General features: G+C 33.4%; 60 protein-coding genes, 15 long non-coding RNA genes and 3 pseudogenes across 121 annotated transcripts; 33 read left to right on the forward strand and 45 right to left on the reverse strand.

Annotated features, from left to right (window-relative positions):
* The first annotated feature begins 5620 nt into the window (after window positions 1–5620).
* On the forward strand, window positions 5621–97257 carry LOC143203579 (uncharacterized). 3 transcript variants are annotated; one of them, XM_076415788.1, is made up of 8 exons: window positions 5621–5760; window positions 89439–89484; window positions 90162–90503; window positions 91146–91240; window positions 91477–91601; window positions 94910–95067; window positions 95118–95410; window positions 96905–97257. In XM_076415788.1, exons 2-8 carry the CDS (start codon window positions 89445–89447, stop codon window positions 97106–97108), a joined length of 1257 nt encoding a protein of 418 aa, XP_076271903.1. In that variant the 5' UTR covers window positions 5621–5760; window positions 89439–89444; the 3' UTR covers window positions 97109–97257. The 3 variants fall into 3 exon arrangements, with proteins under 3 accessions (XP_076271903.1, XP_076271904.1, XP_076271902.1); XM_076415789.1 differs by lacking the exon at window positions 5621–5760 and adding an exon at window positions 6534–6641; XM_076415787.1 differs by lacking the exon at window positions 5621–5760 and adding an exon at window positions 87141–87281.
* A 4383-nt stretch (window positions 97258–101640) lies between these two features.
* LOC143203838 (uncharacterized) lies at window positions 101641–110479 on the reverse strand. 2 transcript variants are annotated; one of them, XR_013007447.1, is made up of 6 exons: window positions 110307–110479; window positions 110219–110241; window positions 109847–110053; window positions 102313–102392; window positions 101996–102159; window positions 101641–101842 (listed from the first exon to the last, which is right to left on the reverse strand). It is a non-coding gene; the product is annotated as an uncharacterized LOC143203838 (long non-coding RNA). The 2 variants fall into 2 exon arrangements; XR_013007448.1 differs by lacking the exon at window positions 102313–102392.
* On the forward strand, window positions 104269–106482 carry LOC143204192 (U3 small nucleolar RNA-associated protein 6 homolog). Its single transcript, XM_076416677.1, has 8 exons — window positions 104269–104416; window positions 104476–104788; window positions 104844–105213; window positions 105270–105463; window positions 105518–105644; window positions 105695–105929; window positions 105982–106236; window positions 106295–106482. The coding sequence occupies exons 1-8, from the start codon at window positions 104349–104351 to the stop codon at window positions 106428–106430; spliced, it is 1698 nt and encodes a 565-aa protein (XP_076272792.1). The 5' UTR covers window positions 104269–104348; the 3' UTR covers window positions 106431–106482.
* Window positions 110480–110741: 262 nt separating the features above from the next.
* On the forward strand, window positions 110742–116540 carry LOC143203581 (uncharacterized). Its single transcript, XM_076415790.1, has 5 exons — window positions 110742–110868; window positions 110920–111118; window positions 111175–111279; window positions 113431–113618; window positions 116130–116540. Exons 2-5 carry the CDS (start codon window positions 110974–110976, stop codon window positions 116439–116441), a joined length of 750 nt encoding a protein of 249 aa, XP_076271905.1. The 5' UTR covers window positions 110742–110868; window positions 110920–110973; the 3' UTR covers window positions 116442–116540.
* Window positions 116541–123076: 6536 nt separating this feature from the next.
* On the reverse strand, window positions 123077–384993 carry Nmdar2 (glutamate ionotropic receptor NMDA type subunit 2). The gene is made up of 17 exons (XM_076415791.1): window positions 384763–384993; window positions 376372–376689; window positions 256372–256633; window positions 250736–250829; window positions 250439–250679; window positions 238688–239010; window positions 222658–222887; window positions 183038–183281; window positions 166487–166699; window positions 153160–153379; window positions 151999–152255; window positions 143854–144015; window positions 143581–143785; window positions 131667–131835; window positions 127474–127530; window positions 123319–123402; window positions 123077–123255 (listed from the first exon to the last, which is right to left on the reverse strand). The coding sequence occupies exons 1-17, from the start codon at window positions 384872–384874 to the stop codon at window positions 123213–123215; spliced, it is 3234 nt and encodes a 1077-aa protein (XP_076271906.1). The 5' UTR covers window positions 384875–384993; the 3' UTR covers window positions 123077–123212.
* Window positions 384994–412165: 27172 nt separating this feature from the next.
* Window positions 412166–425485, forward strand: tadr (torn and diminished rhabdomeres). 2 transcript variants are annotated; one of them, XM_076416934.1, is made up of 12 exons: window positions 412166–412378; window positions 412436–412592; window positions 414569–414852; window positions 418186–418323; window positions 418386–418540; window positions 418594–418835; window positions 418895–419044; window positions 419905–420099; window positions 420161–420342; window positions 420604–420757; window positions 420822–421007; window positions 424838–425485. In XM_076416934.1, the coding sequence occupies exons 2-12, from the start codon at window positions 412448–412450 to the stop codon at window positions 424981–424983; spliced, it is 1977 nt and encodes a 658-aa protein (XP_076273049.1). In that variant the 5' UTR covers window positions 412166–412378; window positions 412436–412447; the 3' UTR covers window positions 424984–425485. The 2 variants fall into 2 exon arrangements, with proteins under 2 accessions (XP_076273049.1, XP_076273048.1); XM_076416933.1 differs by having other exon boundaries at window positions 412168–412378; window positions 420158–420342.
* On the reverse strand, window positions 422688–423366 carry LOC143204351 (uncharacterized). Its single transcript, XR_013007582.1, has 3 exons — window positions 423018–423366; window positions 422817–422955; window positions 422688–422749 (listed from the first exon to the last, which is right to left on the reverse strand). It is a non-coding gene; the product is annotated as an uncharacterized LOC143204351 (long non-coding RNA).
* A 4184-nt stretch (window positions 425486–429669) lies between the features above and the next one.
* On the forward strand, window positions 429670–506837 carry LOC143203583 (dual oxidase maturation factor 1). Of its 4 annotated transcripts, none has more exons than XM_076415796.1 (9): window positions 429670–429916; window positions 497732–497915; window positions 501855–501912; window positions 501971–502105; window positions 502183–502399; window positions 503608–503819; window positions 503874–504087; window positions 504147–504368; window positions 506499–506837. In XM_076415796.1, the coding sequence occupies exons 2-9, from the start codon at window positions 497751–497753 to the stop codon at window positions 506524–506526; spliced, it is 1251 nt and encodes a 416-aa protein (XP_076271911.1). In that variant the 5' UTR covers window positions 429670–429916; window positions 497732–497750; the 3' UTR covers window positions 506527–506837. The 4 variants fall into 4 exon arrangements, with proteins under 4 accessions (XP_076271911.1, XP_076271910.1, XP_076271908.1 ...); XM_076415795.1 differs by lacking the exon at window positions 429670–429916 and adding an exon at window positions 466869–467094; XM_076415793.1 differs by lacking the exon at window positions 429670–429916 and adding an exon at window positions 488568–488664.
* On the forward strand, window positions 485289–485402 carry LOC143204372 (uncharacterized; annotated as a pseudogene).
* Window positions 506838–508317: 1480 nt separating the features above from the next.
* fry (microtubule binding protein furry) lies at window positions 508318–522958 on the reverse strand. Of its 3 annotated transcripts, none has more exons than XM_076416053.1 (39): window positions 522767–522958; window positions 522431–522610; window positions 521764–521966; window positions 521522–521709; window positions 521192–521401; window positions 520794–521139; window positions 520502–520736; window positions 519817–520441; window positions 518774–519403; window positions 518485–518706; window positions 518250–518426; window positions 518028–518195; window positions 517824–517973; window positions 517585–517754; window positions 517260–517525; window positions 516732–517041; window positions 516556–516681; window positions 516269–516498; window positions 516076–516210; window positions 515798–516017; window positions 515580–515740; window positions 515026–515458; window positions 514860–514973; window positions 514512–514805; window positions 514121–514456; window positions 513646–514055; window positions 513395–513592; window positions 513031–513340; window positions 511956–512117; window positions 511718–511896; window positions 511411–511665; window positions 511226–511354; window positions 510374–510549; window positions 510123–510312; window positions 509929–510062; window positions 509470–509608; window positions 509227–509415; window positions 508882–509173; window positions 508318–508824 (listed from the first exon to the last, which is right to left on the reverse strand). In XM_076416053.1, exons 1-39 carry the CDS (start codon window positions 522804–522806, stop codon window positions 508676–508678), a joined length of 9081 nt encoding a protein of 3026 aa, XP_076272168.1. In that variant the 5' UTR covers window positions 522807–522958; the 3' UTR covers window positions 508318–508675. The 3 variants fall into 3 exon arrangements, with proteins under 3 accessions (XP_076272168.1, XP_076272167.1, XP_076272166.1); XM_076416052.1 differs by having other exon boundaries at window positions 511199–511354; XM_076416051.1 differs by having other exon boundaries at window positions 511199–511354; window positions 514512–514973.
* Window positions 522307–544943, forward strand: LOC143203784 (inositol polyphosphate-4-phosphatase type I A). Of its 6 annotated transcripts, XM_076416056.1 has the most exons (21): window positions 523088–523186; window positions 523252–523342; window positions 523441–523589; window positions 524073–524147; window positions 525136–525309; window positions 529760–529960; window positions 530012–530166; window positions 530225–530542; window positions 534704–534906; window positions 534964–535308; window positions 536755–536845; window positions 536910–537147; window positions 537206–537480; window positions 537546–537767; window positions 539000–539125; window positions 539181–539405; window positions 539467–539705; window positions 539763–539881; window positions 540919–541188; window positions 541239–541374; window positions 544354–544943. In XM_076416056.1, exons 3-21 carry the CDS (start codon window positions 523472–523474, stop codon window positions 544484–544486), a joined length of 3663 nt encoding a protein of 1220 aa, XP_076272171.1. In that variant the 5' UTR covers window positions 523088–523186; window positions 523252–523342; window positions 523441–523471; the 3' UTR covers window positions 544487–544943. The 6 variants fall into 6 exon arrangements, with proteins under 6 accessions (XP_076272170.1, XP_076272169.1, XP_076272174.1 ...); XM_076416055.1 differs by lacking the exons at window positions 523088–523186; window positions 523252–523342 and adding an exon at window positions 522307–522436; XM_076416054.1 differs by lacking the exon at window positions 523252–523342 and having other exon boundaries at window positions 523041–523186.
* LOC143203785 (uncharacterized) lies at window positions 531626–533004 on the reverse strand. The gene is made up of 2 exons (XM_076416061.1): window positions 532853–533004; window positions 531626–532096 (listed from the first exon to the last, which is right to left on the reverse strand). The coding sequence occupies exons 1-2, from the start codon at window positions 532901–532903 to the stop codon at window positions 531740–531742; spliced, it is 408 nt and encodes a 135-aa protein (XP_076272176.1). The 5' UTR covers window positions 532904–533004; the 3' UTR covers window positions 531626–531739.
* A 21008-nt stretch (window positions 544944–565951) lies between the features above and the next one.
* On the reverse strand, window positions 565952–567465 carry LOC143203852 (palmitoyltransferase ZDHHC13-like). Its single transcript, XM_076416165.1, has 5 exons — window positions 567246–567465; window positions 567041–567193; window positions 566770–566988; window positions 566202–566438; window positions 565952–566151 (listed from the first exon to the last, which is right to left on the reverse strand). The coding sequence occupies exons 1-5, from the start codon at window positions 567448–567450 to the stop codon at window positions 565994–565996; spliced, it is 972 nt and encodes a 323-aa protein (XP_076272280.1). The 5' UTR covers window positions 567451–567465; the 3' UTR covers window positions 565952–565993.
* Window positions 567466–574349: 6884 nt separating this feature from the next.
* Window positions 574350–575057, reverse strand: LOC143203505 (uncharacterized). The gene has a single exon (XM_076415684.1). The coding sequence runs from the start codon at window positions 575034–575036 to the stop codon at window positions 574404–574406; it is 633 nt and encodes a 210-aa protein (XP_076271799.1). The 5' UTR covers window positions 575037–575057; the 3' UTR covers window positions 574350–574403.
* Window positions 575058–576943: 1886 nt separating this feature from the next.
* LOC143203765 (uncharacterized) lies at window positions 576944–578431 on the forward strand. Its single transcript, XR_013007430.1, has 2 exons — window positions 576944–577109; window positions 578223–578431. It is a non-coding gene; the product is annotated as an uncharacterized LOC143203765 (long non-coding RNA).
* A 6605-nt stretch (window positions 578432–585036) lies between these two features.
* Window positions 585037–588201, forward strand: LOC143203766 (uncharacterized). Its single transcript, XR_013007431.1, has 2 exons — window positions 585037–585072; window positions 587845–588201. It is a non-coding gene; the product is annotated as an uncharacterized LOC143203766 (long non-coding RNA).
* LOC143203767 (uncharacterized) lies at window positions 588180–589145 on the reverse strand. Its single transcript, XM_076416031.1, has 2 exons — window positions 588995–589145; window positions 588180–588513 (listed from the first exon to the last, which is right to left on the reverse strand). Exons 1-2 carry the CDS (start codon window positions 589004–589006, stop codon window positions 588334–588336), a joined length of 192 nt encoding a protein of 63 aa, XP_076272146.1. The 5' UTR covers window positions 589007–589145; the 3' UTR covers window positions 588180–588333.
* Window positions 589146–591558: 2413 nt separating this feature from the next.
* On the reverse strand, window positions 591559–634619 carry LOC143203769 (uncharacterized). 2 transcript variants are annotated; one of them, XR_013007433.1, is made up of 3 exons: window positions 634615–634619; window positions 591967–592008; window positions 591559–591887 (listed from the first exon to the last, which is right to left on the reverse strand). It is a non-coding gene; the product is annotated as an uncharacterized LOC143203769 (long non-coding RNA). The 2 variants fall into 2 exon arrangements; XR_013007432.1 differs by lacking the exon at window positions 634615–634619 and having other exon boundaries at window positions 591967–592119.
* On the reverse strand, window positions 611609–612065 carry LOC143203586 (uncharacterized). Its single transcript, XR_013007379.1, has 2 exons — window positions 612002–612065; window positions 611609–611928 (listed from the first exon to the last, which is right to left on the reverse strand). It is a non-coding gene; the product is annotated as an uncharacterized LOC143203586 (long non-coding RNA).
* On the reverse strand, window positions 613507–613965 carry LOC143203585 (uncharacterized). Its single transcript, XR_013007378.1, has 2 exons — window positions 613922–613965; window positions 613507–613857 (listed from the first exon to the last, which is right to left on the reverse strand). It is a non-coding gene; the product is annotated as an uncharacterized LOC143203585 (long non-coding RNA).
* On the reverse strand, window positions 615128–615681 carry LOC143203587 (uncharacterized). Its single transcript, XR_013007380.1, has 2 exons — window positions 615544–615681; window positions 615128–615478 (listed from the first exon to the last, which is right to left on the reverse strand). It is a non-coding gene; the product is annotated as an uncharacterized LOC143203587 (long non-coding RNA).
* LOC143203588 (uncharacterized) lies at window positions 617448–618019 on the reverse strand. Its single transcript, XM_076415799.1, has 2 exons — window positions 617874–618019; window positions 617448–617808 (listed from the first exon to the last, which is right to left on the reverse strand). Exons 1-2 carry the CDS (start codon window positions 617883–617885, stop codon window positions 617581–617583), a joined length of 240 nt encoding a protein of 79 aa, XP_076271914.1. The 5' UTR covers window positions 617886–618019; the 3' UTR covers window positions 617448–617580.
* On the reverse strand, window positions 619674–620205 carry LOC143203512 (uncharacterized). Its single transcript, XM_076415691.1, has 2 exons — window positions 620092–620205; window positions 619674–620030 (listed from the first exon to the last, which is right to left on the reverse strand). The coding sequence occupies exons 1-2, from the start codon at window positions 620101–620103 to the stop codon at window positions 619809–619811; spliced, it is 234 nt and encodes a 77-aa protein (XP_076271806.1). The 5' UTR covers window positions 620104–620205; the 3' UTR covers window positions 619674–619808.
* Window positions 623164–623690, forward strand: LOC143203513 (uncharacterized). Its single transcript, XR_013007348.1, has 2 exons — window positions 623164–623283; window positions 623342–623690. It is a non-coding gene; the product is annotated as an uncharacterized LOC143203513 (long non-coding RNA).
* Window positions 628687–629214, forward strand: LOC143203768 (uncharacterized). Its single transcript, XM_076416032.1, has 2 exons — window positions 628687–628788; window positions 628857–629214. The coding sequence occupies exons 1-2, from the start codon at window positions 628777–628779 to the stop codon at window positions 629100–629102; spliced, it is 258 nt and encodes an 85-aa protein (XP_076272147.1). The 5' UTR covers window positions 628687–628776; the 3' UTR covers window positions 629103–629214.
* Window positions 630925–631488, reverse strand: LOC143203541 (uncharacterized). The gene is made up of 2 exons (XR_013007366.1): window positions 631366–631488; window positions 630925–631256 (listed from the first exon to the last, which is right to left on the reverse strand). It is a non-coding gene; the product is annotated as an uncharacterized LOC143203541 (long non-coding RNA).
* A 4650-nt stretch (window positions 634620–639269) lies between the features above and the next one.
* LOC143203770 (uncharacterized) lies at window positions 639270–639825 on the forward strand. The gene is made up of 2 exons (XR_013007434.1): window positions 639270–639392; window positions 639451–639825. It is a non-coding gene; the product is annotated as an uncharacterized LOC143203770 (long non-coding RNA).
* Window positions 639826–644628: 4803 nt separating this feature from the next.
* On the reverse strand, window positions 644629–645150 carry LOC143203507 (uncharacterized). Its single transcript, XM_076415685.1, has 2 exons — window positions 644993–645150; window positions 644629–644934 (listed from the first exon to the last, which is right to left on the reverse strand). Exons 1-2 carry the CDS (start codon window positions 645080–645082, stop codon window positions 644695–644697), a joined length of 330 nt encoding a protein of 109 aa, XP_076271800.1. The 5' UTR covers window positions 645083–645150; the 3' UTR covers window positions 644629–644694.
* A 2154-nt stretch (window positions 645151–647304) lies between these two features.
* Window positions 647305–648697, forward strand: LOC143203771 (uncharacterized). The gene is made up of 2 exons (XM_076416034.1): window positions 647305–647361; window positions 648154–648697. Exons 1-2 carry the CDS (start codon window positions 647350–647352, stop codon window positions 648643–648645), a joined length of 504 nt encoding a protein of 167 aa, XP_076272149.1. The 5' UTR covers window positions 647305–647349; the 3' UTR covers window positions 648646–648697.
* A 3003-nt stretch (window positions 648698–651700) lies between these two features.
* Window positions 651701–653343, forward strand: LOC143203772 (uncharacterized). The gene is made up of 2 exons (XM_076416035.1): window positions 651701–651851; window positions 651926–653343. The coding sequence occupies exons 1-2, from the start codon at window positions 651840–651842 to the stop codon at window positions 653273–653275; spliced, it is 1362 nt and encodes a 453-aa protein (XP_076272150.1). The 5' UTR covers window positions 651701–651839; the 3' UTR covers window positions 653276–653343.
* Window positions 653344–657186: 3843 nt separating this feature from the next.
* Window positions 657187–657835, forward strand: LOC143203437 (uncharacterized). The gene is made up of 2 exons (XM_076415568.1): window positions 657187–657372; window positions 657457–657835. The coding sequence occupies exons 1-2, from the start codon at window positions 657361–657363 to the stop codon at window positions 657757–657759; spliced, it is 315 nt and encodes a 104-aa protein (XP_076271683.1). The 5' UTR covers window positions 657187–657360; the 3' UTR covers window positions 657760–657835.
* A 3536-nt stretch (window positions 657836–661371) lies between these two features.
* On the forward strand, window positions 661372–663729 carry LOC143203671 (uncharacterized). Its single transcript, XM_076415925.1, has 7 exons — window positions 661372–661559; window positions 661615–661770; window positions 661824–661954; window positions 662015–662270; window positions 662331–662499; window positions 663289–663506; window positions 663563–663729. Exons 1-7 carry the CDS (start codon window positions 661433–661435, stop codon window positions 663706–663708), a joined length of 1203 nt encoding a protein of 400 aa, XP_076272040.1. The 5' UTR covers window positions 661372–661432; the 3' UTR covers window positions 663709–663729.
* A 752-nt stretch (window positions 663730–664481) lies between these two features.
* LOC143203672 (uncharacterized) lies at window positions 664482–668500 on the reverse strand. Its single transcript, XM_076415926.1, has 7 exons — window positions 668299–668500; window positions 668087–668248; window positions 667903–668030; window positions 667594–667846; window positions 667399–667536; window positions 664693–664920; window positions 664482–664638 (listed from the first exon to the last, which is right to left on the reverse strand). Exons 1-7 carry the CDS (start codon window positions 668438–668440, stop codon window positions 664511–664513), a joined length of 1179 nt encoding a protein of 392 aa, XP_076272041.1. The 5' UTR covers window positions 668441–668500; the 3' UTR covers window positions 664482–664510.
* A 1097-nt stretch (window positions 668501–669597) lies between these two features.
* Window positions 669598–670054, forward strand: LOC143203673 (uncharacterized). Its single transcript, XR_013007398.1, has 2 exons — window positions 669598–669740; window positions 669800–670054. It is a non-coding gene; the product is annotated as an uncharacterized LOC143203673 (long non-coding RNA).
* Window positions 670055–683900: 13846 nt separating this feature from the next.
* LOC143203764 (cilia- and flagella-associated protein 299) lies at window positions 683901–687797 on the reverse strand. The gene is made up of 5 exons (XM_076416030.1): window positions 687572–687797; window positions 685639–685798; window positions 685447–685583; window positions 685217–685393; window positions 683901–684107 (listed from the first exon to the last, which is right to left on the reverse strand). Exons 1-5 carry the CDS (start codon window positions 687726–687728, stop codon window positions 684022–684024), a joined length of 717 nt encoding a protein of 238 aa, XP_076272145.1. The 5' UTR covers window positions 687729–687797; the 3' UTR covers window positions 683901–684021.
* Window positions 687798–693115: 5318 nt separating this feature from the next.
* On the forward strand, window positions 693116–693649 carry LOC143203439 (uncharacterized). Its single transcript, XR_013007335.1, has 2 exons — window positions 693116–693448; window positions 693498–693649. It is a non-coding gene; the product is annotated as an uncharacterized LOC143203439 (long non-coding RNA).
* A 7346-nt stretch (window positions 693650–700995) lies between these two features.
* LOC143203511 (uncharacterized) lies at window positions 700996–701702 on the forward strand. The gene is made up of 3 exons (XM_076415690.1): window positions 700996–701127; window positions 701185–701325; window positions 701380–701702. Exons 1-3 carry the CDS (start codon window positions 701116–701118, stop codon window positions 701506–701508), a joined length of 282 nt encoding a protein of 93 aa, XP_076271805.1. The 5' UTR covers window positions 700996–701115; the 3' UTR covers window positions 701509–701702.
* Window positions 701703–704407: 2705 nt separating this feature from the next.
* LOC143204349 (uncharacterized) lies at window positions 704408–706140 on the reverse strand. Its single transcript, XM_076416932.1, has 3 exons — window positions 706037–706140; window positions 705637–705983; window positions 704408–704691 (listed from the first exon to the last, which is right to left on the reverse strand). Exons 1-3 carry the CDS (start codon window positions 706092–706094, stop codon window positions 704623–704625), a joined length of 474 nt encoding a protein of 157 aa, XP_076273047.1. The 5' UTR covers window positions 706095–706140; the 3' UTR covers window positions 704408–704622.
* A 2345-nt stretch (window positions 706141–708485) lies between these two features.
* On the reverse strand, window positions 708486–709076 carry LOC143203361 (uncharacterized). The gene is made up of 2 exons (XR_013007321.1): window positions 708912–709076; window positions 708486–708853 (listed from the first exon to the last, which is right to left on the reverse strand). It is a non-coding gene; the product is annotated as an uncharacterized LOC143203361 (long non-coding RNA).
* Window positions 709077–709905: 829 nt separating this feature from the next.
* On the reverse strand, window positions 709906–710934 carry LOC143203778 (uncharacterized). The gene is made up of 2 exons (XM_076416044.1): window positions 710557–710934; window positions 709906–710493 (listed from the first exon to the last, which is right to left on the reverse strand). The coding sequence occupies exons 1-2, from the start codon at window positions 710569–710571 to the stop codon at window positions 710044–710046; spliced, it is 465 nt and encodes a 154-aa protein (XP_076272159.1). The 5' UTR covers window positions 710572–710934; the 3' UTR covers window positions 709906–710043.
* A 92-nt stretch (window positions 710935–711026) lies between these two features.
* Window positions 711027–712237, forward strand: rnh1 (ribonuclease H1). Its single transcript, XM_076416040.1, has 6 exons — window positions 711027–711186; window positions 711236–711388; window positions 711437–711634; window positions 711691–711782; window positions 711843–712018; window positions 712080–712237. The coding sequence occupies exons 1-6, from the start codon at window positions 711089–711091 to the stop codon at window positions 712167–712169; spliced, it is 807 nt and encodes a 268-aa protein (XP_076272155.1). The 5' UTR covers window positions 711027–711088; the 3' UTR covers window positions 712170–712237.
* On the reverse strand, window positions 712167–713400 carry LOC143203776 (ribonuclease H1). 2 transcript variants are annotated; one of them, XM_076416041.1, is made up of 5 exons: window positions 713261–713400; window positions 712749–712955; window positions 712605–712696; window positions 712380–712555; window positions 712167–712319 (listed from the first exon to the last, which is right to left on the reverse strand). In XM_076416041.1, the coding sequence occupies exons 2-5, from the start codon at window positions 712883–712885 to the stop codon at window positions 712227–712229; spliced, it is 498 nt and encodes a 165-aa protein (XP_076272156.1). In that variant the 5' UTR covers window positions 712886–712955; window positions 713261–713400; the 3' UTR covers window positions 712167–712226. The 2 variants fall into 2 exon arrangements, with proteins under 2 accessions (XP_076272156.1, XP_076272157.1); XM_076416042.1 differs by having other exon boundaries at window positions 712749–713151; window positions 713261–713386.
* Window positions 713316–719637, forward strand: LOC143203774 (casein kinase II subunit alpha). 2 transcript variants are annotated; one of them, XM_076416039.1, is made up of 6 exons: window positions 713316–713485; window positions 715825–715988; window positions 716046–716156; window positions 718311–718506; window positions 718558–718841; window positions 718911–719637. In XM_076416039.1, exons 1-6 carry the CDS (start codon window positions 713442–713444, stop codon window positions 719204–719206), a joined length of 1095 nt encoding a protein of 364 aa, XP_076272154.1. In that variant the 5' UTR covers window positions 713316–713441; the 3' UTR covers window positions 719207–719637. The 2 variants fall into 2 exon arrangements, with proteins under 2 accessions (XP_076272154.1, XP_076272152.1); XM_076416037.1 differs by lacking the exon at window positions 713316–713485 and adding an exon at window positions 713580–713734.
* A 2980-nt stretch (window positions 719638–722617) lies between these two features.
* Window positions 722618–726828, forward strand: Tbh (Tyramine beta hydroxylase). The gene is made up of 10 exons (XM_076416036.1): window positions 722618–722752; window positions 723314–723525; window positions 723583–723729; window positions 723791–724060; window positions 724113–724395; window positions 724448–724614; window positions 726004–726189; window positions 726241–726428; window positions 726483–726637; window positions 726697–726828. The coding sequence occupies exons 1-10, from the start codon at window positions 722683–722685 to the stop codon at window positions 726783–726785; spliced, it is 1767 nt and encodes a 588-aa protein (XP_076272151.1). The 5' UTR covers window positions 722618–722682; the 3' UTR covers window positions 726786–726828.
* A 596-nt stretch (window positions 726829–727424) lies between these two features.
* LOC143204348 (uncharacterized) lies at window positions 727425–767720 on the reverse strand. Of its 2 annotated transcripts, XM_076416931.1 has the most exons (13): window positions 767546–767720; window positions 758887–759081; window positions 737526–737738; window positions 735350–735587; window positions 735130–735290; window positions 734985–735071; window positions 734777–734929; window positions 734546–734722; window positions 732403–732582; window positions 731865–732320; window positions 731620–731800; window positions 730193–730385; window positions 728327–728463 (listed from the first exon to the last, which is right to left on the reverse strand). In XM_076416931.1, the coding sequence occupies exons 1-12, from the start codon at window positions 767613–767615 to the stop codon at window positions 730217–730219; spliced, it is 2280 nt and encodes a 759-aa protein (XP_076273046.1). In that variant the 5' UTR covers window positions 767616–767720; the 3' UTR covers window positions 728327–728463; window positions 730193–730216. The 2 variants fall into 2 exon arrangements, with proteins under 2 accessions (XP_076273045.1, XP_076273046.1); XM_076416930.1 differs by lacking the exon at window positions 730193–730385 and having other exon boundaries at window positions 727425–728463.
* Window positions 767721–779820: 12100 nt separating this feature from the next.
* Cox11 (Cytochrome c oxidase copper chaperone COX11) lies at window positions 779821–780880 on the forward strand. Its single transcript, XM_076416050.1, has 3 exons — window positions 779821–780327; window positions 780379–780546; window positions 780604–780880. The coding sequence occupies exons 1-3, from the start codon at window positions 779926–779928 to the stop codon at window positions 780745–780747; spliced, it is 714 nt and encodes a 237-aa protein (XP_076272165.1). The 5' UTR covers window positions 779821–779925; the 3' UTR covers window positions 780748–780880.
* On the reverse strand, window positions 780789–782969 carry LOC143203779 (tektin-3). Its single transcript, XM_076416045.1, has 9 exons — window positions 782862–782969; window positions 782650–782804; window positions 782339–782590; window positions 782053–782285; window positions 781733–781991; window positions 781551–781677; window positions 781400–781495; window positions 781192–781346; window positions 780789–781140 (listed from the first exon to the last, which is right to left on the reverse strand). Exons 1-9 carry the CDS (start codon window positions 782889–782891, stop codon window positions 780930–780932), a joined length of 1518 nt encoding a protein of 505 aa, XP_076272160.1. The 5' UTR covers window positions 782892–782969; the 3' UTR covers window positions 780789–780929.
* A 198-nt stretch (window positions 782970–783167) lies between these two features.
* Nubp1 (NUBP iron-sulfur cluster assembly factor 1) lies at window positions 783168–785178 on the forward strand. Of its 2 annotated transcripts, XM_076416047.1 has the most exons (9): window positions 783168–783251; window positions 783394–783464; window positions 783531–783654; window positions 783705–783819; window positions 784134–784235; window positions 784293–784455; window positions 784512–784705; window positions 784757–784943; window positions 784994–785178. In XM_076416047.1, the coding sequence occupies exons 2-9, from the start codon at window positions 783425–783427 to the stop codon at window positions 785017–785019; spliced, it is 951 nt and encodes a 316-aa protein (XP_076272162.1). In that variant the 5' UTR covers window positions 783168–783251; window positions 783394–783424; the 3' UTR covers window positions 785020–785178. The 2 variants fall into 2 exon arrangements, with proteins under 2 accessions (XP_076272162.1, XP_076272161.1); XM_076416046.1 differs by lacking the exon at window positions 783168–783251 and having other exon boundaries at window positions 783293–783464.
* LOC143203781 (nitric oxide synthase-interacting protein homolog) lies at window positions 784958–786331 on the reverse strand. The gene is made up of 6 exons (XM_076416049.1): window positions 786024–786331; window positions 785751–785968; window positions 785579–785691; window positions 785338–785522; window positions 785175–785283; window positions 784958–785121 (listed from the first exon to the last, which is right to left on the reverse strand). The coding sequence occupies exons 1-6, from the start codon at window positions 786197–786199 to the stop codon at window positions 785050–785052; spliced, it is 873 nt and encodes a 290-aa protein (XP_076272164.1). The 5' UTR covers window positions 786200–786331; the 3' UTR covers window positions 784958–785049.
* Window positions 786332–787806: 1475 nt separating this feature from the next.
* Window positions 787807–789051, reverse strand: LOC143203735 (U6 snRNA phosphodiesterase 1). The gene is made up of 5 exons (XM_076415990.1): window positions 788886–789051; window positions 788710–788837; window positions 788478–788658; window positions 788260–788419; window positions 787807–788205 (listed from the first exon to the last, which is right to left on the reverse strand). Exons 1-5 carry the CDS (start codon window positions 789014–789016, stop codon window positions 788014–788016), a joined length of 792 nt encoding a protein of 263 aa, XP_076272105.1. The 5' UTR covers window positions 789017–789051; the 3' UTR covers window positions 787807–788013.
* A 159-nt stretch (window positions 789052–789210) lies between these two features.
* LOC143203734 (palmitoyltransferase ZDHHC3) lies at window positions 789211–790929 on the forward strand. Its single transcript, XM_076415988.1, has 5 exons — window positions 789211–789721; window positions 789779–789915; window positions 789966–790050; window positions 790106–790283; window positions 790337–790929. The coding sequence occupies exons 1-5, from the start codon at window positions 789452–789454 to the stop codon at window positions 790525–790527; spliced, it is 861 nt and encodes a 286-aa protein (XP_076272103.1). The 5' UTR covers window positions 789211–789451; the 3' UTR covers window positions 790528–790929.
* A 286-nt stretch (window positions 790930–791215) lies between these two features.
* elgi (E3 ubiquitin-protein ligase NRDP1 elgi) lies at window positions 791216–793784 on the forward strand. The gene is made up of 6 exons (XM_076415999.1): window positions 791216–791438; window positions 791572–791714; window positions 791997–792117; window positions 792175–792342; window positions 792671–792838; window positions 792895–793784. The coding sequence occupies exons 1-6, from the start codon at window positions 791349–791351 to the stop codon at window positions 793162–793164; spliced, it is 960 nt and encodes a 319-aa protein (XP_076272114.1). The 5' UTR covers window positions 791216–791348; the 3' UTR covers window positions 793165–793784.
* Window positions 793785–794123: 339 nt separating this feature from the next.
* LOC143203742 (mitochondrial cardiolipin hydrolase) lies at window positions 794124–795149 on the reverse strand. Its single transcript, XM_076416002.1, has 2 exons — window positions 794632–795149; window positions 794124–794579 (listed from the first exon to the last, which is right to left on the reverse strand). Exons 1-2 carry the CDS (start codon window positions 795047–795049, stop codon window positions 794350–794352), a joined length of 648 nt encoding a protein of 215 aa, XP_076272117.1. The 5' UTR covers window positions 795050–795149; the 3' UTR covers window positions 794124–794349.
* Window positions 795150–795426: 277 nt separating this feature from the next.
* On the forward strand, window positions 795427–797162 carry LOC143203738 (uncharacterized). The gene is made up of 3 exons (XM_076415996.1): window positions 795427–795584; window positions 795662–796102; window positions 796161–797162. Exons 1-3 carry the CDS (start codon window positions 795547–795549, stop codon window positions 796945–796947), a joined length of 1266 nt encoding a protein of 421 aa, XP_076272111.1. The 5' UTR covers window positions 795427–795546; the 3' UTR covers window positions 796948–797162.
* A 3410-nt stretch (window positions 797163–800572) lies between these two features.
* LOC143203741 (ubiquitin-conjugating enzyme E2 J1) lies at window positions 800573–802631 on the reverse strand. Of its 2 annotated transcripts, none has more exons than XM_076416001.1 (6): window positions 802585–802631; window positions 801785–802020; window positions 801597–801726; window positions 801362–801546; window positions 801216–801305; window positions 800573–801164 (listed from the first exon to the last, which is right to left on the reverse strand). In XM_076416001.1, the coding sequence occupies exons 2-6, from the start codon at window positions 801974–801976 to the stop codon at window positions 800922–800924; spliced, it is 840 nt and encodes a 279-aa protein (XP_076272116.1). In that variant the 5' UTR covers window positions 801977–802020; window positions 802585–802631; the 3' UTR covers window positions 800573–800921. The 2 variants fall into 2 exon arrangements, with proteins under 2 accessions (XP_076272116.1, XP_076272115.1); XM_076416000.1 differs by lacking the exon at window positions 802585–802631 and adding an exon at window positions 802059–802385 and having other exon boundaries at window positions 801785–801990.
* Window positions 802632–802827: 196 nt separating this feature from the next.
* Window positions 802828–804951, forward strand: LOC143203739 (queuosine-tRNA galactosyltransferase). Its single transcript, XM_076415998.1, has 8 exons — window positions 802828–802973; window positions 803029–803245; window positions 803302–803366; window positions 803421–803489; window positions 803537–803700; window positions 803757–803909; window positions 804355–804634; window positions 804781–804951. The coding sequence occupies exons 1-8, from the start codon at window positions 802950–802952 to the stop codon at window positions 804859–804861; spliced, it is 1053 nt and encodes a 350-aa protein (XP_076272113.1). The 5' UTR covers window positions 802828–802949; the 3' UTR covers window positions 804862–804951.
* Window positions 804667–807104, reverse strand: LOC143203737 (uncharacterized). Of its 2 annotated transcripts, none has more exons than XR_013007420.1 (4): window positions 806756–807104; window positions 805297–806691; window positions 805130–805235; window positions 804667–805073 (listed from the first exon to the last, which is right to left on the reverse strand). XR_013007420.1 is itself a non-coding variant. In XM_076415995.1 (4 exons), the coding sequence occupies exons 1-4, from the start codon at window positions 806980–806982 to the stop codon at window positions 804901–804903; spliced, it is 1887 nt and encodes a 628-aa protein (XP_076272110.1). In that variant the 5' UTR covers window positions 806983–807093; the 3' UTR covers window positions 804667–804900. The 2 variants fall into 2 exon arrangements, 1 of the variants encoding a protein (XP_076272110.1); XM_076415995.1 differs by having other exon boundaries at window positions 805311–806691; window positions 806756–807093.
* A 437-nt stretch (window positions 807105–807541) lies between these two features.
* Ube4A (Ubiquitination factor E4A) lies at window positions 807542–813408 on the forward strand. 4 transcript variants are annotated; one of them, XM_076415994.1, is made up of 14 exons: window positions 807542–807825; window positions 807876–808287; window positions 808353–808636; window positions 808731–808910; window positions 808970–809125; window positions 809236–809442; window positions 809495–809601; window positions 809656–810136; window positions 810192–810337; window positions 811931–812080; window positions 812142–812385; window positions 812441–812612; window positions 812669–812864; window positions 812924–813408. In XM_076415994.1, exons 1-14 carry the CDS (start codon window positions 807661–807663, stop codon window positions 813081–813083), a joined length of 3060 nt encoding a protein of 1019 aa, XP_076272109.1. In that variant the 5' UTR covers window positions 807542–807660; the 3' UTR covers window positions 813084–813408. The 4 variants fall into 4 exon arrangements, with proteins under 4 accessions (XP_076272109.1, XP_076272106.1, XP_076272108.1 ...); XM_076415991.1 differs by having other exon boundaries at window positions 807545–807825; window positions 807876–808293; window positions 808353–808645; XM_076415993.1 differs by having other exon boundaries at window positions 807545–807825; window positions 807876–808293.
* A 5836-nt stretch (window positions 813409–819244) lies between these two features.
* Window positions 819245–939298, forward strand: LOC143203743 (uncharacterized). Its single transcript, XM_076416003.1, has 6 exons — window positions 819245–819454; window positions 842854–843220; window positions 896227–896355; window positions 908846–909004; window positions 936117–936318; window positions 937440–939298. Exons 2-6 carry the CDS (start codon window positions 842913–842915, stop codon window positions 937626–937628), a joined length of 987 nt encoding a protein of 328 aa, XP_076272118.1. The 5' UTR covers window positions 819245–819454; window positions 842854–842912; the 3' UTR covers window positions 937629–939298.
* LOC143203744 (uncharacterized) lies at window positions 931906–932405 on the forward strand. Its single transcript, XR_013007421.1, has 2 exons — window positions 931906–932103; window positions 932214–932405. It is a non-coding gene; the product is annotated as an uncharacterized LOC143203744 (long non-coding RNA).
* Window positions 939299–939710: 412 nt separating the features above from the next.
* LOC143203857 (uncharacterized) lies at window positions 939711–942745 on the reverse strand. Its single transcript, XM_076416169.1, has 4 exons — window positions 942730–942745; window positions 942512–942651; window positions 940453–940591; window positions 939711–940308 (listed from the first exon to the last, which is right to left on the reverse strand). The coding sequence occupies exons 1-4, from the start codon at window positions 942743–942745 to the stop codon at window positions 939734–939736; spliced, it is 870 nt and encodes a 289-aa protein (XP_076272284.1). The 3' UTR covers window positions 939711–939733.
* Window positions 942746–949520: 6775 nt separating this feature from the next.
* Window positions 949521–952813, forward strand: LOC143203692 (uncharacterized). The gene is made up of 2 exons (XM_076415936.1): window positions 949521–949685; window positions 949750–952813. The coding sequence occupies exons 1-2, from the start codon at window positions 949677–949679 to the stop codon at window positions 952747–952749; spliced, it is 3009 nt and encodes a 1002-aa protein (XP_076272051.1). The 5' UTR covers window positions 949521–949676; the 3' UTR covers window positions 952750–952813.
* A 5115-nt stretch (window positions 952814–957928) lies between these two features.
* Window positions 957929–963303, reverse strand: LOC143204212 (cuticle protein 3). Of its 3 annotated transcripts, none has more exons than XM_076416701.1 (4): window positions 963171–963303; window positions 958653–958746; window positions 958376–958584; window positions 957929–958317 (listed from the first exon to the last, which is right to left on the reverse strand). In XM_076416701.1, exons 1-4 carry the CDS (start codon window positions 963177–963179, stop codon window positions 957982–957984), a joined length of 648 nt encoding a protein of 215 aa, XP_076272816.1. In that variant the 5' UTR covers window positions 963180–963303; the 3' UTR covers window positions 957929–957981. The 3 variants fall into 3 exon arrangements, with proteins under 3 accessions (XP_076272816.1, XP_076272817.1, XP_076272815.1); XM_076416702.1 differs by lacking the exon at window positions 963171–963303 and adding an exon at window positions 961059–961144; XM_076416700.1 differs by lacking the exon at window positions 963171–963303 and adding an exon at window positions 959284–959328.
* Window positions 963304–973044: 9741 nt separating this feature from the next.
* LOC143203833 (cuticle protein 3) lies at window positions 973045–973761 on the reverse strand. Its single transcript, XM_076416142.1, has 3 exons — window positions 973752–973761; window positions 973485–973690; window positions 973045–973431 (listed from the first exon to the last, which is right to left on the reverse strand). The coding sequence occupies exons 1-3, from the start codon at window positions 973758–973760 to the stop codon at window positions 973056–973058; spliced, it is 591 nt and encodes a 196-aa protein (XP_076272257.1). The 5' UTR covers window position 973761; the 3' UTR covers window positions 973045–973055.
* A 1758-nt stretch (window positions 973762–975519) lies between these two features.
* LOC143203872 (uncharacterized) lies at window positions 975520–976241 on the reverse strand. The gene is made up of 2 exons (XM_076416184.1): window positions 976233–976241; window positions 975520–976173 (listed from the first exon to the last, which is right to left on the reverse strand). Exons 1-2 carry the CDS (start codon window positions 976239–976241, stop codon window positions 975520–975522), a joined length of 663 nt encoding a protein of 220 aa, XP_076272299.1.
* Window positions 976242–977530: 1289 nt separating this feature from the next.
* On the reverse strand, window positions 977531–978253 carry LOC143203873 (uncharacterized). The gene is made up of 2 exons (XM_076416185.1): window positions 978245–978253; window positions 977531–978184 (listed from the first exon to the last, which is right to left on the reverse strand). Exons 1-2 carry the CDS (start codon window positions 978251–978253, stop codon window positions 977531–977533), a joined length of 663 nt encoding a protein of 220 aa, XP_076272300.1.
* Window positions 978254–979760: 1507 nt separating this feature from the next.
* Window positions 979761–980453, reverse strand: LOC143203874 (cuticle protein 3). The gene is made up of 2 exons (XM_076416186.1): window positions 980432–980453; window positions 979761–980375 (listed from the first exon to the last, which is right to left on the reverse strand). The coding sequence occupies exons 1-2, from the start codon at window positions 980438–980440 to the stop codon at window positions 979761–979763; spliced, it is 624 nt and encodes a 207-aa protein (XP_076272301.1). The 5' UTR covers window positions 980441–980453.
* Window positions 980454–982359: 1906 nt separating this feature from the next.
* LOC143203875 (cuticle protein 3 pseudogene) lies at window positions 982360–983119 on the reverse strand (annotated as a pseudogene). The gene is made up of 3 exons (XR_013007457.1): window positions 983111–983119; window positions 982819–983045; window positions 982360–982765 (listed from the first exon to the last, which is right to left on the reverse strand). The product of XR_013007457.1 is annotated as a cuticle protein 3 pseudogene (transcript).
* Window positions 983120–984772: 1653 nt separating this feature from the next.
* LOC143203690 (pupal cuticle protein 27) lies at window positions 984773–985873 on the reverse strand. The gene is made up of 2 exons (XM_076415934.1): window positions 985770–985873; window positions 984773–985711 (listed from the first exon to the last, which is right to left on the reverse strand). Exons 1-2 carry the CDS (start codon window positions 985776–985778, stop codon window positions 984812–984814), a joined length of 909 nt encoding a protein of 302 aa, XP_076272049.1. The 5' UTR covers window positions 985779–985873; the 3' UTR covers window positions 984773–984811.
* A 2427-nt stretch (window positions 985874–988300) lies between these two features.
* LOC143203750 (pupal cuticle protein 27) lies at window positions 988301–989393 on the reverse strand. Its single transcript, XM_076416007.1, has 3 exons — window positions 989346–989393; window positions 989005–989291; window positions 988301–988947 (listed from the first exon to the last, which is right to left on the reverse strand). Exons 1-3 carry the CDS (start codon window positions 989352–989354, stop codon window positions 988392–988394), a joined length of 852 nt encoding a protein of 283 aa, XP_076272122.1. The 5' UTR covers window positions 989355–989393; the 3' UTR covers window positions 988301–988391.
* A 3242-nt stretch (window positions 989394–992635) lies between these two features.
* Window positions 992636–993478, reverse strand: LOC143203876 (cuticle protein 3 pseudogene; annotated as a pseudogene). Its single transcript, XR_013007458.1, has 3 exons — window positions 993470–993478; window positions 993186–993400; window positions 992636–993130 (listed from the first exon to the last, which is right to left on the reverse strand). The product of XR_013007458.1 is annotated as a cuticle protein 3 pseudogene (transcript).
* A 2155-nt stretch (window positions 993479–995633) lies between these two features.
* On the reverse strand, window positions 995634–997303 carry LOC143203877 (cuticle protein 2). The gene is made up of 5 exons (XM_076416188.1): window positions 997277–997303; window positions 996421–996532; window positions 996258–996352; window positions 996030–996199; window positions 995634–995964 (listed from the first exon to the last, which is right to left on the reverse strand). The coding sequence occupies exons 1-5, from the start codon at window positions 997301–997303 to the stop codon at window positions 995634–995636; spliced, it is 735 nt and encodes a 244-aa protein (XP_076272303.1).
* Window positions 997304–999059: 1756 nt separating this feature from the next.
* On the reverse strand, window positions 999060–999885 carry LOC143204215 (pupal cuticle protein 20). Its single transcript, XM_076416722.1, has 3 exons — window positions 999800–999885; window positions 999545–999741; window positions 999060–999489 (listed from the first exon to the last, which is right to left on the reverse strand). The coding sequence occupies exons 1-3, from the start codon at window positions 999806–999808 to the stop codon at window positions 999135–999137; spliced, it is 561 nt and encodes a 186-aa protein (XP_076272837.1). The 5' UTR covers window positions 999809–999885; the 3' UTR covers window positions 999060–999134.
* Window positions 999886–1002454: 2569 nt separating this feature from the next.
* Window positions 1002455–1003351, reverse strand: LOC143204214 (pupal cuticle protein 36). Its single transcript, XM_076416721.1, has 3 exons — window positions 1003258–1003351; window positions 1002997–1003196; window positions 1002455–1002944 (listed from the first exon to the last, which is right to left on the reverse strand). The coding sequence occupies exons 1-3, from the start codon at window positions 1003267–1003269 to the stop codon at window positions 1002533–1002535; spliced, it is 624 nt and encodes a 207-aa protein (XP_076272836.1). The 5' UTR covers window positions 1003270–1003351; the 3' UTR covers window positions 1002455–1002532.
* Window positions 1003352–1006688: 3337 nt separating this feature from the next.
* On the reverse strand, window positions 1006689–1012506 carry LOC143204213 (uncharacterized). Of its 16 annotated transcripts, XM_076416703.1 has the most exons (16): window positions 1012128–1012506; window positions 1011609–1012011; window positions 1011395–1011550; window positions 1010294–1010455; window positions 1010123–1010236; window positions 1010027–1010068; window positions 1009870–1009926; window positions 1009731–1009784; window positions 1009455–1009505; window positions 1009273–1009329; window positions 1008593–1008646; window positions 1008422–1008469; window positions 1008126–1008188; window positions 1007286–1007336; window positions 1007110–1007160; window positions 1006689–1007045 (listed from the first exon to the last, which is right to left on the reverse strand). In XM_076416703.1, exons 1-16 carry the CDS (start codon window positions 1012134–1012136, stop codon window positions 1006957–1006959), a joined length of 1461 nt encoding a protein of 486 aa, XP_076272818.1. In that variant the 5' UTR covers window positions 1012137–1012506; the 3' UTR covers window positions 1006689–1006956. The 16 variants fall into 16 exon arrangements, with proteins under 16 accessions (XP_076272818.1, XP_076272819.1, XP_076272821.1 ...); XM_076416704.1 differs by lacking the exon at window positions 1009455–1009505; XM_076416706.1 differs by lacking the exon at window positions 1008593–1008646.
* Window positions 1012507–1024145: 11639 nt separating this feature from the next.
* Window positions 1024146–1026218, reverse strand: LOC143203540 (cuticle protein 3). Its single transcript, XM_076415727.1, has 3 exons — window positions 1026141–1026218; window positions 1024581–1024779; window positions 1024146–1024514 (listed from the first exon to the last, which is right to left on the reverse strand). The coding sequence occupies exons 1-3, from the start codon at window positions 1026153–1026155 to the stop codon at window positions 1024252–1024254; spliced, it is 477 nt and encodes a 158-aa protein (XP_076271842.1). The 5' UTR covers window positions 1026156–1026218; the 3' UTR covers window positions 1024146–1024251.
* A 37726-nt stretch (window positions 1026219–1063944) lies between these two features.
* On the forward strand, window positions 1063945–1068013 carry LOC143204211 (endocuticle structural glycoprotein SgAbd-8). Its single transcript, XM_076416699.1, has 3 exons — window positions 1063945–1064059; window positions 1065996–1066414; window positions 1067759–1068013. Exons 1-3 carry the CDS (start codon window positions 1064051–1064053, stop codon window positions 1067871–1067873), a joined length of 543 nt encoding a protein of 180 aa, XP_076272814.1. The 5' UTR covers window positions 1063945–1064050; the 3' UTR covers window positions 1067874–1068013.
* Window positions 1068014–1069952: 1939 nt separating this feature from the next.
* Window positions 1069953–1098799, reverse strand: LOC143204352 (uncharacterized). Of its 4 annotated transcripts, XM_076416937.1 has the most exons (28): window positions 1098561–1098799; window positions 1098287–1098503; window positions 1093239–1093455; window positions 1093030–1093180; window positions 1092816–1092980; window positions 1092588–1092754; window positions 1088448–1088618; window positions 1088112–1088396; window positions 1087817–1088058; window positions 1087515–1087765; window positions 1087331–1087465; window positions 1087172–1087276; window positions 1086994–1087116; window positions 1086808–1086939; window positions 1086590–1086753; window positions 1085591–1086536; window positions 1085351–1085539; window positions 1085086–1085294; window positions 1084877–1085033; window positions 1082589–1082839; window positions 1082325–1082502; window positions 1076537–1082272; window positions 1076316–1076486; window positions 1074947–1075276; window positions 1074785–1074892; window positions 1073537–1074723; window positions 1072207–1073476; window positions 1069953–1071175 (listed from the first exon to the last, which is right to left on the reverse strand). In XM_076416937.1, the coding sequence occupies exons 1-28, from the start codon at window positions 1098709–1098711 to the stop codon at window positions 1070028–1070030; spliced, it is 14556 nt and encodes a 4851-aa protein (XP_076273052.1). In that variant the 5' UTR covers window positions 1098712–1098799; the 3' UTR covers window positions 1069953–1070027. The 4 variants fall into 4 exon arrangements, with proteins under 4 accessions (XP_076273052.1, XP_076273051.1, XP_076273050.1 ...); XM_076416936.1 differs by having other exon boundaries at window positions 1072207–1074723; window positions 1082622–1082839; XM_076416935.1 differs by having other exon boundaries at window positions 1072207–1074723.
* Window positions 1098800–1153433: the final 54634 nt, after the last annotated feature.

The raw sequence follows: 1153433 nt of genomic DNA on the forward strand, positions 1-1153433 counted from the left end.
TGGCGTATTAAAGCCAATGAAACAAAATCCACGCATATAACGTTTACCCTGCGGAACTAACGGAACTACTAAACGGAAACAACTGGGACTAAAATTATATCAAATATATTGGCTCATTGGGCTCAAATCCAAGTTATCATTAGATAACGAGGTGTTGCTGTATGAGTCTATACTCAAGCCCATTTGGACATATGGAATTCAACTATGGGGTACCGCTAGCAAATCTAAAATATCCATCATTCAACGGTTCCAAAATAAGGTGTTGCGTGCCATTGTTGATGCTCCGTACTATATTTCAAATAAAGTAATACAACGCGATATTCCTCTAGAACCTATAACGAGTGTAATTCAACGTGTTTGTGTGAAGTACTTCGAAAGAGTGTCAGTGTATCCCAATGTACTCGCTAATCAGCTAAATATGCGACGTGATAGTGAAGTGCGTAGACTAAAACGTTTAACACCATCTGATCTGATTACTGGACATATGTAGACTTTAGAATAAGCTTTAGAATAAGACTAATTAATTAATATAATATTTTATACAGAAGATTGCTTAATGAAGTGATTTTCTACATGCCATATATATATAATATCGAAAAATGAAGTAGCGTGAGTTATCTAACATCGTAAAGACATCAAAAGAACGTGTTGGTTTTATATTGCTTGAGTATTTGATTATGAGAAAGCTCTGTTCAAAGTGTGTGGCACGTTTGATCGCCGTTGACCAAAAACAAGAACGTGTTGATGATTCTGTGCAGTCTTTAGCCATGTTTAAACGTAACAAATCGGAATATTTATGTTTATATGTGGCAATGGATGAAACATGGATCCATCACTTAGAGGACAGCAACTGGTGACAGGCCTATTTTGAGGCAAAAGATAAATCGTTCCACAAAAATGCTATTGAAATGTTAACCGCGAAACATTTACCCAAAATTTCCTATAAAGTTAAATCTCTATTTCTCTATGACTGTATATTTATATACCTTCCGATAAATTACAAAGATGTATCTGATATAGGAACAACTACGGCAAAATAAAGGCACCCCGATAGGATATCGACCATTGAAAGACACGATGTGACTGTTTAGTTTATTGTCGGTCTTAAAGTCGTGTATTTGTCAAGACCGATTCCCAGGGCGATTGTAAAAAGTGGGATCGGCGTCGAGCTATCGGATACCGCGAGAAATAAATGATGAAATTCGCTGTAGTAAGTTCGAGGGAATTTATTAAAATGGCCGCGTTGCCATTAAAATTTTATGGCCTGTTATATGTTCCCCTCCGTTCTCGTTTGGCTTTATTGTAATCTATGATAACGAACGATGTGGAGATAAGCGCCCGTCAGCGGCGGAGGGGGCAGGCGGAGGGCCCGTCACGAGACGCCAAACGGATCCTTCCTTTTACAAAGTACTAAACTGTATTTAAAGCGTTTTAGGTCTTCATTCAAAGGCCTTACAATAACGTGAAAACGTATCCTGTATTATGATACGCCTACAAGGAAGATGTAAGCATATTAGCGAAAAAGCAGGACCCTACAGGGCGTTTTAAGTTAATGTTCTGTTTTCGTTTTTACTCTCCCTCCCTCTAGTCTTGACGCCTTGAAGAAAGGACCTCAGTAGTAATTTATTTTGAGGCTTTAATATTCAGAGGATGGACAGAATAATATAACCGCCCGACATATACAGAATATTTGTTTATTAACAGACATAATTTTTCGAGCAATAATATCCTGAACCACGGAATGCTTTTTCAATGATACTTTAATGATGATGGATATCTACTCCACACTGAAACACAGCACACTGAAATGCGACCTTGAAAACTTGGCGTTTAGACGGAGAGGTGTTGTGAATTCAGATTATCATGAGGAACAAAAATACCCTTTATTTACATTACTTCTAATTCTACAATCGCTTTTAGGGTTTTAAATATTTTTATTTTAAATTCGACAATAATTTGATTTTATTTGGTTCTTCTTGAACAAAACACACTTTGAGTTATTAAGGTGTAACGAGTACTTAAACACATGTTAATATCAAAACTATTTGGCTTGTTTTGGCTCAGGGATTCTCGATTCTAGTACTGACCGGCCAGTTGTTAAAAAAATCGATGAAATATCCAAATATATTGAGTTAAACCGACATATTTCATCTAGCGATTTTGATATAGAACTACACTTCGACTACAAAATAGTTTTAAGATATTTAAACAAGTCTAGATACCTCGAGATGCTCGAAACTTGGGTTCTATATGAATTAGCAATGAAAAATGTAATGGTCGCAGTCCGTCCATAAACTGTAACTAAAACAAAACGAAAAAGATCCATTGTTGAGAAGAATTATTATGGACGTTGAACTGTAGATCACATAAAACAAATATATGCGAAAAACATACTTGTCGGACTCCAGAAAAGTTTCAGAACCGTTGGCAAGACCAGTATTGGTGCCAAAGTAACCTTTTGGTGGGATTCGAATCTAAAAACCTACAGTTCACATTTCAAATTAACTCTATCAAAATTGCGAAAACAATGCTCCCTCAATATATTACTCTACTACTATTGGTAGCTGTAATAAAGCTATACGAGTTACAGCTCAAGTTTCACAGTTGACAGATCCTTGTTTCTATAAAGTTAGCACCTGTTCAACATCTGGGACAATATTTTCGAATATTTTTTACGTCGTTATTGGAAAATATAAATTCGACATGATACTAATACGATTACAAAGAAATAAATCTTAGATAATATTGAGTTCAAGTGTGCTCATAAAGCTTAACAATCATCTAAACTTACTTGTGCTCTATTGAACAAATAACAGCATTCAAACTTGACAATTCCCCTAGAATAAGGAAAAATATTTTCAATTTTCCAGGCAGTTGTTGCTCTATATTTCAGAAATATACCTGGTTCATTTATATCTGGTAATAAAGATTTTTAAAGTAAATTAGTATGTAACTCGAATGGTATTTTTGATATATCTAATATTTATTACTACTTTCTAGACATATTTGAGAACGTACGACGAATATTGCCGGTATAATCTACCAACAGAGCTGTAGCGTTCAGGTATATCTCGAAAAATAAGTTACAAATGTCGTTTATTGAATTTTGATGCCTAAAATAACTTCTGAATGTTATTATTCAAATATTTATGTATAAGATACGTAAAACTTCCCATACAACATATTCAAATTTTTAACGCTTTCACACAATAGGATTCTGATTGTTTGTTTTGCTATGGTAAAAAGTAAATAAAAGAAACGTTACCTTTAAAATGTCAAAATTATCGTGTTTTGAATGAAATATTATTCTGAAAAAGTAAAACATGTCAGTGGTAGTGCGAAGATTATATAATCATGTTTAACTAACGAAAATCTTCCTTACAAACCCGTGTAAGAACTTGAAACAACGAAAAAGCATCCAGACAAGCATATAAGCTGTCTGCCATTGAAGACCGAGAATACTTTCTGACCAACCCGATGCCCTAATTCAATCCTCAGTCAATTTTCCTCGGATTCCGAAGGGAGTTAATTGCTTCTGACAAGTATTAGTTGCAAAAGCAAACCTTTGTCGGATTGTATTCCTCGTCAAGCCGGCATTGTAGTCCATTGTGTGCGGTGTGGTTCTAATTAACTGTGACGTCTCTTCCTTCCCAGTGGTTTATAATAGGCACTGGTATAACATAAAAATATGAATCTATATAATTTTTTCCTTGGCTTTTCGATAGATGGCATTGGAGATTTTGTGTTTGCGTCATAATTCTTGAAAATATTAGTTCATGAGTCATATTATGAATATAAATAAATCAGTAACAGATCTTGTAATTATTTATTGCAAGATTTGTCCGAAGATGTGAAACTGCAAACTCAATCCAAGTAGAACCATTGTGGGAGATTGAATTATAAATACTAAAATAGTTTTTATTATAACAAAAGTACTACAAATTTTATAAACTTTTATCAATCTATATATTATTTTTGATTTACAACTAAGAATTAAGCATTTCTAATTTTCCTTGATATATTTTAAACAAAATCTTTATGTGAGGCTTTCTTCTATTGCAAACGGTCAATAATTATTAAATATGAACAGCAAAAAGAGACCTAAATACATTTTGTAGTCAAAAAGTGAGACCCGATTTTGTAGGAATCTAAAAGACTTTCTGTGTATTAGTTTGTTGAAATATATATAATCTAATGTGATTTCTTTCATAAATATGATGTCATATCATTAATGTATGAACCACAAAATATATAAACTTAAAATATGACCTTGGATAAGTATTAGTACAATAACAGATCAATTGAAAAGTCCCCGGCCTGAAACATAGACGGCGCTACTAGAATTAAATACATATGTTTTTTAGTCAGAACTAACCCTCAGAAGATGCCTGTTTAAATTTAACAACTGTCGGATCATTAGTTTTCACTTCTAAGGCCAATCGACAGTCATCCGAGCGGATTGCCCACTATGAACCCGCTCCAAAGCGTGGGAAAAGGCAACAGTCGGCTGGCGAGGTTATGACATTTGTATTTTGAGATGCGCATGGAATAATATTCATTGACTACTTTGAAAAAGAAAGGACCATCAACAGCGACTATTACATAGCGTTATTGGACCGTTTGAAGGACGAAGTCGCTGAAAAACGAACGTGCTGCTTCACCAAGACAATGCACCGCATCGCAAGTCAGTGAAAACGATGGCAAAATCCATGAATTGCGCGTCAAATTGCTTCCTCATCCACCATATTCTCCATATCTCGCCTTCAGCGACTATTTTCTGTTCTCAGATCTCAAAATAATGCTCACTGGGAAGAAATGTTCGTCGATTGAAGAGGTCAAAACGCCAAGAGCCAAGCTTGGCTAGAGTTAAATTCAATTTTAATTCAGTTGTATTGTTTGTAACTCCACACATTTATAGAATACAATAAACTTACAATGAATTAATGAAAATAAGCTGTAATTATGAATTTAAAAAATAAGTATATATATATATATATATATATATATATATATATATATATATATATATATATATAAATATATATATATATATATATATATATATATATAAATATATATATATATATATATATATATATATAATAGAAAAATGGAACAAAAACTAAACTTTTCTGACAGCTGCAGTTAAAAATTCAATAAAAATACAAACTTACAATAAAAATAAGTAAGATACACTAATAACTTCTAAAAAATGTTAATAAAAGTACGAAAGAATTATCAGAATTATTGGAAATCAATCGTAATTAGACACAGCGTTAAAGTTACAAAATAATTATTCACATCCTTTATATATCTGCATTATTTACCAATTCAAATATAATCACGGAAAGAGAAAATATTGATACAATTAATAAAGAAATAGTTCCCGAAATTAGACTTCAAGAATCGTCATGTTTTCTCGACAGTCCCAGGACGTTAATACCTCGTCCAAAAACCGTAGAAAAACCTCCATCGACTGAAAGTTGCGGGAAAATGTTCCGAAACCGAAACTGACGGATACTTTAGCTCGGCCGACGCTCCTCCTGCGAGCGTCCCGGCGCTCCAACGAGCGTCTGTCCGCGTTCAGTACGGGCCAAACTTCCGTTCATTCGACACCAGCGACAACTGACTGCCATCCATACGCCGCAAATGTCGCGAAGTCGCTTCGTACGATGTCCCGACTACCTGTGAATGTCTGAACGATGACGCGATCAGTCGGTCAGTGATTCGAATATCCGATTTAAAAAAAAACAACAAAAAGTAAGTTTTGAATTGTTCCAAACTGGTTCTTGATGTTGTCTAAACTTGCTGTCTGTAAATTATTTTTGGTACATTCGAAAAACATTTTTAGCATAACTATCGCTTAAATATTCGCTAAAACCAAGAGCAAAATGGCAAGGACCAATCAAAAGGTATCGATTGCATCAATCATCATCAATCACAATGAGCGTTTTGTTGATTACAATTAAAGTTAAAGAGTATAACAAATTCTAATTATTGGCATCGAACAATCTGATTTAAATGGCTGCCCCAGCTAGCTTCAGAATAGAATAGAATAGAATCAGCCCAGCAGGACTCTCTACGCACTCTCTCCAAAGCTCTTAGAATTTTTACCATTTTGGTTTCAAGACAATTAAACAAGATACATCTATAATATTTGATGAGCCCAATTACATTGTCCAAGAAACTACTAACTTTCTTACTGGTTTTATTACATCCGGTTTACAGAAACTACATAATCTGATGACGATTAGGAGTGATTGTTCTTTTTTAAACAGTTACTAGGTTGTAGGAAAAAATACCTATGAGATATTCGCCCACGCTGAGTCGATTGGTATCTGATGAGACTGCTGAATTTTAGTTTTTCTCTTATAAGAGATCCTGACATCATTCTGTATAATATTCTCCTACAGTAACCTTAACCTAGAACTCGTTCCAGTTTTTTCTATAAAAAACCATAATTTCGAATCTTGGTCCCCTACCACTACATTAAAATAAAATCAGCAGGCAGTCTTTAGCAGAGGTTGCAACGACTTGTTGACAGAATATTTCCTCTCCACGTAGTTTTAAAAACACGACATAGTTTTCATACACAATTTAACTATATTAGTTCAAAATGTTTTTATATCTTCGACCTCCGGGTAAGTTTACTATTGTCTATTAGTTGTTCTGCTAGTTTTTTTAATATTCTCACTATTTCAGCGATAATATTAACTTTCATTCTTTTCCAACAGCTGGTTTATTTACATTTGGCAAATTATTGTTGTACAAATACTGATAATCGAATTCCCACAAACTTAAAATGGAAAATAAACTTTTCTAAATCGGCTATGTTTTACGATATTTTTTTTAATATTCCATCGTACCGATAAAAATAAAATCTGTACTATAATCAGTATATCTTATAGTGGTGGAATAGCATCAATATATACATCAATCTTAAATGCAGTACTGTACTTACTATCAAACTATTACATTACAACTATTTATAAGCCTTCAAGGAATACCGATCGTGTTTAATTTTTATGTTTATGTATATATAACTGCAGTCGTTTTGTCATTATCCAGGAGTTAAAAATTATGACACTCTTTTTATATTCGTGGCCGTTTTCAAGTTTTTTTTTGCAGATACTTCCATTCAAATAATGTCAAATTAATGAAATTTACAGCTATTGTAGAAACTTTTACGCTGAATCAAATGATGGTATAACAATTTTCGTATAACTTTTAGTTTTTTAAGTACGTAATAATAATAAAAAAAAATAGTTAATTTCGGTTTTCGTAACCTGCCTTAAAAGTTACCCATTTTAAAGGAATTTAACATGGTTTTTTGTTTACTTCACATCAATATACTGAGAGAGTTGCTTTTCCGAAGAAAAAAATATTTAACAATTATTCCATTAATGATTTTATGTTTTTTTAGAATTTTTAAAATTTCGCTATCATTTCCATTTAAATAATCAAAAATTTATGAAAATCACACAGATTATAAAGAATTTTATGCTGAACCAAATGGTAGTATAATAATTGTATGATTTTTAGTAAAATTAATTACACAGTGAAAAATGTATTTTAACTTAAAAACTATATATTCTAAACTAATTTTACGTGGATAGCGTAGATAGATATAGAGTTTTTAAGTTTTTATACTGCAATTTACAACTAAATAGTCACAGATTAATGAAAATCACATGAATTATAAGAAAAATTATGCTAGATCGATTGGTAGTTTAAAACTTGTTAAACAAATTTTAGTTTATAAGTTATTTAACGATACTATAAATTATAAAGTATTTAAGTATAACATGTATTTTCAACAAATTAGTAAATTTCTGTTTATATCATGAATGAAACATATATTTAAAAAAAATTGTTGTCTTTGAAGTTGTTTATGTCACATATCGTAAACATTTTAAATTCTGAAACAACTTAACATGAATTTTCATTTATTTCACCCAAAAATACATGTATTTTGAGGGTTTACGAGCGAACCTACAGCGCTTAACATGCATTAGTTCTTATATCCGTATGCTATTGTTAATTTTCGACCGCCCATATCTCACTCCCTTTGTACTGAAACATCGTAATCAAATATGCAACAATTTATGGTGTTTACAGCGTCGAAAACAAGTTAGTACACGTGACAATTCAAACTGGAACCATTTAACAATGACGCCTTTTATGATTTTCGTATCAGAACGCGAAAACAATTTAGACGCGATGACGTCACGACGGTTATTTTCCCTTCGAACTAAGAACAAAACATTTCAATTAAACCGAAAAGGAAAAAAGTAACGACAACAAAGTTGGGGAAAGTTCGCGGCAAGAATTCCATTATGTTAAATTCGAAGGGAATTAAGTGTTCGGGACCTACCAAACCGGATGGTTTTTCTTCGCCAAATCCAACTAATAAGATAATGAAAAAATATAATTTCCCAGCCTCACCTCAAGGCAGGAACGCTCGCGACTGGAAAGAAACCTTTCCTCCGGACCATAAAAGTTTTAAAGGTTGAAGGGAAAGTTTCTTTTCGAAGGTATCTAAATATATTTCATTATTTGAATTAGTTCTTCCTTTTTTTTGGCCAAAGTTAAGCTCGAAATTAGAACGAATAGTGCTTGAACTCATTCTAAAGCGTCTAATAATGATTTGAACATAAAGAAACTATAAAAAAGTTATCAAAATATATGTATATTAATATACGTATTTAAAAAAAAAACTAAACTTGCCATCTTGGATCAAAAAAACGACTAAGAATAGTATGATCATATAAAGTTACATAGTCTATTCAAAGTTTATTTGTATATGCGTTACCGAAATGTAAGACGTCAAAACGTCGCAATGTTGCCACATCAACTCTTGAGTTTTAGTTCAGTTTGGCTTTGACATAGCACCAAATTCTAATCTAAAAACTACAGTTAATTATACAGCCACAATAGTTTATAGGTTAGAGTTATAACCTCTTATTCCTTTCAAGAATTTTGCATAAGTTTGACAATTGGACGACTTTAACAGGTTCATTCATTTACGTATTCGAACTAATCATACAGTATTGTATCTCTTTTTGACTAGAATAAAATGAGAAGGACAATATTGTCTGATTCTAAAACAAATTTACAAATTGCAGCAGGCATTACATTAAACATCTTGATGACGCATATACAAATAAACTTTGAATAGACTATATTTAATATTTCTTGTAGAGAAAACAAATTAATGTGAACAGTCGCTGTGAAAGAACAACCCGACGACATATGTGAACATTTATATTAACAGGGATTAACGAAATTCGAGAGTAATAATATTTGCGTAAGCAGCTTTTAGTTTAGTTTCATGTATATTGATAATAATTGATAGGTTTCATTAGTAAATGCATGTCCTAACAAAGCACTAACTGGTAATAATACGCCGGTAATTACAGTTCTGAAAATAATCTTATGGTCCTTAGATTTTAAATATATAGTGGCTGTTTATAATAAAGCAGACTTTGTAAATTTTAGTTTTTCTGTTATTTCTGTTAAAAAATCGAGGAAGCCGGCCAGTGATCATAAACGAATGAGATGGACGAGCAGTTTTACGAGTTGCTTCAACAGCGAACAAAACCAATATAGGAAATGTTCAATGTTTCCTACATGCCGATAGGCTTTTAAAAAGAAATAAAGTTTTAAAGAAACTACCTTTCAGTGTTAACAACATAAGAAAGAGCAACAAATTGCCGAAGAACATATCTTCGCACGAAAAAAAAATCAATTTGATTGACCCTGATGGATATAAGTTAGATTTTACATTATTGCCAAATGCTTCTACATATCCGCATCAGCAAGACCTTACAGTTATACCGCAGGGCTTCGAATATTCTTCACAAGCTCTGTTTCAGCCTCGGGTTCTGTACCGTCACAAAATTACGGAAGAATATCTTCGTTTAATAAACAAAATCCAGCAGAACCTCTTATGTAATGAATGCTAATTTTCGGCGCGTTCTAACAACCGAAATTCTTCTCGTTAACGTTCACGGTATTAGCACCCAAAATAATTTTGCGAATTAACCAAAGTCGCGCAGCGAAATTAAAGGGTATGGGCGTGATTTTGCAACAATTTTAATAGAAAAGCGGTCGGCGCAGTATTCGCTTGCTGTGCGGGCGATAGTGTGCGAGTTTCGGGGTAAATATGCCGCGTTATTGTTTAATTACTCTAATAGGGCGGATCCAGAAGGGTTTAATATTCGGAACAAGTTTCGTCTATTTCTGTATTGGATCCAAAACCCATAAAAACCACAATAATCAGATAGATATCAGCATAGAGTTTGGTACTATTTGTTGGTCTTAATTATAATATTATGGGGTTCACCAATGATCCACAGCCACATTAAAGACTTGCAGAAAACCTACTATAAGAATAAACTCATGTTGACAGCTTAAAAATGGCTTCTTTGATGTTGAGCAACGAAAAGAGTTATACCAGTTAACTGAAGGCATTGTTATAATACTTATATATCGTACTTAAGCGCCTAAGAACTTCCAAATGAGGAAGGAGTTGCGAAATCAATAGTTGTGAAACATTAATTTAAATGTGTAAATGTAAAACTTTTATGTATGAAAACTTGTCTGAAAAACAAGCACAACTGGTTTACTATAAGATGTTAAAATAAAATGACATCAACCTTCTCTCTATACCTATTAAAACATAACAATTGAGAAACTCGCGTAAAATCATCAATATTATACGACAAATCCCATTGGTTGTAGATGTAAAGTAACTTTAATCGAATATTCTTAAATTAACGCGGGACTCACCTAATTCAAGCTGTAATAAGAATGACGTAAATGTTTCATGTACCATAATCATTAATCATTGAAGTACCATCAATTTTTTTTAATCATATTTACGTCTCCTTTTTACCCACCTAGGGTTTACCTGGACTGGACCTACTGCTTACCGTGGGTTTCGAATCACGGTCCTCGGCATTAAGCCTACTGACTGGCGAGTGACCAACTTAGATATCGTCCCAGAAGGCATCCGGTCTTACCCAGGCTGGTACTGGCTTTAGTAAAACCATTTTCCTTGTCGGATTTTGCACTCTTATCTTATGAACAATCACAACAAAAATTACAAAAAAATTTACGACTATGCCCCAGCAGGATTCGAACTCACGACTTATCATAATAGAAGAAGGACTGCTCAGTTGCCTTAACCACTACCACAACCAAGTCGGCTCTCGACAATTTACAGAAAAAAATACAAATTATCCAGTAAATATTCCGGAAGCTTCAAATCCGATCATTTCAAAGTGTCCGACCAAATGTCCAAAAATAGAACAAGAACTACCGACAAGAGAACGAGATTAGTAGGTGGACTAATATATTAAATAACGTTTCTGCTGTTAGAAACAATTAGTATGTATGCAAGATATGTGGTTGATTGCAAGGTCGACCCACTAATAATAGACGACAGTATCGGTAGGAACGCTATAAAGATATGTCGACTATTCAAACAAACGATTTAATAATATATCAAACTGTGTGTATACAACATGTATGCAGTTTAAAACGAACAGTTAACATTAAACATTCGACTATATCAGCATCCTGACTCTGACAGTGGTTCTGTCAATATTTACCGGATTCTTGCATCAAGCCTGTCGTGCAATCAAACAATCAGAATCAGCTCTGCGTTAATCTGTTCAGTACTTGAATATTTTAAACACTGATGGGTTTATAAATATATAATTTTTACGGATTTTGCATATAGATTAGTTCAGCATTGGATAGAAAAACCTTTCTTTTCAATATTCTAAATATATTATAGGAAAAGAATAGGTTTAAAATGTAAATTTTTTTAATTAAGCTAAAAATAGACGAAAACATATATATGTATAAATTCCTTCCATTTCTTCCATCTCTGCTGGGTCTCCTTACTTCGGTCAGGGTTTTTCCTCTCTTCGACAGTATTTCCCTGACACATTCATCACAGGTTTGCTTAAGTCGGCCTCTGGTCTTTGTCCTCTCCGTCCCTGCCACTCGTATTACTATTTTTTCTTGCTGGAGTTGTCTTCTTTATTACTTCTTATTATTCTCCTTACTTCTTATCATGTCCATCTTCGTTACTCCCTTGATTCTTTAATTATTTCATATCTACTGTTTTATCTTACTTCTTCGTTTATTTGACAATATCCACATTTCACAACCAAAAGTTAAGGTTGGTCGTATACTTCCACTTTAGATTTTTTCGATAGTTCCTTTTTATTAATGAATTTGCAATTTACAGCGATATGCAAACTCATGAGTTTTCCAATTCTGACCATCATTTTCATTTCTTTAGAATCATATATGACTGACCGATACTTTAGAGTAAAACAAGATCATGCCTATGCTGACTTGAGAAATATATAAGCAGGAGTGCCACAGGAGGTGTATTACAGCCAAATATCTTAGCATAACCCTTAATATAAAACTTAGGTTGAAGCCACACGTTAATAAAACATGCCAAGAGCTGAAGCTGAAGTACAAAAAGATGTACTGGTTATTGGGTACTTGCTTTGACTTTACCAACAAGTCTTGAAAACAGTTTGAACTTATAGTATCATACAACGATTCCAAAACAAGGTACTGCGAGATATTGTTGATGCTCTATGGTACATTCGTAACGACAAAGTGACGACGAAGGAAACTATCAATAACGTTATCAAGGACTATACACAAAAACATGAACTCCTAGAAGTTCTTAGATAATGATGTCTTAGTCAGAAGATTAAAAAGACTAAAACCATTTGATCTAGTGCAGTGAAATTATAAGTAAAATTCAGTGCACAATAAAATCAGTGACGTAGATGTTAATTCCAAAGTACCTATTGTAGAATAAATATTTTCCAATTTTAAAACCGTAGCAAATTTGGATAAAAACACATAACTTTAACATTATCATTATATTTTGATTATTATGGGTTAGTGCTATTATTACATTATGTGTAAAATCTCTTCCACAGTTTTTTATTATTTTATCCATTAATTTTATAGACGGTTTTGGAACCGAGCTTTCGCCTTGCCTTAGTCCTGCTTGGGTTTTGAAAGTTTGTGATTTCATGTTGTCTGTCATGACGTCATTAGTAGTAAACTGTATATATTTTAAATTATTCTTATAATTTAATTAGTTCAATTTCATCTTTCTAATATAACCCATATCACTATTCTTAATCTGTCAAATGATTTATCCAAATCAATAAAAACTAAATATATTCGTATCTTTTGAAATTGAACTTTTTTTCACAATTTGTCTTTTACTAAATATACAGTATACTTGTCCCTTTCCAAATTATATCTGCAATTTTGTTAGCAACTGATCTACTACAGATTTTGGACGTTTTTTGTATAATTCTTAACTAAAACAGTATCTTTTCTGTCCTTTTTTATTTATCCAAACAATAAGTGTTATTTGGAAATCTTATGAGATTTGTTCCTGTTTCCATACTTTATGATCTTCCACTAACAATTCAGTGGTTTTCTGTATATTCTTTAATTCCTCAAGATCTATCACTTCTGTGCTCTTTTTAAAATGTTTTAAGATGTCTTGGCTGTTTCTTCCCATCATATCTCCATATTGTATCCACATTTCCTTTTTCGTCTGTTTGTGTAAAAGTCTCTGAACGGTGTAAAGCGGGTTTGAAAAGAGTTTGGCAAAAGGTACTTCAGTTTATTGTCTGGAAATTACTGAAACTACTTTTCCCTTAATTATTATTTTTAGTTTTGAATCTGCAACACTTTTCGAATACTTATGATTGCTTGATATTGAATTTAGTACAGTTTCTTGCTGATGGAAAATGAAGGCGGAAAATCCTTCATCAACTCATTAATTTATCGATCGCCGAATACTTTCGTCATTCAAATTGAAAGGTTTCCTTTTACATTTGTTTTTAATTCGAACAAAGACCCGTTTGAAATATCTCAGGTAAAATGCCGCATACCGAAAAGTTTCTGTCCGGTTCTCCAGTTTCCCCTCCTACACATTTTCTTTTCCAGTCGGTCAGACCGGCTTTTATCGTAATTGGAGCGAATTGTCGTCAAAATTAATCAGTGAAACACAACGACGCAGTTAACTATCGCGCCATTTAGCCAGTCTCCAGTCCGCAGCGACGCTATTTAAACGCTCTATTAACTTCCATTCGCAAGAAACTATCGAGACTACGCCATAAAAACGGTGGGATGGGCATAATTTATATTTAGTTTTTATGCTTTCCATATCGCCCCAGTCGATATTGCTTTGCCGCGATTAAAATTGAAACCTTTCAGTCTCCATCGGATTTAATCGAAAATATTCCAAGGATTCGCGGTCGGCTTTACCTAGGATTCGATGTTCGCCAATAAACACCATAATTTATGTCAGGCGGGATGAGTATAGGTAGTTGGAATTCGTCTATGTGTTCGATTTTTTAATTCGCTGAAATATCCGGTCAAATTTGTGTTATAAAGAATAATATTCTTCGGTATAGAAATCAATAATAAAGCTCGAAGCGCCTAATAATAATAGGGTCCGAAGATATAAAGATAAGGCTGATGTTTTCTCAAATCACTTTAAAAATATATTTAAGTCTTTACCATTACGCTATCTAAAAATCAAGAAAATAAAATTACAAGCCTCCCAAATTCGCCATTTTAGATGGACCTGCCACGAAATAAAATTGCAGCCAAAGAAGCCAAATATTTTAACATATATAAACTGTAAAAAAGCTATTTAAGAACCGAAAAATTTTTACAATAACTATCAAAGAACGCTGTAAAATTATTAATATTTTGTATTTAATGGAATACTACGACTGAACTAATTTCTTTTTGAGAAATTATACATAAAGGGGATTAAAAACATTGTGTGACACAACTGTTCTATGTTAATATAAATAAGATTACGTGTATGGGAATTCCTCATTCCATTGTCAAAGACATTGTCTTGATATGGTTGTTTAACACGTTACCTTCCTTAGTAATAGTGTGAATACTATTTATGTGAATACCTATTGCATATTCAGTGATTTTAAAAGAAACATATGAAAACTTGAAACTAATTTAGGCTTAATCAAATAAAAAATACGACTGGAAAGTTTGTACTAATTTAAAAGTTGTTATATTGCTCGGACTACAGGCAGGTTTCAAGAAATATTGTTGATTTCTCTATTTGTTGGACTCTAAAGACACCACTATAGAAAAGAACTGACTTTGTTTATCATGTGATTCTTCCACCCTTACATATTAAACGGTTTAGTGAAAAATTCTGTCGAGACCAAGGTTAGAAATGGTAAAGGATCTTTGTATTCTAAAACTGTTTTCTATAAATAAGTGACGCTAAATAAAAATAAGGCATTGTTGTTGGCCCACAACAATATCTTACCGCGAAAGAATTAGCAGCTTGGTTATCTCCAAAGAAAGTAATTCATGGAATTTTAGGCAGTGTTAAAGCTGTAAATGCCAAGTTTTTAGTGAATAAAAAGTACATTTCATGTATTCCCATTTCGATTTTCCCCCTTAATCTTGAAATGGTGAGTTACGAACAAGGTGAACGCTTTCACCAGGATATAAAACATATAGAAGAGTGTTATCAAGGAAGATGAAATGCTAATATGTTAGCAGATTACTGCTAGTTTGTAATGAAAGAGGATTTTACTCTTCACAAGAGGTAACGTGAATATTTCGTCATTTTATTTCAAAATAAATGACCAATTTTTGCTATTGGCCAATTAAATCTGAGCTATTTTGATTCATCGTCTATCTGTAAATATACATAACCATCTTTTTATAAAATTAATAATATAAATAAATATGATTTAAAATTAATTTAAAATTTAAAATTTTCGTACTGCTTATATTTATTTATAGCGCTTTAATTTATTATAACTTTAAAATGGCACGTATTAGAAAAAATCCATTTAAGTTTTTATGTTCAACAGGTACAATTTAACAACAAAAAACGTTTCATTTAATGTTACAGAACAACAAAAAACATATTTGTCGCACAGTGTTATAGGACATATATAGATTTTAGAATAAGTCTAATTAATTAAGACAACATTTTACACAGGAGATAAATTAGTTAAGTGATGCTTTATATGTGATGAAGTTGACTGAACGGGAAACTATTCTTTTGAGTAGAGGAATATCAGAACTGTCGAATTTAGAACTAGAGTTTTATTATTTAACAGACCAATAAATAACTCTAATCAAAATACATGCAATTACCTAATAACTTATTTATAACCAGAGAAAAGTACTTTTATAAAATATACTAAGTTAATATATTCCATCGACCTTGACAAAACTCGAAATGTAGCGGACAAATGGAGTCGAAATTTTTACAAAACAATGAGCTGTAATGGAAAACAGTTTACATATGCTTTCTGATTTCACCGTCTAGCGCAAATACAATATTCTAAGCATGTTTTATTGATATAAAGACGATTTATAAACTATAATCAGTTCGTAGAGTGATTATTTAATGTAACCCCTACAATATAATACAACTAAAAGAAAACCGTCAATGAAAACTCGTGGCTTGAATGAATGAACCTAAAAAACATCGTTATTTTACTAACTTTTAGTAAAACAACCGAAAATATCTCCGGATCCATTCATAATATCTTAAATCGCAGGCAAAGTCCGAGGAAAAAAATTGGGGGGTATAAACGGGAACCGCACTGAAATGATATCAAAAATATGTTGAGCCAATTGCACTTGAATAACGCTTACTGTCGGGGGTTTTAAAGGGTTTATCTTTGATGGTAATGAGCTCGCTTCGTTTCTTAAACATCCGCCTTGGGCCGATTTTATGTTATTGCAGCAAACGCTGTGGGAATTTTGATGATATTCGGAGATCAGGAACGAATACGCGAGAAAAATGTTTTTTACTGCTAATTTTCACTGAATAAGTATTAAATAGTAGTTTCGATAGCCCGGCGGACTTCATATCATCTATATCTTTCCTCAAAATTTATCCTCATCGGCAGGTGTTTTGACTGTTTGATGATATTATGACTGTCTGACAGTAGTTCGCTTCATAAAGATATAGAGATTTAACTTTATAGGAAATTTTGAGGAAACGTTTCGCGAGGTCCAACATTTAGATGTCGTTACTTTTGACTCATTACTTACTTTAACTGCTACGCTATAAGCCGCGAAGTGATCGATTGGCTCACTTCGTTTCCATGGTACGTTTGTTGTTTATTTATTTTGAGGGGCCATCAGTATGGCTGATATAAGAAATAGTGGGTGTAGAGATTAAATTATTGGTTCATTAGTATAAATAAGTCAGTAGTACAAAAAGTAAACTGAATTATCAATCTAGGAAGTGTTGTGTATCCGGATGCACAGATAGTAAATAAATGTAGAATCGTTTTCATTCGAAGAAGTATTTGGCTGTCTTTAAAAAATAGTTGATAATTTTAAAAATCCCAAACCCATTGGATTAAGTATCAAAGAAATTTATGATCGTTACAGCATGTTCTTGTTATTGTAAGTTTATTCATATATATATATATATATATATATATATATATATATATATATATATATATATATATATATATATATATATATATATATATATATATATCAATATGGATCAATATTTGTAGCTCTAATAAAATAAAAGCTGCTGAATGCAAATCTATTAAGAGAAGATTAACCGATATTCAATAGACGAGGACATTTGGTGTAAAATTTATTGCCCAAGTAAGAAAAGAATGTGTTAAAATGTCACCAATTTAATAACTACCTTGAGGGGTTCATTTCGTTAAAGAAAAAAATGTGTAATTATACAAATAAATATATTGGCTTAAGGCTACTTAACCAAGATAGTTTTTTCTTGAACTAACTCATGGATTCAGGAATATACATCGTCGGCTAGTATGTCTTAAAAATCATTTGAAGCGCTCAACATAAGTTGATTTTTTCTTATCTCATTGGCTTTAGGCAATTGTGAAGAGGATAGGCATGAGGGCATTTTAAATAATTTACATTCTATACTAAATGGCAATGACTATAACTGAAATTCCAGATGTTCCTATATGAATAAGCAAGTCAAGGCAATATCCTGTGCCTTTTTTTATTATACAGTCAGTAGGTCTCTTTATTTTAAACTATTTTATTTTATTCCGCGATATTGCCGCAACACTTTTTTTGTCAAATATATTTAAAAAGTTTAAATTTAAAACCTTTTAAATTGTACACTACACAACGATTTTCCAGATAGAATATTACAAATAATAACGTGTACTATATACTTTGGGTAACCCCATAATAGATATTTAATAGATTAAATTGATGGTACTAGACAACTATAGAAAAGGGTATAGACTGAATAAGTAATTTTAATTTATCTCGAAGTTCTTTGTTTTTTTTATGTTTATTTTGTAGATATAATTATATTTTTATTTAGATTATTACTAAATTTATTTTATAAATTAAATTGTTTTAATTAAAATTTATTGGTCAATTAAACGTAATGTCAGTGCTGTCACGAGCGATTTAACCCCATCTAGATGTTGGGAAAAACAAAACTTTTCGCCGGAGATCCCTATTGAGTTGACTCTCTATTACTCTATGGTTTGCTTCACTATTGTACTGTGGGTACAACGCCTATCAATTTCCATAATTTTTCTTCGATTGGCTATAAAATCAGTTTGTAAGAAATAATAGTTTGCATCAAGTAGTAGTAACAGCCCTTCTAGTAAGTGATAAATTGTCCTTGTATCTAAAACTTTAGGTTTTTGTTAACTTATTTCTAATAGATACTTGAGTGTTATCAAAAAATTTTATGGTATATCTTGAAAGTGGACGTGAAATTGTCCTGTAAGTTCGTTTTTTCTTTGACGTTATTAATAATAAAAATAAATAATAACAAATGTGATGTGAAATGCGCCCACAAAGTATGCTCTACCATAAACAATCACTATATATTTCAACTTTATTTTAGGTAGAAATCCATAGATATTTCACTAGTGGCAGTGGCAGTTTCCATTTGTCTAAATTGTCGTTTTTACTACTTTCCTCGCAATTATTCTATATTTTCTCACTATATAAATCTCCCCTGGGCTTTCTGAAGCGTTGAAAATCAAAATTAGCAGTTCTAGAGTTATAGCGAGACTAACAAACAGCGATTCATTTTATATATGTAGAATATATGCGAGTTTAAACCATTTATTATAAAAACTGGATTTACCCAACCTTATATTAATAATTTAAAGGTTGAAAAAGCACGAAATCCTTAGAGCAACAAGTCCTGTATCCTTTTAGTACTTTTATTATTCAACTTCTCCATATACGAACACCTTTTTTTCAACATAACCCTACTTCTTTTTACTGCAGGCAATTGAATATGAACTGCGATAAAACTCTCTCCAGATTTATGAGTTCTCGCGAACCGTCGACGTTAAACATGGACAAAAAAGGGGAACGTCAATATTTTCGTCCCACTGAAGCGAATTAAAAAATATTATAAAACATGGAGGAACTGTAATATTTCGACTGGAGCTCGCTTCTCCAAACTGGGACTGGTTAAAGTTGATGGTGATATCGCTAAACTGGGCTCCGGCAATTTCTTCTCGCTTTTCCTTCGAACACTTTCAAAACTAAAACCGTTTCGTTGGAGCGTCGGGCATTTTCGGTGAGATGAGATTTTTGCTATAAAGCGGAAGTTTAAAAGAAAATTAGAGGTACAGATCCGGAGAATCTATCTGAGCTTAAAAGAAAAACATCAGTAAGTATCTTCACGACAAAGTTTCATCAAGATAGATACAATTAGGCGCTGGCATGTGTTTTGATCGACAATATCCGATTATGATGATCCACAATATCCAATATCGATTTTATTACTTACATTGCTTTGATCCAATATGAGCCATAGTATTTCTTTTCTTCCTCCATCAAATACATTTTCCATATCAATGATTTGAACTTTTTTCTTTTTCTTTTTGGTTTTCTATTAATTTCATGGCTGTCGACAAGAAACTCAATGAGCTCTGTAAAATTATTTTGATTTGTATCTTTTGTAACCCTCTCGCTTTTGATATATTAGAACAATAAATGTTATTTTTCAATCCTGTTTCCGTACCCTATTACAAATTTCCACTAAAAATTCAATAGCTTTCTGACCAGGTGCTTTTCATCTCTTCAGTTTTCTCGACACTCAATACATTATCTATATCTTCAGTTTGTGTCTTCTCGTGTTCTCACTTTTTTACTTGTTAGTAGGTATACTTCTTCGCATATCGCTTCCTTAAGTAATTCCTGAAAGTATTCTTCCCGTTTTTCCATTGTTTTCTCAACTTCAGTTGTTATCTCTCCTTTTTATCCTTTATGTATATATGATTACATGTTTTTTCTCTCTGCAAGTTTTAAAAACTTTGTAAAAAATTTAGGCTTTCTCACATACAGCCATAATCTTTCTCAAAAATGTAATTTTCTTTATTGCTTATTCTATTATTTTTTGTATATACATATTACGGAAAACTCAAATTATATTCTGTAATTTATTACTTCTATAATTTAAGTTCTCTTCTTTGAAATCTGTTGCTAAATCCTATCAACAACTTTTAGAAACATATGGTGCTAGAGAGGCTCGGCCCAATCTCTCCAATACTTTTGGCAGATTTTATCAGTTCTATTTTACTGTTTTACTATTTTTTACTGTTTTTTATGCAATTGGAAAGACTCAAAAGAAGAGAAATAGTCCAATACACGATTTGATGACTGAAAACTCAATTTCACAAAATCGTTTCAACATAGCGTGCTAGACAAAGAAAAGAAGGGCTTTTTTGGCGTATTGTGACTTGCGATGACTACTACGTGAATTTAAATGTAGAAGGTCATGGATAAGTTCAGTCGCATCGACACTAAAACACCATAAAGTGTTTTTGGTTATATGGTGGAACCAGCAAGGTATAGTGGCTGCTAAGACCGGATGAAGCCGAATAAATTGAACAAATTGAACGATCCATTATTGCTAAAATGGCCAGAAATAGTGAGTAGTCGACGTAAAGTCACTCTATTTCATGACAATGATCGACCACTCGTTGCAAGATTTGTAAAGGATACACTGTTGCAGCTAACCGTAATCATACACAGGGCTTTTTCATTACCATTTGTTCAGATTGATAAAACATTCTGCAATGAAAAAGTGTTATTTTTTGTTAACATCTTTATTAGATATGCTTAGTACAATCTTAAGTAAATAAATGTATTTATTACTACATTCCATTTGAACTTCAAAATTAATTTATTAATTCAAAAGCAAGACGCGTACGAGATAAATACATGTACTCCTCAATTATAAAATTATAATAACTTAAGCTATAGTTTACACTAAGTGTATACACAGTGTATATATATAAGTTCGTATGGTTTGGTTCCCTTCAATCTTCTGACATCCTGCGCGTTGTTCAGTAGTTGTATTGCTTCCACGTTAGTATGATTTATTAATCTTCTTTCATATTTTAAGGCGAAATCTTGGATAACTTCGCAAATCCATTTGATTTCCAGGTCATCGTACAGTTCTTCGCTGGTTTAAATATTGGTTTCTCGAATACTTTTGATATTTCAGGTAGCAGCAAAATAGGCCTGTAAGATTTGACTTGTCCTGCAGGTTTGTCAGGTTTTTTGAGTATAATTATTTGTGCCACCTTAAAGTACTCCGGGACATGATTCAGCCTTAAACAGGCATTAAATATATATGTCAACATGATGATTGCTTTTCGTGGCAGTTCTTTCAATAATACAGGTGAAATGTCATTTATACAGGTGCCTTTTTAGGATTGAGGTTATCAATTTCAGTGGCAACTTCCAATGGAGAAATTAGATTTAGATCTAGATCGGGTTGATAAACAGGAGATGTATCCATTGTAGATTCTGTATCATTAGGTTGAAATATGTTAGCTAAGTATTGTGCGAACAATTCAGCTTTTTCATCATTACGTCGAACCCATAGTGTGAAAATGGATCGATTATTTTCAAGTTAGCATCGTATTTAACGGTATATTGCTATGAAATTATCAGTATAAATAGTCTGCATTATTTGCACCTCATGAATTGTCAACTAATGATCTCTAACAGGTGTTAGTTAATGGTAACGAGTAGTCAAGATCCGTGGTTCGTAACCCATGCTAAATAAAACATTCACTCCCTAAAATACCCGAGAGACTGGCATGGCTAAAGTCCGCGTGTATACGAATACTCCCCCAGTGGTTGTTTTGAATTGAAACCGATTCCTAAAAGATGGACCCAACAAGCAGCCGTTCCCTAAACGCGTCAACGTTGCCAGTAAATTTATTTTCCTACGTCGTTTTTCAATTTAACTAGAAATACCATTCCCGCGTCGACACAGGTTGAAATAACATCCAAATATGCGTAAAATAAGAGCTTTTTCTTCTTCAAACTGAATCGGTGGAAATGAAAAAAGCGACAATGACACGTGAACTGTTATCGCTGTCCAATTTATCATCGGGGAAACAAGATACACGCGAACTTGCCTTTAATCCGCATCAACAGAAATGTAAATGATTTCCTGATTGTTTTGACGTCTCGATATAAAGCTGCCTTCGAATACGGACGTGTTGTTGTATACTTAATATGTAAATATATGAAATAAAGTCGGGATAGTTACACACCATTTATAGCTCAAGAACGGATGAACGGATTTTAATGATCTCCAATTTTTTGGATTAGTCTTAAACCGAAATAACAGAATAGCTTATTTGTAATAATTGCATCCACTGCAAATCAGTGACATACCACATATTAGGGAATAATAAAATAGTATATTATGGAAATAATCTTCTTTCGTGTTTCAAGACGAAATCTTGGATAACTTCGCAAATCCATTTGATTTCCAGGTCATCGTGCATTTCTTCGTTGGTTACGTAGCGATAGGCATTGGAAGAACTAGTAATCAATAGAAGAACCTTGTTTTGACAGCGTTGTATGACTAGTTGATTTGAATTTTTAGTGCAACCCCATATTTACATTCCATAGGTCCAAATTGGCTTTATAATTGTATTATAGATCAACCTCTTTGATTTTAGATCAAGTTGAGAGTATCTTCCGACTAACCAGGATAGTTGTTTTATTTTGGTTGTAATGTATTTTGCTTTTTGTCTAACGTGATCTGGAACAAAATGATGAGACATTGGATTATATTATTATGTAAAATTGTTGACAGTAAATTAAAAAATTAAAGAAATGTTTACTGTTTATCATTTTAATATACACAACGTATTTACAATGCCGTGAAATTGTCAGCATATTTTCTTGAAAATTTTCAGTCTTCATTTTAGTTTATACAAATCGATAAAGATCCAAGATCTAGGATTATTTTTAAAAAAGTCCTGTACCAACAAAATCTTATAATGAAGATTAAATTTCGTAATTACTTTTCATCGGCATTCTTTAGAAATCCGAGCCTCCCTTACATTTTTCTCTAGTCTCATTACATCATTTCCATTTTACTTTAATCAAGTTTTTTTTACTAGTTCTCCATTACGGTATCGTTCGTATAAAAATCATCGGTCAGAATGATGTTTACCGAACCGTTTTGTGTTCTTTGATGTCTTAAATTTAATGGGAACAACCTGAACTTTTTACCGAAATAAAAGGAAGCCACAAATGTCCGAACGATCATTTATAGTTTCTGTTTTTTTTTCATCTTGTAAATATTTTAGATAACATACGCATACATAAGGCCATTTACCGTAATTAAATGTAATTAGTTTTTTTTTCTGCAATTTTTTGAATCCGGTTAATATTTCTTAAATTTTAAAGCTTTATTACACAACAATTCTTACGTATTTATTGAAGGAAATACTGTCCGGTACTATTCACAAGGTAGATCAAGTACCTTTCGGGCAATATTCGAATTAAAAAATATTTCCGTTCAATAATAAATAGAGCATTTTTATCATTTCATTCAGATAATTTTTAATTATGTCGAGGATTTTTTTTTCTTTGATTAGGTATATGTTTAATTTTTATATAGTATTTATGGTTATTGATCATCTTTAGCTTATAGTTCTTGTTTAAGTTCTATTGTATTGTCTATGTTTATTATAGTATATTATTTAAAAATAGCAATTGACACATCAAAACACAATAAAATATTTGTGGGGTGTTATTCCATTCCATAGAAAAATACCATTCCTTTTTATGGATCTACAGATCCAACATTCAAATATAAAAGTAATTCTACTTCGTTTAAGATTAAATAATAAATTGCATGTTATGTATTATTATAATAGTATTCAGTAATTATTCTTTTCCTTCTTTTTTTTTAAAGTTAGTTCGTGAAGGAATTTATACATCTCCGTCTTTCTTATACTACCGTTGGAAAATATAAGCACATATAAAATTAACTGCCCCAAGCAATTATCTCCGTCCTTGTCTCTCTCACTATTTATACAGGAAAGGATTAGTACATCTTCGTTTGACAGCACTAATTAAAAAACAGTCGAACCGTGCATTTGACTATCGACTGTTTCGACTGTTTTCAGTCGCTAGTTCCCAACGCTAGATATTTCGTATGTTATTGACCGATTCCCAGTACTTTTTGAGTACGCAATAAAATTTAAAACTTGTCTTATTACTTGTAACTGCGAGCGGATTTCAAAAGATCCAAGAAAACCGAAGAACGGCAAATACAAGATCGATAGAACAGTCCAAATAGAGAAAAACCGCGAACTCTTCCAAAGTATCCGAAAGTTTGGATTCAACGCTGCCGCTGAGAACGAAAAGTGGGCGGTTTTATACAAAGCGACAAGGGCTTCCGGCTTAATGCATTCCATTATGGAAGTATGAAGCAGAATTTCGAACTGCAAATGAGAATTTTTCAACCTTTACACACCGACGCTTAAGTGACGTTTAATAGTTCGATCTGTGAACCTATAATTCGATCATTCAGCTCGGATGATGCTTTATAGTCACGGTATTAGCATAGTTTCCATTAAAGTGTATTCGACATCTTTCGAAATAGCTTTTATAGTCTGTAATACTTCTTTACGAAAGCTATAGCTCCGAAATACTATTAAAAAGAAATATTTCATCGAATTCAACTATAGATCAGACAGAAAACAAATAGACTTGTGAATGGTGGAATTTGAAGACATTACAAGTCGAATTATTTACTTTGAGCGCTTTATTTTTGTCTTTTCTAACGTAATACATTTATTCCAGACTTTCTCCTATTATTTTATTCCGTCCAAATAATATGTTTTCTCAATGTGTCCCTACAAATAGGGGATTATTTCAGTGATTACCTCTTCGTTCGACCCGAATCTCTCACAGCCCCCCTTCTCCCCCCCCTCATTCCTTCAAGTTTGGAAACAGGAATTAGTCGCAGGGGGCTAGATCAGGAGAATATACTGGATGGAGTAGTAGTTCGTTGCTCAATTTATGGATTTTTGTCATGTTGACACACACTTGTTCACTCGTACATTGTTTTGGTGAAATCTGTTCTTTGAATAATATTGACCCGTGATGGATTTTTCTTAAGATAATGTATGGATACATCAAGTTTGATGATGTGCAACTGCACATTAGTAATTGGATTCAGACCCGACACAAACTCAAAATTATTGACAGGAACGTTTAATGTCAAACGAATCGCAATTTGTAAAGGATTACAAGCGATGGGAAAGATCCTATAGATAGGAAGATCATTGCTACATGAAAGGATGTCATCTCTGCATGGAACAGTAATAGATTATTAAAAATGGTTTTCTTTCGTCACTTTATTTAAATCATTTTAGTTGCCATACGATGCTCTGTGTCCGGTTGGTGTAGTATATTACTGAACTTTTGAAACTGAAGATATATTTCATATTTTAATTCTGACTACTACCGGAATTTTTCAACAATACGACAGGCCATCTTATCAAGGAACTGTTGAAATATCTTGTATAGAAAGTTTTATGGTACCTGCGGTACTCTCCAGACCTAGATCCATCCGACTGCCACCTTTTCGAATCGATCGGCCACCCGCGAAGGTTGGCTTCGATCTAAGTTAACTATTTTTTCATAAATTGTCTGACGAATGGCCAAAATTCATAGAACCAAATAGACTGTGTGGTACGAAAAAAATAAATTGAAAAAACAAGAAAATTGTTTCTCATAAAGGTAAAAATCATCAAACAGACAGCATCTAATTGGCGAAAGAAGTTTTTCTTAAACAAAATCGAGAACTCCTATTAATTAACCACTCCATTAAAGGACGTTCAGGCGTCCCGAAGGTAGAGTTCTTACTTGGACTTTCAAATAGCCGGTATCTTTTATTCAGAGAGCCATTCAAAGAGACTTTTCAATTATTTGAAGCTAAACGCTCTCGTAAAAACGCATGGAATATTCATCCGGTGCGCTAATTTAGTAAAAGAAATTTCGAAGAGGAGGGTCCAACTTTTTCGTGTATTTTAATGCCATTCCACAGGTAATTAGGTGAGAAAATATTCCGATTTTTTCTATCTCTGGAAGCGAAGCAGTCGGTCGAGATGCGAAGAAGACCTGATGCTGCGGTATAAATTTGTTTACGTTTAAAATCAGACCGGGAGCGATATACGGTTCGTTGTCCTCCGTTTTACTTGGATTCAGCCATGAATATTATGTCAGAAAAGTTTTTATTTGAATATATTTTTTCCTGTGCTATTTATAACTTATTTTATGTCTGCGAAGTCTGATGTTGCTTCATCTTAATTCTAATTAACTGAAAACATTATGTTATTAAAGCATCTAAAGGGCGTATTCTATAATATGTCCAAAATAACATGACGCCACAAAGTCGCAATGTTACCGAATCAACTCTAACATTTATAAACAAAAAATACGTTAATAAATATAGAACATCTAATGTATATATTACCTAATGACTTAAACTACATTTGTAGCCATAATAGCTTGTAGGTTAGAGTTTTATATATTTACATTGAACTTTTTTACACACCACATCTATAACATAGAGTTGACAGGTATCTTTTTTGTGTAGTGATATCCACCTAAATAACAATTTTATATCTAAGTAAGTTTTTTACTTTCATTGGAGAGCATATTTATCTTTTGATTTGATTTCTGTAACTATCTGTGTATATTTATTGCAAAATTTAAACAATTTCCTTTATATTTCTTCTTTTCATCACTGCATTCCCCCTAATTTATTTGCCATATCATCTGTAAAACATTGAGTATCCATTTTCTCCACATGTTAACCATATCAGCATAGGGTATAATCTGAATAATTACACACAATCTATGCAAACGAATATTACAGTCACTGTCACTTTCACTGTCCGAATCACTGTTTAAATCAATCACTAAATTGTTAATTTTTAATTTATTTTATATATAATTTTTATCTACTCTTATTAGCCTACGTTAAACTGTAGGTCCAATCCAGTTAAACCCATAGTTAGCAAAAGGAGACTCTAAAATTATATTTTGAAAAAATATATAAAATTTATTTTACTACCATTCTAACTAGCTTAAAATTCTTTATAATATCTATAATTGTTATTAACCTGTGATTATTCGTACCAAAATTATACTACTACGACTATATATATGGAAAAAGTGTAAAAATCTCATGTATATGTATTTTGATGTCAATTGTTGTATTTAATATGAAAGTAATGACAATATATTAACAATCAATAGCAACAACATGAATAAACAGCTAGCGGACTAATTATAACTAATTTCAACTTGGGTATTAATTGGTCATGATATCGGTTCAAATTTCAACGATTTCGATGTGAATTATTCATTCGATGGGTATAATTTACCCGATCCTGATTATCCCTGTTTGTAGAGTCGTTAAAATTTAACCATTCCATATATGTCGATGCTGATTATCGGTCCTGAAATAGCAGGAAAATAAAAATAGTGTTAAATAGGGCTTTGAAACATATTGGATTTATTAGACGGACAAAAAATGAAACAAAAACTTACTAGACGATATTAATGTATTACATGGTGGTTGGCGTTAAGTATTCGGACGCCATACGTTACCCATTATTTGCTGAACATCAGGAAAATATGCATAAGAGATTTTCGGGCTTTAACATGTGCTGTCGGCGTTTTGATTAATGTCTTTACCGAAGACAGGGCTTGGAAAAAGTGTACATTAGAGTTTGGTAGTAGGAAAAAAGTTTGGAAGCGTCCTATTTTTGGTTGACATAAAAAAATACTGTGTTACATCTTTAACATAAACAAGTTGGTCCTGCATTTTATTATTTTTATGACCGTGCTTATAATAGTAATGAACAAAATTACTAATTTCTTATCAATAGTCCCTTAACATTATGTTATAAATATTTTAACAACAGAAGCAGCACTTCGGCGTTAACATGGTAGTAAACTCTTTCCTCATCTATTGTTACAAATCTCTTAATCTCCTCTATGACAGCGTTCTATATCGGTAAATAAATAAAGCAATTCAGCGAAGTTGCTACGATTTTTTAATATTTGTAAACCTTTGGAACATCATGTTATAAATACTTTAACAACAAAAGGCTTTTTAAAAGTTTTAATATATCCAACGATAAAAAATCTGGATAAAATAATAACTCATAACGACAATCATTCACGCAATCCCCATTGTTGGTATAAAAATGGCTTTCTTACTCTATAAAATCAACATATCATAATAACCCATTCCAGACCTATAGAAATGTCCATTAAGTTTTTCATTACCCTCTTTCCGTCGCTTGATAAATACGAATGCAATCATAATTAAAGAGCTGTAATTTTATTAATGTTTGGTAATGAATAAGCGCTTTATTACACAACCCTTTGTGTACAGTTTAATTGATATTGTTTTAAAATTATCTTTAATTATCCTGTACTAATAGCAGCTACCACCAACTAATATTATCAGTAAACAGCAACATAAAAATAGAATACATTCAAATTTGATGTTATAAACATCGGAGAAAATATGGATCCGATCATTTGATTGACTTACCAGTATATTTTTTTAATCCAGATGTTATTTCTTACGCTTATTGCGAAACTGTCGATGGCTTAATAAATATAACGTACAAGATTTCTGACAAAAATATAGAATTCTAACCTTTTTACGGGGTTAAACTGAAAATTAATTATTAATTAAATGTTTTGAAAATGGCCAAAATCTCTTAAATAAAAATTTAAACAATTAATTGTTTAATCTCGGATAAAGACAAAAGCTACAGAATACATGTATTTTGGGGTGAAAGAAACGAAAATCCATGTTAAATTCTTCTAGAATTTATAGATTTTAAGATATGTGTCATAAACTGAAATTAATTTTTTTTGTAAATAGACTATTCGTAGTATACATTTATAACTATAGTTATAACAAAAATAATTATACCACCATTCAATTGTGCGTAAAATTCTTTATAAACCCTGTAATTTTCATTAATCTGAGATTATTTGAATAGAAATGACAGCGAAAGACTTGAAAATGGCAAAAAATTGCAAATTTTGACGACTATATACATGGAAAAATCATTAATTTTTTTTATCTCTCGTATAAAGATAAAAGCTACAGAATGTATGTATTTTGGGGTGAAATAAATGAAAATCCATGTTAAATTCTTCTAGAATTTATAGATTATATGATAGGTGTCATAAACCGAAATTAATTTTTTTTTGAAAATAGGCTATTCGTAGTAAATAGTTATAACTATAGTTATAACAAAAATAATTATACCACTATTCGATTGTGCGTAAAATTCTTTATAAACCCTGTAATTTTTATTAGTCTGAGATTATTTGAATAGAAATGACAGCGAAAGACCTGAAAATGGCAAAAGATTGCATATTTTGACCACTATATACATGGAAAAATCATTAATGTTTTTTATCTCTCGTATAAAGATAGAAGCTACAGAGTATATGTATTTTGGGGTAAAATAAACGAAAATCCCTGTTAAATTCTTCTAGAATTTATAGATTTTAAGATATGTGTCATAAACCGAAATTATTTTTTTCTTGAAAATAGGCTATTCGTAGTATATAGTTATAACTATAGTTGTAACAAAAATAATTATACCACCATTCGATTGTGCGTAAAATTCTTTATAAACCCTGTAATTTTTATTAGTCTGAGATTATTTGAATAGAAATGACAGCGAAAGACCTGAAAATGGCAAAAGATTGCATATTTTGACGACTATATACATGGAAAAATCATTAATGTTTTTTATCTCTCGTATAAAGATAGAAGCTACAGAGTATATGTATTTTGGTGTAAAATAAACGAAAATCCATGTTAAATTCTTCTAGAATTTATAGATTTTAAGATATGTGTCATAAACCGAAATTATTTTTTTTTTTGAAAATAGGCTATTCGTAGTATATAGTTATAACTATAGTTGTAACAAAAATAATGATACCACCATTCGATTGTGCGTAAAATTCTTTATAAACCCTGTAATTTTCATTAATCTGAGATTATTTGAATAGAAATGACAGCGAAAGACTTGAATATGGCAAAAAAATCGCAAATTTTGACGACTTGACTTATTTTTTTTTATCAGAGAAATTTGAAATGAAAATTTGCTGAGCAAATGTATAGAAACATATTAAAAATATTGTGTTTTATTTCTATTGTATGGGAAAAGAAGATAATACCTTCAGAGTTATAAAATATTTAAATGATTTTCAGATGTTTCCAGAAAATGCATAAGCAATTTTATAATTTCTCAACTATTTATTTTTTTATAAAATAATATAACCATCGTCCCATCACACGAGACACATTATTTCACATAAATATACGTATTTTCAATAATGTGAACTTACATAATCTCAGAGCTACAAGGAAGTGTTTGAATGAATATTGCCAAAAATCAACATTTTTTTCTGAGTCAGTCTGAATCAATTGTGATATAACAGTTTTCCAGAGTTAATTTTGAAGGAGAACAGTACACTAACGGCATAATTTTTCGAAGCTAACCTTATTTTAAAATTCTATTTATATTTATAGTTAAAATTTACTTAAAACAGCCAATTATTCTGACGGTCTCTAAATTATTCTCATAAATACATCCATTTTGATACATTCTTGCTTCAATAAAAGGAATCTCTCAATATTTCTTTGTTCTGATACACAGCATCCACTAATTGTTTTATATTGCCCTTAAGTTCAGTATGTATAATATAAAATAATATAAGTAGTATAATAGTATAACGTAAAAGACTATATAATATATAGTCGTCATAAATAACTCTACGCCCCAGATGGAAACCGTAGTTCTCCAAAATACACTCGAAAATGAAATATTATTGTTATTATTTCCACCAAATTACTTATACCGAAAATAAATATATCGGATAAAAATTCAATAAAGAGTTCATAAGGTTTAATGTAATGTGGCGCGCTGTAATTGGCGAGCTTCGAGATAAATGAAAAAGATATATATATGTTTGAGAACGCGCCAGCGTTTCTCCTTCTTCCCTTTCACTCTGGGAAGATACTGGCGGAAATCCATTTAGTTTATTTTAGCGGTATCGTGTCCCTTTATCTCCTCTGCGGAGAAAAAATGTTCATTCCATCAAATATCATTGACATATAGGGATTATCTAGTAATCGTTTCAAGTTGGTGGTTTTTACAATACTGATCGAAATGTTTTTTGTGAAACCTCCTTCGCCATTTTTTTCTGAGCTAGTATTTTTTCTTAGTGGCAGTGCTATTTTAAAAATATATGCTATGCGATACAACATAGAATAAAATTAACTAAAATTTGACAAATATACCAGAGTAAAACAAATTTATTTAAAATATATTAGTTTAATTTCCTTCGCCATTTTTTCAAAAACACTATTTTTAACCGATATTTTTGTAATAAAATATGTTTCCTTTAGTAACAATGTCCCATTGTCCATTGAAGGTTTTTTGTTATTGTAGAACCTTTTCTAACCGTTTTGCCATGTCATGTTAATTCCAGCAAACCTCCCACGTATGAAATGGATTTGGTGGTTTAGGAGACATAATGAATAATATTCGGTTCAAATACTGTCAGGAAAAAAACCGTAACGTGTGCGTTTGACGTGACATTACAGACATCAACTGATATAGAGTGGCTTATACATAAATAAGCTATTAAATTGTTCTAAATATATATATACATATATAAATACAAATTGGAATTACCTGAAAATCTATTTAAATTTCATCTACATAATAAGGAGATATATTTTGGCGTAGTAAGGTGTCCTTTTTGGAGCGATGGAGATTTAAAAAATATTAATTTAATTGATTTAGGCTTTAGTAAGGCTCCTTCGCCATTTTTTCTGAGTTCATTTTCTAATAGTACATTTATTTTTGTTTTAAAATACCAATCTACAATATGTAAATATTTGCTAGTTCGATTTTTTATTTTATTCTTTAAATAAAAGTAATATTAGCTATGATAATTAATTAATAGCTATCGTACTGTAATAATAAAAGCAGCAGAATTTAATTAAATATGCTGACAATTCATTGTTATAGTTATTATTATTGTTTTGAAATAAAAATATGTGTTCAAGTAATGATAAGTTAGTGTGAGATATACATTTTAAAGTGTTTTAGTATATGGTTTAGTAAATAATAAATTAAAATTGACAATTTTTTTTCTGAGCACTTGTTTGGAAAGAATACTTAGTTTTGTATTTTTGGATTCGATAAACAAAGACACATTAATGGGATTATAAAGTATTTATTTAATGTTATGAAATTTATGAGAGTTTTAATTTAACACATGGTTTAATGCATTGGTTAAAATTATTGTTAATGAGAAGCTCCTTCGCCATTTCTTTTTTGATACATTTTTTTATAATAAGGCTAATTTTACAGTTATTGCGGCAGCATCCAAACTGTTGTTAATTAGGAACATATATAAACAAAATAATCAAAAATACACTTTAGAAAATGTAATTTAACGTCTAATAGATTGGTTTTAAAAAGTCCCATAAAATCAGTTTGTTTTGTAGTTTGAATGCTGTTTTTTAAATATAGAAATTGATTATTTCACGGCCTTTGTTCAATGCGCTATATTGATAAAATATCAGTTGGGTTTTGTGCCTCATATTTGCGATCTACGTTTTTTATCTTGAACTTGATGCGTGTGAGAAAGGACAATACCTCTCTTTCGCAGATCGTATATTGGAACCTATCGGATCCATCTCTTAAAACTCGTTTCCGTTCTTTGTGTCATTTCATTTCATGTTTTGCGATTCCACGTCGTTGGATCCGTTCGAATTTTCAATATTCCTCGAGACAAAGGACGTAGTAATATTATGGTTAAAGTATCACCAGCAATTTTTCAATATCCAATAGGGAAAATGTATTATTTTATTCGATTTGGCGACTCCCGCTCTCTAACGAAAGTTATTATTGAACTAGCTGTACCCTGTCATGTGTTTCTGGGGGTGTAGAACAAAAAAAAATAAAACAGGCTTTTTACAATGGTTGCTGTTTATATGAGACTAATAATGAGGGACAGTAATTTATTAACGAAAATTGTTTTATTGTTTATTTTACGAAGCCGAGTTGTATAAAAATCTGAAAAATCAACCATCAAGGATTTGTATGCTAAGTTTAGACGTGGTGAAATGAGCATCGAAGACGGTGAACACCATGGACGCCCAAAAGAGATTGTTATCCACGAAAACATTTTTAAAAAACCTCAAAATGATTTTGAATGACCGTAAATTGAAATTGAAGTTGGCTGGCAAGATTATGGCGTCTGTATTTTGGGATGAACAAAGAAATGAGAGAAATTATGAGAGAAATAATTTTCATTGGCTACCTTGGAAAAGTAGGGACCATCAAAAGCGACTATTACATAGCGTTATTGGACCGTTCAAAGGACGAAATCGCCGAAAAAACGGCCGCACTCGAAGGAAAAGAAAGTGTTGCTTCACCAAGACAATGTGCCGTGTCACAAGTCGGTGAAAACGATGGCAAAAATCCATGAACTGGGCTTCGAGTTGCTTCCTCATCCACCGTATTTTCCAGATCTTACCCCCAGCGACTATTTCCTCTTCCAAGATCTCAAAAGAATGCTAGCTGGGAAGACATTTTCGTCAAACGAAGAGGTGATCGACGAAACTGAGACCTATTTTAAAGCAAAGGACAAATCGTACTATAAAAATGGTATCGAATAGTTGGAGGGTCGCTATAATCAGTGTATCAGCCTTGAAGGGAATTATGTTGAATAAAAAAAACTAATTTTGTCAAAAACACTTTTTTTGTATTTTGCTATGACAGGCCGTGGACTTTTCAATTGACCTGTTATAATAAATTATAAATTACATAAATACGACTACTGTCCTTAATAATTTTGCAGCCTACTGTAAATAAGAATATCTCCTGAATATCTTCATGATTTATTCCACCTATTATTTTGATCTCCCTGTGAAAAGAATCCGGTTTTCAGTGGGAGAAATAATTTTTTAACGGACGACACAATATCCCCGACGTTAAAGTGGCGTCGCATTTATTTCCCCTGGTTCAAAACGAGATCCCCTGCCATTTTTTCGCCACAAGAAAAACGACCAGGACCATTTATACGAAACAAAATTGACGAAAAGTGCGACAAGAAAAACCATCGTCGCGTATCAAATAAGGGTCAGGAGCGGATACAGGTATTCTGCCCGGTCGGAATTTGACAGCTGCAGCCTCAGCAGACCCCGTTTCCATCGCAGAGGAACCCTGGGAAATAAGTCCCGAAAAAATTGACTCGAAATAAAATATAAAAAGAGATATAAAAAAACTTGAGGGGCGGCAAGTTCAACAATGATTCTCGTCCGAAATATATTACTTTCCTCCCTCTTCTCTCCCTCTCTTTTTTTAATTACAGATTTTATTGTCCATCGCGGGTTGCCAGGGAAATTCCGAGATGCCCTCGGCCAGCGAAAACAGAAATATTGTTTTGGTTTGTTTTCTTTTTTCGGGTGTGTGCCCGCCTGGTCGAAAATACCGGATAATATATATTTTTAATCAGCGTCGATTGTATCCGGGATGTCGGGAAATGCCGGCTTAACGATCGTCGATCACCTGTCATTAATTTTTTTATACGGATATGTCCAATTAGTTTGCTAATCTATTTTATTAGTCGGCATTCAATCTCATTAATTGAAAATATCTCATATATATGCATCAGAAATTATTATTATTATCATCCGAGAGCAATTCGATATTGGTATCCTTATCGTATATGTTAATAACACGATTAAAATGAATCATATTCATTATTATAAGGGTGGGAAAAGTTATTTCGCCTTATAACAGTTTTGAAATTTTTTAAATAAGATTGCGCGATACTTGGGTTTGATGTGAACTAAAAATTATTTTTTACTTATCTGTCATGTATTTGACAGTTACTAGTGATCGAAATCAGCAACAACTTATTAAATTATGTTTCCCAGTTTTGTTTTCGCATTATTTTCCTTATTAGATCATAAATAGATTTGATCTGTTAACATACTGTGTAGGAAAACAATCACGACTATATCACGAATAAAAGTAGACAATCAACAAAGTATTAATAAGTTTAATTTACTATACAACTGGATACTTGTCGTTATAATATTATAAGCAAGACTATTTTGATGGCTGTAACTTCAGCGCATCAAACATAATTATACATGATATTTCTTTATTTTTATATTATAACTATAATATGGAATAATAAATGAGGTGCACATGTACATGTGTGGGGGGAAGGGAATATATAAATAAAACCATTTAGAAATTGATATTTGACCCTAACATATCTTAAAAAAAATACCAACACTATTAGGCAATTTACTTTTTACAATTTATAACTGTATATTATAAAAGTATTTACAATCCTTAAGTTAACTATACGTTTGCTTCAATCTTCTGATTTCCTGCATGTTGTCCAGTAGTTGTATTGCTTCCACGTTGCTCTGATTTAGCGACCTTATTTCGTGTTTTAAGGTGTAATCTTAAATCACTTCGTAAATCCATTTGATTCCGAGGTCATTGTGCAGCTCTTCGTTGGTTACACAGCGATAGGCATTGGTAATTAATCGTAGAACATTGTCTTGGCAGCGTTGGATTACTAGTTGGTTTGATGTCTCAATGCAACCCCATATTTGCAGCCCATAAATCCAAATAGGCTTTGTGACTGACTGATAAACCATTTTCTTTGATTTAAGTCAAGTTAGAGGTATCTTCCGACTAACTAGTGTAGTTGTTTTATTTTGGTTCTAATGTGTTTTGCTTTTTGTCTAACATGATGTTTCCAATTTAACACGCCATCGAAATGGGTGCCGAGCTTCAGGAATCGAGCATCCGTCAAGTGTTATAATCATGTTTATTGTCATTTCACCACAAGGCAAATTAACATATACAGATTTCTTGCTATTAAGCTGTATTTTCCAGTCTGTAGTCCACTTGAAGATTATGCTAGCTGCCACTTGCACTTTCTCTACAGCCTTAGGCAGAGATATATATTTTGTCATGATAACTGTGTCGTTGGAAATTGCTCCAAGTACTTTTATGTCCTTATATCACATCAACACTGTAGAGCAGATACCAAAGTGGTCTAGTATTCTGGGAAAATACACGACCCATAGGTTATCCTATTAGCGGAAGATCATACGACGAAATAAATAAAAGCAGGCCATAGTTTTGATAACAAATAATTTTTGTAAATTAATCTCCTAGAACGTCAACAATCTGCCCGTTGGCAATAAGTATTATCATATGATTTCCGTTATATAATTTTATATTTTCGTTACAGATTTCCGTTATATAATCATCCTGATATGTAGAACTTACTGTCTGTCTCTCTTACTTGTCATCTGTACGACTTATAATCTAAATATTATTAAATAAATAAAAGCAGGCCATAGTTTTGATAACAACTAATTTTTGTAAATTAATCTCCTAGAACGTCAACAATCTGCCCGTTGGCAATAAGTAATATTATATGATTTCCGTAATATAATTTTATATTTTCGTTACAGATTTCCATTATATAATCATCCTGATATGTAGAACTTACTGTCTGTCTCTCTTACTTGTCATCTGTACGACTTATAATCTAAATATTATTAAATAAATAAAAGCAGGCCATAGTTTTGATAACAACTAATTTTTGTAAATTAATCTCCTAGAACGTCAACAATCTGCCCGTTGGCAATAAGTAATATTATATGATTTCCGTAATATAATTTTATATTTTCGTTACAGATTTCCATTATATAATCATCCTGATATGTAGAACTTACTGTCTGTCTCTCTTACTTGTCATCTGTACGACTTATAATCTAAATATTATTCTAGATGATATTCTAACTTATTTTAAGGTCTGTCCTAATTTATTCTAAAAACTATTCTAACTTATTCTAGAGATTATTAAATCTCACTCTTTGTATCTATTAATCAGTTCGTATGGTAGTTTGCAGTTGAGCCTATGCACTACACTGTCATTGCGCACATTCAACTGTTTAGCGAATGTATTGGGATGCACTAATAGTCTTAGAGGATATCTGTGTTAGATTTGCCACCGGTACCTCATAATTCAACACCATAGGTCCAAATGGACCTAAATATTGATTTATAACCACAGCAAAACTTTGTTATCTAATAATAATTTAGATTTACGCCCTATCAGCCAATACATCTGGTTTACTTTAACCCCAAGCTGTTTGCGTCTTGTCATTATATGTTTTTTCCATGTCAAACGTTCCATGTCCATGTCAAATGCATTCCCAGATATTTAACGTTGTCTGCTTGCGGAAGTTCATGGTTATTCAATTTTACTGAGGGACAAGTTTTTCTACAAATGGTGAATGTTATATGGATAGATTTTGTGTTTTGTCTTATTTACTTTGATACGCCATGTTTTCAACTACAATTCGACTTTGTTAAGATGAAGTTTGGTGTCTTGTGGCTGATATTGGATCCTCGTGTGGTGATAAAACCGCTGTATCGTCAGCATATATTGCAGCAGTAGCGTTTCTTGAGGTCGGTAGGTCAGCTGTATAACAATAGATATAACAAAGGGCCAAGAACACTGCCCTGCGGAACAGCCGAATATATTGGATGTATGTCACTGTATTCCTCACCCTGTTTGACAATAAAATGTCTGTCTGTGAGGTACGATTTCAGCAGTTGAAAGTGCGTATGGATTAAAAGCTTTTTCAATTTAACAAGCAGTCCAGTTTGCGACATCTTGTCGAAGGCCTGAGAAATATTGAGAAATACAGCGGAGAAATATTTTTTATCGTTTAAGTTTTTGTTAATTTTGTTGACTAATCTGTGTATTTGTTCTGTTGTTCCTTGTTTATTACGAAAGCCAAATTGATGGTCTGGAATAATATTTCTCTCCTCGGCGATTATTTTGAGTAAATACTTAAAGTACAGTTTTTCGAATAGATTAGAGATCACAGTTAACAGGCTTATAGGACGATAAGGAATAGCAAATAAATAATAAACATTTATTAATTATAAAAAATCATTGATAAACAAATTCACGGACGTTTACTCACCCCCATCCGATCTGTCAGGAAAAAAACAACCTCCACCGCAGAAAAACACGTCACAAAGCAAAACGGTTTAAACTTGCTTTGTAGACGATCTTTCCGCGATTTCGAAAAACTTTCCAAACGCCTTCGATTACTTCCTCCTTCGCATTTCTCGGCGTCGACATCGACGTCTCCCGATCCCCCGTTTAACATCGATAATCCCCCCGACCGAGGGGCTCCGAAATTATTTACCGGTACGTCTGTTTACGAGGTACATTTCCAGCCGAAATCGACTAATTGATTAACTTCGTACAACTCTTGCTTCGATCGAACTTTTTTTCTCTCTCTGATCGTTGACGTTTTTCAGGCCGGGCAAATCGCTTTTTTGTTTGTTTCCTCTCGACTGCTTGATCCCGTCGCCCATAAAATCTCGATTATTCAAAATATCAATTATTTAGCCGGTGTATTTGTGATGAGGGGACTTCAATTTCATGATTTTTGCATCTTAATAGTCAGTTATTGAAAAAAATTAGTATAAATACAGTTTTATTGACAAATACTTATATATACAGGAGATTATTAAGGATTTAAGCCAAAATTTACTTTTAAAAATTCTAGTAACGTAATTCTTCATGGAATAGATTCCTATAATGTCTCATATAGCACTTCCTATAAAACAGGCATTGCTGAGGTGGTCATCCTCATGATGTTAGCATCTAAACAGGCAGTTATTGAAAATAAATAATTTATATGATTGTTTTATTGATAAATAATGTTATATACAAGGGATTAGTAAGGGGTCAAACCACCACTTGCTTTAAAAAATTCTTGCAATACAATTCCTCACAGAATAGATTCGTACAACAGATAATGCAAGTTATCAAAATTTATAATGCAACGTTGCCGGATCAAATTTAACTTTTGGTTTACTTCGACTCTAACATAATAAAATACTAATGTAAATAACACAATGGAACAAAAATGACGTCATCAAATATAATTTATTTTAACATTATAGTTTATCTAATTTATTTAAACTACAGTTTAAGCAGACACATTATTTTGTAGATTAGAGTTGTTTTATTATATTTTTGTTCCACACTACTTGTGAGGTATAATTCAAGGTGCATTTTTTATGTAGTGGTATCCCCTGGGGGCCTAAACCACCTAATTAACTATTGTATATCCAACTAATGTATTTTACTTTTATTAAAAAGCATAATTACCGTTTTACATTCAGTCCTTGTTTCCTTCATTCCTGTGTTTGCTTGTTAAGTCGTTTTGATATATCTGAATTTTTCCTGAGTTTCTTCTGATATGGCCTATTATATGTTCCTTTTTAAGATCAGATTTATTCACTTCATTCTTCCTAATGCATTTGCAATATCTGTAAAACACTTCTACAGTGTATCATCTTTCAGGCTTCTTTCTAAAAAATGCAAATTACATAAAACAAATATTTAATATGTATTTAACTTGATCAAGTTTTGTCAAGATTGGCATAATACTCCATTTTGACAACGCCAGTCTCGTCTAGATAGGTAAATTGAAATAACAGATCTTTCTTAGGTTTATTATATGCTTTTAAAAATGGTATTATTTAAAACAATGTCTTAAAGTTCTATCAGATATCTTCGTGGGTTATATTTAAACCACTGAAATCCTATATTTCCTAACAGCTTATGAAGTGATGAATTATATGCCTTAAAATAAATATAACATTAAGGTAACCTGAATTCGTCACCTGATTTATTTTAATAATATAGTTTATCTAATTCGTGTATATAATCAAATTTAACTGACATATTTGAATCTGTTGATAAAGAAACATATATAAGAAGTACCACAGCAGTACAACGGTAGGAGTTTACACAATCATCACGTAAATTTAAAATGGATAACTTTTAACAACTGGCGGAAAAATAAAAGTTAAGAACGTCAAGCCGAATGAATTGTCTCGTCCTCCCATCTCTTTAATTGTAGCTACGGTTTTTAATTATCCCTTTACTTCAAATTGGACAATTTTTTATTCGAACATCCCCTCTATATTTTTACATTTTCGTTGGGATTACTGCGTCGACAAGAAAGCAATTTCAGTTTTAGTGTGATAATTAAATCTGAATTTTATATTCGAAAAGTAAAATTTAATGGATTATAGATTTTCCAGTTTGTGTCATAACTTTTTGTTGCCTTCTGACATCTTCGACGGCAGTAAACAGTATGATATCTCTTTCCATTTCTTTCTTTCGAATTTGTATACCCTCTCGATATATCTCAGACCTTCGACAAGTTATTCAAACTGGACTGCATGTTAAATTACGCCCCATACGTACTTTCAACTGCTAAAATAATACCTCACAGACAGACATTTTATAGTCAGACAGGGTGACGAATACACTGTCCTACACCCACTGTATTCGGGTGTTCCGAAGGGCAGTGTTCTTTGTCCATTGTTGTATCTATTATATACAGCTGACTTACCGACCTCAAGAAATACTACTGTTGCAACATATGCTGAGGATACAGCAGTATTATCATTAAACGAGGATCCAATTGTGGTTGAAAACGTGGCATATCAAAGCAAATAAGACAAAATCTTATTCCCTCAGTAAAACTGAATAATCATGAAATTCGGCAAGCAGACAACGTTAAATATCTGGGAATACATTTTGATCGACGTTTGATATGGAAAAAACATATAGTGCCAAAACGCAAACCGCTTGGGGTTTAACTAAACCTAATGTACTGGCTGATGAGGGCGTAAATCTATATAATCATTAGATAACAAAATTTTGCTGTAGTTATAAGTCAATACTTAGGCTCATTTGGACTTATAGTATTAAACTGTGGGGTACTACTAGGAAATCTAACATAGATATCCTCCAGAGGTTTCAGAATAAAGTGCTGCGAGTCATCGTCGATGCCCCCCATATTACGTATCCAACAAAATGATTCAGCCCCATAGAACCCATAGCGAGTGTGATTCGGCGTGTTAATGCCGTTAATGTTAAGTACTCCGAAAGACTATTAGTGCATGCCAATGCACTCGCGTTCAAGTAAATGTGCACGATGACAGTGAAGTGCGTAGGCTGAAATGCAACATACGAACTGGAACTAGAATAAGTTAGAATAGTATAAGATTTAGATTATAAGGTGTTGATGCTCTATCTACTATTTGTATTATGCTGAATATATGGTCTTGTTTGTATTATCCCTTTCAGAATACGTTCTGGAATTCTGTAAATCCTCTGTGCTTATATATCTTCATGACTGCGCCTGACTGCTTAACATAATAGTCCCCCTATAATTGTCGTAATTTTTAATCCCCCTATTTATCCATTAGAATGATATTAGTCAATCATGTATAATTCGAGAAGACACTTCAAATTTCACAAATTCAATCACTGTTCTATTATTTTTTCTCCATTAGTATATTTCCGTTTTTCATTGCGTGATTTTTCGCTTGCGCAAATTTACTAAATTCGCAGATAAGTGTTTTCTTTAGTGTTTATCTCTATTCTTTCTCTTAACTGGATCCATATTTAATTTTTTGCCTGTTGTATCGTTCGTTTTACCCTTGCTCTGCTTTTTCTAATTTACTATGACTAATAGAGTTCTTCAGAGTTCTTCAGGCTTACCTCCTCTTTCTGAAGATTTAATATCGGCCTATAAGTTTACAACAGATGAGAAGAATTTTTTCACTGATTTGATGATCTGAAATCTGAAAAAAAAGACCTCTTTCGACCTCTTAAGAGTGGTGAGTTTGACACCAAAGACAAAGAGCGTTCTGGACTGGTAAAAAAAAATTGAGGGCGAGCAATTGACGCGCTTGAGCCCAGCACAGCACGACAAAGGACTGAAATACGAGCAAAGACGCAACAATGTTAGTCTTCCGCATAGCTGTCGACTGCATATTACGAAAATGGTGAAAACAAACTTGAAAACATTAAAATGGTTTGTTTAGTTAAGTGCTATCCCACCCGCCGTATTTTCCAAATCTTGCTCTATCTAATTACTACTTGTTTTGACATATCCAATATTATTCTTTATAATTATCGGAAGTCGATATAGTGGAATTTGTTATTGAGGATTAAAGGTTTCTATTGTTTTGCATCGAATCTATTAGAATCCGTTCGATTTGTTTGTTTCGCGCTTGCCAATTTAAATCCCGCCAAATCCCCCTTGCTTTGAAGTTGAATACGAACGTAAAATAAATACAGTTTCTCGTCGAAATACAGGCGGGGTGTAATGTTTTAATCGCTGACGGGCATCCGAAAATAATTCGGAAAATTGAGATGAATGCTAAACAATTTTAATACACCTGTCCCACTGAACGGTGGCCCGTTGTAAGCATTCATCCGATCGTTTCAAACTGTTACAAAGATAATAAAATACCGTCCGAAATCCCGGGAACAACCGCGCGCGTCCCCTCTTCCCCTTTTTACCCCCGATCCAAACCAAATCAGATTTATTCATTTCGAATACGCGTCTGAAGCGTCTCGCTTCAATTTTCCCGGGCTTCGGTAAGACAACGGAAGTCGAACGCTTTTTATAAATACGAGGGTTAATATTTACTAGTGATCGCCCTGTGGTCGAAATTCGACTACAATTTATTGAATTAATCTTGTTTTTCTCATAACAGACTAAAAAGATTAACTTAAAAATGATATGTTTCTAAAACTTGTTTTCACAGTATTTTCAATATAAGTTTGTGATTTTGTTTAGACTTATACGCATAGATCAAGTTTCGTCACCAGCGTAGGTTTTATATGCATCTTTTGATACATAGCGTTTGTTTTTCTGGGCCATTTCTTTGTACGAATTGACACGAGCATCTTTTTAAAATGTTGTTAAATTATGGAGGATCCAACGTGAACAAATCTTTTTCACAGTTAGATATTAATGAGATATCTTATTGATGCTCCATACTAATGCCCAAGTATGACTCTATCTCACGGTAAATTACATCACGATCTTGCAATAACCTTTCACGCACATCATCAGTCTTTCCTGACACAACCACTGATTTTAGACGACTTGTAATAACGTTTGACAGTGGCCAAGTCGTAAACAACACAAGTTGCCGAAGTCACAAAACGTTCTGAAGAAGGTTATAGTTGTAAACTTCAATAACATCCCTCGTAGACCATTTTGGAAGCGAAAAATTCAATTAAACAGTTTTGAAGTAAATCGAGAGTGGTTGAAGGACAATCCAATTTAGGGAGAATCTCGTTTCTTTTCCTTACGCTGGCTTGTCGATTCTGTGTCATTATAACGTAGCGATAAGGATATCTGTAATTTTAACGTTGTTATGGTTGTTATTTTGGGGAAAGTTTGTTTATATTGATTAAATAATATTTTTCTTCAAGAATTATCTCATAATTATTTCAAATTAAATTAATTCATATACATTTTAAAAACTAATCCATGATATTTGTGCCATTTTGACACTAACGGATTCCTGGGCCTATTTATGAAAACCATCTTCACCAAAAATTGACGGTTCTGAGCAAATTTTAAATACCATTTATTTAAATATAAATAGAAATAGGACAAGACAAAATATAGAATATTATGACTACGGTATTTTGTGCCTGTGCGGTTTGATTATACTTGAACTGCACATGTACAGATTTGCTTTCGTTAATTTTGATTTTCCAGGTTTGAACCCAAAATGTAGCCATAAAATAAAAATGTGATATATATATTACAATAATAATTAGTTAAGAAATTATGAGATTGTTGTTGATTTTGCGGGAAACTATATTTGTTACATTATCTACAAATCATTATATTCAAATAATTAATATTTTTATATTATAAGCCTAAGGATTTATTCATCATAACACCTAAACATATTTTCAAAACTTGTCTTGCAATTATAATTCGCGTAAAAAAGACTATCTAGCGAAAGTGGATATATTTTTATGTATCACAAAATAATGTCCTTGCAAGTCGTTAAATACGAAACAGCAACAATAGCCATATTTGATTATACTGATTATACTGTCTTATTTGTAATAATAATAATATTGAAACACCTGTAAATAGATTAGAAAACAGCTGTCAGTAACATTACTGATTGGACTAGCAACCTGTTGTTTGTCCTTATGTAAGTAAATGTTGAAGCCAGTGTAGACCTATGGTGTGCGACTATAGCATTGTACAAAAAAATCCAATATCAATATGATCCAAATTTACCAAAAACCAAGATCTTCTCAGAATTGTTAACGCCCCATGGCATATTAGAAATGAGGACATTGTAGGTCAAGTATTACAAATTAAAATTTAGGTCAACAATATTAATGAAAAATTGTTCTTTTTATTAGTATTTTAGGAGTATTTTAAATATCCTAAGTCAAACTACAACAAACCTCAAAGAATTATTTCCATTAAAAAATTAACAAAATTCGAACAATATACACATCAAGTATTCAGATTTAATTAAAACGTCCATCAAATTTTATTAATCAAAACAATGACAGTGATATTTTACGGTTGGATTCGTCTCCTCGCAATTTTTTATCAGAAAAAAAAAAAGAAAGAAAAATCAGCGTGCTATAAAAAAAACGTTAATTCCAAACTCGAAACTCGAAAGATGGTTTAATTGCCTGTGGCGGTTGCTTAGTTGGTTATTAATTTTGGAGAATTTTATACGCCCTTATTATTTTTGAGTGCCGGTAGTGTCCGATTTTCCCGTCAGAATCGTTTGGAAATCGCTGGTTGATGAAATAAACGAAAGAAAAACGATTGGAACGTGTTTTTCCAGGAAAATACACTTATTTAAGGTTATAAAATGAAATACCAAACTAACATTTCCGACATCTGTTATTTTCGGTCTTGTAATAAGGCTGAAATACATCTGTGTTGGTTTGTCTCTTCGAGAATAACCCCCATCGGTCTTGATAAAGATCTCAAGAAATACGATATTTTTTTAGAATCTATATCTTAGCACAAAACTTTTTGAAAAATTGGTTTTGTGCCACCATAAGTACGAAATGTTAAAACAGGGACTTATTGATACTTATTGGACTATTGGATATTGGACTTATTCACGGGAAGTATTGTCTACATCTAATAACTGACACATAATGTGTTAAAATACATATTTTATCTTTACTAAAAGATTATACATAAGCTCTTAATATAAAATGAAAGATAATACTGAACAAATAAATACGTATAATTATATAAAAACGTTATTAAGAAAATTTTAAATTAAATTATTTATATATTCCTTGAAAAAGGAATATATAAAAACTAAAACAAAAACTAAACAGTTCATAATAATAAAGCTTATTGGTATTAAGACAACATTTAAATCTGAGGAGATTGTACAATACGTTTTCACTAATATAACTCGACAAAATGCCGCATTTTTAACGCGTTACTCAACAACAAAAAAGGGTAAAAATGCCTTTAATATTTTATAACAGTGTATCTCGACATCACCAGCATTTAAGATGGTAATTTCGGCCATACTATAATGAATGTTTACCATATCTACATCGCTTTTTTAAACGTCGGTCATAAAACAGAGCCGGAAAGGTATTCTCGAATGCCTATCAGTCATTTATCATCATTTAAAAATAACAGAATAATGTGTTTATGATAAAAGATTTGCCCTGGTCTGTTATACCACTGATTCATTCGTTTTCTTGTCCCTATTAAGTCGCGATCTGGCAAATTTGGGCGATAGATATATGGAATTTAACATATGGAATATTTTCCAAGAATTTTTATCTCTCAAATATAAATTAGATATATTTTTGGGTGAAAGAATCAAAAATCCATTTTATATTGATTAACATCATGTTAAACAAAAAGCAAAACCATTAGAACAAAAATAAAACTATACTGGTTAGTTGGAAGATATAAGACAATCATAAAGCCGATTTGGACCTATGGGGTGCAAATATGGGGTTGCACTGAAAAATCAAATCAAGTAATCATCCAAGTAGCCAACGAAGAACTATACGAAGACCTGCAAATCAAATGGATTTGCGAAGTTATCCAAGATTTCGCCTTGAAACACCAAAGAAGATTACTAAATCATACTAACGTGGAAGCAATACAACTACTGGACAGCGCGCAGGATGTCAGAAGATTGAAACGAACCAAACCATACGAACTTATATAAAGTGTGTACATTTAGTGTAAACTATAGTTATAAATTATTATAATTTTATAATTGAGGAATACACATTGATGTATTTTCTCGCACTCGTTTTGCTTGTCAATTAATCCAAGTACAAATGAAAAGTAGTAATAAATTAATTTATAATTAAGATTGTACTAAGCGTATCTAATAAATATGTTATATAAAAATTATATTGAAAGAGAATTTATTATTTTTAAAATATGGAGCAAAAAAAAGGATTTTTTTGCAATACACTTTTCATTGTAGGACATAAAAACCAAAGGTTTCATAAAAGATATTATACTGTCATTATCAAAAAAAAAATGTAGATAAAGTTAGAACTCGCAGGTTTTACGCATACTATACTAAAGTGCTATAGGAAATAAATATTTTGAGGTATGTATCATTAACTAAAATCTATTTGTTTTTAAAAAATACAGTTTTCGTTTTGTAACTTAAGAATGAAAAACCGTATAAATAAGAATTCTCCAATTTTCACAACTTCTGAGATAAAGATCTGAACAAACTGTATACATATATATACATCTGCAACTTTCATTGACCTGCATTTATTTTAGGAAAAATGGAAGCAAGAAATATGAAATAGACTAAATATATGCACAAATTGCTAAACATATTTTCCTCCCAAATATAAATAAAACTATAAGATGTATTCTGGGGTAAAGTTAAAGAAAATTCATGTTAAATTTCTGTAAAATTTATAAATTTTAAGATATGTGATATAAAACAAAATCTAATTAATTTTCATTACATAACTAGTCAGTTAAAAAGTCCCCGGCCTGATAAATAGATGGGACTACTAAAATTAAAACCATTTTATTTTAGTTAGCCCTAACCCTCAAAAGAAGCGTGTATAAATTTAACAACTGCCGTGTCATTAGTTTCTACATTACAGCATTTTGACTGAAGCAACTTTTGTTATTGTGAAAAAAATTGATAAAAAGTAATTTCGGGTGTTGATAAACTATTGCTTTTTGAAGGGAAAAAATACAGTTAAAGCAAAAACTTGGCATGATGCCGAGTTCCTGGACACTGTCCCAGGAAAATCAACCATCAAGGATAAATATGCTAAGTTTAGACGTGGTGAAATCAGCATCGGAAACGGTGAACGCAGTGGACGCCCAAAAGACGTTGTTACCAATGAAAATATTTAAAAAATCCACAAAATGATTTTGAATAACCGTAAATTGAAATTGAATGAAATAGCAGGCACTCATCAAATATCAACTGAACGTGTACATCATGTCATTCACGAATATTTAATTATGAGAAAGCCCTGTGCAAAGTGGGTGCCGCGCGAGCTCACTTTTGACCAAAAACAATGACGAGTTGATGATTCGGAGCAGTGTTTGAAGATGATCAAGCGTAATAAACCCGATTTTTTGTGTCGATATGTGATAATGGATGAAACATGGCTCCATCATTTCACTCCGAAGTCCAATCGACAGTCATCCGAGTGGACTACATACGATGAAACCGCTTCATAGCATGGGAAAACTTTAAAACAAACTTTCTTTAAAATTCCTGCAACTTGCACTAACCTACGATTATTTAACTGACAACTCTGGTAAAGAAAAACTCTCAGAATATATGTCTTTTAGGGCAAAAAAAAGGAAATTCATTTTAAATTGTTTTGGAACTTATAATTTTTTAGAAAACACGCTTTCCTTTGTCCGGTTTCTCAAGCCTGTAAACATTGACTTATGTGAACATTGTTTGATACTTTATAATGAGAAAACTTCCTGAAATAATATGATTATTATGTTACTAAAAAGCTTATTCATATTTTGCTAATTACAAAAACAATATCGAAGCGCATTGTGATGATATCGTCGTAAATTTTTCCCTGGTGAAGAAAGCATTAACTTTATTAATTTTTTGTCACCCACTGTTTACGATTATTAGCGTTACTCCTACACAAACACAAACAGACTGGGCGCTGATGTGTAACGATCTAATAATTAATATGGAAATTGCGATAAAAATTATCAGTAGGATATACGGTCGCAATAAAATACAAAATAAAACGGGCCATTTTTCAACGAAATGGCCTCGAAATTAAACATAATTAGCTACCCTTACGGATATTATGTATACCCAACATAAATCTGCCTCAACCTGCGACAATTATTTTAGTTGATGTACATTTTATATTTTCTTATAATAAATGGTATTTTATAGCTATTATATTATTGAAATAATATTATTACTGTGCAAAATGTAAAAGGAAGTTGTCTCGGTTCAATTAACATGTCAATCGAAAAGTCAAAATTAGTTTTTTTATTCAACATAATTCCCTTCAAGGGTGATACACTGATTATAACAACCCTCCAACTTTTCGATGCCATTTTTGTAGTATGATTTGTCTTTTGCTACAAAATAGCCCTCAGTTTGGGCGCCCACCTCTTCATTCGTCAAACTTTCTTCCCAGCGAGCATTCTTTTGAGATCTGAGAACAGGAAATAGTCGCTGGGGGAAGATCTGGAGAATACGGTGGGTGAGGAAGCAATTGGAAGCCCAACTAATGGATTTTTGCCATCGATTTCACTGACTTGTAATACGGTACATTGTCTTGGTGAAGCAGCACTTTCTTTTTCTTCAAATGCGGCCGTTTTCCTTTTTATCCATTTTTTCACAATAACAAAAGTTGCTTCACTCAAAATACTATAATTCACAGAGTAATGATCCGACAGCTGTCCAATTTAAACACGCATCTTTTGAGAGTTAGGGCTAACTAAAAAACATATAGATCTAATTCTAGTAGCGCCATCTATGTGCCAGTCCGGGAACTTTTCAATTGCCCTGTTATTATTTTGTTTTTGGAACTTATCAATTTTTGATGATGGCACCAGTGGTGAAAACCTTAAATAACTACATTGCAGCTGCTTTTCTCTCTAAACTTATAATCAATCCATTTAGTTTTCAACGTTAGCCTCAGTTCCCTCTTAATTGCCCTATTCTAAGGGACCAGTCTCTCATTTTCCTCACTGATTTGTTACTCATTTATTTCTCCCAAGCTTTGTTGCATCTCCACCTTCGAAATCTTAAAAATATTTCATTTTCCTTGGTTAGGGGTATATAATTTTTCTTCGCTGTTTGTTCATATACCTCTCAATTTTTGTTTTTAACTGCAAGAAAATCTGATGGAGCTTGTCGAGTGATAACAGAGTCATATGGTGACGAAAGTATTAGTACAAGATGGAGTTACGAAGAAGTGATCATAGTTCGCAAGATCTTGCCCACTCATTATATATTGCGTAACAAGCTATTTCTCATCGACCGAAAGTCTTGGAAATGATTCAGAATTAAAGGCATTCGCTGCTTTATTGTATGTTTATATGGCTCGATGAATTGAGGTAAAACGAAATGGAATAGTATAAATGAGAGGTATCGGCTCTGGGTTTACCTGTAGACGAGGCTTGGGCAGTCGATGGTAGCACGTCTGAACTGAACTATGGTTACTAACAGAATAAATGGAAGTACCCTTCAATAATATCCCAGATAAACATCTCGGTGTGGTCCAAATATTCGATATCGTTTATTAGATGGCCCTGCAGGCACCCCGCCCGTGTTCAACATCTGGGATCATATTTCTGAGTATTTTGTAGACAGTTATTCCACGATGTAAACTTCGACATGCCTCAAGATCGCTACACTACTATATAAATTTAAATATCATTTAACATCTATAACATTTGAACAGTTTAAATAGAGAACTACTACGAGATTACTATGAGGCTAGTACTAGTAAACGGTAAGTTATAAGCCTACCCAATTTATTTCTTCTTTTGTACCTTTTAGTTGCAATTCGAATTTAAATGTTTATCCCATCCGACATATTCTCCATTCTTACCACTTGATTTGAGGGTTACTAGTAAGCGATAGTTACGACGAAAATGTCAATAATATGTTGTTCTAATAGTCAATTATTTCATTTCGGTAAGAATTTGGGAAAAAAACGACTCGTGTTTTATTCGAAAATAAAACGGGCGATATTTGCAATAAAACCGAAAATATATTGACGCAATATCGTGAGTTTTACGTGACGTGCGTTTTTCTTAAGTCCTTTTAGTTTTGTTTTTATATATATGCTCATAAATGATTTTACTGCTCAATATGCATAAATATTACATAATTCCGTAGCGTTATTTTATTAACTATAAAAATAAGGAATTACTGGTCAAACGCTTTGATAATTTCATTTTACTACGTCCAAAATACCGACAATTATTATATTAAGAAAAAAAAGAAGATTGAGGTTAATATCGAAAATACACCAGATTGGATTTAGAAACAAAAGAAAACTTTAAACGAATACATTATTTTATTATTTTTATTAAATTACACTATATTTATATTATTTTTTATACATTATTCTCTCAAATTCGGAATTGAATTATTTGCATTTTCTTCTGTTTGTAAAGATAAGCCGAGAAAATGAACAAAAGACTGGTACAGAAACAATTGGGCATACATTATTTATGTCAGTGAATACTAATTCTATTATTAATTTTCATACTATTTTTACATCTAAAATAAAATATTTTAATAAAAGAATTGAACCGACTTCAAAAAATAAATAAGGAACTCATTAAAAAGTAAAAAATAATGAAACTTAGATTTTTAACACACAAAAAACATTTTAAAATAAAATATGTACCTAATAATCATTGTAATAACTAAATAAAAATAAATAAAAAACTTATTTAAGCTATCTACTACACGTATTTTATATTATTTATACTACATATTATACACAACTATCTGATTATTTAAGATAAAGCATATGTGAAAACAATGTACGTACCTTTGAAATTTGAGATTCTCTCGGTTTCCCCCCTTCCCCCATCATATCTTGACTTGGTTGGAATTGGTTGAACCACCTCGGAAGTGCACTTTTTAGAATAAAAGAAAATATATACAGCCGAACATAGAACCTCCTTTTTTTGATGTCGGTTAATAACATGATCTAGAATAAAATGATTTAGATCAAATTTTCGTAAAAGTACTCAGTATATACTCTATATTAAGTATTAAAAGCATATTTTGATTACTAAAAAGAATAAAAAGATGATTAAGTCTTCAGAAAAACTTTTATGTAACAATTAAAGATAAAATAACATATGAAATTACTTAAAGGGTACAGAACTGTTAAGGCCCACACAGAAAAAATAGAAACTAGCCAAAATAACCGGACAAAGGACACAGTTCCGTTTTAAAACATCAAAATAATCGACAAATGGGTAATTTTTTCTCTGTTTTGTTTTGTTTTATTTCGTATGAAATCATTACCTGGAAAACAACAACAAAACAAACAAAAACGTTGGAGTGGGGATGAAAGTGCAATGAGTGAAACGCTATTATCATAATAACAGTTTTACTAGAGTGGATATCAGAAGAGTTGGCGTGGAAATATAAATCCACGATAATGAATTGGTTTTATGGGGTATTGATTTATTTATTTTTTAATATGTTTGATGTATCTATATATGTTTGAATTTTGGAAGAGTCCTAAGGACGATAAAACTTTATAAGAGTTCTTTTCTGAAGACACGATGCTCATACCTTCTTCGCATTCAGTTTATTATATTGAGTTTTGTGCCGTTCAAGCTGAGTTTCATCAAATGGTGAGTTTGTTCACAGGGTATTCCAGTTTTCTCTTTTTAATTCCTATGTATTATTAATTAAATCTCGATTTATTATTTTTCTATTTATTAGTCTTCTTTTATTATATTCTATTTTTTATCCATTTATCGTTATCTATTATATTCTACTCTATTTCATAATTTGTTTGAATCGTCATATATTCCCCAAAATTCTCAAATTATAATAAATCAAAGAAAATGGTTTTCTGGTTGCAACTGTAAATATAAATTATAACTATTTTATAAGCCAAAAAGCCAATCCCAAAGCGGCCAGAGTTACTGATGTGTAGTTATGATCTACGGATAATTTGAAGTATATATAAACGTCATCGCGCATCGAAAGTGGTTTCCGCTGGCTCTTGGTGGCAGCGTATCTAGCGTGTGGCCTTTGACTTTTTCCCTTGTACGCATTGCCCGTTGAGCATAGCTGAAGATGAAGAACTGAGTGCACCTTTATTTATTTATTTACTAGTATATATTTACTTATTCATATATTAGAGATTTTAGCTTTATCCTGGTATTGTTAACCCTAATCCGAGGATCCCGTGAGTTTGCTTCTCTTGATCTCATTGCACGTCCATTATTGTTAGGGTATAAGCCGGTACGTTATTATAATTGCTCTCAGTTACCGTTATTGTCTGTTTCATAATGATTGTCCGTCAATGTTATTGACTACCATTGACTAAGATTATTATTAACCATCCTGATCATTGTTAATGCCTACCATTGTCATCATCTTTTATAGAGGTTATCAATACCATCCATACATTTAGCAGCCGTTATTTTAACTGTCAATGCCCTCATATTCCAATATTACCTAGCATTAGAAGTATCTATCGTAATAATCAGCGATCCCTGTTATGGTTCAGGTGTATTTTTAAATTCACGCTTGTCATTGAAAATTGGTTGCTCAGGTACGTTTTCATTGTTTCCAGAATTGTCAGGAATAAGCTGAATAACAAATAAAATCCGGAACAACCACTTCAATATAATATTTTAGGGTAAATGATGTGGCTCGGTGAATGGAGGTAAAACGAAATGAAACAGTGGTGTTTACATTATGTGACCGTTATTTATTGGCTATATAAAAAAATGTGAAAAATACAATTAGATAAAACGGATGGCAGCGGTGTTACCTGGAGACGAGGCTTGGACAGTCGATGGTGGCACGTCCAAACCAAACGAGGGTTGAGCCCTGAATGAATGGAAATACCCTTCAATAACATCCCAGATAAACGTCTCGGGGTTGCCGCCAGGTATTTGTTATCGGGTTCAAGTTGGCGCTGGTGGCACCTCGCCCGTGTTCAACATCTGGGATTATATTTCTGGGTATTTTGTAGACCGTTATTCCACGATGTAAAATTCGGCTACAATATTAAGAGTGAAAATGAGAAGAAAAAAATAATCATAAACCATAATCGATCAAAATCTTATTAAATTCCACTGGTGCGTGTAAACATGCGGTCACGTATGAAAGATTATGGCATTAAAAACACGGATTTCTTTCAACGAACGTTTCGAGATTTACATCTGCATCCACGGGCAATGTTTTGCTTCTTATGTAAATAATTATCTTTCGGGCTCAGTTAGAAGCGTCGGCGTACGTCCAACACCGCGAGGGAGCGGCGATAAATATAATATTTCTTCGGTATAAATGATTTCTTGTCAGTCGGCGACTCCCCGGTCCCTTTCCCCCCCGCCGGCGAAAGGTAGGTAGGCGTAAACACGGTCTTATTCCGGATTGATCAAAATTCGTTCGCGGTTTTTGACGCTTGTCGACTTGCACGTACAAAAATTTCCGTTAAATATTTACATTCGCACCCGCGGATTGTCGTATTTTGTTCAACGAGGCAATTAGTCCAATCAAACGGTATTTTAAATAAATTCTAGCCTAGCTGGTGATCAATATTTATAACAGATCGCGATAACTTCCATTCCATCGGGATGAGTAATTAATTCCTGTCACGTTTTCGCTTCAATAAACGTCCCAATATGTTATTACTAGCTGTTTTCGACTTTTACATTTGGTTTTTATAACAGAAAGTCTCTAACAGAAATAATGTTTCTACATTTTCCCTGACCAAAACAAAAAAAGGCAGTACGGCAACATGCTCCCAGGACCTCATAATTAAATACATTATTACTAGTTGTTTTCAACTTACCTATGGTTCTTCTAGGCGAAAATGTCTAAGAATAATAATGTTCACGTATCAACTAAATTATTAAATGTTCCCCTTATTTACTAATTTATTTATTAAATCTAATAACACAACTAACAAGTCACTTTAATCTGACTTAATCTACCAACAAACAACCACAACTAATATATTTTCCACTGAATCACTTAGAGCTCAAATATTTGCTGGGAGTTTCGGCCAAGCAACCAATACATTTTCCTGAGCTTGATGTTGAGTTCACCGCTTTCATCTAACCTTAGCATACAAAAATATGCCAAGGTATTTTACTATGTGTGGTGTCCTTTGTGGTCTCCATTATTAATTGTAAACTCCATGTGTCTTTTTTAGTTCAGATAGCAACTTTATCAAGAGATGATTGGAGCTTGCGGGTTGAGCTCTCTGCAGTATTTGCTGGAGTAAAGAAGATAAAGCACTGTCCCCAACACACTTCCTTAAGGCACGCCAGTCCTTATCGGTCTGAGATCAGAGTATATACCTTCATGTTTAACACGGAAGTGTCGATTAATTAAATAAAATTAGCAGCATGAAGAACTACTTAGAGTTAAGTGTCTTTATTTTATAAAGAAGGCATTTATAACAGGTCAATTGGAAAAGTCCCCGGCATGACACATAGTTAGCTCTAACCCTCAAAAGATGCGTGTATAAATTTGGCAGCTGTCGGATCATTAGTTTGTAAATTATAGCATCTTGAGTGAAGCAACTTTTGTTATTGTGAAAAAATTGATAAAAAGGAATTTCGCGTTATTGATAAAATATTGCTTTTTCAAGGAAAAAAATATAGTTGAAGCAAAAACTTGGCTTGATGCCGAGTTTCCGGACAATGTCCTAGGAAAATCAACCATCAATGATTGGTATGCTAAGTTTAGACATGGTGAAATGAGCACCGAAGACGGTGAACGCAGTGAACACCCAAAAGAGGTTCCTACCGACGAAAACCGCTCCAAAGCGTGGGAAAACGCAACAGTCGGCTGGCAAGGTTATGGTTATGTATTTTGGGATGCGCATGGAATAATTTTTATTGACTACCTAGAAAAAGAAAGGACCATCAACAGCGACTATTACATAGCGTTATTGGGCCGTTTGAATAACGAAATCGCCGGAAAACGGCCGTATTTGAAGAAAAAGAAAGTGTGCTGCTGGATGTGCGCTGGAAAGTGGGATGCGCATGGAATAATTTTCATTGACTACCTTGAAAAAGGAAGGACCATCAACAGTGACTATTACATAGCGTTATTGGGCCATTTGAATATCGAAATCGCCGGAAAACGGCCGCATTTGAAGAAAAAGAAAGTGTGCTGCTTTACCAGGACAATACACTGTGTCAAAAATCCATGAATTGGGCTCCGAATTGCTTCCTCATCCACCGTGTTCTCCAGATCTAGCCCCCAGCGACTATATGCTGTTCTCAGATCTTAAAAGAATGCTCGCTGGGAAGAAATTTTCGAATGAAGAGGTGATCGCCGAAACTAAGGCCTATTTTGAAGCATAGGACAGATCGTACGACAAAAATGGTATCTAAAAGTTGGAGGGTCACTATAATCGGTATATGAACCTTAAAGGGAATTATGTTGAATAAGAAAATTTTGAAAAAAATATGTTTTACTATGGTAGGCCGACGACTTTTCAATTGACCTGTTACCATACTTTCGAAAACCTGTGCAAATTTTCTTTTCTTTAAGTAAAGTAATTTAGAGTTTTTGTATGGTTCGGTTAATGGAGGTAAAACGAAATGAAACAGTTATGTTTACGGTATGTGACCGTTATTTATTGATGTTATGTTAAAAATATATAAGAAATAAAAGAGAGCGGCGGTGGCTTTACCTGTGAACTAGGCTTGGGCAGTCGATGGTAGCATGTCTGAACTGAACTATTGTCAGTGAATGTATCATTCAAAATATCCTTCAAAATTACCAGAACTTCGTAATCGTTTACTAGTCGGCGCTGTTGGACATCATCTGGGTGTGTTCAACATGTGTTTAACAACTCAAAACAAGCCTCAAGTTCGCTACACTAATATTTATTTAAAAAATGTTTGTCATGCCGTGTGTAAGTTATAGTGAAAAAAACCAAAACGAAATTAGGAAAAAAGACCATTATACCCATATATTTTTAGCATGAAGGCCTTGTTAATACACTATAGTTGTAGCGTTTTTACGTCCATTAATTTTGAGTTCTCGTTAATATATCAGGCCGAAAATGTTCGCCATGTAGAACCCACGAACCTGTGCAATTTTACCTTTTGCTTCGTGTCATTACCAGCTAAAACATATAAATCAGTTAAATACATTCGAGTATTAATGATTGCCTACCTTTATAATCATAAATTACTCCAACAACAAGAATCGTTAACTTATTTTTCCGGATACTCCGGCTAAAAAAAACTCCATTTACGGAAACAGAGGAGTTCGTAAATATTCGCCCCCTTTTTCGTGTTTAGGGTGTATCGAAAGGGATCCGGAAAATTGGTATTTATGTATCGGAGAATGACTACAACAAGAGAATTGTTCCACTCCTGGACATCTCTCTTATCTTGGGGTCCGTTTTATCTCGGGACGGGTATTGAAAAAGTCTTTCCAGTCTCGCCACGTACCGTACGACACCCCAGGTTACCATAAAATACATTGTAATTACTTTATAGCGGAGTTTCCGGTCAATGTTTCACCCATTGGTCATCGAAGAGCAATTTTAACAAAATTCCGGTGGAATTGATTTGTATCAGCGCCATCTAATGGACGCAATTTATGTACTGAAACTTTACGCTATGAAATGTTGGTTTGCTAATTACTAGCGTTATTTTTTTCATTTAATCAGAAGAAATATGCTACCAATCCTACAAGAAAACCTTACCTTAAAATTACTAAAGTTTGCAGAGCTTGTTTTTTTTTTCTGATAGAGAACTGAAAACAAAATAAATCAACTGATAATTTGAATGCAAATTGTTTCACTATTCCGCTTGCTTTGCTCACCATTCATAAGTGGAGATATGTCTCTCTACTGTTGTTCAATATAGTGGAGGATTCAATTATGCGACAAACTTCTAAAGACTAGCATGGTGTTCAATATGAAGCTATAGTCTTCTAGCATTCTTCATGATATATTGTTCGTATTGGAGAGCCATAAGGCTGTGAAAATTAATTTTAAAATGTCGAATGTACTAGAACTAATGGATCACCTGCTATTGTACCGAAATTATAATGATCCCAAAACCTGGGAAGTCACCAAACGAAATAAAAGCCTATAAACCTATGTAAGCCATGTATGCTGCCAGTAATATCCAAGGTTTTTGAAAAGCCGTTCATAGAGAGAAAAAACCTAATACCAATACACCAGTTTGGGTTTATTAACAAGCGTTCAACAATTGACCAGGTTCACAGAATAACAGATGTTATTGAAGCAAGTCTACGAAAGCAAAAAAAGTATGCTCAGCTATATTTTTAGCATGAAGGCCTTGTTAATACACTATAGAAAATATCACCGAACAATAAAAATCGTACATTACAACCAGAATGTTTAGAGTAAAACAAGAAGAAGCTTACTCTACAATAAAAGAAGCTAAAGCAGGTGTACCACAAGAAAGTGTACAGGGGCCAATGCTTTATCTACTCTACAGTTGTGATATACCACAAATGGAGAATATTACGATGGCTACATTTGCTGATGATACAGCGATTATAGCTACCGGAGACAATAGTAAAGAAACCTGACGAAAATTACAACAGGCAACGAAAGTAAATCTGTGCATGTGCAGTTCACCTAGAATCAGACCGTACAAGCACCAATAACATTAAATAATACTATCATTCCATATAGCAATAACGCTAAATATCTCGGAATGAATATCGATGCAAAACTTTGCTGGAAGAAACATATAGAAAAAAAGAAAAGAAATGGAATTGAAATATAGGAAAAAGGTACTGGCAAATTGGAAGAAAATAAGAATTATCAGTACATAATAAATTGCTATTATATAAGTAAATACTGAAACCTATATGGACATACGGAGTTCAATTATGGGGATGTTCTGCAAAAAGTAACATGAATAAATTACAAATTTTTCAGAAGAAATTCCTGAGAGGTATTGTGGGCGGACCCAAATACCCCACAGTTACCCATAGTCCGTCAAGGAATCAAGAGAACTGCAAGGGGGTATAAGGAAAGACTCCATTCTCATGAGAATATTGAAGTATTGCAACTTTTGGATACCACCAGAACAGGACACAGATTCAAAAGAATCAAACCATCTGATCTTGTGTAGTATTGTATAGTGAGGTGCATATATTAAAAAAATTCAGCAGTGACATGTATAAGCATTATTTTACCAGAGACTGAGGTATGGCCGATGGGTCCTCCTAGTTATATATCTAGATTTAAGTTATCATAAAGACAAATTCTAGGTTAGTCGGAAACGACTAGTAATAATGTAATAATTAAATAAAAAATGAAAAAAGACCTGCTGCTCTAAATGTCAAAGGATCCAGTTAGAGCAAGTGCAGGAACTGCAATACTTGGAGTCAGTAACACACGGGAAAAAATTGGCATGAAAGAGATGAATAAGTATTACAATCAATACTAGAATCTGCCTATTTCGAATGCCTATCTTGCCAAACCTTCTGTATGGCTTCAAGTCTCCAGAACCTTGCATCTTCTAGAATCATAATTTTCAAGGCTAACTTTTCTCATAACGTTTGAACAAACAAACGAATGGTGCTATCTGTATGGTCCTTCCAAAATAAAAGTGAACTCAAACCATCAATAATTATGGCGTCACAACGTCCCAGTGTTGTCGCATCAAGTTTGAGTTTATTTCATTTTGGCATTTCAATGACTTAAACTACAATTAATTATACAGCCACAACAGTTTGAAATGTAGGGTTATTTTTGTATTTACGTTGTACTCAATTATTTTCTACAACACCTATGAAGTAGAGTTCTAGGCGTGTTTTTATATAGTGATATTCCCTGAAGGGGATATCCCTAATTTATCAAAGCCGGAGGTATAATTTTACTCGCCCATACTCTTCTGAAATCTAATGCATTTTTCTCAAGCTTGTTTTTTTTAATGAGTTACATAAAACGCTATCTTATAATTTATGTTTACCGAGAGGCAATCTTAAATAAGTTCTTCCTCAAAAATATAAAAAATATTTGATTCCGAAAAGAATCAACACCAAGTGGTTTGTTTCTATTTTCAGTATAGCTGCAAAAATATTTCCAACAAAAACTTCATCAGCTAAATCTTGAATAATAATAAGAAAGACGGGATCCCATTATAACATTCTTCTTCGAAGAAACTCATTACAGAGTCTGTAACCTGTCACTAAAGTTTTGAAGAAATTTGCAGATATTTAACAATCAGACAAATCTTATACGCTGAACATAACAATAAAAAATTCGGTCTGATTGTAAAGCGAATTTACAAACTACAACTGGTAATAAATTCGACGTCGTGATGACGTGGCTTCACTGTTATTTTATACGAACTATATTCTATGGACTATTACCTTTAAAGCTTATTATAGTGAATAATTAACTCTAGAGATATGCTACTTTAAAGCAATCAATTAGAAACATCTAAATCATTTTTTGAACGGACCTTGTATTAATTTTACGTCTCTTCCAGTGAACCCATTAATTTCTGTCTTTGACTTCGTATGGAACGTGCGTTAATCTTGACCATCGCCGAGGAATATCAATCAAAATTACCCCCCATGATTCCGATCTACCTCCCCTCCTCCTCCTCCACCTCCTCCTCGCCGTTACGACGTTCACCTTCGCAGCCATCAAACGAAATTATCGCGCTCCTCCGGGATGATATTCATTAAGGAGTTGGATTTGTCTTAACCTGAGGGCGTCGTAAAAGTAAGAGCCGCGTTTTAATCCATTTTATATCAGGCCGCAATTTTTATGTTCCGACCCCCGCCCACATCCCGGTGCCGTCTTTTATTTCTTTAAGATGGCCCGGCCAAGTGACGGCACCCCCCGGAACGTGGCTCCTTAAAAATTGCCGCCGATTTAATTGGAACTTTACGAGTTTCGGACGGCGTGGAGAGAGATTGAGTGGATTATTGGGTGCGGACAAAGAATCGCGTGATTTTCGAGCAACGTTGCAGACCTGTTGGATTTTATTGCTGATCCGGAAAATGGCCAGTGTTCTTTTCTTCGAACGATTTTTTCCATCCAAAATAGAAGTGAACCTACCCCTTCTTAATTTATTGTCACTATTTCTGCTGGTTCTTGTGGAGTATATTTATTCACAATAAAATTCGGACGTCTACACAACATAGTGGTTAAAACGAAACTGAGCTAAACATCACACAACCAAGATGGCGCGCAATCAAAATGACAGCGGGATTTTTGCCCCACCTTATATTTACATTGCGCTCTTTTCCACACCACTCATGAGGTAGGTTGTATCCCCCGCAGGACTAATTCACCTAATTAACAATTGTATATATCAGTAACGTATTTTACTTTCATTGGAGAGCCTATTTACCTTTTTACGTTGAGTTCTTGTGTCCTTCGATGGTGTGTTTCCTTGTGAAGTCATTTTAATATCACTATATATTTTGTTTCTTCTGTTACAACACTTGGCATTTACCATGCCTACAAAATAGTTATTATTCATCCTCTCCTCGTACATTCTAACTTAATGCTCATGTATAATTCTGAACAATTACACACATATCTATGAACAAATATCGTTCACACCATATTTGCTGATGAGCACTGGTTGATTCTCTTTTGACTTTTATTCTCCGTGCAGATATGGATTCACTTATATTATTACTTATGTTGTAGTTTTCTGGTTGCCTCTTCACTATTGACTTCAATAGCAGATATTGAAGTATCCTTAGCAAATGTAGCCATAGTAATATTTTCTATTTACAGGAAAGTACACAAAAAACAATACCCAAAACACTGCCTTGCAATATACCAGCTTTTGTTTCTTTTGTTGCTGAGAAACCTTCTGCTTGTTGAACTCTAAACATGAACATGCATTTCGATCGCTTGTTTAACTATAAAAGAACATTTATTAAGAAAATAGATACAATACAGGTTCATCAAAATATTTCCCACGATTTTCTACTTTTTAAAACGTTCTCCGATTTTTCTGAAAACATGGAGTACAAGTTGTAATCAGAACACATTGTGTCTGATGATACTGGAGGTGCTACCCAAATTGGAACCTTCACAATGTCTGAATTGACGTCGGTAGACATCTGCAGGAACAGTTTTATTTGCTTTTAGCACCTCATAATACACTAGGCTTTATTAATCTCACCATAAGCACAGTAAGATTTTATGGCCTTGAATATTCCTCATCGGTGTTGTTGGAAATGGCTTTCTTGGATTGACAGTAGATCCATTTTTCAGTTGTCAATCGCAACATCACAGAACACATTCTTTTTTGCCTTGCAAGAAATAACCGCTCTTCCTTTTTATAAATCTGTCACATCACATTTAAACGTCCGGAAACACTTCATTCAACAACTAAGTTGTCTTAAAGCTTTTTGAGATTATGAACTGGGTTTTCGTCCAACAAATTTTGAAATGCATTGTCTTACTCCCTGTTATGTATAGAGAAATGTCAATACCATCAAATTGAACAGTTCAGTTAGTTTAACCAACAGTTGTGTTATCATTAAAATATCAAATTTTAATCAATAATCCTTTCTGATAAATATATATACATTCAAGCACCTACTATATACACAAAGGGCCTCTATATTTACCCTAAACAGTTTAAGTATACATTTCAGGAAATAAATATAGCGTGGGGTTCTATTCAGATGCATTTTCTATAGAAAATCGATACATCCAATACGGGCTGGTTTTCATTCAATATCACAATGCATCGAAAAGTGCACCAATATCGTTTTAATTACCATTTGTATGTGAGTTCAGGTTTTTTTTTTCATAAAGCAATGGAATAATTAAAAAATGTTTATAACAGCAACGTTGAAGTTTGCTCAGGTAAAGTTTTTCTTTTTTTTTTTAATACAAACCTTTCATTTTAACTTGCCCAGGGCATTATATTGATATAATCGTATATTACTGCAATAAACCCAACACTAAAACACTTGATATTAATAGATGTGTTAGTGTAAAACCTTAAGAAATCGATCATTTTACTAATGATAACAACTGAGATGAAGCTCTTTTTGGTCTTGGAGATTACGTATGTCTTATGACGCAGATTTCTAAAATTATGGTAAAGACGCCATGGTACTCGAAAAGAGTGTGTTTGAAATTGAATCTTCAACCTTTTTGTGGTTCATTTTAAAATATTTGGAGCGGATTCATCTTGTGCAGTCCGCTCGGACTGTGGATTGGATCTCGGAATGAAATGATGGAGCCTTGTTTCATCCATTATCACATATCGACGCAAAAACTCGGGTTTATTACTTTTGATCGTCTTCAAACACTACTCCGCGTCATCAACTCGTCGTTGTTTTTGCTCAAAAGTGAGCTCGTGCGGCACCCACTTTGCACATAGCTTTCTCATACCCAAATATTCATGAATGATATGAAGTATACATTCAGTTGATATCTTTAGAGTGCCTGTTATTTCATTCAATTTCAATTTACGGTCATTTAAAGTAATTTTGTGGATTTTTTTACTGTCTTCGTCGGTAACAACCTATTTTGCGCGCCCACTGCGTTCACCCTCTTCAGTGCTTATTTCACCACGTCTAAACTTAGCATACCAATCCTTGATGGTTGATTTTCCTGGGGCAGTGCCCCGAAACTCGGCATCAAGCCAAGTTTTTGCTTCAACTGTATTTTTTCCCTTCAAAAAACAATATTTTATCAACACGCGAAAATCCTTTTTATCCGTTTTTTTTTAACTAAAGTTGCTTCACTCAAAATGCTATAATTCACAAACTAATGATTTGACAGCTGTCAAATTTATACATCTATCTTTTCAGGGTTAGTGCTAACTAAAAAACATATGGATTTAATTCTAGTAGCGCCATCTATGTGCCAGGCCAGGGACTTTTCAATTGACCTGTTATTATAATAGAAATATGATTAATGGAATAAATGATGGAATTTCATCACTGTTATGAATAAATGCGCTTTAATAAACATGAACCAACCGAAACTCAACTAACTACAAGTTATTTTGTTGTACAAGCTCATTGTTGTCGAATAGCATTATGGTTTTGACGTGTTCTTCAGTCTCTAACCTTCTCTAAAGTTTACCTGTGCGCCTTTTGATCTTATTCACATCCACAGACACTTTTAGTTCGTTATTGTTATCCCCATTTCGAGTATACAACAACGAATTAACAATGTCCCGTCGTTATTTGTTTTAGAAACGTTTATTTTCAAGTAATAACGCGGTAATTGCAATTACCTACATGAAAACTATGCATAATATGAATTAATATCGAGCTGCGAGACAGAAAATTCGCACAAAGTCAGTTTTAATTGAAATTTTCTCAGGCGGAAAACTATTTTCTCTCGTTGCGTTTTTTTTTTTCGAACACCTGACGAGTCTCTATGTCCGATTAATTTAAAATAATTGTATCCGAGTTATGCACGAATTTTGTTTTAATTATACAACGATTTGTTTAAATCGTCGACAAAATGTTCAGTTTATTATCAGCTGACGGTTAATATTAGCGGAAATTTATTTGTTTCCGACATAATGCACGTTTTGTTTGTTATTTAGAGCCAGTGGACCATCAATTATATAACGAGTTGATTCGATATGAAACTGCGAGGTTCTGCCAGCGATATATCCTCGTATTTTATTGATAGGTTCCTAATCTTTTATTTTAAATGGTAACAAAATGTAAATGCAACAAAAAAATTAATTAGAGGTCAGTTCCGACTAATTTTACCCAATCTGCGACGTTAATCAACGTTTCTCGTTCTTTTTCTTCCACACTCTCTTTATTTTTTAATTCCTACTTCATAGTTAAACACTATATCATTAAACAAGTACTTTACTACTCTAATCACAACAGAAATACTATAAATTTCATCATTATAGCAATATTACCACCGTTTATAATTCCATAAACAGCAACATTATGTGTATTTTTTATGATATATGATAACTATAAAACATCACTTGTATTTCTAAAACTAGAGCAAATGGAAACTTTTTATGGTAATTTTTTGCATTCAACAGGTGAAAATACATATCAGTAGACTATTTCTATTATATATATATTAATATTCTCATTGTTTGGCAATGTAATTTCTCTTCTTTTTTTATTCAAAAAATGGCTAGGCCTTCCATGACAGGCTTTGATTTATTTGGTATTTTAAAGCACTTGACCTGATGAAGAGCACTTAAAAACCTTACGGCTGCAAATATATTTAACTTATTCTTGAATTATTTTCTGTTTTCTCACATCTTTATCCATATTTTCCCATGTTTTTCTGCACTTTTTAAATATACTTTCTCTGTATTCTAGAGTTTATTTTCTGCTAATTAAGATTCATCTAAATTGGACCCACAACTCAACGCAAACTTCGATCCACGTTTCAAATCTGGCCTACTTGAAGATCATACCTATGATGTTGTATGTTAGTTGTCGAATTTGACACCCTTACTAGACACCATAAAAGTCAAGTAAAGTACTTTTGGTTATTAGTACGTTAAGAAAACCGTCCCATGACTATAGTGCAGCTCTTTCGCTAAGAAAATTATCTGAATTTTCTGACTCTTTATGGCCTAGGTTTTTATACGAACAAATAAAAATGGGTCTTCATACACTCATCAAGCTATTATCCAATCTCGTTTCGTTTTTCGTCGCCTGGGTTATTTAGAAATGCAATAGTTACAAAATATTCAGTTATATATCCTAGTTTATATCTTACTAGCGACCCGCCCCGGCTTCGCACGGGTGCAATGCTGATACTAAATTAAATACACTACAGAAAAAATATGAACGTTGTATATAAAAACATAGCGGCCCGCTCCGACTTTGCACGGGCATAAAATATATATGCCTATGTCACTCAATGAAAACATGATTAAAATCGATCCAGTATTTTTGGTTCATTCATTACTGCCCTTGGCCTGCACACATTAAATTTGGAGTAAAACAATTCCTTTTCCCCTATACTTACTATGAAGATTTCCTGCTAGCTTTGGAATATCTAAATTCATACAATTTTTATTACATTACACATTTTTAAACGCAAATTTTAAATTTGTAATATCTCCGAAAATATTTGTTTAATTTACATGCTGTAAGGAACCATATTGATCTATATTAATTGCACACTGTATTTAAGGTACTTAATTCGATAAGGATTAATGCCGTATTGCTTAAAATAGCTTCGTAAATAAGGCATTTTCTCACGTAAAAAGTAAACAATAAAAATGGTTAATGGGGTTATCCCTAAAAGATAAACATATACCATCGCGGACTTTTTTGTAGACCTTTTTATGGTGTACAATACTGTAGTACATTAATTTGATCTAAGTCGTAGGGTTAGGCAGCGTTTTTGCTAATTGCTAAATAAGCCTAAAAAAATAGGTTAATTTACGACATCACGTTAGAAACCTCTAAAATTAGCAATGTTGCCTTAGTATATTATGCATGTATTATACATATAAACCTTCCTCTTGAATCACTCTATCTATTGAAAAAAACCGCATCAAAATCCGTTGCGTAGTTTTAAAGATTTAAGCGCACATAGGGATATAGGGACAGAAAAGGCGACTTTGTTTTATAATATGTAGTGAAGACCGTTGGAAAACAAATTGATGCTCGCCGAAAATAAGACATTTTCTTGTGGCAAACATTCAAACAAAAAAATTATTTGGAATAAGCTAGCACGTGTTGTATATTGAAATAGTAAGCGAATTAAAATTTTAAAAAACAAATATGAAACGCTGACGATGAGACTATATATCTTGTAAAAAATAGAGGAGAATGTAGCCGTTACTGTAATAATAATTTGAAATATCGATAAGTTCTTTATTTATCTAACTCTGCTATAGTTTTGTCGCGTAGTTTTGAACAGCACGATTTTATGCGGAACCTATATAACAGGTGGCAAAAATTCCGCTACCATTTTGACATTTAGCTCAGTTTCGCTTTAACCATTGTGTTGTGTATATGTCCAAATTTTATTATGGATAAGTATACGCCACAAGAACGAGCACAAATAGTGACAATATTTATTGAAAATAATCATTCTATTATTGTCACTCAGCAAAAATATAACAATTGTTCAGTGCCTCACAAAACCACAATTTGCCGTTTACATGTGAATTTTCGATAGTACGGTACGACAACAGACAGCCCTCGTTCTGGAAGGCAACGGACGTCTCGTAACGCCCAAAATATGGTTCTGGTGTGCGATACTGTTGCAGAGTCCCCAGAAACATCAATTCGGAGACGTGATTCCCACTTACACATTTCTGCACGCAGTTTAAGGCGAATTTTGAAAACTGATTTGAAAATGTTGCTGTACAAAATTCACTTAGTCCAAAAATTGCTGAGATATCCTGATCAACGTGTTGGGTACAGTAATAGAATCCTAAGGCTGCCTGGTAACATTGAAGATTATTCGTCTAAATTAATAATAGCGATGAAGCCCATTTTCTTCTCAGTGGTCCCGTCAATAAACAGAACAGTCGGTTTTGGGGAAATTCATGAAATAATAATTGCATCCACTAAAAACAACTGTATGGTGTGGTATTCATGCTGGAAACATCATTAGTCCCTATATTTTTGAAAATGACCAAGGTGTTGCAGCTACTGTTATTACTGAACGGTGCCAAGAGTTGATTCGAACTTTTCTTGTATCTGAAATGGAAGGGCAAGGACTAGAAGACATGTGGTTTCAGCAAAATAGGGTCACAGCACACACAATTATTGAATGACGTTTTTCCAGGACTAATTTCGCGAAGTGGCGATTTAGCATGGTCAGCCAGATCTCAAGATTTAACAGCATCAAACGTTTTCTTATAGGTTTTTTTAAAATCAAAAGTTTATGTGAATAAGTCCCAAACGATTCAACATCTTAAAGACAATACACGTCATGAAATTGAAGAAATTCAGCCTCAGATGTTGCAGGATGTCATGAAAAATGCCTTATAAAGAGCTGATAATTACATAGCGATCTCCATTTAGTCGATATAATTTTTCAATCATAAAGAAAAAAAATGTAGAGACCAAGTAAACTTTTTATGAAAATCAAACTTATCTTTTCTTTGAGTAAAGTTATAGGAAATCAAAATGGTAGCGAGACTGTTGCCACCTTGTATAAGTAAAAGCTGCCTCTTTATAATGTTTATATGAATACCATAACTAACCATTTTTAGTCGTAAAATCTAAAAGCTAAATATATATTTCTAACAGGAGCTTTAATGAAAAATGTGTGGCGTGCTAAAGTTTTGTCGCGAATAATTATGCGTCAGAATTCACATTTTTTACTGCATTGATGTTAGTTTTACGGAAACTCTAATCACTGACTCAAATCATCTTTAAACGATTCGGGACCTTGGAAAAGTTTATTAAACTATTAGATTAGAATATTGTCATCGTCGTTTTTTTTTTTGACATATTCAAACACACGTAGCCCTTTAATCGTTATTGTTCTCTAGCGAAGCGATCGCGCCATAAATTTGCGGCTTAATTATTATTAATATTCCGCCAATGAGTCTCAATATAGTCGGCTCACACTATTAATATGTTCTAATCTCGTGTAGTTGAAACCCGCTGTTCTGTTATTATTTCGCGTCAGCTTTAAGCTGATTTACAACGGGCCGTGGTAGAATCGACGAAGCAAACGGATCGATACACTTGTCGGATAAAATGCCGGTTTTTTTATGCCGAAAATAGTTGTAGGAGAACATACTCCATATAAAAAGAACAGTTAAAACTTAAAGCATCATGACACTGGTGGAGTTTAATAGAAAAACTTGAAAGAAATAATTCTCCTCTCCGTTCTTACTTCCTGTTTTCTATTAATAGGTAATTGAATCTTCTTCGTGTCTGCTCTTCGTATTCTGTCTGAGATTCATTTTTAACTGACTTGGAAAATGGAGGAGGTTCTATGTTCGGCTGTATATGTACAAAATAGTCAGTTCGTAGTAGTTACCAACTAGTGGTTTATCTGGACTGGACCTACAGTTTAACGTGGGTTCCGAACCACGATCCTCGTCATTAAGTCTACCGACTGGCGAGTGACTGTTCATGTGAGTGACTGAAATCATCCCAGAAGACATCCGGTCTTACCCAGCCTGGTTACTGGCGTGACTGGGATCATTTTCCTTGTCGGATTTTACACTCTTGCCTAGGACAATCACAAATTTTAAACAATCACAAACATAAATTTACGACCACACCCCAGCAGGATTCAAAACCGCGGATATTGCAACAGTAGGAGGTCCGTCCTGTCGCCTTTACCAGTGTGCCACCAAGCTGGCAAATTATTTTTATTTAGTTATTACAACGATTATTATGTTTTGTTGGGTTAAAAATCTAAGTCTGATTATTTTTTAATTTTTAGCGAGTTATTTATTTATTTTTTGAAATCAGTTCATAGATTTTTTTTAAATATTTTATTTAATATACTTATGTCCTGAATTTGTATCCTTTTTATTTTATTTGTGCCGTCATTATATCATCATTATATCTTATATTCTTTTTGATCTATCAGATATTATTATTACATAATTTCCAGAAGCTTCTACATTTTATACCCTATATATAATACTATTTTCTATATTTTAGTTTTCGTTATAATCTTATCCATCAAAATTACAAACAGGGTTGATCTTAAACTCAGCCTTGTCTTAATCCTTCTTGGCTTCTGAAGTTGTTTTTCTCCTGCACATTTCTTACAATTTCATTACTTACACATCTTTGTTCAAATATAATCTATAGCATTTTTTTCTTACTCTATCAGACGCCTTTTCACAATATCTCTTATACTAAATATTTTCTGAAGTTCTGTTGCAACTTATTTACTTATTTACTACAAATTTTAGACGAGTTTCTATAATTTGCTCGTCTATCTTCATAGCTGTGCACCACAGAGTAACTCTTAATTCGTAATCGTTACTGTCTATTTTCTCTCATTTTTTATGTAGCTAAACAAGTATTATTAGCCAAGTTTGTCGGATTTTTTCCATTCTCAGTATAGCATTTCCGGTACTATCTTATTTAGATCCGTGCTTTTTCGTTCCTCAGTACTCCAGTTTTATTTTTACAATTCCAATTACAGTTTTAGTTTATCACTTTCGATTTATCAGTACACTTTCTCAATTCTTCAATTTTTGCTCTCGCTTTTTCCTGTCGGTCCAAATATCTTTTGTATGCTACGTCCTGCGAATAAAGCAATTCCTGAGGATATTTTCTCATCCCTCCATAATTATTTAATTTATAGAGAAATAAACTAATCATAATTATTTAATTTATAGAGATAAGAAACATAATAACTAATTTAATTTAAATTAATTAAAATATTTATATATTCCTTGAATAATACATTCATTTTACAAATAATAATGAGTATCAAGAATAAAAGTGCCATCAAAATATTTTTCTAAAACCAAATCGTATCTGCCATGGTATTAGTGACGATGCTATGATTGGATGATCCAGTCATTTATAGCGATAAACTAATATACTGATGGATAATATTAAATGAGCTAAAGTCTGTTCTCATTAATTTTGCCAACAATGAAATAAACAACCCATCAGTCTTGAAACTGAAAGGTGTCATAGTACGAATGCTATAATTGCTACATATATATTACTGTAATATTACGGTATAAATTGTAATAATAATTGTTAGCAATAATTAATGGTTGGTCTAGGAAACCAGTTTTAATATATATATTAGCTTAAAATAGATTAGAACCCATTAAATACAACAATTTCTATAACAGTCGCTAAATATTATTCAAGTAGTAGTAATCATATCATATAATTAATCATATTCTAAAATATACCAGTACAATATAAACACTTAGTATATGGACTGTGACTCTTCAATCAAAATCGTCTTATACTCGTTAACCTTTATCTTTTTTAACGAAAAAGGAGGAGGTTCCATGTTCGGCTGTATATATATTTTTTAAATATATGTTCGAAGATTTGGTCAATTGTGGGCCGATTTTCATTGGAACCAAATCAGGATCTGTCGGGGAGAAGAGGGTAAATCAAGGGAAACGCTCAAATTACAAAGGCACGTTTAAAGTTTTCACTCAAACAATACAAAAATAATAAGATAATTTTTGTTACAGTTTTGCTCTCGCTTTTTCCTGTCGGTCCAAATATCTTTTGTATGCTATGTCCTGCGAATATAGCAATTCCTGAGGATATTATTTCATCCCTCCCTGATTATTTCATTTATAACTTTCATGTCTTTTATGCGCCTGTGAATACATGTTTTTTCTTTTCTACAGGTTTGAATACCTTGTAATTTCTGCTTGTCTCCATATTGTATCCATGCCTTTTTCTTCTTCCACCCTTCGTATTATTGTTCCTTTGCTTTTTTCATAGTTTTTATATAAATTTTCATTTAAATTACATCTCCAAGTTTTATTCTTTTATTTCATTAACATTCTTATTTCCTTTTTGGTGAGACCTTATTCTATTAACACCACAGGTCACTAATGAGTTCTAGAAATAATTCCAAAGTTCTTCATCTCTTTCTAAAAATTCTGAGCTAGTATTTCTATATATTTTCTGATTATAATTTCATTTTCATATCGCATACACACTGATTTTATATGTAAATGAACGTATATGAATTAATTTTGTGGCGACCGCCACGACCCTTTAGACCACCACCAATTCACCATCAACAACTACAAAGGTTGGCAACGCCGGTGGATTGGTACCATGCAGTTCTGGAGTATAAAAGGCCATCACGACGACGTCTCGCTCTCTTTTCTTATCACCGTCCCCCTGTAACAGTACCATTTCCACAGCGCTACCGTACTTCCTTCACCTTAACCTAATATCCTGTCAATCCTCCCATCGACCACATGTATCAATCGCAAGTTAAAATAAACAACTTTGATTCAACCAGTGTTTTTAGTTCCCGTGCAAATTCCTTCCAAAAATAGTAGTGAGTGTTCTGATAGATAACCGCAGCGGCAGCCACATGTTTCGACCGACCGACCGACCCGACGAACATTACTACAATTGGTGACCCCGACGTGATCAAAGTGCCTAACAGGTAAATCAACTCAACATAAGCCACTCGACAGGTGCTTGACACGTACATGGAAGGATAGCACGAAGAACGGAACCCATCAACAACACGTGGTCGACGACATCCCACGAGACTAGCCTGATGGACGAAAACCACAGAAGCCCATCATGTATACCAGCAACACATGAGCATCCTCGCAACACGAAACGGGACACGTAACACATTTACAGGTACCCTCAAACAAAGCTAAACGCCTCAAGACGAACGACGTCCTGCTAAAACTCCGATGGCAGCTGATCCCGTAAAACTCCTCGCTCAGGTTGGGATCCCCATCTCATCAGCAGTCCCCGGGCGTTTGTTTGCGTGATTGCGGGTGCATTCCGGAACTTGCACCACATATAGGTACGTTCCACGGCTGTTCCACTAGGAGGGGAGTTATGTGGCGACCGCCACGACCCTTTAGGCCACCACCAATTCACCATCAACAACTACAAAGGTTGGCAACGCCGGTGGATTGGTACCATGCAGTTCTGGAGTATAAAAGGCCATCACGACGACGTCTCGCTCTCTTTTCTTATCACCGTCCCCCTGTAACAGTACCATTTCCACAGCGCTACCGTACTTCCTTCACCTTAACCTAATATCCTGTCAATCCTCCCATCGACCACATGTATCAATCGCAAGTTAAAATAAACAACTTTGATTCAACCAGTGTTTTTAGTTCCCGTGCAAATTCCTTCCAAAAATAGTAGTGAGTGTTCTGATAGATAACCGCAGCGGCAGCCACACGTTTCGACCGACCGACCGACCCGACGAACATTACTACAATTTAAAAAGATATTGATTTTTCTTCGTACATGGAATATATGAAGAAAAATCGGTAATGCTTTTCACTGATAGGAATAAATAGCCACTACACTACACTCGGGGCTGATCGATACTGGCAAAACAGTCCGCTAAATCCTCGTGTTACTGCTTAACCGTATCCACGATGATAACGGAAACTGTAAAGCCACTTCGGCTGAAGTTTCGCGATGTAGTTCGTGTAATTTGTCGTGCAAACTGGATGTTGATCCTTCGAGCCGGACATAAAGTAAGCTTTTATGTAATTGGGGCTCCACGAACGAGGTCTTTAATTAATGCACTGCATATTTAATACGTCTCACGGCGGACCAGCGATATCGCTATGGAACCATAAGCTGGACAAGGACGTGAAGGAAGATTTATGGTTACGGGCTCAGCTGTCCTTTCTCTCTAGTCTCCTATTAAAATCTTCGTTTTTTTTAAATATGGAACTTGTGGAAATTGAAACTTGGAAAATATATGTTACGTAAAACGGCTCAAACCATCCGGCGATATGTTTCTTTAACTACCCTAATGGTGAACGAGTGAATTCTCCTTTTTCCATTAAATAAAATAATATTTTCAAGTAATTTAATGGTTTTTGTTTTCTAAACCCTTACACACATTAAAACTGGCGCAGGTAATAGGATTCCGGGGAGATAATAAGGCTATTCTCTTTCAAATTCATTCAATTAACTAGAACCTAATCAATTATCAAGGAAAGAAGAGGTTACTCGAAGTGTTTTTTGGTATAGTTAAGTGTAACGTACTTTGGGCAAAAGTATTGCTACTGAAGACGTAAGGTCACAAAAGATGGATTAAAGATGCTCAATTATCCCTAGCAATAAACTAACAGGTCAACTGAAAAATGCCCGGCCTAGCACATAGATGACTCTACTAGAATTAAATCCATATGTTTTTTAGTTAGCCTTAACCCTCAAAAGATGCGTGTATAAATTACGGTTGTCGGATTATTAATTTGTGAATTATAGCATTTTGAGTGAAGCAACTTTTATTATCGTGAAAAAAATGGATAAAGAAATTTCGCGTGTTGATAAAATATTGCTTTTTGAATGAAAAAAATACAGTTGAAGCAAAAACTTGGCTTGATGCCGAATTTCCGGACACTGTCCCAGGAAAATCAACCATCAAGAATTGGTATGCTAAGTTTAGACGTGGTGGAATCAGCATGGCAGACGGTGAACACAGCGGACGCCCAAAAGAGGTTGTTACCGACAAAAACATCTAAAAAATCCACAAAATGGTTTTGAATGACCGTAAATTGAAATTGAGTGAAACAGCAGACACTCTAGAGATATCAACTGAATATGTACATCATATCATTCATAAATATTTGGGTATGAGAAAGCTCTGTGCAAAGTGGGTGCCGCACGAGCTCACTTTTGACCAAAAACAAAGACGAGTTGATGATTCGGAGCAGTGTTTGAAGATGATCAAGCGTAATAAACACGAGTTTTTGCATCGATATGTGACAATGGATGGTGTGGCTCCATCATTTCACTCGGAAGTACAATCGACAGGAATCCTAGTGGACTGCACACGATGAAACCGCTCCAAAGCGCGGGAAAACGCAATAGTCGGCTGGCAAGATTATGGCGTGATGGTTATGGCGTAAAATCCATGAATTGGGCTTCGAATTGCTTCCTCATCCACCGTATTCTCCAGATCTATGCCCCAGCGACTATTTCCTGTTCTCAGATCTCAAAAGAATGCTCACTAGGAAGAAATTTTCGTCGAATGAAGAGGCGATCGCCGTAGCTGAGGCCTATGTTGAAGCAAAGGACAAATCGTACTACAAAAATCTTATCGAAAAGTTAGAGGGTCGCTATAATCAGTTTATCACCCTTAAAGGGGATTATGTTTGAACTAATTTTGCCAAAAAAATGTGTTTTACTATGGTATACTATTCTCCAGCAACACGGTCTGTAGTGCAGCAGCTTCTATTCGCCATTCATTAAATATCCTCAATATTTGCCTAACTTTTTTCCAACATTTGATGCCCCACGTAGATATCCTTTTCAACTAACTACAACCTACGAAGAAAATCAATGAAATCAAAGAAAAATCGAACCTACTAGAATAAGAGACGCTATCGACAATTTTGAACGCAGCATTATAGAATTCGAAATAATATTGCTAACATCATTAGGCAAGCATCAGACATAATAAGTCATGAGTCAAAGAATATGTTGGAGAGTATTGCAGCAAATATCCCGAAGATAAACTAACTTACTTCCTTTTATCCCACACTTGATAAAGAACGAATACGAACTGAACTCTATTCTTGAACTTTATTCAAGAAATGATTTCAGAATATTAAATGGTACACTACCTCTTCTAAAATTTTTAATAGCAAACAACCTATGGGACACGTTGAAGGAGACTGGACGATTATTCTAAGTCGTGGTAACAACTCTTATGACAACATCAGAGTACATCAAAACATTTCTTAAAAATTCAATGACCATAGATCGTTTAACAGCTCCTTCCATGCTATCTATTGAGAAACGTTTATCTCCTAAATAGGTAATTTTAATGATAATAAAAGATAAGATAAAGAGACTAAATAACCTATAACGGACTTAATTTATAAAAAATAAGTAAGTTTTTTGTTGCAAAAATTGCAAGACTATTAACACATAACTACAGATTATTTCTAACATTAACTAATCACAGGTCTTATAACTGAAACAATGAGATTTAATATGGTGGAGAAATAGTTTTCGACCGAGTAACCGTTAACAATGGACAATGAAGTCACTAAACTTCCCTGGACCGCTTCTAGTTTAAAGTTTAACTCAGGAACAACCTTATTACATTGTTCGCGACTGATATTTTATTTAAAGGCGTCGATTCGGCTTCTTGGAAGTTGCTTCGCGCCAGCCAGCTGGCGAACGCCTGAGGTCTCGCTCCCAGGGCCACCTTGTTCAAACTGTGCAAAATTAGATATACTTTCACAACTAATTTAATTTCTCATTAACTCGATACGCTTGAGACGCGACGAAATTCACGCAATCGCCCATGTAGAAGACCCGGATTACACGTGCAGAGAATGAGAATTTGTCTTGAACATCTCGCCAGACTATTGATCTAAACCTATCCTAAGTATCCTTTCTTAATCTTTTTATATCCACTGGAAGAATCAGTGAACTGGCGAAACCAATGTTCGCTTTCATTTATTTTCCAAAAAGATGCTGAATGTATATAAGAACACTTAATTACACACGTAATTGTATTTCCCACCAATCCCTCTGTAAAACAGTCTCAAGCAGGAAGTTTTCTGCAAAATACTTGTTGAAACTTCGTCTTCTGAAACTATCACAACAAACTCTTAACGCATCCTTGTCAAAATCTATGAAACTTTTTTTTGTTAATCTCCTATAACGTCAACAATGTGCCCGTGGGCCAATAAGTATTATTATATGATTTCAGTTATATAATATAACTACCCTGGCATGTAGACGATCACTTCAGTAAGTGATCTACTGTACAACTTATAATCTAAATCTTATTCTAAATAGTATTCTAACTTATTTTGAAGCCTATTCTAACTTATTCTATAGATTATTAAATCTCATTCTATGTGTCAATCAATCAGTTCATATGGTAGTTTGCGTTTGAATCTACGCACTTCACTGTCATCGCGCACATTTAACTATTTGGCGAGTGCAATGGAATGCACTAATAGTCTTTCAGAGTACTTCGCACTAACACTCCGAATCACACTCGTTATGGGTTCTATGGGGATATCGCGCTGAATCACTTTGTTCGACACGTAATATGGGGCATCGACATTGACTCGCAGCACATTATTCTAGAACCTCTGGAGGATATCTATGTTAGATTTGCTAATGGTACCTCATAGGTCCATCCAATACATTTGATTTAGTTTAACACCAAGCTGGTTGCGTTTTGACACTATATGTTTTTTCTATGTCAAACATCGATCGAACTGCATTCCCACATATTTAACGTTTTCTGCTTGCGTAAGTTCATGATTATTCAATTTTACTGACGGACATGTTCTTCTACAAAGGGTGAATGTCATATGAGTAGATTTTGTCTCATGTGCTGTGATACGCCATGTTTTCGACCACATTTTGACTTTGTTAAGATGAAGTTGGAGGTTTCTTGTGACTGATATTGGATCCTGATATCATCCAAGATGACATCTTCGGTTCTCCTGGTGACCTAACACTCTAAACTACTTTCCAAAGAATGGATATTTCCTAATTTATATAGCCCATGGCTAGAATTATTCATCAATTCAACTTTTAGCGTCTGATATGTCTAAAAACTAGAAATTAGTAGCAAATAATTACTTGATATACCTGATTTAGTTTCTATGGTTGTTTAAAGTATAAGTAATATTTTATGAAATTTTAAACGAATTATTCATATCAAAGACCCTTAAAGTTCATACCTCATATAATACATCACATAACCAGTACCAACCTTAATAACAAAACAGCAACATTTCATGACCAAATTCAACTATATCCATCACGATAATCTTCTTCAGGAATGATACGTTTAATTCAGCTTTTTTTGTTCAAAATAAATATTCAGAATAAGCAGCGCAAGAAAAAAAATTCTGAAAACCATTAGGGAGTTGCTAAGTCTCATGTCGGTCTAGAAAAGTCATAACAGATTATAAACACAAATTTCACTTAATTTATTTTTTTAACATAATTGATGAGACAGGTATATTTTTGACTCCATAATTTATAATATGTCCAAGAATCCAAACTCTCATTTAAACAATTTTTGGTTTTATACTCTAGCCAATATTTTTACAATACGAATAAATGAATTGACTATGATATAAAAGCCCAATGTATATTAATTATATATATATATATATATATAGTTTTCTTTGCACCCTGTTACACTTCTCAGAACAACAACAACATAGCAATTCAAACAAGTCACCTCTAGATCTTGGATGTCGCTAAACATTTCCCCAAAATTGCTTATAAAGTTAAATCTCTATTTACTCTGTGACATGATAATTAAAAAAACGAAATTAATGGCCCAAATCTTCTTCAACAATACTTTTTTTTGAGTAAGTTATAATACGCAGCTGTTATTTAAGAAAAAAAAACTCCTCGTTATCGTATAATGGCAATTAACTTACGTAGATCCGTTTAATATTAAATATAGCCGAGCATTAAATGTAAAAGATTCATTCGCGACTAATCCCCACGGATATGTGTCGGTTCTCCCGCACAGCTGAGGGTCTAACGACGAAGAGAACGACATGAATGCCAAAATAAAATAAAAGCAGACGCTCTCCGAAACGTATGTTGTTCTTTTTTCTTTTCGCGAAGAAAAAAACATAGTAGGCGTTAAATTGCCTGATTTCTGGATCGTTGGCGTGGGTTGCCATAACATCTACTTTATATCCTGTATGCCGAAAGGGTTTCGAACGAGATTTTCGATGAAATGTCGGTCTTCGTTGTCAATATTGCGGCTTTAGCTTAATCTGCGCCTATTCGTATTCGAAAAGGTTCGAAAAGCACCAGGAAATCAAATTACTATAAAGGTCAGTGCCTTCCAGAAAGTTTCATAACGTTTCTTTTACTCTGAACGTGAATCAAAACAAATTCGTAAAGATCGATGTACAGTTTCCATGAAAAATATCTCACTATTTAAAACACATCTTTAAAAGCTAAAAAAAGAAGGCAATTAAGCTAAGAACAATATTAAATTAGTGAAGATATTAAGCTTATATGTATAAATATATAAAATTATGATTAAGAAACATAATAACTAATTTAATTTAAATTAATTAAAATATTTATATATTCCTTGAATAATACATTTATTTTTCAAAAAATAATGAGTATCAAGAATAAAAGTGCCTTTAAAATATTTTTCTAACACCAAATCGTATCTGCAATTGTATTAGTGACGATGCTATGATTGGATAATCCAGTCATTTATAGCGATAAACTAATAGACTGATGGATAATATTAAATGGGCTAAAATCTGTTCTCATTAATTTTGCGAACAATGAAATAAACAACCCATCAGTCTTGAAACTGAATGGTGTCATAGTACGAATGCTATAGTTGCTACATATATATTACTATAATATTACGGTGTAAATTGTAATAATTATTAGCCATAATTAATGGTTGGTCTAGGAAACCAGTTTTAATCTATATATTAGCTTAAAATAGATTAGAACCCATTAAATACAGCAATTTCTATAACAGTCGCTAATTATTATTCAAGTAGTAGTAATCATATCATATAATTAATCATATTCCAAAATACACCAGTATAATATAAGGACTTAGTATATGGACTGTGACTCTTCAATCAAAATCGTCTTATACTCGTTTACTTTTATCTTTTTTAATCAACTTCGAAAAAGGAAGAGGTTCCATGTTCGGCTGTATATATATATTTTTAATATATGTTCGAAGATTTCGTCAATTGTGAGCCGATTTTCATTGGAACCAAATCAGGATCTGTCGGGGAGAAGAGGGTAAATCGAGGGAAACTCTCAAATTTCGAAGGCAAGTTTAAAGTTTTCACCCAAGCAATACAAAAATAATAACATAATTTTGTGACATGTACGAAAAATTAAATTACCAGCAAAACAAATCTAAATTAAAGTAATTAAAATAAAATTGTAAATAGATAAATCGGTTTAGGTTGATATTAAATTGATAAATTATGTGTTATAGTAGAATATAAAATACGTGTAGTAGATAGGTGAAATAAGTTTTTGGTTTATTTTTATTTAGTTATTACAACGATTACTATGTACATATTTTATTTTAAAATGCTGTTTTTCGTGTTAAAGATTTAAGTTTGATAATTTTTTAACTGTTTAGTGAGTTTCTTATTTAATCGGTTCAATTTTTTTGTTAGAAATATTTTATTTTCATACCATTTGTCTGTCTGAAATAATTTCAACATATTTAACAAAAATTACACCTTCAGAAATCTATATAATCTTTGTTTCTATTCTCAGTGGATGTAACCCCAAATAGAAGTAATATAATGTATGGTTTTGGTACATCCATCTCCTTTTTCCGTTATACTGAATATGCATTTTGACGACTTTGGATTATATTTTAATCATTATAAGACTGTAAATCTTTGAAATTTCTTCAGGAATCAATAGATATAATACTGAAATCGTGTAAGGATAAGAGTTTTACCAGATATCCTTACCATAATTTTCTAACCAATTGTATTTTAATCTCATCGGTATCGCTATATTGAGAGAAAAATGGGAACAAGGGGCAGAAAATGATATAAAATATTTTAATTGACATATAATAGATTTCTAATGACCTTTGCAAAGAGCTGATAAAATCTATCCAGCTATACTATCCAGTTTTTTCTTTAGAATCTACTGTTCTTGTTTTTTTTTGTTTTCGTTCAATTATAAATCACCAAATAACTGAAAGCGACGCCTCAGTTATGATTATTAAACTATAAACAGTTTATGAGCCCAATAAAAACTAAAGTAGTGACCAGCAAGCGAATATACCGGCGTTCGCTACGGAATACCGTCAATATCCGTTGGTTTTATTGCAGTTTTTATCTTTCATTCCGAAAAAGACTTTCATTTTTACTATTTAACGCACACTTTAATTTGAACGTAAAGACTACTCCACTAAATAAGATTGTAATCATAAAATATCGCCTGTTAGTAACACGTGTAAAAATTTATAGGTTTACGTTTAGTTCATAGAACCTAACCTCCCTGTTCTTTCAATATTCCCGGCAACTATACTAAATTCAAGTTCGATTCTAAGTCGTATAAACTAAAAACTGTCCGTATTTTTCTTTTAATATTTCTAGCTAAATAGTGTTTCACCCGTTTATCTGAAAAACTATCCAAAAAAAAAACTTCAAGTCATTTTAAAAACTTTTACTCACCACAGCAAACTTTAGATGGATGGGTATGTGAGGATAAAATAAAAACGATCAATTATTTTGCCATAAGGAGCGAGACAAGATGGACAGTTGCCTGATAAAGATGTAGGAGACCAGAAGAGGGCGTTTCTTTTTTTCTTTGCCACTTTGCCACAGTTAGAGGGGTTGAAGTTTTGTGGGGCTTTAAAAATAATTTCTGTATATTGTTAATAAATGTATGGTTCATATCTTGATAACAATTTAGGAGTTTATGTAGATTAACTTCAATGTAATTTCCTTTTTATACAAACTGTTTTAATTATTAAAAATTGAATAAATATGGACCTACAGGCTAACAAATATTATTTACTATAGAAAAGTTTATTTTGCTGGTTTAATTGTACAGATAAAGTGACATAGTTTATTTTCCTTTGAATGCTTGGATCACAGCTTTTAGCAATACTAAGTGTTGTTAGACACCATATAATATTTACATCGAAAAATCATTAGATTAATCATTCTTTGGAACATTTGGTAATTTTATTTCACGAAATAATCTAAAATAGAGCATAAATTGAAAATGCAGAGGAGAAAAATCAAGTAAACCGAGTGACAACCAAAACATCTAAGTCAGTCTCCACTATGCAGCATTCCCGTTGAAAAATCATTATTCTTCGGAAGATTTGGTAATTTGAAATTTGTCTCAAACAAAGCGTAAGTCTACAATGCATACGAGAAAATTCGAGCAACCTATGTAACAGACAAAACTCATAAATCAGTCCCCCCATTAACTTTATACAGCAACAACCCTAAAGGGAAAAAGACATAAAACCGCAAATAAAAGCGTCACTTAAAACGTAGCGGAGTTTCTGGTCATGGCCGCCTTTGAATAAACGCACAAAAAGTCGTTCTTTTCTTACGGTTTATTTATTTTAATCGGAGATAAACACAACGCCTGTTTGTCTCCGCCACTCTTGCTTAATAAAGTAGTAGCACGTGGCCAAAGTCCTGAAGACAATTTAGTCGGTTCCAGCGAGAGAAATTGGAAGTTGATAAAAAATTGTATTGTGTTATTAAGAAAATATTTCCGATGTTCACGCTTAGGCGGCCTTGTGATTATTTCAAGTAACAGAGTCGGGATAATGTAGTTAAATTCTGTTGACGAAACTTTACCGATAACAATCTTTGAAGGATACATTTATTTAAAAAAAGAACAGAAATACATTTAAAAATTCCATGTATTAAAAATAAATGACTAATGATGTTAGTGTGAACTAGTAATATTTTCAGAAATGTAATGTCTTATCTACACTTTTGAGCTGTAGGGAGTTCTACATACCCTGCCTGGGTTCCCTCGAACTCTTGAATCTCAAATTGCTTCCTGATTATATTCTTTGCATTTCTTATCTGCGGAAGTTTTCAAGAAATCTTTTGAGCTACATTTACCCATCTCTGTTCGATCTGAGTCTCATTATTACCTCTTTTTAGTTCTTTAAATATATGTAAGGAAAAAGCTACAAGATTTGTAGACCACCACGTGATGGATGACATTAAATCATTAATCACCTTGCGTCATTAGACAAGAGAGGATGAAAATTCCATTTGGGATTCTCTAAATGAAATTAAAGAAGAAATAAGAAATAATATTAACGAAAAAAAGGTTTCTTTATTAACACAAAAAAAGTAATTTTCAAGAAAAGCACTAATGAAGATCTATTTTACTTGAAAAACTTTTATTGAAAAATACAATCTTCAAGGAAATTCATCTTATTTATCGGGTTCACAGAACCACAGATGTTATAGAAAAATCATTAGAAGAAAATAAAATTTGTTCTGCAAAATCTTTAATGTGGCTCATGCTTTGGATAAAGTTTGGCATGAGAGCTTAAAGTATAAGATTAAAATGCTTCTCCCTGACTAATATTCAAAAATTTCATCATATATATTTCAGAGCCAAATAAGAATATACCGATTATATCTTACAGGCAAGTACAATCAAGTGTATTGGCACCAGTCCTTTTTCTGTACACTGGGGGTTTGTCTACAGTCAATAAAACTGTTGTTGCTTCATTTGTATATGAAACTTCACTCCTAGATATTAGAGGTAACAACAGTGAATAAACAGAAAAATGGAAGGATGGTGGAGGTAGCATGTTAAGAAAAATGTGAAAAACTCAAGTTATACGTTATGAGTTAGGGTAAACGTAAATTTCAAACGTTTCGAAGAAAGGCATATCAGAAGAAAGATTTTGTATTTTAATATGCTTATAAAATTGTAAGCCTATTATTAAAATGATACAATAATTTGAGAATACCGGATTTACCTTTTCATTCCACAAAACTGCTAAAAGTTAAGAAAACGAAAAATCCATTATTATATCTGTATAATTTAAACCTTGTTTGTGTTGTGGTTATTATCAACCATGTAAAATGGATATTCTAGTAGCACTGTCAAATATATTTGCATCTGTATCTTCAAATTATTATCATAAAATGTTTCACTAGGTTTACCATCGATAAAATTTGGTAGGTAGCACAAAACCGAGCTTTTAACTGCAAAATAATACAAATAATCGAAATATAATCGAAGAGCGCTAAAAATTTTAAACGTTGGAATGGGGAAATGATGGTTAGGAAACGGTAAGTGACGTCAGTGTTTCGTAGCGCTTCTGAATAGTGTTTAACTATTATCATTATAACTTTTATCATTATAAATCAATATTTTTGCGACTATTCTAATCATGTGCCCATCACAGTATTACAGTAAAAACACAATTTAGAATACGAAAAATCTTACGAGAGCCGATTTAGAAGCCGTCAGTAAAACAGCTATATTTCCGTTTAAGTTAACTGGATTTTGAAAAATGCTCTTAATATCCATATTTTGAAGGGTTTAAGCTCTGAAAATCCTTTCTGGAGTTGTTAAAAGTATACATTTCCTGTTCTCTCGGCATTTTCTCTTCCGAATTCAGTAGCAGCGAGACAATTACTACGTTTCCTGCTAATTACCGGCTTGTTGTATGCTGGAAACTCTCGCTGGAACGCTAAACAAACGGGGTTTATATTTGTCGAATTTAATACATTTAAATGTCACTCAATATACGGACGAAGCGACGGGATTTTTTTCAACGAAATCGGTCCTGAGCTCTCCTACTCCACCGATTCAGGAAAATGTTCCGGAAGACGGAAAAGTTGCGTCAGTGGCATAGTCGACGGTGGCGACGCCTCGGGTTGGAAACGGCGGGAAGGGTTAGAAAAGAATTTTGTAATTTCGAAACGACGGGGAGAGTGTGGAGGAAAGCGATGAGGTTTCCGATTGGGTTCAATAGCAATTTGTGCTGTAGCGATTTATGGTGTTGCTGGTGTTATTTCAGACTCATTTTCTCGCTGGTTTTTGTTGGAACGGAATTGAAGCTTTGGTCGTTTCCTTTCAAAGGAAAAGAGCTTTTGTAAAATATAATTTCTTATATTTACAAAAAATTATACTGTTACTAGCGACCTGCCCCGGCTTCGCACGGGTGCAATGCTGATACTAAATTAAATACACTACTGAAAAAATATGAACGTTGTATATAAAAACATAGCGGCCCGCTCCGACTTTGCACGGGCATAAAATATATATGCCTATGTCACTCAATGAAAACATGATTAAAATCGATCCAGTATTTTTGGTTCATTCATTACTGCCCTTGGCCTGCACGCATTAAATTTGGAGTAAAACAATTCTTCTTCCCCTATACTTACTATGAAGATTTCCTGCTATCTTTGGAATATCTAAATTCATACAATTTTTATTACATTACACATTTTTAAACGCAAATTTTAAATTTGTAATATCTCCGAAAATATTTGTTTAATTTACATGCTGTAAGGAACCATATTGATCTATATTAATTGCACACTGTATTTAAGGTACTTAATTCGATAAGGATTAATGCCGTATTGCTTAAAATAGCTTCGTAAATAAGCCATTTTCTCACGTAAAAAGTAAACAATAAAAATGGTTAATGTGGGTTATCCCTAAAAGATAAACATATACCATCGCGGACTTTTTTGTAGACCTTTTTATGGTGTACAATACTGTAGTACATTAATTTGATACTTTGAACTCGTAGGGTTAGGCAGCGTTTTTGCTAATTGCTAAATAAGCCTAAAAAATAGGTTAATTTACGACATCACGTTAGAAACCTCTAAAATTAGCAATGTTGCCTTAGTATATTATGCATGTATTATACATATAAACCTTCCTCTTGAATCACTCTATCTATTGAAAAAAATCGCATCAAAATCCGTTGCGTAGTTTTAAAGATTTAAGCGCACATAGGGATATAGGGACAGAAAAGGCGACTTTGTTTTATACTATGTAGTGATACTTATTATACTTATAATTTTAAAGGATTTTCAGCAGATGGTGTTACTGTGCATTAAATCTTATCGAGTTATGTTGAAGCCTCACTGACAGACTTCACCTCTCAGTATGTGTCATTTCGTTGAAATGTTAACAAAACATTTTTTCAGTGCAATGAAATGAATTTGTACCGAGTGAAAAGTACGTGCGGGAAGTTTTACTGTTGCTTCATTTCGAAGGAAAAGGCGGTTAAACATCATCGAATGCTGTGCGAAGCTTCTGGCAACTATGCTTCATCGATTTCAATATGGGAATGCTGGTTTCGACGTTTTAAAAGTGACGGTTTTGGCACCTAATGCAAAAAGCGTTCTGACCAGCCAAACAATACTATGATCTCCCAAAACCTAATGAAACTATCAATAGAGATCGCTATTCACTACAGTTGATGCGTCTGACCTAGCACTGTGCTGAAAATGACTGGAATACTAGCAAAGACATAACAATGTTATTCTTCGGTCTGGAAACGTTCCACCACCTTACAAAATCGGTGAAAAAATACCTGGAAACATTAAAATGGGAAGTGCTACCCAATCCACCGTATTCTTCAGACCTTGCTCCGATATATAAGTCGTGACCTGTCCGATCAGCGCTTCATTTCTGATGAATATATAAAAAAATGGGTCCATTTATGAATAGCCTCAAAAGGTACATCATTCTTTCTAGGTGATCTCAAGTCATGGTGATGGGAGAACCAAAAGTAATAATTATCCAAATTGAGGACGTAAATACAGAAAAAGGGAAAGCATTAATAACAAAAGCTAAAACGGAAGTTACAAAACAATTTATATCCCAATCCTAACATTCGAGTATCAAAGAGAGATAAGCAGCCAAAATGAAATACCTTAAAAGAGTCACACCTAGAGCTCATATCAAGTGGGAAGAGAATATGGAAAGCCACTTTTGACCCTTCATTCCCAGAAATTCCGTTATATGGCCCTTACACCAACTATACCCACCTGCAGGAGAGTTTTGATACTGTGGCTTATCATCTGTACAAACTTTGCAATAGAAAGTGGCACAAATTTCTTTGTTCACATTAGAGATTGAATTCTGATAAATTCTATTCAGATAATTCATAAAATTTAGTTAGAAAAATTAACAACAAACAGAACAGACACAAAGTGATGATTTCGATGTTCAAGAACATTTTAGTAGATTAAAATAGTTTAAAGACGCGAAACTACAAAAAATAGTGAATGAAGGCCCAAATCAGACCCTAAAACAAAGGGCAGAAGCCTTAAATGTCACATCAAATGAACGACAGGCAAATGGAAAAACGAAAAATCGTCAGTGAAAAAGCGCTTCAGAAGGTTTAGAAAAGGTGTTTCGAAAGTTAAAGGCCTTCACTGCCTTGTGGTTTTCTTCCAATTAGCCAATACATTTTCCTATATTTCAATTCCAGTTCTTTTCTTTTCTTCTTTACATGTTCCTTCCAGCGAAGTTTTGCATCAGGATTCATTCCGAGATATTTCGTGTTGTTGCTATATGGAGTGATAGTATTATTTCATGTTATTGGTGCTTGTACGGTCTGATTGTAGGTGAACTGCACACTTTCGTTATTTTTTATTTTACACGCTCGTGTCCAATTATTTATATTGTCACTTATTTGTTGTAATATTCGTGTGACTTCGTCACTATTCTCCGACAGCTATAATCGCAGTATCATCAGCAAATGTAGCCATCGTAATATTCTTCATTTGTGGTATATCACAAGTGTAGAGTAGATAAAGCATTGGCCTCAGTAAACTTCCTTGTGATAGACCTGCTTTAGCTTCTTTTATTGTAGAGTAAGTTTCTTGTTATTTAACTCTAAACATTCTGGCTGCAATATATGATTTTAATAGTTCAGTGTGTCGTTTTGGTAATATTTTCTGTAGTTTATGAACAAAGCCTTCATGCCAAACCTTATCGAAGGCTTGTGCTACATCTAAGAATAAGGCTGAGCATATTTTTTACTTTCGTAGGCAATCACTATAATAACCTTAATACGTAAAACCACGTGGTGGCATCTTTAAAATATCATTTTATTCTATTGAATGAAACCTCCCGAAGATAATGCGGAACATTCATCAACAACAACGGCCGATTCCGCCCTGATTCTCACCGAACCAATCTCTCGAGAATAAATAGCCACCGTGGCCCGATAACGTGGCCCACCCGGACAAAAAAAAGCGATTTTCTAATTTCAATTTGGGAAGTCGCGCCCCGCAAGATGAAAATCCCCGATAAGGTATTGGATCGCGTTCAATTTTCAATACGTTTTACATACAGTCGGGATCTAGATCTGCGCAATTTATTATCGGTAATTTATTGTATTTTCGAACACGCGCCGATCTTATTCGTGTGCGTTTATCAGATCGGTAAAGAGGAATTTTCCCGGAGTTCTAGCGCGAAACGTGTTGTTTTGATGCCGTGATTTTTTCTTCTTCGTTTATTCTAACATGGAAAGCGAAACGTCTTGTGATTGACAAGGGACGAAGTTTATAAAGCAAGCTGATGGTAATATCATCCTCTCTATTAATTAAAAACATCATTCATTAAAACATTATACGTTACTATAAACTATACCAAACTAGTGATCACCCTGTGATAGTAGTTCGACCATATTTTACTAAATTAATCATGTTTCTTTTATAACAGAGTAAAGGGAATAATTTAAAAATTATATGTTATTAAATTTAATACATAACATTAATCAAAATAATAAATGTCTGTATAAGAAAACATTAAAATAACTACCTCAAGAATTAACACTCACTAAACTTTTTTAAATGCCATTTAATTACATCTAATTTCCAAGTTTCAATAATCAGCCAAGTATTCATAAGTTTAAATTACTACACCACTGAACGTTATAACAAAAGTACATATGAGAAGTTAGAAAGAGAGTTATTTGCAGAACTGTAACAAGAGACTGTTCAGACCATCAAATATAAATATACATGATCTTTCTTTATTTTAGGTTATTTATTTTTTACAATTTAGGAATAGTTATTAAAGGAATGTATTTAAAATCATTAAATTAATAAAGGATTTTTCTAAACTAGGATAATCAAAATAATTTATGCAAAGTTCAAACATTAAAATATCAGACGGTTCGGTGGAGCAGTGGTAAAGGCGATGGGACGGTCCTCCTACTGTTGCGATAGCCGCGGGTTCGAATCCTCTAACCCTCAAAAGATGCGTGTAGAAATTTGACAGCTGTCGGATCATTACTTTGTGAATTATAGTATTTTGAGTGAAGCAACTTTTGTTATTGTGAAAAAAAATGGATAAAAAGGAATTTCGCAGTGATGATAAAATATTGCTTTTTGAAGGAAAAAATACAGTTGAAGCAAAAACTTTGCTTCATGTCGAGCTTCCGGACACTGCCCCCAGAAAATCAACTCTCAAGGATTGGTATGCTAAGTTTAGACGTGGTAAAATGAGCATCGAAGACGGTGAACGCAGTGAACGCCCAAAAGAGGTTGTTACGTGTACATCATATCACTTACGAATATTTGAGTATGAGAAAGCTCTGTGTAAAGAGGGTACCGCCCTAACAGTGTTTGAAGATAATCAAGCGTAATAAACCCGGGTTTTTGCGTCGATATGTGACAATGGATGAAACATGGCTCCACCATTTCAATCTGAAGTCCAATCGACAGTCATCCTAGTGGACTGCACACGATAAACGATGGTCCAAAGCGTAGGAACCGTTTGAAGAATGAAATCGCCGAAAAACGACCGCATTTGAAGAAAAAGAAAATGCTGCTTCACCAAGATAATGCACCGTGTCACAAGTCAGTGAAAAAAATAGGAAAAATCAATGAATTAGGCTTCGAATTGCTTCCTCATCCACCGTATTCTCCAGATCTGGCCCCCAGCGACTATTTCCTGTTCTCAGATCTCAAAAGAATGCTCGCTGAGAAGAAATTTTCTTGGAACGAATAGGTGATTGCCGAAACTGAGGCCTATTTTGAACTAACTACGAATCGTACTACAAAAATGGTATCGAAAAGTTGACGGGTCGCTATAATCAGTGTATCACCCTTGAAAAGACTAATTTTGTCAAAAAATTTGTTTTACCATAGGGGTCTTTTCAATTGACCTGTTATATTACAAAATCAATAAATACACCAGGCCGATTGAAATAATAATTGCTTTACCTAAATTTGTAAATAAAATTGCATCTTTCTTTGCTTATTTATACCATTTTTTGAAATCACCCTCGCAGATAGCTCGTCTTTAATTTACCTTTTATGGCTATAGTTTATCTACTGCTTTGGAAATTAACAACTTACCAATAAACTAGAAATTAAAATTCTATGAAGCTATTTTATAATTGTTAATATTCTCTGAGCATTAATTTTAACTTTTGTGGTATTTATTACCTTCAGTATTCGGTTTAAATGAACCAGAAGTTAATACCATTAAAATTTACAAAAATCTTAATGACATTTAGAATTACCGTATCAATTACGATCGGTCTTTAAGCAAGAGCAATTTTTCTTAGAAGTTCTCTGTTCGTCAGACGTCACATTAAATAAAAAGCTAATTTTGATATTCTGAATAAATCCCTTTAAGAAAAAGTAATACAAAATTATAAAAAGTTCGATATTCCACATCTCTGCATCTTGTTAAAAAGGTATACTATAACTTGACGTTTTGTTACAGGAAACCATGTTAACTGGTACTTTCACCACAGAAGTCGTCCCATCAGGTAAAAATTCTCAGTTATATCCCAAATAATATACAGGGTAGCGTAACAGAAAGAACCTAGTCATCATTCTTTTACCTATAAGATCGTGACCTTAACCTTACTCTTTAGACTAGTAAGATAAAAGACTTAAGACTATGGTTTTCATTTTAATCACCTAAAGACATGCATACTATAATTTTGTTTCATCATGTTGCCAATTCTTGTAAATAATATGTATATTTTAAGAATATAATGGCAATTAACATAAAAATTCCCTGTAGTAAATAAATTGCAACAAATACATAAACCAACAATATCTACATGATCAAGAAACTATGCTATCATAATTTCAATGTCAAGACAATCAAAGAAAACAACGAAAAGCACTGGATAGTGTTAAAATAACAGTTTTCAATTTCTTTAAAAGAAAGCTAGACATGTTCAAATAAAACCAGCAAAAAAATGGTTTTTACGGTAATTATTTCTGTATTTATTATGGATATTTGTCCAGAAATGACTTTTCTCTATCTTGAGCAACTTCTCTCCTCTTTCTTCCCTGTAAGCAGCACTATCTTTGACGTATCACCATCCCTCTCTACAAACAGTTCTACATACATAATACTATATAATTTTTTTCACGGTTCTATTTCGTTTTTCCGAACTTTGGTAGAACCAAGTGTTGAAAACTATATTTTTAGATGTTCCAGTTCTGTCTAATGAAACAACCAATGAAACATTGTTTATTTACTGTGGCGGAAATACGACGGAGACTCCCGAGGAATACTACGTATCTTACGTAGTCATTCCCATCCTGCTCATCAGCTGTTTGGTATCGATGCTGGTGAACGTGATAGTGATCGCCAGCGCTTGCTGGATCCGCTGCTCCATGACCCCAAACCTGAAGATCAGCCTCAGTCTGGCGGCTGCGGACGCTTGCAGCTCTTCGCTATACGGGCTCTTGATCTTCATAGACGTCTATGTTCCAATACAGATGGGAGTGTTCCTCAATGTGGTTGAGATATTGAGACTTAGTGGAATAGGTAGGTTTTTTGTTTGTATATAGAGCAAAAATTGTTGTCGATTGAATGGACAAGAACTAGTTTATTATATATATATATATATATATATATATATATATATATATATATATATATATATATATATATATATATATATATATATATATATATATATATATATATATATATATATATATATATATATAATGTATATATATAATGTAACTAACTGTAATTAACTGGAGATAGAATACAATTTCCAACGGAATGTTCCAATGGATGAACTTGTCAATTCAATCAGTCAAAGTACTAGACTGATCTCTCGGTATACTGAAAATGATCCTGATCTGACAAAATAACATGAATAACACTATTATTATATATATATATATATATATATATATATATATATATATATATGTAACTAACTGTAATTAACTGGAGATAGAATACAATTTCCAACGGAATGTTCCAATGGATGAACTTGGCAATGGAAGCGTTGGCTAACGTTATAAAGGCTTTTGCTCGGAAACAATGTTAACAACATACAACAAGATGTACTATATTGCACAGTATTCATATTATTTTGCCTATTCCTTATATATTTCATGTTTTTGACTGTGGACACAACTAGCTTCTTGTCAGCAAATCTTAATATTTCAGTCATTACGGTGGTGCACTTGATGGCACTGGCAGTGAATCACTACATCGGTATCTTGAAGCCTCTACACTACAACTCCATCGTTACCAGCAAGAAGGTAAACATCATACTGTGTTATTAGTGTAAAATCTAGAACCAGGAAATAATTTTTATCTATTTTTTTTTGGGCAATTAAATACATTATTGAAATTAATTGAACCACTAACAGAGCACAATATGTACTATCTAAAATAAGTTAAAAACTATCAAACAAAAACCGACAGAAGGCACTGATAAGAATTAGTTCCTGATTCCGAGAATACTAAACCAAATTCAACACCATTTCCCCTGTAGGTGGCAGCGGTGATTTGGCTTCTGTGGATATGCCCAACAGTGACCATCATTTGCATGTGTCTCGGCTTCGACAACGACAATTCCTTATTAAACAGCTTCATCTACAACCTGGACGATGTCCCCAGGTCAGTACGGTCTTCGTTATAACACATTGATTAATTAATAATAAGCAATATCCGTTATCTAGTTCAAATAAACACAAACCGTGTTTTGATGTATTCCTGATGATATTGTGCAAACAACATAGCAAACTATCGAGATAATTCTCAGTTAAATAAGATAATAAATTGTACAAATGTATAACAGAAAACTAACAGTTCCCGAGAGATATCGGAGAACAATTTATAAAAAGCTGAAATATATTAGTTGTGTAAAAAAGTAAACCAAGGCCAGTTGTGTGGAAAATTGTCTAGACAATATATGGTAAAACGTGTATTGCTTAATAGTCAATGAGTGTATATTAACTAAACTATATTTAGAATTTATTAAGTTCAACAATTTATTAGGTATTCAGTTGTATAGTCGGTGGTCGTCTTGGTTTGTTACAGAATCAATAGATTTGAATGAATGCAAGATATCAACAATTTGATTGGTGATATGGATGACTGGTTAGTCGAACGACCTGAAATGACTGATGAGACTAACCGATTTGACAGGTGTCCTCATTTGTTTTCTATATTTTTGTTATGTAGTCTTTTATATCAGATACCTGCATCGATATGATCGATATTAACTAATTATTACTTTATCCCCTTGACTATTTCTTCAAAAATAGCTCTATTTCATTTAGCTTCAACAGTTTTGAAACTATCTATTAGAAAAATACCCGAAAAGTATTTACAGCAGATGGTGGAAGTATGCATTAAGTAGTATCGGATAGATTTGTAAACAACTTCATGTGGCTTTTGTTTTCAGTGTCATTTCATCGAGAAGTGAACAAATCGTTTTTTTTTCAATGCGCTGAAAACGTCTAAATATGTATCGAGTAAATCACATTTGCGGAAAGTTTTGTGATAATATAAATTCTAATTAAAATGAATTAATTGACTTAAACCTATTTCGGATATAGTTTCCCAGTCTTGGGACAACTCCTGTATCTGCTGTACGCTGCTGATAACCCAACAACAAAAGAAACAATGCTTGGAACATCTGTCGACGACACAATTATGACAATAGATATGTCTGTACCTAAGGATATAGAAAAAGTACAAGTAGCAGTCAACAAGATCTACAAATGAACTAAAGACTGGAAAACACAATTTAAAAACTACAAATCTTCCCATGTTAATTTTGCATTGCGGCGAAATGACAAAAACCTGGTTATATCGCTTGATGGATGCCCGATTCCACAAGCAGAATTACTTAAATACCTCGACATACATCTCGATGGTAAGTTAAATTGGAATCATCATATTAGACAAAAAGCAAAGCAGATTAGACTCAAAGTCAAGCAACTGTACTGGTTAGTCGGAAGATACTCTCAACTTGACCAAAAAACAAAGAGACTGGTTTATCAATTAAAAATAAAGCCAATTTGGATCTATGGCATGCAAATATGAGGTTGCACTAAAACATCAACAAACCAACTACTAATCAAATGCATCCCAAACAACGTTCTACAATTAATTACCAATACTTATCACTGTGTAATCAACAAAGAGCTGCACGGTCACCTGAAAATCAAATAGATTTACGAACTGATCCAATATTTCGCGTTAAGATATTGAATAAGATTGATAAATCACAGCAATGTGGAAACAAAACTGGACACCATGCAGAAAATCAGAAGATTGAAGGGAACCGAACCGCAGCAACTTGTATAGTGTATAAGATTCTTAACATTAGCTTAAGTAGTTTAGTGTTATTTTAATTTGGGAAACACAATGATCTATTATTCTCGTACTTCCTTTGCTTGTATTTTGATGCAAGTACACCAGAACAGTAATGATTAATTAACTTGTATATAAATATTGTACTAAACATATATAATGTAAGTTGTAATTAATAAAAAAAAATAAGAATTCGAGATATAATGTTATTTCGAATTCTACTCTAATATTTGTTTTTAAGATAAACAAGTGGTCTTCTCTTACTTGTGTAAGCTGAAATAAGCTCTAATTATATATAAGGCGCTTAGAAAGATCTAAAATTAGAGGTTATTAGAGGTAAATTCACATCATACCAAAAACCGACCATAAAGTATCACTAAAATAATTTCGTTATCAAGCCGATTTTGATTGATGAGGATGGTAAGTACAAAATTTTAATTAATTTCCTGTATCGTAATCGTATGGCAGGTGACTATATTGGGATAAATAATCATCTTGTCATCAGGAACGCGAACTTTGATGAAATTTAGGCTCTGGTAAAGTGTTAAATAACTAAGAATTAACAGCATTATGAAGATATACAACTTGAGAAAAGATTGGAAAATAAATTGTGCAATTACAAGCAAAATCAATACTACCTCCCTCAATCCTCCACTATAGACCATAAATCAGTTTATACACGTGTAAATTAGCCTTACTATTACAGTGGGTTCTGCCGCAACAACAAGCAGAAATTAATTAAATTAATTTAGTAATGTTGTTATATGTTACAGCATACGCAATGCCGAAACTGTTTGTTAATATAAAATACAAAATACCGTTTATGGTAATTACCCTTAATAGAGCAACATCTGGGCAAAGACTGATTCATTCCAATCACGTTAGCACGTCAGATACCTCGTCTTCTCTTTGACACTTCCCCCCTCAATTCTAATAAACATTTATCAACACAAAATTAACCTAAAAATTACTTCCTAACCACAGCTCTCGAAAACAACAACGTGTGGATATGAAATAAGTCAAGTTAGTTTAGAATAAATGCGCATGAGAAGGTTCTAGCCAATCGGTACGCACGCCAGGGTCCTTTTACTCTCGTCCTTACTCAAGCGCTGTTAGAATATGATCCGAAATAACCATTAGTATATAGTTATATCGCATTTGACATATATATCATTATTTTTCACTTCATTTTCACTTTATTTATTCGATATAACAAAAAATACTTATATTTGTATGAACTATAAACCATGGTAAAGTATTAACGGTCAATGCCGAGATATTATCATCAATATTTAGTACATTATTTATTCTAATCGCGGCTTGATAATAGTGAGCAGTAGTTTTATTAAGTATTCAACATTTTTAGTTGATAACCAACAAAAATGTCGATTCTTTATGACAGCGATAGTGCCACTTAGTTTGAGAAAAGGATTTGTTATTTTTCCTTGTTTTGTCGCAAATATACTATATTTCGTTCGCATGTAACCCTTCCCTGGACTTTTACAAATATTAAAAAACCAAAATTAGTCTAATCGGCCAAGTAGTTTTCGAGTTTTAGCGAGACTAACGATAAATGTTTAAAAATTATTATTCTTTTTTTTCAGTTTTATGCAAACGTTCGACTTCAGAATCACTTTCTCGTCGCTGTTTTTCGTTCCCATCTTGATCATGGTGGTTTGCTATACTCACATCCTCGTAGTGGTCAAACAGCAACAGAGCAGATGGAACAACTTGTCTCGAATAGGAAGCACCCGCATAAAAGGTAACGCGTAAACAGAAAAGAATCATCCCGCGTTATCACGGCTTTTGCAGGAAAGCCCAGTCAGAAAATATCGAGGGAGAGGAAGCAGCTAGAGGGTAACGTCAGGGCCATCTACACCACGCTGCTGATTCTGGGTTCTTGCTTCATTGGTTGGGCGCCGGCGCTGCTATTTTACACGCTGGCTTGTACCGCCGGTTGTTACATCGAGGGCGAGGAGCTGGTGGCCGTTAACTGCAACCACAAGACACTAATCATGATCGTAAGACTGCTGGACAACATATTGGTGATCCTGAAGATGCTGGCGAACCCCGTTATATACAGTATCCGTATGAAGGAAATCAGAGTGAGTAGAACGTTTGAAATTTTCTCTTGTAATTTTTTAAATTATAACAGGTCAATTGGAAAGTCCCCGGCCTACCATAGTAAAACACATTTTTTTGGCAAAATTAGTTTTTTTTATTCAACATAATTCCCTTCAAGGGTGATACACTGATTATAGCGACCCTCCAACTTTTCGATACCATTTTTGTAGTACGATTTGTGCTTTGCTTCAAAATAGGCCTCAGTTTCGACGATCACCTCTTTATTCGACGAAAATTTCTTCCCAGCGAGCATTTTTTTGAGATCTGAGAACAGGAAATAGTCGGGCCAGATCTGGAGAAAACGGTGGATGAGGAAGCAATTCGAAGATCAATTCGTAGATTTTTGCCATCGTTTTCACTGACTTGTGACACACTGGTGCATTGTCTTGGTGAAGCAGCACTTTCTTTTTCTTCAAATGCGGCCGTCTTTCGGAGATAGCGTCCTTCAAACGGTCCAATAACGCCATGTAATAGTCGCTGTTGGTGTCTTCCCTTTTTCAAGGTAGTCACTAAAACTATTCCATGCGCATCCCAAAAGACAGACGCCATAACCTTTCCAGCCGACTGTTGCGTTTTCCCACGCTTTGGAGCGGATTCATCGAGTGTAGTCCACTCGGATGACTGTCGACTGGACTTCGGAGTGAAATGATGATCATGAATGAACCATTCAATTTCAATTTAGGGTCACTCAAAATCATTTTGTGGATTTTTTAATGTTTTCGTCGATAACAACTTCTTTTGGGCGTCCACTGCGTTCGCCCTCTTCGGTGCTCATTTCGCCATGTCTAAACTTAGCATACCAATACTTGATGGTTGATTTTCGTAGGGCAGTGTCCGGAATCTCGGTATCAAGGCAAGTTTTTGCTTCAACTATATTTTTTCCCTTCAAAAAGCAATATTTTATCAACACGCCAAATTCCTTTTTATCCATTTTTTTACAATAACAAAGGTTGCTTCACTCAAAATGCTATAATTCACAAACTAATGATCCGACAGCTATCAAATTTATACACACATCTTTTGAAGGCTAACTAAAAACATATGGATTTAATTATAGTAGCGCCATCTATGTGTCAAGCTTGGTACTTTTCAATTGACCCGTTAAGATTATCAAATATACATGCTTACACATTTTTAACAGCTCATCAAACTCTGGATAATTTCGTATCCAATAATGATTTTTAAACGTTGATGGACTTTTATTCATGCAATATACATGCTTACGCTTTCTTTTATACACAATATAAATAGTAATATTAAAATTGATATGTACAATCCCGATATAACCTACAAAATAGTGTTCAATCTTATTCAAATTATTTTATGGGTTTTAAAAAAATCATCCCATATTGTCAATGTCTGGAATATTTCAAATTTTAATTAAAGCTTGTTGTTTCAAATGACTCTACACCCAGTTTTTTAATTATTCTTAACAATGAACGACCACTTAACCAAATATACGAATTAATTTACAGGACGGTACCCAAAGAATGTTCCAGGCCATCTGCGGACTGTTCTGTCGCTCGAGACACAATGGCCTGGATGCTTCCGGATACTACTACCGCACCAGACTGCACAACAGCAGCGCCAGTCAAAGTACAATCCAAGTTCGTATGGCCTCAGCAAAGAACGGCAACGCCACTGGAATCGCCAAAGAAATAGAGAACACCTTCCTGTAACCAGCTCACTCGAACATCAAACTCCAGTATACAGCAATATTGTTTGCATTCGAACAAAAAAAAAACACAATATCCCTATATTTTTGTACAAACTGACTTAGAAACAAAGCTCGCGACATTCACGATCATTTCGATTTGTACATATATCCAATAAAAGACTAACGACAAGGGGAAATAACGTTCTATACACTCTAGTGTTAAAGGAAACAGGGTGATGTAGTCAAGATGACGTTTATGCACGTATAAAATGTACATCGAAATTTGTAATCAATGTTTTTTTTGTTTTAAATATCCAGATGTATATCATTGTAAATGTACTTGTATATAATACATATAAATATTAATACATATATACGAGTTTTTATTAATCCTAAATCATTCATCCCAGCTATTTGATCTCAAAACATATACAAAACATTACATAACAGTATGTAATACGGCCCTGACTATTCGGCCATCTATTTCAAAACTGACTGAATGGTAAACTGAACCTATATCAAGCTGGATTTTCAGTCAGCTAGTATTATATAAAGATTGCACGTAAAGGAAAAAGTTTTCAGAAGAACTTGAGCTGATTTGATAGCAGGTTTGCTAACTCTGAACCTTTCTGGATAGCTTGCTGAAATCTGAAACAGAAATAATAGAAAATAATAAAATCTATGTTCCTAAAATACTAATTCTATTGTTATTATTAAGCCTAAACCATACATCTAGTCACCTAAACAAACACAAACGCTCATTATATTAAATCCACTAGGTAACCAATTATATACCTAAGCATATGTTGAGTTGCCTATATATAATAGTAATAAATATCCGCAAATAATAGAATATCAAATAAAATTATGACATTTTGGTGAAGGTAAGTTGTTACTTTCAAATCTCAATCATTTTTTGATTTAAAAACGGGATTTTCATTAGAAACATAGCAGTATCGGGGAGGCATTTAAGTCCTACTCCCGCTACTTGAAAAGTTGAGATGTTGGTGTATGTATGTAAAATTTTAGTCCGCCTGAATCGGATGGTCCTGATACCAGATTTCAACTTTCGAGTTTCTCGATTTAAGAGGTCGATTTAGCCCATCTCACAAATTACCCTAAACATTCATGGACAACAAACTATATGCTGTTTTGCTTCAAATTTGATGCAAATTTAGATATAGTGCGTTTCCCATGAATTTTTTGGTTAAAAAAATGTATCCAATATTTGAGACCGACTATGTGCCTTATATTAATTTTTGTGAGTTTGGCGAAGGTAACTGTAAAAATATCGCCCTTTTACTTCCCCTATAGTCCGTCTCATATGTTAGACTAATATTTTTTTTAATCAAAAAATTCACGGACAACACACTATATGTGCTTTGGCTTCAAATTTGATGCAAATTTAGATATAGTGCGTTTCCCTTGAATTTTTCGTATAAAAAAATGTATCCAATATTTGAGACCGACTATGTGCCTTATATTAATTTTTGTGAGTTTGGCGAAGGTAACTGTAAAAATATCGCCCTTTTACTTCCCCTATAGTCCGTCTCATATGTTAGACTAATAATTTTTTTAATCAAAAAATTCACGGACAACACACTATATGTGCTTTGGCTTCAAATTTGATGCAAATTTAGATATAGTGCGTTTCCCTTGAATTTTTCGTATAAAAAAATGTATCCAATATTTGAGACCGACTATGTGCCTTATATTAATTTTTGTGAGTTTGGCGAAGGTAACTGAAAAAATATCGCCCTTTTACTTCCCCTATAGTCCGTCTCATATGTTAGACTAATAATTTTTTTAATCAAAAAATTCACGGACAACACACTATATGTGCTTTGGCTTCAAATTTGATGCAAATTTAGATATAGTGCGTTTCCCTTGAATTTTTCGTATAAAAAAATGTATCCAATATTTGAGACCGACTATGTGCCTTATATTAATTTTTGTGAGTTTGGCGAAGGTAACTGTAAAAATATCGCCCTTTTACTTCCCCTATAGTCCGTCTCATATGTTAGACTAATAATTTTTTTAATCAAAAAATTCACGGACAACACACTATATGTGCTTTGGCTTCAAATTTGATGCAAATTTAGATATAGTGCGTTTCCCTTGAATTTTTCGTATAAAAAAATGTATCCAATATTTGAGACCGACTATGTGCCTTATATTAATTTTTGTGAGTTTGGCGAAGGTAACTGTAAAAATATTGCCCTTTTACTTCCCCTATAGTCCGTCTCATATGTTAGACTAATAATTTTTTTAATCAAAAAATTCACGGACAACACACTATATGTGCTTTGGCTTCAAATTTGATGCAAATTTAGATATAGTTCGTTTCCCTTGAATTTTTCGTATAAAAAAATGTATCCAATATTTGAGACCGACTATGTGCCTTATATTAATTTTTGTGAGTTTGGCGAAGGTAACTGTAAAAATATCGCCCTTTTACTTCCCCTATAGTCCGTCTCATATGTTAGACTAATAATTTTTTTAATCAAAAAATTCACGGACAACACACTATATGTGCTTTGGCTTCAAATTTGATGCAAATTTAGATATAGTGCGTTTCCCTTGAATTTTTCGTATAAAAAAATGTATCCAATATTTGAGACCGACTATGTGCCTTATATTAATTTTTGTGAGTTTGGCGAAGGTAACTGTAAAAATATCGCCCTTTTACTTCCCCTATAGTCCGTCTCATATATTAGACTAATAATTTTTTTAATCAAAAAATTCACGGACAACACACTATATGTGCTTTGGCTTCAAATTTGATGCAAATTTAGATATAGTGCGTTTCCCTTGAATTTTTCGTATAAAAAAATGTATCCAATATTTGAGACCGACTATGTGCCTTATATTAATTTTTGTGAGTTTGGCGAAGGTAACTGTAAAAATATCGCCCTTTTACTTCCCCTATAGTCCGTCTCATATGTTAGACTAATAATTTTTTTAATCAAAAAATTCACGGACAACACACTATATGTTCTTTTGCTTCAAATTTGATGGAAATTTAGATATAGTGCGTTTCCCTTGAATTTTTTGTATAAAAAAATGTATCCAATATTTGAGACCGACTATGTGACTTATATTAATTTTTGTGAGTTTGGCGAAGGTAACTGTAAAAATATCGCCCTTTTACTTCCCCTATAGTCCGTCTCATATGTTAGACTAATAATTTTTTTAATCAAAAAATTCACGGACAACACACTATATGTTCTTTTGCTTCAAATTTGATGCAAATTTAGATATAGTGCGTTTCCCTTGAATTTTTCGTATAAAAAAATGTATCCAATATTTGAGACCGACTATGTGCCTTATATTAATTTTTGTGAGTTTGGCGAAGGTAACTGTAAAAATATCGCCCTTTTACTTCCCCTATAGTCCGTCTCATATGTTAGACTAATAATTTTTTTAATCAAAAAATTCACGGACAACACACTATATGTTCTTTTGCTTCAAATTTGATGGAAATTTAGATATAGTGCGTTTCCCTTGAATTTTTCGTATAAAAAAATGTATCCAATATTTGAGACCGACTATGTGCCTTATATTAACTTTTGTGAGTTTGGCGAAGGTAACTGTAAAAATATCGCCCTTTTACTTCCCCTATAGTCCGTCTCATATGTTAGACTAATAATTTTTTTAATCAAAAAATTCACGGACAACACACTATATGTGCTTTGGCTTCAAATTTGATGCAAATTTAGATATAGTGCGTTTCCCTTGAATTTTTCGTATAAAAAAATGTATCCAATATTTGAGACCGACTATGTGCCTTATATTAATTTTTGTGAGTTTGGCGAAGGTAACTGTAAAAATATCGCCCTTTTACTTCCCCTATAGTCCGTCTCATATGTTAGACTAATAATTTTTTTAATCAAAAAATTCACGGACAACACACTATATGTTCTTTTGCTTCAAATTTGATGCAAATTTAGATATAGTGCGTTTTCCTTGAATTTTTCTTTTTATTTATATATTCAGTATATAAATCTGACTATGTGCATTAAACATTATTTAATGTTTGTTCAGATCTTGGCATATTGGCGAGGGTTTTTTTTAAACAATATTCTCCTATAATACCTCTCACCTCTGTGAAAAAGTAAATTACCTTTGCAGAAAATTACAAACAGATAAAAGTTTAATATATGTTGAACTTATAGGCAGCTTAATATATAGTAACGTGTATATTTGGTTGACGGTTCATATACTAAAATATGTATTTTGTTGACGGGTGAAGAAAATATAGGCATCACATTATGCATTGATTTGTATATTTGGTGGTCTACAATTTAAGGTTTTATTTTTTGATATAATTTTGTTCGTCTTAAGTGATTAGGATAAACGAAAACAACACCTTTTGTTAAAATATATTTATTTGTATATTATGTTTCTAATTATTAAATAATACGTCTTAAATAATCATAATTATTCTAACAATTATATTTTTATAGTAACTGTTATCTTATATGAAACTTTATTTACTTATTACACAAAATCGACATAAATGCGTAAAAATATATATATGGTGATATGAGATCACGCTCTAACTGTTTTGTTAATTTTATAATACTATTTAATTAATTTAATATTTTAATTTTTAATAAATTTTAAATATTATAATAGATAAATCTTCAAATTCTTTTATTCTTCTCCCTTTTATAGATGTAGTCAAACCAAACCAAACCATCACTCAATATCTTCTTTTACTCCTATATCACAGGTGACTTGACTTGAGGTGTTCCTGAAATAGAGAAATATGTAAGAATAGCAATAGTAAAATGACAAGATTCTGTGACATTTAGTCATAGACACTGTTGTTCTCCCATTCTCGATACTTGAGAATAGTAGGCCCCACAGTAAACATTTATAAATAGTTTTTAAAATTTTAACTTACCAGCTAATCACAGCTATTTGCTGAAGAAATTCAGTTTGCAGGTCTGCAGCGGTCGCAGTAGATCTGGTTGTAATGGCTATTAATTAAATGTTCAATTTCTGTTATGGGTAATTGGAAGTGTATACTTCTTGAAGGTGCTACGTTCTTCGCTTCATATTCATTAACTGAAAAGCACAATAATACCAGATGTAGAGACTATGATACTAATTCAGATAATTTTATATTAGTGTTACAATATTTAACTATTATTGTACTATCAGACATATTTTAATAATGAAACTAATTAACATAGATATAATTTTCAAAAAATAAATTACCTGCTAGGTACAGCTAAGAACATCCACATTTATTATGATATAATGGAGGCGATAAGGGAGTAGAACTTCATATTCATTGACTAAAAAGTACAATAATGTCATAAATACTGGTTAACATGCATTTATAAAATATAATGTATTTGACTAAATCATCATTCATATTATTTTGTATGTATCTTGCGATTTTCAACCAGTATTTTAAATTAAAAAAAAGTTTTACAATAATTTTTAATATTAATAACTCCCCTTCGTCATTTCGTCCTCAATTATTGAATTATATCTTTCGTATATTTGGTATATTACATCTAATATTTTAACTTTGGATCTTGCAGGAATGATCTTACAGCAATGATTACAAAGTAATTTTTTTATAATTTAAATAAAATAATTTCTTGAAATTGAAATGACAATATGTATTTACAGAACTACTGAATATTGAATATTTTGTTTCACTACCTCATCATGAGAAAGCCTTTTCAAATCTTTATTTAAAAGTCTGAAATTGAGCCCTGGAGTGACGAGTTGAACCGGGTTATGTGGGACTGCCTCTGGATTTACCAATACATTAAACCAACATAGCCTAAAGGAACATGACTAATCAAGCATGCTTAGCTGTCGTGGTTATTTCAGTTTTATGGAGAAACCATTGATGATGCAGAGTTCCGCATTTGTGATTCATAATGAGCACCATCAGCCCTATCTACATTCTAATTTTCATCGAAATCTAACGACGCGTTCCCCAGTAATGGTTTTACCACTTTTATGGATAAAGTATTGATGATGCAAACTTCCGCGTTTCCGATTCGTAATGAGCACCATCAGCCCTACCTACGTTCCAATTTTCATCGAAATCTAACGACGCGTTCAGCAGTAATGTTTTAATCACTTTTATGGATAAAGTATTGATGCAAACTTCCGCGTTTCCGATTCGTAATGAGCACCATTAGCCCTATCTGCGTTCCAATTTTCATCGAAACCTAAAGACGCGTTCACCAGTAATGGCTTTATCACTTTTATGGAGAAACTATTGATTATGCAGAGTTCCGCGTTTCCGATTCGTAATGAGCACCATAGTTTCGCGTTTCCGATTCGTAATGAGTACCATCAGCCCTATCTACCTTCCAATTTTCATTGAAATATAACGACTCGTTCACCTCTAATGGTTTTACCACTTTTATAGAGAAAATATTTGTCAAGATCGACAAATGAAATTATTTATATATATTGTAAGAGTTCTTAATATAATTATTCATTAATGTTTTATATTAATACAGGTATTACTTGATATTATTTATACAGCAGTTTTATATGGCACTAAATAATTAATAAATATAATATTAAACTAATTTACTTAATATCCTGATATGTTCTATTTGTTATATACTTGATTATGTTTGCGTGAAGTTTATAAATTAATAAAATAGTTTTCATTTGGTAATATCTATAAAGATTTAGAATAAAATTTTCCCAATTTTGCCAAGATTGACAAATAAAATATTTCCCATATATTCTAAAAATTGTTAATGTAATTAATCATTAATATTTTGTATCAATACTAGTACTGGTTTATATTAACTATACAATAATTTTATATTGCTCTAAATAAAGTATTAAAATATTAAAATAATTTATATAAAATTCAGTTCTTTTCTATTTGTTATCTGTTTTATTATGTTCCAGTAGATATTTTTTGTATTAGATTTCATCAAATCATTTTGAATTTGTTTATAAAAAAAGAAATTTATAAATTATATAAAATTATTTTTAATTTATAATATCCATAAATATGTAGAATATAAAAGTAACTCCACCATTTTGTGTCAGTACACTAATAAAATAATTTCTATATAGTCTGAGAATTGTTATTTAGAATAACACAAGTACATATTATCGATATATTACCTATCTATAATATATTCTCATCGATATTCTTGCTCAATCTTAACTGTCAAATTCAACATGGCAGTTAGACAAAAGCTAGGTTAGAAGGTAGTTTAATATTTTCTTGGGCTTATATCGTTTTCTAATTAAATAAAATGGAGTTAATGACCGACGATATTATTGAAATTAAAAAGAGTTCACTTTTCTCCGATGAAGAAGTGCGGTAAGAATTATAAACAATACCTAATAGTATTATCAACGAAAACAATAATTTTCTTTTAGAATTTTAACGAAACGGTTAACACAGTTCCAATATCGTTTAAATAAGGGCACAAAACAATTATCTGATTTTAAAGAAGTGATAAAGTTTGAGGAGCAACTGTTGCGTGAGGCCAAACTAAGGAAATCCAAAAAAAAGTTGGCGAAAATTGGAAGACTAGAAATAATGACTCTTAAGAGAATTCAGTTCTGTTATGACAGGGCATTGACTTATTTTTCCGACGATTTTAATTTTAATATGGAGTATCTAGAATTCCTCAATAAAAATTCTAGTTTGAAGAACGCTGCGGCTGTTCATGTCAAAAAAATGATTGAGGTAGCGCTACCATTTGTTACATTACTGACTCTGAGTAACGCTTTTTTAATTCTAGAAGTTTCAAAGTGAGCCTGCAGTGTTTCAAAAAGCAGCTTTGTGGTACAAGAATAATGTTGGCCAAGTTGAAGCTGTCAGGGTTTTGTTGAGGGGTTTGGCAGCACATCCGGCAGATCAACATTTATATCTTGATTTGATCGAAGCTGAAATGACTTATCCGGATAAAATAAAGGAGGAGAGATTTAAACAGTATATTGACAATATTTTAATTCATGTTCCGGATTTCGAGATACTAATATACATATTATCTCTCTTGGAACCTCATGCACAACTTACTTCATTGATGGAATATATAATGGATTGTTTGACACAGAAATATCCATATGAGGAAAAAGTATGGCACGTAATTGCTATAATGGAACTGAAAGGTTTTTAACTCGTGGTAGTGGTCATTTAAAGAGGTTATTCACACAGTATATTTTAGGTTATTATTATCAAGCGACTCCAGAAGATTTGATTAACAAGTCCATCAGGCATTCAATACAGAGGTGTATAATGAGATATGAGCAAGGCATAGCAAAGTTGCCTTTTAAAAAGAAACCTGCCCTGTGGAAGTATTATTTAGATACCCTCATAGATCTTCAGAAAGAAAATCCTAATGTTACTAATGCTATAAAGGTTGGTCTTAATTTAAGGTAAGCACCGAAGCCCTAATTATGTGTGTATTTTTAGGCTGATTCCCTGAAGGCTCTGCAGGAAGCCAGAGCAGCAAATATAAAACTGGATGAGCTTCATTGGAAGGCTTGGATTGACTTATGTGGGGAAGAAGAAGAGTTGCTGATGCAAGTTTTAGCTGATGGTATATATAATTACGAAGTTTTAGATGTAGTCATTGAATTATTTTTGTAGCCACAATGAATTTGCCCAGTTCCACTCAGCTCTGGCTGTTATATCTGAAATTGTGCTTGTTGAAGAAGGATTTCGAGAAATCCGATGAAGTATTTGAGAGAGCCATCAAGGCTGTGGGTCATAAAGCTTCGGCCATTTGGGATATGTATATTACAGCTCAACAGTTGCACTGCGAACAAAAGGTGGAGGGATTGCTCAAGAGAGCAGCACTGGAACCATATGAAGAAGTTTCCAAGTATGTAGTAATGAAGAGAATTCTAATTTTCCTAATGCTGATTAAATTTAAGGATATTTAAAATCCGATACCTGAACTGGTGTTCCCTGATGAAAGAAATGAGAGACACCAGAATGCTCTATTTCGATCTGGCGCTGCGGCCCCCATACTCGAAGGAACTGCACCAGGAAATGCTCAAGTTGGAGCGAATGGAAATCAAGGACGACTTTCAAATGCAAGTCAAGATATTTGAGTTGTACGCCAAACAGTTTGGGCATCAGGATGTGGAGGTTTGGATTGATTGGATATCAACACTGTCAGAACAGAAGTATGCATATTTTGTGGTGTAAAGGAAGAAGTATTTGATTTCCATTTCCGTTTTCTAGATCTTTTGATGAGAATGAACAGATTGCCATAGTCTACAAGAATGCCATAAAATGTTTGCCTGAAGTTATGGCTAATGAATTCAGAGAAAAATACAATGATCTCCACAGTGATTTAGTAGACACCAAATTTACATAATGTCCTGATATATTATACTTGTTATGTGTTAGATTATATGTTTTAATATAAATTTTAAGTTTGATTTCGTGAAATCATTCAATATTGGTTAGGTTTATAAATGATGTAATATAGTTTTCAAATAATATTTACCAAATACTTTTTAAAAGTAAACTACTGTATTTAACCATATTAACAACATGATATCATTTCATTTTAGAAAAGTTCTTAAATGACTTAAAACAATTTTCAATTTAGTATATTTATAACTTTAGAATTTTAGGCACCTTCACCATTTTGTCATACAACGATTATACAAATATATATATAAAAAATATATATAAAAAATATTTAGAGTATATATATATAAATATATATATACTCTAAATATTTTTTATAGCAATTAATCGACAAAATCGAATATCACCACCAATACTAATTTTATTAACCATGCAATAATTTCATTTTTTAAATTTTTTATTTAACATGTATTAAGATCAGACAATATCGTACCTATTTTGGTACGGTCTAGGTGGACACAGAGATTATATCTATGAGTTTTAATAGATGTTATTGTTATCTATCATCAATATTTAAAAGTAGTACTAGTACCAGTGTATATTAATTATTTATTAATATTATATTAATCCAGGTAAATTATTTAAACTTCATTATTATCTTCAAAATGTTCTAATAAACTATTTTTGTTATAAGATCGATTATATCCATTAATATATATATATATATATATATATATAAAGACATTAACCGCGTGATTTCATTCCATTTTAGAAATGTTCTTAAATGACCTAAATCAATTTTCAATTTAATATATTCATAAATTTAGAATTACTGGTACCTTCACCATTTTGTCATACAACGATTATACTAATATATATATACCCTAAATATTTTTTATAGCAATTAATCGACAAAATCGAATATCACCACCAATACTAATTTTATTAACCATGCAATAATTTTATTTTTTAAATTTTTTATTTAACATGTATTAAGATCAGACAATATCGTACCTATTTTGGTACGGTCTAGGTGGACACAGAGATTATATCTATGAGTTTTAATAGATGTTATTGTTATCTATCATCAATATTTAAAAGTAGTACTAGTACCAGTGTATATTAATTATTTATTAATATTATATTAATCCAGGTAAATTATTTAAACTTCATTATTATCTTCAAAATGTTCTAATAAACTATTTTTGTTATAAGATCGATTATATCCATTAATATATATATATATATATATATATATATATATATATATATATATATATATATATATATATATAAAGACATTAACCGCGTGATTTCATTCCATTTTAGAAATGTTCTTAAATGACCTAAATCAATTTCCAATTTAATATATTCATAAATTTAGAATTATAGGCACCTTCACCATTTTGTCATACAACGTTTATACAAATATATATATAAAAAATATATATAAAAAATATTTAGAGTATATATATATAAATATATATATACTCTAAATATTTTTTATAGCAATTAATCGACAAAATCGAATATCACCACCAATACTAATTTTATTAACCATGCAATAATTTTATTTTTTAAATTTTTTATTTAACATGTATTAAGATCAGACAATATCGTACCTATTTTGGTACGGTCTAGGTGGACACAGAGATTATATCTATGAGTTTTAATAGATGTTATTGTTATCTATCATCAATATTTAAAAGTAGTACTAGTACCAGTGTATATTAATTATTTATTAATATTATATTAATCCAGGTAAATTATTTAAACTTCATTATTATCTTCAAAATGTTCTAATAAACTGTTTTTGTTATAAGATCGATTATATCCATTAATATATATATATATATATATATATATATATATATATATATATATATATATATATATATATATATATATATATATATATATATATATATATATATATATATATATATATATATATAAAGACATTAACCGCGTGATTTCATTCCATTTTAGAAATGTTCTTAAATGACGTAAATCAATTTCCAATTTAATATATTCATAAATTTAGAATTATAGGCACCTTCACCATTTTGTCAAACAACGATTATACAAATATCTATATACTCTAAATATTTTTTATAGCAATTAATCGACAAAATCGAATATCACCACCAATACTAATTTTATTAACCATGCAATAATTTCATTTTTTAAATTTTTTATTTAACATGTATTAAGATCAGACAATATCGTACCTATTTTGGTACGGTCTAGGTGGACACGGAGATTATATCTATGAGTTTTAATAGATGTTATTGTTATCTATCATCAATATTTAAAAATAGTACTAGTACCAGTGTATATTAATTATTTATTAATATTATATTAATCCAGGTAAATTATTTAAACTTCATTATTATCTTCAAAATGTTCTAATAAACTATTTTTGTTATAAGATCGATTATATCCATTAATATATATATATAAATATATATATATATATATAAAGACATTAACCGCGTGATTTCATTCCATTTTAGAAATGTTCTTAAATGACCTAAATCAATTTCCAATTTAATATATTCATAAATTTAGAATTATATGCACCTTCACCATTTTGTCATACAACGATTATACAAATATATATATACTCTAAATATTTTTTATAGCAATTAATCGACAAAATCGAATATCACCACCAATACTAATTTTATTAACCATGCAATAATTTTATTTTTTAAATTTTTTATTTAACATGTATTAAGATCAGACAATATCGTACCTATTTTGGTACGGTCTAGGTGGACACAGAGATTATATCTATGAGTTTTAATAGATGTTATTGTTATCTATCATCAATATTTAAAAGTAGTACTAGTACCAGTGTATATTAATTATTTATTAATATTATATTAATCCAGGTAAATTATTTACACTTAATTATTATCTTCAGAATGTTGTAATATACTATTTTTGTTATAAGCTTCATTATATCCAATAATATATATTTAAAAACATTAATCATGATATTACTCTATTATAGGTAGTTATGTTCTTAAACGATCCGAAATAATTTTCAATTTACTAGATTCATAATAACTTTAGAATATTATGAACCTTGAGCATTTTCGCGTTAAACCTATAAAATTATTTCCATATATTCCGACAGTTGTTCATGTAATTATTTGTCAATATTTTATAATACTAGTAGTACTAGTTTAAATTTATTATTTTATAATATTATATGATCGAAGGTAAATATTAAATTTTTTTATAATCTACATAATGCCCCAACATACTATATTTGTTGAAAGCTTGATTATATCTTTCAATATTTATATAAAGACCATTGGTATCCATTGTATCCAAGATCCCATTGTATCTGATAAATTACATCTTGCCGATAATATTTTACTTATAACGGAAAAATGAGAAAAATACCTAGAGCCATCTGGAAGTTAGCTGTAATTCAGTTATGATCCCCAACAACGTTCCAATCCAGTACCTTTGAGGACTTCTTTAAACACGTTTTCAAGAAACAAGTATCCCATGTAAGCCATCCGAAAATAACAGCAATGAGAGAATTAACACTGGACAATTAACAGATGATCGTCGCTGTTTATTCATCGACTTTATTCGTACCTCCATCTATAACAAATCAAAGTTTGGCATTAAAATTGGATACAAAAATATACACGAACGAACGAATGACATGAACAATATGAAGAACTGAAGTAAATAAAACGAATCCCTTCGCATTATTTACTTCAGTTCTATCCCAATAAATACGTATTATATGAGGGTTGTACTCACTCACTCTGCGTACGCAAAATGTCCTGGAATAAAAATAACATTGAATATTGATATATAAGATGATATATAATATGAGAGAAAATCTTACCTTCCCTTTCTGAAGACGATGCTGCGATATGCTGGCTTCGATTAAGAAGCTTCACTGCTGGCCCAGACCAAAACAATGAACCGTCCGAAGTTAATTTGGCGATGGAAATTAATTTACATCGAAAAATATTTATATACGGCAAAAATAAAATTCACTCTCTTGATATTAATAAAGTTTTCATGATGTAATGGTGAAGGTCTTTGAAATATATATTTTAATTTTAATTGCAATATTTTTTTGTTTTCAATGCAATGAATTACAACAATTAAATAATAAATTGATAGATAATTGAATATTTAATATTGTATTACAATAGAAGCAAATAACGTCGTATCGAAAAAAACTGTTTTGAATGAAATATATATATGAAATAAATATCTTTGATATTCGAATACTACTGTTGAAATATTTGAAGCATTTGTAAAAAGGGTTAGTTTTTTTCGTAGCTCTTGGTAAAATATTTCTAACGACACAATCACAATAGCTCGATATTGTGCCAAATCAAGACGACCTTTCGTTTGGAAAGTGATTTCTGTTACGTTCTTGTTACGTTTATTTTAAAGTAAGGATTACCGAGTGTCGGAATTCTAAGGTTAATTTCAACAATTTTCAGTTTTTGTGTGTGAATTATTTCAAAAGAGAGAGAGAGAGAAAGAGAGAAAAAAAAATGAATTCCATAACACTGTCCAATTCCAGTATCATCAACGACATTATGCGTAATCTGGTTTGCTGCAAGTGTAAAGATGTCCTAGTGTACCCGATACTACATTGCGATTTAGGCCATTCGTTTTGTAAAAAATGCTATGATACTAGTAAGTTGGTTTATCGCGTCTATTAGGAGTACCTTTGTCGGTTTATGTTATTTCAGAAATTCCTTGTTTTATTTGCGGGTACGCATGTACAGGAAGCAGGAACCATCACTTAGAAAGGATATGCGAGAGCTTGATATACTTTAATAAATTTGGACAGAGCTGTAAGTAAATTATAAACAATTATTTCGTTACCATGTCAGTCTTGACCATGTCCAGATCATTTTGAAATCACGTTCGTTATAAACTACTCTGGAATTGAATTAATTACTATAAAGCGCCGCATCTACATTACTGCAGAATTGATGTATGGTTTATATACTGTTGTAGAGTTGAACTAATCTGTATATTATCAAAAATACATTTATTTTAAACCTTTAAGTCAAACACCAATTAGAAGCGCCACGAAACACTGACGTCACTCACTGTTCTCCAACCATCGTTTCTGCATTCTAACATTTGAGGTTTATAGCGCACTTCGATATTATTTGGATTATTTAACTTATATGTCGGAGTTAAAATATTACTTTTGTACAACCAGATAAATAGAAATATTGATGTGGGATTTATCAGACTAAATAATCTTAGTTTGCCTGCTATCGACTCGTTAATAATGACTGTATTATATGTAGACAAACTAAAACTTTTACACAAGTGAAATGAATGAGTATTCCAGACATATTAACCATGAAATATTGGAGAGTGTTAAGAAAAAATACTAGTAGTATAACACTTAATAAATGCAGGTAATAACTGTAAAGAGTACCCAATAATAGCACAATCGCCATTTGGGACATGTGAGAATAGTACTATTGAAAACAAATGGACCCTATATTTACTAAGACAAATCAAATTTATATCGATGGAAAACCTACTGGAAAAAAATTATGATGATAATATAATAACAAAATGATAATTATAATAATAAAATAAAAGGTTTAAATTATATATTACTAATGATGGAAACTTTATATTCTTAAATTTTTAGCAATTTATCTTTATTACATACGCTTAGTACAATCTTAATTATAAATTAATTTATTACTACATTTCATTTGTAGTTGGATTAATTCTCAATCAAGACGAGTGTGAGAAAATATATTAATATGTATACCTCAATTATACAATAATAATAACTTATAGCTATTGTTTACACTAAAGGTATACACTTTATATAAGTTGGTATGGTTTGGTTCCCTTCAATCTTCTGACATCCTGTGCGTTGTTCAGCAGTGGTATTGCTTCCACGTTAGTATGATTTAGTAACCTTCTTTCTTCTGAAATCTTGAATAACTTCGCAAATCCATTTGATATCCAGGTCATCGTGCAGTTCTTCGTTGGTTAAGTAGCGATATGCATTGGTAATCAGTCGAAGAACCTTGTTTTGACAGCGTTGGATGACTAGTTGATTTGACTTTTTAGCGCAACCCCATAGATCCAAATTGGCTTTATGATTGTCTTAGATCAAGTTGAGAGTATCTTCCGACTAACCAGTATAGTTGTTTTATTTTGGTTCTAATGTCTTTTACTTCTTGTCTAACATGATGTTCGGGTAAATAAAATGAACCTTACAATCTTATAAGCATGCATAACTACAATACTTCATCAAGTACGTTATAAAATCAGTGTTGACATGTTTTAACTTATCAAGTTCTCCTACGAATTCTTAAACTAGATCTCTGCTTAGTTTCTTTAACGTCACTTGCTTCATACATTGTCTGTACGTAAGTATTGTTCGAATTGTTTGAAATATCTGTTTGCCATAACATACATACCAGGCTAGAAAAACTTGATAAAATCATATTGTTCAATTAAATATATGTCACTTACCCTTAACTTGGTGCAGTATACCTCATCGAAGTACTTGATCTACAAGAAACCAAATATGTTGTTGAAGTGTTTTTGAATTTTGAGAATATGTAGTCAGTAATGAACAGCATTTTCTTCTGTCTAGTTGGCACTCGAATCTTGTAGAAACATATACTGACTACATGCACACTTGTATGAGTAAACCAGTCACATTATATTGAATATAATATTTTATATTATTTGGTTATAGAAAACAAAATTACTGGAGACTCATGTACACAATCAACAACACAAATGAGGTCTAACCTCAAATATTATTAGCAGTGTTATTTACCCCGATATTACGCTAATTACTTATACGTTAAATACTATTAACAATGCTTCTTGAATTGTGGAGTTGATTACTTGTTTTTTAGTATCTCTATTGTTTTTATTTCTTGTGGTCGGTTTGTGTATGGAATTTGATGCAGATGAAAAGCTTTATGTTAATATTTTTATCGTTCTAGGCTCTGACGTGAAGACCATTATGCCAGCTATACTGCAAAACGACACCAGACCGAGGGAAGACACGATAGTACCATTATTATGCCCGATTAGTGAGTCGTGTGAATTCACAGGTACCATCGAGCAGTTAAAATTTCATTGCGTCTTGTGCCACGGTGTTAAGAGGAATTTCGGGAAGAGCATCACCAATGTAAGAATCGTCGTTTAGTTTAACTTAGAATATTACCAGGTGTACCGGAAAGTCATTACCGTTTTTTTTTGAAAAAATTATTAAAAAATTTATTTATTCAAAATATTGGCCATTTGATTCTATAGATCTTGCCCATTCCGCGGGCAATTTATGGATGCCATTCACAAAAAACTGTTTGTCCTTTAAGCAAAACCGTTTTCTAGTTTTCTAGTTGATAGTCGGGCGGAGCAATGTCTGAAGAGTACGACGGGTGCGGTAATATGTCCCATTCAAGTGCTTACAGCGCTTTCTTGGCCAGTTTTCCTTTATAAGACGGCGAGATAAGTGATGTAAAATCATTTTACCCTGTCTTCGGGTCCATTCTGGACGTTTTTCGATCAATGCATGGTTCAAATTGATCATTTGTTGTCGGTAGCGGTCACTATTAACTGTTTCACCAGGTTTCAATAGTTAGTAGTGCCCCATATTACTCTGGTCTCACCGAACATAGAGCATTGTCCGGGGACCATAACAATTTGGCCTTGGAGTCGATCGGCCGGCTTCGCCAGGTGGTAACCATGGTTTTTTAGATTTCTTCGAATCATATCTTTGAAGCAGCAGTCCGTCATCTAGAGTAATATAGAGAGTGTTCACTTAATACAAATTATTTCGTTGTTTGTTTTGCGTGGTCTCAGCAGGAAGGCGGAACAGCATTTCGCTGAATTTCATTGGTTAGTTTAAATTACCACTATAGGCACCCGTAATGAAAATATTTTATTAGGCATTAGAGCATTTCATTGATCCATAATTTCACGCATCACGTGATTAACCTCTGACGTCACATTCCACTGACCATTTAAATCTCAAATAAAATCAAAATGTAATTTTTCAAAACCATTTATTAATATAAAATTCCATATAAATAAAAATATTACACAATATCAAGAAGCTAAAATATAAGTATATAATGAATATATATATATATATAATGTATACAAATAAAAAATAATAGCTGCAATCTAATTGAAAACATAACATATTTCATGGCAAATATAATTACAATTGTCTATAGCTCTTTTTTCGTATTTCATATTTCTCTAGTCCTATCAATTCAAATAAGATGTTTTAAAGTTTCTATCTTTTTGTTCTCTCATCTCTCACAGTGTGTCTGTTAATATTTCACAGTTACTCGTTTAACACAAAATGTATTGAGACATATAATTACTACAATGTTACTGTGAAAACTAAGGAACTGATAATTAAAATAGTCCAATTAACATACGTCAGAATGGGGAAAACATACTAAAAAGCAATACTTAGCAACAAAAAATTAAAATGTATGACATGTATCAAAATTATTGCCGTGTTCTTATTATGGTAAATTCTAGGACTTCAAAAGGCACCTTAAGCATCTATTATTAGCAATATAATAAAACAGCCATGATAATCTCTTATCGGTAAAATCAAGCTCATCTTGTTGGTCTGCAAATTGTATTATATTATTTTGTATTAATGTGTTTTATTAACATCCTGGTCGAAAATGTTATCTCGGTTAAGAAGCCTTAAACCAAAATAATATTAACTATAACTATCTTAACCAATTTACATTTGTGTCAAGTAAATGAACGCCTTCAAAATAGTTACGTTTTTAATTGATGGCACTTTACAAACAACTTTTTAAAGCATAACAAAATCGTTTCATGTAGTATAATCACATTTACCTTCAATGTTATTTTGCCACCGCCCCATTTGGACACATTTTGTGTTTAAACTGTGGGTAATATTTTTATGATTTCTTCTATTGCATTCCTGTAAATAATAATATATATGAACACAAATGCTTTATATAGATAATTGTATACGTACCAAGTAAAAATAATGCTAAGACACACTCGCATCCTTAATCTAGCTAACTTGGTTTTTTCTTCCAAGGAAAACTACGTCTGGTTTTTTATTTCCGCACATACACTGGATATACAACACTTATGAGGATGAAGATACATTGTAATCAAATAATAATGACTATATTAAAGACACAAGAATGCCGATCGTACTTTATGTCAGACACATAAAAATGGCGACGTAAGCAAACTGAAACAAACCATGGCGTTATAGAAATGAGCCAATCAAATGCCTTTGTAGGCCAATTGAAATGAAGCAACCAAAAAAATGGTTTCAGAGCCAGCGTTGAGTGGACCACGCAAAACATCTCCTCGTTTTCGTCTGTTTAAGTAAAACCTCTATATATACTCTATGCCTGGTATTCAATTGATGTGACACCTATCTTCCCATCATTTCGATTATCCTCATTGCCCGTAATCATTTGAGTCACATTTAGAGCTCCTGCCAATTTTTTTTTGTTTCGGTTGGGATATTTTCAAACAAGTATAAATATATGACAGTGTTACTTTCGCAAAATATATCACGTATAGCTTTGAAGCTTGATGTCAGTAGAACATAATGACGTATGTGTCAAATCATAACATTGCATACTTCCGGTGCACCTGGTAAAAGAACGTTCGATCCGAACAGGTGGAGTTATCCTCTCGGCCCGGCGACGTGACGCGATCTCTCTGCGAGGCCCACGGCACCGTCTTCCTGGTGTACGCCGAATCCGAGGCGACGATGGTAAAGTTCGCGGTGAACAACCTGGTTTCCAGCAACACAAAAGAGCGCTTCAGGTTCATCGTCAGACCGACCAACACGCTCGACAGGAAGGCCCTGTTATCGATGGGGGAATGTCTCAACGGCCTTACGACGAAAAAGTTCTTCGGTTTCGGTGTGCCGCGCCTCAGATCCAACAACAGGCGGCACTTCTCCGTTGAGATGGTCAAGTGCCGCTGACTGTGTAGTTTTATGTAGGTTTAGTCTAATCTTTTACACTGTTTGTAATCTTTATACCAAAAAGTATTGTATTTTAAAATTAAAATGCTAACAAGTTTGCGTCCTTTATGGTTTTACTTATCTTTTTTTTTAACTCTATGTAACATGTTAATCGACATTTTGCGTCAATTTTTGTGGACAACGGGAGTACCTGAAGGCGTGAAATTTGGCATGGTTAAAGCTTTACATGGATTAAGAACTTTGGGACCTAATAATTTTGTGTAATAAGCGTTACAAATAAATATATTCCAATAAGGCGAAAAACACCCAATTGACTGTCGGAGCAGTGACACAAAATATAGAAACAAATGTTCTAGACTCTGACCGAAGCGATGCCAGCTCCAACTCTCATACGCTAGATTACCATTAACGCAATTTTCGCTGAATAACAATAATAGAACTGTGGCGACCGCCACGACCCTTTAGGCCACCACCAATTCACCATCAACAACTACAAAGGTTGGCAACGCCGGTGGATTGGTACCATGCAGTTCCAGGGTATAAAAGACCATCACGGCGACGTCTCGCTCTCTTTTCTTTTCTCCGTCCCCTTGTAACAGTACCACTTCCACAGCGCTACTGTACTTCCTTCACCTTAACCTAATATCCTGCCAATTCTCCCATCGACCACATGTATCAATCGTAAGTTAGAATAAACAACTTTGATTTAACCAGTGTTTTTGGTTCCCGAGCAAATTCCTTCCAAAAATAGTAGTGAGTGTTCTGACAAATAATCGTAGCGGCAGCTACACATTTCGATCGACCGACCGACCCGACGAACATTCCTACAGAACGATGAATCAACTACGGACGCGTAATTATATTAATTAAAATCAAAATCTGGCAACGTTGTACCGCAAAATTTCGGAAAACAATTTGGAATCGGAAAAAAATAGATTTAAGTTATACATTTGAAACGATATTAAAATGGAAAGTGAACGTGTTAAAACGCTATTGCACAAAACGATTAAGAATAGTATGGCTTCATTTTACATTCTTTTTAAAGAAAACGAATTAATGTGTCTTCTTTATCGGAAGGTTTTAATTCATTTTATCCCAACATAGATTAACAAAATTCGGGAATACCAAAAAGCGTCTGTCCCCTTCGCTTGCAATATATACAGAATTTCGAAAACAGCTTTGGGTTTAACATGATGTCTGGAATATATAGAGATATAGATACATAGATATAGAGATTGATAGAGACACCTAAGAAAAATTATTCTTGCTTAAGCACTGATACTAATTGATCTGGTTCTTTTTTTTATTCTTTTTTAAAATATATTTTAAACTCTCCTTTCACCAACTATGGGTTTAACTGGACTAAAGTTTAACGTGGGCTCCGAACCACGGTCCTCAGCATTAAGCCTACCGACTGGCGAGTGACCAACTTTAGAAATCATCCCAGAAGATATCCGGTCTTACCCAGCCTGATTACTGGCGTGACTGGGATCATTTTCCTTGTCGGATTTTACACTCTGGCCTAGAACATTGACAAATTTAAACGATCACAAACGTAAATTTACGACCATGCCCCAGCAGGATTCGAACCAAAGGTAAAATATCTAAATAGCATCAAAATTCTTTATAGTGGGAATATCAATTGCCAAATTTGTAACAAAACACTTTCAAGGATATCAAATAGAGGTCAACATATATCAACATTTCACCCCGATATAGCTGTAGATTTCAAAACCATAACAAGAAGCAAATACAAAAAATTATTCTTTTTGTTCACATAAAAACATTGCAGAGAGTACGAGAGAAATAATATACAATTGTAGTAAAAATAATATTAACGGTAATTACAAATTTTACACACATTTGGTTGTAATAAACCATCCATTAGTTTTAGGTTAGTAAGTGTACAATATGTCAACCAAAAGCTGGATAGTTAGTTGAGTATTCATTTCTTAATTGGGGTTTGTTCATCAAAAATAGTAGAAAACATTGCGATAGCTAATAAAAATTAGAGATTTACTACTTTAATCATGATATATTTTAGTAACGATTTAATTTTTGTTGAGGGAAATCTGAAGAAAGTTGAATTGCAATAATAGATAAAAATAGATGCAAGAATAGTAGACGACGATACTTTGAAAAGGTTAAATTTACTAATAAGAGTTGAGTTGAATCGAATAAACAAATCGTATAACATTAATCATCAATAACACCCCAATAATCTAATTCTACTATTCTGAAGGTGAAGGAGTGAAATAAAAAAGGAAATAATAATATATTTTATAAAAGGGCATAGATAAATAAGTTACAGTTTTGTAGAAATAAAAATGTACTGACTGGAGTTTTCTTTCAAGTAAAAAGTAGGATGGTCTGCAAAATGTAGATTTTGCTTTGATATAGATGAATTAAAAATACAAGTATGGTTTCTGGACTTCTTATAAATAATATTAGATAATATCAAGTCTTTATGTAAATATGGTTTATGCTGCATAAAATAAATATTATTTAATATGTCTATAAAGATATGATGTTTCTCACTCCGTTTTTTCAGATTTACAATAAAATTTTCTAATAGAATATGATTTATTTATTATTCCAAATGTTTCCCAATGTTTATTTACTTGGTACACTCAGTTATAACACATTGAATCAGACAATACTTTCCTTTTTATTTTATTCTAGTTAAAAAGTGATACGATGTTGTCTGAGTAATTCGAACACATAACGGAATGTGCCTGTCAAAGTCGTCAGGTTGTCAGATGTATGCAAAATTCTTGAAAGCAATAGTGATAACAGGTTATAACTCTAACCTATAAACTACTGTGGCTGTATAATTAACTGTAGTTTTTGCCGCAGCAGATGCACTATAATGCTAAAATAAATTATATTAGATTAGAATTTTGTTGTATATCAAAGACCAACTGAACTAAAACTCAGAGTGATACGGCAACATTGCGACGTTTTGACGTCTCATATTTAGATGAAGTATATATAAAATAATTTTGAATAGACTATATTATAGTCAGTTTACTGTCTGCTGGATTGTTTTACTGCCACCGTCTCCAACATTGGTTAAAATAAAACCACCTTATAATATTTCAGATTTATTTTATTTATCTTTTTACCTATAGAGTTTCTTATAAGAATCGTCACCTTTTCTATCCTGTACGCGACATAACGCCGATTGTTTCTCATTACATCCGCGACATAGAAAAATATAAATAGCGCAACGAAATGGTGGAACCGTTCTGGGTTTTGGGGGTGAGAGTCCGATAAGAAACCCCATAGCGGAGGGTATAGCGTTTATTGAAATGATTACCTATAACAATAAACGCTAAGTTTTTTACATCAAGTTTATTCAAATATAATGGATTACATTGTCAACATTTAGTTTTCTGGTTTCGCTATCATTATTGACTGATTCTTTCTTTAAATATATTTATATGTATATATTTATATATTTATTGCGTTTATTTACATTCATTATTAGTATCATTAGTATTATTATTGTTGATAATAAAAAATTCGGCTTCGATCCGGATCGCTTCTGGACGTCGTCGAAGTCTCTCTTTTAATTAGATCCGTGAATAATTACCCCCTTTCTTTTACACTGCTACGGAATTGAACTGATCACCGTACACTACTGCGGGATTGAAGTGATCGTCATACACTGCAGCGGAATTGAAGTGATCGTTATAAACTACTTTAGAATTGAAGGGATTCTCTTTTTTTCTCTGTGATCATGTCTCGTTAAGACTCGTTCGTTGCTATAAGTTAACGTCGCCTTAATTAATTTTTAATTGACCGTGGTGACTAGACTCCGGACGACGAAGAAGAAGCGCTCCGACGTCGTCGTACCGCCTTAAAAAATTACAGCGACGTTATGTACAGGGTGTCTATAAAATGTTTACTCAAAATATTTCGAAAATTCTCTTTTTTCTTGTTAGTTCTATTCCTCTGTCTCGTCTCTAGTTTCTCTAATAAGATTCTTTTTTTTGTTGGCAGTTACTAACTGATGTCAAACGATTAGGACGACGGCGGGGGGTAAGGGAGGTCGGGGGGGATTTCGGTTCATATTTTGTGCCTTGTTTTTTTTGTACGTTTGATGCGGGTAAATAGGCCATAGGTCGATTTTTTAAAACTTGTTTAACGGCTAAAAGTGTCTTGTTTTGGCACGTCGTTCAACACCCTGTGTCTTAGCGAATTTTGTGTCTGTTACAAAAATCAGTCTGGCTAAAAATATGCAATTTTTTCTATGTCTGCAGCAAAAATATAGTGCATATTTCTTACCAAAATCAAAGTTCCTCGGGACCCCGTCGTTCCCATACGCGCAGTTCGGAGAACAATTTCGAAACACACAGCTGGAAGATTGTGAAAGATTGAAACCTGAGAGAGATTGATTACAAAGATTTCGAGTTACATATTTGAGCATTACAGGTGAGAACGATGGGGTCCTTCTCTTTTTTTAAACGAACTAAAACCCTACATATATTATGTGAAAAACATTAACAACATATTAACAGTAACAACAATGTAGCAACAATTTCATTTTTTTTTGGCTTAAGGGTATTAGGAAGAACACACAGAAAAATGATTTATGATTAAAGCTATAAAAGGAGGACAGCGGCGATGTGTGTTTAGTGTGTTTAATCTTTGTCGAATTTATATATATATATATATATATATATATATATATATATATATATATATATATATATATATATATACTGTAAATCCACCGAAAATCAAGCTAAGAATAATCTATCGACAAAGATTAATCCTGCAAAGACCATATTCTAAAATCGCTCGTACCAAGATGGCTCTGAATGTTAATAAACAACTAAAAAACCACCACAATGCACACAGACACGCACTGTCCACTGAGTAATTTCTGTATGGTTTCCCTAAAATTTACTTCTTACGTAACGTTTATTATCGTCTATCTACAAGATGCGTATAATTTTTAATAATTTGTTCTTCTTTACCTTTGGTAATAATAAGATAAAAAACCGTAAAATTCTTTGATAAATTCATGTGTGTAAATGAGCTCGGCCTAGATGCAAGGTCGATAATCGATTATGTATCTACGCTATCCGGTAACCTAATCTTATTTTGCTGTCATGTGTCAATTTCTTCTTCTTGAGTAAAATATCAGGCGTTGTTCTATATCAGTTTTTTTTGACATTTCAGATGTCAAAACTTGAATACTTTCAACGCCAACTGTCTATATTTAGGGATGTATTTTGGTGTGGTTTTATAGACTGATTATAATCCGTTATTATATATTTATAACAGGCTATTAAACTTATAATAACCTTTTTAGAACGACAATACAGTATATTTTGCTTATTTTGTTTTGCATTGACATATGTATCAATAAAAGTAAACATTTTGTGTTGAAACATATCTTGATGTAAATTATTAACATTGAGGCAATATCCTACAACTGTGTTGTTTTCAGTTGTCTTGCTAATAATCGCTGATTGTTTTTAATGTAAGTTGTTTATAAATTAAATAAATTTGTAAATTGTTATTTATACATTATTAAAGTGTTATTTAAATTTTTTTGTGTTAAGACATACCTTGCTGTATTACACCATAACCTTATTTCAATGAGACTGTCAGGTTCTTCTTCTTAAAAATTACATTTTAACGTTTCTGCGATTATTGGAGTTCTTCTACATAGAGGCAACATCCTGCGACTGTGTTATTCTCAGTTGTGTTCATCGTTGATTGTATTTAATGCAAACTGTTAAGGGATCTATTATATATAATTATGTATTCAATTAAATTTGAAATAAAATATTAGTTATTTATATATTTTTAAAGAATTACTTATATTATTTTTATTGATATACGTAAATAAAAATTTGCGTATCAATAAAGGTAAACTTTTTGTTTTGAGACATACCTTTTTTTATTGCACCATAACCCTATTTTAATGACACCGTCAGTTTCTTCTTCTTCTTCAAAAACACATGTCGACTATTTGTGGTTAAAAAACAAGATTCTAAATTCACCCATTAAGGCTAGTTCGGACGATATTTTGCTATTTATCTTAAGTGTTGATTATTTATATATTTAAAGAGATTTTCATCATAATTTGTCCATTAGTGCAACTTACCGTGTCTGATTTCATATGTTATTTCTTCATAACCTGTTATTATATATTTCTAACAGAATATATTTTTTCTTGAGTTAGTACACCAATATTACGAGACACAGAACAACATACTCCAACAAATGTAAACTTTTTGTGTTAGGACAAGATGCGATTCTACGTATTGGTGCATTGCCTCGCACCATAACCTTATTTTAATGACACGTGTCAGCTTCTTCTTGTAAAAAACGCACGTTAACCTTTATGTCACTATCTGACAGATTATTATAGTATTTTAAGCATTCGTCACGCAAGATATATCCGATTATCCACCTTGAACGATTAATTTTGAACGGCAGCTCGTTATTTTTAATTATAGTAAATGCACCTGTATCATAAGAGTCCATTTTTGTATATATATTTAAAACGTTTTAAGGGGCGCTATATTAACGAATCGATGAAACTGGTAAAGTCCTTCGATGGGTCAAGAGAGTGGGGGGGGGGGATGATGGTGGATAGTGGTGACGTTGGCTGGGGAGGAGGGTCCATGCTTCCACGGAGGGCGATGCCGATTAGATAGTTAAGTATTTGGTGTTTAGGTTCTGATGCCTCTCGTTGGTGTTCAGGATGTAGATGATCTCCTCCGTCTCGTAGGTGTCTTCCTCGTGACATCACAGCACTGTCTCCATCTCTGCTATTTCGGTAGTCGCCGGCCTGGAATCAAGTATAATAAGAACGGGTTTCTGATGTTTTGGCGGAGGCGCGTATAGGGCGTACCCGGTGATGTCCGAACAACTTCCGTTGTCCATGGGATTGAGGCTTCGTAATCTTGCTCGCGCTTGTTCGCCGGAAACAACAATACTAGAAACACAATAAATTTAGGGTTTTTTTCATCGGAAGGAACGCCGTTTGTTTTTATAAACACCTTCAGGACTTTATATTAATATATACAGTTTATACATCATTTATATCGGCGAAATTGATGGCGCAAAATTAGGAAACTTTTACGACTACATCATTTCAATCGTTTTACGAGTCTCACATAAAACCCATATTAAATTCGAGCTACCGAAGTAGCTCCGGAATTAATTTTAAAGAGGTCGGTTATATCTTAGATTCATTTTTCAATATATAGAACTAATTCGAAATGTTTATATCAAGAAACGTGATTTAAATGATTTTGAATAAATGTTTTATTAAAAAAACATTTATAGGCCTATAAATTAGTTTTAAAGTTTTTTTTTAATTTGAAGCTTTAAGATGAAAAATCGCTCCAATGTATTTTATTCCCTGTCACGACTCATATGTCGGAACAAGTCGTAATTAGAAGTATTTTAATGTTTCCAAGTATGGTTTCAGCGGTTTTGTGACATGTGATAGAGGGTTGTTATGCTGAAGAATAATATTGTTGGATCTTTGCTTGTATTCCGGTCGTTTTTCAAATGCATTAATTGTAGTTGATAGCGAACCCGATTGATGGATTCGTCGAGTGATGCCTTCGAATCCTCCTCTTTTCTTTAGGCTGCCTAGGACGCTCTTTGTCTTTGGTATTAAAATAACCACATTAAAAAACTCCAAACCAGTATTCACATGTTGAAATCGATAATTCCTTTTTCGTTGGAAGAACTGTAATCTGTAATCTTAGTCTGTCTTTATTGACCTTTATCATTGTCCTCCAATACAATACTGCTTTCCTTTCAGAGCAATAAGGAGTTTGGTTAAAAACGTGTATAGTTAGCCCGTCAGCCACTAAATTTCCAACTTCAGTGGGAACATCCTCATCATCGTCACCGTCTATATAATCCATCTTATAATCATTCATCTGCATATCTTACTATTTTCAATAAGTTAACGACTGCTAAGAGGCATTCTAACGCTAATGTTCTTGAATTATACTTAAGGCAACATCGTCATCTTCAATCATTGGTATACAAAAAAGATTGGTTCCAACACTTTTGAGTAGTTACTTGATTAAGAACATTGCAGGGCATAGAAAAAATTTAAACTCAATATCAGAATTATTTGATGGGATTTATGAAAGTAGAAACTTGCAGTAGTATAGTTTGGCAAGTCTTATTATGTTCTGGCCCATTAGACAGACGTGGAAAGTGACAAAAATGTATCCATTCTAGCTCGTAACTTGCTGTTTTGGAGGAACACTAGATGCATTATCTAACAGCAATAATGCTTATATTAGAAGGTTATGTTTTATTAAATAATCTTTAACCTACAAATTAAATACATATTTTTGAATTATGAATAGAACATCTGCCATTCATACCTGAGGGACAAAGCCATTGCGAAAGGGATATATTGCTTGTCATCCAAGTCTTTCAATAATCACAATCAACAGTTGTGTCCTGTTATCAAGTTCGAAATGTTATTCGTCGTTATTTATTGGCTTTCTGTCAGGAGTAAATTATCTAAGTGATGCAGCATTTGCCTTTGACAAACATATGATTATTTTTTGAAGAACATAGAAATTTGTTATTAATCTCCTCCCAAGTTTTTGAAATTAATTGCTAACTGTATTGCGAGATCTACATTAAAAGTCCTTGGTCTAGACCAGAAACTGCTGGTTATTATTATCAAAACTTATTGGGGTATGCGTTTACCTTAATAAAGCTCATAATGTGAGAGAAACACTCAATTTTTTGTTGTTGTTGGACAGTGTAATGGTCGCTCGATTGTCATTGATAAATCAATATATTGAAGTAAAGATAAACCAAATCAAGCCGAAACTAGGAGAAAATTATCCGGATTACGATTGGTTCGATGGAATGGAGAGGATGATTGATAGGCGGACGTCATGTCATCGTAATTCGTTTAGAATCCACTGGAAGAATTAGCGGAGGGAACTGACGCAATATATGAAATTGTTATTTATTGATTCGGTAATAAAGAAGTTTGAGGAAAATGGACAACAAATCAATTTAACCAGAAACATATTGGTTTCATTAACTTAGTAATGGGATAATGGATAATATTGAAAAGAAAACTATAATATTCTAATGGATTTACTCTTACTTAGTTTCGGTTCATTTTTTATTTTGAACATTTTTATTCTCTTCTAAGTTCGCTAAAATTATTAATATATCCATAAAACTGATGAAAGTATATTTATGCCACGTATGTCGATAATTACTTTCCATTTTTCTTCCAAAAAAAACACGTTAAAGAAATTGGTCTTTTGATTCTAAACATTTTGCCCATATCTCTAGCAATTTATGGATTCCATTTCAAAAGAAGAAAGAAAGAAAGAAGATTTCTCCTTTGTAGTAAATTTTTTATCGAGTCCATCCAAGTGGTTTCAACGCTTTGACTGGTTTTTCGGTATGAAGAGCGTTGTCAGGTCTTTGAGCGTATGGTGGGTGTTTCCTTGATCGATGAACAACTCAAATTCAACGATTCAAATTTTTCGGTTTCTTATGGTTAAAGCAGGAATACAGGAAGACAACGTATTTGAACAAAGCCTTATATCAAGAGTTCTTGTTAAATATGCCATTGATAATACTGTATGATATATCAGTTATAAAATCGTATTTTAGAGAATAAATTCAATAAATTTCATTTAAATTTAAATTTATATACAACGAATTTATTAACTTATAACAGACAACATGCATTATATAAGTGGTGCTATTCTTTAAACTACGGTGAACATATACATACCATATATCTGATAATTTTAAACGCAATTTCGTTAACAATAAGCTTCGTTAGTATATTTTAGGTAATCGCTGTAATTAAATGTTTGTATATTCTTCAATAAAATGGGATTAAACCATTTATCTATCTGTGCTTTTACAGATTTCTCTTCATGTCAGGTCTAGTAAAAACATACATTATTTTTTCAATAGATGACTTTAATAAATTGTATCTAACGCTATATGAGTTTATCCTAGAAGACAATAGAAAGCTCATATTTCATACTAAAGAGCTTATTTGATAGTTTTTGACGGGTCGACTCGTTTTTGTTTGAATATACGCCAAAGATGGACACCAGCAAAGAGAAAATATGTTATATTTTAGTGTTTTTTTTTTCGATGGAGTTGAAAATGTAAATCTAGCGGCTGCAAAATGGAAAGGGATTTATATCTATTTTTACAAACTCTTGTAGAAGATTAAATACAAAAATAAATTGGACTTATGGGTGCCACACAAGTTAAACGAAAAAACACGCATAGATCCAATTTCCATCTATGATTTGTGACTGAATCCTAACAAAATCAACTGATTTCTGAAGTGGATGGCGAATGGAGATGAAATTGGACCACGTCAAGTCAAAGAGGTCAGTCAGTCAGGCCGAAATAAGATTGATGACTATGAAAGTTTCGCTGTGTCTTTGACTGGATTGGCAGGGAATCATGCGAGCTGCCCTGGCACCAAACTCTTAAGCAGAACCTTTGCTGGGATCAGTTGGACTGTCTGAAGGAAACAATCGCCTAAAACTTTCGTAGCCAATTTTCGCCATCAGGAGAAATTATTATGTTTCATCCAGAAAACAACAGGATACATACATCGATAGTGACTTATCAAAAGCTCCAGGAGCTACATCCATATTATAGTCCGGACTTAGCACCACGTAGTTACCACCTATTCCTGTCTATGAAGAACTATTTTGGTATTATATTGTGAAAAATTCGAATCAAGGAAGTTTTCTGGCAGGAGTGAAAAGGGCTACATAAAATTTGACGTGTAAACGATGGATTTCCTTTTGGTAGCTCGATTACATTAATTAGACAATTTTAATAATCAATAACAATTATTTCATCAAAAATTTTCGTGAGTAGAATTATATATAAAAACGATTTCTATTAAAAAGATGTGAATGTATAATGAGCGGGTGTAACAACGGTTATAAAGCACTAGGTAGCAACTACACGAAGCGTCGATGTAAGCTCTAACCCTACAGGTAAGTTTGACACTTACTCTGGTGATTTGGACGAACCCACACAGGAGGTGATGCAGCTGGTGTTACGCCGACGTCTACCCATTCAAGTTATAATAAAAAAAGGGAAGAGAATATATCAGTGATCATTCAAATCCACATGATGTGCTACGTACGATCGCATGCTCATGCAGGACAATCTTCAGGCAGGACATGATGCTTCCAATTTCAACTAAATATGTGTTTAACGTCGTCATACACAATAGGTATATGATGTTGAATAAGTTTTCGATAGATATACTACATTTACTAGAATGGTACGATGTATTTTCGTATTTTGTTATTTAATTATAACTCTTAGAGGTTCAACAATCTGCCCAGTGGGTAATAAGCAGTTCTAATGATTATAATATATACATGCCATGTAAAAATACTTCATTAAGTGACTTCCTGTGTAAGATATTATCTTAATTAGTTAATCCTATTCTGAATGTTATTATGAAGTCTATATATGTCCCATAACCAGATCGAATGGTGTTAAACGTTCTAGTCTACGCGCTTCACTATCACGGCCAACATCTGATTAGCCAGCACATTGGGGTGCACTAATACTCTTTTAAAGTACCTAACACAACCAGATTTTGAATTATCTCGTTATATGTTCTATAGGGATATCGCGTTGTATTACTTCATTAGATCATAGAGGGAAAAAACCTAATACCAACACACCAGTTTGGGTTTATTAACAAGCATTCAACAATTGATTAGGTCCACAGAATAACAGATGTTGTTGAAAAAGCCTACGAATGTAAAAAATTATGTTCAGATATATTCTTAGATGCAGCACAAGCCTTTAACCTGATAAGGTTTGACATGAAGCCCTTGTTCATAAACTATAGAAAATGTTATCAAAACAACACACCAAACTATTAAAATCGTACATTACAACCAGAATGTTTAGAGTCAGATAAGAAGGAGCTTACTCTACAATAAAAGAAGCTAAAGCAGTTGTACCATAAGGAAGTGTACTGAGGCCAATGCTTTATCTACTCCCACTTGTGATATACTACAAATGGAGAATATTACGATGGCTTCATGTGCTGATGATACTACGATTACAACTGTCGTAGACAATAGTGAAGATGCCTCACGAAAATTACAATAGGTAAGTGACAATATAAATAATTGGACACAAGCTTAGAAAATAAAAATTAAGTAAATCTGTGCATGTGCGAACAAGCCCCAATAACATGAAATAATACTATCATTCCATATAGCAACAACGCTAAATATCTCGGAAAGAATCTTGATGCAAAACTTCGCTGGAAGGAACATATAAAGAAGAAAAAAAAAGAACTGGAATTGAAATATAGGAAAATGTATTTGGCTAACTGGAAGAAAATCACAATTATCAGTACATAATAAATTGCTATTATATAAGCAAATACTGAAACCTATATGGACATACGGAGTTCAATTATGGGGATGTTCTGCAAAGAGTAACATAAACAAAATACAAATTTTTCAGAACAAAGTCCTGAAAGGTATTGTGGGTGCACCCAAATACTATAGGACTGATTACGTACATGGAGACCTTTAGATACCCACAATCAGTTAAGAAATCAAGACAATTGCAATAGGGCATGGGGAAAGACTCCATTCTCATGAGAATATTGAAGTATTGCAACTTTTGGATACCACCAGAACAGGAAACAGACTCTAAAGAATCAAACCATCTGATCTTGTGTAGTGTTGTGTAGTGAGGTGCATATAATAAAAAATACAGCAGTGACATGTATATTACCATAAAGACAAATTGTAGTCGCAATTGTTAGTTGGAAACGACTAGTAACAATGTAATAATTAAATAATAATAAAAAGAACTTTATTAGAGATATAGTACGGAGCATCGACAATGGCACGCAACACTTTGTTTTGGAACCGTTGTATGATAGCTGTATTAGATTAGCTAGTAATACCCCATAGTTGGATTTCATATGACCAAATAATCTTAAGTATTGATTCGTATGCTGTTTGGTGAGTAAGTGCTTCTTCCAGGTTAGGCATCGATCTAGATGTATACCAAGATATTTAGCATCCTTCGGGAAGTTAACAATTGTTGATACAATTGTTGATATTTACTGGTGGGCATGTTCTTCTACGCAGAGTGAATGTTACATGGATAGATTTTGTTTCACTTGCTTTAATACGCCGTGTCTTCAGCAACAGTTTGATTTTATCAAGGTGTATTTGGAGGTTCTTTGATGACGTTATCGGATCTTCCTGAGATGCTAAGATGGCTATGTCGCCTGCATATATTGCTATAGTAGAGATTTTTGTAGCCGGTAGATTAGCCGTATGCAAGAAATACAGTATCGGACCCAGCATACTGCGTTTCGAATAGATTGGATGTAACAGTTCATCGTCTTGTTTTACAGTGAATTGTCTATTCATAAAACAATATTTTAATGAATGAAAGGAGGAGTATCTTTAATATAGTCTGTTTTTATCCAAACCTCTGTACGATACTTTCTCAAAAGCTTGAGATATGTCCAAACGAAACCTTACAATCGTTGAAAAATTGGCAGATATTGGTTTCAATGTTTAGAAGACAATGATTTTAACATCGAAGACAAGTATCACTTATTACAACGCTGTTAAAAATTCGGTAAACTATTTAAACTATGGCATGGATTGTATTTGAGGTGATTAAATCTAAAGTTCAAAGAGAGAACCTTAGTAAAGTGAAAAAATGGAAGGAATTCCAATTTGACAGTATCTAGAGAAGTATTAGACAAAAAAAAGTAATCTTGATCCATCACCTTTTTTTCTGGAAAAGCCACAATTTCGTTACTGTGAAATTTTTGAGATCTCTAGGCTTAAAAATCAGTTTTCTGTGTTTTTCTTAATCGACACTTTTAATCACATCAGTTGTCATAGAAAGAAAAAAACCTAATACCTACACATACACAGTTTGAGTTTACTAACAAGAATTCAACAGTAAGACCAAATCTTATGAAGGTAAAAATGTTTGTTCAGATATATTCTTAGATGATTAATGATGATTAGATGATTTTTAGATGTTGCACAAGCCTTTGATAAGCCATACGCCATACGTCTTGTTTATAAGCTACAGAAAATGTTACCGAAACAACACACTGAACTATTAAAATCTTACATTGCAGCCAGAATATTCGGAGTCCAACAAGTAGGTCTACCACAAAGAAATGTATTCTTTATCTGCTTTACATGTGTGATGGAAATTATCACGAAAATATACATTTAATATACGTATAATCAAATTCCATATAGCAACAATGCTAAGTATCTCTGAATGAATCTTGGTCCACAATTTCACTGGAAGGAACACGCAAAAAGAAAAGGAAAGAACCGGAGTTTAAATATAGCCATTCCCATGTCAATGAGTCCATTCTCATGTCAATATTGAAGTGATACAACTCTTGGATAACACCAGAACAGCACACAGACTAAAAAAAATCAAACTGTTTGATCTTGCGTAGTGTTCAAATAATGTTTTTACTTGGTTAAAGCATCTTATGATCCAAATCAAGAAATAACTACGAAATACTTTCATGAGGCTAATGTGGGCTTTGCTCGTGTGACATTTATGACATTAGTGATACCACCATTATATTTAGAATGTTCTGTGGTCTGTATCTCTCTAATAGTTAGATAGGAACGATAATTTCGATGCACTTTGCGATTTTTTCAATCTCAATTTTGATTTAAAAAAAACAACGAAAACTTATTCAAGATCCTAATATATATATATATATATATATATATATATAAAAGTGGGATAACTGTTTGAGTGTCAGGGTCGTTAGCAAGCCGTACACTCCACATAACAACAAACCGAAATATTCCCTTTCATTGTACCTGGTTTTTTGTTAAATAAAATCATTTTAATTCGGTTTATGTTTATGTAGAGCGTCTCTACGTGAAACTACGCTCCAGTTTCTCTCCTTTCGTTAGCTGTGTTTTACTGCAGGGGATCAAGGCACTTTAACAATTACATTAAAACCTTCAAAGCTAGCGAATCGACACGTTCTCCTTCATGCAATTTTTGCACAGACAAAGGCGTGAAATTATATTTGGTTTAGTTGTGGAAAGCTCTGACGTACGGAGCTTTCCACAGTCAAACATCGACGAGGGTTTTCGCGATAGTTGGGTGGTGGGTTGTGTTCGCCGGGGGTGCATTTCCTACCCTTACCGTTTACAAGGGGGTGGTTTGATGCCGTGCACCTCCATCTCCTTCTCCAATTGTTTGATTCTCATCTGGGCCACGTCCAGTTCCCGCTTGACCTTCCACAGGTGGGTGTCGCAAATAGGATCGCGACACCTATGGTTCCTCAGGATGTCTTGCGCTTCGTACACTGCCCCTAAAACAGAGTTACGTGGAAAAATCGCATGTTTTACTGTATTGTATGGTGAATGAATGAGTAATTAAATTACTTTGACAACTTCAATATATCTTCATCCTGGACAGTAAACAAACATCACATCATACTGAATCAGGCGAATAATGTAAATTAACTAATATGGTGTTTTTCTTTTTCTGGATACAAATATTGAGATTGCCAATGTGTCGGCTAGAAGGAGAACGTTTTAAGAAGAAACAATGCTTTCAGTACCAATGTTGAATAAGAAATATTGGTTCGAATACAGAGGTTCTACCAGAAGGTCCTTTTAACTGAAGTTTCCATACAGTTTCTCACGGAATCCTGATGGTTCGTGCCTCGAAGAAGTGGTCGATAAACCCTGGTCGGAGAATAAATCAATATAGATGTCTTGGTACGTACTTTGTTTCTATAGCTGGTTCTGAATTTGTTGAATGAAGGTGAGTAAAAAGTGTCTAATGATTGACATTTCTGGCTCTTGTTTTTTCTGGCAATTGTCGGTTTTGCGGTTAACAATTTGATGACCAAGAATATTGGCCTGGAAATAGAGTTGCAAGGCTTATTGCACAGAAACTTAGCCCAAAGTTTCAAAGAACTTTCAGTGTCAGCTTTAGCTTTGATTCTGTTAATGGCTTCTTTTAAAGAAGGCCAGTGAAAAGAAAAAATGAAGTGTCTAAATTTGTGTGTGTAATTGTTGACATTCTTATTTCTTGCTTTGGTCAGCTACCTTAAGCTAACTTATAAATTGCCTTGACAATTTCTTCTTGTTTGTCATTCCAATTTAGTTTCTTCTGTAATGTTTAGTTGATGTTTGCCTTTGATTGCCTTTGCATAGGTTATTAGCCTACTGTTCTACTTTCTGGTACTGGAACAATCTTTGTGGGATTGCGATTGTTGAAGTTATTTCCCTTCCACACAATTCCATTAGTTTGCTGCATAAGTTTCCCCAAAATTACACAGTTTTTTGTGAAGTGCCCTACAATTTCGGGTTAAATGACACTCTACACTCTTAACACACTTAGCTTCCTTGTTACAAAAATAATGAGTGTTTTTACATTGGGGCAAAAGTGTTTAGTTCAATTTTTACTCTTAGATCACCTATTAGTTGGATTGAAAATATTAGGTGCCTGCATGTATCTTGATCAGCGATATCTATTTGTGACAAAACTAAGTATCAATGAAAACAACTATTCAAAGCACCGAAAAGGCGAAAAATAGCAAAATAAAGAGTCATGTAACACAGTATTATAACACGAGCTACTAAATACTCTCTCTTATTGTATATGTCTATCGACGTTAATTGAATAAACTCAACCTCGTATTGTTGTTAAAAGGACCGACAATAGCGAGTAATAGATACAAAGGCATGTTATTGTATGACAACTATTGACTATATGTAGTAAGCGTTGTTACAATATGCTCTTGTAAATCGAATGGGAAGTGCTGTCACACCAAGCGTACTTACTAGACGTAGTGTTGTCTGATTACTACTTGTTTTAATCAGTGCGATATGTTTAAGCTGGAAAATGTATCTATGATTGGATAGCTGCCAAACCATCATCGTTCTTTCAATACGGTACCACCAAATGATGGAAGATAGTTAGATCAACATATATTGTAACTATTTTTCTCAATAAAAGTTTTTTAAAGTAAAAAAATGAACACAGCATATGTTAACGCCTAATATTTTCGGTTTTTTGAAAAATTAATACATGTACTGAAGATCCTTAGTAGATATTTGGCAATTTTGTATATTATTATATATAGATAAAATTACTTTACCTATTTAGGAACGATTATTCGGCAATAAAACCGTTATTATATAAAAAAACCTTAATTTCACTCAACCAATATCGTATTTTATTAGACCGGTCGTCTCCGACACAAAATCAATCACGATATTCCATCGACGGTCCATAAACTGTTCAAGACAATCGGGGATAATCGATGGCATACTCCGATATAAACTCGCCGCTTCCCGATACAAATTCAATTACTCAAAATGAACAATCCTTAAGTCACTTATATATCCGAAAGCTCCGAAGAGGTACGGCTAACTTATTTATCAGACAATCCTCCGGGGTAATTATATTTTTCTTTAAAGTCGATCGAATGATAGGATAACTTCCTCCCTCCCAATTGGTATCGGTCGGTATGTAGTTTTCGTTTGGTTGCAATTTGTTCTTGTTCTCGGTCTTTGATGTGTTTCTTTTTGGTTCAATATGCTGCTGTAAAATTCTTAACCGATCTGATGTTCGCTGATATACGTGTTGAAGCTTATAATATTCTCCGTGATATAGTTCGCTTTGTTGAGATATATGGTTTGAGAATTAATGAAGAAAACGCGAAAGTACTGTTAACTGATGAACCACCTGCTACTGTAGATGTCAAGAGAAATTAGTTAGATTACTTACTAAGAAGATTAGTTAAAGTACAGGAGATCAATTACTGGAGATCAGTAATACAACGTGTGGCAAAAGTCCCGCTATCATTTTGATATATTTTTAACAAAATATATCAATTTCATATTTTTTTCGCTATGATCGCGTGAATCATTTGGGGCTTATTCACGTAAACTTTTGATATTGAAAAACCCCATAAAAAAAGTCTGGTGCTGTTAGATCCGAAGATCTGGCTGGCCACTTCGCGAAATTAGTCTTCGTGGAAAGACTATTTCTGCTCGTTCTTGTGGCGTATATTTATCCACAATAAAATTTGGGCATTTACACAACACGATGGTTAAAGCGAAACTGAGCTAAATGTCACAAAACCAAGATGGCGCGCAATGAAAATGGTAGCGGGACTTTTGTCCCACCTGATACAAAAGATGTACGAGGGTAGAATGAATAATAATTGTTTTGCAGATATGGCAAATGCATTAGGAATACAGTAATTAAATCTAACTTTATCAACCAAAATATAGACAGGCAGTAACAGAAGAAACTAAGGAGAAATATAGTGATATCAGAATGATGCAGGAACGAAAACAAGAACTAAACATATAAAGGTTATGTGTTCTATAATGAAAATAAAATACATTACTTGGATGTATAATATATTAATTAAGTGGATTAACCCTCCAAAAGATACCATAGTTGGTTTAGAAAAGAATTCAATGTAAATATAATAAATGAACTCTAACTTACAAACTATTTTGGCTGTTTATTTAACTTTAGTTTAAGTCTTTCGATAATATACACGTTAGATATACTATAATATTAAAATAAATTATATTTTATAACATTTTTGTTTCATTATTTTATTTATTTAAGAATGTTGTTAAGTGCGGCAACATTGCACCATTTTGACGTCATAAATTGAAATAACGTAAGTTCACTGCTACTTTGTACAAACTATAAACAAGGAATTACTGACCGTTATGATAGCAAGACCATCAATTAGTCGAATCCTGGCCTGAATTATTATCACCGCGGCTCAAACACCAGATGCTCTCGTAATTCTAACAGATATTCGAGTGGAATTCGCCCACGTGTACATATACGTGTGTGCATACATGTTCGGGTAATGCGAATCAATTTTCCGTACTAATTTCTGTTAATTTAATCTTTTTGCGGGACCAGGGAGCTCTCGCCGACCACCGACGGACGTAGTTCCGAGAGCCGTTCGAGCTTATTTGCCGTGGAAGCGGTCGGTTGCCGAGGAAATGCGAAATATTCCGGTCAGAAAAGGGCCCCGGCTTATTTACCTTATGTAATTTTGTCGTCCAGCTTTCGGTTTGTATTTAGTTTAGGTGTTTATGAGTGGTAAACTGGAGGGTATATAAAGGGCTCACCTTTATTTTCTAATACCGGACGGTTTATACGAAACTGTTCGAGATAATTTATTTGAAATATGATATGATATTTTATGAGCTCTTTTAGCTTTTCCTGAAGTATAAAGACTTTATCAATAATCGGCATTCTGTTGTAAATTATTATGTATTTGCATGTATTTTGATCCTTGTTCAGGCTTAACTTTACTGACAGCTTTAAATAACAGTTTTTCATTTAGTATCATTGATTTGTTCAGAGTATACAGATGCTCTCCATGGAATTCTCATTGCTTGTTCGACATTCGTTATTTTGGTTGTCTAGTGTGAAAAAAATTGCTAGCAAAGTTCATCAAATACTTTTATAAACTTGTTATTGTCAATGAACAACCTGAAAGATCATAAAAAGTCGAAAACAATAAATTGCAAGACATATTGGACGAAAACCTAGTTGAAACTGCCAAAGAACTTTCAGAGATCTTCTAGTTGATTAATGAACTATTGTAGGTATTCTAGATGGTTTAGAAAATATTCAGAAGAAGATAAAACGGCTACTGCTAAATGCCATTTCCAACATTTGACTGGCAATGAAAAGCGCATCTACCACGATAATTCTCAGAGCATGAAACTATGGGTTAGTTCAGAAGAATCATCCATGTCGACACAGAAATGGAATATTCATAGATATAAAATCTTAAAAGTTACGTACATATGGTAGGATCAGCGAAACATAGTGTGATACGAGTTCTTAAAACATGTAAAGAAACCTGCCAAAAACTGTAAAAACCCCGTAAAGAAATATAGTCAAATATCTTGGCATGATCCTTGATGTTAAACTCAGATAGAAGCTATATGATAAGAAAAAATGCGAATGCGAGTGTAAAGCGACAGAAATATGATAGAAGAATTCCAAAACAAGGTACTGCGAGGTATTGTTGATGCTCCAAGGTACATTCGTAACGACAATCTGCATAAGGACCTAAAGGTAGAAACTGTCGATAATGTTATCACAGACTATGCTGAAATATATGAACATAGGCTTCTTCAGCACCCCAATATTGAGGTTTTTCACCTTCTAGATAATGACAACATATTGATATAATGATGTTAAGCTTAACCGAAGTAAATTAGGATACGAATAAATACTAGTGCTAATTTACTATATTGTTGTAATCAATAATTAAAAAATATATTGTGAGAAAGATGCGACAAATTGTAAAACGTAATAAGAAATATATGGATTGCTATATATCATACGATTTTTTTTTAATATATATATTTTTATAACGACAAAACGATGAAAATATATGTAAGCCCCTACTATATCATTGACTCACATCATTCAATCAAGTATCACCACTCATTGATTGTTTGAAATTCGCTTTAAAAATCAAAATTATTTTCCCCCCAACCCAAGGTTACATTTACAATCAGATTTCCTAATACAGTACAGTCTACAGTCTTAAGACGGACCATATATTTTTATAGTTTCAATATATACAGATGTAATTAATGAAAACTTCGTATCAAATTTCAACAAATAACACTATCCCGACTTATTTACTACAAGAGTTGTCTTTTTTCGTGTTACTAAAAAGCAGGAATTTCCTATTAGACCTGTCAGACATGCGAGCGCCAGGACAAGGACGGTTTTGTCGCAGAAAACATCTCAGGTATGCTGCTAATAAGTCGTCGTCTGTCGTAGAGACAAAGCAAAGGGTCTCGATTTCATTTCGAAACTGAACTAAGCGACCTTGACAAAAGTTTTTTATTGTCTGACAGTTTTTTGTTGATAATATAATATATTATAGAGAGAAAAATCCAATAATATTCAACAATTGACCAGGTGCATAGAATAACAAATGTAACTGCTAAAACCTGTAAAGTTAAAAAGGTATGTTCAGTTATATTCTCAGATGTAGCACAAGCCTTCGGTACTGTATGACATGAGGACCTTGTTCATAAGCTACAGAAAATATTACCAAAACAACACCTTGAAATATAACTAATATAAAGACAGGACTGATTATTTACATCGGCACCTTCAGGTACCGACTATTACTCAGGAAATAAACTTGGATAACACCAGAATAGGATACAAATACAAAAAATCGAACCATTTGATTTTGTGTAGTGTAGCGCATTTCGTAGAAAAACAACAATGTTAATACCTACATATACTTACACATTATCACACCAGAGGTTAGTGCCTATAGGTTCTCTTAGATATATACCTAGATTTAAGTTATTGTAAAGACAAATTGTAGGTTAGAAGCAACGACTAATAGCAATGTAATAAGTAAATTAATAATTTATATCTACGACGTCATTATAGTGATTTAAGTCAAAGTACTTACCCCTGAACGTTAAGCTCTTCCCCATGGACAAGCTGATAAGGGCGCAGCAGCCTCCCCTGTCTGTTTTCGCCAGATGCTTCCTAATGTACTTGAAGTAGAGATGTTCGAGGAACAATAGTAAGGCAGCTAGAAGAATCCCGGCCATAAGCAGCAGGAAAGCGGATAAGAACTGCTCGAGGGCCAGGGGATCGGAACTTTTGTGCTCCTGAAACACGAACGGAGAGGGGGGAGGTTGTAGGTGAAGTCAGAACGAGTCCAGTGACGTTTCAATACTTGTTTCCCGGGTTTGCAGACGCCGGTCATCCAGTATCTTCGCAGTCGCTCCAGATCGCCGTTCTCGCGAAAGTCCAGCAGTCTCTTGTTGAACATCTTCAGATACTTGGAGTTGCGGGGGAACGCCAGACCGTATCCCGTCATCGCGTACCAGGATCCAACCTGAAACGATCATATATTATCTGACAAAGTAGTAGAAAAACAGTATTTTCAAAAATATGTATCGATACTGTTAAATTATAAATCGCTACGTATTTTTAACAAAACAATTACATTTACTAGAATATCACAAAAAATGAAAAATATAATCTTGGATTCTCCGGAAAGAAACCGTCCTCTTACGAAGTGGGTGACAAATCAAGATCAAGCTTGATTTTATTGATCAAATATATGAAATTAGTAAGTATAAAAAGAGCAAGTTGTTTTTTCAATATAAACATAATTTAATATTATTTCAGAGGAAACTGTTAGTCTGGTGAGTGCTCACATAAAAATTAAGGAATATGCAGATATTTGTAGAACATCCCTTCATACTCTATTGGGTAATAAAGGATTTAATTGGTGTAAAGATAACTCAGGAAGAAATACAAGGAAACTTTCAAACATTGCTTATATGCTTTTATATAATAAAATCTAGGAAGACTTATTATATCAATTTGTGTATTTAGATGAGGCATCGATATTTCAGAATGGGACATAAAACATTAATAAAAGTAATTAAGACAACAAAAGTTGAAACAAAATGCTGGAAATAGAAAAGAAACAGGAACTACACTAGGCATTTTTGTCCAGAAGGAAGAGTACATACAAGGAAGAGCTGTCTGGTTATTTGTCTACAATAACACTTTCGGTTTGGATAAACTCGATCAAACACACTTAAAAAGAAATTGACAAATGTTCGATAGTGATTGAATGAAGTGGTTTCTGAATGTGGAATTATGATTCAATGTTGACAATTACCAAGTGATGGGAGTGGAAACAGCTAAAGGCTAATGTATAATTAATAGACGACAAGTACATAACTTAGAAGGGATGAATAAGCTTTCTAGTGATGCAGGAAAGTAGAAACCTCTTATAGCATTTTTTGTTAGTAGAAAGAATCTTATAAGTCATAATTTGCCTGAGACAAGTTTTGTTATATCACGTTGTTTGTTTAATAACAAAATAATGTAGACAATTAAATTGAGAATGAAAAATCACACAGTTCTATTTAAAAATATCTTGTTAAAAATGCATAGCTCTTAATTTTGTTCCTATTCTAATCGGAAAAACGGCTAAAATGTAGTTCCCTAGATCACAACATCCATAAAAATAGTTAAAAGTGTTTGTTCGTTATTATTATGACTGAGACAATAAGAAATGTCTAGGAAACAATAAAAGAAGACTTCTGAAACCAATTAAACCTTATGTCTTCACAAAACGAACACGAAAAATACGAAAAGGGGATAAATTGCCCACCGTTGTCCCACTGACAAAGAAATAAATAAACCTAAAGGGCCGAAATACAAACGGGTCGGGATATTCATCAATCACGGGTCAATATTTATTTCTCCTGAGATAAAACATGATGGAGCGGCCTGGTCTTTTCCGCATCCGGCTTTTCGCTGCCTTCAGGAGTCGATTATTAATTACTGAGATGCCTTTTATGGACTATCGCGACACAAAGGCGAAACGCGATAAATAAGATCTCGAAGAATGATGATTCTTTCGGGGAAATCTCGCTCCAGTCAAAATAATTTAAGAAATAACATTTACCAGCGTTTGGATTCATCGCATATCACTACATAGTATAAAACAAAGTCGCCTTTTCTGTCCCTATATCCCTATGTGCGCTTAAATCTTTAAAACTACGCAACGGATTTTGATGCGGTTTTTTTCAATAGATAGAGTGATTCAAGAGGAAGGTTTATATGTATAATATATGCATAATATACTAAGGCAACATTGCTAATTTTAGAGGTTTCTAACGTGATGTCGTAAATTAACCTATTTTTTTAGGCTTATTTAGCAATTAGCAAAACGCTGCCTAACCCTACGAGTTAGATCAAATTAATGTACTACAGTATTGTACACCATAAAAAGGTCTACAAAAAAGTCCGCGATGGTATATGTTTATCTTTTAGGGATAACCCACATTAACCATTTTTATTGTTTACTTTTTACGTGAGAAAATGGCTTATTTACGAAGCTATTTTAAGCAATACGGCATTAATCCTTATCGAATTAAGTATCTTAAATACAGTGTGCAATAAATATAGATCAATATGGTTCCTTACAGCATGTAAATTAAACAAATATTTTCGGAGATATTACAAATTTAAAATTTGCGTTTAAAAATGTGTAATGTAATAAAAATTGTATGAATTTAGATATTCCAAAGATAGCAGGAAATCTTCATAGTAAGTACAGGGGAAGAGGAATTGTTTTACTCCAAATTTAATGCGTGCAGGCCAAGGGCAGAAATGAATGAACCAAAAATACTGGATCGTGCGGCAACATTGCACCATTTTGACGTCATAAATTGAAATAACGTAAGTTCACTGCTACTTTGTACAAACTATAAACAAGGAATTACTGACCGTTATGATAGCAAGACCATCAATTAGTCGAATCCTGGCCTGAATTATTATCACCGCGGCTCAAACACCAGATGCTCTCGTAATTCTAACAGATATTCGAGTGGAATTCGCCCACGTGTACATATACGTGTGTGCATACATGTTCGGGTAATGCGAATCAATTTTCCGTACTAATTTCTGTTAATTTAATCTTTTTGCGGGACCAGGGAGCTCTCGCCGACCACCGACGGACGTAGTTCCGAGAGCCGTTCGAGCTTATTTGCCGTGGAAGCGGTCGGTTGCCGAGGAAATGCGAAATATTCCGGTCAGAAAAGGGCCCCGGCTTATTTACCTTATGTAATTTTGTCGTCCAGCTTTCGGTTTGTATTTAGTTTAGGTGTTTATGAGTGGTAAACTGGAGGGTATATAAAGGGCTCACCTTTATTTTCTAATACCGGACGGTTTATACGAAACTGTTCGAGATAATTTATTTGAAATATGATATGATATTTTATGAGCTCTTTTAGCTTTTCCTGAAGTATAAAGACTTTTTTATCAATAATCGGCATTCTGTTGTAAATTATTATGTATTTGCATGTATTTTGATCCTTGTTCAGGCTTAACTTTACTGACAGCTTTAAATAACAGTTTTTCATTTAGTATCATTGATTTGTTCAGAGTATACAGATGCTCTCCATGGAATTCTCATTGCTTGTTCGACATTCGTTATTTTGGTTGTCTAGTGTGAAAAAAATTGCTAGCAAAGTTCATCAAATACTTTTATAAACTTGTTATTGTCAATGAACAACCTGAAAGATCATAAAAAGTCGAAAACAATAAATTGCAAGACATATTGGACGAAAACCTAGTTGAAACTGCCAAAGAACTTTCAGAGATCTTCTAGTTGATTAATGAACTATTGTAGGTATTCTAGATGGTTTAGAAAATATTCAGAAGAAGATAAAACGGCTACTGCTAAATGCCATTTCCAACATTTGACTGGCAATGAAAAGCGCATCTACCACGATAATTCTCAGAGCATGAAACTATGGGTTAGTTCAGAAGAATCATCCATGTCGACACAGAAATGGAATATTCATAGATATAAAATCTTAAAAGTTACGTACATATGGTAGGATCAGCGAAACATAGTGTGATACGAGTTCTTAAAACATGTAAAGAAACCTGCCAAAAACTGTAAAAACCCCGTAAAGAAATATAGTCAAATATCTTGGCATGATCCTTGATGTTAAACTCAGATAGAAGCTATATGATAAGAAAAAATGCGAATGCGAGTGTAAAGCGACAGAAATATGATAGAAGAATTCCAAAACAAGGTACTGCGAGGTATTGTTGATGCTCCAAGGTACATTCGTAACGACAATCTGCATAAGGACCTAAAGGTAGAAACTGTCGATAATGTTATCACAGACTATGCTGAAATATATGAACATAGGCTTCTTCAGCACCCCAATATTGAGGTTTTTCACCTTCTAGATAATGACAACATATTGATATAATGATGTTAAGCTTAACCGAAGTAAATTAGGATACGAATAAATACTAGTGCTAATTTACTATATTGTTGTAATCAATAATTAAAAAATATATTGTGAGAAAGATGCGACAAATTGTAAAACGTAATAAGAAATATATGGATTGCTATATATCATACGATTTTTTTTTAATATATATATTTTTATAACGACAAAACGATGAAAATATATGTAAGCCCCTACTATATCATTGACTCACATCATTCAATCAAGTATCACCACTCATTGATTGTTTGAAATTCGCTTTAAAAATCAAAATTATTTTCCCCCCAACCCAAGGTTACATTTACAATCAGATTTCCTAATACAGTACAGTCTACAGTCTTAAGACGGACCATATATTTTTATAGTTTCAATATATACAGATGTAATTAATGAAAACTTCGTATCAAATTTCAACAAATAACACTATCCCGACTTATTTACTACAAGAGTTGTCTTTTTTCGTGTTACTAAAAAGCAGGAATTTCCTATTAGACCTGTCAGACATGCGAGCGCCAGGACAAGGACGGTTTTGTCGCAGAAAACATCTCAGGTATGCTGCTAATAAGTCGTCGTCTGTCGTAGAGACAAAGCAAAGGGTCTCGATTTCATTTCGAAACTGAACTAAGCGACCTTGACAAAAGTTTTTTATTGTCTGACAGTTTTTTGTTGATAATATATTATAGAGAGAAAAATCCAATAATATTCAACAATTGACCAGGTGCATAGAATAACAAATGTAACTGCTAAAACCTGTAAAGTTAAAAAGGTATGTTCAGTTATATTCTCAGATGTAGCACAAGCCTTCGGTACTGTATGACATGAGGACCTTGTTCATAAGCTACAGAAAATATTACCAAAACAACACCTTGAAATATAACTAATATAAAGACAGGACTGATTATTTACATCGGCACCTTCAGGTACCGACTATTACTCAGGAAATAAACTTGGATAACACCAGAATAGGATACAAATACAAAAAATCGAACCATTTGATTTTGTGTAGTGTAGCGCATTTCGTAGAAAAACAACAATGTTAATACCTACATATACATACACATTATCACACCAGAGGTTAGTGCCTATAGGTTCTCTTAGATATATACCTAGATTTAAGTTATTGTAAAGACAAATTGTAGGTTAGAGGCAACGACTAATAGCAATGTAATAAGTAAATTAATAATTTATATCTACGACGTCATTATAGTGATTTAAGTCAAAGTACTTACCCCTGAACGTTAAGCTCTTCCCCATGGACAAGCTGATAAGGGCGCAGCAGCCTCCCCTGTCTGTTTTCGCCAGATGCTTCCTAATGTACTTGAAATAGAGATGTTCGAGGAACAATAGTAAGGCAGCTAGAAGAATCCCGGCCATAAGCAGCAGGAAAGCGGATAAGAACTGCTCGAGGGCCAGGGGATCGGAACTTTTGTGCTCCTGAAACACGAACGGAGAGGGGGGAGGTTGTAGGTGAAGTCAGAACGAGTCCAGTGACGTTTCAATACTTGTTTCCCGGGTTTGCAGACGCCGGTCATCCAGTATCTTCGCAGTCGCTCCAGATCGCCGTTCTCGCGAAAGTCCAGCAGTCTCTTGTTGAACATCTTCAGATACTTGGAGTTGCGGGGGAACGCCAGACCGTATCCCGTCATCGCGTACCAGGATCCAACCTGAAACGATCATATATTATCTGACAAAGTAGTAGAAAAACAGTATTTTCAAAAATATGTATCGATACTGTTAAATTATAAATCGCTACGTATTTTTAACAAAACAATTACATTTACTAGAATATCACAAAAAATGAAAAATATAATCTTGGATTCTCCGGAAAGAAACCGTCCTCTTACGAAGTGGGTGACAAATCAAGATCAAGCTTGATTTTATTGATCAAATATATGAAATTAGTAAGTATAAAAAGAGCAAGTTGTTTTTTCAATATAAACATAATTTAATATTATTTCAGAGGAAACTGTTAGTCTGGTGAGTGCTCACATAAAAATTAAGGAATATGCAGATATTTGTAGAACATCCCTTCATACTCTATTGGGTAATAAAGGATTTAATTGGTGTAAAGATAACTCAGGAAGAAATACAAGGAAACTTTCAAACATTGCTTATATGCTTTTATATAATAAAATCTAGGAAGACTTATTATATCAATTTGTGTATTTAGATGAGGCATCGATATTTCAGAATGGGACATGAAACATTAATAAAAGTAATAAAGACAACAAAAGTTGAAATAAAATGCTGGAAATAGAAAAGAAACAGGAACTACACTAGGCATTTTTGTCCAGAAGGAAGAGTATATACAAGGAAGAGCTGTCTGGTTATTTGTCTACAATAACACTTTCGGTTTGGATAAACTCGATCAAACACACTTAAAAAGAAATTGACAAATGTTCGATAGTGATTGAATGAAGTGGTTTCTGAATGTGGAATTATGATTCAATGTTGACAATTACCAAGTGATGGGAGTGGAAACAGCTAAAGGCTAATGTATAATTAATAGACGACAAGTACATAACTTAGAAGGAATGAATAAGCTTTCTAGTGATGCAGGAAAGTAGAAACCTCTTATAGCATTTTTTGTTAGTAGAAAGAATCTTATAAGTCATAATTTGCCTGAGACAAGTTTTGTTATATCACGTTGTTTGTTTAATAACAAAATAATGTAGACAATTAAATTGAGAATGAAAAATCACACAGTTCTATTTAAAAATATCTTGTTAAAAATGCATAGCTCTTAATTTTGTTCCTATTCTAATCGGAAAAACGGCTAAAATGTAGTTCCCTAGATCACAACATCCATAAAAATAGTTAAAAGTGTTTGTTCGTTATTATTATGACTGAGACAATAAGAAATGTCTAGGAAACAATAAAAGAAGACTTCTGAAACCAATTAAACCTTATGTCTTCACAAAACGAACACGAAAAATACGAAAAGGGGATAAATTGCCCACCGTTGTCCCACTGACAAAGAAATAAATAAACCTAAAGGGCCGAAATACAAACGGGTCGGGATATTCATCAATCACGGGTCAATATTTATTTCTCCTGAGATAAAACATGATGGAGCGGCCTGGTCTTTTCCGCATCCGGCTTTTCGCTGCCTTCAGTAGTCGATTATTAATTACTGAGATGCCTTTTATGGACTATCGCGACACAAAGGCGAAACGCGATAAATAAGATCTCGAAGAATGATGATTCTTTCGGGGAAATCTCGCTCCAGTCAAAATAATTTAAGAAATAACATTTACCAGCGTTTGGATTCATCGCATATATTTCATAATTGCCTATAACTTTGCTCAAAAAAAAAGATAAGTAAGTTTGGTTTTCATAAGAAGTTTATTTGGTCTTAACTTTTGATTTTAAAAAATCCCATAAGAAAAAGTCTGGCGCTGTTAGATCCAGAGATCTGGCTGGCCATGCTAAATCGCCACTTCGCGAAATTAGTCTTAGTGGAAAGACGTCGTTCAATAATTCAAATTTAATTGTTGAACAATTGCTGTACCTCATCTTGCGGAAACTACACGTCCACCACTAGTTCTTGCTCTTCCATTTCAGACACAAGAAAGATTTCGAATCATGTCTTGGTACTATTCAGCAGTAACTGCAACACTTTCGTCATTTAAAAAAAAGGGACCAATGATGTTTCCAGGATGGATACCACACCATATAGTTGGCTTTAGTAGATGCAATGATGTCTCATGAATTAATTGAGGATTTAAAAAATTACTGTTCTGTGTATTGACGTGGCCACTGAAAAGAAAAGACTTCATCGCTCATTATCAAATCAAATTTAGACGAAAAATCTTCAAATTTCGTTCCTTAGAATTGCATTACTGTAGTTAACTCGTTGATCAGGACCTTTCGGTAGCAATTTTTGGACTAATTGAATTTTGCACGGGATCATTTTCAAGTCAGTTTTCAAAATTCGCTTTAAACTGTGTGCACAAATGTGTAACTGAGAATCACGTCTAACAATTGATGTTTCTGGAGACTCTGTAGCACTATCGCGTACCAGAGCCTCATTTTTAGAGTTACGAGACGTCCGTTGTCTTCTAGAATGAGACCTGTCTGCTGCCGAAAATTCGCATGTAAACGATAAATTGTGGTTTTGTGAAGTACTGGACGATTAGGATATTTTTGTCGCCATTTCCGCTGAGTGGTAATAATGGAACGATGATTTTTTTCAATAAAGATTTTTTTTTTGCATTTTTTTCTAATGCATTTTCCATATTATGAAAAATTAGACACTTATCACTACTATTAGTAAAACTAATAATAGACGAATCTTTAGTTGTTTCCGCTCTTATCATTCTGTCTTGGTAACTGTTAGCATTAGACTGATAAGTCCACATCTGGACAGGTTCATTCAGCCACTATAAGAATCACTGGTCAAGTTAATGACTAAATTGTTAGTTTCTAATCTATTGAGCAACTTGTTCACGATTCCACCATTTGAAAATTTCTTCTTCTGTCTGCAATAACACCTTCGGTTTAGATACCCATCAGACAATGCTTTCTTTCTTTCCACAAGTCTAAAAAGTACTTCATCGTATATTTCTCTATTAAACAGCGATTATTAAAACAAAGGGCCACAACAACGTTTAGTGGTTTATAACCTGTAATCACCATTAGTAATATTTAGAAGAATTTTGCAGACATTTGACAACCTGGCGAATTTACAAACTGCGATTGGTAATAAATTCGACGTCGTAATGACTTGAGCTCACCACTATTTTGGACCTTTGATCTCGCTATACTAAAGCAAAATTATTATATATATTTTTATAAAAGTATTTCACAGATTTATCTTTAAATTTGAACTACCTTCGTTCAAACAACATTGGCGTTATCAAAAAACGTCGATTTTATTTCCTGTTTTTACCCGAATCGGACGCAATTACTTCCGGATCGCTAAATAAAGTGAAATGAAACTTTTTTTCCGTATAACACGCCGAATATTCAAATAAGCTTTGATATATAGCGATATATGGTGAGCGTTATTGCTTTTGGTTCCGGTACATACACCTGTATTATAACGAATTATGAATATATTGAATGGTATGAGATAACAAGAATGAGTATGTTGAGGCTTATATTATGGGTCAATGTTAGTTAGTTAATATCCAATATTTTGAATGTTGAGGAGGTGTTCTGGTTTAGAGATCTGCAAATTTTAAATGTTTTAGCACGCAGATTAAATAAATATTTAACTCCCCATAATCCTAGCGACTGCGTCATTTATAAAACAGGAAAGCGTTTAGAACATAAAACCTATTAATTTACTTTAAAAACTTAAAACAGATCGATCTTGCACGTGGTCGCGATAGGTAGAACGTAACTAGCCATAACGCTACGGTATATATCATATATTCATGTGTTTTTCCAATTCTGGCACCCATCATCTGGCTAGCATCTCCTGATTTCTCTTTATTTCACTTTATTGATACTTATTTGATTCACTTTATTTCTGAGAGAGAATGCTGATGTTGACGATGGAGAAATGCTAACCCAAAGAGTATTGAAGTTAAAGAAAATGTAGAAAAAAAACAAGACATGTACTTACAACATTGTATTCCTTATAACAGATCAATTTAAAAGACCCCTGCCTGATTCATAGATGGCGCTACTGGAATTAAATCCATATGTTTTGAAATTTTGATCATTAGTTTGTGAATTATAGCGTTTTGAGTGAATCAACTTTTGTTATTGTGAAAAAAAGATAAAAAGGAATTTCGCGTGTTTCGAAGTTCGCGATAAAATATTGTTTTTTGAAGGAAAAAATACAGTTGAAGCAAAAACTTGGCTTGATGCAGAGTTTTCGGACAATTCCCCAGGAAAATCAACCATCAAGGATTGGTATGCTAAGTTTAGACGTAGTGAAATGAGAACCGAAGATGATGAACGCAGTGGACGCCCAAATGAGATTGTTTCCGACGAAAATATTAAACAAATCCACAAAATGATTTTGAATGACCGTAAATTGAAATTGAAAGAAATAACAGACATTCTAAAGATATCAACAGAATGTGTACATTATATCATTCACAAATATTTGGGTATGAGAAAGCTCTGTGCAAAGTGGGTGCCGCGCGAGCTCACTTTTGACCAAAAACAACGACGAGTTGATGATTCGGAGCAGTGTTTGAAGACGATCAAGCGTAATAAACCTGAATTTTTACGTCGATAGGTGACAATGGATGAAACATGGCTCCATCATTTCAATCCGAAGTCCAATCGACAGTCATCCGAGTGAACTGTACTCGATGAACCCGCTCCAAAGCGTGGGAAAACGCAACAATCGGCTGGCAAGGTTACGGCGTCTGTATTTTGGGATGCGTATGGAAAAATTTTCATTGACTACCTTGAAAAAGGAAGGACCATCAACAGCGACTATTACATAGCGTTATTGGACCGTTTGAAGGCCGAAATCGTCTAAAAACGGCTGCATTTGAAGAAAAAGAAAGTGCTGCTTCACCAAGACAATGCACCGTGTCACAGGTCAGTGAAAACGATGGCAAAAATCCATGAATTGGGCCTCCTTATCCACCGTATTCTTCAGATCTGGCCCCCAGCGACTATTTCCTGTTCTTGGATCTAAAAAGAATGCTCGTTGGGAAGATATTTTCGGTGCTTTTAAGGTGATCGCCGAAAATTCGTACTACAAAAATGGTATCGAAAAGTTGAAGGGTCGCTATAATCGGTGTATCACGCTTAAAGGGAATTATGTTGAATAAAAAAAACTAATTTTGCCAAAAAAATTAGTTTTACTATGGTAGACCGGGGTCTTTTCAATTGACCTGTTATCTAAGACGCTGTACCGAAGTTTTATCACGGCAGAATGATGAACGATGGTTCTCCAGCCATTTCCAATGCAACTTTGATGAACTTTACGTAGCTATTTATAGCCGACATCGGTTACAAAGACAATTCGACAGCGAGGACCCAATTATCAGCGGGGACCCGAGCTGACATATAATTAATATTTCGCCAGAACCAAACAAACGGAGTCTGCCGTTTAGTTCTGCCCGAATTACTTTCCCCCCTCTTTTTCTCGAGATAATATTTCTTGTTTCGCGCCCGCCAGCACCCAGATACGGCGACGACCTTTTGTAATAAGCACACAATCGTGGCAATCTCGACTTTCAGCCAGCTTTATCTTTCGTCGGAGATGAGCGCCGGGCTCCGTTGGCAAAAGTTCCGCTGAGCCGATGTCGCTTTGTCTCTGGCGGTGGTGGTGGTGACGAGGAGAAAAAATGGACAGCGTTCGGATGTAGGGCAGTCAGTGATAAAATCAATGTGGTTTTTATCCTATAGCATTGGTGACGTTTAAAATTGTTTGTAAACGATAAAACACTTGTAAAGGCGAGTTTTTTGGTTTATTTTTTCTCGATATTTTTTTCTTGAAATACGGACAAAGACACGTACCATTCAAGGAAATAATAAATCGTTCGGAATATCTGTGGTACTTATGATGTGAAACGATATGTGTAACGAAACTTATGACGATAATGTGAAACGAACTAGGCGAGATTGTCGCTTTTTTTAATGCTTCATCCACCTAAATATCGATACTGTTAAATACTAAGCTACTGTGGTTTATATTTGAAATATTTTTGGCGTGGTACACCAGCACTGAATATTAGTACGTGTAAAATATCCCAAAAAATCAAAAAGATTACAATATTGTATTCAGCGAAATAAAACGTCCGTCCTTATACGAAGGGGGTGAAGACCACCAAAAAATTTATAAAAATAACGAGTATTTTTTTCAATATAAATATAATATAACACAATTATTTTAGAGGAAACTGTTTTTAAATGAAGTATCCATGGAAAACTAAGATATATACAGCTATTTGAGGGATGTATACATTTTTGGGAAACATAATTCATGAAGAGGTCTAATGGAGCCAGGCATCGTTTTTAATAGATTACACATTTTAAATACATATAATAAAACTAACGATGATGTGTTGTTTCAATTTGTGTCTTAAGATTAGACATGAATATTTCAAAATAGAATATTGGGTCACTCAAGGCAAGATTATAGTAAAAATAGCATAAAGACAAGAAAAATTGGCGAAAAAAAGTAAAAGTTAAATAGTAATATATTATCCTTGATGTTGGAAACAGAAGTTATTTGTACCTGATGCAGAGTTAGTGTGTAAGTCCAAGGGCCACTACTATTGGAAAAAATAACCATAATATATTTTGCTCTGGCTTAAGACTCAGCTAGGAGGAACAGTTTTTGTTATGGACAATGCACCATTCCATAGTAAACTGATTGAAAATATCCCATCCCAAGTGGGTCGACAAAGGTTCTAATTAAGGAATGGTTTGCAGTATATAAATGAAGTATTGGAAAAAACATGATATAGAGTGAACTATTCAAATTGTTACTTGTCAAATATAATTTACTCTTTCAGAAATAGGCCTCAAAAATGATACATGGTAGATCCGATTGTTGAACAATATGGTCACAGAGTATTATGTCTTCCTTCCTCCTGTCACTGCATATTTAATCAAATTAACTTTATTGATATAAATATGCAGGTAGAGAATAATATATAAGCAAAAAATATGAATATGTCTGGATATGTGGAAAAAAGAATTGTTTACAATAGCACCTTTGGTATGGCTGAAATCCGTTAGTTACACAAAGAAGAGGAAATTGACAAATGATGGAATTGTGGACTAGTGTTAGATTGGAAATTAACTATTAAATAACTATATAATTAATAATTGTTCATTGAAAATACATGAATATTTGGTTAAAATATATGGGCAGAGCAGGAATACTTGTTGAAGGAACTGTTTTGCAGATATGGCAAATGTATTAGGAAGAATGCAGTGGTTAAATCTAGTTTTATCATGAAAAATGTACACAGAAAGCAACAGAAGAAACTAACGAGAAATACAGTGAAAACGACAAACGACTTGACAAGGAAACACTACAACGACGAAGGAAACAAGAACTAAACATATGCTGCAAGGTAAATATGCTCTCTAATGAAAGTAAAATACATTATTTGGATATACAATTGTTAAAAAGGTGGATTGGGCCTCCAGTGGATACCAATTCATTAAAAAATGGTCCTAGAACCTTACCTACCTTATAGTTGGTGTAGAAAAGAGTTTAATATAAATATAATCAAGCATAATTACAACCTAAAAAATATTGTAGTTGTATAATTAACTGCAGTTAAAATTATTCGATAATATATGGATCAGATGTACTATAACGTTAAAATAAATTATATTTGATAACATTATTTTTGTTTCATAATTTTACTTAGATTAGAATTTTGTTATAAGCCAAAATTTATATATTCATAAACTCAATATGTGATCTCAGCTTAGTTATAATTTTTTTATTTCCTCTATTACCAATAAAAAAATTAGTGTTTTATTATTATTTACTGAATTTCATTAAAATTTAACGACCAAACATTACAAATTAAAAAGAAATTAAAAACAAAATCATAATAGTGCGGTTTAGAATAATATATTACATATTGTTCATTTTAATATAGTCTCAAAAATATACTAAGACGACATCTTCTAAGCAGCATCTCGTCATTTCCTAGTTATAGCAGCTAAATTAACGCATTCAGGGATCGGAATAATCGACAACTTACTGTTAATAATCTGCAGTCCTCGTCTTGAGACGTGAGATAGTCCAGGACGGTGCCGTCGTAAATGAAGGCATCCATTTCGCCGGAGAGCACGGCGGTCACGCCTTCCAGCACCGTGGTCTTGTTGAATTGGCGCATATAGGCGTGCATCTCCCTGAAGTATTTGGCCAGCGTGGAGTCTGTGTGGGACCACTGGATCGTGCTGAATTTGATCAGCGGCTTGTGAGAATACGGCCTGCATAATCGGTGATCATCTATCCCTGAAAGAGTGATCGAATAGTATGTTATTATCCAGGTATTAATCGACGACACGTTAGGAAGGTTAAAAGTCATATAAATTGTGCGACAAAACTTTAGCACACGAGAGATTTTTCTTTCCAACACTTAATAAACCTAATTTTTTAGCTGTTAGATTCTACGACTTATAGAAATATTATAAAGAAATAGTTATGGTTTATTTATAGTTCTTTATGCGAAACTAATAAATATAGAACAGATTTGTTCCTAGAAAAGCACGACAAAACTTTAGCACAGCTAGGTAAAAAACATGAAAAGAACTAATTAATATTAGTAATAGTCATTTCAGTAATGGGTACATCCTCTTCTATTTTTCAAAAACTCCGATATTCGTTTTATATAGGTTTTTAACATAATCTTGGTCTAACTTTTTCCACTCAGTTTGAATGGCATATTTCCAATATATATAGAGCACGTCAGCATGCACGTCATTATCCTAACAATTTAACATAACTGTCTTTAACGGGTCTCACAGTATCAACAGCAGCATTGCCTTGTTGACTAATATAATTTTAACTCATTTATCAATTTAATATAACTTATGATATTAATTTTCGTAGATATGAATTGTATTTCTGCGTTTGTTTCGAAACCTATAGCAGTCCAACATATAAAAATTCCTTCACCCAAGAGTCTGCGACTTAAAATCATCAGATCTTTTCTTATGTCATTATAGAAACACTTAAAAATATACATTTTGCCTAGCTGTGAAGTGTTATGAGTTATGTATTTAAAATTAATTATTTTGGTTACATTAAAATGGGATTGGAATACCTGCAGAGTCATGAAGACAAGTCGCCTCTTGTTTCCGTTAAAATTAACTAGTTTTAAGTAAATTAACAGTGTAACATTACATATTTTTTTTACCTGAAAATTCGAAAAATTCTTCTCTGGTTATCATAAAGGCCGCCAGGTTGGCAGTGTAGATGGCGAGGAATACCACCGCGAACATGGCCCACACATTGGTCATGAATCTGGACGTGAATCCCCTGGGAGAGTCCACGTGGACGGCCGCCTGGAAGAGAACGGCCCAGACGAGCCAGTATGTACGGAACAGCGAGAAACGATGGGCTGTGGATGGGACACCCTGTAAAAAAAACCAATATGTATTAAAATCGTTCAAATAACTTCGTCATATCTATTATCAACCCAACCTAACTGTTAAATTTGATGGATGTATTACTACTGTTACTATTATTTACTTATAAAGTTTATAAGACGCTAACCAAAGAACGCTCAAAATTCTTTGTTTGGTTTAAAGAACAAAGGTAAAGTTATAAAACATGTATTCCACATTACCAAAGAACAAAAGGTCAACCACACATATTTGATTACTTTTTTTTTACATAGACATATTTGATGGAAAAAGGCGGAAATATCCTATAGAAACTCCACTTTTCTAGCTTCACTTTAAAATTAGATTCTATAGAAATGAGGGCTAGATTTTCTAACCGCTCCTGACCCATTTTAGATCCTTAATTAATTTTAATCATAATTTCTCAGCTGTATATATAAATTGGTATAGTTAATAATACACGTAATGTAGTAATAATGTTTCGGAATTATGTAACTGAATGTGTCTATTATAGAGGACGTTACAATTTTATTACGAATTTACAGAAATTGTAATTCATTTAAAAGTTCGATCGCGTCTATATCTTTTTCGTTTTGATCTTTGTTGGTCAAAGCTTCAGTTTTCTCGAAATATTAAAATGATTGTAGTCAGAATACTTGCCAGACAAATTTGAAAACATCATAATGAGAGAGTAATAGCTCAAATAATCTATTAAAAAATGAAATTATATTGTCTGAGATTGAAGACAATAAAATTACACCACTGGTATTGATAAATAGTCGTTAGTTTTATATACATTTGTTCTCAAATCATTACAAAAATGTGTTTAAGGCTTTTTCGTCACAGCTAGCTAAAGAGAAAGAAAATAAAATTACTAGTTTCATAATTTCCTCATTTCAAATGGACCTGACACATGAAAAACTTACAGCTAGTGGAGTTAAACAATAATAATAGATATAAATAGTAAAAACGCTCTTGGACATAGTTTAATAATGGGAGAAATGTTACAAGAATTACCAGAGAAGAGTATACAATTACGTTCATAAAATTTTTCTTAAACCAGGAAAAACAGCAGAAGATGTTACCTAGCTTTAAGTTTACTATTGATAATCTCGAACGCTTTTGAGAAATTATACTTAAAGAGGCCTAATAATATAATAGAAACAACAAAGATTATCCTAGAATATCAATTTGGGTTCAGTAATAAACACGAATTATACTATTATAGAACAAGCACATACAGGTATAGGCAAACAAAATAAATATAGATTTATATGTCAAAAAACATTGTTCGGTAGCATTCTTGGACATATCTCAGGATTTTTAGATAAAGTATGGTACACAAGGTTGCAGGTTAAATTTAAAAACCTCATCCCTTATCCACATTTTAGGTTCATAACATTTTAACTCACAGGTAGACATTTCACTATAAAATAAGATTATGGACTTACTGAGGATATATTCAGGAGTTCCGAAAGGCGGTGTACTGGGCTTGATATCGTATTTTCTATATACAGTCGATCTACCGACAATAAAAATCACTACTGTCACACAAATCACCACTAATCACAACAAAGATCCAATAACCCACAAACACACAGTGGCTGAAGACATGGCATATGGCAAATGGAATAAAATCTATTCACGTAACGTTCACTTTGCATAGAAAAACATGTCCACTAGTGATTAATAATAGACAACTTTTCCAAGCTGGGGATGCTAAATATCTTGGTATGCATCTAGACCGAAGTCTAACCTGGAAGCACATATACTTGGACTTAAACTATATCAAATGTACAATGGATTATCGAGCGCAAATTTAAATTATCATTGAATAACAAGATATAGTTGTACGAATCAATACTTAAAAGCCTATTTGGTCACATAGAATCCATTTATGGAGTACTGCTAGTAAGTTTAATATAGTCCATCATACAACGGTTTCATAACAAAGTATTGCGTGCCATTGTCGATGCTCCGTACTATATCTCTAATGAAGTGATACAACGTGATATCCTTATAAAAGCCATAACAAGTGTAATTCAACGTGTTTGTGCGAAGTACTTCGAAAGAGGGCCAGTGCATCTCAATGTACTCCCTAATCAGTTAAATATGCGACGCGATAGTGAAATGAGTAGACTAAAATGTTTAACACCATCTGATGTAGTTGTGGAACGTATATAGACCTTAAGATAACATTTATAATAAGACTAATTAAGATATTATTTTATAGGAGATCATTTAATGAAGTGATTTCCTACCTGTCATGTATATAATATAATCATAAGAAATGTTTATTGCCTACCGGGCAGACACAGTATGTTTTGGCCGGCATACTGTCTCGGAATGCTAAAAAAATTAAGTTCAATGGAAAATAAAGTGTCAAAACGGATTCATGATGGATCACTGCCGAACTAACATCGTTCTTTGCCAGACAAACGGCAAGAAGTTTTAAAAAACTTTAATTGATACATATTATACCAATTTTTCTCGATAAATCCCATTTCAGGGCGAAAGAAATGATCAGGATACATGCTAAAACCCGATAATTTATGAAAATTTGTGCCGGGGAAGGGTGGAACAAATGGTGGAAATTACCGTGACCCGTGAAGTTTATAAACATCGTTTAGTAGCAGCGTTATAAAATAATTTATATGTGGCGGCGTTCGGCCGATGTCAACCGTAAACTTCCAGCAGCAATGGCGTTTCAATTACGCGAAATTGCTGGCGACGGAGTTTTGACGTTATTCCTGCTGATATATGGCGCGGCGATGGCGTCGCGAAAAAAGTTATTCGACAAATTGCGTCGCAGTTTGCGGCTGGCTCTCCTATATCGTCCTGAAGGATTCCCCTTTGTTTCCGTAACGTCGGACATATGTTCTCGTAGTTTTCCTTCACTATTGCAATTTTTAAAATTACCAGACCGAGCATATAAATAAAAATAAAAACTTTAGTACGTGTCGTCGAGTCAAAAACTCAACAAGTTTTTTACATACTTTCATACATGCTTTCAAACCTTCATATAATTTACGTATTAATTGAATATGTGCCATATACCTAACGGATAAAAATGTTATTTAATATTTCATTAACGAAATTTTGTAATACATAACCCGTCACTTTTAGAATACAATCAATGACCAGGTAGTATTTGAACTACGTCACTAAGTCAATACCACACCAAATGTACAGATAAATTTTAACAACATTTAGATTTGCCTCTAGCACAATGATATAATATGTCTCCGGAACCATATCAATTATCATCAGTCCTTAAGCAAGAACAATTGTTCTTTTTCTTCACCAAACATCAAATGAAATCAAATGCAGATTTCGAAAATATAAATATTTTGTAAGCCAAGAAAGCAAATTATTCTTGTTTCTCATCAATTTTTTTTAATCTATGATGGGGTGAAAAGTCACATATATCGTGTTTATCTTTCACCTACCGATAAAGCTGACACATTTATTGGTTATACATTGTTTTGTATACTTGCTTTTAATTGTGCTTCATATTTCCTTTTTTAAATACATAAAATTTTCTATTATTGCGAAAATTAATTAATAAATTAATTCATAATTAACTTTGTAAACGACATATCTCTGCCTAGGGCAATAGAAAAAGTACAAGTGGCAGTCAACAAAATCTACAAATGGATGAAAGATTGGAAAATTCAACTTAATAGCTCCAAATCTGTCCATGTTAATTTTGCATTGAGGCGAAATAATAAAAGCTTAATTATATCACTCAATGGATGCCCGATTCGTCAAGCAGCATCAGCTAAATACCTTGGAATCCATCTTGACGGTAGATTAAATTGGAAGCATCACGTTAGACAAAAAGCAAAACACATTAGAACCAAAATGAAACAACTATACTGGTTAGTCGGAAGATTCTCTCAACTTGATCCAAAAATCAAAGAGGTTGATCTATAATCACTACATAGTATAAAACAAAGTCGCCTTTTCTGTCCCTATATCCCTATGTGCGCTTAAATCTTTAAAACTACGCAACGGATTTTGATGCGGTTTTTTTCAATAGATAGAGTGATTCAAGAGGAAGGTTTATATGTATAATACATGCATAATATACTAAGGCAACATTGCTAATTTTAGAGGTTTCTAACGTGATGTCGTAAATTAACCTATTTTTTTAGGCTTATTTAGCAATTAGCAAAAACGCCTAACCCTACGAGTTAGATCAAATTAATGTACTACAGTATTGTACACCATAAAAAGGTCTACAAAAAAGTCCGCGATGGTATATGTTTATCTTTTAGGGATAACCCACATTAACCATTTTTATTGTTTACTTTTTACGTGAGAAAATGGCTTATTTACGAAGCTATTTTAAGCAATACGGCATTAATCCTTATCGAATTAAGTACCTTAAATACAGTGTGCAATTAATATAGATCAATATGGTTCCTTACAGCATGTAAATTAAACAAATATATTCGGAGATATTACAAATTTAAAATTTGCGTTTAAAAATGTGTAATGTAATAAAAATTGTATGAATTTAGATATTCCAAAGATAGCAGGAAATCTTCATAGTAAGTATAGGGGAAGAGGAATTGTTTTACTCCAAATTTAATGCGTGCAGGCCAAGGGCAGTAATGAATGAACCAAAAATACTGGATCGATTTTAATCATGATTTCATTGAGTGACATAGGCATATATATTTTATGCCCGTGCAAAGTCGGAGCGGGCCGCTATGTTTTTATATACAACGTTCATATTTTTTCTGTAGTGTATTTAATTTAGTATCAGCATTGCACCCGTGCGAAGCCGGGGCGGGTCGCTAATACAATTATAAAGCCAATTTATACCTATGGGGTGCAAATATGGGGTTGCACTAAAAATTCAAATCAACTAGACATACAACGCTGTTAAAACAAGGTTCTTCTATTGATTACCAATGCCTAACGCTACGTAACCAACGAAGAACTGGACGATGACCTGGAAATCAAATGGATTTGCGAAATTGTTCAAGATTTCGTCTTGAGACACGAAAGAAGATTACTAAATCATACTAACGTGGAAGCAATACAACTGTTGGACAGCACGTAGGATGTCGGGAGATTGAAGTGAACCAAACCATACGAACTAATATAAAGTGTATAGCTTTAGTGTAAACTATAGCTTAAGTTATTATAATTATATAATTGAGGAATACATATTGATGTATTTTCTCGCACTCGTCTTGCTTGTGAATTAATCCAAGTATGTATAATTATGATTGTACTAAGCGTATCTAATAAAACTGTTATAAAAATTACCTTTGTAATTAGAAATTTATATATCTATTATAAAAGTATTAAATCATAGTTTTTCCAATTCTGGGTTTCATTTACTCTCCTGTGTTCTATTACTATCGATTTCTATACCGAGATACATAAATTCTGTTCTATGTACATTTTATTTTATAACTCTAGACTATTTAAAGATATAATAAAGGATTTAATGATGAACCACTAAAATTGGTAAATAGGTTATTGATACGATTTCCTGTTGTTATTTTTCAAATCAGCACATCAAATTTAAGCAGGATCTAGTTAAAACTATCGAAACAATCTATCAGCACCACTATTTAAACTAAAACTCCCGAGTTTTCATATTCAATTCACTGGATCTTCCTCAACAAACTCTCTACATCTCCGGATCTTGCCTCTCCGTTTGATTGGATGAATCTGTATTCCTAGACATCGTCCTGGTACAATATTTACATTTCAAGTGGTTCCCATTCAGAGAGCAAGACGGAGAGGGCCGGACGTAAAGCGTCAATTCTAAACCGCTTCAGTCCCATATATCCCGTGGATATTCCTTTCTCCCACAGAGAATACGTAAAAGGCCAATAAAATTCAATATTCAGTGAGTTCTGGAGAACGATATGGTATCGGTTTTTACATTCGAATAGGGAATATTACCTTGTAGGAACCGGCGGTTGAGGGAAGCACAACAGAACAGAGGAAAAAGACGGATATATTTTGTTATGTTTCGTACTATGGATATTGCCTGGGAGGTTGATGTTCCGAACATTTTTCGGGTAAGGGGCGGAATTTGCCGGGATATTGGCGAAGGCACGACATCAATTGATTATTTGTTCAATCAATTATTCATATACAAAACCGGTTTTATAAAAATGTCTGAATTCAGTCTAAATTAGGTTGGTTAATAAAAAAAAAAACATTTTTGAATACACTTTTTTAGTCATTTTATCGAAATTGTAGGTATTTGGTACATTTTTAGGTTCGTGCATGTATTTTGACCAGTCATATTTTGGTAAAAATGCGAAATATCAGTATAAGCAGTTCTTAAACAAGCTAACCTAAACTATTTGTTAAAAGCTATAGATCTAATATTTGTTTGTACAAAATAACGGTTTTCTATTTAATATTATTGAGTTATGCGGTCGAAGCCTATCAAAAACTTTTAAGACCTTATAATGATGAGTGCTCCGTCATGTTTTGCTTGACATTTCATAATGACATTGACAAATAAGGGCCTGTAGGACCAAAAATACTCGACAAAGACAATAAATTAAGTTATTGGACGAAGATCAAACTAAGAAACTCTCTGAAAATGCGTTTCGAACCATTTCGTTTTAACATTACTCTGTTTCACTGCTTGTAAGTCAGAAAAGAAAAGTGTTCTGTGCCATATTCTGATTGGCGATGAAACGTTGATCTGTCATGAATTCATATTGTCAGTGAAGTAGAATATTTATGGCCAAAAATCTTGCTCTGCGTATGGTGAAACCAGGAAGGTTTAAAATTCCTTGCTTCAGTTTAGCGTCTCCTAAATGAATAAGTATCTACAATAGCATTTAAAATATTCACAGTTCATCTTATTTTCCTTAATATGAAATAAACTGAAGAATTTTGTTAAGATTATTACAAAAGTTGTTCATCATTGGTCAGTGTAAATCTATAAGAAACTTTATATTTACACATGATATATAGTTTTATTAGTTTTTACGATATTTTAGATTAAATTTCCCAAATTATGAGATCAGTATGCTGTTATTTATTAATGTTAAATTAGTACAATAAACATCGTCTAATATTGGATCATATTATGTTGAGATTATGTGTTCAGGATTCGTGTGGTGGCCATTTTCTTTTGGAAACAGTTAATTCCTCAACTGCTAATATATATGAGAGTTATTTGGCAGTTTAAAAGTTTTTGGGGTCTTCTAAAGATTCGTGAAAAGAAAAATGAATACAGTGAAAATTATTTTCTGAACCAAAGGAGCATGAAGGCAACTTTCAAACCACCACACATTTTTTAACCATGATCAATGTAGTTATTTTTCTGTAAAATTATATTAAGATTTTCATATAAACTGAATGATCAACAAATAATGATAAATAAGAATTAGCTTTATATAATAATACACGTTTTAACTTTCATGTGGGATCTTCTTCTTTTCTCCTCTTGTATCGTTCTAATAGAATATTAATTAACAACAAATAGCTTATTGTGAATGAAATAAAAACAAGAAATTGAAAAACATCGCTGATGTTAATATATTTTTAACTTCTGGTAACCCAACTTCAATGACTTTCATTTTAGTTATGGAGCAATTAATATTATCGATTGCTGATTGATAAAAATACTTCATAATGCATAAAATAACAAGAATAATGTCCAGGAGAATCTGAAGCAATCTATTTCTTATTACATTTAAGTCTCTCTGAGCATTTTAGAGACCTCAACAGGACGACTATGACTGAAAAATGTAGACCTTCATCCTTATAAAGTTCCACTGGCCCAGAACTTTCATTTAACGATAAACCGACACAAAAGAATGCGCCAATACACTCCAAAATGCTCTCCAAAATACTTCAACTAAAACAATCTCTCACATCGGTGCCCACCTGAGTGTTTATGGCGCAACTTTCAATTTATAAATAAACCCGTCTAACTATCCTCAGATATCATCAAAGTTGACGAGAATCAGGGATCCTAACCGGGAATAGTTTCCTGCTCCCGTTCTGACGTAATTCGCTCTTACCTACCTGGAGCCACGGTCGAGTCTCCCCCTCCCCTCCGCCCTTTCTCCTAATCTTTCGATGCGAAATTTTGTTTCGAACTAATCCGGACGAAAACATTCCGTTTTAATTAAAACTATCCGACCAATTAAAAGTTTCAGGACGTTATTGTGTAATATCGGCGATGATGTGTAAATTCGAGTGTTTTTTTTTGCGGATTTTTGGTCGTAATTCGTTCGAAATGTTTACTGGATTTTATGATTTCCATTGTAACTGGAAAATAAACAGTTTTAAATAGTTTTTGCTACGAGCTGAGTTTAATTTATCCATTTTTTGATTCGTATAGCTTACAAAAACAACATAAATAAGCAGACATAGCTTCAGTATCGGTAATTTGGTTCTGTGAAGTTTAGTTTTACTACCTTTAGTAAGCTCCAACTTGTCTCAGGAACCAAATGTCGAGGTAAACAAGATTGTTGATAAACTGTGAGATTAGGCCTCATCTGTTTTTTTATTGTGTATATAATTCCAGTGTCATATTCCCAAAACATGTGAACTTTTATGAGACAGAAGAAAGAGCTTCTAATACTAATGAGCGATCATAAAACAGAGAAAAATATTAATTAAATAGAAGACTTCAATATTGCCACTCATGTTGTACCATCATAGTTAGAGATATATAGATTACAAAAAGATAACTTTATCTAGATTTATTGATCATCAAATGGTTAGATCAGCTATATATTCACCTCAAAATTCACTAGCGTTCTTCTCCTTCTTCAGGATTTACCAGAAGGGTAACTGATACATGTTTGGTTCAACAATGTTTGAAAATAACAATAAGTTCAAGTTTCTACAGCCTGCTATCTGTTCAAAAATTTCGAACATTACGTTTTCAGTGGCGCTAGGTATAGTAAAAGAAAGTATGCAGAGACCTAGTTTAAAAATTCTTGTTGTGAAGGAAATTGGACGCTTAAGACAATTAGATATAATAAAGCATCTCTAACTACACTTTTGTAAAAGTGTATTATGAAGCAATGTTATTAAATATACTCTTATAAATTAGCAAGCTTATTATTAATTTATCCAAATATTGCGCCATTGGGTACTCTTTGGACAGTATAAGGCTGTATTTATTAATTTTCTTGCCAAGTGTTATACTTTAAATTATGTTAGTTACCTAGTTCTGTTGCTAGCAAAAAAACCGATTTCATAACCATGCAATAGAAGATAGAACACTACACACTGGAAACATTAAAAAAGTGTGGAAGATTGTAACGTGGAATATACGAGGACTGAAGAGGAGGAACTCTAGGAAGAATTTGAATAATTTAAATTAGCTATACCAGCAATCACCGAAAGGAAAAGAAGGAATCTGCCATTTATAAAATGAGTACTTGAGTTGATAAAAACAGGATGACATCAGCTATATATATATATATATATATATATATATATATATATATATATATATATATATATATATATATGAAATATATGAAATATATGAATTCGTATATGAATATACGAAACAAAAGAATTAAATAATAATTTTCGGAATATTTCCCATATTTAATTTTATGGTATTAATTGCATTTACATAAATTCGGGTTAATTCGGTTTTAGGTTGACTTACAATATAGCGCCGATAATATAGCTCAATGGAATATAGTTATGCGTTCATAAAATATATATTTAAACATGCAATTATCTCGATATTGAATTTATTTGTCGGGTGAAATTGAATTGATAATATAGTGTTTGTATTATGTTGTTTAATTTGTTTTTTTATTATCATATTTATGAATGATTGTATTATTTATGAGTGATATATTTTTTGAATAATTCTTATACTTTTATGATTTCCATGAGTGGAAATCTATCAAAAATTCATAGTTTTTCTCTTATTGGTCTGTTAAATGCCTTTTTAATGAATGCTAAGTATATGTTTTATTTACTGGGTATAGCCTAATATTTACTAAGCTTTATTACTGTTATATATCAAGGAGATTTAAAACTATTACTATTTATATCCCATTATCTACCCATTAAATGAATTACCTACAACAAACAACTCGCAGAACGATATTTAAGATTAATTAAAGACCCAGATTTCGGATCCGCTGTTAATTCCCAATTTCTATGCAAATGAAACTATGCGAAATTTTGATGCTAAAACTGATAGGACAATCCAATAGGGGATCGATAATCTTAGAGGGTAATCTGGGATATTCGCCGTTTAAATCTATATTTATCCTTTAATTTATTTAGGTCATCGGCTGAACTGTGGAACTCGTTAAATTGTCAGGGAAGCCAGATAGAGTTTTCTAGTTTTGATTTGATTGTTGATAGTCAGATTTGGGTTGGAGCAGAAGAAAGTTGGGTGTAATTTGGTGCGTGGCTGTTATACTTGGGTATGATTTTGACGTCCATATTAAATATTTTAAGTGTTATACACATAAAAACTGAAACCGATCATGGAAGATACATTACAAGTAGGATAATTGCAATATACTAGCAATATAGTATCCTTCAATAAAATGTAAATAACACTCTCGAGAAAAAAACGATGTTTTTCGTACGATTTTTAAATATAACCTATAAAGAATTATTCATAGATCTTTGTTAATCTCTTCAGACCATATTTTTTTTTTAGATTAGTGAATACACAGAGGTCTAACAGAACTTTATTTTATGGAAATTCCACGAAGATATCTGAGAAGGTGTGGTGAAACAAGACTTATTGGCCCATAATTTACTTATATGTAATTTTAAAGACATGCTAATCTATATACAAATTTTAGGAAAAGCTCTAAAGCTAGAAAAAGAAAAATTATAAATAGAAGAAGCCAGAAAATGTCACAATAATGAGTAAAAATAGAACACATTTATTATGAAGGAGACAAATATTGTAGAGGTACTAAATAAATTACAAAAACGGTACTAACACACGCAAATATCGGGCTTATAGATTAATTTTAAAGGATTTCGAATAGATGCTGTTACTGTATTTTAAATCCCATTCATGTTGAAGCCTCACTGATAGGCCTCACATTTTAGTATGTGTCATTTCGTCGAAGTGTGAACAAAAAAAGTTTTCAGTGTGGAAACATACTCGCAAACTATTACTATTATCGCTACTATTTTTTCTGACATATTTATCCGACACTTTTTATGAAGATACTAAAAAAATGGGTTGATTCGTAGATAGCCTCAAAAGATACGTCGTTTTTTTGAGATGGAATCCGTAAATTGCCTGAGAGATGGGAAAAAGTAGTGGCTATCGATGAGCAATGCTCTGAATAACATACATTTTGCCGATATTGTACAAAAAACCTTTGAAAACAATTTATAGGCCTAATATTAAATAACTATTTTACTGCTCATTGTTTTTACATGGCTTCGATTAATAAAAAATAAGCCAATGATTAAGATATAAATTGTAGAAACTGAATGTGTCTGAAAATATTTCAGATATCATACGAGGGTATATATACAGGTGATCAAATCTTGGATCTATACGTAAGAGTTCCAGAAAAAACAATAATCTACTGTCTTTATTACGGTCTTGCAAGATTAGCTAAATCCAACAAAGCTTCGGAATAACTGGACTTATAATAAACTTTGGATTAACTGTACATAATTGATATTCAACAGGCAACCGTGCCGTTAGAGCAGCATATGTTAGAACTGTCAATTCTGAAAGGTTCCCAACCATTTGTGTACTAGAAGTGTTTCGTGAAAGAAGCGACAATGAAGAATCATTCTTCATCATAGCAAACTAAGCTTTCATATATCAGTTGAAGCAGCCTACCTATTGGACTCGCCAAAAGGTCATTTCGAATTGATGGGTTATCCTCCGTACAGAACTGATTTGGAACCAAATAACTTTCATCGTCAAGAATATCAAAGTTGATGTATTCTGTTCAAATTGATCCATTCATTGCAAAATGGGAAAAACCATTTCTTCTTTCCTTTCATTTTCATCTAAATCAGAGTGGAAACAGTGTTACAAAGTTTGCTTCAAGCAAGCGCGTGCAAAAGTGTATTAATGGTTATGGAAAAAAACAATAAAGCCATTTTCGTTACGAAATATATATTCGACATTGGAACATAATTAACTTTGTAAGTCTCTTCGTGATAAAGTTGAAGTAAGCAATATTTGAGTGGAAAAGAAAAGTAGCTTGAGATGGGTCCAAGATAATTGTTAGAAATCAGTTATTTATACAATTCTAACATTAGTTTGGAAATTACCATAAAACCGCGATTATTTTCTTGCCTACCCCATAGATTTCCATTTCAAACCCGGCCGGTCGAAGTATCAAAAACAGAAACGGTCTGGGAACGCTCGAAGTTATCAGAGCGACCTTGTTTTCAATAGGATCCTTCGAGCAATCTGACAGCTGCAAGAGATTTACTACTATTAAACACAACCGAAATTCAAGACCGCCAAACTCGAGGGTATAACTTTTCCCGTTACAGGAACGTTTCCTCTATGCCCCCGCCATCCAAACTTCTCCAGCGTCTAGACAATCGCGAATTACCCAGTAAGTTTCGCTACGTTATCAGTCATAATAATACAAGTTGTAGTGGTGGTACTGTGTGACGTTGTGTCATCGACATTAACCGGGCCATGTGGCATATACTCCATTCAGTTTCAGTTTCAGGAATCGTCAAGGTTTAAAGTAAATGTTTTCTTATTTAATGGTACAATTTATTTTGGTTGATGAACCTCTGGAGTTCTTCTAGATTTCTTAAAAATCAACAATATTATTTAACAAAATAACTATAGTGTATATGCACTACATTGGGTAATTCTTTTTTTGTTGTGTTTATTATTGCAAGGACAAGGTTGAGGACTATTTAGTTAAAAGTAAAGAAAAATAAATAGATTTATAAATGCAGTTAGGAATAAACAAGATTAGTTAATTTAAAATATTATCAAAATCACACTGAAGTAGCTAGAGAAGATATACCTTACAGAATCTTCATGAAATACATAGAAAAGTTATTGACTATTAAAATAAAAAAAAACTATAGTATAGAAAATGGTTAGTGTTAGTGTAAATTCTCACGTCAGTTAATAAGACGTCATATATGTATAAAACTGTTGATACGTACGTTATTAAAAGAAACTTTCATGTTAAATCCGCTGGGTGACAGCCACTCGAATAAAAAAATTGTGAAGGTGGAGGCGTGAATGGCCACGACGCCCACGAGCATCCAGGAGGCGGCATCGAAAGGTTCCAGGAAGGCTGTGGGTGATATGATGCCGGTTCTTTTCGCTACCACTATAGCTATGCCCGTCTCCATAAAGGGAACACTGAAATCCACCTGAAAACAAAAAAAAAATGGTAAAAAAACTTGAAAACTAAAAACAGATGATTGCTTTTAATATAACGCAGCTCCAAAGGCGTTTAGTTAACTGACAGCGCGGCTTTTAACACCATTACGGAGCTTGGCGGGAGAAAATAACATAAAATGCGCTGAATAGTTTGGGTGTGGCGGCTATACTATGGCGAGAAACTTTTCGTGGAGGTAATATATTAGTATTTTTTAAAACTTTCCCAATATTTTTACCTTATTGTTACAAATTGTCTGAGAAAATTATAAATTACTGCCACCAGGCTATAAATATAAAAGAAAACATTATATAAATACTATATAATTGATTTATGAAATATATTTTATAATATCTTTCATCATATCATAATTTCATATTTATAAATCAAATTCGCATGGAAATTTAAATTTATTTATAACATATAAAAAGACAAAGAATGTGAGCTTCTTTGGAACTAACATATGTGTACTTATGTCTTTAAATATAAGTCCACCTTTTGAGACAATCCTTTTAAACACTTTCTTTTTTCTCTTGTTTCTTTGGTTAGTATTAAGAAACACTTTCTGACCTTCTTTAAATACTTGTATGGACAAAATTTATAACATGAAGAACAGAATGAGAAAATAGGAAATAAACATAACATATCTACATCAAAATGTGGTACAAAAAGTGTTTTTTTTATTGGGAATCCAAACATTGGCTTAAAAGAAAATTGGGCCCATTTAGAAAATTGGAAAAGATACAAAAAGTACTGACAATAAAGACATTTCTCTCCAGAAAGTTTAAGTGAGTAAAGGGCAAGGAGAGTAGTTTAATGAGGAACTGAAAGAGATAGAACAACGATTCTACGGTTCATAGAACATTAACATGATGTTGATGCTGTTGTCAGACTATAATTTTTTGAGCTACAAGTATTTTAGTGGGTTTAATGAGAAAAAAGTAAGAAAACACCAAAAAATAGTAAATTGTCACTGTATACTATGTGTCACTATTATATAGTTTTCTTTTATATCTTCTCAATAAAAACCATTTGCAAATAAGTCTGTATTAATGTAAGTGTATGTTATATTTTAACCTTCTTTGATTTTCACATTCTTTGATTGTTTACTTATGGACATTTACGAAACACTTAATCAACTGCAATTTTAAATTTGTTATAACTAATTTCAAGAGATAGAATCTTCTAGAAAAGTTAGGTTTTCTCAGAGATATTAACAGCGTAAGCATCCGTATAATAGCGAGGTTTTTGGATCAATCTACAGGGAACTGGAAACATAATATTAACACTATGACATATATATTTTGTGTATCATCATAATTCTAGGGTTAATAGAATATCAACATGATGCTGATGCTGTTGAGAAACTATAATTTTTTTAATTTTTATGTATGAAGTATTCCATATTCTTTAGATAAATAAAATATGTCATATTAAGAGAAAATTATATAATAATAAAATAAATAATAAAAACAAGAAAAGAGAGCAAGAGAGAATAGGCAATAAACTAATTAGGTGTCCTATCCTAAACTGGTATTTGGCACAGAAGGCGTTTGTTTTTATTATATCAGTCATATAATCATCACATTAAAATAATAATAAAATAGTTCTAACCGAAGTTTGCAATTTTAACATAAAAGAATGATGTTGTAGACGATCATTTTAAAACTATTTTCCCTTCTTCCGGTTCCCGATTTTGAGATCTTTGAGAAATGATAAACGTTTCGGTAGTCACCGAATCACCATCACTCACCAGACATTAAGTCAATTTATTTCACGATCGACTTTCTTCGACTCCATCAGACGCGTGCGTCTTTAACGAGAAGCGAACCAGACACCTCCGTAATTTTTCTTTTTAAATAAACCCGAAGCCGAACCAAAGCCACCAAATAACATTTGTCTGAACGCGGAAGACGGATGACGTCATCGATGGAGGGATAATTTTTAACGTTTCTGACAGCCTCTCCCCGAGTAGAACGGCGATAGATGAAAAATGACATTCCCACGCTGCAGTCATCATCGCTGGAGCGGTTGATGTTAACGCCGCCGTCCCGCTCCTATCGGACGGGATGCATTTTTCAATTCCGTGTTGGGGGTGTCGAGGATAATAACTATTTCGTATTATCGAACCCGTTGGGACGTCGCGGGAGCTGGTGGTTAATTCCGGATTTTCTCCGTGAGCGGGCCGGTGTAAACTGGGTTAAAGGCTTTTATGGTTCATAAGGGGCATTCTTTTTTGTTCTCCAGTTTAATAGAGTTTCGCGAAGTTTCGGAAAATTGCGGTTTATTAGAAAATAATATCGTTTTATTTATTGAGCAGTTACTTATAATTTACGAGGAAGTCTGACATGTGTTAAAGAATTACTTGCCTGATTTAGTCTCTTTAGTTGTTGATAAGTGAGAGTCAAACTAATTGTTTGGTCGAGTTCAAGCAGCTCATGATGAACGACTACTTTCTAGTCCTACCAAAACATCTTCCTCGATGTTTGTGAAGAATATCTGAATTTGGACCATAAGCATAATTTTGTTGTATGTGATACCCCTTTCATTGTATGTAACTATTGGTTTCAAATATGTTTCGAAAAACACGACACAATTTCTTGACATACTCATTACTAAGACACATTTATTTCGCAACAACAATTATGAGATTTTCATTACATAAATTAGTCGGTCTTGAACGCTCTTCTCTTATTATCTTTTGAAGCATAACGATTCCTTTGAAGGCTCTACGAACTTTAAGCTCTACGATCTGTAAATTTTCTTAAAATAAACTTCTCATCACAACACTCAAATACTGAAAGCTGTATAATATAAAAATAATTACACTGCCGTTCAGTTGAGCGTACAATTCTTTAAAATCTCTGGAATTTTCATAGAATTGCAATTTTTTTAGGGAATATATATATATATATATATATATATATATATATATATATATATATATATATATATATACATATATATATATATATATATACATATATATATATATATATATATATATATATATATATATATATATATTTATATTCATAAAAATAAATTTCAAAGAATATTGTAAATTTTATTTTAAGTTTCTTTGATTTTCATATTCTTTGATTTTTTTTTACGGACATTTACAAAAAATTAATCAACCGCAATTTTAAATTTGCTACAACTAATTTCAAATGAAATAGATATAATCTTTTGGAAAAGTTAGGTTTTCTCAAATATATTAATTTATATTTTATTATTATTATATATTTTTGGTGTCCCATCATAATCAACAGCTGTTCTTCTACGCAAAATAGATTCATAGAAGGTCTGAATTAACGGAATGTTGTTCCATTCTTGTACCGAAACATCCATCAATTGTTGGAAGTGGAATCCTACTCCTCACTTTCCGCTCTAAAACTTCCAATAAAGGCTCAATTATTAGAGGAATTCTAAGAAATTGTTTTCTTTCATATAGTTGAAGGATATTTTCTAAGGATATTTTTGAGTACAACCAAATAATGAACTGCTTTATTATTCATTGTTGTTTTGGTAACAAATAATAATAAATTCAAAGTAAAATTTCTAAAAACTCGTAACAATCTTAAATTGCATCTCGACTCTCGTATAATGACAATATTAATTTTATATAACGTCATGTACTATATGGTCGTTACCACGAATAGAAGACACGCAAATAAGTCGATCTTATCCAATGAATATTATATTTTTCCATCGTCGTCGACAGGCACGCGGAAACTGTGCCTTTTCCCGTATTCATTGGACGTCCAATCTTCTCTCATGTTCACCTCAATTTAATTTAAATCCAGCTGATAGAGCAAGATTGATCGCTCTCGTCTGATACTAGAAACGGGTGCAAAATTATTCTTTCGCAGCGGATACGTTTATAATCCTTTTATAATTGCCGTTCATCATCGGATATTATACGGATATTGAACCGGACGATCTGGGGTATATTTTCTCGTTATTTTCCGAGATTATATCACGATTTTTCTTTAAATTGAAAATTGATTTTAATCCCTCTATATATATATATATATATATATATATATATATATATATATATATATATATTCTGTTCGTTAGTCTCACTAAACCTCCGAAACGACTACCACATCCATTTATCTAATTTTAGTTTTAAAATATTTGTGGAAGTGCAAAAAGGCTTATATGGTGAGAAAATGTGGAATAATTCCTCACAATACTGATCGCTTAACATTTTACCACGATTCAAATTTCATACAAACGCAGGTCAAAATGTTATTTTTTATTTATCGTCGAAATCAAGTGACAAATACGATAAAACTTCGTGAAAACCATAATTTCGAATCGTGGTTTAATTGGCGTTTAGTAATAATTTACCAAGAATAGTGTTGAAATATGATATAACTGTTTAAGCGTATTTTGTAAATGAATTTAATGAAATTGAGATTATATCTGTTCTTACATATTTGTTTTTTGGTAATCTGGATGTGGTAATGGAATAGTAAATTGCACAAGATCTACAAACGCCCTTTCATGATAACAATGGTGCAGTCAAAATGTTTAAAATACCATTAGATGCCAAATATAAAATCGTCATCAGACCTGACCAAATACCTGCAGGTGAGCACGAGAGAAGGTTTAATTCACTGACAGTCGACGAGGTGGTTATTGTTACCGTCGGGGAAAATTCGAAACATACAGAGATAAGTAGGTAGATGTGAAGTTCATTGGGTCATCTAGTATATCATAAAATTATGAGTTGGAGAAAAAGTAGGTTCCTTTTTTATTCATGCTTTTTTGGCAGAATTTTTTCCAGGCTATCGATAAAATATTTTACCATCTATAATATAATATAATTTCGTGACACTTTAGCAGTAAAAGAACAAAATATGAAGACAATAACATTTTGGAACTTCCATTTATATAAAATAAATCTACAAAAAGGGTAAAACCACCAAATGAAATAAGTGCGTGTAGACCTATTCCACAGACTATTTCAAAAATTCTATCTGAAAGGAGTAAAACCGATTATAGAGAAAAAACATAATACATACATGTCAGTTTGGGTTTATTAACGTACATTTAATAACTTAGGTGTTCACCTATAATCAGACTGCACAAGAAGTAATAACAATAAACATAATTCCATATAGCAACAATGCTAGGTTTCTCGGAATAAATTTTGAGGCACATCTTCGCTAGAATCAACATATAAAAATGAAAAGGAAATAACTAGAGCTCAAATTATTAAAAAAAAAGGTAATTACAGGAGAATCAGAACAAGTGCATAATAAATTGTTATTAAATAAACAAGTATTAAGCAATCAGTGCTTAATATTAATAAAACAAGTTTATAATAATTAATAAAACAAGTTTTCCGGAACAAAATCCTGAGAAGTATTGTAGAGAAATTACACAGATATATATATATATATATATAATATAAAAATAAATAAATTTTAGAAGTCGAAGCAATCAAAATACAAATTTTCTCGTATATATAGAAAAAAGCACAGAAGGGGGACAATCTAATAACGTTAAATCTACATGGTCCCCGCCTGGCAATATCCTCATACTATTAGGACCGACCCCTCCCGTTTCGGAGACGCTGTATAAGACAAGCGGGCAATATAAAAACTAGAATAACTAAGCCAGGCTGAAGTTTAAAGCGGTAATCCTTGTTTTATGAGTCCATGAGCGCGAATTGCGAAAGAGCTACAATAAAGTTCGGATCTTTAGAATTCTCGGCGAGGCGTCGAGATACCCGGCCACTATTGTCGCAGGCTTTTCCGCGAGAAACTATGAAAAGTTAAATATATCCGACATTAGTATTTCGTTCTTCGTGCCCGAGAGTGTACGCAACAAATGCGCCGGTTTTGTTTGCAGCTTGCAAGACACGTACTTAACGCTCAAAGTTTATTCGTATTTACATAGTTCGAATTAAAATCTCGGTTAGATATTTCTAAAAATAGCATTTTTAAACTATTTGCATAAGATTGGGTACCAAAAGAAGGTCAACACTTGGAATGCACATGATATAACAGTGAAAAATATAGTGACTTTGAAGTTATCTAAGTAAGCTGATGATGAAAGCAGGGACTGAACCGCTATACCCTTCATTGTTTTTTGAGAAGTTTTAGTGAATATTAGCTTACGGAAGTCATTTAGTGCAAAAGTTGTTGTTTGCTTTTTAAGTACTAGCCATTTTATGTAAATAGCTGTTGAAACAAAAATATTTTGCTGAAAGTATCATGAGAAGCTTCAAAAATAATTGCAAAACCTGTAGTGGCCCCTAGGAAGATTAGCATCACCTTCCTTTTGTTTGATTACATTCGGAAGGAATTAATTCGGTTGACGAGTGTCACTAAAGAAAACGGCCAGCGTGAATCAATAATAAAACTGTTATCTTGCATCAAGATAGCACTAGACAACATACATCTTGTCATTGATATCAAAATGATAAATTTGTTGAAACCAAAATGAATAATTGAGATATGGGAGAGTAACAACGCTGTTTGTTTCTAAAAGTGTTTGACGGCATTCGGCTGGAGTTTTCTCCAAATAGAAAACAAAATTGACACTCAATAACTAAACAATATTAAAAAGAAAAATTTTATTTTAGCCATATAACTGAAGAATCATCGAATTTAACAATTTGTTTTAGGCCTAAACGCTTTTCTCTAACTAAAATGAATAATTAACCACCGGAATATACTCAGCATACGTACATTTACAAACTCCATCCAACATTTTCAGCCTACCGAATGATGGAGGCTTTTTTCATCACAGTAAATATCCCCAGAGAGGCGAAAAAACTTGTCGGCAAACTTCCTTCCAACCTCATTATGCAGATCGTAACCGGCAACTCATATGGTTCATATTTTAATAGGAAAAGTGATGGGGAAAGGGTTAGGGGCTGATTATCACGAAGAGGGTCTGCCGGCGTCCTCTCAGACAATTATGTAGATGTTCCAACGAGCAAACAGACCGCGAATTGGCTTTCGAGTTTTTGTTTGTTCTCGGGGTTAGGCTATTAAATCGTTTCTGATGTTTATAGATCACGAATATTTACGTCAAATTTATACCCACGGCCACTGCATCTTCCATATATATAAAAAATTAATTGCTGTTCGTTAGTCTCGTTAAAAGTCGAGAACGGCTCTATCAATTTGGGTAATTTTGGTTTTGGAATATTTGTGGAAGTTTAGGGACGGTTTACGTCATCAGACAGTTATCATCAGTGGTAAAGGCAACAAGACGGTCCACCTATTGTTGCAATAGTCGCGCGATAGAATCCTGCTGGGGTATGGTCGTAAATTTATGTTTGTGATTGTTTAATATTTGTGACTGTCAGGCAAGAGTGCAAAATCCGACAAGGAAAGTGATCCCAGTCACGCCAGTAACCAGGCTGGGTAACACCGGATGTCTTCTGAGTTGGTGACTCGCCAGTCGGTAGGCTTAATGCCGAGGGCCGTGGTTTGGAGCCCGAGTTAAACTGTAGCCCATAGTTGGTTAAAGGAGACTTTAAATTATATTAAAAAAAAGGAACAACTGCCGGGATATTTAATTCAGCGATAATCGTCGAAGTGGCTATTGTAATTGGAGAAAATTTGCAAGAGTGATATGAAGTTTGCCAGGTCGTCTAATAATTAATATAAACTTAGAAGAACGGGAAAAGAGTAATCAAGATTTTTTCGACGTTTTTGTATAAACTGGTCGTAAAATAAAGAAATTAAAAGTCTCCGATGGGTCGGTCTGGAGTCTAGAGCGTTCCTTTCAAGCCGTTTCGTGTTATCTGAAAAAGTTCGCCTCTTTCGGATACTGATAATTACCATTCAAGCCGTCAGTATGCAAAAGAGAAAGTTCTGAACTTGTTAATCCCCGGCTATTGAGGAAATCACCCGCTGTAAGAAGCTGGAGTTCTTTAGATATTTCCAGACCGCACTGTTGAAATTTCTTTTTAAAGCCAAATAACAATGAACATATTTAATTAATTATACGTATAGTTAATAAACAAAAAATAATCGTCAAACGCAATGTAATATCCGTTTAAATAAAATGACGTATTTGAAAGCCAGTTTATTCTTATACCTTTACAACTCTAATCACAGATACATTCTGAGCGAAAAAATTAATTAACTTATATCCATAACCATGTTTGGAAACCTAGTAAAGCGCTTAAGCACTTAAATAAGATTATTAATATTTCAACTAATTTGGATATATAGGAGGTTTTCATTGTGTGCAATCTCCTGGTTCGTTAAGAAGTAAATTTGAATCAAACTGAATGAAAAAACTGAAAATGTAGATGTGTCGATGATATGTCTTAACGTTAATGTGAGCTTTACAACAGTTTATGAAGCTTAGCCAGCCTTTGGCCACGATATTTTTACACAGTATTCTCGTATATGATGCGCATTTCATTGCTCGTAATCATATGTTTCAAAAATGAGCCCATTTCAGACAATTTCAGTAGTAATTCAAAAATGGAAATTTTATACATTAAGTTTTTAACCATTACTTTATGCGGAACTCAAGTATTGAGTATTTTTGGCGTCTAGATTTAAAATACTTTTTATAACCGGTATTTAGTTCCCTTACGTCGTTGTAAGATGAAACATGTCGGTTTTCATCAACATACTGAAGGAATTCATCGACTTTATCAACGATTCGTTAGATAGGATCAACTTAGTTATTAACATCGCCATTTCTGTAATGAAAACGGACAAAGATGTTGAAATAGAATAAAAATACTTTCTGGAGTCTCCATTTTTAAGGCGTACTAGCTTCAAAAATAACTACCTTTATATATAGAATGTTTTATGGACTTTCATCTTCCAAATAGATTTTATTATGGCTTCATTGATTGAGTATTATCTATAGAAAAACCCAAATTTGTATTTCACCGAACTTATATTTAGATACATACATCTATTTTTCTCTTATTTAGTTATATATGCTGATTAATAACCAAGCCAATATAAAAATTAATATTCAACAGCTGGGTTTCACAAAAAACCGAAATAATCAAGTTAGCACAAAAACGCGCAAGTCAAATAACCCTATCCATCTCTTTCGGGGCCATTTACATTGCAAATTCGTTTGAAATTCATCCAAATTACATTCTGGAAGGTCTCTGCATAAGCGCCCCCCACTCTCCGTCTCGCCCAACTATCATCGCCTCCGGAACGACCACTCCGTCATCGAAAGTTAATCGCGCTGCATCCCATCCAGGACATTTCCAGCGGGGGAAATCGATGGCGGTTTAAAACCGGAAAAAATCGTTTCCAGTTTTTTTATTACCATCGTTCCAGAACATCTGCCTGTTTTATTGCAGCCTCGGCGACGTCGAAACGGACTCGCAGAACTCCCTACCCCTCCTCCTTCCACGATATGGACCTGCAGGAATATAAAAGTCCTGCTTGAACAAATTCATTCGTTCGGAACGCTTCTAATTTACTTGGTCCTGAACGTTAATGTGCTGTAATGAAATGCGTACGGAGTCTGGCGGTTCATTTCTTCAAGACTTCTATCGATCTCCGCTTATAATCGTAACATTTAATTGGAAAAATATAATATTTCAGAGTTTCCGAACTGTACCTAACAGTATATAATTATATTATTTTATACTGGATCTTGGAAAATGCGATTTTTTTTTGTAAAATAAGTACAGTTTTTCTTAAATAATAATATATCAATTATTGATATTACAGTTTGAATAAATAATACTGAGAAAGCGAAGAAAAATTTGGTTGTAAAATTTTTCTCAACGTAAAACTTATTTAACTGTTATTATTTATTATTCTTAATTTCTCATGATATGATTCCTATTTTGTATTTAAAATTATGAATTTCGATTTAAAAACTAAAGTTCAATTGAAAATAAATTACTAAAATACTCTTTTTCTAAGAAGTTTCTTTTTTGTCAAATAAGTACAGCTTTTCTTAAATAAATAATATATAAATGATTGAATTTACAGTTTGAACAAATATAATTGACAAAGTAAACAAAAAAATGGTTTTTAATATCTTAACGTAAATCTTACCCAACTCATATTTTTAACACTCATAATTTCTCATGACATGATAACCATTTTATATTTATTATAATATTTTTATATAAAATTCTGGGAAAATTATATATTGATTTAAAAACTAAATTTTAATTTATTGATATTAAATTGATAAGATTCTTTTTCTCGAAGAAGTTTTTTACGTAGATTTTTGATGATATTATATCGCTCCTGATATCGTTTCACCTGTTTTGTTTCCTAATAAAAGTATTTTCACTGAGCTTCACTTACATCTATATTTTCCAAGTGTGTGCAGGAAGTGAATTTTCAGAAAAAAAGTTAAACCTCATGAGACAATTAAGAATTTTGAACTTGTCTTCCGTATTAATTATGATAAATATATAGTATTTTACGAAGCTTTAACAAATTGCTTCATTTTACTTAACTTTATGTTTGGTAATGGTAATCTTTTTCAGTTCTACTATGAGTATACTAACTCCGAAAACTTGTTCTGTATAGAAGTTGTCTTGAATTTTCAATCAGCTGCACCTCCAAATACTCATTTCACATTTTTTTAGAGGATTTGAATGTTATATGTCATGAGAGTCGAAATTACCATGTGTGAAGTATCTGAAATAAACTCTGTAAGTAGTTTTAAATATAGTAGGTTCCCCATTCTTCTAGCTGGTCTAAAAATACACATTTAGTGAGATTGGTTTAAAAAGTTTTATATACGTTATTTTTGGGTGTCTGTGTAATCTTATATTTATACCATCTGACCACTTTAACAAAAAAAATCAAGAATTTTCGAATACCTCCAATATATACAGTAACAAAACGTAAAGCTCATCAGTTACAAACTAAAGAAGAACAATTTCGAACTAACCGAACAAAATAACCATATATTTACCCTTTCAGAGTTGCCCTTAAATGTTAACGTCACCCTCAACACCCCTCTAACAAGTCCTGAACTCTCGGGGAATATTTAGAGAAACGCCCACTACGACGTGTGCCCCCCAATTAATGTATCAAAGGCCTTTACGAAGAATAAACTGTATTATCTTTTGATGGATGAACATGTTGACGTAGCCCAGGAAGCAGAAAAATCGGCTGGAATTTGGGACGGTACAAAACGAAATGGATTACCGCGGATATTTTCCTCTCTCCTGCGGAACTTATGTCGATGGAGTAGCGGGAGATATTCTAGATTATCAGGTCGACCATATATATTTCGACGGTGTGTGGCCCTGTTACTTTTTTCAAAGACATACTTCAATATGTTACACCTGCGATGTGTTAAGAAATGATACAACCGTAATAACTTTGTTATATGGCGTCAATGTAATCTAATTAACTCTAAAAATCATCATATGGTATATCGTCAAGTATAGCGATCTAAAATGGAATTCAAAAAAAGCCTTGATGTTTGGTTTCCTGATAATGTGATAAAGTCATCAAGAAAATTATTGAAAATTATAAATAATCTAATATCAATAAGTTAAAACAATATTTTAAGTTAGGGATATTTTTTACCAAGTTTCTTTTTGTCACTTTACTGCACTCAATTGTGTTTAAAATTGTTGAGAATATCAACCTACGTTGATGGTCATCATTAATTAATTTAGGTTTCTGTATAAGCATTCTGTGAAGATTTAGTGATATTATGAAAGATATGGAAAAGCACTTGTGAAAGGTATGAAGTATTCGAAGATAGTCGTGAAATGGTAGTGAATTTACTACATTGCAAGCAAGATTTATTCTTAGTTTGGTCGACAATCCAAGAAAATGATGCACGTACATGATTATCAAGAGAGCTGTTTCAAGAAATGAATCTTTTATATGTGAATGAGTTCAAAAGAGTTAGTAGTAAAATTCTTATATTTTATTTTTAAAATTTAAAATACATAAACACTCTAGGTATGTATTTTGGGATAAAAGAAACAAAAATCCATTTTAAATTACTTTAGAGTTTCTAATATTTAAGATATGTAACATAAACTCAAATATATTAATTTTTTGAAAATATATTTTTCACTATATACTCCAAAAACTATATGTTGCATAAAATTTATTATGTTAACATTCGATTCAACGTAAAATTCTGCATAGTTTATATAATTTTCAATAATAGATATTAGTTCAACGGAAATGCCAGGTAAAAAATCTTAAATTTTCACTACATACATGGAAAAATGCTAAAAAATTTTAACTATCGGATAAGAATAAAACTCTCAAACTATATGTATTTTGGTCACAAAGAAACGAAAATCCCTGCTAAATTGCTTTATCATTTATAATTTTTAAGATATCTGACATGAACTGAACCCCACCGATTTATTGAACATACACTTTTCATTGTATAACCCAAAAAGTAAAAGTTGTAGGAAAATTGTTATACTACAGTTCGATTCAACGTAAAATTCTTCATAAGTCGTATCATTTCCATTAATGTCTGATTATTAGTAGCGAAATGATAGTGAATTTAGAGATTTCAATCCCTAACAGTCTCAAAACTTATGTGTCATGTTATAAAAGTTGAAAATCGAAGTACGAATTGTTTTAATATCCCGAATATTCATCAGTTTTAGCTTTCGCTGACTTCTGGGTTTGGACATCTCTTGTTTTAATGTATATGTTCACTAAGAATTTATCAGTGATTACAGAAATATTTTTACAACCTACTAAATTAGCTAAATACGAAAATTGAATGGTAAAATGAATTATTCTATTAGCAACAATTACTATGCTCTCTTCACCAGACTTACTCATTTCTTGAATGTTTTTTTAGGTTTAAAAATGCAAAAAAACACTCAATTGATGAAATAAAACTCCACGTACTTCCTTCTAACGCCAAAAAAAAAACATACATCGGGCAACTTAAAACCCGGTAATAAATGTCAAACATCGCCCCGGATTTATGGATGGGCCGAACAAAATAAAACGGCTCGAAACGTAAAAAAAACGGAGAGATCCACGGACAAGGCGATACAAGCCGAGATAAAATCGAACCGGAGACGACGTCAAAAGGTGAAAGGTTGAGGCCGTTGACTTTGGCGAGGATAACTCGATTTTTTCCTCGCGTGCCCAGCGTCGACGTGTTTGTTTTAGAAGTTTAACTTCGTAGAGAACGGTAAAATCATCGGGAACAATTTTGAATTCGTATTACGTATTAGAGGATGCACAGAGTAAGATAGCTCCTCCTTCATCTCTAAAACATCAGATATCCGGGGTCTGTGCCGGATATGTATACGGGTCATCTATAATAGGGTTTCTGGGGGTTGTTTAAAGCGCGATTGGTGGTTTCTCTACCCCTTTATCTCCCTCTAATGAATGGTGTTTGTCATGCAAAACTAGATAGTGTCTATATATTGAGATGTATATCAGGACAATTTAGATTCGATATACTTAGCGGTATTTTAGTTTAAAAATTGTAATATGTATTTTATTTATGTCTATTCTGCACTATGACGATCTATTTCAAAACAATAGACCACTCTGTTGTTCAGTTTCTAAGCTGTGACTGTAATATTGAGCATGTGAATGAATTAATATTATTGTTGCTTGCTGTGTCCTATACTTGATTTACTTTTATCCTCCACAGCTCAAACCATTTCTCTCTTTTATTTAGATGACATTTTTAGGCTTCTTAACTGTATAATATATCTTCTAACTTCTTAACTTCTAACGTATTTGCCAAGCTATAATTTATCGATCCGAATAAGTAGTAAGGAAAAAGTAGAACAATCAGAAGAGTTTATGTTTGGTGAGTAGGTTGGGTGTACTAAAACTTCCCATTTGATCAGCAACAGTATACCTAGCATTGCGTTGACATGCCATAAGACGAATTTGCGTCGTTTTATAGCTACTATTGGTATTTTTTACAACTATATGTCTTGGACGTCGGTGGAGATCTGCAGTAACAGTTTCAATCAGTTTCAGCAGATCCAAATACATTCTCCTTGTTGATACCACCATATACATAGCGAGACATTAATAAGCAAGGATATTCCTCAGCCTCAGTGTTAGTGAGGGCAGCTTCAGAAGCCTTGACCTGGAATCCATAACTTTTTCCCTTGGGATTGTCGTTGTTGATCCACTTTCGATTACTAGTCGCAATACGTCACAGAAAACAGTTTTCTTTTCAATTAATTCGTGCAGTAGCCATTTTTGTTCCTTTTTGGATGTTCACCGTGTATATAAATATCTGGAAATAGCTTAGTTAAGAACTGCCAAGTTGTCTATAAGTTCTTTGAGAATTTGAGCTAGATTTTCGTTCAAAAAGACTTGCAATTCATTGTTCTTGAAGTTTTTCGACCCTCCCGCTCGTTCCTTATCAATGAATATGAAATCGCCATATTTAAATCATTGAAACCAAAACTTACAAATAGGATATGATGGCACAGAATCACGATAAAATTTTAAAAGTATTTGATGGACTTCGGCAATAGATTTCTTCAAATAAAATAACGAATGCCCAAAATGCAATAGCAAATGCATGCCTAAAAAGCAAATGTAATTGAGCATTATATTAAATCAAGAACTGTTATTTCATGCTGGATAAATGTTAAAATCGATATATATATATATATATATATATATATATATATATATATATATATATATATATATATATATATATATTGGTACTTTTGATTATCATAAATTGATATCTCTGATTAAAATATATGTAATCATCTAATATATAAAAATGTAGCTTTAGTATCCATTTAACTAAGAAAATAATCAATCTTAAACAATATTGTATCTTAACACATTATTATTAACTAGTGAATGCCCTGTAGTCAAAATGGGCGCATAATTAATTCAAGTTAATAAAAGTTTGTAAAATTGTCCTACTGATGTACTGAATGAACCTCCTTTTCCCTTAAAAGTCACATAATAATATAATAAGTCACATTTTAAACTAAATTTTTGGTTAAAGTTCTGCAATATTTAAAAAGTAACTGTTCATTGCAGAAATTCATTGTTAAAGCGCGAATTTAACAAAATTCATCTATTCCACTATTTACTATGATAAACAAAATAAAATATACAAAAGCAAAATGAACTAAAAAAAGAATTATAGCAACGATACTCGGTGAAATCCTCAGGCACCAGCACAGTCATGGCCTCTAAAAGCGTCGAATTACCCCAGAAGGAATTGTTTTGCTTGCTTTATTAGTTCTCTCGCGGGGATTGTCCGAAAGAAGTTGGTCTGGCACGTAAATGGAATGACTTATTTAATGGACACGGCCTTGGGTCCTGGATTTCTCTTGACTTTCGTAGTACACACTTTAGTCTCATTAGTTGAGAGATTCCTTTTAATTCTTCCGCTGTGATCTCTAGTCACGAATCGACTAAACAAGATGTAGAATCGAGTATTGTACGTTTGTTTTTATGTCTATAATGTTATAAGAGTATTTGTTTGAGATTAGGAGAATGGAATATTTAGTGCGTAATGTGTGGGAATCGTAGTTTCTTTTAAATGCGCTTATATATTTGTTCATCTAGCTCTGTTATAACTACATTTCGAAATATGAGTGTTCAAAATATGAAAAAAAAAACGAAAAGTTAATATATGTTTATACAATAATTCTAAAGCAGATAGTATTACTGATTATATTTTTGACAAAATAGTGGTTATATGTTTACCATATAAGATATTAATTCTTCCTAAATTAACGAATAATTTGAATAATAGCTAAATTGAACTTGATTTTGACAATTGAACATAAAACGCAATATACGTTTATTAATAAGCTTTTGATTACTTGTTTAAACCGTCGCAGAAGATGTACTATATTGCATGGTGTTTATGTGAATTTGTCGATCCCCTGTTTGTATATGGAAAAAAGGTTAATATCAAAATATATTTATATTTTATTGAAAACATTTCTAAGCGCCCCAATTTTGATGGTTTAGTGATTGTTTTAGAGACATCAAAATTAAGAATATCAAAAATGGTGGTATGACAAGAAAAAAATTAATAACTGCATAAAATTTGGTTATACTTCTCGCTGTCGATTTTTTTTCATGCAAGTTTTGTAAGACAAGACTTAAAAATAGACAATACCCTTAATTTTCTTGAATATATGACACATGCAAAAGTATGAGAAAAACCTTGGATCCCAAAATAAAGTGAACTCTGGTATTTTGTCAATATTGGATTGAAAAGGACGGTACATTTTCACTTCTTATATCCAGCTATTGGCTTTTAATATACTTATAAAAACAAATTTCTGATATTATTTCATAGCAATTATTTTTATTTTAAATATCGGCATCCAATATTACTTATAAATATAGACGCTTTGATTAATATAACAGTAACTTACCACTGCCTCTCTTTCTGCATTAATGGTAAGAGACGTCAGCACCATATCCGTCTTCCTGTTGACCAAATCAGCGATGAGCCCATTCCATTTTCCATTCTGGTTGGTGCCCCATTTACCATCTTCCACGCGAACTAACTCGTAAGTGAATCCAAGTTCTTCGGAGAATTTTTGGAGAAGATCTATGCAGAAACCTGAACAGCACTGGTAATAGCTGCCATTTCGATGAGCTTGAGCCATATCCACTCTGAAATAATGAAATTAATTCATTAAAAACAACCGAAAAATTATATAACAACATAATTTTCTTAAATCCTGTTTATATTCTGTTCAGTAAATAATTTTAATTTAATTTAACTAATAGTTAAACAAGAAGAAGCTTACTCAACAATGAAGTAAACAAATAAATAAACAAATCAACAATGAAATAAGCAGATAGTGTTCATTAAATACCCTACATATGTGACGCACCAAAAATAGAAAATATTAAAGTATCTATATTGCTCCGAATAGATCGCATTCTAACACAATACATAGTTTCAGAAGGTCACAAGTTTCGTATTTATTTTTTCCCCTCACCAGAAACTTCTTTGAAGTTCGCGGACCCTAACGATCAGCGTACCCTCCTAAACATCCGGTTCCTCTTTAGCATCGCCGACGTAGCCGAAAACTTTACACTGTTCGGGCCTCGTAAACCAACGAGGCGGTGGAGGAGGCGGGATGAAGGAGGGAAATATTTACTCGGCAGTCGCGTGTCCTATCTCCGGGAGACCTCGCAACCATTCCTCCCTATAACGGCCCATCCCCTATCGGCGTGATGTAAACACGGTGGCACCCGAAGCATTTATTTCAAACTATTCCCCTTCGCCCCTCGCCTCCCCTCTTCACAATAAGAGACATGGCGAGCCGCGCGTGCTTCTGTCCAGCCAGAGGGGTTCAAGGAAGCGGACAAAGCTGTAGAACATTGAAGTTTTCCCTGGCCTTGTCCATGTCCTTTGGTACAGGAAGTAATGGTAGGTTGGGAGGAAGATGGGAGACCGCTAGAGTTATAGATATAATGTGTTTATATAAAACTCTAATTTATTGTGTCGTAATGAAGAAGACTATACAGTTTTTATATCTAGAGATTATTTATAATTATTATTTTTCACTGTTTTCAGCCTAGCCAGATAGTTTTTAAAGTCATTTATTTAGTTAATTATGTATTATATACAAATTTAAACACGTTGTTTTATAAAACAAGGCATTAAATTGATTGAATATCAAGAAAAAATATTTTTTCATAATTGGACATACTCTGATTTCTTTCTTTCATTTTGTGTTTTGTGTGTTTTTCACATATAAAATATTCTAACATTATTTTTGGTTAGATTGCAGAGTTGTGTTTAATACTAGCTATATACTTATGGTGAAGACCATCAGAATAACAGAAAGAACATGTTTATATATAACTCTAATTTATTGTATCGTTTATAAGGAGACTGTACTGTTTCCATTTCTAGAAATGCTCTTTAATTATATTTATTGCTTTGTGTTCAGCCTATGCAAGTAGCTCTTAGAGACATTAGCTTAGTTAATTATATATTATATACTGTTGTGTTATAAAGAAAATGCACAAAATGGAGAATTTCAATGTCAAGAAAAAACAATTTTTCATAGTTTAACACAGAGTGATATACCAGTCGTTTTGTGTTTTGTTCGCTTATTCGTATATCATATTTTATAAAATTATTTTTATTACAGTAATTTTTAGGTCCTATTTTAACGGGAAATAGATAATTTTTATAGTAAAATAAGTCGAACAAAACCAGTAAGTTCATATAAGCATCAACCAGACCAAATCTAAACATGTTTATAGGTAATTTATAATCAGAATAAGCAAGCACAAACCTAGAAAGAAATTGGCCTTGCTATACTGAATGAAATATGAGACGATATCCTGTTGTTTCGCGATAGCTGTACGTGATTTATGTGAAACAAGACCGTAAGCGTTGCCATTGTTGCATCCCAGATTTTATTGATTATAAAAAAAGCTTCCTGACCTCCTGTCTTTTTGTGAACTATATAATTCAATAAAATTCCAGTGGGTATTCGTTTCGTCTTGGATAATGGAATAATTCACGAAAAAAGTACTATTTGTCATATTTGGAAATAGAAGTATTATTAGTTCTCATTCAACTGTAGAAACTTTATTAAGCGATTAATTAATTAAAAACGAACGACCAAAGAATATAGCGCGAGCTATTTCGCGGTAGTATAGGCCGTTTTCCGAACCAATTGGGCAACAGCTGCTCTTAACAGTAACCGTCTCCCGTACCCTAATGTATTATGGAAATCAGGCTTTTAAAATTTTCGCCGCCATAAAGTTAAGCCCGAGAATTTTCGGCAACTTCCTGATAATCAAGCGGTAAGCCGAGTTACGCAACGTCAATTTTCGGTTCGCATGCAACTGTCTCGCGGAAACTATACGTTTGTGTATGAAGGCGATGCAGCGTGTAATTTAATTAAAAACTGGAATGGGAGAATGCCAGACTTGCGGGATAAGTTCAACAAGTAAAGTCAACAGGAAAAAATCACGTGGTTTAGATATAATTAAGTTGTTTTAACTGGCAGGAAGTATGATATATAGCAAAATGATGTCAGTATTTCTTACAGAAGGGGAAAAACTAAAAGGCATCTGCTTCATAAGTTATCTAGCTAGAATCTAAGGTGTGTTTTCAATTCAACCACCTTATAAAATGTAAATGTCATTAAAAATAACTTACAATTTATCATATAATGAATATATGCGATTTTCTTGAAAAACTAAAGCTAATAAATATTTCTCCTTGTCATAATGGGGTTTTTAACTAAAAATGAGTATGGATTAGTTCATAAAGCTAAAAGTGGATTATATTAATGAAAATGGCTACGAAATAAGTAAAATTAATTAATTCACTATTCAAACAAAGAACAGCGTTCTACTCATTCTACTTAAAAACTCAATTATCAACAATTTCCATCCACTCACCCATTTCTCTAAACGATAGCTATCTGATCTGATCTCCGTAGTCGGGCGATAAGAAACGGGGAGGCAAAACCCGGAAGAAAAGTATCTGGAAGCGAAATCCGGACAATAAACGCGCTGGAATTTGAATCAGTCCGAATCGAATCAATCGAGTAGAGGCGGATTAAAACGCGACACCAGTTATCTTCGTCGGTGCGAAAGCTGCCAGTTTAAGGGCTTAATTAACATCAAAAGACTTAATAGTGCCGCTGAATCGTACGGCGGTTGAATATCTGGAAATTGTGTTCGTAATTTTCGTTAATTTTGTTCTGAAGTTAGGGGTTGTTTTGATTTTATTTAATGACATTTGTATCTTTGTTCTTTAAATTAGATGTTTTATATATTAGAAACAAATACAGACAGGTTATTATTACTAAATGATATATTATGATCAAAAAGTAACCTAAATAAGGTTATTATAAAACCATATTAGTTATATGAAGGTTAAAGAGCCAAAAATCACTTAACAAATCTAATAACAATTAATATATAACACAACAGAAATGAAAGACGTTAGCATATTGAGTAATAATCGCTATACAAACAATTACAAAGAAATGACCATCAAAATATGATAAATTATGAGCAAAATATTATTAATATAAAATTAACTAGTCATATAAGTCATATAAAACTTGAAGAGTCAAGAATCAATAAACGAAAGGAACCAAAATTAATATATAACACAACAACAATGAAAAATAGTTGGTATAATAAATAACAATTGGTATAGGATGTAACAAAACGAGAACAAAGACGTGACCATCATTATAGGATATATTACGAGCAGAGTTTAAAGATTATTGAGTTATATCAAACTTAAGAGTCAAGAATCATGAGAAAAGCAAAAGCAATTCATATATAACACAACAGAAGCAAACATAGCAATAAGATGAATTACAATTTCCAGAGAAATAAATGCAAAGAAGCTAACTGTCATTATTTAATTATGAACAAAAAATAATCAATGTAAGATTATGTAAAATCATATGAGAAAAATATATGAATAAAGGGAACAAAAATTAGTATGTTACTTTTTTGTGGTGCCAACATTGGCTTTATAGTAGCTACTATGGTAAAACAACTTGTATAAATATCAGAACAACATATACAAAATGTATTTGTTTGGCAGGCGACTTAAACATGAGGAATATAAACTATTTATCCAGCATTTTATTTAGATAAAACTCGTCAAAATAGTTAACAAAACAGTTAGTTTAAAAATAATATATTTTATATTTTCTAACAAAGTCTTAAATATGAAAAAACATTAAAATCGGATATATTTAAAATCTTAGAAGACAAAGGAATGAAAGTACTGTTAAATTTATATTTAAGGATCTGGCTAACAAAACTAGTTCAGTAAGCTATTGGAAAACAAATCTCCAATATACAACAAGGAGGATAGAGAAGACCGTTCTAATTATATAAGTTTTACTGGTAGAAAACTGTTATACTTTATTTTATAACTTAAAAACAGTATATTGAAATAATTATTCATATAGGATAATTTTAATATATTTGAGGGTACGGATTTATTATTTTAGGAGCTCAATTTTAATATAAACAAAGTGTTGATGAGTAATAAGTAATATAATTAAATTATCGTAAATAAAGAAAAAAAAGGAAAGAAAATAAGGAAAATCAAGGGAAATATTATAAGAGAAGTAGTTGAAAAGAAGAAAAGAAGATAGTTGTTATACTATGATTTAAATTAATTAATATTCATTAATAATAATTAAAAAATTGTAAAGAATGGGATAAGAGTAGAATATTACGTGATAAAAAAAGGTTATATAAAAATTGATAATATACTAGACTACATTAATATTATTGCTCTTTTACAGAACACATCAGAAAATCCGTATTATTCAAATTTACTCATACGCCTTATACCCTCATAAAAATCTTCGAAAAGACATATGACACGACATGTCTCCTTGGCCTACTCCGTTGTGGATGTTTACTCTGTTCCTCAAACAGATCCTTGTTACTATTCCGGTCTTCATCAATTAAACTATGTTTGAAGATGTCATGTTAAACCTTGCTTTTATGGTGAACTATTATTATGACCATTATGTCCTGTACAAGGCATAATTTTCCATTTATATCTATAAACATTTTATGTAATTCTAGTTAAATGTTACATCCAATCAATTTCTTCTGTATACATATTTTATGCTATGTAAACTGTTGCGGAAAGTGATCGAAAACGGCATATTAATTAAACAACTTTTAACTGAATCATTTATTTTGATTTGGTGGAGGTATAATGACCTCGTAATAGATTGAATATTATATTATAGTAAAATAATGTTCCTTTAACTACATGCGTTATTTTTTTTGCGACGTTATAAATAATTAACGAAGATCCTCCGCTACATTAACAGGAAAAGAGCCTTCGCCATATTATTACAAAATCGCCTTCGCCATATCCTTGTAATCTAAGTTCGTAAGATTACGCTATATCAACATCAACTAGTTGTTTTCGTGCCGGTTTCATCTAATATTCAATCGATCTAGCCACGTGATCGGCGGGCCTAACTATATCATTCCCTTTGGAAATTTTCAGGCATTCCATCTCAGGAACCTTTTCCCACGACGTTAGCTTTGCCGACTTAGTTTGCCACATTTGCTCGGAACTTTAACGGACATTAAATGAAGATAATTTAAGTTTTGCAATGAGAGAATTTATTTTCGGATGCTCCGTGATCTTGACGGGGCTATGTTCGAAATTACTCAGTAATTTTCGTGGAAATTCCGTGAAACTATGTCCTTGTTCTTGGTAGAATTGCAGGTATGTGCACGTGACCATTAAGTAATAATATTTTATAATTACATTATCAATTTAAACTCAACAATGGTAACAATATATTCTATAAAAATTATTGGGAGCTAATTTACTAAGTATAGTAATTATATGACGGTGTGGGACTATAAACTAGTAAATCGATAAAATCAAAATATTATCGTAATCATTTGGATTGGCGTACTTTAAGCAATTGTGAGAAAAAAATAGTTTGCAGAAGAAAAACATATTTTTAAATTAATATTTGAGTAAACTAATAATGAAACTAATATTTGACCCCTAAAGTTTTTTTACATAAAACTTTAGGGGTCAAAATATCAGCCACTAATAGAAATAACAATTAACATACAACAGAAGTGAAAAATAGCGAGTATATTAAATTACAATTGTTAGGGAATGTATCAAAAATAAATATAAGAAATGCCTATCATTATAGGGTATATTATGAACTATGATATGAGCGATATTATGAAAAATAATCAATATAATATTTAATAAAGCCGCATCATTATTTATGTATATTTAAGAGCCAAAAATTATTAAATAAAAGGAATAAAAATTAATATATATGCCAGCAGTTCAGTATATTGAATAACAATTGCTATAAATGCAAATGCAAAGAAGCTACCGCCATTATACGATAAATTATGGGCAAAAATAATACTTATAAAAAATTAATAACGTCATAATTCGGTCACTGATGAACTTCAGACAGCTCTGGATGAAATACTATTTTTCTTAAAAATTGTATACACTTTTATATGGGGTTTATCTTGACTGGATCTACGGTTTAACGTGGGCTCTGAAGTACGGTCCTCGGCATTGAGCCTACCGACTGGCGAGTGACCAACTTTAGAGATGATCCCAGAACACATCCGGTCTTACCCAGCCTGGTTACTAGCGTGACTGGTATCATTTTATTTGTTGGATTTTACACTCTTGTCTAGAACATTCACAAAAATTAAACAATTACAAATATTAAATAATCACAAAAATAAGTTTACAACCATGGCCCAGCAGGATTTTAACCCGCGGTTATCGCAACAGTAAAAGGAGTGTTCTGTCGTCTTTACCACTGCGCCACCAAGCCGGCTTAATACACGGAATTACTTTAATATGTAGTATTCTTACTCATTAATTAAAGGCAAAATATGAATATAAATTAAGGAGTTTATTTATAAGTGAAAATTAAGAGTCCAAAAAGATCGACAACCAAAATAGAATGAGTAAATAACATAATATAGTATTTTGTGTTGAAAACACAATTTTTCATTTCGTCTCAAAATTCTGACGCTCCAACTAAAAGGCACACTTCAATAAAAGCAACATAAAGCAAAATAAATAATAATGAGCAAAAAACATCTTCCTTTGGCGCCATAAATTAGTTAATTAAATCTGTAATCTTCAGATATAGAAATTTAATCCTGCTAGTTAATTCAGTTCTTAATTAGATTCGTGATCTGCGAGATCCTGCGATCCACTAAATAATTTATTTGTACTAAAAGGACGAATAAATTGAATTGGAAACGTTTTTTCTTTGTTGTTACGTATATTTTTATGAAACAGGCAGTTATTCTATATATAGAACCAGATAGCATTTAATGATGAAAGTATTATATTATTTTATATTATATTTATATAGGAAATTAAAGTATTATATAGGAATATACAAGCTATAATTAGTTTAAGGTGCTTCTTAAAAATTGATGAAAAATAGAGGATAAAATAAAAATTAGAAAGTTTTAACCTAACTGTGCTATAGTTTTGTTTTGTAAGAATAACCGTATTTAAAGACAAAATCTAACAATTTACTTTTATTAAAAGTTGTAATGAAAAAAGTATGCTAAAGTTTTGTTGCGTCGGTTAATATATTTTGGACGATAATTTCTCGAGGTTTTCTAAACTGACATTAAAATAAATTGTTTTTTCCTCTCGCACATATTACCGAACTTTCATTCACCTCATTATAACGAATTAAAAATGAAAAAAGTAAAAAGATTATTAAAAGGTTCAACTGGCGAACTGCCTGTTAAAAATTCTTTAGTAAAATTGCAGTTTTCCTTCACAGGTTCGCTCGAAGAGATTTCGGGGCATCTACGGGCGCGAATTGGCGGCAGTTAACGACATTCCGCAATTTCCGGAATCTTCCGCCTGCATGTGTCGCTACAGCAATCCGGGGCCCCATGCAGATTGAAAATTCCGATACGGAGATTTTCCGATAAGGAATTTGTAAATTTTCTTTCAACCTCGCGAAACTGACGTTTTATTATCGACTATTATGTTCCGAAGGATGTTTGGTTTTCGAAAATCTCGCTGCATTTTGAACACACTCCGTTTATGTTATTTCCGCTTTATTTCTCTTAATAATTTTCAGTCTATAACACTAGTATTTTATACAGTAGATAATATATTCAATTAGCACAAATACTGTTCCAAATTTAAGGAAGTACGACTGAAATGCAGCTAATCATAATGCAAACTAATTATATAAATCCTTTATTTTTATTGTTTAATATAGGAATTAGCTGCAATTATTATTAATTTAAATTATAATGACTAAACATATAAACAGAAATCCATCCATTTTTTGAAAATGCAGTTTTCATTGCATAACTTAAAAACAATGGGTTCCATAAAAATCATTATACCGCCATTAGATTCAGCATAAAATTCTTTGTAATCCATGTAATTCTCATTAACCTATCTTTATATAAACGAAAATGAAAGCTAAAATATTGAAAATGGCAGAAAATCGCGAATTTTCATGACTATATGTATGGAAAAAGGGCCAAAATTTTTTGCCACTCAGATCGTGATAAAAGTTTCAAGATATATTTATTTTTAGGCGAAAGAAACGAATATAGAGGTTAAACTTAGTTATAATTTATAATTTTTGAGATATCTGACATAAACAGAAATCCACCCATTTTTTGAAAATGCAGTTTTCATTGTATAACTGAAAAACAATCGGTTCCATAAAAATCATTATACCGCCATTAGATTCAGCATAAAATTCTTTATAATCCATGTAATTCTCATTAATCTATCTTTATATAAACGAAAATGAAAGCTAAAATATTGAAAATGGCAGAAAATCGCGAATTTTCATGACTATATGTATGGAAAAAGGGCCAAAATTTTTTGCCACTCAGATCGTGATAATAGTCTCAAGATATATTTATTTTTAGGCGAAAGAAACGAATATCGAGGTTAAACTTAGTTATAATTTATAATTTTTGAGATATCTGACATAAACAGAAATCCATCCATTTTTTGAAAATGCAGTTTTCATTGTATAACTGAAAAACAATCGGTTCCATAAAAATCATTATACCGCCATTAGATTCAGCATAAAATTCTTTATAATCCATGTAATTCTCATTAACCTATCTTTATATACACGGAAATGAAAGCTAAAATATTGAAAATGGCAGAAAATCGAGAATTTTCACGACTATATGTATGGAAAAAGGGCCAAAATTTTTTGCCACTCACATCGTGATAATAGTCTCAAGGTATATTTATTTTTAGGCGAAAGAAACGAATATCAAGGTTAAACTTAGTTATAATTTATAATTTTTGAGATATCTGACATAAACAGAAATCCATCCATTTTTCGAAAATGCAGTTTTCATTGTATAACTGAAAAACAATCGGTTCCATAAAAATCATTATACCGCCATTAGATTCAGCATAAAATTCTTTATAATCCATGTAATTCTCATTAATCTATCTTTATATAAACGAAAATGAAAGCTAAAATATTGAAAATGGCAGAAAATCGCGAATTTTCATGACTATATGTATGGAAAAAGGGCCAAAATTTTTTACCACTCAGATCGTGATAAAAGTTTCAAGATATATTTATTTTGGGGCGAAAGAAACGAATATCGAGGTTAAACTTAGTTATAATTTATAATTTTTGAGATATTTGACATAAACAGAAATCCATCCATTTTTTGAAAATGCAGTTTTCATTGTATAACTGAAAAACAATCGGTTCCATAAAAATCATTATACCGCCATTAGATTCAGCATAAAATTCTTTATAATCCATGTAATTCTCATTAATCTATCTTTATATAAACGAAAATGAAAGCTAAAATATTGAAAATGGCAGAAAATCGCGAATTTTCATGACTATATGTATGGAAAAAGGGCCAAAATTTTTTGCCACTCAGATCGTGATAAAAGTTTCAAGATATATTTATTTTTAGGCGAAAGAAACGAATATAGAGGTTAAACTTAGTTATAATTTATAATTTTTGAGATATCTGACATAAACAGAAATCCATCCATTTTTTGAAAATGCAGTTTTCATTGTATAACTGAAAAACAATCGGTTCCATAAAAATCATTATACCGCCATTAGATTCAGCATAAAATTCTTTATAATCCATGTAATTCTCATTAACCTATCTTTATATACACGGAAATGAAAGCTAAGATATTGAAAATGGCAGAAAATCGCGAATTTTCACGACTATATGTATGGAAAAAGGGCCAAAATTTTTTGCCACTCAGATCGTGATAAAAGTTTCAAGATATATTTATTTTTAGGCGAAAGAAACGAATATCGAGGTTAAACTTAGTTATAATTTATAATTTTTGAGATATCTGACATAAACAGAAATCCATCCATTTTTTGAAAATGCAGTTTTCATTGTATAACTGAAAAACAATCGGTTCCATAAAAATCATTATACCGCCATTAGATTCAGCATAAAATTCTTTATAATCCATGTAATTCTCATTAATCTATCTTTATATAAACGAAAATGAAAGCTAAAATATTGAAAATGGCAGAAAATCGCGAATTTTCATGACTATATGTATGGAAAAAGGGCCAAAATTTTTTGCCACTCAGATCGTGATAAAAGTTTCAAGATATATTTATTTTTAGGCGAAAGAAACGAATATAGAGGTTAAACTTAGTTATAATTTATAATTTTTGAGATATCTGATATAAACAGAAATCCATCCATTTTTTGAAAATGCAGTTTTCATTGTATAACTGAAAAACAATCGGTTCCATAAAAATCATTATACCGCCATTAGATTCAGCATAAAATTCTTTATAATCCATGTAATTCTCATTAATCTATCTTTATATAAACGAAAATGAAAGCTAAAATATTGAAAATGGCAGAAAATCGCGAATTTTCATGACTATATGTATGGAAAAAGGGCCAAAATTTTTTACCACTCAGATCGTGATAAAAGTTTCAAGATATATTTATTTTGGGGCGAAAGAAACGAATATCGAGGTTAAACTTAGTTATAATTTATAATTTTTGAGATATTTGACATAAACAGAAATCCATCCATTTTTTGAAAATGCAGTTTTCATTGTATAACTGAAAAACAATCGGTTCCATAAAAATCATTATACCGCCATTAGATTCAGCATAAAATTCTTTATAATCCATGAAATTCTCATTAACCTATCTTTATATACACGGAAATGAAAGCTAAAATATTGAAAATGGCAGAAAATCGCGAATTTTCACGACTATATGTATGGAAAAAGGGCCAAAATTTTTTGCCACTCAGATCGTGATAACAGTCTCAAGATATATTTATTTTTAGGCGAAAGAAACGAATATCAAGGTTAAACTTAGTTATAATTTATAATTTTTGAGATATCTGACATAAACAGAAATCCATCCATTTTTTGAAAATGCAGTTTTCATTGTATAACTGAAAAACAATCGGTTCCATAAAAATCATTATACCGCCATTAGATTCAGCATAAAATTCTTTATAATCCATGTAATTCTCATTAATCTATCTTTATATAAACGAAAATGAAAGCTAAAATATTGAAAATGGCAGAAAATCGCGAATTTTCATGACTATATGTATGGAAAAAGGGCCAAAATTTTTTGCCACTCAGATCGTGATAAAAGTTTCAAGATATATTTATTTTTAGGCGAAAGAAACGAATATAGAGGTTAAACTTAGTTATAATTTATAATTTTTGAGATATCTGACATAAACAGAAATCCATCCATTTTTTGAAAATGCAGTTTTCATTGTATAACTGAAAAACAATCGGTTCCATAAAAATCATTATACCGCCATTAGATTCAGCATAAAATTCTTTATAATCCATGTAATTCTCATTAATCTATCTTTATATAAACGAAAATGAAAGCTAAAATATTGAAAATGGCAGAAAATCGCGAATTTTCATGACTATATGTATGGAAAAAGGGCCAAAATTTTTTACCACTCAGATCGTGATAAAAGTTTCAAGATATATTTATTTTTGGGCGAAAGAAACGAATATCGAGGTTAAACTTAGTTATAATTTATAATTTTTGAGATATCTGACATAAACAGAAATCCATCCATTTTTTGAAAATGCAGTTTTCATTGTATAACTGAAAAACAATCGGTTCCATAAAAATCATTATACCGCCATTAGATTCAGCATAAAATTCTTTATAATCCATGTAATTCTCATTAATCTATCTTTATATAAACGAAAATGAAAGCTAAAATATTGAAAATGGCAGAAAATCGCGAATTTTCATGACTATATGTATGGAAAAAGGGCCAAAATTTTTTACCACTCAGATCGTGATAAAAGTTTCAAGATATATTTATTTTGGGGCGAAAGAAACGAATATCGAGGTTAAACTTAGTTATAATTTATAATTTTTGAGATATTTGACATAAACAGAAATCCATCCATTTTTTGAAAATGCAGTTTTCATTGTATAACTGAAAAACAATCGGTTCCATAAAAATCATTATACCGCCATTAGATTCAGCATAAAATTCTTTATAATCCATGAAATTCTCATTAACCTATCTTTATATACACGGAAATGAAAGCTAAAATATTGAAAATGGCAGAAAATCGCGAATTTTCACGACTATATGTATGGAAAAAGGGCCAAAATTTTTTGCCACTCAGATCGTGATAACAGTCTCAAGATATATTTATTTTTAGGCGAAAGAAACGAATATCAAGGTTAAACTTAGTTATAATTTATAATTTTTGAGGTATCTGACATAAACAGAAATCCATCCATTTTTTGAAAATGCAGTTTTCATTGTATAACTGAAAAACAATCGGTTCCATAAAAATCATTATACCGCCATTAGATTCAGCATAAAATTCTTTATAATCCATGTAATTCTCATTAATCTATCTTTATATAAACGAAAATGAAAGCTAAAATATTGAAAATGGCAGAAAATCGCGAATTTTCATGACTATATGTATGGAAAAAGGGCCAAAATTTTTTGCCACTCAGATCGTGATAAAAGTTTCAAGATATATTTATTTTTAGGCGAAAGAAACGAATATAGAGGTTAAACTTAGTTATAATTTATAATTTTTGAGATATCTGACATAAACAGAAATCCATCCATTTTTTGAAAATGCAGTTTTCATTGTATAACTGAAAAACAATCGGTTCCATAAAAATCATTATACCGCCATTAGATTCAGCATAAAATTCTTTATAATCCATGTAATTCTCATTAATCTATCTTTATATAAACGAAAATGAAAGCTAAAATATTGAAAATGGCAGAAAATCGCGAATTTTCATGACTATATGTATGGAAAAAGGGCCAAAATTTTTTGCCACTCAGATCGTGATAAAAGTTTCAAGATATATTTATTTTGGGGCGAAAGAAACGAATATCGAGGTTAAACTTAGTTATAATTTATAATTTTTGAGATATCTGACATAAACAGAAATCCATCCATTTTTTGAAAATGCAGTTTTCATTGTATAACTGAAAAACAATCGGTTCCATAAAAATCATTATACCGCCATTAGATTCAGCATAAAATTCTTTATAATCCATGAAATTCTCATTAACCTATCTTTATATACACGGAAATGAAAGCTAAAATATTGAAAATGGCAGAAAATCGCGAATTTTCACGACTATATGTATGGAAAAAGGGCCAAAATTTTTTGCCACTCAGATCGTGATAATAGTCTCAAGATATATTTATTTTTAGGCGAAAGAAACGAATATCAAGGTTAAACTTAGTTATAATTTATAATTTTTGAGATATCTGACATAAACAGAAATCCATCCATTTTTTGAAAATGCAGTTTTCATTGTATAACTGAAAAACAATCGGTTCCATAAAAATCATTATACCGCCATTAGATTCAGCATAAAATTCTTTATAATCCATGTAATTCTCATTAACCTATCTTTATATACACGGAAATGAAAGCTAAAATATTGAAAATGGCAGAAAATCGCGAATTTTCACGACTATATGTATGGAAAAAGGGCCAAAATTTTTTGCCACTCAGATCGTGATAAAAGTTTCAAGATATATTTATTTTTAGGCGAAAGAAACGAATATCGAGGTTAAACTTAGTTATAATTTATAATTTTTGAGATATCTGACATAAACAGAAATCCATCCATTTTTTGAAAATGCAGTTTTCATTGTATAACTGAAAAACAATCGGTTCCATAAAAATCATTATACCGCCATTAGATTCAGCATAAAATTCTTTATAATCCATGAAATTCTCATTAACCTATCTTTATATACACGGAAATGAAAGCTAAAATATTGAAAATGGCAGAAAATCGCGAATTTTCACGACTATATGTATGGAAAAAGGGCCAAAATTTTTTGCCACTCAGATCGTGATAATAGTCTCAAAATATATTTATTTTTAGGCGAAAGAAACGAATATCAAGGTTAAACTTAGTTATAATTTATAATTTTTGAGATATCTGACATAAACAGAAATCCATCCATTTTTTGAAAATGCAGTTTTCATTGTATAACTGAAAAACAATCGGTTCCATAAAAATCATTATACCGCCATTAGATTCAGCATAAAATTCTTTATAATCCATGTAATTCTCATTAACCTATCTTTATATACACGGAAATGAAAGCTAAAATATTGAAAATGGCAGAAAATCGCGAATTTTCACGACTATATGTATGGAAAAAGGGCCAAAATTTTTTGCCACTCAGATCGTGATAAAAGTTTCAAGATATATTTATTTTTAGGCGAAAGAAACGAATATCGAGGTTAAACTTAGTTATAATTTATAATTTTTGAGATATCTGACATAAACAGAAATCCATCCATTTTTTGAAAATGCAGTTTTCATTGTATAACTGAAAAATAATCGGTTCCATAAAAATCATTATACCGCCATTAGATTCAGCATAAAATTCTTTATAATCCATGTAATTCTCATTAACCTATCTTTATATACACGGAAATGAAAGCTAAAATATTGAAAATGGCAGAAAATCGCGAATTTTCACGACTATATGTATGGAAAAAGGGCCAAAATTTTTTGCCACTCAGATCGTGATAATAGTCTCAAGGTATATTTATTTTTAGGCGAAAGAAACGAATATCAAGGTTAAACTTAGTTATAATTTATAATTTTTGAGATATCTGACATAAACAGAAATCCATCCATTTTTTGAAAATGCAGTTTTCATTGTATAACTGAAAAACAATCGGTTCCATAAAAATCATTATACCGCCATTAGATTCAGCATAAAATTCTTTATAATCCATGTAATTCTCAATAACCTATCTTTATATACACGGAAATGAAAGCTAAAATATTGAAAATGGCAGAAAATCGCGAATTTTCACGACTATATGTATGGAAAAAGGGCCAAAATTTTTTGCCACTCAGATCGTGATAAAAGTTTCAAGATATATTTATTTTTAGGCGAAAGAAACGAATATAGAGGTTAAACTTAGTTATAATTTATAATTTTTGAGATATCTGACATAAACAGAAATCCATCCATTTTTTGAAAATGCAGTTTTCATTGTATAACTGAAAAACAATCGGTTCCATAAAAATCATTATACCGCCATTAGACTCAGCATAAAATTCCTTATAATCCATGTAATTCTCATTAATCTATCTTTATATAAACGAAAATGAAAGCTAAAATATTGAAAATGGCAGAAAATCGCGAATTTTCATGACTATATGTATGGAAAAAGGGCCAAAATTTTTTACCACTCAGATCGTGATAAAAGTTTCAAGATATATTTATTTTTAGGCGAAAGAAACGAATATCGAGGTTAAACTTAGTTATAATTTATAATTTTTGAGATATCTGACATAAACCGAAATCCATCGATTTTTTGAAAATGCAGTTTTCATTGTATAACTGAAAAACAATCGGTTCCATAAAAATCATTATACCGCCATTAGATTCAGCATAAAATTCTTTATAATCCATGTAATTCTCATTAACCTATCTTTATATACACGGAAATGAAAGCTAAAATATTGAAAATGGCAGAAAATCGCGAATTTTCACGACTATATGTATGGAAAAAGGGCCAAAATTTTTTACCACTCAGATCGTGATAAAAGTTTCAAGATATATTTATTTTGGGGCGAAAGAAACGAATATCGAGGTTAAACTTAGTTATAATTTATAATTTTTGAGATATCTGACATAAACAGAAATCCATCGATTTTTTGAAAATGCAGTTTTCATTGTATAACTGAAAAACAATCGGTTCCATAAAAATCATTATACCGCCATTAGATTCAGCATAAAATTCTTTATAATCCATGTAATTCTCATTAACCTATCTTTATATAAACGAAAATGAAAGCTAAAATATTGAAAATGGCAGAAAATCGCGAATTTTCACGACTATATGTATGGAAAAAGGGCCAAAATTTTTTGCCACTCAGATCGTGATAAAAGTTTCAAGATATATTTATTTTGGGGCGAAAGAAACGAATATCGAGGTTAAACCTAGTTATAATTTATAATTTTTGAAATATCTGACATAAACCGAAATCCATCGATTTTTTGAAAATGCAGTTTTCATTGTATAACTTAAAACCAATGGGTTCCATAAAAATCATTATACCGCCATTAGATTCAGCATAAAATTCTTTATAATCCATGTAATTCTCATTAACCTATCTTTATATACACGGAAATGAAAGCTAAAATATTGAAAATGGCAGAAAATCGCGAATTTTCACGACTATATGTATGGAAAAAGGGCCAAAATTTTTTGCCACTCAGATCGTGATAATAGTCTCAAGATATATTTATTTTTAGGCGAAAGAAACGAATATCGAGGTTAAACTTAGTTATAATTTATAATTTTTGAGATATCTGACATAAACAGAAATCCATCCATTTTCTGAAAATGCAGTTTTCATTGTATAACTGAAAAACAATCGGTTCCATAAAAATCATTATACCGCCATTAGATTCAGCATAAAATTCTTTATAATCCATGTAATTCTCATTAATCTATCTTTATATAAACGAAAATGAAAGCTAAAATATTGAAAATGGCAGAAAATCGCGAATTTTCATGACTATATGTATGGAAAAAGGGCCAAAATTTTTTACCACTCAGATCGTGATAAAAGTTTCAAGATATATTTATTTTGGGGCGAAAGAAACGAATATCGAGGTTAAACTTAGTTATAATTTATAATTTTTGAGATATTTGACATAAACAGAAATCCATCCATTTTTTGAAAATGCAGTTTTCATTGTATAACTGAAAAACAATCGGTTCCATAAAAATCATTATACCGCCATTAGATTCAGCATAAAATTCTTTATAATCCATGTAATTCTCATTAATCTATCTTTATATAAACGAAAATGAAAGCTAAAATATTGAAAATGGCAGAAAATCGCGAATTTTCATGACTATATGTATGGAAAAAGGGCCAAAATTTTTTGCCACTCAGATCGTGATAAAAGTTTCAAGATATATTTATTTTTAGGCGAAAGAAACGAATATAGAGGTTAAACTTAGTTATAATTTATAATTTTTGAGATATCTGACATAAACAGAAATCCATCCATTTTTTGAAAATGCAGTTTTCATTGTATAACTGAAAAACAATCGGTTCCATAAAAATCATTATACCGCCATTAGATTCAGCATAAAATTCTTTATAATCCATGTAATTCTCATTAATCTATCTTTATATAAACGAAAATGAAAGCTAAAATATTGAAAATGGCAGAAAATCGCGAATTTTCATGACTATATGTATGGAAAAAGGGCCAAAATTTTTTGCCACTCAGATCGTGATAAAAGTTTCAAGATATATTTATTTTTAGGCGAAAGAAACGAATATAGAGGTTAAACTTAGTTATAATTTATAATTTTTGAGATATCTGACATAAACAGAAATCCATCCATTTTTTGAAAATGCAGTTTTCATTGTATAACTGAAAAACAATCGGTTCCATAAAAATCATTATACCGCCATTAGATTCAGCATAAAATTCTTTATAATCCGTGTAATTCTCATTAATCTATCTTTATATAAACGAAAATGAAAGCTAAAATATTGAAAATGGCAGAAAATCGCGAATTTTCATGACTATATGTATGGAAAAAGGGCCAAAATTTTTTACCACTCAGATCGTGATAAAAGTTTCAAGATATATTTATTTTGGGGCGAAAGAAACGAATATCGAGGTTAAACTTAGTTATAATTTATAATTTTTGAGATATTTGACATAAACAGAAATCCATCCATTTTTTGAAAATGCAGTTTTCATTGTATAACTGAAAAACAATCGGTTCCATAAAAATCATTATACCGCCATTAGATTCAGCATAAAATTCTTTATAATCCATGTAATTCTCATTAACGTATCTTTATATACACGGAAATGAAAGCTAAAATATTGAAAATGGCAGAAAATCGCGAATTTTCACGACTATATGTATGGAAAAAGGGCCAAAATTTTTTGCCACTCAGATCGTGATAATAGTCTCAAGGTATATTTATTTTTAGGCGAAAGAAACGAATATCAAGGTTAAACTTAGTTATAATTTATAATTTTTGAGATATCTGACATAAACAGAAATCCATCCATTTTTCGAAAATGCAGTTTTCATTGTATAACTGAAAAACAATCGGTTCCATAAAAATCATTATACCGCCATTAGATTCAGCATAAAATTCTTTATAATCCATGTAACTCTCATTAACCTATCTTTATATACACGGAAATGAAAGCTAAAATATTGAAAATGGCAGAAAATCGCGAATTTTCACGACTATATGTATGGAAAAAGGGCCAAAATTTTTTGCCACTCAGATCGTGATAATAGTCTCAAGGTATATTTATTTTTAGGCGAAAGAAACGAATATCAAGGTTAAACTTAGTTATAATTTATAATTTTTGAGATATCTGACATAAACAGAAATCCATCCATTTTTTGAAAATGCAGTTTTCATTGTATAACTGAAAAACAATCGGTTCCATAAAAATCATTATACCGCCATTAGATTCAGCATAAAATTCTTTATAATCCATGTAATTCTCATTAATCTATCTTTATATAAACGAAAATGAAAGCTAAAATATTGAAAATGGCAGAAAATCGCGAATTTTCATGACTATATGTATGGAAAAAGGGCCAAAATTTTTTACCACTCAGATCGTGATAAAAGTTTCAAGATATATTTATTTTGGGGCGAAAGAAACGAATATCGAGGTTAAACTTAGTTATAATTTATAATTTTTGAGATATCTGACATAAACAGAAATCCATCCATTTTTTGAAAATGCAGTTTTCATTGTATAACTGAAAAACAATCGGTTCCATAAAAATCATTATACCGCCATTAGATTCAGCATAAAATTCTTTATAATCCATGTAATTCTCATTAACCTATCTTTATATACACGGAAATGAAAGCTAAAATATTGAAAATGGCAGAAAATCGCGAATTTTCACGACTATATGTATGGAAAAAGGGCCAAAATTTTTTGCCACTCAGATCGTGATAATAGTCTCAAGATATATTTATTTTTAGGCGAAAGAAACGAATATCGAGGTTAAACTTAGTTATAATTTATAATTTTTGAGATATCTGACATAAACAGAAATCCATCCATTTTTTGAAAATGCAGTTTTCATTGTATAACTTAAAAACAATGGGTTCCATAAAAATCATTATACCGCCATTGGATTCAGCATAAGATTCTTTATAATCCATGTAATTCTCATTAACCTATCTCTATATACACGGAAATGAAAGATAAAATATTGAAAATGGCAGAAAATCGCGAATTTTCACGACTCTATGTATGAAAAAAGTGCCAAGATTTTGTTAGCTCTCGGATCATGATAAATGTCTCAAGATATATATATGTAGGGGTGAAAGAAACGAACATTGATGTGATGTCAAACTTAGTGAAAATTTATAGTTTTTGAGATATGCGATATAAACAGAAATCTACTCATTTTTTGAAAATGCACTTGCCATTGTATAACATAAAAACAAAAGTTCTATTAAAATTTGTATACAACCATTAGATTCAATGGAAAATTCTCATAATATGTGTTATCGTCTTATTAACTTGTCATAATTTGAACGGAAATTAAAACAGGTATGTTGAAAGTAGCAGAAAATCCTGTCAGAAAATTGTCACGACTTTTATTTGTGTACTACCATTTGATTCACCGTAAAATGGCCCAAGTCTCTATACTCTCTGATATTATACATAATCTGCGACTATTTATACGGTAATGACAATTGGAAAACGTAAATATTCATGACTATATACATGGAAAAAATGTAATATTTTTTTACATCTTTCTTTTTACATTATTTTTTTCATCTACAAAAAGTTTAAACTAATAAAAGACATCTGCAATATAATAATTATAAATGGAAAACAGCAATTATTATGCTAGATATTTTCTTCAAGTCCTTTTTTCAACGAAACAATATCTGATACCAAAAGGTATTCAATTATTGTTACCTAAACATGTAAAATTCATCAGTAAAATCTTATAAAGCTCTAAATTTGATTTAACTAAAAAAAATTGAAATAAAATTTTATTTAATAGCGCAGAGTACTAAAAGGACTTATTCTTTGACTAAAGAACCTACTTAATTAAATTCAGATTGCGCTCAGATCTTCCCGTAATCTTCAGATATGGGATTTAATCCCGCTAGATAATTAAGTTCCACTTAAAATTCCGAAGCTGCGTGAGAATGGATAAATTGAATTCGGGCGAGTCCACAAACAAAAAATACCTAAAAAACGAAAATATACCACCGTCTTATCGAATGACGAGCTATGGCTGCTCTAAAATCCATTAAGAAAATTGTCAAACCTATCAGCTGATGCAATAAAGATGAATAGATGCATATAAACTCGAAATTGCCCATAAAGTTGACGTAGTTTTGGATGACGTTTACCAGTTTATTGTCATTTTAAAACACGACTTTTAAAGCTATCCATCGTAAATTTTAATACAAAATGACATTTAAATGCATATAAATCATCCTCGTTAAACATTATGTTCTAATATGTATGCAGAATTTTAAACTATGGTCCAATAAGTTCATCATGTTAGAGGTGTCAAAATAGCTATAAAATTTTAAAGTACATTAAATACAAATTAAATTTATCCTAGTTATTTTCTGCTTGAATTTTTTTTATACCGTTGTACTTCCGTTCCACCAACTTGTTTCCTAGATTATTTTATACTAAAATGAAGATAGTGTTCCCTGTAATGTCCAGCACTCATACGGTGAAGAAATGAGTGTTCTGTACTTAATTATTAATTATCGAGTTTAACATAAAAGAAACATATGGAACTGGGTATATTATCAATTTTACAATAGTCGCCATAGTACTACCAAAAGATTACTAATACATAATTAAAACGACATGACACAAATTTACTCAGTATATAAAATAACAATTGCTATAGGACATATTGTTAAAAATAAGTACAAAGAAGTGACTATCATTATAGGACATATTATGAGCAAAAACTATTCGTTGTAATATTAAATAGACATATGAGGTACATCAAACTTAAGAGTCAAGAATCAGGAAAAAAGTAATAAAAATTCATATATACAGAGGCAAAAACAGTAAGCATATTGAATAACAATTCCCATAGAAATAATTAGAAAGAAGTTACGATCATTATAAGATAAATTGTGTGCAAAAATAATCAATATAAAATTACGTAGTCATATGAGAAACATTTGTGAACAAAAGGAATAACAATTAGTGTATAACTTTATTTTGGTTTTTGATTTTTATAATATATTAGTCAACAGACCTGAAATTTTTTATTTTTAAATATTATTAATTTTCAGGCGATATGTATCAACATTTTATGTATATCCCACTATTAATGTTCAAGTTATAATGATTTGAATATAAGGACTTTAATTTCAATGCGACACATAGAAAAATGTCGGAACACAATTTTAAACTATAGGCCAATAGGTACAGGATGGTAAAGGTGTCAAAATAGCTAAAAATGTTTAAAGTAATACAAAATAAATTTATCCTACGTTATTTTCTGTTTGAATTTTTGTCATTACTCTTTTTATAATCGTTTATATTTTAATTATAGAAGTGATTCCAAGAGTATCAACCACAGTTTCTAAATAAACCTTTTTAAGTTCCCTCAAGCTGGTGTCAAGCTATTAAGAAGGAGGTAATGTTCTAGTAATGTCCAGCAATAATATGTTGAACAAATAACAGACTATTCTATACTTAATTATTATTTATTGGGTTTAAGAATAAATAAACATGTGGAACTTGGTATATTGTCAAATTTGTGATAGTACTTTCCTAAGTATACCTAATGGAATATCAATACAACTGGAATGATGGATATATTACATAATATATAATAAAAGGACAAATTTAGTACAAAATATATAGTAAAATATGGTACATTAAAAAAATGATGTGTGTTGAATGATACTATAGTCGTTGAACTATAGACATTCTAATGCATCCATACACTCTTAATTTTGTAAACAATTTTCCATTCCTTATACAACCTTGTTTAATATTTCTAACTCATTTTAAATTAAATACTTGGTACTAAAAAAATGCTTTAGTGTCACCTACTAATATAATAAATCTAAATACTGAACAAGAAGTCTAGGTTTGAACACAGTGGGTAAAGAATAACCTGATTAAGCAGACTCAAATAATTCAAAATCTTAAACTAAATAAAATCATCATAAGAGATCGTAGGCGAGAAGAACGTTGATCAATCATATAACAGGCAGTAGATTATTCAATGCAGCCCGTAGCTTACAAAGAAATTTCAATTGCACTGAAACTGGTTTTCACTTAAGGCCTCATCATCAATCTCAAAGCGCAATAACTCTTGAGTGACTAAACGACTGAGGCCATCTTTATATCCGGAATGTTTTATGAAGTGTTACCTTTCAAACGTGCTACAGTATCAAATCACTAAATTGTTTGTTTGTTGTATTTTCTTTATGAGAGAACTTCATTTTGTGGACGCACCTCTCATCCCTTTACGTGAATTTAAGCAATTTGAGGAATATTGAGATTTTTCCACAAAGTTTTGCTCTGGAGTCTTTCAAATATTTTCATATTGCTATTGCTTACTGTGCTCCATAGTTGAATGTCGTTTGTCCATATTGGCTTAATGATGGCTTTGTATAACATAACTTTGCTCTTATTGGTAAGTGGAAATGACCACCTGTTAATCAATTCACATTTCGGAGTTTGTTAGAGAGTTGTTTATGCTTGGTCCAGATGTTCATCTGTCAAGTTAATTTACGATCTAAATAAAGGGTCAATTATTTTGCACGCATAATGTTTTGGTGACGTGATATTAGCGACGGACAGGTTTATATTCTCAGTAAAATAAATAGCATGAGTGGACTTGGTTTGGTTTGCTATAATGAATCAGTTTTTTTGGATAGAACTCAATGAGACAACGGCAGTAACATCACTGTAGTTTGAAGTCATTGTGTCCCCACTAGTTGGAAGGTCCGTAGTGTAAATTAGATACAACACCGGTCTCAATACGCTGCTTTGTGGGACATTCGAGTAAACTTTACGTAATTCATTACACTGAAAATGATCAAGTGATGGCCTCTACTGTGCGAAATATTTGTTCGATTGTTCCATGATCATCTCAGAATCTAAATTGGTAACTGCGGACTACATTGTTTAGGTACTTCTTCGTTCAATTTAGAACATTTTTTTCATTAGATTACTAATAATAGATAGTAGATTTTAAAATAATCCGAAGAAACGATTGAAAATCCGAAATTATTTTTACCAACCTGTTATAAATAACTTATATTAGCTATATCGATCAATTCCATCGTAAATATATTCTATATCTGTGATAAGTTTGCGAAATAAACGAACCAATTCACAAAAAAGCTGACGTTGAAAAATCCTCCGTACTCAAAGAGAAGTGATGGCGGATCGACCGGGAGGAAATCGCCATAACGAAGGTCTTAAATCGGAGACCGTAGCTCGTTTTCTCGACACCTGATGCCTCGACCTTAGCCCGAAACAACCCGACGCAGATTGGAAGACCAGCCGCAGTATGGACAGTCGGAAAGACAACAGGATGGACCCTGCCCGTCCACAACCCGCGAATTTACTCGAAAATTAGACAAGAACCTTTCGTAAAATATCCATTTTATGAACCGGGAATGTTGTCCGACAATATTTTCCCCCCTAATTGAATTTATTCGCACTTTTAACGAAAATAAATTACTTGGACTGGTACACAGCTCGAGAAATCTAATTAGAGCTTAGTTAACTAGCGGGATTAAGCTCCTATATCTGAAGCTTACAGGATGCTGCGAGCGTCATATCAATTTAATTAAGTAGTTCCTTGCTTCAAAGAAAAATACCTGTTGGAGATTCAATTAAAATTTATTGTTCAAACATTACGGAAACACGTTATCAAATTTTATCATCTTAAAAGTTTTAAATAAATTATTATTTTTATTATAATTACTCTTGATGAAATAAAACGTAAATTATCTTGTAAAATTGACTTTATTTCCCAGTACCCTCAACTTCTACAGTAGTTATTTCTTTTTTGCTTGATGAAAAATGTTTTTCACTATAGATATCTTGGAGGTGGTAGAATTTACCATAATAGTAGTCCAACCAACAAGAAAGAATTAGATGCCCGTTAAAATGAAACCGTTCATTCGCACAATTTGTAATTATTTTTGTATTAATACAAACATTTTTAAATGTTTGGTACTCTAGATCCTAGTTATCCAAGAGTTGCAGAACTTCGTGGAGGTGGAGTCTTTCCTCATGTCCTGTTGCGAATCTCTTAATTTTCTCCATGATAATTAAAATCCGAATGTCTCGGTGGAAGTAATAGTTTCTGTAGTATCTGGGTGCATCCACAATATTTCTCGGAATAGTATTTCGAAATAGTTTTAATTTGATATATTTTAAAGTGTCCTTTATACCAACGAGAGTTTGTCTGGACTGGACCTACTGTTTAACGTGGACTTCGAACTAGGGATCCAGAAAAAATGTCGATATTTTTTTAGCCGCTATATCGATATATTGATATTTTAGTCGATATTTTTCATTATTTTTGTAGAATAAATTAAACATAATTTTTAATAAACCTTTAAAATTGGTATTTAATTTTAAATGTCTATAAAAAACATCATTAGTTTCTAAGAGATTTAGAAAAAATATATATGTTTAGGCTAATATTTCACTATTTTTATTTTTTCTTAAAAATATCGATATTTTTTTCTCCGATATTAGGATATATCGGTAATTTAAAAGAATATCGATATATCGTTTTCGACATTTTTTTTTTGGGTGGCGAATACCTCTACTCCGAACCACGGTCCTAGGCATTAAGACTACCGATTGGCCAGTGGAGACCAACTTAGACACCATCCCAGAAAACATCCGGTCTTACCCACCACGGTTACTGGAGTCACTGGGATGGTTATTCCTTGCCGAAATTTCCATTTCTGTGTTTGTAATTTAAGTTTAGAATCACAAACACAAAGTACATCTATATCCCAGCATGACTCGAATTCGCCATTATTGCAACAATAGGAGGGCCGCACTGTCACCTTAAGCACTGCGTCCCCAATCGGGCTAAAAAATACTTGTATTATGTTGATATTACTTCCCATAGAATATCAGGATAAGTTAATTTAATAGGTCCATATAGGCTTTAATATTTGCTCGTAGAGTAGCAACTTATTATTTATAGATAATTTTATATATTTTATTCCAAATAACCAATACATTTTTTTGTAATTTAATTCCAGATTATTTCTTTCTTTTTGATATGCTCCTACTAAAGAAATGTTATATTTAGATTCATCCCAAGGTACTTGTAGTGAATGTATCGGGTAATCGTGATGGAGTTTTATTGTTGCTTGTTCGCTATTGTCACCAATAACAAGTCTCTTAGTGTTATTTGATCTTGTGTAGTGTTGTGTAGTGAAGTGTATTTAATTAAAAATCAGCAGTGTTAATACATACACATTATTACACCATAGACTAAGACAGAGTAGATGAGTCCTAGTATGAATAAATACCTAGATTTAAGTCATTGTAAAGACGAGTTGTAGGTGAGTCGGCAACGATTAGTAACAATGTGTTAATTAAATTAAAAAAAAAACGAAAGTAAAAGAGCAAAATATGATGAATATAACGTACATTTTAATTTTTAAAACCTAATAGGTCTTGATTGAGTAGACTGGAATGTTCTATGTGCTATTGTTTTTCAAACGACAGATAGTATGACTTTATTGAATACTAATTACTGTAGACTTCAAAGCCATGAACTAGGAAAAGTCCCCACCCCTATATTATAAGTTTTTTTCGTGTTCTTTGAGATAACTGAATGAAACCTCCAACTAATCCCTCTGGTACAAAAACTTCACAGGATTTATATCCAGACCCTCCATTAATCAGAATAATCATTAATAGCCCTCTCAAATCTAAAATTAATTATTGAAATCCTTGATCTACCTCATAGCTCAAGCGGTCCCATTAGAAAACTTTCACAGTAATTAATATTCGGATTTATGCTTCATTAAGACCGTTCGCATTGCGGGTACAGTTAATCAACGAACTAATAAAACTGTTTTGAAGTCGAATCTCATAAAATTAACGCAGAAAACGATCCTAACGTTTAATATTAACTAACGGCGATTCTTTGTCGTATTTCAAACAAGGATCTTAATAAGTCGAAACAAATGAAAGGATTTCTCCACGGTAATTAAATGATTCGGTCCTTTTGGCTCGGTCCGCAGTCAAATAGGAAAAATCGAAATATTCTTTAATTAAGGAGCCGGCGAAGTACAATACGTTTAATAACTGAAATAATGAGGCTGCTCCCGGGGGTACCGTCGAATATTGCCCGGGATGTCTCCGGTTCCCGTTCCCCGTTCTCTTCCCACCCAATTTAGCAAACAATGTTCGATTTGAGAACGTTTAACTTTTTCTTGTTCGGCTCTCGTTCGTTCAGAGGCTAATTTTATTCGGGAGATATCTGTAAGAAGCGTAGCGAATTTTGGTTAAATGTTTTTTGTGTGTTAACGTGTAAATATACTGAAATCAATTTGGCGAAAATAAGAATAGGAACATTTTTGAGCGATTACTTCGTACAAATTTTGACTTTGGGTGATTTGGTAATTGTAATAGTGATTGCAGTGATGTACTGATATAGTATCCAGATACAGAGAAAATTACGAGAAAATATATATTTTAAAAATCTGTTCTTGAAAATTGATTGAAACTTATTAATGGTTTTGTTGATCCTCAATTATATGATTTTAAGAACTAAATTATTAAAGTAAGAAACGATTTTTATCTTGAATTAAAATTTATGATTATATTGGTGTAAGAAAATGTGATACACTTCTTTTTAATTAAAATATGAATGTTAATCTATCATCAGATAGAAATATCTTTGAATTTCAGCTTCACTAACATATATTGAATGATGTGTAGTGCTGATGTAGTATAAATAGAGAAGAAGTCATATCAAAAATCACACTGCGTTGGATAAGCATACTCAAATCTTCTTTTTTTCTCAAATACAGTGGCAGTGGACAATGGAGAGTGAAAGAAGAGACTAAATAAATAAAGACAATATTAATGAAACATGAAAAGAAACGGCAGTTATTGTACTATATTCGATTAGGTAATACAAAATGTGTTTTTATCCTAAAAGAAGAAGAAGATGATATGTTGGACAGAGTAAGAACAAAAAGATGAAAAATTGATACCGTGAACATACTTAAATCAATGAAGACTTTAACAAATATTTGAGAATTTGAAAAAAGGTAAATAAAGGTGAACATAAAAAAGCCAGTTGTGATGAGTCTTACTAGAACATGTATACAAATTAGACGTAATGAAGTGTTTTTATCCATTATCATAATATGAATATAGGTCATGTAACAATATTTAGAAATAAATTATTTGTAATGAATTTTTATCTTGATATCAACAGTAACAGTAAATGTAAAATTTTACAAAATTTGAATTAATTTTCACTGTTAATTTTTCAAAAAAATACTTTAAATAACAGTAAAAAAACAACATAAATTTTGTTCTTTTTACCTTATATATATATTTTTGGGATCAAAATTTAATCTGTTAAAGTCATGTAAAGCAAAAGGGGTTGGTCTGGCCTGTTGGGGGTTAAATTGGATTTTATCAAGCGCCTTTTCGCGTCAAAAAATAGCGTGAATGTGCCTTTCATACCAGGATAAGAACGATTTTTCATTGTTTTTTTACAGAAAAAAAGAGGATATAAAATACGCTCAGTTTTCCTCCAGGAAAAAAATGATATAATATCGTGGCGTCATTGATTCCACCATATGCTTTGAGTTTCAATGAGCTTCACGTTGCTCTGCTCCAGATCTCAATACATTTTTTTCCATTTCAGGTTCAAAATGTTTTGATGTAAAAAAATATGGCAAATACACGAAAATTAGAGATGTTTGAATAATATTCAGGTTCTATCATATTATATATAGAAGTTTGAGCTTTACATCGATATAATATGACAAGTAAGATTTTTTTTTCGCTAAAACAGTCATCAACTAACATCGTGTTACAATATTGTTATGACATGCTGAAGTTTGAATTAGTTTTCTATCCTTCATACTTGTACATACTAACACTTGATATATATATATATATATATATATATATATATATATATATATATCACCCTTCAAATATCATTATTTTATCAACACGCGAAATTCCTTTTTATCTTTTTTTTCACAATAACAAAAGTTGCTTCACTCAAAATGCTATAATTCACCAACTAATGATCCAACAGCTCTCATGCATGTATAAATATGAGAGCTGTTGGATCATTAGCATTAGCATTTTGAGTCAAGCAACTTTTGTTATTGTGAAAAAAAAAAGATAAAAAGAAATTTCGCGTGTTGATAAAATAATGATATTTGAAGGGAAAAAATACAGTTGAAACAAAAACTTGGCTTGATGCCGAGTTTCTGGTTACTGCTCCAGGAAAATCAACCATCAAGGATTGGTATGCTAAGTATAGACGTGGTGAAATGAGCACCGAAGACGCTGAATGCAGTGGACGCCCAAAAGAGGTTGTTACCGACGAAAACATTTAAAAAATCCACAAAATGATTTTAAATGACCATAAATTGAAATTGAATGAAATAGCAGACACTCTAAAGATATCAACTGAATGTGTACATTATCCAATTCACGAATATTTGAGTATGAAAAAGCTCTGTGCAAAGTGGGTGCCGCGCGAGCTGAATTTTGACCAAAAACAACGACGAGTTGATGATTCGGAGCAGTGTTTGAAGATGACCAAGCGTAATAAATCCGAGTTTTTGCATCGATATATGACAATGGATAAACCATGGCTCTATCATTTTACTCCGAAGTCCAATCGACAGTCATCCGAGTGGACTGCACACGATGAACCCGCACCAAATCGTGGGAAATTGCAAGAGACGGCTGGCAAGGTTATGGCGTTTGTATTTTGGGATGCGCATTAAATAATTTTCATTGAATACCTTGAAAACGGAAGGACCAATCAACAGTGCTATTGAACCGTTTGAAGGACGAAATCGCCGAAAACGACCGGATTTGAAGAAAAAGAAAGTGCTGCTTCACCAAGACTATGCACCGCGTCACAAGCCAGTGAAAACGATGGCAACAATCCATGAATTGGGCTTTGAATTGTTTCCTAATCCACCGTATTCTCCAGATAAGACCCCCAGTGACAATTTCCTATTTCCAGATCTCAAAAGAATGCTCGCTGGGAAGAAATTTTCGTCGAATGAAGAGGTGATCGCCGTAACTGAGGCCTAATTTGAAGTAAAGGACAAATCGTACTACAAAAATGGTATTTAAAAGTTGGAGGGTCGCTATAATCAGTGTATAACGCTTGAAGGGAATTATGTTGGATAAACAAAACTAATTTTACCAAAAAAAAGTGTTTTACTATGGTAGTCCGGGGACTGTTTAATTGACTTTTAATTGATTTTAGGTTTTTCTGATGAAGCAAGAGCAACAAAAAGCATTACAATGAAGACTAGATCTTTTAAATATAATTTTTGAACATTATTTATTCCAGTTTAAATTGAGATGACAACGTCTGTCATGTCAGCTAGTTTTTAATAAGACAAATTCAAAATATTTCAATATTTGATATCGAATATTAACTATCGACAAAAAATACCCTATTTTTGTAACAGTTTTATACATTTCAGCCAATCATCTGTAAATATTAGGGCGTAAAAAGGCCGAGTTTTCGAAATTGGAAAAGTTATATAGTTAAATAGTTATAATAAGAGAAAATTCGCAATCGTAGGTCTGATTTCCTTAGCCTGACGGGTAAATAGTAAAAGTTAGTAAACTTTTAATGGAACACACTGCACGGGTCTCTCTTATACACTGTCAATGTAAATTATGTTCGTAACTAAAGTTCTTGTTAAGTAATTACCGTAATATTACTTCAGAGTTAATGTACGAGTATAGCTGACGTTATTAGATTATTTATATAGTTGAGACCCTTAAAACTCTATTGATCTTCGCTTGAGTCCTGATATTCTCCTTTTTGTTTAATATTTTATTCACTCTTTTCAATCTAAATCTTGTTTGGACTTCTTTTATTTCCTGTAGATGTTCTTTTTAGAGTTGACTCAGTTTCTCATTGTGTCTCTTTCTAATCTCTCTGATATTTCTATCATTTTAGAATATTTTCTACTGTGCCTTTTTATGTATTTTTACACAATTATGTGAAACAGCATTTCAAAGCAATATTAGTCTGATAATACAAGGATTATTAAAAAGGAGACAGAGTGACAATTAAAAATTATTGGTCGAAATAGAATTTCAAAGAAAACGGGTCTTTTTTAGCCTCATTTAATTCAATACCATTTTACCGACCAGTCTCCTGTTTTTCTACTTTAATTCAACGAATCTCTACACTCTTCTACATGTACATAAAACATACTAGGTTTTATTTAATTGGATTCCCAATGGGACAAATATAAATTGAAGAAATACTGTCTCATTGCTGGCCAATTGAGTATTTTATAAACTTAACATTTTAACAATTTTTAAACATTATTTAAAGGATTTACAACAGATGGTGTTACTGTGTATTAAATCGTGTCGGGTACATTTGTAATCTACTTCATGTTGAAAACTCAGTGCCAGGCATCACTTTTGAGTATGTATAACTACGTCGAAGTGTGGAAAACATTTTTGAGTAAGTTAAAAATGTTCGAATTTGAATAAAAAGAGAGCTGAAAGTCATCGAATGCTGTGTCACGTTGATAGCAGCCATGATCCATTGATTTCAACATGTGAACACTAGTTTCGACGTTTTAAGAGCAGTAATTTTGATACTGAAGACAAAGAACCTACTGGGTAGCCAAAATAATTTGAATACGAGAATTTGAAGACATTATTCGATGATGATCCGTGTAAAACGCAAGAAGAATATGCAGAATTATTAGGAGTAATATAAGAAACTATTTCCAATCGTTTGAAGAACAGGAGAATGAAACGAAGATACATTGAAAACACTGCAAAATAGGGAAGGAATGTTTTATCGTATTGTTACTGGTGACGAAAAATGATGGTGGTCATGAATCAAAAATGAACACTAAATGTTTACGTGGAAATATCTTAATTGTACTTCTTTGGTACTATGTTAAGACAGAGAAAAATTAATGGTTAGTTGTAGATTACTTTTAATAAATAAATTTGAAAAAAATAAATAAAGTTCCGTTCAAAATAAACAAAGCAGTCCTTCGTCTAGACACACTATGAATGAGAGCACATTATTCATGTAGAAATATCTCGACTATGACCATTACTGAAGTACTAATTTAATTATCAACAGAATAACAATTTAATTTTAATTAACAGCATTAAAACAGTTCATCAGAACGAAGTCTATACAACTAAAGCACTCGGTTATCTAAAACAATCGAAAACCCTATCGTTGTAAATAGTCCCATTTAATTCGAAATCGAAATTATGTCTAATAATAATGAACGTTGCCTGTTCTTTGAATATCCCGAACAACTATTACTCCCAGTCGGTTTATTGCGAATCACGGGGCATTGTCGATTTTCCCAGAGACTGGATTTAATTAGATCGCCAACCGGTTACAGGAGAACTCGGCCGGCAATCGAACCAAATCCTATTTGGCTAGTGGAAAAAAGAGAAAAAAGCATCGTCAGTCATTTATAGGATAGCGATAGGTTTTGTGAGAATTGGACGGTTTGGTACAGAACGAGTGTTAAATATTTTATCTCGCGTAGTTAACAATGAGGTATGGTCCAGCTACAATTATTGGGAGAATTTTCATTTTAAATATTCATTTGTTTTAGCATTATTTTATGCAAGAACGGTTAATTTTTAAAGAGAAATATCTACTGGTTATGGGAATACGGAAGTATGTTAAGGAGGTTATCAAAATTATTGACATAAATCGAACAAAGATGGAAGTATTCCTCTACATGAATGAATAAATATATATATGTGAAAAAATATCAATAACAAGTGCTGTTCAAAATAACTTAATACATAAATTACAAGTACTTATCTTGCCAAAGCATAATTTTGTCATTTATTTCTTCCAAATAATAGGTTTTATCAAGGCACTCAAAATAAGCATCCATTACGGTGATTATGCTTTCATTTAACTGAAATCTTTTACCACTCCGCTCTATTTTTAGGTTTGTAAACAGGAAATAGTTGCAGGGGGCTAAATCCAGAGAAAATGGTCAATGGGACAACAGCTCGTAGCACAATTTATGGATTTTCGGCATGGTGACTATACCCTTGTCTTTACTTAATGGAACATCACTTTATTCGTCACAGAATCTGGATGTTTTTGCTTCAAGTTAATATGAAATCCAAATAGGCAAAACTTGGACTTGGACAGAAACCCACTATTTTAATTGTTCCTTAGTCTCTCTGATGTACATAGTGATTTGTATCGACCCTCACATAATACTCAACAAGTTCCTGGCCTAGCACTTATAAAACCCCACCTCCTATATGTTCTAAAACTTAACTAAGTAGTTTCAGTATTTCAAAAAAATGTGTCAAAATTTCATGATATTCCAGGAATGGTTTAAAAGTTACAGTGTTTCTAGTAAAATAATTTTTGACAATTTTAGGAACAATCAGCGAGAAATATCTTTTACGAAATTGCCTTTTCAGCCTTCTTATAATCAAGATTTGAGATGCAGTGACTACTGACTATTTACGGATCTAAAAATAATGCCCTAAAGAGAAAGATCTCCTGGCTCAAACGAAGAAATGATAGAAGACATTGAGAGTCATATACATAGCTACAAAGGTTCAGTCGTGGTTTGAGGAGTATCAGAATATCATCAAACATCTTTCGTGGTCAGCAAAATTGCTAGCTCTCATCATAATCCAACAGTTATGGGGAGTTTCAGGGCATTATATTATTGAACTAATTGTCGAATGTTTCTTCCGCTAGAACATTCCGTTGGAAACTACGAATCTATTTCGCAATGAGCTGCATTCTTTTCAAAAGCAAATGGGGACTCAATTCTTTTTTAACAAACAACTGGGGGGCGTTGGGTTGACAATGGTTCCGCAGTTACTCGAAACATTCTTTGGTGTAGTTAAGTAGATTTCGAGCAAAATTATCGCAACTGTAGCTGCAAGGTCAAGGAAACAAGACTCAAACTTTTAAATACACCCCTAGTCCGTGGATTTCCAGCACGAACATCGTAGTTCGAGGTATAAAGTCGCCAGAGGCAGACTGAAGTTGCTGTAAACCAACATAGTCTATTAGAAACTGGACAGTAACTCAGCTAGAGATAGTAACCTTAACATAAGTGAACTGCTATGGGAAGTTTTAGAGCAGATAGTGAGAGCCAAATTTCCATCTCCAACATAATTGAACCAGTTGACGGATATTTTATCCGTTGGAACATTGCGTTGGAAACTGAGTCTACCCTATGAATAATTGCAGTTGTTTTAAAAACAAATAGTACCTCAACAATTTTCTAATAGATACATTTTATGTTATGGAGATAAAGTTGCTGACATGTTATATTGAAAATTTCCAAGTATGTTAAGGGCCAGGATATCAGTTCGTTTATCTTGTGCCGTTGTTAAACTTCTTGCGCATATGTTATAGCTATATGCACGACGACGTGTACAAACGGTTGCCCATGTTCGTGACATTATATATCTTAGCCGACAAGGCCCGACTAATTACGCGAACTTCCCCATTTGTCTGTGTCCGAGGCGCTCAAGTTTCAAGACGACGTTCCGCAGGTTTTCACTCCGATGGGCTCGCGGGCCGAGAGAAATTGCCATAACGGCGATGATGTGGTGCAAATCAAGTTAATAAGCCGTATATTAACGATCTAATTGCTTTTGAAAGTTTCGACGGTGGATCGGCCCCGGACTACCCCGAAAGATGAATGGCTTCGAGAAAGTTATTTACTCGATAACTATCGATGGCTGTTCATTATTTATCAAGTATTTCAATTACTATTAGTTCATCACTTCAAATTACCGTTACTTTAAATGAACCACGAAGAAAATCAACGTCAACTAACATATAAATGTAAAGAGTGTATTGTGTCTACTGTCTACTAGCCTGAGAGGATTTTTAAGGTGGTGCAAAAGTCACGCTACCATTTTCATTGCGAGACATCTTGGTTATGTGACGTTTAGCTCAGTTTCGCTTTAACCATTGTGTTGTGTAGATGTCGAAATTTTATTATGAATAAATATACGCCAAAACAATGAGCAGAAATGGTGACAATATTTACTGAAAATAATTCAAACATATCCCAATCGTCCAGTGCCTCACAAAACCACAATTTATCGTTTACATGCGAATTCTCGACAGTATGGTACGACAGCACACAGATCTCGTTCTGGACGTCAACACACGTCTAGTAACACTGAAAATGTGGCTCTGGTGCGCGATAGCGTTGCAGAGTCTCCAAAAACATCAATTAAGAGACGTGGTTCCCAGTTACACATTTTTGCACGCAGTTTAAGGCAAATTTTGAAAACTGATTTGAAAATGTTCTCGTACAAAATCCTATTAGTCAAAAAATTGCTATCGAGAGATCCTGATCAACGAGTTGAGTAGCGTAATGTAGTCCTAAGGCTGTTTGGTGAAATTGAAGATTTTTCGTCTAAATTGATAATAAGCGATGAAGCCGATTTTCTTCTTAGTTACCACGTCAATAAACAGAACAGTCAATTTTAGAGAACACAGAATCTTTAATTAATTTAAGAAACATCATTGGATTCACTAAAAACAAGTGTATAGTATGGTATTCATGCTGAAAAGATCATTGGTTGTTTGAAAATGACCAAGGTATTGCAGTTACTGTTACTGCTGAACGGTACCGAGACATGATTTGAAATTTTCTTATGCCTGAGACGGACGGGCAATAACCAGAGGACAGGTGGTTTCTGCAAGATAGCACCACAGCACACACATCTCGTTCAACAACTATTGAATGACGTTTTTCCACGAAGATCACTGTCCTTGTTGTGATCATTGTGATCATTGTTGGAATTTTGCCTTCTGGTCAATGGCAAACATCAATTTACGACCACAGCAGGAACATACAACTATCGCAAACAGTAGGAGCGTCATCCTCTCGCCTAGAGTTCGGGCAAAAGTACCAAGTTGAAACGGTAAGGTGGATTCAAGGTGCTCAAAGACCTCTAGATACAGACCTGAAGTTGTTGTGAACCAACATAGTCACCTAGAATTTGGGAAGGTGCTTGAGATTTAAGGTCAACAAAGGAAAATTGCGTTGATTCGCTGGGGAAACTAAAACTTGAGGAACTATTCCATACCGTCTATACCATAGAAATTTGAATAAAAACTAATTTATTTAGGTTACTCATTAAGCAAAACAGTTACAAAGCTGTTGTAAGTCGTTATTATGTTCATGGAGTTACTAATACTGACAAACTCTATCTGTTAGATGTTTTAGAAAACAATAACATCAATTTATATTCAATGTCAGACAAAATAGAAGCACATCAAGCCGGGAAAACTGACTCTAGAGCGTTTTCCGATAAAAAAAGTTCCGAGCTGATGCATAAGTAACGAGAGCGGCTCCAGCCAGAAACACCAACATAAAGAGAAAAATCATCTCTTTTTTCGCGTTAAAATAAATAGGAGAGCTGTCAGAAAGGGAAAAGGAATTTTCTCACCCGTACATAGGCGCCAAATTTACATGCGTTATGCGATGGGAGGGAAAAATCGCGACGACGAAATCCAAAAAAAAGAAAAGAAAAATAAAAGCCACACCGCAAAATCCGAATTTGGCATACGCCTGACAAAAAGTTTTTTAATATCGGAGTGTAAATTAATTTTAAAGGGTTTAGAACAGATGGCTTCACTGCGTATTAAATCGCATCGGGTATATTTGTTATCAACTTCATGTTGAAGCTTCACTGACAAGTTTCAGTTTTCGGTATGAGTTATTTTGTCGAAGTGTTAACATACATTTTTTCAGGGCGCTGAAAATGTTTAAATTAGTATCGAGCAAATCGCATTTCGACTGCGGTGTGAAATTTATGGAAACGATGCTCTATTGATATAAATATATGATAGCTGGTTTCGACGTTTTAATAGTGGCGATTTTGACACTGAAGACAAAGAGGGTTCTAAAAAGTCAAAAAAAATGACGATTAGGATTTTTGTAAATGGAGATCACTATCGTTTATAATAGGGTAGATGACTGTAATAAAAAATCACCAAAATATATAAATTGTGAAAAAAAAATGTATAAAAAGAATTTCGCGTGTAGATAAAATGTTGCTTTTTGATGGGAAAAAATACAGTTGAAGCAAAAATTTGGCTTGATGCCGAGTTTCCGGATACTGCTCCAGGAAAATCAACCATCATGGATTGGTATGCTAAGTTTCGACATGGTGAAATGAGCACCAAAGACGGTGAACGTAGTGGACGCCCAAAAGATGTTGTTACCGACGAAAATATTTTAAAAATCCACAAAATGATTTTGAATGACCGTAAATTGAAATTGAATGAAATGGCAGACATGATATACGATATCAACTGAACGTTTACATTATATTTAAAGCGGGTGCCGCGTGAGTTCACTTTTGACGAAAAACAACGACGAGTTGATGATTCGGAGCAGTGTTTGAAGATGATCAAGCGTAATAAACCCAAGTTTTTGCATCGATATGTGATTATGGATAAAACATGGCTCCATCATTTCACTCCCAAGTGCAATAGATAGTCATCCGAGTGGACTGCACATGATGAACCCGCTCCAAAGCGTGGGAAAATTCAACAGTCGGCTGGCAAGGTTATGGCGTCTGTATTTTGGGATGCGTATGGAATAATTTTCATTGACTACCTTGAAAAAGGAAGGACCATCAACAGCGACTATTACATAGCATTACCGGACAGTTTGAAGGACGAAATCGCCAAAAAAACGGACACATTTGAAGAAAAAGGAAGTGCTGCTCACCAAGACAATGCACTGTGTCACAAGTCAGTGAAAACGATGGAAAAAATCCATGTATTGGGTTTCAAATTGCTTTCTCATCAATTGTATTCCTCCAGATCTAGCCACCAGAAACTATTTCCTGTTTTCAGATCTCAAAAGAATGCTCGCTGGGAAGAAATTTTTATCGAATGAAGAGGTGATCGCAGAAACTGAGGCCTATTTTGAAGCAAAAGAAAGATCGTGCTAAAAAATGATATCGAAAAGTTGGATGGTTGAGAGCTATAATCAGTGTATCACCGTTGAAGGGAATTATGTTGAATAAAAAAACTAATTTTGCCAAAAAAAATGTGTTTTACTATGGTAGGCCGGGGACTTTTCAATTGACCTGTTAAAAACTAAGAGGAATGAAAAAATAAGAGAAAAAAAGCTGACGAAATAGGTAATTAGATTTGGTTGCGGGAGAGGTGGTTTCGCGAGTTTTTGGGAAATAATTTTGCGGAGGCGCCAGTCGAGACGTAATTAAATCTACTGACGGCAGCAGCTACAAAAACGGGCGCGGGGACAATTCCGGGTAAATGCTCGCGTGGCACACCGTTATTTCCGGTTCCTTTAATCATTCGATTATTTTTAAAGGCTTTCCGCTCCTCCCTTTTTCCAGCGTACGTAGATCAGTCGACGCGGTGCCTCAGGCATCGCTGATGCCGCTGCAGCAGCCTCTTTTCTGGCGCCGTAATGAAGTAATTACGTATAAAAGGAAACTTCCCCCTTTGCGTAAACGGAATTTTCATTGGGTTGGGTTTCAAAATCGTCAGGCTTCTTTTTTAACTGAAATGACATATAGGCTCCCCTTATATATGTTGCTGTGTTTTTTTTTGTTAGTTTAAAATGTAGATGGCACACATATTACAACTAGTTATTAATTGTAACCACCTACAGTTTGTTTCAAGTAGCAATAAACTTACGTCACCAAAATATATAATGTATTACCTAGTTCAGTTTGTAAATTCGTTTTAATATCGGACCGTATTTTTCTTCTCATTTTATTCCGATAAAAAAGAGATATAATGCTGTCTGATAGGTTCAAACATATAACCGAATCAGCCTAAAAAAGTCGTTCAGTTGTCATATTTCTCAACATTCTTCGGTTATAAACCAGCAAATGTTGTTACGGCGCTTTGCTTGTTTTTGATAAATTTTAAATCGCAGCTTAATATCTGCGATTACTCTGGTTAATAACTGATCACCTATCTAATCAACAACATCGAACAGGAACCAGGTAATGGGGGCCCGTTCTTACCAGTAAAATACTTTAGGAAAGTACGTATTGATACTATTAAATATTAAGCTGCTAGAGTTTTTATTGGTAATATTTTAATTGTGTTACCGAGGCACTGAGTATTAGTATGGAAACTATGACCAAATTCACTCAAAAAAAAAAGAAAAGGAAAACAAATGTGGATTCACCGAAAAGAAAGTATCTACATACCTCGGCCTTAGTTGTATTCAATTTATGAATTGTATAAATACGTTGAGTAGTTTTTTATAACATAAACATAATTTAATACAATTGCGGAGAAATCTGTTAATATGGAAAGTATCCACAGAAAACTTAAGGATGTGTAGCTCTTTGGGAGATATAAGTCATCACTTCAAATACTGTTAAGAAACATAGGATTTGAGTAATATAAAGATAACCCACGAAGAGGTACAATGCAAATTACAGACATTAATTTTAAACGAATACAATTTTTAAAAGCATATAAAACATTTAAAGCAGACTTGTTCTATTGTTATTATTAGTTATTCGAAGATGAATAAATAATTTGCGTTACTAGATTGCATTTGGCCTTTAGTAGAGTTACGAGTTTCAGAAAATATAAAATACAAAACATATTTGACAAAATTGCTCTGATAGGCTCAATTTTATAGTTCTTTAAAATATAATATGGTTCTGGTACTTACTCAGTGATGGCTTCGTCACTGGCCACTCGACACAAAACGCCTCTATCCATGGAACACTTGCCGGTTATGGGATCTGGAGGCGCCAACTTGATATAAGGAGGTTCCTCTAGGAAGGTGATTTTCAAATGGAACTTTTCTGGTACTCCCTGTGGCGGGGTATGACTGTTTCCAGGCCAGACGATGTCCTTGATATCCAGTCCTTCTTTCTGCCAGGACTTCCACACACCAATCTGGAAGAGAGTATAATTTTCACTATTTTTGTTGGCATATCGGTTACAAAGATAACAGTGTAGTTAATTACCAAAGGTATGGTAAAGAACTTAAAGTAGATTCGTCATCATAATTATGAAGGATTTTATTGAATACAATATATATATAAAATAATTGCATCAAATAAAAGTCAGTAGTAATTTTCAGTGTTTTCGTTATTTAGTGTACATTACTACCCAATCACACAAAACGATACGGTTTAGTCCTCTTGAATCTACACCCCAGTACAGTGTTGTCCAAAAGCTGCATCATGCGAGATGTCTTAATATCGTTAGAAAGAAAGCCAGTAAAAACTAATACAAAATATGGTTATCAAAATATGTTCGATATTTGTGTTCATTCAAAACCTGGAAAATCACCAAATGAAATAAAAGCCTATAGATCTATCTCATTATTACCAGTAATATCTGATGTATTTGAAAAGGATAAAACATATTATAGAGATAAAAACCTAATACCTACACCGCAGTTTGGATTTGTTAACTAAATTAAATATTTGACGATTGATTGATTGATGATGATTGAAGATTGAGGAAGATTGACGATTAAAGAAGAGAATTCAAGTGTATAGAATAACAGATGTACTTGAAATAGTCTATAAAGGTAAAAAGGCATGTTCAGGTATATTCTTAGATGTGGCACAAGCCTCCGATCAGGTATGGCGTGACGGTTACAGAAAATTTTACCGAAAAAACACATTGAGATATTGAAATCTTATATTACAATCAGAATGTTTACAGTCAAACGCGAGGAAGTCTATTCTGGAATAAAATAAACTAGGGCAGGTGTAATATAAGGAAATGTATTGGGGTCAAGTCTTCACCTACTTTACGTATGTGATATATCACAAATAGAAAATATCGCGATGGTTATATATGCTGATGATACTTGCTATCGCAGATAACAGCGGAGAAGCCACCCAAAAATTACAACAGGTAAGTGACAATATAAATAATTAGACCCAACTTGAAAAATTGACATTAACGAAAGTAAATTTGTGTATGTGTAGTTTACGTATAATCAGACTGCACAAGAACCAACAACAATAAATGATAATATCATTCCATATAGCAACAACGCTATCTGGGAATAAACTTTGATGCATTCTCTCTCCATTCTCATGTTAAAATTGAAGTAATATAACTCTTGGATATCACCAGAACAAAACAGAGACAAATTGTATATCAGTCAGCAACGACTGGTACTAATGTAATAATTAAATTACTAAAAAAATTTGGGTCAATATAAAATAACTTAAACAATTTAATGAAAACAGTTTCCTTTTACAAATATAGACACAGTAGTACTTCCCAAGCCTTCAGTTCGCTAAAATAATGCTTCAAATTAGTTTTTAAACCTCAAGTAAAATATTTCATCAAGGGTATTAACATTTTGGCAATATCACAAATATATTTTTATTTTATATCCATCCCCAAGCTATCCTACAGTTCTGACTTAAGGTCGTCTGATTACCATTAATTTTAAAGCTTGTTAAGTCCTCCAAAAGTTACAGAATTCAGTAATTATCATACGGTTGACGGAATGATGGTAAAAGGTCATCGCACATAATGAAAAACGTACAACAGATTAAACTTTATTCTTCGTACAAATAAATTGAGTTTCGCAACTGGAGTTTCCTCCACGCCAACCCGACAGAACGCCCGTTCTGTTGTCTCGTAATTACCGCAGATGGAAAATATGATTTTCCGTTCTCATTATCCGGATAATCAGCGTTACCTAGTTTTTTTCTTGGTCCCTAATTGGACGTCATTACAATTAATTAGTTATCACGAGCTTCTGGAAAATAATCAACCAAGTAACGACTCTTAATAACGTCTCGGAGAGGCGAAAATCTCCACTCTTCCACGGTCATTAAAGAAGTTTCGGAGAGTATGACAAGTAATCTTGCCTTTGTCAGCGGCCTCTCCGTTCCGTAAATATCATAAAGCTCGAGTCACTCGCCTTCTTTCGAAATTAATTCATTATATACAACAATGCTGGACGCGAACAATACGAATTAATTAGAAATTAGTCAACTAAATTCGAGCTTATTAAATCGCGAGCGAGTTTCGCTGATGAAAAATGGTAATTTATCGAATATTAATTGATTCATTTCTAGTTTGATGATGTTATAATTAAATATCGATGCGAAATTATAATATTAATAATAAACTGTTATCTTCTCGTTAGGCCTCATCAGTATCCTATTCTGGTTATGAACCAAGATAAAATAAAAAACTTGTGTGAACCCTGTACGTTGCTTTTGAAGTGAGTTGGGATCCAGATATCGATCAAGAAGCATTGAGTGTTTACATTTGAAGTAAAAAATCCTGAGAAAATACCTGATTGTACTAAAATTTAGTTACACGTTAACCTGATGAAGTTTATTAATTACTATCGTGATAATTCATTTGAAAATAGATGAAATGATAATAATTAGAGAAATTACTGTAGCTACTAGAAAATTTCATACTTTTAATATTGCAAAAAAATAGTAAAACTTGTAATTTTTGGTTACCTTCAAATATTTTACTGCCATTCAAATACACATAAAGATATAAAACTATAACACTGATGTCTGTTGTAAAATTAACTGAGATGTGTTGATTTGTAGTTTTTTGTGTAATTTTTAATTTTTAATTTACCCGACATGAAAACAAATTATTTCTTCAAGGTTGTCACTGAGAGACAATCAATCTGAGACCATTTTAATGTTTTAATGTTCCATTTTTATATTTTCCATATATATACTCACGAAAAATCGCGATTTTTTACAATTTTTGAAACTTTTTAAAAATATTTTAGTTTAAATAAAAAATAAAACCGAACTTCAGGTATGTTATTTAAAATTAACTGCCGAATTCATATATGGTACATTTAAAGGGATATCTGTAAGAGTTTTGGAGATATGCTAGTTTGTAAGTTTTATATAAAAAATTCTTCATCCAAATATTATTTGATTTTTCAGTGAATATTTACTTGACACGAAAACAAATTATTTCTTCATAGTTGTCACTACAAAGTTATTATTTTATCAAGTTTGCGATTTATTCTGAGACTTTTTCAATTTTTGTACTTTTTCCATATATATACTCAGGAAAAATTGCGATTTTGGGCCATTTTCAAACTTTTTAATACTATTCGAGTTAAAATAAAGATATAAAACTAAAACTACAGTATCTTATGTAAAATTAACTGCCGAATTCATATATGATACATTTAAAGGGATATCTGTAAGAGTTTTGGAGATATGCTAGTTTGTAAGTTTTATATAAAAAAATTCTTCATCCAAATATTATTTGATTTTTCAGTGAATATTTACTTGACACGAAAGCAAATTATTTCTTCATAGTTGTCACTACAAACTTATCATTTTGTGAAGTTTGCGATTTATTCTGAGACCTTTTCAATTTTTGTACTTTTTCGATATATATACTCAGGAAAAATTGCGATTTTTGGCCATTTTCAACTTTTATACTGCTATTCGAGCATAAATAGAGATATAAAACTAAAATTGAAGTATCTTATATAAAATTAACTGCTGAATTCATATATGATACGTTTAAAGGGATATCTATAAGAGTTTTGGAGATATGCTACTTTGTTTGTAAGTTTTATATAAAAAATTTTTCATCCAAATATTATTTGATTTTTCAGTGAATATTTACTTGACATAAAAACAAATTGTTTCTTCATAGTTGTCACTACAAAGTTGTTATTTTATCACGTTTGTGATTTAGTCTGAGACCTTTTCAATGTTTGTATTTTTTCTATATATATATATATATACTCAGGAGAAATTGCAATTTTTGGCCATTTTCAAACTTTTTACTGCTATTCGAGCTTAAATAAATATATAGAACTAAAATTTCAGTATCTTATTTAAAATTAACTGCTGAATTCATATATGATACATTTAAGGTGATATCTATAATAGTTTTGAAGATATTGTAGCTTGTATGTTTTTTTATAAAAAGATGCTTCAAGTTGTAGTTTTGTCGTGTTTTTGTTATAATCTAAGACCTTTTAAATTTTTGTTTTTTTTTTCTCATATATACAGCGATATTTTGTCCTTTTCAAACATTTTATTGCTATTCGAATTTTGTTTCCTAAAAAACTAGGTAATTTACTCTATTGTAACTGTAAGCTGATACACTTTTAAATTTTATTGCTGCTACTTATTTTATTTGTATATAATTTTTTATTTATGAAAAATTATGTATGAAATACAAACAGCTTTATATATTTAGTTATTTAAAATATAGTGATACAAAATCGTATGTATATCACAATGAATCCAAATACAATTAAATATTTTCATTATTATTTTCGACATAATCATAATATTTGGCAGTAATTTTATTTTTATTGGAAATGTTTTTAACAAACATTGTTCCTTTTGATATGACTCTTTTATTAAACCTTATTCATCCCAACAAGACCCGCGGGCGGGATTTAATATACTGCTTCGTTTTACTCCAGCTTTGACGTCAGCCAGAATATCACAAGGATTATTACCGTCTTTCCATCTAACAAATAAACAACAAACAAGCTACCAAAACTGAATTTTAATTGTAATTATATCCGAATCGATAAGTATTTCCGAACAAAACCAACCGAAACACAACATATCTAATTTATTAAGCGAGTTTCTGCCGGCAAAGGGGGTTTTAACAGTACCTGAAGTTATATTTTATCTCATTTTATCCCTCCTAATCATTTAATAATAATATCTTCGAGCGCAGACTCGCTAATGAGTACAAAAAGCCGTGAAATACTTAATAAGAACAAAATAAAAAGGAACAGCCTCAGTTCTGAAGCATTATCGGTGTAAATACCGATAATAAATCGCAATAACTTTTAATAACGGAGCCATAGTGTTATCTGAGTGCTGCGCTAACACCTCCAAAGGCCATAAATTAATAAAGCCTTGTTACAATGGCCTGGCAATCTCTTTAATTTATTCAGTCCCCGGGGTTGATTCCAAAGCTACCTGGGGAAGAAAATAACAACACTAACAGGACCGATGTTCGTCCCCTTCCACCCTGTCGTGTCCCACAGTACGCAACAGCCTCCGGGGCGACTAGCTTAGCTTCAGTAGGTTTAATATTTAGCTAAGAGCTAACGTAATCTCGTTTGTATTGTAATTCTTATTAAGCCCCCCAACAATTTCTAGATTCGACTTTGATTAGGTCTTGAGAGTAAATTTCTTAACGTTAATATTAATAATTTATAAATATCTAATTGTTTATATATATATATATATATATATATATATATATATATATATATATATATATATATATATGTATGTATAAGGAACAAAGTTCTGTTTATATTTATCTAACAATATGTTTTTGTGAAAATATCTTTGTGTAATACAAAAGTGTTTCAATTTTTTATAGAAGTTCGGCCATCTAGACAATAAGTACTCTGAACTGAATAAACTAGATATTTGTAAAATTTTTAGATTCTTATATAACAGATGCTTCCATCTATTCTAACCAAATTTAAGGAAGGTATTTATTGGAAAAAGTTTGGTTTTCGGTCGGTTTTTGGCTCATTGTCACTTTGTATCGCCATTCAAATAGTCCCCTCTTATTTTCGTTAAATAAAATAGTTTTTAAGGAAACTGAATGGATTTATAGCCATGTATCCTAAAACTAACGACCCCTTGAACCCATTAATTTAAACTTAGGTTAAACTCTACCGACTATCTTCTACAGTCACTCCACTCGACAAACAACCGCCACCCATCAAAAATAAGCGTTTAAAGACGAATTGGACCAGATCCAGAAGGTCGGCGACGCAAATACGCGAAAGTGGATTAAGCCGAACTCCGCCTATGAAACATAATAAGTTCTTGACGCTGTCGCCGAGAAAGTCGTAACTTCGTTTCAACAGTGGACAGTGCAGGAACGAAGATGTTCCTACGAGACCGTTTTTTCCTTGGATCGGCGAATTTATAATTCAGTAAGAGAAGTTACAATGAATAAATTCGATGCAATTTATGGGTAACGTTAACTAATGAATGAATGGATAGATGATTGAGTCAGATATTATTTTTCATGGTTGTTCCGTTAAGTTGGCTGAACTATTAATTTCTTTGAACATGTGCAGCGATAGACTTTTTCTTACTTAGGTGATTATTCCTTTTTAGTACACAATTCTCAGTCTATTCCCTAACTATTAAAACTGACTACTATTCAAATAGCACAACATATGATTTTAGTAATAGGAAAAAAAATGGCACTTTAAAAATATGATCTAAAAGTCTTCAATCAAAAGGACATATATGGTCCGTCGAAAATAGCACCGAACTAATGACCTCAAGTTTATTACCAAATGCAGTTTATAAATTCGTTACAAAATCAATATTCGCTTTTTTCAATATTCCCGAAAATATTGGTGAATATAGTAATAAGAGGTTATAAACTGAAACACGTTGTTTTGGCGTTTTACTTATGGTGACTCTTTTACAAACGTTGATGTGGAGAGGTGAATTAAAACGAATTGAAGTGATTAAATCATAAGATAAATAAGAAAAATATACACAGGTAAAAACAGAACAAAATAAGGAGAAAATGCTCATACCAGAAATATTAAAGTAATCTGACAAGGAAATGTGAGATGGAAGCACAACAATGAAATGAGTATGGGAAGTATGGTGAGTAAAAGAGTTACACACAAAACCATACACTACAAAGTACAGTAGCAGTATTTCAACTTCAGATTAAGTCCTTCAATAATATAGGCATTGGATGTACTACAATATAAAAATAAATTATATCTGATAATATTATTTTTACTTCATTGTTTTATTAACAATAACATTTTCGACAGCCTAAATTGATGCCCTGAGCTCACTGTTATATTTATGAGAATATATATATATATATATATATATATATATATATATATATATATATATATATATATATATATATATATATATATATTTATATATATAAATATATAAATAAATAAACATATATATATATATATATATATATATATATATATATATATATATATATTTATATATATAAATATATAAATAAATAAACATATATATATATATATATATATATATATATATATATATATATATATATTTATATATATAAATATATAAATAAATAAACATATATATATATATATATATATATATATATATATATATATATATATTTATATATATAAATATATAAATAAATAAACATATATATATATATATATATATATATATATATATATATATATATATATATATATCATTAAAGATTCGAATTTATCTTTCTGTTAAATTTAAAATATTCTTCAGATTATAAACAATTACTATTAAATCAATAAAAAAATTACGAGCGTTGGATATAATGAATTTCTTTATAAAACATTTCATGCAAATCTTATATACAATGCGTGTTCTTTACGTCAGACTGCCAGATTCCACAACAAGCTTTATTATAAAAAATAAGCTATGTGAGAAAAATAAAATATAAATCATCTTTCCATTACGGACCTTGACTCGTAACAAGCCTCCACTGACAGAAACCGTGGTGGAAGTTCTTCCGCTCAACAATAATGAAAAAAGTTATAAACAAATAAAGTAAATACGTATCTCGCCTCGACAAATACCGAAGTTGTTTTCGCGCATTTCAATTTTTTGCCGGTTAGGGCGCCCTGGCTCATAAATATTCATTGTCTGATTTTGACATAAGTCTCGGTCCTCATCAGTCCCGATATAAAACGGTCTAATACGAAGTGAGATGTCTGTTTTTCAGACGTCTGTACGCTCGAGGCCCCTATATATCATCATCTGTGTCACCTTATGGTGTCTGTTTAGGCGACAGCGGTTCTAGGTTCTTTGGACTAGAACCCACTAAGTCGATAACAGGTCAAAATATTTTAGAAAATCTTGGAGGAATTGGAAAATATTTTATTTATATAAAAATAATATAAATCTTGTTGAAATTATATCTGTTAGGTGAATTGTATACTACAGTTTTAATTTAATATTGCTGAAGAACTATAATGTCCTATATCAGAAATAAATGATGTAACAATTTACAATTTGTAATTGTTAATATTTCGTATTGTTTACATAGTAATACTTTGAGGACAATTACAGTACCTTACTTTTTCACAATTCAACTGATTTCTTACTTATTTATTGACACTCTTATTAAATAATAAAAAAAAACTAAGAATTTAATATTGCGCATAATAATAAAAATGAATCAAATACCTCTTAATTATGAATACAGAAAAATACCCAATTCAAGCTTTAACTAATAAAGTAACTTCCTCATAACATAATATAACATTATATATTATATATTATATATATATATATATATATATATATATATTCATTATTTGTATGTATATGATTCGCATTTCTTCTTATTTGCTTCCTGCTAGATTAGTTATAAAACACATACTGCAGAGATCTGTTTCCTCGTACTTTCTTTCTCGGAGAAGTTGACATTTTATCGATATAAAGCCACGAACGGAAATGGTGGAGTTTTAGAAACATGTCGCATGTGGACGTAAATGATGATATAAAGCACACCGGAGAGAACATGCAAAGAAAAAGTGTGAAAGCGTACAAAATTAGATGTAAGTTTACTGGAAAAGGGTCATCCATTTCGATATATTTATTTTTTGACATTTTAAAATGTTTTTATTATTATTATCTTTTATTGATGGGATTAAAATACAGATCAAGTAGGTGAGTGATGTATTAAGTATTTGGCGATTCTTGATATTTCTCTCTCCCCTTGTTGAGTGATGCGTTATTTAACGAAATCCTGATCCAATATTTTAACGATTTTTTGTAGCGCTCAATATTTTGGGGTATACGATTCACCTTTAATTAACCACATCTATTATTTGGCCTGTCTACGTAATTTTTCACGTTATGATATTACGGTAGTTTTGAAATTTTGACTAGAATAAAATTAAGCAAAGATATATGTTACAAAATTGAATTCTGATAAATTATCGTTACTTTACATAATCCCTTGGTAGTATTTCTGTTCCTATTTTTTTAAACTTTATTGGTAGGTCTAAAATATATAGAATACCGTCGTAATTGTTACATTTGGCTTTAAATTTAGTTTGGCTGCAAATGATAAAATTATATCTCGTAAACTAGCAATTATTTCAGACGAGTGTAATTTTATGTTGTAGATACAAATCGACTGATATGTGCTGAATTTATTATATGACGTCTTTGATCTATTTTTATCGATCACGACTCACTGCCAAAGCAATCCGTATTTTAGAAAGTAAATTTTAAAATCTAAAAATAATATATGAACTTGTGATAACTTCAATCGATATTTTAAAGATACTAAACCAACACGGGATATATGCACCCCATATTTTTATATAATATGCGGCAAGTAGTAGTTTAAAATTAAAAATATATTGACCACAGATACAAAACAAAAAGAATAAAGGCGATTTTTTCAGTCGACAAAAAAAAATTCGAATGAAATGGAAAACTTCAATTATACAAAATCGAGATTGTGGTAAATTTATGTTCTGGAAGGAGGGGAAATCGAAAGGTTTTAAATTAAGCCTGCGGAAATCTGATAAATAGAGAGTGAAAACTTCCGAAAATGTGCTCGGTTTTAAGTGGATTTCTTCTTGAATTTTAAAAGTTCTGTTGTTTGGTTTGTGTATTAGCCAGATCTCCGTTTCTCGGTCGTTATAGTTATCTTATATCCGTTAATTAGCCAGTAATTAAGATAAAAATGGTCGCTTATACTTGTATTCTTTAATTTTTGCATATTTTAATTCCTTGTTTATGCTTTTCAGCAAAAAAACTATAAGACATATGTTAAATCTTACATTTATGATGTTGATTATATTAATAAATTAGCTCCGAAAAGGCCTAAATTAGATTTTTTTACACAATTAAAAACTGTGGTCAAGAACAGAAGTAATTCATTATTGAGATACCACTGAGCTTTACAACTGTTCAAAAGCATTTTTACATCATCGAGAATCCAGTAATCCAGCAATTACGTAATAAATTTATAAAGTTCGGAATGTACCCCGATATTAATTAAATTAAATACAATTATAATTTATTAACGACACGTTAATCATCCCCTGGGTCTAGAGGATAAAGGAGGTAGTCACTTATTAAAATAAATGCACAGGATAATGGGGGAAAGGCCGAAACGAGAGCTTGTGCGGGTCAAAGTTTGGAAGGGACGCCGTGCAATCTCTTCAAGAGTAATTGAAACTGGATCTTTGCGGACTTCTTGACCTGGTGGAGAGCCCCTCGTCTGTGATCAAGACGATCGGACTACGATGTCTAAGCTCGACAGTTGATTGGATACGTAAAGTATTAAATATTGGAATAAATTCATAGCGTTCTTTAGCAGGGCACAAATTCAAAACGATTGGAGTTCGTTTGTTGACTAGCCAACATTTAGCATAGATACAGATTGCTTTTTGGTGCCGGGGACATTGAAGTGAATCTAGTCAATCAGATATAGAAAAAAATAATGGAATTCTGTATTACTACACAATTAATTCGTAAGATGATAGGACAGCAATGTACAAAATATTGTGAACATTTGAAAATTACATAATATTTGTTTAATGGTATGGTGTTGAGTCATCATTTTCTTCTGAAAAAGCTGCAATTATTCACGGAACAAATTCGTAGAGTATCTAAAAGTTTTTAAGGGAATGCTGTATCATTCTTATACAAGAACACCTTCCGATTTCTTCAATGATATTGAAAACGGAAATATATTACTCAATCTCTGTTCTGAAACTCCTCATAATATTTCAATTATATTAAGGCTTGGCGATTGTGCTAGCCAAGGAATATATTTGATGACATTTTCATGCTTCTCAAAACAAACTGAACCTTGAACAATGGGGATGTTGAGATATTCTTTTAAAGTAATCTATCCAATGATGTGAATGGGGGAGCCAATGGGAAAACAACACGAATAATAGACTAAAACACAACCTACAAGACATGATAAGCATGAGAGATACATATAAGTTGTTTACACGAAAGCGGTGTTGCCAATATGCAACAATATGTACTATATTGCATGATTTCTATATTATTTTGTCTGTCCTCTCTAGTTCCTTCACTTAATATACTACGAATATTTCTTATAACGAGATTGGATGTTGATTATTTTAAAACAACGCCAAAAAAGGCGTAATTGCAGCAACGGTTGTGTACAAATTTGAAAATTAACTATCAATCCCCCGCAATCCCGCCGGGGTGGTCGGTATTTTCTATTCATTTTCCATCCTTTGTAACGGTTCAAAGCCGGCACGTGTTCGGGATGTTAATGTTTGGTCTCCATTTTAGCTCATCGGCTTTTGTCGACGATACACATACACAACACGCCGAATTGCGATCGTGGGCTGTAATAATTGCGAATGGACCGTTAGCTTATCCCGAAATCGCAGCAATATAATGTTCTTACAACTGGTTATTGATATGAAATGGTGCTGTGTTTTATGGAATAATGTTTAATATTCTCGGTAGTAATTAAACACTAATTCAGCGAAACTCTATAACGAATTAAGATACATATTGGCAATTCCAATTAACCTCAACTAATGAGCAGTATATTCTTATTTGGAAATAATTATTTTTTAATAGTTTGGGATGCAGAATGCCTGAATAAAGAACCTACTACTAAACCTTATAGGCCTTAGTTCTTGCAACAATTCTTTAATGCCAAACAAATGTGTTCCAATTAACAAACATACTAGTCACTCGGGGCAGATCTGGAGTATACGGTAGATAAGAAAGTAATTCGAAGCATAATGCTCAAAATTTGTTTCATTATAACGACTATTTGTATACTATATAGTTGGAAGTTTAATATTAGAGGAAACTGCTGGTACTTATGGACGTTTGCGTTATTTAGTTAGATATTTTTCGTAAATCAGGTTTATATTAAAAAGTATTTTTATGATAATCATAATTTAGGAATATATGGTATGCCTTTCTTTTCTTTATTTCTATTCTATTAGCTTTATTATTCCATTAGGTAAAACGATTTTGTGGCTTCGTTTTATGATGCAAAGGCTAATCGTACACACTTCAAAATGACCTCTTTTCCATGAAGTAAAAAGCAAATATCGTAAGAAACACAACTAATGTTTAAATAAATTTTATAACAGTCATAATTTCAGGGTATACGAATATCTTTCCTTCTTATTTCCTTTATTTTTCAATTAGTTAATACGATTTTGTAATTTTATATTTTCATGTAAACGCTAATCATAGACACTTCAATATTACCAACTTTTTGTGAAGTTAATAAAGAATATCATAAATAAATACGACAAAAAATAGAAATTTTATGGCAGTCATAATTTAGGTGTATACGATTGACATTTCTTCTTATGTACTTCATTTTTCAATAAGTTATTACAATGTTGGGATTTTATTTTGTCATGTTAATGTTAATAATACACATTGGCACTTTTCTTCCTTTTACTAAAGTGAAAAAAAAGTATCGTAAAAAACACAACTACTGATTAAGTAATATTTACGGTAGTCATAATTTGTGGATATACGATTGGCCTTTCTTCTTTTTTGCTCTATTTTTAAAAGAGTTATAACGATGTTGGTATTTTATTTTGCCTTGTAAATATTATTACTTCCTTTTAGTGAATTTTATAACATTTTTATTAGATACGCTTAGTACAATCTTAATTATAAATTAATTTATTACTACTTTTCATTTGTACTTGGATTAATTCACAAGCAACACGAGTGCGAGATAAAATGCATCAATTATAAAATTATATCTTATAACTTAAATTAATTATAACTATAGTTTATATTAAAGGTTTACACTTTATATAAGTTCATATGGTTTGGTTCGCTTCAATTTTCTGATATCCTGCGCGTTGTCCAGTAGTTGTATTGCTTTCACGTTAGTATGATTTAGTAATATTCTTTCGTGCTTTAAGGCGAAATCTTCGATAACGCCGAAAATCCATTTGATTTCCAGGTCATTGTGCAGTTCTTAGTTGGTTACGTAGTGATGGGCATTGGTAATTAATCGAAAAATTTTGTTTTGACAGCGTTGGATGACCAGTTGATTTGAATTTTTACTGCAACCCCATATTTGCAACCCATATGTCGAAATTGGCTTTATGATTGTCTGATAAATCAATATCTTTGATTTTAGATAAAGTTGAGAGTATCTTCAGACCAACCAGTATAGTTGTTTTATTTTGTTTCTCATGTGTTTTGCTTTTTGTTTAACTCGATGTTCTTTTAGTGAAGTGAAACCAAAATATCGTAAGAAACATAACTAATATTTAAATAATTTTTCACACTCCTTGTTTCCTTTATTTTTCAATTAGTTGTTACAGTTTTGTGATTTTATTTATTATTTTATTTTGTTATGTTAATGTTAATCATACAAACTTCAACATTACCACTGTTTCGAGAAGTAAAAAAGAAACACCAGTATAGTAAAAAATACCTCAGCTACATTAGCAACGTGATAAATTATACCAATACAATAAAACTGAATACTCGAAACCTCCCGCCGATTAAAGTTTCATAGCGTAAAAAGACAACGCTTAAAAAAGTGCCCATTTTTAAAGAGATATAACAATCCCCTCAGAAAGAGATTAATATTCGTAATATTTCACGGCGGGGGAACATGGCTGGAGGGGGTAGAACGGCGGCGGTTGCGTCGGTCGAAAGAAAAGAACAACTTTAGCAATTTTTTAGGAGGCGCCTCGGATCCTTTTGGGGACATTTATCAGCAAGGCCGAACCTGAGTCGCATATCGAAGACGGTAGCATCGAGTATTATTTTTTCCTGTTGGTTGCAATGCATGCGAAATTATCCGCGCAATTTATCAATATTATGGGATGTTTCGTGAGAATATTCGCGATTAGAACTGGGAAGAAAAATGGTGGCGTTGGTTTACTGAGTTATACACCGGTTTGGGTTTGATATAGGAGACCCTAAACTCCATTTTTGCAGTGTTTTGTTCGCCGGCTTAGCTTAATAATATATTATTTATGAGTTAGGGCGAGATATCTTTATTGTTTTTCAGATTATTGTACCGTAGTGCGTATAAATTTTAAATCATTCAATCTGTTTAGTTAAATAGTGTAGATTTCTATTTTTCTCATTTTTCTATTTATTAGGTGAGCACAGGGTTCTATCCAAGATTAAATGTATAAAACATATAAAAATGGGAGTGGTTTTTTTTAACATAAGCGAAATTAATTCAATTATTTCATAGATAAGTTAGGGACAAACAATTCTTTTTGGGATATAAGTCACTATTTTATTTGAAATGGAATGTTTGAAAACAAGTGTATTATAGAGTGTGAAAGACGTATGTGCATATTTGTGTAATTGTTCAGAATATACATGAGCATTTGGTAAAAATGTACGAGAAGATAATTTATATTAAGTCTTTTTTTAGATATGGCAAATGCATTAGGAAGATTGCAGTGAACAATATTCACTAATTTTATCGAGAAAAATGTATACAGGTACTAATAGAGATACAGTGATACTAGAATTATTTAACAACAAAACACAGCAATGAAGGAAACAAGAACTAAACATGAAAAGGCAAATATGTTCTCTAATTAAAATAAAATACAAATGCTTATATGTACAATTATAAATTAGGTGGACTAAGCTTAGATAAGTAGTTTATAAAAATGTTCAATATAAATATAATAAAATAATTCGAATATACTAACTGTTGTGGCTGTTTAATTAACTGCAGTTTAAGTCCTTCGATAATATATACATTTGATGACCTATAACGTTAAAATAAATTATATTTTATAACATTTTTGTTTCATTATATTATTCATATTAGAATTTTGTTATATATCAAATCTGAAATAAACTGAAATGCTTAAAACCTCAAAGTTAAATTAGGCAACATTGCCACGTTTTGACGTCCTGTATCGAGAAAATGTGAGTTCATTAATACTTTGGATAGACTATATCAAGTTTTCCTTGGTTTTCTGTTTTATGTAAATGTTTTAAAATCCTTTTGTGAACCACGTTTAATGCTGTAGGGATAAACTTAGGAATTGCATCAAGAATTCAATTGGGTATTTTTTATTATCGAAATGTCCAGAATGAAACTGATCAAATCCATTCTGATATTGATGCAATTACCTTATAATATATTTTCAATGAATAAATGTTGCTAGATGTATGAGGAAAAACCGAAATTACTTCTTCTCAGACCTTATAAAAATCCAACCGGCTCATTTATTATTACACTAATACTCAGCGATGCGTCACTGATATAAATCACAAGAATATCTTGCCTTGAGCTTCGCTCAAACGACTCAAGCGAAAAAAATCGCCTTCAGTCCAGCATCCAAGACTTCCCTCAGGCTACCCTAATGTCAGTTTCAGTTTTCCGCCAGCGTCGACGTGCCCAGAGGGGGGACGAAAGTTTGCCGTTAAAAATTTCCCCATTTTCCTCCGATAGCGTCACGGTTTCCAGCTCAGAAATATATGTTGAGAATAAATCTTTGTCGAAAGTTTTTCGCTTGCAGAATTTCTCTCTATGTATCGTGTTCTTTTTGTTACTTCGATTGTGGTCATTTGAAATCACTTCTAATTAAGTATCTTTAATATAAAGCCATTTTGAGATATAAAAACCTAAATTATACTAACTTTCCAACATTTTTCATGATTATTTGTTATCAAAATAATGCCGGTCGAATAAATTATACCAAAACTTACCTCTTCCCATACTAACTGCTTGCTAACGCCCGGTCTCAGGTTCATTATCTTCAATTCGGCAGCTTTCAGGACACCGTCCGGCGTAAATTCGAGGTTAGGACGTCCCGCTTCCGCTTCCACGCTAACGTTACGTAGATATCGGAAGAAACGATCGCCGGTGTCCCATCGAGCTACCCCGGCACCCTCGCAGGACAGGTGAGTCGTCAGAGATCTGTACCTGTTCACTTTATCAGCTAGGAAGTCCTCTACCCCATAAGCGTAGACCTTGATGGCTGCGGTGATTTCATTCACTAGACTTTGACTTGAAGTATCAAAATGAACACCTGCAAAAACAAATTAAAATTAATGGTGTCGTCCTTCAATTACATCAGTTTGGTGTTTGTTCTAGATCCAATTTTGTTTTTGCTCTAAAATAACGATAAATAATTGGCACTGAACGAATTATGCATCGCTGAATCCTACAATGGACATTATTAGTCATATTATTCATACGAATCGCTGCATATATAATATTGATAATACCGTAGAAACATTAGTTGTTAATAATATGTTACGTAGATATAAGCTAATTTAACCCAACATTTCTAATATTTATAGATATACTATTAATATAATGTACTCTATCAAATATCATGGACATTTTCGTTATTATAAAGTGCAATGAAGGTTAAATTCTAAAGAAAAAAGTACAATAGAATAAATAGAGATATTTTTTACAGCATGGAAGATGTAGCCACAAAGGAAAATAAGAAAATGTTATTTAACAGTATATGATCGGTAAATATGTAGATAAACATCTTCTTTTACCAAAAAGGCTGAAATATTGATTGTTTTTGAATGTAAATTTTAGGCAAACATTCGCTTTATTCCTTCAACTGTTTCTAAGATGTTATTTCAATTATCTATTTAGTAAAAATAATCGTTATAAATTTAATAGTTCTTTTAATGGTTTTAAATACTTGGAAAACTTTTCATCAAGTTCTATCACAGCAGGCTATCTATCAAGTAATTATGACTTCGGACACTGAAACCTTCTCTTCTTTTACTGGTCGTTGTATCTTAAATAAAGAATCTTCAAGCATTATAATCTGTTTCACTGATTTTGTCCCTCAGCTGTCAAGTCATTGCCGTGCTTTAATCTGACTAGGAACACGTAGAATTTATGTTAAGCATCATATCTACAGTATTTTTAGCTTACAGATAGATATATCAGAATCTTGAAGCAATAAAGAAGATTTGGCAATATAAAGATTGGAAAGAGCCTTAATGTCGTATTTACAAATACAATTTTAGAGAATCGAATGCTTCAATAGCTCCAACTAGAAAGCATTGATCATTGTTAAAGAAAATAGCAGATGTCCTGTGTTTTCTTGTTTCATAATACCTTGCTTCATTGTAAACCTACCACATCGAAATTCAAGAAAAAGCTATAGCACATTACATCATCGTCTAAAGTAACTTATTCCGGAACATATATACAAATAATTTAAGAACATCACAAGACAACAAAAGCCGTTTGTGAAAAAATCGAACATACTCGGCATTGTTTGCGAAACAACATTCACATAATAATAAAACTAACTTTATTTTCTTCCCTAGTTCAGAGATAATATAATTTTATATACCACTTTTGCGTGCTTTTTATTTTTATGTACCTACTTTATGAAATTTTAGATATAAGAATATATATTTCAAGCATATTACGAAATAATATACTACCAAATGCCTTGTGTTACCAGAATCAAATTGTTATAATTATTTTCAACTTACTTTCAAATATAATACAAAACTACACCGAAAACCGAAAACAAATTGAAAATTCCTGATGATTTATATTACGTAAAATACGTTTTTGCTAATTATATATCGCGTACAATATTTGAAATATACCTTTTGATTTATATTAAATTATGTTATATATATATATATATATATATATATATATTTATTTATTTAAAACGCTTTAAATAAAATCGAATTATTTCTGATATTCGTCAACATTTAATTATGGATTCGCGTTGGAATATCAAGCCAAATTTAAATAGAATTGTTTAAATAAAATCAGAGGCTCTTGTCAGTACTTAGTTTTAGTCGTATTGAATATTGCTGAGGGGACATTTTAAACATAACAGGGTTCGTTTTTTTTATTGTATCTACGTTTCATCTATTAAAGTTATGCAATACTACATATAATAGTAAAAACTACATATATAAGTTAAAAGTACATAAGTAATACATATAGTAGTAGTATTGTTGATTATATTGAGAAAGGTATTTATATTTGCACGAACTTTAACAGACGATATTCGAGCGAGGCAAGGTCCTGTCACTAATCTAGAGTATTCACAATTTAAGCACGTAAGATTCACCTTTCTTCTTCTTAATTTATTTTCAATTAGTTTTAGCGATTCTGTGACTTGAATTTAATGAGATATTGTTAAAATAGTAGTACCAAATCTTCACAGCATACCTTTGCTTAATTTTGTCAATTCTAGAGATGGACAGTAATTTATAAAAATAAAATAATGTTTTTGTGGCATTCTTAATTTAAGGACGTAAGATTCACCTTTCTTCTTCTTACTTTATTTTCAATTAGTTTTAATGATTTTGGGATTTTAATTTAATGAGATATTATTAAAATGGTAGTACCAAATCTTCACAGCCAATTTTTGCTTAATTTTGTCAATTCTAGAGATGGACAGTAATTTATAAAAATAAAATAATGTTTTTGTGGTATTCTTAATTTAAGGACGTAAGATTGACCTTTCTCTTTCTTACCTTATTTTTAATTAGTTTTAATGATTTTGGGATTTTAATTTAATGAGATATTATTAAAATGGTAGTACCAAATCTTCATAGCCAATCTTTGCTTAATTTTGTCAAGTTTAGAGATGGATAGTAATTTTTAAAAATATAATAATTTTTTGGCATTTGTAATTTAAGGACGTAAGATTTTCTTATTTTTTTTGCTTTATATTCGATATTACATTACACGATTTTGTGACTTTAATATTATGTGATATTATTATATTGATGTTTCTGGACTAAAAGTAGAAATACTGTAGAATTATAAATTATTGAGAGAGTTTTGCAAAAATAGTTTTCACAATATATTTATAAATTAAACGAGATTAGAGAAGCGACTATAGTTATAAAAAAAACGCATACAATTACTCGTAATAAAGATATCCGACTAAAATTACAACAAATTTTATCAAATACAAATACAAGTTTACAACAGAATAAAGCAACTAAAGCATCGAGTTAAATATTTGTTGCTGTTCATCAATAACAAATCGTTGCTCCTAGAATATCAATGAGATTTGCCGACGATTCAATTCGAAATTCCATAATTTCGTTGTATAGAGCCACGGAGCCTTGTTACAAATAAATAATTCGACATCGACGTGACCAAAGCTCGATTTAATAAATTAATTAGTCACAACCAGAAAGAACGAGAAATGTTTGAAATAAATGCGATTAAAAAAAGGCGAAATAAATCCCGTGTTTTTTCATCTTTCTTCTTCTGTTTGGGAACGATCTATAAATTATTAAGAGGAACCAACAAACATTACAAGAGGAGAATTGAGGAAAACTCCCTCGAAGCCTCGGATCCCTCCTAATTTCTTAAGTAAAAAATTATGAATAAGTAAATAAGTGAATTGCTAATTAGTTGCGAGTTTTTTGTTAATTATTTATTTAATTCAAAATTCCGGGGGAAAGCTCCGGCCACAGTAGGGTGTAAAAGGAAGGTAGGTAATTGGCAATGATAGTATTATCGTTTTCTGCTAGTTGCGGTAACAACGTTATTATATTTTGAGATAAGAAATTTACTTATAATATAATAGGATGAAGTACACAGAGGCAATCTTGGGAATTATATTAAATTTCAGTTAATTACAACCCCATTTTCGTTTGGATATATATAAATACTCTATTGGATATATTTTTTGGACATATTCGACGAAAACAATTTAATAAATCGTTATAGAAAATAGCAAGAAAAACGGCAACTGATATTTGTTATAAGAAAAAACTGAATCTTATAAAATAACTTATACTAATTAAGGAATTTTGTTATTATTTGGTTTGAAAATCACATTATCTTCATAATAGTATTTTCACTATGGTATTCATAATTTAAAGATATATGATTCGCCTTTCTTTATTATTTGCTTTATTTTTCAAATGATTATTATGATTTCGTGGTTTTATCTTGATATTTGATCATATTGCTTTTTTTGAATCAAAGGGAGAAAAATTCCAGAACTTTACACTGTTAATAGAGTTTTACACGGACTGAAACAAAAAATGACGTGACTTGATATATAGTTTTGTATTTAGTATTTAGTATCTAATAGTATGACTTGTAGTCACTTGGATTTGGATCTATAATTACAAACTCCAAAAAATATACTATACAAATCTAGAAATATACTATTTATAGTCTATATACACGTTAAATTGAACATGAATAGATTCGGTAAAACTTGAGACATCATGTTATAATTGTGCCTAGTAGTTTCAAGAAAAATATTTCAGATTCCATGTCATCAAAATAATTGAAATTTAGAAAAAATATGGTAAATTCTTGTAGTCCAGCTTTGAAGACAATGAAAAGAAATAATTTTTCAAATGTCTAGATTCAACTACCACTCAAACTCTCACAATAAATAATCAGTCTCAGGAAAGGTGGAAAAAAGAAAAGAACTATGTTTTTAAAAACATATTATATTGAAAAAAATGTTACTTGTTAAAAAATAATGGAAAAATACGTCTCTTGTATCTAATATAAATGGTTCTGGCATCACCTTCGTATACATTACGCCATCTCTAATAAAATAAAATGACCGCTTGGCGTTTACTAATGCACAATCCGTGTCCCATTTATTATCGTAACGAATTATTATGCATCCTTACATCCAACAGTCGCAAACAATGAGATACATACGATTTTTCAGTCACATAACATCTATTTATCTAAAGAGCCCGGCCTCCGCCTATTCCATTTCGTCCTTTTCATTCTTTTTGCCGTTATAATCTCTGGAATTTTTACATGCAAATTGCCAGGTTCGGCCCCCTCGGTTCCGACGCGAAACGACGACGTCATACATAACAAAGAGATCGGCCGTTACGGGAGGCGCCCGACCTGGAAATAGAGAAAGATAATCGAGCGATTCGCATTTTTTACCGGTCGTTTCTTCCCCCGCCGCCAACTACGACCTAAAGGAAAACGAAATAACGGAGATGTAAAATCTAACGGCTTATATAGGTGAGTAAATGTTTAATTTTATTTACTTGCTCTTTGTTTTTCTTCTCCCGGAGTGTTTATTTTTCCTAATGGGTGTGATATAAAAATATACTTAATTCGGCTACGAAGACGATGTTGATGCCATTCGAAACGGGCTTTTGTTTCGGTGGGGAGGGGAAGTTATAGTCTTTCCAATAGAACAGTGAAAGCACGTCATACATGGTATCGGATATATTGCACGAATACTGCACAAGTGAAACTGTGAAACTCGATTTTTAAATTATTTATAGCCGCCCCAATACTCTTGTGTTATTTAGCGATATTCGACACACTCACTTAATCTTTACGAATATAATTATTTATTTAATAAACTTTTTTAAACAAGCTTTAGCCCCAGCAATATCCTATCGTAGTACGTTACTGTCGGCGAGCTAAACTCTTAGTCCACGCAGTTAACCGTTGAGTTGAAATTCATTTTAAACTCTTAGTTATTCTAGTTAAAATGAGACAGAATACTACAAGATACGCTAGACTGTGTCACCAATCATTATTCAAAAACTGTTAGGAAACATAGGCTTTAAATAGTATAATTTGAACCCCCGAAGATGTCCAATGCAACTTGTAGACATTGAGTTTAAAATAATACAATTTTTGAAAACATATAATAAAATTAGAGTGGACTTGTTGTTCCAATTTACGTACAATTTGTGAACTTTCATTTGTGTATTGTAAAATAGAACATTAGGCCATCCTTAACAAGACACTAATAAAAATAGTGTAAAGAAACAAAACTATAGCAAACATAAATTAGGTTTTGAAGACACCATGTTAAAGAGTGAAACAGTAATGAATAATATGGCCACAGAGGGCCTTCCTCTCTATCATTGCAGAATCAATATAATCGAATTGTTATGGGATATGTCAAAGAATAACTACAATAGACATGCAAGTCGGGCAAAATATATAAGGAGAGACAAAAGACCTGCTACCATTTTGATTTGACACTAAGGGGGGCAAAAGTCCCGCCATCATTTTGACTGCATTTTGATCTTGGTTATGTGACGTTTAGCTCAGTTTCGCTTTAACCATTGTGTTATGTAGACGTTCAAATTTTTATTGTGGATAATTACATGCCACGAATGAGCAGAAATAGTGACAATTTTTACTGAAAATAATCGTTCAATTATTGCGGAAATTGCGTCAATGGTAGCGGGACTTTTGCTCCATATTGTACATGCTACAAGCTGGAAGTTAACAGCTTAGTTATTGACTGAAGTAGTGGCTCAGAATGTGGCAATGAGTTAATAAAACTCTCAGGATGTATGATTATGATTCACAATACCGAGACAAGGTGACAAGAGTGGAAATGACTAAAGATGGACATATAATTAAAATAGGATAACTCTGGAAAAACATATTATAGAGTGTAAAATATTTATGTGCATAGATATGTGTATTATTTTCAGAATATATATAAGTGTTTGATTAAAATAAACGATGAGAGAATGAATACTAACTGTTTCGCAGATATGGCAAATGTATTAGGGTGCAGTGAAAATGTACATAATGTAAATAATATCAGAATGACTTGACAAAAAAACACAGCAAGGAAGGAAACAATAGCTAAACATAAAAAGGTAAATAAATTCTCTAATGGAGAAAGTTCATTACAAAGATGTACAATTATTAACTAGGTTGTTTAGAAGAGGAAATATAATTTAAAATAACTCTAACCTGCAAACTATTGTGGCTGTTTCATTAACTGTAGTTTAAGTGCGTTTAGTGCATTCGATCTAGTATAAGGTAAAAATAAATTATATTTTATAATATTTTTGTTTCAATTTATTAAATTATATTAGAATGTTGTTATATATCAAAGCTAAAATAAACTCAAATCCGTAAATTGTCAAAGGTAAATACGGCAAAATTGAGACGTTTTGACGTCAAAAATTGAGATGAGGTGAGTTACTGCTAGTTTGAATATACCATACGTGTAATTGTTCAGAATATACATGAGTATTTGGTTAGAATGGATGATGAGGAAATAATTAGTAGTAAGCCTTTTGCAGATATGATAAATTCATTAGGGATAATACAGTGATTAAATCTAATTTTATCAAAAATTGTACTCTGGTAACATTGCCTCCATGTGAATATATATGCTTTTTGTGTATATAGTCGTTTCCATGGATTCTGTCTCAGCAAAAGCAAATTCAAGCAGTATTGGCAACATGGAACATGATATACTGCCATATCGTATGCAGATTAGAAGACGCTCAAGCTCAAGAAGTAAACCTTAAATCTCATATATTCTTTTTCATGTTCACACCTAAAGCTCTATTTATCACTTCTGGTTTATACGAACAATAGAAGAACTGAAAAATATGAAATCTAATGCAAGAAATACAAATTGTCTACTCATAAAATACAGTACATGTTGCTACATTTTGGCAACACTGCTTCCATACAAATCGCAACATCTCAATATAAGTGCAGTATTATGAACAGTTTTAGAGCAGATAGTGAGAATTAGATTTCTATCCCAATTATCAGTGAGACATTGGTGGACAAGAATGGGAAAACATTTGGTAAGAAACTTTTAAAAGCTGTTGTTCTTATTAATAAATAAATACTGTATGTACGTCAGATATTCATATTATTCGGTCTATTCCCTATGATATATGTTTCGAACGTCGTCGGACGAGTCGAGAATTTTTCAGTCGACATAAATTTAGAAAGAAAAAAAAATTGATTTCGGTGTTAAATTTTAACGAAAAGTGAAACTGCTTCAGCGGCAGATTATTAATTCACACCCACTTCATTTCGCTGCTTTAAAACAAGGCCAAACCAATTAGTATTAAAATAGCAGCTTTAGAAAACCGACACAAAACACTTTTTTTTCGCCAACCTCCAGATAAGAAATTTGAATTTATTAATTTCGGCTGGTGCCATGCAGAAGGGGAAACCCTCGGACCCGGACTGTCGGGCCTAATGTCAGATGAAAAATGTGTTTTTCCTTCGGCCGTTTTTTAATTCTGAGGGACAGGGGGAGGGCGCGGTCGGTCTAATTAATATTAATTTTGTTTCTTAATTTGTTTATTCATACGCTATGGTGCACTTATATATATTTATGATGATGAATACGGAGTCTACATCGGATTGTATATGATAAGCTGTTATTTGATGGAGTGAGGAAAAAGAAAATTCGTTTTTAAAGAAAATTTATTCTTATATCTTTTAACCGATGATCGAACACCTTTTTCCATCTTCCTAGTAAAACTAATATTCCGCAACTATTGTACTTTTTCGCGGATTTCTGGGCGAAAAAATTAAAAATAAAAATAGGAAATGGCTTGGTAAGACTGGATGTCTTCTGGAATGATTTCTTAGTTGGTCACTCGCCAGTCGGTAGACTTAATGCTGATGACCGTGGTTCGGAGCCCACGTTAAACAGTAGGTCCAGTCCAGATAAACTCTAGTTAGAAAAATGAGACTTTAAATATATAAAGTACAATAAAATTATTGCGACTGCGCGCTTAATTTAACATCCGCCAATTCCTTCAATGATCTCGGATATGGAAATATACCTCTCACACTATGCTTCAAAATTTTCCATATTGAATTTTCCTGGTCATTGTGCTAACCAGGGAAGATGTCGAACTTTTTTGGCTATGTTTATGAACGCACTATCATTTCAGAACATGGTAGTTTTTGGCAGCAAAGTGCTAGTCATAGTAAGAACTTCATCATTGAGGGAGTCAACATATAACAGATCAATTGAAAAGTCTCCGGCCTACCATAGTAAAACACATTTTTTTAGCAAATTTTCTTTATTCAGCATAATTTCCTTCAAGGGTGATACAGTGATTATAGCGATTCTCTAACTTTTCGATACCATTTTTGTAGTACCATTTGTCCTTTGCTTCAAAATAGGCCTCAGCTTCGGCGATGACCTCTTCATTCGACGAAAACTTCTCCCAGGCGAGCATTCTTTTGAGATCTAAGAAAATAGTCGCTGGGTGCCAGATCTGTAGAATGTGGTAAATGAGGAAGCAATTTGAAGCCCAATTCATGGATTTTTGCCAGCGTTTTCACTGACTTGTGACACGGTGCATTATCTTGGTGAAGCGGCACTATCTTTCTCTTTAGATGCGTCCGGTTTTTTTTGGCAATTTCATCCTTCAAATGGTCCAATAACGCCATGTAATAGTTGTTGTTGATGATCCTTCCTTTTTCAAGGTTGTCAGTGAAAATTATTCAAAATACAGACGTCATAACCTTGACAACCGACTGTTGCGTTTTCCCACGCTTTGGAGCGGATTCATCGTGTGCAGTCCACTCGGATGACTGTCGATTGGACTTCGAAGTGAAATGGTGGAACCATGTTTCATTCAGTGTCACATATCGACGCAAAACTCGCCTTTATTATGCTCGATCATCTTCAAACACTGATTTGAATCATCAACTCGTCGTTTTTTTTGGTCAAAAGTGAGCTCGCGCGGATCCCACTTTGCACAGAGCTTCCTCATACCCAAATATTCATCATGATGGAGTCCCCACCATACTTGACTGTGGGAAATAGGTAGTCCAGATCACAGGATCTTCTTCTAATCACTAAGTGTCAAGGTTTTATGATCGTTGCACCAAGTACTTCGCAGCTTAACGTAACTTAAACTATTCTAGCTGTATTTAAAAATATTACCTGTTTCTTTCGTAGCTTTAAATTAAAAACCAATGCATTCCAAGAATTGAATTATTAAATATACGAAAAACAATAATTCCATCTGCTGGATATCGTATTAAATCGTCTGTTTCTTTCATCCCGAGCTTATGTTTAATTTATCCGGTTCCCTCCATCCAGCCCCTCCCCGTCTCGCTCGACGAGCCATTTTTCACCCCCTCACGCTAAAATATTCCGATCTCGGTCCCGTCAGACTGTTGTTTATGGGGTTTTCCAGATGGGCGATGGCACGGCCTAATAAAATTTCGAACCGGGAGAAAATATAAATACAAATTCGGGAGGATGCATCGCTCAAATATCGTTCCGTTGGAGGAGAGAGTTATGTCGAATAATTCACGAAATTATCCTCGAAGCAGGCCGATAAAAACATTCCGAGGGGAGCTGGCGAAGGTGCGTGTGATGGAGAGGTGGGTGAAACTGAAGCAAAAATACAGTAAAAGAGCTGATAGTGAATCTACTCCCTAGTGGAGCCTCCCTTGTTCGATTTCTGTTAAACTAAAAACTACCTTCAATACAGAATGAACAGAAATATAGTCGAATAGAGAGTAAATGAATAAAATGTAATCTATTCCACTGTCTATAAAGGAATACGAAAAACACTTTCCCTGTCAGCTTATGTGGAAGAAAGATCAGGCAGTTAACAATAAAAATGGACGCTATTAAAAAGGGGAAATAAAAGAATCATTTTGCATTTTAATAGGCTGCGAAGCACTGCCTTTTAGAAGACGTTTTCTATTTTCCATTTAGGGCAGCAGGAACGAGTTCGTTTGACTCGATTTTCAATTATTCGTTATAGTGGTCGACGTCCATTCACTACAAAACCGGGAAAGGTTCTTGTGTTAGATTTTTAATGGCTTTAGTCATATTTAGGTCGAATAGAACGTAAGAGAAAAAGAGAAATCGTGTATTCATTTGTAGAAAATAGCTATCGATCAAAGTGGCAGCATTTTCAAACCCTTTGTCTTTTTTAAATGAACATACCACTGTGTTTTGTGGACTATGAATTAATTTTGATGGATTTAGCTGCTCTGTATACTTTAAACAACGTTGATTCTAACATAATCATTATATTTTTTTTACAATATATATATATATATATATATATATATATATATATTGGCAAATAAACTTGAAATTTTTCAACAAAAACAATAACAACTTGAACGAATTTTTAGATTATTAAGGTATGATTCACAACTAATAACATATAGCAAAAAAATATAACAATTTCCAGTAATTTTCATATTTTTCTCTATATCTGCAGTATAAATAAATAGATTTACTGTAAATATAAACGCTTATGTGAAATTGTTTACCTAATTTTATACTGAAAGGACAAATATTCATAAAATAAATTGTTTAGGAAATGCTAGGCATTATATTCCGTGCATATAACCATAAATATTGGCTATTTTTGAATATTTTCCCTCCAATATCCACTTTAGTAACGATATATTATTGAAAATTGTAGAGCAATTTTCGTAAAATAAAAAGTATAAATGGAAAATTGTTATTGTAACCATATATAGGTAAATTATAGATAATTTTTTTATTTAAAATATTTTTTTAAGTTTTAGTTTATTTTTAAATAAAGGTACATTAATAGAAATTTTATTAATTTCTTGTGCAACATAAAAGTTACTGAACATAATTTATTTATAAAAAAATCTATTAACATATATTTATCAGCTTTAAAATAAAGTACTTAGATATAGATCAAATAAAAGTTGAAACAAAAGATAAATATGCAAAGACTTACCCAACATCCCTACTGGAAACTGATATGGTGCTTGGAAGGCACTTTCGATAACACTTTGAGTCACGACCCACACATAGTTCTCTCCAGTCAGATGCAAATCACTGGCTGCAGTCAGTATATCTATGGCTTCCTCTCTGGTACAGTACAACAACATCACGCGAGCTTCTGAATCCACCAATGCGGCTAGATCTCCTTTGTTCGCCACCAGGACAGCGTTCAGTATGGTAAACTTGAAACGGTCCTAAAACATTGTTATATATTATTTGTCTTAATATGATTATGTGATATATATGATACCTGCATGAAAGATACTCGTTCTCGAACGGCTTGAATGAAGTCGTCGTGGCCTGCTATTAAACTGGTGACTACAGAGAACTGGTGCCATTTATATCTGAAATAAAGATATCAGAAATAATGTCTATAGCATTTTATTTTATATTTAGCAATTAGATTTCTTGCCAAGGAATAATTATGAAGATCGATCTTCATATTAATGAAGAAAAATTGAGGAAAAGCCTCAATTAATAGGTTGGGGATAAAGTAATTCTCTTTGAGCTTCGCTAATATTTTTGAGCAAGGATTATTGAATAATTGACGATTGCTTGTTGATGGCACATTTACTGTTAAATGATTGTTTGCCCATTGCAATTATAACTTAGTTTGAACGTGTTAGGTATACAATGATGATGTATATAAACAAATATCCCTGGGCACCAAGAACATCACCTCATCATCTTAATGAAAATGTCATTATTTGTAGATTGGTTGACTATATTGTCTCTGTAGGCTAGGTCCATGAATATGATTATTCTTTCGAAAAAATTTGAACTGGAATGACTCGACTTAGCTCAGTGCTTTTTTATTATATAATTTTGGTTTATATTTCATAATTTTCAAGAGGATAGGATATATACGATATATATTTCATCAAAAAATATTTTTTGCTGTTAAAAATAGGGACGTATTACATTATAAAAATGAATAGGAAAAGAAGAAAGTTTGTTTTGGTTACTAATAAAGCTGTTAAACGTGGAAACTTGGCCAGGAGGGTGAGATTTTTCAGCCTCGAATATTTTTCTGGCGAGAGCCGTCAACAAATTCACCTACAGAGGATCGAAAGTAAACGATTTCCTGGATACCGGTCAGGGGGGAGTCCCTGGCCTCGTTCGTCTTCAATACTAAATGCGCCTCGTCCGGATTTCGAGCTGATTCTGGGGCGGGCAGGCTGTAAATAAAAGTAGGCCGAAACAGGGACGAGGGGAGGCAGAAAAAAAAGAAGTAAAACGCTACGCGTAAAGTTTATGTATTTGTGTAGTTTGTTGGAAACTTGCGAGCGTTTGTGTTGGACGTAGGGCTTTAGCTGGCATCGGGAAAACGGTCAGGCGTCATTTCTCCGGGGAGCAGGAAGAAAAATTGTTAGCGGTGTAGTCAAAAAATAAATGAATATTTATCTGAGGTATAAATAAACATTATTATGATATATTGTTTATATTTCCCATTAGTTCTCAGCGATGTTATACATCATAAAAAACAAGGTTTGCTGCAAATGTTCAGCACTTTTATTATAGATATATATGTATATATGGGTCTTAAAATAGGGATAAAAAAACAAAATAGGCGTTCCAGAAATTATCCAACGCATTTCTTGAAGCCAAAATAATCATATTTTAACATTTATCAACAAATACTAATAGCTTGGGATGAAATCAGATGAATACAGTGAATACAAAATCCCTTCAATATTCTACTCATTTAAATTCATCATCAAAACTAGCAATTTATAATAACGGTAACTTCTGTTTTTTTATCTTGGTCTTAATGAAAAATAATTGCCAGATAACCTTGGAACCATCATTGTATATGCTTCAGAAACACCAGAGGGGTATTAAATCAGTACAATTGATAGAAGGGTTTTGTAGCTTGTAATTAACAGCTTGTTTTATCAAGCAATTTTTGGAGCATTTAAGATAACAATGATATGTTTAAGAGAAAACTGAAACAAAGATGTTCTGTTACAGGGTGTGAAGGTTGCAATATGATGCAGTTTTCTATGGATTTATGCCTTTAGACAGAAATCGTTTTTAAGAGTCAACAATGAGAAACGGATGAAAATTTCTTGTAAGATCTTATTTGAACAGGAAAGGGTTTATTCACTGCATTTGAGGCTGGATGATATATATAGACCCAGATGTCGAAGAATATAGCTTAATAAAGTTGCAATTCCTAGCTGTAATTTAAATAGTAAGCCTTTCAATATGGTCCATGTACATTGAATTGGAATGCACAGTCTATTCTTGTTCATAGATCCTTTACTATTTAGAAAAGAAACCATGGCCCCAATACTAATACGATATTTTAAGACGATGAAAGTTGTGAGATTCTAAAATTGAAATGGAATAAGTTGAAACATTTGTTTCTATATAGATTATATGGCAACAGATGAGTCTGCATCTTCAGAGGTTAATTGAATTGTTTTCTTAAGGAACAAAATTGTGTGAATTTAATTGAAATGAAATATTTATTAATATTTATTGCTATACATAATATTTAATGCCTTCAATTATTCCAGTATAATACAAAATGCCTAGTATATTTCAGCCAATCGTCTAATCAGATACAGTTTTTTATTTTATTTAAAATTGAAATGTTAAAAAGCCTTTATATTGTTATTATTATGAAGTCATAGTCATAATTTAGTCATAAGCTTTTATATGGGAGATCGTCTTCTATGCTTGAATATACTCTAATAACTTTTAATAGCGCATATTGACTATTCATGAATAACTGTTGACAGTGCCATTTGAAACAATTAAACTATCAATTTATAATTACTAGAAGCAATTTTAGATTATTTTGAAGTCAAATTTATACAATTAAGACAGTTTTAGAGAGATAAGTCTATAACAAACCGATGGGACATGGTACCGTTCTGTATCATTGATATAACAAAAAGTATAACATTAACTATATATCTAGAATGTCCATTGCGCTGTTACTATTCAAATAAGCGATCGTAGCATCATTGCACCTTCAAGTTTAAAGTCATCTATTAGGAAGTGCCAAAAAACACTTCTACACAAACCAGGTTCTAATGAAAATACCAAGTGTTTCGAGATCCATGTGAATCCAACATTTAATGATCATAATTTTATTTGACTTCCACTGAATGCTGCTGGTTTTGATTTATGATATATTTTTTTAATTAGTAGACGAGTTATTATAATTTTATTATTCATATTGTACGATTAATAAACTAAAATATTAATAGAAAACAAGCATCGACGCTTTTGTGAAATATCTAAAATGGCAGACGCTATTGTCTTTCTAGATAATACCCCTTCGTGGCATTTAAATACTATTATCCAGATTAACGGTATACGCATTTCAATGTTATTAAATGTCTAGCGTTAAAATCGTGAAGGTCAGACCAATGTTAAACAACAATATTACGACAGACAGTTTACGTGTAACTCGGTTATTTACCACAAATTCGTACCCTATTTGACTGTTTATGGTTAATAATAATTAGCATCAGTAATAAAATAATGGTAGAGAATTATATTTATAATTTATTATGGTTTGGTTCTGTCATTTTAATTATGTCAATTAAAAACAAGAAATTGGATCAATTGTGAAACCATATCTCCTTGCACGGTCTTCAATTATTTGACTAAACATGTGTTGATCAGACATATATCTTAATGACACATATCTTAAAAAGTATAGATTCTACAATTTAGCCTGGATTTTCGTTTGCTTCATCCCAAAATACATATATTTCGAGAGTTTTATCTTTGTCTGAGAGGTGAATTTTTTTAGCACTTTTTCCATATAGTCGTGAAAATGTGAACGCTGAATCGAATGGTAGTATGATAATTGTAATGCAACCATTAGTTTTTAAGTTATACAACGAAAAGTGTATTTTCAAAAAATGAGTGGATTTCGATTTATGACACATATCTTAAAAAGTATAGGTTCTACAGCAATTTTGCCTGGATTTTCATTTCTTTCAACCCAAAATACATATATTTCGAGAGTTTTATCTTTATCTAAGAGGTGAAATTTTTTAGCACTTTTTCCATATACATATATTCGTGAAAATGTGTAATTTTTTGCTATTTTCAAGATTTTTTCTACCATTTCTATTGCAATACGCACATGTTAATGAAAATTACAAAGATGATAAAGAATTTTATGCTGAATCGAATGGTAGTATGATAATTGTAATGCAATCATTAGTTTTTAAGTTATACAACGAAAAGTGTATTTTCAAAAAATGAGTGGATTTCGATTTATGACACATATCTTAAAAAGTATAGATTCTACAGCAATTTTACTTGGATTTTCGTTTCTTTCAACCCAAAATACATATATTTCGAGAATTTTATCTTTATCTGAGATGTGAAATTTTTTAGCACTTTTTCCATATATATAGTCGTGAAAATGTGTAATTTTTTGCCCTTTTCAAGTTTTTTTCTACTATTTCTATTGAAATAAGCACAAGTTAATGAAAATTACATGGATTATAAAGAATTTTATGCTGAATCGAATGGTGGTATGATAATTGTAATGCAACCATTAGTTTTTAAGTTATACAACGAAAAGTGTATTTTCAAAAAATGAGTGGATTTCGACTTATGACACATATCTTAAAAAGTATAGGTTCTACAGCAATTTTACCTGGATTTTCGTTTCTTTCAACCCAAAATACATATATTTCGAGAATTTTATCTTTATCTGAGATGTGAAATTTTTTAGCACTTTTTCCATATATATAATCGTGAAAATGTGTAATTTTTTGCCCTTTTCAAGATTTTTTTTACCATTTCTATTGAAATAAGCACAGGTTAATAAAAATTACAAGGATTATAAAGAATTTTATGCTGAATCGAGTGGTAGTATGATAATTGTAATGCAATCATTAGTTCTTAAGTTATACAACGAAAAATGTATTTTCAAAAAATGAGTGGATTTTGATTTATGACACATATCTTAAAAAGTATAGATTCTACAGCAATTTAACTTGGATTTTCGTTTCTTTCATACCAAAATACATATATTTCGAGAGATTTATCTCTATCTAATATAATATAATATTGAAATAAGCACAAGTTAATGAAAATTACAAGGATTATAAAAAATTATATGGCGAATCGAATGGTAGTATGGTAATTGTTATGCAATCATTAGTTTGTGTTTCAGATCATCATCAGATTTTTATTAAAAATTTGTGTTTTTTATCATTTGTAATTCTTGTTGTTGCCATTTGGGTTAAAATAACGACAGGCTAATAAAAATAACAGACATTATAAATAATTTAACGCTGATTCGAATGATATTACAATAATTTTTGCAGAGGCTTTATTTTCTAGAGTATATAATGAAAAAAAATGTTTTCAAATAATTAGACGATTTCCCTCTATATCACATTTCTAAAAAGCTATATATTCTATAGCAATTTAACATTAATTCTCATTCATTTTACCTTTAAATACATAAATTTTGAGATATATCTTTGATACATATATTAATCCAAGTGACAAGAATGTTTTTCCATTACACTATCGTGAAAATTTTGCGACTTCTTGCCATTTTCAAAGTTTTTACTGCCATTTCTTTTCAAATAACGACAGATGGATGAGAATTGTAGTAAATGTGAATATTTTGTCATAACATTGAATGGTATAACAATAATTTTTATGCAACCTGATGTTTTGTGGATGTGTAATAAAAAGTGTATTTAAAAAAAAAGTCATATCACAAAAATAGTAATTCCTAAAGTTCTTTAACATGAACTTTATTACTTTCGCTACAGAATAAATATATTTTAACGGTTATTTTAAAAACAATTAGTTCAAAAAATACGAAATTATGTTATAAATTCTGTCGGTTCAGTTGCAAATCTGAACTAAGCAAATTAGCTATACGCTTACCTTTCCAAAATACTTAGCATAGCTGCCGTCTGGTGTTCGAGGGATGGCGCCAGCTGCAGCTGCAAAGATGACTGAGAGGCCCGACGTTCCAGTCCGGAATTGTCCGCATTCCAGGCGATGACAGGGATGCCTAGGTAGCCCGCCAACTGCAGGAAATACTGCGCGGACGCCGTACTCCTGCCGTATTGTTCGTAGTTCATGAGGTAGAGGATCGAGGACACGTTAAAGTTGAGGAATTCCTTGCAGAGCGATTTTAAAATTGCTGTAAATGAAAGAAACACGTGTTTTACTTATGGTATAAACTTCGTTAGTAATGCGGGAACAGAGCTGACATATACGCGAACAAAATTGCGTATAAAATGGTGATTTTCACGCACATTTTCCTTGTCACTTTGATAAATTGTTCAATACCAACCGCGGAGCGTTGTAAAGTGACGCCATACACTATTAACTTTTTTTTTCGTATAGGATTAAATTTACTTCCATGTAATTGTACGACAAATTTTATCATGTATTACAACGATCTATTTATTTACCAAAAAAAAAATTAAACGAGTTTTCTTTAAGATGTATCGATTTCTATGAGTGGGCTGTCTGGCTAAGTAGAAATAGAATTTCTTGCTTTATTTAATATAAAAACTCTACTTTATATAAATACGAGAAAGAACTATTTGGTATACAATATTTATGAGCAAAGGGATGGAGTATATTAAAGGGAAAGCAGCAGAATTTTCTATGAGGTCTAAAAAATGCGGTGGTTGTTAGGACAACTATCTAAATTATTAATACACAATAAATTTTTATTATATAAACACATTTTGATGGCAGTATGGAATCTATTATGATCCAGACTTGGTATATATTATATTAGAAATGAGGATAATCAGAAAAACCTAAGTGTGCCAATAATCATCGAAGATATTAAACGGTTTGGTACAACAGTGGACTTACACGAAAGTTTAAGAGGCAAAAACCCCTCGAGTTAGTGTCGCTAAGTCGAATTATGTGCAAAAATCAAGAATCATTAAATGTCTTACTTGATTAAAAATATTAAAAAAGTATAATTTTATGACACTAACTTTATAGATTAATATAAAAAAGGTTAAATAACATGTTATAGGAACTTGTTTGAAGATCATAGCAAAGATAAGAACAGAAAATAGTCATATTTATATACTTGTCCCTATAAGATTCTGATTTTTCAGGTTTTTCAGAAGATTAACAAATAGTAGATGTTTAAATGAAATGTCATGCATTTTTAAGATAGTATAATTTTGAGATGATGATAAGAGAAACTGTGAAATAAGTTGATAATATAAGATCTGAAGCTTTATGATTTATTATTTCATTCAGTTTATATAACTCACCAGAGCTGATAAGTAATTTAGAATAATTAAAATTATGAAATTAAATTAAATACAATGAAATATACAAAAATATATGTAAGTAAGATACAGAGACAAACAATGTAAATAAAATGTTAAAACAAAAATTACAATAAGTATGTTATATCCTGGCATAGTATACTCTAACACAATTTTTAATCTTATTTTTTAATCTTTGTATGCTGTAAATCTGTATAGATTATGCACTTATCTTTTGTAAGCTCTGCTTTCTTATGGGCTCTGATAATTATATTATCTTGATAGTTATTAGTATTCGGTTGTTCAATATCCAAAATCATATTCCATACCTTCAAATAAACCATCTAAAGAATCTAATTGTTTTCCAACTATTACTACAACATTGCTCTTTAGGGTATTTGTTTTTATAAGATTGTTCAAGGACTTTTGTCAACATCAAAATTTGTATTGATTCCAGCTTAATATAAGTGTTAAAGTTGTAAAAAATGTTAACGAACATATAATATTATCATCGCAGCCTCAAATAAATCGGTGTACCAGTACTCCTCTAGCTCTAGCTATGTTGGTGAGTTATAATAACTTTATAAACCAGTAAAAAGTATGTATATAACCGGATATTTTCTTTAATTATTCTTTCTTAATCACGCGTAAGCTAATTTGAAGCCGTAATAATTAACGTAACTTTTCTCAAGCTTTAAGCCTTTTTTGTCAGTCAGTTATCATATTAGGACTTACTCGGGGTGTTCTAAATCAGAGGTGTCATAGAAAAAGCACATCGAGTACTTTGGTCGATAATTTTGTTCATTAAAAAAATTATTAATTAATGGATTGACACAGCATTCAATATGTGGTTGGTAATTAGAGGCAGCGCTGCGATTTTAAATGTGCGGCTTAGCTCATATTTTTTTATAAAATATTTTATCTCGAAAATAAACTGATTAAAGAATATTAAACATTATTTTCGGGGTATTTCCAGATTTTCTACTATAGCTCTCGTCTAAATTAAAATATATTATCGAAAATAATATCGGATTGTTTCTTGTATTAATTTAGTAACTACATGTTCAAAGAAATTGATGCTCTTTAATTATTTTCAGATTCAGAAAAGAAATTCCAAGATTCTCTTGTTTAAATAAGGTTGAGATTATTAATGAATGTTTATATAAAAAACGTATAAAAGTTTTTTCATAAAAAGTGTGTTTATTTTAAGTATATACATTCTGTATCATCTCTTTCTTCGTAAATTAATAATAATCATGTACCGTAGTTGTTGCTCTTTTCCAAAGCCCTATTTCAGGTATATAATTTCTTTACAAGTAGACTTCCTTTCTATTATATAAATAATATATATAAATAAATTGGTAAATATTTTATTTTTATTTTTTGTAGTTATTTAAGAAGCATCTGTTTTACAATGTGCATTAATCTATGGTATTGTTTTATTTGTAAACTATGGACTAGAAGTTCATTTCTTTCTCTCCCCGGGTATTATAAAATGTCGAGGAAAATGTAATTTTGGTCTTTCCTAATAGATGATCAAACCAACTAGTAATCCAACGATGATAAAAGAAAGTTCCTCGATTAACTACCAAAGCGTATAGCTACGTAACCAACGAAAACCTAAATTAATCGTTTAATCTTAACAGAACAATAGAAATAAAATAATGTTATAAATAAAGATTTTACAAAGCATATCTAATATTAGATATAAATTACAAAAATGTCTTACTAAGTGAAATGCTGTTGACTTGGCATTTAATATTTATATAGATAAATTCCTTTTGTAATATATGAATAAATAATTTTTTTTCACAAGTATTATTTCCACACCGTATAAGAACTGGAAAGTATTTATTGGAATTCTGTCCTATTTATTTATAATTTAATAACTTTCTGTAGATCAATTTATTCATTACAAAGTTCAAGCTGTTGTTCTCACACCATCATGAATACCACATAAGCTTACGAAACACAAAATTAGGTATAGGATTGATACGAAAATTGATTGGATCTCGCTGGCTTATTAAATAAATCGGATTTGATCGTCGAATGTCGTTTGTGTAGTCGACCTGGCCCTCAGGAAGCCCCGGCGATACTTGGCGGTGGGTTCTTGCAGGACAACGCACGAAGAGAATTGATATTAATTAATCCCCTCGCTAATATGGGATTCCCTTTCTCCCCGTTCCATATTTAAGCTAATTAAAATTTATTCGGCGTGTGACAGCCCGACCTGGCTCGTGCAACCACCTCTAACACACCTTTAGTATAAGAGAAATTATAGTAATTGCTCTCCTGTCGAGGATGCTGATGAAGGTATTAAGTGAAGACGTCGCACAGAAACGCATTTTACTAATTGTATGTTATTTTGGTATATATAATGCAACGGAATATCTATACTCTACAGTTTTGGTCTAAAATTTTAAAAACAGTTTATTTATAACTTGCTGATATTGCTCCAAAATATTTATATTACAGTATACTGTTGAAATTTAAAATTTTAGGAGAGTTAGTTTTGAAAAACTATCTATATCTAACCAAAAATAACTGATAGTTAATATAATGCTCAGACATGTTTAATTTCTCTAATAAAGCATTTGAAGGACAGGATTTTTGTTTTTAACAGTACTTTAATTTATAAATATACAAATATCTGATCAATGTTTAAAATTATTTCGGAATCACAGATATTATAGAAAAGCTTACGCTTACAAAAGCCTTTGATAGAATTTACCATAAGAGACTCCATAAAATGTTACCTAAGCAATAAGCTGAACTTTTAAACTCCGTTTTTAAACTAAATTTTAGTTGCTGAAGATGCTTAGCTTACCAGGAGACTCCCCATTACCAGGAAAACAACGCAGTCACTATGGGCACTTGCTTTTTTCTTAAGAAGTATGATAGAACTGCTTTGAAAGAATAGCTGCAAAAGGGCTCCATGTATCGACAGATTTATTTGAGATAAACGAAAATAATTTAATAAGGATTCCGCAAAATTCATTCTTAGAATATATTTAAAAACATAATATATAATATAAAATATGATACATTTATTAATAAAATATTATGCTATCGTTAGTCGATTATGGCTTATAACTTGACATATAATTCCAACTATTAGAAGAGTTTTTGCATTGTGGAAATTATATAAACACCGAAATATATAACTTAAAAAAAGTCTGAAAGAAAAATGTTAATACATTTTCTAGTGAAAGAAGAAAACTGCGAAAAACCTGGTAACAAATCAGAACAGAAGAAAACAAGAGAAAATTCAACAAGGCTACAAAAGAGCTGAAAGAGCTAATAAATAAGAAACAAAATCAAGGAATTCAAAACTATTTAGGAAACTTAACGCCAACTGATGCAATGGACTATTCTCTGTGGAAATTAACAAAAACGATTAAAAACTACAACAACATATTCCACCCATTAAAATTAACAATACCTGGGCTAGGAACGATAAAGATAAAGCGGAAGTTTTCCCTAAACACTTAAAAATCGTATTTAATCCGTACCCATCTGAAATACCAGCACCAGAAGCAAATAACATACTTGACTTTCTTAACACTCCGTTTCAAATGGATCTGCCACATAAGAAATTTACTATTAAGGAAGTAAAAGAAACAATATTTAGAGAAATCAATGATAAAAAAGCTCCCGGTTTTGACCTAATTACTGGAAGAATCTTGAAAGAGCTCTCAGGAAAGTGCATCAAATTAACAACATTCATATTTAATGCCAATTCTAAGACTTCATTATTTTCCTAGCACTTGGAAAGTGGATCAAATCATTATGATTCTTAAACCTCGGAAAAAATCAGAAGACGTCTCCTCTTATCGTCCTATAAACCTGTTACCTATCATCTCAAAACTTTTCGAAAAACTATACATTAAGAGATTTAAATTAATCACAGAATTATTATTCCAGACCATAAATTTGGCTTCTGTAATAAACACGGAACAACAGAACAAATGCATACAATAGTCAACCAAATTAATAAAAATTTAAACGATAAACTATATTGCTCCGCTGCATTTCTCGATATTTCCCAGGCCTTCGACAAGGTGTGGCACACTAGACTGCACGTTAAATTGAAAGAGCTTTTGCCCCATACGCACTTTCAATTGCTGAAATGGTATCTCTCAGACAGACATCTAATTGTCAAACAAGGTGACGAATACACTGACCCACAACCCATATATTCGGGTGTTCCGCAGGGCAGTGTTTTATCATTCACCCTTTGCAGAAAAACATGTCCCTCAGTAAAATTGAATAATCATGAACTTCCGCAAGCAGACAGCGTTAAATACCTGGGAATGCATTTTGATCGCGTCTGACTTAAACCAAATGTATTGGCTAATAGAGCGTAAATCTAAATTATCATTAGATAACAAGGTTTTTCTGTATATGTCAATACTTAGGCTCATCTGGACCTATGGTATTGAACTGTGGGGTACTACTAGCAAATCTAACATAGATATCCTCCAGAGGTTCCAGAATAAAGTGTTGCGAGTCATCGTCGATGCCCCATATATATTAGGGCATCCTAATGCGCTCGCCAAACAGTTAAATGTGCGCGATGACAGTGAAGTGCGTAGGCTCAAACGCAAACTGCCATACGAACTGATTAATAAACACATAGAGTGAGATTTAATAATCTCTAGAATAAGCTAGAATAGTCATTAGAATAAGTTAGGATAGACTTTAAAATAAGTTAGAATAGTATCTAGAATAAGATTTAGATTATAAATTGTACAGCAGATCACTTACTGAAGTGATGTTCTACATGTTAGGAAGGTTTTATTATATAACAGAAATCAAACAATAATTCTTATTGCCCACTGGCAGATTGTTGACGTTCCAAGAGATTAATAAAAAAAAAATTGTATTAGTGTTAACTGATACTGTTAAAATACTGCGAAACTTGGCTTGTAGTTAAAAGTTAACTTAAATGGACTTAGGAAAATATTCAAAGTTGATTACATTTACAATAATATCAATTATTCTCTCATTATATCACAAGTAAAGATATTTCCAATTACTTTAATCCATTTCAAACCAAACTACTTCCTTCAATCGAATTATTCACTTTGGCAGTACTTTCTATAAATCCACTTAACCAAACTAAAACCCGAACCAGATATCTGCTGGAAAAACCGCAAACTCAATTTAAATTTTTTCAAGGCGAGTCGACCTTCAACCAGAAATATTTCCGTAATTATCCTTGAAGGGTTTAATCTGTCCGAGAATACCGACATTTTGCATTTGAAATTTTATCAGATTAATCGGAGTTAGCAGGAAAGTCTGGAGAAAGAAGGGAATGAGCATTTATGGACCGACTTTTCCTGTTTATTTTAATTAGTTTTTTATCTGTCTTAATCAGCAAGTTCGTTTGTATGATATAAGTCGTTAAATACTGTGTATGTATGTTGAAAATGATTTTCTTAGGTTTCTAGATACTCTCGATTTTATGAAATTATCTCTGGTAAATATTCCGATAGCTCTATGGCGTTTACTAATAGTTTCAAGTCATGTGTCATATTTAAAGAATCAGTTGTCTTATGTTAAACTAGTTATTATTAAGCACAATCTATTTTATTCAGTATATCAGTAAATGATATAACAGGTCTGCTAGAAAAATCAAACGAGCTATTTAAGTTTTGTCACATTTTGTAGATGTGTTGAATTCGAAAATGTCAACAGGTTTTCTGACAATTTTGGTAACTATGTTAAATGAATTATTACGCTAAAATGAAAGAGAATATGCTTTAAAAATATTTTTTATATATAAAATATTAAAAATGTATATTGTTCTATTTACTAGAGGTCACTAGCACACACTGAAATCTCTCCTTATTCCCTGTGAGAGTTATCTCTTTACATTTTAGCTTGTGGAAGTCTCTCTCCAACAGCGTCCAACAATAGTCTGACATCATTGAGAAGTTCCATTTTCCTTGGTATATTTTCTTCACCTCTTTGATATCCTGGTGAAATCGTTCACCTTGCTCTTCACTCACATCTCTTGCATTCTGCATTCTTGAGATGACTTGCTTACGGTAACGGTATTTGTCAGTTTTTTTTTAAATTTTTGTAACTGTACATATAACTATAATGTATATATATATATATATATATATATATATATATATATATATATATATATATATATACCAAATTGTTTTCTCATTTTAATTAAAATATTACAAAAATTACACATGATTATTTCTTGTATTTTCTTGTTTAGTTTATTTTAATAATATAAATCAAGGATAATTGATCTATAGCATTGAAGATCAAATTTGCCGCTGCAGGATACGGATTTTCCGACTGAAATCATGCGAAATCGTCAGAAATTAACGCGAAAATCGGGCCATTACCAACCGCGTAGTCGCATTTGAATATTTCCAGCAGCCAGGCAAACGATGGTGTATGACAGCGGCGGCAAAAAAAAACAAAGAAAACAAACAACCAAAAAAAGAACAGTTTACGTTACTGAATATTTAACGGAGCGAAAACAAGCGTCCCTCCCCGCCATCGTCGCACCCGCAAAACGAAAATATTTGAAAGGATGTTATTGTTTTGACGTTTACGTATCAAGTAAGCTGGGCGAGGGAAACGATTAAAATAATGTTTGTTTAATATGCTTTGAAATTTTTATAATATCGCGAGAATGCTAATTTATTTAATGGGGTTTTTGTGCCTGACAAAACAAAAGGTCTATCGTATACCTAAAAATTATGCAAAAAATCTTCAGTTTCTTAATATATATTAGGATTTTAAATTATTCGTTCACACTTCTATCATTATATTCATCTTAAAACCTCAGGAAGAAGCATTCTATATGTGAGATAAAAGATATATCATTTATTGGAATACAATATTGTTGTTTAAATGCTTGCATAGGGAATATATTAAAATGTTTGTTTAATTATTTTGAAATAGTTATAATATTGCAAGAATGCAAATTTATTTAATGGTTTTTTTTTTATTGGTATTTGACAAACTATAAAAATGTATGAAAAGAAACTTATATTTTTCTCAGTTTTTTATATGTATTAGAATTCTAAATTATTATTCTAAATTATTTTTAAATATAAATTCATCTTAGAACGTTCAAACGAAGCGTGGCATTTGAGATATATCAGCTATTGGAAAAATATGTTATTGTTCTTACCTTAAAACATGAGGTAAGTTTGGTGAGAAAAACGATTAAATTGTTTATTTAATGTGTTCTGATTTTTTTCTAATATGATGAGGGTGCAAATTTATACAATGGGTGTCTTCTACAGCGAGTATCTAGACAATATATAAAAGGTGTTTCGTATATGTCGACATTATGAAAAATTTTAAAAATGCATTTTTTTCTCTATTCTTTTTGTATATTATTATTCTAAGATATTTTTATATCGCAATCTTAAGCTGCGGTTTTCCATATGTGTGATGTAATATATATGAACCATTGAATAAATATAACGCAAGAGGAATTCTTACAATAACTTTAAGAGCATAAAATGGAAAGTAGAAGGTTTTTAAGAGTCTATATATAGCACAAAAACACCCATAATGTTCACTAATCCAGAAAATTCTACAACCATCCTGATAATTTTACCATAAATTGCTGGAATGTCCGCTGTAGAAAAAGCGCATTTAAAAACCGATTTGCATATCAAATGGCCCGGCATAAAATCCGAATTCAAGCAACGAATTAACGCTAATGCCGTAAGCTTCGACCGAACTATGAGTTTTTATTGTCCATCTAGACGAGAATCGACCCCGTCCTCTAGCTCTAACGGTCGTTTGTAGCGACAATTTGTTTCGGCGACAGTGGTACTTTTTGATTAATGATCGGCTACGTCGAAATAAGAACTGGAACTGGTCCTAAAATGTTTCCATTTTGAGTTATGATAGTCAGGCCGAGTCGAATTTCTCCATAAAAGCTAGTTAATTTGATAGAACGTTCAGATATGTGGGTTTCTGTCATTAATATAGAATATGTCTGCGTTTATTTATTAAATTCTTCGCCACTCACTAAATTCCCTAAATTATATTGAATTTCCCATAGCAAGTCACGGATTTTCCGACTGAAATCATGCGAAGTAGACGGAAATTAATGTGAAAATCGAGTCTCTATCAATGAGTGGCCGAATTTAATAGTATAGCTTCAATTTGACAGTAATATAACTATACAAATTGTAGAAAAATTTGTTCAGAATTTTAAAATATGAATAACAAACTGAAAAAAAGGAAAAAAGAATAAATAAAAATTTCTCATAATTTTATGATATATGATGTACTTTTTATTTTATGTCATTTTTGGTTAAAATTGAAATGCAATTTCTAAACTATCGATACTTTCGTCTTACTCTACAATTTTGATATGAGTCTTTGTCTCTAATATAAAATATTTCTGCATTTTTTAATATAAAAAATTCCATAAAAATGGTGTTTTTATTTAAAGTGAATTTATATAGGTTTTCATTAGCCTCAAAGAATTTTTTTCGCAGTAATTATACACGTCAAAAATTTGTTGTCAATTTAATATATGGATAAATTAACACCATGTCACACAAAAACAATATAAAAACAAAACATTCAACTACAAAGCTCAGTCAACTCATTCAATCACCCGAGTATTAAATTCGCTCCAATTTTACGCCAATTTACTAAACTCTGCACGCACCAAAGTGGATTGTTTTCGAATAAATTCAGACCCACCTCGATTTGTCACAGATTAAATAAATCCCCAACAATAAATTATGGAGAACAACTATACCGTCGACGTAAAAAATGAAATTTTGCGTCGACTTTCTGACGCGAGCAATAAAAAAAAGTTCAAATTAATTATTTTACTTCGTCAGTGCGAAATTCGATGAAAAGTGGCGCTGGAATCGGAATCGAACATCAAATAACTTAATTAATAAAATCACTAGTTCGTTTTTTCGATCGGGCTTTTGATGTTGATGGGCTTTACTCGATTAATGATGATGTGGTTCGAGGCAGATGGGAAATTACGATTTTCTACTGAACGCATTTTATTTCCCGTTGTCCAAATTTGCATTTATTCTTTGTGATGGGACAGGGAGGTTTGAGCTAGTTACGATAGGTTTTCTGTTATTAAGAGTTACTTTTTATAAGGTATCATTTTACGTTATCAAATTATGACCAGCAATATGTAATTTGTACAAAATCTTGCTTTTAGAACAAGGAGAAAACTTATTCTATCGATATGTGAACATAGAAATGTCTGAATATTGGTTTCAGTGAAGTACTGATATATATATAGAGATAAAGAGATAAATAGAATAGAGATACAGCTAATAAACACTGTGTTCACTCGATAATTGCTAGTTGTTGCCTCTTAGTCGTCATTTGTCTCTCGAGTGACATAAGACTAGGTATTTATCTAAGAAGACATATTGGCCTTTACTCAGTCTTTAATAAAATAATAGTTAGTAATATTTTCAGTGTTCTTACCATTTAGTATAATTTACTTTACAAATACACAAGATCACACCATTTGATTCTTTTGAATCCCCATCTTAGTTCAGTGTTGTCCAAGAACTGCAGCAGTTACTTGTTAGTTACAAGTTACCAAGGTACTTGTATTGTGACTGTTACTGTATGGAATAATATTATAGTATGATTCATATTTATTGGCATATAACTAAGCAGAACAGTCTGGTTGAAGAATTAATTCAATTTTCACTGATTTACTCTGGTTGACTTTTATTCCCTATGTCTGGGTCCACTTAATTATGTTATTACTTGCACGTTGCAGTTTTATGGTGGCTTCTCCCCTATTGCCTCCAATTAAATCTACCCTTAAATAACATGAACATATTTGTTGACTTTTCGGTGTAGAAATTAAATTTTACTGAAAGCAAATTGTCAAAAAGCAATGGTGAGTGACAGAGGATACCTAAAGAATAAAATATACTCAGGAGAGGTTGGTAAGAAGTATTTATATGTTCAAATCAAACTCTTGCGAATAATTGTTGATGTTATTTTCAAAACTGGTATAGTATAATGATGCCAAGCAAAAAAACAAATCTTCTCTTATAGCTTCTTATAGCTTATCTAATTACTAAACATGTAAGTATTTTGAAACTATCTTCCGCGATTCAAAGTGCGTGTTGTTGGTGATTGTGAACCACAATTATTTAATTACAAACCAAATTAGAAAAATTTGAAAATTCAATCACAATCATAATTTTAAATTGCGTTAAAGCATAATGAATATACTATTTATTGGTTCATTTCTCAACAATATTATGGTAATTTTTATTAGTTCTGTTTGGTTTAATAAAGCGAAAAGAAGCTACAACACCACTATATAATCAATACATAAATATAACTGAATTATATAGAACACCGACGTCTCCTGGTTCGAATTTATAGAAATCGCTCGCTCTAAATCACAAAAGATTGCACGTCAGACCATTAGCTCCTGCTGAAAATAAGTTATCGACGCAACTACCGACTCCGCTCTCCAATAAAAGATAAGGGTCAGGTCCAATCGGGAAAGTCGATCAGGCGAAATAACACCAAAGGCAGCGTCTTCACAATTTCCACAGGATGGGGAGCAAAACGGTTTTACCGCAGGCTGTAAATCTGTTCAGGTCTAATTTGGCTTTCACTCGTTGTTCTAGAGTATACATTTTTTCGCTCAACAACAATGAAACTTGATTGTTGATTTTTTTAAATATACTGATTGAGTTTTTTTTATTAAAAATATGTATATATTAGCTTTCCATATTTCTTTTGTTCTTATACTGGTTGTATATTTATAGTTAAATGCGTTATTCTTTGATGACCGTTAAATGTTTCCTTCGATGATAAAATAAGAATTAATATATAATATTAATATATTATATTATTAAAGTCTTAGTGACAGTACATAAAATGTGTTGTCTTCTTTTTAATACTTGTAAATGTCTGTAATATATAGTATACATACAATATATTGGTTTGAGTATATTAAGTATATAAGCCTGGCTGCATATGATAAAGGCTAGCTGCTATAGAGAAAGGTATTTACTATTAGTTTTCAATCTTGCAGAAGCAACGTTCCAATCAATGTCTAATTAATATCAGATACATTGACAATATTACAGTGGTTGCTGTAGTTGGTAATTAATATATAGTTGATAGGTATTTTCAATTACGTTATGTAGATATATGTAGAGATAAAGGGGTCTCTTTGGGCTCACTGTATTGTTAAAGGCGTCTTTTGATTATTCTCATATTAATACAAAATCTAAAACATAATAGTAACATAATTTAAAAAATCTTATTGACACATTTCTAAGTAATTTAAAACATATTACTAATATTTCTTAATATTTTCTTAAACAAGTATATTTTGAGTAACTTCAAACATCGCCAAAACTTTCTTTCTCTATTCTTCACTTTTGCCTTTAATATTTTTAGTTAACTGTAAATTCAATATTTTATTGCACGTGTATCCAACATAACTACTTTCATACTAGATATTAGAACTATATCTGGACTGGAGCTGTTAGTTAACGGGGGCTCCTAACTCAGCCCTCGGTGTTAAGACTACTGGACAAGTTAGATATAGTCTCAGAGACATCTGATCTTACCCAGATAGATTACTGGTGTGACTGAGATGGATTTTACACTCTTGCTTTATAGACACTCACAATTATATACTTACAACCATGCCCAGCCAAGGTCGAGAGGTATTCTGTTCAGGATTATTACACAAAAATTGATTTTTTGAATATTTTCCATGATTAAATATTTAAGGAAATGTTTCCAAGAATGATATTATAGGCATCACTATCGATACTGAAGATTATATATTTGAACGTTTTTTCTCGATTTAGTTGACATGATATTTTAAGTTCTACTTATTTGAAATTTAATAGAAATATTGTTCATATATCATTTTGTATGATCTTAGAGTTTATCGTTATTTAAAATATAAGTACTTATTTTAATTCTTCTATCCATTCATACAAGAATAAAGTTCTGTCTTTATTACAGAATACTTGTATTAGAAACAATATATTGTCAATCAAAAATATATTTTTTTAAAAACTATGTATGTGATGGTCATCACCATTGATACTGAAGGTCATATATTTGATGTCAGATATGATGAAGCCCAAATTGATTGCGCTGAAGTATGAAATTCTGATACTTTTAAAGAAGATGGGGGTTGTCTTAGACTTTGAACATTCTTTCCCCGAAACAACTTTTCAGGACTTAATTGATATGATATCGCAGGTCCAACTTATATAAAATTTAGTAAAAATATTCTTCGTATCACTATTTATAAAAAGGTGTACTTATTTTAATTCTTCTATCCATTCATGCAAAAATACAGTACATTATTACAATATACTTGTATTAGAAACAATAGATTGTCAATCTAGTATCCCCTAGTCAGTAACTACATTTAATTAATCGAATTTATCCCAAAACAAAATTAATTATTTAGGTGTTAGCGAGAAGAGAAAACGGACGAGAGTAAAATAACTCGATTAAACTCTGCCGATGTTTATAAATTTCAGAGACTAGTCCGGCGACACCTAATTCGCACCAGCTGACTGTCGAATTAAACTTTTTCATCCCAAGAAGGAATTATTCCACCGACTAAGGTAAGAACAAAAATGGTGAAGGAGCCGATGCCGAACCCTCGGTCGAAGTAAAGGGGTCAGAGGTCTTATTATTCGACGTGACGCTTCGGAGACAAATCCAATATATCTTAAATTGGATCTTAAATGTATAACGACAAGGGATCGACGGTGAAGTGTCCGATTGCCTCGTGTCGGACCAGTCACCTCGCGACTCGAATATCGATATTTCGTCGTGCTTAATTATCGGGGATGATTCGGTAACTTTTTCCCGTCGTCCAATTTCGACGGTATCACCTCCGGCCCGGTGGGAGAGGTCTCGAAAGTCGGGGAGGTGTCGGGCCATTCCCCGTCGACGATAATGTAAAATGAAATGTCTGGAAATGCCGTCGATAATGGAATTACAAGTGTTTTGTTGTGTAAATTTCATAGTCCGCTTCAGTATCGAATGTTCGACAGCGTTCCGGTTCGCGAAGACGATCGAGAAATAAAAATAGAAAATAGATTTATATTTTTTGTGCCGTCGTGTCGCTCCGTTTCGTTTTATATCGATTAAATAGTACCCGTTCTACTTTTAATTACGATATATTCTTAATTCGTGATCTAATTTTGTTTCTGATCAAGAAAATCAATCCAAATACTAGAGAAGAAATAGTGTTGGTGTTTTTAACAGGTGGTTTAATCTTTAGAGTTTTAATACTATGTTCCATATTTCTACTAATACTTATTCAATGAAGATATACTGCAGCCAGATGTGAGAAATATAAATGTTTTGTCCTAATTAAAATAAATTAAAATTAAAAAAAGCCAGTTGTTAGATTATATGAATAGAATATAACACATTGGTTGGGAAGTCTCGGGCGTAACAAAGAAAACGCATTGTTTTTTGTTCAAAATTAGTTTTATTCATCAACGTAACCTTTATCAAAGGCCAAACAATCATTTCAGCGCTGTTTTAACAAAAACATTTTTGCCATATGCATCGTTTTTTTGCAATTTCTGCCTTCAAACACTCCATTAACGGCATATAATATTCGCTGTTGGATGTAATTGATGAGTAGTAGACCACACACATCCCAAAATACCGTGGCCATAAACTTTCCAGCCATTGTTGTGTTTTTGGGCGCTTTGGACGAAGGTCGTCAGTTTCTGTCCACCCAGATGACGATGTTTCTTCCAGTGTAACATATTGAAGCAAAAATTCAGGTTTCTTACGTTTAAAAATGGTCAAACAATGCTCAGAATAATCAACACGTTTCTGTTTTTGGTCAACAGTGAACAAACCCGGTACCCACTCTGAACAGAGCTTTCTCATAGTTACATATTCACGCAATATAAAACCAACACGTTCTTTTGATATTGCAACTTCACTTTCCCATTATTCAAAACGATTTTGTGGATTTTTTAAATGTTTTCTGGTGTTACAACCTCAATGTGATGTCCACTGCGTTCAACGTTTGAAGTCATCAAACCAACGTTGTATTGATGTTTCTGATGAAGCCGAGTTCTTATAACCCATTCCAAGCCATTGCTTCGCTTGAATGATATTTTTTCTCATCAAGAAGCAGTGTAAAATTTAAACACGAAATTGTTTTGGATTCATTGTTTTGAATATAACAAAATATATAAATGTGGCTTTCTTTTCTATATGGAAACTTAAATGGATTACTGTTATAACCTAAAGAAAATACTTTAGAACAGGAATTTAAAATATCATTGCTAGTAACAAAAATAATGTAATAATATAATAATGTAACAATAGTGTACATGATTTTTTACTTTGAATCAATTAATTGATTAAAATTAATAAAAATCTTGGATACATTCAACTAAAATTGATATAAAACAATAATAAGAAAATATTCTCTTATTTGTATATATACCTATGAAATTACAATTATAATATGAAGATAATATCATGGATGATTTAAGGATATGTAATGGTTAGCCATGAAATAAATAATAATGCAAATAATTTTATCACTTTCAATCACTTAATTGGAAAAAATGAGTTAAAATTAAATCACATTCTCTATATAACATTATAAATATATGAAGACCCTGGATGACAGTTATTTTAATATCGTGTTTAATGCCAAATAAGAACTATTAATCCCTATTATTCCCCATTATATTGTAGGAACACTATGGCAAATCAATCTCATATATATCCAACAAAACTAAACTTAGAATAGGCTTTCATATCCATGTACATAACAATAAATAACAATAGGAAATTTCTATCAATATGAAAAGGCCGACATACAGCCGTAGGATTTGTAGTAGAAATTTCAATATATGTCAAAAACCTTATGAAATTAATATTACAAGAAAAAGAAAATAATTGAGAATATAAAAAAATAAATGGCTAGTCACGAAAAAATTAATAGTACACCCAATTTTTTACTTTGAATCAATGCTGCAATTCAAAAAAAATCCGCTAAAATTAATTCATGATCCCTAAAGTTGTTTTGAAGGTCAAGGGAAAACTATTAATCTTCATTATTCCGTGTTATATTCTAGAAACAATGTCGAAAAATCATAGATCTAAAAATAACAATGATAATAGAGGATTCGTCCCTGTTTGCAAACCCATTTATAACAATTAAAAACCAGACAGCAGAATCCCATCAGCGCGAAAAGACCAACACAATTAAAGTTCTTTGTTCGGATTCGGTTCCAGAAATTGCAAAATATATTTCCATTTTAAACTAGTTGCTGGCCAAACAATTTCGCAAATGGCCGTGATATCCAGTTGGCTGTTTTTGCCAGCCAGCTTTCGTTTGATTTGTGTCCACACTGGGAGGGCACCAGATCGATTCCGCAACCGTTTGAATAATGAAATTGCCCCGACCAGATCACTGCAAAGAATATTAATACAAGAATATTGATTCGGAATCTTCTCCCCCGTCTATATTTATAGAAACGACGAAAAATATTTGACGAACACTCCGACTGAGGAGAATTTAATTTAAATTTAATGCGTGATTTAATTGAATCAAGTCCAGTAACTCATTAGGTACAGAATTTAGTTTCAATAAACTTAAAATAAATAGACTCATCCTAATGACCCTGCACTGCAGCAATCAATGACAGATTTTACCGAGGGCTTGGTAATGTGATAAGAGTCGGAAGACAAACGGATCTAAATCTGGTCAATAAGTTGGGTGTTGAACCAATTCGTATTTTAATTCGTCAATTCGTCTTGCTTTTTCGAACAGTATCAGTAGGTAAGTTTTAAGAAAAAATGTTACAACAAGGAGCTTTGCAATGACTGTATCATCATTCTTGTTACGTGTTGCTTGATAGATATATTACCCATTTGTATCACCCGATTCCTTAATATTTCTGGAAAGGGAAATACACAAAAATGTGGCTTTCTTTCATAGATGAGAATTACTATTATAACATAAAGAAAATATTTTAGAACAGGGACTGAGAAAATGTCCTTACTAGTAACAAAAATAATATAGTAATAATGTAGGAATAGTGTAGATGATTATTCACTCTGAATCAATTAATTGATTACAATTAATAAAAATTTTGGATACGTTCAACTGAAATTGATATAAAATATTCTCTCTTATTTGCATATACATTTATCCAACACCTAGTAAAGTCTTTTGTTCAGTTTTCACAGAATCTATCAAATTACTATTATAATATGAAGAAAATATCTTTTTGGGTTTGAGAATATGTGGGGGGAAGGGATCTAAATCGGGCAAATAAATTGGCTGTTGAAACAATTCGTATCTTAATTCATTTTAGCCTTGCTTTTTTTAACTGTGTCAGTAGGTAAGTTATAAGAAAAAATGTTACAACAAGGAGCTTTGCAATGACTGTATCATCATTCTTGTAGCGTGTTGATAGAGAGAGCCTGTAGATATACACTGAAGACTTGTTGAGTGATGCGTCAGGTAAATATCTCTTATACATCAACTTCATAAATTCGTTAATATATTAAAATATAAGTTTTTGTCATAATTTAAATTCATGGAGAGTCATTCACATTTAACATAATGAAAGAGTGTGCTCTGTAATCTTTTTGGTGTTATCTTGTGATAGAAAATATCTGGAGCAACTTGATTATATTAAAAACGATATTCTTATGAGAGTTAATAATTCTACATAAGGTCCTATATTCAAGCTCCATAGAGGAGAATAATAGATTAGAAGTGTTCTAAAAATAGGCACTATAAACCAGGCCAGAGACTTTTTCATTACATCAAAGTCAAAACAATCTAGCTTCTCAATACAATGACTGACCTATACTCTATTCAAAGTTAATTTGTACATACATCATCTGAATTTGTGACGTCAAAACGTCGCATTGTTGCCGCATCAACTCTGAGTTTTAGCTCAGTTTGGCTTTGACATACCACAAAATACTAATCTAATTAAAATAATTGAAGAAAAATGTTTTCAAACATAATTTATTATAAAATTATAGTACAACTACAGTTAGTAGTTTATAGGTTGGAGTTATAACATTTTATAACTGTTGCTTTCAAGAATTTTACAACCTGGCAACCGGACGATTTTGACAGGCTCATTCGTTTACGCGTAAAATGAGAAGGAAAATATTGTCTGATTCAGAAACGAATTTACAAATTGCGTCAGGCAACACATTAATCTTAAACATTTTAAACTTTAAACTCAACTTATATTACATATAAAATACCAATTTTTTATCAGAATTTTAACTCGCGACTATTGTATCAATAGGAGAACCGTCCCGTCACCTTACCCTTTCACCATCACACCAGTAATCTTAATTAAAACAAAATGTACTTAAGACGAATGGCATAGACTCGCAAACATTCAGTATTCTCAGTATTTAATTCAACCTAATTTTAATTTTAATTAATATCAGATGTTAATTGAATAAAATCGAGATCCAAATGTCGACTTTATTACAATAAAATATATCTAAAATTTAATATCGTTTAATTTCGCAATTAGCCAAGGTTATGATGTGAATATTTGATAGCTCTGGGCCCATTAAAATTAATTTATTATTTATGAACAGGAACAGTAGAGCAGTTTATATAAATGCAGACGTTTTCGAGATTATTAAATATAACGTTTCATAAAAACAGTTATTATGTAGTGTTTCAAGAAAAATATGTTACATTAATTTGAGTATATTCATTTAATGACAACATATATCATATTTATGGTATATTGTCATCAATTTTAACATAAAGACGACCAAAGAGGAAGCCAACGTTGTACAGATTCAAATTAAAGTACCTTTTTGATTAAACACAGCACTTACATAAAGATGAAGAAAAGGATTGGCTGTACTAATGTAAGGATAATAATAATATGGCATTAATATATTACAATTGTAAACAAATTAAAAGTTACTTTTCATCTATAAACAATTACCATTGGTATCGGTAATTATTTTCCGGCTTTGTCTTTGTCTGTATTCAGACCATTTAATTCTACAGATTTTGCTCATCTCGCAGGCAATTTATGGATGCCACTCGAAAAGAATAGTTTCTAGTTAAATTGAATGAAAAAAATTAATGAATGACTAATTAATTTTTTCATTCAATTTCGCCATGTTCGTTCAACTCCAAATGGTTTCAACACTTCTTTGACTAGTATGATACAGAGCATTAACATATTGCAAAATCCACATATACGACTAAACCAAACTGGTCACACTAGATACAGAGTGTAGTTTTACACCTTGAAAGTAATTAACAACACACCTGCTACATTTTAAATACCCTCAAGTTCAGTTTGACGTTTTCATCAAACTCAAAAAAAAACATAATATACAGTAACACACAGGAAAATTGAGTTTATAATTTACTCACATTTGACTTGAAAAAAAAATTGTTAAAAGGCAACAACCTTTTTGTCTAACAAGTCATTTTCATGATAATTATCAGACGCATGTGCTATTTGTTAAATAAATCTGTTACTAAGTTAACAATATTTAATTCTGTAAAAATATTTCCTTCTCTATATTGCAAGGTAATACTGATTGCAATATTAGCAATTCAATATTATATAAATATTACAAATCAATAAAAACATTTATCTTTGACATGCTATTATTATTATAATTTAAACTATATAAATTGTCTCTGGGTCTGGTGTATATACCGATAAGCTGCAGTCATCTGAAAGCTAACAAGCATCGATTTATTATTCAACATCATCCATATTTATGCTAGTAACGATAAATTAACCTTATTAATGGATGTTCTGGATACACATAGTTCGTAATATTGCACATTAGTTGTGCTCGGTAATATTTTGAGAAGAAAATGGAGATTTCAGAGCCGGAGCTGTGTAGCTGATGACATAATTGGGTATAATTTATCGTTCTTTATATGGAGATGTGTTGAAAATGAGAAATAATTGTATATTGTTATAAATAGAGTATATTATGGCATGTAAGAATATATGTTGTCAGAAGTTTTCGTATATAGGAAGAAATAATTTAAAAACCAGTGGTTATTTTACTATTGTTTGATTTAACGTCAAATTCTCTATGATATATGTAATTTGTTTTAACTTAAAATTATTTAAAATTGAAAAATTTGGATTGGACCATTTTAAATTATTTTAAAGTCAAACATTAAAAGAAATGGATTTAAGAGGAAATTTTAAATGGAAATATATTTAAGAGGTATGGTAGATATGATTGAACGATTAAGAAAAGTATGCTCATATAAAATTATGCATATGAAAGTAAAAAATTATGCTCAGCCATATTCTTAGATGTAGAAAGCCTTCGATAAAGTTTGCCATGAAGGCTTTGTTCATAAACTACAAAAAATTTTACTAAAACGATACACCAAACTAAAAAAATCATACATTACAGCCAGAAAGATTAGAGTTAAATAAAAAGAAGCTTATTCTACAATAAAAGAAGCCAAAGTGGGTGTACCACAAGGAAGTGTATTGGGGCCAATGCTTTATCTACTCTACACTTGTGATATACAACAAATGGAGAATATTACGATAGCTACATTTGCTGATGATACTGCGATTATAGCTGTCGGAGACAATATTGAAGAAGCCACATGAAAATTACAACAGGCACGTGACAATATAAATAATTGGACACAAGCTTGGAAAATAAAGATTAACGAAAATATATATGTGCATGTGCAGTTCACCTACAATCAGACAGGACAAACACTAATAACATTAAATAATACTATGATTCCATATAGCAACAATGCAAAATATCTCGGAATGAATCTTGATGCAAAACTTCGCTGGAAGGAACATATAAAGAAGAAAGGAAAATAACTAAAATTGAAATATAGAAAAATGTATTGGAAATATAATTGGAAGAAAATCACAGTATCACTACATAACAAATTGCTATTAAATAAGCCAATACTAGAACCTATATGGGCATACGGAGTTCAATTATGGGGATGTTCTGCAAAGAGTAACATAAATAAAATACAAATTTTTCAGGACAAAGTCCTGAGAAATATTGTAGACGTACCCAAATACTACAGGAATGTCTTCCTACATCGAGATCTTCAGATACCCACAGTCAGCTAAGAAATCAAGAGCTCCAGAGAGAAATCCAGCTGTGAAAAAAAAACACGACAACACGGCGACAATTTCATCCCAATATAGATAAACAACTTTCCAGAATAATAAGAATCGCCTGTACTCTATTTACAAGGTATTTACATTTTCGCAAGTAGCCTTTTCAGATTCATAATATAAATATCAATATATTTTTAGTATTAAAAAGTTTAATTAATTTGATAAGTGATGAACTCAGAACAGCTAAGAACTGGTGGTAGTTCACAAGGTTCTAGAGACATAACATAGTATTATATTAGAGGTAAATTAACAAATTGTAACACTTAATAATATTTTTCTTCTTCTGAAAACTAGCAAATGTTTCCCCATCTGTAAATAAATTATTATTATTTGCACGACTTATAGTTGTAACGGGTCTAAATTGGTTTATGATTTTAACAAAAAAGTAAGTAAAAGCATATATATTTATTATATCTGAATCTCTAAAGTGGTTGAGGTTTTTAAAATAATCGTACTCATGATACCTTTGATAGTAATTTAAACTTACTATTACTTTGTTTATTATTTAAACTTAATGAAAATTAATTTATTGAAATATAGTTTTTTTGACAATTGTTACTGTAATTGATGTTATATATGATATAGATTTATGATCCTATAAACAAAATATTGTCAAACTAAGTTTCAGTAAAATTAACATATAATTTTTAAGTTATTCCCTTTAGTGTTGTAATTAATTTGAGATTATTTGAATGAAAATATGTAACAAATAAATCAATACATTTGCAATATATTGGTGTTGAGACTTGTTTAAAAATGGCCAAGAAAACGAGGTAATTACAGCCAATCATCAAACAATGCCAAAAAATCGATTAGTAAGCGAAGGAATAAAACCGGTAAATGTTTCCCCATTTGTAAATAAATTAAACCATTGTTCGCTCAACTCATAATTATAATGGGCCTAAATTGGTTTTCTTTTCACGGCGAATCTACCTGCACAATGGAAATCTTGTTAGGTTGAAAAGGGGCCCTCGAAAATTCCCCGTAAAGTTTCGCGGCAAAAGGGGCTTTTATCACCTTTATTTCGTAAATCCTTTGCCGATATTCGACAAAGACGAGCGCGGATACAAGAAAACATCGACGGTTTCGACGCGATTGTTATATATAGCCGCGTAAAACGCAAAACATTATTCAAAAATGGTTTTTGCTTTCGGGAAAAGTTCCCAAAATCCAGCAAATAACGTCGAGTTTTTCACGGGACGCTGGATTATCGCGGGACCACAAATAAAAAGTGCGGAAACGTAAAATTAGACGGTTTTATTGTTCTTGGTCGATTTCCCGGTTATTGGAAAACTTTAAAGAAGCCGGACGATTTGTTGTAGCAGGTTTTCACTCGCCGACAACTTCGAATTGGCCCACGAGAATAACGGAAACGCACAAATACGTTTGAAATATAGTTCTCCCAAAATATCAGTGAGCAGACGTCATCAGGACGTCGAATTACTACCATAGAGTATTACAACCAATACAAGCAATACCTAAGAGTACATTTTTTATTAGTTCTTTTGAATTGCCCTACAAAGGCATTTGATTTGTTCATTTCTATAACGCGATTGTTTGATTCTATGGTTTATTCTATATTTTTATATATATATATATATATATATATATATATATATATATATATATATATATATATATATATATATATATATATATATATATATATTGTTACCGACGAAAGCATTTAAAAAATCCACAAAATGATTTTGAATGACTGTAAATTGAAATTTAATGAAATAGCAGACACTCTAAAGATATCAACTGAACGTGTACATCAGATCATTCTTGAATATTTGGGTGTGATAAAGCTCTGTGTAAAGTGGGTGCCACGTGAGTTCTTTTTTGACCAAAAACAACGACGAGTTGATGATTCGGAGCAGTGTTTGAAACATGGCTCCATCATTTCACTCCGAAGTCCAATCGACAGGCATCCGAGTGCACTGCACATAATGAATCCGCTCCAAAGCGTGGGAAAACGCGGAAAACAAGTCGACTGGCAAGGTTATGGCGTCTGTATTTTGGGATCTGAAAAAGGAAGGACCATAGCAGCGACTATTACATAGCGTTATTAGACCGTCTGAAATGGTTATATTGGGAAAATAAAAAGATAAAATACTGTCTGCTGGCGCATTTCTGTAGATAATAGGTGTCTAATAGTTGTGCCCAGACGTTTAGATGACAAGGCATTATCTGAAGTGATATTTCAATAGAATAATGGTAATAGCAACCACAAAGAAACTTATAAAACATAGTCTAACGAATTGCTTCTTTTCGAAAGCGTTCCTTAGCTGGTAAATGTGCTCTTTCGAAATCAGAATTTATTATTTATATAGTTACAGTTAGTCTGACTTACTATTCATATGGGAATATTATTATTAAGAGTAAAAAGAACTATATCTGGTCAAGACAGCACTATCAAGACAATACAATGCTGTAAAACAAGGACTGACAGCTTGTTTCTGAATACAATAGTTATATAATTAATAAATTTAAATGTTTAAATGACAGTACATTTATTTAAATGATTTGTCTGATTGATTATTGCTAACAAAAATCAACTAAGAGCTGTATATGGACCTACACATATTTTATTGTTTATTTTCGATTGCTAAAGGAAAGACAAATAGCTAGAAGAGTATGGCACATAACCAGAAATGCTGTAGACAAAACAATATTTAATAAAACATCGTTAATCAGAAATCAGACAAATCAGAAGATTAATGAATATAAACAGAACTGCTTCGAAAAATAATCTGATTTAGAAAGATGCTCTGAAGTTGTTACAGTTCTGAAAATAATCTTGCTTATGATACTTTGTTATAAAGTTCAGTAGCGTAGTAATATACACTTATCAATAATTATTGGATTATTGAAAGCTAATGAAAATTAGGTTTTATTAAATATAATTAATTAAAATTTATTGTTTCATGTACATAAATACGTTTCTCCTACGAATTTTTAAAAAGAATCAATATTTTCGACGTCTGCCCATGCCCATACCCCACGAGACTCTCAGAAAGAAACCGCTTCTTTTCTCCTCCTTATTACACTACCGTATTACGATCTAATTCCGCCTCCTATCGTCGAAAGAACGAACTAATTTAACACTTTGTGCCGTTCGTCTTCGAGAAAGAGAGGAGGAAAAAAACGAGCCTTGCAAGTCAGCACTCCTTTCGGCATTATCATTCAGAACGTTTCGAAGGGTCGCCGCCTTTCATTAGAGACAAGCGACAGGTCCTTTTGAGCGAGATGGATGGCCGGGCCGGGCCCATCCATACGGTCGTATTGGGCAGAGCTCGTGTCAAATAAGAGATATTTTTCCGAGAGGCAGCTACGTTTAATTAGTTTTTGTTTATTCTCGTTTGTTTTTTTCTTTCTCTTATTGCCTCTATACAGTAGGTGGCCAAATTGTTAGGGACAGAACTCGAGTTTGTATAATTTATAGCTTATTATATTTATTTGATCAATTCGTGATGGTTTTAAAGGGCTATTTTATCTTACGATAGGCACTGTTATCATTATTATTGATTTTGTGAAGTGGCAAAACAGTATCCACGCGTCATTTATCAATTTTGTAACGTTTCCTCTCATTTAGTTATTGTCCGTTCAAACGTGCGCTTTGCAGTATTGTATTGTCTAAATATTATAATTTCATTACTTTTAACTGACTTTTACGTCTAAAACAATCAAAAGGTAAGTAATGTAATGAGATATGTAGCAGCTATTTCTGGAGTTAAAGAGAATCTAATAGGATAACAGCCTCCCAAAAAAATACTCTTAACTGACAGCAAGAAAAAGAAGGGACTCCTATGGACTAGACAACATCGAAATATAATTGTTGCAGACTGGAGTCGAGTAAGTACATTTGGTGGAAAAAAGATTACTGTGTTGTCTTGGCCAGGAAATTGGCCTGACAAGAATCCCGTTGAAAACATGTGGGTATTCACTACAAAGGCGATTGCAAAAGGAGGATGCAAAAACATGTATTTAGACCATGTCCAGTCGCATAGAAACTGTTATTGCAGCAAAAGGTCGCATCACTAAATACTATAATTTTTAAATAATATTAAAAATATTAAAACAAGCTATCGGGGGTGTATTTTCCTTACAATCGCTAGTGATGCAGATCGTTGAACTGTACTGTCTGGTTACATATCGACAAAACAACATCATATTCGATGGATCCCCAGCCACAAGGGCATAAAGGCGAACGAATTAGCTGGTAACCTCGCCAAAAACGCTATTGTGATTGGGCAGCTAATTGTGAATACTTTATGTTATAAGTATCTTTACCCATTTACAGATCGTAGGATATATAACCTGGTGCAAATTGAGTGGGATCTGCTGGAAACGGAAAACCAGCTTTGGTCCATTAAAAAGGACTTTTTCGCTCTAAAATATTGCCACAGATTACTCATTGCTAATTTACTCATCTCTAATGAATCGAACTGAGTCAGTCTCCCATGTTTTGATGAAATGCATAAACTTATTAGAAACCTGCCAAAATTGTTTGATTTCCTCAAAGAAATCGGTCAGTAATTCAAAATGTAATTTTAACCTGTACATAGCCTTATTTTAGGATGACTTTTATCTACACACGATTTTATTATTCATTTGTTCGTTCAAATATTTGTTTTGTCTCGATGTTTATTGTCTAGGTTTGATTGCTGATCTATTTAAACGCGTTTTAAATTCTAAGTATTGTAACTGTTGATTGTTTTATTTTTGGAATACCTCAGTTACAGTTCTACTTAATAATTGTTTGGCTGCATAGTCTCGAAGAAATGCTAAAGCATTGGAGAGTCTCTAAACCAAAGGTATTAATCAATCAATCATATTTTAATAGCGAATGGTGGCTTAATACCTTATTAATAAATAAATACTGTGTATATATCAAATATTCATATTACATTGTCCATCCCCTTTTATATAACATATATTTAATAACCACATTTAACATATTTAATTAATATAATAATAGGTAAAATATTATTTACAATAATACAACTAGTCACGAATCAAAATAGTCGAACGAAACAGTCGATTATTATAATAAAAACAATCTAACATCCTATATACTAAAACTTCAATAATACACAAGGGGAGACAAGGAAATACAATTGAGACAATATAGACGAGATATCAAAACAATTTAACCTAAAGCACTTCACCGAAGAATTCCTTCCTCTCCATCACGTTGTAACCTCTTCAGGTCTACTTTTCCCTCACTTAACATCCACGATAACTCGATTAAGCCGACGGCACTTCTCCTTCGGAGAAATGAATTATCAACGCAATGGTAAGTACATTAAGAGTAATTGCTTTTTCCGTGTTCAAACACTCGAAGAACCTCTTCCGATCTGGTCTCGGGCCGAATCGGTAAAGTAGGAACCCGGCAAATACATTTCCAGGTAAACATCGGTCAAACTAGACGACATCAACACGACTTGGACTAAAACGGAAATGCTGTATCGCAGCGGAAGATGGGGAAAAAAGTTGTGCGTCGTTTTTTCCCTGTCTCTCGGGGTATTCCCGAAGGCGTTTGCTGGAACTGTCGTTATGAGATTCGCAAACACGTCACGGATCCAAATAGTGTCCTTAATGTAGTCAGATGGCTTTATTTTGGCGAGATATAGGGAAAATATTGGACGTATTTACATGGAGAAATTCGATTTTCGTTAATAAGTTTCCCCTAGCGTATAGTATCTTTTATGCTTTTGGTGTAATTATTGAGAAATTTTATTAAAAAATTCGTCTGTAGAAATTAGGCGCCTCCGTGGTATTTAGATCAGTGATATATACTGAGAGAATATAGAAATTTAGTTTTACGGGCAATTTTGGAGAGATATTTCGCGATGTCCACTATCTAGATGTCTTTGATGCACTTTGAACTTATTACTTGTTTAAATCGCTATGCTAAGAGTTGCTAAGGCATTTGATTGCTTTATTTCATCTCTTGACGCAATGACCAAAATTAGTTCTAAGAAATATAACCGCGTGTACAGAAAGCAAAATAATGAAACAACACTTTCCTTTCAAGAAACTCCCGCTCTTATTTAATATATATATATATATATATATATATATATATATATATATATATATATATATATATATATATATATATATATATATATATGAAAAATAGATATATCGGTCAGAGTATAAACCAAAAAGGTATTCACATGGGGCAAGATTAAAAATATTAAGTAAAATGTGACTACACTGCAAGAAGATTTATATCGTAAAATAAATCAACATTTGAATAGCGTCATTTCAGAAATATGCTTTATAAATCTCCTTTTTTATAAAGGTTTTCAAGGGGCTAATTTATATAGAGAAATATACGGTGTTTCGAAAAGTTATTACCGGTTTTTCTAACCGATATCGAAAGGCTTAAGTATGCAATGTTATGATTTGACACATATATCATTTTATTCTACTGACATCAAGCTTCAAAGCTATACATGTTATATTTTGTGAAAATAACACCATCTTAGATTTATATCTCTCAAGTTTCGTGCCAGAAAACGTGCACTACTTTTGGCAGACACTTACGGTGAGAATGTTTTAGCTTTAAGAACATGTAAGGTATGGTTTCGATAATTCAAAATTGGTGATTTTGAAGCGAAAAGACAAAGAAAAGCTCCGAAACGGCAAGAGTTATTGGATGAAGACCCAACCCAACTAAAAAAAAACAATTGGCAGAAGGGAGAGATTACGAGAAATGGGGGAAATCCAAAAGATGGGAACGTGAGTGTCACATCAATTGAATGACAACAAAACTAGACAAGGTATAGTTGAAAACACTTGGATGGGACATATTATCTCATCCGCCGTACTCTCCAGACCTTGCCCAGTCCGACCATCAACTTTTCGCATCAATAGGTGATACGCTTGACAGTTTTCTGTGATGGAATCCATAAATTGACTGAAAGATACGCAAGATATAAGAATCAAATCGCGAATACTTTGATACAATACTATTTTTACATTTTCTTTAAAATTATATAGTTTTTTTGAAAAACGGTAATGACTTTCCTGTATACCTAGTATTTTGGTCAAGTATTAAAATCGTCATGTCGTTGCATAAGACTACTTAACCAAGACAACTTGGGATTTTTGTGGATCTCTCAGAAATCATACAGCCAAAAATATAAATGCCTTAATAATTATGTTTAAAAAAAAGCAGATGAAATGTTTGTTTATCATCTGTTGTGGTATTAACTCCGTAGATCAGGCTGAGATAAAGTTTATAGAGAGAAGGCAATATATCATGCCACATATAGCAACTCCGTCAAGATTGCTTTATAATGTATTATGTAGATCTTTACGTTATATGCTTTAATTTATTTTATTCCTAGATGCTGCCGTGTCAATAACTTAATAAAAGTAATTTTACACATATTTTAAAAACATATAAATGAAATGATGTTATATTATGTTAGACGTTTTAATAATTAAATAATATTATATAACCTATAAATTGTTGCAATTACGATGTTAAGAATATGAAGGCTAAGTGAATGACGCGTTTTTGCATTAAAGAAGTTAATAAAATTAAAATATCGTTTTAAAAATAATCTGCTTTTTTAACTACCTGAATAATGTACGAGTGAGATGGGTTGGTGTGTTTTCTAATAGACCCTCAGTGTCGCTCTGTATTGCCGTTCAACAAGTCACCTCTACATTCCGTAAAATAAAACAGATTCTTTAAGTAAAATAATAGTTTTTTGTATAATACCGGTAGGATATTAACCGGAAACAAATTAATCATCAACAAATGCAGTAAAATATGTCCCAGAACAAGTGTAATACACTGAAATATAACCAACCTGACTTAGCATGTAAACTGAGATGATGCCAATATGCAACAAGATGTACTAGACTACTTGATTTTCATATTATTTTCAGAGAAATTCACCAACTTTGACTAGATTTCGTGCCTTAAAGATTCTTGTTAATGGGAATTTGACTTCTGGAACTTCAAGGTTAAATACAGTGCTATATAATGACCAGAGTTATCAAAAATAGATCGTCAAGTGAATCTCCTTATTTACTTGACGAGATATAACTTCTCGGCGATGGCTCGAAATAAAAGCACTAACGAAGGGAATATATATCTAACTAAATAAAAACACGACACAAATATAATAAATTCTATCTCTGTTCTATTTTTAAACGACGAGACTGAGATTGGAAGCGCCACTTAATTTTTTCTCCTACGTTAAACAAAAATAAAGGCAACACAAAATAAAAATGACGCAATTTAGTAAGTTTCTAAGTCCCATCGGAGACACTGCTAATGTAATCTTGAGAAATTCCGTTTCAAATTAATCAACTCGCGATGTTTGCGAACTTTTTTTCTACAAAAGGACTCTTTTGGCGATACATCCTTAAGCACCTCAACCAAATAGATCATCTATGATCAGTTTTTTGTCGCCTAAACGTTTCCTAGGAGACATCCTATCGCTTCTAGACCTAATTTAATTGAATTAGTTCGCGTTATTAAAAACTGTGTGATATACGGGACACGTTATTGCCTTAGAAGTTGATTCAAAAACGATTTCGAAGGGAGTTTATTTGAAATTGTAATTTCAAAGGGCAGGAAACGCCGAATCGAACCGAACGAAACAAAGAGCTTTAATCATGGAAATACGAGCGAGGGAGTTTGTGCTTGTATGTTTGTTTTTCTCCGTTTCTTTGTGTTTAAAATTGTTACGACTTATGGGGTAATTAGGGACAAAAGGCAGAAGACAGAAAGTGGTTTTTACAGTAAACTAGGTACGTATATATAAATGTAGATTCATCAAAAGATATAAAGTAGGATGTTTTCCGTTTATATTGTCTTATATAATATTTGATTTATCCCTATAAATAGATGCTTAATCCCTCTACTCCTCTTAATTTCATTAACTTGTTTCATATAATTAAATATATTAGTCAAACCAAACCAAGCTTAAATAAAATTGATTTTATTCAGCTATATATTAAATTATAAGTTTTCTCCCTTATCTGTCTCAATAATACTGAAGAATTAATTGATAATGGTTTGATTGAGGGCCCAACAATTTTTCGTTAAAATTGTTGAAAATCAGATTACAAATATTATGGAGTGTTATTATACATACACTAGCGACCCGCCCCGGCTTCGCACGGGTGCAATGCTGATACTAAATTAAATACACTACAGAAAAAATATGAACGTTGTATATAAAAACATAGCGGCCCGCTCCGACTTTGCATGGGCATAAAATATATATGCCTATGTCACTCAATGAAAACATGATTAAAATCGATCCAGTATTTTTGGTTCATTCATTACTGCCCTTGGCCTGCACGCATTAAATTTGGAGTAAAACAATTCCTCTTCCCCTATACTTACTACGAAGATTTCCTGCTATCTTTGGAATATCTAAATTCATACAATTTTTATTACATTACACATTTTTAAACGCAAATTTTAAATTTGTAATATCTCCGAAAATATTTGTTTAATTTACATGCTGTAAGGAACCATATTGATCTATATTAATTGCACACTGTATTTAAGGTACTTAATTCGATAAGGATATGCTTAAATGCCGTATTCGATAATGCCGTATTGCTTAAAATAGCTTCGCAAATAAGCCATTTTCTCACGTAAAAAGTAAACAATAAAAATGGTTAATGTGGGTTATCCCTAAAAGATAAACATATACCATCGCGGACTTTTTTGTAGACCTTTTTATGGTGTGCAATACTGTAGTACATTAATTTGATCTAACTCGTAGGGTTAGGCAGCGTTTTTGCTAATTGCTAAATAAGCCTAAAAAAATAGGTTAATTTACGACATCACGTTAGAAACCTCTAAAATTAGCAATGTTGCCTTAGTATATTATGCATGTATTATACATATAAACCTTCCTCTTGAATCACTCTATCTATTGGGGATATGGGACAGAAAAGGCGACTTTGTTTTATACTATGTAGTGATACATACATACATACATACATACATACATATATATATATATATATATATATATATATATATATATATATATATGTATGTATGTATGCATATATATATATATATATATATATATATATATATATATATATATATATATATATATGTATATATATATATATATGATTTTGGGAAAGTGTAGATAACAGAAATTTGGAGGATAATATGTACATAGATAAAAAACCATCATGTGTACATACATGGTCTAATCAGACTTAGCACAGTAGATGTTTAGCAGCCACAACATTCAGCTCAATAAAATCGAGGTTTCAGCCACTTCACAAAACTATATTGAGGAAAAACATGGATAGGGTATTGAGATGTGTTAACACCAAAATAACTTCAATAAAAACATGGACTATAAAACTATCCTATCTAGTTTATGATTATTCAACCGACCATAATCTATCATGACAGGTGATTAAGAGAATCTAATTAAGAGGGAATACTGAATTTCATCCTGAAGAAGCATCCGGAAGCTAATAGCCAAGAAATCGGACATTCGTATCTTAACGCTTTCAGTAATTGTTAAGATAATGCCATATGAGGTTTCAAAATGAACATATGAATGTTGAATGATAAATTTATCCTTAATATATCACTTTTGATTTCGGAAATTGAGTTGAGAGGTGCGAATATAGTAAATAACATTATTTATCAGTTCTCATTTTATTTTTTAATGGTTATTGAAGTTTGAGGTATAATCGCGAGCTCGTGGTGATATGTATAGATACAATTAAAAATTATCGACAGATTATTAACCGATCAATTGAAAAGTCTCCAGCCGGACACATAGATGGAGTTACTAGAATTAAATTCATATGTTTTTTAGTTAGCCCTAACACTCAAAAGATGCGAGTTTGAATTGGACAGCTCTCGGATCATCAGTTTGTGAATTATAGCATTTTGATTGAAGCAACTTTTGTTATTATGAAAAAAAATGGATAAAATGGAATTTCACGTGTTGGCAAAATGTTGTTTTTGAAGGGAAAAAATACACTTGAAGCAAAACCTTGTTTTGATGCCGAGTTTCCGGACACTGTCCTAAGAAAATCAACCATCAAGGCATTACCAATAACAACTTAGCATACCTAGCTAAGTTTAGATGTGGTGAAATGATCACCGAAGTCGGTGAACGCAGTGGACGCCCAAAAGAGATTGTTATCGACGAAAACATCGACAAAATGATTTTGAATGACTGTCAATTGAAACTGAATGAAATACCAGACACTCTAAAGATATCAACTGAACGTGTACATTATATCATTCACGAATATTTGGGTATAAGAAAGCTTTGTGCAAAGTGGGTGCCACGCGAGCTCACATTTGACCAAAAACAATGACGAGATGAGGATTCGGAGCAGTGTTTGAAGATGATCAAGCATAATAAACCCGAGTTTTTGCGTCGATGTGTGACAATGGATAAAACATGGCTCCATCATTTCACTCCAAAGTCCAATCAACAATCATCCGAGTGGACTGCACACGATGAACCCGCTCCAAAGCGTGGGAATATGTAACAGTCGGCTGGCAAGGTCAATTTTCATTGACTACTTTGAAAAATTAAGGACCATCAACAGCGATTATTACATAGCGATATTGGACAGTTTAAAGGAAGGTGAAATCACCGATAAACGACCGCATTTAAAGGAAACTGCTGCTTCACCAAGACAAAGCGCGATAAATGAATTTTCGTCGAATGAAGAGATGATCGCCGAAACTGAGGCCTATTTCGAAGTAAAGGACAAATCGTACTACAAAAAGGGTACTGAAAAGTTGGAGGTTTGCTATAATCAGTGTATCACCTTTGAAGGGAAATATGTTGAATACAAAGAGCTAATTTTGCCAAAGAAATACGTTTTAATAAGGTAGGCCGGGGACTTTTTAAATTGATCTGTTATTATGTGTTATTTGGAGTAAAAGAGATGTGAAAATAAACTAAAATATATTCTTTAAAGCTGATTATTTTATGAAAAGATATCAAACAATGAATTGCAAATATGGTGGCAACAACTCCAACTTTTTCTCCATATCCCTTTTCCATTATAAGTCAATAAACCAAAAGTAAAAAGCCTAAAACTACCACAATAAAAACAAAACAGCCCGAATCATCCTTAATGCCAGAAAACAAGAAATAAAACAAATATCTCCGGATCCAGTAAGCACCAGGAAAAAGCACCAACCGCATTAATTAAAAATACCGCTCCCCAAGATTAGACTCGGCCCATGGGGATGAGGGGGGACTTTTAAACTTCCTCTTTATATCCCAAGCAGTTTCCACTCTCCCGGAATTCTAAAAATAGTTTCATCAGATACAGAAACGACGGCCTCTGATTCGGGAGATTTAAACCTATCTCGACTTTTGACAGGATTTAATCCGCCTGATGCATATAAATATCGTTTATTGTTTCTAAATTTAATATCCAGTGAAAAAAAAACATTAAGTGCGGAAACATCGGGGTTCTGGACGTTAATTTCGGGATCGTTTGGCCGTCATTTATCTTTAACAGGAGCGGGTCGCGTGAAGGAGAAGTGAGAAACAAAGAAAACAATCCGAGAGGATTGTGACAACGTCTAGACGACAGGTGAGGTTATGGGAGGCGATGAAAATGGATAAATAAAATATAAGGTGACGGAAAACTAAAACGGCAGATGGGGAAAAGGGCAATTTCCCGCCGAGGGCTATTAAGTCTTCTGAAGACAAGCGTCTATCACGCGAAGATGTACATACCGGGTGTGTCAATAACATATTTTCGTTTTTTTTTGTCTTGGCTATTTGATTCTATTCCAGAAGAACAATTTCCTTCTTAGGGCTAAACACTTGATAATGGGGTATCAAAAATATCGTAGTTGAAGCCCGGAGAAGCTCGAAGAAAGTTATAAATTCGTTTTACAATTAGACAATGTTTTCCTTGTCATATTATTGTAGTTCTCCGTTTGTCAAATGTCTGCAAAATTCTTCAAAATATTATAATTACGTGTTATAAACCGCCAAACGTTCCTTAACGCTTTGTATTAATTAAAATATTATTACAAAAATATCTAAAAAAATAAGAAAAACAATATAAACTTAAATTCGCCAAAGAGAAACCGTCTTTATGCGAAACAGGTGACTAATCAAGATCAGCTTGACGTTAGCTGTTTCAGAGATCAAATATACGAAATGTATAAAAACATTAAATAGTTTTTTCAATCGAAACATAATTTAATACAATTATTTCGGAAAAAATTGTTAGTCTGGAAAGTATCCATAAAATTCCAAAAGATATGCAGGTATTTGAGGGATGTAGAACATCCCTTTATACACTGTTACATAAAATAGGATTTAAGTGGTGTAAAGATAACCCACGGAGGGGAAATTCAAGACATTGCTTTTAAAAGAATACAATCAATTTGTATCTTTAGATGAGAGATTGTTATTTTAGAATGGTACACTCATGTCAAGATGATAATATATTTAGTGTAACGACAACAAAACATTGAGATGACTATCGATTGGGTTTTGTTAGTCATAACATTTATTAATAATTCATTGCAAGTTCACGGTGGAAACAGGAATGGTTTTAAAATCAGTTTTTAAAGAACTTGGAGGAACCATCAGTTATTGTTATGGACAATACAACATATGTACACTGGTGGAGACGATACCAACAAGTGCAATTAAGAAATAGCTTAGAGTACATAAAATTAGTTTTGATTAATCCATTTTAAAAATAAAGTATTTCAAATTATTACTTGGTAAATATGGAGAAATTTAATTGCATTTTATGTAATTTACTATTTTAGAGATAAGCCTGAGAAAAGATAGATGATAGAACAGATTGCTGAACGTTATAGCCATAGAGTATTACGTCTTCCTACCTATTGCTGCATGTTTAATCCAATTGAGTTGATATGGGGTATTGCAAAGAATTATTACAATAAACAATCATCGAGGAGGATATTCAAACCAGAACTGTCTGGATTTATGGAAAGAGGCATTGTCGAAAATAACGCTTTCGGTTGGTGTGAGCTCGATCAAACACATCGAAGAATAAATTGACAAATGGTAGAATTTTAAGCAAGTTTTTGATAAATTGGAAATAATTAGCAGCTTGGTTATTAACTTGATTAGTGTTTCTGAAAATGACAGTGGTTGAATAAAACTTTATGAATGTTGGTTTATGATTCAATTATACCGACAGGGTAATGAAAGAGGAAATAGCTAAAGGTGAGTATATAATTAATATACTTTAACTGTAGAAAATTGTATTATATAGTGTGAAAGAATATATATGAACATTTAGTTAAAATGTATAAGGAGATAACTAATACTAACTGTTTTGCATGTATGGCAAATGCATTAAGGAGAACGAAGTGATTAAATGTGGTTTTATCAAGAAAGATGTACACAGGTAGTAACTGAATAAATTACGGAGACATATAGTAATATCAAAATGACTTTAGAAGGAAACATTGCATCGAAGGAAACAAGAACTAGGCGTAAAAAGGTAAATATGATATCTGATGAAACTAAAATACATTACTCATATATACAATTGTTAATAAGGTGGATTAGACATTAGGGGAATACCACTACTTAAAAAAACACGCCTAGAACTCTACCTATACTAGGGTGGAAAAAAAATTAAATGTAAATATAATAAAGCAACTCTAACCTATAAATTATTGCATATAAACAAATATTTTAGGCTCTACCGACCCGTTGTCTGCTCCAATTCTAATACGATACGTAAATCCACTATGGACATGTAATTATACGTTGTGACGCAAATCTGACAATGCTGTACCGTAAAATGCCGACCGAGCAATTTTAAATCCGAAGACAAGTCCTTACCTTCTGTATTTGAACAAGGAAAGTGATTAAGTTAAGACATTATTAAACGATTTTATTTCATTTTAAGCGGTGTTATTTAATATTTTGTGTTACTTGACGTTATTCCCGTTTTGTTGAAACAAATAAAAAGTTAAGATAGATATGATTTACCGATTTAACGGAAAGTTTGATAAAATATAAAGTTACCTTTTACAATATTTGTTTTATCAGAAGGTATGTTCAGCTGATAAAGAAAAAACCCGATATATGCAAAAATTTGCCAGGAATGGCATCAAAATACTATTAAAAACACACCGTATATTGTAAACATAGCACAAAGCTAATTAAAATTGTATACAAGACACATATATATCTACAACACGCTGTGCATAGCAAAAAACAAAGTTTTACGACAGTATTTATATAATAATATTATAAGTGGGAATGAGAAGCGGCTAACATATGATAATATAGTAAATTAAATATTATTGCAGCAGGCTTGGTGGCGCAGTAGTAAAGGCGATGGGACTGTCCACCTATTGCCGCGGGTTCGAATCCTGCTGGGGCATGGTCTCGTAAATATATGTTTGTGGTTGTTCTAGCAAAGAGTGTAAAATCCGACAAGGAAAATGGCATCCAATCAGGCCAGTAACCAGGCTGGGTAAGACCACCGGATGTCTTCTGGTATGTATGATTTCTATAAAGTTGGTTCGGAGCCCACGTTAAACTTTAAAGCCCAGTCCAGATACAGAAATAATTGGTAAACGGAGACTTTAAAATATATTTAAAAAATATTATTGCAGAATTATTTTGGACAACAATGTATAAATAATCCAACAAAACAATAGACATAAAAGAATAACAATATCAAATGAAATAAAATGGCAACTAGGGACTCTGATAATTATAAAAAAAATATTCAAAAAAGAAAAGTATTAAACATTTCAATAATTTCCTAATAAAATATTGCTATTTTAAATCGCTCTGTATAAATTATCACACCGAACAAAGAAACCTTATATAAATACTGTTTATATACAAATATGGAAATTCTAATGTTTAGAGTACCCTGTATAATACACCTTATATTAATTCCATTTATTTTCCATATTCTCGCACAAAAAAAAATCATAAAAAATAAGTAACTGTACCAAACAATAAATTAAATTAAATATAAACCAGTATTTTTATCACTTTATCACCTGTTTTAAAAAAAATCAATATATGCGAGAATATTTATGTCTATTCCAAAAATAATCACGCTGTGCAATATTCCAATACGTAAAATGAATCAGCGTATTCCTTAAAATAATAATAATTTTTGATCCAAACTGTACATAGATATAAAATTAAAACCCTATCATAGAATGCTGTGCTCGCCCTGCGTGTGCAAAAACTCGAAGTATACGTCAGGATACATCGAAAAACCTGTTAGAACTTGCAAATGATTGAGTAAAAATAAATCGTCCAAGACATAAAACAAATTCCATATTTTCAAATAATTAATTAACACGAAATAAGAACATTTCATAAACAAAATATTTAAATCAGCAAATAATATAATAGTTATGTGAGTTTTGATAATTTACCAAAAGTTTTCGAGGAATTCAAGACCACTAAACGAAAATACACTGATTATTTTACATGACGCACACTGGCTAGACGACACTTCATAATTAATTAACAGAAAAATCAACAAAATCCCATAATTTTAACAATAAAAATCGAAAAATGTATAATAAAAATATCGATCACTTACCCTTCCGTCAAAGCACAAGCACAACTGACGTGAGGATACGCCCTCCTGGTATACAGATATTTCATAGAGCCTTCTTGATTAACAAGAAATAGGTATTAAAAAAGTAAAGACTGCGCTCAGACAACGTAAACACCGAATATCAACAGGTCATCTTGCGTTGATAAAATCGTGCTCAGGTGCATATAAACAAATGTAAAGTAATTTTAATAAATAAATATTTTTTGGTATTAATTATAAATTTAAGGGGGAACTAATCTGTTTTATCTAGTGTTTTAGTAAAGCGTAACTATTGATATAGCATTAAATACGTTATAATGTTGCATTAAATGTGACTTTTATTAGTTTAAAGGTTTTGAAACTAGAAAATACGTATTCACTTACTCACTGAATAAGATCATATAGTTTCTGATTAAGTAATCATTATTTAGAAGCTGAAGAACCTCAATATTGATGTGGTAATGGAGACTCTGTTCATATCTTTGGGTATAGTCTTTGGTAATATTATCGATAGTTTCGATCTCCAAGTCTTTATGCAGATTGTCGTTACGAATGTAACATAGAGCATCAGTAATACTTTGGTACAACCCCAGAGTTGAACACCATGCTGTACACTGGTTTCAAGACAAGTTAGTGAAGTAAAAGCTAATTATATACTTTTACATTTTTCCTTAAGATGTTGTTTCCACCTGAGTTTAACTCAAGGTTCATGCCTAGATATTTGGCTGTATTTCTATATTGGAGAGCTTGTTGACTTATATATACTGGCTTGTGCTTGATTCCTTTGTTGGTGAAATCAGTATGCACTGATTTCTATTGATTCAAGTTTAATTTTGATCATCTAATTCATATATGATTAGGTCTGAAAATGAAATGGAACTTCAGTTAGGGTGACAAATATAATTTTTTATCCTATCCTGTCCAATGAGGCAGTGTAATGATTTAATATCATTCCCTTTAAGGGGTTAAAACATTCTCTCAAAGTGTTATTGAACCTTCAGTTGATCATTTATGGCGCAGCTCCAACCCTCTTTTTTAATAGGTGACGTATTCATGTTTGTATGGTTGCATACAATATTATAAAGACAACATTACTTGCCTCAATATATTATGTCAATAACTCACTAATAAAACTGTATCTTTAGGAAAAATATGCACTGGCAATCATACTATCCCGATCTTTTTTCTTTCAGGACTTGTAACAGTACGATATCAAACATACCCTGGCCGATCTCCAAGGACACGGTGTTTTCGTATAATAATCAGACACAAGGCAAAGGGACCGAACAAAAGAGGCGGCGTTTTTGATGAATTTTATTCAGAAAAAGGGAAATCTAAGGATCCAAATCTATATTGGAAACGGTGGGGTCCGTAGCTTTGCATCTTCAGGCCTCGTTGGTCATGGAAACAAGACGAATTAAAGTTTTATACGAGGGCCAGATTCATTCGACGTCGTCTCACATAACAGGTCAATTGAAAAGTCCCCGTCCTACCATTGTAAAACACATTTTTTTTATTCCACCAAAAAACTCCAACTTTTCGATACCACTTTTGTAGTACGATTTGTCCTTTACTTCAAAATAGGCCTAAGTTTCGGCGATCACTTTTTCATTCTACGAAAATTTTTTTTCAGCGAGCGCTCTTTTGAGATCTGAGAACAGGAAATAGTCGCTGAGGGCCTGAAGATCTGGAGAATACGGTGGATGAGGAAGCAATTCCAAGCCCAATTCATGGATTTTTGCTATCGTTTTCACTGATTTATGACACGGTGCATTGTCTTGGTGAAGCAGCACTTTCTTTTTCTTCAAATGCAGCCGTTTTTCGGCGATTTCTCCCTTTAAATGGTCCAATAACGCTATGTAATAGTCGCTGTTGATGGTCCTTCCTTTTTCAAGGTAGTCAATGAAAATTATTCCATGCGCATCTCAAAATACAGACGCCATAACCTTGCCAGCCGACTGTTGCATTTTCCCATGCTTTGGAGCGGGTTCATCGTATGCAGTCCACTCGGATGACTGTCGATTGGACTTCGGAGTGAAATGATGGAGCCATGTTTCATCTATTGTCACATATCGACGCAAAATCTCGGGTTTATTACGCTTGATTATCTTCAAACACTGCTCCGAATCATCAACTCGTCGTTGTTTTTGGTGGTCAAAACTGAGCTCGCGCGGCACCAACTTTGCACAGGGCTTTCTCATACCCAAACATTCGTGAATGATATGATGTACAGGTTCAGTTGATATCTTTAGAGTGTCTGCTATTTCATTCAGTTTCAATTAACGGTCAGTAAAAATCATTTTGTGAATTTTATTAATGTTTTCGTCGGTAAAAACCTCTTTTGAACGTCCACTGCGTTCACCGCCTTCGATGCTTATTTCACCACGTCTAAACTTAGCATACAAATCCTTGATGGTTGATTTTCCTGGGGCAGTGTCCGGAAACTCGGCATCAAGCCAAGTTTTTGCTTTAACTGTATTTTTTCCCTTCAAAAAGCAATATTTTATCAACACGCGAAATTCCTTTTTATCTATTTTTTTTTTAATTACAAAAATTCAAATACTAATGATCCGAGAGCTGTCAAATTTATACACGCGTCTTTTGAGGGTTATGATTAACTAAAAAATATATGGATTAATTCTAGTAGCGGAATCATGCATCAGGCCGGGGACTTTTCAATTGACCTATTATTTTCGACGTTTCTGCAGGAACAGTCCTTGAACGATTTCGAAATATGTGTTGTGGAGTTACGGGAATTATCAACGAATGATTTACGGGGATTTTCGTGAAATATTTATGGTGCTTAGTCGCGTTCGATGGTCCATTTATCGAACGAACTCACAGAGAATGAACAACTGACTCTCCATCGCTGAAACTGTAATTGGTTTTTTGACGAAAACTGTCCGGTTCCATCGTACAGTCGACTGGCTGCATACAGCTGAACGATTTTCCGTTATATAATTGCATATAGATTGAACTTTTTTGTGTTTTCCAGATATCGATTTAGCAACCAAATAAACGCACAATAAATCAACAACATCGAATGATATTTTTCGCAAAAAAAAAATCATAGTCTAACAGCTATATTATAGCAACTTTATTATTTTGTGTAAAATAATGATATACTAAAAAAATTATTATAGAGCATTAGTATATAATTTTACACAATTTAAAATAGGCTAGATGACCTTAATAAAGAAACACAATAATATTGTAATTAGCGTTGGGAACTATCGACTAAAAACAGTCGAAATAGTCGATAGTCAAAAAACTAGCGACCGAAAATACTAATTACTATTTTTAGTCAAATACACAGTTCGATTGTTTTGTTCAATTCGTGATGTCAGACGAAGATGTACGAACCCTTTCTTGTATAAGTTGTAAGAGTAGAAAGGACGGAGACAAAAGCTTGGAGCAGTTAATTTTAAATGTGCTTATATTTTCCAACGGTAGTATAAGTGAGACGTAGATGAACATATTCCTTCACGTACCAACTTTAAAAAAGAAAAGGAAAAAAATTACTGAATACTATTAGCATGTAATTAATAATATCATTTTAAAGAAAGTAGAATTAGTTTCATATTTGAATATTCTGTGGATCTGTAAAAAGGGGTTGACGTTGATGAGGAAACGTAAACTTTGGAATAACTATCGGTTCGGTTTTGTTAGTTATAACATTTATTAATAGTTAATTGCAGATATATAGTTTTTCGTGCTGGAAACAGAAATGATTTAATTCCTGCTGTACAATTAGTGTTTTCCTTTAAGTTAAAGGGTAACTATCTTGGAGAAAAATTAATAAACTTGAACGGGAATGGTTTTTTCTAAATAAACGCGTATTTAGGCCAACAATAATGATGAGCTTCGATACTTACCGGTAGGACTGGGCGTTAGAGTCATCAGAACGTTGTGGATGTTCTTCGGGTTAAAGTTCCTGTCCTTAACCCAATTCAGGTTCCTCCCCCTTCCCCGATGCAGACCCGCCACCGCGTTATTAATGGCCCTGGTGTACTCGCGGACGCCAAAGTTCGTGTGGGGCAAGATCAGGCCGATGTTCAGCTGTTCCTTGCTCGACACGTTCCGATCGTTGTCCTTGAAGCGATGGTGGTGGCCCTTGAAGTTGAACGTGGCGCGAGAAGACGACGCGAAGACGAAGAGCAGCATGACGAGAATCGGAGGTTTCATGTTCGAGACGATAGAGAGAAGCTCGAGACGACGGCGTCGATGGAGAACCGGATTTTCATAGTCTCTAATGGCGAGTGATCATTGTAGCTGATATGTTATTTGTTTGATGGATGGGTTTCAATGTTGATCATTACTGGTTCCCTGTTAACAAAGACCCTGACTAAAGTTCCAGCTTTTTATTTAAAAAAATATAATGATTCTATTATTCTGTTGGTCCAGGACCAAATGGAGAATCGTTCCCGTGTCCCATAAAAATATTATAAATCACTGCTTCTAAATCTCAAGAACAAAAAACAGCTTTTGGAACATCCGCTGATGATTTGATTTTATAATTAATAGGACTATAATAGATACTTTTTCGACTATTTTCTGATGAAATCTGTATCCAAAGAATAGTACAAAGCCAGTAGTTCAAAATCAACAGAAGTGCTTTGGACTGAATGTGAACAAGCAAAAAGTGGAAAGACAATTTAGGTTGGGTTACATGAGAGAACGGTTAACAATAAGCTTGTCTGGATAAGAAAAGTTAATAAACTAATTGAGTAGTGATTCTGATAATGTGGATGTTAATAATAAGGCGATAATAAATAAAGGAGGTGATAAAAATACTTGAAATTTAGTGTAATAATATTATTTACATACTTTCGAACATAGCTAATCTGATACTATTAACAAAAAACAGTCTGGTTACTAATATTCCGAGCACACTTATCATACTTAGATTTACGGTGGTTAACATACACTGTTGATGGAAGAACTGAAATTACTCAAAATCAGATCAGAGAGACTAGAATTTCTAGGAAAAACGAACAACAAGAAGGAATAATAATCCAAAAAAAAGATTTATCAAGGAAAATCAACAAGTGGTTATTTTGATACTATTAACAAAAGAGACTATGGATACTTATTCTGAGCAGTCTTGTAACACTGAGATGTACAATGATAATGAAACAGTAGCTGAAAAAATACGAAAGAACTCAAAATCAGAGCAAAAAGCCTGCTACTACCAGTAGAATAAATAAAAGGTTTTCATCTTATGAATGTAGAGGAAAAATGAAAGGCAAAGAAATGAACAATTTATGAATAAACTTCAACAAGTCAAAAGAACGATACAGTGCTCCATTAATTTTATGACATTTTTTGACATTTTAAAGAAATACAAGCTAATAAAACTGTTACTGAAAGTCATAGACTGTTCTTATTGTATTATGGTCAATAAGGGTTACCAATTCTGCAAGTAGCTACTGCGATACTAGCAATAAAGAGCACTTTGGTTACTTGTTCTAAGCACTCTAGTAATACTAAGATTTTCAGTGATAATGAAGGAGAAGATGAAATAATATGAAAACATTAAAAACAATGTTGATGGAAGAACTCAAATTACTCAAAACCAGAGCACAAGGCCAAGATCCACAGAAGAAACAAATGTTTTCGATCCATTGAACCGCAGAGAAAGAAGAAAAAGCAAAGAAACAAGTTAAAAGAAAAGTTAAAGATGCCATATTATTATATTATATTTAGGACATACTAAGCATGGAAGGTATTGGTTTTAACAAAGAAAACTCTGATTATCATTTTGAACCTTGGCAAGCCGTCACAGTTTATTATTACCAGCTGTTAAAGTTGTATGTTTAAAAATCATCGAACAAAACCTTCAATACAAACAGAAATTTATGATTATATGTTAGAAAATATATAATAGCAGTTTAATAAACCCTTATCTCGCCAAAAAAATCTAGAATCTCCATAATAAAAAGAACATTGGTTACTGCAAATCGGGCTTAAAAAAAATGTTTAATAAATTTATAGTGGTTTTTACAGCCCTCAATATCAACACAGACAAATATTTAACCAATAATGATGCATCGACCGCAAGATGGTCTCTCTGAGCTTAAAAGCCCCCTCTGGTGGATTTGGAATATTGCCAATATTTTGAGGTTTAACTTTAACCTTTTCGGCGGATATTTACGTCGGAGCTATAATAAATTTCGAAGGGTTCTGACGTTATGGCGTCGGGCTTCCCAACCTATCTGCATACACCAGATTTGGAAGAACAAATCTTTCGCAGTTCGAAATGCAGCATTGCCGGTTCATTTTAAAAGCGCAGAATAATGTATTACCGAACACAAATATGAATATCACTTATCAGATATTGAACCTAACCTATAACTATCTATGGAATATATTACGTGTTTGACATGAAAAACAATGATAAGAAGAACTGAAATAAGCAAACGTGGGTTCAACGCGACCTCTCATTATTAAAAACTTACCGTTGGAAGATCTGAAGGCAGTGGAATCAATAGAAACAGCAAACCGAAACAAGTGTTACCGCTCAGAAAGTGGTCCACATGATATTAACCTATGAAGGAGATGACTACACAAATCAGTTCACCGTATAAACAGAAAGAGCAACATACAAACATATGAGTATACCATTATTGCCTTTATATAGTAAATAACAACAGTATAATCTTAAAATAATATATCACTAACTATATTAAAGCACTACAGTTTAAAAACAAGCTACGATGAATGGTATGTAAATAGAGAGGGACCAAAATAATAAAAAAGCGAAAACTTAACATAGGAAGATACTTTTCTTTCAATAGTTGTACAGTGAGAAGTTCGTGAAAAAGATGCTATGGTTTACAATAGCCTCCCATAACATTAAACCAAAACGTGTCATGGCTGAGATATGTGGACCATATGATATTGATTCATGGGGTAGATGTTTTCAAAACAACACTACATAAATATAATTGATATAAATTCAAACATCAATTGACAGAAGAGACAACAGTCTCCTATCTAGCAATATCCATATCAATTAACCATTATTGTCTTTTTATAGTAAATAATAACAAAATAACCTTTAAATATTATAATTAATGGTTGTATTAGAGCAATAAAATTTAAAAACAAGCTAAAAAATTAATGGTATGTAAACATAGATGATCCAAAATAACAAAAAAGCCAAAACCCGACGTAGAAAGATACTTTTCTTTCTGTAGTTGTACAGTGAGAGGTCATGAAAAATATGCCCATGGTTTAAAATAGCCTCCCATAACATTAAACCAAAACAAGTGTTATGGCTGAGATATGTGAACCATATGATATTGACTCATGGGGTAGATGATTTCAAAACAACACTACATAAATATAATTGAGATAAATTCAAACATCAATTCACAAAAGAGACAACAGACTCCTATCTAGCAATATCCATATCAATTAACCATTATTGTCTTTTTATAGTAAATAATAACAACATAACCTTAAAATATTATAACTAATGGTTGTATTAGAGCAATAAAATTTAAAAACAAGCTAAAAAATTAATGGTATGTAAATATAGATGATCCAAAATAACAAAAAAGCCAAAACCCGACGTAGAAAGATACTTTTCTTTCTGTAGTTGTACAGCGAGAGGTCATGAAAAAGATGCCCATGGTTTAAAATAGCCTCTCGTAACAATAAACCAAAACAAGTGTTATGGCTGAGATACGTGGACCATATGATATTGACTCATGGGTTAGATGATTTCAAAACAACACTACATAAATATAATTGAGATAAATTCAAACATCAATTCACAAAAGAGACAACAGACTCCTTCCTATCTAGCAATATCCATATCAATTAACCATTATTGTCTTTTTATAGTAAATAATAACAACATAACCTTAAAATATTATAATTAATGGTTGTATTAGAGCAATAAAATTTAAAAACAAGCTAAAAATGAATGGTACATAAATATAGAGGAACTAAAATACCAAAAAAGCAAAACCTGATGTAGAAAGATACTTTTCTTTCTGTAGTTGTACAGTGAGAGGTCGTGAAAAAGATGCCCATGGTTTAAAATAGCCTCTCGTAACAATAAACCAAAACAAGTGTTATAGCTGAGATACGTGTACCATACGATATTGACTCATGGGTTAGATGATTTCAAAACAACACTACATAAATATAATTGAGATAAATACAAACATCAATTCACAAAAGAGACAACAGACTCCTTCCTATCTAGCAATATCCATATCAATTAACCATTATTGTCTTTTTATAGTAAATAATAACAACATAACCTTAAAATATTATAACTAATGGTTGTATTAGAGCAATAAAATTTAAAAACAAGCTAAAAATGAATGGTACATAAATATAGAGGAACTAAAATACCAAAAAAGCAAAACCTGATGTAGAAAGATACTTTTCTTTCTGTAGTTGTACAGTGAGAGGTCGTGAAAAAGATGCCCATGGTTTAAAATAGCCTCTCGTAACAATAAACCAAAACAAGTGTTATAGCTGAGATACGTGTACCATATGATATTGACTCATGCGTTAGATGATTTCAAAACAACACTACATAAATATAATTGAGATAAATACAAACATCAATTCACAAAAGAGACAACAGACTCCTTCCTATCTAGCAATATCCATATCAATTAACCATTATTGTCTTTTTAAAGTAAATAATAACAACATAACCTTAAAATATTATAATTAATGGTTGTATTAGAGCAATAAAATTTAAAAACAAGCTAAAAATGAATGGTACATAAATATAGAGGAACTAAGATACCAAAAAAGCAAAACCTGATGTAGAAAGATACTTTTCTTTCTGTAGTTGTACAGTGAGAGGTCGTGAAAAAGATGCTCATGGTTTAAAATAGTCTCTCGTAACAATCAACCAAAACAAGTGTTATGGGTGAGATACGTGGACCATATGATATTGACTCATGGGGTAAATGATTTTAAAACAATTCTACATAAATATAATTGAGATAAATTGAAACATCAATTCACAGAAGAGACAACAGGCTCTTATCTAGCAATATCCATATCAATTAACCATTATTGTCTTTTTACAGTAAATAATAACGAAATAACCTTAAAATATTATAATTAATGGTTGTATTAGAGCAATAAAATTTAAAAACAAGCTAAAAAATTAATGGTATGTAAACATAGATGATTCAAAATAACAAAAAAGCCAAAAACCGACGTAGAAAGATACTTTTATTTCTGTAGTTGTACAGTGAGAGGTCATGAAAACGATGCCCATGGTTTAAAATAGCCTCTCGTAATAATAAACCAAAACAAGTGTTATGGCTGAGATACGTGGACCATATGATATTGACTCATGGGGTAAATGATTTTCAAACATTTCTATATAAATATAATTGAGATAAATTGAAACATCAATTCACAGAAGAGACAACAGACTCTTATCTAGCAATATCCATATCAAGACAACATTATTGTCTTTTTATAGTAAATAATAACAACATAACCCTAAAATATTATAACTAGTAGTTGTACTAGAGCAATAAAATTTAAAAACAGGCTAAAAATGAACGGTATATAAATATAGAGGAACTAAAATACAAAAAAAGCAAAACCAGATGTAGGAAGATAATTTTCGTTCTGTAATTGTACCCTGGGAGGTTTGTCAAAAAGCGTTATGGCTCAGACACATGGATCATATGATATTGACTCATAAGGGAGATAATCTTACATAAATTAAACGTAAACATAAATGAGAAAAATTCAAAAATCAATTCATAGTAAAAACAGGAAAAGACAAAATACTCCTATCTCGAAATATGCACATCCAGACACGATTACTGTATATTTTATAGTAAATAACAACAACATAACCTTAAAATATTATAATTAATAGTCATAATAGAGCAAAAATATTAAAAATTAGTAGTATCTAAATATAAAGGAATCAAAACGCTAACAAAAGCCAAAACCTCTGTTTGTAGCTGGACAGTATATACTGAAAATAATTAACAATTGATTCTTGATGGAATTACATACACATAAAACACAAAACAAACCGAAAATTTTGTTGACCGATGACCCTTGACCTATTTTTTAAAGGATATGATCAATTAATTCCAATGAATTAACATCGGTAATTAAATTTAACGGTTAGGAACAATAACATCGGCTCTGACAAAGAACAACGATCGAGCCTTGACCCGTTTTTTCATGCAGAAAAAACGTTAATTTAACCGATTCCACCAACACTCTGTCGTGCCGAAAATCAATATTTGAATTTGGCGGGTAAAAGAGTCCACTCAATCGGGTTGGGTGTCATTTTTAATGACCTTCGGTCCAAATAAACCATCTCAAGCACGTTGCTGACAATCAATGAGGAAAAGTAAGAGTGTTACGTTGTTTTCTGGCTTTGTGGCCGACGGCGTGTACACTTGTTGAAACGACGGGTTCACTTTTTTAGGTTATATGTTGTTTACGGTGTTCGGAAAGGGACACGGGGACGTTTCTAGACGGGTCCTGGCCAACGCACTACGGTTTTTCTCGGGATATACACCGCGGGATAGACGCCGCATCGAGAACTCGCCGAAAACATAAACTCACGACGCGTCAGGAACCAACCGAGGAGTTGGAAACGAAGCGGGTTGAAAATCGAGCAGGAGACGGTTACTGTTGTCACTTACGGCGACATCACGAAGAACTTTATACAGGGGTTATCTTGTGCTAAGGCCACCGCCCCAGCTGATGACCGAAATAGGGAGCGGAAACTGGAGAAAGTGACGGGCGCGAGAGAGAGGGACAGAGGGCCGGTTGTCTTGGTAACCGGCTCGCACAGTATGCAGGAAAGAGGACGTGGTGTGCCGGCGTGCCGGCGGGACCTGTCTGTTGCCAGATTGGGCGCGGTGTCCTGGAGAAGTGCCGCGCACGAGAATCAACAGTTTGACGTGGCGGTTTCAATTTCGGGAATGGGGATTAACGCGTTTTTAATGCCGTCGTAGTAAACAATGCACGTTAATTCGATTCGACTGCAGGATTGCACATCCGGCAAGCCGAAATATGGCCTCGCGGGAGTTCGAGAAAGTTTTCCTTTATATCTATCACGAGCAGGGTTCTCTTTATTAAGTCAAACAACCTTTTTAAGTATCCTCAGGAATTAATTTGATTTCAATTAATAACTATCGACCCGTGCGGAATTTTGTTTTGCTCCAGACGGTCGTAAAAACTCAATATATTTTGATTAAATATACTTAAAGTAACATATTCGTATTGTAATAGAATATAACTGAACTCGTTTTTTAGTTAAGAACGTCTGGTACATATAGTCCTTCCAATAAAACAGCTAATTCACGACTGCCAACTTAAGTTTGTTTTCTCATTTTAGTAATTAGCATTACTGCAGGTAAAAATAAAAAGAATAAAGTTTCATGCGTCGAAACATGTAGCCGAATCAGTCTATAAAATTCTCTTTGTGACGGTAGTGGTCGACATGTTGTCATATGGCTGCAAAATTGTTCAAAACATTACTAGTAATAATAAACCAGCAAACGTTGCTTATTTTGATACATGATTGCTCTGATTCATAACATCCTTAAATAGTTAGAGTCAGTAACCAATTGAGTCTCTAATCAGTTACATCGAACACGAACGATATAATGACGCTCCCTCTTGCCAATAATATGCGTTAGAGAAGTCACTATTGATACTATTAGATGTAAAGTTGTTGCGGTTTTACTGGTAACATTTTTAGTGTATTGGAGCAGCACTTAATATTAATATAAACACTGAGAGCGGGTGAATATACAAAGCAGCACAATAGAAAGTGGGTGATGAGTCAAGATCCCTTTGATGTTAACGATATTTGAGATCAAATTTATGCAATTATAGAAACAGTGAGTAGCTTTTTTGACGTAAACATAATTTAACCATAGAGTACTTACTTACTTTGCAAGTCATCCCTTCATACACTTTTAGGAAGCATAAGATTTAAAAGGTAACCCCTGAAGAGGTCTAATGGAGTTTCCAGATATTGCCTTCACTAGATTATAATTATTAAACGTATATAATAAAATTAAGGAAGATTTATTAATTCAGTTTATTTATTCTCACGGCAAGATTATAATAAAAATAGCATAAAGACAAGAAAAGTTGACGGAAAAAGGTAAATGTTAGAAAAACATTTCATTAGGTTTTATTAGTTATAACAATTTTTATTAACTCATTGAAAATATATTGTTGTTCATGCTGGAAAAAATATAAGTATAAGGGTAACTAACATGGAGAAGTGAACCATAACGTGTTTTTGCTCTGGTTTGAAAACTGACTGTTAAAGAGAGCTTAGAGAAACCATCATTCAATGTTGTGGCCAAAATATTACGACCCTGTGACGTCATAAAATTTAGTGACGTGCATTGACTGTTTTATTGGAAGGACTATATATTACGACCACTTCTCAATATACTGTGTTTTTGTCTTAATAATGTTGCAGATCGAATGCAGATTTAGTGCCTCAACCTATACTTAAAAGATTTTGATCTGATTCACACCACATATGTCTAAAACTCAACATTTCTCCATATATAATTTAACTAAACTAGAGTAGCTTGAAGGGTTTTGTTTTTTCTTTATTACGGTAATACTTAATCTACACTTTATTGAATTCTGACATTGAATTCCTTTATGACATTATAGTTTGAGCACCCTAGATCGATACTAGCTTCTGAACTTGTTTATACAATAATTATTTGCTCTAACCGGATACATAGATGGGATTATCGTTCAAATAACCATCCAATTATTCTAATAAATTATTTCTCCATCAAACATAATAAACTAGAACTTCAGAATATAAAAATGTGTAAATGCCTCTTCAGAATTGTTTATTTATCTTCTTAAATCTTATCTAAATATTCATCAAATTGGTTATTTATGTATTTCTTATATATTTTTCGGCATATATTTAAGAGAAATGTACATTACGTTAGATTAATAATTTTTTAACATTTATTTTAAAACAGTTATTATTTAAATCACTAGGTCGCATTCGTTAATGTAAACATTTCGATAATATGAACTACAGTTGATTACAATTTTGTACATCGAGGGATTTTTCGTTAATTTTGTTGATTCCCTGAACTATACTTTCGTTACATTGTTGAACTAATATTAATTGTTATCTTCATAATACTGTACACGTTAATTTTTACAGGCACGCCTTCACATTATCTTTATTTACCACAAAACTAAACATAAAGATTAGCGACTGCTGAATTATATCACGATGCCCGGGTTTTTTAAACTTTCATGAACCAAAGCTCTTGTGGAACGGTACACAGGTGGCCTTTTACATTGTCGTGGTGCAGTTATCTCACATTTTAGTGCACTTCACCGGAAGCGAAGGGTTTTTTTAGTTAAACGGACCATTCAGTGCGCCACATCATGACCCAAGCGCACGGGATATCGATTTTTTGCATTTGTAGCTTGTTAAGTAACGCTAACCTCGTTACGAACTGATAGCTATGGTATTATTCTTAAAATCCAATTAATATAAGTTTAATAATTCCATGATAATGTAAGTGTTGAAGAAATCGATATCGAAAATAGAACTGCACTTATCATTTTTGTTAAATTTTATAATTATAGTTTATATAATTTTACGTAACAGTGAATTGAAAATAAAATAAATATTAAAAGTGGTTAAAACTTTTTTATGTGATTAATATTAAAACTGTAAATTTATTGTTACACTTTCTTATCCAAACTTAACGTGTGTATAAAATGGGCATTTTCTGAGTTTTCAATTGACGAGATTAAATTTTACCATATTTTATATTTTATAGTGCAAATATTGCTATACTACCGCTCGATTTAGTAAAAAATTGTTCAAAATATCTGTAATTTTTATGAATCTGAAATTCTGGTGCAAAAAACATATAAATCATTAGTTTTGGCGTAGGATAAACCATTTTTAAGATATAAGCAAATATTGATTTTAAGCAATCCGTATCTAAAAAGATACTACATCAAGATATTTGAAAACCTTCTGATCTGCAGTAAAAATATATATACCATCTTATTAAGCATCAAATTTAACCTAAGTATAGTAATTTTGGGTAACATATCTCGGTTGTGATCAGAGATATAATAAAAAGTTTGAAAATGATCAAAAATCGCAATTTTTCCTGAGTATATATATGGAAAAAATGGTAAAAATATTTAGGTCACCAAATGAGGTGAAACTTTCAAATTCTATGGAAATTGGGGTGAAAAAAACATATATATCACTAGTTTTGGCGTAGGATAAACCATTTTAAAGATATAAGCAAATATTGATTTTAAGCTAAAAAGATACTACATCAAGATATTTGAAAACCTTCTGATCTAGAGTAAAAATATATTTACCATCTTATTAAGCATCAAATTTAACCCAAGTATAGTAATTTTGGGTAACATATCTCGGTTGTGATCAGAGATATAATAAAAAGTTTGAAAATGATCAAAAATCGCAATTTTTCCTGAGTATATATATGGAAAAAATGGTAAAAATATTTAGGTCACCAAATGAGGTGAAACTTTCAAATTCTATGGAAATCGGGGTGAAAAAAACATATATATCTCTAGTTTTGGCGTAGGATAAACCATTTTAAAGATATAAGCAAATATTGATTTTAAGCTAAAAAGATACTACATCAAGATATTTAAAAACATTCTGATCTACAGTAAAAATATATTTACCATCTTATTAAGCATCAAATTTAACCTAAGTATAGTAATTTTGGGTAACATATCTCGGTTGTGATCAGAGATATAATAAGAAGTTTGAAAATGATCAAAAATCGCAATTTTTCCTGAGTATATATATGGAAAAAATGGTAAAAATATTTAGGTCACCAAATGAGGTGAAACTTTCAAATTCTATGGAAATTGGGGTGAAAAAAACATATATATCACTAGTTTTGGCGTAGGATAAACCATTTTAAAGATATAATTATAAAGATATAAAGAATATTGATTTTAAGCTAAAAAGATACTACATCAAGATATTTGAAAACCTTCTGATCTAGAGTAAAAATATATTTACCATCTTATTAAGCATCAAATTTAACCCAAGTATAGTAATTTTGGGTAACATATCTCGGTTGTGATCAGAGATATAATAAAAAGTTTGAAAATGATCAAAAATCGCAATTTTTCCTGAGTATATATATGGAAAAAATGGTAAAAATATTTAGGTCACCAAATGAGGTGAAACTTTCAAATTCTATGGAAATCGGGGTGAAAAAAACATATATATCTCTAGTTTTGGCGTAGGATAAACCATTTTAAAGATATAAGCAATTATTGATTTTAAGCTAAAAAGATACTACATCAAGATATTTAAAAACATTCTGATCTACAGTAAAAATATATTTACCATCTTATTAAGCATCAAATTTAACCTAAGTATAGTAATTTTGGGTAACATATCTCGGTTGTGATCAGAGATATAATAAAAAGTTTGAAAATGATCAAAAATCGCAATTTTTCCTGAGTATATATATGGAAAAAATGGTAAAAATATTTAGGTCACCAAATGAGGTGAAACTTTCAAATTCTATGGAAATTGGGGTGAAAAAAACATATAAATCACCAATTTTGGCGTAGGATAAACCATTCTTAAGATATAAGCAAATATTGATTTTAAGCAATCCGTAGCTAAAAAGATACAACATCAAGATATTTTAAAACCTTCTGATCTGCAGTAAAAATATATATGCCATCTTATTAAGCATCAAATTTAACCTAAGTATAGTAATTTTGAGTAACATATCTCGGTTGTGATCAGAGATATAAAAAAAAGTTTGAAATTGATCAAAAATCGCAATTTTTCCTTAATATATATCTGGAAAAAATGGTAAAAATATTTAGGTCACCAAATGAGGTGAAACTTTCAAATTCTATGGAAATTGGGGTGAAAAAAACATATATATCACTAGTTTTGGCGTAGGATAAACCATTTTAAAGATATAAGCAAATATTGATTTTAAGCTAAAAAGATACTACATCAAGATATTTGAAAACCTTCTGATCTACAGTAAAAATATATTTACCATCTTATTAAGCATCAAATTTAACCCAAGTATAGTAATTTTGGGTAACATATTTCGGTTGTGATCAGAGATATAATAAAAAGTTTGAAAATTATCAAAAATAGCAATTTTTCCTGAGTATATATATGGAAAAAATGGTAAAAATATTTAGGTCACCAAATGAGGTGAAACTTTCAAATTCTATGGAAATTGGGGTGAAAAAAACATATATATCACTAGTTTTGGCGTAGGATAAACCATTTTAAAGATATAAGCAAATATTGATTTTAAGCAATCCGTAGCTAAAAAGATACTACATCAAGATATTTGAAAACCTTCTGATCTGCAGTAAAAATATATATACCATCTTATTAAGCATCAAATTTAACCTAAGTGTAGTAATTTTGAGTAACATATCTTGGTTTTGGTCAGAGATATAATAAAAACTTTGAAAATGATCAAAAATCGCAATTTTTCCTGAGTATATATATGGAAAAAATGGTAAAAATATTTAGGTCACCAAATGAGGTGAAACTTTCAAATTCTATGGAAATTGGGGTGAAAACCTATAAATCACTAGTTTTGGCGTAGGATAAACCATTTTTAAGATATAAGCAAATATTGATTTTAAGCCATCCGTAGCTAAAAAGATACTACATCAAGATATTTGAAAACCTTCTGATCTGCAGTAAAAATATATATACCATCTTATTAAGCATCAAATTTAACCTAAGTGTAGTAATTTTGAGTAACATATCTCGGTTTTGGTCAGAGATATAATAAAAACTTTGAAAATGATCAAAAATCGCAATTTTTCCTGAGTATATATATGGAAAAAATGGTAAAAATATTTAGGTCACCAAATGAGGTGAAACTTTCAAATTCTATGGAAATTGGGGTGAAAACCTATAAATCACTAGTTTTGGCGTAGGATAAACCATTTTTAAGATATAAGCAAATATTGATTTTAAGCCATCCGTAGCTAAAAAGATACTACATCAAGATATTTGAAAACCTTCTGATCTGCAGTAAAAATATATATACCATCTTATTAAGCATCAAATTTAACCTAAGTGTAGTAATTTTGAGTAACATATCTCGGTTTTGGTCAGAGATATAATAAAAACTTTGAAAATGATCAAAAATCGCAATTTTTCCTGAGTATATATATGGAAAAAATGGTAAAAATATTTAGGTCACCAAATGAGGTGAAACTTTCAAATTCTATGGAAATTGGGGTGAAAACCTATAAATCACTAGTTTTGGCGTAGGATAAACCATTTTTAAGATATAAGCAAATATTGATTTTAAGCCATCCGTAGCTAAAAAGATACTACATCAAGATATTTGAAAACCTTCTGATCTGCAGTAAAAATATATATACCATCTTATTAAGCATCAAATTTAACCTAAGTGTAGTAATTTTGAGTAACATATCTCGGTTTTGGTCAGAGATATAATAAAAACTTTGAAAATGATCAAAAATCGCAATTTTTCCTGAGTATATATATGGAAAAAATGGTAAAAATATTTAGGTCACCAAATGAGGTGAAACTTTCAAATTCTATGGAAATTGGGGTGAAAACCTATAAATCACTAGTTTTGGCGTAGGATAAACCATTTTTAAGATATAAGCAAATATTGATTTTAAGCCATCCGTAGCTAAAAAGATACTACATCAAGATATTTGAAAACCTTCTGATCTGCAGTAAAAATATATATACCATCTTATTAAGCATCAAATTTAACCTAAGTGTAGTAATTTTGAGTAACATATCTCGGTTTTGGTCAGAGATATAATAAAAACTTTGAAAATGATCAAAAATCGCAATTTTTCCTGAGTATATATATGGAAAAAATGGTAAAAATATTTAGGTCACCAAATGAGGTGAAACTTTCAAATTCTATGGAAATTGGGGTGAAAACCTATAAATCACTAGTTTTGGCGTAGGATAAACCATTTTTAAGATATAAGCAAATATTGATTTTAAGCCATCCGTAGCTAAAAAGATACTACATCAAGATATTTGAAAACCTTCTGATCTGCAGTAAAAATATATATGCCATCTTATTAAGCATCAAATTTAACCTAAGTATAGTAATTTTGAGTAACATATCTCGGTTTTGGTCAGAGATATAATAAAAACTTTGAAAATGATCAAAAATTGCAATTTTTCCTGAGTATATATATGGAAAAAATGGTAAAAATATTTAGGTCGCCAAATGATATGAAACTTTCAAATTCTATGGAAATTGGGGTGAAAAAAACATATAAATCACTAGTTTTGGCGTAGGATAAATCATTTTTAAGATATAAGCAAATATTGATTTTAAGCAATCCGTAGCTAAAAAGATACAACATCAAGATATTTTAAAACCTTCTGATCTGCAGTAAAAATATATATACCATCTTATTAAGCATCAAATTTAACCTAAATATAGTAATTTTGAGTAACATATCTCGGTTTTGGTCAGAGATATAACAAAAACTTTGAAAATGATCAAAAATCGCAATTTTTCCTGAGTATATATATGGAAAAAATGGTAAAAATATTTAGGTCGCCAAATGATATGAAACTTTCAAATTCTATGGAAATTGGGGTGAAAAAAACATATAAATCACTAGTTTTGGCGTAGGATAAACCATTTTTAAGATATAAGCAAATATTGATTTTAAGCAATCCGTAGCTAAAAAGATACTACATCAAGATATTTGAAAACCTTCTGATCTGCAGTAAAAATATATATACCATCTTATTAAGCATCAAATTTAACCTAAGTGTAGTAATTTTGAGTAACATATCTCGGTTTTGGTCAGAGATATAATAAAAACTTTGAAAATGATCAAAAATCGCAATTTTTCCTGAGTATATATATGGAAAAAATGGTAAAAATATTTAGGTCACCAAATGAGGTGAAACTTTCAAATTCTATGGAAATTGGGGTGAAAACCTATAAATCACTAGTTTTGGCGTAGGATAAACCATTTTTAAGATATAAGCAAATATTGATTTTAAGCCATCCGTAGCTAAAAAGATACTACATCAAGATATTTGAAAACCTTCTGATCTGCAGTAAAAATATATATACCATCTTATTAAGCATCAAATTTAACCTAAGTGTAGTAATTTTGAGTAACATATCTCGGTTTTGGTCAGAGATATAATAAAAACTTTGAAAATGATCAAAAATCGCAATTTTTCCTGAGTATATATATGGAAAAAATGGTAAAAATATTTAGGTCACCAAATGAGGTGAAACTTTCAAATTCTATGGAAACTGGGGTGAAAACCTATAAATCACTAGTTTTGGCGTAGGATAAACCATTTTTAAGATATAAGCAAATATTGATTTTAAGCCATCCGTAGCTAAAAAGATACTACATCAAGATATTTGAAAACCTTCTGATCTGCAGTAAAAATATATATACCATCTTATTAAGCATCAAATTTAACCTAAGTGTAGTAATTTTGAGTAACATATCTCGGTTTTGGTCAGAGATATAATAAAAACTTTGAAAATGATCAAAAATCGCAATTTTTCCTGAGTATATATATGGAAAAAATGGTAAAAATATTTAGGTCACCAAATGAGGTGAAACTTTCAAATTCTATGGAAATTGGGGTGAAAACCTATAAATCACTAGTTTTGGCGTAGGATAAACCATTTTTAAGATATAAGCAAATATTGATTTTAAGCCATCCGTAGCTAAAAAGATACTACATCAAGATATTTGAAAACCTTCTGATCTGCAGTAAAAATATATATACCATCTTATTAAGCATCAAATTTAACCTAAGTGTAGTAATTTTGAGTAACATATCTCGGTTTTGGTCAGAGATATAATAAAAACTTTGAAAATGATCAAAAATCGCAATTTTTCCTGAGTATATATATGGAAAAAATGGTAAAAATATTTAGGTCACCAAATGAGGTGAAACTTTCAAATTCTATGGAAATTGGGGTGAAAACCTATAAATCACTAGTTTTGGCGTAGGATAAACCATTTTTAAGATATAAGCAAATATTGATTTTAAGCCATCCGTAGCTAAAAAGATACTACATCAAGATATTTGAAAACCTTCTGATCTGCAGTAAAAATATATATACCATCTTATTAAGCATCAAATTTAACCTAAGTGTAGTAATTTTGAGTAACATATCTCGGTTTTGGTCAGAGATATAATAAAAACTTTGAAAATGATCAAAAATCGCAATTTTTCCTGAGTATATATATGGAAAAAATGGTAAAAATATTTAGGTCACCAAATGAGGTGAAACTTTCAAATTCTATGGAAATTGGGGTGAAAACCTATAAATCACTAGTTTTGGCGTAGGATAAACCATTTTTAAGATATAAGCAAATATTGATTTTAAGCCATCCGTAGCTAAAAAGATACTACATCAAGATATTTGAAAACCTTCTGATCTGCAGTAAAAATATATATACCATCTTATTAAGCATCAAATTTAACCTAAGTGTAGTAATTTTGAGTAACATATCTCGGTTTTGGTCAGAGATATAATAAAAACTTTGAAAATGATCAAAAATCGCAATTTTTCCTGAGTATATATATGGAAAAAATGGTAAAAATATTTAGGTCACCAAATGAGGTGAAACTTTCAAATTCTATGGAAACTGGGGTGAAAACCTATAAATCACTAGTTTTGGCGTAGGATAAACCATTTTTAAGATATAAGCAAATATTGATTTTAAGCCATCCGTAGCTAAAAAGATACTACATCAAGATATTTGAAAACCTTCTGATCTGCAGTAAAAATATATATACCATCTTATTAAGCATCAAATTTAACCTAAGTGTAGTAATTTTGAGTAACATATCTCGGTTTTGGTCAGAGATATAATAAAAACTTTGAAAATGATCAAAAATCGCAATTTTTCCTGAGTATATATATGGAAAAAATGGTAAAAATATTTAGGTCACCAAATGAGGTGAAACTTTCAAATTCTATGGAAATTGGGGTGAAAACCTATAAATCACTAGTTTTGGCGTAGGATAAACCATTTTTAAGATATAAGCAAATATTGATTTTAAGCCATCCGTAGCTAAAAAGATACTACATCAAGATATTTGAAAACCTTCTGATCTGCAGTAAAAATATATATACCATCTTATTAAGCATCAAATTTAACCTAAGTGTAGTAATTTTGAGTAACATATCTCGGTTTTGGTCAGAGATATAATAAAAACTTTGAAAATGATCAAAAATCGCAATTTTTCCTGAGTATATATATGGAAAAAATGGTAAAAATATTTAGGTCACCAAATGAGGTGAAACTTTCAAATTCTATGGAAACTGGGGTGAAAACCTATAAATCACTAGTTTTGGCGTAGGATAAACCATTTTTAAGATATAAGCAAATATTGATTTTAAGCCATCCGTAGCTAAAAAGATACTACATCAAGATATTTGAAAACCTTCTGATCTGCAGTAAAAATATATATACCATCTTATTAAGCATCAAATTTAACCTAAGTGTAGTAATTTTGAGTAACATATCTCGGTTTTGGTCAGAGATATAATAAAAACTTTGAAAATGATCAAAAATCGCAATTTTTCCTGAGTATATATATGGAAAAAATGGTAAAAATATTTAGGTCACCAAATGAGGTGAAACTTTCAAATTCTATGGAAATTGGGGTGAAAACCTATAAATCACTAGTTTTGGCGTAGGATAAACCATTTTTAAGATATAAGCAAATATTGATTTTAAGCAATCCGTAGCTAAAAAGATACTACATCAAGATATTTGAAAACCTTCTGATCTGCAGTAAAAATATATATACCATCTTATTAAGCATCAAATTTAACCTAAGTGTAGTAATTTTGAGTAACATATCTCGGTTTTGGTCAGAGATATAATAAAAACTTTGAAAATGATCAAAAATCGCAATTTTTCCTGAGTATATATATGGAAAAAATGGTAAAAATATTTAGGTCACCAAATGAGGTGAAACTTTCAAATTCTATGGAAATTGGGGTGAAAACCTATAAATCACTAGTTTTGGCGTAGGATAAACCATTTTTAAGATATAAGCAAATATTGATTTTAAGCAATCCGTAGCTAAAAAGATACTACATCAAGATATTTGAAAACCTTCTGATCTGCAGTAAAAATATATATGCCATCTTATTAAGCATCAAATTTAACCTAAGTATAGTAATTTTGAGTAACATATCTCGGTTGTGATCAGAGATATAAAAAAAAGTTTGAAAATGATCAAAAATTGCAATTTTTCCTGAGTATATATATGGAAAAAATGGTAAAAATATTTAGGTCACCAAATGAGGTGAAACTTTCAAATTCTATGGAAATTGGGGTGAAAACCTATAAATCACTAGTTTTGGCGTAGGATAAACCATTTTTAAGATAAAAGCAAATATTGATTTTAAGCCATCCGTAGCTAAAAAGATACTACATCAAGATATTTTAAAACCTTCTGATCTGCAGTAAAAATATATATACCACCTTATTAAGCATCAAATTTAACCCAAGTATAGTAATTTTGAGTAACATATCTCGGTTTTGGTCAGAAATATAATAAAAACTTTGAAAATGATCGAAAATCGCAATTTTTCCTGAGTATATATATGGAAAAAATGGTAAAAATATTTAGGTCACCAAATGAGGTGAAACTTTCAAATTCTATGGAAATTGGGGTGAAAACCTATAAATCACTAGTTTTGGCGTAGGATAAACCATTTTTAAGATATAAGCAAATATTGATTTTAAGCAATCTGTAGCTAAAAAGATACAACATCAAGATATTTTAAAACCTTCTGATCTGCAGTAAAAATATATATACCATCTTATTAAGCATCAAATTTAACCCAAGTATAGTAAATTTGGGTAACATATCTCGGTTTTGGTCAGAAATATAATAAAAACTTTGAAAATGATCGAAAATCTCAATTTTTCCTGAGTATATATATGGAAAAAATGGTAAAAATATTTAGGTCACCAAATGAGGTGAAACTTTCAAATTCTATGGAAATTGGGGTGAAAACCTATAAATCACTAGTTTTGGCGTAGGATAAACCATTTTTAAGATAAAAGCAAATATTGATTTTAAGCCATCCGTAGCTAAAAAGATACTACATCAAGATATTTGAAAACCTTCTGATCTGCAGTAAAAATATATATACCACCTTATTAAGCATCAAATTTAACCCAAGTATAGTAATTTTGAGTAACATATCTCGGTTTTGGTCAGAAATATAATAAAAACTTTGAAAATGATCGAAAATCGCAATTTTTCCTGAGTATATATATGGAAAAAATGGTAAAAATATTTAGGTCACCAAATGAGGTGAAACTTTCAAATTCTATGGAAATTGGGGTGAAAACCTATAAATCACTAGTTTTGGCGTAGGATAAACCATTTTTAAGATAAAAGCAAATATTGATTTTAAGCCATCCGTAGCTAAAAAGATACTACATCAAGATATTTTAAAACCTTCTGATCTGCAGTAAAAATATATATACCACCTTATTAAGCATCAAATTTAACCCAAGTATAGTAATTTTGAGTAACATATCTCGGTTTTGGTCAGAAATATAATAAAAACTTTGAAAATGATCGAAAATCGCAATTTTTCCTGAGTATATATATGGAAAAAATGGTAAAAATATTTAGGTCACCAAATGAGGTGAAACTTTCAAATTCTATGGAAATTGGGGTGAAAACCTATAAATCACTAGTTTTGGCGTAGGATAAACCATTTTTAAGATATAAGCAAATATTGATTTTAAGCAATCTGTAGCTAAAAAGATACAACATCAAGATATTTTAAAACCTTCTGATCTGCAGTAAAAATATATATACCACCTTATTAAGCATCAAATTTAACCCAAGTATAGTAATTTTGAGTAACATATCTCGGTTTTGGTCAGAAATATAATAAAAACTTTGAAAATGATCGAAAATCGCAATTTTTCCTGAGTATATATATGGAAAAAATGGTAAAAATATTTAGGTCACCAAATGAGGTGAAACTTTCAAATTCTATGGAAATTGGGGTGAAAACCTATAAATCACTAGTTTTGGCGTAGGATAAACCATTTTTAAGATAAAAGCAAATATTGATTTTAAGCCATCCGTAGCTAAAAAGATACTACATCAAGATATTTGAAAACCTTCTGATCTGCAGTAAAAATATATATACCACCTTATTAAGCATCAAATTTAACCCAAGTATAGTAATTTTGAGTAACATATCTCGGTTTTGGTCAGAAATATAATAAAAACTTTGAAAATGATCGAAAATCGCAATTTTTCCTGAGTATATATATGGAAAAAATGGTAAAAATATTTAGGTCACCAAATGAGGTGAAACTTTCAAATTCTATGGAAATTGGGGTGAAAACCTATAAATCACTAGTTTTGGCGTAGGATAAACCATTTTTAAGATATAAGCAAATATTGATTTTAAGCAATCTGTAGCTAAAAAGATACAACATCAAGATATTTTAAAACCTTCTGATCTGCAGTAAAAATATATATACCACCTTATTAAGCATCAAATTTAACCCAAGTATAGTAATTTTGAGTAACATATCTCGGTTTTGGTCAGAAATATAATAAAAACTTTGAAAATGATCGAAAATCGCAATTTTTCCTGAGTATATATATGGAAAAAATGGTAAAAATATTTAGGTCACCAAATGAGGTGAAACTTTCAAATTCTATGGAAATTGGGGTGAAAACCTATAAATCACTAGTTTTGGCGTAGGATAAACCATTTTTAAGATATAAGCAAATATTGATTTTAAGCCATCCGTAGCTAAAAAGATACTACATCAAGATATTTGAAAACCTTCTGATCTGCAGTAAAAATATATATACCACCTTATTAAGCATCAAATTTAACCCAAGTATAGTAATTTTGAGTAACATATCTCGGTTTTGGTCAGAAATATAATAAAAACTTTGAAAATGATCGAAAATCGCAATTTTTCCTGAGTATATATATGGAAAAAATGGTAAAAATATTTAGGTCACCAAATGAGGTGAAACTTTCAAATTCTATGGAAATTGGGGTGAAAACCTATAAATCACTAGTTTTGGCGTAGGATAAACCATTTTTAAGATATAAGCAAATATTGATTTTAAGCAATCTGTAGCTAAAAAGATACAACATCAAGATATTTTAAAACCTTCTGATCTGCAGTAAAAATATATATACCACCTTATTAAGCATCAAATTTAACCCAAGTATAGTAATTTTGAGTAACATATCTCGGTTTTGGTCAGAAATATAATAAAAACTTTGAAAATGATCGAAAATCGCAATTTTTCCTGAGTATATATATGGAAAAAATGGTAAAAATATTTAGGTCACCAAATGAGGTGAAACTTTCAAATTCTATGGAAATTGGGGTGAAAACCTATAAATCACTAGTTTTGGCGTAGGATAAACCATTTTTAAGATATAAGCAAATATTGATTTTAAGCCATCCGTAGCTAAAAAGATACTACATCAAGATATTTGAAAACCTTCTGATCTGCAGTAAAAATATATATACCACCTTATTAAGCATCAAATTTAACCCAAGTATAGTAATTTTGAGTAACATATCTCGGTTTTGGTCAGAAATATAATAAAAACTTTGAAAATGATCGAAAATCGCAATTTTTCCTGAGTATATATATGGAAAAAATGGTAAAAATATTTAGGTCACCAAATGAGGTGAAACTTTCAAATTCTATGGAAATTGGGGTGAAAACCTATAAATCACTAGTTTTGGCGTAGGATAAACCATTTTTAAGATATAAGCAAATATTGATTTTAAGCCATCCGTAGCTAAAAAGATACTACATCAAGATATTTGAAAACCTTCTGATCTGCAGTAAAAATATATATACCACCTTATTAAGCATCAAATTTAACCCAAGTATAGTAATTTTGAGTAACATATCTCGGTTTTGGTCAGAAATATAATAAAAACTTTGAAAATGATCGAAAATCGCAATTTTTCCTGAGTATATATATGGAAAAAATGGTAAAAATATTTAGGTCACCAAATGAGGTGAAACTTTCAAATTCTATGGAAATTGGGGTGAAAACCTATAAATCACTAGTTTTGGCGTAGGATAAACCATTTTTAAGATATAAGCAAATATTGATTTTAAGCAATCTGTAGCTAAAAAGATACAACATCAAGATATTTTAAAACCTTCTGATCTGCAGTAAAAATATATATACCACCTTATTAAGCATCAAATTTAACCCAAGTATAGTAATTTTGAGTAACATATCTCGGTTTTGGTCAGAAATATAATAAAAACTTTGAAAATGATCGAAAATCGCAATTTTTCCTGAGTATATATATGGAAAAAATGGTAAAAATATTTAGGTCACCAAATGAGGTGAAACTTTCAAATTCTATGGAAATTGGGGTGAAAACCTATAAATCACTAGTTTTGGCGTAGGATAAACCATTTTTAAGATATAAGCAAATATTGATTTTAAGCCATCCGTAGCTAAAAAGATACTACATCAAGATATTTGAAAACCTTCTGATCTGCAGTAAAAATATATATACCACCTTATTAAGCATCAAATTTAACCCAAGTATAGTAATTTTGAGTAACATATCTCGGTTTTGGTCAGAAATATAATAAAAACTTTGAAAATGATCGAAAATCGCAATTTTTCCTGAGTATATATATGGAAAAAATGGTAAAAATATTTAGGTCACCAAATGAGGTGAAACTTTCAAATTCTATGGAAATTGGGGTGAAAACCTATAAATCACTAGTTTTGGCGTAGGATAAACCATTTTTAAGATATAAGCAAATATTGATTTTAAGCAATCCGTAGCTAAAAAGATACAACATCAAGATATTTTAAAACCTTCTGATCTGCAGTAAAAATATATATACCACCTTATTAAGCATCAAATTTAACCCAAGTATAGTAATTTTGAGTAACATATCTCGGTTTTGGTCAGAAATATAATAAAAACTTTGAAAATGATCGAAAATCGCAATTTTTCCTGAGTATATATATGGAAAAAATGGTAAAAATATTTAGGTCACCAAATGAGGTGAAACTTTCAAATTCTATGGAAATTGGGGTGAAAACCTATAAATCACTAGTTTTGGCGTAGGATAAACCATTTTTAAGATATAAGCAAATATTGATTTTAAGCAATCCGTAGCTAAAAAGATACAACATCAAGATATTTTAAAACCTTCTGATCTGCAGTAAAAATATATATACCACCTTATTAAGCATCAAATTTAACCCAAGTATAGTAATTTTGAGTAACATATCTCGGTTTTGGTCAGAAATATAATAAAAACTTTGAAAATGATCGAAAATCGCAATTTTTCCTGAGTATATATATGGAAAAAATGGTAAAAATATTTAGGTCACCAAATGAGGTGAAACTTTCAAATTCTATGGAAATTGGGGTGAAAACCTATAAATCACTAGTTTTGGCGTAGGATAAACCATTTTTAAGATATAAGCAAATATTGATTTTAAGCCATCCGTAGCTAAAAAGATACTACATCAAGATATTTGAAAACCTTCTGATCTGCAGTAAAAATATATATACCACCTTATTAAGCATCAAATTTAACCCAAGTATAGTAATTTTGAGTAACATATCTCGGTTTTGGTCAGAAATATAATAAAAACTTTGAAAATGATCGAAAATCGCAATTTTTCCTGAGTATATATATGGAAAAAATGGTAAAAATATTTAGGTCACCAAATGAGGTGAAACTTTCAAATTCTATGGAAATTGGGGTGAAAACCTATAAATCACTAGTTTTGGCGTAGGATAAACCATTTTTAAGATATAAGCAAATATTGATTTTAAGCCATCCGTAGCTAAAAAGATACTACATCAAGATATTTGAAAACCTTCTGATCTGCAGTAAAAATATATATACCACCTTATTAAGCATCAAATTTAACCCAAGTATAGTAATTTTGAGTAACATATCTCGGTTTTGGTCAGAAATATAATAAAAACTTTGAAAATGATCGAAAATCGCAATTTTTCCTGAGTATATATATGGAAAAAATGGTAAAAATATTTAGGTCACCAAATGAGGTGAAACTTTCAAATTCTATGGAAATTGGGGTGAAAACCTATAAATCACTAGTTTTGGCGTAGGATAAACCATTTTTAAGATATAAGCAAATATTGATTTTAAGCCATCCGTAGCTAAAAAGATACTACATCAAGATATTTGAAAACCTTCTGATCTGCAGTAAAAATATATATACCATCTTATTAAGCATCAAATTTAACCTAAGTGTAGTAATTTTGAGTAACATATCTTGGTTTTGGTCAGAGATATAATAAAAACTTTGAAAATGATCAAAAATCGCAATTTTTCCTGAGTATATATATGGAAAAAATGGTAAAAATATTTAGGTCACCAAATGAGGTGAAACTTTCAAATTCTATGGAAATTGGGGTGAAAACCTATAAATCACTAGTTTTGGCGTAGGATAAACCATTTTTAAGATATAAGCAAATATTGATTTTAAGCCATCCGTAGCTAAAAAGATACTACATCAAGATATTTGAAAACCTTCTGATCTGCAGTAAAAATATATATACCATCTTATTAAGCATCAAATTTAACCTAAGTGTAGTAATTTTGAGTAACATATCTTGGTTTTGGTCAGAGATATAATAAAAACTTTGAAAATGATCAAAAATCGCAATTTTTCCTGAGTATATATATGGAAAAAATGGTAAAAATATTTAGGTCACCAAATGAGGTGAAACTTTCAAATTCTATGGAAATTGGGGTGAAAACCTATAAATCACTAGTTTTGGCGTAGGATAAACCATTTTTAAGATATAAGCAAATATTGATTTTAAGCAATCCGTAGCTAAAAAGATACTACATCAAGATATTTTAAAACCTTCTGATCTGCAGTAAAAATATATATACCATCTTATTAAGCATCAAATTTAACCTAAGTGTAGTAATTTTGAGTAACATATCTCGGTTTTGGTCAGAAATATAATAAAAACTTTGAAAATGATCGAAAATCGCAATTTTTCCTGAGTATATATATATATATATATGTGGAAAAAATGTTAAATAATTTTCACCTTTCATACAAAATTATCGTAATATGTATATATTGTGTGGTAAGAAAATTAAAAATCTGTGTATTAAAATCCATTTGTTTAAAATTAACTTTTTCTAAGTTTGACAAACTGGAATACACTTATTATATTTTAAAAACTAAAGGTTTTATAAAAACTACAATACTACATTTCTATTAACAGTAAAAATGTATATAGACCCTTTAATTTTCTTTAACTTATGGTTATATAAGAGAAAATAACTGAAAAAAAATACATATATGGTAAAGAAATCGCAAATTTTCACGTATGTTTCTCATAAACTTTGGAACGAAAGAAAGGAAAATCCACATCCTATTACTCTAGAACATATAACTATTAAAATACGCGCCACAAACAGAAACCGCTCACGAGTAAATGCATAAAAATTTAACGACCCACGAACAAACCTGCAGATTATAACGCCAATTAACACGAATCGAAGTAAAAATAAAACGTAAAACCCCATTAGTTGCCCGTAAGCGGTTTTACGACGATTTTGCGGTCCAACATTTAAAATTAAATGAAATTTTATAAATCACACGTAACGCACAAAGTTATCAAACAATTTTTCACCGACTCACCACACCTAACCTGCCCCTACCCCCCAAAAAATCCAACAAACTGGCCCTGGCAGATTCGCATCAGGAGGCACGTCAGTCAGTTCAATCCGTCAGTTGACCCGTCACGACACGAAACGGTGTGTGTTGAGGGGGAGGGGGTTTGTGGAAAGAGGAAAGGAGTATGGGGGTTTATATGTGAGAATATGATAAACGGAAGGGATTGTTGGAACTGGCCCATGTGCACAATCGACTATATTGTACTCCCTCTCTTTCTATTTACGTTGTATAATTGGCCATTTTAAAATTAACGGTTGATCAAGTGAAACCAGATAATCTAGAATATTTAGAGATGTTTCTTTTTTAATTATAGTCACTTCAACACTGTTGTGTAATTTGGCGACTTAAACGTATATTTATTTTATTAGGACTGTGATATTATTATTAAGTATACCTAGTTGACAAAATCAAAACAGAATAAACATTTATAAAATACATATACGATACAAACATAAATTGTATAATAATAAAATAATAATCAATCAATATATAAAACGATATAAAACATAAATAAATATTATACATTTAAAATATTATCAATCTAAAAATTAGGAACAGAACTAGAAAAATATCAAACCAAATAACAGTAAAAAAATTATAATTCATAATCACTACATAGTATAAAACAAAGTCGCCTTTTCTGTCCCTATATCCCTATGTGCGCTTAAATCTTTAAAACTACGCAACGGATTTTGATGCGGTTTTTTTCAATAGATAGAGTAATTCAAGAGGAAGGTTTATATGTATAATACATGCATAATATACTAAGGCAAGATTGCTAATTTTAGAGGTTTCTAACGTGATGTCGTAAATTAACCTATTTTTTTAGGCTTATTTAGCAATTAGGAAAAACGCTGCCTAACCCTACGAGTTAGATCAAATTAATGTACTACAGTATTGTACACCATAAAAAGGTCTACAAAAAAGTCCGCGATGGTATATGTTTATCTTTTAGGGATAACCCACATTAACCATTTTTATTGTTTACTTTTTACGTGAGAAAATGGCTTATTTACGAAGCTATTTTAAGCAATACGGCATTAATCCTTATCGAATTAAGTACCTTAAATACAGTGTGCAATTAATATAGATCAATATGGTTCCTTACAGCATGTAAATTAAACAAATATTTTCGGTGATATTACAAATTTAAAATTTGCGTTTAAAAATGTGTAATGTAATAAAAATTGTATGAATTTAGATATTCCAAAGATAGCAGGAAATCTTCATAGTAAGTATAGGGGAAGAGGAATTGTTTTACTCCAAATTTAATGCGTGCAGGCCAAGGGCAGTAATGAATGAACCAAAAATACTGGATCGATTTTAATCATGTTTTCATTGAGTGACATAGGCATATATATTTTATGCCCGTGCAAAGTCGGAACGGGCCGCTATGTTTTTATATACAAAGTTCATATTTTTTCTGTAGTGTATTTAATTTAGTATCAGCATTGCACCCGTGCGAAGCCGGGGCGGGTCGCTAGTACATAATATATTAATATATTGAGACCAAAGCAGTAGATAAATATAACGTAAAGGTTATACATATAAAATTAAATTTCATGTAAATAATCAAATATTTTATCAATGTGGTTTGAAGTGAAAAGAGTTTTCAGATTTCTAGGTATGTTATGTCTATTTCGAATAGACCCTAGAGCCTCATATGATTGTAAATCATGTCGGACTGAATGTAGAATATTAGTACGGTTGCAATCACTAAAATATCTCAAAAAATAAATACAATATAACATTAAATGCACCAAAAAGTAACCAGGTTTATGTGAAACAGGCAAGGAATCGAGATCAGTTTAACGTTAGCTGAATCGAAGATCATAATTCATATAGCTTCGAAACATAATTAAATACAATTATTTCGGAGAAAATTGTTATTCTGGAAGGTACCCATAAAAGTCAAAAGATATACAGCTATTTGAAGGATGTAGACCATCCCTTCATATACTGTTGGGTAATATAGGATATAAGTGGTGTAAAAATAACCCACGAAGCGGTTTAAGGGAACTTCCAGAGATCGCATTTTTAAGAGAAATCTATTTTGTCTAAATTTACAAATAACCACATTTGTTTAACAAATCTTAACCAAGATTACTTAAAGAATTTTGTTGGATCTATTAGAGGTCATGGAGGTAGAAACAGCATCCCTCACCTAGTATGTTCGAGAAATCTTTAAAAGAGTACATCATCACTTCACTTTTTTCACATCATTCTCCCGTAGAAAACTGTGAAGAAGATGAAGACGTTAGCTATTTAACAAAACTTCTGAAAAAGAGACAACATGTCTATATTCTATATTAAGTAGTTCCACAGATTAAATACTCTAAAATCTAAATATCTTTAAAAAACACATAAATTTTTAGTGTTTCAACTGTCCAGTCCTTAATGATTTTCATGACCAAATTTTAAAAGTTATTATGAGGTATGATTGTATTTTTGGTTTAATGAAGTTAATGCAATATCAAGAGAGAATGATTTAAAGTTTACCTCCAATATATAAAGATAAGTTAGAACTTAATAGATCCCATAAAATTGATGGCAACACACAAATTTGGGAAGGCGTTATAGAAGAATTATAGATATTTTAATTTTGCCTAGAATAGAGTTCATAATTGTTTTTTTTTGCTTTTTTCTTGATACTATTGGCTAATAAATGTGACGTCACAAAGTAATCAGGCGAAATGCCAGACAAAGCAAAGTATTTTCCTTGCAGGTTTCTACATAACTATTTTAAACTAACCAATCAAATTAACATTGTTAGCGCCGCCAATGATTGAACTAAGCCAAACTTTGCCCCACTACTTACCATTGGAGCTGCACACCCCTGATTCGCATCAGGAGGCACGTCAGTCAGTTCAATCCGTCAGATGACCCGTCACGACACGAAACGACGTGGCAGGGGCTGCGGAAAGGGGAAGGGAGGATAGAGGTTCATATGCTACGTGTCCGCGCCCGTAAATATATAACAAGATCGTGAGTGACTGCCGCAACCGGGCGGATGAACCTTCAAAAGAATCCAGAGTCGGTATTAAAATATGCGTGGGCCAGTTTAATTCTCCATTTGTGATTTATGATTCGAAGCCATAGTTTGGACCGCTGATTGATAGCAATTTATTCTCTTGGGACAAGATTGATCGTGTTTTTTATTGATGGTAAAGGGAGTTGGTAGTTTTTCGGCTTTTTAATTCGCGCGATTTATCAATGAATCGAGTTTGTTTCGGTTATATTTGATATATGGTGTTGGATAGGAAGGGAGAATTTTAAATAAATATTTATCCGAACTTTTTTTTATATTAGACTACTTATAGAGAAATTCGACCACAACTTATAAAGATATATTTATCTCATAGAGACTAAAGAGAATAACTTAAAAATTATATTTTAATATTACTAAAATTTATTTCGACAATATTTCCAATATAAAATCGGAAATATATTTGATATATAACATCAATTACAGTAACAAGTGTCTGTATATTAAAATACATAAAAACTATCGCAAAAAGTCACTCACTAATTTTTTTAATACCATTTAATAATAAACAAAACGACTAAATGACTATATTACTAAAGAATATAACAAAAGTAACATGAATAAGATTATTTTCAAGAACTGAAACAATTTTAGAGCATGAGATATAAGTATATATAATTTTTAATGTAAAATGTATGTAATAAAATTTAATATTAAATAATATATTTATGTAATACATATTTTTATATTAATTAAAATAATAGCGAACAAAATTCAATAATATAGAAATTATTAAAGTAATTTATTTATAATCAATAAATGAACTATTGATTTCTCAAAATTTAGGTCTATAAAGTAAACAACTAAAATCATTGATTAAAAGTTTAAATAATAAATTAAGGGTACAATAATTAAGTAATGAAAGAAAGGTTTAAAATATTTAATAAATTACTATTTATAATTAATAATCTCTATTATTTGTCCCATGTGCTACATTTAGGCACAATATGTAGTTAGTATTACTTTATCTGCATATTTTCATTACTTCATTTATGTATTAATATAATCTTTTATACATATTTTTTACCTAAAGTATATATTGAAAAACAATAAACTTAACAAAAAATAAGCCTATTTGATAAATGAATAGTTTCTTAAATTAAATTTTTAAATAAAATTGCATCGTTCTTTACTCATTTATTTTACCACTTAATCTTTTAAAGAGCAGCCGTCATATTTTACCTGTCAGTACGTATATTTATTTCAAACTATAATTTTTTGTAATATTTTAATAATTTTCCTTTTCAACATCACTGAACCACTTAGCGGATAAATCATCAGTTGGAACATTACGTTCGAACGAATCTATTCCGTGAAGAATTGCATTTGTTAAAAAAAGTGGTAGCTCAACACTTTATCAATAAATAAATATTGTGTATACACCAGATATAATATAATCTACATATTTTCATTACTTCAATTATGTATTACTATAATATTTATATTTTATACAAATTTTCTAACTAAAATATATATTGAAAAACAATAAATTTAATAAATGAAGATGCTTATTTGATAAAATAGTTTTTTTACGTACATTTTTAAATAAAATTGCATCGTTCTTTACTTATTTATTTTACCACTTAATCTTGTAAAGAGTAGCCGTCACATTTTACCTGTCAGTATATGTATTTACTTTAAACTATAATTTTTTGTAATATTCTAATAATTTCCCTTTTCAACATCAATTAGCGAATAAATCATCCGTTGGAACATTACGTTGGAACGAGCCTATTCCACGAAAAATTGCATTTGTTTTAAAAACAAGCAAGGTGGCTCAACACAATGTCAGGTATTAATGTCACATAGAGCAATTATAGCTTAACCCGGAGTTAAAAAGAAACATCGAAAAAGTTACAAAAGATCTCAAAATAAAACGATTTTCATCCCTTTAACAACACTAACCGAATTAACATCATCAAAAACCGAGAGATATACTTTTAATCCGATTCCGAACTTTGATTAAAAAGCGAAATTTCTGATTTATGTTTAAATTCGATATTAAAATCGTTTTCTCTTTCTGCGTTTGTGCCTCGACCGGTTTTGAAGGCGCCGACGATGATTCCCCCTCTCTGTCTCTTGTTCTTTCTGTCCAAATTGGACGAAATTAAAGAAACCGTATGCCGCCGCGTAAACGCAAAATGGAAAAAGTTAAAAAAAGAATTCGTCCAGGCCCAGTCGCCCAAAACTTACTTTAATATCCGCATCGACCTTTTTCTTTGTCAGGCGAAAAACATGCCTGTATATGGAAGCGTTCCACGAGGGAATGCAAAAGTTGTTGGTTAAAATGAATGGGAGAAATTTCCAAATATATATATATATTTGGATATTCAGGATTTAACGGTTTACTTTGCGCTAAGATTTTATATTCAGTGAATATTTCCTTATTCATAATAGAGAGGTATAGCAAATATTTAAAATGTGAAGTAATTTTGAAGTATTTTAAATACATGGCGTAACATTTTAGCCTATAGCTAGTTGACTTTAAAACAAGATAACTGCTTGCATACTGTGAATTCAAATATTGTTAATTTCACACCAAACATTTATAATAAGAGATAAGTAAAAGAACATTCTAAAACTGGGGGTTAATTCCAACATCCATTCCAACTGAGTTCCCTCCGACTACCATTCAATCAATCTCTTGAGCTCATGATCAAAAATCGTTGGGAGAATAATTTTATACTCGCCACAGGGCCAAACTCTGCGAGTTTCGAAGTAAATAGAATTTTATGACAAAACCCTAAAAACTCCATGGGGGAACTACCTTCTTGAGCCTTGCCAGAGTATTTGACAAAATGAAAACCGACAGTTAAGTTTCGAAGACATTAAAAATATTAAGTGTTTGGTGCATATTAAGTTATATATTGGTTACGAGATATTTGAACTTGTCCAAACCATTAGTTTGAATTATTAGTGTTACAATCTAATGGCCAGAAATTATTAATTATTGAAAAATATTTGATAATATTTGATTTGATATAAGATATTTGCGATAGTCACATATATATCTTTACAAAAAGAACTTGTATTATATAGGGTGGTGTAAAAGTTCCACTATCATTTTGATTGCACGCTATCTTGGTGATGTGACGTTAAGCTCAGTTTGGCTTTAACCCTGTATAGTGTAGACGTAAATATACGCCACAGGAACGAGCATAAATAGTGACAATATTTATTGAAAATAAACGTTCCATTATTTCCACTCCGCGGATATTTCGTCAGTGATAGCGGGACTTTTGTCCCACCCTATACTAAAAATATCAATACAAAAAGATCACTATAATATCTGTTTTGATGAGTAGCCAACAGTTCTTCTGATATCAACACAAATATTTTATCAATTAAATCGAGAGACAAATGGAGAATATGTTATCAATACCAAAACCTATATAATAATTAATGCCATATCTACCAAAAACTCTTAATATTATTTAAAAATGATTATTTTATTGGATTAAGCATCCAAATTCAAGTAGACTATGAATTTTACTATGAAAATAATAATAAAATCCTTTAAAGGCCACACTATTTCGACATATAGGTTCCAAATAACAATAAACCCTCATATTTTATCAATATTAGATAAAAGAAAACATACCGATATTAGTTTTTCCTTGCAGAACTCTTTTCTCGTTATCCTTTCTAATTAACTCGTAAAACCAACATGACAATGGCTGCCCTATGTCTATATTATCCACGTATGAACTTTCCGTAGATGGTACGTCGGCGACATCCACGAGAAAGCTCCCGAATATGGAATTCGATTTACTTTTTTTTACAAAAACCCGACCAGAATTTAAAGAGAATCGAGCTGCGCCATCTGTACCGAACGGAAGCCTTTGGTAATCGCACAAACTCGAAAAAATATAGCAGAAGAGGAATACATTCCTCGTTTGGCAACTTACCGGGCGAAAACTCAATGATCTAACTAGTAAAACACATTTTTTAAACCAATGTAAATTTATTAATATCTCAGTGTGTTTCCTTAACATTTATTATATTATATACAGTGCGATTTACTACTTTGAGTCAAAACTGTCTCGCCCAAACCACCGTGTGCTTCCGAAGACATATTTATCAACAGTAAGTAAACAATTATTTATCACACAATGCTTTCTCTTGTTCAAAAACCAATATATTTGCTACTTAACCAGTTCGATATTACTTTTACAGTATAGTGCATAAATAATAATCAATACTAAGTATTTTTGGTATTATATTATTTATGTACTTCATAGAACTAAGTCACTAGTTAATTTAGTCATTATAAATACGTTACTTTAATATAATTTCTATATTGCAAGAAGTAGAATGCCCTACTGCGTTCGTTGTTGTTTTAATTATTATACCAATATGTATTACTTCATTTAACAGCCCATGATTATGAGCATAAAATAAAAATCATATATACTGATATTTGATGTTCTGAAGTTGTTGCAGCTCTGAAAATAATCTTACTTATGATACTTTTGTTATAACATTCAGTGATATCCAATAAGCAACCCAGAAAGGTTCGGTGATAGCAACCTAGCAGACTTCCAATCTCCATCAAAGGCTTATTTTACAAGATGTTAATTCGGTCGTTACTCCTCTACGGATCTAAGGTCTACTTTTTGTTACAACCAACTAATTGAAACGGCTTCAAGTTTTCCAAAATAAGCTCCTCAGGAGAATTTTAAATGCTCCATAGTTTGTCAGAAATAATCAAATTCATAGGGAAACTGACACTCCAGAAATCAAGCACTTAATATCTCAATCATTCCACAAACAACAACCCAGCTCAAGTTCTTGTAAAAAGGTACTTGTTCGCGAGCTGGTCGACAAGAGCTTAGCACCACTTCACCACTAACCTCCCCCTTTTCCAGGCTGAAATAAAGTTTTGCCCCCATACAACAGTATCCAGTTGTGCGTTAACTCAGGTTCGCGAATCAATAGAATCGCTGGGTCCTCGTGCCCAATAACGGCTGCCCGATTAGCGGGTGCCATATCCCCAAATTTAATGCAATAGCAGTAGCGGTTCACAGTGTCGAACTGTGGGGCTCTTTAGATTTAGTGTATTGGCAAGCCCAGAGGTAGTCCCACATAACCCGGTCCAACTTGTCATTTCAGGGCAAGTCTCGGCGACCAGGTGTGCGACATGCATTCCACCGCCTGGTTTTAGGCCAGAACAAAAAAATGTGCAGTGATGTAGTAATTTTAATTCATTAATACTTTGTGGACTAATAAAACTTAACTAAAACTTGGTTTAAATAAACGCCATTGAAAAAATATTAGTGAATGTTAGTTCTTGAGACAGTTTGCAGATATTTTAAGATGTCTCCATTTATTATTGTGATTAATGTTATATATTAAATATATTTCTGATCTTATATTGAAAATATTGTCAAATTAAGTTTTAGTAATATTAATGTATAATGTTTAAATTATTCTCTTCACTCTATTATGAGAACTACATAATTAACTTAATAAATTGTGGTCGAATTTCCAAAGACCAAAGAGCCATCACTAGTATTTAAAAAAAGAATTAAAAATTATCAAGCTAACAGTATTGCCTAAAACTAATTAAATAACTAATAATTAGATAAAACCCTAACAAAATTAATTCCCCCCATAAATACGTCTTCGATTCTCCCCTTCTCCCTTCGCCGCCACCCCCCAAAAAACAAACAATTCCGGGCAAATAACACCCCGAAATGCCGCGAAATAGATTTAACACAATCTAATACCGTTTCAGTGAAGATTGGATTATAATCTTCCACTTTTCCACCGAATGGGAGAACCGCTCCCGGGGCGCTGTAGGTGGTAATTCTCGCTTAATCCCCCCATACCCCCGTCCGCCGTTCGCGTCTTGCGGCCGGATCGAGAACCCGCTGCCGAATATTTTTTAATTAAAATTGTTCCCGACAGAAAAACTGGATAAAACCGTGGCCGGAACGGAGTTTAATCCGAAATAACTGAAGATAAACAACGACGTTTAGAGGCGACAGGATCAGTATAAAGACTTATGGTTCCGGAGGTCTGTGTGATTCCGTGCCGGGGGCTATATTTTACATTATATTATAATTTTAATTAATCATCGCGGGATTATTTGCCTGTTTTGATCATCCTGACTACTGCTGTGAGGGTAATATAGTAGATATTATAAATAAATAAATATGGGCCTATAAATTAATTTTAGAAGATTTACAATAGATATATTACTATGTATTAAATAACATCGACAGGACTCACTTTTTATTAGCTTTCATTTCGACGAAATTTGAATAAAACATTTTTCACACTTTAGGCCACCACGCATTTACCTACAGCAAGTTCAAAGGTTGGCAACGCCGGTGGATTGGTACCATGTGGTTCCCGGCTATAACAAACCACCACGACCACACCTCGCTTTCTTTTCTTTTTTCTACCCCCTTGTAACAGTACCACTTCCACAGCGCCATCGTACTTCCTTTACCTAACCTAATATCCGGTCATGTCCCCCATGGACCACATGTATCAATTTAAATCGGAATAAACAAGTATTTCTTCAAGCAATGTTTTTAGTTCTCGTACAAATTCCTTCCAAAAATAGTAGTGAGTGTTCGGACAAACAATCGCATCGACAGCCACATATTCCGACCGACCGACCACACGAACATTCCTACACTGCTGTTGTACGTTTTACTTTTGTTGTACAATTTAGAGAAAAAGGAGGCTGAAGGTCATCAATTGCTGTAAGAAGTAATGGCCCAAAAGCTTGTATATTTTGTGTCTTATGAGTTGAAGTTAAAAGACATTGAAAGGCATTTGGCATGTGTGAAACGCTGTTTCAACAGCAAAATCGGAAATATATTACATTGTTACTGTTGATGAAAATTGGACCACACAGTGGCACCCAGTGGATGCATCAACATCAACGGTGACGCCGTATATTCATGTCAGTAAGCTAATTCTCTGCCTTTGGTAGGATCAGCTTGGTGTGGTATATTATTAGTTGCTAAAATCTAATTAAAACATCAATGAGGATAGCTATGGATTACAATTGAAGTGTATAAGCCGAGCACTGTGCGAAAAATGACCGGAATACGAGCAAAGGCACAACAATGTTATTCTTCAGCATGACAACTTTCGACCACATGTTACAAAGTAGGTGAAACCATATTTGGAAATGTTAAAATAAGTGCTACCCCACGCGTGATATTCTCCAGGCTTTGCTCCCTCTTATTACTACTTGTTCCGACATATGATTCGTGACCTCTCTGACTAACGCTTAACGTCTTATAAAGATACAAAAAAATTAGTTGATTCGTGGACAGCCTCAAAACATACACCGTCTTTTGCAGATAGAATCTCTAGAAAAACTCAAATTAACAAAATCCTTTAAAACTAATTTATAGGCCAATATATTTGGTTCCATTTAGAAAAAACCTTGTACTCTAAGCTTAAGATCACAATATGCGATCGAAGAAACACTATGCTATTGAAATATACGATAAAATTCTTTAAAATATTAAAGCAAACTCACATAGTTCACCTCATATTAGCCAAGTCTTCACTTCGAAAATAAATATCAACCATAAAATAGTTTTAAACCATTTACATAAGCCCTATATTCGAACTCAATACGAATTAAAATTAAAAATTAATTTAATATAATTTATATCAGCGATTATTGAAACGGATGCTTACTGAAGAAGAAACGTGTATCAGGCACGATTAAATTGAGCGAAAGATATTGCATTCAAAGTTCAGAAGAGCTTCCCAAACTATTGAAAAGCACGCATTGACAACAAAAAGGGTAATACTCAATATTACTAATGCCAATTTATCTATTTCTCTAATAATTTATGTACAAACATTTGCTGATTCCCTATAAATTATCCTAAAATTTATATTAAGAAATGAAACAAGTCTCAACCGTTTATATAATATTTGTCTTTTATCTTTACATAATATGGAATAAACTATAGTGTTATGAACTATAACGTTATACTTTTTTCCAGTTTGTTCTTGCAAACATTTTGTTTTATGCGTTAAAATTTATAATAGTGTTCAATATCTTAATCCCTTGCCTTTAAAGACACTACAATATTTGTATTTAACACTAAATTTTAAAGACAATATTTTCGCTCGACCAAGACATTAAAAACAGCAGTATCAGCAGTAAGAATATCAGAATTGTTATGTTATGAAACACTTTACAGCAGTGGTTGCATAGCGTCTCCACGATAATAAAAAGGTATAAAAATGAAATATAATAAAAAGGAATAAAAGCTATTCAAACCATGTTCATCAAAATATAATTTCTCGCCTCTCATCATCTAACTTTTTCTATCACATATTTATGAAGAAGTGAAAATCGCTTCAGTACCATCACCAACGGTTTAATCAAATCATATCGCTCGGTAATATCTAACGTCAATATAATATAAAATTCTTGGCATGTTCTATAGAAATCTGTTCTTCAAATACAACAACAAAACATATATTTTGTCTAAAGATGGAAAACATGTGAAGTCACTCCAGTTCAGAAACAAAATACGGAAATTCATTAGCAGGGTAAGTATTTAAGACATGAATTCTGAATATACCACAATAAATTGGTCATCCACTGCAATCAACATTTCTTCAGCAATCATAGACGGTTAAGAAAATACTATTCCTGCCGAATAGGCTTTGAATGGATTTTGCTGCACTCACACATGGTCAAGTTGGTGCAAGGATTTTGTGAATCTTCACTTGGAACAACTCTTTCATGGTGTTTGAAATTCGGAGAAGTGTTTCGACTCCGACTATCGATATTATATTTACGATGAAAATCTTTTATTATCACCGCATATGTCATTTCCCACTAATTTTTTTCTCAAATGATTGGGAAATTCCTCACAAATTGACAACTCTGCTGATACCAATTGTTTCATGGAATTGAAAAGGAACTATTCCTTTCAAAACCTCCACGTTTATTATTAGTTTCGTTTAATTGTTAACATCGCTTTCAACAACTCGAATAATCAGCTAAAATATTTCTCATATTTATTAATAAAATGTTGCTACTTTTATATCGCTTAATTGGCGATCTGATAAACAACTAAAACAGAAAATAATGCCTAACAGAACATAAAAGATATTCACGCTGATTTCCAGGTAAATATTCCAAAAATAATAAACAACCTAAATAAATCAAATTCATTTCAGTTTTTGCAAATGATTTATAATAATACAGAACGCAAATAAACTAATCCCAATACACAAAAACGTACCAAATGAAGTAACAATCAATTACATTCCTCTATTGATATATATGGACTCGATAAATAAAATAAAATTCACTCCGGTCGGGATATATTTCAAAAAAGTCGATAAAATTATTTCAGGGCAATTAGTAAAACGAGATATTTTTTTCATTGAAAAATCCTGAGGGTTTATGATAGCAGTCCTGTGTAAATATTTGTTGTTGAGTTGGGAAGAAAATCCTTTATACAGTATAAAATGTCGGGATATTAGTGAAATACCAAAAGACGAAAGTTTGTGTAATGCTTGATGGTTTGAGGCTTAATAAAAGGTATGTCAATTATAGGTATATTAATATATATATTTTTTATTGGAGACCCTTACAATTTTGTAGCTTATCAATAATTCTCCTCGTTAAAATTTGGCATAAATATTAATCTAAAAAAAAACTATATTTACGTTTTTAGAAACCCCTCCCCTTCATCCTTCAATTAATTGGAACTAAATAACCCATTCATCAATTTCTTGCTGTATAGTATAGTCTTTCCACTAAAACAGCAAATGCACGTCATAGATGACGTCAAATATACTACCAAATGGAGTTCGTAAAAATATATCATTCGTTTTAAATTCGGAGAAGATTTTTCGTTCTTCATTTCAAAATATAACAATGAGCCAGTCTTGGAAAGATTTCAATAAACAGAGCGCAGAGATGTTATGTCAAGAACTGTTTATATATGGGGGAAAAAGTATTGTCTGTGTAACAACATCTTTAGTCTTGATGGACTGCGTTACACAGACAGTAGAAGTTAGGAAATTAGCTAAACTGTTATCATTTAAATAGTGACTCAGAATAGTGTCACGGTAAATGAATGTAGCGCTCGAAATGTGGGATTATAATTAACTTCATTAAGGTATAGAATGAGTATTAACCTAAATAAAAACTAAATTATCGTTTTTAAAACCATCTCCCTTCAACTAACTGGAACTAACTAACCCATTAATCTATTGTTTGTGATACCAAATATAGTTTTCAAAAATATATAATTCATTTTAAACTCAGGAAGAATGTTTCCTTCTTCATTTCAAAGAATAACAATGAGCCAGTGTTGGCAAGATGTTAATAAACAGAGCGAAAGATAGTTTGTCAAAAACTTTTTATATATGTGGGAAAAACTATTGTCTATAACAACATCTTTAGTCTTGATGGACTACGTGAGATGGACAGTAGAAGTTAGAGAATGTTGGATATTTAGGAAATTAACTAAACTGTTATCACTTAAATAGTGACTCAGAATAGGTCACGGTAAATGAATGAAACGCTCGAAATGTGGGATTATAATTAACTTCATTAAGGTATAGAATGAGTATTAACCTAAATAAAAACTAAATTATCGTTTTTAAAACCATCTCCCTTCAACTAAATGGAACTAACTAACCCATTAATCTATTGTTTGTGCTACTAAATGCAGTTTGTAAAAATGTATAATTCGTGTTAAATTTTTTTATTTTTTCCTTCTTCAGTTTTCAATTCTTCATTTTTTCAAATGAGCCAGTCTTGACAAGATGCTAATAAACAGAGCGCAAAGATAGTATTTCAAGAAGAATATTCAACCAAGAACTGTTTAGATATGCGGGAAAAAGCATTGTCTGTAACAACATCAGACACACAGAAAATGTTAGAGAATGACTTCGAGCGACTCTTCTTTTTGTATCTTAACGGTATCAAATTGGATTTAAAAGAGTGACAGAATCAATGTCTTACCCGAACAGTGACAAATGGTCATCGATTAAAGGGGTACATACATTAATGATTCGTGTTTCAAATGTATACCAATCAATTCGCTATATATATTAACACAAAGCATTGGAGTATTTATCTTTATCAGTTCCAATAAAAATAACATTTTCTTGGGAACATCAGGCTACGTAAATAGACAGAAAAAATTCCACGGCCGAGTTAAGCTTGTTAAATATATTGGACTCATTTATTTTCTTGGTCTTACTATGTCTTGGTAATGTGCCTTCCTATCCGTTATGATTGATTCCTTCCTACGCAAGAAATACATCGTTGGCTTCAAGCCTGAACAAGACGTAACTCTGAAAGTTCATCTTGATTTGTAACCGACCGTATCTCGAATATTTAGTGGATGTTTTCTGGACGTGTATCGAGCAATGAAAGAGAAAAAATATCAGGTTGTCTAGCGAATAATCTCGATTTTTGTTCTTGTTAAGTTTAATAGTGGTTTTTTTTAAAGGAAAAATAAATATTTTTTATTTTAAACTATCTGGAGCTACATAGAAGTTTTGATGGAAGTTAACAATTATTATAGCAATGTGAACATTTATAATTATTAAGATTATAAACAGTACTAAGAAAGAACAAAATATTTAATAAATGCTAGGGGGAAAGTCCTGTTCGCTATATTTTAGTTTTTAGTTCATTTTACTTGCTGCTATTTCCTCTAAAATAATCATAGGGTAATAAAAAATACAGAGGTTATAATGAAATATACCTTGAATTGAATGGTGGTACCGTTATTTTTATATCACTTTTAGTTCTAAAACCGTACAATGAAAACTGTATTAAAAAAAATAGTGAATTTCTGTTTCTGTCGCATATCTCTCAAATTAGCAATTTTGTAGCTTTTTAACATATATTTTCAATTGATTCTCTTCAAAATACGGAGATTTATACGAAAGATAAAGACTTTTGGCAGTTTTTTCACATATGTAGTCGTGAATATTTGTAATTTTTTTACATTTTCATATATTTTATATATTTTCATAGAATTTTAATCTAGACCGAATGGTTATATATCCGTTTTTGTACCGACTTCAGTTTTAAAGTTTTACAATGGAAATGGATAAAAATGAGTGGATTTCTGTTTCGCATAACTTAAAAATTTCGCATTCTTCTTAAAGAATTTTAACGTGGAGTTTTTTTTTAATTATAGTCATTTCAACACTGTTGTGTTATTTGGTGACTTAAACGTATATTTACTTTATTAGCACTGTGATATATATTATTAAGTATATCTAGTTGACAAAATCAAAACAGAATAAACATGTATCAAATACATATACGATACAAACACAAATTGTATAAATTAAATAATAATCAATCAATATATAAAACGAGATAAAACATAAATAAATATAATATATTTAAAATATATAAATAAATAGATAGAATATAAAAATAAATACATACATGAAATTAACTTAAAAACACATATAAAATAATATCAGTATAAAAAATTATAATTCATAATAAATAATATATTAACATATTGAAACCAAAGCAGTAGATAAAATATAACGTAAAAGTTATAAATATAAAATAGTTTGGTTTCTCTAAAATAAAATTAAATATGAGATAAGAAATTGGATGGAATACTATAAATTTTCAGATTTCTAGGTATATTATGTCTAATTCGAATAGACCGTAGAGCCTCACATGATTGTAAGACATGTCGGACTGTTTTTAATAGTCCACAATAATCACACAACGGAGGAACATCGCCAATCATAAGATATGAATGTGATAACTGACAATGCCCATTCATTAGCCTATTTAACAGGACCTGCTTATACCTATTAGTAGATAATGTCATTGAAGTAAGCAAATCTTGTTTAATAAACCACAATTTATTATAGGCCTCCAGCAAGTCCCACTCCAATTGAACAAGATTATCGATTTTATTGCTGATAATGGGATATAGATCCTTATAATGGAGGCCTATTTTGAAGCAAAGGACAAATCGTACTACGAAAATTGTATCGAAAATTTGGACGGTCGCTAGAATCAGTATATCACCCTTGAATGGAATTATGTTAAATAAAAAAAACTAATTTTGCCAAAAAAATGTGTTTTATTATGGTAGGCCGGGGACTTATAATTGACCTGTAATATGAGAGATGTTTGGGCAGGCGATGTTGGCACGTCTGAACTATGGGCAGTGATTTAATCATCCAAAATACCATTCGATGGTATCCGAGATCAACGTCTGGACGTCGCTGTTGGCACCCCGCACGTGATTAACATCTGAGTATTTTGTTTAAGATATAAAATTTGACATCCCTCAAGATCGCTAAAAGACGTACAATGGATGTTATATTGTGGCAGAATATTGGTGATAATGAAGAATTGTGGGTGATAAATAAAACTGATATTAACTAAAAAATTTCTTCAAACATTTTTTTATGAATTACTACAAATAAGGCATTCTAGTCGTCTAAGTTTGATCGATTCATTCGACGTCGGTATAAAGTTTTGCGTCAATAATTTCTCATTGATTCTCCGATGAAACCGAGCGATAAATTATGGGTTTGTTTACTGGCAGAACTTTATCGGGTGCCTTTATTAATTCGAAACATTATCGAACAAAAGGCACGGGCGCCCAATTTAAAGAAGAGTTCGGCCTCTGACGGTCGGTGTTTTATTAATGTCGAACGAAAGTTGTTATTTGCGAAACTCTAATTGGTAATGTGCCGTTGGCGATCTAAACCGGACGAAATAAATTACCGTCATTATCGGCCGGTGTAATTGCGAAAAGTGGCCTGTATCACTAAATTGGAATATTTGCCATTAAGGAAAATATATAGCGAGAATTAAACGGAAAATCGTCCTGAATACCGGACCGATATTTTAACGTGGATATAATTGAATCTCGTAAATAAACAATTTATGTGGAGAGAAAAAAATGCTTCCACCCAATTAACTCTCTCTTCTCTAAGATCCAACTTCAATAGCAAGATTAATATTTTCCCCGATTGTGAAGTCTTAGAAACCATTGCAGTAGGACTAAGTCGGCTTATAGAGTATTCGGAATCTATTTTCCTATATTGAAGAAAATACTCAGTGGTGGAAAGACCATGTAGAATATCACTTACTAGTCTAAAGCAGAAGCAACATTGAGGGTTTCCTTGTCATTTTTCATAGGCTCGATTTAACAGGTCAATTGAAAAGTCCCCGGCCTACCATAGTAAAACACATTTTGTGGCTTTTTTTACTTAAATAGTTTTTTTTTATTCCACCAAAAAACTCCAACTTTTCGACACTATTTTTGTAATACGATTTGTCTTTTACTTGAAAATAGGCCTTTAACCGATCACATCTTCATTCGACGAAAATTCCTTCACAGCGAGCATAATTTTTAGATCTGAGGACAGGAAATAGTCGCTGGGGGCCAGATCTGGAGAATACGGCGGATGTGGAAGCAATTCTTAGCCCAATTCATGGTTTTTTGACACGGTGCATTGTCTCGGGAGAAGCAGCACTTTCTTTTTCTCCAAATGCGGCCGTTTTTCGGTGATTCCGTCCTTCAAACGGTCCAATAACGCTATGTAATTGTCGCTGTTGATGGTCCTTCCTTTTTCAAGATAGTCGATGACAATTATTCCATGCGCATCCCAAAATACAGACGCCATAATCTTGCCAGCTGACGGTTGCGTTTTCCAACGCTTTGGAGCGGGTTCATCGTGTGCAGTCCACTAGGATGAGTGTCAACAGGACTTCGCAGTGAAATGATGAAGCCATGTTTCATCCATTGTCACATATCGATGCAAAAACTCGGGTTTATTACGCTTGATTATGTTCAAACACTGCTCCGAATCATCAACTCGTCGTTGTTTTTGGTCAAAAGTGAGCTCGCGCGGCACACACTTTGCACAGAGCTTTCTTATACCCAAACATTGGTGAATGATATGATGTACACATTCAGTTGATATCTTTAGAGTGTCTGCTATTTCATTCGGTTTCAATTGACGGTCATTCAAAATAATTTTGTGAATTTTTTTAATGTTTTCGTAGGTAACAACCTCTTTTGGGCGTCCACTGTGTTGACAGTCTTCGGTGGTCATTTCACCACATCTAAACTTAATATATCAATCTTTGGTAGTTGATTTTCCTGGGGCAGTATCCGGAAACTCGGCATCAAGCCAAGTTTTTGTTTCAACTGTATTTTTTCCCTTGAAAAAGCAATATTCTATGAATACGCGAAATTCCTTTTTATCTAGTGATCCGATATCTGTCAAATTTTTACACGCATGTTTTGAGGGTTTGAGCTAACTAAAAGATATGTGGATAATTCTAGTAGTGCCATCTATGTGTCAGGCCAAGGACTTTTCTATTGACCTTCTACTGATAGAAAAATCAGTCTCTTGTGTATATGGAAAAAGTGCCAACATTTTATCTCACCTGGGAAAATATAAAAGCATGACAATATATATATTTTGACTTCAAAGCAACTAACAACTATATTAAATTACTTTGGAATTGATAATTTTTAAAATATGTGACATTATCAGAAGTCCATCCATTTTTGTAAAACTCCCTTTTGATTGTAGTACATATAAAATTCTTTAAAATTCCTGTAATTATCATTATATTGCAGTTATTTGATAGCAACTGGTAATAAGATACTTGAAAATGGCATAATATCGTATATTATGGAAGAACTGCCAAAATTTGTCACCCGCACATATTTTGCAAATACACTTTTCCTTTTCCTTTTTCTTAGTCTACCTGAATAATTTATAAAAGCCTATATAATAAAAACGTTTTTAATCTTTTTATATCCTACTTGAAAAACATCAAAAATCAATTAGTCTTAAGAGAACAACAATTTAACTAATACCACCCTCTTCGCATGATTTATCTCCGTTAGATCTTTGGGTATTTTGTAATAAAAGTATTGCGAGTACATTTATATGAATCTTTTGAGAAAGTTGAAAGCGAAAACAAAAAAGCTTTTCTGAAAATTGATTTGGACAATTTCGAAGATTTGTACAAATGTAAACATATTTTATCACTGACACTGTTATGATCAATAAAGCAAAAAAACTAGTATAACAACAATTTTGTTAAAAAAAAGAAACTAATAAACCACCCCCCAAGAAACAAACGAAATCGATTGGTAGATCTTTTCCAACAACAATGAGCAAATCATTAGCCGGGTAAATATTCAAATTTGGGTAATATTTAAGACCGTCGTAACGACATTCCTGATGATCATGGCGCACCAAAGAGAACTCAACGCAGATGTTTTTAATACGAAAACTTTCGAAGAACTGTTAATTTTACAAATAGGACAAGTTGGCTCTGGAATCTCGATCAGCGTTAATGATTATTTTATATATCTTGCATTCGAACTTTTATGTGTCTTACAAAAGCGAATATATATTTAATTGTTTGAAATATTGTTTTACGTTAAAGTTGTTCAAATACTACATATAGACAATATATGAACCCAAATGTTATCACTGATGTCAAGTAAAGTAAAAGAAACTAAGCAGAGATCAAGTTTAAGAAACGATAGCAAAATTTTGTATGTCTAAAAATAGATTTTGTAAAGTACTTGATGAAGTGTTGTATAGTCTGTTCAAAGTTATTGTATTGATTGTTATTGCCTTGTACATACGTCATTTAAATTTGTGACATCAAAACGTCGCAATGTTGTCGCATCAACTATGAGTTTTAGTTCAGCTTTACTTTGACATACAACAAAATTCTAATCTAAATAAAATAATTGAATGAAAATGTCTTATCCAGCCTGGTTACTGGCGTGGCTGGGATAATTTTCATTGTAGGATTTTTGACTCTTGCCTCTCACAAATATAAATTTTAGACCATGACCCTGCAGGATTCGAACCCGCGATTATCGCCGCAGTAGGAGGACGATCCTGTCGCCTTTACCACTGCGTCAACCAAGCTGGGCTATTTACTCAATAAATATTTAATACACACCCGCGTGGTTAATGACAGTCAAAATATACACACACAAAAAAGCCAACAGTTACTTAGCGGGACCTCCCGAAAGAAAAATCTTTAATAAATACGAAACAAAAGAAAAATGACGTACCACCACCGGCGCCAGCGGATGAAAAAATAGAGCCGGGGGGACCAGAACGGCGGGGAAAAAACGGTCGACAAACACTTTGATAAATATCGCGCTTACGCGCCGGGGGTCGTCAGTGTTATTAATTAAAAGTTTTCTAAAAGCCACGCTAAAAGTTCTGGACACAGTCGGATGCTGCTGGGGATCGCCCAGGGGGGACGGGGGACGGTGAGTCGTGCGTTTTTTCAAATGAACAACGTCGGCGGCACGGAGAAGGCAGAGTACGAGCGACGGCGACGCGTCAACCGCCAGCGTCGGTTTATGTATTTAGGCTTGATGAAAGGGATTCTATTTACCTTAATTTTCGTGGCGGCCGCTCTGCCTTTATCGCATCCCGTAAATGAATTCTGGTCCCGCGAAACCGTAAAGGATAACGGGACGTTTTTTATTTTCGTTATTAAATTTATCTATGAGTCGTGGACCGGCTGAAATGTACCCGCTTTGGTTAAGTCCCTCCCACCCTTCTATCTTCTACTGTATCGAGCGTGAGACACGAGGTATAAGGGCGTGCGTTATCCTGGAAAAGAATCGCACGTCGTACTGGAATGCTCCTCTGTTTCGAGCTATAACGTTGCGCTACGGCGGTCGGCACTTGACGTTCATTCATTGTCTTAGCACGCGCGTGAAACATGCGCTCCCGACGAAAACTATGCCACGCTATTCGTATTCAAGCCACGACCTTCAAAACAAACATGCGCACCATCTACAGCGCTTGTCTCCATTATATTTGAATCACCCTCGTATATTTTGCAAGAATCTTAAGTCCTTGATGATATGGCACAAGCAACGCCATCCGTTTCAGATAGATAGCAGAAGATATTTTTTAACATATATTTTACGTACTTCTTTGCTGAAAACCCTATAAAAAGGCAAATATCAATATTATTATATTATTGAGGACTAAAATAAAAATTATCTCTCTCTCTATTTACTCTAGACGTTGATAGATATTTTATCTTCGCCGAATCCTTGACGTTTATTGGCACGGAGATCACTCGGCAAATCGTTGACGTATTCTATTTTCTATAATACATTTTTTTTGTGCGATCGTCTGAATAGATAATAATTCATTTCTGCCGGGGCCTGGTGTAATTCCCCAGTCAGAAAGTGTCACGGTTTTTATGGTCATTCGGTTGAAGACGTGAGATTTATTGAGGTGCGGCAAAAAATGGACAGTGTTGTAATCCAGACTTGTATTGGGATTTCTTGGATCCCTTCCGTTCTTTTACACTATCATTGTCCTTTTTCTTTCGTCCTGTCGTCGATAAATCTGGACGAGGAACATTGCGAAAAACCGACTGGACAATTGTCCATTATTATATGTATTTTTTCGGAGGTTCTCTCCAGTAGACTGTCCCTTTTTATAGTTAACGATTATTGTCACGACGACCAGAACAACCAAAACTACTGAAGTTGTAAATTAATTCTTTGGGGTTGGTGAGAATTCGCGTAACTCTTGGACCATTTTCTGAAAAAATGTTTCGAGCACGAAAACAGTTTTTTTAATGAAATATGTTGTATAAAAAGAATTTATTAACAGAAACGGGTACAATATACCGTGTTGAATAAACGATATTGGTGTGATAGCGATCCAGTCATAGATCAATTTTCGCATTTCTTGTGGATCATCTTCGCGATGCATAATAGGTCAATTGTAAAGTCCCCGGCTGACACATAGATGGCGCTACTAGAATTAAATCCATATGTTTTTTAGTTAGCCCTAACCCTCAAAAGATGCGTGTATAAATTTGACAGCTGTCGGAATATCAGTTTGTAAATTATAGCGTTTTGAGTGAATCAACTTTTGGTATTGTAAAGAAAATGGATAATAAGGAATTTCACGTATGGATAAAATATTGCTTTTTGATGGGAAAAATACAGTTGAAGCAAAAACTCTATTTCTGGACACTGCCCCACGAAAATCAACCATCAATGATTGGTACGCTAAGTTTAGATGTGGTGAAATGAGCAACAAAGACGGTGAACGCAGTGGACGCCCAAAAGTAGTTGTTATCAACGAAAAAATTTTAAAAATCCACAAAATGATTTTGAATGGCGGTAAATTGAAATTGGATGAAATTGCAGACAAATGATGAAACATGGCTCCATCATTTCACTCCGAAGCCCAATCGACAGTCATCCGAGTGGACTGCATACGATGAACCCGCTCCAAAGCGTGGCGAAACACAACAGTCGGCTGGCAAGGTTATGGAGTCTATATTTTGGGATGCGCATGAAGTCATTTTCATTGACTACCTTGAAAAAGGAAGGACCATCAACAGCGACTATTACATAGCATTATTGGACCATTTGAAGAACGAAATCGCCGAAAAACGGCCGCATTTGAAAAAAGAAAGTGCTTCCTCCTCACCCGTATTCTCCAGATTTGGCCCCCAGCGACTATTTCCTGTTCTCAGATCCCAAAATAATGTTAGCTGGGAAGACATTTTCGTCGAATGAAGAGGTTATCACCTAAACTGACGCCTATTTTGAAGCAAAGGGCAAATCGTACTATAAAAATGATATAGATAAGTTGGAGGGTCGCTATAATCAGTGTATCATCCTTGAAGGGAATTATGTTGAATAAAAAACTAATTTTGCCCAAAAAATGTGTTTTACTATGGTAGGCCGGAGACTTTTCAATTGACCTGTTAGAACTCAACAAGTGGTATTCAGAAGGCTCTATATCTGACCTAGCTGGGCTAGTTGGGCCATTCAAGCTACAACAAAGTATCTTTCACAATTTCTTCAACAACGTCGAGCGTTGTCATGCAAGAGGCTACAGCTGCTACAGGCTGGGATAATGAGTTGATCAATTTGTTTAATAGACGTCAGTATTAGATGTTACTATACACACTGATGATCCTACTGTATGCACAGAAAAAACTTGAATATTTTGTTTAAACCATTGGGATTATTTTATTAGATCCACTTCTTATTGCTAGTCACAGTAGGCCACGAAAAACACTTCTTATTTGCTCGCCAAGGAATGTAAACCATGATGTTGTAACATTTTCAATTAGTTCGTATGGCAGTCAGTTTCCTTCCATCCTCCATAAATATAGGAAATATTTATTCCTCCCATAAATATTTTCCATAATACGTAAAAATCTGGAAAATATTGGTTTGGGTTTAAGGATTTCCTCCAATAAGTCTTGCAATTCATTGTCTTCAAACTTGCTTGGTCCTACAGACTGTTTTTTACATTTGATGTTAAAACAATTAAAATTAAATCATCAAAGTTTCCAAGAGTGCTTGATCAACAAAAGTAATTAATATCAAGAAGCGTCTATATACACTGAATAACTCTAAAATACTAAATGTAAAATTGATATTTTATATCGGGAAATATTAAAATTATCGAATGTAACAGTCCGGTTAAGATATTTAGTAGTAGCTTACACAATTATGCTAAAGCATCAATGCTTCGCATGTTCATCAATAGACAGAAATAAAATAATATAAAGAAAATAAATAACAATATAACATAAAATGTATTTTTATGTATTGAGCTTTCTGTACGCCTAAATAAAATATTAATAACTAGTGATCATTCTGGAGTCAAAATACGACCACAGTTTATAAAGTTAATCATATTTCAATCATCAGTAATATTAGTAAAACATATGTTGACATTTATATGGTCAAATATGGTATTATATAATAGATTATAAGATAATAAAACTTATGGAAACATTTTAATATATTTTACAATTAAAATGATATGATATATCTTCAGAAGAACCTTCAATTACTACTACCAATCAAAAAATAATCAATCAATAATCAATCAAAAATCAATCAATCACCAAAACCAATTACTATCAGTTCTTAAGCGACAACAAATTTTCTTAGCTGATCTGAGTCAATATGATATCAAGTTAATTGAAATTTTTTGTTAATTGTTAATATATAATAATTATATATATATATATATATATATATATATTTATATAAATCTTCGCTAAACCGAATAATATATAGAAATAATGAAAATACTTAATTATCGAAAACAATTCTCCTATATCGATATCATATATATCGATATCGATATCGATATCAGATAACATCGATTATGGCCAACACTAAAATAATAATAATTATACCTGAAATTTATTTAAAAAAAAACAGTTCTAATATTTTTAATTTTGAGCCTCTATGAATGCCTTGCTCCATGGTATGTCTATCTGGCCAAGGCCTAGGTGCTATTTTTCACTTCGTTGATGTCCCTCCCTACCTGAGAAAAACCGAAAAAGGCTTTTAAGTCAAAACGTCACTTCCCGCACTCTGTCGTGGCAGATTGAATGTTTTTTCCTTATGGGCGAAGTGATATTTTAGAACTTTGTCAGTCGTTGGTCTGGAAATTTCGCTCTGGCTTACGTTTCGCGAGACAACAAGACGCTAAGGCCGTCGAAAAAAGCGGTAATTTTGTTTTGTTTCTGAAACTGAGGCAGTATTTTTTTGCTTTTTAGTGTTTATTGTTGTTTTTTTTGTTATTTACTCGAACGTTTATTACATGTTTTCATCTTCTTCTAACAATCGAAGGGATGTTTATCATTCGCGTAACTGTATATGTCACTGTCGTAACTAATTTTGGATATTTGGTACAAAATAGTTCAATGTAATACATATAATTTTATTAATTATATTCTAAAAGTGTTCTGCTAAACATAGCAGTACTGTTTAAGCTCAAGATCTATGAGGTTTTTAGTCTTCTAAAGGGTAAAACTTGCAGTAATATATTTTGTTGTTAGATATGGTCTTGTCTGTAGGATACCCGGATTGTTACTACCTTCTTTCGAGTATTCTTTTCTCTGTGTGTAATTGTTTTAGCTCTGCTTCTAATTTTCAACTTATTAAATAATATCAGTGTAGTTACTGTAAATATATTCCATCGATTATCTTAAGAAAACAAATATTTCTGAGATTATTAATGTCTTCACTAGAAATTAGAATATTTGTCTCCAACAATGTTGTGGATTTGTAGTTGAGATCACCTATAGACTGGTAAATATTGCTAACAAAGCAAGCTTTGTCGACTAAGAAGACTGTTATAGGTATGTTATTCACTTTTTATTAGAAATTGTTATTTGTTGTAAAAGTTTAATGTTTACTGAATTTTAACTGTATTAACCTTTATTTTGCTCCTTCCTCTGATAACATGTAAATAAATTTATCTTAAAGAATTTGTGTCTTTATCATACCAATTCCATAGTAAAATTTGTTGATACTAGGGCCATTGTTATAATTATTGCAGAGAAATCATCATTCAAAACTTATAAAAAGCCGACTTGGTGGCGCAGTGGTAAAGGCGATGGGGCGGTACTCCTACTGTTGCGATAGCCGCGGGTTCGAATCCCGCTGGTGCATGGTCGTAAATTTATGTTTGTAATTGTTTAGTATTTGCGAATGTTCTAAGCAAGAGTGTAAAATCCGACAAGAAAAATGATCCCAGTCACGCCAGTCACCAGGCTGGGTAAGACCGGATGTCTTCTGGGATGATTTCTAAAGTTGGTCACTCGCCAGTCGGTAGGTTTAATGCTGAGAACCGTAGGTCGGAGCCCACGTTAAACCTTAGGCCCAGTCCAGATAAACCCATAGTTGGTAGAAGGAGACTTTAAATACATATAAAAAAACTTATTAAAATTATAATATAAGAACAGTAATTTTTAAATGCTGTAATCAGATTTATCAGTCATTTAAAAAATAGTGTTTTTAGAAAATAGGTTAATCGATATATTTGCTCTTGGTTGCTTTAACGTAACAAGAAAAACTTCCAAACTTCAACTTTCTTTTTCTCCTGTTAGAGAAAAGGAGACTGTTTGGTTTGTAATTAGACTATTATTATTTTACAATACAATAAAATTACGATTGTTAAACAATTACGATACAGCAATATTAAATGAATTTTATATTATTCAATCCAAATTTTAAAATAGTATTCTGATTTTTTTTGGGAATCCAGATTTTAACACTCGTAGATATAAAAACCAACCGTTGAGATTAAAGCGCCATTTATTGTATATGTTTTTTTCTCCATCCATTTGACGAACACAATTTTGCTTTTGAGGTCGTAAAGAACCATTCAAATTTTCCCCAGATTAGTATTGGTTTTCGCGCTTCATATGTCAATCGTATATTTTCCTTCGCGTCAACACTGACCCGAGCCGTACAATAACCGATATAAAAACGGTCCGTGACGTATGGCAGGCAAAACAGACGAATACCAACGCCATCTATTATTTTTATACCGCTTTTTCGCGCTGCTCTTTTGAAATACAAAACGACATGTCTTATTTGATGGGACGACGGTGTCCTATCCAGTTTCTTTGTTATTCGTCTCGCTATTATCGGGATATTTTCATGCTACATATTCCCACGTAAAAATAGGAGCACAGAACAAATACGTTTGAACGTTTAAACTTTAATATACCGCCGATTAGATTGAGTACGTGAGATGGGAATAAAGGACGCGATATAACGACAGTTCAAGACAAAAGGGCATTGACTGGAGACAGAAATACTGGATGGAAAACGTAATGGAAGAAGAAAGGGGTTTCCCTTTAAATAAGTGCTTATTTTGGATATTAGAGCACAAATATGCTGAGGATTATTAATTAAGTTCCATTTACCATTGTTTATGGACAGCTTAGCGTTTATTGTGATTATTAATCTTCTTGGTGAGGGTTTAATATTTGCTTTAAGATTTCCAGCTGCCAATGGTTTTTTGTCTCTTTATTAAGTTATTAATCATAATTTCTTATAACAACTTAACTTATTTCAGTTTCAATCCGTATTCAGTACGTAATGGTTAGTTTAAAAGACAGTTTGCTAAGTAATGAAATTGGAAATAGAGGTTGGAGGACAAAATTGAGAAGTACAGTGGAGAAAAATCAATTGTGTTTGTTAATTTCGTTATACAGAAAACATTTAATCGATTGAATTTCAAGATTAGCGCCAATGGGCGTCAATGTCAACGTCAGTATCAACGTCAATGTCATCGTGAATGTCAACGTCAGTGTCAATGTCAACGTCAACGTCAACGTGAACGTGAACGTCAAAGTCAACTTCAACATTAACGTCAACGTCAACGTCAACGTCAATATCGGGATTCGTTATATGTAACAGAAAATCTAAGGAAAAGCCTCTTGAGATTTTTGATTTCCTATTCCTGATTGATTGATTTCCTATTATATTTCTAGAATGTCGAATTAGAAAGATCCAATCGGCATTGAAAATTTGAGAGGTAACCTTGACGGTTGAAACGAAATATTGTTCGAATTTCTACACATTTAAAACTCATTTAAATCGCATAGCCGATAATTCAAATTTCCAAACGACTTACTCTCCATAATATATGAATTTTAAACGAAGCACTCCCTTAATATACGTTTATTTCGTTGAGAAATCGTTCGGCAATGCCAAAACTCGGCGAGACCCGAGTCCGAATGAAGAATTTAAAAACTTTCTTCCCCCCAGAACTGATTAAACTTTTAAGTTTTATACGGCCATCTTTCAGATTTTTATGATTGTTATTAAAACTCGCGGTTGGTCTGTTCTCTCGCCCGAGGGTGGTCGAATAAAGAATAAATCTTTCTGTCACAATTATGTCCGTCTTATTAATGAGTACTGTTTCGTTTAAATGACAGATAAATTAAACATTGTATCTGGTTTTAGAAACTGATCCAAATTTGTTACTTATTCCAAATTGAGAGCGATATCTATTACGGTTTTATTTGAAATAATACCTTACTGTATGTTAATGTCAATGTCAACATCAACGTCGATGTCAATGTCAATACGAACGTCAACGTTAACTTCAATGTCAATATAACCTTCAACGTTATTTTTAACGTCAATGTCAATGCCAATGTCAACGTCAACGTTAATGTGGACAAAAACGTCAAAGTCAACATTATCTTCTTTTTACATCATTTAAAATTTGTTTTCATTTAAAGCAATTAGCTATAATTTAGATGCTATTGGTACATTAAAAAAAACAGATTCATCATTTTAACGTTAAATTAGAATTAATTGAAATCCAGTTACATTATCGTCTGGCTATGAAAGATCGTGACAGATTAATTAATGGTAATTATTTACTGGATTAGTAGTGCTTTTATTGAATATCAATAAATTAAATAAAGCTTTGCATATGGGACGCAAATACAATAATCCAGATATACCAGAATTATTATAATTATTCATTAAATATTAGCGATGAATTAAATAGTATCCTAAATGATATTCGGTCGATTTATATGTCGTATAAAAAATAGATATTTTTAATTATATATATATATATATATATATATATATATATATATATATATATATATATATACATGTATCATGTATATTTATTAGATATATAAATATATATAAAGATATATTTCATTATGAAAAAAGTGATTTTCATTGATCACTTGATTTCACGTGATATGCTATAAACGTATATAAAATGCTACACGAAGTGTGCTCTAAAAATAAAGTGAATTATTATTTTTAGAAAGTATTTTATTAATATCAATTTAGTTTCCATTAGATTTTGTGTCAACGTCAACGTTAAACAACGTCAACATTAGCATCAATGTCAATGTCAACGTCATTCTCAATATCTGTCAATTCTTCTTCGTCTTTCTTCAAATCTATCGCCAAATCACTACATAGTATAAAACAAAGTCGCCTTTTCTGTCCCTATCTGTCCCTATATCCAGCATGTAAATTAAACAAATATTTTCGGAGATATTACAAATTTAAAATTTGCGTTTAAAAATGTGTAATGTAATAAAAATTGTATGAATTTAGATATTCCAAAGAAAGCAGGAAATCTTCATAGTAAGTATAGGGGAAGAGGAATTGTTTTACTCCAAATTTAATGCTTGCAGGCCAAGGGCAGTAATGAATGAACCAAAAATACTGGATCGATTTTAATCATGTTTTCATTGAGTGACATAGGCATATATATTTTATGCCCGTGCAAAGTCGGAGCGGGCCGCTATGTTTTTATATACAACGTTCATATTTTTTCTGTAGTGTATTTAATTTAGTATCAGCATTGCACCCGTGCGAAGCCGGGGCGGGTCGCTAGTAATTAGATATTTGAAAAACCCTTTTGAATTGTAGTATTAGCACTACTTAAATAATTCAATTCAATAGAGCCGACTTGGTTGGCGCAGTGATAGAGGCGACAGGACTGTCCTCCTACTGTTGCGATAGTCGCGGTTTCAAATACTGCTGGGGCATGGTCGTAAATTTATGTTTGTGATTATTTAACATTTGTGATTGCCCTTAGGCAAGAGTGAAAAATTCGACAACGAAAATAATCCCAGTCACGCCAGTAACCAGGCTGGGTAAGACCGGATGTCTTCTGGGATGACGTCTAAGTTGGTCACTCGCCAGTCGGTGGGCTTAATGCCGAGGACCATGATTCGGAGCTCACTTTAAACTGTAGAACTAATCCAGATAAACCATCGTTGATAAAAAGGAGACTAATATTTTAAAAAATTACCACGAATTATAACTCATTTTTGATTTTCTGTCAGTGTTCAAGCAAGAAGACACTCAAAGGAAGGTCGCCACGTTTCGGAAACGCAAAAATCGACCCAGCGCCTTAAACAACTCCCGCGAAGGAAGCAGCAAATTCTACCAAACCCCCGGGACTTTTAAATTTCGCCGAAAAAAATTAAATTACTTCTAAATAAGATCGAGAGAAAAAAGGGCAAATAACGTCGTGAATTAAACGGGTCCATGTATAAAAATAGCGTGGAATAAAGGTAAATATTTTCCTCTTGATGGCTACGCAGATTCTCCCTGTGATTTTTTCCTCGTCCGCCTACTTTCACTCTACAGGCCGGAATCCCAGATCGGCGCCGTCGCCAATTCGTCACCGTTCCGCTGCCGGTTTATTAATCGAGAACGTGTCGCCGCTTGATGAAAGGAAGCGACGACGACGTTTTTTATTGTTTATCTCGCCGTTTTAATTAAATCGGAGCCGCTGTTTGCCGAACGAATTCGGCAGTCGATTCTATTAACCGGAGTTATTTCCACCACCAAATGGTGTTCGGCATGTCTGGGACGTTTACAATAGAAATTGCGATTGTGCAATGCAGTAAATGAACCGGTTTGGTCGGGGTGGAGAGGGGGGTTGTGTGGTAGGAGATTCCGAGCGTATCGACAGTTAATTTGGCGAATTGAAATTGGAAATGTCAATTTGACACGACTCCGATCCGAATTAACAACGTTGCGATAGCGTAGGCCCGCCACGAAAGGGAAAGCTTTCCGTTTTGTTTATGTTAAACATGTTTGTTTTATCGGTTGATATATGCGTATAATAAGGGTTTATTTTTTGTTTTGTTTTCTTTGGTTGAAGCTCCAGCAAAACCGCGATAAGTAAATGTATTAAAACAGGGTTTCTGTTTAACATATATTTATAGAGATGGATAGGAGATGGAAAGATTATGGTTGAATTGATACGTCAAATAATAAGTAACACAAGTAATAATTTGCAAATATCGTCAAATTGTTTCCATGTGGATTAATTAAGTTATAGCATCAACAACAAATTCTTCTTCCTTCCCTGTCCTAATTCTAACAACTACATTAATACAAAAATATGGCATACACTTATCGTTCATACTCTTAACATAAAATTTTTAATATTTTGGGCCTTTCAGGGCATTACGTATTAAAAAACGAAAATATATAAAATTTATATTTAAAAGAATATTTTTTAATATCTTTCATTAATCTCTTAGAACTTCAACAATTTGCCCGTCCCGTGGGCAATAAATATTATTATATGATTTCCGTTATACAATCCAACTATCTGGACATGTAGAAGATGGCTTCAGTAAGTGATATACTAACTTATTCTAGAGATTATTAAATCTCACTCTATGTGCCTATTAATCAGTTCGTATGGTAGTTTGCGTTTGAGCCTACGCACTACACGACCATCGCGCACATTTAACTGTTTGGCGAGTACAATGGATTGCACAAACAGTCCTTCAGAATACTTCGCACTAACACTTCTAATCACTCGTTATGGGTTCCAAGGGGATATCGCGCTGAATTAGTTTGGTGGACATGTAATATGGGGCACCGACGATGACCCGCAATACTTTATTCTGGAACCTCTGGAGGATATTTATGTTAGATTTGCTACTACCCCAGAATTCAATACCATAGGTCCAAATAGGCCTAAGTATTGACTTATACAGCAAAACCCTTGTTATCTAATGATAATTTAGATTTACACCAAATCATTTGCTTTAGTGGAAGCCCAAGCTGTTTGCGTTTTGTCACTGTAAGTTTTTATTACAGTACGATAATATTATAAAGACCTCACCCATTACAAGCTGTTTGCGTTTTGTCACTGTATGTTTTTTCCATCCCAAATGCCGATCGAAATGCATCCCCATAAAAGAATATCAGTAAAATAACTGTGACAAAAACAAATTACAGTACGATAATATTATAAAGACCTCACCCAATATAATATAAAATATTTTTAACCAAAAAACGAACCGACTTCAAAAAAATAAATAAGGAACTCATTAAAATGTAAAAAATAATCAAACTAAAACGTTTAACACAAAAAAAAAACGTTTTAAATCAAAATATGTGCATTATAATCGGTGTAATAACTAAATAAAAATAAACGAAATCCTTATTTAACCTCTCTACTACACGTATTTTATATGGTACTCTATACAAACAGTTTAGCTTAATACCTACCTAAAGCTTTGTATCTTTTTACAATATTATTTTAACTACTAACAACAGATCACATATATATATATATATATATATATATATATATATATATAAAGTTAGGTTAGCCATATGGGTTATAAATAAAGACTTCATTTAACTATTTTTTTAACAGAATTGTTAAGCCATATATATTTTTGATTACATGATTTCTAATAGATCCAAAACAAAAATCCAAACTGTCTTGTTCTTGTTTAAGTAGCCTTATTGTATCTTATTTAGTAGCCATAACATGTTGAGTTGGATACTTGGAATCAAAATATATTTCTTTAAATAGCTTAACGCCTTAAACATTTGATGCTATTTTAATAGCCATATTTTTAAAATACAATGCAATCTGACACTCTGGCAATGTTGATTGATTTGTGATATAAATCTTGTAATGTAGTTACATTTACCTTCATATTTTTGTTGACATTGTTACATGAACATTGACATTGTTTGGATTTATACTCTGGCCAATATTTTTATCAACTATCGCCCATTTGTGGTTATATATATATATATATATATATATATATATATATATATATATATATATATATATATATATATATATATATATACTGAACGCTGAATACTGACACCACAGATGCTTAATCCATGTAATTTGCGATTTTTACATGACCTAATTTTTAAGTAAGTCAGAAACTTCTTGAAAGCAAAACAATGTCTCATTATTTTACCTCTTAGAACGAATATGCATTATAAGAAACTAATTTCGACTATAATTTAATCACTAAAACGTAGAAAACGCCAGAAACACTGTCCAAAATTCAAATAAAGCGGTTCAAATAAAAAAAAACAAAAGTGGATACAAACCAGTAACAAACTTACAGTAGTGCCATCTAGATATGAGACTTCGCGAAATATACAGTTAAATCTCTATTTTCTCTATGACTTCGTTGCTTGGTATTCATATTAGTTTGTCTATACAAATTTCTATACCTAATAATTTTAAAAGAGGAACAAAAGTTTTATATTCTATATTTTTACGGTATTAAATTGCAGGTGCGTTTATATCGTCCCACCCTTTATCCCAGTCCTGTCCCGGTATAAAACGAACGACGGACTCTGAACTTTTAGTATAACCAACTGGTTGTTTTATTTTATTGTTTCGAATGAAATAATGTACGTTTTGCCGTGTGTATTACCAGAAACTTTTACCATTTATAAAGGGTTTGTAATTCCAGTTCGCAGCAGGTATATTAAATTGAATAAAATTTTATAATAAAAAGAATTATTTCCATTTAAAAAGCAGCAGGATTATTGTATAAACAAAATTAGTTTTCCTTTGATTCTCTGAATTGTTATAAATTGATAACTCTTCTATAACAGGTCAATTGAAAAGTCTCCAGCTTACTATATATTGTTGTTTTTTCTGTTTTCGGGGACAGTAGAGACACCAAAAACCACTACGAAGTTAAAGATCGGCCAAAAAACTGACTTTGTGGTAAATCAAATGTTAAATATGAACCTCTTATTCCACAAGAAAATGTGATTCTTCCACCCTTACATATAAAACTTGGTTTAATAAAAAAAAGGCCGTGGATAAAAAGTGTAAAGGAATTTCGTATTTGAACATTGTTTTCTCTAAATTAAGTGATGCTAAATTGAAAGATTTTGACGAAATTTTAAACACGAAAATACCGAGTCTTTAGTGAATAACTTGTTAGAAAAATTTGGAACGATTGGGTGCAGAATGTCTTTAAAAATACATCTCTTGCATTCCCATTTCGATTTTTCCCATCTAATCTTCGAATGATGAGCGACGAGCAAGGTGAACGCTTTCACCAGGATATAAAACAGATAAAAGAGCGTTATTAAGGAAGGCGGAATGTTAAATTGTTAGCAGATTATTGTTGGTTTGCAATAAAATAGGACTCTACTCTTCACAAGAGGCAAAAAGTTAATATTTCGTCATTTTCTTTGAGCATATATGGCTCATTTTTTCTATTGGCCACTTAAACCTGAGCTATTTTGATTCATTGTAGATCTGTAAATGAATACTACTATTTTTTTTATAAAATTAATAATATAAATGAACAAATATGATTTAAAATTGTCATACTGTCTTTATTTATTTCTCGTACTTTGATTTATCATAACTTTAAAATTGAACGTGTCACAAAAAATTAGTTTAAGCTCTTGTGTTCGGTAGGTACAATTTGACAAAAAAAACCGTTTGTTTTAGCAGAAAAAAAATTGTCACAAAATATTATTGAAGCTTATCACTTGGATAAATTAAAATGAAACAACTATTATATTATTAGATAACTCAGTGCAAAAACATTGATTAATTATACAGAGTGGTCCAAAAGGTAATCAAATTTTTCAAAAAAAAGATATCAATAAAAGATATCTGTTTAGAAACTAAATGCATTGAAAGGGTGGATATAACACAGTAATTGAAGAATCTTGACAAGCAAATTGCTTCTTGTGTATTGGAAGAAAAATCATTAAGAAAGGTTTACGTCTTCAAGTTCTCAATCTTCTTTCTGAAGTATCCAGGAAGGCAACCGGACAGCGCTTAATTTGCGACTATAATAGATAAAATATAAATTATTTCCTCACCAATCATCAAGATATTTACTGAATTCATACCTCTAACTTGTTAAAGCGAAAAAAATTACGCACAATCGATGAAAAAAAAGGCGGACAAGAATTATAGTTGAGTATTTAAAAGGAGGGTTCTTAAAACAATGGCTTCTCGTCAGCGGACCCGACAGAAAAGTAAACAAACGACCGCTTCATCACGTACGTACCGTTATGCTCATAAAGTGCAAGACAAATGACAGGAGGGGGAACGACTGGACGTTTTAATGAAGGACGCTAAGGGAGAGGATTAAAAGGAAACGTTCCTGCGGACGGGCGCGTTATTTTTACTGCTCTCCAATTCGAGCGTGGCTCGCCAGAGTCCCACCTGGACGAACTCGGTCCGTTTTATGGACCCTTTAATTATTTTCGTTCTAATAAAGTTTATTTCCCTCGCCGATCCCATCAAATATCGCCACAGGGTGCCAAATAAGTATCGATATCCATAAAATTAAAGCCGGTATCGTTCAAGATTTCGATTCGGTCTGATCGTTATCTTTTAATTGTTAGGGGAAAAGGTAGCCGGCCTATATCTTCGTTGTTTCTTCAGAGTTTAGGTTTTTATTTTTTTTTATTAATCTCCTGGAAGTATGTGATCTAGTATACAACTTATAATCTAAATCTTATTCTAGATATTATTCTAACTTATTTTAAAGTCTCTCCTCACTTATTTTAAAGTATATCCTAACTTATTCTAAAAACTATTCTAGCTTATTCTAGAGATTATTAAATCTCACTCTATGTGTATATTAATCAGTTCGTATGGTATTTTGCGTTTGAGCAGCACTTGACTCTCATCGCGCACCTTTAACTGTTTGGCAAGTGTATTGGGATGCACTAATAGTCTTTCAGAGTACTTCGCACTAACACTCCGAATCCCACTCGTTATGGGTTCTATGGGTATATCGTGCTGAATCAATTTGTTGGACACGTGATATGGGGCATCGACGATGATTCGCAAAACTTTATTCTGAAATCTCTGAAGAAAAGTTATGTTAAATTTGCTAGTAGTACCTCACAATTAAATAACATAGGTCCAAATGGGCTTAAGTATTGACTTATGGTGACAATAAGTATGACAAAGGGTGAATGTCACATGGGTAGATTTTGTCTCATTTCCTTTGATTTTTGAAAATTAAAATTAGGTTAAAAATTACTTTCTAACCACAACTTTCGTAAACAACAGTTCGTCAAAGTGGTTTAAAATAAATTCACATAAGCAGCTCTGAGCAATCGGCATGCAACCAAACCGACCTGATCTGTGTATATATATATAACTTGAGGCAAAAGTACCGCTACCATTTTCATTGCCTACAACTTTGCTCAAAGAAAATATAAGTAAGTTTGGTTTTCATAAAAAGTGTTTTCATAACTGTTCTGTTGATTGACGTGGCCACTGAGAAGAAAATGGGCTTCATCTCTCATTATCAATTTATACAAAATATCGTCAATTTCCCCAGACTATTTCTGTTCGTTGTTGTGGCGCATATTTATCCATAATAAAATTTGGGTGCCTACACAACACAATGGTTAAATCGAAACTGAGCTAAACATCACATAACCAATGGTAGCGGGACTTTCAGTCCAACATATATATTTACCTATTTATATATTTCTTTAATTCGTTTTGACTTTCATTTATATTGCGACCGAAATCCTTGTTTTTATTAATATTATTTTTCAATCAGCCGTACGTTCAACTAATCGCTTTATCGAATAATGTTTTGATCCGATGAAAATTGATATAAATTGCATCAGATCGTGACAAATTGTTTCGTTATCGGTGCCATACTCCATGGGAAAAACAACAATGGATGGATTTTAATAGTTGGCCGGACTGTTCGGGACAAAGGCCTTTGCCGTTGTTTATGTAATCATTTATTACATATATTTGATGGATTTTGTGAATAGTCGACCATATATATAAAATATTGGTCGAGAAATCACTGCTACTAATTCCATTCCACATTTTTGCTGTTATAGATATGGTGGGGCTGCTTCTGTTGTAAAAATATAAGGGAATTATGATTTTTAAGGTCCTGGATACTATATAAATTTAAATATATTTTACATTTCTAGCAGTACCCTACTTGATAGTCCTTTTCGCATATCGCACTTACCGAAACTACGTCATATTGTTCAGTGTTTTCATATTATTTAACATAAATTTATAACCATATTTATTAACATAAATTAACTTTTGTTCCTTACCAATCTACAAAATTAGTGTTAATAAATTATAACATTTAACCATTCATCCATCGTATTTTACAAGAGTATTGTGTGCTGCTAATTTTTTCTGTTAAGTAACAAACCATTATATAAACTAATTCAGAAATAATGTAAACATAAAATTAACAAAAAAGTACCATCTAACCACTACCCTCATGTAAAAACAACGCGTGGATACTAGGGACTGAAATGATAGGTAGGAATGCAGGAAATTTCGAAGAATTAGAGTCGAATTTTTATAGATAGAGGCAATTCCTCCTTTAGTGAGCTTGAATTAATCTATAAGTTTCATTAAGAAAAGTTTTTTTGTCAAGTTATCGCTGTTCTTTAAAAAATTATTTTCTCAAAAATACCTTTTGTATCTTTTAATTTGCACAGATTACTGGACATGCATTAGGTTTAATATGTCATATCGTATTGTTCTAAAACGATCTGGAATACACTGATGGGATGATATCCATCAAATGATAATTAAGTTTGGTTGTGCAATCTAAGATCAGGACATAAGAACAACATGAAGATTTTGATTTATTTTCACTAACGACAAAACTAATGACAAAAATTATAATATAAATACAATAACGAAATAAAAATAACGTGTTAAAGTTTTGAATAATTTTGCAGACATATGACAACAGTGCCTACCAACACAAATCGAATTTTGATTCAATCACATGTTCCGACACATCAGACATTATCTCTCATTTTAACTATAGTAATATTGATTAGTAATATGAGAAGGAAAAATCCGCTGCGGATTTAAAACGAACTTTATGTTCTTACAAACTGAATTAGGCGGTACATTCGACGTTATATATGACGTACATTGACTGTTTTATTGAAAGGACTATAGTTGGCAACATTAAACCAATATTTTCGATACCATCTTTGTTTTAACACAACTCATAATATGGTCCATTTTTGTACATTAAAATTAATGTACAAAATATATGTTAATATATGCCTATTCTTGTTAAGTTTAAGTGAAATTTAATTTCGAACCGATGTCCATGTAATAACAACGACCGTACCCTCGTTCAAGACATTTTCGAACAAAGCTCTTCCGGATCGACCTCGGTTTCACACCAGGCCCATTAATCACGCTGTAACACTTCTTATCTACAAAGTCGAATAATGACCCTTAATTGACAGGAAGCTTAAACGCGGAGCTGTGACTGTTTGGCCCCGCTGGTTCTATGAGCGTCCAGTCGTTATCGATCATTTCAATTATAAATTGCTACATGGTAAATTCGCCAGACGCTATTACAAACCCCCTGCCAGATCTCGTTTCTCACCACCAGCGGTCGGAAATAGATTAATCATCAGACAGTTCAAATAAACTTCAAAAACATTAAAATAAGTTATGAAACGCGAAGTGTTAAGAACGAAAACTTTTAATTTGCTTTCAAACTATTTTATTTCTAAGTGAAAGAAGTTGCGACTTGTTGAGTAAACTGTATAAACAATACCATCGATGTGGTGCCATCCGCATACAAATAAAAGCCTTACTTATTGCTACATCTCACAACATATCTCGAATGTTTATATGCATGGATGCAAAACCACCAAATGAAGTAAAATCTTCTATTCTTAAAACTGCTACTGCCAAATGAATCGAAAATAAGTCGAAAATGTTCTAAAGTACACAGATTTTCAATCTAGCTAGGATTAACATTAATATATTTGTGATTTGTAACTAAACTTCAAAGGAACACTACATACAGCGTCATTTTCTTCTAGGAACAACCAACATATTCATAATTTTTAAAAATAAGAGGGTATTTATTATATTACTTAATATTTTAAATATTTATCAATCGTTGTCTATAAATGGTCTATTCAATGTTTTTTTGGTAATGCATCATGGATATTTGTAACGTCGAAACATTGCAATGTTGCCGCATCAACTCTGAGTTTTAGTTCAGTTTGCCTTTGACGCACGAGAAAATTTTAATCTAAATAAAATAATTGAACAAAAGATTTATCAAATATAATTTATTTTAACATTCTAGTATATCTGAAAACTATAGTTAATTATATAGCCACAATAATTTATTACCTAAATTATTAAAGATTAGTTATTATTACTACAGATTAAAAACCAACAAATTAATTAATAAATTTTAATTAGCTCCTTATATAAGATATCATTTCGTTTGAAAATGCCGAAAACAATAGACGATCAGGGTCACAAATTGATTGCGGCCTTAATAAAATATTTCGAAAAGGAACGAGACAATGGACGCCCTCTTTTGTCTATAATTTCCGTTAGAGAGGTAATTATTGATAATGTTAAATCATATAAGTCCTTACAATATTATTTAAAATGTTTTCTAGAGAACCAAATATACGAAATGTATAAGAACAGTAAGTACACAAACTATTTTGTCGATATAAACATAATTTAATAAAATCACTTTAAAGAAAAATAATGTAAGACATCCTTTCATACACTCTTACAGGGCATAGGGTTTAAATGGTGTAAAGATAACCCTCGGAGAGGTTTAATGGAACTTCCAGACATTGCCATAAAAAGAATTCAATTTTTAAAATAAGACCAATGAAGATAAACTATTTCAATTTATGTATCTTTCTGAAAACTACTGAATATTTTAAAATAATTCATTATGGCACTCTTGGCAAGACAATAACAAAAAAAAAGTGTAAAGACAACCAACATTGATGGAAAATGGTGAAAGTTGCAATAGCATTCGATTAGGTTTTGTCGGTCATTATATTTATTAATAATTAATTTCGTATATATTGCTGGTCGAGAAGGATATTCCATCAAAAGCTGTTTGCTAATATGAAAGGAAGCATTGTCAATCATAAGATATTCGGCTTGGATGAACTCGATAAGACATACAGATGAAGTAATTGATAAATGGTGGAATCGTGAACATGTTTTAAACATATTAGAAATTAACAGTTTAGTGATTAAATTGGACAGTGAGTCAGAAAGTGAATTGAGACTAAAGGAAGCCTTCAGGACATGTGATAATGCTGTGCAATTCTGTAAATTCCTGAGACAGAGTGATGAGAGTGGAAACAACTAAAGGTATGCATATAACTAATTGAATATAATTGTAGAGAATGGTATTGTAGGACGTAAAAGATTTGTGTGCACAGATATGATTGCAATTGTTCAAAATTAAACATGAGCATCAGGTTAGAACGTATGAAGAGAAGAAGAATAGAGAAGAGTATGAATACCAACTGTTTTGTACATATGGTAAAGGCATTATACATAATTCAGTGATTCATTTTATGAGGAATGGTGTACACAGATAGTAGCAGAAGAAATAAAATATACAGCGATACCAAGATGACTTGACAAGTAAACACACTATTGAAGGAAACAAGAACTAAACGTAAAGAGGTAAATATGCTCTCGAATGAAAGTAAAATAAGTTTCTTAGATATACAATTGTTAATTAGGCGGATTGGGCTTCCAGGGGGATACCACTTTAATTCAAGTCATGCTATATATCAAAAATATTTCTGGCCTTATAATGAAAACAAGTTTTAGTAACATATCATTTTTATATATTTCTTTAATTTTAATCATGTTATTCGAAACATATAATCATATTTGTTTTATAAAAACCTTGGATAACAATATTAGAAACCCGATTTAGCTTCACTAACATTAAACGATGGATCCTGTTTCCCGAAAGTGCGTCGGAATTCATGTAAATTAAGCGAGACAAAACTTTCCATTTCCTCTTAATGTAGTCCCTGCTCCGTGCAATATTTCCAGAAAACGCGTCCCGGCTCCAGATGTGGGGAAACTGTCTTTGAACGGGCAGCGCAGCCTCTTCGGAAGGCCCTTCACGTAACCCGAATAAAACATATTTATTTTTAAGCATTCCCAGTCGCTGGAGGAGGTCCCTCGTTGAGTAGTCGCATAAGGGAACCGAACGGGACCTCTGTAAGCATAAATGGAGGTCGGGCAAAAATGGTGATGGATGATCCGGAATATATTCGATATAAAACAATAAAATTTCGTATTAGTTTTTATGTATCGCCCTCAATTCTACGCATTTTAATGCATGAGACGAAAGCGAAATATGTTTCTTTTAATACCTTCTTCTATATATTAATCGGCTTTATTTTGCCTCATTTTGCCTCCATTTTTGAGGAAAATGGATCTGATGGGGGAAGGGGGGAAATCGAAGGAAACGCTCAAATTTCAAAGGAACGTACAAAGTATTCCCGTATTTTTTTTCTAGAATAATCGGATATTTGGGTATAGTGTTATTGCTGAGCCGATGTGACGGAAAATTTGAATTTCGACCACAGGGTGATCGTATTGTTTCATAATTGTTAATTGTTTGAAAATTGTTAATTACCATCTGAAATTCATCTTTTTTTCCCTCTGTCATCAATTTGGATTTCCAGAAGCGCATGGAATAATTGAACAATTTTTTTATTAGTTAATTATTACATTGTTACTAGTCGTTTCCGACTAACCTACAATTTGTTTTTATGATAACTTAAATCTAGGTATATAACTAGGAGGGCCCATCGGCTCTATCTCAGTCTCAGGTGAAATAATGTTTATACATGTCACTGCTGTATTTTTATTATGTGAACATCACTGCACAACACTACAGAAGATCAGATGGTTTGAATCTTTTGAATCTGTGTCCTGCTCTGGTGGTATCCAAAAGTTGCTATACTTCAATATTCTCATGAAAATGGAGTTTTTCCTCATGCCCCCTTGCAATTATCTTGATTTCTTGACCGACTGGGGGTATCTGAAGGTCTGGATGTCGGTAATCAGTCCTGTAGTATTTGGGTGCGCCCACAATACTTTTCAGGGCTTTGTTCTGAAAATTTTGTGTTTTGTTTATGTTACTCCTTGCAGAACATCCCAATAATTGAACTCCCTATGTCCATATAGGTTTTAGCATTTGCTTATAAAATAGCAATTTATTATGTACTGATAGTTGTGATTTTCTTCCAATTAGCCAATACATTTTCCTATATTTCAATTCCAATTCTTTTCTTTTCTTCTTTATATATTCCTTCCAGCGAAGTTTTGCATCAAGATTCATTCCGAGATATTTAGAATTGTTGTTATATGGAATTACAGTATTATTTAATGTTATCGGTGCTTCTACGTTCTGGTAGGTGAACTGCATATGCACAGATTTACTTTCGTTAATTTTTATTCTCCAGGCTTGTGTCCAATTATTTATATTGTCACTTGCCTGTTGTAATAATCGTGTGGCGTCTTCACTATTATCTACGGCAGCTATAATCGCAGGACCATCAGCCAATGTAGCCATCGTAATATTCTCCATTTGGGGTATATCACAAGTGTAGAGTAGATAAAGCATTAGCTCCAGTGCACTTCCTTGTAGTACAGACTTTAGCTTCTTTTATTGTAGAGTAAACTTCTTCTTGTTTAACTCAACAATTTTAGTAGATAGGTGTGTTGTTTTGGAAACAGCTTCTGTAGTTTATGAACAAGGCCTTCATGCCAAACCTTATCGAAGGCTTGTGCTACATCTAATAATATAGCTCAGCATACTTTCTTACTTTGTTGTTGTTGAATGTTTTTTAATAAATCCAAACTGGTGTTTTGGTATTAGATTTTTTCTCTCTATGAAATCCAACAAGTAAATAGCACATAAATATATAATTAACATTATATTTAATACCTTAAAGAACAAGAATTTCAGTAAATTGTGACATCCCCAATCATCAACAGTTCTACACAGATGGATAGTACACAGTATCCTATAAACAAAGAATTTAGAAGCTGCACCACACAGTTCCTTACTATGATGATGTAGAATATAGAAGAAAAATAAAATAAAATTAAGAATATGATGTATTCGACGCTAAAAATAGGGGGGACGCAAAGGGGGTCGTTATCTTGACCCCTCCTTGACCGTAACCATCAAATAACTGATATTCTACGCAACAAAAAATTATAATTAAGATTAACGAATCTCCAGTCGTGCTATTAAACGTTTAAGCAGGACGTAATCCAAAAGTTAAAAATGCACGATATTGTGCAGGGAAACCGAATGCGTCCGGGCAAATAAAAAAGCCATTTTCCGTGGAAAAACGGAGGAAAAATCTCGGCGGGGATCTGGAGTGGGATAATGCACAAGTTGCGGCGAGCGACAACAATGGTTGACCTGAAAGTCGGCGAATGGCGCCCGTTCAACAAGTCAAAAAGGTCTTTTTTGTGGAGCTATTGTTTGCATGTAATGTGATTTACTCGTTCTTGTTTCTCCGAATGGAAGGTGCAGTACGGTGTTCGCGCTTTGACCTCTTCCAAGAAGTTTTTTTTATTAATCTGTTAGAACATCTGCCAGTGGGCCATAATTATTATTATATAGTTTCCGTTATATAATATAACCATCCCGATATGTAGAGGATCACTTCAGTAAGTGATCTGTTGTACAAGTTGTAATCTAAATCTTATTCTAGATATTATCCTAACTTATTTGAAAGTCTGTCCTAACTTCTTCTAAGGACTATTCTTATTCTTACTTATTCCAGAGATTATTAAATCTCATTCTACGTGTCTATTAATCAGTTCGTATGTTAGTTTGCGTTTGAGCCTACGCACTTCGGTGTCATCGCGCATATTTAACTGTTTGGTGAGTGCCCAGGATGAGTTTGGTAAGGCCATTAGGATGCACTATTAGTCTTTCCGAGTACTTCTCACTAACCCCTAGAATCACACTCGTTATGGGTTTTATGGGGATATCGCGTTGAATCAGTTTGTTGGACACGTAATATGGGGGAATCGATGATGACTCGCAACACTTTATTCTGGAACCTCTGGATGTACCCCATAGTCCAATACCACAGGTCCAAATGGGCCTAAGTATCGACTTATACAGCAAAACCTTGTTATCTAATGATAATTTAGATTTACGCTCTACAGCCAATACATTTCGTTTAGTTTAAGCCCAAGCTGTTTGCGTTTTGCCGCTAAATGTTTTTCCATGTCAAACGTCGATCAAAATTCATTCCCAGATATTTAACGTCATCTGCTTGCGGAAGTTCATGATTATTCAAGTTTACTGAGGGACACGTTCTTGTACGAATGTCACATGGGTAGATTTTGTCTCATTTGCTTTGACACGCCACGTTTTCAACCACAATTCGACTTTGTTAAGATGAAGTTGGAGGTTTCTTGTGGTTGATATTGGATCCTCGTGTGATGATAAATATGATAAAAATCTTGATAAAGTGCAGACAGAACCATTTTATTTCTTTTAATAATTTTGATATACAAGAGATAGAGAAAATAATGTGAATAAAATGCAATATATTATATTAATAGATGTCTTAAGTATGTAATATTATGATTTAACATATATGTCATTTTATTCTACTAATAACAAAATTTAAAACTAAACATATTATGTATTGTGAAAGTTATATAACGTGCATTTGCCGCAAGCATTACTTATATTTTTTAATCAAAAGAAAATGGAAGCTTTAAGTCGTCGTAAGCTGATTTAAATTTTCGGTGACTATAATCTAACCTTAAATACATGTGAGGAGTAGTTTCTGAATTTCAAAAGTGGTGATTTCGATGTGCAAGACAAAGAATGTTCTGGTAGATCGAAAAAGTTTGATGATGCGAAACTGCAAGAGTTATTGGATGAAGACCTAACCCAAACTCAAAAACAATTAGCAGAAGCGTTAAGTGTACCCCAAAAAACCATTAGCGACCGATCACAAGCGATGGAGAAAATACAAAAGATGGGAAGACGGCTGTCACATCAATTAAATCACAGGCATATAGAAAAAAGAAAAATCTTCTATGAAACGCTGCTTCAAAGGTATGATTGTATCGAATAGTGACGGGTGGTGAAAAGTGGATTTATTTTGAGAACCTGCCGAAGACGGTCCATCGACTCCAAGGCCAAATCGTTTTGGTCGCAAGACAATGCTGTATATTTAGTGGCATTAAAGTAAAGTGATGCATTACGAACTGTTGAAACCAGGTGAAATAGATAATAGTGATCGCTACCGACAACCAATAATTAATTAATGGTTCATTCATTGATCAAAAACCTCCAGAATATACACAAAGACACGGCAAAGTGATTTTTCTTTGTTATTTGACGGTTAAAACAAGCAATTAGTGGAATGTGTGATCTTTCAGATTTCGAAAGAGAGAATCGTTGGTGATCGGTAAACAGGAACGACAGTAATAATGAGAGTATAAATAAAACATGGTGAAACATCATCAGAATGGAATAATGATCAAAACCTAAAGTTAACTGACAAATACCGATCAGTATTAAATATATTGTGACCAGAAAAAGTGACAGCAGAACTCAATACCCACTTGAGTTAGTAGAGTTTCAACAAAAACAGTTCAGTGGGAGCTTATACCATATTAATCAAAGAGTTACCATTGCGAAACTCTTTATAATGGTTTACAAACAATCTAAAATCCAGCTTATAAACGGCTGGATTTATATATGAAGCTCAAAAGTATCCTGCTTCCGATAGATACGCATGAAGGAGGTTCCGTTATAATTTAGGCGACAATATCGTGGTATTCAGTTAGTCCTGTTATTCACATCACTGGCCGGATTATTGGGATTCAACATCTCGACACCCTCAATGATGAAGTTCCCTGACTAGCATATTGCTGACAAACATATCCATCTTTCAAGATGATAAAGATAAAACGCTCATCAAACATTTTCCCTCGCCTGCACAATAACAGGATTTCTATCTCCAACGCCATTGAACCAACTGGCGGCGGCTGTTTTCAGCCGTTGGAACATTCCGTTGGAAACTAGAAACTTTAGATTTTTAATTGTTTTTAAAGCAAATCGTGGTTCAACTTATTAATATATTTTTTTAATATATATCGGGTGGTCATGCTATTTTGTACGTCTACTGTATATGATAATATTTACATCCAGTGCCTCCGGATTCAACAATCAACAACAATAAGTAGTATTCTGCAATAGCATTATATCTATATCGAACGCTACAATTGCGCAACCTAATGTATTAGAAAGGAAAATAACTTATAAAAACATTTAATATAAACAGAGTAACTAAGGACCAAAAATAAATGAATTGTACGGGATTACTAGGCCACAAAGGGCCTAAATAAACAGACGAAATCCTATGAGACACACCTTAGACCCTAAATATTACGACAGCAGCTTAATACCCGACAATTTTCCGTAACACCAGAAACATTTTTATAAGAATAGTGAGTTACGACGACATGATGGATTAGGTTAGATGAGATGATTGATAAATTTATTTTTATATGATCCACATATCGCCATGATGACAAAGATACAGGAGAAATTAATTAAGTTAGTTTGAACCAAAATGATAGAGAAAAAAAAACAGAATTTCTTATCTAGTTTCTTAATTTCTATATAGAGCAAATTGCTTTTAAGATATAAGCAAACATTGAGTTTAAACGATTCTAGCTCAAAAAATTATAAGGTCCAAATGTATTAACAGTTTCAGATTTACAATAAAATATACATACCACCTCAATAATCATCCAATTTTACTTAAGTAACGTACTTTTCAATATAATATCTATTTTTTAACCAGAGTTACAAGAAAAAATCTTTGAGAGTAATAAATGAGCTCAAATACTTAAATCATATTGATATTATGTGAGAAAAACATATATGTCATTAGTTTATGTGTGTGGCTTTTAAGGTATAAGAAAAACTTGAATAGAAGAAATTCTTAGCTAAAAAGCTATTATATCAGAATGTCTTATAACTTTCAGATATACAACAACAATATATCCTCCACCTTATTAACCATTTAATTTAACCTAAGTAAAGTAATTTTCATTGCTATACTTCCTTTTAAACCAGAATTATAAGAAAAAAACTGAAAATGGCAAAAAATCTCATTTTTTCCTGAGTATATAAAAATGGTAAAAAAATTTAGGCCACTGAATGAGGTGAAACCTTCATATTCTATGGATATTTTGGTGAAAAAAGCATATAAATCACGTCAGTTTAGACAGAAGTATTCAGTATGTACTGCTAAATGAATCAAAAGTAATTGTAGAATCAAATATGTTATTTGTAACTAGAATTTAAGGGATAAATATATATACAAATAGTGTAGTTAACCTGTAGAATCTAAAATAAATTACTCACACAACTTTTTTGTCTAACCGAATACGACATGTAACTAAAATTATATATTTAAACTAATGGAACAAAAATAAGAATAAATTCAGCACCAAAAATAGGTATCCAACCATTTAATTAAGCCGAAATATGTTTGATATAACATCGCTGGAGACCCGCTGTTCAAATTCTCTATTCTAAAGATCAAATATACCGTATTTTAATTAACTTCGCTGACACGAACGACAAGACCTCGGTGCATTTGATATTTCTGATGTGGAGAAATGAACATTGCGAATGTAGCGACCGTTTTGAATAAAAGGTAACAAGAGGAAAAGGCTCTTTATTCCGTTCACATTCGGACCGTTCGATAGAAACTGCTACGTACGTTGAAATATTTCGACATAAAAGTCTTCTATTTCAACGTAACGTGTCTACGAAAGGTATTCTTTACATTTTAAATGTATCTTTAATTATTAAATATTGATTAACTAGATGATATATCTTGCAATTTCCACCCGACGATAACAATAGCCATTTCATATATTGTCGAGGAATTAATAATCTTCTCCTCACAATGTTACATTATGTCTAGAATAAATTAAATTACCAAAGGAATGGCAACACATAAGAATTGAAAAAAAAATTAATAAATCAAAAGAGCTAAAATGTATAATAGAAAAAAGCTCATTCCAGAACACTAATTTGGGTTTCGCAATAAGCATGGAACAATTGAAAACACACATAAATCAAATACAAATGTGGCTGTAAAATATGCGTATAAAAATACAGTTCTATAACTTTTACGCTGTAAAAAAAGTGTTGCACGCCATTGTCGATCCTCTGTACTATATTTCAAATGAAGTGGTACAATGCGATATTCATTTAATAACGAGTGTAATTCAACGTATTAGCGTGAAATACTTCGAAAGAGTGTCAGTACATCCCAATGTACTCTCTAATCAGCTAAACATGTAAAGTGCCAATGAAGTACGTAGACTAAAACGTCTTACTTTATCCGATCTGATTGTTGAACATATCTAGATTTTAAAATAAGCTTTAAAATAAGACTAATTTATTAAAATATTATTTTGTACAGGAGATCTAATGAATTGATTGTCTACATGCCATGTATATCTGGGCAGATTGTAGAGCTAATGAGAGTAATTTTAAAAAAATTTGAAAAAAAAAATTATGGCTCAGATGGCATCCCATCCAATGCTATTTTGAAATTTTTTACTAAATCGTTACTCCGATGAAGAAACATTTGTAATTCTTGAGCAATAGTTCGCTTTGCCTTTGAATGGCGAGCATAAGGCCTATCATATTCCGGATTCGGATTCATAATATGAATTTGTGGAAACTGATGATCTGAAACTGCATCTGGCAGTGGTAACAGCGCTATCAGTAAGTGATATATTAGTTCTTCATTTGAAATCGTTAAAGAGTTGGGTAACTTACTTCTGATACAAATATAAATATTACCAATAAAATTTTATGGTATAATTCAATGAAAGTAGGCATAAATGTGGTCTACATCATGTTATTTAGAAACAACTATTATATTTTCGAATGTTGGCGAAGAAGTCGTTAGAATGATTTCCACCAGCATAACCTAACCGAATCGATTTACCGCTGTATTTTAGTGCCGTAAAATATTGACAAAAAATTGTTATTTGTCCAATTTTACTGATTTATATGGTAACAATTAAGTGTTGTTGTAAGATAAGAAAAGTCAGCGGAATTCCAATTTAACACATATTTTCATATTAAATGCAAAAATTGAACTTTTAATTACCATGGAATGAAGGATAAATCATTTGCATATACCGTATTTAAAATATTAATATTTAAATGTATATGTAATATTTAAATAAAATAATTTCAAACAATCATGAGATACTATCTTGTCTACAAAAACAGTCTCAATATGTTAATCTACCAATTGTACTATTTTGTTTTGTATTAATGTATGTTATATATATATATATATATATATATATATATATATATATATACAGGAATTGGTTAAAATTTTTATTATTAGACACCAAATGTAAATAATTCTTCTCGTATTGGCTCAACACAACAAGACAATTCGACAAAATGAATAAATAAAAACGCTTTTCATTGCCTATTCGATCGAGGCATATTTGTTTGTTCGCTGGAAATATTGTTAAAAATCAAAAATGTTGGCCATCGTCTTTTCAGCACGTATAAATATTAGATCGCTTCGATTCGTAAAAAATATGCTTGCAAACTTCGACGTATCCATAGCCTCTTTTATTTTCCGACAAAACAATTGAGAGTACTTGTTTAGCTCAATATTGCTTTTTTTAGTAATTTGATATAGTTCCCGATATAAATACTATTCGAAATCAAAAAGTTAACCTTGAGTGTTCAATATGTTTAAGTAATATATACTGTCTGGGCTTTTTCTGAGATTTCTATTTACTTTTGTGAACTTTAGTCTTAAATAACTGAGGGTATTTTTCAACATAAAGAAGCTATAACTTATATTTGTTGTACTACAGAATTTATATTATGAATATTCACATATTAAAATTATATTTCAGGATTTAAGAAATTTTTAGCACTAAATATGTGTTTCCAAAGTTGTAAGCTTAATAATATTTGGTGACTTAACATGCTATTATCATAAAATATAGAAATGCAGATTGGGTCCATGCAGAAATGCAGATCCAAGGACCATACCCTTCAATATTGAAATGAACAATTGTTCAGTCTAGATTGAACACAGATTAGAACAGAATAATCTGTACCTTCAAGTTCATGTAGACAGGAACCAGATATAACAACTCGAAAAAGACTAAGAATTAAGTGTATATAATTAATTTTTATTAATTTATTTTCTCTTTAACTAGAGTTATAAGAAAAACTCTGAAAATAATTAAAAGTCTCACATTTTGCCACAGTAATATATGTGGAAAAAATGGTAAAACATTTTAGGCCACCAAATGAGGTGAAACATTGGTGAAAATATTATATACATATTGCGGGGAAAAACATATTAGTCACTAGTTTTAGTATACGACAAACTGTGTTGTGTGTAAGATACAAACAAATATTGATTCTAAGCAATCCGTAGCTAGAAAATATTAATTACATGCAAATATTTGAAAACATTCGAAGGTACACTAAAAATATATAAACCACCTTATTACGCATCTACCTTTACCTGTGTTAAGTAACTCTCAATCATATATCTTTGTTATAACCAAAGTTATGAGAGAAAGTCTGAAAATGATCAAAAATCCCAATTTTTCCTGAGTATGTGTATATATGGAAAAATTAGTAAAAATGTTTAGGTCACCAAATGAGGTGAAACCTTCACATTCTATGTAAATTTCGGTGAATAAAACATATTAATCGCTAATTTTAGTGTACGACAAACTGTTTTCGAGATATAAGCAAATATTCATTTTAAGCAATCCGTAGCTAAAAATTAATACTTTAAAATATTGGAAAACATTGAAAGTTACACTAAAAATATATATACCACCTTATTAAGCATTTAATTTTACCTAAGTTAAGTAGTTCTTAATAATATATATTTGTTTTTAACAAAATTATAAGAGAAAGTCTGAAAATGTTCAAAAATCCCAATTTTTCCTGAGTATATATATGGAAAAATTAGTAAAAATGTTTAGGTCACCGAATGATGTGAAACCTTCAGATTCTATGTAAATTGCGGTGAATAAAACATATTAATAACTAATTTTAGTGTACGACAAATTGTTTTTGAGATATAAGCAAATATTCATTTTAAGCAATCCGTAGCTAAAAATTAATACTTTAAAATATTTCAAAACATTGAAAGTTACACTAAAAATATATATACCACCTTATTAAGCATTTAATTTTACCTAAGTTAAGTAGTTCTTAATAATATATCTTTGTTTTAACCAAAGTTATAAGAGAAAGTCTGAAAATGATCAAAAATCCCAATTTTTCCTGAGTATATATATGGAAAAATTGGTAAAAATGTTTAGGTCACAAAATGAGGTGAAACCTTCACATTCTATGTAAATTTCGGTGAATAAAACATATTAATCGCTAATTTTAGTGTACGACAAACTGTTTTCGAGATATAAGCAAATATTCATTTTAAGCAATCCGTAGCTAAAAATTAATACTTTAAAATATTGGAAAACATTGAAAGTTACACTAAAAATATATATACCACCTTATTAAGCATTTAATTTTACCTAAGTTAAGTAGTTCTTAATAATATATATTTGTTTTTAACAAAGTTATAAGAGAAAGTCTGAAAATGATCAAAAATCCCAATTTTTCCTGAGTATATATATGGAAAAATTAGTAAAAATGTTTAGGTCACCGAATGAGGTGAAACCTTCAGATTATATGTAAATTGCGGTGAATAAAACATATTAATAACTAATTTTAGTGTACGACAAATTGTTTTTGAGATATAAGCAAATATTCATTTTAAGCAATCCGTAGCTAAAAATTAATACTTTAAAATATTTCAAAACATTCACAGTTACATTAAAAATATATATACCACCTTATTAAGCATTTAATTTTACCTAAGTTAAGTAGTTCTCAATAATATATCGTTGTTTTTACCAAAGTTATAAGAGAAAGTCTGAAAATGATCAAAAATCCCAATTTTTCCTGAGTATATATATGGAAAAATTGGTAAAAATGTTTAGGTCACCAAATGAGGTGAAATTTTCATATTCTATAGAAATTGCGGTGAATAAAACATATTAATCACTAATTTTAGTGTACGACAAACTGTTTTTGAGATATAAGCAAATATTCATTTTAAGCAATCCGTAGCTAAAAATTAATACTTTAAAATATTTAAAAACATTCAAAGTTACACTAAAAATATATATACCACCTTATTAAGCATTTAATTTTACCTAAGTTAAGTAGTTCTTAATAATATATCTTTGTTTTAACCAAAGTTATAAGAGAAAGTCTGAAAATGATCAAAAATCCCAATTTTTCCTGAGTATATATATGGAAAAATTGATAAAAATGTTTAGGTCACCAAATGAGGCAACACCTTCACATTCTATGTAAATTTCGGTGAATAAAACATATTAATCGCTAATTTTAGTGTACGACAAACTGGTTTTGAGATATACATCTCTCACAGTATTTAATATAAAATTTAAACACTAACCTGTCGGACTAGGAGTCATCTGCTTCATGACGATATGGACCTGGATGTCGTGAGTCTTGAACATCTTCAGTTTCCTAGAGATGAGGCTCTTCGTGGTGGTGATAGCTTTCGTATAGTCTCGAACGCCAAAAGACTTGTACGGCACCACCATGCCGATGTTCAAGTGGGTGATGCCGCCATTACGTTCGGAGGGAGAGGTGGGAGGATGAATATGGTCCTCCTCCGGGAGAACCGTTGTCGTTGTCGTCGTAGAACGCATGCCTCTGCTGCTGCTTCCAATTTTGATGCCATTTCCTCGAGATGAAGACGTATTTCGACCTGGAAAGAAAGTTTGCTTTATTTCAATTATGTCCAGACGCAATTTTCCAATATATTTTAAAAAACTACATTACAGGAAAGAGATAATCCCAATGCTAATGCAATGCTGAGTAGTTGAAAGTTGCATACTTGACGTTGATCAAATTTAGTTAACCCAGAGTTAGAAAAGTATTTTTGAGAAAAAACTTTAAACAACTGGGATTTTCCAAGAAACGTAAACTTGCAGAAACATTGACTTAAAAATGTATCTGTGGACATATCCAGGTTTTTACGCTTCTAAGAAACAATTCAACGGCTTTTGCTATGTCTACGTTTAAGGGAGAGCTTTGAGCTTCAGTCTCCCTGAAATAATCAATAAAAGAAGGAACAATTAAATAGTAGAATTTTCAGACAATCTTCTAGTTCATACGTTTTAGTTTTTTTTTGTTGATCTCAGCAATATTTCACCATTATTTGACCCAAATTTTGAAGAATATAATGATCCACCGCATAAATCGATCCAACATCAATTGAATGATATTTATTTGTTACAGGGCAAATTAGCCCTTTGAGGGTCAGGGTTACAACCATGAGCTCTTCTGCAGAATGATGTCAGAGTCTCCGGGTATATGATGGTGAATGAATTATGTCTCTCTCTCCATTTTGAAGCTTATTTGGAAATCTGTATTGCTTCATAACGATAATTCTATTTCTACGGTCTTATAGGTTACGCAGATCACATGAAGGAAACTTGTGCAAAGATAACAGTCCTCATCGACACAGATATATTGGACATAAATGAAACATCTGTGGCGATCAAAAGGTGACTGCTGTTGATTTTTATCTATCTGTGGGATAATAAGGATATGAATCCGTACCATATCCAATATTATTGGTTGATTCGAAAGTTATTCATTAACCTCCAGGTAACCAATTCGGTCCAATGAAGAATTCCATCAAGTTCATGAACCGAGAATGATAGGATTTTAAATATTTTAAAGAAAAGTTATATGTTGATCTACCAATTAACCACAGCGTCTTTATGAGCCACCAATTTGTTCTTTATACACCCACCTACTATCTGCTAGATTTTTTTTCAATAATTTATAATTTAAGGACATAAAAAAAGAACAATCACACTTCTTCAATGAAAAAGCCTTCATCTATTGTTTATTACAAAAACTAAAGCTACTAAAACTTTTTCTTTGCCATTATCGTTAAAGTTGATTCATAAAATAAAAGAAAGGTTCTTTTTCGGAAAAAATATATTAATTATCAAATGCCATTTTCAATCATAAATTTATATTAAAAATTGTTTGTATACGGAAATAAATATGTGTTAAAGTTTTTGAAGAAAAAATACAACAGAATCTGTATTTTAGAAGGCGCTAAGCACTTTAACGGGAGAATCTTCCGCCGATATATGATAACCTCTTCATCATAACAAATCTCTAACCGCAAACTGTTTGTAATTATCAAATTTAACTAAACTGCAACACTATAATGGACTGTTTTCTGTTTGTTATCAAAACGACCTACGCTAATACTAGAAACTAAAACAAAAAAAAACTTTTCCTATTTTATTTTACCATCGAAAATTACGTTTTGTTTTTGTGTACTCTCGAAAGACTTCCGCCATTAGAACGATCTCGAGCCGGAAAACTACAGTTTCTTCCACCTTTCTGATGAGTAGTTTACAAGTCGGCCAGATCAGTATTAAATGGATTTTCTCCAGATTAGTTTTGTTTGGTATGTATCGATCTGGTCGGTCCGCTCCCTCGGGACGCACAGAACGGGATAGTCGTTACGTCCGAACGAGTAGAGCAAGGAAATAATTATCTGTTCCTTTAGGATGCTGTAACTTCAAGATATCTACAACGTTTACATTATTTTCTGTTAAAAAAATTAGAAGAAATAGAATTTAATAGAATAACACTTGCTGGTGTATTAAATAAAAAATATTTTCAAATAAATAAGCATTTGGGTATGCTGAAAACGAATGTAATATGGGAGATACTCCAGGGCTTCAGGACAATACGATACAACACAATGGATTTTCACAGGTTCATCAAAAAGAGCTCTTAAAGCAATTCTATTTTACAATGACCGTTAACCATTGCTACACACTGTTGAGACTGATAAAGCAATTTGTAAAATCACTTCCTAAAAATGAAGATTGCTACTAATTCATAATTTCAAAGTTTCCAGATCCTTGTCCGAAGGAAGATGTTTCCTTCGGACCAAATATTAAACAGTTTGTGACTGATTCGCGATTCATAATGACGGATCCTCAAGGATGAGGATGGATTACTTTCAAGGAAGTCATAAAACAAATGTTTAGGCCATCGTCATAGAGATCTTGACTATAAAAAAATCATCAAAAGAATGCTAAAATCATTTAGAGCCTTAGGTTGCCAAATTAGTACATACTCTTCATTCCCATTAGGAGTACTGTAAGAAAAAATTGATTATACTGATACTAGAAAAATTGAGTCAGCGACATCAGACTACCGTTGGACGCTTCAGCAACAACATAACGATGAAAAAATGACAAAAATAAAGGAATTTTCTTAAACATCTCTTAGAAATTCATCTCAAATTTTATCCAGTAGTAGTTCTCAATAATATATCTTTGTTTTAACCAAAGTTATAAGAGAAAGTCTGAAAATGATCAAAAATCTTAATTTTTCCTCAATATATATATGGAAAAAATGGTAAAAATGTTTAGGAACCAAATGACGTGAATATTCTATGTATATTGGGATGAGAAAAATATATAAATCACTATATATATATATATATATATATATATATATATATATATATATATATATATATATACATATATAGCTATAGCTTTTTTCAAATATATTTAATAAAGAAAATGTATTTGATGTCTCTCTGCTTCACGACGATATGGACCAAACTATTTTGAAACTGTATAACATCATAAATGATATGAACTAAAACTAAATAATAAAACTTTTAATAAAAACCAGTTTTTTATTATTGCATACTTTGCTCCAATATTACGAAGAATTAAAAAATTCCTTTCGTAATATTTTTCTTTTTCTCTTATAAACTGAAATTTCTCTTTCCAGTAAAGATTTCATACAATTTTTTTAAATTATATGAAACATTGCAGGTACATGTTTAAAATTACAAGTTATTCTAGCTTGTTATAACATATATTAAAACGGAATTCATAGCAGGCGAGTTATTTAAGATTATTTATGCTACTCTTATTGCTTCATAGCTTATAATATTAACATCAATTAAATTATGAATTCATTCACGGTATTTTGGATCAGGTTGAGCTTCTCATTTGATACTACTAACATCGAAATCAATACCATATGTTTTGAAATCCCAGGCAAAAGCATCAAAGCTTCAAAAATTTTTGAAAGGATACCTGTCCAGCTTTTGAATCTATTTGCTTTTCTATTCGTACGTTCAATAAATCATGCTTTAAGTCATCAAGTTATCATCTAGCTAGCTCTTTGTCTCGTGTTTATTTTTTTCCTATGAGTAGCAATATACTTGTCATAGGTGTTTTTGAACTTTACAGTCCATTATCTTCTTGTCCTTATTATGTCATTACTGCATTTTATACAATGTCCATCTACTGTCCGAAAATTCTTAATAAAGTTTTAATATGTTCCATTTTTTAATTTATTCTCATCCTTATTTGGCGGTGATATTATTCTTCAGCTCCTTCCATAATTTTTGCTATTATTATTGTGCTGCATATTTTACTTATTTTATTTGCCTACCAATATTTCAGCAACTTCTATTTTAATTCATCCCACTTTACTCCTTATTCTTGGTTTTCGGTCAGTATTTTCGATCTCTCTTCATGAAGATATTTTGTATATTCATTATTGTCGTTTTGTCTTTGATTATACTCCATCATTTCTTTTGCATCTCCATTGTATTTCCGAGTATACTCCATCTAATGTCCTTCAATACTAGTATATATCTACCCATCTAGTTTTAATAACAATTAATTAAAACGGTACGACCAAATATATTAAAGAAGAGGAAAGGTGTTTGGAGAAAAGGATACAGACAGCTGTACTTGCATCAATACACAAACTAGACGAATGCGGAATAAATACATCAGTATGTATTTCTCATATTAGAAAATAACTAAACTACTTAAGTTAAGAGTTATACAAACTTATACACTAACTGCCACGAAGAGCAATCATCATGTCCAGTACCAGATTTCCAGTTTGGTTTTTGTAATTACCATTCAACAATCGATCAAGTGCACAAAGTAACTGCGGCTATTGAAAAAGCATATGAGGAAAATATATACTGCCATGCAATATTCCTGGATGTCTCACAAGCTTTTGATCGGGTTTGGCATTTGGGATTAATCTGTATGATGAGCAAATTATTACCGCTTAACTATTGTCCAGCAATTGACAGTCATATCTTTTCGGAAGAAAATTTAGAGTATCGCACGAAATGGCGTTGTCCATATTTCAAACTATTTCGGCTGGAGTTCTACAAAGTAGCATCTTAGGAGCTCTCCTATATATGCTCTACACAGCTGACATTCCAACAACGAAAGAAACACTACTTGGAACCCTTGCTGACGATACAATTATTATTTCAAAAGATATATCTCTGGCTAGGGCAATAGAAAAACTTCAAGTGGCTGTCAACAAAATCTACAAATGGACGAAACATTGGAAAATTCAACTTAATAGCTCCAAATCTATCCACGTTAATTTTGCATCGCGGCGAAATGATAAAAACTTAATTATATCACTCAATGGATGCCCGATTACTCAAGCAGAATCAGCTAAATAACTCGGAAAGGGTAAATTGGAAACATCACGTTAGATAAAAAGCAAAACATATTAGAACCAAAATAAAACAACTATACTGGTTAGTCGGAAGATACTCTCAACTTGATCTAAAATCAAAGAGGTTGACCTATAATACAATAATAAAGCCAATTTGGACCTATGGGATGCAAATATGGAGTTGCACTAAAAATTCAAATCAACTAGTCATACAACGCTGTCAAAACAAGGTTCTTCAATTGACTACAAATGCCCATCGCTACGTAACCAACGAAGAACTGCACGATGACCTGGAAATCAAATGGATTTGCGAAGTTATCCAAGATTTCGCCTTGAAACAAGAAAGAAGATTACTAAATCATACTAACGTGGAACTAATACAACTGCTGGAGAGCGCGCAGGATGTCAGGAGATTGAAGCGAACAAGACCATACGAATTTATATTAAGTGTGTACCTTTAGTGTAAAGTATAGCTATAAGTTATTATTTTATAATTGAGGAATACATATTGATGTATTATCTCGCACTCGTCTTGCTTGTGAATTAATCCAAGTAGAAATGAAAAATAGTAATAAATTAATTGTAAATTAAGATTGTACTAAGCGTATCTAATAAAGATGTTATAAAAAAAACTATACACTATTCAGCTACGTGTGGTTTGGTTCGCTTCAATCTTCTGATTTCCTGCCTGTTGTCCAGTAGTTGTATTGCTTCTACATTGCTGTGATTTAATAATCTTGATTCACATTTTAAGGTGATATCCTGGATAACTTTATATATCAATTTGATTTCGATATCATGGTACATTTCTTCTTTGATTATGTTAATAATAAACAATGTTATTCAATCAAAGAACTTTATTTTGAAAGCTTTGTATTACTAGTCAACTTTAGGTATTAATGCCATCTTTGCACCACATAAATCGAAACAGGCTTTACTGATATCGATAATCCAGTCTCTTTGATCTTAGGTCAAATTTAGAGCATCTTTCAACCAAAGTGAATGAGAACAGAAAATGAAAGAAATCGGTCATATTATATCATAAAAGTGAAATTTAATTGAATTTCTTCAAGAAAGGGATTAACAATTTTAAACAAGAGCTTATTAGTTATTTTCATGATGATTCTCATCATCAATAAATGCATATTCGGTAAAAAAATCAGTTCGCATACCTATTGTATTTTATAGTTCGTAAAAATTGTAAAATATCTCAACAAAAATCACCAAAAAATGACATAAAAAAACCCAATATTATGATAGTAGGCTTTGAAAATACTTTACAGCCGGATGGTTTAAATTCACTGCAAATACATACAATTCCATCGGAATTTTACGCTATTATTTACAGCATTTAACAGAGGCATTCGAACGTTTTGAATTGTTCACTAGTCGTTCTGTCTGATTACGAAATGGCAAAAGTATAAAATAACGCGAAAAAAAAATCCTATCCATGTCCCAACGTTGATCAATAACACGAACCACATCGTGTAAACGTGCACTAGCCATCCATAAATGTATTTACGAACTAATACAAGAAACACGGGGCAAAAACAAGGGCGAAAAAATTAGTCCCTATAAAATGAGAACATTTATAACACCGCTGGGCTTCTTTTCTGGAATTAACTATCGCCAACGATGTGGGTGTATAAAATATTTTCGTATAACTCGTTTTTCTAGAGGATTTAATACTATCTAGGATATTATATCGCACTATTCGGTTTATTTTGTTTAGTTTTGATTATTGTCAGGCACATTTTATTAGATATAAAACTATGTCTCTTATAATTTCAGTGTCTTGGATAAAATAATTTTGATTAACGTTGTGATGAACTGATATAGAGACTAATTATTGATTTGGTCAACTATTTGTGATCTTTCACGTTCATTAAATATATCTAGACTTATAGATATTCGACTCAGTGTGGGTGGTTTATGTTTCGGATAATTACTCAGATTTCACATCGTAACTAACCAATAAACAAATTAAAATAATGTAATCAATTAATAGGCTAGATGAATATAATAAACAATCACAAAACTATTGATTTGTAATAAAAATATCCTATATTTATCTTACAATTAAAAGTAATATTAAACTAAAATAGGATTAGAGTGAGGATACCAAGATCTGAGAAGAAATAAAAACAAGAAATTTCAAAATTCGCCATGTTAAATCAAGCACCAACCAGAAGCTCAACGAAACATTGACGTACACTTATATTTCATAGTTAAAAAATGGTACGGCACTACCAACTAATCATTTGTTCCAGATATAAAATTAAACTAGAAAATTAAATAATCTCAATATTGTCCCTAATAATTTAGCCACCCAGTACAGTGCAGGAAAGGATTCGTACATCTTCATCTGACATCAAGAATTGAAAAAAACAGTGGAATCTTGCATTTGGCTAGAAATAGTAATTACTAATTTCAGTGGCTAGTTTTGCGGCTATCAACTGTTTCGATTGTTTTCTGTCGATAATTCCCAACGTTCCTGGCCGAATCAGTTTTTGCAATTGGCAATACATTTAAACATATTTAAATTACTACTGACTCTCTATTTCAGATTGTATATGTACCACTTGCAAGTAAATGTTTGGTCAAAATACGAAGAAACTTTGCACTCCGTTTAACAGGAATACAGAGTCAAGGAATGGAACCTAGTACAATAACGTTTTCTGCAAAAATGCAGTATTGATGTCTTGAAAGGAGGTATTGTGAATCCAATTGCCTGAGTTCACTGAACAAGAACATTCAGATATATTTTCATTACCTCAGAAGCTTCCCTGGGATCTGAAGAAGAGCACCATACCATGATGTCGTCTGCAAAGAGCCTTAAATGTATATTTGCATTGGAAATATCATAGAGAGTTTATTGCTACAAATATACTGTGGGATTAAGGATAGAGCCATAGGGAACAATATTCTTAAGAGGATAAACCAACAAAAAAATACCCCAAGAATAAAGTTGTGCTATAATTAAGTGTCTCCAGATTCGATATTTCAACCTATACGGTAAAACTATGTTAATTTAACGGGAAATAGCGCAGGACAATCAGATCTCTTCCACCATAATCGCGATATCATCAGTGATTTATACAGTCGTTTAAAGAAAGATTATAACGCAACGATAAACGCTGACCTCTCCCTTTAAGAACAATGGTGCGTAAATTATCCAATGTCTTCCGCAACGCTAACAACGACAATTCGGAAGTTCCACCACCGTTCTCCATTCTCCCGTGGCTTAACGCGACGGTATATATCACGAAGCTCTTACCTCCTTTCTCTCCCACCTTTAGGCCGGATCCCCTCTGAACTTCCTTCCAGGCAGGGCCACCACTCACCACAGACACCACCAACAAATTCAGAGCGAATATCGTTAATTTCATTATGAATTATCGCGATTGTTTTAGTTATTTATTTGATCCCATCGGTTATCCAGTCGATTTTATTTAGATTAGGTTTTAAAAGGTCATTAGAGTATGTTTTTATGCACTGAACTTTTATTTAAGCGATGGCGGCACTGAAAACAACAAAACAAGTTGTTTTGGTATCGGTCCTCACGTGATAATGAAGACAGATACCTCCTGAGTTATTAGAATATGGGGAAAACAATGGCCTTGCTCTTATTTTGCTGTATAAATATATATCCTTTACAATTAACTAAAAAGAACAGAGAATATTGAAAATGAATACATGATACGGGAAATAAATATGGAAATAAAAAATTTGAATTGAAAGAATCACATAGGAAAAGACACATCTTATCTATAATATCATATTATTTTCCAAAAATTCACAAAAAAAAACTAATATTGAAATATATTTCTATTTGGCGATATTCAAGACCAAATATCCACCAAAAGATCTGATAATCTGATGAAATAATATCAGCTAATTATAGTAATTTAATCCAGTTTAAGAGTACTCAAGTACAATTACAAATTCTAAGAAGCTTCATTTTTTTAATTAATTATATATTAAATTATATATGCTTAGTACACTTATTTTACAAATTAATTTGTTATATTGTTCTGTTGTACTTGAATTAATAGACAAGCAAGGCGAGTACGGGATTAATATCAGTATGTATTTATCAATAAGCTCCATTGATGTTTTTCAAACACCAACATCATTATTTTTCAAAAATTAGAAGTAATATTTCCACATTATTCTCGAACTGATATGGTATTCGTAAGTTTTAAAAACTGCAAGTTATTCTTTCAATAAAAATGTTAAACCTGTTAGTACTGAATACTAAGAGTAACGTTATATATTTTAAAAGGTTGCTACTAGTTATTCAAAGTCCAAACACAACAAAAAAATACATAAAATGTATTGAAAAATTATTAATCTTGTACACAGAACGAAACATTTACGAAAATAAATAGAAGAAGAAGAAAAATGAAATAAAAAAATCTAATAAACTAACTTCTGACAAATCTAAAACAATCGATAGAGAACTAGGATACAAAATTAATAAACAAAACATATTGGTTAATCACTAAAAGATGTTGTTATAAGATTATTCACATCTTAAAATTCTATAAATAGAGGATATATAGATATATATAATTAACTAAAAATAAACATATAATAAACATCAGAAAAGAAATTAAATATGGACCAGATAGATGATATTAATGCAAATATTAATTCAATAAAGATGTTAAACCTATTAGTACTGAATACTAAGAGTAACATTATATATTTTAAAAAGTTGCTACTAGTTATTCAAGGTCCTAACATAATAAAAAAATACACAAAAGATATTGAAAAATTATTAATCTTGTACACAGAACGAAATATTTACGAAAATAAATAGAAGAAGAAGAAAAATGAAATAAAAAAATCTAATAAACTAACTTCTGACAAATCTAAAAAAATCGATAGAGAACTAGGATACAAAATTAATAAACAAAACATATTGGTTAGTCACTAAAAGATGTTGTTAGAAGATTATTCACATCTTAAAATTCTATAAATAGAGGATATAGAGATATATATAATTAACTAAAAATAAACATATAATAAACATCAGAAAAGAAATTAAATATGGACCAGATAGAAGATATTAATGCAAATATTAATTCAATAAAAATGTTAAACCTGTTAATACTGATTACTAAGAGTAACATTATATATTTTAAAAAGTACTAGTTATTCAAGGTCCTAACATAATAAAAAAATACACAAAAGATATTAAAAATTATTAATCTTGTACACAGAACGAAATATTTACGAAAACAAATAGAAGAAGAAAAATGAAATAAAAAATCTAATAAACTAACTTCTGGCAAATCTAAAAAAATCGATAGAGAACTAGGATATGGAATTAATAAACAAAACATATTGGTTAATCACTAAAAGATGTTGATATTAAGATTATTCACATCTTAAAATTCTATAAATACAGATACATCAGAAAAGAAATTAAATATGGACCGCATAAAAGATATTAATGCAAATATTAATTAAAAAACGCATAATAATTATTATCTGCGTCGAAATTTCCCGCTATTATAATCATATTTAATCGGAAATATAATCAAGCCCATAGCATTTCGCTAAATCCTATTTACATTTAAAATAGGTGGCGTAAATTTGAAATACACCACTGGTCGACTAAAAAAACAGCATCGGGATTTATATGGCATATTTTTCTTTTTACAATATTGCGTTTTACATACAATATTCCCCCTGGAATATGTACGGAAAACAACAAAAAGAAAAAAAAGGAAAACGCACCCCAGAAAAAATATGCTTAATGGAGCTTTTGGAGTTTGTATAATATTATATATATATATATATATATATATATATATATATATATATATCGCAAATCAGATGGAAGCACAGTGTAGTACTGCAACATATTTGTATACTAATCAGTTTACCAAAAATGTTTCCTCCATTTTTGAGGAATTTTGTGGAAAATGGAGACACCTGGAGGTGTGAAATTTCATCAAGAGTAAAAATTAATGTTAACAAAAAATATTAACAGAAAGGAGTAGATAAACGAAAGGCATTGAACGCAAATTAAACATCAGCTATCTGGAAAAGTGAGATGGAAGAGTTGAATAAATGAACAAAAAACGATGCAATTTTATTTAAAAATTTGCAATATATATTTTAGGTGATAGATATGGATAAAAGATAAAGACATATGAATACATAAATGATGTAATGAAAATATGCAGCAGTTAAAATGATACTGCATGAACTACATAATTTGCATATACGAATCACATAGAAAGAAAAGAAATTATTAATTATTAACAGTAAATTTTGAAACGTTTTAAAGCGTTTAAGGCGTTTAAAGATTACTGAGATTTGTGACTATATGGCATTTTATTATTTTATCCTTGTGTAAATAATTTTGATTATTTGCTTTATAGACCCAATTTTTAGAAAATCAATAGTTAATTTATTGATTGTAAATACATTCCTTTAATATACATTTCTAAAATATAAAAAATAAGTTAGATAATTTTAATATATGGTCTATTCAAAGTTAATTTGTACATACGTCATCTAAATTTGTGACGTCAAAGCGTCGCAATGTTGCCGCATCAACTCTGAGTTTTAGTTCAGTTTGGATTTGACATACAACAAAATTCTAATCTAAATAGGATAATTGAACGAAAATGTATCCAATATCTTAACGTCAGAGTACATCTAAAAACTACAGTTAATTATACAGCCACAATAGTATATAGGTTAGAATTATAACTCCTTATCACTATTGGTTTCAAGAATTTTGCATACGTCTGACAACCAGACGACTTTGACAGGCTCATTCGTTTACGTGTTCGAACTAATCAGACAGCATTGTGTCTTTCTTTAACTAGAATAAAAGGAGAAGAAAAATATCGTCTGATTCTGAAACGACTTTACAAATTGCCGCAGGCAATACATTAAACATCTTGAAGAAGTATGTACAAAAAAATAATTTTTGAATAGACTATACGTGCTATCATCAAATGTCAATTTCAAAATTATTTTGTTATTATATTCTGTGTTTTAATATACAAAAATGTATTACTTCATTTATTGTTGTATATTTATTATATAAAAGTAAAGAAAGATCATGTATATTTATATTTGACGCTCTGAAGTTGTTACAGTACTGAAAATAACCTTACTTATGATACTTTGTTATAATGTTCAGTGGTTTAGTAATTTAATCTTATTAATACTTTGTTGATTATTAATTATTATTAATATGTCAGAATTAATAATTCAATTTAGTTTGTTTCAGTTCTTGCGATATTTTGTATATATTTTAAGGTTTTAATATACAGACATTTATTAATATTAATGTTATATATCTAATAAATTTCTGATCTTATATTAACAGTGGTAGAATTTCGAAAACAGGGCCAGACATATGCTAATAATATAACTAAAAATATAAATAATAAATAAAACTGATATGAGTTCTTTGCCATCCCAATATCTCCTATATCACAAAACCTAACAATCTATCGGATATCAAGTACGTCATGTCAACCGAATCCCGGAAAAACTGAATATAATATGGAGGTGAAAATTGGGAAGCCTCTCGCGACCATGACTTGACGACGGTTCAGCTCGTCCCCTCTGTAATGTCGCCTCAGTGTTTCCTGCGCCCCTGTCGCCCCCCACAACACCCGATACAAGCTTATTAAATTTATTTTATAGGCTTTTACTGTCAATTAAAAGTTTATTCGGTTCATGCTGGCCTTAGTGGCGTGGAACGCTTGAAATTTGTTTGCGACTGTTCGCGACAGTTTCAGGGAAGTTCCGAGGTTTTTTTTTGGTGTGTCTGAGTGTGCAGCTGAAAACAACTAACCGAGGATTGTATTTTTATGGATTGCTGATGATAATTTAACTCGATAAATCCAGCGAAATAATACTGGAAAAGATAGAGTATATAGAAGTGATAAGGGACTGGAAATGGATAAGAACTAGGAGTGTTTATGCACATGACACTTTAAAAGTTTAAAATAAATAGTCCTTGAGGCACAATACAGACAAAACTTATGAATTTCTAGGTTATTAAAACAGTTTTCGAAATACCATTTATTGCTAACTAAATAAAACTAAACATTTGAAGCTTCAAACACATTGGGTGACGATTTCAAGAAGGATTATGAGGATCTTTGTGTCCTAAAATCTACAATCAGAAACTTAAATCAAAACGAAAGGTAAAAGAACGTGTTAGCTTCAGTTTTCTGGGATGCAAGAACAATAATGTATGGAATAGAGTCAAGGTCAATGTTAACTCAATAAATCTAGCCAAATAGTATGGTTGAAGAGATAAATCATATCGAAATGAGAAAGGACTGCAAAATGGATGAGAACTAAGAGTATTTATGGACCGGACACTTCCATATTAAAAGAAACAGTTGAGGCACAATACGGACAAAACTCATGAATTTCTAGGTTATTCAAATTCAGTTTTTAATGTATTATTTAGTATTAACTAAATAAAACTAAATATTTAGAGTTATAAGCACAATGGGGGTCGTTTTCAAAAAGGATTGAGAGGATTTTGTGACGTCCAACCTACAATCATACACTTATATCAAAACGAGAGGCAAAAGAAAGTGTTAACTTCCAATTTTCTGGGATGCAAGAACAATACGGAGAAAACTCATCAATTTCTAAAAACCAACTAAATGGTTTCCCAATGGGTTTGAACAAATCTCAAATCCCAGTTTTCTGGGATGCAAAAAAACATTAATTTATGGAAAGAATAAGTGCAAAGAAACCGAGAGCAATTATAATGGAAAATAAAGTCAAATTTACAACTATAAATGTATTTATTATTACAGCAATGTTCATTCAGCATTATTACAGCATTATTCCCTCAAACTTTTTAAAGAACCAGAAACAGAGGCAATTTTCATATATCACTGAAATTTAAGCCACAAAACATCCTAAAATGTATGGGTAGAAATTGCATTGCGCTGATGTATGTTACTTGATGGATGTGATCCTTACACCCCCACTGTCGTATCGAACTTATATACAATATTGAAAAATATATCTAAATAAAGCCTTTCATCTCACGGTAATGTAGAATTCATCGGTGTCTATATTGATTCCAACAAAATTTCATTTATTTACAGTCACATTTGTTACATTACTTGGCAGAATGATTGAAAGAGTACTGTATTGACATATATATTTGGAGACATATTTAATTTTAAACAATCTGTATCAATAAACTTATATAGAATGATTAAGTAAGTAATTTTTATAATAGGTAAAGTTTAGAATGAATTATAGGAACTAACTAAGGGCCTATGGATTGTCCTAAGTTGCAAAAAACAAATTATAGATTAGTTCGTAATTAAAAAGTAATTTAATATTTTGATATATCACTGATATTTTCTCTATATTTTTCAAGACAGGTACAGATACAGAGAATAGTCAAAATAATATAAACACCATCCAATATAGTATCTTGTTACATCTTGTTGCATGTTGCCAACACTTATTCCGTGTAAATAATGACAGGCATATGTATTGCTCCCATTCTAACTCTTGTATTTATATTTCAGTTTATTATACGCTCTGTTTTGCGACTGGTAAAGCAGGCGATGGGTAAAATGTGTGATCTTTGAATGATTATTTCGTATCACATATCGCGAAACCGTATCCACAGTAGTGACCGCATAAACAAAATATGGTAAATGATATTTAATCATCGGGGAAGAGGAATAGTGGGCAAAGCCAATGTTAAGAGAGAGTTAACAGCCAACGCTAAGCGGCGAAAGAAGTGGTTCAACTGTTATAAAACCTAGATGATAAATTGCAAGAATGTCATCATTTCCATAGTTTTCTACAAACATGGAGAAGGTTTCGTTATGATTTGGGCGGAACTATCGTGGTATTCAGTTAGTCCTCTCATTAACATCACTGGAAGGATGTCGAGATCCTCAATTGTATGAACCAAAAAGGCTCAGTCTCGGATTGGGGCTCATCAGAATATCATCAGTCTTCCCTGGCTGGCAAAAATCGCCAGGCCTCAAAATAATTGAATCGTTATAAGGAGTTTTAGAGCAGAGAATAAGGTGTCGATTTCCATCTCCAACATCATTGAAGAAATCAGTAGATGGATCATCCGTTGGAACATTCCGTTGAAATCTATCGGAATCGTAAAGAATTACAGCGTTTTACGTATATGTCAAGTGTTCATATTATTTCGATCATCTGATGTACTTAAGATTTGCATAAATCCGTCCAAAACGTGTTTGAAAATATTTTTTAAGTATAATAAAAATTTGAATTAAATATAAAACAAATAAAATAATAACAAACAAAAACATATTTATTTAAGTCATTCAAAATTCGAGAACAGAAATAAAAAATCTTAATCAGGAATAAAATTATTAGAATAAAACTCAACCAATATAATAAGATAGTAACATTAAAATTAACAAAAAAAACAGACGCAAAACAAATTATTTGTTAAAAAAAATAATCAGTTAAATATCATTAAAATAATATAAATCACCAATTAACAGCTAGAAAAATTACCCAACAATATAAACCCAAAAATTAAAAAGTATTTTAAACTCGAAAAATTTCTTACGGAAAGACAAAGAATGCCTCGAAATCGAGGGGAAAAATGGTTAGTATTTTACGTGCGCCAACAAAACCGCGGCCAGAACTTAAAAAAGTTAGATTAGATTATTTTAACCGAAAACTCCACTGGTACTTTAAAAACTTACATTTACAATTTATTACATCGTTATTTTTATATTCGCTTCACATGTTCTTTTTCTGATTTATTCGAGCTTTTGTTTTATGAAACCGACCCGTTGGCGTTCAGTTCGATATCCAGTTTGGATGATTTTTAACGTTCGGTCCAGTTTTAGGTCGTGTAATTAAGTCCGAGGATTTTAGGTTATGTTTTTTAAGGGAGACGCGATTCCGACATAAAAAAATCCACGTCCGATAAAGTGGGAGTGTCGGGGAGTTTACGATCGCAGTAGGTCCTGGCGGCGATGCGGCGAGGCGACCTTCTCTCCAGCGCGACTCGTGACGAACTGATCGGCGGTCGTCCGATTCCGCATAGACAGAGAGAATTCGCGTTACGCCCCAGAGTAGAATGCATGCGCGATAAGGAAGGAACGATTCGTTGTTTATTGTTGCATTCTTAGTGTTTTTTTTTTATGTTTATTGTTAAAAAAAATCTGCTCGGTTTGGCGATGAATCGAAACTGATTTTATCTGGCGTCAAACTATTTGATACGTGGTATTGTACATTTCGTAATAATTTTTAAATTATTTATAACAAATTTATAACTTCTGTAAAAGACTGATGCATATACTGATATGTTTATTGTTTAAAACATTGAATACGACATATACAGGGATCAGATCTCCAACATCATTATACCAATTGGTGGTGGAAACTATTTAGTCACTCTTTGAATCTATTACGTGAAGAGTTGCAATTATTTTAAAAGTTATGGCAATTCAACACTTTAGAGTAAAGAGTGAAGAATAGTTTTCCAACCTCAAGATCAATGAACCAATGAGTAGCAGACTTTTTCTCTTTTTCAACGATTGGTAGGTCAAAACAAAGGCCAAACACCAAAATTTACACAATTAAAATCAGCACCAATTTCGACACTGACGTTCATTTAAGCACTCATCACCATAAACACCCACACCAACAAAGAACTATAGCCATTTTTTACAAAAAAAAAACAGTTAAATACAAAAAACCAATTAAGAGAAACAGGATATTTCTTATATACGGCGAGTAAATATCATGAAAATTCATCCAAAATTAACTACACTGGTAAGGACCAAATTTTAATACGGTTTTTAAACCCAGAACCTTTTTGTCTGTTTATTTAGGACCTGGGTTTGTATATTCCGTACAGCACTCACGGGGGATAGGTCTTTGTAACCAACACCTTTCTAACTATTATCAAACATTGGATTCCAGATTTTTTACTATTTATTCGGTGCTTGCGTGTATTCTGATAATTTTTTTCACATTCAAGCGGCATTTATTGAGAAGAACTAGAACGGTATGTATAAATAAAAATATTTTCTATATTTTTCGGCAACTTTTTCTAACCATCGATCCATTTGGGCACCTAGAACAGCCTATGGGAAACCTATGGAAAGACCAAAATATGTTGTTGTATTTCTTCAATTGCCATCGGTAAACATCTCCAGAAACAGTTTCATTTGATTTAGCAGATCGTAATACTATTCGCTAATCCGACAACAAGACCATGAGTATGTTAATGTCATGCCATGTCAATTCGTGTCTTAATCATTTCCTCATCCAGCCTCCTTTAGATCTTTCTTATCACGTACAAACGTCTGAAACCAGTTAATTCATGCTGCGTCTTCGTACAATAGGTCTTGCAATTTATTGCTCTCAACTGATTTACTCCTTCAGACCGTTCTGTACCACTGACATTAAAATTGCCACTTTTACGCAGATTTATTTAAATCCAACAATACATACAATTTTTTTTGTTAAAAATATCTTATTTTTCTCTTTTTAGTGTTAGATATTTACTCAATAAATTTACCAGTTGTTTTATTTAGTATTAAAATGGGTCGACCAAGTAAAGGCGCAGCCCGTATGAGGAAAAATAGAAATAAAGAAACAATGATTGAAAATAAGGAACCCTTCAGGCTCCGGTGTCTGCTGCCTAGCCTAAGTGATTTGCCAAACGTTCTAATCAAACCAGAACAACAAAAAGTTGTTGCTCCCGTCCGAAATCCAAGCCGTGACCTCCACATGTGAACTGAATGCTATTTATTACACCGCAGAAGCAGTTGCCTGAATTAGTTCTACGTCTGTTCATATAATATGGTTAGTGCTTAAAAAGCGAAGTGATTTTTCATTACATCAGTTCAGCAATAATATTATACACAAATATCTGATTATTTTAGATAAAATATATGTAAAAACAATGTACGTACCTTTGAAATTTAAGAGTTTCCCTCGATTCCCCACTTCCCCCAACTCATCCTGACTTGATTCCAATGGAACCATCTGGAAAGTGCTACTAAATATTAATACCGTATATTTAAAATATAATAATGAAATAATAACACAAACAGAAGCACTGTAAATGTAATAAAACCCATTTTATTTAAGTATGTTGATCACTAAATGGTGAGCACGATTCGCTATGCAACTTTCGGCTCTTTTTAAGGCATTTTTCATGATATTCTGCAACATCTAAGGTTGAATATCTTCAATTTCGTGACGAATATTATCTTTAAGATGTTGAATCGTTTGGGGCTTATAGACATAAACTTTTGATATTGAAAAACCCCATAAGAAAAAATCTGGTGCTGTTAAATCCGGAGATCTAGCTCACCATGCTAAATCGTCAGTTCACAAAATTAGTGTTCGAGGAAAAACATTCATTCAATAATTGAATTGTTGAACGAGCTGTGTATGCTGTGGCCTCATCTTGCTGAAACCACATGTCCCCTAGTTCTTGCTTTTCCATTTCAGGCACAAGAAAATTTCGAATCATGTCTCGGTACCGTTTAGCAGTTCCCTCAAAACTGACTGTTCTGTTTATTGATGTGACCACTGAGAAGAATGGGCTTCATTGGTCAATATCAAGTTATACGAAAAATCTTCAATTTCAGCAGACAGCCTTAGGATTGCATTACTGTACTCAACTCGTTGATCAGGATTTGTCTTCCAGAACGAGGTCTGTCTGCTGTTATGCAGTACTGTCGAAAATTCGCATGTAAACGATATTGGGGGTTTATGAGGCCTTGGACGATTAGGATATTTTTGACGCATGGAACGATTATAGTGACAATAGTTTTCAATAACTATTGTCACTATTTCTGCTCATTCTTATAGCACATATTTATCCATAATAAAATTTGGACTACACAACAAAATGTTGTACATCTGTTACTAACAAAAATCAGTAATAAACGATTGTACTCAATACTTACAACATTTTCACCAATAAATATTACTGATCAAAATACAGGCAAGTATCTGAAACCGTTATTTGATAAATTTTATATTGATAAGGACTTTCTGTACCCAAACAATCGGAACAATCGGGTTTCTTTCGCAGAATGGGGAATAATTTACGAGCTGCCAGTTCTCTGGCGACTTTCACACAATCAAGCCGCGACCAAACAAAATCATTGGCTAAGGGGTGTAGAAACGGTTGATTTATTCCACTAGCTAGGTCGATTTTAAAGAATTGAAGTCGGTAGGGCGACGGGATGGTTTCTACATCGATCAGGATCATGAGGTTTCGGTGACAAGATGAGAAATTGAGGTCTTTTATTGTAGAAATGTGTACATTACAGGACATTAGTACGTTGTAAAAAAAAAAACAAAAAGCAGGGGTTGCGGGATAACGACGATGATAAAAAATAAAAAGTATGCTTTGTTCCCCTTATTTTTTTGATGTTTGTATGTGTTTTTATTTGTTTTTTCGTAAAAAGGGAGTAAGGAGACATATTGAGTATTTCATAAATTTTATATTATACAAGAAAGTAAACAATTTTAGTCTCTTTTTCGTCATTATATTAATAAATTATCAAATACCATTTTCCATAAGAATATACAAAAACAAGTCTTGATTTTTTCGTCATTTCATTTATATGAAAATAAATTTAAATTAATGAATTAAAACATTTAGTAATAAATTTTAAAATAAATTTATTACTAGATGAAAACAGAAGATTACAACTTTCAGTATTTTTGCAAAATAGTTCTACTGAGTTAAGCTGTTATATATATATATATATATATATATATATATATATATATATATATATATATATATATATAAGATTAGTAGTTATTTTTACGGTAAAACAATAGATTTTAATTTTATTTTAAGACATGCTTCTTACGACTATTTTATTCTATAAATATTTTTGTAGATATAAAATTATTTTTAAATTTTTTAAAAATGTCTTTGCTCTGAAGAATAGGTTTATTTTGAATCTTAATTTTAGTTTAGTTAGACAACAACCTTTTTGATATATATATATATATATATATATATATATATATATATATATATATATATGTTATGGTATATACGTATATACACATTAATTAGAATTTCTGACGCAGTCCAATAATTAATCACCTAGTGAAAATAACTGTTGCTAAATATATTAACAAATACAACAAAATCCGACCATTTACTCAAAAAACCTACCCATAAAAACACATGATTTATATGGCACAGGCGGCAAAGCGAAAACCGATATTTAGCTTACTGATAAATCGAATTTTAGTTTTAATATCCTAATGAGCACGAAAATGAACAAACAGCAGCCGCGACCAACAAACTGAATTAATCACGGAATCAATTGGATCCGCATATGGGTCGTTAATTATTCGGAAATTTACGGGGCTTGCCAACGCGGGCGTCTGATACCATTGTCAGTAACGCGAATTAAATAGTGTCAAGAAAACGCTGAGAAACATTCAGAAAATTGGGGTTCCTAATTATCGGATATGATTGATTGCTGAAGGGGACTTTAGAATTTCGGTTTGGAAACTTCTAGATCTGATAAGAAAATTAAAAAGTTTTCGATATATATATATATATTCCAAAAAATATATACATATGCATATATATATATATATATATATGTAAGATATATAGAAGAGGAAATAAATAAGAAAGTACAATTGATCTTATAACTCACGTAACAATAATCAGACAGTCCAGTCTTTTAAGAAATATATCGATATATCGGAGAAAAAAAAGTCGATATATTATTTGCCATTAAAACTGCAAATATTTTAAAGACTAGTAAAAGTTTATTAAAAATTATATTTAATTTATGTTGAAAAAATATCAAAAAATATCGATATATCGAAATATTGGCCAAAAATATCGAAACTTTTTCAGAAAATATCGATATAGAAAGCTGGCGTCTCCATTGAATAACTGAGAAATTATTAGAGAAAATTATTCCGTTTAAACAAAGTTTCCATGTATGTGTTAAATTCTACCTCAGTAACTTTTATGATAACCTATAATATTTGGTTATAGACTCCGAACTAACAAGTATTAGAACAATATTAATGATCATTCTGATGTTCAACAAAAATAATTAATGTATCAAGCCAAACTAAGTCATCTAAGTCAACTAACTCTGAAAAATCACATTACACAATCATATATATTCATAATAAACTAAAATAAATAAATCAGTAAAACACCTCAGTATCTATTTCAGTTGCAGGTTAAATTAGAAACATCAGGTTAGACAAAATGCAGATCAAACTAGATTCAAAATCAAAGAGTTGATGACCGAAGATACTCCCAAAAAACTGTTTGTATTAAAATATTAAAGCAACTAGTATCAAATGCTACCAAAATTGACTTGACACCATGACCTCGAAATTAAATATATTTACAAAATTATCCAAGATTTCGCCCTAAAACACGGGAGGTTACTAAATCACAACAATGTGGAAGCAATATACAAGACAACTCGCAAGGAATCAAATGATTGAAGGGAACCAAGCCTCACGAAGTTATAATATAAGTATTGCCTATGTATTGATGCAAGTACAACAGAACAGTAAAAATAAATTAAGACTGCACTTAGAATATCTACTATAAGATGTTATAAAAACTCTATATATCTCAAATCACTCTAGTTATCAAATTTACTTCGAGAGTCATCTACACCTCTCACTACTACTAATACTTATATTCCGATGAAGAATATCTATATTATTTCACAAGACTTATGCTAAATATTCTGTGATCCAATTCAACTGTATCCTACGTAAATAAGTTATAAAATATGAAGGATTTAAAGTAAGTAAAACTTTTGTTTTGCAATATGTTACGGTAAGAAGTGGCTACTTTTGAACGACGAGCATAAAATAATACTAAGGGTTTAAATATGTTCTAATATAAACCAAACGCTTAGATATGTCTCACTAATCATATCTTCATCTGCCACTTTGCCTTTCATTTTCTTCAGAATAACACAGTTTCTACCCACGATGTACTCTTAGTTTCCCAAGTTTTAGTAACTCCAACTTCCAATAGCCTACAACTGAGAAAATGAGCTACAGCAACCAGCTTTTGATGGCTGTACACCCTATATTGCAGGCTTCTGTCCTGTGTCAGTTATGAAATATGAAAGGTATAATTTTGTTATATTTTTTTATCTATGTATTTGGATATAAAGCAGGCACTTGAATTTGGCCATTGAATAACTGAGAAATTATTAAAGAAAAATATTCTCTGCAAACAAGGTTTCCATGTATTTGTTAACTTCTACCTTCATAACTTTTAAGATAACCTATAATATTTAGTTATAAGAGTATTAATGATCAGTCTGATATTCAACAAACATAATTAATGTACCAAACCAAACTAAGCCATTTAAGTCAATTAATTCTGAAATATTACTTTACACAATCATATATTCATAATAAACTTCAGCGTATATCTTGATTGAATCAGAAAAATACCTCAGCATCCATTTCAGTGGTAGGTTAAGTTACAAACAGCACCTTAGACAAAATACAGATCAGACTAGATCCAAAACAACGTTCTTAGATTCATTACCAGTAATTCAGTTGCCATAATGACCTCGAAATCTACAAAATTATCCGAGATTTCGCGCTGAAACATGGGAGGTTACTAAATCACAGCAACCAAGCTACGCAAACCTGTTTAGCATGTAAGTATTGCCTATGTATTGATGCAAGTACAACAGAACAGTAAAAATAAATTAAGAATGCACTGAGAATATCTACTGTAAGGTATTATAAAAACTCTATATATCTTAACCCACTCCAGCGATCAAGTATACTATTAAAAAGCATTGGGTACAAAATTACAAGCGCTAGCACCAATTACTCCGAAGAGTTATTTAAAAGCGTTCGATTTCTCCAGTGGGGCGAAGCCATCGAAGATATGCCCCACTTATGGGGGTCGATTCTGGATATAAACGTATATCTTGGACAATATATGTTCAAATTTAACGGAGGAAAAGGTCCCTTATCTCGGCTAACGCTGATCTTATTCCCTTTTAACTCCATCTCTTATTTTTTAGACGGTCGAAACCATTCGGTTTGGTTCACGAGCTACATAATGTAGTCTGAAATTATTATAAGGATATAAACGACATGACTGTGAATTAATTTTAAGTATTTTTTTATAAATTTTTCTCGCGTCCAGCAGAGCGAATATGGCAGATCGTAAAAGATCCTGTTTCAACGTTTTTAAATATTTTCTTAGGCTTTTTGAAAATAATAAGTATCGAATTTCAAACGTTCCTTATTCAATCCATGGTTGAAAAGCATATATTTTGATTAATATCCTTCACCAGTGTTAAATGACTTTAGTTCAAACACCTTCATAACAGGTCAATTGAAAAGTCCACGGCCTACCATAATAAAATACATTTTTTGGCAAAGGTATTATGCGACCTTCCAACTTTTCGATACCATTTTTGTAGCACGAATTGTCCTTTGCCTCAAAATAGGCCTCAGTTTCGGCGATTACCTCTTCATTTGACGAAAATTTCTTGTCCATGAGCATTCTTAGTCGCTGCGGGCAAGATCTGGAGAATACGGTGGATGAGGAAACAATTCCAAGCACAATTCACGGATTTTTATCATCGTTTTCACAGACTTGTGACACGGTGCATTATCTGCTGAAGCAGCACTTTCTTTTTCTTCAAATGCGGCTGTTTTTCGGCGATTTCGTCTTTCAAACGGTCCAATAACGCTATGTAATAGTCGCTGTTGATGGTCCTTCTTTTTCAAGGTAGTCAATGAAAATTATTCGATGCGCATCCCAAATATAAACGTCATAACCTTGGCAGCGGACGGTTGCGTTTTCCCACGTTTTGGAGCGGGTTCATCGTATGCAGTCCACTCGGATGACTATCGATTGGATTTCGGAGTTAAATGATGAAGCCATGTTTTATCCATTGTCACATATCGATGCAAAAACTCGGATTTATTACACTTGATCATCTTCAAACACTGCTCCGAATCATCAACTCGTCATTGTTTTTGGTCAAAAGTGAGCTGGCGCGGCACCCACTTTGCACAGAGTTTTCTCATACCCAAATGTTCGTGAATGATATGATGTACACGTTCAGTTGGTATTTTTAGAGTGTCTGCTATTTCATTTAATTTCAATTTACGGTCATTCAAAATCATTTTGTGGATTTTTTAAATGTTTTCGTCGGTAACAACCTCTTTTGGGCGTCCACTGTGTTCACCGTCTTCGGTGCTCATTTCACCACATCTAAATTTAGCATACCAATCCTTCATAGTTGATTTTTTATCTTTACACACAATTTAATGATATAATAACATTTATATAAGTTTTATAACTTTAATATACTTAATGAGAATGGTGGATTTCTGTTTATGTCGCACATCTTAAAAGCTATTAATGTTCGACCAATTTAACTTTTATATTCATTCGCAATACATATACTTTGGTACTTTTATCTTTATCCAAAAGATAAAAAATTTGAGACTTCTTTCATATATGTAGATATGAAAATTTGGGATTTTCTGCAATTTTCATATATCCTTCTGCTACATCTGTTCAAATAATGTCACGTTAATCAAAATTACAGAAACTGTAGAGAATTTTACGTTGAATTGAATGGTGGTACAATCATTTCTAAAAAGTTCTTAGTTTTTAAATTATTCAATGAAAAATATATTCACAGAGAATTGTTGGATTACTGTTTATGTCACCTATCTTAAGAATATTAAATTCTGAAGCCCTTTTACATGGATATTCGTTTCTTTTGACATAAAATACATATATTTCGAGAGGTTTCGCTTTATTCGAGGGGTAAAAAATGTTGTCACATTTTCCTTATGGTTTTCTAGTCGTAAAAATTTGGATTTTATTATTTTCAAGTTTGTTACTGTCCCAATAATCGCAGTAATGTAAATTACAGGAACTATAAAGAATTATACGTTGAATTAAGCGTTTAGTTTTTAGCTACACAATGAAAATGTATTGACCATTTGTTATATTATGTATCAAAGCATTACAGTTAATTAATACTTATTATTTATCCTCTTCTTATTTTTAGTTAAGTAGCTTTTCAGAAGTTTTTTATTGTTATTAGTTTATCGAAAATGATTAATCGAAAAAATAATAAATGATCCTCCACCAAAACATCACAAATTTGTTTAAATCATATATTTATAGCAGTTCTCAATTTCTTTCACCTGTAGTTTAAGAAGAAAATACGCCAAAGAGTAAAGAGAAGGGTGTCGTATTAATATTACGTCAGTCCTGATCGTCCGAATTTTATAGAGCGTTTGATTTTTAGATATATAATGAAAAGTGTATTTATCATTTGTGTTATATTATTTATAGAAGCGTTATAATTAATTAATGACTATCGTTTATCCTATTTTTATTAATAGTTAAGTGGTTCTTTAATAGTTTCTTTCTATTTTTATCAGTTTATTGAAAAATTTTTGAAAAATTATTCAATAATTTATCCTCCACCAAAACATCACAACTTTTTATAAATCATATATTTATAGTAGTTTTCAATTTTTTCCACCTGTAGTTCAAGAAAAACACATGTCGTAGTGTAAAAGGAAGGATGTCGTATTGATGTTACGTCGATCCTTCGAAGCCCGCCGATTTTTCGCCTCTCATCGCGTACCGTACCCAAAAAAAAACAAAATAAAATGTCAGGCTCCACACCCAACCAACGAATATCAAATGGTGCCGGCAAACGAATCCAATAAAAGGACAAAACATATAAAAGGCTGTTTTTCATTCTGGACGTCGGGTCATGCACCAGGAACGACAGTCGAATAAAAATCATCCCGAAACGGCAGGAATGGCGCGACGGGTAGAGATGGCGGAGGACGCGGGGAACCGGCTGGATGGAAAAACAAAAACAGAGACTGGTTTGTATAATGGAACGCTGGCTTCATAAAGGTCCTTCGACGTGATATAATTTCTATATTCGGCCAACGTGAATATTCAACGCTGGAAAAGGACACGTCCCTGTCTCTGAAAGGAACTCGCCTTTTCGCCGTTTATGCGCTAATTAATTTAGTCGTAATTAACATTAAGCGAATTTTTGTGTTGAATTATATATTTTGTTATATTCTTCCACATCTAATTATCTTTCTCTGTCAGTATCCCCTGTAAAAAATGTTAAAACAATCTCGCTAATTCCTAGCAGCTTATCTCATTATTTCAACAACATTTACTGGGTTGAGCTTCATTTACATATACATTAAGCGAATGTTTATATTGAATTATATATTTTGTTATATTCTTCCACATCTAATTATCTTTCTCTGTCAGTATCCCCTGTAAAAAATGTTAAAACAATCTCGCTAATTCCCAGCAGCTTATCTCATTATTTCAACAACATTCACTGTGTTGAGCTTCATTTACATATACATTAAGCGAATGTTTATGTTGAATTATATATTTTGTTATATTCTTCCACATCTAATTATCTTTCTCTGTCAGTATCCCCTGTAAAAAATGTTAAAACAATCTCACAAATTCCTAGCAGCTTATCTCATTATTTCAACAACATTCACTGTGTTGGGCTTCATTTACATATACATTAAGCGAATGTTTATGTTGAATTATATATTTCGTTATATTCTTCCACATCTAATTATCTTTCTCTGTTAGTATCCCCTGTAAAAAATGTTAAAACAATCTCACAAATTCCTAGCAGCTTATCTCATTATTTCAACAACATTCACTGTGTTGGGCTTCATTTACATATACATTAAGCGAATGTTTATGTTGAATTATATATTTTGTTATATTCTTCCACATCTAATTATCTTTCTCTGTCAGTATCCCCTGTAAAAAATGTTAAAACAATCTCGCAAATTCCTAGCAGCTTATCTCATTATTTCAACAACATTCACTGTGTTGGGCTTCATTTACATATACATTAAGCGAATGTTTATGTTGAATTATATATTTTGTTATATTCTTCCACATCTAATTATCTTTCTCTGTCAGTATCCCCTGTAAAAAATGTTAAAACAATCTCACAAATTCCTAGCAGCTTATCTCATTATTTCAACAACATTCACTGTGTTGGGCTTCATTTACATATACATTAAGCGAATGTTTATGTTGAATTATATATTTTGTTATATTCTTCCACATCTAATTATCTTTCTCTGTCAGTATCCCCTGTAAAAAATGTTAAAACAATCTCGCAAATTCCTAGCAGCTTATCTCATTATTTCAACAACATTCACTGTGTTGGGCTTCATTTACATATACATTAAGCGAATGTTTATGTTGAATTATATATTTCGTTATATTCTTCCACATCTAATTATCTTTCTCTGTCAGTATCCCCTGTAAAAAATGTTAAAACAATCTCACAAATTCCTAGCAGCTTATCTCATTATTTCAACAACATTCACTGTGTTGGGCTTCATTTACATATACATTAAGCGAATGTTTATGTTGAATTATATATTTCGTTATATTCTTCCACATCTAATTATCTTTCTCTGTCAGTATCCCCTGTAAAAAATGTTAAAACAATCTCACAAATTCCTAGCAGCTTATCTCATTATTTCAACAACATTCACTGTGTTGGGCTTCATTTCCATATACATTAAGCGAATGTTTATGTTGAATTATATATTTCGTTATATTCTTCCACATCTAATTATCTTTCTCTGTCAGTATCCCCTGTAAAAAATGTTAAAACAATCTCGCAAATTCCTAGCAGCTTATCTCATTATTTCAACAACATTCACTGTGTTGGGCTTCATTTACATATACATTAAGCGAATGTTTATGTTGAATTATATATTTCGTTATATTCTTCCACATCTAATTATCTTTCTCTGTCAGTATCCCCTGTAAAAAATGTTAAAACAATCTCACAAATTCCTAGCAGCTTATCTCATTATTTTAACAACATTCACTGTGTTGGGCTTCATTTACATATACATTAAGCGAATGTTTATGTTGAATTATATATTTCGTTATATTCTTCCACATCTAATTATCTTTCTCTGTCAGTATCCCCTGTAAAAAATGTTAAAACAATCTCGCAAATTCCTAGCAGCTTATCTCATTATTTCAACAACATTCACTGTGTTGGGCTTCATTTACATATACATTAAGCGAATGTTTATGTTGAATTATATATTTCGTTATATTCTTCCACATCTAATTATCTTTCTCTGTCAGCATCCCCTGTAAAAAATGTTAAAACAATCTCGCAAATTCCTAGCAGCTTATCTCATTATTTCAACAACATTTACTGGGTTGAGCTTCATTTACATATACATTAAGCGAATGTTTATATTGAATTATATATTTTGTTATATTCTTCCACATCTAATTATCTTTCTCTGTCAGTATCCCCTGTAAAAAATGTTAAAACAATCTCACAAATTCCTAGCAGCTTATCTCATTATTTCAACAACATTCACTGTGTTGGGCTTCATTTACATATACATTAAGCGAATGTTTATGTTGAATTATATATTTTGTTATATTCTTCCACATCTAATTATCTTTCTCTGTCAGTATCCCCTGTAAAAAATGTTAAAACAATCTCACAAATTCCTAGCAGCTTATCTCATTATTTCAACAACATTCACTGTGTTGGGCTTCATTTACATATACATTAAGCGAATGTTTATGTTGAATTATATATTTCGTTATATTCTTCCACATCTAATTATCTTTCTCTGTTAGTATCCCCTGTAAAAAATGTTAAAACAATCTCACAAATTCCTAGCAGCTTATCTCATTATTTCAACAACATTCACTGTGTTGGGCTTCATTTACATATACATTAAGCGAATGTTTATGTTGAATTATATATTTTGTTATATTCTTCCACATCTAATTATCTTTCTCTGTCAGTATCCCCTGTAAAAAATGTTAAAACAATCTCGCAAATTCCTAGCAGCTTATCTCATTATTTCAACAACATTCACTGTGTTGGGCTTCATTTACATATACATTAAGCGAATGTTTATGTTGAATTATATATTTTGTTATATTCTTCCACATCTAATTATCTTTCTCTGTCAGTATCCCCTGTAAAAAATGTTAAAACAATCTCACAAATTCCTAGCAGCTTATCTCATTATTTCAACAACATTCACTGTGTTGGGCTTCATTTACATATACATTAAGCGAATGTTTATGTTGAATTATATATTTTGTTATATTCTTCCACATCTAATTATCTTTCTCTGTCAGTATCCCCTGTAAAAAATGTTAAAACAATCTCGCAAATTCCTAGCAGCTTATCTCATTATTTCAACAACATTCACTGTGTTGGGCTTCATTTACATATACATTAAGCGAATGTTTATGTTGAATTATATATTTCGTTATATTCTTCCACATCTAATTATCTTTCTCTGTCAGTATCCCCTGTAAAAAATGTTAAAACAATCTCACAAATTCCTAGCAGCTTATCTCATTATTTCAACAACATTCACTGTGTTGGGCTTCATTTACATATACATTAAGCGAATGTTTATGTTGAATTATATATTTCGTTATATTCTTCCACATCTAATTATCTTTCTCTGTCAGTATCCCCTGTAAAAAATGTTAAAACAATCTCACAAATTCCTAGCAGCTTATCTCATTATTTCAACAACATTCACTGTGTTGGGCTTCATTTCCATATACATTAAGCGAATGTTTATGTTGAATTATATATTTCGTTATATTCTTCCACATCTAATTATCTTTCTCTGTCAGTATCCCCTGTAAAAAATGTTAAAACAATCTCGCAAATTCCTAGCAGCTTATCTCATTATTTCAACAACATTCACTGTGTTGGGCTTCATTTACATATACATTAAGCGAATGTTTATGTTGAATTATATATTTCGTTATATTCTTCCACATCTAATTATCTTTCTCTGTCAGTATCCCCTGTAAAAAATGTTAAAACAATCTCACAAATTCCTAGCAGCTTATCTCATTATTTTAACAACATTCACTGTGTTGGGCTTCATTTACATATACATTAAGCGAATGTTTATGTTGAATTATATATTTCGTTATATTCTTCCACATCTAATTATCTTTCTCTGTCAGTATCCCCTGTAAAAAATGTTAAAACAATCTCGCAAATTCCTAGCAGCTTATCTCATTATTTCAACAACATTCACTGTGTTGGGCTTCATTTACATATACATTAAGCGAATGTTTATGTTGAATTATATATTTCGTTATATTCTTCCACATCTAATTATCTTTCTCTGTCAGCATCCCCTGTAAAAAATGTTAAAACAATCTCGCAAATTCCTAGCAGCTTATCTCATTATTTCAACAACATTCACTGTGTTGGGCTTCATTTACATATACATTAAGCGAATGTTTATGTTGAATTATATATTTCGTTATATTCTTCCACATCTAATTATCTTTCTCTGTCAGTATCCCCTGTAAAAAATGTTAAAACAATCTCGCAAATTCCTAGCAGCTTATCTCATTATTTCAACAACATTCACTGTGTTGGGCTTCATTTACATATACATTAAGCGAATGTTTATGTTGAATTATATATTTCGTTATATTCTTCCACATCTAATTATCTTTCTCTGTCAGCATCCCCTGTAAAAAATGTTAAAACAATCTCGCAAATTCCTAGCAGCTTATCTCATTATTTCAACAACATTCACTGTGTTGGGCTTCATTTACATATACATTAAGCGAATGTTTATGTTGAATTATATATTTCGTTATATTCTTCCACATCTAATTATCTTTCTCTGTCAGTATCCCCTGTAAAAAATGTTAAAACAATCTCGCAAATTCCTAGCAGCTTATCTCATTATTTCAACAACATTCACTGTGTTGGGCTTCATTTACATATACATTAAGCGAATGTTTATGTTGAATTATATATTTCGTTATATTCTTCCACATCTAATTATCTTTCTCTGTCAGTATCCCCTGTAAAAAATGTTAAAACAATCTCGCAAATTCCTAGCAGCTTATCTCATTATTTCAACAACATTCACTGTGTTGGGCTTCATTTACATATACATTAAGCGAATGTTTATGTTGAATTATATATTTCGTTATATTCTTCCACATCTAATTATCTTTCTCTGTCAGTATCCCCTGTAAAAAATGTTAAAACAATCTCGCAAATTCCTAGCAGCTTATCTCATTATTTCAACAACATTCACTGTGTTGGGCTTCATTTACATATACATTAAGCGAATGTTTATGTTGAATTATATATTTCGTTATATTCTTCCACATCTAATTATCTTTCTCTGTCAGTATCCCCTGTAAAAAATGTTAAAACAATCTCGCAAATTCCTAGCAGCTTATCTCATTATTTCAACAACATTCACTGTGTTGGGCTTCATTTACATATACATTAAGCGAATGTTTATGTTGAATTATATATTTCGTTATATTCTTCCACATCTAATTATCTTTCTCTGTCAGTATCCCCTGTAAAAAATGTTAAAACAATCTCGCAAATTCCTAGCAGCTTATCTCATTATTTCAACAACATTCACTGTGTTGGGCTTCATTTACATATACATTAAGCGAATGTTTATGTTGAATTATATATTTCGTTATATTCTTCCACATCTAATTATCTTTCTCTGTCAGCATCCCCTGTAAAAAATGTTAAAACAATCTCGCAAATTCCTAGCAGCTTATCTCATTATTTCAACAACATTCACTGTGTTGGGCTTCATTTACATATACATTAAGCGAATGTTTATGTTGAATTATATATTTCGTTATATTCTTCCACATCTAATTATCTTTCTCTGTCAGTATCCCCTGTAAAAAATGTTAAAACAATCTCGCAAATTCCTAGCAGCTTATCTCATTATTTCAACAACATTCACTGTGTTGGGCTTCATTTACATATACATTAAGCGAATGTTTATGTTGAATTATATATTTTGTTATATTCTTCCACATCTAATTATCTTTCTCTGTCAGTATCCCCTGTAAAAAATGTTAAAACAATCTCGCAAATTCCTAGCAGCTTATCTCATTATTTCAACAACATTCACTGTGTTGGGCTTCATTTACATATACATTAAGCGAATGTTTATGTTGAATTATATATTTTGTTATATTCTTCCACATCTAATTATCTTTCTCTGTCAGTATCCCCTGTAAAAAACGTTAAAACAATCTCGCAAATTCCTAGCAGCTTATCTCATTATTTCAACAACATTCACTGTGTTGGGCTTCATTTACATATACATTAAGCGAATGTTTATGTTGAATTATATATTTCGTTATATTCTTCCACATCTAAATATCTTTCTCTGTCAGTATCCCCTGTAAAAAATGTTAAAACAATCTCGCAAATTCCTAGCAGCTTATCTCATTATTTCAACAACATTCACTGTGTTGGGCTTCATTTACATATACATTAAGCGAATGTTTATGTTGAATTATATATTTCGTTATATTCTTCCACATCTAATTATCTTTCTCTGTCAGTATCCCCTGTAAAAAATGTTAAAACAATCTCGCAAATTCCTAGCAGCTTATCTCATTATTTCAACAACATTCACTGTGTTGGGCTTCATTTACATATACATTAAGCGAATGTTTATGTTGAATTATATATTTCGTTATATTCTTCCACATCTAATTATCTTTCTCTGTCAGTATCTCCTGTAAAAAAATGTTAAAACAATCTCGCTAATTCCTAGCAGCTTATCTCATTATTTCAACAACATTCACTGTGTTGAGCTTCATTTACATATACATTAAGCGAATGTTTATGTTGAATTATATATTTTGTTATATTCTTCCACATCTAATTATCTTTCTCTGTCAGTATCCCCTGTAAAAAATGTTAAAACAATCTCGCTAATTCCCAGCAGCTTATCTCATTATTTCAACAACATTCACTGTGTTGAGCTTCATTTACATATACATTAAGCGAATGTTTATGTTGAATTATATATTTCGTTATATTCCTCCATATCTAATTATCTTTCTCTGTCAATATCTGTAAAAAAGGTTAAAATAACCTGGCAAATTCGCAGCAGCTTATCCCATTATTTCAACAACAACCACTGTGCTGGGCTTCACTTACATAATTACAGTACAAGCTCATATACCTTCATAAAGTCTTGATGAATGTCCAGGGTGACTCCATGTATATTCTAGTGATTTTCGAAATAATAGAAAACATTTATGCATTATTATACAATTTTCTTCCCACCAATGCTTAAAATTGTTGTAATAATATTATATTTTAAGCATCAATGAATTATCAATATCAACACAAGTTGAACAACCTAACCTAACTATTAAAAACAATATTTCTGACTTTTTAACCGATCGGACAAGAAGGAGGTTCTATATTCGGCTGTATATTTTTTTAAATATATGTTCGCCGATTTCTCCGTCAATTGTGGGCAGATTTTCAAAATTATTTTTTTTTATTCAAAAGAGTGGACTTCCGAGGTGGTCCCATTGAAACCAAGTCGGGACTAGATGGGAGAAGGGGGGAAATCGAAGGAAACGCTCAAATTTCAAAGGCGCGCATAAAGTGTTTACATGTTTTTTATCTAAAATGGTCAGATATTTAGGTATAATGTTATTGCTGAGCTGATGTGACAGAAAATCGGAAGTCGTTCATTGCAAAAGCCATTCAGTTTGCTTTTAAAGCACTAACTATAGCGTATAAGAGCTCGTAGAAATGTTGGAGACAACTGCTTCTATGGAGTAATGGTTAAAGCGTTTAGATCCCAAACAGAGGTCATGGGTTTGATTCCCGGCGGGGACAGTAAGGTTTTGTTGTTGTTCAGTTAGAACATTTCACAAATCAGCTAGGCTAGGTAGCGGACCCAGGGGCCCGAAGCGCTCTTTATTTTCAATAATTGTGGTATTTTAAATAAAATAAATGCATAATTTATTGAGTAAATATCAAACACTAAAAAAATAGAATATTTTAAGAAAAAAATTAACCAAAAAACTTCAAAAAATAAATAAGGAGATAAATAAAAAATAATCAAACTCAATCAATTTTAACACAAAAAAAATTAAGATAAAATATATAAAATATGTTGTAATAACATGAATAAAAATAAACAAAAACCTTATTTAACCTATCTACTACGAGTATTTTATATTCTACTACATACACACAATTTAGCTCAATACCTACCTAAACTTATTTATCGATTTACAATATTTTTTTAACTACTACCTACTGCTCACTGTGAAGTCAGTGCCGAGCACAAAAAACACAAAAATAATATTATAATTTTCTGACATACAAAAAATTAAATTACCAAACAAACAAATCTAAATTAATATAACTATTTGGGATCGGCACCGACTACAAGGTAATCAGATGGTAGCAGTTAAAATAATAATTTAACTATATAAATAGGTTTAGGTGGGTATTAAGCTAAACTGTGTGTATATAGTAGAATATAAAATACGTGTAGTAGATAGGTTAAATAAGGTTTTTGTTTATTTTTATTTAGTTATTATAACGATTACTATGTACATATTTTATTTTAAGACGCTCTATTTTTTGTGTTAAAAATCTAAGTTTGATCATTTTTCAATTTTTAGTGAGTTCCTTATTTATTTTTTTGAAGTCGGTGCAATTTTTTTGTTAAAAATATTTTTCTCTACATAAAATAACAGTTTTAGATCTATATGTGTATAGATATACTAATCATGGTATATTTAAAATTCTATTTTCGAGATTAATTACTTCTGTTATTTGTTTTGAAGAAATCTGGCTGCCAGCACCAAACACATTAAGAAACTTATAATTAGTATAATAATTGTAATATGATACAAATACTTAATGGTCATTACTCCATTCCTTTTTCCAATCAAGTCAAATATATAAAATATAAAAACAATTTTAAATCATTCAAAATGAAACTTTATAACGAAAGTAATAAATTACAGCAATTATCTCTTTCCTTTACTTTCCTAAAGAATGTTCCAAGAGGAATACGTACATCTCCGTTTTCAGTAGCCAGTTTTTTTTTACTACCGACTATTTCGACTGTTTTCAGCTGATGCTGCTCTGTCATGTTCCAATTGTTGGTTTTAGTTTCAACGAATTAAATCTTTTCTATTCTCACTTCTAAACCTGGAAAGTTACAGCCAAGTAACCCTAAACCGGCTATTCAACAAATTGAGTCGCATACCAAAGCACCCATAAATATTTGATAACCAAAAATAATGTCCGTCCTTGGTGACAATAGTTATTGACAACAGTAACAGTGATACTTTGTATGAGAAAAATTATTGTTTTTACTATCTTCCTCGCAATTATTCCCTATTTTCTCACCATATAAACCTTCCCTAGTCTTCCAGAAATATTTTAAAACCAAAATTAGCCAAATCGGTCTAGCCGTTCCCTAATTTTAGTGAGACTAACGAATAAAAATTAATTTTCATATATACAAATTAAAGTTAAAGGTTTTTTTAATAAAAATATTTAAGAAATTAAAAAAAAATTAATAGATATATTTTGTTTTTAACATTTTCCAATCTACTTCTACAATATTTTACTATTTACCTAATTCGCAACCCTATATTTATTGTTGTAACTGGTTAATACCAAACAGAACCCACAACAATAACCTTTGTGAGAATGGGGGCGATGTTTAGGGCGCATGCCCGCTATCGATTTCACGGCCAACCGAGAAATGCAGTGAAAAATCTCCACCGTGCACGTCGTAGGACTTTGCGAACATCATACGTCATATTATGTAGTTTCTAGGGTTTCAAATCCGTTAGTTTTCTAAAACCCCCTCATCCGTAGTCCGTAGTGTTCGAATTTAAATGATCCACCGCTGAGAAGTAACCCGAAACAAGCAACGAAGACGGATCCCCGTAGAGGACTCTAAATTGTTTTTTGTTTGAGGTAAGAGAGGGTTATATGGGGGTTATGCGGGGTCGTACAGGTAACGGTTTGTTTTAGATCCGTTGAGTTATGAATAGTCTACAAAATTTCGCCCCTGGCTTGAGCCATTGGTCCTTTGGAGTTACTGTTTTGATCGGTTTGGTCTCGTCCGAGTTCACTGGTGCCGAAACCTTATTAGCTATTTTCATAGCTGGATGTTCCGCGACTCTATCAGGTATTTTACCTTCGTGGATGTACAGATTTAATTTGTTAGTGTTCGTAGTTTTTATTTTGTTAGTTTTGACATTTTGAACCATTTGCTTTTGTTTCTAAAATCTTCGGGAACAATTTCTTCTGCAAAAGGTGAGTTGTCACCAGGCGCCAAATCTGGACTGTGTTTATGATGACCATGATATGTTGACACCTGACATTTGAAGGTCAGATCGACTAGGTTAGATTAAGGAAGGTTAGAATGTGGCGTCATCTATATGTCTATTAGCAACTTTATTAAATATTTTACCTTTGTCGGTTTATTTATTAGTGTTTGCTTTCGTTGATTGTTGTAATTTTGTTACCTTTGACGCTCTGTATTGGTTATATTAACTATACTTCAAGATTTTTTTTTATTTTGCCCTTGCTCTGCAAAATAGGCTTCAACTTCTATAATCATTTCTTTATTTAGGCCAGTCATCAGGGGGTGCCAAATCCGGATTGTATATTGTTTTATCAATTTCTGGACATATTTCCTTGTCTTGCAACAAAAGCTGCTTCACTAAAACCGCTGTAATTTTTAATCTAAACATCAGATCGTCATGAAATTTTGACACCTGTCATATCAGGAGTACTAGGTTAGGTTTACAGACGATTAGGATGTGGCGTCATCTATATATCATACCAAAGACTTAATAGAATCTCAATAAAATGTCAGCTGAATGATTTGTGACCATATCAGATATTTGACCTTTGCATTTAATGCTTAAGTGTTTTTCTATATTCAAAACCAACAAGTCTTGATATATATCTCCATCAGATTATATTGAATCTATTCTTATTTGCCCATAGACTAGTTCCACGGTTCTTAGATTAAATTTTATCATTTTTCTGGTGATATTTAAAGTATATGTAGGAAATTCTACAAAAAATTGAACTATTTTTCAGCCAGTTTCTGTGGAATACGTCAGATCAAGTAATATTCAATATAGGTAATGATTGGTGTAACAAACAATAAATAACTGGTTTAAGAACGTCTGTATGTAGGTTTCCATGGACTTGTAAAATGAGATAAACTTTTATTATGTTAAATGTTATTCATAATAACTTTATCAGATTTTCACTTATGAAAAGAAGATTTTCATCACCAACCATCATCTTGCAATATAAGTTTGACCCTCAGCAACAATTGTCACGTTCGTTCAATGAGTTCCTTTACGGTTTCACTGAATTTCAAGTAAATTGTTTGAGTAAAGCTTTCAATATCATGTTAATTCGGTCAAAAAAATTGAGTTTCACGCAAAGTTTTGGGCTAATTGCTCACAATTCGTTAATCAAGAGTGTCTGACACATATATTGGGCCTTCTTATACTTCACAGTTAACATTTTCATGGTCCAGCATAGAAGCAGAACTTAGAAGTTGGTTGTCAAATATATGAGCTGATGTCAAAAACATTCTTAATTGTCAGAAATGATAAAAATAACTTTTTCCGAAAATTTTAAATGGAACAAAAGTTAATTATTATGTTATTATTGTAGATATATGGAGTTGTTAAAAGAAGTTTTGTTTGATTAGCTCCAGGACACCGGCTTAGATTTTACTTATAAAATAAATCGAATTCGGAATAATGTTCTTAGAACATTTTCTTAATGGTCTATTCTTCAATAATATACAACTCAAATTGATTCTAAACCAGAATAACTCCTTAAACCATGAATTATATCCAGGCAACAAAATCTAAACAACACACTCTATGAAATCGTACAAAATAACGTTACAAAATTATAATCAAATAAATATACAAAGCATTCCAAATACTTCGTTTATTAACCTATTCGTAAATAAATTGAAATTGGCAATATCGAAAGCCACGTATTGATATCGGTACTGTAAATTCCTAACAATATCCCCCCCTCATGTAAAATCGTCGAGTTTTAATCGATTCATTGACTATGAATGTTCGCAGAAATAATTGTATTATTTGAATTTTAATGTTCAAGCAATATGTAGTTGTACCATATCAACAAATGACGATCAATATAAACGAAGACGATGTAGCAATCTAGTGAGTTTCCTGATAATATGGTTGGATATCCTGATGAACCTTGTGGCAGCGTCCACTTGTGCCAGACTAGCTAGTGCTACGGTGGACTATATAAGTAAAGGACACTTCAGGGAATTCCTGTTCGGTTTAGAACAACATTCGCTGGGCGAACCATGGCCTGATGTATTGGGTGTCACCATTATCCTGGTCGTTACAGTTCTGTTCATGGTAGGACTTGAGGTAAGTTTATAGACTTTTTTCTTCCTGGTTTAAAAATTAGTTTACGTTACAGGTACTGCCAGATATTTATTTCATTGACGTCTCTTTTCAAATATGATGAATCTCAAATTATGTTTATTTCCTTCATTTGTTAAGTTATAATTAGTCTCATGAAACAAATATTAATCTGCTATTGATTCATTTAACCATTATTGAGCAGTAGTTCCTGTTTACGTCTTCTATCAACCGAAAACTGGTAGATAATAACTCTCAGATAGTAGCTTGTGTTTTTAAATGAAACAATATCAGGTGAATAGAATAGTTGTTCCTTGGTATTTGATTAATTTCTGGCCAAAAATCCGTTCACGATGACAGTGTTAATAGATGGTGAAGACATTTTTCCGCTAGTTAGTTTTTCCTTTACCACAGTCTGTGATTCAATCACCATTTACTTGACTTTAACGATGTTAACTTCACTTGAAAACGAGAATTTAAGAACCATCATCATCAAATAGGCTGCTATTGGTGCCGCAAGACTTTCTTCGTTACATCTCGCTGATGGATAACTTCATTTAAAATGCCATCTCCGAGAAAAATAAGAAGAATTTGTCTTGAGCCTTGCATATATAATATTTCTAGTTTATGGAAATCAGACTGTAGCTTGAGTAACTTTTCCATAGACAAGTCACTTCCTTCTTGAGAGTTACAGCTCCCAAATACCTAAACTCCTGCACTTCTCTAACTGAATACGATTAAGATCTACAATGACAGTCGTTGTGTCATTAATTCACAAGATAATATGGCTCTGTACTGCGAGCTATACCATGAATAATATTGGAAGCCTAAATATAGCGCTATCATCTGCAAATATCACATATGCTAAGTAGTTTATAACATTATAATTCAGATGAAGACTATGGTTGCAGAACCAAGAAGGCAAGGCAGATCTTTCAACGCATCTAGACTACCTTTTAATGTATGTGCATGTATTTTTGACAAAAACGATTCGAGGGTAAATCTTCTGTAATATTTTTAGAAACTTGATTCACAAAATTCCATATGGAACTTAAAATCAAAGGCAAATCTTGATATTTTTATCTATTGTAAAACTTCAGATGAGATAAAATGTAGAACTGTAAATAAATTAAGTTCTGCAACTAAGTGACGAATGGCATTTTGACAGCCTCTAGCTGGACTTAATCAAATGTTACCTTTTAACATTATGCTCTACATTTGCACCGATTCCCAAAAATTGTTCCTCTTCATTTTACTGGTTCATACCTTGATGCTTTAAAGGTATTTACGTCTTCCATGATATTTCCACCATTCTAAAATAAAACGAAACGTTATTGACCCTTCAATAGATAATAGACAACATTTTATATACTCATAGTGCATTCTACTTAAAAACTAGAAACTTTAACATTGTTTAAGATTGAAGGGCCATCGAGAGCGGTAGGAGGGGTAAGGGGTGGACGAAGGAAACTTAAATCCTTTTCAGTAAAGTAGGTCAAGCAGGTTTTATTCGAGTTGATGTCGGACATCGTTGGGATTTTACGTCAAGGTTCTCAAAATGGGAATTTATTGGGTAATACGGTATATTCAAGACACGATTCGTCTAATATAATTTCGATTGGTTGACTTTATCTCAGCTTTATATCTGTGAGTGCTATCTAATGTCAAAAACTTTCGTATTTTCAATCTAATTTAAATATATTTAACTACATGCTACAAAATAATAATAATAACAACACAATGTGCTTTTAAAACAGTTGCAATTCTTTGCGGAATATATTCGTAGAGTGTCTACGGAACATAGTATCATTCTCGTATCAAAACATCCACCAAATGCTTCAATATTGTGGAAGATGATCAATTACGTTGAGAACTAGCGATTCTGCCGACCGTAAAAGATGTTTAATGATATTCTAATGCTCTTCGACCCAAGATTGAACCTTTTTGATTGTATATATGAAAGCATTATCATCTTAGAATGTGGTAGTGTTTAGCAGAAATATTCTAGTCATAGTAGGAACTTTATCATTGATGATGTCGAAATATTCACTCACAGTAATCCGGCCAGTGATGTGAATGAGAGTTGAATACCATGATATTGCCGCCGAAGTGATAGCGGAACCTCCCGGATAGCGGAGACGATATCAAGTAAAATTATAAATTAAAATATATAAATTCTTAAAAATGTTTCGAATATTTTCTTTTATTAAATATAATGAGAATGAATTAGTATTAACGACTTCTCATAAAAATGGAACTAGTACTCATTGGCAATTCAACCATGTTAAATTGTCATACTACAAAAAATATTGTTACGTTTCTTCTTGTATAGTAACCAATATTTCATCGTTACTTGGTTTAAACACTTACAAATTAAGATATCAATGACCTGTGGTTTCGTTTCGTTTGACATTCCAGCATTCTATTTTTTCTCATCTTTGTCATTGATTCTCTATAAAAAATACATCACTTTTAACACTTCGAAACAAACAATCAAAAGTTTTTTATCGATAGAAGAAATTCACCGTAAAAAATGACATTTAGCAACCATTGTCTTCGAATTAAACATAAACGATATCATTTCCAGCAAACTGTGTTTTGATGGCTCGCAATTTAAGATCTTTGGAACCAAAGAACTATAGTAAATTCAGAGTTAGTTTGTACATACGTCATCTAAATTTCTGACGTCGCAATGTTGCCGCATCAACTTTGAGTTTTAGTTCAGTTTGGCTTTGACATACAACAAAATTCTGGTCTAAATAAAATAAAAAACAAAAATTTTATCAAACATATATAGTTTATATTAACATTATAGTACATTTAATACATATATTATCGAAGGACTTTAACAATTAAGAACACAAAAGAGTGTATGAAGGGGTGTCCTACATCCCTTCACACACTCATATACCTTCTCTGAAATAATTTTGTTAAATTATGTTTATATTGATAAAATAGTTTGTGTACTCAATTAATCTCGAATAGAGCCAATATCAAGATGGTCACGGATAGATTCGGCACTCACGTCGTATGTAAACGGATTTTCTTGGTGGAGTTTAACATATCGTGCTTCATTTTATAAGCGACATATACATTAAATATATTGATGAGGTATGTACAAAAAAACTTTGAACAGGCTTGAATATAATGACCATCTTCTGATGATTGTGGTTATAAATATCAAACTTACAATTGGAAACATCAGATATAGCCCAGCAGTACCTAGTATCACCAATTATCAAAATATAAATAGCAACTCAAGTATTACTAAGAAACTGAAACTGAAAAATTAACATCAACATCTTTCAAGCTCTGTCATAGAATTCTGTGCGATTTCAGAGATCTTCTACAATGTCCTTCTTGTTGTTCCTGGTCCTGGTCTGTAACTTTGCGTTCTTTGCCATCATCGGCAGCTTCCACACCATCAACAAGTTCCAAAGTTGGCTGAATTCATTCAAGATACATTCTTCTAGAACGGTGAGCTGATAACACGATCATTTTACAACGTCCGCCCTACAGTATTATCTATTTCTTTCCAGGTACTAAAGGCCTCGGCCATCTGTTACTACGCGTTCATTCACAAGATGTCGCTGTCATCGAAAAACAACTGTCTGAAGATATTCACCATTTTTATCAATCCCATACTATTCTACTCGGTGATTGCTATAATATTTTCTCTGATGACTCGATATAGGTGAGTGCTCGATGGTGTTACTTATTTTCCGGTGGATTATTTGTTATTTTTAGGGAGTTGATTGGTACTGCCATACCCTTGATTCAGGTATTCGAGAATAGAGACGTAGACTGGGCCAGGCCTCTGATTGCTGTGTTTACCATCTGCGTGGTGTGCCTTCTACTACCGGAAATACTACCCAGCGTGTTTGTGGCTTTTGTACGCCTCGCCAGCAAGGAATGGAGGGTATTCGTCAGTTCTATTCAATACCAAAGCCCCGTGACTGGTGCCCCAGTGTTGGCAATATTTGCAACTGGTCGGTATTACTAATAATATGATATTATGCTGAAATATCATGTACTGAATGTTTCTCAGGTAGCCTCGCAGCAATATTGGCCTTCGCCTGTCCATTATCCCACCTCATCAAATTGCTCAACGCCTCCTGTTTGTTGAAATGTGTTCTAACATCTTGTCAGATCTTGTACACCAGATACAAACCAGATATAACCTATAATGAGGTCCAAGGTATGATTACAATAGCATTACGTTTATGTATTTTATATGGTAGGTTGTTTGTGGTGTTCATTTCTCATTTCATTTCACTCCATTTTTTTCATTCATTCTCCTTCATTTTACTCCGAAGTCCAAACGGCAGTCATCCGAGTGGACTACACACGATGAACACGCTCGAAAGCGTGGGAAAACGCAACAGTCGGCTGGCAAGGTTACGGCGTCTGTATTTTGGGATGCGCATGGAATAATTTTCGTTGACTACCTTTAAAAAGGAAGGACCATCAACAGCGACCATTACATAGCGTTATTGGACCGTTTGAAGGACGAAATCGCCGAAAAAAGGCCGTATTTGCCTTCGAATTGCTTCCTCATTCACCGTATTCTCCAGATCTGGCCCCAGAGACTTTTTCCTGTTCTCAGGTATCAAAAGAATTCTTGCTGGGAAGAAATTTTCGTCGCATGAAGAGGTGATCGACGAAACTGAGGCCTTTTTGGAAGTAAAGGACAAATCGTACTACAAAAATGGTATAGAAAAGTTGGAGGGTCGCTATAATCAGTGTATCTTCCCTGGATAGGAATTATGTTGTAGTTCTCATTATGTTCTCTTGGTCCATTTTTCCTATTGTCTCTTCGTCTCTTTCTACATCTTTCGATTCTTTAATTCTTCTATTATCCATCACTCTTCATTAACAACCTTCTATTCCTGAATCTTTGCTTTACTACCTTTCATTTTTCCATGATTTTTCATATTTTTATTCTATTTACCCTAATCAATTTTAATATATTTCTTTTGTTCTATGTTTTCTATCTATATCTCGCTTGCTCTAAATATATATAGTTTTTTTTCTTATAAATATAAATCCATTTTCCAGTGTCCACTAGCAATATCCAATACAGTAAATTATCTCAATCAACGTCACGATCATTAACGAAATCAAACCGGACGAACATCAAGGACCGACTCAAGAGCCTCTTCAGCAAGAAACCCCAATACATTCATAAGCTGAGCTCGCCTAAAACAGCCGTTTGCAATGTTCGAAAAATAAATCACACTCGGGCTGATCAAGGTACGTACAAAGTTCCCTTTAAATGTGATCATAGAACAATGATTCGTTATATCGGTAGAAGAGCACGAGTGTCTTTTATTTGACGACTACGCAACGAAGTCAACGAACGTGGATATCGCCGACGACAGCAATTCGGAGAACGAAGAGAACGAGATGGAGATATTGTCCTGTAGCGAGGAAGAGAACTCAGATAGTTCGACTGATATTGATGTGATAGTTGAAGAGTACAAAGAAGGTCTCAGAGTGAGTTTTATCTTCTTGTAGCAAGACTGAAAGATTAGCTTGTCATTCTACATCTCTCTATTATTTACACTTATATAATCTGTTGATATTTTCTGCTGATTTTCAATGACTAAACCAAAACAGAAATTAATCTACAATAGTGAAATTTCGCATAAACCAAAGCTTCAACATGATTATACAATTTTAAATGTTATAGTTGAAGAACTATTACGTTCTGGGGATTAATTATGCCCCTAATACCAACGAAACTCATTTTACTAGGTGTCTACAGTTGGTAAATTTAACGAGAGGAAACCCTCAACAAGAACAACGTCCATTATCGTCATCATGTGTATTATATTGATAATTTCGGCGTCTATAAGCATCTCCCTGTATATTTTTCGTATTATCCGCTTCTGTTGGCCTGATATATTAGGTAAGTACCATTATACCGGACAATGAAACATGATGAACTATTTTGTATAACTATTTTTGTTTAGCAATAATTGGAAGTGCTTTGGTCATCATGGGTTTGCCGGAGAACTCTGCAGAAAAATCAAAACCGTGTCTTTTGCCGTCCTGGTTGATACCCCTCTTTCATTCAGCTTCGATCTCTGTTAATACCGTCCTGTCGGCTACTATTTTGGGTGCGGTGTGGCAAGGCGTGGTATTTTGGACATTGGCAGGTGAGAAAAATCAATTTTATAAACCAGATTATTAAAAATAAAAATAAAAAGTAATAGAAAAGGTTATTAGAGTTGAAATTTTATTCAATTGTTCAAAATGGTGTATTAAAGACAACGTTTTGCTTCTCTCTAGCGTGTTATGTAGCAAACTTCATATACTTTACTTAAACCTTATTGTCTTTTAGACATTTTTAAGTCATAATATTGTAAATTCCTTTGGATGAAATAATGACGTTGTGGTGAATGCGTCAGGATAACGTAAAATAAATAGCTGGTGATATATTAATGAAATATCAAGACGAATATAACATTATAGAAATATTTCTGGACTATATGGTGTAGGTACAATTAATTAATTTGTTATATAATTAGAATCGTGAACATAGCTAGATAAACGAGTACTATAAAAACTGCAAAAATAAAAAAAAACAAAATATATATAAAATATAATAATACTAGACGTAAAACAGAAGGACTAGGTAGACGTCAATATGAAAAAATGCAAAATAGGGTCAAAGACAAAATTTAAATGCACTTGATGAAGAACATTTTTGGTTACCAATATAGTTTGTGAACATTTAACACATAAGAAAATGCCAGGAAAGCACAATACACAATACACAAAGCGTACGTATTATAATGACATGTTTTAAGAATATTTAGTCTGACACGACATGAAGAAATAAAATAACAAACTAGTGGATTCATAATAGACAAAATTTAAACAATTACCATATTAACACTAACCTAAACATTAACCTTAAATACTAAATTGTAAACTGTAACCAAACACTTAAACACTTATATAAAATATGGTATTGATATAACACAAATGACAGTCGGAATAAGCTGAATCTAATGAATAAAGCGAGATGGTATAGAATATATAAATTACTGCTATGCTCTTATTATGGTAAAATCAAAGAGTTAAAGACACAGCTTAAAGATATATTAACAACATAATAAAGCAGTCATGAGAATATTGTCTATAAACTCAGTCTTAATTTGTTGGTCTACCAATTACATTATTGTGTTTTGTATTAATGTGTTTCTTAAACATATATGAAGAATTAATTATTCTGATTCCATGCATACACCCAAAAAAATCTCATCTATCTCGGTTAAAAAACCATAATATTAATTATAAGTATCTTAACTAACATACATTTGCTTAAGTAAATGAAGCCCTTAAAATAATTAAGTTTTTAATTGGCACTTTACAAACAACTTTTTAAAGGACAACAAAATTTGATTCTTCGATATATATATATATATATATATATATATATATATATATATATATATATATATATATATATATATATATATATATATTGAATGGCTTTGCACTAAAACTGCAGTGTAATTCAGTGTAAAAATGTAGTGTAATCACATTTACCCTTCATCTAATTTTGCCATTGCCCAATTTGAACACATCTTCAAACTGTGTGTAATATTTTTAGATTTCTTCTGTTACATTCCTGTAAAAGACAATATACATACATTATAAATAATTCTATACATACCAGATAAAAATAATGCTAAGTCACTCACACATCCTTAAAATAAAAAACTTGGGCCGTTTCTTCCAAGGATAACGACGTTTCGTTTTTCTTATTCATAATAATCGACACTTTTGAGACTGAAGACACATTATAATAAACCAATAGTGGTAAAAATTAAGTTACAAAAATGCTAAACGTTATCTATGTCAGGCACACAAAAATAGCACCATAAACAAACTGAAACAAACAATTGCGTTATAGAAATGAACTAATCAAATGCCTTTGTAGGGCAATTGAAACGAACCAATCAAAACAGTCTGCTTGCATTGTTGGGACCACGCAAAACAATTCCTCGGTTTCGCCTATTTAGGTTAAACATCTATATAACAGTCTATGTTACAAATATACCCGGTGCTATTTAATATGTTACATTGTAATACCATCTGTCAAAATTCATTTATATTACAAACTCAAAGTTCTAAACCGTTGGTATTTCATAACTTACATACGTCACAATTTCTTTCTTCGAAACGGATACCTGTTAATACAGAACAGTGCAGCATAAATGAGAAAATAAGAGCTATTTGTGTAACATTACACATCGTACACTATATGCGCCCAATAAACCAATCCCCGTTCTGATGAAAATAAACGCCACCAGTTTATTTCCCGCTGCACAAATCCCCATATCAGTCCGTGTCGGCGACAGAGAAGGACCTATTTTTCCCCATTAGAGTTAAATTGTGGTGCGAACAAAAAAAGCCAACCGACGAAAGAAACAACAAAAAACCGCGGCGACATAAAGCCGAGTTAACCGAGAAAGAAAAATACGTGTGTGTGCGTTAGCTCACGGTAGGGCCATGTTCGCCAGCTGACGCTGTTCGTTCCTCCACATCAGGCGATAAATAACAGCGGAAAAGTGGAAAAAGCCTTTCAACGCCGGGTAAACAGAATGAAGGAAAACGTCGGAATTAACCTTTATATGGTCCGAGACTTACTCTATTTATTAGGTATGTTGGGGAAGGAATCCATTGTTTTTAACTTTTATATAAAGGACATCGTAAGTTCTTTTTTTTCCATTATTACGAAAATGTTGATACTTAGGTCAACATAAAATATTTTTAAGAAAATTGAACCGAATTCAAAAAATAAATAAGCAACTCACTAAGATGAAAAAATAATCAAACTTAGGTTTTTAACACAAAGAAAAAACGTTTTAAAACAAAATATGTACATAATAATCGCTGTATTTAACCTAAGTACTACATGTATTTTATATTCTACTATATACACACAGTTTAGCTTAATACCTACGTAAACCTATTTATATATTTGTACTATTATTTTAGCCATTAGCAAATGAGTACTTTGAAGTCGGTGCCGAACCCAAACAGTTATATTAATTTAGATTTGTTTTATTGGTAATTTCATTTTTTATAAATAGGTTTAGGTCGGTGTTAAGCTAAATGGTGTGTATATAGTTGAATATAAAATACGTGTAGTAGATACGTTAAATGTGTTTTTGTTTTCCTGGGGTTAATGTCAGTTTTAACAACTTTGGTTAACTCTTTCGGCGTGACTAATTCATTCATCGAATTTTCAGCTTCTATGTCCGGAAAATTATGTTCAATATTAGTTTCGTTTCGTTTGAAAATTTTTTCTAAATATTCAGCAAATGCTTCTGCTTTTTGGTGATTGTCACGTGCCCAATTCCCACATAGCGCTTGAGATATTTTGTGGTTTTTTAAAGTGAATAATCAGTTTCATTATCATTTGTTAAAGTAGAGAAAGAACATGAAAAATATATGTCACAAAGGCAACAGAAAAAGTAGAAAAATATTGTTCATCACAAAACTATTCTCTTGGTGCTTTACCTGTTTTCAGATATTTGCAAGATCTGTAACTCTCTATTGTTTTCTTTGTTTTTCATGTTAATTTTTATCTTTTCGCTCCCATACTGTTATTTTCTTTAGTTCCTTTCTAATTTTCCATAACGTGATGCCCTGCTTTCCTTTAACCTTCTCTCTGTTCTTCTTTATCTTCTTTTTATTCTTCTTTATCACCTTCCTTCATTTCTCTTCATTAATAATTTACTGCGTGTCTACAATTACCACTGTCTACAATTTACTTGTACTTATGCTCCTTTATTTCATTGCTTACTAGATATAGTTTTATATCATAAATCTATTCCTCTATTTCTATTGTTCTTACTTTTGTAATCAATGATCCAAAGACAATACGAAGAATAGCTTTAAGTACTACTCATCTCTTCTTTTGTGTTATAAAAATAAAGTTAATAAAAATTATTATTATATGCTTTTGCAGGACTGTTGCTATACTGGCGATGCGACTGCTGCAGTTGCGAGATCCTCGAACCCCTGGTGGCCAGAACCACCGCCAAAATCGAACCCCAGACCGTCTTCTATGAGTACAAGGACACCCTACCCGAAAACATCATCATAGCCAGATGACATACGGATTATCTCGACGACGAACACCTCCTCACCGAATCCGACGAAGAAAACTGAAATCCGAACACCCACCCCGTACAAACCCACCCTCGAAAACACCACCGACGTTTCGACACCCGTGCCAACATCATCAGGCATCGGTTTCGAGACGTCCATCGCACCGAATCAAACGAATCACCGAAGGTTTTTGAGACAAACTAACATTATATTATATATATATATATATATATATATATATTTAATCAGATTGGATATTTTTGGTATGGTTCTCTTTGATGCTTATACAGTCACCGATGTCCGTTTACCTGCTAAGATTGTCCTTAAGAAATTTACGATGTGATCACCGTGTTTTTGAAACGATTCTTATATCGATAGCGTTGATATGTCTAAGATGTTTTTAATGTTTCTTAGATTTTAAGACATCATTTATATATATAATACGTCTTGTTGAACTCTTCTGAACCGGGTCTTTTAAGAATATAAATAGGAGCTTTATTTTTTACCACTGTCTTTTATTTCTTTTGATTTCCAATCGTCCTTGGCCTTTGCATAATCAATATATCGTCGAAATACCCAAAGAAAGTTAAAAAAATAATTATTATTCTTATTAGTTTCACAATCTGCCCAATGGGCAATGAATATTTATTATGATTATAATATACCAGGTGTACCGGAAAGTCATTACCGGTTCTTTTTTTCGGAAAAAGACTACATAATTTACAAGAAAATGGAAAAATGTAATTACTCAAAGTATTGGCCATTTGATTCTATACAACTTAGCCATCTTTCAGGAAATTTATGGATACCATCCCAAAAATAATATTTGTCCTTTGAGCAAAACCTTTCATCGAGTCATTCTTTAACTTCTTCGAAAATAAAACTGACAAAGTGCTGTTCTGAAAGTACGAAAAGTTGATAGTCGGACGGGGCAAGGTCTGGAGAGTACGGCGGGTGCGATAATGTGTCCCATCCAAGTGCTTTCTACGCTTACTTGACCGGTTTTGCCTTATACTGTAAAATCAATTTACCGCGTCTTCGGACACATTCTGGGCGTTTTTTGCATCAATGCATGGTTCAAATTGATCACTTCTTGTCGGTAGCAGTTATTATTAACTATTTCACCAGGTTTCAATAGTTCATAATACATCACGCCAATCCGATCCCACCAGACACAAGAGTATTGTCTTACGACCAAAACGATTTGGCCTTAGAGTCGATTGTCCAGCTTCGACAAGTGATAACCATGATTTTTTGCGCTCAGGGTTTTCAGAATAAATTTACCTTTCACCGCCCGTCACTATTCGATGCAGAAATGACTTCCAATCATACCTTTGCAGCAACACTTCATAGATTCTATTCGATTTTCCATTTGCCTGTTATTCAGTTGATGTAGCACCCATTTTCCCATCTTTTGAACTTGCCCCATTGCACATAATCGGTCACATCGTGTCTTAGGCCACATTTAACGCTTCTGCCAACTGTTGACAACAATTAACATCTTCCAAATCACAACATTTTATATTTAAGCCTAGCGGCATGTATTATAAAAACCGGTAATGACTTTCCGGTACGCCTGATTCTTCTTGTTCTCTAAAAACTACATAAAATACCAAAAAACACCTGTCTGCAATTATGGAGTCAATAATAGCTCCTACAACAAAAAAAAACCATTAATAGTCAACATCTCGAGATGATCTAGTTCAAATTCATTGTCAAATGTTATATAATCCTTACTCCAAGATTTTAACCTATTTAAATCTATCCCTGATAGATTCATACTTGGACGGTAGATCCCTTCAGGTGAGGATCGGTGACGCAGCCTCCTCTCGAAAACACATCTCCGCAGGAGTCCCGCAAGGTTCTCCACTAGCCCCAGCTCTGTTCAGCTTTTATATAGCTGATTTCCTATTTCACGAACATTACCACATAACATTTTATTCAGATGATACAGCTTTCTTTCCCATCGGCTACAGTCCCGACGCCATCCTCGACAGTCTTCAAGTCCAATTGAACCGGGCGATTGCGTGGTACAAATTCTGGCAGATGCAGACAAATCCAAGCAAAATTGAGGCTATTCCGTTCCACCGCAAGAAGGAGTTCCTCGCTTATCGCCTCCAAAGTCCCTATCCCCATGGCTCCAGAAGGCATCATACTTCCCAGTCCTCTGCAGAAAAAGTAAACTCCCAGTCCCCAGAAAGCGACTCTGTATAAAATGCTAGTCCGTCCAGTCTGCCTCTTCGGAGAACAGGTGTGGTACAGGTACGTCTCTGAGAGCCAGCTTGAACTAATCCAAGTATTCCAATCTGAAAATTTCTGCGGGTTACTCAATGCCCCATGGTTTATGAAGAACGTCAACACTCACATCGAACCAGGCATCCCGTTCAATCAACATGCTCAGGGTAAGGTTCTCCCTAGGCGCACCAGAACACGACAACATCCTGTTAAAATCCCTACCCGTTCACAAACCTCGGTAGATAACAACTACGACAACCCCAGTCATCACCTAAGGTCTCTGTCACCCTCAAAACGCTTCACTATCCCGAACCCGAAGCGACATCAGCAAAAGGCCATTTAGTTGTAGCTAGTCCTTCTGGAATAAGAAAAAAAAACAAAAGCCTCTTTAGAACTTATATATTTATCTTAACTACCAAACCATCATGAAGACTTACGAAATAGTATCTATAATAATAAAAGCCCAAGTCTATAACATCTACGACATATTAATGCATAGCTTTTAAAAGAACATTAACCACAATAGATATTTTATGGATGTGTACTGTTATGGTACGACCTTCACGCCGTTCAGAGCCCTGTTAGCACATTCGCAGCTTTCTTTAAACCGTTTATACCGTAAACGACCAAGCCCGGTTGTTTTATTAGATGCATATAGGTGAAAGTTTTGAGCGTTACTGTAAACTTGCCGCATTCACATGCAAATTCGAGGTAGGATTTCGACCGGAACTCTTGTGGGTGTATGCAACAGCCTGCAGGCGGTATATCTATCGAATAAAAGAAAGACAAACGCTGGTATTGAACATATATAGTGTTAAATACTGATATCAATCAAAAAGAAACATTTCTTTTTTTTGCTCTTGCAGTTAGCGTCAAGATAACTGATATTCCATTATTTGAAATCTTTCATGTCTACTCTCATTCGTTTTAAAATTTCCATCAACTTGCTTCATAGGGATTCCACATGTCCCTCTTTTGCTACTCTATTAAAATATTATTAATGTTTTCCTTCTTGTTTATTCATTAGGAATGCGGAAACTATCATAGAGAAATATGTTTAAACTCAACATATTAGATACAAACTTATATAACTAATTTTCGCCATTATTTTAAGAATTTAAGTAGTAAAGTCACTCTACAGTAACTCAACTTACTAACTTATTATAATATCGTAATATATTAAAATTGGTACTATTCAAAGGTGTTAAAATCTTGTTATCTTTACCAATTAATTAATCTTTACCTACACCAAATTGATTACAAGGCAGATTATTTCTTGGCTGTAGATATAACAGTGATAATTGATATATTTAACCAGTATTCCATGTATGTGAACGAAACAAATCACTTGGATACCAAGTTGAAGTGGAAATAGTATATAGACCATGAAGACCTTGAATAAGGCTCAAAAAGTGTTATGGCTTTTTTATATAAAAAAATCCAATATCAATATAATACAATAATATAATTACAAGCAAATTAACATAATAATTTACTACAGCGCGAAAAAGTTAATAGACAATTAATTGGTTGAATAAAATCAAGTTAACAAGAGAAAACAATTGAATGATACTTGTTTATATCGTTATATAATTAACATATTTTTTATGTTAAATGTAATTCAGAGCTAAAAATCAAAATATTGCATCATTTTTTTCAGTAAAAAGTGATACTGTTCACTCACAAAATTTACTGTTACATAAATTAAATTCAAAATGTTTATACGAACACTTTTTCACGACAGTAGGGGAATTTTTGTCGCAGATACCTGGCAACATCGCCTGAATTCTATAAAACCGACAATAAAACCGAAAATAAATATATCACTTGCATTTCAAGTGATAATTCTTCGAAACGGACACAGTAATATAAACGTTAATCACGTCGTTATGCTCGGAAAAAAAATAATATGGTGCCCAGACAGGTTACACTTTATATTAATGAAGTTAGCTCAACAGATAACAAATTGGCATTCTACGAAATTAATAATAATTATCTAAGCCATCAACCGCCTTGGAACGTACACGTTTTACCGTGTTAAACGAATTTATAAGCGCGGCAATTTGTTATATTTATTTATTGGCTCGATGTCTTTTGGGACCGACGCGAAATGGAACGGTCTCTGTTGATGGATGGCATCGATAAATATGGTAGCGAAATTGCGTTATTTCCAATCGCTGATATCGTTAAGTGCGCATCCACCATTTGTTTTAAAAGCGCCTTCACCATTTGGTTGAAGGCTCCTCCACCATTTCCACTGAAAAGATAACAGCGGCTTTCTATCCCATTGTAACACCAATAGCGACATCGACCGTGTCCAATTATCAACTTGCACTGGTAAAACGACGAAGACCCATCACGGGCGGTGACTTTCTCCGCTCGATTTTCACTTGTTCGGCGCGAATGTTATCGCGGTAGGCCGGGTAGGTCGACGACGGAAACCGGCATATGTTCAGTACGGCCGGCAGCGTGTTTCGGAAGCGTCGCTTTTGTTTTCGTGGACGCTGGGCGACCTTGATCAACCGACGAACGACCCTGTTCGACAGCTTCGGTCTTGCGCGAAGATTTCGCGACGTAATTCGGGTGTGTTCTTGCGCCGGATGATGTTTAAAGGGAACGGAGAAGAAAGCGGTCTCGGACCGATATGTAAATGAGGCGAGACAGCGAGAATTGAGAAGAAGAAACACCAGTAACTGAACAAGTGAGTGATGTTCAATTAAAAGCAATTAACATCCAAAAAAAACATGGATTGATATGAATAGCAATCAAACTCGTCTTTATTTATTTTATTCATGCAATCCTGATTGTGGTGACACTAATTTTTGGGTCCGGATTTCTCAGTATTTCCTTCATTATAACATCGAAAGATGATTCGATTTTTCCTTTTTACCTTTTTTCTACCTACTATCTCCATATATATTAAAGGTCATGATTATCAAGATCATACAAAGAGACAAGACTAAAAGCAAGAAAATATCAATGTTAATTTATTAAAGAAAAATCAATCCCAGTTGCAATACACACATTAAAACAAATAATTGAAAAGAGGTACGTTGTACAATAATATTCGCGTAGATAATCGATTGAAAATATGGAAGTACTGAATATATAAGAGGTCAATTGAAAAGTCCCCGGCCTGCCATAGTAAAACACATTTTTTGGCAAAATTATTTTTTTTATTCAACATAATTCCCTTCAAAGGTGATACACTCATTATAGCGACCCTCCAACTTTTCTTTGATGCAAAATAGGCCTCAGTTTCAGCGATCATCTCTTCTTTCGACGAAAATTTCTTCCCAGCGAGCATTCTTTTGAGATCTGAGAACAGGAAACAGCCGCTGGTGCCAGATCTGGAGAATACGGTGGATGAGGAGGTAGTTTTCACTGACCTGTGACACGGTGCATTGTCTTGGTGAAGCAGCACTTTCTTTTTCTTCAAATGCGTATCCCAATATACAGACGCCATAACCTTGCCAGTCGACTGTTGCGTTTTCCCACGTTTTGGAGCGGGTTCATCGTGTGCACTCCGTTCGTTGTTTTTGGTCAAAAGTGAGCGTCACCCACTTTGCACAGCGCTTTCTCATACCCAAATATTCGTGAATGATATAATGTACACGTCGTAACGTAATGTTTTCGTCGATAACAACCTCTTTTGGGCGTCCACTGCGTTCACCGTCTTCGGTGCTCATTTCACCACGCCAAAACTTAAGCACACCAATCCTTGATGGTTGATTTTCCTGTGGCAGTGCCCTGAAACTCGGCATCAAGCCAAGTTTTTGCTTCAACTGTATTTTTTCCCTTCAAAAAACAATATTTTATCAACACGCTAAATACCTTTTTATCCATTTTTTCCACAATAACAAAAGTTACTCAAAATGCTATAATTCACAAACTAATGCAAATTTATGCACGCATTTGACTAACTTTGATTTGACTTTGGTTGGGCTAACTAAAAAACATATGGATTTAATTCTAGTAGCGCCACCTATGTATCAGGCCGGATACTTTTCTATTAACCTGTATGACTGTTTTGTGCTACTTGTTTTAATTTTCTATGCTAATTATCATTTTATATTGTTCTTACTTCTTTTTCTTTATATTTTCCAGTGTTGTCTATTAGTACTTAATCAAATATTTTGATGAAATCAACGTTTTTAAACAAAAACACCTTTTTCAATCAACATTTCAAAACTTATAATTCTTTTGCTGTTGAAATCAATACGCACCGATTTTGGATACGCCATTTTTCTGTCATTGCCTTTCGGCAATAGCTGTTTGTAACTTTTCGGTTGATTTAGTGTCGTTATATCCAATGGCTATAATTGCGGTGTCATTCGCAAATATAGAAACAACAGCATGTTCAGCAGAAAAATGACTGGTCCCAATGTACTTCCCTGTGGCACACCTGCCTGTATTATCCTGAAGTTAGAATAGGCGCCTTCGTGCTTGACTTTGAAGTATGGGTGAGTTATATGACTATATGATTTAAAAATTCTGAATATTGATCAGGGAGAAGCATTTCAATCTTATGATTTAGGCCCTCATCCAAACTTTCTGATGATTTTTCTATGACATCGGTAATTCTGTGAAACTGATCAATGGTGGAATATTGTTTCCTATCAAACCAAATCAAATTAGTGATCCGAAATAAGGTGTTTTCCCTCAATGATTGGTTTATCCTTTTCCATGTAAAAGGTTGATTATCTTGATTAGTTTGTTTTTCTTGAATTTACCTTTAATATTTTCCTGGATTTTTCTGCATTAATATTATTTTGATTTCTTTTATAACTTCAGTTAGAAAGACGAATGGAATTTTCATCGTTTTCTGTCCAATGGCGTCCAATTACGTATGTTTATGATTGTTTAATATTTGCGATTGTCCTAGGCAAGAGTGTAAAATCCGAAAAGGAAAATTGTCCCAGTCACGCCAGTTACCAGGCTGGGTAAGAGCGGATGTCTTCTGGGATGAATTCTAAGTTAGTCACTCGCTACTCGGTAGGCTTAGTGCTTTAAACAGTAGGTCCAGTCCAGATAAACCCTCGTTGGTAAAAAGGGGACTTAATAACAATTAATAACACAACCGGGGGGGGGGGGGCTAAAAGTATAAATACTGTATATACAATTTAAAAATTCAAGTCAACAAGCACACTAGGCGCTCACACCAAAGTGGTAGTGGTGATTTGGTCAGCGATACTTATCTCAGCACAGGCTAGTGGATAGTCGCTCACAATATGATTAACTGTGGTAAAGGTAAGGAAACAAAACGCACAGTGAGCAGGCGGGCTCGAAGTCATCAAGTTCGAGAAATGGCAGTGACCCAATCTCAGTCGATTCAGAGCTACATTTATTATTTTGGATAGGGTGGGGAGGGGATTTAGCCACACTATCCCCACACTCATCTCCAAGTGACTGGCATTATTAACAAGTCCACGGAAAAGTTCACTTATAGTGTCATTTTTAATTATTTAATGTCATGTCTCAGTTGGGAATTCTAAGTCTAAAATATAAAGAAGTACTATCATATAGCTTACATTTATATTATTTCATCAAATTATCATATGGTTTTGGTCACTAGAACGTTTCTCCGATCAAATAAGTCAACATATAAAATCAGACAGAGGTTATTAATTACAATAAAACGTACCCTGTCCAATAATTATGTAAATATGCACCTAAAAATCCACAACAATTTTCCTAGACCTAGTAATTTCGTCTCTATAAAGCCAGCCTCGCGAGACACCAAACATCGCGAGCGGTCACCTTAATATTTCCTACCGTTAAGGTGAACGTTTAAGGTTACTGGAACCAACAAAACAATAGCAGTCGGTTTTCTGTTAATACCGAACGTGTACCGATAACAATACAGAAAGGAGAAATACACGGAGATAAAGATACGTGTTCCTTACGGCGTACGAAATCGAATTCGGCGCCGGCGACAGGAAAAAAGAAACAAACCAGAACGTAATCGAGTTTGGGCCGTTTCTTGCACAACCAACGACCTCTGCCGGCTAATTTTAAAAAAGGATAGCCAAGCAAGGTCGCGCTAACGTCCGCCGTGTGGCCCAAACGACCTCTAATCCAACTAATAATATTAAATTGAATGGCCTAAGGTTGTATCGTACTTGTTTTTCGAGGAATTTACATTTTTTAACATCATAACTTCAGCAAGAAGGATCGGTGAGAGAACGTCGATGTTGTTGCGCCACGTTTTTATTGTTCTCGATTAAAATTAATCTTCTGCTTCAGAAGGAATGTTGGCCTCATGTCAGATCGTTTTAAAAACAATGCTATGGATATAAATATTTAATAATCTTTGATCCATATCTATAAAGAGATATATAACACATGAGCTAAAAGTCTCAGGGGTAACAAAGACAATGCGTTTTTTTTTTTCAAAATTCGTTTTATTCATCAACGTGATCTCCATCTCGAGCCACACAATCCAGAGCCAGGTTCTTTACGTGGAGCCTATTCTATAAATAAATAATAGATTTGGCAGTCGAACACAGCGACAGAACTATCGGACAATCATTCTTCATTTTTTACGATGTCAATCAGTTTCTTTGACAGCGTTTCCCATATGTTTTTAACATAATCTTGATCTAACTTCATCCACCCATCTTGGACAACATTTTTAGTTCCTCAATGTTGTTAAATTGTTTGCCATTTGAGTATACAGTACATGCTAAATAACCACAACAATTTTCAATGATGTTCAAATAAGAACAGAGCGCTAGCCGCTTTAATTTAAAATATAATTCTGACGGCCAATGTGACTATCATATAAAGACTTTTTTTTGTATTATTACTCTTAGTAGTTTCACAATCTGCCCTGTTTATATTATATATACATGGTATGTAGAACAATCACTTCATTAAGTGATCTCCTGTATAAAATACTATTTTAATTAATTAGTTTTATTTAGTGTTAGACATTTTAGTCTAAGCACTTTATTGTCACTTCGCATATTTAGCTGATTAGCGAGTACATTGGTTGGCAGTGTCACTCTTTCAAAGTACTTCACACAAACACATTGAATTACACTCGTTATTGGTTCTAGAGGAATATCGCGTTGTATCATTTCATTTGAAACATAGTACGGAGCATCGACTGTAGCACGCAACACTTTATTTTGGAACCGTTGTATGATGGATATATTAAACTTGCTAGTGGTTCCCCATAGTTGCATTCCATATGATCAAATAGGCTTGAGTATAGAATTATACGATCATATTTTGTTATCTAATGATAACTTGGATTTGCGCCCGATAAGCCAATACATTTTGTAGAGTTCTAGTCCAAGTTGTTTGCGCTTGGCGAGTACGTGCTTCTTCCAAGACGCTATACTAAGATATTTAGCATCCTCTGCTTACGGGACAATTATTGATATAGGCTGGTGGATTATTGATATAGGCATGTTCTTCTACGGAACGTAAAAGTTATATGACTAGATTTTGTTTTGTTGTCCATCATAAAGATAATTAAAGATATTGTTGAAATGTAGGAGACCAAAAAATTTTGATTAATATATATTTTACCGGTTTTTCTCCAAAAAAATATCATTTTATAGTGAAACAATGATCAGAATACATACAACCACCTAATATTACCGATCTATTTTCCAATAAAAGTACAGTACTACAAAAACTGAAACCAAACATTTTCTCTTCGATGATGTCGTTTGTTTTCTCGTTTTCACTTTTTCTTGAATAAACCTTCCGACGTCTCTTTGCGAGCTTTCTTCGTTTGAGACAATTTGAATTAGTATAGCCTGCAAATACGTTTCACTTTTTAATCGCATTTGCTCTGCGTATTAGTTGGGTCTTCTCTCGTCTGAGAAGCCGCAATTGTTTCTACAAATATTTCAACAATTCTTGGTTTGTCGAGTAGCTTTCTTATATTGAAATATCCTCAAGTGAAAGTGAAGAGATATTTTCTTACTAATCCCTTTCAAACTAAAATATTTTAATGAAAACCACAGTAATTATATGTAGTTGTGTCCAGTAATTATTTCTCTAACAGTAAAACGAAAATTAAAGAAATTCTAATGATATTATTGTGGATATCATTTAAATGAAGATGGATTGATAAAAATGTTAATAATAACATTGTTTTTGGCTAAAATTATATACCAATAAGATGTAAAATCTGTCTGTAATAGTTTAAATAATGTGGGTTTTATTAAATTCGAACCAAGTGCTACAATTTTTTTAAAAGCTATTTTTAAGCTAAAATATTAATTAAAGTGTTAATACAAAAGTGGAAGGAAGCAGGAACGTAGCTCCAAACATCAATTAACATAATTAACAACAGCATAACTATGTTTAGATTCAATAAAAACTTTCAAAAAAACAATTCAATAAAAATTTGCTTCCCTTGGGACGTTTCTATCACTGAAGCTCTTCTTGGGCTTGGAATTGAGTTGTACTGCTAATATTAATAGACTTCAACTTAATATCCATTGAAGCTAACAAAGCAATGTTTGTAAGAACGTTTTCATTAACTTTTCACACAGATCAATTTGCCTAACACTTATGTATTTTTCGTATTTAGTATTAAGTTTTTTAAACGATGACAATATGACGTTTTATTCATCAACGTGATCTCCATCTGGAACAACACAATCATTCCAGCGCCACTCTAATATTTCAATACCACTTTTGTAGAACGATTTATCTTTTGCCTCAAAATAGGCCTGTTACCCGGTGCTATCCAATCAGATGACGATTATTTTGATTCTGGAGTATCCGGAGCAGAGTTCTGATCACTTCGATGGATCCCTGTTTCATCCATTGTCGCAAATCGACAAAGATCAATTTACTTTTATGTATTTTTCGTATTTAGTATTAAGTTTTTTAATCGATCACGATAAGAAAGTGATCATACATCAAAAAATAGGAAAATTTTAAATATAAAAACTAAAAATCATATTTTTTTATTTGTATTTCTTTGTATTACATTTTTGTATTTCCTTTCCCTTTTCTCTGTAAAATTACATTTAATTTTGTTGCTAATTTATTTTGTGTTTTATTAAATGACCAACAGTGTTCACCCATCACTTTGATATTGATAGTATATTATCCCTAGTATCGATTTGCGCTTTGCTTTGATTATCAGAAAATTATCCTAAACCTTTCCTGGCCAGCGCAATGCCCAGGCCTCAACATAATTGAATTATTATGGGGAGTTTTAGAGCAGATAGTAAGGAGCAAATTGATTTTCATTCCCAACATCATTCGTTGGAACATTCCGTTGGAAACTATTTAGAGTCTATTCCGCGAAAAATTGTAACTATTTTAAAAGTAAAACAATAAATAACAGGTCAATTGAAAAGGCTCCCTGGCCTGACATATAGATGACGCTACTAGAATTAAATCCATATGTTTTTTTTAGTTAGCCCTAAAAGCCCTAACCCTCAAAAGATGCGGGTATATATTTGACAGCTGTCGGATCATTAGTTTGTGAATTATAGCATTTTGGGTGAAGCAGCTTTTGATAAATCACGTGTTGATAAAATATTGCTTTTGAAGGGAGAAATACAGATGAAGCAATAACTTGGCTTGATGCTGAGTTTTCTGACAATGCCCAAGAAAATGAACCATCAAGGATTGGTATACTAAGTTTAGAAGTGGTAAAATGAAAACATTTAAAAAATCCACAAACTGATTTTAAATGACCGTAAATTGAAATTGAATGAAATAGCCGACACTCTAAAGATATCAACTTAACGTGTACATCATATCATTCACGAATATTTGGGTATGAGAAAGCTCTATGCAAAGTGGGTGCCGCGCGAGCTTACTTTTGAGCCAAAACAACGACGAGTTAACGATTCGGAGCAGCATTTGAAGATGATCAAGCGTAATACACCTGAGTTTTTGCATCGATATGTGACAATGGATGAAACATGGTTTTATCATTTCACTCTAAAGTCCAATCGACAGTCATCAGAGTAGACTGCACACGATGAACCCGCTCCAAAGCGTGGGAAAACGCAACAGTCGGCTGGCAAGGTTATGGCGTCTGTATTTGGAATGCGCATGGAATAATTTTCATTGACTACCTTGAAAAAGGAAGGGCTATCAACAGCGACCATTACATATCGTTATTGGACCGTTTGAAGGACGAAATCGGTGAAAAACGACCGCATTTGAAGAAAAAGAAGGTGCTGCTTCAGCAAGACAATGCACCGTGTTGTAAGTCAGTGAAAACGGTTGCAAAAATCCATGAATTGGGCTTTGAATTGCTTCCTCATCCACCTTATTCTCCAGATCTGGCCCCCAGCAACATTTCCTGTTCTCAGATCTCAAAAGAATGCTCGCTGGGAAGAAATTTTCGTCGAATGAAGAGGTGATCGCCGAAACTGAGGCCTATTTTGAAGCAAAGGACAAATCATACTACAAAAATGGTATCGAAAAGTTGGAGGGTTGCTATAATCAGTGTATCACCCTTGAAGGGAATTATGTTGAATAAAAAAAACTAATTTTGCCAAAAAATGTGTTTTACTACGGTAGGCCGAGGACTTTTCAATTGACGTGTTACATATCGTGTATTTATCAGGTGTTCATATTATTATGTCCATCTGCTGTAGATATTTTAGATCCGAACGTATATTTTTTTAAATGATGCATAAAATTAACTTTATCTGAAATATCAAAGCCTGAAGTTCAATGACTTGCAAAAAATTAAGCCTTACATTTACCAGTATTGTTTACTTAAAAGTTTTGTATTGGTCCAACAAATTTTTTCTCATTCCTTATTATATTATGAAGTAAAATCTCGCAACCAAAACAGTCTCTTGATTAGTTACACATCGTCGATCGGTTGTATATAATATCAGGGCCATCTACGCTGCTGAATATGCGAACAAATGGGCTATGGACGGCCTTTCCTTAGCTTATTACCCAACCATTATGACGCCCACCGAGTCACCATCAACAAAGAAGTTTTTCGATCTGTTTCCGCGTGACTTGTTACAAGCCGAGCGTTACGAATGTTTGTTCGATTATCTTTTCGTTATTATTGGACTGCTCGGATGATAAACGCAAGTTATTTTTAGGTGGAATGATGATGTTATTGACCTCATAACACCATCGAGTGATGCCGCTTTCGTTCTTTAATCCATCGAGAGCTTTTCGATTTTTTTTTTCATGTCGGAGAAGAAGAATCTTTAAGATAATTTAGATTTAGTGTTTTAATAATGTTAATATTAATAAAACAAAGCATCAAATATTTTTAAAAAAAGTATTTTAAATCCTGCTATTTAAATATTTAATAACAAATTAGAAATCATTTCTCTATTAAAACAATCCTATTTTTGGCCTTCGTACACATTTTTATCCAAAGAATTCTATAAAAATAACTTGGTTTTCTATTAAAGTCAAAACCGGATTTATATCAGTGACCATTGTTTTAAATCCTGCTCTTTCATATTTCATATATTTCATGACTTCCTATCAATAAGTTCTGAATCATAATAAGCCTTTACTGGTCTTTGAATAGTGCATATTGCAAAACAACTACACTAAGAATTCTGAAAGATATGTTACCAGTATCTGATAATATAGTTTTATTATATGCCTACGTTTTTGCAATTCAATTACTTCTTAATAATGTAATTAGTAATTGTTATTTCAAATATCTGATGCTGGTGTAGTTTGTAGGTACTATTTTGAATACTTGCTATAGGCTATTCAAAGTTTTTTTGTACATACGTTATCAAGATGTTCTTTGTATTGCATGCCGCAATTTGTAAATTCGTTTTAGAATCAGACAATCTTTTCCTTCTCATTTTATTCTAGTTAAAACGAGATACAATGCTGTCAGACGTATGCAAAATTATTGAAAGCAATAGCGATAAGAAGTTATAACTATAACCTATAAACTATTGTGACTGTATAATAAACCGTAGTTTTTAGATATATTAAAATGATAAAATAAATTGTATTTGATAACATTTTTGTTCAATTATATCATTTATTAGAATTTTATTGTATGCAAAGCCAAACTGAACTAAAACTCAGAGCTGATGCGGCAATATTGCGACGTTTCGTGATGTCACAAATTTAAATGACGTATGTACAAAACAACTTTGAACAGACTATACCTACTTCTTCAAATACATTTGAAAACAAATAAATGTATCATTGAGCCCACACCAACTGAGTCATAAAAACTGTCTTGGACATCATTGAATATATCCCTATCCCAAAATATAGGAGAGTTCCATCTCCATTTTTACGATTAAATGACTTATTTGATAAGTTGGCAAAACTTTCTCGGTCATAGAACTAAAATACTTGGAAGAAATAGTTTCACGAGTATATTTCTAATTTTAGTTAAATAAGGGGGAATCCTTTTTATATTTAAAGTTAACGAAGAAAAAGATTTTTCAATAATGTTGAAACAAATTCCTGTGTTATTTGGTTTGCTGATTCGAAAAATATAATAAAAATAGTAATAAAATGTTCATATTATCTATATATGACATCTAAGAAAAATTTATTCGAGCAACTTATCAGAAAAACAAGTAATAAGTACCTCGCATATAGTATATAGATATATTTATTCAATTTATATGTACATATCAACATTTAGAGATATACTAGAGCGTGCAACAGTCTTGCGTTGTCCCCTATGAACATAATATAGAATAATGTATGTCGAAAATAAAACAAATACTATAAGATTATCACAATAAAATCGTATTAGTGATTTTGTTGTCATATGTTGTTATATTCGAAAAATATTTCAAATATTTTCAAAAAAGGGTATCGCAGCGCCACCTAGCAGGTCTGGTTATCAATCTAAACCATTCTCGAATTCCAGATACACACGGATAGAAGAATTATATACAAATAAAGATAATCGATGCCACATTAAGTTGTATTTTACGAAAAATAGAACCAGCTTGGCAATTCCTACTTTCTACGATAGGTCTTTGAAACTTCTGGTAAAAGAACTTTTTTCTAAATATAGAGTTTAAATATGTTTAAGTCGAAGAACCTTGTTTTGACAGCGTTGTATGACTAGTTAATTTGGATTTTTAGTGCAACCCATAGGTCCGAATTGGTTTTATCATTGTCTTATAGATGAACCTTTTTGATTTTAGATCAAGTTGAGAGTATCTTCCGACTAACCAGTATAGTTGTTTTATTTTGGTTCTAATGCATTTTGCTTATTGTCTAACATGATGTTTCCAATTTAATCTAACGTCAAGATGGATTCCAAGGTATTTAGCTGATTCTGCTTGAAGAATCGAGCATAATTCTGATGATATAGATTATTTTTCTTTTTAAATCAATAAAATGCAATATCAGATATAGTAGTTTTGTTATAATTCTTCATAAAATCAAAATAAAATATTTAAGGAAACATAGATCTGTCTTCCACATTCATAACAATGTAATGGTTGCTATAAGAGTTTTTTAAATCCTACTCTTTCTATAATATTTAACAACTTGTTACCAATCATTTCTGTTAAATTAACCCTATTTTTTATCTTTGGTCCATTTACATTCCAAAACGGTTTCGGTTCCAAGAATTCTGATAAATTGAAATATTTTTCCTGTAAAATTAAAATCAAATTTTGTTATGGTAGCTAACAATTATAAAATATATGATACCGCGCATATACTGAGTATTTTAGGTATCCAAGCTTAATTCATTTCGCAATAATAATCGCGCATATTTAATATAGGCATAGTTATTATTATATTATCTCATTACTATACTAATGATTTTAACCTCTTTTGGATATATCGAAGGATAAGTAAAGAACGATTAGTTACGGTTGATTATCGTGAAAATGACAAATTCACTGGTAGTTTGTTGATGATTATGGTAATTTATATGATCGTTAGGTGAGTTTAAACTATTCTGCAAGACGTAAATTGTTGTTGTGATGGTGTGGACATTTAGCACGAATCATATAAAAGTGATTTCAAGGAAACTTAACTTCTCTGGTATTAGAACTATTTAGAGAATGATATTTAAACATAACATTGTTGGATTTAAGCAAAGACCGGGTTGTAGAGTTTAAAACACTGGCAGTACTGGCAAGAAAATTGTTTATAGTAACCTGTAGCTGCTACTAGAATTATTATAAAATATTAGTAACAAAAAAATGTACGTGCCTTTGAAATTTAACCATTTCCCTTGATTCTCATCTTGACTCTCTCCATCAGATCCTGACTTGGTTCTAATAGTTACACCTCGGAAGTGCCCTCATTCGAATAAAAAAAAGAATTTTGAAAATCGGTCCATAATTGACCGAGAAATCGGCGAACATGCATTTAAAAAAATATACAGACGAACATAGAACCTCGTCCTTTTTCGACAAGTTTTTATTAATTCTTTGACTTGACTGTCTATTTTTGTTTCATTAGAGATATATCATTGAAATTACCAAAGCATATGACACATTTATTGCTTCAAAACATGATGATTTTTGAGTTTTTCTATTAAAATCAATAGTTTAAAAAAAATTAAAAAATAATCTAAATACATTTAAACTAAATATTCATCAATGTACCAAATCCAGATAATTAAATATTAAAAACCATCAAATTTAGTATTATGAACGAAACTCAGTGACGTCACGAGAAATTGATGAAGAAAACCGTGCGAAAAGAGACTGGATGGCGTTTATTGAAAATCTCGCGGTCGACTAGTAAAATATCGAGCGAATTATTTACCCAACTCTCGGTAAATTCAAGATTATGTGCAATAATCTTTAGGAGCTGTCGAATATGAAGTGATATCCACCATTCACTTTAATTAGATACCACACGACCTTTTTTATTAGTCCACAGTTTCACGACTTAATTAGAATAGTTTCGTCGAGATCCTGGCACTTTCGAAAATTCTCTACGTACAATCGAAACAAGAAGTAATGGGACACTATTAGAAAGTATCGATTCGCGTTTTACGGTAACAATAGGTCAGACAATCTCTTTATGGCTCATTTTTACATTAAGTACATGTCATCCTGAAGGACTATTTGAGATTAGTTGAAAAATTGATATAAACAATATAATAATAACAGTGCAACACTAAATTGAGGACGATGTAAAGACATAATTAGTGATTCTTTCATGTCACTATTACAGTAATTAGACTTGGACTAACTCCGATTATAATACCATGAAAAACATGCCATACCACCTACAAAAGAATAGGTATTTTATTAATTAACAAAATAGCTTTAATTAGTTTTGTTACATATCTTAAAAACCACAAGTTCTAGAGCAATTTATCATGGAATGTCGTTTCTTTCACTTCAAAATACATATATTTTGAGAGTATCATCTTAATGCGAGAGGTAAAAAATATTGACTCTTTTTCCATGTATATAGTCAGGAAAATTAGCGATTTCTGGCAATTTTCATATATATTGCTGCCAAATCCGTTCAACAAAACTCAGATCTATGAAAATTACAAGTATTGTACAGAATTTTACGGTGAATACAATAGAGGTATACTAATTTTTATATGGTCCTTGGTTTTTAAGTTACTTAACGAAAAGTATATATACAAGATATGGGTGTATTTCTGTTTATGCCAAATATCTTAGAAGCTATTAATTCTCTAGCAATTTAATATACATTTTCGTTTCTTTCATATCAAAATACATATATTTTGAGTGCTTCATCTTAATGCGAGAGGTAAAAAATATTGACACTTTTTCCATATATATAGTCAGGAAAATTAGCGATTTTTTGCCATTTTCATATACATTGCTGCCAAATCCGTTCAACAAAACTCAGATCTATGAAAATTACACCTAATGTACAGAATTTTACGGTGAATACAATAGGGTATATTAATTTTTATATGGTCCTTGGTTTTTAAGTTACTTAACGAAAAGTATATATACAAGATATGGGTGTATTTCTGTTTATGCCAAATATCTTAAAAGCTATTAATTCTCTAGCAATTTAATATACATTTTCATTTCTTTCATATCAAAATACATATATTTTGACTGTTTCATCTTAATGCGAGAGGTAAAAAATATTGACACTTTTTCCATATATATAGTCAGGAAAATTAGCGATTTTTTGCCATTTTCATATACATTGCTGCCAAATCCGTTCAACAAAACTCAGATCTATGAAAATTACACCTAATGTACAGAATTTTACGGTGAATACAATAGGAGTATATTAATTTTTATATGGTCCTTGGTTTTTAAGTTTCTTAACGAAAAGTATATATACAAGATATGGGTGTATTTCTGTTTATGCCAAATATCTTAGAAGCTATTAATTCTCTAGCAATTTAATATACATTTTCATTTCTTTCATATCAAAATACATATATTTTGACTGTTTCATCTTAATGCGAGAGGTAAAAAATATTGACACTTTTTCCATATATATAGTCAGGAAAATTAGCGATTTTTTGCCATTTTCATATACATTGCTGCCAAATCCGTTCAACAAAACTCAGATCTATGAAAATTACACCTAATGTACAGAATTTTACGGTGAATACAATAGGAGTATATTAATTTTTATATGGTCCTTGGTTTTTAAGTTACTTAACGAAAAGTATATATACAAGATATGGGTGTATTTCTGTTTATGCCAAATATCTTAAAAGCTATTAATTCTCTAGCAATTTAATATACATTTTCATTTCTTTCATATCAAAATACATATATTTTGACTGTTTCATCTTAATGCGAGAGGTAAAAAATATTGACACTTTTTCCATATATATAGTCAGGAAAATTAGCGATTTTTTGCCATTTTCATATACATTGCTGCCAAATCCGTTCAACAAAACTCAGATCTATGAAAATTACACCTAATGTACAGAATTTTACGATGAATACAATAGGAGTATATTAATTTTTATATGGTCCTTGGTTTTTAAGTTACTTAACGAAAAGTATATATACAAGATATGGGTGTATTTCTGTTTATGCCAAATATCTTAAAAGCTATTAATTCTCTAGCAATTTAATATACATTTTCATTTCTTTCATATCAAAATACATATATTTTGACTGTTTCATCTTAATGCGAGAGGTAAAAAATATTGACACTTTTTCCATATATATAGTCAGGAAAATTAGCGATTTTTTGCCATTTTCATATACATTGCTGCCAAATCCGTTCAACAAAACTCAGATCTATGAAAATTACACCTAATGTACAGAATTTTACGGTGAATACAATAGGAGTATATTAATTTTTATATGGTCCTTGGTTTTTAAGTTTCTTAACGAAAAGTATATATACAAGATATGGGTGTATTTCTGTTTATGCCAAATATCTTAGAAGCTATTAATTCTCTAGCAATTTAATATACATTTTCGTTTCTTTCATATCAAAATACATATATTTTGAGTGTTTCATCTTAATGCGAGAGGTAAAAAATATTGACAATTTTTCCATATATATAGTCAGGAAAATTAGCGATTTTTTGCCATTTTCATATATATTGCTGCCAAATCCGTTCAACAAAACTCAGATCTATGAAAATTACACGTATTGTACAGAATTTTACGGTGAATACAATAGGGGTATACTAATTTTTATATGGTCCTCGGTTTTTAAGTTTCTTAACGAAAAGTATATATACAAGATATGGGTGTATTTCTGTTTATGCCAAATATCTTAGAAGCTATTAATTCTCTAGCAATTTAATATACATTTTCGTTTCTTTCATATCAAAATACATATATTTTGAGTGTTTCATCTTAATGCGAGAGGTAAAAAATATTGACACTTTTTCCATATATATAGTCAGGAAAATTAGCGATTTTTTGCCATTTTCATATATATTGCTGCCAAATCCGTTCAACAAAACTCAGATCTATGAAAATTACACGTATTGTACAGAATTTTACGGTGAATACAATAGGGGTATACTAATTTTTATATGGTCCTCGGTTTTTAAGTTTCTTAACGAAAAGTATATATACAAGATATGGGTGTATTTCTGTTTATGCCAAATATCTTAGAAGCTATTAATTCTCTAGCAATTTAATATACATTTTCGTTTCTTTCATATCAAAATACATATATTTTGAGTGTTTCATCTTAATGCGAGAGGTAAAAAATATTGACAATTTTTCCATATATATAGTCAGGAAAATTAGCGATTTTTTGCCATTTTCATATATATTGCTGCCAAATCCGTTCAACAAAACTCAGATCTATGAAAATTACACGTATTGTACAGAATTTTACGGTGAATACAATAGGGGTATACTAATTTTTATATGGTCCTCGGTTTTTAAGTTTCTTAACGAAAAGTATATATACAAGATATGGGTGTATTTCTGTTTATGCCAAATATCTTAGAAGCTATTAATTCTCTAGCAATTTAATATACATTTTCGTTTCTTTCATATCAAAATACATATATTTTGAGTGTTTCATCTTAATGCGAGAGGTAAAAAATATTGACAATTTTTCCATATATATAGTCAGGAAAATTAGCGATTTTTTGCCATTTTCATATATATTGCTGCCAAATCCGTTCAACAAAACTCAGATCTATGAAAATTACACCTAATGTACAGAATTTTACGGTGAATACAATAGGGGTATATTAATTTTTATATGGTCATTGGTTTTTAAGTTACTTAACGAAAAGTATATATACAAGATATGGGTGTATTTCTGTTTATGCCAAATATCTTAGAAGCTATTAATTCTCTAGCAATTTAATATACATTTTCGTTTCTTTCATATCAAAATACATATATTTTGAGTGTTTCATCTTAATGCGAGAGGTAAAAAATATTGACAATTTTTCCATATATATAGTCAGGAAAATTAGCGATTTTTTGCCATTTTCATATATATTGCTGCCAAATCCGTTCAACAAAACTCAGATCTATGAAAATTACACCTAATGTACAGAATTTTACGGTGAATACAATAGGGGTATACTAATTTTTATATGGTCCTTGGTTTTTAAGTTTCTTAACGAAAAGTATATATACAAGATATGGGTGTATTTCTGTTTATGCCAAATATCTTAGAAGCTATTAATTCTCTAGCAATTTAATATACATTTTCGTTTCTTTCATATCAAAATACATATATTTTGAGTGTTTCATCTTAATGCGAGAGGTAAAAAATATTGACAATTTTTCCATATATATAGTCAGGAAAATTAGCGATTTTTTGCCATTTTCATATATATTGCTGCCAAATCCGTTCAACAAAACTCAGATCTATGAAAATTACACGTATTGTACAGAATTTTACGGTGAATACAATAGGGGTATATTAATTTTTATATGGTCCTTGGTTTTTAAGTTACTTAACGAAAAGTATATATACAAGATATGGGTGTATTTCTGTTTATGCCAAATATCTTAGAAGCTATTAATTCTCTAGCAATTTAATATACATTTTCGTTTCTTTCATATCAAAATACATATATTTTGAGTGTTTCATCTTAATGCGAGAGGTAAAAAATATTGACACTTTTTCCATATATATAGTCAGGAAAATTAGCGATTTTTTGCCATTTTCATATACATTGCTGCCAAATCCGTTCAACAAAACTCAGATCTATGAAAATTACACCTAATGTACAGAATTTTACGATGAATACAATAGGAGTATATTAATTTTTATATGGTCCTTGGTTTTTAAGTTTCTTAACGAAAAGTATATATACAAGATATGGGTGTATTTCTGTTTATGCCAAATATCTTAAAAGCTATTAATTCTCTAGCAATTTAATATACATTTTCGTTTCTTTCATATCAAAATACATATATTTTGAGTGTTTCATCTTAATGCGAGAGGTAAAAAATATTGACAATTTTTCCATATATATAGTCAGGAAAATTAGCGATTTTTTGCCATTTTCATATATATTGCTGCCAAATCCGTTCAACAAAACTCAGATCTATGAAAATTACACGTATTGTACAGAATTTTATGGTGAATACAATAGGAGTATATTAATTTTTATATGGTCCTTGGTTTTTAAGTTACTTAACGAAAAGTATATATACAAGATATGGGTGTATTTCTGTTTATGCCAAATATCTTAGAAGCTATTAATTCTCTAGCAATTTAATATACATTTTCATTTCTTTCATATCAAAATACATATATTTTGAGTGTTTCATCTTAATGCGAGAGGTAAAAAATATTGACAATTTTTCCATATATATAGTCAGGAAAATTAGCGATTTTTTGCCATTTTCATATACATTGCTGCCAAATCCGTTCAACAAAACTCAGATCTATGAAAATTACACGTATTGTACAGAATTTTACGGTGAATACAATAGGAGTATATTAATTTTTATATGGTCCTTGGTTTTTAAGTTACTTAACGAAAAGTATATATACAAGATATGGGTGTATTTCTGTTTATGCCAAATATCTTAGAAGCTATTAATTCTCTAGCAATTTAATATACATTTTCATTTCTTTCATATCAAAATACATATATTTTGAGTGTTTCATCTTAATGCGAGAGGTAAAAAATATTGACAATTTTTCCATATATATAGTCAGGAAAATTAGCGATTTTTTGCCATTTTCATATACATTGCTGCCAAATCCGTTCAACAAAACTCAGATCTATGAAAATTACACCTAATGTACAGAATTTTACGGTGAATACAATAGGAGTATATTAATTTTTATATGGTCCTTGGTTTTTAAGTTACTTAACGAAAAGTATATATACAAGATATGGGTGTATTTCTGTTTATGCCAAATATCTTAAAAGCTATTAATTCTCTAGCAATTTAATATACATTTTCGTTTCTTTCATATCAAAATACATATATTTTGAGTGTTTCATCTTAATGCGAGAGGTAAAAAATATTGACAATTTTTCCATATATATAGTCAGGAAAATTAGCGATTTTTTGCCATTTTCATATATATTGCTGCCAAATCCGTTCAACAAAACTCAGATCTATGAAAATTACACGTATTGTACAGAATTTTATGGTGAATACAATAGGAGTATATTAATTTTTATATGGTCCTTGGTTTTTAAGTTACTTAACGAAAAGTATATATACAAGATATGGGTGTATTTCTGTTTATGCCAAATATCTTAAAAGCTATTAATTCTCTAGCAATTTAATATACATTTTCATTTCTTTCATATCAAAATACATATATTTTGAGTGTTTCATCTTAATGCGAGAGGTAAAAAATATTGACAATTTTTCCATATATATAGTCAGGAAAATTAGCGATTTTTTGCCATTTTCATATACATTGCTGCCAAATCCGTTCAACAAAACTCAGATCTATGAAAATTACACGTATTGTACAGAATTTTACGGTGAATACAATAGGGGTATACTAATTTTTATATGGTCCTTGGTTTTTAAGTTACTTAACGAAAAGTATATATACAAGATATGGGTGTATTTCTGTTTATGCCAAATATCTTAAAAGCTATTAATTCAGGAGCAATTTAATACACATTTTCGTTTCTTTCATACCAAAATACATATATTTTGAGTGTTTCATCTTAATGCGAGAGGTAAAAAATATTGTCACTTTTTCCATATATATAGTCAGGAAAATTAGCGATTTTTTGCCATTTTCATATATATTGCTGCCAAATCCGTTCAACAAAACTCAGATCTATGAAAATTACACGTATTGTACAGAATTTTACGGTGAATACAATAGGGGTATACTAATTTTTATATGGTCCTTGGTTTTTAAGTTATTTAACGAATAGTATATTTACAAGAAATCGGTGTATTTCTGTTTATGCCAAATATCTTAAAAGCTATTAATTCTCTAGCAATTTAATACACATTTTCGTTTCTTTCATATCAAAATACATATATTTTGAGTGTTTCATCTTAATGCGAGAGGTAAAAAATATTGACAATTTTTCCATATATATAGTCAGGAAAATTAGCGATTTTTTGCCATTTTCATATACATTGCTGCCAAATCCGTTCAACAAAACTCAGATCTATGAAAATTACACGTATTGTACAGAATTTTACGGTGAATACAATAGGGGTATACTAATTTTTATATGGTCCTTGGATTTTAAGTTATTTAGCGAAAAGTATATATACAAGAAATGGGTGTATTTCTGTTTATGCCAAATATCTTAAAAGCTATTAATTCTGGAGCAATTTAATATACATTTTCGTTTCTTTCATATCAAAATACATATATTTTGAGAGTTTCATCTTAATGCGAGAGGTAAAAAATATTGACACTTTTTCCATATATATAGTCAGGAAAATTAGCGATTTTTTGCCATTTTCATATATATTGCTGCCAAATCCGTTCAACAAAACTCAGATCTATGAAAATTACACGTATTGTACAGAATTTTACGGTGAATACAATAGGGGTATACTAATTTTTATATGGTCCTTGGTTTTTAAGTTATTTAACGAATAGTATATTTACAAGAAATCGGTGTATTTCTGTTTATGCCAAATATCTTAAAAGCTATTAATTCTCTAGCAATTTAATACACATTTTCGTTTCTTTCATATCAAAATACATATATTTTGAGTGTTTCATCTTAATGCGAGAGGTAAAAAATATTGACAATTTTTCCATATATATAGTCAGGAAAATTAGCGATTTTTTGCCATTTTCATATATATTGCTGCCAAATCCGTTCAACAAAACTCAGATCTATGAAAATTACACGTATTGTACAGAATTTTACGGTGAATACAATAGGGGTATACTAATTTTTATATGGTCCTTGGATTTTAAGTTATTTAGCGAAAAGTATATATACAAGAAATGGGTGTATTTCTGTTTATGCCAAATATCTTAAAAGCTATTAATTCTGGAGCAATTTAATACACATTTTCGTTTCTTTCATACCAAAATACATATATTTTGAGAGTTTCATCTTAATGCGAGAGGTAAAAAATATTGACAATTTTTCCATATATATAGTCAGGAAAATTAGCGATTTTTTGCCATTTTCATATACATTGCTGCCAAATCCGTTCAACAAAACCCAGATCTATGAAAATTACACGTATTGTACAGAATTTTACGGTGAATACAATAGGGGTATACTAATTTTTATATGGTCCTTGGATTTTAAGTTATTTAGCGAAAAGTATATATACAAGAAATGGGTGTATTTCTGTTTATGCCAAATATCTTAAAAGCTATTAATTCTGGAGCAATTTAATACACATTTTCGTTTCTTTCATATCAAAATACATATATTTTGAGAGTTTCATCTTAATGCGAGAGGTAAAAAATATTGACACTTTTTCCATATATATAGTCAGGAAAATTAGCGATTTTTTGCCATTTTCATATATATTGCTGCCAAATCCGTTCAACAAAACTCAGATCTATGAAAATTACACGTATTGTACAGAATTTTACGGTGAATACAATAGGGGTATACTAATTTTTATATGGTCCTTGGTTTTTAAGTTATTTAACGAATAGTATATTTACAAGAAATCGGTGTATTTCTGTTTATGCCAAATATCTTAAAAGCTATTAATTCTCTAGCAATTTAATATACATTTTCGTTTCTTTCATATCAAAATACATATATTTTGAGTGTTTCATCTTAATGCGAGAGGTAAAAAATATTGACAATTTTTCCATATATATAGTCAGGAAAATTAGCGATTTTTTGCCATTTTCATATACATTGCTGCCAAATCCGTTCAACAAAACTCAGATCTATGAAAATTACACGTATTGTACAGAATTTTACGGTGAATACAATAGGGGTATACTAATTTTTATATGGTCCTTGGATTTTAAGTTATTTAGCGAAAAGTATATATACAAGAAATGGGTGTATTTCTGTTTATGCCAAATATCTTAAAAGCTATTAATTCTGGAGCAATTTAATACACATTTTCGTTTCTTTCATACCAAAATACATATATTTTGAGAGTTTCATCTTAATGCGAGAGGTAAAAAATATTGACACTTTTTCCATATATATAGTCAGGAAAATTAGCGATTTTTTGCCATTTTCATATATATTGCTGCCAAATCCGTTCAACAAAACTCAGATCTATGAATATTACACCTAATGTACAGAATTTTACGGTGAATACAATAGGGGTATACTAATTTTTATATGGTCCTTGGTTTTTAAGTTATTTAACGAATAGTATATTTACAAGAAATCGGTGTATTTCTGTTTATGCCAAATATCTTAAAAGCTATTAATTCTCTAGCAATTTAATACACATTTTCGTTTCTTTCATATCAAAATACATATATTTTGAGTGTTTCATCTTAATGCGAGAGGTAAAAAATATTGACAATTTTTCCATATATATAGTCAGGAAAATTAGCGATTTTTTGCCATTTTCATATACATTGCTGCCAAATCCGTTCAACAAAACTCAGATCTATGAAAATTACACGTATTGTACAGAATTTTACGGTGAATACAATAGGGGTATACTAATTTTTATATGGTCCTTGGTTTTTAAGTTATTTAACGAATAGTATATTTACAAGAAATCGGTGTATTTCTGTTTATGCCAAATATCTTAAAAGCTATTAATTCTCTAGCAATTTAATACACATTTTCGTTTCTTTCATATCAAAATACATATATTTTGAGTGTTTCATCTTAATGCGAGAGGTAAAAAATATTGACACTTTTTCCATATATATAGTCAGGAAAATTAGCGATTTTTTGCCATTTTCATATACATTGCTGCCAAATCCGTTCAACAAAACTCAGATCTATGAAAATTACACGTATTGTACAGAATTTTACGGTGAATACAATAGGGGTATACTAATTTTTATATGGTCCTTGGTTTTTAAGTTATTTAACGAATAGTATATTTACAAGAAATCGGTGTATTTCTGTTTATGCCAAATATCTTAAAAGCTATTAATTCTCTAGCAATTTAATACACATTTTCGTTTCTTTCATATCAAAATACATATATTTTGAGTGTTTCATCTTAATGCGAGAGGTAAAAAATATTGACAATTTTTCCATATATATAGTCAGGAAAATTAGCGATTTTTTGCCATTTTCATATACATTGCTGCCAAATCCGTTCAACAAAACTCAGATCTATGAAAATTACACGTATTGTACAGAATTTTACGGTGAATACAATAGGGGTATACTAATTTTTATATGGTCCTTGGTTTTTAAGTTATTTAACGAATAGTATATTTACAAGAAATCGGTGTATTTCTGTTTATGCCAAATATCTTAAAAGCTATTAATTCTCTAGCAATTTAATACACATTTTCGTTTCTTTCATATCAAAATACATATATTTTGAGTGTTTCATCTTAATGCGAGAGGTAAAAAATATTGACACTTTTTCCATATATATAGTCAGGAAAATTAGCGATTTTTTGCCATTTTCATATACATTGCTGCCAAATCCGTTCAACAAAACTCAGATCTATGAAAATTACACGTATTGTACAGAATTTTACGGTGAATACAATAGGGGTATACTAATTTTTATATGGTCCTTGGTTTTTAAGTTATTTAACGAATAGTATATTTACAAGAAATCGGTGTATTTCTGTTTATGCCAAATATCTTAAAAGCTATTAATTCTCTAGCAATTTAATACACATTTTCGTTTCTTTCATATCAAAATACATATATTTTGAGTGTTTCATCTTAATGCGAGAGGTAAAAAATATTGACAATTTTTCCATATATATAGTCAGGAAAATTAGCGATTTTTTGCCATTTTCATATATATTGCTGCCAAATCCGTTCAACAAAACTCAGATCTATGAAAATTACACGTATTGTACAGAATTTTACGGTGAATACAATAGGGGTATACTAATTTTTATATGGTCCTTGGTTTTTAAGTTATTTAACGAATAGTATATTTACAAGAAATCGGTGTATTTCTGTTTATGCCAAATATCTTAAAAGCTATTAATTCTCTAGCAATTTAATATACATTTTCGTTTCTTTCATATCAAAATACATATATTTTGAGTGTTTCATCTTAATGCGAGAGGTAAAAAATATTGACAATTTTTCCATATATATAGTCAGGAAAATTAGCGATTTTTTGCCATTTTCATATACATTGCTGCCAAATCCGTTCAACAAAACTCAGATCTATGAAAATTACACGTATTGTACAGAATTTTACGGTGAATACAATAGGGGTATACTAATTTTTATATGGTCCTTGGTTTTTAAGTTATTTAACGAATAGTATATTTACAAGAAATGGGTGTATTTCTGTTTATGCCAAATATCTTAGAAGCTATTAATTCTCTAGCAATTTAATACACATTTTCGTTTCTTTCATATCAAAATACATATATTTTGAGTGTTTCATCTTAATGCGAGAGGTAAAAAATATTGACAATTTTTCCATATATATAGTCAGGAAAATTAGCGATTTTTTGCCATTTTCATATACATTGCTGCCAAATCCGTTCAACAAAACTCAGATCTATGAAAATTACACGTATTGTACAGAATTTTACGGTGAATACAATAGGGGTATACTAATTTTTATATGGTCCTTGGTTTTTAAGTTATTTAACGAATAGTATATTTACAAGAAATCGGTGTATTTCTGTTTATGCCAAATATCTTAAAAGCTATTAATTCTCTAGCAATTTAATATACATTTTCGTTTCTTTCATATCAAAATACATATATTTTGAGTGTTTCATCTTAATGCGAGAGGTAAAAAATATTGACAATTTTTCCATATATATAGTCAGGAAAATTAGCGATTTTTTGCCATTTTCATATACATTGCTGCCAAATCCGTTCAACAAAACTCAGATCTATGAAAATTACACGTATTGTACAGAATTTTACGGTGAATACAATAGGGGTATACTAATTTTTATATGGTCCTTGGTTTTTAAGTTATTTAACGAAAAGTATATTTACAAGAAATGGGTGTATTTCTGTTTATGCCAAATATCTTAAAAGCTATTAATTCTCTAGCAATTTAATATACATTTTCGTTTCTTTCATATCAAAATACATATATTTTGAGTGTTTCATCTTAATGCGAGAGGTAAAAAATATTGACAATTTTTCCATATATATAGTCAGGAAAATTAGCGATTTTTTGCCATTTTCATATACATTGCTGCCAAATCCGTTCAACAAAACTCAGATCTATGAATATTACACCTAATGTACAGAATTTTACGGTGAATACAATAGGGGTATACTAATTTTTATATGGTCCTTGGTTTTTAAGTTATTTAACGAATAGTATATTTACAAGAAATCGGTGTATTTCTGTTTATGCCAAATATCTTAAAAGCTATTAATTCTCTAGCAATTTAATATACATTTTCGTTTCTTTCATATCAAAATACATATATTTTGAGTGTTTCATCTTAATGCGAGAGGTAAAAAATATTGACACTTTTTCCATATATATAGTCAGGAAAATTAGCGATTTTTTGCCATTTTCATATATATTGCTGCCAAATCCGTTCAACAAAACTCAGATCTATGAAAATTACACGTATTGTACAGAATTTTACGGTGAATACAATAGGGGTATACTAATTTTTATATGGTCCTTGGTTTTTAAGTTATTTAACGAATAGTATATTTACAAGAAATCGGTGTATTTCTGTTTATGCCAAATATCTTAAAAGCTATTAATTCTCTAGCAATTTAATACACATTTTCGTTTCTTTCATATCAAAATACATATATTTTGAGTGTTTCATCTTAATGCGAGAGGTAAAAAATATTGACACTTTTTCCATATATATAGTCAGGAAAATTAGCGATTTTTTGCCATTTTCATATATATTGCTGCCAAATCCGTTCAACAAAACTCAGATCTATGAAAATTACACGTATTGTACAGAATTTTACGGTGAATACAATAGGGGTATACTAATTTTTATATGGTCCTTGGTTTTTAAGTTATTTAACGAATAGTATATTTACAAGAAATCGGTGTATTTCTGTTTATGCCAAATATCTTAAAAGCTATTAATTCTCTAGCAATTTAATATACATTTTCGTTTCTTTCATATCAAAATACATATATTTTGAGTGTTTCATCTTAATGCGAGAGGTAAAAAATATTGACACTTTTTCCATATATATAGTCAGGAAAATTAGCGATTTTTTGCCATTTTCATATATATTGCTGCCAAATCCGTTCAACAAAACTCAGATCTATGAATATTACACCTAATGTACAGAATTTTACGGTGAATACAATAGGGGTATATTAATTTTTATATGGTCCTTGGTTTTTAAGTTTCTTAACGAAAAGTATATATACAAGATATGGGTGTATTTCTGTTTATGCCAAATATCTTAAAAGCTATTAATTCTCTAGCAATTTAATATACATTTTCGTTTCTTTCAACTCAAAATACATATATTTTGAGAGTTTCATCTTAATGCGAGAGGTAAAAAATATTGACACTTTTTCCATATATATAGTCAGGAAAATTAGCGATTTTTTGCCATTTTCATATATATTGCTGCCAAATCCGTTCAACAAAACTCAGATCTATGAAAATTACACCTAATGTACAGAATTTTACGGTGAATACAATAGGGGTATATTAATTTTTATATCGTCCTTGGTTTTTAAGTTATTTAACGAAAAGTATATTTACAAGAAATGGGTGTATTTCTGTTTATGCCAAATATCTTAAAAGCTATTAATTCTGGAGCAATTTAATATACATTTTCGTTTCTTTCATAGCAAAATACATACATTTTGAGAGTTTCATCTTAATGCGAGAGGTAAAAAATATTGGCACTTTTTCCATATATATAGTCAGGAAAATTAGCGATTTTTTGCCATTTTCATATATATTGCTGCCAAATCCGTTCAACAAAACTCAGATCTATGAAAATTACACCTAATGTACAGAATTTTACGTTGAATACAATAGGGGTATATTAATTTTTATATGGTCCTTGGTTTTCATGTTATTTAACGAAAAGTATATTTACAAGAAATCGGTGTATTTCTGTTTATGCCAAATATCTTAAAAGCTATTAATTCTGGAGCAATTTAATATACATTTTCGTTTCTTTCATACCAAAATACATATATTTTGAGAGTTTCATCTTAATGCGAGAGGTAAAAAATATTGGCACTTTTTCCATATATATAGTCAGGAAAATTAGCGATTTTTTGCCATTTTCATATATATTGCTGCCAAATCCGTTCAACAAAACTCAGATCTATGAAAATTACACCTAATGTACAGAATTTTACGGTGAATACAATAGGGGTATATTAATTTTTATATGGTCATTGGTTTTTAAGTTACTTAACGAAAAGTATATATACAAGATATGGGTGTATTTCTGTTTATGTCAAATTTCTTAAAAGCTATTAATTCTCTAGCAATTTAATATACATTTTCGTTTCTTTCATATCAAAATACATATATTTTGAGTGTTTCATCTTAATGCGAGAGGTAAAAAATATTGACACTTTTTCCATATATATAGTCAGGAAAATTAGCGATTTTTTGCCATTTTCATATATATTGCTGCCAAATCCGTTCAACAAAACTCAGATCTATGAAAATTACACCTAATGTACAGAATTTTACGGTGAATACAATAGGGGTATATTAATTTTTATACGGTCCTTGGTTTTTAAGTTACTTAACGAAAAGTATATATACAAGAAATGGGTGTATTTCTGTTTATGCCAAATATCTTAAAAGCTATTAATTCTCTAGCAATTTAATATACATTTTCGTTTCTTTCATATCAAAATACATATATTTTGAGTGTTTCATCTTAATGCGAGAGGTAAAAAATATTGACACTTTTTCCATATATATAGTCAGGAAAATTAGCGATTTTTTGCCATTTTCATATATATTGCTGCCAAATCCGTTCAACAAAACTCAGATCTATGAAAATTACACCTAATGTACAGAATTTTACGGTGAATACAATAGGGGTATATTAATTTTTATACGGTCCTTGGTTTTTAAGTTACTTAACGAAAAGTATATATACAAGATATGGGTGTATTTCTGTTTATGTCAAATTTCTTAAAAGCTATTAATTCTCTAGCAATTTAATATACATTTTCGATTCTTTCATATCAAAATACATATATTTTGAGTGTTTCATCTTAATGCGAGAGGTAAAAAATATTGACACTTTTTCCATATATATAGTCAGGAAAATTAGCGATTTTTTGCCATTTTCATATATATTGCTGCCAAATCCGTTCAACAAAACTCAGATCTATGAAAATTACACCTAATGTACAGAATTTTACGGTGAATACAATAGGGGTATATTAATTTTTATACGGTCCTTGGTTTTTAAGTTACTTAACGAAAAGTATATATACAAGATATGGGTGTATTTCTGTTTATGTCAAATTTCTTAAAAGCTATTAATTCTCTAGCAATTTAATATACATTTTCGATTCTTTCATATCAAAATACATATATTTTGAGTGTTTCATCTTAATGCGAGAGGTAAAAAATATTGACACTTTTTCCATATATATAGTCAGGAAAATTAGCGATTTTTTGCCATTTTCATATATATTGCTGCCAAATCCGTTCAACAAAACTCAGATCTATGAAAATTACACCTAATGTACAGAATTTTACGGTGAATACAATAGGGGTATATTAATTTTTATACGGTCCTTGGTTTTTAAGTTACTTAACGAAAAGTATATATACAAGAAATGGGTGTATTTCTGTTTATGCCAAATATCTTAAAAGCTATTAATTCTCTAGCAATTTAATATACATTTTCGTTTCTTTCATATCAAAATACATATATTTTGAGTGTTTCATCTTAATGCGAGAGGTAAAAAATATTGACACTTTTTCCATATATATAGTCAGGAAAATTAGCGATTTTTTGCCATTTTCATATATATTGCTGCCAAATCCGTTCAACAAAACTCAGATCTATGAATATTACACCTAATGTACAGAATTTTACGGTGAATACAATAGGGGTATATTAATTTTTATATGGTCCTTGGTTTTTAAGTTACTTAACGAAAAGTATATTTACAAGAAATGGGTGTATTTCTGTTTATGCCAAATATCTTAAAAGCTATTAATTCTCTAGCAATTTAATATACATTTTCGTTTCTTTCATATCAAAATACATATATTTTGAGTGTTTCATCTTAATGCGAGAGGTAAAAAATATTGACACTTTTTCCATATATATAGTCAGGAAAATTAGCGATTTTTTGCCATTTTCATATATATTGCTGCCAAATCCGTTCAACAAAACTCAGATCTATGAAAATTACACCTAATGTACAGAATTTTACGGTGAATACAATAGGGGTATATTAATTTTTATATGGTCCTTGGTTTTTAAGTTACTTAACGAAAAGTATATATACAAGATATGGGTGTATTTCTGTTTATGCCAAATATCTTAGAAGCTATTAATTCTCTAGCAATTTAATATACATTTTCGTTTCTTTCATATCAAAATACATATATTTTGAGTGTTTCATCTTAATGCGAGAGGTAAAAAATATTGACACTTTTTCCATATATATAGTCAGGAAAATTAGCGATTTTTTGCCATTTTCATATATATTGCTGCCAAATCCGTTCAACAAAACTCAGATCTATGAAAATTACACCTAATGTACAGAATTTTATGGTGAATACAATAGGAGTATATTAATTTTTATATGGTCCTTGGTTTTTAAGTTACTTAACGAAAAGTATATATACAAGATATGGGTGTATTTCTGTTTATGTCAAATTTCTTAAAAGCTATTAATTCTCTAGCAATTTAATATACATTTTCGATTCTTTCATATCAAAATACATATATTTTGAGTGTTTCATCTTAATGCGAGAGGTAAAAAATATTGACACTTTTTCCATATATATAGTCAGGAAAATTAGCGATTTTTTGCCATTTTCATATATATTGCTGCCAAATCCGTTCAACAAAACTCAGATCTATGAAAATTACACCTAATGTACAGAATTTTACGGTGAATACAATAGGGGTATATTAATTTTTATACGGTCCTTGGTTTTTAAGTTACTTAACGAAAAGTATATATACAAGATATGGGTGTATTTCTGTTTATGTCAAATTTCTTAAAAGCTATTAATTCTCTAGCAATTTAATATACATTTTCGATTCTTTCATATCAAAATACATATATTTTGAGTGTTTCATCTTAATGCGAGAGGTAAAAAATATTGACACTTTTTCCATATATATAGTCAGGAAAATTAGCGATTTTTTGCCATTTTCATATATATTGCTGCCAAATCCGTTCAACAAAACTCAGATCTATGAATATTACACCTAATGTACAGAATTTTACGGTGAATACAATAGGGGTATATTAATTTTTATACGGTCCTTGGTTTTTAAGTTACTTAACGAAAAGTATATATACAAGATATGGGTGTATTTCTGTTTATGTCAAATTTCTTAAAAGCTATTAATTCTCTAGCAATTTAATATACATTTTCGTTTCTTTCATATCAAAATACATATATTTTGAGTGTTTCATCTTAATGCGAGAGGTAAAAAATATTGACACTTTTTCCATATATATAGTCAGGAAAATTAGCGATTTTTTGCCATTTTCATATATATTGCTGCCAAATCCGTTCAACAAAACTCAGATCTATGAAAATTACACCTAATGTACAGAATTTTACGGTGAATACAATAGGGGTATATTAATTTTTATACGGTCCTTGGTTTTTAAGTTACTTAACGAAAAGTATATATACAAGAAATGGGTGTATTTCTGTTTATGCCAAATATCTTAAAAGCTATTAATTCTCTAGCAATTTAATATACATTTTCGTTTCTTTCATATCAAAATACATATATTTTGAGTGTTTCATCTTAATGCGAGAGGTAAAAAATATTGACACTTTTTCCATATATATAGTCAGGAAAATTAGCGATTTTTTGCCATTTTCATATATATTGCTGCCAAATCCGTTCAACAAAACTCAGATCTATGAAAATTACACCTAATGTACAGAATTTTACGGTGAATACAATAGGGGTATATTAATTTTTATACGGTCCTTGGTTTTTAAGTTACTTAACGAAAAGTATATATACAAGATATGGGTGTATTTCTGTTTATGTCAAATTTCTTAAAAGCTATTAATTCTCTAGCAATTTAATATACATTTTCGATTCTTTCATATCAAAATACATATATTTTGAGTGTTTCATCTTAATGCGAGAGGTAAAAAATATTGACACTTTTTCCATATATATAGTCAGGAAAATTAGCGATTTTTTGCCATTTTCATATATATTGCTGCCAAATCCGTTCAACAAAACTCAGATCTATGAAAATTACACCTAATGTACAGAATTTTACGGTGAATACAATAGGGGTATATTAATTTTTATACGGTCCTTGGTTTTTAAGTTACTTAACGAAAAGTATATATACAAGAAATGGGTGTATTTCTGTTTATGCCAAATATCTTAAAAGCTATTAATTCTCTAGCAATTTAATATACATTTTCATTTCTTTCATATCAAAATACATATATTTTGAGTGTTTCATCTTAATGCGAGAGGTAAAAAATATTGACACTTTTTCCATATATATAGTCAGGAAAATTAGCGATTTTTTGCCATTTTCATATATATTGCTGCCAAATCCGTTCAACAAAACTCAGATCTATGAAAATTACACCTAATGTACAGAATTTTACGGTGAATACAATAGGGGTATATTAATTTTTATACGGTCCTTGGTTTTTAAGTTACTTAACGAAAAGTATATATACAAGATATGGGTGTATTTCTGTTTATGTCAAATTTCTTAAAAGCTATTAATTCTCTAGCAATTTAATATACATTTTCGATTCTTTCATATCAAAATACATATATTTTGAGTGTTTCATCTTAATGCGAGAGGTAAAAAATATTGACACTTTTTCCATATATATAGTCAGGAAAATTAGCGATTTTTTGCCATTTTCATATATATTGCTGCCAAATCCGTTCAACAAAACTCAGATCTATGAAAATTACACCTAATGTACAGAATTTTACGGTGAATACAATAGGGGTATATTAATTTTTATACGGTCCTTGGTTTTTAAGTTACTTAACGAAAAGTATATATACAAGATATGGGTGTATTTCTGTTTATGTCAAATTTCTTAAAAGCTATTAATTCTCTAGCAATTTAATATACATTTTCGATTCTTTCATATCAAAATACATATATTTTGAGTGTTTCATCTTAATGCGAGAGGTAAAAAATATTGACACTTTTTCCATATATATAGTCAGGAAAATTAGCGATTTTTTGCCATTTTCATATATATTGCTGCCAAATCCGTTCAACAAAACTCAGATCTATGAAAATTACACCTAATGTACAGAATTTTACGGTGAATACAATAGGGGTATATTAATTTTTATACGGTCCTTGGTTTTTAAGTTACTTAACGAAAAGTATATATACAAGATATGGGTGTATTTCTGTTTATGTCAAATTTCTTAAAAGCTATTAATTCTCTAGCAATTTAATATACATTTTCGATTCTTTCATATCAAAATACATATATTTTGAGTGTTTCATCTTAATGCGAGAGGTAAAAAATATTGACACTTTTTCCATATATATAGTCAGGAAAATTAGCGATTTTTTGCCATTTTCATATATATTGCTGCCAAATCCGTTCAACAAAACTCAGATCTATGAAAATTACACCTAATGTACAGAATTTTACGGTGAATACAATAGGGGTATATTAATTTTTATATGGTCCTTGGTTTTTAAGTTTCTTAACGAAAAGTATATATACAAGATATGGGTGTATTTCTGTTTATGCCAAATATCTTAAAAGCTATTAATTCTCTAGCAATTTAATACACATTTTCGTTTCTTTCATATCAAAATACATATATTTTGAGTGTTTCATCTTAATGCGAGAGGTAAAAAATATTGACACTTTTTCCATATATATAGTCAGGAAAATTAGCGATTTTTTGCCATTTTCATATATATTGCTGCCAAATCCGTTCAACAAAACTCAGATCTATGAAAATTACACCTAATGTACAGAATTTTACGGTGAATACAATAGGGGTATATTAATTTTTATACGGTCCTTGGTTTTTAAGTTACTTAACGAAAAGTATATATACAAGATATGGGTGTATTTCTGTTTATGTCAAATTTCTTAAAAGCTATTAATTCTCTAGCAATTTAATATACATTTTCGATTCTTTCATATCAAAATACATATATTTTGAGTGTTTCATCTTAATGCGAGAGGTAAAAAATATTGACACTTTTTCCATATATATAGTCAGGAAAATTAGCGATTTTTTGCCATTTTCATATATATTGCTGCCAAATCCGTTCAACAAAACTCAGATCTATGAAAATTACACCTAATGTACAGAATTTTACGGTGAATACAATAGGGGTATATTAATTTTTATACGGTCCTTGGTTTTTAAGTTACTTAACGAAAAGTATATATACAAGATATGGGTGTATTTCTGTTTATGTCAAATTTCTTAAAAGCTATTAATTCTCTAGCAATTTAATATACATTTTCGATTCTTTCATATCAAAATACATATATTTTGAGTGTTTCATCTTAATGCGAGAGGTAAAAAATATTGACACTTTTTCCATATATATAGTCAGGAAAATTAGCGATTTTTTGCCATTTTCATATATATTGCTGCCAAATCCGTTCAACAAAACTCAGATCTATGAAAATTACACCTAATGTACAGAATTTTACGGTGAATACAATAGGGGTATATTAATTTTTATATGGTCCTTGGTTTTTAAGTTACTTAACGAAAAGTATATATACAAGAAATGGGTGTATTTCTGTTTATGCCAAATATCTTAAAAGCTATTAATTCTCTAGCAATTTAATATACATTTTCGTTTCTTTCATATCAAAATACATATATTTTGAGTGTTTCATCTTAATGCGAGAGGTAAAAAATATTGACACTTTTTCCATATATATAGTCAGGAAAATTAGCGATTTTTTGCCATTTTCATATATATTGCTGCCAAATCCGTTCAACAAAACTCAGATCTATGAAAATTACACCTAATGTACAGAATTTTACGGTGAATACAATAGGGGTATATTAATTTTTATATGGTCCTTGGTTTTTAAGTTACTTAACGAAAAGTATATATACAAGAAATGGGTGTATTTCTGTTTATGCCAAATATCTTAAAAGCTATTAATTCTCTAGCAATTTAATATACATTTTCGTTTCTTTCATATCAAAATACATATATTTTGAGTGTTTCATCTTAATGCGAGAGGTAAAAAATATTGACACTTTTTCCATATATATAGTCAGGAAAATTAGCGATTTTTTGCCATTTTCATATATATTGCTGCCAAATCCGTTCAACAAAACTCAGATCTATGAAAATTACACCTAATGTACAGAATTTTACGGTGAATACAATAGGGGTATATTAATTTTTATACGGTCCTTGGTTTTTAAGTTACTTAACGAAAAGTATATATACAAGATATGGGTGTATTTCTGTTTATGTCAAATTTCTTAAAAGCTATTAATTCTCTAGCAATTTAATATACATTTTCGATTCTTTCATATCAAAATACATATATTTTGAGTGTTTCATCTTAATGCGAGAGGTAAAAAATATTGACACTTTTTCCATATATATAGTCAGGAAAATTAGCGATTTTTTGCCATTTTCATATATATTGCTGCCAAATCCGTTCAACAAAACTCAGATCTATGAAAATTACACCTAATGTACAGAATTTTACGGTGAATACAATAGGGGTATATTAATTTTTATATGGTCCTTGGTTTTTAAGTTACTTAACGAAAAGTATATATACAAGAAATGGGTGTATTTCTGTTTATGCCAAATATCTTAAAAGCTATTAATTCTCTAGCAATTTAATATACATTTTCGTTTCTTTCATATCAAAATACATATATTTTGAGTGTTTCATCTTAATGCGAGAGGTAAAAAATATTGACACTTTTTCCATATATATAGTCAGGAAAATTAGCGATTTTTTGCCATTTTCATATATATTGCTGCCAAATCCGTTCAACAAAACTCAGATCTATGAAAATTACACCTAATGTACAGAATTTTACGGTGAATACAATAGGGGTATATTAATTTTTATATGGTCATTGGTTTTTAAGTTACTTAACGAAAAGTATATATACAAGATATGGGTGTATTTCTGTTTATGTCAAATATCTTAAAAGCTATTAATTCTCTAGCAATTTAATATACATTTTCGTTTCTTTCATATCAAAATACATATATTTTGAGTGTTCCACCTTAATGCGAGAGGTAAAAAATATTGACACTTTTTCCATATATATAGTCAGGAAAATTAGCGATTTTTTGCCATTTTCATATATATTGCTGCCAAATCCGTTCAACAAAACTCAGATCTATGAAAATTACAAGTATTGTACAGAATTTTACGGTGAATACAATAGGGGTATACTAATTTTTATATGGTCCTTGGTTTTTAAGTTACTTAACGAAAAGTATATATACAAGATATGGGTGTATTTCTGTTTATGTCAAATATCTTAAAAGCTATTAATTCTCTAGCAATTTAATATACATTTTCGTTTCTTTCATATCAAAATACATATATTTTGAGTGTTTCATCTTAATGCGAGAGGTAAAAAATATTGACACTTTTTCCATATATATAGTCAGGAAACTTAGCGATTTTTAGCCACACTAATATTAATAACAACAAAATTGTCCTATCCGTTCCACAAATATCAGGTTAATGAAAATTACAAGAACTGTACAGCATTTTATGTTGAATCGAATGGTAGTATAATAATTGTTAATAACCTTTGAGTTAAGTTTTTAAATTACACAATGAAAATTATATTTTCAAAAAGCGATTATATCACTATTCATCACTTAAAATTTACAGACTCTAAAGCAATTTCACATAGAATTTCGTTTCTATTGTACCAACATACATGTATATTCAAAGTTTCTTTATACTAGGATTAAATATCTTGACATAAATCTGGTGATTATCCAAGATATCTAACTAAGAAGCACGTATTGTAAATTAAATCTATATATCCGTAAATAACACAGTATTTCAGGTCAAAAGGAAACTATCTTTCGAAGGTTACAAAACAAAATACCAACTCCATACCATATCTTAATTGGAGTTATTCAACACGATATTCTTTTAGAACACATCTGGAATTTATTTTAACATATTAGTGCTAAAAGGTATGAAAGAATGTTAATATGAGAACAGGAAGGAATTTAAATGTAAACTTAAATATATTGAACAGATCAGATATCCCATCTTAGCCTGTGAACCAAGAATCTAAGATATTATAATATCAGAATTGCTAATTAATGTCGTTTGAAACTATCAATAAAAAAACTATATTATGGATTCATAATAGTTGGCGTAATTTATGCTATACCTTACCAAAGTCATGAGGCTTTCATTTTTGTTATATCTCATTTTACTGAACAATGTTGTTCTGTAACGAAATGATTTTCTAAAGAGTCAAAATAAAAGCTAGGAAAATACTATTTGAAGAATATCTTACATATTTTTTGTTGTTTTGTCAAAAAGCAGGTAAGAGTTTTCAAGAAAGAATGTCCCAACAGGAAAATCAATTCACAATCTTTATAATTCCGATCATCTTCGTCGCACGAATTCGCAAATACCTCGCAAGGTCAAACGGTGACAAATCTGGACTACACGGAGGTTAAAATCAAATCGAAACGCACACATACGCACTTTATACCTACTCTAGGTCGCGGTGTGAGTAATTCGATTTTAATAACACCACCAAGACCATTATTATTATTAATGTATGTTGATAATGCAAAAATTGAGGCATAAGGTTGCCGAAGTGGCATGTTGATAAGCGGGGAAGGAGAGAACATAAATGCATTTTTTTCGCTTGGGCTTCTTGGCAAGGCCATCGAAGTATAATGCGGATCGCTGCATTGCCATATCGACGCAAATGTAATGGATTTCGCAGATTTTTAGAACTTTGTTTTTAATGAACAATAATAAGTAAGGGAGGTAAGTGGTGTGATGTTTTAAGTGCTAATGGTAATGGTGAAACATAATATTTGCTTAATCATTCGTAGTATATTCTTAGGTAATTGTTTTTATAGAAAACTAGCTGCCCAAAACTAACGACTGACGTCAGTGTTTCGTAGAGCTTCTTGTTAGTGTTTATATTATAAAATATAGTCAATTTTCTGCACTTATTTCTATTCAAATCTTAGCGATCATAGTTGTAATTAAAAAATAAATTATTTTTTACAATACGTCTAAAAATTAATATTTTTATAAGTCAATATTTTTGTTATTCTTTCCCATGATTAACATGCCTATCGTGTATGTTAAAAAAACTGATTTTAAATACGGTTTCAGCCCACAAAAACACTACAAAAATGTTTTACTGAGATCAAAATAATCTCCGAGGAAAAACCAGATCTGCTTTTGAATTTTCCCGATTTTTTTCGGTACTCATTCAAATCTTAATCGATTCCCCTACATCCGGGATTGAACCAGTCCATCGCACGCGTCACACGTCCGTGTGGTGACCTCCAGATGCGGCGGCGCTGGCAACCGCGCTTCCGTGGCCTTGAATCCCCTTCCTGCCGCCCAATCATGACCAGCTAAGCCTCAAGAAGCGTATCTCGATTGTTTCTGCTGTTCCTGCTGAGCGCGGACTGACTCGCTCGGCCCGACTTAAAACGTTTCGTGCGTCTGCCGACTTTCCGGCATCGAGAAATCGAAAAATTTTCCGTGGGAAAACTCTAGTTTGATCGATTTTTCATTGTTTTTCGTCAGTAGTGGCTGTGTGTGGTGTTTATATTTTTTTGGTGATATCAGGATCGACTTTCTGGATTATTATCTTCAATTGATGCAACAGTGGTAAGATGATATTCCATAACATAAGATCGCACCATTTTTCAATCATCAATGTTATCGATTGTTTTACAGTACACCGTTAGACTGATCTCCTGTCTTTGTTTTCATCGTAAATATCATCAAAATATGAATAATAATACTTGTTTAACAAGCTCCTGTGTACTTATATTGTGATTTTTTATAGTATCTAATAATTAAGTTGTTTATGTCTAAGGTACAACAGTACAATGAAGTTTTAATTGAGTTTGTAAAATAATAAGAATGATGCTAAAAAAAGAATTCGTTTATTGTCATCAAAGAAAATGCAAAGATACTGATATTTACTTTTAGTAATTTTATCTCCTTAAAACATATTCTAAAATCTGCTAAAATATTTACTGCGTTATTTAAAAACAATCCTTTTTTGTAATTTTGCCTTTTGTTAAGGTTGTTATTGTTATATTATTATCATTAACACGTGAAGAAGTCAGTGAATGAATTCTGATTGTACAACCAGTTATCATCAATATATATATTGAAGAACAATGTAAAAATATTCATTATTTATAAAGGATTTCTACTTTTAAAACAAACCTAATTTTGTTACTTTCATTTTTACAATAAGTCAATATTTTGCTAGGTTTATTGACCATCAACATATAAAGAATGAAGCTAAGACAGACATTAATTAATAGTCCCAATATTTACCACCAACAAGAAAGTCTAGGTCTTCAAAAAATAAGCAGATGTTGACCTTTTTCTAATAGCTGCTGTGTCCTTAACTATATCCTTATTTCATGTCTTTTTGTCAGTCCATAAGATTAAGGTTTCTTCTGTATATATTAGGATAAAATTATCTTTCATTCTACAAGGTGATTTTAAATTACCGCCATTAATCAACTTATAAAGGGTGTTTTTCTTTATATTACCAGAGAATAATAATAGAGCAGGCGCAAATATGCGATTATTAAAATAACTTTTGTCCAAAACTGGGGTGTTGTTTAATAAAAATTATTGAACGGTATTGTGAAATATGAATTTGAAGTTTGTAATATATTGCATATGGAGTTGTCTCGATATTGAGTTAAATTGTAAAACAGTTGTATTATTTCTTCCTCTTACAAAATAACTGATGATTTTCTTCTTCAGACCACGCATCTGTTATTAATTAAATGTATCTGTTAGACTTCTCACGGGTTTAAAAATGCTTTATAGCTCAAGGTATATGTAAATTGATGAAGGCTAACAGGAAATAGGTTAGGAAATCGAAAGAAAGAATCGAAGAAAAAAAGTTGGTTACAAATATAAGTAATTTATAGGCCTGATATATATTCTTATGAATAATTAAGTGATATGATGAAGAAGCTTTGAAATCCTTCGAAGAAAACTAGAGAGCTAGACAGAATTGATATTATATATGTATAAGTTGCCTTGACATTGAAAACAATGGTATTATTTCTTCCTCTTACAAAATAACTGATGATTTTCTTCTTCATACCACTAATCTGTTATTAATTAAATGTATCTGTTAGACTTCTCACGGGTTTAGAAATGCTTTATAGCTCAAGGTATATGTAAATTGATGAAGGCTAACAGGAAATAGGTTAGGAAATCGAAAGAAAGAATCGAAGAACAAAAGTTGGTTACAAATGTAAGTAATTTATAGGCGTGATATATATTCTTATGAATAATTAAGTGATATGATGAAGAAGCTTTGAAATCCTTCGAAGAAAACTAGAGAGCTAGAGAGAATTGATATTATATATATATATATAAGTTGCCTTGACATTGAAAACAATGGTATTATTTCTTCCTCTTACAAAATAACTGATGATTTTCTTCTTCATACCACTCATCTGTTATTAATTAAATGTATCTGTTAGACTTCTCACGGGTCTAAAAATGCTTTATAGCTCAAGGTATATGTAAATTGATGAAGGCTAACAGGAAATAGGTTAGGAAATCGAAAGTTAATACTTCATTTTAACACAATATCTTCTTATTATTTTCAAAGAATCGAAGAAAAAAAGTTGGTTACAAATATAAGTAATTTATAGGCCTGATATATGTTCCTATGAATAATTAAGTGATATGATGAAGAAGCTTTGAAATCCTTCGAAGAAAACTAGAGAGCTAGAGAGAATTGATATTATATATGTATAAGTTGCCTTGACATTGAAAACAATTATATTATTTCTTCCTCTTACAAAATAACAATGATTTTTTTAAACCACTAATCTATAATTAATTAAAAGTATTTGTTATACTTTTGACGGTTTTAAAAATGCTATATAGCTTAAGGTATGTGTAAACTGATGAAGGCTAACAGGAAATAGGTTAGGAAATCGAACCGGTCATTGTTAATACTTCATTTTAACACAATATCTTCTTATTATTTTCAACACTCCTAGTTTTAGTAATATATACGCTTCATGAGTAAGGTTTCAACATGAAGTTGGTTACGAATTTAATTAATTTATAGACCTGACATATATATTCCTACGAAAAATTAAGCGATATGATGAAGAAGCTTTGAAATCCTTCGAAGAAAACCTGAGAGGTTGTTAAATTGATATTATGTATGTATACGTAATGGTGAATTGCAAAAATATTGTTAAAATAAATCGAGAAAACAATCTTGACACTTATTGATCGCAATCGCTTTCGTTTCTCAAATGGCAGACAGAGCCATTCGTTCTGTCAAATACCCATTTGCCATCTGTCGACCCACTCGCGATATAGACAGGGGGCAGATGTTGTGAAACCAGCGGAGCCAAAGCCGAGGAAAAAAGTGTCGGCGAAAGAAAAAAAGCGCGCGAACCACAAAAAAAAATTATTTACGATGCCATTTTAATTATTACTAATTTCATCAACTACGTTTCGTAAGCGATGGTCTCTCGATATCCTCAGTTTTTTTTATCTGATTCGATGAAATATTGTGTTAAGAAAAAAAGGACGGGATGCTTTGCAAATTAAAAGGATATCGTTAACCTAATTTTTTTTATATCTATTAGGGTCATAAAATCAAATAATTAACATATGGTGATTGATCTGTGTTATTAGGTTCTTGAATGTATTTTAACCCGCCAATATTTTGGCGAAAATGCTAAAAATTAATAAAAATAACTGTTAAACAACTTAGGATAACTGTTAAATTCGATGGTTATCACATTTCTCTATATAAAATAACGGGTTTTTATTCAGTGTTATTGAGTTAATCGATGTATACAGACGCTAATCATAAAACACTCAAAATTGTTGTTTGACTGGAGGAAATATGATGTCAGAGCCCATCAAAAACCATCAAGGATTGGTATGCTAAGTTTAGACATGGTGAAATGAGCACAGAAGACGGTGAAAGCTGTGGAAAAAATCCACAAAATGATTTTAAATGACCATAAATTGAAACTGAATGAAATAGCAAATACACTAAAGATATCAACTGAAGGTGTACATCATATCATTCACGAATATTTGGGTATGAGAAAGCTCTGTGCAAAGTGGGTGCCGCGCGAGCTCACTTTTGACCAAAAACAATGACGAGTTGATGAATCGGAGCAGTGTTTGAAGATGATCAAGCGCAATAAACCCGAGTTTTTGCGTCGACATATAACCATGGATGAAACATGGCTCCATTATTTCACTCCGAAGTCCAACCGACAGTCTCTAGAGTGGACTGCACACGATGAACCCGCTCCAAACCGTGGGAAAACGCAACAATCGGCTGGCAAGGAATAATTTTCATTGACTATCTTGAAAAAGGAAGGACCATCAACAGCGACTATTACATAGCGTTGAAATGAAACAGTTATAGTTTACGTGGTGTGACCGTTATTTATTGGCGATAATAAAAAAAGAAAATACAAATATACAAATGGAAGCTGCTCTGGGATTACCTGTAGACGAGGCTTAGGCAGTCGATGGTGGCATGTCTGTTACTGAATGATCGAAAGTATCATTCAATAATCTCCCAGATAAACGTCTCGGGGATGCCAGATATTCATTATCATGCACTGGTTGGCGCTGCTGGCACCCCGCCCGTGTTCAACATCTGGGATTATATTTCTGGGTACTTTGTAGACCGTTATTCCACCATGTAAAATTCTGCATGCCTCAAGGTCGCTACAAGCTCTTTCCAAATGTTGTACATGCGATAAGAAAGATTCAAAGACGAACGGAACTACATATCACACGACTGGCAATTAAAGTTAATCTACTACGACAATCTTAAGTACAAAAAGTCATAGCTTGGGACGGCCAAGACGAATATTCATGGCTATAAAATCTTGCTGTGTATATGAGGGAACCATCAAGGTATCGTGTATTACGAGATGCTAAAACTAAACGAAACTGTTAACAACGACAAGTTACAGAGACGTACAGAAAATATTGGAAAAGGCGAGTAACAAGTGCGAAATCATCTCCTTGTGTGGTAATCAGTATATTCACCAAACACAGCGATGATTACCACTTGTTTAGATCGATGCATCACGGCTTTATTGGCACACTGCTTTGAAATGCTGAAGAAGAACGAAAATTGATCGATATTTAAACCAAACCAACTTCATTCTCTAACACGATATCGCTCTGTTCTTTTTTTTAGATTTTTAACAATGAACGTCTTTTAAAGTTTTAGGGTAAATTGATATGGCTCGGTGAATGGAGATAAAACGAAATTAAACAGTGGTGTTTATATTATGTGACCGTTATTTATTGGTAATATAAAAAAATGTAGAAAATACAAAATAGATAAAACGGATGACAGCGGTGTTACCTGGAGACGAGGCTTGGGCAGTCGATGGTGGCACGTCTAAACCAAACGATGGTCGGTTACTGAAATACCCTTCAATAACATCCCAAATAAACGCCTCGGGGTTGCCAGCTATTCGTTGTCGGGTTCCAGTTGGCAACCCGCCCGTATTCAACCTCTGGGATTATATTTCTGGGTATTTTGTAGACCGTTATTCCACTATGTAAAATTCGACATGCCTCAAGATCGCTACAAAGTAAAAAAAAAACGATCGCATTTTATCCTTTCAAGCGAATTTACGAAGAACTGTAACGATATTCTTCCCGTATAACCAGTACAGTTTTAATTGAAAGTGTTCTCGATGAAGCGGGAGAATGTAAAAGGCCTCGGTGGTTATCTGGCCGTAAAGATCATCGCCGAGAAACAGCAACACCCGAAAGAACATTAGCGGCGGGCGCATTTTCAATGCTCTATTAAGTTTCGCCTCTCTAGCGCTCGAAATATATCAACAAACGATCACGAACTCTTACGTTTCGTTATGTAAAATCGTAAGGTTCCAGCTGATTATGCCGAACGTTTCAAAAAAGCCTTGTGAAATCAATGGCGAACACCATGATCTGCATACAAACATTTTGTAATTGGTCGGCTGGTGTAATTTCACGTAATCGACGGTTTGGATCGAAGATTCGCCGCTTTCGATGGTGCCTAGGATGAGCGACGCCTTGCAACATTGTTTTTATTACTCATTACCTCGTTGTTACACACTCATAATTTTATTTTCTTGTTTTTAATAGTAAACAGACATTAAAAATAATGTTGAAAGTCCGTAACTATAGGGGATGTACAACAAATATGAACTTCGCAATATTCAAAGGTTCGTATCGTACATCTCAACACAAACCTTCAAAGAATAGCTAGTCCTAACCGCCTCCCGAAATGTTCTCATTGTGTCCTGTTCATGTTCTCAATGTCTTCGGCAGCCTCATCTCCCCTCCCTCATCTCACGGATGTTTGTGCCCATACCAACCTTACAGCATTGGTATCTTGTTTCACAAATAGCGAGGTATAACATTGTTGGTAACATTGAGGAAGCCAACCACAACAAGCTCTTTAAGGTTAAAGCTGATTTTTTCTCCTGACTTCGCGTTCCTTCCCTTCGTCACCATGCCGTAGCGTTGAATTAACTGAGATTGGGCCACTGTCGTTTCTCGCACGGCCTCTTGATGACTACGAGCCCACCTGCTGTGAGTTTTGTCACCGTACCCCTATTTCAGTCTACTACATATTGAACGGCCGTCCTCGGCTCACTCAGATTAGAACTAAGTATGGGCTGTTAGGTAGGGACTCCTCGGATTTCTAGGAGAGATCGATTTTCTCTTCCACTATTACCACCATCCATTACCACTTCGGTATGGGTGTACAGTTGGATAAAACCTCTACTTCATTATGGCTGTGTTTGTAGTCCTGTATTTGTGTTCATTTTAAAATTGTATATACACTATCTATTGTTTTATCCCCCTGTTTTTGTTATTAATGTATTATTTTATTTATACACTTTATACCCGTGTGTTCCCTGTAGATCAACACCGTACTATTGTATAGTCGTGAAATAACGACACCTGTCAAAGTGACAAAAAAATATGAACACCTGACATACTGAGCATTTGTTTTCGAAACCGATACAGTTTTTCGTGGAATAGTTTCCAACGAAATGTTCCAACGGATGAAATATCCGCCAATTGGCCTGACACTCTGTTTTAAAATTCCCCATTACGGTTTAATATATTGAGGTTTGGAGATTGGGCTGGTCAAGGGCGATGCTTGATAATATTTTGATGCTCCTCGAACACATCACACACACCTGAGCATTTGCTTATAAAACACGTGCAATTTTCCAACAGAATGTTCCAACGGATGAAACGTGTATACGATCAGAATGTTATAACTAGCGTTGGGAACTTTCGACTGAACATCTTTATTAGATACGCTTAGTATAATCTTAATTTACAATTAATTTATCACTACTTTTCCTATGTACTTGGATTAAATAACAAGCAAGACTAGTGCGAGAAAATACATTAATATGTATTCCCCAATTATAAAATTATAATTATTTATTAATTATTAACTTATAGCTATAGTTTACACTAAATGTATACACTTTATATAAGTTCGTATCGTTTTGTTCGCTTCAATCTCCTGACATCCTGCGCGCTAACCAGCAGTTGTATTGCTTCCACGTTAGTATGATTTAGTAAACTTCTTTCGTGTTTCAAGGCGAAATTTTGGATAACTTCGCAAATCCATTTGATTTCCAGGTCATCGTGCAGTTCTTCGTTGGTTACATAGCGATAGGCATTGGTAATAAATCGAAGAACCTTGTTTTGACAGCGTTGGAGGACTAGTTGATTTGAATTTTTAGTGCAACCCCATATTTGCAGTCCACAGGTCCAAATTGGCTTTATAATTGTATTATAGATCAACTTCTATAATTTTAGATCAAGTTGAGAGTATCTTCCGACTAACTAGTATAGTTGTTTTGTTTTGGTTCAATGCGTTTTGTTTTTTGTCTAATGTGATGTTTGTTTAGTAACTGACTAGTTTATATAATCCACTGGTTCAGTCGCTATTTTTGGTTCGACTGATTTCACTATTTTTTATTAGTGACTGTTTCAGTCGACTGTTTTCAATCATGTACTTTTAGTTACTGTTTTTGGTTCTACTAATTCCATTCGATTGATTTTTAACATTCTGGCTCTGTCGTCCTAGTCGCGACCTGGACAAAAATGTACCCAATTTACGCTTACATAGATTTATATGTTTGACATAGTTTTATGATTTTTTGGTAGTTTGCTTATAAATAACAATATATTCTATATTAATATAGCAGCATTTTGGAACGATATTTTTCAAGATACCTAATACAATAAGGTAAAAAGATTAAAATTGTGAATGATAAGGAAGGTATATGTTTAGTTTTTATTTAGTATTTATGGTTATCGTACAACTTTAACATTTAGGTTTTGGTTAAGTTCTATTGTATTGTATATATTTATTATTGTGTATTATTTAAATATTCCATTCCTTTTTACAGATCCACAGAACATTCAAATATAAAAGTAATTCTACTTCGTTCAAAATTAAATTATTAATTTCATGTTAATAGTATTCAGTAATTAATTTTCCTTTTCTTTTTAAAGTCAGTACATGAAGGAATATATACATCTCCGTCTCGCTTATACTTCCGTTGGAGAATATAGGGACATATAAAATTAACTGCAATTCCAAGTCCAAACAATTATCTCCGTCCTTTCCTCTGTCACAATTTATACAGGAAAGGATTCATATATCTTCCTTGGAAATCACAAATTGAAAAAAAACAACAGTCGGACCGCGCATTTGACTGAAAATAGTAATGTTTTTTTGACTATCGACTGTTTCGACTGTTTTCAGTCGGTAGTTTCCAACGCTAGTTATAACCTCTTCATTTTCGAATGCAAATACCATTCCTATTAGATTCCAACGAGTGTCTAGAGGTGTCGAGAATACAGCAGGTGTTTTATTTGATTCTACAATTAGACGCTCCATATATCCGAACGAAAAACCAACCACCTCTGACTAGGTTTCACTTTTGTTCGCACAGAACCAACTGGCATCCGCGGGATTATTACAAAACTCCGACAAAAATAACATTATAAAAAAAGCGAAAATCACGTTCCCGCTTAATGCTAATTTCTTAATCCAATTAGCGAGTTTTGTTGCTTTATGGACGACGGCGGCGAGCAAGCAGGCAGGCAGGCGGTTGCATCAACTTCCTTTTTCATTATCTTGATCCGAGCTGGGTTTCGTCCATGTTAATATTCGCTCGCCGAGTTCGCTAGTCGGAGACAAATTTAATTTTCGCCTTTTAAAATACGCGAACAATAAAATTAATTATTCGTTATGAAACCGACAAAATAATTAGTCTATTTAAACAAGGTTAATTATCCGAAAACGTTATCCACGTTTTTGTGGAAGTATATGAAGTTACGAAACGGATAAAGTTCAAAAATATTTTTACAAAAAGAATTGAAACGATTTCAAAAATAAGGAAGTGGTTAAAAAGTAAAAAATAATCAAAATTAGACTTTTAACAAAAAAAAAAACGTTTTAAAATAAAATATGTTCCCAATAATCCTTGCAATAATTAAATAAAAATCAGTTTGAAGTCGGTACCGTGCCTAAACAGTTATATTAATTTAGATTTGTTTTGTTCCTAATTTAATTTTGTGTTTATGACATAAAATTATATTATTTTTGTATTGTTTTAGTGCTCGGCACCGACTTCAAACTGTATTGTGTTTTAAAACGTTTTTTTTTTGGTGTTAAAAGCCTGATTTTGATTATATTTTACTTTTTAGCCATTTCCTTATTTTTGAAGTCGGTTCAATTTTCTTTGTAAAAATATTTTATTCTTCTCTTTTCAGTATTAGATATTTACTCAATAAACTACGCTGTTTTTTATTAAGTATTACAATGGATAGTCCGTATGAGGAAAAATAGGAATAAAGAAACGATGATTGAAAATAAGGAATATTATAGGCACCGGGGCTCGCTACCTAGTCTAAGTGATTTGACAAATATTCCAACTAAACTAGAAAAAAAGTTATTGTCCCCTCCATTTGGGAGCTAAACGCTTTAACTATTACGCCATAAAAGCAGTTGTGTACAGTATTTCTACGAGGTCATATATACTATAGTTAGTGTTTAAAAAGCAATCTGAATGGCTTTTGCATTGAACGACTCGATTCCCCTCGATTTACCTCTCCCCCCTCCACAACAGATCCAATGGAACCACCTCGTAAGTGCACTCTTTCGAATCAAAAAGAATTCTGAAAATCGGTCCACAATTGACAGAGAATCTGATCGAACAGAACCCTTAAATTACTTTTAAAATATTCTATTTTGACTTGTCACATCACCAGATGTCACCAGACATCACACTAATTTCTTAGAAAACCTAATGCCATATTAGTCGCCCTATATAACACCTCATTCCTAATCTCAAGACGTCTCACTTATCACACCATTCAGTCTTATAATAAACACACGGTTATTCAGTCTTTGTAACCAGGACCGTATCAGTTTTGGCCGTTTGACTTGGATAATCTTCTGAATAACACAGTTTTTACTGCAGTGTTTACGATTGAGCAATTAAGCTACTGCAATCCGTCTTTGGTGATCATATTCCATGCAACCTTCTGCCTACATTCTAATAGATTGAAATAGCCCAAAGCAGCTTCAGTCCTCGTTTAGTGACTTTACACCCTGAAATGCTACGCTTGTGTCAATATTCAATGAACTAGGGCTATTTTTCAAGGCATTGATATATCCTAAATCTAATAGTTCACGTCTAGGGGACTTACCTGCACCTCTGCTGACCTTATATCTTGAACTGCGATACTTGTTTATATAACTGATTCTAATGAGTGACGAAACAGATACTGATATGACTGACTGTAAGTAATTCAAGAGTAATAGCTCTGATCTTATCGATCTGATCGATTAATTATAGAAAAAACTGCTGAATGTTCTTGAAAAAACCTAACTAAAGCTTTTATACGAAGAACCATTTATACAAAACCATTCACAAAAAAGTTCTCTAATCTCCCTAATAAAGAATTATGGATATTTTGGGGTGAAAAAAATGAACTCAAATTAAACTGCTTTAGAACTAATAATGTTTAAGAAATGTGACATAAACATACACTCTTCACTGTATAACCTAGAAATTAAGAGTGGTGTAAAATTACTAAACTAATACTTGCTATATATAATACAATTTTCATTAAATAACTTAAAAAGTAACTAGTGTATAAAAATTACTACAACATCATTCGATTCAAGTTAAAATTCTGAACAACCTCTGTAATTTTCATTAATCTGACATTTGTTTAACAGATACGGCAAGAAAATATATGAAAATGGCAAGAAATCGCAAAATTTTACGAATATATATATGGAAAAAGTGCAACATTTCCTTACATCTCTGATAACGTCAAAAGCCTCAATATAGATGTATTTCGGGATGAAGAAAACGAAATTAGCTGTTAAATTTCCTTAAGGTTCATAATTTTTAAGATACGTGAAATAAACTGATATCCATTAATTATTTCAAATATACACTTTTCATTTATAACTCAGAAACTAAAGGTTGTATCAAATTTATTACCATTCCAATTAACGTAAAATTCTCTATAATTTCTGTAATTTTTATTAACTGTTTATTATATATGGATATGATAGCAGAAAACATAAAAATGACAAAAAATCGCAAAATTTTACGACTTAAGTCAATAGTATTTGCCCTAATGGAAGTGATTAATTCAAAATATTTATTGAAGGATCTTAAGAAGGATCTTGCATATAGATTTGTCCTGACCATTAGGAAAAAAACCACTAGGAAATAGGTTAGCAAACATGATCTTATCTATTATTATAACATATATTGAATTCTTTTGGCACAGGTTACTGATGGGTACCTGAGTTATAAGCTATATTCGTCCTTCTTATTATGTCAAGACTTCATGACAAATGGCTGAATAGAAGCCTAAACTTTAGGAACATAATAAGTTTACTTCTTAAGAGTAAGCAAGCTTTAAAAAAGAGTACCAAACAACAGTAACTTGATAAAGATCTTTGCTTATATTCAGATCTCTCTGATGTCCTATTTATTTGCGAATGCGCCTTGTATATATCACAACAACAAACAACAAAAGAATGTGTTTAAAATACGTTAATATTTCTTCATATTGTCTACAGCATAATATGTGTGTGTGTGTGAAATATTACTTTTCCTTCATGTCATTGAGGTAAAATATTAAATATAACCGACAGATGTTTGTACGATTGACATTTAAAAGTATCTTTCCTGCTATTTACTCTTATCTGGTTTAATTTACTCACATCGAAACTAGATGTAGACGAAATATCAACAACTATTGTAATATTTGCAGAAAAAAAAGAGAATGGTTCATTCATAGAATTTTTATTGGATCTATATGTAAGGTTGGAGAAAAAATAATCTCCGTTGTTTTTCTAATAGTTAGATGGATTTACTGGAGTCATACTATAACATTTGAGAGGTAATAGTCCATAGGACATTCTGTGTCTAACGGTGAAAACATTTCTTGACTCAATCAAAAGATACTGGGCTTTGAAAATGGACGCTGTTTTCATTCTTCACTTCATTTACGTGAATTAAGATTGGTTTGCATGATTTCTGGCAAGGCAATTGTCGGAAAAGGGGTAGAAATCCTTTAATATATTCGAAAATAGATTATATTTCCTCCGGCTTATTTTAACAATAATCGATATAATCATATAAGTTCAATTCAATTCAGCAACATCAAACATAGACTCCTATTAGTCTTCATGAAACCACTAACAGTCTAAAATAAACATATTCAGTTGTATAGCGTTCAGTAGTTCATAATCGTACCACTTACTTTATCATATTTGTTAAATATCGAAAACTTTCAATAAGGCAGTCAAAGATTCTAAAATATTTTATGACTAAAGTTCATTTTATTTTCGACTTTTATTAAAGTTTTTATGTGAAGACCTCTCTACCAAATGTATTGGCTTATCGGGCGCAAATCCAAGTTATCATTAGATAAAAAGATATTATTGTATAAATGTATACTAAAGCCTATTTAGTCAATGGATTCCAACTATGGGGAATGGCTAGCAAGTATAATAATATATCCATCATACAATATATATATATATATATATATATATATATATATATATATATATATATATATATATATAATTTGCACTATTTGGCATGTTAATACCAGAACAAACATATTGCTAATTCTGTTATATCCGACATTATAGCAAAAATAAATGACATGACATCATGGGGATTACCATCAGACTGCGTGTAACACGATTGTTGGTGGTCCTGTTAAAGGATTATGTTACACCGAGTGTTCTTTATTCTAGACGTTGAGATCAGCGTATAATTAATATTAAAAGCTAACAACCGATTTTTATCTTCGCTTTGTTAGTAATAATTGCCCATATCTCGAAGAAATAATAACATATCTTAAGTGTTTCTTTTTATTATTATTATCGTTATTATTTGCAACACACATATTATGATTTATATATTCGCATTTTATATTTTTATTTAAAAAAATGATGGTTATATAATACCCCAATTATTATTTAGGTATAATGTATATGTTAATTTATTATATTTTATTATGTATTATGTAAAAAATATGTTGATGCAAATTCTTCATTTACAATATTAATGATCACGTATTCCTTGATATAAGGTTGGGGAAAATGTAACAAATTTTTCTTAATGTACAATTTTAAAGTCTCTTGTAATACTTATTCATTAGTCAGTCGTTTTCAGGATACAGTAAAAATCATCGTGGTCCAGATGTATTTACAAGTTGTAAGTTGTTTGTTCTAAAATTGTATGTATATATAATACGTTTCCTCCTCAGTCAAAAGTTATTACGCTTTAAATATAATTTCTAAAACAATATTATTTCTCCATTATTTTGCGTATATATAGTTTCAAGAATCTGCTTGATCTATGACCAAGTAGTATTGTGTTAAAATAGTATTAATTAACACATTCTTAGTCTATTTCCTGTTAGTATAATTCCCATTTACCTTCATAGGATATATATTACACTACTATACCTACAAAATTTATAATTATTTTAGAGAAGTAGATTAATAGAATCTTTATTACATTAAGATTAAGATAGATTTCAAAGAATAAGTTACAACATATATAATATTGTAAATATATAGGATTTGTGAACAAACCAAGATGTTTGTTTGAATAAAACTAGTGTTTCTAACAGGATAGAGTACGGATTACTATATATCAATCAGAACTGCCTTATATAACGCAATTAATGTCAATGGAATAAAAAGATAGTCACATATCGTGTGTGTTAGTGAGAAATTCCCATTCAAACTGGAACAGTGTTTCCTTCACAAAGTATGTTGCTCTCGTTTGTTTCTCTCTTATTTTCTGCTATTACTGATCCTTTTGCTGCAATATGTCGTTCAGTTTGTCCAATTGGCTTCGGTAGTGATCTACAGAAACAGTTTCCTTAGATTTTAACAGCGCATAATACTCCACATCTTGCTAATGACGATGATTTGGAGTCAGTGGGCATGACTCTGCTGAACTAAACCACAACTTTATTTACTTGAGATAATCCTAGTAGATCTGGTTTTGAGCACCGGTCACAATAAGTTACAGAAAACTGTTCTTTTTAGAAGAGTTGTTTAAGTTCGAAATAACATTTTCAGTCAATTTGTCTGGCAGCCACTTTCCATCAATCTGAATCTCTCCAATGACATGCAAATAGCTGACTAATCAACTGCCAAGCTATCTGAAAGTTATTTAAGAGTTTGAAGTGGATTTTCGTCCAATAAATCTTTAAGTTCATTGTCTTCGAACTTTGCTATCCTCCAGGCCGTTCTTTGTTACTATAAGTGTTTAAAGGGATTCGATGGCTAATTTTTTAAATTTATAAATAAAAGTAATGAATGTACAAAATACAAATGTACGCTTTCTATGATTACAAACTGTTATTTTGTGTAGAAAAATGCCAAAACAATAGAATTTAACAGTTAGGTTAGTTTGTTTATCGCGTATCTTCACCAAATCATAATAACCAACATTTTTTACTATAATATAAGGAAGAATATTGTTAAAAGAAGATATATCTCAAGCTAAACATAATTAAACATAATTTAAGTACAGTTACTGATTCACAAGGTTGTTTTTATATAATCACCATCGTGCATAATGCAGAAGAGCCAGTGAAAAAAACACACACACACCAACGAAAAGGTCTTCAACACTCGACAGGAAGAGCGATTCTCGCGAGAGGAGAGAAAAAAATACGGAAACTTTTTTTTTCGAGCGAGCGTTGAGCAATTGTTTCGCGCGTTACTTCAAGGTCGCGCGTCACTTGTTCCACGAGATATAAATAGAAAATAATTATTGCCGTCCTCGATTCCGACGTCTTTTCCATAATAAAACACTTCTTATACACAGCCGGCGTCGATGAAGGAACAAAAAAAAAACAACAAAAATCCTTCTAGAAGTGTATCGTTTGCATCAGTTTACATAACCTGGACGTTATCATTGAAAAATGATCGTTAACCGTCGGAAAATGACCTGCCTGGAGGTACCACTCAGCTGTGTACTTGTTATTTTTTCACTTTATTTTAATTTGGATTGTTGAAATGTTTTATGTGTGCCTGGATTATTAATAGTGTGTTTAACTATACTGATTAGATCATATCGTGAACAGAAACAATGGTAATTTATGTAAAAAATAGTAGAATATCGTTATTAGGTGTTTATATATATTTTGACTAATAATATTGAAGTAAACAATCTAACCTATTCTCTCATGAGACAGATAATAGAAAAAAATAATATAAACACATGGCATATATAGAATATCTAGCGACAGCTGCAATTCCTCACGATTCTCAAGTTTTTAACGGAATGTTCCAACGGATAAAACATCCGCTACCAATTGGTTCAATGATGTTAGAGATGGAAATATATTCCTCACATCAGTGATGTTTGAACAGTGGTTCAACATTACCTAGTTATTACACCCCTATGATCTTATTAGTAAATTACATATAACTACAGGGGATGGGCGAAAAATATGAACAACTGACATTCTGAGCATTTGTTTTCGAAACTGTTACAGTTTTTCGTGGAATAGTTTCTTATGAAATGTTTCAACGGACGAAACATCGTTTATTAGGGTTTATTAACAAGCATTCAACAATTGACTAGGTCCACATACGAACATAAAAAAGTATGCTCAGTTATATTCTTTGATATAGGACAAGCCTTCGGTTTGGCATGAAGGCCTTGTTCATAAACAGAAAATGTTACCAAAACAACACAACGAACTACTAAAATCGTACATTACAGCCCAAATGTTTAGAGTTAAACAAGGAGAAGCTTACTGTACAATAAAATAAGCTAAAGCAGGTCTACCACAAGGAAGTGTACTAGGGCAAATGCTTTGTCTACTCCAGACTTGTTATATACCACAAATGGAGAATATAACGATGGCTACATTTGCTGATGATACTGTGATTATAGAGACAATAGTGAAGAAGCCATACGAAAATTACAACAGGCAAGTGACAATATAAATAATTGGATACCAGCTTGGAAAATAAAAATTAACCAAAGTAAATCTGTGCATGTACAGTTCACCTACAATCAGACCGTACAATCACTAATCACTAATGTAATTAAATAATACTATGATTCCATATAGCAACAACGCTAAATATCTCGGAATGAATCTTGATGCTAAACTTCGCTGGAAGGAACATATAAAGAAGAGAAGAAAAGAACTGGAATTGAAATATAGGAAAATGTACTGGCTAATTGGTAGAAAATCACAGTTATCAGTACATAATAAAGTGCTTTTATATAAACAAATACTGAAACCTATATGGACATACAGACTTCAATTATGGGGATGTTCTGCAAAGAGTAACATAAACAAAATACAATTTTTTCAGAACAAAGACCCAAGAAATATTATGAGCGCACCTAAATACCACCGGACTGACTACCTACATCGCGACCTTCAGATACCCACAGTCACTCAAGAAATCAAGAGAACTGTAAGGGGGTCAGGAGTAAAGACTCCACTCTTATAAGAAAATTGAAGTATTGTAACTTTTGGATACGACCAGAGTAGGACACAGACTCAAAAGAATCAAACCATCTGCTCTTGTGTAGTGTTGTGTAGTGAGGTGCATATATTAAAAAATACAGCAGTGACATGTATAAACATTATTTCACCAGAGACTGAGCTAGGGCGATGGGTCCTCCTAGTCATATACCTAGATTTAAGTTATCATAAAGACACTTGCGATGAAGTAAAATAATCGATATAAACATCATAATAAGCCATCATTCATGTAGAACTAATCACATAAGAAACAGTACTTGGAACATTTGTCAACGACACAGTTATCATGGCAAAAGATATATTTCTGCCTAAGGCTGTAAAAAAAGAGGAAAGATAGCATAATAGCTCCAAATATGTCCACGTTAATTTTGCGTTACGGCGAAATGACAAAAACCTAATTATATCACTTGACGGATCCCGATTACTCAAGCAGAAACAGCTAAATACCTTGGAATACATCTCGACGGTAAGTTAAATTAGAAACATCATCTTAAATAAAAAGCAGAGTAGATCAGACTCAAAATCAAGCAACTGTACTGGTTAGTTGGAATATGCTCTCAACTTGACTTAAACCCAAAGAGATTGGTTTCTGAGTCAATCATAAAGCTTCACTGGGATGAGATTCAAATATTTGGTGACACTAAAACATCAAAACAACTAGTAAACCAACGATATCAATGTTTATCACTACGAAATCAGCGAGGAGCTGCTCGATGAACTCGAAATCAAATGGATTTACGAAGTTATCCAAGACTTGGACTTAAAACACGAAATAAAATTGCTAAAGCACAGCAACGTAAAAGCAATACAGTTCCTGGACAACAAGCAGGAAATCAGAAGATTGAAGTGAATCAAACCACAGGAACTCATATAGTGTATGTATAAGTGTTACTCTTAACGTTAGCTTAAGTAGTTTGATTTCATTTCAAATAGTTTGTAAATTAAGATTGTACCAAGCATATGTAATCATTTTTTAAAAATTCACAGAAAAAAATATTTAGAATATCTATTATCGTAGATATCGTTATCACCGTTGATGCAGTTTCGTTCGTTTCCAAACATAGAAAACCAGATATACAATTGAAAGAGTACTGCAACGCAAGAACGATTGCAGCTCACGTCACAATCCTCATCGGTTATTCGGATCAGGCAGGCCAGGCGCATTGAAACACATTTAACAACAACAAAATCGAATCGGAATCAGATAAACGTACAGCAGCGCCCTTGGTAGTAACCTTTCTCAATGTCTTGAGAAGCGGTCCATGTACGCCTGGACCTACAAACACCACGACCGACCAATGAGTCACGAGCAGTACCTGTCTGACTAGGCGTGCCATCATTATACGGTTTCCGCTTTTGTCTTTCGACTTTCTACGGATTTTCGCGGCCACCGAGGTGACCAGCGGGCGAATTTCCAGTCCGGCGCCGTTATTGTTGTCTTTTTTCTCGGCGTTGTGTATCGATGGTCGAATTGTATCGAGATTGGCGGCACGTAGTTTTGGGGAAAACCGCGTGGTCGCAACTCCGTCGACCTTCAAGGTGAGGGTCGTCGGTTACTTTCAAAAAATTCGCGTTTTTTCGATTTTGTCTTCGGATTCGAACGTGACCAGTTGTACGTAGCTGTAACAATAGTTCGAATATCGAGTAGAGTGGACTTATATCGGGTGATGGAAAATGTACGTTCGATTTCTTTTCGTGTTCTTCAAACTTCAATAAAAACAAATACCAAAATGGGAACGATACAGGGAAGATTAAGATGGCCCCTGTGCAAGGAAGATACGCTAAAATTATTTTTGGAAAATCAAATTCTATTACCTCCCATCAGCTTACACCCCCATCCAAATCTCATTTCCAGATCCGGATCCTGTCGTCAAATTAATATAAACTATAGTATAAAATGACAAACTCAACATGCCTAGCCATTATCTATTTTCTATACCATGCGTCAAATTTTATATAATAGATTTATTTTCAAAACTAAGCTATATAATAGGCAATAAGATATATAAAACAGGCATAACATAGTGTGGTTATGTAATAGAAATTATTTAATTGATTTTACTTATTGATAATATTGGACGGGGCCATTAAAACAAATTAAAAACTATAGTTATAAAAAAGAAGACTAATAAATATATCATATTTTTTAGCTTTTACTCTATATATAATATATTTATTGGTTTTGTGTATTTAGTTGCTATGTATATATATATATATATATATATATATATATATATATATATATATATATATATACATATATATAAACAAAAAAGGTAATCAATACGTACCATATTGATCAATGACCTTTTGCCACACTTCTGGTAAAGCCTTACTATTACTATAGAACTTATATAGAAGACCCGAGGAGAGCAAAGCAAACGTATTTTGAAACCAGCGTTACAGCATCCCAAGAGTTCTGTAGAGACCAAAATAAATAGTAATCGGACGAGTTAAGGTCCTGAATGTAGATGCATAAGAAATGTCCAGCCAATTTGTCTTAATATTCGTCCAATATTAGTTATTGAGTATGTAACTTAACCTAGCTCTGCAATGTGGAGCCGATTTCACAATTTGTGAACGAAATTCTGTAATTTTTAGAATAAAACCATAATATAGTCCGCGTTAGTAATCAAGTTTGATTTTTTAAAAATGTTGAGCAACATTGGAGAGTTGTAGGGTGCTTCGGGCAATTTTCCGGTATTATTGTCGACCACTTTGACACGTCGACACCGAAAAATAAAAAAGTAATAAAGTCAAATAAGTAATGTACAGAAATAGCCATTTGTTAAAAAATAAGACTCATTTTGAATAAACTCTGGGGTGACATGCTCAAAGAAGAAATTGTTAACAACAAAAAAGAGCAATAAATGGGAATAAAATTGTTGTGCCCCAAGATACGTAAGCCTTTTAAAACCACAAATGGAACAGTTATCGTGAGAGAATCCTTCGAGTGATGATTATTTCAATATATTTGGTAGTTCGCTTTTCATCGTTCATTTCAAAATGGATCAAGTCCAGTCAAACTAGCACTATTCACTATTAAACACCAAATACAGCAAAATATACGCATAAAAATAAGCAGAGAATACTAGTATACATTCAAATAAATATCGACAAACGTATATTTCAGATTTTAATAACCACTTTAATCCTCAACAAATTGTTTGCATTCAACAAATCTCAAATAATGTCGGAGAAACATCAAGTGGACCAAGAATTCCTACTACTAAACTTCCATAGATATCTTCTCAATTCCTGTATTTGACCAAACATTATCTATTTTTATTTCCTGATTTCTATATCCTGATTCCAATACATGAGAATGAAAAATCATGATTCTAATCGAAATTATGTTCTTTAACATTGTCCAAGTTCAAGAGCTTGAATTTTAGACAAACGTTGATACATTTCCATGTCAGAGATCCCTCGTTTAGTAATTCGAAATCAAAACATGGCAGAAGTACATATATTTACTTAACTTAAATAGTGTAGAATGATGTTTGATGTATGTAGAATATGCTTAGATAACCATAGGTTAAAAAACTCATTGATTTTCACATAATTAAGTTAATAAAAAGAAATATTATAGTAGTGGTAGTAAATATAAACATGTAACATCGATGTAAAATACTCCAATGATTAATTGGGAAAATATCTGGTAAATATAACGATCGTGATAGAACAATTGAAGCACTTCAGTGAGGAATTCTCAACATGTTCAACGTTATCATGTTATAAAATCACGTCCTAGCACTTCTGCTTTATTTTTGAGGTTTTTTTCATTATCTAAATCACCAGTTCTAGATTGTTCAAACCAGCACTCATTTTGACCAATGGCTACTGTTCATTTGATTATTATTAATTAAATTTAAATGTTCGTAATTTGACATTTTCAACGCTTTACACAACAGGTTGTTTTTATCAGCGATATCTATTAAAGAAAATGCAAAGTATCAAAGTTTTATGACTTATCTTTATGGCTTCTATAAAAGAACAGTTTTCTATTCAATATTAATGAGTTTTCCAATGTATAAAGACGCTAAATATGTTAATGCTGACGCCCAAAATTGCATTTTTTACTTTCATTATTTTTGTTATCTGATTGGAAGGAATCTGCCGCCGAATCTCGTTAAACGCTTTGGCTTCAATCATTTAAAAATGATAATTTTGATGTCAATGAGAAAGAACTGGCTGGAGGTCTAAGTACGTTCGAAGAATTGCAAGACTTACTCAACGAAAACCTAGTTCAGACTATCAAAGAAGTCTGAAAAAGTTTAAAAGTTGATAAATAAACTATTTAAATGAGGAACAAAACGAGGAAAAATAGCTAAAAATAGAAAAAAGAATCTACTATGACAATTTCAAACCCAAAAAGTCATAGGTGAGTCCAGCAGTGTCATCCACATCAACATGGAACCGAGATATACATGTTGATAAAATCTACCGACGTCAATTAAAAAAAGTGAGCGACATATTGTTACAAAAAAGACCAGTATTAGCTGGAAAATGGTTGTGGGTTGTACAAAATGCAGGAAAATATTTTGATCAATATATGTTTTACTAATTTTCGCTAAGGAATGTGAATTTAAAGTGACAAAATGTCATCAGAATATGTACAAGCATCTAATAGACCCTTTCAAATGTATTCAGTTACCAATATCGATCACACACCACTTCAAAAGATACTTAGACAATATAAAATCTTATACACAATAGAGAAAATGGGGGGGGAGAAGGATATCAAGAGTTTGCACGAACCAAAAACAACAGAAATCAAAACCAAAAGTACCAGTACCGTCGGTAACTTAGAGAACACCTGGTATAGTGATAGTGGCGGAGCAGTATCGCCTTGATGGAATCATTTTTGAGATTGGACGCTGGAGTTTACGCTTCGCTAGATCAACAATAGTTTTCGAACAGTTTAAATACTCGAACTGATCAGTGTTCTAATTTAGTTCTAATTATCGACCAATTATAGCAGTTTACTAGGTTGGTGTCGCGATCCAATTACCGGCAGTGTTTTTCGACGATTATATAGCGATCGGACACAATCATGCGTCATCATCCCCAGTAAGTATCGCTATTAATGCTTTATTAAATGTTTTAATGGTTCCCATTAATATTCGCACGCGATGACGACCTTGACAGCTTTCGTCTTGCCAGTCCGCTGTTATTTGTGGGTTAATGTTTGTATTTTTGTTTTGGTTTGTCTTGTTTGCATATAATAAAATCAGCAGCATTGGATTTTTATCAGAAATGCCAACAAATAGTTCCACCAACATTCAACAACATTCCATGTAAGACGTTAATTAACATTGCATTTATGATTAACTTTGTTCTAATGTAATTTATCAATGATTGCCTCTTTAAGAAACTCATCATATTTCCCTTCTGGATATTGAATACTTCAAAAATCCTCAAACAGATGTAGACAGATGGACATTTTGGGTTTTAACAACCTTCTTAACGCACAACCGCTTGTTTCCATCCAATAAATTCCATCTGAACTTATCTAATTGTTTATAAAACCCGATGATGTTTAAACAACCTCATCTGAATTAAGAGGAAGGCTTTTCTAGTGATATAAATCAAAACAGAGTCACTAATAACCATTCCCAAATATTTTAGAACCCCAGATTTAAACAAAAATTGAATCCTACGTTCTTATTCAAATTACTCACTTAATTTATCGCTGACAATATTGTAACACTGTCAGGAGACCAAACCAAACTCCACAATACAGCGTTTGAATGCCTTAAACTTGAGTTAGTAAACTCAAAAGTATTCAGTATCTTCAATCTACTTATTAATTTGTACCAACATTTATATATTGGTGAACTTGGTGAATAATGCATAAGATATTTCTTTTACTGACAGATCCTAAAATTTACTTTCTAATACAACAGTATTTTATGAAATATTAGTATACTTGACTGAGTTTCCTTTATAGTACTATGAAAGTAAGTATTTGTGTACATTGAAAAGAACAATGTTAATATCAAAAAATATAGTATCCACAACACATAACATATATCTAAACTAACAAAATAAGTAATATGAGAATATACAAATAGATTATCTTATATTAGATTAAATACTACAAATTATTTTCATTAAATAATTATAGGATATAGAATATTGTTTTATATTTTCCAACACTTTAACAAAAATACAAGTGCTACTCGATCAAATCGCATGACAAGTATAGTCTCTTTTAATATTATAATACAGTTTGTTATATTTCTCACTGCATAATGAGTATTTTCCTTTCAATGGCCAAATTAAAACCATCTAACCCAAATCAACCAAATTTTTTTGAAACCAAGGAAATACGATGGTGTTTTGTTGTTAATTTTTTTTTTTTAAATTGAGTGAAATGAAACACAATTCACTATATCAATCCGCTTTTCTTCTGGATATTCATAGAGGATGAAGGCTTATAACTAAATAGAACTTCAGGAGAAAATATGATGGATGAACTACGATTGAATAGATTTACAATATCCCATTAAATACTGATAAGTTAGAACCTGGCGTCTAACACAGTTCCTGATTGCCTATATCTGTCGAGCGTTTCTGGGTCATTGAGTTACAATCTGAACGAATTTTGCTAACTTTCTACGTCCTATTATGAACAGACAGATTAATAATACACTTTATGGGCTTCCTGTTACATATATTGTGTACGCCACAACATAATATAGACCTCGAGAAGTGATACTGTCTCTTACGGGTTTTCATTAATATATCAAGTCGTACTTCTTGGCTTAATTACAGTACGTTCGAGTGTATATGGCTAGGTTTTGCAATATTGATAGATATTAAAATTATCCTCTTTATTTTGCGTGAGTACCAGATGTACCGGAAAGTCATTGCCGGTTTTTCTAACAGATGTCGCTAGGCTTAAGGATGAATTGAAAATCATCGTTTGCTGGTAGAAATCGTTTTCGAAATCGTAGCATCGTTTGCGAGGTTTCGAAAATTCAAAAGTAGTGATTTTCGACGTGCCAAGAACGTTATGGTAGACCGAAAAGATGCGAAACTGCAACAGTTATTGGATGAAGACCCAACCCAAACAAATCAAAAACAATTGGCAGAAGGATTAAACGTAACAAAAGATAGAAAGATAGCTGCCACATCGACTGAATGACAGGCAAATGGAAAATCGAAAAATCGTCTATGAAATGTTGCTTCACGGGCACGATCGGAAGTCATTTCTGCATCAAACAGTGACCGGTGAAGAAAAGTGGATCTATTTTGAAAGCCCTAAGTGTAAAAAATCATGGTTATCACCTGGCGAAGCCGGTCGATCTACTCCAAGGGCAAATAGTCTTGGTCGCAAGAAAATGCTCTGTGTTTAGAGGGATTAGAGTGGGGTGGTGTATTACGAACTGTTGAAACCTGGTGAAACAGTTATTAGTGATCGCTATCGACAACAAATAATCAATTTGAACCATACACTGATCGAAAAACATCCAGAATGGACCGAAGACACGGTAAAGTGATTTTACAGCACCGACCAAGTAAGCGTTAAAAACACTTGAATGGGACATGTTATCGCACGCATACTCTCCAGACCTTACCCCGCCGGACTATCAACTTTTCGCATCAATGGGACACGCGCTTACAGAGCAGCATTTCGCCAATTTCGAAGAAGTTACAAAATGGCTCGAATCGTTTTGCTCAAAAGAACAAGTTTTTTTGGGATAGCATCTACAAATTGCCCAAAAGACGGACACGATGTATAAAATGAAATGGCCAATACTTTGAATAAATAATTTTTTCTATTTTTTTGAAAGTTATATAGTGTTTTTCCGAAAAAAAAACGGTGATTACTTTCCGGTACACTTGATAACAGTTTAAGCAAAATCTTCAAGATTGAATATCAATAAATCATGTAAGGGGATACTTTATTTTTTACTAGATATTTCTTAATGTTTAAACAATGCATAAAAGAAGTTTCAAAAAATTGACGAGAGGTCGTTGACGAGATTGTAAGCTTCCTAATAATCTTACTCGGAAGGAAATTTAAGAAAATAGAGAAAAGCTGTTATCGTACAAAAGTGAAAATAAATTTTCGTGAAAGCTTTTGGAAAAAATTTTGAAAGAAATTTGAGTTTGGAAATTTTCGTTATACTTTTTTATATTTCCGATTTTTTTTATAGTAAAAATCCAAATTTTCTTATAGTTTTACTTTGGTACGGTGGAAGAATGTATGGACAAGACTCAGACCAAATTTTAAGTAGATCGGTTCAGTAGATACATAGCAGTTCGTAGAAAAAGTCCCTTTAAACTTCACTTCAGGTATATCTTCGAAAATAATACAAATGTTGAACAATCCTCTTAAGGGCATATTCTTAAAAGGTTATGAATCAAATATCTAGTCTAGCAAACTACAATAACTTTAAATTAAAAACTTTTAATAAATCAGGTAGTGCTAGATCACGGCTGGTTGATCCAAAACAAAAAACAATAATTTAAAATACCATCTTAACGGTCACCATATTCAACAGACAGACAGATAAAATATCCCAGGTCTCCGAAGACGTTGCCCAACGCCAATCCCGACTTGGCAATAAAAGAAAACGAACAATACTCGTCAGGCCAATGCCGTTGGAACCCAGAGATGATACCGAACCAGTATGGTTTCTCGACCTGACTGGGAAACTAGTTTTCGTTTGCACAATGCTCGCATCGCCGTGCGGGACGAGAGAGAGAAAGATAAGCGACTGGACAGACGACGCGAGAGTGAGAGTGACGGGACGAAGAAGGTGGAAGCCGAAAAAACTATGCGGAAAAGGTTTAAAGGTGACCCGGCTGTTAAAAACGAGAATACCGATCTACTGCTGGTTGAAAGTTGGCGTTCTAGCCCGATTACCAAGGTTATATCCTGCTGTACCAAATGCTGTTCGTTAAAATCGCCGGTGGTACTGTTATTATCGTTGTTTTTCCGCAATATCTTAAATTACCGGTTATTTAATATACATTATCACGGGTTTTTATTACTAAGTTCTTGTATGTACTTTGATCAGCCATGTCTATTGGTGAAAATGTAAAGTGTCAACTTATACAACTGTTAAACAGTCTAACCCAACTGTCAAGTTCAATGGTTTTAATATGTCTCTACATAAAATAATAGTTTAACCATTTAGTATTATTGAGTTAAACACTGTATACAGATACTAATCATGGAATACTGAAAAGTGCTTTTTGGCGTTACTTTTATTGTTTGATTTGACAAAATCTGCTACCAAGGCCCATCACCTTTAGAAACTTCTGCATTTTACAATTTGTAAAAAGTATTGGGACTCTTGTACATGTCTTGTACACCAATGTTTATCATATATTACACTCGTCCTTTCTCCAACGTCTTCATTTTCGAAGTAGATTTTTAACTTTGTGCATTATATATTATCTTGCGTAAGAACTATCAAAACAAATTAATTATCGGACAAAAACCCAGATCAAACTCTCAAATAACGTTAAGACTGTTTAGCGATTGATGAATCGACTGTCTCATCGTTTCATCATTCATCGCTTGCCATACAAAAAAAGAATTTTCTGCAATTTATTGTACTGGAGATGAAAAATAGATCTATTATGACCATCCCAGTTAAGGAGAGGCATCTATATCGACACCCAAATGAAAGATACATGGTTATAAAGTATTTTTGTGCAAATGATGAGCAAAACAGCAAAGTTTAGTGTGTTACGAGCTACCGAAATCGAATAAAACTGTTTATGAAGATGTCTTAAGATGTTAATTGAACAAATTGAAAAACATATTGTTGTAAAAAAAGAACAATAATAACAAGTAAGAGAGGCAAAGTCATTCTCTTGCACCACAAGCACTTGTTTTAATCGATGAAACATGGCTTGGCTCGCTCACGGGTTTGATATGATGATAAATGCAAAATGGATGTTTGGTAATCGTTATACGGTATAACACGGTATAGCTATGTTGTCAGAAAAATGGGAAAAGGTTTTAGAAAATGATGGACAATACTTCGATTAATAAATATTGTACCAATTTATTCAATAAATTCCTTTTTAAAATGGGAAAATGATGGAAAGATGTGTAGAACTTTAATCTCTACACTTTGTTTTAGTTCGAGCTTTTAGTATAAAAACTGGTTTTAAATGTACACTATTCATAGCGTATATAAACATGAAATTCTTTTAGAATTATAATTGATATCGTTAATATAAAATTGTTACTACAGACACTATAATACTATAGACCGAAATCCGATACTAATAAAAATGAAAGATATATGATGTATAGAATATATAGAAAGATGTATATATAATATATAAATATATTAAATAAATTTTATATTCAATTTCATTAAAAATAAAGTAATTTTGACTTTATGATTTCGATGAGACGATTTGGACATGAAAATGTGTGTTATAATTTTGAAAAGCAAATTACTAAAATAAGTCTGTGGGTCGTAATCTCTTGCAGGTCGACAAAAACCCAAAAATTAAGTTTATTAATATAAAAAGAGTGTGCTAGCTAATTCGATAGAAAGAGTATGTGAGATTTCATTTGAATTAAACATTTGCATGGATTTCGAATATTGATAAGGCAATATTTTCTTTAACACTACTAGAAATTGAAATGCAAACTTTGAGAAGAAGCAATATCACCCTCTAATCTCACACTAACTGAAAATCTTTGAAAAAGCTGATGAAATTCTTAAAATTACCGAGATAGAAAACCATAAACATTGACTATTAAGTATTTTTGAACTATTTGCATAAAACTGGATACCAAAAGATTAAAGCCAACGATGAAAAATACTATAGTTGTTGGCAGACTAATACAATCAAAGCATGCGATTTAAAAAGCTGTCATTGTTGATAGGAATAGCGTTGTCTTCCACTACAGCAACGTGATAATACACATATCCTTAACGACTGGGCAATAACTGAGAAAAACTGACTATGAAGTTTTAAAGCATCCACAGTATAACCCGGACCTTGCCCCGTCTTACTATCATCTTTTCCAGTCTTTGTAAGACTGACTTTAATAGAAGGTTGTCAGCAGAATCATGATTTTACCAGAAAAGTGGATAACCATAATTAATCAAAACGGCACATATATCATAGATTAGACTTTAAAATTTGTATGAACAAATTAATATTAAAAAATATGAAGTAAAACCGAAATTACTTTTTATCCATTATTTTAACTTTATTTTTACATAATTAAATAAAGGACGCATTCCTACAGTATGAATTCATTTAAATTATAGGAAACTAATATTAAAATTAACGCCTACTTGATATTTGACGATTGAAAACAAAATCGAAAGGATGATACCTAAAAGCGTTCGTGTTATTTTTTTTCCGAAACAGGGTTAAGAGACCTTGTCGCTCTCAACTCTAACGTCTCTATCTATGCCGTAATCTCGACGAACCTTTCACGTTTTTTTTTTCTTATTCTGCACCGTGCGCCTAAGTAACAAAACAAAAAATAAAAGAACATCGACAAGAACACGCTTTCTAAGCGAATTATTTTAACATAATATCCCGCCGTTGAAATAACTAATATACAACCGCCGTTTTACATTATTTACCATTTATTAATATACGTTTTTTTCGTTTTTTTTTTCTGATACAAACTCTCGCTGTTTTGAAACACGACATGTTCCGTATAAAATATTAATTCGGCTCCCTTATCCTGCGGATTCGGTGCGGTATTTCCCAACCAAACGCGACGCAAGAGAATGCCCGATATGGCACAGGGCCATATATATCATAAATCGAGAGATATATCTATCAATTTTTTATTAATAACGATCAGATCGAATTCATACACCAACTAATATCGCTCAATTGCATCATAGAATACGAAAAAAGATATAAATTCCAATAAAATATTAGAGAAAATCGAGGTTATGTTGAAGAAATCTTCTAAAAGAAGTTTTCGTTAGATACCACTTTGTTTTTTAGTGTTAACATTTATTAATACCTTACTAAATCACAGCCAAGCTAATAACCATATAATACTTTGATAAATACAAATTATTTACTACATAATTTTAACACTAAGCCAAGTGCAGAAGATTGTTTACTAAAATCAAAAATGTTTGAAGTATTGAATATAACTTGCAAATATTTAATATAGGAGAAGGTGGGGTAATATTGAGCATTAGTGGAAACAGTGGTTAGTATAGGACAAAATTTGTTATAACTCTAACAAATTGTTGATTAAAGATTGGGTAACACATTTAATAAACTGACTATTTAATAAGACCGTATTTGTTTAAAACATAACTGCAACATGTTATATTCATCAACTAACGTACCTACTGGACAAAGAACTGTTTTGTTCTACTCGTATTTATTTGACAGTGGAAGAGTATTTACTACATAATTTTAACACTAAGTCAAGTACAAAAAATTGTTTACTAAAATCAAAAATGTTTGAAGTATTAAATATAACTTGTAAATATTTAATATAGGAGAAGGTGGGGTAATATTGAGCATTAGTGGAAGCAGTGGTTAGTATAGGACAAAATTTGTTATAACTCTAACAAATTGTTGATTAAAGATTGGGTAACACATTTAATAAACTGACTATTTAATAAGACCGTATTTGTTTAAAACATAACTGCAACATGTTATATTCATCAACTGACGTACCTACTGGACAAAGAACTGTTTTGTTCTACTCGTATTTATTTGACAGTGGAAGAGTATTTACTACATAATTTTAACACTAAGTCAAGTACAAAAAATTGTTTACTAAAATCAAAAATGTTTGAAGTATTAAATATAACTTGTAAATATTTAATATAGGAGAAGGTGGGGTAATATTGAGCATTAGTGGAAGCAGTGGTTAGTATAGGACAAAATTTGTTATAACTCTAACAAATTGTTGATTAAAGATTGGGTAACACATTTAATAAACTGACTATTTAATAAGACTGTATTTGTTTAAAACATAACTGCAACATGTTATATTTATCAACTAACGTACCTACTGGACATAGAACTGTTTTGTTCTACTCGTATTTATTTGACAGTGGAAGAGTATTTACTACATAATTTTAACACTAAGCCAAGTGCAAAAAATTGTTTACTAAAATCAAAAATGTTTGAAGTATTGAATATAACTTGTAAATATTTAATATAGGAGAAGGTGGGGTAATATTGAGCATTAGTGGAAGCAGTGGTTAGTATAGGACAAAATTTGTTATAACTATAACAAATTGTTGATTAAAGATTGGGTAACACATTTAATAAACTGACTATTTAATAAGACTGTATGTGTTTAAAACATAATTGCAACATGTTATATTCATCAAATAACGTACCTACTGGACAAAGAACTGTTTTGTTCTACTCGTATTTATTTGACAGTGGAGGAGTATTTACTGCATAATTTTAACACTAAGCCAAGTGCAAGATAGTATTTATTAAAATAAATTAAAACAGTTTGAATTGTTGACTAAAACTAATAATAAAGGTAGGTAATATAGTACATTAGTGGAGACAGGGGTTAGTATAGGAGAAAATTTGTTATAACTTAAAAATATTGTTGGTAACAAATTTAATAAACTGACTATTAAATAAAACTGTACGTTTTTAAAACATAATTGCAACATGTTATATTCATCAACTAACGTTGACTACTAGACATAGAACGGTTTTGTACTAGTCGTATTCATTTAAAAGTGAAAGAGTATTTACTGCATAATTTTAACACTAACCCAAGTGCCAGACAGTATTTATTAAAATCAAAAAAGATTAATTTTTGACTACAACTTGTAATATTGTACAATAGTGGAAAGAGGGTTAATATAGGGCAAAATGTGTTATAATTTTAAAAAATTGTTAATTAAAGATTGGGTAACAATCTAACGTTAAAGTTAAAAAACTAACGTTAACGCGCTACTTGTATTCATTTGACAGTGAGAGGCCATTGTAGGGATGTGTTACTTCTCATTTAATGGAGTAAAATCACTATAAATCATTAAACATTACATTGGCCAGACGGTTTGTTTGTATTGTATTGTTAAGTCCATGGATTTAGACTTGGGGCTTAGTGTCTCCTCAAAAAGATGATGGGAGAACCATTCATTTCGTAAACTAATGATTTAATTGTGATTAACTGTTGTTTCAGAAATCTACCAGACACTGAAATGAAAGGGTGGTTTGATGCATTTCGAACCGATGGTGGACCAACGCTGTATAGCTTCAGCAACCGTACCGCGGTGACAGGAGACGTTACCGTCATCACGTTCCTAGCGATCTTCGCCACTCTATACGTCGCTTTCCTCATCATCTTCCCCGGAATCAGAAAGGAGGTAACATTAAACTAAACTATTTTTATTCGACGTTATTTTGCTGTAGAAGAGATACCGCGTGTTGCAACGCGTGCTTTATACAAATACCTCGCATGATGAAATCGCATAATGGAAAGCTTTATACCACCATAAATTAACTATCAACGAGAATTTATCAATTTTTGCGCAAGACATCAAAGGAGGCGGTTAAAAAATAATCGTTTTTTTTTTCGCTATTTATCTATTTAAATCTAATACTGCGTTATTGTTTAATATGAATCCATAATAAGGTGAGTCGTGATGAACAAAACCATTCATAAATATTGGCTTTGCTCATGAATAGACATCGGAAACTCATTTATTAATGGTTACAGTGTTGTGCGCGGTTGTCAGTTCTATTTATTTCCCCAATTCCAAGAAATGTATGGATTTATATCATGTTGACAATTAAAACATAATTTTTTATATAATATGTATAATTTTGTTTTGTGCTGTCTGGTTATAATTATATTAATAATCGGCATTCAAATAGTCAGAAAAAATCATGTATCATCAATGCTATTATAAGATTATTATATAATTAGAAAAAAAAACCAACCAACAAGACTAAAATGTGTAAGTAGTTGCTATCTTAATATAATAAATTAAATCTCAAGCGGTGTTGCCATTTTTAAAATTTTTCCTATAATCTCCTGATTTTACTACAATTCATACCCACGTTAAGAACTTATTAAGTATTAATTTATTATTAAGTCCCATGTATAAGTATATATTTAAGCGGGACCGGATGATTTGGCAAAATAAAAACTTACATTAAATCCAATGTATACGAGCGCTAAAATAATAACGCTCGTAAACGATTTCTAACCTATATAGATTCGTCAGATAACCGATTGAATGTCTTAATTAAAGTGCCCTCGTGTATACTAGGCGTCTTATCCGTATCGCTGGCGCTTTTCAAACAATTGAATTCTTTTGTTTTGTCCGGCCGCCGAGCGTTATTCGGCTACGTCGAAATCGAAATATCGGCCAAGGATATCGATAAAAATGCGTTTTGTGAAAAGGATCAAAGAAGAGAGCAGGCGGCTATTAATCAGACGTCTCCGATGCGATTTCGACACAGAAAGACCGTCATAACGTTAATATATTGGCGAGACTGAACTTTTGTGTCGTTAGAATAGAAACAAAACATTTTTTTTTCAAGTAAACGCGTTCTTTTCGACCTTGTTTCGCTACTTTTACATTATTAATTTTGTGGCTACCGTATTTTAATGGACTCTTAACTCAAATACAGTATCATCAAATGTATTATTTATATGTGCAATCAAATAATCAAACAAGTAGACAAAACTAAAGAAAAAATAATTTTTAAGGAAATATCATACATTTGGCAACATGGTATGACATTTTCTCAACATTCTTAACTGAGAAACAGTATCATCAAATATATTATTTGTAAGCGCGATTTAAATTTTCAAGCATCGTTTTATTTTATACTACCCTAATACAAAGAAGTAGACAAAACCAAAAAAAATCGAATGTTTGAGGATGTATACATTAGCAACATGATATGATGTCTCCTCAACGCTTTTAACTCCAGAACAGTATCATCAAATATATTATTTGTATATGTTACAAGTATCATTTTGTTTTATTCTTTCTTTGTGGAAAGAAATAGAAGAAACCAAATTTTTGAGGAAATATCATACATTTGGCAACATTTTAAATTAGTTTTTAGCATATTGAACTCTTTGTTATGAATAACTAGATTTTTTTTCTAAATATACTTCATCACTGGCCATTGCCTTTTTCCTTCTTCTTGACAATGTTTGAATCTATCTTAATTTTGAGGTTGTCTCAGAGTGCTAAGCTATACAACGTGACATTTTTCGTAATAATCTAAGTAATAATTATAAAGAGCAATGTCTGAAAGTTTCCTAAAATTACTGTTTTGTTCTATATTTTCTACACTCTCTTTCAAGCACAGCAACTAAACGTCGTAACACATCAATTGCCATAGCATTATATATTGTAAATCCTATATATAAGTTCAATGTTCCTCTCGATATTTTTTATTCGGATTATTCGGATATCGTAGTAGGCGTAATCTGAATTTACTTACGGTTATTTAACATGAATTAATAACGTTAGTCGTGATATACAATGCCATCCATCATCGTTAATACTTATATTGCCAATGCTTACTTTTTAATTGTACGTTGTTGTCACTTTTATTTCCTAAATTCTAGGATGTTTTTCGATTTATGATTTGTTTGTGCGATAAATACAGTACTGCCAAAATTTGGTGTTTTTAGTTATTTCCTACTACATTTTTGATGCAATTTCTGTTCATATAATTGCAGTAGATGAAAATTACAGGATATATAAACAATTTTAAGCTGAATCAAATGATAGTATAATATTCCGCGTTATTTAAAGTTTTCTAAGTTATTTGCCTAAAATTTGTAGCTTAATTCTTGCTATATTTTTTGAGTAATTTCGTCTTGAATAAACGAATGACATAAAAAGTATTTTAAAAAATCATTAACTATCTTAATGCGGTAACGAATCGTTTTCATGCTCGATGCTCCTTTGTTTGATTCGTATTATTGTTCATTAATACCATTTTTTTCTTAGCTATCCGATTTGTCTCGGACGAATAATTAATTTACCTGCACCAGAATTAAATGCATTTGATAATTAGTTGCCAGTCTTTAGCCTCGAACTGTTCGACGTTGCGAAAACGACTGAATGATCAATGATTCACGATGATTCGTTTCCTTACCCGTCTAGGAATTAAAACAATGTTCGATTCGCTGAAACATTTTAAATTCATTATTCATATTAGTTACATTAATGAAAACAAAATATATATACATACATGCTATTGTATATCAATTATCATAAACATACAGTGTTGCTAATTATACTATATTTTCCTGATATCTAAATGAAATTTCAGGATAACAGAATATGTCCGAAAAATTAATTTGTATGCAAATTTTCGCCAATCACCGTAAAAATACGCTGTTGTCAATCGTACGATATTTTCCCCATAAATCAACAAAAACCGTGAATGATATAATATTGCTCAAAGATTAATGTAAAACAATAAATCGAACAATTATCATGAATATACGCTGTTGACAATTATATGGTATTTTCCCTATAAGTAAATAAAAGTTCAGGATAACAGAAGATGTCCGAAATATTAATTTGTATGCAAATTTTCAGCAATTGTCATAAATATACGCTGTTGCCAATCGTAGGATATTTTCCCTACAAATAAATGAATGTCCTCGATAACATAATATTCTTCAAAGATTAATCTGTAAGCAATTATTCGAACATTTATTATGAATATACGCTGTTGTCATTTGTAAGATATTTCCCTATAAATACATGAAATTTTAGGATAACAGAAAATCTCTCAAAGATTAATTTGTAAGCAATTATTAGAATATTTATATAATTATTATATACACGATTGCCAATCGTATACTATTTTCCCCATAAATAAATGAAAGTTCAGGATAACAGAATATGTCCGAAAGATTAATTCAGAAACAATTATTCCAACAATTATCATGAGTATACGCTGTTGCCAGTTATACGTTATTTTCCCTAGAAAGAAGTGATAGTCTTAGGTAACAGAATATGTTTGAAAGATTAATTTGAAAGCAATTATTCGAAGTATTATCATGAATATACGCTGTTGTCAATTATACAATATTTTCCCGAAAGTTCTGGAGAATATAATTTTAATGATATTTAGTAAATTTTCACAGTTTGGACGATGTTTAAACTTTAACACCTTTTAACTTGCCATATTTACCCATCAATAACCGTCGAATTCATATATTATACAAAATATAATAAAAATAGAAAAACTGATCATGACAAATGATTATGCTTAGTATCCAACGATGTATTTGTATTAAAATCTTGATTTAATTTCAGCGTTTTACCACATTCTGGGCTGTGACGCTATCGTTATTCGTGGGAACCAGCATTTTAGGTATTATCATGAATCATTACGATATGATGGAGACATAACTAACATCCTTGGGTTTCAGTGTCTTTATTCGGTTCCGGATGGCATGTGGCCGAAACGTCAATAATCAGTACTTACAGGGCTTTTTCCGACGAGAAGATATCAGCGTACATTGGGGCATACGTAGGTCTCAAACACGTCAATATCACTCTCCAAGGTAATTGTTTATTATAATGTATTTTACGATCATTGAATCATATTACATCATATCTGTCTCCTATTTTCTATTTTTAGCTACCCCATACAATAATTCTACCGTTGATATTGATTTCAACGAACAGTTTAACTGGGAGAATGCGAATCTGATGGGTGACAAGTTCAAGGAGGCGTTGCAACGAGGTTTACCCTTTCCCATACTCAGTGTGGCCGAATATTTCACACTGGGACAGGAGGGACTTGCCTGGGGTGGCCAGTACAGATCTGCAGGATATTTTGCCATAATAATGCTGTGGTAGGTACTATTATGATGACTGCAATGCAATTAGTTCGATGATATGACACGATATTTCTCACTAAGACCAATTTTATACCAACTTGTCCCACAACGTTATATTTTTACCAACTGGCGAGTGACCAACTTCGAAAACAATCCCAGAAGACATCCGGTCTTACCCAGTCTGGTCACTGGCGTGACTGGGATCATTTTCCTAATCAAACATAAATTTACGGTCATGCCACAGCAGGATTCGAACCCGCGACTATCGCAGCAGTAGGCGGACCCCCTTATTGCCTTTACCACTGCGCCAACCAAGCCGGAAACTTTATATTATATTGATTTAGTTCTGATTAAAATATTTGGTATTTGTAATTCGCCTATATCTTTAAAATGTGATTTGTAATTGGTATTTCAGTTATCCGAGGCTGAGGTATTTTCTAGTTAGCAATTCAAATATACAAAACATCAAAATACATTTGAACAAAAATATATTTATCATTCAGCATATCGTTCACAAGCTGGAACTTTCTATTTATTCTATTGAACGACTTATTTGATAACTTGGGTAAGACTAACACCTTCTCAGTTATAGAAGTAGTATACTTGAAGAAATTCATTGAAGTATTGAAACCCGTTGCAACAACTTTAATTGTAACAATTGTTACTTCTGTCTACTTTAATGTCTATAAGAACCAGATCAGATCGGCTGCAGGATAGCAATTTGGGGAATTTCACTGCTAAGTTTGTGTTCATTTAGATCAGTAAAGAGATTGTTTTCTTTAACAGGGTTTAATCATTCTCCAACAAGAGGCTGTTGAGACGAAAGGAAATTCTTCTGTTACTGGATTTATAGGCTGAGCTGGCCTGTATTTTGTATTTTAAATAAAAATAGTTCAAATGTTGTATTGTATAGTATCTTGTAATTTGTGTTTTAATCAGACCAAACTTCCAATAAACGTTTTACGCACAAAATCTTAGCATCGTATCCTGCCTTTGATGTGATACGGTCACTTATCTAACTCAAAAAGCTTCACTCTCCTGAATTATGTCAGGAAATTGTTCAGTTGCAATAAAACCTAATATAATTCTTACAGCTCTTTATATTGGAACTTTTAACATTACAATTACAAGTGAAAATTAAAGCTATTGACCAACACTAAACCTACTTTTCAATAATCTAAGAGCTTGATTTATTTTAATGATAAGTCTTATCAACCCAACAGGACAGCTTTCGCCATCTGGCTGTTGATGAACCTGATGCTAATCGTTGTTCCCCGATACGGGGCGTTACTGATGACCACTTGCGGCTTCCTGTTGCTGGCAACGGTATGCGGATACTTCGGGATGCTGCCCGAGACGCCGTTACTGATTCACATCGAAGGCCAGACCTTGGACTTTCATTTTGGCTGGTGTTACTGGCTGGTACTCATAGCAGGTAAGGATTATAGCTCAATTTAATGGGAAAAGGTGACGTTTGAACGTTTTTTAGGAGGTATATGTCTGACCTCCGGGGTCATCATCACCACCATTGAGATCATCAACCCCCACAGCTTCTCCACCATTCTAGAAGTGGACTATGACACTCCGTACGACCGACATATAATAATCGAGGACAGTCGAGGTCGGAAGTACCAAAAAAAGAAGACCAGCAGCGGCAAGTTGGAAGAACCGGACAATGTTGGAATCGGTCACAAAATACTCAGGTATGTCTGACTAGAGCGCGTCATATTGCTCGTGAATCATCAAGCGAATGTTTTTTTAGGAGACTGTCGTCAAAACAAAAGGAGGAGAAGCCTCAGTCCTCCAAAGCGAGTAGCAGCATCATAGAGAAGTACAACTTCGAACTGGCACCGGTGCCCTGGAGATATTCGCAGTCGCCAACGAGCAAGAGCGAGGTACCCATGAGAACCGAACATAAAGACGACGATTCTTTGATAACATCCTATTCACTGCACGAGACATCACAAAGCAAAAACGTTTATAGGTAAGGTCTAATCCCAATTGGGTGCTAACAGGTCAATTGAAAAATTCCCGGCCTGACACATAAATTGTGCTACTAGAATTAAATCCATATGTTTTTTTAGTTAGCTCCAACCGTCAGAAGATGCGTATGTAAATTTGGCAGCTGTCGGATCATTAGTTTATGAATTATAGCATTTTGAGTGAAACAACTTTTATTACTGTGAAAAAAAAATGGAATTCCGCGATAGAATATTGCTTTTTGAAGGGAAAAATACAGTTTCCGACACTGCCTCAGGAAAATCAACCATGAAGGACTGGTATGCTAAGTTTAGACGTGGTGAAATGAGCACCGAAGACGGTGAATGCAGTTGACAGCCAAATGAAGTTGTTACTGACGAATACATTTAAAAAATCCACAAAATGATTTTGAATGGCTGTAAATTGAAACTGAATGAAATAGCAAACATTCTAAAGATATCAGCTCAACGTGTACATCATATCATTCACGAATATTTGGGCATGAGAAAGTTCTGTACAAAGTGGGTGCCGCGCGAGCTCACTTTTGACCAACGACGAGTTGATGATTCGGAGCAGTGTTTGAAGTTGATCAAACATAATAAACCCGAGTTTAGACGTCGATATGTGACAATGGATGAAATATGGCTCCATCATTTCAGTCCAAAGTCCAATCGACAGTCATCCGAGTGGACTGCAAACGATGAACCCGCTCCAAAGCATGGGAAAACGCAACATTCGGCTGGCAAGTTTATGGCGTCTGTATTTTAGGATGCGCATGGAGTAATTTTCATTGTCTACCTTGAAAAAGGAAGGACCGTTTGAAGAACGAAATCACCGAAAACGGCCGCATTGGAAGAAAAATAATGTGCTGCTTCAGCAAGACAATGGACCATATTCTCCAGATCTGGCCTCCAGCGACTACTTCCTGTTCTCAGATCTGAAAAGAACGCTCGCTGGGAGGAAAGTTTCGTCGAATAAAGAGGTGATCGCCGAAACTGAGGCCTATTTTGAACCAAAGGACAAATCGTACTACAAATACGGTATCGAAAAGTTGGAGAGTCGATATAATCAGTGCATCACAAAAAATACTAATTTTGCCAAAAAATGTGTTTTACTATGGTAAGCCGGGGACTTTTCAATTGACCTGTTAGATAAATATATCAGTATATATTGCTTCCACGTTGCTGTGATTTAGTAACCTTACTTCATATTTTAACGCGAAATCTTGGAAAACATCATAGATCCATTTGATTTCAAGGTTGTCGTGCGGTTTTTCATTAATCGCATATTAATAAGCATTGGTAATTAATCGAAGAACTGTATTTTGGCAGCTTGGATTTGGCTTACTTGCACCCAATAAGTCCAAATAGGCTTTTTTTATTAACTGACACATCAATCTCTTTTATCTTACGTAAAATTTGGAGTATCAGCCATCTAACCAATGCATTTATTTAATTTCGAGCCTGATCTGACTAATTTTATCTGTCACGTGATATTCTCAATTCAACCAAATGGATGCTGAGGTATATCGATGATTCTGCTTGAGGAATTGGGTATCCCTCAAAGGATATAATTAGGTTAATAATAGGAACTATTAAGATATATTTTATGGTTTTTAGTCCATCTGAGGATCTTGTTGACTGTGACTTGTAGTTTTTCTATAGCTCTGGGCAGATATATCATTTTCTGTAATGACTGTGTTGTCGATAATGTAGAACAGATACAGGAGTGTTTCTAAAACACTATCTTTAGCATAGATTACTATTTTAGACTACAGAAAAGTGAATAAGATATAGTACATGAATGGCTAATTAAGTGCAGACGTACTTAAATAGTTTTAGTCATGTTTGACGCTCTTATTGTTTGAAGGTCCGAATTCTTCACTAACAAAAGTTTTCAACTGACGTATTGAAAATATTAATGAGAACTAAAGAAACAAAACAAAGCTAATGTCATACATGATATACGCAAGTATATTATTCATTATGGATATATTTACTCTGCATTTGGTTTGTTCACACCACCAAGTATAAAATTAGCAAATAATAAACACAACATCTTGTTCATTTCCCTGTACTCTTGCTATTTCAACCGGTTTTACACAACATAACCTCACTAATATTCACGTGTTTAGGCAACCAGCGATGAACAGCATGTTTTAACCCTAACCGAAGGCCGGACTAACCCCGGATCGGGTTGGATCGACGACAACAACGAAAGGGAAGGAGTACCTTGAGGCCATCTTCTCGAGGTCGACGAAGAGTAGTGCAATTTTATTTTTTTACGATACGATTTCTTTTAGTGATTCCCGATGTGATATTGTTTTAGTATTTAGGACGCTACCGTTGGCTCGTCAACGAAAACGGCCATATTTATAAATTATTCCTGTTAAGTTACTTAAGAATGTATAGTATTTATTTTCGTTTTCATAATTGTATAGGAGACTCTTGAATAAATCACTGACGTAAGCCGACGTTCGTAATTTATTGGTGATGTGACCCATATGAAATTTTAGGTTAATTTGTCTAATCCAAGACATATAATGTGATTAAGTATATGCCTGAAATATACATAGAATTTACAAGAACTGACAACAACAGCATAATAATACCTTGCATAAATAATTCCTTCTGCCGCACCATAGTGTTGACAAGAAATATTATAGATCAATATGTATTTGGTTTTTTATAGTTTTAAATATTTTTATGGCAAATATTGGAATATTTTTTTAATATTAAAAAAAAATGTCACTATAAAAATATTTGGCCTGCACAACAAAAATATAAAGAATTGTTATTAATATATAAAATAATATATATGTTGTTAGTGCAACATTTATAACCACACAAAATATAGAAGCAAATATAATTAATTGCCTGGAAAAAAATGTTTGATATTTTTTAAGAACCTTTAAAAGATGTCAAGAAATGAAAATAATATGTAATAAAGTATTATTGATATATAAATATATTTAAAAAATGGAAAATACTGGATCTCTTAACATAATTTTAAATATTAAATATTATGTTTCACCTACAATTTTATTACTTCTAAAGTAGTTTCAAATATACCTGAAAAAAAAATAGATGTTCTGCCTTAATTCAGAACAGAAAGATCCATACCAACCAAACATTGTAATAAAATTATTTTTAATATATAAATGCATATTCTTATTGGCACAATATTTATAACTACAAAAAATATAAAAAAAAATTTCATTGCCTGGAAAAAAATGTTTTATATTTTCTAAGAACCTTTAAAAGATGTCGAGAAATGAAAATAATTTCTAATAAAATATTATTGATATATAAATATATTTAAAAAATAATTAGAAAATACTGGACCTATTAAAAGAGAATTTTAAATATTAAATATTATATTTTGAATATTTTTTTCACCTCTAAAATAGTTTTTAATATATCTGAAAAAAAAGATGAGATCTGCCTTAACTCACGACAGAAAAGACCACACCAAGGAAACATTGCAATATATATATATATATATATATATATATATATATATATATATATATATATATATATATATATATATATATATATATATATATATAATATTTAGAAATCATCCCAGAAGATATCCGGTCTTACCCAGCCTGGTTCCTGGCGTGACTGGGATCCTTTTCCTTGTCGGATTTTACGCTCTTGCCTAGAACATTCCCAAATTTTAAACAATCACAAACATAAATTTACGACATGCCCCAGCAGGATTCGAACCCGCGGCTATCGCAACAGTAGGAGGACCATCCCATCGCCTTTACCACCGCGCCACCAAGCCGGCAATATTAATATTATTAATATATAAATACCTATCTCCTTGTTACAAACGATGATAAATGAACATCAAGCCGAGGTTCAGAAACTGATATTTTTATATGTTGTTTTACCTTGAAAAAGTTATCCACATAAGGGGGGTGAACAACAACAAAAAAACAATGCAATTATTTCGTTTATTTCCTACCAGCTGTAAAAAACAGCCAAATAATTATATAAAGAAAATATATAATATAGTCAGTACATGATAATTGTCATGATAAACACAGTTTAGAAGGCTTGAAGCGCGAGATCAAGCGGTGCTCGTACATATATATCCACTGATGCCTTTTGTTTGGGGGGAGAGAAGGGAGTAGAGAATAATTATATAAACATTAAATTTGATCCTCTAACATCAATGCTATAACGAGTAATGAAAATATCACTTACGAAACCCCGGGAAGAAACATAGATAGTTCACCAGGAAGCTATACCTCGATTTCGTGGCGGAACCGACGTTTCGACCAGAATTCTCCGCGTTTTATTTATTAGTTGTCTCCGCAGGCGACTTATTTTGGCCGCCTTCCTTTTCCAGGCTATCCGAGAGGTCGGATACCGCCGTTGATACCTGGTAAACCCTCGAGTACACGCCGGGTAGCTCCAGGTCCTGGTTACTGATGACATAGCACTCTGGAAACGGCACTGGTGAGATCATCTAGGTTTAAGGGAGGTTGAGGGAGGACTTACCGGGTTTGTCGTTGACGAGCTTCCGACAGAAGACGTTGAGGATCGAGACGACGTCGTTATTCTTGTCACAGATGTCCTCGTTCTCCCTGACGAAGATGTCCTTGTTGCACTTGTAGAAGAGGATGACCGAAGGCCACTTTTCGTTCTCGATCAACATGGAAAGGTTCTCGACCAGGTTTTCCGATGAAACCAAACCGGTCACCGAAGACACTCCACCGTCGGCCTCCATGTCCTCCAGAGCTCTGGCTATGGCCGTCCTGATGTTGTTTATGTCCCCGCTAACGTCCTTGAACTGTAAATCAATGAATTAACACTCACATAAAACGAGAAACCACGGCGCCTTACATTTCCGTTCTTCAAACTACCATGTAGAGAGGCGACCATCTTGTTACCGGCATCGACGAGCAGTATCAGTTGGAAATACAACTTATAGAGAGCTTTTCCCAGATCCACAAGGTACTGCTCGTGCTGGAAGTCGGGCTGCTGTCCGCTGAGTATCTCCAGCTTCAGCGTCGTCTTCACGGCATCGCAATACTAGAAAAATGTAATAACCACGCCCATTTTCACGCAGAACCGAACACAACTTACCATTATGGCTTGATCTCGTTTATCACAGAACGTTTCCAGGTGCTCCTGGATCTCCAGCATGCCATACTTAAGGGTCTCCAGGAAGCGGGAGTTGCTTATCGCCATGGTGTTGAACCATATCAGATTCACGGGTAAGATTCTACTCCAAAAACGAGCAATAAGCAATCGACAAGGAATAACGTTTTTGTTCATTGAATTAAATCATATCTTGAAGTTTAATTAAATGTGGAGCACTTTTTTTTCGAAGAGTTGGTCCTATTTACATAAGAGTTTTACATAAGACAAATCTGCACACAATTGTTCGAAAGCTTCTGATTGAAACTGAAGGAAGCTAATTAGCAGTTTTCAACCCTTATCGCTTTAAATTATGATGAAAAAGTTGTTTTATTACTTATAAAAACTATAATGTTAGATTTCACACACTTAATACATAAAGGAAAGTAATATTTTAAATCTTACCTGTAATTTATTATATCAATCACAGAATTTAGTCTTGTTATTAACAATTTGATAGTAGCCTGGCTTGCTGACGTGGATATCTGCATATTAACGCAGGACTCCTTTGTTATTTCGATGGCGGACTGACACATATCCTGCGAATGAAGATCAAACAATTTAAATCTCGGAATTTATCGATCATCGCTCCAACTCACTGCCACAAGTCGTTGTAACTGATGGAAAAACTGTAACGAGCTTGCCGGCGTCTGCACACTGTTAGTCTGCACGAAAGCGTTCCAGCTATCCAAAACGTCACTCTTCGTTATCCGAATATTGACCATTCCCGGTAGATTCGGCGAGGCGTTGCACGGAGTAACCTCGCCCAAGTCACCCGCACTCGATCCGCTAAAACACGCCAACGATTCGTAAAAAAAAAACTCGCTGAATTTACCAAGATGAATATCACCTGGTATCAGATCTGGCGCTTGAGTTCACTTGCTGTTCCCGGAGGGCTAGAGAAGACGGTGGGAATACCGTACTGCTCTCGGCGTTACTATTATCAAAGTCTGGAGCGTTGGCGATCTCGTCCAGAGGAGATTCGGATTCTATGTCATCGTCAGAGGATTCCTCCGTTAACAGACGCTGCAAGAAGGGAATCTTCCGTTTGTAATGGCACCAGGTCGATAATATTGTTACAAAAAATGACGCTACTTATATCAACATGTGTAGAAATTATTTACAGTAGTTTTAATAACCATTTTTTCTGTTTGTCTGTCACTGCTTCATATCTCTCTATTGATGATAGAGTGTTATTTATTGTGTGGAATAAACACCAGTAAAAATAAATCAATTATCAACAGTGATGATTTCATGTTAGTACAAACCTATTGTCTGCATATACAGAATGTTGAATTATATTTTTGAACCTTTAACAGATAATGTTCCAACTAATGCAGAATATAAACACAATCCAGCATTTTCAAAATGACACTTTGAAGGACATGGTTAACGTATCATAAAAATATTAATATTGACAGAACGTCCGTCAGTTATATTTTGAATTACCAATATAAACGTAGTCCAAGGTGTATTGATCAAACTTATATTAATTATGACTAAAAGTTATTTCTGAAAATGATGAAAGCGCTTGGTAGACACTATAAGCTTTAAGGTTGAGAAATAATATTTAGGGATGAATATTTAATAATCACTGGCAATATTTTCTCTGATCTGTGTGATTTAAGTAGTATCAACAAAAAAAACAAGACATATACTTAGGACTCTCACTCACATTATGATTAAACGGACACACATGTACCTTTCTGATGGTCAGTACCGGGGTTTTCTCGCTCAAACTGTCCTCCAGTTTCACACCGGCTTGGTCCTCCTCCCCTTGACTAAACGGCCTTCGTCGCACGCCCCAGTTGAAGTTGTCGGTGCTCTCCCCCTGCAAAGAAACGTCGGTTAGGGTCTTCCGATATCCGCCAGAGTCACGTCACGAACCTCGATGCTCTCGCTCTCGTACTCCAAGAAGTCGAAGTCCTTGAAGACCCCAAACTCTGCCGCGGCGTCCTCGCGTCGCGACCCGCCGCTCATGTCATTGTTTCCTGCCGATACTTCCTCGGTGCTGGACGCCATACTGGACTGGCGCTCGATGAGATCGGATGTCTGGCTGAATATCACCGAGGGGCTCTTCGGTAGACCCACCCTCTGTCCGCAGGTGGTTAGAAGATTGACCAAACACTCGCGAACACGACCCTGTATCGAAATATATGAAATTGGGGACGACGAATGACCTGTACATTAATACTTGACACATCCACGGGCGTTTCCATCCACTCTGCGTCGTGACATCGGCCGGACTAATTGAGAACGATCTCCTCGGCGTTGGAGAGGTCTTCGTCTTATCACCGTCCTCGGGCTTGTTGAAGAACCTTCTCCCGATGACCGGAGTCTGGGACATGTCGAAAGTGAACTCCATGGTTCGCCCTGTGAAATAAGATGGCGTCATATTAACGGATTTGTGGCCGGATGAATAGGGGTAGTACCGGGTAGTTCCTTCCTGGAGAATATATCGTCCGAGAAGGAAGGATGGGGAATAGAAGTGAGATTGCTCTCCCAATGATGGGTGGTCAATGGTGCCGCCACCAGAGTACTGGACCGACTCACCACCAACTTCAGGATCTTCAAGGCTTCCTTCCAGTGTGGACCTGTGTGGATATTCATAAAATGTAATCATTTTAATAAGTTAAAGTGTCGGGATATAATATGAGGGGGTACCAAAAAGAAACTGTATTAATGTTGTGATGCCCACTGACCTGGGTGAGATTACATTAGATAATGATGAGATTTTCAGTCTTATTGTAAATGTTTCAAATTAAATGAAAGTCAACTGGTGATAAACTTCGTTTTGGCTGTCCTTCCATTACTTCAGCCAACAGAATATCAACAATAAGCCATTGGGATAGCCGCCACTTGCTGTGGCTAAGATATACGTTAAATTTACATATTACAATAAACTATTTAATAGAGTGAAATTATTATTGCTTTTTCAATTGTGGTGATGCTTTATTGTTTCATTTACAAAACCCTTTAATTAAATTAAATACGTGTCAGTACTTTTTGTTTGCCTTTCATTTTACTAATACAATTTTATTTTCATATTTAAAATTATTTTTTTCAGTAAAATGCCACCAAAAATGAGAATGAAATAAGAAATTAAAATTAATACATATAGTAAGAAATTAATTAGATAATTGTCAAATTTACCAGTATTTAGATCACACTGTTTGATGTTAAGGTGATATTCACTGTTTCCTCTGCTTGTTTAATGAACTGGCTGCTAGTATCGTAGCTAAATTTTGAACACACGCGTGTGACGATATAAACTGTAGTATAAATGAAATGTTTGGACGTGATGATTATAATTTTCATTAATTCATGATTCATTCATTCATTCAAAATGAAAGACTGAAAAATTATATTAATACTAGGATAAAGAACTATGAGAAAAACTGATAATATGTCGGTTAAAAATGGAAGGTATTTAACAAAAACATTCGATTTATTTTTGTCAGTCCCTCGTATATATAAAATAATTATAAAATGTAGGATATAAATTACCTTCAATGTATTTATTGATGATCCTTAACAAGTCGGCGTTGATCGGCTGAGCTGACGGCGTTGCCAGATCCACGTAATGCAGGATACAATGAATGATGTTCAGTATGGGTAGCTGAAGATTGCCGGGACCTTTCTCCAGAATCTCCACCAGGAACGACAACATATTCAGCCCCAAATGTGAGTAAGTGTCGTGTAGGTATTTGATCACGCACTTTGTCCACTGGAAACTCTCCTTGCTGAAGGTCTTCCGGCTGTACAGGGTCATCACGGTACCCAGGTGCTCCAGCTTCTTGCTCTTTTCGATGCTGACCTAAGAATCACGAAAACCATCAAGAAATGTTGGTGTTATGGCGAAGGAACGAACCTGGGCGATGTTCTCCGCTGCTCTGATACACAATTCGTTGGCGTCTTCGTAGTTTAGTAGCATGTAGGGAAGTAAAGCGATGACGTTCATGGGAAAAGCGATGCTCTGCGACGGATCGATGACCACGAAGTTCAATAACGGAGTGAATTGGGATAATAACTCGACCGCTGGCTCATAGATGTTTGGATGTGTACAACCCTGAAATATGGTGCTCTTAGATGGTGCTGATATGAATATCAACTTTGACCTACCTTCAGTAACAAGGCGTGTACTCCGGGGAAGCTGGTCCATCGTAATTGTTGTTGGAGCTTATCCACTTTGTCCCTGGCGTCGGGACGGTCTAGTGGGAGTCTGTGCATCACTCTTGTCAGTAATCTGACGGCCAGAGAAAACTCGTGCTCGTAATCGGACTCCAATAGCGAAACCGCCAGCCAAAACAGCTGCGCCAGGATGGTGAGTTTGTCGTCTTGGCTAGCAGAGTCCCCAAGCATCTTCAAGCTCTGCGCGGACCTGGATCTGGACAAATTCGACGAGAACTTAGCCCGGTTTTGCTCCATATCGTTCGCGCTGTTCCGATTCCTCCTCTCCATCTCGCTACCAGATTGGGCGTTCTTCTTCAAGCCGTAGGACACCGAATAACTGGTGCTCCTAGCGTGACCCACTAAATAAACACAAGAAAACGAATGCACCACTTCACCAAAATCAACATACCGACAATATAGTTACCTGAAATCGAATGGTTGTAAACCGGAGTGACGTTGGTGGTACCATCCGGGTTCTTCTTGTAAGACACAGCGTCCCTGTTGTTTAGGTTCGGGGTTGACTTGAATATTTCCTTGGTGAGATCCAGCGGACGGAAATCGGACTCCAGCGACTCCACCGCCGCCTCCAGAGTCAGGAGGAGCTCGGTGACGTAACCTTGCATGTCCTCGCCCTGCTCTGCTACAGTCTCGACGAGTCTGCTTAGGATATCCGATAACATCCGCGACGTTATGGGTACTCTGAGGGCTCGGAATATCTGCAGCGATCTCCCGGCGTAGTGCCTCGACGAGCAACTCAGACCTGCAGGAGTACCACCATAAAAACTATGAATGTCAAAGTATATCACCAACCTCACCCAACTGAAGAGCAGTTTGAGCCCATCTCTCGTTAATGTGGGCGTTGGGCAAGGAATCCCGAAACACCCGTAAAATATGTTGCAGGAAAATATCGATTTGTTCGGCGCTCTTCACCGTGAACACTTTCGCGGTAATATCCTCGTAGTTCCACAACGGGGACTGTCTAGAAGCCAGGAAATCAACCAAGGACTTGATGACGATTGCCGTAGTAAGTTCGGTCTTGGCTGGGACCAAGGGTTCGGAATTTTCGGGCAGTACTATTACCGGAGGAATGGAGCTGTCCTTCTCGTCCCCTAAATTCGCGGGAGTTGTTGTTGAATCCTGGAAACCAAGGGAGGAGTACTGACCTGATTCCTCGTCCTTGGAGGAGATGCTCTGCAAGCTGACTTTGTTGGTATTCTCTGTGGCTACACCGATGCTGATTTGGTTGTAGAGGAACTCGTCGAAAATCGTATCCGATTCTGGAAGGAAATGCGTTACTTTCCGGTCATCAAGGTATTAGTGTTCTTATACCAGTGAATACGTGAGGAACAACTGATAATGACGGTGTGGAGAGACCAAGGTCTAACTGAGTGGACTGGCTATTCAACAGGATATGAGCCACCGTCAGGTGATCGTTATGCTGGGCTAACACCGTCAAGAGATTTAGTAACAACTGCTTGCAGTGCTGGTATACAATTGTCCTGGTGTGGTCCAGTCCCAGGAATAGGATGTGCAACATCAACGGAACATGAATGGCCCAATCCAGCTCGATGCCGTCCACCACTATATCGCATAATAGCATCACTCCAACGTTGCACCTATGGAAACCGGAAATGGGCTGCGAACTGTCGGGCAGGTACTCGGTCAAAGGAGCAAAGTATCCACCAAACTCCGGCATGGGTAATGGGTGGGGTTGAGGAATGTCCACCTTTTCTCTGAGCACGACCTCTTCTCCACCGGAAGCCTACATTAGATAAAGTTTTTATAATACTCCTTGTTTACTGATGAAGAAGAAATGGATTCACTTTTTCGTCAAAACACTACAATCGAAATATAAACCAAAAACACATAATCGATCAAATTACCTCTTCCAGCGAATTGTTCAGTTCCTCGGAGGTTCGAGCTTTGTCGGGACGTGACATATTGAAATCGGGATACATATTCGACGCCGACTCGGACTTGCCGATGGTCTTGGACGGATCCTCTCCGCTGTGTCTCTTCGTGTGGATGGTTCCTTTTTCTATACCTGTTCAAAATAAAAATATAATGACCCCATCATTGATTTAATGGTGACAAAACCGACTTAAGTCGTTCCTGCTGCTACTATCGCTCTGACCAGCCACACCATTGGTCCCGTCCGAATGACTGGAAGCCTTTCTCATGACCGTCAACCTATAAAACGGGGGAGTTTCGGTTCTCTCGATGAGACAGTTCAAAGTCTCCACTGTTTGTAGTTCCAGCATCATCTCGTCCAGAAGCCTCACGGGTTGGACTCGAGCCAAGTACAGAACCACGCGTTTGGCCTAAACCCCAGAAAAACTCGATAAAACAAACACCCTCAGTACTCCCATAGATACCTACATATGTTAAGAGCTCACAAGGCGCCATGCCGGATATAATGATAAGATACCGGATGATAACCTTCATGTTATTCGGCCAGGACGTGCAAAGCATGCCCCACACCTCCTCTACCTCCTTGGGATGACTGTCACCGAACTGAAATCAAGGAAATCATGAAAACACCGTGTTTGACGCTGATTCAATCGACAACCACCTTCGCTGTGATATAAAATATATTGTTTAGCACCATCTCCGTGGCTTCCGCGGAACCCCAGCCTTCCTTGCGCTCGGTACCCATCTCGTTGGCGTAAAATTGGTACATGTGGACGTTGGTGGGAGGAATATTCGGATCCACCAGCTCCATATTGTGGAGCCAGGGCAGAAGATACTGTAACAAAAGCTGTCGGACCTCAGGGCGTGCTGTTTGGAACCGATACGTAATTTCTGAAAGGCAATGGCGTTAGTGGGTGTCCTGAAGGTGATTGCGAGGGTATATCAAACCAGAAAACATAGGCATCGTGAGTTCAGGATGTAACAACGCCAGCTGTCTCGATAAATGGGTCTGGGACCGACAATATGATGTCGCTAGGATGACATCGAGGGTACCCCTGCCTCTATCCCCTTCAGCTACAAGGACGTCATGAAATATTTTTATTGACACATCGGCAGGATATTACCTAAATCGTTCTCAGGTAGGGGAACACTTCCGAAGAACCTCTTGTCGAGTAGCTGCAACAACTGCAAGGCGGTGTCCCTGACGTTTTGCCTGGGACACCCTGTATTCATCAGCGTCACGTTGATGATCGCTATGTAATGATCACACGGGTACTCTCGAGCGCTGAATATAGTGGCCAAAGCAAGGAAACAACAATCCGCCACTTTGGAAGTACCCGTGAAACACTTGTCTACCAGCCAGTCCAATAATTGGGGCACATCCGGGTTAGACTCCAACAGGAGGATGACGGTTTCTTGAGCTAATTTATATACCTGGAATAGCGATTTCAATAAAAACATCGAGACCATGATTTTTTGCGAGACAATAAAAAGTGTCTCAAAAGAAAGTTTATATTTGTTTGGCTTGGCTCTTAGAAATCCAGAAATCACCATTTAAATGACTTTTTTTCATTGCCATTTCTTTTGCCTCAAGCGCGAAATTATCGACTTTCTTTTTAAATTATCTTTTGAGACACCTTGTAGAAACATACTTTTTCATCAGCACTATTCAGCAACCCATCCAACCATAAATAGTAAGGACTCTCTTCAGATAAACTGTCAAAGCACGGACCGCAACACAACAGGGAACTCATGGCCTGCAGGGAAGCGAACTGGAGTTCCGCATGCTTCTTGTTGGACATGTCCCCTTCTGGCTGTGATATTTTTATCGGCAATTTGTACTCTCCCACCCAGTGAGTGAACAGGACGAAGAGGCTCTTCCTCAGATCGCGTTTGAGCAATGTCCTTCGAGCGTCCACTGAAAAAAATCCAAGTCCTTTAGCTTGGAAGCGACGACTAGAACACTACACAACTCACGACTAAAATTCTTAATGGTTTTTCGGAGGAAGTAGCAGAAGTGATAGGTCATGTCCCTGACGCTACTGGAATTCTTATCCGGTTCGTTGTCGAGATGGTAACGCACTCCGTCCACGAACTCCACCAACAGTAAATGCAATCCGTGAGAATCCTTGTCAATAGCACAAGGGCTGAGAAGAATTAACAAATGTTAATATAAATCAAAGCCGCAGTGCGTAGTAGTTCAAATGTACCCTCACCTAATACCAAGTGTATCGTTTTCAGCGATGTACTCCAATAGTCTCATTATTTGAAGCCTGAGGGCGTCTCGTCTGCGTCGCCTCCTAACGTTTTCCTGCTTCTTATCGATGGACTCTCTCAGATGGGGCGTCAGTTCCTCCAGGAAGTCGCTGCGAATAATCCACGGTGGTTATCACTTAAAACAAATTGGTTGAACGTCTTACCCTAGAGCGGCGCCGTTTATATTCCCGGCAGCGTAGGCCGCGGCGTCTCTTATATCGGCTACCTCGCACCTGAGGTGCGGTACCACCATTTTATAGAGGGCACTCGGTGAAAAATTCGTCGTCTGTTTGGGGTCGTTCTTCTCCTGGCTAAGACTGTCCGGCGACGAGCTGCAATACATCACCACATCCAGACCGATCGTACCACATAAACTTGTCGTTTACCTTAAGCTTAAGTCCGGACTGGCACACCTGACGACGGGGTTCGATATCAACGGCACTACCTTGAATGCGAACGTGATGTAGTTCTTCCACAGGTGCAGGTAGGCGTCTCGTTCGGTTGGCGGTTTCTTGACGGCTGTCGCGCTCCTCAACAGAGATGCTCTGTTATCGTTTAAGGGGCTAGAAATTCGGTTCAGCTATTTTCTGGTGATATATCCTCGGGTATAATTAAACTTACGTTGGATCCACCACCGAATAGAGGGCGTGTAGCCTTGCGAAAACAATCGGCCAGGAATGGAGCGTCATCATGGGGCACACGCTCGGAATCTTGTCCTTCTCCAGGAACCCGAACAGAAAGACACTCCAGGGATCTACCGCGTTGAAACTGTACACCTGGTTTTTGTTGGAGCCCTCCTCCATCAGCCCCATGGTCCAGGTGGAGGAATTCCGATCAGCCAACCTGAGAAGTTGTTTTAAAACTCGCCAGGATGCTCGAAGTACCTCACCACCATCGAGATTCCACTTACCACTGGAAGTCTATATTGGTGACCGCTTGTATGGCTGCTTTCTCGGCTACCGGCACGAGATGAAGACATTTCTCCACCACGGCGGCACAGTTCTGGTCCAAGACGTCGATGACTGGTACATTATCTGAGCAATTGAGGATCTTCAGCAAGCTCTTCACCTCCTTGAGGATGAGAACGGATAAGCGACGCGCGGCCAGTCGATAATTGCACAAGGAAACCAAAGCCAAGGCTTCCACGTAGTGCAGGACCGAGGACAGAGGCTCGGACTTGCGAACGTCTGTCTTCTTGGTGAGGTTGGGGTCGGGAGTGGAGGTTTTCAGGTCACTGTACTCCTTGCCCACCCTCAGAGTGTTGGTCAGGGGCGTGTTAGTCAAGGCGGACTTCCAGGCGCACAACAGGGTAAGGATCATCTTAAGTCCATGATCCACCAGCTGGGGGAATGTGTCCAAGATGTCCTTGGCTACGAATTGGGTTAAACCCCACACAACGTCCTGGCGCCAGTCGGGAAAATCGACGACCAAGCTCTGCAAGCTACAGTAGGATAATCCCCTCAATTCCTCGTCCATGTGTACTGTCAAGCGGCTCAGAAGGTCCACCAATTCGCTGCTGGTCATCCCATCAGGAATCAGTCTATAAAAGCATCAAGGAAATTCTAATTTAACAAGTATTGGTGGCTTGAAGAAATATATATTTATAATAACATAGAAATTGAAAATTACAGGGATTATAAATAATTTTACATCCATTCGTATGGTGAATATAAAAAATGGTGAATATAAAAACAGGGAAATATAAAACCTATAGTTTTTGAGTTATGCAATAAAAAGTATTTTATATAAAAAAAGGTGGATTTCTGTTTGCTCCAAATATCTTCAAAGTTATTGATTCTAAAGGAATTTTTAACATAAATTATGGTTTATTTAGCACCAAAATACATATATTTTGAGAGTTTTGTCTTTATCCGAGAGATTTTAAACAATTTTCAAGCTTTTTCCTGTAATTTTTTCTCAATTGATGGCAAGTTAATGAAAATGAATTATTACCTCGGAACTGCCGCTACACAAGTCCTGAATAGTTCAATCCTCGGTTTCCGTTCACCAGTGATCATGTCGTCCGGCTCTTTGTTCACGTTCTGGGTATTAGTCATCATCAATGGTCGTCCGTACTGCGTGTCCAAAGCCCTGAGTATATCCACGAACACCCTCCTCACGTGGGAGAAGTATGCGTTCATTCCGATGCTCTTGGCCGTGTCCTCCGTCAGCACCTTGTTGAGGAACGTCTTGCGCACCCTCAGCGTGTTCCCGCTGGGCAGGACGCCGACCGACCGTGGCATGGGAGGGTCCCCCTCCTTCTGCTGTAAACTGTCCGCCACGACTAGGAACGCCCGCAGGCCTATGCTCATCCGTTCCGGCGTCAGGATCAGTTTGATCGACCTGCCGACGGACAACAGATCGAAGACGATCTCCCGCATGGCGAAATCGAGGCGTTCCTGCGCGATGAACTGGATGATCTTGACGAAGATGTTCAAGGGCGTGTCCCTGGGCACCACCCCCTTCGATCCCTTGGGGAACAGCGAGTTGACGATGCTCTGGAGACGCGACTGGGTGGCTGAGTTACTTTCGCACTTGATGCGGATCATGTAGACCCACAACAGCCGATAGAGAGATTCTGAAAAGTCGAAGAACTAGACTTTAAGAACGATGTCGGTAGAGCAGAAGCCAGACGTACCTAAAGCCACGCGACACATCTTTGGATCTCTGTTCTTCAGGTGAGAGAGGCACATGGCCAGGAAATAGTGCCAGTTTTGGAGGAAAAACGTCTTCTGACTGACGCACAATAAACAGGTGACCAGGGGAAACAAAGCCAGACGGTGCTTGGCTTTGGTACTGGCGTCGACCGTCTGGGAATACAGCATTTCGACAAAATTCTTCAAACAGGGAACATTGACTTCGTTTTTCACAGCCTAAGATGATTTGTTTTTACAAAATAAACTTTTTTTATGGGTTTCTATGATTCTTACCGCCGCTACCGGCACCAATATTTCGACAAACAATCCTGCCAAGGCATGCTTGATATCCTTCTCTTTAACTTCGAGAAAATACTGAGCGCACTCCTGCATGAACTGAAACGAGGCTTCGAACTCCTCAATGGGCGCCATCTTTACTCTGAAGAACTTCATGCCCATCAGCAGGCTGATGATGCTCTGGGTCGTCGCCGGACTGGATTCCCGCGAACGCAACTCCTTCAGTTCGGCCATGAATCGCGTCCTCACCGACATAAACCGACTTTGGGCCAACGCTCCGATCACCTCCGCGTACAGGTCGCAAATCATGTGAATATTAGCGCTATTGGGATTATTCTGGATGCTGAAAACACACTGTGAAGACAAGGTTCGATATTTTTAAGCAACATCATTACCCTTCCTGGTGTTTAAAATGTTTCAATGCCAAATTTTCGATGTACTGGACGAGATCCTCGTGTCCGGGATGAAAGGAGAGCTGTTTAAGGACTTCGATTAGCACCAGACAGAATATAAACTCGACGGCGAGGTCTCGTTTCTCCTTTTGGATGTCCGCCTCCGATCGTTCAGGGGTTTCTGTGGTGTTTCCGGCCACGATATTGATAATACTGAAATGAAAATGAGTGTTCTCACCCAAAATGATTGATGATGACAAAATAATAAGAGCACACTTATAAGAGTGATATATTTTAATCAATCACAATTGATTTAACACAAATATGCATTACCTTTTTTGCTTGGTATCACTTTTCTTCTGTTCAGGATTGGAAACCTCAGACATCTGCCTCTCGTACCAAGAGAACAATGCTCTCAGTAAAGATGGTAGGCAATGCTCGGCAACCGATCCGAAAGCGCTCAATAACTGATCAAACTGGGCGTCCTCACCTCGTTGTAACGTTTTTGAGAGGGGTTTCTCCTAAACCATCATGTTTCAAACCCACAGTCTTATTAACCCAAAACAAAAACTTACCTGGGGCTCCGTCATGACGTTCTCGATTTTTTTCTCTGCTAAAATGGTGAACTCCTGAAACAAGTTCCTCATGACGAACTCGCCAGGTCTTATGTCTGCATCTGAGTTTTGGGAGAGTATCAGGTGGGCCATTCGGTCTTTTTGCGAGCCCCATGGTAAGAGCATGCTTCTATTCAGAGCTGATAAATTCGTAATTTTCTTCTCTAATAAATGAACAAATAATTCTATTTATAAAAAATCGTTTTAAAAATAAATACCTTTGTTGTTAGCTTGCATAACGTTATATGTTTTGACGCGAAAACCACTATAAAAATATTTAAAAGGCATGTTAATAGTCATACAAAGGCCATATCACAAATATATAAAAATTCGATTTTTTATATAAATCTAAAAACTAAATCAGTTGTAATTGCCTATAAACCATGTTCAGAATAATAAATTATGTCCATATATCTTAGCAGATATCAGACAGTTTACTATGAATGGCAAATGTTTGATAAGAGATAAACAGATAAGGTTGTTTTCACAAATTCTATCAATAATATTTAAGTGTGTATTTTAGGTACTTCACAAATTTTGGCTCGTTTAGTTTTATTAGTGGTTTTAAAGAGATTAGTAGTGAAATCAATGGGTTACAACAATTTTCCATTCAACATTTAGTACTCACCTAATGGTAAGTTGGGTAGGGCCGATATGTGTTCAGCATCACTACCACCACTCAGTGCATGAATGGTAGATTCTGATAACGTACTTTTTTCTGTGTGAGCTGAAGTGGACGTGTTGTCCGAATGAGTATCCGAACAGACACTGTGAGAGCCTTCTACATCAGAATCATTTGATAGAAGATCTAAAAAGCAAATCTCTTTTCTAAACAATCAATTCGTACACGATATCTAAACTCGTAAATATACAAAAACACCAAACAGTACTTTTTCAACCTCTATATTTAAACATAAAACAAACACTTATTGAAATCAAATGAGTTATCTTGTGAAATACAAACCTGCTTCCTGACAAAAACTATCGTTTTGGTTGTCAGACATCTTAATTAGTTCCAAAGTATCCTTAAAATATATTTTCTACATGCTATAATCGGTAATCAGTTGTTTATTGAATCAATTCAAAAGCCGAAATGTTTGTCTACTGGTGACATTTCATTTGTCAACACACCACGGTCCTTGACCCTTCAAATGACAACTGTTCGAGACCGCGGCCAACTTCGTGTTCTCGATCGGAAATAAGTTTTGATAACCTATCAGAAATTTAGGTCATTTGTTGACGTTTTACCGTCTGTTTTCTATCAAAGGGTGAAGAATGTAATAATTTTGTCGTTTCTGTTATATTTTAAGTGTTAATTTGTTTATAATGTGATGGTAAATTGAATTTGTGTCTCTTATGCGTGCCATTATATTTTATTCGACAGGTAACTGTTCTATGTTAAATATTTAAGGCGAAATATTATTCGCATAGAGCTGTCTACTTTTTCAGTTTTCAAAACTGTGAATTCTTCATTACCATAAACTATTGTTTACTAAAATTATGTAACTGTATAATAACAATAAGGAAATATGTTAATAATGTGAGTGTCGCGCCTACATATATACGGACGTACATGCATTTTAAATTTTTAATACAGACCAGACAATCAAAATCAATAAAACACGGAATTTTTTGCAGTTCTGAATAAGTATACGTCCAACAAATTACGATGAGATTTAATAAACAGGAATTAGTCACCCTGGCTATGCAGCCTTCGACAAAATTCGAGAAAGAGGGCATTTTGTATATAAGAGAGAGGCAAGAAGGTTTTTTTCGTAAATCAGAAAGTAAGTACCATTTTTGATATGTTGTATTAATTAGTGTGTCCTAATATATGAGCTATCCGACGATTTACTGCTTTGATTTAATGTAAATATAGATTCAACTAATTTTTACTTGTTATTTTCTCTATTATCGGTTTATATTTTTGTACAAAGCATCTAGAATATTGTTTTTAACATATATGTCGTTTTGTGGCATGCTCATTATCTTCATTATTTGTTTAAAATGTGGTTTAACATTGCAAATATGTCAGAGATTTCACGTGAAATGGCGTAGTAACTATATTAACATATGTAATACGGTGACCCATCACTTAGACTAAAACGTAAACAGTTCTCATCTATTTATTTACTGTTAGACCACATGACACTTACTGATTCTCTTTAACTTCATTCTAATTACAGCATTGATATTTGTATGTGTATATTCTATATTTATTTATTCCCCTATAATTTTTTTCTGTTTTTGTTTCAAATGTGTTATTACAGGGAACAGGAAAAGCAAACTGGAAAAACATGAAAAAAGGCTTCGAAACTTGAGTTGTGTAGGGGGAATAACTAAAGGTATTAAAGTAAGGCACATTGCTCAAGTTTCTCGCCGGTTTACTTAGATCGCGTGATAGATTCTACTTCGATAAAACATTAATTTGACTGGTTTAAGTAAACTGGCGAGAATTATTTAATAACACTATTAACACTAAAAATAATTCTTCAACATCTAACACTACTAACATTCGCTTTTGTATTCATTCAGGGTTAATTTTAAAGTCGTCAGTTTTGAATGCAGCAGTTACTATTGTTTTTTTAGGCATTTGGAAGGGAAGATCATCATTAACCTTATTATCATTATAGCATGTCAGATATAAGTTACGTTTATATATTTTACTTGAAAATAGGTTTGTTTATCAATACACCAATGCAAGTTTAATGATTTTAAAACCACTGTTTACTGTTTTCCTTGTCCCGCAGTCATTTATCAGTTGTTCATTTGTTTTTACAAGCCGCCAGTGCTGAATTTATTTATGTAATTATACAAGTGTTGTGTTACAATGCACTGAAACCCGTTTTCTGAACATTGACGGTTTTTATTGTCGTGTGAACGTTGAATAAATAAAACAACGACGGGTTTCAAGTAATAAAATACGCGCTGGGAGTTAATCAAGATTGCCGATTCACCGACCGAGATTTAAACGACTGATTGGACGAGAATTGAGCTCGATCTATTGTTTCCGCGCGGTGATTTTTCATTCTAGATTCTGAACCGTGTCTAAAACGATTACCTGGAATTACTAAGCGCGCCAAAGTAAAATTAACGAGTCTAGAGGTTTTTCTGTGCGGCTTTGTGATGTTTTTTGTTTTAGGATCACAAAAACTTACTAAAACGGCGCATTTCGATAGCACGCCGATTGTGTTGCGTCTACGTATGCAAACGCTTATCGCTTTTCTCACGAATTGTTCACATTACCCACCTAGCCCCCCATCCGTCCTTCTTTCCCCTCGTCCCGTCGATCATGGACGGATAATAACGTAAGGTTGATGGGTTTTTTTGCAGTTAATCTGGAACGGTGGTGTCGGCTGAGGGGAAATCTGTTGTTCTATTTCAAGAGCAAAGATCCCTGGTCCGAGCCGCTGGGGGTGGTGGTTCTGGAGCAGTGTCAGGTGAGGATCGATCCGCCGATGGCGTCGCCTCCTTTGACCAACGACGGACACTATCCCTTCTATTTGGGTGAGTAAATGTTGCGTTTGCCGTCTCGGGATAAACATAGCGAAAGGGTAAGCGGATATTTCGCGGTTTGTGGACCGTTTACTTAGTTTAAACGGTGCCTTTTATTAGTTTATTTCGCGACTGCGGCGACGCTTCGGAGTATACAGAGTGGTAAACAGTTTGAGGTTTAATACATTAAGTATACCCGAACATTATTTTCTGATTGCCAAATTTAACTTATTTCGGAGATGGTTTTCAATAGGTAACATGAACAAAACTGTTAAAGCATTCGATAGGCATGATGACTGCAATAAAAAATACAAAGATATTGATTTATAATAATATAAAATAGAAATGTTCCAAAAAACATTTATTGTGTTATTACGAGGGTGGTTCAAATATGATCGGGACAAATACTCTAACACGCTTATTTACTATTGAAAAAATTTACAGTTTCTCTAGGTATTTCCCCTCACTAGTTGCGCATTTTGTACATCTTTCCGGAAGTTTCTTGATGTCGGTATCGAGGAATTCCTTGGGCAACTCGGACAGCCGTGCGCATGTACTCTACCTCGGCGTCGGTGTTGAATCTTTGACCTCCGAGGACTTCTTTCAGTGGTCCAAACGTGGTAGTCCCAGGGTGATAAATCCGGACTGTAGGGGGTGTTCCAGTACCTCCCACCCTAATTCCGATATTGTATCGAGCGTAAGACGCGCGGTATGAGCGATAAGCAGGTTTCACGTGTGTTTTCAGAAGATTAGAATAGTATGCAGCATTAATGGTACGTTGAGTGCTTAGGAAATCGGCGTACAGCACGCCCCGCCGGTCCCAGAACGCCGTACACAGAACCTTACCCGCGGACCTGGTTGTCTTCGCTTTGACTGGCGCCCCTTCTTCCTTCTTCCTCCACTCCTTAGACGACATATTGCGTTCGGGAGTGTAATAGTGTACCCATGTCTCGTCTGTAGTGAAGATTCGCGTTAAAAACCGTCTCCTTCCGCCTCGTATCGCGTCAGCAAGCGGTAACAAACTTTCATCCGCGTAAATTGTTGCTCGAAGTTCAACAGTTTCGAAATCCATCGCGCCGTTATTTTGCGGTATTGAAGGTGTTCGTGGATGATAGACTCTACACAACCAATACTGATGCCGAGTTCAGCCAAAATTTCTCGAACATTCATCTTACGGTCCTTCAAAATGAGTTGTTCTACGCGGCGAATGTTGTCTGGTGTGATGCTGGTTCGCGGTCGACGGTCATGCGGCTCATTTTCTGTGCTTTGACCCATTTAAACACGGCAGCCCCACTCAGGCACTCACTACTGAACTAATTTTGCAAACGCAGAAAAATGTCCGTCTCTTTAACGCCTTTCCACACTAAAAAACGAATGACAATACGCATAGAGTAATATATAGAGTGTTAACTTAATACAAATAATTTCAGAATGTTTTGCGTGGTGTCAACAGAAAAGTGCTGAAGACGTCATTTCGCTAAATTTCATTGTTTAGTTTAAATTACCATTACAGGCACCTATAGTGAAAATATTTTATATGGGGAGCATTTCATTGGTCGACGATTTCATACCTATCACGTGACTAACCTCTGACGTTACATATATATATATATATATATATATATATATATATATATATATATATATATATATATTATATATATTATATCACTACATAGTATAAAACAAAGTCAAGTCGCCTTTTCTGTCCCTATATCCCTATGTGCGCTTAAATCTTTAAAACTACGCAACGGATTTTGATGCGGTTTTTTTCAATAGATAGAGTGATTCAAGAGGAAGGTTTATATGTATAATACATGCATAATATACTAAGGCAACATTGCTAATTTTAGAGGTTTCTAACGTGATGTCGTAAATTAACCTATTTTTTTAGGCTTATTTAGCAATTAGCAAAAACGCTGCCTAACCCTACGAGTTAGATCAAATTAATGTACCACAGTATTGTACACCATAAAAAGGTCTAGAAAAAAGTCCGCGATGGTATATGTTTATCTTTTAGGGATAACCCACATTAACCATTTTTATTGTTTACTTTTTACGTGAGAAAATGGCTTATTTACGAAGCTATTTTAAGCAATACGGCATTAATCCTTATCGAATTAAGTACCTTAAATACAGTGTGCAATTAATATAGATCAATATGGTTCCTTACAGCATGTAAATTAAACAAATATTTTCGGAGATATTACAAATTTAAAATTTGCGTTTAAAAATGTGTAATGTAATAAAAATTGTATGAATTTAGATATTCCAAAGATAGCAGGAAATCTTCATAGTAAGTATAGGGGAAGAGGAATTGTTTTACTCCAAATTTAATGCGTGCAGGTCAAGGGCAGTAATGAATGACCAAAAATACTGGATCGATTTTAATCATGTTTTCATTGAGTGACATAGGCATATATATTTTATGCCCGTGCAAAGTCGGAGCGGGCCGCTATGTTTTTATATACAACGTTCATATTTTTTCTGTAGTGTATTTAATTTAGTATCAGCATTGCACCCGTGCGAAGCCGGGGCGGGTCGCTAGTATATATATATATACAATTTAATTGAAAACAACATATCTCATAGCAAATATAATCAAAATTGTCTATAGCTCTTTCCCTTTTTTATATATTTTTAGTGCTATCAATTCAAATAAGATGTATTAAAGTTTCTATCATATTGTTCCCTCATACTGAAAGCAAAGCAGCGCAGCTAAAAGTCTGTGTCTGTTAATATTTTACCTACTTGTTCGACACAAAAATGTATTGATGCAAGTTATTATTATTTTTTCAATGTTATTGCGAAAATTATGGAATGGATAATTAAAACAGTTAAATCGTATGATATACGTCAGAATGGAGGAAACATACCAAAAAGTACAGCAACAAAAAAATAAAAAATGATATATTTCAAAATTACTGCTGTATTTTATTACTGCATATTATTGTTATTATGGTAAATCGAGAAGTTAAAAAGACAGCTTAGGCATCTATTAACAATATAATAAAACCAGCATGATAATATCTTGTTTATAAAATCAAGCTCATCTTATTGAAAAAGTTATCTCGGTTAAGGAGCCCTAAGCCAAAATATTAATTATAAGCATCTTGACCAATATGCATTTGTTTTAAATAAATGAACCCCTTCAAATTAGTTAAGTTTTAAATTGATGACACTTTACAACTTTTTAAAGGGTAACAAAAACGTTTCATGTAGTATAATTACATTTACCTTCAATGTAATTTTACCATTGCCGCATTTGGACACATTTTGGATTTAGAGTGTGGGTAGTATGTTAATAATTTCTTCTGTTATATTGCTGTAAGTAATAATATATATGAACACGCGTTGTTGCGTGTCTTTTCTCCATCATATTTGAACCACCCTCGTACTAAGATTTTAGCAGAAATGGAAGTATGACATCTGAAAATTCCACATATTATGTTAAACACCAATCAGAACTTCACAAAGTAATGAAGTCACTTAATGTCTCCTAACTTCCCTTTCCTTATTTGAGGATCTGAATAATTATCTTATATTTCAGAGGGTCAAGATCGGTTTTTTGCTACCAACAGTAAAAAATTTAACTGGAATATATCGAGGCTAATAGTCGCCCAGAATGTACTTGTTGATGTGTGACTGTGACCGATATAATAATTTTAAAAAGAATGCCAAAACTCTTATAGCAAGATTGAACAAGAAAATCAAATACAAACTACAATCTATATTTTATACTGGACACTGGACAAGAAAATTATCAAGTTGGGAACTATGACAATAGTATTATCCAATATTTACATACTTAGACATGTCATAGATTTGAAATAATTTTAAAATTTATTGACAGTTGTTGAAAGCTTGTAATTGATTAATACTTTTTCTTTGTATTTTGAGAATATATGGTCTTTCAGTAGTGTCAGAAGCTCTCCTGTCTGGTTGGCCTTAAAGTATTGTAGGAATATATGCTGAAGTAGGCATACTAAACACAAAAAAGTTAAATTAAAATCATCATATTATATTAAATATAATTTTCATATTATTTGATAACCATATTATTAGGGAGTCTTGTACATAGTAAACAAAATAAATGAAGCCCAACCTCAGTCTTATTTACCTTGAGTTTATGAGACATTTTATTTTTATTACATATTTATTTTTATATTACAGAACATATATGTGTATAGGTGATGTATGTTAGTAAACGTGCAGCTGTTATTCTTTGTATAAATATTTTGTTCAAGACGTAAGTAGGCTTTGGCTTTTGTTGGGTTGACGTTTTAAAAAATTACATTACCACTCTGTATACTCCGTGAATGACGCAATGCAAGTAATAGACGTCGATCAGTTTGTGTCGACGAAACGGTGTTTATTTTTATTCATTACTCGCCCGACAACGTTCGATTTCTTTCCCACGAATTCTGCTGTCTGACGATGGATGACGACGGTTTGTCCCCAGTTTTTGACGGGGGCCTGTGCCAGGCCCTGGCCTCCACCTCCGAGATGGAGCGGTCCAGTTGGGTGGACGCCATCAAGGGCGCCAGTTATGAGGGCGTGCGGGCGGAGCTCAACGCCCTGAGGCAGTGCCTCGAACGCAAGAGGAACTGCAAGCCCATCGTCGAACTATCCACTTGGAGGCTCCAACAGAATCACGTTTTAGGTATGGTACGACGCGCAAATTCACTTCCAGCCTCACGAAGGTTAATTTTAGACGTGACCGAGGTCCCCCTGTACGAAATCTCGATATCCTGCGACAATCTGCTGTGCGACGGTCACGGGCGACCTCCTAACCCCTCCATGGTGGTGGACGTGTACATGGCAGCTCAGAAACTGTGGGTACAATACGGCAAAACCGAGATAATCGAGGTAATATCGAAACTCCGGGCACCAGGAGTGTTCTAATGTTGTTTTCCTCCTCTAACAGAAGAGCAGCAATCCCCAGTTTCTTCGCACGGTCAGTTTTCGGTCGTCGGACGGCCTCTCCGGGGATTCGCGCGTCAGATTCACCGTATTCGACGTGCAGGAAAGGGTTTCGCACACCGCCATACCCCTGGGGTCGTCATGCGTGTTGCTGAGCGCCATCCAAGACTCCACAAGGTTAAGGATACCGCTGGTGTCGCGTCAGAACAACACCGCCGGCTTCATGACGATCAGCGCGTGGTCGCTGGAGCCGGAGGACCGGGGCAGCTCGACGGAGCACACGCCCTCTAGGATGCCGAGTTTGAACACAAATCATGCACAGGTATTTATATATTTTATATTGAAGAAAATCTGTTTCTATAAATTTTTCTCGTTAATTTAGTGGTTATATAACCTATAAATAGTCATTTCTAAGCATATATAGAACCATTAACATAACGTTGACTATATATGAGTTGCTTTAGTTTAAGCAATTTATTACAGCGGAGATTGGACACTCGCGTATGTCAATGTCAAATGCAATAGCGTTGTCAATGTTGAAATAGCACATACTTTAACAAATCATTGTTTGTTTGATAAATTAAGTTAACTATTATTCAACAGAATCTTATTAAAATTGGGTATTCTGAATTAAAAACGATTTTTTTTCTATTATTGTTTTAATTTATTTTAATCTTAACCTAAAATATACTTCTGCTCATCTCTGAAGGACCTCCTAATGTGCTTAAATAGCCTGTCCAATAAAACAGCAGATCACGTCATTACAATATATGAAATGAGCACGTTGCAATGTTGCCGCATCAACTTTGACTTTTGGTTTACAATTTTTGCCGGTTTATAATATTTTATATTAATTTTTTCTTCAATTTTCATTAATTTTTTTAAGGAAATATATTATTTTAACTCTATTATTGCTTATTTATAAGCAGCAAATAGACAGATTCAATATAGAACGTGAAATATATTTTCACTACTAATTTGTTGTAATTAGATATATAGACCTTCTAATAATGCAGCCCATGCATGTTATAGGTGACATCGTATATACTGCCAAATGCCATTATTAATGCTATTTATAACCTTTAAAATAATAATGTTTATAACTGCAAAAACATTATTTACATAATATTGATGAAAGTAGCTTTAGTGCTCTAAGAGCAACTTTCTATCCTGCGTTTGCTGCTATCTAAAATGTATAAGAAAAATTTTTTTTTGTATATTTAAATAAATAATAATATAAATAAATGATATATAAATAAATTAATTTTATTATGTTATTAAATTTATTAATTATTTATTAATATAAATAAATTTACTTTCTAATGCCTTTGGTAATTTGATCAAATTTCTAAAGTTGCCATATATTATGTTTTTTTAGGTTTTTCTCCTTATCTTATGATTTGATGTAGAGTAAAAAGATAATATAATATTTTAGATTTAAATGAACGAACTTATGATATTTTAATTATAAAAAAACAATGAATAAGCGATGATTAATACATTTTATGTATAATGCACTTCAACTATCGGCATCACTAAAAGCCTGCGTCACAAATCGTATCAATTCCTCCAAGATAACGTCCAGTTTGCGGTCATCCACTTCCGAAGATCGCGCTTTTGTCTGGGGATTCAAGTTCAGATAGACGAACACCCGATCGTAGAACTGCTTGAAGTTCTTGTTGGCGTACTGTAGGGCGTTTGTCACGCTCCAGCCGGGAGTCTTTTCGGCTTCTCCATTTGCGGGAGGGGGAGGCGTGGGTAGAAGATCCACGACGGCGTCCCAGGCGTCCTCCATGTGACCCACCATATCGGACATGAAGCTGCTGACGTTCTCTATGACGCCGGGGTCCTTCTTTTTTTTCTTGGCGTCGATTATCTGGAAAATATTCGAGGTTTATAAAAATATGCTCGCAAAGCAGACATAGATGAATTAATAAATATATTATTTTTATTTAGTGTTGATTTTAGTTGATTTTTTTAGCTTCTTTGTAAGAATGTTCGTCAGGTCGGTCGTTTATCGGAACACTCACTACTATTTGTAAATGGAAATTGCACGAGAACTAAAAACACTGGTTGAAGAAATACTTATTTATTTGGATTATAATTGATACATGTGGTCAACGGGAGAATGGACAGGATATTAGGTTAGGTAAAGGAAGTACGGTAGCGCTGTGGAAGTGGTACTGTTACAAGGGGGTAGAGAAAAGAAAGGAGAGCGAGACGTCGTCGTGGTGGTCTTTTATAATCAGGAATCGCATGGTACTAATCCACCGGCGTTGCCAATCTTTGAACTTGGTGTAGGTGAATGTGTGGTGGCCTAAAGGGTCGGTCGGATCTTTTATTAAAGGGGTTTCGCAGAGATCTGAACAAATGGTAGTCAGACGGGGCAAGGTTTGTCGAAGTGTTCTAACTATGCTCTATGTTTTATATGTAGAATGCGTTTCAAACGTGCTATAGTATGGCTTCATTGAAAAACCGACTTATTATTATAAGATAATTTAACATATATACTATTTCTGTCTTTTTATATATTCCGAATATCCACCACTCTCAGCTTTTGAATAGTTACGAATTAGATTCTTCTATATAAAACTATTCTTTAAACGAAAATTGAAAGATAATTTAACCTTACCTGGAGTTGCAAAATGAAGATAGACATTAGAACTACGAGTTTGACGGACATGTTCACTGAGGCACCGTGCTTGAAGACAACTTGCGTACGTTTACCATCAATGAGGTTGTTTTTGACTGATCGGCAGTCAGATTCATTGAAGTAACTGTACGCGGCCGGCGCAAGGAAGAGTGAATCGTAAATTCCGAAATATCCATCACAGAATGCTAATTCGCTCTTCGACAATATACGGTTACGAAAATAAAAAAAGAACGCGGACATTCTAACCTCGAATTGTCCGAAGTGTGTCAACAAGTTACTTTATAGCTGCCCGCCGGTAATTCGTGTAAATGCCATACGGTGTCCGTTACGAATACAAATCCATTAAATTACAAATATAAATCACCAAAAATATAAAGTCCTCAATCAAAATTTCAGCTTTCAAATGATAAAATGCTCTCGGTCTTATTAATTACTGTTTCAAATCGTTTATCGACGCTAAAATATACAGAGCCAAACTTTGACGATGCGTTATTCAAATAACTATTAACACTATCAAGATATTATTTAAAAAAAATATTCAAAATATGGTGAAGGCGTCTCATATAGTTTGTTAATTCGGCTCCATTCGGATATGATCGGCCACAATCGCAAAACATCAACACTCACTAAACACTTTTTAATTTAGTGATATGGTTGTTTATTAATATACTTTTCAGTGTTATTTTTCAACATTGGTATATTACCTTGTCACAACATCAATTAAAATTGCGAGAACTACTAAATTTATAATAATTATGTTTATGAAATAAATAACTAATATAATAATTGATAAAATATTGGAAGAATAAAACATCTACTTAGTATATCACTGTGTACTTTATTGCGTTAATTGAAAAACACCTTAAAACTTATTAATTATAAAAAGAATAATCATTTCATTTTTTCTACATTGGTCACGGGTTAGTTTCTTTAATTTTTCTCCATTATTTCATTCATAAAACGTACTGAGAAATCTTATCTTTTAGTCACATCACATTTCCACTTTTTTTTATAAAGAAATAATCTATTTACCTATTTTTTTACCAATTATCATTCTCTTTTTATTCCACTCATCCAAATTTTTTTACTGAATGCGGTGTAAGGCACCCTAGCCAGCATTCACTTTTTGTATCGATGTACAAAACCCCATAAATATATTAACTACCTGTAACATTTGGTTGTTTTTTTGCCTTTACTTGAATAATTGAAAATTAATTATTGAAATTAATGTCAATAAAATTTATACAGAAAAATCTTAATAACCTTTTTCTAACAACAATTACTTCTGGATCAAGTCTCGAGGATCATTCCGATTCTTAAACGAGAATATTTTTCTGTGTTTTCCAAGTTTCCATACTCAGATAACTTTTTTCTGAGAGAGGTGGATGCTGAAGCTCATTTATCTCTTGAAGCAGTTAATTAAGCATCTAACTAACGTTAGCCCCAAAATATTATTGCAGTAGATAAGATGTTAACAGGCGACATCCGAATTATTTTCGCCATGATTGAATCCAAATTGGAGATTGCAAAAGCACAGAGTCTGGTGAGTTCAACAACACAATTGATGTGTTGAAAGTTGTCGTATCATTTTTGACACAGTAGCGACGGCTCGGTCAGTACCATTTAGTATTTAGTTGGAAACAAAATACATAGCTATAAACATCCTTCTTATTGACCAAATCTGGCAGTGTGTGACTTTGAAAAATCATCTTTGAAAGGAAAGGTTCTAGGGAGGAGAGAAAGAGCTAAGACAGCTGATAATGCTTTTTATGTATTAAAAAAGTATTCAAAATTCCAAAAATGTTTATCGCTTTTTCTATTTTCATCTAGGTCTGGTCGCACCGAAGATCCCAGTCGCTACCCCCGCGTCTAGGGGTCAAAATGCGCCTTCCCTCCCAGTCCGATCTGAAGCTATTGTTCGCCTCTCCATACCTGCACACCTACCGGTTCCATTCCGGCCTCGGTGGAGACATCTGCGTTCACGAATACATGGCCGAGAGCAAGCTGTGTTTCACGTTTCCCCATCAGATTCTGTAAGATTCTTATCGCTCCCCCCACAATCGTTTATCACCTTTAACCCTCTTCTTCAGGGACGTCTGGATCCACCAGGAGAAGGAGCTCCTCCAGGAGGTGGCGGGGATGGGCGAGCTGAGGGAACCGTGGCACTCGCGACAGGTGGAGTTGCTGGATCGTCACTTGCATTTACTGAGACTCTACTCCCAGGCCAGGGAGAACCTCCAGGCGCACAAGGGGGCCTATTTCAAGAAGAGTTCCCGCAAGACCGATAGAAGTTTGGAGTTCGCGCCGATCAACATGCACCTGCAGAGGATGTGGGTGCACAACGACACTCTGAACAAGTCTGGTTTCTACGACTGGATTACGGTGGGAGCTTTCACTGCCCACTCGCACAGATCGAAGAATGGTGGTCTGATTAGGTGAGATAAGGTCTTTTTTTTTACATGGAAATTGGTGAATTTTAGTATTTCATTTAAAAATATATAAAGCTTGTTGGTAATATAACAGTAACATTGCTTTTTCTTTGTATTTGTAAAAAATTATTTGACATTAATTTTTGTTGTTCTAATATTGACCAGATATCAACATTATAACTATTTGATGATCTATTTTTGAAGATATTTGTATAAAATTATTGATTTTTAGCTATATTGACACTTTTTTGCCCGATATTCGCTTAATTAAACATATATTGATGAATATATCCTAGTACACGTCAAATTTTATTTTTAATCTAATAATAATATTAATTTTTCTTAATAGGTTTTGTTAATTAAGATGGATCATCCATGGAGATAACATTATCAGTTTTTCAAAATCAATCGATTTAACAGCAGAATTGATTATTTCGTTATTTATTTTTGTATATCATTTTCAGGAAAATTAATGATTTTTATCAAAATTCAAACATTTTCTTACAATATTTGTTTAAACAAAGGTCTACTGTTGAAAATATCAGTATATATGTAAAATTTAATTCTTAATATAGCGATAGTATTGATTTTTCTCATTTAACATTTATTTTCATTAAAAATTAATTATTTTTACCATTTTCTTCTAACATTCATGAAATATTGCAGGTTTGATGATCTTTTATGGGATATGTTCAAAAATTAACGAGACGATTTTGGATTTATGGGTATGGGTATTTTTTTAGAATAAAAAAAAATGAAAAATCACCAACAGTATCAAAACATTTATTACTATTTCTTCAGCTGATTGAATATTTGTATATAGTCTTGATTTGGTACTCCTCTCAGGTTTTGTTCGGGCTTTGGTTTCAGGAAACAACATTCATTTTTAAAGAAAATAAAATTTGTTCTACAATATTTTTGGATGGTGATCAAGCTTTCGATAAAAATCGATGTGATGGGTTAAATAATAGGATTAAAATGTTCAAAAAGGTTAAAGTCATATATAAGTGACTGATACTTCAGAGTCAAACAAGAAGATGCTTATTCTAATTAGAGGAAAATACCAGGGGTCAGTCTGAAGAACTGAAGCTGAAGTATAGGAAAATGTATTGATTATTGCGTAGATATTCAGAGCTGTCAGTACATAATAAGCTTTTTGCTTTACCAAGAAGTCTTATAACCAGCCAAGGCAATAGACATATCGTACAAAGATTTCAAAACTAGGTACTGCGAGTTAGTGTTAATTTACAAGATTGTTATAATAAATAATTCATTCACTCCACGAAATTTCAAAATTCACGTTACTTTTTGAATACCCCTCGTATACTTGTGAAAATCGTTAATTATTTTGAAACCTTTCCTTATAACTGTTGATCGATATCAATGTATTAATTTGTTAAGTTAATTTTATTTAATTCATATTCCACATTACGCTGTCTTCTGTCTGTTAAGGTTGGTTCAACAATTAAAAGAATCTCCCATCAAGTCCAGCACCAATTCGCAAATAGCCACCAAGATATCGATGGCCAACGATGCAATACAGGTTAATTTTCATTTCCCCCTTATTTTTCTTCATTTACTTAGCGTGTACGCTTCCCCTAATGCAGGCAATAAAACAGCTTCGCAAAGAAGTAGTGGAAGCAATGAAGAATCTCATGAGACTGGCCAAAGAGAAACAAACCACCGGCATGCTTCCCATCTGCGACGACATGGTGAACAAGACGAGGATCCTGCTGAGTCTTTGGGACCCCGGGCTGGTGGAGGAGGCCCTAAACTTCATCGAGGAACACAAGCTGGTGGTGACGGACGATTCCGGGGTCTGCGACGACCTTAGCCTGGACAGCAGTAAGCCTCGCGGGTGGTGTACCCTACTGGAGCGGGTTTACGTCGTTTTTTCTTCCAGTGAGCGGACGTCCGAGCCTCCTTCTCTCCCCCTTCAAGCGGATCACCCAGCAACTCAACACTCTTGACCTCAAGAGTCCGGAACTGGAGGATTTCGCCACGCCCTGCGTGCAGAAGAACGTCGAGGAGATCTGGAGGGTGCCCAATAACAAGGACCACAGGCCGGAGAACCTACTCAACACCAGCGACGGTCTGAGGACGTTGTGCTCGAGCATGGCGACGCCCGACGAGACCAACTTCGTACTATTCCCCGACGTCGAGGACTCCAACATGGAGGTAGGGATACTGAATGCCATTTTCCCGAGGGATCTCCGCTAATATCTGGTTGTTCTTGTTGTCAGACCTCGATGGACAGCATCCAGATCGACGTACCGTCGCTGAACGGCAACGAGGAACCGAGATCGATCGATCCGGACACCGGTACCCGCCTGTTTCTGGACACGAACGCCATGTGCAATTCCCCCTCGGCGAACTATTACAAGCCCACCGATGAACCGGAGCCTTGGGACATCACCCAGTTGAATATCGAAGCCAGTGTTATGTGTTTAGTCAGTAAAGTTAAGGTGAGCGATTGTTTACTTCGATTTGATGTGGTATTTCCTTATCCACTCGGTTGAAATTGACTTTTCTTTGTGAATATGATAACGATGATGGACGAATAAATAGTTTAACACCAACAAAAAAGAGAAACGCTTAGAGGAAGAGTTATAATAAGAAAATTAAAACAACAGGGAGTAAACCAATAAGGGTCACCAAATACATTTTTTTAATTTAATTAGCTTGACTTCTCTATCTTTTCTAAAACAATGGATACAAATCAATTTATCCAAAACTCTTCTCAGAATATCATCACCAGCAAGTCCTATAAGCTACTGTTTCTATTGTCTTAAATTTTATACTGGTCCTATCAGTTTGATGTGGTTTTTCATTTAATCAAAATTTTATTATTCAAAATACTAGCACATCTGTATAATTTGTTGCTGAACATGATGGTGATATTGTTTTTTGCAGGATAGTTTTTGCCAATATTGTTGAAATTTTATTTTTACTGTGTATTTTAACCCTTAATTCCTGAGTAAGGACATTTTGGTTATTAAAAACAAATTATAACTTAAATAAATATATATTGATGAAAATATTAGTATATATGTCTAAATTTGATGGTGATTGTTAGTTTTAGTTAATTTATTTAAAAATATAATTATAAATTATTTTTGCATTCCTTTTTTTTCTGAAAAATAATACAATTCCTAATAAGTAATAAGGGGTCGATAATTATACTATAATTTATCATAGTCACCAAACTCATCAAATTATTTCTGTTAAACACTGCCCTTGGGTCTTGACGAAGACAAACAATATAATCAGTCGCACACCTGCATAATGTTCAAATATACCGACTCTGGGCGGTCCCACCTAAAGACGTCTACAAAAAACAAGCTGGTGATCATTTTTATAAATAGAAATATGGGATGGGGAAAAAGGAAATTTGAAAAATTGATATTTGAGGAGGTAATTTTCTTCATGTCAAGTGTTTAAGGTAACGCCAGTATCAGAATAATCTCTTACGAAACTAAATATTAACAGTGAAACAGTTTTGGACCTTTTACATAAAACTGGCTGGATACGTGGATTGCACTTGAATTAACAGTGAAACTTTTAATGAATCGAGTTGCCATTTGTGAATCGAGCCATTTTGGAAACGAATCCGTTTTGCAAAACATTGAAAAAAATAGATTTTCCCCAAATTATTATATTTGTTGTTTTTCGAGAGTTCATTTTCATTTTCTCCTAGTTCTTGTGCGGAAGATGCGGCAGTCCCGCGGTACGACTCAAGCAACAGCCGAACAACCGACGGAAAATCGTGACTCCCCAGCCCATGGTAAAGAACGCGGCAAACCAAAGCGACGGCGTGGCCAAGGTACTAATCAGTCACCACCTCCGTCCGCAGACATATACAGACGCGATTTGTTTAGGTCGTGAGGAACGGTAACAAGTTCACCGACGGCCTGGACCTGACCAAGATCAACGACTGGGCGGCCGAGCTCCGACCCAGCATGCGGAAGCTGCGCCAGGCCATGGACGGACTGCTGAAGACCGCCCGGCTCACGCACTCGGTGTTCCGAGTGCAGGAGGACCCCAAGGCGGCCCAGCGGGTTTGCAACGTCCGATACAGACGCGACGTCTGCTTCTCCCAAGCGGTAACACAACCCCCACTTTTCCGAAGGCCCCGGCGTCCCTACAGGTAACCATTTGTTGCAGCTTACCGCCCTAGTAACGGGTCTTATGACGAAACTCTGGTGCCATAAATCCGATCCGGCTTACGTCACTACCCTGGGCCAGCTGGGACCTCTAGCTCACTTCGAGGGTCTGCTCAGTTACCACGGCAACGAAATCGACATGTGGGGCGACATGTCCGTGGCGATCGAGGACCTGAGAACGGTGCTGTTTGTGCTGGTGAGGAGCGCCAGTCCTTCCGTCGAGCCCGTGCCGACCCCTAAGTATATATAAGACGAAAAAACGACGGTTTTTCGAGGTAGCTCATGTACGTCTTTCAGAATTTCAGGTACGAGGAATAGTCTCGTGGTTTCCCTACCTATACCAGACACTATGTACAGCCTGTTGCCTTCCAAACAAACCTTCAGCTTCCACGTCACACCCGTGTTCTTTAATATAGGTGAGGACTGTTTTTTATATTATGTTTTTTACTAAAATCATCTTGTGTAATATTATTCTGTTAACAAAAAGGTTTTCTCAGAAATACAGTAATTCTACATCTTCTACACTAACACTGACGTGATACCCAACACTACACAACAACAAAAATGTTTCGAGTTCAAAAACACCTATTGATGACAAAAACCATCTTGGAATTGATTACTAAACTCTTATTTATAACAGTCAGAGTCTTTCTGATAGTATTTTTCTTTTAAAGCTGCAGTATCCAGACAATTAAATGTATATAACAATTAAATATCTATATTCTGTAAGATCTTTCTTGTGGTAGGAGAGGGAGGTCAGTGCTGCAAATTTCATTTTCATTAACCTTAAAATTAGTTAAGAAAACCTGGTATCATAAGACGTTTTAATAATTAATAATTCTCTTATTATAGCATCATTTGTAGCTGTGTATTGGTTGTTTTTTATAGTAGGGGATATCGGGGCAAATGTTCCGTAATATTTACTAAGCAAACCAAGCCGAGACTGAAATGTATTTATATACATAATCATGATATAAAAACTTTTTTTAGAATTGTCTTTCATACGTTGTTTTAATAATGAATATTATTATTTAATTATTATATTCAATTTACCTCCAAAGCTTTATTTAATTTTTAACGGCGGGTCTTTGGGGCCATTCAGGATCGAAAAACAATTGAAAGTCTTCTGTAGCATGAGCCATGGGTTGTTTTTTTTTATAGTAGGGGAGATCGGGGCAAACGTTCCAGTTTTCATTAACTTTAAAATTTGATAAGAAAATTTGGTTTTAGCATTAGTATCCTGAGATGAAACAAAGAAGAATCATTCAATATTTTTTAGTTATCTATAGAAATATCTCTGTTGGTTTCTCTTTGACAGTACTATTTCTCCAAGAGTTTCGAAGCATACATGGTTAGCGCTATTTTGTTGGAGCCAACACTAGTCCGAAGAGATCACTGCATTTATCAAGTGCTGTGGGGTTGAATGAACCATATGGTATTTCACCTTTTTCAGGTATCAACGAAATGGCTTCGCTAGCAGAAGGCATCGGAGCTACCAAGCCCCAGGAACGATCGAATATCGACAACTACGTGAGACTGTACGAGTACTTCCTCCGATACAGGAAGCTGAACAATTGTGATAACGCTCGCCAGGTGAGCGGCAACATACAGGGACGGTCGCTGAGCGAGCTGCTGGGCGATCTGAAGACGGAGGTGTACAGCGGCAAGATGAAGAACGTGGAGGTGTTGAGGTTATCTGCTCAGATATGCAGGCAGATGAAAGGTGAGGTGATGGGGAATAATCGAACGGGTGTTGATCGTTGTTATGCCCAGGAGTGAGATTCACTAGTTGCAAAAGCGCTAAGGACAGGACAGGTATGTCAATTACCCTGGAGCAATGCCGGATACTCTCCGAGGAGTACCATTTGGCTGAACACGAGTTTCAGAGAGCTTTAGACTGCATGAGAAGGTATGATCATTAAAGTTCAATAGCATTACTAATCGCGACCTTTTTTTGATAATTTTGATTAAATCAGTTTCAGTCTTCAGTTTTAATTTAGTTCACATAATGCCCGATGCTGACTAGCATTGTGTCTTTTATTTCCTTTTTGCTGTTATTGGAGCCACGTTACTTCGAATACTCAGTAAATGTTGACGTATCTTTTGTGACGACTTTATATTAAAACTGAAACTATGATCGTCATCATCAATCCGTATCATGTGCTCAAAGAGAGTGTCTACTTAACAATTTATGAATTATTTAATGTAAGCGGAAATCCATTCATTCACTTTTCATTGATTAACTTAAAAACTAAATGTTTTATAAAATTTATCATACTACCATTCGATTCGGCGTAACATTCTTTACAATTCCAATAAGTTTAGGTTAGGCTGTGATTATTTCAATATAAATGACAGTGAAATATACGAAAATGGCAAAAAAACGCAAATTTTCACGACTATATGTATGGAAAAAATGCCAAAATATTATATATCTCAGATGAAGATAAAAATGTTGGAATATACGTATTTTGAACCGAAAGAAACGAAAATCCGTATTAAATTCCTTTAGAATTTATAATTTTAAAGATATGTGATATGAATATAAATCAATTAATATTCTGAAAATACACTTTTCCATGTTTAAGTTAAAAACTAAAAGCTGTATAAAAATTGTTAAACCACCGTTCGATTCAGCGTAAAATTCTTTATAGTCCCTGCAATTTTCATTATCCTGCCAATATTTAAACTGAAATGACAGTAGAATATATGAAAGTGGCAAAAAATCGCAAATTTTCACGACTATATGTATGGAAAAAATGCCAAAATATTATATATCTCAGATGAAGATAAAAATGTTGGAATATACGTATTTTGAACCGAAAGAAACGAAAATCCGTATTAAATTCCTTTAGAATTTATAATTTTTAAGCTATGTGACATGAATATAAATCAATTAATATTCTAAAAATACACTTTTCCATGTTTAAGTTAAAAACTAAAAGTTGTATAGAAATTGTTAAACTACCGTTCGATTCAGCGTAAAATTCTTTATAATCCCTGCAATTTTCATTATCCTGCGATTATTTAAACTGAAATGACAGTAGAATATATGAAAGTGGCAAAAAATCGCAAATTTTCACGACTATATGTATGGAAAAAATGCCAAAATATTATATATCTCAGATGAAGATAAAAATGTTGGAATATACGTATTTTGAACCGAAAGAAACGAAAATCCGTATTAAATTCCTTTAGAATTTATAATTTTTAAGCTATGTGACATGAATATAAATCAATTAATATTCTAAAAATACACTTTTCCATGTTTAAGTTAAAAACTAAAAGTTGTATAGGAATTGTTAAACTACCGTTCGATTCAGCGTAAAATTCTTTATAATCCCTGCAATTTTCATTATCCTGCGATTATTTAAACTGAAATGACAGTAGAATATATGAAAGTGGCAAAAAATCGCAAATTTTCACGACTATATGTATGGAAAAAATGCCAAAATATTATATATCTCAGATGAAGATAAAAATGTTGGAATATACGTATTTTGAACCGAAAGAAACGAAAATCCGTATTAAATTCCTTTAGAATTTATAATTTTTAAGCTATGTGACATGAATATAAATCAATTAATATTCTAAAAATACACTTTTCCATGTTTAAGTTAAAAACTAAAAGTTGTATAGGAATTGTTAAACTACCGTTCGATTCAGCGTAAAATTCTTTATAATCCCTGCAATTTTCATTATCCTGCGATTATTTAAACTGAAATGACAGTAGAATATATGAAAGTGGCAAAAAATCGCAAATTTTCACGACTATATGTATGGAAGAAATGCCAAAATATTATATATCTCAGATGAAGATAAAAATCTTGGAATATACGTATTTTGAACCGAAAGAAACGAAAATCCATATTAAATTACTTTAGAATTTATAATTTTTAAGCTGTGACATGAATATAAATCAATTAATATTCTAAAAATACACTTTTCCATGTTTAAGTTAAAAACTAAAAGTTGTATAGAAATTGTTAAACTACCGTTCGATTCAGCGTAAAATTCTTTATAATCCCCGCAATATTCATTATCCTGCGATTATTTAAACTGAAATGACAGTAGAATATATGAAAGTGGCAAAAAATCGCAAATTTTCACGACTATATGTATGGAAAAAATGCCAAAATATTATATATCTCAGATGAAGATAAAAATCTTGGAATATACGTATTTTGAACCGAAAGAAACGAAAATCCGTATTAAATTCCTTTAAAATGTATAACTTTTAAGATATGTGACATAAATAGAAATCAATTAATTTTTTGAAAATACACTTTTCCATGTGTAAGTTAATAACTAAAAGTTGTATAGAAATTGTTAAACTACCGTTCGATTCAGCGTAAAATTCTTTATAATCCCTGCAATTTTCATTATCCTGCCAATATTTAAACTGAAATGACAGTAGAATATATGAAAGTGGCAAAAAATCGCAAATTTTCACGACTATATGTATGGAAAAAATGCCAAAATATTATATATCTCAGATGAAGATAAAAATCTTGGAATATACGTATTTTGAACCGAAAGAAACGAAAATCCGTATTAAATTCCTTTAAAATGTATAACTTTTAAGATATGTGACATAAATAGAAATCAATTAATTTTTTGAAAATACACTTTTCCATGTGTAAGTTAATAACTAAAAGTTGTATGGAAATTAGTATACCACCATTTGATCCAGCGTAATTTTTTTTATAATCCCTGCAATTTTCATTATCCTGCGGTTATTTAAACTGAAATGACAGTAGAACATGTGAAAATGGTAAAAAATCGTAAATTTTCATGACTATGGAAAAAAATGTTTATGTGATTAATCACTAATTAATATGTACTATTATTGTTCATAAAGAACACCATTTTATTTACTTTTTTACAGTGAGGGCTCAAGGATAGAAAACACTTTGAAGAACATAGGCGTGAGGAAGTTCGCCTTCAACTCCGTTCAGCTACTTGCATTCCCCAAGTACTACAAACCGCCACCGGGTACTTACGGATCAGCTCAAACATAAAAGACAAGCGCGATCGTTATCCAACTTTACCCCACCCCCCCACAATTCCTCCCTAAAACACTCCATTTCTTTTTATTCGAGTCGAAATCAGATTTCTTCAGAAGGTGCCAAAAAAACACGTAAAAAAGAGATGAATAGAACTACGAATAGCCATATTGACTATAGGAATTATATAAATATATAAATATGTTATTTAATGAAAATTGCGCCGGGTTGATAGAACCTGGACACGTGGATACTTCCGCTAGGTTTCGTCGAGGTACTTAAACAAAAGACACTCAATATGGCTAACATAATTATATTGATACTTGTTGAATAAACCATATTGTTACTATATGGAGCATTGTTTTCTAGTTGATTATTTATGGCGATTTCTGTATATTTTTTATTTATTTTTTATGTATGTACCTTTAGGACAATCTATGTTTTAATGCAAATAAAATTTTCTTTTACTGAACGTTCCCGTTTTTTTTTTCATACCTTGTAATGAAATGGTGAATACGCAACAGCATTATCTTTGATTTGAATTGAACTATTATATATTCATTAGTTTTTTCATAGTGTTATGTCACCGTTCGGGATTTTGATTTATTTTTAGGGTAATCTTGTTCTCGGTAACATGGCGGATGCATTATCTTACTACAATATGGTGAATGCGCCTATATTATTTCTTGTCACTTTCCATTATTTTCAGCCAATAAATTTAGTACTTAATGACATGGATATGAGTTTAACTTTATTCTATGCAAAAAGTAATACTGGTAATAGACATATTTTGGTAATTATATTTTTCATATTGTGAAAAAATATTTATTGATTAAATATTTGTAGTCCATTTTAAATTCCTTCTATATAAAATTTATGCTTAGATCTAAATCGCATATATCCTTGGTAGAAATTAATGTATTAGTTCGTTGTTTCATATATTGTCATACTATAGCGAATCCCCAACAGTACTTTCTTTTTTTTTAATTTCCCTTAAACTTTATTATTATAATTGTGACTTTAATTGTATAGTGTTGAATCCTTATTATGTGAATTATGGACGTAAAATCTCTAGAATGTGATAAAATTATGAATTACTATGGTAATATGGTGAATGCGCTTGATTTTTAATTTATCTTTATTTTCCTGTCAATGACGCCATAGTCGTAGTATTATATCCTCATATTATGTTAATTCTAAAGACGTAGATAGGTTACATATCCTAAAAAATTATTCTAACGAAAGTGAGTTTAGTATATACAAAAAATTAAATATATCAAGTCAGTCCAATTCATATTATCAGTTATTTTAAAACAGTATATTTCGTAAGTTATATAAATAATGTAGTTCTATACAAAAAGTAAGTTTATTATTTATATATTATTTTACTTGTAGTTTAAATGATTTTTCATTTAAATAAATTTAGTAGTAAATGATCTGGATATCAGTCTAATTTTGTTCCATACAAGGAATAGGCGATTGGTTTGATTTGTGTAAGTCCTATGAAAAAATTAATATATTGATTTGAGGGTTATTATACACTCTGATAACATTTTATTTTTTCAACTTTATATTTGTAAGGCTAATTTGAGTATTATATATTTCTTCTTATTATGATTTATTTATTCTTGAGAGTCTTATCAAATAAACTATGTAAACACTTCACGTGCATCTGCCGTTGTCCTACGAAATAGAACATATAAGTCATACTTCGATATTGTTCCCCTCAAGATGAAATTTAACTCAAACTACTTGACCCCAAAATCGATACGTTGAATAATGTATGTCCGCTGGCCCAGAAATAGCAACGGGAAAGGGTTGAGAAGCGGAAGCAGGGAAAAGACGACAAACAGGGAGGAGAGGGAGGATTACCGAGCGGCACTCGTGGCGTGAAACACGTGAAATCACAATAAACAAACAATTAACTCCTTGCACCAGTCAACCTGAGCTCCTTCACCATAAATCGTCGATTGCATTTTTTTCCTAAGCCATATTATACTCGCTTAAAGAGCTATAATACACATGATCGAGCAAAGGCGTAGCGTCGGTCGTTTTGGGCCTTTCACCCCTAATTATCCCGATCCGAATCGAATAGCTGGAGGAGTCGCGTAGTCCAAATATTGTTTGCCTAATTAAGGCGGAATATACGCATTTATCCAGCAACCTATTAAAACTTGAGAAACCAGAATTTGCGTTCTACTCTTTGTTCATTTTCTTTATACATTTTTATAATGTACGCGGTTCGGTCATTATTGTAACATAAAATGGTGAATGCTTGTTGTTACGATATCGTGAATGTGCTGTGTTGTTTTAATATGGCGAAGGCGCTTTATTGTTATAATATAGGGAATTGTATTGCTTTGTTAAACAATTTTTGTAATATGCTTAAAGACACATTTTTGTTACGAAGAAAAACCTTAATTGAAGAAATAATAGAATCAGTGTTTGACCATCTGAAGGAGGGTCCCTAGAAATTCTAACATCCCTAACTATCCGGCCATGTGCTTGAAAACTATCTGAATGGTGAGTGAGTGAGACGGGTTGATCTGTTTTCTAATAGACCACAACCTTTAGTGCATTGTATTGCCATTCAACAAGTCGCCTCTTCTTTCTATAAAATAAAAGCCTTTAATACGCTTTAATATTAGTAACTTAAGAGTATAAAATATAGCTTGCCTTCGCCATATTGTAATAACACAATTATTTCAGCGTATGAGGTTGGGAAAAAAGTAAATAATGGAATAAAGGAGAAGCTTCATAAAAGGCTGCAAAGCCAACATTGTCATTAAAGAAAATTATTTAAGTGTCTGGTAAAATTGTAAAGGAATTTGTCATTATAAACTGTTTCAATTTGCCCAAACCATTTAACCGATTTTCTACTGTTAAAAAACAAAGCGACTGAAGCTATTAAAAAGATTACCACTAGGAATGATATACCCCTAGACCATATACATCTTTAGTGACTATGCAAAAATGGAAAGAGATAGACTGGGATATTTTGATGTATCTACTTTATAGCCCGGATTTTGCCTCGTGTGACTACAATTTGTTGCGGTTTCGACAAAAGTATCTTAATGGTTCCAAGCTGGTTTGAAAAGAGGCTTGTGAAAGTCACTTGCTTAAGCTTTTCGTTTAGACATCTTAGTTCTACAATAATAAAATGTTGGTTTTATCAGAAAAATGGCAAAAGGATATTGATCAAAATATTTGGTTAAATATTGGTTAATGTTTGAAATTTATATGGATAAATTCTTTTTAGAAAACATGAAGAAACAAACGAAATTATTTTTGCCAAATCTCAGAAGGCATATAAATGAAAGCAGCCACAACAATTGATAAGAGCACAATAGCACTATAAAAAGTAACAGATAATTTAACCTATACTTCAACTAATTTAAAACAGTGTATGCGCATTCGCCACATTGCAAACAAAGGGCTCCTCCGCCATATTATTAAAATAAACTGTAATCAGACTTAGCTCTGCATTTGATGGCGTATCCAACAGTCCCGGTACGTAACTTGTTTGTTAGGCCTACAACCTTGAACTTCTTGAACTTCCAAATTATCGAAGTGTGCCTCCAACAGGCTATTTTTTCATATCAGTTCATCGCCTTGTTTATTGGGCGAAGTACAAGGGTGGAGAGAGCGATTTTCAAGCCCTTTCAAGTTCAACAGAAGGACATCGACGGCGACATTATTTTAATCAAATCCCCGGGGGGGTCTTGGAGCGTTTTTTTCGCCAATTTTTTAAAGCTTATCGGGAAAAGGGATATTTTCTGACCGGTTTTTCCGTCACCTTTTCATTACGGGCACTTCAGAAGTGTCGATGGGGCCCGACGTTGTTCCCTATCCGAGAAAAACTAAATAAATACCGAGATATACGCGGAGGATATTTGCGGCAGAATTTCTAACGAAAATTAGGCGTGTTTTCTCCCGGTTCCAGACATAATTTCTCCATAATGATGTTTGTGTCTGCCGCAATAATACCATCTAATTTCGTTGGGTATACATGGGGAGGGACCGCTTTCATAGGTCAGTAACTTTACCGAGGCAATTACGAGGCGATTTTACCCGACAAGAAATAAGATTAAGGTCACGAAATGTTCCCTGCGTAAACATACTTAAAAAAGGATCAGTGCTTATTAGCGGCTTCATAACAAAACGTCGCACGTCCATTGCTTTGGTGTTTATCGTTATTTACCAGCTGTGTGTGGGTATTAATTTTCAATAATTACCCTCATGTAAACATTAATTAAATAAAATCAATATGAAAATATATGGCGGCGCGTTCACCATAGTATAACAATAATGTGCATCCACCATTTTATAACAACCCAAAGTATTCGTTGTATTAGATTGTTTAACAAAAAAAGTTATTGTTTTTTCTCATTTCACGAGCCAATTCTTGAAGTATTTTTTATAATCGGTGACATCTCACATTAGATAGCTTAGTACAATTTTAATTTACAAATTAATCTTTTACTACTGTTCTGTTGTAGTTGCGTCAAGACACAGGCAAGGCGAGTACAGGATTAATTAATCAGTATATATTTCCCAAATTAAAATAAAACTAAATTACTTAAGCTGAAGCTAAGAATACCCATATACACTAAACAAGTTCGTGTGGCTTGTTTCGCTTCAATCTTCTGATTTCCTGCGTGTTGTTCAGTAGCTGTATTGCTTCCACGTTGTTGGATTTAGCGACCTTATTTCATGTTTTAAGGCAAAATATTTGATGACTTTGTATATATATTTAATTTCGAGGTCATCGACAGCGATACAAACATTGATCTAGTTTCACAGTTTTATTTTGAAACCCTGTACCAGTCAAGCTATATTGCATCGATATGAACAAATGGTAATCAAAAGGTGCTATCCCTGGTGGGTAAGGTGGGTAGTGTGGAACTTCCACAGAACAGAAAGAAAGCTTTTGAAAGCTTTTTGAGATAAGCTGTCTGAATGTTCTTTGAGAGTCTGAACTGAGTTTTCATCCAACGAGTCTTACAAGTCGTTGTCTTGAACCTGAACTTTTGTACTCTAATTTATTCTTTGCCACTGACATCATCATCTAAGCATCTCATGACAGCATCGCTCATAAGACAGATTTGAAGTGGAAATATGTTATTTTATGTACAGAAATATAAAAAACATTTGAATTTAACAGTCAGGTTTATTTGTTTAACAGTTTTCACTAACAGATATCGCTAACATTTTTTTTCTTTTTAATATTTTCACTGTTTAGTTATATTAAGTTTCTTTGGTATATTTTTGTGCACTTATTTAGACTGAGAACTAGAGTATTTACCATATTATAATAATAGAAAGACATACGAATAGATGTCAATATATTATGTCTTAATATTTCTGCTTAACATATTTTAATAATGATCGCATTCACCATAACATAAGTATAGTCGCATCCACCAATTTATAAAAATCGTTTTTTATATCTGAATGATAAAATAATTGATCCCTATAACGATAGCTAGTTTTTTTGGAAAGATCTAAGACTATACATTTTTTAAGTCGTCTTGTTCACGCTCTATTTAGCCGATGAGACAATGCTGCTGGCAATGTTCGATGCCGGATTCTCATTTTTCTTTGTAATTTCCGAACGTCTGGAGACAGTGAGAAAATAGGGGGTTTATTTTTAGATTGGTAACGAAGGACGAAGCTCTCTGAGGTTCCAGCCGAATATATTTTTATATATGTACATATGGTGATGTGTGAGTTTCATTATCCATATGAAGGTTTATTTATATATTAACGATTTCGATTTTAATTTTTTTTTGTTCAGTCTTAAGTGGGTATTCTGGGCTAGAAATTTGAAGAAGTTTAAGTTAGTTTCGGAGATATAGCTGTTTTAATGACGCGATTTCTGAATGTATCTGTTTCCATTTAAGAAAGAAAGCCACATATAGGTATCTTTCCCTCTCCAGAAATATTGAGAAATCGGTCGGTAGAAAAGGGTAATAGATACAACCTTCAGTCACACTCACACACTAAGACGGGATACTGGAAGGAATTCATTGAATTTTCGCTACTAATTGCTGCAGCTCTAGCTTACATTCATTCCTACTTTAGTGTCTATACTAATCAGATTAGATCGGCTGTAGGATTGCAGTTTAAGACATTGTTATCTAGTTACAGATCATCCTTAATTTGTCTTGTGTCTTACGTCTAAAAATTGTCTCTAAACAGATTAATAGATATAGATTATTGGCTAACATTGGCTAGTTTTTGTAATTATTATAGTCATCATGTTTATTCAGAAGGATTCCTCCAGGACCCCACTGATATCCATTCCGGAAAATATCTTTTTTATTCATGCAACTCTCTATTCTTCTTCCCCCTTACTGCTACTAGCATCGGCATAGTTACAACCCTCTTACCGAGACCGCAGCATCGCGGACTCCGATGAGGCATGACACTTAGCCGAAATCTCCGGCCACCGTCGACGGTTGCCGCGCCTGGTCATCCACCCGGTCCGAGAACGGACCCCCGTTCGCCAGCCCGAGCTCCCCGTCGCCATGACGACTGTGTTTTGATCGGTGACGTCACACTACGGCAGTGACGTCAGCGCCGGTGGCCGGGCCAGATGCCCTTTTTGGCACCGCGGCGTGGAAATGGGTCAGATCTTTTGGTGGAAAATCTGGGTCAGCGGTCGTTGACTTGGATGCAGTTCGGCACGATGCTATAAATAGAACGCGGATGCTGGATGGGGGGATGGTGGGGTGAGTATTATGTCCGGGTCTTCGAAGCAGGTGCGTGCCGACGCCGGAAGGTTCGGTTCTTGTATGAAAATGACTCTAAATGTAATTTTGTTTCCTTCTCTTTTTGCGACACGACGCTATCTGTTTCAAAACGATAAGCCGGTGGGTTGTCCAGATACTAGACTGGTTGCAGTGGTGGCTGGTGCATAAACGCTGGAGTGCTGCAGAGCTCTCAAGGAAACCAATGAAGCCAAAAGCATTCGCGAATTTTTGTTATAATAAATGATAAAAATTCGCTATTATTTATCTGGGCCACACGATAGTGCTCTGCGAGCTCCTTCCGCCAAAACGGTCTAAAATAAAGCCAACAATATATAAATGGCGATTTCGCTGAATTTAGTCCAGCGCCGTATGGCTCGTATGTGATATCGGTTATCTGTATCCGAGTTTTACGCGACTTTCGGTCAGTTAATGTTAACAAAATTAATAACTGTGACTACGGAAGGGGTCTTTAATTTAGTTAATTAGTCATCCAACGCTGTCAAAACAAGGGTTCTTCGATTGATTGCCAATGCCTATCACTACGTAACCAACGAAAAACTGCACGATGACCTGGAAATCAAATGGATTTTAGGATTTCCAAGATTTCGCCTTGAAACACGAAATTTATTAAATCATACTACCGTGGAAGCAATGCAACTGCTGGACAGCGCGCAGGATGGCAGGAGATTGAAGCGAATCAAACTATACGAACTTATATAAAGTGTACCAATCCAAGTACAAATGAAATGTAGTAAAAAATTAAATCATAATAAAGATATTAATGGAAGTAGGTCTGTACATGTGCAGTTCACCTATAAACAGACCGTACAAGCACCCATAACATTAAATAATACTATCATTCTATATAGCAACAACGCTAAATATCTCGGAATGAATTTCGATGCAAAACTTAGCTGGAAGGAACATATAAAGAAGAAAAGAAAAGAACTGGAATTGAAATATAGGAAAATGTACTGGCTAATTGGAAGAAAATCACAATTATCAGTACATAATAAATTGCTATTATAAAAGCAATTACTGAAACGTATATGGACATACGGAGTTCAATTATGGGGATGTTCTACAAAAAGTAACATAAATAAAATACAAATTATAGGTATTCAGATACCCGCAGTCAATCAAGAAATCAAGAGAATTGCAAGGGGGCATGAGGAAAGACTTCATTCTCACACGAATATTGAAATATTGCAACTATTGGATACTGCCAGAACAGAACACAGACTCAAAGGAATCAAACCATCTGATCTTCTGTAGTGTTGTGTAGTGAGGTGCATATATTAAAAAATTCAGCAGTGACCTGTATAAACATTATTTCACCAAAGACTGAGGCCGATGGGTCCTCTTAGTTATATACCTAGATTTAAGTTATCATAAAGACAAATTGTAGATTAGACGGAAATGACTAGTAACAATATATTAATTAAATAATAAAAAATTAAGATTGTACTAAGCGTATCTAATAAAGATGTTATAAAAAAAATTAACTGACGAAAATAATATTTTGAGTGGTTTCAACATCGAGGCTTCATTGCTTGCAAGGTAAAAAAGATTGACGAAAAATCATCCTCTTGAGTAGCAACGTTTGACCACACATACGGGATATTCTGTTGGACTGTATCACCAGCATACTTACCAGATCTAGCGCCTTCTGAGCACCACTTTTTTAGATCGATACTGTAGAACTTGGCCGGTACACGGTTTCAAAATGATGAAAATGTGCGTGAAAATAGTAAAAGTGCAATTTGCAGTGCCATCAATGATAGTAAAAGTTGCAGAGAATATTTTGATATACATATATTGTACTAGTTTTTCTCTATAAATGCTTTTTAGAGGAAAAATCGACCAGAATACATATAAACACCTACTATTACATCTTAAAACACTGCAACTTTGACGCACTTTAATTATTATTCCAAATTACTTCAATAATTAATTAATATCGTTGTTTTCAATTAAAACCGAATACCCGTCACCACAACAAACATCCCTTCACTCGCTTAAAACTCATTTTAAGCGAAAACATTTTGCCAAAAATATCAGACTGTAAAATTATTAAATATTTAAAGGCCCAAGGTACCGACACGGTTACGGATGTTGACTGTGTTGCCTGCGTCAGAGAGCGCCTGAAAGAGGGCGAGAATCAAAGGGTAAGTCAGGTGTACAAACGGCCAACACGTGATTCACGATCTCGTGTTTAACATAATTTCCAAGGCGAATGTAATTGGTGGCACGTTTTTTGCTAATGAGATGTGCTTCGTAGAAAAGGTGGAAAGTCGCGTAAACATATTTGCAACGGTAATCAGTTAGAACAATGATGATAGCGATGTTTTAATTTAATGGATGACGTTGGAAGTCGGTATTGAGTAAGACGTCTGGGACCTGTTGTAATATATATTATGAAATGGAAAGAAAATCGTTGCGAAATATATAATAGGGCGTCATGAGGACACTATCTATTGATCTCTGTCTGAATGATACTACTAGACAGTATGTTCATAAATTTAGAAACATCTTTTGCCGAAGAACAGCAAAATAGTTCTTAAATTCTTAAACATATATAGGTTCACCGACATATTTAATCTCGCGAAGCATTTATATAAGACTGGTTACTAAAAGAAGTTCCGTATGTGAGTGGAAAATAAATTAATAGTAAAAAACTTGAAGGACGTAGTTTTTCTTTGGCAATTTCTGATGAAATGAAACTAAATCGAACCATTTTTCGAAACAAATTACTTTGGACGATGAAAAGTGGATGATCTGTGACAATAATCTTCGAAAATGATCAAGGTTGGAGTCCGAAGAATCAGCTTCACAAACATCAAGGGAGATGATGATTCTCTACTGTCAATAACTAATGCCACTGAAGCAAGATCAAGCTCGACCAACAGAGAGAGTCGTCAAAAATGGAGAGATATTGGCAGGGAAGTATTGATGTATCTGGCTACTATTTACTTCGGTCTTAGAAAGATTCTTTTAATAAGCCAAAGCTGGCGAAAGTCGTTTGATTCATTTCTAAATCATGAAGTCTACAGTAAGTCACATTTTAAAACTCAAGACAGTGGTCATAAAGGACAATTAGAGATTGAGAGTTAAAAGAGTCATTTAAGATCAACCAGTACTTTTGTCGAATTCAGTTTTATATTAAAGTAATGAATATAATAACTAATTGAGCAGTCGAGATATAAAAATAAATGACCTGTAAAAGACAGTGAAACTAGAGACTAGATATTAAGGGACTTCCTTTTTGTTCATTATAGTTTACAGTAATAATTCTTATATATTAAAAAAAAATATATTAAAAAGTCTTATTCTTAAAAAGTCTATTCAAAGTTTTTTTGTACATATGTCATCAAGATGTTTAATGTATTGTCTGTCACAATTTGTAAATTTGTTTTAGAATCAGACAATATTTTCCTTCTTATTTTGTTTTAGTTAAAAAGAGACACAATACTGTTTGATTAGTTCGAACGCGTAAACGAATGAGCCTGTCAAAGTCGGTTGTCAGACGTATACAAAATTCTTGAAAGCAATATTGATAAAAGGTTATAACTCTAACCTCAAACTATTATGGCTGTATAATTAACTGTAGTTTTTAGATGTATTATAATGTTATTTAATATAGTTTAGAATTTTGTTTGTATGTCAAAGCCAAACTGAACCAAAAATTCAGAGTTGATGCGGCAACATTGCGACGTTTTGATGTCATAAATTTCGATGAGGTATGTACAAAATAACTTTGAAGTTTTTAGTTAATAATAACCGTGACATATGACACAGAATCCGACATATCCTGACATTAGCCAGGATATGTTATGACTTGATGTATTATAACTTCATTGCTTAGAAAAACAAAAGAATCATTTACATAATAGATAATCAGGGAGGCAATTTTTAACAAAAGAAACAGATTCACTAATTTCTTTAGTAAATGTGTTGCGCTATATTATTGCGTAAAAACAACTTTTTTGGAATGCTGTTTGGCGATTTATACCCCAAAAAAAACCATAAGAGCGTCACAATTATTATTATCCCGGTTTTTGTTTTTTTTATCCTATTATGTTGTCGACATCCTTTTAAAAAGAAACATTTATTTTTAAATTATTATATGTTATCGCAAAATTCATTTTATTTGACGAATTATAAAAAACCAACCCCCAATTTTTTTTTACCTCGTCTGTTCATTATTATTCCTTTCGTAGTCAACGTGGTTTCCTCAGGAAAAAAATATTTTGGTAAAGGTCATCAAACCACGCGAAGTACGCTTTTATTTTTCTTTTTTTCCATATCTTTCCCCCAAGTTTAGACGAGAGAACTCCTTTATTCTCACAGTAGTCGGTGTTCTGGCTTGTACGCCATAGGAAACCCTGAAAAGTCGGCGGTTTTTAAAAATAAATCATTGACACCCCTTCGTATGGTTTTACGCGTTGGGGGTTTCATTGAGTCTCGCTTGTTGTCACTTAAATGGAACTAATTAGCTTCTTCTATGAGCTGTTATTGAATTGTCTTCGTGTTTGTTTAAATTCTAAGGGATTGTTTGTGATTTGAAATTTGTAAACACTTTAATATACAGGATGTACAAGTGGTCTTCTACCCTTTTTGGATAAATTGAAGACCTAGACAAATCAGTTAGTATTTTGATCAGTTTTTCATTTTAAAAAATGACATTTATTGAGAAAATTCGGTACAATATATATTGATCAAAGTGTTTTCCGTCATTTTATACAATTTTTTCCATCTTTATGATGTTGGTATGTCAGTTAATTCGATACCATGTAGTGCACTTAGCAATATAACTACACAAAATCACACAGTTTCGTCCTAGTTTAGAGTCATCGAAGTGCTCCAAAACTTCGGTATTTACATGGAAATAGAGTATTTCCTTATGTCTCATTGAGAATCTCTAAATTTCCTCTGTGACAGTTGGAATCCGAAGTCTCTATACAAGTAATTATACTTATAGTGTCTGGGTACATGTTGATATTAGTTCCCACAGAACAACCCCATAGCTGAATTCAATAGCTCCAATTTAGCATCTATTTGTACACTAACAAGTACAGATATATCTACAATACATTTTCCTATATTTCAATTCCAGTTCTTTTCTTTTTGATATGCAGCTTGCATCGAAGTTCTGCGTCAAGATTCATATCAAAGTACTTAGCGTTGTTACTTATTGAAATAATAGCATTATTTTTTTTAGTGGTATATAAACAGTTTAGTTGTAATTCAATATGCACTGATTTAATTACGTTGACCTTTATTCTCCATAGCTAGGTTCATTTGTTTATATCCTATTGTCTTTAACATGCAGTGTTATTAGCGAATGTAACCATAATATCATTTTCTTCAAGAACAGGACCCAAAACATTGGTTTGCGATAGTGTTGGGAACTATCCACTGATATCGACTATCGACTGTTTAGTAATTAACTACTTTTTACTATCGACTGTGTCAGTCGTGTACTTTTAGTTACTATTTTTGGTTCTACTAGTTTCATTCGACTGACTTTTAATGTTCTGGCTCTGTCGTCCTAGTCGCGACCTTGACAAAAATGTTCTCAATTTATGCTTATACATATATACATAGATTTATATGTAATATATATAGTTTTACGATTTTTTTTTGGAAGTTTTTTTGTAAATGACAATATATTGTATATTAATATAGCAGCATTTTAGAGCAATATTTTTCAAGATTGTTAATGCAATAGGGCAAAAGATTATAATTGCGAATGATAAATAGTAAAATACTTTTACTATTTATTTTTTTTACTTTCTCGATTTTTGTTAATAAATATTTCCGTTCAATAATAAATAAAGCCTTTACTTTATTTAAAAAGTTCTAGTAGTTATTGTGCGATCATTTCTATCTATAGCTATTGTCATGAATTAGTTTTTTTTTCTATGATTAGGTATATTTTTAATTATTATTTTGTAATTATGGTTATTGTACATCTGTATATCTGCTTCTGTTTCTTTCATTGTTGAGTAAGCTTCCTTTTTGTCTAACTCTAAATCCTGGCTAATATACCGGATTTTGAGAGTGCAACGTATAGCTTCATTAAAGCTTTAAGGAGTTTATCCATGAATCCTTTTTGCCAGACTTTATCAAAGGCTTACGCTGCGTCCAAGAATATAGCTGAGCAAAGTTTTTTCTCTCCATAAGCTTTTTGAATACTGTCTGTGATTCTATATACTTGGTCAATTGTTGAATGTTTGCTCATATAACCAAGCTAATGTGCAGTTATTAGATTTTTTCTATCTATAATTGGTTTTACTATTTTAAATAGTTTTTTAAAAACTTGAATATTACTGATAGCACATAAATTAGTCTATATGATGTGGTTTTCCAGCCATTGTACAAACATCACAGCCAGGTTTTTATCGAAATGCTGATTAATGCTGAAAAACTTGATTAATATCAAGTTGGTGCTTGATGTTATAATTGCTTTGGTAGATTTTTCAACACTTGTCCGATAATTAAGTTATAGTCTGGTGCTTTCTTTAGATCGATGTCACTTTTTATGACACTGAAGACTTATTTTGGTGTAACAATTTTATTTGGAAAATTTTCGCGTTTGCTGATCCGTAGATTATGTTCAAACTTAGTTTCATTTGGGTTTTTCCATAATATGAAAATAAATAAAATTCTAGTAAATACAAAATTCAACGGATAGTTAACAAATATTGTTATTTAAATATATTGATTGTATGATATGAGAAACGAGCGTTTAATCGCGTTGCCATAGAGATATTTCAATGGTTTACTAACAAAAGATAGAAAAACCCTATAAACGTGGGTTTTTAAGACAAAAAACTAATTTTATATAGCAAGTCGTTAATCTTAGGATAGTTTATCTTGAATTTTACCTGTAAGAAGTTTTTTTTTCAATTGTTTTGGATAGTTTCGCGTCTATAAAACACACTCGGTACATTCGTCTTCTTTTAATTGTATCCACCTACTACGAGTTCGATAGACGCTGACGTCAACAATATTTACTACTGTTTTCAGACAGTTTCTCCAGATTTTTATTTTGTTCGATTTCAGTTATAAACTATTATTGAAAGATACAATTGAGGGCTCCTCTTGGGATGGGAATATGGCGAGAAAGCATTTTAATTTGGGTTTCTTCCTCAGGTACGCCTATGTTAAATTCATCAATGATAAGGGTTAGCTGAATGAAGCTGAGAACTGTTCGTTTCTAGGGCACTAGGTCATCGACAGCCGGGACTTGAATGGATCGCTACGTCACCGGAGCCCTCAGGAATCAATCATCAAGCAGCTTTTACCAATATTAAAATTAAGTGTAATTAAGATTATTTCGTAAGAAGTTAGATGTTAATAATATTATTTTACAACTACAGGATACATACATTAGTATGTATTTCCCAAATTAAAATTAATTGAGACTATTTAAGTTAAATTAAGAATACACATATACACTAAACAAGTTCGTGTGGTTTGGTTTGCTTCAATCTTCTTATTTCCTGCGTGTTGTCCAATAGCAGTATTGATTTTAAGACGAAATATTGGATCACTTCGTGTATCCATTTGATTTCGAGGTCATCGTGCAGATCTTCGTTGATTACGTAGCGATAAGCATTGGTAGTTAATAACTTTGCTTTGACAGAGTTGGATTACTAGTTGGTTTGGTATTTTAGGTCAATCTTATATTTGCATCTTTAAGTCCAAATATGCTTAAAATTTGACTGATAAACTTATCTCTTCGATTTTAGACCAAGTTTTGGAATACCTTTCGACTAACCGGTACTGTTCTTTGAGTTTGAGATCTTTCCGATTTGTTTTAAATAGCAAACATGTTTTCCACAGTCTAGACTCATATTATGGTTCTTAATACTCACGTATCATCCATCAACGTTCTCTATTCATATATTTAGTCTTCTTTTGCTTCAAAAATAACATATTATGAAGTTTTTTTATCTGAGTGTGTTGTTCTAACTTCGTTGGAAGTATCAGAAATTGATAATTTCCAGCAATTAAAAAAAAAATATATAAATGGAGTAAGTAAATGAGGCTGTACATGCGCATGGGACAAACTTGAATTATTCTGTGTTTTAATAACAAATGGAGCCCAATATGTGCATGCGCCAAATCCGGAGATATTTGTTAAGTAATGTATCCTGACGATACATTGCAAGAGTCGCGCATGGTACACTGTTGCAGCTCGAATGGAAGTTCTACTGCGCCCAGTAGAATGAAAAAACAATTAACACGTCAGTTGAAAAGTCACCGGTCTGAATCGTAGATGGCGCTACTAAAATTAAATCCATATGTTTTTTAGTTTGTGAATTATAACATTTTGAGTGAAGTAACTTTTGGTATTATGAAAAAAATGGATAAAAAGGAAAAATTTTTACAGTTGGAGCAAAAACTTGGCTTGATGCCGAGTCTCCGGATACTGTCTCATGAAAATCAATCGTCAAGGATTGATATGCTAAGTTTAGACGTGGTGAAATGTGCACCGGAGACGGAGCAAGAGGTTGTTATCGACGAAAACATTAAAAAAATCCACAAAATGTTTTTCAATGACCGTAAATTGAAATTGAATGAAATAGCAGACACTCTAAAGATATCAACTGAACGTGTACATCATATCATTCACAAATATTTGGGTATGATGGTTCTGTGCAAAGTGGGTGCCGCGCGAGCTCACTTTTGATCAAAAACAACGACGAGTTGATGATTCGGAGCAGTGTTTGAAGGTGAACAAGCGTAATAAATTCGAATTTTTGCATCGATATGTAACAATGGATGAAACGTGGCCTCATCAGTTCACTCTGAAGTCCAATCGACAGATATCCGATTGGACTGCACACGATGAACCCGCTCCAAAGCGTGGGAAAACGCAACAGTCGGCTGACAAGGTTATGGCGTCTGTATTTTGGGATGCGCATGGAATAATTTTCATTGACTACCTCGAAAAAGAAAGGGTCGTCAACAGTGACTATTACATAGTGTTATTGGATCGTTTGAAGGACGAAATCGCCGAAAAACGACCGCATTTGAAGAAAAAGAAAGTGTTACTACACCAAGACAATGCACCGTGCCAAAAATCTATGAATTGGGCTTTGAATTTCTTCCTCATCTATCGTATTCTCCAGATCTGCCCCCCAGTGACTATTTCGTGTTCTCAGATCTCAAGAGAATGCTCACTGGGAAGAAATTTTCGTCTAATGAAGAGGTGATCGCCGAAATTGAGGCCTATTTTAAAGCAAAGGACAAATAGTATTACAAAAATGGTGTCGAAATCATCTTTGATGGGAATTATGTTGAATAAAAAAACCTAATATTAAAATACTAATTTTTAAACTATTGTTAATATTTCACTGTATATAACTAAATTTAGTACGTAATAGTGGAGTTTCATTAGTGTCCCCATGATAAACGTTAAAATCCTTCACAGTCGCTGAATGTTTGCCAGTTATACAGCAAACATACATTTCCGAACCCATTTCTCTGCGGTTATATATTGGAGGGCAGAGCATGGAGCGGCAAGTGCAACGTCCTGAAATGGGGTCGTTCACCACAAGATGCTTACGCACCTATAGCTGGATCTGGGTCAAGAGGGTCGATGGGAGGGTTTTGGAGGGTGGAACACTCCCCGCTGCAGAAACTTCAATGGAGAAATTTTCCCTCTAAGATCACGACGTTCGTTTTTATCGTGATGTTTTGGTGACATAGTTATATTCAAGCTGTTATACTGGGTGTAACAAACTTGGATAATAAAAGCACATTTTATTAAAAAAAATTATATTGTTACTATTCGTTACCGATTAATCTACAATTTGACGTTACAATAACTCAAATATAGATATATATCTAAGAACATTGGCTCCATCTTGATGTTTGACGTAATATTCTTTATGTATTAACACTGCTGTTCTTCTATTAGATGCAGCTCATTACATTACACTACACAAGATCAGATAGTTTGAATCATTAGAGTCTGTCTCCTGTTCTGGTGTTATCCAATCGTTGTATTACTTCGATATTGACATGATAATGAAGTCTTTCCGCATGTCTCCCTACGTTTCTCTTGATTTCCTGAGTAAGAGTCGAAGTCTGAAGCTCTCGGTGTAAATAATCAGTCCTGTAGTATATGGGAACACCTACAATACTTTTCAGCATTTCGTGCTGAAGAACTTGTATTGTATTTTTATTAATTTTTGCGGAACATCCCCTTAATTGAACTCCATATGTCCATATAGGTTTCAGTATTTGCTTATAAAATAGCAATTTCTTATGCACTGATAATTGTAATTTTCTTCCAATTAAACAATATGTTTTCTTATATTTCAATTCCAGTACTTTCCTTTTCTTCTTTATATGTTCTTTCCAGCGAAGTTTCGCACCAAAATTCATTCCGAGATACTTAACGTTGTTGCTATATGGAATTATATTGTTATTTATTGTTATCCTTCTTTGTGTATGTATCCTTAGTTATTCTTTGGTTGCTTCTACTAGATGGTTTTCGTAATTTCGTTACTCTAGTTTCTTTGTCTTCATTTTAAAAAAATTTTTCCGTAATATTTTTATTTTTTAACATACGTGTGTCGTACTTCATTATATCTTATGGTTATGCTTTATTCATTTGTTCATTTTACATATAAATTTTATCGTTTTATTCTTCTTGTTTCTTTCTTTTGTTACTTTATTTTTTTATTTATATTACATGTTTCATCTCTTCTATTTAATATTTCTTCTTATTTCTTTCTTTTCTTATTTTTTTTTTGTTTTTAATTGTTTCTTTTTTCTTGCTATTCCGGTAGTTTTTTCCTTTTTTTACATTTTTTACGTACACGTATACTTTGGCCTTTTTTTTACGAAAACCATACTTTTAACTCAAAATTAAGATTAAAACCATGCTATTTCTGAAATAGAAACACTTTTAGACATTTTTCAACAGATTTTAATAGATTGTTTAAAATTAAGCCACGTTATTAATAATAACAAGCCTCAATAAAGAAGAACCTATTTTTATATCACAGGACATGGAATGAGTTAAAAACGGCTAATGTCATTCAATTTTATCAACAATACTTCGCATTTAATGTAAATTTAGACGTAGACCACGTATACAAAAATAAAGCCGCCGTTTATAGATACCCTCTATCGGCAACAGCAACAGCAACAGTAACAATGTATCTCCACGCCGCTCCGGTATATCCATTGAATCTAAATATAGACAGTCCTCCATTTTACTGGCACATAGTTGCTCGAACAAAACGCTGTTCTACGTCGACCGCACATCTTTCTTTCTATTTCCTGCTAATCCTGACACACGGCGCGAAAATGTGACCGATCTTAAGAATAGATCCTCCCCGTGGAGAATCTCGCCGAGGAGATAAATTTAGATGCGATAGTTGTCGGTTTTTTTCTTCCACCGTTATTTTTCCGACTTATCGGGTATTCTATTAACATGAAAATGGCGATGTGCCATCCTTTTGGTTTCTTTCTATTGTATTTAGCGTATAACTTAATATAACATTTGTATTTTTTGTTTAAATAATAATTATCGTTTTACAATTTAGTTTTTTTTTTAACTTTTTTTAGGTTTTTTGATTTGTGTGCGAATTTGATAATGAATAAATAACTGTTTCCTCCCAAAATGCTGATACTATTACCTGTTTGGTCATAACAAGCCTCAGAGCAGTATTCACACCACTATTTTGTCTCTTATTTTGGTTCAGAACAATGAGGGTACAACTAAGTATCATCTATAGTCCATTCTAAATAAAAATGAACACGAGTCAGGCCTGTCGGAGTTCTAATTTTATTCTCCTTAAAAAGTTTGATGCTTCCTGTCAGCCTAGTAAATTCGCCTGGTTGTCAAATGGCTGCAAAATCATTCAAAACATTGGTAATAGTAATTATAGGTTATAAAATGGCAATCATTTGTTTGCTTGTTTTAATAAATTCAAAATCGTTGCTTAATATCAATACTTGATCAGTAGATGGTTAGTGTCAGAGACAAATTGTTTCTCTAGTCAGTTACTTCAGACAAGAACGAGATATCTGAGGTCCCCTCTTGGCAGTAAAATGCGTTAGGGAGGTAAGTATTCATGATGTTAAAGGGTTTTTAATAGAATAAGTTTTTTTTAAGCTAGTGGGGTTTTTATTGGACGTATTTTTTTAGCGTGTTGAAGTTAGACAATATTAGAATGAGCATTGTGCCTAAAATCTCCCAAAAAAGCTCACTGAAACGAAGAGGGTGATGAATCAAAATCACCTTGATATTTGCTCTATTTGGTATTAAATTTATGAAATGTATAAAAACAATGAGTAGGTTTTTCGATATAATCATCTTTTAATGCAATTATTTCAGAGAAAACTATTAGTCTGCAGAGTGTTCTTTGGAGTATGTAAGGGATTCATTCATACACTGTTAGGAAACGTAGGATTTAAATGGTGTAAAGATAACCCAAGAAAATATCTAATAGAACTTCCCGGCATCATTCGTCATCTAGAAATCTGTATAATTTCATACCGGAGCAGAATTAGAGTTTTCTTATATTTTCGAGAAGTGGGATTATGACCCAATGTTAACAATTACCAAGGTAGGGTGATAAGAGTGGGTAAAGGTGGGTACTTAATTAATATAGGATAAATGTAGAAAATAGTATTCCTAAGTCTCAAATATTTGTGTGCATTTGATTAGAATATATGAGGAGATAATGACTACTAGCTCTTCTGCAGATATAGCGAATGTATTAGGGAGAATGTAGTAATTAGCTTTAGTTTTATTAGGAAAAATGTATACATGTAGTAAAAGAGCAAACTAAGGTGAAATACAGTGATATGAATATGACTTTACAAGGAAACACTTTAGCGAAGGAAGCAATAATTAATGATTAAGGTGGTTTTAAGTCTCCAAAAGATACTACTACATAAAAAGGCGCCTAGAACTCTTCCTCGTAAGTAGTATGTAAAAGAGTTCAACGTAAATATAGTAACTAACTGTAGTGTAAATCCTTCTACAATATTAGCGCTAAATTAACTATCGTGTTAAAATAAATTGTATTTAACAACATTATTTTAATTTCATTATTTAATTTACATTACAATTTTGTTATATGTCAAAACCAAAATGAACTAGAGCCAAAATTGATGCTATAGCTAGAATACTGCCCACACTAACCAAAGTTATGAGCCCTAGGCATGGTTTATTCTAAATCCCTTTCGGTTAATTGACTTCGGTTATTTTCTCTCTTCATAAAATTCCAATTGTATGTAAAACGCCTATTTTACGCCGTTGATAAAGAGTACGAAAATAAATGAGGCTAGTGTAAGTGCAAGTGTAAACGTAATGCACGTGTAAGAATAAGTAAGTAAATGTAAGTTTGAAGCCGAAACATTTTCTATTTTATTGATATTTCAGGACATAGTTATCAGTCCTGATACATTTTTCGCAAAATATATATCGAACTAAAAGTCTAATTAATGTATGTGAGTTTTTTTTTTTGATGAAATGTGACCGCTTTGACCTCACACTTATATTCGTATCTAATATATATCTGTTAATTATCGGTTCTGGAACATCCTTAATGTACCGTTAAATATAGCTACCGACACCGACATCCGACTTCGTTAAGGAAAAGAAATAATCGAGGCAAATCGTCGAGAATAAATTCCCACGGCTTCGTTTAATTCCGCGAAGAGCGCAAAAATATCGACGGAGAGGTGGGCGGGTGGTCTTTAAAGAACCACGGGGAGGGGGTCTTTGACTTTACATTAGCCGGGAGTCGAATATTACGTTTTAAAAATAATTGATTCGTCGCAGAATGATCCGGACACGTGTGATGGGTCTTTAAACCGTCCCTTAAAGTGATTCCTCGACGCGCGTGTGTGAAAACACGCAAAAAAGCGAAACAAGGAACGGAGCTAGATTTTAATTATGTTTCGGTGGCACCATCTACGGAACTAACACAATTTTATTTGTATTTGAGATCTCTTTTTAAGGTAGTTTTTATATAGTCGATAAATATAATAAACGGCGAATCATATACCCCCAAATTATGATAAATATTTATAGTTTTACTGTAGGAGTTTACCTTAATCTGTTTGTTTGTGTTTTTGTCCTTTTTGTGCCGTTTGATTCCCAATTGATTCCAGGTACAACGCAGGATTTTGTTGTTTGGTAAACATACGCCCTCTTTCCGTCTCGAAAAAAACAAGATCGCTTTCAAAAATAGGCCAAATATATATGTTTTCGTTACGTTTTCTGGGCATTAACAGATTTTATTCCGAGACCAAATAAGCCAGATACCTTCACAAATAACAGTAATGACTCACCGATCGAAATAGGCTTACAAATAATTTTTACAAAACATTTCTTTCAGTAAACGTCTTGTCCTTGCCAGATTTTTCGTTTCACTTGGGACATGAACATGGAAATAATCCTAAAGAAAATTAATAATCAAAATTTGGACATGTTATTCGATAAGAGTTTACTTCAAATAGTTAGAGTGAGCTACAGAGATACATGTAACACCTAAGATATGTAAGAGATAGGAATAAGAAATAAAGACAATTGTGTACCAATCTAACATCATCTTTAAATGTTTTGTTGCCTTATATTAATTTTGTAAGTAGTTTTTGTAGTATCATTCAAGGAATAATTGTCTTATTTGTCTAAAGCTCATATACTAACTTAAAAATATAAAACAACACAGTTTCTGGAGGATGTTGCCTATGATATATCAAAGACCAACTCGTATATTTCATGTTATATAATAACAAACTCATCATCTGATGATTCACTAAACTTCACGGATTTGTATCCATGTTTCCTTTTTGTTACGCTAGACGACGAAGAACTTCTTTCTTCAATACTATTCTCATGCTCCAGGGCAAATTCTCTTTCCTTGAACATTAAAACTAAATCTAGAACATAAATTTTGAGGAATTTATGGACAGGGATACGTTTAAAGTACCTCTGTGCTCGTGTTGCTCTGCTACATCGAACGGTGTTCGGTTCAAGACGTCTTTGAGGGTAGGATCGGCGCCGTTATCTAGCAGGAATTCTGCCAAAGGTACGTAGCCGGCAATTGAGACTATGTGGAGGGCTGTTTGCTTCGATATATTGTTTTTTATGTTAATATCAACTCCATAATTCAGCAACAGTTTAACATACTTTAGTTGTTTCTTCGAGTAACAGTTCAGACATAATTCTGTAATAATGATTGTTTTATTTTAACGCATTTTAAAGTATATATATATATATATATATATATATATATATATATATCTTTTTATAGAGTATATCATTATTGAACAGATGACTGAATCAATACTATTGCGATATTTATATCAGAAAAGGCCGAGTTTGCTGTAAAGTTTAAGAAGATCTAGATTACAAGCCGTGGAAAAACACGAAGAAAAGTAAAATAAATGATGGATTTCCTATCAACTTAACAGAATGCATTCGAAAACGTATGTCGTTTTATCGTCGGTATATTTTCTCCTAATATTTTTATTTATTTTGAAGTCAAATTACATTACCAAGAAACAGTGGATGTGGTTTCATTGTCCTATAATTGGGATTGGCTCCGGACGCCATCAAAATTTTTGCTATACCATCATTCGGATGCTCTATGAGACTCAATGATAGTGGCGTGTTACCATAGGTATCAACAACGTTCGGATCGGCCTTGTAATGTAGCAACACGGTAACGATGTGTTCTACGCCAGCGGAGACCGCAATATGAAGACCAGTTTTATCTGAAAACGAAACCCTATCGGTAGTTCAACGACTATTTTGGTTCAGACTCACCGAAATGGTTGCGAACGTTCGGATTAGCACGGTTCTTCAGCAGAAGTATCACGAACTTCAAATGGATATTAGATATGGCGTTCAACAACGGCGTATCGCCCATATCGTCTTCAGCGTCGATTCGAGTACTCTTCTGCTCTAACAATAGAGCACCTGATTTTTGAAAAATCATGTATCTCTTAAATAAAATAAATATTCTTGATACCGATGGCGAGATCTCCTTTGGTAGCTGCAATATGGAGTGCAGTTAAGTGTTCTTTGTTCCGGAAGTTGGGACTGGCGCCATTTGTGAGACAGTATCGTAACAGGGACTCATCTCCGGTATGGACAGCTGTTAGGAAACTGGATTTGAGGCTTTCATGATCAGTAATGTGGCTCAGTATTTGTTTGAACTTATTTGTCGATGTCATGTTGGAGAGTCGACATCATGCTGACATATAAATCTGAATTTGATTGCTCATCGTAGAGTAATAGAGATGTAACTTAATAGGGAACCCTGCCGCAAAGTTTTGCTTTGCCCAACATCCAGAGGGCGCCATAATTTGGCCGTTCAAATAATTTGATTCGTCAAGTCAAATCTCTATGATAGGCACCTGTAAGAGAACTATTTTCCTGCGAAGATATTTGATTGGCTGACTAGTAATGTTTGGCACGTGACAGTCTTGACGTCATGTTCAATTGACCAATGAAATTTAAATAAAAACTTTTTTCCTGAAATAAATTAATTAAATATAATCCAATTAAATATAAATAAAAATATAATATGTAAAAATAAATTAATATAAATATATAATGTAAATTTATCTATAAAATATAAATATTATATACAGATATATAAAACTATAAACAAAAAAATTTGGTGCATTGCAAATCAAAATAATATCTTCCTCTTTTTCATATTTGTTTAGTGCCATGAATTCAATAGGATTTATCAGATTTATGTCTTTTTGTTTTCTTATACTGAAACTTTGTGTCTTTACCTTTTAAAATTCTGTTCGCCTGTTCTACTTAAAAAGTATATAACGCACCTTGTCAGCACTTTTATTTAAATTTACTTTTTTTTAAAAACATTTGAAAAAAATTTTGTTTTATTATGGATGTGGCTGATGTGGAAATCGCTGAATAAAATAAAAGAGATAGCTCAAGACCTACTGACAGTATTTTTATTTCCTCCCCGGTTAGTATAGAATGTAAATATTTGGAGCCCTCATGTTCATCCTCTTCACAATTTCCTAAAGGCCAATGTGATGAAAAAAATTAACTTATGTTGAGAGCTTCAAATGATTTCTAAAACATACTAGCCGAATCCATGAGCTATATTCAAAACAAACTATCTTGGTTAAGTAGCCTTAGCCAATATATTTATTTGGATAATTACACTTTTTTTTCTTTAATGAAATGAACCCCTCAAGATAGTTATTAAATTGATGACACTTTAACAAATTTGTTCTTACTTGGACAATAAATTCTACACCAAAATTCCTCGTGTATAGAATATCGGTTAATCCTCTCTTAATAGATTTGCATTTAGGAGTTATTATTTTATTGGAGCTACAACTATTGATCCAAGAAGAAAAGCACATAGCCGTTCGCATAGCTTCTTTCGGAAGGGGATTAATTTCTAAAATAAAAAAAAATTTATATATATAAACTTACCCCAACTTACAACAAGAAAACATACTGTAATAATCATAAATTTTCTTTGATACTTAATCAAATCGGTTTCGGATTTTGAACATTATCAGCCATTTTTTAACGATAGCCAAATACTTCTTCCGACGAAAACGATTCTGAATTTCTTTATTTTCTGTGCATCCGGGTACACAACACTTTCGGGACCGATAATTCACTTTACTTTTTGTACTACCTACTAATAATTTAATCTCTAAACAAACTATTCCATATGTCAGCCATACTGAAAATGGCGCTAAAAACAAATAAACAACAAACGTACCATAGAAACGAAGTGAGACGAATCAGATCCCGTCTGGGCTTATAGCTTAGCGATTAAAGCAAGTAATAAGTTAAAAGTAGCGTCATCTAGATGTTGGACGTCTTCTAAATTTCTAAAGTTCTTTTAAGAAAAATATTCTTAGTAAGTATCCAAATAAATATGGTATATTGGCTTGAGGCTACTTAACCAAGATAGTCTGGTTTTTTTAGATCTATTATAACGTATGGATTCAGGTATATACATCCCTCAACAAGTATATTCGAAAAACTTTTTAAAGCGCTCATCTTAAGTTCATATTTTTCTCTCATTTGTCTGAAGGATATGCCGGAGAAGATGAACATGAGGACCTTGACATACCTTCCGTTACAGGTGTTCCTATACCAACAAACCAAATTTTATGTTGTACCGTAATATATATTTTAGGTTAAGATTTGGTAAAGCTTTTGGAGAAAGAAATCGTAATTTTTATTTGAATTAAATTATGAGTAACTCATTAGAAGTTGAGACTGATTTTATAGAAGAGAAGCTACATCTCATGCCAACAAAATTGTTTTATTGTATTGCTAGTCGGTTTTTGAGCTATTATTTTATTTTATCCTGCGATATTGCTCAGTGTATAATGATTTTCCTGCTAAAATATTAAAAATATCAACAAGGTGCTCGATATATTGTTTAATTAAACGCGCAAATAGAATTTTAACAGGGTAAAACTTAAACACAAATAGACAGAACTCTAATAGATACTGTTAAATTGATGCCACATTTTTTTTATTAAACTTTTTTAAATTCAAATTGCATTGGTCAATGAAAGATGACGTCAGGGCTGTCACGTGCCGTGCATTCATGTCATTGTGAATGAAAATGTCTTCTTTACAGGTGCTTATAACGGAGATTTAACGATTTAATAATCAAAACTTTTTCCAGAAACCCCTATTGAGTCTTCTCTCTATTACACTGTGATCAATGATCAATTAAAATTCGAAAGACGAATGATCGTCTTGTTTGCCACATTTAGCTCCCTATAACTTATAAATGTTACACAAATCCACACGTGGAAATTAATATTCAGGTTATTTTAAATTTATTTAGGTAGTAACCGAAATGCTAAGTTATAATAACCTATTGAACTGTGTAGGAGTCATTTTTAACATTTTTATTAATTACAAAAAGCGAGTTTTCAATGGTTTTCTTCCTATTTCCTCTAACACGAGCTCTTTTCCAACGTACGAAATATATATCGAAACATAAAAAGTACACCCGCCATATATAGAGCGCAAATTCAATAAAATAAACACCTTCTCTAGCTAAAAACAATGAAACTATACGGATTCGACGAAAAAACAACGCCGTTTTTACAAGCTACGGGATATTTCTGGCATTTTCATCTCGATCGCTATCGTCTGAGGACATGTAGAAGGGTAAAAAAGGTGTGGAATATGTCGACATCATATTCTTGATCAGTTTTCCGAGGTGGTTGTCTCGGCACGGCAGAGATAAATCGCTTCTTTCGCAGACTCCAGGTAAAAAAAGCGCTGCGAATGGATAATGTCAAAGATCACTGGTCTTTCTTTAATAACCTATTAATAGAAATGGGTAGGATCCAACATAATTGGCGTGGAGATTAATCAATAACATTATATTAGAAGAAATCATAATAATGTATTGATGATATACGACAGTAAATGATAATTATATGTTATATTGCTCGAGTTATTAAATAAAGTTATTCTGGCAACTAATTTGTATGACTCCATGTTTACTAATTTCAATACTGGCGAACAACTGAAGGATGGTTAACTAGAAACAATTATCACAGCGGATCTGTGATTGGGACTAAATTATTCTAAATTACATAGAGGAAATGAACAAAGCACCTGACATATACACTATATTTATTTATGAATGTTCAGCTTTTCTTCTTCCTGACAGATGATTCAGGATTTTTAAATGACATTTCTTCGCCATATAGTGTCTGAATACTTTCCAACAGAATGTTGTCCCATTCTTCTACCAAAACATGTGTCAATTGTTTCAATGGCTTGGGAGATGGAAATCTACTTCTCACTCTCTGCTCTGTGTCTCTTCTAAACGTCACAGAATAAAACGTAACCTACAAGATATAGCACGTAAACTGAAAAGCAGTGTTGTTAACTTGGAACAAGATGTACTATATTGCTTAGTATTCATATTATTTTGTTTATCTTATGAAACCAATTTTATAAATTCGCTTAGCAAAGGGTTTTTTATCTATACCATCTGAAGAAGCAACAAAGACCAGATGCAATAAACAAAAAGTTAAACTCTTTGATGAACGTCTAGCTGAAGCCTTTATTCCCAATCGCAGAACAGACCAATCATGTCATAAGTAGTTCCATTTAATCATATATTCCATATATGTAAATAATGCTGAATATCTAGATATGATACTGGATGTCAAATTCAAAAGGATGGAACATGTCAAAGGAAAATTAGTCGAACTCAAAATAAACTATAAACAGCTATATTGACTCTTTGGAAAAAGAACAAATTCCCAATAAGATACTGATCCACAAGAGAGGGGGGGGGGATTCAAACCAATATGGATATATGGTATAGAGCTGTAGGGCTGTATTATATTGCATAACGCAGTGAACGTACCTTGATATATACTTAATGAGGATTTGCTTCGTGACTTGGACATTCCTAATTCAGGCTGCATCTCCATGAAAACCCAGAGCACCTTCAGCTAGCATACGGACGATACTCTATTCGTAGACTGAAGAGGACTAAATCTGAGTGGAAGGGTGTAAGGTGTGAGAAAGGAACTATGGATTGTTGCTGGATAGGCATGGTTTGTCTAGGAGATCAATTTTCATAAAAATAAAGAAAACAAGTCTGCACAGTTGTATTAAACTCAAAAGATCTGTTGTTTTTTGATGTATAATAAACATACAAGCCAAAAAAATAGCAATGGAGAATGGCATTACTGAATGAGCAACGAGCAGTAAATCATATGTATTTCAATTATGTAAAAAATATAAATTTGTTTTTAATATTGAAATGTTAAGATATTGGAAATATTTGCTATTTTATGCTCATTTTCAGTCTTCTCATCGTTGCTGATCTACAAGAGAGGGGGGGTGGGTGGTTCAAACCAATATGGATATATGGTATAGAGCCGTAGGGCTGTATTATATTGCATAACGCAGTGAACGTACCCTGATATATACTTAATGAGGATTTGCTTCGTGACTTGGACATTCCTAATTCAGGTTGCATCTCCATGAAAACCCAGAGCACCTTCAGCTAGTATACGGACGATACTCTATTCGTAGACTGAAGAGGACTAAATCTGAGTGGAAGGGTGTAAGGTGTGAGAAAGGAACTATGGATTGTTGCTGGATAGCCATGGTTTGTCTAGGAGATCAATTTTGATAAAAATAAAGAAAACAAGTCTGCACAGTTGTATTAAACTCAAAAGATCTGTTGTTTTTTGATGTATAATAAACATACAAGCCAAAAAAATAGCAATGGAGAATGGCATTACTGAATGAGCAACGAGCAGTAAATCATATGTATTTCAATTATGTAAAAAATATAAATTTGTTTTTAATATTGAAATGTTAAGATATTGGAAATATTTGCTATTTTATGCTCATTTTCAGTCTTCTCATCGTTGCTGATCTACAAGAGAGGGGGGGTGGGTGGTTCAAACCAATATGGATATATGGTATAGAGCCGTAGGGCTGTATTATATTGCATAACGCAGTGAACGTACCCTGATATATACTTAATGAGGATTTGCTTCGTGACTTGGACATTCCTAATTCAGGCTGCATCTCCATGAAAACCCAGAGCACCTTCAGCTAGCATACGGACGATACTCTATTCGTAGACTGAAGAGGACTAAATCTGAGTGGAAGGGTGTAAGGTGTGAGAAAGGAACTATGGATTGTTGCTGGATAGGCATGGTTTGTCTAGGAGATCAATTTTCATAAAAATAAAGAAAACAAGTCTGCACAGTTGTATTAAACTCAAAAGATCTGTTGTTTTTTGATGTATAATAAACATACAAGCCAAAAAAATAGCAATGGAGAATGGCATTACTGAATGAGCAACGAGCAGTAAATCATATGTATTTCAATTATGTAAAAAATATAAATTTGTTTTTAATATTGAAATGTTAAGATATTGGAAATATTTGCTATTTTATGCTCATTTTCAGTCTTCTCATCGTTGCTGATCTACAAGAGAGGGGGGGTGGGTGGTTCAAACCAATATGGATATATGGTATAGAGCCGTAGGGCTGTATTATATTGCATAACGCAGTGAACGTACCCTGATATATACTTAATGAGGATTTGCTTCGTGACTTGGACATTCCTAATTCAGGTTGCATCTCCATGAAAACCCAGAGCACCTTCAGCTAGTATACGGACGATACTCTATTCGTAGACTAAAGAGGACTAAATCTGAGTGGAAGGGTGTAAGGTGTGAGAAAGGAACTATGGATTGTTGCTGGATAGCCATGGTTTGTCTAGGAGATCAATTTTAATAAAAATAAAGAAAACAAGTCTGCACAGTTGTATTAAACTCAAAAGACTGTTGTTTTTTGATGTATAATTAACATACAAGCCAAAAACTAGTAATGGAGAATGGCATTACTGAATGAGCAACGAGCAGTAAATCATATGCATTTCAATTATGTAAAAAATATAAATTTGTTTTTAATATTGAAATGTTAAGATATCGGAAATATTTGCTATTTTATGCTCATTTTCAGTCTTCTCGTCGTTGGTCTAGGCTGTCAAACTATAACATGCCATTTAATTGTATTAACAATCAACTGTAACGTAAAAAATTAATAATTATGCTGTCACTTTTAACTAATTAATATGCCCTAACTAGACCCAGCATCAGATTATTCTCCATTTATGACGACAGCATATTTTAATCTCTTTTAAATCGATACTGAATGGTCGAAGCGACACAGCAACAATTACAGGGTTGGTGGATGGGGGGGACGGGGATCAAAGATAATGAGATACAGCAAACGTTTATAATTATTTTTATTTTTGGGACCTAGAAGGCACTATAATTTCAATCTTTTTACAATGGGTGACAAGAATTATCCATACGGAGCTGTAATAGTTCGGATTATACATTTTTTTGTTCGACTAGAAGTTTGTTGATAACAGTCCCTAATATAATGTCAGGTTCATCGACAAGGATGAACCGTATTCTAAAGTGTATATAGTACATTTCGTATAATAAGTACGGTATATAAAACGTAATATTTACAAAGAATGTGACTTATGGCTAATGGAATCTAATTCTAATCTTTCACGATGCGTGATTCAAAAGTCTCTCGTGTCCTTACATTAAACAGTCTTGTGATGTCTCGAGCTGATATTGATCCGGTTGGATGGTTCAACGACGGGTACCGCTCAGATAGTGCATGCTGCAGGAACAACTGTTGTATCCTTGCTGCTGGTACCTTGCTATTCTCTGACTGGGTAGGCCTGAAAGTCCCTTGACGTATGTATAGCTCGTTGGGGTTCTCAGTATGCTTTTTTGAGGCCTCTTCTCCTTCTTCTTCTTCAGCTCTTTGGTGTTCGAGCAACTCTGCGACCTGTTGTACAGGTTCAGGTTATGGAACGCCTTCCTCAGACTTTCGGCGGACGTAGAATGATGATGTCGACTCCTCAACGTCTGCACGTCGCTTCCGGACTCGCTGGACGACGAGGAAATGTGGTTCGGGGACACGGAACGGTCCTTTTCGATCCTGGATAGGTGTCCGACCGACGTAGAGCACGAGCTATCCGAACTGGACGATCTGCTCTCCTCCCCGCTCTGGAAATCCTCCGTGGACCTCCGCGCCAGCTTCCTGCTGATGACGCGGAACAGTCTGATGCCTCTAACTTCACTCCTCGGCGACGGTATCAACGGGGACACGTTACCGGAGTTCTCGGAGCCGTCGTTGACGGTCAGGATCAGTAAGGAGTTGTCGGAGTTGACCGGTGACATGACGACGAGGGCGACGGGTCGCGGAATCGGGATCATGAACTGGTTGCGAACGTGGATGGGGTCGAAGCGCGGACTAATCGGCACGCTGTTGCTGCTCCTTTATTTATAAGCGGTGATCGGGAGCGGGAAGTGGCGAGGGGGAAGGGGCGTCGCGACGCGGCGCATGATCCCGACGTCGGGATCCACGTGAGACGGGAATCTCACCTGGCGATTGTTGTTTACCAACTTCCAAGACCTTTTGCGGTGTATTGTGTTAAGTTTTAACTAACCGGTCGTAATCGAGCACCTTTCGAATGATGGGTGACGTCAATTCGGGTGAGGTTGATTGCAGCCAGCCGTTTTTTCTCGTCTTGAACAGTCATTAACCCCTATCTCTATCGGCTCGGTATTTTAGCCAAACTCCAATTGATACGAGACATTAAAGAAAACCATCAAGAAGATTGATATATCATCGATTTTAAGTTATATGAATCTAATGCCTGTCATAAAATCAGATATTTTCCTTCTCATTTAATTCTTGTTAAAAAGAGATAACAGGTCTATTGAAAAGTCCCCGGCCTGGCGATTTCGTCCTTCAAACGGTCCAATAACGCTATGTAATAGTCGCTGCTGATGGTCTTTCCTTTTCTGAGGTAGTCAATGAAAATTATTCTATGCGCATCCCAAAATACAGACGTCATTACCTTGCCAGCCGACTGTTGCGCTTTCCCACGCTTTGGAACGGGTTCGGAAGGAAATGATGGAACCATGTTTCATCTATTGTTATATATCGACAAAAAACTCGGGTTTATTACGCTTGATCATCTTCAAACAGTGCTCCGAACTATCAACTCATCTTTGTTTTTGGTCAAAAGTGAGCTCGCGCGGCACCCACTTTGCACAGAGCTTTCTCATACCCAAATATTTGTGAATAATATAATGTACACGTTCAGTTGATTTAGAGTGTCTGCTATTTCATTAAATTTCAATTTACGGTCATTCAAAATCATTTTGTGGATTTTTTAAATGTTTTCGTCGGTAACAACCCCTTTTGTGCTAGATGGTATACCTTTTGATGATAGATTTTCCTGGGGCAGTATGCGGAAACTCGGCATCAAGCCAAGTTTTTGCTTCAACTGTATTTTTTCCCTTCATAAAGCAATATTTTATCAACACGCGAAATTCCTTTTTATCAATTTTTTTCACAATAACAAAAGTTGTTTCACTCAAAATGCTATAATTCACAAACTAATGATCCGACAGCTGTTAAATTTCGACGCGCATCTTTTGAGGGTTAGAGCTAATTAAAAAAGGTATGAAGATAATTTTAGTAGCGCCATCTATTTTTCAAGCTGGGGACTTTTCAATTAACCTTAGAAGGTTAAACTAAAGTGTTAGTGTACAAAGAATGCTTTAATTGTATCTTGTTACAGACCAGTCCTAACTTTTGGTAGTTAGACCTAGGTATTATTAAAAATAAAAGTAAGACACAAGCAGCATAAATGCAGTACATCGAGTAACAATACCAAGACTGTAACAAAGATGGACACGATGAGAAATAAAGAAATAGATGTCGGATGAAGACGTATAGCGACATACTTCAGAAGAGAGGAAAAACCCCGTCCGAAGCAAAAAGACTGAGCAGAGTCAAAAAGAAATGAAGAGAATTCATATATATAACTTTTTATGGACACATATATAGTTTTCGAATCGTACAAAATGTATATACATTTCCACAATCCTTATTATATTCCTATTACATAACAAATAACGATAGTGAATGATGTAGATGAATATCTTAACACATTTAAAGTTGCATTATTATTCAATAATATGCTAAAATAATAATTAAATTAATCTAAATATAGTTAACGTGCCATTTACTACATCTATTACGAAGCACGTTCTTCGATTCTCTTCGGTGCCGAATATCTGCGACATTGCTAATACATCAGACTACAATAGATGTTGGCATTTAATCAACAAACACATTTAAATTCAGCCAACATATCCCAGTAAATGATTACGTCCGTATTCGCTGATACTGATCTTGTGCGGTGAATTTTTTTAGGAATCATTCAGTCACAAATAACGATCATCATGCGGACTGAGTGGTGCCTGATGTACCTTGTGAGTATTAACGTTTATTTATCTTTAATTATGTTGTTATCTTCCTTAAAATTTGTTTTTATCGATACAAGTTTTCAGTCAGATTTCAAAATCTCTATAATAAAGCGGTTGCTTGATACCATAAAGCTTATTCTGGTGGTTCAATTTGTATTAGATTTTGATTCAACAGTTGCAAGACGAACTTGTATTATTGCTGTCCTTAGTTGCGTTACATATAATGAAAAATGGATACATTATATAAACCCATATAAGTAGTATTATCTTTTTTATTACTATTTTATTATTATTTTATTATTATTTTATTAATATTTTATTATTTTATTATTATTATTATTATTATTATTATTATTATTATTATTTTATTTACTAATACATTAGTATTTATTTACTAATAAAGTGTTGAGTCGTTATTTTGATTTAAAACAGCTGCTATTCTTCGCGAAATAGATTCGTGGAGTGTCTGAACCGTTTCCAACGGAATGTTCCAACGGATGAAATATTTATCCATCAATTAGTTCACTTATGTTGGAGATGGAAATCTGCTCCTCACTCTAAGTTCTAAAGCTTCCCATTAAGGTCCAATTATGTCAAGGTCTGTCGATTATACTGGCTAGGGAAGAGGTTGACTGGGAAGCTAATGATATTCTAAACCAAAACTGAACCTACGACTGCAAACAGGACTAAGCGAAGCAGAGCAAAGCCTATAATACACTGAAATATAACGTACAAGACTGAATAAGTAAACTAATACATGCGTCCCACTATTTACACGGAACCAATTTTACCAATATGCAACAAAATGTTCTAGTTATATCGCATAGTGTTTATACTGTTTTGTTTATCCCTTATACGAGAGATTTGACAACACAATTCTTAAAAAGATACTTAATTTAGAAACAAATTAAAGATATTAAAATTAATTCGACACAGTGTATTGCCTACAATATTTTCAACTATAGTCAAAATTGATGTCAAATCAAAAAAAATGCTAAAATAGGCTTCAAAACATTGGAAGCATTGGATATGAGGTTTTATCACTTTCAACAATAGCCGAGATTCAGAATCAGTTAAGATCAAAACTGATTTTTCTTTTATATGAACTTTTTTTTGCAGATATCTCTGACGTTCTTTCTCGAAACCTTATGCCTGCCTCTGTTCAACACCCTGTACTCTTATCGACCACCGGAGAGGATATATGACGCCAGTTTCAATATGATATTCAACGATGCTGGGTACAGTGGAGGATATAGAGTAGGAAGAATGGTAGAGATTTTGAACTAGATCTTTTATTTATTATTGCTAAATAAATTATTTGAAAACTATATGGTTATTTTAGTGCAATTTAGTAATCAAGCTCATTTGACTGAATTTTATATAAAAAATGTAACAAGTGACACAATTTAACCTATATCTTATTGAAATACGAATTTTTATAAAGTTATTTTTGTTAGTTCTAACCAACTGTTCTTATTGTTAAAGTATTTAGATAAAGTCCCCTTAAAAATCTTAGATGTACCTGAAAATGCTGCTGTTTATTTAAAGTTATATGTTCCTCTTTCTCTGCAAAAATTCCTTCATATATTTTATTCTGATGTGACGCATTTTCTTTATTATGAAATGATCACCCTTCATTTTGATCAATATCATATTTTCGGCAAGATCCAGGTACATTTCCTACGAGTTAAGATGGCTGTAAAGAAGTATCAGACAGTCAACAGATTAGGACTTATTTTTTGGATAAAAACTTAAATCCAAATTCTTTAAATGATGTCCAGCGTATTTTTTTTTTGGATTCATTGTTATTTCCAATTAAATTTCCTGTTTTTTATTTTAGATTGTAATAAATGAGGATATTTGTATACACAAATAACTAATTAAGCTTAATCTATTCTGGACCTCAGATCTCAACTCTTAAATTATACGATTAAGAAATACCCAATTTTTGACATTTTGTTTTGTAATAGTTTAGAAGTTATTCGAAGAAAGATATAAGTAGCAAGTCTGCTTTTTTATCTCGACTATAGTTTCTGAATATAGTTTCTATTGTAACAACATTGTAACAGAAAATAACAGATGGTCCATCCACTATTTTTTAAAAATTACTGAAAGATATATATAGAATATTATGTGCCTGCACGTATTTTGATTAACGGTATCTATTGGTGAAAATCAACGTAAACAACTGTCAAGCAACATAATCTAACTGTTAAATTCGATAATTTTGACATTAATCTACATATCATGTCGTATTATTGAGCTATACAGTGTATATAGACGCTAATCATGGATTGTTTGATTTGAAGAAGTCTGTCGCATAAATTTAATAGTTTCTTTGCTGTCATTGCAAGACTTATTGTATTATGGTTTACATATAATTGAAAAGAAATTTCCTGTTGTGGAAGTCATTTAAAGAGTCGTAGATAATGATGGAAATACGATTAATGTATATGGTAACAATATTTCTCAACAAATGGCTTTTTGGGTTAAAAAAATCATCGCATGATGTGTGTTTTGTTATCTTGACTGTCGATTCACTGTTCAACTAACATTGTTCTTCCTCAATAATTGCAAACTGTGCTTTAGTTATTATTTTTATCACCAACGAACCTTTATAACAAATTATTTGGACATAAGAACATATAGGAATATCATTCCTGTATGTTAATGTATCATAAATTATCGTCGCTGTCGTTTTGCCGTTCTTAACTTGATACCCTCAACTCAAGCGCTGTTGTGTGCTTTTCTATCGGCACGTCTAGTCTCGGGAAATTGCCCGAATGGGATAAACAAATGTTAAAAAGCACGCTAAAAATATCCAGTCCCTTTCGCATGAAAGCCGCTAGGAGCCGTTCCTAACGAACCATTCGACGACCGTGTCCTTTTTGCCTCCCGGAGTCCTTCATGATAATTGTCCGTCAGATTGGCGTACGCCATGGTAACTAACCTAACGTAACGTGGTGCTCGTTGATTATCCCTCGAGATAATGCGGCGCAAATCGTCCCGGATCATTAGCGGATTTTGTTCGGTAACAACGGCGATGAATCTTTTTTCTTCTTCTTTTTGCACATAATTGATTAACGTTTTTTTAATTACATTACTGTAATAATCCGAGCATCTATCTGCGTTTGGTTTTTAAAAACCCTTGCTGTCTTGTCGACATTTCGACAGAATTTCATCTGCCATTTTCAGAGAAGAAAAGTAACGAAAAAGATATAACTCTTGTTGTCATATCTATTCAAAATATCAAAAGTTGATAAAAATTACAGGGATTATAAAGAATTTTACTCTGAATCGATTGGTAAATCAATTATTCTTATACACCTTTTAGTTTTACTGTTACACAGTGAAAAATACTTTTCAAAGAATTAGTGGGTTCTTTTTTATCGCATATCAGACATGGATTTTCGTTTATGTCACCCCAAAATACGTATATTTTGACGTGTTTACCTTAATTGAAAAGACAAAAATATTTAAATTTTTTTCCATATATATAGTCGATATATATTCGAGTAAATTTTGCGATTTTTTACCATTTTCAAACTTTCTGTTGTTATTTCCATCAGAATAATTGCAGGTTAATGAAAATGACGGGAATTATAAACAGTTTTACATTCAATTGAATGGTAGTACTACTAATTTTATATAACCCTTAGTTTATAAGTTATACAATGAAAAGTATATTAAAAAAATTCAGTGAATTTCTATTCTATGTAATGAATCCACATACCTTAAAACTTATTAATTCTAGTATAATTTAACATAAATTTTTTTTTGTTTGGCCACAGTATGTATATATTTTTCTTATTCATATCTTTATCCAAGAGATACAATATTTTGGCACTTTCCCATATATATAGCGTGAGAAATTGCGATTTTTTGCCATTTTTATACTTTTTCTAACTCATTTCTTCAAACGTTTATGAAAACTAAGGGGATTATAAAGAATTTCGGGCCTACTCGAATGGTAGTATAATTATTTTTATATAACTTTTAGTTTTTAAGTTGTACAATGAATTGTGTATTTTCAAAAATTAGTCGATTTCTGTTTATGTCACATATCTTGTAAGTTAATAATTCTAGAGGATGTTTTCATGGATTTTCGCTTCTTTTGCCCTAAGATACATATGTTTTCAGCATTTTATCTCTATCTGGGAGATTACAAATTAGTATAAAGCTCGATGAAAAATCTCATGGTAACGGTATTTTTGCTAGAATTGCAAGAAATATAAATGTCAACGTTATTTCCGTTGGAATACCGAAGAAATATATAGTTTTGCTCATATTGTTCATTATAATCAATGAATTATAACAACGTATATACAGAATAATAATGTTTCAACTAATTCTAAAGCTCAATAGTATTAATCTATTTTCTTGCTTTTTTTTACATATTTTTTGTTATCTTTAACATACCTATACTGTTATAACTGTTTTATGCATGCGTACAATACAGCTTAATACTTTATCCACTAATAGTTTCAATCATATATTAAACTTAACATTTTTGAACGATTATTTATGTTTAAAAGTGCGAGATTAGGAAATAAAAGCCTACAAAAACGATATAATTGATGCTTTTAATTGATATTAAAGCAGAATCGACAGCAGTTCGGTTCTATGTTACAAAATCCATTCCCATAGTATTCGCCAGGTTTATTATTTGTCCTGATTACTACTTGTTTCTAACATTGCGTACTCATATAATACCATAAAAATGAGAACAAAAATATGTAAAAACGAATAATAATTTAAATAACACAACAAAAAGAACAGCTGTGACTGATTATTCCTTTTTAAAACTGCATGATAATGAGAACAATAGAAAACCGTGTAATATGTAACACCCCATGTTTACACCAAGTCGTTTTGCGAATATAAATATCACAACTCCCGCCAAATAAGGCAAGTTTCCGAAGGTCTTCGGTAAATCTTGTTTACACCGAACCCGTAATAACGACAACGGCAACGGCAGCACCAGAAAAAACGCAGTTCCTGTTCCACGCCCAAGGTACCATTGTTCGTACCCGGTTGACATCTAGCCCAAAGCCTCAATCACATCGGTCCGTATCGGGTTACCGGTTTCTAGTACCAGTATTCAAATTTTTGCAATTATCATTGATTTTATGTAACCGAAACTAGATCCATAATCCGGCGAGTCTTGTTATTAATGATATTTTTTTGGCGATAGACAAACCAACAAATAAAAAGCAAACACAGATGTGTTCTATCGAAGTAAGAGTAACAGAAAATATGTAGATATATAGAATGGGAAGTTTAATAGGCGCACTCTTAACCATATTCTTAGCCACTATGCACTTGAGTCACTAGACGACTGAAGGTACGAAAACAAGAACTGATAGATTGCTGAAATATTGTAGAACGTCTTAGGTTATATTTCTGTGTATAGATTTAAGAAAATTTTTTGTTACAGCGTCAGTTTTATAGAATCAATGTTAAAAATATTTTGTTTGAATGCAAAAACACCGAACAAAAGTGTTCTTCCAGAACGTGAAGGTTCATATATCTAACGCAGAAATATCGTTAAAATCTACATCAATAATTGAGTTGAAATACATGATCTGCACATATTCACACATTCATTGCCTTCGCCAATTAAAAAGGAAAATATGACTAAAAGTTGAACATTACAATCTTCAAAAAGAATTAGAAGCAAGTATAAATTTAATGATTTTTTCAAAGGAAGTACATTGAGAGGTTTAAAGACATTATAACATGTGTTTCTCCGCAGATTCCTTTGAAACAGACGAACCTGTGACTTTAACTGTATGTACATAGGAACCAAAGAGTAGAACATGAGAAATATCAATAAAAAGTATATATGTGGTAATATTGGAAGCAAGAATATGTTTTTATGATTCTGCTATTGTTATTACGTTAATAATTATCGTTATATATATATATATATATATATATATATATATATATATATATATATATATATATATATATATATATATATATTGTAAGTGTTGGGAACTATCCACTGAAATTGACTATCGACTGTTTCGTAATTAACTACTTTTCACTATTTTTTACGACTGATTTTACTACTTTTTACTAGTGACTGTTTCAGTCGTACTTTTAGTTACTATTTTTGGTTCTACTAGTTCATTCGACTGATTTTTAATGTTCTGGCTCTATCGTCCTAGCCCTGACCTTGACAAAAATATATCCAATTTATGCTTACATAGATTTATATGTAATATATGTAGTTTATGATTTTGTTGGAAGTTTGCTTGTATGTAACAATATATTGTGTATTAATATTATAGCATTTTGTTACGATATTTTCGATTTTTGTTAAAAAATATTTCCGTTCAATAATAAATAAAGCATATTTATTATTTCATTCAAATAATTTTTAATTATGTCATGGATTAGTTTTTTTTACATGTTTAATTTTTATTTAACATTTATAGTTATTGTACATCTTTAGTTTTTAGGTTTTGTTTAAGTTCCATTGTATTGTCCATATTCGTTATAGTGTATTATTCAAAAATTGCAATTAATACATTAAAGTACAATAAAACATTTGTGGGGTATTATTCCATTCCGTAGAAAAATTCCATTCATTTTTATAGATCCACAGAACATTCAAATATAAAAGTAATTCTACTAGGTTTAAAATTAAATTGTAAATTGCATGTTATGTATTATTATTCTAATAGTATTCAGTAATTATTTTTTTCCTTTTCTTTTTTAAAGTTCGTGAAGGAATTTATACATCTCCATATCGTCCATCCAAGCAATTATCTCCGTCCTTTCCTTTCTCACAATTTTTACAGGAAAGGATTCCTCGTCTGACATTACGAATTAAATTTAAGTTAAGTTTGTGTGTCTTAAAAATGTTTCAGTCAAGTGTTTACTAATATTTAAACAAAATATTTTATTAAAATCCTTTTTTAATTCCTTTGAAGCTTGATGCGACCTCTGGTGATTCCGATACGCAAAACCTGGTTACAATTTTATACATTGGAGATCGCGTTCTATGTCTCTTTATTTTATGTAAGTGTAATTCGTCGTTTTTCCTTTTGTTTTTCTTGTCCATCAAGTCAACATTGCGTTTAAAAATAAAGAAAACGATAAAAACCAGTCCAACTAAACCATTTTTTGTAAATATCTATCATTTAACACTGTTGCATTAATGGAAACAATAATGGGTGGATTAGTTTCTGTTGGTCCTTTGTTTTATTTACTGTATCTTCTGTTTTTCTTTGTTGTTAGTGTGCTTTGTAACCACTTTTTTATTTCTTGCACATATGATTAGCTTCCAGAAAATAGAAATGAATGCTAGAATTGGAAAAACGATTAATAAAAAGTAAATATCAAGCAAAAATAAAATGGAAATATACAAAGCAGTTTACAGGCCAACTCTCTATATTGTCTCTTGTGGTTAACACTTTTTCAATCCTGAACTGATTTTAAACAGAAATCATTATAACTCTACTAAATTGAATTATTACTGAAAGAATTGAATGAAAATGTTAATAACCAGATAATGGTATTGCATATCAGGGTACATTTTTTATAGTTCTTTATAGATGTTGTCCTGTTTTTTATTTTTGGTATACAAGGAGGATGTTGAACATAAAACAATATTTTTAGGTATATTTATAAAATTAATATAATCCACGCATTATTGCTTCAATGGGTACAAGAAATAAACTCATGCGTAAGCAACGTAATCCCGATGGGTCACTGAGCTGCGAAGGACATTTTTCGTTCGCTATACCTTGACGGTAACTCTAAACGATGAAAAAAGCATCCCCTATCTCCCCTAAGGCTAACCGCATCGATATATAGAAAAAAAGGCGAAAGACCAAAGAAGAAAAACTTGAAAATTCTTCTAGTATATAAGGCCGTTTCGGTCGGCGAGATAGCCACTAGTTGTGGTTTGTTGATTGGAGTAGACCAAAATCCTATCATCATGATGTTTAAGTTGGTAAGGTTATTTATTCATATTTGTGTTAGATGATCCATTCCTATAATATGGAATAACGTTCAGATCAATATATTTACTATTGTCATGACACGACAATGGATAGACTTTTTCAGTATTTTAAAATAAATCCGGAATTTTTTTGGCCTACTGATATCAGGAATAATGTTAAAAAAGTCGTAACACCCACGTATATCTCACCTTTTAATATTTCAAGTTCACGAAACTTGTATTATTAAATAATAGAAATACTTAGGCTTCATTTGATGTTATTTACTCGGGCCACAGAAAGGAAACTTTTATTTCGATACGAGATTTAAAAAGTTGCCTCCATGCCCATTTTGTTGGCCAACAAAAGGAAATTCCTAAATAACTATAGAGAAGCAAACATTTATTAAAAAGGTTGTTTGTATTCTTACCGCTATTTTACAAGCTTTGTCATCTAATAAAAACATAAAGCATTTCAATACAATTTTTTCAACTGGATATCTAACCAAAATAGTTTATCCTAAATATTATGGTATCAAACTAAATTCTCAGTAGATAAAAGTAGATTGCTACACAGCAGCTCAAAAGAGAGATCCAAAACTTTGTATATAACCATAGAGTTATACGTATAGACTTACGTATACATGTAAGTACTTAAGAGAACTGTCAAATGATTAATGAAAGCAGCCAAAAAAATATAATACAGATACTGTAGTATACACCAATTGGTAGATACGGGAAAAGATACCGTTTGTTTGTGTTATAAATGTAACCCTAAAGTCTAAGAAGGCTCCTGGGAAATTATGATGCTTCTTTTCGATCAAAAGAAGTTCTTACAACATGTAAAATAAGGGAAGTGATAATGATACCAAAATGGATCTTACCATCCAAATTAAGAAACTAACATAAAAGCAATTATAGAAAACTATAATCATCACTTTACAGGTTCAAGGAGGTTGACTCAACTATAGAACAAATGCACAGAATCACGAATATGTTACAAAAGTTTTATAAGGAAAGCAGAAACTTTTTTGTAGTTTTACTTGATCGTACGCTTTTGATAGACTGTTACATAGGGACTTAATTGATGTTGTGCAAAAAGTTCGTAGAAAAGTTTTCGGGATTAAACAAGAAAATGCCTACACGAAACTGCTACAGGGATCGATTCTGCCATAGCACCTGTCAGTAAATATTATGAAGCATCAATAAAAGTGCAAGGATGAGTAGACAAAACTCACAGTCGGATCAACAAATGAGGAATCGAATTTTATAAGACTAAATCTGATCATGTCAATTTTACGAATAAAACAAATCAAGACATCCTTGTTAGCATTCATCATTATGAATTTTGGTTTGTTTTATTATCTGGTGCTGAGGAAGACTGTCTACTTCTAAACCAGTATATTTCTATTGGTACCACAGATGGGCTACATATGTTCCGGCCTCGGACAGCGTTCGTCTGCTATTTTTCATATTATTTTCGATGATCTTGATCTGATCTGCAACCCGTGATGAATTTATTCACCTTTCATTCGACAGACATACCCAAATCATTGTAATCTGAGACACTGAGTTAGTTTTTCAAATGTACACAGATTATCACATCTTAAACTAATGAGTAATACATGAAGGATTTGCTTTAAGTATCACATTTTAAACACTTCAACATTACAGATGCCAGACACAGTGTTCAAGTCTCTAGCCACACAGAAGAACTGACAAGATAAGCATTCGGAACACACACCATGTTATAGAATCAAAAGCTGCCGCTGCTTGGTAGATTCGGCTTATTACTTCAGTTGTAGATACTACTTATTAGAGTTACAATAATATGTAATCAGTCAGTTGTTAATGGTCTCAAAAACAGTTCGACAGTAATACGAATTATATCATGAAGAATGATAGAAGCCTAAATATCTGTATCAGCGAATATAGTATTAATAATATCTATATATAAATAAGAACAATATGCTGATTCAACTGAGAGCTCCTGTGAAAAAGGGAAATATGAACTAGATACAAATTTGGTTCAAAGTAATATCCTTTTAAACCAAAATAATGATAATATTTCAAAAATTGTATCATTCACCAGGCCTGAGGTAATTCACAATGAGCCATAAATAGAGACTTCCTCATATAACTTCATTTATAACATTGTATTAGTGCTAAAAGAGAGTATGTACAGTACGTGGCCACTGGAAAGAAAGTAAATTCACCAGACAGCCTTGCATTACTGTACTCAAATCAGTTTTCAAAATTCGCCTTAAACTGGGTACAAAAATATGTAACTGGGAACCACGTCTCCGAATTGATGTTTCTGGAAACTCTGCAACACTATCGCGCACCGGAGCCACCTTTTCAGCGTTACGAGATGTTTGTTGTCTTCCAGAACGAGGCCTGTCTGCTGTTCGTAGTATACTGTCGAAAATTAACATGTAAACGTTTTGTAAGGTACTGGACGGTTAGAATAATTTGGCGCAATTTCCGCTGAGTGGCAATAATATAACGATTATTTTCAATAAATATTGTCACTATTTCTGCTCGTTCTTGTAACGTATGTTTATCCACAATAAAATTTGGACGTCTACACAACACAGTGGTTAAAGCAAAATTGAGCTAAATGTAACATAAGCAAGATAACGCGCAATCAAAATGGTAGCGGGACTTTTGCCCCATCTGTTACTTATGCTGGTGTCATGTCTAATATTAAAATCTTTAAGTTTTAATTTAGAAGCACTAATTTAAGTTTACATGAAATTTACTCATTGTACAATTATTTCTTTTCAGTTCGTTTTTCTCGCCAGCCTGGTTACGGCCCTGTGTGCTCCATCACCTCTACCCAAGCCTCTGACTTACATCTCACCGGACATCACTTATTTCAAAGCTTATTCCACACCACTGGCATATTCGAGCTCGTATACTTATAACAACTTGGGATATGCTCCAGGATATTACTCCAACTATTTTTACAGCTCCCCTCTAGCCTACACCATCTAGATCGAATCACGACAAGCCAACAACACCGGAGAATTTGACTGATTAATTTTAAGCAATTTTTGTTCGTATCAACTAAATTTGATTAATGTAATGAAACAATTATTCGATAATAATAAAACACGAAATTTATCGTTTTTATTTAAAGAATATATTTCTGATTTCATTAGATACAAAGCGCTTTATACATATTTAAATCCTAACCTAATTTGTGCGTGAATATTGTGAAAGCTATGGTCGTCATCATCGATTCGTCTTCATGAGATGTCGAAGTCTCATCGTTTATCTGTAGTAAGCGTATGGGTAAGCATAGGCGGAGTAATATGGGTAAGCGCCGTAGGTCAACAATTGGGGAGCTGGGGCTGGTGCGGGTCCGGGGTTGGGGCCGGCAAAAGCTCTGGGGGCGGCTATGGCGAAGGTTGAAGCAATGGCGAAGACAGCCAACAAAAGGATGGTGAAAGTCTGAAACAGAACGTGCCATTACCGTCATAAAATCCTTATTAATTAGTAACAATTTTAAAGGATTTATTATAGTCTCATATCAAGTATCGTAAACAGTATTTAGTTAAACAATATAAAAATTAGTTAAAGACTATTAAGACATCATATCATATATTATTATATCTTATCATTATCTTGTTATTAATATTACAAATGTGAATTAGTTTTGAAGGATTTTAATTTTTTTAATGAATTTTGAATAAAACATAAAGAGCGAGAATTAATTGTGACGCGTGTTATAAAATACATTTTTCAGAACATTTTTAGATAAATGGGTGGTAGTCACAACAAAGTTGTAAAATATCCTGGAATGTTTATGATATATTTTTCGTAGTTTATTATATTTTTTACTATAGTAGAACCGAGTCCAATATAAATTACAATTATTAAATATTTGTTTAAAAGTTTCAAAATTGATAGAATGAAAACATAAAATACTTACGATTTTGGCCATTTTTAAGATAAGAGCAAAAGAACCCAAACTGATCGAACTGTGTGTAACTGAAACGAGACTGCTTCAACTGATGCCAAATCCCGGGCAGGATCATCTTTTATACTAGACCCATATCGGCCGAAAGACCCTATTTTGCATTCATGCCATCACCTGAACACATACTGGCCAATTTCCTGATGATATAATATGAAAAACACATCGGTCATCGTGTATTATAAACATCTAACCGACAAAGACGAAAGCAAAACAAACAATAGGACGGACTCTCTTTTGTATTCGGCAGGGGTTCGATTTTTTCGTAAAATCTTCGAATAAGAATCGGCGAGGACCTTGATGCTGTATAAAATCCACATAATTTTGGAAACGGACCGACTAATTACATATTCTCGATTGGATTGATGGAGATTTAATTAAATTGGACAGTGTTTAGGTTTCAAAGTCATCCGTTTTCGGTTGCTAATCAAAATGGAGGTGATTCAGAGTAGAAAGGACTTGATATTAATGAACCTTATTGATGTTATGATACATTGTTTCAGCAGGCTTGCTTTAATATTAGTAGAATGCTTGCAAATCACAAAAATTACTAGTTTTCCAGACTGTATATATGGGAAGAATATTTATTATCTCGGATACAGATAAAACTCCCAATACATATGTATTTTAAGTTGAAAAATGAAAATGAAAATCTATGTTAAATTGTTTTACAATCCGTGACTTTTAAGATACATGAAATAAACAGAAATATACCAATTTTTTCAAAATACACTATTTCTCATATAAATCAAATATTAAGGGCTGCAAAGAAATTATTCAAGTACCATTCAATTCAACGTAAAATTCTTTATAATCTTTGTCATTTTCATTACCCTGTGATTATTTTAATGAAAATGACAGTAAAAGACTTAAAGACGACGAAATTGCAAATTTTCATGGGTACATACAGATGGAAAAAGTTTTAAAAATTTGTATATCTCGGATAAAAAAAACTCTTAGGATATATGGATTTTGACATGAAACAAACCGATATCCACGTTAAATTGATTTTAAGATACATGACATAAACTAATGAAAATCTAAAGGCGGTATGAAAATTATTGTTATACCATTCGATTCGACATAGAGTGTTTTGAGATACTTGCGAATTTCATTAATTTGTGATTATTTCAAGAAAAAATAAATACTTTAAAGATGATTTTAATAGTAAAGAGTTAATGTAGTAATGTAATGTATAATCGGTAGTCAGCAACCATTAATCTATTAATCAAAAAGATGCAAGATGCTTTATTGTAACTTTATTTTCAATTGAAGAGATATATGATTAGGAAACTTGACCAGTATCACCAGTTGTTAATAAGTCACTCTATTTAATATCTGCATAAAATTATACAATGCTATACTACGTTTATATACTAAAGCCATAATATATAACTAATATATGACTATATCTAATGATTGATTTTAATTCATGTTATAAAGAATATAGTGTATAAAATATTATTTCTACAACAGTGCTATTTAGGCACTATTTTTTCTTACATTTTTGATATATTCTCCATAATAGAAAGGAAATGTTCGACTTTATTACAAATACTAGTGATGTCTCATGACGACTTTATTTATTTTGAATGGATCACAAATTACACTGAGCTGAACCCACCAAAAGCGCAGCAGAAGCTTCTAACCATGAATGTGCCCTTTTTCTTGTTGATATTGACGAGGACCCAGTAAACCTCGTAATCTTGTAACAAATCTATAATTTATTGCCAATGACGATAAGATACAAAAAGCCCTAGAAAAATGATTAATCAACATATTTCGGTGTGAATTCATATAGCACTGAATTTTCTTGATCAGCATTCAAAGATTTAGGAAATTAATTTCCCATATGATGTGAATTTGTTTTCAATAATACCTGCAATGCCCCATTTTTGACCATTTTGAGTGACACTGTCAACTTTTTTCGATAGAGGGCGCTAATGTGTGTTTAATAATCTAAATCTTGTCTTTCTACTTGCTCACATTGCTCTAAAAGATGTCTAAAATTACTAAATTAACGTAGGAAGTGTTTTTTTGCCAGATCTAGATCCGTGCTATTTCTGATTCTTGTGGTATCTGAACAATTATTTTCATGAAAACTGATTTTCATCAAATGAAGAGATAATGTGTATTATTAAGTTGTTTAGTATTAGGTCCTTGCATGTATTCTGATCTTTTTCCTCTGCAATATATGGATGCTGCCATGCCGTATCCATTTTGAAGTGATAATTCACAGCACTATGTTTGTTCCTAAGTTTTTTGAGAGTATAAGCTGGGTTTTCGTCCAAAAAGTCTTATAATTCATTTAATTCAACTTTTTAGCCCTCTAGTCACCACTTTAAAATCATTGATGAAACCAAAACCAATTGGGATTTGATGAAACAGCAGCATCATATGTTTATAAAAGTGTTTGTAATCAACAGTAATAATAAATCTGAAACTGATCAAAATATAAGCAAGCAGCTAATATTATATAAGATACTTAGAATATATACTTCAAAGAAATAAAACAATGATTGATGCTAAAATATCTTTTATTTATACAAATATACAATTATATAAAGCGCTTTATATATACACAGAAATATGAAGAAACACGATTAAATCTTAAAGTATAAAGTGGGCAAGCCTTGTCTTGATATAATATCCGGGTCCATCATCATCATCATCACCATCACGCTTATCCATAGTAGGCATATGGGTAAGAATAGGCGGTAAGGTAGGGGTAAGCCAAGAGTTGAGGGGATGGAGCAGCGACCGGTTTAGCTTCTGGGTAAGCTAGTGGAGATGGGAGGGCGGCAGCGAAGGCAACGGCGCAGAGGGCCAAGACAAGAAGGGTAAAAACCTGAGAAGTTGATTTTTTTATTAATTAAGAATGGTTTTGATATTTTTTGATATTAATATACTAGGTAAAAGTTACTTACAATTTTTGCCATTTTTTCTTTTGGTTTGGAAAGCTGAAGCTGAAGCTGTAGACTTGTTCTTTGAACGATGGGATGGTTGGATATGCTTCTACATCCCGTAGCTGGACGCTTTTATACTGTCCCATATCAAGCCGGTAGCCTCATCGCGTATTCAGATCATCATCAATTTTAAGCGAAATTAAGATAAGCTTGAATTCCCGATGATATAATAAACGAATGTTACGCTTCATCGATATTCCGTTGATGTTCACTATGGAATGCGATGGTAAATAAACAAAGCGTCGTTGAGATTTTCGGATATTTTGCGGAATGGTGATAGGGTTATACCGTATTTTATGGGTGAAGTTGGTAAAGATCCTGTTTCGAACCGTTCTTGATAAAATAATTAAACAGGCCGGCAACAAAAAAGCTGTTCGAGTATTTCCAAAAAGTTTTTTTACATGTATAATTTTTCATATATATAGTCTATTCAAAATAGTAGTGAACTCGCGTAATCTGAATTGATGACGTCAAAACGTCGCAATGTTGCCCCATCAATTCTGATTTTTAGTTCATTTTGGCTTTGATATACAACATAATTCTACTATAAATAAAATATTTAACAGTTAAAAATACAAAATTATAATATTAAATTTAAAAACACTGTTGTAACACTATAATGTATATATTATTATGACTTAAAACTACAATTAAGTACACAGTTATAATAGTTTGTAGGTTAGGGTTGTGTTTTATTATATTTACATTGAACTTTTCTTCGTACCACCAATGAGTTAGAGTTCCAGGCGCGTTTTTTATGTAGTAGTATTCCCTGGAGGCCTAATCCACCGAATTAAACATTCTTGTTTCCTTCGGCAGAGTGTTTCCTTGTAAAGTCATTTTGATATCACTGTATTTCTCCTTAGTTTGTTCTGTTACTACCTGCATACATCGTTCTTGAAAAAACTAGGTTTAATCGTTGCATTCTCCCTAATGTATTGGTCATATCTACAACACAATTAGTATTTCTTATCTCTTCATAGATTTTAACCAAATGCTCATATATATTTTGAACAATTACACACGTATCTGTACACATAAGGCTTTCACACTCTCAATTAAATACCCTACAGTTATTATCACCCTGTCTTAGAAATGTTCGGCATTGAATCATAATCCCATATTCAGAATGTGTCATTCAAGTGAATAACTAAGCTGTTAATTTCCAATCTGTCATCAACATTTGTTCACAATTCCATCATTAATTAATATCTTCTTCAATGTGCTTGATCGAGTTCATCCAAATCGAAGGTGTTATTAATACATCCCTGTTTGCAGCATGAAGAACAATATATCTACAATAAATTATTAATTAATGTTATGAATAATCCAGCGAATCAAATTTTTGTTCCAACCTTTACCTTATTTCCATCAACTTTCGTTGTCTTAACATTATTTTTATTATCATCTTGCCTTGAGTGACCATTGAGTATATTGGTCCCCTTCTCAAATATTCATGTCTCATGTAAATCCACATGTTAAAATAATAAGACTTCCATGATTTTATTATAAGCTTTTAAAAATTGTATTCTTTTAAAAACAGTGTCTGGAAATTCAATTGGACCTCTTCGTGTGTTATCTCTACACCATTTAAATCCTATATTACTTAACAGACGCTCTATATTAACACATTACTCTGAAATAATTGTATTAAATTAAGTTTATGTTGAAAAAATTACTCCCTATTTTTATACATTTCATATATTTGATTTCTGATAGAGCTAACATCAAGCTGATCTTCATTCGTCAGCCTGTTCGTATAAGCACGGTCTCTTTTCGTTGAATTTGAGGTTGTATTATTTATTGTATTAGATATTCCAGTGACCAGTGAAGTTTATTGGCAATTTTTTATTCCATTATCTCGTTCTTCTCGAAGTAACTTATTATAAACGCAATCTGTTCCATCTTGGCTTTGGCATTTTGAATCAAATCAGTAATAACCAGCGATTTACAATTTATCAAAACAATCAAAGCGTTCAGATAACCTTGGCCGGTTTATAACATGAAGTTATTATAATTAATATATTAAAGAATTTTGCAGACGTTTGACAACCGGACGACTTTGGCATTCGGTTAGATGTTAGAACTTATCAGATAACATTCTATCTCTTTTTAATTAGAATAAAGTGAGAAGGAAAATATTGTCTGATTCTCAAACGAATTTTCAATTTACGACAGGCACATATTGATGACGTGGGCTCACTGCTATTTTGAATAGGCTATATAATAAAGTTGTTTCAATTCATTCAAACATATTGTTGGCGAATTGACGCTGTAAGCTATAATGGAAACCTATTTTTAAATGGTAAACGGTATTCGGACGACTTCTTCAGACTACAGACCTATAACTAGTAAGCAAACTAGGTCACAGTAATCAGTAATAGAATCTGGTCTTTCAAGCCCAACAATTACAATCTGTTTGGCGCTTTCAAAATGTAACGTAAATAACGCAGACCGTCTTGTGATAAGCTTCCAACAATCTATAATCTTTTCCTAATGATGTTTCTTCTTGATTAACTGGATCTCAACTTTTCAATCAACCAATACTAATAACAGTACTACAAAGAAAATTATGTAACCAGAAGAAAGCCTATGTCAAAAGAGGAGGACTTTTACAGTCTCATCTTACAAAATAGAGCTAAAAGTTCAAAAACAGTAATGAAAAAAGAAAAAATATTATGAAAATATTCGGTTAAAAAGGGTATAACAATACGAAAACTATAGAACTCAAATGAATAATGTGCAAGGGTGAGATCAAGGGGAATATTTTTTCCAAAGGGAATCAAAGAATTTATTTTTTCCAATAAATAAACAAAGAACGACGCATTTCATTTAAAAAATTAGGCAAAGAAATGATTCTTTTAATCAGCCCAGTGTATTTGTTGTTTTTGGCATATATGTGTTAGGTGAGAAATATGGATGAAGGAAAAAGACTATATGAATGCATAAATAAAGTACTGAAAATATGCAGGAGTTAAAAAAGAACTAACTACATAATTTTCATAGATAAAGTACATAATACAAATAGAAGAAATTATGAATTATTAACAGTAAATTTGTGAACATTTTGAAGCACTTATAAGTGTTAAGGTGTTCAGTGATTAATGTTATAAGATATGTGATTATATGAGATTTTATTATTTTGACTTGTATCAATTACTTTCATTATTTACTGATGATAAATTACCTAATTGTGTTCAAGTCCAGTATCAGTTCCAAAATTGTTTTATTCATATAATATCTGTTTTAATATACAAACATGTATTAATTCATGTATTACTCCATATTTATATTTATGACAAGAAAGTAAAGAAAGATCATGTATAATTATATTTGATGCTTTGAAGTTGTTACAAATCTGATAGTAATTTTTATGATACTTTGTTATAGTGTTTAGTGGTGTAGCAGTTTAAAGTAATGAATACTTAATGAATGGGAAGGTTTAGTTCTTGATATAGATAGTGAATACAAGTTTTAATAACATATAATTCTAGGGAAACAGATTAACTTCATAAACTGTGGTCGAATTTCGATCACAGTCCGATCACTAGTAACTATTAATATATCTGGTGTAACCAACCTTCCTCTATCGCTTATACTACTTCTCCAATATATTAAAACATTTTCAAGAAAAAACGCGAACCCGTTCCTTTAACAAGACTCTCGTAAAAATTGCTCCACATGCCTTTTTTGCGAAATTCAAGGAGAATCAGATGTCGCCCGGTTAGATTACCGTCAGCTGTCGTCGATGCCCAGTCCAGTACATCATACTCTTCGTCCGTGACCTTGATATCGCCGAGCTGAATATATTCGAGCCACGCCGCCTGAATGCCAAGGTCGAGCGAAAAAAATACACTAAATAAATCATTTTCTTTATTGTCCGGCAAGTTTAGAAACAAAATTATAGTCTGTTCAAAATAATAGTAAATCAGGTCATCAAGATGTTTAATGTATTGCCTGCTGCAGTTTGTAAAGTTGTTTTAGAATCAGACAATATCTTCGTTCTCATTTTATTCTACTTAAATAGAGACAGAAGGTTTCGAGATAACAGGTCAATTGAAAAGTCCCCGACCTGATACATAGATGGCGCTACTAGAATTAAATCCATGTTTAGTAGGTAGCCCTAACCCTCAAAAGAAGCGTGTATAAATTTGACAGCTGACGGATCATTAGTTTGTGAATTATAGCATTTTGAGTGAAGCAACTTTTGTTATTGTGAAAAAAATGGATAAAAAGGAATTTCGCGTGTTGATAAAATATTGCTTTTTGAAGGGAAAAAATACAGTTGAAGCAAAAACTTGGCTTGATACCGAGTTTCCGGACACTGCCCCAGGAAAATCAACCATCAAGAATTGGCACGGTAAGTCTAGACGTGGTGAAATGAGCACCGAAGACGGTGAGCGCAGTGGATATCCAAAGGAGGTTGTTACCGACAAAATCAATTAAAAAATCCACAAAATGATTTTGAATGACCGTTAATTGAAATTGAGCTCCGCACGAGCTCACTTTTGGCCAAAAACAACGATGAGTTGATGATTAGGAGCAGTGTTTGAAGATGATCAAGCCTAATAAACCCGAGCTTTTGCGTCGATATATGAGAATAGATGAAAAATGGTTCCATCATTTCACCCCGAAATGCAATCGACAGTCATCCGAGTGAACTGCACACGATAAACCCACTCCAAAGCGTGGGAAAACGTAACAGTCGGCTGGCAAGGTTATGGCGTCTGTATTTTGGGACGCGCATGGAATAATTTTCAATGACTACCTTAAAAAAGGGGGGACCATCAACAACGACTATTACATAGAGTTAATGGACCGTTTGAAGAACGAAATCGCTGAAAAATGGCCGCATTTGAAGAAAAAGAAAGTGCTGCTTCACCAAGACAATGCGCCATGTGACAAGTCAGTGAAATCGATGGCAAAAATCCATGAATTGGGCTTCGAATTATTTCCTCATCCACCTTATTCTCCATATTTGGCCTCCAGCGACTATTTCCTGTTCTCAGATCTCAAAAGAATACTCTCTGTGAAGAAATTATCGTCGAATGAAGATCTGAGACCTATTTTGAGGCAAAGGACAAATGTATAACTATTATAACTGAGTACATAATTGAAGTTTTAAGTCCTTCGATAATATATCCATTAGATTTATTATATTGTTAAAATAAATCAGATTTGATAACAATACTTTTATTTAATTATTTTATTTAGATTAGAATTTTGCTGTGTGTCAAGACGAATACGAAATAAATCTCAGAGTTGATGTGGCAACAATGCGACGATTTGGCGTCATCAATTAGGATGACGTGAGTTTGTCGTTTTATTGAACGGACTATACATTAACTGCATCGAAACTTGTGACTTTGCTGGATGCAAATCGTCAATAGCCTCGATATGTTTCGCTAATAACAGAACGGCATCAAAATTACGCATATATATCGTGGGTTTTTCACTACTCGGATAATAAACAATTACCGATTCCTCTTCAGTCACGACACGGTTTTCGTTGATGGCATCGCTGAAGTATATTTGAATATAAATGTGCAGCTATTTGTATCCCATTATCTTTATTTAGTTTTGTTGTGGTCTAAAAAGTGATAAAAATATTATTTTTAAATGTTCATTTTTTTTTTCTGACCTACACATTTTTGTTTTGTTTTTTTTTGTAAAAAATCGATACAAAGTACTGTGCATCGATAGCCGCTACTTTTTTTGATCATTCATCTAATTTACGGATTCCATCTCGAAAAAACTATGCATCTTTTAAGACAGGCCACGAATAGATACATATTTAGGTGTCTTCATAAGGAAGACTTAAATGTTTTGCATTGTTACACCAATTCGGGCACTGGCACCACTTTTTTAATTCGTTTTTTGAAGTTCGAATTGACTTGGTTGGTTGTTTTAGTTTGTTTATGTCGCGATTGTGTGCCCGACATAACAGCTGCCCATTCAACATAAATTAAAATCTAAATTATTTTGAGGAGGTTCATTAACTTAAACAAATTTATATTGATTAAAATACTTATATAATAATAGCTAGATAGGTGAAATTTATATATATATATATATATATATATATATATATATATATATATATATATATATATATATATATATATATATATATATATATATATACGCATAGTATCAGAAAAACTAATTCTTCAACAAGTATATTTGAAAAATAGTTTAAGACAAAATAAACTAATAGAATTGGTAGACCAACAAGTTGAGACTAATTTTATAGACAAGATATTATCTCATGATTGTTTTATTTTATTGTAAATAGATCCCTAAGCTGTCCCTTTAACTCCTTGATTATCCTTTAAAGCTTTTTTTTTAAGTAAATAAGATATTAACAGACACAGACTTGTCTGCGTTCAGTATGAAGGAACAAAAAGATAGGAACTTTAATACATCTTATTATGAAAAACGGGAAAAAGCATATATAATATAAGCAATGATAATATTTGCCAGGAAAAATGTCCTCAATTAGGTTGGAGTTTTTTATATTTACATTTACTTACTTTTTGTTTATATGTTTTACTTATTTTTATTATTATTTTATTTTTATATTATATATATATACTCTACCCTATAAACTATTGTAGTTGTATAACTGTAATTTTTAGATGTACTATAATGTTAAAATAAATTATACTTTATCAATGACAAATTTAGATGAGGTATGTTCAATATACCTTTAAATAGACTATATATACATATATATATATATATATATATATATATATATATATATATATATATATTATATACTTTTATTTTAGCATATTAATATTTTATAACATTTATATTTATGTAGAATTTTATGTTAATACATTTTTTTGAGAAATTACATTTGGGTTTGCTTTTATTGTTTTAAGTTAATTTAATTGGTCAATGTAATGCGACGTCAGGGTTTAGTATTGAGTTAATACTCTATATACTACTCTATGTACGCTACTTCTGCAGTTTTCAGTTCAGTTTCAGTTGAATAAATTGAGATATGTATCATAACACTGCATTTTCATGGCTAGTGAGATCTGTTACAAAAGCAGGAAATTAATTAACGACATACCTGCTATTTTAAAGAAATAATGAAGACATGTGGTGCGCATAATAATTAATCGGCCCAATGGTAACTAAACTATCGTAAACTAATATTTTCTTCAAAAGATCATTATTACGTGGGTCTTATTAAATTGTTAACGAAATTTTAACATATAATAACATATATTTAAACATAATTAATATGCTAAGTCAGCACTACACTAACAATTCCGAAAAAACTGACTGACCATCCTGCTAAAACTCTTTGAGCGCTCAGCCATAAGGAAACTCGCCCAGCCAGCCATGTGGAAGCACCACCCCCGCCATCCAACACTCAGAATTATTTTGTTCCTACGTCATCCCTCGGAGGGGCCACACGTTTCCAATACGAAGCCCCGATCACCGATGACCGCATGATTCGGTTGTTCCACGTGTTGTTACTCTTTTTCGCGGGGCGCGAATTAAACGCAAATAATGGCGTCGGGTTATAAGCCGGTTTCGCGCGAAGTTTCAGCCTCCCGACGGTTTTTCTCCGGATGCAGGTGGCCGGAAAATCGGCCCGGCGTTTAATAAGAACGACGAATCACGTTTTTAAAACGTTTTCGTGCCGAGGGAAGTTTTCCATCGGCCATGGGGTGGCGGATATTTACGTATATTATCTCGCCGGTACATCGCAGACATCCTCCGTTACGTCATCGAGGTGGGTTTCATCCATTCAACATTATCTTTACGATGTTTTTGTATCAACGAGATCAATGGAAGTTGATTTGATTTTATTTACTTTCGCTTATAATCCACAGAATGAATATATGTATTACTTTCAGAGAAGAAAATGGAACAAGTCACTTTCAACGTAAAACTCAAAAGTGTAGACGATCTTTAGCAGCGAGCCTGAAATTTAATTAAACAAATTCGGTATGATACGTCAAGAGAGGAATCAGAATATTATGTAAGATGTCTGCTTGAAATTAGGGAATTCACAAAAGAAATACGAAAAACTAAAAGAGCTTGACACAGAAATAGAAATTCTGTAGACAAAACAATATTCAATAGAAATAGTAATCATACAAACCAAAAGATTAAAGAAGATAAACAGCTTATTCCAACTAAATGGTATTGGATCTACAATAGATATATATCCTGTTTATCAGCCTGATATAGCTGTAAATCTGATTTCACAAATTGAAGTTGTTACACACACACACACACACACATATATATACATATATATATATATATATATATATATATATATATATATATATATATATATATATATATATATAATATATATATATATATATATATATATATATATAATATATATATATATATATATATATATATATATATTATATATATATATATATATATATATAATATATTCAACGCCTGTTTGAGACTGAAGCATATTCTGGAATGTCTTAAGGTTGCTCGAATAATTATGTTTATACAACCTGACAAAATGGTAGAACAAGTTGTATCTCACAAGCCTATTTTGATGCTACCTACAATATTAAAATTATTTGAGAAACTGTTGTCCAGGTTGGATTTCGAAATTACCACTCGACGACAATCGACCGAGTGCACAGTGTAACAGCGGTTATTGCATTGGAAGAAAAGAGACACTGCCCTGCAATATTCCTGGACGTCTCGCAAGCTTTGATCTACAAAATAAGCAAATTGCTACCGCGGAATTACTGTCGACTACTGGAATCATATCATTTAGAAAGAAAATTTAGAGTTTCGCATGAAGTGGACTTCTCAACACTTAAACCTATTTTGGCTGAAGTTCTCAGAGTAATGACTTGGGATCACTTCCAATTGGATTGGATCCCAACAACAAAAGAAACAGTACTTGGAACATTTGCCGACAACACAGTTATGATGGCAAAAGATGTATCTCTGTTTAAGACTGTAGGAAAAGTACAAGAAGACGCCAATAAGAGCTACAGATGGACTAGAAGCCGAAAAATACAGCTTAAAACTTTTTCAGGGTTGATAAACGTATACAAAATATAAATTAATTAATTAATTTCTTTAGTTTTATTAGAACTGGTGTTCAATTAATAATTGTTTATTCTCAGTCTTAACGTACTAACAAATAACTACAACTAATACATTTTTGACTGAATCCAGAGGAAGTAATTGATAAATGGTGGAATCGTGAACATTTTACACAGATTAGAAATTAACAGTTTAGTGATTTAATTGGACAGTGAGTTGGAATGCTGTGCAATGATGGAAATTCCTGAGACAGAGTGATGAGAGGTGAAACAACTAAAGGTATGCACATCATTAATAGAGTATAACTATCGAAAATGGTATTGTAGGGTGTGAAAGATTTGTATGTATAGATATGATTGTAATTGTTCAGAATTAAACATGAGCATTAGGTTAGAATATATGAGGAGATAACGAATACTAACTGTTTTGTAGATATGGTAAATGCATTAGACAGAATTCGGTGATTAATTTTAAGAATGGTGTACACAGATAGTAGCAGAAGAAATAAAACATACAGTCATATCAAGATTACTGGACAGGTAAACACACCATCGAAGAACAAGGACTAAATGTAAAAAGGTAAATATTCTCTCGAATGAAAGTAAAATAGATTACTGCATAAAAAAACGCGCCTAGAAACTTTACCTCATGGGTGATGTGGAAAGGAGCTCAATTTAAATAAAACAACTGTAACCTACAAACTATTATTCCTGTGTTCTTAATTGCAGTTTTAAGCCTTTCGATAATACCTATTAGATGTACTATAATGTTAATATAAATTATATTTCATAATAATAATTTTGTTTAATTATTTTATTTAGATTAGAATTAAAACTTAACTAAAACTCAGAGTTGATGCGGCAACGTTGCGGCGTTTTGACTTTGGAATAAAGTTTGTATAGTCTATAGATAAATACATAAATACATATAGTTATCAAAACAACCCCAAACTCACTATCCCATACAATAATATCCATAAATCAAACCGTGAAATTAAACTTAAAACAAATACGTGATAAATAAAGTAGAAACCAAGTCCACTTATAAACCTAATTAAGGTAATTTATAAACAAACACAAATTACATGTAAACTAGAGCAAAGAAAAAGCGAACCAGCTGAATAACTTTACGGAGATAATTCAAATTAAAGAAAGTCACTGCTTCGAAAAACAATTGACATCTTAATGAAAGCGGAATGGGAATGAAGGAAAATCCCTGATAAACATTCTGTTTTTCGTAAAACAATGATTCGAGCAAATTATAAGCTCAATAAACAAAAAACTAATCAACTAATCAAGATCCTTTCATCGAAGAAATTACCTAGCTTCCTTGTTGTCCCCTGATATGAGACAAATTACATGTTCAGTTGTGTCGTTGTCGCCAATCCCCGACCTCAGCCAACTAGAATTACCACTGACGAGGTCTTATTTTAGCGCCCAAACAATTTCCTCATCCTTTCAAAAGAGATACATTGTGTCCTCCGTCATGCCAAAGTTCAATTACGGTCTGTTTGTCATCGAGATTTTTTTTTCCTTTAAAGAAAACTCGTCTCCTTTAGTAGAGACTCTTATAAATAAACTGAATAAAGCAGATATATTGGTAATCTGATACAAATAAATAAATAACAACAAAAACAATTCAGTTATAATTAATAGAAGAAGTTAGATTACTTTATAAAAACATAAAGTATAGAATAAACAACCAATTTAGGGATTGAAGAGACTGTAAGGATCATTTGAACCAGTAAAAAAAGTCCTCGTTTATTTTATTATTAATAAACTAATATTTTATTATAGTCGTTATAAAAAAGTCTATATAATTAATAGAAAAAATTGATGAAAGATCATTTGATTAATAAATTGAATGTTGATTAATTGTACTAAACAGCAGAATTAAAAAAAAATATTGCAAAGTTTTTCATTATAGTTATGCATTATTATTGGAAGCATAGATATATCTTTGTGATAAGTATTTACTTATTTAGATATTAAAAAACATAACACATTGGCCTAACACATAGATGGCACTAGTTTTATTGCATTTGCATTCACTACTTTTCATTTAGTACTAACCTTCAAAAGAAACCTGTTGGGGTGACACTACTTTTGTTATTTTCAAAACAATGAATCAAAAACAATCTTGTATGTTAATTTTTGCACTGCTTGATCTGGAAGGGAAAAAATTCCGCAAGGGACTCCGCTCAGTCAGAAACAATAATAAAACGTTGGTTTGCCGACTTCAAACGTGGTCGTAGAGACACCGATGATGCAGAACTCAATGGGCATTCAAATGAGGTGGTAACACCAGAAAACATCAAAATAAACCATAAAATCGTTTCGAATGACCGAAATGTAAAGTTGCGTGAGTTAGCTAACATCGTAAAGATATCAGCAGAACCTGTTAGTTTTATATCATATGTTTGCTCAATGTTGGCCAAAAACAAGAACGGTCTGAGCAGTGTTTGGACATGTTAAAACGTAATAAACTGCATTTTTTGTGTCGATATGTTACAATGGATGAATCATGGATTCATCACTTCACTCCGGAATCAAAACGATCGCGAACTGATTGGAAAGCAATTGGTGAACCTCCTCCAAAGTGGCCGAAAGCAAAACAATCGGCTGGAAAGGTTATGGCTTCGGTATTTGGGGATGTGCGTGGTTTAATATTCATCGATTATCTCGAGAAGGGCAACACCATCAACAGTGAATATTATATAACATTATTGGATAGTTTGAAGGTCGAGATTGCAAAGAAACGACCGCATATGGCAAAGAAAAAATAATTGTTTCATCAAAACAACGACCCGTGTCACAAGATCATCAAAAAAATGGCAAAAATACATAAATTGAACTTTGAATTGCTTCCAAATCCACCATATTTGCCAGATTTGGCTCCCAGCGACTACTGGCTGTTGAAACTGCCAATAGTTGAAAGTGCGCTTGAATGAAACTGAATAGATCGCCGATACCTATTTTGAAGCAAAATATATATCGTTCTACAAAAGTGTTATTGACATGTTAGAGCGGTGTCGGAATGATTGTCTGGCTCTTGATGGAGATTACGTTCATGAATAAAGTTAATTTTGAAGAAAAAATCCGCGTTTTCTTTGTTATGCCCATGGTTTTTCAGAGCATGTGTATATATCCATATAATTTTGAACCGGACCTGGTAGGTGGCGCCGCCATAGGGTTCCAAGATTTCTGTATATTTTAAACATTTTCTGATTATAAGAACACGTCCAATTTTTGTTTAAGTGTCCCCACCAACTGAGTTGTTTTGAAAGTAAAAATTCATAGTTTTTCCAATCCTGATAATTATTTTCATGTCCAGGTTACCATTACTTTCGATTTCTATGCCCAGAACCAGTTGTCTATTACTACACAGTCTATATATATATATATATATATATATATATATATATATATATATATATATATATATATATATATATATATATGTTTACAAGTGTTTTCCATTATTTCCTTCAATTTCCTGGTTGTTTTCACTAGTCCAGATGACGAGCCATATTTACACAATTTTCCGAATAATAACCAACAGTCTGCGGTTTTTCCTGCAAAATATTTTGATCAACGACACTACGTCAACAAACAAATGTTAAAAACTTCAGTAATCCCGACTTAGAATTAGTTTACAACGACATAATCAACAACTAGGCTCTTATCCAGTTGTTTTCGTCATTTTAACACTCTTTCCCATCATTATCCCTAAAATCCCCGAATTTTTTTCACCGAAGGGACGGGAAAAACGCAATAAAAATCCTTTTTTTCAATGGCGAGACGTTTTTGCTTCGCTGCCATTGACAGCCCTTGATACACACGTGCCGCACATTTTCTTAATACGAAACAAAACGGGGAAAGATTTTTAATTAATATTTTTAACGGGAGGTTTATAGGGAACGGTGTAAACAGAGCTTGGTCCTGTGGAGACCCGCCGCTATGTGACTGATGTGTAATAACATTTTCCCCCGTTTTTCGTTTTTCCCGTTCAAGGTCTGTTTTTATTCGACTCTATGGTCAAGTTCGTTTGAAATTTGATATTTTCGTGTTATACAAGCTACTTGAGGATATAGAAATCTTAAATATCTCATTTAAGCCCTAATATAATGTAAAATCTTTACAATAATTTGTAAATTTAGCTATTATTTATTTAACTAATCTATTACAAGAGTACTGATGGCGCTACATAGCTGGAATAACCCACAGGGCTATAGGCGTGGACTATAGAGGAACTCGAATAGCTACTAGCCACTGGGACGGAGTAAGCGGATGAAATCACTGGTGCAGTGTAAGCTAGGTATTGAGGAGCAGCAACGGCAACGGCCAAAATGGCGGCAAGCACTACAGCAATCTAGAAATTATAAAAAAACATAAACAATGAGGTTTAATTAAAAAATACTACTAGTACAAGAAGTTTTAAACCGATGTTTTAGTCTAGAAAACTGAAAAAAACGTTTTTTTTTACATACTAATAGGTCAATTGAAAAGTCTCTTCCTACCATAGTAAAACATATTTTTTTGGCAAAATTAGTTTTATTTTATTCAACATAATTCCCTTCAAGTGTGATATACTGATTTTAGCGACCATCCAACTTCTCGATACCATTTTTGTAGTACGATTTATCCTTTGCTTCAAAATAGGCCTCAGTTTCGGCGATCACCTCTTCATTCGACGAAAATTTCTTCCTAGCGAGCATTCTTTTGAGACCTGAAAACAGGAAATAGTCGGTGGGGCCAGATCTGGAGAACACGGTGGATGAGGAAGCAATTCGAAGCCCAAGTCATGGATTTTTGACACGGTACATTGTCTTGGTGAAACAGCACTTTCTTTTTCTTCAAATGCGACAGTTTTTCGGCGATTTCGTCCTTCATACGGTCCAATAACGGTATGTAATAGTAGCTGTTGATGGTCCTTTCTTTTTCAAGGTAGTCATTGAAAATTATTCCATGCGCATTCCGAAATACAGACGCCATAAACTTACCAGCCGACTGTTGCGTTTTCCCACGCTTTGGAGCGTATTCATCGTGAGCAGTCCTCTCGGATGACTGTCGATTGGACTTCGAAGTGAAATGATGGAGCTATGTTTCATCCATTGTCACATATAGACGCAAAAACTCGAATTTATTACGCTTGATCATCTACAAACACTATTCCGACTCATCAACTCGTCGTTGTTCTTGGTAAAAGTGAGCTCGCGCGGCACCCACTTTGCACAGGTCTTTCTCATACCCAAATATTCGTGAATGATATGATGTACACATTCAGTTGATATCTTTAGAGTATCTGCTATTTCATTCAGTTTCAATTTACGGTCATTCAAAATCTTTGTGTGGATTTTCTTAATATTTTCGTCGGTAACAACCTCTTTTGGGCGTCCACTGCTTTCACCGTCTTCGGTGCTCATTTCACCACGTCTTAACTTAGCGTACCAATCCTTGATAGTTGGTTTTTTTTGGGGCACTGTTCGGAAACACGGCATCAATCCAAGTTTTTGCTCTAACTGTATTTTTCCCCTAAAAAAGCAATATTTTATTAACAGACGAAATTCCTTTTTGTCCATTTTTTTTTTCACAATTACAAAAGTTCACTCAAAATGCTACAATTCACAAAGTAATGATCTAACAGCCATCAAATTTATACACGCACCTTTTGAGGGTTAGGGCTAGCTAAAAAATATATAAATTTAATTCTAGTAGCCATATATATGTTAGGCCGGGGACCTTTAAATTAATCTGTTATATATACTCAAAAAAGCATCAATAATCCAGATGCCGGCATCCCTGGAGGACATCTACTTCCCAACCAATATAGTTCCGTAGAATTTCGAACATTCATCACTAAATCTCGCCACAGTTCTAGATCGGTGCAACTGTTCTGTTGTCGGACAATGTTGGTCTTCTATTTTCCATGATCCATATCTTTATCGTAGCATTCCACACCAAAGGTCGTTTCACCACAGAAATCTATGAGGACAGGATTCACCTTTATTTCTACAGATATGTTCAAACGCTCTATTCTATTCTATTCCACATCAAGGGTCGTTTTCACCACAGAAATCTGTGAGAAATGTGTTCAACTTTCTTTCTACAGAAATATTCAAACTATCTACGTCTCTGAATTTCCTCCTTAACTATCCACAATTTCTTGCATTTTAAACAAATTTCACTTCATTCAATTCGTTTCTAGTTAGATTTTGAAGATAATCATGTAGAATTTGTCTCAAGCATAGTATGTGTAGGAGCTGTAGAAGCCTACAGTTATCAGAATGTCGAAATTTCGGATCAATAGAGAAAGATTGGCAAGATGAGCGTTCGAATGAGACCGATATTAGTGTGGAGTAGTCTATCAATTGATGCCATATATGTCTTCGATGTTAATGAGACCAAGTTTTTGAACTTTTACATTTACTGTAACTTGGTCCCGTCCCTTACCTTGGTATTTTCTTCATTAATTCTCAAGTAATTATATCATGAAGAATGCTAGGAGCTTCAACATTTATATCAGCGAATGTTGCGCTATCATCAGCAAACATCAGATCATTCAGTAGTTTGTAGTATCATATTGAAGGCCATGTCTGTTTTTTTAAAAACATCACCACTGGAACTTGACAGAAAAAAACAGTCTAAAACTGGAGCAAAACTTGTTTATTTTGTATTCTTGAAACACAGATAACACAAGTTTACAAATGGTTTTTTTTTGAATTGTGAGTGTTAGGCAGAGACAACTTTGTATAATCAATTACAAAATAGCGGACGTTATGCAATATGTTTAACGCCTGATCAAGTAGAAGCATGGGCATCATTTCAAAATAAGGATAATTGAATTTCGATGGTCTCCCAAAATACATTTTCTGCAACCACATCTTGACTCTTCCCCACAATATGGAGTGACATGAGCCACGAAAAAGGAAAGCGGCTACACCAAAATATAGCGAAAAACGAAATCCGATATCAAGGATTTTGAGACGAAACATGGTGACCGATTACTTTCGGATAATTTAAACAGATGAATTTTAATTCAATATATACTTGGTGGAAAATAGTAAAATAATGAATTTATTCAATATTGCGAGAACTAGAATTAATTTAAAATATGAGCTGTTGTATATTATCTTCTATGTTATAAGAATATTAGGAAAAACATTATGGTGATGTTTTTTTTTAATCATACTTGGAAAATGTTTAAGATTTAGGCCTCTAGATCTTAGAACATCCTCTTAATCACTACAAGTGACATAGTAGACGAATAAACCAACAAACCTCATATAAATACTTACAAACTTGATCATCCTGTCGACTTGAACCAAATACATCAACTGAGATACCGGCTCGACAGTTTCCAGCTTTATATGTCGCAAAAAAATCTCTAATTATGTGATCCGACTGACAATCACACGTTCAATTTCTATCGGCAGCGAGGAATTTGGTACGGTTGGTCCTTGATGGTCGAGAGATGTTAATTTGAATGAATGAAACTAGCGAAACGTGAACCGAAAACATTATTTCTGGCGAACAATGTTAATTCGAGCTTATTTGCTTTTTTAATCCGTATCCTACCCCACTAAAAATTAAAATTCGGCCTTTCTTTTGGTATTGATCGGAATCATTAATAAATCAATCATCATGTGATTTATCAAGACATTAACACCTAATTAGAGTTAATTGATTGGATGAAACAGTATAATATTTACAATAATACAAAAGTTACTAGACCTCCATTTGTTGATTTCTTTGAATGGGCTGTTTTAATCATTACTTTTTTTATCGAATATAAACTAATCTTTCAAATATTAGTTTACAGTTTCAAAAAACTAGTACTTTAAAGTTCAGTATACTTTATGAGGTTCATATTATAGTTGCAACACCTCATAGCCCCATAAAATTAAAAGGAAACAGATTTCTCTTAAAGGCGTACTTATATTTGCAGTTTGAACCAGAAAGGCCTTTCTATTTCTCATATTGCAGAAAAGGTGGAAGTTTCATATAAAGGTATATATTATATTCGAAACCAAACGAACAACGTGAAACAGGCAAAAAAAAACGACAGCAATTAGAACTCATAACGACTGGAGTGAGCTAAAACACAACAACTCGAAAATTTGTACTCTACAAAACTGGAAAAAGGTGAACTATGATAAACGATAGATAAATATTTGTGCTGGTTACAAAGAGAAATTTTCCAAAAAAGAAACTGTTATGTATAAGATCAAATTATTCATTTTCATAATTATTTTTATCATAAATAAAAGTATCATTTTATGTCATATTTAGTTATTACTCGAAACATTAAATAGACTATGATATTAGAAGAGAATTGAAAAATTTAAGAGCTATAGACAAGATGGTTATTTTATATTTCACTCCCCATCAGCTTTGTATTTAAAATAATATTAATGGATTAAATATGTCAAACGATTTCTACGTATCTGCAAAAATAATTACATTACGTACTTAAATATTCCACAGATATTTTTTATATTAAATTTTAGCTCACTAATTTTAATTTTGTTTGTTCATTTGGCGAATTCGAAAATAATAACCAATTATCCGGTATTAACTTAGATTTTTCCGACTAGCGTATGTAGAAAACAAAATATTAATATATCTAATGATTGCCCAAAATAATTGGGAAATTAATGACGTTGATTCAATGGAATATCATATTTTTGTATGACCTCTCCTCTAAATAAACCTTCTGAAAATATCTTTAAAGGTCTCGCTTTATATGTTATAAGAATCTACCTGAATTTACAGGTAATAGTTAATACTTATAATGTACTAATACTAATATTTATTAATTTTAACTTATATTTGTATATTCTCATATATATTTTGAAGGCTTCAACATAGAAAAATGCTCATGAAGCACGAGAAATCAGTTAGTAGGTAGTGTATCATTAAAGCAAAAATTGTAAGTGCTACCGAATGAAGATCTAAAGAAATTGCAACAATAGTTTGCATCCCAGTTAGAAGTCACCAACAGCTATTTCCAAGCATAACAGGTTAATTGAAATATCTCTGGCCCGACACACATAAGGCGCTACTGGAGTTAAATCCATTTGTTTTTTTTTAGCTAGCCCTAACCCTCAAAAGATGCGTGTATAAATGATGACAGCTGTCGGATCACTAGTTTGAGAATTATAGCATTTTGAGTGAAGCAAATTTTGTTAAATGGATAAAGAGGAATTTCGCGTATTGATAAAATATTGTTTTTTGAAGGGAAAAAATACAGTTGAAGCAAAACTTGGCTTGGTGCCGAATTTCCGGACACTGCTCCAGGAAAATCAACCATCAAGGATTGGTATGCTAAGTTTAGACGTGGTGAAATGAGCACCGACGACGGTGAACGCAATGGACGCCCAAAAAAAAGGGTGTTACCGACGAAAACATTTTAAAAATCCACAAAATGATTTTGAATTACCATAAATTGAAATTGAATGAAATAGCAGATACCCTAAAGATATCTACTGAACGTGTACATCATATCATTCACGAATATTTGGGTATGAGAAAGCTCAGAGTTTTTGCATCGATATGTGACAATGGATGAAACATAGCTCCATCATTTTACTCCGAAATCCAATCGACAGTCATCCGAGTGAACTGCACACTATGAATCCGCTCCAAAGCGTGGGAAAACGCAACAGTCGGCTGGCAAAGTTATGGCGTCTGTATTTTGGGATGTGCATAGACTAATTTTCATTGACTACCTTGAAAAAGGAAGGATCATCAACAGCGACTATTACATCCCCGAAAAACGGCCGCATTTGAAGAAAAAGTGCTGCTTCACCAAGACAATGCACCGTGTCAAAATTCATGAATTGCTTCCTCATCCACCTTATTCTCCAGATCTGGCCGCCAGCGACTATTCCCTGTTTTCAGATCTCAAAAGAATGCCCGCTGGGAAGAAATTTTCGTCGAATGAAGAGGTGATATAAACTGAGGCCTATTTTGAAGCAAAGGACAAATCGTACTACAAAAATGGTATCGAAAAGTTGGAGGGTCGCTATTATCAGTGTATCACCCTTGAAGGGCATGAAAAATGTTGTTGAATAAAAAAATTAATTTTGCCATAAACATGTATTTTACTATGGTAGCCCGGGGACTTTTCAATTAACCTGTTGTACATTAAATTTAAGCATGCATGTCAGTAATTCAAAAATATAATTCTTTGTGGAAAATTATGATGTGTAATAAAAGATATTTTTTTGCGAAAGGCTCACACGTAAAATGTTGTGAATGGTTACCGGAGGGCTCATTATATCGATATCAACAAGAATATACACTTAAAGATGCTTCACCTATATATCCAATGAGACAGGAAAGATGTGTTTTTTTCTGAATATATATGTCATATTCACCAAACTTCGCATTAATTCATTTACTTGGAACACGATGTAAGATCATAGAAGATAATGAACAATATTTCGAAGATTTCAGTCAATGTTGTCGGTATTATTATTTCGTCTGCTCTAGGTGTAATGAAAAGCTTTATATAATGACTAATTATAAGCATTTATTTTTAATAGTTTTATTGACATATCTGAAAAGTTTCTATAGAAATCACGATAAAAAACGTTATACAAAGAAGAGATGACTTTCTGGTGGGTAGTAGGGCGGTTTAGACAACAACAGCGGGAGCAGCATAAGCAGAGTAAGCCAAGGGGGCAGCACCAATGACGGGTGGAGCACTGTAGGCTGAGACAACAGGAGAACTGTAAGCCAATGGAGTGCCATAAGCGAGAGGGGCCGCAACAAATTGTGGTTTAGGATCAGCTTTGGGATCAGCTTCAGGGGCGGCAAGAGCTACAGCCACGAGGGCAGTGAAGACAATAGTGAACTAAAAATTCAGTTAAAAAGTCAGATTAAATCAATTAAAAAGAACTAGCAACAGACAAAGACGTTGTACTTACGAATTTAAACATTTTGGTCGATTTAAGATTTGATAGATCAAACTGTATCGATGGTCACGGAGTCCCGTCAATTTATATCCCGAAAAACATACACCCCCTCTTCTACGACTTCAACTTATGATCTATTTAACAGTTTTTTTTTGTTGCATCTATTATTTTTGAATAAATCCTTGAATTTATATAGTCGTTGATATTTAGAACAAGTCACTTATATAACAATATCGACAAATGATCATGTAAGCGTTGGTACCATATGATAATAACAAAATATCCAAAGCCCCCCAAGAACCTGAAATTGGTGATACACTCGATATATTCAACAAACTTTATCTCAGATGATTACCATTTTTTTTGTTTAATAGGTATTTATATGTTGCCTGAGATTTGGTAAAAGATCATAGAAAACTATGGACAATATTTCCAAAATTTATTCTCATTAGTATAATCCTAAAGTATAAAGTCAATTTGCCAAGAAATATAGAAAAATTTAATTATACATCTAATGGATAAATTCGATATAACTTTTCGTTTTCGTTTCAATTCATTTGTTATTTGATTCTTTTTTTTCATTAAAACATTGTCACTAATCGTTGCTAAATAAACAAGAATTTGTTTTCTAATAATCGATAATCTTAAAACTGGATATATATCGGATAGAGTCCTCATTGATTTCGAACAATAATAATATAAGCCGGCTTGGTTGGCGCAGTGGTAAAGGCGACAGGACGGTCCACCTATTGTTACGATTGTCGCGGTTTCGAATCCTGCTGGGCATGGTCAAAAATGTATGTCTGTCATTGCTTAATACTTGTGATTGTCCTGGACAAGAATGTCCGGCTGGCTACGATCGGATGTCTTCTGGGGTGATTTCTAAGTTGGTCATTCGCCGGTCGGTCGACTTAATGACGAGGATTGTAGTTCTGAGCCCACGTTAAACTGTAGGTCCAGTCAAGATAAACTCTCCTTGGTAAAGAGGAGACTTTAAAATATAAAAAATATATTAATGTATTAATTAACATTATTTTTCTATTAAATATATTCCACTGCAGTACAAGATCTAATAGTTGGATTCTTTTGACTCTGGGTCCTGTTTGAGTGTCTTCCAAAAGTTACAATACTTCGGTATCAACAACATTCCACAGGTCTATGTCTGTTTGAGAATTTGTTTGTATAACAGCAATTTATTATGAGCCAATAACGGCAATCTGTTTTACATTAACCAATGCATTTTTTATAATTCTAATCCAGTTGTTTTTCTATTTACATTATATAAAATAAAATAATCTTTGTATACATCCAGTAATGTTATTTTTATAAAATTAATTATCTACATTGATATATTCTTAATATCAATTCATTCTTAATTATTAACTATAATATCAAAGAAATATTAAATGTATAATAAAAAATGACTTGCTATGTCGTAAATAAAAAATATTTAATGTATAATCTGTATTTTTATCTCATCTGCTTCGGGAAAATATATAATAAAAAATCTTATAGAATTACTAATCACAAACATTTATTTTTAATAGTTTTATTTACATATTCGAGAATTTCTATAACAATCTCGCGAAAAATCGTTATAGAAGGAAAAGCTAAAATTCCGGTGGGTAGTGTAGGGTGGTTTAGACAACGACAGCAGGGGCAGCATAAGCAGAGTAAGCCAAGGGGGCAGCACCGACGACAGCTGGAGCACTGTAGGCCGAGACAACAGGAGAACTGTAGGCCAAAGGAGCACTGTAAGCTGAGTAAGCCAGAGGGGCAGCAACAAACTGTGGTTTTGGTTCAGCTTTGGGCTCAGCCTTAGGTGCAGCCAAAGCTACAGCAAAGAGGGCAGCAAAGACAACAGCGAACTGAAAATAAAATCACAATAAATTAATTAAAAGAATTAGTAACTGACTAAAACATGGTACTTACGAATTTAAACATTTTGGTTGATTTTCGATTTGATAGATCAAACTGTATCGATTACCACGGACTCTCGCCAATTTATATCCCGAAAAGCAAACACCCCCTCTTCTTTGTCCCCAACACATGATCTATTTAACAGTTTTTTTATTGTATATATGGTTTTTGAAGAAATCCTTGATTTTATGTACGAGTCGTTGATATTTAGAACAAGTCGCTTGCATTACAATGTCAACAAATAATCAAATATGCTTTGGCACCGTATGATAATGATACAATGGCTGTAGATCCTCCTGAATTTGAGACTGATGATGTTTCTGCACTCGAAATATTTCCAAAACTGGGTCTCTTGTGATTGCTATTTTTGCTACTTAACATAGATTCATATGTTACTTGGGATATAGTGAAAGGCTGTGGAAAACTATGAAGAATATTTCTGAGAATAGTTTTGTTATCATCTTTGTTTTTGATATAAAATAAGATTGTTCAGAAATGTATGAAAACTAAATCACACCTGATGAATCAACTCAAAATAACTTTGATTTGTTTAATGTCTTATTTTATTCACATAATATTCTTTAAATTAATACATTATTACTAGTCGTTGTCAGCTAACTTATAATGTGTTTTTACTATAACTAAAGCAGTAGATATTTATCTAGGAGAACCCTTCGATGTTTATTTAGTCTATATAGTAATACTGTTCATGTATATAATTATTACTGCTGTTTTTTTCTGTTAAATATACTTTACTGCACCATAATATCAAATGGTTGGATTATTTTAAGTCTGCCTCCTGCATGAGTGTAATCAATAACATTCCACAAGACCATATCAATTTTAGAATTTGTTTGTACAATAACAACTGATTACAAATAGATAAATGAGCTTTTGCAGTATCCTTCTAATCACATTATATAATATAAAATACTCTTTGTATGTAATATATATATAGAATGAAGATTATTTTTGCTAAATTACTTTTCGACATCGCTAGATTGTTGATATCAATCTACTTTAGTCATTTTTGATTTTTATTTGATCTCCTCTGTATGTACTTGCAATATCAACCACTACATGTAAAATAAAATATTATTTTTATAAAATATTTTGCTATGTCTTAAATAATTATTATTTAATATTGCTTCATGTAGCGTAATCTGTATTTTTATTTCATCTATTTTGGGTAAAATATATAATAAAAGATCTTTTGAATTACTAATCATAAAAATTTATTTTTTATACTTTTATTGACATATTCGAGAATTTCTATAACAATCTCGCGAAAAATCGTTATAGAAGGAAAAGCTAAAATTCCGGTGGGTAGTGTAGGGTGGTTTAGACAACGACGGCAGGGGCAGCATAAGCAGAGTAAGCCAAGGGGGCAGCACCGACGACAGCTGGAGCACTGTAGGCTGATACAACAGGAGAACTATAAGCCAAGGGAGCACTGTAAGCTGAGTAAGCCAGAGGGGCAGCAACAAACTGTGGTTTTGGTTCAGCTTTGGGCTCAGCCTTAGGTGCAGCCAAAGCTACAGCAAAGAGGGCAGCAAAGACAACAGCGAACTGAAAATAAAATCACAATAAATTTGTTAAAAAGAATTAGTAACGGACTAAAACATGGTACTTACGAATTTAAACATTTTGGTTGATTTTCGATTTGATAGATCAAACTGTATCGATTACCACGGAGTCCCGTCAATTTATATCCCGAAAAGCAAACACCCCCTCTTCTTTGTCCCCAACACATGATCTATTTAACAGTTTTTTTATTGTATATATTGTTTTTGAAGAAATCCTTGATTTGTTGTACGAGTCGTTGATATTTAGAACAAGTCGCTTACATAACAATGTCAACAAATAATCAAATATGCTTTAGCACCGTATGATAATGATACAATGGCTGTAGATCTTCGTGAACTTGGGAATGATGATGTTTCTGCACTCGAAATATTTCCAAAACTTGGTCTCTTGTGATTACTTTTTTTGATACTTAACATAGATTCATGTGTTACTTGGGATATGGTGAAAGGCTATGGAAAACTATGAAGAATATTTCTGAGAATAGTTTTGTTATCATCTTTGTTTGTGATATAAAGTAAGATTGTTCACAAATTTATGAAAACTAAATCACACCTGATGAATCAACTCAAAATAACTTTGATTTGTTTAATGTCTTATTTTATTCACATAATATTCTTTAAACTAATACATTGTTACTAGTCGTTGTCAGCTAACTTATAATGTGTTTTTACCATAACTAAAGCAGTACATATTTTTGTAGGAGAACCCTTCGGTGTTTATTTAGTCTATATAGTAAGCTGAGTAAGCCAGAGGGGCAGCAACAAACTGTGGTTTTGGTTTCTCTTTGGGCTCAGCCTTAGGTGTAGCCAAGGCTACAGCCAAAATTGCGGCAAAGACAACAGCGAACTGAAAATAATATCACATTTAATCAATTAAAAAGATCTAATAACGGGCTAAAACATGGTACTTACGAATTTGAACATTTTGGTTGATTTACGATTTAATAGATCAAACTGTATCTGTAACCACGAAGTATATATTATATTTGAAGAAATTCTTGATTTCATATACGGGTCGTTGATATTTAGAACAAGTTGTTTATATAACAATATCAACATTTGATCAAATATAAGTTGATATCGTGTGATAGTGATATAGTGATTGAAGATCATCGTGAACTTGATGTTAGTGATGTTTTCCCACTAGGCTTATTCACCAAGCTTGATCTCTCGTAATTACCATTTTTGCTACTCAACAGAAATTCGTATGTTTGTTGGGAGATGGAATTATAGAATATGCGCAATATTTCCAAAATTAGGTCCATTATCATATTTGTTTTTGTTATTAAATAACTTTGATCAGAAATTCATAAACATTAAAATACATATAATGGATGAACTCTCGTTCTCCGTTAACTTAAAATGTGTTTTTTCTAACATTTATAAACTAGTTATATATGTATGTGAACCCTTATTTAGTTTCTATACTAATAATACTCATGTAGGTAATTAGCACTACTGTTTTTTCCTGTTAAATATACTTTACTACACTACAAGATCAAATAGTTGATTCTATTGAGTATGTGTCCTGCTTGAGCGTTATCCAAGAGTTATAGTACTTCGATATCAACAACAATATTCCTCAGCTCCATATTGATCTTTATATTTTTATTTATTATATTTTTATTATTTATATTTTTCTTTATTTTATATATTTTTTATATTTCAAAACTAGTTCTCCTATTTTAGTTTAAATGTCTTTCTATTCACATTATATAAGATAAAATGTTCTTTGTATTTATGTAATAAGATTATTTTTACAAAATCACTTCTTTATATCGATATCTTTTTGATATCAATTTGCTTTAGACTTTTATGGTTTTTATTTGTAGTCTTTAAAATTTATAAGCAATAAGCAATAATTTTGCTATGTGCTAAATAATGTATAGTAATGTGTATGTTTATACACACTGTTAACTGTTCTGGGTAAAAGTATAAAAAATCCTGTAGAATTACTAATCAGAAACATTTATTTTTAATAGTTTTTTTGACACATTCGAGAGTTTCTATAACAATCTTGCGATCGTTGCGCGAAAATTGTTATAGAAGGAAAAGCTAAAATTCCGGTAGGTAGTGTAGGGTGATTTAGACAACGACAGCAGGTGCAGCATAAGCAGAGTAAGCCAAGGGGGCAGCACCAACAACAGCTGGAGCACTGTAGGCCGAGACAACAGAAGAACTATAAGCCAAGGGAGCACTGTAAGCTGAGTAGGCGAGAGGGGCAGCAACAAATTGTGGTTTTGGTTCAGCTTTGGGCTCAGCCTTAGGAGTGGCCAGAGCTACAGCCAAAAGGGCAGCAAAGACAACAGCGAACTGAAAATAAAATCACATTAAATAAATTTTTAAAAAATTGTAACAGACTAAAATGTTGTACTTACGAATTTGAACATTTTCTTTGATTTACGATTTGATAGATCAAACTGTATCGGTAACCACGAAGTCTCGTCAATTTATATCCCGAAAAACCAACACCCCCTCTTCTCCGTCCTCAATTTGTGATCTATTTAACAGTTTTTTTCGTCGTATCTATTGTTTTTGAAGAAATCCTTGATTTTATGTACGAGTCGTTGATATTTAGAACAAGTCGCTTACATAACCATATCACCAAATAATCAAGTATGCGTTGGTACCGTATGATAATGATATAATGACTGTTGTGACATTTTTATCGTGTAGCGTCCGAAACGTATTGAAAGGAACGTCCTTTTCCGTAGATTTATGTTACAAAGTACCTGTTATTATCAGTTGTCTGTGAGGTGATTTCGAATGAGTACTTTCCACGTTCTCGGTCGAGACATTTTGACGCGCCAGACAGCTTTATGTGTCAATATTTTAATGCAAATACTGTTGCTGCTTGTTTATATATATTTCAATGTTTAACCTCATGTAAATTTGTTGAAATATTGCGTTGGGGAATAAGAAATTTCGGTTTCTTTGTGTATTTTCCTTATCACTAATCGACGATATATATGCCGATATTGATATTTCGGGTAAAAATTCGAACCAACGTATTTTCCCACGCCTTTATTATTGCAAGCTTCACACCTTTAAAAGAGTCTTATGGTTTTCATTTTTTTCGAAGAAAGTAAAAATAAAATATGACGAAAATAACCTACTCGAACGTCAATTTCCAAGACCATTTAATTCCACCCTTCAAACGCACTATACTATGACTTCATTAGGGATATACACAAGACCTTAAAACAATTTATTAGGAAAAACCGAATTTACTTTTTCTTCAACATTATATAACGTATTATAAGTATAGATTATAGTATATAATAAATTAAAACTGTAACATTTTCATCAAAGTTTTTATGTAACAATTTATTTCTCTTGTTGATACGAAATATTTCATAAATTGTAATATATTCCTTCTCCACCACGTCACACTTTTTTCTCGACTCGTATTTTATCTTTCTTAGTAATTAATACGTCATTCTTTATGACTTTTGAAAATATTTCTACACTTGTTTAGCTAACAGAAAATATAGAAAATATATTAACATAGCTACTAAAATATATTTAAAGTTATAACCTTATTTATTTCTTTCTTTCTGGCTTTATTCTGGTATTATCAATTCTGATTTATCGTGCCTCCGCTTCGTATTCCATTTTATTTCAAAAATTAAGAATGAAAATGGATATTTGATTGTTTTCTGTAAATAAAAAATAGGCAAGGAATAACCATTAAATAGGTACCTTTGTCTATACGTCTGGGATAAAGCTACCTATCTGAGTGCTGTGCAAAGTGTCAAAGATAATTATTACAAATATATTTTGACCCGGAAACTGATCAACAGACACCAGCTCCAACAAATATATACAACTATATAAATAGAGTGTTAACATTTAAAGAGAAATACAATTTTGAAGAAGGATACAAAATCAATATCAATATAATAAACATATAGATGGAGATAAGCTTTAACTAAAATGTTTTAAAATTATATTTACGTAAGTGTCTTTATCTGACACAGAACACTGGCATTTTCTGTCTCATATTTTATAATATTTGCTGAAAATCGATACAAATATTTTGTATGTATATATAGACATTTTTTATCTAAAGTTTTCTGAGCATTTATAGGAGATAGAACTGTTTCAGACTTATTTTTTTAAATCTAATACATTCTCTGAATTATATGATAATGTTTGATATTATAACATAAAAGCAATTATTTTTAAGGCTTATTTTATTTGAGCTAAGTATTAAACTACAAAACGTATCAAAATCACTTTATCTTCATCCAAATGGCGGTCCTACTTCTGAGCCAGGGTCATTCTCCGATCTCTTCTCGCATAGTCTGAGCTCAAACCACCACAGCTGGAGCAGCATAGGCGGAATAAGCCAGAGGAGCGGCAGCATATCCATGTACCAAAGATGGAGCGCTGTAACTAGCCACCACTGGGGCACTGTAAGCTAATGGGGCACTGTAGGCGCTGTAAGCCAGAGGAACAGCTACGGCTGGTTTGGGTTCAGCCTTGGGGGCGGCGAAAGCTACGGCCAAGATGGCGGCGAAGACGACAGCAAACTGAAATCAAACAGCACCACGCTAAAACAACAATCGACTACAAAAATAACGAAGAACTTACCAATTTGAACATGGTTATGGCTGGTTGTGGTTATTTGACGAGAGACAATCAAATGATGCCAGTTCCTAGGTCGGCTTCAGTTTATATACGTTAAATCTTCAAGTTCCCTCCCTTTACCCCTATCCCCGACACGTCTCTTCCGCGACCAACGCCAGTTTTTTTCTTCTCGAGCGCTTGCTCTTGGACATCGAAGAAATTGGGTGGAGTTATCCTTGGCCATGAACGGTTTTTTGAACTGGTTGTAAACATTGACATTAAATCGTGTCCAATTCAAATTAAATTAATGTTTCATATTTATTCATACCTTTTGTACATATACATATATATATATATATATATATATATATATAAATATAATAAATATTCTCTCCAAACTGTAAGAATAAGAGAAACTTTGAAGCTTCATGAACTGTTCTAAATAATATACAGAATATAGAGAATATACATGTGACCAAGAAAAAATAAGTGTGGGAAAAAGTAATCCACGCGCTTAAAATTGTTTTTAAATTGAATAACTTCTACTAATAAAATTAATATGCTCTTGAAACTCTATGTGCAGTAACTATAAGAGAAACGTTGAGGCTTCATGAACTGTTTTAAAGAATTAATAAAATCAATCGCGCAGTAAATGAACTTGGAAATATTAAAAACCTATTCTTGGGCTCGATACATTTTTATTGTTGAATTTTTAACTAACGTTTATGTCTTATATTTCTCACAATCTATCTATATTCTGACTAATATGATTTTTAATTAACAATTCTAATATAGTTCTTCGGGTTGAAGATCAATTTCTCATCTGATTACTTTATAACTTGGAAAATTGGCATTGGGTTATTAAAAAAATCAATCATTCTATATATTTCTTTTCTGATCATTTTTCATTTACAATCTTCTAAAGCTTTAGTTTGATAAATTTGATATAAGTTCAGCAAGTAGAGAGATAATACAAGATAAGTTCCTAATTTCAAGGAGCCCTTAGACAGTTTAACAGTTGTTGTATCAATTATTTCCAGGTATTTACATATAATGGGAACGACCAAAATAGATGGATGGATATGAATGGCTGCCACACGAGAAATGCCATTTGAAGCAGTTTCAACATAGCTGTTTCATTGCTTGCCAATCAGAAAAAGAAGAGTTTTCTGTGGGATATTGAAGGTGGCTATAAAAGGTGAATCAAAATATTGTAAGCATTGTTATAAAAAAAGTCTATAAATGCATAAAAAAGTTCTGTATTGATTTTCAGAAAATATGATAACATACAAAATATGAGCCAGAAAAGGTCACTGCTCTGTGTCACATACGATAAAACTATATATGAAAATTTTATGTTAAAACATTTTATTTAAAGTATTCCTCTATCTATCTGATTATAATGTTGATTCTGCTTTAAATCCTTTCTCAAAATTGTGTTTCTGTTGATATGTTAACACTCTATTTATATATTTGCACATACTTGTCGGAACTAATGTTATACAATGTTGAAGAAAAAGTAAATTCGGTTTGCCCTAATACATAATTTTTACATCGTCTGTATATCCCTAATAAAGTTGTAGTATAGTGCGTTTGAAAGGTGGAATTAAATGGTTCTCATTCAAAAGTACTAAAAGCAGAAGCATTTGCCGAATATCTGAAAAAAACTTTCAAACCAAACGAAACTAATATTGAACATAATTTGCCGGACATAGAAGCTGAAAATTGAATTAGTCACGCTAACCAAAGTTACTAAAACTGACATTAACCCCAGGAATTCACCAGGCTACGATTTAATAACAGGAGAATTACTGCAAAAACTGCCAAGAAAGGGAATTATAAAACTGACTAACTTGGTCAATACAGCATTTAGATTAAAACATGTCCCAGGCATTTGATGAAATTATAATGATCCCAAAACTTGGGAAGTCACCAAACGAAATAAAAGCCTATAGACCTATACCACTGCAGTAATATCTTGGTTTTTGAAAAACTCCTGTTGAAAATAATAAAACCGATCATAGAAAGAAAAAAACCTAATACCAACACACCAGTTTGGGTTTATTAACAAGCATTCAACAATTGACCAGATCCACAGAATAACAGATGTTATTGAAAAAAACATACGAAAGCAAAAAGGTATGCTCAGCTATATTCTTAGATATAGCACAAGCCTTCGATAAGGTTTGGCATGATGGCCTTGTTCATAAACCATAGGAAATATAGGAAAATGTATCACAATTATCAGTACATAATATATTGCTATTATATAAGCCAATAATGAAACCTATATGGACATACGGAGTTCAATTATGGGGATGTTCTGCAAACAGTAACATACATAAAATAATTTTAAAAAGTCCTGAGAGATATTCTGAGCGCACCCAAATACTAAAGGACTGATTACCTACATCGAGACCTATAGATACCCACAGTCAGTCAAGAAATCAAGAGAATTGCAAGGGGGCATGAGAAAAGACTCTATTCTCATAGGAATATTGAAATATTGCAGCTTTTGGATACCACCAGAACAGGACATAGACTCAAAAGAATCAAACCATCTGATCTTGTATATTGTTGTGTAGTGAGGTGCATATATTAAAAAATACAGCAGTGACATGTATAAACATTATTCCACTAGATCCTCCTAGTTATATACCTAGATTTAAGTTATCATAAAGCCAAATTGTAGGTTAGACGGAAACGACTAGTAATAATGTATTAAATAAATAATAATTTAAAAAAATCAAAAGTAATTACGGTATTATTCTGTTGGTATTTTTAAGTATTCTTTGTCAAAATCCAAGTGTCGAAAACACCGAGTTCACTCTTTATCATTTCATTTACACTATTGTACTATTGTAATTGTTAATTTATCTATGTAAATATCTATTTTATATTATTCTAATATATATATATATATATATATATATATATATATATACGGATTTATTTAGTAATCAAGTAAAATAACCGACACCGTGTCTATGACCGATAAAAGAACCTTGACAGAACCAAGGATAACTCCACCCGTTCTTTTCTCTGTTCAATAATAAGAACAGAAAATGCAAACTGGATCGAAGTAGGCTCGTTCGTGACAAGTGGGGTGACCACCTTTAGGCAATTTTTCCGTATATAAGTTCGAATTTCTTCGGGTAAAGGCATCATTTGATCGTACGACGTCAAATAACCAATATCCTCGCCATGTTCAAATTCGTAAGTATACAGATTCTGTTTATTTATCAGTTATGTGTTACTGTACGATTATTTTTAGTTTGCTGTTGTGTTCGCCGTATTGGCCGTAGCTTTCGCCGCCCCCAAGGCCGAACCCAAGCCAGGCGTAGCTCTTCCTTTGGCTTACAGCGCCTACAGTGCCCCATTAGCTTACAGTGCCCCAGTGGTGGCTAGTTACAGCGCTCCATCTTTGGTACATGGATATGCTGCCGCTCCCTTGGCCTATTCCGCTTATGCTGCTCCAGCTGTAGTAGTTTAAGACCACTACAACATCTTGATGTCCCCACGATGATGATTCGGCGTACTCCATCAGGATATGATAACAATTTTTCGATTTGACTACTATTTGGCAGTTTTTCATGAAAATAAATTAGATTTTAAGTATAAAAGAGTGGTATTCAATCAACATATATCTCCAAAAACCTTTTTATATATAATGGAATGGCTTTGCAGCTTTTTCTAACTTCATCAATCAGTAATAGAAACAAAGAAAGAAACAGATTATAGCAGAAATTATAATAACATCTTGTATTTTTCACATAAATTTCACATTTTTATCAATAAAAATGGTCTACAAACAAAACCAAGACTTGATATATGCTAAAATGATGGTTAAAAAACGATAAAACTGGCTCATTTGACGTAAACTATCTCTCTTCAAAATTATTTTGGATATCTAATGTTCAGAATTAAAGGCACTATTTAATTTAGATTATCTATTTTTCGTATAATCTAAATATTAATCATCTTACAGCTAAAATTTTGGGTAAAATCGTTTCTATAAAAATAATAGGATACTGTATTTTCCAAATTGTTTAATACATTTAAAATGGTATACTATATATATATATATATATATATATATATATATATATATCAATATATAAAGAACTATACGGATATATCTATTTGTCTATTTGTTATGTGATAAATATAAACCCTTTGTAGTGTAAGTTACATGTTGCACTAACAATTTAACAGTATCAAATATAATTGATTATATTTATAGCATTTACAAACGATTACCATATGAAATAATTACGTTAACTCAATCACCAACGAACAATTATTTCTTTTTCAAAAAAGGTCAATGATAGTGAATTGCACAACATATTGGCTGAAAATATTACCCAAACTTTCATCCAAGATAGTTTAGTAATTGATGAATCAACTGTCTTCAGGCGTTTATGTGAGATGGAATTGATCTAAGAGGAAGAAAAATGGTTATCATACGAACTGACTGAAAATGCAATTTCGAACCCTATAATCCTCTCCTACCCTCTCCACAACAAACACCAATAAGAAATATTCATAGCTATCAAGTTTTGCGTGCAAATGATAGAGACCTAGCGCATTACTAGCTGTTAAAACTATTACAGCAAATGTCTACCAAAGTTAAATGAACAAAGTGATCGTCCTATAGTTGGAAAATAGACCAGCAATACCAAAGTATTCTTCTTGCATGACAATGGTCGGCCACAAGGATAACGAAGGATACAACATGGCTTGGCTGATACAAAATCTCAGAAGGCTGAAGAAGTGTGAAAATGGGTCGATGACATGGAGAACTAAAGTTGTAATAAATAAATATTTAACTGACCTATCTGAAAATTATTTAATGATTATAACAAGTTTATTCTGTACATTCTGCATTACAAAATATTTTGAAAATACACAAAACTGAGAAAATAGGTGTTCATACAAGTTCCAGCGGTTACATTTAAGTGATTACATATCAAATTTATCGAAACACTATTGTCTTTTCAGAGCTGGGTGGACACTTACGACTGGTAATCATCCAACAACGCCAACCAATCGTATTTGGTGAGCGACTGTACTATCTGGTCATCTACCAGGATATAAACAGTCAACCGGATTGTATTTAAGCCGTTTCCTTCTGCTGCTACTGCGTGGGTTTCAGATTACATGTCGCATTATTGTTTTATTAGCGGTAGCCCACCAACAGTTGATAAAAATCGAACCGGCTTCAGTAGGGTATCACGGCCACTTTTTATGGAGAATATCATAGGTTTTTACTCGCTTTTTTAACTACTGCTCGAATTCGTTAATTCGTTTCTTGTATGGTCATGATTCATAAAAATATGAATGAATGCATTTTTAAGATACAATTGTTGGATTGTTTGATGTGGTGCTTCCGAAAATAGTAATAAAAACATCGTATTGCCAACCATTTTGTCGTAAATTTCGGTATCAAAAACAGGTTTGAAAGGTGTGTTACACATAATGTTTCTTTGTATGTAACTTATTCAGATCATATAAAAGAAACTTACGAACATCTTACTATTATTTTACAGAAAATGCCTTTACTGTTCATGTCTCCATGCTTTTTTATCAAAAAAGGTTAAATGCAAAGCCTATTTTATATAGGCAAGACAACAGAGCAAGGATCCAAAAAAAAAACAATGGCTTTTAAGAATAATATGGACAGGGCATATTATGGCAAGAAGATCATTCTGCATAAAGCTTCAATAGACCCTAAAGAGTCATCTCCTACATATAAGACTGAACTTAATAAAAATAATTTATAAAAGCTTTTCTTAAAAATGATGATAAACCTAAACTGATAGAATCTGAATATGAAGTCTGATATTCGCAAACTGATTCTTGATTCCAACTTCGAGAAAACGAAGAATACAAAGGAAAAGGAGGCTTCGATACAGTAATAATATCATAATTAATATAAATAGGTATTTAAAAAATCTATGATTCAGTTTTTGGGCAACCTGAAAGCCTTATAACTTACCCTATAAGACAGACCCTTACCCAACAGAGCAAAGATCCAAAAAAAACAATGGCTTTAAAGAATAATATGGACAGGGCATCTGGCAAGAAGATCATTTTGCATAAAACTTCAGTAGACCCTAAAGAGTCATCTCCTACATATAAGGCTGAACTTAATAATCAATCTTCTAAACAATCTTCTAACTAGCCTAATAACCCTAAGTTCGTTTTTTAGAACTGCGGCAATTTGGCAAAAAACATTCTGTAATATAATAGAAGAATGTACCGAGAAGACTCACATCACATTAAAAAAAAATGGATTCATTTGAAATACAGTTTGAGATTAAACGTACAGAAAGGCGTTTAAAGTTTCGTTTTTAGATTTCACGTTATTAAAACAGCTATATCTCCAAAAAATAATTTCAATTTTGAAAAATTATCTTAACGGCCTATTCGCGTAGAGATTAAGCTTTGAAAGTATGATAAAAAAATCGATTTTTTTAAATGTCTAGAATGGAGTATCCTCTTAAGAAATATGCAGAAACCTAAAAAGAATAATAAAATTTATTAGCATGAAGAATTAGTACGAAAGATTCAAAATAAATTAGTAAATATTGGCCTAGAGAAATTTTAATTCAATAATTATAATATATATTAATTGTATTGAAATATTATATTGAAATATTAATAATTTATGTTAAAATATTAAAAATTATCAAAACACTTCCTTAAAGCAATTAGATACGATTAATTACCGATTTTATGGTACCAGAACTGTATCGTCTGCATAATTATGCAAATTAGTACCCGAAATTTTAATTAAAATTATCGAATAGTCGAAATATTAATATAGATGCGTATCATCAAAAAGGATTTAAAAATTACGACGTTATATTTTTAAAAAAATCGAAGTAGGAACTCAATGAATTATTTATTTTATCGTATAGGTACTCTCGGTAAATAAAAATATTTAATATATGGTAAGTTGTTCAATAAATTGATGAAGCAATAGAATTATTTTAAAAATTTGCTAACATTTAAATACATTATCTCTTATTATCTATCTAGATTATTTATTATTAGAAGATAATTAAAGCTTCAGGAAGAAATTTATTGTAACGTAATAACTTTGGAAGTTCAAAAACACAGAGTAATATGTATGTGTAACTTTAAAAAGAATTTGAGGCCATGGTCAATATTTTGAGGATGCAAAAGTAACTTTGTTCATGAAGTGCAAGTAAACTCAGACTCTATTGGTTGATTGTATTCTGATATTTATTTATTTCCCTAAAAAGGCTTCTATGGAGAAAAATGGGTTCAAATTATATTAATAAAAACGTTTTCCAACACTTTTTACAAGTTATTCTCATCTTCCTGGTAAAATTTCGATATATTCTTCATGTAAGAGGAGGATTTTGCGTCTGTTATTTGCTGTTATTGCTGGTCTTTTTGCAACAATGCATTAGTTTATTCAATTGGCATCGGTAGATATCTACAGAAATATTTTATCACATGCACAGCAAAACTTGAATTATGACCGTGAACTGATATTTTGTCTTGGTGTTTATGTAGTACTGTACTCAGAGCTAAACTTTGGCTTTCAGTATTTAGGATTATCGTAGTAGAACTAGTTTTCATCGCCAATCACAATAGGCCCAGAAATCTCTTCTTTTTGACTGGCAAACGCTGCGATATAACATTTTCGGTCAACTTAATTCATGTAGCTTTTCCCCCATTTTCGACCGTTTTCATTACATATCAACGTCTGGCAACAAGTAATTCATCAGCCCCAAAGCTGTCTGAAAGTTCGTTGATATTTTGTACTAGATCTTCGACCAATTAGTCCTGAAGTTCATCGAATATTTTTATTTTTCCAATCAAGGAATAACTATTGAGATCAATCATCTATTTTAAATCGTTGAAATCAAAACCAACAGTTGAGGTATGAGGGAGCAGCGTCATCATAGATTTCTAAAAGTTTTTGATGGGCTTTGGCAGTAGATTTCCTCAAATTGCAAAATTAATGAATGTTGAAAATGAAGCGTTCCATAATTAGTGTCTGTATAAATTGAATAATTCAATAATATTACATGGAAACTGTTATTCTATACAGGGAATTGCCAAAAATATCGAATTTAGCACATTCATACTTCGCATTTTCCCTAATGTATATATCTCTATCAGCTGTTGGTTCTTGTGTTTATTCTTCCTATAAATAACTTCCCATAGTTTCTCACAGTCCCAAATTTGTTCATTGAAAACCTTATTCACGTATAACAATTTATGAAGAGGTATAAGTCAAACATACAAACTATAAATTATAATACTTTCATCAAAAAGACTTTACTCTGAAAATAACAACGAGGATTCTAAAGGAAACTGAGACTAATAACCATTGCGATTTAGTGGCTTTGCATAATTTTACAAGAGTTCACACTAAATAAAAATAAGTATCCTTGTTTTATAGCTTATTTTTAATCATTTTAATTCAATATATTAGTTCGGATTTTAATAATATTATAAAAATTAGTTTCAATATCGATTAATTGTACCTTTTTATTAAGTCCGTGTACGCAAGAATCCATTGTCAAATCGAACTTACGCAACATAACAATTCGAGTCCGCGTATGACCTCAACGGCAATGGGTGTCGTCGAGTTTTTGTATAAATACCCGGTCCGAAGCCATTAACACCATCAGTTCTACCACACTGTCCAACACAACCACATTCAACATGTTCAAAGTAGTAAGTATCATGTTCTCCCGCGTTATTTTCTTCGTATTATACTGTAACAATTTTTTCTTGTGATTTAGTTCGTATTCGCCGCCATCTTGGCTGTTGCTTTCGCCGTACCAACCCCTGAGGCCAAGGCTGATCCTAAAGCCGACCCCAAGGCCAAGCCAGGTCTCATCGCTGCTGCCCCTGTTGCTTACAGTGCTCCACTAGTCGCCGCCGCTCCTGCTGTCGCCGCTTACAGTGCTCCTGTTGTAGCCGCTGCCGCTCCATTGGCTTACAGCGCCTACCCAGCTTATGCCTCCCCATACGTTGCTGTACTTTAAGTGATAACAATCTGAAGTCTTGTATACAAACCCTATCTGTTTCTGGATAAAAACTCTTACGGAAAATGATTTGGAATGTCGTAAAATAAAAATAAAATTAGAAAAAAACATACTCTGTTACTTATTTATGTCACATTTCACCCAAATCTTCTCTAAAAAAATTTTAGAGCATTTAAAAGTTGACAAATCACATGATAACAATTGAACCACGAATTAAACCAATGTGTGATCAAGAGGAACTGATCATTCGCTTATTTTATATTAATATGTGGTAAATGAATATGCCCTAACTATTAATATATTTTATCAGATAAAACCTTTTTTTTATTAAAAAAACATAAAAAATTATTTTAGATATATAATATTCTTCTTAGTTTATATTCTTATATTTAATTTACTTTAATTTCTTCATTACTATTATTGTAGGATTCTTTCTTGTAGCTAAGGCATTCCCACCTTTGTGTGATATGTTCCCATTTCTGTTTGGCTTTTGGAACTTGGTTGCTATGTTACGTATTTTTATTAATATGATAGTTCTGCATTTCTTCTTGTAGAATTATGAACATAATTAAATGAATGTGTCTGTATTGGAATTTTATTAAAGCCATTTTATATCCAGGTAGTCTGTATTATAATCTATAAGTTATAAAGCGAGTGAATTAATTTTTATGGATGCTCTTGTTAATTCAAGATACGACAAGTTAAATAGTTTACTCTGATTTAATTTTGGTATAAATTTTTAATAATAAATTAAATGATGCTTATATTTACTGCAAATCCTTCAAAATTAATTCAGAGTTCTAAAATTTAAAAAATATCTCTAGTGGTTTCTCCTAGAAGAACTTTAGAAACTAAACTTTAAAGACTATTTTAACTACTGTTATTCAAACTACAGTTTATATTTGTAAGAAGTGTTGTAGGTAATATTCAATACATTTTCAATGAATTCATTGTTTTTAAAATATAATTTTCATTATATAATTTAAAAATTATAGATTGCATAAAAACTTTTATACCACCATTTAATTCAGCATAGAATTCTTTATAATATCTGTAATTTTAAAATCGCAAATTTTCCTGAATATATATATGGAAAAAGTGTCAAATTTTTTTAACTCTTGGATAAAGGTAAAACTCCCAAAGCATATATATTTTGGTGTGCAAGAAATGAAAATCCATGTTAAAATTCTTTAAAGCTTATAATTTTCAAGATATGTGACATAAACAGAAATGCGCTCGTTTTTCTAAAATACAATTTTCATTGCATAGCTTAAAAATTTAAGATTATATAACTATAATTATACCACCATTCGATTCGGCGTAAAATTCTTCAAAATCTCTGTAATTTTCATTAGGGTGCGATTATTTTAAAAGAAATGCCATCGAAAAACTTGAAAATGGCAAAAAATCGCAAATTTTCCTGAGTATATATATGGAAAAAATGCTAATTTTTTTTACCTCTTGAATAAGTACCAAACTCTCAAAATATATGTATTTCGGGATGAAAAAAACGAAAATCCATCTTAAAATTCCTCAAAAATTGTAATTTTCAAGATATGTGAAATAAACAGAAATCCACTATTTTTTTTAATACAATTTTCATTGCATAACTTAAAAACTTAAAATTATATAAAAATAATTGTACCACCATTCGATTCGGCGTAAAATTCTTCATAATCTCTGTAATTTTCATTAGGGTGCGATTATTTTAAAAGAAATGGTATCGAAAAACTGGAAAATGGCAAAAAATCGCAAATTTTCCTGAGTTATTATATAATACGTATATTATTTTATGGGCTATAGTCTAATATAAAAACAATAAGATTTTTTAATAATTGTAACTTTATTTTGAAAGAATCCAAATCATTTTCCTTATAGACAGTTTACCAGAGTTTTGTATTAAAGGTTCAATGTTATCTTCAATTAAAGTACAGCAACATATGGTGAGGCGTAAGCTGCGTAGGCGCTGTAAGCGACTGGAGCAGCAGCTACAACAGGAGCACTGTAAGCGGCGACGGCAGGGGCAGCAGCGACTAGTGGGGCACTGTAAGCTACCGGGGCAGCAGCGATCAAACTTGCTTTAGCCTTGGGGTCAGCTTTGGCTTCGGGGGTTGGTACGGCGAAAGCAACAGCCAAGATGGCGAAGAAAACGAACTGAAAACAATCACGAATCAACTATGGTAAACTATGCGTCATCAACAGTGACAAAATCGTATTAAATAATGAGGTATTATGTAAAGACAACGATTATTCAACTACTTACGAGTTTGTACATGATGCTGGTGGTTGTTTTGACTAGTTTAATAAAACTGATACTGATTCTGATACCGAAACGGATATTTATACGAGAAATTCAATGGTACACACCACCATCGACCACCGTAAGGTCACTCTAATTCGATCGAAAATATCGTATATTGCGTATTCTCGAGACTTGACTGAATTATAATGAATTCTGATGTATTTACATACGAGACATATTTCTTGAAATATATATTTAACATAATATTGGGAAGATGAAATTGTTTTTGTGAATTAGTTGAATATATAAATCAAGATTATTGCTTCCTTCATATTCTTGACGATATTTGCATATTTTATATCTTTTAATCGTTTGTATTTTAATAGAAAATCTTACTGTAGAATTTTTTATAGGATAAAAAATGTGTATATGTTAAGTTGTTTTCATCGCTAGCTTTTATTTGTTTTCAAATTTATCTCAATATGCGATAAGCATTGTTTCAAACTACTCAAGAATCATTTTCAACTAATTTCAGACGTTTTTATGAAAATAGAGGTCCTGGTCAACTAAAAATAGATAGACATAGATGCTGTTAGTACCGCAGGATTTCGAAAAATCTTCTCTAGATCTCATTACAGTTGGCAGGCAATTTTAATCTCAGTGTTACATAACTATTCTTCAGTTCACTTTATATAATCTTGGTCCATGTCTTTTTCGGTGGGTTTCTCTATATCTTCCATTCAGTAGGTCGATTTCGCCACTGAAGTCTGAGAGAAATTCATTCGCTTTTCAGCCGACAGATAAGTCATTGCAATATACGTCCCTGTGCTCAACGCTTCACTATAATATTGCTGTATTAATGATGTTAAGTAATTGAATTCCTTCATTAGTTCTGAAGAAATAGGACTCTGTAATACGGTCTTGATCATTTCTGTCATCATTTTATCGGCCCTAAGTTGGATCTTACAGGTTCATTTCGCTACTACCTTCAATATAAAATTTATTTGAGAAACTGCTGTTAAAACGTATTAAATTATTTATAAAAAATCAGATATCTAGTTTGGATTTTGGAATCACCATTCGACAATCGACCAAGTGCACAGGGTAACAGCTATGTTTGAATATTCATTCGAAAGAATTCATTCTCAACACTTAAATCCATTTCGTCTAGAGTTCCACAGGGTAGTGTCTTGGGACCACTCCTATATTTGCTCTAAAGTGCTGATATCCCAACAACAAAAGAAACAGTACTTCGAATATTTGCTGACGACACAATTATAATGGCAAAAAATGTATCTCTGTCTAAATCTATAGAAAAAGTAGAAGTAGCGGTTAACAAGATCTACAAATGAAGCTAGACACAGGAACATACAGCTTAATAGCTCCAAATCTGTCCATGTTAATGTCCAAATGGCAGAACTTAATTATATCACTTGTCGGATGATCAATTCCTCAAGCAGAATCAGCAAAATACTTCGGAATATATCTCAATGGTAGGTTAAATTGTAAACATCAGGTTAGACAAAAAGCAGAGGAGATTAGACTCAAACTCACGCTACTGTACTGGTTAGTTGGAAGATACTCTCAACTTGATCTATAATCAAAAAAATTGGTATATCATCAATCAATCATAACGCCTATTTCGATCTATGGGGTGCAAATATAGGGTTACACTAAAACATCAAACCAACTAGTAATCCAACGCATTCAAAACAAATTTGCGCGATTAATTATCAAAAAACAAAAATTGATTGACTCTAGCGGTCTTACCACACCTTAATGATCTTACTGCCGTTCATAGTTCGTCTATTGTTGGCTAGTTATCAAGAAATGCTATGGTGAATCATGATTGTACAGCTATATGAAGAATCCTCCTGAACTGAATGTTGTTAATTTTATTAAGTTGGTCTTGTAGTATTCCTATTTATATGTGCCAATTGGTGAATGAATACAATAGCTAAAGTAAATTATTAATTATTATAAATTTTCCCGTATTGTATCCAAAATAACAATTTATGTAATTGTACAACTCTGTTATATAACCATATCGTTAAACTGCCACGCTTTATTCAGTCATCATTTGTATCAATAATCCGAAACAACAATGAAGCATTATCCCATTGGAAATAGCCATTATCTGTTTACGTGGAAATAGATTCGAATGGTCCAGAGACAACGATCCTTCTGGTATTATGCAATTAATTGGATAAAAACAAAAAAGATTCCGGCGTGAATCGATGTTGGAAACTGCAGGTCCGTTGTCGGGGGACAATGGCCGATTGATTGGCATACACACACACGATTGCAGTTGGATAATCGCGAAATAAAGAACGATACAGTCATTTGCGTCATATTACCTGTCCGTTAAAAAATAATGCATAACCGAGAACTATGCGCGTAACAAAAATTGTTATCGTTTCATGTAAAAAAAAATTTTTTTTTAGAAAATCTCCAATTATCTTTGTCTTCATAGAGTCGCTAATATAACAAGTTATTTAATATCTTTTGTACTAATAACAATCTCCGTAGTTATATCAACAGCTCATTTATAAATTGGCCAGCTGAAAAGTTTTCGATCAGTTTATTAAAAAACATTTGCTGAAAAAAAATATTTCCAAAAATTTTTTTTATTCCTTCGTTCAAGTTTTCTCAAGATTCTTAAGATAGGTGTTTGTTTCAGTGATAGCCTCTTCATTAGACCCCCAGATCCCTTGCCACCCAGCCATTTCTTCAGGTTTGGAAACAGAAAATACTCCCTAGGTGCTAAATCTGGGAAATATGCTACATTAGGTAGCAGTTCGTAGCCCAATTCGTGGATTACTGTCATGATGACTACACGCGCATTCAAGCACTTCTTTGAACAGATTACACTTCATCACACGCCTGATAATGTGAACTAATTCAATTAAAATGTAGGTCACATTTTCGAAATATTTATAGCAAACTAAACGAGTGTTGTATGATTCACATCTGTATCTTTCAGACAAATATTAAGCTTGTCTAAAAGCGGGTATAACCTGCGCGTCAGTCACTACATTTCTAACCCCAATGAGAACGTCCTCATAGTCCCACTGTCCGTATGTTAATTAATGCCCGTTAATTAATATCAGCTGGAGTACAAGCAATGTTAGAATCCAATTTTTGATACGTTAACAATACTCAAGGACACAATGACAGGCATATCCGTATTCGACTGCAATAGTTCCCTAATTACACTTATATCGCTATCTTCATCATTGGTACAAAAGAGATAGTTTCGACATGGTTGAATAGTTTTTTGATTAAGAACATTCCAGTCCATACGCAAATGAAAATAGCTTCTCGTACTTTCACTTGTTTGAAAATGTCAGATATGATTTCAGTATTCTTTGATAGATCTGGATGCAGTATAATCTTTCGGTAATAGAATGGCAGGTAGTATCTTCGGTATTATCTCCAGTGTAATGATAAATATTCTGCTTTGCACGAGATAGGGTCTCTCACAGGGCAGAGTACTGAAACGATATTGTATTTGATTTACGTTGCGGACCTTCCAACTAATGAGAGCAGAAGGATTGCGACCTACGCTGACGACACTGCCATCGTTTCAGTGCGTTCTGACCCAAAAACATTTTCACTTTTACTCCAGTGCCGTCTAAATAAAATCGAGAAATGGTTTATCTAATGTAAAATAAAGGCAAGCCGAGCCCTCTAATGTTACTTAAGTAAATATGCCTGGCCGTCGGTAAAATTATATAACGAAAATATCCGACAAGAGGAACACGCAAAATACTTCGGCCTTTATTTGGATCGCAGATTAACTTGACAGAAGCACATCCATTTCCGTAGTGTAAACTGGTTAACAGGTTGCCTAATACTCTCTTTCATGCAATAATGGCAGAATGATGGTATACAAATCGAGTACCAAGAGAATCTATACATACGGCATTCAATTAAGGGGCACAGTAAACAACAGGTATATAGATATGTTGGAAAGGCTTCAGAGCAAGGCTTTACGTGTGAGTAGCAATTATATGTAGCAGAGAAGACTTGGGCAACATACAAATGGGCTGGCTGAGTAGAATAGAAGGACAATAGCATGTAAAGCTCAAGAAATGCTACATCCCCAGTCTTAGAAGCAGATTCGTGTAGAGTGATAGGGGCTGCGCCTGAGCTGCAAAGATTGAAGGTAGCTCCTTTAAAAAACATAATTAACAAACAGCAGTAACAAAAGACGGACGGTTGCTTTGTTAACTTGTTCTTTTCAAAGGACAGAAAAGGAAAAAGTTACGCAATATTTTCATTATTCAGTGTTCACGTTATAGAGCATCTGCGGTATTAAAATATGACAATTTTCAAAATATGTATATTAAATAATACAGATGTTTGATTAAGGTGTTTGATTACCATTCCATTTTCTAGTAGGTTTTACACATCGCGTGTACCTTTTCTTTATCATTAACATTAAAATTGGAACCACTCCTGCATCTGCTCCATACTGCTGATATATCAACAACAAAAGAAACACTACCTGGAACATTTGCCGCCGACATAGTTATCATGGCAGAAGATGTATCTCTACCTAGCGCTGTAAAAAAAAGTGCAAGTAGCAGTCAACCAGATAGAGACTGAAAAATAAAGCTTAATAGCACCAAACCTATCCATGTTAATTTTGCGCTACGGCGAAATGACAAAAACCTATTTATATCACTTGACGGGTTCCCGATTCCTCAAGCAGAATCAGCAAATACCTCGGAATGCCTCTTGATGGTAGGTTAAATTGGAAACATCATGTTAGACAAAATTCAGAGCAGATTAGACTTAAACTCAAGCAACTCTACTGTTTAGTCGGAAGATACTCTCAACATGACCTAAAATCAAAGATATTGATTTATCAGTCAATCATATCGCAAATTTCAACTTAGAGAATGTAAATATGGAGTTGCACTAAAATATCAAACCAACGCACCCATAACAAAGTTACGATTAATTACCAATGCTTATCGCTACGTAACGAACGAAGAATTGAACGATAATCTCGAAATCAAATGAATATACGAAGTGATCCAAGATATCGCGTTACAATATGAAATAAAGTTGCTAAATCACAGCGACGTGGAAGCAATACAGCTACTGAACGACGCACAGAAAATGAGAAGATTGAAGTGAACCAAACTATACGAACTTGTTTAGTGTATAAGTGTATTTTTAAGTTTAACTTAATTAATTTAGTTTTATTTTATATATTAACCCCGTACTCGCTTTGCTTGTATATTAATGCAAGTACAACAGAACAGTAATAATAAATTAATTTGTAAATTAAGATTGTACTAAGTATATCAATTGTAAGATGTAATTAATTTAAAAAAAACTTAAAATTACCACTTTTAACTCATTAAACCCAAAACCGAAAACTGAGTAGCAAGTATATGTATCAGAGGAGACTTGGGCAGCATACAAATGGTCAGGATGAGTAGAATAGTAGGATAATATGTTAGCATGTGAAGCTCAAGAGTTGCGACATCCCCAGTCTAAGAAGAAGATTCGTGTAGAGAAATAGGGGCTTCGACAGAGCTGCATAGATTGAAGCTGTCTCCTTTAAAGAATACAATTAGCAAACAACATGGATAACACCTGTTGTTGACTTGCTGTTTTGAAAGAACAGAAAAGGAAAAAAGTTAAGCAATGTCATTATTGAATGTTTACGTTATAGACCCTCTGCTGTATTAATACATGACAATTTTCGGAATAGGTATATCAAATAATACAGGTGCTCGATTAAGACCATTGAAAAAGTTATTGTTACAACACTATGACGGTACAAGTACTGTTCCCTTATATTCATTTTAATTTCCCAGACTTGTTTGTCGTGATTTCACGCCTCGCACGTGTAAAACACACAAGTGCTACAAATCGCCGAAACCCGAAAGGAAGGGAAGGAAAAAAAACAAAAGAAACAACAGGAACGAAATGCAAATCAGCATCGGTATTGATAACCCTTTAAGGCCGCAATTGCCGCGATAAATACGAGTCGAAATAATCGAGGAGCTTTGGCGGGTTTTGCTTCTTTTTTCTCCTAGCGGGAGACGGTACCGTAGCAACAGTTGACACTGGCACGTGTACGGGACACGTTTGAAATATGGAAGGAATTTAATAAACAAACTCGGGGACCTGTATAAGACGAAACGTTACTCGAAAGTTTGCAACGGAAACTCGTAGAGTATAGTTCACTGCGTTATGGCCAGTTGAGAACTTGAGATAATATTTATCGTTATCTATACATGTCGGACATTAAATTCAGATATATTATATTGTGACTTAGTATTGTCAGTTTAAAATAAAACACTTCCATTCATACTGTGAATTAATTTTGAAGGATTTATAATAAGTGTTGTATCATCATCATTGGTCTTGAGTTAGTGCCTCGCTAGTTCCGTCACTGCCTTGTTATTGACATTATATTACTAGTAATGCTATTCATAACATTAATTATATTAGAAATCGGAAGATCAAATAGAGTTCACACAAATTCGCAATATTCAAGGTTCAGGCCCTTCAAATGCAATAATTAAGACAAATTCTTCATGGTTTTATCTAAGATCGCTTCCAAAACGAAGCTATTCATCTAAGATACATATCTGTCAAATGAAAGATGAAGGAATTTTTCTCTTTCCTATAGCAAAGTGGCTAGGACATATGTTGAAAAGTAGCCAAAGTTGAAAAATTGAAATTAATATGAGTAAATTCACTTTAAAGAACATGAACTGATAAATGATATATTGGTTCTTCCACCTATTATTCTTCAATAGCCTCCATATCCTCGGGGTGTTAAGATATTCGTTCAATTCCAGAAATTGCTAATTCTGAATGATACTTACCATTTTTTTACATTTAAAAGTCAGTTATTGAGAACAAATGATATTTTGAGTCCATTACTCATAAATACTGGTATTTTTTTAAACAAAACTTCATTAAAGTTGCTGAATTGATGTCGATAAGCGTACGTAGCAATAGTTTCATTCAATTTTGGTAGTTCTTAATGCCTTGCTGATCCTACTATATGAACAGTAGGACGGTGTATATCATAGCACATCGTCTGTTAGTATGTATATCTGTCTAAGGCTATCGAAAATGTTCAAGATGCGGTCAACAAGATCTGCGAAAGGTCTAGTGACTGAAAATACAGTTTAATAGCTCAAAATCTGTCCTTGTTCATTTTGCGTTACGGCGAAATGACAAAAATCTAATTACATCACTTGACGGATGCCCGGTTCCTCAAGCAGAATCAGCCAAACACCTCGGAATACCTCTTGATGGTAGATTAAATTGGAAACATTATGTTAGACGAAAAGCAGAGTAGATTAGACTCAAAGTCAAGAAACTGTACTAGTTAGTCGCGAGATACTCTCAACTTGAATTGAACTGAACCGAAGAGATTGGTTTCAACTTTCAATCAGTCCAATCATAAAGCAAATTTCGACCTATAGGGATATGAAACTCCCCCCCCCCCTTATGGTCTGTGATCATTGAAGAACTCAACAATACTAAAGTGAAAAACTGTTCATTAGCTAATAAGCAGATACAAATTTAAAATCCGTGACTTTTTCCATATCTCTAATATCATAAAATAATCCTATGCGGATATATCGGACGACAAGACCACTTCAGCCGTTAAACAACTGACCTAGCCTTGAATAGCTGCAGTGTTAAGATCGTTATCATCATCCTGATAACATTCACCGCGAAAATGGAGCAACAAAACCAAAATCAACTTCTAAAAGTGACTCGGGTTAATCTACATGCACGGTGCACCTATACGAAATACCTCATTCAGTCCAATCAGGTAAAATTAATCTAAATATTTGGTAAAACCTTCACCGCTGTACGCAAGAACTGATTAAAATGCGCGATGGCAACCCACACTGTTTTCTTGAACTGACCTCAGCGCGACGACGGTGGCGGCGCGAAATCGTTGCATTTTTCGGTATAAATATCCGTTTCGGAGACCACAACATCATCAGTTTATCGTCAAACTAGTCCACACCACCACTTTCAACATGTACAAACTCGTAAGTCTCGGAAAACCGCGTTGAATTTTCGTTTTTATTAACTAGGGTTGTTTTTCAGTTCGTATTCGCCGCCATCTTGGCCGTCGCTTTCGCCGTACCAACCCCCGAAGCTAAAGCCGACCCCAAGGCCAAGCCAAGTCTCATCGCTGCTGCCCCTGTAGCTTACAGTGCCCCACTAGTCGCTGCCGCTCCTGCTGTCGCCGCTTACAGTGCTCCTGTTGTAGCCGCCGCCGCTCCATTGGCCTACAGCGCCTACCCAGCTTACGCCTCACCATACGTGGCTGTGTTGTAAGCAGTGATGTGACCTGAACCACTAGAAAAACAACCCCTGCTGTATCACTCGGACCAACAATTTTCGAAAAATGATTTTGGATTCTTTTATTGTTATTTTTTGCATCTGTCAATGAAATAAAACGGTTAATGCAAAAAATAATTGAATGTTTGCTTTAATATCGTCAAATATCAACAATAAACCCAGCTTTCAATACAATGACTTAAATATTTCTGCAATATCTCAATCTAGCTGGTCTATTACTAGTAATCTCTTTAGACACCAATACAACATGGTCAAGAAACATTGAGAATCAACAGGAATCTTTTACAAGAATAGCTGCAGAATGTATCGGAAAAAATATATTTACCATTGAAGCTAGAGATCACTAAAAGAACTGCTACAATATTTCAATTATGCTATAAACCATTTTACCGCAAAATGATCTTATTCTCTTTACGAGTCTTGTGCCCTCAATGTACTTATCTCCTTTCCATGTAGTCTTCCACTGATTGAGATCTTTTCTTATTTCTTTATTTTAATCCTAGCTAGCTTTGTTATACGCCACTTACAATCACCTCAGTTATAATTGCTGTTCTCGCTATAAATAACAAATTCTGAATTTGCTATTTTAAACATAGTAGAAATACATAGTTTTTCCAATCCTGACATTCATATCTGTCTCCTGGCTTCCATTACAGTCCATTTCTATACCCAAATATTTAAATTCTTTTACTTCTTCTATTTTACTGAATGTAAATTTTGATATACTTTTTACACCTGGCTCTCCCTTCACCATGATTTTCGTTTTGCCTTTATTCATTATCACTAAGTATTCTCTTAGTGTCATGTTCCATCTGTTTAAGACTGTTTGTGTTTATCAATTTCTATTATTACATCATCTACAAAAGCTTATTACTAACATTTCAGTTTTTCATTTTATCTATTCGACATATCTTTATTATTTAATCCATTAGTGTTATAAATAATGTTTCCTATATTTTAAGAGAAACATTTGATTGAAACCAAATATCAATAGATCATTATTTTTTAATAATATAACTATCAAAAATCATTCAGATGTAAGACAATGTATATATAAATAATATTTCTCAGGAATCATTAAATATTTGAACGACTGTTTCTACTTATAATAACTTGTTTTACTAGCACTATATAGAGATAAATTTGTCTATGTAGATAATGTTGGGTATATGACTCAACATTAACGGATTTTTCAGTATATTTATTTCATAGATAAAAACGAACTTAATCTTGGATATACCGTCCATTATTTTCTGTGATATTTCACTATCTTTCAAGCAAAATGACAGCCTGAGTGGACTAGGTTTGGTAAATATGCCGCGTTAGGAATAGTTACTCATTCTAAATTCAAGGAGTCATATTTCCTGTTTGACTGTCTTAGTTTTTTCTTTACTCAGATGTTCAGAATACACAGGAGAAATTTCTGCATGTGAATATTTGTAGAGGTTGTTGGGAATATTATATTATATAATAAGTGTGTTGTTATTATTGTCGTAAAGATATTTGTCATCATTATAAGCTCGAAGAAGACCGATATAATCAATGATAAATGATGAATGACAATTGATATGAATTATTGTAAATGATACAAGACTTGGTCCAAAAAATATAGCTCGTAGGAAAAAAACATAGGACGGATACACAGACACAGACAGATAGGAATTATTGACAGTAACTTGATAACTATTTTAAACCATTGATAAACTATTGATGCTTAACGATTAATACTATAAAATATTTAACTACATGGCAACTTATTCTGTGAACCTTTTATCAATTATTTTAGTTATTTTCTTTATGTACTTATGTTTCGAGGAGTCAATAGTTCATTTAATGATTATAAGTACATTACTTTCATTTAATTTCCATATTGTAGTAAATAAAATATCTAGTTTTGTTCTATAATGTTTTTGTTGATATACAAATATATATTACTTCATTGAATATTCCTGGTTTACGATTATAACATAAAGGCATATAAAAATCAAATATACTTATATTTGGTGGTGTGAAGTTGTTGTAGTTCTTAAAATAATCTTATTCATGATACTTTTGTTTTAATGATCAGTGATGTCGTAATTTAAACATACAGGAAATTATTTGATAATTATTGATATAGACACTTGTTACTGTAATTCATGTTATATATTAAATATATTTCTTAGTAACATATTATCTTATAAAGTTATTCTCTTTATTATTCGTTTACATTCGTTATCCTTTTAGGCCGAGAGGAAACAAATCCCGCCAAAACTAAACGCAAATATCATTCCAATCAACGACAACATCAGCAGAAAAACATCGACAATGACCGCCAACTCTCATTACCATAAAACGATTATCTATGATTTATTCGGCCAATAAAACCGACATCATTTTCCAGTTTCGATCAAACGGGCGATTATCATCAAGCCCATTTAGGACCATTAATATCACGGAACCAACGCGAGACGCAGACCATTAAGTCATCTCGGGAGACGAAAATAATCGCGCGATGAACAAGACGAATCTCGTAATTTATGGTGGACATTGAGAACCATTTTTTTCCTGGTTTGATCGGTGGGCACCGCGCTATTTTATTACGAAATTAGCCGATGATCTAGTTCAGATCAGATCCTGTTCGAATTCATTAAAATATATACGTTTTCGTACATACATATTTACATATTTATAGAATGGTGGATAGTGGCCGTCCACTGATTGTAATTCGACAATAATTCATTAATTTTGTTTATCAAAACAATTGATAAGATATTAGAAGAAAAAAACCTCATCTTACTACATATATTCATTGATTACTGTCATAATAATTACCTTTTATCTTTTAGCCCATCCTATTGTCTACCTACAAAATCATCATAAAATGACCAATAGTGGTTATTGAAAAGGCGTTGGAATAAAAGAAATATTATGTTAGAGTATTCCTGGACGTCACATAAGCTTTTGACTTTGTATAGTATTTGGGACTGATCTATAACTAAATGACTATTGTTGATTACTAAAGTCATATCGTTCCAAAAGAAAATGTAATGCGTCATATGAGGGGGTATTCATTCAGTCATATGAAGACCATTCACGCCTCTTCCACCAAGTTTTCAACAGGATAATACTTTGGGATCACTCCCATATTAACTCTATACTGCTAATAACCCAAGAAGAAATGGAACAGTACTTGGCAGTACTTGTATATCTTGTAAAACTACAACTGATCAAGAACTTTTGCTCATGTAAGAAATATAGCTAAAATAAGTAATACCTAAAGATGACAAACTGAGATTCTGCCGAAACATCATCAGGATGTCAAAGGTTCTCTTGAGAACCAAACGCAATACTTTCTGCAATTTTTAAACAAAAGAAAAAATTATTTATCTACTTCCTCAGGGTATTTTCTATTGTACTGTTGATGGATGCATGGTATATCAGAAACACGTCAAGATCACTCTCATTCATAGCGAAATTGGTGGCTTCCAAGTAGTCTTTTTTTTTGGTCAATACTTAAACCAGGACTTTGAACGACTCTCAGCAAGCAGACAATAAGTTTCAGATAAATTCGGGTGATATTATCTAAGATTCCATAAAATTAGCAAGGAGGTAGTATCTGACATCGAATTGCCAAACGCAGTACTACGAAATCATGAAGAAACTAGTACCACTATTAAAGCTTAAGAATAATGAAGTAAAAACAAATTTTGATGATTATATATAAAGAGTAAAGAGTATATAAATATATATAGAACTCTGACAATACACGTATTTTTAACATGTGTGACATGAACAGAAATCAACTAATTTTTTTTAATAAACATTTTTCATTATATAACTTGCAGACTAAATGTTGCATGAAAATTATTATACTACCATTCAATTCAACATTTTCGTTTGTAAATGCTGTAATTTTTATTAACTTGCAATCATCTTTGTGGAGATCACAGCAAAAACTTGAATTTTTCGAAAATACATTTTTTATTGAATAACTCAGAAAGGAAACATTGTGTAACAATTGTTATGCTACCATTAGATTCGTAGTAAAATTCTTTATAATCCCTGTAATTTTCGTTAATATTTGATTACATAAACGAAAATAAAACAAAAAACTTGAAAATCGTAAAATATCGAAAATTCTCACGACTACATATATGAAAAAAGTACCAAAAATATTTACCACTCGGATAAAGATAAAGCCCTCAAATATATACGTATTTTGAGGTAAAAGAAATGAAAATCTATATTAAGTGGCTCTAACATTAATAACTTTTAAGTCAAAAGAAGTCTCAAATTCAAGTTCAAAGTGACTATATGGCTACAGGATGTCAAACAAATGACTTACAATGATAATGAAATAAAAGACAAAGTGATAAGGCCATTTGAATGACATTTGTAACAGTGACACGTATATCAGGGAATGTCTACTGTTTTCAGTTTTCATATTCACCAAATACATTTGGTCTTCACCCACGCATCTGTATTATTTATAATGAAAGATGAAGATAACCCTATAATGGGGATATCAACGTATAATATACCCTACCTATTTTCGGTAGTTTAACCCTTAGAAAAAGGTTATTAAACTCGGACCTGATGTTGAATGCTAATACAACGAATAAATTTGAACTATGCAAGCTGTTTTTAAGTAATTGCTACATAAAAATGCATTAGCGATGATTATTTATGTGCACCTTTAACGGATTGCTAAACGCGCCTGATTAATATGCAACACCCCAGTCACGGTGACAACATTGTTTGGACGCCCCTGGCATGGCAAGCGCGACCCGATCAAACGAAAAAAATGATATATTCGACGACTACCGAGGTTTGCCGGTCAATGTCGTCCCATAGAAAAGTAAAATGTTCTAAAATTAAAATGCATAAGAGATTTCTTTCGATTGGTCATCGGTTCTGTGAAAAAACAAACTCAACAGGTCATTAATATATCATTTATTACAAAATTTAACACATACAATGAGCACAGAACAAAATTTGAGCATCCTAAACGACGACAACGGGATCAGCAGCTAGGTATGGAGAGTAGGCATAGCCAGGAGCGTAAACTGATGGCACTACATAGTCCGAGTAGGCTATGGGGGCACCAGCATAAGCCAGAGGTGCTACCGGCGCTATATCAGCCACGTAAGGGTTCACGATAACTTGGGCCTTAGCCTCTGGGACTGGATTAGCCTCGGGTAAGGGAGAGCTGAAGACAGCAGCAAAAAGAGCAGCAAAAACAATCTAAAACCGTATATTTTTGTACACCAAACCACTTCCTGACTACAAACCTGATACTTACGGTCTTGTACATCCTGACTGATGATGGGTACACGCACACAACAAAAGAAACACCGATCTTCAAGCAATGGAAGTCAACTGATACCAACATATATCAAAACAGCGCTATTTATATCAATTAAAATATTATACCACCTTGGTTGGGCCTTGTTATAGATTATTTTAGTTGGTAAACAATAAGTAACATTGCCTAATATAAAGGGCACGAAGCGGTTCCATTTTCAATAACGCCGCAACACTGTTGGTGGCATATAATTCAATCATATCCTATCAGTACATCGCTATTTTCCCAATAAAGCTCTCATAGCTGCTGCATATAGTGTCAACAAGGCTCCCTACGCTTTATGAATAAATAATTAGTGTTTAAATGTAATAATATATGAAAATTGTTATCATGCACGTTCCTGGTTAGATATTTTCGAAATGTATTCAAGAATTATTCCCTATTGATAAATAGATACCTAAAGAACTATAAAATATCAATTCGATGTCATTGCTGCCATCTATACTTGTGAGGCTAACATTAGTTATCATAAAAAGATATCTATAATATTAAGGTCTTATATCCCCTATTATATATTTTAATTTAAGTATATTTCAAGAAATTATATAGAAGATATTGATTGGAAAATCATAGTTTAACAATAATTTAACACATTATTATGATATTTATATATTACATATTAAGATTATTGTAAGTCACATCCCCATGCATATATTACTGGTGGCCTGAACTCGGAGCTTAAGTACAGTTTCCTTTACTCGATTCTACGCTTATAAAAAATCGATTATGTAATAAACGATGGGGATTCAAAAAATCATTGTCAAAAAATATCACTTCTCGCGCTTGCTGCTGTCCTGATAAGAATAAAATTTTTGAATAATGCCAAGCTCATCATTAGAGTACACGCCGCACTATAAATTAATAAAATAAATAACGTTTCATGACAGAGATCACTATTATTTATCAAATGCGTTTGTTTAGTTTTTGATTGGGGTTAATTTTTCAATTTCATTTAAAATAATTCATGCAGTAACGATACGGTGCGTAGCCTACCCGTTTCCTGATATCCTGCTAGTATATTTATTTAAAATAATGAATTATTCCATGAGTATTGTAGAAAAAATTGATTTATAGAGATAATCGTAATAATTTTACACAATATTTATTAGTTGTCATTATTCTGTTATCTCAAGGATGTCTTGACCATTATATTGTCATGATTTGTAAAAATAATCAATTAAAATCCGGAGAAAGCGTTTTATAGAAAAATTTAAAACGATTTAAATGTTAATTGATCCAGATATCTTCTTTAAAATCATCTATCACACCCAAATTTGCATTGTTTATCATAAAATATGTTCTAAAATATGCAAAAAAACAAAAGGCCGGTTGGATGATACCTTACAGCTTTAGAATTATTTATTATGCATCGACATATCGAAAATATTTATGCAAATAAGATAATATAAATTAAAGATCAACAATCTTAAATTTGTTTGCTTTTGTTTAGACATTTTCTTAATAAAATTATATGGCAAACTGTTTAAAAAATAATTTGCTATAAAAAATAAAACACACAAAAGCATTATTATTAACTATTTCGAAAATATTTTAAAGAAGAATTGGAACAAATGAGACAGACTGTTGACAAAATAAAACAAATGATATTGTATTTTACTGAAGTTATTTTTCTAAAACATCATAAACATATTCGTGATGATTCGTATACAAGTCGTGATATTGAAGAATTACTTTATTTTTTTACCTTCACCATTTTATCAACAATAAAGATAAAATATAATATATGACTGAATATTATGTTAAAATAAGTTTTGGTCGTAAATATATAAAAGAAACGATATATTCTCGGTATTTTTTCCAACAGAATGAATATTTTTTTAATATTTACGAGGCAAAGGCAAATTAGCAGGTAGAGATAGGTTTATACTGTTTATTTTTTATAAATTAATGTTGTTTATTAATTTATCTTGAATTATTTTCGGAAACTATGTAAATTTTGTGACAGGCCCAACCCACGTCTTGCATCAAGGTAGGTTTACATCTCCTTGCACTTACTAGGTGGCCGAAACAAGTAACAAATAATTCGTACAACTTATGTTTAACGAAGAACCATCAGTATTCAGCCGTAGTTCTCAATTCATCTGCTTATATTGTAACAGGGGTCGATTATTTACAAGCCCTAAGAAGGAATTTTGAGTATTTTTCGATGACAATGATGTTTTGGGCTCGCCTGTTAGAACCGGATCAAATTTTCGCGGATACTGGACATTTTGATATAAATATAGTCCACACAGGCACTGGACCTATATCAGATTCGTATCTCCTGAAGAACCATGCAGTCTCAAGTAAGAATTATTTTTAAATAAAACTAAATTTCAAGGGAAACATTTAAAAAAAATTAAGTATTTTAATTAATTTTCATTCAATATTATATTTATTATTTAGATTATATTGTAGTCCTTATCTTAGTCACTTTTTCCTTCATAGCATAGTAATTATTTAAAACTCAGTTACAAAATAACATATACTTATTAATTTATTATCGTATATAATAATGTTCAACATATACCTATTTTACATGATGATATATAAGCCGTGTTTTTTATTCAATGTCATTTCTATACTTTTACAAATTTAATAATTCTGAAGGCACTAAAATAGCACTAAAAATAATAAAAATAGAGTTATATTGGAATATTTTTGACATTTTCTCGTAAATATTACCAGCTAAATTGAGAATAAATTAATAGATTAGGTGTCAAATGCCCTAAAATCAATTAAATAAAGTTAAGCAATATTTAAGCAGATTCGCTTTTGTCCAACTATATATGTTCAAAAATTAGATTTATCAGGTAATTTTTTAAAAATGTTTTACTAATTGGAATTGAAATTAACGATTTTGTCTTCAGTTATTAAAAAATTCTTCAAATATGTCTGTAATATATGATATATTAAATATATAATAACATATTTCCAGTTAATTCATTCAGTTTATGAACCACCAATAAACCATTTTATATCGATATTAGGAAGAACTGTGGATATTATATTATTCATAAAAGTTCCTTCACCATTTCGATATTAATTTCCATAATCCAATTAATTAAAGTGATATAATGATCATAATTTTTCTCTAGCTAACAATCTTCGCCTGCTTGATGGCCATGTGCCTGGCAACTCCTGTCGTTAAAGACTCTGACGAAGCTTCCAAGAAGCAAGACAAGCGATCCGCAACCTTTTATAACTATCATGCTGTTCCCCAGTACGAGACTCACGCCGAGATTGGGTACCAACACGTGCCCGTTGTGAAGAATATCCAAGTACCCGTCACCAAACATGTGACAGTACCCGTAACGCATAATGTTGATGTACCAGTGGTGAAGAACATCAAAGTCCCCGTTACTAAACACGTCACGGTACCAGTGACACACAACGTGGACGTACCTGTCGTGAAGAACGTCCAGGTACCGATCACCAAGCATGTAACAGTACCAGTTACCCACAACGTCAACGTACCAGTAGTGAAGAACGTTGCTGTACCTGTTGTTAACTACCGCACCCACGTCAGCTACACTCCAGTGACCTATGGCGTACATGATTATCCCAAACATTACAATTACTACTACTAAAACATTGATTGTTTCAACTAAATTTTTCGAATAATAAAAGCATTTTATTTTATGGTTATGAATATTTCTTCTTCTTTTTGTTTTCCTATGACGTTGTGGCATTTAAACCATAGTGTTTCTTTATATATGTATATATATATATATATATATATATATATATATATATATATATATATATATATATATATATATAATATTTATGGATATTAATGGAGCAATGAGATAAATCTTAACCAAAACACCTGAAGAATACCCAACGAACAGAGACCTGGTTAACAGCGGTTTGTAACAAAAAAATATGTTAATGTATTTTCAACTGATTTCTAACAAAATAATATGGAAAAGTTCAAGGACGCCAACACAACAGCGTCCTTTCATACATTCATTAAAAGAAGCCTTAAAGGAGTTTGAGCCTTCCAAAATATATTGGTACCTCCACATAAAGTTCTTTTACCACAGCTGCATATAAAGTTGGCATTGACGAAGTAATTTGTAATTCTACAAATCTCCCAAATTACACAAAAAAGGAGATCCAACTGAAAAGTAGCAGATCAATTGAAAAGTCCCTGGTCTACCATAGTAAAACATATTTTTTTGGTATAAATAATTTTTTTTATTTAACATAATTCCCTTGAACGGTGATACAATGATTATAACTACCCTCTAACTTTTCGATACCATTTTTGTAGTACGATTTGTCCTTTGCTTCAAAATAGGCCTCCGTTTCAGCGATCACTTCTTCATTCGACGAAAATTTCTTCCCAGCGAGCATTATTTTGAGATCTAAGAACAGGAAATAGTCGCTACAGGTGAGATATAGAGAATACGGTGGATGAGGAAGCAATTCGAAGCTCATGAATTCATGATTCATGAATTTTTTAATGTTTTCGTCGGTAACAACCTCTTTTGAGCGTCCACTGCCTTCACCGTCTTCGGTGCTCATTTCACCACGTCTAAACTTAGCATACCAATCCTTGATGGTTGATTTTCCTGGGGCAGTGTCGGAAAACTCGGCATCAAGCCAAGTTTTTGCTTCAACTATATTTTTCCCTTCAAAAAGCAATCAACACGCGAAATTCCTTTTTTTTTCACAATAACAAAAGTTGCTGCACTCAAAATGCTATAATTCACAAACTAATGATCCGACAGCTGTCAAATTTATACACACAGCTTTTGAGGTATATATCTAACTAAAAAACATCTGGATTTAATTCTAGTAGCGCCATCTATGTGTCAGACCGTATTTAAACATTATAGGCTTATTATACCCATAATACACCTCAACAAGATATAACAACACACAACATGCCCTTGGTAGATTGCTACTAAGTGTGTCATAGAGGAATTTTCGTATCATAAAGACTTTAAGAATAAATAAATCGTCAGAAGAATGCTAAAAGCATTTGAAGCTTTAGGTTTTCTAATGAGTCAAAGTCAGGCAATTGTACTGAATAGTCGGAAGATACTCTCCTTTAGACCAGATTGGTTTGTCAGTCAATCATACAGCCAATTTGGACGTATGGAGCGCAAATATGGGATTGCACTAAGACATCAAACCAATTGGTAAACCAAAAGAGCCAAAACAAAGTTCTACGATTAATTACTCATGTTTATCGCTACGTAACCAACGAATGACGATGACCTCGAAATCTGATGAATATACGAATTGATCCAATATTTCGGCTTAAAACATGAAATAGGTTTGTTAAATCACAGCAACGCGGAAGCAATATAGCTAATGGATAACGCGCAGGAAATCAGAAGATTGAAGCGAATAAAACCACACGAACTTGTTTATTGTATAATTGTATTATTAATTTTAGCTTAAGTAGTTTAGTTTTCTATCTAGCCCGGCTAATTTGCGGGAAAATTGTGAGATTTGAGTGAAGAGCAAATTGAACGACATCATTGGGACATTAAGGAGGCCTAGGAAAGATACCAAGAATAATGGAGTTTCTCAATGAAAGAGTACTATTGGATGCCTCAGAGATATCTTACGGATTCTTTCCACAAATAAAAATGTATAAAGGGAAGCTTCAATGAGAAAACAGAAAAGCTTTTAGTACATACTTGTGAACTTATGCTAGATAAGAAATATGCATCGTTAATTGTTTATAAATAAAACAATAATTTTCAATTCTATGCTCTTAAGAATTCATTTAACACAGTCACCCATATTGTCAACAGAACTTGGTCATCCTGTGACAACAAGGAAGTTTTCATTTTCGAATTCAGCGCACCCAAAACCACGAAGATTGCGTCACAAGACCCAAACAGCTTTTAGAATTGTTTTTGCAAACTTGTGTAATGCACAAAGTATAACATTATTGTTTCCTACCTGAATATAGGTTTCAACTATAACAGTCTTTGCTCTATATATCTATTATAATTAATTTAGTTTATATCAAACAGACTATAAGTGTTTATTTTTGCAAGCAGATTGGTTATGATCGATTCTAACATTTTTATAAAATATCCAAAGGAACATATTATAGAACTGACACACATTTGTGACTAAACTATGCGATAATATGCAAATATACAAACATAATAGTGATATAAATTCCAATTTCCTGCTGACTTTTGAGGAAGCAGGGGAAACCAAACGGAAGTTAGGTAATTAATGTAAAACTTTAGCATAATTTTGGTAACTAACCTCGGACACCTTCAGCCTGCAAACTGATAAATTTATTCGAAGCTGCAGGTATAATAGCATCGAGAACAATATCAGAGAGAGACGGAAAGTACGATATGGGAAATCTATCGCCCGATCGAACTGATCAATATGGGCGTCGGCGTTTCCATCGAACACGACTCGGTACCAACGTGAACTAGATTAAATCGACTCTGATCGACTCCGAACTTATATAAATCAATGCAAAACAGATTCAGAATAACCGAAATACACCGCGGGTTGCCCAAGCCCGAGCATTGTTTTATTTTAACAGAATTTCTTAATTCTATGGTTCTATGCCAAAGGCTCCCCATCAGCTTGCATACCAATCAGCGGATCTCCGATAATTATTCTCGGATTACTAAATTTTCTGTCCTAGAACTTATTTTTCGTAAAAGGTCTTTTTTTCGGTGCGCGATAGTGGGGTACTACTTTTATATAAATATACGACCGGAGCGGTCATCAGCATCGAACGGTCTCCGGTTCAATCAACGAGGAATAAGTCGGATCATCAGTCAGTATGCTTCGTTTTGTAAGTAAATCGTACATTATTTTGTTGTTGAGAACATCGGCGTTCCTCATCACCGATCCACGTACCTGTTTCAGATCGCTTTCCTTGCTTTGGCGATAGCCCAGCTATCAGCTAGTGCAGTCGAAGTAGTACCCGCATTGGCCGCCGCTCCCGTAGAAGTTGTCTCCGCTCGCAGCTCGCAATTCTTCGCCCAAACTCACAGCGCCTTGGTCGCTCCAGCTCTACCCGCCGCCAAGATCGTGGCTGCCGCTCCAGCTCCAGTAGTTGCTGCCCCAGCTGCCCGACTGGTCTCTGCCCCAGTTGCAGCGCCAGTTGTTGCCCCTGCTGCCCGTTACGTAGCTGCCCCTGCCGCTCCTGTTCTGGCTCCAGCTGCTCGTTACGTAGCTGCCCCTGCTGCTCGCTATGTAGCTCCCGCTGCACCACTTCTGGCACCTGCAGCCCGTTATGTAGCTCCTGCAGCTCCTGTAGTCGCCTCAGTCGCTCGTTACGCCGCACCAGCTCAATTATTGGCACCAGCCGCTCGTCTCGCTGCCGCCCCAGCACCTATTGTTGCCCCAGCTGCCCCCCTACTAGCTAAAGCCGCCGTAGCTTACGGTCCCGCCATCGCCCGAGCTGCTCTGCCCCTTGCCGCCGCCGCTCCCGTCGCTGCCGCCGCTCCCGTAGCCGCCGCCGCCCCTGTGGCAGCTCCAGCTCCCGCTATCCCCGCCCAACCCGTCGCTCCAGCTGCTCCAGCACCAGCGGCTCCGGCCCCAGCCCCAGCTGTGCCCGTAGCTAACCCAGACGACACCATCGAAATCGAATCCGCCAGGTTGAGATCTGCTGGTCCATCAGCCGCCCCACCACAACCCGCTCCATCTCCAGCCCAGCCCCAAGCTCAAGCCAGGGCCCTGCCTCAAGCTCCAGAACAGCCAGCACCTCAGGAGGCTCAACCCACCCAACCCAGCATCGCTCAGATCATCCAACAGAATTTGGCCAACTTGCAACTCCAACAGCAGCAACTGCAACAGCAACAGCTCCAGCAACTGCAGGAACAACAACGTCAACTGCAACAGCAACAACTGGAAAGGCAACAACAGCAATTCGCCGCCGCCAGGTCCCAGGCCCCAGCCTCCGAAGCCCCGTCCCGTAACGAGCGCATCTCGGCCCCTCCATCCTCCCAGCCAGCTCCCCAATCTCCCTTCCCAAGTTTCCCCGTTGCCGGTCCGCAACAGCCACAGCCCCAGCCCCAACAACAGCCAGAGCCTCAAGCCCTGGCCAGATCGGCTCAACCGCAAGGACCGGCGCCTCCACAGCCTCAACCACAGCCCCAGCCTCTCCAACAGCAACAGCCAGAACAACAGCCGCAGGCCCGAGCCGGTCCCCCAGCTTCCCCCCGAGCTCAACCTCCGCCAAGAGCCGAACGCTACTATGGAAATGGATACTAAAGCATGACTGATCAAAGACTTAGTTTTGTACATATATTTTTGTAAATAAATCGACTTTCTCGTGCACATCCTCGTTGCTACAATCGAAACGATTAGATAATTTTTGTACTTTGCAATTAAATATTTAAACTTTATAATAAAAGTTAGTTTTTGTTTCATCCTCACGGTTTCCAAGCAGATATCTCAACGTTTGTAGATCTTACTAATAATATAAAACAATCTAACTGTATGTTGTTTTAACAACTGCTCAACATTAACATACAACAAAAGTCTAAGAACTAGCGTGAGTTAACATCATAAAGATATCAAAAGAACGCGTTGGTTTAACAAGTCCATTGAAAATTCGCCGGCCTGACACATAGATGGCGCTACTAGAATTAAATCCATATGTTTTTAGTTAGCCCTAATGCTCAAAAGACGCGTGTATAAATTTAACAGGTGTCGGATCATTAGTTTGTGAATTATAGTATTTTGAGTGAAGCAACTCTTGTTATTGTGAAAAAAATGGATAAAAAGGAGTTTCGCGTGTTAATAAAATATTGCTTTTTTAAGGGAAAAAAATACAGTTGAAACAAAAATTTGGCTTGATGCCGAGTTTTCGAACACTTCCCCAGGAAAATTAACGATCAAGGATTGGTAAGCTAAGTTTAGACGTGGTGAAATGAGCACCGAAGACGGTGAACGCAGTGGACGCCCAAAAGAGGTTGTTACCGGCGAAAATATTTAAAAAATCCACAAAATGATTTTGAATAACCGTAAATTGAAATTGAATGAAATAGCAGACACTCTAAAGATATCAACTGAATGTGTACATCATATCATTTACTAATATTTGGGTATGAGAAAGCTCTGTGCAAAGTGGGTGCCTCACGAGCTCACTTTTTACCAAAAACAACGACAAATTGATGATTCGGAGCAGTGTTTGAAAACAAGCGTAATAAACCTGAGTTTCTGCATCGATATGTGACAATGGATGAAACAGGGCTCCATCATTTCACTCCGAAGTCCAATCGACAGTCATCCGAGTGGACTGCACATGATGAACCCGCTCCAAAGCGTGGGAAAACGCAATAATCGGCTGGCAAGGTTATGGCATCTGTATTTTGGGATGCGAATGGAATAATTTTCATTGGCTATTTTGAAAAAGGAAGGACCATCAACAGTGACTATTACATAGCGTTATCGGACAGTTAGAAGTGCTGTTTCACCAATATAATGCACTGTGTCACAAGTCAGTGAAAACGATGGCAAAAATCCATGAATTGGGCTTCGAATTGCTTCCTCATCCACCGTATTCTCCAGATCTGGCCCCCAGCGACTATTTCCTGTTCTCAGATCTCAAAAGAATGCTCGCTGGGAAGAAATTTTCGTCGAATGAAGAGGTAATCGCCGAAACTGAGGCCTATTTTGAAGCAAAGGACAAATTGTACAACAAAAATGGTGTCGAAAAGTTGGTGGGTCGCCATAATCAGTGTATCAACCCTTTAAGGAAATTATGTTGAATGAAAAAAACTAATTTACTAAACCAAAAAAATGTGTTTTACTATGGTAGGCCGGATATTTTTGAATTAACCTGTTATATTACATGAGCATTTAAATATGAGAAAGCTCTGTTCAAAGTGGGTGCCACCTTTAATCCATGCTGACTAAAAACAAGAAAGTATTGATGATCTAAGATCTAAGCATATTTGGCAATTTTAAAGGTAACAAACCGGAATTTTTGCGTCGATATGTGACAATGGATGAAACATGGATCCATCACTTCACTCAGGAATCAAAACTATTGTCATCTAAGTGGAGACGAATATCCATCGTGTAGTTCCATAGAGTAGTTGTTATTTTCTATTGTAAGATACCCTTACATCATTCTGTATATGATTCCATTGCTGCAACCTTCATCCTAGAACAGTGATCTTGTTCAAAGATTGATAACATTTTTCTTCAACACCAATATCATGAGATGTTGAATGTTTATTTAGTTCTACTTATCCGTATTGGTGAACTTTATTATATGGTGGTGGTGCAATAAATTATACGAATATTTCGATATTTTACGAATACATGCATATTTTCCTCGACATATATTATGAATAAACCCTTCCACTATGACCATGAATCAAATAAAGAAATCAAAGAATAATTTTAATCCAGTATTTCAACTTCGAAGAAGCAAGAATGAGAATTTTGATATTATATTACATTAGAAATTATAAAATAATAAATAATAATAATGCCATTACTTTTGAACGTCCTTTTTACTACCTGAATGTTGTAATTTGCGAAAAAGTTGCTTCAAACTAACACAATCTCTAATGCAGTCCAAAACAAACCACTCCCAGAAGTACAAGTTATCACAAAAATCCCTTTATTCGTCAGATTTAGCTCTCTATGACTTCTGGTAATTCTAATACAGCAAATAATATAATATTAAACCATAAATCAAGGAAAAGGGTGTTATAGTACAAGAATATCATGCTTGATAACAAAATATATTTGCAATTTACTGTACTGTATGTAAAACGTTTAATACATTTTATAGATAGGATTATATAAACAATGGAAAACTATTTTAATATAATGTAACACTTACTGAAATGGTCAGCATATAACTTGTACAGGCAATGAAATCGATCAGCCTTAAAATGACCTCAATTTTAATTATTACTAAAGAACGATAACAAGCAGTGAAAATATCATCATTGATAACAAAAAAACAAATTGAGCTCCAATTTTTTTCTCATATTTTGAAATAAAACAATGAGAATATTCATAGTAATTAATTAAATTTTTTTTAAATATAATCTTTTTTTCTGGAAATCTATATATATTTAAATAGAGGACATTTTAAATGTTTATAAAATTATTTTACAAATCTAGTAATGTTTTTGTAATATATAAAATTAAAGGAATTAAAATGGTTCAATAATATGTAGTTTATCTTATAGATAAAATCTTAAATTTAAGTTTATTTATTTACATTTATATATATATATATATATATATATATATATATATATATATATATATATATATATTTTGGTCTCTCAATTTGGTCATGGTAAACATATATCAGAGATTATTTTCAATTAAATACCATTAGAATATTGTTAAAATAAAAAAGAAAACTATTTGGTTTATATGAATTAAAAATTCTACCAAACGGTGAATGAAATCAAACATTTTTCTTATAATATACCCTGGTATCATTCTGCAGAAGATTTAATTGCTACAACTTTCACCCTGCAAGTTCTGTCGTCTCCAATGATTGATAATATTTTTCTTTAAAGCCAAGATCATGGGATTTTGAAAGTTTGAGTTCTACTTATCCATGATGTTATACTACAATTCATTAATTAGTAAAATATGTAGACATATTATGATTTTATCCAAGTTTTAATTTTCATGTATCATGAATGAGTTCTTCCACTATGATCCTAATAAAAAGGAATAAAATAAAGAAACTAGAGGGTAATGTTAATCGGGTATTTAATCGACCAATAATGACAACGAGCATCAATTTATTTTGAATACAATAAGAATTGTGGTCTTAGATTACGTACAAAAATGTCAAATTTGCAAAATCACCAATCTTAATTTTAGTAATCTAGAATGAAAATATGAAGCCGTTGGATTCTTCGGTCTCTCAATTTGCTCATAGTAAACATATATCACAGATTATTTTCAATTAAATACCATACGAATAGTATTAAAATAAAAAAATTAAGTTGTTTCGAACAGTGAATGAAATCAAACATTTCTTTCACATTCGTACGCACATTTCTCGACTTGATATCGCAACTAAGCCATAGCCGAAATACACGGAGGACCATTATAACCTCCGATCACATACGATTCCTATCGCAAGACCACCAAACACTGGCCGCGCATATCAATGAGCGATTCGCCCGCAATCGGCCGCAGGAAAGTGTTTCAAAACTGACCCAAAAGTGACCGCCGTAACGCGGGGGCTAGAGGGGGGAGCCCCGACGAATTTTTCGACCGATATAAATTGTTTGGTCAGTGACGGGATCATCATAGTCAAATCGTTTTCGTGTCCAACAAACGACCAAACCAACCCAAACAAAATGTTCAAGTTCGTAAGTATCTTGTTTCATTGTCGATGTTTTACGATCAAAAATAACCATATTAGATCGGATGTATAATAATATTTTCGTCCTCAGGTTGCTATCTTTGCTCTTGCTACCATCTCCTGCACCATGGCTGAACCCAAACCAGGCGTGTTGGCCGCCCCTCTGTTAGCGGCTCCGGCTGTTGCCCCAGCAGTGGTCACGGCCCAAAGCTCCCAGGTGTTCGCCAGGAACTACAACGCCTTGGCCGCCCCTCTCGTAGCCGCCCCCGCCCCCGTAGTGGCTGCCGCCCCCGTCGTCCGCGCCGCCGCTCCACTGTTGGCCGCAGCCCCAGCCCCATATTTCGCCAGCCCCTATCTGGCTTCCCCTTACGCCGCGGCCCCCTTGGTGCTCTAAACGATAGAACGTAGTGAATTATTTTGTTGACTGTTTTTGACTTGTTGTTGATGTAAATAAAACCTTGTTGAGTTAATTCCAATCACTTTTCTTTCTAACATGGGGTCTGATAATACCTATAATCTATCCACAGTTGGTGTGAACATAGATCATCAAAATTTATGACGTCAAAACGTCGCAATATTGTCGCATCAACTATGAATTTATATGATATATGATAAAATTCTAGTTTAAATAAAATAATGAATTGTAGCACACCTAATACATGTATTAACCAATAATTGATACTACACTTAATTATACAGCCACAATAATTTATAGGTTAGAGTTGTTGTATTATATTTACATTTAACTCTTTTCCACACCACCTATCAGGTAAAGTTCTAGCCGCGTTTTATTAGGTAGTGATATCCCCTTGGATGCCTAATCCATTTAATTAACAATTGTATATCCAAGTATTATAGTATTTTATTTTAATTATAGAGCATATTTACCTTTTAAGGTTTAGTTCCTGTTTCCTTCGATGGTGTGTTTACCTGTTAAGTCATTTTGATATCACTGTATTTTTTATTTCTTCTGCTACTACCTGTGTATACATTTCTTGATAAAATTAGTTACCGAATTATCCCTAATGCATTTGCCATATCTGCGTAACAGTTCGTATTTTTTTCTTTCCTCGCACATTTTAACCAAATACTCATTCATATTCTGTAAATCTTTCACACTAGAATATGATTTCCTACAATTATTGTAAATTAATTATATACACACCTTTAGATGCTTTCCTTTGGGAATTTCGTGTTAAAATTTTACACTGCTTAATATAAGGACTCCGCTCCCTCAGAAACAACAATAAAATGTTGGTTTGCTGACTTCAAATGTGGTTGGAGAGACACCAATGACGCAAAATACAGTGGACGTCCAAATGAGGTAGTAACACCAGAAAACATCAAAGAAATCAAAACAAAAATGTTATCAAATATAATTTATTTTAACATTAGAGTATATCTGAAAACTACAGTTAATTATTATTTATAGGTAAGAGTTAAAACCTCTTAACACTGCTGCATTACAGAATTTTGCATACGTCTGACAAATGGACGACAACCGGTACTATGAACGTTTCTTCATTCGAACAACAATTTAATTAAAAGATTGAATATTCGATCGGATGTCATCTGACGGTCATAATGTCAGAGTCAGATGTGACAAAATGAAAGCCTCAAGTAGGCTTCGATAGATTGAATTGACAAAGATAGGAGCTGTGGAATAAATCAGAACAGTTAAAGAACAAGCAAAAGAACTACTGTAAAATTAATATAACACAACTAACAAATTAAATTATCGAAACATATATATTTTGGAGAAACAAGGCAATGAATAACCGAGTCCCATATCTCCAGTCGATAGAACATTCTAGATTATCATCATAAACAATTGTTTAGTTTGTTACGTCTTTGGGGTTACTAGAAACAGCACCAAAAAAAGTTACTAGCACATGAAAGGAATACTTATAGATAGAGGGAGTCCAGAGGTGTGGATTGCTTAGGACATTAAGTAATCTTAATCCGGCTGTAATCAGCAATCTATAGCTGGCACTTAAGAAAAACACTGCTGTTGGTACTACAGGACGTCGAACATTCTTCACTAAATCGCGCCACATTTAATAATCGGCCGCAGCTGCTCTGACCTCGGACTACGTTAGACTTTTATTTTTCAAATCGTTTTAGATGATATAGATCTAGAATATTTTAGATATAAAGCATCATTCGTTTGTTCAAACAAAAGTTATCGTGCTTTGAAAATAAAGATTCAGAAAGAAAAAGAAATGAAAAAATGCAGACAGATTCGTTTAAAATTCTGTTGTATTTAGGATGGTGAGCACTTAAGTGAACTTCAGTATCAGATCTGGAAATATAACCCGGCTCTTGCTCTGTCTGACAAGAATCTGTTTCAATATTAAAAAAAACGTGTGTTAATATCGTGGTTAAGGTCTTGTCAAGAATATCTGAAGTTCCATACAGACGGAATTATGATGATAATAGGAAAGTGAACAAAAACCCATCGACTAAAATGACACGTATATCATTGATTAATGTTTGAAACTTATATGAATAAATACGCATTGAAAAACATGAAAAACAAAGAATAATTCTTTATTACTGACCTTTTATTACGAGTCATCTGTCATAAGTATACAAAAACACTTTACAGGTTTCTTCTTATTTATCTGTAAAACAAAACAACTGAATCTAATCTTTTTTGAGAATTAATTTGTTTGTACCAAATAAGGAAAGATTTGATGTCAATCAACAAGAAATTAAAATTACGGTTTCCTTTTCCTTGTTCTCGAGGATCTTCGAAAACCTCTCTACAGATGGCAGAAGCGTTCAATTGGTTTATAAATCACCGTACTTGTAGAATAATCGTCCTTTCCATGCGAACTTGATACCTAATAGGAAGATAGTATAGTATCACGCAAGGTAAATGGTAATATGGAGGTGTAATGTCTGGTAAGTAGGGCGGTGACGTGCAAAATCAGGGGTTGAATCGAAAGAGTTCTCTTCATCAGCTGGCTGATCATGGTGGTATTATTTAATTTAAACCTCAAATAACCATCTTATTGTTAACTGTATCATTTATTTAAACCTTTAACTTTAACGGATTTATTCTACACTATCATTAGCCGAATTAAATACTTATAATGCTTCGTATTCCTTGGAATTTCAAGACCAAATGTATACGGAAACACTCTTTTATTAAAATGCAATCTTGAGCAAAAATTTTAAGTCAGTTCACTCACTACTCTTCGAATTTTGAGGAAGCAAACCTTCTTCAGAACTTTTACATATAGACTGGTGCCTTGAATAATGAAACTTATTTAGAATGTTGTCTAAAAAAAATTAAATTTGTGGGTTTTGAAGTACATATATTCAGATAAACAAAATTATTTTTTCAAATTCACAATTGTTTGTTTTTAGTCATTTATCAATTTCTAGGACATCATCAGTGCTCTGAAATTGTCTGGAAACTAAGTTACAAATGTTTTATTGCCTATTTTACCCAAAGTATGTTATAGCCGGCTTGGTGGCGCAGTGGTAAAGGCGATGGGACAATCCTCCTACTATTGCGATAGCCGCGGGTTCAAATCCTGCTGGGGCATGGTCGTAAATTTATGTTTGTGATTTTAAAATTTGTGAATGTTCTAGGCAAGAGTATAAAATCCGACAAGGAATATGATCCCAGTCACGCCAGTAACCAGGCTGGGTAAGACCGGATGTCTTCTGGGATGATTTCTACAGTTGGTCATTCGCCAGTCGGTAGGCTTAATGCTGATGATCGTGGTTCGGAGCCCACGTTAATCTGTAGATCCCATCCTGATAAACCCATAGTTGGTAAAAGGAGACTTTAAAATATATTTAAAAAAAATATGATATTACGGTTTTCACAAGTCAGTTTTCACGTCATTTTTGAAAATATTCCTCTTATATATCGGTACCACTAAATCTAGGGCAAACTTTTATTAAAAACAAATAATATGTAATGTTTACCATTCATATTAGAACCCTAAGGTTCCAGTTAGCTAACCGATTATTTATTTAACGGTTTCTAATAGGAGCAGTCCGCAAACTACACGCTCAGTATGGTTTAACACGGAATTACCACCGGCTAGATGTCTTTCGTAACCTTTCTTTTGGTGCTGTTCATTACCAGTAGCTTCAGTCAGGGTTCCAATGACCTGGAAGAAAACGACGATGACACTGAACTGGACGCCTTAGACCAGAGAAGCGGGAAACAGTGTAAGTTGTCTGATTTCTATTGTTTTTTCGATGAAATAACCGTGGATTGTTCCAGATTGGCCTTATATTGGTTTGGTCCGGTTCGCCAATAGCGACTGCTCGAGTCTTGAGGGATATGTTGGTGTCTGTGTCACTAGAAGAGAGTGCGGGTATATTGACGGCATCCAGTCCGGTTCTTGCGTTTCGAATGGTATTGGTCGATGTTGTTTAGGTAATTTTGAAAATCTCCCGGGGTTAATTGTGTAATAATGATCAATGGTACAGTGTACAGGACATGCGGTCAGACCTCCGCCTACAACAACACCTATTTTGTGAGCGACGACTTCCCCAATACCTTCAACGATGAAATTTCCTGCACTTTCACCATCGAGCCGTGTCCTGGATCAACTTGTCAGGTACGAGATCGTTTCCCCGACTAATACTAGCCTTCCCTCACCAAGAACATTCCTTTTAAGGCTAGAATCGACTTTCTGAACTTCGTTCTCGCCCAACCTGACGGTAACGGTAACTGTGTCGATGATGCCATGGTGATAACAGGATCTGGCGGTAATATACCGATAATTTGCGGTCAAAACTCAGGTCAGCATATCTATCTGACCTTCGTGGGGAATAACAGTATCACCGTGACCATATCGACGTCATCCAGTGCGGACATAGAAAGAAGTTGGAACCTTAAGGTCACTCATATAGCTTGCGACTGTCCTACGTTAGGTAATTTTTGATAATATTGGTCGAAGTTGCAATAAAATTGTTCACGATTGATCATTACAGCACCGCCAGGGTGTCTTCAGTATTATACGGATTTGAGTGGTACCGTCAGGAGCTTCAATTATGGTACCGAAATAAACGGTGCTGTCGTCACCACTACCACTGGAACATTCGCCGGTACTAGACAACTTGCTAATACCAACTATGGTATTTGTATATATATGCAACCTGGGTAAGTACAGGGAGAGCTACCTGTTTTTTTTTGAATATTTTTTCAATTTTGTTGTAATCCAGACGTATTTCTCAAAATAAAATTAAATTAGAAGGACCTAAGACACAGTAACGCTTACCATACATACTCTACACAAGCTTTTTATAGTCAACTCAACAGTGAATTCACGTCATCCAAATGTATTGCGTCAAAAGATCACAATTTTGACGCATCAACTTTGAGCTTTAGTTCGTTTTGATATGGAGCGTATTCAATTTTATTTCCAATTTTTAGCTCATTGGGTGATCGCGCTGACTTCCACTTGTAGATTTTCTATAGCTCTAGGCATTTGCCATACTTCCAAAACACTACCCTGTGCAACTCCAACAAAAATAGGCCAGCAGAAATTGATAATAATTCTACGACAACAATTTGCTGATCTTGTGAATTATGCCCAAAGGCCATGCCCTCAGTGGACTAAGAAATGGCGAATAAAATTAAAAATTGCGAAACCTAGGCATGCGAATTATTTGCCAATACAGACATTTCTCAAATAATTTAGCGAAACAGCAATAGATTGGGAGAGACTGATATGGGTTCAAAAATGTGATGATTTCTTGGACGATAATCTGACCAGTCTCTAGATAACAACATTTTCTCATATACAAACAACGTTGTTGGACTGAAAAATCATTTAAACTATATCAACTGCTGTTTCTGATATCAGATCTAGACTTGAACAACTATAAAAAATCACAAGTTGTGCGTTTATGTAATAAAAAATAGACTTAACTATTGTTTAATCTTTAGGTACTGCTCTATTCAATGGTCGCAAAGTTCGGACAGTACTTCCTTCACCGTAACAGGCGACACAGCCCTTATTGAAGCTTCTTTAGGTCTTCCTAGCACCCCCGTCATCGGAGATTCATGCACCACCGACTTCGTGGTGATACCCAATCCGTATTACACCACCGGAACCGCCGTGGGTACTGATCGATTCTGTGGAAACCAGTTTGATACAGTATACAGTGAGTCGAGCTAAGTCACTTGTGCTTATCGAAATTTTTATTTTGTTATGTCACAGCCTTCTCCAAGCCCTTTGTCCTCACCGTGGTGACTGACGCCGATGAGGTGACCACCTCCACTGATGTGGCCAATCGAGGTTTTTCTCTCAGCTACACCCAACAGTCTTGCAGGAATGTGAACGCAGCGCTTTTATTGACGGGATAAATATAGTTCTTTGAAATGTAACGTCGTCGTTATTTTATTACTAACCCTTATAAATATATTATTTCATTGATATCACCCGCTGCACTGTCCTTGAGCATTTCTGATATTGATCAACGTTCAAAGGTACCGATCAAGCTAATGAATGACATCCTAGAGGTTCAGTTCTAGCACCAATTTAATATTAAATGGTTACAGCTTCAGGTGTTTGTGTAAAATTAACTTATTAACACTTGTTGGTTGGTTTTTCTAGAATTGTACCGGTTCTTTCAATGTTTCTTGCCCATAATCGAATAAAAGGTATACCGTTTCAGGGAGAAAAAAGTCTAGTAGGAAAAAGGTTTCGTAGTGACTGAATTAGCAACTGACCCAGACAAGCCCCAGTCATTTTTGAGGAATTTTTATAACCATAAGACCAATTCTTTTCATTTAAAAGAAATATCAAGTTAATAACCCACAGTTAATATCAATTGGGATGCATTTGTAATTGAGAGAATGCCGATGATAATGCTGTGTTTGTAAAATTATGTATGAATCTTGAAGATTTGTTTTTAATGTAAGTTCAATTTTTAATGATTGTAAGCCAGAATGCTTTCTTAAGATTTATTGAATATCCTACTGAATTTTAATAATATTTAGGCAATCAAATTTTTCTTCCAAAGCTCGAAGCAGAACAAAAATCAGTAAAAGGCACAGTCGCATCCTTTCCACATCTGATAGGTTCCTTCATAAACTGACAGAAAACAAAACGTTTATTTACAAATAAAAAAACCTCCAAATATATAGCAAATTGTTTTATTAAATACTATTTCCCAAATAATAAACTACCATCACATAGTACCTGACTGTAAGACAAGCTGAACCCCCGATTTCCATTATCGTTGACCTCGTTAGAATCCGTAACCACCGTCAAAACAAACGGTTTCGAATAACCTAGAATACATCATTGAGTAAACCATGGACGCGGCGAATGTTTTGATAACTTACTGATCACTGATGGAAAACCATTACCGCAGAATCGGTCAGCGCCCACGGGCAAGTCGGTGGAGACCAGAATCGGAGCCGGAATGACAACGAAATCCGTGGTGCAAGCTTGTCCTGTCGAACTAGCGGTAGTAGTACCAATGGTACCCGTTCCCACCGTGAGGAAGGTGTTGTCGTTCACAGTAAAACTGTACAGGTCGCTAGATTGGGACCACTGGATCGAACAATAACCTGTAAGAAATTATGTAAACACTATCACTGTCACTATCTTAAACATAGTTAAATCTCAAGCTCCGAAAGATTATATTCATGATTAAATTACGTCTCCTCTTATCGTCCTATAAGTCTGTTACCTGTGATCTCTAAAATGTTTGAATTTTTAATACATTAAAAGACTCGATAAATATTATTCCAGACCATCCGTAATAAACACGGAACAACAGAACAAATACATAGACTAGTCAAGAAAATTAAAAACCTAAATGATAAAAAATATTGCTCCGCTGTATTTCTCCATATATCTTAAGCCTTCGATAAGGTGTGGCATACTGGACTGCATGTTAAATTGAAAAAGCTCTTGCCCCATACGCACCTTCAACTATTCAAATCATACCTCACAGATAGACATTTTATTGTGAAGCAGGGCGACGAATACACTGATCTCTATCCAAAACATGCAGGTGTTCCGCAGGGCAGTGTTGGTCCATTGTTAAATCTATTGTATACAGCTGACCTACCGACCTTAAAAAACACTATTGTTGCAACATGTGCTGACGGTATAGCGGTTTTATCTTCATACAAGGATCCAATATCAACCACAAGAAATCTCCAACTTTATCTTAACAAAGTCGAATTGTGGTTCAATCATGGCGTATCAAAACATATAAGACAAAATCTATTCATGTGACACTCACCCTTTGTAGAAGAACTTGTAATAAATAAATAATTATAAACTCCCTCAAGCAGACAACGTTAAATATCTGGGAATGCATTTTTACCGACGTTTAATATGGAAAGTGTTGCGAGTCATCGTCGATGCCCCATATTACCCCTTATAATTACCCTTATTAACCCATAACGAATGTGATTCGAAGTGTTAGTGCGAAGTACTCTGAAAAACTGTAAACTACCATACGAACTGATTAACAGACACATGGAGTGAGATATAACAATCTCTAGAATAAGTTAGAATAGTATCCAGACTAAGATTTAGATTATAAGTTTGTACAGCAGATCACTTAGTGAAGTGATCTTCTACATGTCAGTAGAGTTATATTGTATAACGGAAATAAAAAATTACTTATTGCCCACGAACAGATTGTTGAAGTTCTAAGAGATTAATACAATAAATGATTAAATTACTTCACCAACGGTAATATAATAGAGAGCTATATCAATAAACAATAAAAGAAAATAATCAGGTAGGTATATCACGAGGTAGAGTATTGCGGCCAATCATTTACCTACTTTGCACATGTTATATACCACAAAAGGAAAGAGGCAACCGAGAAACTACAAGCAACAAATAACACCATACATAAATGGATCAAGGCATGTAGAAAATAAGTCACTGGATAGTTATAGGCGACTTTTTAAACCTGTTATCTATGGAATCAAATTATATTCGTCGAAAGGTAAAATAAACAAAATAAAATCAAAGACTCAATTTTCTAGGTTTTATTTATAGATCGATCGACAACGACTAAAAATAATGTGTTAATAAATGAAAATAGCTATAAAAAGTATCTGCTAGAGCCTCAATAGCATTATTACCTATATTTAGGTGAAGATCTTCAAGAAAATTAGTATAAAACTAAAAAGATATTCGTAATTTGCTTTTCTGAATTGGTTTATCAGCAAAAAATACTTACGCGATTTTTTATGATATTATAATAAACATCTGCTGCTATTGAGTTACTAGCTTTGATATTTTCCATTGAAAATAAGTTTTTAATAGTTGATTATCATGTAACTAGTTTTGAATGATTTACAAATAGACGGCTTATGATGAATTACAGAAATAAAGACAGTAAAATTTGCCAGAAATTTTACAAGACAGTCAATGATTTTTTTGTTTAATTCACTGTGTTCAATCTAAGTAAACAAACACTTGCGAGAATATTCTGGGCAGCTGAAAATATTCGAAAATTCGATAAAATTGAAGCTCAAACCGAATAAACCATTTCAATTAATGCACTTGATCAGATAATTAAAGAGAAAGGCTTGCTGTAGAAGCAGAAAAGTTACAAAATGGTCTTGCCATTAATAAAGAGCATTTATTGAAAACGTTATTTAGAGTATGTGCACAAAATAAACTAATGCAAATAAAAGCACATAAATAATCATCACCCAACGAGACATTGCATTAATTTTTTGGTTTCTATCTGATCTTTGGACCTTCTGCAAAAGATAAAGCACAAAGATAAAGATAAAACAGTTCCATTGGCTGTGAAGTTCTTCACTTTCCTGAAACCGTCATTTCAAATGAATGAATGGCCATCAAGATGACAAAGTAACACTATCTGGAGAATATTGGGGCAAATCTATTTAAGTATGAAAATAATAAAGTGATTTCGTAACGACAAACTATCAAATACAAAAAAGAGACAAAGGAATAAAAAGAGGAATATTAATAAAAATCCCGCAAAATTAATTCACAGTCAAGTATAAGCATCTCACTAAGTACGAGTAATTTCAATCATAACTTACCAGGCTGCATTGCAACACAAACTCCATAATTCATGTTAGCCAGCTGTCTAGTACCGTTGAGTACACTAGACGTACCGTAGTTGAAACTTCGCACGGTCCCGCTCAGAGACTGGTAGTACTGCAAACAACCAGAGGGAGCTAGAATAAACAACCAACCATCGAAATCCACGCCAGGAAATTCGAATCAATACAAACCTCTCCAGGGACAGTTACAGTTGATCTGGCTGATCCGGATGTTCCAGGACCTGGATGCCGAGGCGCTTCTCACGAAGATGGTCACCGTTATGGTGGTGTTTCCGTTGAAATCCACGTATAGATGTTGGCCGCTGTTCTCGCCACAGATAACGGGTACTATAGAGGCACCACCGGTGACTACCAAAGCGTCGGTGGTGCAGGTGCCGTTAATATTAGGCTGGGCCAAATTTAACGTCAATAAGTCTAGCCGAACCTGGTGGTATTAGAGGATAAAAGGACTCAGGAGCTGTATTAATAGGAAATATATACCTGGCAAGCATCTTCCTGCTTAATTATATGAAAGGCACAACTGCTTCCGCCCGTATAAGTAGCAGGGAACCCGGGACTCACAAAATAGGTGTTATTCAGATCGGAACTATCACCGCAAGTCTTTTGAACTGAAAACCTCCAACAATATAGTATCAGAAAAACCACCCGAATGTTATCGTCATACCTACACAACAAGCTCCGGCTCTGTTGGCGCAATAAGCCACGTTGGTACCCTCCATGAACTCGCACTCTCTCCTGGTGTAGCAGGTACCGACGAAACCATTTCCCGCATCACATTCGTCGTTTAAGAATCGTACTAAACCCACACCAGCGAAGAACGGGAACCCTACAATAGCGTTTCCGGTTTATTGGTACCTGGAGATCGAGAAAACTTACATGGGAACTGTCTGGCTGTTCTGTTCAACGCCAGCGAACTCAGACCGTCCTGGCCTAGCATCAGGTTATATCCATCTTGGGCACTGTCACCAAATATCACAAAAACAATGAAAAAAATGCCGATACCCAAAATAGGATTCATGTTCTTGTTAAAGCACGATTCTCGATGGGCAATGATGAGATAACTGTACTGACAAAACGCTCTCAGCAATTTCACACTAACATAATAATTATGCATAGGTTTGACCCAAATAAATCTCGATAATGTTGATAATTATCGAGGCAAACTATTACTATTAACACGTATTTAACGATGATGGAATATGGGTTAAATAGTTCTCTAAAAAAGTGACTAATAGTGTGCTCAAAAACAATAGAATTTGAGAAAAAGCTGTTTTAGTTTTTCCTCATAGTAAATTTGAGAATATTCAGTCAATAAGAACTTTTGAAAAGGGAAAATTCAGCTGAGGCTCACAGAATGGTGCTCATCTTGTAGTGTTCATAATGATAAGTGCTTAAGTGAGGTTTCTTCTTCATGTCTATGAATGTTTTCAACATGACTTAAAATCCCTTGCAGAGAGGTACTAGAAAGCACTGCATAAATAAAAATGGTACATAATTTGGCATATTCTAATATCCTTCAATGGCTATGAACAATGGGACTGGTCAATCAAATTTGGTTCAAGAGATGGATCTATCCTTTAACTCATAACTGACCTGATATGGACTTCAAGAATATTATCTTGAAACCACTGAGCTCATAAGAAAAAATCTGCTGAAGAAGAGAAGGAAGGTTCAATAATTCGGACCCTCAAAGACATCTCATGGCAATCTGACGTCAAGTTTAAAAGTTACAATGTTTTAGTAAAGCAACTTTTGTTGATGCCAAAATTGGATGGAAAATATGGTAAGAAGAAATCGCTTCGAATTGCTTTTCCACCACCATATATTTCATATCTCGTCATCAATAATTGCTGGCTCTTTACAGACCTTTGCTGGCTCTTTACAGACCTTTGCTAGCTCAAATGAAAAAATTTCGATATTGAAGCCTATTTTAAAAGCACCAGCAAATAGCTTGACGAAAAAAATACAAAAAATTAAAACAATTTACCTCTTGAAGGAGGGTTGTTGTTTTGTTAGTTGGTCCAATATGTGAATGAAGCTGTTTATATAAAATTTCTAACGAGAAACATTGAATATTTATCATAGAAGGGATCATTTTTCTTGCAAGAGCTGTAAACTCGCGCAAAAACTCTTTTTTCTGTTATTTATTGTCCATTCATCACATAATGTATGGACAGGAATGTTTTCCTATTGCAATTGAAACATATAAATAGCAGGAGGATCATAAAATACCAGTCCAGTTCCAATTACCTGCATTGCAATGATTTTAAAAATTTTCTTGTTGTGTTTAGTTATCGGTTACTGCTTGTCAGCTCCTGGTAAGACTGTTCTTGATACATTTCAGCTCTGTGTTGGTGTTTTATTCATTCTTTCTTAGGGTTTATTCATCCCTATGTCGCTCCGATCATTTACCACCCCCCCATAACGAAAATAGTGGTTCCTGCGCCTGCTATCATACCCGTATATACCAAGACAATAGTAGCTCATCCGTATCCTCTGCATCCGTGGCTGGGTTAGCTGGTAAATTCAAGACGACCGCATCAATGACGATATGACAGTTGCCTCCTTTGTATCATTCTTTACTTCTTTGTAAATATTTTCAATATGAAATAAACTTTACCCAGAAATTTGATGATATTACTTTTTGTTCTTATCTTGTTTCAATAATAATATATTAACTAAGATGGTAGATATTAGTCTAACGTTTAAGTCCTCTAAAATCTCGTGATACATTAATAAAACATCATAATAGATGATTCAGTAATCTTGTCTGTTTTAATACTATTAAGATGTCAGCTTGAACAATTTTTTGACTCTTCCTCGTAATTTTTATATGAACCAATACAAACTGATGAATCTATATCAACCTATGTAAAATTTGATGATAAATCAAACGATTTTTTTAAAATAAAAATCAATAATACACTTGTTATAAATAAGTTTGTGCTTAAAAAATATAGATATAAAATATTTGTAGATTTCTCCAAGTTTTGATTTTTTAGAAGAAAAATTAGCGCTTATTTTGGTCATTACAAACTCAATTAAAGATATATACGTTTATGAAAATAACAGGTTGGATTAAATTTGATGCTTTATTTTATAGCAAGCATCAACTTTTTTAAAGATTAATACATATAGATTTTAAAGAATTTTACATTAAAACGTTTAGTTTTTATATTATACAGATTTCTGTTTATGTGAGATATCTTAAAAATTATACATTCCAATGTAATTTTATATAGATATTTGTTTTTTACACACCGAAATACATATGTTTTCAGAGTTTTAGCTTCATCCGAGAGATAAAACATTTTGCCACTTTTTCCATGTATATAGTCGTGAAAATTTGCGATTTTTTGTCATTTTCAATTTTTTTACTGTCATTTCCGTTTAAATAATAGCAAGTTAATGCAAGTTACAGAGGTTATAAAGAATTTTATGCTGAATCGAATGGTAGTATCATTATTTGTCTAAAACCTTTAACTTTTAAGTTATATAATGAAAAACGTATTTTTAAAAATTGCTAGGATTTCTGTTTATGTCAGATATCCTAAAAATTATACATTCCAATGTAATTTTATATAGATATTTGTTTTTTACACACCAAAATACATATGTTTTCAGAGTTTTAGCTTCATCCGAGAGATAAAAAGTTTTGCCACTTTTTCCATGTATATAGTCGTGAAAATTTGCGATTTTTTATCATTTTCAATTTTTTTAATGTCATTTCCGTTTAAATAATAGCCAGTTAATGCAAATTACAGAGGTTATAAAGAATTTTATGCTGAATCGAATGGTAGTATCATTATTTGTCTAAAACCTTTAACTTTTAAGTTATATAATGAAAAACGTATTTTTAAAAATTGCTAGAATTTCTGTTTATGTCAGATATCCTAAAAATTATACATTCCAATGTAATTTTATATAGATATTTGTTTTTTACACACCAAAATACATATGTTTTCAGAGTTTCACGTTCATCCGAGAGATACAATTTGATATAAAAAAATAAAAATTTGAAATAAAGTATATAGTCGTAAACATTTGGGATTTTTTGCCATTTTTGTATATTTTGCTGTGATTTCCATTCAAATAGTCACACGTTAATGAACATTTTACGAATTATAAAGAATTTTACTCTGAATCGAATGGTACTATAAGAATATTTTATATAATCTTTGTTTTTTAATATATACGGGAAAACATTTATTTATTTTTTACAACTTTCAACAACAAATTCAGCTAAAAAATAATATATTAATAGAAATAGCAGGTTTATGTTAAATTTGATGCCTTATTTGATGGTAGGCCTAGATTTACTTAAATGTTAACGGTATAAAAATTATGGGAATTTGAAATATTTTTGAAAATCTTTGAACCGTTTTTTTTAACAACTAGTTATAGATGAAAACCTAGAGTTTCATTAATTTTCGTAGATTATGTAAACAGGGAATAATTGGAATGAAATATTTCTTAAAAATAACATTAACTGTTTTATTGACACAATCTTTGTTTCAATATGAAATGTGTTTAAACTGTTTAAAGCTAGTTAACTGGTTCTTTGGTTTGGTAACTTGGTAATAACAAAATAAGTCTATTGTACAACTCCATCAACACTAATATCCCATTCCAAATTGTCCGATTCCTATCATGGAGAGTACCGGACGCTTGTAATAGTCACGACGGAAGTTCCTTTCGGAGTTCTCTTGCTCGACAACCCCAACTCCCGAGACCATCCCGTCCGATCTAAGAACAGGTTTCTTCGAGAGGTTCTCGTTCTCTTCGTGGTAGAGGTGATGGTTCTCTTCTTCGGGCGGTACGTCCAAGGCGAGTGGTACCGGCGAGTCCAGGAGGCCGGGTCTTTTCAGGTTCACGTCCTGCCTGTAGGTTTTCTGTCTGGAAGCCGTGAACTCCGCCGTGGGGTCCAGCGAAGCAGCGTTGAGTTTCTCGTTGATGTCAGCTGGAGCGGCCAGCGCCACCTTCACCAGGATCACTGTCAGGCCGATGGCAGCCAAGATACGCGATGCGGACATTGTCACGAAGCTGGAGCGACGCGGAACTGACTGTCCCCATCTGCTCGGCGTCAGTTTTTATACGGACCACGAAAAAATCTCTTAATTCGGCATGGTACCGGTACTTCGTTGAACCAGAGCCGTGGGAACGACTGCGTCAGCCGGGCCGTTTCGGGGAACCATTACGTCGAACAATGACAATTTTTATTTGGGATTCGTGTCGTTTAGTTGTTTTTTCCTGGTGGAATAACTGTTCGGCTTCGGAAGCTCGAAAATCGATTGTCTCGCTGTATTAGGCGGATCTCTCTCCAGCTCGTTATTTTTCTCATCCTTTAAAGTGTGTCAAAGTGTTACTTCCTCCTTCCGCCTTCGTTCGTCTTCATTTATTATATACCTGGTTTCATCTATTTAATATTTGAAATCCTTCTCTTGGTGCGTTGGCAGTACTTATGGATGTATAATAATAGTATACTCAGGACCAGACGGTACTAATTATACATTATGGGAGATTTCAACAGTAGAGTAAAAATGACAAAGTGGTCCAATATAATCTGAAAATATGGAGAAGAGAAAAGAAATGATAATGGTAAAAGGACACATACTTTGATCATAAGAAAATCCGTTAATATATAATGAAGTAAAAAAGTAGAAATGAATAATCAGTCATAGACTATATATTTGCAGAAATGTGAAACAGGATATATGTTGTTAAAAGGAGAAAGAATAAACAATGAATCATTAAAATAGAAACAGTCAACAAAGAAGAATACACAGAAGTTGGATGCCATAACAGCTTAAAAGTTGCAAAATGAAATTATAAGCAGAATTATTAATAGATAGATGAACCAATACCGACTGCTGTCCAACTCTGGAATTATTTCAAAAACTCATGATCAAATGCAGAAAACAAACCAATAAGAAAAGAAACCAAAGAAATATACAGAAAAAAACCGAGGATACATACACAAAAAAACAGAGTAATATACACAAAAAAACATGGATACAGTTTGGAGAAAGGATGGAGATAAACTGCAAATAAAACCTAAAAGTTTTATAAGAACAAAGCAATGAAGAAAGGAAGAAACCTCAGCACAAGCAGAAGACTCTATAGGACTATATATCTTAATAGGGAACCAAAGTGGTCTTAGTGCAATATCCATATATTTACACTAAAAATATCTTATTTATGAACTTTTATTAAGCTACAGTATTAGTCAAAATAATAATCTTTACACATTGGTGACATTTTGGATCAGTTCTATCACAACATATAAAAATTTTGAAGATTAATAAAGTCATTATGATAAGATGAAGCATATATTCTACAATACATTCATGTGGAGAGCTTTAATTTGCAAATACTGTGTTAATTTTGAAAAATGCCATTTTATGTAAAAGTTAAAAAGCATAAAAAATCTTTCAATTCTTTTGTTATTCTTGAAGGTTATATTTAGAAGCAATTCTACAATATACTGTATTCAATTATTTACATATAATTAATAATTACCATTATACGTGACTATTACAAACAGCTAGTAAGTTCTATGATATATGATGGTATGATAACATCTTGGATTGGAATTTTTGTATTAGATATGGTGTACCACTAATGTAATATTATTTTGTAATCTTAGGGCCAGGTTACCAAAATAAAAAAACTACCAATTTTCTAGACAAAACAGATGATATAAAGTGAAAGATGATGACTATTTTTTTTTCAATACCTTTTATCTATGGACCATTATTTATATGGTTTATTTTATATAACTATAGTTAATCAAATAAGCTGAAGTTCGTTATCTTAACAATATCATTGTTATTTAAATAATATTATCGAGAAAACTATGTACAATAATGCAATTACTTTCACAATTACGTTCACAGTATTTCCATCTCTATAGCCAAGCTTGCGAAGACTTTTCTAAACCAATATCGTAAATATCTTCATATCATTAATGATTCTAGCGATCCAACGTTACACCATACGCCATCCTTGAAGACAACTCGCACCATTTACAGCTAAATCCGTTCAATTTTCAGATTCCTAAGAACAGGAAAAAAGAATCGAACTATTCTAACATTGAATGTTGCTGTGATTGCTTTGGATTGGAATGGGCAACATAAAATGTTATTTAAATGAAATATATAACATATAACATCATTAAAAAATGAGAATAATTGAAAAATTATGTTAGAAAATTCGTCTTATTTGATGACGTGTTTCCGTTTTTTTTGCCATTTTGAAATATGTTGCTGTCATTTCCTCGCATATAATTATATATTAATTAAAACTACAGAGATTTTAAAGAATTTTACATGAAATCAAATAATAGCACAGTCACTTTTTTACAAGCTTTAGTTTTTATGTTATATAAGAAAAAATGTATTTTTAAAAAATAAGCGGATTTCTATTTATGTTAGATATTTTAAAAATTATACATTCTGATATAATTAAATAGACATTTTCATTTCTTTCATCTTAAAATGCATATATTTTTAGAGTACTAATAAAAATGTGCGCTTTTTTGAAATTTTCAAGTTTTTTTGCTGTCATTTCGGTTCAAATGATGGGAAATTAATGAAAATTACGGAACTTATAGAAAATTTTACCTTGAATTGAATGATTATATAATAATCTCCATACAGCCTTTAGTTTTTAAGTTATATAATTAAAAACGTATATTTTTTTAGGTGATCGAATTTCTGTTTATGCCATGTACCTTAAAAATTATGAATTCAATAGCAATTAAACATGAATTTTCGATTATTTCATATTAAAGTACATACACTTTTAAAGTATTATATATGAGTAGTATATAATTAGTCATGAAAATTATCGATTTCTTGGCCTTTGCAAGTTTTTTTGCTGCCATTTCGATTTAGATAATGGTAGCCTACAGAGAACGTATAGATAATTTTACACTAAATTCAAAGATAATATAATAACTTTTCCACAATATTTAGTTTATAAAATATTTAACTAAAATTATATTAGAAAAATGAGTAAATTTTTGTTTGTGTCAGATATCTAAAGAATTACAACTTCAAAAGCAATTTAACATGAATATTTTATTATTTCGTCACAAAATCAACTGAGAGTATACACATTTTAGTACATTCAATCACTTCACTGTTAATAAAGGCTACAGGGTATCCAAGAATCTTATGCTGAATCAAATGGTAGGTATACAAATATAATTTTTATATTTGTTAGTCCAGGATGTATAATTTTAGTTTGGCGAGCAAGAATGACACCCTCTTCGAAAGCGAGCTATTCTCAAACGTTCCTCCTAAAATGTCCAACAACTACCAACAAAATTTAAGGTCTTCATCAATAAATAATTAAAGAGCGATTATCAAGCCATCTTGACTTCACAAGTATTATTTCTCATCATCAAACTAAGTCCAATCACTTTTATTTATATTTTTGACCATAACAAATAAATTAAAACTTCATTAAAACTATCATACCTACAATCTAAATACTAAATTTTGATGAAAATTTGACAGGTATTATTTAGATGTTAGTATTATCCAGAAATCGCAGGAATTTATCAAGAATTTTGTATTTATGATAATTAAATTTTATTGATAATTAATTATATATAATATATAATATTTGGGCTAACTTATTATATGAAAGATATTTTTAATTTTATCGTATATAGTATATATATGCATGTTCTATTTCAATGTATTAAAAATAAAATAGTACCACCGATTATCAATGACAGGCTGGTAATAAAAGACCTAAATATAGTTTTCTCCACTCGCAAGGTGTCTAATGTCCGTCTAGTATTTCTACCACAGAAAAAAACCCAGAATAGTTCAAGTTGCAGGTCCTGTATACATATATAATAAGGTTCTGTCGACGGGTACAACGAATATTTAGTTTGTTAGTGCCCGAACCAACATGTCTTCATCTATTTTGATTTTAACTGTGGCAATCATGTGCGTTACTACGGTTATGGCCCAGTCGGGACCGAGTTATGTGTCTGGAGGCTACGGAGGTAGTCACGACGCCTTTAGCAGGACCTCGGTAACCCACCAGAACAGCCACATCGTCCACCATGCTCAAGTCGCCCAACCAGTGGCCCACGTACCAGTGGTCCATCATCACCCGATAGTCTCTCATGGCTATGAGCACTATTGAGATTAATCATCACTTCGCATGACCAATTTAGTTGACAAATGGTGAAATAAATAAAATCACATAAAATCCCTATTAGTTTTATTTTAATTACAACAATTACAAACGATTCATACTATATTTTTTCGTTATCCTTCTTCACTACCTCCCTATTGTCGAGTTTCTCGATTTCGGTCTTGATATCGAAACCATCATCGCCGGCGACCTCCTTATCCTTCTTGTGCCTGGATAATCCGAACTCCTCCAAGGTTTTCGTTAGGTTCTTAAAGTCCATGAATGGAGAGCTCTTTAGGAAATGATCGCTGAAGAGTGAGTGATCCCAAAATGGTCGGGAGAAACCTGGCAGTGTTGCTGGAGGGATATAATCCATGGGTTGGCCCAGAATGTCCTTCCTGTATATGAAACTACCTGGCAGGGGGTATCTGGGCTGATAAAAGTGATGAGGTAGACCGAAATATGGGACTCCATAGTAACCGTGATAAGTTAGGGAGGGTTTCGAACTTATTGGGATATAAACGGGTGGTTTAGGAGATGGGTTATGATAGGTGAGGACTGGTTTGCTGTACAAGTCTTCCCGGTAGGAGTAGCTGATGGGGTATGGGGGTGAATGGGGTCCTGGATAAGCCAGGACGTTCCCCGATGTCGACAGAGGATGAACTATGTACTGATAAGCCCGAGCCGGCTTCAGCTCGTGCCCTACAACAGCTGGGGGATGGAAGGGAGTGGGTGGTAAGACTCCGTAACTGTAACTGTGATCCAAGACGGCACCACACACCACCACTAGCCACGAAACCAGCACCAATTGTTCCTGCATTTTGATTCGATCGCACTAACGTCTATCCCGAAGTGTCGGGTCTTTTTATACCACCAAAAAGATCGCATTTAAATCGTTAAGTAATTATCAACGGACCCATTGTTCGTCTGATCTGGTCGTCGTCGTATTATCAGCGCGGCTATCTGCGTTTGTCATTTTCACGGTTGGTTCGTTCCATGTTTTTTTTTCCTCTCCATTTCAATTTCACTTTCGGAAGATTCAGCGGAAAAAGCTGACAGATAAGGTTCGTCTGCGTGATTCATCTCGCGCTCGGTAATCGGCAAGGTTCGATTTCCGCCAGCTAACCGTTTTAACGAATTCCGAACAATGCGTCTCTTTCATAACCTAATCATAATGATGGATAATTAATTGTTTTCCTTTCGATTGTTTTCTAGCCGTCGGCTTTTTGGGCTTTTGACGATTTCAATCCCAATAGTTATTCGGCAAGTTTACCTTTGTGCAACCAATATTTGGGATTATTCATGATATACGTTTAACTTACTGTCTTTAGCGACGATTTATAATAACTACGACTAATACAACCTGTCAAAACAGTCATGATAACTAACAGGTCAATTGAAAAGTCTCCGGGCTGACACATCGATGGCTCTACTAGAATTAAATCCATATAAATTTAATTAGTCCTAACCCTCAAAAGATACGTGTATAAATTTGACAGCTGTCGGATCACTAGTTTGTAAATTGTAGCATTCTGAGTGAAGCAACGTTTGTTATCGCGAAAAAAAGTTCAGAAAGGAATTTCACATGTAGATAAAATATTGCTTTTTGAAGGGAAAAAATACAGTTGAAGCAAAAACTTGGCTTGATGCCGAGTTTCCGGACACTGCCCCGGAAAATCAACCATCAAGGCATTACCAATAATAACTTAGCATACCTAGCTAAGTTTAGAGTTGGTAAGAGTTTATTACCGACGAAAACATTTTAAAAATCCACAAAATGATTTTGAATGACCGTAAATTCAAATTGAATCAAATAGCAGACACTTGAAAGATATAAACTGAACGTGTACATCATATCATTCACGAATATTTGGGTATTTCGTATATTTTTTATATATATTTTTGCGCCGATATATGACAAAGGATGAAACATGGCTCCATCATTCCGATTTACCGTCATCCGAGTGGATTGTACACGATGAACCCGCTCCAAAGCATGGGAAAACGCAACAGCCGGCTGGCAAGATTATGGCGTCTCTATTTTGGTCAACAGCGACAATTACATAGCGTTATTGGATCGTTTGAAAGACGAAATCGCCGAAAAACGGGCGCATTTGAAGAAAAAGAAAGTACTTCTTCACCAACACAATACACCGTCCCACAACTCAGTGAAAACGATAGCAAAAATCCATGAATTGGGCTTCAAATTGCTTCCTCATCCACCGTATTTTCAAGATCTGCCTCCAGCGACTATTGCCTGTTCTCAGATCTTCAAAGAATGCTCACTGGGAAGAAATGTTCGTCGAATGAAGAGATGATCGCCGAAACTGAGGCCAATTTTGGAGCAAAGGACAAATCGTACTACAAAAATGGTATCGAAAAGTTGGAGTTGGTCGCTATAATCAGTGTATCAGTGTTTGTCAAAAAAAATGTATTTTACTATGGTAGGCCGGGGACTTTTCAACTGACCTATTATAGCCTATCCCAAAATGGCAGTGAACTCATGTCATCTCAATTTATGGCGTCAAAACGGTGCAATGTTGCCGAATTTAGCGGTAACATTTTACCCATTTTAGTTTAATTTAGCTTCGATATACAACAACATTCTAATATAAAGGAATGAAACAAAAGCTTTAAAAATACATGTATTATCGATAGACTTAGACTACAGTTAATTAAACAGCCCTAATAGTTTGTAGGTTAGAGTTATTTTATTATGTTTACATACTCTATTACTTCATTTGGAGGGTTAATTGACCTAATTGATAATTGTATATCCAAGTAATGTATTTTACTTTCATTGTAGATATATTAATCTTTTTATGTTTAATTTTTGTTTCCTGCGTTGCTGTGTTTTCTTGTCAAATCATTCTGATATCAACGTATTTCTCCTTAGTTCCTTCTGTTACAACGATATTGTAAACAATCATTTCCACATATTAAAACAGTTCTTGCCTGTATATCTTTTTGGATCTGTATATCTAGTATAGTAATTCTTTGCCACATCTCATACCACTTTATTCTCAACTATTGTGTATCTATTTTTCAGACCTATTTCTAAAAAAGCAAATTGCATAAAACACAATTAAACATTTTATTTAGATTTACGAAGTTACAATTTGAAATACTGCATTCTTTAACAAGGTATCATAACTTAATTTATGTTTTGCAAGCCAATTCCTTTCATTTCTTTATTACAGTCTTTACCGACCACTTGTTGACTTGTATTCCATTTCGAAATACCTATGTCTGTACACAAATTGAAATAACAAGTCTCCCAAAATCAACTCAATTTTTTTCTATTTGGTGTGAAGTTAAAAAAGTAGTGAACCAATACCTTACTTAACCAAAAAATTTGAAGACAATGAGCCCTAATCTTAAATCATACCAATTAGTCTCCATCTAAATTTCCTAACCATCATGACTTGAGTTAAACATTTGGGAAAAATATCATTATGCAGGAAGAAGATAACAAACCGATTTCAGAACGTAACAGTACTTGTGGAATCTGTAACATATTTAAATAGGTCCCTTCTCATATTCACCAGACCAGAATTCTTGACAAATTGTAATAATTTCACAAATTGTAGAAAAAATCTCTACTAATTAACTTAGTAAAATACTATTGTTAACTGACCATATTAATATTATTTTTATGATTGCATATCAATAAATTTATGACATATTTATTTCTATTTATGACAATAACAAAAGGTCAAGATTACCAAGTTAAATATCACCTTCCAGTTCATATAGCGTATCTCTTTTACTTTGGCTGAAACAATACACGTATGCCTTTTTCTTTGGCACCTTATCCACCAGCAAAGAATTAGGTCTGTGATCTCAAATTCGCCTATCAGATATCGTCCAAATTTTACGTATATATATGGCGTTTCGTGTTGACTCCAACAGTCAGCGAGTAAAAGACAAACCGACAACGATGTATCAACTGGTCCTGATAGCGAGTTTCGTCGGTATAGCCCTTGGTACCTCACCAGGTCTTCATAGTTACGCATATGGTAAGTGTAAAATTGGTTTTAACACTCGGTACTATATTTAATTATTATTATGTGTGAATAAACAGGTAATGGAGCATCATTATCATCTGGTTCCGCATCAGCGGGAGCGGGTGGTTCCGGAGCTTCAATCGGTACCCCCGTCTACGGATCGATCCTCACTCCACATGGAGTAAACTACGGGCATCATCAGGTATCTAGAATAGATTCTTATTCCCCGGGATATATAGGAGGAGCTTCATCCAGTGGCAGTTTTAATACAAACGGACAGGGAGGTGGATTTGGAGGTTCTGGTGCCCATGGAGTTTACAACAGTTATGGAGGAAGCGGTGGTAGATATTAACGAAGATGCCAAATCAACTGTACATGATATAAAAATATAATAAAATATAAATATATATGAATGACGGTGATAAAAACTTTAATTGGTAGTTTTTTCTCGAATTAATTTAACAAAATCGGCGACCACCAATCTCCTCTGAATCATCCAATCAAAACTAATCTTCAATTAACGTACTTAACCTCCAAGATACAACATTGACCGTTGAACTAATTCGTGGTTGGACGACTGCGAGTTTTCTGCGTCTTATTATCCCGCTAATAAATTATAATTAAGTATTTTTTTCTAATCAACTAGTTATTTTAATTAAACGACAAGAAGGGATGATTGTTTTGATGATTTTTCTCTATAAATATCGCAGCGATTTGATGTTAAAGATGTAGTATTATGTTTGTATCGTAATTGTTCGGTTAATATGTTGATTGTGCTCTTGTTAGTAGTACTGGCGGTGAATCTGGGCTCCTGTGGGAGTTATTACTACGCCAGCGGGTATCCATATGGTGTTCAAACGTATTTAAGCGCCCCCTATACCAAATCGTACCAGTATGGAATGAACGGGTATGATTATCATAATTATGGACACGGGTACCACAGTTACGGTTATTCCGATTATTTCCATGATGATGACGATGATGAGGATGACGATGATGATGACGATTATGATGACGACGATGACGATGGCGACTTTGATGATGACTTTTACCACAATTTCTGGCCATATCAACGATACGCATATAGGAAAATGTATCCAATCCTCTACGAGAAGTATATGATGCCCGCCATAACACTGGAAGCTCCTCTGATTCAGAAATACGTAGCCCCAGTACTGATGCCTTTGATAAGATCACCGTCTATGTACCAGGCTCACCCCGCAGGTTATAATATGTACGACTATGCAGGAAATTATAGATTCGACAAGGAATACTACCCCAGTGTTCTTTACAAGAAATAATTTCAATCAAAATACGTCTATAGCAATTATTTTTGTTGATCGAAATTGATAGAAGTGTTTTTATTGTGTTATTTATGTATAATTGTTAATAAATGTTGTTAAAAATCGATAATTTCTGTATTATTTGAAGTCCAGGTAGCTTTGTGTGACGTCAGTGTAATGAAACTTATCTAGAAAGACGGCACAACTATTTTTTTGTTATATACTTGAATATTGGGGAACTGTACATTCATTCTAAGAATCTGTATAAGGTTTTTTACTTTTCTGGCAACTTCTAAATGTCACACTAGACGCTCGGTATCAGTTGGAACCTCATACGACAAAAGAATAATATCTGGTAAATAAATACGGTGAAATAATGGATTCTGGTAAAGGTAATTTCATTTTCATGTTATATTTTCAAAACTTATTCAAGTTATCAATAATGTGGTGTGTCCTTTTGGTGGATGACAAGACAATAATGAGCATCCAATGCAATATAAACCTCTTAAAATTAGTTCTCAATACTCGTAATGATGAAAAAAATCCAAATTACCTACTATTATAAAATATAAAACAATAAATAATGAAATAACTGGTTAAAAAACGACAAAAATAAAAGAAATTACGATCGATATTATCAGAGTGAAATAGTTAATAATCAAACTAGAACCAGTCAGCTGTGAAACATTAAAAACCGCAATTTACGTGAGACACTGAGATGAAAAAAACACAATAATTTGCTAAAAATTAATGATTAACCGGCATTAAGTTCAATGTCAGGGTTTTTGCGGTCTTGTTCTTAACGCTTGTGCACTTTCAGACGTAAATGTCTCCACTTTACCATCATTAGGGGTCAAAAAAACGGTCTATAACATTGTTAAAGACAGTCGTTAAAAATAACCCAATTCTTGTTAATCAATATTGAATGTTTTATGTAAAAAATGTTTCAAATTATAAAATTATTCTCCAAATTTAGTAATTTTCTCAATGGTTTCAGTGCTACTAGTGGTTAAAGGCCTGTCAGAAGAGGAAAATTAACTACTTTTTTGGGGTTTTCTTTTCTTTAGCCTCATTCAGTTCTGACAAATACAATTTATTGTATAATCAATTATCGTGTATAATCTGACATGGTATATATCAAAGAATGATCACTGCATTGGATGGTTAAACTTTTAATTTATGTTAAGTCATTGCACCAGGCGCTGATATCAACAAAATAAATTTTATTGGCAAATCAGGCTGTTGCATTTGATAGATATAGATTTAATTCTTTAATTCTCTATACCTAGTTCTAGTACCTATATCATCATCAATATATAACCAAACTAGTGAGAGTCTACTACTCAACCAATATGGTACCACTGATTCCGCAAATCCTCAAATATTCTTATAAAATCTCATCAACTGCCCAAACTCAAAATTTTAAAAAAAAATACCGAAGATAAAATATGAAAGAAGTAAAATTCCAATACTTTTTCATACTACAAAACTATTGTTGAATAAAAATGTAATGAAAAAACAATAGAAGAGAAGAAAAAATAGACCAGAGGTTGTACACCAACAGCAAGAAATGGAAATATAGCTAATAAAAAGTTACTATTAATTCAAAATACCACCAGTATAATACTCTCAATTGCTCAAATATATATAGTATAATAAGCTCAAAGTTAGGAAACAGTACCAATATTAATTGCCTGAATTTACTATTGCAATAGAGGTTCCATATATTTCCTATATTCAATGCTGTAAACTTTAAATCTTCTTGATCACCGTTTCTTAAACATAATACTAACTATTCAAATCATTAAACACACAAAGTATTAATAAAATTTAATGCATACTGTTGAAATAATAGTCCAATAAACAATAAAGAGAGGCAGACAACGTTGTACCAAATTGCTTGTTGTTGTACACAGTAACTAGAAGCAAATGTTAAAAATATGATAATGATGATATAGTTAGTGTACTAGCAATAATAATCAAACATCCATTATAAATTTATATTTGGATCAAAAATGTTTATAAAACCATTAGTATTCAGTTAATACTGTTTAATATCATCTCTCTATAAGAATTCAGAATTAAGCTACTTTCAATCGATTTTCTCTTGAAATTGTGTTTTTAATGAAAAATATTCGTCACCATGATGTTCTTCATATTCTCTGTCTCACCACGTGATCAAATATGATGCATAACTCGTACAGCTTCGTGTATATTCGTTTCCTAGATGTATTAGCACCTATAATGTAACATCTACTCATATAACAGGTCAATTACAAAGTCCCTGACACATAGATGGCGCTACTAGAATTAAATCCATATGTGTTTTAGTTAGCCCTAACCCTCAAAAGATGCGTGTATAAATTTGACAGCTATCGGATCATTAGTTTGTGAATTATAGCATTTTGAGTGAAGCAACTTTTGTTATTGTGAAAAGAATACATAAAAAGGAACCATCAAGGATTGGTATGCTAAGTTTAGACGTGGTGAAATGAGCACCGAAGATGGTGAACGCCGTGGATGCCCAAAAGAGGTTGTTACTGACGAAAACATTTAAAAAATCCACAAAATGATTTTGAATGGCTATAAATTGAAACTGAATGAAATAGCAGACACTCTAAAGATATCAACAGAACGTGTACATCATATCATTCACGAATATTTGGGTATGAGAAAGCTCTGTACAAAGTCGGTGCCGCGCGAGCTCAGTTTTGACCAAGAACACCGACGAATTGATGATTCGGAGCAGTGTTTGAAGATGATCAGGCGTAATAAACCCGAGTTTTTGCATCGATATGTGACAATGGATGAAACATGGCGCCATCGTTTCACTCCGAAGTCCAATCGACAGTCATTCGAGTGGACTGCACACGATGAACCCGCTCCAACCATTGGACCGTTTGAAGGACGAAATCGCCAAAAAACTACCGCATTTGAAGAAAAAGAAAGTGCTGCTTCACCAGGACAATGGACCGTGTCAAAAATCGATTAATTGGGCTTCGAATTGCTTCCTTATTCACCGTATTCTCCAGACATGGCCCCCAGCGACTATTTTCTATTCTCAGATCTCAAAAGAAAGCTCGCTGGAAAGAAATTTTCAGCGAATGAGGAGGTGATTTCCGAAACTGAGGACTATTTTGAAGCAAAGGACAAATCTTACTACAAAAATGGTATCGAAAAGTTGGAGGGTTCTATAATCAGTGTATCACCCTTGAAGATAATTATGTTGAATAAAAAAAACTAATTTTACTAAAAAAATTGTTTTACTATAGTAGGCTGGGACCTTTTCAGTCGACCTGTTATCCACTGTAAACAAGCATTTCAAACCCAAGTATAATCCATACTAACCGGGTTCACATCCAGGATCTGGATTGATGATCTTCCGATCAAATCGATTCTGAAATATTAATCCCTTCTGTGGATGCTGCAACACCTTATAGTTTAGGGAATCGTTAGACACAACATCGCCAGATTTCCAGTGATAGAAGCCCAAATCGAACCTCTTGGGCATCAGTTTCCTTTCCCCTACAAGATCAAATGATAACGGATACCATGATGCATATTCTCACCATGAACACCCTTAAAAATCGGCTTCCAATCTTCCTTGGTGAGTCTCTCCGTGTAATCGATGAACCCCGACACCTCCACGCCACATCTGGTGAAGGCTCTCAGGAAAATGATCGAGGATAGCACTCCTATCCTGTTCGCTCGTTCTCTGTCGTTTTTGATGATTGTTTTCACTGTTAAAGTATTTGTTTGGGTGGGTATACCTGGAAGAAAGTTCCTGAAGGAAAACATCCGCGTCTGCTTCTACTAATCCCTCACTGGATAATTCGTAGGCTTTGTATGGTGGATAAAGGTAGCTCATGACAGCGGCCAAACGTTTCTCGAACTGCTCTCTGCTTAGAGTCTCGCCAGAGCTTCGGTAACCTACGTAAAGTAGATGAAGCAAATTTTGAGGTAAGTTCTACGTTACTAGTAAATATTATATGCGTCTTTTGATCACTATGGACGAGAGTCGGGTCTATTGCGTTGATCTTAATCAACTGAGTAAAAACAATCATAAAAAATCATTTACAGAAGAAAAAGTATATTTTTATAATTATTCACACTATTCATCACATTTTGCTCCCCCTGACATTAACTACATCTAACTCTAGTCGTTCTCATTTCAAAAATACGTTACTAGTTAGTTACAAAAATACGTTACTAGTAAATATTATATGCGTCTTTTGATCACTATGAATGAGAGTCAGGTCTATTACATTGATCCTATATATAATAGTCTGAACCTAGCTCCAAATTGAGATAGTGTCCAGAACATCGTTCTCGGGATACAAAAGGAATTTGGTACTTGAACTGCCCTCAAACTGGTAAAAAAAATAAACTCAGATTAATCAACTGAATAAAAACATTAATAAAATATCATTTACAGAAGAAAAAGTGTATTTTTATAAGTATTCGCACTATTCATCAGATTTTTCTCCCCCTGACATTAACTACATCTAACTCTAGTCGTTCTCATATCAAAAATACGTTACTAGTTAGTTACAAAAATACGTTACTAGTAAATATTATATGCGTCCTTTGATCACTATGAATGAGAGTCGGGTCTATTACATTGATCCTATATATAATAGTCTGAACCTAGCTCCAAATTGAGATAGTGTCCAGAACATCGTTCTCGGGATACAAAAGGAATTTGGTACTTGAACTGCCCTCAAACTGGTAAAAAAAATAAACTCAGATTAATCAACTGAATAAAAACATTAATAAAATATCATTTACAGAAGAAAAAGTGTATTTTTATAAGTATTCGCGCTATTCATCAGATTTTTCTCCCCCTGACATTAACTACATCTAACTCTAGTCGTTCTCATATCAAAAATACGTTACTAGTTAGTTACAAAAATACGTTACTAGTAAATATTATATGCGTCCTTTGATCACTATGAATGAGAGTCGGGTCTATTACATTGATCCTATATATAATAGTCTGAACCTAGCTCCAAATTGAGATAGTGTCCAGAACATCGTTCTCGGGATACAAAAGGAATTTGGTACTTGAACTGCCCTCAAACTGGTAAAAAAATAAACTCAGATTAATCAACTGAATAAAAACATTCATAAAAAATCATTTACAGAAGAAAAAGTGTATTTTTATAAGTATTCGCACTAGTCATCACATTTTTCTCCCCCTGACATTAACTACATCTAACTCTAGTCGTTCTCATATCAAAAATACGTTACTAGTTAGATACAAAAATACGTTACTAGTAAATATTATATGCGTCTTTTGATCACTATGAATGAGAGTCGGGTCTATTACTTTGATCCTATATATAATAGTCTGAACCTAGCTCCAAATTGAGATAGTGTCCAGAACATCGTTTTCGGGATACAAAAGGAACTTGGTACTTGAACTGCCCTCAAACTGGTAAAAAAATAAACTCGGATTAATCAACTGAATAAAAACATTCATAAAAAATCATTTACAGAAGCAAAAGTGTATTTTTATAATTATTCGCACTATTCATCAGATTTTTCTCCCCCTGACTTTAACTACATCTAACTCTAGTCGTTCTCATATCAAAAATAAATGAAAATAAAATTGTGTTTTTCTTATTATATGACAAAACTTCTTGAACAACCTAGTTTATTGTTCATCTAAAAACGTACATAATTAATATATAATTCTCGTACCTAGATTGGCTATTATCCTCGATGCCTCAACGCTCTGCAGATAGCAGGCGTCCTGGCTAGTACCCAGCGAGTCCAGATACTCCTCGTAACAACTGAAACGCAGCAAATTGCGATCCGCCTCGATTTGGGGGGTGGCCTTCAGGAAAACCCTCGCCATTTTCCACAAATTCGAAAAAAAAAATAACTCGAAAAAATTTAATAGTTCAAATGACAGAACGTAATCGTCATCGACGTTCGACATTGACGTTTGCATCTTGCTATGTACAGTCTGAGACAAAAGTAAAAAAATCTAAGGGTACTTCCACACATTTATATTTTCTACATCTTATATTCTGTCCTAGGATAAATAAAAATTGTGATTAGGTAAAATTCTTTATAAACCAGGATATTTTCATTAATATCTGATTATTTGAACAAAAATAGCAAAAAAGACGTGAAAATTTAAAAAAAGCAAATATTCTTGCATATATATAGTCTGTTCAAAGTTATTTTGTATATACGTCATTTAAATTAGTGTCGCCGTATCAGCTCTGAGTTTTAGTTCAGTTTGGCTTTGACATACATCAAAATTCTAATCTATATAAAGTAATAAAGTAAATGAACAAAGATCTTATCAAATATAATTTATTTTAACATTATAGTACATTTAAAAATTGTAATTAATTATATAGTCACAATAGTTTGAAGTTTACGTGTTCGAGCTAATCAGACAGCATTGTGTCTCTTTTTAACTAGTATAAAATGTGAAGGAAAATACTGTAACATTTCAAAGAAAAACGTTTCAGAGTACAACTTAAAAAATAAAAGTTGTATAAAACTTATTATGCTACCATTCATTTAAGACAGTAGTACAGTAACTTTCATTCACCTGGGATTATTTGAAAAAAAAATAACAACTACACAAACTTGAAAATTGAAAAAATGGTAAGTTTTTGCAATTATGTATATATGGAGAAAAGCAGATTTCAATAAAAATCGCTACTTGATTTACTCTTGTTAATCGGAGTTTTACATATAATATTTAGATAAATCACAACATTTTTATGTCTTCAAATTACCCAACAGTGTTGCACTGGACTATGGAGAAGGAAGAAGCAAAATATCAATTCGAAACCTGGTTCCTTAGTTTATAAAAATGATTATCATTATTACTTTTGAAATAGTTTACCTTATAAACTTCAATTTAATTCAATAATTGCTATAGAAGCCATTTGTTACGAGGGTTAATATTTAACAATTTATAGTTATTGTATATTACCCCAAGTTCCATATATGTTCTCATTATATATTTATAAGTCTTATTTTTTACATTTGTTAAGATAAGATAATAAGATATCACATATACGCTCTTACAAACAGACTAACCTGCACATAAAACACCCATACAGTAAGCAGAATTCGAACCCAGCCGGTTTGGTGACTCAGTGGTAAAGGCGACAGGACGGTCCACCTACTGTTGCGATAGTCGCAGGGGCATGATCGTAAATTTATGTTTCTGGTTGTTTAATATTTGTGATTGTCCTAGGCAAGAGTGCAAAATCCGACAAGGCAAATGATCCCGGTCACGCCGGTAACCAGGCTGGGTAAGACCGGATGTCGTCTGGGATGATTTCTAAGTTGGTCACTCGCCAGTCGGTAGGCTTAATGCCGAGAACCGTAGTTCGAAGCCCACGTTAAAGTGTTGGATGTTAAACTGTTCAGATAAACCCCTAGTTGGTAAAAGGAGACTTTAAAATATATATAAGAAAATAATTCTAACCCAGAATCATCGCAGCAGTGGTTCCATATATTTCCTATATTTAATATTGAAGTCTCAATCTTCTTGGTTATCGTTACTTGAGTATAATAAATAATACTTCTACTTTTATTAAAATGACATCCATGTTATTGAAATAATAGCGCAATAACATATATAAATAGGTAGACAATATTGTATTAAATTAATTAGAAGTACATCAAGTACAAACATATATTAAAATCATATTCCAAGGTATTGTGGAATATTAAAAAGTGAAACAAGAAACCCTCACAATTTTAAAATTAAAATTAATTCTGTCTAGGTTTACATCGTTACTCTTTCACCCGATAAAATTAGTTTCGAGGTTAGTTTCCTACCGAGTGTAAGTTATGACTGTTGAAATAAAACTACAAGTATATTGAAAAAAGTATCAGCATGTTTATTGATAAAACAAACCCATTTCGTACATGTTCTATATATTTACAAAATGTTTTCTATTTACAGACGATTTCTTACTGTCTCTGGCTTTAATAATGATGTTCGAGGTCATATCCGTATCCCAGATCGTGCTCGTATCCGTATCCAACCCCATAATCATGTCCCAGTCCGTATCCGTAGCTGCTGTATCCAGATATCAAGGGTTGGGACACCGTTTTCACCACTGGCGACGTCACGAATGTTTTGGCCACCACCGGAGCTGCTGCGTAGGTTTTAACGTACTCCGGACCGTGGATGTCGACCCTGGAGGAGTAGGAGGTCGCCGCGGGGAGTGCGTGGTACTCCTCGAGGTATCCGGGCGATGGGGCGGCAAGAACTACACAAATCGTCGCCGCCGCCAAAATAACACAAGCTTTTAAACACATCGTTAGGTCGTATCAAGACGCAAAGTGAATCTGATGCCGTACAATGGATAAACGAAGCTATTTATACAAAAAACGACGTATCCTCGACGTTCTAAGGGAAATACTATGTCGAAACATTGCTTTTTTTCTCAGACATTTGGGAAAATATGAATAGCGGTCGTCACAGATGGACGACTGTTATGACCGTCACGTGCGGATATTGCCGCATAAAGAAACAAAAAAAAACGTAACACGTCTCTCGTTCTTTAATCTCTACTAATTACGATTTTTTAAATAGTTTAATAACAACTTGATATCACACGAGGTTAAAAAATGTCTGCCAATTTAACAGCTCCAAGCTGAATGGCATAGATTTATAACCAGGGTTGGCCAGTATTTGTATCACTTAAAATTAAACTACGTAAATACAAATATAAGGCGGGGCAAAAGTGCCGCTACCATTTTGATTGCACGTCCTCTTGGTCATGTGATGTTTAGCTCAGTTTCGCTTAAACCATTGTGTTGTGTATATGTCCAAATTTTATTATGGATAAACATATGCCACAATAACGAGCAGAAATAGTGACAATATTTATTGAAAATAATCGTTCGATTATTGCCGCTCAGCGGAAATTGCGTCAGTGGTAGCGGGACTTTTGTCCCACGTTGAACCTATTCGCCATTTGTAATTAAAGTACTTCTTAAAAATATAATTTTTTTTATTATTTAATTATTACGTTGTTACTAGTCGTTTCCGGCTAACCTACAATTTGTCTTTATGATAACTTAAATCTAGGTATATAACTAGGAGGACCCATCGGCCTTATCTCAGTCTCTGGTGAAATAATGTTTATACATGTCACTGCTGATTTTTTTAATATATGTACCTCACTACACAACATTACACAAGATCAGATCAGTTTGATTCTTTTGAATCTGTGTCCTGTTCTAGTGGTATCCAAAAGCTGTAATACTTCAATATTCTCATTGGAATGGAGTCTTTCCTCATGCCCCCTTGCAATTCTCTTCAATTCTTGACTGACTGTGGGTATCTGAAGGTCTCAGTGTAGGTAATCAGTCCTATGATATTTGGGTATGCCCACAATACCTCCCAGGACTTTGTTCTGACAAATTTGTTTTGTGTTACTCTTTGCAGAACATCCCCAGAATTGAACTCCGTATGTGAGTACTCCGATAATTGTGAGTTTCTTCCAATTAGCCAGTATATTGTCCTATATTTCAATTCCAGTTCTTTTCTTTTCTTCTTTATATGTCCCTTCCATCGAAGTTTTGCATCAAGATTCATTCCGAGATATTTAGTCTTATTGCTATATGGAATGATAGTATTATTTAATGTTATTGATGCTTGTACAATGTGTTTATAGGTGAACTGCATATATACAGATTTACTTTCATTAACTCTTATTTTCCAAGCTTGTGTCCAATTATTTATATTGTCACTTGCCTGTTGTAATTTTCATGAGGCTTCTTCACTATTATCTGCGACAGCTATAATCGCAGTATCATCAGCAAATCTAGCCATCATAATATTGTCCATTTGCGGTATATCATGTCCTTGTAGTATACCTGCTTTAGCTGCTTTTATTGTAGAGTAAGCTTTTTCTTCAGATTCTAAACCTTCTGGTTGTAATGTATGATTTTAATAGTTCGGTATGTCGTTTTGGTAACATTTTCTGTAGTTTATAAACAAGGCCTTCATGCCAAACCTTATCAAAGGCTTGTGCTACCTCTAAGAATATAGCTGAGCATACTTTCTTACTTTCGCAGGCTTTTCCAATAACATCTGTTATTCTGTGCACCTGGTCAATTGTTGAATGCTTGTTAATAAATCCAAACTGGTGTGTTGGTATTGGGTTTTTTCTCCCTATGATCAGTTTTATTCTTTTCAAGAGGAGTTTTTCAAAAACTTTAGATATTACTGGCAGCAGTGATATAAGTCTATAGGCTTTTATTTCCTTTTATTTTATTTCCGCCATCTTCCAAATACCTGGGACTGCTAGATGCAAAATATAAAGTTATAAGAGAAGAATTCAGACATACAAGGTGCATTTAGAGCTCGTAGGTGGTTTAAACAATTCACATATAAAAAAATACGTCAATAATACGTGAATATACACAAATGACAAATATCCATGTTGCGGGCTTAGTGGCGCAGTAGTAAAGGCGATAGAACGGTTCTCCTACTGTTGCGATAGCCGCGGATTCGAATCCTGCTGGGTCATGGTCGTAAATTTATGTTTGTGAGTGATTAAAATTTGTGATAGTCCGAGGCAAGAGTGTAAAATCCGACAAAGAAAATGATCCCCGTAACCAGGCTGGGTAAGACCGGATGTCTTCTGGTATGATTTCTAGAGTTGGCCATTCGCCAGTCGGTAGACTTAATGGTGGGGACAGTGGTTCGGAGCCCACGTTAAATTGTAGGTCCAGTCCAGATAAACCCACAGTTGGTAAAAGGAGACTTTAAAATCTATTTTAAAGAAAATACCCATGCTGTTACTTATTGAAATACACCATATTTAATGTCAATATTATTTTATTTCTTTGATTATTATTAAAGTCTTCATTTTAAGTTATTTACTGAAGAAAAGAGTTATATTAGTAAATGATCCATTATTTTGTTTCATTCTGTTTAGTTTCATTCCATTGTTCGACTTTCAATAGCATTAATTGTTCAAAAATATTAACAATCGTAATCGCATTCTGATGAATTGCTTTTCAAAGACAAACAGCAAAATATGAAGCCTACTATTTATTACATCTACATAACCAAACAAGTGAAAGGTTATTCTATTTGTTTATGCGTTTAAGAGATAAGTTATCAATATTTTCTAATTTACGCAGTATAATAACAAATTGAAATCTTTCGTATATTTTGGGACACCCTATATATATGATCAAGTCCATATGAACCACATTTTTACATAATATAATATGAAAAGCAATTACCAGGTCATCAGTGCAATAATTTCTGATTTACCATCATTAACAAGCCAATTAAAACATTTCAAATGCATAAAAATGTCCTGTAATTCCTTCGACCTTAAAATAGGGGCATTATTACGAGACAACATCGCATTTTCCCATATTATTACAAATAATTATCAGTAAAGTGCACGCATATTTCTTTTTTAAATCCATATAAAACGCCTAGACCGTCGTGGGTCTCCATAAACATACGTAACATCAACCAAACAAGAAAAATGTTAAAATTTCTGTTGTTCTTCTTGTGTTTTGTGATCGTCATCTTGGCCGCCCCTGATCCCAGCTATATCGGAGGTATGTAGACCCATTTAAATCGAATTTTAGTGAGAATTGTTATTTTCAGGGTACTACTCGTATCCATACTACAGACCATGGAGTTATTGGTACGGTTATCCATGGTATTCCCGGTACAGTTCGTACTATTGGTGACTAGAACGCTCTCTGTAAACAAAAACACATAATATTTGATTTAATTAAAGGCAGTGAAACCTTAAATTGTTGTTTTATTAGAAAGGTCGTCTGAATCACAGTTATAATTTCGATTTTTCCGTAATAGAGATCTCGCAAGGCCGGTACCTCGATTAACGAAACCAAATCGTTTTTTCTGGTCATTGTTTAGACTAGATTCGGTATAAAAACTCTGGGGATATCATACTATGACGAAACAATGAAAATATTGTGCAATTATAGTGAGTATATTGTTGAAAATGTGTATTAATTGGTGGTATTGAAAGGATTTTTAACGATGCTGAAGTTTATATCGAAAAATAAAGGTTTCTCAAGCATGAAGCTCGAAATAATTTTCTCAAGAATGAAGGTTTACACATTATCTTGCGCAAGGTACTTCGTTAGTGCTATAAATACGAGTTAAAGGTTGTACGGTGGATCAGTAATCTTAAAACCTATAAAAAAATAACTAAAAAGCCTGATTTTGTTGGTGATTGCTGCTAAGATATATTCGTGAACATAAGAATTAGTACTAAAACTTATTAGTGTATTATAAGAACATAATTATCAAGAACTACCATAGTAAAACACATTTTTTTGAAAAATTATTATTTTTCTATTCAAAATAATTCCCTTCAAGGGTGACACACTGATTATAGCAACCCTCTAACTTTCCGATACAATTTTTGTAATACGATTTGTCCTTTACTTCAAAATAGACCTCAGTTTCGGCGATAACCTCTTCATTGGACGAAAATTTCTTTAATCTAGAAACAGCAAAATATTCTCTGGGGGCCAGATCTGGAGAATGCACAAATTCGATGCACAATTCATGGATTTTTGCCATCATTTTCACTGACTTGTGACACGGTGTATTGTCTTGGTAAAGCAGCACTTTGTTTTTCTTTTAATACGGCCGATTCTCGGCGATTTCGTCCTTCAAACGGTCCAATAACGCTATGTAATAGTCGCTCTTGATGGTCCTTCCTTTTTCAAGGTAGTCAATGCAAATAATTCCATGCGCATCGTAAAATAGAGACGCCATAAACTTGCTAGCCGACTGTTGCGTTTTCCCACGCTTTGGAGCGAGTTCATCGTGTGCAGTCTACTCGGATGACCGTCGATTGGACTTCGGAATAAAATTATGGAGCCATGTATCATCCATTGTCACATATCGACGCAAAAACTCGAGTTTATTACTCTCGATCATCCTCCAACACTGCTCCGAATCATCAACTATTCGTTGTTTTTTGTCAAAAGTGAGCTCGCACGGCACCCACTTTTCACAGAGCTTTCCCATACCCAAATATTCGTGAATAACATGATGTACATGTTTAGTTGATATCTATAGAGTGTCTGCTACTTCATTCAATTTCAATTTACGGTCATTCAAAATAATTTTGTGGATTTTTTTAATGTTTTCGTCGGCAACAATCTCTTTTGGGCACCCAATGCGTTTACAGCCTTTGGTGCTCATTTCACCACGTCTAAACTTAGCATACCAATCCTTCATGGTTGATTTTCCTGTGGCAGTGTCTGGAAACTTGGCATCAAGCCAAGTTCTTGCTTCAGTTGTATTTTTTCCCTTCAAGAAGCGATATTTTATCAACACGCAAAATTATTTTTATCCATTTTTTTCGCAATAACAAAAGTCACTTCACTCAAAATGCTATAATTCACAATATAATGATCCGACAGCTGTCAAATTTATACACGCATCTTTTGAGGATTAGTGCAAAATAAATGGATTTAATTCAAGTAGCGCCATCTATGTGTCAGACCGGAGACATTTCAATTGACCTGTTATCTATTATAAATCCATCAAACAGTAAATTATGAGCCCACTAAGATCCTATCAATATCAAATTAAAATGACTGATTATATTTTACGTGAGAATTTGGGTATGAGAAAGCTTTTCTCAATATGGGTACCTTGTTTTTCCTAGTCGAATCAAAACAAAAACTTATTAGTTATTCAGAACGGTATTTTGCTTTATTTAAACCTAATATGATGGTTCTTCCTTCACAATGGGACATTTTGTGAAACGTAGACTGAACACTACACATAGCAGTTACCTGAGATAACAGCAAAAGGTAAAACACGCCAATAATATTAATATTTATGCATTTATGTAAGGCCCAGCTATCCCAGAGAATATTTAAAGCCTATACTAAAGTATTTAATCTACGTTTTATTGAAAAACTTCAAATAATATTTCAGATCAAGTGTCTATTAAAACATATATATAATAATCGCGAAAAGGTCCAATACCCTGCATTACCATCATTGTTATGGTATGGAATTCAATATATAAGCTTTTCCAAAGAACACCCTATATTAAAGGCATAAAAAGGTATAAAATAATAAACACAAAATAGTTACAGTACCTTTTTCAAAAGCTAAAATATAAATAATTTTAAATAAAAATAACAACGCTTAGAATAATCTAGAACATGCAGCATTGACTCAGTAATGATCAAACCAGGAAAAGCTGTAACCCAAAGCTAGACACTGGAATTAGAATTACACAAGGATATAGAAAATAGAAAGACACAAGGAGCATATTTTCCAATATTTTTTATCGACTGTAACGAAAATAGCAATGAATTATTACTAAACAAATGAAAATAGTCCACAGTATAACAAAAATTCAAACACAGATTGTTGAATTCGATGACAGAATTCCACATTCATCGGATAGACCAGCATATTCACCCGATCTATGCCTCAGGGTTAATTTTCGGACCTTCACGAGTCAAACATGGTAAGATTCAAATACGATAAAATTCCGAAAAGGAAAAAATCACGAACATTTCTTTATTATTCGTTTTTTTTTCTCCTCTAAAACTAAAAACAAAGAGAAAAATTAATTTTTACGAAGGTCTTTCTTTTCGATTGTCAATTGTTCTCGTACTGGAACAGTTACGTGATAGATTCCGTACGATGATTATCTTCCATTGTTTTTTTCCATGGCGGGCAATTAATTTCGCGAATTCTTTCGCAACTATGGAAATGAGTCGTGGTCTTCAGCTATTGTCAGTTATTAGCCACCGATCGGTAGAAGTACGATAACAGATGATTGTATAAGGACTGCGAATTAAATCCGAAGGATTTTTTATATAATGTCAAGGTTTCGCTGTATATTATTAGCTTCACAGTTCATGGTTTTGAATATGTTGAATAAATATGTTGTTTGGAAGCAAATAAATAAATAAATCAACATAAATAATAGAAAAATAATTGAGAAATCAACGAGAAAATAGATAAAAAGGGAAAGAAAGCAATAACACAATTGAAAAAAGAATAAACGAGTAATAAACTGAAAAAACACACCATAAAAGCCAATAATTCATAGTTACAGCATCAAAGATACTCCCTTTTGCTATATTTAAGAAATCTGCTCATTATTCACATCATTTCGTATACAAATAGTAATAATTTCAAGTAACTGATATCAAAATCATAATGCAATAAAATTACACTGATACATCAGTATTTCTATGAAGCAACTACTAATTGCTGCTTTATGCAAGCAGATATCAGCTCATCTGCATTTATAAGCCATTATAATGAAGGAATTTAATTTATTCTTCATAAAAAAAGCGTCAGAAATCCAGCTGCAGTTCTTCGATTTAATTATTAATCTGAATAGATGGAATAAATCGATATATACACCACTACAGCGCGTAATAGGGAATACTGTGGAAAAATAGGCATCAAGTACGACCGAGCAAAAGTACCAACCATAAATCTAAATCGACCCAGTTCGTTAAAACCGGAGCATATGAACGTAAGCAGTAGGGTGACACGAAACGTAGCAACTGTGACCGTTCAGATTTATTGTTTCGTTGGCCTACACACACTGTTCCACCTTTGAAAGCGAACTGACAAGGATCCGAGTACGAATTAATCTAAATATCTATCAGAAATTGTTCTCAAGGGTATACTGTGGAAGCAAATCAGCATTTTTAGAATCATAAGTGCGCCGGTTTGAAAGGTACCCATTCAAGTCCAGTTCTGGTACCGATTAGACAACAAAAATTCCAAATAAAAAACACATAAACTAAGAAAAACCTAGAAATATCGATATTAAACTTTCATTTTCATGTAAAAAATCGGCAAAATCAGAAAGTTTTTCACCGATTGGCTTGAATAATTATTACATTATAGTTGAAATAATTATTATAAAAATATCACTACACGTTAACTCTCAAAACATATCTTCTATAGAAGCACGTAAAAAAGGTCATAGAGAAATTATTATTAGTAGATTTGATCCTGATAAAAGGTTCCTTCCATCCTTCTCCCAATATTCACAAAACAACCAAAATCAACAATGTTTACTGTTAATTTTTGGGAATATATATATGCTAGAATCTATAAATCAAGCTTACACATAATAGAATTACTAAAAACGCTGTACATCTACAATACCTGCATAATTAAACATATTAGCGACATGATTACTGTTTTTTCTATTTAAAAAGACTGAATCATAGCAATGTTTAGTCGAATTCAGCTAGTTTTCTTGATTAAATGTATAGCATTCTATTATCAAAACCAAACTCTAAGTTATTATATTATTCCGAGAAAAGGCAATTTTAAAAACGCGCATAACCTTTTTACTGACGTATTCATGTACACATAGTCTATTCAAAGTTATTTCGTATATACGTCATCTAAATTTAGGATGTCAAAAGTTTACAATTTGCAGTAGGCAATATATTAAAAATCTTGATGACGTATCTCAAGTTTTTGACTGAATAGACTATACAAACATTCAATAATACTTCTGATCGAAAAGTAGTTGTATATAAATATCAAAATTTCATCTATAATCTATAATATATATTGTTTTGATATACGACGTAATAAAATCATTGTCACCTTTCATATAATGAATAGCTCAGTTGCACTAAATGAAAAACTATTATTTTATGTAGATAAATATCGAAAAAATTTAGGTAGGTTGTTCAACAGTTTGTACTTCGCCATTCCGCCAATAGATATCGTTGATTAAAATATGTGCAATAATAGAGAGAAATTACCTAACACCTAAATATAAGTTTGAGTTTGTTAACAAGCATTCGATTGTTCAGCTATATTCTTAGATGTGGCCTTACATCTTACATCCTACATTACAGTCAGAATGTTTAGAATCAAACAAGAGGAAGCTTACTCTACATTAAAGGAAGCTAAAGCAGGTGTACCACAAGTAAGTGTACTGCCAATGCTTTATCTACTCTACACTTGTGATATACTAGAAATGGAGAATATTACGATGGCTACATTTACTGATGATACTGCGAGTCTTACTGTACAGGACACATACTCAAAAGAATCAAACCATTTGATATTGTGTATTGTACTATAGTGAGGTGTATTTAATAGAAAAACAGTAGTGCAAATACATAGACATTATTACCAGAGGTTAAGATATGGCCAATGGGTCCTCATAGATATATACATAGATTTAAGTCAATGTAAAGACAAATTGTAGGTTAGTCAGCAACGATTGGTAATACTTTAATAAAGAAACTAAATCAAACAGAAAATACATGCAAGCCCCTAATAGTTTAATTCACATTATATTCGTAAAAAAACCTTAAACCCAATGATATAAAACACGTATAAGTCAATTTTTCTTCCACAATTTGACCTGACATGAAAATAGATCTGTTTATATAACGTTTACTAGCAAGTTTACGCAATTCACATTAAATGAAAGCAGTTATAAATGTTATTGTTTACGTGTTGCATAAAGATCACCGAAATCTGTAGAAAAATCTTTTTTTTTTCATATACGCATCATTAAATCGCGATCTAGTTTTTGGACACGCTAGTACTTTGTCGTTTCCCTTTTAACTGATGGAGTTGGTCTCTTAAGAGTACCAAGCACTTTCCCTAATATTTGCTTTGCGAACTGTCCACTGAAAACAGTCGAAATTACTATTTTCAGATAAATTCGACTGTTTTGTTCAATTCGTGATGTCAGACGGAGATGTACGAACCCTTTCCTGTATAATTTGTGAGAGAGGAAAGGACGGAAATAATTGCTTGGAGCTGTTAATTTTATATGTGCATATATTTTCCAACTGTAGCATAAGCGAGACGGAGATGTACATATTCCTTCACGTATTAACTTTAAAAAAGAAAAAGAAAAAAATAATTACTGAATAGTATTAATATGCAATTAATAATTTCATTATAAAGGAAGTAGAATTACTTTTATGTCTGAATATTCTGTGGATCTATAAAAAGAAATGGAATTTTTCTATGGAATGGAATAGTACCCCACAAATGTTTTATCGTATTTTAATATGTTAATTGCTATTTTCAAATAATATACTATAATAAATATAGACAATACAATAGAACTTGATAGAAACAAAAGATAAAAACTAAAGATGTACAATAACCATAAACACTAAATAAAAATTAAACGTATACCTAATCATAAAAAAAAACTAATTCATGACATAATAAAAAATTATGGCATAGTAACTACTAGAGCTTTTTTAAATAAAGTAAATGCTTTATTTATTATTGAATGGAAATATGTTTTAACAAAAATCGGGAGAGTAGTCGAAATATCCATAATTTCATAATTTTAATATTTTTACCCTATTTATATATAATATATTACCCTAAAGATCTTGAAAATATCGTTCAAAAATGCTGCTGTATTAATATACAATATATTGTTATTTACAAGCAAACCACCAAAGAAAGCATAAAACTATATATCTTACATATAAATCTATGTAAACATAAATTGGGTACATTTTTGTCAAAGTCGCATCTAGGACGACAGAGCCAGAGCTTCAAAAATCAGTCGAATGAAAATAGTGAAACCGAAAATAGTAACTAAAAGTACACGACTGAAACAGTCGATAATAAATAGTAACAAAATCAATCGGACTAAAAATAGCGACTGAAAACAGTCTAATGAAACAGCCACTAGCAAAAAAGTAGTATAGTCGATCCAAAAATAGCGGCTGAAACAGTCGGTAGTAAAAAGTAGTCAATTACTAAACAGTCGATAGTCGATTTCAGTCGATAATTCCCAACGTTATCTAATAACTAGTTATGTTAATAACCATTGTTTTTGAAACTTTTGTCCGAAAAGCTTATGTTTCTCTTCGCTGCTGTCTTATTTTCTTCACCGGTATCCTCTTTACCTATAAAAATCGATGATATTTAGCAAAACTACCGGTTGAAACAACAAGACAAAGTTATTCAGTATGAGGCCCCTTAAGACGCGTGCTTAAGTGACTGAAACCTACAACACAAGAACATATGAAGCAAATACGGCTTTTACAGCCACCGGTTGCATCATGACATTGACCTGCAACCCGTCATATCTCGCCTTCGTCGCTCTCCCCATTGACGCCCATACCAACGCCACAAAATCACTATAAAAACACCCAGTCCCGGTCGATCTAACATACTCGAACAATCGTTCAACCATAAACATCAGCTTCAGCCCAGTTCGAAAACAACACCCTTCAAGATGCTCAGAATCGTAAGTACGCTAGAGTCGTAGGTTTTTCCAGATTTTTGATATATTTGGTTGCCCAAGGCCGCCGTTATGGTATTGTTGATTGCCGCCGTCAACGCTGGATATCTGGGAGCCCCTTTGGCTTACAGCACCCCAATTGTGACCGCTCCAATCGTTAAAACAGCTGTACCCATCGCTACTTCCTATCAAAACACCTTCAAGGTAAGTCATAAAGCCATAATTCTAAAACAAATCTACCTAAAATTTTTAATATAGATAGCTGCTGCTCCAGTACCTCTGGTAGTCAAGCCAGCACCGATTGTCGCTGCTCCTATCATCAAAACAGCCCCTATTTTCGCTCCAGCTCTTCCAATCATCAAGAGCCCCCTGGTAACCTATCACTGAATACATTTTAATAAGATCAAACGAAGTCCATGACTACATTGTTATCATTGTCACTCAGCCAACATGCCTGGTAAAGGAAAACTGTAAAAAAAATTCATAAAGTATATACATGTACGTAAAAATTCTCGAAAAATATAATAAATTATTATACAGATCATTAATATATTAAATAAAAATAATTGTTGAGCAAGAAACTCTTTGTTTTTCACACAAAATGATACAGGGTGTCCCTATGTAAACATTCTGCCATTTTAGGTAAATCCTCAGTCAATGCCTTACTTAGTAATTATGAGGAAAAATTCGCATTTCGGGAAAATCAATATTTTTTCAGAAAAACTGGCGATAATAAACAATGCATTAACCGTAAAAATATTGACAAATAAATTCGAAAACAGAAAATCCTCAGTGATCGCTCCATATATGTTAAGAACCACAAATTACTTCAAGAGATTATACAAGAATCAAGTAGGCTTGCCAGCAGGTCCAGTACAGCTCTAAGAACAATATCTTGCAGGAAACAGTGAGGATATATAAAAAAGTATTCGTAACTATTATTTTATGTCTATTCTTCATCGGCCATATTTTTCGTATCTACAAGGAAATATTCTATTGAATGTTATCTAGTGCTGCTGTGACCAATATATGTTATCAGTATACAAGTGTAAGTATTAGTTCTGATAATATAGGAGAGGTGATTTCTATGTAGTTGTTAATATGCAATTATTTGACGGGAAATTATAGTAAAAGAACTTGAAAATGGCAAAAAAATACATATTCTACAGACTAAATAAAACAAAAACTACCAGAACATGTCTATTGAGCTGAAGGAAAAACAAATCCATATTTTCCAAATTTTCACGACCATAATCTATATCGAAAAAGTGCTTAACGAATTAATTTTTTGTATTGCTTGAGTTTATAATTTTTAAGAGATCTAACTTTTACCCTTCTTCACTATATAATGTGAAAACTAAAGACTGAATAAAAGTTATTATAGTACCGTTCGATTCGTTATAAATCACTCTATAATTCCTGCGATTTTCATTAACTTGTCTTTAGTTGAATAGAAATGACAACAAAAAATCTGAATATTGTAAAAATGTCCAAATTTTCATGACTATATATATGGAAAAAGTGTTAAAACATTTTATCTTTCAGATAGGGAGGAAAACCTCAAAATATATGTATTTTGGGGTGAATTAAACAAAAGTCCATGTTAAATTGCCTTAGAATGTATATTTTTAAAAATATGTGAAATAAACAGAAATCCAATAATTTTTTGAAAATACACTATTACCTATATAATCTAAAGACTGAAGACTGTATGAAAATTATTATAGTACCGTTCGATTCGTTATAAATCACTCTATAATTCCTGCGATTTTCATTAACTTGTCTTTAGTTGAATAGAAATGACAACAAAAAATCTGAATATTGTAAAAATGTTCAAATTTTTATGACTATATATATGGAAAAAGTGTTAAAAAATTTTATCTCTCAGATAGAGATGAAGACCTCAAAATATATGTATTTTGGGGTGAATTAAACAAAAGTCCATATTAAATTGCCTTAGAATGTATATTTTTAAAAATATGTGAAATAAACAGAAATCCAATAATTTTTTGAAAATACACTTTTACCTATATAATCTAAAAACTGAAGACTGTATGAAAATTATTATAGTACCGTTCGATTCGTTATAAATCGCTCTACAATTCGTGATATTTTCATTAACTTGTCTTTAGTTGAATAGAAATGACAACAAAAAATCTGAATATTGTAAAAATGTCCAAATTTTCATGACTATATATATGGAAAAAGTGTTATAAATTTTTATCTCTCAGATAGAGATGAAGACCTCAAAACATATGTGTTTTGGGGTGTATTAAACAAAAGTCCATGTTAAATTGCCTTAGAATTTATATTTTTAAAAATATGTGAAATAAACAGAAATCCAATCATTTTTTGAAAATACTCTATTCTCTATATAATGTAAAAAGTAAAGATTGTGTGAATATTATTTAGCACTGTTCGATTCGTTGTAAAAATGTCTATAATTCCTGTCATTTTCATTAACTTATCGTTATTTAAATAGAAATGACAGCAAAAAAAAATGAAAATTGTAAACATTGGACTGTATAATAAAAAAATTGATACAAGTACTCCAATACAGTTCCATTATATCCACTGATCCAGTGATCAAGTTTTTCAGTAAGAAACCGTAGAAATTCTTCATCTATCTCATCTTTACTTCCTAATAATAAATAAAATATTGCTCGTAGTATCACCAGAAGTCTTCATAGAATGCGATTGGTGAATTGGTTTAAATCAAGTACTGATCGTAAACACAAGGAAATGTTACGTAAAATAATCAACGAAACTATTTTACAATTTATTTTACAAGTATTACAATAACTTGTTTCTGTGGATAACAGATGATGTGCCTACCTAGATAATACCAAAAGATGTATCAGAGTTATTTTCTCTTCTCTCGCCCGCTCTATTCTCCAAGCTTTGCATCTCTGGTGGAGACTTTTTCAACAATTGATGAAGATTTCGAAAATGTTAGAGTGTAAGTCCCTCATTTTATTTTACCTCTCATTAGATAAACCTTCAAAACTTTTACACACGCCACACAGAATTCAATCCGTTCTAATACCTAATAAATAGGTTAATCTGAAAACAAACAACTAAGCATAACCTTCACACAAACCCAGTAATTAAAACGTCTTTTTGTGGTTATGGTTATTATGTTCAGATATCCGGCAAAACCTGCGCGGAATCAAATCAAGAGCGCTCTGATTTATTGGGTCTAAGCAGAAAAATCGCAACAACTGGTTCACAATGACATATAGACATACGCTGGATATACCTCGCGTTAATTAAATAATAAATCATCCATCTATATATATGCGTTTAATAATACACTGTAACGTAAAGAAAACACTGGACAGATAGGATACAAGACTTAAGAAATAGGACTGTACATTATAAAATACCCTGTATGTTTACTTATTACTATCTAACACTAGTTATATGGTGAAGCGTAGATTATACATATATAGTTTTTTTGTTGATATGGTGTTCCTGTTTCTACAAATACTTGATGGTGGATCAGAAGTGGCCAATTCCATTTGTTACGGGTGAGACGTGAGAATTTACAACAGGAACATGAGAAACGGTCTGAAAATAAGAGTTTTATTATACATACGCTCAAAACCATCAAAATCCCTCCTAAATAAGTCTACCTGTCTAATTTAAGTTAAGGCTTTAATTAACTTAAATTGTCAAACGTCATGTCAACAACATAACCTTAAAATATCAACTATTGTCGACAGAAATTTAGGTTTTGAAAGCACTAGCCATCTCTAGAGGTTGTGCGCCTAATTTTGCGACGTTGCCATTTACAAACAATCGAGATGTAATATCCAACGAACTACAGCGGCCATTTTGGAATTTCGCTAGTACTGATAGGAATTCTCTTCTGTAAGGTTAACATTTTGGTTCATATTTTAATTATAGATGATAGGCAATAGTGGATAAATCACCAATTCGTGAATATTGTCAAAAAAGGTATTACAACACTTAATCTGAATAGGCAAATGAAGACGTTCCATACAGACGCGTAATATTATAGAGGGCGAAAAATAAACCAAAACATTTTAACTTCGCTTTCAATAGAAACATTATTTTGACAAAAATTTTTATTATATTATATTCTTCAGATATACGTCTAATTTTCAACAAATGGCAACGTTGCAAATTCAAATACTTATACGCAAGTTAGAATTCTCCAGAACTAGACTCTTGTGATTCTCAATAGCTCTGCAATACTTTTTGATACGACAATTTCATTTGAACACTCAATCTTCGTAAAAACATATGGTATTCAAGTAAGGGAATTTGATGTGAGTGCTCCAAAAAGATTATGGGGAATTATTTTCATGCCAACCAATAAAGCATGCAGTAAGAGAAGCTGTAGTGAACCAAAACAAGGAAATGGAAACAGTATTGGTTGATTGGTATGGCAACGATGCTTACAAATAGTTCTATTATTTTACAATGAATATCGGAGGTTTATTGTCAGTTAAACTAGATTAAAACAAATTATCGTATTATATTAATTACCTGATGAACTATGGTGCCTGGATGAACGATATCGAACCTCGAATGGGTACTAAAGGCTGTGGTATAAGCCCTTGGTGGACCTGCCGGCACAGTGGCTATTCCAGCGGAGTTAGGGCTTATTCCTCCGGCACCACCCGCCCCCAAACCTCCACCGGCGCCCCCATAGCCCGTACCTCCCGAAGAACCCAACGAACCGCCTCTTCCGAGTCCGGACGAGCTCGCTGATACCGCTCCGAAGTTGTAGCTACCGTAGGAAGTGACCCCAGCTCCGGTGCTACCTCCACCGCCTCCCGGGGATCCGCTCAACCCAGCCGAAGAACTTCCCGGGCTCGCCAGACCAACCAGACCTGAAACCGTTCGATTTTTATGGCGGGTAATCGAAAGAACCCGCTGTATTTACCGATATTGGTTGCGCTGGATATGACCAGGGCACTAGAAAATATCAGGAGCTTCAGCATCTTCGCATAAATCTGGTGGACCAAAGTCGTAGCGACACTGATGATTTTGTCACGTATCTCGAATTTTATATCAAAGACAGCCGTGGTATATGAGCTGGTTATCGATACCGCATCCTTCAAGATATCAAGTAACGTATTTTTTTCATCTAGTATGTCATGTATCGTATTTTACCATAATGGATATAGTCTCATATTTAGGTGACCAAAGCAAGGACCGTTACGATATACGATGGTGAATGAAAGTTCTGATACAAAAAAATCAAAAGATTAAAGAATATAAACAGAGCTGCTTCGAAAAATAGAAAAAGTGAATTAAGGTAGGAAGCAGACAAAGATTACTCCCTATGGAGAGCAACTCGGAAATATAAAAGACCAATTATTAGAGTACCGCCTATTAAAAATGATCGAAATAATAGGTTCAACGCAACGATGAAAAACCTAAATTATTCGCAGAACATGTAGCTAACATATTCTAACCGGGTGATATAGAATCTGCAATAGATATAAATCCTGTAAAAATATTAATCAGTCCGATATAGCTGTAAATCTAATTTCTCCAATGATAGTTGTCATAGAAATTGACAACAACCTCAATCCTAAAGAGGCTTCTAGAACGGCTGATATTTTACCTGAGTTATTGAAGAAGCTGTCACGAATAGCAATAATCATGTTTATATAACAAGTCAATTGAAAAGTCCCCGGTCTACCATAATAAAACACATTTTTGGCAAAATTAGTTTTTTATTCATCATAATTCCGTTCAAGGCTGATACAGTGATTATAGCGATCCTCCAACATTTCGATACCATTTTTGTAGTACGATTTGTCCTTTTCTTCAAAATAGGTCTCAGTTTCGGCGATCACCTCTTCTTTATCTCAAAAGAATTGAGATCTGAGAACAGGAAATAATCGTTGCGGGCTAGATCTGGACAATACGGTGGATGAGGAAGCAATTCGAATCCCAACTCATTGATTTTTGCCATCGTTTTCACTGAGTTGTGACACGGTGCATTGTCTTGGTGAAGCAGCACTTTCTTTTCCTTCAAATGAGGCCGTTTCTCGCTGATTTCGTTCTACAAATGGTCCAATAACGCTATATAATAGTCGCTGTTGATGGTCCCTGCTTTTTCAAGGTAGTCAATGAAAATTATTCCATGCACATCCTAAAATACAGACAGGGTTTATCGTGTGCAGTCCTCTCGGATAACTGTCGATTGGACTTCGGAGTGAAATGATGGAGCCATGTTTCATCCATTGTCACATATCGACGCAAAAACTCGGGTTTATTACGCTTGATCATCTTCAAACACTGCTCCGAATCGTCATTGTTTATATATTTAGAGTGTCTGCTATTTCATTCAATTTCAACTTAAAATCATTCCAAATCATTTTGTGGATTTTTTAAATATTTTCGTCCGCAACAACCTCTCTCAGGTGTCCATTGCGTTCACCATCTTCGGTGCTCATTTCATCACGTTTAAACTTAGCATACCAATCCTTGATGGTTGATTTTTCTGGAGCAGTGTCTGGAAACTCGGCATCAAGCCAAGCTTTTGCTTCAACTGTATTTATTCCCTTCAAAAAGCAATATTTTCATTCAACACGCGAAATTCATTTTTATCAATTTTTTTCAAAATAACAAAATTTACTTTACTCAGAATGCTATAATTCACAAACTAATGATCCTACAACTGTCAAATTTATACACGCATCTTTTGAGGGGGTTAGGGCTATTTAAAAAACATATGGATTTAATTGTAGTAGCGCCATCTATGTGTCAGGCCGGGGACATTTCAATTGACTTATTTATAGAAATACCAGATTGCCAGTTGGATTTCTGAATCACCGACAATCGACCAAGTGCACAGAGTAACTGCGATTATTGAAAAGGCACTTGAAAAAAGACAATATTCCTTGACGTCTCACAAGCTTTACTCACCGGGTATCTCATTTGGGATTAATCTACAAAATGAGCAAATTTCCACCGCGGGATTACTCTCAATTGCGGAAATCGTATATTTTCGAAAGAAAATTTAGAGTGTTGCATAAAGGGGCATTCTCAACACTTAACACTTAAACCTATTTCGGCTGGAGTTCCACAAAGTAGTGTATTTTAGTTTTATTTCAATTTGGTAAATACATGTTCGTGTATTTTAGTTTTATTTTAATTTGGTAAATACATACTGATGTATTAATCCCGTACCCGCCGTGCTTATATACTAATGCAAGTACAACAGAACAGTGGTGATAAATTAATTTGTAAACAAAGATTGTACTAAGCATATCCAATGTAAAAAGCAATTAATTTTTAAAAATGTTCTGATAATATGTAGACAGTTGTTTTACGAAAATCAATTAATTATTGGAAATTTAGAAATGAAACTGCACAAATTAGGTATATACAATATTTATTGCTAAAGCTCTTATTCTATTATCACATACAGAGGCGACAAATGATCATTCGACCTCAGAAACTGTCATCATTCCTATCCCAAGTAAGCAGCAGCAATGGGTGTTCGCACCAGCGGAGCTGGGGCTGCAACAAATGGTGCTGCGAATGGTACTGGTCCACGAACAGCTACGGCTGGGCGAGCTACAAGAGGTGCGGATACCACCGGTGAAGCTACAGCATGATTAATAACGCTGGCACTGTAGGATGACGCATAGGGAACGGAATAAGCGACAGGTACTGCAGGGACTGCGCGGATAATGCCTCCGATGCAGCAGGAAATGGACAGAACCACCACTAAGAAGAAAAACTGCGAAAAACATCAGTTTTAACGAAATAACGTAACTAATAAACTCAAAATTACTCACCATGATCTTTGAAGCCATTTTGTACGAAGTGCTTTAGCTGAGTACGACAAAGTACTGTACCTTGAACAGGTCTGGCCGGTATATTTATACTGTACCATCCAAAAAAGGCTCTAAACATGGAAATGCATGGTGGGAATCGAAGTAGGCCTACCATGACGAAAAAAAATTGACACGTTATGTCACTAGACCCGTCAACATTGACACGTTTTTGTTCCAATTTTTTCTTAATGGAACTGAGAACCAATTTCACTGACTTTCGTAAAAGTGACTGCCGATGAATAATAAAAAGATTTCGACTTCAAGATGGTCAGCTTCTCCATATTCAAGTCGCGTAAACCGAATTTTCGTTCGTACAGGATCTGTTCCGTGTTTATAATATGATAATTAATCAGTTTCCATTTCTAAAAGGTTTCTATATGAAGCAAACATAAAACAAAACCTATTATATAACAAAGGTTGAAGAAAAACTCTCCAACTGGTCGAAAAAATGCGTTTAAATATTAAATATATAGTTCGATATAAACAGACATTCCTTAAAGAATGCACATTTTTTTAGTACAAAAAACTTAACAAAAAATAGCCACACAAAATCTAATATAAATTACGTCACTTAAATTTTATTGACATCCAAATGATATTAAAAAAAACTAATATAAACATATGGGATACTTTAGTTTTAAAACGTAATATAAATATATACATATCAGCATAGAATAGTTGATAAGAAGGAAAGCCTAAAATACAACATAAAAATATAATTCCTTTTAATAATTTCTAGGTTATATCATTTTAATATTTTCATTCTAGTGTATCGCTAGTTGCATATATAGGTATAAAAAATATTTTTCTTCTTTCATAAGTTGATCCAATCGCGTATTTTGTTGACACTTGTCAAATTAAATCGTCTTCTTAAAATATATCAAAGCTATTAAATATATATTTATATGGTTTTTTTGTTTATAGTTACTAAATATAATAAAAACAAAAGCAAATATAGAAACAAATTTTATATATTCAAGGCTTACTAGACTATCAGTCAGTCTAAAACTTTACATAGTAGATATAATACAGTACTTTGGTATCATCCGCTTAAAAATAAGGACCCTGGGGGGCGCTTAAACGTTAACGTGTCTTATCCTAACAATGGAGCAGGCGCTAGTGGTGGAGACAGAGCTGGAGTGAACGCTGGAGCTATGGCTGGAATCGATCTGGCATACAATCCACCGGCGTAAGGTAAAACTGGCGCAGCTGGGGCAAAGGCTGAAGCTACTGTAGCGACTCTGGGTAAAAGTGGAGCTGCGGGTGCTGCAAAAGGTGCGGGAAACACTGGAGTTACGGGAGGGGGTAGGACGGCTCTCTGTACGATGGCTGGAGCTCCAGGAAGGACGCCGGCAGCATAGGGAGCATCGAAAACGTGCAAGTTACGCGAGAAAGTGTTCACTTGGGCTGAGAAAGGACGAATACTGGGAGGAGAGATCTGGGCGTATCTTAGCACCGGAGCCGCAACGGGAGCTGGAGCTACAGCAAATCCTAGATGGCACTCAACGCTGGAAAGGGTTACCACGCTCAGAACTGCTACAATCTACGAAATAATTCAAAACATCGTTCATAAAGACTGATTCAAAAACGAAAATTCCACACCAACCTTCAGGAAGGACATAGTGATGTTTAACTTGGTTCAAACTGTAATACCTAAACGACTGATGCCCAAGAAGTATAAAAAATCGCTTATATACGGCTCAGTTAAAATAAAAATCAATTATTGATACACCCAGTGAAAGTGGCGTTTCCTAAATACGCGTACGTGAATGTTTTTTTTTAATTTAATTTCGAACAGCACGTCTTTCTTATATCAATCCTAACATAATCGACGTTATAATATTCATAACAAGTGCTGTGAATTAATCTAATTTTTTAACACTTATCCTTTATTAGGCAACCAATGATGCAAGCTATTATTAATCCGATCGTTGAGACACCACCGATACAATAAACACGAATATAATTTTATTCCTAATTATCTTAATAATAATGGATAATTCTAACAAAATAAAATTAATAGGTAATAGAACAAGAAGAATGAAGGAAGAAAAATTTAATTTTTATATTATGAATTTATACCTAACCCCACAAAAAAGAAAACAACTGTCACTTATAAGACGTTTATTTTTAAATCAATGAGTTTGAATTTACAATTTATCAAATATAGTTTTAACTACTGTAATATTACCTGCCATCTGTTCAGGGTGAGAGTAAAAAGAATGGACAATTCAATGTAAGTATTGTATGATATTTATTGTTCGGTTTTAATAGATTTCTTGTAGTGTGATACAAGTGAACCAGCTGCTTCAGAGCCTTAATCAGGCTAAAAGAGACGCTATCGCTATTGAGGATAGAATAAAGGATATTCGATCAGAAATAAACCGTTTGACGGCTTGTACAAAATTGTTGTTGAACAATTCAGGTAGTTCTAATAGGTAATTTTTTAACAGTGTTATTCTTATTTTATAATTTAATATTTGTAGTAATATATGTTATATGTCCAAGTCGTCAGCAAAAAGATTACTAGATTGTGACTCTGAATCAGAACCGAAGAAAAGTAAAAGTGAAGTTCCTAATGAGAATGGTTATGTTGTAGTTTATACTGATGGTGCTTGTGAGAACAATGGGAAAGCCAATGCCAAAGCTGGCATCGGAGTTTGGTTTGGTGATGGACACTCACTGTAATTATCACCAAAACAATCTCAAACATCAAATGATCCACTGTTTTTTTTTACAGAAATGTGTCTGAACCAGTCAAAGGACGGCCTACAAATAACACAGCTGAAATACAGGCATCTATAGCAGCACTACGAATAATTAAAGACTTAGGTTCATGATAGTAGTCTGTGTTGAAGAATCATAATGCTGAATTATAACTTATTATTTTAGGGTACAGGAAGGTGAAACTATTTACAGACTCCCAGTTTACTATTAACTGTATAACTAAATGGATTAAAAAATGGAAAGTTAATGGATGGAAACTTTCAACAGGTGGTGCAGTGAAGAATAAAGAAGATCTAGTTGTTTTGGATGGTTTGTGTCAAAATTTTGATGATATTAAATGGGTGAGTGTATCATCATTATCTGGGATTTTATTAAATATAAATATTTCCTCTTATTTTTCAGGAGTACTGTGCAGGACATGCTGGTATTAAAGGTAATGAAGCAGCAGATGAACTGGCAAGAAGAGGAGCTATGAGATACAAACCTTCATAAGACAAAAAACACTTTTATTGTATATTATATGTATTTAAACTGTACAAATAAAATTCACTAATGTGTAATTTGTTGTAATTTAGCAGCTTGTTGGGCTAATTTATGTGCAGCCTCATTTCCATAATGTCCTGAATGGCCACAAACATGTTCCTAAAAACAATTAAAGAACTCGGTAAAACTGGATTAAACTAAGCCTCTTTGGTCACATACCCATTTGATATCAGAGAATATACTGCAAGCACCATCAAACTTTAACAGTACATCATAGTTTTTAACAGGTTTCCTGTTACCTTTACACCAATCATTGGCCTTCCACTTGTCTATCCACCCATTGACACAGCTCAATATATAACTAGAGTCGGTGTAGATCTTGGCTTTATCGTAACCTGACAAAAACAATAATAATCATTTAACTTCCCTCAAGGATTTTGTTACCTAATTTGTGGATTAATTGTAATGCTGCTGTCGATGCTTGAACTTCGGCTCTCATATTCGTTGCAGGACCATCCAACGGCATTCCTATATTCCTAAAAAAACACACAACTTAAGAAAACAGCATATACCAAAATTTGCACGTACAATGGACATTTGTCAGAAAACCATACTCCATAGGCACTTTTGGCTTCACTAAGACCATTTTTAACGCACGCTCCATCAGCATAGGCTACAACATATCCGTCTTCTAAAGGAAGATAAAGGTTTGTCTCTGAATGCATAACAACGGGTTTTAAACTCGAACAAATCGCGAAGATTATGAAAACATTTATCGTTCAGGCACATATTTATCTTAAACAAAATACAAATAAAAACCAGAGTAATATTATGCAAATATTGCATTCTTCGTTAAAAAAAATATACCGTAAAACTTTTTATGAACGACAACAATGACACACTTTTTCTATGTGACACACTTGGTTAGGTTTTATCTGTACAATTTATCTTCTCGTTTAATAAATTTCAAAATTGTAATTAAAATTTAATACTAAAATGAAATTGTTTTAATATATATAAGTCACTTGAAATTAAAATTACACTAGAAAATAATAAAAATACTTCCAGAACCAATGCCAAATTCAGGCAGATATACAAACCTGTTTCAACTTGTTGAACAAAATATCGATAAGTTAGTCATCTTCCAATAACGACAATCCAAATGAGGCAGGCCGTGATTTTTATTTTTGACGTATCAATCAGTTCTCTGCGAGACAAAAATTCTAGTCAAGTTTCCTGTCAACTATTTGGTGTTTACAAATAAAATCAGTCCCAAAGAATATGTTCAAACCGGCGATTTTAGATAACTATGAAGACGACAACTCGTAAGTACCGCACGGGGTTGTTTTTTCTGTCGTCGTAGAACGTTTTATCTGGCGTTGTGTAAATTATTAGTAATCTTCTAAGCCTTGTTATCTCTTTATGTCGTATTTGTTCGAAACATTTACACAATGAATTAAATTAGTTACCGAAAACTATAACGTAAGGAGTTTCGATAACGCGATGTTTCTAAATTCGATGCTTTCAACAAGAATACCTTTCGAGTTTTATCCGCAGATTGACAAGAACGAATGGTAAATATGCAAACAGTGTTTCGGGGAACTTTATATAATCATCATTCTATCCTCAGTAAGGATAATAGTGCATAGACGTTGTCTTGTACTGTGTTAAAGAATAGTTTGTGACTTAGTTAAACAGAACAAATTCTTTATATGCGCGCAACTAAAATTTCAAAAAGATTATATTTCAGGCTATGTTGTCAGTTTGTGTGTATTATATATATTTAAGAGAAATGCGATATACATAATTACAGGTTAGATTTATAAACAATATAGGCTCAGATTTACCAAATTTGATTATAATCCGTTACATTTAGAGATAAATGATTGTGGATTAATAACAACTTTAAACGTATTAAACGACACCAATTAAAACTACAGATTTATGCAATAATTATATATTATTAGTGATTTTTTCATACTTGATGCACCGGTTTGACTTAATTTTATTGTTTTGAACATTATAACAGTTTCAGTATTTTTTAAAAGCTATATATTAATGCAACTTAGCAATAAAAATTAGAAAATACGGAGCAAAATATAGAGAATACGTTTTATTGTATCATGTTATATTGTCAAGATGTCGAAATTACAGGGATATAAAGAATTTTATGCTGAATCGATTGGTAGTATAACAATATTCATTCAACTTTTAGTTTTTAAGTTATACAATGGAAAATGTGCTTTCAAACCATGAGTGGATTTCTAATTATGTCACAAAACTTAAAACTTATAAATTCTAAAACAATTTAACATGGATTTTGTTTCTTTCGCCTCAGTATACAAATATATCTTGAGAGTTTTATCTTTCACCGAGAGCTAAAAAAATTTAACACTTTCATACATATGTACTCGTGAAAACTGGCGATTTTTTGACTTTCTCAAGATGTTTCTTGCCATCTCCATTCAAATAACAGCAAGTTAATGAAAAATACAAGGATTATAAAGAATTGTCCACTGAATCGGATAGTAGTATAACGATTTTCCTACAGCTTTTAGTTTTAAATTATACAATGAAAATTGTATTTACAAAACTTAGTGTATATATAACTCGCAAACCAATTTAATATGGATTTTCGTTTTTTCCGTCCCAAAATACATATATTTTGAGAGTTTTATTTTTATTTAAGAAACATCCAATTTGCCATTTTTTTATAATATTTTTCCATATATAGTCGTAAATATTTACTATTTTTTGGACATTTACAAGATTTTTTTGTCCCATTCCGTTCAAATAATAATAATAATAATTATCATTATTTTTTATTATTATTTTTTTAATTTTAAAGTATTTTACCAACGAGGGTTTATCTGTACTGGACTTACTGTTTAACGTGGGCTCCGAACCACGGTTCTCGGCATTAAGCTACCGACTGGCGAGTGACCAACTTAGATATCATCCCAGAAGACATCCGGTCTTACACAGCCTGGTTAGTGGCGTCACTGGGATCATTTTCCTTGTCGGATTTGGTACTCTTGACTAGAACAATTACAAATATTAAACAATCACAAATATAAATTTACGACCATGTCCCAGCAAGATTCGAACCCGCGACTATCGCAAGAGTAGGTGTATCGTCCTGTTGTCTTTACCATTGCACCAACCAAGCCAGCTTGTCATTATTAAATGATATACTACGCTTTTTTATTTGTTTTTATTTCGTTTGTTGATAGATCATTCGAATAAGTCATATTTTTGAATACCCTAGCTCTAGGTGGATAGTTTAATTTGTAGTTCTGGTTCTTTATCTATGGTGTCTTCTTTTGTTAGCTGAGTTACGTTCATAAATAGTCCTTAAATTAAATCGACAGTTACTTAGAATGGTTAATAAATAATAATATTTCAGTGCTTGTAATAATGAAGTTACCTTTTTAATAATTAATTTCAGATGTTAGAATAATTAAATAGATTTTTTTTTAGTTTTGCGTTAAAAATAAGTATTAAAAAAGGCATTTGCATATCTTATTACATATATCAACTGGCAATGTAGCAGATTGAAATATAAATGTTCTTAAATGTTAGGATACGCGTATATCTATTGAATTGTTCTAACCAGTATCTTCAAACTTTATGTCATAGCGTTATACAGCGATTTGTATTTCAGTGAAGCCAAAAATGATATTATCAAGACTGTATCCAGAGTGTACGCGGACGTCTTGACGAAAAAACCAAGCACATATTACGAATATGACAATTTCCAACCGGAATACGATCGAATCGATGACTACAGCCTAATACAGAAAGTAGGCAGCGGGAAATACAGCATCGGTAAAGTCCCGAAGCGTGTTATTTAATTTCCCCTTCATTACGAGGGTTTTCTTATAGTGTTCGAGGCTTTGCACGAGTCCAAATGCGAAAGGGTTATCGTGAAAATGCTGAAACCGGTCAGAAAAAAGAAGATAAAGCGTGAAATCAAGATACTGGACTGTCTGAAAGGTCAGTTTGGTTATGTTGCCGGAAATACTTTACTCGATGTTGTTTAGGTTATGTTTGTTATTGTTTTGAGACTACATGGAAGTGAACAAGACGTAATATATCATTGGCTAGTTGAGAGCAGTCGCACTTAAATAAAATGAATAACGTTTCAATTTAATTTGGTTATGTTTGTATTGTCTGCGGCAATTTGTAAATTCGTTTTAGAACCAGGAAATATTTTCCTTCTCACTTTATTCTAGTTAAAAAGAGACACAATGCTGTCTGGTTATTTCGAACGCGTAAAGGAATGGGCCTGTCAGAGTCGTCCGATTGTCAGACGTATGCAAATTTCTTGAATGCGATAGTGATAAGAGGTTATAACTCTAACCAATAAGCTATTGTGGCTGTATAATTAACTGTAGTTTTTCGATGTACTGTAATATTAAAATAAATTATATTTGATAACATTTTTAAACTAAACTAAAACTCAGAGTTGATGCGGCAACATTGCGACGTTTTGACGTTACAAATTTAGATGACGTATATTCAAAATAACTTTGAATAGAAAGGAATTTGAATTTGATAGATAATGTTTAACTGAGTTACTGAAAATATTAATGAAAACTAAATAGACAGAACAAACTTTAGCACTAATACTTGATGAAATTTCATTGCATATTATTGATGTATTTCTTTGCTTTTTCTTTTGGTCTTTTCACGCTACCAGTGTGCCCTAAATGTTCTTTGTGTTTGTTCCTTTCATATTCTTATCATATATAGACCCTCGCATATTATATTTTTTCTAACCACTATGAGCAATGGTTTGGATAACAACCAAACATTGTTGGATAACTTTTACTTTTTACATTCTTTGCCATTATAGACCTTTGAAATGTATGAAATGTGTCCTATTCTGGTAATTTCGTTGATGTTGTCACACGTAGAATATATTTTTTGGTCTTAAAATTACGAAGTACTTATTCTACGATAGACAACATCTTCCTGGGCTAAACATCTATGTGTGTGTTTTTAATGTACACTGAGTTTTACTAATAATTTCACTGAATTAAATCAAATGGTTTTACTCTTTATAATCTTCTGACTAAGCCATCATTATCTAGGAACTAGAGATCCTCAACATTGATGTGCTGATGGAGCATCTAATCATGTCTTTGGGCATAGTACTAGATAACACCATCGACAGTTTCTACAGTACAGTACCTTATTTTGGGATATTTGTATAATATTTCTATTGCTTTGGCTGGCACAACCCTGAATAACGTAAGTCCACACTGGTTTCAAGACTTGTTGGTATCTACCCAATAACCAGTACATTTTTTGGCTTCCACAACAGTTTAACATCAAGACTCATGCCAAGATATTTGACTGTATTTCCGTATGGAACTACTTGTTGTTATTTATATATATACTGGCTTGTGCTTGATTATTTTGTTGAATTTCGACAATAGCTGTTGGTAATTTTTAGACCGATTTAGTATTCTTATTTCCAATGGCTCGGATTATAGTATTATCTGCAAATGCAGCAACAACATTTTCATTAAACGTCCTGAGTGTATAGCAGATAAAGGAGTTGTCCCAATACACTCACCAATGGCACACCTGCTTGTATTTTCCTGAAGATAAACTAGGCATCTACTTGAAGTTTCGGTCAGTTATATAAGACTCTAAAATGTTTAAATGTTTAAATGTTTAAATGTTGGTCAGGAAGAACCAATTTAATCTTATGCCTTCAACCCTCGTGCCATACTTTATCGAAAACTTGAGCAATGTTGCAGATCACATTTAATTTTCTTCTAGTGATTTTTCTCTCACTATGGCGATTCTGTGACCCTAAATATCCAGAATATATAATAATTGTTATTCATACTCTGATTTTAGTTGTGTTTTTGAAGGAATTTTGTACCAATAATATATAGTATACCAACATATATTTCCTGGAGTTTCTTATATATTCATAAACTCAATGTGTCGTCTCAGCTTGGCTATAATTGTTTAACTTCCTCTATCACCAGTTAAAAAACAAGTTAAAAAACAAGTTTTTTGTTGTAAATTAATTTCGTCAAGTATAATTTCATCTAAAAACAGCCAGCAGATCAATCTAATCATATAGGACATCTTGTTTACTCCCATGTGGTTTATTGTTTTGACGTTTAGGTGGCGTTAATATCATCAAGCTACTGTCGGTGGTAGAGATTCCGATGAATCTCACCGCCTTGGTGTTCGAGCAGCTGGTCAAGAGCGAAGACTTCAAGAATGTGCATTTGAAGCTGTCGGAGGAGGACACCCGCTACTATTTATTTGAGGTTCTGAAGGCGTTGGACTTCTGTCACTCGAACGGTATCATGCACAGGTAGAGGTCGCCGATTTCCGGGTCGTCTTGTGTCAGTTTTTTCGTTTTCAGGGACGTCAAGCCCCACAATCTGATCGTGGACCTGGAGAATCGGAAGATCCGCCTTATCGACTGGGGCCTCGCGGAGTTCTACCATCCCGGGCAAGAGTACAACGTGCGGGTGGCCTCCCGGTACTTCAAGAGCCCGGAACTGCTAGTCGACTACGGCTACTACGACTACTCGCTGGACATCTGGAGTTTCGGTTGTATGTTAGCCTCGATGCTGTTCCGCAAGGAGCCCTTCTTCCACGGCAGCAGCAACTACGACCAGCTGCTCAAGATCGTCAGCGTTCTCGGTGAGCCTTGGCTTCGTCTACCCTCCTGTTACCTCCATCGAAAATCCGTTTTCTTCATCATTGTAATAGGACGATCCGAGCTGGACAACTACCTGATGAAGTACCGCATCAAACTCGACAACACCCTCCACCAGATCCTGGGCCACCACTCGCGCAAACCCTGGCAGCGGTTCGTCAACACGGAGAACGAATACCTGGTGGACAGCGACGCCCTGGACCTGCTCGACAACTGCCTGAAGATCGACCACATGGAGAGGATCTCGGCGAGGGAGGCGATGCAGCACCGCTACTTCTCCAAGGTGAGGAGGAGGGCCGCCTCGCAGGACGCCTCCTGGGCCTCGGCCCAGATGACCTCGGCCTACTGAGTCTCTACGCGGACCATTCTGTTCTAATTAAGTTTCAACCACGAAATATATTTTTATTTTAATCTCAGCGTATTTATCGTTTAATAAATAGAATAAAAACGTTTTGTTTTGTCAGTTTAACCTATTAATTCTTCCTCTTTTTAAAGAGAAATAATACTGGTGATATATCGTGAAATTGTTGGTTGCCTATGACAAGAAAAATAAACACCGGTTGCCTGACGTTGATGTATATTTAATAATAAGACAAAAATGTTGTTTCGTCTTTTTATTTACTCGTTATTAAATATCAGTGAGAGAAAATATTTTCAACCACATCCCGAATAATCATAGTTGAATGAAAATTTTGGTTTAATAAAAGGATATAAAAGTTTATTTACCAATAGTTTATATTCTATGTTTATATATTTTGAGTAATAAAAACGTTTCTATTTTATGTGTTATTAATTAAAACTCCAGTTTTCCTCTTTAGTTATAAAATATCAAGAATATAAAGTAACACTCAACAAGCAAATCTCAAAGATTGTGTATATAGTGATTTTACTGGTTGCCTGCAACAGAATTATGAACACACGGTTTCTAATTGCTTGTTTCCTATGTTGCCTTTTTTGCATATATCAGTAATGATGTTAAATATATTTAAAATTATTTAATAAATCATAGTAATAATTCGATTACTAGGCGGTTTTTAAAATAGTGCAGAAACAGTAATGTAACCTGAACGTTTTACTGGTTGCCTGGTTGAATCATGAATTAAACTAGCAAGAATATAATAGTGATTTAAATATATATATATATATATCTAATTATTTATTATAAAAATGATATGCCTTTCGATGACTTTTAATGGCCTGCTTTATAATAAACTTTAAATATGAAATATTGGGTGAAATATAGTGTAATTTACGTAAATCCTTGATAATTAAGTTACAGTCCCGATATAAGAAAAACACAAAATCGTAGCTTGTCAATCGTTGACTAATGACACGTAATTAAGTGACGTACCGAAACTTTTTAATTAAATCCGCCCATAGACGTTTCCTTAATCAGCTTAGAGGAAAAGTTTATTTCGACCTGCTGTTACTGCGACCATCTTCCTGCCGCATCGACTTTTCCGCCTCCGTAATTCATAATTAACCTGCAATAACGAGTTTTCCTTCGCGGTATCTAAACGATGCCGTTACATTTTAATCCTACCTCTCAAATAAGCAGATAGACGTCAAACTTAAACTGTATTTTTTTTTACAACAATTCTTGTTGGTTACGATATTCAAAATTGTTATTTTTAATCGAAATTCAGACTTTCAAAATGAATAATATTAATGATAAATGAGAGGTTGCTCTGAAAAAGCTAATTCTACTCCCTATGATGTAGTGTATCCAAAGTTCCTGTGAACATAACTCATCAAAGTGTTTAATGTATTGCCTGCCACAAATTGTAAATTCGTTTTAGAATCAGACAATATCTTCCTTCTCATTTTATTCTAGTTAAAAGGAGACACGATGCTGTCTGATTAATTCGAACAAGCAAACGAATGAGCCTGTCAAAGTCGTCCGGTTGTCAAACGTATGTAAAATTCTTGAAAACAATAGTGATAAGAGGTTTTAACTCCAACCTATAAACTATCGTGAGTTTATAATTAACTGTAGTTAACTTGAACTGTGAACTGTAGTGTTTTGTTTAGATTAGAATGTTGTTATAGATCTAAAGACTAAATAAACTAAAACTCAGAGGTGATATGGCAACGTTGCACCGTTTTAAACGTCATAAATTGAGATGACGTATGTTCACACCAACTTTGGATAGACTATGGGTCCTAGTGTGTGCTTGTTTAATAGCCATTCAAGCAGCAACACTATATTATTTACTATTTGACACTATTATGTTCTAATAATAAATAGTTTGAGGTACTGAGACGACAGCTCGGAATGCCAAGATCATTAAAACAACTGGTTCAGCCCAAGCATGTGGATATGCTTTTCAACTTTTTAACCGCCGCTGGTTTGATACACTTTTTGTAATTATTCTCTATCGTAATTTGTATAGTATTATTTTTGAATGGCATCGTCATTTTTGTATACTTTATTTAAAAATACATTGTAACTCGACCCTAAACAGCCCAAGAGGCTGATGGGCTTTTAAAATATAAAGTAAATAAATAAATAAATAATAATTCGTACAACTCTATTCCTACCAGTATAGTTATTTTAAAAATATTACTGATAATGACAATACAGAACAGGGAAATTCAAATATAGTACTAATAACATAACAATTCAGCATATTAAAAGTTATGTTAAATTATACTGAAATTTATATTTTTAAGTAGATATAACATTAACAGAAATCCGCTAATTATTTGAAAGTATACTTTTCATTGTATAACTTGAAAGCCAAAAATTGTATATATTTTAATATAGTACCATTATATTCTACCTAAAATTCTCTATAAGCCCTCAAATTATCATTAAGTTTAAAGTCCCTAAACATAAATGAGAGGAAAACAATTGAAAATGGCAAAAAATCACAGAATTTGCACACTGTAATTCATTCATTATTGAAGAAACATATTACAAAAAGACAAAGTAGTCCCAGAAATGACAAATAAATGAATTGACGTTTGACGCTTCAAACAAAATACACTTACTACAAAAACCTAGGATGGTTTCTTCTTCATAGAAAGTCTTCAGATACAAAACACTCTGTCATATTTGTTAGGTTAAGTCCAAAATCACAATTTGTTTTTGCTGTTCTTAGAGTAAGGTTAAGGTTCCTAAAAGTTACTACACAGTATTGATAACTTTTCAATTATATTTAATAAAAATAGCGTGTAAATTATTTGGGAACCAAAAAAACATATTAAAATCGTATGTAAAAAATCATTTCTTTCTTGGCAGATATGGAAAGATAGAAAGGATTTAATAAAGACCCGAAGAATTTAATGAAACGGAAGTTATTCGGCCGAAGGAATTCTTTGGCCGCATTGTGAATCGACGAGACCTACGTGTCGCCGGCTTTATTACATTCCTTCGGGAACCAGGACTAATGGAGTAATTAATGCATACGTTCGGTCGTAAAGATATCTTTTTTACCGACCAACCGTTTTAGTATAAATCAAATTTTTATTGACTCTTTAATTTTTTTATTGAATTTCGTAATTTTTCGCGAATGATCGCAATAGGCCTTGGATAAACGTCTGTGATAACCACACATATATGAATTAACAATTAAAACTGACATATGTAGGACAATATTTTTTGCCCGTGTTGTATTAAGCAGGGATATATTAAAAATAAATCGAGAAAAGCGAAGAGGGTACAAGGTTTGGTAAAACATCCAACAGACCTGCGCCATTAGTATCTTCGCCATGGGATATAAGTTCACGGATCTGGAAAGATTCAAACAATATTTAAAACAAGCTGTTGGGGCATCACCGCCAACGGCTGTCTGTATCTGAAAACTGAATAATGTCAGCACCATGAAATTGTTCGTACTAACAGTGATAGTGGTGGTTCTTTGTGAAACCGGTGTCTTGTTTTGTAGTTGTGGTGAGTAAGGGTGGTTTTTTATTGTATATTTACTAATATAATGTCATTTTTCTCGTATAACTAAATGTTTTAATTGCTGAATTAAATTTTTGTTCTTATATGTTTTACTGGTTATCTATATTACTTATATAAATATTTATTACAGTACTTTTCAATTATTTAGCATATATTACGAAAATTAATTTAAATACTTTTTTAACGATTAATGTCTATACATTTTTTATATAATAGTTTGGGGAAAAAGTAATTTCGGTTTTGTTTCCAATATACTCACATACAATTCATACAGCATTAAGAGAATTTTGCAGCGTCTGGAACAAATGGTAATCGAACGGAGCAAGATTCGGCCTGTACGCTAGACGCATAAAAGCTTCCCAGCAATTTTCTTCATTTTTGGGAAGACAAAAGGTGTGGTTCATGCATTGCCTCAAAACGTATACAAAAACAGATTCTTAATATTATTCTTACGTTTTGGACTAGTTTACATGTCACCCTATTCGCCAAATTTAACTACCTTCGATTTCCAATTGTTCTTCGTTATATCTAATTGACCTTTATCAGAAAAAAATGAGGTGTTTCACTTGGCCCTCAATGGAGACAACACCATCTCCCTCCACTGGATATTGAACTACTCCGAGGATGAGGCGACCTTGGAAATTCATCTACCCGCCGGCTTCGGATGGTTTGCTTTCGGTTTTTCTGATCGCGGCGAACTGTATCCGGCGGATTATTGCGTCTTGTGGAGGACGGCGAGGGGGAAATATAAGTTGACGGTAGGTACTTGATGAGCCGGTTATTTCCGGGTCTTTGTAACGTCATATTGGTTTCAGGATACGCATGCTGATGCAGAAGGTGTACTCGGCATCGATAAATCGCAAAACTGCAATGATTTTCGCGTAAAAACCAGGAATGGCGTGGTGAAGTTCACCTTTAAGCGTAAATTCGATACCTGCGACCCTCTTGACTATATCATAGAGGTGACCAACTAACCGTGAGTCCATTTCAAGCAATCAATCATCATGCGGGCACGTGTTATAGGAAGGAACAACTCACGTGGTATGGTCCAGAGGCTTCGAAATGGTACCCAATATCCGGGGTTTGAACATAAGCACAGAAACAAGGGAGAACCACGGAATGAATCGAGTCACTTTATTGAAGAACCTTGATGCCAACACGGAACTACCACGGTACGTCACCACACTGGACCTGTCGACGGATAAAGTGAGGGTTCCTCCGATAGAAACCACCTACTGGTGCAGAGTATTCAAGCTTCCCAAGGAGTTTCATAAGAAACACCACATTTATCAAGTGAGCCAGGAAATTACTCACGATTCACGTCAATAACGTTGTTGGGTTTCAGTATGAAGCCAACATCCAAGACACCAGTGAGGGTCTGGTGCATCACATGGAGATCTTCCACTGCGAAGCGGACCCTGGCAAGGAAATTCCTCTGTATAACGGTGATTGCTTCTCACCAGACCGACCACAGGAAACCATGGTCTGTAAAAGAGTACTAGCTGCCTGGGCTATGGGTGCTCTACCATTCACTTATCCAGAGGAAGCCGCCCTGCCTTTGGGAGGCGAAGGCTTCAATCCCTATGTCATGTTGGAGATCCACTACAACAATCCAGAACTAAAATCAGGTGAAAAATCCGAAACCACATCATCAATCATCAAGCAACACGTTATTTTCAGGATTCGTGGACAGTTCTGGCATCAGGTTCCATGTATCCGACAAACTGAGAGAGATGGATGCTGGTATCATCGAATTGGGTCTGGAGTATACTGATAAAATGGCGATCCCTCCTGGTCAGGAATTGTTCTCCCTAACAGGATATTGTATCAGTTCTTGTACATCAGTTGTAAGTTATTTTCACCTTTGTTTTTTTGTATTATCTACTTAATTCTTTAGATAAAGATAATATTTTGGTCTAAAATCCACTAGCAACTCAGTAATAGTCCAGCTACTATCAACAATTAGTAAAATTAATTGAACAAAATTAAGTTTTGTACTAAATAGATCATTTTACTGATGCAGATGTTATATATGTATAATAACTGAAGATTCTTGCGAGCTAATGTGTTACCATACTAGTAGGACTTCCTTTCAATTGTTCTTCTTCTTGTGGTTTTTAAATATTTTCATTCAAGTGGAGCTCTTTCTCTTCTAGTGTTTGAACATTTTCTTCCAAATTGGTATTATTTTGTTATTTGATTTATTCTTTCGACTAGTTTCTGCTCATATAAGACAATTATTCTGTTCATTCTTCTAGAGTAATCAAGATTTATTAGTTGAAGACGTCTTACTGATGAAGAAGAATTCAGTTTGCTATTTTTTCTTGCTGATGACTGAAAATTCGTAATGAGCTGATTTTTATTACCATACTAGTAGAATTTCCTTTCAATTGTTATTCTTCTTGTGATGCTAAAGCATTTTCATTCAAATTGAACTGCTTTTTCTTCAGGTGTTTGAACATTTTTTTCAAAATTGGTGTTATTTTGTTATTTGATTTATTCTTTCGACTAGTTTCTGCTCATATAAGACAATTATTCTGTTGATTCTTCTTCAGAGTAATCAAGGTTTGTTAGTTGAAGATATCTTCTTGAGGAAGAAGAATTCAGTTTACTTTGTTTTCTTGCTGATGACTGAAGATTCGTGATGAGCTGATGTATTACCATACTAGTAGAATTTCCTTTTATTTCCTTTCTTCTTCTTGTGATGTTAAAGCATTTTAATCCAAATTGAGCTCTCAATAGAAATAGAAATCAATAGAAATTGATGCTTAATAGACATTTTCTAAAAAAAATGGTGTTATTCTGTTATTTGATTTATTCTTGCGACCAGTTTCTGCTCATATAAGACAATTATATTAATACTTCTTCGGAGTAATTCAAGGTAAATCAAGGTCTATTGGTCGAAGGTCTTCTTGAAGAAGGGGATTTCAGTTAACTGTATTTTCTAGCTGTCTTTAGTCTCCAATTATTTAATATCAATATACAGATACGTCAGCCAGTTGTATGAAATATCTTACATGCACAATGCCGTTATCAATGTATGTATGACTTGTGGTCATCTATGACCAATGACATCTACAAAACCTGTGGTATGACCAGTTACTGGAGTAAATCAATTATCCAACTATCAGCAAATGATTGTTTATTGCTGGAATATCATGGAATTGTTGCTTCGTTAATTAAACAATAAGAGTTTCGATATATTTTATTGTGATTTTGAGTGTGACTTATTGCAGGGACTTCCATCGGATGGTATTGTGGTGTTTGGTTCACAACTACACACCCATTTGACGGGAGTTCGCGTGTACACTCGTCACTTCGATATGTTCGGTCGGGAATTGCCGGAGCTGAATCGTGATAACCACTTTAGCACCCACTTTCAAGAGATCAGACGTCTTAAACTACCTGTCAAGATCTTGCCGGTACTTCTGTTGAGATCAGCTGGCGCCATCACTAAAATAAATGAGTTTCAGGGAGACGTACTTGTTACTCGATGTGATTACAACACCATGGACAGGGAAAACGCGACTGTTGGTGGTTTTTCCATCAGCGATGAGATGTGCGTTAACTATATCCATTATTATCCCCACACACCACTGGAGGTGTGCAAAAGCTCGATCTCTGACCAGGCTCTGGACACATTCTTCAATTACATGAACGAGTGAGTAACCACCATTATTTCGTAACCGTTTTTTGAATAATTTTTTGAACCCAGGTGGGAAAATCAACCCACGTCTCCATTGAACGGTATATCGACTAATTACCAGTCGATCGAGTGGAATAAGATGAGGGTGCAGCTATTGGACGAGGTCTACCACGAAGCTCCGTTGAGTATGCAGTGTAATATGTCCAGCGGCGATAGATTCCCCGGTATATTCCCTCCAACGGATCCTTCACCAATTTGTATTAACTCGATTAACCTGTTTCAGGTTATTGGGAGAATGCAGCCTTACCAGCCATCCTGTCCCCACTTCCACCGCCCGAGAGAAACTGCTACGAGAACGGTATTTTTGAGTAACTTATAGCGAGAACCATATCGACCAATAAAACATATAATGCATTATTTGTCTTTTATTACCAGGTTAAATCGCATATTATTATTATATTATAGTTAAATTCTTACTCTCTAATTACCTTATTTTAGTGACAAGTCACAAATTTAAACAGATATTTTCAGGGATTGTTACACAAAACGATAAAAAACTGGTGGAGAAGCCTGAACTTTTTTAATATAAAATAATTTATTATGTTTTTTTCCTTTGAGTAAAAAAAAAATTAATAAATTAATAAACTACATTATTATAGTAAAAGACACAAATCTAGATAGTGATTTTCTGAGTTGGGCAGGTTTTTTTATATAAAATGGTGGAGGATCCAATAAATTTTTTCATTTTTGTTCAAAATAATATCAGATATCATTATAGATATCTAAGCTTTTTTGATAAAACCGACATATTTAGACAGTATTTCTTATTTAACAATAAATTATAACAAATAACAAAAATCAGCATACAGTTGATTATTTCTTAAAAAAAATCTCGAGGGCCATAAAAATAATTTAACAACTTGAAATCAAATTAAAATCAATCAATTCCAAATAAAAATCAAAAATATACTGCAGGATATAACAGGACATGGAAAATAAAACCACAATATCTCTTAACAATATTCTTGAAAAATATATTACAAAAGTGTGTTTTCGAAACATATAACAAAAATATATCTATATATGTATAAATGAGGGGGAAACGGGGTTGTTTGGGTTGTTATATAACAAAATAATTCTAGTCCGAAATAATAGAAACGTAATTCACAGGCCGGGAAAAAGTTGCGACAGTTTTTCCTTGGTTGGGACAAAACGACGAAAAAATGGCGGAGGAACCTCGCGCGAGTGTTTTTTTCATTATTTTATCGGTTTCTCGCGTTAAAGTGTCACAATTTTTTCCTCGGCGCTTCCCATAGAAGTGGTCGTAATTGGCACTGAGAGGAAAATTAACTAGACAGTGGAGGTACCAATATAATCATTGGAGAGAGATAATCAGTCGGCGAGATGACCTTGACGGATCTTTCTCTATCGTTTTGGTAAGAGTGAATATCTGTACTCCGCACGATGACCAATCGACTTGATTCAGGGTAAGAAACGACGCGTGATTTGAGGGAAAACGGGTACAGCTCCATACCGAAGAAGTGTCTGTTTAAATAAATATAAATAATATGTCCCAATACACTACTACTGATCCTTGAATTGTACTGTGATGATCATGCACGGCTGTCAATAGCGCTTGTGAGCACCGGGCGGTTGTCGGTTGGCGTTCCACTCCCTGCCCTCCTTGTGGTGGTGGTGATGGTGATGGTGCCGCTTCCTCTCGGCTCCCTTGGCGCCGTAAGTATCATTCACGACCATTTCTGACCCGTCGCGTTGACGTTCGACTGCTTCTCGACCTCGGATCGGTTCGTCCATGGTCTCCTTGCGCCTGAGGGGTGAGTGGTTGTTCGGTGAGGACTGAGCGGATGCCACGGCAGCAGCCGCGGCTGCAGCAGCTTTGGTACCGGCGGATTCGTGCAGGTTCTGCCACGCTTGACGGTAATAACGGTTCAAACCACCGTTTCTTGATCCGGAACTGGAGGAGTCGAAGGAGGCGACGGTGTTGCAATCTGGTGAGGCCCTGTGGCGGTAGTGTTTGGCACTGCGGTTCCTAAATAATACAAGAAACATTGGTTACCATAGTTGGTATTGACCATGACTATTTTGGATGATGACTGTGAGCGTTGATCATACCACATTGGATAATCAATATACGTTGGTATTGTGTTGGTTTATTTTTGATCACGTCTATGTAGTCTATTCGAAATAATAGTGAACTTGCATCATCAAGGTGTTTAATGTGTTGCCTGCCGCAATTTATAAATTCGTTTAGAATCACTATCAATATTTTCGTTCTCATTTTATTGTAGTTAAAAATATACACAATGCTGTCTGATATGTTCGAACGTCTGCAAAATTCTTCAAAATATTACCCTACGGGTTATCAACTGGTTATCAACTTACGAAGAGGTTTAATGAAGCTTCCAGATATTGTTTTTAAAATAATCAATTTTTGAAAGTATATAATAAAGTCAAGAAAGACTTATTATTTTAATTTGTATATTTAGATGAGACATGGATACTTCGGAATGAGATCAATATACCCAATGGTCACTCATGGCAACCTTGCTGAAGGAGGTTGCTTGTTTGAAGCTTGATAATTGGAGCAGCTTCCAAAATTGTCGAAAATGATTATCAGTGTATACAGTCAAGAGCAGAATAGAAAACAAGAAAAATACGTTGGTTCTACGTCCAACAATGGTTGATGAGTCTTTATTCTTCATATCGCATATATTAGTCACATTGTTTTGCAAGTGGTTTAGTACACTACACCATCTTGTTGTAAATAAAGTCCAATAGCAACAATAAAAAGATACTTGTCACAACCCACACCAAAATAGAGGTTTTAGAGGATTTTTTATGACTTTTTTATCATTATATGGGAGTATCTGTACCCCATATATAACAGCTCTATTTTTTAACACAATATCCAAGATAACGATGAGTTTTGTTCCAAAAACACCCACTTTTGAAACAATATTTTTCAAGTATTTTCCAAAAAATTAAATTACTAGCGTCAAACCAACACAGATTTCAAAAATAAACCAACAGATATACGTTTAAAGGTCTCGATAACACCATCATTCGACATACTAAGGTATCGAGCAGCGTTCACTCATCAAGCGATCTTCCTAAAACCCCAAATCCCCCCTTTACCCTCGCATTGTTATCAGTATTCATGCAGGTGCTGTTATGAAATGAGAGACCGTATTATTATCCCGATCCAGGTCCGCTAGAGTGCTGAAACGCGGTGCTAGAAGCAGACAAACACCATTCAGAGGTCATGCAGTGCGGGTGTACTTGTAGAAAACCAACCAGGGGAAGTCTTGAGTTCTTTCAGCCGGGTTTACAATATCTTAGGGGTGACTTTCGATACATTCGATATCCAATATGTTTATCCGAGGATTCTGGACAATATTAGGCTTTAGTGAACAATTAAACATTGCAAGCAACATTTATAAAGCACGGTACAGCAGTGTTGGTCGTCCGGATCAAAAAATAACCAGATTACACTAAAACTATATACCAATTTTTGTTATTTCAATTGATATAAAGGAAATTGAACCTGGAGCAAGTAAAATGGTAATGTGGTACCATACGTGGATAGGAAACTAAGAAAGGTGTCTCAGTGTGTGAGAAATAAGGGGTAGAGACTCAGAAAGAATATAGAAGAAGAAAGAGCGTAGAAGACTGGAGGGGCAGAGAACAGAATCAAGGTTATTTTTCGAGGTTTTTGGTTATATTGTAAAGACGGCTGCAGACGCATCAAGATATCTTACGTAGACGAAAGAATGGCACTACGTTCACATGGCATTACTGAAATACCCAGCACGATGAGATCGATAGCTTCGACAAAACTCGCGTCTGCCGACCTGCTGATCGGGGAAGGGCAGGGCCAGCAACGTGTACCAACGCGACGGCATATTCGAGGGCGATGGGAGTCGATGCGATGAACGTGTCGGTTCACCCGCACTGCAGAAAAACAAATCATTCAAGGAGGTCAGTCCCTGCGTCTTCGGTTCGCAAGAACCACGATACATCGACGGGTGTTCATTGAGGTACCACCAAGGAGTACGTTTTCGAGGTTATCATCAGTGTTCGGTGGATAAAATGTGGACAACTTCGTACTTCTTGGTCATACCTCTTTGCAGACAATCTCCACTATATGGGACACTGATAAATGGGCGGTGATGTTTTAAATAATGTATGTAAGTATCAATGCACATAATAAACTCTAAACATATACCAATTATGACTAAAAGCAGTTCTACTTCAACAGTTTCAACAGTTGAGAATGAGATTTAATTTTTGCAGATTTCTTCTTCCAGTCTGAAAATATATCTAAAATATATTTTTCTCTAATCTAAAATATATATTATAATATATCTAAAATAATTATTTTCGAAATTTTGATGTTTTTAAAGAATCAGAAGTCAAAATAAATGGTGAGTAGCATATTATAAACAACAGTTAGGACTGTATTGCATATGTGTTTTTATAAGGAAAAATTATTCAAAAGTAGCCGTTGTGAATTTCAAAACGTATAAACTTAGCCACCAACTGAATTAAAGGGCTTAAAACAATGCATATGCAGATATATTATAACTTCTGATGGATAAAGACTCAATGAAAAAGACGCATTGAAAATTGAGTCCCATATACTGATCAGTACTCTTGCCTATAAAGAAGAAGAAATTGCAAGGCAACACTCCCAAGATATTAGTTTACTCCCATAACGCAAAAGACCATTTTGTATTTAAAATAAGAAATTCCTTAAAGAATTCCCTGAAAACTTGTCCCTGTCCGAACAGCATTTATTTCAATTAACACAAGCTTTACGCTGCTTTTTGTTTGTAGCTTTCAAAGGAATGCTTCAGGAAAAGAGATTTTACTCTTTTACGGCCTTTCTTTCTTTTGTGACTGTAGAACCGTATGATAAATAAGTCCAAATTATTGTATATTTTTCACAATTCCTTAAAAATCAAATATTCCTGCTGAGGAAAAAAGGCGCAAAGTTATAGAAAACAAGGGATAAAATGTTAAATATTATTGTTTATTTTTTATGTCAAATAAATTTACTGATAAATCTGTAAAAATTAACTCATAATAATATAAAAGCATGTATATCGTAAATTACGTAGAATTGATACTTTTTCTACATTACTTTTTTCGTCGTTTCATATAACAACCGAAATATATCTATTACCTTCTCACTAAGATCACCACAGTCGTTATAACAGCAGCCAAGAATATGAAAGCTCCGAAAGCACACAGAGCTATGATAGCTCCTATGTTGAGCCTGGCACCAAACGGTTCCCGTCTATCTCCATCCACCGGGAGCGGTACGTTCACGTTAGGCACCTCACCATGCTGAATGTTCGAGCTACCTGTTGACCATCAAGGGTTTACATGACTCCATTATCATCACCGAGGAATAAGCTGATAACTGACCTGCTATTTCATTGTCTTGCGGGTGATCCGCCAGGACAATCAGAGGTCTCTCTGTGGTACCACCCGTGGAACTAGTCGGCGAAGGCTTCCTGGTTCTTGACGTCAGTCTGATGACGTCGTTGACTGCTTTAATGGTGGTCGGTGGTGGTTTTGGCGTTCGGCTTCTTGTCCTTGCTGTCGTGGATGTCGTCGTGGTGGTGGTGGTTGTGGTGGTGGTACTGGACGGTTTGGTGATCTTGATGATCTCCTGCGTGGTTGAGGTCAGAGCGGGATCTTCCTCGCACACCGGTGGTACGGAATCATACTGTCCATTAGCCATGCAGGTCAACTTATTGGGTCCCAACAGTCGGTACCCAGGCGAGCAATCGTAGCTGATGACAGATCCGTAAGAAGTATCGTTGTTGGGTACGTCGATAAATCCGTTCTCCACTTCAAAGGGATACTCGCATTGTACAGCTGAAAATTAATAGAAACCCAATTAAGAAACTGTATCTACCAACGGTACTACTTTAACATCGAAATATATTGAAGTACGTACGTTCACAGCGAGGTGGGGGACCGTTCCACCTTTCATCGATATCGCAAGCTAACTGGGCCCTACCGATCATCTCGTATCCTTCGTAGCAGGAATAAATAACCCTGCTCAAATATCCCACAGAATCATTAACTAGAGTGTACTCTCCGTTGGCTATATCGGCGGGATAACCACATTGTATTCCTAAAAGACAATTATTTCTTTAAAGATTTAATATGTCATTAATGATCTAATTATGCATATATTGCTTTCTTTTCTATGCTGTATTTATGTTTAAACTAAAACAGTGAAGATTGTTAAAAAGTTGGCTTGTGACATTCACAAATAGCCTTAAAAATTGACAAAATTGGAGACTGACAATAAGAACCAGGAAGCCTTCGCCCGTTCGGCGCTTTACTGCTAAGAGCTCGATAACTTTCCTCACTTTGATTAATTACAATTTACGATGCCGAGGAAAAGACGACCTGACTTAGGTCATCACACTGAGAAACAGATCAAGGAAATAATCGTTTTGCTATGTCAGAATTGCGTGCTTTAGAGAGTGATAATGAAGTAGAAGTAGTAGGCTTAGAATGCAACGAGTTCCTGCACATCAAACACAACAACAGCGAGCACGACATAATGAAATTGAGCGATTCCGCAGACACAGTGCTCCTGTGATCCTGGAACGTGCTGCATTCCACTATGATGCGACAATAGATTATTATGCCGACAAATCTGTAACAATTGAGGAAATTACAATAATTTCTAAATATTGCAAGGCGTTAAAATACAGTGGTGAATCTAGTGGATTATGTTGTGCTGGAGACAAAGCAAAATTGCCATAATTGCTCCCACCACCAGATCCCTTACTCTCTTGAGTTTCTGGGATTGGAAATGATTCTAAGCACTTCTTGGCCAACGTTCAGAAATACAACAGCAGTTTCCAGATGACATCATTTGGCGCCACAATATACAGGACAATTTCATGCCTACTTTCCCACAGTTGACCCAAAATTGCATGCATTGTTACCAAACACATGATACATGGACCTTGCGGTGTTTTCAACTACAATTCACTCTGTATGGTTGACGGCAAGTGTTCCAAGCGATATCCAAGAGACCTGATTGCTGAAACCATAACGGGAAATGATGGATACCCATTGTATCGTCGGCGATCAGTTGCGGACAATGGGCGATCGGTAGTTGTGAAGGTAGAAGGACAAAATGTTGATGTAGACAATGGTTGGATCGTGCCATACTCGCCAATATTATCCAAAGCTTTTGAGACTCATATCAATGTGCAATATTGTAACTCTGCGAAGTTCATAAAGTACATATGTAAATATGTTAACAAAGGTAGCGATATGGCCGTCTTTGCTGTAACCAATACAAATCACGGTACCAGATGGGTCGCTATGTAAGTAGCAACGAAGTAATTTGGCGTATCTTTTCATTTGCGATCCACGAAAGACACCTCAACTCAACTGTGCATTGGAACAAGACTGGCTGTGAAAAAGATGATGAATAACGTCATTGAGGCAACAATCATAAGGGGAAAATACAAAGCAGAGGATATCTTGATCCCGCGTAAACCGATGATTCCAACGGATTTATCATTCGATTTTAAACGTTTACAATTTCCTGTACGTCTGGCCTTTGCGATGACCATAAATACATCTCAAGGCCAGTCGTTGGAAGTTTGCGCAATCCACTTGGAGTTCCCCTGTTTGGCGCATGGACAATTATACGTCGCGTGTTCACGCGTCGGAAAACCGTCATCTTTGCTTATTTACGCACCACAAAACAAAACAAAGAATGTAGTTTATTAGAAAGCTTTAAATTGATTAACAAACTTTATCATAACTGTGTGTGTCTGTAAATATCTAATGGAAACCTTATAAATAGTCAGTATTTCAGGAAAACTCTGTTTTTTAAGTATGAAACATCACGTGTAATTAATCGAAAATAATAATAAAAATTCATTCATACCGAGCTTTTTTTATTTTATTTTTTTAACAATTACGGATTATTAGATCTTTTATTTATCGATTGAGGCAGTATGAAATCTGCCGGGTCAGCTAGTGAGTAATACAAATAATAAAAGTTGAAGAAATATTCGAAAATCCTTCCTAGTACCATCTATGTTACTAAAATAACAACTTACTTTTACACACTGGCGGAAACTCGTTGTAAAACCCTGTTTCCAAGCACGTTCTGGTCTGAGGACCGACTAGCAGATGACCCTCGTCGCAGGCATATTCCACCGTTGACCCAACATTGAAATTGGGAGCTACCATAGTGGAATTTGGCGGTTGTTCTGGTCTACCGCAGGCCTTGGGTTCTGGAAATTATCGGTGAGTTGTCTTTGTGACACCATTTTAACGAAAGTACTCACGATGTTGACAAATATAGTTTAGATTCATGTTGCAGTCGGTGTCTGACCATAACCATCCCTTGGTACCATCGTATCGAGCACAATCTCCGTTACCCACCGGAAGATTCCAGAAGGACACCGTCACTTCGTCACCCTTCAACCATTGCCAACCACCTGGAGGAGTACACGATAAACCATGCGAAATTGATACATTTTGAGTGGTACTCACCGTTTTGTTTATCCCTAACCGCTCCCATCCAGTACTGACCTTGGGAATCACTCCGATGTCTTCTCCACAACTCCCAGCTGATGAACCCTGTCCGTGAGATTATTAATTAAAATAAAATCGTTGTAAAATAGTACGAGGTCTTTACCTTGAAGGGCTGGGTTGCTCTCATCGACCAGAGTACCGCCGCGACTCCTGCAGAAATGCAACGCCTCCCGGAACTTCGTGGGTTGCCTGTTGTAGAAGACGTAGCATTTCCCGTTGTACGTCGCTGTATTACCCGGCGGCTGGTCCCGAAATTGAGGACATCTGTTCAACAAGACAATGGTATATACTCAAAAACGAATATATCACGACGGTTCCGGTACCTTTCAATAGGTAGAGCTTGATCGGTGTAAACAAACGCCTCACAGATGGAGAGCTGGGTGGGGCTGGTCACCTCCAGGTGGACGCTGACAAAGGCGCCGGGCATTGGAGGATTGCAAGGTAGGAACAACGGTTGGCCCTCCTCCAAGAACCCGACGAATCGGTTGCAAATGGGATTGGTACCCAAATCCGGGCGATTGTTACCAACTCTAACGACAATTGTAGCTGGTTTATTTGCTCCTGCAAAAAGAAACACTTCATTAATATTTACTGAATGCAGGAAAAGCTATTGATGTATTCCGATTTTAATTTTAGTGTATATTAGGATTGTGCATTATTCAATCATTCAGCAACGTAATCTCCATCAAGAGTCGTACAATCATTCCTGCGCCAATATTTCAATACCACTTTTGTAGAACGATTTATCTTTTACCTCAAAACAGGCGTCAGTTTCAGCGATAACCTCTTCAATCGAGCGAAATTTGTTACCATTTTTTTGAGGTCTGCAAACAGCCAGTAATGTCTGGGAGGCAAATATGGTGAATACGGTCATTGTTTTGATTGACTCGTGACACGGTGCGTTGTCTTGATGAAACAATATTTTTTTCTTTGCCATATGCAGCCGTTTCTTTGCAATTTCGGCGTTCAAACACTCCAATAATGCATTATAATATTCACTGTTGATGATATTTCCCTTCTCAAGATAGTCGATGAATATTACGCCATGGATATCCCAAAATACCCAGGCCATTGTTACGATTGTTGTACCCAGACGATTGTTGTGCTTTCGGGCACTTTGGGCAGGTTTCATCCGTTGTCACATATCTCAAACACTGCTCAGAATAGATCTTTCTCACCGCCAAATGCTCATGCAATATACAGCCAACAGGTTGTTTTGATATCTTTACGATATCAGCTGATTCACGCAACTTCACTTTTCGAACATTCAAAACGATTTTGTGGATTTTTTATCCTATCTGCATCATCGGTGTCTCTGCGACCACGTTTGAAGTCAGCAACCAACGCCTTATTGTTGTTTCTGATGGAGAGGAGTCCTTATAACACATTTCAAGCCATTGCTTCGCTTGAACCATTGTTTTTTCCTATCAAGAAGCAGTATTGTTTTTGATCAATTGTTTTGAAAATAACAAAAGTAGCGTCACTCTTAGCATAATAACTCACAAACTTATGAGTAGAATATCATGGAATTTTAACAGGTACGCCATTTATGTGTTAGGCCCGGGACTTTTCCGTCCATGTGTTAGTCCATTAATATTTCGATGTATTTTCTCGGTTATTTGGAAACATGTAGTTGATAGGCTATCTCCACTTTTTAATGGCAAAACCAACATCTCTGTTCATTTTCTGATGGCAGTACTTTGACATACATATATAGTTAAAACCCTTAATATTACTTCTATATACACTGGTAAATTTCCCTTTAATTTAAATAATGAGAGAGCAGGCCTTTTTCAAAATCAGTGTCTGATGACTCTGATGATGATGATTTAAATTTATAATGTGACCTAATAACTGTACTTTCTAACATACCAAAACACTTAGCCGTATTTTCATTATTCAAATATTATTTAGCTCAAGAGCTACGTCATGAATTAAGGTACATCAATGTTTTTGCCTGTATCAATCAAAATTAGTTAGCATCTTGTACCTCAAGGTCTTCAGTACAACCATCTTTGTCATTTTGATGTGATAAAATATCAGTATGCAAGGTATTTTTCCTACACAACATAGATCTCGTTTTCTCTTAAACTGTGAGTAATTAACACGATATTAATCAATAACTCATGAAACAAAAGTATGAAACTGTAAATTACTTTCCTTATACGTCAAAACTAACAGCATTTAATTATATTTTATTATGATTTCATACGAAATATCCCGTTCAAATACCGGTTAATTTATTGTTACCTTATGTTCGCATATTTGCAAAATACACATATGCAGTAAAATTTGTTCATATTGTTCAGGATACAGATATTTAGATTATGTTAATTTTTGTATATAAATATCATCACGAAAACGAATGAGTAACGAAATTAATTATGTAGAAAACAATGTGTGAATGAACTTTCTCCTGTTAGCAGGTCGACCTGATCAAATAAACAATCCTTGGCGTGCATTTGTTTACATATATGTATAAAACTGAATGAGACTTACCACAGCAAGCTTTACCAAAATCCAGTCGTACTAGCTGGACCATGTAGGGTTCCAGTAAGTTGACGTACCACCAGGGTGCTTTCTCGACCTTGGTTAAGGTGCAAGTCTCGCTGTTGAAAAAGGCGCTGGTGCTGGCATCGATGGCCTTCTGTGGAATGCCCATACCTTCAGTGGACACCTGCATGGGGGCTTTACCAGCAGCAACATTAAGTACTGTTGACAAAAGTTTATGTTATAGGTCTGAAGTTACAAAAATAACTTAAAATTAGTTCACAATTGTTCTAGTTGTTTTTAGGTAAATTATATTAAGGTCAAACGAGTGTAAAATATGTAAATATTCAACAAAATCCATCCTCATTCGTCCTTAAAGTTGAATAGTGATATAAGTGTGGACATCTATCTTTCAAAATAAATTAAATGATTATCGAAATATCTTTTTAAAAATATTTTACTACAATAAACGAAACAAAATGCGAAAAACATTATTCTGAATTATTATAACCAACAAACTACAACTTCTTTAGTCAACTCAGTTCCATTGTGATATAAGACGTCAATGCTTCAAAATACATTTAAAAATCTGAAGCACACTTCTCCAAATATTTTAAAACAAAATATTTTATCACACAAACGACAGGAAATTCGAACAATATTATTCTGTATTATGATAATCAAAAAATCATATTTCCTGTGACCACCTAAAACCAGAAGAGAGGTGATTTAAATATTTCGGAACAAAATATTTTAGCTGAAATATGGTGATAATTTTTTGAAATTTATTTATTACATTATTAGTAGTCGTTGCCGACTAACCTACAATTTATATTTACAATCATTTAAATCTAGGTATATATCTAAGATGACCCATCGGTCTTATCTTAGTCTCTTATGTAATAATTTTTCCCAGTTACACATTTCTGCACGCAATTTAAGGCAAATTTTGAAAACTGATTTGAAAATAATCCCGTACAAAACTCAATTAATCCAAAAATTGGTACCGAGAAATCCTGATCAACGAGTGGATTACAGTAATGCAATACTAAGGCTGTCTGGTGAAATTGAAGATTTCTCGTCTATAGTGATAATAAGCGATGAAGCACATTTTCTTCTCCACGGCCACAGCAATAAACAGAACAGTCGATTTTGGGGAACACAGAATCCTCAAGTAATTCATGAAACGTCATTGCATCCACTAAAAACAATTGTATGTTGTGGTATTCATGCTCGAAAAATCATTGTTCCTTATATTTTGTGAAAATGGCGAAGGTCTTGCAATTACTGTTACTGCTGAACGGTATCAAGACATGATTCGAAATTTTCTTGTGCCTGAAATGGAGGAGCAAAGACTAGAGGACATATGGTTTCAGCAAGATGGGGCCACAACACACACAACTCATTCAACAGTTCAAATATTGAGTGACTTTTTCCACGAAAACTAATTGCGCAAAGTGGCGATGTAACATGGCCAGCCAGATCTCCGGATTTAACAGCATCAGACTTTTTCTTATGGGTTTTTTAAAATCAAAAGTTTATGTGAATAAGCCCCAAATGATTCAACATCTTCAAGACAATATTTGTCACGAAATTGAAGAAATTCAGCCTCAGATGTTGCTGGATGTCATGATTTAGTCGATATAATTTTTCAATCATAATGAAAAAAAATATAAGGACCAAATAAACTTTTTTCTTTGATCAAAGTTATGGGCAATAAAAATGGTAGTTAGACTTTTGCCTCCTACTGTATCACTTGCCTGTAATTTTGATGTGGCTTTTTCGCTACTGTCTCAAATAATATAGCATATATACTCAGCAAATGTAACCAACGTAATATTCTCCATTTACAGTATATCCCATTTGCAGAGTAGTTAAATAATTGGTCTCAATACAGTTTCTTATGGCACACCTGTTTTAGCTTCTTTTATTGTAACATAGGCTTCTTCTTGTTTGACTTTAAAGATTCGGGCTGTAATGTACAATTTTAGTAGTTCAGTGTATGTTCAGTGCTTCGGTAACATTTTCTGTAACTACTAAGCTAGGCTGCCATACCATATCTTATCGAAGGCTTACTAGATCTAAGAATACAATGTACATTTTTACATTCATAGGCTCTTTCAAATACATTTGTTATTCTATGCACCTGGTCAATTGTTTAATGCTTGTAAATAAACCCAAACTGGTGTATAGGTATTAGTTTTTCTCTCTATAATCCTTCCTTGGCGAATCATGATGTGAATCATCCAAAAAATATTAGATTTGATCGAGTTCCAATGACCGTAACACATAAATGGCGTCCTTTTTGATCCATTTCATTAAAAATATCTTTTCTAGTTATGACCCACCGTCACAAAGTATGAAAGAAGGTCATCACGTAAAATACAAAACGTGTAATCGGTTATCCTTATCGGGAGTCCTATTCAAATCCACGTACCACTACAAAAGTACTGCCAAGTCGTAATGAGCATTGTTCCTAGTAGAAGCCGGATTCTTAAATCAGAAACAATATGGTCGCTCTTTAGCATTGTTAATTGGGAGAAACAGTTAAGGCATATTCGAAACGAAAGCCCCGGCATAAAGATGTCCACCCACTGACATTAAAATGGAAATGAGAATCGTGACTTCAGCGATGATGAATTGGTGTTGAAAACGAAAGCAGCGATCACCGATGGGACAATAGGTGTTTTGGTGTTGCACCCAAGTCCGCAACGGTGGTAAATTCGGTAATTTTAATACATCACAACTAATAATATTTAACCGTTACGTTTTTCTTGGTTCGAAATTATTTTAATAGGCACGATGACCGAATATATAATAATCTGTGTTTAGACATGCTTTAACATTCTCATTAAATTCTCCTATGCATTCTTAAACTAGATCTCAGCTTAGTTTCTTTTACTTTAGTTAACTTCAGTGACAACATTTTGGACTTATACTATTTAGGTCTATTTATATAGAATATAGGGTCGTACAGCAATGAAAAACAGGGAATTTTTAGTGAGTTCAGTTAGAAGCATATTTCCTTCTGTCTGGTTGACGTTCAAATGTTATAGAAATACTAGCGACCCGCCCCGGCTTCGCACGGGTGCAATGCTGATACTAAATTAAATACACTACAGAAAAAATATGAACGTTGTATATAAAAACATAGCGGCCCGCTCCGACTTTGCACGGGCATAAAATATATATGCCTATGTCACTCAATGAAAACATGATTAAAATCGATCCAGTATTTTTGGTTCATTCATTACTGCCCTTGGCCTGCACGCATTAAATTTGGAGTAAAACAATTCCTCTTCCCCTATACTTACTATGAAGATTTCCTGCTATCTTTGGAATATCTAAATTCATACAATTTTTATTACATTACACATTTTTGAACGCAAATTTTAAATTTGTAATATCTCCGAAAATATTTGTTTAATTTACATGCTGTAAGGAACCATATTGATCTATATTAATTGCACACTGTATTTAAGGTACTTAATTCGATAAGGATTAATGCCGTATTGCTTAAAATAGCTTCGTAAATAAGCCATTTTCTCACGTAAAAAGTAAACAATAAAAATGGTTAATGTGGGTTATCCCTAAAAGATAAACATATACCATCGCGGACTTTTTTGTAGACCTTTTTATGGTGTACAATACTGTGGTACATTAATTTGATCTAACTCGTAGGGTTAGGCAGCGTTTTTGATAATTGCTAAATAAGCCTAAAAAAATAGGTTAATTTACGACATCACGTTAGAAACCTCTAAAATTAGCAATGTTGCCTTAGTATATTATGCATGTATTATACATATAAACCTTCCTCTTGAATCACTCTATCTATTGAAAAAAACCGCATCAAAATCCGTTGCGTAGTTTTAAAGATTTAAGCGCACATAGGGATATAGGGACAGAAAAGGCGACTTTGTTTTATACTATGTAATGATATATCGAATTCATACATACTTGTACGACTAAATCACATTATATCAAATATAATTTTCCATGTTATTTGCTAAGAAATAATTAATTAATATAAACAAAACAAATGAGGCCTAACCTCAAATGTTATCAACACTTACTTATTTCGATATTACGTTAATTATACTTTGGGTATAATTAAAGTTACTTAAAATAGTAAACACTTACATTAGAATAATCTTATTTCTGTGAATAAATTACCCATGTTCAAACTATACCATATAACATATGGACTGAAAAATACCGGGCGTAACAAAGAAAACGCGATTTTTTTTTTGTTCAAAATTGTCTTTATTCACCAACGTAATCTCCATCAAGATTCACACAACCATTCCGGCGCCGCTCTAACATCTCAATACCACTTTTGTTGAACGATTTATATTTGGCCTCAAAATAGGCCTGTCATCAGTTGATGTCCACTCAGATGACGATCATTTTTATTCAGGACTGAAGTGATGGATCCATGTTTCATCTATTGTCACACATCGAACAAAGTTCCGGTTTTTTACCTTTAAATATGACCAAACACTGTCAAGAATGATCAACACGTTTTTGTTTTTGGTCAGCAGTGAGCAAATGCGGCACCCAATTTGAACAGAGTATTCTCATAGACAAATACTCACGTAATATAAAACTTTTCCATCATTTAAAACGATTTCTGGTGTTACCACCTCATTTGGACGTCCACTGAGTTCTGCATCACCATCACAAAGTTGTTTTTGATTCATTGTTTTGAAAATAACAAAAGTAAAGTCACTCTTAGCACAATAACTCATAAACTTATGAGTAGAATATCATGAAATTCTCACAGCTTTCTTTTGAAGGTTAGTACTAACTGAAAAAGCGCTGAACTAGCGCCATCTATGGGTTAAGTCCGGTAATTAACGTTTGGGGGGAACTTTTTCTGCCTTGTAATGAAAATTCACAATTTTTTTTAAGATTTTGCCGATACATAACATTGTTAATCCTCACACCATAAATACACATTTATATTTCTAATTATAACACAAAATGTCTTAAATAATGTATAAATAAGAAGTGTACCCATACAAATCGTTCGGAGCGACCAAAACGATTGAGTCACGCACAAATATGGAGTGTTTTAACTTTCATTCCGGGTAAAATATATACGTGGAATTTTCATAAAGCACTTTTTAAAAATTAGTCATCTAGCCTAATCCAACAACAAAATTTATAACAGTGAGTGTTTATAATTGTATTTTTATTCGTATATAAAATAATAACTCAATATTCCTTCTGATATTACATGAAATTATCACTGAAACTGAATCCAGAGTGTTTACAACACTCAAAACCAGCAGTGTTTGTTTGTTGTTTATGTTAATTCTGAACGAAAATCAACTTCAAGCAACTAGGTCTCATAAAATATGTATAAATATCATAAAATATATATATATTTTCGGGTAAAAATATATCCAACACGTTCTTTTGAAATGTGTAAGCAACCAGTTCAATAACTATCATCACTGTTCAAGGGTCTATAGGTCTTAAAATGATAACAACTCTCTACTCTTTTACACTCTACTCTCTTACTCTTTGAAACTACTTCTCTAACAATTTTAAGAGGATTTAGCAAAGCCCAATCAAGTTCCCGAGCATATATCGTTGAGTAAGACCATATTATAGAAACTGGAGCACAATTTGTTTTGTTGTCACGATGCGGTAGTCTAATGGCACTAAATGCAACAACTATTTCGAACAAATTGGCAAATATCGAGCTATAAATATTAACTACTACGTAACAGGACATTAACATTCCTGCAAGAGCCGCAGCGAACTACATAACGAATTCTAACTAAATATTTTGTTTATAACATCAGCAGAAAACAGTGGGTAACATAGAGTTAGGAAATAAACGCATTAAACACAATAAAATACTCAAGCTGTTAAATAGTATTGCGTACAAGCTCGAAGAATAAAACAGAAAACACATTAATCGCAATGTGCTGCATATATTTTGAATAATATTATATACGTATAAGAAAATACCAATTAATTATTATATAAAAAACATTAATTAACACGTGTTTGACTAACCTACATATTTATAGCCGCTATAAAAAACGTTATAAGTTATCATTAGAGAAAACAGTAACAATTACCTTGGAAAAAAATTAAATATTTGCAAAACCTACTAGGACTACAGTTTTATCCGTTATATGTTTACCATATTCCAAATACAGATTTTATCAAGATATATAACCTATAAAGGATTTCAAAAAACTGTAAAGGAAAAGAATGTATATAAATATATTCAAAATATTACAAACCGTAAATTTTTCATTGTTTTTTTTTCTTTCTAAAGATTAAAGTCTCAAATTATATGTATTTTAGGATTTTTTTTGATAACATCTTTATTAAATGCGCTTAACATAGTACAATCTTAATTATAAATTAATTTATTACTACATTTCATTTGTACTTGGATTAATTCACAAGCAAGACGAGTGCCAGAAAATACATCAAAATGTATTCGTCAATTATAAAATTATAATAACTTAAGCTATTTTACACTAAAGGTATATACTTTATATAAGTTCCTATGGTTTGGTTCGCTTCCATTTCCTGACATACTGCGCGCTGTCCAGCAGTTGTAATGCTTCCACGTTGGTATGATTTAGTAATCTTCTTTCGTGTTTCAAGGCAATATCTTGGATAACTTCGCAAATCCATTTGATTTCCCGGTCATCGTGCACAGTTCTTCGTTGGTTACGTAGCGATAGGCATTGGTAATCAATCTAAGAACCTTGTTTTGACAGCGTTGGATGACTAGTTGATTTGAATTTTTAGTGCAACCCCATATTTGCACCCCATAGGTCCAAACTGGCTTTATGATGTTTTAGATCAAGTTGAGAGTATCTTCCGACTAACAAGTATAGTTGTTTTATTTTGGTTCTAATGTGTTTTCCTTTTTGTCTAACATGATGTTTAAAGGTCTTTAAAATGTATAATCTTAAATCACATAAACAGATATCTACTGATTTTTGTAATCACGTTTCATTGTATGATGTAAAAAATAACTTTTATATTAATTTTTATATATTATTTATAAATTGTATTATACCATTCGAACCAATGTAAAATTTTTTACAATTGCTATAATTTTCATTAACCAGTGGTTGTTTATGTGGAAATAACACAAAAGATATTGAAAATGTCAAAAAATCTAAAATTTTCACGACTATATATGAGGAAAAGTTCCAAAACATTTTACCTTTTGGATAAATATAAAAGCTTCAAAACATATGTGTTTTGAAGTGAAATAAATCAATATATTGCAATGCTATATACAGTTTTAAAGATATGTTATATAAATAGAAATCCAGTAATTTTTTGAAAATAGACTCTTCATTGTATAACTTAAATTTCCACTATATATATAGAAAATGTGTCAAATATTTTTACCTCTTGTATAAAGACAAGAGCATCAAAATATATGTATTTTGTAGTGAAAGAAATGAAAACATGTATTAAATTGCTATGAAACATACACACTCGTACTTTCAAAATACACTTTTCATTGTGCAACTTCAAAATTAAAGGTTATATAAAAATAATTATATCATTGGTCTCATTATTGGATTGAGCATTAAATTATTCATAATTCCTGTAATTTTCATTAACTTGAATTTATTTGAACGGAGTTGACAGAAAAAAGTCTGAAAATACCAAAAAATCCCAAATTTTCACGACTATATATGTGGAAAATGTGGAAAAAATTACAAAACATTTTACCTTTTGAATAAAGATAATGATCTCAAAGTATACCATGTTGATTTGCTTTATAGACAAAATTCCATTTATTTTCTGGCATACTAAAGGTTATTATTTACAACTTACGGTTTTCATTAACCCCGAATGCGAAAATAACATAGTATCTTACTATAAATCGTCTAAAATAGGAGCAATATTGCTACCAGCTAAAGGAATAGCTCATTACACTATAAAATGATCATTGCACATGTGTTGAAATCCTAGGTCATTGAAAAATCATCGCAGAAATGTTTGGAATGTTGGTACAATGATTGTCACATCAAACTTGCAGGAGATTTCAAGGAAACATTACATTAATCTTCTATATCTTTGAAGACAAGTAAAAGTACAGAAGCAACTCAGATAATATTAAATAAAATATTGAATATAAAGAATAGAATGATAGTAGATGATCTCACCTGTCGCAGTACCTTAAAGCTTCAGCAATTTAATGACGACAAAAATGTTTGCTGAGGAAATATTTCTTCAATATTCAAACGAATCTTTAGGCTTATTGGCTGATTCAGCAAGCTCTTCCTAACGTCAAGGATATGGATGTTTATCAACGAATTCACAGAATTGTGATCTATAATCATATTTTAAATATTCAAATCTTTTAAACGCGTAATAAGCATCTAAATGAAAATCTCACCACATTAACAGTTACGATATATAATTAAGCGTACTTGAAACTTTCTAAAGCGATTTTTCTAGCTAAAACAGGAAATAATATCCGGAACTGAGGAGAAAGTTGTTGAACCCCTATAAATTATTTCAATTTCAAACGAAACCTGAGTGATATCAACGTAATGACAACAATTCTTGCATTGTTCTGAAAATACCCACGCTATTTAATTATACTATACTATAACAGATCAATTGAAAAGTCCCCGGCCTACCATAGTAAAACAGATTTTTTTAGCAAAATTAGCTTTTTTTATTCAACATAATTCCCGCGCGGAGCGATACACTGATTATAGCGACCCTCCAACTTTTCTATACCATTTTTGTATTACGATTTGCCCTTTGCTTCAAAATAAGCCTCACTTTCGGCAATCACTTCTTCATTCGACGAAAATTTCTTCCCAGCGAGCATTTTATTGAGATCTGAAGAATACGGTGCATGAGGAAGCAATTCGAAGCCCAGTTCATGGATTTTGGCCATCATTTTCATTGATATGTAACACTGTGCATTGTCTTGGTGAAGCAGCACTTTCTTTTTCTTAAAATGCTGCCGTTTTTCGGCGATTTCGTCCTTCAAACGGTCCAATAACGCTATGTAATAGTCGTTGTTGATGGTCCTTCCTTTTTCAAAGTAATCAATGAAAATTATTCCATACGCATCCTAAAATACAGGCGCCATAACCTTGCCAGCCGACTCTTGCGTTTTCCCACGTTTTGGAGCTGTCTGTGGGACTATGGAGTGAAATGATAGAGCCATGTTTCATCCATTGTCACATATCGATGCAAAAACTCGGGTTTATTACGCTTGATCATCTTCAATCACTGCTCCGAATCATCAACTCGTCGTTCTTTTTGGTCAAAAGTGAGCTCGCGCGGCACCTTCTTTGTACAGAGCTTTCTCATACCCAAATATTCGTGGATGATATGATGTACACGTTCAGTTGATATCTTTAGAGTGTCTGCTATTTCATTCAATTTCAATTTACGGTCATTCAAAATCATTTTGTGGATTTTTTTAATGTTTTCGTCGCTAACAACCTCTTTGTGCGTCCACTGCGTTCACCGTCTTTGGTGCACATTTCTCCACGTATAAACTTAGCATACCAATCCGTGATGGTTGATTTTCCTGGTGCAGTGTCACGAAACTCGGCATCAAGCCAAGTTTTTGTTTCAACTGTATTTTTCCGTTCAAAAAGCAATATTTTATCAACACACGAAATTCCTTTTTATCCATTCTTTTCCCGATAACAAAAGTTGCTTCACTCAAAATGCTATAATTCACTAACTAATAATCCGACAGGTGTCAAATTTAGACGCGGATCTTTTGAGGGTTAGGGCTAATTAAAAAATATATGGATTTAATTCTAATAGCGCCATCTATGTATCATGCCGGAGATTTTACACTTGACCTCTTATGTATAGTCCGTTCCGTGATGAAAACGCATCAATCTACACATAGACCATCGGTTCTTAATGGTATTGTGATTTGTACTAATATCAACGTTATCAATACGACAGACGACCCAGATTGATACGCCATCTAAAGACATCCCTCCTTTAAGGGTTCTTATCAATCACCAAAATCTAAACGATTAAACCTATATTCTCTACATTATATTCTACCGGAAGCAATATTCGTGTTGATGAACAATACATTTATGATAATCTCAACTGTTAAAAACTTTAAACAATAGTTATAAACATATTTCATATAAACAATACTGAGTCTCAAGTATTGGGACTCTTAATGCTTTCTTTTATTAACATGTCCGTGGACGTACCACATAGGTACGAAGGTCAAGGCCAAACCTGCTCGGTATTGGGTAACATGACTAACTTGATCTATCATTATCTTCAGATATTTCGCGTTTATTATTGAAGTAGTAGAGACGGTCGACCAACAAAATGTTTAAGCGAAAGAAAAAATTATCTGGCGACAGATGGTCGTTATTAAATGTTACAACTGTTGCTCGTTGAAAATTAACAGCTAAAACTATGCCTGATGGATGGTATAATCAATTCCGCAAACAGGAATAACTGAAGATGGTTAAACCCAGACCAGATTGGTTGCTGTACTGTTAGATCAGAAGATTGCATTTATATAATATGAAGACAACTAAAATGAAAATATGTTCACAATACTGGTATAAATTTTGTTTAATTATTAATAATTTTCTTTTTTTTTCTCTGTACTTGACTTTGTTCATTTTCATTTCAGTTTCTTGCTTTCTTGCGTTATTAAACTGCTGGTTCTCTGTTAACATTTCTATTAGTATTCTTGCTCCTTTATTTCATTTTCATTTTATTATTTAGTTTTTATATTTTTATATTTTCTTTAATGTGTATTTTATCATTTTTTATTAGTAATAGTCTACAACGTTTTATTGTCATTGCCTTTACTATTTTTGCTTGTAGTTATGTAGTTATTTTCGCTGTGTTCACTTTCTTCCTCTACTTGTTCATGATCTTCTCCTCCTTTTTGTCTTCTCCTTGTTTATTCCTATTTCCTCTACCACTTTTCTTAATGTTTTCTCTACTTCTTCCTTTGTAGTTCTTGCAATTTCTATTTGCAAGAATTTTAAAATTGCCCTAATATCTCCAGTTTCTTAATCTAGATATGTTTGAGCACTAATTTTTTTTTTCGTTCCCCTTAAATATTTTGATTTATTTATTTCTTTGGTCATTGTTCTCTTTCATTTCTACACTCAAATGTCTTATAATGTTCACTACTTTGTTCCAATTGGATTCAACATTCTTCTTCTCTTGTTTCCTTACTCCAAATTATTTTTATATTTCAATGTTATCCATGTAAAGCAAATTAAATTCGTTAATGTTCCTATTTATTTCAGCGTTTGGATAGCTTTACTCGCCTTTTAATTATATAGGGTTTATCTAAATCTTTGAAGGTTATTATATGATCAATATTTATTGGACAAATTAGACGACTTCATCTAGTAATTGACATGAATGTCGTTTTAGAAATATCTCCATCCATTATCTCTGATGTATTTTAGTTACTATCGACGTTTTTCATCATTTATATAAAAATAATCACAATTGTAAAACATCAAAGTCATCTTTCTCATATCAGATCACCATTACTATACAGAGTGTGTCATTTTTATGACCTGAATCTAGTTACAGACAGGTCCAAAACAAAAGCAAATCCATTAAAATTGACTTACTATTTTACTGGTTTATTTTACTTATTAAAAAATGCAAATGAATGGTGATGAAATAAGCTGACGATGTTCAGTTTAATTAATACAATAACGTAATCAATTAGAATTAATTAAATTCAATAATGCTCCTGTTAAACAGTAGCCTGTTAATTATTTTTAGTTGCGAAATAACCCGGTAAGTTTTTATTTAATTAATAAAATATTTGGAATGGAATATTTATGTGGTGTAAATAATTGTGAACGTATAAAGTCACCCTTCAAAATTATAATGTTTTGTTACTTAATCTTCATGTTTTTTGGATGTGTTAAACTCGAAAATGACTTCGTTTTTGTCTCAAATAAACGAGTTAATACATTATAATAAAATAGAATGACTTGAAAATTATTATTTTATTTGCAAACTATCAACGTTACATATTTTGTATCTAATATGCGTTCAACAGCACACACCAAAACCTTTTCTTTTCCCACTACATTCTCTTATTTTTTTCTCCATCTCTTTAAGATCCTGGTAAAATTGTTCACTTTGGTCTTCACTCACATCTGCCCAATTTCTGCTCATTAAAGCTTGCAATACTTTTAGCATTCTTTTAACGATTTGTTTACATTTGAGGTCTTTATGATTGCCTGAAAATTTCTCTATGACCTCCTTAAAAGCAATCCAACCTTCTTTGTGAATGGAAACACCTTCCTTCTTTTTTGATTCTGCGAGATCGGGAAACTTTGAAATTACGTATTTGAAGCGATATCCATCTTTGGGAAGTTATTTTACAAAATTACGGTGGTAAAAGAGCTTTATGTGGAGGGACCAATGTTTCTTGGAGGATATTCTTTTTACTAACTTTAAGCTTCCTCAGCGACCAACTATTTTTGTGCCAGGGATTTATTCGGTCTCTGCTATCCCACTGATACAAAAAAAGGGTATTTAATCGCTTTAGAAAATGTAGAAGGATCAAAATCGCTGCACACCTGGCAACCATAGTCTTCATCACATATATCAATTTCCAAAGAACCAATTTCAAGTTTTTTCAATTATAAAAACCTCCCTCCTTATCCACATAAGAACTGTTTTAATGCTTCCTTTTTATTAATCTGTGAAAAGACGCCACTGTGCTAGATGGGATCTGAAATACATTTCAAAAAATCCTGACGTCCTGAGAAACCAAATGAGGATACTCATACAGCTTATATAGCAGCTACTGCAAACCCATATTATTCGTGTTAGAGATATTATTTATTTTTATTTATAAACATTATATTCCTAACAACAAAATAACATAAACAAAGAACAACTCATCGAAACATTGGAACAGAGCATTTTTATTGTTTTTGGTAAACAAATGCATTCTTCAATCAAAATATCGATGAAGATATTAAAAATCAAACTCAAAAAAATTTAATACCTATCTTTCCTTGTGTTTTTCGACTAAATGAAGTCCTATTACCACTATCAACTGATAGTCAGAGGGAGCGAAGTCTGCTTAATATGGTGGTAAATGATTTTGGGACACGTATCCAAATATGTATGTTCTAGGGGTTGTTTACAATTTCATGTTTCGCATATTTGACTAAATTAAGCTCTATTAACACTATTAAGTGATGGTCAGAAGGAGAGAGGTCTGGTGAGTACGATGGTAAATGATTTTGGGATATGTATCCAAATATGTATGTTTTAGGGGTTGTTTACGATTTTATGTTTCACATATTCGAATAAATTAAGCTCTATTAACACTATTAAGTGTTGGTCAGAGAGAGCGAGGTCTGGTGAGTATGGTGGTAAATGATTTTGGGATATTTACTCAAATATTTATGTTCTACGGGTTTTTTGGAATTTTATGTTTCAGATATTCGAATAAATTAAGCTCTATTGACACTATTAAGTGATGGTCAGAGGGAGAGAGGTCTGGTGAGTATGGTAGTAAATGATTTTGGGACATGTATCCGAATATTTATGTTCAAGGGGTTATTTTCAATTTTATGTTTCGAGTATTCCTCTCGTTATATCAGAGAATGTACGCGCAAGGCTCCGAAGTCTTGGAATTCTTTCATCCGTCATTCCACTGCCACGATATCGGCCCCCTGCTGTCGAGGTCGATTAAGGATCATTGTAAACACTTAACGCTGATTAACGGCAGCTGATTTTTCTCTCGGCCTCATCTTCGCTCGCTCCTTCTTCCCCCTTTTCTCGAATCTTGGCCACGATATAACCGTTTTTTTCTCTTCTATTCGGATCCGCAGCGTTACGCAACGCACGAGGTTGCGCGATTGGCCGTCGGTGATTTTCCCGATACAACCTGGTTCGGGTAATTGATTCGAATTTGACTCGCCTGGGAAACTATATGTGTCGTTGTTTTGCATTGTTCTCGTGCGGATTAACGTTTTAGTATCGCGAAGTGGCCTAATATCCGCATCAGCGCTCGTTTTGAATCGAATAATTTTATATAACAAGCGCGTTACACTTTCTTCGATATTCAGATATGCGGTACAGTCTCCGTACCTTCTAATGATGGTGTTTTTTGTTTATATTGGAGTATAAACGTAACCTACAAATATGTTCAGTTGTGGTTGAGTTTCGCTCGAACGGTTCAGCTCGTATAACGAGAAATAGAGGACAAAAATGACTAGACCTGAAGATAGTAGATGAAATTGAGCTTTCCTTAAAGAATTTAAAGGGAATCCTAGGTTAATTTATGAATTCAAAAAAACATATTTTAATATGTTAATTTCTTTAAACATATGTTTAATTTACAAGAACTGGCAACATGGCAAAATCAAATTTTACACTGAAATACTACAATAAATCCACATAAAATCAAAACAAACTTCAACACTTCTCTGCTGACGTTTTGCTTAATTAGTTTATTGTCGAACGATTATCATTATTATTTATTATTTATTATTATTCATAAGAATAATTTAATTTTTTTGCTATAATTTCCTTTCGAGTGACCCCAGATTAGTAAACATTACTATTTAAAAAGTTAGAAACTTTTGGTATATTGAATTTCCAATATATTAATAATTTTTATACCGTCTTTATTTTTTAAAATATACAATGAAATATGCATTTTTTTTATGAGCAGATTTCTGTTTATATCAGTTATCCTAAATATTATAAATTCTGAACTAATTTAATATGGATTTTCGTTTGTTTAACCTCAAAATACATATATTTTGAGAGTTTTATCTTTATACGAAAGCTAAAAAATTAGGTAATGTCTATTTATACAGTCGTAAATATTTTTTGCCATTTTGAATTTTTTGTTACCATTTCCCTCCATATAATCGTATGTTAATGAATATTGAAAGTATTTATTATAGAGAATTTTATGAGCTTGAATCAAATGTTCCTTTAGTTTCAATAATATACGATGAAAAATATATTTTCGAAAAATTATTGGATTTCTGTTGTTATCACATATCTTAAGAATTTATAAAATAATTCTAAAGTAATTTGACGTAGATTGTTGCCTTTTTTGCCTCAAAATATATATATACTTATTTTTATCTCAAAGGTAAACCTTTTTCCACATAACATAGTCGTGAAAATTAGCCAATTTTTACTATTTTTATATTTTCTACTATCACTTCTATTCAAATAATTACAGGTTAATGAAAATCATGGAGATTATGAAGAATCTTACCGTAAATCAAGTGGTAGAATAGTTTCTTTATATAACCCTTAGTTTTGAAATTATAACACATTTATATTGAGATTTATATTTCTTTTTGGCAAATATTTATTAAGACTGATTATAAATGGACTCACCATATGTGAAAAAGATTGAGGACAATTTATATAATGGTACCAAGATCAAAAATAAAACTCCAGGAACCAGTGGTCTCCAAATCTATCCTTATTTAACATTTGATGTCTTAACATGACAAGAAAAACAAAAGAGCAAGAAGAAAGAAACAGGATAAAGTGAAGACTATTGTTTAAGGATCTCTATTCAAATGTTCACTGAATGATATCGATATAAAATTAAGAGAGCAATGTACAGGGTAGGTTGACGACCATTCCTGCTGACCAATGCTCGAATAAAACATCTCCAACCGACTGTAAAAGAGCGACAAGTAATTCTGATTTTCCCATGACCGGCAACAGCAGCGAACGTTGGTATAATGAGCTTGAAACGATTTTATTAGCAATTAGATCACTTTCTATATTTAATCTCTGTCGAAAACTTTCATTTCTCGATGAATAGCCGTCTCGCCTTTTTCCCAAAACTCTACTTTTTCTCTAGATTGTTTATTGGAAACTGTTAAACATCATTGGTGTCTGTTTAATACAAAATGCTATTCCAATGTTTTTTTTTAACAGATATATAGTGATGAATCACTCGAAAATGGTGAAGATGGGACCCCCAGCGTGATTTTTTACCATGACAATGGTCGATCATCTTTAACAAGCTCGAACAATACTGCATCGATGATGGAAGCGTTCATTCGATGTAGACACACATTGTTTATGATTTCCATTGTCTGATGGTAAAGAATCTGTGTTGAACAATAGAATTTTTTAACAGTAAAAGTGTTCTTAATTCCTGTAGCACAACATTAGTACAGTTTTCAGTGAAATTTAAAGAAATGCTTTTATAAAAATAAAAAATAACTATTAATACATTTACTAATATTAATATAGAAATAATGTAATCAAAAATGTTATTATAATTTATATAAAAATTTAATACAAAAATGTTAATCTTAATTAATTAATCTTATTGCATTAACACATTAACAGCTTTGTAATTAAACTAATTTTTGTACGAATAATAAACTGAATGTTAAAAGAGTTGGTTAAAGGTTAAATGGATAATACCAATCTGACAAGAACCAAAGAGAATGAAGCCAAATGGCTTTTCACTCATTTACGTCACTCTGTTAATTTGAATAAATTAATAGAGTGACAGTGATGATGCAAAAGCAAGCTGCACAATGTTCAAAGACGTATAGTCAGTTAAAATATGTAATAAGTCCAAATGTAAATATTTTCTTACAAACTTAGGAAAACATTGTCGAATACAATCTTATTTTTCTCGAAAAATTTTAATTTAACGGTAAAACAATATAAAGCGTTATCTTTTATTACGACTTTTAAGTACTTGCAGAAACTAATTTGATTTATATAGTTAAAATTTAAGTATTTAATAAAAAAAAATAAGTGACAAAGTAATTAATTTCCTCAAACTGTTTATTAAATATGCTGTTAGTTCGGTAATTAATATGACAGCTGGAGGCATTTCGGATTATATTGATGGCAATTAACGATCTTTACAAATAATTTAGATACTAGAGGGTTTTAAACATTATTTTCTAATTTATAGGCTTTAATACTTATTATGTCATTTTACCGGCACAAACATTATGAACTGTTTTTTTAATCTCCAAAAAAAAATGACTCTGAACGTTAAGCAGTGATGTTGAAAGTTAATTTCGAGGGTTTTATTCGTATTATTAGGATTAGGATTAGGACTCATTTGAATATTTTAAGGATTTAGTGCTTTACTGTTAATATCCTTTTATATTGGTCATTATGTTATTTTACTGAGAATAAAATTTCGAACTAAGAGTCACAAAACATCACTAAACATAATTAAAGAAGCTGGAAGCTCACAGATTGCTGTTGTTAATGGTATTTTATGCTCTGGAGTCCATTATTGGTTTTAAAATATGTATTGGTCGCAATACAAGCAGAAGGGGAAGCAGACAAAGTGGTTTCACAATTCATGTATGATTTTTCTGAAATAGAATATGGATAAAAGTATTGACTAGTGATGGGCAATACTTGTACACAATTTAACAATAACAATTGACCAAAGATTTCTGATGAGCTCAACATTCTATATTCAAAAACAAACTACACTTTGCTGTAGAACTGACGTCAAATGAATATCAATAATATACCATATAAACGAAGCCCTTGTCTAATTTTCCTAAAGGTAACCTAATAGTCCCAACCTTCAATCAACAGGTGTCAACATTTCATAACAATCTGGCTCTGAGTTCAAAAGCTATAGTGAGACAGAAGAATGTAATGTATAGTTCAGATCTAAGCCCCTGTGTCTATTAGATCTTTACATCCGTCAAAAGGATGCTCCAAGAAAAGAAGTCTGACTCAAATAAAGAACAAACTGGTGAAGTTGATGCCTATTTTGAAAACAAGGAAATATCTTGAACACTAGACTGAATAAATACACAATAAGTATCGATTCAACTCACAATCAACAATTATTTGATGATGGCGCATGATGAAAGTCAATGTTAAATAGTATCATTGGTTTACTTAAATACTTAAATTAATGGGGAATGGCCAGAGAGAGAAGTAATTTCTTTTTTTTAATCTCCTAGAACGTCAACAATCTCTACGTGGGCAATAAGTATTATTATATGATTTCGGTTATATAATATAACCATCCTGGAATGTAGAATATCACGTCAGTAAGTGATCTGCTGTACAACTTATAATCTAAATCTTATTCTAGATACTATTCTAACCTGTTTTAAGGCCTATCCTAACTTATTCTAAAAACTATTCCAGCTTATTCTAGAGATTATTAAATCTCACTCTATGTGTCGATTAATTAGTTTGTATGGTAGTTTGCGTTTGAGTCTATGCACTAATAGTCTTTCAGAGTACTTCGCAATAACACTCCGAATCACACTCGTTATGGGATCTATGCGGATATCGCGCTGAATCAGTTTATTGGACACGTAATATGGGGCATAGACGATGACTCGCAACACTTCGGAAACTCTGGAGGATATCTATATTAGATTTACTAATAGTACCCCATAGTTCCATACCATAGGTCCAAATGGTATTGAATTACACATCAAAACCTTGTTATCTAATGATAATTTAGGTTTATGCCCTATCGGCTAATACATTTGGTTTAGTTTAAGCCCAAGCTGTTTGCGTTTTTTCAGTATAAGTTTTTTCCATGTCAAACGTCGATCGAAATGCATTCTCAGTTATTTCTGCTTGCGAAAGTTCATGATTATTCAATTTTACTGAAAGACATGTTCTTCCACAAAGGGTGAATGTCACATGGGTAGATTTTGTCTCATATGCTTTGATACACCACGTTTTCAGCCACATTTCGACTATGTTAAGATGAAATTTGGAGGTTTCTTGTGGCTTATATTAGATCCTCGTGTGATGATAAAACCGCTGTATCCTCAGCACATATTGCAACAGTAGTGTTTCTTGAGGTCGGTGGGTTAGTTGTATACGATAAAAATAACAATGGGCCAAGAACACTGCCCTGCGGAACAGCCGAATATATTGGAGGTCAGTGTATTCGTCACCCCGTTTGACAATAAAATGTCTGTCTGTGAGGTATGATTTCAATAGTTGAAAGTGCGTATGGGACAAAAGCTTTTTCAATTTAACATGCAGTTCAGTGTGCCACACCTTGTCGAAGGCCTGAGAAATATCGAGAAATGCAACGGAGCAATATTTTTATCGTTTCAGTTTTTGTTAATTTGGGTGACTAATCAATGTATTTGTTCTGTCGTTCCGTGTTTATCACGGAAGCCAAATTGATGGCCTGGAATAATACTTCTGTCCTCTGCGATTACTTTGAGTCACTTAATGTATAGTTTTTCGATTTAGAGAGAGAAGTAATTGATTTTCATTCAAATAATTGAACGTAACACAAAAGTTTAATTTCATTAACGAAATGGTATGAATTAAAATTAAAACTACAGGTGCAACTACCTTTCTTGTTAAATATAAACATTACTGATTGTTTAATTAATTTAATTTAATTTAATTTAATTTAATCATAAAATTAATAGTTTCTTCAAAGAATAGTCCATCTAGTCAGTTAAGTCATAAAATCCAGCAACGTAAGCTAATTATTCGAAAAATTCGAGTTTTTCTCGTCTCTTTTCATATTCATCATGAATAAGTCATCGTCGTCGATGACGGGGATCAACAAATGACAAACAATCGGTTCCTGGTAACTTGTGCCCATGGGTTGGGTCACAAATTTCACTTCTTGAAAATGTGTTTTTTTTGCTTATTGCTGCTCTTCTCCGCTGATGTATGTTTGTTCAGTCGGCGATTAAACAGATCAAAAACGTCGCGACTGTAACGGAATGCGCTGGAAGTGGGTCAGAAGAGGTAACAGCCCGATACCAGGTTGATGCGAAAAGATTAGTACGGATTTTAATCGATTACTTGTTTGTTAGTACCTCAATATACTCTGATAATGAAAATGATATCTAATATATTATTTTAAACAATAATATTGACCATATCAAGGTTTCCGCTTTTTTTTTGGTAGATTATTTGAAGTCATTTGAATGTTTCTTTTTTATCAGCAAGATGATATTATGACCTTTCATTGTGATTTTTAAATAAATAATCTTTTGCGGCATATAGAGTTGCGTTTCTTGACCGTTATTCTTACTTTATATTAAACTATTGTGTTTCTTTAATACACTAGTTATTTAAAAACCCTAGAAAGGCAAAAAACTCACTAAACTCTCTTATACTGAATGGATGTAACGCTAGTTTCACATATATTCTCATAATTTTCAAACGCTTTAATGATATTAATATTTTTGTGCCAATTTATCAATGATTTCTGAACAAAAATATGAAGAAAAAAACGTTACTTTCACTAGCTGTCCAGTCGGAGTTTTATTTTTTAGTTAACAATGTTTAGCTAAGTTCACACATATCCTTTTATGTCATAGTTAAACAAAAACATATAAATCAAACAGGTCTTATTTAGAATTCAACCCCTAAATATCATTCACGAATATTTGTGTATGAAAAAGCTCTGTGCAAACTGGGTGCTGCGCGAGCTCACTTTTGACCAAAAGCAACGACGAATTGATGATTCGGAGCAGTGTTTGAAGATGATCAAGCGTAATAAACCCGAGTTTTTGCGTCGATATGTGACAATAGATTGTGATCATGGGTACATTATTTCACTCCGAAGTCCAATAGACAGTCTTCCGAGTGGTCTCCACACGATGAACCCGCTCCAAAGCGTCGGAAAGCGCAACAGTCCGTTGGCAAGGTTATGGCGTCTGTATTTTGGGATGCGCATGGAATAATTTTCATTGACTACCTTGAAAAAGGAAGGACCATCAACATTATATATATTACAGCGTTAAGTGCTGCTTCACCCAGACAATCCACCGTGTTAAAAATCCATGAATTGGGTTTCGAATTGCTTCCTAATCCATCGTATTCTCCAGATATGGCCCCCAGTGACAATTTCCTGTTCCCATATCTCAAAAGAATACTCGCTGGAAAGAAATTTTCGTTGAATGAAGAGGTGATTAAACGAAACTGAGGCCTATTTTGAAGCAAAGGACAAATCGTACTACAAAAACGGTATCGAAAAATTGGAGGATTGCTTGATTTGTTTTTTTCTGTTTGTAAAGTTTTGAATACAAAATTTGGTAAAATATAATAAGTTATGAGCAAAATTACAGTTAACTTGGAAAGCTATATTTCAATTATTTTCAGAATGTTTCTAATAGTTTTGACTTAAGTGAAAAAAGTATGGCGTACTTCAGCTGACGTTAAACTAGTTTAACCAATGATTACAACTAAATTTGAATCTTTTTCAAGCTATAGAAGTCACGAAACATCATTTAATTCGGCACGAGACGGTTGGTACTTAATTTACCGAAAGAGATGTTTCTAGTCCCGCTAAAACTTTCACTTCTGCGACGTCGAATTCCGAACGACACCGAAAATTCCCAACGAATAATGCAGAAAAATCGCTTACCACAGAACGGAATGCCTTCTGGTAACCAGACGGTGTTTTCGCACACACGCCTGGAGGGTCCCAACAGTTCGAAGCCTCTTTCGCAGGAATACGTGGCTACCGTTCCAGAACCGAGACTGTCATCAGAGAATACCACCCGGGAATGGGCGGGGGATCCTGGATATCGACATCCACCGACTTCTTGAGCTTCAACACCTAGAGAAAAAAAGAGTGTTAAGTTATATTTGTTCATTAATTAACAGTATAATGCATTGATCTTGTATAACTATCATGTATAGGTTATGAACATGAATAGTTATCAACTTATATAATGGCAATAGTTTCAACTGTCATATTCTAGTTTATTTGTCGATATTCATTATCCTAAACAAAGGGCATTCTGAATTCTTAACAATATTATCTTTATGAAAATCCTCTTTGGGATTTTCAAATTTTGTTACACAGTATAAAATATTTGGGGACTATTTTATACTTTTTTTTATTATTTAATTATTACATTGTTACTAGTCGTTTCCGACTAACCTACAATTTGTCTTTATGATAACTTAAATTTTGGTATAACTAGGAGGACTCATCGGCCCTACCTCAGTCTCTGGTGAAATACTGCAATCACTGCTGTATTTTCTATTATATACACCTCACTATACAACACCACACTAGATCAGATGGTTCGATTCTTTTGAGTGTGTGTCCTGTTCTGGTGGTATCCAAAAGTTGCAATACTTCAATATTCTCATGAGAATAGAGTCTTTCTTCATGCCCCCTTGCAATTCTCTTGATTTCTTGACTGACTGTGGGTATCTGAAGGTTTCCATGTAGGTAATCAGTCCTATAGTATTTGGGTGCGCCCACAATACCTCTCAAGACTTTGTTCTGAAAAATTCGTATTTTATTTATGTTACTCTTTGCAGAACATCCCCATAATTTAACTCCGTATGGTATGGTATATATAGGTTTCAGTATTTGCTTATATAATAACAATTTATTATGTACTGACCATTGTGATTTTCTTCCAACTAGCCAATACATTTTCCTATATTTCAATACCAGTTCTTTTCTTTTCTTCTTTATATCAAGATATATAATCAAGATTCTTTCCGAGATATTTAGCGTTGTTGCTATATCAAATGATAGTATTATTTAATGTTATTGGTGCTTGTTCAAATCAAATAAAGTAGATAAAGCATTGGTCCCAGTACACTTCCTTGTGGTACAGCTGCTTTAGCTTCTTTTATTGTAAAGTAAGCTTCTTCTTGTTTGACTCCAAACATTCTGGTTATAATGTACGATTTCAGTAGTTCGGTGTGTTGTTTTGGTAGCATTTTCTGTAGTTAATGAACAAGGCCTTCATGTCAAACCTTATCGAAGGCGTGTGCTACATCTAAGAATATAGCTGAGCATACTTTTTTACTTTCGTAGGCTTTTTCAATAACATCTGTTATTCTGTGGACCTGGTCAATTGTTGAATGCTTGTTAATAAACCCAAACTGGTGTTTTGGTATTAGATTTTTTCTCTCTATGGTCGACTATTTTATACAAAAAAATAAAATCTGTTAAAATTATCAACATTTTAATGTATAAATTATGTACTACAAATTTTTTATTCCAAAATATTTTGAAAACCCAATTGTCCTATAGAAAACACTGTATATATCTCTGCATAGAAACAAGATTCGTAGACCATAAGCTTAATATTAGTTGCTCGATCAACGAGCAGTTGTTGATGAATGATTAATTATAATATGGTTTTGATTGAATAGAGTTATTGTACGTTTATTATCAGTTTTCTTTAAGATTCTTGTACAAAATTGGAGAATCTTAGAGCTAAAACTCACAAAAACTTCTTCAGCTAACTAACTAAGATTTATATGAGCTTTATACAACAGGTGCTTGACACAATTTAACTAATGGTAACGGTTGTTCGTGCTATTTTAGAGAAAAAAAAAGTCACCAGATATATTTTACAATCCTCTATTCTTATCATTACTGTCTGTCATCGATAGTGAAAATCGTTTTCCACTAACGAATTTTTAAAGTATCAGAAAAAGTCAGAACCAGAAGTCAAATGGTGCTAAATCTAGGAAATAAACCACATATTGCAACAATTCGTACTTTAATTGGCCGATTTTAGTGAATATTTGTATCCAATAATAATTTCATGGTTCCTATATTTAATTAAAACATAATACTTTGGTTTCTGGTTCTTGGTTCTTAGAAACTCTTTGTTGGTACTTCATAAATTTGTTGAACAACATAGTACTAAGCTTTCTGGTCTCATAATATTAGGAAAATGCATGAAAAACGTAAAATAAAACAATTAATAACAATATCACGCAAGAAAACTCGACGAAAATGCATTTTTCATCGATAATATTTTCCTCGTGACTCAGTTCACGGCTAGGAAACGCTTCGGCCGTATTGTTGTCGATGTACCAGTGACCTACTAAATAATCTGGCGGTTCAAACGACCAAGATAATAGCGAGCATACGTTCGGTATGTTGTCCATGTCATCGTATACAAGGATCGGCGAGAAAGTGGCGACGGCATGGGCGAGAATATAACCCAACCGGTACCATTCGTAGTATTCGGCGGTATTTGTTTTCGTGTGATATCTAGCTTTAATAAGGTTATTTCATCTTGACCGGTCATTTCCGCGTCGACTTTTACTCTTGCGACTTGGAATTCATGTTCAATTTTCGCGAAGTAATAAACATATTTTCTCTTTGCAAATGACGCGCGTTAGAATGACGAATTATAGTTGTGAATTGATGGTTTATCCCATATATACAGGATGGACAAAATAATATAAGCTGTTGAATCACCATTTGCGTTTAAAACAATTGCAATACTTTGCAGAATAAATGCGGTTTCCAACGGAATGTTCCAACGGAAGAAACATAAGCCAATTAGTTCAACAATGTTGGCAATGGAAATCTAATATGGCTATTGTGGCGCGTTAGAATGGCGAATTATAGTTGTAAGTTGATGGTTTGTCCCATATATAAGGGATGGACAAGATAATATAAGCTGTTGAATCGCCATTTGTTTTAAAACAATTGCAATGCTTCGCAGAATAAATCCGGTTTCCAACGGAATGTTCCAACGGATGAAACATACGCCATTTGGTTCACTGATGTTGGCGATGGAAACCTATTCTAACTATTGCGGTGGCCATGGAAGACGTGTGATGATATTCTGATGCTTCTCAGTCCAAGACTTATTTACACGGTAGCAGTGTTACCGATAAGCAGCAAAATGTACTCTATTACATGGTGTTCATATTATACACCTAACATATTTGTTCATAAAATAAATAATAATATATGTATCACGTCCATGCCAATCTAATAATATTAAGCCATTTTTGACGCCAATCCCCGTTAACGGAAATGAAAGAAAATACGTTAGAACTCCCTACCAAGGGCCGTCGCGGTCTATTTCCATTTCCGGCTCGTCTAGCACCTGTTTGACTCCAACATATAGTGCATATATATAACGGAGGATGTTAAATATATCACATACAATAATTGAAAAGCACTTTAAATATATTGAACTGTTATTAGCGAGTATATATCTCGATATATCTGGGTCCCAACGATTCAGTTAACTCAAAGAATCAATATTTGACGTACGCATCTCAAACGCAGTGAACACAAAAGCTTGTAGAAGCAAATATTCATTAGTGGTGATAATTAGGTCATGTATTTAGTAGCAAGTTTGGTAGCTCAAAACAATGTACTTAAAACTATATTTCATATATTCATATATTTTCATTGTCGTTTTTAGAGGCGATTCTTTCAATCGTAGTGATCAGCCTTGATAGTAGAATGAAGATGTAGAATTCCACGCTATGTTAGCTGAACAATCAATAAATCAAGAAGAACAAATACGTCAGAAATTAACAATACAAAACTATGGCAACATTCGTATGTAAACATAGCGTAAGGCCATAGAGACCAATATTCCCATAGTTAGATTCATTGTAAAGAGTCTATTTCTACGAATTAGTACCACATGCTATCAATATCCTTTAGAGTACAGCAGAGAGGGTTACTTAATCTTATTTGATTCAAAAAAAGCTGCTTAAGTTAATGGGTGCTATAACAAACCTACAATCAACATATCGATAAAAATGTGTTAATATTGGTTTCGAAGTCCCAGAACTGATGTTTTTAATATAGATCACACAAACCAAACAAAATCATCATCAATCATCACCACTTCCCATTCGAGCTGCAACAGTGTATCCTTTACAGCTCTAGCAACATGTAGTTGAACGTTGTCATGCAAAACGATGATTTTCTGTGTTACTGGCTATTGCTGGTCTTTTCTGTTGCTCTACGTTACTAATTTTATTCAAATGACAATGGTAGTCCCTGAAGATACAGTTTCGTACGGTTTTAGCAGCTTGTAATACCTTGCTAATCTTACCATACGCAAAACAAGACTCTATGGTCATGAATATTCTGCTCCGCTGTCGATTTTGATGGCTCTCTTAAACTAATCCATGATTTTTTGCTCTTATTATCATAGTAAATCAACTTTTTGTCTCCAGTCACAATACATAACTGAAAACTATTCCTTTTTTCCTGCCAAGTAATGACACTTTTAGTGAATTCGTTTAATAGCTATTTCCCGCACTTCTGGATCATTTCCATCACATATAAATGCATGCAAACAACTGATTCATCAATTTCTAAGCTACCTGAAGCTTCTTAAATAGTTAGAGCTAAATTTTTGTCTAATTAGTATGCCAATTCATTGTGTTTTTGGTCCTCCATAATGCTTTTTACCATTGAGCGTTTATATACACTGAATAACTCAAAAAAACTAAATGAAATACTATTATTTTATATAGAGAAATGTTAAAATAATCGAGTATAACAGATAGATTAGGTTCGATAACATTTGAATAAAAGCTGAAGATTAAAATCGTAAAATTCAATTTTTATAGGAAAAAAATGTAAAAAGGCAGTGGCTGACAATGGACGTTCGTTCGTTCGTAGTTCGTTAAATAATAATATACAGAAATTTTCAAAATAATATTGTAATATTTGCAAAAAAAACTAAATTTAGAACCCTGATAAATTATTGGGTATAATTCGAAGTTGGTTAGAAAGAAAGGCTTTAGTCGATCAGCTATATATGCACTAGAATAAAACACGAAGTAATGAAAGAAACCCTATTTTTATCCAATTTCAATCTGTCTAATGAGCTTCTTGTGCCAACCTACACAAAATACAAAAAAAAAGTGATAGTTTGGAAGCTATTTTGTATAACCACTGATAGCTAGTTGTTCATAAACCTCCCAAAACAAGAGTTAAACCAACCCAAAGGCGTGTTTTCGAACTGCACCAAAATCGACGATTCGAAGATGATAACGCCACCGATCTGGCCTGATACTTTCACGAGGTACGTCGATAACACGCGCAATGGCGAAATAACTTTAATTAAAACGGTAGAAAGAAACGGTTAGATCTGATGGAGCTGTCTGGTTATCAAACGTTTACATTTAAAATCGTAACCGACGTTATTTGTTCGCTATAGTTCGTCGGACCGTTAGTTAAACTACGGCAAGAGCATTTTCGCGCGGTCCAGATCGATATAAACAAAATAAACATAACTATTTGTCGGACACCGAGATGAACAACACGGGTTTTTTTTTCGATATGGCCAACAACCTGCTTGATATTTGATGATTTTGACATATTATCAATACATCTTGCAGTTTACTTTTAAAATTTCTACTGTATTTAAACCAATAGTTCAGCTCTTCAAGAGCTTTCACCATAGAAGCAGTATCATACTCCAATTTCTCAGATTTACTCAGTATCAAATACAATATGGTTCATTGTATGGTCCCCAATCAGCCCACATAAAGAAAACTAACAAAAATCTTAATTCCAATAAACGATCCGATATTAATAGTTTTATAGAAAATTAACTCTACAGCTTATGCTTGAATGTTATATGGAGAACTAAAGCTATCTCCAGGCTCTTTGGTCAATAAAGTTTTCATATTAGTGGAATGGTCAACCAAGGGATCAATGTTGGTCTAAAAATTAATGGCCTGTAGGAAAAATTGACTTCATAAGAAGAATATTCTATACAAAACTATAGCAGACTTCAACGATATTCTTCTACCTTCACCAGAAGAAAATATGAGCTTAATTAAATAATTTGTATGAGTTTTGCCTAAAGATGGTGATTTTCTCAAATATGTATATAGAAAATTTATCAAAAACAACCAGGATTATAAAAAAAAGAATGGTTAGGTTATCACTTGAAGAAGTTTTTGTAACTATAACGCTAATGTGATAGACAAGTTGACAACTTTTAGTTACCTAATGAACCCAAAAAATCAAATTCCAAAAACTATCGTGACTTACTTCCTGAAAACTTAAATGATTAGGTCTTAAAAATAATGGTAAAACGATGGAACATCATCATAGAGAATGATTACAGTTGGCCACTTCACAGAAAATTAAAAAATGCATCTCGTCGGTGAAAATTATGAGAGAATTATATATGATGAATGGAAACTGACGTCACATGCGGTTTCACTGCCCAAAAGCATACAATATAACCCACAACCTATGACGATTTAGTGTCCACTAGTCCGATTTAAACCGTTTTTCCGCCTTTGAAAACATCGTAGTTCAAGTTCTGAAAACGAAGAACGAGAATATCAAGAAGACATCTTAATTAAAACTTAGCTATATCATTAATGCAAAAAAATGCTTATTTAAACCATCAACTTCTTATTAAAGTAGTAAAATAAATTCAAGTAAATAGTGTTTGAATTCGAAAATACACCAGCTTGATTTATTAACAAGCATTCAGCAATGGACCAGGTCCACAAAATAACAGATCTTATTGAAAAAGCGTACGAAAGTAAAAATGTATACCCAGCTATATTCTTAGATGTAGTACAAGCCCTCAATAAGATTTGGCATGAAGGCCTTGTTCATAAACTACAGAAAATGTTACCAAAACAACATACTGAACTACTAAAATCGTATTTACAGCCAGAATGTTTAGAGTTAAACAATAAGGAGCTTATTGTACAATAAAAGAAGCTAAAGCAGGTGTACTACAAGGAAGTGTACTGGGGCCAATGCTTTACCTACTCTACACTTGTGATATACCACAAATGGAGAATATTACGATGGCTACATTTGCTGATGATACTGCAAAATAGCTGTGGAAGACAATAGTGAAGAAACCAAATTAAAAGAATTGCAAGGGGATATGAGGAAAGACTCCATTCTTATGAAAATATTTGAAGTATCGCAACTTTTGGGTACCACCAGAGCAGGGCACAGACTCAAAAGAATTAAACCATCTGATCCTGTGTAGTGATGTGTAGTGAGGTGCATATAATAAAAAATACAGCAGTGACATGTATAAACATTATTTAACCAGAGACTGAGATAGGGCCTCCTAGTTATATACCTAGATTTACGTTATCATAAAGACAATTCATAAGTTAGTCGGAAACGACTAGTAACAATATAATAATTAAGTAATTTAAAAAAATCGAAAAGGTTTTAAATTTTATTAACGAAATAAATATATTTTGAATGATATCGAAACACAATTTTAAAAAAGTGGTTATTCTTTATACTTCTGCAAGCCTATATATTAATTTTAAAGGATTTACAACAGATGGTGTTACTGTGTATTAAATCGCACCGGGTACATTTGTAATCAACTTCATGTTGAAGATATTTAGACTCTTCACTGTATCATTGCGCCATTGCGTCCAAGTGTGAACAAAAAAACTTTTCAGTGCGTTAAAAATGTCTGAATTTGTATCGAGTAAATCGAGTTTGCGGGAATTTGTACTTTTTGACTTCAATCTGAAGAAAAAGGCTGCTGAAGATCATCGAATGCTGTGTGAAGCTTGTAGCAACCGTGCTCCATCCATTTCAAAGTGTGGATACTGGTTTCAACGTTTTAAAAGTGGTCATTTTGATACCAAACACAAAGGGCGTTCTCGACAGCCACATAAATTTAAGAAAAAGATTTGATTAATTTGGATCGCTATCAACTAGAATTGATACGTTTGAGCCAAGCCAAGCGCGATAAACAGCCGGAATACGAGCAAAGACACAACAATGTTATTCTTCAGCATAACAATTCCCGACCACATGTTGCAAAACCTGCGAGAACATTGTTGGAAACGTTCAAATGGGAAGTGATTCTCCAGGCCTTGCTCCTGATTACTATTTGTTCTTCGATCAATTCGTGGATAGCTACAAAAGGTACATCGCTATTTGGAGATGGCATCTATAAATTGTCTGGAAGATAAGAAAAAATAGCGGCTATCAATGAACAATACTTTGAATAAAATACTTTGTACCACACAATAAAGCTTTAAATGAACAAAAAAAACTTTTAAACTAATTTATAGGCCTAATAATATTTATTCTTGTTAGAATGTCGATGACATATCACTAAGCACACCTATAGTGCTATTCATTCTAGTGCCTGATGGATTCATTCGTCGAATGATTGAAGATATATCAACCCCATTAAAAAATTGTTGATAACCGCAATATTTATTCCTAAACATACTTATTTAAGAAAACTGCTCAATCGAGCATCTAGACTATTTATACACCATCCTCTCTTACCACCAACGTCAAAACTTACCGCAAACTAAAGCAATCAATCCACATAATATTGCCACCCCTATAAAGGGCGGTTTTCTTTCACACAACATATCGCTGAGAGAAGAACGTTCCGGTCGTGGTACCGCCGCCGTTACCGTCTTCGTGTTTCGAAGAAAGCCGTTCGAGAACTGGCGTTCTAGTTCTGACCAAGTGTCGAAGAGACGGTGTAGTGCCGGAGGCGCGAAACAGGTGGAAGGAAGCGGGCCCCCGGGACTCGAAGACGACGTCCGACGATCGATTTTGATTAACGAAAGTTCGTGAAATTACCAGCGTCGATTTTTTTCTCTCTCTCTCTCTTGTCGGATTTTTTCTTGACTTCTCGCGTACTTCCTCGCCGATCTTCAGGGGAAAAATGTTCGTGTTGGTCATGATCTGGTGCAAATTCCATAAAAAAAAACTCGATAACAAAGAATGTATGCTACCAATCACTATCATCGTTTGATTAATATACTGTTTAAACACATAAAATACAATCAATGATGATTTTTAACAACTATGTGTTTGATTTTATCTTTATTTGTCTCCTTTTTATCTCAATCAACAACACTCAATTGTTTTCAACAGTACTGTTATTAATCGTTATTATATTTTAATCAATACTCTATTCAAACACATAAAATACAGTCAATGGTGATTTTTAACAATGATGGGTTTGAATTTAGCTTTATTTGTCTCCTTTTTATATAAATCAACAACACTCAATTGCTCTCAACAGCATTTTGATTATTAGTCACCAACAGCGATTGTAACTGTTAATACGAGATTAACAAAAACATAAAATTTAATAGAAAAAATGAGAATTACAAAAAAGATAAGATACATCAAAAACAATTAGCTAAAGAGCATACAGATGATTAAAAATTATACAGTTCAAGCTGAAATATTGAAGAGTAAATATAATTAGCTAAGTCTTATTGGCATTGTAAATATGTAAAAACTAATAATTAATCATACCACTAATGATTTTAATTCATTAACAAATAACTAGAAAGATAAAAATTATTAAATAAAAATAATAACAGGTAATAATTAACTGCCAAAACATAAAATAGATGCAAACTACTGAAATAAAAGAGCAAAAAGCTTGTGGTTCTAAATTCAACAATAATTAACAAATTATAAGCAAGACAGAGTGTAATAAAACATTTTTCAGTTTATAAATGAATTTATTATTAAAGTATAGCCGGTGGAAATTAATAAAAGGCTATTAAAATGCAACAGGACCTTTGATTGATCGGCAATTAGTTAATAAATCACTAGGTTGGAAAATAAAAAGTTAAATAGTTTATTTAATATATTGTTTGATTAAAATTTACTGATTATTCCATAATACTGGCACAGATTAGTTTATTAATAAATAACAGGCAATGTTTTATATATAATTAGCTAAAAAATAGCTGGGAACCAATAGAATCTATCGAATTAACACGGATTAGCTAATACATTTTTGATTTTTGATAATTTATTATTAACTATCTTGAAGAAATTGTTAATTAAATTGTAACCAATCAATTACGTGTTATCCATTAATATTAATTAATAGTTATCCATTAAAAGTACATGTATTAGTAGTAACTAATTAATTGCAGTAATAAGTAAAAAATAATCAGTTAGTAAATATATAATACGGCATTTGTCTATTTTTAACAAAAATATTAGCAATGTGTCAGCTAATAACTAACAAAATAATATTCAATTAGTAATTGAAACTGTTTGATTGTTTGTTAATTAGCTAACAAATTACTAGAATTAGAAATTAAATTCAAGTTTTCTAGACAATATTTATTATAGCTGAATGAATGATTGCTAGCTAACAATATATATATATATATATATACGAATTAGCTAAGTAATAAATTCCGCGTAATATTTAATGTATAACTAGCTAATTAACAACTTGCAAAAAAGCAAGTACTATTGAATCTAATTATACAATAAACACATATTAGCTAATACATTTGTTACAACCACATTCCAACTAACTCGTAACTTAAAGCTAATTAACTGATAATTATAATGAAATTGTAGATATGCTAATAATTAACAAAAATTTATATTGTCAGAAAATGATGACAATAAAAATATCAAAACTGCTTACAAGATGTTATTAAATTATTAACTATTTACAAAATAAAATAATTTTAACTTAACCTTTTTTAAAATTAGCTGATGATTAGCTAACAAAATAGTTACCAGTCGAGTAGATAAATAGTAAATAATATGTAGTAATTATTATAATAAATAACTAGCTAATAAACAACACGGAGGCAAAAAGATTATTATTATTAACTAAAGGATATACGACAGCTGTTAATAATTATTTATTACAGATATTGTGCTTAACTGATAATAAAGCGGTCAGTTTCAAGCATAAGGGGGATTTTTCTGTTTGTAATCAAAAGTATTACCAATATAACAGCTAATAATTAACAAAATGGTATACAATTAATAATAGAAACTGTTTGACTGTTTGTTAATTAGCTAATGAATTTCTAAAATTAGAAATTAAATTCAAGTTTTCTAAACAAAATTTATTATAGCTGAATGAATGATTACTAGCTGAAAATATGTATACGAATTAGCTAAGTAATAAATAACGCGTAATATTTAATGTATAACTAGCTAATTAACAACCTGATAAAAAGCAAGTATTATTGAATCTAATTATACAATAAACACATATTAGCTAATATATTTGTTATAGCCACCCTCCAACTACGCAGGCAAAAAGATTATTGTTGTTAACTAAAGCATATACAATAGCTATTAATAATTACTTGTTACATATATTGTACTTAACTGATGATAAACCGGTCAAGTTCAAGCATAAGGTGGATTTTTCTGTTTATAATGAAAAGTACTACCAATATATCAGCTGATAATTAACAAAATGGCATAAGAATCTATTAGACTGATTAATAGTTAGCTAATAAATTACTCGTTAGATTTTTATTGAATATTTATTGATGATTAATGATATAATTAATAACAAATACTTACAGCATCAGCTACAATAAAGTAGCTGATAATTGCTGTAATTAAATAAGAAATGGGGATTAGCTAGTAGCAATTGCTTGTCAAATAACTTGTAAGTAACTAGTAATTAACCGGTAACTATCTTGTAGTCATAAATCCTTGATAATTAAGAGATTATCAGCTAGTGAGAGTATAACCAAACATATATATCTGCTCGTGAACCAAACGTTCGCCAATTTAAAATGCATTTTCCATCCGATCCGAAGTATACGCTCCAGACGCATGGCATGTCTGCTGAATCGATCTAGGCTGAGACCCATTTAAGCGAATACTTTCTATTTTTTCTCCAATTATAATTAGCGATATACATTACCCGTAGATCAGACGATTTTCTATTTTGTAATTGTTTGATTCATTGTCGGCTTTTCTCACGATTGTTTGTTTCTAATGTTGTTGGGCCGAAGATTTACGTGCGCGCGATGTGTAGAATGCTGTTTTCTTTCGCGCTTCAACGAACTCGCGATCGCTTGGTCGTAGAAATAGTGCGATTTAAACCGATGGACGATTTTGCTTTGCGGTTTTCTTGTACTTGTATTGAGAATATTAGGAAGACACTGTATATAAAATATTTCATTTTTATCGCGTGAATGCTTGATATCTTCGATACTCTATGAATCTAGACATATAATCAGAATGAATAATGTCTGGTCGGTATGGGAAATAAACTATTTTTAATGAGTTTATGATGCAATATCATCGTGCTTGGACCATTTTTATCAATTTTATCTATCAGGTATAAAGTATCGATTAAAATCTTATTTGCACCGAATTACAAGCACCATCGATAATTTGTTGCAATATAACCACAAGATTGAAGGTCGAATGACCCTTAATAAAATGCATTTACAAAGTTATATTATCCACATGTGTCCTATCTTCTAAAATGCTTCGTCTTTTGTTTATAGTTAGGGATATGTTGACTTGTTTTATTAATCTCTTAGTGCTTTAACAATCTGCTTGTGGGCAATAAGTATTATTACATGATTTCCGTTATACTATATAATTATCTTAACTGAAGCAGTATGTGATCTGCTTTAGAACTTAATCTAAATCTTAGTTTAGATACTATTCTAACTTATTCTAAAGACTATTCTAACTTATTCTAGAGATTATTATATCTCACTTTATGTGTCTATTAATCAGTTCGTATGATAGTTTGCATTTGAGTCACTGTCATTGCGCACTTTTAACTGTTTGACCAGTGCATTGGGATGCACTAACAGTCTTTTAGAGTTCTTCGCACTAACACTTCAAATCACAGTCGTTATGGGTATTAAGGGGTTATTGCGCTGAATCAGTTTTTTGGAGACGTATTATGGGGCATCGACGATGTCTCACAACACATTATTCTGGAACGTCTGGAGGATAGCTATGTTAGATTTGCTAATAGTACACCTCAGTTCCATAGGTCCAAATAGACCGAAGTATTGACTTATACAGAAAAACCTTGTTATCTAATGATAATTTAGATTTTCGCCCTATTATTTGATTTAGTTTAGGCCCAAGCTGTTTGCGTTTTGTCACTATATGTTTTTTTCGTGTCAAACGTCGATCAAAATGCATTCCCAGATATTTAACGTTGTCTGCTTTCGGAAGTTCATGATTATTCAATTTTACTAAGGGACATGTTCTTCTACAAAGGGTGAATGTCACCTGGATATATTTTGTCTCATTTGCTTTGATACGCCACATTTTGAACCACAATTCGACTTTGTTAAGATGAAGTTAGAGGCTGATATTGGAATTTCGTGTGATGATAAAACCGCTGTATCATCTGCATATATACTTACAGTAGTGTAACAATGGGCCAAGAACACTGCCCTGCGGAACACCCGAATATATTGGGTGTAGGTCACTGTATTCGTCACCCTGTTTGACAATAAAATGTCTGTCTATGAGGTACGATTTCAGCGGTTGAAAGTGCGTATATCGAGAAATGCAGCGAGCAATATCTTTTATCATTTAGGTTTTTATTAATTTTGTTGACTAATCTACGTATTTGTTCTGTTGTTCCGTGTTTATTATGAAAGCCAAATTAATGATTTGGAATAATATTTCTCTCATCTGCGATTACTTTGAGTCTTTCAATGTATAGTCTTTGAAAAAGCTTAGAGATCACAGGTAAACAGGCTTATAGGACAATAAGAGGAGACGTTTTCTGATTTTTCCCAGCTTTTAAGAATCATAATGATTTGAGCCCCATTCCAAGCACTAGGAAAGTAATTAAGTCTTAGCGTGGCTTTACCTATGAAAGTTATTAATTTTATGCACTTTTTAAATAATATTATTAGGTTTTTGTCATTTCGCCACAACGCAAAATTGAGATGGACCGATCTAGAGCTAATAACTTTTTCTTTTTCTTTACTTTACTTTTTCTACAGCCTTAGGCAAAGATATATCTTTTGCCATGATAATTGTCTAATTTGACATAGACAGTAACAAGTAGTAATCACTTTTTACTAGGTCCGGACTATAAGTTAATTGCATAAGAACCTTCCAACCAAGATGCGAAAGTACAAATACAGATACACATATGATTCGATGTCCTTTATGTGATTATATCTCATCAAAATTACAGTTCGTTGATCATACAGTCGCTCCACAGCCTTGAAATAGAATGGAAAACATTGAAGCTTGGTTCACTTGAAGATTTTTAAGGTTGGAGGTTAATATGCCAGACTGTCAGTAGTACATTTTCTACAGCCTTATGTCTTAAATGTTCCAAGTACTATTTCTTTTGTTATTGGGATAGAGATAGTTGAGGTAGATAGATAGTTGAGACAGCAGGCCCCAAGACGTTAACCGTCTAAACTCTAAATCGTATTTCGAAAAAATACGACTGTTTTGGAACGAAAAAGAGAAACGTTCTTGTTGTTAAGAAAGGATTGTCACCGATGCGGTATCAATGGGGGTTTTCAATTGTCATTCCGGATAGGTTTCGATTTATAAGTCATCGGCCCAAAAACGGCAATGAGAGGCATTGTTCGCGGTTTTGCCGGTTAGTGGGTGATGGAAACGGGTCGACGTGTTCCTTTTCTCGCGAATGCGACCAGGACAAATACGTCGGGGGCCGGAATCGGATAACGGTAATGGAAACAGAACACAAACCGACGTTTATGGCCCGGCGATTTCGTCAAATCAGACGCTACACCGTTACGGCGCTGAGAACATTAATATTTATCGGATTATTAAGAGGAAAAATTCGAATTCGCCCGGGCTGAGAACGTCAGACGGACGCTGCGGACCACTCTTTTACAAGTACCGGCTTATTAATCATAGCTACACGGCACTTGACGGCACTCGAAACCCATAGATTTACCGATAACTAATTGAAAAAATGTTTAAATTTCACATCTTTATCTTACAACGATCTCCTGTAGAATTCTTTCCGTTAAAATATTTATATTAGGTGCTTGCATATAGCATATGGGCTTATTCATCAATGTAGTCTTTATCAAGAGCCATACTCCATCATTTTCATCATTTCAATACCACTTTTGTAAAACGATTTATCTTTTGCCTCAAAATAGGCCTCAGTTTCAGCCATAACTTCTTCATTCTAGCGAAATTTCTTACCAATGAACATTTTTTTGAGGTCTGCGAACAGCCAGTAGTCGCTGGGAGTCAAATTTGGCGTATAATGTGGATGTGGGAGCAATTCGAAGTTCAATTCACGTAGTTTTCTGATTGTGTTGATTGACTTGTGACACGGTGCGTTGTCTTGATGAAACACTTTTTTTTTCTTTGCCATATGCGGTGGCAATTTTGGACCTTCAATCTACTACCTTCTACAAACTTCTACTAAAGATATTCGATGAGTATTACACCCCGTACATCCCAAAATATCAAGTCCATAAACTTTCCAGCCGATTTCTGTGCCTTCCGGCGCTGTGGACGCGGTTCACCAGTTGTTTTCTACTCAGATGAAGACCGTTTTGATTCCGGAGTGATGTGATGGATCCATATTTCAACCATTGTTACATATCGATGCAAAAAATCCGATTTGTTACGTTTAAATATGGCCGAACACTGCTCAGAATCGTGAACACGTTCTTGTTTTCGGACAGCAGTGAGCAAACGCGGCACCCACTTTGAACAGAGTTTTCTGATAGTCAAGTGGTCTTGCAATAGAAAACCAACAGATCCTTCTGATATCTTCCGCAACTTCACTTTTCCATCATTACAAACGATTTTGTGGATTTGTTTGATGTTTTCTGGTGTCACCACCACATTTGGACCCCCACTGCGTTCTGTATCATCGATATTTCTACGACCAAAACACTGGTTGAAGAAATACTTGTTTGTTTTATCTTTGAATGATATATGTGGTCGACGGGAGAATTGACAGGATGTTAGGTTAAGATAAAGAAAGTACGGTAGCGTTGTGGAAGTGGTACAGTTACAAAGGGGTAGAGAAAAGAAAAGAAGAGAGCGAGACGTCGCCGTGTTGGTTTTTTATAGCCGGGAACCACAAAGTACCAATCCACCGGCGTTGCCAACCTTTGAACTTGCTGTAGGTGAATGTGTGGTGGCCTAAAGGGTCGTAGTGGTCGCTACATCACTCCCCTACTAGTGGAGCTGCCGTGGAACGTACCTCCATGTGGTGCAGGTTCCTGAGTGCACCCGCAATCACGCAAATAATCGCCCAGGAACTGCTGATGAGATGGGGATCCAATGTTAGTCAGGAGTTTTACGGGATCAGCTGCCACCGAAGTTGTAGCAGGACGTCGTTCCGATTTGTTTAAGGGTACCCATAAGTTTGGTGCCTTACGTGTCCCGTTTCGTCGCAAGGGTGTTCATGTCTTGATGTTATGTGTGATGGGCTTCTGTGGTTTTTGTCTAACAGGACGTCTCGTGGGATAATGTCGACCATGTGATGTTGATGAGTTCCATTCCTCGTGTTATCCTTCCATGCACTTGTCAAGCACCTGTCGGGTGGCTTATGTTGAGCTGGTTTACTTGTTAGGCACTTTGATCACGTCGGGGTCACCAATTGTAGGAACGCTCGTCGGGTCGGTCGGTCGGTCGATACGTGTGGCTGTCGATGCGGTTGTTTCTCCGAACACTTACTACTATTTTTGGAAGGAATTTGCACCAGAGCTAAAAACACTGGTTGAAGAAATACTTGTTTGTTTTAACTTTGAATGATACATGTGGTCAACGGGAGAATTGACAGGATATTAGGTTAAGATAAAGAAAGTACGGTAGCGTTGTGGAAGTGGTAGTGTTACAAGGGCGTAGAGAAAAGAAAAGAAGAGAACGAGACGTCGTCGTGGTGGTCTTTTATAGTCGGGAACCGGAAGGTACCAATCCACCGGCATTGCCAACCTTTGAACTTGCTGTAGGTGAATGCGTGGTGGCCTAAAGGGTCGTAGCGGTCGCCACAAATGCAATAAAACTAACGCCAACTATGTGTTTTATCATATTTTTTTGATTTGATACTCTCAACTTGATCTAAAATCAAAGAGATCGGTTTATGAGTATGATTGACTCCATAGTGCCATAGTGTTCAGATATGGGGTTGCACTAAAACATCAAACCAACTAGTAACCAAGTTCTACTATTAATTACCAATGTTTACTGATTTAGGAGTCATGATGGTAAGCTCAAGTCACGTCCATATTAATGAAATGCACAAAGTCATATTAGATCTTTTAAAAGTTGTATTGAACGCATTTTTGTGAATATAGCACCTACTGAGTCCATTAGAAATTATCCAAATACCAAACAAATACACTTATTGAACGACCAAATATCCTATAGAAAAAATAAACGCGGACGTGATACACCCGTAAAATGAAAACTAAAAACCCGTAAAACTTCATCTCTGACTTTCTAGCTCACAAAATATATAAAATATTAAGTTCTAAAGTAAGTTATCGGTATGTTTTAGCGGTTGGTATAGAAGTGAAGAGAGAAAAACAACAGTAACGCTGTAGAACGCGTCGTAGGATAACGTAACACTTTACCAGCTTGAACATTTATTGTTGTCGAAAACGACATCTGCCTTGCGTACGATTGAAAGTAAAAAAATGCCTAACTGTGGTTTTGAAACAGAATTTGCATAGAGCTGGGCTAGGTCTTGTTAGTTGTCATGAAGCGTTTTAATTATCATTTGTTGTAATCAAAAGATGAATTTTATCGATACTGATTGTTAATTATCGAATGAATCTCTTAGATGTACAAATTAGTATTTTAGCTTCAAGAACAAGACATCGCTGGTTAAATAATGTAAACCTTACTGTTTTAAGTCAACATTTGTTATGATAAAGATAAAGCGGAAGTTTTCTCTAAATACTTAAAAACAGTATTTAAATCCGTACCCATCTGAAATATCCGCAACAGAAGAAAATAACATAGTTAACTTTCTTAACACTCAGTTTCAAATGGATCTGTCACATAAGAAAGTTAGTGTTAAGTAAGAAAACAAACAACAGTTCAAGAAATCAACTCTAAAAAGCTACTGGTTTTGACTTAATTACTGGAAAAATCCTAAAAGAGCTCTCCATACAGACGGTATTGAATGCGAACAATCAAAAGCTCTAGGTTGTACGAGTTTTCGAGATATCCAATAAATTCATTATTTTACTATTTTTGGACCATTAACAGCGATTCATTGAATTAAAAAGTATGGGTCAGGAATGAATAGAGGTTGAACTGGCTCTTTCATACTGCTTGGGATCTGTTTCACTCTTCACTCCACCTGTATTAAGAACTAATATAACTTTTTTTCTTCGCTAAATAACGTCTGCGTTCTCCTCTTATAACTTTATATTATGATCTAGTAGCATCTAAGTACTTGTTACGTAAGTTTGCTATGTACAAATTTAGCATATCCTATCAAAACAGTGTTAGATTTACATTTTCTGTCATTATGTGAGATTTTAATATAAATCTAACCTGGTAATTTTTTATATTTTTTCAATTAATTTTATTCTAGCGATATTCTGTGCGATGTGCTCATTCTAAACTAGCTTGACAGACTAAAAAAACGTGACTAAAAATCCCTTGAGGTCCTTTTACTGTCGTCTGTTTCGTTTCTGTTCCTAGAGTTTTTTACCAACTCTCAACACGGTTCTACGAAATGTTCCAACGGATAAATATTTTCGATGGGCGGTCCGCGATTTTTACTAACGCCCCGTATAATCTCGTTACCGACGCATTCATCGCCCGTTATTACCAATTATTTATTATTCACCCCAGTTAATTAAACAGGAATCGAAAACGCTCATATCTAGGCTGCCGTGGGCTCCGAGCAGGCCTGGGCTCCGTCCATTAGGCGCGGAGAAAGGAAACCGGCAGCTTCGAATCTTATTTTCGTTATTATATAAATCTAGTCGGCTACATTATACACGCGGAAGCGCGAAATTAAAAAGTTCGTTGTTATCATCAATTTCTTCCAGCGATTTTTAGTTTCGGTCCGAGGAGAGGGTGGGGTGAGAGGAGGGACAAGGCGTGCAGGATTCATTAGTTGAAGTTACTTATGCAATTAGATCAATTTATCGAAATAATAATTATTTATGTACCTGCAACTTTCTAATGATTTGCAATCGAGTGCAATTTTTCCGTCACTTACGTGAAAATATCCATTAAATATGATATATTATGTATACAGTGAAAAATACACCAACTTGTTTAATAAAACAAATAAATTGTGTTGAATAATAAATAATTTGGTTGACTCCTAGATAATTATTAGTACCAGACACTTAAGAAATGCTCTGAAGTTAATATAATAGATATTTTGTACTGATCAAAGATTTTTGATAAAAACCAGTATCCCTGACCGAAAATTGAAATCATCTCTAGACGAAAATCGTGAAGTTATCGTTATTTTCCTCGACGGTTAAGGCGGCTATGAACAATAAAAGCGCCAGTTTTAAAAGATGTCCTTGCGCAAGTCGTTATCGCGACCATCTGATGGAAAAATGTCGCAAAAGGAAGCAGAACCACCGAAGCAAAGGTCTGGAGATTATTAATTATTAAAAAAATGATAAGGATTCGTTTTGCTGCATGCTAGAGGAAGGAGACGGTTACGAAACGTCCACGTTAAAATGCATATGTGTCTTAATCGTTGTTTGCTTTTAACAGGGTGATTGTTTCGTTATATATACGTTCCGCGAGGTAACGCAATGTCTACATGTTTGTTTTAACACGGCTTAACGTATGAAAAGTTATGTTCAAGACATTAAGCTATCCTTAATTTGATTATATAAATTAAATTTATCAATAAATATATTCCCCATATGTCAAAATAGTAGAAAGCTGATTTTTGACAACCACTGACAACTAACCTCGTGATTAAGTTGTCAGTATTATTTCAATTTACTTTTATACCACAAAATGTGTCTGAACCAATTAACAACAAATAAAAACCAACCTGGAAATCTTAAACTATACTCTAAAGAAACAAAGACAGTCAAGATATGAATTTTTATTCGCTTTTATTCGAAACTTAATTAAGAAAGAATTCAAACGCGCGCTGAGATAACGTCAACTTTGACACTAAATTGACGCAGTCAAATTGACATTGATTTCCCGTACAATCCATCATTTGCAACATAAAATGTATCTGTTATAGATTCCAATGTGTGTGGGTTACCCCTGATTCTATTCATATCTCGTGTACTCTTTAGAATTACAAATAAAACGTGAGCTGCACGCCAAGCGAAAAAGGAGGTGGTGAAAAAATGGAACTCTTGCGGTACCGTTGATCGTTCTAGTAAGAGAGATAAGGGGGAGTTTTTGCAGTTTGCAATATTTACTAAACTATTTCTACCCCACCAAATAAAAATTAAGTATTATATTAAAAAACCTATTTATTTAAAAAAAAAACGTATCAGCATTTATTAGCCAACGAGGTAATTAATTTAAAAACGCTATTTGAATCCGGTAGCTTACAAAATCCATATTTCATTACAAAAATTAACGGCGATATTACGTTAAAACACTTCCTTCCTCTTTACCGACCGAGGTAAGCACACGATAATTTTTAATGTTTAACGAGATTGTTTTTGTAATAAGTCAAATGAGCAGCTTTTGACCTACTTTTCACTTCGGCGCTCACCAAACGACGGGCGTATTACCCTTAATTCATCTTTAATAACTTTCTTCTATAAGTTTTACGCAGGACCTGATACGAATTATAATTATTTTACTCTTAATACTGTCCCCGATTTAGTAATTATTTTGGTTTAATGCCAGTAACTTAGGCAACGCAATATACGACGCCGTCGCTTTTAGGTTATGGCAGACGTATAATTTAAATAATATATTGGTGTAAAATTATGAGACATTTTAAGAGAAAAATAGAGTATATTAAAAATGTTTAAGTCGGTATTGAATCACGGCATACAGTTGTCCAACAATTTCAGTCAGCTTTTATGTAAAAATTGTGCGAATTTGACACGACCTGTTTATAGATATTATGGCAAAAATACATTGGAAGAACAAATGAAAAATGCACGAAAAAAGCGACTTAGATCGACGCTCTATTACGTTACAGCTGCAGGTATCGTTACAGCAGGCCTAAGCTATGCAGCCGTTCCCCTATATAGAATGTTTTGTCAAGCATATAGTTATGGAGGAACAACAGTACAAGGACACGACTCGAGCAAAATAGAAGCAATGAAAAGCAACAAAAACAGAGAGATAAAAGTTAGATTTAATGCTGACAAGGGCTCAAACATGAGATGGAACTTTAAGCCCCAACAAACCTCAATAACTGTAAATCAGTACTATACTTATCGGTCTGAAAGTTTCACTGATATCTTTCAGGTGTTCCCTGGTGAAACCGCCTTGGCTTTTTATACAGCAAGGAATCCTACTGATGAAGCTGTTGTAGGTATAAGTACTTATAATGTAGTGCCATTTGAAGCAGGGCAGTATTTTAATAAGATACAATGTTTCTGTTTTGAAGAACAAATGTTAAATCCACATGAACAGGTTAATAATTTTATTATATTAATAAGTATTTGATGGTGATGAGTTTATATTTTCAAGGTTGACATGCCCGTGTTTTTCTATATTGATCCAGACTTCACTGAAGATCCATTTTTGGAAAATTGCAATGAAATTATATTGTCCTATACCTTCTTTGAAGCAAAGGAAGGAATGAAATTGCCATTCCCTCAGTTTTCAAGGTAGCATTTGTATAGTTAAGTGTTTTTGTTGTGAATAAAATACAATTCTGTTGTGTTTTATGTATTAATTATTTATTTTGATGTTGCTCAAGAAACATCCAATAATAATTGTTAAATAAATAAGAAAGCTTTTATAATCCTTTTATTTTCATGGCAGTATTCAATGTTTTTGTATGCACATCATCCCTAATATTTGATAGTGGCAGTGATAGGGAAAGATCTCCTCATTCCCATGCACTTTTCCCTGTCAATGAAGAGTGAGTTGCATTTATTGTGAAGGTCTTCCTCCAGATTGGCTCTGGTTTTTAGTAGCTGTTGGTGTTGAGCTTCAGCCTCCTGCAGTTTCTTGTGCAAATACTCAATGCTGTCCTGAAGATCACGAACTTCATTAACCAACCTGTAACAGAGTAAATAGTAAGTAGCTCTTTGGAAATTGCAAAAATTAGACCTATCTTGGGCATTATCTCTGCATAGCTCAATCTCCTTCCGGTGAGTTCTGGCTTCCAGTCTAGTTTGAGCCACCTTCATGGGGGAGCTTTTATCCAAGATGGCCTTCTTCAACAGCTCAATGTTTTTCTCCAAGTCGAACAACTCTTGTTGTACCTATAAATCCACGAAATTATTATTTTAATATAACGATGTATTATTATAATTACCTTGTGAAGATGCATCTGCAATTTACTTTTAACTTCCAGGGTTTCCGCGGCACGTCGGGCCAAGGCGTTGTTGGTATTGCTCCAGGCATCCCAGACCTAAAAAAAAGTTGGAATAATTTCGAATCTTACTTTAGAGCGCGCTGTTAGGCACCTCTTGTGCACACGTGTTTATGAGGTTATCGATATCTGAGCGCATTTGAGCTGAGCGCCCTCTCTCGGATTGCGAACGTTGAACGATACGGTTGCTATGTTCCGACCAAGTATGGGTGGTGCTGACGCTGAAACAAAGCTAGGAGGAGTATTTGGGAGGAGCAGCGACAGGAGCTATCTCACGTAGGATCGAATTTTTCGATTCCCCCGTAGTAATTGATGCCTTTGGAGAAATTATTCAATTGGTGGCAGATGTTGTCGATACCAAGGGCGCCCTCCTTGCTTCGGACGTCGGTCTCCAACTCGTGTTGGGAGGCGCGGTTATTTCTCAGTTGATCGCCAACTTTCGCGGCCAGACACTTCAGTTTCGCCTGGGCGTTGCGGTAAGTCTCAATCTCCTTCAACAGATTCTGCTCGGGACTGTCGTGAACCAACTCAACTCCTGCGAGTGTATCAGACCGACACGGAACCAGTGATGACAGAAAAACTACGGGGCATCTTACCAGCTCGTTTTTCTCGATTGTACAGGCATTCCTGGGCGATATGCAGCGGTGCTTCGATGTCATTGATGGCCTTGTCGAGGGCTCGCTTGGAATCCTGAAGTAGGCTGGTCTCGGTCAACAGACGTTCCAGCTCGGTGCGCACTTCGTTTCTCCAGAAAGTGGTGTCGGTGATGCGTTCCCCCAGCCTCCTACCTGATTCCCGCTGACCCTGGGCCGTCTTCTCATCCGTCTCCCTGTTGAAACAAAAAAAACAAACGATTGTATCTAACCTACTTGATTCACCAACCTCATAACCCGAATAAAATCACCCCGTAAGCGTTCCGAGTAGTTCCTGTTAGTGTCGGATTCGTTATAATTCTTCAGGTTACTTTGGGTCCACTCCAAGGGTGTGTAGCGGGTGTAAAGGGCGGCACGCGCGGCGTGAGCAGGATTTCGTTCGAAACCCGTCACTAAATTCGGAAATTTCAGCGGTTCCGTCGCCATGCCATATGGGGTGTAGCACGGATCGACTATAGCGTTAGTGGCGTGTTGATTGGGCCTGAAACGATGAAATCCCCATTCAAAACCGTCGAAACAAAAATGCGGGTACTATTATACAATGGAGTGACCTCAACAGTCTCATAACCCAAGGTAGGTCTCCACGGATGGGGCCTGGGGGTTTGATAGTACTGCCCTATCCTCGCCGGCATGGGGGGCCCGGCCACCTGCTCCATACAAGGGGTAGCAGCGACCGTGCTCCATGGCTGCAATTGCTGAAAAGTTAAGATATTTTAGCTAATTAATTCCTCAAAAAATTACACTATATCAACCGAATAAAAAACTGTTTCTGTTTGACTCATCGTGTTACTACATCAATGGATTTTTTACGAAAAAAATTATCCAAAACTGACAAAAATGTCAGTTATTTATATGACAATTTCAAATATTATTTAATTCAGAGAAACAATGTATTGTGCTATACATTAGTTTAATTATTTATGCTCACTTTTATTATATTGTTTAATAATACAGTTTTATTGTACTCATTTAAGATTTATTTTAAATACTACAATTTATGTTCATTAATTTTGAGAATCTAAAATATCATCTACTAATATGGTGTTTTTTCAGTTGCATAACACCATTAATATTTTTAATATTCATTAAATATTCTGTATTTTTTCATTAACACAGTGTCACTGTTCTAATTTATTTACAAGGTGTTATACATTTCTATATTTATAACGTTTATATAATAATAATACGGTTCATTAGTGTTATTTACTCCTATATATGTTTTAAATTTATTGTAACCTCACTTTATTTTATCTCTAAGTATATACGATTTTTTGTTCATTTTAGTGTAAACTGAAGAATATTATACGGAATTACCATGGCAAGCATTGTTGCGAAGCCAGAAAGCGCCCCAGAACGTATGTTTTATCGATAGAATTTATTTCGCAATATTGTGACTGTGCATTGTTTTTTTGGGAAAACAGATTGTCCGGGTACACAAAGCGATCAGGCTGGAAAAGCGTCTGCCTGTGCCGGTTGTCCTAACCAGCAGATATGTGCTACTGGTCCAAAGGGACCCGATCCAGGAATTGCTTTAGTTAAAGAAAGGTATATAGTCTTAATTATTTTTTATGGTATTGTTTTATGAATTGTTTTAGATTAGGTGAAGTGCGAAACAAAATATTAGTTCTCTCAGGTAAGGGTGGTGTGGGAAAAAGCACCGTAACTGCTCTGCTTAGCAGGGCTCTAGCTGCCAGAGATCCAAATCAAAATGTAAGTGTTTTTTACTTACTCTATTATACCTGCTCCTTCTTTCTTTCTCTTGCCCAAATATCATCATTTGTTATTTTTTTTAATAATATACTATACTCTAAACAATAATCAATATACTACTGATTAAGGATAGTAGAAGCAACTATATTTAGTTAGCCAGACGTCTTATATTGTGAAACAACCCTTCCCACTGTTTTTTACATATCATTGTTCACTGTGCCCTATATAACAGTCTGTACCAGGCCATCTGACCTATATAATTCACCCAGTATGCAACCTGACCTTATATAAAAAATCAATATATTTGCTTTCAGGTAGCTGTGTTAGATATAGATATATGTGGGCCCTCTCAGCCCAGAGTCCTGGGAGTAGCTGATGAACAGGTACATCAATCAGGATCTGGTTGGTCCCCAGTGGTAAGAGTGTAATAAAACCCAAAAACCTGATACTTTTCATGACTGAGATATTTTCAGTATGTAGATGATAATCTCTCTGTTATGTCCATTGGATTTCTGTTGGCTTCGCCAGATGATGCTATCATCTGGAGAGGACCAAAGAAGAATGGTATGATCAAGCAGTTTTTGAGCGAGGTGGATTGGGGCCAACTTGATTATTTGTTAATGGATACACCTCCGGGTATTCTAATGACCATAAACATGCTTTCTTGCTATAATATTGAAGGGTAATTACAGGGACCTCAGATGAACATCTATCAGCAGTGACTTACTTGTCACAAGCCAACCTAACTGGTGCCATTCTAGTCACAACACCACAAGAAGTGGCTTTACTAGATGTCAGGAAAGAAATTGACTTTTGCAGGAAAACCAACATCAAGATCCTTGGTGTGGTCGAGAACATGTCTAAATTCATATGTCCCTGCTGTGCTGTATGTTACTTCACAATGTTAACGCAGAAAAATTCATTGGTTTGTTTTCAGAAAGAGTCAGAAATATTTCCAGCGAATACAGGAGGTGCCAGGGGTATGTGTGAGGAGTTAGATGTACCCTTTTTGGGGTCTCTACCACTGGACCCAAAGGTCACTAGATGCTGTGATGAGGGCAAAAATTTCATTGAGGACTTACCCGACTCCCCAGTCATTAAAGCTTTGGATCAAATAATAACCAGTAAAAAAACAACATTTTTTAATATATTTTATTAATAAATTTATTTACAGGGTTACAGATGAATTGTCGAGATTAAACCAATTTTTAAAACTTCAACATATAGTTTTTATGCTTGTAATGCTGGTCTCTCTTTCTTTGCCTTTAACATTTCGTTAGTGGATGCATATCCAGTGCCGCCCTACAAAAACCTTCATTTATATTTGTTTTCATAATAAATAAAGTAAATCTTACCCTTTGCATGACTATAATATCCTTGTCTGTCAGTTTTTTGTTGGTGAGGGGATGAATCATATCTTTCCTGATTAATTTCTCCACGCATTCAAGGGTAACAACGTCACCGCTGAAACATCAGCTTCAATTTATCATATCAAATAATATTTTTTTAAAAACTTACGTTGGTTTTAATACAGCACAAGGTACAGAGTTACTCAATATGTCATGGGTCACTGCACACATATAGCGGTTCTCTTGAGTATGTATTGATTTTTTTCCATCATCTTTAACTGGAGTAAACTTAACATCCACTAAATCCTTCACTTTCAAAGGTTTACCTGACACTGGACAATATATAGTTGGAGACTAAAAGATAATAATAAGAGAATAAAATAATATGAAAACTAGAACAATATACATACAGGTTTCTCCAATTTTGATTTCTCCTTATGAGATGTCTGGCCTGGGATCCAAAAACTAGGAAGAACTTTGTCCTTCCCAGCTGCCATGTTTGATATTGATGATACAGTAGGTTCTACAAGAAATAACACCAACATTATTGTTGAAATTTGAAATAAAGTGTAAATACCGTACCAGTTTTAAAACCATCAATGGGTTTACTGACGATGTTGCTTTCAGTTTTGACAAACTGTTGCACTTCTGCTTCTATCTCTTTTGCTTTCTTGTATTCCAGTTCCTCGGCTTCCTTCTTTTTCAACCTGTCATATTCTTTCAATTTCCTACTATACTCATTTTTCTTGGATATGATGTACTCCAAAATAACTTCCTTATCAAATAAATATCCATCTTTCCTAAAAACATATTTATAATAACAAAAGAACATTGAATAAGTTCGAATTTACTTACGTTATTACAGGATATCGACAAGGCTGAAGAGACAATGAACAGCAATCGAAATTTTTTACGGAATCTTTACCTAATCGCTGCACATTTGTCCCATATCCAGAGGCCTGAGCATCCTTTTTCTTTTCGTGATACGTATAAACTGCACCTGCAGTACAATTTCTTGCATGTCTTGTCATTTCTAGTACACTGAATTAGAATCACAGAGTATCTCTTTTCTATATCACTTTTCACTTCATTTATATCACTTTTCTATCTTCAAAATAAACAATCCTGTTACACTCTCGATGTCAATTTAAAACACGTTTGTTATTGAAAGAAAAAGGTTTGACAATATATAAATGTAATATCCCTAAAATATATACAAAATAATAAAATGATTACTAACTACTCCATTAATAAAATAATAACATCAAGTCATTAAAATAAGTAATAAATATTTATAAAACCCGTCATAAAGCTTTATATATATATACCTATATATATACCCACAATTAAGAAATTCATCACAAACAAATAACCTTATTTGAATTTTATCATTTGAGTTTGTATAATTAATATGAGTATATTTAATTTATTTCAACGGCTATAGTCATAGAATAAATAAACTTTAAACATTTTTTATTCTATGTCTACAATTATTTTTCCTTTGCACTTCAATTCATTCACCGGCAACCTTCATAACATCCGACGAGATTCGTTTTGTCTAGTTAAAATTGAAACGAAAAATCGAATTCTGCTACCAGGAGCACATGAGTGCGCTGAGGCAAAACAGAAAGCACTGCTCCTTGGATATATCTCATTATGTTCTGACGGCGCCATCTCTGAGCGGCCTTCAGGTTCCGAGATTATCTGTTAAAGTTTCCTGTAAAGCTACCAGACAAATTTCGAGTGTACACCGGCAGATGGCGCATAAGGTCGAAGCTTGATCGTAATGCAATAGATGGCGCAGTATCTCTGGTTTATTTTGTGGTGCCATCTCTAGGTTTCATTCGATGTCACACTGACACCTTCATAACATCCGACGAGATTCGTTTTGTCTAGTTAAAATTGAAACGAAAAATCGAATTCTGCTATCAGGAGCACATGAGTGCGCTGAGGCAAAACAGAAAGCACTGCTCCTTGGATATATCTCATTATGTTCTGACGGCGCCATCTCTGAGCGGCCTTCAGGTTCCGAGATTATCTGTTAAAGTTTCCTGTAAAGCTACCAGACAAATTTCGAGTGTACACCGGCAGATGGCGCATAAGGCCGAAGTTCGATCGTAATGCAATAGATGGCGCAGCATCTCCGGTTTATTTTGTGGTGCCATCTCTGGGTTTCATTCGATATCACACTGACAACATATAATAAAGCGTATATTAAGTTGCATCATTTTAAATTAAAGGAAATTGCGTTATTTTAATGTAATAGAATACAATTTACCATTTTTTCTTTTTATATTATCATTATTGATTAAATCTAATTCAGTTCAGAGGAATATTCAGTTTTGTTTTTATAAACAGAAAGCAACCTTTTATACAAGCAGTTATACGATAGGAGCAGTGTTCTCTGTTTTATCTCTTCGCTCTCATATACTCCTGATAGCGGATTTCGATTCTTCGGTTTAATTTTGAGTAGACAAAGGGAATTTGTCTGTTTTTGGTTGGGGGGTGGGTATTGATTGATTGAAAAAAATTGATTGATTGATTTATTACATAATTAAAAAATATTGCAACAAATACTAATATAATTTTACAACTGTAAGGTTCAAAAAGGTTTAGCAATGAAAATGAAAAAAACTAATTGAGAAAATAATTTTATTTATTCGAACTGGTATAAATGTAATTCTAAACCACTAACTAGAATGCCATTCTAGAAAATTTTCTCTTCCTTTTTTTAAAGAATACTCATTAGCATTATCTAGTTTGTTCTGTCTCCCTATGTCTTGCACACAAAAGTTCTTTAGTTTGAATCTTTCCTTCATGTAGAATTTTTCCATTGAAAAATTAATTATGTCAATTGAAACTGGAACTGTTTATTACCTATTTTACATAATAAATACTCAACAACACTGTACCACTGGTCCTCTGGATAACATTCTTTAAGGTCATCTAATTTTTCATTAATTTGTGGCAAAACTGATTCAAGTATATTTTGCTGATCCCCCAGGCACCAGGCGATGCTGATGTGAAAAGATGGATCCTAGAAATATTTGGTGTTCTTTATTAATACAAAAAAAAATCATTATAGGCTAACCTGATAAAATGGAGGCAGGTTAAACTCGCTTAAACATTTGTCCAAATTATCCACCAATTTTAACAAGGTGTCATACCCACTTTTTACTTCAATTCCTAAAAAGGTTCTAGTTCTTTCTTCGTTACAATAAACTTTAACAGCACCCAGTACAATTACAAACCTGAAGCGATATCAATGTTGATAAAAATACCACTACAAGCTTAAATATCACTACTAACTTTTTAAAACATTTTACATAATTCTGTATCGTTTTTACCAGAGGATTAATCCAAATATAACGCAAAACCACTGTTTTAGTCAAACTTATATGAAGGTCACTCATTGGTTTTACATCAATGTTATCTACCATCAGTTCCTTTATGTAACTCACCAGTCTTTCTAAACTAACATGTTCTGTAACTGATATTATTTATTAGATATATTTTTATGATCGTAGATTTTTTAACTTACTGGGAATATATACAAAAGATGCCCAATTACCTCTCTCATGGGCGAAAGACCGAATTCGGCCATCATGTAATTCGGGATCGTCTCTATATTCAATTCGGTCTTTCCGAAAACCTTCTGGAAGCGGTAGTCTGAAACCTGAAGGTAATATATCACTTTTAAATTGTTGTGTTACCAACCTTTTATTGAGAGCATTGTCCCCGTCCTTTAAACACCTCTTAGTGGAAACTCTTGGTCCCGGAACTTCTTCATCAGAGGAGGAATCATTTCCGTAGTTTTTTAAAAGGTTTAGAGAATTTTTCCCTGACATTTTTAAAACAATATATGGGTTATGTCTGCTTGTTTAGTTGCATATATTTAAATTAATTGTTTATATAATAATTAAAAATGATTCGTCATCTTACTAATGGTTTTTATCTAATACAATTGTTTATATGCCTAATTAAAAAATCAACTATTATTCGGTATAATTAATGATATTGGGTTGCATAATATGAAACATAAGGTTTGGCAATTTGTTGTCATATGTCAGGTGTATAGTTTTCAATGATCATACAATTTTTTAAGTTTTCTAATGTTTATAAACCGAAAATATACACAGTTTATTTACGTTAATGTAACGATGCATTCCGAGGGGTATATCAAGTTTTTGTAGCCATTCCAGCTTTATATTTATCGAACTACGAAAATGAACCATTAATGGATATCTAATAAGTTGAGACGAACTTGAAATTTTACGTGTAAAATGATGGAATACGACTACAATTCCTTCAGAAAAGAATCGGACTTCCATAACAGGTGCTGCGGCGGAATGTTATGGTGTATACGTGATATTTGCGGTATAATCTGTGCAATCTTGACATGGCTACTTATTTCTTATGCAGAATTTGTTGTGATGTCTGTAATATTAATTCCTAGTTCTAATACGATTTATAGTGTTATAAACACTATAATATTCCAGACGTGTGCTTTCCTAGCTTTTGCATCACATTTAAAAACTATGTTTACTGATCCGGTATACAGTGTAAATGATTTAACATATACAAATGTATTAGTGTTTTTATTTTTATAGGGGGCAGTTCCAAAGGGCAATGCCACAAAAGAAATGATAAAACAAATGGGATTTCGAGAGGGCCAAGTGATTTTTAAGTGTCCAAAATGTTGTAGTATTAAGCCAGATAGAGCTCATCATTGTTCGGTTTGTCAGAGGTATTTAATGACTCAACATTATTTACTGGTTCTAAAAATATGTCCTTTAGGTGTATCAGAAAGATGGACCACCATTGCCCATGGGTTAATAATTGTGTGGGTGAAAATAATCAAAAGTATTTTGTATTATTTACTGTAAGTTTTTGGCATTTTGGCTAAGTTTTATGTTTATTTACAAATTTTTTTTCAGTTCTATATTTGTATAATATCTCTTCATTCAATATTCTTAGCGATAAACCAGTTTTTAATGTGCATAAGTCATGAATGGAAAGAGTGTACTAGTCATTCTCCACCGGTCACTATTGTACTGCTACTTTTCTTGATGTTTGAGGCATTACTTTTCGCCATATTCACAGCGGTGATGCTTGGTAAGTCTCCGGGATACTGCCATATTATTTTCTGTATTAAAAATTTCGTGCAGGAACGCAGGTTCAAGCAATCTGGAATGACGAAACGGGCATCGAACAATTAAAAAAAGAAGAAGCCAGGTGGGTGAAGAAATCGCGATGGAAAAGCATCCAGGCAGTATTTGGTCGATTTTCTTTATTGTGGTTCTCGCCATTCGCCCGACCTAGGAAGTACAAGAGCGAGCATGATTTCTACTCCGTGTAAGGTCTGCGATCATTCGAGAGGAAGCCATAAGGACCGTCAAGCCAAATGTACGCAACACAGAACACTTACCACCGCGTCCCACCCAATTCAGTTTCGTGTATGTGCCTTTTTAGTGAACTTTTCGGTTATCCCTCACAGTATTGTTTTATGCGACGATTTTAACCCGCACACTCGTTGCCTATATTCGGCTTGAACACAAAATATTCATAGTAATTTATTGAATTTTCGTTACTTACATCTAGAGTATGTATTACGCGAGCAACATTTATTTTCAAATGTGATATGTTCAAGACAGTCTTTTCGGTTAGCTTAGATATATAAAGTCGATTGGTAACAGTTAGATTCCTATGTTTGTACAAGATTTTTAACCATATCCGAGCTAAATAAAATATTGAATAAGTTTATCCATGTTTTATTTTCGCTTTAAATATTTGGGCTTCACTCCATCTGGTAGCGATTATACGATACTTATATTTATTATAGGATACTATAAGTATTTTAAAACTATATATATTTCTAATTACATAACAATTTAAATAAATTCTCCACATGATACTTTGATATCCATTTTAATTAATCCATGTAAATATTTATGAATTATTACTTATTTTTCTTATTATTCTCCCTTGTGTCAGTGGCGCCCTCTATTCAAAAATAAAGATGCAGCGAAAGAAGATAGATGTCATTGTCATTGTCAAACGGATCAAAACAAAAAAAATTTAACATCTGTCAAGGAAGTCGTAACAGGAGAAAATTTTGGAAGGTGTTTTAATATCTATTTATGTGAAAGAAATTGTTATGGAAGTACGGCTCTAGCGAAGATGGGTTACGAAATCAATAGATTTCAAGGCGAGGTAGACGAAGAATTAATTTGTCCTATTTGTTCTGCTGTGCTAGAGGACCCCCTTCAAGTAAGTTTTTTGCTGTTTTATGGTAATGGAACGGAATTGGGAAATCGTATATAAATAATACGGACGATTTACAGTTAGTTTTTTGTTTATGTGAAAGTAACGCTTTACACAAAAGAAACGTTTTTGATTTAAGGCCCCCGAGTGTGAACACGTCTTTTGTAAGGCCTGCATTTCTCAATGGGTAGCGCGACAGCCTACGTGCCCCGTCGATAGACAAACCCTAACTTCCGCTCAATTAACCCAGGTCCCCAGAATTTTGAGGAATTTATTAGCCAGGTAAGAATTTTATGGAGATGTTTATAACCATTTCAGGCTACTTCTTGGTAGCTTGTAAAATTAGTTTCAAGGATGACATTGGTATTTCATAATATTTATACAATGGGATGGTTCAATGTTAACACTGTTGCAGAAAACAATGTAGGTTTCACATCATTTAATATTCTGTCTGTGTAGTTTCATTCGCTATTGCATTAAATCAACCAAATTAATTAGCATTTTATCGAAAATTATTTATTTATGGCTTATTTTCTGAGTGTTTCAATATTTTGTTGAATGTAGACTGATGATCAACTGCGACAATGCTCAGTATGGTTGTACCAGAGTTCTAAATTTAGACTCTTTGAGCATACACCTAGAGGAATGCGAACACAATCCTAAAAGGCCGGTCCTTTGCGAGCAGGTGGGTTTTTTTTGCGCGTTGTATACTTATAATGATTGACTATTTTGTCTGATAAAGGGATGTGCACTGGTGATCCCTCAAGACGAACTAAAAGACCACAACTGTATTAAAGAGCTGCGAACGCTTATCACCAAGCAGCAACAGAAAATGAATGAATACCAGTTGGAGTTTCACGAGTTGAGGTACTTCATTCTCGAACAGCGGAGGGAGATGCAACTGTTGAAGGTTAGTGGGACCATTGAATGCTGTGATCATGAGCATACATTGTGTCAGTTATTGGTCAATGTTCATTCTATACCCTTAGAAGTATGTGTATCTCAATCTATGTTCATATTTCAATTTTTGATATGCGAAAGGGTAGCAAAAAGAGTCACACGGTACCACGTCGGGTAAGTAGGGTGTTTGATCGTTTGAATTTATTAATATGCAGGTTTAAAAGGTTTTTTCGATTATTTTGAGTTTTATTGTACTTGGATGTTCAGTAACGTTGAATATAGCTCATAAATATAAATATATTGAGCTGAGAATATTTCAATAATCTTTTTTGTCGTAGGATTTTATGAGAGCCTTGAAAACCTCCAACCCCTCCATGCGTGCCATTGCTGATGCGATGGACAGAGACGCTCAGGACAGGGAGGTGGTCAGATGGAGCGGCTCATTACAGAGGGCGAGAGTGACCAGATGGGGAGGCATGATATCGACGCCCGATGATGCCCTGCAGGTTAGTGTGAAAGTCGGCTGCGCGTTGATGTGTGATTGTGTTGTGTGACGTTCCAGAGGATGATCAAGCGGACCCTGACGGAGATGGGCTGTCCCATTCACATCCTAGATGATCTGATGGAGAACTGCCACGAATGTCGCTGGCCCCCGGGGCTGTGTTCCCTAGAGACCCGCCAGAACAACCGGAGGCAGTACGAGAATTATGTTTGCAAGAGGGTGCCGGGCAAACAGGCTGTACTGGTGCTACACTGCGACAATCAGCACATGGGCGAGGACATGATGATCGAGCCGGGCCTTGTGATGATTTTCGCGCACGGGGTGGAATGAGTTCTAGTCGTTCGTTCCCCTCCCTCTCAAATAATGACGTTCTAACATTCCTCTCTCACTGTTACGACTAGGGCAATGACGAAAAAGACTGTAATCAGCGAACATTTCGGCCAAATATTACCTAATCTCCTAGGATTTTAATCGAAACAAAGAACTGATTTTATGCTTTTTTTAATTAAGTTTCAGATCGCCACCGGTTGCTGTAAAAGGTGTTGAGAAACTATCCTACGCTTGCTTCTCCTTTATTTTTCCCTCCTCGTCTTCTGTCTCCGATGGTGGACGGAGATTTCGAATAATTTTATTTGTATATATAATGGATTTCCAGCAACATTCGCCCCTTTATTTCCTCCACCTCCAATTTTTTTATCAAATGGATCTCGAACGGTGCCCCGGCCGAGTTCGATGACTGTATCACGCGGAATCGCACTAGTCATGTAGAAGCGTCGTGTTGGTTTTGTGATTTGTCTCGTAAGTTTGTTTAAGGATGTGCGATTTTCCATTTTCGTGAGCAGGAACACTCAGTAACGGGAGCCCGGGCATTGCGTTTTGTTGGTTAGGTGTAACTGGCTGTCGATGATATTTTAAATTTTATTTTAAAAAAATAGATAATTTTTTATTAAGTTGCTGTGTTTAATTTACTCTAAAATGTTTCCTAGTTTTATTATATAAGTATGGACAAAAAGGTGTTAAGTAGCCTATGGAACTTGCTATTGTCTTTTATCAAAATCAATTTTTTCCTATGTTAGATTTAATTTTAATAAGTTATAAACAGGTAACTAAACGCAGGAATGGATTACCCAAAATAATCGGTATACTTTCTGATATGCTTCCAGGATATTATGAACTTTACACTTTATTATTTTCAATTATAAAAAACAAATATTAGAAATACATATTTATTTTGTAATACAAACATTTTAAAAAATAAGTCTATTTCAACTTAAAGAGCAATCATTTAATGGTTTTTTAGCTTTGATTTTTTATTCAATTCATAAAGTTACCATTACATTACCTCAGATAACACGGGAGTCTGCTGAATTTATATTGTTCCCTCCAAAATTTAATAAAACCTTTAATCACACAAGTTATTTCAAATATAGAAGCACTGCCATTAGATAAGAGTATAATTTTCAAACAAACACAATATCACAATTATATAAATATGACACTACAATATCATGTAAATTATGATTCCTTTAAAGAACGCCACAAATATTCAAATTCATCACTAAGGCGTCCAATAATGTCCTTGTTGTTGGTGAGTATTACTGACTCAAAATTCTTCAACACTGCCTGGGATGTCAAGTTTAAACTGCCAAAGAACACTTTGGCATGTTGTTCATCTGTTTCATCAATAAGACAATATTTGTTGTGCATCAATTGTTCTGTTGAGTCTGGTATTCTAAATTCTATACCTGCAATGCGAGAGTGGTAATAATGGGGATTACGGTTATGATTATGCCTTACCATTTTCTTTCAAACCAGCAAAAAGTTCTTGGGCAACTTTCGTTTGATGCATTACCTTATCAGTGATAATTCGTACTTTAATGCCCTTGCGGTTTAGTTGTATTAACGAAGTTTGTACTTGTTTCAATGTTAAAATATACATACACAAACTAACACTCTTTTTAGCACTAACAATATAATGAATCAGTCTTTCAAATTGAGTAAATGAACAAAATTCTCCACACTCTTTTTTGTCATAGAAATGGGATTTACACGAAAAATTCTTCGGCCCGAAAAATAAACATTGATAATAACTATCGTCTTCTTGGTCCTGAAGTGCCTTGCGAAGCTTTTCATATTTTTGTTTTATGACATAACGCAGAAAAAAAGGTAGAGTAGTCAAAACCACCCACAAAGCTCCCAAAACTACTTTACTCATATTAAAAACAAAAAGGTTAGATGAAGGTTAGTTACCTCACCTCTTCTTCCATTGTTTACTTTTTTTGAAGTTGTTTCGGTATTAAGTGACAAGCGAGACTGTCATTAACAAAAACATATGATTGGTACAACATATTTATAGGCATTTCGGCGACATTATTGACAGTATAGTGCTGGACGCAGTAATTTTCCTAACAATGATTTTAATTCATTTTTGTGCTAATCATATTTTTTGAGTTTGTCTTTACTTCGTCTCATTTTTTGATGGTCAGTGGTCTATTTTGTTTGGCATTTTAATATATAATTTTCGATATACTGTTAATATCTGCAATTATCGATTCTTTGATAATAATCGCTATATTTCGATTAAAACTGCACCTAACTTCGCAGTGAAAGTAGTTCAGCTAACAAGCGGTTTGTTTGTTTTTGTGTTTTTTCAAAAATATGACTAAAAATTCAACAACAATAATAGCGGGAGATGTTTGAACGATATTTAATATGGGAAGTAATTGTTGCAAGACTGGAAAAGTACCTCGGTATATGTTTTTCTATTGTTGTTTTGGTAAATTCGTAATTAGGTCAGATATATATTGAATTTTTTTTTTAATTTCAGGGAAAAGTTGTCATTATTGTTAGTTGGATTAGACAACGCTGGAAAGACTGTGACCGTAAGGGGTTTAGCGGGAGAAGCAATTAATTCTCCCATACCCACGGTGGGTTTTGCGGTAACAAATTTGAAATATTCACATTATGACGTCCGCATTTTCGACTTGGGTGGCGGTCCAGGGATTAGAGGTATATGGCATAATTATTTCGTCAACGCCCATGGAATTATATTCGTGGTGGATTCGAGCGATACGGACAGATTTGTGGAGGTTAGGGAGACGTTGCAGGAACTCCTTTGTCATCCTAAAATCAGTGGGAAACCTCTGTTGATATTGGCTAATAAACAAGACCAAGAAAGTGCCTTAGATGAAATCGATATTATTGAGTGTCTTCTTATAGAAACTTTAGCCAACAAGTACAAATGCCCTACTTTAGTTCAGAGTTGCAGGTAAGAATATTTATTACTAAGGTGGGTTAAATGTGACTATTAAAACATTTTTTTTCAGCGCTAGCGTGACGAACATCAATAAGTTAGACGTGGGAGTCAAATTAGGTTATGACTGGATAATGAATTTCATCGATAAAAATTTTGATGAGCTCAATGTTAGAGTACAGATGGATATAGTGGAACAAGAGCTGAGGGAGAAAGAGGAGATGGTCGCTAAGATCCAGCGGATCAAGGCGGAAAGACAGGCTTTGATGCAGGTGCAGGATCCTGATGTTATCCAGACCTATTCGGAGTATGTGTCGAAATTGAATGGGGAGGCCAATAAGGCATTGCAGGTGGTTGATATCGACATTAATCCGGAGGTTGATTATACTAGTGACTTATCGGAATCGTCGTTAACATTCCCCGCTATTTATCATGTACAAAGCGCCAGTTTAGAACGCGAACGACCAAAGAGTGCCATTCAGTTGGTGAAACATCAGCTACAAATGAATAACAACGCGTTAAGGCGTTCACAGAGCGCCAAATTACGAAGAAACAAGACTGCCCCGGCGAAGACATTCCACGGACGCGAGTTTGTACCCAGTTCGGCTAAAGAACCCAAACGACCAGTCACCCTGGTACGTCCTCTCCGTAATCTTCATTCGGCGGATGCCAGGATATTCAGTGTCAGTGGTCGTATGGGCCCTGGCGGTGATTATTACTCAACCGGCATCGTCAGAGATGTTTTCCAGGTAGGTGACGATGTACTCGCGAAGTCCAAGTCTGCCCTGACGAACGGAAAGGTGAAGGAGGCAGCGGAGCCAGACAGGCTGAACGGTATCTGTGTCGTTGATATTGCATAGATTTACAATTTATTGTTACTTAAGTTATTTAGTATTGGTAAGTTAATGTCTCAATTCCATCCATTCGATCCCAGGTGGCTGTTCTACAGGTATAAATTATTTTTTTAATTTAACAGCTCCCAGGATATTTTAATATAATCATATCTCACGGAAATCTATTCTAGTCATTAGGAGTTTTATATTTTTCTAAAGTCAAATATATGCACTTACTATTATTGGGTTTTTCATTCATTCATTCATAACTAAGTCGCCGAGAAAACTATCGAAATTGCATTATAGTGATATTTTACAGGGTATCGATATATCTATTTCGATATTTTAATAAACATCGATAGGTCCCATAATAAAGAATATCGATATATTATAGAAAGAAATACTGATATTTTTTGCAGTATATATTGATAATTAAGTACCAATCCTTTAAAATTACCTAACATGGTACATTAAACCAAATACAAAAGTTTACCAAAGATAATTATTTTTATTTTGTTTAAGAAATATATTTCATACTTTAAGAAAATAATGGTCTAATAAAAATATTAATATTTTTTTTCAAAGAATATATGGATATTAATTCGGCATATCAATACAAAAATTCAACAGGTCGTGGTGATAATAACGATTGGACGAAATAACTTGCCTTTAACTCGTCGCGACATCTATTGAGATAGAACTAAAATCAATTTATTCAAGGCTCAGGAAACTTTAGTGAAGCTGAAAGAAGTGAAAGATACCCAGAGATGGCGCCACAATTGAAATCAGAGCTACTGCGCCATCTAACAGTGTAAATTCAAAACTTGTCCGGTGATCTTATAGGAAACTTTAATGGATCAGCTCGGAACGCTATAACGGGTCAGAGATGGCGCCATGAGAAAAATAATGAGTTATGTCATTTTAATTATGTATTAAGGAGCAGTGCTTTCTGTTTTACCTCTCCAGTCTCGTATGCTCCTGATGGCAGATTCCGATTTTTCGGTTCAATTTTGACTGACAAAGCGTCCGTCGGTAGTGGGGGCTGGCTGAATTATTGGAATGAAATTGAAAAAATAAATAAAAAAATTGTGGTAAAATGACTTAAGACTGAGATATATTATTTCGTTGAAGTAAATAATAATGAAATGATAGCGATATATGTTTATAATATAATTTTTACAAACTGTAAGTAAAAAATAGGTACTATTGTAAAGATTTTCAAACTTGCAGGCTAAATAGCTAAGAATGTATATATATATTATATAATGAATATATATTATAGAAAATGGTCTTTTTCCTTTTTTAAAAAATATTCATTAGCATTATCTAGTTGTATCTATGTCTCGTACAGGAAGATTCAATTTGCTAGATTTTCCTTGGACATGTGGTATATTCCATTTAAAAATTAATTAAGTCATTTTAAAGTGGAACAGACACCACATACACTTTTTGTACACATACCATTTTTTGTGAACATGAAATAAAACACGTATAATAACAAAAAATACCTTTATTTTGTAAACCTATAAAATTACCCAACAAGGTACATTAAACGAAATACTAAAGTTTATCAAAAATAATTATTTTATTTTGTTTAAGAAATATATTCAATTTTTTTTTGAAAAAATAATGGGCTAACAAAAATATTAATATTTTTTTTTCAAAGAATATATGGATATTATATCCGCATGTCATACAAAAGAAATCAATAGATCTTGGTGACGGTGAATCCACGATAGATATTGTCACAAACGAAATAACTTACCGTTAACTCGTCGCGACATCTATTGAGATAGAACTAAAATCAATTCGTTCAAGGCTCAGGAAACTTTAGTGAAGCTGAAAGAAGTGAAAGCTACCCAGAGATGGCACGACAATTGAAACCAGAGCTACTGCGCCATCTAACAGTGTAAATTCAAAACTTGCCAGATAGTCTTACAGGAAACTTTAACGGATAAGCTAGGAACGCTATAACGGGTCAGAGATGGCGCCATGAGAAAAATAATGAGTTATGTCTTTTAATTATGTATTAAGGAGCAGTGCTTTCTGTTTTACCTCTCCAGTCTCGTATGCTCCTGATGGCAGATTCCGATTTTTCGGTTCAATTTTGACTGACAAAGCGTCCGTCGGTAGTGGGGGCTGGCTGAATTATTGGAATGAAATTGAAAAAATAAATAAAAAAATTGTGGTAAAATGACTTAAGACTGAGATATATTATTTCGTTGAAGTAAATAATAATGAAATGATAGCGATATATGTTTATAATATAATTTTTACAAACTATAAGTAAAAAAATAGGTTCTATTGTAAAGGTTTTCAAACTTGCAGGCTAAATACCTAAGAATGTCCATTATATTATAGAAAATGGTCTTTTTCCTTTTTGAAAAATACTCATTAGCATTATCTAGTTGTATCTATGTCTCGTATAGGAGGATTCCATTTGCTAGATTTTTCTTGGACATGTGGTATATATTCCATTTAAAAATTAATGAAGTCATTTTAAACTAGAACAGACACCACATAGACTTTTTGTACACATACTATTTTTTGTGAACATGAAATAAAACACGTATAATAACAAAAAATAATTTTATTTTGTAAACCTTTGAAATTACCCAACAAGGTACATTAAACCAAATACAAAAGTTTATCAAAAATAATTATTTTATTTTGTTTAAGAAATATATTTAATTTTTTTGAAAAAATTATGGGCCAACAAAATTATTAATATTTTTTTTCAAAGAATGGATATTATTTCCGCATGTTAATACAAAAGAATTCAACAGGTCTTGGTAATGGTGAAACCACGATAGATGTCGCTACGCGCGAAATAACTTACCGTTAACTCGTCGCTACATCTGTTGAGATAGAACTAAAATCAATTTGTTCAATGTTCAGGAAACTTTAGTGAACCTGAAAGAAGTGAAAGATACCTAGAGATGGCGCCACAATTGAAACCAGAGCTACTGCGCCATCTAACAGTGTAAATTCAAAACTTGCCAGGTAGTCTTACAGGAAACTTTAACGGATAAGCTCGGAACGCTATAACGGTCAGAGATGGCGCCATGAGAAAAATAATGAGTTATATCATTAGAATGTACTAAGGAGCAGTGCTTTCTGTTTTACCTCTCCAGTTTCGTATGCTCCTGATGACAGATTTCGATTTTTCGGTTCAATTTTGACTGACAAAGCGTCCGTCGGTAGTGGGGGCTGGCTGAATTATTTATTGGAATGAAATTGGATAAAAGAATAATAAATAAAAGAATTGTGGTCAAATGACTTAAGACTGAGATATATTATTTTATTGAAGTAAATAATAATGAAATGATAGCTATAAATGTTTATAATATAATTTTTACAAACTGTAAGTAGAAAATACGTACGTTCTATTGAAAACATTTTCAAATTTGCAAGCTAAATAGTTAAGAATGTCATTATATTCTAGAAAATGGTCTTTTTCCTTTTTTAAAGAATACTCATTAGCATTATCTAGTTGTATCTGTTTCGTACAGGAGATTCCTTCTGCTGGATTTTTCTTGGACATGTAGCTATGTTCCATTTAAAAATTAAGTCATTTTAAACTGGAACAGGCACCACATACACTTTTTGTACACATACTATTTTTTGTGAACATGAAATAAAACACGTATAATAACAAAAAATCCCTTTATTTCGTAATAAAGTCCAGCCCCACATAAAGTGTTGATACAATAACCGTTACTTCAAGGCATGATCACATCCTTGATTTATTGATTTCATATAATATATACATAACTAAAATCTAACATTGCTTTTAGTTTCCAACATCCCAGTCACTGTCAGTGGGATATCGAAAGCAATGTTAATACTGCTAAAAAATCTATTCTCTACAATATCAAACAAAAAAGAACTGTAAAATCTTTGGATGTAGTGATTATACACAGTTAAACACAAAAGAGCATTCTGGTTAGATTAGTATATACAAAATTTATAATGTTTAATTGAATGGTATATCTAAATAATTATTCCAAAAAGAACAGTCGCCTTATTAAAATTAGAGCTATAACAAAAAGTATGGCGTAAATTTCTATAGGGCAGCGGTTCGAAGAATCTGTAGACCTCTGGCTCTGTACCTGATATGTATCTTCATTTGTTTCACTTTCCATCATTGTATCTGCGTTAGAACAATCCGCTGCTGTCCGTGGCACCGATTCATTATAAGTAGGTTTTCGAAACACAGCTGCTCTAGCTCTTGGGACGATTGGCTATTTACAAGAAGATGTTAAAACAAACAGTTATTGGTTTTTCGGACTTACCGTAGTTTTCGGCAATTTCTCTGAAAAAGTCTTCTCAGGGTCATGGTCTACTGCTGTCACCTCTTGTTTCTGGTTAGGGTCGTCTTCAGCCTTCAAAAATGGGCCTCAATTACTTATACACAATCCACAATATTACAAGAAATTACCTTTAAGTTAATGTTTTGTAACAAACTGGATTCCTCCTCCGTTAAGGCAGGCAAAAATCCCTTATCTGCATTCAATAATATATCAGCAACTTTGCCACAGGTAGAACATTCCCACTTTTTGGAAGCCCTGGCCATGGTATGACGTTCTTCTTTGGTATAATCTAGTGATCCCACTGTGCTGCCACCTAAAGTTGTATGATTAATAGTGAAATAAAAACATCCGCCCTCGCAGTACCTTCTGTTGGCATAAACGCGATTAAGGCTAACAATGCTGTTCGTATGGACCAAGAAGGTTGCCAACTTTCTGGGTGATATCCCGATATGGATAAACAGATTTTTTTGTTTACTTGAAATCTCCCATTAGGCTATAACGATAAAGATACAATTAAACTGAGATCGATGAGTTTGTGTCATAATAATTACAGTTAATAGAATTATATTAGGTGGTTGCATAGGGTACTGAGGAGGCAGTAATATTCGTCCGTGGTAGAAACCCCCCTGGAATTCTGTATCAGGTGGTCCTCGAATGGTAAAATGCCACTCAAACAAATTATCCTCCACGGGGCAAGCATAATACTCTTCGGTAGGATTTCGAAGTTCGGAAGCCTCCCTCATAAGCCTCTTTACAGCTACAAATACACGTACGTAACACCTAATGTCTGGTTAGAAGAACATTAATAAACGCTAGAAAACTTACCAGGACTTCTCAAATTATACTTCGTTTCCAAAGACATACTGAGAATTTTGGATAATACGGAAATAGGAACTACACTAATTAGAAAACATATCCCATAAATGTTAATAAGTACTAACTCAACTGATAACAAAATAAACACATCAGTTTTTGCGATATATATAAACACGTCAGTTCATATCACAAAATATGTAACATCGTACTATTCCGTGTCAGATATAGAAACATTCTAGCAAATTGCAGAAACTGGATTATATTAATTCCAATTTGTCTGTTATTATTCGTAAATAAATAATTTAATATATAATAATAATACAAAATCATTGGAAATTGATACCAGCTCCATCTCTGCTATTTGGTGTATATTAACCATTGTGACATATTCTAAAAATTGGGAAATCATCAAAAGTTTTTGTTAAGGATTTTTTGTTCATTCAAGTAAAACTTTATTTTAATTTATCAATCAACTGTTTTTCTCATTCAATAATTAATTTTATTTTAATAATTTATATGAACAATTCTTTCTTACCGTTGTGGCTCCATCTCTGAAAACGACAGAGCTATTTGGGAAGTAACACATCCTGATCATAGATGGTACTATATCGCAGACTGGAAGTATTATTTGTTGTTGGAATATAGTACTGAAATTTAAAAATTTGTTTTAAATCATTAAAACACTTAAACTAGCAAAACGATTCGATTCATAAACAATAATATTTTAGACCATCATGCAGGCAACTTTAACACAGTTCTTACTACTTAAACATTCCGGTATGGTTCATAGATGGCGTCATGGTTGAAATGTATATTATGTTAAATATCCGGTTTTGTTTAATTTGCATATGTTTCCAATGGGTTTGTTTATAAATAAAGTAGTTGGACATGTGACAAAACATGCAAAATCAAGACCACCTTGTGGTAAGTAACGACTGAGATTGTTTTATTTCAACGTCCCTCAATATCTTTATTTAAGAGCATTATTGTACCAACTTACAATGGTTCTCCCTGGATTAAAAGATGTTTTGATAGTGTCTTGAAGCAGACAGCTATTGGAGCAATAAATTTGGAGATATGTGTTTGCGACGATTGCAGCAGTGATGATACACCGAAATTATTGAAAGACTGGAAGTGCACTTTTGAGAATTATGGGGTGGCGTTTAAAATCGTTCGAAATGATGAAACTGGCGGAGGTAAATGGTAATTCGTTCAATATTATTTTTGAAGACGGTCGATTTTTTTTAAATAGTGGGCCACGCCAAAAACAAAGCCGTCAGCATTAGCACGGGGGTTTTTCTCTGTTTCCAAGACATTGTAGGTAATGAGTCACATCATTATTGAATAGAATGTGAATAGTACTGTTTATAGGATGATGTCATGTTGCCTGATCGGGTTATGAAACAATACGAACGAGCCTTATCGGAACCGTACAATACCGTGAGTCACCTTAACCATAATGACAATATTTGCACAATTAAGATTAGATCGTAGGTTGCCAGTTCAAGAGGGAACCCTTCAACTCCACTAAGAGGTACACGAAATGGGCAAATTCCCTCACCCAGGACCAGCTCAACCTGCAAGTCTATACGTCTCACGGACCCACCGTCATAATGCCCACCTGGTTTTGTCACAGGATGGTCTTCCAACGGTTGGTCTCCTCTTAACACTACCGGTAGTTCTCATGTAAATCATTGGGTATTGCAGTGTAGGCGGCTTCCCTGACACCAAAACGGGATGCCCGGAAGACTTGATCTTCTTCAACAAGCACCTGGATCTGGGCGGGAGGATTTGCAGAGTCGAGGAGATTCTGTTGACATATACTTTCCATGCTAATCAGACGACTTTTTCAATTAACGAGTAAGTGATGTTTGTGCCCGCAAAACTGGAAAAATATTCCGTGTATTAATTTTATGTCTTGACGCAACATCGCATTTTGACACAAGAGTATTTCTATGTTTTTTATTCGGAAATTCTGACAGAAAGAGTGAAACTTTTCGGGTTTATATATAATTTGTCATAGTTACGTTGCCGTGGTCATGATAACCGTTATTATGGAAAAAAATATAATTACAAGTTACTATTATTAGAATAAACCTTGACCGAGAGATTCTAACATTAGATAAAAACTATTTTTTATATGTGAAAATTTGAAGGATTACAGATAATGCAGTGGAAATAAAAATTAAATCTTTTCTCCATACTATTTTCACTCATTTGTTTTTGAACATGTCAAATATTACTATGTCACCATTAAGGGGTTATATCACAATTATGTGGAAACACAGGGGTGTCCGTTTTTTAGGGAAACAATATGGAACGTCCGCTTGGAGCGTCTCCAGAGGACCGTCCTGACTAGGTGGCCCAAGTTCACGATATGGAACGCGGGGAAACAGGGGCGGAGATTCTACAACTGCCTGTCGGACGAGAATAGAGATAAAGTCGTGTCCTTCTGCGACGTGGACCTGAACAAAATCGGGAAGAAATACACGCCGTTCGACGCGACGGAGAGGAGGTTCGGGCAGGAGGTGGACATCATTCATTTCAGAGACGCGACGCCTCCCTTCGTAATTTGCATCAAAATTGTGAGCAGTTTTTTTTTAACGAAAAACGAAAATAATATTGCGATATTTTTAATCTTACAATAACATCATAACAAATTCTATAATATAATTTGGTTTTTGGCGTTGCATTTTAGAGAAAAAACAAATTAACGTCCTGCGATTTTCAGGACATGACCGAGGGCGCGTTCGAAGACAACCTCAAGACCCTGAATCTGAAGGAGGGCGTCGATTACGTCATGTTCAGCTGATGGAGCCTTTGTAGTAGTAGTAGTACGTAGCGGCGTCCGTTATTCACCACTGGTTTGATCTTGAATAAAATTTGACTTCTTCGAGTATAATAGTTTTCTTTCCGTCAATTCTGACCAAGAAAATTCCTTATATCTCAATGCCTCCTGAGATGCCTCGTCCTCCCCGCCCATCGATAGTTTCCCGGACGGTAGTTGCAGTTCCTTCCTCCCCCCTGCGACCACAGGAATATATGAAACGAATTTTTTACAAATCAAAAAAGACACTTACTCAATATCTTAATGAAAATGTTGTTGGTTGAAAGGGTGTACAGCATCACCCTTCCAATAACAAAGTTTGATAGCTGGGGAGTGTAATCGTCGTTTATTTTGAGGACCTGGAACAGAAAAAACGTAGTTGGCGAAAAAAAAAAAAACGAGTGCGACGGGCATGGGCACCTTTGATCCATTACCTTGAAAGCGATGACGTCCCCGGTCTTGGGCTGGACGTCGTCCATGGCCGCCGCGTTCGCTATGTCCGCGTCCGTGCCGATATGTTTGATTTCCATCACCGATTCCTCGTCGCTGAGAACTATGGCGGGCGGGATCTTGATTCCCTGGGTGTTGTTCTCAACGTTATCCGTTTTTTTCTCCTCGTTTTTACTGTCGACGTCGTCGAATTTGATGTGGATGCTGGGTGCGACGGACTTACCGCTTAACCGAACCGACACGTCCGGCAGAGACTGGCTTAGATTCGTCTCGTTCGCGTCCCGAGACGGCTTCTTCCGTTTCCGACTTCGGATCCTCTTCCTCTTTGTTATACCGTCCCTCAGGTTCTTGTCCCCCTCCGGTAAACTGTCGAGGAACACCGCCCGCTCGGGCTTAATTTCCGACAGGTCTGAGTCGTGCTTCGCGGAAAGGTCCGACCTGATAGACGACAGTTCCATCGTTTCCGAGAAGCTGGACGATTCCGAGGTGATGCGGGTGTCCGCGGCGGGTCTGAAGGGGGTCGACGAGACCGAGAGACTGGTCATTTCCGCCGGATTCTCCGTTTTATTCGTACCCGAGTCCTCGTTAGCCGCCTTCGCCCCCGAGGAGTATTTAGCGTCGTCGTCGTCCCCTTTCTCGGCGTCCTTCATCGTCACGCTGATGTCACGACTCGAAGATTCCTCGAAACTGTTTATTAGCTCTCGGACGGTGGGATTCGACGACGTAGCGCTCTCGCTAACGGACGTGTTAGTGGCTTGTTCGTCGAGTTCCCTAACCACGTCGATCCTCACGATGTTGATCTTGTTCTTCGCCAAATACTCATCGGTGATTCGGCTCGGGGGCACGTACTTGGTGTACTTCGAGATGGGAGTATCGACGTGTCGCGATAACCGCACTGGTTCCGGGGCGTTGGCCCTCCCGAAATCGTTGCACGATTTAATGTGGTCCTGTATTTTGGGCAACACCGTCTTTATACTACAATCCTGGGCCTGATCGCTGGGTCTCGAATACTTCTCGGTTTCCTCCCTCAGTTTCTTCTTGATGGCGCTCACCGTTTGGACGTTCTCGCTACCGCACGCCTCCTTGTGTCGCTCCTTGTCCCTTTTTTTCTTCTTGTGTACGTGTTCCGCCACGTCGTCGTCAATGTTCCGTTTCGACTTCTTCGATCTGGGCTCGTGAACGTCGTTATCCGTGCAGCTGTCCGTGTGCGTGCGATGTTTCTTCTTGCATTTCTTTTTCCTTGGGGACAGGGTTTCGGTTTCGTTCTCCTCCACGATCATTTCCAGATCGACGGGTCTCGTTTGTTTGGCGTTCTTCGCCTCCCATGCCGGGGCCTGGTCGGTCGAGGGACCCTTCGGTATCGCACTGAAAACAACAAGAAAAAAAACGCTGGTCACGATAACGCCGGACCGGCTATTTATCGACATACCAGACGGTTTCGTTCCGCTGCAAGACACCGATATCCTCGGATTCGGGTAAAAAGTGACCGCCGGTCGAGAGATAAAAATCTCGTATTGAAAAAATCTGTGTCAGACGGTTTTGTAAATCACTGACCGATCTGATGGAATCGTTGACGAAAATCCTGGCAGTCCGGCGATGATCGTAGAAGAACTGGCTTAAATCGACGATGATTGGGAAAAACGGGTTGGTACTCATGTTCTAGCCGTTCGGAATTAGTTTTTTTTTTCAAATTGATGTACTTCCGATCACACAGACACTCAATACGCGCACATATTTTTAACCGAAAAACCGCTAAGCTAACCAAACATTTCTATTTGATTGTGTCAAAACTTTCTTCCGTTATTATTAATGTTGTGTGTAATCGAACAATAGCTTGTAAAGTATGCAACCCACAATGCACATGTCATAAAATACTAATTATATATTACGAGTCATAGTTGTTGAATAAAAAATCTGTTTCATGAAGAATGACCTTTTATTTGAATATCTACAAATTACAATTTCGGAAAATATATAATATAAACATTTTCTAGGGAGGCTATTTCTCCTATAATTCGTAAAGATCTGAGAGAGACAGAGTAATTGAGTTTTGATACATATTCTCAATGTTTTATGTACCTTTATATGTTTTAAAAGTATGGTCATAACCGGTACGGTTCAAAACATCTTGCTATTTATAATAAATGCAGGATATAATTTGTCATGGTCGAGAAATATCGATCATTTACTCTTACTCCAAAACAACTAATAGTCATATGTTTCTGACGTTTCGTGCAAAAACAACCGTACGTCAGAAAAACATGAAAATCAAAAAACAAGTATCTTTTTAATATTACAAGGTCCCAGCCCAATCGCCAGTACACAGTTTCCACAATGGATCGTCAATTATCACGTAGAATGTCGGGTGCGAATCCGTTCGCGGCCCTTTTTTACAGCGCCAGCCAGGACCATCTCGAACCCCCCGAGCCGTCACTCAACGATCAGTTGGAGGAGATATTCAGCTTCACCCTGAATGAGAAAGCCACCCTCACCAAAGAGGTACTGCCGCGTTTTTGTTAAACATCGAGAATCATTGATGTGCGTTTTAGATTTTGTTCCTGGACGAGGTATACAAGGACCTGAACACCACGGTCTTGGACATGGAAAATATCGATCAGGCGTTGTTCGACCGACTGTTTATGTGTCAAAAAGACAACCTGACAATAATCCAACATCGAAGGTTGAGTTTTCGAAATCCCCACGCCATAGAGATCCAGCCCATTCGGTATTTGTACAAGGCCTATGTGAAAGTACACGAGAATCAGTTCTTGAAAGCGGAGAATAGGTTAGAGATTCGCGATAAAATCATACAGAACGTCGCTACTTCCATCATTCAGCCCGACATATACGTCGATCAAGACATGGAGCAGCAAATGATTGATTTGTTGAAGGAAGGAGGTGCTCATTATGATACATTTTTTGTTGAAGCGGCTAGACGAACGTTGGACGAAGAGAATTATGGTAGGGGTAGGTTTAATGCTAAGTACAGTTTAGTAACTGTGTTTTTGTTTGTTTTTTTTAATTAGATGACATTATTTTAACCTCGTTCATTGATCAGATGAACAGGAAAATCACCATAGAATTACAGAAGTGCTCTCTGGTTAATTTGGATTATAACATTTTTAATTACTTTAATGTTTTCACGTCGAACGACTATCTGGCGGAGATTTTCATGGATTGCTGCGTGCCGAATAAGCTTCATGTGGGCTCGGAGTACGCGAACACCGCGATCGGCGCTCTGTTTAATTTGTCAGTGCTGCCCAAGGCACCGAATGGTACTTATGAATATTTTACTACCCCTATGGATCAGGTCAGTTATGTAAGCACTTTTATCACCCATTTTTATTGGTGTATTAAGTGTTGTTGTCTGGGAATGACACCGGATTGATTTTATGGATGTTTAGCCAGGAAATTCGCGGACGGAGACGTTTTTATGGACCAGTTTGGAAAATATCACTGAACACATCCACAGTTTCCTGTTGGTGTTGCTCAAATGCAACAATGCCGTGAGGAACAAGGTGCTGAACTGGTTGGGAGGCTGTCTGAAGTATAATGTGGACAGGGGTAAACTGTGGAACTCACAGGTACTGGTCACGACTAGTTTCGGGACGGTTGGTTAACCAAACTGCGTACTGCGTTCTAGGCTCCGCCCGAATTAAACCCGGCTAACTACACCACCGTGTCCGATGGGTTCATGATCAACTTCTGCAACATCCTGCTGAGGTTATGCAAGCCGTTCTGCGCGGATTTTAAGGATAAGAAGATACTGAAAGTTGATCCCAGCTATCCGGCAGTACCGGTAAATGTTACTGTTAAAAACCTATAAATTTATTGACAGGACACCATACTAAGAACTAATTCTCGTTCGTTAAGTCTCATAATATTGAATCGCTCGTTCTTTTTAATCAGAATAACATGGCGGACGTAAAGGGGGTCCACATGTACGACCTCTCGTCGGAGACCTGCTTTTTACCAATCGGGAACACCGAATATCTGGAAGAGGTGCGGGAGACGGCGGACAAGTACAATTTCATAACTGAGAGCTTCTTCATGACGCAGAAAGCCATCGATCTGGGTTACAGGGTGGCGGTCGATCGCATCATGAAGATGAGTCATGTAAGTCCGACGATATTCCTGGTGATTCCGATATAATTTTGGTCGTTTCCAGGAGATCGGCCGTTTGGAACGTACCTACAGGGACGCCGTCCAACAGTCGGGTCATCACTCAGACGTGGCCACCTCGTTGCACGATCGTCTAGTTTCCCAGTTGACCAAGTTAGTGGGTATCTTTAACAAACGGGACGCTGTCTATGTTTTTTTAAATTCCAGATTCTTGTCGCTCAAATGTGTCCTGTCCGAACCCAAACTGCTCAAGGACATGTTCGACTTCATTTCTTCTACGTCCTACTGGCTGACGCAGGTGGCCATCAACACCACCTACTCGGAGAACGACAAAACCTTTGCGCCTTCGGAGGAGGCCGCCATCACTTTCCCCCTCCCCGACAAGATTCCCAACACCCTACGATGCATCCCGGAATTCCTGTCGGAGAACATCGTCTCCTACCTGACCTTCCTCAAACGTTTCAGCCCGAAGACCTTCGAGGAAGTCGGCTACGACAAGATGGAGCCCGTCGTCACCTTCATCCTGATCTTCATGGGATCTAGCAGCCACATGAAGAACCCGCACATGCGAGCGCGTCTGGCCGAGGGCCTGGAGTCTCTGCTGCCCAACGACAAGGAGGAGCCTCTGCATAACCTCGGCATGTATCAGAGGAAGCTGATCTTCAACGAGCATCCTCATAAAATAGAGGTGAGTGGCGTAATTGGTGGTTGGTTGAGGTTTAGTGCCCGATTCCCGGTTGCAGATCGTCAAGAACCTGATGAGCGTCTTCGTGGGCATCGAGATGACGGGACAGAGCGTGCAGTTTGAGCAGAAATTCAACTACAGGAGACCGATGTACAGGATATTCGAGTACCTGTGGGAGATACAAGAGTACATTGATGGTTTCAAGTGAGTATTGTAATGCGTTTTGCGACTGGTTTGGAATTGAGATTATACTGAAAATCAACATTAATATGTTGTGTTGTGAATGCTTCCTTACAAGAAGACGAAGCTAATCTTACATTTACCCATCTTCCAGTTTACTACTTACCCATCTGCAACTCTATTCTAAACAATGGTCTTGCATGTAGTTTACAGCGGTTTTGTTGTTACACTTCTTTCATGTCTGGTAAATATTACGTTTATGGCTTCGCCAAATATTTTGCAGTAAAAACAATGGGACTCTCTGATCATGACTAATTACTTGCGATATCTTCTCTGGTGTCTTTTTTTTTCTGGCCTAAAACCAGGCGGTGGAATGCATGACGCATACCTGGGTCGTGGAATCTTGCCCTGGAGTAACAAATTGGACCGGGTTGTGAGGGACTGCCTCTGGGCTTACCAATACATTAAACCGAAACCGCCTCACAGTTGACCCCCGTGGATCGCTACTGCTACTGCATTAAATTTGGGGGTATGGAACCCGATGATCGGGCAGCCGTTCTTGGGTATGGGGACCTGGAGATTCGCAAACTTGAGTTAACACATGACTGGATATTGTCGTATGGGGGCAAAAGTTATGACTGCAGCGACGGAGGTCGTTTCAGCCTGGAAAAGTGGGTAGGTTAACGGTGACGCGGTGCTAAGCTCCCAGCATGTCGACCAGTTCGCGAACAAGCGCGTTTTCAGAAGAACTTGAGTTGAGTTATTATTTGTGGAATGATTGAGATATGAAGTGCTTGATTTCTGGAGTGTTAGTTTCTCTATAAATTTGATTATTTGTGACAAACCATGGAGCGTCCTGACCAGCTTATTTTGGAAATCATGAAGCCGTTTCACCTGGTTGGGTGTAACAAACTTAAAGTAGACATTAGATCCATAGAGGAGTACGGACCAAATTAACATCTTGTAAAATAAATCGCATAATCGAGCTTCTTCTGTAAACGTTCATGAATTGTAACTTCGAACTTGACCGATCTGAAGTAGAGTCTGAATTAAATAAGGCTGGGGCCAGCGGGGAACCTTGAGATATGCCAGCATCGATGTGTTTTCGGCTGGAAAGTGTTTTCCTAATTTTGACTTGGAATGATCGGTCCAATAGTTTGATTAGACTTGATGAGAGCGGTTAGATCTTCTGGGAGGCCATTTTGCGTTCAAACAACAATAGAAGGACTGCTCCAAGCTTTTTACGTTAGTCAAGAGCGTGATGGATGTGTCCGGCCAGACGGGTAGCTTGATGGAGGGATGAGTGGTGAGCGCCAAAGCCGGATTGTTCATCAGGAATTATGTTGTTTTCCTTTGTGAAAGAGTTGAGTGCGTAGAGTATTACCCTCTCGGCAAGCTTCGAAATGGCTCTGGTGTCTTTTCCCATGGCTTCAGGATTTAAGGGTGTACTTGTTTAAGCTGCAGTTTTTACATGCAGTTTTTCTTTTTCTTTTACTTCAATTTTAACTTGCTTTTTTAATAGCACTAACATCTGGGGAAGGAATCCATCATTCTTTCCTTTTCTTAACATCATTGAAATCCTGTTGTCGATCATGAATAATTGTGTCGCATTGTTAGATCACTAGCGGAGGAAGCGGCTGCCAACATGGAAGCCGTCAACCCGCCACTATTCCTCAGATTCGCAAATCTGCTAATCAACGACGCCATCTTCTTGTTGGACGAGGCTCTGGCCAATATGGCGAAACTGAAGGAGATGCAAACGGCCCAGTAAGTCCCCACGTGCTTTCTCGATTTCGCGTTGGTTGTGATACAGCCGCTTCGATTTCAGCGAGAACGGCGACTGGGACAGTCTGAGCGCTCAGGAGAGAGCCCAGAACATGAGTTATATGCAGCACATCGGAAATCTAGCTCGCTCCGACAACATACTGGGAAAGGACACCACCACCACGCTGGAGAAGCTCACCTCCAAGATCACCATCGTGTTTACTCATCAGACCATGGTGGACAGGATCGCGTCCATGCTCAACTACTTCCTGTTGAACTTGGTGGGTCCCAATAAGAAGAACTTCAAGGTATCCATCGATTAGCTGCGATTATACCATTGCTGATTGTTTTCCATTTTTCCAGGTGAAGGATTCCAAGGAATATAGTTTTGATCCAGCGGGTACGGTACTGGACATCTGCAAGATCTACGTCAACCTGAAAGACAGCGACGCCTTCTGCTTGGCCATCTCGCAGGACGGACGTTCCTACAGCCCGAACTTGTTCAGTCTGACGGAGGATGTCCTAATCCGCATCGGTAAGGTGTTCTTTGGGCATTCTGTTGGAGGGATTTTAGATAATTATTTTCTTCAGGTGGAGGTATGTTGATCGGAGAGGTGAAGGAGGTCGCCGCGAAGGTGGCAGAGAAGGCCCAGGAGTACAAGGCGAACGAGGAGGCCGTGTCTGAGGCCCCGGACCACTTCCTCGACCCCATAATGTCAACGCTGATGACCGATCCGGTTATCTTGCCCAGTTCCAGACAGACGGTCGACAGGACGACAATAGCCAGGTATCTAGCCCCCCCTGTCTCTCTTCGCCTTGTCTGATTTAACTCTGTCTCTTCTTAAGGCACCTGTTGAGCGACCAAACGGATCCCTTCAACAGGTCACCACTATCCATGGACCAAATCATTCCCAATACCGAACTCAAGGAGGAGATCTCCCAGTGGGTGCAGGAGAGGTGCAGCAGGAAGTCGCAGCAACAGCAGCAGTCGCAGCAAGATTCATAAAATCATAATTATCCAGTTTTCGTTTCGCCGTTGTCGATAATATATAACTTACTGCATGCCATGTTTCCTTTTTAAAGCGTATTTAAAACAGTAATAGGTGTTCTACACATATTCCATTAGATGTACGCGACATTCAGTCCGGTATAGGTGCTCTGTTCGGCGAGTTGCGGAGATTGCCGGGTGTTGGATTTAGGGGCCCTTCTGTCCAGGGGCGGGGGAGTGTTCCCTATCGATTCAGTGTGATGGATAGATACAAATATATTTTCTTGTTATTAATGTTTTGTTGACGAATATCGTGAAGTTATTCAATAAATGTTTAAAATAGGTCCGTTGTATTATTTACTGACCATTACCGATGACCATTTTCCTCAAATTTGTCTGTTGTTGGAATTATCCATATATACAATTTAATGTTACATTGAAATATTATATAAAATATATAAACAATACAGAAAAAAACGAAACACATTAAAAAATCATAAAAAGGAGCAAAAATTATCTCTACAGCAATTAAACGGAAAAGATCGTATAAGAAGAAAGAAATAATTTGTTCAAAACTTATATATCTGTGCAGAACAGATATTCATATTATTTTCAGAATTCAAACAAATGTATCGTATCATTTACTCTGTATCAAAAATATATAAAAATGACGGTGATGGTAATAATTTAATTGCACAAACGTTATTAGTTGCATATAAATAATAATAATATGATTTAAAGTTAACGAACATGTTTTAATACAAACAAAAATTGTATTAACACTTCGTTAAGCAAATTAATTAAATCTAACTGATATATCCTAAATACCGAAATTAATTTAAAATCAATAGAATGGTGCAGGATTACATTACTTCCCTGGTTGCCTATAATACCACAAAACCAAATTAGATTTTAGTGCAAAATCCTAACAAATTATATGAAAATTTGGGTATATATTTGTCTAATTAGTTAGAACAATAGTTTTATTTAATTAATAATTAGAAACTAAAAAAGTGTAAAAAAGTTTTAGCTGTATTAGGTTTTTATAAAAAATATATGTCTGATAACTTTTAATAGTTTAATATTCAAAATATATTTAGGATATTCAAGTGCAACTGAATTAAAACTGAGAATTCAGATTAAATGTTTAAATAACAAAAATAATTTTCGATTCTTTTAAATATAGGCGATTATACATATTGAAGGGATGCCTGTGTATTAAGTTGCCTAATGTAAAAAGGAATTAAAAAAATAATACTAGGAAAGTTTATTGTTTTATAACAATATTTTTGATCTGTATGTTTTGTTGCCTAATTATCGTCCTATTTAATTGGATTTTCCCTGGTTATATCACATTCTTTATTAGTGCGCTTTATATAAATTAATGGAATAAATACATATTATAGCTTAAAAAAAGCGTATGTTACTAACACGACCGGTATTTTTTTCCGGTTTTTCAGGTTTATCGATAAAAATAAATCACTCCCAAGAGCAATAACGAACGAATGCATTTTTTGTTTACCAATCGTTAGTTATAACGAGAAATTGTTCGCAACAGTTTTGGGAAATCGACAAATTCTCCAACCTGATGACTTCAAATTAGCCGTAGAGGTTCGCGGAGGGGTATATCGCTAGCTATTCTCCCTTCGGCCCCCTCGGATCCGACAGCTGTTGATTAGAACTGCAGCGGACCGTGCCTCTGGGGACGCGAAATCAAAATTCTCTCCGCCCATTATAAATTCACCCCCGGCACCTAAACCGGGGCGCGTGCGTACCCTCCTGTCAAGAGACAACCCCGCTAAATTGCCCTGTTACGAGTTAGGGATGATTCGATATCAAGTGGGTATCGTTATTTGGGCGGTATCGATAGTTATCGGTATATGAGGGTAGAAGTAAGATTATTTACAAGAGAAAAATCATGATTATCAAATATATTGCGAAATATGATCGCATATGGGTCGAGAAAGGTTTAAATCGACATATAGGGACCTCACACCACCATTATTCATGGTTTATAGATAGTAAAAATAATTCGAATGAGGATTAATCACAGAAAATGATCTTACCTCTCTTTAACTGAGTTTAAATCGTAAAATATTGTTGTACCTACCATATCAAAAAGAACTAAGACGAGGGCATATTATTTCTGTGATGGTATAAAGACGAGCAATGAATTGAATCCATAGCTGATGGCTGCTAGCATAATTAGAAGAACAGAAGGCACTTACAGTTGAAAATTGGATATTGAAAATTCTTCCTGTCTTCGGTGTTCAATATAAGGCCAAGAAGTGGAATCATTTTACAGCACATGATAACGCAGCGGTAACATTTCAGCCTTTATCTCAAAACAAAAGAAGAGAGAATTATAAACGACTTCGTTATTCACCAGATTCGATGACGTCTGATTTTTGACTTTTTAGATTACTTAGACAGGTTGTACAGTTTTAAATAAAATTTGAGCCGCTTTTGAGGTTTGCTGTTAAGAAAATATATATATCTCTCAATCGAGTCCATAGCCAACTTAAATTTGTTGAGCTGGAGACGCAGAATTGCTTTGTTAACTACCTCCATAGCCAACTGAAGAAATTTCACTAATAACGTCATTTTTTCATATGATTCTCGTTCGAATTATTTAAATAAATATATTTCGGTATTTACTGACGATTCCTATACTTCCAATAATAATAATATTTGTTTTTTTATTTTTGTATTTTTGCGGTGATGATTTATTTAAATAAAGAATTTTGTTTTTGTTTTCTTGCTTGTTCTTGGCATTACAAAAGTCGACTGTTATTATTCACTTTTCAATATTTTCGAACTATTTTATTTCATCCCATAACCACAGAGGTATAAAAGCAAAAAAGGACAGACAGATTTGTCGCTTTTGGTTTTCCGCCTTGGTTTGATGTTTTATAGGATATTTTTGGTTAAATTGGTTTTTTCTCTATTTTTGTGTATTATATTAAAGGCATTTGTTTTTATAATGCAATTTTTATAGCATTTGCGGTAAAAATGAATTGTATAAAAGGAAACAAAAGTGTTGTCTTCTCCGATGAGAAGTTTAAAACAGCGTTCATTCTTTTCAAATAAACTTATGGGACTTACTTATCTTACATAAACGAAGTTTTTTTCGTTGCATTTCGGACCATATGTTTATAGATCCGCACTTTAAGGAATCCAAATATATCAAAAAGCAAATATCATTTAGATGTACATAAGTAAATTGAAATACATAGCGTTTGTTTATTCGCAGATCCTAACGAGCAGAAAAATATGGCCATATAAGTGCAATATTGGGATCGACCTGAACAACTTTCAGGCCGTCTTAGAATCTCTGAAAACTACAATATGTATTCCTTCACGGATTCTTTTGAAACAGAGGTATCTGCGTCTCAACATCACGCAGATAGGGACCAGACAGAACAACATCAAAAAGACCATGAACTAAGTGTATATGTGGCAATTATAATTAAGTGTTGTTTGTTTTGGCGGACGAGGAAAGCCACTAGGATTCAGTTACATGTATTTTCATGTATTTCATAGATTTCCGTATATGCCTACTGAAAATTACATTATCGACCCAATGAAAAACTTTTAATATTTGTTTATAAAATACTATATACCAATATAAATATATAAATAGTATTTATATTGTTGTTATTATGTAGATATTTTTGTGAACAAAAAATATTATTTAAAATAGAGACCTATAAATTAATTTTAAAGGATTTACAACAGATGGTGTAACGAATTTCACGTTGAAGCCCCATGACAGGATTCACTTTTCAGTATGTGTTATCTCGTCTAAAAGATCCCAACAAGTGGTCGGCAAAGGCTGTAAGTAAATGTTGGCTTGCAAAACGTAAAGTAAGTTTTGGGGAAACCCTGTTAAATAATGAAGTACTTCAAAATTGTCATGTTAATTGTTGTTTTATGTAATTTACTTTTTTACAAATAGGGCTGAACAAAAATACACAATAGATCAGATAGCTGAATTATATGGTAACAGAGTGTAATTTATAACTGCAAACTTAATCAAAGTGCGTAGAAGTACGATTGCTCAAAATTAAATCAAATATATTGAAAGATACGACCACATATGGGACGAGAAAGTCTTAAATCGACATATAGGGACGTCACACCACCATTATTCATGGTTTATAGATAGTAAAAAGAATTTGAACGAGGGTGAATCACAGAAAATGATCTTATCTCTCTCTGGAATCACAGTTCCAGTTCTGGGGTTTCTACCATATCAATAAAAACTAAGATAAGGAGAGTTAAACAAGAAGAAGCTTACTCTACAATAAAAGAAGCTAAAGCAGGTGTACCACAAGGAAGTGTACTGGGACCAATGCTTTATCTACTCTACACTTGTGATATACCACAAATGGAGAATATTACGACGTCTACATTTGCTGATGATACTGCGATTATAGCTGTCGGAGACAATAGTGAAGAAACCACACGAAAATTACAACAGGCAAGTGACAATATAAATAATTGGACACAAGCTTGGAAAATAAGAATTAATGAAAGTAATCTGTGCATGTGCAGTTCCCCTATAAACAGACCGTACAAGCACCAATAACATTAAATAATACTATCATTCCATACAGCACCAACGCTAAATATCTCGGTATAAATCTTGATGCAAAACTTCGCTGGAAGGAACATTTAAAGAAGAAAAGAAAATAACTGGAATTGAAGTATAGGAAAATGTACTGGCTAATTGGAAGAAAATCACAATTATCAGTAGATAATAAATTGCTATTATATAAGCAAATACTGAAACCTATATGGGCATACGGAGTTCAATTATGGGGATGAGATGATGGGGAGACCTTCAGATACCCACAGTCAGTCAAGAAATCATGAGAATTGCAAGGGGCATGAGGAAAGACTCCATTCTCATGAGAATATTATAATATTATATATTATAAGTACTACAGCTTTTGGATACCACTAGAACAGGACACAGAATCAAAAGAATCAAACCTGATCTGATCTTATGTAGTGTTGTGTAGTGAGGTGCATATAATAAAAAATACAGCAGTGACATGTATAAACATTATTTCACCAGAGACTGAGATAGGACCGATGGGTCCTCATAGTTATATACCTAAATTTAAGTTATCATAAAGACAAATTTTAGGTTAGTCGAAAACGAGTAGTAACAATGTAATAATTAAATAATTTAAAAAAAATACTGAAAATACCAGGACGGGTGAGAGTGGAAATAACTAAAGGTTTAGAGTATTATAGAGTATTGTAGAGTATTAAAGATGTACGTGCATAGATATGTGTGTAATTGTTGTGTATTGTACGAGGAGAGAATGCTAACTGTCTTGGTCTTACAGATATAGCAAATTCATTGGGGGGAATGTAATGATTAAATCCAATTTTATCAAATAAACTGTACACATGTAATAACAGAAGAAACTATTAACTGACATTGATTTGACAAGAAAAAACAACAACGAAGGGAACAAGAACTAAACATAAAAAGGTAAATATGTTACCTAATGAAAATAAAATACATTACTTGGATGTACGATTATTAATTAGGTAGATTAAGCATCCAGCCGATACCACAGGTGCTTTAGAAAAGACTTCAATATAATTATAATAAAATAACTCAACCGTACAAACTACTGTGGCTGTAGTTTAATTTCTTTGATAATATATGATAATTAGATGTACTGTAATGTTAAAAATAAATTATATTTTATAACATTTTTGTTTCATTATTTAATTTATATTAGAATTTTGTTATATATCGAGGCTAAAATAAACTAAAATGTCAACGTTAAGTACAATGAGATGACGTGAGTTCACTGCTACCTTGGATACATTATATGTTGATATTCTGTTTCACAATAAAATGCCTGTCCGTGACGTATGATTTCGGTAATTGAAAGTGCGTGTGGGGAAATACAAAATGTAATTATAAAAAAATACCTAAAAGAAATATAAAAAAACGTGGATTTCTTTTTCGCGTCCCCTAAAATTAGGTATCGAAGCCGAAGTATCGACCCTCTCAACTACCCGAATCCGAGTCATCCCTATCCCGAACCCGCTGCCTACATCAGTTCGACCGCCTCCCTACCTCATCCGGGAAATCCGCCGAGAGCCGGCAACGTTGCGTCGCCACGGGCACACGTTCGACTCGCAGAGACCGACAGCGACAAACCGCGCGTACTCGCACAGCCGTCCGTTCGCGTCGTCGTCCCCAGTCCCCCGGCCAACTGCGACCGTGTGTACGAATCGCGACCGGTGCTTGTCTTTTGTTTCCCCGGTGCTGAGTGGTGTTTTGTTTTCGTTCCCGGGCCCTCTGGATTCGGTGCTTGTGTCCTCGGTGGTGGGTGCCGCAGGAGGTTCCACGAAAGGTATGACCATCCCAACCCCCTACGGTGTTGCTATAGGGATGAAGGGGGAGAGAGAGAGGTTTAATTTCGGGAAGATCTGGTTGGTAGTTTCTGGAACGTTGTTGTGTTTTATTTAGGAGGTCGAGGAAGTCTGTGTGTTCCTCGCATGACCTTTAGGAGTGCTATATAATATTTATTACCTGTTAGAAAAGGAAAATCTGATAATACCGATGACATTCTTACGAACTCGGCGGACTCATCGCTCACTTTTATTCCCGCGGCAGCCGGTGGGTGAAATAACTCTTTTACCGGGTTTATTAATCAAGACACCTTCGCCGGGGCTTACGGCGTTGTCGGCTTGGTCATTATTCCAGTCGAATGTCCGAGACTTTCTTCTTTGGCCGGATCCCATTTGTTTTGTCTAGAGCCGATACTGTTTCTAATTGGCGGTCCCCCCTTTTTTAATTTACGTCGTGATTTCCGTAAAAATATGAGCCCGGGTAACCTTGCGAACTGAATAGCGTAAAATGCGATCGAAAAAAACCCGGCAAATTATTACTAATAAGTTGTTGATATAACGAGATTGTTTACATTGGCCTGCGCATAGTTACTCGTTAGTACTGGTGCATGGTACATCGTAAACTTTTGGCTAATTAGTGTTAGAACTGTCAAGAAAATTGAATTAATATTTTAAAATTCCATTTTGTTGATATTGAAACAAATAATTTAGTTGCTTGAACGTTATAAACAGTGGTATTACTACTTCAATAGTGAATTTTGAAGAATTCTTGTAATAGGACAGACAGAACTGTTATTTTTTATTTTTAATATCAGTACCACATATATTTGGTTCTATATAAATTAATTAGTCTCATAGTCGTAAAGATATTCAGAACTTTGTCGGAAGTGTTCAAGCTTTCAATGTTTGGGATTACAAATGTTGATTACATTAATACTATACTATATATGATATATGTAACGGCAAAAAGGTGCTATAATTATCAGTTTTTCAAGAGTAAAGATTCAGACGAAAGATCATAAATTAGTCATATTACATTAGTAATCAAATTTGTCTTTTAGTATTAGGTATGATCCAGGTGGGATTATTAAAAGTTTAGTTTGGTTCTTTTTTTTTTGGTTCTGGAAATTCTTTAATAAAACATTTAATAGTTGTCATAGATCGATTTATCAACGACAGTATAATGTATAGATATCATGTCAAACATATCGAAAGGGTCAATTTCAAGGATAACGCCTTATTAGCTGTATGTTTGTACGCTGATATATATTTATAAACTAAAATAATCGTTAAATATCAAAATACGAAAAACCTAGCCACACTCTCCAGATCTTGCCCCGTCCGATTATCATATTTTCGCATCAATGAGGCACGTGCTTGCAGAACAGCACCTCGCCAATTTCTAAGAAGTCAGAAAATGACTATGAATGATTTTGCTCAAGGGACAAGCAGTCCATAAACTTCCTGGAAGGTGGGCGAGATGTATAGAATCAAATGGCCAATACATTGAATAAATATATATCTCCATTTTCTTGAAAATTATGTAGTTTAAAGAAAACGGTAAGGAGTTTCCGGTACACCTGGTAGATGCTGCCTCTCTTCTCTGAAAGTAATTCAAATTTTGAGAAATCCTCTTAAAAACATATTCTTAAGGAGTTAAGTTTTGAAAATATTTAAAAAACGAACTAGAATGCCTCTTAAGGAGCAGGACTACCAACTGGAGTAAAAATAGGGAACCAGGATTAGTAGTGAGCTCCACATATCTGTTGTAACTTATATCACTATCAAAGCAGACTTGTCAATGAAAAAAAAAAGGAACAGTAAAATATGCTATAGTGTGGAAGAAGAAGAAGAAATTCAGCAAACTTTCAGCATCCCATGACTTTTTAAAATTACATCTTACATTAGATAAGCTTAGTATAAGTATTAGATATGCTTGTATTTGTATCAATGTATAAGCAGGAAGAGTCAATTACATCAATATGTATTTCCCAAATTAACATTAAATTAGACTACTTCATCTAAAGTTCAGATTAAATACTTATACACTATGCAAGTTCATGTGGTTTTGTTCGCTTCAAGAGTGTTGTTCAGTAGCTGTATCGCTTCTATATTGCTATATTAAGTAACTTTATTTGAGGTTTTTAGGCGAAACCTAGGACAACATCGTAAATCCATTTGATTTCGAGATTATCGTGTAGTTCGTCGTTGATTACGTAGAGAAAATCATTGGTAAATAATCAAAGAAATTTGTTTTGGTATCGTTGGATTATTAGTTGGTTTAATGTTCATCTCTTTGATTTTAGGTCAAGTTGGTAGTGTCTTCTGACTAACCAGTACAGTTCTTTGATTTTGAGTCTTGTCTACAGTGATGTCTTCAGAACCAGTGATTCTTTGTAGACAGAAATACTTGACATGATATTTTAAAAGTTGTTAGTATATATCTTTGATATTTATAACTTAACTTTATAACGAAAAACCTTCATTTATTGTTCATCAACAAGATAGAGCTAATGAAAAGATTTCCTTGTCATAACAACACATCGCTCACCCTATACGTTACAGCATTTTGCTAGGCCATTCACAGAAAGTTCAAGGTCAAAGAAACGAGATCGCGCAGGAACACTTACGTCTCATATATTAGCAGGACGCGGCAGGGGAAGCTGGCTGGCGAATGGGTCTTTTCACCGACATCCCCTGTTTTAATTCGGTGGAAGGCCATCGTCAGGGTCGTTGACAATACGACGCAGAGAAAATAAACATCTCCGCGTATCGGTGGTGCCCGATGACGTCATCTCGACCAGACCGAGAACTTAAAATAACATCGGATTAAGCCAGTAGGATTGTTGGATTTCGTTCGTTTGTGTGTGTGTGTGTTCGGTATGTTATCATAACCTTATTTTGTTATCTTCAATCAGATCTTTTCTACAAATATATCGTCGCTTTGAACGAGAAATCTATTTTTTCTGTGTATGGCTCACCTATAGTTTTTCTCCCATAACCCTGCTCAGTTAGATCATGAACAATCATTGGAAAACAAGTGATTCTCGGAAAGAGTAATGTGTGGCGAATTTGACGAGTGGGGCAGGATTTTCACGTTAGTTTTCTAATACTCACACTATTTTATAAATTCCATATAATCATATAATTACTGTTAAATTCCAACAACACCAGAGGTCTTTGAGCAACATTTTCTTTCGAACTAAATAAAAAAAATGTGACTCTTTCGACACATGTTTTGCTCTTTCGTAATTTAGGACTTTTGAAGCTCCGAAACTATATACGTGTTGTTTACACTCTGGCAAAATGACCAGCGGTCTGCCTCATGTCCTTGATATCAAACATACTAGGTAATTTAACGAACTAACGCGAATTTCATTATATACAATTCTACACTGCTGACATTCCAACAACAAAAGAAACACTACTTGGAACCTTTGCTGACGACACAATTATTATGGCAAACGACATATGTCTGCCCAGGGCAGTAGAAAAAGTACAAGTGGTAGTCAACAAAATCTACAAATGGACGAAAAATTGGAAAATTCAACTTAATAGCTCCAAATCTGTCCACGTTAATTTTGCATTGAGGCGAAATAATAAAAACTTAATTATATCACTCAATGGATGCTCGATTCCTCAAGCAGAATCAGCTAAATACCAAAAAGCAAAACACATTAAAACCAAAATAAAACAACTGTACTGGTTAGTCGGAAGATACTCTCAACTTGATCTAAAATCAAAGAGGTTGATTTATAAGACAATTATAAAGCCAATCTGGACCTATGGAGTGCAAATATGGGATTGCACTAAAAATTTAAATCAACTAGTCATCCAACGTTGTTAAAACAAGGTTCTTCGATTGATTACCAATACCTATCGCTACGTAATCAATGAATAACTGCACGATGACCTGTAAATCAAATGGATTTGCGAAGTTATCCAAGATTTCGCCTTGAAACACGAAAGAACATTACTTACTAAATCATATTAACGTGGAAGCAATACAACTGCTGGATAGTGCGCAGGATGTCAGGAGATTGAACGAACCATACGAACTTATATAAAGTATATTTTTAGTGTAAACTATAACTGTTATAATTTTATAATTGAGGAATATATATTGATGTATTTTCTCGTACTCGTCTTGCTTGTGAATTAATCCAGGTACAAATGAAAAGTAATAATAAATAAATTTATAATTAAGATTGTACTAAGCGTATCTAATAAAGATGTTATAAAAAAATTATATACAATATCCACAATATCTCTGAAACTTGATCAACACACACAGCCCTTTCTCATCGATATTCGCAAAATAGCGCTCCAAGTCGGCCAATATGGAGGTGGTGGTACGATTACAGCGTTGCTTCTTGCTAAAAACTCATGAATAAGCAATGGGGTGTGATGTAAAAGGCATTTTTTTTGTTGAAGCAACGATCATTAGTCGTGTTCGTGGTTTCATTTGTTTTACATCATATACATGGTTGCAAGGGAAATTCCTAAGGTTCTTGACGTGTTTTTACGTTTCCTTGCTGTTTGTATACATAGAGAATAAACAGAAAACATCATGTAAACGTACTTTTGAATCATTTTACGAAATTAACGTGTTATATCAGTGAAGCTGTAAATATGACAGTGCAGTGGTACTGCCCGGTTAAATAAATCCACAATCTCTCGAGATGTATCACAGAAAAGTGTTATTCGTCGGTTATCCGTATTTGTCGAGCTTTCGCACTTTGTATAAGCGTATTGCTGCGATACCGAACCAATATTTAATGAATGATATAGCTGCGGAGTATTGGCCGATCGAACTTTTACGGTGTGCCACACTAATGACTCGATAAAAGTGAAAGATAATAAAAATTATCAACAAAAGGTGTTTTTTTGGACTGATATAGCTTTGAACCGAAATAAAATCTGTTTAAATGAAAAACATAGCATTTGAAGCATAGAACACATATTTGTAGCAATGATGTTGAACATATGAGAGTTGGTATATATATCTTGAGCTTAATAATGAAAAGACAGTAATTTAATTGACGAAAATCACATGCGCTTGAGTCAATGTTTGTGGAACTTCTTCTAGTCTAATTGAGGTACCTCCAAAACATGGTTTTTGAATGTATCAACAGCTTCTTCAGGAACCGAAACACATTGGCTATGCAATTTATTCTTGATACCTGGGGCTAAAATCAGGACTGTACGAAGGATGACCGATCAATTTGACCTATTGATCAGTCAAATGGGTGGTTATTTGAGCAGGTGTCTGAGAGCTTGCATTGTCATAATGAAGAAAGATTTTCGTTTTTGTTTTTAAGCATTTCGCGAAACACACCTGATAAACGATTGGTTGTATACCAATATATCAACTGAACGTGTACATCATATCATTCACGAATATTTGGGTATGGGAAAGCTCTGTATAAAGTGGATGCCGCGCGAGCTCATTTTTGACCAAAAACAACGACGAGTTGATTGAAGATGATCAAGCGTAATAAACCCGAGTTTTTCCGTCGATGTGTGACAATGGATGAAACTTGGCTCGATCATTTCACTCCGAAGTCCAATCGACAGTCATCCGAGTGGACTGCACACGATGAACCCGCTCCAAAGCGTGGGAAAACGCAATAGTCGGCTGGCAAGGTTATGGCGTCTGTATTTTGGGATGCGCGTGGAATAATTTTCATTGACTACATCGAAAAAGGGAGGACCAGCAACAGCGACTATTACATAGCGTTAATGGACCGTTTGAAGGACCAAATCGCCGAAAAACGGTCTCATTTGAAGAAAAAGAAAGTGATGCTTCACCAAGACAATGCACCGTGTCACAAGGCAGTGAAAACTATGGCAAAAATCCATGAATTGGGCTTTGAATTGCTTCCACATCCTCCGTATTCTCCACATCTGGCCCTCAGCGACTATTTCCTGTTCTCAGATCTCAAAAGAATGTTCGCTAGGAAGACATTTTCGTCAAATGAAGAGATGATCGCCGGAACTGGGGCCTATTTTGAAGCAAGGGACAAATCGTACTACAAAAATGGTATCGATATCGAAGGGTCGCTATAATCAGTGTATCACCCTTGAAGGGAGTTATGTTGAATAAAAAAAACTAATTTTTCCAAAAAACTTGTTTTACTATGGTAGGCCGGAGACTTTTCAATTGACCTGTTATTTGACGGATTTGGCTTGTTTTGGAACATTCATACGGTAAATTGTTGTTTTATTTCAGGCTCATACGCATCGACTATTTCTTTGCACTAATTGACACGGGCATCTTTTTGAGCTTTTGTCAAATTCTAAATCTTTTTCCAAGATTTCAACATCAAAATGACAATAAGCTCAAAGGTAAGGTTGGCAAGTTTTTGGGTATTGTGAAACTTGTTAACTATAAACCCATTTCAGCTAATATGATAGATAAAACTAAAACTCTCGGTTGCCTCATTCTTCTAAATATTCCCCTTCTAAATATTCCCTAAATTCTTCCTAAAGTGAATTTCTCCCACAAGCATATTGACTTTTTTCCTGAAAGCCTATTTTACAGGAGTGAAGAGTAAGACAAACGGTTCAATCAGGTATAATAAATATGGAGCAACGATACCAGAGGCAATAGAAAATCAACCATATGATGGCTACTCTTGAGAGCAAGAAAATGCATAATAGCGAACAAAAATCAAGACACTAAACAGAGAAAATGGGAAAACAGGAATATATATAAAAATAAGCACGCAATATAAGCATTTTAGTAATTTAACAAACAAACATTAAAAAATCGATGTTATAGTGAGAAAATTGTAGACAATAAAAAGTACGTGTTCCGCATATAAGATTCGTTCTATTTTGCCGAAGTTGCAACCCATAATATGCAGATTTTCTCTAAATGAAAACGAACTAATATGAACTCATCTCAACGGACACTAATTTTTTAATGAAACGAATAGTATTTCCTTGATCTTAAAGATAATATGAAGAATCTGGTAGGCTGATCTTAATAGAGATAGTAAGCCATATTGACGTCATTTCTTTCCGTAGTGGCGAGTTCTCTGGACTAATTTTCTTGCTTCGCTATCTTTCAAAGATAAACCTTTCAATAAAAAATGGAGACCCCGGGCGTTGACCTTTTCCTTCCCCCCTTTTTGCCGGGATGTCTTTTTTATTACGGTTTGTCGACACTACCTTCTTTCCAAACGGTTTTCCGTTACTGGATGAGGTATACATTATTTATAACCATGCGGAGTAAAAGCTGGTTTACCACTGGATGATTTTCACTTGTTTTACCCGCGTGAATTGGACGAAAACGCGTTGTCGTTGATCTCAAATAAAAAAATTGTGTCTTATAATATATATATATATATATATATATATATATATATATATATATATATTGTTATTTACAAGTAAACTACCAAAAAAATCATAAAACTATATATATTACATATAAATCTATGTAAGCATAAATTGGGTACATTTTTGTCAAGGTCGCGGCTAGGACTACAGAGCCAGAACATTAAAAATCAGTCGAATTTAACTAGTAGAATCAAAAATAGTAACTAAAAGTACGCGACTGAAACAGTCGATAGTAAATAGTAAAAAAATCAGTTGGACCGAAAATAGCCACTGAAAAGAGTCGACTGAAACAGTCACTGGTAAAAAAAGTAAAATCAGTCGAACCAAAAATAGCGACTGAAACAGTCGATAGTAAAAGGTAGTCAATTACTAAACAGTCGATAGCCGATTTCAGTCGATAGTACCCAACACTAATATTTTATAATATCCCGATCATTTTACATAGAAATACATTCTAAACCAAAATTTGTCCAAAGATTTTTGATTTCGAAGCTTTCAAATATCATTTTACATTTCTAATTTATTTTCTCAATAAAATATTACTCTCTTAAAGGGAAATCCATTCTAGAAAGCTAATTATTATGTCTTCTTGAAATCATGCAAAATTTATTTCAGATGATACTTAAATGGAATTTCGAGTTGATATACGATCTGGAGTGTTGACGGACACTGTTTTATAGTTTTAACAGTATCATGTTGATGATAATTAAAATATCAGTGACCAGTATGCTATATAAATAGATAATTGATGTCTAAATGATATCAAAACGTGGGGACGGTGTCTCCTCCTCAACTAATGCTGTTGGTGTCGCAGGACTTGGAATATATTCACTAAAGCTTGCTACTGTGCTGGTCTTGGACAATGTTAGTGTCAATATCGTGATATTCAGCTGGTCATCTCATTCATATTACTGGCCGAATTTCTACGAATGAATATATCGACATCCAAAATGATGTAGTTCTTACTATGTTTGGTATATTGTTGAGTCTTGGTTTGAGGGGCATGACAGTACGATCAAATATTTTCACTGGTCAGCACAATCCCTAGACCTCAACCTAACAGGTCAATTGAAAAGTCCCCGGGCTACCACAGTAAAACACATTTTTTTGGCAAAACTAATTTTTTTTATTCAACATAATTCCCTTCAAGGATGATGATACACTGATTATAGCAACCCTCTAACTTTTCGATACCATTTTTGTAGTACGATTTGTCCTTTGCTTCAAAATAGGCCTCAGTTTCGGCGATTACCTCTTCATTTGATGAAAATTTCTTCCCATCGAGCATTCTTTTGAGATATGAGAACAGGAAATAGTCGCTGGGGGCCAGATCTGGATACGGCGGATGGATGAATTTTTGCCATCGTTTTCACTGACTTGTGACACGGTGCATTGTCTTGGTGAAGCAGCACTTTCTTTTTCTCCAAATGCGGTCGTTTTTCGGTGATTTCGTCCTTCAAGGGGCCCAATAACGCTATGTAATAGTCGCTGTTGATGGTCCTTCCTTTTTCAAGGTAGTCGGTGAAAATGATTGATGATTCCAAATGATCTGTTGGAACTTATTCTGCGAAGCATTGCAGTTATTTTAAAATCAAATGATGCCTATGAAAGTAAAAATGTATGTTCAGCTATATTCCTAGATGTAGTACAAACATTCGATAAGATATGGTATGACGGCCTTGTTCATAAGCTACAGAAAAGGTTACCGAGACAACATACTGAAGTGTTTCGGAATGTATCTTGATACAACAAAACTTCGCTGGAAGGAACATGTAAGAAAGAAAATGAAAGAACTGGAATTCAAATATAGATAAATCTTACACCGATACCTTCAGATACAGACTGTCACTTAGGAAATGGAGATAATCGCAAGCAGATATGAGGAGACACTTCATTCTCATGTTAATACCAAAGTAATACAACTCTTGGATAACACTAGAACAGGATACAGACTCAAAAGATTCAAATTATTTGATCTTGTGTGGTGTACCGCAATCAGATCAGTTAAGAAGTTTGTAGCACTGATAGTTCTGATACCGGGAAGTTTTACTTGAAGTATCTGCTTGTTTTACTCATAAAAACAAGCAGATATAAAGTATGTGAATTGATTGTAAAATATTTTTATGGTAAAATAAAGCGTTGGCCGTGAAAAATTCTCTATATTATTATTTTTAGTAACGTTTATTAATAGATTTTAATTCATTTAGTGGCACTTTATTACATTATACAAAAAACCAATTAGTTGGTCTATTTGTGGAGTTTTTGTGAAAAAATGTGGCTCCTTTTACGTGTTTTTGGTTTATATAAGGCGTCGGGGGCCGGGGGGCTTGGTCTTAATGATGGGAATGGCCGCGTCCCGTGGCTGGCAACGCTTTTGTTGTCGCTCGGTTTTGGTCTTTGAAAGCCTGGTCACAATGGCCGGTGGCCCTAGACACTCCTTCGGCCTTTGTTGCCTGTCGATTGTCGATTGTCAGTGAGACGTATCGGACAACAGTTCTGGTCATAATCGGACGGTATCGATGGTCCGATTCGTACGAACCGATTGTGATCGCGCGATTTCTGTCGATTATTACGTAAAACCGGAATAATTTATGGGCGTGGCGAATAATTCAAATTTATTTATTCAAAGTATTGGTCTATTAATTTGGCCCATCTCTTAGGTAATTCATAGATACCATTCTACAAAAAAAGTTTCTTCGTTGAGCCAAACCCTCATAGAAAGTAAATATTCTTAAAGTTCATGCCCCATGTATGTGAAAAAGTGGTACTTGTATGGAGCCAGGTTTGGACAGTAAGGCGGGTACGGCAGAACTTCCCAATCGAAGTGATTTCAAGACTTTTTGACTGATTTTGTTGTTGTTCTGCTGCAACATCATCTTATCATGCCTTTGCGTGTATGGTGGATGTTTTTTAATCTATATTAGCGATGAATATTAACTGTTTTTGCAGGTTTCAAAAGATCTTAATACACAACACCAACCTGGTTTCATCAGGGACAGAGCATGATTTTGTGACCAAAGATGTTTGACCTTGCAGCTAAGGCCGGTTTTGACAGGTGATAACCATTATTTTGTTCGAGATTTTCGAAATAAATCGTCCAGTATTATTCGATGCAGAAATTACTTCCTTTCATACCTTTGAGCTAGACTTACACTGATGGTTTTGCGATTTTCATGTTCCCGAAATCCGATTCATCTGGCACCCATCCTTCCATCTATTGGATTTCAAATTGTCACTCGGTTCACATTAAACTTTTTTCTTTTTCAATTGTTCTTCGATTTGTGATGGGATCTTTGACCTACTAGGGCGTTTTTTGTCTTGACCGTTGAAATCACCACATTTAAATTGTCGAAACAATCTTTTACATGTTCTTATGATTGGAGTATGCTCACCATAAGCCTCAACCAGCAAACGATGACCTCCAGTGGCTTTTTTCTTTTAATTTAACAAGAAAAATAGCTTAGTTTCTAAGAAGTTACTCAGAATTTCGATATATTTTTACCGATACCGATACCATAATCATCAATACAAACCAATCACATCAACCCCAAGTAAGTCATTTAGCACCATTATATAAACTTGAGGGATCATCAAATATTTCTACGCCTATGCTTTATCAGATATATATTTCCCTCTAACCTTGGAAGACCATTAGGTTTTTTTATCTATATAAACACATTATTTGATCGAACTCTACATGAAAATATAGGTATAAATAGACGTGGAACTAACCCAAATCATATAGCTCACTGAAACTATACTAGTAATAAAAATAATTACGAGAAATACTGCGGATATATCTTAGTTAAAAGTCGTACTATGTCGGTTTTGATGTGCGAAAGAATTGTTGGACGACAATCCAAGTGAATTTCAACGACAACTTGCAACATCATTAAATATATATGGGGGTTATTCCATCTGGCAGTGAGACCAATTCTGCAGGACATCTGTAGTAGATTCTCCGCTATATCTCAATGCCTTATAATATTGACAAACAATTATCATCTAATTGTAGCTGATTTATTGGAATCCTGGATTGCAGGAGCACTGCGTCTGCGGAATTGCTCAATTTTATTGAGCCCTGTTCGTTGTTACGTTTGACGAGCACGAACACTATCCACTTCATTTCCAATCATTCTCTAACGCATTCTTGACATACCAGCACGATTATTCCCATTTTCTGTCTCGCTCTAGTTCATCATACATTTGATTGGCTTGAACAATCAATGACAAGGGCAAGGAGAGTACTGAGAGAGACTTTAGTCACGTGGTGGTCTTCTTCTTGGTATTGCAAATAATACAAGTTAAAAATGTCTTCCGTCAAGACAATACTAGACTATTCATGTCTTTAGAGACTCGAATGGAAACACATTGGCCAGGAAGTTTGGATGCCTCTACTGTATAGCCCAGATCTTGTTAAATCTGAGTCTAATAATTGTTCTCCAAAGCACTTTGTTCAGTGTTTTGCCTTCAAGTCTTAGTAAACTCAACATCGGTCGAATTATGGTTGTAACACAAAAGCGGCAAAAGGTCATCGATCAAAAATTACCTTTTACTTTTTCCCCAGCCCGTTATATCTAATTACTTAAGTTGGCGAGAGCGTAGATAAACAATCGGGGCCCCCCTTTTATAATGAAGCCAGTTTAATTGGTAGAGATCCCTTGCGTGTTTACAACGAAACTATCCCCCTGATTTCGGTCACCTTGTCGATTCATTTACCATCCTGGTGCCGTGCTTGCTGCGCGTCGTCCTGCGAATTAGGTCAGAAGTCCGCGCGCTACCCGGAACGATCGAAAACTATGAAGTCTTCATGGTTTCGCTTAATTATCCTCTTCCTGGTTTCGTGTAAGAATTTCTGTTGTTGCTGTAGTTTAAGTAAAGGGTTCGACGAAGATATTTTGTAATATTTATCGGTATTATGTTAACTTAGTAGTTATCAGTAGTTTTTCAGTCTGTAAGTTTCATTATTCAGATTTGCGACAAAAAATCAGTTACCATTAATTAATTTCATGAGGATACTGGGACTGATTTTTCATTTTATTAAAAGCAACTAATATGAAAAGGTCAGGCCTCCATTTCACAAAAATGCTGATCTATTCTTTCTTGATCTTGATTCTTGATCTAGTCTTTCAATCAGTGAATCAAATTAGAGCGATTTCCACTCATATTTGGCGAATGGTGTGATAAATAAGATGCCTACAAATAGGAGTTTTATTTAGGATAACTTTTAACAAGGGAATAAGGCACATCTGGAGGCATATCTTGGTGTAGTTAAGTGGAGTTCGGACAAAAGTATCACAGCTGAAGCTGTAAGGTCACAAAAGGTGGATTGAAAGTGCTGAAACTAGCCATAAACTATTCCAATTAAGAAACATCCTCCATCCATCCTCCTCCATCTTTTAAAACACCCCTAGTGCGTGGATGTACGGTAAAAGCATCATAGTTCAAGGTGTAAGGATCCCAAAGAGCGGACTAAAGCTGTTGTAACAGGTCAATTGGAAAGTCCTTGGCCTACCATAGTAAAACACATTTTTTTGGCAAAATTAGTTTTTCTATATTCAACATAATTCCCTTCAAGGGTAATACACTGAGTATAGCGACCCTCCAACTTTTCGATACCATTTATGTTGTATGATTTGTCCTTTATTTCAAAATAAGCCTCAGTTTCGGTGGTCACCTCTTCATTCGACGAAAATTTCTTCCCAGTGAGCATTCTTTTGAGATTTGAGAACAGGAAATAGTCGCTGGAGGCCAGATCTGGAGAATACGTTGGATGAGGAAGCAATTCGAAGCCCCATTCATGGATTTTGCCATCGTTTTCACTCTACTTGTGTCTTGGTGTCATTGTCTTGGTGAAGCAGCACTGTATTCTTCTTCAATTGCGGCCGTTTTTCGGCGATTTCGTCCTTCAAACGGTCCAATATAATAGTCGCTGTTGATGGTCCTTCCTTCTTCAAGGTAGATAATGAAAATTTTCCCACGCTTTGGAGCGGGTTCATCGTGTGCAGTCTACTCGGATGACTGTCGATTGAACTTCGGAGTGAAATGATGTTTCATCCATTGTCACATGTCGACGCAAAAACTCGGGTTTATTGCGCTTGATCATCTTCAAATACTGCTCCGAATCATCAACTCGTCGTTCTTTTTGGTCAAAAGTGAGCTCGCACAGAGCTTTCTCATACCCAAATATCCGTGAATGATATGATGTACACGTTCAGTTGATATCTTTAGATGTCTGCTGTTTCATTCAATTTTAATTTACGTCATTCAAAAGCATTTTGTGGATTTTTTAAATGTTTTCGTCGGTAACAACCTATTTTGGACGTCCACTGCGTTCACCGTCTTCGGTGCTTATTTCACCACGTCTAAACTTAGCATACCAATTCTTGATGGTTGATTTTACTGGGACAGTGTTCCGAAACTCGGCATCAAGCCAAGTTTTTGGTTCAACTGTATTTTTCCCTTCATAAAGCAATATTTTATCAACACGCGAAATTCCTTTTCATCCATTTTTTTTCACAATAACAAAAGTTGCTTCACTCAAAATGCTATAATTCACAAACTAATGATCCGACAGCTGTCAAATTTATACACGCATCTTTTGAGGGTTAAAGCTAACTAAAAATCATATGGATTTAATTCTAGTAGCGCCATCTATGTGTCAAGCCGGAGACTGATCTGTTATATTAACATACTCTACTGGAATTTCTAGAGAAGCTTGCAGTTGATGGTGTAGTATCACCAGAGGCACATTTTGGCAGCTCAGTTTCTCAGCTGTAATCAGTTGGGATTTGGAGTCACCGGAAGTTGGAAAATTATTGCATATAGGGTATAACATGAAAAACTAGACAAAAACAGTGCTATTCAGAAGATTATCGACGGCGAACTTACGGAGTAAGGTATATAAACGATACTTGCAAGTGCTTGTTAGTGTTGTTCGTTAAAATTTTGCTCTAAAAACTCTTTAAGTATTAACTCGCATCCCTTACAACGTTTGTTATTGATGTTTCTCAACGTACAAATCGATAGTCACCAGAAAACACGCCTCGCCGTCCGAAAATGGGCCACATCCCATTGGACACGACGTGACTATCGACGACACAACAGCTCGACGGGCCGCCGATGCTCGTCTGTTTTTCTTCCGGGAATAGACGGGAAATGACCTCGAGTGGACGCATAAAACCTATTAACGGGACTGGAATTGTTTGTAGGCTCACGACCGACAACAACAGCACCATGGAACACATTTGCTATTACATTTTTCTCGCAGGAAATGGAAACATCAAAATATTTATCCTTTCTTAGGTCAGCATCGAATCTTTCGTCTACTTAGTTATGTGGATTATGTGGGTTGCCTGTCTAGTTGGTATAATGTGGAATTTGTTGTAAAAAATGTTGTTTTTTAAGATAATTTTTTGATATAACTCTTCGCTCATTTCATTCTGTTATATTCAATATAGTAGTGAGCTTTTTTATTATTTATTTATTACATTGTTACTAGTCGTTGTCGAGTGATTTGTCTTTAGAATAACATAGAACTAGGAGGATCCATTGGCCCATATTAGTCCCTGACTTAATGATGTTTATGTATTAATACTGCTGTTTTTCTATTAAATGCTCCTGACTACACTATACCGCACAAGATCAAATGGTTTGATTCTCTCGAGCTTGTGCTTTGTTCTGGTGTTATCCTAGACCTGTGATACTTCGATATTAGTATGAGAATGGAGTCCCTCAGCATATATCCTTGTCATTCTTTTGATTTCCTGAGTGACAGTCGGTATCTGAAGGTCTCGGTGTAAGTAATGAGTCCTGTGGTATCTAGGTGCCCCTACGATATTTTTCAGGACTTCATTCACTGTGTTGGACTTTGTTTTCATATGGTTTTTAGTTAGCCTTAACCCTCAAAAGATGCGTGTATAAATTTGACGGCTGACGGATCATTAGTTTTTGAATTATAGCATTTTGAGTGAAGAAGTTATTGTTGATAAAAAGGAATTTCGCATGTTGATAAAATACAGTTAAAGCAAAAACTTGGCTTGATGCCGAGTTTCCGGACACTGCTCCAGGAAAAACAACCACGAGGGATTGGTATGCTAAGTTTTGACGTAGTGAAATGAGCACTGAAGACGGTGAACGCTCAAAAGAGGTTGTTACCGACGAAAACATTAAAAAATCCACAAAATGATTTCGAATGACCCTAAATTGAGATTGAATGAAATAGCAGACACTCTAAAGATATGAACTGAACGTGTATATCATATTCACGAATATTTGGGTATGAGAAAGCTCTGTGCAAAGTGGGTGCCGCGCGAGCTCACTTTTCATCAAGGACAACGACGAGTTGATGATTCGGAGCATTGTTTGAAGATGATCAAACGTAACAAACCCGAGTTTTTGCGTTGATATATGACAATGGATGAAACATGGCTCCATCATTTCACTCCGAAGTCCAATCAACAGTCATCTGAGTGGACTCTACGTGATGAACCCGCTCCAAAGCGTGGGAAAACGCATAGTCGGCTGGGAAGGTTATGGCGTCTGTATTTTGGGATGCGCATGGAATAATTTTCATTAACTACCTTGAAATAGGAAGGACCATCAACAGCGACTATTACATAGCGGTATCGGACCGCTTGAAGAACGAAATCACCGAAAAATGGTCACATTTGAAGAAAAAAAAGTGCTGCTTCACCAAGATAATGCATCGTGTCACAAGTCAGTGAAAACGATGACAAAAATCCATGAATTGTTCTTCGAATTGCGTCCTCATCTACCGTATTCTCTAGATCTGGCCCCCAGCGTCTATTTCCTATTCTCAGACCTCAAAAGAATGCACACTGGGAAGAAATTATCGTCTATTTTGAAGCAAAAGACAAATCGTACTACAAAAATGGTATCGAAAAGTTGGAGGGTCGCTATAATCACCCTTTAAGGGAATTATGTTGAATAAAAAAAAAACTAATTTTGCCAAAAAATGTGTTATATAGGCTTTTTCACTTACATCTGTTATTCTATGCATCTGGCCAATTGTTGAATGCTTGTTAATAAACTCAAACTGGCATGTAGATATGATAACTAGTGAATAAATATATTAGTTTAACTATCACGTATTAATTTAAGTTAGAACAACATTGTTTGTTGATTCATAAAAAAAATTAGATCAGATTGTTATGGGATTAAAATTAATCACGAGACATATTGTAACGAAAGCAATGAATAATAAATTCATTTTATCATACTGTTTTAAGACTAATATTATATCTTCTCTACACTGCCCGTATCTCAATAACAATAAACAGAACTTTGAACATTTGCTGATAACACAGCTATTATGGCAAGATATACATCTCTGTCTAGAACTACACATAGTGTACTAGATACTGGAAAATACAGCTTAATAGCTCGAAACTTGTCCCTGTTAGTTTTACATTGCAACGAAAAAACAGAAACCTTACTATACCACTTGAGGGATATTGAATTCATCAAGCAATGTAATTATAATTTGGGAAGCACATGCTGATATATTTATCCTGCACTCGTACTGCTTGAAAATTGATCCAAATAGAGAGGAATCAGTGAGACTTATCAACTGACATATACATGTAGTAAGATTATTTCAAATTAATTCATACAACAACCAAAGATGAATTACCAACATTATTCCAGTGATCTGAAAGAAACCGAATGAGAAACAAGGGATAGGTCGATAAAAATTCAGACGAAAGAGAAGGGTAATAAACGTTTACTTTCACAAGAAACTGCTGAAGCACATAAATAATTGGATTAATGTTAGAACATTACGATTTAATTTGTAACCTAATTTTACGTCTCATTATCTGCTCGGTTGAGTTTAGTCGACTGTTCTGTAATTCTGTTGATAAAATCGTTCGAATGATAACTGGAGTAAAAGGAATTTCAAAGAGACCTCTTTAAAAAGATGCGAGTCTGTGTCTTCGTGGTGTAGTTTCCGCTATTTGTTGATACAGATCGAGTTTGAGGGAGTTATTAGGTGTTTACATGTATTCTGGCCATTTTTTCTCCTTAAATACATAATAGTTTATTGAGACAAGTCCCGCTACCATTTTGATTGGCCACAACTTTGCTCAAAGAAAAGATACGTAAGTTTGATTTTCATAGAAAGCTTATTTGGTCTTTATGTTTTTTTTTTTGATTGAAAAATTATATCGGCTAAATGGTGACCGCGATTCGCTATGCAACTTTCGGCCCTTTTTAAGGTATTTTTCATGACATTCTGCAACAGCTGAGGCTGAATTTCTTCAATATCGCGACGAATATTGTCTTTAAGATGTTGAATCGTTTGGAGCTTATAGGCATAAACTTTTGATTTTAAAAAACCCCATAAGAAAAAGTCTGGTGCTGTTAAATCCGGAGATCTGGATGGCCATGCTAAGTCATCAATGAGCTGTGTGTGCTGTGGCCCCATCTTGCTGAAACCACATGTCCTCTAGTCCTTGCTCTTCCATTTCAGGCAGAAGAAATTTTCGAATCATGTCTTGGTACGGTTCAGCAGTAACCGTAAGTGCAACACCTTGGTCATTTTCTAAAAATTGGGACCATTGATGTTTCCAGCATGAATACCACACCATACAGCCTGTCCGCTGTCGTACCGTACTGCCAAAAATTCGCATGTAAACGATAGATTGTAGTTTTGTGAGGCACTGGACGATTAGGATATTTTTGACGCATTTTCCGCTGAGTGGCAATAATGGAACGATTATTTTTAATAAATATTGTTACTATTTCTGCTCCTTCTTGTGGCGTATATTTATCCATAATAAAATTTGGACGTCTACACAACACAATGCTTAAAACGAAACTGAGCTAAACGTCACATAACTAAGATGAGGCATATTCAAAATGGTAGAGGGACCCACCTGTTACAATGTATATTAATCCAAATATTTTCCCTACAACTTGTTCCTCTTCCTCTCTACAACTGTTAAGCTCTTTGATTCCAAACCGATCATTGGAACTTTTCTTCGTTATCATGTGCACCTGTGGTTGTATACACACCTTTATTGCTATCCCTTCTATTTTTATGCATCTTGTCCTGTCTAGATAATGTTCTTTTTTATTGATTATGCATACCTTATTTTTGGCGCTTCTTTGTATTACTAGTTCTAATGTAATATTGTTATGTTTATCATTGCTCTTTGGTTTGTTAGTTTTCTTCTTTAATTGATTTATCAAAACTAATGTTTTTTTATTTCCAAAATTGTTGCTGCCATTTTAGTTCAAATAATCCCAGGTTAATGACAATCCAGGATATTGTTAAGAATTCTACGGTAAATTGATTGGTACTATAGTAATTTTTATATAACCTTTAAGTTATACGATGAAAAGTATATTTTTGAAAAATTAGTGGATTTCTGATTAGTCACATATCTAAAAAGCTATCAATTATAAAGCAGTATATCCCAATATATTTGTGATGTATGTCTTTATACCACAGGAGAGAAATTTTAGCCGTTTTTTTATATATATAGTCATAAAAATTAGCGATTTTTTGCCATTTTCAATATTTCGTTGCCATTTCCATTGAAATAATCGCCGGTTAATGAATATCTCAATATTTACCAAGAATTTTACTCTGAATCGAATGGTAGTATAATAATTTTTATGCATCTTTTAGTTTTTATGTTATTCAATGTAAAGTATGAACATGTGTGTATCTCGGTTTATGTGATATATCTTAAAAATTGTTAATTCCACTGAAATTTGATACGAATTTTTGTTTCTTTTACCTCAAAATGTCCATGTCTTGATATAAGATGGATATTTTTTCGGAAATACATGTTTCTTGACATATTTTCCATGAAAATTTGCGATTCACATGCAGCTAGTTGTGTGGCTGTATGAAATACGATTATTTGCATGCTTACAAGGCCTCTTGCGATGGCCTTTTGCCGTTTTTCTTTATTTCCTATATCCTTTTTCTTTTTTCTTTTCTTTTATATAGTTTAAGAAAATTTCATAGAAAAAGATATCTTTTCATTGCTCTTCTTCCTATTTTATCACTTTCTACTTAGAATATAAGAAAATCAAGAAATGAAAGGAAATGGCTATAAACTATATTAGTATTAAACTATTCCAATATTAGACTTGTAAAATTGGTTCATACAAGACATACGACTTCCGATTGGTTGGAAATACGCGCTGCGTACCATCATAGCTAATGACAGTAATAAAAGCGATGTCTTGGGAGGAGGAAAAAATGCTGAATAACGAGCTTGATTGTGATTGTTATAAAATCGTTTTTAACAGTTTACCGCTTCCCATAATTGCTCATATCCGAAGACATTCGACTACGTAGCAGGATATAGACCCATGGTTGTTGAAGAGCTCTTTGTTTCAAGAATAATTGCGATTGTATGTCTTTAGGAACAATTAAGTTCTCGTCAGACAATGTTTTAGTATATCTGTAGCGATCATCATCCGAATTCTAATAGTTCTTATAACCTAGGGAAGAGTATTAGGTCTAGTAAAAATAAGTCCATTATTTTTCCAAGAGATGGCTTCAATAACTTGTATCATATATTGTAAAAGCCCGATTGGTTTAAATTATATATCATTTAGTACTAAAAAATATATTTGAGAGTTTTGTGAATGGTTGTCTCAGTTTTGTTTGAAATCATGTTAAAGACGGACACCAGCAAAGAGATAATCTATTCTAGTTTAAGATTTCTAGTTTAATTGGATTTCTGTATTAGTTGAGGGTCTCTTATATATTTTTTATTTGTATCTGTAATCTATTGTAAATCTATTTCTATAAATAATATACAAAACAGTTTTATAATCTTCATTTTAGTTATCCTAATATTATTAAAAAATAATTTAATTCATTTTAATATTTAGTGATGCATCCTTTGGTGTAACAAGAGCTGGCATAGAGTCGGGACCTGCTCTAAATGGTGTGGTGATTCTTTTTCAGCCACATTTGCCAATATTATTTGCATCAAGAAGCTTTTTATATTATCAATTTCAATTTCAATGCGTGGTGTGTAGTAACAATATTTGTATCTCTCTATATTTTATTGGAGATGCGTTCAAAGCCTTACTCATCCTGAAAACTTGAAAATTTCAGGTAATCGTGTTAATCCACTAATGAAATGTTAATTCGTAGAACAATGCTGTATAGGATACAGAAAGATTGTCTGTCTTTAGGAACAATTAAGTTCTCCTCGGACAATGTTTTAGTGTCTTTTTATATCTGTAGGGACCATCATCCGAATTCTAGTACTTATAATCTAGGGATCTTGTTTGAAATTATGTTAAAGATGGACACCAGCAAAGAGACTATTATATTTCTCATGTTTATTGCTTACTATATTTCTCATGTCTCAATAGCTTTAATCTGATCCTTGTATATCTATGGGGCGTAGGGAAAATAAAATTTTGCAGTATTCATGGACAAGATGGTATCTATTATAGGTCTGTTAAACAATTGAAGTACATTCTGATGTTAGATTAAGTACAACCACAGTTAAATGTTGATTAGTGTGTGTGTGGAAGGAATTGGAAGTTTACTGGTAGCTGTATATTGTTTCTGTATTAATTTATCAACCACTAGATACACTACCTTGATGATCTTGAAGCAATTCCGATGTTATTACCAGTATATTGGATCTGATGGGTTAAATACGCCTTCATACAGTAGAATAATAAATGTTTGAGAAAGAGAAACATTCCATTGTATTCTTATTGCCTACAGTTAAGTTGCATAACGTTGAAGAATAAGAAAAGGTTCATAAAATTCAAGGAAAACCACATAGAATGTAATATGTGTCATGCCAACCGGATAATTTCCTTTGTCAGTGTACTTTCGAATTCGAAAATATAATTTTTACCAAATATGACTCTGTTGATGACAAAAATCATCATGAAAATAACCAATAAATTCTTATTTCAAACAGTGAGCTTCTTTATTGAATAATGTTTAATGGGAAGCAGCAGACATCTGACGTATACTCGTCAGTCATATCAAATGTTTATAGATTATACAATTAATTTATGTGTTTGTACATGTTATATCATATAATATTTAGTGAAGATATTACACAATTTCTGTGAAATCTGAAGAAAAATAATCAAAATACCTAAGAAATATACGATTCGATACATCTGATAATTGTTGTAAATATTATTTAGACCATCATTATATTGTCATATGTTAAATACAGAGCGCAGTCAAAATATTAGGGACAATATTGAGATTATTTAATTTTCTAGTTTAATTGGATTTCTGTAACAAATGATTACTTGATAGTTTTATATGTAGTTTTATTTGTATCTTTGATCTATTGGGATCATAAAAATTACAAATAAATATATAAAACAATTTTATAATCTTCGTTTTAGTGATTTTAATGTTATTTAAAAAATAATATATAGAATTAGAATTAGATTTAATATTTAGTGATGCCACCCTTTGCTACAATAAGAGCTTATATGCTTCGGCTCATGCTCGGACATGCTCTCAATGGTGTGGTGATTCTTTTTCTGTCACGTTTGCCAATAGGATTTGCCTCAAGAGGCTTTTCATTATCAATTTTAATTTTAGTTCGATTGACGAGGGACTTTGAAACTCCAGCTATAGCTGCTATCTCTATCTGGGAATGCGTGGAGTGCAGTAACAACGTTTGTACAGAAATACATTTTCTTGGAGACGTGTCCAAAGTCTCTCTCATCCTGAATAATTGAAAATCCATTAATAAAATGTGAATTCGTAGACAAAATATAGCAAAAGTATTATTATATGGAGCATTAGTCGCTTTTTGATTGTTTCAGACATAAAAGTCATGAAATTATAATATTTAGACAATACAAAAGCAATGCTGTAAAGCGCGTCTTTTAACGGAAAACGACTAAATGAGAAGAAACGTCGAATAATGATACCAGTACCTGTTTCAGATAAAATAACTCTTTTAAAACAACATAATTTATGCAAACAAGTATAATCACTACATAGTATAAAACAAAGTCGCCTTTTCTGTCCCTATATCCCTATGTGCGCTTAAATCTTTAAAACTACGCAACGGATTTTGATGCGGTTTTTTTCAATAGATAGAGTGATTTAAGAGGAAGGTTTATATGTATAATACATGCATAATATACTAAGGCAACATTGCTAATTTTAGAGGTTTCTAACGTGATGTCGTAAATTAACCTATTTTTTTAGGCTTATTTAGCAATTAGCAAAAACGCTGCCTAACCCTACGAGTTAGATCAAATTAATGTACTACAGTATTGTACACCATAAAAAGGTCTACAAAAAAGTCCGCGATGGTATATGTTTATCTTTTAGGGATAACCCACATTAACCATTTTTATTGTTTACTTTTTACGTGAGAAAATGGCTTATTTACGAAGCTATTTTAAGCAATACGACATTAATCCTTATCGAATTAAGTACCTTAAATACAGTGTGCAATTAATATAGATCAATATGGTTCCTTACAGCATGTAAATTAAACAAATATTTTCGGAGATATTACAAATTTAAAATTTGCGTTTAAAAATGCGTAATGTAATAAAAATTGTATGAATTTAGATATTCCAAAGATAGCAGGAAATCTTCATAGTAAGTATAGGGGAAGAGGAATTGTTTTACTCCAAATTTAATGCGTGCAGGCCAAGGGCAGTAATGAATGAACCAAAAATACTGGATCGATTTTAATCATGTTTTCATTGAGTGACATAGGCATATATATTTTATGCCCGTGCAAAGTCGGAGCGGGCCGCTATGTTTTTATATACAACGTTCATATTTTTTCTGTAGTGTATTTAATTTAGTATCAGCATTGCACCCGTGCGAAGCCGGGGCGGGTCGCTAGTAAACTATAAATTACATTAGTACGAGTACTGTCCCTAATAATTTGGCCACCTAATGTATAGGAGATCAGAACAAGTCATGGGCTGAATAACTGACGAAGAATAAAAGAACTATAACTTTTGTTGTTCCTATTTTTATGGATGGCGCTTTTTGAGTCGCGAATTTATTTTCGATATTTCTCTATTATCTTCGTTTCAGATACCTCTGGAGCGAAAGGATGGCCTCATTGCCGTCCTAATCCGGTCCCAGGTCGCGCGATGCTCTCCTACATGCTACCGGTGGAGGAGAAACCTCCACCGGTACCCAAGAACCACCTCCAGCTCTCCCTCGCCCATCAGGCCCATAACGGCCACCATGCCGTGCCCGCCAGCAACGGTCCCCCTCCCCTCGTGAACGGCAAGAGCCTCTCGACGCCGATCAGCAAGGAGACGAGCATCAGCTCCTTCATCAGCGACACCACCACCGCCACCGCCAGTCACAGTTCCATGACGCCGACCAGTACCAGCACCGACAAGGGCAAGCCGAAACTGGTCATCAACGGTGGCAAACATCAAACGCTGAAAAGGTAGGTGACGCTTTGAGGGTGAGGTCTTGAATTGTAGTTCCTTTGTTCTGTTCCTTTTAATTTACTTGAACAGTTTGAAACAATGCTCAGAATCGTAGAGGTTTTGTTATTTTCGATTTGATGTTACTAAATGGGGTACCCATTTCAACAAATAACTTATAACAGGTCAATTGAAAAGTCCCCTGCCTACCATAGTAATACAAATTTTTTTGGCAAAATTAGTTTTCTTATTCAACATAATTCCCTTTAAGGGTGATACAATAATTATAGCAACCCTCCAACTTTTCGATACCATTTTTGTAGTACGATTTGTCCTTTGCTTCAAATTAGGCCTCAGTTTCGGCGATCACCTTTTCATTCGACGAAAATTTCTCCCCAGCGAGCATTGTTTTGAGATCTGAGAACAGGAAATAGTTGTTGGGGCCCAGATCTGGAGAATACGGTGGATGAGGAAGCAATTCGAAGTCCAATTCATCGATTTTTGATTCAACGACTTGTGGTACGGTGGTGTCCAAATTGTTTTGGTGAAGCAGCAGCACTCTTTTTCTTCAAATGCGGCCGTTTTTCGGCGATTTCGCCCTTCAAAGGGTCCAATAAAGCTATGCAATAGTCGCTGTTGATGGTCCTTCCTTTTTCAAGGTAGTTAATGAAAATTATTCTATGCGCATTCCAAAATACAGATGCCATAACCTTGTCAGACGACTGATGCGTTTTCCCACGCTTTGGAGCGGGTTCATCGTGTGCAGTCCACTCGGATGACTGTTGATTGAACTTCGGAGTGAAATGATGTTTCATCCATTATCACATATCGACGCAAAAACTCGGGTTTATTACGCTTGATCAGCTTCAAACACTGCTCCAAATCATCAACTCGTCGTTGTTTTTGGTCAAAGGTGAGCTCGCGCGGCACGCACTTTGCATAGAGCTTTCTCATACCAAAATATTCGTGAATGATATGATGTACACGTTCAGTTGATATCTTTAGAGCTATCTGCTATTTTATTCAATTTCAATTTACGGCCATTCAAAATCATTTTGTGGTTCTTTTAAAATGTTTTCGTCGGTAACAACCTCTTTTGGGCGTCCACTGCATTCACCGTCTTCGGTACTCATTTCCCCACGTCTAAACTTAGCATACCAATCCTTGATGGTTGATTTTCCTGGGGCAGTGTCCGGAAACTCGGCATCAAGCCAAGTTTTTGCTTCAACTGTATTGTTCCCCTTCAAAAAGTAATATTTTATCAACACGCGAAATTCCTTTTTATCCATTTTTTTCACAATAAAAATAAAGTTGCTTCACTTCACTTTAGTTGCATAATTTACAAACTAATGATACGACAGCTGTTAAATTTATACACGCATCTTTTGAGGGTCAGGGCTAAGTAGAAAACATATGGATTTAATTCTAGTAGCGCCATCTAGGTGTCACCCTGGGAATTTTCATTCGATCTGTTAAGCCAAGTTTTAGTATTATAAGCCAAGTAAGAGACATTATAAGGTTTAGGATCTCCTTTATTACGAACATTTCAGCAATAAGAATATTGAATAAATGTCCGAAATATTAGTGAACTTAATATAAAGACTATTCCTGGTTTCCTGGGGTGAATGGTTTTATTATTCTTCCTCAAATGTTTTAAGACTTGAGACCGCTAAAAGATGCTGCCATAAAAGCCCGCCTAGTTTCTGTTACAAAGTGATACACATTAACCGAAGGTTAAATTGGAAAAGTGACAGGCTTTCATCTTAATTAACTTCTTAATTGACAGTATCAATTAGTCATTAGATACGGTTCCGATTCGATAGGGGCCCGTGTAACATGTGGGTCGCCATTAACGATTTAAATCAATTAACGTTCATCTCGACCATTCGATATAGCAATTGAGACGCTGGCCATTGTGCCATGGGAAGTAACCGTAAAAAATGGAACTGGACTGGATTTCATGGGTATCAATTAAAATGATCCCGTTCAGAGTCGGAGTTGGAACAACGTTTTTCTAAGTGTCCGTTATAAAACTGTGGGAAAGAAAACAAATGACGTAAAGACGGCGTGACGTCTTTCGGATCACGAATAATTCGTCTTGTTTATGTTACGGGCGCAGAATCGTCGGATAAACAAGAACTATATCTCCGCGTATCTATAATTAGGTGCATCTGTTTTCGGCCAAGTCCGCCGCAAGAAGAATTGGACGGTGGTTTTTATTTTATTGGATGCAAATCATATTGCGCGTTGGGTTGTTCCAGCTCAAGGATCTTGCAATTATACTTCGGGCAAAAAAAAAGGTCAAAAATAGTTTCATTTTTATTGACTATACTTCTGTTGATGACAGAAATCATCATGGGAAATGGTGAACAAATTGTTTTAATTTTGACGCAATCATAACATATCTACGTAAAAACGAATTGCTATTCATTAGTCTTGCTAAAACTCGAGAACAGATGGACGGATTTGACTAAATTTGGCGTTGAAATATTTGTGAAAGTCCAGGGGAGGTTTATATGGTGAGAAAATATGGAATGGTTGCGAGAATAATAGTAAAAATAGCAATTTTGTTTGCCCGTACAAAGTATCACAGTTACTGTCATTTACAGTTTGTCAAACATTTATGGGTGTGTTCGGACATATATTTTGTGACTAAAAATGTCGAATTCCGCCACTATCACCAAACCGCGTTTAAATACGAAAGATAATGTCTCAGCACTTATACAGTTTAATACTTCTCCACGATTTATATTTACAACAAATGTAGATTTGATAGATATATCGATTCGAAAACGTGCAAATCAAGTAAAAGAACTCAAGTATGTCTCAAACCAAAATAGCACTGACCATCTGACAGCTACAATATCGTCATCAGACCTGACAAGAGACTTCGTCGGTAAGCATGCGAGGATAGGTGATATAAAGTTCATCACGTCATCTAGCTCAGTTGTAAAAATAGAGAATAAGGATAAGTCCGAGTGTGAAACGTCTATTGTCATAATGACTGATGAATAACAAATGAATTATAGTTTTTGTTGTTCTTACCATTTGTGGTACTGAGACAAAGCATACAATACATCTCAATGAACTAAAAAGAAACTGTTCAATAACAGAATGTTCCATCGAATACTAGTTCTATTCCACATTAAAATATTTTGCCATATCCTATTCATCTTGAAAAAATGTGAATCAAAACATCGCATTGGAAGAACCTAGTAAATTTTCTGGATTAGTTACTTTTAGTTTTGGGGGTTGTGGAAGAATAAAACAAATCTTCTGCGATTCAGTAATTTACAGTATGTTCCATAAGATAGAGTTAGTAGTTATTTCTAGAGTTATTTCTCTTTATCTTCATTACTGTCGATTTAAAATTGATGTAATTTCTTGTATTAATTGAAGCAAACAGAGTTGTTGCTATATCGTGTTGTTGGAAATGGTAGGTTCGACAACGTCCAAGGACCTTGAAATTCTGAGCTGGGTTTTCATGGAATAAGTCGTTCAGTGTATTGTTCTCGAACCTTCTTGGCTATCCAGGCCATTCTTTGCCATCGACATCAAAATCACCATTTTTAGAAGAAGTTTCTAAAAGTGTTTTATGTGCTTTGCAGTAGGTTTCTTCCCTTAATTAACCTTAGAATTAAATTGTGTGACCCTGTGAAGACATCTGAAGTTTACGCGTTGATTAACAATGTATTACGGACGTTGTTGATGCTTTTTCATGTGTTTGTGATGAGAAGATACTGATAATTTTCTGTGACTTCAAAATAAATTTTTCTAGAGACGTCACTATTTAGGTCTAAACTATTTGTTACTGAAAACTACAAGATTATTTTGGAGCAAATACTGGTCTCTTGAGTCTATTTTCGTTTCACAGACTGAATGTTTCCGAAGTACAATGCCCCATTATAAACAACATATAACAAATCAGCTGGTACGAGATGGTATATCGAACGAAATTCCATCCACCGTCGATCCAGATCGAGGTGCGCGTCACCGCCTAGATCCATTAGGGTGTCGGATCTCGCAATAGTGTATATATCGCCGCTAGGCGCGCCGAAAGCTGTCAATAGTCGAATGAGTGACGTTAAAAATAACCGACGTCGGGGAGAAAACCGCAAGCCTACTTCGCAGTTTGACCGATCTTTGTCCAGTTTCATTTGTTTTGCTTGAAACGCATCAAAGATTGATACATGGAGACTGTATTTTTCTTTCATTTAGCTTTTTATCACGTTTAGTTATGATATATTAGAGGATTGATCATAAATCAACAGAGGTTGTAATATACATTAAGAAAATTAACTCATTGAACGAACAGTTGATAATAAATTTGTTCTTTATTAATAATAACAATAAAAGTCGGCTGAATTAGTCAAAACATTTATTTCAGTTTTCAGCGTCGAAAATGTCCCAATTTTGCATCGAGTAAATCGCACCTGCAGGAAGTTTCGATGTTTTAAAAATGGCGATTTTGACGACGAATAACCTTCTGGAGTGCCAAAAAATGTGAGGATGAAGATTTGAAGGCATTGCTCGGTGATGCTACGTGTACAGTGCAAGAAAAATATGCGGAATTGTTAGGAGTAACACAATAAACCATTTACAATCACTTGAAGAACATGGGAATTATCGAAAATCTTGAATATTTTGTGCCGAGTGAATTGAACCCAAGAGACTTTGAAAGGCGTTTGGTCATGTGTGAAATGCTACTTCAACAGCAGAATTAGAAAGGTTTCTTGCATTGTATTGTTACTGGTGATGAATAGAGAGCCCGTTACGATAATACAAAGTAAAAAAAAAATCAGGAGGTCCACCTAGTCATCTATAGCTCCCAACTAATGCCTCTATGTTACAATGTTATTCTACAGCAATAAAAACTCTCGACCGCATATTGCAAAATTGGATTGTGCCGAAAATAAAAACATTCCACTTATTTTTCACAATAAGGCTTCAAAAACAACCCTTTAAAACTAATTTATACACTATATTGAATAAAATGTAGTAGATTTAGCCAAATTAACAACCACTTGATAATAAACATATCCAGAATAGGGAATTGTTGATGCTTCAGGTGTATATGTAGCGATAATTAAGGAAGGAATTATTTTAAAGCTTTTAAAATATGATGAAATGGGGATACACGATGATAATTTTGTCGATTTAGTCGGATTGGGTTCAAACACATATTGTTAAAGTCTTGAACGCGTTGAAATAAGCTCTATGAAAATAAACCAGAAGGAGTAAATGGATAGATATGTCTCTTTGTCGTATCCCGACTAAAACTAGATCCGGCGCTGGCGTGTCGTCGGGAACAGCTGTTTTCGTCAAAATATCCGCCTTTGCCGCCCGAAAATACCATAATGGTACCAAAATAAAAATGATATGGTCATGACGCATCATTTTCCGAACGTTTTGCCGAAATCTATTTTTAGACCGGCGCGACCCCGCCGCTTTTAACCTTTCTCCAAGTCGCACTCCAGTTCTGGAACAGATCCATTATTCGTATAGAGAAGTGCTATTGATCTTACTCGAGTTCATCGTTTGATTTAGTTGATGGCGTACGAAGAAGTTGGCTTTAACAGCGATTATTTGTTGGAATGGGAGACTAAACAGTTTAATTCGAATGACGATGTCTTCAGTGTCGTTGATACCATTGATACAAGAGTTTGTTTTAATACTGACTGTTATTTTCTTAATGTTTTAAAAATTCAATGTTCAAAGTGTTAACTTTTATGCAGTATCTTCCTGTACTATTCATGAAAAAGTATAATTTATATAGTTTTATAAATTCTAGCATTAATTTTCATGTTCAGGCTTTCGTTAGTTTGAACTTTTAATTCCCATTCCATATTTATATGAATTTTGTTTACTATCCAATGTTCCTTTAGTAGCGTCTGTCGTCTGTTTAGGGTTTTCTGTGGGTGGTCTGCTCTGGATCAGCTGTTAAGATATTTCACCATAAGAAGACAATTATTTCACGAACAATTTTTTTGATTGGTAAAAGATTTTACTTTTAATTTTTGACTCAGTGCTTCATCTAACAAATACATAAGCCTGATAGAACATACTTGTCTTGATAAGACTGGTATAAACGATCACTAGTGTAAAACTATTAAAATGCTCCCTAACATTAACCAACCTGGATGATTTGGTGATGAAGATAGACTCTTCTACCATACAGTGTTGATTTACAATTCATAATTTTTTGGGGAAATAATGGTTAGTGGTTTTTTAAAGGGATAAAGCCCTTGTAAAATGTTTAAATGTAGAATGACTGAATATTCGATGGAAGATTATGTTACTAAAGAGTATCTCTTTAGTTCATTGGCAGCCATGATTTATGCTTCGTGTCACCATATAGTAGGAATAACATACAAAATACATACATTAAGACTACTAACTATAATCATTTGATTTAGTTGGCATTTGATCTCCTGGTGTCTTCTCCTTTAAAAGAATATTCGATTGAACATTCTGTTATTGAACAGTTTCTTTTTATTATTTCGTCACAGTATATGAATTGGATTATATATTTCTTTGCATTCTAACAGATTGAGAATTATAATATTATAATCTATAAAAATGTGATTTTATTGGCATCTGATTTGTGTTGCTTCCAAAGAAACTTTAAAAACGATGATTTTTATCATTAATAATAGTGTAATAAGTTATTTTAACTGCAATATTTCTCCTAGATAAAACGTATAATGCACAAGACATGACTACGTATACCGTATCGGTTTAGCATAGCGTTCAAATTCCAAGAAACGACGTCGCGTATGTCTTTAACCCCGCGGTCGACGCTAATATCTAAACCAGATTGAAATAATTATTATTTCATTAAAGTTAATGGCGTCGGATGCGTGTTAGACTCAGTGCGGTGTGGTCTCTCCACTTCCTTGTCGGGCATTAAACAATCAGGCGGGTCGAGAGAGGACGGGCTGATTCGGTAAATGCCGTGTTTTTTTTGCGCGCATCGATCAAGGTCGTGGTGGTCAGAAGCGTGGACGGCAATTTGCACAATTAAAAGTCGAAATCAGTCGGACAAATCGATGCACGGCCAAAAAAGCTGGAAAGTTTTAAGGAATCGGTCGATTTTCTGAAGGCCAAGGTCATCGTTTAGGGTCGTTTTGATCTAAAGCTTTGTTATGAATTTTTTCTATGTTATGAAGTATTAGGGAACATGCTCAATATTCTCCAAAGTAAGAGCAACAATATGTTATGAGAACAGTGAAGCAGGAAGTACTTTGGCATATCATAAAATATCAGGGGAGACTTGCAAACAAGCTGGCACTAGGACAACAAAACGCGAGGCTGGACATGTGAAATCCCCAGCCTTAACAACAAATTCACGTAAATACATGCAAATCATTAAATAGTATTGTTACTAACGTTGGGAACTATCGACTGAAAACAGTCGAAACAGTCGATAGTCGCAAAACAGTCGAAACAGTCCATAGTCAAAAAAATACCGACTGAAAATAATAATTACTATTTTCAGTCAAATGCACGGTTCGACTGTTTTTTCCTTTCGTGATGTCAGACGAAGAGGTACGAATTCTTGTCTGTATAAAAGGTGAGATAGGAAAGGACGGGGATAAATGCTTGGAGCAGTTAATTTTAAATGTCTTTATATATCCAATGGTAGTATAAGCGAGACAGAGAGATGTACATATATTCATTTAAGCGATAACTTTAAAAAAGAAAAGAAAAAAAATTACTAATTTCTATTATCAGGTAATAAATAATTTAATTTTAAAGGAAGTTGGATTACTTTTATACTGAATGTTCTGTGGATGTGTAAAAAGGAATGGAATAATAACACCACAAATGTTTTATCGTGTTTTAATATATTAATTGCTATTTTTAAATAACATAGCATAATAAATATAAATAGTACAATACAACTTAAGATAAAACCTAAGAACTAATGATTTTCATTGAAAAGTCTAATCCATGATGAACCTAAAAATGATTGTACAATAACTACCAGACCCCTTTTAAATAGTTTTATTTATTTTTGAACAGAAATATTTTATAAAAGTACTGTGAATATTATCATGTTCAACTTTTCTACCGTGAGGCGGTTTCTTCGTTAATTATTTGCCCAGATTTTGAAAAAACTTGTTCCCAGGGGTCAGATGTTGCGGGTATAGAGGAATATTTTACGTGTAACTGATACAATTCAGGTAGTTTCATTTTATGGGTTTACTAAAAATCCAATGGGTTTTCTAAACGCCCAACAAATGGAATTTCCAAATACTGCTAAATCTGTAAAGTTGCTGCAGTACTTGGAGTAATTACTTCTTTCATTCTAGCCATTTTTTTATCAAAATATCTCCAGATGTCAATACATCTTTGGTCAGTAGTTTTGTATTGAATTTCGAATTGTGGAACTATATTTGTATTTTTTGAGGTTAGAATGGAAGATGCCTCTTTTGTGATAACTTTTTGTATCGCCTCAGCATTATTTGCAATTACCAAATCCTGCTTTTTTAAATCTAGGATCTAAAAATCTGGATTTTACGCATATTGTATTCATTTCTAAAATTGATGACATCTAATAGACAATTTTGTAATTTTTTCCCCATTCACTTGTTAAAATCCTGGATTTGATGGAATGTTGCAGTTAAACATACAATTAAAGACATCGTTGGGATATCTTTCACCAGATAACTCGGTGGTCATTATATCAATGGGTTTTAAAAGTTGAACACATTCTGTTAAGATAGTCCATTCGTTAACAAATAAAAACTGTGGTGCTCTTCTTAATAGCCAACAAAATATGAAAGTAGAGTTTTCCTATGAGAAAATGTATTTATTACAAATATTTCATATACGTTATTCACCTATTTGTCGTTAATATTTTTAAAAGAAATTTAACAACTGCTACTGTAAAAAACTCCTCAAATCTTTTGGATCCATGCAATTTCTGAAACCCTTAGAACCTAATTTTAGTTTTCAAGATTTTAGGAAAAAGTTTGGACAAACTAGAGGCTTGGACAAACATCGTGAAAAAAGTACTACCTATTATGCCAGTCAAAAGTATCTTACTATTTATCATTTACGTTATTAGCGTTCCAAAATGCTGCTATATTAATTTACAATATATAGTTATTCATAAGCAAACTACAAAAAAAAACATAAAACCACAGATATTACATATAAATCTATATAAGCATAAATTCGGCGCATTACTTTCAAGGTCGCGGCTAGGACAAAAGGCCAGACTGTTAAAAATTAGTCGAATGAACTAGCAGAACCGAAAATAGTAACTAAAAGTAAACGTCTGAAACAGTCGATAGTAAACAGTAATAAAAACAGTCGAACCAAAATAGTGACTGAAATAGTCGATAGTAAAAAGTAGTTAATTACTGAACAGTCGATAGTCCATTTCAGTCGATTGTTCCCAACACTAATTGTTACCAATGATGATTACATATTATTAGATAACTTTAATATAACTTAATAACACCATATTTAATAAAAATATATCAAGATCAGATTTAGCAAAGTTAACAAACTATCACTTGATAATAAACTGGTTCTAGGCCAATAGTAGTAGTAAGAAGGGGGGTATTGTTGAAGGTGATGCACTAGCATATAGAAATAATTAAGGAAGAAATGAAGGAATTCTTTTCAAAATTTTAAAATAAGATCAAAAGGGATACACGATGATAATTTTGTTGATTTAGTTGGATTGGGCTGTAATGCATATTATTATTATAACTAGAAGGAATAAATAAATGGATGGATATAAGTCTTATACATCTTTGCCTTATACCAACAAAAATTCACTCATTCACGTAAAGCGATGGGAGCTGCGCCCCCCAAGGGAAGCTCCCTCATAAAAAAAAACGACAATCAAACAGTTTAGACGTTGGTGTACAACACAACAAATAATGAAATTTGATACTGATTGAAGCCTGTATGTATGGAATAAACAAAAAGGAACAGAGGACCTTATAACAGCATAAATTTTCGGATTTCCAACCCAAATATCAAGGGACGGTCCAATAACGATATGGAATAATCGCTGTGTTGTGGTCCTTCTTTTTTCAAGGTAGTTAATGACAATTATTCCAGGTGCATCCCAAAATACAGACGCCATAACCTTGCCAGTCGACTGTTGCGTTTTCCCACGCTTTGGATCGGGTTCATCGTGTGTAGTGCGCTCGGATGACTGTCGATTGGACTTCGGAGTGAAATGATGAAGCCATGTTTCATCCATTGTCACATATCGACGCAAAAACTCTGGTTTATTACGCTAGATCATCTTCCTGATTTATATGATGTACACGTTTAGTTGATATCTTTAGAGTGTCTGCTATTTCATTGAATTTCAATTTACCGTCATTCAAAATCATTTTGTGTTTTTTTTAAATGTATTCGTCGGTAACAACCTCTTTTGGGCGTCCACTGCGTTCACCGTCTTCGGTGCTCGTTTCGGTACGTCTAAACTTAGCATACCAATCATTGATGGTTGATTTTCCTGGGGAAGTGTCCGGCAACTCGGCATCAAGCCAATTTGCTTCAGCTATATTTTTTCCCTTCAAAAAGCAATATTTTATCAACACGCGATATTCCTTTTTATCCAGTCTTTTCACAATAACAAAAGTTGTTTTACTCAAAATGCTATAATTCACAAACTAATGATCCGACAGCTGTCAAATTTATACACGCATCTTTTGAGGGTTAGGGTTAACTAAAAAACATATGGATTTAATTCTAGTAGCGCCATCAATGTGTTACGCTGGGGACTTTTCAATTGACCTGTTAAGTGAGATCCAGTGGGTCTTCCTATATTAGTACCTTGTTTTAAGTAACTGTAGAGACAAACTAGTAATAATATATTAATAAATAAAAAAAAAGCTTTTACTCCAGCTCATTATTATGCAATATTCCCTTGTATATATATATTGATATCATGATCTGGCCTAAAACCGCGCTGGCTAAAACGGCTTATTCATCTAATCGACGCTAAATTCAATTTTCAGATACGTTTGTCATTCGAGAGATCGATCCGGCCGATACCTGATATTGGGTACCGATTATTTCACGCCGCTGTCCAGCTCGCCGTGATATTCTAATCTTATTTAACGGGCGGCAGGCAAATAATTGCGGTTTCTTGCGTTTTTCACGTTTCTCCTCCGTGGACAGCCGTGGATAATTCAAAATATTGTATTCGAACTTACTGAATGCGGTTTATTAATTTATATTTGACGCAAAACTCGTAAAACAGCAATGTTGAAGTTCGTTTTACCATAAAAAACATAAAGATAAGGGAGATAAAACAATCAGTGCTATAAATAGAGATATAGTTCAAACATTAAATATAATTGCTTTAGAAGAAACGACCAATAGCTGTGTAATGTTGGACTTGACTCACCATATTCATTATTAATTCTTCACTGTGCTTCTCATTGATTATCTTTCTTGAAATAGAGCATAGGCATGGTCACTGTAACAAAGAATCCCAAATATATTGATTTACAATATCATAGGATAGACGGATTACTAAAAAATATCGAAGATTTAAACTAGACGTGTGATTACTAAGATTTTATTAGAATTGAGAGAAGAACATTAAGCAATTAGAAGCGTTACGAAACACTGACGTCACTTAATGTTTCCTACACCGTCAGAACTTTTTGGCGCCCTTTGAGGTTTCATTTGGTTTATTTATTCTATATTTTATAGATAAACGAAAAAAATCAACCAAATAACCCGTCGATAGTGACTGAATTAACAATTTAAAATAGAATACTAAAATTGTGATAGAAATGAAGTGTACCATGTAATATTTGGATACATAATGGGCACAAATTGTAATTTTAAAGTATATTTCAATAATAGCAACATTTAATCACATCTAACTGCAATACTTTACAATTACTGTACAATAAACAATAAAAATGAGGCCTAACCTCATTTTCTATTTTTAAGTAGTCAAAATAGTAAATACGTCAAAACTGTCCTCATAATAATACATTATAGATGATATATATTATATGGAAAATCATGGTTAAGTAGCGAATTAGATATTTTAGATGTGATGGTATCCGTACAGATTACAAATACTGTTCTGGCCAGTTAAAATATAAGACACTGGACACCTAAATTTAACGAAATCATCAAAGAAGCTTGCCATTAATGCCTTGGAGCGGATAATTCAAAGAAAGACTGTCATTATTCACCTTACATTGGTATTTCAGAGTGGTACTTCACTTTTTCCATTTTTATGCTATTAGATTTACAACACTATTCTTCTTGAACAGTTTTTGTAGTTTAACCTTTTATTGAAAATATCATATAAGTGAAGATAAGATATACAATATTTTTCATATCTTTCATTCAATATATATTTCTATTTAGAGAAGTAAATACTATAGATATACAGCATTGTTTTTTTTTCTGAAGAATCGTTTAATAGTAGATATACAACAAGGTTTGTGAGATATACAACAACGCTGTCTTTTCAAGGTCCACCCATATTAAATAAACGTTCCTAGGATATACATCCTTATTTCTTCTAAATAGGAATTGCTATTATAAGCTCGCAATTGATTGTGTTGAAAAAACTTTCATTATTTACCTTACTTTGGTCCATCAGAGCACTTTTTCGATTTTTATGAAAATCAACTTCGAAGATAAAAAAGAAATAAATTACCCGTTAATTTGACTATATTAAGATTACGTGAGACGTTCCGACGATAGTAGGCGCTCGACACAGAAAAAAAAACAATGAGTTTGCTTAAAAAAATCAGGAAAACGAAATTAAGAACGTCCTAATAATGCACTCGAAAATAACGACGAAAAATTTGCCTAATACCACCTGCCCACTCTTAATAGAGATGCAATTTCTTCTATTATGCCCGCCCGAGTTGCTGGCGATGGCTGAGTAGGTGAGTGGATGTTTGACCTTAGCCGTAATATGAACCAATTTACGACCAACGAAATATTTGTATCTCATTGCTCATTAGCATATTAGAAAACGTCGTGAAATTTATGCGAGCGCGCCGTTATCCTGACGGTAAAAATATTGGTACATCGACGTGCGGAGAGCTACTGCTGCCACTTAGGCCATAAATTGTACAAATGACATTTCGTTAGTGTGCGGCGGACGTATACTAAAATATCCCACGTATTTTACTTTCATTGATTAATGAAATACCATGTTTTTCCCCTAACAGCTCTGTTAAACAAAACTATATTAATAACAATGTGATTAAGAAACTAATAAATCCTTATCTTGTGCTGTATATAACTAATTAGTAATCATTAATGAGGCATTAACTTAAACGAAAGGTAATTTGTTTCTCCGTCGCATTTTAGCTACGTATTTCATTAGTATTATTGATATAAACGTAGACAGATTAGATCAGAAAACACTGATATGCACAAACACGTAAAAAAATAAATAATCAGAAAATAAAAAATAATATAGGATCCCATCAATTTTCCATACATTATTTGAATAAAGGTATTTAAACAAGAAGCAAATCAGTAAAAAAGGAAAAAACATAGAATTTTTTGAAATAAAGATATACTACATGCATAGGAAGAAATGTTATACAGCAAAATGTCTCTATGTTCATAGAGAATATTAATGAAATATTACATCCGTATGATTAATAGAAGTTTGGGACATATACAACCCTATTTTCGGAACACTGTTCATAATTAAATGGTGTTGAAATTATAAATGCAATATATATTAAAATATATACAATATTAACGATGAATATTCTATAAATCTTGTTCTTGGTCAGTTCTCACAGTTGAATGCTGAAGGTGCAGTATACAAATATACAATATTTAATACCTTTCTCTTTTTAAATCAGCATTGTAAGTGAGGTTGTATTCATATGTAATATTAGATTGGTTATTAGATATACAATACTGTCCTAGAACAGTCTATAGTTTACTAATTTTCTACTGAGGATATTTTTTGAAATTATACAATTTTTTAAGTTTTCAAAGAATCATTCAATACCAGATGCACTTTTGTAAGATATACAACAGTGTTTCTTATAACTAAGTACTACTGATATAATACTCCTATACTTGTAGACTTGTAGAAATTTTTACTGCAATTATTTTATGCCTTTCAAGAGTTATTATATAACACTAATTAAAACTACCCTATTAACAATAAATAATAATCTATAAGATATACAACGCTGTTCCTCAAATGTCGTTCAGTATTAAATATACTTTAGTAAGATATACAACCAGTTTCTTGTAATTAAATAATGCCATTAAAATCTCTTGTATCTGCATACTTGTTAATTTAACCATAAATGCCAACCAGTAAGATATACAATATTTTTACTGCAATTGTTTTATGAGTTTGCAAGGAATGTTAATGTTACACTGTTTTTTATATTGTCATATTAACAATAAATAATAATCTGTAAGATATACAACACCGTTATTTAAAAAAATCGTTCAATATTAGATACATATTTCTAAGATATACAACACTGTTTCTTATAATTAAGTAATAGTATTATAAATCTCCTATACTCCTAGGTATATTATATTGATGAAAAATATCAATCTGTAAGATATATAATATTATTTTTTAAAAGCCGTTCAATATTAGATACATCATTGTAAAATATACAATACTATTTTTTGTTCGGAGTATTTTTGATTAATAAATGTTGTTATATTAAGTATGCAGCATGAAATTCAGTGTGTATGTAATAAAAATGATGAATACCAGAATACCAGAAGATATACAACACTATTATTTGCATATTCCCGATAATTAAATATGGATTTATTTAAAAAATGTAGTATGCAGTAGCAAAGTGGAATATATTCAGTTCATTAAATAAATCTCTATCCCGCAGGATATATCTACTCCAATCACTGAAGTGGCCGGTCTTATTTTAAATTCTTCGGCTTGGTTAAAAGCATAATCAGAAAAATACTGGTCTTGGCGCTACTTTGTAATTGTAACATTAAAATTGCCCCGCAATTATCCGATCACTGGGTGAAATTTATTCAAAGTGACAGTTCGTAATCAAGCTAAAGGCTCGGATTTATTGATCCACCGATAGTTACATATCGCGACAGGTTACGGCATTTTTTTCGCGACCGTGCTCTTCGTTTTTGCCGCTACCATTAGTTCCAGCTAATTATATCGCGGTTCGAATTAATATTCACGTGTCACAATATAAATTATCTTCGTTGAAGTGGCGCAGTTAAAAACAAACAAGGAGATATAGTATAACGTGGTTGATGTTGGGCGTGTCGAAAATTCGTTAAAAATGTTATGGCTAAGGGAAAAAAACGGTTATTGCATTAACAACTTCCGTATTAGATAATTATTGCTGTCTTATAGCGTGAAGTTGCTTTATAAAAATAACTGGACGGATTTCATAACACCTATGGTACGCTGCTGCAATATAATTTCGCTGATGTGCAATGTTTCAGTTTCTTTGTTGTTAATTGCATTTTAAATGTTGTGTCCTTAATAGCCTTCAAACATACGCCGTGCTGCTACTTTCCGTTTGAATTATTACTTGTTTATAATGCTGTATATTTTTAGATATACAACATAGTTGTACAGCATCTAATACAAGATAAAACACATTTTTTTTCATTCGTCACATCTTTAGATATACAACGTAGTTAATAATAAAATACTTTAAGTTTGAATTATTATCAGTTATTAAGCATGTTGTATATATTTAGATATACAACATAGTTGTACAGAATCTAATACAACATAAAACTTTTTTTTTCATTCATCACATCTTTAGATATACAACATAGTTAATAATAAAAGACTTTAAGTTTGAACTATTATCAGTTATTAAGCATATTGTATATATTTAGATATACAACATAGTTGTACAGAATCTAATACAACATAAAACTATTTTTTTTTCATTCATCACATCTTTAGATATACAACGTAGTTAATAATAAAATACTTTAAGTTTGAATTATTATCAGTAATTAAGCATGTTGTATATATTTAGATATACAACATATTTAGTAATAGCACCATTCAAATATAAACTGCTCTATAAGATCCATAACATCTAATATAAAATAAAAGACATATTTATATAAGTTATATAACTTCGCTACTGAATTATTACTTATTAATCATCTTGTATTTTGCTTATTTATTTCTGTCAAGATATCCATATATCACATATCTTAATTCAAATATTTAATAATTTCAGAATTCTTGATATGTCATGTCAGTAATGTATTTTATAAAATGAAAAATTTTAAGTGCTATATGTGTTAGTTGTACAATTTTAATAAGCTGCATAATTTTAAGATATACAATTTCAATTTTTTTGTTATCAATTGTACTTTAAATGTTGTAATCTCAAAGTATACATTATGGTTTACACAACTTGCGAATGCTTAAGATGGAATTCCTATGATTCAAAAATACCTTTATCTTAGATATTATAGACGATACAACTTATTGACATTTGAAGAAGTTGCTGACTATGTATATCTTTTCTTCAGTATATGCAGTATTATTTATATCCGATTTAGTTTGTTTTTATATCCCTTGAATTATATAAATTAGTAAGATATACAATCTTACGTTTAATATATTTGTATGTGTTAGGTGCCTATGTCATTATTGTATTTTGTATAATGTAATATTTAAACGTACTATCAGTCGAGAGTTGTATTAAGATATACAATCGGGCATTAAATTTTCTATTTCTTTAATGTATTCAGTACTTTTTAGATGTTGTATTGTTATAAACTGCTAATAATTGTGCTGTATAAGATATACAACTTGCGCTTGTTTTTGATGGAATGATGGAATATCTAACAGTAAGCCAAAATGTTGTTTATATTAGATATACAACTTAAAATCTTAATTATTATATAATTACAATGATGTATTTTCTTTTGATTGTAGCTTTTCTTCATTTTCAATTTTAGTTTTTTTCCTTCTATGGAACTATAGAATTTCAAACTATACAAGCTTATATTTAATATATTTAGGTGCGTTTTAAGATATACAATCTAACATTAAATTGTCGATTTATTTATTAGTTTCAGTTCATTTTTTGTTGTATTATTGTGAACTGTTAAGTATACATTGTGCTCTATAAGATATACAACTTGTTGTTGAGATTGTATTTATAGTGATAAGCAAGAATGTTTTTATCTTTAGTATATTTTTCTCTTTACTGAACTATACAAGTTGAAGATATTCCATCTTACATTATTACTGTGTTTTACATCATGTAAAACTTAGACACAAACTGCCATACAGTTGTATTAAACCACTCAATGTTCCATAAGATATACAACTTAAAATCTTAATTATTATATAATTACAATGATGTATTTTCTTTTGATTGTAGCTTTTCTTCATTTTCAATTTTAGTTTTTTTCCTTCTATGGAACTATAGAATTTCAAACTATACAAGCTTATATTTAATATATTTAGGTGTGTTTTAAGATATACAATCTAACCTTAAATTGTCGATTTATTTATTAGTTTCAGTTCATTTTTTGTTGTATTATTGTGAACTGTTAAGTATACATTGTGCTCTATAAGATATACAACTTGTTGTTGAGATTGTATTTATAGTGATAAGCAAGAATGTTTTTATCTTTAGTATATTTTTCTCTTTACTGAACTATACAAGTTGAAGATATTCCATCTTATATTATTACTGTGTTTTACATCATGTAAAACTTAGACACAAACTGCCATACAGTTGTATTAAACCACTCAATGTTCCATAAGATATACAACTTAAAATCTTAATTATTATATAATTACAATGATGTATTTTATTTTGATTCTAGCTTTTCTTCATTTTCAATTTTAGTTTTTTTCCTTCTATGGAACTATAGAATTTCAAACTATACAAGCTTATATTTAATATATTTAGGTGTGTTTTAAGATATACAATCTAACATTAAATTGTCGATTTATTTATTAGTTTCAGTTCATTTTTTGTTGTATTATTGTGAACTGTTAAGTATACATTGTGCTCTATAAGATATACAACTTGTTGTTGAGATTGTATTTATAGTGATAAGCAAGAATTTTTTTATCTTTAGCATATTTTTCTCTTTACTGAACTATACAAGTTGAAGATATTCCATCTTACATTATTACTGTGTTTTACATCATGTAAAACTTAGACACTGACTGCCATACGGTTGTATTAAACCACTCAATGTTCCATAAGATATACAACTTAACAATCAAGTAAGTTATATTTTTGATCTACTGAATGTTCGGTAAATATCAGTATATCCGAAGTTTAACTATAAATATATATAATTCGTTGTAGAAGGGAAAAGAGTTGTATATCTCAAGATTATTCGGCTAAATCGTTAACTTATAATAACATTTCGATCTTGATTAATAGCTAGTAATATTATTTGGAGATGTGAGCTTAATTAAGACAGCAAATTGTAGTTTCGTAACAACACAGCCAGAAAGAAAACGAGGCGAGTGTTCGAGGAATGCGCTTTAATCCAATTCGGATGGCATCCCGACAATGTACCCGACAAATATTTTTGGAAACTAGGGCCAAGTATCGCTCCGGCACGAGATAAATCTGCGCGCGTATGATCCAGGAAGTGAACTGGCCTCATCCAGACTCACGCACATCAACGGGCCGAATAAATACGCGCGATGTCAGCCTTATTAACCCGTTTCATCTTGTCGTCGGAACGAGTTTAATCGAATTGCCTTCGTCCCCAACACAAAACCTAATATTCAAGGAAACGAGGGGGGTCTCCGCTCGAAGAACGCTTCAAGGTAATAAACGGTACGAGTGTGGGCGATTTCGATTCGCGTTTTCTGTTCCCATTTAGCGATTTTATTTTCGAATCTACGTACCGTGCACCGTCCCCTGTATTTGTGTTAATGATGGTGTTTCTGGATTAACGGTTACGACATGCTACCTACAGCGAGCCACGGATTTGTCCGCCGGTCTTGTAGGTTGTTTATTTCTGTCATTTTTTTTATTCGGTACAAATTACCCTAATGGCGTGTTTGTATTTGTAACAAGTCGGTTTTTTTTAGATTAAACATAATAGTAATGGTAATTCGAGTTTGGAAAAAGTAAGAAGTCGAGCGGAGCTAAATCAGGTGAATACGGCGGCTGTTCCCATAATTAACCATTTTTGGATGAATTTGCTTTTCAGTAGCTGTTTTCTTCACTTGTTAGCGATACTATCTTCAGTTGAAGATCTTGGCGGTAGACCATAGCGATTGAAGTTTTTGTTCGATGTGTTTAACCATTTAAACATCACAGAATATACTTGATTCCACCTAGGACAATGAAGAAACTAATTGACAGATGACAATTCAAACTGCGCGTCGGTATAGAAGATCTTTGAATATCCCCTTAAGGTTTTTTTTTCAAATAATCAATTTTCTGTATTTTTTATTCGGCAAAAATTTCTGCTTGTAATAATTTGGAATTTCTTACTAGATGACTTTTTATTAAACATGTAATACCTCTGTCGATTGAAAAAGGGTGTCTTGAAACGATAGTTTGAATTTTGGTTAAATAAATAAGTTGACCAGAGCTATATCAAAAGTCGATTCATGGTCATTTTTGTGCAACTCGGTACACGAAATTCTATTTGAAATACAAAACCTAACAGGAAATGTTTGTCCGATGATTTTATCCATTGAAAAATCATAAAATGTACTTGAGATCATCCAGTATAAGAAATTAAGTGATGGATGACGTTCAAACCTCGTGTCAGTATAGATCAGAGTTAGCGATAAAAAGAACTTTGACAATACCTTTAAGAGGGCTTTTATATGATCAATTATTGATGCTATTTTATATTCTCTACGTATATTATCAATATAGCAAGAAATACAACACGGTTTCAAGGGTCGTTCAATATTAGATGCACTTTAGTAAGATATACAACAATGTTTCTTGTAATTAAGTAATACCTCTTTAAATCTCCTATACCTGTAGACGTGTTAAATTAACAATAAATGTCAACCTGTAAGATATACAACACTTTTATTTCAGAAATCGTTCAATATTAGATGCACCCTTCTAAGATATACAACACTGTTTTTTATAATTAAGTAATAATATTATAAATCTCCTATACTTCTAGGCATATTATCTGTATGATATATAATACTGTTATTTAAAAAGTCGTTCAATATTAAATACATCTTTGTAAGATATACAACACTGTCTCTTGTATATGAGATTATCCAGTATAGTAACTTCGGGAGACACTCATCTCTCTCTATCTTGAGAAAATACTGACCACGGACGCCTTACATCTCAATCAATGAACAGGTCTCGGTGTAAAAAATCAATTTTACGGCAACCCACCTCGAATCGTCGCCATCAAGAGCTCCGTAAAAAATCGACTTCTGCGTCCGAGCGGTCGGTTACCGTTCCTCCTCGGTCACGTTACCGCGGATCTTTTTTGTCTTCCCGCGTTGCGTGAGCCAGGTGAATTATATACAGTTAGAGGAACGATGCGTTCGGCTTTTTGTCGCGTTAGTTAATCTAGTGACGGCTTCAGCTAGCCGGCCGGCAGGCTGTCCCCGCTTCGAATAGATTCACGTCGACACTTTATTGGCGATGCTTGTTAAATATTTGATATGTACTGTCAGGATCTATTCGCAAAACGATCTGTTCAGTCGAGGTTATTACGCTTGCGTCACGGCGGTCAACTAGAATGTTATAACTTGTAACGTTACGAGAAGATAGTCGTGAACAGTAATCCCCTTGTGCCCAGTGACTATGTATACAGAAAATATGTAATGTTCAGTCAAAAGATACCTCTAACTTGATCTAACACATGAGCTGGAAGGTCCGGACCTGAAACATAGACGGCGCTAGTTTTATTACATTCGCCACTTTTTTAGTTAGCACTTTTTTAGTTCTTCCAGTGGCCATTCTTTTGAGATCTGAGAACAGGAAATAGTCGCTGGGGGCAGATCTGAAGAATACGGAGGATGAAGAAGCAATTCGAAGCCCAATTCATGGATTTTTGCCATCGTCACTGACTTGTGACACCGTGCATTATCTTAGCGAAGTAGCACTTTCTTTTTCTTCAAATGCGGCCGTTTTCCAGCGATTTCTTCTTTCTAATGACCCAATAACGCTATGTAATAGTCGCTGTTGATGGTCCTTCCTTTTTCAAGGTAGTCAATGAAAATTATTCCGTGCGCATCCCAAAATATAGACGGCATAACCTTGTCAGCCGACTGTTGCGTTTTCCCACGCTTTAGAGTGGGTTCATCGTGTGCAGTCCACTCGAATGACTGTCGATTGGACTTCGGAGTGAAATGATGGAGCCATGTTTTCAATTCTAACTCATCCATTGTCACATATCGATGTAAAAACTCGGATTTATTACGCTTGATCATCTTCAAACACTGCTCCGAATCATCAACTCGTCGTTGTTTTTAGTCAAAAGTGAGCTCGCGCGGCACTCACTTTGCACAAAGCTCTCTCATACCCAACTATTCGTGAATGATATGATGTACACGTTCAGTTGATATCTTTAGAGCGTCTGCTATTTCATTCAATTTCAATTTCCGGTCATTCAAAATCATTTTGTTGTTTTTTTTAATGTTTTCTTCGCTAACAACCTCTTTTGGGCGTCCATTGCGTTCATTGTCTTCGGTGCTCATTTCACCAAGTCTAAACTTAGTATACCAATCCTTGATGGTTTTCCTGGGGCAGTATCCGGAATGTCGGCGTCAAGCCAAGTTTTTGCTTCAACTGTATTTTTTCCCTTCAAAAAGCAATATTTTATCAACACGCGAAATTCCTTTTTATCAATTGTTTTCACAATAACAAAAGTTGCTTTCCTCAAAATGCTATAATTCACAAACTAATGATCCGACAGCTGTCAAATTTCTACATGTATCTTTTGAGGGGTAAGGTTAACTAAAAAAATATATGGATTTGATTCTAGTAGCGCCATCTATGTGTCAGGCCGGGGGCCTTTCAATTGACCTGTTATTCTTGATGCTTTGAAGTTGCTACCATTCTGAAAATAATCTTACCTTGTTATAATATTCAGTAATGTAGTAATTTATACTTACCAATATCTTGGTGATTATTGAAATTCAATTTAAATTAGGTTTAATTAAATGCCATTTAAAAGGGTTAGTGACGGGTAGCTCTAGAGATAGTTAGCAAAAAGAAGTTTTAGTAACATATCATTTTTCAATTAGTCCTTTTACATTTCTATGAGAAAAACATGATTAATTTAATACATTGTGGTCGAATTTCGACCACAGGGCAGTTACAGGCGATTACTAGAATCAATGATTACTGTTAAAGTTTAAGAACGTCTGATCATTTACGGTTACATTTTGTATGTACCTTGTGTAAATGATTTCAATGATTTGGCTTCATAGACATAATGAAATCTCAGTGCAGTAATGAAGCTGATAACGAATCAACCGTCCTCATTCGTTAAGATTTCCATTTACGTCCCATTCATCGCTATAAACCTTACGGTACCATTTTCGCGCTGCCCCATTGACAAGTCTCACCAAGACGGATCTGGTCGGGCTTCCTTTCAATTCTTCGCGCTCCATCCGATTAACAATGAACGGGTCAGGCGAGCACCGGCTCGCGATCATCAGACTGTGAACCTTTTACCGCAATCCGATCGTTCTGATACTTTTTCAACTGCCATTTTCCCATAGAATTCGGTATCGCTATGCACCTGAATGGCGGATCCGACGGCCCGTGGTGGACACAATACGAAAACAACCGCCGAAAAAGTTTGGCGAGCTTTGAAGAAAAAAACTGATGTCGTAACGGCGTTGGATCTACTAAAGCGGTCCATAGACGGGCGGATTTGTCGGTCGAAATCTACGTCGAAGATGATTTGATTTGATTTCTATTTAACATTTTATTTCAAATAATTGTTGAAGCATATAGTTGCCAATTAATGATAGATTATTCAAAGAGTTTTAATATATTTTTTATTATTTAATTATTACGTTGTTACTAGTCGTTTCCGACTAACTTACAATTTGTCTTTATGATAACTTAAATCTAGGTATAGGAGGACCCGTCGGCATTATCTCAGTCTCTGGTGAAATAATGTCACTGCTGTATTTTTTTATTAAATGCACTTCACTACACAACACTACACAAGATAAGCTGGTTTGATTCTTTTGAGTCTGTGGTATCCGAAAGTTGCAATACTTCAATATTCTTATGAGAATGGAGTCTTTCCTCATACTCCCTTTCAATTCTCTATCAAAATAGTAGCTGGACTTTTGCCCCAACTGTGTATAAGGTGCCCGGGCTGAATAACGACCACGTACATCTCTGTAGAGGTTTCTTTAGGTGGCAGTAGTTTTTTTTATTGAAAACCCTTTCATAAAACGTAACTTATATACAATTGTAACATATCCAGATAAAAAGGCCAGTGTTGTCGTGGAATTAAGCATTGAAGTTTGCCGCAATATATTTTCGATAAGATCGCAATTAGTAGCAGATCTCCTGAGACGGAATAGAGACCGAAAAAACGAGCAAAATAAAGCTTCCCACCCACCATATCGGCGGCATTAACTGTACAAGACACTAGCGCCTTCCAGGCCGGCGTAATCAGCGTGCATTAAATAGAAATATATAACCGTTTGATGGTATCGGGGGTCCGCGGAGTCTTCGCCTTCTCTTTCCCGTGGCGTCCGCGCGGTTTCCTGGTCGGTACGATCGTCGCCCGGACCCCCGCCGGATACCACTTCCTGGAGAATTAATTAGTGCCGGCCCGGAGGTGTGTTTAGTACGTATTAGGGGATCTTATCTGGCGTGCGAATGGCCCGCAAAGCAAATACCGGCTTATTGTTAATGGACGACGCGGCGGTGCGGCGGTACCACTACCTGGTCGGCTTCGTACTACTCCCATTTGTTCTCGCTGTCCGCTTCCTTACCGTCTGAGCATCGAACTGTTAAATATATATTATTATATCTTAATGACCGTCATGAAATGATTTGTTGTTTTTAACTACATGGTATCTAATGGGGAGAAAACAGAATTAAAATTGACAGTCAAAGTACTCAGCGGATTGTTGCACTTATAAGTACAAGTTTTTCTCTTGCAATCCACGACAAAACTTCATGTCAACTCTTAGATTCTACGATTAATATAAACATTACGAAGAGACAGTTATTGTTGACTTATAGGTTCTTTACGCGAAACCTACAAATAAATAGTAGGAGCTGCTTGAACTACGTGATAAAACTAAAGATTAGCTAAAAAATATAAAATAACGGTTTGGTATCTAAAATATTTATTTAAAGTTTTATTCAAACCTTGTTGTTAATACGGTTTCAATAGAGATATATTGATGACATTATAATAACTAGTATGATGGCTCCAAATCTCGCAGTGGGCTTGGCAGTGCAATATTGGTCGCTGAACTCTCGCGATATTCAAAGCTTTATCCTACATCACAACACAATCCTTCAAAGAATGGCTAATTCTGACCGACTCCCCAAATGCTCTCGAATGTTTCCTGGAAAAAAAGTTCAACCATCCCCTGGTCACCGACTCACTGTCAATCATCTGTAGCCTCTATCTGAATGGGATCATGATAAGTTTACTGTGGATCCCTTCTCACGTTGGTATACCGGGAAATGAGCTCGCGGATAGTGCGGCCAAATCGGCAGCCTCCTCTCCTCTACCAATCACGAATGTTTGTGTCCATACTGACCTTATCCCATTCGTTTCTTGATTCATAAATATCGACGTAAAACGTCGTTAAGCCCTGGAGGCCAACCAAAACAGGTTCTTTGTGGTTAAAGCTGATTTCTCCTCTCTTCGCGTTCCTTCCCTTCGTCACCATACCGTAGCTTTGAATTAACTGAGATTGGGCCACTGTCGTTTCTCGCACGGCCTCTTGATGACTACGAGCCCACCTGCTGTGAGTTTGGTCACCGTGCATCTATTTCAGTCTACTACATATTGAACGACCGTCCACGGCTCATCCTGATTAGAACTAAGTATGGGCTGCAAAATTTCCTCGGATTTCTACGAGAGATCGATTTTCTCTACATAATCTAGCCTATGCTAAGTTTAGAGTTACTGACCAAATTAACCATTACAACTTCGGTATGGGTGCTGATATGTGTTGTCCGGATAGAACCTCTGCTTCATTATGGTTGTGTTTATAGTCCTGTATTTGTGTTGATTTTTAAATTGTATGTACACTATTGATACTTTTAGACACCCTGTGTGTGTTATTAATTTTATTTATTTTTTAATTTATTATTTTATATATACACTTTATATGTCTGTCTCCGGTCCCTTTAGATCATCTTCGTACTATTTTATAGTCGCAAAATGTATAGTCGTGACACCCGTCAAGGCGAAAAAAAACTAGTATAGTATTTAATGCACAATTAAATGGTGAAATTGTTTTCCTTCTGACTCAGTCTAAATAATATAGGATAGAAATATCACTCATCTCAGTCGAATCCATTTTGTTTAAACCATACTATAAGTACGGTTTCAATATTGATGAAATTATGTGAACTACTAAAGCAAACAACGCATAGAAAATGCTTGATAAATATCCACATTTGATATCTTAGAATAACTCAGAGACAAACTTTCCCAATATTAAAAAAACACTCAGTATTTATTTCTATTCTATTCAGAATTTAATAAATATTTTCTGGAAATCATTAAAATTCTTGTTTACTTTTACACATTACTTACAAGAAATTACGAATTATTAATCGTAATTTGATATTTATGATTATAACAGAAAAGTGAATAAAAATCATACATACTTATATCTGATGCCCCGAAGTTGTTGCAGTTATGAAAATAATCGTACTTATGTACTTTGTTATAATATTCAGTGGTCTAGTGATGTAAACTTATTAATACTTTGTTAATTATTATAACTGAATGGAAATTAGATTTAATTAATTAATACCATTTAAAAAAGGTTAGTGAGATATTTGTTAAAGTATTTAATGTTATATATCAAATATATTTCTGGTTTTAATATTATAGAAAATATTGTCAAAACAAATTTTAGTAATATTAACATATTATTTTTAAATTATTCTCTTTATTGTATTATAAAAATATTATAATTAAATTATAAAAGAAAGATACCCTGCCATCCAATAAAGCATCAAACTCTATATATTTAGTGTTACTATCTTCGCTATAAGTTGATTTAAACCAGATTTATAAGTAAAACAGTTAAAAACATCAACTTTTTCTAATTATACATCAAGAAATCCTAAAATAAACAAGGAAATATTCAGTAATTAATTTGCTCATGCTGTAAATAATCATTATAAAAATTCGCCAATATATTTTGGTTTAAATTAGACCAATAATAAACAGTCTAAATAACTATAAAACCTCACATTTACAGGAAATTTCAAAATACAAAGGTAAATATTTATACGCTGTTATTTTCGTAAATATACCCACTTAATGTTAGTAAAAAAATCTTTATGTGTTATTGAAAATTCTATTATTCAATAATCCTTGAGCCTAGTTTCTATAATAACGACCCTCATTCTTCATAAATTGATCAAATAAATTCTGTTGTAATAGATGATCTCATCAGTATCAATACGACGAATGAAAAAAGACGTAAATCCTATTGTAAAACCTAAAGTGCCAATAAAAAATACATAAAAGAATTCTATAATGAATTAGAAATTTAAAACACCTTTAGTTTTGGTTTTGTTCCATGTTCGTATGTTATAAATGCAATGTTTATGCAGTCCGAGCACTTTAAAAGTAATCGTTATCAAGTTTACTTAGATTATTAGATATCTGAAAGTACCTAACGAATTAAAAATTGACAATTTTAACAGCTAATTTTATTTTTACAACGTCTATCGCACTACATTAAAGTGCACAAGTGTTATGCTTAAGATAAAGAAACTATCAGTTAAATGCATTTTGAAACTAGCGGAATGGTAATTAGGTACTTTCCTTTCACACCATAATCATAATAGTTATATTTTATATCCCATAATATCAGATGTCTCGGAAAATATTAGTTTTATATCAAATATAATAATGTTTTTGTGTCACGGGGTCATTTACAGGTCGTTTGATATCATTTATTAGTTTCTTATAAAAGTTAGCAAAGTCTAACTAACTTCTACAACTCATATTTTGATAATATACAAACCTTTAAGCAAAATTACAACAAAAAGGATCGTATTGTTGTTATTTATCTTGAAATGGTAATGATTAGAACCTTGTTTTATAACCTAACTTAAAAACTATTTGTTTTATATTTGTTTATTATAAATATGGGCTCCGAGCCACAGCCCTCGGCATTAAGCTTACCGACTGGCGAGTGACCAACTTAGAAATCATCCCAGAAGACATCCGGTCTTACCCAGCCTGGTTACTGGCGTTACTGGATCATTTTCCTTGTCGGATTTTGCACTCTTGCCTAGGACAATCACAAACACAAATTTACGACCATTCGCTGGATTCGAACTCGCGTCGGTAGGTGGACCGTCGCCTTTACCACTGCACCAACCAGGCAGGCAATATGAAGAATTGCATGCTAAGTTATTTTTCTCCTATAATTATATATGCAACATTATATATACAAACTATTGCTTATAAGTGTGATTTAAACCAAAATAAATTGACGGAAACATCATATATGCATAATTTGGTGGTTTATTTCCAGAGATTTTGTTATAAACCTTTTTAGATTTTCATTTTTAGCCTAATTTAAACTAAACTATATAAATGAAAATAACATAATATTGTAAAGTTTTATGAAAAAGACATTCTCTTATGTTTTATTTGATACATACTATTTAAAATATTGTTTTTTAAATGTTTTTATTATTAGAAAATATTATCTTTTTATTTTTCCAGCGTTCCTTCATAAATCTTGTATATATTGATGAAAATAATAAGTATTATAATAACGGTTAGTTTAGTTGTGATATTGGTGTCATTTTAAAGTTTGCGGTTATATCAATATCTCAACAATTTTTTCTATTTTCAAACGTTACCTAATAAATATGGTTTAAACTGTGATAAAAATACTAAATTTTTTTTGTTAAATGGTAATATTATTTTGCTTATAAATGAAACAGTATATTTATTGATATCACTAAAATAATTAGCTAAGTTCTAGATTTTCTCACATCCATTTTATTGATATGCAACTACGGGCTTTACTATATCCGGACGGCCTAAAAAGGAATACTCGGTTCCATTCACCTTTTCGATCAGCTATACAAAGCCAAATCAAGGAGCTATAAATATTAATTAAACCGTACAATCACTGTGGATGTTCGACGTATAGTGTTGTTCTTTCCCGTTTTGTTTTGTGTTAAATCACATTCTTCCCGTCTACTTCTGTTAAATAACACGAGAGCTATTGTGACACTATTAAAAATATATGTTACAAGTTGATTTTGAGTTATTTTAGGGGTAGAATTGGTTTCGAATGACAAGTCTCCTTTTAGCAACTATGGGTTTATTTGAAAATAGTTAGTTAAAAACAAAGTTTAACGTGGGCTCCGAACCACGGGCTTCAGCATTAAGCCTACCGACTAGCGAGTGACTAACTTTAGAAATCATCCCGGAATACATTCGGTCTTACCCAGCCTGGTTACGTACCACCCGGGTTCGAATTCTGCTGGGGCATGGTCGTAAACTTACGTTGTGATTGTCCTAGGCAAGAGTGTAAAATCCGACAAGGAAAATCATCCCACTCACGCTAGTAACCAGGCTGGGTAAGACCGGATGTCTTCTGGGATAATTTCTAAGTTGGTCACTCGCCAGTCGGAAGGCTTAATGCCGCGGACCGTGGTTCGTTGGCCACGTTAAATAGTGGATTCAGTCCAGATAAACCCATAGTTGGTAAAAGGAGACTTTAAAATATGTAAAAAAAACACATATTCAATATTTTTTACTGCGGTCCAATGTCCTTCTGGGGATTTTATCTTTTTGGATTTGCGAACAAGTATCAGATGGTATCGCTCAAATTTGGTGAAACAGGTGAGATTTCATTTGCTTTTGCATTTCGATCAGGTTTGTATATATTTCTTCTAGAAATGAATAGAACTAATGTGTTTTCCATCTTCTACAACTTTAATTTATCACCGCAACTGGTTTAATGAAATAGCCTATGTTATCCGTTGTTATATTTGAAGAAATCTGCTGCCGAAGCTCATCAAATACTTTTAGAAACTTATGAGATATATTATCATATATCTATTGTTGGTTCTAACTTCAACGATGTAAAAGTGACGATTTTTATGTAAGTGTAAAGGAAAACGCCATAAAGGTGACAACAACTCAGCTCAAAGTCTCAAAGAGCTTTCAAACAGCTTAGCACATGGTGAATATACTGTTTTCAGATAGTTATATGCGATGAGAGAGATCTTGTGAGAGGTTATAGTCAAAAATGGTTACAGAACAAGTTTTCTGTGACGTCTTTCGAACGATTATGATGAAAACCGGACCAAACATACCTACGACAATCACAAAAAGCTGAATAAGCTGTGAGTTAGTCCAAGAGCGTCGTCTACATTGACATCGAAGCGAAATATTCCTGGCCATAAAGTGTTGCTGTAACTACGTATTGTTGTAAGAAAAACCAATAATAGTTGGTAACATATGCGGTAATCCTCATTACCAGTCCTATTTGTTTTTAATTACAATTTATGTGTTTTTCTTATGAATTATGAGTTTAAGTACTATTGTTCTCCGTTTCTTTCCTCAGAGTATCTTCAGTTACACCGCCCGAAACTACTGTTATTCGTAATTGTACGGGAATAACGAGAACCATATCAAAAACGTTCATTATGCACAATAATACGTACACCAACTAGCCGGGCAACAGTTATTTTAACTGTTTTTTGTTTAATTCACTAGCAGTCACAAATCATTAGGATCGTAAATATTTATGTTCCGTAGACGTAGACGAGGTTGACGTGGAATGGTGTAGATTTATCGGTACGGCCGGTAGTATTTTTATAGCTATTTTGTTTGTCGGTTTTACGCGCTCTTTGTCGGTAAGCGCCCATTTAAAATTCTGGCTTTAAATAGGCCTACTGTAGCGTCGAAATTTCATATAACACATTGGCTGAAAAGTCCCGGGCGTAACGAAGAACACGTTTTTTTTTCTTCAAAACTGGCTTTATTCAACGACGTAACCTCCATCAAGAGCCACACATCATTCTAGCCCCGCTCTAATATCTACGATTATCTAACGATTTATTTTTTGCCTTAAAATAAGCCTATCACCAGTTGCTGTGCATTCAGATAACGACCGTCACTATTTCCGAAAATTACTAAATGAAATAAAAGAATAACACCGAATGTAGAGAGAAAACAGCTAATACCTACACGCCAGTTCGGGTTTATTAACAAACATTCAACAATTTACTAGGTTCATAGTGTAGCAGATATAATTCAAGAAGCCTATGAACATAAATAAGTATGTTCAGAGATATTATTAGATGTGACACAAGCCTTCGATAAGGTATGGCATGACGGCCTTGTTAATAAGCCACAGAAAATGTTATTGAAACTACACACTGAACTATTAAACTCTTACATTACAGCCATAATGTTTAAACTCAAACAATAGGAAGCATAATCGACAATAAAATAAACTAAAACAGGTGTACCACAAGGAAGTGTATTGGGACCAATTCTTTACTTACTCTATACATGTGACATACCACATATGGAAAATATCACGGTGGCTACATTTGCTGAAAACATTGCTTCTTACTGTTGGAGATAATAGTGAAGAAGCCACAAGAAAATTACAACAAGCAAGGGACAATATAAATATCAGTCAACTGTTTTCAATAGATAACGCTTCATAACTTCATGTGTGTATTATCCAAAATAAGGTGGTTGATTTAATATATTTCCATATTTATAAAGGATAAAACACATACAATGATACGTAATAGTTTTAGTTATAGCAAATTCGACAAAATAATCAAGAATTTCATTAATAACAACTCTACTGCAACGAGCATACAGAAATACTGGGTCACTATTTTTAGTTATTAGCTATTACGAGGCTTAACCTTCGATTTGGATGGTTTCGCGTACTGATTAAACGCCATATGCATAAGGGATTAATTCCGATTAACTGTTAACGTACGATAATAAACCAGAGACGGTCTAATTTACGCGGAAATAACATCTGTTGAAGTTTACAATTAGTGTAAAAAAATATGAAGTTAAATTAAGAAATTTCTGAATCATGAAGTATATTTAACCGTCTTTTAACTAGTCAATTTTTTAACCAAATCGATGGGCAAATGATTATTATTACTATAATCATATGGAAAAAAAACAATTTCTCACTACACAATTTAATAAAATAAAAGATCAAACAAACACAAAAATGAATATCCATGTGTTATTGGTATAATATTAACGATTCTTAGGATGAGTGACATAAACAGAAATTCATTGTATAATTTAAAAACTGAACGTTGTATAAAAATATTGGGCTACTATAGTATTCGATGTAAAATTCTCTTTAATCCCTGTAAAATTTAAAGAAATGAAAATGATAACAATTTCAGATTTTCACAGCTATATACATAGAAAAAGTTCCAATTAATTTTACCTATCCTATAAAGATAAAAATCTCAAAATATATGTATTTTGGACGGTAAAAAATGCTATCCGAATCAGCTTAAAAAATTCTTGCAATTCTGCAATTTTCATTAACTTGCGATCATTTATACATAAATTACAGCAAAATGTTTGAAAATGGCAAAAAATCGCAAATTTTCACGACTATATATATGGAAAATGTGGCAAAAATGTTTATCTCTCGAATAAATATGAAACTCTCATAATATATGTATTTTTAAGTGAAATAAACGAAAATCCATGTTAAATTGCCATAAAATTTATAATTTTTAAGATATATGATATAAATAGAAATGTATTAATTTTTTGAAAATACACTTTTCATTGTATAACCTAAAAAGTAAACGCTTTATAAAAATTATTATAGTACCATTCAAATCAGCGTAAAATTCTTTATAAGGCCTGCAATTTTCATTAACTTGCGATAATTTATACATAAATTACAGCAAAATGTTTGAAAATGACGAAAAATCGCAAATTTTCACGACTATATATATGGAAAATGTGGAAAAAATATTTATCTCTCGAATAAATATGAAACTCTCACAATATATGCACTTTTAAGTGAAATAAACGAAAATCCATGTTATATTGCCATAAAATTTATAATTTTTAAGATATATGATATAAATAGAAATGTATTAATTTTTTGAAAATACACTTTTCATTGCATAACCGGAAAACTAAACGCTTTATAAAAATTATTATAGTACCATTCAAATCAGCGTAAAATTCTTTATAAGGCCTGCAATTTTCATTACCTTGCGATCATTTATACATAAATTACAGCAAAATGTTTGAAAATGACGAAAAATCGCAAATTTTCACGACTGTATATATGGAAAATGTGGAAAAAATATTTATCTCTCGAATAAATATGAAACTCTCACAATATATGCACTTTTATGTGAAATAAACGAAAATCCATGTTATATTGCCATAAAATTTATAATTTTTAAGATATATGATATAAATAGAAATGTATTAATTTTTTGAAAATACACTTTTCATTGCATAACCGGAAAACTAAACGCTTTATAAAAATTATTATAGTACCATTCAAATCAGCGTAAAATTCTTTATAAGGCCTGCAATTTTCATTAACTTGCGATCATTTGTACATAAATTACAGCAAAATGTTTGAAAATGGCAAAAAATCGCAAATTTTCACGACTATATGGAAAATGTGGAAAAAATATTTATCTCTCGAATAAATATGAAACTCTCACAATATATGCACTTTTAAGTGAAATAAACGAAAATCCATGTTATATTGCCATAAAATTTATAATTTTTAAGATATATGATATAAATAGAAATGTATTCATTTTTTGAAAATACACTTTTCATTGTATAACCGGAAAACTAAACGCTTTATGAAAATTATTATAGTACCATTCAAATCAGCGTAAAATTCTTTATAAGGCCTGCAATTTTCATTAACTTGCGATCATTTATACATAAATTACAGCAAAATGTTTGAAAATGACAAAAAATCGCAAATTTTCACGACTATATATATGGAAAATGTGGAAAAAATATTTATCTCTCGAATAAATATGAAACTCTCACAATATATGCACTTTTAAGTGAAATAAACGAAAATCCATGTTATATTGCCATAAAATTTATAATTTTTAAGATATATGATATAAATAGAAATGTATTAATTTTTTGAAAATACACTTTTCATTGCATAACCGGAAAACTAAACGCTTTATAAAAATTATTATAGTACCATTCAAATCAGCGTAAAATTCTTTATAAGACCTGCAATTTTCATTAACTTGCGATAATTTATACATAAATTACAGCAAAATGTTTGAAAATGACGAAAAATCGCAAATTTTCACGACTATATATATGGAAAATGTGGAAAAAATATTTATCTCTCGAATAAATATGAAACTCTCACAATATATGCACTTTTAAGTGAAATAAACGAAAATCCATGTTATATTGCCATAAAATTTATAATTTTTAAGATATATGATATAAATAGAAATGTATTAATTTTTTGAAAATACACTTTTCATTGCATAACCGGAAAACTAAACGCTTTATAAAAATTATTATAGTACCATTCAAATCAGCGTAAAATTCTTTATAAGACCTGCAATTTTCATTAACTTGCGATAATTTATACATAAATTACAGCAAAATGTTTGAAAATGACGAAAAATCGCAAATTTTCACGACTATATATATGGAAAATGTGGCAAAAATGTTTATCTCTCGAATAAATATGAAACTCTCATAATATGTGTATATTTAGGTGAATTAAACGAAAATCCATGTTAAATTGCCTTAAATTTGTAACATTCATGACTATAGAAATTGGCGAAATGTCTCATCTTACGAATTACAATAAAATATATTTATATTGGTGTAGAAGTAATTCAGTAGCAAACATTTAGTGGCTTAATAAAACAACAAATGTTACTAAAATTGAATTGCAACAATTGCCTAAAAACAAATGATTCAATTTATGAAATCACTATCTGAGGAATTACATATATACATTTTAATAAAATCTCTCTGTAATATTATTGGAACCTTAATTTGTTGTAATTTGTTGATAGGACTTAAAGGAATATTGTAGATTTTCTACAAGAAACGCTTTAATAGACTGTTAAGAACTTAACCAGGGTATATATGATCCAAGACAGTGCTATTACAACTCTTGAACAGCATTTTCAGCGAGGAAAATATTATTGATGCTAAACAGTGGTTGAATGAATCTAAACGTGGTTATACAAAATTGTAATGTTCCTGAATTCTCTGATAGTCCAAAATCCATCAGTCTTTCGGAAAAACATGATAAATTCCATAAAATAATTTGGAAAACACGGAAAATGGGATTGTCTGAGATGGTTGACGCGCTATAACATCACAATCTTGTATGTTTTTCCGAATTTTATACAAATATTCGAGTATACGACAGCTGATTTTCTGGCGTAGATGATTCTGACTGTTATATGTTGCTCAAAATAAATAAAATGATGCCTCATACCATAGCAAGTACAAGGACAGTATATGAAGCAAGCAAGTACTACACTCCTCAATCAAAAAGTTCAAGATCTCAGTTAACAGCAACCAAATTCTAAATAAAAAATGTTTTCGTCAGTTAGACCGGAAACTTATTGTATAATTTTATGTTACAAACTAACATGCACTCGATGACATAAAACAAACAAGCAAGAAACCTCGTAGGATGTCAACGTATGGTGTGATTGACCAAGAAGATGGAGGAAGGCGATGATTCACGACCTTGCTGCGAAACCCATATTAACATCAGTCCAATTCCTGCTTAAAAACAGCAACCGATTTAATTACGCCTCGGAGAACATCAAAACCGACGATAAAAAACCCAAATCGAACTAGGCAGTCGGCGCTAAGCATTTAATAATTACGATTTGACAAGAAATACCCCGGGTTTCCTGCTAGAGTTATAAAATTCCCGTATTTATGATGGGTATCGGTAAGTGACAGGCCAATTAAGCGGGCAAAATACGCAGCAGATCGAAATACAGTTAACTGGAGGGGTTTCTTCATCTAATTAGCTTCGAGTGGGCTCGTCAGTTTTTTTGCCGCCTATATTTTGAGAGTTTTTCCTGCTAACGATGCCAAACAAGTGGTGGTATTGGCGATCCGTTTGTATGTAAGAAGATTCCAGCGGTTTTGCTACTTTATACGCTCGGTTTGCCCGATATATTAGTTACAATTAATGTGTTTATTGATTAAGTGATACTGTGTTTATGGTTAAAGAATTAGTTTTACATTTTAATGCATCATTTTAATATAAACATGAAAAATAACAGGTCAGTTGAAAAGTCCCCGGCCTACCATAATAAAACACATTTTTTTATTCGACATAATTCCCCTCAAGGGTGATACACTGATTATAGTGACCCTCCAACTTTTTGATACCGTTTGTGTAGTACGATTTGTCCTTTTCTTCAAAATAGGCCTGTTTCGGCGATAAACTCTTGACTCGATGAAAATTTCTTCCTAGTGAGCATTCTTTTAAGATCTGAGAACAGGAAATAGTCGCTGGGGCCAGATATTGAGAATACGGTGGATGAGGAAGCAATTCGAAGCCCAATTCATGGATTTTTGCCATCGTTTTCACTAACTTGTGACACGGTGCATTGTCTTGATGAAGCAGCACTTTATTTTTCTTTAAATGCGGCGATTTTGTCCTTCAAATGGTCCAATAACGCTATGTAATAGCCGCTGTTGATGGTCCTTCCTTTTTCAAGGTAGTCAATGAAAAGTATTCCATGCGCATTCCAAAATACAGACGCCATAACCTTGCCAGCCGACTGTTGCGTTTTCCCACGCTTTGGAGCGGGATCATCGTGTGCAGTACACTCGGATGACTGCCGAGTGAAATGTTGGAGCTATGTTTTCAACCATTGTCCCATATCGACGCAAAAACTCGGGTTTATTAGGCTTGATCATTTTCAAACACTACTCCGAATCATCAACTTGTTGTTTTTGGTTCAAAGTTAGCTCGCGCGGCACCCACTTTGCACAGAGCTTTCTCATACCCAAATATTCGTAAATGATATGATGTACACCTTCATTTGATATCTTTAGAGTGTCTGCTATTTCATTCAATTTCAATTTACGTTTTCCTAATGTTCAATAATGTTTTCGTCGGTAACAACCTCTTTTGGGCGTCCAGTGTGTTCACCGTCTTCGATGCTCATTTCACCACGTCTAAACTTAGCATACCAATCCTTGATGGTTGATTTTCCTCGGACAGTGTTCGGAAACTCGGCCTCAAGCCAAGTTTTTGCTTCAACTGTATTTTTCCCTTCAAAAAGCACTGTTTTATCAACACGCGAAATTCCTTTTTATCCATTTTTTTCACAATAACAAAAGTTGTTTCACTCAAAATGCTATAATTCACAAACTAAAGATCCTACAACTGTCAAATTTATACAAGCATCTTTTGAGAGTTAGGGTTAACTAAAAAAATCTATATGTCGGGCAGGGGACTTTTCAATTAACCTGTTATTCCCGGCTTCCATCTGCGTTTGGTTCTTAGAAAGAATCCTTGATCTTGTCTTGCCGACGTTTCGGCAGGATGTCATCTACCAGATGTGAAAAAATACTTTGCAGTGATATTTTATGCCTTATCATACAAAACAAGCTTTTAGTATTTTATTTTAGTACTGCTTTCGGTCATAGTTTTCAAATAAAGTTATTTTTTATAATTGTGTCATAAATTCTGATCGTATATCTCCATTGTTATATTTATAAGACAGGCTGACTCACTAATCAGTGTATTTTTTTATTTCTTATTATTTTTTCTTAATGTACGTAAGAGCTTAATTTAAAGATTTCATTAAGAATATTTCAGTGTTTTTGATGCTTGGGAAGTGATGTATTAAAATATGATTGAATGGGCAGTGTCGTCGGTGAAGTCGTCATTTCTTTTTATTATAATAAAATTATTTTCATGCAAGGTAGTTCATACAGTGAATACAAATATGAAAATATAATTTTATTGGGATAAGTAATTTAATCGCTAGGCAACCGAACAAACATTGTTGTTTTTCACGGCAACTTGGTGCGAAAGCGACGGCAACGTCGTACTTAATAAACCGATCGTCTTTGCCCGATGAGAAAGTAACCGGGGTACTCTCCATTTTCTGTTATTTAATTATGTAACAATTGTACGAACTTGTCGGATGACTCACTCAACTCTGCGATACAGAAACGAAAGCCATAGCGATTTGCCGGCGACTTTTTGTCACCCGTGGGTATCAACAAGTCGATCGGTCGGTCCCAAGCCATTTTAGGACTCGAGCCGGCCGGTATCGAGATGTATCTGGTTCGAAATTGATTCTATTGTATGTTTAGTTACAGGAGCATTAATCGTTGTTTTCTAGGGAAAGAAATGTTTTGTGCAGAATATGTGGTCTTTCTATTATCCCTTTTTTAATTTTTGATGATGATGATCTTTGAATACTACAGGTTCTTAAATATATAGTCGATAATTTTTATTACTTTTTAAAGGGATATGTGTCAATTTTACAGATTTTGTCTGTAAAAAACAGACACATTCATTCTTGGGAACATTGTGTATTTTTTCCAAGCTCTTGTCGCATTGGCGTTGAGTCCTCATATTAGCAAGGTTTGTAATTTCGCATCTTCAAACTTTGGAGGCCGCCCAAGAAGTCACAAAGATAGCAATCACCACTAAAATACATGTACATGTTTTATAGGACCAGGAACGCTACAAATTGATTACGTTACATTAGAAACAGGTTTTCCTTATTGGAAATCGTATAGAATCCAGCGCCGAAGATGTTATTTATCAATTGCTACCGTAAACTCTAGTATTCCAAGAGGTTATGTAACACACGCTGATTTCTTGTTCATTATTCCAAATCTTGTACGATTTTCTCAAAAAATAATATAATTTATTCAAAATATCTTGTAAATCTTTCTATTTTAAAAATAATAAGTGTAAAATGAAAATTGTTTTAATATAACAATATAACTTTTATTTATCATCAAGTAATTACCATTGAAAATATATCTGTTTGTCATTCTGGCGTAAAAGTGACACTTAGTCTTAACTAAGCTTCTATCACGTCTTTCGATCTGTTCCTCAGACTTTTGTAGTCAATTTACCTAAAAGATGGACAAGTTTGATTTTGTTTTTACATGAAATATGAAGAATGATTTATATAGTCACATGAGGTAGAAATATTTGCATTATAACAGTAAAAATAATTATATTTGATATATAATATATTTTTTATGATTATTAGGTGGTTATATGTATTCTGGCCGTTTTCTACAGTCTTTTCGCCATCTTTTTGGTAATATAGTGATACGATGTCACAAAAACGATGTGGGTTTGCCATCAACTCAATCAACGATTATTATTCGTACTTCTTCCGCATTTTGAAACTGTGTTGCAGCTTCCCCTAGCATGTAGACATCTGGAAACATGTGATTCATCAACTACTAAACCTCTTGAAAGAGTTTGAGTTAGTTTTTCGGTCAATAGGCATAGCCGTTGAACTTTTCTGTATATCCAGATATTTGCCACTAACGTCAAGAGCTTTTAAATCATTGAAATCAATAATCTTAAAGGGTTTTGACACTAGATTTTTTATAATTAACCAACAACGTAGAAAACACAGATGGTAATACTAAACTTTACAGATAACCAAGCCGTTAACCCTTTCGCGGTAAGATTTCCATTGAATTCATTGTTTTTTTATAAGTTTTCTTATTTGTGTGCCAACAAATTTGCCTTCTTTTAATCTAGCATCACTTAATTTAGAGAAAACAGTTTTCAAATACAAAAATCCTTTACCATTTGTATTCATGGCCTTATCTAAATTTTTCATTGAACCAAGTTTTATAACAGGCCAATTGAAAAGTCCCCGGCCTACCATAGTAAAACACATTTTTTTTGGCAAAATTAGTTTTTTTATTCAACATAATTCCCTTCAAGGGTGATACACAGATTATAGCTACCCTCCAACTTTTCCACGTTTTCACTGGTGAATCAGCACTTTCTTTTTCTTCAAAGGTGGCCGTTTTTCAGCGATTTCGTCCTTCAAACGGTCCAATAGCGCTATGTAATAATCGCTGTTGCTGGTCCTTCCTTTTTCAAGGTAGTTCACCGTCTTCAGTGCTCATTTCGCAGCGTCTAAACTCAGCATACCAATCCTTGATGGTTGATTTTTCTGGATCAGTGTCCGGAAATTTGGTATTAAGCCAAATGTTTGCTTCAACTGAATCTTTTCCCTTCAAAAAGCAATATTTTATCAACACGCGAAATTCCTTTTTATCCATTTTTTTCACAATAACAAAAGTTTGTTTGTTTTCTTAATTAAATAATAATAATATAAAACAAGAAAGCAAAAGAGGATTGTTCATTTAAGGAAAATCAGGAGTGCCGTCGAGAAGCAATCTAAAACACTCATCCTGCGGAGAAAACAAAAGCCCAAAGGTTATTCGGCTGACGACTTACACGACAACGATCCCGCAGCTCCGGAAAAGAAAAACAAAAAACAAACAAACCGCACACGCTCTGTTGATGCAACCGGTAGATACCGCGACGATTCCCGAGGGCTACGGGACGAGCGTTCCTGGACCCCGTCCAACATTCCTGGAAATTGTTTTCGCCTGGAATGCGCCTACTCGCGGAAGAGGACACGGATCGGCGAGTTTCCCCGTGCGCGAAGAACGTCAACAAGATCGGGATCGTCTCCAGTCGTTGCTTGGTTAACGGTCAGGTATCCATGTTGTTTCTATAAAATCCGGATGTTTTTTTTAAATTTCCTTGCAGATATTGAAATTGAATCGGTTCTAAGGACTTTTAGGATTTTATTTACTCTCGACATATCGTCCAGACATATCCCCATTTGATTATCATTTATTCTTGTTGCTTTTTATTTTTTTGTCGATTGAGTGGATCAGTCCGGATGCTTTAGCTCTGATGGTGTGAAAGTACAGTAGATAGACAATATAATATTAATTTTATGCAATATAGTACATCTTGTTCGTCACTATACCTGCGGACGTCATGTCATACCGTATCGAAGGCTTGTGTCAGATCTAAGAATATAACTGAAAATATCTTGTTAACTTCAGATACTTTTTCAATTACATCTGTTTGTTTTGTTTGATAGTAAATCCAAACTGGTGTGAGTTTTTTTTTCTCTATAACCGGTTTTATTTTTTTCAGCAAGAATTTTTCAAATACCTTAGATATTACTGGACTGGTGAGATAGGTCTATAGGATTTTATTTAATTTGGATTGCTTGATATAACTGGGCATTCAAAACACTCTAGGATATATGATAAGATTTAATTTATACATTTTGATCAAAAACCCTGATTAACAAACATTGTTACCATATTCTTTTGACAGTATGCCCCGAAAGGCAATCATATCCGGACGGTTAGTCGATCCCTACAAAGGATAACATTTTTATTTTGTGGTTTACGACATATCCGACGGGCGCTGATGACTTTTCAAGATCGTATCCCCTGTAGGTCGGCCGAGCTAGGTCAGGAGCGTGTGTCGGCCTCGCTCTGCATCGGGGGCTGCACATACCCCCGTCGTATCGATCCGCAGCAGCTGGAGATTGGCGTCAAACAGTCTGCGGAAGGCGTAGGTCGATGGGAAACCGGGATAACCGTTCTAATCCCGTTCGTTTTTCCCGTTTTGCGTTATTCGGAAGTTTTTTTTAATGAAAATAACGTGTTTGCCTTTTATTTTATGGCGTGGGTGTTTATTAAACCATTACAGTTAACAGTTGGTTTATTATTAATAGAAAAATTAATTTAGTTTTTTTAACTTCTAACAGTAACGAATGGTATACTGATGTTTTGGTCGATGACCTTCTGTTATTTTTATCGGAAAAACTCATAATATCGTCACTGTAGAGCTTGAAATATTTCTGGGCAAGATTCTGAAGTAACTGATTATCACAAGCCTATTCTGAAGCCAGCCATTATTATATTATTAGCAAGTATAGCACTTGGAAGATCTTAAGGTTCCAGATGACAAACGTTTGATATGTATCTTAGTAGAAAAGCAAAAGCTGCAGCTTAGTTGATTCGACTTGTTACTTTAGTAGTAATAGGCCAATTTCTTCTTCCCTATTATTGAAAATAAATAATTGAACTCTTGTCAATACTTTGATCTTTTAATTGATCTGAATCATGATTCAGAATTCAGAATCTGAATGCTATATGGCTTAATATAACGCTATTATCAGCGAACATCAGATTTGGCAACGGATTTAATATCATATTAAACGCTATGTGTGTTTTTAATGAGCTTTCACAGAAATACATTCATTGTTATGTCGAAAAGCAGTGAAGAGACGACATCTTCTTGAAGAACACCAAGTGAGATGTCAAATGAACTTAATAAATCATTTCGCACTCGCAGAGAACCAATGGAACCATCATAAGATGCCTGAAGTACTTAATAATCGTAAGGGAATATCTTCAGCTTCCAAAGCAAGGCGAAAATTGACAACAATCACAATAGAACGCTTTCCACGTCTAATATAGCTCTTCAAGCAACAGGTATAGTGCGAAAATCTAGTCTACACAACCTCTCTTGGGTCTAAATGCTGATTGATCATCTTCGCTTCTGTCCTAGCGAGCCCTTTGAAGTCTCATACGTATGATCTTCATAAACACTTTCCTGCCAATTGACAGGAGACTTATACCTCGATAGTTTTTAGAATATATTTTTTTCAATATGTACCAGTGGAGTGCTATGTTGACGGTACTCTTTCCGATGGCCAAATTTATGTGAGCAGCATAGATAGAAGTCATTGAAACAACGTTCCTCCATTGCCATCCTTTATCATCTTTGTCGTGTTTTGATAGACGCCAACGTCGTCAACTGTTGGCTCGTCAAAGATATATTTGCTGAAATACATCCCAAGCCTAACGACATAATTGTGACATGAATATAGTTATAAAGTCTTTTGGGTCTATTTAAGGTCAGTAATCTGCATCTGTTCTAAAAACACACAATTTTAATTGAAAAATTGTTTAATTTTTCCAATATTTCAACATTCACTTAACAGTACAAGACCAAAAGCTCGATTTCTATTTATAGAAAACTATTAAGCGATGCGGTTTATATCAACAAAAACACACCAAATGCCTTGTAAAGTACCAAATGGCTCTAACTAGCGCGCAAACGTTTGTTTGTATTGTTAAACCGGAACATTTTGAACGCTTAAATAAAATTAATGACTCTTCTGAAAAGCCTAATGAAACAACAATTCGATGTAAACACTTCCCTCGGTGTTTTTTTCATCTTAAACAACAATGAACGGTCGCTGTATAACGTAAGCGTGAAAAATACATTTCCGTTTCAAAAAAAAAAGTATGAAACCCGTCTATGATCTTCATCTAGTCAGGTTTTCATAGTTTTAGTAAGTACGTCATTAAATGTTTCGTCATTTATATTGAATAATCTTGTTTATGTCCTAAAATTGAACAGAGAAACGGAGAAGGCCGTATATTTTTATTTTTTTATGATATACGGTCATATATAGAATGATCTGAATGGTATCACCACAACTTTGATACTATATACAAGGAATAGGCAAAATAATATGAATATCATGCAACATAGTATCATTGCAACAAATCTTTTTGGGTAGTGGCAACACTACTCCCCTGTAAATTATGTTAAACCATCTATATGTACTGTAAATTATTAAAGAACTATCAAGGATGACCTGAATACTCAAAATCAGTAATTTATCTAGGCTCAAGAAGTCTCAGTAAAAAAATTTAAAGTCATCGTTATTATTTGCATCAACTTTATTATTTTTTGATTATTTGTCTAATAAGAATAAAATAGTTTTCACAAAAAAATTAATCCGACTTCAAAAATAAATAAGGAAGTTAAGTTCAGTTTTTTGTTGTTAAAAATAATTTATTTTTCTCTTTTTAGTGTTAGATATTTACTCAATAAATTACGCAGTTATTTTATTATGTATTTCAATGAACAGTTCAAGTAAAAATACGAGGAAAAATAAGAATAAAGAAACAATGATTGAAAATAAGGAACACAAAACTTCTTTGGATTTTTGGTTTCTAAATTGTCCGTACATAGTAAGTTGCTGCTGTACAAGCGGATTCTAAAACCTGGAACTCGGTATTATGTGAGAAGTAATGTCAACTTAATACAAGTATTTCAGAATAAAGTCCTGAGAAGTATTGTGAATGCACCCAGATATTATAGGAACAGTTACTTACACTGAGACCTTCTGATCTCAATTGTTATACAGGAAATTAAGAGATTCGCAACAAGATCTGAGCAAAGACTCCACTCCCATGTTAACAACAGACTTCTGCAACTTTTAGATAACACTGAACTAGGACGTCGACTCAAAAGTTCCGTGTGTAATCTTGTGTAGTTGCACAATGAAGTGCTAAGTAAAAACACTCGAAATTGCTATTAATTTTTATTTTATTAGAGACTAAGTAGGGACCGCTGGGTCTTCCTAGATAAGTACCTAGTTTTAAGTCACTGTAGAGACAAATTGTAACTTAATTGACAACTACTTCTCTTGTCGATTCTCCAGTTTTCAGCAACTAACAAATAAAAAGCAATAGCAAGTAATAGAGGCATTTTGCTTGAAGTTATTGATAGTACACAATTAGTAGCCATCATTATAACACGAACATTTCGCTAGGCATCTGAATAAAAAAAATGGTGTTTTTAAAACGGTATCTGTTAGTTTTGCCATTTGGAGGGCCTTCGAACGTCAGTTACGTACACCTTATTACCAGACGCCGCACATATTCCTCCTTCACTTTCACTCTGTATTGAAAATGGAACTGTTAATACGCGCTGTAACATTTCTACGAACAAGACGACTGTTCCCTCTCGAGCCTGACGGTAAACACTTATGGGAAGGATCCCACATGGCGAATGCAATCAGTTGCCAGTAGAATTTGCGTCTCATTATAATAAATAATATCAGTAAACCGCATCTCTTATCGCGAACCCGTCGATATATTGGGAGAATGATTAAATGCCAAACGTTTATTATTCAATATATATTAATTTTTACCAGCGTTAAAAGCGTTTAAGTGTTGATAGTTTTAATTACTTTCTCAAAAATCACATTCGAACGCAAATAGAACTATTTTTTTTAATAGAAAGTACTTAATTATTGGAAAGTACTTTTCATTAAATACCTAGCTGTACACGGAAAGTAAAAAAAAGTGGTTGCATAATCTGTTAGGCAGTTGGGAACACATTATTTTGGTTTCTCCATCTTATAAATACATGGAAGAGGTCAGGTGGTTGTCCGATCACAATGTGAAAAAACTAAAGAATTTCCCATTAAAATCTCTTAGATTCTCATTAAATCTCTTAGTACAACTCCATATCTGGATACCATATGTCCATATGAGCTTAAGGACTTGCTTATGTGGCAGTACTTTATTGTATATTAACAGAACCGGCCCCAACGTACTGTCCTATGGCACTCCCTACTTTGGTTTCTCTTTCAATTTTGAATGAGCATGCTTCTGCGTAACCATGAAGGCTCCATCCGAAATATAAGATTTTAACAAATCTGTGAACTGTTTGGTTATCACTTTCCTTAATTTAAAACCAGCGTTACAAGAAGATTCCATCAACTTGTTTACATTAATATTAATATGTATATTAGCACTGTGCTTTGTCTTTACTCTGTTACACTATGCCAGTTTAAAAGGCTTTAGTCGTTTTGTTTGACAACATCAACATTGACATGGTGAAGAAGTTTTTTATTCACCTTTTTTATGGTGTCCATGTCCAAATCTCCATTATTTCTGAAGTACCCCAGGGTATTAACAGCACTCCACAATATTTTATTTTGAATGCACTAAATTATGTCCACATTACTCTTCTTGGTACAACTCCATATCTGGATACCATATGTCCATATGAGCTCAAGGACTTGCTTATACGGCAGTACTTTATTGTATATTAACAGAGCAGAATTTATTCTAAATAGCCCATACATTCCTCTAAATTTAATATCCAGTTATTCTTCCAGTATTACTTAATATTTTGCTTTTCGACAGTTTGTTAGGTTCCTGTAAAATCGATGTGACTATTATATTCAGATTTAAATGAATATTTTATATATGTATACAACGGCCCCAACATACTGTCCTATGGCACTCCCGCTGTGGTTTCTCTTTCAATTTTGAATGAGCATCCTTCTGCGTAACCATGGAGTCTCCATCCGAAATATAAGATTTTAACAAATCTGTGAACTGTTTGGTTATCATTTTCCTTAATTTAAAACCAGCGTCACAAGAAAAAAAATCTATGCATTAGGTCTATAGCTGAATGTTTTTTCCTATTGTGGAGCCAAATTGTGGGAATCTGCTGGGATTACATTGTTATCCTCTTTTAGCGGCTTCAGTCGCGAAGAATCGAATTCAGTCGAATTGTTTAAAAAGTTTGTTACAGAACGTTTTCAAGCATTTGAAATAGAATGACAACTTTATTTTTACTTTTAAACTTCTAACTGAGCTAAGTCTTCGGACTAGGTACCTTTCCTAAGTTTGGTACCGTTGCGGAGCCGTTATGAAATATGAATGAAATTCGTGTGATTTTTTCTTCGAAGTTTTTTTCTACAGTTTTAAGTGATCGTCTTGTCTGGTAGTTTCTTATTGCTAATATAGCATTTTCACTGAGCCACTAGTGACCACTTTTGTCCTTTACGATATTTTGGAAAACTTTGTAAATCAATTCGTCCATAGTATGTTTTGAAAGACCAACAATTATTCCCAACTCTTTTCAACTCCAGAGACCAACTCTTTCTTTTGTTGAACGAGTGTAGAAGCCATTTTCAAGCCTCTTGAATGTTCCCATCGCATTTAAACGTCTGGAAACTGTTGATGCTTCAACCGCTAAGCTGTCTGAAAATTCTTTAATAGTTTGAGCTGGGTTTTCTACTAATAAGTCTTGTAATCCATTGTTCTCGAAATTAGTCCTCCAGGCCGTTCTTCGGAATTTGCATCACAGTCACCACCTTTAAATCGTTGAAGTAAGTTTAACGTAAGTTTCTAAAATTGTTTGATGGGCCTTGACAAAATAATGAATGTTGAAAATGTAAATTTTGAACATGGTAGGATATTTCTGCACTTTAATATCAGTACTCTTTCAATCCTTTATTATATGGTACCAGTTTTTTTACTAGAGGTAGTATTAATCGCTCAAATTTCGCAAGTTTTAAAAGAAGACGGAACACTATTCCTATCTATCTAACTAACTAATGGATGGACTGATGTCGAGACCGTAAAACATTGTTAAGCAGTGCCCGTCATCGTACCGACCTCGGTCTCGTATTTTTTCCGACTTTATTGGACGTGGAAATGATAAATCTCGTCGCAACATCACCGAGCCATGGGTTTCCACGCACGACGTCTTCATAATTGCATGTAGAAGAGCGACGGTGGTCGTAAATTCGACGCTAATAACTCTTGAATGGCGCTGGTCGTATATCGGATCTTGTCCAGCGTCGGTTCGGTTGTTTCGCGAGTTACGTCCATCTTTTGATCCGCTATGATGGATCTTCACTTGGTTTTAATGTATCAGTTGTTGTTTTTATGAATGTAGTACTGTGCTTGTTATTAGGTTGCAACTTTAAAGTTTGTAGCTCGTTTTATAAAATATTTATCAAGAGTTATAAATACAAGGGGTGGGCGATCTGACATATACATAATATTTATTTAATAATGAGGTATCGAGCCATCTTTTGTTTCTAAAACAGCTACAATTCTTCGCGGAGTTCTCTCGAAGAGTGAATAATTTCCAACGGATGAAATATCCACCAATTGGTTCACTGATGTTAGAGACGGAAACCTACTCCTGATTTTCTACTCTAAAACTCGTGATTGTGCTGCTCAGGGAATATGTTTGATGATATTATGATGTGCTTCCAACCAAGACTGAACCTTTTTAGGTTGCTCATACACTGCGAATTATCATCTCGAAATATGGTATTGTTTGGCTACAATACACTGGTCATTGTCAAGAACTTCATCATTGATTATGAAGACATACTCTTTCGTGGTAGTTCGATCGGTGATGTGAATGAGAGGACCAGCTGAATACCACGATATTGCCGCCCAAATCATAACAATACTTGAACCTCTCTTGATAAGAAGTAGGCAGTTCGGATCGTATGCTTCTCTTGAGGTTCTCCACATATAAACTGTACTGTTTGTAGGAAAGAATGACCATAATACTTTCTTTCAATCATCGTGTGTAGGTTTTATAATCGTTTTGTAAGGATCCGTTATTTTAACAACAATGGATCAAAAACAACTTCATGTTGTAAATTTACACTGTTTCTTGATGGGATAAACTACCGTTCAAGCGAAGCAATAGCTTGAAAGAAGTTCCAAGGACTTCGCTCCATCAGAAACAACAATAAAACGTTGGTTTACTGTTTTTGTTGAAACAATATTACTTAAGTGTTTTTTCATGAATTACATGTTATATTAGATATGCTTGGTACAATCTGCAATAATGCAATAAGTAGGATTAAAACGTCAGTACGTATTTCCCAAATTAAAATAAAACTAATCTACTTAAGCTAAAGTTAAAATTACACTTAAACACTCTACAAGTTCATGTCGTTTGGTTCCTTTCAATCTTCTGATTTCTTGCGTGTTATCCAATTGCTTCTACGTTGCTGTGATTTAGCAACCTTATTCCATGATTTAAGGCGAAATATTGGATCACTTGATAGACATTGGTAATTAATCGTACAACTTTGTTTTGGCTGCGTTCGATTACTAGTTGGTTTGATGTCTTAGTGTAACTCCATATTTGCACCCCATAGGTCCAAATTGGCTTTATGATTGACTGATAAACCAATCTTTCTGATTTTAGATCAAGTCGAGAGTCTTCCGACTAGCCAGCACAGTTCTTTATTTTGAGTGTAACCTGGTCTGCTTTTGGTCTTACATGATGTTTACAAATATAATTTATTATCGAGCTGGATCCCGAACTGATTGCGGAATCGGGCTTCCGTCAAGTGATATGATTAGGTCTACGTCATTTTACTGCAACCCAAAAATTAACACGGACAGATTTGGAGCTATTTAGCATATTTTGTGTATGCTGTCATTACCGTGGATACTGTCGCTCGAGAAACGTTAGACTACTCAACTGTTTTCGTCACAGATGCTAAACGAGCACCAGCGATTTGCAATAAAGCGTATAACATACTGAAATATAATCTACAAGCCCTATATCGCATGATGTTGATATTATCTTCTCTATCCCGGAAATCATAATAATAAATTAAGACCGGATAAATATTTTTGGTGAGATTTTAAGGTATTTAACTCAGTGAAAATATTATATTTGCTAAATAACACGACTGCGATTTTTGCGGCTTTTTTTTCTAATTCCTATCGTCAAGTGGACTTTCGAATTATGAAAAATGTTGGGTCTGCAAATGTCAGGTCACGATTTCTATTCGAGGTCGTGGAGTGTCGGAACCAACGCGAAATTCACGACACCGACCGGCGAAGTAATCTGAACCACTTCGGTACAAAGAGATTGGATTTCAAGCTGATCGTTTCATACTGCAAGCCATCAGTAACCTTACCGCCCTTAAAATATGTACGTTATGGACACTATAGGTCTTTAAAAACTATTTGAGAACTATTTTATTTTAACAGAAAGTGGCGATTTATTGGAACGACTATAACACGTGATCTAAAAAGTCACTAACACTTATTAACACACGATAATTTTATTGCATTCGCCGCTTTTTCAGTTAACCTTTGAAAGAAAGCCGTTAAGATTTCATGATATCCTATTTATAAGTTTGTGAATTATTGTGTTATGTTCACATTGGAATGTTTGTGAATTATTATAGAGTGACACTACTTTTTTTATTTTAACAACAATGGATCAAAAACAACTTCGTGTTGTAATTTTACACTGTTTCTTGATGGGTAAAACTACCGTTCAAGCGAAGCAATAGTTTGAAAGACGTTCCAAGGACATTGCTCCATCAGAAACAACAATAAAACGTTGGTTTGCTGACTTCAAAAGAGGTCGTAGAGACACCGATGATGCAGAACGCAGTAGACGTCCAAATGAGGTGGTAACATCAGAAAACATCACAAAAATCCAGAAAATCGTTTTGAGTGATCGAAAGGTGAAGTTGCGTGAGCTCTCTAACATCGTAAAGATATCAAAAGAACGTGTTGGTATGGCTATGGACTATGAAAAAGCTCTGTTCGAAGTGGATGCGGCGTTTGCTCACTGTTGACCGAAAACGAGAAGGTGTTGATGGTTCTGAGCAGTGTTTGGCCATGTTTAAACTTAATAAACCGAATTTTGTCGATATGTGACAATGCAAAAAGTGGTATTGAAATGTTAGAGAGGCGCTGGAATGAATGTTCTCTTGTTGGAGATTAGGTTGATGAGTAAGGCCAATTTTAAACCAAATGAAAACGGATTTTCTTTGTTACGCCCGGGAAAACTGCAGAAGCAATACTGTCGGCTCAATCATGTTAAGGTATAAACAACATTTTTACAATCTAAACATGTGTACCATGCTTGTTCAAGAGTTTGTAAACAATAAGGCACTAAAAATAAACGATAATCAATCAGATAAGTTACGATTCAAGTTATGTGTTATGCTAAATTAATTTAACTAAGAGATATGATCGAATTTAAGACTTATAACTATCTATTTCACGCTGTAACGAAAGAAAAGTATTTCCAATGGCAATCACTTGATGGTAATTAAAAGTTATGTTGTTTTTTTAAATAATTTTAATGTTACGACATAATAGTTTATAGATATATTATTTAACCTCGAAATTTTATTTATTAATAAATATATATCGATTTTTTTCTTATAAGTTTATTTTGTTGTAAAGAAAATTACCAATAACATCGTGTCCCCCATGTAAGCAACATTTCGGCCAAGATATTAGAAATATTCCATTAAAATGAGGCGAGATAAACGATAATAGATCGCTTCTTTTAAGTGGTTCGGTCGTCACAGTATATTTATTCTCCTGGATAAAGGAAGGAATGATGCGCGCTGCTAGTAAAACAAAAATAGAGCTGAAAAGGGGAAAGAGATGATCTTGTTATCGCTGTAATCCTCTTTGGAGGAGAAAAAAATAGACGGACCATGGACTATGGCTTCTGTTTCGGATATCGGAATGTTGAGTCGATTTTGTTGGCATTGTAAAATCGGTTATAGGTCAATAGAAGATTCTCGTTAGTTGGTGTAGGTCAGGGACGTCAAGATATGTGTACAGCATTGTGTGTCAGTGGATTTGTGAATGTGTTATTTAAAATAACGATGTATTAACTTTATAACCTTCTTTTCTCTAATTTACTAATAACTTACACAGCAGTTATTTATTTATGCTGTATAATTTATTTCTTTACACTAACATTTACAATAGTTTTAGTGTTCATTCTTTATCCTTTCTTCTGCTTTCTTTCTCGTGTAATGATGTCGGCTGTACCCAATAGAGTAATACCTCTCTAATTATTACAGTTTCCTTTTTATCCCTTTTTTGTATCGGAATAAGTTCTATTTGCCAATCCTGTGGGATCCTCTTTCCATTCGCCATTGTAAATTTGCACGAATAATTCAGTACCCTTTCCGGAACTACCTTCCTTCACCTCCTCATTTTATTTTCTTGTCGATAAACATATTAATTAATAATTATAACAGTGATTATGATATTTTCTGTGGGTGATAACACCTTCAGGAACTTTAATAAATAAAATATAGACGGATTTCTGTATAAATTTAAACCCTGATATTGAATTAGTACACTTAGTATACCAAAAATTAATTTTAGATCAATTTCGCTGAGATATGATGTGCTCTAGAGATCAAGTTCAAGAAACGTCGGTATGTTAAGTGTTATAATACTGGCGCCATCCAAATGGAACATAAACATATCTGTCTAATCGGAACACAATGGTGTGAAGCCGTGCTGATATTCTTTTGTTGTCAGCTTGACCATAAAGTCAGAATTAAAAAAAATATACAACATATTTAACAAGGTCATTCAATATATTATTTAAAGCTGACTGTATGGTTACTATTTTACTATACAGAATGAATATATAGGGTGTCCCAAAGTTTACGTAAGATTTGATTTCAACAGGAGACATTGTTATTCATTTTGTTATATCTGTTTATCATCATAAATCATTTATCATTCATACATATTGAGTTTCGAATCATAGATTAATGCAAATTACAGGGTTTATAAATAATTTTACACTGAATCGAATATTGACGTTATAGTTTTAGTACAACTTTTAGTTCCTCGTTCATACCATCAATTTTTTTTTAACGGAGGGGATTGCTGTTTATATCTTAGGAAGAACAAATTCTAAAGCAATTTAACACAGATTTTCGTTTGTTTCATCCCAAAATACATATGTTTTGGCAATTTCATCATTATCTGAGAGGTAAAAAAAGTCCACTTTTTCCATATATAGTCGTTACATTTGCAATTTGTTGTTATTTTCAGTTTTTTTTTGTTGTCATTTCTGTTGAAGTGATCACAGTTTAATGAAAATTACAGGGTTTATGAAGAATTTTACGCTGAATTGAGTGATTATATAATAGTTTTAATACAACCTTTAGTTTCTTGGTGATGCAAGTTGAGTTTTTGTTGACCGTTATTCCACGATGTAAAATTCGACATGCCCCAAGGTCGCTACACTTGTTAATGTCCCATATCTTAAAAACTATAGATTCTAAAACAATTTAGTATAGATTTTCGTTTCTTTTACCTCAAAATACATATGTTTTGATAGTTTAATGTTTGTCCAAGAGATAAAAAAATTGATACTTTTTTATATTTTCATTTTCAGGTTTTTTGTTGCCATTTTTTATTCAAGTATTCACAGGTTAATGAAAATTCTTCCAAATTTTGGGACATAATTACTAGCTTTTAAATATATGTAAGTTTACATATCCACCTTTAGGAATTCCTTGACATTAAAAACTATTATTTCCAATTATCTAATATTAACGAGATTGTGTGAAAAACGTTTATAGCTTAATACTGAAAGATCATTTACTCTTTCTATATTATTACATGTAATATTATGACAGTGATCCGTATAATAATAATGGTATAATGAAAATAAATTCAATCAGCCAGAAATTTTAACGAAAATAAAAAAAAATTTTGTTATTTCAGTCTTTTACGTACTATCTACTTATTTTCAAATATATTCTAGTATACAGAAAACGTATTAAAAGTAATTTGGCAATTATTCAAAATCTATTTAAAATTATATTTATTCCATACTGACCTTTTGATTGAAAAATAATTGATGAAAAATTATGTGAAAGTACTTTAAGAGACCGTTTTAAAGACCTAACATTAAGTACTAAATCGTTAGACGTAATTTAGTCATTAAAGTCCTTTTATAAGTACTGAAGTATTGTCTATCAAGGTATATATTATTTATTAGATATTATCTTGTACAGTGGATGTTTTTAAACTAATAATTTTCTCCAAGTATTATTATTCCGGAGATTTGAGACGATTTAAGAGTTAATTCAATGTTTGTCTCCTTCGTAAGGTCATCGATGATGCTTGGAAGGTACAAGCTCTGGTACAGATAATATTACTTAATAGCGTTTAATATAAGTAATATTAATTTGTATTTTATTAAAAATTCATTTTAACGTCTGTGCTTTTATTATAGATTGATTAAAGACGTTGAGGGGTTAGTACTGTCTGTATATTGAAAGTACTCGTTAATATTTATAAACATTTTGCTTGACGTAAAGAAATGACGATATTTAGGCACTAAAATGTGTGTTTTTTATTGCAGAGTTTCTTTTGGTAGTTCAAAAGGTTCCATGGTCGAGACCCTGATATTCGAAAGTCCCTTACAGGAAGAACCCGAACCAAGTCCTATTCCAGAGAACGGAAGAGAGTTTCTTAATGGCTGTGATAAAGAGTAAGTTAAGTATCCATTTATTACCATTGAATAAATTAAAATACTTGTAATTAAAATACGTAAATGAAATAGAAATACATATGTTGTCTTTGTATTTCAATCATTGCTTAAAATTTAATTGCATTTCAAATATCTGACGTTGATGTATTTTGTAATTGCATTTCAAATATCTGACGTTGATGTATTTTGTAATTAGTATTTCAAATACTTATGGCTTCAAAATACATTTGAACATACATACATTCAGCGATTTTTATCAGTAGTTGCGTTCTACAGGAAATAATGCTTGTTAATTTTATATGTAAATAGGTATGTATATATGTATACATAGTCTATTGAAGGTTTTTTTGTACATACGTCATCAAGATGTTTAATGTATTGCCTGCCGTAATTTTTAATTTGGTTTCAATATCAGACACTATTTTCCTTCTCATTTTATTCTAGTTAAAAACAGATACAATGCTGTCTGATTAGTTCTAACTCGTAAATGAATGAGCCTGTCAAAGTCGTGCGGCTGTCAGAAGTATATGCACAATTCTTGAAAGCAATAGTGACAAGAGGTTATAACTCTAACCTATAAACTATTGTGGCTGTATAATTAACTATGGTTTTTAGGTGTACTATAATGTTAAAATAAATTATGTTTGATAACATTTTTGTTCAATTATTTTATTTAGACTAGAATTTTGTTGTATGTCAAAGCCAAACTGAACTAAAACTCAGAGTTGATGCGGTAATATTGCGATGTTTTGACGTCACAAGTTTAGATGACGTATTTACAAAATAACTTTGAATATACTATATGTATGTATGTATACCTTAGTTCCCAGAAAGCATTACAAAATTTACAAATAATGAATGGGAGTTATAGGAGCTCCAGTACTAGTAAAGAGTTAGAGTTAGTCAGCTTTCTAAAAGATAAAATCAATATGTTGGCCATCTTTGAACGCTATACAAACATGTGAAAATGTAATACTATAAATCTTGCCAATGTTTTAGGTAATTTATGGATGCCATTTTCTAACATCTTCGAAATTGGCTATGTGCTGCTCTGTAAATGTCTGTCCAATTGATACGAAAAGTTGATAGTCGGACGGAGGAAGGTCAGGAGAGTACAAATACTTTCAATGCTGCTGCTGATTCAAATATTATCGTGCTATAAAATAACTTGCAATACTGCAATGCAGAAATTACTTCCAATCATATCGTCGAAGCAGCATTTCACAGATGATTTTCCATTTGTCTGTCATTCAATTGATGTGGCACCTGTCTTCCCATTTTTTGGAATTTCCCCATTGCTCGTAATCGGTCGCAAATAGTATCTTGGGCCAGATTTTAACGCTTCTGTCATTTGTTTTTGGGTTTGGGTTGGGTTTTCATCCAATAACTCTTGCAGATTCAGGTCTTCAAATTTTTTCGGCTTACCAGAACGTCTTTGGCTTGCACATCGAAATCACCACTTTTGAATTTTGGAAACCACGCCTCACATGACTTTTAGCGGCTATTTTCTTTTGATCGAATGAGAAAAGTAATGCGTGCCGCAAAGGCACATTTTCAGGCACGAAATCTGACATTTTCAATGAGGTACAAATCTATGGCGGTGTTACTTTCGCGAACTATAACGTGTATAATTTTGAAGCTTGATGTCGGTATAATAAAATGACAGATGTCAAATCATAATATTGCATACTTAAGCCTGGCGATATCTGTTACAAAAACCGGTAATAACTTTCCGGTACACCTGGTAAAGCGTATGTATTTTTCCCAGCAGCGATTATTGCGTTTCAAGTTTGGAGTTATTGACAAGCGATGTTCATCCTCCGATCGCCTGTACAACGCGCGCCCTCTATCCAAGCGAAGCCCGACCGTCGCCCGTTTACAGTTCCCCGTTCTCGTCGGGTTCGCCCGGCGACCGCCAGTGGTCTCTCGCGTCGGTTACCTTGGTAACAAGCGGCGAATAGGCCGAGGCGTGGTGTCGGATAATCGAGACCTATAGTGCCTAAAAAGTAGCATCTTTTGTGGTCGACCGACGAAAAAAAAATCGTTTCAGTAGTCCACAATCGGGCAGTGTCGCGCGACAATCGCCAGATTAAACGTCCACGGGGAGCGACTTGTTGTGAGACGGTCGAGTCGTGTTGTTTCCTCGCTTCGTACGACAGTGTCGTGTCGAGTTAGTTGCTCAGAAGGGCGCCAAAACCTAGAGGGTGAGTTTCAAACACAATAGAATCGATATATCAGGCACGGTGCCTGCGTATATGTGTATGTATGAGTGTGTCATCTGTTGTTATACCACACCAGTTATTCGAACATGTTCGTAGCGAAAGATAACACAGAAAGATAACGCCGTATTGTTAACATAAGTAGGTGATATATACACGAATGTGTGTATATTTTTAAACGTTACGGTCGTGCGAGTGCGAGAGTGTGCGTGTAATTGGGTCCAATTTTATTAGAGAACCAAGAAAAACAACGCCTCTACGGTTAATGAGGATGCGAATTAAAGAATCCCACGTCCGTCAAGCTAGATGAAGGCAGGTGAATACGTCATTGTTTCGTGTGTGCTCCATAATAAAATAACACCTTGCGGAAGACATACCTTATTAATTACAATTAATAACGTGATTTCTAGTCGATCAACTGAACGTCAATCGAACCTAATTATTTAACTCGTTCACGTTTTTGTTTTTTTTTTTATTGGCGTTGTGTCATCCTGTTATCTGATTGGACGCGGTGAGTGCTTCACGTCTGGTTTCGTTCTTCCTCTTCCGCGGGCGAGTTTGACCCAGTTACGTCACCACTGACTGGAAGAAAGTATTTTTTTTTGCTTTCCACTCATTGTAAATCGTTATTCGTACAGTATCTCAACATAATTCGGTAATACTGGCCTTTGACAGGTGTGAGTATAATCTTTTACTTGTAGTTTATATTATTTATACATTAGATATGCCTAGTACAATCTTAATTTACAAATTAATTTATTACTACTGTTCTGTTGTACTTGCATTAGTATACAGACAAGGCGTGTACGGGATTAATACATCAGTATGTCCCAAATTAAAATAAATTTAGACTACTTAAGCTAAAGTTAAGAATACACTTATATACTGAACAATATACACTTAATACTGAACAATATACACTTATATACTCCTGTGTGTTATGCAGTAGCTGTATTGCTTTACGTTGCTTTGATTTAGCAACCTTATTTCATATTTTAAGGCGAAATCTCGGATTACTTCATATATCAGTAGCGATACACATTGATAATTAATAGTAGAATTTTGTTTTGGGTGCGTTGGATTACTAGTTGGTTTGATGTTTTAGTGCAACCCATTGGTTTTATGATTGACTGATAAACCAATTTCTTTGATTTTAGGTCAAGTTGAAAGTATCTTCCGACTAACCAATACGTCAAGTTGAAAGTATCTTCCGACTAACCAATACAGTTGCTAGACTTTGAGTGTAATCTGCTGTGATTTTTGTCTAACATGATATTTCCAATTTAACCTACCATCGAGATGTAATGCTGAGGTATTTAGCAATTCTGCTGAGGAATCGAGCGTCGGTCAAGTGATATGATTAGGTTTTAGTCATCTCGCACAAAATTCACATAGACAGATTCGGTGCTATTAAGCTGTATTTTTCAGTCTCTAGTCCATTTGTAGACCTTGTTGACCGCTACTTCTACTTTTTCTACAGCCTTAGACAGAGATATGCTAGATATAAACACATATTTGTCTAAATATTACATGATTTTATTGAGAAAAAAAATTTGAAGCCGCCCCATCATAGATAATTCACCACTATTGTGTTGATAAAAAAGAGTAAAAGGTCAACACATTCATTATGAATTCCTTCTGTCAGAGTTGTGAAAGAGAAAGTGTTCACAAGAAATGTTCTTGATTGTGTTTCGTCACGAAATCCTGGAATTATTTGCCTCTGGGATTGGGTCACAACAATCACTTTCTCACACTTCGGGTCTTTTTCATTAATAATTCTGCTGGCATCATTTTCTAACCTACTCCAATATCAGTACTCACACATTCCTTATCAAATGTACAAACACAGGTACAGATATCATGTTTTTTAATAACTAGTGCGAACAATGACTCTAATATTGTAACGTACTCTGTATAGACAGTGTTAGATAACTATTTAACATTAGATAATCTCTGCCACTATGAGAGATTGATAATTATGTTGATATGGCCACATCTAGAATATATTATAATTTTTATTCTTGTTGTAATTTTAATTACGTTTTTTAAATAATTTTGTACCAGTAATATATAGTATGCTATTTTATGGATTAATATATATTCTTCTTTCACATATAAAAAATTAGTATTTTGCTAGTTTGCTACGGATTTTATGAAATTTTCACAATCATGTATAACAAATTAATAGACAAGTAAAACACAACAATCGAATTATCAAATAATAAACGTAATATGTTTCAGACTATCGAAAAGCGCATATGCTGATGGAACCAATCATATGTTTGCTAAAAATAATACGAAAAAACAGTTTTTTTAGTCGGATCAGAAATAATCTTTGCTAAAATCATCTAAAACTATCGGTAACAAAATCTAATGATTTTTGAGAACGACATTGAAAATATAGATCAGAATGGCTCACTGGTCTTTCAACCTGTTAAACAAACTGAGGGTATAGTAGGAAGTGATTTTTCGTTTTCCGTATTCACTAGACACAGTATCTTTAGAATATGATGCCATTATAAGTGTAGAAACTAGTGTGTTCAAGTATGAACATACATACAAAAATATATCTACCTTTTCGTAAAACTAAGCCTTCAAAATAGGCTTTTCATGGTTCTTCTTCCTTGGACTATTACTTTGATCTTTACATAGTCAGTAGTTACTGTGGATTAGATCTAGGTTATGCTATAAATGGCATTCAATTGTCAATTCAACTTGTTTTTTTCTCAATTGTTTTGAAAATAAAGAAAGTTTCACTAAAATCACTGTAACTTTTTAAACTAAACATCAGATTGGTATGAGATCTGAAGGTCTTATTGACTGGAACTTACTGGGTTCTTAAATGTTACCGACTTTAAAATCTATCTAATTATGAAATGGTTTTGCTAGTTTTGGTTAGCACTTAAAACAGTGGCGCAAATAGAATTACTGAAGGAACTAATAATCATATTTGTCACATTTTATCTTACTCTTACTTACAAAAATTCTTTCAATTTTTATAGATATATTTGGTTACAGTCTTCAAGTTCTTCATATATATCGTTTTGTGTTTCGTGTTTAATGAAATCAACAGGTATACCAGCTTAGCGGTTTCTCCTCTACTAATCATATTATCGACACTATATTTTCTCTTGATGTACTGCATAAATAGCACTGTATAATGTTACATTGTTTTCTGACATATAACTCATCTATGATATCGTTATTATTTTTTCGTTTTTAATCTCAGTTGATTTAGTGATCTCATTATTGTCATGTATGTTCATTTACTTTGTTTTGTATTATCATGCCTTTAATAGGATAACCTCCTTATTAATCTGTTTATTGAATGTGCCATTATATTTTACCTGAATATGTACAATTTAACAATTTAAAATGTAAATAATTAGATATAGGTTTTCTATTTGACATCCTTTCTTAATAGTGCCTTAATTATTTTCTGGTCTAGTTTTCGATTATTTTACATACCCAAAACACAACAATAAAACTTTAGCACACTACAATTTTTTTTATTGGCATTCTTATTAAAAATTAACTTTCATATTTTAGAATCTACAATGAAACACGGTTCTTCATGGTATTGATGTAAACATTACAGAGAAACAGCTATTGTCGGCGTATAAGTCTCGAGTAAAATTTTTTCGCTCTAACGACAAAACTATAGCACGGACAGGGAAAAATAATAATAAAAGAACTGATCAATGTTTTTAATTTTTGTTGCAGTAGTGCATAGATCCTCAGGTTCCTTATCATATATCTTCAGAATCCTTAGGTTTTTAACATTATTTTAATTTAATTTTTTTCATTGTTAAATGGTCTGTCAATTGAATATACAACACATGCTAGCTTACCCCAATAATTTTCTACCTATTTGTAGCAAATTAGTTTTTTTCATAGTTTAGATTAATTATACTATTAATTTCATCCGTATTTTTTAACAGGTCAATTGAAAAGTCCCCGGCCTGACACATAGATGACACTACTAGAATTAAATCCATATGTTTTTTAGTTAGCCCTAACCCTCAAAAGATGCGTGCATAAATTTGACAGCTGTCGGATCATTAGTTTGTGAATTATAGCATTTTGCGTGAAGCAATATTTGTTATTGTGAAAAAAATTGATAAAAAGGAATTTCGCGTGTTGCTATATTTTGCTTTTTGAAGGGAAAAATACAGTTGAAGCAAAAACTTAGCTTGATGCCGAGTTTCCGGACATTGCCCCAGGAAACTCAGCCATCAAGGTTTGGAATGCTAAGTTTAGACGTGGCGAAATGAGTACCGAAGACCACAAAATTATTTTGAATGACCGTAAATTGAAACTGAACGAAATAGCAGACACTCTAAAGATATCAACTGAACGTATACATCATATCATTCACGAATATTTGGGTATGAGAAAGCTCTGTGCAAAGTGGGTGCCACGCGAGCTCACTTTTCACCCGAGTTTTTGCATCGATATGTGACAACGGACGAAACTGAGGCCTATTTTGAAGTAAATAATAGATCGTACTACAAAAATAGTATCGGAAAGTTGAAGGGTCGCTATAATCAGTGTATCACCCTTGAAGGGAATTATGTTAAATAAAAAAAATAATTTTGCCAAAAAAAATGTGTTTTACTATGGTAGGCCGGGGACTTTTCAATTGACCTGTTAAGGTTTATTGAAAGTTGTAATGAAAAATGTCTAATGGGCTAAAGTTTTGTCGCGAGGTATAGGGACCCAATAGAACTCGCCCAGGCGTATATCTGGCGAATAAGACTGCTTTTTAAGAACAAATCATTCGTTTTCGATTTAGGATATGACCTGATTTCAGACATACCCCGTATGGTAACTGCATAATATGCAAGAATTTTTTTCTTTCGTCGCTCGGCTTCAAGTCATGTCAAGGACCACTTGTACCACTTTCACTGCTCGTTTTGATTGAAACCGTTAATGATATTTGAAAGACTTTTAAAAGAGACTAGATTCGAATAACGTACGACACGTTCGACCGAATCCAGCTAATGTTTCAAGACGTTTTCTCATTTCTCAAGTGGGATAATAACGAACGGTGTTGAGTCATCGTTAGTGAAAATAGGTATATTTTCGAAAATGCGCGCTGCGATTCGTTCTTGGGAAATGCGTGCAATATTTAAATAACATGTACATAAATTCAAGGTCTACTGCGACCAGTTTATGATCACAGCGCTGCAGGTAAACGTGATAAGACCGAGATCAACTGCAGGCCAATTTAAAACGAATATGACTTGATATTGTAGCAAAAACGACATTTATTTCTATCATCGAGCGATTCGCATGGCTTGTCGGTCGAAAATTAAACAGAGATCTCATATTTTATCAAATTAAATTCAATCATATCAGATTAGGTCGGTGCTTAGAGTATAACGTCAACGATTACGTAAGATGATGTTGATTAAAACGAAAAAAGAATCTGCGGTGGGCGTTGAATACGAATATTTTTAATGTTGATTTTGCTTGATTCTGAAGTGGTTGAGAGAACGACACGTATATACGTAAAACCGCTATGTAAATTGAGGATGGATGGTTTAGCGATGAAACATCGTCTAGATTGTCTTGTTTTTTTATTGTGTATACTTCATTACAATAACTTGACATTTCTACTAAGCCAGTAGAGTTTAGAATTATATATTTGTATAAGGAAAAAGTGGAGAATTATTTGAAATTTGAAAATGGTTAAAAACGAAGTTAACATTTTGCATATATGGTTGTATTTTTATCAGTGTATCTGTATTTTAACTAACGTTAGGAAGAAAATTTCGAAAATTCATCAAAATTGTGGCAAGAAAAACGATAAAAATGTTTATTTTATTATCTGTGCAGCTGTTTCTGAGATATTCGCAAAAATGTCGTCTTACCAGTTTTTCGTAAAAAATATATTATAGTCAGAGATATATATGGAAAAAGTGGAAAATTTTTAAAAATCTCTAAATGGCTTGCAACTTTGGCATCTTATCAAAATTATAGCCAGAAAAACGATAGAAATGATTATTTTACTATCTGTGCAGTTGTTTCTGAGATATTTGCAAAAATGTCGTCTTACCAGTTTTTTGCAAAAACCATATTATACTGAGAAACTTCCAACAAGTTCATTTTACGTTAAAAATTGTTCTGCCATCATGTTGAGGATAAAATTTTGCATATGTGGTCGTATTTTCATCAACTTATCTGTATCTTAACTAAGGATATGAAGAAAAGTTCGAAAATGACCAAAAAATGGCAATTTTCCTGAGTATATATATGGAAAAAGTGGGACATTTTTTAAAATTTCTAAATGGCTTGAAACTTTGGCATCTTATCAAAATTATAGCCAGAAAAACGATAGAAATGATTATTTTACTATCTGTGCAGTTGTTTCTGAGATATTTGCAAAAATGTCGTCTTACCAGTTTTTTGCAAAAACCACATTATACTGAGAAACTTCCAACAAGTTCATTTTACGTTAAAAATTGTTCTGCCATCATGTTGAAGATAAAATTTTGCATATGTGGTCGTATTTTCATCAATTTATCTGTATCTTAACTAAGGATATGAGGAAAAGTTCGAAAATGACCAAAAAATGGCAATTTTCCTGAGTATATATATATGGAAAAAGTGGGAAATTTTTTAAAACCTCTAAATGGCTTGAAACTTTAGCATCTTATCAAAATTATAGCCAGAAAAACGATAGAAACGATTATTTTACTATCTGTGCAGTTGTTTCTGAGATATTTGCAAAAATGTCGTCTTACCAGTTTTTTGCAAAAACGACATTATACTGAGAAACTTTCAACAAGTTCATTTTACGTTAAAAATTGTTCTACCATCATGTTGAGGATAAAATTTTGCATATGTGGTCGTATTTTCATCAACTTATCTGTATCTTAACTAAGGATATGATGAAAAGTTCGAAAATGACCCAAAAAATGGCAATTTTCCTGAGTATATATATGGAAAAAGTGGGAAATTTTTTAAAATCTCTAAATGGCTTGAAACTTTAGCATCTTATCAAAATTATAGCCAGAAAAACGATAGAAACGATTATTTTACTATCTGTGCAGTTGTTTCTGAGATATTTGCAAAAATGTCGTCTTACCAGTTTTTTGCAAAAACGACATTATACTGAGAAACTTTCAACAAGTTCATTTTACGTTAAAAATTGTTCTACCATCATGTTGAGGATAAAATTTTGCATATGTGGTCGTATTTTCATCAACTTATCTGTATCTTAACTAAGGATATGAAGAAAAATTCGAAAATGACCAAAAAATGGCAATTTTCCTGAGTATATATATGGAAAAAGTGGGAAATCTTTTAAAATCTCTAAATGGCTTGAAACTTTGGCATCTTATCAAATTTATAGCCAGAAAAACGATAGAAATGATTATTTTACAATCTCTGCAGTTGTTTCTGAGATATTTGCAAAAATGTCGTCTTACCAGTTTTTTAGGATATGAAGAATGAATGAAGTATATGAAGAAAAATTCGAAAATGACCAAAAAATGTCAATTTTCCTGAGTATTAGCAAAGTTCTTGTACATGTGTCTTAGTTGAGACGTTCGTATCCTCCATATTATCCAAATATTTCCCCATGCGATTATTAATAATTTTTTCGTTTTTGTCTAACTTTTCGATGAATATTCGGTACAGGAGTTTTTTCTGTCGACAAATGTTATTTTGAAGGAACGTATGATGGTTTATCCTCCATATAATCCAGATATTTCTCCATGGGATTATTATTTATTTAAACAGAAAATTGGTGGATTGCTCTTTCGAAGGCCTAACAAAACGATCGAACGAACTTCGGTACCATCCAGTACACAGATAAGCATCGCAATAAAAAGCTCACCAAAGCAGAAAATAACAACAATAGAAATGAAAAAGACCTACTGGTAGAAAGAAACCGCGAGAGACTTTCTCGTACCCGTTATGTTCGCGGCCCCCCAGCACCGTGACAGTACCATTTCGTGTTTTGTTTTTAACAAATGGGAAACGAACCGACCTGGCTGGCTCAGTCCTCTCTCTCGTTTCGTCCGTGCTCCGTCGGAATACGAGATCGCGCCCAGCCAACTCGATCCGGCGTTATTACGTAAAAAAAAAGAGAGACCCCGCGTAAAATTACGTAAAAAGGCGATGATAAAACTGTGACTCTCGAGTGGTACCGCCGTCGGGACCCTCGGCAACACGGAATTACGATGATGTAAGTACGAGAGTCTAGTTCTTGAAGGTCCTGGCAGGCGCACAAGAATTCGAATTGCGACATTGCCAGTTCTCGTAAATTATACGTATATTTGAAGAATATAATACAAACATAATATTAATATTATAATTCGAGTTACACTTTTTTGTTATAATTTTCAGCTCCTATATTTTTTATATTATTTATTATAGCAATATAGTAAATTAACACTAATAAGCTACTTGTTTTTATCCTAATTTGTTACAGTTTTAAAATTACAAAGTACTTATTCTACGATAGGCACCCTCCAATGACTAGGATTGCAGTGTCATCTACAAATGTAGTAACAAATTTTCATTGAATGTAGGCAAGTCCATAATATACAACAGATAAAGAAGTGGTCCCAATATATTTCCCTGTAGCATACCTGCTTGTATTTTACTCAATAGGCATTTTACTCAGAATATGCATTTTCTTTGAGTCTGAAGTATCGGTCACTTATATATGATTCTAAAATGTTTGAATATCGGTCAGGGAGGAGCATTTTAATCTTATGTTTGTTACTGCCATGCCAAATTTTATCGAGGGCTCGAGCTAAAAATATTACAGACAAACTTTTTTCTTCTAGTGATTTTTTATGACATTGCTAATTCTGTGAAACTGATCAATCGTGGAATGTTGTTTCCTGAATCCAAATTGATAATCAGGAATAAGATGATTTTCCTCAATGATTGGTTTTATCCTTTTCAATAGAAGTTTTTCGTATAATTAGGATATTGTCCACAGCAGTGAATATTGAACGGTATGATTGCTTTCCTGGGTTAGTAGTCATAGTTACTTCAGCCATCTTCCACAGTTGTGGTACATGTTGTAGTTTGAACGAAGCATTTATTAGGTTGATGGTTACATAATCTACCCAATGGGCAATAAGTATTTCTTATTTACATTGGTACATTGGTATCACTTCATTTGAAACATAGTACGGAGTATCAACAATAGCACGCAACACTTTATTTTGGAACCATACAGCAATACTTTATTGTCTAATGATAACTTGGATTTGCCTCCGATGAGTTAATACATTTGATATAATTTAAGTCCAAGTTGTTTTCGTTTAGAGAGTATATGCTTCTTCCAGGTTAGGCGTTAACTAACATCCTCTGCTGGGGGAAGTTGACAATGATTGATATTCATTGGTGGACATGTTCTTCTATGCAAGGTAACAGTTATATGGGTGGATTTTGTTTCATTGGCTTTAATGCTCCATGTCTTCAACTACAGTTGTATTTGCTCCAGGTGGGTTTGTAGGTTTATTGATGCTGTGATCTTTATGAGATGCTGTGTAGTTATTTTTGCAGTGGGCTCTATATAGAAGATATAGTATTGGACCCAGTACACTACCTTGCGGAACTCCTGAATATGTCGATGTACTTTGATATGCTCATCGTCTTGTTTTACAGTAAAACATCTACCAGTACATACGATTTTAGTAACTGATGATTCGAATGAGGGAGAAGTTTCTGTAATTTAACCTGCAAGCCCGGAAATGGCTACTAGGAAAGCAGGCGAACAATGTCTTTTAGAATTTAGATCCATGTATATATTGTTTACAAATCTATGCACTTGTTCGATAGTCCCATGCTTATTGCGAAACCTAAACTGATGTTCTGGAGTAATTTTTCTTTTTTCTATTGTATAGTTTTGCTTCTTGATGTATAGTTTCTCGAAAACTTTCGAGATTATCGGTAATAAACTCATAGGCCGGTAGGAGGTGACATCTTCTGGTATTTTTCCTGGCTTGAGAATCATTAATATTTTAGAAAATTTCAAGATGCTAGGAAAGTAATTAAAATCAAAATATGAGTGTCACAACATCAAATATGTTCTAAAGAGATATAAATAATGAAGAGCTAAGAGAGCCCTTACCAGTATTAGTATCAAAATAGAAATGATAGCCCTAGTTCATTGAACGTTAGTTCTCGATCGCTTGTAAATGGCAACGTCGTAAGGGTAAAATTGGCGTGATATTACTCCATATTATATGTAGATATTGTAAATCGTTCAGTGATCAATCTTTTTCGTTTTTTTTTTGCAGAGACGAGCGTGAGAAAGTACGAGTGACGTTCTTCCAACAATCGAAACCTCTGGAGGTGGATTTGCCGGATGATCCGCCATTTTGCGACCAGCAGTTCATAATGTCTTCGCCCGTGTTAAAAAACGATGTAAATCACATCGTGTATAATCGAACAGAGAGGTAAGTGTTTGCAGTAAATGCGATTCGATTTTTTTATGACCTTGGCTACCTACGATCGTTATAATTTACAATGGGCAGGTTTTTTTTACGTGATCGATACACTGCACCGCTCTGTTTTTAAACTTTATACGATTTTTATTCGACATTGTTGCTTGGTACATACGTGAACAAAATAGAAATTAAAGAGTTAATACCAAAAATACTTCATCAAAGATACTTTTATTATCAATATACAAGGTGGCGCAAAAGTTCCGCTACCATTTTGATTGCCTATAACTTTGCTCAAAAAGAACGTTTTTACGTTCTTACGTTCGGTTCTTTTTCTTTTTTAAGTCATTTTTCATGACATTCTGCAACATCTGAGGCCGAATTTCTTTAATTTCGTGACTATTATTATCTTTAAGATGTTGAATCGTTTGGGGCTTATTCACATAAACTTTTGATTAAAAAAAAACCATAAGAAAAAGTCTGTTAAGTCCGGAGATATGGCTGGCCATGCTAAATCGTCACTAAGCGAAATTAGTCTTCGTGGAAAGACGTCATTCAATAATTTAATTGTTGAACAAGGTGTGTGTGGTGTAGCCCCATTTTGCTGAAACCACATGTCCTCTAGTCCTTGCTCTTCCATTTCAGGTACAAGAAAATTTCGAATCATGTCTTGGTACCGTTTAGCTGTAACAGTAACTGCAAGACCTTGGTCATTTTCAAAAAAATAGAGATCAATGATGTTTCCAGCATGAATATCACACCATACAGTTGTTTTTAGTGGATGCAATGATGTTTCATGAATTTATTGAGGATTCTGTGTTCCCCAAAACCGACTGTTCTGTTTCTTGACGAGGCCACTGAGAAGAAAATGGGCTTTATCGTTCATTATCAATAGTCCTAGGATTGCATTACTGTACTCAACTTGTCAGGATCAGGATCTCTCGGTAGCAATATTTGGACTAACTGAATTTTGCACGGAAACATTTTCAGATCAGTTTTTAAGTGTGTAACTGGGAACCACGTCTCCGAATTAATGTTTCTGGAGACTCTGCATTTTCAGCATCACGAGACGTCCGTTGTCTTTCAGCACGTGGTTTGTCTGCTGTCGTACTGTACTGGCGAAAATTCGCCTGTAAAAGATAAATTGTGGTTTTGTGAGGTACTGGATATTTTTGACGCAAATTTCCGATATTGTCACTATTTGTGTTCTTTCTTGTGACGTATATTTATCAATAATAAAATTTAGACGTTTACACAGCACAATAGTTAATGCGCGAAACTGAGCTAATAGTAGCGGGACTTTTGTCCCACTTGTTATGTATGATTCTGTCAGGTTTTCTTTAATAATGTAGATCTGATATTTGGTAATGAGGGTTAACATCACTTAGTATACCACGATTTTTAATTTTTATCTATATTAGTTTATTTTCTTTCATTCCTGTCTTTGTTTTTCTTATGTTTTTCTTTGTATCCTGTTAAATACAAGATGAGCTTGCTGAGTCTTTGAACGTTGATAATATAATACTTAAATGCACACTGTGTCATCCAAAAGAAAAGAGAATGGGCTAGATCATTTGAAATCATAAGATGGATAACTGGGGATCAATAATATATATGTTTAAAATCATTCAATACGAATATTGTTTCATCAACATTATGGTTATGTGATGGTAGGTTGAATATTAATAGAACGAGCTTTTTTATATCTTTCTTATGACAACTTACATTGGATATGCTCAGCGCAATCTTCATTTACAAATTATTGTATTACTATTGCTCCGTTGTACTTACACAAGAACGATAAATACACCGATACATACATCTGGATGTTATTCCTGATTACGTAGCTGTAAGCATTCGTTTTGGCAGCGTTGGATTAGTGCAACCCCATGTTTGCACCCCCATTGCAAGTCCAAATAGGCGTTATAATAGACTGATAAACCAATCTCTTAGATCTTCCGACTAACCGATATAGTTTTTTGATAAATTGTTACAAAAAAGCATAACATAACAATCACGTAGCTCTCTATGTATAAACACAATAACGTAAAATGAAAATCTGAACTGAAATGGCTCCATCAAAAGTTAATACAGAAAGGGTCGCGCTTTAATCGACTTGTTGAAAGTCGAATTTGTTATGAAATACTAATGTAGGTTAAAAGGTCGTAAAATTTGCAAGACCTCTACCCGAAAGGAAGGGTCGAAAACATTCATAAATTGTTTTGAATTTTTTAGAACGTTCTCAACAAGAACTATGTTTAAACGGTTAATTTTGACGAGTATTCAACTTCTTGGAGATGAGTGTGACTCAATAATTAAAATTAATTACTAAACATAAAAACTGCTAATCGCGGTCCACATATAGCTCGCTGGACATCTGACACAATACCGTTTTGCATACTGAACAGTATGTTTGAACAGTTACGGACAAAGAACGCCAAGAATTACATCGACAAAAAAAAGATTAGTTAAAAAATAATTAACATTTCAATCGCCCACTATATCCTGTTGTTTTTATTGCTTAAAATGAACGAAGAAGGTCACATAATATGTTTGATGGGAGAGAGACGGAGAACCTAGGCGATTACTTGTGCTTACTATCATGTTGTGTACCTAGACATGTTTCTCACAATTATCTTGCTGTAGCATATATTGGGATCAATTAAATTATAGCTATCGGTTGACCTTTGACAGATTTCCTTGACTCGTGTCGAGCTTCACCGTGTTTCTTAGTGGGAGTTGATTTCAATTATAATAAACAAATTAAGTGACTAGTTGTTTTGCTTCAATCTGTATTTTAACAAATACGAGATTCTATTTTGTATTCTGGTAGTTTTTTAACCGACTTCAAAGAAGGAGAAGGGTTCTATGTGTGGCTGTATATATTTTTTAATGTATGTTCGGCGATTTCTCCGTCAATCATGGACCGATTTTCAAAATTCTTTTTTTATCCGAAAGAGTGCACTTCCGAGGTGGTCCCACTGGAACCAAGTTAGGATCTGATGGGGGGAGGGGAGAAATCGAGGGAAAACCTAAAATTTCAAAGACACGTACAACGTTTTCACATATTTTTTATCTAAAATAATCAGATATTTATGTGTGAAGTTTAATTATTTTTTGAATTTTAGTGAGTTGCTTATTTATTTATTGAAGTCGGTTCAATTTCTTTTGTTAAAAATATGTTATTCATTTTAAAATGGAAATTGTTGAGATAAATAGGTGCAGTATATATTAATCAAAATATTATCCAACATTTTCGGATGCACTTTTCATCGCCAGTCACAACACGCTACAGAGAAAACTCCATTTTCAGCTAATTCGTGTATTTTCCCGTTATCTAGAAACGCGTGGAAACAGTTCATTCCTCAATTGCTGTGCTAGACGCTTGATTCTTACTGTGTTGAATATGTCAAAAAGTATGTTAATTAAGCTGTTTTCGTGCGTTTCCCACAAGTGGGTACCTTATGATTAGAAACGTAGATAAAACATATGTTGATATAGGATCTTACTATCAAAATTACTGGATGCAGGCTATCGACAATTGTTTTTTTGCAGGAACCTTAATCTATGTATTCATTTCGTTTTTGTAGTAAATGCATTTTTATCCGCAAACTGGCAAAAAGGCTTGTTATTTGAAAAGATCACTTAAGTACCCCCTATGCTGACGTGAATTTTGAATATCATTTATGATTTATGTTTACAGTGCTCGATATCTATCATCTCAAGAGAATTTTCCTTAAATTTTGTATTTCAAATGGCGTTTCGAGTGGAAATACTCTGAGAATGTTGTAGAAGGCTCACGGTAACTTATTTTATCAAAAGTACAAGCTCTGCGGTTGAAATATGATGAAAGATTCGCCTCGCTCTAGTTGAAAAACTCTTGGAAATTGTATCTAAATCCTGAGTTCTGGCCAAAAACGCAATGAATGCCATTGAATCACCATTGTACCCATTTGATATGACTCCAATCGACTTTAACCTCTTTCTAAAACACAAATTATTAGGTGCTTGCATGTGTTTTGATCAGGTATAAACAACTATAAAGGGCGGGATGATTTCTATCAGTGTCGCTTCGTTTTGCCTCTCATCCAGTCGCCTCTACTTTTCGTCAAATACATATTTTAGTTTTTATTTTGTATTATCCCTTTTACACTTTATAACTAAGCGCTGTCTATAGGATTCCGGAAAAGCATCGCAGCTGAAGCAGTAAGGTCACAACGGCTGGATAGAAGATGCTCAAAGACTCGTAGCCATAAATTATTATTAAAGAAATACTCAAGCTTTGAAAAACATCTCTAGTCCGCACGCACACATTTTCGGCACACGCGTCACAAGAGTGTAAGATCACCAAAGGCGGACTGAAGTTGCTACGAATTAACATAGTCTAACGGAATTTAAGCAGAAGCTTGCAGTACAGAGTGAGTGGATACCGAAAGTGGACTGTATTAGCTTAGTTTCTTAGCCGTAGACTATTGGGATCTGGAGTCACCAACAATTGGAAAACCATTCTGTAGAGGGGTACCATGGAAGTTTCGGTTTGGTTTGCCATTCTCATGATCCTTAAAGGCAAACTGGCGGGAGAAGGTATAGGCGATACTCAAAAACAATTTTATTAGAATTATAAGCTGTCCAGACGGGACAACGACCACGTCTATCCCTGTGGTCTTTTCTTTAGGAGGGAGGTCTTACGTTATACGATTAGCACTTACTGGCTACGGACGGTACTGTGATCTGAGGGGTTTCCATCTGTTTTGAATGGTGTTACGAGTGAGATATATAAAAATGGACATCTGGATGATTTCTAGCTATTTGTACCCTCAGTGTCGTTTTGTATCGCCGCCTCTTCTTTCCGTTAAATAAAATAGTTTTTTAAAGTAATTACTAGTTCTTGTAAATATGCTAAATGTAACTTGTAACTGGATAGAGTTTTTAATTATTTCGAGAGAAGTCAACGAACTTTTTGGTATCATCGAATACAGTAAAGGAAAACCGAGATGGAATCTTTTGCCTTTATTATTTTGTGTTCTTTTCCTTTCTCTGCTCGTTTCCGTATCGATTGACGACGAAACCTACTTTCTAGCCGACGGTCCAGGGCATCACGGGAGGCGATAAAAGAACGCGATCTATCCACCAAGAGCAAACAAACAAACAAACGAGGAGAGAGGAGAACAAACGAGGGTCCCCCCTCGGGCCACGGGCGACGACAATGGGGCGACTCCGCGCCAGACTTGCGGGCATCCGATATGCATGACGTAGAAGCGCCGACGCGAAACCGTGCCGCCCCCTCGTCCCCTACGCCGGCCACCATCGCGATCGACCCGATTAAAGGCCGATGGATTTCGAATTTGAATAACCGTAGGAAATGTGGTCGGACGAAGAACGAACTGGGACGCAACAACGGCGAAAAAAAACAAGCGGCCGAATGGGACCGTTACCATTTTCATTTCTCTTTATTCGATCGTCTCTCGCTATTTTCTTTCTGTTTCCTACCGTCTTTTCTATTTTTTTATCGGTATAAATACCGTTATATGGTATAAGAGGGACGGCAAAGTTTCCCCAATATTATCTTAATAAAAACGAAACTAGATCTATAAGAGAATGATGGTGGTAGCATATATCTTCTTCTATATATTAATCGGCTTAGTGAAAATATTGCCTGCCTTCTTAAGGAAAACCTGGGTATCTGGAGGCAGAAAATTTGACACGGCTAAAGTTTATACGGAGGAAGAATTTTTAGGCCTAAAATTTGTGTGTAATAACAGGTAAATTGAAAAGTCCCCGCCCAGACACATATGTTTTTAGTTAGCCCTAACCCTCAAAAGATGCGTGTATAAATTTGACACCTGTCAGATCATTAGTTTGTGAATTATGGCATTTTGAGTGAAGCAACTTTTGTTATTCTGAAAAAAATGGATAAAGAGGAATTATACGTGTTGACAAAATATTGCTTTTTGAAGGGAAAAAAATACAGTTGAAGCAAAAACTTGGCTGGATGCCAAGTTTCGGGACACTGTCCCAGGAATTGAGGTTGAATTGATCAAATCACCATCAAGGATTGGTATGTTAAGTTTAGACGTGGTGAAATGAGCACCGAAGACGGTGAACGCAGTGGACGCCCAAAACACTTTTTACCAACGAAAATATTTTAAAAATCCACAAAATGATTTTGAATGACCACAAATTTAAATTGAATGATATAGCAGACACTCTGAAGATGTCAAATGAACGTGTACATCGTATCATTCATGAATATTTTAGTACGAGAAAGCTCTGTGCAAAGTGGGTGCCGCGTGAGCTCAATTTTGACCAAAAACAACGACGAGTTGATGATTCAGAGCAGTGTTTGTAGATGATCAAGCGTAATAAACCCGAGTTTTTGCATCGATATGTGACAATGGATGGAACATGAGTCCATCATTTCACTCCGAAGTCCAATCGACAGTCATCCGAGTGGACTGCACACGATGAACCCGCTCCAAAGCATGGGAAAACGCAACAGTCGGCTGGCAAGGTTATGGCGCCTGTATTTTGGGATGCGCATGGAATAATTTTCATTGACTACATTGAAAAAGGAAGGACCATCAACAGCGACTATTACATAGCGTTATTGGACCATTTGAAGGACGAAATCGCCGAAAAACGCCCGTATTTGAAAAAATAAAGTGCTGCTTCACCAAGACAATGCACCATGTCACAAGTCAGTGAAAACGATGGCAAAAATCCATGAATTGGGCTTCGATTTTTTTCCTTATCCACCGTATTCTCCAGATCTGGCCCCCAGCGACTATTTCCTGTTCTCAAATCTCAGAAGAATGCTCGCTGGGAACAAATGTTCATCGAATGAAGGAGTGATTGCCGAAACTGAGGCCTATTTTGAAGCAAAAGACTAATCGTACTTCAAAAATGGTACCAAAAAGGTGGAGGGTCGCTATAATCAGTGTATCATATCATGTTCCAATCAATAAATACGCCCAAAACAAGCAACAAGGAATAGCCGTCAGATGGGTGATACGCTGCCAGATCCAACTCTTATACTTTTAAATTTGGCAACGTTGTGTCACTAAAATATCGGCAGGCAATTTTGAACGGAAGACAAATCCTTAAACTTTATATTTGAAACGATATTAAAACCGAATGTGATCGTGCTAACCATTGTTAAACGAAGTTATTTAATTATTTAATTTAGTTATTCCCGTGTTGTTGGAATTATTAAAGAGTTAGGGCAAGTTTGGATAAAGAACGATTAAGAATAGGACGTATGATTACGTAAAATTATATTTGACACTTTTTGTTGAAAGAACAAATTAATGTGTTTGTTTTATCGGAAGGCATATGCTGTGAAAGAAAAATCATAATCGACATACGAAAATTTCATCTACCGTCCAACATACCGTCCGTCATCTTTGTTTACAAAATATTGAAGATTTTGAAATCAGCTTTTGATTTCCGGTAAATAGAGAATAGCCAGGAAAAAACTATTCTTACTTAAGGACTGATATTGATATGGTTCTGGCGACATAGCGTATCATTGTACTAGAGATTATTTTGACGATTTTTCTATAATTTTAGTGAATGTTCGTCGGGTCGGTCAGTCGGTCGAAATGTGTGGCTACCGCTGCGATTATTTGTCAGAACACTCACTACTATTTTTGGAAGGAATTTGCACGAGAACTGAAAAACACTGGTTTAATAATCACTTGTTTATTTCGATATTGAGTGATACATGTGGTCGACGGCAGAATTGACAGGATATTAGGTTAGGTAGAGGAAGTACGGTAGCGCTGTGGAAGTGGTACTATTACAGGGGGATGGAGAAAAAAAAAGAGAGCGAGACGTCGTCGTGATGGTCTTTTATACCCTGGAACTGCATGGTACCAATCCACCGGCATTGCCAACCTTTGTACTTGTTGATGAACACGTGGTGGCCTAAAGGGTCGTGGCGATCGCCACATAACTTCCTTCCTAGTGGAACTGCCGTGGAGCCTACCTATATGTGGTGCAAGTTCCGGAGTGCACCCGCAATCACGCAAACAAACGCTCGGGGACTGCTGATAAGATGGGGATCCCAACCTGAGCGAGGAGTTTTACGGGATCAGCTGCCATCGGAGCTGTAGCAGGACGTCGTTTATCTTGGGGCGCTTAGCTTTGTTTGAGGGTACCTATAAGTATGTTACGTGTCCCGTCTCGTGATGCGAGGGTGTACATGTGTTGATGGTATACATGGTGGGCTTCTGTGGTTTTCGTCCATCACGCTAGTCTCGTGGGATGTCGTCGACCATGTGATGTTGATGGGTTCCGTTCCTCGTGCTATTCTTCCATGTACGTGTCAAGCACCTGTCGAGTGGCTTATGTTGAGTTGATTTACCTGTTAGGCACTTTGATCACGTCGGGGTCACCAATTGTAGGAATGTTCGTCGGGTCGGTCAGTCGGTCGAAATGTGTGGCTGCCGCTGCGATTATTTGTCAGAACACTCACTACTATTTTTGGAAGGAATTTGCACGAGAACTGAAAAACACTGGTTTAATAATCACTTGTTTATTTCGATATTGAGTGATACATGTGGTTGACGGGAGAATGGACAGGACATTAAGTCACGTAAAAGAAGTACGGTAGCGCTGTGGAAGTGGTACTGTTACAAGAGGACGGAGAAAAGAAAAGAGAGCGAGACGTCGTCGTGATGGCCTTTTATACTCCAGAACTGCATGGTACCAATCCACCGGCGTTGCCAACCTTTGTACTTGTTGATGAAAACGTGGTGGCCTAAAGGGTCGTGGCGATCGCCACAATATTAACTGATTAATTTCAGCTTTCTTTAGTAAATGCATTTTTTAACAAAGCACTATCCGAATATTGCAGGTAATAAATACGTTAATTGTGCATCAAGAATTAACTATAACTTAATATCGCTATTGATTAAAATTAACGCATCCATTATTAATTAAGTTATGAAGTTCGAATCGAAGGAATAATTAATATTGGTTGGTTAATACCTCAAAAGATAATATGAACTCATTTAGGTCATAATAGGACAACAATACCGTACGTATTGACTCGAGCCCAGCTCGATTTCTACGTATTTAAATCAAACAAAATTCCACCGTACCATGTAAATTGATAAGGATCTATAAACAAATATTAACCGAAAAGAAAACAAACATTTTTTAAGTCGCCTTTGGCCGGGGACCTGTTAAAATTACATATATTCGGTCGGATATTGGAAAATGGGATCGATATGGAGTCTCAGATCGGACGGGATTGGTAATAAATTGGAATCTTATATAAATCCACTTTGATATGGGGTAGTTCTCGTTGGACATTTTGATTCGACAGATGCTGGTAGCGTTTGATTTGAGGCGACGTTATTTATAACCCGAAATTATCCGATTCGGTAATATTTGATATATTAAAATTGTAGATGGATTTTGGGAGTGTTTTATCGAAATTTTATTTAGAAAAGTAATTTTTTTCTTCATATTTTCAAAGCTTAACACTGTAAGTAGATGATCTTATGAGGATTTATCAAAATTTAAAGGATCTTCAGAGATATAGGTGTGTAGGAATGTTTGTCGGGTCGGTCAGTCGGTCGAAATGTGTGGCTGCCGCTACGATTATTTGTCAGAACACACACTACTATTTTTGGAAGGAATTTGCACGAGAACTGAAAACACCGGTTGAAGAAATACTGTTTGTTTTTAATATTAAATTATACATGTGGTCGACGGGAGAATTGACAGGATATTTGGTTAGGTAGGGGAAGTACGGTAGCGCTGTGGAAGTGGTACTATTACAAGGGGATGGAGAAAAGAAAAGAGAGCGGGACGTCGTCGTGATGGTCTTTTATAGCCTGGAACTGCATGGTACCAATCCACCGGCGTTGTCAACCTTTGTACTTGTTGATGAATTCGTGGTGGCCTAAAGGGTTGTGGCGGTCGCCACAGGTGTTTTTGTCGAAACTACTCATGATATATCAAATTCTACTGAACCGATTTACTTAAAATGTTGTGTGAGCGTTCTCTATATATTCTTCTATCGTATTAAAGCTCGACTGTTTGGAAAAGCGAGATTTTTATTTAGCTTTCTTGCATTTCCAATTTTTTTAATCGCTACATAGTATAAAACAAAGTCGCCTTTTCTGTCCCTATATCCCTATGTGCGCTTAAATCTTTACAACTACGCAACGGATTTTGATGCGGTTTTTTCCAATAGATAGAGTGATTCAAGAGGAAGGTTTATATGTATAATACATGCATAATATACTAAGGCAACATTGCTAATTTTAGAGGTTTCTAACGTGATGTCGTAAATTAACCTATTTTTTAGGCTTATTTAGCAATTAGCAAAAACGCTGCCTAACCCTACGAGTTAGATCAAATTAATGTACTACAGTATTGTACACCATAAAAAGGTCTACAAAAAAGTCCGCGATGGTATATGTTTATCTTTTAGGGATAACCCACATTAACCATTTTTATTGTTTACTTTTTACGTGAGAAAATGGCTTATTTACGAAGCTATTTTAAGCAATACGGCATTAATCCTTATCGAATTAAGTACCTTAAATACAGTGTGCAATTAATATAGATCAATATGGTTCCTTACAGCATGTAAATTAAACAAATATTTTCGGAGATATTACAAATTTAAAATTTGCGTTTAAAAATGTGTAATGTAATAAAAATTGTATGAATTTGGATATTCCAAAGATAGCAGGAAATCTTCATAGTAAGTATAGGGGAAGAGGAATTGTTTTACTCCAAATTTAATGCGTGCAGGCCAAGGGCAGTAATGAATGAACCAAAAATACTGGATCGATTTTAATCATGTTTTCGCCCGAGCGGGCCGCTATGTTTTTATATACAACGTTCATATTTTTTCTGTAGTGTATTTAATTTAGTATCAGCATTGCACCCGTGCGAAGCCGGGGCGGTTCGCTAGTATATTTTAAAGTCTCCTTTTTACCAACAAGGGTTTATCTGCACTGAACCTACTGTTTAACGTGGGCTCCGAACCACGGTCCTCGGCATTAACCCCACCGACTGGCAAGTTATCAACTAAGAAACCATACCAGAAGGCATCAGGTCTTACCTAGAATGGATACCGCCGTGACTGTTGGATTTTATACTCTTGCCTAAGACAATCACAAATATTAAACCTTCACAAACATAAATATACGACCATGCCCCAGCAGGATTAGGATCCGAACCCGCGACCGTCTTGTCGTTTTTACCTCTGCGCCAACCAAGCCGGCTCCAAATTTTTTAATAATAGTAAAAATCCAAATCCTTAAATATCGTTTCGAGCGATCGGTCATAGTTCATCCGAAATATGAGACGTGTTCAAACCTGTTCGGCAGTATACTATTTAGTTTCCGTTCTATACGTGTAGAGTGGGAGACCCTTGCACGGAATACGGTTGTAATTGGGATTTTTATTCAAATACATCCTGACAATCGATTTTTTTTTCGAATTTCTAAACTAGAATATATTCGCTTAATAGATTGCCAACAGTTTCACATATTAAAGGTCAACTTTTTTTCTTTCCGTTTTTTTACACAATACTGACTTGATGTTAGCAAGAAAAAATAATATTTAGAGGTAATGTTATTCATTGATCTTCTATTCTGTGTTTTACATAAGACAATTGTGATGTAATAACTTCTTGATGGTCTCTTTTATTCCAATTAGTGATGATTATAGTCTATTAAAATTTTTTTGTACATACGTCATCAAGATGTTTAATGTATTGCCTATAGCAATTTTTGTGCAATGTATAACTGTAGTTTTTAGATGTACTATAATTTTAAAATAAATTATATTTGATAACATTTTTGTTTAATTATTTTATTTAGATTAGAATTTTGTTGTATATCAAAGCCAAACTGAACTAAAACTCAGAGTTGATGCGGCAACATTGCGACGTTTTGATGTCACAAATTTAAATGACGTATGTACAACATAACTTTGAACGGACTATACATGTAATATAGATATTATAAGATACACGAGCCAATTCTGAAATTCAATACGAAATAAAAGTAATAGATATCGGGTTTTACTGAAGGTGTTGGTCTTTCTGATCTTTTTTTTTATATTATTCGAAATTATACTTTTTATAGTTTTTCTTTGTAACGAATGCAATTTTTGAAATAATATAGATATTATATTAGTTGATTCACAAGGTGCTAAGTGGTCTGAGAGTTCCTTGGAAGTTTGAGTCCAATAAGTCTTAGAATTTTAATCATCCCTGGAACTCCAGTACATATTATATCAAATCCTGATATCAAAATGACCAATTTTAAATCGTTAGAACCAAAACTGACAATTGAGATATGACGTAGCAGCATCATCATAAGTTTCTAAAACTGCTTGAGCTTCGACAGCAGATGAAACAATAAAATTACCGAATTTAACAGTTGTTGTAATAATATTATTGGGTCATTATAAAATAATATTGGCTAGAAGAATGGTTTTCATTAATTGTCAATGAACTCGATAAAAATGAAAATGTGACTGGAAAGCGAGCAATATATTTCCTAAAGAAGACAAAACTCAGAACCTATATCTTTATCCTGGTTACATCCTATATCCTGCTACAAGTGACTAAGACAGAAAACGGCAACGGGATCGCCATTATAGCATTGTAAGTTATGAATGATGTCGGTCCGCATTATCGGCCAGATTTATCATCGCTTGATATTAAATTATAAGCGAGTTCCAGTCAGTTACGAGTGTTGGGACGTTCTACTAGAGAGGCCGAAGATAATTAACCGGAACAATTAAAGTGTCCGTCGCGGAATTTATCGTCGATAGTGCTTGGATCGAAGCGAAGTGGTCGCTCTTACGTGGAAAATTGATTTTTAATGATGATGCACGTGGGATCGGCGAAATGTTAACAACGTCGATGTAATGGAACGGATATTAACCTATTTCTCCTCGGGTTGGCGTTGTAAAACGCCCATTTCCTCGCTATTTTCCGCAAAGAAGGTCAGAAGATACTTTCATATTTATTATCGGGCCCGTAGCGCAGGGAAAGAAATGTCTCCATGTACGATTTTGATGGGTTCGGTACTTTGTGGTTTATTGCGAGGGTAAAATGTTTAGGGCGGGATTTTATATGCTCCTAGTACATATATGTTATGAAAACTTGGAAACAATAAAGTAATTTAAAAAAAAACGACAATAAGACACGACGACAGATTAGTTAAGAAATTAGGTAAAGAAATTATTCTTTTAATCAGCCTAGTGTATTTATTGTTTTTGTAATATACATTTTAGGTCAGAAATATGGATACAAGACTATGCGTAAATAAATATATTCAGGATACACAAATATTTTTAACAAATAAATTGAACCGACTTAAAAAAATAAATAAGGAACTCACTAAAACGTAAAAAAATAATCAAATTAAAATTTTTAACTCAGAAAAAAACATTTCAAAATAAAATACGTACCTAATAATCGTTGTAATAACTAAATAAAAATAAACAAAAACTTATTTAAACTATCTATTACAGGTATTTTATATTCGACTATATACACACCATTTAGCTTAATACCTACCTAAACCTATTTATCTATTTAACTGACCACATCAGTCAGTGAAACAAACTAGATTTGTTTTGTTTGTAACTTAATTTTGTTTATATGTCACAAAATTATATTATTATTTGTGTATTGTTTGGGCACTGAAGTACTTCCGGTTTTTCGTCACATCAGGTCAGCAATAACATTTTGCACCAATATCTGCTTATTTTAGATAAAAAATATGTGAAAACTGTACGTGTCTTTGAATTTCTTCTTGGATTGTTCTTCATCATGACAATGCGAGCTCTCACCACACATCGGCTCAAACGAGAGACTATTTGTGCACTCACAGCATCGAATTGATGGGTCATCCGCCGTACAGCCCTGATTTGGCACCCAATGACTTCTTTTTGTTCCCATCCGTGAAGAATAAACTGTGTGGTTAACGATTCTCATCGCCCGAAGAAGCTGTCGAAGCGGTCAAAAATCATGTTTTGAAGATACCTCATTCGGAATGGAATAAATGCTTTGAAAATTGGTTTAAGCGTATGCAAAAGTGTATCGATCATCGTGGCGAGTACTTTGAAAAACAATAAAAATATATTCGCACCTTAAATATTTGTTTTTTTTTCTATTCCCGAAATATAAATAGTGACCCTCGTATTTATCATTTTAATTAACGTTTTATATTAAATACATCTCTGATCTTATGTTGAGAATACCGTGGAAATAAGTTTTAATGAAATATCCTTTTTAAATGAGTCCTTTTAGTATATTATGGGAGAAATTTAATACATTGTGGTCGAATTTCGACTACAGGGCGGTTACTAATAATAATTCATAGCCCTTGCACGTCGGTTGCTAGTGATATTTTGGGCTTTATTGGAAGTTGGACCTTTAAAATCAAAACTTTCTTCAGAACGTTCTGTTATTCGTGCACAAGCAGTTCTTTTTTATAGTGACTTAAAAATTAAGGAGCTAGGCTAGGAAATGTGAAAATATATTGGGGTAAAACTCTGGAGACGCCACGTCATCCCTGTACCACACCTCCCGCTAGTCCGGGAGTCGAACTCGTTGAATATTTCATCCGGAACCGGTGCAGTTCTTCTTCCTCGGGCATTTCCCGCTGCACCGGGCCACTGCCTGCACCGGAGCGTCGCGCGCGCACCCTTTCACACCCCCGCCCCGAGAAGTTAGCTACGGTGGCGGCAGCATTACGCCAGCCTGGATCGATGGCCTAGTATTGGCTGTGGTAATGGGTCGAGACGGAGGCTTTCTCGTCGCCTTTTCCATCTGGAGGGCAGCGGGTTAGCCGTCGAGGACGTTGGTGCCGGGGAGTGAGTGCGGGCTTCCGGTATAGTGAAGGCGTGACGGCGTCTCGGTGATAGGTGGTAATTAATCCGTATCTTTGTCATTACCCGTCAGGTTATATCACGCAGACACAATTGATGCGAATATGGGTTGGGATTCTCTTTTATTTGGCCTAGTTATTGAGTGTGACAATTGTTTGAGTTTATTCAAAAGAGAACAGGCTCACTGAATATTGTAGAAGGTCGAGGCAATCAATAATATAACTATACTAAGTCAGGGCTGTAGGGTGTTGATGCTGGAACCCTCAAATACCCTTCTTTAATCTGTTGAAGCGAAATAATGGTGACGTCCTAGTGAAAGGTGACGCCCTTACCATTGATGAGTTAAGAATCGATAGTTTCAACAGATGGTACCACTTGTCCAAACGTTATATCGAATAAAATAGTTGTGGTGCCTTATTTAAAATTCTATAGCTAAGAATCTCTGAAACTTTCTGCAAATTCACCATTTTTTTAATCAAAAATATAAATTTCTTCCGTCGTAATACGAAATAGCTCTCCAACTTGTGAAGTCGTTCTCATTGTATTTAGGATATGATTCAATGATTGTCAAATAACCCAAACCAAAGCAAAATATTTGTGGTTGTTTGAAGACCAGTGTCAGATAAATATATTGGTATGTATTGGCGCGGTGGTACCACTTATCCAATCATAATGTCGAGGAAACTTGTTCTTAAGAGTCTCTGCAAGTTCAAATCAAGACATAAATATGTTCAACATATACATTTCTTTCATTATATTCTATTATACTTCTATAAGTTAAGTTAAAAGTAAACACTTATAACACTTCAAGTTCGTGTGGTTTGGTCCGCCTCAATCTTTGTTTTCCTGCGTGTTGACCAGTAGCTCTATTGCTTCCACGTTGCTATGATTAAGTAACACCTTATTTCATATTCTAAGGCGATAACTTCGTAGATCCATTTTATTTAGAAGTCATGCTGTAGTTTCTTATTGATTATGTGACGACAAACTTTTGTAATTAGTCGAAGAACTTTGTTTTGGCAGCGTTGGGTTACTGTCTGTTTGTTAGTTATATTTCCATAGCATAGGTCCAAATAGGCTAGGTAACACATAATTAGTATATGACACCATAATTAACAATTTTAAGGGGAAACTGGACTGAATGCGGTAAAAATACTTAACCTGTTAAAGTACCTGTTTTTATTTTTTTTATAAAGGAGAACTAAATACAGCAACATATACTTCGCACATATATCTCGGTTTTCACACATTAGACATTGAAGGATGTAACAAGTTCACGAATTACGTGTTTCTTCAATTAACAATAAGTTCCCCATAACTCTTTCGAGCGCCATTTTTATTGTTCAGCATTAAACAATGGCGTGGTATTGGCTTGTGAAAAAATACCTCGATAATGCTATAATCTCGATTGTAAGACGTTCACTGTTACAGTCGGTTTAATATCTCGTGTTTCTCACATTAAATCCATCAATGTTCACAGCGGTTAGTTAAATTTGATCAATTATTTCGCGACATCAACTGGTAATTAACCAGAATTGTGTTTGCACATCATTAATACATATGAAGACGTCTCCAAGTGTCTGGGAACTTATTAAAAATAAATATTGTAATTTCTGGTATATGTAGCGTTTTAGTGGCGGAAGGGGGATTACATGGTAATGTGTATGTGTGCGTATGCCTTGGGTAAAGGTCATAAAGAGGCGTGTCGGTTATTACGTCACGCACTAATTTTAATTATACACTGACGATATGTGTGTTATAAAAGGGGCTTGTGTATGAATTAGGTCATTAATTTTCTTGATTGTTTTTAACTAATTATTACATTAGCATTAACTACAATATATATATTTTTATAAAAGAATTTTTTATGGCTTCGAAACTCTTCTAAATTATATTTATTTCCTCTCAGTTCAAAAAAGTTCAAAGGAGTTCACCTTTAATTTTGGACTTAGAGAAATGTGCACCAAGGTAACACTATTATGTTATAAACACTTTTTAATACCCAAATTATCTTCCTAATATCAAAAATTTAAATAGAGAAAATAAATAGGGGGAATATGGAAGATATAGAGAAATTATCAAGGATAGATCCGTTTCACAACAATAATCCATTGGGTTGTCGATCTACTAGACTTTTTGTTCTTGTACTTTTAAGGACAGTCAAAAGATTGTGAGACGTCCAGAAATATTTCATGGCATTATTTCATTTTTTCGAACATCTTTTCAACAACCGCTGTTGCTCACTGTGTACTTGATCGATTGTCGAGTGGTGATTTCGAAATCTAAACTGGAAATCTGTTATTTCTATAAATATTTGTTTAATACGTTTTAACAGCAGTTTCTCAAATAATTTTGATATCGTAGGTAGCAGCGAACTAGGCCTATAAGATCCCACTTGTTCTGCCGGTTTGTCAGGTTTTTTAAGCATAATTATTCGAGCTACCTTAAGACATTCCGGAACATGCTTCAGTCTCAAACTCTTTTAATAACCCAGTTGGAATATCATCGATTCCAGGAGTCTTTTTAGGATTGAGGTTGTTTTCAATTTCTGTGGCAACTTCCATTGGAGAAATCAGGTTTACAGCTACATCAGGCTGATAAGCAAGATTTATATCCACGGTAGATTCTATGTTATTCGGTTGGAATACGTTAGCTAAATGTTCTGCGAATAATTCAGCTTTTCCATCGTTGTGTCGAACCCATTCACTTCGACGATTTCTAATAGCGAGTAATCTTTGTTTATATTCTTTATTTTTCTTTTGATTTGTCTGATTACTAATTATATTAAATATTGTTTCGTCTATAGCAAGGCTTAAAATGAACGTAGCAAAGAGTATTAACAATTATAAAATAGTTTCGTAGAATTTTAATTCCTCATTTGATGGTGAGTTGTTATTCCCCACGTGGGATATAAGACACAGTAGAAAGTATTATCTTTATATGGTTAACAGGGCGATCAATAGTTGATATCAATATTCCATAACCTATTTTTCGTCACTTGGTGATATATTCTTGAACATTCACGTGGAAAAATATATTTTCCTCGAAATTTCACGAACTCCATGACGTACTTGTTGACGAAAATGATGCAAATCCGTGGGCTTCATTCATAAGAATAACACGAAAACTGGCAAGGGATCAGACAAGTTCGAGAAACGGACAGCACCGACCACGACATCGCCGCGAGAGAGTCTTTTTTTGGCTCCGATCGTAACGAGAATGCGCGAGATCACCAGGTCCTGGTGGAGATTGGCGGAGGAGACAGTCGCCGCGTTCGCCTCGTCCAGTCGATACCGGGCGCGTCCGTCAACTCCTTCTGTGATCGCGAGTCGCCTTGTAACGCGGTAAGTCGGGTTCGAACCCAGGTCCACGTCGGAGGGAAGTATCGAAACATCACGGGGAGGTGCCGTGCGGGTGGTTGATGTTAGTTCGGTTGTTCCCAGTGAAGCGACACGGTGGTCGGTGGTTTTTCTTCCATGCTCAGGCGATCGGTAACGTTATAGCCACACTAAAAATAACCATGTGGAGTATCTTTGGTATTTGTTTGGCTTATAAGGTCGTGAATCGTGGGAGTGTCCCGACGTCGACGAGTATCCAGCGTACTGAACGATTTTTTATACTGAGTCATGTCGGATGATGCGGTACTGTTCGCAGAGGGATCATATTTAGATCGTGGGAATTTTTACATGCGTTATTTCATTGGTCTCGTCTCTCTATCTCTGTCTATCGTCCAGACGCAGCGCTAACTTCAAAGCGTTCCATTTGTTTCTATCTTAATAGGTCGCGCAAAGAGTGTTTTCGTTTTCTTTCATGTTTTCCAGGGCACAGTTTAACATACGTGTCGTTTTCATCCGTAATTTGTTGCCATTTTTCTGATAGAAGCAGCCGATGCCTCTTTTGAAGCCCACTTTACACCATTAAGATAATTTTGAAGTCGCAATTGGTAGGCGGGCAGTGCAAAATTCGCGTGGATACACTGAAACTTCCCGGCTAATCTCTCACCATTTTTGCTGAGTCATTAAATATGTGCGTTCATTCCTTTCGATCGATTCAAATTATCACCTGTCTCAATTGCATTAATTACTGACAGCAGAGGGCTGAATTAATAGTTTTGGTCAGTTTTGAAATGCTTATGATGGAGCAGTTCCTTTCTAAACCCACCAAATACTTAGCATCATCGTTCTTGATGTTAATGAGAGCTTTGCAGCCGTGTATGAAGCTTATCCGGGCTTCAGCCACGATCTTTCTCGCACTTTATTGTACGTGATCCACTTTTCATAATCTATAATCATCTGTATCAAAAATGACTCGGTTTAGCTTCATTTCGGTTTTATTTCCCATCAATCTCATGTAAATGGTTCCAATCTGTTATAACCCACGTTTGCTAGATGAAATATGTCTACCTCTGTGTATTTCCTCATTTTTAAACCAATTCTGATGCTGATTTTCCTCACCGTCAATACCACACAATTCTCGATGAACCTGCACTGCATTTGTCCCTCTTGGGATGCAAAAAAGCACAGTTACCTTTCATACGTTATATAGTACGGCTTCCTCGAATTAGCGTGATCGGAGGATATGATAAGTTATGGTAAATTGAAACATTCTTCATCGTCTTATTCGACTTTTTCTCATTTTTTCGCAACATAGCGATCGCCATCTTTTGTTGATCTTACAAAATGTACAGCGAATATTATTATTTCATTTTGAATGGGATATTTATGGTTTTCCGGCAGGGGCAATAATTTTTTTGTTTTATATCATCACAATAGATCCCCGTTTGGTTACTGATTACAGCACGTTACCGAAACTTCCTTTTTCCGTGATTGACGACCAAAGGAACCGCAATTATGTCAGCTTGTAAGCATTTCCCTCGATTTTGAAGTTTTTTCTACGAAATTTCAATCAACGGAAATCTAACTCGAAAGATGCTATATGATACATGATCATCATCATAAGCTTTTACAAGTTTTTTGTATGAGAAACAATGATAATGTTGAGAATATCAGGATCTTATCAGTCTGTTTAAATTTTCATAATATAGCGGGTCTGTGATGAATATTTTGGTATTAATACAATTTTTTATATTATTATTTATATACTGAGACATTGAACTTAAAATTTACTAAGTGTTTTTCTGAGTAGTTTTTTCGTAGTTCTATACCATGAAAGGGTTTGAATATACTCATATCAAATATCAATTAAAGCCATTTCTTTGATGAAACGATAGTTTGTAGGGCTTTGTAATAATTCGAAAGTTATTGTTGATGCTAATAAGATCGAACATAGCCTTTACATATATTAATAGCTGTTTACTATGTCAGAAAAAGAAGGGCAAGCCCAAAAGATCATGATTCTGCATTTGGTAACATCTGCTGCAAGAGTAGTATGAAATTAATTGGAAAATTGTAATTAATGTCATTTAAACCGATATCTAAAATAAAATTTGCCATTATACAAGGACATACATATTAAAATTTACCTAAAAAATCTATTTGAAAAAGCAAATAATCATCTATGAGTAGAGTTTTTTTAATAAAGCATTGTTTTTTTATGATTCATCAATGGTTTAAGTAAAATTGCGAAATTTCGTAAACAGTTACAAGTATTTTAAACAATCTTGGTTCACGTTCATTCCAAATTATCACACTCATTGAGAAAAAATGTGTCGTTTAATAGTGTTAATTAAATCAATTAGGACTTTGGTCGTGTCTTTACCATGTGATAATATATATAATGCGTTATGTGCGTTAAATTTTCATAAAATAAAGGTCACAGTATTGTTTTTATACAATTACACTGTCCAACAAGGTAAAAACTGAATGTTTCTTTCACTTCATGAAATTTATTATTCCGAGTTTTTGTTATATAGTATAGATGCATGTTTATTGTATATGCTAACGACCAGTAAACTGTTTTCTTATTTTTTTAATGACATTTACATTCTAAATTGTCGAAGAAAGACCTAAGAGGTGGTTGGATCTACAACAAAGCAATTGGTGGCTAATGCGATTTCTGTTTTTTGTCTTTTTTCTTGTCAAAGACACTGACATCTTTCTGCAGGACATTACATTGCTGCATCATTGACCTTCGAAGTTCTACCTGCTCTCGTGACAAATCAAGATCTTGAATGAGGCTCAATTCAGAGTCTTTTAATGTTGAGGCTTGGTTGAGTTCTTCGTTTTCCACAGCGTTCCAAACAGGAAATGATGTCTGAATGTGGAATAGGTCGAATTGGTTTTGTTGAAATCTTGCTAGAGACTATTACAGCAAACAGGTACGGCAAAAGCCTATATATATATATATATATATATATATATATATATATATATATATATATATATATATATATATATATATATATTTATACACTACTGTTCAAGAGTTTGAAAATATGAAATGACTATATTAACGTTTAGATAAATGTATATTTTAATTGAATTTTAGCTTCGTCAAAACGACCATTATTTTTAAACACTTGTTCGCAAATTTGACTCATTCCTTTTATTAACATATTTGAGTATTCGGAGTTCGGTGTCTTCCATTCACTTTGAATGTATATTCATTTTTCTATCAAGTTCATTCGATAAGTGGATAGAAAAGAGGTAAGCATTTCTTTGGCTCGTTGGTCTAAGAACTCCTACAGAATTTTGACCAATATCTAGGGTTTTGTTACCTAAACCTACCTAAAGCAATATATTCTACATCAAGTAGTATCACAGCTTGTAACCTTCAAACGGCCTGTCAATCAGTGTATTTAGACTCAGAATTAGAGCTAATCTGAGTTTATCTGGTAACTTTTCATCAGCGGCTGAAAATACATCATCATTTATATTTTAATGTTTGAAATGTTTTTACTGTTGGCGGCGTTATTTATAAAACAACTTCATTATATAGTAATACTTCCAAAATGTTCTCGCATTATCTTTACGCCCTGGTTGATTAAATTAATTCGAACTTCAATGATAATTCTAATTTGTGAACAGTTGAGCATTTTAATATGCTTTAATTGGTTTTTGAAATTGATAATTTCTTCGTACTCTATAGTTTTTAGATAATTACCAATTTCCTTTAATTCTAATCACAGTGTGTCTTGAACGAATTCTTGATTAGTATCGAAAATAGTATTATTTTTGCAACTGACGTTGAATCGTAGTGATTAAAATTACAGACGAATTTTCGATGCCCGTTTTGCCGGCCGATTGGTAATACTGATACGAAATCCATCGACGTTCCGCATTTAAAAATGTTATAATGTTTGCGTATTAATGTCAGTTACCTAATCGATTCCTGTGGCGACGGGCACACATCACATTCCCCACATCCTCCCGTTGTTTATTGTTCAATTAATGAGTTTCCACGTGACGCAACCGGCGCTACGGACAGTCCGATACGGGGAAGAGTCCGATATTTAGAACGCCGCAATTTTGGACCGAGCATGAGCCCAAACAACACCCAACATTGATGAAATGGCGGAGGATCCCTCGTCGGGGAGTTTTCGCAAGATCTCCGTCGCAAAACTCCCCCAACCCCAATAACGCCGAAACCACGAAAACAAATCGCGCAATCCCGGTACGGTGGTCTGACTTTACCTCGGGCGGATCACCGCACGAATTTGGGTCGGGTTTTGCGCTGTTGACGCGTAAACTTTCGGAAAATGCCGTTTCGGTGACCTCGTCTGAATTAAATTTAGATTTTTTTGAGTGGGATAAGCGAAACATCAGTCTGGAACCGATCAGTTAATGGTCCGAACGGAACGGAGATGAAGGAAAAAAAAAACAGAACTGCCAGGGAATTGTGTCTAGTACGGACTGACAGAGTTTTTGCAATGGCATGAATTTTAAGCATTTTTTCAAGTGGCTTGATCAGTGACCCTTAATGGTCAGAACAAAACGGCGAATAAGGGAAACAGTACAGATTAGTAAAGGAGTTTTCGCAATCTAACGGCGTAATTAATGTATTATTATAACGTTTACGGGTGATTTAACGTTACGTTAAATTTGATTTAGAATTGGTATAAAATGTTGATGTATTTTTTTCGAAATATTTTATGGACGGGTTCAATATGGAGTAATTTGAACAAATATTATGTTTTCGGCATCCGCGCTTATCGTTGTGGGCGATAACCTATTCGCTTGCACAAATTCGATGTTGTTGTACAACAGTTTCGTAGCCTTCGATACCCAGAACGACAGAAAAACCAACAGGCATCGGTCCGGTGCATATTACAGCTGGTAATACTATAGTTACGGTTAAATTACCGATCTCTCGTGGCTAGTAAACAAATTTACAATGTTAATAAGGTTAAATACGTATCATTTTAACGAATGTCCGTTAATTGCAGGCGGCGGCATCGTCCATCTCGACGCTCTATGATTCAATGTCAATGTTGATACGCCTCGGCGATGGCTATAATTACGTTACATAACCTCAAAATCGTAAGAGACACGCCATTGTGTCGACGGCTTGCGTAACGTCGAGTCAAAAATCGTAATAAAATCGGTTTCAAGTGTATTTTTAGATGTTTTTTTTTTCTCGCGAATTGATGTTATGTGGCCGTCTATAACGGACGATGATCCTAACCCGTCGAAAAAAATTCGACTGCTTTGATATCATCGCGATTTCGGTCGTTCTGGACTAAACTTTGAAGTGGCTCTTTAGTTTAGGTTTTATTACGTATGTATGTGTATATTATTATTTGTTTAAACCGGAAACATAATAAAAAGTCTGAAAATTGCCTAAAATTGTCAATTTCTTAGAAAAAAAAACACAGAAAAAATGAAAAAAAAAAAATGGAAATTTTACATGTGAACTGAAACTTCAATGTCCCATGAATATTATGGTGAGGACTATCATAATCTTTCTTTAGATTTATTATTTTCCAAATATTTTCCGAGTTATCAGTAAAATTTTTAGTTTAAACTCTAGTTTAAACAATTTTTCGTAAAAAACTTAAAATTAATCCCATATATAGATATTGGGGGAAAAACGATTTTACCATCTTATGAAGCATTAAATTTTACACAAGTACTAACATTTTCATCAGTATACCTTCGTTTCTGTTAAAGTTAGAAGAAAAAGTCTGAAAAAGGCTTAAAATCAACAATTTTCTTGTGTATATGTATGGAAAAAGTATAAGGTCCCCAATGAACTGAAACCTTGATATTGCATGAATATTACGAGAAAAAATTAAAGTATTCAGTTTTAATATCTAAAGAATGTTTTTTTGTGACAAAAAAGATAAAGTTTTCGGTTTTAAAAAATATAAGTATCCGAGAAAAAACGATTTCATCATCCAAATAATGTTTTTGGTGATAAGAAATCCACAATTTTCTTGAGTATATGTATGGGAAAAAATGTTAGATCTCCAAATGAACTGAAACTTTCATGTGACAAAAAAATAAAGTTTAATAAAACAATTTTTTGCAAAACATAAATTAGTCCCCTATTTTAAACAGTATAAGGGTTCGAGAAAAAACCGATATCACCATCTTGTTAAGCATTACATTTTGCATAACTACCGACATTGTCATCAGTGTATGTTTGTTCCTACTAAAGATAGGAGAAAAACGAAACAATATTATCTTGAAATATCAACAAAATTAAAGTATAAACAATTCTTTCAAAAAGATAATCAACGACTTCATTAAATAATTAAATATAATAAAATAATCATTAAATAACTTCAGCTTCTTATTACACGTCAAATTTTGCATATCTGCTGTCATTTTCATAAGTTGATGTTTGTTTGAAGTGGAATTACAAGATAATATCGATGACATGGTAAAGACGCGGAATTTTTCATGAGTATATGTGGGGAAGAATGCCAACACTTAAATAAACTTTGAACACGTAAAATTAACTCGAACCTTTGGTATATTAAAACATTTTTCGAACGCATACGAACAAAAAAATACAATAAATCCACGTCTTCAAGGCAACCTTGATATTTTACCAAAACCGGCATCAAAACCACGATGTAAACCAAATGTTCATCGATGTGCCGGCTAGTTAAGGATTATTCTCGCGCTGAAGTAAGATACAGCTTCAGTTTACGACCTCCATACCATAATAAACGACATCAGTACACATACACACATATCTATGTCACAATTGCGGCTTACGTAACGATGTGACAACATATACAGCGTTAAAATAAAGTCACGTCAAACATTCGTCCGTATACGGCCACCGATGGGTAGTACCCGGCGCGGTACCATAGATGGCCGGGCCGTCGAAGGCGTAGAAAGCGAAATTACACATTAGAATAAGCTCGGAATTAACTCAGTACCGATAGTCGAAGGGAAAGTTAAGGTACCACAGATATCTTGACTTTTTCTTCCTTCACGACCTTACGAGCCTCGAATATATCGATTAATGTTCTTTGCACAGCGTTGAAACCGATGACTCTTAATACCGTGTGTGTTATGTCGAGCTTTTAGTGAAAACCGACGAATTAAATACGAAATAAGACAGGATAGTGTTAAAATGGCAGTACCGGAAGTTATATCAAACAATCCATCTCACGGAGGGGTGTTGTATTATGTTGTTAAGGTCCCCAAAGAAGATGACGGGTATGTATGAAATATAGTTACCATCTTACTGTCCTGATGATGTTTATTTTGTTACCGAAACGGCTGATATTTAAAGAAAAATTAAACTAAAATGTCGATCTTAATAGTTTTTATTAAAGTATAGAATTTTCTCTTCAATCAAGTCGCCTTGGAATGAATTTTTGTTCCACAGTCGACTACGATATGTCCTAGAGCTTGTACCGTTATTTTTTTAAATTTATTCGATGATAATCCAAAACCATATCCCGTTTTTTCTGGCACTAATACTTATGTCGACGAACTTATGAATGTTCTTCACGTATAATGTTTTTAAGATCACTGTCACTATCAATCTTAGGGAAAACATTGTTTAATCTATTGGTTCGTCCATGTATACACCTAATAGAACCACCATCGTAAAATGATAAGAAGTTCGACACTTTTTAGAAGAACATGTTCAATTTCTAAAGGGTCAGTATAAAGAGTCGAACGAAGAGTGATAATAAAAAAGATAATCGCCGGCTTTCCATATCTAGTAGGTTCTTCCAGAACTTGGAAATTTTGTGTATAAATCCTGCTAGTTCTTTTCGACTTGTTTATTTGCGAGCTTTTTTGAAGCCACATTTGAGTAACTTTTCTTACAATTTATGAGAGACTTATTCTTTACATCTGAGTAAAATTCTAGTAATACACTTTGATCTTGAAACACTCGGATTTGGGAACACTCCAAGGCCTTGAAATACAGTCTTTATTAACCCAAAATTGATGACTATGTACAATAAATTATGTATCCTTTTATTTTATATATGTGGAGGAGCCTTGCAATTAAAATGTTCGAAACTAGAATATATTTCCTATGGTTTCTACTAGATTCTAGAGTACTATATTTTAGAAACTATAATAATCAAGGGAAAATAATTTTACCAGCTTATTAAGCATCAGATTTTACATAAGTACTGATATTTTCATCAGTCTATCTTTAGATACGTTAAAGTTAGAAGAAAAACACAAAACCCTTGATCATATCCAGGTGTTGGTATTTTTTTAATAAAATTATTTAATCTACATGAGCGTAATCTTGATTTGCTTCACGAAACTTAATAACGGAATATATAATCCAGTAAAAACGATCCTAGTTAAAACCTAGCTACAATTAAAGCAATAATAAAACCCTCAGAATGTTCCGCATGGCGGAAAATCGTAATAGTATTTTTGTGGCGCTCTAAAAATAGTTCCAACTCGTTACTTGTTAAAAAAAACGAGTAAAAAGACGAAAAATTATGGATTAAACATAAACGAAACCGCCCAGCTCGAATCGACGCTTGCCAGGCGACAGAATAATTCTGGAACTGGGACGTGTCATGACCGTGCCGCAAAATAACTAAAACCAAGCCCATTAACCTATTTCCTCCGCAGGTTTTCCACGTTCTTAGCATTTTGTTCGAAATGGAACCGTTTATTTGCCAAAAAGTTTCGTAAAATCATAAAAATAAATAAAAGTCAGATGGAGTAAACTCTGGACTATGTGACCGATGCTTATATTTGATGTAACTTAAAAGTAACGTAACTCGAAAGTACAACGCGTAACATTTCAAGAAATACCGAAAAACGCGAATTAATTTTTCCTTGGTCAATATTTCACGACACCCCGTATATGTATAAGTGATTTATTCGATTTTTTCCTTGATTTGCAGCACCGAAAGCGGCTGGGATAATCCTTTCCGCCCCGGTGGCGACCTCTCGAGGGAGGCCGACGAGATAGTCGAGTTAATCAAAGGGGGGAAGCCCATAACTCCCACCCCCGATAGTCAGGCGCCGCCCCTCCCCACCGAGGACGGCTCTCCGGTGCAAAACCACACGGGGTTGGATGCTCACGATGCGCCTTCGCCTAAAAAGGTAAGACTCCATAGCCTCTAGGATACAGATTTGATTTTGATCACTGTCATACATACCCTCTTATAGTCATTATATAGGTAACTGTTTAAAACTGTTAATTAATCTAAAAAACAACTGTTAGAAGACAATATCTATGTTAAGAACGAACCAACGTTTTAATATTATATATATACAATTAATTTTTTCAATATAAATATTTTTTTAAGTTCAAACAATTTTTTTAAAATTTATATATATAATGCTGAAACCAACAAAAAATAACTACCTTAATAAGCTTCACATCTTACGTAAGTATTGATATTTTGTTCAGTTTGTATTTGAATTAATTACAACTGATACTTTGATGAATAAGAATACTCTAATTATTCTGATGTATTTTGATACGAATATTATGACAAAAAAGACCAAAAAACAACAGTTGTAACTGTTAATAACACAGTAACACAGCTATTTTTAAAAATAACAATTTCTGCAAATATGCCTTCAAGCTATTGAAAGGGTAAAAAAATATTTCTCACAAAAACCGAAGTTTTAATATTTTGTGACCAATATAGTGACTATAATCGATATTCAATTAATTTTTATATTATTAATCGAAAGAAGTTCAAAAAATAAACGATTTCTATGCTCCATAGATATAAACGTATTTTTCATAATATGATTATTTTATAAACAATGACGAAAAAACAACAGTTGTAACTCTTACACGACTGTTTTCAGTAAAAATGTGAAGAAAAGATGCCTGAGATAAACCAAAGTTTTAATATTTTGTGATTAATATAGTAATTATAATAATGTAGATATTTGATTAATTTTTATATTATCAATCAAAAGAAGAAGACGAAGGGAACAATAGTTTTAAACTTGTAACCAACTATTTTCATGAGTAATAATGTGACTGAATACCAGCACCAAGTCATTTATCTATCAATCTTGATATGAAGATCAGAATTTGCCAGTATTTCTTCTATTTGAGAGTAACAGAGGGAGATTGAGTGAGATAAAAAAAGATACAGAGATAAAGAAAGACGCTCTTCATTAAGAGATATATATGGGGTTCATCATTATCATCATTGTATGGTTCATCAACAATAAATAGTAAACATTTTTCTACGTTACAGCAAACCGCAACTGCTCTAAACGCTACTCCAACGAACCAATCGAAGACCAATGGTACCACCGAGAAGACGGCCGCTCCAGGCCAGGTCGACGTCCAACGTAGCACCCTGAAGCCGGACGCAGACGCCGGTCAAGTGGAGCACGTGACGATCAAGAAGAAGGGAAAGTGCAAGTGCTGTGTGATATCCTAAAGTGGACAATAGATGACGCCTTGGGTTCAAAACAAAACAAAACAAAAAACATACGACGTAGTACGACGCTGCTGACGCGATTTTGATTTTTGATCAAAGCGGTTCAATTGACTGAGATTGCTGGCAATACGCGCTGAAGTAAGGTCTTTCGTCGGTACCACTACCGAGCAGAATCCGATCAAAAACCAAAATCCCACACAAAACTCATTAAAAATGGAAATTAATATATATAAAGAAGTATTTTTGTATAAACTGTCGCGATAGTGAGATGCCACACTATTTCTTATTGTTTCTATTTAAATGATTGGGGTATTATGAGACTAATTTAAACAATAACCAATTCTTTTTATACCTTGGACTTTATTATACCAAATTCACATTCGTTGTTATAATTAGAAATTGGAGAAAATCAAAATTGCTTCATCCCAGAAATATTGTAATAGTTTCCTAAAAAAAATGCGGGTGATTTTTCGAATTGGTGAATGGAAAATGGAAAACAGACAGGATAGGATTATTTTAGTCGATTAAGAACAAAAAAAACTCTATAAAAGTATGTGCTTTTCAATATTAATTATTTTCAATCACCATAAGAACAATTTCAACATACAAGACATCATAAAGTTTGCCGGTTCGTTCTTATACTATTAACTTTTATACTTTAGGATGTGTTAATGTGGTAAAAAATCTCAAAAAAAAAATTAACCATTTACGATTTACTATAATATTTAATCATATTTAACTGTAAGTTTTTGAAATTTAAGCTAGTTTTTGCAAGCCTGATTATATATAATCAGGTGGAACTTAGTCAAAGTGGATAATCTAGTCAAAAAAAAAGAGAAGAAATAGATAGGAATGTTACATTCCATGAATACCTTAACCGATATTGACTAAATATTCTGTGAGAATATCTAGGACAATAGAGAAACCTATAAAACCTATAATTCCTATTTATTTTCTATAAATTACATGTTATGTATATTGTATGAAATTATCGGACCAGCCTGCAAACTTTTAACTGTCTTTTATATACCTAATTATATTACCACTGTTACTGTTTCATATATTATTGTACAAAAAAAGTTTAAGAAATAAATGAAATTTCTAGAAAACTCACAATGCACTATACAAATAAAATATCTTTGTAGGGGTGCCGATACAAATATCTCTCAACAGGCCCCTTTCTATTGTATTATATTAATAAATGCTGAAACACAGATGATATATGAGTATATATATATAAATATAAAATCATAAATAAGAATATTTTTAGGACATAAGATCACTCAATTACATTTTGTTGGATATTATGTACATGCAGCTTATAATGCTTTAAAATACGATGTATAAAAAATTTATTCTTATTTTTTTCTTAGTAGACTGTGTAATTTTTATTAGTTTTAGTAATCTAACCAATTTTCTAACTAAAACTCCTGTTCATGAGGCGAAATCGTTGAACGCAAGACCTCATTTATAAACAGTGACCATTTTTTTATAATAGTTTTTTTATCAATTGACGGAAAATGAATTAGCTAATTCGCAGTTATACACACTTGTCTTTTCTATTGGATATACGTTTAGTTTTTATGTATTATATTGTAATATAAAGATAAATTTATTTGTATACCAAAATGCTATGATAGTACTCCATTAAAAATAACTTGTGAAGTAAATAATTGGTTTTTTTGATGATTCCCTACCTTTTTTTCTCTTGTATTTGTATTGAATCACTCACAAACCATGTACTTTTATTATAAAACTGTTAAAAACATATTTAAAAACAATTGGTAATCGTCGGCTTGGTGCTGACATCTGTTATTTATAACTGGGTAATTCAAATATGTCGTTAGACAACTAAATATACACAACAAAAATTAAAAATTTTAAATACATTTTATATCATTTACAGGTAGGATTATTGTCATTGCTAATTTGTTCTACATTATTTCTATGGAAACATTGAAGAATATTGTATGTTTTAGTGATATGTTATTGAAATTATATCCAACTTTAGGCAACTACAGATACATAATATGAATAAAATATAGCTTTTTATATCAAAAATAAAGTTTATTAAATACTTTGTGTCTTATTTACATGTTTGATTTTTAGTACTGATAGCCGCCGTTGTTACCTACGGGTTGTTGTCCTTGTTCCCCATTATTTCCAGGGAAATTTTGTTGATTACCGTTCTGAGAAGGGAAACCGTTGGAATTTTCATAGTGTTGTCCTTCGCGGTATTGACCGTCATCACCTTCGGGGTGGTATTGTCCTTCAAGACGTCCCTCGGCAGCGGCCTGCTTGATTATCTCCAGAGATTTGAGGATCTCTTCTGGGATTGGTGGAGGAGTGGGCAGATGGGCTCCTTGTGGCACGTAACCGTTTTCATCAGCGGTGTAGGTGACCTCGAAGTTCTGCCCCTCGGGGGAGGTGAATTGGTAGGAACCGTGAGCCCTGGTCCATCCGGCTTGGGCGGAACCCTCTTCTTGGGCGGCGATACCGTTACCGGTTTCGTAAGCGTATCGGTAAGAACCATCACCAGGATTTTCGGATTCTAGCCTTAAGATTGGGACGTCGGCGAGTGGGGATCTTTGTTGGCCGGGTCCTGCAGGTCCATGGGGTCCGTGAGAAGCACCAGATGGTCCCTGTTGGGATCCTGGGGCTCCTCCGTTGGGCGAGTGACCTGGGATCGATAAGAAACCTCATAAAATATTGGGAGTTACAATTTGGAACCATCAAATTAACATTACGACCAACAGATGGCAGTGATAAATCTTAATCGCTGATCATATCGAAGGAATTGTCGATTTTCAGTGGATGTCCTTACCTGCGGGTGCGGCGGGGGCGGGGAATGGTTGATTGGCGTCAGGGCCGCCCTGATTGCCTCTAGCCTGAGGAGGCAGGTACTGAAGATGGTCCAGGCTGGCGCATGTCACGTAGCCGATCAAGGCCAGAGATACAATTATCTGAAATGAGACATATTATGAATCATTGTTAACAATGGGTTAGGTACGTAACCTATTGTTCCCAAAATTGTTTAATGGTCATGTACGCACTGTAGATGGCAAAGATAATATTACAAAAACAATTGCCCAATAGGTATAGCTCGTGGGAAATTTGAAATTAGCAGAACTAAAGAGAAATAATATGTTTAGGTTTCAGTTATTTTGACCATTTAAAATGTTTAAAATTTTCCTCCTTATTCATTATATTAACAATTATGTTTATTGTTTGGTTAACTTAATACAGAGTAAAATATTTTTTAATACCATTGAATATAATTAATTTATAAGGACACTGAATCAACTTTACTATAAAGACAGATAAAGATATGTAACTGAAGCTAATTTATAGTTAACATGAAGCCTTTACAAGTAGGATTAATTAAAGTGCTAGAGACCTGGTACCGCATGCATAATAATCACCTAATTCATCTTCAAGACACCAAATAACGTTAGATGTTCGTTAAAATAAAATATAAGCGAGATTGTGAGTCATCTGTGGTCAAATTATATAAATGTTGATTTTCGCAGTTTAGATCTGATAATTTGGTTACAAAATATGAAGGATATGTTGAAAAATAAGATACTTATAGTAAAGCGTTGAGTGCAGCGGTTGTTGAAAAGGTACTTGAAGAAAAGAAATACTGCAATACAAACTACAAACTACAAAATACTACAAGCAATTGCAGCCCTGCAATATTCTCTAATGGGTTTCTCGCAAAATTTTAACCTGGTATGGCGTTTAGAACTAATATACAAGATGAGCAAATTGCTACTACGTAAGTATTGTCATGAGCCTCAAATGAAGGGGTATTCTCAATAGTTAAACCTATTTCGGCTAGAATTTCCCGGGTTAATATCTTGAAATCACTCCTGTATCTGTTTTACGCTGCTGCTGTCCCCACAACAAAAGAAACAGTACTTGGAACATTTGCCGACGACAGAGTTACCATGGAAAAAGATATATGGCTGCCTGTATATAAGCCTGTAGAAGTGGCAGTCAACAAGATCTAAAAATGGATTAGAGCCTGAAAAATACAGCCTAACAGCTCCAAATCTGTTCATGTTAATTTTTAGTTGCGGCGAAATGACAAAAATCTAATTACATCGCTTGACGGATATCCGATTTCTCAAGCAGAATCGGTTAAGTACTTCGCAATCACTCCGATCAAGACTGAAAATCAAGCATCTGTGTACTAGTTAGTCGCAAGATACTCTCATCTAAACTTAGAACCAAAGAGATTGCGTTATCAGTCAATCATAAAGCCAATTTATACCTATGGGGTGTAAATATGGGGTTGCACTAAGGCATCAAACCAACTAGTAAAACAACGCTGCCAAAACAAAGTTCTACGATTAATTATTCTACGATTAATTACCAATGCTTATCGTTACGTATCCAACGAAGAGCTGCACGCTGATCTCGAAATCAAATGGATTTACGAAGTTATCCAAGATTTGGACAATACGCAGGAAATCAGAAGATTGAAGCCAACCAAACCACACGAACTTGTACAGTGTTATAAGTGTTTCTCTTAACTCTAGATTAACTAGTTTAGTTTTATTTTAATTTGGCAAATACATACTGATGTATTAATCCCGTACTCGCCTTGCTATATAGATGTAGCTAATTTAAAAAATCTTATTAATAATTAATATAAAAACTATTTAAAACCAATATTGATTAAAATCGTAGAGATTCTGAGTATTGATATAGGTTTTAACTTTAATTTGATCAAGAAATAAACGGATTTAACTCAGTAATGATCTTTTTAATTTACACGTCCGGCTTTACACGGCTGGGTAATCGTTTTAAAACCGATTCGAACAATTTCGAGAATACAATAATATGTACTGACAACGCCGAATATATGTATCACTCACTTTATGCATTGTGCGTTCGTTACGAAGAATCTGAAGACTGTACCGTGAGAGCACCACCGTAAGCACTGTTGAACTGATGATTTCGTCAATATAGACCATTCTTTTTATACGCAGAACGTCTGATGTCCCACCAAACTGACCTAATTACATTGAAAGGACCCTAATTGGTCGTGGCTTTTATCTATGGCCTCATGATTTCGGCTGAACTTGATATTTACCATCGGATGAAGACATGAAGACGTTCTTCTATCGCGTCTTCAGATCTTCGTTCTAATGATATGACGTTTATTTGCCTGTATGTGTCTGTGTGTGTGTGTGAAACAATTTCTTTTTGTTGATTGTGATGGTTATTATGTGGTGCCGAGACGCGTAATCGGTAGCTAGGTCGATGGTAGGCTGTTTCTTTTCAGATGTAATCGCTATTCGTTTTATAACATTTCTTATTTTTAACGTTTCATAAAAAATATTGTTATATGTATTAAAATGGTGATATGTAACAGGTCAATTGAGAAGTCCCCGGCCTACCATAGTAAAACACATTTTTGGGAAAATTAGTTTTTATTATTCAACATAATTCCCTCCAAGGGTGATACACTGATTATAACGACCCTCCAACTTTTCGATACCATTTTTGTAGTACGATTTGTCCTTTGCTTCAAAATAGGCCTCAGTTTCGGCTATCACCTCTTCGGGCTAGATCTGGAGAATACGGAGGACGAAGAAGCAATTCGAAGCCCAATTCATGGATTTTTGCCATCGTTTTCACTGACTTGTGACACGGTGCATTGTCTTGATGAAGTAGCACTTTCTTTTTCTTCAAATGCGGCCGTTCTTCGGCGATTCCGTTCTTCAAACGGTCCAATAACGCCACGTAATGGTTGCTGTTGATGGTCCTTCCTTTTTCAAGGTGGTCAATGAAAATTATTCCATGCGAATTCCAAAATACAGACGCCATAAACTTGCCAGCCGACTGTTGCGTTTTCCCACGCTTTGGAGCGGGTTCATCATGTGCAGTCCACTCGGATGACTGTCGATTGGACTTCAGAGTGAAATGATGGAGCCATATTTCATCCATTGTCGCATATCGATGCAAAACTCAGGTTTATTACGCTTGATCATCTTCAAACACTGCTCCGAATCATCAACTCGTCGTTGTTTTTGGTCAAAAGTGAGCTCGCGCGGCACCCACTTTGCACAGAGCTTTCTCATACCCAAATATTGGTGAATGATATGATGTACACGTTCAGTTGATATCTTTAGAGTTTCTGCTAATTCATTCAACTTCAATTTACGGTCATTCAAAATCATTTTGTGCATTTTCTAAATGTTTTCTTCGGTAACAACCTCTTTTGGGCGTCCACAGCGTTCACCGTCTTCGGTGCTCATTTCACCACGTCTAAACTTAGCATACTAATCCTTGATGGTTGATTTTCCTGGCCCAGTGTCCGGAAATCGGCATCAAGCTAAGTTTTTGTTTCAACTGTATTTTTTTCCTTCATAAAGCAATATTTTATCAACACGCGAAATTCCTTATTTTCCATTTTTTTCACAATAACAAAAGTTGCTTCACTCAAAATGCTATAATTCACAAACTAATGATTCAACAGCTGTCAAATGTATGCCTCTTGTTTGAGCCGATGTGTGAGAGCTCTGACTGTCATGATGAAGAACAATCCGGCGTCTCTTGTCTGTTTTCCTTATTTCACCGAAGACTTCTGACAAACAAATGGTCGTGTGCCAATAAGAATTTACTCTTTTACGATCCTCTAGAGGCACTGTTGCAATATGACCAATTTTCCCGAAGAAACAGGCCACCATTTTCTTTGAAGTGCTTCGTGCGCGAACAACTTTTGTTGGATTTGGTTCATCTTGGAACACCCAGTCGACTGCTGCTTACTTTCGGACTCATACGAATATATTCATGATTCGTCACCTGTCACGATTTTATAAACGTCTTTCGAAGCACCACTATTGAATTTCTTACGCATTTCTTTGCACCAATCGTCACGAGCCTTTTTTTTAAGCGATTATCAAATTGTGTGGGATCCAACGCGAAAATAACTTTCGCACAGATAAGTATTCATGTAAAATGGCATATATGTGGAACTAATGCTTAGGGATGCCTCAATCTCACAATAGGTGACATGACGATCTTGCTTAGTCATTTCGCCAATTCCCTAAATATAAATAGTGACCGTCGTATGTATAGAGGCAGTAAGAGAACAAACTAAGGATAAATACAGTGATATCAAAATGACTTCACAAGGAAATACTGTACCGAAGGAAACAAAAACTAAGAGTAAAACGTAAATATGCTTTCTTACGAAAGTGAAATATCTTACTTGGATATACAATTGTTAATCAGGTGGATTCGGCCTCCGGGGGACACCACTAAATAAAAAAATGGGCCTAGAACTCTGCCTGGTAGGTGGCGTGGAAAAGAGTTCAATGTAAATATAATAAATCACAACCCAATTGCTATGTCAGAGCGAAAATGAACTAAAACTCAGAGTTAATGCCGGAATATTATGACGTTTTTTCGGCATCAATTTAGATGACGTGAGTTCACTGTTTTATTGAACGGACTATATATAAGAAGTATAGAAGATTGATAATAAAACACTAAACATTGCAATGATGTAGAACAGAAAAGTCAAGCTATTAAAAAATTAATAAGAAAATAAAATTACCTAAAATTAATTATAGCAAAAAATAAATAATCTTTTCTAATAATCCTAATGTGGTTTTGGTTATATAACAATATCAATTTAACTAATGAAGAAAACGCTTCTTTGTTAATTGATTATGCCTGTATCGGGTAATAATCAAAAATAAACCCAACGGTCATCAATTCTCAATCATTCTGTAACCAGGTTTCGTAATCAGTCTCCTGAAGATCGCAGGAGCGCTCTGGGCCCGTGTTAGCTTGAGCAAATTTAGATCAGCGATGACCGCCACCGATTGAACATCTTTAAAAATTACACAATTGATTGGTATATCGCAAATTGCTCGTCACAATCCTTCGCGTCAGTTGTTAATCTAGATTGATATTTCGACAGATGCAGTAATGATGTTTTAATGATGATGTACGACTTTCTTTCAGTCGGTAGCGTAATTATCGCGTTTTTGTTGAATTTGCTGATGGTATATCTATAGATTTTCATCATTAGTGTATGGTAGTCGTTGATACAAAGTAACTATATCGTTATAATGGTTAAATAGGTTGCAAAATATCACGAAATGTTTAGAATTTCGCTATGATCTGTTTAATATCATATTTAATTATCACGAACTCAATGAAATCGTTTTGAATTGGTGGTAAATTAAATACTACAAGTTCTACCAATAATTTGCAGTATTCTATTGAATGTTTTTGATATTTAATCTTATAGAATTAAAGATTAAGTTATTGTGATTCATTAAACATTTATTTTTTAGGATATTCTTGATTTTTCCTGTTTTTATATAAGGTAATCAGTTCCCAAGGCTTACCAAAACTCTTAGGGTGGCTCATGGTGCTGCTGCTTTATGATATCCTAGTGGTGAGTGCTTTCAGTGATTTGAAACTACTATTTCAACGCCAAAAATACAAATAAAGTTATTTTATCACAACAAAACAACTGCTAAACTAAGATGAAGCTAAATGTCAACAATAAAACCAATTTATTGACCCACTAATCTAGAGAAAACTTTAGACCTGTTAGATGACTCTTTTATAACAAAAAAAAACTGAGGAAACCTTTGATCTAAATTCCAATCATTCAGCAGTGATTTTTATTCTTTGGTGTTGTTTTGGTTCAAACAATCACGGATGAATTAAAATTGCAGGGATTATAGAGAATTTTATGTTAAATTAAAAGGTATTATAATTTTTTATACAAGCTTTTTTTAAAAGTTATACGATGCAAGGTATATTTTCTTTTATTCCACATCCTATATAGTTCGAGAGTTTTGTCTTTATGCGGCAGTTAAAAAAATTCCATCACTTTTTCCATGTATATAGTAGTGAAAATCCATTGTACCTTCGTAAGAACTATCTGCATTACAATCTGGAGGTATAAACTGTCAATAAACTTATCAAAGACACGAACAGAAGCTCCATCAGCACATCAATGTTGAGGTTCTCCAGTTCTCAGATAATAATGGCTTAGTCAGAAGATTATGGAGAGTCAAACCATTTGATCTAGTTCAGTGAAGTTATAAGTAAAACTTATTAAATATACTGACATATATATTAGCCCTAATGTCTATCGTAAAATATGTACCTTGTAATTGTAAAACCATAACAGGTCAGGAGAAAAGCAAATAGCTTATTAGTGTTAATTTAATAGATTTCTATAATAAATAATTAAAGATATATAGATATATCACATGAAACCGTGTCTGATATAAAATGCTTTACCATTTATGTCAATCAAACGTATCAAACTATTTAATACCTCATCGATTCAGTGGAGAAGCTCCATTATATAGATGATACGGAGCAAGGATCTCGATCACTGCGATATCATCAGCAAAGATCATGGCCAAGGAAGGGTGAATCAGTCCAGACGCCGCAAAAGGTTGATGCTATTAGAAAGGCGCCCCCTTTCGCTATGCTCAGTCGAATCAGTCGATTTATTTAATATTTTTCATTATTGACAAAAATACACCTGACCAGAAAAAGGCGGACGTGATTTATAGTCTTGTTTGTCGTTATAGATATACCGAAAAACAAGTGCAGGAGTTATTGACTGTTCTTCCTATAGAAATATAAAGATGTTATTTAGTTACCTAACATATTATTTAAGCTGAATATAATTTTATCACATTGCATATTAATTCTAAAGCAAATTAGTTGAAATTTTAGTTTATTTCGCCTCAGAGAATTGTATTTTTTAATAATTATCCGAGAGGTAAAAAGGTTTAGTACTTTTTCCATGTATATAGTTTTCAAATTTTGCAACTTTATACCATTTTCAATTTTTTTTGCTGCCATTTCTGTTCAAATAATCGTAGGTTAATGAAAATTACAGGAATTATAGAGAATTTTTCATTGAATGGGATGGTAGTATAATGTTTTTTTATAAAACCTATAGTTTATACAGTTTATATAAAAATAGTTACTCTGTAATTACTTATTATTTAAATTTGGTTTTGTCTACCTACTACATTCGATTAACAACCTCAACGGTTGAATGACACTAACACTAAATAAATTCAAACACAGTTATTGATGTTATTATAATTTATAATAAATAAAGTATAATATTCAAAGGTGATACAAAGTGTGGAGTAAAAGCCAAGAAATGATGGTGATTTCCATGGAGATTTTCAAACGTCTGATCTTAATTTTCCGGGATTTTCTAAAATTAAATTTTGATTATTGATTTACATTATAAAATTTAACAAGACCTTTGTGGTATAGATGTTTTATTTTTCATTTTATTTAAATCTTGTTGACTTAAAACTGGTGAAATTTACTAACAGTAAGAGTTATTTATTTATAGTAACAAAATTAATTTGTTATTACATTTTTTTCTTTGCATCGCTTATTTTAATTATTATGTGACTGGAATTTATTTTTGATTTTTGCTTGTCACATTTCGGAATGTCTCAGATTTTCATTTTTAATTAAAATGTATTATCTTAATAATTTAACAATATTTTACTGTATTGGTTTCATGTTGCATAGTTCAAGTTCAAGTGCAATGAAAATTGATTGAAATTATGCGATGTTAAAATTATGAGATAATAATGTGTAAATTAACAAAGAGCAAAAGTGTGAAAAAATTACTGCCATATATAACATCCGCGAAACCATTTATATATATATATATATATATATATATATATATATATATATATATATATATATATATATATTTGTATTTATTATGGTTTGGTGATTAATAGCGGATTTATAGTCACATATGCGTGAAAAAATTTATATAATAATCACTAATCTTCGTTGAATTACGGTGAGTTTTTCATTCATGAGCATAAGCGATTATTTATAGACACTTTGTAGTACTACCAGATGATGGATAATGATTGTTAGATAATATTGAAATTTTTTCGATTCATACGTATTTTTTTCGTTCATAATTTACAGGACGGTATTATCGGAAAATTGGGTTGACTTCAATGTTTTTAAATAGTTTGAATATGTATAATTAGTTTAACATATAAATAATTTCTCTACAATAGTTTTGTTGTTAATAATTTGAACACTCAAAAGTTATCAAAATATTTGTTATAGAGAAAGCACTGACTATATATGTTATAAAGTAATCTCATTTTTTTATATTTTATAATTAAAATAATAAATAAAAATGGAAAAAAAGAACTTATATATTAACATATCTTTTAAATTTCGTTTATTTGATATCTAAAAATTTTTGGTTCAAACTACTAAGTAAAAAATTATTTTATTTTTTATAATAAAAGTTATCTATGATGTATAATAAATGACACAAATATATTGGTAATGAAATATTCTAAAAATTACCATGGATATAGTATCATAAACCTAGATTTTCATATATATATATATATATATATATATATATATATATATATATATATATATATATTCATATGCCATTAAAACAATTATTAATATTTATTAAATATGATAATGATATTATGATAATAATAAATAAAAATGGACATAAAGGAAAGGGAGGAAATATATAGGTCTATATACATATGGACATATATACATATATATATATATATATATATATATATATATATATATATATATATTTATTTCACATTACATGTTTATTTCTAATTGAAAAAATCCTTCAAGTATATAAACCCATCCCTGTTTTGTTGTACCGAAACAAGCACTAATCAGAACTAATACTAATACTCATATCAAGGTAGAAAAAATGTCTGCGCGCATCCTCTTCGACAATAAAGGTTAAAGATAGTCACGATCTTTTAATATTTGATTTTTTTTCTAGACACTGTACGTCGTCTATATGTGGAGGTTTTTTAAAAGCTTCCAAATACTTCTAATTAATATTCAATAAAACATTGATGGCAAAAAAAGATCGAAATTGGGGGGAGACGACATCTTTTCGCGTATAAAAATAGTCTGGCTAATGCGGGTTGTTATCAGACCAGTTCTGTCTTCATTTTGCTACCTGCGAGTACTCTGGGTAGTCTGGTCACCATGAGATTGGTAAGTATCGATTTCTATTTAATAATCTAGTATCAAAATGGCTTGAATCATTATGTTCTTTCAGTTTATCGTTGCTTTAGTCGCCATTGGCGCCGTTCAATGCGACAAACTGGAAAACTTGGAGTATTTGCCTCCACATAGTAGACCAGTGCACACTAAGTCCTTCGACGCTGGATTGTCAGCTCCTAAAACCAGCTCAGGACCTGGCGGACCATCTGGATCTTTCGGAGCACAAGGTCCCAAAGCTCTAGGACCATCGGATTCAGGATCCTTCGGATCTCCGAAGGCACCTGGACAATTCGGGTTCACTTCGACTTTTACCCAAAAATCTTCTGGCTTCCCACAACAGCCAACAGGATCGTTTGGAGTTCAAGGTCCCAAATTATCCGGCCCATCTCAATCTGGATTCGCAGGATCTCAAGCTTCTGGTGCACCTGGACAGTTTGGATTAAGTTCTACCTCCACCCAAGCATCCCCGGGTACTTCACAAGGATATTATGGAGCGCAAGGTCCAAAATCTTCCGGATCATCCGGATTTGGATCCAGTTTTACGCAAAAATCGTCTGGCTCGCCACAACAACCTGTTGGATCTCTTGGTTCCGTAGGCCCAAGTACCCCTGGGCCGTTTGGATTCAGTTCCACCTTTGCACAAAAATCCTCTGGTGCTCCACAACAGCCATCCGGATCATTCGGTTTCCAAACTCATTCCTCTTTGGGTGCAGGTTCACCAACACAACCCGGTACTACTTTTGGATCAAAGGCTGCCGGCGCGCCTCAATACCCATCAGGGCCCTCCTCCTTCAGCTCGACCTTTACCCAAAAATCTAGTGGTTATCCTTCTCAACCTTCCGGATTCGGATTTTCCTCCGGTTTTGGGAAATCATCAGGTCAACCAAGCCAGCCATCAGGATTTGGTTCATCTGGCAGTTCTAACAAATATTTAGCACCTCTTCCAAATCAACAAAGTGGATCTTCGCCATCTTCCAGTCTCTCTGGGTTAGGTACGTCCCCTGGGTCTGCTTTTAATCAGAAATCTGGCTTCGGTTCACAAGTGCCTAGTAGACCAGCTGGCTCCGGATTTTCTGCTGGTGCCCAAGCATCTGGAACAGGATCTGGCTCGCCATTTACCAAAAGTCAGTTCCCTGGAAAGTCTAATAAATACTTAGCCCCTATATCAGGCCAATCTAATGGAGCTGTACCATCTTTCGGTACTTCTGGGTCAAGCACTGGACCTTCTGGGTCCGCGTTTGGTCAAAAATCTACTATTGGGACACAAGGATCATCCAGTGGCGTCCACAATCAACCTTCTTCGCCATCTGGTGCTTTTGGAGGTTCTCAAATGTCTGGTCCAAAATCTGGATACACTTACAGCAAAACCGAAAGTATTCAAGGCCAACCTCAAGGCCAATTCGGTGTTTCTGGTGTAAACTCTGGTGCTCCAGGTTCATCTTCATTCTCACAATATTCTTCCTTTACCAGCCAATCTGTTCCAGGCGCTCCAGGATTGTCTGGACCAGGTTCCAGCTCGGATTCTAATCAACAGTTTGGATCTGGTTCTAGCCATTCCGGTAAACCTGGCTACGGTGCTGGTCAAGGATCGGGAGCTTTTGGAGTCACTGGTAGCCAACAACACGCCTCTGGAACTGGATTCAGTGGAAGTGGTGCTTCGGGAGCACCAGGATCTGGTTTCGGTGGGTCTGGTAGCCAACAACACGGCCCTGGATCTGGATATGCAGCTGGCCAAGGATCAGCAGCTTCCGGAAGCGGTATTGGAGCCGCTGGCAGCCAACAACATGGTTCCGGATATAGCTATGGACCTAGTCAAGGATCGGGAACTTCTGGAACTGGTTTTGGAAGCGGTGAAAGTCAACAACATGGTCCTGGATCTGGATACAGTGGAACCCAAGGCTCAGGATCATCCGGGCTTGGATATGGTGGATCAGGTAGCCAGCAACAAGGTTCTGGATCTGGATATGGAGCCGGTCAAGGTGCAGGATCTTCTGGCACTGGTTTCGGAAGCGCTGGAAGTCAACAACATGGTTCCGGATCCGGATACAGTGGAGCCCAAGGCTCAGGATCATCCGGGCTTGGATTTGGCGGGTCAGGTAGCCAGCAACTAGGGTCTGGATCTGGATATGGAGCCGGTCAAGGTGCAGGATCTTCTGGCACTGGATTCGGAAGCGCTGGAAGTCAACAACATGGTTCCGGATCCGGATACAGTGGAGCGCAAGGCTCAGGATCATCCGGGCTTGGATTTGTTGGATCAGGTAACAAGCAACAAGGTTCAGGTTCTGGATATGGAACCGGTCAAGGTGTAGGATCTTCTGGCACTGGTTTCGGAAGCGCTGGAAGTCAACAACATGGTTCCGGATCCGGATACAGTGGAACCCAAGGCTCAGGATCATCCGGGCTTGGATTTGGTGGAAAAGGTAGCAAGCAACAAGGTTCAGGATCTGGATATGGAGCCGGTCAAGGTGCAGGATCTTCTGGCACTGGATTCGGAAGCGCTGGAAGTCAACAACATGGTTCCGGATCCGGATACAGTGGAACCCAAGGCTCAGGATCATCCGGGCTTGGATTTGGTGGATCAGGTAGCAAGCAACAAGGTTCAGGATCTGGATATGGAGCCGGTCAAAGTTCAGGACCTTCCGGCACTGGATTCGGAAGCGCTGGAAGTCAACAACATGGTTCCGGATCCGGATACAGTGGAACCCAAGGCTCAGGATCATCCGGGATTGGATTTGGTGGATCTGGTAGTCAGCAACAAGGTTCAGGAGCTTCCGGGACTGGTTTTGGCAGTTCTGGAAGTCAAGATCACGGCGCAGGTTCAGGATATGGCGGCAATCAAGGATCTGGAGCATCTGTATCTTCCCTTCCTGGCTACGGAGCGCTTAAGGGAAGCGGTGGTTTCGGGACCGGCCTTAATCAAGGACCTGCCGGTTCTCCAGGCGTTCCCGGATCCAGTATTCACAAGAAAGAATTCTTCAGAGTATCCGGAAGCTATTCCGGATCAACTCCAGTACCGGAACAAGCCGTTGATGAGAACGGCGGTTACGTATATTAAATGTAATATAGTTGTAAAATAAAAAATCCTTTTGGATACTCTGACTAATAAAAGAGGCATTTTTAATTAGATAATGTGTTTTTTTAATCTGCTTTTACATGGTTAGTTAACAGATACTGTACAATCGTTTTAATTGCATCACTTCTCCATGATGAGAAAAATGTATAGCGAAACAATTACGCTAATTTGGCGTATTGTTTACATTTATATATTTCTATTCTCATTGAATAATCATGGGTTAATTAGTGCTTGATTCTGTAAATATTTCGTAACATGATTCAACAAGACCACTATGTTAATTATTACAGTTCTTTTTTGATATATTAAATATTTAAAAAGGAATTGTGTACTGCTCTATCTAGTGACGATAACGCGTATTAATCATCTGCTATTTACTGGTTTCCAATACCAACAACTACTTTAACTCATTCAGTGACCGTTAGATGGCAGACCAACATGGATGATATTCAAAAGTTATTTAAGATATTATATAACTTGTTACGGTCGAAGTAGTGATATTAAGGTTATTGATAATAAGCTCTTTGACGACTTATTTGATGATGTTCTTTGTAATCGTCTTGTTTTAATGTTATCTAATCGTGATCGCCATAACTATATGTACTACCAAAGGTAATTTTCTTGCGTGTCCAATTGTATATTGCCAAATTTTTACATAAACGCCTATAATGGAGATCCTTATCGTGTATGCCGGTAATTAGTAGTTGCAGCAATGGTTCATTGTGTCTAATGAAAGGATTCGTTTATGTTTCGACATGATTAATAAGTTCGATAATAATTGATTATGTTTATCTATAAATCTTCGTATGGTCCTTAAAAGGAACATTGTTGTCGTGACGACGTTTCAACAGAATTACATCTTCAGGACTAGTTGAACTTGATTTAAATGCCTTACCATATATTTTCTAGACTTTCTGTACTATTTTTTCTTAAGAGTTGGGAAGATTGTGTTGATATTTCTCTATGTGTGTTTTAATATATCATTTCAATATTGCGTTTTTGGATTTTTCATGATTTCCTTTATATGTGGTAAGAATATTCTTCAGGGTTCCTTTTCCTTTTGATTTTTTTTCTTGCGTTGCCTTTGTGTTCCGTGTTTCTTTGAGAAATTATTCTAATGCATACTTTTCAGGTCTTCAGATTGTAAATTGTTACTGATTTTGATTAAATTTAGAGTGTCTAGGTTTATAGATTGTCCAAAGCAACACAATATAATTTTAATGTGTTTTCTGTTTTAATTCTGTTTTCTACAGTTTGTTTTTATATATATATATATATATATATATATATTTATATATATTTCTTTTTGGACGTGGACAGAAGAAAACAAATTGTAAAAAACAGACACATAGAAATCAAGTTGTAGGAAGTAAAGAAGTTTCTTCTTAAAGATTTCAACCTATGTGAACAACTCCAAGTTGATGCATGAAAACTGTCAGGTGTTCATACATTCTGGTTGAATGTAGTTTGTATCAATACATCAGATGACTGACTTTTTATTTTCTTTGAAGAATGAAACCCTGTAAATTCAACAGGAACTCAAATATATATTATTAAAATCCATAAAAAGGCCCGAGGATGAGATAGACCTATACATTCTGGGAGGTAATCGATGATATTGTGCTTGGATGGTAATAATTTATGATAAAGTAATATCTTAAACTAATCTGTCTATTTATTTTTGTTTTGATGTTTCTCTATATAATTTAACAATTTTTCATATAATATTATTGAATTATTTAGTGTATATAGACGCTAATTATGGAAAGGCCATCAAACACCTTTAGAAATTTATGGTGGTGCTGATCCGTCTTAGACCAATTGTCGATTTTAGTTTCAAGATTTGAAAGCTGATGTCAAATGACCTGGAAGATAAACTATAAACTACGGCTAAACCATTTTCCCTCTTTTCAGATCTTTTCTGTCGCGTGTAAAAGTCTGGAAACAGTTGTTTATTTTTATTTAGTTATTACAACGATTATTGTGTACATATTTTATTCTAAAACACTTTTTTCTGTTAAAAATATAAGATTCATTCATTTTTACTTTTTAGTGAGTACCTTATTTATTTATTGAAGTCGGTTAAACATATTTTGTTTTTCTCTTTTCAGTGTTAGATATTTACTCAATGAATTACGCAGTTATTTTATAAATTATTACAATGGATAGCCCAAGTAAAAGTACTGCCTGTATGAGAAAAAATAGGAATGAAGAAAGAATAATTGAAAATAAGGAACGTTTCAATCCGTGGGGTCCGCTATGTTCCGATAAATGTTCCAATAAAATTAGAATAAAAAAATTGCTGCCCTGTTGAGAATTGACAGCCATTACACCATACCAGTTGAGTTAACGTTCAGCGTTCAAAATCAGTTCAGTAATAATATTGTACACCAATATTTTTTGACTTTTGAGGTTTTCCCTTGATTTCCCACCTCCCCCCCAAAACGGTTTGATTCGGTTGACCATAGGTTTGATTCGTAGCCACCGCAGCCGAACATAGAACCTCCTCCTTTTTGAAGTCGATTAAAAAGAAAAGAACTGATGATGATGATGGATTTACTGCAAGCAAGACACTTGCAAGTCCAAAAAACTACTCTTTATCATTGTCTGTTTAATGCGGTTTATTGTTTTTCATTTTCCATTAGTCAGGAACAATATTATTTTAAATTAAATTTATTAACAATTAGTTTTGATATTTATAGATCTACGGTCACATCATTCAATTACCAATACGAAATATTTAATAATATCTTAGTCCTTTCTCTTTTCTGGCGATATTGAAGACATTCCTGCACTTTCTAACCCACAGGTATAAATCAATAGATCTTTAATAGCCGTAGAATAAGAAGAACTGAATTTTAAGAGGATGATTTATGGTTATCGATAATATTTATGTTTATTTTGTCATAAAGTTAGCTAATAGTCATTACCGAAGTTATAATAAGGATGGTAAATTACTTCTGAGGGTTTTTTTTGTTGTCAATCCGAAGCTTTACTGTGAGAATATCATTGTACGTTATAATTTATCAAGATATTCTTCATATGGCCTTTAATATTTCCGCATTTTTGCTGTAAATTGAGTTTAATATCTGATGAACATGACCGCATGAAAGAATTGAGACATCTCTTGACCAATTGAAAAGTCCTCGGCCTACCATAGTAAAACAAATTTTTTTGGCAAAATTAGTTTTTTTATTCAACATAATTCCCTTCAGGGGTGATACACTGATTATAGCGACCCTCCAACTCTTCGATACCATATTTGTAGTACGATTTGTCCCTTGCTTCAAAATAGGCCTCAATTTCGGCGATCACCTCTTCATTCGACGAACATTTTTTCCCAGCGAGCATTCTCTTGAGATCTGAGAACAGGAAATAGTCGCTGGGGGCTTGATCTGGAGAATACGGTGCATGAGGAAGCAGTTGGAACCTGAATTCATGGATTTCTGCCATCATTTTCACTGCCTTGTAACACGGTATATTGTCTTGTTGAAGCAGCACTTTCTTTTTCTTCAAATGCGGCCGTTTTTCGTCGACTTCGCCCTTATGTAATAGCAATGTAATAGTAGTAATGTAATGTAATATGTATGTATGTCCTATGTAATAGTCGCTGTTGATAGTTCTTCCTTTTTCAAGGTAGTCAATGAAAATTATTCCATGTGCATCCCAAAATACAGACGCCATAACCTTGCCAGTCGACTTTTGCGTTTTCCCACGTTTTGGAGCAGGTTCATCGTATGCAGGCCACTTGGATTACTGTCGATTGGACTTCGGAGTGAAATGATAGAGCCATGCTTCATCCATTGTCACATACCGATGCAAAAACTCGGGTTTATTACGCCTGATCATCTTCAAACGAATCATCACCCACTTTGCATAGAGCTTTCTCATACCCAAATATTCGTGAATGATATGATGTACACGTTCAACTGATATCTTTAGAGGGTCTGCTATTTCATTCAATTTCAATTTACGGTCATTCAAAATAATTTTGTGGATTTATTAAATGTTTTCTTCGGTAACAACTTTTTTTGGGCGTCCACTCGTTCACTGTCTTTGGTGCTCATTTCACCACGTCTAAACTTAGCATACCAATCCTTGATGGGTGATTTTCCTGGGACAGTGTCCGCAAACTCGGCATCAAGCCAAGTTTTTGCTTCAACTCAACCACATTTTTGATCCAATTCTAGTAGGGCCATCTATATGTCAGGTCGGGGACTTTTCAATTGACCTGTTAAAGTAAAAAAATAATCATGAAATATATACATTTCTTTATTCTTCTAGTATTTAACAAATCTCCCCAATGGACCATAAATATCTTATCTGACTTACATTTTGTAATAACATCTACAAGATCACTTCTGTAAGTAATCTGTATAAACTGATAAACTAGAATTTAATTTAATTATTACTCTATGTTTTTCTAAAAATATTCTGTGTCTATTAGTCAGTTAGGATGGTAGTAAATGTTCCTAGGCAACTTCACCGACATCGCGCACATTTAATTATTTGGCGAGAGCATTCGGATGTATTGACACTCTTTCATATTACTCTTCATTCGATTAAATTCATTATCGGTTCCAGGGGTTATAGTTTATTGGAGATGTAATACAAGGATACACAGCATATTTTGAAACCTCTGAAGAAAAGATAACAGAGCATGCAGTTTAGCTTATTCGAAAATTTTGTAGCGACGGCTACGACCCTTTAGGCCACCACGCAAGGTTGGCAACGCCAGTAGATTGGTGTATATAATATAGTAATTTAATCAAAACAATGGTTGATGTTCACGTGATCAAGCAAGGTGATGCTGAAAAGTGTTTGGTGATTATTATGATTATTATTCACTGAAGGACAAGTTCTTTTACACGGGGTGAACGTCATGTGAACATATTTAGCGTAATTCGTCCTGATGCGCTATGTTTTCAACCATAAAAAGGTTTTGGTGAGATGAACTTAGGGGTTCTTTGTGGTTGATGTTGAGTTTGAGCGAGGTGATAATGTTGCCACAGTAGAGGTATACAGAGGATCAAGGAGAGTGCCCTGTGAAATACCTGAATATATTAGATGTGGTTCAGTGTGTTCGTTACCCTATTTCACAGCAAAATGTTTATTTACTAGATATGATTTTAGTACGGATTAAGTAATAAAGACAAATACATTTATCTATCACATTTATTTGAGTAATTAAATATATATGTACAATAAGTTAACTTAATATTTATAGCCTCCTTGTCTTCCTCCTTGTTGTCCGGCACTTGGTGGGATGTACTGGTTGTTGGCGGCGCCACGATAGGCATTACCTCCTTGGTAACCTCCAGCTCCTGCGCCACCAGCTCCAGCTCCGCCTTCGTATTCCGGCCTGTACTGACCATCATCTACGACACCGCGAGCTTCGTCGGCCAAGTTCTGTTCGATGGCCTTCTGGATTTCCTCCGGGATTGGTGGTGGGGTGGGGATGTGGCTTCCCTGGGCCTGGTAACCGTTACCGTCGGCTTGATAGTTGATCTGGATCTGTTCTCCTTCGGGAGAGGTGTAGGAGTAAGAGCCCTGCGCGAAAAATCGACGGATTAGACAAAGGTGTTTTGTGGGAGATCGGGGATGGTACCTGGATCTGACTGCCTGCGTCATCGTAGCTGCTTCCTTGCTGTTGAGCCTGGATACCGTTGCCGGTCTCGAAAGCGTACTGGTAGCGACCGTCACCTTCGTTTTGGTTGTCGAGCTTCAAGATGGGGATGTCGTTGTTGGCGTTCTTGGGGTATTGGCCGCCGGCGCCTCCGGATCCACCGGGTCCTGGGTAGGCGTTTGGAGCGCCACCTGCGAGCAGTAAATAACGTGGCATGAAGAACATTTTGTAGTTCATGAGAGTACTGAGATAATATTACCGTGGTATTGGTTAGCAGCGTTGTTTGGTGGCAGGTACTGGCTGTCTAATCTGCCACAGGCAGCAAAGCCGAAGAAGGCAATGAAAAGTGCTACCTAGAATTGCCATATATATATATATATATATATATGATGATAACATGCACAGATATATGGGGTGTTTATTCTCAGGTGGCATTTCTTACATTCGATTAAATTTTAGATGAACTGCTATGTAAGTGTTGAACATATTCCTACAAAACTATTAACTAGAAAACTGATAATTATTAGTATGAGTGACCAAACAAGATAGTTATGTCCATATTACATGCAGTAAGGTTTGAAATCTTCGTGGAAATTTTTTAAAATCTAATGTTATTCATTTACTCAATAATGTATTGTATATATTGGCAGGAAGTATGCATCACTACATCAGAGTAGATGTTAAATGTTTGATACATAATAAAAATGTTGTTTAAGGATGCTGGTGTATGATGCAGATGTTAGTGAGTGTTTCTCTAATTATATTATTATATTTTACTAACATTTACATAATATTAGATATTATGTCGCAAATGTTGAACGATAAGATTTATGTAATGTTGTTCTCGATTAAATCTATTAAATATAATCTGCTAAATATATAATTATTACCAAGTTTAGTGAGATATGCTTTTTCTTCATGTTGTTGTTTGTTTGATTGGTTGGTTGTGTTACTATTAATATATGTTAGGCAGCGTATATCATCATTCGCTTCAGATTGAAAAAAATTAACCGATATTTATAAAAATAAGCAAAGAGATAGCTAGGAACATATATTAAACATAAAATCAACACATGTTTTTAATGATACTGACGCAAAAGCAGATGTTTATTATCATATAACAGATGTTTAATAAACGTATATATTAAAACAAATCATGCCTTTATATTATTGTTCATTAAACATACATAGCTAATATAAAATAAATCGTGATACTTGACGGTTTTGGCTGTCAAAGATGATTAAGCACCAGTTTTAGATCCAGATGCATTATTCTAGCAAATAGGCACTAATATTTTGGTACTTAAGTCTGATATTTATGATGATAGCTTTAAATGGTACTGATTAGATTTACAGGTTTCATTAAAATTGGCAATTTATAATAAGAACACTGGTTAATGATACTTATTTACACCTATGTAATAATTAGTATTATTAGTATTGAAACAAAATGTAGATGATAGTAGCAGTAAGTAGTAGTCGAAACATAAACCATTTGCTATTTAACATGTTTTCAAATATATTGTGATTGTATAGACAGGAAATATGTATCAAGACATCAGAGCAGGTGGTTTTACTTGTAACTGACAGTACTATTTAATGATGTTGGTATATGAAATAGATGACAGTAGTGATATTGTTATGATTTTATACTAGCTTATAATGAACGTTGAACATGATTAGGTCTATATAATGTTTTTATCAATTAAATCTGTTCTAAACTATGACTTTCTATTTGCATTGATGTAATTTCTTTTGGGGTTTGTTTCGTATATATAAAAAAAACTGATTTATGTTAAAAACTTATATATTCAGATACAATATTCATATAAATTAATTAATTTTTAATGACGATGGTATACAAAACTGTCCATTAAACACATATATCATAGACAGTTACAATACAAACATATTAATTTAACGAAAATAATGTTTGATGTTCACGTGATCAAGCAACGTGACGCTGAGAAGCGTTTCTTGGCTTTGTAATCATGAATTCCATTAAGTTTGGCTCTCATTTGGTTCCATTAAATTGTTAAAAGCAGATAATTAAAAGAATAGTAGGACTGACCGATAAAAAACAGACTAAAAAACATTATTATTTATATTTTAATGCTATATATGTAACTTCAGAGTAGGCTTGTAGAAATAACTTGATTCAGTTTATTGACTACAAATCTCAGAAGTTCTGCAGTGACAGGATAGTGGGTTTACCAAATATAACATAAAGTAAATAACTGAAAACTATTTTTCCTCAACTCACTATTTATGATGATTTCATGAAATTGTTGTGATTGTATTGTTATATAACATTTAAATTTGATTTTACTACTTTTATTTATTAAATACAATAACGTAATCCCTACTTGTGCCCGGGTGATATTTAGAAACAACTTGTTCGACGAGAAAATGAAACCTCAAGTGAAATTTCTAATTAGAATCCGATTCGGGTGGAAATGGAAAAATAATAACGAGGAAGTGCTATGATGATAATGATGGCGATGATGGCAGAGAAGACGCAGCTACGCCATCTTGACACGGTTTCTAAAAGTTTGGCAACCGGTAGAAATGAGAACGCGGTAAAAATTATATTTTCTAACATTTAATAATGCCATTAGCCAAATGGAATCGATGCAACGCGGACTTATGTAAACATCATACGTACCATTCAGTCAACGGAGTGGCTTAGGCCGCGAATCACCCGCCATGTACGGCGAGATAATTGCCCGGCTGAGATCGTGAAGATTCAGATGCGCGCGACTTAGTTTTGAACAACTTACGGGTGGTTGTATTTATTGCATGAGCTGGTGTAAAAAATTCTAATATGACCGTGGGAAACTGGCGAAGAACGGTGGTTGCGAAATGGACGAAGGTGTGTGCGTAATATGCATTTGTTTTTGAAAGGATTATCTTAATTAGCGATCTGATTAAATAAAAATATCATTAGCTCATTAGAATTATCTACCAAAAATTATAATATATTCAAAAATAAAACTATCGTGCTCGAAATATATGTAGATTATTGATTTTACATTGATTATTTAATGATTTTCAATGAAAATGAGAGTTGAGGATTGCTACAGTTATTAATATGAATATGAACAATATCGCAATCTATCTATGAATTTCTTTTCGAAAAGATTACCTCAAATAGCACACTGATTAAGGAAAAATATAACTAACGAGAATTATCTACCAAACAATTACAATATACTCAGAAATACAGCTATCGTGCTCGAAATATATGTGGATTATTGATTTTACTTTGATTATTTAATGATTTTACAACGTAAATGAGAGTTGAGGATTGCTACAGTAATTAATTTTAATATCAACAATATCGTAAACCCATCTATGTATTTATTTTTGAAATGATTCTCTTAAATAAAAATTAGTTAATTCTATTATTAAATAAAGCTACTAAATTGCAATTATTTATAATATTGAAAGACATAAATAAATATAAAAATATTTAAAAAAAATCCCGATAAAAGCCAAAAAAGTTTGACAAAAGTTACCAGAACTATTAATGCAGTAATACTGAATGAAAAATATGTATTTTAGTATAAAAATTTAATTTATTTTAATTACTTCTAGATATTATAACATAATAAAACACACAATTTGTTTTGTTATTCACCACATACAGTTACATCTATTATGAATCAGAATCTATTATAAACTTTTAAATTAGAATATGATTTTGGGGTTGATATTAACAGGAAAAAAATGTGAAATAAGTGTATTTTTATATACAAAAACCCGTTTTATTTTAATTATTTTCGAGTTTAACAAAAAGCCAATCTTTTAGTGATAAGACGATTTTACGATAAGAGCTAAAATGTTCTAAATATATATTGATCATCGACTATACATTTATTTTTTAATATTTTTATTTGACTATTTTTATCAACTATTCGACAATGATTAATATTTCAATACAATACTAAGTTCGTTTTTTTTTTAGTTTAAGAAAAGTAGAGAACCCTTCAATTTAACTCTGATTATTTATTAAATATTTATACTAAGTTTTTTTTAGATAATATTAATAATACATCTTTTAACTATAGTCGATTTTTTCATCTTACCTCGTATGACAAAATACTTATTAGACTAGTGAACAAGACTTATTATTTTAATCATTTCAAAGGTAGTCTTTTAAAAATAAATCTCACATATTCTGCAATTAATTATCATTCAATTGATTAAAAACACTTAAATAGCAGTACAATTTTCGAATAATTTGAGGTAAAAATATTGAGTATTAATTTTTTGTATTAGGTATTAAATTTTCATAATTTTTTTTGCATCTATACAAAGGTAAATTATTTGAAATAATATGCAAAAATTAAAGAATATTTAACATTAGACTACTAACTACTTAATTTCATGCAACAACAGTGGTTTAAGTATGGAAACGAGGAAATACATCATGCAATGTTAGTAAAAAATAATTAATGAGTTAACAGACTGTTAATTTAGATATAGTTGATGTGTACTCATGCTGTTAATAGATGTGAACGTTAATTATTAACATGCTACTGGAGCTATATTATTTTATAGTATTTTACATGCACAATCAGTGTAATTTAATTACAAAAATGACATGCAAGTGTTAACTAATTATGGTACATTCAAAATTAATTAGTGTATGTGTTAATTATCGAACATTCTAATAATAAATTAAGTTATTAAGGAGTTGACAAGAAAATTACTACAAATATTAATTCAATTAAATAGAAAATTGATGCTTGCTACAGATCGACAGGCTTCTTACTTGTTTCATCTCGCTGATAATTGTACACTGCACTATATGTGTGTGATGAACTGAAAATTTGGCAATTGGTTTTTATACAGAAGAGACCACCCCACTAAAGGCGTTTCTTCAGGCGCAATTGCAACAGTTTCGGTGCTTCATTCATGTTACCTCACGATGGTCGCCGCAGAAGCGGAGAGAGAAGAGCAGTGGGAAAGAGAGAGACGCGACCACCGGCTCGATCTAGATCTTGGTTACGGTTTGCCCCGGAGCTGTCTTGGAGATGATCTTATTTCTGACGCAACTGACACTTTTGGTGAGGAACAAAAGCCATTCGTAATGTGTAATAACATTTTTTAATAAATATCAATAATTTAATTAATTTTTATAAAGATTTTCTGTCGTTTTTGGACGATATCCATTGAATCGTTGAAAGCAAGTTTCTTTTATCGGTTCCTGTTTGTTATGACAATGTAAATTAATTGAATGAATTGCTGTTGAAGAAATAAGCAGTTATAAATTGTTTTCTTCACATTTTTATGTATAAAGATTTAGTCCGTATTACATTGTATTGCGTTTTAATAGAAGTATGTTTTATATACAAGGGATGGACAAATTAATATGAGCACCTGATATATATATAATATTTATTTATTAATAACTCATTAAACTAATAGTTGTCTTTAAATAAACTGTAATTCTTCACGGAATACAATCGTAGAGTGTCAGAATAGTTCCCAACAAAATGTTGTCCCATTCTTACAGCAAAACGTCCGCCAATGGTTTCAATTATTTTGGAAATAGAAAGAAACAACACACTGACAATTTTGCTGGTCAGGGAAGATGTTTGACGATATTCTGATGTTCCTTCATTCCTTCACAGCCAGATTGAACCTCTTTGGCTATCTGTTTGGGCGCTTTATCATCATGGAATATGGCAGTGTTCGGAGGCAATAAGCTAGTAATAGTAAGAACTTGATCATTTAAGATATCGAGATATTAATTCGCAATAATTCGGCTAGTTATGTGAATGAGGTTTCTCTTGAGGTTATCCATACATAAACCTATTAAAAAATTAAAACAAGGTGGTTAACCCTATCCAGTTCTAATAAACTACTAATTTTGTCTGATTTCCATCAGTTGATATAATTTTCATCGAAAAAGGGTCATGTTCATTGCGCCTGAGTTGTTTATCGTAAATATTGATTATTTATGCTAATATATTCGTATAAATATTAGTATTTCTCAAATTGGTAAGAAGGCAAATAATATTTGTCAATAAACAGGATCATATATTATTTAATATCGCTGTCTTAATCTTCAGTAGCAGCATTTAAATGTTAGGTAATTTGAATACACCGTAAATAATTTTAAATGTAGCAACTAGATTTGCAATTATTATAGTTGTATCTTAGTTATTCTAAAAAATTGATGTATTCTATGAAATATATTGATAATTGATAGATTATCGATATAAAACTGCAGGAAACATAATATGTTGTTTTATATATTTTACTGTTTATTTTATTATATCTGTTTATTGTTTTATTGTTTGTTGTTATTGTCATTTTTGTGTACTATTTTGTACAGTCTTCTGTGTATTTCCTGATTTCAAAAGCTGTTTCGAAAACATCGTTTTCATCAGTCGATTTAGGCCAACAGATCACATTTTTTTGAACCCTACAGTGTTTACAATAATTTTTCCCTACTTTGCCTGTTTTCTAAAATGGAATATTTAATGTTCAGCTTACGTAATGACTGATCCTGGTAGAACAATATGTTCAACAATCTTGGGTGTGAGAAAGCACGATAACTGTAATTGAGAATAGTTGAAATTCATGTATCTAGGTAAACCTTAAAATTACACGTAGTGATCTTTGGTAAACCCGATTTCTTAGAATTACAGCTAATTCATTATAGCGCTAATTATAGATTTTCTGTTGTAAATGAAGATTCTGATCAAATGAAAATGAATTTGAATATCATTTATTAGTCAGTGATTGTAAAAATTCAGGAAATATACTTGCATAAGTGTATAACAACTTGGCTAAGTGCTAATAAATCTAAAGATAGAAAAACTCCTGTTACAAAGGCTAAAAATAACAATCAGAAAGAGAAATCTGATACCTGTGCATCGGTTTGGCTTTATAAACAAGCATTCAATAATTGATCAGGTGTGTAGAGACACAGATATCACTGATAAAGCATACGAAAAGGCAAATTTTACTATATTTTTAGAGGACGTTTTTGATAAGATATAACATGAAGAATCTATAAGCTTGAGGAAATGTTGCCAAAACAATACAATACGTTTTCAGACGTTCGTATATCAGCCAGAATGTTTAGAGTCAGACAAAAGGGAACACAACTGTAAATTTAAAAGCCCCCGGCCGGACTCATACATGGCGCTACTAGAATTAAATTCATCTGTTTTTTAGATAGCCCTAACCCTCAAAAGATGCGCGTATAAATTTGACAGCTGTCGGATCATTAGTTTGTGAATTATAGCATTTTGAGTGAAGCAACCTTTGTTATTATGAAAAAAATGGATAAAAAGGAATTTCGTTGAAGCAAAATAAACAAATATAGTTGAAGCAAAAAGTTGGCTTGACGCCGAGTTTCCAGATATTTCCTTAGGAAAATCAACCATCAAGGATTGGTATGATAAGTTTAGACGTGGTGAAATGAGCATCGAAGACAGTGTTGCCCAAAAGAGATTGTTACCGAAAAAAACATTAAAAAAATCCACAATATGATTTTGAATGACCGTAAATTGAAATTGAATGAAACAGCAGACACTCTAAAGATATCAACTGAACGTGTACATCATATCATTCACGAATATTTGGGTATGAGAAAGTTCTGTGTAAAGTGAGTGTCGCGCGAGCTCACTTTTGATCAGAACAAAAAGGAGTTGATGAATCCTAGCAGTGTTTGAAGATGATCAAGCGTAATAAACTCGAGTTTTTGCGTCGATATGTGACAATGGGTGAAACATGGCTCCATCATTTCACTCTGAAGTCTAATCGACAGTCATCCAAGCACACGATGAACCCGCTCGAAAGCGTGGGAAAACGTAACAGTCGGTTGTCAAGGTTATGGCGTCTGTATTTTGGTATGCGCATGGAATAATCTTTATTAACTGCCTTGAAAAAGGAAGGACCATCAACACCGACTATTACATAGCGTTATTGGACTGTTTGAAGGACGAAATCGCCGAAAAACGGCAGCATTTGAAGATCATCATGTCACAAGTAAGTGAAAACGAATGACAAAAATCCATGAAGTGGGATTCGAATTGCTTCCTCATTCACCGTATTCTCCAGATCTGGTCCTAAAAGACTATTTCCTGTTCTCAGATGTCAAAAGAATGCTGGCTGGGAAGAAATTTTCGTCGAATGAAGAAATGATCGTCGAAACTGAGGGCTATTTTAAAGCAAAAGATAAATCGTATTACAAAAATGGTATCGAAAAGTTGGAGGGTCGCTATACTCAGTATATCATCCTTGAAGGGAATTATGTTGAATAAAAAAGACTAATTTTGCCAAAAAATGAGTTTTACTATGGTAGGCAGGGGATTTTTCAATTGACCTGTTACAAACTACACACTAGTGAAACTAGTGTCCTACGGTCGGTTCTTTATATACTTGTCAGGTGAGTAATATATCACAAACAGAAAATATCATCATGACAAGATTACGACTTTTACTATTGAACAAACTAAGAGTAAATCAGTGTGTATGAAGTTAATGTGTATTAAGAATATTGTCCAGGATGTAGAACCAGAAGTAACAGAAATAAAATATTATAGGAATGATATCAGTAACATTCTACTAATAAATAAATAAGATATATATGATAAAGTAGATGTGGAATAGTTATGTCATGTTGAATGAGAGATAGCTCAAATATTATCTCATTTTAAGCTTGGTTAACCTTAAAAATATACATTCATATTTCCCTAATTATATACAGGGTCAATTTTCTGTCGGTTATTATCGAAAATAAACCCACCAAAACCAACTCCAAGGTTACTGGGTGATGTTGAAAGTTTCGAAAACCATTTTTCCTTTCTATGTCATTAAAAATAATAATTCGACAAAAAAGTGGATGCATAAATCTTTTACATAATATCGGCAACCGTCAAATCATCCGATTCCCATAGTACCCGAGCCCGACACCGAATAGTATACAAAAATTTACGTTATTTCAAAATAAGAGCCGCACACTTTTTTTTACTATGGCTTACAAAAAAAAAAACGATTCTCACAATCAATTGCCTCGGACGACCGGAGAGGGAAACCGAGCCCAATAAAATAGCGTGACGGTTTCGTTGACGTGCACTTGTCGAGCGGTTTGAAGAACGAGCGGCAATGGTGGATGGATGAGGTGTTTCGATGAATTGGCGAAGGCGCCGTATTTATAAAAATCCAATTAAAATTAGTCCTTCGCTAGAAAAAGTGAATCTGACGCGTGATGTTCTGCGTTCGTCTTCTGTAACGCGGATTACGTCCGTGATTGATGGCGCTCTTGGAGGTCGCGGATGCACATTCACCACCCAATTTACGTTTTCAGATCGGACCACATCGAACTATACATCGAAATAAGTGGCGTACAGGGTGGACCGTCAAAGAGTTTATTGATTTTTGTTAATGTTTCACTGTCCTCTTCGCGTACCATACCAAATATCTATGATTGATTCATATAGAGAAATAATAATATGTAAATTAAAGACTCTTCCTGGACTGTGGTTAATTTTGAGGGATTTACAATAAATAATCTAGCATTAGACATTTCTATAATAATATTCATAAATAAGCTTTGTTTTGCTGAAATATAAATGACATATTTCCTGTTACAAAGAGAATGAACCGTTCAGTTAAGGTATGTCTGTACGAATACCCTTCTCAGTGAAATCTTTGGTGCCAGCACTATATTGTATAGATCTCTGAGAAATCTGTAATAAATAGAGACCAGCATATATATTGTTATTGTAGCCCTAGTTGTCATTCAGCATCATTTGTCATCTTTGAAAGAAATTTTTTTTTTCTTTCTTGGTTTCTTATTCTAATAATATTACTATTTTAATTATTCTAGTCTTTAAAATTCTTATCCAACTACTGATATTATAGGGATTTGTGATTGAGTCTTCAAGCTGACTAGAATTTCATCAGAATTTTTCTTAACTTTTGTCTCTTTAATCTTTTTGCTCAATCAATTATCATTCTCATGGTATAGGATGAGGTCTAATAGGTATAGGTCTAACTAATGTCGTTTAACACTGGCCTGCCTCAGACACTTTAATTTTTACATTTTACAACCTCCTTCTTATCTGTGAATTAATACATTTTTGTTACGTGTACATTTATACACAATTATGATAATTGTTACTTTTGGTTTTTCATTTTGGTCTAGTCGATATCTTGGTTTACTATCATTCTCATACAACATTCTCTTTAATACATCTCTAGATTGCTTTCTGGTTTAACCACACCCCCTTTTTTCTTTCTTATTCCTAATATTAGTGGGTAATTGCAACCTCAGTTTTATGTTGTCTTTTATTAGAGGTCCCTCCTCCAGAAAACTTTTCGGTTAACTAATATTAGATTACAAGTAAACAAAATAGTTCTTGTCTTAGTTTCACCAACCAGTGACAGTTCAGATCAAGGGTTATAATAGGAATTAATGATTGTAATTAACATTAATTTGGATGAATTTCTTATTAAAAACAGTGTCCTGTCAGCATTTTTTATGTCACTAGCAAATACTCGTAGTTTGTTGGATGGGCTAGAAATTTTTATTTTAATCATATAAGTATTTTGATACGTACCGTGGTGTTGATGTACGTGTAGCAGACTGGAAGGTTGTAACCCGACTTTTTCGGCTCCATCCAATATTATACAGTATAAGCTTGAATCTGTGGATATTCTGTTTTGCAACTGATATTGATCATATGTTAGGCTTTGAATTATTATAGTAGATTCATTTTTCATCACAGCAAAAAATCTGACGGTAAAGGATTTCATCAACCGTTGATTACGACTGGTTATAGCGACCATCCAACTTTTCGATAGCATTTTTGTAGTACGATTTGTTATCTGCTTCAAAATAGGCCCCAGTTTCTGCGATTACCTCTTCATTCGACGAAAATTTCTTCCCAGCGAGCATTCTTTTGAGATCTGAGAACAGGAAATAGTTGCTGGGGGGCAGATCTGGAGAATACTGTGAATCAGGTAGCAATTCGAAGCCAAATTCATGGATTTTTGCCATCGTTTTCACTGACTTGTGACACGGTGCGTTGTCTTGGTGAAGCAGCACTTTCTTTTCCTTCAACGCCGTTTTTCGGCGATTTCGTCCTTCAAGCGGTCCAATAACGCTATGTAATAGTCGCTGTTGATGGTCCTCCTTTTCCAAGGTAATCAATAAACATTATTCCATGCGCTTCCCAAAATACAGACGCCATAACCTTACCAGCCGACTGTTGCGTTTTTCCACGCTTTGGAGCGGGTTCATCGTGTCAGCTCGTGCGGTCCCCATTTTGCACAGAGCTTTCTTATACCCAAATATTCGTTGTTTTTGGTCAAAAGTGAGCTCGCGCGGCCCCCACTTTGCACAGAATGATATGATGTACACGTTTAGTTGATATATTTAGAGTGCCTGATATTTCATTCAATTTCAATTTACGGTTACTCAAAATCACTTTGTGGATTTTTTAAATATTTCCATCGGTAACAACCTCTTTTGGGCATCCGTTGTGTTCACAGTCTTCGGTGCTTATTTCACCACGTCTAAAAACCAATATTTTTTCAACACGCGAAAGTTTTTGCTTCAACTATATTTTTTACCAAAGGCAATATTTTATCTATTTTTTTTTCACAATAACAAAAGTTGCTTCACTAAAAATGCTATAATTCACAAAGTAATGATCCGACAGTTGTTAAATTTATACACGCATCTTTTGAGGGTTAGGGGTAACTAAAAAATATATGGATTTAATTCTAGTAGCGCCATCTATATGTCAGGCCGGAGACATTACAATTGACCTATTAATTGATTTGAGATCTAAATAATTTGTAAAACTATAGTACTATTCGATTCAGCATAAAACTTTTTATAATCACTACAGGTTTTATTAGCCTGCTACATTCGTTCACGTGATAATGGCTGCAATAAACTTGAAACCTATAAAAAGTCCCAATATTTCACGACTGACACGAAACAATTAATAAAATTAATCTAAAACTTCTTCGTTTATCATTCAAACATTATTTTAGCCTTTCCTAGATCTAATATCTGATGGTTCTCGACATATTTTGATGTAAAATGTCGTCCAATTAAAACAGTATTATTAATCGAGGAACCTTCGAGAACATCGAGCTCCTTATCTACATAAATATTACTAACTAGATCAGCCGAAAGATCGTTAATTTGCCAAGCAGCGTTGTTTTTCAATAACAACGGTAATTTGAAACAACCGAAAAAACACACACATTTTAACGGAGCACTTAATTTTAATATTTAACTCTGACATTTCCATCTTCGCCTACACATCCTACCGTTTATCGTAGCTAATTAAGCACAATTAACCGATAAAAAGCCACTATCGAAGCCATGATCAACCTTCGCGAGGAATCTAGATCTTCCACAACGGCATCGGTACATCCTTGGCTGGCGTCTAGCTTCGGGCGGTTCTTCTTTTCCCCAAAAATTCGACGGAATGGTCGCGCGAATACGAGAAGCAAATCGACGCCTCGCCACCTGACGCTAATAAATTGTATTAATTGGCTATTTTTTAGTGAGACGGATTCGATTTAGAGGTTGCTATCGGTAACACCTATTTCTTTGATTCAAATAACGCGTTAATTGTTTAGAATGTCGATGTTATAAGTGGCTTTTTATGAACTAGATTTCAAATACCAGATATGCATAAAACCACTACCCTCTCTTTCTAAAGGTAATATTTTCTAACGTTATCAATACAATATAACGTGCAAAAGTCCTGCTACCATTTTGATTGCCTATAAATTTGCTCAAAGAAAAGATAAGTAAGTTTAGTTTTCATAAAAAGTTTACTTGGTCTTTAAATTTTTTTTCGTTATGATAGAAAAATGATATCGGCTAAATAATGACCGCGATTGACTATGCAACTTTCGGCATCGTTTTCATGACATCCTGTAACATCTGAGGCTGAATTTCTTCAATTTCGTGACGAATATTGTCTTTAAGATGTTGAATCGTTTGGGGCTTATTCACTTTTTATTTTTAAAAGCCCTATAAAAAAGTCTGGTGCCGTTAAATCCGGAGATTTGGATGGTCGTGCTAAATCGCCCCTTTGCGAAATTAGTCTTAAAAAAATATCATTCATTGATTGAATTGTTGAACGATCTGTGTATGCTGTGACCCCATCTTGCTGAATCATGTCTTGGTACTGTTCAGTAACAACAGTAACTGCAACACCTTGGTTATTTAAAAAAAAATAGGGACCAATGATGTTTCCCGTATGAATGCAACACCATCGAGTTTTTTTTTAGTGGATGCAATAATATTTCATTATTTAATTAAGGATACTGTGTTCACCAAAACCGACTGTTCTGTTTATTGACTGTATATTTCACCAGACAGCCTTAGGATTGCATTACTGTACTCAACTCGTTGATCAGGATCTCTCGGTAGCAATTTTTGAACTAATTGAAATGTACGGGACGTTTTCAAATCAGTTTCCAAAATTCGCCTTAAACTGCGTGCAGAAATGGGTAACTGGTATCCATGTCTCCGAATTCGCCGCTAGTCGCCGATAACGACTAGTAATAATATTTATTTATGCTTTGTACAAGATTGTATATCAATTTAAATAACATTTAATTAATCTTAGCCGGCTTGGTTGTCGCCGTGGTAAAGGCGGTAGGACGGTTTACCTAACGTTGCGATAGTCGCGGTATGGAATCTTGCTGGGACGTGATCGTAAATGTATGTTTGTGATTGGTTAATATTTGTGCTGGTCCTTAGGCAAGAGTGCAAAATCGGGACAAGGAAAATAATCCCAGTCACGCCAGCAACCAGGCTGGGTAAGACGGGATGTCTTCTGGGGTGATTTCTAAGTTGGTCATTCGTCAGTGGATAGGTTCAATGCCGGAGACCGTGGTTCGGAGCCCTCGTTAAACTGTAGGTCCAGTTCTGATAAACCCTTGTTGGTAAAAAGTGATTTTAAAATATATATATAAATTATTCTTAATTATATTCCGCCACTTTCACATCAGCTCAGTCAATTTTATGCAATTGCCAATATTGTATTACCGAATATATAAGGTCTCTTTTATTTCTTGACTAGGCTTTTTGATTTATTATACTAAGACCGTCTTCTTGTACCACATCAATATCGTACCACAATGGTAATACGGTGTATAAAACCCATAGACCACAATGATTTCATAATAAGCATAAACGGTCAGCGAAATATTAGATCATCTTTTTGAGATATGTATAAAGATCATCTCAAATGTTATGGTATTCCATCAATCGCGACTATTGCGGCAGAACGTCTTCAGCACAGCTCGTCTTTTAACCCACATTCGCGGTTATATAATATAAAGTAACAATCAATTGTTAATGAGAGGTAGTAGATGATTTTTTTTCGTCGATATAAAGTACCCGATCTCTCGGCCATCTGCGATTTCGCAATCCGAAGATTGATCGTGTCAAAATAATTATTATAGGAACCTTTCTCGCGGTCGAATAATTAGGTACTCTTTCGCTCTTGGTCAGTGTTCTCTTCAGCTCGATGTCTCAACATGTCTTTGGGCATTAAAAATGACTGTAATTAGTTTTAACGATGTACTAGGGGGATTTAAAGAAAACTATCTTTAGTTTATGATTTTTTTATTGTTTTGTATGTGTTTCTTGGTCGTTTTAGTAGCGATAGCCACCGTTGGCGGCGTAGGCTCCTGGGGAGGCCTTGGCGGAGGCACCAGCTTCAGCTAAACCTTCTCCTTTGTACTGACCATCATCCAAACCATCACCGCGGTACAGACCATCGTCGAAGATCCCTTTGGCTTCAGCGGCTGCGTTCTCTTCCAAAGCCTTGAGGATCGCTTCTGGGATTGGTGGTGGAGTTGGGATGGCCGATCCTTGTGGAACAAAACCGTTCTCATCGGCGGTGTAGGTGATGGAGATCTGTTCACCGTTGGGAGCGGTGAAAGAATATGAACCGTGAGCCTTGGTACCGTCTCCACGAGCTTCACCTTGTTCTTCGGCAGTGATGCCGTTACCAGTTTCGTAGTTGTATCTGTTATACATTAAATCAAATAATTTCACTTATCCAAAATATTAACAACATACCTGTAAGTTCCATCTTCATTCTCGGAAGACAGTTTCAAAATTGGGACATCATTGAGGGGGTTAATACCACTTCTAGCACCTGCAGGACCGGCAGGAGCTTGAGCCGGACCCAGAGAGCCTCCAGACAACGATGGATTAGCTGGCAAGTAGAGATTAGGGAGTTTTGCTGATGCAGCAAATCCCAAGATGGCGGAGACCAGAATAAACTAAACAAAAAATAATCTAAATTAAGCTAAATCCTTCCTTTCGTTAACAACAATATTTTACCTGTTTCATCTCGTTCGTAATACTCAAACTAAATCACTTGTGGTTTGATGATGATGCCACTTGTCTCGGCCGCTTTTATATACGAAACATGTCGAGGTGTCAGTGAGCCCCACCTTTATAAAATATCAGAAATCAAATGATAAAAGAAGGACGCATGAAATTGGTAACTAATTAGGAATTCGATCAAGGTTCCGGCTGACGTTCTTGATCTTCTTTGATCTTCGGATGTATTGTAATGTATCGGTCCGATATGCGTATCAAAACTGCTTTCTATTTTGGTTAAATGTTAGGTGATCATGTGTATCAAAAAATATATTGGGTGTCATTTGCTTTTATTGCGATATAATGCCGAGTGTTTAGTTATCATTGCCATCAAAATCCAATCACAATATTTCATTGTTCCTTGTGTCTCATTCAATTGTTATTATGTTAAAGATATTTCATGTATCTATTTTTCTTTGATGTATATTATTTAAGTTTCTATAGAGAAAATATAATTTGAAATATTCATTCGAATTCAATGGATTGATTTCGGATTTTTATTGAATTTTCAAATGAATATTGCTGAAGTCATTGAGCGCTGTTGATGACTTTTACTGAACTAAAACACCTTATTGGACGTAAAAAAGCTTTGAAAATTAAAAATTCGTACATCAAGCGGAAAATAAAAAACACTCATAGAAGAACGCTTTAATAGAATTTACAGAAGTGTGATTTTACAGTTTGTTAATGTTTAATAGTATACTTTTTCGACTTTTTGTTGACGATGAGCAATGATCCCGAAACATAAAAGACAACCCTATTATCCTATATAATAAATTGCTCAAAATCAAAAACGTGTAATCTCTATTCTATTCATGATGATAATAATAATGATAAGGATCTCGAAATATAAAAGGCAAGCTTCATATTTGTAAAATTAGCTAAATCGAAAAATACATACATCAATATCGACTAGTCAAATATTTTCATCTAAATTCTGTAGATGACGATGACAACCCTACTATTCTATATCACAAATAGCTAAAAGTCAAGCAGTTAATTATTTTCATCTCCATGCTGTTCATGCTAAAATTAACTAAATTGAAAAATACATTGATCAAAATCAAATAGTTCTAAAATTGAGTAGTTAAATATCTTCATCTCAATGTTGTTAACAGTGGTGATGACTATGGATCTCGAAACATAAAAGGCAGTCCTTCAATCCTTAAATATATATAGTTTAGTAAGTTTTCTAAATGGTATAACTTCATCAGTTATGCTTTATCACTGTTTTAATGTTAATTTGTATACTAAACATATTATATATTTTATTATGTAATAAATTAGTATTTATTGATAATGTTTGGTATCTAACAGCAAATATATTTTAATAGAAAAAGAAGCGATGAAAGAAGGTTGTGGAAGACAACTATATTTGTTATCATTTACAGTGCCAGTTAATTACAATAACAATTAATATCTAGTTGCATAAATTTCAGCATTTCATCACTATGGTGTAAAAGAATATTCCCATTTTATTAATATATTAGGAGCATATAAGCCTTCCTTTTACATCTTGAACTTTTTTAAAATAGTTTTGTTTGTGTCTATAGAAACTTAAATTTGGGTTAATACGTTCAGCAATTCTGTATCATTGATGTATGAGATTAGGTAAGTGATGTGAATGATGTTTCATAACTAGTTCTACTTGAAAATAAAATAGTGTAATAGATTGTTGGTATTTTTTTATTATTATATATTATTTTGTACATTTTCAGTGCTTTGATCAATATCTGTAACCACCGTTTGAGGCGTAGGGGCCAGGAGCGGCTTTGCCGGGGACAGCAGCTCCTGCACCAGCTTCAGCTAAACCTTCTCCCTTGTATTGGCCTTCGTCCAAACCATCCCCACGGTACAGACCGTCATCGAAGATCCCTTTAGCTTCAGCAGCTGCGTTCTCTTCCAAAGCCTTGAGGATCGCTTCTGGGATTGGTGGTGGGGTTGGAATGGCGGATCCTTGTGGTACAAAACCGTTCTCGTCAGCAGTGTAGGTGATGGAGACTGGTTCTCCATTGGGGGCAGTGAAACTGAAAGATCCCTGAGCTTTGGTACCATCTCCACGGGCGTCTCCTTCTTCCTGGGCAGCGATGCCATTACCAGTCTCGTAGTTGTATTTGTAGGTTCCATCAGCATTTTCGGAAAGAAGTTTTACGATGGGGACATCGTTGAGTGGGTTTCGGAGACTTGGGGCACCAGATGAGGCAGGTCCAAGGGATTTTCCAGCGGATTGGTTGGGCGGCAAATAAAGATTGCTAGATTTTCCCGGCAGAGGTGCCTGGGCTGGGCCAAGAGATCCTCCAGATGATTGGTTGGGTGGTAGATAAAGATTGGTCAATTTATCAGCAGAGGCAAAGCCCAGCACAGCAAATGCAAGAATAAACTAAAAAATAATCAGTTTTAATCAAATAAAAGTGCATTATATACAAATAAATAAATTACCTGTTTCATCTTTGGCTTTACACGTAGTTTAGTTAAGCTCAATCAGCTACTGTGTGATGATAACCGTTGATTATAACTGGGTTTATATACTCAGCCACCCCACTCAGCACATTAGCAAAAGACGAAGATTAAAAATGTCAAAACTGCGAAGAATTCGGAATTCGAATTGATTTGTTGAAGGTTGAATCAAGTGATCTTGATCTCTTTTGATATTCTTCGATACCATTTTTTATCGGATTTTGCAATATACATACACTAATATGCATATTGTAGCATATAAAAGTTTCTTTTATGTCAAGTCATTTCAATACGTTAAAACTATATTGTTATATAGGTAAAAATATTTACTAATAAATGTACCCATATTATATTATTAGAGATCATAGATTTCATAATTTTTTAAATCTGATCTGTTGTAAAATTTGATTTATGGTATATTAAGTAACTATAATACAATATTTAATATATTTTTGTTCAATTTCTCCGGTGTTAATTTCTTGTAGAGATATCAATCGTAAATCAACACTGTAATTAGTGTAGTACCCTAAAATATCTACCATTTTTTATTTTTATTAGCCAAATTTCATTATATTCCGGACGACAAAGTTTTGGAGTCGATGAGGACTGTGTGGTAGTTTTTCATTATATTTTCTTGCTTAATAAAAGTGATATCGTGAGATTTTGGGTGCATTTTTAATTTTCGAAGAAATTTACATTCCGAGATATTATCCTTTCTTGTTTCTTTGCATTATTTTGTATATTGCAGAATATAAAAGAGATTCTGTGTCAGAATATCTCTAGAAAAATGCAAGTGATACTCAGTATGATTATGTGACATCGGTTAAAATAAGCAACCGTCGCAAGGGGTGTTGTTTGGTGTATACGGAGGGTGTGGTCAGAGTTTCGTATCTTTCTTTTAGTTGACAAAAGAATTATCGTCCTTCTGATAGTATAAAAATCGTTTTATTTTAATTATTGGCTCCGAATATATTAATTAGAATGAATCGTGATATGAAATAGCATGTGAGATCATGTACATTTTTGCTATAATCTAAATCTAAAAATATTTTCATTTTGTGTTAGCTTTGACATTATTTTTTACTTCTTTCGATATGTTGTTAAAATATGCCTTGATGTCATGAAGTTCTAAATTGGCATATTGTATAATTACGTTGACGTATTCGATTCTATAGACGTATATAAATTTAATATCCGTTTCTAATTGAAAATAAAATAGTTTAATATATTTTGGGGTTTTTATTATTATATGTTATTTTGTACATTTTCAGTTTCCTTTTTTAATATCTGTAACCACCATTGGCGGCATAAGGTCCTAGGGCAGCGCTACCAGGAGCACCAGCTTCATTATTGGCTTCCGTCAAACCTTCTCCTTTGTATTGACCCTCGTCCAAGCCATCTCCACGATATTGTCCATCATCGAAGATCCCTTTAGCTTCAGCAGCTGCGTTCTCTTCCAAAGCCTTGAGGATAGCTTCTGGGATTGGTGGTGGAGTTGGAATGGCGGATCCTTGTGGTACAAAACCGTTCTCGTCAGCGGTGTAGGTGATGGAGATTTGTTCTCCGTTAGGGACCGTGAAACTGAAAGATCCCTGAGCTTTGGTACCATCTCCACGGGCGTCTCCTTCTTCCTGGGCAGCGATGCCATTACCGGTCTCATAGTTGTATTTGTAAGTTCCATCAGCATTTTCAGAAAGAATTTTTACGATGGGAACATCATTGAGCGGGTTTCGGAGACTTGGGGCACTAGATGTGGCAGGTCCAAGGGATTTTCCAGCAGATTGGTTGGGTGGCAAATAAAGATTGCTCGATTTTCCTGGCAGAGGTGCCTGGGCTGGGCCAAGAGATCCTCCAGATGATTGGTTGGGTGGTAGATAAAGATTGGTCAATTTATCAGCAGAGGCAAAGCCCAGCACAGCAAATGTAAGAATAAACTAAAAAAATAATCAGTTTTAATCAAATAAAAGTTCGTTATATACAAATAAATAAATTACCTGTCTCATCTTTGGTTCAACTGGTAGTTTAGTAAAACTGAATCACCTACTGTGTGATGATAACGGTTTATTATACCAGTGTTTATATACCCAACCATCCCACTTAAAGCATTAGCAAATGATGATGAATAAAAATGTCAAAATTGCGAAGAATTCGGAATGATCTATTCGGATGAAGGTTGCATTAAATGACCTTGATCTCTTTTGATATTCTTTGATATCATTTTTTTGCCAATTTTGTATGCATTTATGCACTACTTAATATAGATATTTACTACATAATAAATTAATTTATAATTTTGTTTGGTTTACTCTGACATCGCCAACTTCTGGTAAAAGCTTCTGGTACAAGCATCATTAATAAATGATATCATGTTAACTGCTTCAAATATCTACTGTTTATGATTTTATTTGATATTAGAACTTTATTTTTCTTATAATAATTTTTAATTATTACTTGAGGAAATTCAATTTTGATGCTAATGAAGAGCTTGATGTATGACTTTATATATATATTTCAAATTTGAATTCTACATCCAAATATCCATATATGTATTGATAATATAAGATATTACATATTGAGAGATCTTCGCGAAACAATTAACTCATGCTCATCCTGATCGTTTGTTACCATTTTAAATAAGAAATAATGAATAAGGGTAATGTGGGGAGAATACGGAGGGTATAATAGGACTTCTTTCTTAAAAGCTCACGTAGAATATTCACTGAATTACTGACATGTGATCGAGTGTCGTTCTATAATCATTTGGTCGTATTTTCGTTAGTATAACTAAAGTTTTTCTTTAATTTATTGAATTAAATACATCATTGACAATGGAAAGTGATCTAAATTGATATTTGAGATTGTGTACATATTTATTTTTATTTATTTACATAAAAAAGAAGGTATTTTCGATTTTTGCTATTGATATGCAATGTTTTATACATTTTCATTGCTCTGCTTGATATTTAAATTTACTATTAATGCTATTAAGTTATGGAGTTGCATATTTTACGATCAAGTTGACGTATTTTATGTAAATGTGGGTTGATATATTCATTAATTAATTATTGAGGTTTCTAAAGTGATATAGTTTATATTTCTGCATGTTAATAACGTTGCCATTTGCCAAATTTCATTATCTCTTAGAGTTTCCGAGATATGATCTAACGAAATTTTACACCTTAGGCTATGTTTCTAACTTTGGGTAAAACTGTAATATGGTCTTATGAATTACGGATTTTGTTTCAAATCACATTCCAAGTAACATTTGGCATGCTAATTACGTTGTCGATTACCAAATTGCATTATCTCTTATAGTTTCCGAGATATGGACTATCGAAATTTTACAATTTGGGCTCTGCTTCTAACTTGGGCCAAAATTATAAAATCGTCTTATGAATTAGCATTTTCGTTCCATCACTTCTATTTTTCTTTATTGAAAATAAAATAATCTGATATATTTAATGTTTTTTTAATTATTATATGTTATTTTGTACAGTTTCAGTTCTCTTTTTAGTATCTGTAACCACCATTGGCGGCGTATGGCACTGGAGCAGATTTTCCGGGTCCAGCAGGTCCAGCACCTGCTTCAGCTAAACCTTCTCCCTTGTATTGACCCTCGTTCAAACCATCTCCTCGGTATTGTCCGTCATCGAAGATCCCTTTGGCTTCAGCAGCTGCGTTTTCTTCCAAAGACTTAAGGATGGCTTCTGGGATTGGTGGTGGGGTTGGGATGGCAGATCCTTGTGGGACAAAGCCGTTCTCGTCGGCGGTGTAGATGATGGAGACTTGTTCTCCATTGGGGGCAGTGAAACTGAAGGATCCTTGGGCTTTGGTACCATCTCCGCGGGCGTCTCCTTGTTCCTGGGCAGCGATGCCATTACCTGTTTCGTAGTCATACCTGTAGGTTCCATCAATATTTTCTGACAGGAGTTTTACGATGGGAACATCGTTGAGTGGGTTTCGGAGACCTGGGGCACCACCTGAAGGAGAGCTAGGGGCACCGCGACCTCCCAAAGGTGCATGAGCTGGTCCGAGAGATCCACCGGAGGATTGGTTAGGCGGCAAATAAAGATTGTTCAGTTTAGCCGCCGAGGCGAAGCCGAGAATAACAGATACAAGAACAAACTACAAAAAAAACATCAGTTTTAATCAAATAAATCATCACTATATAAACATATTACCTGTCTCATCTTTAATTCTTCTTGTTACTTGATGAAACCGAAATATTTAGTGATGATAACGGTTTAAGGTATACGAGTTTATATATTCGACCACCCCACCTGCTATATCTTCGGAAGATGATGATGGTCAAAAATGTTAAATTTGCGAACGAATTCGGAATTCTGAACTGATTCAGCGAAGGTCGGGCCGAATGATCTTGATCTTCTTCGGTAACACGAGGGAATCTCGATATATGTGTATCAGATTACTTTCTATTCGCCAATCTTCATTTCGTATGCATTTATTAGGAAGACGAAATTATTTTACAGTAAAAGGTCATCAATAGTAAGTAAAAATCGACTGTGATGACGATGACATAGTTTAACTATTGTTGTACAATGTCATTCATTCATTGTATAATATCAAAAAGGTTTAAATGTGTATATTTGTGAATGTATAGTTTGTTATGTATTAAAATATGTAATATAAAATTAATTTTTAATAGCTTTACCTTATATTTTCTTTGTTGGGTGTGAACTAGTACCATTTTTGAGTAGATATTAAGACAGTATATTTCGTGTAGAGTAAAAAATGTACTCAAGTCTCATGCTGTTGCATATAGCTCAAGCTATATCAACTCTGTCTCTGATGTTGGTCAACTTTAGTCTGATGTTTCGGCTTGTTTTCTTGAGGATTTTTAAGCATAAAATAACTTTTTTTCCTCAAAAGCAATGTTTAGTCCAAACATAACGCCTTTTATATCGAATTTTGTTGAAAATAACAACATTAGCATCACCAGTACTATAATAAATTAATTTTAATGAAATTCGGTCATAAAATAGTGACTAAAAGAGTTCCCGGAAAATTTGTGTTGACGAAGACTTTTCATATGAAATCTTGTTGTGAACACAGAAATAAAGATGGTCACATTTTGAATGATGTTTATTGATAATGATGCATTTATATGAAGGGAGTCATTTTCGTGGTCATCTATGATTGTGAATTAATTTTGAGGCAATTAAAACAGATGACAAAATGTCGTATCATAACTTACTATTATATCGTCTTACTATGTTTATGTCAAAATGGCTTTCATTATGTTTCTATGTCTATGAATTGAAAGATTTTCTTGGTTTTACACATTAACATTTGATATCTCTGAATATTGTTATAGGGGCATCGGGAGGATCAAAAATGTACCTTTTTCGTAAGAATAGTATATGCCTTGTTAATGAAGAACGGCATTAAACATTGAAGAACAGTTGCCTTGTCAACGTATGCCTTTTGGACTATTGTTTGTCTGAACTGCATGTATTGTCACATATTTTGAATTATTTCTTTTAGGTTTATATATTCTTATGCCCTTTTGCTTTTAATTTAAAGGAATTTTAGCATTCCATAATCTGCTCAATTGGCAATAAATATTTGTTGAGATTTATGTTATAAAATGATATGGCGAAGATGGCTTCAATAAGTGATCACCTGTATAAAGTTACAAACTAGTGTGATATTTAATTTAATTACTAAGTTATTTTGAAATCTATTTGATAAGTCTATTAATCAGGTTGAATGGTAGGAAACGTTTTAACCAATGTACTTCAATGAAATCGGGAACATTTAATTGTTTGGCGAGTTGTTTCGGACGCACTGATACTTTGTTAGAGTACTTTACACGAGAGATCACGCTCTTTATGGTTTCCATTGTGATATCACACTGAATTAGGTTTCTAACGGCATAATATGGGGTGTCAACGATTTCACGTGGCACTTTATTTCTGAATCTCTTGAGGATGATTTTATAGGATTTGCTAGGAGCCCATATATATTAATAATGAAGAAATATTGACCATCATATGAAGGTATGAGATAGAGAACAAAATAATTTATACCATAATAACATTTTTATTTAGTTTTTATAAATAAATTTTATACAAAATCAGTTGGTAATCTAATAACGATAACCACCATTGGCAGAATATGAACTAGATGGAGCAGCTGGGGTAAGTCCTGGGGCAGCTCTGACGCCGGCCCCATCGTTAGCTTCAGCCAAGCCCTCGCCTTTATATTGAGCATCATCTAACCCCTCCCCGTGGTACTGCCCGTCATCGAAGATCCCTCTGGCTTCGGCAGCGGCGTTCTCCTGCAAGGCCTTCAGGATGGCTTCGGGAATTGGTGGTGGAGTTGGGATAGCGGATCCCTGTGGAACAAAACCGTTCTCGTCAGCGGTGTAGGTGATAGCTATAGGTTCTCCGTTTGGACCCTTGAAACTGAACGATCCCTGAGCTTTGGTACCATCTCCGCGAGCATCTCCCTGTTCTTGAGCAGCGATGCCATTTCCGGTTTCATAATTGTACCTGTGGAATTAGTCCCACTTGTTTATAACGTCAGGAATTGGTTACAAACATACCTATAGGTACCATCTTCGTTTTCAGAAAGTAGTTTCAAGATAGGAGCATCGTTCAGTGGATTCACGGCATTTCTAACACCGGCTGGGCCAACAGGAGAAGCACCAGAACCACCCAGGGGTGCGTGAGCTGGGCCCAAAGATCCTCCGGAAGATAGATTAGGTGGCAGGTACAAGTTATTCAGTTTTGCGCAAGCAGCCAAGCCAATGATGGCACAAACGATGACAAACTTTAACAGATAATTGACAACAAGAAGTTAAATAATGATTTTAAAGATAATATATTGATTTTTACCTGTTTCATGGTGATTTAATAGATACTATCACTTGAATCAGATCACTGATAGTTAAATGATAACATTTTATTGGAGATGAACTTATATATTCGATAACCCCACCTAAATTGGTGCACAAAAATGTAAAAATTGCGGATTAATTTTATTCAAGGTCATCAGAAACGTTCTTGATCTTCAGTGTTCGTTTTTTTTATGGTATCGTTGATATCTGGACGTATATAGTATGAGTTGTGATATACTTTCTATTTTTCTTATATGTTTTCATTTGCACATATAGTTTTCATGTTTAAAGGATTCTAAATATTAAACTCGAACTATTAAAGGGTAATTTATATAGTTTAGACTATATCGTTAGCGGAATTAATTGAAAATGCTTAGTAGATGCTATTATATTAAACTATGTTGTTATAATTATGAGTGTATGTATTTTATTAACATTTGTTTGTTGTTGTTCATTAATGTAGAGAATTTAATCATAAAAATGTGGATTATATCTTACATACCCAAAAGGTTCTTGTTGAAAAATTACAAAAATGGATTCTAATAAAATTTATTATACTTGTTTGATGAGATTTTATAAACTGTTTCAGCGTTTAATATGGAGCTTCATAGTTATTATAACATTTATCTATTTTACGGTAATGTTTTATGTTTCTACAACAATTATTTTTAGAATACGTCCTCAATATTAAGGCAGTGAAGGAAGGTAGTTGGCGGTGTTTTCTAAACATTATTTCTTTATTTTTTAAAACTGTTTTATTATTGCTGGACATATATGTACGTTTTAAATTAGGTTTATATCATATTATGTGCATTCATGTTAGTTTGTTGAGTCATGACGCTAATCTTGATCTAACTTGAGAGAGTGCAATGTTTTATGAAGAAACAGTGAGATAACTGAGTTTTTGTTATTTTATCATTAGTGTTATGATCATTTACTACCAACACCGTTGTTATTTTTTCGATAATAACTGTGGTGGTCTTCTCTTTTATATGTGTCTCTTTCCTTTTACAATTGATACTCTAATTTTTCTGGTAATTCAGGTTGCTTCAGTTTATCATTGACATCAAAATCACCACTTTTAAGTCATTGAAACCAAAACCGACAATTGGGATGTGATGTAGCAGCTTCACTATAACCTTTTAAAAGTGTTTGATAGGATTTGGCAGCATATTTGTTCAAACAAATAACAAAATAAATGAATACCATATCAATGTTTCGCGAAAAACATCTATATACACTGAAATCGCCTACATATAAATATCTTTTTATAGTGGTAATTACTCCCTATTTACCAATTTTCCCTTCAGATTGATTTGAATAATTACCATATTATAAATTAATATGGAATTACGTTGGGCATGTGGAGATCCAAATAATTCTTATTTTATAATGCTTTTTCACTGATTATTTCTTTCACGAAACTAAAAACCGTACATAGAATGTAATATTGTGTAAGAAGTCAGAAGGGAGCTTGTTCTGGTCAATAACTAAAGCATTTTCTTAATGTTTTCCATTGTAAATGAGAGTTTGAAACATCAATTTTGACCAGATATAATTATATAGAGTTTTCCTTTATCTAACGACAAAACTTATTGAAATATATATGGCTAAATGAAAAAAGTATATCGTTTAGTACATATTTATTAGGTGGGTGGTAATCTATTATAAATTATTTGGTACAAGTTCAGTTCCTCATTTAGTATTGGTAACCACCATTGGCAGCATATTGTCCAGAACCAGCACCAGCGCCTGCACCAGAACCGAAACCGGCACCAGCTCCAGAACCAAAGCCAGCGCCAGTTCCTGTTCCAGATCCGAAATTGGCACCAGCACCAGCTCCAGAACCAAAACCAGTACCAGATCCTGCTCCAGAGCCGAAACCAGCACCAGCTCCGGTTCCAGAACCGAAACCATTACCAGCTGCGGAACCAAATCCAGCACCAGCACCAGCTCCAGCTCCTACACCAGCTCCAGATCCTGAACCGAAACCAGAACCACGACCCCCAGCACCGAAGGAACCACCAGATTTGAAAACAAAGGCAGCTCCATCGTTGGCTTCAACCAGGCCTTCTCCTTTGTACTGGGCTTCATCCAGTCCTTCACCGTGGTACTGTCCATCGTCGAAGATGCCTCTAGCCTCGGCGGCGGCGTTCTCTTCCAAAGCCTTAAGGATAGCTTCGGGAATTGGGTGTGGAGTGGGGATATGGGATCCCTGGGGCACGAATCCGTTCTCATCGGCGGTGTAGGTGACGGAAACACGTTCTCCGTTGGCGTTGGTGAAGGAGTAAGAACCGCGAGCTCTGGTACCATCCCCGCGGGCATCCCCTTTCTCTTCGGCAACGATACCATGGCCGGTTTCATAGTTGTACTGGTAGGTTCCTTCCAAGTTCTCGTTGGCGAGTCTCAGGATGGGTACGTTGTTGAGTGGGTTGATACTACTTCGGCCCAAACCGGCACCCGGAGCTACACCGGCGCCACCACCAAGAGGAGCATTGGCGGGCCCCAAGGAACCTCCGGAGGATGGGTTCGGAGGTAGGTACAAGTTGTTGAGTTTAGCTGAGGCGGCAAGGCCCAAAACGGCGGTCAAGATGACGATCTATATCGAGAACGTATCGGTTAGAAGCCAATATTTTACGATTAAAATAAAATATTACCTTATTCATGTCTGGTTGAAGATTTAAGCGCTGTCACTGCAACGAAGACCACTTGTTGTGTGATAATAAATCATTTCCCGATCTGTATTTATATATAGGACAGTCGCACCCACGAGATGTTAAGAGATGATACGCAGAAATGTCAGAATTAGGCGATTGAGACGGTATTTCGATCAAGGTCGCCGAATGATCTTGATCTTCTCAGGTATTTGATGGTACCATATCCGCAAGCCATCCGCGTACTCATTCGCTTTCAATTTCAATTAAACCGACCTCTTTTTTCTCAGCGGCTATCGGGATGATTATCAAGATGTACGATTGAAGGTATTTACAAATAAGTTATCTTTGTTTGTATGCATTTGTTATTCAGTTTTGTTTTGATAAAAAAGGGTCTTGTTGACCGTGAAGACATTTTTTAGTTGTTATTTGCACTTCAATATTATTTTTCACATATAGAAATTATCAGAAAGTCGTCAGATTCTTGGTATAGAGACGAAGTACTGAGAAATAGATGTTAATTCAATCTTAAATTAAAGGAGGGGTACTATTTAACCTAACCATTAATCGAAATATGACAGATAATATAATTTGTAAACTCTAGGATAGGGAAAGAACAATTTAAGAATAAAACATAAAAAAAAGAATAATTTTAACCAAGACAAAAAACTCAAAAAAAGGGTTTAAATTTACGTATAACTTTAAAACGTGTTACTTTGAAAGAAATATAATATAGCTACTAAATAGCATATTAAATTTTATTTATATGGTAAGGTTTTCAGTAAAAATTTAGTGCCTAAACTAAAGATATCAATCCCAAAATAGGAATATGTAAAAAAATTAAAAATGCGGTGATAAAATGGTCTGAAATACAGATGTTATATGAAAATTACAGTGAAAAGAACGAAAAACATATTAGTTTTGACATTTAGTTAATTGTTTCCAAGATATCAGTAAAAAATATAGTTAGTGTAATTTTTATTATGAATCACATATACACTCAGAACTATAAAACTATAAATTTTACATAAACATCCATACTTTAGCTATAGAGGGCATACAATTTTACTTAGATGGTGATGTTTTCAGTATTATATTGGTTTCCAAATTCAAGTTATGATTGAATCATTGAATATAAGCAAAAGTCGCACATATGGAAAAAATTAAAAAATCTTTAGGTGACAAAATGGTCTGAAATACAGATATTATGTTAATATTACAGTGGAAACAACGAAAAGCATATTAGTTCTGACATTTAGTTATTTGTTTTCAAGATATTAGGTTAGTGCAATTTTTATTAATAATCACATACATACCCAGAACTATAAAAGTACTAATTTTGCATAAACAACTATACTGTAACTAAAAAGAGCATAAAATTTTACATAGATTGTGATGTTTTTAGTATTATTGTGGTTTCCGAACTCGAGTTATGATTGAATCTTTCAAAATAATCAAAAGTCGCACATTTTCCTGACTATATATATGGAAAAAATTCAAAAAATCTTTAGGTGACAAAATGGTTTGAAATACAGAAGTTATATCATTATTACAGTGAAAAGAACGAAAAACATATTAGTTCTGACATTTAGTTATTTGTTTCCAAGATATCAGGCTAGTGCAATTTTTATTAATAATCACATACATACCCAGAACCATAAAAGTACTAATTTTACATAATCAACCATACTGTAACTAAAAAGAGCATACAATTGTACATAGATGGTGATGTTTTTAGTATTATTGTGGTTTCCGAACTCGAGTTATGATCGAATCTTTCAAAATAATCAAAAGTCGCACATTTTCCTGACTATATATATGGAAAAAATTCAAAAAATCTTTAGGTGACAAAATGGTTTGAAATACAGATATTATATCAATATTACAGTGAAATTACAAAAAATATTATCTAAAAATCATGCGAACATTTTTATTTAGATGATACTATTTTGAGTGGGAATGTTTGTGTTTGAATTAAATTTAGAATCAGATGTTCCAAAAATGTTAAAAATCGTATCCGAAGCTCAGTTTAAAGGAATAACATTATCATTATTAAATAATTTTTAATCTATAGAAGATCCGTTTTAAATTGCAGTTGTTATAAATAAATAAAAAATTTTCACTATTCCTTAAAATGTAGGTAATATTGTAACACTAGCCTAGTATTAACAAATATTGAAACTAGAAAAGTCTTAGTTGAATAATTTATGTTATAAATATCAATAAGGCTAAAGATGTTAAAACTAACTATATTATATTATATTTACAGTTATTGTTTCTGTAATATTTTAAAGAAAGAAAATATATCCACCTAATAGGGCTTTTAATTTCTATATTAGTTATGTTTTTATTTTATTTTAGGTGCTTTTGTTTTATTAATAAATTAATGCTGCAGAATTTACTAAATTAGAAGCTTAAGTTGATGAGTTAAAATAGGATTTTCTATATTTTTTTGTGTGTTATGGTTAAAGTAGTTAATTTTTTTGAACACGTGTATGTAGAAACAGGACACAATGGAAAATAAAAGGCTTAAGTATATAAGTTACACATATTTTATTGCACCAAGTCTTATTAATGCTTAATATACAAGTATAAATTATATTTGTGGATCATTTATGTACATTTTTAATACCTGTAACCACCGTTGGCAGCATAAGCGCCAGAACCAGCACCACCGGCTCCTGGAGCACCCCCAAATCCGGATCCAGCTCCACCGAAGGCACCCCCGGCACCTGGGGCACCACCATGTCCGGCTCCGGCTCCTCCGAACCCAGCGCCGGCACCTGGAGCTCCTCCGAAACCAGCACCAGCTCCGGCACCTCCGAAACCGCCACCAGTTCGGATACCGGCTCCAGAACCAGCGTTGGCCTCAGCCAAACCTTCGCCTTTATATTGGCCTTCGTTAAGTCCCTCTCCGTGGTAGCTACCGTCATCGAAGATGCCTCTGGCTTCGTCGGCGGCGTTGTCCTGGAGGGATTTCAAGATGGCCTCGGGGATTGGTGGGGAGGTTGGGATGTGGGAGCCCTGCGGTACGAAACCGTTTTCGTCAGCGGTGTAGCTGAGGGACACTTGTTCTCCGTTGTCGCTGGTGAAGGAGTACGAGCCGTGGGCTTTGGTACCGTCACCGCGGGCGTCTCCTTCTTCCTGAGCACCGATTCCGTGACCGGTTTGGTAGCTGTATCTATATTAAAAAAACTCTGGTAGTACCAGTTATGGTTGCAGTATAGTGATGAAGTACCTGTAAGTACCATCCTCGTTCTCAGCGGCGAATTTCACGATGGGTACATCGTTGAGTGGGTTGACTCCGGTCCTGACTCCAGGTCTGCCATGACCACCGGCTCCGGGGAAACCTCCGGGTCCGAGATGAGGACCTCCTGGGCCTGCGGGACTACCCGGACCACCTCGACCACCAAAAGGTGCGTTACCTGGTCCCAGGGCGCCTCCCGACGATGGGTTGGGTGGTAGGTAGAGATTGTTCAGGCTGGCTGAGGCGGCGAAGCCCAGGATGGCCGAGAGGAGGACGAACTGTAATCGATTTAGTTGGAAACATCGTACTGATGCACCGAACCATTTAATTACCTGTTTCATGGCTGTGTGCTAGTTGGTATTGTCTAAAGAAGATCACCGTTGTGTGTGATGATAAACCCTCTACCCGGCTAGCTTTTTATACCGTCAGAAACCCCACCTGTAAGACGCCTGTAATGAGATGATACAGAAAAATGTCAGGATTGGGAATTTTTCGACCAAGGTCGGCCCGCGATGATCTTGATCTTCTCTTAAAAACGCTCGGTACCATTGTCGGTGCCGTCAGCGAGGTAGTTCTTTCTTTCTTATTTTTTTTTGAAAGCAGTACCGAGATCCGAGATGTATTGCAACATTTTCGGGTTCATCGCGATCGATTATCTACGAGTATTGTGTAAAAAATCGATTAAAACGTTGGTCTTTCTTAAAATGATCGACGTGGACAGGTTAAATAGCGTAATAGTTAACAGTTAACGAACTGGGATCGAGTTATGTAAACATGCTCTTCGATATAAAAGAGTTTAACACATCTAGTGTTTTGTATAGATGTATAATTAGTTGCTGAATAGTTCGGTTGTTTATTTGCTTCATCATAAACATAATACTTATGATTCATTTTACTATATTGAATATCACTTAAATTATCTAAGATTCTTTTTGTTAGGTCTAATAATAAGTCTTTATCTTCAACAAAGGAAGACGTTACAAGTTAACTAATACCATATTGTGACTCAAAACATACTATACATGGCGTAAGTTTAAATAACACGCATTTTACTAATTTCTCTGAACCAACTTTCAGGTAACAAAAACCATCAAGACGTATTAAGTGATTTATTGAGGAAAATGGGAGTAAACAAAATTTTTCCATCATTTTCACAACTCTTGAAACCGGTGGCCGAATAGTGTCATGCAAGACGATTATTTTGCCTCTGTTACTCGCCATCATTTAGTTTTGGCACCAATGCTTCGGTCAATTTTTTTAAATAAGGGCAGAAGACATCTGAAATAATAGTTTCTTTCAGTTTTAGCAGTTCGTTGTCCATTATATCCTGCTGAACTCCACTATATGCACAATAACACTTTATGACTAAGAATATTAGGGTTTCAGTGTTGTTACTTCGGGTTCGGTGTTGCAAAAAAAATATTTTTTACCTGAAAAGCAAAATCACTATATTGAAACTGTTCAAATTGACTGTATCTTTGACTTTCGTTTTCAATTAAGCAATAAGCTGGTATAAAAATCCATCATTAAACCAATATGGATATATAGCACTCAACTATAGAGCACAGCAAGGCAACTGCAATATTGAAATATTGGAAGAACATGATCTATAGTCTATTCAAAGTTATTTTGTACATACGTCATCTAAATTGGTGGCATAAAAGCGTCGCAGTGTTGCCGCATCAACTCTGGATTTTATTTCAGTTTGGCTTTGACATACAACAAAATTCTATTCTAAATAAAATAATTGAACAAAAATGTTATCAAATATGATTTTTTTAACATTATAGTACTTCTAAAATCTACTGTTAATTATGCAGCCACAATAGTTTATTGGTTAGAGTTATAACCTCTTATCACCATTGTTTTCAAGAATTTTGCATACGTCTGACAACCAGGGGACTTTGACAGGCTCATTCGTTTACATGTTCGAACTAATCAGACAGCATTGTGTCTCTCTTTAACTAGAATAAAATGATATGGGAAATATTGTCTGATTCTAGAGCGAATTTACAAATTGGGGCAGGCAATACATTAAATATCTTGATGACGTATGTACAAAAAACTTTGAAAATACTATAGATCCCAATATGTGAACAGTAAAGCATATAATAAGGAAACTTGAGCAGCATTCAATTGAAGTGGCATTAGCGCTAAATGCAATAGGAGGTCAATAGGACGTGATGCTCAGGAGATACAACATCTCCAGTTTTGAAGATAGATTATTGATGACACATTGGCTTATTGTTCTGAGACAGATTGTTATCGCGCAGAACACTAAACAATGTTGAACACTACCTTCAATAAACCTTGCATTCTCTTAAAATTGTTTTTGGTCTTCCAGGCACGTTTTGGATCGTATGCTCTTCTTTAGTATTTTTCGTTCAACAATTTCTGCATTTTAATGTGACTTTCATTTTATAACAAAATAATGATGGACTAAACAGTCTTCACAATAAACGTGAAGAAGATGTGGCGAAAATGTTATTTTCTTAGTATTTTACTGTAAATGGTTTGCACCTAAACACTCATGTCAAGGTATCTTGCAATAACATCAACAGAAAACGTAAAAATTGTACCAAAAATATTGATTAAACTTTAGCAGCTGTATGTTACATAAGAATCTTTATTCTACAAAATCACAACCGAAATAAGGTTCGAGTTAAGAAGCTCGCGAACTTAATAACCCAAAAACAAAAAGAAATAAGTCCAGATATGTCAATCAAGTGCTCTCAATTTATCAAGAAAATAGCCCACAGTCGTTCTCATGATGTTTTTTATCATTAACATATCTGGTAAGAAATCAATGTTTGTACTTTAAATATTTTATTGCTGAAAACAGGAGCATATTTTATAATAATGAAAAAAATATAGCAGCAGGTGTGCTGAAATGCAGTATTTTGTGTCCTATTATTTACCTACTCTATATACTGGACATATCGCGAATAGAAAAGGTTATTATAGGAGACAATGGCGAAGAAGTAACCAGAAATCTGCAACTCGCAAGTAATAATAGAAATATTAGGACCCAGACATGGAGAATAATAGTCAACGAGAGTAAATTTTGGCATATTGGTGTCACCTAAAACCAGACTGTTCATATACTAACAAATATGAATAATACATTGCTTAAGAAGTATACTTAGGATGAATTTTGATGCAAAAGCTTCATTGTAAGGAGCACATCAGAAGGCAAAGAAAATAATTTGAATTGAAATTTAAAAAATTGTATTGGTTACTTGGAAGAAGATTTAAATTAACCGTATATAATAAGGTATTGGCATATATTATACAAGCAGGTACTAAAGTATATATAGAGAGTTTATAGTTATAGAGAAAATTAAGAGATTCATATAAGAGGTTATATTGTGAATGAGATGAGGAAAGACTCTACTCCCATGTAAACATTGAAACACCACTCTTGGACAACAATGAACTAGAACGCACTGCACCAAATAGTAAAAACACTGAAAATCACTTATATTATTTTATTAAAGGCTACAGTGACACAGTAAGAACTGTACAGAAAAGTTATTATTTGTACGAACAAGTCGACTATCTTTAATAATATTATTTTATTTCTGTTACGTTTACATTACTGTTTATTGTTGTACATATTCAGTTCATTCATTAATATCTATAACCACCATTGGCGGCGTATTGTCCAGACCCAGCACCAGCACCGAAACCGGCACCAGCACCAGCTCCAGAACCAAACCCAAAGCCTCCAGCTCCAGCGCCGGCACCAGGAGCACCTCCAAAACCTGAACCCGATCTGACTCCGGCACCAGAACCAGCGTTGGCTTCGGCTAGACCTTCACCCCTGTACTGGGCTTCGCTCAATCCCTCTCCGTGGTACTGTCCGTCGTCGAAGATGCCTCTAGCTTCTGCAGCAGCGTTTTCCTGCAAAGCCTTCAGGATAGCCTCGGGGATAGGTGGGGGAGTGGGAATATGAGATCCCTGAGGAACAAAACCGTTCTCGTCAGCGGTGTAGGTGAGTGTGACGCGTTCTCCGTTAGCGTTGGTGAACGAGTACGACCCGTGTGCCCTGGTACCATCGCCACGGGCGTCTCCTTGTTCCTCGGCGGCTATACCGTGACCAGTTTCATAGTTATACCTGGAAATATCGATTTACATCATTTTGTAACAGAATAAAAATATAGTGGCACTACCTGTAAGTACCATCGATGTTATCAGCAGCAAATTTCGTGATCGGAACGTTATTCAGAGGATTCACCCCGCTTCTGACACCAGGGAACCCGCCGGGACCTCCGAAAGGTGCATTGTTGGGTCCCAGGGAGCCTCCAGACGATGGGTTAGCCGGCAGATAGAGGTTATTTAAACTGGCCGAGGCGGCAAAACCCAAAATAGCGGAGATAACAACAAACTATAGTAAAACAATTAACCTAGATGACCCAAGTTCGCAATAAAACAACTGTAAATAAAACAAATTTACCTGCTTCATTGTTCTTCGTGTCTATACGAGATCAATCAATGCTGTGATGATCCAATTCTTCGATCATCCGTTATATATATCGCAAGCCCACCCACCCAACTCACACAATACAAGAAAGACGTTACGGAAAAATGCACATTTTGGAATTCCATTCAAGGTGGTACCTCGACGATCTTGATCTTCTCAAATATTCGTTTCTATTGTCCTACTAGGATGGTACCGCCCATCTCTTTACCTTCTCTTTTTTGTAACCCGTCCGATATGTCGACGGTTTTTCAATTAATTAAAATTGACCAAAAACAGAAACTTGAAGACCAGAGAAAAAAATGAACGATGAACGATTATTTTTGATGATTTTCCGGTTAGTTTGGGATAATTAATTGATGTTTAGCTCGATTCTTGTTATAAACTAAACAAGTCGAGCCTCAAGGCGTTTAAACTAGATCATTTGCCGATAAATAATATCTTTTCCTGGTGCTTTCGGTGTGAATATTTTTGGGATTACTATTGTAGCATCCTTGGAGTCACAAACATAGTTTACTTTTACTTGCGGATGGATTCCAATGAGTACTAATTAGTTTTTTAATGTGTTGATTAATTGTTGGTGATTTAAATATATTAATTTAGCTAGAAGAAACAATGTATGAGAAAGGAAGCCTAAAATTATTAATATTGTCTAATATTGTACAGTTTCTGATTCTAAGAAGGGTAGATTTGATTTTGTTTCAAATTTGTATTTTTACTATGTACGTTACTATATTTTTGTTTGTTTAGACTAAGTTTTCATAGAAAATTATGCTTTATTTTTATTATTTGTGAGTACAATTGTCATTATACTTTTTGGAAATATATGACTCAAGATGTTAAGGTCTATACGAAAGTTGTTGTTTATATCTTGAGACTAACAATGAAAAAATAGTATTTTATTAACGAAAATGGTCCTATTGGTTTTCGAAGTATTCTCCATGATGATCAATATACCTTTGCATGCGCTTGAATCAATCTTCATGCCGATTTTTCCACTCTAAATTGAGGTTTCCTCATATGTTGGAATATAAAAAGTAATTTGGTGCCAAATCAGGACCGTACGTGAAGTATATTAGGCGATTTTTTCATGCGTGACAGCTTGTATTCTTAGGATGAAGAACTATCAGTTCATAGACCAACAACATCAATGAACGTTAATTAGAGGAAAAACAAATATGCTCTTCAGTTTCCTTAGATATGGAACGAGATTTTCACAAAGTTTGTCACGAAGGCTTGGTATGTGGATTAAATAAAATGCTGCTAAGGCATTATGCGGAGACATTAACCTATATCTTCAACATACTTTTAAACAACAATATGATGAAGTGTTTCAAGCAACAGTGATTGTATTATGTCAATTCTAAATTCGAGGAAACAATCTTATAAAAACTTTCAAGAAAAGGATTAAAAATGCGAAACTGAATAGTATAGACATTAATACTATAGTATAGGCATTATGAATAATTAAAATATAATATTTTAATTCCTCAGGCATTAATCTAATATCCAACTAAAGTCCAGCATGTATAGAAATATCAAACTAATTTTATTTTGTGTGTTTTCCATAATTGATCAATCTAGTAAAATTAGGATTTCAATATTCGAAAAAAGAATATTAAAGAATGAAGAAAAATACTACAGAATATCATCATCATCATATATATATATATATATATATATATATATATATATGATATAAAAGATATATATATATATATATATATATATATATATATATATATATATATATATATATATATATATATGATATAAAAGATATATATATATATATATATATATAAAAGACATCCGGTCTTACCCAGCCTGGTTACAGGCGTGACTGGGATCATTTTCCTTGTCGGACTTTACACTCCTGCCTAGAACAATCACATATTTTAAACAATCACAAATATAAATTTACGACCATGCCCCAGCAGGATTCGAAGCATAGAACAGTAATTGAAAAGGAACACATAATATTGATATTTGATCAAATTTTAAAGAATTGGGCAGATATAAAGGGCCTTTAATTAATTAAAACAAAGTAGTTTTGTTTTGAGGCTTTTTTAGTGTCTATTGACTTATTTATTAACTAAAATTTGTACATTATCATTCACATTACATCAATAAAAATCTTTCAGTATCTATATCCACCATTGGCGGCTTGGCTTGGATATGCAGCAGCACTAGAAGCACCTCCAGCGCTATATTGTCCATTATCTATGGAACCTCTGGCTTCAGCAGCCGCATTGATTTCGAGTGACTTGAGTATAGCTTCTGGGATTGGTGGTGGGGTGGGCAAATGAGGTCCATGGGGGATGAAACCGTTCTCGTCAGCTGTGTAAGTGAGAGTGATCAATTGTCCTTCGGGGCTAGTGTAGGAGAAAGAACCACGAGCTTTTGTACCAGCTCCACGGGCATTTCCTTGTTCTTCTACGTTTATTTTGTTGGCGGTTTCGTAACTGTATCTGAATATGGATGATTTTCGGTTAGTAGTGACGAAATTATTGATATTAATGTTATATTAAATTACCTATAAGTTCCTTCACCTTCATTTTCTGAGGAATATTGCAAAATAGGGATGTTGTTAACAGGGCTAGCTGCTCTAGATGGTCCTGGTGAGCCTGAGGCTCCTGGTGGCAGATAGAGATTATCTAGGCGGGCACATGTGGCGATCCCCAGTAGGGCAGAGACCAGAAGGTACTGGAATCGAGTACTCAACCATTAAATTAACAATTTCGTACAACATCAATGATCTCACCTGTTTCATCTTGTCAGTTTTGATGCTTTTTACTATCACCGGTAATATAATGAAGAGACATATTAATAACATCGTTTTATAGTGAGCCACCCCACCTATTCGAATCGAGATAGCACAGTTTCGGATTGACCAGCATACGAAATCAGCATGGCAATGACATTACCAAGGCTGGCGAGAAGATCTTGCTCTTCTTTATTGCAAAACTGTCTCACTTTTATTTTGCATAGGCAGAGAAATGGCGATTGTGAACTTTTCAGTCGGCATCGGTGACGAAACTGAGTTTATCATCATACGTACGTTTGTTTGATGACCTCCTTTCTTCTTTAAGTGGTTATGTTTTTGGAGAGGACGTGTAAGATTTGACTGGTCATCTTCATTTAGCGAATAATCAGTAATATTTATTGTATCTTATAGTTGTTGTAAGAAAATAATAATGGTTCTTCCTGAAAACATTTTAGGTGGCGGTAATAGTTACAAGTTACCATTACAATAAATTATAACAGTATCCTAGAAAATACTATCTAACATTAGTTTTCTACATATCTAGTCAATCATATTATTTTCATTAATGTTATTATTTGTGCTTTCTATATATTAATAAGATTGATTTTATATTATAGAATTATCAAATATATATAGGGTGTTTTATTTTTTAATTATGTATTATGTTATGTGAAGAGGCAATATGCTACATCCTCTAAAAATAATTGTGTGAGCTAAAGAGACACTATCAGGTGGCTAGATGGATATAGATTAATATTACTAGGACTAAAACGACTTAAGGAAGTTGATTCGAATAATTTCCATATTTAGATATCGACAAAGAAAACATTAGCATCAGTTATTTCGGGTGTAAATGTGATTTTGCCTTCAAACTGTCCAAAATAATAAACTGAGACTATTACCGTACACTTTTGGATCAACTGCATACAAAAAAAATACGTAAAAATAGAGAGGAAATAACAATTCGTAAACATATAACGAATTGTTCGAACAGCCAGCTTATTCATCGGATTTACTTTCCTGTGATCTCTGGTCCTACTCATACGTCAAATAATTCTATATTCCTAGCATTCGGAAAGCTCAAGTTAAATAGAAACAAGAAGAACTTAACATCAAACTGATTAAAAACAGTGTTAGCTACTTGGAAGAAATTCAACTTTGGGGTTGTGACAGCAAGACGCAACATGCAAGTGACCCAGTGTTTCCAGAATAAAGTACTAAGGAACATTGTTGGTGTATCCTGTGCTGAAACAGAGCCATTCATCAGGACCATCAAATGTCGAGGCTATTCAGCACCTCAGTCTACAATGCAACACAAACTCATGATTTTGTGAAATAATGCAAATGTGAAATAGAGTGACTCTTCCCAAGGACATGAAATGCCTTTCTGTTTTAAACCTTATTTAACATCTTTGTTGTTTTAAATAAAGTTTTAATAATATTTCGCTAAAAGTACTTTTCTAAACAATTATATTAGTAACTGTATTAAAATTCTCCTTCTAAAAGGACTATTACTATTAAAATGCGAATTAAATTACAGAAAAATTAATAACTTTGTTATATTTTCAAATAACGGGTCAATAGAAAAGTCCCCAGCTTGACACATAGATGACGGAACTAGAATCAAATCCATTTGTTTTTTAATTAGCCCTAACCCTCAAAAGATACTTGTATAAATTTGACAGCTGTCGGATCATTATTTTGTGAATTATAGCATTTTGAGTGAAGCAACTTTTGTTATTGGGAAAAAACTGGATAAAAAGGGAATTTCGCGTGTTGGTAAAATATTGCTTTTTGAAGGGAAAAATACAGTTGAAGCAAAAACTTGGCTTAATGCCGAGTTTCCCGATACTACTTCAGGAAAATCAACTATAGAGGATTGGTATGGTAAGTTTAGAGGTAATGAAATGAGCCCCGAAGACCGTGAACGCAGTGGATGCCCAAAAGAGGTTGTTACCGACGAAAACACTTAAAAAAGCACATAATGATTTTAAATGGCCGTAAATTGAAATTGTATGAAATAGCAGACACTCTAAAGATATCAACTGAACGTATACATCATAGTATTCACTAATATTTGGGTATGAGAAAGTTCTGTGAAAAGTGGGTGCCGCGCAAGCTCACTTTTGATCAAAAACAACTACGAGTTCATGATTCGGATCAGTGTTTGAAGATGATTAAGCGTAATAAACTCAAGTTTTGTACCGATATGTGACAATGGATGAAACATGGATCCATCATTTCACTCCGAAGTCCAATCGATAGTCATCCGAGTGGACTGCATACGATGAACCCGCTCCAAAGCGTGGGAAAACGAAACAGTCGGCTTGCAAGTTTATGGCGTCTGTATTTTGGAATGCGCATGGAATAATTTTCATTGACTATTGAATGACCCTCAATAGCGACTATTACATAGCGTTATTGGATCGTTTGAACTATTTCCTGTTCTCAAATCTCAAAAGAATGCTCGCTGGGAAGAAATTTTCGTCGAATGAAGATGTGATCGCCAAAACTGCGGCCTATTTTGAAGCAAAAGACAAATCGTACTATAAAAATGGTATCGAAAAGTTGGAGGGTCGCTATAAACAGTGTATCACCTTTGTAGGGAATTATGTTGAATAAAAAAAACTAATTTTGTTAAAAAAATGTGTTTTATTATGGTAGGCCGGGGACTTTTCAATTGACCTGTTATATAGTTTATTTCATTCATTTTTGCTACTAAATATACAGAATTTCTATTTTAGTGAAATACTGGGAATACTGAAACATTTTTGGGAAATAAAAGATATGAGGTATGTTTGAGGCTTTTTATTGTGCCTATTCATATATTATAATCAATTAAACTTTGTACAGTAATTATGTTCATCAACCAGTCTAGTATCTGTATCCACCGTTGCCCGCGTACGCACCAGATCCGGCACCACCGGCTCCGAATCCGTTTCCTACACCGCCAGCTCCGAATCCACTTCCTGCACTGCCGGCTCCGTATCCTCTAGCTGCTGCAGCGGCATTTTCTTGTAGAGATTTCAGGATGGCTTCTGGGATTGGTGGTGGGGTGGGGATATGGGAGCCCTGGGGCACGAAACCGTTCTCGTCAGCGGTGTAGGAGATGGAAACGTGTTGTCCTTCAGGACTGATGTAGGAGAAGGAACCATGGGCTTTGGTACCGGCACCGCGGGCTTCGCCTTGTTCTTCGGCATTGATATTGTTACCAGTTTCGTAGCTGTATCTGTAAAAGAGTTTAGATTGAGAAAAAGTGCCATTATAAATAGCCTGAACGGTACCTGTAGGTACCATCTCCTTCGTTTTGGGCAGCAAATCGAAGAATAGGCACGTTAAGTCCACTACGGGCACCAGCCGGTCCTCCGAAAGGAGCACTGGATGGCCCGAAGTTACCAGCAGCGGCAGGGTTGGGCGGAAGATACAGATGGTCCAACTTGGCGCATGATGCAAGACACAAAATGGCAGATACAACCACAAACTGAAAAGAGAAAACCGTCATCGATCTACCATCATCGATATCAACTATAAAACCAAACCTGTTTCATTGTTTCAGATATGAGAACTGATGATGATCAAGATAGGCAGACGATCACTTGATTTGTGATGATGTTTTTGATGGTACCATCTTGTTTTATACCGGTCAGCCCCACCTCGGGATGCTCCAATACTCAATGGGATGTAGGAAGTGAATTTTGAAGATTATTGAAGGCCAGCGTCTGGCCTTGCTCTTCTTTATTTTAAAATCGTGTTACTTTTCTTTTTTTGTGTCTCGAACTGGACATTCAGTTTTACTATTTTTGTAATATATATATATATATATATATATATATATATATATTGTGTGTGTAACATCATATTAATCATCATAAGATTTATGTATTTCAATCATTTAATTGATAGAAATATATATAATAGGTGGTTATTATTTTTTTAGATTATTATTATTCAGAGTAACCTTTGGTTTTTAATTAATATTTAACTTTTTGAGTTTTTTTAATATATTAGCTACTGTAATTTTACAGGCTTGTTTTTTAATTATTAAAAAAAAATATTTCTCTTGTAAAACGCGTATTAATATATTAATATAATGCACAGTTGTTGAGGATACCTATTAAGTTTAAAGTAAAACTTAAAAAAAAAAATTCTTCATCTTATGTGGACATGGTTGTGACTTTCAGGATACTTTAAATTTTAAGAGTTTGTTCATGCATGTTTAATGAATAATGCAAATTAATATAGCCAAACCAATTTTTGTGATTTTTCATAATTTTAATATCTAATTTACCTTTGTCTAAATACTTTGCCATACTATGGCGTTTGAGTGACCTAAGATAATAAAATATTATGAGTATTGAGCATGAAAGAGGAAAAAAATACTTATTATCATTTTGATTAATAGAATAAGTCAATAAAACCTTAATTTATTTTTATTGAAATTATGTATTTGCATATTTTCAGATATATTAAATTAGTTCAATATGTTAATTAACATGTTAATATATTAATTAATATGTTAGTACATTAATGATTAATTAATTATGTTAATATGGTTTTAAACTTGGTCTAATGTAGTGTTGGGACTTTTAGTTACTATTTTTGATTTACTAGTTTCATTCGAAATGTTTTTAAATTATAAACATATTAAAATATGATAAAACATTTGTGGGGTATTATTCCATTTCATAGAAAAATTAAATTCCTTTTTACAGATCCACAGAACATTCAAATATAAAAGTAATTATACTTTGTTTAAAATTAAGTTATAAACAGCATGTCCATAGTGTTTCAGTAATAATTTTTTTTCTGTTCTTTTTTAAAGTTAGTACTAGAAGGAATATGTACATCTCCGTCTCGCTTATACTACCGCTGAAAAACATAACCACATATAAAATTAACGGCCCCAAGCAATTATCTCCGTCTTTTCCTCTCTCATAATTTATACAGGAAATGGTTCTTAGGAAAGGAATCTTCGTTTGACCTCACGAATCGAACAAAATAGTCGAACCGTACATTTGACTGAAATTAGTTATTATTATTTTCAGTCGCTAGTTTTTTGACTGTCAACTGTTTCGACTGTTTTCAATCGATTTTCCAACGCTACTCTAATGTAACTTTTATTATGGAAATACGAAGTATTAATGTAAGTAAACTTCTAAGTAACGTAATGTAACAGTTATATTCGATTGTTTTAACATTTATTTACCTAAAATAACAGTCCTCCGTTTAGTATTATTGAGCTATTATCAGTTTTTTGATTTCAAGAACGCTACTGTCGAAAGCTATAAAACACTTTTAAAAACTCATTATGATGCTGTTCGGTGATATCCCAATTCTCAGTTCTAGTTTCTATGATTTAAAAGTGGTGATTCTGACGCCAACCACAAATAATGGCTTTGAGAACTTGTAGAACCTGTAGACAGAATAAACATTATTTGTTCATTCCTACATTTTTGCTTGATATAACCAATAATATCAGGTCATCAAGCCTAAATAGAACCACGGTTTATTATGAGAACGTTATATTTGATCTAAAACGTTATATTTGTCGTGTTGTTACTGTATGCTAGATCTGTGGTCTATGTGATTTCTCCGTTGAGACCGTAAGTATGGAAAATATCACCCAGTAACTCATTCACTTTCGTTTGCAATATATTTTTCTCAAAACTAAAAGCAAGCAAATTTGAAAACTATAACTAGAATCTGATAAAATATTTTAATATGGAATTGACTAGATAGCAGAGGAAATATTCTGCTATTGAACAGTTTCTCCATCGTTTGTTGGTATAATACATTTTTATTATTTTTAAGTGATAAGAAGTTATTCAGTTGCTCTGACAACAATATTATAAGGGTTTCGCAACTAAGGTCTGCTTTTCTAAATCTAAATAATATTCACAATGATCATTAAATGCTATGAAAATTAATTTAAGTAAAATTTTTTATTGGACTATATATATTTCTTCCATACCTATGTTCTTGCATATTGCCTTTTGATACTGGTGTTTCTTTTTACTCTACACTCGCTTTAATAGAAAATCAGTCGTCAGTAGCTTTTTAAAATTATCGTCTCTTTGTATATTGGCCACAAAAATCATGTAAAGTTGAATCTACCATGTCTTTTGTTGCCATTTATTGCACATATGTATATACAGGGTTAAACAAATAAAAGAGGTTAATAGTTTTGAGGCTTTTGTAACGCCTATTCATTCTGTATTATTCACTTAAGCTTTGTACATAAATTATTGCATGAATCTTCGTTAGAATTGTTCCTAATATCTGTATCCGCCATTATTGGCATACGCTCCGGAACCTGCACCAGTGTTGAAGCCTGTTCCGAACCTGACTCCCGATCCAGACTGGTAACTACCTTGAGCCAAACCCTCTCCGCGATATTGTCCATCGCCGAGACCCTCACCACGGTACTGACCGTTATCGAAGATCCCTCTGGCTTCCGCAGCGGCGTTCTCCTGTAGGGATTTCAGGATTTCCGCGGGGATTGGTGGCGGGGTGGGTATGTGGGAGCCCTGGGGCACGAAACCATTCTCGTCGGCGGTGTAGGAGACGGAGACTCGCTGTCCTTCCGGGCTAACGTAGGCGAAGGATCCCTGGGCTTTGGTACCGGCCCCGCGGGCGTCTCCATGCTCCTCTGCACTGATGCTGTTGCCAGTTTCGTAGTTGTATCTGCAAGAGTTAGCGTTTGGGGTGAATATTGATGTGGTTAGTTCTTTCTTACCTGTAGGTGCCTTCTCCTTCGTTCTGGGAGGCGAATCGGAGGATAGGGACGCTGTTCAAGCCGCTGCGGATGCCAGCGGGACCTCCGAATGGTGCGCTGGACGGACCGAAGCGTCCAGCAGAAGCAGAGTTCGGTGGAAGGTACAGGTGGTCGAGGCGTGCGGAGGCGGTCAAACCTACGATTACGGATACAAGAATAAGCTTGCACCCGAAGAATAAACCAGTGTTACACGAAGAACAAAACGATATTGACACTATATACCTGTCTGATCATGGCACTCGTTGTTTTTTGCTTTTAAAACAACAACAATCAAAACGATCACCAAATTTGTGTTGATACGATTTACTGACCGTTGATTTTTATAACGCCTATCCCTCCCCCACCAAATTTGCGGTAACAGGACGCGATGACGATGCACGGAAAAGCAGCAACCACGCGATCAGGGACGAGTCACGGCGCTCTTGATCTTCTTACTTAAGAGTTCTGTTGTTCGTCGCCCCATTGTTCTGTCAGTGATGCGATGATCGATATCTCGACGTGGTTTTTTTTTACGGTTTTTGGTGCAGGCGTCGAATCTTCTCCGCGTTTTCGTCGACGAGGCCTTGACGAATTTTCGATTTCTTAGATCACGAGGGAAGGGTTCGTACTTTCGGTTTTTTTATTCACGGTATTCGGTCGGAATTTTTATTTTTGATGGTACCGACGGACCCGTCATGGCATTATCCTTGTTTGTCGGGGGATTAAAGCTGTTACTGATGAAAAATACTTAATAAAAGGTCAATTGTAAAGTCCCCGGCCTACCAAAGTAAAACACATTGTTTTAGTAAAATTAGTTTTGTTTATTCAACATAATTCCCTTCAAGGGTAATACATTGATTATAGCGACTCTCCAACTTTTCGATACCATTTTCGTAGTACGATTTGTCCTTCTTTTCAAAATTGGCCTCACTTTCGGCGATCATCTCTTCATTCGAAGCAAATTTCTTCCAAGCGGGCATTCTTTTGAGATCTAAGAACAGGAAATAGTCGCTGGGGGTACGGATCAGGAGAAGACGGTGGATGAGAAAGCAATTCGAAGCCCAATTCATTAAAAACTACAAATAACATTAAATTTATTATACTACCGTCCAATTCATCATAAAATTATTTATGTCCTGGAACTTTCATTAATTTGTGATTATTTCAACAGAAGCAAGAAAAGCTTAAGATGAATAAAACAGATACTTTTAATTCCACTATTATTTATTACAATTTAAAGAAGCTGCTCATTATGAAATGCATATTTAAATAGAAATATAATAAAATCGGGCGTTATTTCCCCAACGTATAGTTTCCCATCAAAATATTTTATGGCCATTTAAATAGTTAAAAATCGCATTAAACTAAAAATTATGAAACAGTATCAAGGAGAATGACTATTTTAATACATAAACAAGCGACAACATTGAATAAATTAAGCGATGATTTGAATTGCAAAACGATGGTCGCTCGACTATCGACTCAATGAAATCTTTACGAATGTTGAACCAATCCCATCCGTAATACAACAAAACGTTTACTAGCATTCGATGATATTTTATTTGTTTGTTACAACGAATTGGTTTTATTAGTCATCCTATAGTCATTTTACATTAATATGGTTTCAGGATATCGTTTTTATTTACTCGTCTTCTCGGTATAATTCTGTTCGTGTCAATCTTTTGTTAAAATAATTAAGAATTTTAAGGGACGAGCAATTTTTCCGTTTTTGTATCCTTTAGATATGTAATCTAAACCGGCAAGGACTTTACAGGTCTTCTTCTTGTTTAATTTCGTCCTCAAGATTTAAATTGATTTTAAACAATAAACATTGATTGAAAACAGTAGACAATATTTTTAGAGACACCTCGTGCGATATATATATATATATATATATATATATATATATATATATATATATATATATATATATATATGATGCGATGTAAAGGAGTATATATTACAATTGTTTGCATGATGTAATTGGAAACTTATTCTGATCTCATTTCACGACAAGAGCAGGTGTAGAAACGATGGTTTTGTTGTAATTGATAGAGGACGCCCTGTTAAATTGAAAAAGTTCGAAGACAAGTACGGGAAAGCTCAAAATTAACAATAATTTAATTTTTGCACTTCACACGTTTCAGCTGAGTATTGAAAGAAAAATTACCATTATATAAGCAAAAACCTGGAAAAGAGATTTGGCAACATTAGCACGGCGTATATATATGATGCGATGTAAAGGAGTATATATTACAATTGTTTGCGTGATGTAATTGGAAACTTATTCTGATCTCATTTCACGACAAGAACAGGTTTAGAAACGATGGTTTTATTGTAATTGATAGAGGACGCCCTGTTGAATTGAAAAAGTTCGAAGATAAGTACGGGAAAGCTCAAAATTAACAACACAATAGTGTGAAAACTTTAATTTTTGCACTTGACACGTTTCAGCTGAGTATTGAAAGAAAAATTACCATTATATAAGCAAAAACTTGGAAAAGAGATTTGGCAACATTAGGACGGCGTATATATATGATGCGATGTAAAGGAGTATATATTACAATAGTTTGCGTGATGTAATTGAAAACTTATTCTGATCTCATTTCACGACAAGAGCAGGTTTAGAAACGATGGTTTTGTTGTAATTGATAGAGGACGCCCTGTTGAATTGAAAAAGTTCGAAGATAAGTACGGGAGACTTCAAAATTAACAACACAATAGTGTGAAAACTTTAATTTTTGCACTTGACACGTTTCAGCTGAGTATTGAAAGAAAAATTACCTTTATATAAGCAAAAACGCGGAAAAGAAGATTTTGCAACATTAGGGTGGTGTAAAACACTGGGAAATGTACACATAAGCTTTAAATTGCTTGATATCAGTCTCCGTAAAAATCCGATTTGGCTCCTGTCGATTACTCTTTGTATCTATTGATTTTTTACTGTTCTTGTGAAGGTCCTAACACCAATTGTGGTTTAAGGAACTACACATTGCCACTGCTGGCGTAGTTTTAACTGTATATTCCGAAATAAACAAACTATATGTTGTTTGATGTTTACGTATTGAAACAGATTTGTTTGTTTGTTATATGTGTATATCGAATGTCAAAAAGAATGGTAAGCCTTGCTACTTCTATTGATAAAGTTATCGAAACTTTGTGTGAATTAATAATCTCATCGAATTTGTTGAATTTAAGTCATGTTATGTCATGGCCACTAGATCTCGTAGGATGCTATTTGATTCAAATATTTACAAATAATAATAAATCAGTACTAATTAGAATTTAGAAAATAATAATACTCGTTGTGCTAATAATAAAATCAATTTTACATGGAAATTATTAAGTAGTAAGTCCTACCTTACTAACTGTCCTCGCCAGGTTTTCCACATTTTGATAATCTCTTTTATCGCTGGCATAGCTGAGTAGCAATTCCATGTTTATGAAGGAATACAATAATCAACAAGTTACTGACTGGCTTTGACAACGTACATTCTAAAGCCTTAAAATGATTAAAAATAGGTCCTCAGAATTAAATCACAGTCTTTATAGCATGCTTTGATACCTCTTATTTAATATAGTAGGCCTTTTCATCCATTTGTACCCAAAATTGTCAGTATCTTCCAGGGTGATCAATAAGTAACATGATAAGATCAAGAAAAACAAAAAAAAAATTATAAAAACATGTTCCTGTTTATTAATGGCATATGAGACATAACTGTACTATCTTACATAATAAAAAGACACGTCTAGAACACAACACACACAATATAAACATATAATAATCGATATAAAAAATACCACAATATATTCCATACTGATATCCTAGTGAGTTTCCTATTTGTACATGTATATATTACATTGTGCACGTTGTTAATACTGTTAGCCTGTACTCGTTACAAACTAAGAGATGCTTGGGTTGTTTTAACACGCTTATTCGTCTTAATATCTGTATCCGCCACCACCGGATGACTGGCCTGAACCCAAACCTCCGATGCCGGGTCCTTGAGTCTTGAAGGTGGATGAAGATTCTACAGAAATAGAGAAAAAACATTAATATTGTTACTAATTAGTGTTGGCAGGTTTGTTTCTTACTGTAACTGTAACTTCCGGAGCCACCGGATCCTCCAAATCCGGCTCCACTACCTGAAATAACATTTACAATAGTAATTGGAGGCATTGCAAGTTCAATATAATAAACAAAATGTATGATGGGATGAAGTCAATGATAGCCAAATGAAGAACAATGACGAAAGAGTAATAATTATTACCTCCTTGACCAGCACCTCCAAAAGATCCTGAACCAAAACCGGCTCCATTACCTAAAATGGCAAATATAGTCAAAGATGGTCAGCCATCACAGTTATAATAGATACAACATGTTGTGGATGGTAAAGATGAGATATAGTCTAAAGAACATCATCACAACAACATCATTAAAAATCACCTGGTGGCACATCGACTAAAACTTATTTGTATCGATTTCGACTGTTGAAAAGCAATAATAATTTTGACGTAATTGATAAATATATAAAAATATATACAGAAACAATTAAATAAGGTTTAGATGCTTTAATCTTAGCCTCTGTATAAATCAGATCTATTTTCTATCGACTTTCGATTGTTTCTAATGATATGTCACTTGATTTGATTATGTTTATGAGGACCCTAACAATGATAATAAAGATATGTCACAATAGAACCTTAAATTTAAAGATAAATACATCAAGAGAGCGCTTATACAGTAATACAAAACGCAAAAATGTATTATTATTTCGATTTAAACTCATCAAAATATAAATAAGGGATGAAAATCGAAATAACCCTTTCCAAAATGAATTAAATCAATCTATCAAAAAAAGAAGACGAATGAAAGACATAAACATGAACGAAAGGAAGCTTAACGAAAATACGAGAGCGAACAATGAATACAGAAAGAGGCTGACTATATTTATGTGCATGACCTTTGCCACTGACTCGGAAACCAGAGAGCTGTTGTAGATAAATTGGTGAAATGATGATGATACGATAATGTTTATGAGGAGGAAATGCGCTTAAGAATCATTTTAATTGAATAAATGAAATAATAAACGGTAAACGATGATATTTACCTCCGAATCCACCAGATCCAGCTCCGCCTGATCCTCCAGCACCGCCGCCTACTCCACCGAAACCTGAGAATTGAAGAAACAATTTTTAATACTTAACATAGTACCTCTATGTTTGTTGATTTAATAAAAAATTAATTAATAAAATGGTTGGTATGGAAAGTTTGTTGGTGAATCAATTCGATGATAATCAATACACCCTACACGCCTGACAGCGGTGATTGCTCAGGATGAACAAGCAAACATCATAAGTTGTTTAATGATTTTAGATGAACATAAAGACAAATTTTAAAATATACCTCCATGTCCACTTCCAGAGCCACCAGATCCAAATCCGGATACACTACCTGCATAAAATATAACTTCAAAAATCGTCATAATGTATAATCATATTTAATAAATTAAATGAAGAATGTAGAGTGATGATGGCGAAAACGTGAATTGTTTTCAAAATAGAGAAATAGTTATACCTCCAAAACCAGCTCCTCCAGCACCTCCAGCTCCACCGCCAACACCTCCAAAACCTGAATATAGATACATATATTATTAAAGCACAATAAATTAATTACATTGACACAAATATGGGAAGAAAATATTTTAATCTGAGTTAATTATATGAGACATAAATAAAATATCAAATAATGGAGAGCATGGAGATTATTTGATGGACAAATGGAGCAGAAACATCATTTTCGTCAAATATAACTATTTTAGATTATCTCTGATATCTGTGCATCACTTAATCGACTGAATGAAGTTGAGAGGACAAATGATCGATTATTATAAATGAAGACAACAATAACTTTTAAAATATATCTCCATTGTCACCAGATCCAAATATAACAAAGGATTTAACAGCTCTTAGAACATCTGTTTTACATAATAACAGCAGAAAAGTATTTTAATCTGTTGTAATTATAGAAAACATAGGAAACAAGAAGAGTTTATCAATGAATAGAGTCGAGTCCTGATGATGATGATGATGAGAATTAATCTGTTGATGATTGATGATTAGAAACGTCAAAAAATGTTTAAAGCTTGTATAAGTTATGAGTAATAACATTTGAATTGTTTTGAGTGACTGAATGAAGTTGCGAAGACAAGTATTTGTTGAATATAAATGAAGGCAAAAACTAATCTTAAAATATACCTCCATGTCCACTTCCGGTACCACCAGATCCGCCAGATCCAAATCCAGATCCACTACCTGGACAAAAAAGTATCGTAAACAACATGGTAACATTTAATAGCACAAACAATGATGCGGATTGACTGAATGAATGGTGAGAAATAGAGGTGAACATTTATGTGAAGATAAAAATATAGTTGTACCTCCAAAGCCAGATCCGCCTGCGCCACCAGCTCCGAAACCAGATCCACTACCTGAGTTTTAGAATAAAATTAGAGACTTCACAAATTTACATTGATCTATGATGAGTTTGTAATGAGTGGCAATGAGTGAAAACATTTTATTATTAATAACAATAAAAACTGCATGAATTTTCAATGATACAAGATGATTGTAACATGTGGACGATAAATGGGATTTATTTTAATATGAATAAAGACAAAAATGATGCGGTAGTGAAGATGACGTTAAAACCGTACCTCCAAAGCCGGAACCTCCGGCGCCACCAGCTCCACCAGTTCCAAATCCGGATCCTGAAGATGAAAATACAACATAATTATTTTTAAAACCATCAAAGTGGAGTGATTAATATTGACTTTAGTCTAGTTCAAGGTTTACCTCCATGAGCACCACCGGCACCACCTCCGAAACCAGAACCTCCTCCGAAACCACTACCTGACAATCGAAAATAACACAGTATGAAGGATATTTTTTTGAAGGACATCAAATATTGAGAGTTTATCAATTAATGGTAAAACTGCAAATCGATATTTACCTCCGCTACCTCCAGCACCTCCTCCAAATCCGGATCCACGTCCTAAAACAGATATTTAACAGGTGTTCTCTCCGGGAGATCGTTAATAATAATTACCTCCAGAAAAACCACCGCTTCCTCTACCACCGGAGTATCCGCCAACTCCGCTGTAACCTCCAGCGCCCGCACCTTCATCCGGACCGGGTTGGTATGAACCGTCATCTACGATACCTGTTTCGGAACAAGGAATAAGTCACGTTTTGTCGAGGGTTCTTTGACATGACGTACCTCTAGCTTCATCGGCCAAGTTTTGTTCGATGGATTTTTGGATTTCGGCTGGGATTGGAGGCGGTGTGGGTAGATGGGCCCCTTGAGGGTTGAAGCCGTTCTCGTCGGCGGTGTATTGGAGTTGGACCTGTTCGCCTTCGGGAGAGGTGTAGCCGAATGAACCTGCATCAAGAAATGAGAATGAGATGAGTCTTGAATTGACCGTGATGATCCTGAAATTATTCATTGTTCGGAGACATCACAGCCATCTTAGCATCTCAAGAAGATCCAATACTAGCATCAAAAGCCTCCAGACCAAAGGTATTGCTATTCGAATCTGTATATAAGCCTATTTGGCCATATGGAATTCGACTATTTCTATATATTCCAAAACAAAGTATTGCGTGCCATTGTTGATGCTCCATGCTATATCTCTAATGAAGCGATATTCCTCTAAGACACGGGTTTAAGGAGCGTATTTCAAAATGTTTGTGTTATGTACTTTAAAACAGTGTTAATGCACGTCAATGCCAATCACGTCAATCAGCTAAATGTGCGATGTGATACCGAAGTACGTAAATTTAAACGTTTAACCCTATTGGATCTGGTTATAGGACATATATAGACCTTAAAATAGCATTTAGAACACCAATGACTAACTAATAACTATAAGAAATGCTGGAGAATGGAGAAATGCCCGCTGGGGCGATTGTTGACCCACTAAGAGTAATAATTTTTAAAAAAGTTTTTATTCGCAATATCTATAAAACGACTACTGCATCAAAAAGTGGTTCAAGACACACTAGTTGACTTTTTTTGACCTACTGTAGGATGATATGGACTTTGCTAAGCTTTAATTTCCATAGAGTAGTGCAATGTGTCACATCATTCTCAAAATAGTCGACGGAAAACCTATTAAAGCCGGCAACCATATCGAATGCCTTAATTAGACAGCCAGTAGTCAGTGTGAACCGACATTTTATGATGTTAATATACACTTATAGAATTGGAGAATATCCATCAAGATATTTGTAAAAGCGAATAACAGTGTTGGAACAACAACTAAATTTGCACAAATTTGAATAAAAGATTATCAGAATGATCAAAAAGAAACCAACATACCTTGAGCTTTAGTACCATCACCTCGGGCATCGCCATTTTCTTGAGCATTGATTCCATTGCCGGTTTCATAGGCGAAATGATAAGTACCATCGCCTTCGTTAACGTTTTCCAGTCTGAGGATGGGGATCTCGGAACCGGCGCCAGCTCTTCCACCAGCTGTCGCCAAAAACAAACAATTAATTAGTATGTTAAGGCAAAAATCACGCAGTCCTACCTCCAGAGTATCCACCAGCTCCACCGAAACCTCCGGCGCCACCTCCGTGTCCACCGGCACCGCCAGCACCGCCGAAGCCTCCAGGACCACCGGCTCCAGGGCCGCCAGCTCCTCCGAAACCTCCGGAGCCACCAAAACCGCCAGCACCTCCGGCACCGGGACCGCCGGATCCTCCGAATCCTCCAGGTCCTCCGAATCCACCGCTGCCTCCGGCACCACCGAAACCTGGCTTGCCACCGGCTCCGAAACCGGGTCTGCCACCAGCACCGCCTCCGAAACCTGGTGCTACGGCACCGCCGAAACCTGGTGCACCACCGCTACCTCTTTGAGACGGTGGGAGGTATTTGAGGTTGTCCAGGCGAGCACAGGCGCAGAGGCCCACCAGGGCTATCGATAGTACAATCTGGAATCGGTCAGATTCGTCAGATCGATGACATTTCGTTAAAATAATCAAAAAAATGAACGATTCTCTGAACCTGGGGCACCGATTGTTATTAACGTTAGCCTAAATTTACTTACTTGTTTCATAGTGCTTCAAATGTATTCCAATGATGCACCACAACAGTTTGATGCACCCGGACAGATTGTTATGTCTTTTATAATGGCAATAGTGTAGCCCCACCACCGTCACCAAAGGAACCCATCTTCGAAGACTCATCCATTGCCAATGGTCTAACGAAAAAACATCTATTGCAAAGGATCGCCTCGGGCGCATGATGTGTTATATTGGACTAATTATTTTACGTGGGGCTTCGAACGTCCTGTATAACGTTAAAAGATGATTGGCAGCCGTGACCCGTCGTGTAGCACTTTAACATAAGAAGATTCACCGGTCGACACAAACGCTACACCGAAAGAAATTGTCTCGACTCAATCCCAAACAGCGAAGAATCGGTATAGCAACACATATATCGTATTGTATAATGCGTTTTAAATGCTAATCTTAGTTTTATTACACATATTTATGTTGCAGTGAGGTAATACGGACGGAATTAACTGTTAGGTATTATTGTTGTAGATGTCTCAGTAGCTAACTCATAAATTTATCGTTTAAATCTAAATTATCATACATATTTTCATTCAGTTAATTTCTTCATAATAATCATGAAGTTTTTACACAAAATATATGTTATTTTTGCAAAAAGATATAGATTTTGAGTAATATTTATTCAGTGAAGTCATATAGCGCATGTGAAACGTAAAAGGCTATAAAATGTCCTAGATATACACTACTGCTAATTTTTTTATAATAGGCATAGGCAGGCAGTTGTTCCACAAAATATATCTTACTTTTGCAAAAATTATAGAATTTGAGGAGAATAATATAAGGTTGAGGAAAATACTTTCATTCTTTCATAATAGATAACTTTAATTTAGCATATCTCTAGTAATACTTATTCAGTGAAGCTTTACTATAGTGCATTTGAAGGGTAAAACTTCATAGAATGTCCTAGATATACACTACTATTGAGAAGTTTGGAAACAATAAGGTAATTAAGAAAACAACAGTAAAACATCACTACTAGTGTTGGGAACTATCGACTGAAATATACTATCTACTGTTTAGTAATTGAGTACTTTTTACTATCGACTGTTACAGTCGCCATTTTCGGTGTACTTTTAGTTACTATTTTTGGTTCTACTAGTTTCATTCGACTGATTTTTGACGTTCTGGCTCTGTCGTCCTAACCGCGACCTTGACAAAAATGTACCCAATTTATGCTTACATAGATTTATATGTAATATATATAGTTTTATGATTTTTTTTGGTAGTTTGCTTGTAAATAACAATACATTGTATATTAATCGAGCAGCATTTTGGAACGATATTTTTCAAGATTGTTAATATAATAGGGTAAAATTAAACTTGTGAATGATAAATAGCAAAATATTTTTACTGTTTTATGGCAATAATAGGTAATATTTCGATTAATCCCTCGATTTTTGTTAAAAAATATTTCCGTTCAATAATAAATAAAGCATTTACTTTATTTAAAAAAGCTCTAATAGTTATTGTGCGATCATTTTTAATTATGTCGTGAATTAGTTTTTTGTATCTATGAATAGGTATATTTTTAATTTTTATTTAGTATTTATGGTTATTGTACTTCTTTAGTTTTTAGGTTTTGTTTAGGTTCTACTGTGTTGTCTATATTTATTATAGTATATTATTTCAAAATAGCAATTAACATATTAAAGTACAATAAAACAATTGTATGGTATTATTCCCTTTATAAAGAAATTATTTAGAAAGAAAAATTCCATTCCTTTTTACAGATCCACTGAACATTCAAATATAAATGTAATTCTACTTCGTTTAAAATGAAATTATTAACTGCATGTTAATAGTATTCAGTAATTACTTTCCTCCTTTTCTATTTTAAAGTTAGTACGTGAAGGAATATGTACATCTCCGTCTCGCTTATACTACCTTGGGAAAATATTAGCACTTATAAAATGAACTGCTCGAAGTAATTATTACCATTATTAATAAATTACCATTTATTACAGATTTATTACACTCAAATCTTACTCAATGCTTAGTCTAACATTTTGCTAAAGTTATTTAAACATGTTTAATAGAAATCGAATACATTTTTCGTTTAATTTTGGTTCTTAATTTTGATCTTTAATTATTTGTTCTCAAATTTTAATGTCTTCCATTCACTTTGTAAACATCTCGGTAACTACACTGAGCGCAATGGGCATCAGTATAGTTCTTTGTTTATAACATTTCTTCATTTCTTTCTTGTTACAGGAATTCTTGACATAATTTTGACGAATATTGAGGATCATTGTCTTGTTGAAAAACAAAACTTCTACCAATTAGAGTTACTCCAGGAGGAATCTTAATTATTATTCAGTTTTCCATTGGTTTTAATCATATGGCTAGGCTTATATTTAGCAATAATTTTATTACACATAAATTATCCTAGATATATGTAAAATTTGGAAACAATAAGAGAAAACAGACGAAAGGAAGAGAGACTTTACCAATTCTTCCGACAATGTTTGTAAATAAAGTAATATTTTTCAATTCTGTTCTCTTTTATTTTCATGTAATAACTGGTGTAACATAGTTACCCAACGCTGAAGGATAATTATCTAGAATATTGAAGATTTCGTTCTTTTTTATGATATCTGCCAATGTGACTTCTTTAATTCATGAACAGATCATCTGAAGTCATGTTCAATAGCGATATAATTAAACTAGACGGAAGTTCACTTCATTTAACTTGATCTAATTATAAAAAAGCTTGTTACAATGCTCTAGTGATGCAGAATCTATAAATTCAACAACAATGAAGCCATGTTATCACTATTGATGGACCAATACCATTTCTTTCAGTGTAGAACCAAAAATATCAACAATATTAGAAAAAAAGTGATTAAACCCGCTGTTTTTTCCGATGTTTTCGTTGTTACCTTATGAAGATGAGCAGCTATAGAAAAAACGAGCCAATGTCAACGCTCCGAACATTAGTTTCGTTGCCCCAGGACACATCGTTGCGATACCAAATCCGCGTATATTTTTTTCGTCATTTTTAATCGTTGTTTTTTTTCGGTAATGATTTTTTCCTCTCATTACCGAAGCTATTAATATAAGGAGGATCCCTTGATCATCTTTATTATGGTTTTGTTAATTCTTTTGGGATGTTGAGGGTTTTTAATTTGTTATTTTTGATCGTTTTATAAGTGTTCTACAAGCTTATAGTTCGTCAAGAATGTTTTGTCAAGAGGATAGTTTTTCGTTATTCGTTACTCATTAGCAATGTATATATTTTGTTTGTTGAAACTGAGTTAAATCAAGTACGTGATTATGATTTGCATGTAATTATGGCTCCAATGATACTATGCTTCAAGATTTGATTATTTTCCTTTATTTATGCTTTAGAGTTTTTTATTTTTTGTATCTGTATGATTATAAACTTAATAAACGTGACGACATCAATGAATAATCGCTGAAATTGTAATAAATAATATTAATATAGGAGAGACAATGCGATTTTAGTAAAAATGCAAATACAAAACCTAATTCCTTATATTTAAATATCACTCAAACATTGTAACAATGACTTTTAACATCAACAATGACATTTGCTCAGTTATGTTTCGAAATGATAAAACCTCCATATAAATATGGCCTATATTTAATAATAAAGAAACAATGTAGGATACTAATTTTTACAAAAATTTGTTCTATAACTTTTGTTTCTTTATTGTAAGCAAGGATTTTGTTTTGTTTTGAATGTTTGTCGAACTTAGTTTTCCACTACATTAACTAACATGTATCTTAGAATGTTTATTTGTGTCGTCAGATAATTCACTTTAATTATTAATTTAATTTTTTAGTTTTTCATTTAATTATGTAGTCTGAAGTGAAACATACAATATTGAATAAAATTCTTCTTATCATCTGGTAACTTGAGTCAGAATAAAGTTGTTAGGTACTTACATATCGTATACACAAATATATAAATAAACAAAATAAATTTTTTGATTATATCAATTTTGATTTACGATGTATATTTGTGACGATAGCATTAGACGAATTCATTTTAATGGTTTTCACAGAAGCTATAGCTGTAGGAGTTTGCCTTCAAAGATTTAATCACCTATTTTAAATTTTTTTCGGCACTGCAATGTAAATAAACAATTAATTGGGACTTTTTATCGATTTATTATTACATCTAGAAACCGAATGAAAATTAATTAAAATATTGTATCACAGTAAATATGTAAAATTTATGTTTTTTACGTTTACTTTTTGCTAATTTTAATGGGTAAAGATAATATTGAATGACACAAATATCTGCAAGATGAATTACACAACTTTGTTTTCGCCGTATTTATTTAGATCACTTTAGCTATAAGAAACAGTCAAAATAACTGGAAATATTAGAAGACTTATGCCCACAAAAGTATTATCGATTGAATATTTTGGCAAAATTTTTATCTATCCCTTTAAAATATTTATGATTGGATTAGTTCCAAAGAAACAATGCATGGTGAGTGTCTTTAATCGCTTGAAAATTAACACTTTTAAGATAGATTCAACAGAACAAATAGTCTTTCCATTTTATACTCCTTCAGTATTTCGAAGCCGTGTGCCAGCCAATTTATGCTGCTTCTAGATGAATAAGTGGTAGTCAGTAGATAATATCTGATGAGGATACTGGGTATAGAAGAACTTCACATTTTAGCTGCAACACAATATCCTTCACCACTTTTTTACGTATTGGTAGGCGTGGTCAGTCAAGAGGATGACTTTGTGCTCTCACTAGCTTCTGATTGCCTTTTTTGAAACAACACCAATAATTTATTTTGTTCTACTGATACCGGTAGATATTTGGAGTAACAGTTTCATTCAGTTTTAGCAGCTCTTAATGCGCTACATCATGCTGAATCTACTATATGTATAATAAGACTGTATTATCATGGATTCAGCATTCAGCTTTCGTTTCAATATGAACTGCTTTCCTGGATCAAACCATCACTTTGTGCTCTTGGGATTATTGAAACAAATCCGCTTTTTGTCGATAGTGACAATAAGTGTCAAAAATATACATTTGTCTGGCAAGCAATAACATTCTATTGTTGAAGCGGTTTACAAATTCTCAGTGTTTTTCTTCTTCACGGTCTTTTCCATCACATGTAAACTCTTGGAAACAGTTCATTCATCAACCGTTAAGCTATATTAAAGTCCGTTGAGTCTTACAAATGATTACCATTGAACTATTTTGGTCTTCTATACTGTCTTAAAGTCGGTTAAGAGTTTGAGTTGGGTCTTGACCCAATGTGTCTTACAATTGATTGCCATTGAACTATTTTGGTCCTTTAGATTGTTTTAAAATCCTTTAAGAGTTTGAGTTGGGTCTTCGTCAAATGAGTCTTACAATTGATTGCCATTGAACTATTTTGGTCCTCTAGGTTAGCTTAAAGTCCGTTAAGAGATTGAGTTCGGTCTCCATCCAATTATAATTGAGTGCCATTGAACTATTTTGGTACTATTGGTTGTTTTTTGTCAATGACATAAAAGATCACCACTTTTAAACCATCAACCATAAGTTTCTAAATGTGTTAGAAGGTCTGAGGCAGCAGATTTCTTCGACTGAACTGAACACCTGTATAGATTTATTTGCCTGAATGGAAATCTGTTATTTTATATAGAGAAATATAGGAAACATCGAATTTGATGGTTATTGTGTTGTCATCAATAGATAAGATTAATCAAATACATGAAATTGAATAATAATACAAGAAAAAAAACCATAAATCAATGCTTTTGAAACTGTGTAGTTGAATACAAATGTTTCTTTATCACTTTTATATATCCAATATTTGCTTCACACAACAATTAAAAAAAACTTCATATATTTGCATAATTATTATAAATCTGCAGCGTGGAGAACGGCCATCTTTAAGACCACAACAACCATTAAGAGATATATAACAGCCAATTTAGATAAAGGTCGCCAAGAAACGGACTATTTAAAATGGTATTTTATGAACCATATAGCTAAAGTCACCCGATAAGGACATGACGATACATTTACGAAAAAAACCAACTCCGCAATAACTAATTATAATTATGATGACCGAGAAGCGTTTACCAATTATCTGGAGGATCCTGCGGACGATAATGCACGATGTAAACAATTCTTAATGGCTGTAGTACCGTGGCGAATGTCGCGGCTTGAGAAACCAGCTGCTGGTGCCCGATAGGTTCGGTTATTAATCATCGGAATCGTAAAAGTTTATGGTGGAACAAGTTCTGGTCGGTGCTGGATGAAATAAAGCAGCAAAAACCAGTCGTAATAATAATAATAATAATACGACTGTTTGTTTAAAAGGTAGAAATAAAACATGACGAAACGTTTGAATATGAAACGAAGCAAATGTTAACGATTTGAAGCCCAGATTGAGAGCTTTCTTCATCGCGTCTTCATTAAGGAACGAAGGAAAACATTTTCATTAAAAGAGCATCGTTTTTATTTGTTTAGCCATGGAGTAACGTGTACAATATAATTATATATCATAAGATATTGATATATTACTATTCGATCACCCTTGCAGATAGATGGTCTTTAATTTGATATCTTTCGTTTTTCTACTGCTTTCTAATTGGTCTTGTGTGCTCAACAAGTCACCAACAAATGAGGAATTAAAATTTTATGAAGCTATTTTATAATTGTATATATTATTTGCTTTTATTTAATATTCATTTTAAATGTTAATACACAAATGAACTTATTAGTTACTTGCAATACACGAAAATGAATCAAAAAAATCTTAATAACCTTCAAAATTACCTTGTAGCAACCGCTACTACCCTTTAGGCCATTACGAACTTACCTACAACAAAGTCAAAGGTTGGTAACGCTGGTGAATTGGTACCATGCGGTTCCCGGCTATAAAAGATCATCACATCTCGCTCTCTTTTCTTTTATCTACCCACTTGTAACCCCACACTTCCACAGCGCTACCATACTTTCTTCACCTTAACCTAATATCCTGTCCATTCTCCCGTCAACTATACGTGATCATTCAATATCGAAGTAAAACAAGTTTTTGTTCAACCAGTGTTTTCAGTTCCCGTGTTAATTCCTTCCACAAAATAGCAGTGAGTGTTCAGACAAACCATCGCATCGACAGCCACACATTTCGACCGACCAGACGAACATTCCTACAATTGGTAACCTCGACGTGATCAAAGTGCCTAACAGATAAACAAGCTCAACAGAAGCCACTCGACAGGTGCCTGACACGTGCATGGAAGGATAGTACGAGAAACGGGAAACATCAACATGACATGGTCGACGTTATCCCACTAACGCGATGGACAAAGAACACAGAAGCCCATCATGCATGACATCAGCGCACGAACACCCTCGCACCACGAAACGGTACACGTAAGGCACCACACTTATAAGTACCCTCAAACAAATAAAACAAACAAAACAAATTAATAATGAAGACTTTAACTATGAACAAATCGTGAAAAATATGCTAAAAGTATTTCAAGTTTGTTGTTCTTATCTAATGAGTCTAAAAGTGCATTTTCTTCATTCATACCTCGACTAATTCCCGGAAAATTTGTGAAATGTTAGTGAAGAGTCAGGTAAACGACTCTAACAGGGTATGAAAGAGATGAAGAAAAGTTACTAAGGAAAATGGAGTGCCTCAATGATGTCTCAAGATGAACCTCTACTCAGTGGGAAAGGAAATGTTTTGGTGAAAAGAAATATTTTCAAGTGTGTTCTTCACTGCTGCCAGTAAAATCTAAGGTTTTTAAAAAACTCCTATTTAAAAGAATAAAACCGATCATAGAGACAAAGAACCTAATACCAACATACCACTTTGGGTTTATTAACAAGCATTCAACAATTGACCACAGAATAACACATGTTATTGAAAAAGCCTACGAAAGTAAAAAAGTATGTTCAGCTATATTCTTAGATGTATTACAAGCTTTCGATAAGGTTTAGCATGAAGGCCTTGTTGATAAGGTACAGAAAATGTTACCAAAACAACACACCGAACTATTAAAATCGTACATTACAACCAGAATGTTTCAACAAGAACAAGCTTACTCTACAATAAAAGAAGCTAAATCAGGTGTACCACAAGGAAACTGGGGCTAATGCTTTATCTACTCTACACTTGTGATATACCACAAATGAAGAATATTACGATGGCTACATTTGCTGGTGATACTGCGATTATAGCGGTCGGAGACAATAGTGAAGAAGCCTCACGAAAATTACAACAGGCAAGTGACAATATAAATAATTAGACACAACTTTGGAAAATAAAAATTAACGATAGTAAATCTGCGCATGTGCAATTCACCTACAATCAAACCGTATAAGCACCAATAACATTAAATAATACTTACATAAATAATCATTTCATATAGCGAAAATGCAAAATATCTCGGAATGAATATTGATGCAAAACTTCGCTGAAAGGAACATATAAAGAAGAAAAGAGAAGAACTGGAATTGAAATATAGGAAAATGTACTACATAATTGGAAGAAAATTACAATTATTAGTACATAATAAATAATAAACTGCTATTATATAAGCAACTACTGAAACCTGTATGGACATACGGAGTTCAATTATGGGGATGTTCTGCAAAAAGTAACATAAACAAAATACATATTTTTCAGAACAAAGTCCCGAGAGGTATTGTGGGTGCATCCAAATACTATAGAACTGATTACCTACATCGAGCCTTTGATACCCACAGTTAATCAAGAAATCAAGAGAATTGCAAGGGGACATGAGGAAAGACCCCATTCTCATGATAATATTGAAGTATTGCAGCTTTTGGATACCACCAGAACAGGACACATATTCAAAACAATCAAACAATCTCATCTTGTGTATTATTGTATAGTGATGTGCATATAATAAAAAAAATATAGCAGTGAAAGCAGTAAACATTATTTGACTAGAGACCGAGATAAGGCCAATGGGCCCCCCTAGTTATATAACTATATTTAAGTTATCATAAAGACAAATTGTAGATTAGTTGGAAACGACTAGTAACAATGTAATAATTTAATAATTAAAAAAAGTGTGTTCTCTGTCATTTTAATGTAATAATAGAATCACTGTCATTTCATTGTCAAATTATCAAGAAACGCGTTAAAAATATTAAATATAATATATAAAGTCCAGAACACTGACTTAAAAACCAAAAAACCTTTAAAAGGTAACCATGCCAAAACCTGTCGAAATGTTTGAATATAAAACGAGGCAAGTATTAACGATATGAAGCCTAGATTGAGATCTTTCTTCATCGAGCATTCACTAATGAACGAAGGAAAACGTCTTCACCCGAGGAGCATTGTTTTTGTTCGTTTGGCGACGGAACAATGATTGAAATTAAGGACGACGAAATGACGGCAAATGGTGCATCCGCGTCATGTCATAATAATAACGTAATGGCGAAGAATGTGGGTATCGAGAGGCGCGATACGTCGACGAGTTTGTTTTTATGCGATGATTGACGTTCATGTACGACCGATCATGCGAATAATAATCAATAATGAACTTAAAAATGGTGTATTAATCGAGCTAAATCGTTTAAGATCTAAGGTGGATATAATAATAGTCAGCTTAAACTATAATAAGTTGTTAATCTTTAATTACAATATTATAATAGTATAATAAGCCTATATGGTGCCTTATTTTAAAAATATATTAATTATATTGCTAGTTAAAATAGATTAATTCATTTAATAACTCAAAACAAAATAATTAGGGGAGACTGGGGCACTTTTCTACTTCAGTAGCACATATGATAATATGGCCATAGAAGTTAAAGTCTTATCACTTATATTCGACCAGATTGACTGCTATGGGATGTCGCAAAGTATAACAACAACAAACATGCAAGTCGAGAAAATATTCAAGAAATAACGGTTTGGATATGTGGAAAAGATTGCCTACAATAACACCCTTAGGGTTGAATGAACTCCATTGGCGACACGAAAGAACAAATTGACAAATTGGAATTATGAACTAGTGTTAGATTGGAAATTAACAGCTTAGTTATTGACATTAATAATAGCTCAGAATGTGACAGTGAGTCAATGAAACTTTCTGGATGTGGGATTATGATTCAATGTTGACAATACCAAGACAAGGTGATGAGAGTGGAAACAACCAAAGGTGGGTTTATAATTAATATAGGATAACTGTAGAAAATGGTATTGTAGAGTGTGAAAGATTTATGTGCACACGTATGTGTGTAATAGTTCAGAATGTATATGAGTGTTTCTATAAAATGTACGAGGAGAGTATTAACACTAACTCTTTTGTAGATATGGCAAATGCATTAGGGAGAATGCAGTGATTGAATCAAATTTTATTAAGAAAATTATACAAAACTAGTAACAAAATAAGCGAACAAGAATTATTGTGATATCAGAATGATTTGACAAGAAAACACAACAACGAAGAGCAGGTACTAAACGTAAAAAGGTAAATATGTTCTCTAATTAAAATAAAATACGTTACTTAATTGTACAATTATTAATTAGGTAGACGAAGCCTCAAGAGGGTGGTTTAGAAAGTTTAGAGTTCAATGTAAATATTAAAAAATAACTCTAAACTACAAGCTAATGTGGCTAAGTTTAAGTTTAAGTCATTGGATGCATTGGAAGTCCTATATTGTCAATATAAATGAGATTTTATAACATTTTTGTTTCACTATTTTATTTATATTAGAATGTTGTTATATATCAAAGCCAAAATAAACTAAAATGTTAAAGTTAAATTGATAAATGATGTGAGTTCACTGCTAATTTCGACAGACTATGTATATGATACTTCCTGTGTAGAAACATGACTCTGTATATATGTGTAAAAAGAATATATACAAATTATTTTCATATAAAATAAGTATTGAATATGTTTCGTTCAAAAGCTCTCGAAAAAGTTTATAAATGAAAGTTACTATGATAAAAATAAATACATATTTCATATTATAGGCCAATTAACTTGAGTAATATTCTATTATAAAAAAATAATTATTAGCACATAATTATTTAAGCTAGTGGTATCTAAAAAATGATAAAAAATCATCATTATATAGTATAAAAAAATAATTAATTATATTTTTTATATATAAAATACGATTACACCACAGAACGATTAGTAATAACATTTTCCATTTCAATAGCGAACCAAAAAAAGTTCCTTTTATATATATTGTTAAAGTGCACCTTTGAATGGATCGTCTGAGATGGCCTCTGCATAATTTATAATACGCTATCTCAGATCTCTACCCAATCTTACGCTCGTTTAAATATAAAAAGTGTGATTTATGGGAATGAAGAAAGCTTCGGTTGCTTCCTTTCAATTCGGACTAAATGTTATTTTATTAAGTGACTTTTTTATGTTGTTCAAAATATATGTGTATTCTTGTTAATTATTACAGAGGTTTCTTTGGTGTTTTGTAATGGTCAGCGCTATTTTGGTCGACAATCATTTAATATTATTTGATGATTTTAGTTTAATAGGGTGGACTGGAGAGGTTTAAAATATTTTCTTCGATTACGTTGTATCCGTAAGACCTACAAGACATTTATATATATATATATATATATATATATATATATATATATATATATATATATATATATATATATATATATATATATATATATATATATATATATATATATATATATCACTACAAGTGTTTAACACGTTTTATTTTTTAACTTTCGTGCTCATCAGTATATAATATATACTGATGAATATGATAATATATTATAAAGACTTTTGCAATCGTAGCCTTTCCATGGATGCTAGCTTTTTGGAACTTCCATAATACTGTTTTTATCAAAATGATATCAATTGATGCAGTGACGCTACTGTGTCGAATAGATTGTAAGGGTCCTTATCAGGTTCTTAAGAACTAAAACGTGTCTGGTACATTCAATTTTTATCATATACGAGTTTATTTCCGGTAGCCTTAGCCTTAATTCAGTATGGATAATTCAAAAGCCATCTCATTCAACATAAGTACTTTATTTGCATCTCACCAGCGTATCTACAACTTCACGTTACCCTCGTTATATATATTTACAGTCATCTTAAGATTCTATCCACCAGCGCCATCTATACGCGGAACTGTTTGGGTAGTGCCGGAGCGGCCAGTCCCTCCCTGCCCTCTCTGTACTGTCCGTCGTCGAAGACGCCTCGCGCTTCATCGGCCAGATTTTGTTCCACCGCTCGCTTGATCAACTCGGGCATCGGTGGCGGAACCGGCACGTGGGAACCCTGAGGATGGAAACCGTTGGCGTCCGCGACGTAGGACATGCTGATTTGTTGGCCGTCTGGGGCTGTGTAAGCGTACGACCCTTGGGCAGTATTTCCATCACCTTTAAAATAAAAAATTAGACATGAATGTGTGTGATGATAGATGTTAAGCACGTCACGGAACCTACCACTTTCCTGTTGAGCAATTTTATTGCCCGTTTCGTATGCAAACTTGTAGACCCCCTCGCCGTCATTGGTCACCTCCATGTGGAGGATGGGCACGTCGTTTAGTGGAGATTTCTGATAATACTCTGGGTTGGAGAAACCGCGCTCTTCTCGCTGAGGAAGGGTGAGTACTGTGCCGGCAAGAATCAAGATAATGGTGGCCTGAAATATATACGTCGATGGGAAGTAGTACTATTCTTATTTTTGTCAATGTACGTTTATTAAGAGAAATGAAACGTACTGGAAAAGTCGTGGGTGTATCAAATACAAACAAAATGAGAAGTAAAAAAATTAGAAAGCGCCTCAATACTACTCAATTATGGGGCCAAGAACAGGAACAATATCTCATTTGATAGAGAATTTAAAAGGTTATTTGTGGAGAATTTTGTCTAGTGCTTCATAATTGCGAATCAGATCTGCGTCTTCTTAAATCAAATTATCTCTGTCAGTGGAGAAACTTGGGGAACATGGGGGATACTAGACATGTAAGAAATATCAGAGGGCGACTAAAGCAAACCTAGGAATAACGTATCAGGGAAATACTCCATATAGACTTCGGCTAAAGAAAAAGACCGAAAAAAAAAAGGAATTTATACAAGGAGCAAGAGCTATTAGGTAATACGGCTTAGAATATATATATATATATATATATATATATATATATATATATATGTGTGTATGTATATAAGAATTATTATTTATAACTTTTTAAAAATTTATATTTTAAGTTTAAACGAAGCGTAAAAATATTTTGCTTTGTTATATATAGTGACGAAGGATTCAAGAATATGCAATATTACCAGAAATATATTTTGGTAATTTCAAAAATGGAGCCAAGGAAAAAGCTGAACAAAAATTTCCAAAACAATGGATCAAGGACTTGAAAGTTGTCCAGGAAAATTTTTCTGTACAATTTCATCATTACCTACCGACTTGCAAGACAACAAATTATAAGTTACTCCACCAATTTTTTGAGCTAATTGGACGAAAATATCTTGCATTTACAGTAGAGAAAGTATCTGGTAACAAAATCACACAATTCGAACATCATTGTTGAAATTCGTGAATTAAATTGTGTAATGTTTCAACGATCAAGCAGATTTTGCCTCCTGTGACTTTTGGCGATTCTCACTTCTCAAAATGTGTCAAACCCATATACTATTAATACACAAAAGTACACGGCATGGATAGAAGGTTATATTTATATTCAAAAAACTGAGAACAATTTCATTTAAATGACTAAACTTTCAAAAAGAAACATTAATAGAATTAAAGTAAAAACATTTATATCATTTTCTAGATTCAAATAAATTATTTCTTCGAACGGTGACCGAAAATTCTAACTTGTGGGTACAAAAATTGAGATTGAAATTTCTTTCACATAATCCCAACAACTGAAAATACCAGATAAACTACTGATTAAGATTAATTAATCATTATCAAACTTTTTGTTATGGATATCATCTTTAAAACAATACTATATTCAAAAAATAATTGCACAGCACCGTGTCGCATATACTTACATATTTTAAATCCATTTTTATAATGAACTGACCAAAATATGAAATCAAACCACAACGATCTGAATGATTGTTGGATAATCAAATTACGACTTGTACAACGTTACGTAGTAGGTTCCTTTATAGTCGTGATGCCCTCCCTTTTCCATTTTGAATATTTCAATTTCAATAAAAATTAACCACAATAATTGTGCCAAGCATTCTTGTCTTCGCAGGGTGTGAATCAGTAATGCCGCCATTACTATTCTAGTTATTCGAACTTGAATAGCGCAACGACATTATCGTTGGGATTTAATTTGTGCTAAAGCGAGACACAGAAGAGTTAATACTTTTAAGGCTTGTGATTTAAATGTAAGGGTTTTTGTTGTAATTTCAAGAAATTCTTAGGAAATATTGTATGCAACAATTTATTGTTAGCAAACTTTGTTCCTGGTGAAACTGTCGTAAATATTTTGTCCCATTCTTACATTATAATAATTCTAATCATTTCATAACTTTTCAGGGCATTTTTATTGTTGTGGCATTGTTACTTAAACAAATTAATAAGTCAGCACTTAGGACTTAACAGGACATTATTTAAAATTATTTATTATAGCAATCTAGATATTATCTTAATTTGCAACGGTTTTAAAATTACAAACTATTTGTTCTACTATAAACATTTTGGACTTAATATCTATGTCACGGTTTTTAATGTGCGCTAAGTTTTACTGACAACTTTACTGAACTAAATCAAATTGTTTTACTCCCTTTATTCTTCTGTCTAAGCCATCATTAATTAGGAGCTGGAGAACCACAACATAGAAGTGCTGATGGAGCCTCTGTTCATGTCTTTGGGCATCGTCTTTGATAACATTATCGACAGTTTCTACCTTCAGGTCTCTATGAAGGTTTTCGTTACGAATATACCATGGAACGTTAACAATACCTCGCTATTACTATATGTATATAACATATATTTGAGCTTAACTCTTTTGTTTGCGTTGATTCAGTGTTATTATCTCCAATTGCTAAGACTGCTGCAAATGTAGCAACAACATTTTAATTAAATGTAGGCCTGTCTCGAATATACAGCAGATAAAGGACTGGTCCCAATACGCTTTCCTGTGACATACCTGCTTGTATTTTCTTCAAGTCAGAATAGGCATCTCCTTTGATTCTGAAGTATAACAGGATACAGAAATTCATTTTGAAAAATTTTAAATTACGTCATGAATACTGAAATTATTAAATAATGTATTTTCTAGTTGCTAATCTATATTATCTTATAATATTATACAAATACTTGGTTATGTTTTAATGATTGCTGATTTATTTTTAAATGTATCATTTACATTTTATTGAAATGCGTTATTTCTTTCTAAAAAATCGTATTTTTAAGCACTTATACATTCGTTTTATAAAATTGGACTGTAGGTAATGATGATTGCTGATTTATTATTGTATAGTCATCATCTATATATATAGTTGACTATTGCGTCTATTATTTCTTATACATAGGGTTATGATTATTGGTATTCAACATTTGCTGACTTGTTTTTATTCATTTATTTGGTGCTTGATTACAGTTTTACTGATTTGCAATTGATTTCTAATTGAACTTGCAAAACAATTAACTTGATAAACATAAATTACATCACACTAAACAGATATAACCGAAAATATACTACAAAAGGTAAGAAATAATAATCATACAGCTGTAATAACATGCAGAAATGTGCAGTAATTTTACTTGATATTTTATTGAACTTAATATCAACGATATACTATATTTAATGGGTATATATCGAAACAATCTATTGACAAACTAATGACAGTGTATACAGCAACATTTTCACATAACAACATAATTATATATAACTTAAAATAGGTATAAAATCTGAAGATGATTATCAATAGAGATGTTATCAGTATCTCAGTGCAGATATGGGATCCTTGAAATGGTTTGTAACGCAGCGATCCGTAAAGATTCACCTGGTTCGCTGTTCGAATTGCACGATGAACCTCGACTCGATCGGGAACGAATATTAAACATATCGATTATCGATAGAAATCGGTCTTAACTGATCCATTTCGACGCGAAATTGAAAAGATCAAGGGTGTCTAAATTAATAGCAACTAGTTGATTTTTTATGTTTCACATTCAACTATAATTATTTATGGAGTTTGTCTCGATATTTTTTCCTTGTGATGCTTGCTTAAGCTTGTGTCATTGCTGTTCGTATTTCTTGTTACTATGGCAACTGTTTCTTTTGCTCTCTTTTGTCATTTTCTGACATTCTAATCTTTGATTTTTTAAACCTGTCAGTAATTAGGACTGGGAACTAGTAAGTCAGTAATTAGAACATAAGAAACAAAATTGAAAGTTTGTGAATTAAGGCGTGGTCAGTAAACTCATTAACTGACTTATTTTCCAGTGGCTAATCTGTATTATATTCGCAATATCAGATAAATGTCCCGTTATTAATTTAGTGGTTGCTGATTTATTCTTAAATTAATTATTTATATCTTATTAAAATGCACATTTCCTTGTAGAATATTTGTATTCTTATATATTTATACATTCGTTACATTAAGCGTGATGATTGCTAGGATCTTCTTGATGGTTGCCTAAGCTTATATCATTGCTGTTTGTATTTCTTGCTACTTTGGCAACTATTGCTGCTACCTTTTTTTGTCATTTTTGACATTCTAACCTTTAATTTCTTAATACTGTTAGTGCAGTTTTAATAATGTGGTAGTGTTAATTATACAAACTAATAAGTCAGTAATTACGACATAGTAAACAAAATTGAAAAGTTTACTTACTTATTTCATAGTAGCTGATCTGTGTTATTTTCATAATATTAGATAAATACCCAGTTATTAATTTAGTTATTGCTGATTTATTTTTCAATTAATTATTTATTCCTTATAGAAAACCCGTATTGTTATGTATTTATATGTCTGCTACATAGGGCTTGACCATATCTTCGTGATGGTTGTCTACGCTTGTGTCATTGCTGTTTAAACTTCTTGTTTCTATGGCAACTATTGCTGCTGTTAAAATTACTGTCATATTCTGACATTCTAATCATTAGTTTTGTATCTCTGTTGGTGCATTCATTATATTGTGGTAGTTTTAGTTAAATAAATTAGTAAGTCAACAACTAAGACCTAACGAGAGATAAAAAACAACTTTGATCACGAAATTATCTAACTAACTAATTGTCTAGTAGCTACTCCGTATTATTAGTGATTGCTGATTTATTTTTAAAAAGATCTTTTAAATATTATTAAAATGCACATTTTTGTCTCGAAAATTCGTATTTTTACCTGTCTGTATATTCGTTTTATGGAATTTTATTGCACATTCTTGATGATTGCTGATTTATTGCTCTATAGTGTTTTATATGTTTATGAAATTATATGAAAAATGATTCTTTATTTTTTACGCCTAGGTCAATGTATATATTATGTTGTAATTATGAAATAATGTATACAAAATTATGATAATTTGTATTTGCTGATTTATTTCTTGTTATCTAGTTGGCGATTAATAGAACATTATTTGCATTTGTTATTATTCTATGCATGTTGTTATATGTTAATTGTAATATTTTAATATACAATTATATTTACGTATGAATTAATCTGAATTAAAATTGCTGATTTATTTTGGTTAACAATTAACTTTATGTAACAAAATGTGTTTCGAATATTAGAGTATATATTGGAGTTAATTTTGAAAAATATTAATGGTTGTGTTATTAGTTACTTTAAAATATATTAAAAACAATATTTCTCGCTAATTTTATGTCATGTTCCCTTTTATAGTAGTAGTAATTATAAACGTAAATTAGAATCCTTTTTACTAGCAACAATTTATTTGCATCACTACCAAATAGGGAACGCAGATTTAACGCAATTTATCAGTTTTACAAAGGTGGTCTGTCATTAACAAGATTACCGCTTCTTTAAATGGTAAAACGATGATAGGCGCTAAATATTTGTGGTAACCAGCAGTAATTTATCGCCTATTACTCCTGCGGAGGATGCAAGTTACACATCCATGTAATTTACCACAAAACCATAGAAAAAAGGTATGTTTGATGTTACGTAAACCTTGTACAGTTTAAATCACTTTCTTCTATTCATTAGGGGGGTAGTCTGCTCTAGAAAATTCAAAGTGCCTTAAGTTAACTTAACCTTTTCACTTTTCCTAACTTTAACATTTTCGATATTATATTCTCCGCGTAATCCTAAATTCATACAGTTATTTCAGAAGAAACTGTTGAAAGCTTGTTGAAGGAAAATTGTCACTCGGTAAATATCAATTAAATGTTTGCGCTTTATTTAATTTACTTATTTTAAACATGTCTGAAAAAAATACAGTGTAAATCAAATGACAGAAAAATATGGTCACAGAGTATTATTGCATTACTCCCTATCATTGTATATTTAATTCTATTAAATTGATGTGAGGCAGAGGGATTATGGATACAATAACACCTTCGATTAGGATGAACTCTATTAGGCATACATCAGAAGAATACAAATGAGCATTTGATCATAACGTACGAAGAGAGAAAATATACCAACGCCTTCAGAAATGAAATGGTAAATTCATTAGTGGTTATGCAGTGATTAAATTATAATATATAGAGGAACTCGTTAGAATTTTGTAGGAAAAACATAAAAATATATTCTATAATGAAAATAAAAAACATTACATAGATATAACATTGTTAATTAGATGGATTAGGTTTGGTGGTGTAAACAACCTTATGCTAGAAACTATTTTGGCTATATAATTAACTATAGTTAAAGTCCTTCGATAATATATGCTGCAGATATTCTTTAGTGTTAAAATAAACTATTATTATTATTATTATTATATTGTTACTAGTCGTTTTCGACTAACCTATAATTTGTCTTTATGATAACTTAAATCTAGGTATATAACTAGGAGGACCCTTCGGCCCTATCAGTCTCTGGTGAAGTAATGTTTGTACATACACTGCTGTATTTTTTATTATATGCACCTCACTACACAATACTGCACAAGATCAGATACTTTGATTATTTTGAGTCTGTGTCCTGCTCTGGTGGTATACAAATGTTGTAATACTTCAATATTTTTATGAGAATGGAGTCCTTCCTCATACCCCCTTGGAATTCTCTTAATTTTTTGACTGACTGAGAATAATTTGTATTTTGCTTATGTTACTCTTTGCAGAACATCCCCATAATTGAACTCCGTATGTCCATATAGCTTTCAGTATTTGCTTATATAATAGCAATTTATTATGTACTGATAATTGTGATTTTCTTCCAATTAGCCATACATATTTCAGTTCCATTTCTTTTCTTTTCTTCTTTATATGTTCCTTCCAGCGAAGTTTTGCATCAAGACTTACTCCGATAGATTTAGCGTTGTTGCAATATGGAATTCTGGTTGTAATGTAACGTACATTTAATAGTTCGGTGTGTTGTTTCGGTAACATTTTTTGTAGTTTATGAGCCAGGCCTTCATGCCAAATCTTACCGAAGGCTTGTGCTACATCTAAAAATATGATTCAGCATACTTTTTACTTTTGTAAGCTTTTTCAATAACACCTGTTATTCTATGGACCTGAACAGTTGTTGAATGTTTGTTAATACACCCAAACTGGTGTGTTGGTATTAGGTTTTTTCTCTCTATGATCGGTTTTATTATTTTCAACAGGAATTTTTCAAAAACCTCAGATATTACTGGCAGCAGTGATATAGGTCTATAGGCTTTTATTTCGTTTGGTGACTTTCCAACTTTTGGGATCATTATAATTTCCGCCACCTTCCAAATGCCTGGGACATGTAATAAACTATATTAGATAACGTTGTTTTTTTTTAACTATTTTATTTACATTAGAATTTTATTATATGTTAAAACCAAAATAAACTAAAGCTGATGTGTCACTATTGCAAATGCATATGACGAGACAGTTAACTGTTATTTTGGCTGGGCTATAGAGTTAACTCTAACGAGAACCGTTTTCTTCCGCGTGAAACCACGTTGACCATATCCTCCTCAAGACTCCGACAAAAACCGATTGATTATTTTCCCATGATTCTATAAATTATGGAGTTCTAAAAATGTCAGGTAAATGTTAATGAATACAGCGAACTCATAAATAATATCGAATCGTTTGACTTGGAAACAAAAAGCATCGCAAGACACATTAATTTCCTAAGCCTACCGAGATATCGGACTAAAGGTCAGCCCGATCTTAGGATGGATGTCTATGGCGAAAGTGACGAGGATGATATATGGGTTTAATTTGTTTTTTTTTCTGTAACACTTTGATGATGCGGATAATTTAGGCAGTTCGGAGGAAATAATTAAAGTTAATTTTCGGTGGCTGGGAGCGCGAATATACTCCGTTGAATGCCAAGGTCCCGTTTAATGAGATAATATCAGGGTTTTGTAACGTGTTACGGGGTTAGTGGAAATGATGGATATATTAATTGCAGAAAATTTATTATTTCCTTGTTTATTGTGAGATATAGTAAATGACCAAAGGCAATATAGGAAAAAAGATCTCACAATAAACCTGTAATGTAAATTGGTAAACTAGGCATTTCGATTCCGATCATTTAAGAAGATGCTTTTTGAAGTTGCATACTTACTCGATAAAGCCATATCGTATCTCAAAACGAACAGTGTCAGAGCTAGTTTATGTGTTTTCATTTAGAAAATTCGTTGAAAAATATCAGGCGTATAAATTAATTTTCTGGTTTTACAAGAGATGGCGCTACTGTGTATAACTAACTTCATGTTGAAAGCTCACTCGGCTTCACTTTTCAGTATGTGTCATTTTGTAGAAGTGTGAACGAACATTTTTCAGTACGTTAAAAGTGAGTTTGCGCGAAGTAAATAACATTTGCGCGAAGTGTAACTTTTTTACTTAAAATTGAGCTTCTTCATCGATTTCAACACGCGAATGTCGGAAAGACCGTTCTGAAACCGGTAGAAACATACTTGGACACATTAAAATGGGAAATCTTATCCTAGCCGCTGTATTCTCCAGATCTTGCTCTTTCTAATTACTCCTTGTTCAATATATGAGTCATGACCTGTCTGAGCAGCGTTTCACTTCTAATGAATATACCGAATACCAGGTGGATCGTGGATGGCTTCAAATGATACATCGTTCTTTCGAAATAGAATCTGTTAATTCTCTGGGAGATACGAAAAAGTAGCAGCTGTAGATGGACATGATTTCATGACTTTGAATGATTTTATCGAGATAAATCTATATACTTTAAGAACAGTCGTGATAGCGTGGCTAGGTTATATTAACCAGACTTCATTCCATCCGATAACCGCTTTATTCGATTAACGCCACAATGTCCGGTTGAATAATATTAACATTTCGGTGAAAATATTTGAAGAACATACCTTTATCGCGGCGTGGAGTTCAAATATTGTCAAGAATATGGGGAAAAGACCAATACAGTGTTTGTTCGATGGTCAACAAAATTGGACGATCGGATAATGAAGGTACGTGAGGTGGTTGAGGCTATAAGCATCTCAACTGAGTGGTTACATCACATTTTACATGAATATTTGGATATGAGGAAGTTCCCCATGCGATGGGTGCCCCGATTGGTCACTCTCGAGCATAAACACAACCCTGTCGCCTACTCAAAGGAGTGCTTGGCGATATTCAGCCGCAATATGAATGAATTTTCAAAACATGGTTACATCACAAAGCACATAACACAATTTAACAATCAAAATAATAAGTTTCTCAAGGCTTCACCATAGCTTTGGACAAATTCGACATTGATTTGAAGGAAAAAGTCTGCATTTGATGAGGCAAAAAGTGTTTTTCGATCAAGACACTACACCAGCGCCTAGGTCTGAAGTCAATATGGCAAGAGTCCATAAATTCTGCTGCTAACTACCACCATATCCTCCAAATTTAGCCCCCTGTGAATAATTTGTGGTAATAAAACTGAAGAAATGACTGGATTTGGGTCGGATGAAGAGCTCGTCACCGAAACAAAACCTATTACTTAAAAATAATAAGAAATTGGTGAAACGCTGGGCTAAATATGTTGAGGTAAAAGAATAACGTGCTGAGAAATTTCATTCAAAAAGTCACTGACCTATCAAACATATTATTTTTCTTTTATGTAGCGTAGTATTTATTAACAGAAACATAATTAATATGAATTATACGACTATTCTATTAGCTACGTGTTGATATATTATTTCCAACCATTAGGAAGTAACACATGATGCAATTTAATTGCATTTTCTACATATAGCGCACTCACACGGGCGACCTCTGACATTTTCGGTCGAGAATATTTCACGATGGACGGTTTTACGTGCCCATATTTTACATAAACTCAGTAACGTTCACCACTGCCCCTGTATATCAACATATTCAGCCGATATGTCACTGGTTGCTATTAGACACGGCAGAAATCGTTTACGTAACCCATTCAGCAACTCGCAAGTATGCCTGCTGATTTTTCCCAAAGCCCAAGCGATAGTAAAAGTCCGCAAAGGCCGACCTTAGTTCGGATTCCTCGACACCTAGTGGTATTTGAATGGATTGTTCATCAAACGGCGCGACAAAGGACCGTTCGATCGTCCCAGTTTATTAATAATAACGCCCGCATCGCTGATTTATTCTCGACTTTCTTTAAATCGATTAGAAAAAAGAATACTCAGCGAGGTGAGGACGGCGTATCGAAAGGAGAAAGGGTTCTCCGTCGATATATCCTACTTATTTTGACCTATGCTTCGGGAAATATGTTAAAGATAGGTCACACGTGAAGAACAGACGTATACATGATGCAGATAAATCGTGAGTTAATTAATATTGAATTATAGAGGATTAAATCAATGTAGACATGTTGATAATTGATACACTGACAGATTTTTCTCAACTAATTGATGGTTTATTGAATAAAATTGTAGTAATTTATTTATATATAATTGCAGATATATTGCTGTTTAATTGCTGATTTATTTTGGGTCATATTCAGCGAATGAACACCTATGGCTTATGATGACTATTAATTATTGATAATATTTTATCTATATGTAGATATAGTCCTTTCTGTTTTGGAATTGCTGACTTATATCAGTCTTTTATATATAGAGTGGGTCTTATACCTTAAATAAATAAGAAAAATAACACCAGGCAAGTTTGAAGATGGCGTGTCAAAAGCAGGATGGCATTTATAGTTGTTATTTATAGTTATAATTTATAATTAATACACTGATAGAGTTTTTTCTATTCTATCTTTATTCGCCTTTATTAATATCAGTATTAATTATTTATATTATTTTATTTATTCATAGGCATAATCCGTTTGGCTTTGGGATTGCTGTTTTCGTCTCTAATTAAAGAACAAAAGAAGATTGATACAAAATATTAAAATTTTACATCATTTTTCTCCTACTGTATTGTAGTTATATTCGCTGATTTATGTTTGTGATGTTGTGTGTTATCATATATTCATCAGGCATATATTCATATCTATCACTTCTTTTATTTATAAATTACTGACTTATTTTTCTCATTTTGTTAATTATTGCGAGTTAAATTAATATTCTCTTCCATTTTGTTACTTATTCTATATTTTTTCTCATTCTGAATTATAGCACAGTAACTATTTCATCGTATATTACAAAATAAGCGAAAAAAAACCTCAGTTGGTCTATGAGGAATTCTCGGCAGGTCAGAGGTGAGCTCCGGGCATGACTGAATGTGCGAACTGTTGCAGTATGATTGCATTAAACAGCCACAAGAAAAAATGGCTTATATCCGTCGTGACTAGATCTTCAAGAAAATCATGATCACCGACAAAAAGGATTGTTTTTTTGATGAATATATTACGTTTTACATTGTTAGCGTAGGCGGATCTTCTTCGGCAACCGACATACTCGATTTACCCAACACTCGACCGTTTCTTCATCACGCCGTTGTCAGTTATACGAGCGAATGTGAGCGTAACGCGCTGGATTCGAAATTAATCAAAATCCATATAAAGTTCAAGACGCCGAAAATGTATACCGGCCTTAATTGAAAACAAAAAACAAATTATTATGTATTAATAGCATATTACGGGTTCAGCCTTGAAGCTCGCTATTCCGAGATGTTTATGTGATGTATCTGTGTTATTTATGGATGCTAAATATAACTCGGCAATTATTAATATTTAACAATGATTGTAGAAGTTGTTTTCGACCTTTTTTGCTCGCGTAAATGTACATCTCAAGTATTTTAAAAGGTGCCTTAATCATATTTATGTTATTAGATCTATAAATTAGTTTTAAAAGATTATTTTTTTGTTTGAAGCGAAAAAAAATCGTATTTTATTGAAACACTTTTTTACTTCTACTTTTTCCGAACTTCCAGACAATTTAGGGATCTTTTGAGTCTCTTTTGATCCACTAATCGGCCTATCTTCAGAAGAAGTGACATATCACGACTCATATGTCGGGAAAAGTACTAATCAGAAAGAGCAAGGTCTGGAGAATAGGACAGAATTTCCCTTTTAATATATCCAAGTATGTATTTGACGATTTTGGAATAGGTGGTCAAGCTAATGAATAACATTGTTGTGTCTTTTGGTATTCCGACACAGTGCTTCACTCAAACGCATCAGTTGTAATCGATAGCGATCTCTATTGATGGTTTCATCGACAAATGCATTCAAATTCTGGTCTTCGTTTGTTTTTGTTTGTCCAGAACGCTCTTTGTCTTCTGAATCATCACTTTTAAACCGTCAAATCCAGTATTCACATGTTTAAGGTTCATTTGATGACCTTCATTCACCTTTCCTTGAAATTGAACTAAAATAGCAAAACTTCCCGCAAACGCGATTTTGCTCGGTACAAATTCAGACATGTTCAACGCGATGAAAGAAATGTTTCGTTCATACTTTGACGGAATGACACATCCTGAAAACTGAGGTCTGTCAATGAGGATTTCACGTGAACTTGACTATAAATGTGCCTGAAGCGATTTAATATACAGAAACACCATCTGTTGTTATTGCTTAATATGTTTATATAATGAAAAATTAGCCTAAAACTACAAAGTATTCAAAAAAGCAGAGCAAAAGTAAAACGAATGACAGGAAAGGCAAAAAGAGTAAAATAGTAAAGAAAATCATTGCTGAAAAAACCGAAATGCTGATTTTTTTAGAATTGTTAGTAGAAATTTACGACAAAGTTTGGAAAGGGGAAAAATTCCGCAAGATTGTCAAAGAGTGGAAAAAATTTAACAAAAAAAAAACAGATATATGTAACTTTTATTTATTTAGAAAAGATATTTGGCAGTATAATCGGAGAAGAACTGAAAGGTGTATGTTAAATAATAAAATTAGTAAGAATAATTCAAGAAATATACAGGATAAATACTCATAAATGCCTAAGCTATATTCTCTATTCTTAATTCGTTTCAAGTTTGTAGTTTAAATTTATTCTTAAATTACTCTTTTAAAACTAAACACGTATTTGCTGACTAATTTGCCTAAGAAAGAGAGAAAATACACTTGTAGCATCAATATTAGTTCAATGTATGATATATCCTCTCTTATACTTATATAGTAGTAATAATTGCTGCATTATCCTAGAATTTTGGTTTAAAACGTTTGTCTCTTTGTAACTTCTAATTATTTTCACTGATGTTTTGAAGAATTTTGTAGACATTTGACAACAGTGTCGACCAGTACCAGCATAAGTGCCGGCTTGGTGGCACAGTGGTTAAGGACCGTGATTCGGAGCCCACGTGAAACTCTAGGCCCAGTCCAGATAAACCCATAGTTGGTAAAAGGAGACTTTTAAATATAAAAAATATACCAGCATAAAGAGAATTTTACAATCTGATTCGGTTACCTGCTCTCATACATCAGACAGCATTCGGTCTCTATTTAATTATGGTAAAATCGAATACAAGGAGGAAATCGTCTCCAAGTTTAAAACGAACTTTACATGTTTTACAAACAGTATATTCGCTGTCATCAATGACTTCCATTGGCTGTCTTATTGGAAGGACTAATATTAAACACTAATCAATGATATTTCAGCCGTTTTTTTTGATAATTTTATAAAAAAATATATGCCGAATGAACTCGAATAAAGTTGACACTGGCTCTGGGCTACCCACTAAACCCCACCCTATCAGTTGATCCAATGACCCTAACTGATACTTCTTACTGTTAGTAAGGAGGGTGCCCGTAACCGGTAACACCGTTAAGAGGCACAAGGGCCAGGCAAGGACGTGGCGTCGTTATCACACCACGCAGCTTGCGGTACATGAGTTAATCGCTCGCCGGAGAAGGTCGAGACAATTTGGAGTTAGAGCACGACGGGGTAGTGTCGGCTGTGCTAGAATAAGGCTACGAAGAGCCGAATGAGTTATTGGCCCAAAATATCGGCCAGCTCGGTAATACATCTATTGTCCGAGAGACGAAGAGTGGAGAAATATCTCGAGTGAACCTCGGATATAAAATCGTGAACTTGCGGGACGTCTGTTTCTCTATGAATTTGATTGTTTCTGACGAACCAGGGGGCATTGATTATTCTCCTGAGAATTTTGTTTTGAAAGACTTGAAGACGTTCCACCTGGCTAGGTGAGACGTATTTTAGATAGACACTGGAGCCGTATAGAACGACTGATCGAACCAGCATCTTTTACAGGAGAGATTTTATAGAGAGAGAAAGCCTGTTAATACCAACGTACCGCAAAGTAAGTTAAGTAGTATTATCATCGACGAATGCTTGTAATTGTTCATTTTAACGACTACTCTAGCATTCTCAGCACTCGGAATTAATTACGTACATTCTCAACCGCGTATTCGGATTTAATTAATAAATCCTGCGACGGACGATTTGGCAAGATCCCCTTTTAACCGCGCACCAAATATTGGGAAACGGTCTTGGAGTGCGGCTCGATCGACGCCGATCGCATGTAACGCGTCCGTTATCAACTAATTTCTTTTCCTGCTGGACGTGTTTGATGTTGGTCTCGATCCGAGACGTTGCGAAACCGTTGGCGCGACGGACTCGCACGGTGATGGACGTCCGTCGAGAAGTTTCAACGTAATACGCGTCAAACATCGTAGTAGTCTGCTTTAAATAAATCTAGAGGTTCATGGCCATTCGCACAAATGGCGATTGTAATTGTGCTGTTGGGTTTAAAAACAGCTGAGCGCGTTTACATGGGTGGTATTTGATCCGATGTTTGTTCTAACATTTTAACATACATTGTATATAAAGTTTCCTAATATATCATATGGTTGGATTGATTTTATATACAGGCCTATAAATTAATTTTAAAAAATTTACAACAATTTTTTTTACTTCACTTTTCAGTGGTTGATGGTTCGTCGAAATGTATTTCGTCAAAAATGTTTTTCAGTGCGTGAAAGTCTGAATTTAACCCTTTTTCGTTTTACTTATTTACGCCAGTATGAAGAAAAAAGCTGCTCAAGGTCATCGAATGATTTTTAAAGCTCATGGAAGTGATGCTTCCTCGATTTCAACTTGTGAATACTGATTTCAATGTTTTAAAAGTGGTGATTTTAATACCGAAGACAAAGATCGTTCTGGATAGTCAACAAAATGTGATGACACCATCAATGGGGATCGCTATAAAACACAGTCGATGCGTTTGAACCGGGTACCGCGCGAAAATAACATCAATTCAAGTCAAATTCAAGCCGGTTTGGTGGCGCAGTGGTAAAAGCGGTAGGACGGTCCTCCTACTGTTGCGATAGCCGCGGGTTCGAATCCTGCTGGGGCATGGTCGTAAATTTATGTTTGTGAATGTTTAAAATTTGTGATTGTTCTAGGCAAGAGTGTAAAATCCGAGAAGGAAAATGATCCCGGTCACGCCAGTAAGACCGGATGTCTTCTGGGATGATTTCTAAAGTTGGTCACTCGCCAGTCGGTAGCCTTAATGCTGAGGACCGTCGTTCGGAGCCCACGTTAAACTTATACGTTCATTGAAGAACATATTCAATCTTCAGTATTTCTCGTATACTTTAGCTCTTTGGTCGTTGGGTTTGGCAGGTGTTCTACAAAAAAAATTGAAGCATGGTATTTCTATTGAAATAGTTTTATAAAGATCAGACCAGTGATAGCCAGGGGCGCTATATCTGGACGGTATATTATTAAATTAAGATCGTTTTCATTCAACTGCCTGTCATAATATCTCTAGTGATCAATGGTAAACGACATGATATAGTTGTACCACCGTCGATGTAAACGCGGCCAATGACCCAGTTCATAAAATATGTGCGCTATGAGAATGATGAGCTGAAATCCTATCGAATTCAACCGGTTACATATAGCGAGAAGGTAATTGTTAGGCCCGGAGCGCCGCCATAATCCGTTCACGAAAAGGAGAGTGACCGCGGAGAGCGAGAGTGAGAAGAAGAAGAACAAGAAGAAGAACGAGACGAAAATCGTTTCATAACATGAAGAACCCGGCTGCTCGCGGATTGCCAATCGCCAATTGAGGATGCGGGTAATTAGCAGATGTATAGAATCGTTCGGGGTACGATAGATGATGCCCACATCATTTGTCATTACCTTAGAACGATGGATTATTGTAACAAAAGCTTTTTTTCTGATTTTTTTATTAAGTAATCTGTTCAAAATTAACCGCAGATTATTGGATCGGTCAGTTTATGCAAGAGCATTGTTAGTATTGGAGAAAGCGATATATCAATAGGTATATTGAGGCATAATTTCAAGCATATATGCAATAAAATCGTTTGAAATTTGATAGACTATATAATCTATTTATTAATACAAGAGGTCAAAATTGTGTAACTTTTTTAACGATTTAGGGCGTATGATGAAGGGCGAGATTTGGCAAAATTAAAGTTTATATGAGAGTTAGTTAGATGGAGGCTAAAACTTGAATATAATGTTTGTTAAAATTAGCGAAATTATATTTACCACCGCGCCTTCACCATTATCCTAATTTTCTTTAACAATGTCTGGATAGTGTTAAGATTTATTTCGTTAATATGTCAAAAAATTCTTATAATAGTAATAAGTTTTCCAGAAGAAATTCCAGAGAAGTATTGTAGGTGTACCCAGAAACTATAGGACTGATTTTTTAGATGAAGACCTTCAGACATTCACAAGTACTCATGAAATCAAGAGAATGGCACGAATACGTTCCAAGAGACTCCATCGTTAATATTGTCGTATTACAACTCTTGTATAACACCATAACAGGACACAGTATTAGACCATTTGATCTTGAGCAGTGTAGTGAGGAATTAATAGCAAAACAGCTGGACTGATGGTCCTCCTTGACTGATACCTATATTTAAGTTATTGTGAAGACCAATAATATGTTAGTCGACAAGGACTAGTAACAATATAATAAACAATTTAAAAACATAACTCAAAATATAATATTTGTCAGGCATAAATAAATGTCGATATTTCCGAAATCCTTAGCATATTATTTTAATATTTTTGGATAGGTTTATATTTATTTTCTCCGCAGCTTTACAATATCGAAAGATTTGGCGAAAAGTTCGAAGGGGAACCTTTATGGTTTTTAACAAGAATAAAAAAAAGGTTCTGAGAAAAATAAAAACTCTCAAGGAAGGAGAACCATCAGGTAACGATCTGGATAACGCAACTATGAGCCTTATTTAAAGGTAAGGTAACCATGAGCTTATTTAAAATCTTCATTGCCAAATCTTCAATATGAGAAAAATGAGCTACAAATAAGTCAGTATAGCATAAAATATCAAATTAGGTTTGCACAATATATCAACGAGCTGAGACTGACGCTGAGTGGGGTAGAAAAACAATATCACGAGAGGCTGAAGAGATATGACATCACCAATCTTAGTAACATATTTGTATAGAAGAACAGAAGCTGTGCTTATAGATGGAAGAAAAAACAATACAACAAATGAAGAGTCGAGAAGTTAAACAACACAGCGGTTTATTGATTTGAGACAGATAGCCATGGTCTAGAATGGAGAAACAAAATGAGTTCTGAAGTACATTTATTCCAGAATATAAGATTAAGTACGTAATTTAGCATATGCAGAGGACTCGTACATCAAAAACATTGGTTACACCGTAATTTTGAACCATTAAATTTCAAAAAATATAATATTTAATTCACAAAGAATTGTATCAAAAAACAAATAAATGGAATAACAGCTGTTAGTTGTTATTATTTGGCAAATATTGCAGATATACTTCGGTTGGTAGTCAATTATGTCAATATATGAAATTCGATCGGATTGACAACGCTTGTCCTTCAATCCATTTGTAGAATAATGATGTTTATGCAAACAGCAAGGCGAAAACGTCGAGATCAAAGTAACATATCAGCAAGCAATCATTTTATTTTCGATGGCATGTTTTGAGTAATATGTTAAATGGTCAGATCAAGATAGCCGAGGAATTCGACCGTGTTTTCTGCATGGCTTAATCCCTCGCTTGATTGGCTGTTGATTAAATGCTGTCACGGCCTTGCCTGTTCATTTTTTGATGCGCTATTGCCTCGGGCGATTTAAAATCGCAATCGAGATGATAAGTTAAGATAAGAGAATCTTAACACGTAATATGTGAGTTATTAATAAAATTCTATATTTATACTAACGATAAATGAAATATTATGCTAAATAGTATGAGAATACAACTCGTTTAAACATATATAGCAAAAAGTTAACAATGGAAATCTGTCATTCTTATATAACATACACTTATTTGAAATAATTCTTGAAATTTAGAGACTAAATATAAAAATATATATAAATCAATATATTATAATATAAGCACATAAGACAAATAACTTCCCACATTTTTTCTTCTTTTTTATTTTGTTTCTACATTCCCATAAATCAAGTATCTCCAATGATTTTGTTTTATACCCCAATTTTCTCTTATTTTATCTTAATCTCTTATTTCTAAAATTTCCTGGTTCTTGTTACTTTGCCAAGGAGGGAAAGAAGAAAGATGGGCCAGAGGAACACTTGACAGAAATACTTGAGACAAAGACCACCTCGACGACGTCTCGCTCTCTTTTCTTCTCTCTACCCCCTTGTAACTGTTCTCCTTGTTGTTGTTCCTTGTAACTGTACACTTCCACGGTGCTACCGTACTTCCTTTACCTAACCTAATATCCTGTCCATTCTCCTATCGACCACATGTATGAATTTAAATCAAAATAAACAAGTATATCTTCAACCAGCGGTTTTAGTTCTCGTGCAAATTCCTTCCACAAAATAGTAGTGAGTGTTCGGACAAACAATCGCATCGACAGCCACACATTCCGACCGACCGACCAAACGAACATTCTTACATCTTAACGAACATCTTAATCTCTTATTTCTAAAATTTTCTGGTTCTTGTTACTTTGCCGAGGAGGGAAACAAGAAAGATGGGCCAGAGGAACACTTGACAGAAATACTTGATACAAAGACCACCTCGACGACGTCTCGCTCTCTTTTCTTCTCTCCACCCCCTTGTAACTGTTCTCCTTGTTGTTGTTCCTTGTAACTGTACACTTCCACGGTGCTACCGTACTTCCTTCACCTAACGTAATATTCTGTCAATTCTCCCGTCGACCACATGTATCAATTTAAATCAAAATAAACAAGTATATCTTCAACCAGCGGTTTTAGTTCTCGTGCAAATTCCTTCCACAAAATAGTAGTGAGTGTTCGGACAAACAATCGCATCGACAGCCACACATTCCGACCGACCGACCAAACGAACATTCCTACAAAATAATCATTTTATTTTCTAGTCCTGCTACTCCTATTCCTCTCGATTATTGTTTCATGCCTTTTGTAATTTGCTTCTAAGCTGCTGCTGGTTCTTTCATATCTTGTGATGTTTTGGGACAACTAACTGAGAGATGACAATTTGACATACAGTACAACTGCAGTATTGCCAATCTTAAAGGTTCAATTTAATGACTCAAAAATCATAGTAAAAAAACTTGTAACTGCATTTTAAATTTTTTTCAGATCTGCTGAAAAAAATGTGCATAGTAATTCGTGTCGGACCTGATTGTTCTGTTGGAATATTTTCTTTCTAAAGTTCATCGAATTAATAGCCGGATAGGTATGGTATTTCGATGATATATTGATTTGTTATTTAAACGAAGACCGCCGCTATAATCAATGAGTATTGATTTTTTTGCGGGCGCTACGGCTTGGTATTTTAAAAAGTGATAGTACCTGTTCGGATACTTGCGAGAAGGCAGCGTACGTCGACGCTGAAGATGCTTAATGTAATATTCATGTTCTTCCTGTACGAGTTTGAGTTTTGCAATGTTAACATACTCGGTTATAATTAGTATTAAAGAAGATATTGCAAAATATTTGGTTAAAATGTTGGTGTTAAAATAAATTTTCATTATATATATATATATATATATATATATATATATATATATAAATTATGATTAAAAAATGCTCGTAACTTAAAGCACATTAATGAGAAGTTTTTTCAGCAAAAAAGCAATTAAATTATGTTTTCTGGGAAGAAACAAAATTGATCATCAAGACAACGTTGTAGCTTTCTTATTAAATAATAAAACTTTAATTTATAGAAATACTAGCGACCCGCCCCGGCTTCGCACGGGTGCAATGCTGATACTAAATTAAATACACTACAGAAAAAATATGAACGTTGTATATAAAAACATAGCGGCCCGCTCCAACTTTGCACGGGCATAAAATATATATGCCTATGTCACTCAATGAAAACATGATTAAAATCGATCCAGTATTTTTGGTTCATTCATTACTGCCCTTGGCCTGCACGCATTAAATTTGGAGTAAAACAATTCCTCTTCCCTATACTTACTATGAAGATTTCCTGCTATCTTTGGAATATCTAAATTCATACAATTTTTATTACATTACACATTTTTAAACGCAAAATTTAAATTTGTAATATCTCCGAAAATATTTGTTTAATTTACATGCTGTAAGGAACCATATTGATGTATATTAATTGCACACTGTATTTAAGGTACTTAATTCGATAAGGATTAATGCCGTATTGCTTAAAATAGCTTCGTAAATAAGCCATTTTCTCACGTAAAAAGTAAATAATAAAAATGGTTAATGTGGGTTATCCCTAAAAGATAAACATATACCATCGCGGACTTTTTTGTAGACCTTTTTATGGTGTACAATACTGTAGTACATTAATTTGATCTAACTCGTAGGGTTAGGCAGCGTTTTTGCTAATTGCTAAATAAGCCTAAAAAAAATAGGTTAATTTACGACATCACGTTAGAAACCTCTAAAATTAGCAATGTTGCCTTAGTATATTATGCATGTATTATACATATAAACCTTCCTCTTGAATCACTCTATCTACTGAAAAAAACCGCATCAAAATCCGTTGCGTAGTTTTAAAGATTTAAGCGCACATAAGGATATAGGGACAGAAAAGGCGACTTTGTTTTATACTATGTAGTGATAGTTCTTTATAAATAAAAAGCATGTTATAACTAAATGACTCTCGAATTGTTAAGTTATAGAAAATATTGAGAATTTAGTTAAATTAAGTAATGCATATAATTTTGGTAATTCATTACAAAAATCAAGACATAGTATCATTCACTGATGAATTAACAGATTATAATACCAATAGCAAAATTATAAAAAGGTTTATAACAATTCTTGCTTGCAATATTACCATATATATAGATGGTCCTTAGTAGCGTTGGGAACTATCGACTGAAAACAGTCGATACAGTCGGTAGTCAAAAAACTAGCGACTGAAAATAATAATTAACATTTTAAGTCAAATGCACCGTTCGACTGTTTTGTTCGATTCGTGAGGTCAGACAGAAGATTCCTTTTCTAAGAACCCTTTCCTGTATAAATTGTGAAAGAGGAAAGGACGGAGATAATTGCTTGGGGCCGTTAGTTTTATATGTGCTTATATTTTCCAACAGTAGTATAAGCGAGATGGAGTATAAATTCCTTCACGAACTAACTTTAAAAAAGAAAAGGAAAAACATAATTACTGAATACTATTAACATGAACATAGTTATTAACATAGTTACTAGTTCTTAGTCTTTTGCTGTTTCATTGTCGGATTCCTGACAACATAGATTTCAAAGGAAGTAGTTTTGACTACCCCAAGTGATTTTTATTCAAAAAACATTATGTTTTACTTCCAATTATTTTTGGAGGTTCTTATAAGGACTGAACAAATGCTGCTAGGTTTCTTTTCGATGTGTTTAGGCAAGGGATCTGTAACTATGCATTTAGTCAATTGTTGAGAATTGATTTTGAAATCCAAACTGAAAATCTGGTATATTTGTAACTGGTTTAATATATTTTAGCAGTATTTTTCAAAAATATACAGATATGATACGCAACAACGGGATAATCCTGTAAAAATCGACGTGTTATAATGGTTTAAACGCAGATGAGTAGAATTTGGACAAAATAAGTTGGTGTAAAATTACTCATTTATCAGAAATGATAAAATTATAACGTTTCAAATGCCTGAGACATGAGTGCATTCAACAATAAATTAAATGTGTTTTTCTAGAGATATTTGGCATGATGTATCAAGTTTTACTGAACCGATTTGCTTGAAACTCGGCACGAGCCTTCTCTATACATTCTGCTATCTTACCAAAATAAAGCTATAACACAATTTTGACGTTTACTATTTTAAAGAAATTCGAAAGTGTCAAAAAAATTATTTAAAAATCTCGTCAGTTCGAACAGTCGTAATTTGACGAAAAAAATATTGCGTGACATCATTGACGTCATTAAAATAGCTATATCTCCGAAAATGTTTGAAATTTTGTGAAATCCTCTTAAGGGCATATTCTTAAAGGTTTATACTTTGAAGAGATGAAAAAAAATCGATCAAAAACATCGCTTTGTTCGAAGATCCGCTTGGTCCTTTCGCCACGGCCACCTTGAACGATTTACCGCAGAAATAATATGATGCAGATTAATTTATTAATTGAAGTGCAACACTTCTAAATGCCAACGAACTACTCGCTCATCTCGACGGCGACGTCGTTCCGAACGAGATCTCGATCGACTGTTGAAACGCGTAACTCTTCAGTCTCCAGATGACCGTAAAAATGCTAAACGGACGAGGTTATCGCCGATATTAGTTCATAAAACATTTGTTTACTCGCTCGAAAATCGCTCGTCGTCATTTCACCAGATGCTCGTCGGTACAACCTTGATACCGATGGTACGGATTTTCATCATTTTCTTTGTTGGCTAACGTTATAATTGCCGCTTTTATTCGTTCGCTTAAAAGTCATCTTCGGTTAATATTATTTTAAATTTTTATTTGATTTCTAGTTTATAATATGTTGTTGAATGGAAAATGTAGAAATATACTGACTGGTTGCAACCTAACAGAATATAGAATATAGAGAACACATAGAGTTCTAATTAATTTAAAAAAAACTACTACCAACAGATAAGTTTGAAGTGAGTGCCGAGACCAAACAATACTAAAATAACAATATAAGTTTCTGACATATACACAAAATTAAATTACGAACAAATCAAATCTAATTTGTTGCTCAGTACCGACTTCAAAATGATTAGTTGGTAGTGGTTAAAATAATACTGTAAATTGATAAATAGGTTTAGGTAGGTATTAATCTAAATTGTGTGTATATAGTACAATATAAAATGCGTGTAGTAGATAGGTTAAATAAGGTTTTTGTTTATTTTTATTTAGTTATAACAACGATTATTATTTACATATTTTATTTTAAAACTTTTTTCTATATTAAAAATCAAAGTTTGGTTATTTTTTACTTTTTAGTGAGTTCATTATTTATTTTTTGAACACGTTTCAATTTTTTTGTAAAATATTTTGACGACACTTTTCATGACAATGTGGGTAACTATATCAAACGAGTTATGATATTAAAATAAAAGAGGATTGACTTGAAAAATATCATTTTATTTGCAAATCATTAACGTTGCATATTTTTTACCTAATATACGTTCGCCATCATGCACTAAAAGCTTTGATTTTTCCCAGAAAGCTTCTTTTCGTCCATTTTCGTTTATGGGAACAGAAGTCAGTCTATTTCTTTAATGTCCTTGTGAAATTATTAGCCTTGCTCCTCCCTCACATCTTTCATATATTCCTAGAAAACTGTAAATACATGCTCCCTCATCTGCGAACTATTTTTAGTCCAGTAATCTGCTAGGTTTTTGCTATCTGTCGCCCATCTGCCAATCAATCTTAATACCAGCCTAATTGATGCTACACTTATCCGGCTCAAAAGTGTATAGGGTGATTTAACTCCACTATTTGAAGACTATGTAAAACTACAACTCTTAGACTAGCTTTTGAATGCGTTGAAAAGTGTATTAATTCTTTGTGTTTTAAAACTAGACCAAAGAGGAGGATTTGAGATTTTTTGAGACTTTTCGAGTGTCTAACAGCAGCAAATGTTGCTATACAGTGAGTGGCACAGTACATTCACAAGTGGTCATCAACACTTTGAATAGAAATTAACAACGTTAAAGTGATATATTTGCAGGATTTAAATGATCTCTTTTATTTTGCAGTAACAAAACGCGCCATCTCAATTTCAAATCTCTACAAACAGGCTTTCGACAGTTGCATTACATGTTGATACAAGATTATTGATGTCAAAATGGAGCCCATATTGTAGTCGATACAACAAATTTGGATAAATAATACACATTTTACTGACTAAGTACTGTACGGTATTTTTTGACAGAATGTAGGCTTTAAACTGATTCATTTATTCATCCAGTTGATTATGAACTTTAGAATATTTGAACAATGCGGTAATAAATAATGGTAATTGTTGAACATCTTAAGATTTATTCAGCAAAAATTCTTAACTCACAAAGATTTTGTACAGAAATTGGTTGCATTTTATCAGAATATCGTTAAAAAACGTGTATCATAATAAAGAATGTATTTTATTATTTCATTATTACATATTTATTTACAAACTTACATTTTATAAACGATTATACTTAACATTCACAAGACTATTTAAAGGTCTACATATCCTTTTACTTTAGCCGTTTAATATATTAGACGAGTAATTGGCTCGATTTTACGCGAATTAGATTATTGTCTTGGCCGGGACACACCTAAGTGACATTTTATGGACATTCAGACACGCCCAGGCAACGGTGGTGTAATATAGACCAAAGTTAAGGCCTGCAGACAATGCACTATCGGATGTTTAATGGCGGTCATGTTTAGGATGGGTCTCTTGCACTTAGGAATTCGTTAAGTAACTGTGAGAAAGAATTATCATCTTGTATCGTAAGGTCTCGTTGGTTTCCAATATAAGTTATGGGATACGTTTCATATTCGTGTCCTATGGTCTGTGTTAATTGGGATTAGAGTGATTCTTTGTCAATGGTTGTGGTTAATATGACGAGTTTTGTTAAAATTATAGATCACATTTGAATTTTTTTATGGTATTAATTATTTAGTATATGTTTCTTGTTTTTAGAACATGAGGTGAATGTGAATATATCCATTAGGCTAGGTTCTTTCATTTAACAAATGTTCGGGTTTAACATATTAAAAAAGTCCTCTTTTTTGTATATCTCTGTAAGTTTGATCCGGAGTAAGTTTATTCCGCCCAGTTTGAACTCCGATTTTGTCATTGTCTAATCCCTTTTGGAATATTCTTTTATCAATTATATCAAGTTTAAAACTTTAAAACCTAGAAATTAGTAGATTCTTGCATGATGCGGTTTCATCAATATCTGTTGATTAAAATATAAATTATCAATATGAAAAACTATTAAATAGTCTAATATAACTATTACATGCCATGGTTTAGTATTATTTAGTTATTCACTGCACACAGACATTAATTTTCCACGAAATTTGTTGTTTAATTAGAAAATTATCTAATAAGAAATCTATTGTCAAAGGCCATCAAATACTTTTAGATACTTTTGATAATCTGATGATGAGGACCACAAAGCTGCAGATTTATTGGACAAAATCCCAGCTGAAACAACTACGATAAATTACGGACGGCTGATAAATCAACTGTATCCAGATATTTCCAGGATGGAAAATGACTACTATATAAATTAACTAAAAATAACCTACCTAGCTACTTAAGCATCATAGTTTATTGCTTGCTAGTCAAAAATATAAGAGTATTATGTGGTGCATTATAACTGGCCATGAAAATTTCTTCTACCATATTGGTTTATCCAGGAAGGTTTATGGTCAAAAGCCTTTCCTCACTTTCTGATTATTTTGAATTAACCAAGGTATTTTTATCAGTGATATTGAAATTACTAATTAACGAACTAAAAAGTAATTGTAAGGCTTTAGTATAAATACATGTAATTTAGAAATATGTTCAATTGCAATAGCAAGTGGCTCAAATTGATATCAAATTCTCTTAGACAAATTTAGGGTATTTAATGTTTATTAAAGAAGGACTATTAAACTGGTAACAGTACTATATTTTAGTACGATTCAGCGAATAAGACGCTCAAATTGTTTTAAGTTACTGTATAGTTTTATTGAGATATATATTTACCACTCGTTAAGATATTGTAATAAGAAATGCAGTACTAGCAATCATATTTTAAATAATACAATAGCTTTACGGTCTTAACCGGCAGCATATTGTTAGATTGATCTAAAACAGTGTTGAATTACTTCATGGGTATCTTTCTTTATATGAAAAACTGTTTAAACTGTTTCTTAATTACTTATATTAAACTTATGTTTACAGTAACAAGATAATGCAACACTATAAAATACCCGGACTATCTTCGATCATACGGATCCATCTTATTTTACAAATTTCACTAATAACCAGTCGTGAATATAAACTTATAGTGAATATTTCGTGAATGCTTGCGGCCCTTTTTTTTCTTCTTATTACAAATTGACCAGCTAGAACCAAACGGTCTTTTGCTGATGTCGCTTCGGATTCGGGATAGAGAATGAAGTATCTACCGTCCAAGTATGAATCTTTGAAAATTAGACCGTTGTGCCATACTTGACCGAAATCTTTGGAAACATCTAAAAAATGGCCCCAGCTTTGCGACCTTTTCTTAATGCTTAGTGGATGATTGCTGCGACGCGATGAAGGTTTAAATGTTTGCCACGGAAGCCAAGATTATGTTGTGTGCGTCTATGAAGCTGTTTAAAGCGTGTAGTATCGCTTTTTCGGCAAGTTTGGAAAATGAACTAATCAGGTTGATGGGCCTATAGTCAGATGAATTGGATTTGGTTTTCTTTTTTGAAATGATAGTGATAAGCGTACGTTTCCAATTCTTTGGTATATGCTTTAAACTTTGGATGGAGTCGATGATTTTGGCAGGGTCTGATAGTTGCTTGCTAGTGAGGTTTTTAAGATGGTTTACTGTGACACCATCTGGGCCTGGAGCTTTTTCAGAATACAGACGTTCTATCGAAACTTGAAGGTCTCTGGAAGAGACTATGCTTGCGAACCTCTTGATTCACCAAGTTCAAGGTATGTCACGCCCACTCTGAAACTATACCGTACTTGACAATCACCTGTTCCTGGAATCTATAGTACACTAATAAGGGTTTTTCCTTTCCCAAGTAAACTAGAGAACAGCATCGCAATAAAATGTTCTCCCAGAGAAACCCAAAATACCGTCATAATGCTACAAAAACTAGATGTTATAAAAACGGTATTTTGCGAAATAAATATAAGAATTTTATAAACATCTCCCTGACATCCTGAACAAGCAGTACTCATAATATTCTCGCGGATGCAACCATTAAGATACTGTAAACTTTCAAACGCAGGCACAGCGAGCGATATGAAAAAAAAAACAAAGCACTCGCCTTGGAAAACAATTTGGCTTTTTTTTTTTCTCAAGCCAATGGCGATTATTAAGTCGTGCTAATTAAACAAACATGCAGCAACCTTGTGAGGTATGCTCGTTCAGCCCATCCACAACGGAAATAAAAGAAGACTAGCGAAGATGAAGCGAAAAAAATTGGTGAATACAATCGTCAAGGATCGAGGATACGAGAGAGCGAAAGTATGAATTCACCAAATAAAGGTTGAAAACAATGAAATATATGAGAGAATATATGATATAATGAATGCATTCTAACAGGTACATATGCCAATTAATTTAATATTAGTGATTTGTTGTAACAAGTCTACAAAAACCTGATTATTATATTTATTTGGAAAAAATAATTAAACATTACAACCATTTATCTTCATTTCTTTGGTTTTGGAGACAATATTTTTATGAAAACATCACTATTTATTTAAAATATGATGCCAAATTAGGTAGTAATATTATTTTTCAACCAAAAATAGGTATCTTCAAAGTTAAGAAAATATCCACTTAGAATTACATTGGTAAATATTATCTTTACTTGAAATGTGAATGATAATGTGAGTGAAATGAAATAATGAATTATTTTGAGCTATAAAAATTTTTACTTTTTTTTTAAATTTTTTGGCATACAAATACTCAGGAATATTTTTGACATTTTCAACTTTATCGCTACAAATATTTCGAAAACTAATGCTCAAACATGAAGGTTAATCCTTTTACACAGCGTTTTTAACAAAACATGTTACTAAAATGTAGTAAAATGTAGTAGTTGCAGCTTATTTCTGACCTATATATATATATATATATATATATATATATATATATATATATATATATATATATATATATATATATATATAGTTATTAATATATTAAATTATGAAAATATATCAAATTTTATAAGGCTTTAAATTAATATTTGCCGCACATACCAAATTAGATATTATTATATAATTATATACGCATATCATATTATGGCAAAAGATATATCTCTGCCTAGGGCAATAGAAAAAGTGCAAGTGGCAGTCAACAAAATCTACAAATGGACAAAACATTGGAAAATTCAACTTAATAGCTCCAAATCTGTCCATGTTAATTTTGTATTAAGGCGAAATAATAAAAACTTAATTATATCACTCAATGGATGCCCTATTCCTCAAGCAGAATCAGCAAAATACTGTGGAATCCATCTTGACCGTAGATTAAATTGGAAGCATCACGTTAGACAAAAAGCAAAACACATTAGAACCAAAATAAAACAACTATACTGGTTAGACGCAAGATACTCTCAACTTTATCTAAAATCAAAGAGGTTGATCTATAATATAATTATAAAGCCAATTTGGACCTATAGGTGCAAATATGGGGTTGCACTAAAAATTCAAATCAGTTAGTCATACAGAGCTGACAAAACAGGATTCTTCGATTGATTACCAATGCCTATCACTATGTAACCAATGAAGAACTGCACGATAACCTGAAAATCAAATGGATTTGCGAAGTTGTGCAGGATTTCGCCTTGAAACACGAAAGAAGATTACTAAATCATACTAACGTGGAAGCAATACAACTGCTGGACAGCGCGCAGGATGTCAGGAGATTGAAGCGAACAAAACCATACGAACTTCTGTGAACATTTACTGTGTATTATTAGTGTAAACTATAGCTATAAGTTAATAATTAATAAATAATTATAATTTTATAATTGAGCAATACATACTGATGCATTTTCTCGCACTCGCCTTACTTGTTAATTAATCCAAGTACATAGGAAAAGTAGAAATAAATTAATTGTAAATTAAGATTGTACTAAGCGTATCTAATAAAGATGTTATAAAAAAATATCATATTATGAAAGAAAATAGCAACAACTTGAGAACAATATATAATAAAATTATGACCCAACACCACTGTCGCGTAAAATCGATCTATCGGCAACAAAGAGACCGCTCGGGAAGACTCGAATTTGCAATTTTATTCAAATAATGTCACGCAGCTCTCCACTAAAAGACCAGGCCTCGAAAGCGCCTCTAGAAAACGGACAACAAAGCCGCGATTCTGTCGCAAGACGACGACGTGACCATTCAGAACCCGCCAGAACAATCGAGAGCTCCTGAGCAGCCTCTAATACGTTTTTAATAACACCAGACCGTCAGGATGTTGCAATTTTAAATATGTTTACGATTTTCCGGATCTCAACAAACGAGTATACGCGGAGAATCAGTAAATGAACAAAAAAATCAACAAAATTTTTTTTAAAACATAATCTTATAATGAAAAATTAAAAATACTTGCAAATATAAAAGTTATTGACCAAAATATTAATCAAGTAACACCATCTAGTAATGTTTTTACCTATAAAGTACATGGCACACATATTACAAGTAGTTATTCTCTATGTAGTAATGGTTCCTTAATATTGTTCTTACAGTCCAGATCTAAGACTTCAGTCCTAAACCCTGAAAGGCGTTGGATAGATGTACTCCTATTAGATACAATTACATATAGGTTTAAACATGACACTGAGAAGGAAAGGTCCACTGTTGTAGAGTAATTTTAGTACTCTGATATATCTATGTTCAGTCGGTATTACCAGGTCAATTGAAAAGTCCCCGACCTGGCACCTAGATGACCCTACTTGAATTAAATCTATATGTTTTTTAGTTAGCCCTAGCCCTCAAAAGATGCGTGTATCAATTGGGCAACTGTCGGATCATTAGTTTGGGAATAATAGCATTTTGAGTGAAGCAACTTTTATTATTGTGAAAAAAAAATGATTAAAAAGGAATTTCGCGTGTTGATAAAATATTGCTTTTTGAAGGGAAAATTCACAGTTAAAGTAGAAACTTGGCTTGATGCCGAGTTTCCGGACACTACCCTAGGAAAATCAACCATCAAGGATTGGTATGCTAAGTTTAGACGTGGTGAAATAAGAAATAAGAGGATGCCCAAAAGAGGTTATTGTATTAAAAAAATCCACAAAATGATTTTGACTAACCGTAAATTGAAACTGAATGAAATAGCAGACACTCTACAGATATCACCTGAACGTATACATCATATTATTCACGAATATTTGGGTATGAGAAAGCTCTGTGCAAAGTGGGTGCTGCGCGAGCTCTGTTTTGACCAAAAACCACGATGAGTTGATGATTCGGAGCAGTGTTTGAAAATGTCCAAGCGTAATAAACCCGAATGTTTGCGTCGATATATGACAATGTATGACACATGGCTCCATCATTTCACTCCGAAGTCCAATCGACAGTCATCCGAGTGGACTGCACACGATGATCCCACTCCAAAGCGTGGGAAAACGCAACAATTGGCTGGCAAGATTATGGCGTCTGTATTTTGGGATGCGCACAGAATAATTTTCATTGACTACCTTGAAAAAGGAAAGACCATCAACGGCGACTATTATATAGCGTTATTGGATCGTCTGAAGGACGAAATCGCCAAAAAACGGCCGCATTTGATGAAAAATTATGTGCTGCTTCATCAAGACGATGCACCGTGTCAAAAATCCATGAATTGGGCTTCGAATTGCTTCCGCATCTATTGTTTTCTCCAGATCTGGCCCCCAGAGAATATTTCCTGTTCTTAGATCTCAAAAGAATGCTCGATGGGAAGAAATTTACGTCGAAAGAAGAGGGTGATTGACGAAACTGAGGCCTATTTTGAAGCAAAGGGCAAATCGCATTACAAAAATGATATTGAAAAATTAATATGAATAAAAAAAGTAATTTTGCCAAGAAAATGTGTCTTACTATGGTAGGCCGGAGACTTTTCAATTGACCTGTTACTTGATGTTTTTTCGTAAAGAGAAAAAGGAAAAACAAATAAGAAGTGTGTGTTTTATTGTATTAGAATGACTGTAGACTTATGGGGCTATTGAAGGTAAGAATCATGAAAACTTTTTCTTAAAACTTCGTTTTCATCTGATTCGTTGTTCGTAAGTTTAAGATTTGAAATTAAAGGAAATCATACGGAAAAGTAAATTAATTTCTACATCTATTTAACTGAACCAATACCAAATAGAGATGAATGACGAAAATGTCAGTTTTTGGACTTGATTATGTTGAACAATTTGGTCTTGTGATAACTGTTTGGTTTTGTGACTAAGTATATATATTTTTTTTGATAAGCATGTTAATAGTTTGAGAAAAAATCTGTAATACTGAATAATACATAAAATGCTACATATATATTTAAATTTTTGTGAATATGCTCAAAACATTTGAATTTAAGGCTATTTTTCATTAACAACTTTAAAATTTTCGAATTTGGTTCAATAATAATGTTACTATAATCATATAAAAGGCAATTTTTATCTGTAGTGATAACATAAAAATTACATAGCAGGAAATGTTATGCCTCTATTGATATTTGCAACAATATATATTTATTTAAATCACATTTAGAGGTATGTTCAGAACAATAACCAGTTTTATTAAATAAACACATTGATATATATATATATATATATATATATATATATATATATATATATGTTTCTCGACGGAAAACAAGCAAAAAAAACTAAAGCAATCATTCCTAGTTTATATAGAAACATCGTTTTTAAGTGTTCGAAGTAAAATACTAGTAAATTAAAATGTCCATAAGTTGTACGATTTTAAAAACTATTAAAAAGTTTTAAAAAAATGTTTAAATCTTTGATATTATATCCGTACTAAGGAGTGGAAAGTAATGTTATCGTCATTTTTGGCATTTAATCAAATAATTTCGGGATTCTAGTGAAAGTCACCCAAGCCCCTTGTACCCATAACTTTTAGGCGATTCATGCCTATCGAAAAAAAAAAACGAAGAAAATATCACCACCGTCGTCATTTTTCAAAATATGACATATTATATCATTAAATAAAAGCAAATTCCGATAATTTCGTCCATATTGCGATATCTTGATATTTGACCGAGTGTTTTCGTAACTCCAACTGATGAAACGAGAAGATGCTTTTCACGATCTTTTTTTTTCTGTTGCCGGTCAAACACCACCAAATATGGTCGACTTTCAGTTATGAAGGTTGCGTAATGTATGATCGGCACAAGAGCAGCGTTCTGTGAGGCGCATTATCTCTGTTTAAGATCACAGAAGGGCATCCAAAAGGTTATTCGAATCAAATTCGGTTCTTGGTTAGTGCTATCACCTTTTTTGGTATATCAGAAAATTATTACTGTTTACGTTTTTTTCTTTATTTATGTTTTAATAACTAATTCTTAATGAAGAACTAACAATTACACCAGTAAATGTGTCGGTTTATTGTTCATTAGCTAAAAGTCCATAATTTTAAGAAATATTGCTTTATTTTCTTTTGTTATATATGATATCTTGTACCGATATTCTCTTGTGTCCTATGTACTCTTCCACGTATTGAGGTATTTTCTTATTTCCTTACTTTTCATGTATCTTGTCCATTTTGGTTACACCACTGATTCGTTTAAGATATTTGATTTCTGCTGATTGTATCTTGTGTATGTCTCTTTTTAACATTATCGACGACTCACGATGGCTAGTTAGCTGTTAAATGAAACTGTAGGGCATTTTTTATTATGAAAATCTAGCAGTATTGTCGGTCATTGTATCTTTTGTACATACAAAATATTTATAATAATATAACATATATATATATATATATATATATATATATATATATATATATATATATATATATATATATATATATATATATATAGATATAGATATATCGGCATAGATATATCCGATTTTACACCCTTGCCTGGACAATCACAAATATTAAACAATCACAAGTTCGAGTTGATAATGCGGATGGATACAGTTTAAATGTTATGATTTTGTCTTGTCTTGTTATTTTTTCTATAGTTAATTATACAATTTTGTTTTTATTATCAGCGTGACAATTTTGGAATATTAATTTTTTAAATTTGGACACCCAAAACATTACAACATTAACTTAAATGTTACATTAACATTTTTTACTGAAAATAAAGGCCATAGTTGTATGAAATAAAGCGTTGGTAGCATCTCTCCTTTACTTTTCACACAAATCTATTTGATTAATGAAGATCTGAACCTTTTGGTCCTCTCATCTTTCTTATTTAGGCACATTGAGGAGCTCTATTTCGTTCACTTCCACAGGAAGATTCTTCAATATATGTTTTTTTAATCGATTCACTGATTTTGTTTCGGTAAGTTTGGGTCATACGCGTATTGGATTTCTTTATCAACCTGTGTTAATAATTGCACAGCATAAATCCACTCTGGTTTCATTATCTGTGTGTATTATAACAATTTATTGTGACTGTTTCTTTTGTTATATATGATATCTTGTACCGATATTCTCTTGTGTCCTATGTACTCTTCCACGTATTGAGGTATTTTCTTATTTCCTTACTTTTCATGTGTCTTGTCCATTTTGGTTACATCACTGATTCGTTTAAGATATTTGATTTCTGCTGATTGTATCTTGTGTATGTCTCTTTTTAACATTATCGACGACTCACAATGGCTAGTTAGCTGTTAAATGAAACTGTAGGGCATTTTTTATTATGAAAATCTAGTAGTATTGTCGGTCATTGTATCTTTTGTACATACAAAATATTTATAATAATATAACATATATATATATATATATATATATATATATATATATATATATATATATATATATATATATATATATATATAGATATATCGGCATAGATATATCCGATTTTACACCCTTGCCTGGACAATCACAAATATGAAACAATCACAAATATAAATTTACGACCATGCTCTAGCAGATTCGAAATCGCAATAATATGAGGACCCTCCTGTCGTTTTTACCACTGTACCACTAAGCCGGAACATAAAAAGCAAAAGTATAAAATAAGTTTCTATTGTGAATTCTTCAGTTACATTCTTCTAGAAATATTATTGATACAATAAAGGAAAATGTGTCCTATTTATTGCTAATTCGAGAATATATTTTTATTAAAAAGTAATTTTCATAGAATTCACATTCACATAATACTATCACAGGCATTACTTTGTTTGATTTTTCTTATTTGAAACATATGAAAATCAACTTTTGATATTTATAGGGTGTTAGAAGAAGCGTTGAGAACTTGTTAATAAACTCGAAGCTTTATGAGGCCAATGTCTGGTAAATCAGGATAGGAAAGATAATGTGACCAATCTTGATCAAAGAACGTCAACAGGAACATCATGATATGTTTCATACAAACAACAAGATAGCGAATGATGCTGATTACAACTGTCTCCACCGAACCAAGTGAATAAACCATAAAAGAATCCGAACTGAAAAACTAGTTTAACTTCCAACTGCAATTCAATTATAATTGTTTAGTTTTTTTAAATGGTGTGAAATTATCACCATTGGTCTTTAAAATTAGTATTAATCTTTAAAATTAAAAATATTATTACCGATAACTACAAACATGGTTAAGATTTTGCATTGTAACATATTGAGAAAACACTGTACACATCTCCTAGGAAGTCAGTAGTCAATGTTTTGGAGATGTTTGTGAAATGAAGAGTGGACAAATTCCTTACAGACTGCCGGGACAAAATTCACCTTGGATAGTCAATCAGTTAATAATTAAAAATTAATCAGCACCTCCAGAACTACTTTTGTTGATTGTTAGCAATGGTGAGGCTTGGTGTAGAATGTTCGAAATCCTGGAGGAACAGCAACATATTGATTAAGAGGTACATGATAATCGAATATCTCCACTAAGAAGAAGATATATATTCATTTGTTGATTGTTCGAACTGAATATGGAATTACTGCTCTAGATATAATGTTTACGAATTAATAAACTTGAAAATAAATATAAATAAAATTATTTTAACGAAATAACTGATTTATCTAATATAGTTCCAATGTTAAACTCCCAATGTGTTACGGGAAAAAATTCCACGACCTACAACGGTGCTACAATCAGGATTTATGAGGTTATTCGCAGGAAACGTGTATGTCAGCGCGTCGATGGAACATTGCGTGGGAACGTCGCTGCTCTAATAACCGCCAATTTGTCGTGAAACTATCGAAAAACTAACCGAAATCGACCCGTAGAAGACGTCCGCGATTCGTTATTAAGGCACACACCTTATGATCTTTGAGCAATTAAAAAAGAGGTTGTTCCATCGTTCATACTCATCTTTTGGTCCAACCTTGAGCCACCTTAATCAAATTCGCCCGATTTACGAGGGATCAGATCGAAATAGTTGTCTTAAATTAATTAACGAGTTGATAATGGGGATGGATACAGTTTAAATGTTATGATTTTGTCTTGTCTTGTTATTTTTTCTATAGTTAATTATACAACTTTGTTTTTATTATCAGCGCGACAATTTTGGAATATTAATTTTTTAAATTTGGACACCCAAAACATTACAACATTAACTTAAATGTTACATTAACATTTTTTACTGAAAATAAAGGCCATAGTTGTATGAAATAAAGCGTTGGTAGCATCTCTCCTTTACTTTTCACACAAATCTATTTGATTAATGAAGATCTGAACCTTTTGGTCCTCTCATCTTTCTTATTGAGGCACATTGAGGAGCTCTATTTCGTTCACTTCCACAGGAAGATTCTTCAATATATGTTTTTTTAATCGATTCACTGATTTTGTTTCGGTAAGTTTGGGTCATACGCGTATTGGATTTCTTTATCAACCTGTGTTAATAATTGCACAGCATATATCCACACTGGTTTCATTATCTCTTTGTATCATAATAATTTTTGTTTACTGTTTATTTTGGTTGTATTCCAATCAACGACCAAATTTTGTACAGTTTATAATAATATTTTTTTTATTACAATTATTTATAATTATATATTAGAAAGATAAAATTATTCATAAAAAACTTTACCAAAAAAACATTATTAATTCATCCAAAATCAAAGACATGATTTTACTTTAATGAGTACTCAATAACCCTCTTGTATAAACCACTGTATTATTATAAGTTTCAATCCTAAATAAGGAATTTGCGGCCTTGGTTGCTGCAGTGGTAAAGACACAGGACGGTTCAATTACTGTTGTGATAGTCGCGGGTTCGAACACTACTGGGGCATGGTCGCGAATTTATGTTTGTGATCGTCCTAGGCAAGAGTGTAAAATCCGACAAGGAAAATGATCACAGTCACGCCAGTAACCAGGCTGGGTAAGACCGGATGTCTTCTGGGATGATTTCTAAGTTGGTAACTCGCCAGTCAGTAAGCTTAATGCCGAGAACCGTGGTTCGGAGCGGACGTTAAACTGTAGTTCCAGGCCAAATAACCCGACAGTTGGTAAAAGGAGACTTTAAAATATATACCAAAAAAATAAGGAACGAAATCGTACTTTTTACAAGGTTTTTGACGAATCATTAATTAAAAATATTAAAAATTAGGTCAAAAAAACAAATAATGAAAGTGAAGACACAGAATGATTGAAACAAATGTGTGTTGATGTATGGGATTTAGTACAGATATCAAAAACATTAATATTTATGGTGGTTCTGGGAAAACAAATTTGTCTTCAAAACAATTTTTTTAATGTAAATTTCTGGGTTACTGTTTGGATTTTGCAGACCTAGAGTTAAGTTGATTAAAATTAACTAACAGCTAAGATTATTTCTTATTTTTTATAATTTATTATTTATACTGAAACAGTATGTGTAAGGTTTTGGTAGATTTACACCTTTGTTTTTGATTTTTATTAAGAAAATATGAGACCATATTTTCTTTAAATTGCTAGAATTGGTTTCTTCATGTTTTCGATAGTTTAAAGATCAGATATTTAGTTAATGGTGAGAAAAATTCGATTAATTTCTTAGATATAAAACAACAAAAACAACATTATGTGTGACTTACTACTATAAGGCCATGTGTTTTTGTTACGACTGAATGACGGAATGAGTGAGACTTCTGAAGATAAGAATTTATTAGTTATGTTAGATTATATTTAAAAACTCAATGTTGTTTTACAATGCTCCTCAAAATATCAGCACATTTTGCTGTGAAATAAAATAATTTTTGAAGGAAAATAAAAAAAAAAATTGTAACTTTTCACATATCATAACTGACACAGGAGGACAAAAAAAAACAGGTTGGCGTTGGATTGGCAATCGTTCCGCAGTAACTCTAATAATTTCTTGGTATATTTAAGCGGAGTTCGGGCAAAAGTTCGCAACTAATGCCGTAATGCTACCAAAGGTGGATTGAGGGTACTCAAAGACAGCTAGCCGTAAACTGTTCCAATTGTATTCTCGGCATAAGCATCACTGTTCAGGGTGTAAGGCCATCAAAAGCAGACTGAAGATGGTATGAACTAATATAATGTATTGGAATTTGGAGAACCTTAGGGTGCCAGTTTCTCAGCTGTAGACCATTGGAATTTGGAGTCATTAAACACCATTCCATAGATAATACTAGATATGTATACTATGGCAATTTGAATAAAAACAGGGCTATTCACAAGATCATCAAAGGCAAACTAGCGGAAATAATTTTAGTAGAACTTTAAGAGAGTCCAAACAGAACAACTACTACGTATATCCACGTATTAATCGTTTCTTTAAGGAGGTATTATATTCTGCGACTGGTGACGGAACTGTTTACACTGGCTGTGTGTTCGGAGGAACAAGGTAATATGATTATGTTAAGAGTGAGAAGGTATGGCAAACTGAACTGCAAGTTAAGTTGAAAAAGCTTTTGCCCCACACGCACTTTCAACCAGACTGACGAATACACTGATCCAATATATTCAGGTGCTCCACAGGGCAGTGTTCTTGGTCCATAGTTATGTCTGTTGTATACAGCTGACTTACCGACCTCAAAAAACATTGCTCTTGCAACATATACGGACGATACAGCGGCCTTATCATCACACGATGATTCAATATCAGCCACAAGAAACCCCTCGCAAGCAAGCAATGTTTAATATATGGGAATGCATTTTGATCGACAATTAACATGAAAAAAGTATATAGCGATAAAACGCAAACAGCTTGGGCTTAAACTAAACCAAATATATTCGTCTCTAACAAATTAATTAAGTGCAATGCCCCCCTCTAGAACCCATAACGAGTGTGACTCAACGTGTTAGTGACAAGTACTATGAAAGACTGATAGTGCATCCCAATACATTCGTCAAGCATATATATATATATATATATATATATATATATATATATATATATATATATATATATATATATATATATATATATGCACGATGGCAGTGAAGTGCGTGGGCTCAAACGCATACTACCATTCGAACTGATTAATAGACACATAGAGTGAGATAGAATAAGATTTGGACTGTAACTTTGTATAGCAGCTGCTGACGGCAGATTGTTGAAGTTCTAAGAGATTTATTTAATTTTTTCTATTTAAACCCTCAATGTCGTTTTGTATATCCGTACAAGTCCCAACCTTCTAACCAATATTTTCTCGAATTAAAATAGTTATTGAAGTAACATAAAAGTGTTATTGTTTTTAACCTCTTAGATATCATAAGTTACATACTTTTGGAGCGTTTTCCTCGCATCTAATATAGACATTTTAGATTCGAAAATGTTTAGATGTTGTTAAGTCAATGTGATTTACATTAAGATAAGAGATTCGAAATAAAATAATATATTAGTAAACCATTATCGCGAATTATCGACACTTTTTTTTAAATTAGAAAATGGTTATTGATATTTAATCTAGATAGTATTGTCAGTAGATTGTCCATACATCACGATATAACGAAACCATTAAACGAAATATCGTCTAAATGTTATTAAAATCAATTAATTAACGCTGACACGTCGTTGGATCTCCCTGGTAAGCGTTGATCTAAATTAATCGCGATGCGAAAAAGGATGATCGAATTCCGTCGCTGGGATGAGCCAAGATGGACCTGATGTGGTGGGGGGGTCACAATTAGACGCAGGCCGTTGATGGTAAAGTGCAGCAAGAGGGTGTAATAGATGACCCATGGATGATGATCCCTATAAATAATTGATCGGTTCGATACCGACGATCAGAACAAGAGCAACCGTAGCAAGATGAAATTTGTAAGTATTCAGTGTAAAATTCTTCTTCGATCTAGCTCTAAAAGATAATTATTTCATTGTTTGTCTTGGTGTTAGTGATGAGTGAAGTTTAAAGTAGATTTAATTGTTTTTTTTATTTAAATTTATATTAAAACTGGTCTCCTAGATCAATCATTAAATAATTTCTTCTTCTCTCTCTTAATTCCATTTACAACAGTTCAACCAACGATTGGCAATTCTTCTCTATTTGCACCTTCTTCATTCGAGTACTCCTGCAGAAGTTTCTAGCGTTTAATACTCTTCAGATTGTAAACAATATGTTGTCCATTTGATGGCTGAATAGCCTTTGCGCTTTCAAGGAAGTAGCAGGAATGTAGGCATTCCTAGGACCTGATGTGAATCATTCAATACCTTAAGTAACACTTCGTTCCGGTATATTATAAAATTCTTTAGTTATGTTCGTTTTTCATATTTCAGATTTCTAACATTTCCTATTTTCTATATTCTATTTTCAGCTGGACTTGCTTTTTGATATTTAATCATACCTAAACGTTTAGCATTATTTCAGTATGGTATAATAGTATCATTTAAATTCAACATTGGTCTTTTGTTGGTAAAGTAGGAAAAACAGTATTTTAGTTAATTTTTTTCACCATTTTTAAGTTTATTCGTTATTATTTTTGGCTTTTTATTTGTGTTTGTGGATCTTTGTTCACTCCATATTTTACGTATGTCAATAAACTATAGATAAATGATACATTTTAAGCTAAGGTACTTTTGCTGTTCCTATAATAATCCTCTTCTTATTTATATCTGTGTTAACTCGATATTTTAGGTATTACTAATACAGAGCAGATAAAGGATACATTTTAAGCTATCTTACGATACCTCTGCTGTTTTTTCATTCAGAATATTAATATTCTTATTTAGTTTTAAGCAGTCTGCTGGAGATGTTATGATGTTAATATATTTTTTTTCAAATATAATATAATGATTTTAGTTGATTTAAGTTCTAGTTTTGACGAAAGCTTATTGTAGATCTAGAAAAACTGTAGAGCATAGTTGTATTTCATACAAAGAATATTCAGTGATATCTGTTGTTTTATGAACCTGGTCGTTTGTAGAGTGTATTTATTTGAATCCAAAATAGATAATCGATAATCATTAGGTTATTAGGTTGTATAATTGACTTTAGCCTTTTCAGCAACATTTGCTCAAAATGTTGCTAGTTGCTAATTAGTTTATAGGTTGAATTTTCATCCCAACTGTAGGTATCATGATAAATTTTATTGCTAGTACTACGTAAAATTAATGTATTTATAAAAACTGTGAAAATTATTTTTCAATGGATTTTCTTACATTATCCTGGCGATATTTCTATGTTGGAAAAAGAACGAAGAGGTTTTTTACAGAGTCGACTGTCAATTTTTGTATAAATTTATATAAATGTAGTACTACACAAGGTATATTTAGAAGGGGCAGAGTCCGATAAAAATGGATTATCTGTTTCAATCTACCATTTAACCATTCCTATATAAATTCGCATGGATTTTCAGCAGATGATTGAACGTTGTCGTTTTGCATCTTTTTGTCACCACTGTACCAATCGAATGTCCATTATCGATTAAAATGTATCAATTGTGATCTCATATAATGTGTTATTTAAAGTATTTTGAGTTACTAGTGCGTTTTATCAGCGATAAAAGTAAAGTAAAAAAGTAAAGCTTTATAACAGAACTATCACATTTTATGATATTTATCACGAATCCTTTCGAAACACCATGATTGTAAGTTGGTGCAATTTTCTTCTTGACTGCAAACATATTTTCATCAGAGTTTTAGGTTTTAACGTAGTTATATTTGCTTGTTATTTCTTGAATCATTTTGTGCTAAATGTTTTATGAAATATGGTGGATTTTTTGATATAATAGTGTTATTGAATTAATACTATTTTCAGATAATATTGTCCGTTATTCTTGGTCTTGCTATGGGCGACGTGGCCTACCTACCACCAAGGGGAGGAGGTGGTGGCGGTGGCGGAGGTGGTGCCGGAGGATTCCCGGGATCTGGAGGTTTCCCCGGAGGAGGAGCATTTCCTGGCGGTTACTCCGGTGGTGCCAACATCCCTATCCTTCGTTACGTCAACAATAATAACGGCGATGGTACTTACAACTGGGCTTATGAAACCGGGAATGGTATAAACGCCGAGGAAAGTGGTGACGCCCGAGGAGACGGTACCAAAGCCCGCGGTTCCTTCTCCTACACCGCCCCGGACGGACAGAGAATCAGTTTACAGTACACGGCCGACGAAAATGGCTTCGTTCCTGCCGGAAATCATTTGCCCACTCCACCACCTATTCCAGAAGCCATCCTGAGGTAAGCATAGTCCGTTCAATGACTCACTCTCATCACCCAGTCTTGGAAATTGTCAGCATCAATGAATCAAAATCCCACATTCAGAAAGTTTCATACATGTGAATAACTAAGCTGTTCATTTCCAGTTTATCTAACAGTTGTTACGATTCCATCATTTGTCAATTTCTTCTTCAATGTGTCTGATCGAGTCATCCACACCGAAAATGTTATTAACCTTTCCTGAATAATAATATATCTGCAATGAATTAATAGTAAATGTTATGAAATCTAATCAATTGTTATTCTAACGTCTACTTTTTTCAATCAATTATTATTTTCTTATCAGTATTTTTATTAAAATCATGCCATGAGTGACCCACTGTCCTATTCTAAAATATATCTATCTCATCTAAATACACAAAGTGAAATAATAAGTCTTCCTTGATTTTATTATATACTTCTCTTCGTGGGTTATATTTACACCAATTAAATCCGATATTACCCAACAGTGTATGAAGGTATGTTCTACATCTCTCAAAGAGCAGGCATATCTCTAAGCTTTCTATGGATACTTTCCAAATTAACTATTGGAAACTAAATTTATAATGAAAAAATCACTCACTGTGAGGACGTTTTATTTTCGATGAATCCAAGATTATATTTACATTTTTTGAGATATTTTATTGGCCGTGCATCTACTAACATTCAGTGCAGATGCGATACGCTAAAAGATCTTTAATTGCGCAGTAACCTAATATTTAACAGTATTAATGCTTAATTTATAGCATTTTACTGGCCAGAGAGGCCTCCATTAAAACATATCTGTTTTAAGTAACTCACTAAGGACGCAATCTGTTCTGTGTGGCTTCAGCATTTTCTTTCTTTTATTATAACTAATATTTTGAAGAATTTTGCAGACCTTTGACAACCGGTCGACTTTTGAAAGCCGATTCGTGTTACGTGTTCGAACGTATCAGACAGCATTGTATCTCTTTTTAACACTAGAATAAAACGAGGAGGAAACATCTTGACGACGTGAGTTCACTGTTGTTTTGAATAGACTATATATTAAAGAAATTTCATCCAAAGTGGCAAAATCTATTGCAACAAACGTGAAGATGACCAAAACGGTTGTTCATTTTTTTTCCTTGTCGTGCTATTAATCACTTTCGTGAAAGGTACATGTTTAATGGATTTAATTTTCTCGACAAAAGAACCCGTCGAATATGTGGGCCAAGGTACGCATTGAGTAACCGCGATTATTACGATTTTATTTGAAGATGCCATAATTCACACTTGCTCGTCTGTGTGATGGTGTCGATTGGAACTACGAGGCAGGACCGTAAAGTAGTACCGTTGTTGCAGATCGATCGAGTACAACAGGGCTCATCCCAACGAAGATGGTCAATACAGACCTGGTGCGGACGACGGTGGTTTCGGAGGTGGAGCTGGCGGCGGTTTCGGCGGATACAGATATTAGACGACGGATCCAAGTACGAGTATATGATAGCCAGTACAGGACCTATGGATTACCACAGAGTATTATATAATTGTAGTTGTATTATTTGTTTAATTAGATTGTATTTATTTTGCATTTTGTACCTGCAAATTGTTTCATAATAAACATGTATTATTATGACACAGCGTTTTTATTTATCACTTCGCACTTTTAAATTAAGAATATTTACATTTTATTGATTCTGAATTATTAATCAACAACAATAATGGACTGGTGAACAATAATTGAGTTTAGTTTCAAAGCCACTTTGTCCTTCTCAATAATATGGTGTGTGCTTTTTGATGGTATAATAAGATATCTAAATCAAACGGTTTTCATAAGCCTCTTTTAAAGCTCAGTCATAGATTTAGAAGAATTAGCGGTGAAATACTTAAAGAAAGAGCTAAACTGTGAAACTGAAAGAAGCTGAAAATTTCGTATATAGTGATGGTTGGCTATAACGATTTAAAACGTGTTTTGGAATTTGGCTGCTATCTATACCTACTGAGAAACTCTCAACACAAACATTCAAAGAAAAATTGCTCAAAACAATTAAAGAGGTAGATTGATACCATAGAAGTTAATGGTTGTGTCAATGTAGTTGCCACCGAAGTAACTCCATTATTATCAATGTGACTCCAGTCCAACCAATGAACCAGAATATACAAAGACCTGCGAAATTATACTAGTAAAAGATTTCACGTTCATATGTCCTGTTCAATGAATCCTGAAAACATATCTGAAGCTTTAAAATAGGTGACACTTCGAGATGGTGATATATATAACATATAGTAATATTTACATACAGCAATTATTTCCCTCCTTATATATACATATATACAGTTTAATTTATATTTATAGATAAGTGCTGTAATTTATTACTTTATGTATTAAATATTGTTGCTTCTTATTTGTGCTATATAGTTTATAGGCCTCTTAATCTTCTTAAGTGCTCTCTAATGCGAGTCATAGACCTCTTTATATGCTGATAGTTCTTGATATAGTTGTTCATTGAATCTTATTTTAGTGTTTCTCGGTTAGGCCTCTCAATTTTATTAAATAATAATTGTCTGAACTATAGAAGTCCTAAAATTCTTGTTTGTTGCCATCTTCTTATGGCTTTTTCTTTTTCCTTTAACTAGTTCTCGAATTTCTGCTGGGTAATTTAAACATTTAGTTATGTGTGTAATCACTTTAGTATTTTGGTATTTCTTCTATTTGTTCTATTGTTTTAACACTGGTTGTCAAGTTGATGTACTGGAAGTAAATCGTAAAACCTCCCAATCAGTGGCTTTGTTAGTAATGGAGGTGTTCTTCTTATAATATATTCGCAGGGTAAACACTATGGTTGAATTCAGAATTCAGAAGTCAGAATTGAAGTTAAACGTATCATCTATTTGTATAAAATTGAGAGACACTTTTCATGTCATAAAAAAAATATATGTAAGCGAACATTCATTCCAACAAAATAGATAACTTTTTTTATATTATATCAATGTTACTTTCCGATACACACAGTGAACCAAACAATTATATCCCTCTTTTCCTCTATCAAAAATACGGGAAGGAATTCGTACATCTCCGTCTGTTATCGCTGAATACAAAAACAGTCGAAGCCCGCATTTGACTGGAATAGCAATTACCATTTTCAGTCGCTAGTTTTTTACTATCGACTAGTTCGACTGTTTTGAAACTATCGATCGTTTCTACTAATTTAGTTGATAGTTCCCAACGTTTGTATTACGGCTCATTACAAAAAAGTTTGTTATTTAAGCCACTTAAATTATGTAATGTATACATTTCGATAATATGAACTGCACTATTCGTTCACATTAATGAGTATCTGAAGGAGCTGCAGAAATTAAGTGTTGGCTGGCATTGAAAGATGAAATTCTTTGAGTGTTTCTGAGAAATATTATTGCAGCATGATGACGTGACTCAATGTGTAGGTACTAAAATCAGTTTTTTTTGTGCATTTTATTCTGTCGATTCTTAAATAAAAACTGATTTGAATGACAAACAGTGTGAGTTCTTTTGAGCTGATTTAATAAAAACAACAGATAAATTCACATTTTTATATTTTCGGTTAGGTAGAAACAACACAATCATGTCAATTGTTTAACGTTATCTTTATCTTCACTGTGTCTTGGAATCAATTTCGTAGATCGCGATGGCCGGTGGTTCGATCCGTCCACATTTCGTCACAGCGTAGACAGTGATTTGTACAGTTTTCGACAGGTCCAGGGAGTGCATCATGGCGCTCGTCCTTACCGAACTCATCACCTTGGACGCCAACGTGCCGTTCACGAAGAGGTCGTACCCGATGATTTGGTCGAATTTGGGCTTCGTCCACTTGACTATGAGACTGTCCTCGGTTATTCGTCGGATATCGATGACCTCGAACCCGGTGGGGTCCAGGATCTGACAGTCCTTGTCCTCCTTCTGCACGATCTGCGGCTTGGAACAGGAACAGGTCAACTTGTCGGCTTTCTCCTTCTTCTTCTTGTGTTTATGGGTCCGGACCTCGACCCCTTTGGACTGGACATCGGGCCCGCAGCCGCAGGCGGACGTGGTGGTCCCTCCCGCCTTAGTGGGACCGAACAGGATATTGGTGGCCACTTGGGAACGATCCGTCGACTTCACGTCCTCCCCCTGGTCGTAATCCAACACCTCCGACAACTCCTGCGACATCATCAGGATCTTGTCAAACACCTCGGGACCCTGCCTCAACTCCAGCTCGGTGGTCATGGCCTCGATCATGCGGTCCTTCGCCTTGCACTTGGACTGGAGGTTCTTCAGCGCCATCTTCAGCCCGGACATGGTCTGGCCGAACGCGGCGGCCTGCTTCACGAACGGCTTCATCGCCTTCGAAGACGTGGATTTGCTGGGGCCCTGCGTCCTCAGCTCGGCCTCGGTGCAGGCGCACTTGATGCTGTCCAGCGCCTGTTTGATCTCAGATATTTGGTTGCGGCACTGCTGGTTCTCCTTGATGATGGCGTCGATGTTTTGTTTCAGGGCGTCGGCATCCATGTTCTTGAGGGACAGGTTGGTGCCGATGCCGGGGGGGAGGGCGCCCTTGCGTCGGGGATCGGCGCAGGGGGCGCAGGCGCAGTCAGGGCAGTCACATTGGGGCGGGTGCATATGGCGTTTGATGTCGGGCTTGGGGAGTATGAGGGTGTCGGCGCTCTGGTTGGTATCCTGGGGAGCCGCTTTCGATGATATTCTCGATGTCGTTCCAACGCCAGCCGATGGGGAGGTAGATAGTTGTACTTCGTTTAATAAACCTACAAAACCAAAATTATGTTTATTGATGATGAAAATACTACAGCAAAAGAAATAATATATTCAATATCTTTAGTACTTTTTGGTACTTTTTAGTTTGGTTATGTTTGTTGGATTAGATTGTAGAGGCCTTTTAGATATATTTCCAAGCAAACTAGGCTAGGTAAGAGCGAATGTCTTCTAGGATGATGTCTAAGTTAGTTTAACCATGTTAGTTAAGTCGACGTTAAGCAGTATATATAAAGGATATTCTAAAATATAACAAAAAAAACAAACAATATTTGTACTATAGTTTTTTAAAATGTTTAAAGAATGTATAAAAGAAAAAAGGAAGAGAGAAAACAAACACAAAGTTGCAGGCTGATGAAGTTGGGCGTCCCAAATGTTCAAAAATGGTGCTTCCTTGTAGACGTGCCTTCCTAGTAATATTTATGTAAAAGGTAAGAAAATTCTTAATCTAGAGAAGAGCTGCTACCGTACAATGTAAAGAGAAGTCAGAGGTTAATATCAAATTCAATTAGTAAATAAGGTATCGAACAAGTAAATCGACTCAGTAAAACTTCAGATAGCATGCCAACCGTCTCGCAACGAATAGATTATCTCCTGTACATTTCTGACAATAAATTAGGTTTAAAAAATTCTTTTAGGGACATACTCCCAAAGCGTTAAGCTTTGAATATATTTAAACAATTTAAAGAAAATTCCCAGCCAATAACTGTAAAGTAGTTATAAAACTAACTGAAAAAAAGAAGAAAAGATCATGGGGTATTCTAGATATTTAGTATTAGTTTCATATCACATAGTCATATCACAGATATATATTAAGAGAGTAAAGCACACTGAAAGAGACATTATGTAGATTAGAGACAGCATATATATAATTTCTTATTCTTGAAATAGAATTATTAAAAAAGTGTATTTTCATTCCTGCCTGTAGTAGCCTATAATATACTATCAAAACTCTAATTTAGTTCTTTTAGTGTAGTTTATGTATGATGTAGGTTGGAGTGTATGTTTGATGTGTTGGTTTTACCTTCTTCGCAACTGCATTCAGGACAGTCACATGGTACTTGTGGTGCTTGTGGAGGGCGCAATGCGCTTTGGCGTGCGCTTATTTTACCACTAGCCTGAACTGCCAGCGGTGCGCCGCCTGGTGCTATGACCTGGGCGCTGGCGGGGGTACTAACTGGACAAACTTGCTGAGCGCTTGGATGGACACTACCGGAAACAGCGATTTGTGCGCTGGGATGTACACTGGGTGGTCGAATTTGCTGTGCGCTTGGATGTACACTGCCAGGTACAGCGACTTGCGTGCTGGGATGTACGCTGGGTGGGCACACCTGTTGAGCGCTGGCATGTACACTACCGGGAACTGCAATCTGTGCGCTGGGATGCACACTAGGTGGTCGAATTTGTTGTGCGCTCGCATGTACACTGCCTGGGACGCAGATTTGTGCGCTGGGATGTACACTCGGTGGACACACTTGTTGAGTGCTGGCATGTACACTGCCAGGAGCTGCAATTTGGGCACTAGGATGCATACTGGGTGGTCGAAATTGTTGTGCACTGGCGTGTACACTGCCCGGGACGACCATTTGTGCACTGGCATGTACACTAGGTGGACACACTTGAGCACTGGCATGTACACTACCAGGAACTGCCATCTGAGCACTGGGATGTACACTAGGCGGTCGAAACTGCTGTGCGCTTGGATGCACACTGCCAGGTACAGCGATTTGCGCGCTGGCATGTACACTGGGTGGGCACACTTGTTGAGCGCTGGCGTGTACACTAGGTGGACACACTTGAGCACTGGCATGTACACTACCAGGAACTGCCATCTGAGCACTGGGATGTACACTGGGTGGTCGAATTTGCTGTGCGCTTGGATGCACACTGCCAGGTACAGCGATTTGCGCGCTGGCGTGTACACTGGGTGGGCACACTTGTTGAGCGCTGGCGTGTACACTACCGGGAACCGCCATCTGGGCGCTAGGATGTACACTGGGTGGTCGCATCTGTTGTGCGCTAGGATGCAAACTGGGTACTTGTTGCGCACTAGCGTGTACACTACCAATCTGCGTGCCAACCGGCACGGGACAGCTGGCCTGAATGCCGATCTGCGCGCTGGGATGGATGCTGGCGATTTGGGTGCTCTGCTGCTGGACCGGTTCGATGTGGTAGCTCGGCTGAGCGCTAACTCCAACGACTTCGCAGGCCTGCGTACCTACCTGCAACCCCGACGGTAGGACTCCGGTTACGCTGGTAGCTTGTTCGGTGGGGGCTACAATTCGGACACTCGGCTTGGAGATAGCGACACTACGTTTACTACCGAGTTCATTGCTGGGTTGATTTATATTTACCGTATTTTGAGAGCTCTGTTGCGCATAGTTGTAGTTACCGATCTGCACGCTGGGTTCGGCGCCGGCTCTCGCGACGTCTGGTGCGCTCACCTGACCGCTGGGCGAGGTCACCACGATTTGAGGTAAGGTCGGTACCTGTGCAGCCGCCGCCATCTGTGCGCTAGGATGGACGCTCATGTGTACGCTTCCAGTGGGTGCCATGGGAAACGCCGCTTGAGTGCCGGTGGTTGCAATTTGTGGTGGATTTGTAGGGCAGTAACAGGGAGGGCCCTGTATGAAGGGGAGTCCTTGAACTGCGGCTTGAGCGCTGGGGTGTATGCTGGGTTGCATAGCAATTTGTGTGCTTGGATGTACACTAGGTTGAGGAGCCATCTGCATACTGGGGTGTACACTACCTGGAGGAACAATCTGCGTACTAGGATGTACACTGCCTGGAGGAACAATCTGTGCACTAGGATGTACACTGCCTGGAGGACAAATTTGTGCACTAGGATGTACACTGCCTGGAGGAACAATCTGTGCACTAGGATGCACACTACCTGGAGGAACAATTTGTCCACTAGGATGTACGCTGCCTGGAGGACCGATCTGTGCACTAGGATGTACACTGCCCGGAGGAATAATTTGTGCACTAGGATGTACACTGCCTGGAGGTACCATCTGCGCACTGGGATGTACACTGGGTTGTGGAACCATCTGGGCACTAGGATGTACACTGGGTTGGGGAGCGATCTGTCCACTGAGATGTACACTAGGTTGAGGTACCATCTGCGTACTAGGATGTATGCTGGGTTGAGGAGCAATTTGAACATCAGGTAGAACACTAGCCTGTTGGATAGCGGCACAAGGTTCGCATGTTCCTGGTAATTGGCCACTGGGAGGCGCACCAGCCACTGTATCCACTCGTCCGCTGCCCTGTGGAGGAAACTGTTGACTGTAATGTACACTGGGCGTTATTTGAGCGCTAGGGGCTTTAGGCATGGGGTCATTCGGAGCGATTATCTTCACGCTCGGCTTGTTACTCATGGGCTGTGCGCTAATCTGAGGCTCGGGGGCGCGCGTAGTAGATGGTTTCGGCGACGTTGCGAAGTCAGCGACGTTCCTCTCAGTCCCGACTCCCTTGCACTCGACACAGACGCAGTGTTGGCAGGTACATTGGCCGTCGTGGACTGACGTGGACGTCTTGACTGCGAAAAATATAACGTCATCATGTGGTCCGGACAGAGGACGCCCGTTTCAAGGGATTACCTATTTGATTAGTGCTGGTCTGACCTTCACAGGTGCGGCAGCTACACACGTCGCAGTTGCAGGGTAGTTCTGGACCTCCCGCGGGTACTGCCCCTGCTGCTGCGGGACCTGGATATCGACAATTGTTAATATTGGTTTAAACGTTGGGCATTATACTAGAACCTTTGTTAACGCATTGTAAACAGACGCAGGGCTGACATCCGCACGGAACTACCGACTGTGTTCCCACCTGGGGGCCCTGCACTATGCTGGGTTGTAATCCTACCTGTACCGTGGGTTGTACACTAGGCTGTGTTCCTATTTGCGCGCTTCGAAGGACGCTCGGCTGTAATCCGACTGGTACAGTGGCCTGTACACTGGGCTGTGTGCCTACTTGTGCGCTGTAATTCACGCTGGGCTGTGTTCCCATCTGTACATTAGCCTGTACACTGGGTTGTGGTCCCATTTGTGCGCTGGGATGCACGCTGGGTGACTTCATCATTGGACCTCCGCCTAGGGCAATGAATAAAATTGAAAATGTCCCTCTGTGTGAAACGTAGAGGTGCTAGGGATCTTCCTGCAAGGAGTAAAACGTCGACCTCGCCTGAGCGGAGTTATGTCATGCAGTGACTTTGTCAGCGAGGCTCTGGCGACCAACTAAGGGCGGAATAACTGACAAAACGCGTACCATGTCTAAATGTCTGGTACCGCAGACCAGGAACGGTCCCGCCTTCAGTGGGACTGAACAAAAACGCTCAACAGACAAACTTTAAGGGGAAACAGTCCTTTTGAATTAAACAAGAGAGTAATATTACTAGTGAAGATGATGGCAAATTGGAAATAATAAATAGAGCTGATATATGATAGAGGTGATATAATTAGGGGAAATAATGGCCTGAAGAAGTCAAGGGGATGTTTGATTGGATCTACTACATGTGATTGCAAACGAGGAATATACATCAGCACCCAGTAAGCTGGATAATAGGAGCTTTTCTGAGTGAAAAGGCCTGTCCGAGGGAAAGGAACATCACGAAATAAACCGAGTAGCGATCAAAACAAGTAGTAGATGATGTGGAATAACACCTCGTGGACTGTGAGGGTAGTTTTAACACAAAATGGGAGAGCGTCCATGGGGATGTTCCCCTTTCTTGTCAGGAGATTGAGTATTGGGATTGAATCTCGATACAGGAGGCATTTAGGGTGGCAAAACTTTGAATTTTCCGCGAGTAAAACATACCCTTGGTGATGTGATACTAACTGTAGAAGCAATGATGGTCGATAAGACAGATGGATTCGATGTTGATCGCAGAGTCAAGCTTATCTTAGTTTATCAAATGTGGTAAAGGGTTAAGGGGAAAAGTAAGCTAAAGGCGAGCACGAACTGTACCAACGTGCTTCGCCTCGCTAATAGCTTCTAGGAGCGATGAGTGCTGAACGAGTATTTCACTTGTAATACCGGAGGGTTCTGGCAGTTTTGACCAAGCGTTAAGTACAGAAGGTAAGTCTAAAACCTATAGACATATGGCCGACATTATATACTTGATAAACGTACTTTTGTCTGAGCATATCGTGCAGTCGCATCTCTGACAGTCGCAAAATATCCTGGTGACGACCTCGAAGGGTGGGACGTCGACGTCGGCGAGCTCCGCGCTCATGGGCTGCGCGGCGCCGGTTCCGGCGGGTTTCTGGGCGGTACTGCCGACCGGACCGGGCGATTGTCCTCCTGGAACAAAGCACGGATGACGCGCGTCGATTTTTAATTCGAATACTTACTCTTATCGACGCAAATTGTGCAGTCGCACTTCTCACCATCGCATATTCTCCGGACGGGCGGTTCGAATGGGGGTGGGTCGACGGGGGGCGAACCGCCGAGGTCGCCGGCATCTCTGGAGGGCGCCCCCGGGCACTGGCATATCGGACACGCGCAATCCGACGAATGACCCGACACCTTGGACGTCTTCGAGCTCAACTGCTTGACGGACATGACTCGTTCGGAACCCTTGATGGACGGGAGCTTGGACCCCTTGATGCTCACCTGCTTGGAGGCCGCCGCGGCGATGGCCGGTATCCCGGGGCTCTTCTTGCAGGGCGCGCAGACGCACACGGGACACTTGCAGGTGCTTTGCTCCTCTTGGAGAGGTACCCCGGGGTGCGGTTGCGGTTTCGGGGTGTCGAGGGCCTTGCAGTCGATGCACGTGCAGCGCTCGCAGGTACAGTTCACGCCGCGATCTCCGGGCGAGGATTTTTCGGGTCCGGACTGTGTCGTCCTCAAGGTGGACGGTTTACCAGGTATCGGTGGTGCCGGTTTGATGTCTTGGAGTTTGGTTAAGCAGTCGTCGCAGAGACACTCGGTACACTTACAGCCATCTTCGTGGGTCATGCCTTGAAGCTTCTCCGCACACTCGGTGCAGAGACAGTCCGTGCAGGTACAGCCCGAGTCGTGCTGGCTCTGACTCGGTGGTACTCCGGTTCTGCTCTGTTTGGTTGCTTTACTACACACGTCGCAGAAGCATTTTATGCAGCTGCAGTCTGTACCGGTTGGTGGTGTGCCGATGCTTTGACTGATTACGGCGGATTTCTTTGTGGGGACATCCCCAGCTGATTGGTAATCGCAGGGGGAGCAGAGACACTGGACGCAGCGACATCCTGGGGCGTGAGCGGCAGTGGCTGTGCACTCCGGGCAAAGACACTGAGGACAGACGCAGGCCAGAGAGTGGACGGCCTTGTCGGAGGCCGGCTGGATTCCGATGTCTGCCTGGGCGGGAAGATCCCGGCCCGGACAGAGACAGTCGGGGCAGTCGCAGTCCGGCGGATGGTCGCCTTTCTTCGTCATGTCGGTACCCTTGCTTTCTTTCGCTTCGGGAGGTTCATCAGGACACTTGCAGGTCGCGCACACACAGCTCTCCGTGTGGGCGGCGATGACCTTCTCCGATTTTATCTCTGGCAACTGCCCATCGCCATCTCCGCACTCGCATATCGGGCACGAACAGTCCGCCGGGTGTTGCTCGATGGTAACGGCCTTTGCCGAGGCGGCGGGACGCATCTGTGACGGTGTCTTTGCCGATAATATCCCGCGGATCTTTGCGGGATCCGTGCACGGTTCGCACTTGCAGTCGGAGCAGTCGCAGCTGAAGGTTGTGCTCGCGGCCACGGGTGCTTCCGCCTCAGGCGGCTTGGGCTTGGAGGTCTCGCGTTTTGGATCGGCGCAGGGCGCGCAGCTGCAATCCGCGCAGTCGCAGTCGGGTATCTTAAAGTCCTTCTTCGGTAACGAAGTGCTACCGGGACACGCGCACACCCCGCAATCCCACTCCTCGTCGCCGGCGCCCTCCGCCGCCGGCTTCTTGCCCATCTTGTCTGCCTGCGGGCACACGCACTCCGGACACGTGCACTCCTCGTCTCCCATGCTGGAGGTGGTGGGTCCGGTTTCGGACTGGGACTTTTGGGTCGGCAGGACTTCTTCGGCCTTGCGGTCGGGCTGAGAACGCGACTTTTTCACGCCTATCTTCTCGGCTCCGGGGCATACGCACTCCTTGCAGGTACACTCGTCCTCTCCCGGCTTGTCCATGCTTGCGGCGCCCGGACACGTGCACACCTGACAGTCGCACGGCTCGTCCCCACGATCTGGCGCCGGGGGAGGCTTCGCCGCAGCCTGCTGCAGCGTCGTCGTGAGTTGGGCCTCCGCGTCTCGGAGTTTCTTTGTCAGGACGTCGATGGGGCACGGCTCGCAGGTACAAGGTCCCGGACAGCAACAGTCCTTGGTTTTTGTCTGACTCTTGACGGGCTCGGCCGGCGTGGTCACCGGTGTGGTTACCGGCGTGGCCTTCTTCGTATCGGGACACTCGGCGCACGCGCAAACCTCGCAGTCGCAGGCTATCGAGTTATAGACGCTGCCCGACTGGGACAGCTGCCCTGGCTGGTTCCCAGTTCGCGATGAGCCGGCCATCTGGCGGGATTCCGACTTGACCTTCGGGGGATTCGGGCTGGACGTCGAGATCGGTATCCGGGACTTTGGTTGCTGATTCTTCCTGGCGTTCTGAGCGTTCGAGCAATTGCAGTTGACCTTGAACTGGTACACCTGCTTCTTTTCGAACACCACCGGACATTCGCGGGTCTCCGCCAGCTGCTTGATCTTGGGCAGGCAGAGGCAATCGACGCACTCGCACTTCGACGGGTGCCTCTTCAGTTTAAGCACGGCTTCGTCTTCGCTGAACTCGCCCTGTGCCGTTACGTCCAGACAATTGGCGCTCGGAGGATACTGAGATCGATATTCGGAGGGATACTGGGGAGGACAGGGAGTACACGGGCGGCAGTAGCACTGACTACACGCGCAACCCGTCGGGTGGCTTCCGTGCGATTTTACTTGAGGCATCAACGGGTCCACGGGGAGATTCGGCGGAGGACAATAGCAGGAACGACTCTGCCTTCGGAGACTCCTATTGTCACGACCTGGGGCATCAGGAAAGCATACAGCGCAGCTACACGGTTCCGCGCACTGACACCTGACGCAATCGATGACCCTAGCTGATGAAGACCTCTTCTTCCTCTGCGGCTTGGATCTCTTAACCGGCTGCACCACCGGTCGTTCCTTATCGGACACCTCGGATACGATAGACGGTACTTCTCCCAGTTTATACTTCTGTTTCTCCTTTTCTTTGGGGTCGGAGGACCAGGAACTGGTGCTCTCGGTCTTGGTCGCTGCGCATTCCGTCGCCTTCTTCTTGCTGTCGGTTTTGGAGCGGGAACTCTGGACGGAGATTGTGCGACAACTTGCCTTGCAGGACGCAGAGTCGTCTCTAGAAGGGGGCTTCTCTTGGATCGAGAAACTCTTGCATTTAGACTCGGACTGGGTGGCCGCCTCATCGATGTACTGACTATCGACCTGATCAGTGGTAGCCACCGTCCTGCAGGGTGCCTTGCAGGATACCGACGCTTCCCTGGACGAAGGCCTTTGTTCCAGAGTGGGGACGAGCTCTTCCTGTATGGATATGCTCTTGGATTCCAACAAGACACCGGAGGATTGATCTTTGGTTGCCAGATCTTTCAACGATGCGGGTTTCTCCCGAATAGGTTCTGACACCTTCTCCTCATCTGTAGTTCGCGAAGGCTCCGATAATGATGATGGTAATTTTTTCAATGATGAGGCGGTCTCCATTGGCTGTGCTTGAATCACCTCCTGGACGGGCTCAGATGACTTGACTTCTGGGGTTCGTAAAGGTTCCGCCATCGTTTCTTCAGGAGCAGGCGCCGATGCTGGTAAAATCTCCTCCTTGGATGGCGACACGAACTCCGAAGGCGTCTCTTCTGTGGTTTGCGGAGGTTCTGGTACTGACGGCACTGCTTGGACAGGTGCCTCTTCCGGCACCGCTGCTTTTTGAAACGACACGCTTTTGGCCATTTGGATTTGCTGCGAGGGCTTCTCCGATGCTTGCGATTCGGCCGATTTTAATATGGAACTGGGCTGGCTGGCAATTGTATCTTGCGCGTCCTTCATTGAGGGCGTCTTGGAGGTGGCCACGCTCTCCTGAGCGGAGATATCTCCCCTGTCTGATTGTATCTTCTGCACGGAGATAACACCATCAGGCGGTGCTAGTGCACTGTCGGTTTTCGTAGAAGCGTTCCTGCATGCGGCCTTGCAAGTTGATATTGGTACTTCTTCCGGGGGTGGTCTCTCTTTATCCAGTCCAGCGTGGCTACAGGGAGCCTTGCAGATGGTTGATAACTGATCGACAATGCCATCAATGATATTCTCCATATCTCCTTCCACTGCAGATGGGACTTTTGGTACCGTACCAGCATCAGTGGTCCCCGTGGGCATCGCCTTTTGACTCGACACCGTTTGAGCGAGCAATGCTTGACGTTGGGAGACAGTTCTTCCTGCTACGTCGATGATACTGGTCACTGCCGTATAACCAACTTCTTGGATGATCTTTTCCTGATCTTCCACTTCTCCCTCGCCGGATTGGGAATATTTCGCTGACGAAATTACTGGCAATGCTTTACCCACGCTGGCATCCTTGACCGGTGCTTCTCCGCTTTTCTTATCAAGCTTAGATCGTTTCTGTATATCGACTTGATCAGCTGGAATACTCGGGGTGTAACCAAGACCACGTAGGATGTTTTGCTGGTCCTCGTAACTTTTTCCAATCAGTTCTGGGTGTTTATGAAGCATATCGTCATCTACCGCGATTCCACCTTGAGCGGATGTCGCGTATCCAAGTTCTTGTAGCATTTGTTGCTGGTCCTCATAACTTTTTCCAATCAGTTCTGGATGTTTCTGAAGCATATCATCATCGATAGCGATTGCACCCTGACCAGATGCCGCATATCCGAGTTGTTGGAGCATTCGTTGTTGATCTTCGTAGCTTTTTCCAATCAGTTCTGGATGTTTTTGAAGCATATCATCATCGATAGCGATTGCACCTTGACCAGATGCCGCATATCCGAGTTGTTGGAGCATTCGTTGTTGATCTTCGTAGCTTTTTCCAATCAGTTCTGGATGTTTTTGAAGCATATCATCATCGATAGCGATTGCACCCTGACCAGATGCCGCATATCCGAGTTGTTGGAGCATTTGTTGTTGATCTTCGTAGCTTTTTCCAATCAGTTCTGGATGTTTTTGAAGCATATCATCATCGATAGCGATTGCACCTTGACCAGATGCCGCATGTCCGAGTTGTTGGAGCATTTGTTGTTGATCTTCGTAGCTTTTTCCAATCAGTTCTGGATGTTTCTGAAGCATATCGTCATCGATAGAGATTTGACCTTGAGCAGGTGCCGCATATCCGAGTTCTTGGATGATACGTTGCTGCTCTTCGGCAGTTTTACCAACAAGTTCCGGATGTTTCCTCAGCAGACTCTCGTTGATGACCACTCCGCTTGGAGGAAGGAGGTTTTCCTGTCGCTGGCTAGCTTTTTCTGATAGCTGTGATCGTTTTTTGGTCATGCTCTCGCCGACACCGATTTCCTTCTGTGAGCTGAGTTGTTGAGAAACTGTCATCTGCTGTTCAACGGATTGCTGTTTCTGGCTTTGTGCGCTTCGTTTACTACTCATATTTTCCATCATTGCTTGTTCCTCTCGACTTTTACCAATCAGTTCTGGATGTTGTTGGAGCGATGCTTGTTCAAGGGATGGTTGTTGAGAAGGTTTTTTGGGAAGACTCGCCGTATATCCGAGCTCTTTCAATAACTTTTGTTGGTCTGCCGACGATATTCCTGCTAGTTCTGGATGCTCGCTCATCAAGCTCCCATCAACAGCAATAGCCGGTTCCTCCGGCAGGGCGTCAAGATGGATGACATCACCGGATGGTTCTTTGATAGATCCGAATGGAGCGACTCCTTGTTTCAACGCCGAGATACTTAGTCCTAACTTGCGAATGATCTCATCTCGTTCCTCACTACCCTTCCCTTTTAGTTCCGGATATTTCGCCAAAAGTTGGTCGTCTAGGATCACGTCCCAGTCGCGTTGTTTTCCTGACGAAGTTAGCGTACTGAAATCTTCTAGAGTATCGCCTAAAAGTTGATGGTTAATAATGAATGAAGTTGTGCAAATATGAGCAAGTACCTATTTTCTTGGTATCGATGTCTTGAGCTGCTGCGTAATCAGTGGTCTCGCTTATCGTAACAAATTCGGAATCGGTTTCGTCTCTGGCATCCTCGAGGTCGCTCGCTGGTTGCTTACCCATAGTTTCTTCTTGTTCGGTTATGGTTTCTTTGTCTCCTGATGTGGTTATGCCGACTTCCTACAAATCGTATCGAGAAGATTTAACAATAAGAAGGAAAGAAGCGCGCGAAACTATCGTATGAACGCTGATGGTAATATTTGTACCTCAGTAAGTAAATAACTTCGATAAATACGTACTTTGCATTCACAACATTGACATGATTGATGTTTCTGATCTTTTGACTGACATCCGCAGTCAATGGTACGAGGCGGGGTAGTGCTGATTGTTGCGTCCTCCTCCACCTTTCCACCTTCCATGATCGACTCGGTTGTCACACCTGAGCTATCGGCTTTGACGGACGCGGCCGTGAGAATCTCGTCCTTGATGGCTGACGACTTCTGACTGATGGTCTTACCTACCAACACAGAAAAATTATACTTTTTGTCCTGTGCTTTAGCATGAACATATTCTGAATTAATCCGAGATATTTGGTAACAGTAATTATTAACTTTAGTTGTTTACTGACTGAACTTGTAACTCATTAATCAGATTAAATGTTTTTCTAAGAAACAAGTTCCTGTGAGAACTAACAGCTTGTTTTGTCACACCCATTTTGCAGCAATTACTGTAAAAAATATCTTTTTGGGCCCGTTCCAGGACGTGAGTGTCCTGATAGGAAGCATAGTTTTCCAATCCTGCTCGAAGCCAGAAATCGCTTTCAAAAATCAGTAATGACAAATTGAAGGAAATCATTTGTAAGGTCTTAGATCGGTAAAAAAATATGTATTTATTGCATTTCAAACTGGAAGACTGCATACTCTGATGTATAATAAAAACACAGTAGATAAATGTGTACTGTAGTGTAGTCAGATATTAAATTTAAACAGTAAGTTTTTTTTATTGTGGTCTATATAAATTGAGTTGAAATATGAAGTTATTGCAAGTTATTTGCAGATTCTTCACCAATTGAATCTGAAAATGAAAAAATGGACACGTCTTTCTATATATTATATGGTAACATATGAATTTGCACATCACTAAAGAGATCAAGAGATTAGTAGATTTGTTTTTTCTAAGAAAGTAAGTTGTGACATTTTAATTGAAATCAAATGTGGATTTTTATTTGTTACCAGCAAGTGGTGATATTTTTTTTAATACAATCATTTGTATATCTCAATATATTTGTGAGATATAACATTGAAGTGTTGGTATTTTAGGAAATAAATATTTTTGGATTGAGTTTGAGGAAATAACAATTCACACTAAGTAAATATGTAAAGAAATAAGTCTTTACAAACTTAATTCAAATAAAAAGTAAAGATAGAGATGGGGATTTACTCCATGCTTACCATGAAAATCAATATTTCGAAAATTTTCTGCGAAAAAAGGCAAGTCTTTCAACGTAAGCCAAAAATTGATTCTTTCTAGGATATCTCTATAAAGATAGAAGACCTGGCGATGTAAAGAAACCAGACCGAAGTCTGGTGAATAAGGCGGTTGCGGTATGACGAAACAAGGTATGAAAACCACAGCATGAAAATCACTAAAAGTTAATTCCCAGCCCTACAATTTCGTTCTAAGTCACTTATAATAAAAACTTATAATTATAAATATTGTTAACTCATATATCCAAGTACTGCTTAACCAAATTCACCACCTGTTGTGAGGAAACTATTAAATTCCCAACCACGGTATGTTTTTTCCCAACAAACAAGAAAATAACTTGATACTTATTACGTCCTATAAGAAGAACCTCTGAAAATTAAGACAACATATGTTTACGTAACCATTACGGCACTGGATATCGCGACCATGTATAAGGGCAGTTTAATCTGTTTAAACATAATAAGAATATTCCTCTGTGAGAGGGAATCCATAGATAATTTATCCTTACTCCCCTCCTCTCCAGTAATGTATGTTGTATTCTCACAGCTATAACTAGAGGGTGAACTGAAATCAGACTATCCAAAAAACTCATTGAGAGATCTCCTTATGGAAAATAACAAGTTGTGGGAGATCAAGATGGTCTTTCATTAATCTCCTAATATTAATAACTTTAGTAGGTTCCAACTGAGCATCCTTGCTCGGCTGCGAATAAAAGGAAGAAGAGCCTCCACTATGTGATCAATGTCAAAAATAACAGAGCGTCAAGTCTTCTGGGCGGTAGAAAGCTTGAAATACTAAGACAGCAACTCGGGATGCCAAGGTCATTAGAGGAAGTGGTCCAACCCAAGCACTTGGACATGCTTATCAACTTATTGACGGCCGCGGAATTGATACAGCCCTTGCGATATTTACAGAGAAATCAGAAATTACTTTCAAAATAATAAATTAAATAAAAATAATCTGTTCTAAGACTGGCTGAGTGGTCGTTTCGTATCACCGTTCAACAAGTCGTCTCTTCTTTCCGTAAAATAAGTTTTTAAAGTAAATTAGTAGTTTTTGTGTTTACCAACTGACATCGTCGCTGGCACACCCTCCAGAGCTTCCCCTTGGACTTTCGACGAAACCTTCTCCAATAACTCTGATGGGGCTTCGGATACCACCGGCACATCACCGGATTTACCTGCCGACCGTGCTTCGGACGGTATAGCTTCGATATCCGGAGACTAAAATGATCTGTTGGAGGTACAAACAACTTTGGGTACGTTATGGACTCACCACGAACTGATCGTCGGCTTGCAGAACGGGCTGCGCTTCCAAGGGTAATATCGCCTCGTCCTCGGACACTATCTGGTCGGGAGTGAACACCTCCCCGCTTTGGATCTCCATTCCAGTGGCCGTGGGTTCCTCGGATAGCGCCATTTCGTCAGACATCTCCCCTGCGTCTTCCCCAGGTGGTTTCTCGCCAGACGGTTTTGTATCTCCAACTGAATAACACTCATTTTAATCAGAAGAAGTGGATCGAAATAGCAAAAAGATGTACCGGAAGCCTGGAGTGGTTCCGCGCCGGCGGGTAGTACCGCCTCCTCAGCAACCACCGGGAAGGAGGTGAGGTCGTTGGTCTGGTCCAGGGCGCCCTTGACCCCGGACGAGCTCGTGTTCAGCTGGCTGGTGAGGTCCGCGGTGGCCGAGCTCGGAGTATACGGCGTGTCGGTTTCCGGACCCGATGGACCTGGTAAATTTGTGTCTGATAACGGTTTGACGAAGATCTGTGTTTAGAAACCTGAGATGTGACTGGAATCGATCGGCATCATCGTCGGCTTCGGCGGCTTCCGGTCGTCCTCCGGCGAAGATTCTGGGCCGGGCGAGCCCTCCGCTCCGTAATCGACCATCTGCGTCTCGACGACTATGTTGCCCTCGTCGTTGTAGGTCATGATCGTCTGGATGGTTCCCCCCGGTCCCTCGGTCACCACCTCCAGGTTACCGGACGTGGTGATGGCGGTGGTCAGGTGTAGGCCGGATGGTGGTTGGTCCACGGCGTAGGCTTTGGTATCGACATCGTAGGGGAATTCACCGACTCGATCTTCGGTGAAAGGTACTTCTCTAGCCGTCGTTTCGGGTACTTCTTGTTCTTGTGTTTCGGGAGCGCCGGCAACTTCTTCCGGTAGGTCGGGTGGAGCTTCTGCCTGTTCCCCCATCAGCTCTGATTGTTTCTCTGGAGGAGGTAGTTCTGAGGCTTCCTCGTAAGACACGACAGGTCCTGAGACGACTTCAGCTTCTTCCATGGTTTCTCCTGTTGTTGGAACAGATTCCTTGGGACCAACGCCTTCAAGCATTTCATCTGGTTGCTGTTGTTGAGTGAGTGGTTCCATATCACCAGGAGCATCAGGTGGTATTTCTTCAACGGGACCACCGACACGAGCCTCGATATCTTCAAGAGCAACTAGAGCGCTTTCCTCAACAACTGGCGCTTCATCTTTTATGGCTGGCGGCAATTCTTGATCAGCCCCCTCCTCTTTCGCAGATTCTTCAGGAACTTCCTCTTTGACCTTCACGTCCTGACCGTACGTTTCGGCTTTTTCCCCGACACCTTCATCGGTTTCCTCCGCAGCTTCTTCCGGTTCGAGCTTCACCTTCACCTCTAGCGGTTCCCCTATCTGTTCCTGTGATGTCAGAGTAGGTTTTTCGCCTGGAACATCTTCAATCGCCTTTTCTGTACCACTGGAAACCTAGTATCGTACTATATTAGCAGAAATAAAGTGGAACAAGAGAAAATAAATACGGGTTCCATAGCTGGAGAGGTCTCAGTTGTTTTCTCGGGTTCTTCGGGCTTGGTAACGTCTCCTGGCTGAAGGAACAACGATGCCTTTTGATCTTCCACCGGAATCAGGACGGTGGAACACGGAGCTTTGCAGGCTTTGTCCTGTTTGGTTGGTATCTCGTCCCCTAGAACGTTTAGTGGAATTAGGACGATATCTCGGTGGATGAAGGCGGTAATACCGTCGATGACAGGTGGTTTCTGACAGGGTTCCCCGATATCGGTACACGGGAAAGTCCCCGCGGACCTTTTCTCCGTCATAGTGGTACCCTGAGTCTCCATGGCCGCTGGTGGTTGTGTAGAGACATCTTTCGCTATTCATAAGAAATTAGTAGCAATTCGATGTAATGCCTTAGAATAGTGGGTACCTTTTTGACAAGGTTCTCCTATTATACTGCAGGGTCTCTCCAGTTTTGCCTCTTCGGTCTCCATGCCTCGACTCTCGCTAATTGGACCTATGCCTCTGGGGATAGAGTCTTTCTCTGGTTTGACTGTAATGTTGAGGGATTTATTAAGATGTAATGGTGAGTTTTGGGATAATGGTACCTTTTCGACAAGGTTCTCCTATGTTGCTGCATGGCCTCTCTTCACCGGTCAACGTACCTTTATTCTCCCTCAATGAGGAACTCCTTTCACTTTTTATAGGGGCCCCTAACAGAATAAGAACATTAACGGATTCGGTTTAAATATCTTGCAGCAAGCAACCTCTGGCACTATAATAACTGGAACCACCCGGATCCATTTCGAACTTGCTGCTGGTGCCTTTTTGGACGAAGGTAGCAGGTACGGAAAGCAGAGTGGTTACTGGTTTTTCTTCCGGTGATGGTGCTTTCGTATCACCTGAAATTCTTCAAATGTTAGAGGTCGATTTCATCGAAGCATATAGTACCTGTGTCTCCGGCGCAGCAACTGCAACAATCCTCCTCCTGGAAGCTCCTGGACGGAAGTTCCCTCTGACAACTGCATCCGTGCTGCTTCGGCTGCTTATTGCGTCTTTTCAGTACAAGATCGGTGAGTTCCTTGATGCACTTAGCAGCACCGGTTACCTCGGGGGGTAAGGTGGAGCACTCGTCGCACGGTGCCAGTTCTTTGATGGTTTTGCTTAATTTTCTGGCTACCACAGCTAAACTGGAATCGCACCTGTAACCACATTGAGCACCAAGAGCTTGGAAAATAGCACTGAACGCTCACTTAAATTCCTCCAGCTGTTTGCTTGATGGTTCCTTGTTGGGCCTTCTGTTCGTGAGCCTCTTGATGGTCTCCGCTTCGTCGATCTTCTGTTTGACCAAATCGTCTTCGAGCTTGGTGCAAAGGCAGTCCAGCTGGGCCATCTCGTCCTTCAGTCTGGTGTTCATCTGATTCAACTCGCTGATGCTGTTGCAAGCGCAACAGAGCTGCATTTTCAGCTGGTTCATCTCACGCATGTACGTATCCTGAAGCACCCATCCGGTTGAGATGGTTCCGCGGAGGAATTGTCAACGCCTACCTGATTGATGAGCATGTTTTTCGAAGCGCTTTGCAGCTCTCTCTGGAGCTGCTCGCACTTGAGCTTCTCGGTCTCTAGTTTCTGTTTCATGGGGCCCTCGACTTTCTCCAGGCAGTGTTTCAGCTCCATCTTCAGGTCCATCAGCTCGGACTTGAGGATGTTGTTCTCCAGGCGCAATTCCTGACTGACCTTGGTGATTTCCGCCTCAAAGTTGTTGGCGCCCTGCCGGCAGTGGCAGCAGGGATTCTCGGGAATAGGCTGGAGCTTGTCTCCGTTCCTGGAAGCCTGGAGTTTCAACGGTGAGTGAGGAAGTTCGATTTAGTTAGTAAGACCTACGTCTTGGAAGGCTTTCTCTCGCTTGTGCAGCACCTCGATTTGCTGCTTAATGTCCTTCTCTTTACGCACCAGGTCGGCGATGGTTTGCATCTCCACCGCGTCTTTGGAATTCAAGGACAGAAGGCTGATTCCCGCGGGGTTTCTGGCTTCGGGGCCACAGGTACATGGTATCTAAATTATTTAGGGCGTTGATAAAACGAGACGTCTTTTTATATCAACATTAAAATAAAAATTGGTAAACAAAAGGAGCTATGTATGGTGAATATAACGGTGTGGCTTTTATATCCTATATCTAGGAGTTTTAATAAAGGTTCTTGCATTATAACGCCAAGTTTTGATCTTTTAAAACCGTTTTCTCTTTCTTCTGGTTTTATAATAACCTTTCCTTGTCCAATACTTGGCTCAAACGTACCATTTACATAATCGATAAAGTCACCTGGAATTATTTTGAAACAGTTTAGAGGAAAAAACCAGTAAACATATAGATTAGGTAGCTTAAATTAAAATTATATCTTGATTCTATCGTATTCATTATGCATTACTGTACAACACGTAACAATTTAATTGGCCTATATATTAGTTTTAAAGGATTTTTTTATTGTGGAGGTTTATTGTGAAAAATGGGCACAATGTATTTTATTAAAAGTATTGTCCTTCGATAGCCGCTACTTTTTGCTGTTTCAAAGAAGAACTTCCGTATTCCGGTCGTTTATCGCACAGTACTTGGCTTAAACGCATCAATTCTAGTCGATAGCGGTCCACATGGACCTGATCCATGGTTTGATCGAGCAGTGCCTTCAAATCCTCACCTTCAAATTTAGGCTTTTGCCTGTAAAGAGTGCTCCTTGTTCGTTGAAACGTTACAATCGGTGGAGCATGGTTGCTATAAGCTTCGCACAACATTCAATGACCTTCAGCTGAATTTTTTTTCTAATAAAAGTAAAGAAGCAAAACTTTCCGCAAATAAGATTTAATCCGTATAAATTCAGACATTTTTAAGGAATTGAGATTTCTTTTGTTTACACATCGATATTACACATAATGAAAAGTGGGCATCAACATGAAGTTGCTTACAAATGCTATTAATACACAGTAACATAATCTATCGTAATTATTTTAAATTTAATTTATAGTCCTGATAATATAAAATATGTATATTATAATGGGAATTGCGGGTTAAACGCATATAAAATAATCGAATTATGTATCGATTTTGCCAACAGTAGCTTGCAGACAAAGTTTGGACCTAAATATAACTATAAAAATGCCCTGTATGATATACCAATTGTTATATCATCTTCTATAAATCATTTGAAATTTACTATCATTTTGAATTTCAGGTGAAATTCTTGTCTAGGAATTTTTACTAAATCTATTAAAAATATTGAGCTAGATCACCCATGACCAGGTATCTAATGATACTTAAATTCATCATACCCATCAAGTTTGGTGATGCTCATAGAGAGAAAAAACCTAATACCAACACACCAGTTTAGGTTTATTCACAAGCACTCAACAATTGACCAGGTCCACAGAATAACAGACGTTATTGAAAAAGCCTAGGAAAGTAAAAAAGTATGTTCAGCTACATTCTTAGATGTAGTACAAGCCTTCGATAAGGTTTGACATGAAGGATTTGTTCATAAACTACAGAAAATGCTACCAAAACAACACACCAAACTATTAAAACCATACATTACAACCAGAATATTTAGACTCAAACAAGAAGAAGCTTACTCTACAATAAAAGAAGCTAAAGCAGGTGTACCACAAGGAAGTGTACTGGGACCACTGTGATGTGTACTGTGATATACCACAAATGCAAAATATTACGATGGCTACATTTGCTGATGATACTGCGATTATAGCTGTCGGAGGCAATACTGAAGAAACCCCACGAAAATTACAACAGGAAAGTGACAATATAAATAATTGGACACAAGCTTGGAAAATAAGAATTAATGAAAGTAAATAGATATATGTGCAGTTCACCTATAAACAGAACGTAAAAGCACCAATAACATTAAATATTACTATCATTCCATATAGCAACAACGTTAAATATCTAGGAATGAATCTTGATGCAAAACTGCGCTAGAAAGAACATATAAAGAAGAAAAGAAAATATGGACATACTGAGTTCAATTATGGGGATGTTCTGCAAAGAGTAACATAAATAAAATACAAATTTTTCAAAGTCCTGAGAGGTATTGTGGGTGCACCCAAATACTATAGGACTGATGTAGGTATCGAGACCTTCAGATACCCACAGTCAGTCAGTAAATCAAGAGAATCGCAAGGGGACATGAGGAAATATTGCATTCTCATACGAATATTGAAATATTGCAACTTTTGGATACCGCCAGAACAGGACACAGACTCAAAAGAATCAAACCATCTGATCTTGTGTAGTATTGTGTAGAGAGGTACATATATTAAAAAAATTCAGCAGTATAAGCATTATTTCACCAGAGACTGAGATATGGCCGATGGGTCCTCCTAGTTATATACCTAGATTTAAGTTATCATAAAGACAAATTGTAGGTTGGACGGAAACGACAAGTAACAATGTAATAATTAATTAATAATAAATATAATTGTTTGGTGATTTGTTTCTTTTTACTATGAAAAATTAAACAAATAAAAGCAAGTCGTTTTAATGTGACACCACTACGCCATTAATAGCCGGTTTCCTGATTTATTTTAATACTGCCACCATGGGGGACACGTTAGCAATTAAAAAAAGAATTAAACCTTTTGTTCGACTGGATTTTATGAGTTGGTATTTTACGGCAACGTACAGGTATGCGGATTTCAACGTTCTACGGTATATTTAAGTCATATATCATCAACGATATTAATTATGTTTCAACGTTAATATGCACGTTGCCTTTTATTTGACGGTAATTATTTTTGTTGATGATACAGAAACTAAAATAGTACATATTTTTTAAAATTATCGTTACCTAACAAAAAAAAACTTAACATCAGATTATTTCATATAAATATTTTAGTTAAATTTCTCTGTAATTTTGCAATACGCTGTGGACTACTTGTAGCTCTATTTAGAGAAGAGGTTAATCAGAGTAATTCCAGGAGTTAACATGACCAAAAATAATTTGGGTGGAATGAGTTTGAAGCTGTAAAACGACTGAAATAATGAGTACTTGGTTCGTTTATTACATTGTTGGAGATGAATTTGATGTGAGTAAATGGTCTAAGAGGCCATTAGAAACAGTTATTGGTGCTATGAAATGATACTTAACGTAGAATAATTCCTGAAACCTATAAGGTTTCTGATATAATCTTATAATATGAAATTTCGTTGTCTTCATTGTGTTTGCATGTATTCTGATCATCTTTTCGCTTTAAAAAGGCATTTATTGAGACAAACAGGTAGAATATATATCAACTAAAATATATGTCATCATCCTCTACAATTTTTTTCCATCTTTCTGGAAACATGGCGATATGGCCTGGAAAAAACGATGTTGGTTTAGCAGCGATTCTATTAACAATCCATTTGCGCACTTCTTCAGCTTTTAGAAACCGTGTTTTCAAGCGAAGCCACGCTAAGTCGATCTGAACAAGTGGTAATTAGAAGGACTTAAGTTTGATGGGTATAGTGGGTGCTCTAGAAATTCCCATTAGAGCTGCAACACTGTATTCTTCACAACTCTTGTAATGTATAACCGAGCATTGTCATAAAATAGGATGATGGTTCTCCTACACTATTGCATAACGTTTTGTACTTGAAATTGTCGTAATATATTCAATTTTCATCGCCAGTCACAGTAAGCAATAGAAAACTCTTCGATTTTAGCTGGAAAGCAATGAAACAGCCACATTTAAACAGTTTGAAATGTCATGTGGAAACCATTGTTTCCCCTTTTTAGGTCTTTCCCATAGCACGTAAACATCAGTTTCATTATTCATCAATTGGTAGACTGTTAAACACAATACTAAAGTAAAAACTGATTTTTTGTGTAGGGAAATGTAGATAACTACTAAATAGTTATCTACATTGATGAGTCGCATTTTCACCAACAGACATTGCTGATAAAAATACCTATAAGGCTCTAAAACGTTTTAATCAAAATACCTGATGATCGAATGATGATAGTGAGTTTTATGTCAAACCTGGGAGTCCGACGTGAACTTGGAAGACTTCTTTCTGTCTTCAATTGGAACGGCTGACGTCTGGGTCGGTATCTGTTCGAAATCCGTGTTGACCAGCAGGGGGGAACCGACGAAGGCGCACTGGTTCTGACCGTCCCTCCTCTGACTGCACCTGGCTTTGCAGGTCACTGAAAACGGGACGGTTGTACAGAAGATACCGGAGTTGAGACAAGGACGAAGATGTTTTACGCCGTTCCGGATTGTTGGGGCATTGTTTGTTGGTGCAGCAGCATGTCACGGCTTTGTTGGTGGTCTGCTTCAGCTGGCGGAAGTCCACCGACTTGTTTTCGGTGAGTGCGATTGCCTGAACTTCCACGTTGGTGCCGGGATCTTGAATAACAGGTTGCTCTGAAGCTGGAAACAGCCACATCAGACATGGTTAAGTTTTGAGAGTCTTACCAACGTTGTGGCACGTCTCCCGGACTCTCATTGGGCAGGTCTTCAATTTTGGATACAGACGACGAACACTGACACCGCGCGCAGTCGCATACTTTGCCGGCAGCTGGATTCTTCTTCCACGCGCATGTAGCTGAAGTATCACCAGTATCCTGTCCCTGGATCAACATAACATGGTGAGTCTCACCATCATCGACACCGGATGAATCAAGTTACCTGCGTAGAGCTCTCCAAAGACACTTGCTGTTTCTTCTGTTTGTTCTTCTTGCAGGAACAAGACGGCTGAGTGGTAGAGATTTCCGATTGGTCGGTCAGTTCGCCCGTGTATGTTACCGATTTAGTGTAGGTTTCCTCGTTTGGTAGGGCACTGGGCTCTGTCTTTGTTTCCGTACTGGGTTCGCTGTCTTTGGTTGGGGCATCAGTTAACCCTGAACTGATTTCAGAGCATTAATTTAATTTAAAAGCCGATAACGGCCTAACGAAATGGAAAATCTATAAACATTCTGCGTAAAAATTTGTTAGTTGCTATCGGTAAAACTAGTATAGGTTTCTTTGTTGTAATTTCCATTCAAATTATCGCGAGTTAATAGAAATTACAGAGTACACAAAGAATTTTATGCTGAATCGAGTGATGGTAATAATAACAATTGTACAGTCTTTAGTTTCTGAGATACATAATGAAAAGTGCATATTTAAAAATTGAGTTAATTTCTGTTTGTGTCTCATACCTTGAAAATAAGGTCTAAGGCAATTGAACATGAATTTTCATTTAAATCATGTTAAATTACATTTATTTTGAGATTTTTATATTCATCTGAGAAACAAAAGTTTTTGCCCTTTTTTCCATGTATATAGTCGTGAAAATTAACGATTTTTTACAATTTTCAAACATTTTGTTGCCATTTTCGTTCCAAAGATCGTAAGTCAATGAAAATGACAGGAATTATAAAGAATTTTATGCTGAATCGAATGGTGGTACAATTACTTTTGTGCAGAGTTTATCTGTTAAGATATATAATGGAAAATGTATATACAAAAATTGAATTAATTTCGGTTTATGTCACATATCTTAAAAATTATACATTCCAGAGGAATTTAGCATAGGTTTTCGTTCATTTCACATTAAAATACATATATTTTCAGAGTTTCGTCTTTATCCCAAGGGCAAACAATTTTACCCATTTTTCCATGTATATAGTCGTGAAAATTAGCGATTTTTTACAATTTTCAAACATTTTGTTGGCATTTTCGTTCCAAGTATGGTAAGTTAATGAAAATAACTGGAATTATAAAGAATTTTATGCTGAATCGAACGGTGGTACAATTACTTTTGTGGAGTCTTTAGTTTTTAAGATATATAATGAAAAATGTATATACAAAAATTGAATTAATTTCGGTTTATGTCACATATCTTAAAAATTATACATTCCTGAGGAATTTAGCATAGATTTTCGTTTATTTCACATTAAAATACATATATTTTCAGAGTTTCGTCTTTATCCCAAGGGCAAACAATTTTACCCATTTTTCCATGTATATAGTCGTGAAAATTAGCGATTTTTTACAATTTTCAAACATTTTGTTGCCATTTTCGTTCCAAAGATCGTAAGTTAATGAAAATAACAGGAATTATAAAGAATTTTATGCTGAATCGAATGGTGGTACAATTACTTTTGTGGAGTCTTTAGTTTTTAAGATATATAATGAAAAATGTATATACAAAAATTGAATTAATTTCGTTTTATGTCACATATCTTAAAAATTATACATCCCAGAAGAATTTAGCATAGATTTTCGTTTATTTCACATTAAAATATATATATTTTCAGAGTTTCGTCTTTATCCCAAGGGCAAATAATTTTGCCCATTTTTCCATGTATATAGTCGTGAAAATTAGCGATTTTTTACAATTTTCAAACATTTTGTTGGCATTTTCGTTCCAAGGATGGTAAGTTAATGAAAATAACTGGAATTATAAAGAATTTTATGCTGAATCGAATGGTGGTACAATTACTTTTGTGGAGTCTTTAGTTTTTAAGATATATAATGAAAAATGTATATACAAAAATTGAATTAATTTCGGTTTATGTCACATATCTTAAAAATTATACATTCCAGAGGAATTTAGCATAGATTTTCGTTTATTTCACATTAAAATACATATATTTTCAGAGTTTCGTCTTTATCCCAAGGGCAAATAATTTTGCCCATTTTTCCATGTATATAGTCGTGAAAATTAGCGATTTTTTACAATTTTCAAACATTTTGTTGCTATTTTCGTTCCAAGGATGGTAAGTTAATGAAAATAACTGGAATTATAAAGAATTTTATGCTGAATCGAATGGTGGTACAATTACTTTTGTGCAGAGTTTAGCTCTTAAGATATATAATGGAAAATGTATATACAAAAATTGAATTAATTTCGGTTTATGTCACATATCTTAAAAATTATACATTCCAGAGGAATTTAGCATAGATTTTCGTTTATTTCACATTAAAATACATATATTTTCAGAGTTTCGTCTTTATCCCAAGGGCAAACAATTTTGCCCATATAGTCGTGAAAATTAGCGATTTTTTACAATTTTCAAACATTTTGTTGCCATTTTCGTTCCAAAGATCGTAAGTTAATGAAAATAACAGGAATTATAAAGAATTTTATGCTGAATCGAATGGTGGTACAATTACTTTTGTGGAGTCTTTAGTTTTTAAGATATATAATGAAAAATGTATATACAAAAATTGAATTAATTTCGGTTTATGTCACATATCTTAAAAATTATACATTCCAGAGGAATTTAGCATAGATTTTCGTTTATTTCACATTAAAATACATATATTTTCAGAGTTTCGTCTTTATCCCAAGGGCAAACAATTTTACCCATTTTTCCATGTATATAGTCGTGAAAATTAGCGATTTTTTACAATTTTCAAACATTTTGTTGCCATTTTCGTTCCAAGGATGGTAAGTTAATGAAAATAACTGGAATTATAAAGAATTTTATGCTGAATCGAATGGTGGTACAATTACTTTTGTGCAGTCTTTAGCTCTTAAGATATATAATGGAAAATGTATATACAAAAATTGAATTAATTTCGGTTTATGTCACATATCTTAAAAATTATACATTCCAGAGGAATTTAGCATAGATTTTCGTTTATTTCACATTAAAATACATATATTTTCAGAGTTTCGTCTTTATCCCAAGGGCAAACAATTTTGCCCATATAGTCGTGAAAATTAGCGATTTTTTACAATTTTCAAACATTTTGTTGCCATTTTCGTTCCAAAGATCGTAAGTTAATGAAAATGACAGGAATTATAAAGAATTTTATGCTGAATCGAATGGTGGTACAATTACTTTTGTGGAGTCTTTAGTTTTTAAGATATATAATGAAAAATGTATATACAAAAATTGAATTAATTTCGGTTTATGTCACATATCTTAAAAATTATACATTCCAGAGGAATTTAGCATAGATTTTCGTTTAATTCACATTAAAATACATACATTTTCAGAGTTTCGTCTTTATCCCAAGGGCAAACAATTTTACCCATTTTTCCATGTATATAGTCGTGAAAATTAGCGATTTTTTACAATTTTCAAACATTTTGTTGCCATTTTCATTCCAAAGATCGTAAGATAATGAAAATAATAGGAATTATAAAGAATTTTATGCTGAATCGAATGGTGGTACAATTACTTTTGTGGAGTCTTTAGTTTTTAAGATATATAATGAAAAACGTATATAAAATATCACATCACACATATCTTAAAAATTGTACATTCCAGAGGAATTTAGCATAGATTTTCGTTTATTTCACATTAAAATACATATATTTTCAGAGTTTCGTCTTTATCCCAAGGGCAAACAATTTTGCCCATTTTTCCATGTATATAGTCGTGAAAATTAGCGATTTTTTACAATTTTCAAACATTTTGTTGCCATTTTCGTTCCAAGGATGGTAAGTTAATGAAAATAACTGGAATTATAAAGAATTTTATGCTGAATCGAATGGTGGTACAATTACTTTTGTGGAGTCTTTAGTTTTTAAGATATATAATGAAAAATGTATATACAAAAATTGATTAATTTCGTTTTATGTCACATATCTTAAAAATTATACATTCCAGAGGAATTTAGCATAGATTTTCGTTTATTTCACATTAAAATATATATTTTTTCAGAGTTTCGTCTTTATCCCAAGGGCAAACAATTTTACCCATTTTTCCATGTATATAGTCGTGAAAATTTGCGATTTTTTACAATTTTCAAACATTTTGTTGTCATTTTCGTTCTAATAATTGTAAGTTAATGAAAATTACAGAAATTCTAGAGCAGTTTAATGTGAATTTTTGTTTCTATCCCATCAGAATACATATATTTTGAGACTTTTATCTGTATACGAGATAAAACAAATTTTCCCACTTTTGCCGTATATTTAATAGTAAAACTGATTTTGCCGTTTCTCCATATATTTGTATATTCTCCAACCTCCTGAAATTATTTCAAATTAGCGAAGATATGCTCAGAAAATGATGAATAAGGCTAATGGAGATTTTAATTTAGAGTTCTCTAATCTCTTTCTTTCTCTAATTCTGACAGAAAAGGACACAGATAAATATTATATTGTAAATTGTATTTTTTTAAATATTTATGGCCTAAAGAATAAAGTAATATATAGTTTCAAGGCCATTGATTCAGAATGTTTTTAAAAATCTACTTCAGTGTCTGGAAGACATTTCAAAAAATATCAGCTAGTATATCTACACTTTATTTATAATCTTATGTGTTTATATCCCTTAATATTGTAACCTATCTTCAATAATACTGTTAAAAAATATGAAAGACGTATAATATTTTCTAGTTTTTAATGACCTAATGTGTTGACAAAATGGTGAAGGCAGTATTAGGAAAAGGTGTTTTAGAACTATCCTGAAATTTCGGTAACTGGAATTCTTAAAATTGTATTTGGGAAACTTTGTTACAACTAGGTAGTGTGTGTAGTGTCAACTGGTACCCTTTTCTTTAATTCTAGTATTACCAGTTTATATATTTTTTTAAAATAAATTTATGTGTTGTCAAACTGTTCATAAATATGATGGGTAGAAAGTTTTTTTTTTGTTGGTTTGTTTTATTGAGCCTGATTGCTTTTCTCAAGGTTATTGCCATAAGAGTACCAACATAATAATAAAAATAAAAATTAGACAATATGGTGAAGGAACTTCAAACATAAAATTATGTTACGATTAAGCTAGTACCTGGTTTGATTACTGGGACATTGACATTTTATTGATAATATGCTTCTGGCATTATCCATCATTTTTTGAAAAAAACTGCACTGAACTGGTTTATCATCAGCCGCGGGCGTTACGGGAACATCCCTCTCAGGCCTATCCCCATAACCGGGAAACACTTTGGGTACTTGTTTGAAGCTGCACGCACAACCCGCCGCGTCGTTGGACGTTTCGTTCCTACCTAAACCACCACAAGGAATCTCGATCCCGTTTTTAACTCAGAACCCCCGAATTTTACCTAAAAACGTCTCCATCTGCATTATCTTGGACTCCAGCTCCATCTGTTGGTTCTGCAGCTTGGCCGTGCGCTCCATATACTTCTTCTTAAGGGCTTCCAGGTACTCGGTGGGGTCCTGGAGGTCGCAATGGCAGCGACCATGTCGGTCCATGGCTCATGGTTCTATCTCTATGTGAAAGACGTCGAATTTTGGAGAACAGACAATAGCCGGGTAGGGAACAAATAACCGTCAATGTCAAATGTCAGTTTTTGTATGAATATTACTGGTTTTTACGTATAATGTTTTAATTATATGAAACGAGCTGATGTTTTGAGCGCGCCATCTGTACGTCGAGCATCGAAATACCACTTATAAATAATACAGTGGTCTTCCTAAGGTTGGATGGTCTAGAAATGGTTTAATATAAAGTTTTCTGTGTCAATAACAGGATAACGCCAGAAGCTGGCACCACTGACTGATTCTACTTTATAATTAATGCATGTTGATGTAACTAGAACTTGAAAGTGTTAAACCAAGAACCTGTTACTTAAAAATAGCAGTTTTTTACTGTATTATGTACAAATAGGAGGTGGTCACTTACAAAATTTTGTTTAATATGTATAGTTTAGTAGCTGAGCACTTTTTCTAACACCTGTAAGTTTTGTGAGGGAATTTTTATGTTTTTGGGTGTCCTAAATCCGAAAATGAAATTTATGTCTTAGATATACAACAGGTTTTTTTTTGACAATTTATGTAACTATGTTAAACGAGTCATTATATTAAAATAAAAGAGAATATACTTGGAAGATATAATTTTATTTACAAATCACCTATAGGCGAATATTTATTATTTTATTTAATATACGTTTCCTAGCATACATTAATTGAACTGGAATTAAACTGGTGAAGTAGGTTCCTGCTTTTGAACCTTTAGCTAAGCAATGCAAGCATCTTTAGGAATATTCAAGTTTTTCAGAATCTCGTTATATCTATGTTTTCAGCTTACCAAAATACACAGAAATTAGTTAAAAATACTTTTTTGCCGCAGACCTGAAAGGTTTGCCTTTTCCTTTTTTTTTTCGTCAGAATATTTTTATCTGACTCTGCTGAAATATTTTCCTTTCTAATAGTTCATTCAAAGATACACTACCACAGTATAATCTAAAACGAAATAAAAATCATATACCCAGAATCATCGAAATATCTTTTTCTAGTCTAAAAATAGTCTAAAGTTTCTCCCAATATTACAGGGTGTTAAATTTTCAAGTGCATCAAAACTAGGATTTATAAAAACAATTTAATACGGATTTTCATTTCCTTCGCTTCAAAATTTTCGGGATTTTTATCTTTATCTGAGAGATAACAAATTTTACCATTTTTTCCACATACCCGTGAAAATTTGTGATTTTCTGCCATTTTCAAGTTATTTGTTGTCATTTCCTTCATAATAACCACAGGTTAATGAAAATTACAAGGATTATAAAGAATTTTGCGTTGAGTTGAATGGTGGTCAAATAATTTTTGTACAATCCCTAGCTCCTGCGATAAATAATGGAAAATGTCTTTTCAAAAATTGAGTAAGTTTCACTTTATGCCATATATCTTAAAAATTCTAAAGTTCTAAAGTAATTTAATATAGAATTTTGTATCTTTAAAAATAAAATACATATAATTTATTATAAGATTGTTACCTTTATCTGAGGGAAATCCATATACATAGTCGTGAAATTTTGTGATTCTTTGCCATTTTCATGTTATTTGCTCTCATTTCCTTTCAAGTAAACGTATCTTAATAAAAATTTTCTATGTTATAAATAGTTTTACATTGAATCCAATGGTAGTATAATAAGTTTTACCCAGTCCTTAGAGTTTTAAGATAAACAATGGAAACGGCATTTTCAAAAATTGAATGAACTTTCACGTCTCATATCTTGAAAACTACAAATTCTAAAGCAATTTAACGTACACATAAATATACACTTTCTGAGAGTTTTATCTTTATCTGGGAGATAAAATATTAGACGTAAAAACTGTTGATCGATGAACCATGTTGGTCTCCATTCTCTTCAAACTAATGAACATAGGCCTAGAATATGATGAAAAAAAAAACTAATAAAATGAAGTGAAATGTCTTTTTAACTGAATTTTATAGTCATCTACTCTATGGAATCTTACAATTTTACAGCAGTAAAATTACGATATTTTCATAGAAAAATAAAAGCGTTATGCCAAAGATACCCTTAATACCTATTGTTATAAGTAAAAATAGATCATTATCAACGACCTCATTTAGTTTTTGTATTTTCATGAACTGATATCACTCTAATTTGTTAATAGTCCCGCAAATCTACCGTTTATCCGCCCGAATCGAATGCTTTAATGTTTCAAAAAGCAATTTGACCAGTCGTAACTAAACGCCAACAGCAAACGGCATCCGAATCGCGACTAAACACTCGTTCGCTTTGGCGGCATTATGCTTCAGAGACGAGCGACGTGTCAAATAATTGTTTTTCATGAATTTTTAATAGTAAATCGGAATACACGTTAGGACGGAAGTTACGCGCTTCGTATATTCGCTGCTGTATCGCGTTGGAATAATAGGCGAATCATTTAAAACGCTCTGGCGCCGCATCGTCAACAATACATTCACAAAGCCCGAACAAATCGTTCTTTTATTTGGGTTCACTTTAATATGATTAAAATTTTAAAATGTGTCAAGGAACAAAAAAAAACTAATAATAATGCATAGTCAGTATAGAAGATTCATTTTTTTGGTATTAAATTTCTACTTGTTAAAGGGAGAGTCTTTCAATATGAAGGCTGTTTTAACACTCACTTAAGTAATACTCTTTCGACAAAAGCAGCATAGCGGGAGCTCCGCAAAGCTAACATTCATTGAAGTACTGTTGTTGCGAAACCCTTTATTGTAGAAGCCAATGTTAACAAGTCAACTGAAAAGTCCCCGGCCTACCATAGTAAAACACATTTTCTTGGCAAAATTAGTTTTTTTTATTCAACATAATTCCCTTCAAGGGTGATACACCGATTATAGCGACCCTCCAACTTTTCGATACCATTTTTGTAGTACGATTTGTCCTTTGCTTCAAAATAGGCCTCGGTTTCGGCGATCACCCCTTCATTCGACGAAAATGTCTTTCCAGCGAGCATTCTTTTGAGATCTGAGAATAGAAAATAGTCGCTGGGGGGTAGATCTGGAGAATACGGTGGACGAGGATGCAATTCGAAGCCCAATTCATCGATTTTGCTTCATGAAATGTGTACTGTCTTGGTGAAGCAGCGCTTTCTTTTTCTTTAAATGCGGCCGTTTTTCGGCGATTTCGTCTTTCAAACGGTCCAACAAAGCTATATAATATTCGCTGTTGAAGGTCCTTCCTTTTTCAAGGTAATCAATGGAAATTATTCCATGCGCATTCCAAAATACAGACGCCACAACATTGCCAGCCGACTGTTACGTTTTCCCACGCTTTGGAGCGTGTGCAGTCCACTCGGATGACTGTCGATTGGACTTTGGAGTGAAATGATCGAGCCATGTTTCATCCATTGTCACATATCGACGCAAAAACTCGGGTTTATTACGCTTGATCATTTTCAAACACTGCTCCAAATCAACTCGTCGTTGTTTTTGGTCAAAAGTGAGCTGGCGCGGCATCCACTTTGCACAGAGCTTTCTCATACCCAAATATTCGTGAATGATATGATGTACACGTTCAGTTGATATCTTTAGAGTGTCTGCTATTTCATTCAATTGCAATTTACGGTCATTCAAATTTTTTTAATGTTTTTTTAATGTTTTCGTCAGTAACAACCTCTTTTGGGCGTCCACTGCGTTTACCGTCTTCGGTGCTCTTTTCACCACGTCTAAATTTAGCATACCAATCCTTGATGGTTGATTTTCCTGGTGTAGTGTCCGGAAACTCGGCATCAAACCAAGTTTTTGCTTCAACTTTATATTTTCACTTAAAAAAGCAGTATTTTACCAACACGCGAAATTCTGTTTTATCCATTTTTTTCACAATAACAAAATATAGTTGCTTCACTCAAAATGCTATAATTCACAAACTAATTATCCCATCTTTTGAGGGTTAGGGTGAAGTAAAAAACATATGGATTTAATTCTAGTAGCGCTAACAATGTGCCAGGCCGGGGACTTTTCAATTGACCTGTTATACCTAGATTTAAGTCATTGTAAAGACAGATTGAAGGTTAGTCGGCAAAGAATAGTACCCTCATACACTGCTCTCTCTATTATTCCTAAACTAAGCAAATAAACTGATTTTTTTCCCGTGATTAAGGATCATTTAACAAATAACAACAGGCATTTTAAAGCCCTCTTTTTTCACCGACCTAAACGAGCTTACATCCATTCCATCCACCCTCATGCCGAAAAAGAAATAACACAATTTGCATACTTTTAAAATTAAGATTGTACCCACGAAGACGATCGTTCTTCGAGCAAAAAATAATATGGAAATTCGCCGAAAGAGGGAGAGAGAGAGACGACGGAGTGCGGTCCCTCCAGGACACACGGGCCAAAGGGAAGAACGAACGTTACCTAACTAAATTTATCCGACATTTTACGTTCACCATTCGAGACCGAACTGAAAAATAATTAGCTCCATTCGCTCGGGCGCTCCTTTTCGTCTGCCTTCGCCAAATAAATAACGGGATAAAGAAATATTGTTGCTGTTTTACCCCAGTCAACCTCCCGCCCCGACAGTCCCCCGCCTCTCCCGCCATGGTCTGACGACCAACCGTTCGAAATATCCCAATTAAATTGCTACAGGTAAAAAAAAGAAAAGATAAGAAGGAATCTCTTCCTTATCCTTTCCCCGGTTCCTTTTTTCTCCTTCCGGAGGTGAGGGTGAGGGGGGAACCTACGAAAAAGAAAATTTAATTACCCTAAATGGAGAATTTGTCCTGATAAAACGCTAGATACCCATCGGATCCTGTCCTGTTGCAGATAAGAGTTTTTTCAATGGTACTGACTCAGATACAAGCTAAAAATATTTGTCTTAATTAGTAAAGTAGTGGCGTGAAACTAGCCCAGTAGCTTCAATGCTTCTCAGATCCTAAAGCGCTTGAAACGTCTGTTTTCTTAGGATGAACAACGGATTTTATTTCGGAAATGTCTTCGAATAAACTCACTGCAAACATCTGGTCCAAGTAGATGTGAAATTCGTGAGAAGGGCCCAATTTTTAGAATCAATATAATGTGCTCACTCACACAACTCAAAAATTATCATCGAAATCAATGATTTAGAGTACGAGTTTCATACCTTTATAAATTAAATCTTACTTCTTACTTTTGACTATTTTCCGTCCTCCAAAAAAATTACAATAATTATCCCCGGTTCCTTTTTTCTCCTTCCGGAGGTGAGGGTGAGGGGGGAACCAACGAAAAAGAAAATTTAATTACCCTAAATGGAGAATTTGCTCTGATAAAACGCTAGATACCCATCGGAACCTGTCCTGTTGCAGATAGGAGTTTTTTCAATGGTACTGACTCAGATACAAGCTAAAAATATTTGTCTTAATTAGTAAAGTAGTGGCGTGAAACTAGCCCAGTAGCTTCAATGCTTCTCAGATCCTAAAGGGCTTGAAACGTCTGTTTTTTTTTAGGATAAACAACGGATTTTATTTCTGAAATGTCCTCGAATAAACTCACTGTAAAGATCTGGTCCACGTAGATGTAAAATTCGTGAGAAGGGCCCAATTTCTAGAATTAATATAACGTGCTCACTCACACAACTCAAAAATTATCATCGAAATCAATAATTTAGAGTACGAGTTTCATACTTTTATAAATTAAATCTTACTTCTTACTTCTGACTATTTTCTGTTCTCCAAAAAAAATTACAATAATTATCCCCGGTTCCTTTTTTCTCCTTCCGGTGGTGAGGGACCAAGGGGAAACCTACGAAAAAGAAAATTTAATTACTCTAAATGGAGAATTTGTCGTGATAAAACGCTAAATACCCATCGGATCCTGTTCTGTTGCAGATAAGAGTGTTTTCAATGGTACTGACTCAGATACAAGCTAAAAATATTTGTCTTAATTAGTAAAGTAGTGGCGTGAAACTAGCTCAGTAGCTTCAATGCTTCTCAGATCCTAAAGGGCTTGAAACGTCTGTTTTCTTAGGATGAAAAACTAATCTTATTTCTGAAATATCTTCGAATAAGACCATTGCAAACATCTTGTCTAACTAGATGTAAAATTAGTGGAAAGAATGAATTTTTGGAATCACACAACTCAAAAATTAGCACCAAAATCAATGATTTAGAGTACGAGTTGCATACTTTTGTAAAATAAATCTTACTTCTGACTATTTTCTGTGCTCTAAAGAAATGACAATATGTTAATTACATAAATTTTCCAAACCGTCCTATATATGTTGTAATTATTTTTAAAGGCCTTCCAAAACTTTGCTGAGCCCCCCTATTGTCTTTTATACGAACAGGTATTTACACCACATAATAAGAAGCGTAACATTAACCCTTTTTTGTTTGAAATTTCGCATTCCCTCGTCAAATTTGACCCCGGGACTGGCGCGGCGCCATCCCCGGGAACAATGAAGGCGTCCTAAAAGCATCTTCTGGCATTCCCCCTCTCATCCGGGCCATTAAATAATTTTTGTGCCGCCGCACAATTCGGAATTATTAGGTGCGAAGACCCCCCCTCTCTCTCTCTCTCTCACTCGCTCGTGCTTCCCCCTTCTGGAGTTCGCGGGGGGACCTCGAAATGGTTTTCAAACTTGTACGGAATGTCGGCGCGACAGTCCGACTGTGAGATGACGCCGCCGGAATGCGCTTTGGTACGCCGGAGGGATGGTATTGGAGTGTGTCGTGAAAAATCATTCATTCGGTCATTGTTGGAGTGGTTCCCGACCGGCGACTTGAACTGTAAAGAAACGTTTTCATCTTTTTCAGGCATATTGTTTTCCACAGTTTGCTCAGCTATACTCTTGGACGTAGCGCAAGCCTTCTGTAGTCTGGCCAAAGGACTCCACATATATGAATTCCATATAATGTTACAGAATCAATGCATTTAACACTAAAATTACTATTACTGAGACCTGTATAAAATATTTTACCACGAAGGCATTTCATTGGCTGAGTATTTCATACGTATCATGTGACTAAACCCTGACGTCACATTCCACTAACCAATTAAATTTTAAATAAAACCCAAATGATATTTCTCACAAGAAAATATTAAAATAAAATTCTAGATAAATACAAATATTACATATATATAACATGTACATAATCTATTCAAAGTTTTTTTGTACATACGTCATCAAGATGTTTAATGTATTGCCTTCTGCCGTAATTTATAAATTCGTTTCAGAGTCAGACAATATTTTCCTTCTCATTTTATTCTAGTTAAAGAAAGACACAATGCTGTCTGATTAGTTCGAACACGTAAACGAATGGGCCTGTCAAAGTCGTCCGGTTTTCAGACGTATGCAACATTCTTTAAAGCAATAGTAAGAAGAAGTTATAACTCTAACCTATAAAATTTGGTTGTATGTCAAAGTCAAACTGAACTAAAACTCAGAGTTGATACAAATTAACATTGAACAGATTTTATATATATATATATATATATATATATATATATATATATATATATATATATATATATATATAATGTTGTATAATTAAATGTAAATATAAAAATAATATCTATCCTAGGAAGTATAATCAAAATTGTCTACAGCACCTTTTCCCTTTCTCATATTTCTTTACTTCTATCAATTTAAATACTATATATAAAAGTTCCTTGTATGTAAAGTATCTTGTTGTGCCTTCATACGGACTAAGTCTGTGTTTGTTAATATCTTATTTGCTTGTTCAACACAAAAATGTATCGAGGCCAAGTTATAATTAATTTTATAATGTTATTGTGAAACTTGTGGAACGGATAATTAAAACGGTTAAATTTTATGATATACGTCAAAATGGAGAAAACATACCAAAATGTAATACTTTAAAGAACAGCAACCAAAAATTAAAATGTATGATATATATCAAAATTACTGCTGTTTCCTTATTATGATAATTTTGTTCTTATCTCTTCTTCCGTTTTTTTATTTTTCTTTGTTTTCTTTTATTAATTTAATTGATTTCTATCTCTTTGCCTCCATTTCCTCATACCATGACTCCTAACTTCTATAGTTCTTCTATCTTTTGGTTTCTTACGTTTCGTTCTGTCACTGTTTTCGTGTTTGCAAATATCATTGTTTTTGTTTTCTCCTTGTTTAGACTTAGTTCCAACTGTTATGTTTTTGTTGTTAGTTCTTCTGGCGATTTTCTTTAAGTACGTTTTTAATGCGTTAATCTGTTGGTCTTATGTGTTTTTAATCATTGTTATTGTTAGTGCACATGTCTGTTTTATCTGTATATCCCTCTTTTTCCTCCACGTCTCCTATGATTAATTTTTTTCTTAATTCATCTTCTCCCACTCCTATTTCCAGTAAGTCAAGTCAAAGTTCGTCTTGGCATTTTTTCTTTATAGATTATTCTGCTTGTTTTTATAATTGAGTGCATTATTTATATCTATCTCTCCCTATTTCATGATGACATGATTCATGCATATCGTCCTCACATACTAAGTGCTTTTTTGATGCTTTCTCTTTCTTTTTTTTTGATTTTTTCTTTCATATTGTTCTCTGCACTGTGCTTTTATTCATCCCTTTGAGCTCATTTTTGTTATTTTTATTTCATTCTTGCTAGGGGTGTTCTCTTGGTCAAGCTCTGCAATCACTGCTAACAAAAAGAAGTTAGCTCTCAAGATATCATTTTTATTTTCTCGTGGTTTTGATCCTTCACTCCTGCAATCCTCTCTGTAATTTTCTTTATCTCTATTATGTTAAATCTATATGGTAGAGGAGCCTATTTTAAGTGTGCCATTTTATATTGTGTAAATCCAAAATGTAGGGCACCATGGGATTGAAATAAATGAAAAAATAAAACCATTTAAAATGAACTTAAAGCACATGATTTTCCTGATGGATTTTATATTTCTCCAAGCTCTTATTCCTTTTTCTATATTTGTTAACGTAGAAATGGCTTTTTTTTTGGAAGATGAATATCATTATTTGATACCCACATAAGCCGTTTTTTTTTCTATTTTCGCACACTGCCATAAAATTACTCGTAATTAAATAAATTAAATATTTTTAAACAATCCGATTCATTGAACTATTCGGCAACATATTATAGAATATATTTTACATTTAATGCTTCTATGTTATATTTAAACTGTAGCTTAAATAAATAATATTCTTTTTATTATTAAAATTATTTTAAATATTCCAGGATCATTTCGATCATGTCTGGTTGGTCCTGAGGCTCATCATTTATCATCTCGTGGCGTTGTTGCACGTTCACCCGCTTCAATGTCACCTTTCTTTCTCTCCCGCCCACCCTTATCCCCCATAAATGGACATGATGAAAAAAATCGCCATTCATCGCTTGTCCGATACAGAGCCATCTTCGCGGGCCTCTCCCTTCACCCCTCTCTCGTTTTTAAGACCGGAAATAAACAAAAGCGAATCGCCCTCGTTCGCAACGACCGAGTCGTCCCGTGACGTAACCCGGCAGCCTTGGCCCGGCGATATAAAAAATAAAATCGAGATCTTAAATAGACCAGCGGCATTTTACGGCCCGGGGAAGGAAACAAGCAATCGCTTGGAGGAGACAGTAGTCTTGTTTTATTACTGGCCCTGTCCGAGGCCGGGAGTGGGGTGAGGGGACGGAGAAGATCGCAATTACGAACTAGGGTTTTGTATGCAATAGGCCACGCTGTTTGATGCTAGAAGTCTCTGTTCACAATAAATCCTAAAAAGTACCATAAACATTTCTGTTGAATGAACTAGAAGCAAGCGTTGAAAGAAAAACTCTCTCTAACTAACTCAAATGTACTACATAACATTCGACAACGCACGTAGCTAAGAAATCTTATTAGCTAACATGTCAACTGAAAAGTCACCGGCTTGACACATAGATGGCGCTACAAGAATTAAATCCATATGTTTTTTAGTTAGCCCAAACCCTCACAAGATACGTGTATAAATTTGACAGCTGATCGGATCATTAGTTTATGCATTTTGAGTGAAGCAACTTTTGTTATTGTGAAAAAAATGGATAAAAAGGAATTTCGCATGTTGATAAAATAGTGCTTTTTGAAGGGAAAAAATACAGTTGAAAGAAAAACTTGGCTTGATGCCGAGTTCCCGACACTGACCTAGGAAAATCAACCATTAAGGATAGGTATGCTAAGTTTAGGCGTGGTAAAATAAGCACCGAAGACGGTGAACGCAGTGGATGCCCAAAAGAGGTTGTTACCGACGAAAACATTTAAAAAATCCACAAAATGAGTTTGAATGACCGTAACTTGAAATTGAATGAAGTAGCAAACACTCTAAAGATATCAACTGAACGTGTACACCATATCTTTCACGAATATTTGGGTATGAGAGAGCTCGCTCGGTGTAAAGTGGGTGCCGCGCGAGCTCACTTTTGACCAAAAAGAACGACGAGTAGATGATTCGGAGCAGTATTTGAAGATGACCAAGCGTAATAAGTCCGAGTTTTGCGTCGATATATGACGATGGATGAAACATGACTCCATCATTTCACTCCAAAGTCCAATCGACAGTCATCCGAGTAGACCGCACACGATGAACCCGTTCAAAAGCGTGGGAAAACGCAACAGTCTGCTGTCAAGGTTATGCGCCTGGAATAATTTTCGTTGACTACCTTGACAAAGGAAGGACCAACAACAGCGACCATTACATAGCGTTATTGGTCCGTTTGAAGGAGGAAATCGCCGAAAAACGGCCGCATTTGAAGAAAAAGAAAGTGCTGTTTCACTAAAATAATGCACCGTATCACAAGTCAGTGAAAACGATGGCAAAAATCCATGAATTCTGCTTCGAATTGCTTCCTCATCCACCGTATTCTCCAGATCTCGCCCTCAGCGATTATTTCCTGTTCTCAGATATCAAAAGAATGCTCGTTGGGAAGAAATTTTTGTCAAATGAAGAGATGATCGCCGAAACTGAGGCCTATATTGAAGAAAAGGACAAATTGTACTACACAAACGGTATCAAAAAGTTGGAGGGTCACTATAATCAGTGTATCACCCTTGAAGGGAATTATGGTGAATAAGAAAACTAATTTTGCCAAAAAAATGTGAATAAATAAATTAATATTTGTTACCTTCCATTTTAAAATTAAATATATTTATAAAATGATAAATACATTAGATATAATATATAAGCTTAAAACTTTGGTTTGTTGTTGTAGGGTTTATATATTGATAAATAATATGTTGTTTTATCTTCTCTTGGTTCTTTTCAAAATGATTATAAAATGAAAAATTTTAATAATAAAAGGTTCTTCATAATACATTTTTTATATCATAAGGGACGAAAAGTATGCCAAAACATTTTAATTAGTGTCTCAACAGAAACATTTGGTTAACAAATATACGTATAATTTCAACAACTGGCAACGCTGCAAATTCAAATCCTTGTACGCATGCCAGGATTCTCTAGAACTAGTCTCTTGTCAATATTTAGTCAGGATTTTTTACTTTACTGTTACTGAAACCTAGATTACTTTTTCGCGCGTTTAATACAACGTATGGAGATGTGTGTTTGTTTTGGAGGGTTTTGTCGTGACCGACTCGATTCCGGGGTCATTTTTTTTCGGTAAACTTTCCGGTTATCTCTGCGCGCCGTGTGTAGCGATGGGACTTTGTTTGATATCGGCCCAATTGATCGTAGTTGGCGCGTTCGGCGTTTGCGTTTTGGTCGAACTGGGCCGTATCTCACGCACTCCCATGCATATATATGTCGGTTTTGCGGGGCTGGCTGACGGGCGATCGCGCCAAATTGAAAGTCGACGCCTGCTTGATTGCCCGTCCAGATGAACGTTTTGTTTTCCGTTTTTTACCATATGCAAATATAAGTTGCTGCTTTCAGTTGGATAACATCCTGTTTGTGTTTGGTTGCGTTTACATCGTAACCGTTGTAACGGCTTCGGATAAAATTAAGGGGTTATTCCAGTGACTGTCTTACTAACAATTATTTCGGTCCCCACTAAAATCTCTTTAATGATGTAAAATTGGCGTTAAAAGAGTCTTGAGAAAATCATTAGGTTCAGTGATTCTCCCAGTATGCTCAAAATTTCACTAGTGTTGGAATTATATTAGGTTTTACTCGAAAACTGGGAAATGGTCATCTATCGAAACTTGTTGAAGGTACAGAACCCCTGAACATATCCTATTCAATTTAGAAACCAAGAAGTGAGCACCTAGTTCAAAAACGTTATACTATTAAATGATTTAATCGAAAATAGCATCGGCAACGCCCAATTCCTTAAATAAACGAAAGAAATTTATACCAAAATATTAGCAGCTGAACATTTTAACATTTTATGAAATAACACTGTTGATGTAGCTTTAGTATGCATTTTTGTTTAATATTATTTTAAATTATGTTATAGTGTTATGGAAATATGAAGAAACAAAAGTGTATTGCTTATTGTTTGACATTTATATGAAAAAAAAAAATGAAATAGCTTTCCTCCAAGTCATTACGTTATGGTAAATCGAGTTCTTCTTTCCAGCAACGTGTTTTATCAAATTATCAACCGATTACTTAAAGCAATTGCGATATTTATTGGTGAAAAGGCGAAGATTCAATATAAACAAGTATTAAATAGCCTAACATAACTGTTCAATTCAATGGATTTGTTACTTCTCTATATAAAATAAGTTTTCCAATTAGTACTGCCGAGTTATTCAGCAATATATTTTCGACATTCATTGCTTTTATTATTTAATTCGATGAAATCTGTTGCTGAAGTTCATTAAACACTTTTAGAAACACTAAACAATCAAAGAATGATACCATGACTGAATGTATTCGTGGACGAGTAATGCTACTGCTAAGTATTCGCTATGGACAGCTACCAGAAACCTAAAGGGACCTATTATGCAAATACCTTCGATAGTTGGGCCAGAGGTAATCAAGAGAAGCCCACAAGACTTGCAGACTACCTCGAAATGGATGTTGTTTGATGATGGGAAGGATAAAAATTCCCTTTGTCACCTTAACTGAAGTTAAAAAAGAAATAGAAAATAATATTAGCGCTATAAAGGTTACTGGTTTTAAACTTATTACCAAAAAACTATTAAAGGAGTTTCCAGAAAAGCACTAATTAAGATCATCAACCTAATAAATACTTTAGTCAGACCACATTCATACGTATCACAAATATGGAATGTAGCTGAAGTAAATGTGATTCCTAAATCATCGAGGAAACAATTTTGTTCCGGATCACCAATTTGGTTTGTTTGTTAACATTCCAATATTATTACATACTACGATTCACGGTCAGTTCAGGTCAGGTTCACAGAATCACCCATGTCAAGTTGTTCAAGCTTTCGATGAAGTTTGGCGTGAGAGTTTAAAGCTTAAGATTAAAATGCTTCTCCCTGATCAACATTCACACATTTTAGAATCATATATAACTGACCGACACTTCAGAGCCAAACAAGAAGATTACCAGTCTAACTTGAGGAAAATATAAGCAGCTGTGTCACAGGGACCTGTCTTTTATCTGCTGTACACTAGGGACTTGCTTACATTCACTGAAAATGTTGTAGCTACATTTTCAGATGACAGGAGATAATAACACTGAATCAGGCGAAAAGTTATAAACAGTTTTTGCCGAAATATAATGGTGAAGTGAAAGTACACGACTGAAAAAGTCGATAGTAAAAAGTAGTCAATTACTAAACAGTCGATAGTCAATTTCAGTCGATAGTTTCCAACGTCAATAATTAGCTTTTGCCAACAAGTCTTGAATCCAGCGTGGACCAGTGATGTTGAGGCCTTGAGATGTATCAGCCAAAGCAATAGAAATATTAAACAAAAATTCCAAAACAACTTACCGTGGAGTATTTGTTGATGCTCAATGGTGTATTCATAATGACAATCTGCATAAGAAACTTTCGATAACGTTTTCAAGAACTATGCCCAAATACATAAACAGCATACACCAAATACATAACTCCAATTCCTCGATAATGCTGGCTTAGTCAGAAGATTAAAGAACCTAAAACCATTTGATCTGGTTCAGTGAAGTTATTTGTAGCGTTGGGAAATATCGAATGAAAGCAGTCGAAACAGTCGATAGTCGCAAAACAGTCGATAGCCAAAAAAATAGCGACTGAAAATAGGAATTACTATTTTAAGTCAAATGCGCGGTTTGACTGTTTTGTTCAATTCATGATGTCAGACGAAGATGTACGAACCCTTCCCTGTATAAATTGTGAGAGAGGAAAGGACGGAGATAATTGCTTGGAGCAGTTAATTTTATATGTGCTTATATTTTCCAACGGTAGTATAAGTGAAAGGGAGATGTACACATTCCTTCACCTATTAACTTTAAAAAAGAAAAGGAAAGAATTAATTACTGAATACTACTAACTAGAATACTATTAACTAATTATAATTAGTAGAATTACTTGTGTATTTGAATGTTCTGTGGACCTGTAAAAAGGAATGGAATTTTTCTATGGAATGGAATAATAACCCACAAATGTTTTATAGTATTTTAATATGTTAATTGTTATTTTTAATTAATTTAATTTATTTTTAATTAATTTAGTTAATTGTTATTTTTAAGTAATATACTATAATAAATATAGACAATACAATAGAACTTAAAAACAAAACCTAAAAATTAAGATATATAATAATCATAAATACTAAATAAAAATTAAACGTATACCTAATCATAGAAAGAAAAACTAATTCATGACATAATTAAAAATGATCGCACAATAACTACTAAAGCTTTTTTAAATAAATTAAATGCCTTTTTTATTATTGAAGGGAAATATTTATTAACAAAATCAAGAGAGTAGTCGAAATATTACCTATTATTGCCATAAAAACAGTCAAAAGTATTTTATTATTTATTTATCATTCACAATTTTTATCTTTTTACCGTATTACATTAACAATCTTGAAAAATATCGTTCCGAAACACCGCTATATTAGTATACAATATATCGTTATTTACAAGCAAACTAGCAAAAAAATCATAAAACTATATATATTACATATAAATCTATGTAAGCATAAATTGGAAACATTTTTGTCAAGGTCGTGACTAGGACGATAGAGCTAGAACGTTAAAAATCAATCAAATGAAACCAGTAGAACCAAAAATAGTAACTAAAAGCATACTACTGAAACAGTCGATAGTAAATAGTAACAAAATCAGTCCGACAGAAAATAGCGACTGAAAACAGTCATTGGTAAATAGTAATAAAATCAATCGGACCGAAAATAGCGACTGAAATAGTCGATAGTAAAAAGTAGTCAATTACTACACAGTCTATAGTCGATTTCAGTCGATAGTTTCCAACGCTAGTTACTAATAAAACTCAGTGCACATTAAAAATAGTGACATAGTTATTAAGCCCAAAGGGCCTATTGTAGAATGAGTACTTTGTAATTTTAAAACCGTAGCAAATTAGGATAAAAACAAACAGTTACTATAAAAAATAAATTGTACCGTTGTTTTTCTGAGTAAATGTTTAATAAAGTGAAAAAATGATGAAGTTCATATATCATACACATCAATTATTCTTTTTCTTCTTCATTTTTTACAGCAGAATATAATAGTATGAGGCTTGACGTCATATAGCAATGCAATAATTGACAGAGATTCCCTTTGAACGTCAAGCTGGAGGTTTTTCCGGTCCCCCCGCGCCCGATAAGGCGTTGCCAGTCCCCCTCAAACACAACTCCGTAAACGACAATAAACATTTATTTCTGGGCCGGTCCCTTAAGGGTTAAATCGGTCGGAAAATGGCTGCCGGGCTCATTCTTCATTTTCTCGCCGGCCGCAAAAAAGAGGGGATCCAAAACACCAAATAAAACGGTCGTCCCTAAATGACGGGCTTCGATTAACGTTGGGTCGGTGAAAAAAAAGACCGGGCGCTAATCCTCCAACGACCGGCAGCTCCCTCAGGAATCTCGGCCCCGCCAACTATCAATTTTCGGACAGATAGATCTAGTGTTCTCGGGCTTTCGAGGGTGCGAATTATTTAACGTAAACCGTAGGTGCTGCCGCCATTACTCGCCCATTTCCTAAGGTGCGCCGATTTATGACCGCATCCGCAACCGATATTTCTCCATAGTAGTTCCATGTTTTGGTTATTTTCACTGATCGAGTTGATTAGGATTTTATCCGCGTAATAGGACTGGAATTTTGTTACAGCTCTTTAAAACACTGGTTAATTTTCGAACAATTTAATTAATAGAACTATTTGATAAGCCTTTATTATGCTGTATTTGAACTGCAATTTAAATAAATTGATATAAACTAATACTATTTAAAGTTTATAGGAACTAGGTCACGATTTTATCGACGTTTTAATCTTGATAAAATTAGATTTAGTGCAAATGCAATTAAATATGCACATAAATATTTCACAATCTACAATATTTCCTAGAGTTATCCTTTATTAATTATATACTGACCTTAATTGTTTCCACTCTCATCGCCCTGTCTTGGTAGTTGTCAACATTGAACCATAATCCGACATACAGAAAATTTCACTTTCTGAGCCACTATTCAAGTCAATAGCTATGCTGCTAATTTCTAATCCAACACTAGTTTATAATTCCACTATATGTCGATTTCAAGTCAACCGAAGGGTGTTATTGTAAACAATACTCCTTTCCACATATTCAAATACAAATCTAGAAAACTCCATTCAGTTACTGTCACTTTCTGAGCCACTATTCAAGTCAATAACTATGCTACTAGTTTTCAATCCAACACTATTTCACAATTCGACCATTTGTCATTTTCATGTCAACCAAAGGGAGTTATTGTAGACAATACTTCCTTCCACATATTCAATCAGAAATCTAGAAGATTCCATTCAGTCACTGTCACTTTCTGAGGCACTATTCAAGTCCATAATTACACTGTTCATTTCAAATCCAATACTAGATCACAATTCCACCATTTATCAGTTTCAAGTCAACCAAATGGTGATATTGTAGACAATCCTTCTTTTCACATATTAAAACATTCCTTGCATGTATATTTTTATTTATATTTACCAAATAATCATCTGATCTACTTCACTTCCTAACATGATATTTTGAAAACCACTTGTTGGACCTTTTCCACCAGTATGTTATGGCATGTCTACAACAATAACTGAATGTTCCTCCTGGCTCTTTAATCCTGATTTTCAAACCAGATCAACAATGCATGGTTCAACTCCATGGCAGTTGCTCCTGGATATAAAGCAAAACCACTAACTCTGCTCAAGGAATAAAACCATTCCTCTTTCTAATATGAAGAATCTGCAATGAATTATTTAAGTAAATATTATGAATAAGTTACTAATAAAAATATTTCCAATAAGAACCGCAGTAACTCAATATTTAATAGTATCAATACCTGTCCAACGCAATTTACGGCTAAAAAGAAGCTCCCATTACCTCGTTTCTGTTTCTAACTGACTATTTATTGGCTTCGTCACTTTTAATCAGCTGTTTGAAACTTATCAATAACAAGCAAATTGCCAAAACAACGTTTGCCTGTTTATAACCTCTTGTCATTTTGCTGTCAAATATATGAATGAATATAGGGATAGACGAATTTTAACAAGACGGCGTTGAAAAAATATCTATAGCCACGGGCAGGCATCTTCGTTATTAGTTAGCGTCCGTTATCTGATTAGAAGGGTAAGTGTCCGTATATTTTTGTTATTTTAATATTTTTCTATTGATATAATCGACAAAGCTGTGGACCCTGACTCGATGACTAATTGAACGATCTTTGGAGACGCACATCTCACGCGTCCGTTCTGTAATTGTTGTTATTTTGAAATTTTTAGTTTGCAGGTTACCACAAGTTTTCTGTTTTAATGTGACGTATACCGATGTTATTTTTTCTTTCGGATAGAGGTCGCCGGTTATTAAGCTTTTTATCGTAGAGTATTATATTAACATAGAGTATTACTCTGTAGCTTTTTATATAGAACCTTATATTATTAGATATGGTGTTAAATATACTGTACAGGATGTTTTGGTGAATTTGTCTTGATTTATATATATATTGTATCAAATGTTGGCTCAAAAATTGTTTATATATCATTTTAAGGCTATAATATAGCGTGTTGTTTAATATTAAATAATAATAGTAAAGAGCATTAAGGCACGTTTGATGACGTAATGATGGTGATATTTTAAATTTCGATTTTCTCAATCTAAATATTTAAAATGAATGTTAAACATTCGTTCTTGTCAATTCTCCTTCACTTTATATCGGGCGTTCTAAATTAATAGTTACGAAAATATTATGGTGATTATTTATATATTATTTTCTTTGACTTTTTTGTGGGATGTGATAAATTTAGTAGTGTGTTTGGTTGAGATTTAGATATTTGTAACATCCGACAATTTGTTTGGCATGAATGTAATCTCATTTTATGTATGTGTTTTTGGTAAAAAATGCTAACGTAAATTCCTTATATTATTGCTCGAATGGTGTGTGTACTAGATTCGTAGAAACAATGACGATTTTTTTTGGTTTTGGTTGGTATCTAATTTCTTGAATATTTATAACAGGTTAGTTGGTGTTGTACATGTTTTTCGACAGAATCTGGAAAAGGAAAGGTGTTGAGTGACCAAGCAGTAATATTTTTAGGGGTAACTTATTTAAATATATTTTTATATACTTTGTTGAGTTGTCGTTACATTATAATATTATTATTATTATTATTATTAACATGTATACAGGACGTATAAAAATGTTGATTAGCAATTATTTTAAAATTAATTTATGTCTGTTATAAAGAATAGTATAGTAACGAAGTCATATTTGCCCTATGACATATTATTTTTACCATTTACCTAATATTGGTGTTAATGATTGTTGGATAATGGAGATTATTTAGTGTGCGCCTTTATCGAGACGTAATGAATATTATTTTATTTTTCCAATATTCAACTTAAAATTATATATAATCAATTAATTACTCGTCGGAATATCTAAATGTACTATTAGGACTACCAATTCAACAATATTATACATTAATAATTTATCTTAATTGTTTGAATATGTACATAGTATTTAAGGTTGTTTGTATATGACACCCCCAATTTTATCGACGTAGCGCGCCTTCGATCGGGATATTATGTAAATAGTGAAAACATCTATCTGTCCGGTACTTAGGTTTTAACAAGAAGGCGGTGAAAAAAATTTGCATAGCGAAGGGCACGCATCTTCGTTGTCAGTTAGCGTGGGTTGTCAGGTACGAACGGTAAGTTCCCGTATATTTCTGTTAATTTAATATTTCGTTAGTGATATAATTGAAAATATTGTGGAATTTGATTTGGTTAATTGCTAATTAATAGTAGGACGATCTGTGGGTGTGCATATTTCCATGTATTCGCGCTAAAATTGATTTTTTCCAAATTTTTAATTAGCTTGCAGGTCACCACAAGTTTTGTGCTAGGTCTGACGTAGACCGGTGTTTTTTTTCTTCCGGATAGAGGACGCCGACTATTAACCTTTTTATATAGAGAACGCTATTTGATTAGACATGGTGTTAGATATACTTTACAGGGTGTTTTCGGATACTCGTCTCGATATTTATATAGATCATTTCAATTTTTAATTTAATAAATGTTTGTAAACAATTTTCAAACTATAACATAGCGTGTCAGGTTGCATATTCTCTATTTGTATGTTATTTAGTAACGGTATGTGTCAAATATACATTCTCGGCAATTTTCCTTCACTTTTATAGAGGGAGTTCTAAATTAAAATTTAATTCTATTGTTTTCTTTAATTTTTTACGGGATCTGCTTAATTTCAGAGCAAAAATTAAAAATAATCAACATTGTTATTTTATGTGGATTGATAATGTTTTTATTTTATTGGCTATTGATCTATTAATACTTCTTTGATAATTAATATATCAAAGAAAATTTGTTTTTAATTTGCATCTAATTCTTTGAATTTTTTTCAGGGAGTTGGTGATTTGTGTCAATGTTTTTTTCGATAGAATCTGGGAGTGCTGCGTTAGCAGGCAGTAATATTTTATTGCGGTGAGTTATCCAAGTATATTTTATATATGTTCTTAGTTTTTTATGTCTCATGTATAAGAATTTTATATCTCAATTGGTTCGTAAGCTAATCTAATATTCTAATTTTACCTACGTTTATTTTTGATTAAACTAATTCAGTAACTATGATTGGTATTGTGTTTGTGACATTATTGGTTGTATTATTATTAATGATATTTATACAGGACGTTTCAAGTTATTTAGTAAATGTTTTTAAATAATTTAATTTAACTACAATATAAAGTAGGCCTAAATAATAATTTTTCAATATTATCGCCACTTTTGTCTAATTTTCAGATTTTATTACATACTTTAGGCAAACTAATCTCAGATTTTCTACACAGAGTGTCTGAAATAATGATTGTTGATAATATTTATCTAAAACAATGTTTATGAGTATTATATAGTGTATGGGAATTTAATAATCATATTTTTATTGTCTGGTTATTTAAATTTATTTGGCTTCTTTTGATATTTATACAGGTTGCATGGACTTTAATGATAGTTATATATTGTTTTTTATGTTGTGTTCTAGATAACTATGTTCTGATAATTTTTTCTTTCAGTGATTTGATATAATATTGTATACATCTGTAATAACTAATCAATTTCCGATTCTTGTATTTGTTTTTTTATTATACACAGTGTTGATGGTATATATTTGTTTTTTACATCTCTTTCTTTTTATGACTTTCTAGCTTTTTTTCTTTGATTTTAAATAATAAAATAATATTTAACAATATTTATCATTATTTTTATGTAGTTAATGGTAATTTAATTATTATATTGGTGATTATTAATTATATTTGGTTTTATTTAATTTTTTCATAGGCTGCATCAACTTCAATGCTTGTTATAATATTATGTCTATGAAGATATTTTACTATGAGTAATCGATTTCCATTCTTGTATTGGTTTTTATATTATTTATAAGGTTGATGGTGTTTATTATACGCCTATTTTGGTTTTTTCTCTTCTCAAATTCTTTTTATATGGGTTATTTTTTTCATCCGTCTGATTATTTCTGGTTCTCGTCTAGCTTTCTCTTCTTTCTTTTATTATAGCCCTAATTTTGAGGCTGTAATTTACTTTATATTTTGATTTCTTGTTGTTGGGGTAGTTTCATGTGTAGTTAGCTCTGATTTGTTGCTTGAGATCGTATATAGTTTTGAGTTATTTGTTTAAACTGATTTATTATGTCCTAATTATTATAGTTATGGGATTTTTTTCTAATTCTTGTATTCTAAATTCTTCCTAAATTCTGTCTGTTAATTAATCTTGTATTTATTGAGCTTATGAAAGGAAGGCTGCATTGCTAGCTCTTCGCTCTTTATTTTATCAATACCCTAATTTCTAAAGGGTAATTTACTTCATATTCTGATTTCCCTCTTTCTGTTAGGGTAGCTTGTACCTGACTTGGATTTGTCTCTCAAGATCGTCTGTAGTTTTAAGTTTTATGTTTAAATTGATTTAATATGATCCAATTAGTATATTGAGTACTAAGATTTATGTTCTTTGGCTGTTTTTCAAGATTGACGAGCCCATTGTTATATTTAGGTTTGGTAATATTTTATATATCTGTGTATTTTATATATTTTGTGTGCCTGTTGAAGTTTGTATTAAATTTAGAGGCTTGCTTTTAGTTCTGTTTCTCAATTCATCACATTTCCTTTTTCTCTTCCAATATTCATTTGTTTTTTTTATATATCTTTCTTCTCTGGACTTTTGGGACTTTTTTCTTAACAGTGCCATGATGTTACAAATTCTTAGACGTTTTTAATTACTTTATACTGTTTTAAAAATTCTCTTTTAATATTCTATTAGATATTCTTTTGTCTTCAAAGACTATGGTTCTGTGCCATGGTCTCCTAGATTTATGTTTTTTTCTGTTTCTTTTGACATATTCCTAATTTCGAAGGGACATTTGACTTCATATTTTAATTTGTGTCTTGTTGTTGGGGTAGTTTCTTTCGCAGATAACTTTAATTTGTTGCTCGTAATCGTCTATATTTTTGAGTTTTATGTTTAAAGTGACTTACCACGCCCCAGTTAGTATATTTATTAGTTTTTTTGCTATATATAATATAATACGTCTTTGTATATAACAAATATATTATAATATGCCTCTGTTGACTTTTGCTTCTTTAATTCTCTTTCACAATTCAATATTTCCTTTTTTTTTCTAATATTCAGTTGCTTTTTATGCCTTTTTCTTTTTTGATTTTTGGATTTTTGGTCTTTTGATGCTACAAACTCCTATACGCCTTTTTTATAGTGTCTGTTTTTTTCATTATTTCCATTTTATTCTATCATAGACGGTTATATTAAACACTACTCACTTTAAACTCATCAAAACTCTTTTATTTAATGGTTTACTATAGTTTTTATGTTCATTACTTTGTGTATATGTTCGATCCACGTTATATGACCTTGAACTATGTTTACTCGAACGCTAGAAGCTTTTCTCTTCGAAATAGAGCCGGTGGATCGCGGAGGGTCACGTTTGGGGCTCCCGTCGCCGTTTTTATCGTTGCCGGTGGCAGATCTGGCGCGTTAAGTCGTCACGGAAGCGTAAATAGTCATGAACGGCCATAAATTCGCCGTAGTGAGAAAAATGTCGCGACGCCTATCTGCTCGGCAAACCGCCCTCGCGAATAACCGCCGTCCTGACGAGAAGAAAATCTTGATTTATACTGTAACTGAATTAGGACTGTACGATATGTAAATGGGCGAGTTTCGAATATAACTTCTCCGGCTGGCGGGTGGCGAGGCAATTTGTCGGAGATTTTCGGGATTGTGTGGGGGAGTGGCTCCCCGTCTGGCCTAGTGCCTGTTTGTAACGCGGACAGGAGAAACGCCGTCTCAGCAGGTGTTCGCACCAGTTGCCGTATCGCTAGTCCTGCGTGTCGCAAAATCCATAATTCCATTAGAATTTGTTTGCTTTTTTAAAGAATCTCTCTGGATTTTATTTCGCGAAAATAAAAATACTATAATAAATATATATATATATATATATATATATATATATATATATATATATATATATATATATATATATATATAAACGATTTTACTTTGGAGTATAGTCTCCTTCAACTTCAGTGCCTTTATTCTAGCTATCCATTAATTACCCCAAAATATCCCTTTACAGAAACACATTTATATTTTGTAAAGATTTGTTGAAACTATAATTTTACTGATATTCCGAAATATATTGGTCGAATATTGAAACTAAGGATTTTATGATCTTTTTCATTAAAAATAATGTAATAATGTTCATATAATATCAAACTTTAAGCTTTCTTTTCTTTCTAACTTCAACGTAAATACAGATAGACGGATGAAAATGTCTGCAGTTATGTGGAATTTGATGCTTAATAAGCTAGTGAAACCGTTTTTGGTTGAATCGATATATTTTTAAAAATATGGACCTCATTCTTATTTCAGTACAAATTTGTTTTGATCTATAATTTTACTGATATTCCGAAATATATTGGTCGAATATTAAAACTAAGGATTTTATGATCTTTTTCATATAAAAATAATGTAATAATGTTCATATAATATCAAACTTTAAGCTTTCTTTTCTTTCTAACTTCAACGTAAATACAGATAGACGGATGAAAATGTCTGCAGTCATGTGGAATTTGATGCTTAATAAGCTAGTGAAACCGTTTTTGGTTGAATCGATATATTTTTAAAGATATGGACCTCATTCTTATTTCAGTACAAATTTGTTTAATCTGTAATTTTACTGATAGTTCGAAATATATTGGTCGAATGTTAAAACTGAGACTTTCATGATTTTTTTCACTAAAATATTCACATAATAGCAAACTTTCAATAAATTTTTTTTTCATTTTTTCCATATATATAGTCAGGAAAATTGTTGATTTTTGGCCATTTTCAGACTTTTCTTTCTAACTTCATCATAAATACAGATAGACGGATGAAAATGTCTGCAGTCATGTGGAATTTGATGCTTAATAAGCTAGTGAAACCGTTTTTGGTTGAATCGATTTATTTTTAAAGATATGGACCTCATTCTTATTTCAGTACAAATTTGTTTAATCTATAATTTTACTGATAGTTCGAAATATATTGGTCCAATGTTAAAACTGAGATTTTCATGATTTTTTTCACTAAAATATTCACATAATAGCAAACTTTCAATAATTTTCCATATATATAGTCAGGAAAATTGTTGATTTTTGGCCATTTTCAGACTTTTCTTTCTAACTTCATCATAAATACAGATAGACGGATGAAAATGTCTGCAGTCATGTGGAATTTGATGCTTAATAAGCTAGTGAAACCGTTTTTGGTTGAATCGATTTATTTTTAAAGATATGGACCTCATTCTTATTTCAATACAAATTTGTTTAATCTATAATTTTACTGATAGTTCGAAATATATTGGTCCAATGTTAAAACTGAGATTTTCATGATTTTTTTCACTAAAATATTCACATAATAGCAAACTTTAAGCTTTCTTTTCTTTCTAACTTCAACGTAAATACAGATAGACGGATGAAAATGTCTGCAGTTATGTGGAATTTGATGCTTAATAAGCTAGTGAAACCGTTTTTGGTTGAATCGATATATTTTTAAAAATATGGACATTAAATTTTTTTTTCAATTTTTCCATATATATAGTCAAGAAAATTGTTGATTTTCATTAAAAATAATGTAATAATGGCCATTTTCAGACTTTTCTTTCTAACTTCATCGTAAATACAGATAGACGGATGAAAATGTCTGCAGTCATGTGGAATTTGATGCTTAATAAGCTAGTGAAACCGTTTTTGGTTGAATCGATTTATTTTTAAAGATATGGACCTCATTCTTATTTCAATACAAATTTGTTTAATCTATAATTTTACTGATAGTTCGAAATATATTGGTCGAATGTTAAAACTGAGATTTTCATGATTTTTTTCACTAAAAATAATGACATTAATCAATTTTTCCATATATATAGTCAAATTTTTGGCCATTTTCAGACTTTTCTTTCTAACTTCAACGTAAATACAGATAGACGGATGAAAATGTCTGCAGTCATGTGGAATTTGATGCTTAATAAGCTAGTGATATCGTTTTTGGTTGAATCGATATATTTTTAAAAATATGGACCTCATTCTTATTTCAGGACAAATTTGTTTAATCTATAATTTTACTGATATTCCAAAATATATTGGTCGAATGTTAAAACTGAGATTTTCATGATTTTTTTCACTAAAATATTCACATAATGACATTAAATTTTTTTTTCAATTTTTCCATATATATAGTCAAGAAAATTGTTGATTTTTGGCCATTTTCAGACTTTTCTTTCTAACTTCATCGTAAATACAGATAGACGGATGAAAATGTCTGCAGTCATGTGGAATTTGATGCTTAATAAGCTAGTGAAACCGTTTTTGGTTGAATCGATTTATTTTTAAAGATATGGACCTCATTCTTATTTCAATACAAATTTGTTTAATCTATAATTTTACTGATAGTTCGAAATATATTGGTCGAATGTTAAAACTGAGATTTTCATGATTTTTTTCACTAAAATATTCACATAATGACATTAATCAATTTTTCCATATATATAGTCAAATTTTTGGCCATTTTCAGACTTTTCTTTCTAACTTCATCGTAAATACAGATAGACGGATGAAAATGTCTGCAGTCATGTGGAATTTGATGCTTAATAAGCTAGTGAAACCGTTTTTGGTTGAATCGATTTATTTTTAAAGATATGGACCTCATTCTTATTTCAATACAAATTTGTTTAATCTATAATTTTACTGATAGTTCGAAATATATTGGTCCAATGTTAAAACTGAGATTTTCATGATTTTTTTCACTAAAATATTCACATAATAGCAAACTTTAAGCTTTCTTTTCTTTCTAACTTCAACGTAAATACAGATAGACGGATGAAAATGTCATTTGATGCTTAATAAGCTAGTGAAACCGTTTTTGGTTGAATCGAGACATTAAATTTTTTTTTCAATTTTTCCATATATATAGTCAAGAAAATTGTTGATTTTTGGCCATTTTCAGACTTTTCTTTCTAACTTCATCGTAAATACAGATAGACGGATGAAAATGTCTGCAGTCATGTGGAATTTGATGCTTAATAAGCTAGTGAAACCGTTTTTGGTTGAATCGATTTATTTTTAAAGATATGGACCTCATTCTTATTTCAATACAAATTTGTTTAATCTATAATTTTACTGATAGTTCGAAATATATTGGTCCAATGTTAAAACTGAGATTTTCATGATTTTTTTCACTAAAATATTCACATAATGACATTAATCAATTTTTCCATATATATAGTCAAATTTTTGGCCATTTTCAGACTTTTCTTTCTAACTTCAACGTAAATACAGATAGACGGATGAAAATGTCTGCAGTCATGTGGAATTTGATGCTTAATAAGCTAGTGAAACCGTTTTTGGTTGAATCGATTTATTTTTAAAGATATGGACCTCATTCTTATTTCAATACAAATTTGTTTAATCTATAATTTTACTGATAGTTCGAAATATATTGGTCCAATGTTAAAACTGAGATTTTCATGATTTTTTTCACTAAAATATTCACATAATAGCAAACTTTCAACTCATTTGGAGACATTAAATTTTTTTTTCAATTTTTCCATATATATAGTCAAGAAAATTGTTGATTTTTGGCCATTTTCAGACTTTTCTTTCTAACTTCAACGTAAATACAGATAGACGGATGAAAATGTCTGCAGTCATGTGGAATTTGATGCTTAATAAGCTAGTGAAACCGTTTTTGGTTGAATCGATTTATTTTTAAAGATATGGACCTCATTCTTATTTCAATACAAATTTGTTTAATCTATAATTTTACTGATAGTTCGAAATATATTGGTCCAATGTTAAAACTGAGATTTTCATGATTTTTTTCACTAAAATATTCACATAATGACATTAATCAATTTTTCCATATATATAGTCAAATTTTTGGCCATTTTCAGACTTTTCTTTCTAACTTCATCGTAAATACAGATAGACGGATGAAAATGTCTGCAGTCATGTGGAATTTGATGCTTAATAAGCTAGTGAAACCGTTTTTGGTTGAATCGATTTATTTTTAAAGATATGGACCTCATTCTTATTTCAATACAAATTTGTTTAATCTATAATTTTACTGATAGTTCGAAATATATTGGTCCAATGTTAAAACTGAGATTTTCATGATTTTTTTCACTAAAATATTCACATAATAGCAAACTTTCAACTCATTTGGAGACATTAAATTTTTTTTTCAATTTTTCCATATATATAGTCAAGAAAATTGTTGATTTTTGGCCATTTTCAGACTTTTCTTTCTAACTTCATCGTAAATACAGATAGACGGATGAAAATGTCTGCAGTCATGTGGAATTTGATGCTTAATAAGCTAGTGAAACCGTTTTTGGTTGAATCGATTTATTTTTAAAGATATGGACCTCATTCTTATTTCAATACAAATTTGTTTAATCTATAATTTTACTGATAGTTCGAAATATATTGGTCCAATGTTAAAACTGAGATTTTCATGATTTTTTTCACTAAAATATTCACATAATAGCAAACTTTAAGCTTTCTTTTCTTTCTAACTTCAACGTAAATACAGATAGACGGATGAAAATGTCTGCAGTTATGTGGAATTTGATGCTTAATAAGCTAGTGAAATCGTTTTTGGTTGACATTAAATTTTTTTTTCAGTACAAATTTGTTTAATCTATTTTTCCATATATATAGTCAAGAAAATTGTTGATTTTCATTAAAAATAATGTAATAATGGCCATTTTCAGACTTTTCTTTCTAACTTCATCGTAAATACAGATAGACGGATGAAAATGTCTGCAGTCATGTGGAATTTGATGCTTAATAAGCTAGTGAAACCGTTTTTGGTTGAATCGATTTATTTTTAAAGATATGGACCTCATTCTTATTTCAATACAAATTTGTTTAATCTATAATTTTACTGATAGTTCGAAATATATTGGTCCAATGTTAAAACTGAGATTTTCATGATTTTTTTCACTAAAATATTCACATAATGACATTAAATTTTTTTTTCAATTTTTCCATATATATAGTCAAGAAAATTGTTGATTTTTGGCCATTTTCAGACTTTTCTTTCTAACTTCATCGTAAATACAGATAGACGGATGAAAATGTCTGCAGTCATGTGGAATTTGATGCTTAATAAGCTAGTGAAACCGTTTTTGGTTGAATCGATTTATTTTTAAAGATATGGACCTCATTCTTATTTCAATACAAATTTGTTTAATCTATAATTTTACTGATAGTTCGAAATATATTGGTCCAATGTTAAAACTGAGATTTTCATGATTTTTTTCACTAAAATATTCACATAATGACATTAAATTTTTTTTTCAATTTTTCCATATATATAGTCAAGAAAATTGTTGATTTTTGGCCATTTTCAGACTTTTCTTTCTAACTTCATCGTAAATACAGATAGACGGATGAAAATGTCTGCAGTCATGTGGAATTTGATGCTTAATAAGCTAGTGAAACCGTTTTTGGTTGAATCGATTTATTTTTAAAGATATGGACCTCATTCTTATTTCAATACAAATTTGTTTAATCTATAATTTTACTGATAGTTCGAAATATATTGGTCCAATGTTAAAACTGAGATTTTCATGATTTTTTTCACTAAAATATTCACATAATGACATTAAATTTTTTTTTCAATTTTTCCATATATATAGTCAAGAAAATTGTTGATTTTTGGCCATTTTCAGACTTTTCTTTCTAACTTCATCGTAAATACAGATAGACGGATGAAAATGTCTGCAGTCATGTGGAATTTGATGCTTAATAAGCTAGTGAAACCGTTTTTGGTTGAATCGATTTATTTTTAAAGATATGGACCTCATTCTTATTTCAATACAAATTTGTTTAATCTATAATTTTACTGATAGTTCGAAATATATTGGTCCAATGTTAAAACTGAGATTTTCATGATTTTTTTCACTAAAATATTCACATAATGACATTAAATTTTTTTTTCAATTTTTCCATATATATAGTCAAGAAAATTGTTGATTTTTGGCCATTTTCAGACTTTTCTTTCTAACTTCATCGTAAATACAGATAGACGGATGAAAATGTCTGCAGTCATGTGGAATTTGATGCTTAATAAGCTAGTGAAACCGTTTTTGGTTGAATCGATTTATTTTTAAAGATATGGACCTCATTCTTATTTCAATACAAATTTGTTTAATCTATAATTTTACTGATAGTTCGAAATATATTGGTCCAATGTTAAAACTGAGATTTTCATGATTTTTTTCACTAAAATATTCACATAATAGCAAACTTTAAGCTTTCTTTTCTTTCTAACTTCAACGTAAATACAGATAGACGGATGAAAATGTCATTTGATGCTTAATAAGCTAGTGAAACCGTTTTTGGTTGAATCGAGACATTAAATTTTTTTTTCAATTTTTCCATATATATAGTCAAGAAAATTGTTGATTTTTGGCCATTTTCAGACTTTTCTTTCTAACTTCATCGTAAATACAGATAGACGGATGAAAATGTCTGCAGTCATGTGGAATTTGATGCTTAATAAGCTAGTGAAACCGTTTTTGGTTGAATCGATTTATTTTTAAAGATATGGACCTCATTCTTATTTCAATACAAATTTGTTTAATCTATAATTTTACTGATAGTTCGAAATATATTGGTCCAATGTTAAAACTGAGATTTTCATGATTTTTTTCACTAAAATATTCACATAATGACATTAAATTTTTTTTTCAATTTTTCCATATATATAGTCAAGAAAATTGTTGATTTTTGGCCATTTTCAGACTTTTCTTTCTAACTTCATCGTAAATACAGATAGACGGATGAAAATGTCTGCAGTCATGTGGAATTTGATGCTTAATAAGCTAGTGAAACCGTTTTTGGTTGAATCGATTTATTTTTAAAGATATGGACCTCATTCTTATTTCAATACAAATTTGTTTAATCTATAATTTTACTGATAGTTCGAAATATATTGGTCCAATGTTAAAACTGAGATTTTCATGATTTTTTTCACTAAAATATTCACATAATGACATTAAATTTTTTTTTCAATTTTTCCATATATATAGTCAAGAAAATTGTTGATTTTTGGCCATTTTCAGACTTTTCTTTCTAACTTCATCGTAAATACAGATAGACGGATGAAAATGTCTGCAGTCATGTGGAATTTGATGCTTAATAAGCTAGTGAAACCGTTTTTGGTTGAATCGATTTATTTTTAAAGATATGGACCTCATTCTTATTTCAATACAAATTTGTTTAATCTATAATTTTACTGATAGTTCGAAATATATTGGTCCAATGTTAAAACTGAGATTTTCATGATTTTTTTCACTAAAATATTCACATAATGACATTAAATTTTTTTTTCAATTTTTCCATATATATAGTCAAGAAAATTGTTGATTTTTGGCCATTTTCAGACTTTTCTTTCTAACTTCATCGTAAATACAGATAGACGGATGAAAATGTCTGCAGTCATGTGGAATTTGATGCTTAATAAGCTAGTGAAACCGTTTTTGGTTGAATCGATTTATTTTTAAAGATATGGACCTCATTCTTATTTCAATACAAATTTGTTTAATCTATAATTTTACTGATAGTTCGAAATATATTGGTCCAATGTTAAAACTGAGATTTTCATGATTTTTTTCACTAAAATATTCACATAATAGCAAACTTTCAACTCATTTGGAGACATTAAATTTTTTTTTCAATTTTTCCATATATATAGTCAAGAAAATTGTTGATTTTTGGCCATTTTCAGACTTTTCTTTCTAACTTCATCGTAAATACAGATAGACGGATGAAAATGTCTGCAGTCATGTGGAATTTGATGCTTAATAAGCTAGTGAAACCGTTTTTGGTTGAATCGATTTATTTTTAAAGATATGGACCTCATTCTTATTTCAATACAAATTTGTTTAATCTATAATTTTACTGATAGTTCGAAATATATTGGTCCAATGTTAAAACTGAGATTTTCATGATTTTTTTCACTAAAATATTCACATAATGACATTAAATTTTTTTTTCAATTTTTCCATATATATAGTCAAGAAAATTGTTGATTTTTGGCCATTTTCAGACTTTTCTTTCTAACTTCATCGTAAATACAGATAGACGGATGAAAATGTCTGCAGTCATGTGGAATTTGATGCTTAATAAGCTAGTGAAACCGTTTTTGGTTGAATCGATTTATTTTTAAAGATATGGACCTCATTCTTATTTCAATACAAATTTGTTTAATCTATAATTTTACTGATAGTTCGAAATATATTGGTCCAATGTTAAAACTGAGATTTTCATGATTTTTTTCACTAAAATATTCACATAATAGCAAACTTTCAACTCATTTGGAGACATTAAATTTTTTTTTCAATTTTTCCATATATATAGTCAAGAAAATTGTTGATTTTTGGCCATTTTCAGACTTTTCTTTCTAACTTCATCGTAAATACAGATAGACGGATGAAAATGTCTGCAGTCATGTGGAATTTGATGCTTAATAAGCTAGTGAAACCGTTTTTGGTTGAATCGATTTATTTTTAAAGATATGGACCTCATTCTTATTTCAATACAAATTTGTTTAATCTATAATTTTACTGATAGTTCGAAATATATTGGTCCAATGTTAAAACTGAGATTTTCATGATTTTTTTCACTAAAATATTCACATAATAGCAAACTTTAAGCTTTCTTTTCTTTCTAACTTCAACGTAAATACAGATAGACGGATGAAAATGTCATTTGGAGACATTAAATTTTTTTTTCAATTTTTCCATATATATAGTCAAGAAAATTGTTGATTTTTGGCCATTTTCAGACTTTTCTTTCTAACTTCATCGTAAATACAGATAGACGGATGAAAATGTCTGCAGTCATGTGGAATTTGATGCTTAATAAGCTAGTGAAACCGTTTTTGGTTGAATCGATTTATTTTTAAAGATATGGACCTCATTCTTATTTCAATACAAATTTGTTTAATCTATAATTTTACTGATAGTTCGAAATATATTGGTCCAATGTTAAAACTGAGATTTTCATGATTTTTTTCACTAAAATATTCACATAATGACATTAAATTTTTTTTTCAATTTTTCCATATATATAGTCAAGAAAATTGTTGATTTTTGGCCATTTTCAGACTTTTCTTTCTAACTTCATCGTAAATACAGATAGACGGATGAAAATGTCTGCAGTCATGTGGAATTTGATGCTTAATAAGCTAGTGAAACCGTTTTTGGTTGAATCGATTTATTTTTAAAGATATGGACCTCATTCTTATTTCAATACAAATTTGTTTAATCTATAATTTTACTGATAGTTCGAAATATATTGGTCCAATGTTAAAACTGAGATTTTCATGATTTTTTTCACTAAAATATTCACATAATAGCAAACTTTCAACTCATTTGGAGACATTAAATTTTTTTTTCAATTTTTCCATATATATAGTCAAGAAAATTGTTGATTTTTGGCCATTTTCAGACTTTTCTTTCTAACTTCAACGTAAATACAGATAGACGGATGAAAATGTCTGCAGTCATGTGGAATTTGATGCTTAATAAGCTAGTGAAACCGTTTTTGGTTGAATCGATTTATTTTTAAAGATATGGACCTCATTCTTATTTCAATACAAATTTGTTTAATCTATAATTTTACTGATAGTTCGAAATATATTGGTCCAATGTTAAAACTGAGATTTTCATGATTTTTTTCACTAAAATATTCACATAATAGCAAACTTTCAACTCATTTGGAGACATTAAATTTTTTTTTCAATTTTTCCATATATATAGTCAAGAAAATTGTTGATTTTTGGCCATTTTCAGACTTTTCTTTCTAACTTCATCGTAAATACAGATAGACGGATGAAAATGTCTGCAGTCATGTGGAATTTGATGCTTAATAAGCTAGTGAAACCGTTTTTGGTTGAATCGATTTATTTTTAAAGATATGGACCTCATTCTTATTTCAATACAAATTTGTTTAATCTATAATTTTACTGATAGTTCGAAATATATTGGTCCAATGTTAAAACTGAGATTTTCATGATTTTTTTCACTAAAATATTCACATAATAGCAAACTTTCAACTCATTTGGAGACATTAAATTTTTTTTTCAATTTTTCCATATATATAGTCAAGAAAATTGTTGATTTTTGGCCATTTTCAGACTTTTCTTTCTAACTTCATCGTAAATACAGATAGACGGATGAAAATGTCTGCAGTCATGTGGAATTTGATGCTTAATAAGCTAGTGAAACCGTTTTTGGTTGAATCGATTTATTTTTAAAGATATGGACCTCATTCTTATTTCAATACAAATTTGTTTAATCTATAATTTTACTGATAGTTCGAAATATATTGGTCCAATGTTAAAACTGAGATTTTCATGATTTTTTTCACTAAAATATTCACATAATAGCAAACTTTCAACTCATTTGGAGACATTAAATTTTTTTTTCAATTTTTCCATATATATAGTCAAGAAAATTGTTGATTTTTGGCCATTTTCAGACTTTTCTTTCTAACTTCATCGTAAATACAGATAGACGGATGAAAATGTCTGCAGTCATGTGGAATTTGATGCTTAATAAGCTAGTGAAACCGTTTTTGGTTGAATCGATTTATTTTTAAAGATATGGACCTCATTCTTATTTCAATACAAATTTGTTTAATCTATAATTTTACTGATAGTTCGAAATATATTGGTCCAATGTTAAAACTGAGATTTTCATGATTTTTTTCACTAAAATATTCACATAATAGCAAACTTTCAACTCATTTGGAGACATTAAATTTTTTTTTCAATTTTTCCATATATATAGTCAAGAAAATTGTTGATTTTTGGCCATTTTCAGACTTTTCTTTCTAACTTCATCGTAAATACAGATAGACGGATGAAAATGTCTGCAGTCATGTGGAATTTGATGCTTAATAAGCTAGTGAAACCGTTTTTGGTTGAATCGATTTATTTTTAAAGATATGGACCTCATTCTTATTTCAATACAAATTTGTTTAATCTATAATTTTACTGATAGTTCGAAATATATTGGTCCAATGTTAAAACTGAGATTTTCATGATTTTTTTCACTAAAATATTCACATAATAGCAAACTTTCAACTCATTTGGAGACATTAAATTTTTTTTTCAATTTTTCCATATATATAGTCAAGAAAATTGTTGATTTTTGGCCATTTTCAGACTTTTCTTTCTAACTTCATCGTAAATACAGATAGACGGATGAAAATGTCTGCAGTCATGTGGAATTTGATGCTTAATAAGCTAGTGAAACCGTTTTTGGTTGAATCGATTTATTTTTAAAGATATGGACCTCATTCTTATTTCAATACAAATTTGTTTAATCTATAATTTTACTGATAGTTCGAAATATATTGGTCCAATGTTAAAACTGAGATTTTCATGATTTTTTTCACTAAAATATTCACATAATAGCAAACTTTCAACTCATTTGGAGACATTAAATTTTTTTTTCAATTTTTCCATATATATAGTCAAGAAAATTGTTGATTTTTGGCCATTTTCAGACTTTTCTTTCTAACTTCAACGTAAATACAGATAGACGGATGAAAATGTCTGCAGTCATGTGGAATTTGATGCTTAATAAGCTAGTGAAACCGTTTTTGGTTGAATCGATTTATTTTTAAAGATATGGACCTCATTCTTATTTCAATACAAATTTGTTTAATCTATAATTTTACTGATAGTTCGAAATATATTGGTCCAATGTTAAAACTGAGATTTTCATGATTTTTTTCACTAAAATATTCACATAATAGCAAACTTTCAACTCATTTGGAGACATTAAATTTTTTTTTCAATTTTTCCATATATATAGTCAAGAAAATTGTTGATTTTTGGCCATTTTCAGACTTTTCTTTCTAACTTCATCGTAAATACAGATAGACGGATGAAAATGTCTGCAGTCATGTGGAATTTGATGCTTAATAAGCTAGTGAAACCGTTTTTGGTTGAATCGATTTATTTTTAAAGATATGGACCTCATTCTTATTTCAATACAAATTTGTTTAATCTATAATTTTACTGATAGTTCGAAATATATTGGTCCAATGTTAAAACTGAGATTTTCATGATTTTTTTCACTAAAATATTCACATAATAGCAAACTTTCAACTCATTTGGAGACATTAAATTTTTTTTTCAATTTTTCCATATATATAGTCAAGAAAATTGTTGATTTTTGGCCATTTTCAGACTTTTCTTTCTAACTTCATCGTAAATACAGATAGACGGATGAAAATGTCTGCAGTCATGTGGAATTTGATGCTTAATAAGCTAGTGAAACCGTTTTTGGTTGAATCGATTTATTTTTAAAGATATGGACCTCATTCTTATTTCAATACAAATTTGTTTAATCTATAATTTTACTGATAGTTCGAAATATATTGGTCCAATGTTAAAACTGAGATTTTCATGATTTTTTTCACTAAAATATTCACATAATAGCAAACTTTCAACTCATTTGGAGACATTAAATTTTTTTTTCAATTTTTCCATATATATAGTCAAGAAAATTGTTGATTTTTGGCCATTTTCAGACTTTTCTTTCTAACTTCATCGTAAATACAGATAGACGGATGAAAATGTCTGCAGTCATGTGGAATTTGATGCTTAATAAGCTAGTGAAACCGTTTTTGGTTGAATCGATTTATTTTTAAAGATATGGACCTCATTCTTATTTCAATACAAATTTGTTTAATCTATAATTTTACTGATAGTTCGAAATATATTGGTCCAATGTTAAAACTGAGATTTTCATGATTTTTTTCACTAAAATATTCACATAATAGCAAACTTTCAACTCATTTGGAGACATTAAATTTTTTTTTCAATTTTTCCATATATATAGTCAAGAAAATTGTTGATTTTTGGCCATTTTCAGACTTTTCTTTCTAACTTCATCGTAAATACAGATAGACGGATGAAAATGTCTGCAGTCATGTGGAATTTGATGCTTAATAAGCTAGTGAAACCGTTTTTGGTTGAATCGATTTATTTTTAAAGATATGGACCTCATTCTTATTTCAATACAAATTTGTTTAATCTATAATTTTACTGATAGTTCGAAATATATTGGTCCAATGTTAAAACTGAGATTTTCATGATTTTTTTCACTAAAATATTCACATAATAGCAAACTTTCAACTCATTTGGAGACATTAAATTTTTTTTTCAATTTTTCCATATATATAGTCAAGAAAATTGTTGATTTTTGGCCATTTTCAGACTTTTCTTTCTAACTTCATCGTAAATACAGATAGACGGATGAAAATGTCTGCAGTCATGTGGAATTTGATGCTTAATAAGCTAGTGAAACCGTTTTTGGTTGAATCGATTTATTTTTAAAGATATGGACCTCATTCTTATTTCAATACAAATTTGTTTAATCTATAATTTTACTGATAGTTCGAAATATATTGGTCCAATGTTAAAACTGAGATTTTCATGATTTTTTTCACTAAAATATTCACATAATAGCAAACTTTCAACTCATTTGGAGACATTAAATTTTTTTTTCAATTTTTCCATATATATAGTCAAGAAAATTGTTGATTTTTGGCCATTTTCAGACTTTTCTTTCTAACTTCATCGTAAATACAGATAGACGGATGAAAATGTCTGCAGTCATGTGGAATTTGATGCTTAATAAGCTAGTGAAACCGTTTTTGGTTGAATCGATTTATTTTTAAAGATATGGACCTCATTCTTATTTCAATACAAATTTGTTTAATCTATAATTTTACTGATAGTTCGAAATATATTGGTCCAATGTTAAAACTGAGATTTTCATGATTTTTTTCACTAAAATATTCACATAATAGCAAACTTTCAACTCATTTGGAGACATTAAATTTTTTTTTCAATTTTTCCATATATATAGTCAAGAAAATTGTTGATTTTTGGCCATTTTCAGACTTTTCTTTCTAACTTCATCGTAAATACAGATAGACGGATGAAAATGTCTGCAGTCATGTGGAATTTGATGCTTAATAAGCTAGTGAAACCGTTTTTGGTTGAATCGATTTATTTTTAAAGATATGGACCTCATTCTTATTTCAATACAAATTTGTTTAATCTATAATTTTACTGATAGTTCGAAATATATTGGTCCAATGTTAAAACTGAGATTTTCATGATTTTTTTCACTAAAATATTCACATAATAGCAAACTTTCAACTCATTTGGAGACATTAAATTTTTTTTTCAATTTTTCCATATATATAGTCAAGAAAATTGTTGATTTTTGGCCATTTTCAGACTTTTCTTTCTAACTTCATCGTAAATACAGATAGACGGATGAAAATGTCTGCAGTCATGTGGAATTTGATGCTTAATAAGCTAGTGAAACCGTTTTTGGTTGAATCGATTTATTTTTAAAGATATGGACCTCATTCTTATTTCAATACAAATTTGTTTAATCTATAATTTTACTGATAGTTCGAAATATATTGGTCCAATGTTAAAACTGAGATTTTCATGATTTTTTTCACTAAAATATTCACATAATAGCAAACTTTCAACTCATTTGGAGACATTAAATTTTTTTTTCAATTTTTCCATATATATAGTCAAGAAAATTGTTGATTTTTGGCCATTTTCAGACTTTTCTTTCTAACTTCAACGTAAATACAGATAGACGGATGAAAATGTCTGCAGTCATGTGGAATTTGATGCTTAATAAGCTAGTGAAACCGTTTTTGGTTGAATCGATTTATTTTTAAAGATATGGACCTCATTCTTATTTCAATACAAATTTGTTTAATCTATAATTTTACTGATAGTTCGAAATATATTGGTCCAATGTTAAAACTGAGATTTTCATGATTTTTTTCACTAAAATATTCACATAATAGCAAACTTTCAACTCATTTGGAGACATTAAATTTTTTTTTCAATTTTTCCATATATATAGTCAAGAAAATTGTTGATTTTTGGCCATTTTCAGACTTTTCTTTCTAACTTCATCGTAAATACAGATAGACGGATGAAAATGTCTGCAGTCATGTGGAATTTGATGCTTAATAAGCTAGTGAAACCGTTTTTGGTTGAATCGATTTATTTTTAAAGATATGGACCTCATTCTTATTTCAATACAAATTTGTTTAATCTATAATTTTACTGATAGTTCGAAATATATTGGTCCAATGTTAAAACTGAGATTTTCATGATTTTTTTCACTAAAATATTCACATAATAGCAAACTTTCAACTCATTTGGAGACATTAAATTTTTTTTTCAATTTTTCCATATATATAGTCAAGAAAATTGTTGATTTTTGGCCATTTTCAGACTTTTCTTTCTAACTTCAACGTAAATACAGATAGACGGATGAAAATGTCTGCAGTCATGTGGAATTTGATGCTTAATAAGCTAGTGAAACCGTTTTTGGTTGAATCGATTTATTTTTAAAGATATGGACCTCATTCTTATTTCAATACAAATTTGTTTAATCTATAATTTTACTGATAGTTCGAAATATATTGGTCCAATGTTAAAACTGAGATTTTCATGATTTTTTTCACTAAAATATTCACATAATAGCAAACTTTCAACTCATTTGGAGACATTAAATTTTTTTTTCAATTTTTCCATATATATAGTCAAGAAAATTGTTGATTTTTGGCCATTTTCAGACTTTTCTTTCTAACTTCATCGTAAATACAGATAGACGGATGAAAATGTCTGCAGTCATGTGGAATTTGATGCTTAATAAGCTAGTGAAACCGTTTTTGGTTGAATCGATTTATTTTTAAAGATATGGACCTCATTCTTATTTCAATACAAATTTGTTTAATCTATAATTTTACTGATAGTTCGAAATATATTGGTCCAATGTTAAAACTGAGATTTTCATGATTTTTTTCACTAAAATATTCACATAATAGCAAACTTTCAACTCATTTGGAGACATTAAATTTTTTTTTCAATTTTTCCATATATATAGTCAAGAAAATTGTTGATTTTTGGCCATTTTCAGACTTTTCTTTCTAACTTCATCGTAAATACAGATAGACGGATGAAAATGTCTGCAGTCATGTGGAATTTGATGCTTAATAAGCTAGTGAAACCGTTTTTGGTTGAATCGATTTATTTTTAAAGATATGGACCTCATTCTTATTTCAATACAAATTTGTTTAATCTATAATTTTACTGATAGTTCGAAATATATTGGTCCAATGTTAAAACTGAGATTTTCATGATTTTTTTCACTAAAATATTCACATAATAGCAAACTTTCAACTCATTTGGAGACATTAAATTTTTTTTTCAATTTTTCCATATATATAGTCAAGAAAATTGTTGATTTTTGGCCATTTTCAGACTTTTCTTTCTAACTTCAACGTAAATACAGATAGACGGATGAAAATGTCTGCAGTCATGTGGAATTTGATGCTTAATAAGCTAGTGAAACCGTTTTTGGTTGAATCGATATATTTTTAAAAATATGGACCTCATTCTTATTTCAGTACAAATTTGTTTAATCTATAATTTTACTGATAGTTCGAAATATATTGGTCGAATGTTAAAACTGAGATTTTCATGATTTTTTTCACTAAAATATTCACATAATAGCAAACTTTCAACTCATTTGGAGACATTAAATTTTTTTTTCAATTTTTCCATATATATAGTCAAGAAAATTGTTGATTTTTGGCCATTTTCAGACTTTTCTTTCTAACTTCATCGTAAATACAGATAGACGGATGAAAATGTCTGCAGTCATGTGGAATTTGATGCTTAATAAGCTAGTGAAACCGTTTTTGGTTGAATCGATTTATTTTTAAAGATATGGACCTCATTCTTATTTCAATACAAATTTGTTTAATCTATAATTTTACTGATAGTTCGAAATATATTGGTCCAATGTTAAAACTGAGATTTTCATGATTTTTTTCACTAAAATATTCACATAATAGCAAACTTTCAACTCATTTGGAGACATTAAATTTTTTTTTCAATTTTTCCATATATATAGTCAAGAAAATTGTTGATTTTTGGCCATTTTCAGACTTTTCTTTCTAACTTCATCGTAAATACAGATAGACGGATGAAAATGTCTGCAGTCATGTGGAATTTGATGCTTAATAAGCTAGTGAAACCGTTTTTGGTTGAATCGATTTATTTTTAAAGATATGGACCTCATTCTTATTTCAGTACAAATTTGTTTAATCTATAATTTTACTGATAGTTCGAAATATATTGGTCGAATGTTAAAACTGAGATTTTCATGATTTTTTTCACTAAAATATTCACATAATAGCAAACTTTCAACTCATTTGGAGACATTAAATTTTTTTTTCAATTTTTCCATATATATAGTCAAGAAAATTGTTGATTTTTGGCCATTTTCAGACTTTTCTTTCTAACTTCATCGTAAATACAGATAGACGGATGAAAATGTCTGCAGTCATGTGGAATTTGATGCTTAATAAGCTAGTGAAACCGTTTTTGGTTGAATCGATTTATTTTTAAAGATATGGACCTCATTCTTATTTCAATACAAATTTGTTTAATCTATAATTTTACTGATAGTTCGAAATATATTGGTCCAATGTTAAAACTGAGATTTTCATGATTTTTTTCACTAAAATATTCACATAATAGCAAACTTTCAACTCATTTGGAGACATTAAATTTTTTTTTCAATTTTTCCATATATATAGTCAAGAAAATTGTTGATTTTTGGCCATTTTCAGACTTTTCTTTCTAACTTCATCGTAAATACAGATAGACGGATGAAAATGTCTGCAGTCATGTGGAATTTGATGCTTAATAAGCTAGTGAAACCGTTTTTGGTTGAATCGATTTATTTTTAAAGATATGGACCTCATTCTTATTTCAATACAAATTTGTTTAATCTATAATTTTACTGATAGTTCGAAATATATTGGTCCAATGTTAAAACTGAGATTTTCATGATTTTTTTCACTAAAATATTCACATAATAGCAAACTTTCAACTCATTTGGAGACATTAAATTTTTTTTTCAATTTTTCCATATATATAGTCAAGAAAATTGTTGATTTTTGGCCATTTTCAGACTTTTCTTTCTAACTTCATCGTAAATACAGATAGACGGATGAAAATGTCTGCAGTCATGTGGAATTTGATGCTTAATAAGCTAGTGAAACCGTTTTTGGTTGAATCGATTTATTTTTAAAGATATGGACCTCATTCTTATTTCAATACAAATTTGTTTAATCTATAATTTTACTGATAGTTCGAAATATATTGGTCGAATGTTAAAACTGAGATTTTCATGATTTTTTTCACTAAAATATTCACATAATAGCAAACTTTCAACTCATTTGGAGACATTAAATTTTTTTTTCAATTTTTCCATATATATAGTCAAGAAAATTGTTGATTTTTGGCCATTTTCAGACTTTTCTTTCTAACTTCATCGTAAATACAGATAGACGGATGAAAATGTCTGCAGTCATGTGGAATTTGATGCTTAATAAGCTAGTGAAACCGTTTTTGGTTGAATCGATTTATTTTTAAAGATATGGACCTCATTCTTATTTCAATACAAATTTGTTTAATCTATAATTTTACTGATAGTTCGAAATATATTGGTCCAATGTTAAAACTGAGATTTTCATGATTTTTTTCACTAAAATATTCACATAATAGCAAACTTTCAACTCATTTGGAGACATTAAATTTTTTTTTCAATTTTTCCATATATATAGTCAAGAAAATTGTTGATTTTTGGCCATTTTCAGACTTTTCTTTCTAACTTCATCGTAAATACAGATAGACGGATGAAAATGTCTGCAGTCATGTGGAATTTGATGCTTAATAAGCTAGTGAAACCGTTTTTGGTTGAATCGATTTATTTTTAAAGATATGGACCTCATTCTTATTTCAATACAAATTTGTTTAATCTATAATTTTACTGATAGTTCGAAATATATTGGTCCAATGTTAAAACTGAGATTTTCATGATTTTTTTCACTAAAATATTCACATAATAGCAAACTTTCAACTCATTTGGAGACATTAAATTTTTTTTTCAATTTTTCCATATATATAGTCAAGAAAATTGTTGATTTTTGGCCATTTTCAGACTTTTCTTTCTAACTTCATCGTAAATACAGATAGACGGATGAAAATGTCTGCAGTCATGTGGAATTTGATGCTTAATAAGCTAGTGAAACCGTTTTTGGTTGAATCGATTTATTTTTAAAGATATGGACCTCATTCTTATTTCAATACAAATTTGTTTAATCTATAATTTTACTGATAGTTCGAAATATATTGGTCCAATGTTAAAACTGAGATTTTCATGATTTTTTTCACTAAAATATTCACATAATAGCAAACTTTCAACTCATTTGGAGACATTAAATTTTTTTTTCAATTTTTCCATATATATAGTCAAGAAAATTGTTGATTTTTGGCCATTTTCAGACTTTTCTTTCTAACTTCATCGTAAATACAGATAGACGGATGAAAATGTCTGCAGTCATGTGGAATTTGATGCTTAATAAGCTAGTGAAACCGTTTTTGGTTGAATCGATTTATTTTTAAAGATATGGACCTCATTCTTATTTCAATACAAATTTGTTTAATCTATAATTTTACTGATAGTTCGAAATATATTGGTCCAATGTTAAAACTGAGATTTTCATGATTTTTTTCACTAAAATATTCACATAATAGCAAACTTTCAACTCATTTGGAGACATTAAATTTTTTTTTCAATTTTTCCATATATATAGTCAAGAAAATTGTTGATTTTTGGCCATTTTCAGACTTTTCTTTCTAACTTCAACGTAAATACAGATAGACGGATGAAAATGTCTGCAGTCATGTGGAATTTGATGCTTAATAAGCTAGTGATATCGTTTTTGGTTGAATCGATATATTTTTAAAAATATGGACCTCATTCTTATTTCAGGACAAATTTGTTTAATCTATAATTTTACTGATAGTTCGAAATATATTGGTCGAATGTTAAAACTGAGATTTTCATGATTTTTTTCACTAAAATATTCACATAATAGCAAACTTTCAACTCATTTGGAGACATTAAATTTTTTTTTCAATTTTTCCATATATATAGTCAAGAAAATTGTTGATTTTTGGCCATTTTCAGACTTTTCTTTCTAACTTCATCGTAAATACAGATAGACGGATGAAAATGTCTGCAGTCATGTGGAATTTGATGCTTAATAAGCTAGTGAAACCGTTTTTGGTTGAATCGATTTATTTTTAAAGATATGGACCTCATTCTTATTTCAATACAAATTTGTTTAATCTATAATTTTACTGATAGTTCGAAATATATTGGTCCAATGTTAAAACTGAGATTTTCATGATTTTTTTCACTAAAATATTCACATAATAGCAAACTTTCAACTCATTTGGAGACATTAAATTTTTTTTTCAATTTTTCCATATATATAGTCAAGAAAATTGTTGATTTTTGGCCATTTTCAGACTTTTCTTTCTAACTTCATCGTAAATACAGATAGACGGATGAAAATGTCTGCAGTCATGTGGAATTTGATGCTTAATAAGCTAGTGAAACCGTTTTTGGTTGAATCGATTTATTTTTAAAGATATGGACCTCATTCTTATTTCAGTACAAATTTGTTTAATCTATAATTTTACTGATAGTTCGAAATATATTGGTCGAATGTTAAAACTGAGATTTTCATGATTTTTTTCACTAAAATATTCACATAATAGCAAACTTTCAACTCATTTGGAGACATTAAATTTTTTTTTCAATTTTTCCATATATATAGTCAAGAAAATTGTTGATTTTTGGCCATTTTCAGACTTTTCTTTCTAACTTCATCGTAAATACAGATAGACGGATGAAAATGTCTGCAGTCATGTGGAATTTGATGCTTAATAAGCTAGTGAAACCGTTTTTGGTTGAATCGATTTATTTTTAAAGATATGGACCTCATTCTTATTTCAATACAAATTTGTTTAATCTATAATTTTACTGATAGTTCGAAATATATTGGTCCAATGTTAAAACTGAGATTTTCATGATTTTTTTCACTAAAATATTCACATAATAGCAAACTTTCAACTCATTTGGAGACATTAAATTTTTTTTTCAATTTTTCCATATATATAGTCAAGAAAATTGTTGATTTTTGGCCATTTTCAGACTTTTCTTTCTAACTTCATCGTAAATACAGATAGACGGATGAAAATGTCTGCAGTCATGTGGAATTTGATGCTTAATAAGCTAGTGAAACCGTTTTTGGTTGAATCGATTTATTTTTAAAGATATGGACCTCATTCTTATTTCAATACAAATTTGTTTAATCTATAATTTTACTGATAGTTCGAAATATATTGGTCCAATGTTAAAACTGAGATTTTCATGATTTTTTTCACTAAAATATTCACATAATAGCAAACTTTCAACTCATTTGGAGACATTAAATTTTTTTTTCAATTTTTCCATATATATAGTCAAGAAAATTGTTGATTTTTGGCCATTTTCAGACTTTTCTTTCTAACTTCATCGTAAATACAGATAGACGGATGAAAATGTCTGCAGTCATGTGGAATTTGATGCTTAATAAGCTAGTGAAACCGTTTTTGGTTGAATCGATTTATTTTTAAAGATATGGACCTCATTCTTATTTCAGTACAAATTTGTTTAATCTATAATTTTACTGATAGTTCGAAATATATTGGTCCAATGTTAAAACTGAGATTTTCATGATTTTTTTCACTAAAATATTCACATAATAGCAAACTTTCAACTCATTTGGAGACATTAAATTTTTTTTTCAATTTTTCCATATATATAGTCAAGAAAATTGTTGATTTTTGGCCATTTTCAGACTTTTCTTTCTAACTTCATCGTAAATACAGATAGACGGATGAAAATGTCTGCAGTCATGTGGAATTTGATGCTTAATAAGCTAGTGAAACCGTTTTTGGTTGAATCGATTTATTTTTAAAGATATGGACCTCATTCTTATTTCAGTACAAATTTGTTTAATCTATAATTTTACTGATAGTTCGAAATATATTGGTCCAATGTTAAAACTGAGATTTTCATGATTTTTTTCACTAAAATATTCACATAATAGCAAACTTTCAACTCATTTGGAGACATTAAATTTTTTTTTCAATTTTTCCATATATATAGTCAAGAAAATTGTTGATTTTTGGCCATTTTCAGACTTTTCTTTCTAACTTCATCGTAAATACAGATAGACGGATGAAAATGTCTGCAGTCATGTGGAATTTGATGCTTAATAAGCTAGTGAAACCGTTTTTGGTTGAATCGATTTATTTTTAAAGATATGGACCTCATTCTTATTTCAGTACAAATTTGTTTAATCTATAATTTTACTGATAGTTCGAAATATATTGGTCCAATGTTAAAACTGAGATTTTCATGATTTTTTTCACTAAAATATTCACATAATAGCAAACTTTCAACTCATTTGGAGACATTAAATTTTTTTTTCAATTTTTCCATATATATAGTCAAGAAAATTGTTGATTTTTGGCCATTTTCAGACTTTTCTTTCTAACTTCATCGTAAATACAGATAGACGGATGAAAATGTCTGCAGTCATGTGGAATTTGATGCTTAATAAGCTAGTGAAACCGTTTTTGGTTGAATCGATTTATTTTTAAAGATATGGACCTCATTCTTATTTCAATACAAATTTGTTTAATCTATAATTTTACTGATAGTTCGAAATATATTGGTCCAATGTTAAAACTGAGATTTTCATGATTTTTTTCACTAAAATATTCACATAATAGCAAACTTTCAACTCATTTGGAGACATTAAATTTTTTTTTCAATTTTTCCATATATATAGTCAAGAAAATTGTTGATTTTTGGCCATTTTCAGACTTTTCTTTCTAACTTCATCGTAAATACAGATAGACGGATGAAAATGTCTGCAGTCATGTGGAATTTGATGCTTAATAAGCTAGTGAAACCGTTTTTGGTTGAATCGATTTATTTTTAAAGATATGGACCTCATTCTTATTTCAGTACAAATTTGTTTAATCTATAATTTTACTGATAGTTCGAAATATATTGGTCGAATGTTAAAACTGAGATTTTCATGATTTTTTTCACTAAAATATTCACATAATAGCAAACTTTCAACTCATTTGGAGACATTAAATTTTTTTTTCAATTTTTCCATATATATAGTCAAGAAAATTGTTGATTTTTGGCCATTTTCAGACTTTTCTTTCTAACTTCAACGTAAATACAGATAGACGGATGAAAATGTCTGCAGTCATGTGGAATTTGATGCTTAATAAGCTAGTGAAACCGTTTTTGGTTGAATCGATTTATTTTTAAAGATATGGACCTCATTCTTATTTCAGTACAAATTTGTTTAATCTATAATTTTACTGATAGTTCGAAATATATTGGTCGAATGTTAAAACTGAGATTTTCATGATTTTTTTCACTAAAATATTCACATAATAGCAAACTTTCAACTCATTTGGAGACATTAAATTTTTTTTTCAATTTTTCCATATATATAGTCAAGAAAATTGTTGATTTTTGGCCATTTTCAGACTTTTCTTTCTAACTTCATCGTAAATACAGATAGACGGATGAAAATGTCTGCAGTCATGTGGAATTTGATGCTTAATAAGCTAGTGAAACCGTTTTTGGTTGAATCGATTTATTTTTAAAGATATGGACCTCATTCTTATTTCAGTACAAATTTGTTTAATCTATAATTTTACTGATAGTTCGAAATATATTGGTCGAATGTTAAAACTGAGATTTTCATGATTTTTTTCACTAAAATATTCACATAATAGCAAACTTTCAACTCATTTGGAGACATTAAATTTTTTTTTCAATTTTTCCATATATATAGTCAAGAAAATTGTTGATTTTTGGCCATTTTCAGACTTTTCTTTCTAACTTCAACGTAAATACAGATAGACGGATGAAAATGTCTGCAGTCATGTGGAATTTGATGCTTAATAAGCTAGTGAAACCGTTTTTGGTTGAATCGATTTATTTTTAAAGATATGGACCTCATTCTTATTTCAATACAAATTTGTTTAATCTATAATTTTACTGATAGTTCGAAATATATTGGTCCAATGTTAAAACTGAGATTTTCATGATTTTTTTCACTAAAATATTCACATAATAGCAAACTTTCAACTCATTTGGAGACATTAAATTTTTTTTTCAATTTTTCCATATATATAGTCAAGAAAATTGTTGATTTTTGGCCATTTTCAGACTTTTCTTTCTAACTTCATCGTAAATACAGATAGACGGATGAAAATGTCTGCAGTCATGTGGAATTTGATGCTTAATAAGCTAGTGAAACCGTTTTTGGTTGAATCGATTTATTTTTAAAGATATGGACCTCATTCTTATTTCAGTACAAATTTGTTTAATCTATAATTTTACTGATAGTTCGAAATATATTGGTCCAATGTTAAAACTGAGATTTTCATGATTTTTTTCACTAAAATATTCACATAATAGCAAACTTTCAACTCATTTGGAGACATTAAATTTTTTTTTCAATTTTTCCATATATATAGTCAAGAAAATTGTTGATTTTTGGCCATTTTCAGACTTTTCTTTCTAACTTCATCGTAAATACAGATAGACGGATGAAAATGTCTGCAGTCATGTGGAATTTGATGCTTAATAAGCTAGTGAAACCGTTTTTGGTTGAATCGATTTATTTTTAAAGATATGGACCTCATTCTTATTTCAATACAAATTTGTTTAATCTATAATTTTACTGATAGTTCGAAATATATTGGTCCAATGTTAAAACTGAGATTTTCATGATTTTTTTCACTAAAATATTCACATAATAGCAAACTTTCAACTCATTTGGAGACATTAAATTTTTTTTTCAATTTTTCCATATATATAGTCAAGAAAATTGTTGATTTTTGGCCATTTTCAGACTTTTCTTTCTAACTTCATCGTAAATACAGATAGACGGATGAAAATGTCTGCAGTCATGTGGAATTTGATGCTTAATAAGCTAGTGAAACCGTTTTTGGTTGAATCGATTTATTTTTAAAGATATGGACCTCATTCTTATTTCAGTACAAATTTGTTTAATCTATAATTTTACTGATAGTTCGAAATATATTGGTCGAATGTTAAAACTGAGATTTTCATGATTTTTTTCACTAAAATATTCACATAATAGCAAACTTTCAACTCATTTGGAGACATTAAATTTTTTTTTCAATTTTTCCATATATATAGTCAAGAAAATTGTTGATTTTTGGCCATTTTCAGACTTTTCTTTCTAACTTCATCGTAAATACAGATAGACGGATGAAAATGTCTGCAGTCATGTGGAATTTGATGCTTAATAAGCTAGTGAAACCGTTTTTGGTTGAATCGATTTATTTTTAAAGATATGGACCTCATTCTTATTTCAATACAAATTTGTTTAATCTATAATTTTACTGATAGTTCGAAATATATTGGTCCAATGTTAAAACTGAGATTTTCATGATTTTTTTCACTAAAATATTCACATAATAGCAAACTTTCAACTCATTTGGAGACATTAAATTTTTTTTTCAATTTTTCCATATATATAGTCAAGAAAATTGTTGATTTTTGGCCATTTTCAGACTTTTCTTTCTAACTTCAACGTAAATACAGATAGACGGATGAAAATGTCTGCAGTCATGTGGAATTTGATGCTTAATAAGCTAGTGAAACCGTTTTTGGTTGAATCGATATATTTTTAAAAATATGGACCTCATTCTTATTTCAGTACAAATTTGTTTAATCTATAATTTTACTGATAGTTCGAAATATATTGGTCGAATGTTAAAACTGAGATTTTCATGATTTTTTTCACTAAAATATTCACATAATAGCAAACTTTCAACTCATTTGGAGACATTAAATTTTTTTTTCAATTTTTCCATATATATAGTCAAGAAAATTGTTGATTTTTGGCCATTTTCAGACTTTTCTTTCTAACTTCATCGTAAATACAGATAGACGGATGAAAATGTCTGCAGTCATGTGGAATTTGATGCTTAATAAGCTAGTGAAACCGTTTTTGGTTGAATCGATTTATTTTTAAAGATATGGACCTCATTCTTATTTCAATACAAATTTGTTTAATCTATAATTTTACTGATAGTTCGAAATATATTGGTCCAATGTTAAAACTGAGATTTTCATGATTTTTTTCACTAAAATATTCACATAATAGCAAACTTTCAACTCATTTGGAGACATTAAATTTTTTTTTCAATTTTTCCATATATATAGTCAAGAAAATTGTTGATTTTTGGCCATTTTCAGACTTTTCTTTCTAACTTCATCGTAAATACAGATAGACGGATGAAAATGTCTGCAGTCATGTGGAATTTGATGCTTAATAAGCTAGTGAAACCGTTTTTGGTTGAATCGATTTATTTTTAAAGATATGGACCTCATTCTTATTTCAATACAAATTTGTTTAATCTATAATTTTACTGATAGTTCGAAATATATTGGTCGAATGTTAAAACTGAGATTTTCATGATTTTTTTCACTAAAATATTCACATAATAGCAAACTTTCAACTCATTTGGAGACATTAAATTTTTTTTTCAATTTTTCCATATATATAGTCAAGAAAATTGTTGATTTTTGGCCATTTTCAGACTTTTCTTTCTAACTTCATCGTAAATACAGATAGACGGATGAAAATGTCTGCAGTCATGTGGAATTTGATGCTTAATAAGCTAGTGAAACCGTTTTTGGTTGAATCGATTTATTTTTAAAGATATGGACCTCATTCTTATTTCAATACAAATTTGTTTAATCTATAATTTTACTGATAGTTCGAAATATATTGGTCCAATGTTAAAACTGAGATTTTCATGATTTTTTTCACTAAAATATTCACATAATAGCAAACTTTCAACTCATTTGGAGACATTAAATTTTTTTTTCAATTTTTCCATATATATAGTCAAGAAAATTGTTGATTTTTGGCCATTTTCAGACTTTTCTTTCTAACTTCATCGTAAATACAGATAGACGGATGAAAATGTCTGCAGTCATGTGGAATTTGATGCTTAATAAGCTAGTGAAACCGTTTTTGGTTGAATCGATTTATTTTTAAAGATATGGACCTCATTCTTATTTCAGTACAAATTTGTTTAATCTATAATTTTACTGATAGTTCGAAATATATTGGTCGAATGTTAAAACTGAGATTTTCATGATTTTTTTCACTAAAATATTCACATAATAGCAAACTTTCAACTCATTTGGAGACATTAAATTTTTTTTTCAATTTTTCCATATATATAGTCAAGAAAATTGTTGATTTTTGGCCATTTTCAGACTTTTCTTTCTAACTTCATCGTAAATACAGATAGACGGATGAAAATGTCTGCAGTCATGTGGAATTTGATGCTTAATAAGCTAGTGAAACCGTTTTTGGTTGAATCGATCTATTTTTAAAAATATGGACCTCATTCTTATTTCAGTACAAATTTGTTTTGATCTATAATTTTACTGATAGTTCGAAATATATTGGTCCAATGTTAAAACTGAGATTTTCATGATTTTTTTCACTAAAATATTCACATAATAGCAAACTTTCAACTCATTTGGAGACATTAAATTTTTTTTTCAATTTTTCCATATATATAGTCAAGAAAATTGTTGATTTTTGGCCATTTTCAGACTTTTCTTTCTAACTTCATCGTAAATACAGATAGACGGATGAAAATGTCTGCAGTCATGTGGAATTTGATGCTTAATAAGCTAGTGAAACCGTTTTTGGTTGAATCGATTTATTTTTAAAGATATGGACCTCATTCTTATTTCAATACAAATTTGTTTAATCTATAATTTTACTGATAGTTCGAAATATATTGGTCCAATGTTAAAACTGAGATTTTCATGATTTTTTTCACTAAAATATTCACATAATAGCAAACTTTCAACTCATTTGGAGACATTAAATTTTTTTTTCAATTTTTCCATATATATAGTCAAGAAAATTGTTGATTTTTGGCCATTTTCAGACTTTTCTTTCTAACTTCATCGTAAATACAGATAGACGGATGAAAATGTCTGCAGTCATGTGGAATTTGATGCTTAATAAGCTAGTGAAACCGTTTTTGGTTGAATCGATCTATTTTTAAAAATATGGACCTCATTCTTATTTCAGTACAAATTTGTTTTGATCTATAATTTTACTGATAGTTCGAAATATATTGGTCCAATGTTAAAACTGAGATTTTCATGATTTTTTTCACTAAAATATTCACATAATAGCAAACTTTCAACTCATTTGGAGACATTAAATTTTTTTTTCAATTTTTCCATATATATAGTCAAGAAAATTGTTGATTTTTGGCCATTTTCAGACTTTTCTTTCTAACTTCATCGTAAATACAGATAGACGGATGAAAATGTCTGCAGTCATGTGGAATTTGATGCTTAATAAGCTAGTGAAACCGTTTTTGGTTGAATCGATCTATTTTTAAAAATATGGACCTCATTCTTATTTCAGTACAAATTTGTTTAATCTATAATTTTACTGATAGTTCGAAATATATTGGTCCAATGTTAAAACTGAGATTTTCATGATTTTTTTCACTAAAATATTCACATAATAGCAAACTTTCAACTCATTTGGAGACATTAAATTTTTTTTTCAATTTTTCCATATATATAGTCAAGAAAATTGTTGATTTTTGGCCATTTTCAGACTTTTCTTTCTAACTTCATCGTAAATACAGATAGACGGATGAAAATGTCTGCAGTCATGTGGAATTTGATGCTTAATAAGCTAGTGAAACCGTTTTTGGTTGAATCGATTTATTTTTAAAGATATGGACCTCATTCTTATTTCAATACAAATTTGTTTAATCTATAATTTTACTGATAGTTCGAAATATATTGGTCCAATGTTAAAACTGAGATTTTCATGATTTTTTTCACTAAAATATTCACATAATAGCAAACTTTCAACTCATTTGGAGACATTAAATTTTTTTTTCAATTTTTCCATATATATAGTCAAGAAAATTGTTGATTTTTGGCCATTTTCAGACTTTTCTTTCTAACTTCATCGTAAATACAGATAGACGGATGAAAATGTCTGCAGTCATGTGGAATTTGATGCTTAATAAGCTAGTGAAACCGTTTTTGGTTGAATCGATTTATTTTTAAAGATATGGACCTCATTCTTATTTCAATACAAATTTGTTTAATCTATAATTTTACTGATAGTTCGAAATATATTGGTCCAATGTTAAAACTGAGATTTTCATGATTTTTTTCACTAAAATATTCACATAATAGCAAACTTTCAACTCATTTGGAGACATTAAATTTTTTTTTCAATTTTTCCATATATATAGTCAAGAAAATTGTTGATTTTTGGCCATTTTCAGACTTTTCTTTCTAACTTCATCGTAAATACAGATAGACGGATGAAAATGTCTGCAGTCATGTGGAATTTGATGCTTAATAAGCTAGTGAAACCGTTTTTGGTTGAATCGATTTATTTTTAAAGATATGGACCTCATTCTTATTTCAGTACAAATTTGTTTTGATCTATAATTTTACTGATAGTTCGAAATATATTGGTCCAATGTTAAAACTGAGATTTTCATGATTTTTTTCACTAAAATATTCACATAATAGCAAACTTTCAACTCATTTGGAGACATTAAATTTTTTTTTCAATTTTTCCATATATATAGTCAAGAAAATTGTTGATTTTTGGCCATTTTCAGACTTTTCTTTCTAACTTCATCGTAAATACAGATAGACGGATGAAAATGTCTGCAGTCATGTGGAATTTGATGCTTAATAAGCTAGTGAAACCGTTTTTGGTTGAATCGATTTATTTTTAAAGATATGGACCTCATTCTTATTTCAGTACAAATTTGTTTTGATCTATAATTTTACTGATAGTTCGAAATATATTGGTCCAATGTTAAAACTGAGATTTTCATGATTTTTTTCACTAAAATATTCACATAATAGCAAACTTTCAACTCATTTGGAGACATTAAATTTTTTTTTCAATTTTTCCATATATATAGTCAAGAAAATTGTTGATTTTTGGCCATTTTCAGACTTTTCTTTCTAACTTCATCGTAAATACAGATAGACGGATGAAAATGTCTGCAGTCATGTGGAATTTGATGCTTAATAAGCTAGTGAAACCGTTTTTGGTTGAATCGATTTATTTTTAAAGATATGGACCTCATTCTTATTTCAATACAAATTTGTTTAATCTATAATTTTACTGATAGTTCGAAATATATTGGTCCAATGTTAAAACTGAGATTTTCATGATTTTTTTCACTAAAATATTCACATAATAGCAAACTTTCAACTCATTTGGAGACATTAAATTTTTTTTTCAATTTTTCCATATATATAGTCAAGAAAATTGTTGATTTTTGGCCATTTTCAGACTTTTCTTTCTAACTTCATCGTAAATACAGATAGACGGATGAAAATGTCTGCAGTCATGTGGAATTTGATGCTTAATAAGCTAGTGAAACCGTTTTTGGTTGAATCGATATATTTTTAAAAATATGGACCTCATTCTTATTTCAGTACAAATTTGTTTTGATCTATAATTTTACTGATATTTCGAAATATATTGGTCCAATGTTAAAACTGAGATTTTCATGATTTTTTTCACTAAAATATTCACATAATAGCAAACTTTCAACTCATTTGGAGACATTAAATTTTTTTTTCAATTTTTCCATATATATAGTCAAGAAAATTGTTGATTTTTGGCCATTTTCAGACTTTTCTTTCTAACTTCATCGTAAATACAGATAGACGGATGAAAATGTCTGCAGTCATGTGGAATTTGATGCTTAATAAGCTAGTGAAACCGTTTTTGGTTGAATCGATCTATTTTTAAAAATATGGACCTCATTCTTATTTCAGTACAAATTTGTTTAATCTATAATTTTACTGATAGTTCGAAATATATTGGTCCAATGTTAAAACTGAGATTTTCATGATTTTTTTCACTAAAATATTCACATAATAGCAAACTTTCAACTCATTTGGAGACATTAAATTTTTTTTTCAATTTTTCCATATATATAGTCAAGAAAATTGTTGATTTTTGGCCATTTTCAGACTTTTCTTTCTAACTTCATCGTAAATACAGATAGACGGATGAAAATGTCTGCAGTCATGTGGAATTTGATGCTTAATAAGCTAGTGAAACCGTTTTTGGTTGAATCGATTTATTTTTAAAGATATGGACCTCATTCTTATTTCAGTACAAATTTGTTTAATCTATAATTTTACTGATAGTTCGAAATATATTGGTCGAATGTTAAAACTGAGATTTTCATGATTTTTTTCACTAAAATATTCACATAATAGCAAACTTTCAACTCATTTGGAGACATTAAATTTTTTTTTCAATTTTTCCATATATATAGTCAAGAAAATTGTTGATTTTTGGCCATTTTCAGACTTTTCTTTCTAACTTCATCGTAAATACAGATAGACGGATGAAAATGTCTGCAGTCATGTGGAATTTGATGCTTAATAAGCTAGTGAAACCG

The sequence above is a fragment of the Rhynchophorus ferrugineus genome, unplaced genomic scaffold, assembly GCF_030347505.1.
Source record: "Rhynchophorus ferrugineus isolate W39M unplaced genomic scaffold, kcgeb_rfMv2 rfM10, whole genome shotgun sequence".
NCBI classification, from domain to species: domain Eukaryota; kingdom Metazoa; phylum Arthropoda; class Insecta; order Coleoptera; family Curculionidae; genus Rhynchophorus; species Rhynchophorus ferrugineus.

Coding starts and splice junctions, on each gene's coding strand:
- LOC143203579 (XM_076415787.1), top strand. Junction 90,504..91,145: donor ATTGAGACTTAGTGGAATAG/GTAGGTTTTTTG, acceptor TTAATATTTCAG/TCATTACGGTGGTGCACTTG. Junction 91,602..94,909: donor AACCTGGACGATGTCCCCAG/GTCAGTACGGTC, acceptor CTTTTTTTTCAG/TTTTATGCAAACGTTCGACT.
- LOC143204192 (XM_076416677.1), top strand. CDS start 104,349: ATGGAGTTAATGACCGACGATATTATTGAAATTAAAAAGAGTTCACTT. Junction 105,214..105,269: donor TGCTATAATGGAACTGAAAG/GTTTTTAACTCG, acceptor AGTATATTTTAG/GTTATTATTATCAAGCGACT. Junction 105,645..105,694: donor GATGCAAGTTTTAGCTGATG/GTATATATAATT, acceptor TTATTTTTGTAG/CCACAATGAATTTGCCCAGT.
- LOC143203581 (XM_076415790.1), top strand. CDS start 110,974: ATGAATTCCATAACACTGTCCAATTCCAGTATCATCAACGACATTATG. Junction 111,119..111,174: donor TAAAAAATGCTATGATACTA/GTAAGTTGGTTT, acceptor ATGTTATTTCAG/AAATTCCTTGTTTTATTTGC. Junction 113,619..116,129: donor TCGGGAAGAGCATCACCAAT/GTAAGAATCGTC, acceptor CGATCCGAACAG/GTGGAGTTATCCTCTCGGCC.
- Nmdar2 (XM_076415791.1), bottom strand. CDS start 384,874: ATGAAATTAACGATATTCGCTCTGAATTTGTTGGTGGTGTCTGTGGTG. Junction 239,011..250,438: donor GTTTCCAGTAGGGATGTTGG/GTAAGTCTTTGC, acceptor TTGTTTTTGCAG/GTGTTCATTTTGATACTTCA. Junction 123,403..127,473: donor GGTTCGTCCAAATCACCAGA/GTAAGTGTCAAA, acceptor TTGTGTTTCTAG/TATTGTTGTTTCCGGCGAAC.
- tadr (XM_076416933.1), top strand. CDS start 412,448: ATGAATAGTCTACAAAATTTCGCCCCTGGCTTGAGCCATTGGTCCTTT. Junction 420,343..420,603: donor AGTACAAAGAAGGTCTCAGA/GTGAGTTTTATC, acceptor TCATTTTACTAG/GTGTCTACAGTTGGTAAATT. Junction 421,008..424,837: donor GGTATTTTGGACATTGGCAG/GTGAGAAAAATC, acceptor ATGCTTTTGCAG/GACTGTTGCTATACTGGCGA.
- LOC143203583 (XM_076415793.1), top strand. Junction 497,916..501,854: donor TCCCCGGAATCAGAAAGGAG/GTAACATTAAAC, acceptor ATTTAATTTCAG/CGTTTTACCACATTCTGGGC. Junction 504,369..506,498: donor CAAAGCAAAAACGTTTATAG/GTAAGGTCTAAT, acceptor TCACGTGTTTAG/GCAACCAGCGATGAACAGCA.
- fry (XM_076416051.1), bottom strand. CDS start 522,806: ATGTCTGACAACCAAAACGATAGTTTTTGTCAGGAAGCAG. Junction 521,710..521,763: donor ACGTCATGACGGAGCCCCAG/GTAAGTTTTTGT, acceptor ATGATGGTTTAG/GAGAAACCCCTCTCAAAAAC. Junction 518,707..518,773: donor ACCAATATAGACTTCCAGTG/GTAAGTGGAATC, acceptor ACAACTTCTCAG/GTTGGCTGATCGGAATTCCT.
- LOC143203784 (XM_076416055.1), top strand. CDS start 523,472: ATGAGATTTAATAAACAGGAATTAGTCACCCTGGCTATGCAGCCTTCG. Junction 525,310..529,759: donor ACACTATCCCTTCTATTTGG/GTGAGTAAATGT, acceptor GTTTGTCCCCAG/TTTTTGACGGGGGCCTGTGC. Junction 530,167..530,224: donor GCAAAACCGAGATAATCGAG/GTAATATCGAAA, acceptor CTCCTCTAACAG/AAGAGCAGCAATCCCCAGTT.
- LOC143203785 (XM_076416061.1), bottom strand. CDS start 532,903: ATGTCCGTCAAACTCGTAGTTCTAATGTCTATCTTCATTTTGCAACTC. Junction 532,097..532,852: donor TCTTCATTTTGCAACTCCAG/GTAAGGTTAAAT, acceptor AATATTTTCCAG/ATAATCGACGCCAAGAAAAA.
- LOC143203852 (XM_076416165.1), bottom strand. CDS start 567,450: ATGACATCGACAAATAAGTTCAAACAAATACTGAGCCACATTACTGAT. Junction 566,439..566,769: donor ACCACATCCACTGTTTCTTG/GTAATGTAATTT, acceptor TCATTATTACAG/AATTATGTCTGAACTGTTAC. Junction 566,152..566,201: donor AGAGCAACACGAGCACAGAG/GTACTTTAAACG, acceptor TTTATGTTCTAG/ATTTAGTTTTAATGTTCAAG.
- LOC143203505 (XM_076415684.1), bottom strand. CDS start 575,036: ATGATCCCGATTCCGCGACCCGTCGCCCTCGTCGTCATGTCACCGGTC.
- LOC143203507 (XM_076415685.1), bottom strand. CDS start 645,082: ATGTTGGTATCAGTTGACTTCCATTGCTTGAAGATCGGTGTTTCTTTT. Junction 644,935..644,992: donor CAGTCAGGATGTACAAGACC/GTAAGTATCAGG, acceptor ATACGGTTTTAG/ATTGTTTTTGCTGCTCTTTT.
- LOC143203671 (XM_076415925.1), top strand. CDS start 661,433: ATGTCTTTCGTAACCTTTCTTTTGGTGCTGTTCATTACCAGTAGCTTC. Junction 661,560..661,614: donor CCAGAGAAGCGGGAAACAGT/GTAAGTTGTCTG, acceptor GGATTGTTCCAG/ATTGGCCTTATATTGGTTTG. Junction 662,500..663,288: donor TGTATATATATGCAACCTGG/GTAAGTACAGGG, acceptor TTTAATCTTTAG/GTACTGCTCTATTCAATGGT.
- LOC143203672 (XM_076415926.1), bottom strand. CDS start 668,440: ATGAATCCTATTTTGGGTATCGGCATTTTTTTCATTGTTTTTGTGATA. Junction 668,031..668,086: donor AGCCGGAGCTTGTTGTGTAG/GTATGACGATAA, acceptor GGAGGTTTTCAG/TTCAAAAGACTTGCGGTGAT. Junction 667,537..667,593: donor CTGTAACTGTCCCTGGAGAG/GTTTGTATTGAT, acceptor TGTTTATTCTAG/CTCCCTCTGGTTGTTTGCAG.
- LOC143203764 (XM_076416030.1), bottom strand. CDS start 687,728: ATGGCGAGGGTTTTCCTGAAGGCCACCCCCCAAATCGAGGCGGATCGC. Junction 685,799..687,571: donor GAGGATAATAGCCAATCTAG/GTACGAGAATTA, acceptor TACTTTACGTAG/GTTACCGAAGCTCTGGCGAG. Junction 684,108..685,216: donor AGATCCTGGATGTGAACCCG/GTTAGTATGGAT, acceptor GTTACATTATAG/GTGCTAATACATCTAGGAAA.
- LOC143203511 (XM_076415690.1), top strand. Junction 701,326..701,379: donor CCTATCAAAACACCTTCAAG/GTAAGTCATAAA, acceptor TTTTTAATATAG/ATAGCTGCTGCTCCAGTACC.
- LOC143204349 (XM_076416932.1), bottom strand. CDS start 706,094: ATGCTGAAGCTCCTGATATTTTCTAGTGCCCTGGTCATATCCAGCGCA. Junction 705,984..706,036: donor ATCCAGCGCAACCAATATCG/GTAAATACAGCG, acceptor GAACGGTTTCAG/GTCTGGTTGGTCTGGCGAGC. Junction 704,692..705,636: donor CAGGCACCATAGTTCATCAG/GTAATTAATATA, acceptor TCTTATTTTCAG/ACCGTTTCTCATGTTCCTGT.
- rnh1 (XM_076416040.1), top strand. CDS start 711,089: ATGAGTTTGAATTTACAATTTATCAAATATAGTTTTAACTACTGTAAT. Junction 711,635..711,690: donor TTTGGTGATGGACACTCACT/GTAATTATCACC, acceptor TTTTTTTTACAG/AAATGTGTCTGAACCAGTCA. Junction 711,783..711,842: donor ACGAATAATTAAAGACTTAG/GTTCATGATAGT, acceptor TTATTATTTTAG/GGTACAGGAAGGTGAAACTA.
- LOC143203776 (XM_076416041.1), bottom strand. CDS start 712,885: ATGCATTCAGAGACAAACCTTTATCTTCCTTTAGAAGACGGATATGTT. Junction 712,697..712,748: donor TTTTCTGACAAATGTCCATT/GTACGTGCAAAT, acceptor GTGTTTTTTTAG/GAATATAGGAATGCCGTTGG. Junction 712,320..712,379: donor TATTCTCTGATATCAAATGG/GTATGTGACCAA, acceptor AATTGTTTTTAG/GAACATGTTTGTGGCCATTC.
- LOC143203774 (XM_076416037.1), top strand. CDS start 713,664: ATGTTTCTAAATTCGATGCTTTCAACAAGAATACCTTTCGAGTTTTAT. Junction 715,989..716,045: donor CAGCGGGAAATACAGCATCG/GTAAAGTCCCGA, acceptor GTTTTCTTATAG/TGTTCGAGGCTTTGCACGAG. Junction 718,507..718,557: donor TCGAACGGTATCATGCACAG/GTAGAGGTCGCC, acceptor TTTCGTTTTCAG/GGACGTCAAGCCCCACAATC.
- Tbh (XM_076416036.1), top strand. CDS start 722,683: ATGAAATTGTTCGTACTAACAGTGATAGTGGTGGTTCTTTGTGAAACC. Junction 722,753..723,313: donor TGTCTTGTTTTGTAGTTGTG/GTGAGTAAGGGT, acceptor GACCTTTATCAG/AAAAAAATGAGGTGTTTCAC. Junction 724,615..726,003: donor TCAGTTCTTGTACATCAGTT/GTAAGTTATTTT, acceptor GACTTATTGCAG/GGACTTCCATCGGATGGTAT.
- LOC143204348 (XM_076416930.1), bottom strand. CDS start 767,615: ATGTTGTGTGAAAGAAAACCGCCCTTTATAGGGGTGGCAATATTATGT. Junction 734,930..734,984: donor GGTTAGGGATAAACAAAACG/GTGAGTACCACT, acceptor GTACTCCTCCAG/GTGGTTGGCAATGGTTGAAG. Junction 731,801..731,864: donor GCAAGACAATGAAATAGCAG/GTCAGTTATCAG, acceptor GATGGTCAACAG/GTAGCTCGAACATTCAGCAT.
- Cox11 (XM_076416050.1), top strand. CDS start 779,926: ATGTTTAAGTCGGTATTGAATCACGGCATACAGTTGTCCAACAATTTC. Junction 780,328..780,378: donor CCCAACAAACCTCAATAACT/GTAAATCAGTAC, acceptor GATATCTTTCAG/GTGTTCCCTGGTGAAACCGC. Junction 780,547..780,603: donor TGTTAAATCCACATGAACAG/GTTAATAATTTT, acceptor TATATTTTCAAG/GTTGACATGCCCGTGTTTTT.
- LOC143203779 (XM_076416045.1), bottom strand. CDS start 782,891: ATGAGTCAAACAGAAACAGTTTTTTATTCG. Junction 782,591..782,649: donor ACTGTTGAGGTCACTCCATT/GTATAATAGTAC, acceptor TCATCGTTTCAG/GCCCAATCAACACGCCACTA. Junction 781,992..782,052: donor CAATCGAGAAAAACGAGCTG/GTAAGATGCCCC, acceptor ATACACTCGCAG/GAGTTGAGTTGGTTCACGAC.
- Nubp1 (XM_076416047.1), top strand. CDS start 783,425: ATGGCAAGCATTGTTGCGAAGCCAGAAAGCGCCCCAGAAC. Junction 783,655..783,704: donor ATTGCTTTAGTTAAAGAAAG/GTATATAGTCTT, acceptor GAATTGTTTTAG/ATTAGGTGAAGTGCGAAACA. Junction 784,706..784,756: donor TCATATGTCCCTGCTGTGCT/GTATGTTACTTC, acceptor GTTTGTTTTCAG/AAAGAGTCAGAAATATTTCC.
- LOC143203781 (XM_076416049.1), bottom strand. CDS start 786,199: ATGACAAGACATGCAAGAAATTGTACTGCAGGTGCAGTTTATACGTAT. Junction 785,692..785,750: donor CATTGATGGTTTTAAAACTG/GTACGGTATTTA, acceptor TATTTCTTGTAG/AACCTACTGTATCATCAATA. Junction 785,122..785,174: donor ATATTATAGTCATGCAAAGG/GTAAGATTTACT, acceptor AGGTTTTTGTAG/GGCGGCACTGGATATGCATC.
- LOC143203735 (XM_076415990.1), bottom strand. CDS start 789,016: ATGTCAGGGAAAAATTCTCTAAACCTTTTAAAAAACTACGGAAATGAT. Junction 788,659..788,709: donor ATCTTTTGTATATATTCCCA/GTAAGTTAAAAA, acceptor AAATAATATCAG/TTACAGAACATGTTAGTTTA. Junction 788,420..788,477: donor TATGTAAAATGTTTTAAAAA/GTTAGTAGTGAT, acceptor ATATCGCTTCAG/GTTTGTAATTGTACTGGGTG.
- LOC143203734 (XM_076415988.1), top strand. CDS start 789,452: ATGATGGAATACGACTACAATTCCTTCAGAAAAGAATCGGACTTCCAT. Junction 789,916..789,965: donor CATTGTTCGGTTTGTCAGAG/GTATTTAATGAC, acceptor TATGTCCTTTAG/GTGTATCAGAAAGATGGACC. Junction 790,051..790,105: donor AGTATTTTGTATTATTTACT/GTAAGTTTTTGG, acceptor ATTTTTTTTCAG/TTCTATATTTGTATAATATC.
- elgi (XM_076415999.1), top strand. CDS start 791,349: ATGGGTTACGAAATCAATAGATTTCAAGGCGAGGTAGACGAAGAATTA. Junction 792,343..792,670: donor GGGAGATGCAACTGTTGAAG/GTTAGTGGGACC, acceptor TTTTTGTCGTAG/GATTTTATGAGAGCCTTGAA. Junction 792,839..792,894: donor CGCCCGATGATGCCCTGCAG/GTTAGTGTGAAA, acceptor GTGACGTTCCAG/AGGATGATCAAGCGGACCCT.
- LOC143203742 (XM_076416002.1), bottom strand. CDS start 795,049: ATGAGTAAAGTAGTTTTGGGAGCTTTGTGGGTGGTTTTGACTACTCTA. Junction 794,580..794,631: donor TGCTGGTTTGAAAGAAAATG/GTAAGGCATAAT, acceptor CTCGCATTGCAG/GTATAGAATTTAGAATACCA.
- LOC143203738 (XM_076415996.1), top strand. CDS start 795,547: ATGGGAAGTAATTGTTGCAAGACTGGAAAAGTACCTCG. Junction 795,585..795,661: donor AAGACTGGAAAAGTACCTCG/GTATATGTTTTT, acceptor TTTTAATTTCAG/GGAAAAGTTGTCATTATTGT. Junction 796,103..796,160: donor ACTTTAGTTCAGAGTTGCAG/GTAAGAATATTT, acceptor ATTTTTTTTCAG/CGCTAGCGTGACGAACATCA.
- LOC143203741 (XM_076416000.1), bottom strand. CDS start 802,095: ATGTCTTTGGAAACGAAGTATAATTTGAGAAGTCCTG. Junction 801,991..802,058: donor GTATAATTTGAGAAGTCCTG/GTAAGTTTTCTA, acceptor GTGTATTTGTAG/CTGTAAAGAGGCTTATGAGG. Junction 801,727..801,784: donor CTAATATAATTCTATTAACT/GTAATTATTATG, acceptor TTATCGTTATAG/CCTAATGGGAGATTTCAAGT.
- LOC143203739 (XM_076415998.1), top strand. CDS start 802,950: ATGCAAAATCAAGACCACCTTGTG. Junction 803,246..803,301: donor AAATGATGAAACTGGCGGAG/GTAAATGGTAAT, acceptor TTTTTTAAATAG/TGGGCCACGCCAAAAACAAA. Junction 803,910..804,354: donor ACGACTTTTTCAATTAACGA/GTAAGTGATGTT, acceptor TCCGTTTTTTAG/GGAAACAATATGGAACGTCC.
- LOC143203737 (XM_076415995.1), bottom strand. CDS start 806,982: ATGAGTACCAACCCGTTTTTCCCAATCATCGTCGATTTAAGCCAGTTC. Junction 806,692..806,755: donor CAGCGGAACGAAACCGTCTG/GTATGTCGATAA, acceptor TGTTGTTTTCAG/TGCGATACCGAAGGGTCCCT. Junction 805,074..805,129: donor CATTTTCATTAAGATATTGA/GTAAGTGTCTTT, acceptor CTGTGGTCGCAG/GGGGGAGGAAGGAACTGCAA.
- Ube4A (XM_076415991.1), top strand. CDS start 807,661: ATGGATCGTCAATTATCACGTAGAATGTCGGGTGCGAATCCGTTCGCG. Junction 807,826..807,875: donor AAGCCACCCTCACCAAAGAG/GTACTGCCGCGT, acceptor TGTGCGTTTTAG/ATTTTGTTCCTGGACGAGGT. Junction 812,865..812,923: donor GACAGGACGACAATAGCCAG/GTATCTAGCCCC, acceptor TCTCTTCTTAAG/GCACCTGTTGAGCGACCAAA.
- LOC143203743 (XM_076416003.1), top strand. CDS start 842,913: ATGCTCTCCTACATGCTACCGGTGGAGGAGAAACCTCCACCGGTACCC. Junction 843,221..896,226: donor AAACATCAAACGCTGAAAAG/GTAGGTGACGCT, acceptor TTTTTATTGCAG/AGTTTCTTTTGGTAGTTCAA. Junction 936,319..937,439: donor ATGCGCCTTCGCCTAAAAAG/GTAAGACTCCAT, acceptor TCTACGTTACAG/CAAACCGCAACTGCTCTAAA.
- LOC143203857 (XM_076416169.1), bottom strand. Junction 940,592..942,511: donor ACGAACGCACAATGCATAAA/GTGAGTGATACA, acceptor GTCTCATTTCAG/ATAATTGTATCTCTGGCCTT. Junction 940,309..940,452: donor CGCCCCCGCCGCACCCGCAG/GTAAGGACATCC, acceptor TATCGATCCCAG/GTCACTCGCCCAACGGAGGA.
- LOC143204212 (XM_076416700.1), bottom strand. CDS start 959,313: ATGAAGAAAAAGCATATCTCACTAAACTTG. Junction 958,585..958,652: donor CGCTGCTAACCAATACCACG/GTAATATTATCT, acceptor TACTGCTCGCAG/GTGGCGCTCCAAACGCCTAC. Junction 958,318..958,375: donor ACGCAGGCAGTCAGATCCAG/GTACCATCCCCG, acceptor TTTTTCGCGCAG/GGCTCTTACTCCTACACCTC.
- LOC143203833 (XM_076416142.1), bottom strand. Junction 973,432..973,484: donor AATGAAGATGGAACTTACAG/GTATGTTGTTAA, acceptor AATGTATAACAG/ATACAACTACGAAACTGGTA.
- LOC143203750 (XM_076416007.1), bottom strand. Junction 988,948..989,004: donor AACGAGGATGGTACTTACAG/GTACTTCATCAC, acceptor TTTTTAATATAG/ATACAGCTACCAAACCGGTC.
- LOC143203877 (XM_076416188.1), bottom strand. CDS start 997,303: ATGAGTAGGACCAGAGATCACAGGAAA. Junction 996,533..997,276: donor GGACCAGAGATCACAGGAAA/GTAAATCCGATG, acceptor TGATAAACTCAG/TTTCGTCACCGATGCCGACT. Junction 996,353..996,420: donor AGATCTTCTCGCCAGCCTTG/GTAATGTCATTG, acceptor CGATTCGAATAG/GTGGGGTGGCTCACTATAAA.
- LOC143204215 (XM_076416722.1), bottom strand. Junction 999,490..999,544: donor GAAGGAGATGGTACCTACAG/GTACCGTTCAGG, acceptor ACTCTTTTACAG/ATACAGCTACGAAACTGGTA.
- LOC143204214 (XM_076416721.1), bottom strand. Junction 1,002,945..1,002,996: donor GAAGGAGAAGGCACCTACAG/GTAAGAAAGAAC, acceptor TAACTCTTGCAG/ATACAACTACGAAACTGGCA.
- LOC143204213 (XM_076416703.1), bottom strand. Junction 1,011,551..1,011,608: donor AGCTGGTGGATACTCTGGAG/GTAGGACTGCGT, acceptor TTTTGGCGACAG/CTGGTGGAAGAGCTGGCGCC. Junction 1,009,506..1,009,730: donor CGGAGGTTCCGGCTTTGGAG/GTACGGTTTTAA, acceptor TCTAAAACTCAG/GTAGTGGATCTGGTTTCGGA.
- LOC143203540 (XM_076415727.1), bottom strand. Junction 1,024,515..1,024,580: donor AATTGCTCAACAGGAAAGTG/GTAGGTTCCGTG, acceptor TTTATTTTAAAG/GTGATGGAAATACTGCCCAA.
- LOC143204211 (XM_076416699.1), top strand. Junction 1,066,415..1,067,758: donor ATTCCAGAAGCCATCCTGAG/GTAAGCATAGTC, acceptor CCGTTGTTGCAG/ATCGATCGAGTACAACAGGG.
- LOC143204352 (XM_076416935.1), bottom strand. CDS start 1,098,711: ATGGACCGACATGGTCGCTGCCATTGCGACCTCCAGGACCCCACCGAG. Junction 1,082,840..1,084,876: donor GCCAGCGACGATGTCAGTTG/GTAAACACAAAA, acceptor CTGTGTTGGTAG/GTAAGACCATCAGTCAGAAG. Junction 1,074,893..1,074,946: donor TTTACAATGCGTTAACAAAG/GTTCTAGTATAA, acceptor GTCGATATCCAG/GTCCCGCAGCAGCAGGGGCA.